This window comes from Chelonia mydas, chromosome 1 (genome assembly GCF_015237465.2).
Source record: "Chelonia mydas isolate rCheMyd1 chromosome 1, rCheMyd1.pri.v2, whole genome shotgun sequence".
NCBI lineage: Eukaryota > Metazoa > Chordata > Testudines > Cheloniidae > Chelonia > Chelonia mydas.
In genome coordinates, this window is record NC_057849.1 from 106,153,259 (window position 1) to 107,306,691 (window position 1,153,433).

Here is a 1,153,433-nt window from a genome sequence, read left to right on the forward strand (position 1 = left end):
TGTACAAAGGATGGATGAAGGGAATCCTGTTAGGGAGGCATTTGAGACTAGAGTTTGTGGGCAGAGAACAAGAGAATGGCTAAGAAAACAGTGACAGATTGTGTATGGGATGATGCAGTGGATATGGAGTGAATGTTGGACAGACAAGCATGAAGAAGACTGATCTGGTGACCCAACACCAGCGAGCTGGAAAAAGGGGAAAAAAGAAGGCAGAGGCGACTCAGGACCAAGGCCCCGATACAAAGCACATTGAAGTCAATGGGAGTCCTTCTATTGGTTTCACTAGGCTTTGGATCAGGCCCTAAAAGAGCAGAGGCTATGCAGGTCAGGATTGAGGTGCATTAGCATAGCTCTTGCTTGACTTTGTTTAGCTGTAACCACCACTATACATTTCTCACTTTAATGAGCACTAAAGTAATTATCCCAAAATACTTTTGCTAATCGTTTTTTTGGACTCCCTTAAGAATAGAGTAATTAGTTTGGATTATAACATAGGATTACCCTCAAACCAAGAAAACTAACACAGAAATCACAATTCTGTAGTTACTGTTCACTAACCCACAGCTATGTTAAGTCATCGTATAAGCAATGAATACTAATGTGACTGGTAAACGGATTGATTCTAGAGCCATGTCACTAAATATGTAAAGGATAATAGTTTGCATTTACATACGTGTCATCTCAGGGTACCAAAACACCTTATAAAAGTGGACATAATTAGACTCTTCACAGATGGATAAATTGAAGCACAGAGCTGTAAAGGACCAGATTTCTAAAGTCATATGTACAAATAGTAGTGTTATGTACATATATAGGAATTTAGGCACTTAAGAAACTATTTGATATGTGCATGTTATCTAGGAATTTGCATGTACAGATTAGGCCTCTAAATGACCATGTATGTGCATAAATGCACAGCAAGCATGTACAGCGTTCATGCAAATGCACATCTTTGAAAGTCAAGGCCCACGGTCATGAAGCAAGATAATCAGAACTAGAATTCACATCTCCTGGCTCTCAGTGACTAATCCCTAGACAATATTGCCTTTCTTGGGTTCAGGACCTATCAGTCCATCCAATAAAACCTTTAAAGTTAATAGGTATAAAAAAGAAATAAAATAAATAGCTTCTGTAAATAGTAGCTGGGAGAAAGCAGGCAAGAACAGGTGCATTACATTTTAAATTGTAAAAAGACTCACAGGGGTCTTCTGACTTTCACTTCACTCTGTAGTATTGTGCTCTTGTCTCTTGCTGGAGGTGGGATTCTAAATACAAGCAATGTTCTGAACTAGAGCCAGAACCTCAAAAGCAAACCTAGTTCAGGCCTCATTGATCCCTGATTATACTGAATTCTATAGTTTTGGGTTCTTACTTCAGTTAACTAGAAATGCATATAGTACAAGACAGTAAAAGCTTTTTTATCCAGCATGTTGGAAGAATGGGGGGTGCCAGTAAGTGAAAAATTCCACTTAACTAAGAGGGAGGGAGTTTGGGTGGGGGAGGGGGTGCAGGGCTGGGGGTTGGGGCGTGGGAGAGAGTGCGGGGCACGGGTTCTAGGAAGGAATTTGGGTGCGGGAGAGGGCTTGGGGCAGGGGATTGGGGTACAGGAGGGCGTGTTGAATCTGGGCAGCGCTTACCTCGGGCGGCTCCTTGCAAGCAGAGACCTGTCCTGGCTGCTCCTAGGCAGACGTGTGGCTCCCAGCCAATGGGAGCTGCGGGACCAGTGCTCAGGGCAGGGCAGGGGCAGCGCGCAGAGACGCCTAGCCATGCCTCTGCCTAGGAGCAGCAGAGACAGGTCTCCACTTGCGGGCAGCCCCGCGGAGCCAGGTAGGGAGCCTGCCCCGTGCCAACCATACTATAAACCGGATTTTCAATGAAGATCAGAAATGCTGGTTCATAGAGCTTTCCAGCTGGCAAAGTGCCGGATAACACAGCTTTTACTGTATATTCCTTAACAACTATTTGTCAGCTGACCTCCCGTTGTTTGCCAAATAATTATTCTTAAAATTTGAAGATTCCCTGAGAAGATTTTATTTGTAATCATGGTATCTTTAAAATGTAGGCTTTACATGTTGAGTTTAAACAGAGATTAATCACCAGTGGATAGAGCTAGAGTTTATCCTAACAAGAATATTCTGACTTTAAAATACTGTTCTGATGGGGGATGGGTGAAACCTCATTGAAGTGGGTAGGATAAACATCATAAACAGTTAAGCTCCTTGTCGGAGTAAGATAGCTGAAACAATTGGAGCCACTGCTCAAAACCCAGGCTGGTCAGCAGCAGAACTAAGTGGGCACAGCTGGTCTGGTGGAGTTGTATGTGACTGTGAGCAGAAGCACCTAGAGAACAGGCAGAGAAAAGGAGCCAGAAAGTCAGGGAGACAGCTACCTAGGGTGACCAGACAGCAAGTGTGAAAAATCGGGACGAGGGTGGGGGGTAATAGCAGCCTATATAACAAAAAGCCCCAAATATCAGGACTGTCCCTATAAAATCGGGACATCTGGTGACCCTAAAGCTACCAGAGCACTGGTAGGGTGGCACTGAGAAAATGCCTGGAAAGGAAGCTTTTTAGCCAAAGTACTGGTTGGAAAGAGGCTTCAACTGTGAGCTAAGAAACTGCCTCCCGTTTGATTCCTACCGTGTTCAGGAAAAGAGGACTTTGTACATTCTTTGTAATAAACAGGACTCCGTCAAGGAAATACCTGACTCCATCATCAATTTCTCCTCCTAACATGCAACCTGCAAGACCATGAATATTGGTTAACCACTCAGGTTCAAAGGGGTAACAATACAAAAAGACTTTTTAAAAAAAATGTGTTGTCCCAAGTACTGTCCACATAATGCGCTGGTCGGTTCCCTTTGTTTAGATCAGTATCAAACATGAATGGCCTCTACACTGAATAAGGATTGTGACTATTTTGTTTTTACTGGGAAGGAAAGAGGAAAAACAACTGTGGGTTTGTTTGTTTTTTTAATACATCTAATTGCTGTAGCATAGAGAAAGTTGCCAGAACAATCTGTTCTAGTTTAAATCCCAATGCCCAGGAAACAGGCCATTTTAAGGAGTGGTTTTTATGGGCAAGGAAACCAAAAATACCAAAGAAACCTGAAGTGTCAACATACAGTGAGCATGTTTAAGTGAGCTGGCAAATAGACTTTGCTTAAAAGGCCCAGTGTGAGAGCCTGCTGCAGTGAATTATCAGAGACACAGTAATTCTATAATGTAATATGCAGCATTTGAAAGCAGCAACAGAATATCAGTATGACTTATCAAATAGTGCCCCCAAAAGTTATTAGCTTTCTTTGCTTTCTTTGATGTCTGTCAACATGTTCAAAAGTTTTCAGAATTACCCTGAACTCCCTCAGGGCAAGGGCCTGATAACTGTAAATTGATCATTGTTAACCTGATTCATAGAAGTCAGTTGAAGAGATTCAAAACTCTGCTGGATTATCCTGTAATTATCCTGTAAACACTTCTGATGGAGAATTTTTGATCAGCCTCTCTGCAGTCCCTATTTATCTTATTTGTCTGAATTAGAAAAGCTCTTTGAGCAAGGACTGTGCTTCTTACATGTCCTGTCCAGCACTGTGTACGCTTAAGAGGTTCTATATATCATACTTTCACTTTATTATTTTAAGAAAGCAACTATAGGTACCTTCAACTCTGAATATAACTAAGACTGAACAATTCCTTCTTTCACATAGTGGCACAAGCCCGCTACTTAGTCTCATGCAACACTAAACAATGCAGGACCCAGATGGCAATTTGGGGCTGATTGTTCTCTAACAGCGTAATAGCACCTCACACAGTGGAAGAATATTGCCATTTTGGGGCTTATGTCTAGGGAATTGCTTTAGTGTCTCTTGGGCTAGATGATTACAGCTTCATTCACAGTAGAGGATAAGTTTCAGAGTAACAGCCGTGTTCGCAAAAAGAAAAGGAGTACTTGTGGCACCTTAGAGACTAACCAATTTATTTGAGCATAAGCTTTCGCGAGCTACAGCTCACTTCATCGGATGCATCCGATGAAGTGAGCTGTAGCTCGCGAAAGCTTATGCTCAAATAAATTGGTTAGTCTCTAAGGTGCCACAAGTAGAGGATAAGGAATCAATTTATTCCTGTTTCCTTGAATATATTCAACCTAATGGTAATGCACAGTGGTGAACTGGTTTACAACGGCTATGGATCTTATTCATGCAGGGACCCAAAGAATACATGGGCAAGCCTATGAGTTACTCTAAATCTTCTACTAAATTTAATTCATTCTTGGGCTTCAGAGTGACTCAAGTAGAGTTTGTCAAGATGGCCTTACCTCCCTTGGCTTCTGGTCATGCACCTGCCTCAGTTTCCCCAGTCTAGCCAACCTGCTGTGTCCCCATACTGATCCTCAGGCTCTCAGTGCTGTTGGATCTCTGAGGTGGTTTAGCCCTCCAGCTAAACCATAAACACCTATCCCTTCCAGAGTTAACAAAATAAATATAACGGAAACTAAAGTTTTCCCCTCTTTGTTCACGGTGTGCCATCACAGGGGCCATGCAATTATCTTCACACTGATTGCACTGTAGTTCCTCTGTTATCCACCTCCTGGGCCTAGCAATCCATTTGCCATGTTTGTGCATGGGACCATAGAAGAGGGGCTTCCTCTCACCCATATGGAGAGTCCCAGCCTAGACCCCTAAATAAATGCAAGCCCTGGTTCCCTTCCATGCTATCCTGTCCAGGTTTCTTCCTACTCGTTACTCTTCCTTGGGGTCTTTGTCTACTGTGTTACAAGGCTCCTTCCAGACCTTTTCCCATCTCTATTCCACCAGCCTCCCTAGCTGTTTTCCCATACCTCCTGCCTGCAAACCTAGGTCATACATCCACTCCTCTGCTCTCACTGAGTCACAGGCTCCTCCTTATATAGTTCTGGCTGTCAAAGGATTCCTTAGTCACATAATACTAACAATCCCTGAGTGACGATGTTTTCCAGGGTTCTTTGCTCTTGAAAATAAAACCCTCAATTATGCCTGGGCTCACAACACTGGCTCTTAAACGGCCCCGCACACGTGGTTACAGTCACAATTTTACATCAAATTGTCAGTATACAAGGGAAGAGTCGGAGAGATGTCCTGGAAAAGTGCACATGCCACTTAGATTTTGCAAAAGCGTTCCTAAAAATACACGCTAGAGAACAGGAATCTCTAATGCACCGAAGCCAGACCCACTGCAACGTACTGCTGGGCCAATAAAATGGAAGAAATGCTGTTAAATCTGTTTCAATGAGGTGTTTTTATATCACATTCATGCCTGCCATTCGCCTAGCAAGCTGATTTCCCTGGAGCTCTTAAGTCCTTAAGAGCTACCTGTCTCCTCTACCAGAGCCTAGAAAGGCACAGAAACAGATGGTGAACACATTACAAATGCTGTGAAGACATTTGTGTAAATATATTGAATCTTATGAACAGACCCTATTTTAGGCCTTAGGTAAGCGGGTGCAATGCCAATAACATTTCCCCTTCTCACCCCAGGTTTTGAGTTAAGCAATCCTTGAGGTGGTCCTTACAGGACAACAGACAAATCACTTAGGCAGTAAATTTGTTGGGAATGCAGACTTACAGATCAGAAGACAAACAAATCCATGTTTACAAATTATTTGCTACAGCAGAGAATTTCTAAGAGGACAATCCCAAAAGCTCACTGCAGGAACTTTTAACATTTCATGGATATAGATTTCAGTCATGTTAATGGATGGAAAAATCCCACGTCCAGGGAGGGAGACCTAGTTAATGACTTCTGCCTCCTTAATGCTACAGGGAAGGGATGGTGGAGGGTCTTTAAATCCGGACTACCAATCAAACTTTCCAAAGGATATAAAGGCACTTTCCATAGGACATCCCATTCCTCAGAAACATGCTACTGCTTTGCAAATTCCTGCGGCCAAGTTCATAAGTGAAATGTCATGTGCTTATGGATTCTATTACCTATATAGGGGCCCCCTCTAAGTCAGCCACTTAGTCAGCCATTACCCTCTGATCCCACTGAGGGTTACCAAAAGAAACTACACCATCTGCTCAAGAAACTCCCTGAAAAAGCACAAGAACAAATCCGCACAGACACACCCCTAGAACTCCCACCAGGGGTATTCTATCTGCTACCCAAGATCCATAATCCTGGAAATCCTGGACGCCCCATCATCTCAGGCATTGGCACCCTGACAGCAGGATTGCCTGGCTATGTAGACTCCTTCCTCAGGCCTTACGCTACCAGCACTCCCAGCTATCTTCGCGACACCACTGACTTCCTGAGGAAACTACAGTCCTTCGGTGATCTTCCTGAAAACAGCATCCTAGCCACTATGGATGTAGAAGCCCTCTATGCCAACATTCCACACAAAGATGGACCACAAGCCATCAGGAACAGTATCCCCATTAATGTCACGGCAAACTTGGTGGCTGAACTTTGTGACTTTGTCCTCACCCATAACTATTTCACATTTGGGGACAATGTATACCTTCAAATCAGCGGCACTGCTATGGGTAGCCGCATAGCGCCACAGTATGCCAACATTTTTATGGCTGACTTAGAACAACGCTTCCTCAGCTCTCGTCCCCTAATGCCTCTACTCTACTTGCACTACACTGATGACATCTTCATCATCTGGACCCATGGAAAAGAAGCCCTTGAGGAATTGCACCATGATTTCAACAATTTCCATCCCACCATCAACCTCAGCCTGGACCAGTCCACACAAGAGATCCACTTCCTAGACACTACGGTGCTAATAAGCGATGGTCACATAAACACCACCCTACTGATCGCTATTCCTACCTACATGCCTCCAGCTTTCACCCAGACCACACCACATGATCCATTGTCTACAGCCAAGCTCTACGATACAACCGCATTTGCTCCAACCCCTCAGACAGAGACAAACACCTACAAGATCTCTATCAAGCGTTCTTACAGCTACAATACCCACCTGCTGAAGTGAAGAAACAGATTGACAGAGCCAGAAGAGTACCCAGAAGTCACCTACTACAGGACAGGCCCAATAAAGAAAATAACAGAACGCCACTAGCCGTCACCTTCAGCCCCCAACTAAAACCTCTCCAACACATTATCAAGGATCTACAACCTATCCTGAAGGACGACCCATCACTCTCACAGATCTTGGGAGACAGGCTAGTCCTTGCTTACAGACAGCCCCCCAGCCTGAAGCAAATACTCACCAGCAACCACACACCACACAACAGAACCACTAATCCAGGAATCTATCCTTGCAACAAAGCCCGTTGCCAACTGTGCCCACATATCTATTCAGGGGACACCATCATAGGGCCTAATCACATCAGCCACACTATCAGAGGCTCGTTCACCTGCGCATCTACCAATGTGATATATGCCATCATGTGTCAGCAATGCCCCTCTGCCATGTACATTGGCCAAATTGGACAGTCTCTACATAAAAGAATAAATGGACATAAATCAGACGTCAGGAATTATAACATTCAAAAACCAATCGGAGAACACTTCAATCTCTCTGGTCACTCGATTACAGACCTAAAAGTCGCAATATTACAACAAAAAGACTTCAAAAACAGACTCCAACGAGAGACTGCTGAATTGGAATTAATTTGCAAACTGGATACAATTAACTTAGGCTTGAATAAAGACTGGGAGTGGATGTGTCATTACACAAAGTAAAACTATTTCCCCTTGTTTATTCCCCCCCCCCCCCCCCCCCACTGTTCCTCACACATTCTTGTCAACTGCTGGAAATGGCCCACCTTGATTATCACTACAAAAGGTTTCCCCCCCTCCCCATCCCCACCCCCATCCCCCTGCTCTCCTGCTGGTAATAGCTCACCTTTCCTGATCACTCTTGTTACAGGCTGTATGGTCACACCTATTGTTTCATGTTCGCTGTGTAAATAAAATCTCCCTACTGTATTTTCCACTGTATGCATCCGATGAAGTGAGCTGTAGCTCACGAAAGCTTATGCTCAAATAAATTGGTTAGTCTCTAAGGTGCCACAAGTCCTCCTTTTCTTTTTGCGGATACAGACTAACACGGCTGCTACTCTGAAACCTTAGTTTGTGCAGTACATGCAGGACACAGATCTCATTTCCCACTAGTGCTGAAAACAGCTTGGAGCACAATTAGCCTTGTCAAGTCTTTCACTGGTATGCCATATATGGCTGCCAGCTTTCCAAGCAATTCAATAGTCCCCAGAGTGATGCTGCAGAGTCTGCAATTAAGAGAGGTGTTTACATGTCTGAAAATGTCCCAGGCTATAAATAGAAGTCATTTTCTTAGCATCCTGTGATGTCCTATTTGTTCTTTTCTCTTTCTTCCCATTTGCCAGATTGACGGAACAAGCATGTTCGCTTAACTTCTTCAGTGATATGGAAGGTCAACAACATCATCACAAGAAAACAAATGCCAAACAAAATACTCTATGTAGCACTCCAAAAATAGAAGAGAAAAACACCCAAGAGCATTAGCAAATAGGTCTTCTCTGCAATATGGAGCACAGTTGCAAGCCTGGGTGCCCAAAGTTAAGTGTCTAAATATGGAATTTGAAACTCTTGGCAGTCGGTTTGTACTTGAGTAATTTTGTATCATGTGCAAATTTTGCCACCTCACTGTTTAGCCCCTTTCCAGATCATTTATGAATCTGTTAACCGGCACTGGTCCCCAAACAGATTTTGGGGGGACACTGCTATTTACCTCTCTCCACTGCAAAAAATTGAGCATTCATTCCTACTCTTTCTTTCCTGTCTTTTAACCAGTTGTTGATCCATGAAAGGACCTTCCCTCTTATCCCATAACCGCTTACTTTACTTAAAAGTCTTTGGTGTGGGACCTCAACAAGGCTTTTTGAAAGTCCAAGTACACTATATCCACTGGATCATCCTTGTTCACATGCTTGTTGACACCAACAAAGAATTCTACTAGATTTGTGAGGCATGACTTCACTTTACAAAAGCTATGTTGACTTTTCCCTTGATAATTCTGTTCTTAACTTCAGTACCAAGCAAACTGGTTGAAACGATAATAGAACTTACTGGCCTCTAATTGCCAGGATAACCTCTTGAGTTTTTTTTTAAAAAACTGCAAAAGGGAAAGGAGTACTTGTGGCACCTTAGAGACTAACCAATTTATTTGAGCATAAGCTTTTGTGAGCTACAGCTCACTTCATCGGATGCACACTGTGGAAAGTACAGAAGACGTTTTTATACACACAAACCATGAAAAAATGGGTGATTATCACTACAAAAGGTTTTCTCTCCCCCCACCCCACTCTCCTGCTGGTAATAGCTTATGTAAAGTGATCACTCTCCTTACAGTGTGTATGATAATCAAGGTGCGCCATTTCCAGCACAAATCCAACACTGGGGGGGAGAAAACCTGGATTTGTGCTGGAAATGGCCCACCTTGATTATCATACACATTGTAAGGAGAGTGATCACTTTACATAAGCTATTACCAGCAGGAGAGTGGGGTGGGGGGAGAGAAAACCCATCCCCAGTTTGTGTGAGTGACAGTTAGTGATGCTCACTCTTCCAAATGTGTGAGATAAGGGGATTTTGGCCCTTGCTGCAGGAGTTCTCAAGGAAGGAGCCTGTCCCATGCCCAGCAATTAATTCTGCCCCCACATAGCCTCCTCCATCAATTTAACCCTCCCAAGCCTAACAGCTGCTCCTTCTGGGGTTCTTCACCCTACTCTTCCAGGCCCGGGGAGAATGCAGTGGAATCCTGTCTCACTCTTCCAGGTTGGGGGATAGATCCAGGAACTCTTCATCCTCCTTTACTCCTTCCCAGGTGGGCGCTGCAGGGGATTGGATGGGAAGAGCAGAGAAACCATCCTGTACCCATTACTCACAGGAGAGGAAGGGGAGCAGGAGGTGGAGCCGCCGTGAGCAGTAGGGCTCTTTAGCTACTTCTCCACTCCTGTGAGAATGGCTTTGGGTTGCTACTGGGAGAGGAAGGGAAAGAGAGCGAGAACTCTGTCTGCAGCAGCTCAAATTGGTTAATCTGCCCCAGGAGGCAGGCAAATGGTGCAGGCAGCAATCAGAGGGCTCAAATTTGCTAGAAGCAGGAACTTCTTGTGTGATCAACTGTCCCCAGTCCCAGCCAAAATCATGTAACTCTCAAAATAATCACAAGTTGGTAACACTGCTATAGGCATGACTGGAACAGACTAAGACTAGGTATGGTTTGAAATTGGTTGTTTAACGGTCCACATTTTGCTGGACTTTCAAGACTACTTAGGTATTTATGAGGAGCTCATTGCCAAGGTGTCTTATCTTGTGAAAGTTGCCAGTTAGCAACTATTCCAGAGAACTACAGAGAACAGCTCAGCCAACAGGATGAAGGCATCATCTCTAAGATAAGGATAGCCAAGGCTTTCATAACTCTGTCTCCAAAATCTGAAACCTACCTTTCATTTAAATGTGCCATTCATCTTCATGGAGTCATAGGGTTTCAGGCCAGAAGGGATCACCAGATCATCTAGTGATCCCCTGCACATCACAGGCCATTAAACTCCACCCAGTTACCCTTGTGTTGAGCCAATAAAATAGATTAGACAAAGTATTACAGCCCTCAGGAGACTAAACTACTGTTCTCTACCTGTGGCACACAACAGGAGGGACTGAGGTATAACCATGCCTGAAACCCCTGCAGGGAATTGATTAAGTGAGATATACCGAGATGGTCCTAGCAAGTGACCTGTGCCCCATACTGCAGAGCAAGGTGAACCTCCCCACCCACCCCCCAACCCCCACCAGGTCCCTAACGATCTGACCAAGGAGAAAATTCCTTCCCAAACCTGAAAATGGCAGTCAGTTTGCCCCTATGCATGTGAGCAAGACCCACCAGCCAAGCATATAAGAAAGAATTCTCAGCACCACCACAGAGCACAGGCCCACCCCCATCCAGTGTCCCATCTATAGCCGTGGACATTTCTGATGCTTAAAAAGGAAGGTGGAAAAAACCCAGAATGCACCAGCAGAAACAAATTTCCCTCCTGACCCCTGCAGGTGACCAGCTGAAGTCCTGAAGCAAAAGATTTAGGAACATGAGACGTAGGACCAGAAGGGACTCTGTGGGCCACTGACAGCACACGCCCCACCCCACCCCACCCCACCCCACCACAGCAGGGAACCCCATTGTGCAATCCCACTTATACATTTATCAAGCTCTATCTTAAAATTAATTAGATTGGTTGCTCCTACTACTCCTATTGGGAGGCTGTTCCAGAATATCACTCCTCTGATGGTTAGAAGCCTTCTAATTTCCAGTCTAAATTTATTCATGGCCAGTTTACACCTATTTGTTCTCGTGTCAACAGTTTCCTTTAGTTTAATTGGCTCTTCTTCCTCCCTGGTGCATTTATAGACACCAATCATATCTGCACTCAGCCTTCGATTTTCCAGGCTAAATAATACAAGCTCTTTTGGTTTCCTCTCCTAAGATAGGCTCTCCATTTCTCTGATCATTCTAGAACCCCTTCTCTGCACGTGTTCCAATATTAATTCATCTTTCTTAAACATGGGTGATCAGAATTATACATAGTATTTCAAGTTTTACCAGTGCTTTGCGAAGTATTAATGCCATTGTACAATCTCTACTGGAAATACCTTATCTGATACATCCTAGGATCACATTTGTCTTTATCACAGCCACATGAAATTGGTGGCTCATAGTTATCTTGTGACTGACTAATATGCCTACATCTCTCTCCTCTTCTGTTGTTTTTAGCTGATGAGCACCTACCTTACATCAGGAATTCAGAAGGATCCTAAGATACTTTAGAAAAAAATTGATATACAAACTATATACAGTGGTCACTTCCCCAATCACTGAAATGCAGCCATCTCTGGAGTAAAAGTGTGCTTGCTGTTTAACCTCTATGCCACAGACTGGGACAAGGAGATTTCAGGTATGTGTAGACAGAATTGGAATTTAGCCAGTGTTTATAATCCTCAACTCACAAATACGTAAAACTGGATTTTTAAATGATCACAAGTGATCAGGATCTTGGTTTCATGTCACATCTTCAAAAATGACACCCACTAGCACCAGAGGGCCTCACAATACAGTGCTAGGGCTCTGATTCAACACTGACTCACTGAGGCCCAGATACTCGAAGGCCACCTTTTTAGGCGCCTAAGGCCACCACTTTGGTGCCATTGACATTTTGAAACCTGCCACTGAGCTGCTGCCTGACGCCATGGGGCCTACCTTTCCACTGGTCAGCATTCACAAAGCTGCCTAAACCCTGATCCCGCCCCACAGCTAGCAAGCAGTTTGGAACCCAAGTTCAAGCCAAAGCCCTGCAGGCCTCAAAGAGGTTTTAGAGTAAGTGGGGGGGATGCTTCTTTTCCCAGCAGGGCCTGATCCAGGAGGTGTGCTCTGAGCGTGCCTTAGCTGCTGATACCTGTCAGGCTGTGCAGCAGGAAATGCAGGTCACTGAGAAGTGGGGGGCAGCCCAAACACCTGTACAGGAGACAGCTGGGGACACAGGAAAATGTAGGCTAAGCCAGAGAGGTATCAAGCATGAGCATAGTAAAAGCACCTTGACTGGTTAATAACTTTGATGGGTTAATAATTAAATCACACAGTGTTTTAATATCCTGTGCTGCAAAGAGCCACTTGCGGCTCAAGAGCTGCAGTCTGAGTATCAGCGCTGAGCAGAGTAACTCCTAAAAACCTTTTTGGATTTGACCCCCAAAGCTACTGTAGCACTTAGGTCTGCCTAGACTGATTTAACTAAAAGTGTATTTTTAGAATGAGTTAGTTAAACTAATGCAGAGCTTGTGTGTAGACACACTTATTTGAATTTAAGAGTGATTTATTTCAGTGTAGCTCAATCAGTTTGGGTATTTTTCAGGATTAAGCTAAAACAAAGTCACTCAAACTGAAATAAGAATGTCTAAGCACAAACGTGCATACATTTCATTAATTTGGTTTAAGAACACACCTTTAGATAAACCAGTGCATCTGTGTATAGACAAGGCCTTAGATGTTCCTTGGAGATGTGTCATCAAAGTACTGATTTGGTCTTGTAGCAGGGCAGTCACCCTGCTCCGGCCCAGAAGGGGTTAAAGCCTTATAAGAGGGCTGGGGGCCAGGAGACAGAGGAGTCTCACTCTAGCCCTGGAGTGGGAAGGGCTAGCTGCCTGGGAGCAAGATAGCTGAAGCGGATCAAGGCAAGGCAAGGCAAGGCAAGGGGAGCTCCAGCCTGGTAAACCCCCAGGCTGCAGGCCTTGTTAAAGGTCCAAAAAGGTACTGGGGCTGCAGAGGGGCAGCCTGAGGATAGGCAGAGGCACTGATCCTAACTCCTTGCCAATGATGAATAGCCTTTACAGACTGCAGTCTGCCCCAGTGAGCGGGGGCTAGATGATGACTGGCAATAGCCACTTAGGCAAGGTGGGTTTAGAGGGTTGGGGGTTCCCCTGGGAGGGGAGACCCAGAGTGTGGGGATACTGCTGGGGCAGAACCCCCAGGGAAAGGGGCACCGGGGTCCAGGAGGGACATGGGGCCAGCGGCAGGCAACACATTGGGTCCTGCAGAGGGCGCTCCATATGCCGGAGAGCTAATTCCCAGGATGACCAGCAGGAGGTGCCACGCCAGTGAGTCATCGTGTCACTACAGGTCTGAAGCAGCTTAGCTTGTGTGAACTAATCAGGTTTCCATCAAAAGATGGTCAGTCTGGAAAGCTTCATATAGTTTGAAACGAACACAATCAGTTATACTCTTCCGCTAGTATTGACAGATTCAAATTTAATGAGACACTTGCCTGAGAAAATACTAATCAACATGAGGGTTACAGAACACATGAACACACGTGCCTTCCCAAGTCCTCCCTCCCTGTTCTATTTTCTTCCAGACCCATTCACACTTCAGCAAGTCATATATTTAAGGCTATGAAATTAAGCTGAATGTTTTGACACACGAGCCATGTTCACTGGAGAGGCTTCTAGGAACTCGTTTTAAATATGATATCGTGTGAAAAGTGGTATAATTACAGTGCACATTTCAATCCCCTTTAGGTTTTGTTTCTGCTAAGGTCAGACACCAATGTATGCTGGGCATTTGTTTGAAGGCCAGTGATTTATAAATAGGATCCTTTCAAGTAGACAGGTTTATCTTATTGGGTTCAGCCTTATTAAAGTCCCAATTGTAAAAACTGTGTGTTGAACAGGAAGTGGAAGATATTTGACTTATAATCAATCATGCACACTTCAACAGGAGCAAGTTACAAATAGTTTGTCATTGATGGAATTAGTACCTTTCTTGTTTGTAATGTATATCAGTGAGCAATAATCAAAATTGAACAGCTGCATAGTTTCTAAACAGTTTCTGTTATGTGTGCTAAATTTTAACTCAAATATAAGAGAAGACCTAAGTGTTTATATATTCTATTAACATTTAGGTTGTATTTTTAATCTTCCAAGTGCTGTATACACATGAACAGATGAATCTATAGAACACCAACCCTACTTTGAGATAGGTAAGTATGAACAACATATTAATATCAATTAGTAGCACGAATTTGGTCCTCTTTGTCTATGAGATCCAAAGTCAAAGAAATTGGGTAAAGATGGTTTTATTTGAGACACATTGTTAGAATCCATTATTTCTACTTTATCTGAAAGATCAGCAAGGGTGCAATTGGCCGCTGCTAGTTTATGTAAACGAAGTTTGTAAGACATCATGGGTCCCAACCTTTCACTCTACCGCATGTGCCATATATTAAGTAAGCCAAAGAGTATACCTTATTTCATAACCAGAAAAGGAGTACTTGTGGCACCTTAGAGACTAACCAATTTATTTGAGCATAAGCTTTCGTGAGCTACAGCTCACTTTGAAGTGAGCTGTAGCTCACAAAAGCTTATGCTCAAATAAATTGGTTAGTCTCTAAGGTGCCACAAGTACTCCTTTTCTTTTTGCGAATACAGACTAACACGGCTGTTACTCTGAAATATTTCATAACCATTACCATTGGAAAGCAATTTTATAGCCTCTACCATACGAAAAATGAATATATGTCCCAAGTAACTGATTTATGGATGTCACTAATGCCCAGAACTGCAAAGGTATTTAGGTGACTAACTCCAATCAATGGGAATCTGCGCCTGAATATGTCTGAGGATTTGGGTCTCAGCTCCTGGCTGGCAAAGGGTTATGTATGTTCAGTGTTTTTATATAAATATTATACTCATCAGGACTTCAGAACCGGTACATTTTTAGGCTGTTTTGAGATACTTTTGGCCCTAATTTTCAAAGAAAGCCTCTTAGTAAATCCAAGATCTCCTTTCATGCTAATTACCCCCTGTTCCCCTTTTCCTCCTGGCTCTCTCCCTTTTTCCCTATCTCTTCTCCTCCCCCCCCCCCCCCCCGGCAATGTTTTCTAGCTCTCCCCCTTGTCATGAATAACTTCTTTGACATGATCCAACTGCTACAATTAGCCCCAGCTCCTAGCAATAATCGTAGTGGGGAGGTCTGGATTGGTTGTGGTGGGGGTTTTTGGGGGGGTTTTTCGGTTGAAAAAAACCAAAGACTGGGATCAATAGGAGCTGTTGCAGAGCCACTGCACTCAAGGGTTCCCTTACACAAGGTGAATTCCTAGGTTACTGGTTAAACTGGGTTTCCTGATAATTTGTACCAACAGAGAAGCCCAAAACAGCTGGAGTGGGGCCAGATTCTGGCCCTTCATTTCTTAGGGCTCATATACTGAGAGGTGCTGAGCACCTGCAATTCCCATTGACTTGAACAGGAGTTAGTTTCAATAGCTGAGCAAGTGGACTCTGAGGAGCTACTGGCAGGTTCACATATATTTAACCTCTCAGCTGAGGTAGGAAGAGGAGACGCAGCCAAGAAGCATCATGAAGAGGTGAACTCAGGCCCCCTACAGCACTGAGTCCTTACCAAGTATCAGCACTTCAGAGCTCATGTTAGACACCTAACTTTTGGGCTTGCTAGTGCCTCCAGTACTTCAGTTTTTAACACATGCCTCACTATGTACTTCATAGACGCTTGGCTCCTCTTTTCCTTTCCAAAAACAGCTCCACCTCTCCCAGCTGCTAAGCAAAGTTAACTTTTTTTTGGCATCTTGCACAATTGGACACTTGCTGTACTTACCCCTATGTGCAGTCTGCCAGGCTATTCGCAGACCAGCCCCGTCAGCTGGACTGGCCCCTAGGATATTATGATTACTAACTAGACCTCTTCACAACAAAGATCTTTCTGCACAACCAAGGTGAAGCATGCAAGCTTCAGGGAAAGAATTAGAACCATGTCAGAAAATTCCATCTCTTTACAAATTATTGGGACATTGTCAGATGGCTTGAGTCCTGAATGGCACCTACCTTTAAAGCTATACATTTTGTTAGCAAATTATCCCCATATGACTAGTTATAACAGCAGTCTTCAGTCTCTCTAGCTCAAAGCAATAAAAATAAAACCAGAGCAGTGATAAGGTTACCACATATAAACTGCTGTGCATTAGCTCAAACCATCATATAAAAAGGGTTATTTTGTTGCTGCATGGTGTATTTTTTTTCAGACCTAAAAATGAAGTTTTCAAACTTAAATGCCTTTAAACAGAGAGAGAGAGAGAGAGAGAGAGAGAGAGAGAGAAAAGAAGCCTACCTCAACAATGGTCCCATTTAAATCATTCTTTCCTAGAGCTATCCTAAAGGTTGGATTTCTCTCATGTCTCCAACCTGACAAAAACCAAAAAAAATTTCTCAGGCTGGATTTTTGTTTCAAACTTCATAGTAAATAAATTGGCCATGTATGGGGGAGGGAACTGGGGGGAGGCTAGGAATGGTTGGGCAAGGACACTGGGACAGGGATGAGAAGCCTGAGGAGTGGAGACAGACTGAGTATGGGACTGGGATGAGGAGCCAGGCTGGGAAAGAGACAGGACTAAAATAGGGAGAGGTTGGAGGGGAAGGGACAGAAGTGGCCAAATTTGGAAGAAACAGGCAGAAGAGTCTATACCCACTAGAGCACACGACTCTTCAGAGCCTGGAATGGAATCTAAGATTCCTGAGTCTCACCATTCCTCTACTGTCAGCAAATATCTGTGAAACCCCCTGGCAAAATGTGTGTCCCATCCCCCACTAGTGTTGGTCCACACAGAGGATGACATCCTACTACTACTCTGTTAACTTATGTGGCAGAGGTCTGTGCAGTAGATCAAAAGATTCCAACCCTGCTGATGACCCATGTAGGTGTCTGTATGATGCACACGATGGAATTTCTGTGGTTTTTTTTTTTTTTAATTTTTAAAGCCGTCACAATTACACACACACACACATATTAAAATAACACTAAGGTTGCAAAACCAAGTACTCCAAATTCAGTAAATGCCAGAATTAAGGTTGCTTCTTCAACCTTAATTTGGCTTCTTAGATGAATTATATCAACTTTAATTATGTGATCACATCCTATTTCTTCCACAGAACTCCTGCCTCATTCAGTGCACAGGATAGACCTGCTCTGGGACTGATTCAGTCATGTAGTGAAGGACGCTATTGACTGTAGGAGCCATGCCACGTTAGTTGAGGAAGTGAAAAGATGTGTCGTTAATGGGGGAGAGAGTTGCAAGCAGAGGAAAGGATGGCCTCATGGTTAAAGCAGTTGGCTGCTGTTCTGGAGAACTGGATTCTAGCCCTGCCTGTGCCATAAAGTTCCTATGTAGGCAAGTCAGTCAAAATGACCTTTCACAGGTGGTCTCTAATTGTGCATTTCTCATTTTGTAGGTGCCCATCTGAGACCATGAGATCTGATCTGCACCAGTGTGCAATTAGAACTTCTGCAATTGAGCTCCACAGGAACTGCTCTTGAACTTATGAAGCGCTATGTAATGCTAACTACTCTGAAAAAAAATCAGGTCTTAGATGTCTCAAATTGGGCACCCAAAATTAGTGGATCCTTGTAATCTGAATTTCTCTGTGCCTTCAGTTCTCCATCTGCAAAATAGGGATAATAATTAGGACTGGCCAGAAAAGAATTCCATCTCTCAAAAAATTCCAAGGTTTCAAAATGTGGTTTAATGCCAATTTTTGAATGAAAATGAGACCTTTCAAAACTTTTCATGAGAAAACATGAGACTGTTCCCTCCTACACAGGCAACAGCCTAATGGTTAGGGCACTCCCATGTTCAAAAAGTACCTGCTCCAATTGGGCAATGTATGGACTTGAATGTGGGTCTCCCACACTCAAGTGAGTGCCTCTTGCTTGCTCTGGTTTTGACTAGAAATTCCATTCTGGACCTGAGACTTTTCCAACAAAATTTTAATTGGAACTGAGGCATGTCCATGAAACATTCTGGTATCAATGAAAGGGCATTTTTGGACACAATGTTTTTGGTCTAACATTTTCCAACCAGCTCTAATAATAAATACCCCTTATCTTACTGGAGTGTACTGAAAATAAATTCATTAGTGACTGTGATGAAGTGAGCTGTAGCTCACGAAAGCTTATGCTCAAATAAATTGGTTAGTCTCTAAGGTGCCACTAGTCCTCCTTTTCTTTTTGTGAAGCACTCAGACACTACAGTGATGCGTTCCACAGAAAAGCCAATAAATAAATAATAATTTGAATACTGTGCAGGATATAAGGCATGGAGGCCACACACTGAGCCATGATGAGAAAAGTAAATATTAACTAGCAGCTCCCTAAGTGAGCACCATCCTCCCTGTGCACTGAATGAGGCAAGGGTCTGTGGGGAAAAACAGTATGGTATATAATTAAAGGCTGGATCATGCCTATGCACAAACCAGTCTAATCAAGGTTGCACCGGCAACTTTAATTCTGGTATTTTCTAATTTGTGTCTTTGCAACATCAATAATGTTGTTTTAATGTAGCTTTTCAGTGTGCTGTATTTATATATGCAATTTTGAGGTCTTGTTCAGAGAAATAAAAAAAATTGTCACTGACAAAGGAAAATACACCCACTATCAAGCACGGGCTTTCTATTCAAGTAGCAACCATGGACTACCATACATGGCCAAGTCGCTCAAAATCCGCTAGTCTACCTTAGATTTCTATTATATTTTGAATTGTAATTGACAATTAGTTTATTTGCAATGAGACCTACATTTTTTTTGTACACTATCACAGAATTAGAAGCTACTGTTCTATACAATATTCTGAAAAGAGCGTTTGGCGCATCTCCATTCAAAATTACAACTAATTCATTGTAAAATTTGAACTTCAAGTGAGAATGAGCAGATCAGGATATATTTTAATCATATCCCTTAATGTCCTACTATCAGGTGCTCTGATACTACAGTGATGAAGGTGGTAATATGCACTGTTAGCACTGAATTCTGTAAAAGTCTGGACCTAAAATGCATTGGCACAAACGGGGAACCTGCTCAGCACATTTACCTGAGCTGGTATTCTAACTATTGCTTTCACTTCAATAAGCACCTTATTTTTGTAGGGAAAAAATTTAAAAAAACCCTCCATTCCTTTTCCAGATATTTGCACCCACTGGATTTCCAGATGTTTTAGAAAATACAGAAAGGCTTTCCATGCTTTTCACAACAGCAGGGTTTTTTAGCTCATTAAGGAGCTATATTTATACTTTACAGGCGCCAAAGAAAGTTGCTCCCCATCCTCCTTAGCAAGAAGGATGATGGCCAGGGTGTGGGAAAAGGGAGGGGAGAGAGGAATTTGCCATGCTCTAATGGGAGAGAGAAGGGATCTGTCACACCCACTAGACAGAAGGAAAACAAAGTTTTTCATTGACTAAATCAGCTTTTCTTCTTTATCTTTTTTCACTTTTGTTTATTTTATTCATGATAGATTCTGATCCCCTCAATCAGTAATCCCAATGAAATGTGAATAAGGGAATCAGAATCTGGCCTGAAGTGTTTAGTGATTCAGCTGAACATTCCAGAAGCGACTTGGTTGTTAGTCACATGTCAAGAGGCAATACAAACACATTTATGAAAGCGAGTGTTTAAGAAAATTAGCATGGAGTTTTCAGTAAAAAACTATAACAAAAATGTTCAGCTTTATAAATTAGGACTCCGATCCTGCGGTCTGATCTGCGTGGCAGCAAAATTACGCCCCTGCAAAATCTCATTGATTTTAAAGGAGCACTGCTTGTGGGCATACGAGTCTGCCGATATGGGTCAAATGGCAGGAAGCCTGTAGATAAAAGCTAATATGCTGGTGTGTGTATAAATGGAACACAATGTAACCTATTTATTTTTAGGTCAAACATGTAATTGTCAGGGCAGAGTGACATGACGCTTTCCAAATGTAATACAAGTGGTTTGAAATAGTGAAAGCCTTCCCAGCCCCCTTTGAATGTAAACTCCCAATTGTGGTTTTACAGCAACATTATTGGAGTTGCTTATTTATTTTATTTATTTATTTATTTAAGATACATTGTTTCTGCTTCAGACTCAAAAGGAAGGTTGTTTGGAGAGAGCCATTCTAATTAGAAAAAACAAGCTGCAGCTGTTCTTGGAAGAGCAATAAATTCCTTGACTAAGCCCCTACTTACTCAAAACATATCTTTTTCTAACGCTCTTTAGAAGACTTGTACAATGGCCCCGCTGTTTATAAGCAACCTTCTATTCACTGCGCTTCTCTGGGGCCAGGTGTGATAGCAATATTGTATGTGGCATGCTCTTTCTTAATGTTTTCTTCAATCAGTTGCAATGTCCTGTTTCTTTGTTTTTTGAATTTTTGGTGATTTAGCATAAATCAGTGCGCGGTTGATACTTTACCATCAGTCACCCTGTCATCCCCTTACATTGAGTAATATCTTATTCCACAAGTATTCCATTTGATTTCAGTGGGATTACTTATGGTATAAAGGACTGTTAACTGTGAGTAGAGGTTCACAAAATGGCTGTTAACAATTCTTGGATTCTGAGTTGTCCTGGTCAGTTTGAGGGGTTCTGTGATCAAAGAATGAGAATATGGGACAGAATTTGCAAGAGCCACTCAGGAAATTACCCTTATCAATCACATGGCATATATCCAAACATGGACAGTGCAAATTGCTTTCAGAGAGTACAAATGTAGTTACATTTTATGTACAGTAAAAGAATCAAAGTCCCAAATTTCTACTTACACACCAAACCAATTCTAGTATAGTTAGAAGTCATACATACAACAAATTTGTTCTTTGAAAAACAAAACCAGATTGCTGACAAGTGGGCTCCACTTTGTCTGTGAAATTAAGTTTCTGTCCTGATATTGTGAAATGGCATCCATTTTAAACGGAACAAATGTAGCACAGGCAGAAAAAGCCAAGTAACATTGTAGGGTTCTCCAGAGTTCCATAAAATGCCTCCTTTGGTAAGGGTGACATAGGCTTCCAGTCAGAAACTTTGTTTTCATATTGCTGTACTTTTAAAATGACAGAGGCTGGCTACAGACTTCCTCATTGCAGCCATTTCTGTTGCCAGCTTCCTGGCTTTATACAGCCAAGCCCACACTTGCTCAGCTGAGCTTCATCTTCTAATCAGGAGTTGTTTCTCCAGCCTAAACCCTTCATGCATGGCATATCTCACTAGTTGGGTCTTCTCACTTCCTTAGCCCCTTCAGGGCTAGCATGGGGTGAACACCCAGTCACACTCCTTAAAGAAAAATAGAAAAAAACAGACAGAGGCTACTGGAGCAAGCTTCACCATCATAGCTGCCATATGCCACTCCTACTATCTCGTGGGACCCCAGACATTCATCCTTAGCCTGAGAGATGTCCTGCCCAGGCCAGGCCAGAGAGAAGGACCCAGATAACATTGCCATCTCTACTGATTCTAGCTGAATCCCAAACACAATCTGGGATGAAATGAGACCAAACTTTAACAGCTCCAGCCCATCTCAACTAACATAGTTTTCCCCCGAAAAGGACAGTTATTACCTCTTTACACCCTCTAAAAAGACTGTCAAATAAGGGGTTTTCGCTCTTAAAAACTCTCTCCAGCTAAAGAGACAAGAAACAAAAGATGTTGTTAAAATGAAAGTATTATTACTTTACATTTCAAATGCCTTAACTGTTTTTTCCTTTTCTTTATCTTTAATAAAAGGTTAAAAGGATGCTTAATGATATGCATGCCAAGGTACTAGGCAGGTTGAAGTCTCTGTATACCAAACATTGTTTAACACAGTTTAAAGCTGGACAAAAACTAAATTATGTTAATACTGTTAGCCTATTTATTCCATCTAAATTAATAAAAACAGGTCAAAAAGAAAACTTCTGTGCCTCCTGCCTGGACAGCCAACTAGTGGCCTTCAAAGGCATCCTACGAGCAATACTGGAACCCCTTCCCTTGGCTGAGGTTCCTTTCGAAAGGGTGGGCATTGATATGGCAGGGCTCCTAGAGAAAAGTGCCACAGGGTACCAACACATCTTAGTGATCATAGATTATGCCATGCACTATCCAGAAGCTGTACCATTGTGATCCATGAGTGAAAAAATAATGGTAGATGAAATTATTATTTGCATGGGTCCCCAAAGGGATTTTGATGGAGTAGGGAACCAATTTTACATCGCCCCTCATGCAGAAAGTCTGCAACTTGTTGAAGATCAAAGTCTTCAGGCATCAGTATACCACCCTCAAACTGATGCTTGGTTGAGCTATTTAATCAGACCTTTAAGAATATTCCTCAAAATATATTGCCCAGGACACTCAACACTGGGATCAGTGACTCCCAGCATTACTATTTGCTATTTGGGAAACCCCCCAGGCCTCAACAGGGTTCTCTCCTTTCTAATTATTATATGGAAGGCAGCCCAGAAACTTACTAGATTTCATGTGAGAAACATGGTAAGCCCAAGCCATGGAAGCCAAAAATGTCATTTGATACATCCTAAAACTACAAAAGAGGCAAGGGACTATGGGAGCATTTGCTTATGAAAACCTCCAGAAAGTGCACGAGATACAGCAGTGGAATTATAAGAAAGGGGCATGTCTGTGGATCTTCCAACTGGGCAATAAGGTCTTGTTGCTTTTGCCAAGCTCAGAACGTAAACTAAAGGCCCAGTGGCAGGGGCCTTATGAAGTAATGAACTGTCTGATCCGACAATCAGGAAGGAAGGAAGAAGGAACAGCAGGTTTATCACATAAATTTGCTGAACCTGTGGAAATCCGAGGAAGGCCTTATCATCACGTCTGACACTGACAACCTGGAGCTTGGACCCCACACCTGCATCCTCCCTGATCACCATTTACTACCCTGAAAGAAAACCTAAGCCGGGAACAAAGGAAACAGGCACTCCAACTTGTGGTAGCATTTGTAAATATGTTCTCTGCTGAACCCAGGAGGACACACTTGGCCCAACACCAAATCCTTACCAACCCTCTTAAATAATACAGAAGCACTGCAACAAATACAAAGGAAATAAGGGTATGCTACACTGGAGCTGGAAGCAAGCCTTCCACCCTGAACAGACTTGTGCTAGTAGGGCTTAAAATAGAATGCTAAAAATAGCTGCATGCATTTTGTGGCATAGGCTCTCAAGCTTACAGAGCTGGGTGGACTTGAGAGCCCAAGCTCCTGCATAAGCTGCTATGTCTTTCTCTTGTGGATTGATTGAATTGACCACTGGGCAATTCTGAGTGACCATTGTGTTTTTGTGTGTTATGACAAAAATCACCTTAGTGCCAGAGCTGGCTGAAACCCAGTCTCCATTCTGAGGGAAATTTGGACATTTCCAGAAAACTTCCATTCTGATAGGTTATGAGAACAAGCAATGTTGAAATCTGCTGCAGAAAGGAGATTCCAAAAATGCGGTGTTTGTTTTTTGGGGGAAATCACATTTCCATTCAGTTTTTCAGAATGAAAGGGAAACAACATAGGGAGTCGGGGGCCCTGAGTTCCATATCAAGCAGGGGGTCTCAGGTTCCAGGTTCCACAGGGACAACCCTGGAAACCCTGGGGTCCCCAGCTCAAGGGCAGGTCACATGGCAAGGCTGCCACAGAACAGCAGACACTGGAACCCTTACAGTTCCTGGCCCCAGGACAGTCTGCATGGCAGGGCTACAGTTGATCCCTTTCAGAAATATAGGGCAAAACAAACCTTAATTAATCAGCTGCTTAATTAATTACCTGTACCACCGTTCTTAGGGTTCTTTTAATTTTGATTGCTTACCTAAAGAAACAGGAATCAAGAGTTGATATTAGTTTTATGGAGTTTATTAAATATCCTTAACAATAGCCATTAATAGTATAGGATATAAGAAGGCAAAAATAGTAGTGGACTATGATTTGGCTATATAAGTTACAAAATTGGTTGATATAACCATTCAGGTTTTCAGAATCAAATCACACAAACACAATAGAGATTAACACATACTCAGTTACTATACTGGGAACATGACTGTTTAGATTTTTGACTGAGTCCCTCAGAATACAGCTTCACTTGGGCCAATTGGTTTTAGCAACTCCAGTGTTGCTAAAACAATCCAAAGCTAGATCACACAACAATTTGGTCAATTACTTACGTGCCAGTTCACCAAGGTCTCCTTCCCAATGGGTCTACAGTAATCAACACTTGTTTTCTGTTTCCCAATGAACTATATTAGTCTCAGGATCTGACAAACAGTCCTAACCATCTGTCATAAACTCCTACATTTGACAGACTGTACAGACTGAATGCAGTTGAAAAGTTTGCACATTTGGTCTCATTTTATGTCTATATACACTGAGAATTTGAAAGGCAATGTGAAACCATTAACTAGGGTAGATATGTACACCGTTCAATAATTCTAATTAAGAGTAACTTGTTCAATTTTAAAGCTACTTTAAGAACATAGGAATGGTCATAATGGGCCAGACCAATGATCCATCTAGTGCAGTATCTTCCGACAGTGTCCAGTGCCAGGCGCTACAGAGAGAAAGAACAGACCAGGGTAATTATTGAGAGATCCATCCCCTGTTGTCCAGTCCCAGCTTCTGGCAGTCAAAGGTTTAGGGACACCCAGAGCATGGGGTTGCTTCACTAACCATCTTAGCTAATAGCCATTGATGGACCTATCCTCCATGAACTTATCTCATTCTTTTTTGAACCGAATTATACTTTTGGCCTTCACAACATCCCCTGGCAACAAGTTCCACGGGTTGACTGTGTGTTGTGTAAGGTAGTACTTCCTTACGTTTGTTTTAAAACCCACTGCCTATTAATTTCATTGGGTGACCCCCTGGTCCTTGTGTTATGTGTGCAGCCCTACCAAATTCACGGTCCATTTTGGTCAATTTCAGTCATAGGATTTTTAAAATAATAAATTTTATGATGTTGGCTATTTAAATCTGAAATTTCAGGGTGTTGTAATTGTAGGGGTCCTGACCCAAAAAGGAGATCTGTGTGCGGGGGTGTCACAACGTTACTGTGTCACAAGGTTATTGTAGGGCGGGGATTGCGGTACTGCTACCCTTACTTCTGCACTGCTCCTGGCGGGGCGCTGCCTTCAGAGCTGGGTGCCTGGCCAACAGCCGCTGCTCTCTGGCTGCCCAGCTGTGAAGGCAGCACAGAAGTAAGGGTGGCAATACTGCAGCCCCCCTAAAATAATCATATCAAGAAGGAGTTCTGCAAAACTCCCCTTAAATCTTGTGATTCCCCTGCAACTCCCTTTTGGGTCAGGACTCCCAATCTGAGAAACGCTGGTCTCCCCTGTGAAATCTGTACAGTCCAGGGTAAAAACACACTCAAGACCAGATTTCATGGTGGGAGACCGGATTTCACGGTCCGTGATGCATTTTTCATGACCGTGAATTTGGTACGGCCCTAGTTATGTGAAGGGATAAATAACAATTCCCTATTCACTTTCTCCACACCATTTATGACTGTCTAGACCTATATCATATCCCTCCCACCTGAGTCATCTCTTTTCTAAGATGACCAGTCCAAGACTTTTTAATCTTTCCTCATATAGAAGCTGCTCCAGACCTTTAATAATTTGTGTTGCCCTTCTCTGTACCTTTTGCAATTATAATTTTTTTCTTTTCTTTTTTTTTGAGAAGTGGTGATCAGAACTGCACACAATATTCAAAATGTTGGTTTAACAAGGATTTATATAGTGGCATTATGATATTTTCTATTTCTTTCCTAATTGTTCCTAACATTCTGTTAGCTTTTTTTTTTTTACTTCTGCTGCACCTTGAGCGGATGTTTTCGAGAACTATCTGTGATAACTCCAAGATCTCTTGCGTAAGCGGTAACAGCTCATTTAAACCCCACCATTTTGTATGTATAGTTGGGATTATGTTTTCCAATGCGCATTTCTTTGTATTTATCAACATTGAATTTCATCTGCAATTTTGTTGCCCAATCATCCAGTTTGTGAGATCCCTTTATAACTCTTTGCAGTCAGCTCTGGACTTGAGTAATTTTGTATTGTAGACAAACTATGCCACCTCACTATCTACCCCCTTCTCCCAGATCATTTATGAATATGTTGAACAGCACTGGTCCTAACAAAGATCCCTGAGGGACCCAGATCTTTATCTTTCTCCACTGGCCATTTATTCCTACCCTTTTTTTCAACCAGTTATTTTACAGCAATCCTGATTGGAACCTGTTACAAAACAAACACAAACACTCTAACTCTGATAAACTTAACACATACAGAAGCATGTCCACTTCCTTACTACTTAGGTACTCAGTTTCAAGAAGTGATTAAATGACCGATTTGGGTCATTACCACAAGAGGCAGTCTCCGTGTTATTTATCACCAGATCGTTGCTCAGCCATCATCTTTCAGCTCAGTTATTGTTTACAGCAGGACACAAGTTTAAATCAACATGATAATAGTCTTTTCCTGGCATGCTAGCGGGCAACCCCAGCAGCTGGAAAATAGAAAGAGGTGCCTATCCAAGATACTTACTTGATGTCACCAGAAGGAGTCCCAGGTGGCCAGCCCTCGACTCCAGTTTTCTCCCTTCCAGGTGTCTTCAGTTTTAAGGAAGCGATGTGCTGAAGGGGAAAGACCATTTTATACTATTTCTACTGGGTGGTCCAACTTAGTTGTTCTTGGAAGTGCTGGCATGAACCAATCAGATGGTGACCCATGCTTCTTCCAAAGATTGAAAGCGTCCAACCAAAATGAGTCATCCTCTCTAACCATCCAGTCAGGGAACAAGACATCAGCTTTTGAGTTCTTGCAACTGGGATTGGAATTTTCCAGTCTCTGTGCAACACATCTCGTCAGACCAGCTTATGTAAGAAGTTAGGCCATAACTGTTGGTCCAAACATCTTGCGACATACCTTCAACGCTGGCTGCTTTAGACTTGTTTTAAGAGTCCATTATGCAATGCAAAGTCACTTAAGCAGGTTCTCCAACAGGCCAGAACAGCTGTATTAATCTTCCATTTCTCTCCTGCTTGTTTTAACAACAATGGTGAGATGTTGATATATATGGCTGAGCTGAGTCTGTGAATTATCAATCAAACAGTTAGATTTCTGATTATTCCACTTTTTGCTAAAGTGTCCTTATAAACACACTATTTAGTTTCAGTTCCTTTTATTTACTGCCTCTTTCAGCATAGGTGTACCTCACTTGATAGCATAAACATGCTTGATTGTAAACATTAGCTTTACTTCTTCACTTTATCACTTAAACTACAAGAAATCAATATGACTTTGTCCTCTCAGGATTGCCCAGGAGGTAAACCCTGTCATTAGAGTTACAAAATTTTGCCCAAAGCTGTATTACTTATAGTTGACTTCCCCTTAAAACACAGGTTTCAGAGGGGTAGCCATGTTAGTCTGTATCAGTAAAAACAACGAGGATATTCATCCCTTCTTGTCAACTGTTGGGAATGGGCTACATCCACCCTAATTGAATTAGCCTCATTAGCACTGACTCCCCACTTGGTAAGGCAACTCCCATCTTTTCATGTGCTGTATATTTATACCTGCATACTGTTTTTTCCACTCCTTGCATCTGATGAAGTGGGTTATAGCCCACGAAAGCTTATGCCTAAATAAATTTGTTAGTCTCTAAGGTGCCATAAGGACTCCTCATTGTTTTTCCTTAATACACACTTTAATTATAAAATTAGGTTCCATCAAGTTCCCTATTTTACTACTGTGTTTGGCACATCATATAATATCGGGGTTTGATGTTAATTTAATATGATTTTTAATTCAGTTACTTATTCACGGACATGGAAACAAGAAAGTCTCTTTAGCTGCACCAGCGGTACACTCTTGCAAAAGGCTGCAGCAACTCTGAGTTTCCTCAGACTATTGAAGAAATATAGCATTTAGACCTTGGGGTTTTATTCTCTGAGCCTTCCTTTTTTATTTTATTTTATTTTTTAAAAAAGGCCTTAATGCCTGGGTAATTCTTAAATAATAATTGCTCATACCTTTGGGGCCTTAGTTACTACACATGGGAAACCCAGACTCCCCAGCAGCCCACCAGACAGTTTTCCAACAGAAACCAGCCTGTTGCCGCAGGAGTTCATCAAAACTGAAATGTTAAACGTTTCAGTTTTGACAACTCAGCATTCAAAGAAACAAACACACAAAAGAAAATTCCCAGTCAGCCCTTCCTTAGTACCCGGGGCGCCAGACCTCAGTTTTCCCCCCCTCCCAGCTCTAAGCATTTCCTTCTCACAGTTTTGGATGGGCCAATTTCACTGCTTTTTAACTGTTTAGCTTTCTGGCCAAATCATAAACTGTCCCTTTGGCCCCCTTTGCAGGGTAAACAAGAAGTACAACAAAATAAGCAGCCTTTCAGCTCCTCACTTGTATCAGGGCTTTGCCTGCCCTTCCTTGGGGGTTCAGGCCCCACTTTCTCTCAGCCCCCACAATTCTCTGAGTAAAGGAGTTCTACTGGGCCCACTCCAGAACCCAGATCTCCTGTCAGCCCTGCATGTCCATTCCCTGTAGGCCTTCTCCCCAAGCCTCTGCAAAACACTTCCTCATGCATCCTCTCATCAACCTGATTCTAGGGCAGATAACCCTTCCTTCTCCCCACAGGTCCCTCTTTCAAATGAGCTTAGAGGCTGCCCATTTATCAGCTGATCCTGTTCAATTCAGTCATATGACCACTCCTGCAGTATCTCTAACTGTTAGTAGCTGAGGTCCTTCCTAGGTAGGAGGGTTAACCCCTTCCCTGCCAGTCAAGTGACGGGGCCTGTGTACCCTATATCACCCATGTACTTAAAGATTTTCCTATTGACAGGGCAAAAAGGTTGGAGGCAATTGTTTTCATTTTGTTTAATTTTCCATAGGTGTGTTTTTGTTTTTGTTCCCTCTCCCCTAACCCCCGGTCCTTAGGTAAGGAAAGGCAAAAGTAGTAGTCTCTGCCCATAGGGGGAAAAGGGTCCTTTTATCACAGCTGCTGTGAGGAAATCCTCAAGGGTTCTCCTTGCTGTACATGGTAGGGATTGATCCACAATGGGAGCAATTGTTGCCACGATGGGAAGTAGTGGGGCTAACGCATCTCAGGAAGATCCTTGCTTTCTTAATTTCCCTATTGCCCACTGAGTACCTGCTTGGTAATTGTTAGTCTCAGCACATTTACCCACTTTCTCTCTGTGGTCCATAATTTTTTTCTGAAAAGCCAAACAAGAACCTAAATACCTAGTGATGCTTCTCCCAGCAAGGAATACATGCGGAAGTTGAATGTGTGTTTAGGGGGGTCATGCACACTCTCACCCAGTGATAAGGGAAGAGAGCAGCCACCTCCAGGAGTGTCATTAGCTTATCAGTTTGGTGCTAAGAGTTTTGTTCATTCTTTTTCTGTCATTTTTCATTTTGCTGCTCCTAGGCTTTAAAAACTCTGCAAACGTGCCGTTCTGTAGTAAACTCTACCGCTCTTAAGTTATGCAAGAAATTAGGGCTAAAGGGGATGACAGAATTTCCTTTCATATCACATAACTTCAGTCAAAATCTTCGGGAACTACAGTAAATCTGAATGCACCACGTGTTCTGCTAAACTCCAGGAAGTGCTGTAATGTGCGGCAGCCTTCTGGATTCAGGAGTGAGAGTGCTCCTTATCTATGCTACAATCTAGATCTACAGTGACACTTAGTAAAACTACATTCCCAAGCATCAGTTTTTGTATTGCCATTTCATATCTCTTTTTAATGACAAGGAGATGCAGTACAAGTGTACAGGATCGCGCCTCGGGAGCTACGTGGTTCATCTGAAAATAACTCCCTGCTCAGGCACTCATCTCCTTCCATGGACTCTCGAAGAGAAGCTGATAGTTTCTGAATGAAGGGAAGGATGAATGCATTAAAAATGCATTCATTCATTAAAAATGCATTATCTCTGTAAGGTTTAGCACACATTACCTTGTGAAAGTGAAGGACACAGTGTGTTTGTGTATTTATGGTACAAGGGATCAACTGCTTTCATGTGCATGTGGCCATTTCTTTATTGTGCATCCTCGTGTTGTTAGTTATGCAGGACAACTTTCCCTTGCTGTTTTAAGTACTCTGAAAAGTGTCTCAACAGATGACATTGTGGGGTTCCGTGCTTGCGGTCTCTCACGGATTTGAGATCAAGTTTCCTCAGTTTGTACATAATTCTTCATGGCCCCCAAACAGCAGCCCCACAACCTTGACCTGAATTTAGAGAAGTAAGCTGGATGACTCTTTCTCACACAACACACACTCCTTTCACTTCCATTACACACTTTTTCACCATATACTCATCCAATTCCTTAAAATCATGTGCATGCCCACAACTTTGATTCCCTAGTAAACAAAATTAAAAGTAGCTTATTGATGAACACACACAGATTTTTAAAGCCTGAAAGCTGAGTCTCTGTTAACCTACAAGCCTTCCTCTCTGTGACGGGCACCTCTCAGAAGATGCAGCATGGAATCTGGACCCCAAGTCTCTAGGGATGAGATAGCTGAGCTAGAGGGAATCAAAATAAATGATTGGCTACAAATACTAGATTTACTCAATGCAACACTGTTAAACGTTTAGAAGAGTGTTTCTCACTTGGTGGGTCATGACCCTCAAGGGTTCACGAAAGGCAGTTGGGGTGACAGGTAGTTGTGAGACATTAACATTTTTATTATAATCTGAAACCAAAGAAAATCTTGCTCTTTCTACTTCCTGCACACTTTACCTTTGAAGGTCAAGTGTTGTCTGTTACCTTCTCAAAACACACACATACACACACACACATAAATGATCTAGACTTATCATTATCACTATCATCATCATCATATATATGTTTTTTATTCTTACTTGTATAGTAAATGTAAGTGGTCATGACATATTTTTACTTTAAATAAGAGGGTGCCAACCTGAAAGGTTTGAGAAACACTAGTTGAGAACTTTGAAGAGAGTGAATGAGTTTCTTCAAGATTTTCCTAAATGTAAATATCAACATGGTCTTCACGAATTGCAAATTTGGTGCAAAAATTCTTTGATCTTCATAGAAAATATAGGAAATGAAACTCTGGTGTAAGTGAAAATCACCACTCTACCTTGACTGTTGATGGAGCTGCTACTGATGCATCCAGTGCCAGAGACCTAACAAAAGAAGTGCCGGATCTCACAATTTCAACAACAAGAATAACAGTAAAGATTACCGAAAAAGAAAAAGAAAAGAAAAGACCAAAATCAAAAGATTTCCTCCAGGACTACCCAGAAACCCTCTAAAAATATCAAACTGACATTGTTGCAAGCAACAGAAAAATATGACAAAATCCTTGTGCACTTTTTATCACTCTCAATGTCTCCTTTATCCACAGAAACAAAAACATTGATTGTTCATGGAAGCCTGGGATAGGGTAGGTGGCTGGGTGGGTGCTGAAATAGGGGAGTGGAGTGTGTGTCTGATTAATGGAGGTGGGTAGAGTGAGTGTGTGCTGAGGTGAGGCAGGAAGAGTGTGTGTGTGTGGGGGGGTTGCGGATGGGTGTGCTAATGTGGGCTGTGAATGGGTTGCAGAAGGTGGGGTGAACTGGAGCTATAATGGTGATGGAAGAGTGTTTGTTTAGGATGGGCTTCTGGACCAGGGGGATGTAGTGGGTGTCTATTATTGGATGTAGTGGATGTGACACAGAGGCCCATTGGTGCTAACTAGCAAAGGGTGCACAGTTCTTTACAGGCAACTCCTATCTCAGACCTGACAAACTCTCTACACCTAATACACCGCTTTCATTATATTTATCCACAAAGTGTAACATATAAAGTCTCTACTGAAAGCTTGTAATGTATCAATACCCATAATTATTGCAAGATATGTGTATAGGTAATATTAAAGTAATAATGTAACAATATTGAAAATTATGCCCTTATGGTCTTGGCGTGAAAGTGAGTCACCCGGGAATTATATGCCTCAGTGACGGCCCATTCAAGCAGGAGGGAGTTGTCACCCACTCCCTGACTAGCTGACTGTTTAATGTATAGTTCAATTGTCCACCATTGCAACAACATAGAAAAGTCAATGGAAAACCATCAGAGATAAACCATAGGCATAGATACCACTTGAAGGCAAAAGGGAACATTATAGCAGACAAAGGATCACCCAGTCTGTGAATAAAGACAAATGACTGGTTCAGCATATCAGTGGAGAAAGACACTCTGCATCCCTTCACTAAGGATACATCTTGTTGAGCAGGGTTGTTTCAAGAAAGATTGGATCCCGGTTCCTACGAAGCCAGCCTGCTCTGCAATGGACTGAACTTTGGGGACTGAACAATGAACTGAACCTACTTTATTTGATAGGGAAAGTAACTATTAATACTCATAGGCCCTAGTTCATGTTTTGTTTTGTATTGTAACCGTTTGTTTCCATCATTTTCTCTTGTTTCCAGTGGAATTGCTTTCTTAAATAAATCTTCTTTTCTTTTATTATAAGTGCTCACAAATGCTATGTGTTACACAGGAGTGTTGATTTAATGTAAAACTGGCAAATTGGGGTACAATGCTCCTTTGGAAGAAGAGCTGGGATTTCTTTGGGTAGTCAGTGTCAGAGGCTGGATATCACAGGGGAATGCTTCAGGGGACTCAGGGACTGGGGTGCACCTCTTGTTAACTACTAGGCAAAGACAGGGCTTGCATGACCCAGAGGAGAGTGCTTGAGTGACTGAAAGGCTAGTGGTGTTAGGGAGCTAACACCCAGTCACCATAGGCAAGACTCCTTCTCGCTGGAGGCAGAGCTTAATGAGGTGACTCACAGTCCTGGGTACTCCGAGAACCATCATATTGGGTGTGTCTCTAAAGAAGGGATATTGAGGGGTCTGCTATGGGTATGGATCTGAGGGAGAGGAGTACTGAGAGGTCTGTTATGGAGATGCAGTGGGGGGGGGGGTGTCTGCGGGAGAGGGTGTCACTGGGCAGCTGCCCTTTATGGGGAGGTAGGCCCCAGTCTGCCTGTGACTGCATTATGAAGGCCCTCCAGGGATAAATAACTGCCTAAGGTGGTGGATTAGTAAACAAATACCTGGAATTAATAAAAGTTACCCAAGCCAAGTTAGAGGGGAACTCCAAAGGGGACAGGAAGATCCTGTGGAAAGGAGGTTCCCAGACAGTCCTGAGACAGAAGGCTGAGTGAGCAGGGAGCCTAGAGGGTGAGCTCTCCAGGAAACCCAGCAGAATGGGTAGCCTGTAAGAGGTGCTCCCTGAGAGGGGAGCCTCCTAGGCAGAGGGCTGCAGTCAGCAGGTATCCAAGAGGGCCTGGTCTCAGTCAAGGGTCTCCCAGACACTGGCCAGAAGCCTGGCATGGCAAGGATCACCCACTGTCCTTGGAGAAGAGTCACAATGGACAGACCTCCCTGGCCCCTAACTCCAGAGAAGGATCTTGCTCTAGAAGGGGCAAGAGGTCTCACACTAGAGGCCAATAGAACCCATGGGTAAGAACCTGGTGTGCACTGGACTCAGGTAGGTGCTCCGGGGCCGCCGATCAACTGTTTGGCAGGAGGCGCTGTGGGGAGGCTGGAGAACAGCAGGTGGGTGGGGCCCTTGGCAGAGAGAGGGGAGTGGGGGAAGGAAGAGGTGGAGCGAGGGTGGGGACTCAGGCAGAGAGGGGGTGGGGCCTCAGAGCAGAGCAGGGGTGGAGCACCCACCGGGAAAAATGAAAGTCAGTGCCTGTGCCCACAGAGCTGGACAGTGGCCAGCCGAGATGCAGAAGGAGGTAGGAAGTTACCCAGGGAAGCTGACTGGAGGCTGAGGCAAGGCCCTGCAAGGTAAGCAAAGCCAAACTAGCCTCCTTGGGCCTGGGTCAGAACCTGGTGGAGTGGCTGGGCCTGGGTTCCCCTACACTGCCTGAGGCCTGCACCCACTAGGCAGAGTTGCTGCCCCTGAACTGTACTCATTAGGTGGAATTGTCACCTGAGGACTACACCCATTAGCAGCAACTGCCATTTTTGGTGCTAACCACTAGGCAGGAGCCCTCTAGACAGGTGGAGACTAGAGGAAACTTGTTTGTTTTTGAAAAGTCTGAACCTTCCTGGCTTCCGCTTTGCATCCCACAATTCACCCAGAAAGCAATCCCATGACGCATGCTGCTCAGCCACAAAGCAAAGGACCATGGGATAGCCCTTGAGAACACTGCACCCTCAGTTCACAGCAAAGCACCAGCATAGGTTCACAAGATACAAATTGAAAATGGAACAGGCACTCACGTGCATGCAATTGGTGTGACTTGCATATTGCAAGTTACCAGATGCACATCAAAAAGCTTCCCATTAATTCCCATATAGATGTACCCAGTGGGTCTTAACACAAGAGTGGCTCAGTGAAAAGCACAGGACAAGACATAATGTCGGCTGGCTGCAGACCAGTTGTTCCCAGGACAGGGTCTAGGCAGTGATGTGTTATGAGTTCATAGAGTGAAATCCTGGCCCAGCTGAAGTCAATGGGAATTTTGTCATTGATTTCAATGGGGCTAGGGTTTTACTCAGTGTCAGTGTCTCAGATCACATTATGACTTGACCCAAGGGGAGGTGAGAGGGCTGGAAGTTGCTGGCTCAGAGTTAGGCAGTAGACAAGGCATGCACTGTTGGCTACTCTGTGGAGAGTGGCAGAGGTTTGGGGTATTCAGGGCCAATATAGTCTTAAATCACCCGTAAGCATAAATCAGGTGCCTAGCATTCACTTGCTCATAATGTTGTTATGATCTTTTATCTCCATATAAGGGCTTGATACCGGCAAAATTGGACTTAATGGGAGCTGAGGGCACTCAGCACCTTGCAGGAGGTGCTCAACACAGGGCTGGTTTTAGGGGGTTGACAAATAGGGTTGCCAACCTCTGGGGGGTACCGCGCTGCTTTTTTATAACTCTCGGCCACTTGGTGTGGGTGGGTGGCATTGAAAGTATTTTCCATCCTGGTGGGCACAACACCTAGGGCTGGCCCTGGCTCAGCATGTGGCATCGCCAGGTTCTCGGTATCAGTAACAAGTTACAAACGCTACACTTTGTGCTTTAATGATATACTGGAACTGTTTGCAATAATGTAGCCAGCAGAGACTGCACTGCCCCCGAATGTGCTGCCATCCTCTCATACAGATGTCTGCACACATGCTAACATTGCTGCCTGGGCATCTATGCTTTTACATGGTCTTGTAATGCTGGAGCCATCTTGTCTAGTGTCTAGGTATTAATGCAAACTGCATATTCCTGTCATCCAATGTACCACCCAGTCCTTCACAAGATATTAGCAAACCTCCAGTTAAAGGCAATGACTTTGCCAGCTACATGGCACAGAGATTGGGTTTCATTAGAATGAAACGGAACAAAAAGTACACTAAATGGAAATGATGCTTTGTGTTTTTCTCCATGAAGGTACTTTTCTTTCAGTATATCTGAATAGTGGTTGAGCTGAGTGCACTGCCACCCAGGGGCTACCTCAGTTTAGCTCCTTTAGCTCAGTGTTTTATTTTTCTAGTCCATAGATAACATGGGGTTTGGTTTGGTTTCTTTTTTAGCGATCGATGGGGATTCTTTTGGACATTGGTCTTTGTGAAGCTAGATTTATAGTGACAGTAACCTAGAAGTCAACTGATGGAAAATTCATTATGCTTTAGGATTAGTTGTTAATCTTTAGGATTATTAATACGACACCCCACAGACATTCTTGTTTTTGTTTAATTGCCAGTGTTATGAACCAAGGGCACAGCCAGTGTAGCATCTGGTACATGCGTATAATTCCTTGCGAGCATTGATAGACAAATAAATAGGAGCTATGTTCAAAATGACCTTCTCCATCCATCCTTCTCCATATTAGAACAAAATTCATAATTGGCTGTGATATTTTTATAGTAGCTATGAGCACAATGACCAGGGACAGAATTTCCAGACTGCTCGATCTACTGCCCTGTCTCTGTTCAGTCTCCTGTCACAGGAACGCCTCCACGAGGGCTATGTAGGAGCATGAATTACTGCCTTACACTGGCAGACTGAAAACAGGCTGGCTCTACACTTAGAAGTTATGTTGGCGTAGCTTTATCTGGTGGGGTGTGGAAAAACACCCCCTGCTAATGACACGGCTATGCCGCCAAAACCCCCAATACAGACGCAGCTGTGTCGACAGAAGAGGGCTTCCGTCAGTGTAGGCTGTATCAACATTACGGGCCACTAAAGGCTCCGTTGTGTGGACATACCCACAGAAATTTTCACTGGGGATAATTACTGCACATGGATGGTAGCCTCTTTCCTAAGTAAAATACTTAGGCCTGGCCTACCTGGTTTGACATAGCTTCAGGGTATGAAAAATCCACACTTCTGAGCACGGTAGCTACACCGACCTAACCCCCACTGAAGATGCAGCTAGGTCGACAGAAGAGTGTAGTTAACCCTTGTGACTCTTTAGAAAGTGAACTGACAGCCCCATTTAGAAGAGTGATCCAAATATTTTAAACAGCATGCTTCCACTAGTGAGACCATTGGAGACAAGCAGAAGAGTAACAGGAAGAAATGAGTTATATTGTACCAGGAGTATTCATATTACTAATGCCTCAGACACTCCTGATTACGCTCTATCTTTAAAGTAGCACTTCTCACTGCTAAATGATTTCGAAAGCAGACTGAGGGCTTGTCTACACTTGAAATGATACAACTGTTCCAGTGTAGTGCTTCAGTGAAGACACTGCCTGTACTAATGGGAGAGCTTCTGCTGTTGGTAAAGGTAATCCACCTCCCTGAGAGGTGGTAGCTATGTTGAAGGGAAAATTCTCCCATCAATCTAGTGCTAGTCTACATCAGGGGTTAGGTTGGAATATCTGTGTCTCTCAGGAGTGTGGATTTTTCACCTCCCTGAGAGATGGAGCGATACAGAAATAAATTCCTAGTGTAGCCCAGGCCTGAGAGAGTAGCAAGTGAAAACCAGAAAGTGCTAGACTGTAAAGTGACATTCTGCCCTGAGTAAAGGGCAATGCATAGCTGCCACATCCCAGGAGTAGAAGAGAATGAACTGTGACTCAGGCCTGGGCTACACAAGGAGCTTAGGCTCTGATTACACTACAGCAGAGCAGCTGCATTGATGAGGCTGTGTCACTGTAGGGCTTCTGGTGAAGACGCACTAAGCTCACGGGAGAGAGCTCTCCCATCGGCTTAATAACTTGTGCCTCTGCAAGAAGCAGTAGCTGTATGGTGGGAGAAGCTCTCCCGCTGCCATAACGCTGTCCACACTGGTGCTTAGGTCAGCATAATTTATGTCACTCAGGGGTGTGGATTATTCACACCCCTGAGTGATATAAGGTATACCAAAGTAATTTCTAGTGTAGACATAGCCTTATACCGGTATAGCTATGTCTCTCAGGGCTGTGAAAACTCAACCCCCTGAGAGATATATGTACGCCGACTTAACCCTTAGTGCAGACAGTACTAAACTGATGGAAGAACCCCTCCCATCCGCATAGGTAATATCTACAACAGAGGTTCCCAAACTTGGTTAGCAGCTTGTTCAGGGTAAGCCCGGCCCGTGCCACTTCCTGCAGCTCCCATTGGCCGGGAACAGCAAACCACGGCCACTGGGAGCTGCGAGCAGCCGTACCTGCGGACGCTCAGGTAAACCAAGTGTCTCGCGGCCCGCCAGGGGCTTACCCTGAACAAGCTGCTAACCAAGTTTGGGAACCTCTGGTCTACACTGAAGCGCTACAGTAGTGCAGCTGCACCACTGCAGCATTTGAACTGTAGACATACCCTCAGCTTCACAATTCTTTCCCTGCTCTAGGGAGGAGTAAGTTACCTCATCTCTTTTGATGGAGCAATTTACTCACCCATGTACTCCCAGCCAGCTACTCTGGTTGTCCTCTAGGCAGGGGACAGATTCAGCGCTCCTCCCACTCTGCACCCCTCTTCACTCACTTTCTTGCAGGAGGGACTATTGGGTAAGCAGTGCCCAGAGTCAGTCTGAACAATACCAAGCAGAGAAGGAAAGGGGTCTTTACTCCACTGCACATACTCTATTCCATGCTGGGACAATCTAGCCGAAAGCCAAGTCATCTGACAAATGAAGTCACCCGGCATTCTGTGTTCCATTCCATTTGTTTTTAGGTTGGATATTTCCAAACAGTCTGTTAAAAGGGGACTAGCAAGGACTGAAGGATGGACCTGGCCAGAATCTTCAGGTTACTGTATAGAATGAACTAAAAGTAACTACACTTTGTTTGGGTTCTTTTAATTATCATTATTGATAATTGAGAGCAAAGGTCAAAATAAACAGTGACAAAAAATGAACAAGGAGGCACCTCATTGTTTGCCTTCCTTTCATCAGGAAAACATGCTGTTTGTTCAGGCCAGTGCAATCAGCCACGGATTTGACAATGGACTGGCTGGAGATGAGTCATGGATGATTTCACAAAAACAACTAATCCCTTTTTAATCTCTATGAAAAACATCCTGTTAGTATTGCCATATTCTAGGAAGTGTTATAACAGGAGCAGAAAAAGGATTAAGTGCTTAAACCTGTCCCACCAGTTCAAGTTTACTGTAGCAGAATCTCTGGTTTGGTTATGAATCTCAGCTGCTCTCATACACGTACAAGAGATTTTTTCTCTACTCTATTTATTTTTCTGTAATTAGACCTCCTTGATTATGCAGGAAGTGACCCATTGTTGATCTATCTATATTTTAAATTACCCATTTCAACTCACTGAACCCCTTCAGTGTGAAATCAGAGTAAGGATCACAGATTCACCAAGCTTACGCTAGTCTGCTCTCAATGTCAGACTTTTCCTCTCACTCGGAGCATTAAATTCCTATCAACAGATCCTCATGAGAATAACAACCATGTCTACTCTCCTTCATTGTCCTCCCTAAGCTGTTCAGCGTAGTAGCACAAGGCCCAGAGTCTGCCTTTTCCACACCAAATGTGAAATAACTGTAAAATATGAAGAAAGGAAAACTATCGAGCAACTAGAGTGAAATGACTAGTCTGTAGCTTTAAATGAAATATGAAAATTAATAAAGGGTGCAGCTGAACGCTTTGTTTTCCCCACAATACTTACAATGGCAAAAGCTTGTGAACATTTTTAGCGTTAATAAAAATTGATGACAAACTGTTGTTGGCCTCTTTTCCAAAACTGAAAGTGAGTTCAAGAGGACTCATTTCTTTAGTAATTCCCAAAATGGTGCAGCTGGTACAGGAAAGAACCAAAGAGACACTTCCTAAATTAAATCAACCAACAAAAGCTGCATTATCAACAGGTGATCTAGATAACAGTAGCATTCATGATTTACCCTGGAATTACCTAACTATCATGAAAGGGATTTTCAAAAGTATTCAGTGTTGCCCTACCTCTGTCCTCATTGCACTCAATGGTCAGATGACTACTGATTTCAATGGGAGCAGAGTCAGGCAAATGTTGAGTGCTTTCGAAAATCCTACCTTATAGCATTGAACTTTAGGCACCCAAGTTTTAAAAATGTTAGTCTAGCTTTGGGCCAAGTTTTTAGCAACATCTTGGACAAATGGTTTTAGATGGGAGTTTAGCAATTCTTTTATGCCAAAACTATATTTGAGTAAAAATGCCATATAAGACCCTGTAGGGCAATAGCTGACAATAGCAGGCTTCAGATATGGGAGTTATTTTACACACTTCATTTCAAGGAATGCTCGCTAATAAACAGGAAGAGCCTCTGGTCCCCTACTAGAAATGGTATCCAAAGAAGCAGAGGAGGGCTCTACACTTGTCTTCTGAATGCAGAAGTTGGGGATTGGTCCTGCTTTGAGCAGAGGGTTGGACTAGATGACCTCCTGAGGTCTCTTCCAACCCTGATATTCTATGAATGCAGACTGGATAGACACTTCTTTGTAGATTACACAAAAGGGAGAAAATAGTTAGAATTTCAGACAGGTATTAGCAGAGTTAGCACTCAGGACATCTGCCAGTGCAGGAACACCCATTGTAGACATTGTTCCTTCTTCTGTGGTGACTCTTCCTGATCCCACTAGAGATATCACACAAAACAGAGTCTTGGTAATGTAATACATACGTCAATTTTGCCAAAATTAACTTACCGCTTTCAAAATATCCTTCTTTTGTTTCCAGAATTTTACTTTGAATGTCTAGAGCTGGTGTTACAAGGTGGGTGAGATAATATCTTTTATTGGACTAACTTCTGTTGGGGAAAGAGACAAGCTTTCGAACTTAGCTGAAGAAGAGCTGTGTGTAACCTCAAAAGCTACAAATATAGATTCATAGATATTTAGGTCAGAAGGGACCATTATGATCAGCTCGTCTGTTTCACCACAGAAGTTGGTCCAACAAAATATATTACCTCACCCACCTTGTCTCTCTCAAATTCTGGGACCAAAATGGCTACAATTACGCTACAAACAACAATGGTAGAGCTGGTGATATCGTTCTTCCTATAGGGCAACAGAATCCCAAGTGTTGACTGAAACATACAAACCCTTCCAATAGAGGAAATGGAGCTTGCACTACTTGACTTCTCCACTCTTTCTTGATTTCCCAACAATACCTCTATACTTGATTCTGTGGCTGCTTAAAAACTTCCATAAGCAAATTTATAGGACTTGTAAGGCACCAATGACTATTGCAAGATGCCCTATTCATCCCACTTCTATTAAAAACCCAAAGACTATAATTTCTACACAGAGTCAGGAACTGGATTTGATTACCAATTAGAATATGTAACCAAATGCTCAGTGTGGTTACACCAAAAGTGCCAGACAATTTGCGAGAAAGCGTGGGAACAGACAGAATGCTAGACTGGCACTCAGGTGATCTGATCTGCTGGGTGACCTTGGACAAGTCAGTTCACCTTCTGTGCCTCAGTTTTTCCCACCTGTAAAATGGGGATAATATTTACTTTTAATTATAAACAGTTTTGAAATCTATTGATGAAACGTCTTATGTGGCCTATTATTCTTAATAATAATTTGATCAGATAATATGCAAAAAATAGACCCCTATGTAAATCTATTAAAATAATGGATTGGTTTTAGGACTTCTATACAAATATACTTTTACTGGAATTGGTCTAAGAGGTGGTTACTCATATGTTACTATCCTATTGCAAAGAAAGGTAGGCTCTGCTTTCCAGCACACTTTACACCACTGAGAACAAACATGCCAGTTGTCACAGGTCCACCCTGCTACTAGACTCTGTGGAAAATGACAAGAATGTCCCTCACTATGCCTTCTTAGGGTATGTCTACACTGCAGTGTAAATGCAGAGTTTGAACTCAGGCTCAAGCCTTGTCCCACCCCTTCCATTGACACACAAATCACACTAACCCAGGGCTCAGACCATGGATCCCAGGACTCAACAGTGGTAGAGGGTCCCAAGCCAAGTCAAGCTGGGACCCAAGGTTCAAGCCCCGTTGCTTTGCAGTGTAGACACAACCCCACTGGACTCGTGCTCTGGAAGTCTGCCAAAAGTATCCCACAATCCCACGAGCCAACTTTTTTTGTCCTCTGGGCAGTCAAGTTTGGTGGACAGTTAGGTTTTTCCACACCGCACCACGAAAAAAGGGTGAAAGTGGCCACATTTTGGAAGGGTGCTAGGAAGTCTGAGATATGGGTGGTTGGACTCGTGCCTACATAATGCTCTGTAGACACTGGCACCCCAAGTTAGGATGCAGCGTTCAACAATTCCTAACCTGGGGTTACAAATGAGTGCAGATGCTCAAACCCTAGGTTAACAAAGCCATTGTCTGCTAACTCAAGTTTTATTAACGCTGGGCTTACACAGGAGTGTGGAATACTATTAGAGTCTGAAAAAGGAAAGAGTTTGTTGCATGTAAGAGATCTTCAAAATCTTTTACATGTCACACAGTTCATCTGTTAGTATTTTTAATTTACTGCCATATGCCAAGTTAATATATAATAAGACAGTACGGTATCTATGACATCTATTCCCCTGGGAAAATATGCCAACAACTGATGTGATCTACCTTATTTTATGTTTAATGATAGCGGAGAAGTGCTGCTTTCTCAGCTTCCCACATATGCTTTTCATTTCCTCTCCTACACATTCCTGAGGGGTCATGTTCAGTGCCTTTCAAAAGCAAACAAACAAATACAAAATCTCTCTAACTCTAGTTCTCACTGCAGTTGAAACAGAAGGAGAAATTTTAAGAATTTCCTTTATGTTGTATGTTTCCTAAAACAAACATATCTCCATTGCTAACCATTGTTAATTTACATATGGCAGCTAGATTTCTACAACTGCGAAGGGTAGCCGTGTGCTGACATTGAAGTTACGTATATGAGATCAGTTTTTTCATCTCTTAATATCTCAGCAAAGCAATAACTTGGTCTGGTAGCTCAATAGTTCTTTTCATACGCCCCATTTTCATAGTGCCACATGCATTGATAAGCCGGGCTGGTTCCGTCTGTTCTTTAGACCAGCCTATTATCACTCTGGGAAACCAGGTGGATATGGATGTAGCCTGAAGTGCTTTGGTTTTTCTTGACTGTGACTTCAGGATTTCACTCAACGGGGTTTTTAGTCTCTGTGATCCTTGAAGGCAAGTGTCTTTCTTTAGAGATTAACGTACTGGGCCACCAATACTGCACTGATCTTTGGCATATGTAAGGTTATGTGCATGGTCAAGTCAGTCAGCTGGATTTTTGTCTTTTCCCATTTGACCTTCATAGTGTTTGGGACTACCCTATTAAGAAAGGGTTCTATCTCTTCCTTGTAACCTTATATAGCTACAGACAGTTTCCTCTTTCTTGGTCTGTCCGAATGCCGAAGCTCTCTAGTGCTTCTGGGCATCTTGTGAAGATATCGGGTGGAAAATTTTCTCTCAAAATTCCATTTCTGATTTTTTCCCCCATTCAGAAAATTCACCATCTTCCTTTAGGGAAGAGGTGGGTTCATCTTACGAAGAGATGAGGAAGTTTTGTGTTTTGGATTTAATTTATTTGGAGTAGCAGTAACACTTTCTTTTTCTGGGTTGGCAAATGAAGGGCTGGATGATGATGGGGAATGCTTTTTCCTCTGCTTTTGCTGGGACCTTTTCTTGGCTCAGTCATGTTGTTTGGAGGCCTGGATGATTGTGTTAGGATGAAGATGAGTCACTCTGCAAAGTTACTGGTCTCCACCAAGAGTGGGGCTGCCTGAGTGTCAGCCGATGCCCAATTGCTGCTTCAGCATGATCAGAAACCAGTTAAAAATTTCTAAAAGCATCTGTCTAAAAACTGATCCTCTTTTCCCTGAATGTGCATGCTGTGCTGGTGGCAGGCTTTTGCTGCACCTTGGCCTGGACCTCACCTCCTTACTGAGCTGGGGCACCTCCCTGCAATGCATCGAAAAAGACACATGGCTAGATCTGCCTTGGTGCCAGTCTTTGAGGAGCATGCTTGCGTTGGAGTTCCTGGTGCCTCCTAGGAAGGAAGCACTGCAAGAACTCTTGAGGTATGATTTTGGCTTTGTTTTGAGGTTCCTGTGATTTGGCTGCCATTTTGATCCCCTGCCTGCTTAGAAGGCTCCCTTCTCCATGGTAGCACTAATATTTCAATTTTGTTCATAAGTCTCCCAAAACCTTAGAGAGGCTTTGTCCAAGTACGAAGAGTCACTAAAGTCCAAAATGAGGCTGGGAGAAAAAAAAAAAAAGGGAAGAGGGAGCACTTTTCCACTGCCTGCTTCCATGCCTGCCAAGAGACAGTGAGTGCTGGCAAAAGCCAGCACTAGGTGTGTGCTAGCACCATCCATGCTGAACTTCTCCCTTGAACTTATGGTAAAAAGGATGCATACACTGATGAAGGCTTGGCAGATACACTTTGGAAAGAGAATATGGTAAATTATTCCACTACTATAATTGTACAGTGGGAGTGTCATGTTCCTCTACCAGATATGGAGTGGCTACAGAGCCTGTTTATACTCACCAGATGTGTTCATCATAAGATCCTTTAACGCTCTGCCAGGTATGGCTGAGGTTCATTTAAATCAGGTATTTTATACACAGTGACACCTGAACAGTTCAGCATTCCATTACAGGGAGTATGAAGCCGACCCGATCAAAAGCTCTTCTCCTTGTCCAGCCCGTTTCACATGCTTATTTATTACAATCTAAATCAGAGATGAAATAACAGATAAGGCTTGCTGTAGTCCTGCACAAATGCAACATGTTTTCTTATGCAAGACAGAAGTTGACAGAGCATCAAACGATCATGCTCCGTTTCTAGCCTTCTCTGTCAGTATCTTGTCCATTTCACACCAATTACAATAAATACAGCTGACTGTACATAACCAGAGGCAAGGAAGAAAAATTCTGTAGCCAATGCAGAACTCTGAAATATTCAGACAGACTTTCATAAAATATTTCTACTTACAGAAAACCACTACTTGGGTCTTTTTGGTATGAGATCATAAAATGTTGAGTGACATGTTAATTGAGATAAAAATATATAGCTAAGAATGTTTGGTTCAGTGTAACTTTTTTTTTCAGTTTAGGTGCAGTCTGAACATGGAGATTATATGAATAAAACCAGCGGGATTGCTTATCTTTACTATGAAGTATTTTCAATCTTTTGCATTAGGAATGTACATGAGATCTGGCATTTATTTATTTTTCCCATTGGCTTTAATACCTCAGGGTGGTAAAGCAGACATGTATCTTACTCAAAAGATACAATCAAAACTACACACTGTCATTTGAGGGTATTATTTCTTCCTTATAAAAGGAAATACAAGCAAAATTGTTGGTGTTTTTAATGTAATAGCCATGTTTGTCAGTTTCTTCATAGCGACCTTTCTGATAGTTCATTTGTAAATTCCCCAAAGGAAGAAAAAGCACCTTCCTTCTTCCTAAACTGGTATTGATGAAAACAAGTTTCTAAAGTATTTCTGGTTTCCAGCAGATCCCGTGTTAGCTTACAGTAAATCAGTAAATGTATATTAAACACTTTGGATGAAATCTCTGTTCAGACATAGTGAATGGGTGGAAGTAACACTTTTCATTTGGGTTCTTATACAACATCCATCATAATGTCGTTGAGTTCCTACACTGTAACATGATGGCCCTACTGGCACAGGTCATTTCTATTAGAGATTAGAACACGAGGACACTGGGCTCAGCATTATCAGGAGTCTGATTTAAGAACTCATTTAAGAATCCACAGTCTTCTCTCTTTTCTCATTATGTTATCTAATTGAAACCCAACTTCTAGGGGTGGGGTTTTTACCTTAATACTTGGAATACTTAATACTTACCTTAATCTGTGGAAGTATAGTACACATCACTGACATTTTGTTAATAATACAGAACAAGCAAAGGCCCCTACAACCTGAGAGAGGCAAAGAATAGAAGCTACCAGGATGTCCTCATGGCCTTTTTAGGTGCAGATACTGTGAGATGACCTGTTCTCATTTTTTTTCTATGATGCCAGGTAAAGGAAGACTAGAAAGAGATGGCAAAAAATGGTTACTTTCCTTTCGTAACTGTTCTTCGAGATGTGTTGCTCATGTCAATTCCATTCTAGGTGTGTGCATGCCCACATGCTCAGTCATTGGAGACTTTTGCCTTAGCAGTATCCATAGGGCCGGCTGTGGCACCCCCTTGAGTGCTGCGCTCATGCGTCAGTATTTCAGGCGCCGCCGGCCCTGTGCCCTCTCAGAATGACACCTCCCAGGAGAACAGAAGAAGGGAACAGGATGCTGAGGGCTTGAAGGGAGCTTTCATGAGCCGCATGAGCACCAGATTCAGGTCCCACAGAGGGATGAGGTCCCGGACTTGAGGGTAGAGACACTCCAGACCTTTTAAGAACTGGACCGTCATGCTATGAGCGAAGACCAACCTGCCCTGGAACAGAGGGTGAAAGGCTGATATAGTGGCCAAGTGGACCTTAGTTGAGGAAAGGGACAAACCCTGGAGCTTGAGATGCAGAAGGTAGTCCAGGACTAGCTGCAGTGAAGCCTGCTCTGGCCTAACCTTTTGAGCTGAGGCCCAGCACGTGAATCCATTAGGCAGGTAGATCGCTTTAGTGGAGGGCTTTCTACTCCCCAGTAGGACCTGCTGGACTTGGGCCGAGCACTTCACTCCTGAGTAGTTAACTATGGAGCAACCAAGCTGTGAGGTGCAACACTGCCAGATTCAGGTGCAGGAGCCAGCTGTGATTCTGCGACACAAGATCTAGCCAGAGGGACAGCTGCATTGGGGTCGTCACTGACAGGTCCATGAGCATGCTGAACCAGTGCTGGTGAAGCCAAGCTGGGGCTATCAGGATAACCCCTTGGCATTGTCCTGGTTGATCTTCATGAGGACTTTGTGAAGCAACTTCACTGGTGGGAAAGCGTATATCAGAGCTCCCGACCAAGGAAGTAGAAAGGTGTCTGACAAGGAGACCCTGCTGACCCCTTGAAACGAACAGAACCGGTGGCACTTCCTGTTCTGACGAGTCGTGAACAAGTCCACCTGGGGAGACCCCCACTTTTAGAAGATCTGGTCAACCCCATTGGGGTGGAGAGACCACTCGTGGTGAAACGAGAAGGTTCTACTGAGGCGATCTGACAACACGTTCCTGGTTCCGGGGAGGGGCGCTGCCACGAGATGAATGGCATGCTGCATACAAAAGTCCCATAGTCTGAGGGCTTCCTGGCAGAGGGCTGATGACCTGGCTCTGCTCTGCTTGTTGATATAAAACATTGTGGCTGTGCTGTCTGTCAGGACTTGAACCACTGACTTGTAATTGGGACCAAAAAGCCTGGCAGGGCAGGCAAACCGCCCTGAGCTCCCTGACATTTATGTACAGGGAGTGGTCCTGTGTACTCAGCTCACCCAAGTGGGCTCCCCACCCTAGATCCGAGGCGTCGGACACCAGAGTTAGCGACAGTGATGGGGCCACAAAGGGGACTCCCTGCAACACCAATGTGGGGTTCAACCACCATGCCAGTGATGACTGGATGTGGTCTGGCACCTTGACTACCAGGTCCAGGTCATGCCTGTTGGGGATGTAGACCGATGCCAACTATGCCTTCAATGGCTGGAGGTGAAGCCGGGCATGACGGACCACGTAAGTACAGGCAACCATGTGGCCCAGCAGTTTTAGGCAAGTGTGGATGGTGGTGAATGGGTGGCCCCTCACATGGGAGATTACGTCTGACATGGCTCAGAAATGGGTCTCTGGAAGGAATGTCCTGGCCCACATGGAATCAAGCACCGCCCCAACAAACACTGTCCGCTGCTCTAGTATGAGGGTTGATTTCTTTTTGTTCACTAACAGGCCCAGGTCGTGGCATGTGGACCACACCAAATCGAGGCTGCTCTGCACTTGATCCCAAGATCTGCTCTTGATGAGCCAATCGTCGAGATAAAGAATATACCTGGACCCTCTGATGCCCCAGTAAGTGGCTACTGGGGCCATACATTTTGTAAAGACCTGCAGGGCTGAGAAGAGGCCAAAAGGGAGTGCCGTGAACTGGAAATGGCACTGGCCCACCATAAAAGAGAGGAACCATCTGTGTCCTCGGAAGATAGAGATATGGAAATAAGTGTCTTTCAAGTTGAGAGTGGCATACCAGTCTCCCGGATCCAGGGAGGGGATGGTGGAAGCCAGGGTTACCACGTGAAACTTCAACTTCTTGAGATACTTGTTGTGTCGTTGCCGGTCCAGGATGAGTTGTTGGACCCCTTTTGATTTTGGGATCAGGAAATAGCAGGAGCAGAAACCTTCCCCTGTCATTTGCTGAGGGAACTCCTCCATCGCCCCCAGCTGTAGCATGCTGTTCACCTCCTGAACGAGGAGTCGCTCTTGAGAAGAGTCCCTGAAGAGGTATGGGGAAGGGGGGATAAAAGGGTGGCCAAAAACTGAAGGGTGTAGTCCAGCGATACAATTTCTAGCACCCAACAGTCCGAGGTGATTCTCGACCAGGCCAAACAGTAGGGATGAAGACGGTTGAAGAAAAGATGGGACAGATCCAGGGAGTTGACTGGGGTGTGGCTCTCGAGCACACTCTCAAAATGCCCACTTCTGGCCCCCACGGTGTTTCGCCGGGCCAGGTTGCACAAATGGATGGGAGGAGGAAGGGCAGCGGTGACTGAACCCTGATGGGCAGGTGTCTATATAAGTATTCAAACCCCTTGGCAGGGACAAAATACTTTTTCTTGGCCCTCTTGGAAGTGGGGAGGATGGAGAATGGAGTTTGCCAGAGGGCTTTGGCAATGTTCGGGACCCCCTCGTGCACCAGGAGTGCTACATGTGTGGGGATGGATACAGAGAGCACATTGAACAAAGTGTCTGGGTGCTCTGCCATCTCTTCTGCCTCTAGGCCTAAGTTAGTGGCCACCCGTCAGAGCAGGGCTTGGTGCTCCTTAAAGTCGTCCAGTGGGCTAACATGGGAGGGCCCTGTCACCGCCTCATCTGGCGAGGAGGACAATGACTGAACCACGGGGGAGGGCCTGAGGCATCATACCCTACAAGGGAAGGGGTCTGGCAGCTAACCATCGCTGTGGGTGACCAGTGCCTCAAATAGTCAGACTGGTGCCAGGAGTAGGGAGAGTGGCACCGTGTTGGGGAGTGTTCCCGAGACCTCGGTGACGGTGACCATCAGCATGAAGATGACTTGTGCCAACTGTAAGATGACCGGCGCCTCCCTCTGGGAGACCAGGAGCACAGTGCCAGAAATCTGTAGCAACGAACCGCTGACCTGGGCTGATGCGGAGACCAAGGGCCTGGCGACAAAGGGCTCTGCCTTAGCCGACAGCGCTCATTTGCCTTCTGGGAGGCCTTCATAGCTGCTTGATGTTGTAGGGAGCCTTCGCTGGGTCCATCACCGCACACGGTGCCAGCTGCGGTGGGGGAGTCTTTTGCTTTCTGGGCGCCGGGAGCTGAGAAGGGGTTGACTGCGCCATCAGTCTGGATCCCCTACCTCTCCCCGGAGTCGATGGTGAATCCCATGCCCTCTTGTGGGGTGGGCCCTCAAGCGAATGTCGCGTTCTTTCTATGTCCTGGGAAGAAGGTTCTTACAGATGTGATTCTTCTATTTAGCCTGGGATTCCCCCAGGCACTTCAAACAGCTACTATGTGAGTCACTAACAGGCATAGACCTGTTGCAGTCAGAGCAGGGCTTAAAACCCGGAGACTGGGGCATGCCCTGCCTGAGGCAAAGTCCCCGTCAGAACCCTGACTGACTGACTACAGTACTTAACAGCTACTTACTAACTAATCTACTATAAAAACAAACTATTTACAGCTGGAACAGGAGGTTGGAAGAGTAGGAAAAACCGCTGACCATTTGTGAAGCAAAGGAAAGAGGCACTCTGACCAATCACCATGGGCGGCAAGAAGGAACTGAGAAGACCTAGGGTTGGCAGTGCCTGATATACTGACGCATGAGCATGGCACTCAAGGGGGTGCCACAGCCGGCCCTATGGATACTGCTAAGGCAAACGACTCCGGCAACTGTGCATGTGGAATCAACATGAGCAAGCACTCGAAGATCACCTGAATACTGAAAATTTCAGTTTATTTGGATTCTGCTAATGGCTCAGAGCTCTTCCGCCAGTTCCTTAAGTATTAGGATGTATTTCATCAGGCCTTGTTAACTTGAAGACATCTAACTTCTCCAAGTAATTCTTAACTTGTTCTTTTCTGATTTTAGCTTCAGATCCTAGCCCATTTACACTGACGTTCACTATGTTAGTCATCCCATCACTGCTAACTTTTTTGGTGAAAACTGACACAAAAATGGCATTTAACACTTTGGCCATTGCTGCATTTTCTGGTTTTTTTCCCCGTCTTTCCCTCCTCATAGAGTAATGGGCCTACCCTGTCCTTGTCTTCCTCTTGCTTCTAGTGTAATTGCAAATTTTTTATTGGTATCCTTTATGTCCCTAGCTAGTTTAATCTCATTTTGTGCCTTGGCCTTTCTAATTTTGTCTATACATGCTTGTGTTGTGTGTGTGCATATTGTGGCAAGAAGGCCGATGTTAGTATGGTGGGTCCTGAACTTTTCTTGGCAGGGGGGCTAAGACACCACCCGTTGCCCCTGCTCTTCGGCTGCTGAGGTCCCCGCTAGTAGCCTGGGAAGGTGGTAGAGGAGGGAAGCGGGGGAGAGGTCTGGGTTTGCTCCTCACTCTGAACCCCAGCCCCTCTCAACCCCTGCGGGTTCTTCCCCTCTTCCCCCTTGGGTGGGGAACCTTCGATTCTTAGACGCTGGAGGAGGCAGTCTCCCTCCCCAGCTGGGGCAGGGTCTCCCTTACTTCGGTTCTCTTGTCTTTCAAATCTTACAACACACCTCCAAGCTCCAGTCCTCTCTCCTTCCTCCTCCTCCCCCCCTGACTGCCTGAAGCAGGGGTTTTCATTAGGTTCCTGACGGCTTAATTGACTACAGGTGCTCCAATTAACCTGTAGCCACCCGCTCTAGTCTACAGGGAACCATGCTTTAATTAGCCTAGGGCTTATATATTTCCCCTCTACCACTGCTCCCTGGCCCTCCTGTATCACAATATATATAAATATATATATTTTCATCCTTTGTAATTTGACCTAGTTTCCACTTGTAGGACTCTTTTTTGAATTTCAGGTCACTGAAGATCTCCTGATTAAGCCAGCATGGTCTTTTTAAAAAACTCCCAACTCTCCTGAACTTATTTTTTCCCCTTAGACTTGCTTCCCATGGGCGCTTACCTACCAATTCTCTGAATTTGCTAAAATCTGCCTTCTCGAAGTTCATTCTGCTGTTTTCCCTCCTACTATTCCTTAGAATCATAAACTCTATCATTTCATGATAAGTGACCCCCATGCTTTATAGACACTGACATCTTGTGCAATTAATTTTGGATTAAGCAGGATTTTTTATGATATCAAAAGGAGTTAATAAATGACTTTGCAGAAAGTCATAAAACTGTAGCATATTTGTTTAAAAATAACTAACCCACATTTCATGTTGTCATTTTTCCAGGAGCCTGATAAGTAGGGCCCTACCAATTTCATGTCCATGAAAAATATGTCATGGACCGTTAAATAAGACCTGCCCTGTGAAATCCAATCACCCCGTGCTGCTGGGAGTGGCCCACTCAGGGGCTCCTAGCTGTTAGTCCAGCCTGGGCTGGGGAGAGACAGGAGTTGTCCTTCCCCTGCATGACTGCTCTCAGTGGGGAGATCAGACCCACCTCCAGAGGCAGCGCAGAAGTGAGGGTGTACCTCCCTCACTTCTGCACTGCAGCAGTCCCAAAACTGGCCTCGGAGCTTCAGCCCCTGCGACTGCAGCCAGGACTCGGGGCACCTAGGTTCTAGATGCCCCGGCTCGGGGCCCCAGCCCCACAGCTGCTGACTGGGCTCAGGGTGCCCATTTTTGGGGGGATCCCCCAATTGGCCAGGGCTCCTGCATTAATTCACCACTGGCTGGGACTAGCAGCTAGGAGCTCCCTGCTCTGGCACTCCCAGAAGCTCAGGGGAGATCAGACCCACCTCCACTAACTTCCTCTAGCTGCAGGAAGCTTGGTGGCTGCTGCCTTCAGAGCCCAGCTCTGAAGGTAGCACAGAAGTGAATGTGGCAATCCTGTGAACCCCCCATGATCCCATTTTGGGTTGGGACACCCACAGTTACATCTGACATTGTAAAATTGACTAATTTTAAAACCTTCTGGCCATGAAATTGACCAAAATGGTCCATGAATTTGGTAGGGCCCTACTGATAAGGGGATATTGCTCTCAGGGAAACTATTTTGTAGGAAAATATGTTTCATCAAAGAACTTACCTTTACAAAATGATAAATCCCATCATTAGAAACTGATCTTACATAATTGTTAGAAAATCTGCAGGCGTTCAAAATATTAGGAAAACCATTGGATGTAGTTATTTGTATCAATATATATTTTGGAATATTTTATCAGATTTTTACATGTCAACATATGCATATGTCCAGTGTGTTTATATTGAAAACTACTTTCCTCCAATTTGGAGAGGAAATTAGAGAGACAAGCAGGAAAGGAGCATTTGTTAGATATACGAATGTTCTGTTCTTCCTGTATCGTATAAAGAGAACAAGGGCACCACCTGCAGCTTTAGAAGCGTATTGGGGGCATGAAGCGTTGTCTTCAAGTACTGCATACAAGTCAGGTTTACACAATGAATTGAATTTTTATTGGGAAAATTATATCGTGTAAGCTGGGTGTATACAAGATAACTTTATTTTAACAAATGATCTATTCAGAGTTCCTGTCCATATAATCAGCCACACTGAAGCAACAATGCTTGCCCTGAGTGCTTAAATACATGACTACTGATTATATACTTTTGTAATATAAGAGCGGGTTGCTATGAAAATGTCACTTTTCTACCTTAGTGCATGGGCAGCTATTCAGCTTCATCTAGGTCATCAAAAGCAAGTGCTCAGACATTATGTCTGACTTTCCCCCACTTATACCTGTATATACTAACATTGGTACAAAGGGCATTTGGGGCAGGAAATTTTTTAGAGCATTTTAGTAGATAATGATTACTAAATAAGTAATCATTAGTAAATAATTAAGACTTCTAAATACTATCTGATCAGTCTTTCAAACTTAAACAGGCCTTGCTGTCACATTGTTTTTTATTAAGAAAAGAGGTTAGTGTGAACCCCATGATCAGTCCTTCACCAGCCAAAAGATGTTTTCTCAGACTAGGCTTAAACTCGCATGCAAGCCTTAGAAAATCCAATTGTCTGATAGTTTGGGTCACCCAACTGCAGGCAAAATTTAATTCCGATCTGCCTACCGGGTAAGGTGTTGAGTGTAAATAAAAAACCTGCCATACCAGCATGTGTGGCCTGAGTCTGAAAAGGCAAGCTGAACTTCTGCTTTGGTTTCCTTCCAGACACCACTACCAGGAAGAATATATGGATAATTTCCCACACAGTCTGTTGCCTTGCTATATTCCTATTCTCTTCTCATTCCACTCAGCTAGTTGTGCACCATACATTGCATGGGGAAGGACTACACCTGACTAATTATACACATGCTTTCTCTACAAGATAGTATAAGATCTGTGTACTGTTTGATGGCATTTATAAGGAAAGTGAGACCCTGGCAAAACTCCATTGACTTCCATGGGCACAGAATCACCACTGAAGCATATAGCCCATTTCAATTCAGACACAGTCAATGCACTCAGGATTTTAAGTGCAGGTGAATACAGAGCAGCAGCCTCTTCACAAGGCAAAAATATGAAACAAAACTGAAATTTTAACAAATTATTTACTTTTGTTTAGTAAAAAATGGAGGAACCATCACATTTTCTTGTCAGGTAACCAGATCTGAGATTCACGCTGCCCGCTCATAAGCAAAACACTAGCTGGTACATTTTGGATTTTATCTTATAGATTTTGGTCCTCTTTGGTGTACTGTAGTGGTCCCTCGCTATTGAGTGGGGAGGGAGGCCACCCCACCTCACTACAGGCAGACAGCAAGTAACCATCTATAGAAGAAACTCCGGTCCTCTGGGCAGTGCAGAGCCACAAACAGTCTTTACCCCACAGCCGCCTGGCTGGGGCTGACAGTAACTAACAGTCTTAAAGGGAGTTCTGGCCTTCTGGGCAGGGTAGAGCACATATAGTCTATGGCTCCACAACACAGCCCATACCTTCTAGCCAAAAAGAGGGAGTTTGGCCACCACCCCAGGGGTGGGGTCAGTGGCAGGGGGTTAAGGGGATCCAGGCCCACCCCACTCTATCGGGTCCCAGTCCAGGGCCCTAACAGTGGCAGATGGGTCTGCCATTGGGTTGGCGGCTATCCTCCCAAAACACGCTGACTCACTCTCCGGCAGCAGAATCTGAATAAAATCTGCGTCACCTGTGTTGTTTTCTACCACAGTCAGGGTATAGGGCTCCATGGTCCAAAGGTCCTCTGTCTCCTCAGGGTACTTGGCCACCGGCAGTCCCCACAGCTCCTCAGAGCACTTGTCTGACAGCAGTCCTGGAAGCTCCTTGTGATACTCGTCCATCTCCGACCACAGGGCACAGCTCCACTCAGTGGCTAGTCTGGGTTCCTGCAAAGATCTTTGCTCCTTCTGATGGTCCACCCCCAATTGAGCTCCAGGGCTCTCCTTTTATACTTCCTATCCCACCCCAGGACTTCCAGTGCCGGGTCAGGGCAGATTCAGCTCTGCCCAGCAGGAGGACTGTAGTGGTCCCTCGCTCTCCAGTCTGGAGGGAGGCCACTCCACCTCACTACATGCACGAAAGAGTCAAGGGAAGAGTGAGAAATATGTACAACTAGCTTTTTGACCTGTGATTTCATTCAAGTGAGATTTTTAATTTGAAAAAACCCCAAACACCTCAACATAAGACCTGTGTCAATAACGTGTCAACTACGTTTTGCCTTCCATTACTAGTTCTTGTAAGGTGTCAGAGCTGTGTCCTTATTTCCGCCTGTCAAAAATATTTTATGGTTGCAAGATGTGCAGAACAAAAGTGATCTAGGGTTGCATCAAGCTTGTGCATTTATTAGTAGCTTATTAAGAAATAATTTATTGTTGCTGGGTAAACAGGAGTAACAAATAAGTAAAAAAAAATTTACACAAATAGTTTTATTACAAATTTGATTTTTTACGAAATACATAAAATTTAAGAAATTACATAAAAGTCCTTGGCATTCTCAAAAATATTTTGGTATTTGCATGGTTATAGTCTATAAAATAGTTTTAGACACAGATGTGCTCAAACATCAGAAGATTTGCATAGAAATCCAATAGAATTATTTCTTTGAACACTTCGAAAAACTTTCGGGGTGGGGGAGGGGAATATTAACAAAATTAAGGCCTTTTAAATTTGAAAATCAAGTCATTCAGTGTGTGATTAGTTTTTAAAACCCTGAAAATATTAAATACAGAATAAACACTGTAAGCTCAAAGCACGTTTTACTATAATAAACACAAATAGCCATTAACCTGGGTTCATTCTCTGCAATTTACAGTTAGGTATTGAAATGAGCGATAGAAAACAGATGTTTCACATTAAGTATTTTGGCATTTAACATCTAATTTATGACACTGTATTGAAAAAGAGGAAAAATTATGTAAGCTTCTTTTTGAAATTATAGCAAATTCAAAGCTTGATTTGCCTAATTGTTGATACCTATATAAATTACTAATATATATATATATATTTTTTTTTTTCCTAACCACAATTGGACCATTCTTTATTCCACAGGAAAATTTGTTCCACTGCATGAAGAAGCTGCATAGTACCAAACATAGCAGAAACACTTAATTGCTCATTTGTGGAACTAGTTTGGGAAACCCTTCCTTTGGAGCATAGTCCCACTGAACCCAATAGGACTAGGGTGGAAGTAAGCACTACAAATAGAAAAGCAAGCTGGATGGCTATGTTTTGAAAATATGGATACCTGCTGTTTAACTATAATCTGTAATCACAAAACTCTTCTTTATATTAGTATTACTTTGTACAGGAACAATAAGTACATACCTAAGAGTCTGGAATTTTGAGATAGCTAGACAATGGTAATAGCATACATATCTGGGTAGGAGAAATGAATCTAAATATATAATACAAGAAAGGGGAGTCAAAAGTAAGGCACAACAACATACCTCCTAGCACCTTCGAACTTTTCTGCATGAACTCTGGCTTGTTTATACTGTCAGTGCATTGCATTTACATAAAAATTTCTTTTACCAAAAGTGCCATTTGGTATTTGAAGCTTATCTTTGTTGTCTCTTTTCTTCTTCAGCAAGTACAGGGCCAGTAAAGCAGGGTGTGTTAGTTATGCAAGTTCCTATAAGGCACTTTACTGTTTTCATATTGGACAACAATGAGGTACATATGATATAAGTCTAAGCTTCACTGCTGTTAAACAAATAGCACCATATTGTGACATTAGTTGAAATTCAAAAGTCATTATGTTCTTCTCATACAGACTTGACAACGGCTAACGTTTGAGCGCAAGTCCCCTGCTTTCAGAGTTGAAGGAGTAGGTTTCCTATAAAAAAAAATGGACAACCATCAATAACTGCTAATACAAAAATATCAGTTTGCAAGTTTATTGTTAACTTGGCAGTGTTTTTAATACAGAAGTTTAGTCTGTTAATGAAAAACTGAGAAATCCAGGGCAGAGTTGAATCAAGTGCCTAGGTCACTGAAGACTATCTGGTCACTTCTTCCAGAAAATCAGTCATAATAATTTGCTATTTTTAATGGGGGGTGAGTGGGATGACTATATACAAAGTGATGTCAAAATAAACAAAACGAACTGAAAAATATTGGTCTCTCAAGTTTTTAGTTATAAGGAATTATTAAAAACAAAAGTGGGTAAAATATTTTCAGACAGAAGTGTGATTTTTTTTTTTTATTGACTATGGGCCTTTAATAATCCAGACCTCAAGCCTGCAATTCAAATTCACATGAGGTAAGGTTGCAGGATTGGTTCCCTCCCCCAGGATGTATGATGTACAAATTAGGACTGTTTCTGTGGTGTTCGTAAAGAGAAAGGGATGCCAAGCTTTACAGTTCTCTCCTTGTGAGGGACGTAAGGAATAAAGTAACTATGATGCTCATTCTTCTCTCTTTTTCTCTACGTAGCCTTCCTTGTACTAAAGAGTGATATTTATTCTTGTGTAGGGGTTAGCACAAGGCTTTGCATCACTTAATTCCTCAATTTAGAGCCTAAATAGTACAGAAGTTGTGCATAGGCCCTTCTGCACAGGGTAAAGCTCACGGGTGAATGATAAATAATTGTTCAAGCTCATTCAGTTCTCTGCCTTTCTGAGTATGTCTACCCTGCAATTAGACACCCAGGGCTGGCCCATGCCAGCTGACTCGGGGTCACAGGGCTCAGACTAAGAGTCTGTTTAACTATGGTGTAGATGTTTGGACTTGGGCTGCAGCCCAAACTCTGGGACCCTCTCATCTTGCAGTATCCTAGAGCCCGGGCTCCAGCCCGATCCTGAATGTCTACACCACCTTTAAATACTCTATTAGCCCAAGCCCTGTGAGCCCAAGTCAGCTGGCACAGGTTTTCATTTGCAATGCAGACATACCCTTTCTGAGGAGTTGTCAACAGCTGTGCTAGTTTGCAACGGTTCTATTATGAGCTGATATCCACTAGGGATTAGATTATGCTCTGGGTTAATTTCTATCAAGATGTCAGTGTATCCCAATTACAACTGAAATCACACAAGTGAAACACAGGTGTGGTGGAGGTACAAACACGCTTAGGTCATCCTAAAAGGAATACTGTAAATAAGTTTCATTTGGTAAATACTACCAAAATGTATATTCACTATTTCTCCCAAAAAGCATTAATTTTACAAAATTTTAACTGTATATCTTAATCCAAATAGACTACCAATAGCTATTCATCTTTTAAACTTAATCTAAAACAATCCTAGTGTTACCTTAAAGCAAGTTTCACACTGTTGCTTTTACAGATGTATAGTGAGCTGTGAATATGGATTTTAGAAAGAAAAATCAACTATAACTTACTTGAACATCTCATTTCTCTCTATAGTGGCAAGCCAAAAGCTGTAAGCATTTGCATAATAGTTACAAGTTCCACGACCATGGCATTCTATGAAGGGAGCACTGCGGAACTCCTCCAGACAGGAACCTGGAGATGCCAGAGCTTGTCCGGAACCCTCAGCACCAGCGCTGGTATGCTGGGAAAATGCAAGTAAATCAACCAGATTAGAAATATCTAGCTCTTTAGGCCTGGTCTACACTGCGGTGGGGGGCAGGGATTGATCTAAGGTATGCAACTTCAGCTACGTGAATAACGTAGCTGAAGTCAACGTATTCAGATCTACTTACCGCGGTGTCTTCATTGCCGCAAGTTGACGGCTGATGCTCTCCCGTCGACTCCGCCTGCACCTCTTGCCCTGGTGGAGTACCGGAGTCGACGGGAGAGCGCTCGGCGGTCGATTTATCACGTCTAGACTAGATGCGATAAATCGACCCCTGCTGGATCGATCGCTACCTGTTGATCCAGCAGGTAATGTAGACAAGCTCTTACTGACAGTAGGTTGTAACTCTTTTAAACCAATACTTTGCCATATGCACTTCCTCCCCTCTTTTCAGTAATGTGGTGGAGAACCTGCTGCCGCTCTTTCCCCCTGCTTTGGGATAATGGGTGGCCAGTTGGGGGCAGTGGGAGTCTGGGAAAACTGGGAGGATAGTGGGAGGAATGGGTCCCAGGGGCACGGTATCTCGGGCCCTGAGAGGAGCATGGTGTTGAAGGCAATCAGGGAGAGTATCTTGGAATCCACTGGTGTTAGGGCCCATAGAACTGAATTGCCTTGCGTTACCAGAGACTGTGTCAGATAAAGTTTGGTACTGAAGCACACCAGAGACTGCACAAAAGATCAAAAATTCAGTTAGACAAAGTCCCTGTTCATGGAGAGATCAGGAAGAGCAGAGGCAGTGGCTCTATATTGCTCTGTGAAGGTGCTGCAACCCTGATCTGGAGGGACAATAGGAAGGTCTGTTAATTTCCATGTTCATTTAGTCCTTGGCATTTGTGCTGAAGCTGTAATCAAGGGAATGAAGTGTGTTTTGCGAGAGGAATTACTTTGCTAGAAACTAGAGAGTGAATTGTTACTAAATTATTCTCTCACATTAACTAAATAGCCAACATGTTTCTAAAGTCACCAAAAGAGCAGAGACCTCATACTCTGACCCTTGTTTCCCTGCAAAGGCACAGGCAGACAGTACCTTTTTAAAGGCAGGAATATATCAAACACCAGCATAAATTATTTTTCTGATCCAGGTGAGGTCCTGGTGCACTTACCATTACAAAGGAGTAACCAATCCAAAGCGACATCCAGCCTTCAGGGCACAATGGTATTTGAACTGTTTGGCTGTGAACTGCAATTACCATGGCAGGAGCCTCACACACAGAGCATCTATAAAGAACATGACAGCAAGGAACTCAGTGTACTTGGAATAGTAACATTTATTTCCTCTTTTTTGGGAGTTATTTGCACAGCAAGTACAGAATTTACAAGATCAACACTCCAGTCCTTTTTACTTTCCCTATTATGAAAGTCAGACCTTTGGTCAGACCACGTATGGCCATTCTTTTGACAGTTAAGCATTGGAATCACTAATCCTACTGGTCTTCACTGGATAGAGGAAAGGAAGGGCCTTATTATTATAAAATGAATAGTTTAATAAATTTACCCTTTTTTCTCTTTTAAATTTTACATTTCAACAGCCAGCATATGTGCAATGTTATTAACACTGAAGGGAAAATGGCTAAAGAACTAGAAGAAGGTCTGGTGAGACCAGGAGCAAATAGGAACAACAAATTGCTTTAGCTGTAGACTTTTTGACTTCTGGAGACAACACCAGGACTTCTTGGAGGAACTGAAGACTTCTTGGGAAGGCCAGTGAAACATTTAAAGAGGAGGGTTTCATATGTATTCCCTTTAAAAGTGACTTGTTTATGTCTGGAGTCCTTATCTCTGAATAAAGGACAACTTAGTCAACCAACTGGAACACTGGGCTTGAGAAACCAACATTCTGAGAGGTTTGCAAACAAAGATCCTTTTAGTTCAGGTATGTACATTCTACTTCTGACCTGCTGAGCCCCAAAATAAGCAGGAGGTTCAGTAACTCCTTGGTGGGTGTCTCTCTCTCTTTGCTAAGACTGCCAAACAATGTACTAATAAATGCCAGTTATGATGCAAATGATAATCATATGGGCTCCTGCTAATTAGGAATTTGACTGGGACCACTAATTCCTTACTTGCAGCACAGCCCTAAAAATAGCAATTAGCACTGGCCCTTTTGGTTCAAACCAGATACCTAGACATGAACAGCTTTGTATTGCAGTATCAGAGCACCAGAGAAATTAAGTATAACAAGCAGGAATAAGCTGGGTTCTGTTAAATCCACAAAAGCAAAGAAATTCAGAGCGAAGGCATCTACGTCTGACTTAAAAGGATTTATACACTGCCTTGAACTCCAGCACAAAAACTACGTGGTTATTTTAAGAAGCACAGCAATGAAAGAGAAAAAAAGAGAATGTAAAAGGCGCTTGGTACTTGCTTTGCTTCAAGAGATTTCTGGTGCATCAGTGAATGACTTTGGAACAAAGGAAGTGTCTTGAACCAGGGCAGGCAAGTGACACTTTTACATCTTTTCAATTTTTTGATGCAGGATGATGATGGTTTAACAGTCTCAAATAATAAAAGAAACTGACAGACTATGAAGATAGCCTTCTGCTTTGAGTTTACAGTGGCATGCACAGATACAAAAGAACATATTAAAATAATTTCACTGTACACCACCCTGCCATGGCAACTCTTGGCACAGTAGATTCTTTTAGAACTCAGGGCTTAAGGGAAAGCTGCAAGATCTACAAATATATATATAAAGCACCACAGGTACTCTGTATGCATAGGATAGTGGGCAGTTTAAGGGCAAATTTCAACAGTGATCTCTTTGTTCAAGATTTTCAAGAGTGACTCAAGGAATTTTGGGTGTCTAACATGAACAACTTAATGGGGCTTAGTTTTCAGAGGGTGGGCACTCACCATTTTCTGAAAATTAGATCCTTTTAAGGCATCTCCAGTAGGGCACAAAAAAAGGCAGGCATCCCAAATCCCTACTCTTTTTTTTAAATCTTGGCCAAAATCTATGCAATCTAATTTTGAGGCATTTTGGATGTAAAAAAACCTGGGAATTAAGTACAGAAGTAATATTTGCATAAGTTGGGTCCAGCTACATAATTTACAAATAAAACTCCAAGTCTGGGGACACACAAAGTTGTGTTGCCATGCAGAAGGAGTGATATTTCATTCTTATGAATGCTTTTTAAAAATTGGCCCTTAGCTTGTTATATGAGAAACAAACCGCCATATTAAGTACTCTGATACACTGGATACCTACGATGGGGGATGTTACCTTAGAATTGTCTGGATAGCTAATATATATAGACAAATGTGTCATACCCCTACTCCCAGAATGCCCACCAGAGCAATTTCCACTCCCATTCATCTCCATGGTAGGGAGAGAGCAGCAGGAATTGTTAGGGTGTCTACACAGCAGCTGGGAGGATGTTTCCCAATGCGGATGCTAGCGCTGTTCGAGCTAGTATACTAAAAATAGCAGTGTGAACCCAGTAGCATAAGTGGTTGGTTGGACTAGTTGCCTGAGTTCAATCCCATCCAACTTCTTGGGTATGCAGTTGGGCAGCTAGCCTGAGCCACTGCCCATGCCACTGTAGCCACACTGCTATTTTTAGCATGCTAGCTTGAGCAGAGCTAGCATGTGTCTGTCTATCCGAGCTGAGAAACATCCTTCCAGCAGCAGTGTAGGCATAACCTCACACTCTAAGATCAGGATGGCCTACGAAGGCCCTGCCTGACCCCTGCGTGTCATGATTATCAATTTAGTAAGATGTTGGAGCTCCTTTGTCAGATCCTAATTAAATCAGAGTGGTGCAGCCCACTAAGTTCATGTGATCTCTTCTGCCTTAAGCCTTGTGCATGTTATATCTGAGCACAGTTTATGCTAGTAAATGAAAAAAAAATAGGACCAAATCCACAGCTGATGTAAACTGGCGCAGATCAAATGAGCTCAACGCAACTACATCAGTTTACACCAGCTGAGGAGTCAGTTCTACAAATAGTAAATGATTGCTTTACAGTACTACACCTGGGTTCCTTTGCAGTGTTGTTTGCTTTAAACTAACACTAGTTGTATTCAAGCACCAAAACAATGTCCAAAACAATGCAAGAAACCCAGCATACTGCATGATACGTAAAACAGACATTGATGTATTTCTGAAAGGGAAAAGATATTGAGCCACAAAGTGCTTCTAATTAGAGCTGAGTATAAAAACAGAAATTATTTTTTCCCTTGGAATTTTCAATAAAAATCAAAATTTCTGTTTAGTTCAAAATTTCCTGTCATATTTTTTTAATGAATCAATTCAAAATAAATATATTTGTTTCATATGAAGCAAAATAACCATTTTTTGGCTTGGGATCTCCTCACTTTTTCCAGTGGAAATGGTGCGGAACTCAAAATATTTTCATTTTAATTCAAATCAATATGGAAAATTTTCAGTCATTTAATTGAAAATAAAATCAGAATATTCTGAGTGATATGAAAAAAGTTTGATGAACATTTTTTGACCAGCTCTATTTTTAATAGGTCTTCTGCATATTTATAACCAATGCGGCAAGAGCAATACTCACCTACTGATGAATGGCCTGATATTGTCACCAGTGATAGGAGCCATACTCATTGGCATGGGTTCAGGAGTAGACAGCCAGTAAGAATAGTCATTCCTTGATGCAAAGTTGCATACATTATTGATGTTGCAGAACAAGAATGGCATAGTGCTAAATTTACGAAGACAGCTCCCTGCTGTGCCTGAAAGTGTAATAAAAAGGTTAATGTGTAAAACTCCATTCAAGTGAATATTTGACAACAGCAAATCAGTGCAATTCTGATGACAATGCACAATGTTTAAAGTGCTAACATGGCAACCCGAGGTCTGAAACTCACTTCATGGCTTGCTCCAGCAGGATGGTGAGAGCATAAGGGAGGTTCTGATATCAGTCTAAGAGGGGAGGGCTAGCTTGTTTTGCTCCTGTATAAATCCCAGTGGCAGACCACAATCAGACTTTAAAATAATTTTTTCCCCTCAGCTCCATGGTAATCCAGTTTATATAATGGTTGCTTCTAGAATTGTATATTTGTTTATCAAATGCCAAAAGATACATTAAAGCAACAATAAGGTCACAAACTTAAATATAAAAAGTCAGGGAATGCAAAACTTAAGGGGTTTTCAGTAACACTAGTACATTTACATTAAACAAAGATGATATTTTGATTACTAGCTAGTAATTACCCAAACTAGCAATCAAATATATTATAAATGTGCAATGCCTTGAATGCCCGAGGCTCTCTGATCAAAGAAGTCATTGTCTCCTTGTAATCGGCTGACCCGCACTCTGGGCTCGGCTGTAGTCTCATTGAGTCTCTTGCCCCTAGGTCCCCTATGGGCAGGGCTTAAATTCTCATGGAGTAATTTCCTGAGCCCCCCAGGCCCCTCCACCCCCAACTTGCTATAAAAACTCCAGGGGGCGGGGGGGGGGGTGTGCTGAAAATATTTGCTGGTGTTCCGCTCTGGACAGCACTGGCTGAATTTAAGCCCTGCCTACGGAAGCCCCACTTGTGAGCAATCTCACTATTCCCAGCAGGTGTTCAGCTCAGTCCCAGGGTCTTTTCAGAGTCCAACTACAGTTCACTTGTCTCTGCAGTCCCTGGAGGTGCTTTCCAGGTCCTGCCACAGGTCACTGATGGGAAGCAGCCCTTCAGGGCCCTTGTCGGTAATAAGCTTGTAATGTCAATCTTCCCCTGCCAAAAGTTGAAGGTGTGGGGAGTGGGGGGAGAAGGAAAGGCTGGCCACTGCCTCAGACTGAGCTCCCCTTGTTACTAGAGCTCACTAGCAGTCCCTAGCAGCTTTCCTGCTCCCAGGCAAATTTTCCCCCTTTTCTGTGGCTAGTTTCACCTTTATAAGCGCTTCTTCTCCAGGTAGAGCATGTTCTGCAGGTGCACCTAAGCTTTTCTACCAGTGGGATGAGGGTGTGTCCCATCACACGCCTTAGTGCATTAGTGCATGTTTGTGCAGTGCTGGAAAAGCACTATAATAGCTATAAGTAAGTATGATTATTATGCAGTCTGTGCTCTACATAGAGTAGTACGAGCCGACGAATAAGATAAATGTTTGGTTTCTAATTAAATGAAGCTGCACTACACATTCATCAGTAATGCATGCTAACGTCTTATTTGATTTGATTTATTTTATGATTTTCTTACCCAAATCCTGACCATGTGCCCTTTCATTGCCTTGTACGTAAAGTAAGGAGTAGCCGTAGTACATCAGTTTAGTTCCAGGTGGACATTCTGGTTCTTCAATGGTTTGGCTGTGTCTGGTAACAAGGAAGCCATGAGCGACAGATGGTGTGCCTGGTGGGCCCATTGACCCTGGTAAACCTTCAGGGCCTGGTGGACCTCTGGCTCCTCGCGGACCTACAAGACAGAAAGTCACATTTACCTCTTCTTTATTTCTAGAAGTGTTGATAGAGAGAATCCAATCTGAGCCATCAATTGCATATTTATTTTCAACGTACACAGCTTCTGTATTATGGCACTCTGTTGAGCAGACTGCACACAGTGTCAATGATAAAAATTGTAAATTATCAGGAAACAAATGATTATGCCTTATGTATTTGCATAATGTTTTGTATTTAACCTTACACTAAAGTTAAACGTTTTGTCTGGGGAGAAAAATTACTCTGCAGTGTTCAGTACTATTTTTCTTTAATTTCTTAAACTCTAACACATAAAGGAAAATAATTTAGACAATGGAAGTGAAGGAAACCAAAGTCCTTTGAATGATTATTAAATGTCTCTAAGAATGCCTACAGAGAAAAAGTGTGCCAATTTCTGATGGAGCTGAAATTAAAGCAAGTAAAGGGAACTACAGAATTGCTGCTTACCAGGCAATCACTGTTAAGAATTTGAACTGTCTGAAATTACAACACATATGAAATGAAAAAACAACAAAAAATTTGAATGCAACATTAAGACTGGGGAAAATAAGCACTCAGACATCAGCAAGTTCTGTAAAGTAAGGGTTTCTCTTGCAATGTTAAAGTGCCCATTTTGTTCATCCATGTTGTTTACAATATACATAATACATGGAAGTTTATATTTTCTGAGGAAAGAAGGACCAGAAGATACTAGAGGGCAGATTGTCATTGGGAGTGTGTACATGGGGGGAAGAGTAGGACGGTGGATGGAGCCTTTTCCTGTGCCAGCCCTGTGCAAGGGCCAGGGAAAAATTATAGCTTCTGTGCTTGAGGATGCACAGAGATTGCCTCCCCCCCCCAATAAGGGATGAGCATCACCTGAAAGAGAGCTGGGAAGTGGGCCTCTGGCCCTGGCCTGCCTCTGCCCCAGTCAACATTATGGGCTGGGTGCACTGGAAAAGCAGGCTGCACAATCGTAAAGGATTTGATTTTATTAAGATTGCAAGATCTCCAGGCTTTGTCAATGGTACTTGTAAGATCCTTGACCCACAGCTATAGTGAAGCCTCCATTCAAATATGCCCTGTGATGTTTTTTCAGAAGTTCAGGTCCTATGGATCTCTAAGCTTTAGAGGAGTAGAGCTACAGAGGTCTCATGTGTTGTGGAGCCAGTCAAATCCTTAGTGAAGAACTAGTTTGCTGGCAGATCTTACAAGCCTCAACTTCTGATTGTGTTAATTGGTTACTGAGGACAAAAGTCTGCCATGTTTCCCAGCACAACTTCTTTGTTGCTTCATTCAAACAAAATTGACCAAAGTTTCCAAGGAATGCAGCCTCCACAAGTTCCTAGCACCACCTTCCACTGCATCGATTCAGTCTCTGCAGTTAACAAAGTTAGGTAATGGTATGAGTGGCTACAAAAATGTACAGCGCTAAATTGCTTACTGCACTTACAATTCATGGACACCACATCTATCTTTAATGGCATGTTTCTGATCTCCCATCAATGTAAATAAACTCAATGAATTTACACCAGTAACCTTAGGCTCTGACCAGTGCCTACTGAAGTAAAAAAAATACAGTCTTATTGACTTCCGTGGTTGCTGGTCCAACCTATGTGCACTCACAGAATGTTCTTCTGTGCATTTGGAGTCTTGGATTTTCAAGTATTTATAATTGTATGTATTTTTTTTTCAAACGTAGCAAAACACACACTGTTCATTATAGCCTAATCAGTCATCAAATCTAAAAGTTCATCTATTTTTGAGTAAGCCCCCTGGGATAAGAAAGATGGTTCTATTTTATTTATTTTTAAAATGGAAAATGTTTCTTTATGCTCTCATGATTCAAATGGCTGAAGGGATTTTGTCTAAATTTTCCAAAACTATTCCTCTATGGGCAGATACCAAGCATGAAATTTCAACCCCAGAACTTCAGAAAGTTACAGGCATGTGAAAAAAAGGAAATTATAATGGAAATTGTTTTGCAAGAGTATTATACTGGTTAGGATTGCTATAATCTATTATTTTCAGATCTACTTAGCTATCTTTCTTAGGTTTTTCTAAAGTGTCCTTTACCATGGTATGTAAGTACTATGCTGTGTTCTTAACATACAGTATTGCAAGTGCTTTGTACAGAACAATCAGTTCAACTGAAATAATTACTTATCATCTTAGAGAGACAAGGTGACCTGAAAAAGAGTTCTGTGTAAGCTCAAAAGCTTGTCTCTCTCACTAACGGAAGTTAGTTCAATAAAAGATATTATCTCACCCACCTTGCCTCTCTCATGCCCTGGGACCAACACAGATACAACACACTGCTTATAATCTTGTTAGTTTACTGATATTCCTCTGCACACCTTCAGTTTTATAATTTTCCAATCAAAGACAATCTATTCTACTATCATGGAATGTTTTATATAAACGAACGTATTGTAGGGATTAATAAGGGTTCAGCATTCCAGGCTGGATTCACACTCTCTCTTGTAATGTTCCCCCCACTTCCAAATACTTGTCTAACTCTGCCTTTAACCCTAATTAAAGCTGTTCCCGTTGCTGCCTTCTGTGGAGAATTCCATACATGGTCTACCACCAGTGCTGCCTACTGAAATTCTGCCTAGACTCCTTTGGGACCTGACTTTCCCCTAGCTTGGTTTATACCCGTAGTTCCTGAAATTGACAGAAAATCAGATACTCTTGTAGCTTCTATCCTTTCTATTCCCATCAGAACTGTACATACTTTACTGTGGTTTCTTCCTTTCCAAAGAATAGAGGCCTAGTCTCTCTGCCTTTCTGTAGAACTAAATTCAGCAAATAACTGAATCATTCTGGCTATCCTCTGCAGTACTTTTTCCATCTCTGTAATACCATTTTTATAATAAGACAACCAGAACTGAGCACAGTGTTCCTAACGGTGACCTAATTCATCACCTTCTTGTGCAGTGATTTTCTCATTTATTCAAAATCTCTATTTCTTTCTTTGCTTTTAAAAGTGCTGCTAAACATCAGGCTTAAACTTTTAGAGATCCTTCCAATGTAAACCAGAATCTCTACAAAATAAAAATACTCTTTCAGGTCCTATTTAGGCTAAAAAAATCAATTAAATTAAAGTACCGTATGAACTTCTGTTTAGTTAAAACTAGGCAGAGATCTTAAATTCTCGATTCCACCAGTCTATCACTTTGAGGACTCTGAATAATTTATTCTTTTGAATATATTGTTATCTTGAAGATATTTCTAGACTGTGAACATTTCCTTTCTGAGTCATCTCTTTTCTAGATTAAGCCATGTAAAAAAGACACCTGACACTCAATAAAGGTATTATAAAATTCCACAGGTAATCTCTCTGAAGCCAGAGTCTTTTCATTATTAATAATTGCATCTAACACTTCTTCTCCTGCAGTTGTAACTGGTAGCTCTACCCTAACAGAAAGGTGGAGGTTTTGAACCTGTATATCTTTTATATTCACTGTAACTGTATTTCCTTTATCTGGTATCTGATCTACCTCCATAAGGACTGTGGCAAATAACATGTGGCCATTTAATTCTATGTGAAATAGCCTTATCTGTCACTAAATTACATCAAAAAGATCTCTTGGAGGTGCCAGCAATTCCTTTAATGACCATGTGCTTTAAATGCTACAAGTGTTTTTGTTATGTGTCTCTGCTTCTTGTGCAATCTTTATCCAACTGCCAACCTTATTTTTCTTAATAAGCAATCTTTTATAGTCCCTTTGTAATGAAGAACAGAGTCTTTAAAGAATACACAGACCTACCTGGGGGACCAGAAGGACCAGGTTCTCCTTTCTGACCAGGTTGACCATCAAATCCTGGAACACCAGGTTGCCCAGGTATACCCTCAGGTCCTGTTACTCCTGTTGAAATATAAGAAATAATTACAATTGGATCACAGAGACATACTTGTTCTTGCTTTTTGGATTATGGGGTGGCAGTACAGAAAAAAAGCACATGCCCAGTACCTATGGGTAAATGCCAGTACCCAGAGCAGGTTGGTGGGGGTGCCTACTGGGGGAAGGTGTTGAGGGGTGTGGGATGGGAGAAGATCAAAATATAGCCACTGGAGGTGCACATCTGCAGAAACCGATTCCCTGCGAGCATTTGTCCGGGCAGTGAGAGGGACGCACAGGTCTTTCTCCTCATTCTATGACAGCAGGGGTACAAAGCTGAAGGAGCTTCAAGTAAAAGCCCATAAAGAGAGCCCAAGTCAGTAACAAGTTCACAGCCCTGCTAGGTCTTTGCCAAATTGGTTTTGGCTTTACCCGTTAGGTCAGTGCTTTATTTTGTAGCTGCTTGAGAGTGTTTTCACTCTCATTTAAATACCAGTCTGCAGTATGCAGGGGATGCAGTTTAACAGTACCAGCACCAATCTGGGACTTCCACTCTGCTCCTGATATTTCAGTTACACCCTGTTCTTCTGCAGATCCTGTACAGTGCAGTGTGATGTTAAGGCTTTGAGATAACTATTGGAGCATGGCTACAGACTTTTTTTGGCCAAAGCCATATTCTGATTGGACAGTGAAGCCAATGGATGATTTCACAGCCATTTAACTAACTCACAACAGTGAACAGATATGGCCCCAATACCAAGAAGAATCATCGTGCCATTTATGTTAAATAGATAATGCAAAACGACAAACTATCTTTCACCTTATTTCCCCATCATAGAATCATAGAATATCAGGGTTGGAAGGGACCTCAGGAGGTCATCTAGTCCAACCCCCTGCTCAAAGCAGGACCAATCCCCAATTAAATCATCCCAGCCAGGGCTTTGTCAAGCCTGACCTTAAAAACTTCTAAGGAAGGAGATTCCACCACCTCCCTAGGTAACGCATTCCAGTGTTTCACCACCCTCCTAGTGAAAAAGTTTTTCCTAATATCCAACCTAAACCTCCCCCACTGCAACTTGAGACCATTACTCCTTGTCCTGTTATCTTCTACCACTGAGAATAGTCTAGAACCATCCTCTTTGGAACCACCTCTCAGGTAGTTGAAAGCAGCTATCAAATCCCCCCTCATTCTTATCTTCTGCAGACTAAACAATCCCAGTTCTCTCAGCCTCTCCTCATAAGTCATATGTTCCAGACCCCTAATCATTTTTGTTGTCCTTCGCTGGACTCTCTCCAATTTATCCACATCCTTCTTGTAGTGTGGGGCCCAAAACTGGACACAGTACTCCAGATGAGGCCTCACCAATGTTGAATAGAGGGGAACGATCACGTCCCTCGATCTGCTGGCTATGCCCCTGCTTATACATTCCAAAATGCCATTGGCCTTCTTGGCAACAAGGGCACACTGTTGACTCATATCCAGCTTCTCGTCCACTGTCACCCCTAGGTCCTTTTCCACAGAACTCCTGCCTAGCCATTCGGTCCCTAGTCTGTAGCGGTGCATTGGATTCTTCTGTCCTAAGTGCAGGACTCTGCACTTATCCTTGTTGAACCTCATCTTCACCTCCATATAAAATAATGGAGAGCAGGGGGAAGGAGTTTCTCCTTTAAAATGTTACCGATTTTGGAACTCTTCTGAACTGCAGCTTCCTATGCCCCCCCTTGCCAGTTCAAAATGCTACCGGCCCTCGCCCACTTATACCAGCCGTCTACTTTCCTGACCCCTCGCCCCCTTTCTCCCTGCTTCTCTTAATCTCTTTAAAAATTTTAAACCTTCCAGTTTAGGTGTTTTATGTAAGTTTCATGCTAAATGCTGCTCAGTTCCACAGAAATGCTGGGCTAAGAGAGGAAGTGGGGACTCCTTGTTGAAGACCTGCTTTTGGCATTCCTGTGTACTGGGACTTCAAAGAGAAGCATCACTTTCCTATAGGCAGCCACTACAGACGTGGCTGGAGAAGCAGCTGAACAGAGAATAGCTTGCTAATGCTCAGCCTGTCATAGCTTCTTTCTACATTATGCACCACCTATATGCAACTTTAAGACCCTCTCACCTTGCTGTCCTTTTGGACCTGGAAGTCCAGGGAGCCCTTTTAGACCAACTGGTCCGACAGGGCCAGGTAAACCTGGTTCCCCTTTAAGAAGCTGATAAGGACCTGGAGGACCTGGTGGACCTTGTAAACCTGTCAAAATTGATGAAGCAAATACAAACGGAAGTGTTTGTTATCAGACAATATAAATAAATAATAATTATGTGTATTCGTACCCAAAGGTCGCAATAAGGATTGGGCCCCATTGTGCTAGGCTCTGTACAAATATATTGGGATAGAAACCTAGCTCTAAGAGCTAACAGCTTACATCTAATTGTAAATTATGTTTACAGTCTGTACATTTTGAGGTTGAGATTCTGTTCACTCACTTGCACATTCTGGGGTTTATGTTGTAAAAAATGCAAAGGGTGATATAATGCCATAGTTAGGTAAAAAAATACCTATTTTGAAAATCTGAAAAACACATAAGCTTACCATACCTTTAGAGCCAGGAAACCCTTGGTCACCTTGTTCTCCCTTGAGACCTGGGAAGCCAGAAGACCCTTTTGGACCTGAAGTCAAATGTACATGAAAATTTAAGATATTAATTCTTGTTTTAAAACTGTGTGTGCTGAATAATGGATCCAATCCTGCAAATGCTTAGACACATGAGTAACTTTACCCACATGAGCAGTTCCTTTGATTTCAAATGTTTGCTGGAAAAGGGCATATGAAGTGATCACATAAAACTGCCATCAATATTCAATTAAAAGATAACTGAAGACAAATTCACACTCAGATTTCTAAATTCAGATACATTTTAAATGTATTGACAGCTGCATTCTTTCTTACACTTAAAATGTTAATAAACATAACAATGATAGTGGAAGTGATAGAAAAGGTTTGTCTACTTGTAAGCAGCCTCAAGTTTAGCACCTGTCACACCACATCTCAAAGAAAACCCTGACTATTCTTAGGACATACAGACATTGATTTTTCATTCTTCTTCAAAAGCAAACATGAATTGTACAATCTACAGAACAAGGAAAGGAAAAAATTACTGAGAAATTAATGTTATCCTTGTTCTGGCTTCTGAAGTAGCTTCAAAGTTAAGGCTACGGTATTTGTGGGATGCTAGATTAACATTCTTTGAATATTTTCTTTTGATAAAGGAGGCGGGGAAAGCACAATCTCCCTCTACCTTACATGAAGTTAGAGAACAATAATTTTGTAACTATACACAAATTACATATTTCTCCTCACCTTGAAACCCGGGAACTCCTGGAGGTCCCATATCACCCTTTTGACCAATACCTCCTGGTAAACCAGCACTACCCTGTGTAAAAAGAAGACAGACATGAGTTATCCTGTATTGCTATGATACACCTCTCAAATAATCGTGGGATTTTGGAAAGCTGTAAAAAACACTCAGGTCGGTAATTTCTAAAATCAAAGATAAGCCGTTCAATCCAAAGATGGTCCTCCTCTAATGTTACGTTGCTCAAATGAGAAGGCTTTGTTCAGAAACAAAGGCTTGTGGTAAGCAGGCAGAACAGCCTGTGTGTTGATCTGTGCTATGCTATGCTTTATCTTGCGAACACACTGGGACAAAATAAGGTGGCTCAATAAAAGTTTAACGAATCAAATGGCCTTGAGCCTTGGGAAATGACACCATGAAAAAAGCATTAGAAGGGGGACAAGTATCACTAAATAGAACACTCACTCAGAGTATCCTAGACTCAGGGGGCTGGCCTCAGGTGACCCCAATGGGAAGATAGGATATTTCAGGTCACAGAAAGGATTAGTACATATATGGAATGAGATGAAAGTTACTCAGTAGCCTCAAGTTCCCTTGCAGGGAACTTGGTCTTTTCAGCAGTGCTGAACTGGTCTAGGAGCGAAGAAGTTTAACACACAAGGCCTGATTTTCCTTTCACTTATGCTGCTGTAAATGAACTACTCCAGTGAAACTGGTTATACCAGTTTTACAATAGTCTAAGACCATGTGTACACTACAAACTTTGGTCAATGCAAGTTACGTTAGCATACAGCTGCCAAAGTTAGTGTATCGCTCATGCTCGTGCACACTTGACTGCTTACATTGGTGCTGCACGTACTCACCAGGAATATTTGTGTCAATACAAAGTATGGTGCATTATGAGTAGGTATCCCAGTGTGCCATGTGCTGCCATCTGGCACGTTGCCTTCTGGGAAGTTTTTGCAATGTGTTGTGGTGTATAAATAACTCACCTAGGGATCTCTGGGAGCTAGGGGTCAAGTTCCTAGCATGCAACTTTCTTCATATCCCATAATGCCATCCATATCCCATAATTATGTGGGTTTTTTTTTTTAAATAAGATCTCACAAGCCACACAGCACAGTTTGGTGTCTGCTATCTCTGACAGAAGCATGGATCTCCACACCTCTGTACCATTCTCATGAGTGTTGCAAATACAAGCCGCATGATTCTCTGGTACTATCAGAGCTGCAAGAACTATAGCAACAGGAGACATGACAATTTCTCTGAGGACAGGTTGTTGAGGGACATAGTGAAAAACAAGGTTGTTGGTGGTATTCATGGAGCAACTGCCAACGGTGGAGTGCGGCTTCTGGGCTGGAGAAATGAGCACTGACTGGTGGGATTGCATCATAATGCAGATTTGGGACATCAAGCAGTGGCTGCAGAACTTTCGGACGTGCAAAGCCACATTGCCGGATTTGTGTTCCGAGCTCACACCATTCCTCCAGCACACAGACACCAGAATGAGAGCGAGAGTGTTGACAGTTGAGAAGTGAGTGGCGATCAAAACTCTGGAAGCTTACATTTCTGGATTGCTCCCAGTCCGTGGGAAATCATTTTGGAGCTGGCAAATCCACAGTGGAGGCTATTGTCATGCAAGTGTGTAGGGCCATTCATTGTCTTCTGTTATGCAGACCTGTGATTCTTGGAAATGGGCAGGACATAGTAGATGGATTTGCAGCAATCAGGTTCCCAAATTGTGGTGAGGTGATAGATGGCATGCATATCCCTATTTTGGCACCAGCCCACCTTGCCACAGAGTACATCAACAGAAAGGGCGACTTATCTATGGTCATGCAAGCATTGGTGGATCACTGGGGATGCTTCGCCAACAACACTGAAGGCTGGTCAGGGAAGGTGCATGACACTCGCGTCTTTCAGAACACAGGACTGTAAGAAAGCTGCAAGCAGGGACATTCTTTCCTGACCCTCGGATTGCCATTGGTGATGTTGAAATGCCAATAGTGATTCTGGAAGACCCAGCCTAAGTCTTGCTCCCCTGGCTTATGAAACTGTGCCCTGTCCACCTTGACAGCACTAGGGAAAGATTCAGCTACCAGCTCAGCAGGTGAAAAATGACAGATGAAGGTGCGTTTGGTAGATTGGATCTCACTGAGAAAAACAGCCTGATGGTTGTAGCTGCCTGTTGTCTGCTGCATTATCTATGTGAGGCAAAGGGGGGTGGGGGTAGTTGCCACAGTGGTAGAGGAGATGTCTGCTGACTCTGAACAGCCAAACACCAGGGCCATTACAAGACCCCAGCATGGAGCTATGTGATTACAGGAGGCTTTGAAAGAGCATTTCCATGGTCAGGCACAGTAATGTGCTGTGCTTGACTATGCTCTGGCCCTGAAGGTTTGTGAGCTGTTAGGAATTGTGCTTTGTGTACATTTATACATAGAACTCTTTTTGTCTTATAATGAACCTATGAATTATTCTGTTTTGCTGCACATTTATAACTATTACACTCTTTCACTGAAACTATGAATTATGTGGTGCTTGTTGTACATTCACACCTATGACTGGGTGCTTCCTTGAACCTATGACCTCTGGGGTGCTGTACACTTACAAGTACTAGGAGCTTTGCATCCTGCCATACATTCTGCAGTATGTGGGGTGAACTATAACAATGAATTTATTTTCAAAATATAGACTTGCTTCCACTGACAAAAGCCGTGAAATGAAACAATGTGAAGAAAAAGGGACAATACAAACTTCCAACATAAATTAACTGAACGCAACTTTAAATTTAGAAAGGCAGCAAGCAGTTCTGTCCGTTTCAGTGCACAAATGTAGTCCATTTTGGATACATACACCAACTGTGCCTTTCATAGGTCATGGATGTGAAGATGTGGTTGTCCTTACTGTCCCCTGGCATGGAGTGGTAGGGCTAGGGATGAGATCCATGGTTCTAAGAGGATTTTTGAGGGGCGCAGGAAGCTGCCACCATGGACTTCTCCATGGACTGTTCTCCAAGGATGGCAAGTTTGTGATTGTTGGTCAGTTAGGGTCAGCAGCATTTGTGTTAGCTGCCTGAGAAGCCTCATTATGTCCTGGTGCATCTCTCTTTTTCCTGAAGGGATTCTTGGATTTTTCTCCATGTTCTCCTGTCCTCTCTATCCCTCTCCATGCCATCTGCCATGTTGGCCCACCAGACCCTTTGTTCACAGTCCAGTGCAGCACTGGTTTGCAGGATCTCACAGAACATATCATCCCTCATCCTCTTCTTTCTCCTCTTCAGTAGGATCAGGCATTCCCCAGGTGTGGAGGGTCACTCCTCAAGGCTGCAACAGTAGCAGCTCCAGATAAAATGGAAATATGTATAATTGTACGTACAGTCACAATGGAAAGTGAAAGATAAGCTTCAAAACTCCCTTCCCTCGTTCCCATAAAAATCTGTAATAAGACATACTTATTGCTACTTCAGCTGTGGCGTGCCCCTGCACAGCACTGCTCTCCTGCCCCAGCCACGGTGAGTATTGCCCGCGAGGGGCCAGGTGGGGGAAAGGAGGAGGGTATTAACATTTTCAGTTGCATAAAACAATATGGTCCCTATTTCAGTGGGTACAAGTACAGGGCAACGGCACTGAGTACTGGCACTATTTTTCACAGGTGGTGGTGATTTTAGCTGATATCTCACTCCTGAGTGTCACAGCGGCACAGAGAACACAGCCTTTGCGGGCATCCCAAAGCCACCCAGGACCGCATGACACTAGCCTGCTTACTACAATGGTGCCTGCCAAAATCATTGTTGAGCGGTGTGGAAAAGTGTTCTACCGCTGAAGAAGAAATAAGATGGACATCCCTAGAAACCTTCGGGAGAGAACTGCAGAGTAACTCTATGAAAGTTTCATCAAGATCTCTCAGGAGGACACAAGGGACATTCCTCGGTACATCAACAAACTGCTCTGCAGGGCCTCCAATGCCTAATCCTACAGGGGAATGAAAAGAAGATAACAAATCTACCTCCGTTTGTTGTACTGCTACCTCTTCTCAGATAAGTAAAACAATGAAAAGTCGATGCATGTCTTTAGTAACTTGGGATGGGCCAGGCGCCATCTTTACATTTAAACATGAAAAGGGAAAATGCATGCACTCACTTTCCCAAGGTTCCATCTCTTGCACTGTGCTCGCCCATGCCTGGCTCGTGGGACTGACTAGGCTGCAGCAGAGTCTCTACAGGTCCTGGCTCATGGCATAGCCAAATTGCCCCGCCCCACCACATCTCCCTTCCTCCACCTCACTGTCCATGCCAGAGGGCTACATCTCAGGCTCCACTTCGGCATCCACAGTGGTCTGCGAGGTGCGGGTGGGGTTACTGCCAAGTACGGCATGCAGCTTGTCATAAAATGGCAGGTCTGTAGCTCAGCATCAGATTGACTGTTGGCCTCCTGGGCCTTGTGGTATGCCAGCCACAGTCCCTTTGCTTTCCCGCGGCTGATCCCTGTAGTACCCCTTCGTCTGCATCCCCTTCTCATAGATGTCCATGTTTCTATGGCTGCTCCATAGCTGTGCCTCAACCGTCTCTTCTCCCCACAAGTGATCCGATACCTCCTGTCTGCTCCAGGCAGGAGTATGTCTTGAGCATGTAGCTGGCACAGTCGGTTGGTTAGCTGCACACAACAAGGGAGCGCTTCTAGGTGTGCTCACCAAGCCCAGCCATCAGGGAAAGGCATTTCAAAAATACACAGTATTTTAAAGGGACAGGGGAGGGGCTTCTGGTCTTCGTGACCCCTGGGCAGTGGAGTTCAACATTTGTGACTAGAGCTGTCAGTGTGAGGCACTGTGTGATAACTGTTGGAGGACTGTTAGGATTGACATAGGTCACGCAATGTCTACACTTGAACTGTGTCAACCACAGTACTTTGACTACAGCTCAATGCCATTCGGGGAGGTGGTTTTACTGCATCACCATAACAGGGTGCTTATGTCAGCAGGAGACAAATTTGAGTGTAGATACGTGAAAAATAGGTTGATGCAAGGCAACTTACGTTGACCTAACTTTGTAGTGTAGACTAGGCCTGTGCTAGAGGAAAATCAAGGCCACATACTGTAAGACTCACACAAGGCATCGTAAACTCACTAGTTACCCAATGGAATTTATTGACAGCATCCTTCAGTGTATTACAACAGAAACACTTCAAAACCAGACTCCAGCGAGAGACTGTTGAATTGGAATTCATTTGCAAATTGGATACAATTAACTTAGGCTTGAATAGAGACTGGGAGTGGCTAAGTCATTATGCAAGGTAACCTATTTCCCCTTGTTTTTTCCTACACCCTCCCCGCCCCCTCCCCCCGTTCCTCAGACATTCTTGTTAAACCCTGGATTTGTGCTGGAAATGGCCCACCTTGATTATCATACACATTGTAAGGAGAGTGATCACTTTAGATAAGCTATTACCAGCAGGAGAGTGGGGTGGGGGGAGAGAAAACCTTTTGTAGTGGTAAACACCCATTTTTTCATGGTTTGTATGTATAAAAGCATCTTCTGTATTTTCCACAGTATGCATCCGATGAAGTGAGCTGTAGCTCACGAAAGCTTATGCTCAAATAAATTGGTTAGTCTCTAACGTTCTAGTTTCTGTTTCAATTGATCCAGAATAAGCATCTAAGCATATCTTAGAGATTCCCACAACAAATTGCTAACACAAGTCCTAAACACTACAGTCGTCATGAGCCATTATTATAATATAACATTTGCATAAAGCTCTATAGGTATGCAGAGAAAATACAGATGTAGATCCAGAGCCAAAAAGGTATTTAGGCACCTAAATCCCTTTGGAATTAATGGAAATTAGGCACCTCAATACCTTTGAGGATCAGGGCCATAGTCCTTGCACTAAGAAATGTACAAAATAGTTAGAGATACCATGGCGGGTACACAGGGAGAAATTACATCAGAAAGGGGAAGGGAGGTATTCACAAAATAAAGTGATGTGGTTACTTGTAGTCAAAAAGCACATGGCACATCAATTATTTTCTTTTAAAAGGTGCACGCCTGTGCATAAGCTGAGCATTGCACTGCCCGATTACCTGACTGGGCCTGAGCAGCACCAAGAATGAAGGTCAGAATCATGAGGCAATGGGTCTCAGGCTACATCCCCCAAACAAACTGTATGCTTGTGCTCCCCACCTGACTCCCACAATTGGAGCTGGTTGGGAATTTTCCATCAGAATGATTTTTCAAAAGAAAATGCAGTTTCTGCAAAATCAACAGGAAAATTTTGATTTTGCCGAAGTTTTTCAATTTGCTGTCAGAAAAACCAAAATGAAATATGTTGCTTTGAGTTGGTTCCACCTGAAAGGAAATATTTCAGTTTGTTGCACTGACCTGAAATGTTTCGTTTTGAGTCAATTCAACTTTAAATTGCATTTCCCTATGATGGTACATTGGTCATGGTAATTGTAGTTCATATGACATTCTCTCCTAGAAGTTGCCTCCCTGGCTGGACTATATCTCCCAGGATGCAACACAGTTTCCCCTATGACCTAGCATCATGGTGCATCACAGAAGTCATATGGCTGTCGGTGCTTCATGGGAGATGCAGTCTGGCCTGGGAGACTGGTCCATAAGGGAGAATAGGGACATCGGATACTTGAACCACAACTCCCTTGAGGCAATGCAACATAATAGGAAGATGCAGTTTAATGTTTAACTGACTCGAAATGAAATGTTTCGGGTCAGTTAAATAAAACCAGAATGAAACATTTTGATTTGGGAATGTTGAAATGTTATGTTTTAATTGAAAATGACTGGAACTTCATTTTGTGAAAAATTTCAATTCTTTGTCCTGATTTGGAAACACATCATTTGTTGAAATATCAGAATTTTCTGTGGGACAGAAATTCTGATTTTCACTCAGTTCTGCTTATAAGCACTCTGGACACTTAGCAAAGAGAATGCACATTTGAATCTTGCTATCAATGCTTGTTGAAAACATCTGTCTCTCAGAGTTATTAATGGCATGCAGCTACTCCGAACGTGGAAAGCTGGTGACCAACAAGGATCTAGCTTAAAAAATTCAAGACATGGGTGTAAGCGTCACTGTAGAAGCAGCCCCTTGGAGACAGAAGAACATCCAGTGTGGCTTTACATTATGAAGAATCTGTTCCTCTGAGTCCACTGTTGGAATCCTGCTTCCCACACTAGGATCTTAATGACCCCTTTCCTGAGTCCCTCTTCATCCTGTACAATGAGTGTGATGGTGCCATGCCTACTCTCTTACCCTGCTTTTATTCACATATTTTTATTATATTTTAGTTTAATTTCCTGCTAGAAGAAAGAATGACCTACAACCTGAAGAGAACTGTGCTTCAAGAAATGAGGAGGCAGAAATACTGAGAGGAAGGGTATAGAACAGGGGTCTCAAACATGCGGCCCGTGGAGTTATTTCCTGCAGCCCGCCATAGGCGCTGACTCCACCAGCAGCCAAGCTCCCCTCCCCACCTTTTCCCTCCTGAGCGCACTGCATCCCCGCTCCTCTGCCTATCTCCCAGCATTTCCTGCTGCCAAACAGCTGTTTGGCAGCACTTACGGCTTTCCAGGAGGGAGGGGGGAGGAGTGGGAACACGGCACGCTCAGGGGAGGAGGCAGAGAAGAGGTGGAGCAGGGGCGGGGATTTGGAGAAGGGGTTGGAATAGGGGCAGGGAAGGGATGGGAAGAGGTGGGGCAGGGGCAGGGCTGCATATTTGAGACCCCTGTGACTGTTAGTTAGGGACACTGGGCACCATCCTCCATTGCCCAGGGGTCTCTCTGTAAGGAGTGCTGGGCACCCAGGGGTCTTGCCCCCATTGCCCAGGGGTCTCTCTGTTAGGGGTGCTGGGAACCCAGGGGGTTCCCCTGCCCATCACCCAGGAGTCTCTCTGTTAGGAGTGCTGGGCACCCAGAAGTCCCCCCCCACCCCCATCGCCCAGAATTCTCTCCATTGGGACACTGGACAGTGTCTGTGACGAAGTGGAAATTTTCTGTAATTTTTTTTATAATTCCTAGGTGAGCCTCAGTTTCCCTCTCAACTTTGTGCTGTGACTGGGGTGTGTCTGGGGTGTGACTGGGGGGGAGGGGTGGAAAGGGTTACACAGTGCAGGAGAGAGTCAGCGCCTATGGCGGGCCACAGGAAATAACTCCGCGGGCCACGTGTTTGAGACCCCTGGTGTAGATCATCATCAGTGTTACTGACCACATAAGTTACAGGTGTTTATATTTTATTGAAACCCCTCTTCTCATTACAGTTTTAAAAAAGTTAAAAGATTTACTTTTAATAGCACACTATATTACTCTTTATTTTTTTCATTTTTGACTATACTTTTGTATCGTTGTACGAAAAGGTTTCACTGGTAAGGCCCTTGGGCCTCATGTGGCCCCCGTGGTGATTTGAGTTTGAGATACCTGCTCTGCACAGTCAGCAAAGAGTCTGAAAGCATTCTGGATATAAAGTATTATTGGTTTGAAAAAGAAATATGTATGATTAATACATCCATTAACTGGAAGAACTAAAATGACCACTATGTGCTACTGAGTTACACTGGAGAAATCACTAAGGTAGTTAAAGTAACTTACAGGAATGCCTTGGAATCCCAGATCACCTTTGATTCCAAGTCTTCCAGGTGTTCCAGGCCAACCCGTGTTTCCTTTTTCTCCTTTGGCTCCTTCAAGGCCTGGAGATCCTGGTGGTCCCTCTGGACCTGGTAGACCTAAAATGGAGGGGTGGGGAAAAGTTTCTTGGCAAATTTGTTTTCTATAAGACATCAGTATTTGGATTAGGACCAGATGGCTCAAGTTAAAGGTGGGCAAGATCAAAGTAAAGCTGGCAAGGAGCAGGAATGCTTTAATAGCTAGCTAGGACATGGACCTACTTATCCAATGGGTCAGGTTCCAGCTCAAATAGTTTCAGAGCTTCAGGGTCCTGCTGAGCTCACCACTGCTACTGGAGAAGCAGGCTGATAAAGGATCAAGAAATACCTTATTTCTCCTTAGGCTATATGAAGCTAGGAGTCTTCACATTTTCTCTGGACAAGGATCTGCAATAGTGATCCACATATTAAACTTCTCCAAACTGAATTACTGTAATTCATTTAATCTGGGGCAGAAAAAGAAGCAATGCAGAGGCTTCTGCTCATACAGAACTTGGCAACCTACAGTGCTATGAGCTATTCACTCCTGTGCTCCACAATCTCCATTGGCTTCTAATCCACTTCCATTGCCAACTCAAGGCCTTCGCCCCAATTTTCAAATACATCAACAGGCTGGGATCCAGCAGCATCAGCTATGGTATGTCCATCTATGGCTTGACAAGACAACTGCGCTCTCTGGTACAAAGCCACTAATATAACCCTGGATGAAGCACATCGGAGTTGCAGATAAAGTGCTCTGGGTCAAGGGGATTCATGGATGGAATGAGCTAAGAGGAGAGATTAAACTACCCCAAAGGCAGATCACTTTTAGGATACACTGCAAAACTGTCCATTGGGAGAATGCTTTTCCAGGACAACTAGGAAGATTTTATTTTGTATTAAAAAAAAATCTATAAAAAGGTAAGAAACATAATAAAGACTTTAATACAAAGCAATATGAAATTATATTATTAATAGAAAGGAGATATCACTAATATCCTTAGTGAAGACTAGTAATAAAAATAAATAATAAACTCATATCATCACCATAAACATTAGATAGTTTACAGTTCATAGATTTTTAATCACTTACCTGAAAGTCCAGGTTGACCTGGGGGTCCTCTGTCTCCTTTAGGACCTTCCATTGCTCTCCCTGGTAATCCGGGAATGCCCTGTTGGCCTGGAAGACCTTGCGGACCAACAAATCCTGCTTCTCCTTTTGAACCAGGAATCCCCGGGCTTCCTGGGGATCCTGGAAAACCCACATCACCTTTTGCACCTAAGATTTAAAACAGCCCCCAAAGTAGTTAGACAAAGGATGATAATAAATTGAAACATTTTGCATTATTATGGGCTGATAACCTTTATTTCTATATTGATCTTCTTTTAGACATTTGGATTACAATGAAATTCTTTCTGGAAATTTCATTATTCTCTACCAGATCTTCATGAATCAGGTAAAAGAAATGGTCAGTTTAACTGAAGGGTCTGCCTAGCTAAATTGTTTGTGGCTTATTGCTCACCCACTTCCACCACCTTCATCCCCTGCACTCACACCTAACTCTTCTTATGAGCTAAATCCTAAAGTCCTTAATCAGCCAAAATTCCACTTGTGTCTTCACAGTGGAAGTTTTACTTGGGTAAGGACAACAGGGTTTAGTTCAGAAGAAGAGGATAGATTTACCAAGATCGACATTTAAAACATATGAATTTTTTCCCAAATTTGTATAAACAGGTAATTTAAAGCTTATTTTAGAACTTTCATTGCTCACTCAATGTATTTTATTGGCTGGTGAAAATATGTACAATAAAATGTTAAAGAAAGGAAAAATAGCTAGACTTTGATTTTTACAAAATTAGTATGGAAACAGAAGGACTTCAAATTCAAAAGCACTGTACACAATACAAATATAGGAGTTATTTGCATTATCTCACCACAACACAGCTTGCAGTAAATTCCACACTAAGAATATTTACCTATTTAGGGCATATCTAATTCATGTCCAAGATGCTGCTACTGTAATCGAAATTGGTAATTGACATTTCAGAGTTTTTGCTTCCAGATTTAAACAGTGGAGCACATAAAAGAATGCAGTTGCAAATGTGTTTGAACTACAGAATTAAGTTTTTAAAACTTTGTTTATTTTATATTACCTTTATCTCCCTTTGCACCAGGAAATCCTGGAAGCCCTCTACCTGGAATACCTACAAGTAACGGCAGCAAAAATGAGACAAGACAATCGTTACATTTAATACATAATTAATATCTATTAAAACAACAGACACCGGCACTTGAAAATGAACAGTTTATGCACAAGTTTTTCTGGGGAGGGACTGTCTTTCAGTTATGTATTTATACTGTGTCTAGCACAATGGGGCCCTATCTGTGAATGAGGCCCCTAAGTGCCACCACCGTACCAATAAAGAAGAAAGGATGAGCCAGCGCCCAATATTTCACAGCAAATTTGTTATGGGAAAAGATTTCCTAAACAGCAAATCTTTAAAATACTGCCAGATTTTGCAACAGTTTTTCCTTCAAGCTAACACTGATGCACAATGCAACTAACTAAAGGCACTCATCTCCCTCAAAGCTGGTTCAGGACTCCATAGTGCTACATGAACTAAGTGAAGATTAATTTAGTGTGAGGGCTAACTAATGCTGTTTACTTTAGGTATAATTTGTTGATGATGGTTGATGCACGGTGCTCAGTCTTTTTTTTTTTTTTGCATGTTCCTTTTTAAGTCATAAAGAGCCAAATTGTGAGGTCCTTATTCAGGCAAACCCCTTTTGACTTTATTGAAATTTTGAGTAAGGATCTCAAGATTTGGTCCAAACTGCACTAACAGTACACATGGTTCTTTCCCCTCCAATTTATACCTTTTCAGGAATGATCATGTGAAGAATATAATATTCTGTTGGATTTAAATATCCATGCCAACTTTAGGAGTCTGATGCTGCAGTCCTTGTCAATGTATGTCAATGGGAGTTAAGAGGAGATATTCTTGATTCTGATGAAAAAAGGTGTTTTTCCCACTGAAATTTTTAAAATTTTTTTTTCTGTTTCGTATAAACGAAATGTTGTTTACATATTTTTGTTTTAAAAACCAAAATGACATTTTATGTCTATTTGAAGTAAAAGTTTTCATTACAAATCAGTTCAAAACTTCTGTCATAAAAAACCAACAATTTTTTTTACTGAAATATTTCAAAGATTATTGTTGCAAATTTCTCAGGGGGGAAATGTCAGTATTCAGACCAGACCTACCAATTTCCTAAGAAACTTTCTGTCCAAATTACCAGCTTTATAGTAGTTTGCAAGGCATTATACAAACGTCATTATATAATCCTCCCAGTGTAAGTACCTAAAAACTACATGGTCCTCCATCTTATTTGACTGTGCAATCAGACACTTCCTGTGCATTTCTGTAATAAATATCTGACATATATGTACATTTTAATACAAAAGAAAGGTAACATGGCATGATGCTTACCTGGGTCACCCTTTGGTCCAGGCGAACCTGGTATTCCATCATAACCTTGTTCACCTTTCTGTCCAGGGACACCAGAGGGACCTTCAGAACCAGGTTCACCTGAAAAATCATTCATTGCCATTTTATAATCCAGCCATCAGATTTTTACACATCTTTCTCTCAATGGAAACGCAGGTTATGATGCTGCTCCCATTGAAGTAAAATGGCAGTTATTCATTATAGACTTGATTCTGTTCTCACTTTACATAGGTTTTACATTGGCAGAACTCCACTGCCTTCACTGTTGTTACTCCTGAATTACACCTGTATGAGAGAAGAATCGGTCCTTTTAGTTCAGGGATCGGCAACCTTTGGCACACATCAGGGGAAATCCGCTGGAGGGCCAGGATGGTTTGTTTACCTACAGCGTCCGCAGATTTGGCCGATCACAGCTCCCACTGGCCGCAGTTCACCGCTCCAGGCCAATGGGGGCTGCAGGAAGCAGCGCAGTCCGAGGGATGTGCCAAAGGTTGCCGATCCCTGTTTTAGTTTCTTATAGTAATAGTTGTGAACCCAGCTAAGACTAAAGTATAAGAAAAGCTTGAGTCTTCTCCCTCAGTATCACCCATTGAATATGAGGTGCTTATGTCCTGCAGAGAGAGAACTGGGCCATGAGAATTCATACAATCACCCTATATAGCCTGACTCTCCACTTTGACTTTAGCATACTAGTTTTACCCCAGTGACATTACACCAGTGTAACATAGTGGAGATCAGGCCCTAAAGGTCAATGTGAGGGATTTCAAATGTAATTGGTAACAATAAAAAAGATGATGGTAGCAACAAATGGAACTGAAGAAAAAATGTCCTACAAACAGCTTTAAAGAACCAGTCCCCCCACATCTTAAAATGATTGGTTTTGTCTTGCAATGCCCCTCCACCCTCCAACTCCAAAGTTTTCACTTGTAAAATGAACAAATGTGACCAGGAATCTTTGAGACAAAATAAATACAGAAGCCCACAATACTATTCAGTCATTTTTTAAAGTAGAAAGCACACTTGAAACAGTGCTTTTTAAAAATGAAGTGGATTCTTTACCTGCTTCTCCTTTTAAACCTGGAATACCACCCAAGCCAGAGAGTCCTTTTTCACCCTTTTCTCCGTGGCTACCTGGGCTGCCTAAAGAAAGCAAGAGGATTTGATTCACTGACTGTACATTTAAGCTTGTTAGTTTTACATTAAATGTTTTTAGGACTTGCCTGGATATCCTGCAATGCCAGGTAATCCTTTGGGACCTGGATGACCAGGCATTCCTGGAATTCCTGTGCTACCCTTTTCACCTTTTTCACCAGGGAAGCCTGGAACACCTGACCTTCCTTGTTCTCCCTATGGGGGAAAAAAGCAAACAATAAAAGCCACACATTTAAGATGTGGTAAAATGGCAAAGCATGTTCTGCAATATTACATAATGTCCCCCCATTGTATCAACCATCGTATTAAAGAATTTCATCCTCCTTATTTATGATTAAATTCAGTGAAGCCTGTAGGCTCACAAACACACAATTATCTGAATTCATTCTACTTATGTAGTGCACAGATGACTAGAAGCCTTCTTATATGCTTCATTGGGGGCCTTTTATCATTTTTTTTTCCAGTGATAAAGATTGCAGTTTTCTGCAAGTTACCCACATAACTTATATATTGCACATGCATTTAGTCACCTTCAAAGTCCAGATTATCAAAATTCTTTATTTGCTATTAAATACACAGGGTTTAATTTTATAATTTTCACTTCAAAGTTCAAAGGTTACTCTAAATTTTTCCCTTCAAAAAGTCTGGTGAACCAACATCAGAACCCCTTTCAGAATATGTGGAGTGTGAATTAAGTCTATCTATGGCATGTATATTGTGCCCATTACTATTTATCTGAACAGCTCACAATCTTTTAATGTATTTAACCTCCTCAAATGCCTGTAAGGAAGGGAAATCAGGATATGTTTTAGTATAGTGTGTTGTGCACCTTCTTAGTCGGCTTTTAAGAGTTAATTTCTTTCATTTTCAGGGATGTAAATTATTTTATTTTATGGAGATAGAATAAATTAACACTGCCGCAAAATTCGGTACCATTGTGCCATGGAGTATATGAGACGCTCCATACACACACACACACACGCCCGCCCATCATCATCCTCTCCTGTTTCCAATGCCAACGTCGGGGAGGGTTGACTTCTGTTGGTTTCTTTGCCTTTGGAACCTAGACTGCCAGCCACCTCAAGTCTAGACTCATTTTATAGATGGGGAACTGAGACACAGAGAAGTTAGTGACTTGCCCAAGGTCATACAGGAAGTCCATAGTAGAACAGGGACTTGAACCCAGGACTCCCATGTTCCTAACCACCAGGCCTCTCTTACACACACACACACACATGAAGTTTCCACTCAGATATTAAAATAAACAAAATATAAATTTAACAGAATATCTTATGAACAAATGAATCTTTTGAGGTACTTATTAGAAATGAGACAATTCATTTTTGAGATTGTAAATACCTTCTCACCCGGAGCACCTGGAATGCCAATCCCTGGAACACCCGACTCTCCTTTGTCTCCTTTTTCACCTTGTAATCCAGGGTATCCTGGCATACCTTGTGAGCCTGGCACACCTGGCACACCTTTTTCTCCAGGTGTTCCTAACAATAAAATAAAAAGTATATTAAATCTGTGGCACCCTAGCAATAAAGACAAAAATCTGTTATTGAGATGTTACCTTGAAACGACTGTGAATGTTAGAACTAGAAAACAAGTGAATTGCTGTACTATCTAGTAAATAGAGATAAACAAGAACCTAGCCATCTAAGAAAGTGAATTGTTTTTGGTACTTCCCCTGTTTTATTATATATATATGTTCAGAAGTGAGCCTATGATTTAGCCATGCACACAACCAAATGCAAAAAAAATTCAGGTTTCCATAAAGAGCAACTGACATATACAATTTGTAATATACTCACCTGATCAATGGAACCAGAATGATTTCCAGGTTACCTACCATGTCTAGTAGCAACTTAGTGATGCACCTTTTCTTTCTCTTGCTCATTGATCTCAAAGGCCAGTTTTGACTAACAATTAAAATTAATCTAAATAATGTATGAGAATAGAAGTTGGATGACAAATTAGCCAGCCTTGATCTTACTAATTTTTTGGCCTCCAATCTTTTTTATTTGATTTCTCAAATATGTTAGGTATAAACTAACAAATAGCCAATTTTCACTGAGATAGGGTTCCCTGTTAAGATGCATTCCTCCCATTCCTCTATTTTAAAAAAAAATAGAGACTGTCACTAGGACACCACATTTCTATCACAGTTGGATGCATTCCAACTTTATGACAAAATCTATAAGATACATACATAACATTTTCAAAACTGGCTGCCTGAATTGTATGTGCAAATCCTACCTGTGATCCTGAAACAAGTAATTGTGCTGATGTGTTTGTCCTCATACACAGATCTGAAATTTGAATGCAGAATTTGGGAACCCATTTTAAGAGATTTGTTTTAATATTATTGTAGGAGTGAAAACCAAAGGCATGGAGACCAGATTTTCAGCTGGTGGCATAGCTCCATAGAAGTCAGTGAAGCTACACTGATCTATGCCAGCTTAGATCCTCAGTTGAATTCAATGGACCTACACTGACAGATATCAGCTAAGAATCTGGTCCTAAATATTTTGCCCAGTGGTTTGGTAAATCTCTACTGTTATATAAAGGAACGATCTAAAACTGGGTGGACTCAAAATTCAACCTACATTTCCTGCGTACGAGTTAGCCCTACCTAAATCTGGTTAAATGTGACCACTGAAATAGCTAACCTTGCTCTTTATTTTAACTGTCATGTCATTTTCTGGATACACTTTCTGGATAAACTGTCTTTTTCAAATTTAGCTTTTTTTAAAATATACAGTTTGTTTTGAATCAGATAAAAAGTTCAGAGATTTAGGAGAAAAAGAATTGGAATTATTTATCCCTTTCACTTCCTCAAGCTATAATTAGGCTTGGAAGGATTAGATTTTTCTTGGAAAATATTGATAAATGTAGATTTCACCAAACACACTGAAACAGACAAAAAATATTTCTACCAGTAATAATTGAAATTTACAGATGCTGCTTCAGAAATTATTAGAGTTCAATTTACAGATATTTACTTTGTATATTTTGACTATGATGTTGACAATTTGTGTTTTAACAATTATAAAGCTTTCAATTTTTGAATCTCAATGTTAATTGTCATTAAATAATTATTGTCTGACCCCCTCCAACTATCTGAACCCGCAGAATTTCCCACAACTGTGAAAATTTAAATGGATAAAAAAAAACCTAAAAAAAAAAAGCTTAAAAATAAACATCTATATTATCTGTCAAAATGATCAAAAAATAAAAATCAAATTCTGCCAACCGTTGCTATAATGTACAAAATAGATAACATGTTTATGCCTGCATGCCCTTTTAGCTTTGTCAACAAATACAGGAAAATACCACTTTTAAGTATGATTACAGACTGTTTTGACCTGAAGATATTACAGATTTTACAAGGCAGGTTCCCCACTCCCCATTTGAAAAATAAGTGACGGTGGTGCTCAAGAAAGGTGTCCCAGTTGGCAGAGCTGAAAAATAAGCTTCTGTATTTAATAATAGAACAGTTACAACACAGGCAGAAGCAGTGCAACATCCTATCTGCAACCGTACAACATCATACCACCATCTTCTGAAAGAGCCACCTCTAGAGGTGAAAGGTGGTTCAAGTTTTCATGTCCCTTGGGTCCTTGGTCTCTCTGTTCAGACGGCCAACAGTAGTGCAGACTATGATCTACTTATCCACTAAAATCTGAACTGAGACAACCAACTCTTTTCACACAGGACACTGAATGAATGTCAGATGGCAACTTCTTTTGGGCCTTGTGGCAACACCTAAGGTATATGTAGCCACACATCACAGTGAAAAGCAGGCTGCACCCACACAGCGTAGGTGTGTAGTTACATGTGGCAGTGAAAGACTTTGGCAGCAGGGAAAGACTCCAGCAGCAGGGAGCTGCCAGAGTCTTTCCCGGCTGCTTCATTCATGCCAGAACTTTTCCCTACTACCAGAGTCTTTCCCTGTGCCGGAGAAAGGCTCTGGCAGTTCCCTGTGGCGGGAAAAGGCTCCAGCACTGGGGAGCTGCTGGAGCCTTTCTCCACTGCAGGAGTCTTTCACTGCAATGAGGAAAGGCTTCAGCATGGGACAGTACCCTGCTAAAAATAGCAGTGTAGGTGGGGTAGGCACTGCTTCAGCGTGTAGAGAGCTGTGTAGGGTACATGCATATCCTAAGCGGTGCCTCACCATCTACACTGCTATTTATACCCGCGTGAGAGGGGCATGCAAAGTATGTACTCTACACTCCATCATAAGCATAGACATAGCCTTGGTCACTACTGACTTGGGCCATATTTAAACCAGTGGCGAAACGACAGCATCCTCTCTGTTATCCAATCTATGCAAATAACATAGTTTAACAAGAAAATCTTCTTTGGCTGAGCACTAACAATAAATTATTTTTAACTTCAGGGTTTCAAGGGTCAGAATGTGGCCAGACACAGGAGCACAAGGGGCAATATGTTCCCTACACCATGTGGAGCCTTTCCACATGTCGATTCCTGGCAGAGGGGGAGAATAGGAGCAGTGTGCCACAGTGCTGAGTAATCAGTGAGTAGAGCCTGGACTGTCCCACCACTCCAAACTGCTCGCCAGCAGAGCTGAGGCAGCATGAGGTGGGATGTAACCTGCAACCAGCTGAGGGAAGTTATTCCCCTCTGAAGTAAGGAGGTCACAATTCCTTCCTGGGCATCTCTCCTGGGGTGACACAGCTATTGGTTAAAGGCTCAATCTATCCCTAAATATTTTAAGATCTGTGTTTCCTTCACTATTTTGACCAGCCACTCTTGACACATATCTTTGTGAATGTGATATCTCAACAAGCTAAGTTCACACCATGTGGTACCTGGCAAACCCATTTCTCCAATTGACCCTTTTTGTCCTCGAAATCCTGGGTCACCTGGGTATCCTGGAGGGCCTTGATCACCTTTTCGTCCTACGAACAATGAAAAGTATTACAAGTTCCATTAGTTAACAAGGATTACAAAAGTCTGTGCTAGTTATATTTATTAAAAGCTGCAAACATACCTGGAAGTCCCGGGAAGCCACGTTCACCATCCTTCCCTGGCATTCCTGGTACACCATAATCCCCTGTTTTCCCCTTTTCTCCTATTGTTCCTTCTTGTCCTGGATACCAAAAAAAACCCCAAAACTAATTTTCAATTCTTTCATTACTTTTACTCTCACATGTAAAGTAATAGGCAACTTCTGCATTGTGAGAATCTTCCTAGTTGTCGCTTCTCTCTAATAAACAAGGAAATGGATGAATTCAAACTTCAGATGTAGTGCAGTAACATTGTAAAAGTTATCTAGCACACCAGCCACACCGGCTACTTATATGTAACCAAAATCAACTTTGTTGTTGGTGCACACAATCACAGTATTGGGTTTCTTTTGTAACACATGTGGCAAGGTATATCTTGAAAAAAAGCATGAAAAGAAACATAATACATTCAGAATGGATAAATGTATTTGAGACATCTAGTAGAAAGCTAGTATCCTATTATTAATTATGTTAATGTGTAATGAGACACTAGACAGTGTCAGGTTGCAACGTGAATGACTGAGATGACTATTTTGCTGTCTAAGCAGGTAACTGAGGGGTCTGTCTGTGAACAAGAGGCTGCTTGAGTGACCTCAGTGTTGGCTCAAATGTGAAACCCCTGCTATCTTGAGTTACCTAACTTTAGACCTTTGTCTAAGAGCCCCCTTATGCTATTGTCCATACATAAGTGGGGTGCCTCTGCTTCTAAGTGATGGCCACTATCCTGTGCACCATTCTCTTTGCAAGACACAAAATGAAAACAGTTCCAAAGGAACTGACAATCTTAGAGAGAAACGGAGAAGACAGCACATACAGAGAAACCCAGAGGAAAGGCGGCAAAGAGTCTTGTGGTACCTTATAGACTAACAGATGTATTGGAGCATAAGCTTTCACATATTTATACCTGCCTCTGGAAATTTCCACTACATGCATCCGACGCAGTGGGTATTCACCCACGAAAGCTCATGCTCCAATACGTCTGTTAGCCTATAAGGTGCCACAGGACTCTTTGACGCTTTTATAGATCTAGACTAACACGGCTACCCCTCTGATACCAGAGGAAAGGGTCACCCTGAATTAGATATTTTTACCTTTATATTTTGTTAGTTGATTCACTTCTTGTTAGTATCGTACAATAAATTAGTCTTAATGAGGAATCTGGGTGCTGGAGAGTAGCTACTGAAATTTTTAAAACAAGCAGCTTTGTTGAAAAATGGCTTTTGTTTGAAATTGAATTTTTTCAATGAACATTGTTGAAAGATTTCATTATTAAAAGAAAAATGGTGCCTTCTACGCAACTGAAAAGGTTAATGAAAAGGTCACTGAAAGTTTTAATTTACCAAAAAATGGATTAGTGTTAAAACCAAAAATGTCAATAATCATTTTGATAATAATTTTTATAAAAAAATAAACAAAAATGAAAAAGATGCATAAAAAACCAGCAAAAAATTGGGTCTGTTTCAAAACCTTCGAAAGGAAAACAACTTTGAGGTTTCAATATTTTTCAAGAACAAAGGTTTTAATTTTCTGATCAGCTATTGCCGTTAATATAGACACACTTAAAATGTTTCTTTTGTTGTGAGAGATTCTGCTGGTTCAAGAGATACTTTTTTCTCTTAAAGATGTGTTTAAAATGAGAAAAATGATTGGTAGAACCACTGTTTTCCTGCAAACCAGCTGAACTTTTAAATTTGCCACTGTATACCAGAATGACACCTTTCCCTAGGGAGTGTTGAACAAACTTGGAGATAGATGTTTAGTTGACTATGTGAATGTGACGTAGAGTGGCCTCGCAATGGTACTGCAGGGGTTAACCCTTCCCTCCTTGCAGAGGAGGCCACACCCCGGAAGCTCTGCTGGGCATGCTCCAACTGGAGAACAGGTATAAAAGCCTGCAGAGCTGCTCAGTTGGGGCTGACCCCTGGAGGGGAAGGAGGTGCACCACTGGCTCCTGAGGAGAGACTGCCTATGCTTCCGGATCCAGTGGCCAGCCAAGCTGGGATGCACCCTGAAGCCCAGACGGTGGATGCTATGGGAGGAGAGCAGACTGGAGGACCCCCTGAAGTGGAGAACCCGGCGGTTCTGGTAAGAAGTGCCCCAGGGGAACTCTAGAGACAAATCGTGTTGGAGTTGCAAGGATGCTTGGACTGTTGCGGGTGAATCCCTGCTGAGCTGGGGCAAGGGAAACCCCACCACTAGCCGGACCCAGAGGAGATGGTGCGCCTGGGACCCCCTACTAACTCCCCTGACATGTGGGGCAAGTTATATGGACTCTGGCTGTTGGGCCACACTGCCCTGCAACTCGGGGAAGTGATATGGCCTCTGGTGGTTGGGCCACACTGCCATGAAACTTGGGGCATATTGTATGGACTCTGGCCATTGGGCCATGCTACCCTGAGACTCGGGGTGAGTAATATGGACTCTGGCCATTGGGCCACACTGCTCGGAAACTTGGGACATATTATATGGACTCGGGCCGTTGGGCCATGCTGCCCTGAGACATGGGCGAGTTATAAGGATTCAGGTCGTTAGGGCCCACTACCCCGAGCAAGGGACGAGTGCGGGGAGACCGGCCATTAAGCCACATCAGGACACGCTTACAGGGGCGGGTGTGGGAACTTGAGTGGTGAGGTACCAACACCCCACCCACCCCTGCCACAAAGGGGTGCTGCGGTGCCAGACCTGTCACAGTGAAGCTCCTAGATTTTGATTTTTGAAAGCTGGCTTTCTAAAACCAAGATGTAACAGAGGACAAATACTAAGCATCACCTTTAATATATAAATAGATAAAGATTGGTACTTATCCAAATGTAAAGATTAAAGGTTACCTTTTTCTCCTGGGTCTCCCTTTTGGCCTTTCATATTTTCCATGTCTGTTATCTTTATGGTTCCTGGTTCTCCTGGTAGACCTACTTCACCTTTACTCCCTTTGAAACCAGGATCACCTCGTGGCCCTGATGTACCCGGAAAACCTGGAGTACCTGCAGTGAGAGAATACCAGAATACCACAGTAATGTATGATGTGTGACAGATATGTACAAAACAAAGTAATTACTAATTCAAACTGTGAGCTAAGTGTACCAAGGTCAGAAGAGCCTGATTTACCTCCACAAGGACAGGATGGGGCATTTTTTTACTCCATGTTCCCATGTGTTGCATGGGAGGTTGAGTTCTGCCAACCAGAAAGCTGCTTTAATTTATGACCAGGGCTCCACAGCAGCCCTGCCTAAGGAAGTGGCCCAGGAGGATATTTAAATCACTGCACCTTTCAGGTGGTATGGCCCTCCCACTTTTTCACCTACCTTGTCCCTGCAGAATGGGGTTGGGGTTGGAAGGAAGCTTCTGGTATTGTCATTCCCTATCCTACCTCCTCCATCAGATACAATGTGCCCAATTTTCAAATGGGGGCACCTTATAGTAATACCCCCATGACAAAGTCTTATAGAATTTAATAACAATCTTTCTACAGTTCTTTTTTTTAAACCCACCTAGGCAAATTTAATGATAGAATCCTATGGGATGGCTAGAAGAACCTATAGGAGGGATTTAACTCTCCTTTAATTTCCATATTTTTTGGAGTAATTTCTATTGAATCCTCCCTGATCTGGCTGGTCCTTAACCTGCTCTTGCATGGAAAAAACCTCTGGCTTAGTGCATCCTATTCTTGGTGTCCAGCTTTGCTAACAAGGCCACTCAAATCAAAACAACATATACTTCAGTCCACACCTACTCCCCAGACGTGGCTATTTCCAAGGCCTTGTCTTCAGTAGGAAAATAAAAGATGTATTTTAACATGTTAAAATCGTAGTGTAGCCAAGACAGTTGCATTTTTAATGTGTTACCTAGTCATGGTAAACCATAGTGGTGGAGTCTGTTTTATCTTGACCTGTTAACACATGTCAAAAATACACTTATTTTATGAGTGTGGTCATGCCCTGGGGTTCCTTCTTTAGGAATTCTCAGCCCCAACCTCTGGTTCCCACCTGCCTTTTATCAAGGGTGGAGTTAATGAGCCTTGTCTTCAACAGTGAGTCAGCAGGAACCAATCAGCAGCTCCCTGCAGGGTTCTAACACCTGCTAACAGGTTGGGGGTAAAACCAGACTCCAGCCACTTTTTACAAACTTCTATAAAACCTATTCATTTATTGTGGAGTTTTACATAAAAGTATATGGCATCTACCCCATAAATACATGCTCAGACTGATGCATATTCATGCTGAGGTGCCAATTTAAGTATTTTGGGACAGGAATGGCCTATTAAGGTTGAAACTGAGCTTAATAAATGTGTCTGATGCATTTAGAATCCGTGCTCTCAGTGCAGGGGCAATGGAGTCTTCCTAAAAGTGGGGGAGAGGGTGTACAAGGGCCCACCCCCTGTGTGGCCCACCACTGCCCCATCTCTTCTCCCTGTGGACCCCCCCCCCCCAGTGAAGCTGGAGCCTGGCCAGGGAGCCTGGGTCCCTCCACTGCCTGGGGTGGGGGGCCGAGATCAGCCCCCAGCCTTTGTCCTTGCCCCCCAGACTCCCCACAGCTGCCTGTGCAGCTCTTACCCCGACCTGGCTCCAGCTTCTGGCCTGGTTGTGGGGCAGGGCTTGGGGGGAAGAGGAAGGGCAGGGGACCAGGCCCCGGGTGAAAAGGAGACAGGCCAGGCCTGTCAACTTTCAAAAAGTGGGACAGCCAATGCTCCTTGCCCGCCCCAGTTCTGGTGCCCCTGGCTCAGTGTCTTTTGCTCTAATGACTATACCTTATCTTAGATAAAAGTTTTAAACTTGCATTAACTTTGTAAATATGCTAAGCAGGAACTCAATCTAACATGCAGATCCTGACTCCAATATTCTGTCCTCCTGGAACATCCAAACCCATAGTGGATTTTTTAAATGACTTCAGATTCACATTCTCATCGGAGGCAATCTCTCAATGATTTCTTGCTAGATCTTCATTTGTCAAAAATTCCTACCTTTTTCACCCTGTAATCCTGGATTTCCTAGTGGCCCGGGAGAACCTGGGATTCCAGGGGTTCCCATAACTCCCATTTCTCCTTTGATGCCTGAAACCAAAGCAAAATAATATTTAATAGAAATGTAATTGACTAAAATAAGTAACAGAAATTGAATGACTTACTGCCTGTATTACATTAGGAACTGAACTCTTGGGGGAGAAAAAAAAGAGAAATCAAATGGGATGAACTAACTTAAAAAACAAATTATTAAACAATTGTATAGTCTTATATAATCTATATTGTCTCAACTTTATATTCCATTACCTATTGTGTTTGTCACCCTTTATCTTAATACATATGTACAAAAATTAATTTGTACTGTCAGTGATTAATATAATCATTAATAAAAAAAGTAAGTAATATGTCTAGTAAACAATATGTTCCTTATGTCTCAGAAAACAAAACGTAATTATCCAAATATAATCTCTTAACAAATGTCATTTTTTATATATATAAATACATATACATATATATGTATTACAGAATAATTTGGTCAAGAAATACAGTTGGATATTTTTAAAATTATTAGCACAGGATTCCCACAATCTTTTATTGTATTTTATTTTCAAACTTATGACTGGTCCCACTTGAAATATTTAAATCCCGTCCATCCCACCCAAAATAAGCTAACCGAGAACTATGGGCTCTGTCCTGTCAGTTTGTTTGCCAGGTGTGTTTTATATATAATATCATATACATAGCAAGCCCAGTTGGCTGTTAAAATAGTTTGTAGTGAGGCAGTTAAATTAGTAACCACATCTCAGAACCAAACTGATAGAGAAAGAAACAGGAAAAAAAATAGATGAAAAGTAGAGAATCAAGATTAATCCAAAATAGAGACAATTCCTTAAAATTCCAAAGTAATGAGATGGAGGGTCAGATGCTAATCTCAGCTGCAGTTACAATACAATTGCTCCGGGTTAATACTTGTTTTATTGAGATCAAACATTGCCTAAACATCAGGGATGAGTCTGACAGAATAACAGCAGTATCTTTTGTTTTTTAAAGCTGGATCCTTAGCCACAATTTAAGGCTTGACCTTGAAAGCTATCTAGCTCTGATCTACCAGAACACTTAAGGAGATGCTTAGAGTTAAGCATGTGCTTAAGTGTTTTGCTGGATCAGAGCCTGAGTATTCAGCATCTTCCGGGATCAAACCCTAACTGCAATGATAGGCATACAACTAAGTGGCATAATGACACACAATTGCACACAACTATGATTTAATAAAAAAGATAGATACTGTTTGCTGCACAGACTATTCTTAATTTGTTTTGCTTAATTAAAAAAAGAGATCATTAATTTACTATTGGTATTTGAAACAGTCAAAAAAAACCCAAATGATTAATTTTCTGAAAGCAAAAATGCATACCTGGAAAGCCTGAAAGTCCACCTTTTCCTTGTTGACCAGGTACGCCAGGTAAACCTACCAGACCTGGTAGCCCACTCTGACCAGGGCTACCCTTATCTCCTTTTGGTCCTGGCATATCTAGTCCTGGGAGACCTGGGTAGCCCCTCTCTCCCTTTGTTCCAGGAAGTCCTACAGGGAAAAAAACCCAACTCTTAATAGAGCACATATGACTTTATTAATTAGATTACAGTATAAAGTACAAATATGTTCTGTAAATTGTGCATCTTGCAGAAAACCAAGCACATTTCTTTATTAGTAGAGGAAAACAAAGTGAAAAAATCCTCATAATCTAAGTGCTTTTGCAATCTTATCCATTTCTATTTTTAATCTGCAACATCAGCTGGTATGTGCAGCCTGCAGAGATTTAGTGAGGAAGCTGTGCATCAACCATCCGTTTTAGGTCACAGAGATGAAGCCTGATGACGTTCTCGTTTTCTAAAGATTCTTATCCACGGAGTTTACACTTTTAAAAGGCTGGAAAATATTATAAAAGCGGCCTACCACTTTCCCCCATATTAATGCTCACAAGATCCATAAAATTGATTCCAGATATAAATGAAAAAGGAAGAATTTTGTATCACCTGTTGGTCCCTGTGGCCCTGGTTCTCCTGCAGGTCCAGGGGGCCCCAGAGGGCCTATTCCTGGCACACCTGGGGCACCTTGTGAACCTGGTAATCCAGCTGAACCTGGGTCACCTACAGGGAAAAATAAAGCATAAGTCAATTATTTTGCCATATTACTTTTTTAGCTTGCTTTGTGCAGATAGTAGACCGGCACTTTGAGTGACATTCACACACCACTCTCTCCTCCTCCTTCTCCTCCCCCCCCCCCACCCCCCGGTGCAAAGGGCCGGTAGAAGGCATCGTTTAAGTCATTAGTGTTGACTCCATGGCTGTTCCAAAAGCAATGGGGAGAGGAAGGCCTGCACAGCCAGGTGGGCAGGAAGGAGGCAGAGAGGGAAGGGAAATGGATATTATATCTGGAAGTTTAAGTGGTGCACAGGTCTTTTGCTGGCTTTCTGCCTATGTGTGAATTTCAACCATTAAGATTTATTTTTAAAGTGTAAAAAAAAAAAAAAAATGTTACTAATGCTGAGCTGTAATGGATTTTTTTAATTACCTTGGATTCCTGGCTGACCAGGTACACCTGGAAATCCTTGCTCTCCTCGTAAGCCAGGCAAACCAGCATTTCCTTTTTCTCCAGGGAAGCCTGCTGGACCCTGTAGCCCTGGTAATCCTTTAGGACCTGGGAGGCCCACTCCAGGGTCACCCTTAAGGTGCAAATAATATACATTAGGAGTCAATATACAATAAATTAAGTGTTCTAAATTAAGCAATTCGGAGGCAGAACATCATACCGGTCTTCTCTGTACATATGCTAAGTTACTCCAGATGAGGAGTTGGCCTGCTATATTTTTCTTAGTACCAGCAACAGCTCTGTATTGTTGATCATACAAATAGTAATTGAAAACAACAACGTAAACTGCAAACACTCACTTTTTGACCAGGTAAACCCGGTGTGCCTGGTAAACCATCAAAGCCAGGACGCCCTTGAGCCCCTGGCTGACCTGTTGTGCCAGGCTGACCTGGGAAACCTACAAAACAAACACACATAATCAGGGTCTCAGTAAGTTAACCCTAAAGTTTCTTCTGCCTTTTAAATGAACTATTCACACTCACATAGAGATTAAACAGGGTCAAGTCGATCTCCTCAAATGCCAAACTTGTAAGGAGCTGAGCACCTCATGAGGGGCTGTGCACTCCCAAATCTCAATGACTTCAACAGAATTTAGGGTGCTCAGCACTTGCAGGATTTCATCTTGGGTGAATGAAGTAATATATGTATTTAATGACTGATGTTAAATTAATATTTGCACAGATTCACCTCATTTAGAAAAAACATTCCTTCTTTAAAGGAAAGAATGCATTCTAGAAAACTTTCTGAACATCATTTAAAGTAGACCTCACAGAGAACTAGTATGCTTTGCATCATCCTAAATGCATCTCCTTTTCCACGCAAAAAGCTAGATTCAGCTTTGATGCTCCGCCCCTGTCAAGGGGTGGTGCATAGCTGTGCTGCCCCAGGAGAAATTCAGGGAAGGAGTTGCAACTATGAGACATAATTCATTTCTTGCTCCTTACTCCGAGGGTAAAGCAATCTACTGCAGCCCTTTACTGGATGCAACTTATTTCCTCACTTCTAGATCCACTAATTGATAAGTCAGACATGGGTGGAACGAAAGTCCTGCTCATTCCCCTCCCCTTTAGAACTTCTGTGAGGCTGGCAGATCAGGTGCCAGCTCACGCCACTTATAATATCTCTATCCCATGTTATAAGGTAATATTTGAGTGTTTTGCTCTGTTACTGTAGAAGTGTTTGCTCTGAAGCTGTAAACCCCCACAGTCAGGAGAGAAGCATTACCAAGTGTGAAATGCTGGTTTACCATAGGAGCTGTTATCTCCTGCCCAACAAAAGAAGGTCCATAGACACCAGACAAACCATTGTGGAACATCGGAGGACAAAATACTTGGTTAATTGATCCTCCCCTGTCCTCTCCCCCTCTATGAAGCAGAGACAGCCTGAACTCTGGGGGAAGGGAACAAAAATCCCTGACAAGAAGAAACTGGATCACTATGCTGCTTGGACTTTGAGAGGACAAGATTTCTAAGCATAAGCAAGGGATCCCAAGCCATATAGCCTGGGTTAGCCCAAAAGACACACAGAGGATGCTTATTATAGAAGTTTCTATCATCTTTTGGAACCTAAGCATGTAAGTCACTTGTGTGTGTGTGGTTGTTTGCTTTAACCTTGTGAATAACTCTCTCATTTCTTTTTCTTAGCTAATAAACCTTTATTAAATGTATTATAGAATTGACTACAGGTGTTGTCTTTTGTGTGGGACCTAACATGCAATTGACCTGGGCTAAGTGACCAGTCCTTTGGGACTGGGAATAAACTGAACATTGTTGTGATTTTTGGGATAAGGGACCATCTATCACAAAGGCAAATGAAATCTGAGTATAGAACTCACAACGAATTTGGGGTTTGTGCCCTCCTTCACACTCTGCCCTGAGGTTGGTTCTCATGCCCTTAAGTCACTCCAGATAGCCTGACAACTCCTTCCAGCTCATCTGCTAGTCACATAACAGATATGCAGCTTGGATTCACAATAAAGTGAGCAATAATGCAAATGCACATGGGGATTTGAGGAAAGGGGGGTTACTCGCCATTACTCCCTACCCTGGCTTCACAACACTGGGTCACAATCCAGCCCTGAAAGAGTGAGGGCAGTGCTATGAAGTATATCTTCCATACGTTAGAGGAGAAAACCAGAATACGAATATTTAGTCCTCACTCTTAACTAAGAGACAGACATATATGGTCTAGGACTTGTTGCTCTGTAGTTTTCTTACCTTTAGGGCCAGGAGGCCCAGGGAATCCTATTCCTGGCTGCCCAACAGCACCTTTTTCTCCTGGAAGTCCAGGTTTTCCTGGAAACCCAGGATCCCCCCTGTCACCTTTGAAAACAAGACAGACACAGTACATTAAGCACTTATGCAAAAAACAGCTTTGTGCGGTGGGAAATCCTTTACTAGCAACAGAGAGAAAATACAAGAGATAATTATACCTTGGACTCCAGAGAAGCCAGGTGGCCCTGGGAGACCATCTGACCCTGGGGGACCAGGCAGAGGAATGACTTGTCCTGCTTCACCCTTTGGCCCTAGGAAGGTAAAGATGATGAATCCATACTTACAAATAAAAAGGCAAATGTATTAGTACACAAGGGGGTGTATATATTCTGAGGTACTAGAGATGCCCATTGGCTTTTGTTTTCCTGTTTTTACTATTCATTTCCAGTGCACTAACTGGAAGATGAAAAAGGCCAAAGCATGAAAAAAATGCATGAAACCTAAAAAATTCTGGCTGTCATTTTGACTGCCACAAATCTGTATCTGCCATGTGAACTCACCAAGACACACTGACACAGGTGCACCAGTCCCAAAGGGCTAGATTGTTACTTAAATGACATGCCAGTGGAAAGGAGTAAAGGGTATGTGTGTGTACAAAATACCCTTACAAAGCTGTGTGGGTTAATCAGATATTGGCTTTGGGCACATAAGTGGTGTGGAGTACATGGGAAATGGGCAGATGCTTGGCTGCACGTATCCTTACTCTCAGGCCAGTGCATTGAGATTCTGACACCCTTACTCACATGGAGTAGCCCGGTAACTACAGTAGGATTTCTTGTGAGTGAGGGTATCAAGGTACGGACCAGCCACAAATTACTACCCCTCAGGATCAAGAGGGAGCAGGACAGGAATAGTAACTCCACAGGGTGAGGATCACAACCCTTCCTGGGGCTTCTCCTGGAGTGGGGCAGTTTACGCAGTAACTCTTCCACAGGCCTGTGCCCAGTGTCTGATAGCATAAGTCAGATACATTTCTTACCTCTGAAAGGATGGGGTTAAATTTGTGGAGTGGGAAGAGTAATGTTAACACAAAAAAGACTAATGATCTCCCTGCTTTGTTCTGGGAGACTCTGTAAGGAAACTATCTGTAAGCATTCAGGGCTGCAAAATACACTGTAAAGAACAAATGCTGATGACCTAATAGGTCTCATCTACCTCAATTTCCTATGACACATGTACCTGTTAAAGAGAAAACCTCAGTTTCCCCCCTCTCAGTATCTAGAGTGTTACCTGGGCGGCCTGGTACACCTGGGTTTCCTGGAAAGCCTTTATCTCCTTTGTCACCAGCTGGCCCAGCAGGTCCTACCCCTGGAAGACCAGGCTGACCTCTTTCACCACGTACCCCAGGAAATCCACTTGAGCCAGGGGGACCACGTTCTCCTTTCAGCCCAATTGTACCCTAAGTTTAGGAAGAAAGCAGTAACATTTACAGTACCTCTCACACTGATAATGCCTTACAAGTGATCTAAAAAGCTTACTGGTCTTTGTCAGATTCATCTATGATTTTATGGCTTCTAGACTGGATTCACTGCAATGTACTCTTTGGGCCCCAGTTTGCATCACTGAAGCCAATGGACATTTTACCACTGACTGCATTGGAAGCAGGATTGGGTCTCATATGGAAGAGCACTTGGAAGTTACACCTGTTGCAGAATGCAGTGAAGGGGCCATTTAATGACCAGTTCTCTGATGAATACACCAACATTTCCAACTAGGATTTAAATTGCTGAATGTTGACTTATACAGTCCCTGAATCAGCACCACAAAATAGTAACTGACTTCAAGGAAGTATCTGGATTTTAGAAATAAAAAACCCGAGAATTTCAGAAATACAGAATTCCAATTTTTTGGGTGATTTCTATTATTTAAAATAGGAAATTGTAGCAAGAAAGGTGAATCCAGTTTAGAGTTCTGTGCTAAATGCCTCAAATAGAAAGCATAAGTGCGGCATTCAGAACCATTTTTCCTCCTTCAGGTTCTCTGAAATTACAGTTTGCTGGTTCTTACTCTATAGGATACCTCAGAATAGGGACAGTACAGAACAGGAGCCAACAACCTGTCCATCAGGTGCATTTATGAGACAAAACAGGTAAGCTTAAAGTAAATTATATGCCAAATGCCCCTGACAGATATTTTCTAAAAGGCAAGAAATATGGCACTCAAGTTTCCCAAAACTGCAGTGACAAATCTAACTACAGATAAGAAGAACATTCCTTGAACAATGGGCTAGATTCTGACTATCAGCAGAGCCCTCACCAAAGTATTGCAGGTAAGCTGCACCTGCCCAGGATAAGCCCTGAGAGACACTGTGACTCAGAGACACATCTCTGCGTCACAGTGCCTCCCCTACTTTCTCCTTGATCCCGGGGGTAGTAATTTATTGCTGGTTTACAACTACCTCCGTGATCTTGCCAGCAATTTTCTGGGGAGGCGAAAAATGAACCAGCTCTGCCCATTCACCACAGTTCTGGGGAGGAAGCAATATAGGGCAAGTAGGTCTGGTTATTCCCAGGCACCAGGCCACATCATCTAAGTAAGCCTTACTTACTCCCATAGCATATACTCAGAGCCCAAATGTAGCTCAGTGACCCTACTGTCATGCAAACATTCTTAGCTGTTTAGTAGTAAGGGCCTCATTCTTACACCCTTACTCCTCAGCAGTCCCACTGAAATCCTCTGCTGAGGAGTAGGGTTCTACTCAAATGAGTCAGCGTGTGAGAATTTGGCCCAAAGAATGAGACAAGTAAACATAAATTGCATATTATATAACAACTACATATAATTAGTGAGCTAGAAGATAGCATGCAAAAATATAGACACACACACACATACCGATGCTCCTTTAGGGCCCTGGAGACCTGGCAGGCCATCTCTCCCTGGCCTTCCTTCTCTTCCAGGAACACCTGGTTGCCCTGGGAATCCAGGATCTCCTTTATCACCTTTTAGATTAGAATCAAAGTAAATGTCTCCGGGCTCTCCCTTTGCTCCTGGGCTACCAATCAGTCCTGGCACACCTGGAGAACCCTGAAATTATACACAATTCCAGCACCATTCAAAGCCTTTTTAATGCTTTCTTTTTCCCAGCCAAAAAAGAAAAAAAATCTTCAAGTGTAAAGAAAAAACCCCTAACATTCATCCCAGACACTGAACAGTAAGCAAAAGAGTGGATTTGCCAGGACAGAGAATGCGAATTAACTGATAATGGCCATCATAACAGAAACTTTTCTTTCTTGGTCTCCTTACTTCTTTTACCAGTTTTCTAATTGTGAATGTTTGTATTAATTGTTTGAATAGGAACTAAAGGCCATGTTATGGAAAATGGTACTCTAATTGTTCATATATTGACCATAAGGATTCAGAGTTCACCTTTTTATAAGGCCTCAATGTCAAGATAATTTGGTCATTCTTAATATAGCCGTTCCTCCAGTTATAGTTTGATAACAAGCATATTGTGATTTTGTTTTATATGTAACCAATTGTTTCTAATACTTCTACCTACTTGCTATTACTTGAATCTCTGTTCTTTGTTAAATAAGCTACCACTTGTTTTCACTATAAACAAATCTAAGTGCTGTGAGTTCAGCAGAGTGGTGATCCTGAGGTGAAACTGGTAAACTGGGGTATGCTATTCCTTTGGGAGTAGCAAATTTGTGAATTCTGTGTGTGTCCAGTGGACCAGGGGCTGGTCACTCCAGGAGGACGCTCGGAGGGCTCGACGGTTGGAGCTTGCCTATCACTAACCTGCAGAGAGAGAGTGGGGCCTGTGTATGCCTGGAGGAGAGTGCTTGTGTTGCCCATGACTGGTGGGGTTGGAAAGCTGACCCTCAGCAGGCAAAGGCAAGGCTTCCTCACGCTAAGGGCAGATTGTAGCAAGGTGCCTTATAATCTTGAGTACCCCTGAGAAGCATCACAGGAGAATTTTTTTTTGTTCTTGCTTAGAAGTCATTTCTCCTTCTCTTTCTTCCCCTAGATCAACAGGACTTCCCAGTCACAAAAAGGCCAAATCAAGAGCTTTTATCTGTCAGTGCCAGCTCCCAGTAGAGCATTTTGTTTCTTTTTAATTTTCGTCTTTATTTTTAAAAAAATCAATGAACAAATATACAATAAATTAAAAATCATTCTTATCCCTGTAGTATTTACACACACACACCCACACAGACACTTTTCTCGCAGTTCCTAACAGATTGTCTGCTAAATTCCATCTATCATTTATGTAAGTCTAGCTAATGAAACAAGAGTAAAGGCTAATTATCACATGATGAATGTTCCATTCTCCTTGTCTACCTTGTTTTATTTGAGCTATCCAAGGAAAATATAGTTCCTGCGATGAACAGCTTACAATTTAATGAACTAATTGTACTTAAAGGGCTTCCATCCATTCTTAGAGCTCCCTACATATTATCCTGAACCTATGTATAATTCTTTCATGGAAACATTTTCTCTAATTGAAAAAGAAAAATGAAAGGGTCCCAGTCACCAAGGAAGTGAAGCTGAGTGAAAACTTCAAACGGAAACTTCCTCTTGCTAATATATGCTGTGCTTCCACCCTTCAGGCCTGAACCAGCATCCCTTCTAAATCAATAGGAATCTTTCCATTGGATTTAGTGGGTGGTGGATCAGGCATGGCCTCCAGCAATGTGAGCCTGCCAAGCTGGGCTCTCTCTAGCCTACCTAAGCTAAACTAAAAGCTAACTCACCAGCTGTTTAATGAATCTCTTTTAACTTTTCCAAGCAAAACAAAGTTAAAAGCATCCAGGATACCAGCAAATCCTTGTTTGAAGAGAGGGGTGAAAGGAGACTAAAGGAGAAGGAAGAGATGTAAAGGTTTAGCAATATTCACAGTAAAAGCTTATGCTATGTTACTCAAGAAATGATTAAAAATAGTAGAGAATTCATTTTGCTATTTCCCCCCTCCCCCACAGATCCCATTTACATACTGTAAATTAAACCACACTACTACCTAATTTATTTTAATACACACAACCAATCCTTTAGCACCAGTTAATGGGGCTACTACACAGTAGCACTGAGTGTCTCCTGTGACAAGCCTAACAGAAAACAAATATGAAACATTTGACAAACATGTACTTACAGGAACCCCTTCAAGACCAGTGAGTCCAGGCATACCCCTATCTCCTTTGGCTCCTGGCTGTCCTGGAAAGCCTTAAAAAGAATATGAGAAAGAAAACAATATTTACTAGAGATACTTTTACATTATAGCTTACTGTGTTTTAGAGGCTCTGAGGTCCTTCTCAACTGGTGCCCAATTCTGCCCTCAGTTACACCCATGCGACTCTATTGAAATTAATGAAGTTGCCTGGGAACAACAGAGCTCAGGATCTAACCCAGTATATGTGTAAGAGGCCTGGAAAGAAGATACATAGCACACAACTCAATTACGTAAGTTGGGCAGCATGCTCTGAATTCAGCCCACTAATTGGAACTGCCATTTCCAGACTGCAATTCACTGAATCACCACAGAATTTTCCTTCTGTTTCACCACCTCCCAAACACTGACACAGTGCACATATATAATACAAAAGCATTGTTCACATGTACCTATTTTCTGACAGACAGCAATTATTCTCCAGACTGATAATTTCTGTTTGGCAGCAATAGTCAATACTGGAGACCAGGGATGCGTTTAGGGCTTAACGCTAGGTCAGAGTAGATAAAAATGTGCAGAATAATTCCCCTGACACCTCTCTAGGGCTCTCATTACATATTGTTTGTAGAGCCGTCACTTTCTAGGTTTACAGAGGGATTTAAACAGAAAAGGTTCATTTTTATCCAGCAGCCCCTCTGCCAAACACAATTTCTTCTGGTGGCTGCCCATGCTACTACCAGAATTTGGCCCTATAAATCAAAATTAACTGTAAAATCATAAATGGATATAAAATAGTATTTAAAATATTCCCAGGAATATAATAATCTGAAAACATGGGGGGAGGGTTAAAATCACTTTAAAGGCAAGCAATATATTTTTCAAGAAAAAATGGTTTTATTAAAATCATAGGTCCCGATACTACAAAAGGATCCTTTAAGCTATCTCAACACCATGATGCCCAAGAGATGGAAGAGAAAGTTTTACTCCCTCTGAGAAACCTAAGTTGCTGTGTCAGGGTCAACCATGATCTGGCCTTAATAACTCAATTCAGTATCAGATCTCAGCACAGTTCTGAGCGTGTGTGATTTCTAGGTTGCAAATTTTAAAAGCAGGATGATTCTGGCTGAAGTCCCACTGAAAACCAGTCAGGTCCCCACCACCAAGAGAAAGATTAATGAAGAAAAAATACTACATATAGCTGCTGGTTATTGACAAACCCTTTTCAAATTCAGATTGCCCTTTCATAATCCTTGGGAAAACAACATTTAGGTCAGGCTTTCAAAAGTGCTCAGAGTTGTCCGAGTTCTGCTCCTTTTGAAGTCAATAGTAAAACACTTGTTGATTTCAATGGAAGCATAGTTAGGCCACTACCGAGCATTATGGAAAATCCTGCTCTTTCATTATTTTCAGTAATGAGTCGATTAATGGAAAAATATTAATTTATGACACATCCGGATGCAGAGTTGTGATTCTGCTTTGTTTGTATAGCTTTTGGTTTTTACCTGGTGGACCCGGTGGCCCTTGTGGCCCGGGATGTCCAGGAAGCCCAGATACATCACACAAGGCACAACCATCACCTTTATCACCTGCAAAGATAAAAAAAGACTTAAGAAGACTACACGCAGATCCTTTAAGAAGAAAAAACCCTCCAGACATTGTTTGTTGATTGAGAGAAAGTAAATTTGTTAGCTAAATGCTTAAATTAGATTTTATGAGCAAATTTATTTAAAAATTTTAATTGTCTTTTTAAAAAAACTTCAAATTCCTTGTGTGTGTATGTGTGACAGTACTGATATGTAAAACTTTATTAATGGGAAGGGGGAAAAGATAATCTGGCTGAAGAGGGAACAGACAAGAACTACTGTAGTATGTGCCAGATTAAAAAACAAAATTAGATAAGAGGGAAAAAATGGGGACTCTGGAACTCACATAGATTTTGTGGGTTTGGAAAAACAGTGACTTGCAAAGAGACTTTGGGACCAAATTCTCTCCTGGTGTAAATGAGGGCAAACCAATTGATTTCAGTGGTGTTTTGCACATTTATACCAGCCCTGCTAAAATCAACAGAGCCATACCCATTTACAGAGTTCAGCCCTTAGCTTTTCTCTGAACCCAAGCAAAGGAAAGGGCCAGGAGGAGGAAAATGCGGAATGCTTTGTTGCTTATTAGAAGGATAGGAGACCTGCTCTGCAAGAAAAGTAATGTTTTATCCTTGAGAGAGAAATGAATTTGGACATATCAATGGATTTGAGAAAGCAAGATCACTACGGATCAGTGGGCAAAGGCAATTGGCATTGCAGACAGGGAAATGGAACTTGAAGGTCAATATATGTAAGAAAATTACAGTTGAGAAGAGCATTGAAATGGAGACTGTTTCTCAGCAAAGTGCTGCAGTCTTTCTAGTTTTCTATACTTCACCCTATAATATAACCACTGTACTACAGAATAAATAAAATCTTTATTTTCAATAGCTTTTGATGTTGTCACTTGAAAACACATTGGTTTTTTAGAAGTCTCCCTACTCAAGTCAGGCTGAGCACACCCAGCCACAATGGAACAAAAGCAGAAATCTCTAAAAGCAACATATTGGTAAAATAATGGATGAAGGAAAGTAGTAGACACAGCACTACAGAGGGTTTGGCCAAAAAGCCGGCCTCTAGGTGAGCTCAGCCTGAATATGATTGGCTGTTCGTGCTATACTGTGAGAGTCTGACTCACCAGTAAAAGGATACTTCTGTTAGAGCAGTTTTAAGTGGAATTTTTGTTTGTTCTTTAAAGAAACTGATTTGAGTTCAGCCTCTTGGCTTTCCAAAATGAAGCACATGTAAAGCTCTACAACTTTCACAATATACTGTGATTCCTCCCCAATATAATGAAAGAATTAACTTCTGTTTCATGACTCAGGACTGGATCCTGCAAGGTTTAAGTTCTCTCATTCCTGGGGGGAAAGCAGAAGAAGCTCAGCACCTTGCAGATCAGGCCTTTGGTCAACCAAACTCTGTGATTTAACAGCCTGTGCTAATTTAACACCCTGTGTAACCCTATCAATTTCAATAGGTTACATATGAATCAGTGCAGAACCTGACATAATCTCCGGATTCGCTTTAGCATCTTTTAGTATTTTCCTAATATTAAAAAACATATTGGCCTAGCTTCACAAAGGTATTTAGGCAACTAAAGTCTGGGTTTAGGTGCCTAAGTCCCAGTTTTAGCATCCACTACAATTCACAACATTCCGGCTGAATCTAGTAGGTCCCTAAATTCACCCAGCACTTAAGGTTTTGCAGTAAAAAGTTCCCTTGGTGCCTATGTTTCTGCCTCTGGGCATACACACTGCTGCCTGCCTCTAGGTGTTCAAAGTGCTTATCTCCCGCCTAAGCCCCAGAATGGTTTACAAACTGGGGAAGATAGGTGTACATCTGCCTAACTTGCATGCTGGGCCTGATACAGGGGGCAGGGTAAGAAAGCTCATGCACAACCATGAGAATGACTCTATAGCCTGGTGGTTAGAGCACTCACCCAGAATGTAGGAGACCCAGGATCTGGTCCCCCTGCTCAAATGACTAATTATTTATCCACAATGGAACTGCTTCAACAGGAGAGACTGAGGCAGCACCACACAGCCCAAAGGTGAGTGCCTTTACCAGAGAGGTGGCAGATCCCTCTTCAAATCCCTTCTCCTCATGAGGTGAAGGGGGTACTTAAGCTAGAGGTTTCTGAGGTGAGGACCCTAACGAGGCTAAAAGTTACAAGGGAGGCCCTTCCCCCATCAGCCTGGCATCTTTTAAAAAAAAGAAAAAAAAAACACCATAGGCACCTACCTTCAAGAAAGGCCTCACAGCTGAGAAAAGTTAGAAATGCTACCTCCCCGAAGCCTGGACTCACACACCTATCTCAGTGAGAAGGGTGAGGCTTAGCAAACACCCCTCTTGTTGGCATCTTCTGTTGGTGAGCTCAGGCAGTTCCCCATCTAGCATAAATGCTTTTGCGGATCCCATCCTAAGGCACCTAACTCTTCCCATTCATTGCATAGGAGCGTAGGCACATAAATCAGGCTTTGTGGATCACAGCATTGTTCCTGTGGTTTAACAGGAACCTAAAAATTAGGTGTCACAATGCTGAGCATCACAGTTCTTAAGTACCTTTGTGAATCTAGGCCATGGTCACTGCAAATTTTATATTTTGTATTTTTCAAACAAATTCATTTTTTTAATAATTCTATAATTGCTTCCTAGCTCTTGACTATTATCCAATGTCAGAGAAGGTTAGATGACTACCAAAAGGTGTTTCCCTAATGAGTTCGTAAATCTGTAATCATTACATGTGGCCTCTTCTCCAATGCCTGCTTATTCACATCCTGCCTGCAAATGTTCCTATCTTGTTATTTAAGTCGTAGCTGGAGCCTAAGAAAACTACCAAGGATTTTATTAACATAAAGAATGTGCTATGTCAAGTCTTACTGAGTTTCACAAATCCTTACTATGCAATCTGGATGTAAATTCCTAGGTCTACCTCTTGGCTTTGTCTAATTCTTTTTTATTATTACTAAATGCTTCTATTACCATCTTTATATCAATAGCTCACAAATCCACTTTCCATTTCTGATCTGGCTCTCTTCATCCACTTCTGCATCTCAGCCTCTCTCTCTGACATCCCTCTACATCTTATAATCCACTTGAACAAGTAAAGCTGAACTTATTTTTCCACTGAAATCCTCCCATCCTTTACCACTATACGGCAGAGTGGAGGATATCTGAATTACGAACTGAAGTCAGCTTCATGTAACTTAATTCAACGCCACTGTCCTCTCTTTCATTCAGGCCTCTATCCTTGGAAACTCACATGGTTAAAGTAAGCAGGTGCTTATGCACTTTTATGGATCAGGACTAGGGTGCTCAACACTTTGCAGAATCAAAGCCTTAATGACTACACAAGATAGAAGATAGTGGAGAATCAGGACCATTGAATGGTCCAAATGAATGCAAGTAGCTCTTTAAACAATATTACCTTTATCTCCTCTCTCTCCTAAGAATCCAGGTTGTCCTTGGGGTCCAGGAAGACCTCGATCACCAGGTTCTCCAGGCTGACATTCCATGATTCCGTCTAAAATTGGAGTAAAATAATAAAGAACATTATTCTCCGAGTACAATTTTTCATAATAGTACAGTTCAAGTCAATGTCACTTCTCCATGGATTATTATGAACAATGGTGAAGTAGCTACAGGTTGATTGTGACCACGAAGAGGAGCAAGTTTACATATTTATTTGTCAGCTATTATGGAAATTAAGGGATAAAATCAGTAGGGGTCTATAGAAATGTAATTAAGTTCTATAGATGTTACTCTAAAAACCTATGGAATTATGGACAAGTGGCAGTCTCTCCATATTAAGGTTGCAAATAACTTCCATTTAAAAACCTGGGCTTTTGTTAGCTATAACTTTGGCTTAGAAAACTGATAATACTTTATTTAAAATAGAACATATTTTTACACTGGAGGCCAAGGAGGATGTTTCTGAAAAGTCTGAAAAAAGTTCACTAAACAGATTTTAGTTGTGGTTACATTTAAAAATTTGAAATCTTCATTTTTGTCTTAGGTTTCTTTTGATCTTTCTAGATCAAAAGCAGCTTGTTAATAACCTTCCAAATTTTTCATGTCATTAAATATCCCTAAAAACTCACATACTACACTGGACCCTCGCTAGAATGCGCATCTATATAGCGCGAATTTGCATATAACGCAATCGCAGCCATGGATCCCAAATTTAATTACTTTAACTGGAATTCATTTTAACGCGGTCCCCGCGTTAATGCAATACCGCGCATGGATCCCAAATCCTGCATTCTAGCGAGGGTCCGGTGTATATATATTTTAAGAAAGCAGATGTTTTAGGGTCAGGAGTAAGAAAACAAGTGAAAAGGTTCACCGGAACCTCAGGTCTGAACACAAAAATAATGCTCCCTAGATTGGGTTTTATTGCAGGGGTCCTGAGTCAATATAATTTGACATCATTTTGACTGAAGTCTCTAGCACTATACCCTATATTCATCCTAGTAATATTATTATGATATGATTATGGCATAATTATGATGAATATTCTACAAGATGGATTTCATTGGAAAAAAGACGGTGACTTACCTCTCGTAACTGTTGTTCTTTGAGATGTGTGGCTCATGTCCATCACAATTAGGTGTGCATGCATCACGTGCACGGACGTTGGAAACTTTTTCCCTTAGCAGCTCTCATTGGGACGGCAGAGGAGCCCCCTAGAGTGGTGCCCTCATTGGCTGTATATAGTACCCTGCCAGCCCGGCCCCCCTTAGGTTCCTTCTTGCCGTTGACTCCGACAGAAGGGATGCGGGGTGGGTATTGTAATGGACGTAAACAACACATCTTGAAGAACAACAGTTACGAGAGGTAACTAACCATCTTTTCTTCTTCGAGTGCTTGTTCATGTCCATTCCAATTAGGTGACTTCCAAACTGACCATCGGAGATGGGTAGGAGTCAAGGAATGATTGATTGGACGACAGCTCTGCCGACTGCTACATCATCTTTGGCCTGCTGCTGATGGCATAGTGGGCTGCGCTCTCATCGAATGGGCTGTGATTGCTGGAGCTGGGACCTTAGCCAACTCATAGCATGTGCGAATGCAGTCTGTGATCCAGGACGAGATAAACTGAGAAGATACTGGAGGGCCTTTTATTCTATCGGCTATGGCCATGAACAGTTGGGTTGATGTGCGAAAAGGCCTCATGCGCTCTATGTAGAACGCTAAGGCTCTTCGAACATCTAGCGTATGCAAGCTCTGCTGCTGCGGGCTCATGTGAGGCTTTGGAAAGAACACTGGCAGATAAATGTCCTGTCCCATGTAGAACTGGGAGTCCACCTTGGGGGAGGAATTTAGGGTGCGGTCTAATTTGCATCTTGTCCTTATGAAACACCGTATAAGGGGGTTCAGACGTGAGAGCCTTTAGTTCAGACACTGTCCTTTCTGAGGTAATGGCCTCCTAGAACGCTACCTCCATGAAAGGTAGAGGAGGAAACAAGTGGCCAGGGGCTCAAACGGTGGGCTCATGAGCTTGGAGAGGACCAGGTTCAGATTCCAGGTTGGTACTGGTGGTTGAGAGTAAGGGTATACCCTTTCCAATCCCTTAAGGAAAAGCACCACCATGGGATTTGAGAACACCGAGCGCCCAGATTTCCCTGGATGGAAAGCTGAAATAGCCACCAGGTGTACTCTGATGGATGAAAGTGATAGGCCTTGTTGCTTGACTTGAAGCAGATAGTCTAGAATAACTGGGATAGATACCTGGAGCGGTAACAGATGTCTGGGTTCACACCAGCAGGAGAACCTTTTCCACTTGGCCAGTTAAGTTGACCTGGTGGAACGTTTCCTGCTGCCAAGAAGTATTTGTCTCACTGGCTGAGAGCACTGGCTCTCTATCAAGTTTAGCCATAGAGCTTCCAAGCCTTGAGGTGCAGGGACTGTAGGATCGGGTGGAGAAGGCACCCGCAGTCCTGAGTGATCAGGTCCGGATACAGGGGTAGAGCTATTGGGGTGTCTAGTGATAGTTCTAGGAGTGTTGTGTACCAATGCTGATGTGGCCAGGACGGGGCAAGCAGGATCACCATTGCTCTGTCCCTGCGTATCTTGAGCAGGACCCAGTGGATCAGCGGGGTTGGAGGGAAGGCATACTTCAGGCCCTCCCCCCACTGCATTAAGAATGCGTCGGTGATGGAGCCCAGGCTGTGGTTTTGAAATGAGCAGAACCGAGGGCACTGTTTGTTGTCCTTGGTGGCGAATAGATCGATTTGGGGATAACCCCTACTTTGGAAAACTGACTTCAGGACATCTGATCAGACCGACCACTCGCGAGCTTGGTAGGATCTGTTGAGGCAATCAGGTGACTATACAGAAGTCCCAGAGGAGAAGAGGCTTGCGGCAGAGGGGTGAGGAGTGAGCTCCACCCTGTTTGTTTATGTAGAACATGGTGGTGGTGGTGTCTGTCAGGACTGTCATGCTGTGACCTTGCAAAATGGCGTGAAAGGTTTGACAGGCCAGATGAACCGCTCTGAGCTCCTTCAGGTTGATATGGAGGAGTATCTCGTCCTGTGACCACACACCTTGTGTTCTCAGATCCCCTAGGTGTGCATCCCAACCCAGATCTGATGCGTCTGTTACTAGCATCAGTGAAGGCTGGGGCGCGCCAAAGGGGACTCCTGCACAGACTACTGGTTGGTCCAGCCATCAACGCAGAGACTCTCAGACTTGCCCGGGTACCGTTACTATCATGTCCAGGCTGTCTTGGGCCAGGCAGTAACATGATGCGAGCCATGCTTGTAGGGGCCTGTGCCTCAGTCTGGCATGATTGACTACGTAAGTACAGACTACCATATGCCCTATTAGCTTCAGACAACCCCTGACGCTTGTGGTGGGATATTGTAATATCGTCTTGACAATTTTTCTATGGCCTGAAACCTGGGTTCTGGGAGGCTCACCTTTGCCTGTACTGAGTCCAGGAGCGCCCCTATGAATTCCATCCTTTGGGTCGGTGCGAGTGACCACCTGCTTATGTTGAGAAGGAGCCCCAGTCTGTGAAAGGCGTCCCTGACCAGTGTAACATGGGACTGCACCTGATCCTTGGAGAGTCCTGTCAGCAGCCAATCATCGAGGTACAGGTACACTCGAACTTGTCTTTTGGGCAAAAAGGCCGCCACCACCACCATGCACTTGGTGAACACGCGGGGGACTATGGAAAGGCTGAACGGAAGCACCATGAACTGGTAATGCTTGCGGTTTATCACAAACTATGAGAAGCATCTGTGTGCCGGATGGATGGCAATGTGGAAATAGGCGTCCTTCATATCGAGGGCAGCGTACCAATCTCCCAGATCCAGTGACAGGATGATAGTGCTTAGGGAGACCGTGTAGAACCTGATCTTGACCATAAATTTGTTGAATCCGTGAAGGTCTAGAATGGGTTGTAGACCCCACTTTGCCTTGGGGATTAGGAAATAACAGGAGTAAAATCCCTTTCCCCTTAGCTCCTGGTGAACCTCCTCCACCGCCCCATATCGATGAGCAATCGCACTTCCTGCACTAGGAGTATGCATCTCCAGGGATTTCATCAAAGCCCTGGAATCCTTGAGGCTATGCAGCTTGGAGTTTGTTTGCTCCGAGAAGAGGCCAGAGCTTTCGAAGGGGAGGTCTTGAAAAGTGTTTTGGACCTCAGGAGGGAGGCCTGATGCCTGTAGCCATGCTGAAAGTCTCATAACCACTCCTGGGGATATGGTTCTGGCCGCAGAGTCGGACGAATCGAGGGAGGCTTGCAGAGATGTTTTGGCTACTGCTTTCCCTTCCTCAATTAGCGCAGAAAACTCTGCATGTGAATCCTGTGGCAGGCAATCCTTAAACTTGGACATAGCATTCCAAGCGTTGAAGTTGTGTCTGTTAAGGATGGCCTGTTGGTTCGCTATCCTGAGTTGCAGGCCTCCCCACGAGTAGATCTTCCTGCCAAAGAGGTCCAATCGTTTGGCGTCTTTGGATTTTGGTACTGAGGCTTGCTGACACCACCAGGGAGCAGGGTGGAGGGTGAGAGAATAAGAATTCATAGCCCTTAGATGGGGCAAGTATTTTCTCTCCACTCCCCTGGCTGTCGGGGTAATAGAAGCCAGGGTTTGCCAGATAGTCTTATAGTTCCTCTGGATAGTCTTAATCAGTAGCAATGCTACCCTTGAGGGACCTTCCAGAGCCAGGATATCAACCATCAGATCCTCTGGCTCGATGGCCTCTTCCACCTAAAGGCCCATGTTAAGGGAAATTTGGCGGAGAAGTTCTTTATGGGCCCTATGGTCTATAGGTGGGGGTCCTGACACAGATGTACCCGCCACTGCTTCATCTGGGGAGGTGAGGACATGTGCTGCGGCTGGTTGCCATCGTCCTTACCTTCTTGTTGTCCCCCATAGTCCTGGGCTGTGTTGGGACCTGTCAAGGCTGTCGTCTCTTGAGAGGTAGACTGTGCCTCCTGAGGTCTTGGGGTCATGCCTCTTGGTAACGGTGTGGGCAATGGACCTGCCTCTGTCACCTGCCCTGGGGGATCCGATGTCAGCCTAGAGAGCGTGGCCTCTCTTGCCCTCGAGGTGTGCTTATATGGCGACCTTAAGTGGCATCGCGTTGAGTACACAGATCTAGAGGCTCTAGAAAATGTACCCTGCTGTTGGTGGTAGGCCCACGAGGTCCAAAAGGGCCACTGCCCCGGAGGCGGCCACTGCGGCTGCCAGGCTGCGTGGGACTCTCTGCTGGTCATGGTCCGGTGCCTGCTATAACTCGAGTGACCTGAGTTGGCTTCAGAGTCTGAAGGGGAGGACCAAGGTGGCGCCGATGATCCTTGGGCCACTGTGGGGTGCCGAGAGGTGCAGGCCGGGGACCAGTGCCGAGAGGATCGGGATAGTGAGTGGTACCGGCTATCCCAAGACCTGGATCGGCCAAGCGCATACAGTGCCGGGGAAGTGGCTGGTACCTTGCTTTGGTGCCGAGTGACTGAGGGCGACGTGGAGTGGTGCCAGGTCCTCAGTGGGGGCGCCAAGGGTGCTTCTTCATCTGGTGCCTTAACCTCATGTGGAGTCGTCGGTGCCAGGGAGTGGCACTGCGGCAAGCTCGAATGGGAGCCGTGCATGAGCGGTGACCTCAAGCAGCGCACCACTGCCGGTTTCTCTCTGGATGGCACCCGCCTCAGCAGTGCTGGAAGCTTCTCCCTGCATTGGAGGGGATTGGACGCCGACAGTTCGATGAGGTCCTTTGCAGCCTCAAATGTGTCAGGCATGGAAGGGGGTTCCAAGACCTCCTCTAGACACTGGTCAGTGCTGAAGTCGCTGGGCGTCGGATTCAACGGTGCCTGGCTCCGGTTGGGAACCAGAGTCCTGCCTCTGAGTGGTAGGAGCCTCTCTGACTGTCTTGGTCGCTCTTTGAGGGGAGCATCCTCTTTCCCCTTTCTTATGGCGCTTGGCCGGTGCCGGGGAGCTTGAGTGGTGCCAGGGCTGGTTGGCTCTTCTCAGTGCCCGTGATTTATGGTGCCTGTGATCTCTAGACCCTGGTGTCGAATCATGCACCGATGCTGGGGCACTTCTCACCGAGGAGCTTGGACCCGGTACCGAGTGGTCTTGGGCCACTGGTTGTAACGTGGCCTCCATGAGCAGCTACTTAAGATGAAAGTCTCTTTCTTTCTTAGTACAGGGCTTAAAGGCTTTGCAAATTTTGCAGCGCTCAGCCTGGTGTATCTCCCCCAGACACCTAAGACAGGAGTCATGGGGGGACTGTTGAGCATAGACTTGCGGCAGATAGCGCAAGCTTTAAACCCCTGGGCTTGCGGCATGCTCCGCAGCCCAAGGCTGGTGTCTGGAACTAAATCCCAGTCACCTCTCACTAAAACTGTACCTAACTTATTAACTATCTAACAACAAACTGTCTAGCTGGTAAAAACTAGATTGCTAAGAGATCACTCGCAAGTGAGAGACCACGTTCCAATGCCTTCATGGACTGTAAGAAAGAACTGAAGGGGCGTTGGGCCAGCAGGTTACTATATACAGCACCATGAGGGCACCACTCTAGGGTGCTCCTCTGCCGTACCGACGGGAGCTGCTAAGGAAAAAAGTTTCTGACGTCCATGTACGCGATGCACGCACACCTAATTGGAATGGATGGGAACAAGCACTTGAAGAAGTTATGATTTCATAGAATGATAGAACCATAGAAGATTAGGGTTGGAAGAGAAGTCAGGAGGTCATCTAGTCCAATCCCTTACTCAAAGCAGGACCAACACCAACTAAATCATCCCAGCCAGGGCTTTGTCAAGCCGGGCCTTAAAAACATCTAAGGATGGAGATTCCACCACCTCCCTAGGTAACCAATGCTTCACTATCCTCCTAGTGAAAGTGTTTCCTAATATCCAACCTAGACCTCCCCCACTGCAACTTGAGACCATTGCTCCTTGTTCTGTTATCTGCCACCATTGAGAACAGCCGAGCTCCATACTCTTTGGACTCCCCCTTCAGGTAGTTGAAGGCTGCTATCAAATCCCCATCACTCTTCTCTTCTGCAGACTAAATAACCCCAGTTCCCTCAGTCTCTCCTCATAAGTCATGTGCCCCAGCCCCCTAATTATTTTCATTGTCCTCCACTGGACTCTCTCCAATTTGTCCACATCCCTTCTGTAGTTGGGGGACCAAAACTGGATGCAATACTCCAGGTGTGGACTCACCAGTGCCGAATAAGGGGAATAATCACTTCGCTCGATCTGCTGGCAATGCTGCTACTAACACAGCCCAATATGCCATTGGTCTTCTTGGCAACAAGGGCAAACTGTTGACTCATATCCAGCTTCTCGTCCACTGTAATCCCCAGGTCCTTTTCTGCAGAACAGCTACTTAACCAGTTGGTCCCCAGCCTGTAGCAGTGCATGGGATTCTTCCATCCTAAGTGCAGGACTCTGCACTTGTCCTTGTTGAATTTCATCAGATTTCTTTTGGCCCAATCCTTCAATTTGTCTAGGTCCCCCTGGACTCTATCCCTACCCTCCAGCATATCTACTTCTCCCCACAGCTTAGTGTCATCTGCAAACTTACTGAGGGGGCAATCCATCCCATCAACCAGATCATTAATAAAGATGTTGAACAAAACCAGCCGCAGGACCAACCCCTGGTGCACTCTGCTTGATATCAGCTGCCAACTAGACATCGAGCCGTTGGTCACTACCCGTTGAGCCCGACAATCTAGCCAGCTTTCTATCCACCTTATAGTCCATTCATCCAATCCATACTTTTTTAACTTGCTGGCAAGAATACTGTGGGAGACCGTATCAAAAGCTTTGCTAAAGTCAAGATATACCACATCCACCACTTTCCCCATATCCACAAAGCCAGTTATCTCATCATAGAAAGCAATCGGGTTGGTCAGGCATGACTTGCCCTTAGTGAATCCATGTTGACTGTACCTGATCGCCTTCCTCTCCGCCAAGCGCTTCAAAGTGGATTCCTTGAGGACCTGCTCCATGATTTTGCTGGGGATGGAAGTGAGGCTGACTGGTCTGTAGTTCCCTGGGTTCTCTTTCTTCCCTTTTTAAAATATGGGCACTATATTTGCCTTTTTCCAATCTTCTGGGACTTCCCCTGATCACCATGAATTTTCAAAGATAATTGCCAATGGCTCTGCAACCATATCAGTCAACTCCCTCAGCACCCTTGGATGCATTAGATCTGGACCCATATACTTCTGTATGTCCAGCTTTTCTAAATAGTCCTTAACCTGTTCTTTCACCACTGACGGCTGTTCACCTCCTCCACACACTGCGATGCCCAGTGCAGTAGTCTGGGAGCTGACCTTGTCTGTGAAGACCCAGGCAAAAAAAGCAATGAGTACTTCAGCTTTTTCCACATCTTCTGTCACTATGTTGCCTCCCCCATTCAATAAGGGACCCACATTTTCCCTGACCTTCTTCTTGTTGCTAACATACCTGTAGAAATCATTCTTGTTACCCTTCACATCTCTTGCTAGCTGCAACTCCAATTGTGCGTTGGCCTTCCTGATTACACCCCTGCATGATCAAGCAATATTTTTGTACTCCTCCTAGTCATGTGTCCAAATTTCCACTTCTTGTAAGCGTCCTTTCTGAGATTAAGCTCACCGAAGATTTCACTGTTAAGCCAAGCTGGTCGCCTGCCATATTTGCCATTCTTTCTGCACATTGAAATTGTTTGTTCCTGCACCATCAATAAGGCTTCTTTAAAATACAGTCAGCTTTCCTGGTCTCCTTTCCCCCTCATATTAGCCTCCCAGGGGATCCTGCCCATCAGTTCCCTAAGGGAGTCTAAGTCTGCTTTTCTGAAGTCCAGGGTGCTTTTCTGAAGTCCAGGTCAGCATATTTGCTGAATAGGATTATCCTATTTGTATGCATGTATCATTTTTGTATCTAAAGTTATGAATATTGACTATGTATCTGTATTTCAAATGTAGTTACACCTGGGCGACACCCATTACACAAGATGCTTCCAGTCTAGATAGCTGGTTGTGAAGGGCCTATTCAGGGTAATAGGCCATTAGGGAAAACAATAGGCCTTGGGAGAAGCTTATTCCCCACTGGGTGAGCCTTCCTGAGACTGCTCCAGACAGCCTATAAGTAATGGCTGCTATGACTCAGGAGGGCATGAGACCAGACTACATGACACTGATCTCCATTTTGCGTTCCTGCATTTTCCCACAAACTGGGCTGGGAACTGACTTTGAAACAAAGGATTCCCGCCATATGTTAAAGCTATATAAAGTGGTAATTCATATCTGATCTATCTAGTATTTTAGGCTTAGTTTGTGGTTTTGTTTATTTGCTAGATTATCTGCTTTGATCTGTTTGCTATCACTTATAATAACTTAAAATCTATCTTTCGTAGTTAATAAACTTGTTTTATGTTTTAATCTGAACTAGCATTCCTTTGACTGAAGTGTCTGGGGAAAATCTCAGCTTGGTTAACACAAGCATATTGTGCATATTCCTCTCCACATTGAGGGAGAGGCGAACTGGGTAATAAATTCATACAGGTTGAAGTTTTGACCAGGACAGAGCGGTACAGCTCTGGGGTCCTAGGCAGGGAAGCTGGGGGTTATTTTGGCTGTAGTCTTTCTATTGTTGGCTCATGCAGTGGCTGACCACAGCTTGCATGCAACTGCAGCTGGGTGTGTCCCTGCCTCTGTGAATGCTGGTGGGAGTATAGGACTGGAAGCAGTCCACAGCTTGTCACAGCAGCACAGTGCTGAGAGGGAGCCCAGGCTGGTAAGTCAGAGAACTCAGTGGTACCCCAGTTCCAGGTGGCACCCCGGGGGGAACATGTCACACAACATATTACAACAAACACACAAAACAAACCCAGGAAGTAAAAATCAGTTTTGCGTTATGCATGTATTTTGTGAAAACTGGTAAAATGAGGTGGAGGGGCTTTTTGGTCAGCGTTAAGGTTTTACAGTAATGAACTATGCATTGCTTTATTCTTGATAAAACTTTTTTTATTATGTGGGCAGTATAATATTTATAGTGTCTTTAACTATTTATTTTCTTGTTTATAAGTGTTTGGGTTTTGTAATGATGCCATAAGGAAATATATTATCACTAAGCAACCTTAATTGTTTTTTTAAACTAAGTTTTGTTGGTTTAGGAATTTCATAGAGAATGACATTCCTTTCTATAGCTTATTAAACCATCTGGAATTCCATAGCAAGGATATTGTCCTCAATTTCTGTAAAAGGTTGAAAAAATCCCCACAATCTATAGGATTTTATCATTAGGGGATCCTCAGTTGCAAGGCATTGTTGCAAAATCTCCTCCCCACACTAGTTTAAAAAGTTTATCTCTACCACAATAATTTAGTAATACCTGATATGTACATCTCTTTTCAAGTCTGCTGAAGAATTGCAGACAAAATACTATTGTCTTTATGTCATGATTACATTTTAGCTACAGTGCAATAACATGTTAGTGTTTAATTTTAAAGGCATATAATTGAACAAGGTAGATAATAAAACAAATGAATTTGAATTATATCTGTTTGCCTAAAACTATAGCATCATTTTTAATCTTCAATTTTTATTCTTTATCTAAGTGTGATGGGGCTTAACCCCCATCACCAGCAAGGCTAGCAAAGATTCTGTTATTTTTGCATTGTCCTTCTTCAGTAACAAACAAACAAACAAACAAGCAAACAAAATCAGACCCAGCTCAAACAATTAAAAATCTGTAATTTAAAATCCAAATAAAGACTACAGGGAGCGCTACTAACAAGTGATATAATTCAATATTAACATTTCATGTTGAACAAATTTTTCTATAAACACTGTTTTCAAGGCACAAATGGCTGAGCGCTAACTGAAAGCATATGGGAGCATACTGTGGTGGAATTATAAAGCAGAAAATTAGGATGGAGAAAATGGAAACATCTACGTCTCTCTAATGTTTGTTTAATGAACTATTAATGTGTCCCTAGGTAGCAATTAGCACTGAAATATATCCTTGCTTATTTGTAATTATCTACTACTTATTTTATGTTGACTGGAAAGTACTATCCATAATTAAGTGCAAATGTATATTACAATCTGTCTAGTCAAATACTTCCTAGTCATTTAAAAAAAAAAAAGCCAGGTCCTCAGATGGTGTAAATTGACATGGCTCTATTGAAGGCATTGTTGTTCCGCCAGTTAACAGCGGCTGAGGATCTGGCCTGAGAAACTTAAGCATGCAGTGAAAATTTGTTAGTCAGTAAAAAAGAATCAACCACAACCTGAAGAAGAGTTCTTTCTCCAACAGAAAGATAAAAAAGATATAAGATATTGCCAATAAAAGATATTGCCTCACCAACTTTGTCTCTCTAATATCCTGGGACCAACATGGCTACAACAACACTGCAAACATGAGAAAGGTTCTCATTTCCTAATATTATTATGTTAAATGGCCATTTACACTAAGTTATAGGTAAACACCTAGGATGAGCCATTGCAAGTATTGTACTTGCAAAAGTGTATGGAATAAAAGGAATCTTTTTGGTTCCTTACAGAACCATTACAGAATGGGAAACAAGTTCAAAATATATTATTTTTTATAAGCATGTTCAATTATAAAACCAATTGTAAAACACCCATAAAGCATTTTGCTTCTTCATCAGCTGTTCATTTAGATTTATTAAACAAGTGCCCATCCCATGCTCTATACACCTTAAATAATCCCATTTTCACAATAAAAACTACTATTTAAAAAGGAAATAACTTCTAATTTATAAATGTTGGGCCTGATTCTGTAGCCATTATCACATGCTAGTCTCATTTATGTCACATGAGTAAAGAATCATAGGATTAGAACCCTATTTTCTCATTATCAAATACAATTTGCATGCAAAACAATGCAAGTATTTGTTTGTCTTCATTTTAAAAATTATTTTATTGTCACTACATAAATAAATATGTGAAAGTTAGCATGTCAAAACAGAGGCCAAATGCATACATGTATACAGGGCCGTCCCTAGGGGGTGTGGGGCCCGTGATATAGGTGCCGAGTTTCCAATCTGGCGGGGGGGGGGGGGGGGGGGTTGGTGTGCTTGTGTGCTCCCCCTGCCCCAACTCCACCCCCTCCCCAAGGCCCCACTCCACCCTACTTCTTCCTACCCCCGCCCTGCCCCTTCCCGCCCGTTCCGCCCTCTCCCCCAAGCACACTGCACCCTCACTCCTCTCCCCTCCCCCTCCCCCCCACACCTCCTGACACTGAGAAACATCTGATCTGTGGCCGTGGTAGGCGCTGATCAATGGGGCCTGCCGGCGGGCAGGAGGCACTGGGGAGATGGGGAGGTTCTGGTAGGGGGGCTCCTCCTCGGGCCCCCCCCACCAGCCGCTCGCCTCCCCATTCTCCTCCACACCCTGCTCGCCTGCCCGCCTTACCACCTCGCCCACCTCCTCAAGATTTTATCGAAGCGCAGAGCTCCCCAAAGCGCGGCACCCCGAATTGCTGTACCAAGGGACAGCTCTGCATGTATAACTATTTATGCCAGGTGTGGGATCATGTAATCAGATACATTTTTGAAAGAAGTCAAAAGTAACAGCCATTTATCCAGAAAAAGATCTGTGTCTTGAGTCAGGCAAATGATTTGTTTAATTATTAGACAGTTCCTCATTTTTTTGCATTAACAAAGTCACATATGTTTCTCTCTTTCCATACTTAGGGAGCATTTCTTTACACGCTGATTCTGATCATGGCCTCCACTTTCCTGACATATCCTTGTTGCCCTTGTTCTTTTTGAATATACAAAACTTTAACAGTGTTTCAGCTGCATATTGAAATAAAACAGGGGTTGGCAACGGCACGCGAGCTGATTTTTAATGGCACGCTGCTGCCTGCCGGGTCTCAGCCGCCGGCCCCGCTCAGCCCGCTGCTGAACCCAGGCCAGGACCCCGGCAGGCAGCAGCGTGCCATTAAAAATCCTGCCTGCCCGGAGGATAAAGAAGCTTGGTCCTGCCGGCTGCTGCTGCAGGGCAGGCAAGCTCCCCCTCCCCCGCCTCTTCCCCCAGGGTGCTGGGTTCCTGACCCTCCTTCTCTCCCTCCCTGCTGCTGATCAGCTGACGGCCCTTGCGCGGGAGGGGGAGAAGAGGAGCTGCAGCGCGCTCGCTGCTCCGGGGAGGAGGCAGAGAAGAGGTGGGAACGGGGCCTTGGGAAAGGGGGGTGGAATCAGGGCATATCCCCTCCAGCCCCCTGCCATGAGCCGCTCTGAGCAGGGGGCTGGGAGCACCCCCAAGACCCCAGCCCACACCCCCAGCCCTGACCCTTACATCCCCCCCACCCCAGTCCCCTGCCCTGAGCCCTGCACCCCCCTCATACACTCCAGCCCTCTGCCCTGACCCCTGCACCGTACATCCCCGCCACCACACCCCAGCCCCCTGCCCTGAGCCCTGCACCCTGCTCACACACACCCAGCCTCTGCCCTGATCCCTGCACCCCCACACATCCCAGCCCTCTGCCCTGATCCCTGCACCCCCTTCACACACAGCTAACCCTCTGCCCTGACCCATGCACCCCCCCACAACCCAGCCTCCTGCCCTGATCCCTGCACCCCCCCATGACCCCAGCCCTGACTCCAGTACCCCTACACATACCCAGCCCCCCCACACCCCATGCCCTGACTCCTGCACCCCCCACACATACCCAGGCCCCTCATACCCCATGTCCTGACTCTTGCACCCCCCACATTCCCACCCCCACCCTGAGCATCAAACAGGAGCTCCTGCACCCTCCCACATTCCGACCTGCACCCCTCGCACCAAATGGGAGCTGCTGAGGTAAGCACTCCACACCCAAATCTCTTGCCCCAACCCCGAGCCCCCTCCCTCATTCTAGCTCCTGGCCAGACCCTGCACCCCAACCCCCAGCCTGCTCCTTCACCCCCAGTCCTGTGCTCAGTGCACTCCCACCCTCAGCTCAGTGCAGAGAGAGAGGAAGAGAATGGGCTAGAACCAGGGAGAAGGTAGGTATCCACTCTATGTGAGCACGGCTGGGATCCCAGACCGGCAGCGGGCTGAGCGGCGCCAGCAGCCAGAACCCTGGCTGGCAGGAGCTGGCGGACTGAACCCGAGACCGGCAGCGGGCTGAGCTGCTCAGCCCACTGCCAGTCTGGGGTCCCAGCAGCCGGCCCCGCTCAGCCCACTGCTGGTCTGGAGTTCTGGCTGCCAGCTCCTTGTCAGCCAGGGTCCCGGCCGTAGGCCCCACTCAGCCTGCTGCCAGCCTAGGTGAACGGAACCCCAGGCCGGCAACGGGCTGAGAGGGCCAGCGGCGTAAGATCAGCATTTTAATATCATTTTAAATGAAGCTTCTTAAACATTCTGAAAACCTTATTTACTTTACATATGACAATAATTTAGTTATATAATATATAGACTTATAGAGTGAGACCTTCTAAAAAACGTTAAAATGTATTACTGGCACGTGAAACCTTAAATTAAAGTGAATAAATGAAGACTCAGCACCCCACTTCTGAAAGGTTCCTGACCCCTGAAATAAAATCTTCACCTACTTGTTATGCCTGGAAGTCCTGGAGGTCCTGGAGGACCTGGAGGCCCTGGAAAACCATCCCTTCCAGTTGATCCATGCAGAGAGAGTCCTGGAGGACCTTGGTCACCCTTTTCACCTCTCTCACCAGGGAAGCCAGGTGGACCTGTGATCTCTGGGCTAGGTAAACCTTATTTAGAACAAAGTAAAACACACATGAAAGCAAATACAAATAAAAGGTAAAATGATCAACAGATACACCAGCAATAAATTACTAAGCTTAAGGGGCAAAACCCAGTATAACACAAGGGACTGCATTTTGATTCTTGAAGATTTATATTAAATTTAAATACTAGTCCCACATATCAGCACTATTTTTTAAATCTGAAGTCTATCCTATAGATGTGTGACCTTAGAAGATGATGAGAAAATGAAGCATGCAGGGAGTCATTTTACCACTACCATACTACAAATCCTGACATGCTACAGAAAGGGATAGCCTTCGCAAGAATCTCCAAGGAATAAATCTAGAACATAAGAATGGCCATACTGAGTCAGACCAGTGGCCCATCTAGCACAGTGTCCTGTCTTCTAACAGTGGTCAGTGTCAAATGCTTCAGAGGGAATTAACAGAACAGGATAATTTATTGAGTGATCCATCCCCTGTTGTCCAGTCCCAGCTTCTGGCAGTCAGAGGTTTAGGGATCCCCAAAGCACAGGGTTGCTTCACTGACCATCTTGAAATAGCCATTTACGGACCTATCCTCCATGAACTTGTCTCATTGTTATCTCCACAAACTTCTCATTTTTTGAACCCATTTATACTTGTGGCCTTCACAACAGCCCCTGCCAACAAGTTCCACAGTTTGATTGTGCCTTGTGTGAAGAAGCACTTCCTTCTGTTTGTTTTAAACCCTCTGCCTATTAATTTACTTGGGCGACCCCTGGCTCTTGTGTTATGTGAAGGGGTAAATAACACTTCCTTATTCACTTTCTCTACACCAGTCATGATTTTATAGACCTCTATCGTATCTCCCCTTAGTCATCTCTTTTCTAAGGTAAAGAGTCCCAGTCTTTACTCTCTCCTTATGTGAAAGACATTCCATACCCCTCATCATTTTTGTTGCTCTACTCTGTACTTTTTCCAATTCTAATATACCTTTTTTGATATGGGGCGATCAGAACCGCATGTGCTATTCAAGGTGTGGGTGCTGCTTTCTATAGTGGATTTATGATATTCTCTGTCTTATTATGTATCCCTTTCCTAATGGTTCCTAACATTCTGTTAGTTTTTTTGACCGCTGCTGCACCTTGGGAACTATCCACAATGACTCCAAAATCTTTTTTTAAGAGTTAATAGCTAATTTAGACCCCGTTGTTTTGTATGTAGAGTTGAGATTATGTTTTGCAATGCGCATTCCTTTGCATTTCATCTGCCATTTTGTTGCCCACACACCCAGTCTTGTGAGATCCCTTTGTAACTCTTCACAGTCTGCTTCAGACTTCACTATCTTGAGTAATTTTGTATCATCTGCAAACTTTGCCACCTCACTGTTTATCCCTTTTTCCAGATCATTTATGAATATGTTGAACAGCACTGGCTTCAGTACAGATCCTTGTGGGACCTCACTATTTACCTCTCTCCATTCTGAAAACTGACCATTCCTATCCTTTGTTACCTATCTTTTACCCAGTTACTGATCTAATAGAAGACCTTACTTCTTATCCCATGACAGCTTACTTTGCTTAAGAGCCTTTGGTAAGGGACCTTGTCAAAGGCTTTCTGAAAGTCCAAGTGCACTATATCCACTGGATCACTCTTGTCCATCTGTTTGTTGACCCCCTCTAAGAAGTCTAATAGATTTGTGAGGCACGATTTCCCTTTACAAAAGTCATGTTGACTCTTATCCAACATACCGTTTTCATCTATGTGTCTGATAATTCTGTTCTTTACTACAGATTCAATCAATTTGCCTGGTACTGAAATCAGGCTTACCAGCCTGTAACTGCTAGGACCACCACTGGAGCCTTTTTATAAAATCAGCATTACATTAGCTATCTTCCAGTCATCTGACACAGATGCTGATTTAAGCAATAGGTTACAAACCACAATTAATAGTTCTGCAATTTCATATATGAGTTCCTTCAGATCTCCTCAGTGGATACCATATGATCCTGGTGATTGATTACTATTTAATTTATCAGTTTGTTCCAAAACCTCCTCTATCAGTTCCTCAGATTTGTCACCTATAAAAAATGGCTCAGGTGTGGGAATCTCCCTCACATCCTCTGCAACAGTGTTTCCCAAACAATTGGCTGCAGGCCAATGGGGGCCGCGGGAAGCGGTGGCCGGTACGTCCCTCTGCCCGTGCCACTTCCCACAGCCCCCATTGGCCTGCAGCGGCGAACCACGGCCAGTGGGAGCCGCGGTCGGCCGAACCTGCGGACACGGCAGGTAAACAAACCGGCTTGGCCTGCCAGGGGCTTTCCCTGAACAAGCAGCATCCCACGTTTGGGAAATGCTGCTCTGCAGCGAAGACCAATGCAATTTAGCTTCTTTGCAATGGTCTTGCCTTTCTTAAGTACTCCTTTAGCACCTCGATCCTCCAGTGGCCCAGATAATTGTTTGGCAGTCTTCCAGCTTCTGATGTACTTAAAAAAAATTGCTGTTAGTTTTTGTGTCCTGCTAGTTACTATTCAAATTCCTTTTGGCCTGCCTAATTATACTTTTACACTTGACTTGCCAGTGTTTATGTTCCTTTCTATTTTCCTCAGTAGGATTTGACTCCCAATTTTTAAAAAATGTCTTTTTTTCTCTAAGACCCTTTTTTTACTCTGCTATTTAGCCTTGGTGACAGGTTTTGTCCCTCTTGCTGTTTTTTTTATTTGGGGTATACATGTACTTTGAGCCTTTATTATGATGTTTTTAAAGTTTCCATATAGCTTGCAGGCATTTCATTCTTGTGATTGTTCCTTTTAATTTCTGTTTAACTAACCTCCTAATTTTTGTGTAGCTCCTTGTTCTGAAGTTAAATGCTACCGTGGTGGTCTTCTTTGGCATTTTCCCTCCCATAAGGAAGTTAAATTGAATTACATTATGGTCACTATTACAGAGCAGCTCAGCTACAGTCACTTCATGGGCTTGATCCTGTGTGCCACTTAGAACAAATCAAGAAATGCCTCTCCCCTTGTGGGTTTCAGGACTAGCTGCTCCAAGAAGCAGTCACTAATGGTGACTAGAACTTTTATTTCTGCATCCCCATGCTGAGGAGAGATGTTCCCAGTCAGCATGAAATCCCCCAATAGTTTTCTGTTTTTGTAGCCTCTCTGATCTCCCTGACCATTTCACAATCACTGTCAACTTCCTGGTCAGGAGATTGATAGTATATCCCGATTGCTGTAGTCTCTTATCTTATCTCTTATCTTGATTTCAGGAGCACTTGAAACAAAAATATTAATGGAAATCAGTGGATAAGTGAGAAGTGAAGGGTTAAGTTAATAACTGTTAATGAGGGTAGTGACAATAAGTAAAGAGCATAATTTAATAGAATCATAGAATCATAGAATATCAGGGTTGGAAGGGACTTCAGGAGGTCATCTAGTCCAACCCCCTGTTCAAAGCAGGACCGATCCCCAATTAAATCATCCCAGCTAGGGCTTTGTCAAGCCTGACCTTAAAAACTTCTAAGGAAGGAGATTCCACCACCTCCCTAGGTAACGCATTCCAGTGTTTCACCACCCTCCTAGTGAAAAAGTTTTTCCTAATATCCAGCCTAAATCTCCCCCACTGCAACTTGAGACCATTACTCCTTGTTCTGTCATCTGCTACCACTGAGAACTGTCTAGAGCCACCCTCTTTGGAACCCCCCTTTCAGGTAGTTGAAAGCAGCTATCAAATCCCCCCTCATTCTTCTCCTCCGTAGACTAAACATCCCCAGTTCCCTCAGCCTCTCCTCATAAGTCATGTGTTCCAGTCCCCTAATCATTTTTGTTGCCCTCCGCTGGACTCTTTCCAATTTTTCCACATCCTTCTTGTAGCGTGGGGCCCAAAACTGGACACAGTACTCCAGATGAAGCCTCACCAGTGTCGAATAGAGGGGGACAATCACATCCCTCGATTTGCGGGCAATGCCCCTACTTATACATCCCAAAATGCCATTGGCCTTCTTGGCAACAAGGGCACACTGTTGACTCATATCCAGCTTCTCGTCCACTGTAACTCCTAGGTCCTTTTCTGCAGAACTGCTGCCGAGCCATTCGGTCCCTAGTCTGTAGCGGTGCATTGGATTCTTCCGTCCTAAGTGCAGGACTCTGCACTTGTCCTTGTTGAACCTCATCAGATTTCTTTTGGCCCAATCCTCCAATTTGTCTAGGTCCCTCTGTATCCTATCCCTACCCTCCAGCGTATCTACCTCTCCTCCCAGTTTAGTGTCATCTGCAAACTTGCTGAGGGTGCAATCCACACCATCCTCCAGATCATTTATGAAGATATTGAACAAAACCGGCCCCAGGACCGACCCTTGGGGCACTCCACTTGATACTGGCTGCCAACTAGACATAGAGCCATTGATCACTACCCGTTGAGCCCGACAATCTAGCCAGCTTTCTATCCACCTTATAGTCCATTCATCGAGCCCATACTTCTTTAACTTGCTGGCAAGAATACTGTGGGACACCGTGTCAAAAGCTTTGCTAAAGTCAAGGAACAACACGTCCACTGCTTTCCCTTCATCCACAGAACCAGTTATCTCGTCATAGAAGGCAATTAGATTAGTCAGGCATGACTTGCCCTTGGTGAATCCATGCTGACTGTTCCTGATCACTTTCCTCTCCTCTAAGTGCTTTAGAATTGATTCCTTGAGGACCTGCTCCATGATTTTTCCAGGAACTGAGGTGAGGCTGACTGGCCTGCAGTTCCCAGGATCCTCCTTCTTCCCTTTTTTAAAGATGGGCACTACATTAGCCTTTTTCCAGTCGTCCGGGACTTCCCCCGATTGCTATGAGTTTTCAAAGATAATGGGCAATGGTTCTGCAATCACATCCGCCAACTCCTTTAGCACTCTCGGATGCAATGCATCCGGCCCCATGGACTTGTGCACGTCCAGCTTTTCTAAATAGTCCCGAACCACTTCTTTCTCCACAGAGGGCTGGTCACCTCCTCCCCATGCTGTGCTGCCCAGTGCAGTAGTCTGGGAGCTGTCCTTGTTCGTGAAGACAGAGGCAAAAAAAGCATTGAGTACATTAGCTTTTTCCACATCCTCTGTCACTAGGTTGCCTCCCTCATTCAGGAAGGGGCCCACATTTTCCTTGACTTTCTTCTTGTTGCGAACATACCTGAAGAAACCCTTCTTGCTACTCTTAACATCTCTTACTAGCTGCAACTCCAGGTGTGATTTGGCCTTCCTGATTTCACTCCTGCATGCCCGAGCAATATTTTTATACTCATCCCTAGTCATTTGTCCAATCTTCCACTTCTTGTAAGCTTCTTTTTTGTATTTAAGATCAGCAAGGATTTCACTGTTAAGCCAAGCTGGTCGCCTGCCATATTTACTATTCTTTCTACACATCGGGATGGTTTGTCCCTGTAACCTCAAAAAGGATTCTTTAAAATACAGCCAGCTCTCCTGGACTCCTTTCCCCTTCATGTTATTCTCCCAGGGGATCTTGCCCATCAGTTCCCTGAGGGAGTCAAAGTCTGCTTTTCTGAAGTCCAGGGTCCGTATTCTGCTGCTTTCCTTTCTTCCTTGTGTCAGGATCCTGAACTTGACCATCTCATGGTCACTGCCTCCCAGGTTCCCATCCACTTTTGCTTCCCCTACTAATTCTTCCCGGTTTGTGAGCAACAGGTCAAGAAGAGCTCTGCCCCTACTTGGTTCCTCCAGCACTTGCACCAGGAAATTGTTCCTACATTTTCCAAAAACTTCCTGGATTGCCTGTGCACCGCTGTATTGCTCTCCCAGCAGATATCAGGTGATTGAAGTCTCCCATGAGAACCAGGGCCTGCGATCTAGTAACTTCTGCGAGTTGCCGGAAGAAAGCCTTGTCCACCTCATCCCCCTGGTCTGGTGGCCTATAGTAGACTCCCACATTGACATCACCCTTGTTGCTCACACTTCTAAACTTAATCCAGAGACTCTCAGGTTTTTCTGCAGTTTCATACTTGAGCTCTGAGCAGTCATACTACTCTCTTACATACAGTGCAACTACCCCCACCTTTTCTGCCCTGCCTGTCCTTCCTGAACAGCTTATATCCATCCATGACAGTACTCCAGTCATGTGAGTTATCCCACCAAGTCTCTGTTATTCCAATCACATCATAATAGGTACTAAAGATCTTCTTTTAGCAATTCATACTGTTCACTCTAGTTTTCAAAACCTTCATCAGTGATTTTTGTTAAGATCCATCATTAATCGTTAGAACTGATTTTTAGAACATTCTGTTCCTTTTACTACATTAAAAAAGAAGACTTGAAAAATCACACAAGCTCACACTTCATCGAAGTCTACTCTGTAGCAATGACTAACTAAAAGTCATTGTTCTTTTTATCTTGTCACACAATTCTTTAGGGGTTTTTACAGCCTACCACATGCATTATCCTCCCCCTTAAACTTTGAAAACTTTCCTGGCAATAATATGACACTGCTTCACCCAAGCTTGAATACTTAGTTCACTGTCACTACAGATAATGCCAGCCCGTGACAGCCACATAGCATTGATATCACTGGCAGACTTGAAGCAGGTATAAGGTTTGTCCTGGAGATTTAAATGGTTTGTTTGCTTTTTAAAACTCAGGAGTCAAGGCCATGGCTTGTGAGGTCAAATATAGATATATTTATTGACCTTGCTTTGGAGTCCTCAGAATTTTTTCACTAATTTCAATTTGTGTTTGACATTTCCACCCAGCGATAATGTAGGTTAACACCAGGATAAATCCCCTAAATTCAATACTCAATAACAAACAAAGGGACAAATCCCAAGATGTGTCACCCTTTCCCCTGAAAACTCATAAGAGAAGAAGACAAACACTCTGAGCAGTCAGCTGAGGTGGCACCCCCAGAATCCAGCGCTAGGACTTCCTCCCCTCACCTCGGGTCCACGGACAGTGCACGGCTCTAAGGGAGCTATGTTTTCCGGGCTTCTTCTGTCTGTTCCTCTCAGACCCCATCCCACTTCCATTTTAGGAGAAGTTTCCCAGCACAGAGAGGACTCCATGCAAAATTAATACAGCCTCAACGTTCTCCATAGAAAGCAGGGATTGTGCCACAGAGATATCTGACATCCTCCTTCCATACATAAGGAGGGACAATCCATAAAAAGTTCTTGAGGGGATGATTAGATCCCCCAAGAGGGCAGCGTATGCCCACTCTGGAGGTCAGGGAGTGACTGAGAGTGGCAGGTGCTCAGTACCCTTCAAGATTGACCCCAGAAGAATTTTTTTTGTAAAGAGTGAATAAAAACAACAGTCATATGTTCATACCTGGAGGACCTGGGCGTCCTTGTACACCTGGTAAACCTAAAAACAAAGGTGCTTTTTATTATGGGATGAATGCTAATGAAATAGATAATGTCAACGGTAATGATCTCAGAGCATTTATTATGCAAATCATAGAATATCAGGGTTGGAAGGGACCTCAGGAGGTCATCTAGTCCAACCCCCTACTCAGAGCAGGACCAATCCCCAATTTTTGTCCCAGATCTCTAAATGGCCCCCCTCAAGGATTGAACTCACAACCCTAGGTTTAGCAAACCAATACTCAAACCACTGAGCTATCCCTCCCCCCCAATATCTACCACCACCTTATAACACTGGAGAGTAAAATAATACCTAGAATCAAAACTCAGATGATTTAATCTAAAATTATTTGCAAAAATTTGGGTAAAAAATAATCAGAGATGGACATCTATGGAAGTCTGCAAGACAGAAATTTGTCAGAAAGACCCTGGTCCTGTAAGATGCTGAGTGCCCTCAACACTCCACTGGAACTGGGAGGATCAGCCCCTGACATTTTGCTAAACACCTGACACAGCATTCTTTGTGCCCCAAACTCCTGTTAAAGTCAGTGAGAACTCAGGATGTGCAAGGAATACCATACTAGCTGGAAAGTTTCAAAAGTTTTGAAATTTCTTCCAAAAAAATGGGGAAAATGCTCAGTTTTCCCCATCTATTTTCTGACCAGCTTTATAAGTTACTTACATACCCTTTAAGACTGAAAATGTAATTACTGATTGTGACTATTTAAGGAAATTATGTGCCTGAGTCTCTTTTCTGTTATCCTGCTTTCCTGCTGCTATAACTCAATGTACATTTCTATGTCGCGGTCACTGGAGTATGACCACCATAAAACTGGTGTCTCAGTGAGGAGAATCAGGCCTTTTGTTCTTTCTGTGGCCACTTTACCGAGTACCAAACTGCAGCCTTATCTAATATCTGATTTTTTCAGTTCTCTGGTAGTTTCAAAATACTGGAAAAAAAATTGGTTCAGATTGAACTGAATCTGAAAATTCCAAAAACTTTTGGTGAACTGAAAAAGTGTGTTTCAAGTCAAATGAAATATCTTGTTCCTCAGGAAATGTTATTTCCAGACATTGTTAAAAGCCTAGATTCATAAAATGGCAGGAGGAGGAGCCAGAGCTGCCCACCTAATAACATTTAGCTCAGTGGTTATGGCATTCACCTGGGATGGGGAGACCTGGTTTTGAATCCCCTGTTAACCTGAAAGGAGCATGGATTTCAACCCAGGTCTCCCTCTTTCCAGGTGAGTGCCCTAACCACTGGATTATGAGCTATTCTGGGCTGGATCTCTCTCGATCTTTCCGGTTGAAGCTGTTCCACTTTGTATAAGATACACAAATTGGGCCAAAACAAGAGAGAGTGAGAATGTCTCTGTAGGCTGGTCATCAGTCCACCCACCTGGGAGGGGAGAAATCTACTTTAAGTCTCCAGTGACCATTTCATTTTTATACAAATTGGAACAGATTCAACAGGAGAGTTGGAGAGAGACCCATCTCAGAGTAGACAACAGCCTGGTGGTTAGGATACCCTAATCACTGAGCTAAAAGTTATTAGGTGAGCACAATGACCACCTCTTGTGAAAGAAAAACATTTTTCTGGCCAAAAATATTCTACAAATTTGTGATAATTCACAAATAGTTTGGGTCTACTGAAACTGCAATAAACGATTTGTCTGAAAATTTTTGCCCAGCCCTAATCCTTTACGTAGGGCACAGCAAAACTACAACAAAATGTGAAACATGCCATACAGCAAAGGGAATCATACCATATCCAGTCAAAATTACATAGGAAATGTACGTAAGCAGGATGTAATAACTCAACCGCAATTCAGTGACAAAATCAGGGCATTTCATTATCATATAGCTCCATTAAAGCATTCAAGAAATTCAATAATATTCTCATTTAAAAAGATATAAAGAGCATATATGAAGACAAAAAGGAAATAAAAATGCATACCTTTTAGACCTTGTTCACCTTTTAATCCCGGAAAACCTGGAGGACCAATGTCTCCTTTTTCACCATAAGCATCCACTGTTCCAGTACCTATTACCTGAATCACAGACCAAGACATTAGGAAATTCACATGAGCAGCAGGTATAAGCCATGGGGAGACTAAGCATCCCCAAACAGGGCAAGAAATGCTGGAAGCGGCGCACCTTCCTTTGGAGTGCCACCACTGGAAGCTCCTGAGAACTGTGGGGGCCGCTGGCGCCCGGACCGTGGCCACGCCTGCACTCCACCCCAAGGCCCCGCTCAGCCTCTTCCCCGTGCCCCCACCTGTACAGCGCCTCTTCCCCCTGAGGCCCCCCGACAGTCACTCGCTCCTCTTCACCCCCTCCCCTCTGTGGCTCACCATTAAGGCAGGAGGGGGAAGAAAGGAGTGAGTACTGAGTGGGTAGCCTTGGGGGAGGGGGTGGAGAGAAGAAGGTGGAGCGGGGCCTCAGGGGAGGGGGTGGAGTGGGAGTGGGGCCTCAGGGCTGAGCAGGGGTGGAGCATGGGCAGGGCTTCAAGGGGAGGATGCTGAGTGAGGGCGGAGCCATGGTCCGGGCAGCAGACACTGGTGGCCTCCCACACTTCTAGGGAGCTTCCAGTGCTCACGCCCAGCCTCCCCAAATGCAAGAATCACTCACCGCCTAAGGAAATACATAACTGAAGAGCTCAGGTATGTTGGAGATTCCTAGCCTCTCTGATCCTGGGGCTGCCAGGGGCCAGTTTGTTCTGTGGTATAACTTGGAACTACCTTGGGACTGCCGTAAATTGCATGGACTAATAGCAGCTGCTATGACACCTGAGGAATCACCAGGACACTTTAGCTATGCCTCCTGCCGACTCTGAGCATGTCCCATACACGAGTGTTGGTATGAGGGCTCACAAGCCTCAAACCCAGGCCCATAGAGTTCCCCAGGCAGCGCTCAGGCCACATTGCCACCCAGCAGCTCACTTGTGTAATTAGGGAAGGGTCCAGTGACAGGTGAGCTCACAGAAACCCCCCTCAAGCTCCTGATTGGGGGAGACATCCAGCCCCTCTGACTGGATGAGGAGCACTATATACAGTCGCCCCCCGACTTACTCAATCGTTCTGTTCCAGAAAACGTTGCGTAACTCGAATTTTGCATACGTTGGAAATGTATACCCGTACGTTATGCAAAAATTTCTGCAACTCGAAAATCCTATTTCTGGCGTACTTTTTTCCATAAGTGCGAATTTGCGTAAGTCAGGTCTTGCATAACCCGGGGAGCACCTGTAAACCAGGAAGTTGCAACAGGAAGTTGTCTGAACAACTAGAGGAATCCTTGGCTGGCTGCTGCTATAGACCCTGCTGCTTACCTGACTCCTGAGCCTTGCATTCTTGCCTGTTCCTGGTTCCTGCTTCTCCACCTGCTCCTGGCTCCTGACCTCCTATCCCAGACTCCCAGTTCCTGCTGTCCTGCCCTACTCCAGGCATCTGCTCCTCTGCCTTACCCCTGATACTGCCTCTAGCTCTGACCCCTGGCCTGGCACTTGACTTTGTCTCAGGCTCTGACCTTCGGCTTGGTACCTGACATTATCTCTGGTTCTGACTCCTGGCCTGGCACCTGACTGACTCTCCATCTCTGACCTTTGGCTTGGTACCTTATGCTGTCTTCGGTTTTGACCCTCAGCTCTGACCACTAGACCTGACTGCCTACGCTCTGGTCATTGCAGGTTGCTCAGACCTTTCCAAGTGGGCCCAACAAAGGATGGATCCAGTGTAGCTCCCTGTACCAGAAGGGGAATCTGTACTGCACAAGAGAGTGGTCCAGCTCCTGGCAGATAACTGAGCCCTCCAGGTGCAGAACATGCAGCTGGCCACTGAGAATCAGGCACTGCAAGATCAAGTCCATCGACTCCATGTAGAAAACATTGTACTCCAGGCTCATCTGGATGCACTGTTCCCCAAGCAGGGATGCACTGTCCCTCTTCCCAAGCGTTTTGATGAGAAAGGAATTGGGGAAATGAGCCCAGTGAAAGGAGCTGGCCTGGATGTCCTGGCAGAGTATCCCCTTGAAATCCCAACTGAGGTCCTGGCTCAGGGACATGCACTGGCTCCTGTCGACCAGCAGCACACCTACAAGTCACAGCTAAATTGTGAATCCCAGGACATTCCCAACCACAGCAGGCCCTCATTGACCTGGGTGTGGCAGATAACTTCCTAGATGAAGAGGCAGCCTGGACACTAAAGATTCCCCTGTAGCCCAAGCCTGTTCCAGACCTGGTAGAAATGATTGACAGGTCCCTCTTATCAGCCAGGCCAGCGGCCACAAAAACTGCTCAGCTCAAAGTTATGATCCAGGGGCAAGGAAGACCCTACAGTTCAGTGCCATCCATTCCCTGCACTTCCCTCTGATCCTGGGTGTTTTGTGGCTGGCCTTCCACAGTCCCCTTATCCACTGATGCGGACTAAGAATAAGAACAATTTCCCAATTCTGCCAGCAGCACTGCTTGACCCTAGGAATTGGGCACCATGCAGTAGCTCCCCAACAGTTCCATGCCGGGGTAGGGGGCCCAGCAGAGCAGCCTGCCGATTGTGGTCCTCAACTTCCATCCAAATACAGTGACTACAAAGATGTATTTGGAAAAAAGATGCCAATGCCCTGTCCCCACACAGAGACTATGACTGCCCAATTGAGCTACAGCCAGGGGTAAACATTCTGTTTGGGCATATATATGACATATCAGAGCCTGAACTAATGGTGCTGTGCACCTACCTTCAGGAAAACCTAGCCAAGGGCTTTATTCGTAAATCCACATCGCCTGCTGGAGCACCAGTCCTCTTTGTTTAAAAAGAAGGGTGGGAGCCTCCAACTATGTATTGGGCCCTAAATCAGGTCACCATTAGAAACTGGTACATGTTGCCACTAATCCCCAAACTAATGGACTATGTGAGTACTACCTGGGTGTATACAAAGCTAGACCTCCGGGGGGCCTATAACCAAGTACATGTTAGAGCTGGGAATGAATGGACGACTACCTTTTGAATGTGTTATGGCCACTTTGAGTATCTTGTGATACCCTTTGCGTCGATAAACACACCAGGATGTTCCAGCATTTTAACAACAAAGTACTCCAAGACATTCTTGACCAATACATGGCAGCATATCTGGATACTTATTTTCTTGGACAATGCTGAACAGTTCATGTATGTCCATGCATGTATTCCATCCTGGAGAGCTACACAAACATGGCCTCTATGTCAAAATAGGAGTATGTGCTTTCTATCAGTCCTCCATAGGATGAACCCTAGGAATTCTATCTCCTGTCATCAAAATTGACACGTGCAAGGTAAAGGCAGTCCCTGAGTGGGCTGTGGCACAGAAGCTCCGCTTCTTGGGGTTTGCAAACTTCTATAAGTGGTTCATCCTGAAGTTCTTGGAGCAGTTCGCCCCCCTCACTGCCCTACTCCACCAAAACACCAGGTTCCTCTGGTCTCCCGAGGCCTAGTAAGCCTTTAAACAATTAAAATTAACATTTACCACACTTTCCACATTGATTCATCCCAATACCACACAAGCCTTCATTCTTGAGGCAGATGCTTCCAACTTAGTAATCAGAGCAGTGCTGTCCCAAAGGCATAGCCCTCAACAAGTCCTACATCTGTGTGCCTTCTTTTCCAGACAATTCACACCCATGGAGCAAAACTACGACATTTTAGACCAAGAACTCCTGACAAGTAAAACCGCTTTTGAAGAGTGTCACCATTATCTAAAAGGGGCCTGGTATCCTTGACTATCTGCATAGGGCCAAGGCCCTCAACCAACGACAACTTTGGTAGGCCTTATTCTTTGTGCGCTTTAATTTCATAATTTCCTATCGCCCAAGAACCAAAAAAAGCAAGGCTGATGTTTGGCCTGGAATGGCAAGTATTACACTAATCTGATGGACCCGAACTTAAAACCGTCCTGCATCCTCAAGCCTCATAACTTTCTGGGTGCAGTTCCACACCAAGATCTGCTCACCTGATAAGATCAGCCTCAGTCATGGGATCCCTGCATTTGAGCAAGAAGCCATAAATAAGGAACCCCATGAGGTTCAAGATTGGGTAATCTATGTAAAAGGGCATATATATGTTCTCCCTGGGCCTCTGAGGACTACCTCCCTACAGGTATGCCATGACTCCCCCCTGGCAGGACATTTTTGTCACTTTAAAACTCAGCACATCATTTCTTCTGTCTTCTGGCTTTGCATATGAGACACAGTGCAGGCCTACGTGGCCTCTTGCAATGTATGTGCCTGCTTCAAGCTGGCCTCACAATAAACCCCTAGGACTCCTGCAACCCCTCAAGAGTCTACCTGGCCCCAGACTGTCATTGCATTAAAATTTGTAGTAGAACTACTCAAGTCCAATGGGTTCATAACCATCCTGAAAGTCATGGACCATTTCACAAAGATGGAACACTTTATCCCTTGCACTGCCTATTCTCCTCCCAGGAAACCATTTGGCTCTAGGTGGACCAAGTAGTCCACCCCCATGACCTCCCAGAGAGCATTGTCTCTGACCAAGGCACACAATTTGTCTCCCACTTCTGGTAAGAAGCTCTCTGGAGTTTGGGCATCTGCTCCTGTCTCTCTTCTGCCTATCACTCTCAGACTAACGGTCAAGCTGAAAGAACCAACCAGATCCTGGAGCAGTATCTTTGGTGTTATATCAATTTCCACCAACAACTTGACCTTGCTGCTGCCCCAGACAGAATTTGTGTACAATATATGCAGAATATGTGTCTATAGGGCAAAGCTCCCTTTTTTCAAATTATGGTGTAGTGGGGTGGTCACCCCGCTCTGGCCCTGAAGATGTTAAAACAGCCCTGGGAGAGGGTTGCCCTGGGGAGCCAATAGTAAAAGCAACCCTGGAGATGGCTGCGCCTGGGGGAAGAGGAGTGAGAACAGCTCGGGGAAGCTGAGTGAGTAGGGTTCCGGACTCACCAGCTCCCCACACAGTCAGTCCTGTCCTTTCCCTCACTGGCTCCAGAGTGACTCCAAAATGGCTGGGCCCTGGGAGGGCCTCTCACTCCCTATTGGTTGCTGGACGGACTCTGAGTCTGCCTTGGCTCCCCCTCCCTACCAGGGACCAGGGACCGTGTGCCTCTCCCTGAGCTGCCAGCAGACAGAGTCCCAGGAATCTATGTAATCTCCTTGGGGGTTACAGAAATATTCAGGAATAATGCACAGTTGGTTGAAAGAAGTTATCCATTCCTTTTATCCCAAATATCGGGAAAACACTTCATAGAATTTGGGACACATATGTGCCTGGCTAACTTCAATCTACATCTAAAAGTAATGTGAAAAAAAACTCTGTACTACACTATACAGTCAATAAACCATGCTCTGAAGTCCTTATTTGCACCATTGTTAGTAATTATTTGTACTGCTTTATAATAATAGCATGGCAGCAGCAATATTGCCACTGATTTCAGTTGGATCGGAACCCATGCATAGCCTTTTAAAAAAAAGTCCTGAGTGCTTTGACTTCCACGCTGGTTTGGTATTTTGTCTGTTTCATATAAGCAAAATTTAATTTACTTACTCTTCCTGGAAGTCCTGGAAGACCTTGTGCGCCCTTGTCTCCCTGAACAGAAAAACAATTTACATTTTTAAACTCAAGTACCACACAATGAAAACTGATCTACCAATGGCATTCCATTAGCTTTTTAGTCTTACACAATAAGACTTTATGTTCCGACAATTTACTCACTGAACAAGATCAATATAGAATCCACTTTACAAGTGCAAATACCCCTTCTTCTGCACAAACTCACAAAATACAAAGAAGTATGCAGCCAATTAATTCGGGCAGTATGTTCAGTATTCTTCTAAATGACGGGACATGCACTGTTTTATACTAAGTTACATTTATTATTATAGGCAGGTCTGGTAGCACTCCCTATTATTAAGGTGCTGACATTTCCCATTATAAGACCCTGTTTTCCATTGCTTAAAACTTTGCCAAAACTGTAACTGTTTGGGATGAAATTTTTCATGGTAGGTGTCTGCTTCAGGCTGAATTTTGGGGGAAAATTTCAACCAAAATGAGAATTATGCTAGGGAACTATACATAGTTTTGCCCATGGTAAAAAATTCTGACAACCTTTTACCTGGAAAGCTCTAGTTCCCCCATACTTTGGCGCATGGACTTGAAAATTGTCAGGGGGTGGCATTTTTGGCATGGCTATACTTTTTGCTATCCCTGTTAAAATCTGCCCAAATCTGGCCATGTTATAAGATTTTGAAAAAATTAGTTCACACGCGCTCAGGGGAGACTTCTTAGCCCTAGTATACACTGTGGGGTGGGGATGTCGATGTAAGGTATGCAACTTCAGCTACGAGAATAGGGTAGCTGAAGTCGACGTACCTAGATTGACTTACCACAGTGTCTTCACACCAGTGAGTAGACTGCCGCTGCTCCCATCGACTCTGCTTGCACCTCTCGTGGTGCTGAAGTTCCGGAGACGACGGGAGAGCACTTGGGGATCAATTTATCATGTCTAGACTAGACACAATAAATCGATCCCAGATATATCAATCGCTACCCAATATATCGATCGGCGGGTAGTGTAGACCTAGCCTTAGATTTTAGGAGCTTAAATCTCCAAAGATTCTGTCCTCATTGAGTGTGATTGAGCCTCTCACAGCTCCTTGTGCTAATCAAACTGTGCATCCCCACAAGCAAACTGAGCATGATCCTTCCAGACCAGGGGTACAAACACTAAGCTAGACTTTCTCTGTAATGGCTGTTCCCAGTTACTGTAGGCCAGGGTACAGCTGGGCACTGGATCCGAGAGCAGGGAGTCCATCTCTCTTGTGCTCTCCATGCCCTTCATGCTGGCTCCCAGACAACATGAAGGAGAAAGCCAGGAAGGAGAAAGTATGATTTGAATGCAGAGGAGACAAACGCCAGATTGGGAAGAGGAAAAGAGCAGATTGGGACAAAGAGTCTGGGAGAGTGGGACTGGAGTGGGAGGCAGGAGAAGAGAGAAACTGTGACTGGTTGGGCAAAGGCAGTGAGACTCAAAGCTGGAGATGGGGTGGGGCTGGTGTGGGAAAGAGGGAGGACATTTGACCATGTAACTAATGACTATGATATTTCATATGCACAAGGAGGCCAAAATAAGATTGCACAGGCAACCTTAATTCTGGCATTTCCTAACTTTTGAATGATTGACTTTACAATCTTAATAATATTTTTTAACATAGCTTTTTTGTGTGTGTAATATGTAACCGGTTACTGTAAGCTATGAATGCATACAATGGAATCTTAGCTATTAATTCTGTCCCAAAGAGATAACATTTAATTACTTACCTTAGGACCAGGGTCACCTGGTAGTCCTGGAACGCCAAACCTACCATCCTCACCCTATGTGTATATTCGAGTGGGAGAGGAGAGAAAAAACAAATCAGACACAATAAATACAGTTGTACCTTATTAGAGACAGTGTCTCAGTTTAAATCCTCAAACTGATCACTTTTTCAACACAAAAGGCAATTTATCTAAATAATTCTGAAATCTGCTGGAATCACTCCACAGTTTTCATTTTTCTTATTTTTGCACATAGTGGAATCAAACATTTAGTATAGAAGACAATTTTTTCTTTTAAAAAGCTAAAGAGTAATATTAAAAATGCAGTGAAACATACAGGTTGTCCTTTTGGTCCTCTCTCGCCATCTTTTCCAGGTTTTCCCTGTAAAGCACAAAATTCCACATTACTGAATTATGAACATCAAATTTATATCATTTCTGTACACATTGCCTGAAATGTTAAAACTAAGAATCCAGCAATATAATGAGTTCATGAATCCTCCTTTCACAGCTAACAATGCACAATGTACGACAATGGGCAAAAAGATGACCACTGAGGACGTACATTTCCCAGCATGCTGATAATTTAGAGCAGTGGTTCTCAAACTTTTTATTTTGGCAACTCATTTCACACGGCAAGCCTCTGAATGTGACCCCCATCCCTTATAAATTAAAAATGGGGGTAATTTAATTTTAATGTAATTTTAATTTAACCGGGGCTCCGGCTATCAGTCCCGCCAGGCACAGGCTGACAGCTCTCAATCCCCAGGTAATAACCTCGCAACACCTTGAGGGATCACAACCCTCAGTTTGAGAACCCCTGATCTAGAGTCAAACACAGAGCTGCTGATCTCGCCATGTTGCTCAGATGGTACTTTAGTAGACAATTAATATTGTTCTTATTTTATTATATAATCATTTTTTATCTCCTATTTTCCTTTTTTGTTTGTTTGTTTCTTTTAGGAATGACTGTGCATAGATACCATGAATGACAGGTGTTTCTGAAATAATGCTGATTAGGCAAATTAGCTGCCATATATGTTTCTTTTGCTCTTGTTTTACTTTCTGATCTCTGGGGGTGATTTTTCAAATCAGTAAAAAATAGCTAAAAGCCTTATCAACCTGTTCAAATTAAGTATGCACATTTCTTTTCTTTTAGGATTTGTACATACAGTATTTGTTTTTTACTCTAGGTTATTTTATTGCCCTCCCCCCACACCCGGTCTCTTTGTGGATGTTTTCTTCTTCTATTAAATTTAGCTAAAAATACTATTATTTTAAAAGAGGTGCGAGGCAGATTCTAAACTCACTGATGTGTGGAATGCACTTCAATATCATCGGAAGTTCCACGATTAGAACAAGTAAGGAATATGAAATGCCCTGAACAATGATTTTGATGTCTGCACATTTTGCCAAATTAGCTATACAAGGCTATTCAGAATACTGTACCTCTATTTCTTCCATTTACTGCCAGAGAGGATTTCATATCTCATATTTTAGATGTGTTTGTTAATATGGGTCTCAAAGAAAGCATGGATTTTTTTTTTTTGTGGTTTAATTCCTTTATTTGTAACACTTTGAAAGTAAATGCAAATCTGCTTTCAGCAATTTAAGGATTAGTTCTTAGATAACTCTAGACTATAAAAGGCATCAGTGACTGATTTATAATATTTTATTTTTTACATCAGGACTATAGCGTTTTATTTGTCAATTGTGCCTTTCATTTTAGGGTTAGATAATATTTATATGTATATGTGCAATAGAGTACAAATGATTCATGAAATGGTTATAACTGGTAAACAAATCACTACAAACAATTACCACATTTTAAGGGTAATTTCTTTATAAATTGTTAACTTTCTATATATTTAAAAACACTTAGGCTATCTTAAATTGTATTAAGAAAGTAGATTGGCACAGAATATATAAAGAGACATTGAACTAATATATTCAGACTGTGTAAGGCATGAATACTGCATGCAACTCAGCCTAATTAAAAATTAATTCCATAAAAATAAACAAAGAAACACCAAATTCACACCCAAAACAGAAAAACTGGTAGGACAAGAAATGATACACAACAGAAAATAACACATATAATCAGACTACAACCGGAATATGCAATTCTGAATCATATCACGGAGGAAGAATGAGCTGTTGGTTAACCATCAGTGACAGCAGATAAAGGGATGTAAATACTTATTTTTCAAAATGTTTATAAGAGAGAAAATAGCAGTAGTAATCCCAAAACTTAATGAAGATTCTTCAAATAATTCATCAAACTGTAGACAAATCATTCAATAAAACTAGAGTTTCAGATTTTAAGGATTTGTTCGATAATGTTTCTTTCAAAAATTGTCATTACTTCAGAAGTACTTGAGATCTACCCAAAGAGCAAAATATGCAATAAACATTAGAAACTTTGTTCAGGAGATAATATCAAAAGTAGCATGATGTCCCCGAACAAGCTATACCAGGATACTTTGATTTCTTTGCAAGAGTTTCTCAAACTTTTCAAGTTGGTGACCCCTTATTTGAAGTCAAATATTTTCACAGGCCCCTTAAACCTACATTAAGAGTACAAAATGCATAAATGATAAGCCCATATAATTTATCTGTGTTTGTCTTTTGAGATGTTAACAGAGAATACTTAACCTTGAAGGGTAAAGGTTTAATGGGGCATGAAGGAGCAAAATTTTCTTTGGTTTAGATTTCAGTAACATTTCCCATGCCTCACAACCCTCCTTAACTACCTTTCATGATCCCCATAGGGAGCATGACCCATCAGTTGAGAAACATTCCATTTAGATTTTTATATGAAACCTACCCATGCTAATAAACTATGAAAGATATGTTATAGCTCATCCAGAAGTTATGGGCCGGACCCAGGAATTTCTGAGTGAGGTTCTATGGCCTGTATTACGTAGAAGCTCAGATTAGATGATCATAACTTTCCCTTATGGCCTTAAAATCTATGAAAAACAAGCTAAAAATGAGCAAGGTAACTTATGTTCGTCACGTCATATTCTCTCCATTCCTCCCCTTGTAGGAGAAAAGTTATGTGTAAATTAAACAGATTTACTGTGCATAGTGTATTTAAACTATACAGTTTAAATACACTATGCACAGTTAATTATGCAAATCTTTCATTTAAGTACAGTAAAAGCTGGGTTATCCGGCACTTTACCAACCAGAAAGCTCTATAAACCAGCATTTCTGAAATCCAAGCGCTGGCTCTGTGGCTTCCATTGGCTGGGAACTGTGGCCAGTGGGAGTTGCGGGAGTGGCACCTGTGGGTGGAGGCAGTGCACAGAGCTGCCTGGCTATACCTCTGCCTAGGAGCAGCAGGGACATGTCGCCGCTTGTGGGGAGATGTCCGAGGTAAACGCCGCCTGGATCCAGCACCCCAAACCCCTCCTGTGCTCCAACCCCCTGCCCCGAGCCCTCTCCTGCACCCAAACTCCCTCCCAGAGCTTGTGCCCCACACCCACTCCCGCATCCCAACCCCTGGCCCTGAGCCCCCTCCCACACCCAAACTCACTCCCTCCATTGGTAAGTATAACTCTGAGGTAACTGGAATTTTTGACTAACGGGCACCTCCCTTTTCCCCCAACATGCTGGATAACAAATCATTGGGGGGGTTTATGTTATGTTCTGTCCTGTAATGGCTTGAACCAGCTTCCATTGAAGTCAATGGAATTCAGTCAACTGTCAATTCAATGAAAACGGGATCAGACCTTAAATACTTTGTAAAGTATTTGTGAAGCTTTTATACTGTATACTTTTGGCATATGGACCATCAGGGTAATCCACTGGCAGGCTGCGAGACATTTTGTTTACATTGACCGTCCACAGGCACGGCCCTCCACAGCTCCCAGTGGCCACGGTTGACCGTCCCAGGCCAATGGGAGCTGCAGGAAGCTGGCTCTATTCAAAACTTTGGCAAAAATCCCATATTAACAAATATATCACATCTTACATCTCACTGATAAGATATCAAATTTAATATTAATTTAATAATTTTATGTAAATAATACAATGGGCCCTATCAAATTCACGGTCCATTTTGGCCAATTTCATGGTCATGGGATTTTAAAAATAATAGATTTCAGCTATTTAAATCTGGTGCTGCCTTCAGAGCTGGGCAGCTGGAAAGCAGCAGCTGCTGGCCAGGAGTCCAGCTCTGAAGGCAGAGCCACCGCCAGCAGCAGTGCAGAAGTAAGGATGGCACGGTATGGTATTGCCACTCTTACTTCTGTGCTGCTGCTGGCGGGGCACTGCCTTCACAGCTGGGTGCCTGGCCAATAGCCGCTGCTCTCTGGCCGCCCAGCTCTGAAGTAGGGTGGCAATACCGTGACCCCCCTTAAAATAACCTTGCAACTCCCTTTTGGGTCAGGACCTTTAATTTGAGAAATGCTGGTCTCCCCCACGAAATCTGTATAATATAGGGTAAAAGCACACAAAAGACCAGATTTATCGAGGGAAGACCAGATTTCATGGTCCATGACATGTTTTTCATGGCTGTGAATTTGGTAGGGCCCTAACAGTGATGCTCAGTTTTTATTGATAAAATACCGTATACTTACTCGTGGGCCAGCTTTCCCAGGTTCACCTTTTTCCCCTTTGATGCTTGAGCCTGGAAATCCCTTAAGAAAACAAACCAGATTAATCATATTGTATTTTCTGTTGTACATTTTATTTTAGTTATAAGCCATTAAGACACACAAAGTCCTTTAAGGCATGGTCGCCACTGGGTCTGGTAAAATCTCTTAATGCAAACAAAATGATTACATAATACTTACTCGACTCCCATTATCACCTTTTTCACCTGGTTCACCCTAATAAAATTAAAAAACAATGAAAATCAATATATGGAAAAATTATCCATAATCCACTTCTGGAATAAATCATTTCCTCTTTGTCAGATACAGTACATTGTTTCCATGTTCCCTGCTCTCTTTCAAATTACAAGGCCTAGTAGGCATGCAGGGAAAGGCAGCTTCTCAAATTTTAAACTTTTTTTTAAAATACAAAATTAGAATCCGTTCAAATCTAATGAATTATACTAATAAATTATTACTTATGATGCCCCATTAAATAACTATAAAATTCATTAGCGTTCAGGCTCACTGGAGGTTATTCTGCTAATGAGCATAAATCTAATATAAATTAGTTGTTCAACTTTTAAATATATTTGCAATTGACCAGAAAAAATATATTGATCAGCCTGTATATTACACTTTGGGCCTATCACCCTATCTGCCCCGACCCTCCCACAGCAGAAAAAGCCACAGGAAGGTGAAATGTTATTCAGTACAGGATACAACATTTCTGCCACATTTTTTTATCCATAGCTTCCCCTCAAGCATCCACAGACAGCCAGTAGCCTAGGGAAGGAGAAGGCTGCACTGGCTGGGAATCCAATGTAAAAGGGATCCCAACTCTGCAGATCTCAACTGCACCCTCCAGAGTCACACTTCCTCCCAGGGATTCTGGAACAATTTGTACAAGTGGGGATGCTGTGAGCCATTGAACCAAGCTGTAAATCCTGTATATAATGGAAATCACTTGAAATCGGGGGTGCTGCAGCGCCCCCTGGCCCCCACACTCCTAGTTCCAGCACGTATGCTTCTTCTTGGGCTGCATGGGCAGTTCCTGTGCAGTGCTGTCGTTGGCTTCCCTACTAGAGCTGTGCAATACAACTGCAGGGAAAGGAAGTATGGAGAGGAAGATTACATGAGTGTAACTGAACTGCTCAGTTTCTGGAATGGGGTGCCTTTCTTCTCTCAGTTCACCACATACATGATATTGTATTAAAACTTATGGCAGTATGAGAGAACATTCTTTAATGTATAACCTTGTTACCAAAGTCTTCTAGAGACATGACTTATTTACACAGGTATTAGCATATTCACAGATTATCCCTGTACAAATTCTTCAGATACTTACAGGAAGAGCATTAAACTTTATTTAGGAAAGTTAAAACATGGACCAAGTTTGCATAATTGGCATTAGATTGCTTATAACACTGGTTTCCCTGTCTTTCTTTAGTAAGCTTGTCCCCACAGTCTTTAAGCAAAGAAACTAGGAGTCCAATATTTGAAGGACTAAGTAATATTTTCTCACCTTCTCTCCATATATGATTACACTCCCTTTCTCTTTGCGCTGTGAGGCAGTTCCTTGTGGACCTGGAGGGCCCCCGACTCCTCGTTCACCCTATTGACACAAAATTCAGGATTATTAATTTAATTAGAAAGAATATTTATACGGAGAACATTCATAAATACAATCATTAAAATAAAATAGAACTACCACTCACTTTAAAAAAATAACAGGATGTTTGTTGGATTATTATTTTATCAAAATCAAACACCTAGTAACCCAAAGGTTTGCACATGCAGTTGCAGAAAAGCACATTACAAACAGGCTGTCAGACTAAGACCCTGCTCTGAGTCACCCTAATGTAACCTGCCTGCACCCTGCCTGCAGCGTAATTACTGCTCAGTCATACTGGCAGGTCCACCTTGTTAATCCCTACAAGGATACAAGAGGGTTTGAGGTGTCTTTATCAGGGAAAACAACGGGTTAGGGGAAAAGAGGTCATGCAGAGAAGCCCCAAGCTTAGAAGAAAATAGTAGGTTGAGGTTTCTGCTGTTTCATCATTATTAGAGCTTCCCATAAAGCTAAACCCTAGGAGAGGGTAAATTTGGATGGTATACCATGTGTATTATTTTATTCTCAGCAAGATGGGAACTCCATCTGCTTCCACACAATAAAATCAACAGCTGTTCAAGGAATACACCTCCTAAAAGACCCTATATACTATGCACATTATTTCTGCTGTTATATTTCCTGCTCAATTTTTGCAAAAGGCAAACCCAAGTAAGTCAACAAATCAATCTCACTAAATCTTCTACTTTTTTTTCTGCACATATTCTGCATGAAACTTTGCCTCAACAATTACATTACATAAAATATAGGGTGATAATCATTCATTTCCTCCATAGCAATCCAGATATACAGAATTACAATGGCCAAGACAAAATATTTACAATATAAAACAAAGCTAACAAAAGATCCCCATACCTCTCTGTATCTTTTTACATTCACGTTTCAGAAAACATACTCTGTATTAGGAGATCTAACTGGATTCAGAATTATTCCTTATATTAAATTATAAATAATGAATTTTCTACAGAAGGTAGATCAGGAACTTCTGTTTTCATAAGAACAAGGAGACATTCAATTAAATAAAAAGATGGGAATTGTTAAAGTTAAAACTGATAAATGGAAATACTTTTACGCACAATATGTAATTTGGCTGTGGAACTCATTGCCACAGGAAGTTACGGAGGCCAAGAACTAAGCATGATTCAAAAAGGGAATCAACCTTTCTATGGATAACAGGAATATACAGAATTACCAAAATTAATTATAAGAATTTTGGCAGGAATTTTAAACCACATGCTTCAGGGCTTAAACCAGTCTAACTATTCAAGATCAAGATGAGGCATATGTGGGGGACACATGACCCCATATATGCCTATAGCAGGGTCCTTAAATCTTCCTCTGAAGCATCTGGTGCTGGCCACTGTCAGAGACAGGATACTGAATTAGATGGACCTTGGATCTAATGATGTATGGCAATTTCTATGTGCCTAATGCCAGTCATGTGAAATTCCACAAACCATGTTGGTAATTAATTATACCAGGCAGTGATTTGAACCAGGTTTGAACCCAAGTCTTTTAAAATGAAAAAGTTACTGTATTGGCTTACTCCACAGAGTGACTCCAATAGCCAAACTTTAAAATAAATATAGCTTCAAAAATATACCTAGCAGTTGTATTCTAAAGCATTTCAAACAGAGGGGCTTACCTTATCACCTTTTGGTCCTTGAAAACTCAAGCCCATATGACCCTGATGATAAAAATTATACAGTGTTACTGAATTAGCCAACTTTCCTTTTATAAATATATATATGTAAGGATTTTATAAATGTGGTAGATTTGGCTCCAAATCTAACCTCCTGTTTATTCAAATATGGAAAGTCCTCGAGGCCCATATATTCTTATCCTGAATTAAAAGTTAATTAGCCATAAGCCTGAATGATTATTATTATTTTTTTATTCATTTCTGGTCATGCCTTGAATGTGCTCGACATTTTCAAAACATAAAAAGGCATAGGTCCAGCCATGAGGAGATCATGTTATTTTTGTGAAAAACAAACAGAGAGATGGAAGATGAGGATCAGGAAGACATACAATTAAGGGGGCCATAAGATTATAACATAGTTTTAATGACAACTAAAATATAGCTATATGTGTGCATACACATCTTTAAATGGACAAATCTTTCACTCTTTCTGACAAAAACTCTCTTTTTCCCACATACTTCTCTTTCAAGACAGATATATAGAAGCAGAGACCATCCCAAATGACCTTATAAACAATCATTATATTTATCCTATTTTTTCCCTATCTTTAGCTCAACCATGTGTTCACTTTGACAAGTTGGGCAATGGTAGGACTGCAGAAGGCATGGGAGATGTGGCCTCCAAATAAATATTTGGCTATGATCAATGGGACCACTGTACATCCCACACGATCTCTGCCCTAATGTTGGCTTTCCCTTTACCTGTGCACTCAGTGCAGTCCCAGAAGCCCTGTGAATACCTGAAACAGTCCTATTTAGGACATGATAGTCCCAAGTTCTTTGCACTCAGTAGCTGGGGCTGAAAAAATATGCAACTGTTGGTTTTTGTGTGTGTGCACTTCCTGCCTCTAGATGCCAGAGATCACTGCAGCTACTACAGCTGGGTGGCCAGAAGCTGTCTTTCCTCTGGTCCTGTCTCCTGCACAGAGTCAGCCAGTTTCAACTTAGTTTCAACCCAGCAGCAGTTTCAACTTAGTTCTGCCTTCGGAGAGGTGGCACCAGATGGCGACAAAAAATGGAGAGAGGACTAAGCCCCATGAGAGAGATGGAGGAACATGGAAACCCAAAATGTTGGACAAAGCAAGACACATTAAAGGTAGCAGAGAGCGAATGTGAAGGGGGACACCCTAAATCGGGGCTGGAAGATGGAGAGAAGTTTGGAAGGAGAGGAGAATCGTCCCCAGTGGAATGCCAGAGGAGGTAGCAGGCCACTACACTCCCCCACCACATACTACTCAATGCCACCATGCCACCATCATCAAGAGAATGGGGGGAATCCAGAGCCTGTTGAGGGCAGGAGTGGCTATGGGCTGGTGAGGGATCAGCCAGAGGTTTTGTTTAGAATGTTCATGCACACTACTGGGGTGGGAGGTGGAGATCTCCTTTCAGTTGACTTATACCAACATAGACTCTGATTCTTCCAGATGCAATATCAAAATGCAATATATGGAACAAAGGCAGATGGCAAATCATGATTAATGCCCATTACGCCAAGATGTACTATTTTTATTTTTATATTTACCTTGCTGTCTACCCCTCCTCTGCACACTCCCTATCATTTTCTGTCATAATGCATATTGCAAGGTCTTTAGGGAAAGCATTGTCTTTTTAATAAGTGTGTGTATAGGGCATAGCACAATGAGGTCCTGATCCTCCCAATCACTCACTCCTGCCCCCCACCCCCATGAATGAAATTCTCATGAACGTTTTAGTGGCATTTCAATGACAAATTTTGACTGACAAATTTTGAAATTTTCAACCAGTGCTGAATAAATAATAAAAATAGTAGAATATAGCACTTAGTGGTGTTTTAGTCTGGTAGGAGAGCATATCTTAAAGAATACCTACAAAACCATACCTTTTTTGAGGCCCTGTTAATTAAGATACAATATTTTATATGAAGACACAAGAGTGCACAGAACATTTGAAGACTAGCACGTCGAAAAAATAGCTCAGTACTGCCTATGAAAATCCTCACCTTCTCACCCGGAAGTCCCGGTGGGCCTGGGGGACCCTATAAGACACGACATTTTATTAGACCGCATGCTATACATTACATGTAATGTTTTCTGCTTACCACAGACATTAAAAATACACCGTTCTACTGGTGTCTTCATTTTAATGGAGAAAGATCAATATCATGTTTTTAGTACTTTCTAACTTCCAGAATTTGTCTAAGATCTTACATTAGGGGTGTGATACTGCAGTTAAGAAGTGCTGGAGCTGGTCACTACCTGGACAAGAGACACTCATACCAAACAGCAGGTGCTGCAGGGAGTGGCACTGGTGATTCAATAGGTAGCACTCTTCCCTTGGATTTATGCTTGAACCTGTTCCCCAACCTTAGCACATCTGTACTGCTGAAGGTGCTATTTTTCAGATGAGATGTAAATCTTATGTCCTGCTGACCACTTGTGCTGAATAATAATCCTTAATTTGCATAATTTAGATAAGTCTTTGTTAACTCAGTAAATGTAACCACTAACTCAAGCATGTTTACACTGAGTCATACCTTGCTCCCTTTTTATACAGCAGTTTTGCAGTGCAGACTCCACAGCCATGGATTCATAACACAGATTGCCCTGAATGTAGCTCACTATGAGGGGAAACAGTGCTGATTTTTAAAAATAGGATTAACTGGTCCCTGCTTGCTGGTATCTGTGGTTTACTAAGGCCATAAAGGCAGAGAATGTATTCTGACATCTACTACACCTGTCAACGTATCAAGTAGTTCAGGTGCCTTGAACATTTGGAATTTAACACAATAGGAGACCTTCTACTTGGGAAGAGATTGCCTTTCCTTTGTTCCTAATAGTACCTCTAGGACAATCTCAGCAACTATTTTGATTTAGATTAGGCTGTGAGACCAGCAACACATTTTCCATGGATTCAAGAGGGGAAAATGTAAAAACCTATTACAAAACTGTAGAAAGAGGGACCAGATTCTAACAGCCACTGAAGTAAATTAGAGTTATTTGCAGAAGCAGTCCCCTGGAGTCCAAGGTCACACAGAAGATGTGTGGTATAGTAGGGACTGAACCTGAGTTGCCCAAATGGTAGGTTAGTTCCCTAACTACCATACCATTCATCCCCAATATGCCAATGATTTAGAGCTTTTTCGTAAAGCAGCATTACATAAATCATCATAAAATGACACTTACTGGAACTCCTGTAATCCCTGGTGGCCCGATGGGGCCTTGGAGCCCTGGCAATCCTGGTGTACCCTGAAAATAAAAAGGAGCCATTAAAAAGAGATACCTATTGGGCAATTTAATGATGCTTATATATATTATCTGGCTATACTGAAAGGACAGGGGACACCTGATATGGTTTTAATCAGGCCACAACTTTATTATTGGATGTCTGGGATCACCTGGCAGATACAAGTGTACAGTGCAGGTAACCCCACGTTCATTATCTACCTGGGGGGCTTCTGCCAGCCCGCCCCCCCTTTTCCATCCAGGTTCCCAAACTAACTCATTTCTGGGACCATGCGATCCCCCCACTTGAATGAGGGTTAAGGTGGGTTAGATGAAAGGGGTTGGCTCCCTGACATACCAGTCATAGAAGCCCCGAACCCCGCCCTCCCCCCGTTCCACTCCTTTAACCAACATCTAGTTTTTAAGTCCTTTACCAAGACATATTATCTAGTCACTGTATCCCTTCCCTATGGAGTACCTTCCCTGGACATCCACCCCGCACTTACACAATGAGTTGCGACACATACCTTAATTCCCTTCACACCTCACCTCAACAAAGCCCTCCCTGAACCCACTGTGGGGAAGGCAAAAAAAAAAATGCCACTCCACCTAGGCCAATCTCGTGGTGAGGGAAAAATTCCTCCCAGCCTCCCTGAAAAGGAGTGGCTTGTGCGATGCCCACAGCAGGGCCTGACCAAATCTGGCATTTTACCACCTCCAGGGGAGGGAGAGTGGGTGCTGCTTCACCCACTCCTGGGAAAAGGGGTTCTACTGCCAGGACTTGCCCCTTTTAAACTCCTCAGCCCTTCTGGTGCCAGGGCACCATGCTAATCTATTCCCCTTTTGCAGCAACTTCAGAGTCTTTCTCTTCCTCCTCTTCCCCCATAAAGCACTGGTCTTTCCTTCGGCAAGCCGGACAACACTCTACCCCCACTTAAAGGTGCGATGCAGTCATTTTAGTTAAGACTTACTGGTTGTCCAGGCAGGCCAGGATAACCTCTTTCACCTTTTAGGACATTTTGTGGTAAGAACCCAATCACTTCACCTGGGTCTCCCTATCATAGGAGAAGGGGGAAAAAAAGGTGAAATATATATATGCACACAAATAAAAACATTGATTCCAAAACACTGACATTAAGACTGGAGAAAAGCACACACATAACATTTATACAATCTTTTGGAATCATTTGGGAAGTATACAAAAATGGTCAGCATTTTACTTGTTTGAATTGTTTTAAACATACCACAAGGAAGCTGCTGTAGTTTTTAAAAGCCCTTCAGTGTCAGGTATCCTTGAAATACTCAGTAAAGATTCCAGTACCAATCTTAACTTTTCCCCTTACTTTCCACTTATTGGTGGGAAAATCCCCCTAGTTGCCCATTAAATTTAAGTCTATCCAATCTGAGTATCTGGCCTGTGTGTTGGAAACATTTGGAGGTTTTACAGGCAAGGGACCCTCCTTCCTAGACTGTGATCTCTGGCCATTTATACAACCTTGAGACTGCAATAGTCCCCATGACCACAGCACCTGACTTCTATGTGGGAGCAGTAGATGGTGAATCAGCATAGTCACACATACTCCAGACCTGCCCCTCCCTCAACCTACATTTTCTCCAAAACCTCCCTGCAGAGTGGTGCACTGAAAGCTAACATGAAGCCGTGCTCTGTGGCATGTAGAGATGGGAAGGCACAGCCTGCATGGGCTCTCTGAATCCTGCTCCCATCCTGTCCTGTTGAACCATACCAATTGTGCTGAGTCCATAGACCTCCATGATTCAAGAAGGATTTACATTCTAGTACGTTTTTTCATTACATTCCAGATTCTACAATACCAATGAAAACAGTGGAACTTCCTACAGAGCAGGGTACTACTCAATATAAGTAAAGGTGGCAAAATCTGACCATATGATGAACTTATATCCACCCTTCCCATACATGGGCTCAGTTTTGCCACCATTATTCATATTGAGTAGTACCTTACTTGATTTCAAATCAACTACTTAGAATCATAGAATTGTAGGACTGAAAGGGACCTGCAGAAGTCCTCTAGTCCAGTCCCCTGCACTAAAGGCAGGACTAAGTATTATCTAGACCATCCCTGACAGGTGTTTGTCTAACCTGCTCTTAAAAATCTCCAATGATGGAGATTCCACAACCTCCCTAGGCAATTTATTCCAGTGCTTAACCACCCTGACAGTCAGGAAGTTTTTCCTAATGTCCAACCAAAGCCGCCCTTGCAATTTAAGCCCATTGCTTCTTGCCCTATGCTCCTCCTTGTAATAACCTTTTATGTACTTGAAACCTGTTATCACATCCCTCTTCAGTCTTCTCTTCTCCAGACTAAACAAACCCAAGTTTTTCAATCTTCCCTCATAGGTCATGTTTTCTAGTACTTTAATCATTTTTGTTGCTCTTCTTGGACTTTCTCCAATTTGTCCACATCTTTCCTGAAATGTGGCACCCAGAACTGGACACAATACTCCAGTTGAGGCCTAATCAGCGCAGAGTAGAGCAGAAGAATTACTTCTCATGTCTTGCTTACAATTATGTTTGCTTTTTTTGCAACAGTGTTACACTGTTGACACATATTTAGCTTGTGATCCTCTATGAACCCCAGATCCCTTTCCACTGTATTCCTTCTTAAGCAGTCATTTCCCATTTTGTATGTGTGCAACTGATTGTTCTTTCCTAAGAGGAGTACTTTGAATATGTCCTTATTGAATTTCATCCTATTTAGTACAGACCATATCTCCAATTTGTCCAGATCATTTTGAATTTCAATCTTAACCTCAAAAGCAATTGTAACCCCTCCCAGCTTGGCATCGTCAGCAAACTTTACAAGTGTACTCTCTATGCCATTATCTAAATCATCAATGAAGATATTGAACAGAACCGGACCCAAGACTGATCCCTGCAGGACCCCACTTGATATGCCCTTCCAGCTGGATTGTGAACCACTGATAACTACTCTCTGGGACTAGGTTTCCAACCAGTTGTTCACCCACTTTATAATAGTTCCATCTAGGTTGTATTTCCCTATTTTGTTTATAAGAAGGTTATGCGAGATAGGATCGAAAACCTTACTAAAGTCAAGATATACCACGTCTACCACTTCCCCCACATCCACAAGGCTTGTTACCATGTCAAAGAAAGCTATGAGGTTGGTTTGACACAATTCGGTCTTGACACATCCATGCTCACTGTTACTTATCACCTCACGTTATTATCTTCTAGGTGTCTGTAAATTGATTGTTGAATTATTTGCTCCTTTATCTTTCCCATTACTAAAGTTAAGATGACTCTTTTGTAATTCTCCGAGTTGTCCTTATTCCCCTTTTTATAGATGAGCACAGTATTTGCTATTTTCCAGTCCTCCAGAATCTCTCCCATCTTCCATGACTTTTCAAAGATAATCGGTAATGGCTCAGATATCTCCTCTGTCAGCTCCTTGAGTATTCTAGGATGTATTTCATCAGGCCCTGGTGACTTGAACACTTCTAACTTGTCTAAGTAATTTTTACCTTGTTCTTTTCCTATTTCGGTCTCTGATCCTAACTCATTTTCACTGGCATTCATTAAATTAGATGATTAAATTGCTACTAAACTTTTTGGTGAAAACTGAAACAAAAAAGTCATTTAGCTCTTTGGCCATTTCCACATTTTCTGTTTTTGTTCCCCCCACTGTTTTTGTTTACCCTGTCCTTGGTCTTCCTCTTGCTTCTAATGTATTTGTAGAATATTTTCTTGTTATCCTTTATGTCTCTAGCTAGTTTAAGCTCGTTTTGTGCCTTTGCCTTTCTGATTTTGTCTCTACTTACTTGTGTTATTTGTTTATATTCATCTGTTGTAATTTGACATAATTTCTACTTTTTGTTGGACTCTTTTTTGAGTTCCAGATAATTGAAGATCTCCTGGTTAATCAAGGGTGGTCTCTTGCCATACTTGACTTGATCTAATCACATGGGGTTGAAGAGTTCCTCAACTCCTCCTCCACTAACTTAAATCACACCTGTTTGCACCAGCTCTAAATTTAGCCATAGTGTGTCAAAATCCTATATAAAATGGTCAAGGGAACCCTAGCAGCATAGAATAAATGCAGAATTTTCCTTGAAGTAAATCATAACTCCAAAATTTAATGGCCTGCAAAAAACGTGAGATTTTCCTTCGCGACAACAACTTATACCTAAAATAAGGCAATAATATTTATCCAAATTACTTGTAAATTAAGTTATTCACATCTTTGCTTCATATTTGGTATCACATGATGCCATTTTCATAAATTCTGAACAAATCACAGCCCTTTGTGATTCAGTTATGTTGTTTCTAAAAGTTGTTTACCTATGCACACATGTATAGAAAAGAATCATTAAAGAATCAATGTTATTTTACCATGAGTCATTTCCTCCCATATGAGAGAAAGAGGCAAGGTTTTTTTTATGACTAAAAGTCTTTTCACACCAAAACTGTGATTACACTTATGATTTATATGCAAATTGAAGTTTCAAATTATATCCATTAATTTTATATTCATGTGTCAAATCCTTTCATAGTCACAGCATTTCATTCCTTAGAAAGACAAAGTAATATACATTTCATTACACAGAAAGTTAGTTTTTATAAATTAGATTTCAACTATTTGTTTAACGAACATAAGATCTTGGTCATGTTTTTGGCTGTTTTCCAAGGAGAGTCTTTGTGGAAAATTGACTGGAAAGCTGAAATGTTGGAGTTCTCTCAAATCTGGTAATGTCAAAATAAATATATGGCTGAATCTTAAAAATGAATTTAAGTCTTTATACATCAGGGAGTGGGCATAAGACACCTACTTAACAGTGGGTACTATTTTCTTTTAGGCCCTGATCCTGCAAAGATTCATGCAAGTGCTTAAACTTTATGCACTATGAGAAGTCCCATGGCAGCTAATGGGACTACCTCACAGCATACAAAGTCAAGCATGTATGTACATCTTTGCCACATCAATACCTAAGTAAGGGCTGCTAATTTTGATGTGCATAGGTCATCTGATTTTTAACTTCTAAAAGCAATATATGAATGCATTCTATTTTAAAGACAAACATACCTTAATTCCAGGAGGTCCTGGAGGTCCCTGGAAAATAAATACTTAAAATGTATTATTTTTTCTCATACACATTATCAATATTATACAATTTTTACTAACATTTAAAATGTCAAGAATCAGAGTGGAAAGAATGAATTATGGATCAAAATGTTTACTTACTATTCTCCCATCCAATCCAGGTAAACCTGGAGGACCAACAGGGCCTATTTCACCCTAAAGAGAACAGAGAAATTGACTTTGTTTAGGAAACACATTCATATTTTAAAAAAAAATATGTACAAGGAAATTGTTAAAAATGTAAATGTCACCTTTGTGCCATTGCAACCTGGGATACCAGGTGGACCTGGTGGGCCATCTTGTCCAGGGATGCCCTACCAATAGGAGAAAGCAGAAAAGTAATAAATGCTGTATTAATCCTCACCTGATGTCACTAGTAAAACCGTGGGGTTCTTTGTAAATAAATGTATGCTTCATACATACAGGAAGACCTGGGTTTCCTGGATATCCTGATGAACCTGGTGGGCCCTGTAATTAATGAACATATATTAAAAACTATAAAGCGAAGACATCAAAATTACCCAATAAAATATAAAACTATGGGCCTGATCTAATTATGACCGTTTTAGAGCTGATCAAAATATCTGGAAAACTTTCCATGAAAATTTTTTTGCAAAGACTTTCCGTCAAAATTTCAATCACTCTATAGCAGTGGTGGGCAACCTGCGGCCCGCGGGCTACATGCAGCCCATCAGGGTAATCTGATTGTAGGCCACGATACATTTTGCTGACATTGACCGTCCGCAGGCATGGCTTCCTACAGCTCTCAGTGGCCACAGTTCGCCGTTCCCTGCCAATGGGAGCTGCAGGAAGAGGCGGCCAGCACGTCCCTACGGCCCACTGCTTTCTGCAGCTCCCACTGGCCGGGAACAGCGAACTGCGGCCACTGGGAGTTGCGGGGGGGCCATGCCTGCGGACAGTCAACATCAGCAAAATGTATCGCAGGCCACAATCAGATTACCTTGATTGGCCGCAGGTTACCCACCACTGCTCTATAGGCAAGGTGAAAAATAATACTAAAAACAAATCCACAAAAGTTTTGATTTTTTTCCAAAACATATTGAAAAATCCTTGCTCAGCTCCATTTCCATTGTGTTCAGTGGGAATTAGATCAGAACTGAAATGCACAGTCAATGCTGCTAAGGAGTAGATATTTTGTACATTTGCCACTGTAATTCATAATATGAAATCTACAGCTATCTCCTTTTTACGTTAAAACAGGATGCTACCATGCTGCTGTAGATACTTCTCTGTCTTACATAAGCCATGACCAGTTCACCAATTTAATTTTTATTGCTCAGAAAAATCACTATGTTGAAATGCTTATTTTTCTCAAATACTTCGGAAGTTTAACAAATCAGCATTTTGTCCAGGCCTGTCCTTTTCATGCTCCTAACTTATTTAGTCTTCCAGTGATTTCTAATGTGGGTGTTGGGGAGCAGGAAAGACAAATGTAGTTGTTTTAGCTTGGGGTAAGTAATTTCATTCCAAAACTTGTAGCATTATTAAATGCCCAGTCTACTGGTACTGCGAGTGGTGACCACATGTACAGTTGGTATATGTTCACCCAAATTAGCCAACACAGTGCCCCTGGGCGTGTCTATCATTAACAGTGGGATTGACTTTAAGACCTCTGAGTCTAACAGTGTAAGCTGTTAGTGCCTGACAGCTACAGCTATTAACTCAAAGGCTATAGCTGACTCAAGTTCTATGTGGTCTAACCATGAGAGGGCACTAAAGAGCCATAGTCGGTAAGCCTATCTGAGACTATGTGCAAGAAAGCCGTGGGTATAAAAAATGTCACAGGAAATACAACATATTCAAGTTCTCTTTCATGATTATTATATCCTTAATTTAGAGTGCCCCAAAAGAGCTAGGCACCTCACAAAACGAATAAAGACATGGCCAATGCCCTGGCAAGTACACAAGCTAAAATGAACATGACAGATGAAAGGGTCAAATGCACAGCTTAGGAAAGGAAGAAGAAGCACAAGAGAGTGACATCAATAAGATCACAGCGACACTCAGAAAGGGCCTGGTCCAGCACTACTGAAGTCAATGGATATTTTGCCTTTGACTTTAATGGTTGCAGGATTGAGCCCTCTGCCATACACATATATTAATGTTTCTGTTAACTTGTGTGTAAGTGTGTGTATCCTGTCCTCCCTGCTCACTTCCTATAGGAGAGACAGCAGAAGTGATTTTTTTAAGGAGACTTTTAAAGTAGGTGAGAGAGGTGAATTGGTGAACAAGCTTAAGGAGGGGCTTCCAAGTATAACAGAGCCTGGGAAAAGGCAACCTTTGGAAGAGAGGGAAACATGAAGACTCTCAAGACCAGTATAACTGGTAGAGTAATAAGGACCAGGTAGGTAATGTAAGAGGACATAGGCAGGGGCAGCATGCTGCAGACCCTTGAAGGCAAGAGCAAGAATTTTGAAATTAACAGGCAGCCACTGATTAACTTAAAGAGGGGGCTGACATTATCTTGCACTTGGCAAAGAGCAAACATATCTGGAAAAATTAAGCTAACCATTAAGACTTAAAAATCTTAACCTACATTCTTCAAAATTATTAAAACTAAATGTAAGCAGATACTCACCCTTGTTCCTTTTGTTCCTGGTAGCCCTGGTTCTCCAGTATCACCCTGTAAGAAAAATGGAATATATTGGTCTTTCACAGTGACAAGGATTTAGGGAAATCTTCCCATTTAAGTATTAAATGCACCCTACCTTAATTCCTGGTGGCCCAGGTGGACCTTCGGGTCCTTGCATTCCAGGAAACCCAATTACACCTTGTAGGCCAGGCAAACCTCTTTCACCCTGTAAAGAAAAAGAACACTTCAACCTTAGTAAAACTGGTTCTGCTGCTTCAAACTACCAATATTCCCAGAGACAAAGTTGGTGAGGTAATGTCTTTTATGGGACCAACTTCACTCACCTTGTCTCTCTAATATCCTGGGACCGACACAGCTACAACAACACTACATACAATAGTATACTATCCCTGGTAAAACTGAGACAGCTGCCAATAGATAGTAGATTACAGATTATACCTAGGTGGAGTTAAAACATCTGAGTTTGGTATTTAATAGAGAAATCTAACAGCTATAAATTGATGTTAACGTGTATAGAAACGTGTTTCAATGAAGGGGAGAACAAAGGAGGCAGAGGCACACAGATAGAAGAGTAATTTGTGTATTTTAAACAAGAAAACACATTTGTCTCAGTCTTCCTGAGCAAAGTTCTACATGATGACTCATGGTACCACAGGCATGACTATCCACCATAGGTGCTGCACAGCCCCTCTGCAACTTTTCCTCCATTATGATCTTTTTAGGAGTAGCTGCACTCCTACTGTCAATAAGCTGCCAATAAGTCTACTAGCAAATTACATACCTCTGAACTGTAAATATAAGGTGACAAGTGGCAAATGGGGAAGGCTGCATTATGAACTACCATTCTGACTCCTCTTGTTCATTCCAGCAGCTTTCATGAGGTAAGACTCTGCCAGTTATATATATATAGCTTTGAGTCCCAGAGGATGGAGCAGAGCCCAAGTGCCCTAGGAGAAGTTTGGGGTAAAATTCCTTCCCAGGTGGCTCAGTGAACAGACTGCACCATCTATCAGAGTCTTCTTTCCTGCTCTCTGGGCCAAAAGAGTGATTTTCAAGATCTTCATGCTGAAAAGTATCCTTCTCCTATAGATATCCATATTTATTTAAATCAGATAATTCTTTTGTTAGCAGTCAGAAAACGAACTCTATTGCACATTATGCATTAATCTTGTAGCTACGTAATGCTCACTAACTTAGAGCTCCATATGAAAACAGCAAGAATTTTGCATGCACTGAACAAGGATTATTATTTTTTAGTTTTATTACAGTGGCATCTAGAGGTTGAGAATGTGGCTTTAATATGCTAGACACTGTACTCAGAAATTTAAAAAGACAGTCCCAGGCTTCAAGAGTTCAGCACTAGGAAAGGAAATAACACAAGCAGCATGAGCTTGATGATTGACTGATATCATGTGAGTTGTACTGTTTTGTTTTTTTGTGGGGTGGAGTTTGGTTTTTTTTAATTATTTGGGTGTGGGTTTTGTTAGGATGGCATTAGCTAGACGGAAAGACAAAGGAAGGGAGAGGGGACTTAGAAAAGGGAGTACAAGGGGGGATAGGGCAGGGGAGAAGAGGGAAGGAGGAAGGGACAGAGAAAGAAAGAGGGGCATATAAAGGCATGTGGAGTGAGGCTGAGGTGAAAGGAATGTGAGGGAAGGGGCAGGAGTGGGCTGAAGCAAACAGCCAGTCAGCAGAGAATCTCCTGAGTAAAAATGGTAAAAAGCTGCCTGATGGTTCCATCAGTGCTTAAGCGTCTCTGCTAAGTCTCCTTTTGTGTCTGCTCCTGCTGGCTTGGGTTTCTCTAGACTGGCTCCTTCTTGGAATTTCCTTTCTTCCCCAAGCCCACATGTCTCTGGGGAAGTGGCATCCAAAAGCCTCCAGAGGCATCTGCCAAGCACATTTCTACCTCCAGGGGGTGCTGGTGGAAGTGGGGCCTCACACAGTCACAGGCATACTACCTCCATGCAGCACTGGGGGGAAATCACTCAAAAGGAGTTGGGGCAATCCCCCAACACACTGCCAAGAAATGATCAAAATGGGCTTTACTCCTGAAGAAAATTTGAATTTTTTGGCATACATTTAAATGCAGAAAATTTTTGTCTGAACACCAAATTATAATTTGGCAATGCTCCCACTGTGCCTCCTGGGAGTATTAGTTTGGGGGCCTTACGCTCTCATTGGCCTCTATGGACTGGGTTCCCTGGTTGGACTAAATCTCCCATGCTGCATTAGTGTCCCTCCCACCTTGGAGAGGCAAGGCACTGCATTATGGGAGTCTCTGACCATGGTTTATCATGGGACATGAGACTCCACCTCAGCATTTCCAAATTGAAATATTTGGGGTTTGGGGCAAATATTTTGTTTTTTTTTTTGACAAAATAATACTTTTCCATGGAAAGACAGCACTGTTCCCCCCTCAAATTAATTTAGTCAAAAAACTAATTTTTGTCAAAAATATTTTTTCTGTTGCTTAAATGGCATGACTACTACTACACATCACGTTGATCCCAGCATGTTTGCTTAAGAATACTAAAATCCCAGGCAAAGTAAAAGACCACAACAAAAAAAAAAACACAAAGTAATTAAGAAACACATTTCTGAATCTGCAGTAAAAAAGGTATAAAATTCTGACTATACAATTGATTTAAAAAAACATTTTAAGGAAGAATATACCAGGATCCAGGAAGAGGTATCTGACTAAATGTGGATGTAATCATTCTAAAATCTGGAGTATATCAGAAATGCTAAATGGATTACTGAGGTACATAAACCCCATGTTTTGGCTGGCTTGTTGCACTGCAGTAGCAAGTACATCTACAAAGAACAGATGTTACCTCATTTACAAGCAGGATTTTACAATGAATCCTGGACACTTGCTGTGACCTGCTGGGAGACGAATTAGGGACACAGAAGACACTAAAACAGATATCAAAGCAGTTGTCCACTGCTCCAGGAAAGTACAACATGTGCAAGTGAAGGGAAAAAATGACCTTCAGTGGATGTACGTAATGTAACTAATGATTTTCATTCGGGGATCTCAAAGCATTTTACAAACTGAGCGCATCATAACACCCTTGTGAGACGGGAAAATATTATTTCACTCATTCTACATATGGGTAAAATTGAAGCACTGAACGATTATGGGCCTGATTCTCATCTACATGTGCTGGCAACGTAAAGGGGCCTCAAAGTAGATGTAAATAACTCAGTTTAAGGCCAAAGTCTCTTCATGCTGCCAGAGCGGTTTAAATGGGACCTTACAGTAAATGAAAATCAGACCCTAAGTAATTTGCTCTAGCTCACACAGAGCTATTTGTTATTTCGCCATCTGCCTGGAGTAAGGGGCAGCATGAGGCTGTATTAGGGTTGCCAGGCGTCTGGTTTTTGAACAGAATGCCTGGTCGAAAAGGGACGCTGACTGGGCCATTAAAAGTCTGCTCGGGGGCGCAGTGGGGCTAAGGCAGGCTCCGTGCCTGCCGTGGCTCCGCACGGCTCCTGGAAGAGGCCAGCATGCCCCTGTGGCCCCTAAGCACAGGAGCGGCCAGGGAGACTCCATGCGCTGGCCCCACCCCAAGAGCCAGCTCTGCAGCTCCCATTGGCTGGGAACCCAGAGCCCCCCACCCCTGCCACACTCTAAACCCCTCAGCCCGGAGCCCACTCCTCATCCCTGACCCCACACCAGAGCCTGTGCCCCCAGTCAGAGCCCTCACCCCCTCCTGCACCCCAACCCCCTGCCCCAGCCCTGAGCCCCCTCCTGCACCCCAAACCCCTCATCCCTAACCCCACCCCAGAGTCGCCACTCCCAACTGGAGCCCTCACCCCCTCCAGACCCTAACCCTCTGCCCCTGCCCTGAGCCCCCTCCCACACCCCAAACCCCTCATCCCTGGCCCCAACCTAGAGCCTGCACCTCCAGCTGGAGTCCTCACCCCCTCCCACACCCAATCACCCTGCCCCAGTCAAGTGAAAATGAGTGAGGGTGGGGGAGAGCAAGCCACAGAGAAAGGGGAGATGGAGTAAGCGGGGGCAGGGCTTCTGGGAAGGGGCATGGCCTCAGGGTGGGGGCAGGGCAGGGATAGGGTAAGGATGTTTGGTTTTCTGCAATGAGAAAGTTGGCAACCCTAAGCTGTGTTGAGAAGAAGAGAATTTCAATCCCAGTTTCTCCTCTGATCCCCCCGCTCATGGAGCATGGGAATAAGTTACTTTACCTCTCTTTTGGGAGCAAGTTTTTGCCTGCTCTGCGCCTGGCTGGTTAATCTAGCAGGCAGATAGGAGGAGAGGGGCTAGGGCTCTTGGCTCTCTCTGTCTCTTGCCTGCCCACTTTCTTGCAGAGTAGCTTCCTCTCCTATTTTTCCCCCTCTCCCCACCATGGCTGGAGTCAAAATCTGATCAGGATCAAGCAGACTATTAAGGGAGCCTTATTCCCCTGTGCAATCACAGGAAGGCTGGGACAATCTAGTCCCCAGTGAGTCAATGGCAGAGTCAGGAATGGAAACCAGGTGTCTTGGCTTCCAGTCTCCTTCCCCTACTCATTTGATTACAGAAGATGCCAATACATTCACTCTGGTTTAATGCAACCTTGGCCTCAGTGGGACCAACATCTAGTAACTGATATTAAATTTATCCTGGGAACTGGAGCAAGAAAAACTGACACAAATAAACATCCCCACACAAATAAACATCCCCACTACGGAAGCTGGCGAGCATCAGTAAACTGCTGTTGTCCCAGTTATTTCTGAAGAATTCAGATCTCCAGTGGTGATCCACAAAGAATACAAGAATCTGAGTGTAAGGGCAACACAGGGCAGTAATTCCAGTTCCAACTTATGCAGCTGCAAAATCTTGGAAAGTAACTCTGAGTTGACTTCTCCTACTTAAAATTTGATTCATAGGATTCAGAAATTAAAACAGATGTAACCAACACCCCTTAGTCATCTTCACCTCTACTGATTCCATGTAAATTGTAGGAAAATACAAAAGAAGAATTCATTATGATGAATTCAGCTAGTGTGATACACACTATACTTCTACAGTGGTGCAGCTGAAAAATAGGTACTCATTAAAGGTTGCATGAAATTGTCTGTTGAGATTGCTCTTTATGGTCTAGCTCTTGCACAATGCATCAAGTGTCCTTACAGTACTGTCAAACATAGAAATTAAAAATTAAAAACAAATTGACAGCTCTCTAGTGAGAAGTAAACATGTTCAGAATATAGCCACATAGGCCGATCTTCTCACTGGCACTAACCCTTCCAAATTAGCCATGAAATACTGTTTCACACATGAAACAACTGCAGATCATTATTCAAGACAGTTACATGCAATTAGTATTTTCAAAATTTTTGCTCCAATACATTTGGTGCAGAGAGTGGAAAATAATCAACATTAGATTATAAATTATGTTTCCTACCTTTCAAGATGAAGACACTGGACAAAAAGATACTTGGACTCAAGTGACTGGGAACAAAGATAGAGGCCAAAATTTTCAGAAACAGGAACCTATGATCCTAGTTAGGATCTTAAATCTAGAGTTGGGCACTTAAGGGTGGGATTTTTGAAACCCCCCTAAGTGACTTAGAAGCACAAGTCCCAGTTACTTCATACTTGTGCTCGTAGGTCCTTTAGGAGCTTTTGAAAATCCCACTCTTAGGTACCTACATAAGGACTTTAGGCTATTTTTGACAATTCCGGTCTTACAGAAGAAATTGAAAGCCTGTTATAACTGATCCCTAGAATAAGTGTGGCCCCAGTGGCTGCATGCAGCCACCAGGGACTTCATGTTCAACCACCATGACTTTTCGGGGGTCATGTGGCTACTACGTGGCTATACACACTTTTGTTACAACCAACTTTTTTAAAAAATGGATATAGTTAGTGATAATTGTATACATGTTGTGTAAATTAAGAGTACCTATTATTCTTTACATTGAAAAGATTTGTTTTTTATTGATGACACTTTCAAATAACCACAGGACTAGATTGTCACTAATATAATATTTTAACTCTCAAAACTACAGCCATTACAAATTTGCTGTGGCACTTGAGCAGCCACACCAAAAATTCGTTTGAGAACCACTGCCCAGAGTGGCTGTAACAAGTTCTGAATTATCACTTTCCTGTTGTCTGATATTTTTGAAGTTTTTTTAAACAAAATATTAATCCTTGACAGGGGAAAGATAAGATGTCACTTGAACAATAGAAAGAATAGAAGTAGTATGTGAAAAATGTGAGATTTTAAATTTAACAACATTTACATAGCATCTTTCATCCAGGAGGATTCCAAAGAGGTTGACAAATTTAGGCCCCAAGTAACATCAGGGGTTCTCACAACAAATTTTTTGGTGGCCTCAGACTCTTGCTGGTGGCCACACTAGCAATTTTTCCTAAAATAATTGTTTTTCCTTAAGTTAATTAAATAAACATGCACATATACATGTCCAAATCATTGTAATTTATTTATGTAGGATTTTTTCAGACTCAGTAATAAAAATAATTTACTGTTGTCTCTATTCTTTACTGGACCTAAACAGAATAGAAACACAAATAAGGTGCTTTGCATGTTGTCTTTTTGTTGTTGTTTCTTTTGCTTTTTTGGTTGCACTTTTTTTCCTTCTAAGACTTGCTAGCTGGTAAGTCTTCTGCTGTGAAAAGTGATATTGGCATGTTTGTTAACACCACTTTTCACAGCAGACTTACTCAGCCCCAGCAAGCCCTGGGACAAATCAAGCCCTGGATGGGGAGGTGGACAGGGAGGCAGTGGTGCCCTGGGACAATGGCAGGGGTGGTGAGCCTGGAGCTGGAGCCTGGAACCAGAGCCTGCCACCAAGTGGACAGAGCTCGAAGCCCCGTGGCCAAAGCCTGCCTCCCCTACCCCTGGGAAAGTGGGGAATTCACCAGTTGCCTTTCTGTTATTTACTGTTGTCTCTCACCCTTCCCTATCCCTACTTTTAATTCCATGCTTCTGTGTCTTGCATTTGGCTATTTTGTAATGGAACCATTCATAATCTACTGATAGATTAGAATAAATTGACAAATGAATATGAACCAGGTGTGTTTCACTCCCCACCATGTTTTTACCCAGGCTTCTCCAATTCACCATTGTTTTGCTGCCCCAACTCCCTGGTTCCCGCGTGATATTCTTCTGTTCAGTGACCACATGAGATCGAGCCACAAATCTTGGAATTTTTCTGGCTTTGGTGGCTTTTGTCAAAAATTACAATATGATTGTATGAGTAATAAGTACTTTATTAATATCGAAGTGCCTGTGTTAGTGTTAAAATTCTCCTATTTGGATCATTTTGTTCTGATAACCAAGAGTGCTCAAATTTCATCTCTTTTAGATGAATAAAACCTATGTTCTAATATATTAAATGCTAAAATCAAGGGTCTGGCCTCTCCTACTAAAGTGATGGAAAGAGTACTTACTGGAGGTCAGGAGTGATATTAATATCCATACCTACTAATTCCTGAATTCACAATAAATCTACGTCTACCATAGAATAAACATTTTTTTAAAATCCTCTTTCACATCACCAAGAAGGATAATTCTAAAGCAGTGGTTTTCAATCTTTTTTCATTCGCAGACCTGTAAAAAATTTCAAATGGATGTGCAGAACACTTTGCAAATCTTAGATATATTCTGTGGACCTCTTTAGGGGACCGTGGACCACTGGCTGAAAACCACTGGTCTACAGGATTACAATATTCAAATGACTTCTCAAGCAACTACTTCATTTTTCCCTGGCAACAATCTGGATTTTATCAGGAGAGCTGCTACCGCCTGCAATTACTATGCCCCAGGTCATGCAGCTATTCCCTGGGTGAGCACTTACTTGCGCCAGACAGTCCCATTTTCTTCAGTGAGGATAATGGCATGAATAAGGGCTAACCAGGGAAAGGAAAGTCTCCCAAATCTGGCCCTATACAGTCACAGTAGATGCTGAAAATTAGCAAGTTAAACAAATATTTGAGTTTTATGGAGAGATGTTAGTAGCTCCAACTTAAGTATGACTCTAATGTCATTCCATTCTAAGCCGTTCTCTCTCTCTCTCACTGCACTCACAAACACACACACACACACACACTTTCCCAGAAACTAAACCAATCTGCCTGAAACATCACAGATTTGTATGCATGCCAAGAGAACATTTTTTTCTTGAAAGTTATATGCAAAACTGATTAAGCTGTTTTGAGGTGAGGGTTAAAAAGCCACAGAACAAGTGATCCGACTTCTTTGACCATTATTTTTCCTAATTTTTCTCTCTTCTAATTCCATTTTTAGGAAAATGTTGGCTTTGGTGAGGATGAGTTTTGGGTTTAGATAGAATTATGTAGTGATTAAAAATTTGAAACCTACATTATGAATCCTGAAGATTTAATGTACCACCGTAATCCTGCACAGCCCCAGTGTGGATCTTGCAAAATCTACACAGTTGCAATAGGTTGTTGCAAAGTGAAGATGGCCTCAGTATGGACTTCTCAGACCCACATGTGACCAGAATTTGGCCCTGGGTTTTGGTGTTCTGTAGACGTAACCATAAATACTCCAGTGATTTGATAATCTTTAATCTAAGTACTTTTAGGTGGCAGACCAGTACAATCGCTATATTGTGAGAAGTATGTTATACTATGTGATCGGGCCTCATTTCTGAAATATTCACTTTCAAGTCATTGGGCTTCATTCTCCACCTTGTTAAGCCTATTTTACATCATTGCAATACCACTGGCTTGGAGATACACTGACAAAGAACAGATGTAATGGAGCAGAGAGTCAGGCCCAATTTGTAGATGCAAATTAGTGGAATCTGTATTTCTTTTTTTAACCACAAGAGGGAGGATTAGTACTAAACATCTTTTCAGATTAAAAATAAATAAAGCTCATTTGCTTGTCCTTAATTACACTTGTCATTTCCAATAGTTTATCATAAATAAATTTACTTAAAGAATTACTTATTTCTATTGTTTTATATTTGCAAACCAAGCACTATTTAAAAATATTAAGGCTTTGTAGCATTACAATGTTTAAACCAGGGGTCGGCAACCTTTGGCACGCGGCCCATCAGGGTCATCCACTGGCGGTCTGTGAGACATTTTGTTTACGTTGACCATCTGCAGGCACAGTCCCCCGCAGCTCCCAGTGGTCGCGGTTCGCCATTCCTGGCCAATGGGAGCTGCGGGAAGTGGCGCGGGCCACAGGGACGTAGGTTGCCAACCCCTGGTTTAGACTGCATGCTCTCCAGAATTGGAATTTAGCTACTTTAAGTACAGTTATGGAATTGTGTAAGTAGCACATAATCAATTATACAAACCTGTTGTTAAGGGTATAGAGAGCGCATGCATAGGAGCTCTGTACAGATCTTGGATAACACATGTGCTTTAGGGCACAGCCCTTCCCAGCTTGGGGATTGGCAAAATCTTTTCTCCTCCCGACAGGAGGATTCTAAGGAACTAGTACAAGAGAAATCTGCACTCAGCGTTTTTGGTTTGGCCAAGCTAAAATTAGCAGAGGACTTGCTGGGAGGGAGTAAAGAAAGAGTCTTTATATCACTTCTGCAACTCTTCAGTCCTGGGGCTGGCTAGGTCAGCAGTTGGCACAGCATAAAGCCTCATGGCTGCTCTAAATTACACCTGGATTACTATCACACCAAGGGGTTGTTCTGACTATCCGTGGCTGCTGAAGAATAGAGGTACTCTTGCTATGCCCTCTCTGCCAGAGGCCAATTTGAGATTGGCATAAACCCACTCTGCTGGCTCTGCACTACCTGAGGATTCCTCAGGTAGCCAGTTAACATGGCTTTCGGGCTGCACTGGACTTCCAAAACATTGCAAAGCATCCAGCTCATAGTGGGTCACACAGTTTCATAGATTTTAAGGCTAGCAGGGACCCCATTATGCTCATCTAGTCTGACCTGCTGCAGAACACAGACATGGTCTTTCACACAGAGAATTATTTTTTCCTACTATGTAAATGAACACGACCAAGCCTACTAAATATGGTTATCCTAGCCATCTGGGGAAAACAGCAGAGTCACAGCAAATGATCCTAACCCTCCAATAATGAGTCAAATCAGGATGAAGATATAATTACAGTGCTGTTCTTTTTGACCTATGTATTAACAGTTCAGGCCTAAACCATGTTTGGGTCCTTGATTAGAAACTTGAACCAGGGAGCCCCTTCACATAGACTAGAGTGACCTTGAAGAGTGGGACAAGCTTAGAGAACATGGGCAATAGAAAAGTTTGAGGGGAAAAGGTGACAGTGGTATGAAAAAGAAAATTGATTGACAGTGGTATGAAAAAGAAAATTGCACCAGTTGAAGACAAGTTAAAAGAAAGGGTGTTAATTTCCACTCAAGATCATCTACTGAGTTTGTTAGCTTTGAGTAATTCTTCCTTTAGTTTACTGCACATTGTGTTAAACCACTTGAAGTTAAAAGGTCCTGTAAATACGGGTAAAATGCTCCACACCCTTCCTTCTTAATTACTGAACATTATTTAGGGTTTGTCTGGATTTGTCATAGCTTAAATATTCATCATATTCCAAAGACAAAAAGCAGAAAAACATTTTATACTTTTTAGTTTGTTTTTATGAAGACTCTAGACCTGAATGAAATGTAACTTTATATGCAAGTTTCATATTCTTGCCAATGATTTGTCACAAGCATATTTATAAAAAATAATCTCTACCATAAATAGTAAAATCATGGACTACTAGTCCCAGACATTACAGCCTGCAATGAGTTCTCACAAAGTAGTATTTGAATAGATATTGCTGTTCTAGATAACACATTTTTTTTTCCTCTCAGGCTTGGGTGAAATGCCATTTTATGTTACTTTTTAAAGTTGTACAACAACAAGGTAGCTTCCTGATACAGCTACAGCAAATACTCTGGTTTTCCAATGTTGAAATACCACAAGGCAAATTGCATTGTGCCTCAAACCCTAAAGAGTGCCTAAAGTTTCATCTATAGTTAATGTTAACCCAAGCAGAAGCTGTTGAATATTTTGTTTCAAGTCAAGACAAATGTTTTCATTTTGGAAAATTTTGGAAACGAAAGGCTAATGTCACAAAAATAGAGGTGGTGGTACCACATGCCTTACACCCAACAGCCCAGTCGTTAGGCCACTCACCTGGGATACAGAAAACCCAGGTTCAAATCTTTGCTCTAGAACAGGGACTTGAATCAGGTCTCCCCGCTAAGTGCCCTAATTATTGGCCATTCAGAGTGGAAGTCGCTCAATCTTTCCAGTTGAAGCTGTCCCCCTTTTTATAAAAAAATTAATATTCATTGGTTCAGGGACTGGAACCTATTTGTCCTCTCTTCTGAATGGGTGGTCTCACTATCTTTTTCTGGCCAAATGACTATTCAAGTATTTTATACAAAGTGGAACAGCTTCAACATGACAGATGTAGAGACCCCCATTCCAGAATACCTAAAAGTGGTGATTAAAGAATTCACTCAGGAGAGAGGAGCCCTGGGTTCAAATCGCTGCTCTAATGTGGGTTTCCTACCTCCCAGCTGAGTACTTTAGCCACCAAGCTATTGATTATAAGGGGGAACATTACCCTCCCCTCCTTTGGTTTTGTGAATAATACTTAAATCTGTGAGTCTAGTCCCCAAAATTTAAATGTTTTGTATTCATGTCAAAATATGAAAAAAAAACTTTTTTAAATTCAGATGAAATAATTCACTGAAATTTACATGAATTCACGAAGTGTTTTGCTTGACCAGAATCTGCATTTTCAGTGATTTTTTTTTAGACTTTTCCTGATCCCATACTTTATTGACAAGTTCGGTGATTTCATTGACAGCCTCATCATTACAAGTTTTCACATGCAGTTTTTTTATTGCAGTTTTTTATTTCTTTCTTTGGGATGTGAAATGTTACAATGTCTAGTTCAGGGTTTTTAATCTTCGTTAATATCAATAGTTTCTTATATTGTTAGTTTGTTTAGCAACTCTTTAAAGAGCACCCCCCCCATCCCCCCCCCCCCCGTTGTTCTTTTCCATTGTTTAGGCCTTTCCTGTTTTATCCTTAACAGGCCCTCTGGATGGTGTAAACTCGCCAGTTAGAATCCTGTTGAGTTGATAAAGTATTTTACAGTCACTTCTTTCAGCAGCTGCTTCAGTTTCTTTGGCAATGTTACCTCTGTATTTCCTCTCTTCTCTTCTAATGCTGATTTTTATTTTTTTCTATTTTATTAAACACACATTTTTGCTCCTTCATTTTCTGAACGTGTTTTTGAGGCACTGGTGTTTGCTTTGATTTGTTTCCTTTCTTTCACACAGTTCCACGTATCTTCACTTATTCAGACTTTAGGTTTGCTTGTCTAGAAAGCAACCCGTTACTGTGCCATCTATGATACTGTCATTGTGAAAGGGTGTCCATCCTACACAGGACTCACAGGGGTTAAAGTGGCCAGATAGGCCAGTTAACTCCACATTCTGCAGCTGGAGGAGGAGCCAGAAGCTAACTGAAAGCAGGCTCAGCTGGGCAGGAACAGGTTGGGCCTATAAAGCCAGGTAGCTGACAACAGAAAAAGGCTGTGGGTGAGAAAGGGCAGTCACTCCCTGGGAAGAGGGAAGAGGGTTCTGGGAGCTGGTACACCCAGAGAGAAGGGGAAAAAGACTGGTAGGAAGCAGTCCAGGGAAGAAGCAGTAAGGGTAGAGAAAGGAAGCCCAGAACTGCTGAGCTTAGGGTCCGTGGACTGGAAGCCAGAGAAGAGGGCAGGCCTAGGTTCCCCTACCAGCCACTGAGGGCATGGCAAAGAACTGAGGCAGTGAATGGGAAGACTGCCTACGACTGCTGATGGACTGAACCCTGGAAGGGGGAACACTGAGTGACCTAGCCAGAGAGCTCAGTCATGAAGAAGACGTTGTGGGTCCTGGAGCAAAAGGAGCTGCAGACCAGAGACAGAGCGATGACATGCAAACTGTGGAAGGGGATCTTGACCTCAAGAACGAATCCCCAGAGTGACTAGGAGGAGGCGCCAGCCAGCAGTGAGTGGTGCACCCCATGACAGTCATACAAAAAGGACCATGACACATCAATGCTGACTTTTTGTGGTGGATTTAAGTCTTGTAGCACCTGAAATATATGACAGATATGGCAATTTCCTGCAATACCATGACAAACCTCATTGAATTAAGTTAAATGTTACTGAATTAAGTTTAAGTATCTTAGGGTTCATTTTATTAAAATTGCAACTGTTTATGCATTATTGTGGGATTGTATGTAACATCTTGGGGCGGGCGGGGGGAGGAGGGGAATGTTAATGCTAATGTAAATCCTGGGAAGTGTTATGAGATTCAAAGACCTCTTTTAAACAATGTACCTCCCACTCTTCCCCACTGGGTTATGCCAAAAACCCTGCATTTTGAAACTTTGCCCAGAGGAGAGGACCTCTGATGATCACTTGTTACATGGAGGACAAGATCAGACTCCCAAACTCTATAAAGGAGTGATTAACAGATTCACAAGTACATAGGTGCTGGAACTAGGCTTGAAGTGGTTTTAATCATATACAGGGCTGACAGTTTGGTTCAATGGCAGTCAGCACCCCCACTATACAAATTATTCCAGCATGACTGCATAAGTGTGTTTGTTCTGAGGCAAGAGGGTTATGGACTTGTAACCACAAAAAAAAAAAACCCATTGGAGGGGTTTGAAGGACTGATCACTGGCCAGAGCCTTTGTTGGAGTTGGGGTGATCTCTGGTAAGTTTATTAGTATGCATATGTGACCAGGTGGCTGGAAAGGCCACACTCAGAATACCACACTCAGGACAGACTGCAAGAAATGGGGCAGACAATCTCCAAGCTGGTGATTTATTCTATAATAAGATTCACCTAGCCAGTAACAAAATAGCTTCAGTAGCACCACACTGGCTAACCAGAAGCCAAACACAGTCCCCTTTAGGCATTCCAGCCCTTGGTTCCCATCCAAATAAACAGGTCTAATATGGTGAGGGGTTACTGAAAACCTAATTCACCATATATGAGGTTTTTGCTAATCCCAGAGAATCAAACACATACCCTCAGGTATGATTTCAAGTATTTCAGATCTTACCCAAATATCACGCTGTCTGCAACCCTTAGTAAAATAACTAAAGGCTTATTAATTAAAGAAAAGGAGAGATATAAATAGTTATAGACATGCAAATGATTGCAAAGTTCTTATATCATGAATTCTTTCCTGGATGTCTGGCTGGTGAGTCTTGCCCACATGCTCAGAGTTTAGCTGATCACCATATTTGGGGTCAGGAAGGAATTTTCCTCCAGGGCAGATTGGCAGCAGCCGTGGGCATTTTTCACCTTCCTTTGCAGCGTGGGGCACAGGTCACTTGCTGGAGGATTCTCTGCACCTTAAAGTCTTTAAACCATGATTTGAGGACTTCAGTAGCTCAGACATAGGTTAGGGGTTTATTACAGGATGAGGTGGGTGAGATTCTGTGACCTGTGTTGTGCAGGAGTCAGACTAGACGATCATAATGGTCCCTTCTGACCTTAAAGTCTATGACTCTCAAAGTCTATGTTTGTAGCAGTGATGGAATAGACTGCTGGCTTGTAAAGTCTCTCTGGTCCTCAGTCCATAGTTCAAGATGCTCCTTTTAGTTGTAAATCTATTAGTCCAGAGAATTAGGGCAGGAAAGAAGCAAAATGGAAATATCTCAGGTGTCTTTTATATCCTTTGCCAGGTGCCTGGAAATTTCCTGTCCCAAACAGGGCCCCTGTGTGCGGAAAGTTACTGGCCCAACATGGAGTTCAGGATCACATGAGCATACCTCCTTACATGGTTTCCTGAATCACAGGGAGTGGCTATTGGCACCTTTCTGTATGAGAAATCCTCAGGAAGAGCTACCTGGGTGGGATGAGTTTCTTCTATGGCCCATTGTGAGATTGGAGAGGCCTTAATGGCCCATCAACACATAGCTTTCTAGCCTTGATGTAAATTTATCTGGAGGGTATCACCCAGGAATACAACATAGGTTTAAGATACAAGTACATAGCCAATATTCATAACTTCAGATACACAGATGATATATGGACTTCACCAGAACAATCTATCAAGTATGATTATAACTTTTCCATTGACACCTTACGTGATATACAACTACTATAAATCTCGTACAAAATGTAACAGTTGTAATATCAATTATATAAATGGTCATCTTTAATCATACAGCATCACAGCATGCAGGTTTTCATTATTTTTAATATGTTTTCTCTGCAAAGCTTTCACTTTAAGAATAAATGTGCTCATTTAGAAAAAGCTGTGTGAAAACTTATAACTATGGGCAGTTAAGCTGTTTACAGCCTCTGACGAGAAGGTAAAAGCAGGCCCGCTTAGGCAGTCTGACTTGCTGGGGAATTCACAGTGTAGGCAGGGAACTGTGCAGTCTGGAAAAACTCCGGTCAGGAGAAATAGAAGTTAATGTCTCTGACCAGGAGGGTGATGGCTGGGGAGCCAGAAACCTAAGAGTATGTGCCCTTGCTGGGCTACAGAGGGGGAATACAGGTGCAGGGGCCCTCAACTGTGACAATACATTCTTCAGTTCAATTTGAAATTGCTGCTGTAATATCTTATCTGATGGCCTTTTGCTGCCAATTTTCTTGGTGCTTTTGTGTTGAACTTTGATCTTTCATCTTGCCACGCACAAACTGTGGTCACTTCAAATGTCAGTTCCTCTGTATGCTCTGAAGTTCTGGAGAACTGATTAAGTTTCCTTCTAATACATAGACAATGAATCTGATTCCTGATTGTTCTGGGGAATTCTAAGTTAAGTTAATTAATGGATAATTTCCACCAATTATGAGCCCTGATAGCAGGCATAGTTCTACTAGTTGTTTGCCATTCTGATGTTAGGAACCAAGGTTGAGCTTACCCATTGCTTTCTCCACTCTACTGTTGTCATCCCCAATCTTGGCACTGAAGTCCTTTATTACTAAGCAGATGTCATGCTTAGGAATATTGTCAATTTGGGTTTGTAGACAACTGATCATTGATCTCAGCACTGTAGTTGTCTGGTGGTGCATAACATTGTATAAATGTCATTTTTACATATTGTGCATGAAACCTACCTTGGAACAATCGGTTATTTGGCTCCCACTCTATGAGCGATTTTTCTGCTTTGGAAGTCAATTAATATTACTCTCTTTGTGTGGCAACCATTTCACCTCTGCAAATACATTATGACTTTATTTTCATTTTAGAATAGTTTTCTATCTATTTCTGGCCACCGATATTCACTTACTACAAGAATTTCACATTTATGTTTGTCCATATTTTTCATTACCAGCAATGCTTTTTTTTGCTGCTGCAGCTATTGTTCTATCATTCCATAGTTAGTTTTACCATTAGTAAAGAACTTCTCAGTGTTTCCAGCACTTTGGCATGCTGTTTGCAGTAATGTCTACTAGTTATGTTTCTATCTTTTTTTTTTTTTTTAAAGGTTGCAGCTTGGTTGTTGGCATATCCTCAACCCGTAAACTGAAAGACCAATAGACTGCTTTTCATCTGGTTCTTATCTTTTGACCAGTCTAACGTGGGTGACCCTATCAGGAGTTAAAACTCCCACTGGCATAGCTCACAGGCCATTAGAACACACCGTGCCAAGAGGCAGTCCCCAGGGAAGGCTTTTAGCCTGTTATACATGGAATTCTACTGCAAACTAGTGCACAACACTGTGAAATCCTTCTCTAAACAGAGGGCACAAACAAGGACTATGTACTTGAAGCCCCAGATATACGGCTTAAGTGGACCTTAAATGATGTATAGGCCTCCTCTGCATAGGGGTGAATTTCACCCAAAACTTCATAATGAAAAATTATTGCTTCATGCATTAAAAAATGGCTTTAAGGAGGGAGTGATGAAGTAAAGAGTTTCTTTTTCCTTGCTGATTCTCTTGCCAGTATGATAATCCATGGCAAATCTGTCATTTACACTATTTCCATTGAAATGGAAAACAGAAAAACTTCTGACAAAGTCTTTGAATTAGATGCAAGTAGACAAAGGAAAAAGAGAAATTTCTATGAAGCTCAACTATCCAGCTGTTGGGGTTGTCCTGATGCTATAAACATACATGAAATGCCAGAATGTGTTAGTACTAACCAACTTAGTACTTTATTGGGATCATACATGGTAGTAACTTTTTGATGGGAACCGCTCTCTGATGTACCAAATTTTAATTTTATTGCCACTGACTTTATTTAACTAGCTTCAGAATGGAAGAAAAGGAGGGATATTTTTTTTTTCTTCTAAGGAAAGAGTGCTCTGGAGTACCTAGGATTACACGAGAAGTATAAGATTTTGAGGGGGAAAAAGACATGAGGCAGAAATAGAGCAAGAGAAAGGAGTAAATGCTTTCTGGAATCTACATCATGAAGTGGAAAAATAAGCATGCGTCTGACAAAACAACTGTGACTTGGTTCTACCAAATGTGCCATTATCATCTTTTCTATTTCTCTTCTTTATTTTCCTCAATTCTGTGGCCAAAAAGCAATAGAAATAAAACTCAAGGAGATTACAGTATTACTTCGGTTTCTTTAATGATGGTTGTTTATATCCAGATTATCTCTTGTGCACAGGACTGTGGAGAAAATGTAATGAGAGACAGAGGGCAGAGGTTTTTGCTGCAATTAATCAATCTCCCTGTGTGGGAATCTGGCATTTTATCTGAGCATCAATTATAATAGCTAACTTGGTCTCACTTATATGAGATCACCAGCAAACAGCGTAATCTGGTGAGAGAACAATTTAAAGAAGACCAATGAATAAGCTACATAATATGGCTTTGGTGTTCCTCACACATTTTCTCTCCTACCTCCATCCACAGCCTCCTAATTAACATTCACTCAACATTGTCTGCAACATGGCAATAGAATATTAGTGTAGAAGAATAAGCAAACAAGGAGCACATAAAAAATAGAATTAGTTTGGAAGGGTTTCCACACATGTCAAGATATAGAAGCAACTGCACATGGGAAAAACATGTATTAAACATATAGATTAGAGCCCTGCAATGGGACTGGATCCCACAGGACTCACTGCCATAATAGCAGGAGTGGGTAAAACGTACTTTGTGGGTGGGATTGGGTGTGCCAAAGGAAAAAAAAAAAAGACTGCACTAATTTTCAGGAAAACTCTAATTTTTTTTTAAACAAAGGTTTTAATATTTAAATTTAAATGAGGGATAGAAAGATTTGATGTCTATTATAAGAGGAGTTGAAGTATTTTTATATGGTTTAAGCAAGATTTGTTTTATTCTTTTAGTGGTAAAAATTGTGTCTAAATTCTGTTATATAGATATAGATGCATATAAACCAACTGGGGTTTTGAGGAGTTTTTTGTGGTTTTTTAGTAGCATGCGGGAATCTGTCTCCCTTGCAGGATCAAAGGTTTTTCCAGGTGGGAATGGGATAAAAATGCAAGAAATAATGCGGGAGTGCGTAGGAGCGGGAGTGGGTATTGTGGGGTGGGAGGGGAGCAGTATTAAAAAATATTCACTCGCAGGGTTCTAATACAGACACCACAGAGTAAGCATAGATACAGGTCGGCCTGGTTCTATCCCCATTTTCTGCATTTTAAAGTTATTGATGTTTCCTAACATAGAATGAGACCCTTCTTCCTACTGAATAAGGAAGAAGCTAAGAACAGTGGAGATTTTATTGGCTTGTTCTGATTTTACATTGGTTTTGTTTGTGAGATCCCACTGATTTCAGTGGAATTATATGTAATTTACACTGGTATGAGATCAGAACTAGGTCCTATAAGCCTAGTGAGAAATTGCAATGAGGAGTTATATTAGAAACTGTTGCACAAGTGTAAAATCAAACTCCACACAGCTATGTGTCATGTCGTACTCCATGATGAAAAGTCTGAGAACATTATGCAAACTTCTGTACAAGCAAAGTCTTGGAAATATGTATCTGGCAGCAGCTGTTTAAGAAGGGCATGTAATGCCAAGTGGAATACTACTATGTGAAATGCATTGGAATTAGGCACTGGAAACTGAGTACTCTATAGGCATATTCCATTACATGGGGATGCTTGGATGTTTGTGTGTATAAAGATCTTTCCACAGGAATATCAGCATTTAATTTAAATTAGATATCACTTGGAACCAAAGATAGCCAAGACCACCATACTAAGTGTAAGAATATACATTATTACGTTAAAGTTTCCTCAGAGGCATTTGATCTCGCTTAAGGCTAACGGGAGAAATGGTTCCAATAACCAGCTTGAACAGAAAAAAGGCAAGGTGTGAAAGCTTCAAGTACCACTTATGCATTTGTCCCGCCAAGTGGGCAAATTGCTGAAAACTTCCAACGTGGACTGTTCATTCAAATAGCATTTAAAGCCTTTTGTCATGTTGGCTCTTTGAGAATGTCACCTTTGTTCACATGCTCGTTGCATAGGATATATGTTCTTACCTTTGATTTGAATCAAAAAATAGATTCTCTCTCTAAGTGACAGCAAAAGAATGGATAAATAAATAGAAACACATTGCAGCCACAATGGAAATGCCATAAACATTCAACAAATAGTTAATATGGTCTGATTGTCAAAAGTACTGAGCAGCCACAGATCTCATTGATGTCTGTAGAAACAGATGTTTAACACCTTTAATAATCAGGTCACAATCCTCGCACTTCCCCCTTCACTAATGATTAAAGCTGGACTGAAAACGATTTCCCCATCCCACAAATACTTTCATGTTCAAAATTTGTCCCTCTCTCAAATCAGGACAAAGTCGAACTCTTAAGTATTCATGAACCAAAAAAAACATATTTTGTTTTGTGTCAATTATTTTGATAATTTTGAAACACAGTTTGACCTTTTTCTTTTTTTTAACCCTTTTAGCTTACACAGTGTAAATTTTACTACATTATAGCTTCTTCAGTCTTCTGGGACCTCTCCTGTAATCCATGAGTTTGTAAATATTATTGCCAGTGGCTCCGAGATTTCTTCAGCTAACTCCTTTAGTACTCTCGGGTGAATAGCATCCAGCCCCACTGATTTGAATTCATTCAGATTGGTTAGAAGATCTTTGATGTGTTCTTTACTTATCCTGATCTGCATCCCTTCCCCTTTATTGTCTATGGTAACTTCACTAGTTGTCTGGTCTCCTGTTTTTTTTTGTGAGCAACTCTGCCTTCTTATCATCTTCTGTTACCTGCTCACTATCTCCACTGAACAGTAGACACACACCATCCTTGATCTTTCTTTTTTATCTGACATATTTGAAGAACCTCTTCCTGTTGTCTGTAACATTTCTTGCCAGCTGTAACTCATTCTTTGCCTTGGCTTTCCTGATCTTTGTCCCCACATGCTCGCCCTATTCCCACGTATACTTCCTTGGTGACATGCCCCTCCTTCCATTTCCTGTATGTATCACTTTAGCTTTTTAGATAGCTAAAAAGCTCCTTCTGCAGCCACATTGGCCTCCTGTGGTGGCTCTTATCTTTCCTGTGAATCAGAATAGCTTGATGTTGAGCCTCAAGTATTACATCTTTTACAAATTGCCAAATCCCCTTGAATAACTCCGCTTGAATAATATAAGCGACAAATGCATGAGTAGAAATGTAATTTTTTTTTCATATTTTTATTTTGCAAATATTGCTGCTTTGTCTCTTGATAATTAAAAAAGCCATGACAGGCCCCCACTCTCTGCTAAGCCCATTTCATAGCTGTATTTATGGTGCCAATTACTGCACATGTAAGCTTTCAAAAATAAGGAATGAAAACATGCTGATAAAAATGGTTTGCATCATTTACGGGACTTGCTTACTTCTCAAAAACACAAGTATGCAGCAGTTATGCTATTTTTATTTTATTTCAGCATTCTACATTAAGGTGTAAATTGCAAGATACTCAATACACAATAACCCTGGCATGGAATAACAATTTTTCTAAAGAATAACAATTTATACAATAATAACTGGCAGGCATTGGATGAGAATACCGAGCTTTTTAGTTTACGGTGGTAATAGTAAAGTAACTGAGTTACTTGAAGCAACCAAGGTTAACTCAAGAATCCACATTTACAATATGATACTAATTGTTCATGAACGTTTTCAGTTGATAGACTGAACATTCTTGGAAGATTTCATGAATCTAAACAATTTTACTCATCTGTATGAATACTTTACCCTAAATAGTAATTAAATGCTAATATGCTCTTTTTAACCAGTAGTAATGCCTGGCTATTTCTTGTCTCTCCAAATGTCTCAAAGGGCCCTTAAAATCCAGTTAAGCATGAAAACAAATATATAGCTTCTCAATATTTCTGAGTAACCAAGTAAAAGTTAGGCAAGCATTCAAAATTCTAATCAGTTTAAATAGATGGAGATCCCACACTATTGTGAGGTTAGAAAGAACAATAAGTTATTGTATACAACGCCAAAATACAGAGAGAGAAAACATCTGAAGATGTTAAAAGCCAACCTAATGGAAAGTAGTAAGCTATTTTATTTTGAATAAAACAATAAAGTTGCTCTAAAATTATTACACCTAATATCTTGTAAACATTTGATATTTGTCTTTATTTAACTTAAAGCCAACTGTCTAGTATTATATGACTGCTCAATTTAATAACAAAGGCTTTATATGCTAAGAGCCATCTGTTGCAGTGAAATTCATGTTCTAAAATCTGGGAAAAAAAATAAAATAAAACTAAGGCTTTGTCAATTATATGCCCATAATAAAGTATGAGTCAACTTAAAGGATTTTAGCAGAGGGATGCAATTTACATTGGAGGTGGTCCAATAAGAACATATTCTAAATATGGCTATCCCAGTGACCCAATGTGATAAAAACTTTCTCAAATGAGAGATAAAAATGTCATTATAATACAGTCTTCTCATGTTGAAAGAGTCCTCTAGTAATTTTTAATAAGGTATTGCACAGGTTTCTATAGCAAAAAAAATTCCCCTGAATTTGTATGGTGAGATCACTAATGCAATTATATGGTAAACTGAGTGTTAATTACAAAAATAAAAGGAGCCTGAAAATTCTTCCCACACTATGGTGAAAAATGTATCTCCAGATGCTCTGAATTAAGGCATTAAAGGGCAAACCCAGCACCCACTTCCACAGCTGCTGAAGCTCCCATGCAGCACAACTGGTATGGTTCCATTGTGTTAGAAGGGGGTAGATTTGAAGAGGCTCTTTAAAGTTTGCACAGTTCTGCACATATGGAGCCCAGCTCAGTAGGGGTCCCTATCTGACAGTACGTAGAGCGTGGGTAGAGGAGAGGCAGAGATCATACATACATCAATCCTCCAATCACCTTCTCACAGTGGGGCTATATTAGAGTTGAAGAAGAAAATTGCTTCACTTATTGGGTTGAGTAGCCTATCTAGATGAACTATGCAGCCTGTAAAGGTGGATGCCTCTCTTCTTTCCCCTGCACAGCTTCCCAGAACCTAGTCCAGCTATTCAGACTTGTGGCTGGATTGAAGATTTGGCCCTAAATAGATAGGTCACAAGTTTAAAGAAATGTAATTAAAAATTATAGCTGGTCTGAACCGGTTTTGCAAAAGTCAGGTATCCACTCAAACCCTAAAGTTATATTCTAATGCTTGGCACTAGTAACAACAAAATGAGCACAGGTTTTGGTGTACTTTTTGTACTATTTCACAGTCCTTTTCCTTTTTCAATGATCTTTTAGGTATAGTTGCTCATTCCCCCTTTTGGATGTCTCTAAGGCCAAAAATGAAATCAGACTCCCTACTCAAACCAAAACCACATATATTTAACAGAGTACACATTTAAGACAGAACACTTTGGGATAATATTATCATGTATATAGAACAGCATTATAGAGAGTGTCATGCACATGCAGAGACTTTTTGGAAAAGTTTGCAGGGGTTCTGTAGTTTATTAGAGCTTCTGTTGCCGAGTATTGATACCGGTATCTCTTCCACTTCCCATTTTGATCTAAGTCGTTAAAGAGTTTGAGGTGGTTGTCAGTTATTAAAGAGTTTGAGGTTGTTGTCTTGGACTTCAAGACATGAGCCTACATTTATAGAAGAACACTTTTTAAAACTCTGAGCCTAGGTAAATAAATACAGCAGCAAACTGTCTCTTCTACCTCTAGCAGGAAGAATCTCGATCTGAGTTTGAAATAAATGACAACTTCAGCATCTCAGAAATACTTCATAAAAAGCTGAACACTATATTTTATTCCTTACCCAGAACAGAGAGCAAGCTGGAAATTAAGATCTGCAAACTAATGGGTTTGAAAAGTAGAGTTATGGGTTTAAAACTTCTGTCCATAATAATTTATTTACTGTTGCAACTGAGAAACAAGAAATATCTTGGACAGAATGGTAAATAGTGAATAAGGTCAGAGTTCAGAATCCTGAGGTTTTCAGGAATTCTAGCGTGAACTGAATCATGCTACTTTGTCTTTTTTCTTAAATGGCTGACTTAATTGATGCAACTTATTGGTTGAAAAGGTTAGAAGAGTATCTCCTAGAAGCTTCTGAAACTATTTACCCTACAACTTGATCCATGTTCTGTTATGAATGAAATTATCATGCATCATCAACTGCTTCACCTGCCTTTAGCCTCCAGTTAAGGCAGTTTGATTTTCCAGAGAAAGAAATACCAAAGAAAGTTCTCAACAAACATTTTAGCTCTCTAAAACATCCTTAAAGTTCTTCTATAACAGACATTTAATAGCACAGAATACAAGACCGGTATGCTGTGATAAAAAGCTTTAGGAGCACACATTTGGCTGCACCATTCATTCCTGATTAACATGTCTATCCCAAATTCATGCTGATTAAACCCCTATACTATACTCAGGAATGTATGCAAGGTGTTTGCAACAAACCAGTACACTGTACATTAAAAACTGTACAGCAGAAAATGAATGAGAAGAAGAGCTAAAGGGGTGGTATTTACACATCAATAATATTTACAAAGCCAGCGAATTCATAGGCAGGAATAGAAGCCATGAAAGGGGCTGCACTGCAGATCCACACCTTGGGAGTGTACTTCAATCCACCCAGACTTCTCTTACAAAGATCGTGGATTACTCTGGTTTTATTCAAGAGATGTAGATTTTAACACAAATTACATTGAAGGACACATTGTCATCCTGAGAAAATGGAACTTTAAAAGCTGCATCAAAGGGATTGCAATGGAAAAGGATTTACCATGATTGTGTAAACTGTCATTAATATTAAACATGCATCTTTTTACTAATACAGAAAAAAACATTTTGTTGAGCTGGCCAGGAATTTTCTGTCAATTATTTTTTCTGTGGGGAAAAATCAAAGAAATATTTCATTCGGGATTGGATTGACCCAAATTGAAATATTTAAGTTTGTTGAACTCAACCAAAGTACTTTACTTCAAGTCAGTTCAACATTAAAGTGTATTTTTCTGTTGTGCACACCACTTCCTGGGAGTTGTAGTTCAGGCCTACCCCACCTTGCCCCCATTCTCTTCTATGGGCTGGGCTTCCTGGCTGGACTACATTTCCCCTGATGCAATGGGACTCCCTTCTGACCAAGCTGCACAGTGCATCATGAGCAAGGCTAAGATTTTGTCACAGATATTTTTAGTAAAAGTCACGGACAAAAAAGAAAAATTCACAGAGACTGTGACCTGTCTGTGACTTTTACTAAAAATATATGTGACAAAATGGGGATCTGCGGGTCCCCACACCGCCTGAAGTGGGGCAGTTGAGCAGGAGCTGTAGGATACCCCTGCTGCCTGCAGCTCCGGGGGCCCCCATGCTGGCTGCCAGCTCCCGCAGCTCCCATTGGCTGGGAACAGTGAACCGTGGCTACTGGGAGCTGCGTGGGGGCATGCCTGAGGGCGGTCAACGTAAACAAAATTTCTCGCGGCCCGCCATCAGATTACCCTGATGGCCATGTGCCAAAGCTTGCAAACCCCTGGCCTATATAAAATTCCTACATGTTTTTATAAGAATCTGGTTCCCTAACAATAGGTCATACTTGTAGAAGTATGTATTTGAGTGTCAGCTGTGCTAAAAATCTTGTGCTAATATATTTAAAATTTAATATTTAGTAACCCCCATTTTTAAAAAGTTTCATTTTCACAATTTCTCTTAACAGATCCAAACTCTGTGCCATACGGACCTCACACTACCACAGTTTGGGCCTAAGAAGGGCTGCATAGTGTAGACCTACACACTAAGCAGTCCGCTGTGGACCCATCTCTAACTGCATCTCATTTATCTTCCAATGATTTTTTTGGTGTTGCCAATATAAGTGAGAAAATTAGACAGATACAGCTGAGATACTCACTTTTTGCCCTTTTACTCCACTGCAGTCACATTTTCCACAGCCAGAACAAGCCTGTAAATTAAAGAAAAAGGAATTAAAGTCTTGCATTTGGTGACAATTGCAATACATAACAAATAGTTAACCGAGAGGTGTGGGTGCCATACATATTAAAAATACAGCTGCCCAAAACACAGCACAAAACACTGAGCAATTAACTCCAGTGACGCAGCAATATTAGGTTAGTGTGTACGTTTCCCTTCATTTTCTCCATGTTATTTTGCTTAAGATAGTAGATAAAAGTGCGCTTTAGTAAAAACCAATTGTTTCAACTTTTACCAAAAAACTATTTGTTAGCTTTGAATCTTTATTTCTTGACATGCCATTTAAAAGTGGCTGACTTTTAACAGGATGTATGCTCACTGCGCATCTGGTAAAATGAAGGTCTCATTTTAGAACTACATAGGGACTCTCGGACTTACCACTGTCCGTGTTCAGAGCATTCAAAAGTTCAATAGTTTCAAAGAAAAAGCACAGTCTAGTTTTAGAGCCTGATCTGTAATCTATGATCCTGTTAATAAATGGCTGGCATTCTCTATAAATGTGTCTCCCCAGTTTGAGGATGAAGGGATTGTGTAACTAAGTTTTTTATGGTTAATTTTCTACTACTAATAGGGAAAATGTCACATTTACAGAACGTTTAATGCTTTTAGAAAGGCAGAGCATTTTTGTGCCTGTACAGTAAACTATTGTCCATTAGACTTACTAATATTAGTTCCCTGAAAAATAAAACAGTGTCATTAGCAGTCTTGTGATAATGGTAAGACAATATTTTTAACAGGAAACTAAAACTTTGTTCTCATCAACATAGTAAATTGTTATCTCCAGATGAACTTGTTTATATATTTTATGAAGTTAAATCTGAACAATAGCCTTCAAGACAGTAAGCTGTTCTTAATTTCACATATTGGAAATGGAAACAACTGCCAATGTTTATTGGCAGAGCAGTCACTAACTCCACAGATTCCAAGCCTGTTTGTTACATTTACTACTTTTATGCTGTTTTCATTGTCCCTTGTTTTTTTATAGCCTCTCCACCATTTAACTCAATCTCTAAAATATGAAGTAGTTTCAATTTATTAATAGCATGTTGATTGCGGTGATGGCATTGATATAAAGCAAAACATTAGTAAATATATGTATCAACCTTAAAATATTTTAAAGGTAAACTTTAAGGCAAAGAAATGTAACACTTTGACAGGCTATACAATCCCTTCAGGGCTTGATATGAAAACTCTTTAGGACAGAACAATCGTGCTGGGTTTTCTACACTTGACAAACCACTGCCATCTTTACCAAAAGTTCAGGGAATGCTGAGAAGCAGCAAACTAATGCTCCCACAGAAGCTCCAGGCTTCAAAGTGTATTCTGACAGATTCTAGCTAAGGCTTACAGGTTCCTGAGAGGGGAAATCCTGGAGAGCTGGCAGGTGGGAATTCTTTCTCATTATATCTCAACTGAGGAAAGGAAGCCAAGCAGCATTATTGACTTTGCTTGTCAGGACATTACATGAAACAAACCTTTTAAGGTTTCAGAGTAACAGCCGTGTTAGTCTGTATTCGCAAAAGGAAAAGGAGTACTTGTGGCACCTTAGAGACTAACCAATTTATTTGAGCATTACGACTTTTACTTCCTCTAGATAGGTGCCACAAGTACTCCTTTTCTTTTTGCAAACCTTTTAAGGTACACCATGGAAAAGTGTCATCTCCCTATCCCCAGCAGAGGGAGATAAGGATGTGCTTTCAGATCACAGATGCTTGAGGAGAAGAATTTCATATAGATAGTTTCAATAATTTTATTAAGATGATGTTGAAGTAAAAAGAAAATGGTACAGAGTTTAAGCATAGAAGTTTCTGGTTATCAGGGAATAAGGTACAGATTATCAAGGTGTGCGAAATTCGGTTTAGGAATGGGTGGCGTAAGGAATACATAATCTGCAATCTCCCTGATTGGGGGTAAAAGTTTAACGGGTCAAAGTACACACATTGAGATATGGGGGTATGTTGTTCATATAATGGCTATGTTCAGGTGTGGAGTATAATGAGTGGATACAATGATGAGGATGGATTTACCCTCATTTGGTGGGATTTAACGTTCAGTGAGTTTATGGTTCCAGTTCATATGGTCCAATGGAAAAAGTCTCTCAGTCCCTTTCCCATAGTTGATGCACGAAGTTGTACCGGCTCACACCTCCTGGTACTGTCGGTGGCCGGTGATGTGTTTGACGTAGATGTCCCTGGACCATCGGATGGTGTCTGAGACCATGAGGCGCCGCATGAGCCGTGCATAGCGTCGACCAACCCAACAGGTCCGCAGCACATGCTCGTTGCAGGGGTCCCAAGCGCCCAGGGGTCCGACGATCAGGGCATCCATCTACTAAATCTTTCATTTGTTTACATGAGCCATGAGCTGGGGAATATGGTTTGGGAGATGTTTTTATCTGAGTCAGTGGTAACTAAATGCATACAACTTCTAGGACATAATCATTAAGGGCTAAATCCTCTTCACAAAGCAAGGTCAAACTAGCATGCTGGTGTCTAAGGGAAGGGGTAAACCAGATATGCTGTTGCACGCTGGCTGCTGGTTAAAGGATTATGGCTATATGGTGTCACCAAAGCAATTGAATGCAGCAGAGCATACCAATGAGTCTTTTCCCCTTTGCCCTTGCTGGTTGTGAAGCAACAGAGGAATGGTTCTGTGGCTGTAACAGCCCTGAAGTTGCTATGTCTTTGGTGCATGGGAGGAGTGATCACTGAATGTATGTTACTGCAGATACACTGACCCACCCTGATCCTAAGCTAAAGAAACATGGAGCTGTTCTCTGCGGCAGTTACGGAGGCCACATCTCCTGCCTGAGTTCCCAGAATACTGCCCAATTCCCTCACATCAAACCTACCCTGATTCCACTCTCTTCCAAGTTCTCAGCATTGATGGGGAACTAAAACTAAAGCATGTAATACATCAGTGGGGCCAAACAAACATTGCTCCTCATCAAAGTTAAATAGTAGAGCAATATTTTCCCTGGGTAAATATGTCCATTTAAAAATTAAACAGATTAAGATTCACTTACTCACATGGAACACTTAGTGGTAATTTCAATTTACCTGCCAGTTTTTGTAACGCTGAAGTTTTTTGGTGTTTTTTTAACCCATTGAGTTTGTTCTTTTCTCTGATAACCTTCTTCCCGTCTCCCCCCTTCCCCCCCCATCATATTCAAGCAAAACCCAAAGTGTTTCTTTTAATAATGATCTAATGATATTTCAGGATTCCACTACTATATTATTTTAGAAATGAAGACAAGACATGAAAATCAACGCTGAGTTCGATGAGAGTAAAGAAAAGCGTCTCCTGAAGAACCAACATTACTGGCCGAAGCACCTGATCTCTCTTCCCTCTCTCCACCTGCCCGCCCCTGCCAGCCACTAGCTCTGCCATTTTAAGTACTGACCTTACTTGACCCCGTTTAGTTTCTCAGAACTGCTGAGATCACTGTGGAGGATGCATGGCTACAGGTCATACTTCCTTATCCAGCATCATTTAGAATGTTATCAGTAAGATCAACACATCTCTTAGACTCAAAAGCATGTTTTAAAAGCACCTGGGAATGTAATTAAAGTTAAAGTACGTATTATTCATTATAAACATCTGTTTTCACGTTAATCTTTAAATGTTGCTAATATTTTACATGCCCAGGTTTAGAAAATAATTATTCTTTTTTAAAAAAAATGGGGGGTTGTTTTTAAAATCAGAATGGCTAAAAGAATAGATTTATGGTTTGAGATACTTTTTTTTGTGTTCCTGCAAATAAACCACCTTTAATCTTTCCTGTCAAACTGTAATTTAACTGATTTTTAAATATTTTTAAAAATCTAAAATATTTAACACAGAAATATAGTCAGGGGAACTGGAGAATTGTGAACAATAAGTATTTCTCATTAAAAGTTTCTTAAGGATTTATAGAAAGTGCAATTACCGTGCATTAGCAGATCAGCCTATAAAAACTTCCAGAGGCAAATTTTATCTTTCTGAAATATACACTGTAATATAGTTCAATTATGTCAGCAGATCTCTTCATTCTGTGAGGAAAGCAAAGTTTGTGCTAGTTTTGGTCCTTTGATTTGCACAGTTCTGTGTTTGGCCCTACCCTGGGGTAAGGTGGGGGGAGCCTTCTATATGCTTCTAGCAAACAAGGTTTGCATTTAATTCAGACCTTTGCCCATATATATAGGACAGGGTTCTCAAACTTCATTTCACTGCGACCTCCTCCTGATAACAAAAATTACTAAGTGACCCCAGGATGGGGGACCAAAGCCTGAGTCCACCGGAGTCCCATTGCCCTGGGCAGGGGATCCAAACCCTGAGCCCCACCACACCGGGTGAGGGACCAAAGCCGAAGCCCAAGGGTTTCAGCTCCAGGCGGGGTGCCTGTAACCTGACCCCGCCACCCAGGGCTTCAGCACTGGGTGGTGGGGCTCAGGCTTCGGCTTCAGCCCTGGGCAGTGGGGCTTGGGCTTTGGCTTCAGCCCTGGGCCCCAGCAAGTCTAACGCCAGCCCTGGCAACCCCATTAAAAGGGGATCGCAACCCACTTTGGGGTCCCTACCAACAGTTTGAGAACTGCTGACACAGGTCTACAATAAAATGCTCTGTTGCCTGCAGTATGCTGTACTCTGGGCCAAAGTAGAGCACTTCACCAGAAACTCAGCGAGGTCCTGTAATTCAGGGAGGCACAGTTCCCCCCTGAGCAGACCAGAGTGAACTGGACTGTGTAGGCTTATGCAGCCTGCTCGCCGGCTGTGCTGGTAGCAGGTGTTATGATATTTGGGACTGTGAGGGGGTCTTCACCCCCACACAAGGTAGAGCAAGTTAAGTTAGATTAATTAACCCGATAGGCCGCACCCGAGGGAGAGACAGGGCTTGAGAGACTGATTGATGAGGTAACTCGCTGAGAAGGATCACACAGGGGTGGAATAAAGCCAGAAAGTTGGAAGCTAAAAGGGGCTGTAGGGGAAGTAGTCTGCAGTCATTCCCTGGCAGATGTGTTTAGGGCTATGACGTTAAGTAGTCTGCAGTTGCTCCCTGGGAGGAGGCAATTTAAGCTGGTAAATCTGGGGGAGCTAGAAGATGTAGGAAGAAATCCAGGGAAAGAGCAATAGGGTCTGGGAGAAAACAGACTGCAGTTGTGAGACATAGGGTCCCTGGACTGGAACCCTGAGTAGAGGGTGGGCCTGGGGGGTTCCCCTATCTGACACTGGAGAAGTGGCACAGACCGGGCAATGGAGCTGCCTGGGGCAGTCGTCTGATAGGATTCTGCTAAGGGAGGACTATAGTGACCTGGCTGGGGGGCCAACCCAGAGAGAGAGAGGTGGCAGAGCGTGCGAACAAGCACCAGAAGACGGTGTTGGACATGGAAGGAGCTAATCCCCAAAGCAGCCAGAAGGAGGTGCCCTAGCGGTGAGTGGACCCAGGCACTTTGCAAGACTGAGAATTCTGAAAAAGTTTTGTTCTTATCCAAAAGCACTATCAACCTTAACCTGAGGAACCCTGGCAAAGATGGCCACCACCTACCATGTCAGTGGCACTGAAGATAGGCTAGTCTCAGGGAAAATGGAAGGGACAGGTTGGGGATGGGGTATGGGGAGGTGCAAGGATGGGACTGCTGGGGCAGGAGGGAGGGTAATATGCTAGGAAACTGAACAGAAAACTCCTGATGAGCCTGAAAATATAGTGAGCAGGATGTAGACTGAGGGGGCTAAAGGGGAATGTGGCAAGCAGAAGGAGACTGAATAGTACAGAAGGAAAGGAATAGGATGTGGCAGAGAGGTAGAATGTACCCTACACGCAGAGGCGGATTAAGGTTTCCTGGGGCCCTGGGCCAAACCAAGTGGGGGACCCTGCCCCACTCATTCCGACTACAGCCCCACCCCCATCCCGCCCCTTCTGCCTGTGGTCTGCCTCACATCCCCACCCCTTTTCTTGCCCCTTTCTCAGAGCCCACCTCTGTTCAACCCAGGGTCCCCCCCCATTCCACAACCCCTTTTGCTCCTTTCTGCCCCCTGCACTGCAGCCCCAAGACTGGAGAGCTCTGTCCCTGCACCATGGCCCCAAGGCCACAGCAGAGAGTGAGAGCTCCTCCAGTCCCAGGCTGCAGCAGGGGTCCAGGTGTTGGGGTTTCCCCCCGTGACTCCCCGAACTTCTGTGGGGGACCAGGGTTGGGGCGCTAGGGCTTCTCCTGCTCCACCTGCCTGGTGCTTCTACAGGAGAGTGGGGTTGAGCCCCAGGGCTTCTGCAAAGGATGGGTGGAGAGCACTGGCGGCTTCCCTTGCTGCCCTGGGGCTTCTTCCAGGGATGGGTGGGGAGCGCTGGGAGCTTCCCCTGTCACCCCGGGGCTTCTGTCTGGGTCGGGGAGTGCTGGGAGCTTCCCCTGCTGCCCTACGGCTTCTGCCAGTGACGGGTCAGAGGCCACTGCGGGTGGGGGTGGGGGTGATTCTCCTGCCCCGCCTGCCCAGTGCAGCTGCTGGGGAGCCGTGTCAGAGCTCGGGGGCCAGAGCCCCCCAGTTGGCCATGGCCCCTGGGCACGGGCCCTGTGGGCAATCTGCCACTGCCTACATGCCTTGCCTATGCTGGCAATGGCATGTAGGGTACAAGTAGCTATCATCTGCAGTGAAAAGCAGGCTGCAGCCACACTGCTGCATGTAGCTACACATGGCAGTGCAAGGCTCAGGCAGGGGGAGGCACAGGGGAAAGGCTCTGACAGCTCCTTGCTGCCTCTCCCCTGCCAGAGCCTTTCCCTGGTGCTGGAGCCTTTCTTTGTAGCAGGGAAAGGGTCTGGCAGCAGGGAGGCAGCAGGATTGTAGATGCAGGAGGCACCTCTTGGGCATGTAGAGCACTGGGTGGGATACATAGCCACAAAGTTCAGGTGTGTCTTTACTTGCCTAAGCGGTGCCTCCCATCTATGCTGCTATTTATAATCATGCTAGGGGGCATGCAGTGTACGTACAATACATGCTGCTGTAAGTGTAGACATAGCTAGAGGCTAAGGGGAAATGGGGGAGGAGGGCAAGTGACTTACTGGGAACAGGTGAGAGACAAGAGACTGTGGGGAGGTGTAGCGTGAGAATGTGAGTGGAAAGCTGCCTCTCCTGTGGAGTAAGGGAACAGCAGCTCTTCACTCTCAAAGGGACAGGAGATGGTAGGTGAAAGACCCTGCAAGCAGTGAATTGGGAAGCCTCCATTTCTGTGTATGTTTTTGAGGCTGAATTTTGAACGTGAAATGGTCACATCTCATGTGGGCAACTTCACTCCACAGGAGATCTTTAAGCCAAACTCATGACCCGCCATGGGGCCAGAGGAGTGGAAGGTGTGCATCTTGGTTTTTGAATGTTTGGGATGGACAATACTGAGAGGCATGTGAGGGGACAAAGTTCCATCCCAACTCCTACCCCTCCTCCTCAAAGTGATGTTCAGTGAGGTGCAGTCAATGCTTTCCTATGCCAGGACTAACTGTGAATGGTGCTTGTGAAGGAAGCCCAAGTTGGGGGTTAGAAGCGGGAAGGAAGTCTCCTTGATAGTCTTTGCTGTTTTTCCTTGTAATAGCCAGCCACACAATCTGGCCCTCTAGCTTTGCCAAACACAACACAGGCCATCATAAATTATATGAAGATTCATCAGTCTTCATACAAAAGTGCAGCTTCTACCCAGTTTAGCACATCTAGAAATGTTATACAATATTTGATACTACTTGTTTCATCTTATTCCTGACTGTTACACACTAGTCACAAAACACTTATAAGCCCAGAATCAAAAGTTTACTATAACAATATATATTGCATCATTTTTGGATAAGTATTTCCATTGTCTGTGACTGTTCTGCAATGAATCATATTTGCAAATCATCTAAGTAATCTACCAATTTATACTGAGAATTTATTAAAAATGTTATCCACCATTTTATTTCACAGATGAAAATGCTATGTACAGATGAAGTATATTGCATGGATGAATGCAATCCATATATTAGGCAATTAACACAAGGCCCTTAAAGTATGATAATTCCACATGACCTCCTTGACCGAATCTCTCATTTTACTGAAAGATGTGCAAAAACTTAGCAACACCATTCCCTATCATAGACGCAGCTGAGAAGGCTCAAAAAAGCTGCTGCAGCAAATGTCTCCAATAAATTGTGCTCCATAAACTAGCTCCTCATACATCTGTTTCAGATCCTCAACTACAAAGAACTTGTACACTTTGCTTAATCTTCCCATTTAAAGCCACTTTCCTGGCACTTTGGGGGATGGGGGGGAAATCAGCCATAGCAAACACAATTTGGTTTGGGGATCTGTTCGTGGGCATTTTTTGAGAACAGTCAGATTAACACTTTAACGTAGAGACTATTGCCAGCCCCTAAAATGCACAATTTATACAAATTTCCACAGGTAAATAAAAAGACAGAATCAGCACCTAGATAATTACCTATACTACAGAAGTAAACAATTTCAAGAGTAATCATTACAGGTAGTATTTATAGACTGTTTCTTCCAGTAGAGGTTGTGTATCCACATCAGCCAGCCTGCTTGCTGGCTAGTTGGTTCAGGGCCACATTGTGCTAGGTGCTGTAGAAACACATATTGAAAGACAGTCCCTGCCCCAAACAGCTTGCAATCTAATTTAATACAAAACACAAAAAGGAACTGGGATGAGGTTAGCAGCGGTAGGAACATGTAGTTATATAGATTAGCTATGTGCACAACTTGTTGGTTGCATGTAATTCAAATCATATTTGTTCTAGTTTACTGATAGCATTACTATTTTATCTTAAATCTGTATAAATAAAGAGCAGAAATCGAGAAAAGTTAATTCCACTTTTAAAGTGTTTTTGCTTGTGTAGTCAGGTGGTGTTGGGAGACTAAGCCAAACTTTCATAACAAAGCCTAAAAACAGGTGAAACTTGCCCTTGTTTCATTACACACTTGAAATTTTGGCCTGCTAAGATTCACAAACCTTTCAGTGAATCTAGGCAGAGCTTTGAGCAATTATCTCAACCCTCACTATTTGTATTACAATAGTTCCTGGAAACCTCAACCTGGTCAGGACGCCATTGTACTGGGTGCTGTACAAAGACATGGTAGAATTTTTAAAAGTATTTAGCATTGGTTTAACTCTGTTCTCATTGAAGTCAATGAAAATCCCATCCACACTTCCTACTCCAATTTAAATATGAGATATAAGTGCGTGAAGTAAATAGGCATGCAGGCAAGTGTGTGACAGTCGGATAACAGTAAAGATAGCATATTTTTGCATATGAGCTGTGTGCACTATTCACAGGTGTAATAATTCTAACAGTAATCAGAAAATCTCAGCTTACCAACTACCCATTATCAATTGATAGTTTCCCATAGACATTAGACTTAGGGATTGAATCATGGTTTGGGGTGAGAACTACTTACAACTTGATGAGTCCTTCCCTCTTTTTTTTTCAATCTTGAAACTGGGCAAAACTTGGCATTAGGTTTGATGGTTTACTAGAAACTTAAGCTCAGAAGAAAACTATGGCATCACAAATTCTCAGACTAAAGCAAAGAATTTCATGAACTCCTGTGAACTGGAGCCTCCTAGTTTCGCACTGCTCTAGCTATCACTAACACTGATTAGGGATTATGTTATGTGAATTTTATTCTGACAGTATCCCTTTAAACTGGCAAAGGCAAGATTTAGAGTCAAGGCTATTTACAGCAGACACTGTAGCTTGAAATCATGCACAGTTGTGAGATCTCTGGTGTACCAAGGATTATTTGTTAGAGAAAGGGCAGTTTTATGTTTGCATTTCCAGGCTTTGTGTGTGTATGAGTCCATCCTGTGGGGGATCAGGATCAGACTTATTTTAATATAACACAGCATTCAATTCTACCCACACTTACAAAGGTATAACTCCCATCTAAGTGACAACAGACTCAGGTCCATAATTGTCTGTGTTTCACAGCCCACCAAATAGGGAAATATGGAGGTGCTGCCAATGAAGCATACTTATCTTCTAAATTCCTTTCACATTCCCTGCTCTATTTAAAAATGTCAAAATAGCTTCCTGGCAGTATTACTAGTCCAGTCTTTACCTTGTAGATATAACTCTATTGAAATTAACTGAACTGTTCTCTCATACACCAAATATGATGGTAAAATAACGTTGGAGGAGATTACTGGGATACTCAGATTAAATCCTGTAATGTTTGAGTTTTTTCTTAACTGATCTGATTTCCCATTATCTTTTTATGAAGTTGTTAAACCTTGTACTTCAGAGTCTTAACCATAAAGAGCAGCACAAAAAGGAATAACATCTTGATGTTATGGAAAAATACAAAGTTCAATATTTCTAGGATTATTTGTATTTATTTTAGATTTTGGAAACAGTTAACCATACTGGCACAGGATAGTCATCATTTTTCAGATGAACATGCAAGCAGAGAAACATCATTTCTATATCCCAACACAGTGCATACGCAAAAAGGAATCTTTATTTTAGAGAGACAGAAAATCAGCTATTGGAGATGATCAAGGTGGACCACGCTTTACAGTCTCCAACTTATCTAGACTAGGATAAAAAGGTGTATTTTTAAAACGTGTTATTTAACAAGTTTTAAACACATTTTAAAATACTAATGTAGACAGAGGCAAGTTTTATTTTATCATGTTAGCTGGTTGAGATGAACTCTAGAACAGTGTTTTTCAAACCGTGGGTCACAACTCAGTACTGGGTCACGGCATGTCAGGCACTGGGTCGCCTTGCTCTGGTCAGCACCACCAACTGGGACGTAAAAAGTCCCATTGGCAATGCTGCCCAGCTAAGGCAGGCTAGTGACTATCTTTTCCGACACCGTGCTGCGCCCCGGAAGGGGCCAACAGCGGAAACCGGCCAATGGGACCTGGGGGGCCATGCCTGTGGGCAAGAGTCGTACTCCTCCGCATAGGAGCCAGACCTGCTGCTGGCTGCTTCCAGGGCGCAGCGTGGTCCATGGTGCCAGGACAGGAGGGAAGCCTGCCTCTGCACCCCTGCTGCGCCGCTGACTGAGAGCTGCCAGAGGTAAGTCCACATCCCAATCCCCTGCCCCAGCCCTGAGCCCCCGCCCAACCTGGAACCCCTTCCTACATCCCAAGCCCTATCCCCGGCCCCATCCCAGAGCCTGCACCCCCAGCCCTTAGCCTTGCCCCCCTCCCACACTCCAATCCTCTGCCCCAGCCCTGCCCCTCCCACACCCCAAACCCCTCATCCCCAGCTCTGTTGGGTCGCAGGCATCAACAATTTTCTTCAACTGGGTCCCCAGAAAAAAAGTTTGAAAACCTCTGCTCTAAAACGAATGACTTGCCCTTCCTACATCACGGCTTGTGTTTCCTAACACTTTTAAAAATTACACCTTTTATCCTAATCTAGGCTAGCCCCAAGTGAACTCTGAAGATTAAGGTTTTTTATTTATAATTGCACTTGCCAGTTAGAATTGAACTGTGAAACTCGTATCAGATGCTTCTCCTTCTGGGTGGAGTTGATCCATGGAACAGAAGGGTTTTTTAGAAGGCCATTTTACACACACAAATGCAGCAGTGACAGACTAGCTGTGTATGCATGGGATGGGGGAGTGGCTCTGCACTTCTTGCCTGTCAAGGAAAAGGGAGGCTTGGAAGGGGACCATGTGCTCCTCAACGACTCATATTGTACCGGATAGTCTGTGCGAGGTTGAGGAACAACAGTGGCTGTTATTCCAGGTGAAGGGGTGAAAGAGCAGTGGCTGTGACCTACTCAGATACTGAGAGTGGGAATTCCACCCCCCTTTCAACCCTACTTAGTGGCCTATACAAAACCCATTTATTTGGGCTTTTTGAAGCACAGGTAAATTTCAACTTCAATGCTCAGAATGGTTGAGGAATGAGAATTTATGCCCTACCTTCACTTCACAGTACTGCCAATTGAAGAAAGGCTGAAGGTAGATTTAAAAAAAAAAAAAAGTTTGAGCACTGTTCTCTCTTCTTAAAATCATAGATTTGAGAAGTCTATAGGGGCAATAAATAACTGTGAGGGAATGGAAATTTTGTTTTTTATTTTCACAAACATATTGACACTTTCTCCTGTACTTGCTCCTCTACTCCATAAAATAACTTGGCAACTCATATTCATTCATCTCCTTGCCTGTTTTCCCTGCTAACTGTGGGCGGATGTTAATTACTGCTGTCTGGGGAACTGCTTTGACCTGGGGACTGGTTATGGGTAATACAGTTTTTACCTGTAGGTCACTGTTTTAAATTCTGCTCTAGTCAGCAATAATTGAAAGTTGCTGTCGCATGACTGCTGTTCAAAGCTCATGGTTGTCTCAGTTCAATTCTTCAGAGGTCCAGGGTTCATGTAACTTTAAAGAGAAAATAAAACTCACCCACACAACTATTGCGATTGACAATAGCTGGCAATCTCAGAAGAGAAATTAAGGCCTGAATGGAAAAGGAGAATTAACAACACTTTCCCTCTTCAGATTATTTCTCTGGATCACAACTGCAAGTCGGGACAGCTTGTGGGACAGCTTCCATTGCCATTGTCAGTAGAATCACAGAAATCTTCACTCTGTTCTCAAGAATACATTTTTCTAGTGTTGTGTCTAGCCTAAATGCAAACATTCCAATAGATGGGGCTTCCCATAATGTCCGTGTACTGTGGACAAACAAGGCACCTCAGTTTCCAGTTTTGTCAATTCTGTACCTCCCCACATATTAATATAAGAAACATCTAGGCACTGTATCAGAGTCTAGTCCAAACTTCAAATAAAGGCAATATTTAAAATATCTGTCCAGTTTTTAGAAAACAAATAGATTACAGCTATGAAAATTATATGGAATGTAATAGGAAATTCTAAACTTTCTGTTTAGGTTTAACTATTCTGTCAAATTTAATGGAGAATTAAATTAGTGTTACAGAATTCTACAGGATGCTTCCACAAAACTATAGACAGCATAGAACTCTTCCATCAAAGATATTTTTTATTATTTATTTTGCCATATGGGTGAAGAAAATATCTTTTATCTAAACTTTAGTAAGATAGAACACTGTATTCTGTAAACTGTGCAGTAATTGATAAATCAAAATATTTACTGAATTTCAGAATGTGAGAGATTTCAATCCTGGTCCTCAAGCACAATTCTAAGTATCTAATTGATTACTAAATGCTATCAAGGTCTCTCTGACATCACTATTAAAATATTTTTGCTTTTAAGAAATTAAAATGACTATCACTACATACATAAAATATTATTCCATGTTTGCTAGTGTAAACTAATTATGGTTGCCAATTGCCAGTTTATCTAGTTGTTTTTAATCTCATTTCCTTTTTAAGAACTCCAGTTTAGTTTACATTTTCAAAGGAGAAGTATGATTTGGATACTGAGGCATTCCAGCAGGGATAGTCAACAGGCAGACCATGAGCTATATCTGGACTACCAGATGCTTTTGAAAGGACCCTGAAATCTTTTTATTTACTTTATCATTTTTTTTATTATTTTCTATGGAGTCTGGACCTTGACTATACCTTGACCAAGAAATTTAGACTTTGACAAAAAATAACTGACTAACCCGGCATTACAGCAACAGTTCCTGATCAACAATTCAGAATCTTAGAGACTAACCAATTTATTTGAGCATAAGCTTTCGTGAGCTACAGCTCATTTCATCAGATGCATACTGTGGAAAATACAGAAGATGTTTTTATACACACAGACCATGAAAAAATGGGTGTTTATCACGACAAAAAGTTTTCCTGCTGGCAGGAGAGTGGGGTGGGAGGAGAGAAAACCTTTTGTCATGATAAACACCCATTTTTTCATGGTCTGTGTGTATAAAAACATCTTCTGTATTTTCCACAGTATGCGTCCGATGAAGTGAGCTCTAGCTCACGAAAGCTTATGCTCAAATAAATTGGTTAGTCTCTAAGGTGCCACAAGTACTCCTTTTCTTTTTGCGAATACAGACTAACACGGCTGTTACTCTGAAATTCAGAATCAGTGTCTTCTCTTGGACTTGCTTAGATTTTTCTTACATTTACTTCAAAGCATTTTCTCAAATGCCTTTGAAAAGACACATATCCCTTTGTAATGTAAGGAAACTGTTAAATCAGATTTAATCATTGTTTGTTTGTTTTTTGTATTTCACAAAGAAAAGTAACAAGGATCTTTTTATATGCTGTCTTGGTGGCTCAAGGCTCTGCACAGCACTAAGGCAACTTCTGTGGCTGCTGGATCAGTCTCTTCAAGTATTATTGACTACTCAACCTTGGATGCTGCTTTCTATTCCACAAATGTATTTCCTTCCATGGAATGTGGTCTGCATTCTGCCCCGCCCAATTGCTATATTCAGCCTTATACATGGGGCAGGAGCAAGGGTTTCCCTTACTTGGCTGACCAATATTAGTAAACAGGGAGGGAATAAATTTAAAATGATACATTGGATCCCAAGCTGAGCTCTAAAATAGAGGGTTTCCTCTTGGCTATCAGTCACAGAGGCTAAATATGCTGGTTGGCAAGAGAATTCTCCTGGCTGACCACTGTAAAGTGATGTGAAGACCCATCCTGTGGCAAAGAAGGAGGGAGTAAACTTCAAGGAAACCTGTGCTCAGGGCTGGATTTAGGGGCAGGCTACCCAGGCAACCACCTGGGGTGCTGGGCTTGTGGGGGTGCCGGGCTCAGGATGCTGTTTTTGTTGTTACTGACAGAAGGGAAAATAGAATGTTTGAAGTAAAATATTTGTTATTCTGTATGTGGATTCATTTTTCACTAACTTCCTAGAATGTTCTGAACCTTTGTAGAATCTCGTGGAACCGTCCAGACTTTCTGAGAACTACATCTTCCTCGAACCTCCTAGAATGTGGTCAGCCATGCCCCCATAGGTATAAAAGGGGTGGTGTGTTGCCATCAGTCAGCAAGATATAAAAATGAACTGAAGTGAGAGCCCAGCTGCGATATTGTGAACCTTGTTTTATTGTGTTACTGTGAAAGTGTACCTGTGTTTTAAGACTTGGAGAGTGTAAGCAGTGACTAATAAAGGACATATTTAACGAGACACCAAGACACTGAGACACCAGAGATATCCTATTGAACCCCTAGCTATGAAACAATATAAAAGTTTCTGTAAGCTTAGAGGAAACTATTTTTTATTTGATTCTATATGGCATGAATAAATAGAGATTTACAGATCCTAGCATGCAAATGTATGGTCTTATATGACAGGGATATATCTTGCATGCAAATTGTGCATCAAAGTCATGAAATGGGCTACAAATGCAAATAAAAATAAGTATCAGAGGGGTAGTTGTGTTAGTCTCTAGCCACAAAAAACAATGGGGAGTCCGGTGACACCTTAAAGACTAACAGAGTTATTTGGGCATAAGCTTTTTATTTTTTATTTTTAAATAAAAATAAGGTATTCAAAAGTATAATACATAGAGGAGGGGGGCGCCAAAGATGCTCCTTTTCTGGGATGCCATTTGGTCCTGGACCAAGGTATGGCGGTAGCGAACCACAATGTAGGAATGCAGTTAAATATAGGAAAGGACTGTTGTGCTTAAAATCATGTCAGGTGGTCATGGCTTACTTTAGGATGGACTCTGCATAATTCCTCAGAATAGACAATCCCTTACTGAGAAAGCTAATGCATTCTTGATACTGCAGCAGTGCACATGGAGTGTAGAGATCCCCAGCATGAAGCCCAGCCCCATGGACTGCATTTTGTGTCTCCTGATTTGACCCTAAATACCAAAATCTACAGCCCTTACTCAAAAGATACTCTCCCTGACCTCCATGGGAGTTTTGCCTGTGCAAGGACCATAAGATTTGCCCCTAAAAGCTTTTATAAAAAGACTAACAGTCGATTTGTTTGCAAGTGATCTTTAGATACAGAAATCAATAAAACCATTTAAAAGATTTCTTCATTAAGACAGATAATACAGTATCCCGCCCATAGTCCTATTTTCCTTCTACAATAAATCAGAAGCGCTCTTTAAAAATTGATGATTTAATTACAAATGCACATAGAAACAATAACAACTTTACTTCAAAATAGATGAAAGAATTGTTAATGCTTCTTTGCACCATGCAGGAGGCAATTCTAACTATTTCTTCTGTAATACAAGGCATTCCAGCTACATACTTTGTCTGCCCAGTAAACTCAACAAAATTCTCTAAAACTGTTAATCAACAGTTAATACATTCTGACCAGGAAGTGCAAGGTATTCCGTCAACAGTAGTAGCAACTACAACTTTTCAACATCTTTGTCAAACATTGGACTTAAAAGGGAAGCAGTGTGTTTAGATTACTTCACAGCCAGCCAAAATCTACTAAAAGACTAATTTTCATTTTATAAGTCTACTTTCCTTATGCATAGTTCAAAGTACTTACAAACAGGTTAACCCTGTGAAATACTATCACTGCTACTATACAAATCTGTAGTAAAATAACACAATGGAAGATTAAAATCATTGTTCCAGATTATTGATTACAAACACCTGCACTTCAAATTTCTTTAGTAGCAAACAGACCACACTAGAAGCACCATTTCCTAAACTTAATGCTTCCTGATTTGCATTTGCAAAACTAGGTTATAAACCTAGAACAGAACGCGAAGTGGGTGGGGGTGACGGGGAGTCACACAAAGGGTTTGTTACATGCATATCTCTAGCACATGCAAAAGGGGATGGGAGGGTACAAAAGCCGCATTTGCTTTTGTCAACATTCCAGTCAGCAATGCATCTGGATTTTTTCTTTCTCACAGTATTTCAAATTCAACTCGTAACTTAGCCAAGAGATGATGCCTATTTCTCTTGCCTGAGAAAGTGAATGGCTGTGTTTCATTTTTCTTCATGTCCAGATTAGCATACTGTAACTGCTGCATGATGATCTGAACTTTTCAGAGCACCCTGCTTAACACTGGATATATTTCCAAGGGCCAGGTCCTAATCTTTGAGATCCCTTATGAACTAACACATGGCTATTTTTGCAATCCTGCAACAAATTATATCCTCTGTTTTAAAACCATGCAGTGTTTTCAGAGCACAATGTAAACCCCAGCATTTTACATGAGCCTCCTCTTAGTATGAAGATGAAAGCTGAAAAGGTAATCTTCTGTCTGAGAAATAGACAGAGAGGAACAGAGATAAGAATAGAAAATAGAAAAAAAATAGTTTTTCTTTGAAAGGCAGCTTGGAATGGGGTGTCCACTCTACACAAGCTATGAGGGGGTTAATGTGGGCCAGAAGGGGCCAATTAATCTTAGATGTGGCACCTAGAAGGGAATGAGGAAGAGGCTACAGGGAGGAGGTCTGTAGTTACTGCAGAGGGAAAGGGAGTTGGCCAGTGACATGGAGGAGATCCAGGAGGAGAGTAAACTGTGAGTTTGTGCTCTGGACCGGGGAGTCTGGCAAGAGGCCGAGAAGGATGAAGCGGCCATGGGGAGCAGAAGAATCTCCAAAGATAGGAAAGGTGACAGAGAGGTGGGGTAGGAAGGAGCCCAGCAAAACAAAAACAGGGTCTGAGACTGAGCAGACCTGGGTTGCTAGCAATGTTCCCAATAATTTTTTACATTCACATACGGAATGAATTTTGTTATGTGCACCAATAGGGAGGTGATGTGTTGCGGGGGTGGGACTGAGCGGTTCGGAGTGTGGGAGGGAGCTCAGGTCTGGGGCCGAGGGTTGGACTGCAGGGGGGTGAGGGCTCCAGCTGAGGGTGTGGGCTCTGGGATAGGGCTGGGGATGAGGGGTTTGGGATGCAGGCTGCCCCAGGGCTGCGGCGGGGGGAGAGGAATCCCCCCAGCCTTCTCTCACTGCAGCAGCCCAGGGCTGGGGGAGAGGAGCCTTTCCCCGCTGTATGCCTGCATTGCCCTTGATAGCCTGCTGCGCAGCCATGCAGCTTAGAGAGAACTTAGGTTACTAGTGATCATATCCCTGAGCTGGAACCTGGAGTAGATGGCAAGGCTGGATTCCCCTACCAACCACTGGGAAAGTGACACAGACTCTGGAGACCTGGAACACAAGACTGGCTGAAACAGAATCAGACAGCTTGTCCAGTGGGCCTTTGTTATTCTGAAAGGGGGAAACTAGTGACTTGGCTGGAGGGCTGAGTAACAAAGCGGGAACACCCTGAGTCATGGAGAGAAGGACCACACACACACCCCGAGCAACTGACAGAAGAGGGTGGGTGACAGGGCAAGAGCTAATTTCCAGACACAGCCTCAGGGAGGTACCCTTGTGGTGAGTGGACCCCTTTACACAGCTGCAGAATCAAGGAGTATGGCACAGTATGATCCTTTATGGACAAGTTTAATACAACCATTAATTCTGTATTTATTTTTCCAGATTATTATAGTGATGGGAACATTCTTAATGCTTAAAGATCGCCAGCTACTTTGGGGGCACATGACCTCAACAGCCCCTTTCCTCCTTTCCCAAGAGTACCAAGTGGGCTACAGCACTCCGCTGGATTTCCCCAAAGCAGTAGCTCTTTAAGAAGGGGCTGACAGAAACCACGGAAGGAAAAAAATAAAATTATGACTTGGAAACAATGCAAGTTAATATGCTGGAAAGGGGGGATATCCAAATACAATTCAATGGATGTGAGAAACATACAAAGCAGTACTGTTGAACAAGGCAAATTAGTAATAACTGACTGCGAATCTGATATGTTTCCCATGTGATATGGCAGCAAAAAAGGCCAGTGTTGTTTGAGGCTGCATATGCAGATACACCACAGAGCAAGAATGTAATAGGCCCTCTCTGTATAGCTATGTGCAACCCCACTTAGGCTATGTCTACACTGTGAGCTAGGGATGTAATTCCCCATGCAGAGTAAAACCTGTCTGAAACCAGTGAGTATATACTTGGCACAGCTCAGCTACCCATGTTGTACTATGCTGCTATTTATACTCATGCTAGCTCAATAAGGGCTACTGCAAGTATGTGTACATGAGCAGGGGAATCGCACCCATAGCTGGTAGCACAAACATAGCCTTCATGTGTAGTATGTTCACTTCTAGGCACCTAATTACTAGATCTATTTGAAACACTGGAGGGAATTTAGAGAAGAGCAATGAAAATCAGTAGAGACTGGAGTGACTTCCCCTTTTAACCCTTACATGGGTACATAGGAATTTTCACACCGGTTTGCAGCTCTTCCTATACAAAATATGCTCTCTGTTCCAAACAAACATTTTGGACTGAAATGGGATTGATAAAGGCTAAATGAGTGATATAAGCACAGTTTTAATGAGTCATTTGTGTGAATTTGCACCAAAGCTAATGACTTTTAAGCAACATATTTCCTCTTAATTTGTTCAATACAATTATGGTAGGGCTTCTAGTTAATTAGAACTCTTTGAAATAATTCATTTTTTTTATCCCTACCCACATTATTTATCCAGCCGGCTTAGACACAAAAAGGCTGGTCTTGTCAGTCTATGCTGTATCTTTATGGGATTCGCCAAAATTAAAAACATCCACATTTTGAAAAGCCGGATTAATAATAATTTAGAGGTTTGAGCATAACTAGGGTGGAGTGAAACAGTCGCAGGACATCTTTTTTTAGTATGTAACATTTGCCAGCGGCTAAAGGAAACAAAATTATCAGTCTTCTCTATTTTTTTCTTGTTGACTAGACGGGAAGTTGGCAAAATCTGAACTCGTAAAAAAACAGATCATAAAATTTTTATTCTACTGTTTGAACTGCTTATTGTGTTTGGTAAATAAAAACATGTTTCATAACCATACAGGGAAAAGTCTATTTTTTTGTTTACTAACATACTAATTAAACCTATTTTTCTGCTTAAATAACTTTTATAGCACAAACTGAAATACATTTAAAACTGAAGCTGAAAAGCCATTCTGTTCTATAGCAGTTTTGTGAGTGATGGGAAAGACAGAGATATAAAATCAGTCCGTTGTCAAAACCCGCATTCCACATATGGAGGTCAGTGTAAGTACACATATTGATCAAAGCAAGAATATGGCCCTAAATATTTGTACATAGTTTATTTAAAACAAACAAGTTTACTAAAAAGCACAACTATTAGACTTCTTTATGTTTATAAACAATAAAAAGCAGCCATACACAGGCTCCAAACACTCTGCAGTTATTTATACTGTATTTGGTTTGTAATTGTAATCAGTTCACCCATCTATCAAGTCACAGTTCATAACTAAATACTAGCACCCCCATTCATGATCAAAGAAGAGATTAAACAAATGGGCCCTGCACCATGCTCTGAAAGTTGATAAATCTAAGCTAATTCAGACAAGGGCAGGACAGCAATTTCAGAGCTCAAGCACCCTTACAGGGGTCTTCAGGCGGCCTGTGGTCTATTTATATAGCACCAAAAGTGTGCTTAATGCTTAACAAATAATTAGGAAGACAAGATCTGTCATAAGGAGCTAATGGTGTAAAGATGAAGCTGGGACCCAGGAACCCCTTTAAATCAGTTTTGGAAAAGACATTTAACCTCTCTTCCATTAGTTTTCCCATGTGTAAAATGAGGATAGATACCTTTCGCACAGTGGTGTAATAAGAATTACTCAGGGAGGTCTGTAACGTGCTTTGGAGATAAAATTTATACAGCAGTTTCTATTTTCTAATCATTACTACATTAGGGGGCAAAGAGACGGAAAGTTTAATTCAGGTAAATCAGCAGCATGGCAAATTCCAAAGGGATGTGACATCCTTGCAAATCAAGCACCAGCAGGACTGATCTCTGGCAAGGTGCTTAAGATAGTCTGATTTCCAGTGATGGACACAAACTGAGTATACAATCCTGTTGTGCCACTGATGCTTTTGGGGCCGGTGTGATTGCTGGCTGCATAGTAGTTGTCATAAATATAAAGGGAAGGGTAACCACCTTTCTGTATACAGAACTATAAAATCCCTCCTGGCCAGAGGCAAAACCCTTTCACCTGTAAAGGGTTAAGAAGCTAGGATAACCTCGCTGGCACCTGACCAAAATGACCAATGAGGAGACAAGTTACTTTCAAAGCTGGGGGGAGGGGTCGGGGGGGGGGGGACGGGACAAAGGGTCTGTCTGTCTGTGTGATGCTTTTGCCATGAACAGATCAGGAATGCTCTTCAGAACTCCTGTAAAAAGTTAGTAAGCAATCTAGCTAGAAATGCGTTAGATTTCTTTTGTTTAATGGCTGGTAAAATAGCTGTGCTGAATGGAATGTATATTCCTGTTTTTGTGTCTTTTTGTAACTTAAGGTTTTGCCTAGAGGGATTCTCTATGTTTTGAATCTGATTATCCTGTAAGGTATTTACCATCCTGATTTTACAGAGGTGATTCTTTTACCTTTTCTTTAATTAAAAGTCTTCTTTTAAGAACCTGATTGCTTTTTAATTGTTCTTAAGATCCAAGGGTCTGTGTTCACCTGTAGAAATTGGTGAGGATTTTTATCAAGCCTTCCCCAGGAAAAGGGGTGTAGGGCTTGGGGGGGATATTTTGGGGGAAGACGTCTCCAAGTGGGCTCTTTCCCTGTTCTTTGTTTAACATGCTTGGTGGTGGCAGCATAGGGTTCAAGAACAAGGCAAAGTTTGTACCTTGAGGAAGTTTTTAACCTAAGCTGGTAAGAATAAGCTTAGGGGGTCTTTCATGCAGATCCCCACATCTGTACCCTAGAGTTCAGAGTGGGGAAGGAACCTTGACAGTAGCATTCCTTGGTACACACACTTCAGAATACGATGGTCTTTCATTCTTAGAATATGTTCATACGAAGAAAGCCACTGAAACCAAATAAGTGCTGATGGAGGACAATGCTAGGTTCAGCTTCAAAATCCTCATTTCTGATCTTATCCTGCCCCTGATATGGAGCAACTGATGGAGATGATGAGAATTAAAACAGTAATTTGGTGTTCTTCAGAGTTCCTCGGTGCCCATGTTTCACTTCCATACAACAGAGTTGGTGTAACTGTGGTTTTATAGCTTTGTAGCAAGCTTGATGTCAGGACGTCCCCACGGAGGCCGTTAAAGGGACCAAAACATGGTAGCTGCTGCTATACAAAAATCTGCATTGTGAGCATCCTCCAGCACTTGCTATAATGCTGCCCAAATATTTGACAGCTACTCAATGTCCTGTTCGGACAGGTTAATATTGAAATGATTATAATCTGGAGCTGAAGGCTGATGGTAATGGACATGGATTTAGTTTTATCTGGATTAATAATCAGACCAATATGCGCTGCTTTTTTGCCCAACCAGATCAGCCTTCAGCTACAGTGATTCACCAAACTGATCCAACAAGACAACGTCATTGGTATATTTTCAATACCTCAAAGCAGAATGGTGTTCAGCTCAATGCCACCAGCAGCTGACTCCTCAAGCTTATCTGTCAACCAATCAGCATCTATATTGAACAACAATGGTGACCGAGCACTGCCTTGCTGAACTCCTGTGAATCTAGGAAACCCTGCTGTGTATCTGCCATTGACTCAAACACAGCTTTACGTTCCATTATAGAATTCTTTTATTAATAACACTATCTTCCCAGGAATGCTCATCAGATCACACAGTACCTCGATGTACTGAATCACAGGCCTAAAGGAAGTTTATAAAAAGTACTGGCATCACTTATTAAATTCAGTCATCTTCTCAAAAAGTTGCATCAGGGTAAACATCTGGTCAACAGTGGAATGACTAGATCTAAAGCCACAGTAGGTACCCGGCCTTTGCATCAAAGTGCATCACTGATTTGAAACATTAATAGGGAAGCAAAGACGTTCCTGGGACTGACAATAGTGTAATACCTCTGTATTTGCTACAATCAGCCCTATCACCCTTTTTTGAACAGAGGTAGAACAAAAAATTCAGGTAAATGGACTATACCGAGACAGCAACTAACACACATCAGCAATAGAGGTCACTCAAATATACAATCAACTCAAAAGTACGATAGAATAATCACTACCTTCTTTTAAGAACTTATTACCTGCATACCCATAATACCCAATGGAAAGTAAGTCTTAACATAGTTTTAATCCTCTCTAACATGACAGTAGATAGTTCATAAGAAAGGATATATCTACTCTGACTCTCCAAGTCATTCTGATATTCAGTGTTTAACGTTGCCATGGATTTTTATCTTTCTAAGGCCTCTGTCACCTTATATCAGCACTGATATAAGCAGGTGTGGTATGTAAGCAGTTATTGAAAGCTATCAGGTAGGAAAATAGACAGGGTATAAAGAGCTCCACAGATCATCCTTAAAGGAAATATTGTGAGCCAGATTCTCCACTCACACCAATTTTACAATGAATATATTTTCACTGATTTCAATAGAGGCACTTCTGATTTGAGGCCGTGTTAGTGAAAGAAGAAACAGGCCCTGTCTCCAGGCCAGTTTTGCTCTGCCCTCTTCTTAAGAGACTCCTGTCGGTCACTCCCAACTCTGTTCATCTAGGATATTACTATTTTAAAAATACTTTTCACTATTTTAATTATTTTGTTCACATTGTTCCAGAATGTTCTGACCAGCTCCTGTTTGTTCCAGATCTTTTACAGAGAATTGACCTGACCAAAGCAATCAATAGTGATGTGACTGCAAGAATGGATGGGCTTCTGAAGTCTTTTCACCAGACTCTACTGGTAATGATGCATAATGACAAAGCTTCAGATGATGCCTCAGGTTACAGAAAACTTCAGGGAACTCAAAGGTGCTGAAGGAGAGAAATGTTCAAGGATCTTTCTGGAGATCCTTCCTGTCCCTTGAGTAAATGAAGACAAAAGGTCCTGGAAATGGATCTCTGGCTAGTTATGTGGTAATGTATAGGATTTTGGTTATGTGGAGCATTGGTGTACCTACTATGAAGAGTGGAGGACTGTACAATTTGGATGCCATCCATCTCAGCAAAAGGGGAACCAATCCTGTAGTGGATAGACTGGCTAAAGTAGTCAGGAGGGTGTTAAACCAAGAAAAAAAGGGGAGGGTGGAAAGGGGGAACAAGTGAGCATTCATTTAGCACAAAATGAGGATGCCAAAAACAAAATGAATCAGGACACTAAGAGGTACAAAGAGAAGAAATTATTTAAATTGCCTATACACCAATGCTCGGAGCATGGGTAAGAAACAAGAGGACTTGGAATTACGTGCTTATGAATTTAAATTCAACCTAGTTAGTTGGCTGGAAAGATCCATATGACTGGAATGTTAAAAATACTGGATATAACTTCCTTAGGAAGGATTGAGTGGGAAAAGGGGGGGTGGGATAGAACTCTATGTCAAAAATAGCATTAACTGTTTCAAAGTCACTAACTCAATGTTCTAATAGATAAAAAACAAGATAGGGTACTCGTTGGTGTCTGCTACAGATCACCAAGTCACCCTACAGAACAGGAAGACTGGCTCCTTAAGCACCTATCTATAATGTATAGCGGAAAAAACCTGCAGTATCATATGACATGCTGCAAATACTAAAATGCCCTTGGAATTTCTAAAAATTATTGATGACAATTTCCGAACTCAAAAAATGCTGCAGTCAGCATGGGGGAATTCTATATTAAACCTCATCTTGACGAAGAGAAGAATTGATCACAGAACTAAAAGTTAGTAGTTGCTTAGGTTTCACAAAGCTGAAATCAAAGCCAAAGCTTTGGGAGAAAGAATTTAAACAGCAAATTGTGAATGAAACATGTCTACCTGAATCTATTTACTATGGTCCTTCCTCCCATACATACACAAGTGTAAATTCATGGCAATTGTACACATGTAAAAGGAAAGCCATCAGATGGTGTGTCTTAGGCAAATTTCTAACCTGGCGGAGCCCATCCTTCTCCAGGCAGTCCCCTTTTACTGGCCTTTTATGACATGCAGGAGGAGCAGTGGGCCTATTCTGTCCCTGAACCCACAGAGAGAGACATGGATCCCTACGGCAGAACTTGAATGGAAAATTCAGGTAGTATGGATGAGATACTTCCATAAAATCCTGGGCATCTCCTACTTCAACCATGTCACTAATGAAGAGGTCTGCAACATCATCACCCAACACGCTGGGTCATATGAAGACCTCCTGACGACCGTGAAGAAGCACAAGCTGAAGTGGTACGGCCATGTAACAAGAGCATCTGGCCTATGCAAGATCGTCCTCCAAGGGACAGTACAGAGGAAGAGAAGAAGAGGTAGACAGAAGATGAGATGGATTGATAACATAGAAGAGTGGACAGGAATGGACTTTGCGGAAACTCAAGCACTGACACACAATCATCACGGGTGGAGACAACTGGTTGATTGCTCATCAATGATGGTGCCCCAATACAGTTATTGGAGTGATGATGATGATGAAAAGGAAAGAACATCATCTCTATGCACGTTAGAAAGACAAAGATTTCATAAAAGGGGAAGCACTTTGTTTGTATTTCAATGTTAAAAGTAAACTTGTTTACAAAATACAATTTTATCTTGAGGTTTCGACACATTTGGAGTAAACGTTTTAATTTTTAAAAGCTCCCACATAACCCATTTTTTTGTTACTATAAGCAAAACAAACATTGACAATATCGAGTATACATATTTTCAGCAAATATGGTTTCAAAATGATAGCTGTAAGCAAAATCATGCAAAAACTTATCATGATACTTCTTTTTGATGCCAGGACATCTGCAGAAATCATATTAAAAGTTCAGAACATCTCATTCTAAATGTTACGTTTTTGGCAGTATTTTTAATGGACCAGATGTATTCCCAGGTTGCTCTCTAAGAGAGCACACTTTTTTTAACTGCACATCTAATGAGTGGACTTTTAAAAACCATGAATTTAGCTTGTTACAAATTAAAGGAAAACTCATTATAATGTAAATATATTCTAAACCTCCTTATCTATTGTTAAAGTATAGTAAATCATTAACAAAAACACTCCAATCCTGCAAAGGTGTAAGCGTAACTTTATACACATAAATAATCAGGGTTGGATTAATGCACAGGCAAATTAGGTACACGCCTAGGGCTCAAATTTGGGCAGTGGCCATTGTTTTGGTGGATTTGCACACAAACTGAAAGACCCTGACTCACTTGAATGAAAGGTGTTCCAGCCTAGCTCATGGGGTCTCAGTGCCACTCAGGTTTGACCCAGCTGCCCCTTCATCATGACAAAGGAGTGGCCATGCCAAATTTGAGTGAGTGGCATTCAAACCTGGTACACAGGGTCACAGCACTACTCAGGGATGGCCTGTGTGCCCTTCTGTCATGGTGAGCAGCACCCTGAGCAGCAGTAGCAGGATGAGCAGCTGGTCCTGCTAGCCATCCCAACTGAAGCAAATATACTGTATGACTGTTCCTATTAAAATTAGGGGTCCAGAAATTTATGTTTGCCTATGGCCCAGTAGCGGGTTAATCCAGCTCTGTGAATAGTGTCATGCAGTGTTGCCAACTCTCACAATTCTTACAATATTTGGTGTTATTTTTTAAAAATGGAATCATGTAATTATAAAAGAATTAAGTTTCTAGGTCTCCTCGCTATGGAGAAAAACTTGAAAATATGATCCCCGAAGACTCCAAAACCCAAAGGCAAATAAAAAGAACTAAAATTTTATTTTAAGTCAATCTCATGACCTTTTGGGGCCTTACTTATGATTTTTGAAAGCTTGCAGCAACACTGTATTGGGAGCTACTTTTGAGTGTTGCTACTCTTGTACTAAACATACATTTTATCCATTGAGCACAAAAAGCTAATCAAATACAAGAATTTAATCTTTTAGGGCAGATTCAGTCCATTTTATAAAACTATTGTGAATATTTTAAACTATTCAAAAGCAATATTAACACTGGTAATATTAGCAGAAGTTCTGCAAGAGACTCAGCAACTTATACTCCTGGGGGAATTCTGCACCACTGCACAATGCAGAATTTTACAAAAATTAATGATGGGCGCACAGAATTTCCTTTTTTCCCCACAGAAATGGGCTGCAGAGATGCTGATGCCAGTAGAGGATGCTGGACCAGCAGAACCCATCTTGCAAATAGAAGATTAGCCAGGGGGAGTAGAAGGGAACTGGAGAGTTCCCAGCAGCTGCAGTTCTCAGCGTGCCCTGAAGGAAGAAGGTGGTGTCATGCAGGAAACTCCGTGCAAGCCCGGGACCCAGGCAGTTTCTCCCTCTGGTCCCTGGGCTCTAGGAGGGTAGAGGGTGTGTGTGTCTGGGCCGGTGGGCGGGGCCCACAGCTGTGCTCTGTGGGGTGGGGGTGAATGTCTGGGCGGTGGGGGGGGGGGTGCTGCTAGCCCCTGGCGGTTAGGGGTATGAGTGTCTGGGCTGGGGGGGGGGGCCTGAAACTGGCTCTGGGGAGAGGTATGAGTGTCTGGCCCCCCAGTTGGGCTCTGGGAGGGAAGGGGCAGAGAAGCAGGAACTGGGTTGTCATATGGGGTTTCTTTAATTTTCTTTAATATGCCTCCTGGGGAATATTTTTGTGTGTCTGTATTGTTACAGACATACTTGCTGACAGGTATTTTGAAATAAATTACCAAAATAATTGAAATTGGCACCATTATATAGCATTATTTTGACAAATAAAATTTGCAGAATTTTAAAATATTGTGCGCAGATTTTTTTTGGCATACAAGTAAACTTAAATTCACTAGTACTTATTAGAAAGGAGAAATGTATTAAACACAGAGTCCATACTTTCTCTTTATAATATTTAATATTGCCAGATTAACAGTTGTATGCAATTAGTTGGTTTTCACATAAACTAAGAGATTTTAAGAAACTCCCAATTAAAACAGACAAAACACTGTATCATCATTGAAGTCAAACACACAGATAGAATGTTCAGAAAGGCTGATAAAGAATTGTCACATTTGTCAATTTGGGGGGATGCTTTAATCATTAAGGAAGGTTATCAAACTATGAAACTCCTGATCATCCACATAATGAAAGATAGACTTTTAAGTTAATCTTATCTGTGTGATGCATTTCTCAGTTGCAACCTGCTAACTTTCTTTGTCTCGTTATAAAGGCACTCTCAAAACCTTTTAAATTAATTATTTGTACTTTGGCATTTATCTCTCTGCTACCTTTATCATTCAGTACACTCATGTCTCCCAGCCACTCAGCTCTACGAACTTCAGATAATCTCAACTAAAACTAGCTAGACTTTTAGGTATCTTAAAAGTCAATGTAAATTTTTTTTTAAAAAATAAACAGTGCGAAAACAATTTATAATACAGATAAAAGTAGTAAAACAGGTAACAAAAATGAATTTAAAGAGTTTTTGTTGAACATCAAATATTCATTTGATGTTCATCAAAATATTGCCTGAAATTTTTCACCAAAAATTACCAATTTTTAAACAGCTCTAATGGAATGCAATAAAAGTTACTATGGGTAGATTAACAGTTGATCTAATTTATCATATTTTCTTTAAAAAAAATCCCATATATTGGGAGTATTCTCACATGAAAAACTTTAATGTGGAGTTAAGGTTGGCAGGTGGCAAACAGTGTCCTGTACTCCCTGTGACCTCCCAGAATATGAGAGTTTAATTCTCCACCAGCAAAAAAAAGTAAAAAAACCAGAAAATACAGCATAAGAATGATACTTCCCATAACATACAGCCTAGCCAACCTGCTCTCAGGATTAATGTTGATGTTTGAGCATGGGTCCACTGGAATGTAGGAAAAAGATTCCCAGTTTAGAATTTTGGTGGACGCCAAATAAATGGTAGCTTATCTTAGAGACAGGTATGATATTAACTTGCCAATTTCCAAGTTGCATTCCCTTCAGGATCAGAGTTAAAATTGTTTGTTTATGTTGTGTTGTTTTTGGCTTTTCCCCCTCCCTGAACCAAAGAGAAGAGCTCTTTTATAGTTACAAAAGCAGAGCTCAAGAAGTCACTCTCCCCTCAATTTATACGTGTATAGCCCCTTTAAGAAAAACTCACCCCCCAAAAAATACATAGCAATAGGAACAAAGTCTGACTGGCTGCAAAATAAATGCACTTTGGTGAGACTGAAACGTGATCAAAGTGGTCTGTAGTTTCTTTTAACTATCTTTGAAGTGTACCTATACTTTCATTAAAGAGCCAATTCTTACTCCACAGACTGTAACATCATTACTCCATAGACTGTAACATCATTATTATGACTGTAACATAATATAACATCATTATTAACATCCTCCCAATTCACAAAAAAAAAAAAAGGTAGCTAGTTTTGTAAACCACCATGATACACACTCTCTCTGGCTCAGCAGATACCACGGGGTATTGAATTTTCAACAAGCTAACTAACAATGTTGGTGGAGTGGAGCAATATCTTGAGAACACAAGCAAAAGGAAAAATGCAGTAAAAGAGGAAAAGGCTATGGTGAGGTTTTCAAAAATAAGGACCTAAAGTTAGGCTTCAAAATCCTAGTTCAGGCATCTTAAAAAATGTGTTTTGATTTTCAAAAGTGCTGAGCATCCATCACTTCCTACTGATGTAAATGGGAGATGATTGATGCTCAGCATTTTTTAAAATCATGCCATTTATTTAGGTGCCTAAATTTGGGTTTCAGACTCTAATTTTAAGCACCCATTTTTGACAACCATGGCCCACTTCTCATTTTTTGGAAGAATAAGGTTTTGAACAAATGTAAAGGAACATAGTAATGTGGAAAACAAAGTAAGGACAAAAAGTCAGAATATCTTGACTTCTTTAAATCCTCTATGTAGGATCCTGATAGTTGTTTATTCCTAATGCACTTTACATGGATGTAACCTAGTAATTTTATCTCCCACAAGTGGAAAACGCTACTGAATCTACCCCACCCCCGCAAATAAAGCCTGCAATGTGGCCAACATCTCAAGTCACTGCACTAAATAGACACTTTGAAGGGACCCAACTAATCATGACTCTACATTCTGAGTACTTCCAGAGTAAAATCAGATTATAATTTAAATGCTAAGGATATTCTTTTCTTGTATGAAATTAGTTCAGTCGCCTGAAGTCACGGAAAAGATTTAAATACTATTTTAAAAAATCCTTATTGCCTATATTAAACATGAAGGCAACTGTACTTTGAGCAAAACTGTGGGTCTGCTATTAATCTAATTTATATCATTTTGGGGACATGGAGTCCACATTTCCTCTACTGGGAAAACACAGTACAAAAACAAAAGCTGTGGGAAGAAGGAACCATCAGGAAGTAAGTAGCATAAAAGATTGTTCTGTTTTACTCATTAAGGATACCAGACTTCTTCCTTTAATCTTATTTCTTACCTTCTTCCTGTGACATGGTTGCGTCATTATTTTGTATAGAAGTTCTAACTTTGCAAAAATGTATAAGTTGTTTTATATATTGATGAAACAGTAATGACAAAGTCATTAAATATTAGGTACAAATTATAAAAAAAATTGATCCCTCCCATCTGAATATTTCAATGGTTAAGACTAAAAATTAATCAAACTCTCCTCTCCCTTTAAAAATGTTGTCTAGTCTCAAATCCACAGAAATGAACCCTCAAACACAATAATAATGAATAATAAAAGAAACTATGTTTCCTCCCTCATCCCGATATGATTTATGTACTATCATCTTTCTAGTCTTTTTTTTCCTCTTAGAAGTGCTGTATTATATCTTTTAGTCCTTTACATCTCACAAAATCAGAGGAGTTTTATGAGACAAGTGAGAAAAGGGTCTTGCTTATTTATTTTAGAAAAGCCACCACTGATCTTTGGGCTGCTCACACTAAACAAAAAAAACTGTTCACCACAAAATAAGCAAAACAAAAGCATACACAACAATTTAGGATGTTCTTTCGAATATCCCTTTCTGATACCTATCTTTTAAATAGCAGAAACAACCTCCTTATCCAAAATTGCTGCTTCCTTATGCTAATTGAGATCTGCTAACTTTCTTTTTTCCCTTGAGTAACATGGGAACTTGTCTGGGTCCTAGCATCCCAGCTCCCAGACAGACATTGCCTTCTTTTACTAGTGAAACTGGGAATTGGGAAGGAACCATGACCACAAGGGCCCATGTTGGGAATCTCAAAATGTCTAAACTATCAATCACATGCCTTTTTCTCATCAATCATAGCCTACCTTTCCTCTCTGATATGTTCTTTGCCACAATTATGCACGTTTTTTGTCTGAGCCATTCATATGGGCCATCAGCAAGATTAGTGAGGAGGCATGAGGTGCTGGATTTTCAATCTGCTGTTTTGTCTGATTGGGATGATGGTACTTCAGTGCCTCAGCTAGTGTCTATCTGAGAATGGAGCATGAGTGAAATTGTGCTGGCTGAAGCTCAAACCAGATAACATTGGGGTGGTGATGATGATGATGATGATACGGGAAAAATTCCCCAGACTCCATTTTGTATTTTTTTTTCTTAAACTCCATATTATGTCTCTGAATAAGCAGGAGTCACTTCACCAACTGAAAGCTGCAGGTCACTTACCACTGGATGATATAGGTCACAAGACTAGAGCTGAGCGATCTCTAGGCTGAGCATGCCCAGTGGTGAAAACTGGGGTAGCTACTGAGCTTGTGCAGTACGGGTGAGAGAAAGGTCAGCTAGCTGACTGATCACAGTTCATCCATACTGGTTACAATATGTTCTAAAGGTCAGAGCTGTCAATCATAATTCTGAGGTAACGGTTGGTACTGAGCATGTGCAAATGGGGTAATTCCTTAAGGGTATATAAGGAAGTCCCAACAGGACAGTATAAAAGGTCAGCTGCCAGCAGGCAGAAGTCAGTCAGGATTCGGCACGAAGAGCTGCTGGAAGAACTGCTGGAGACAGGTCGGAGGGCTGACCAAGAGGACCGCAGAGCTGCTGGAAAGACAGTTTAGAATGCTGGGGAGAGCACTATTAAAGACAGCACCTAAAGGAGCAGCCACAACATCAGCAACATTGAAACAAAAATAACTAAGGAACGAAAGAATAGAGCGAAAGAAGCAGCAGGGAGTGAGCTGCAACTGTAACAACAGCAAACCGAGAAACAGAGAAGACTCGGAGAAAGCTCTGTGTGTGTGTGTTTTACCTATGTAGAATTTAAAGTATAAGTTAAGAATAGCAGGCCGTGCTTTGTTGCAAACTTGACATTTGGAGCAAAGCACCCCACTTAGAATCATTTAAACCATTAGTTAATAGTGTTCAAAACTTAGGGGTGATTTTACACCCCCAGCTACTGTTTGAAGGCCATATTACAACAGTAACCCAGTCAGATTTTACTATCTGCATCTAACTAGGAGGTTGTAGCCTTTCATTTTGGATGCTGACCATGCCTCCATTATTTAGATCTTTGCCACCTCAAGATCAGACTGTTGCAATGTGCTGTATGTGGGAGGCTACACCTTAAATCCAGAGACTGGAGCTTGTACAGAACCAAGTAGCAGCTCAAAGGGAGCACAAGACACCGGGGCACTAGGATCTCCACTGGTTGACCATTGGTCACTGGGTGGAGTTCAATGTGTTTGTGGCTATGGCCTATAAAGCCTTTAAATGGCCTGGGGCCAGCCTCCTTAAGGGAATGCCTCTCTCCCAGGGCCACATTGACACAGCTACGGTCAGCAAGGGCATTCAATCTAGATCCCTCTTGTGATAAAATAAAGGCGTAGCTTGCATAGTGTTCTCTGTGAGGCCTCCGAAACTATGGAACTTGCTCCTCTCTTTTGGTCCTAATTAGTCTGAGTTTGAGTTTCTGGGCATGCTGTAAAAGATATCTGCTTGATATGATCTCTGGAGCATATGAAGGATATGCTTCCTGGATGACAAAGGGGATAGGCGGCTGTCTGGTTAAGTTCCTGAGGAACTCATGATTTTCATGCTGCTGAGATTTAATCTAATTATATTTATTGTATAATTAATTACATCAGGTTGTCTAGAGCCTTGGATAAGCATCTTTGTTATTTTAAATCTAACATATAAATAAATCGAAGCTAGACTATTACAATGTGTGCTGCTTCGGGCTATCCGTGGATCACCAAAGCTTCAGCTGGTGTGAATGCAGCTGCCTGCCAGTTATATCAGAGTAGCTGTTATAAGCAGATAAGCATTTCATGCTCTGCACAGGGTACTTGATCACCTCCAAGTGTAATTTAAAATGCTGGTTATGAACTATAAAATAAACTCCTGAATGATTTGCAACTTATCTACTTGTCAGATAGCATCTCCCAATATGTGAGTTAAGATTGACTGGGCAGCTCCTGCTGTCAATTCCTAGAGTAGCACTTTGCAGGACTGGTGGTAGGGCATTCTCAATTAAGGGCCCCACTTCAAATCTTCTTTTTCAGTTGGTCCAAGAGATCCCAAGTTTGGCTACTTTTACAGGGTAAGGTGTAGTTGTTTAATCATATTGTAGTCATTAACATTTAGTTATCTTGGTTTTTTAAAGCACTCAAAATAAACTCATGTTTTAAATAAGGCAGCCATTCAGTTGTCTTAAGGTTTTCATATGTGTTCATGGAAATTCAGAAGGTACCCCAATGATATGACAAAGAGTACAACAAAAATTCCCTGATATCTGCTGGAGTACTTAAGTAGACAGGAATATGTAAGAGCTAAGGTTGGTTCAAACATTGTTAATGAGAACCTCATGCACACATAGAGAGAGACAAATGGGGCTCTAAGAAGAGGTTATCAGACTTAGTTTGAATTTACCTTTTTATTTTAAATTAGTATGACAGTCTTGACATTATTTCAGTAGTTTTGGGTGAGCTAATATTCTTTTCATTTACCGTATTTCTCCAAATGGAATATTAGATTTCACACTATTTCACATTACACTGGCTTTTTAAAAAACAATTAACACAGGTTACATGTACTGTTTTTTGAATTCTTAAAATGCGCTACAATAATTTAGGAAGAAGTTGATGTATATTACAGAAAAGTATCCACCATAAAGTCTTAGCGTTAAAAATCCTTTATTGTAAAAAACAAAACAAAACAAAACACCCACTAGCATTTTTTAAGAGGTGCATATGGAGTGAACTGTCAACTAATTTTTGTTTTTTTTTAAATGATCAGTCATGTTGAATAGAGTTGTTAAGAGTTTGCCAAGCAAATTTTCACTATGAAAAAAGCAAACATATTTCACATGTATTGTTCTTCTCAAACAAAAAGTCATTCTGTATCTTAAAATTCAGCCCTTCCAAGACAAAAAAAAAAAAAAAAAAGAGGAGATTCCAGTGACCAGGTACTGAAAACGGATTGTGTTGTAAAGTGACACAGTATTAACTATATTAGTTCAAATGGCACTGTGCAGTTTTCTTAAACATGATCAATCTCTGTTAGTCTGTAGAGTTCTATGACTTCTGGTAGAGTTTCATGAAAAATAACTTTTATAAGAACAAAAGTCATAAATCAGGTCAAATTAATCTGTTGTGGGTATTTAACACACTTCTAACAGGGGCCATATTAGTATGTTGTTCCAACAGCATTATGAGAAGATTAAGATTAGGAAAAAATGTGTCTTTAATATACTGGTTTGTTGACAATGTCAGAATTAAGGCTGACCAGCTAGATATGGATGTCATCGGCAAAGTTTATTTTATTTAAAATTTTTGCTTACATCTAATTTTAATGATTGTCCAGTGGGGACAGCAGTCATGTTAAGTTTACACCACCCTACTTCAGTATCTGACTGTATAATTTAAGTCACTTTAACTAAAATAATAGACAATACCGAGCAGTCACCATTTAAGTTATTTTTGTCGTGACAGATTTTAAACTAAGAGATTAAATGTTTTTTTTTAAAAAGAGAGTATGTGATTGTTGCTCATTCCAGCTTTTTGGATCTCTAACCTCAAAAACCTGCTTCCCATAGTCAGGTTTGGCTGTAGGCAGTTTAAAATTAAGAGTGAGTACTGCTAAAGGTCAAGCAAAGGGCATATCTAGAGTTTGTTGGATAAAAATAATTTGGGACTAAAAATAAGTCAATTACAAAATACATTTTGTAAAATCTTTTTTTTTAAATTCCTATCATTTTTACAATATACCAAAACCAAACCAACCAACCCTTTAAATCTGATTAGCTGCCTTGGCGGTAAAACGATGCAGTGCCATATTGGAGATCCAAGTTAAGTAACATCTGTTGCCGAAGATGGAAGAAGAGGAGTTGTGGATGATAATCCATGTGTCAAGGGGAGGAGAGGAAAAAAGGTATCTAATTACATGGACTATAAATGTTTTACCTTCTACAAGAGTGTACTGCGGTGATACTGGGTTTGGGGAGAGTGGAAAAAAGGGATGTCCAAGAATTTACAAGCTGGTCCAACCCCCAGATCCTCCACAGACTGACTGGCCCTCTTGAATCAATGTCTCAAGTGAAAAGTTCCTCAGAATAGATCCTGCACAGACTGGCCGGCCCTCTTGAATCAATGTCTCAAGTGAAAAGTGCCTCAGAATGTTTTGTAATCCAATGAAATGCAAAAGCCTAGGGGGAGGGGGAACAAGCAAAGTTTGAATCTTTTCCTGCTGAAATGACAAAGAATGAATAAAAATCTAGACAGTCCTTTTTTTCCCCCCTTTTGAATTTAGTCAGCCTCCAGTTTAGAAAGTATGGCCTGTGTTTTTTACACATACAGAGTGTAAGCTCCACATAGAAATAAATCATCTCAAATTACCAAGACATGTCACGGTAACAAGGAGGTCTTCTTTCCCACTAGTTGAAGCATTCTTTATCTTTTTAAAAGAGATCGTGAATTTATGGCTGATGTAATTTAATGTAAACCACAAATATGTCCAAGGTCATATGCTAAATAAATTAAGAGAGCAGTATACTGACTACGTATTCTTGACAAATTGCTCTACTGCATATGTTTTGTTTAAAATTTAAGAAGTGCTGAGAAACTGGGGGTCGGAGTAGGCAACAGGGGTAGGGAAAGAGCCTGTTTAAAGATATATGCAGTTCCTTCTTGAAATCAATTGGAATGTTAACAACATGAAACCCTTTTCTACAAAATGTTCCGAGTAATAAAGAATTCTCAAATGCTACCAGGCTTCTTTTTATTCCAAAAAAAGGTCTTCATTTAATTCAGCTGCTTTCAGTGAAATTCTTCACTTCCTTATTAACTCCACACAAAGTCCATCTAAAAGAAAATTAATAATTCACATGTATGTGTCATGACAAGAACCTGGAATAGTAGTGAACTATAAAGGCTGATGTAGGCTGATGAACTGGAGGGGCTTCGGCCAGATTTGTTTAAAAAGTCAGTCTCTGAGTCTTGTGAAGGTGGATCTCAGCTTTTTTTTTTTAAATAGTAAACTTCTCTTTTCCTGGTAGAGGTAGCTTTTAAAATGTAAATGAAGGGTTAAAAGGAAAAACAGGTGTGCTCCACATGGAGCATGAGCCAAGGAGGAGATCTGAAGATCCTACAGAGAGACTTTTTAAACTATAAAATTATTCAGTTAAGTTTGGGGTGTATGTCATAGAATCATCCTGCTGTTTCCCATTAGCCAAGCTCTGGGTTTAATGATGAAAGATTATGGTAGGCAGGAGTCAGTTACGTTAGGGGGTGAGGTGATAGCAAAACATTTTTGGAACTTATATGCTATGGCTGACTCTACTAATATTTTCATCCATCTCTGTGGCTGGGACTGACTGAACTAACGGCTGCTCACCCCAGGCTTGTCATTAATTTTGTAGTGAAGACAGTTATAACTTGAGTGTTGCCCTAAGTCAAATCCTAGCCATACACAAAACCCCTTCACTTAAGTGTGGTGGAACTTTTAACTCAAGTTGGCTGACCCGTCAGGCGCTATAGGCTAACGCTTCAGTGAACACAACCACTCTGTAGCGTAGACACAGACTAGCTCCACTCAATTGCAACTAGTCCTCCAATGCCTTCCCACAGTCCCCTGTGTGCCTAGAAAGGACAGCTGCTGTCCCACAATTCACTCGGAAAGAATTCATAGAGCAGCTCAGCTTACTGCAGTGCAAAGAACCATGGAATATGTCCACAGAAATTTTAGTGCCACTCACAAATGACTGCATCATGAGTGTGGACACAGCAGTTTGTGATATTTTGCAGTGTGGCTGCTCTGACCTGGCCTAGGCTAACTCAAGAGGCGTCACACCAGCTAATGCTGCAGCCTCAAGTGTCATGCCATAGGTAACTCACTACTGCCATAGCTATGGTTGTTATAGGAGAGCTAGAGAGGTGCATATAGGGGGGTACATCCCCTTGTTCCACGCCTCTTGCTCCTATAGCCCAAAGGAGGTGAAGCAGAGGAAGTGGGGTATCTGCACGATGTCAGAGTCCTGCTGCTGCTTCTGTATACCCATTTCCTTGCTGTTGACTCATCAGTGCTGGAAAGAAGGGAGGAACCCCATTCTCTGGCCCCCTGTCTTGACCAGAATCTAGAGAAAATTGCTCCCTTTCTCATACTCCCTCACCAGCTAAGAAGACTTGCTCCTAAACACAACCTTCCCACACTGGGAACCAAAAGGGCACCCACATCCCAAATGACCAGTTAACCTACTCCCAGAAGCCTACTCCTTACTAAACAGATCCTGCAGGGTAGCCTGTATGCTACCACGGCTCCTCGAACAACTTAATGGAGTGTTGAGGGGGTGGAGGTAGTAAAGCAGAATATGGAATTAATGGATGTTGGGGGTGCATGAAAGTATTGTATTTCAGACTGAGGTGCAGAATTTTTGAGGGAGCCCCTGTGACCGAAAGCACCGATGTATCCACACCTTACACACTATTGTAATAATCTTTGTACAAAATATGCCTTGTGAGGTATCGTTTGAAAACTAATATCTTGCTGGTCAATAATATGAAATGTCTGTAGCAACATTATATGTGAAGTTATGAAATCCCCTTCTATGATGTTCTTAGCACATGTTCAAAACCACACAGCCTGCCCCAGGCAGAAGTATCCTGAATGAAAAAAATGTGTGTTTATTTCAATTTACATATAAGTAGTAAACAGGTTCTTGAGACACCAGGGAGAGGAGATGACAGGAGACAAAGCAAATTTCCATTTCAGCAACCGGCCTCCTTCACCACCAAATTCAATATCACCTTCTTTGCTGTTTGAATAAACTTTACTTTGAGAGGTAACCGTCAGAAGAATCCACTTCAAAGGGTAACTGGAATATTAATGTAAGGGGCAGAAAACTCCAAGTGATCTCTCTCTCTTTCACCTAAGAAGAAAAAGGAACCACCCTTTGATTTTGGGGTGAAATCCTGACCTGAGAATTTGGTCAGCCTTGTTGCTGGAAAGACATGGTAAGGATTTTACCTTGAACCAAGCCTAGCTTGTTAAGTTTTAGCTACTAGAAAGTGTATTATCTTTATTTTTATTGTAATCATTTTGGACTTTAGTAACTTACACTTGTACTCACTTAAAACCTATCTCTTTGTAGTTAAATAAACTTATTTGATTTTTAATCTAAACTAATCCAGTGTTGTGTTTAAACTGAACTGTCTGGTAACTCCAGTTAAAGTAGCAAACTGTTGAATATTGACCCTTTACAGGGGCAATGGACCTTTATTATCTGGTCACACATTTTTGGGAAAATCTGGGACTGGAAAAATGTTGGGGACACCCTGCAAGTAGTAACCAAGGCTGGTAGCAGCCAGAATGTGACGAGTGTTGCTGACAGGCTGCTGGAGTCAGAGCTGCTGGACCAGAGCTGCAGCTGTACACTGACATTCAGGGTGTGACCCACATGTGGAGAGGCTTGTTGTGAGCAGTCCATGTTGAGAGTTACAACCGCAAAACATTGTGAGCTAACCAAGGTTGTGGGGCAGACAGTAACATAACCCCTCACTGATCTGGACAGCACCCCAGAATGTAACAGCCCCTTGTAAAAATTTTGGCAGCATATGATTGATGGCAAATGGAAAAATTGTATACAATTTTACTGATAAAAAGCACTCCATAAAAGCTAGGTATTATTATTTTACTATTAAATGATTTTTGTCACTCTTCTGCATATAATGCTAAATCTCATAATACATATTACTAATTTCACACAAAAACACATTAAAAGAACATTATTAAAGTAGCAAAGTCAAATACTCAAAAGTTAGGAATTGCCTGTGCAACCTTAATTCAGCCACGATGGGTGTATGCATTATGATAGTCTCTAATTACATTAGACCCTCTGCCTCATTCCATGCACAGGATGGATGTTGACCACTTAATGCTCCGCTATTAAATATTTTGTTTTAGCCTCATTGTACAATGTGTGGTCCCATGCCTTATTTATTGTATACTGTTCAAACCCCTGCTCTAAAGACAGAATTATTAATTTCCTCACTGGCTATTTTATGATGCTCATCACTCTAGCCAATAAGTGCTTCACAAACATTAATGAATTCATCATCACAGCATCACTGTGAGGTAAGGTAGCATTCTCATTTTATAGTTGGAGAATTGAGGTACAGAGATACTAATGTCAAAAATGCACACCAATTTTGGGTGCCCAATTTGAGATGCCTATGACCTAATTTTTCAGGAGAGAAGTAGAAGCCAGAACAGACAGGCCTCATATCGGCAGCATATCAACCACAATTTTCATCCAATGGGGTCTTTGTCCAGCTAACAGAAAAAAAAAGGGGGCATTGCCCCTTTTAAGGGCTTCTTACAATGGGTGGAGAGAAGGGGAAAGTTTACAGGGACGGGCAAGAAGCAGTTGGGGCCAGGCCAGGAGAAGGTCCCTGCACTACCCTTCCTGCTGATCAGAAGAAGGGCGGGGGAGAGATGAAGGGGGATTTATACTTCATGAAGCCTAAGACAGACCCTCTTTTACTGGGGTCACAGAAGCTGAGGACTGTGTGTAACACTAAAACACTAAATATAAAATAACCCAGGGAGTCAACCTGCTTCCATAACTAAAAGTATCATTCTTCTCTCAGTGGCAAACAGCTGATCTTATTTTATTATTTATTTTTCTTTACATATAAGACAACACAGAGGATTGGTGTTAAAGGAAACCTCCAGAACTACAGAATATATTGATGTCAATAAATTACATTGATATTGATATAGAGCAGCTTACTGTAAATTCCCCTCTTATATTTTCAAGGTGTACTAACTTTTAACTTAATAATAGATACTTACTGTATAAATTGTCTTTTTCCAATGAACAATGGCACATTATCTAAAAATTGAATAGAGAGCGAGTGAAAATATCACTGGCAGTAAACAAATAATTTCTAAATGAAAAATAATGAAGTGAGCTGTAGCTCACGAAAGCTTATGCTCAAATAAATTGGTTAGTCTCTAAGGTGCCACAAGTACTCCTTTTCTTTTTGCAAATACAGACTAACACGGCTGTTACTCTGAAACCTGACAATATTTATAAATTCAAGTAATAAAATAGACAGATATAACCAATTAATTTTGAGCAAAGAAAATCTTTCCTCAATACATTGTCCATTGCCCCTCACCTCTGATATGAGGTGGAGGGACCTCATTCCAATTATCCAAAGAGACAGTATAAACTGCAAGCCTGTTTAACCTGAGTTCCCTTTGGCAATCATAATTATCCATTCCAACCCAAAGATACATTTTGTGAGAAAACCCTATTCAGTGTGAACTTGCCTCCCTGTTTTTTTGGTTTTGAGAGGATTCATTGATATTCTTCACTCAATATGTTTTTTCTCATGGTACTCAAAAATGATACAGGTCACTCAATGGAGCATTTAGACTTTCTCATCACAAATAAATGAACTATGATGCACACATGGGTACAGTACATTCTCCACTGTTTCCCCAAAGTAAAAGATGGCACACCAAGAGTTTGCTAGCAGCTGCATAGCCGAAACATGAACAATGTATTCCTGAACATAAGGTTTTAAAATCTACAAGGAATAGTTGTGTCTAATGCTTCAAAACTGGTCAAGCACTAGTGAGCTTTAATGAACAGCAATAAGCCACAACAGGGGTCCAAGATCAGGTGATTATTGCTACATACCTCTAGTGCATGGTGAGACATGAGTTTGAAGGAGGAAGGCACATCATCATGGCAAATCCCAAAGGGACGTAGCCTCCTGGCAGATAGAGTACCACCCAGATCAATCTCTAGATCAGTGGTTCTCAAAGCCAGTCCACCGCTTGTTCAGGGAAAGCCCCTGGAGGCCCAGGCCGGTTTGTTTACCTGCCGCGTTCACAGGTTCGGCCGACTGTAGCTCCCACTGGCCGCGGTTCGCTACTCCAGGCCAATGGGGGCTGCGGGAAGGGCGGCCAGCACATCCCTCGGCCTGCGCCGCTTCCCGCAGCCCCCATTGGCCCGGAGCAGCGAACCACAGCCAGTGGCAGCTGCGATTGGCCGAACCTGCGGCTGCAGCAGGTAAACAAACTGGCCCAGCCCACCAGGGGCTTTCCCTGAACAAGCGGCGGACCAGCTTTGAGAATCACTGCTCTAGATAGCTCCTTAAGGTGGTCCAGCTGGATATTCAGTTTATGTCCAGAAGTGCCTTCTTCAGCTACTCTCGATATTTAACTAGGGCCCGATCCTGCAAGTTGCTGAGCAGTCTGGCCCTGATGCAGCAAAGTACACAAACATGTGCTTATCTTTAAGCATGTGAGCAGTTCCTCTGTAGGAATTTCCACAGACTTCAAAAGTTAAGTGCTTTGGCTGGGTGGGGACAGCGTGCACCACACCTGGCAGAATCAAGTATCTATAGCTTCCAAATGTGCAGCCTCACATGGCTTACTGGTATTAAAGTATGGCTGCTTCATTTCTAGCTTCATTTTTCTGTAAAAGTTGTATAGGAAGTTATTTTGAGCTCTAAACTGATGAAAAAGATCTGCTATAAACACTAAGCTGCATCAATTTATCCAATTGATTTTAAAGGGTCAGTAACAACAATTGCACAACCTGACATACTCATAGATTCCAAGGCCAGAAGGGATCATTAGATCACCATTAGTCTGACCTCCTGTGTAGCACAGGCCATGGAATTTAACCCAGTTATCACTGTGCATTAAGCCCAATAACTTGTTTACTAACCTATTAACAGAGGAAAGGAAAACAAGCCAGTTACATACCCTACAGGAACAGTACTGTATACCTTCTCATTTATTGAAGCAATCTTGTGTTCCATAAATCATGTTATACATTTAACCTGTGGTTAATGTTTGTCAAGTAGTACAGTAGAGACTGGGGAAAAAATCCTTCTCTGCCTACTTTCTCACTAACCATGATGTTTCATGTGTGCACCAAGCTGTATTTGAAACATTTTAAGAGGCTGATTCTGCATTGCTTATAAATCCAAAATTCTAAGTGAACAAAAATTACTAGATTATAAAGTAGCATCTGACACATTTTAACACACACATTTTAGTTCACAGTTACACTACAGATTTAAAGATTACAATACAAGAGTGAAAATATGACTATTTGCATTATATTTATCTACTACATAGGAAAAAGAAAAGGAGTACTAGTGGCACCTTAGAGACTAACCAATTTATTTGAGCATAAGCATACGCTTCATCGGATCCGATGAAGTGAGCTGTAGCTCACGAAAGCTTATGCTCAAATAAACTGGTTAGTCTCTAAGGTGCCACTAGTACTCCTTTTCTTTTTGCGAATACAGACTAACACGGCTGCTATTCTGAAACCTACTACATAGCCTGGCTTTTAATAACTTCCAGTTTCCTCCTTTTATGGACTCTAGATTTTCTGTATTTTTCACAGCTGTAACTAGTGGGTAGGTCAAACACACTAAATAACTCAAGAATGTATTTTATGTAGCCAGCATAATTTACTGTACTGCAGTGGGGAATTGCTAAACTTATTACTTCTATAAAACGGGGAAATATACTTAGGGCACATTCACACTGGGTCATACCATCCCCTATGTGAGTTTTTTCCCCATGCAGAGGACAGGAATCTCTGCAAATTTGTATTTTCTCAGTTTCCACCTATGATCATTCCTATGGGGGTGCAGTTTGCCTCTGGTGAAATAGGAAACCCCACTCTTCTATAAATCAAAAATGGCTACACACTGCAAAAAAAATTTTGCACAGGCTTTAACACACACAAGAAATCCACCTTCAGGCAGAGACCATACATATTAAATTCCAGGCCAAAAGATGAAAAAGAAAACTGGGTAGTCATGGTAACTATTTTGCAACCTTAACAATGGAATGTGACACAAGTTCATGCTGTAACTGGCTTAGTATAGGTGACTAAACATTTCCAATACTCTTTCCACTTAGCCTCTTTCATTGCTGGGGAGTCACAGTGAGAAAGAAAATACTTCCTCCCAACATCCTGGGTGACTGAAAAATGGGAAGATAACAAGAAGGTTGACACACACACCCCTCCTAGCATTGGAGTTGGCCGATAGCTCCAAGATGGATGTCACAGACAAGGGAGCCTATTAAATCCATAGAGTACCCCCCGCCACACACACACACAAAAGCTAACAGTTGGGAAAAGAGAGCAGAGATCTGGTGTCTTCCCAGTGACACCATCACCTACAGTATTACATCAGGGGTTCTGAAATGCCTAATCCATAGGCCCTCTCACTTCCCTGACAAAAATCTGCTCTTCAGGAGTTACTGCAGTCCCAGAGGGTCACCTTCCTTTGCAATTCATGTCCAGGGGGAGAAAGAGGGACTCAGATCAGAGGGCCCAAAGGAGCAGGGAGTTCAATTACATGAGCTCAGTAGTCCAACCACCTCTGAAGCAACACGTTTTAAGCACTGTGAACCAGTAACTCATCTGCTTTGTGCCCTGTGACAGTGCTATCCAGACCATCCTGAAAATTTCTCAGACCAGTGTCTTCAATCCCTCAGTGAAACTAGGCAGCCTAAGCAGGCTTTATGATTCGGCCCAAGATCCTTAAAACCTGATGTGATGCTGGCAAATCAGTTGCCAGCATGTGAAAAGACTTTAGACTTCAGCCAACCACTGACAAATTCGTTGCTGGAAACCAGTCTGTTTCACCTGTGTGTTAAGATGGGTATTGAACTTATAACAATGTGTTTAGTGCTTAGACTTCATGAAATGCTTGTAAATTGCTGCATACATTCATCTCATTTACTATATTTTTATCACATGCTATAAGATAATATTTAAGTTTTCACTTTATAACTGTAAAAAATGTTTGCCCTAAAACAGGGAAATCTGCTGCCGGACTGGGACGGTTTGTTTACCTGCAGCGTCCTCAGGTTTGGCCGATCACAGCTCTCACTGCCCACGGTTCGACATTCCAGGTCAATGGGGCAACGAGAAGTGGCGTGGGCTGAGGGATGTGCTGGCCACTGCTTCCCCCTGCAGTCCCGCATGCCAAAGGCTGCCAATCCCTGGTGTACAGCAACCAACTATCCCTAAGTCCAGCTTGCCTGGGTAGCAATATAGGCTGGAATGCCCAAGGGGAACATCAGTGACTTCATGGTAAGAGTGTCATAGTGCTTCAGGAGTTCACATTCGTTAGTGGGTTGGTGAAATCAAATTATAAAACATGCCACCACTTTGGGGTGTCTGCCCTCCTTTTTGACAGTCTGCCCTGAGGTTGGCATTCATGGTCGTGAACCACTCAAGACACTGACAACTGAATTGAACAATGATCTTTCATAACTTTATGATCTATTTACAACCCTCCTGGCTTTCTGGATTCAATCCTCCTGGATTCACTGTACTTTTAATATGGAAATAATAATTATTCCTTACAAGCAGCCTAATCAAAATTGCAATTAACTGAAAAATTACAACCTTATCAACAGATTATTCTTCTAGCCTTTCAACTAAACTGATTATTTTTTGTATATATATAAATCAAGTGGCTAAAAATGGAAGTTGATATTTTAAGACACTTCTGACCTACTTTACTTCTGGCTGAACAATAAGCACCACAAGGAGGAAACAAAATTGTTTCTTGTATCCATCTACTCTCTGTATAAGACTGAGACGTTGATCCCTAAACTGTTAATGTGCTGGGCATACCTGCACAACTCTTAAGCTACAGATGTTTATATGACAGTTCTTTTTAATATGTTTTCATAATTGTATAGTTACAATTCACTGAACTTCTGCTTTCATTAATATAAAGTAGTTCTGTTTGAACTAACTGACTAAAGATACTGTTCATATGGACTGATGGGCTGTGACAGACACAGTATTACAAATAGTTTAGCACTGTTACCGTGGTAAATGACTGGTCTTCCCCAGTCATCTAGACTGTGTTTTCATCTCCTTCCTTCCTTCCTTGCCTTCTCTTTCAAAACAGGATTTATTTAGGTACTACAGCCAATGCCTCTTTTCAGGATTTAGACATGCCCCAAGTTCCTGGGCGTGGGGGCTTGTCACAGCTTATTTGAAATACACGCAGTTGTGAGTAGCATATCTCATTGTACAGTTGTATGGATCACAAAGCAACAGTTCTCAACCATAACTCAAAGTCACAAGCAATTAGAAACTGTGTGGCTAAATGCTGTACTACTTGAAAATTTAGGGGACCAGCTCAAGACGGTGGAATGAACTACCCCAGGTACTAAGGACTACCACCAAACTTCACTACTTTCTGCTCCAAGTGCAAGGCACATTTCTTTGACCTTGACTTCTCTAATACACACACACAGAGCTATATTGTTTTCCTTTGTCTTTAATATTGCATCAAGTTCTGCACATGCGTGCGCGCACACACACAAAATCTTAAAAAATCCAGAACAAAAACTCCACTACACACAATTTTCCTCCTGGAGCGAGTATGAGAGAACAAAACACAAGACAGATGTTAGTCACATTGCTTAATGCACTACTGGAAGGTGCTAAGATATTACCATGATGAGCATGGTATAAGAAACTATATAGAACGGAACAGAAGAAATATCAGCCAGTCACAGATACTAATGTATACTTGCTATGAGTGGAAAATTATACAGTGCTTTTCTGTTATTCCTTTTATCTGTCTAGCTCACAGCACTTTATAAATATTAATATTAATAATAAAAAGCCCAAATTTTAAGAAGTGTCCACTAATTTTGGCTGCTTCAGTTTCCGGGCAGACACCTTGAAATGCAGAGGGCATGATTTGTGAAGGTGCTGAGCACTTACAACTTCCATTGAAGTCCACCGAAAATCAGGCTCCAAGTGTGATGAGCGCACCACTCAAAATTAGAGGACACGTTTTAAAATTTTAACCTTAAATTCACACAGGAAGTCCATGAGAGAGCTAGGAACCAAGCCCAAGAATCATAATTCCAACTCTTGTTTGAATGACTAGGCTACACTGATTGCTTACTAGGTCCACATTTTAGGGACCTTTCTGCCTCTTCAGGTCCCTTTCTGCCCTTCATTTCTGTGGTGCTATATCTAGCTCTTGCATGCAAGCTTGGCAGCAGGGGAAAGAGCACAAGGAATTGATGAGTCAGGTATGCGTTGGCGTAATGACTACAACAACACTGCATAGAGCTCTAACTCTAGATAATAAAGCAGTTTTGATTATATCCAGTAGCCAGGCAGAGAGATTTAGCCGATGGCCTACATACACTGTGGACAATATGGCTTTGCATGGAATGTGTGGATGTGTCGTGCCTTAGGGGTCCCTCCTGAATTCCCCAATGCACAGGGAGGATCCTCTGAGATGGTGCAACATGCTCTTAACTAGTGTGCCTGACTCACTCCCTGGGCAAGTGCAAAATTATGGTGTCATAAATCCTCTGCCCGCTACTGGATATAATCAAAACTGCTTTATTATCTAGAGTTAGAGCTCTATGCAGTGTTGTTGTAGCCATTACGCCAACGCATACCTGACTCATCAATTCCTTGTGCTCTTTCCCCTGCTGCCAAGCTTGCATGCAAGAGCTAGATATAGCACCACAGAAATGAAGGGCAGAAAGGGACCTGAAGAGGTCATAAATCCAGGCCCCTGTGTTGTGGCAAGACCAAGTAAACCTAGCCCATCCTTCACAGTATTTGTCCAACCTCTTTTTAAAAACTTCCAGTGATGGGGATTCCAAAACCTCCCATGGAAGCCGATATCAGACTTAACTATCCTTACAGTTAAAACGTTTTTTCTAATTTCTAACCTAAATCTCCTTTGCTACAGATTAAGCTGATTAAACTGGCCCTTAGTGAACTGACCCATGTGGATCTGCTCTTCTGCCTTCTCCTGGATATAATCAAAACTGCTTTATTATCTAGAATTAGAGCTGTATGCAGTGTTGTTGTAGCCATGTCAATCCCAGGATATTAGAGAGAGACAAGGTGGGTGAGGTAATATCTTTTATTGGACCAACTTCTGTTGGTGAGAGAAACAAGCTTTCGATCTTACACAGAACTCTTCTTCAGGTCTAGGAAATTTACTCAGAGTGTCACATGTCGCCTTCCTCTTTTTCTCTCCCCTCCCCCCACACCCGTGACTGGAGGGCTGTTAATGGACCACTTCACCTTGAACGGTCCCTTGAAATATGTATTAGCTACTTATACTAAATTATTTATTCCACCTTATATTTAGCTGTGACACTCTGAGGTCTGATCTACACTACAGACTCATATCGGAATAAATATATCACTCAGGGGTGTGAAACCCCCAACCCTGAGCAACATAGTTATACCAACCTAAACCCCTGTGTAGACAGCAAAACCACCTCTCGGGATGGTGGATTAACTACACTGATGGGAGAGCTCTCTTCATGAATCCACCTTCATTAAAGTACTACAGCAGTGCAGCTGCATCAGTACAGTGGTGCAGCTCCATCATTTGAAGTGTAGACTTGCCCTAAGGCTTGGTCTACCCTAGCAACTTATGTCGGTACAACTATGTCACTCAGAGGTGTGGAAAATCCATATCCCTGAGCAGTGCAGTTATACTGACCTAACTCCTGGTGTAAGCAGTGCTATGTCAGCGGGAGTGCTTCTTCCATCGACATAGCTACTGCCTCTCGGGGAGGTGGATTATCTACACTGATGGGAGAAGTGCTACAGCGGCACCGCTGCATCAGTGCAGCATTTTAAATGTCTAGACAAACCCTAAATTTCCCAGACCTGGAGAAGAGCTCTGTGTAAGCTTGAAAGTGTCTCTCACTAACAGAAGTTGGTCCAAAAAAAGATATTACCTCACATACCTTGTCTTTCTCTAGCACTAGAGCTGCTAATATATATTTTTATTCAACTCAAGTGCTAGGTGCCTATGCTTTTGAAGCAGGAAGATCTGAGCCTTCAAACTTTGTTGACAGGAAATTATGAATGGGAAATCAGGAGCAAATACCGAGTTAAAGGCAAAACTTATGACATGTGGAGTTAAATTACTAATGAAGATCTGAGCCAAGGATATAAACTTGTTTAAGAACAGAACAAGATGTGTATTAGAGCATTTTAATACTGTTATTTACTCTTTATATTTGAGTTTTCACATAGAGCAAGGCTTTGTGTTGAACAAGAAATGCCATTACACTACACCAGCCGATTCTGTGGCCATTCTACAAAAATGAGCATGCATGAATTTAATCTAAAGGTCAAAAGTGAAATGCCTTTGGGAGAGCCCATGCAACCTTAAAATAAAAGTCGCATTCCTAAGTTCCAAACGATCTAAAATGCAACACAATGTCATCATTATTCCTTTGAAAATGTAAAACAATTACCATTTATATTAAAAGAAAAACTCCTAAAAACAAGTGAAATAGCAACAGTGAGAATTTTAAAATTTTCTGCTCACAAAGCATGACTATGTTTTTATTTGACAGTTTTACGTGATACAGAAGCTATGGCACCCATAAGTAACACAGTATGATCTAATTGTAACATTAGTCCTCTCTGAATAAAATCGATTTTTAACAGGTTTTTTTAGAACTTTGCTAGTAGCCAAAGCAGGCACTTACCTCGTTCTTCAAAAACTTTTCAGTCATCCATTTATTCAAATTTAAAAGAGAGTTCCTGAAAAAATAGCTTTGTTGATGTTTATACTGATAAATACACAATAAAATATAAAGGATATGCAACATTCGCCATTTACATTTAGCTAGAATAGAAAACACTATATTTTATATACATATCCAATGTAGCCAAGTTAAGATTGCTGGAGGAACTTTCTGACTTTTAGGGTTCCTGACTGTTGCCATTTTAACGCCTTAGTCTTAGCATGGAATCAAGTTCTGCACATAAGGTGTTGGCCAAAGCCCACTGACATCCATGGCAGCTTTCCAATAACTTCAACAACTTTGAAAAGGCCCACAGCTAGCCCATGGACCACACGTTATTTTTACACTCGTCCTCCTCTTTTCCCCTACTACTGTGTTTTCAGTCACTGTATGAAGAATTGCATATTTCTTTTTGAACTGCAGAAGCAATTATATATATATATATATGGCAAATGATCATCAGTTTTACTGTCAACTTCATTATTCATCAAAATGTTCTTAATGCAGTAGCCTCCAATAATCCTGCCACCATCACCAGCCTATTTGTGCGCTAAACAGCTAAAACAATCTCTTCAGTTCTCCCCTTTTAGAGTGACAATTGTTCTATGCAGAAATTGTGCAATGATTTTGACAAGCCTCATACATATATCAACTGAATACAATTAAAAAGGCTTTAACCTGCACAAATATTTGTTCTGATTTTCCAGAACTTCTAAGTGGAGGCTTAAAGCTTTCCTAATTAACCATTATGTGCTTTTCCTAGCTCATATAGAACTAGTACCTGGGAGGTTCTAGAACTGTTCAGTAACAGAACCTCCTGGATAGCGGACCCAAATAAAGTTTATTATAATTCATTATAAAAGCTTTAAACCTCTAATGAGATTTCCAAGAGACAACACGATGTGATTTTAAATATAAGACACTTTTATTGTTCAAATGTATAAGGTGATCTTTTGGACACAGTGAACTACTTTTCCCTTTGAATGAACAAAAAGCACTACTTTGTAAAAGGAAAATTAAAATAGTTCAGACACAGAGACATATTATGGAATTAATAAGAGACATGGCATATTCTAAATAGATCATTAGAATTTTTTAAATTTCATTATTATTTTCCAACATGCAATTTATTTTTAAACACTTCCTGTCATAAATATAAAGGGAAGGGTAAACACCTTTGAAATCCCTCCTGGCCAGAGGAAAAAATCCTTTCACCTGTAAAGGGTTAAGAAGCTAGGATAACCTCGCTGGCACCTGACCAAAATGACCAATGAGGAGACAAGATACTTTCAAAAGCTGGGAGGAGGGAGAAAAACAAAGGGTCTGTGTCTGTCTGTGTGATGCTTTTGCTGGGGACAGAACGGGAATGGAGTCTTAGAACTTAGTAAGTAATCTAGCTAGATATGCGTTAGATTATGATTTCTTTAAATGGCTGAGAAATTAAGCTGTGCTGAATAGAATGGATATTCCTGTCTGTGTGTCTTTTTGTAACTTAAGGTTTTGCCTAGAGGGATTCTCTATGTTTTGAATCTAATTACCCTGTAAGGTAGTTACCATCCTGATTTTACAGAGGTGATTCTTTTTTTACTTTTTACTTCTATTAAAATCCTTCTTTTCAGAAACTGAATGCTTTTTCATTGTTCTTAAGATTCAGGGGTTTGGGTCTGTGGACCTATGCAAATTGGTGAGGATTTTTACCAAACCTTCCCCAGGAAGTGGGTGCAAGGGTTGGGAGGATTTTGGGGGGAAAGACGTTTCCAAACAATGCTTTCCTAATAAATAAACCCAAATAAACATTTGGTGGTGGCAGTGGAAGTCCAAGGGCAAAGGGTAAAATAGTTTGTACCTTGGGGAAGTTTTAACCTAAGCTGGTAAAAGTAAGTTTAGGAGGTTTTCATGCAGGTCCCCGCATCTGTACCCTAGAGTTCAGAGTGAGGAAGGAACCTTGAGACTTCCTCTTTTGATAAAAGAGAAAATATGAAATAGCTCAAAAACTATTTCCACTACAGAAAAAGTCATGGTTTATCCTCAACTCTTGAAATTGTTGTTGTCTGAGACTAAGTGTGTAGATACTAGGGGCTACAATTTATTAACAAGCGCATAAGGCACATTATTTAAAAATAAATTATTTACCATATATGACACAGTGATTCAAAAAATGTTCTCATCAATAACAATGCATCTAAGAGAATTCTTTCTGAGGTTTTAAACTTTTAGTAGCAATATTTGTTTTCTGTTTTCTTTAAATATCCTGAAACAAGCTGCAAAATGCCTTGTCTCCCTTATGCCTAAAAATAATACTGTTGTAGGTTTACTGTTACCTCAGCTGAGTTCAAAGATATTTTAACAGTTGAGTCACCAAAGCATTTGGCTAGTTTTAACAGTTTCGTATTCATGAGATGCAAAACAGTTCCACATGGAAGACCTACAGTATTTGACCTTTCAATTCTATTATGTTCATTGTAAGCACTGAAGACCACAGTAATGAAAGCAAAACAGTGCACTGCTGACATTAGGATTGACTGGAAAATTTCCAGGAAAAAATGGAAAGCTGATCAGACCATTCTTTCCATATTTTCAGAATTAAAAATTTGTATCTGGCAACATTTCATCTGTTAGACTGACATTTTACAAAAGAAATACAGATAAACTAATGATAATGCAATGTATATGTCAAAAATAGATTAGGGAACCTGTGAACATGAAATATTTGACCAACAAAGATTAAAGGTAAGTTGTTCAGATATTTATAATGCTAGAAACTTCATGACCTTTTGGTTTATTTACATATCTTTCTCCTCACTCTTATAGGTGGGCCTCGTAGCACCGCCAATATAGTGCGGGAATGGGGGAGAAAGAGGATGAGGAACTGGGGTAACACTGGGACTAGTTAGACAAGGAGAATGAGACTGAGAACCAGTGGAGTGGAGACAGATCTGACGAGGAACCAGGAAGCAGGGAGAGAACTTGCTCAGGCAGAGCAATGAGACTAGGATGAGGAGCCAGGGATGGGAAAGAGACAAGACTGGGACAAGATCAACTCTGTATAGAAAGCAATGCTAGAGTTTTTTTTAAATATTTTTGAGTCACTCATTATTGATTAGAGTTGAAAAACTTCAATTTGTGTGTGTGAAGCATACCATTTTTAAGCAACTTTTTGTTAAAAAAAAAAACAGTTTGATTCCTCTACTTTATTCCTTCTCTTCCCCATGTCTCCCTTTTTCAGGGACAAAACAGAAAAAAAAAGAAAGAACAAAGGGAGGAAAAGGATAAAAATTAGAAGGGAAAGAAAGGGGGGGGAACAAAACAAAAAATAATAAAAGAAATTGTAAAATTTCAAAAAATGAAAATTGTCCAGAAGAATTTTAGCTTCCAAAAAGAACATTTTTGTATTTTAAAAAGTTTCAAGTAAAGATTTTGATTTATAATTTTCTGGGACAGACTTTTATGAATCTCAAAGCATTTGGGAACCTAGCTATTCTGCAAACAATATTTAATTATATTTCCCACTCGTTTTATATTTCCCCATAGCAAAGTATGAACCCATTATCCCATCCAATGTCTTCATCCAGGTAATTTTCTGAATACCTTACATTCTCTTTAGAAAAAGAAATTGCTTTACCAATCCTGTAATTAGAAAATGATTTACAAATCAAGTGTATGTAAAAAGGGGCCATGAGGGGGCTGTTCTCTGGAGGTACAGAGAAGTTACAAGTTTAACTTCTATTGTCCATTAATATGCAGAGTCTTGGAAGTGGCATTCACTTTGTATTTTTAAAACAGCCCTTAAACAATAGTAATAGATTTCTATAGAGGGCTCATGTGACTACCGAACCCTGCTCCAGACAACAAACTATATACCTGTTTACAGTTCAAGATCTTCTGCTTCCTAAATCTGATTTTAAACTATTACATGCTACAAAGCTAAATATTCCTTCAACCTGTCAACCACAAAGGACTTGATTCTATTTTGTAAAGTGCTCTGCTTCTTTTCCAAGCATCTAATTATTTCCAGGTGTCAGCAGCACCCTGCTGTTTGATCAGAGCATGAGGACGTGTTCACCTTCAGAGCTACCAACTCTTGTGATTTTATTAGAAGTCTGGCAATATTTTTTGCTTTCTTAAAGCCCCAAGCTTCTGAACTCTCATGATTCCATTGGCATCTCAGCTTTCCTTTTTTATTCAAAAAGAGTTTCTAGGCCTCATGGTTCTAGAGAAAAGCTTGAAAATGTGAACAAGGGATAACACTCCAAAAGACAAATAAAAGGAACTCAGCATTATTTTCTAAAAATTGCATGATTTCTAAGCCACTCTCATGATTTTGGGGTCCGACTCATGATTTTTTTTTTAATGTTTGAAAGCAGCAAATTAGTTTTCAAACAAACAATCAAATTAGTATTTAACTCCTGAGTGTCAAGCTGGAGCCTTAATCATCAGGCCACCTTTCTCAATACACTGAATCAGCAGAGAATTAGCTTCCCTACATCTCTTAGAATTATGGCAGACGATTAATCGCAGTTAACTCATACGATTAACTCAAAAAATGAATCAAGATTTTAAAAAATAATTGCGATAAACAATAGAACACCAATTGAAATTTATGAAATGTTTTGGATGTTTTTGTACATTTTCATATATATTTGATTTCAATTACAACACAGAATACAAAGTGTATATTATTTTTTATTACAAATAGTTGCACTGTAAAAATGATAAACAAAAGAAATAGTATTTTTCAGCTCACACAAGTGCTGTAGTGCAATCTCTTTATTGTGAAAGTGCAGTTTGAAAATGTAGATTTTTTTTTTGTTACATAACTGCACTCAGAAACAAAACAATGTGAAACTTCAGAGCCTACAAGTCCACTCAGCCCTAATTCTTGTTCAGCCAATCACGAAGACAAACAAGTTTGTTTACATTTACAGGAGATAATGCTGCCCTCTTCTTATTTACAATGTCACCAGAAAGTGAGAACAGGCATTTGCATGGCACTTTTGTCACCAGCATTGCAAGGTATTTACGTGCCAGATATGCTAAACATTCATATGCCCCTTCAATGCTTCGGCCACCATTCCAGAGGACATGTTTCCATGCTGATGACACTCGTTAAAAAAATAAAATGTTAAGCAAATGTGTGACTGAACTCCTTGGGGGAGAACTGTATGTCCTCTGCTCTGTTTTACCTGCATTCTGCCATATATTTCATGTTATAGCAGTCTCAGATGACGACCCAGCACAGGTTGTTCATTTTAAGAACACTTTCGCTGCAGATTTGACAAAACACAAAGAAGGTACCAATGTGAGATTTCTAAAGATAGCTACAGCACTCGACCCAAGGTTTAGGAATCTGAAGTGCCTTCCAAAAAATTAGAGGGACGGAGCTTGGAGCATGCTTTCAGAACTCTTAAAAAAGCAACACTCCGATGCAGAACCCAAACCACAGAACCCAAACCACCAAAAAAGAAAATCAGCTTTCTGCTGGTGGCATCTGACTCAGATGATGAAAATTAACATGCATTGGTCCGCACTGCTTTGGATTGTTATCGAGCAGAACCCGTCTGCACACCCCATGCCAAGATATTCCACGCAAATGAGTTCCCTGTTTCCTGCAGACTGTAACTCCTGGTGCTGGGTTTGGTGCTCTCTGCTAATGCTGGGGCCATGCAACCTGTGAGAGTTACTCTACACACTGTTGTGTAGGAGGTTTGGGAGGAGGACCAACTTCTTAAACTTACATAGGAGCTTTGAGTTCAGAGTGAACCTTCTGTTCAGGGAGACCTGACCTGCCTCCCAATCAAGACTGCAGGTGAGGAAGCATCAAAAAATGACATATATTTAATGAGGTGGGAAGAACTTTTCTAATGTTTGTTCTACTTACAGACAATCAAACTGAACAGACAAGAAACATACTCTGCCCTGGGAAGGTTGACTGGAGTGGCAGTGTAAGGACAAAACTAACGGTACACAGGTATTTCTGAGGGGGAAACTAACTGGTTAGTCTCTAAGGTGCCACAAGTACTCCTTTTCTTTTTGCGAATACAGACTAACACGGCTGTTACTCTGAAATCTCTCCCCTGGATATCTTATGGAGGCTCTGCTTGTCAAGAGCTGTGGAGGCAAATTTAGGCTGGATAAAACCCTTAAACTGCACAATATGAAAATTCATAATTAAACAAGAATAAGGAAAAGATATAATCATTTTAAAAAGAAACAGAGGGGCAGATTCTCTGCTCTGCTGAGTGTATGTTCAATAAGGGGGAAAGAAGCTGGAGGAATGCATGAAGGAGCCGGTTATGGCTCCCTGATTCTCACCTTTTCCCTTCTCCTGGCAGTGGGTTAGAACAGCTCCTAGGCTGTCAATGGTCCCCAATGTACCATCCACCAGCTGGGCTTAGAGCAGTGTGCTCCGGCCACACCCTCTTCCTGCCCCCTTCCTCTCCTAAACTGCCACCATGCTAGAGGTTCCAGGGAAGGTATGGTATATGCTGACTACAGGGCTCTGTGCCTACTGAAGACTTCCACATGCCGGAGGAAATCCCCTACTATTAGGCTGTGGCCAATGCCTGCTCCCTTTCCATTGCCTGAGCGGTCCAAAAGGAATGGAGTAGTACAGAGAAACTGCTCCACAGTATTTCAAAGCAACAATTAAACCACAGGTGTCATAATGATAGCCACTACAGGAAAGCCCAAAAAGGGCATATAGGAAATAGTATCCCTTCTACTGTCATACCATCAGACAAGATGTGCCTTTATTTAAGGCAATGAAATTCAGCTGCTCATATTAAAACCTCACTAGGTAATCTTAATTTTCTGCTATATATACTTTGATCACTTTCTGCATGTTTTCTCAGATGTCAAAATATTCAAAAATGTTATGGTTTCTTGATATTAGACAATAAAGATGCTAGCACATATTTTCAGCTGCTCTTTTATAGCTTAATTGTCTGAATTTTTAGGGAGATGTCAGCCCCTCATCACCAATGTAATTAGCTACATGAGCTGTACAGAAAACAAATGGTAATAGCCATTGCGTGTGGCTTCCTTTCTATGAGATGGTAAAATAAAATTACAGCACTCCTTCAAAGGGAGAAAAACCGTTAAAGGAAATATAATCAGAGACTTTCTTTCTACAAGAGTGGTAATAAAAAACAACCCTCAGACAAGCAGGCTGACTAAATTCAGCATTTTGCCCCCATGAACAGAGTAGCTAAACTGCTATTGTACCTTAATTCAAGTGGAAATTCTTAGACAACATTACAATTTCTGAAGTCACAAGCAAAGTGGTTAGAACATAAGACATTTTAGAACCAAGTAAAGAGCCTCTAGCCCAACATTCCCTTTTTTATATATCTTACTGCCATTTTCCTGCTTTTTCACCTTCCCCTTTAATAGTCTCTTTCTCTAAAGAAATAAATGCAGATTTTTGAACAATTACAACATACATTGTAATTATTACCCATCACACTCAGCCAGAATGCAACTTCAAATGTGGATCCCCACAGAGCAGAGACAGAGGAGCACTTCAAATGTTGATCCTCACTGCCCAAGGGATAAGCCAATCCCAGCAGGATAGGCCCAGGCTTTGAAACTCCCTGCCAACTCATCCTTTGACCCATGAGGAGCAAAGGTAATGGGGATATCTGAGAGGCAGGTTCATTGCCTGCTAGTCAATCCACACTTATCTGCCTCTCTCCATGGCATAAAAGGCAGGGAGCAGGAATGCACCTCTGCCCCTACAGACAATCTGAGACTTTGTCCTAATTCTCTTGCCCGGTGCAAGTTTGTGATGGATAGCAAAGGCAGCACTGAATGTTGGTTTGCCCTGGGCATAGCTTTAGTTATTGTTTACATCTCAGGAAAGAATTAGGCACTAATGGCTGGTGTCTGTTTCTTGCATACTCCAAAACATCTTATTGATGGGCAATTTTAGGGCCAGAAATGATTTTTTTCCCATAGTAGATGGAAAAAGCCCCCAAACCTGTGGCATGGTCAATCGTGCCCTGGAGCAAGTGGCAGGGATTACTTGCCTTACTGAAGCTTAAATTTCTAATATATTGAAACCAGGAAGGATAACTTGGATTTGTAGGTCAGCTTAGAAGTCTGTCCTTACATTTGTGCACCTCGTTCAAAGTTCAATATTTCATTGAAGTGTACAGATTGGCCTGACTCTCTTACAGTCTGAGTTTATTGCGGACAGTCCCAATTCTAAACAAGATTGCAAATAAGGGGCACAAATGAAGGAGTGTGAAATGGGATATGTGGATGAGAGTCACAATAGAGCACCACTTCAAAGACTCTTCATGAGAGGCCCAATTTTCCCACAAGATAAGGCCAGTAAGGGATTTTCGTACCAAGACCAAAGTTCTGGGTGATTTGCATACCATTTTGCCATCATCTCCATCTAAAAGGCTACTTGACTAATTTGCATTAGGAAAAGAAGCACAAATACAGGAAACAATTAGGAGAGACTGCTGGTTAATTATGAAGTTATGGACTATTTCTTTACCTATTAACTGATTCTGACAAGAAAATAAATACTCACTGTAGCATCCAGGTATAGTATGTATCTAGTAAAGCAAGAGTACTCTCTGCTTCACACTTTGCAACACAACAATCAAGAACTGTAAGAAACAATTCACTTTATAAATAAACCAGAATAAGATGTAAAGTCTAAGTAATCCATAAGTAAACTCAAATTACAAATGACATGTTAGTTTTCTTCATCTACAGCAAAAAATGTAGTATGTTCACAACATTGATAGTGGTATTTCAATTACAGGTCTACCTCTCCTTCTTTTTCGTAGCACATTTCAAAATTAATATTCATAAAATAAAAGGTCAAATTTAGCAGATAATCCATTTTCTGTCTGATGGATCTATTAGGTATGATTTATATATCCCTCCAAGTTTCAAATTATTTCATGGTTTTTAATACAGCTGAATCACATTTAACTGAAATATAGGACAGATACAAAAAAAATACAAGACATGACATATTCATAATGCACATTCCCATATCAATCAATTTCATACATTTCTTTTAGACAGTTAATAGACTGTGCCAGGGGTGAGAAGGGGCGGGGGCAGAGCAGGGGCCACAGGGAAAAGGCAGAGCAGAGGCTGGAACAGCACGCAGCTGTGCAGGGCACCAGGAAATGTGGTGCCCCAAATTTCCTGGTGCCCTACGCAGCTGAGTACTTTGCGTATGGGTAGGGATGGCCCTGCCCATGTGACTGCTTTGTGGCCCCTTTGCAATGACTATGATGGCACCAAGGGGCTGTAAGTCAACCATAAATTGGGCCCCCAATCCATAATGACATTCCCCTAGAACCTCCAGGGCCCCAAGGTCATTCCTATGATGTCAGCACTTTAATACAAATCTTCCCTGTCTTTGTCCTATTGGTCCGTTTTCCCCAATTCCAACTCCATTGGTCTCCTTAACACTTCGGACAAAATCCTGCAAAATGCTGAGCACCTTCATCTCCTACTGAAATGACTTCAGTAGGAATGGAGGTCATTCATACCTCCTAGGAAGTACTCAGTACTTCACAGGATTAAGCTCTTTGACCTGGAATTATTGCACAGGTCTCATGGGTCTGCAAACAAAAATTTTCTATGCCCATGACACAGCCACATTTTTCAAGAACAGATCCTCTGCACAGTCTATCCTACCAGACCATTCCCGGAAAACATGCCGAAATCTACTATTTGTTTTGCCAGTGTGAATCAGATCACATTTTGAATGATACATTACTGTGCTGTTTGATTTTTCTCCAATATTTTAACATGCCTATGGGTGTGATTCAAGTCAGAGTTTGGCCCAAAGATTTTTAGTAGCAAAACAACATTCTTTATCTCACTAAGGTTCGTAATGGGAAATAGTATTTTAGTTTTTAAAATATGAATAAAATTTACAAACAGTAAGACTATGATGCATAAGGGCTAATGTTACTCCATTTTAGCACAAAGCAGAGACACAGTCCTCCCAGACCACAACACCCTGATCTTTCATTTTCTTCCTTGCTTCACCTGTCATTCCATATATTATTCCCAAATATAGCCATGTTGATTTCGCCAATGTTTCTATCTCTAATAATCTTGTATCCCTTATTCTTAATGAGCTCATGAAGTAAAGGAAAAGATGTTTACTTTAGTTACAAACAGAAGAATCATATAATTTACTTTAAAAAGATTGCAGCATTTCAAGCATTTCTTTGGGATAATTCTATCTAATCCCCCTGGCCCACCCTTCCACAAACACATGCATTTTACAGAGTTTGTTTAATTACAACTAACTTAAAATTTCTGAGTTTTGGTACTAAATCATTACTCACACATTCATCCATATATTGCAGGGTAGTCAGAATTGTTTTTTTCTTATTCCACTAACAGATAACAGATTTGTCATTGCCATAAATGGGACACATAGCTACCAGTACAATATGCAAATTCCTGGGATGTTTGAGACATCTCTCTCTTGACTTCCCCTTCCTTTAATATATATACTTTGCACACCAATAAATTCATTAATATATGAACTTCCTGATCATATAATGTCTCATCAATCAATACCAGTATATTTCCACAATCCTACTTGAGTTTCAGTCTTAAGAAACAAATACTTTTAGACTCTAAACACTTATTGTTATGAGCATTAGACTGATACTTATGGTACACAATCAGCATGCAGCTATGCAGCAAAAATTAGCACACAGTCAAATTAGTTTTATTCTCCAGCTACAATTGAACCATTTTAGCTGCCTGGAGCAAATGTATTCCAAAAGTATAAACCATTTTAATTATTTGTTCTGACCTAAGCACCTTAGGAAATATGCTGAACCACAGAACCAGCTACAAATAACAAAATTACACGTTTTTTTCCAAAAAGGTATGTGGTTATTGCTTTGAAGGAGAGAGCTTTAAAAGTGCTTAGTATCGGTCTAACTCTGCTCTCAAGTAAATCAATTTAACACCGAGCACTTCTGAAACTCCCACCATAAGCATGTATATAAACAAATAATGTTTACATGAAAACAACCTAAAATGTGTTCCATTCCACTAAAGTTTTGACCTGCCTGATCCATTAGTAGAATGGTTCAGTATCAATGCACTGTTCTAATCAGTAGAAAAACTGTAATGGAAGGCACCCTGGCTGGAAGAAACAGTTTGATTGTGTTGGTGAAAAACTAGACCTCACATGTAGTTAGAGAAGACTATAAATTCCAAGGTGGTTGCATTGAGAAATGGTGGGGCAGAGCAAAAGGCCCACAACAAACTGCCCTTTTTTGATAATGTGAGTTGCCATGGGTCCTGACCCACTAACAAAATACTGAAGAACAACACTAAACTTCTGGCAGCTTTTAAAAAGTTCAGTATTAAATCTAAAGCTCATCTGAAGTTTCCAGCAAATCTCAATACAGATTTGAACCAGGGAGTCTCAAAAGCACGAGCCTTTCAACATGATCCTTCCTTAACTACCTTCACTTTGGAAGCTGGCAAGGTTCTTCCCATCTTTATTACCCAGACTCTGACCTCTTCCTATTGCTGCTGTTGTAGATTTACTAGTGGGATGAAACCTTTCTCGTAAAGGGGGGCTCAAAAACCCTGGTGCAGACTTATCTCCAAAACTAGTTCCCTCCAGAAGACAAAGAACATTTTGTACACTATTCACTTCACTTTATCTCCGCTAGCCCATAAGAGTACAAAAGACTTTCCTAAACCATTTCCAACAACTTTAGAGTCCACTACAAAGTGAAACCTGAATATAACTATTGGGGTCCAATCCTGCAGCTCTTCCACTGATTTCAATGTGTGTTTTGCTCTCATTGAAAGATTTGCCTGCTAGCTGAGGCTCTTTGTGTAAAATCTAAACTTGTGACTTTTCATTTAGATAAAATACTGCATAAATGGACACAGAAGCATAAATACAATATCAAAATCTAATATTATATTATTATTATTCCCAGCAAAAATTATAAAAGCACAGAATAAAGGACTACAAATTAGCACAAAAGAGAAACCCACAGCGAGGCACCCACTTAGCGCCATATGTGCACATTTGATCACCTGACTAGCATTTGTGGTGGCTACATTCTAGGAGCTGATACTTGAAGGGGCCCGGCACTAGCTTTTTTATGGGGGACAACATAATTTCTGCATTTTTAAAACTTCAAAGCTACTCCAGGTTCATTTGTTTTGTCTCCTTGAATAGCCATTACCTTGTTCTGTGGTTTCAAATCTCACACATTAAGCAGGTCTTGGCTTAGCCAATTCCTGGATAGGAGACCTTTATGGAAAACATAGATGCGTCAGGAAGTTGTATTAGTGAGTCAGCTGGCGGTACCCTTCTCTCTTAGTAAGTACTGAAACAACATCCCAGTGTAACATTAGAAGGATATTATGTTGTTAGAGGTGCTGTATATGGATCAGATGTAAAACCGAGGCCCTGATCATTTGTGAATATCTGAGATTTCACAACCCCTTTCTTCAAGGATAGGTGTGTTAACTCTAATATTTTGGCCAAATACCAACTCTAGAAATTATATGCTACTGACTCAAACTCCTCCCAGAGTTTCAGTTGGGGTCAGTTTTTTTCTTCACTTCTTGACGTGAATTTGTGTGCTCAGTGCTGTTAAACACGTTGCTGCATTCCACCTGTAAGACAGTGTCTCCCGAGGTGCTTCAAAGCTTAGCTGTTTCATAGTTGTCTGCTCTTCAAGATCATCAGTTGTAAAGGTGCTATATAAATGTGAAGTCTTATTCAGAATGAACTACAATCCTTCCAGTGAGGATGACAGTACCTACACTTACATTAAGTTTTTCATTGGTAGAACTTAAAATGTTCTACAAAGTATTATTATTCCTACTTTCCAGATAGGAAAGCTGAAGCACAGACAGGTTAAGTTATTTGTCCTTGCATCTCTTGACAACTTGCCCCATGCTCAGTCCACAAGACAACTGTCCTTTCAGCATATTACAGGTTGGCTGGCCCCAGTAAATTAAGCAGGTCCAGCTCCCCTGTGCCAGAACAAGCGCTCCCATTTGACCAATTAAAGAGGGCAGGGCAGCTCCAGAAGGCTATAAGGAACCAGGGAGAAGCTGAGAGAGACCTGATGAGGGAGGGTTGCTGTAGAGCAAGGATCGGCAACCTCTGGCACACGGCCCACCACAGTAAGCCCCCTGGCAGGCCGGGATGGTTTGCTTACCTGCCACGTCTGCAGGTTCAGCTGATTGCAGCTCCCACTGGCCGCGGTTTGCCGCTCCAGGCCAACGGGGGCGGCGGGAAGCAGCGGCAAGCAGCGGCCGGACATCCCTCGGCCCGCACCACTTCCCGCAGCCCCCAGCTGCACTCCACTGACCTGGAGTGGCGAACCTGCAGATGCAGTAGGAGCTGCGATCAGCCGAACCTGCAGATGCGGTAGGTAAACAAACCGGCCTCGCCCGCTGGGGGCTTACCCTGGCGGGCCGCAGGCCAAAGGTTGCCGATCCTTGCTGTAGAGCATTGGTTCCTGAAGGAAGGCTGAAGGCAGGAAAGTAGCAAGAAGGGTTTTCTGGCTGGTGTCCCCAAGCTAGAGAGCCAGAACTGGAGAGGGCAGAAGGCAGGAGAGCAGCAGAGGGAGTTGACTGCTGGCTTCCAAGCTGGAGCTGAGGGATGGAGAGGGCTGAAGGCATGGGAGCAGTGGAGGAGCTTACCTGTTGATGTCTGAACATCGGAGAGTTGGAATCAAGGGGGACAATGAGAGGGCCTGGGGAAGTGAGGGATGCTCCTCTAGTAAATATATCCCAACAGAGAGGCTGTAGTGGTTCCTGTTGGGAAGAGCAGTGCAGCTGAACAGGGCAGGGTGGCTGTTTTGGCAGAGGGACAGAGGAGGACTGACAAAGAGTCTAGGTATGGTGGAAGGCACCGGCATGTAGTATGTAGGGCATCAAGGGATAAATTGTTGGGATTTTAATGACCGCTTGCACTGGGGTGATAAATGGACTAAGTGTTGGGAGTTAAGTTCTGGACCATTTGCACAATGTTTTCTAATAGACCTGCCCCAAGAAAGGATACTATTGAGGTAAGAGAGCCTGGCGTGGAGCCTTGGAATTGACAGGGGAAACTGAGGCAAGCAAACGGGTCGTGCAGTGGCCTGTTGCATGAGGGCATTCCAGTTGGTGCTGCCCCTTAACAGATTGTATTGCAGAATTTCTCCCAACTCAATTTACCATGCCTCTGGGCTTGGGGAGGAGCCGGGCTCATGATGTTGTTTTTGTTGTTAGCGACAAAAGCGAAAATAGAATGTTTGAAGTAAAATGTTTCAGGTATTCAATATATGGATTCATTTTTCACTAACCTCCTAGAACGTTCTGGACCTTTGTAGAATCTTGTGGAACCCTCCAGACTTTCTGAGAACTACATTTTCCTGGAACCTCCGAGAATCTGGTCAGGCATGCCCTCGTTGGTATAAGGGGCGGGGCGTCGCCAGTCAGTCAGTGAGATATAAGAACAAACTGAAGTGAAGTGAGAGCCCAGCTGCAATATTGTGAGCCTTGTTTTATTATGTAATTGGGAAAGTGTACTTGTGTTTTAAAACTTGAAGAATAAAAGTGGCAACTAATAAAGGACATATTTAATGAGACACCAGAGATATCCACTGAAGCCCTATCTATGCAGCAGTATAAAAGAAATACTGTTACTTCTTTTGCCATGCTTAATATGTAATGTTCAATTACTTTCTACGATTGCAGAATATAGACTTTTGCTCTCCCTAATACTTTCTGTTTTCCCCCCATAAGGAAGCCTTCAGGAACTCAGTATAGGAAGCAAAAAGCTCAACTGCAATCTATTTTGCAGCAAGAGGCAAATTTGATGGGAAAACATCTGAAACAAAACAACATTGCTACGGCCTAAAGCCCCATCTATCATCCTAGTGCAGAAGAAATTGAGGAGTGAAGCATAAATGATGGAAGTCCTATTACTAAGGAGTTAGCAGATTTACATGAAGATAAGGAATAAAAATGTGAGGAAAATGGTGGAGAATCATCCAGTTTTCCTGGCAGTATAAAGGAGAATGATGATAAAGAAGAATGTGGCTCACAAGAAAAGGAGAGAAATTATAAAAAAATGAATCAGCCTCACATGATGACAGAAACAGCAGTGAGAAAACCTGCACACCACAGATCGCAGTGGTGTGATCCCAAACTTCACCAATATTGATCAAAATTGTACGAATGGACAAAATTGAAGATATGACATTTCCAGTAAATGAGCAGAAGCAACACTTCTCAAAGTCACACTGCAAACGAGTGCTCAAGAATGGTAACAAACTGAATCGGCATTGGCTAATTTACTCAAAATCAACTGACAAAGTGTTCTGTTTTTGCTGCAAAATATTTGACAAGAATGCCAAATCGTTGCTTGCACTTTTCGGGTACAATTACTGGCACAATGTAGCTGATGCAACATGAAAAGTCACCCAGTCATTTTATGGCCTACTCCAAACGGATGGAGGTAGAGTCCAGGCTCAAGCTGAATAAATGCATAGACACCGAAAGCCAGCACATTATTAATGTAGAAACCCAGCATTGCAGGAACATGCTCGAGCGTCTGATCTCAATTACCCTCGTCTTTGCAAAGAATATTTTGGCTTTCCAGGGCTCGTCGGATAAGTTGTTCGCTGAACATAATGGTAATTTCCTTGGTTTGGTATAGCTCCTTGGGAAATACAATGATGTCCTGCATGAGCACCGACGTCGAGTAGTTCATAAAGAAGCTATGGACGATTACTGCAGCAAAACTATTCAAAACTAATAGGTTGATTTTATGGCAAGGAAGGTGCTTGATAACATATTGATGCGGCTTGGCAAAGCGAAATACTGGGCCGTAATAAGAGTGCAGTCCCAACATTAGTCACAGTGAAAAAGTGTCATTTACAGTAAGATTTGCTGACAACGAGGATGGCTGTACCCAATAAAGGAACACTTAATCTGTTTCTAATCTGTGGACGACTCTACTGGAACAGGCCTAACAGAACTGTTTATGAACATTTTGAATGAGAATAAAATAAAGCTTCAGGACTGCAGCGACCAAGGCTACACCAACAGCGCAAACATAGGGAAGAAACAGCAGTATCCAGGCATGGATCCTTGTGCTGAATCCAAGAGCCTTCTTCGCGCCTTGTGGCTGCCATTCCCTCAACCTGTTTGTATCAGATGCAGCAGCATATTCTTTAGATTCAGTATCTCTCTTCAGAGTACTGCAAAGGATATATATCCCGTTTTCAGCATTAAGTATCAGGTGGGAGATCCTCATAGACAATGTTACAAATCTAACCATGAAGACACTAAGTGACTGGGAGAGACGCATTGACAGCATAAGGCCAGAGAGGTACCTAGTGACTGAGGTTTATGACACCCTGATGGAACTGACGCAATCAAGTAAAGCTGAGGCCAGAATCTGTCATGAGGCACAAAGCCTGGCAAACCAGATCAATGACTTCAAATTTCTGGTCTCAGTTGTGATTTGGCACAATATCCTGTTCCAAGTAAACGTTGTATGCAAGACATTACGAACTCAGTCTATGGACATCACAACCACTGCTACTTTGATAAGAAGCTGCCTGGATTTTGTTGTGGCCTACAGAGACAATGGATTTGAAGATGCCATTACTGCTGCCAAAGAAATGGTGGAAAACATAGGAGTTGAGCATGTCTTCAAGGAAACTCGTTTCATCAGAAAAAGAGACAGTCTGATTACAAGGGCAGAGATGAGGCGACGGGAAACTTGGAAGAATAATTCAAGAGGGAGTTTAGTTTTCAAGAGGGAGTTTATTTGCTCGCTTGTTGACACTGCTCAAGTGTCCATCAGAGAAAGGTTAGGACAAGTGAAGCACCATGAAAAGACCTGGGGGGGGTTTGTATTACCTTAATAAGTTGCTGGCGGACAGGAAAACACTCTTTAACAATTGTACGGACCTTCACTGGATGCTGACACATGAGGAAAGTTTGTATGTCAATGATAAAGATCTCTGTGTCAAAGTGTACAACATCCATCACGTTTTGCAACACAAGAAGCACTCTCCACTCCATGTTCTCCAAATCATTCATGATGCAGAGCTGAAGGACGCTTTTCCTAATGTGTGGATAGCTTTGAGGATTCTGCTTAAGCTGCAGCCACATTTACGTGTGGTGAGCAAAGCTTTTCAAAGCTCGGGCTCATTAAAACATATCTTTGATTGACGAGGGCCAATGAGAAACTACCATCACTTGCTATTTGACTGCTTGAAAATGCCATTGGCCAGTCTTTGGATCTCTCTGACACTGTGCTTCAGTTCACGAGGTCAAAGGCGAGAAAAGCAACCTTTTGAACTGAAGGACTAGGGTTAACATTCTAAGGTTGTCACCTACTTTAACCCTGTAACAATTTCTTGATGTTAGTGCATTTCAGTTGTTCTTAAAATAAAAAAGTTTCTATAACCTTAGACAAAACAGTTTTTTTATTTGCTTATATATGGCATGAATAAATACAGATTTATACATCCGAGTGTGAAAACTTATTGTCTTATATGACAAGGATAAATCATGCATGCAAATCGTGCATCAAAGTCATGAAATGGGGTATAAATGTCATAAAAAATAAGGCATTCAAAAGTTTAACAAATGAGGGGCTGCACCAAAGACGCTCCTCGCCTGGGGTGCCATTTGGTCTAGGGCCAGCCCTGCCTCTAATCAACGTTATAGTCTCTCACTGGGACCTCTCCCTTTCTGCGATCTCTCATGAGATATGGTGACTAGAATGAAACACAGTATTCCAAGTATGGCTAAGACACTGATTTATATAATGGCCTTACAATATTTTCAGTATTTTCCCCATTTTTGTAGATCATAGTATTTTGCATATGTGCACATTTTGTTAAACCACCACTGCACAATGAACAGAGATTTTTTTTTTTTTTTTTACAGATGCCCAAGTCTCTTTCTCCCAAATGGCTACAATTATCTTAAAACCCAGTAGTATATGAGTAATTCAAAGTATTCCTTCCACGTATCATACAATGCATTAGTCAACAATTTCATCTGCCATCATGCTGTTCATTCACCTGGTTTTGCTAATTCCTTGTTATATCTTAAATGACACAAATTTCTTAAATTAGTGAAAATTTGAAACTCTTGCCACCTTTCTGCTTACCCACTTTTTCCAGATATTAATAAATGTATTACACATCACCAGTTAGGTATAGTGCTTCAGGAAAACTTTTGCCATGTTGAAGACTGCACATTTATTTGTACACTTTATTTTTGGTCTCTTGGCCAGTTTTTGATTCCTGACAATACTTTACCTCTCAATCCAGGGCGATTTAGGGGTTTGTTTTTTTAGTTTTTTAAAAACTGTTTTAAAATCCCTTGTTGTTATGGCAGGGCCTGAGTTGGTGTGTCCTGGTCTGTGAGGAGATTGCTTCTGATGATGAATTTGGAGAGGTTGTGAGGTTGGGTGAAGGCCAGAAGAGGGGGTTCAGGAAAGCTTTCTTTCAGGATGGGGTCTCCTTCAAGTATGGATTATAGTTGTTTGATGATACCCCATATGGATTCCAGTGTTAGGTGGTAGGTGACAACTAGTGGTGTGCTGGCAGAGAGGTGTTTATTTCTGTATTGGAGCAGGTTTTCTCTGGATATTTGGGTGGCCCATTCCAGGACACACCAACTCAAAGTTACACCACATCCTGCCAGAACAACAGAGTCAAAACAAACCTGCAGACATATATATCTCCACTTCTACAATGATCAACACGCCGCACAACATACCTTTCAGGATCCATGTGGCCTACACATGCCTATCACAATGTGGTATAAGTCATCCAATGCACTAAATGCCCCAATAACAATTACGTGGATGAAACAATCACTACACTCTTGAATGAACTCACACAGGAAAATAATAAAAGACAAAAACTCCCTATCACCTGTCGGTGAACACTTTTCACAAAGCAATCATTCTATATCTGATCTATCAGTCCTCATACTCAAAGGAAACTGGACAACACTGATGAGCGTGGGAGCTTAAATTCATAACTCTGCTAGACACTAAAAACCATGGACTGGACAGAGACACTGGATTTACAGTTTATTACAATAATCTGTAATCCACTAACCCCCTCTTTTTGTCCTATAACTGCACAGGTGTTAAGGAGCCACTCTACCTTGAATGAAAAAGAGTACTTGTGGCACCTTAGAGACTAACAAATTTATATAAGCATAAGCTTTCGTGAGCTACAGCTCACTTCGTCGGATGCATCCGATGAAGTGAGCTGTAGCTCACGAAAGCTTATGCGCAAATAAATGTGTTAGTCTCTAAGGTGCCACAAGCACTCCTTTTCTTTTTGCGAATACAGACTAACATGGCTGCTACTCTGAAATCTACCTTCAATGGTCCCTTAGAATATGTGCTAACTACTTATGCTAAACAAGCTTGTCTCTCTTAACAACAGAAGTTGGTCCAATAAAAGATATTACACCTAACCCACCTTGTCTCTCTAGTATTCTGGGACCGACACTGCTACAAGTACAGTGCATACTCTTAGCTTCCTAGCAGTCAAGTGTAGACCCATTGATTCTCACAGGCTTGTGCTTCTGATATACACTTGTATATGAAAGTATTTCTTGGGGGTTTTTTTAGATCTTTGACAATTTCTTCCTCAAATTCCCTCTCAGCCCTCTTGAAAACTTCCATCTTAAAAGTGCTCTCAAATACACAAAGTAAACAAACTGAAAAGGAAGGAGAAAAATATATTCTCTTTTATCTTTTGATTATCATCATCTAGTCTCAACAGTATTTTCCTCCTTCCTTTTCAGTTTGCTTACTTTGTGTATTTGAGAGTACTTTACGTACTGTCTACTTCACTGTTCTGTTGATGATGCACAGCCTTCCTCAGGCTCAGCAAGAGGCTTTATGCCAGAAACAGTAGCAGCAAAAGTGTGCACAAACAGATAGGAGAGAAAGATGAGTGGGCCTGAGCTTATTCTGATCTTGACTAGTATGGAGTTCCACAATCTAGGACCCTCCACTGACATGACACTACACCCACTCTTGAGGGCTTCACCCTGACACCAATGTTCCAGCATCTGAGTGCAGCAGTGTTAGTGAATCATGAACAAAGAGGCAGTGTAGCCTGAGAAAGTTTAGGAGCAGGACCAGGACTTTGGACTGGACACATAAGCAAATGGCCAATAAGAGCACAACGCACTTGTGCTCCAGTTGGAGTTTCTATATGCATGATCACCTGATAAATCACAGGTAGAATAAGGTGTTTCTCTCCATTGTCCTTACCTGATTGTCAAGAAGCACAGGTGAGATCTAATAAGACCCTAAGGTTTCTCAGATTCTAGCCCATATCTGAAATATATATGATGTAGAACAGATGGCTGTAAAAGAGTTTCTGGTTTATCGGCACTCAGATACTACAGTGATCAGCCTATATAGACTAAAATAGGCTGATGCAGGGCTGAGATAGAAGGGACCAGAACTGAGGTTTTGTTTTTTTAATACGTGCAATGCCCTATTTTACACTTTAATATTAGTGTGTCTGAGTTCTCTCTTCAGTTGAGGGCATTTCAGTGTTTATTTACCTTCACTTAATTGTTCATTTCTAATGTTTAAATTTAAAACACTGTAATGTTTATTGGGATAGATAGATAGATATGTTTTTACATGACTGTTTAGTTAAAGCTAGAAAAGACTAAGTTTTATATCTGCTTAAAACATTGCTTACCTGTTTGTATACACCAAACAGTAACGGCAGGAAAGAATGAATGAATATTTTATATTTTATTTAGAGTACACTTGCCTTTTACTTTACTGCAAGTCTATACAGATTTGAATTAAGACACCTTGAAATGGCTCCCGCTATCCTGAATACGGAAAGGGAAAATTTTCAGTCAGGCATTAAAATTCCTGTCATTTACTAAGCCACTCCTCTAAAACCCTACGGTGGTATATATTGTAAGGTCATATTTAGTCTACAGTAAGACATCTATTCCAACTATTTTATTCTATTGGAAAGTACCTTCTTCATGAGTATTTTTATTGGCATACTTGGCAACCTCTAGTCATAGAAAACTAAGGATAAAGGATGGTTATGATTCAGCTGTATGTAACACTTTTGTTAATCACATTAAACTTGTAAGGGTGAGATGTTATCATACAGACATTACCATGATCGTTCTAAGCATTAATGCAAATTACTAAATTCTGTGTAATGTAAGACATAGTAGTTATTTAATGGGCTGTGTTCTGCCACCTTACTGATTGTTAGACCATTACCTTGCTACACAAGTAGCTCCATTATACATGAGAAGTAAAGTGGTACTAAATTTGGGTAAGGATGGTAGAACTGGCCTTTATATTAGGATTAAGCTATAAGGCAATATCATCCTACTGACCCCAGATATTTCAAAATCATGAGTGGATATTATGCATTCCACAAAGTTCACTATGAACAAAATCATGGAATTTTGGCAGAGCCTTGAATAAGGGGTACCACCACCTCAGGTGAAGCCCTGGAAGAATTGTGATTCATAATCACACCTTCTCCTAGGGTACCACATTTGCACTGTGGGAGGGGTGCTGTTTAGGGGGAAAGGAAGGGAAGAAACTTACTGCACCTTTTAAAGGGGTGCAGCTTACTATCTCCTCTAGAGCAGTGGTTCTCAAAGTCGGTCACCTGCATGTTCAGGGAAAGCCCCTGGCGGGCCGGACTGGTTTGTTTACCTGCTGCGTCCGCAGGTTCAGCCGATCGCAGCTCCCACTGGCCGCGGTTCACGGCTCCAGGTCAATGGGGGCTGCGGGTAGTGGCACGGGCCAAGGGACATGCTGGCTGCCCTTCCGGCAGCCCCCATTGGCCTGGAGCAGCAAACCGCAGCCAGTGGGAGCCACGATCGGCCGAACCTGCGGACGCGGCAGGTAAACAAACTGGTCCTGCCCGCCAGGGGCTTTCCCTGAACAAGTGGCGGACCAGCTTTGAGAACCACTGCTCTAGAGCAGTGCTACTCAAAGTGGTGGTCCACAGTCCGGTACCAGGCCGCGAGCCATCGGCTGCCGGTCTGCGCGCACATTGGAAAAAAAAATTGCCGGTCCCCCACATCAGATAGCTTGAGAAGCACTGCTCTAGAGGATCCCTACTTCCTCCTACTTTACTTCATGGCTGCATGAGGGCTAGGAACAATGTAGTCCTTATGCACTCTTTGCAGCTCATCTGCTCATTGTCTAATGCTCTACCTTAACATTTTTTATCTTGCCTAACTGTATTCATGTATGTCAAAGACTTAAAAGCGAGCACTTACAGTGTTCCATGCTAAGTGAAATCTCACAATTGCCCATGATTATTTCATTTCTCAGATTTTGTTCTAGTCTTCTAGACTCTAAGATGTAGATAATACACCTATAAATATCATTTTTTAAAATGATGACAGTTAAAGCACAGTAATGTTTTGCCATAATGACCAAACAAAGTAATTCTTTATAAGAGCTGGTTGAAATTTTTCCATCTAGATTGTTTTTGTATGGAAAACTGGGATTTTGAAAAATTTTGCAGACAGCATCTACTTCTTGTGGAAAAATCTGACTTTTCATTAAAAAGCAAATCTTTTCAAGTTTCAATTTTTGATTAAAAGACAAATGATTTTCCTTTTTCTTTAATTTTCTGAAGGAAAAAATCTATTTTCCAACCAGCTATACCATAATCACCATTAAGTCAACATCTGGAAAGAGTTATCACCGTGTAATACCTGAGACACTGCAAGAGAAGATGGTGGTGGTGATAATCGATAAATATTTTACTTTAATACCTTTGACTGCATGTGTTACTGTATTCTTTACAGGTCTAAGATATTGCATCATAAGAACTCTTGGAATATTAATATAATTCCTCAGAAAATTCTATACCACATGACTGAGAAGGATTTCAGCCCAGACAATTCAAATGAGAGTAAAGTTCTTACCAGCGCTGTCTGTGTCCAATCATTCACTTTCTACATTGGCTACTGCCTAAAACAGTTGTTCAGGTTATAGCCGCCTGTTTAATTTTAACATTGGACCTGCCTTACAAGGTGCTGAGGACTTTTTTAATGGTAACTGCTATGAATAATAGGAACAATTATTCATCTGAGCTACACCAAGTGACATCAATGGAAATTTTGAGAAAGCAATGGAGCAGACCTTCTAAACAGTTATGAGGAAAGTCTTTCTTTTTTTTTTTTTTATGATGTGGCTTGTTGAATCTTTCTTTGTTTAGTCTAGTCCTATAAAAGGAACAATATTCATAACAGAGTCTATGCACAGTAAATGGCTTTTGAGAATAAATGTCTGTTTAATAGCCTGAAAAAGCTATTTATTGTCACATGTACTCCTGCACTCCGAAAGAGTGTATGAGCAAGTAGAATGAGTCCAAAGCACTTTTTTAGAACATAACAGATAAATTATGCAATTATAATAAAAACCCACATGTAATGTAATTATAACATCTGTAAAATATAAATTCATGACTAATAATAACCATATGTTATATAAACTAACATATGCAATCCCAGGAACGATAATTATTAACATAAAATGAGTAAGATACAGCTGGATGTTACAGTTAGTCTACAGAGCATATAATCACAAATATTTATGGTTGAATGCTACAGTACTTACCTGCCCTCATATCAATAAAACCACGAAGAAGATAAACAAATAGCACCAAAAAATCCTTACAATTTGTTGGGTCTGTCTTAAATGAAATAACCTTAAAATGAATGCTTCTTTTAGAAGGCCCACCATTTCTTATCAGCAAGCACATATGAAAAGGCAAACATTCAGAAAGTGTTCATTTGCTCTCATGTTAAAAGCTTTTATGTCTAATTTCAGCCTGAGGTATTCTTTAAACAAATTAATAAATCCTTGACAACAGAGATTTAACATTACATCAGTGTTAACTACATTGGTGGAAATAGCACTACCCTTATAACATTTTGGGCATGCTTTTATCATTTTTCTAGTCTACCTTTTCCTGCCAACTTAAACAGTAATACATCTGGCTCTTAGAGAAGATCTAGCTTTCATTAAGTCAATAGCAAAACTTCCACTGAACTCAGTGGGAGCTGGATTTGTATCTTAGAGAAACTGCTAAATTCACTCCTGATGTACTGTGGGTGGGAGCATCTCCTTCACTTCACTGAAGTTCAGTGGCACTGCACCTGCTGATACTAGTGGCAATTTGCCCCATCATTTAAAAGTATTGAGACATTAAGTCCCATTTCAGAAAACAGAGAAATGCAGCTGTGGCTTTGACTAGACATCAAAAAAGCAGCTAGGATTTCGTATCACAGTGATTTCTCAGATAAATAATACAGTACTAATATAAGGAAACAGATTTACTTCACCAAAGAAAAATGCAGCCTTGAGGGTGTTGCAAATGATAACCCTTGCTGGGTTCCATAAAACAAACTAGTTCTGTAACTTACTGAAGGGAATAGCTCTCAGCCTGATCTGAACACATCTTAACTAATCCCTTGTTTACAGTTAAGTTCTCCCTCTGATTTTGGAATAGAAACTGATCTTACTGGTAAATTTAAAAAAAAAAAGCTCGGTTTGCCAAAAAAAAGAAAAAAAAGCTTTGTGGGTTGGCATAGAGCACATTTGGGTTCTAGTGCCGTAAATAAATGCATTTAGTAGAGCCATCTGACAGGGCTCAGGGGGAAGCTGTCAAGACCATGCCTTTTAAGTTGAGGCATGCAGTCCTGCCATTAATTGTATTGCTGCCCATGCCTGTTCACAGCTGGCTTTGAAGCATGGTTCTATTGTGTAAGGTGACTATGTAAGAGCAGCCACCTTCTTACTCAGCACCTAAGCTGCTTCTTACAAGAATGAGATAGGTACCTGCTCACTCCATGCAAAACAGAAACAGGAGATAGTGGTCCCTTCCTATTAACTTTTAGCCCAGTGGTTAGCACACTCACCTCGGATGTGGGACTCTCTCAGGTTTAATCCCATCCCCCCTCCCCGCCCCCCCACCTCTGCCTGGGTTGAAAAGATTTGAACAGGGGTCTCCCACAACTCCAGAGACCACTGAGCTATGGGACATTCTGATGTGGGGATCCATCACTCTCTCCTGTTGAAGCTATTCCACTTTGGATAAATAATTGAAGAATCATTGAAGCCAGGGGACTTTGGGTTTCCTACCTCCCACGTGGGTGCCCTAACCACTAGGCTATAGAGTCATTCTCTCTCTTTCTCTCTGGCCTGATAACTATTTCTCCAAAGTGGAAAAGCTTCAGGAGAGATGGAGGGAGCCCCACATCAGAATATCCAATGGCTCAGTGGTTAGAGCACGCTCCTAAAAGGAAGGAGACTTCTATTCAATTTCTCTCTCCCTCATGGAGAGGGCAGAATTTAATCTATATGTCCCACATCCTGGGTGAGTATTCGAATGACTGAACTAAAAGTTATTAGGTGGGTTTCACCGCCTCTTGGATTTGGAAGGGGCCTAATCTGGTAGGTAACCTTTGAGTACTCCTACCAGAATGGGCCCCACAGACAAGATAAGTGGAGGAGTGCCTATCTTCCCCTGCATTGTGGATCCCACTGGGGCTTAGGTGAGATATCAGTGCCCAGGTACCTAGAATGAGGCAGTAACACACATGCCTAGAGGCAGCAATGTAAGGACCAAAGAATTTTTACAGCAAAAATGTAGGTGCTGAGTGAGTTTAGGCATCTACAGGTTTAGGCTATATCTATACTTACAGCAGTGTGTAGAATACAGATAGCACATGCTCACCTAGCACAAGTGTAAATAGCAATGTAGATGGCAAAACGTTACTCAGGCAAGTAGAATAGAGTGCCTTACCCTGGGGTTGTCCAGGAGTGTATGTACCCCACACCACTCTCTACATGCCCAAGCAGCCTCCCGCATTTATGCTGCTATTTTAACAGTGTAGTGTCCCACTGCTTGAGCCTTTTCCAACCGCAGTGAAAGGCTCCTGTCATGTGCAAAGGCTCCAGTAGCTCCCCACTGCAAGAGGCTTTCACTAAGACTGTAGCTACACATGTAGTGCAGGGGTGACAGAGCCTTCCCAAAAGTGAGGGGGTCTGGGGCCCCTGCCCCCGAGGCACCTCATTGCCCCTTCCCCCAGAGGTCCCTCCTTTTCCCCCAAGGCTCCGCCTCTGCCCTTCCTCTTTCCCCAGAGGCACAGCCCCCAGCCAAGCCAGAAGCCGGAGCGGGGCTGGGGAGCCCGCCTCCCTCACCTCGGGGTGGAATGGGCTGGGCTGAAAGCAGCCTTCTGCCCATATCCCCACCCCCTGGATTTCCCACCCAGGGCAGGTGGAGGGACCCAGGCTCCACACAGCTGCTCGCGTGCCTCTCACCCCAGCCCAGCTCTGGGTGGGGGACGGGGCCTTGGAGCTGCAGCCCGGCCAGGGTAAGAGCTGCACAGGCAGCTGCGGGGAGCTGCCATAGACTCTCCACCTGCCCGCGGTGCAGGGGACCCAAGAACAACCCCTGGCCTGTGTCCCTGCCCTCTGGGCCCCCACCCAGGGCAGGTGAAGCGTCCGTGCTGTGGTGCCCCACAGCTGCCTGTGCAGCTCTTACCCTAGCCGGGCTGAGGCTCCAAAGTCCCACCTCCCAGCCAGAGTCGGGTCAGGGTAAGAGCTGCATGGGCAGCTCTGGGGAGCCAGTATGGAGCCACGGACCCTCCACCTCCATCTGATCTGGTCGGGGAGTTTGTGGGGCAGGGACAGGGGCCAGGGGCTGCCCCCAGACCCCCCGCTCTGTGGACAGGTGGAGGGTCTGCACGGATCCCACAACTGCCCAGGCTTCTCAGCCGGGCTCCACCAGCTGCTGGCCTGGCCAGGGGGTGGGGCCTCGGGGGGAAGAGAAGGGGAAGGGGGTAGGATCCACCAAAAGTGGGAGGGTTATTGCGCCACTAGTGTAGTGACTATACGCTACAAACCCCCAAAAGTGTAGATATAGCCTTAGAAAGTAGCGGAGAGGGGGTTTTGTGGATCACAATGGTACCTAAAACTGTGACATAGGCATTTAAGACCTTTTGTGGATCTACACCTCAGAACTTATGTCAAATTTGCAGGACCACTAGGAAAAAACAAAAAAAGTTCTTTACTTGTAAACTGAGCACATTTGATATGGAATCAAAAACACAATAACCAAACTGCCAATTTCACAGTCATTTTTTCAGTAGAACTGTATTTTAAGCATATGCAAAGCAGTGGACCATTTGGGGCCCTGCTCATTTGAAGACCTTGAGTCCCAGGCAAGCATTGTAATTTATAGGCCAGCTCTACCAATCTCTACAGCTGTAAAAGTACAGTCAACCATTCCCATGGGTGTGGTAAATAAACATCCAGACATAATGATTGATGGCTTAGTGCCCAGGAAAGGGAAGCCCAACAGCATCCCTGCCATAGTGAGCCCACAACAATGCCCTTATCCACTAGGACAGCTTGCTTGTGTCCTATAATAAAGAGATACCTATACCAGTGAGTTGGCTCAATGAAAAGCAGCTGCCTGGGGCTTAACTTTTATCTGGTTAACAGAACTGCAGAAATTTTAACTTCCAAAGCATGCTTCTGTTTCCTTGTGGCATGACACTTGCCAATTTATCTCGCGCAGCTAATGCAATGTTGAAAGAAAGGCTAGTTAATGAATGAAACTGAAATCATTACTAGCTTTAGATTACCTCAGCCAGAGTCATGAGGTTAGTAGAACAACTTACCTTACATTTAGAGATCAATCTCAGAGAAACAATTTGCTCATAGAGTTCTATTTACACAAGAACTCAAAACATTTAAAATATAAAAGTGAAATTATTGATTGTATTAGACATTTGACAAGTTGGAAGCTTAAAGACAGATTCTCATATCTTTAAGAATATCAGACCTAGAATGCCAATGTGAATTGATATATTATGTTTTATAACATAGGAATGAACTAAATACTGTCCTGAGATGTGGGGTGGCGGGAGAGAGTATAATGTCAAAATGATGGGCACATAATGGAAAAGGCCTATCGGTAAACTACAGAAAAATCCCCGAATAAGCAAGAAAACTTGCTGAGATTCTGGAACCGTAGTAAATCTGCTATTAGCAGATAAGCAGCATCAGATAAGAAATCAGATTTCACTGGAGTGTATTTTCCTTCCATTTGGATTGATTCAAGACATAAAACTTCTCCATATCTTTAGATGTCAACATAACTAAACAAAAAGTGAAATCCTATATTAAATCTGTGAAAAATAAGGAGAAATATTCCTTATTTCCTTTCTAATTAATTTACCAATACTAGATCTAATTTTCTAGCCAATCAGAAAACAGATCATGTATAATCATATGCCCATCTTTAGTTATCAGAAGTCTGAAGCCTTATGTAACAAGAACTGAACTCAACTATTATAACATAGAACTAAAATTAGTACAAAAAATCAAGGAGCTGATAAAAAATGACTAAAGCAGAAGAATTTATTAATCAGATTTACTACACACTCTTAGGGGAATTGATTCCAGCTTCAACATATTTCAAGAACGTTAAGAAATTAAGTGTCCTAACTTGAGGAGTTTGACAGCTGATCCCAGAAAAAGTTGTATGATAAAACGAGTTACATGAGGAGACACCTTCATAGCAAGTTGAACTGGTTGCAGCTGGAACTTTTGTTTTTGTTAGGGAAAGACTATGGGGAGGCTGACCAGGAGAACCTTTCTCTGTTGCCAGCCATGCAATCTGATATCTCTACTTCTTCAGCACATCGCCCCTGGCAGGAGGTAATGATGAACTAGGAAAGCAGCCTGTACACAGATTTGGGTTCCCAGCTTTATTTAAAAAAAAAAATCCCACCCTTTTAATACATGGACGTAGTGTGTTTGCTAACCATTAAGCATGCCCCTTACGTTTCCTCTGCAGCTTCAGTGATCCTCGAAAAGGCGTGGGAAAGCGAGGATACTGGAGGTTCCACGCAAGTTCCTTAGGAGTAACCAAGTGGTCCCTGCTTCGGGGCCAGCATGGACCATCCCAGGCTCGGGATTACAGTGAGAAATGTAACCTACGTGTGTGTGTAGCCTTCAGAGACTCACACAGGACGGCTACTGCACTGACAACCTTGGCTGCGTGCCTATGAATCGCAACATGTTGCTACTTCTCTGTGGGAAATGAACACTCACAAGCCAGGGGGTGCCTCGGAAGTGAGTGAAAATATCCCCCTGAGTACATCAGCACAGACGCGGGACCAGATCTACCAGCAAGGGGCACCTGCATATCCCCGCACCCGGGCGGGCAAGAGCAGCCAGAGGAGAAAGCCACCTTGCTGCTGCATCACTTTTTAAAGCGAGGTCCGGGCTAAACCGGCGGGAGCCGGGGGGCACTCAGCTCCCGGATGAGAGCCCTGCTGCCCCCTGTGCAATCCCATCCGGCCACACTGGCCTCTCTCTCTATCCCCTTCTCCCCCGTCCACAAGTAACCGGGGGCGCCTCGCCCCCAGGGTCCTCACTGTGTCCCGTCCGCCGAAAGGGTGGGAGCGAAGCAGGACCGGGCCCGCAGTCTGGCCGCAGGTTTGGCCCGGGGGCTTCTGCGGGAGGGGACGAGGGCGGCGTGCTCCGCACCCGGGTACTCACCGCCGCGGACGCCTCGTCGGGCTCCTGGCTGAGCAGCAGCGCGGCCAGCAGCAGCCCCACGCCTCGCCACAGCCTCATCGTGCGGCTCGCCCCGCGCCCGCCGGAGGCTCCCAGCGCCCGGAGCGGGGAAGCGCGCTGCCTGCTCAGCGCCTGGCCGCGCGCAACTCCCGGCCCCTGCGCGCGTCTCTCCTCGGCCCCGGCTGCAGCGCCTCTAAAGCCAAAGAGGCGAGGGCTGCCCACATCCCCAGTCTGTGGGCGGCTGCCGCTGCCCCCTCCCCTCGCGGGCGGTGGCTACTGGGAGGAGGTCCGGCGAGGCTGCCCAGTGTCTCGTCCCCTCTGCGTCGCCCACCTCCGGCCGGCCAGTCCCGCTCCTCCGGAGAAGGAAGGGGGCAGTCTCCCGCCTCACCCCACAAAATCCACCCCCACGCGGCGGGCTGGGAGGACTCGGCGGCCGGTCTGACTCCAGCCCCTCGCCTCGCTGCTGGGGACCGGCTGTGGAAGGGGAATGCGCCCGGCCTGGGAAGCCTAGAGAGGTGGGAGCGGAGGGGTGAGTATCGGGCGCCCCCGGGAGGAGTGGGGGAGATGAGGAGAGCCGGAGCCGCTCAGCCCTGCTCTGATCGCTGGGAGCTCACACCTGGGCTGGCCCGGGTACCGGCGCTCCCGGCTGGGAGAGGTTTGGCGTGCGCTCGGGGACCCAGCTGAGCGGCGCCTCGGGTCGCCAGCGCCCCTGCAAAGGGCAAGCCTGTGCCTTGCGACGCGGCGGCCGCTGCAGACAGCGGGGGGTGGAGGGGCTGGGACTCCAGCGTAGCGTTTCCTTTCCAAAGCCGCGTTGTAGCTCGTGCGTCCCTCCAGGGCAGCATTCGCGCCCTCTCCAGAGGTGTGCCGCTTGGGGAGTGCCCCTTGCATCGAGCCGCCAGGAACGCGGAGACGGGAATCGCTAGGTGAATGGGAAGGACCTAGCTCAGCCCATGTAGCCTAACTCCCGTGTGCACAGGGCTGTTCCCTGCATGCAGTCGGTGTGACCTGCACATTCCTTACTCCTCACTCACACTGGATTTCTCCCTCTCGCTCTGGATCCAGGCGCTTTCCTGGGACAGGAGAGCTTTGCTGCTGGGAGCCCCGCACAGCATGGGAGACGAAGCAAAGATGAGAAGCTCGCGGTTCCTCCTCTCACGTCGTGCCCTTTGGCAGTAAGTAGCTTCCATCCCCTCCATACTTATTTCAAGTAGTTATTATGATGGGCACTTCTAATCATTGCCAAAATGCGGACAAAATTCTCTTCAAATGTAGGGCAGGGACCTTTTCTTCACAGTAGCCTGTAAAGCTATATCACACTCTGGGTGCTACAGCAATACAAACTCTTAATGTTGTATTTCTCCTTTCTGTACAGGGCTATGCAGGTCGTGCTGCTCTTGGTGTTGACCTCACTGTTAACTGGCAGAGTAAAAGCTGTAAGTTAAATGTCTTGTCCCTTCATTAGAGGAGAGAGAGGGAAAAGGGAAGAGGAAAAACCCACAGCATTTTTATTTGAGGTGCTATAGAGTTCAGAAATTGCATTCTTCTTTCCTAAATGCCTGATCTATCTGTCATTTCAATTAAAAAGAAAAAACAGCCAGCAGATCACTTACACATTAGCATCTTCAATAAAATGTATAACAGCCCCAGAGTTCAGCTTCCTTCACTATACTGGATTGCCTTTTGGGGCTTTCCTCTTTCCATGATTACACCTGTTCAAATCAGATTATTTGTTAAAGCAATAACAAGTCATTACAAAAATTAGCCCAAGATTATCTTTAGGGCTGTCGATTAACTCACATGATTAACACAAAAAAATTAATTGTGATAAATAGCAGATTTAATCGCAGTATTAAACAATAGACTACTGATTGAAATATATTAAATATTTTTGGATGTTTTTCTACATTTTCAAATATATTTGATTTCAATTGCAATACAGAATACAAAGTATACAGTGCTTACTTTATATTATCTTTATTACAAATATTTCCACAAAAAATGATAAAAGAAATAGTGTTTTGCAATTCACCTCATACAAGTACTGTAGTATAATCTCTTTATCGTGAAAGTGAAATTTACAAATGTAGATTTTTTTTTGTTACATAACTGCATTCAGAAACAAAACAATGTAAAACTTTAGAACCTACAAGTCCACTCAGTCCTACTTCTTGTTCAGCCAATTGCTCAGACAAACAAGTCTGCTTACATTTGCAGGAGATAATGCTGCTGCCTTCTTGCTTACAATGTCACCTGGAAGTGAGAACAGGTGTTCTCATGGCACTGTTGTAACTGGCATTGAAAGAAATATACATGCCAGATGCGCTAAAGATTCATGTGTCTAGGGTGACCAGATTTCCCATTTTTATAGGGACAGTCCCGTTTTTTGGGACTTTTTCTGATATAGGCGCCTATTACCACCCATCCCCTGTCCTGTTTTTTCACAGTTGCTATCTGGTCACCCTACATATGTCCCTTCATGCTTCAAGCATCATTCCAGAGGACATGCGTTCATGCTGATGATGGGTTCTGCTCAATAATGAATGAAAGCAGTATGGACTAACATATGTTCATTTTCATCATCTGAGTCAGATGCCACCATCAGAAGGTTGATTTTCTTTTTTGGTGGTTTGGGTTGTGTAGTTTCCGCATCAGAGTATTGCTTTTTTAAGAATTCTGAAAGCATGCTCCACACCTCGTCCCTCTCCGATTTTGGAACGTACTTCAGATTCTTAAATCTTGGGACGAGTGCTGTAGCTATTTTTAGAAATCTCACATTGGTACCCTCTTTGTGTTTTGACAAATCTGTAGTGAAAGTGTTCTTAAAATGAACAACCTGTGCTGGGTCATTGTCCGAGACTGCTATAACATGACATATATGGCAGAATACGGGTAAAACAGAGCAGGAGACGTACAATTCTCCCCTCAAAGAGATCAGTCACAAATTTACTTAACATTTTTTTTTTAACAAGTGTCATCAGCATGGAAGCATGTCCTCTGGATTGGTGGCTGAAGCATGAAAGGGCATATGAGTGCTTAGCATATCTGGCATGTAAATCCTTGCAATGCCAGCTACAAAAGTGCCATGTGAACACCTGTTCTCGCTTTCAGGTGACATTGTAAACAAAAAGCAGGCAGCATTATCTCCTATAAATGTAAACAAACTTGTTGTCTGAGCGATTGACTGAATAAGAAGTAGGACTGAGTGGACTTGTAGGCTCTAAAGTTTTACATTGTTTTATTTTTGAATGCAGTTATGTTTTGTACATAATTCTACATTTTTAAGTTCCACTTCCATGACACAGAGATTGCACTACAGTACTTGTATTTTTCAATTCACCTAATACTATTTCTTTTGTTTTTTTACAGTGCAAATATTTGTAATAAAAATAAATGTAAAGTGAGCACTGTACACTTTGTATTCTATCTTGTAATTGAAATCAATACATTTGAAAATGTAGAAAACATCCAAAAATATTTAAACAAATGGTATTCTATTATTGTTTAACAATGTGATTAATTTTTTTAATCGCTTGACGGCCCTAATTATCTTCCTTTGTGGCCCCAAAAAAGCCACCAGATATGTGGAAAAGAAGACATTAGTGTAACACCCATGGCGCACAAATGTGGGAAATTAACCTATGATAAATATCTTCATCTGATATTGATGCTTCATCTGAGCACAATCCTAATCTGTAGATTGAGTGAGCACTTAAAGATACTTTGATTTTTAACATAAACCAGTAACATTTATAAATAAATGGTCTTTTTAAATGTAATCAATTCTTATCTCCAAGAGGAAAACCTTGGATAGTTTGATACTCTGTTGCACAGATGTTAGTGAACATCATGCTGGGAACTTTTTAAATATCCCAGGCCATATTGTATTGTCTGCCAATAGGTGGGTAGGGTTATGGCCCAGTCCTCTTTGGAATGTCTGGGGCACTAAGGGCCTGTTCCAAAGTCACTGCATTCCACAGAAAGACTTCCATTAATTTCAATGAGCTTTAGATCAGGCCCTACCATTCCTCCACCCCTTGTGCTAATGGACTGTAAAGACCTGGTTTATGGCTGCTCCTGCACAGGTACCCAAATGAGAGTAAGACTTTGTGCACCTGTGCAGGGGCAATTATGATTTGGCCATTTGGGTTTTTTAGGGTATCCTACATTGGCTTCTCCTACATTTTTTCAGACTTTTATGACTGCATCTTTTAAAAATCTGTATGATTATTTTTGTGTAATAAATTGGTATAACAATTTAGGAAATAGGAGGTATTAGTTTTCAGAATATTTTGAAGCAGGTTTTGTAATAGTTACTAGTCTATTTCGCACTCAAGTCATAGCAGCCTTTTGGCTTCATAGGTGATTGCTTATCCTCTGTGGAAGATTAAGGTTGGATCCATCTGCACCCTGGTTTGAGCGGGAACATTGAGTGCAACAGATTTTGGATTGACTGAGATTTTGTTACCGGAGAAACGTGAAGCCAGGGAAGGAGAGGAGCAAGGAGCTAAGATGCCTAATGTCACATGCCCCTTTTGCTAGTCATCTCCTCTTGACAGAACTTGATATGTTACTGTGCTATGCAGTATGGCATGTGCTATAATGCATACCATTATAACATGTCAAATTCAAACAGCAGAAGGTGAGTGGTAGAAATGGCAAGCACTTGGCACAAGTAAGCCGGTGGTTTCACTGCTGGGGATCACCTAGGATTCAAATGCAGCAGCAGTGACATTCAATTCTTAGGCCATGTCTATGCTTTCCGGGGATCGACGCTGCAGTGATCGATGCACCTGGGGTCGATTTAGTGGGTCTAGTGAGGACCCGCTAAATCGATCACAGATCACTGTCCCATCGACTCTGGTACTCCACCGGAAAGAGAAGAGTAAGGGAACTTGACAGGGGAGTGTCTCCCATTGATGCAGCACAGGGTACACACCGCAATAAGTCAGTCTAAGCTACGTCGACTCCAGCTACGTTATTCACATAGCTGGAGCTGCATAAGTTAGGTTGAATTACCCCCCTATTGTAGACAAGGCCTAAGATGCAGTGAAAGGTGAAACATTATTTCCCCAGGGCCAGCAGGATGTATGTAAGTGGGTGAGGCAGTAGTATATGAGTGACTGTGAGTGGATAGCTGGCAGCACTACTGAAGATTGGTCTGGTGGATCTGGCACAGGAGTGGGATTCAGGAGAGCTCAATTCTATTCCTGGCTGTGCCCCCAAAATTTCTATGTAACTTTGGGTTACCTCCATGCCTCATCTTCCCTCTCTCTCCCTGTATGTGTATGTATATGTAGCATAATATTTACATATAATAGATTTATTATGAGGATTAATTCATTAGAATTTTGTGAGCTGCTTCAGAGAATTCCCAGGCTGGTTCCACCGCCTTGTCTGAATGTTGGGGGTGGAGGGCAGGAAAGGAAGACTAAAGGAGCAGGAAGGAGAATGTTTAGGGTTAGGAGAAGAATAAAGTGTCTTGGGACAGAGAAGAAGGAAAGAGTGTAAGTTTTAGGGTGGATGTGAGTTTTATGGAAGTATCAGGAAGGAGAGACAAAAAATTGAGTGGATCTGGACCACAGCTCTGTCTAACATAGAAGGCTTCAAATAGCGTGAAGTTGTAGTAAGTAGTATGTGTTGGGAGAACTTAAACAAGTTTAAATTCTCAGTTTGTTTAAGCAAACAGAACTTTGGATACCTCTCCCAAATTTATCAAAATGTACAGATCTCCTTTCTTTCTGTGCTTCCTGGACTACTTGGAATAGGTTTTTTGTTCATGCACTCAGCTTTTTTAACCTATGTTATCTTCCCCCAGCACTAACTGTTATCTTGTCCCTGTCTTCCCCTCAACCACAAAATGATAGAATAATGTCATTACATCTCTTGGAGCATGGATTACTAAAACTCTACACCTTTCTAGAGGTTTAGGTGCCATTTTAGCATTTTCTTTTACATGGTTTTAAATGAGGGCTACTTTTATTTTTAGCTACACCCTTATGGTGCACTCAGATGGGAACAGTAGAGTCACAGAAAAGAAGAGAGTAAAATGCAGATAAAGGAATTGAGGTGACATGAGAGTGAATATACTATACAAAGACTATGCAAAAATAGACTGCAAGAAATAGACAAAGAAAACAACATTCGCTAAAATGGACACAAATAGGGCCAAAAGCAGAGACTCTGAGCCAAAATCATCCCTCATGTGTAACTTCATTAACTTCAGCAGAGTTGCACCAGACATTCATTTGGCCTGTGGAATCAATGAGAGAAAAATAACCCAAGAAGAAAAATGATAAAGACAGATAAATAATAAAACTATGGGGCAGATGGTTCCTGCCAGCCCTATATTTGTATGACACTACCACCCTTCCTCCTGATGTAACCAGTGGGGCTGTTCCATGTGAGTAAGGGTGGAAGAATCTGGTCCTTTGAGTGCACCACACAAAGGTAAGAAATAAAGGGAAGAATATTTGAAGGAGAAAAAGGAAGAGGGGCAGAAGACTCAGGGCCATTGTAATGAACTCTGTAAAATGCAAATGTTAGTGGGATGACGTAGAGCTGTTGCAAACTTGGGCCAAAAATTTACACTTGCATAAATATGGAGTAATTTCATTGGCTTGGAGTGACTCATTTATACACATTATACACAGAGCAAAATTTGGCCCTTATTTAGATTGAATTCTAATTTCCTCATAAAATGTGACATAGTAGCTAAACTGAATATGGCTAAAGTTTTTGAGGGGCTGACAAATGCCTCCCTGAATATTTCATCCTTTTGTTGGTGTTCAGACTAAATTTACCTCACCATTTCTTCAAATCCTGGAAGAAATATTGGGGAGATGAGAAGGGACTGATTCTCCATTCACTCACACCGATGTGATGTGGATCAGGAATGGCTCCACTGATAACAATGGAGTTATATTGTTGTAAAATCAACCAATGGAAGTGAAGAATCAGACTCTGGACTTCTATGAATGAGCTCTACCTTTGCTGAGAGTCAGATTCCTTAGAGCAGTGGTTCTCAAACTGGGGTGCGCGGACCCATGGGGGGTTCATGAGGGTACTCCAGGGGGTCCATTAGTCACATCCAAGGCCGCTGGCCCTGCTGATCAACGTCTCCTTTCCAGTGCCTCCTGGACACCAGGGAACAGCTGTTCAGCGGCATGCAGGAGGCGCTGGGAGGGAAGGGGAGGAGCGGGGATGGGACACCCTCATGGGAGGGGGCAGAAAGAGGTGGAGAAGAGGAGGGGCAGGGGTGAAGCAGGGGTGGGGCGTTGGGGGATGGGGTGGAGTGGGAGCAGGGCATGAGGCTGAGTTGGGGTTGAGCACCCCCAGGGAAAATTAGAAGCTGACTTGGGGATCCGTGAAAAATTTTAAATCAAAATGGGGGTCCTCGTGTGGCTAAAGTTTGAGAACCACTGCCTTAGAGGTCTCGAGTCCTAGTTGTCTGTATATTGGAGTGGGAATAAAGATTCTCTGTCAGTGTCTCATTATGGTACCAATCCTGTGTGTACCTCTTGTGCTCTCTCTCTCTCCTGGCAGACAATTGGCAGCAGATAAAAAACTGAACCATAAGAGAGACCATTTAACATCATTCAAGAAACAAATATTGAACTTTTAATAGATGACAATGATATTATTAACTAGAGTGTATGATGTCATTTAAAAAATAAAAAATCATCCCCCTCACACAAATATAGCTGTTCAGACAGCAACCCCCTGGTTTTCATATTTGTTCTGAAAAAAAGCCATACTTGTTCGTTCAGGAGTTTGTTAAAAGTTAAGCTCCTGGAAGAAAAGACTCTGCTTATTCAGCTGTTCCTCTCCCCTACCCAAAGATCTTAGATGGAATTACAAACATTAATAAATGTATGTACACATTACATTCAAAAACTACATTAAAGGAACATTATGGTTGCAAAATCAAGCACTTGATGCTAGGAAAAGCCAGAATTAAGGTTGCCTATGCAACCTAAATTTGGCCCCCTTGTGCGTATTCATTATGGTACCGTTTGGGGGATAGGGTGGGTTGTTTGTTTGTAACATCATCACTATTTTTTCTACAGAACCTCATTCAGTGCACTGGATTGATGCATTAAAATGAGCACCATTCAATATATTGTTTTATTGTCATTGTTCCAAGTATGACCTCCAAGCCTTATTTACTACACATAATACAAACCGTGTTCTGAACACAGAATTGTTAACTTCCTCATGGACTTTTCTATGGTGCTCATCACCATAGTATCTAACCCAGTCTTGCTTTTTCCCCATGCCTGGGTCCCCAATCCCTGTTGCTCTGTCTTAGTCCCTGTCCCCACCATCCTTGTCCAGTCTGTTTCTCTCACTCCCTGGCCTCCAGTTGTTTCCCCATTCCCCACTTGCCCTCATTGGCTCCCAGTCTCCCATCATAGGCTTCTCATTCAATCTCAGTCTTCCACCCTTCTCCATAGCTCCTCTTCCCAGTTTCCATACTTCCCAGTTCCTTGTCCCTGCCTCTTTGCCCAGCCAGACCCAGTCTTTACACTTCTTTGGCTCCTGGTCCGATCTCAGTCACTGTTTCCCTACCCAGTTAGTCTAGTCTCCCCACCACCCCATCTACCAGTCTGTCTCCCTGCCCAAGCAACCCAAGTCTTCCACACTCTGCCCACCTGGTCCCAGGGCTTCCAATCCTAATATGTCTATGCAGCCAGTCCCAATCTTCCCACAGCCTGGCTCCTAGTCTTCTTTCCAGCCAATCCCAGTGTCCCACTTACTCACTTCCCAGTGTCACTTTCTCTCCTCCCAACTAGCCTCCAGTTCCAGGACCCACCCCCACCTGCATAGGCTCCTTGTCCCAATCTTTTCTCTGCACATATCTCAGGTCTGGCTTTTGTCCCTTCTGCCTTTGATTCAGATGGCTTCCTTCTCCATGCTGCCTGGGCACTAGCAGGGGTGTCATTGAAGAGTCTCCCTACTTTTAGTTCTGATGCCTGGCCCCATCCTGCCCTGTAACAGTCAGAAGTAGCAATTACAGGGGAAGTCTTGCGTGAATCCTGCAGTTGGAGCATGCTCATTGTATACAAAAGTTTTGGAGAATTTAGTCTGAAGCTCCAACAAGTCTCTAGTGAGAGTATGCAAACTGTGATTTTTTTTTCCAGAGGGTTACTTTTATCTATATTAAAGTCACAAGGTGTTGTCAGTAGTAAGAATGTACATGATGCCAAGCTTTACTGTTGTCATAGAGGAAAGGCCTTTCTTCCAAAGACGCAGTTGCAAAGTTATGCAGACTTCCCATTTAAAACAAGTGTTGCTTCATACTTGTGTCCTCAGGAAGTCACTGACGTCAATGAGAGCTTTGCTGTTGTTTCAGTGGAGCCAGGATTTCGCTCATAGGCCTCCTCTTGACAGCCCACAGGCCAGCATTTTCACATGTGGTCCATAAGCTAATTGGCTGTTATATTTTATTTATTCATATTATGGCAGCACCCAAAGACTCCAGTTGGGAATTGGGCTACATTTTGCAAGTTACTTTACAAACTGGTCATGGTTCCTGCCCCCAAAGAATTTGTATCTAATTTTAAACAGGATGAAATAAATACGCCTTCCAAAAATAGGAAAGAAGGGAGGACAAGGGTAATAAGTTCATCTAGTTATATATGCTAGCTATTTGCACAACTTGATCTCATCTTTTAAAAACTTTTTGAAAATTAACAAATAAATGTCAGCTATTCGCAACTACCACTCACCCTATTAGTTGTGAGTTTGCTGATTTCTTGTAGGAGTCACAACGGAAGTGGGTCTTGAAGAGGGATTTGAAGAAGGAATGGTTATGACCTTATGGACTATTTTAGGGAAGGCGTTCTGTGTGCAAGGGGATGTGCAACCACTAATTCAGGTCTTGGCATGAGTAACTTAAAAAAAAATCAGGACAGGCCAAAAAGATTTCTTTGTCCTATTGAATTGGATAGAGCCATGTATAAGGGAACAATAGGGAAAAGGTGTTCTGATGTATTTCCATGGCCTCTGTTAAAAGTGAATTCTTTTGATGTGTGTAGAATATTATTTTTACATTCATATAATGCACCTATCAAACTCTAGGTATGCTTATAATAAGCAAGAAAAAACACTACCATTATATTTCTGCCAACAAATGGTAACGTCCATGAAAAGCCCACTGGAAAACTACAACAGGCATCTTTACTTAATTGTTCCTGTGAATAGGTCAGAAGTATATTCCAGAGACTTATGCAATAGTAAGGTCCTTGTGGCATGTCTGCTTTTATAGAGTTATTAAACACTAACATGTAGCACATGCTGCATAAAGTAGAAGAAAGAAAGCTCACTCTGCCTTCTATTCAAAACCAATAAATGTTTTAGTGGATGAGGATAACAGATCTCTACATTTTGCTATAGAGGGAGAGGAGATGAGGTCACTTTAGGAGCTATTACTGTTTTGGAGATGGAAACCCGACTCACTAAATTAGAAGGTAGGTATGTATGGAGTCTTGATTTTTGTCAATTATTTATTTATTTTAGTGGAAATCTGCTGAAATGGTTAAGGAAAGGTTGCATTTCCCACAGTCCTTAAAGTGGTACATGCTTGGCTTTAATATATGAACATCACACCACAAATAATATATATGGGTTGTGCTTTTAAGTCTCTATTATGTGTTTTGGTTTGGTTTTTACTTGTAAGGAAATAAAATTTAGTTGTCTCCAAACAAGTTATTTATGGGAAGATTAAAACTACAATGTGACCTGTTCTAAATTTAAAAACGTACTGAGATAATTGAACATCTCCGTTTAATATCTGAGAACATTAATTATTTTATTAGATTCTTTCTCTTTGCACTAGCATGGTCCATCCGTTTGATTGAACACAGTTTGTTTCCAAGCAAAAAAATGTTGGATAAGGAACAGAATTTTTACCACACTGTGTTATACTAATCCACGACCTTGAGGGATTTATTAGTTGAAGATTTTTGCCTTCCTCTCACCAGGGGTGTGCCAACTAAAGTGTCAGGGAAGGCTGTGCCTTCTCTTTTTCCCTTCTCCCTCGGGGAAATACTGTGCTGCTCTAATTGAGCTATCTTAACAATGTTGGCTCTCTAGGAATACAAAGTGCTGTACATGTTTGCAGTATATTCAGACATTTAGCAACATATTGTTTTAATTAATTTTGATCCAGTAGCTGATAGAGGCAGAAGATTCAGCTTATGGTTGAAGAAAAAGTCTTATATCATACAAACCTTTCCTGGCTGATTTAAAGAGTGATGTTGATAAGTTTCAAATGGTTCCTTCCTCTTCATTTGGAAGGATGAAGGCTGTGACAGAAGATGATGGTGCTAAAGTAGATAGAAAATAGTGTGTCTCTAGGATCTATGAAGAAAGATATGGGGGCAAAGAGCATGTGAGGATATAGAATGAACAAACGTGAATATATGTGAATAACTATACACAACAATAGGCGAGTAGTTGGTGCAGTTCGTTGACACTGCTTTCACAGTCTCAAATGCTGAGTCTTTAAAACACTAAGGCTATGTCTACATTACCACTTATGTTGGTAAAACTTATGTCACTCAAGGGTGTGAAAAAACACACCCCGAGTGACATAAGTTACACTGACACAAGTGTCAGTATGGAAAGCTCCCGCCGACGTAGCTATCGCCACTCGTTACGGGTGGTTTAATTATGCTGACAGGAGAGCTCTCTCCCATCGGCTTAGAGCAGCTACACAAGACATCTTACAGCAGTATAGCTGCATCAGTACAGCTGTGCCATTGTAAGCTCTCTAGTGTAGGCATAGCCTAATATAGGCCTCCATTTCTTGTCACCATTTTATTCTCTGTTACTCCCTTATCATTGCACGTTAAATGGAAACTGGGAGAGTAATAGGATTTGTTTTGTCAGAAATATTATGGTGGTGTTTTTTCTTGCTTTTTATAAACATACCTAGAGTTTGATAGGTGCATTATATGAATGTAGAAATAATATTTATATGCACACACCAAAATAAAAGCCAGCTAGAGATTAATTAGCAGTCTATGTTGACATTCCATGTATTCACTATTTTTTTTCTCTGTATTAATAACTCCGATCCTCATCTCAGGGGAGAGGGTCTCTATTAAAGTTTTGACTGTCTGAACTTTTAAGTCATCAGTAAATGTAAAGAAAAAAATCTTTCTCACCTTATCACTGAGAATAATTATAGCCCACAAAACCAGGGCAATGATTTTTTTTCTTAACTTTATTTCCATATTAACTTCCACCCCACCCCATAAAAGAAGCTGTGCTCTGTAATGCAACAAGCACTCTCACCTGTCTGCCTATGGAAAACAGATGCACATTTTTATTGCATCTGTTGTATGAACTCCACCTTTAAAACTTCTAATGGAAGCTACTGTAAGTCCCCCACATCACTACCTTTGTGAATTGTAAAAAAAAATATTTCCTCTAATCTGCACATTTTCATTTGGCAATATGATCCACACCCCACCACCATCAGTGGCATTTTCGAGATATGTTTTGTGCAGCTATTTTGTGGAATGACGCAAGCATTAAGAGAACTAAGGAAAAATAATTGGTGATCGTCATGATCAAAGACATGCTTGCTAGGACACTTCAAAGATCATATTTCATTAATTGTAAAATTAGGGGCCTGAGTCTGCAATCTTTATTTACATCACATGAGTAGTCTCTCTCAAATCAGTGTGTCAAGATTACTCTTGTAAATAAGGGTCGGGCTTGATTTTTGGCAGTCCTTAGCTGTAGTCTTCCTTGCTTAAAATATCTCCATCACAGGCTGATGATTCCACCTGTTGATTGTTCTACTACAAAGTATACCTTTTCGTTCATATTTCAAGGGCCTGCTAAAGATTTTCTATTTTTGGTAAGGACGATATTGTTTGACTGTAGTTTTTCTAAAATAATATTGAAGGCAGTGGAGGACTGTCTGTTCACTAACCTTCCCTTTGCCTGAGTTTGCCAAGTTAGCAGAGTGTTTTGTTTTGTTCTTGTTTTTTTCATGTTTATGCCTCATTAGACAAGTATGGTCACTTCTGTACCTGTCACATATTTTTGCACTGTCCACCAGCTAATGCAGTTCTGAGTGCATCTGTAACTGGTAAAAAAATTTCCTTTCACAGCAGTTTCCTGAAACTTGTATGTCAGCTGTTAGTGCCTGATCTTGCAGATTCAACTTAATAGATAACATTCTGTAGCTGACTGAGCTGTTCAGTGCCAGAAGGCAACTGTTTCTGGCTCCGCAGGAAGGTGACCTGTTCAGTGCATAGGCTGACCTACTGCGGAAGCCATAAAATTGAAAACAAACTTTTTCTTCAGCTGAGAGTTAGGAGCTTCCTGTTAGAAAAAGAGCTCATGCAAATTAGCTCTTCACCTTCTGTGCTGAAGTAGTCTCAGTTCTCAGGACCTTCAGTGCCCTTCAGTCTCCTCATCCACAGCCTTGAAACCATTTCTAGTTTAGAGCAATTCTCCCATATAATGGTAGAGGTTGGGGATATGGCCATTTCTAGATCAATCTTCTGAACCTTGGAGTTCTGAGGAAGGGTCACCTACCAGTCATCAGAAATACTTACAAGGCATCCCCCCTTCATCCCCATAGTGCCAAAATGGGCCTTCCCCATATTGCACTTACGCTCTCCCACCTCTCCTCATTTTCACCAAAGATTATCAGCTTTTTATAAACTTCAGCGTGCATGTTCACTGTGTTGCTCTGCCTGCCTGATCCTCAGCATACAGTTATCAAATAGAGAAAGGTCCATTGTACTTGGACTGCAGCCTCTTTATGCTTTTACCCAAGATCATTGACATTCAGTCTGCTCGTTACAGTCTCCTGGCCCCCTAAATATTGTTAAGGCATCAGGGAGCACCTTAAGGATGAGAATTGAACAGTTCAACACCATTCCCAATGTGTTCTGGGCTGAGTCATAGACAGAGGAGTGGGCAGAATGGAATGCCTAATTCCCTTTCAGAACTGGGAATAGCCTCTGGGGCTTCAGAGCATGGGAAGTCTGCAGATCTCCCTGGGGCCAGCAGCCAAGATAACATCTGCTGGAAATGACCCAAACGTTTCTGCCTTAAACTTAGAAATCTTAACTGACATATTTGTTTAAAAATGAGCAGGGAAATGTTAGAGCTTTCCTTAGGAAACTTCAAATCTAGGGCCAGATTATGCTCATCTGCTCTGCAGGTGCACAGTGGAGTAGAGAAGGTGAAAGCAGCCCACATCCTTTGCCCCCTTGTGCACACATGCAGCAGCGGGCACTGTCTCTGTATTCATCAGAACACAAAGACTGCTTTATTAATATGTGAAGACTGAGGACTTAGGGCTGCCACTTCCCCAGATGGCCCACATTGCTGTCCAGGTATACAGTGTTGTGTGCTTCATTCCCTGTTTTTTCCCCTGGCACATTGGGGAGTTTCTGAGGGCTCACTACTGCCCCCAATGCATATCTGTGCTTGAGTGGTATAACTGAGCTCATAGAAAGTGTTAGATGCATAGCAGTGGATGAAGAAGCAATTCAGACTTTACTTCCTAGTTTCTTTGTATTATTTATGGTTTGCAACAACAAAAAAAAGGTTTTAATTCATTGAACATGTATGGCTAAATCTTGAAGACCTTACTCAGTTCTCTGATGCCAAAAGTGTATTCCAGAGCATGCACAAAAACCAGAACTAATGACTGCAATAGGACTTTTACCTAACTAAGAACTGAGGGTTCAGCAATTGAGCCATTTGTGTTTAAAATAAGACATACTGAACATATGAAGGGCTTACTATTCTTAATATTTTAGGTGTACTTTGCAACAGTAATTGTGCATCATTCACCTGAATGGGAAGTTTATCCACAGACGGAAAAACCTCGTGATTATTTCAATGCAAGTATGTGGTGTTTAAAACATGATGCAATTGCAGTTTATTACAGTTGGGAGGCAAGTTTCATGACAAATGTATGAAGAGACTGTGCTGTCTTGATGAAACCCATTTTGTCCAGGTCTATGGCACTTTTGAAAAGTAGGGATATTTTAAAATAACCATGTTTATATAATGGCAGTGTTCAAACAAACTAACAAAAGCAAGGGAATCCACAGCATTCACTTCAATAGCCTCTTTTGTCATTCCTAAGAATTAGCAGAGATGAGCCTCTCAGAGAAGGGGAAAGCTGCGCGGGGGCTTAGAGGGGACAAATAATCTGGCCAGTCTGCCTAGTGGGTCCCCTCTCCTCAGTGAAGAGCCCAACGGTTGTTATTCACTGGCTTCTACTTCACTCTCCATCCACCCATTGATCTGCTGCGGCCTGGAAAGCAAGTAGGACTGTACCTCTGCCCCAGACCGCCCGCTTTCATCACAGGGCATTCACCCACCCGGAGTACTCAAGAGAGGAGGTTGTGCACACAAAGATTCTTTTCTCCCTCCCGACTCCAGAACAAAGGGGGGTATTGGGGAGATGAGTAGAGGCCAGTTGATGTCAATTATGAACAATTGCCAGGGGAGCAGAAGAGATCAGTGCTCAGCTGGCCAGCTTTAGTTGCCCACCCATATTCTCTCTTGACTTTCCCCTTCATGTCCATGGCCACAGCTTTAAATTCTTCGGCAGAGCATGGTGCTTCTGCCCTGCCCACCAAACCTTTAATGTTGCCGTCTCTGAAAACTTTTATGCAAGGCACTTTAATGAGATTTTTCTTCAATCACAGCGAGTAGGGAAAGGTAGTTCTCAGGATTCTTTGCTTTTCTCTGGTCCCAGGAGCTAATGGCACCATAATGCCTTCCTCAGAATAGTCAAACTGGAAAGGGGAAAGATGTTATGCAATATGCATAGCTGTGTATATTTGAATTATCTATATTACAATTATCTAGATATGCCTGGAGGCTGCTGGACAACTTGTGTTCATTCTGTTGGATTTAGGCTGCTTTTTAACATGAACTTCTTAGTTATCAATCTATACTGTACTCATCAACATGGTATCTGAGCACCTTACAGAACTGTATAGGTCCAATGTGTAGTTTAATCAGTGTTGATCTTTGGTTCTCTTGCTTCTTCCACTGTATGAGAGGAAAAGGTTTCCATTACTAGTAATAATAATAATTAATAATAACTATAATGACAATAAATAATTAAGGTTGCTGTTGTCCTCCAGGAGATGAGATTTGTGATCATTCTAATATCTTGAGGAAGGGAGTTCCAAAGCCATGGGTCAGCCACTAGGAAAATTTGCCTCCTGCTGTCATCCTTTTGGTCTAGAGATCCATTGTCCTTCAGGAGCACAGTATTGTATAAGATCATGGGTACAGAGAGAGGGGTCACTGAAGTAGCTTGAGCCCAATGCAGTCATTATCTGAAGATAAGGATCAGAGCCTTGAATTTGTTTCCATGAGGAATCAATGTTGTCTCTACAGTGACATGTTAACATTACCTATGTTACTTAATAAGTAGGCTGTCACACTAGCTGGCCTGTTGTTCTTCCCTGGGAACAATGTCTTGCAATAGTTGAGCTTGAAAGTCACAGCTTCATGGATCACTATGGTTAAGCCAGCATCCAACAGGATGAGGCATAGTCTTCTGGCCAGTCAGAGATGGAACAAAGCATTTTTGGCAGCTGTTCCTATTTCGGAATCTAATTGCCACTTAGGACGCTTAGCTTGCAAATTTATTTATGTGATCGGAGTTGCACCCTCTTGAATTATGGTGATGCCTTGGTTATTGCTAGTTGTCCTAAATGTTTCTCTTTTTTCCAGATAACCTCATTTCCATCTTTCCTGTGTTTCACTTCAATCAGCTGCTTATCAGCTACACATTAATATCACTTGGACACAAGGAGAGATGGGCCACAGTACTGTTATCATTACCTGTAATGGACAAAGAGTTGGCGAGTCATTTGTGCAGTATTAGAATTGAGGTCATCAATCTCCCCCTTAGAGTTTTACGTATTTATTGAGTAGGCTCATGGTATGGTTACAGCTTTGTGAAACTGCAAAACTGATACAAGTTTCAGACTATCTTAAAGATCTCCTTTCTTAATAGATCAAGAGAGGTGAAAATATCCACTCCAAATCCTTCATTATTTGTCCCACAGACATAGTGATGCTGCAATAATACGTGAAAACTTGTCACACTGACTCAACATAGCAAAAGTTTAATCCTAAATCCAACATCTACACTGCAAAATATGTGTAAGTGAGGAATGTGCACTTTTTCCAACAGTGCAAAAATACATTTTTAGAGGGATTAAAGAACCTCAAAATTGGGGAGATCCTGGTTGGTTCAGATAAACATCCAGAAGTTTGGATGCTTATTGAGGCTCCTAGAAGAACCCCTGAACTCTCCTCTAAAAACCCAGCAGCAACCCCCCCACCCCCCACACACGTGTTGTCTTTTGGAAGAGTCCTCTTCCTCATTCGTTGAAATAGCAGGTCAGTTCTCACTCCATTGCTCTTGAGGTCTGGGCTGGTTTCCTTCAAGCCCCTTCAATCACCAAGGTCTTGCCTTTTTTTCTTCCCTTTGGGTTCTCTTCAAATCCCTGTCTCATCTGTTCAGCTGCCTTTGCTGGCTGCTGCCTGAGGTTGCTTAGTATTAAATAAAGGGGAAACTCTTATAAAATATAAAAGGTATTTTAAAATTAAAATGTAGATTTTCATTTTCCTTCACTGGTTCAGCCTGGGCATAAAGATGAGAAACTTCCATGGGAGCTCTTTCCCCTATATATCAGGGTTACATTCAGTCTCAATATTTCATGCATTAGTATTTTCAGAAAATCTCGCTAGTGAGGCCAGCTGCCTTTTGATTCTTTTAAATCTATAAAAGGAACAAACACTATGTTCAGAATGGTTAACATATCAGTCATTCTCTCTCTGATTACAGAAGTAGTTTGTTGCAGCCAGTTTCTCCTTCTTGAAATCGAGTATTCTACTAAGAGTTTACTTATTTTATCTCAGGACGTGTGTAACAGCTGTGTTTTATAAAGAAAAGAAATCTTGGTCACTGCTAATCTAACCTATATCCAAAATTCTTAAAGAAAAAAATAACTAGGTAGAATAAAGTCTTATCAACTCCTAACTCTAGGGTCACTATAAATGATCTAATAATTGCATGTTTGTGAAGAGTGTAATCAAAGTAAGATTCTGGTATCTTATTACATGACATGTGCCTAATTATTTTTAAAAAGTTAATTGTTTTGGAGCCAGAGAACACACTCTACTTGTTTACACTACACTACATGGTAATTATTAACTGTCATGCCAGGGGCGTATCATACCATCAGACTTTAAGCAAATGACACATTGACTTCAACAGGAAAATCTGCTTTAAAATTGTTGCAACCATATGGCCTAAAGCTTTACGTTGGTTTTTAAAATTTGTTATTAAGGGCCTGGTACAAACCCCACTGAAATCAATGGACAGTCTCCCATGGATTTGAACTGGCTTTGCATCTGGTCCTAAATTATCAGGGGTCTGTGCTACAGTTATCAGTAACCTTTATAGTGTGGACTGGGACTAATATACAAGGTAACAGCTAATCAGAACACAGCTTGTGTGTGTGTGTGCTGATAAAGTGTTTTTTTGTTAATGGTTACAGTTCTGTTTTCAGGATAGTGAAAGAAGTCTACAGCCTCACTAAAATTAACACTGAGTGACAGTGCTTGTTTATCAAATGTATACGTGAACTCTGACTACATACCAATATAAAAGCATTCTTCAAATTTGTGTATTTGAGCTGAGAAAATGGTTCAGGTTTATTTTTACTATAATTAGATTCAATATTTTTTTCTGGAAGTTAAACACTTAAGAGAAGACTGTTTTGTGGCAATCTGGATGTAATTAAAGATATTTTAAAAGCCTTTAGATTCCTTTCACAATATTATTTAGATCCTCAAACTGTGAGAAACTTGAAAAACATAGTTCTGTTACATTTTTCCCATCAGTAATGGTATTTTCCTTTTTATTGTAGAATGGTCTTATATCACTGAGCCATAACATACCCCCAGATTTTCCTGCATACGTTGCTTTTTATTAGTAAATTGATGTCTGAGGTTAGATTTGCAATCATAATCCCTTGAGTTGGATTCCTGTTTAAAATCATCTAGCTCTTTTAGTATATTTTAGGACTATAATATTGCATTAGATTTAAATTTTTGTCTAACATTTTTAATACCTAAGCGTTGGGCCAGCGTTACCGATGGAGAGTAAACAATAGTCATCAATAAAAATGATGGATGGGGGGAAAAATTGACAATTGGTAGCCTCAGTTCATAAGAAATATTGGAATCAGGTCAAATTCAGCTCATGGTCAGAATTTGTGAAGGATGGAATGAAAGAATTTGCTAGTAGATGAGTAAAGCTTAATTTAGCTGCGTTATTTGTAGAGTCATAGACTGGTTTTTTTTGTTTGTTTTTTTAATACCAGAAGGGACTATTATGATCATCTAGTCTGATTTGCAGCATAACATGGGCCATGTATTTCATCTGATAATTCCTGCATAGAGGCCATAACGTCTGGCTGAGCTAGAGCATATCTAGTTTTGATATAAAACTTCAAAGCAACAGAGAATTTACCATAACCCTTGGTAAATGGTTACAATAGTTTATTACGTTCATTGTTAAAAATTTCCAGCTTGCTGATTTCAGCTTCCAACTATTAGAATTTATATAGCTTTGTCTGATAGATTAAAGAGCCCTCTAGTATCAGTATAGTCTCCCTGCTTAGGGATTTGTAGACTGTGATCAAGTTGCCTATTATCTTTCTTTTTTGTGAGCTTAAATAGAATAAGCTCCTTTTAGTCTCACAATGAAAGGCTTATTTTCCAGACCTGAAATCATTTTTGCAGGTCTTCTCTGAACCCTCTCCAGTTTTTCAATATCCTTTTTGAAGTGTGATTACCAAATTTCAGAATTCTAGAAGTGATCTCACCCATGCTGTGTTATGAAACATTGATTAGGTGTAGTCTGTGCTATAAATTGGAACAATAGTTGTAACTGGATTCAGAGACAACCAGGAAGCACTGGGACCACTGGCGGTTTTATAGACTATAAAACCAGAAGGGACCATTGTGATCATCTTTTGTGACCTCCTCTATAATACATGCTATAGGACTTCCCTGGGTTAATTTCTATTTGATTTAGGTCATATCAAGACTAGATGTTTTTCTAAAAGATTTGTCTTGATGAAGAATCCATCACAACCCTCTGTAAATTGTTCCAGTGGTTAACTACCTCTGCTGTTAAAAATTGTTGCCTTATTTCTAATCTGTCTTCAATTTACAGCTTTTGGATATGGTTTATACCTTTGCCTCCTACGTTGAAGAATCCTCTATGATCAGATTTCTGTTCCCTATGTAGGTGCTTACAGACTCTGATCAAATTACCCCTTAACCTTCCCTTTATTAGACTCATGGAACTCAATCTGTTTAGCTTATCATTGTAAATCATGTCTTCCAATCCTTTAATCTCATTGCTCTTCTCTGAACCCTCTCCAATTTATCAACATCCTTCTTCAATTATGAGCACCAGAACTGGATGCAGTATTCCAGTAGCAGTCACACCGGAGCCAAATACAGGAGTAATATAATCTCCTCAGCCCTACTCACTATTCCCCTGTTTGTACATCCAAGGATCATATTAGGACTTTTTGCCACAGCATCACACTGAGATCTCATGTTCAGCTGATTATCCACTATGACCCCCAAGTCCTTTTCTGAGTCACTCTTTTTTCCAAGATAGAGGCCCCCATCCAGTCAGAATGGCCTACGTTCTTTGTTCCTAGATGTATCATCTTATATTTGGCCTTATCGGTGGCTTCCACCCAGCTTATCAAGTGATCCAGATCACTCTCTATCAGTGACCTGTCCTCTTACCATTCTCCCAATCTTTGAGTCATCTGTAAACTTTATCAGTAGTATGGGGTAAGAATGGGTCTTTCCGGGATCCTCCTAGAAACCCATTCTCTTGATGATACGTCCTTGTTTATAATTACTTTTTTCAGACCAATCAGTTAGCCAGTTTTTAATCCATTTAATGGGTGCCATTGTGATTTTTGTATCATTCTTGTTTCGTAATCAAAATGTCGTCATGTAGTGCCAAGTCAAATGACTTACAGAAATCTAAAAATATTCCATCAACACTATTATATTTATTACTCACATGAGAATGGTTGCAGGAATAGGCCTTAATGACTTTTAAAAGCTCCCTGTGTGTCTGTATTCAATTTAATTTATTTATTTGTGCAGCATTGTAAGCGTATATGGCAAGTTTGGAAAAATTTTAAAGCTAATGCCTGAATCTGATTTGTAAGCTAAAGCTGATTGAGCACAACTCACTCACTCCCCCAAAATAAAAACACACTCCACCAAACTGATGTCTTCTACAAACACACTAAACGTATGGACCAAATTCTCCTCTCAGTTATGCTGATAGAACTCTACTGAAGGCAATAGGATTGCACAGATGTAGCTGAGAGAATTTGTCCCTGCGTGAGTATCTGTGCAAATTAAGCATTAGAAGCATTCCTGCTTTCCAGATAATTATGAATTGCTTCCCTTTTGTCACCCACCCATGATGCCATCTGATTTTTATGTTCCTTGGCCCCAAGCGTGTTAGCCTCATTAACCTTACTTGATAAACTGTTCCAAAATTTATGATTCTCATGTGAAAAAGTGCTTCCTGACGGATGGCTAGAATTTGTTTGTCTTTAATTTCTACCTTTGCCCTCTTGTCCTATTATGTGTACGAGGCTGAAAATAGAAACTTGAGGTTGGCGAGTCTACACTTTAAAATGTATTCCAGTTAAAATTCTTTTTACTTTTTTCCTAAAGAGTTATCTCGATTTAGAATGGTTTAACCAGCGTTCCTATTTGTTTTCTTTTAGGCTCTATTCTATACTAGTGTCATTCCCTATGTTTTCATAAGTTCTACATTGTGATGATAATACATGCATGAAATCATATTAATGGAAGGTTCTGGTTTGAGATTTTACAAGCACAAAAGTCAAGAAATTCAAAGTTTTTTGTACCCACATCAACGATCACTCAGCTGCTTTATACAAATGTACTCTATTATATTACTCTAATGTTGTTAGCTTTATTGGATTATTTTAGATGTGTAATGAGACCAAGAAATAGTTATTGTTGGAACTTTAGTATACACCCTGTTGATATTTGTGTGGTTAAAACTTCAATCATAAGTTACAACAATGTAATTTTATTGCACTAAGTGGCAAATCCTCAACCCCAACCTCGCCTTAGTAGCCAGGCTGGTCATTTTCCAATGCCTAGGGGTTGGGAACAGAGGAATTTTAATGTCCAGGTCACAAAAGTGGAATCTTTTTCTTCTTTTCTATTGGCATGCAGTAGCCTGTCCATACAATTCCATAGCAGCCGATCCTTTCGCTCCACCTCTTAGTGGAAATATCCACCAACCCCTCCATACTGTTGTGCAAAGAGCCCTGTGGAGTGTGTACACTCTGTACACTACTCCAAATCCTACCTACTCTATCCACAGCAGAACCACACTGGCATTACTTCTGGAGCAGGCTGCAGCACTGTGTCTCTGGAGGCAGGGGAACAAATTTGTGCCCTTAATCACTATTTTTAAGCTTTTTTTTTTTCTTTTAAAAAGAAAGAGAAGAAAAAGAAATAGTTCAGTAGATTGATATATAGTTAATAGTCAAATATTGGACCCACTGAGAAGTGCTACCGTGAATAAGGACTGGGCTCTAATGCAATATTTGCAAATATTGTAGTACAATTTAATCTGTTTTCTAGGTAGATACACATTCATACCAAATTTTACATGCTTTCTGGTTGCGAGCCCCAGAATTCACTGTCCTCTGCAAAGTTTGCGATATATTTGAAAGCACCGGCTCCATCAGAAAAGCTTGAAGTCTTTAAACTACAATTTGAGGACTTCAATAGCACAGATATAGGTGTGAGGTTTTTTGCAGGAGTGGTGGGTGAAATTCTGTGGCCTGCCTTGTGCAGGGGGTCAGACTAGATGATCATAATGGTCCCTTCTGATCTAAATATCTATGGGGAAAAAAAGCTAGTGTGTATATATAGTATTTTGAACATCAAGTTCTCTGAGTCTGGATTTTTCTTTATAAATTTAATTCATTTATCTTATGAAAAGAGATACTTCTGCTATAATGCTCCTTATCTAGGAGAAGGTGGCATCTCATTCAAGAAAAAGAGACTATATTTTTCACTGCATGCATCTGATGAAGTGGGCTGTAGCCCACAAAAGCTTATGCTCAAATAAATTTGTTAATCTCTAAGGTGCCACAAGTACTCCAGTTCCCCTTAGTAAACTTACTTAAACCATGGTTTTATAGGGGAGGGATTGGGAATCGGGACACAGGGTTATGTTTTAGTTATATTTTGTTTTTTGTCATTATAAATATAAAGCAAAGAGACAAATGTAAAACATGAAATACAGTGATTCTTAGCATGAAGATATGAGACTGCTGCTAATATTACATCTTCCTGTGATTACAGTATTGATAGGGGTAACATTAATTGTATGCAGATGCATAGGCACTGAGCGGTTTTTTTTTCTTTTCCCCAGGGGTACTCCACCCCCCCCGTGCTCTGCCCCAAGGCCTTTCCTCTGCTCTGTGCTCCTCCCCCAAAGCCCCACCCTCACTCCACCTCTTCCTACCCCCGCTCTATCCCCTCCCTGAGGCCCCCGCAAGCTCGCTGCTCTCTGCCCTCCTCCAAGCCCCTCCCCCAGCCACCAATCTGCTAAGCGGGAGTGCCTCCAAACAGGTGAGCCTAGTGGGTGCTGAGCACCCACTATTTTTTTTTCCTGTGGGTGCTCCCGCCCTGGAGCACCCATGTTGTCTGCACCTTTTTGCAGAGGTGTAGGAGGATTTCATTTTATTAGTTGAGTGGCAGCTGCCTATAGTTAACATGATTTTGACTATTTTAAACCTTAAAACCTGTTTGGTAACAGCATTATAAAAATATCATTTTCTTTACAAAAATAACCTTCTGCCACAGGATTCCGGGAAAGAAGGTTGGAACACCAAAAATAAAAGTTTACTATGACAAATATTCCAATACTTAGGGAGGTAACCGCAAGAAACCAAAGGAAGCCCTCGTTCATAAAAAATATACAGCATAATATTTACCGTAAAATAATAGGAACACATGGAAATGCAGTTTCAGAGCCTAATTCTGTACATATGACTATTAAACAAATGTACCATCCCAAATAAATTGATACCTTATCAGGCATGCAGTTATAACACAGTGCACTTCTTTTTATGCATACAACGACTGTATATGCAATACATGCTTTGGACCCCATCATTCTCTCTGCTAGCTCTTGTTCCAGGAATTTCTCCACATCAGCTGGAAAGGCAAACCAAAAGGTATTCTCCAGACGAAAATTTTGTAGTCTGCTTCAGTGACATAAAGTGTAATCCCATCAGAGACAAGCTTTTTATTACAAGCATTGCTCCTTCATTATATTAAAGACAGTTGCCAAGATTTTTCCAAAGTGACTGATTTTGGATGCCCCAATTTTGGGGTGCCTGATTTGAGACACTTTAAAGTAGTCTGGTTTTCAGAAAGTGCTGAGCATTTTCCCACTTAAGTCCTTTTAAGGTGTCTCAGGTTGGGACTCAACAATTAAGGCACCCATAATCACCAGTCACTTTGGAAAATCTTGGCCAATGTGTATTTGATTTATACTTGAATCTTTACCCCCCCCACCAAACATGTCAAATCTCCAGTCACTCTTATTACATAATAATTTTATTCTATAAACTTAATGTGAAGTATGGTTTTAGCATATAACTGATCTCTTTGAACCAGTCATATTTCTGTACAGGGAAATATCTTCAGCTTCCCAAAATGAACCTTTAGGTTTCAGTCAACCAATAGTAGAAGCTGATGACTTCTGCAGATGGATAGGAAATTTTGACCCACCCTTTCTCTGGACCAGACTGTCCTTGGCTCTTGGTGAATGGACAGGGCAGGGAAGGTGCAGGGACTGCCCCTTTCTATTATCTTCAGTTGTGCAAATTTCCCCAGAAGAGGCTGGGTGATGGTCCTACTGCACCTTCAGCAGCAGCCCACAGCAGTGTACATGTCACTTCTGTGAGTGCATAAGTGAAGGAGAGATTGTGCTGAGGTACAGTGCTCTGAGTTTCCCCTACTGCCTCGCTATGGGCCAGTGGCTAAATGCCATCATCTGGTCCCAGGTGAGGAATGGGGGAAAGTTTCCCCACAATAATAATCATGGGAATAGGTGCAAGATGGTTAATTTTAGCCAGTATAAACCTAAGTACATCTCGATGTGATAATCACCTCTAAAGAAAGAGAAGGGGAACTGGAAAGAAGAAGAAGCAGCAGGAGACAGGTGAGATACAAATAATTAGGAGAAAAAAAGGGCAAAGTGGAGAAGGAATGGCAGAGTTTCTCACACACCTTCTCCCTTAGCTTTGTGAAAATAAATACATGTCTTATCAGTTTCAATGGGCTTTTATTTCTTAAATGTTCTTTATTCTCCCATAGCAGTATTCTGGTCTGTCGGTTCCTCTCTCCCTTTCCTTTTTGCTTCTCTTCATTAGTGCTGTCTTGGTTCTGTTTTCACTTCTTGTTCTTCCTCTTTTTTTATCTGAACACAAGGACTCCATGTGTTTAGCACCCAGAGTACCCATAGTCCCTCCACAGAGGCTGAGAGCCCGGCCTGCCTGGCTGGTGCCCCCACCTCTGCCTCTACTGCTGCCCCTGCCCTTGCCACCGAGGACAGAATGTGCTGTAGCCTGTAACCAGTTACTGTTTGCATAGCAACCCGACAGTCAGATACATTTAATTTATGAGGTTCACTACAAGGCCCAGTTTTGCTGACGATATTGTAAAAATAGCCCTCTAAAAATGGATTTCTCTAAGCTGTATTAAACTGCTTACATTAATTTGTTTCATAGGAATACATTTAACTTTTCAAAAAGTGTATGTTTCAGACTAGTCTCAGAACTGAAGTTAATACATGCAACATTCATGGAAAGGCTCAAACCATCCTCTTCCAAGGGAAAATGAGAGGAGGAAATCTCTGCAAGGATTCCCCCTAACAGAATTTCACTTCAACTTTTCCATCAGGGTATTGTCCTCTTCCAGTGTAGAAGAAACAGCATCCAAACTGCATGTATAGCCCAAGACAGGGGTGGCCAACCTGCGGCTCTGGAGCCACATGCAGCTGTTCAGAAGTTAATATGCAGCTCCTTGTATAGGCACCAACTCTGGGGCTGGAGCTACGGGCGCCAACTTTCCAGTGTGCCGGGGGGCGCTCACTGCTTAACCCCTGGCTCTGCCACAGGCCCTGCCCCCACTCCACCCCTTCCCAGCCTGCCATGCCCTTGCTCCTCCCCCACCCCCTCAGAGCCTCCTGCACGCCACAAACAGCTGATCAGGAGGTCCAGGGAGGGAGGGGGAGGCGCTGATCGGTGAGGCTGCCAGTGGGTGGAAGGCGCTGGGAGTGGGGGCTGATAAGGGGCTGCTGATGTATTACTGTGGGTCTTTGGCAACGTACATTGGTAAATTCTGGCTCCTTAGAATCATAGAATATCAGGGTTGGAAGGGACCTCAGGAGGTCATCTAGTCCAACCCCCTGCTCAAAGCAGGACCAATCCCCAATTTTTGCCCCAGATCCCTAAATGGCCCCCTCAAGAATTGAACTCACAACCCGAGGTTTAGCAGGCCAGTGCTCAAACCACTGAGCTATCCCTCCCTCCCCTTCTCGGGCTCAGGTTGGCCACCCCAGCCCAAGATATGCACAGAGGCCCAGTGTCTCACTATTGGCTTAGTGTCCCCTCTCTTTCCTTGGCAAAGCAGCTCCCTTGGAGAATTTTACAGCTTTGGAGGGAGTATTGCAGGAGACTCAATGTAGCTTCAGGCTGTATTAACTTCCATATAGATTATGCACTCTCTCCACATGATCCACAGGTTAATAGTTTTTTGTTTTTTTTTAAGGCCAGACTATGATTATCACCTAGTCCAACATAGACAATAGCAGTTTACCCAGTAATTCCTGCATCTAGCCCAATAACTTGTGGTTGAACTAGAGCAGGGATCAGCAACCTTTGGCACATGGCCCGTCAGGGAAATCCACAGGCGGACTGGGACAGTTTGTTTACCTGCAGCACATTCCTCGTCCCGCATCGCTTCCCACAGCCCCCATTGGCCTGGAACGGCAAACCACAGCCAGTGGGAGCTGCGATCGGCCGAACCTGCAGACACTGCAGGTAAACAAACTGTCCCAGCTTGCCAGGTTGTGCCCTGATGGGCTGTGTGCCAAAGGTTGCCGATCCCTGAACTAGAGTATCTCTTTTTAGAAAGACAAACTATCTTGATTTACAGGCCACAAGTGATGGAGAATTTACCAAACCCTATGGTAATCTATTCCAATGGTTAATCATCCTCATAATTGAAAATGTGAATTTTCCTGTTTGAATATTTTTGATGTTGACTTTCCAGCACTGGATCTTGTTATGCCTTTGTCTGCTAGATGAAAGTCTTCTAGACCAAAGGTCCAAAATGTGGGGGCTGACTCCCAACCTTCCATTCTTACCTTCCAGGGGGATAAGAGAGATTGTATTCTTTTTCAGATGTGGAAAGATGGTGAGTCTCCCAAAAAATTAACTAAAATGTTGAGTGTTGGAATGAGTGTGTTGGTGGAGTCCCCAACTGGCCAGAACTAGTTATATGTCAAAGGCATGTTACGAAATCCTTGTGCTTCATCAACCACTTATTGCAGCCTGTGTGGTTTTTTTTCTCCGCGTTTTAAATTTTATTGAGAACATCAGAATGCTGCTGCTTACATCAGACATTTATCTCTCTTCATCACTGAAAAAGACAGCTGGGTTCCTGGTGTCACAACACTGTTATTTATTTTTCCTGCTGGGGCTCAGTTATCCATTTGACCAACTCCAGTTAAAAACATCTGCCAGACAGATTCCTCTGGAAAATTCCACATACAACAAGCAGAGATAAGAGATAAGTTTAAAGCCAATATTAATTTTGCATACTTTGTTGCAATACTTTTGCTTAAAAAATAAAGAACAGAAGCATACAAGAAGTTAGTGTATGTGTAGCATTTATTTTAGTGTAATCAGAATATGAAGGGTAGGAGTCAAAAACAATTTTTGATTTCCAGAAGTATAACATAGGATTTAGATTTGCTGGTTCTTCTCTTCAAAAGTATTCCCACCATCCCCAAAATATGGCCATTGTCACTGTCACTACCACTCCTTTATTTCTAAATGGTGGTAGTAAACAAAACAAAACAAAAACTCCTGCCATGTAGCCAGCATTTAGATGGGACCCTCCTCACATGTAACACTATTAGAAGGGCATGGTGGTTGCAACTCACTAGTGCCTTCTTGCAGCCCTTAGGTCCCCAGGTTCGGAACATAGGCTGTATCTTTTACTTTTAATATCTTTTTGACTTTGCTGCTTTAAAGAAATAGAAAAAAAAAGTTACATTCTAATAAATGTACCACTTGTGTTTATATTTGCAATGTGAGATTCAAAGAACCACAATCACTGGTTTTGGTCACACCGGTGCAAGTTGTCATGGTGCCATTCTCTAGCATAGCAAAAGTGACGAGAGACTCTGAGGAGCTAAGCCCGTCCTTGTTCTTCAGAGATGAGCAAGTAGGCTGTGTCTTCTGCATCTCGAGCTGGGAGTCTGTTCCCTCCTCCACTAGCGACAGTATCTTCCTCCTCTCCTGTGGTAGATGCTGCCGCCACTAGCAGGGAAGTGAGCAGGTTATTTGCTAACAAGAGGAAAATCCACTCTCTCTCTCCTAGAAAGTCTTTAGTGTTCCACCTCTGCCCTTGTTAGTAACTTCTTTCTGTGTGAAAGTGACCTATGGTTGCTTCACTCACCTCTTCTGCCTCTCCACTGCAGCAAGTGGAACTCATGCTTGGCTGTGCTCCCGATTGCCATCTGGGGCACTGAACCCAAGAAGAGGTGGGGTGCATTGAGGCTGGGAGATTGTCTCATCTGTAGTAGGTTCCTCTCACCTCTCCAGCTGACTACTATTGAGAAAATTTGTGACAAGAATAACGGGTAGGATTATACCTCCTCTGACAAGAATCTCCTTTCAAAGGAAAGCATTTTGGGCGTTCTCTCCCTTGGTGACTAACGCTGTTAACTTTGCTGAAAGAGAGCCTCAGATCAAGTTTCTGATACACAGTCAGTCTGAAATCAAAATGAAATTTACTGCACTAGAAATAAAAATTTGATCTTAATAGTTCAGTAGAGTATCACAAAGAGACTAGGTAGCAAAGAATTACCATATACTGTCTCCCAGGAGCTCCAGTGCCTCCAGGGCCCTCTTATACTTTAAAGATAACTGGAACAATCTCACTGGCCTTCATGGCCTGCAGTCTTACCAATCAACATGCACTCTTATCAGATCTCACAGACTAAGTGAGGATAAGTCTGCCTCCCCGAGGCAGAGAAGTTTAGGCCAACACCTTAAAACTTGGATGTCTAAAATTGGGCATTTACGTCCACACTGAGGCATGCAGAGATGCTTCTTTCTTTCTTTCTTTCTTTCTTTCTCTTTCTTTCAATAAAGGGAGCAAAATAAGGAAAAATGAAGAAAAGGCCACATTTCAAACTTACACTTTATATATGTCATTGAAAATATGAAAAAGGTTGTACTCTCCCCCATCACCTTATTTTTTGTGTTGAGGAAGAGGAAATCAAAACAAGGACCACAAATCTATTAAGAAGGACCTAGCATGTATTATAGTGCATCCTTTGTCACTGAAATTTTGTGCGTGTTGCATTTATACAAATAAAATCTACCATATGCAGATAATGGCTTTTATTACTATTGTGTAAAATTAGTGATGTTGTAGTTTGGATTGAGGAGTAGGTCCTTCTGATATTTTTAAAATTTTAAAATATAAGCAATTATTCATTCACTAGGAAAAAAGAACCCTAATTTCCCTTTCCTTTCCTAACTTTCACTGCTTTATCTCAGTGATTTGAATTTTTTTTGTGTCCACTTTCTGCTTGTTTGACACAACTTAGTTAAGCTATTTTTGGGTTAAAGGATTTCATGAATCACAAGAATTATGTATTTCAGACACCATATTGATCTTATTGCATGCAAATAACTAACTATTTTCAAACCAAAAACTTAGTATAATGTTGAATTCAATGCACAAAGGTTTCTACAACAGGTTAATCTATTCCTCAGATGGTGTAAATTGGCAACTGTTTGTTTATACAAGCTAAAGAACTGACCCAGTATGTTCAAGTGAAAGCATCAGACTATTACATAAAAATTTCAAAATAATACTACTGTTTCGTGATACTTCAGTACAGGGCGTGGCAGCATAACCTAAGCTGTCTTTAAACCAAGCTACTGTAAAACTTCAGTCAGTAAGTAATTTATTTCATAGTCAAGTCTTTCATATGGAACATCTATCTTGACTTTATATAGAGCTCTGTTTTCCATAACAGACAGTATTTTGAAAGGAAAGTGTGACAACAAATAAGATACAACTTTTACCATGTGTCTGTGTGTGCATGCATCTATGTGGTTGGCTGGAAAGGCAATTAAGCTAGTTAGTAGTGTACATTTTGTTCTACTTTTCCCCATGTTTCTAGTCATTTGTTTCTTTTGAAATAGTTGAATATTCTGAAGTTCCCCCAAGCACCACAAATACAGTGCACTTGAAATGTTTTTCTTTTTTCAGCTGTGGCTTTTATTGTGCAACTCTGATGCCTGATATTTAGATTGGTACAATTTAGAATGTTGATTGTTAATCATTAAGTACAAAGCAGCTTAATTGGTGGATTTGTGGTTTTACATACACATACACTTGTATGGAAATCACATTTGCAGATAATAAAGTTGGAATTTGGCCAGATGAGCAGCCTTACTTTTTGAAAAGTGTCCTGGGACAGCACTAGTTCAATGGTTCAATACTGACTCAGCAAGAGTGCATGCCACCATGTCCTCTTAGCTTCCTTGCTCACCTTGTGAAACCCGCCTTGCCATCCAAGAATGATCTTTGTTTTAGCTTGTGAGAGCAGATGGAGTTACAGCATGAGTTGGTACAGAAAATGCTGCCTATGTTTTCTCTAGACTAAGTGTTTTAGTGATGTGTTTTGAGTTTGGTGAAAATACATAGCTTCAGGTAAAATGCATATTTCTAGTGTTAGAGATTAGGGAAGTTTTATTATGGTGAATAGAAAATACCATGCCAAGCCCTCAGCCCCTCCCAAAAGATCACAAGTATGTATAAAATAGGAATAATTAATTTTCCAGCAAGAACAATAGGTTTTAATATTTTTTTCTTAAAACAAATATGAACAATGACATAAAATAGTTGAGGTGAATTTGTCAGTGGTCTATCAAAACAAAACCATAAATTAATATATGGAGTTGTATCACTGAAATCTAAGTTTGAATAGTATTATAGCAACGGATATTTGGAAATAAATGCATAATTTTTTCTGGTTTCAGAGTAGCAGCCGTGTTAGTCTGTATTCGCAAAAAGAAAAGGAGTACTTGTGGCACCTTAGAGACTAACTAACAAATTTATTTGAGCGTAAGCTTTTGTGAGCTACAGCTCACTTCATCCGATGCATTACCTTGTTGATGACTTTAGTATTCTCTTTTGGATATTATTGCACAGTAGCGAAGCGCAGGAGGGGAAGTAACTGAAATACTTTCCTCATGGATTGTATTTTCTAATTGGACAATCTACCCTAGATGCTCAATTACTGAGAGACGATCTGCACTCATTCCTATATTTTCTTTCTACAACCAACGCTCTGTATAACTTTCCATGAGTGATGTACCTGAGTGTTCGGATTCTAATATCTAAACTGTATTGTTAAATTTATTCACCTTCATTTGAGTTATAGCTGGTTATGCACTATATTTATCTTATGACTTTTAAAACAAACTTTGTATTTTGGATAATCTAAGCACTGTAGCCAGATGTACAGATGCTCTTTTTTTAACCTGTGTACTATATACTTTTTTTTTTAAACATTAGCTTTAATAAAATTTTCACTTACATCTAATTGGAAAAGTAAAACAATGCAAGAGCCCATTTTTGCAAGCCTTAGACATGTTGAGTCATATTCACATGTTCTAATGAACCAAAGAAAGAAAGATAACTTTTCAAACTTAAGTGACCAGGGTCTAAGAGAACATGAGCAAGAGCAGAGACCACTTCTGGTTACATTCTTATGCCCACTTACATTCCTGAATTCAGTGCTCTAGATACTAGAGTTACTGGTGTGCTGTAAATTCCTAAGGGTCCAATTCTGCCAACATCACCCATGTTGGAGCAGTACCTTACTCCAAGAACAGTCCCAAAATAAAGGAGAGTGGCAGAATCCTACCTTTGTCTCCCTCTGTTCTGTTACTGTGGTATCTAGTGCTAAATACAGGAGTTTGAGAGTTCATAATAAAAAGTGGTTTTTGCTCTTGCACTCAAGGTTCAGTCACTTATACTTTGGATTCTGTCTCTTTCACTCTCCTTCTACTTCTCCCTCCACTTCTGTGTTTGTCTGAGCCTATTATTGTGCTTAGGTGTCTGGGATAGGTTTTACCCCACTCTCAGAAGAAAGTCATATTGGAGTCTGCCTTCTCTCCAACTCCTGATAGTTTCTGCATGCGCATGGATAGCTTGAATGTTCCTGATTAATTCAGCAGTCTTGGAAAGTTGTGAATACACAGGCAGTTCAAAGAAGCCAGGATTTCACCCTACAGCTATGGTGATTCTGCTTTACATCTATAAATTGAAGGCATGACTTCCACACTCATTATTGTGAAGTGACTTGTGGGTTATATGAACAATATTATATAAATATAAAAACTACTTTAAATGTTGGAAAAGCTTTATCTCTTCCTTCAGTTATATTTAATAGCAAAGCTCTGTATGAACAGTACCACAAAGACACAGCTTTTCCTGGTGGATAATAAACATGTAGGATTTCTGCATGGTGTAGCAGAATGTTTGCAAAACTTCAAAGAACAGATTTAGTTCTATAAGGTACTCTATAGCTGCTCTTAATTCAAGTTTACTGAAATTGTCCACCTCATCATTCTTTATAGAGTTAGTAATTAAGATAATTAAATCTTCTCTTGACAAGTATCCCAAAAACTTTCTTCTTGTTAGTGTGTCTGGTCTTACATGTCTCATGATCACATTCAATCCTTTACTGGCATGGAGGAGATTGAAACTGGATTTATTCACCAAATGAATATATTGAACATAAAAAGAGAATATATGTATATCATGTATCACATAATAAAACTGTGGAATATTATACAATTGATCAGAAGAGCAAATTTCCATGCTGCACATGTAATGTATAGGGAAAGGATTAATTAAGTATTTCTACCTTTTCTTGTTTTACTTTTCATCATTTGCTGATAGTTGTCATCATAAAACTTCATCTCCAACTTGTAAAAACAAAAAAGAGTGATTCCCCTGGGAGTCTGTGTGCCAGTGCTGTTTACTGCAGGATGGATAGCTCGCATTTCCAAATAGTTGGCCAGTTTTTGTCCCCTGTTACTCTCTTTAAACCCCTGTATAAGATATTCAAACATCTAGCCCTCAGTGCTGAGACTAAACTTTGAATTCAACATGTACTAAGGCACTAGAACAGTCATTGACATGGGTGTTGATTAAATTCAGTAACACCACCAGAGAAGGAATTCAGAAAAACAACCCAGAAAAATATAATGCTTCACGAATTGACACTGAAACCCTGATTAAGAAACTAAGGGCCATATTCTTCTCTCACTGACAATGTTGTAAATCTGGCATAACTCCACTGAATTAGCTTCATAGAAGGAGCAATTCTTGTCATAGGTTTTTGGTTTAATACCAGCTAGTGGGTGTGAGCTTGCCCATCAGGGAGATGCTGGTAAGTTTTGAAAACTATTCACAGAGTGAAGTGCTACTGAGTGTGAATAAAGGTGGTAGACTCTGGCTCTGACTCAGGCAAGTGGAACTTGTCCATTCTCTGAGTAATTCTTAGCTACTGACAAGGCAATGGAAGGTTCTGAACTGTTTGGTTAATGTTATGGTGGTGAATGCTTCATAAATTATTAGTTTTCTTTTGCTCATGCCTCTCTGTACCTGAGCGACAGCCAGGCTCAGAAGTGATTAAATACCCCCAGAAAGGTTGGTCTTGTATTTCCAGCATGACAGGAAGTTCTGGAATGATCACAAGAAAGCCTGCTTGGGCAAGATTTCTAGCCCAATTTTGCAGACTTAAGAGGGCTAGATAGTTCAGATAAGCATCCAGAGTTTTGGGTGCTTGTCTTAACTCCAGACCTTTTGAAGTTTACCCACCACTAATTGAGCCTGTCTTCCTTAAACAGAGATCCTTCTAAAGAAGATATAATTATAGCTTCTTTGTCTCCTCTTTTAAGAGCTTCCATGTCTTCATTTATGATCCCTAGAGGGGAGGTCAAGTTAATCCCCAATGTACTTCCATGAAGTATCACCAAATGACACTATTTGTACTAGATTTAAACATTTCCTGAGGCAGTAGGTCCCAGGATACCGCAAAGAGGTTGGTTTTTTTTTTCTTTCCCTTGCAACTTTAGTTGGAGCTGAGTGATTTCCTCCCCCCACTCATCCAAGGCTCAAAGGGCTACTTGGGCTGGGAGCTAAACTCTGATGATAAGGGGACAGGAAGGCACAGTGCACAAGTAAGCCACAAGAGGGACCTGCCATTGCAGGAATGCTCTCTCCTGCAGGGTCTCCAAAAGGCTTGGAATGGGCTCTGCAGGGTGGTTCCGCTGCCACTCCATATCTTAGCGGGAAGATTCCTGTCCACATGCACATCTGCCCAGTACGCTACCCAGCCACTTCAGTTGTGTGCTGGACTCTGGATTTTAGCCTGCCTGGCTACTGAAGCACATGACTTCCAGGAGAAAAGGGAACTTCTGCAGGGATACCAAACCAGCAGTTCCAACTGGCAGCTAACAATTAAAACTCCCTGATGCTATCTGTATAAGTATTAACACTATACTGATAGTATCCTACTTTGGGGGCTTATACTTTCATCACTGACCCTACCTATGATACCTGGAGAGAGAGAGAGTATGGAGGGAGGAATCATTAAAAATAGTGGGTGTGGGGAAAATAATGTGTCTGGGTCAACAGGAGTAAAGACTGAAGAGAAGACAACTTCTGAATAAAGAATTGGGAACTAGAGTAAGATAGCCTAACCCTGTCCAAATGATTGTACTGCTGCAACAAAGCTCACTGCCTATGGTGAGAAGGTATCAGCAAATCTGAATATTCTGCTTTGAGAAGCAATAGCCTGAGAGAAACCCAAGAGATCTCTTCACTGGAAGAAGAAAAAAGTACCACTTTGAAATAGAGGGGAGAAAAAGCCAGAAGAAACCTATCCCTTTTCACAGCTGGAAAACAAGTTATGTTCTTTCCTGCATAGTAAGTACTAACAGGATAAAGAGGATGTGGCTTAGAATGAATGCCCAGAATGCTTGTTTTAGCACTTTTTGATTTCCCTCTCCCTTCTGTCCAGCATGTTCCAAAATCCTGGCTAGCATACTTTAGCAAACAGAACTGCTGAATAGTGAGGAAGGAGGGAGTTTGGGGAATCTATGCAAAACAGTAGGGATTTTCTTGGAATTGTTGCATACACCGTTGTGGAAAGGAATTAGGATCATGTAAATTGCAGACACTTAGCGACTTGCAGGAGGGACTCAGCACTCAGAGAAGGTGGCCCTTAGTCACATTAGATTATAAACAATGGTACTGACAGTTTGTGGTATGGATATGCCTAAAATCTCATATAGATAATTGATTTCCAGCTTATATCAATACAGTTATCCATGAAAAATACATGCCTTAGCAAGCTAAAACTGCAATAATGTATTGGAAGCCTATTTTAGTGAAAAATTACATGAGGAAATATATAAATAGAGAGGGCATATGTAACTAATTCCTTAGGCTTTCAGTAATTCAAACATTGCATGGGTTTCTTCTTCATCATTACGTAAACATAAATTGTCAGAGAATTTTTATAGAAATGAAAAGTAGCAAAATTTATCTAGGGAATCAAATTTTATCAAATTATGTTGCCTTAAAATCCATTATTCTCATTGTCATGTCTTTCCTCTTGTCAGTTAGGGGCAGAAGTCTCAAATAAATTTCTGTACTTGGGTCTCATGACAGATTATCCATGGGTAATGCCTATTCCGTTCTCATGGTGTCCCCTACTGATTGTCTCAAGAGGAAGCTTTGACTCTGACTTCAAAAGAGTCAATTCTTTCCTGATGTGGATAAGTTTGTTATTGGCAGCCATAAAGAGGAAGAGGATGCTTGTCTATGAGGGCAGGGGGAAGCATCTAATGAAAAACTGGATTAAAATTCTGAGGCTGTGTTTGCATCAGTCTCCACATGCCGTTGTTCTTGGGATGGTGAAAGTTACTGAGGTATATTTGCCAGACCCAGGATCATGCACAAGTAAAAGGAAGCTTTTACAGATTCTTGAAGGATCCTGATTAAACTGAGTTTGTTCACTTGGTAGCGGTGGGGGGAGGAGGGAGGATTAGTCTGTATTAATTCTGTCTCTATCTTGCAAAGTTATTTATTCAGCAAACAGAATCCTGTGCGTCAGTGTAGACCTCAGTTGTTTCAGTGAGAATTTGATTGCATTGCTTTCTTTTTTTTAAAAGCATAGTTACAAGATTTTGAGCATTTGCTAGAAAAGCCATTCTGTGCAAGTCTTCATATTCCAAAATACTTTCACTTTGTGTACATAATAAATCACTCTATATAAAATACCATAAAATAAACGTAAAGGACAATTTAATACTATTTTACTCTTCTCTCACTTTCTAGTCAATGATCTCAAGGGCTTGATTAACTGAGTCTCATTCCGCCTTTGTGATATAGGTATTGTTATCTCCATTTGTAACATGGGGAAACTGAATCACAGAAAACTTAAGACCAAAACTGGGTTAAAGTTACATACATCTGCAATTTATTTCAGATGGTACCTATTTAGAGGTGAATTCTATATAAGCTGTTATACCATCATTATCACCATAGAATCTGAATTCCTTCCAGTAGGACACTAAGGGCAGATCTACACTAGAAGCACTACATCAGTGCAGTTGCACTGATGCAGCTGCACCACGGTAGCACATCTGGTGAAGACACTCTATGCCAATGGGAGAGTGCTTTCCCATCAGCATAATTATTCCACCTCCGCAAGAGGCAGAAGCTCTCCCGCTGACATAGTGCTGGTTTTGACACTGCTTAGCTCGCTGTAACTTGCATCACTCCGGGGGGAAGGGGGGGCTTTTTCACACTCCTGAGTGATGTAAGTTAGATCAACTTAAGCAGTAGTGTAGATCTGCCCTGTGGCTATGTCTACATCAAGGTGGTTAACATCTGTCACATGTGATTCATTTTCTCTTTTATCCTTTCTCCACAGGGAGAGTTGTGCATGCAGTGTAGTGTTCTGTTTCCATAGACTTTTGTTTTGGGGTTTTGTTTCTTTGTAAATGTATATTCAGCTCTCTGGGCTTAGAGAAGGTGAGGTCAAAAATATTGTGCTTTTCATTTAGAGTAGAAGGTCCTTAGTTTCTTTGAGCATTCATTTCACAGTCGAGGACTGGACCTCAGCAAAGCTTTACCTATATGGTAGAAAATTCACAGTCCCTAAGGAGTAGAGATTTTGACCATGGTCTTCATCCCAGAGGTTAATGTGATCTTATAAATAAGCTGGGCCCAGGCCATTGAGAATATATTGACATAGCCCAGGCAGCGAGCCTCCTAGCCAGTTCGACAGACTTGGGTCAGTGGGGCTCATGCTAGCACTCTAAAAATAACTTTGTAGACATTGATTGGAAGTTGTGACTTAGGCTGGAGCTTGGACTCTAAAGCATATGCCCTCCATAAGCTTCCAAGCCTAAGCTCCAGCCTGAGCTGCAACTTCAAATTGATGTCTACACAGCTACTTTGAGAGCAACTAGCATGAGCCCCACTGACCCAAGTCTGTCAGCCTAGGCTGAGAGGCTAGCTGCTGAGGGCTGTGTAGACATAGCCTGAGTGCTTTGAAGATAAGTACCAAGACCTTGAACATGACTCAATGTTCTATGGGAAGTCAGCGTAGAAAGCAGAGGATAGGTCTGATGTGCTCATGGTAACTTGTGTTCCTGAGGAGAGACACTGCAGTGTTCTGTACTAGTTGAAGCTTCATAAGGACAGATGGCTTCATGCATAGGTAAATCACATTGCTGTCTAGAGAGGAGATGGTAAAGGCATCTGTAACCAAAGTCTGGTCATTATTCACCAGGATGGATTGGAGTGTCCTAGCCAGCCAGAGATGATAGCATCATCTTTGAGAAGAGCATTGTATGTGAGAGCTTTGGGTCTGCGGGGGATGCAAGAGTACTCTGAAACTACAGACTGAATTGACCAAGTGAGGATGTGAACCTTCAGCCAAAGGAGACTACACCATGGCTGCAAACTCTTTAGACTGTTCCCTCTGCTCCCCAGCATCCCCATGAGTTTTGCGCAGGTTCAGTTTTAGCCAGCTGTTCTTCATCCATGACCTGATCTCATCCAAGTATTGTCCCATTTTGGCAGTAGTGGTGTGGGTATATGTGGCGAAAGATAGGTAGAGCTCTGTGTCATCTGCATATTGCTGGGACAAAGAGAGGTGAAGTACCTGGGAAACACAGTGGGACAGGGTCAGTGGCACCTGCTCGTGGATAAGATCTAGGCCCTGAGAGAGTGCCCAGTCACCACGACCAAAAGGCAAGTGAGGTAGTTCCTCGGGCTGGCTGGTTAACATAGGTGCTTTGTTGCCTGAGTTTGTCACTCTAGCAGTGCCCCTTATGGATCTGACAAAAAGCTCCTAGCCCTGGAAAATACAGTGGTCTAAAGAGTGAGAGCACGCCTTCCAGACCCTGAAGGATCAGCTGAGTCAAAAACTAGTCTTGTTCCACCCAGACTTCTTGAAACAATTATACTCCAGAGTGACACCTCTGAAGTGGTCCTTGGAGCAGTGTTATCCCAGGAGCTGCATAGGGAGGAACACCCTATACTTTACCTAAGTAGGAAGTTATTTCCCTGTGAAACTAGATATTCCCCAATAGGGAAAAGAAGAGGCCCTGGTAGTGAAATGGACAGTTGAGGCACTACGTTACTATTTGCTGGGGAACTGCTTCCAATTCATCACAGACCACGCATCCCTTTGGGGGGATTCACTCAAATGAAAGACACCAATGCCCAGATTATGAGGTGGTACCTTGCGCTCCAGCCCTATGAGTTCAAAGTATTTCACTGTCCGGGTAGGGCTCACACGAAGGCTGACCCCTTCCCCTGAGTGGGAGGGGAAGAAGAAGGGGGAGGGTTGTCACCAGCTTGAAGGGGAGGGCATGTGACAACACTGCACTGGGGAAGTGGGGGTTAACCGGTCACTTTGGGCCCAAGAGACCATGCCCCTGCGTCTCTGCTGTGCATGCTCCATGTGGAGGGAGCAGATAAAAGGAAGATGGCCAGCTCAGTCGGGGCTGGCTGAGGAGGATGGATGTGTGCTGCTGGGTCCCACTGAAGAACACTCAGTCCTCCAGACTGCTGAGGTGGGTATCCCAGACTACACTGCGTAGATCACACCAGTAGTGGAGACCAATGGGGACGCCAACCTACTGCCTGTGGAGAATGGGTCGTCAAGGGACTTAAGGGTAGCAAGTGTCCCAGGGAATGTATTGGGAGCCAGTACTTAAGACCTGAACAGAGAGCTTGTTGGCATCATAGGACCCTAGGTTGGAACTCACTGGAGTAGGGTGAGCCCGGGTTCCCTCCTTCCTGTGCTGACTGTTGGGCATTACTGCCAGAGACCCAGCCATAGACCGTTCATTTCTGCCCCAGCCAGGGGGCTGAAGCCCTGTTTGTGATTGTTTGCCCCTGCCAGGAGGGCCAGAGGCTATAAACTGTTCATTTGCTCTGCCCAAGGAACCAAAATTCCTGTTTGTTGTTCTATACCCTAGCTAGGAGGCTGAAAAGCTACAAACTATTTGTTTGCTTTGCCCTCCCCAGAGGGCTGGAGTCTGATTCTGTTTGTTTGGCCCAGCTGAGAGTTGCAACAACTGTGTGATGGGTTGTATCAACCCCCACATTGGGCAAGCAGGGGCACCTATCCCCCCAATGGATGTGGAGAGCCCCCTGTGATACAAGTTTATCTCGTTTCTTTCATGTTAGTTTCACTATTGTGTGTTTTGTAGGAGGAAGGGAAGATTCCTTTCCTGAATGAGGCATTGGATGTTTCGGTAATGAATGGCACTAGTTGCTACTGACTCCTTACACCAGCCAGAAAGGGTGTAGGTTGGATCCATAGCCCTTGGGTCAAGACTCCTTTAGGATGTTCATTGCTTCTTGATGAATCAATGTACTAGACTCTTGGAATGTGAATGGGCTGTTGGTTGGTGGGTATAGGTGAAGTGAATCCATGCTGTCTGAGAAGCCTTCCTGAATGTATGCGATCTTTTCAGTGAAGTAGGGTGATAATTCCCCAACATATTTGTCACTGGGTTCTGCTGCAGGCTGTAGGCACTCAGGATTGGTGAAGTGGATTACCTCCCTGGATGGCTCTTTGGGGCATGATTTGGAATCTTCAGTGGAGGCTGATAGGAAGGTTCTTTGGGCCTGTAATACAGCCTCACCATAGGTTGAGGAATTCTTTGCTTCAGCCTATCTATTTCACACTTTGTCTTCCCCTACTGGTGCTTAAGTTTCCAACCCCCTCTCTTCATCTGGCATAAGGTGTCAGAAAACAGATCTGTGTAGGTGATGGGGACAAAGAGGAGCCATTTGGGAGCCAGTGTGTTGATGATTGAGTTTGCTGTACAATAATGATAATGCTTCACCAGATCCTCGACTTCTTTTCCTGCATGTGGAGTGTTGCTGTCCTCTAGCAGGCTTTGGAACTCGATGGGAGTCCGAGTCTTCATGGTCTTATCAAGATTATGGGTCTCTTATTTCCCGGGAGCTGGGAGAGCTCTGATCATTGCCTTAATGAGGAGATGGCCTGTACAAGTCAGTGGCTGTTTGATATTGACCTCTCTAATTCAGAGACTAGGTCCAAAGTATTACGACTGTCTGAGCTGAACTAGAGATGACCTGTGAAAGTGCGAGACAAGTGAGATGAGTTTGGGGGTTTTGGCATCTGTCACCTTGTCAGCATGAATGTTGAAATCTTCCAGTACAACAGTCTGAAGTATTTCACTTCCATCACTGACGAAGTATCAGTGAGCTCCTTTTATGAACTTTAGGCACCCCGCTTGAGAGTTTTGGCCTATGTAACTTGTAGAAGGTCACATAGGAAGTTCTATGACAGAGCCAGGAACAGAAATCTAATCAGCTGACTCCCTGTCCTTTCTCATTACATGGCTATTCTCCCCTCTTAAATGAAGATATAAATCACATTAGGTATACAGCTCATACAGAAACATGCACCTCTAAGAGGTATAAGATGAGGCTCACCACCACCTAAATGTTTGCTAAAGATTCTAAACTTGTCAAACAAGGAGGGGCCCACTGCATGACCGTTTCAAATGTATCAAACTCAACATTATTATATCTATAGTATTGTCACTGAGTCCCTGGGCGATGCTCTGGAACTGCTCCCTACGAAGCCAGTCAGGACTCTGGGGAAGTCTCCTTTCTGTGAGCAGACTGTCTGCAGGGCAAAAAGCTCACACAACTTCCACCTTCCTGGGTCTGACCTCGGAGCATTCAGCATCCTCTGGCGGGGCTCCTGGGGAAGCCAGAGTGTCCTTCACCGTGACTCTCAGCCAGCCAGTAAAACAGAGGTTTATTAGATGACAGGAACACGGTCTAAAACAGAGCTTGTAGGTACAGAGAACAGGACCCCTCAGCCGGGTCCATTTTGGGGGGCAGTGAGCCAGACAACCACGTCTGCACTTCACTCCACTTCCCCAGCCAGCCCCCAACTCACTCACTCTCCAGCCTCTGCTCGTCTCCTGGGCTTTATCCCTTTCCCGGCCCAGGAGGTCACCTAATTCCTTTGTTCTCCAACCCTTTAGCTCTCACCTTGCAGGGGGGAAGGACCAGGCCATCAGTTGCCAGGAAACAGGGTGTTGGCTATTCTCTGTGTCCAGACTCCTGCACACACCCGCCCTCTAGGGCTCTGCAACGATCATACACCCTTATCCCACCACCTAGAGACTTAAGAACTGCATAGGGGAAACTGAGGCACCCCCACAATATTCAGAGGAAACATTAAGAACAGTCCCGCTTCGTCACAAGTATATGCTGGGAAATATAGGTCTATTCATTAATTTATTCTGGTTCATATTGTTTTCTTTACTTCCAAGGCATGAACGTTTCCTGATTTTTGTTAGACTAATGAGCAGGCTATGTTTGCAAGGACAGAAATATAATGAAAAAAGGATGTGAAAGAAGGGTCAGATGACATCACTTAATTCATTTGAAGGAAGTTCAGTATTTGGATGTTTATAATCTCAGCATGTTCATTGTTTGTACTGTGATAAGAGCATTTTTGGTGTGCAGGCTGAACCACAAGCCCTATTACAGAATGCAGACAATGTTTGTGAATTGTTGTCTGTTGGTTAGAGCAAAGGATGGAGAGGCAGGAAGGTCTTGGGTCCGAAACTGAGTCACTGGCACAGTGTGTCTCTGGGAAAGTTAGTTGACCTAAATTCTACAATGTTTTAGAAAGTAAATGAGCTGCAGAACTAAGTAAAAACAGAAACTGAGTGACAAGTAAATACTGTGTAGCGCCCCCTCTCCACCCAGTTATCTTCTTTAATGCCAGTCTGCTTACAGGTTTTGATGGACAGGTCTTGGTTCTTCTGGATCCCACCACCCACTCAGCAGGGTGTATCTTCTTTATTTTTCCCTATGAATTTATTTGGTGGTGCCTTCACCCCCCTCGCCCCTTCCTGGCAGGGTCACCAGGGCAGCTTGGGAGGAAAATTCTAAGCTCAGGGTAACCCCAACTTACTTGCCAGATAGTTGGAGACTCCCAAGAAATAACAAATACATACCATATATTCAACATAGTCATTATATTAAACAGGAGACAAATATAACATAACAGGGTAAACCACTATTCTTAGGGACACCGGTGCCCATGCTGACAATACTTTCCCCAGTCACGGGACCTGATGTAGCAAATGTAAGATTAGTATCCCATTGGTACACATACTTTGTTGGGTCCCTTGATGACCTATGACCATGATATCTTCTCTGCAGTGGTTTAGCAGTGTGGCTGACTGGGTTCAGAACAGCCTAAAGGACTTACAAGTGGGTAAGTCCCTCCACGGGTTTAATATGCAGCAGGTTATAAAATCCCCAAACCCTTACTCCCTGGCAGTTCAGGGAGTAGGGGGTCCCCAAAACAATTTCCCTGACTAACTAAAAGATGGTGCACTCACAAACTCCATGAATGATCCTCAGGTTCAGAGATGACTTTGGACTCCTCGGTCACTGCAGAGGGGCTGCTCTCTGCTGGCAGGGATCCTCTTCAGGCAGGAATCAGGCTGCTTCTGATCCGAGGATTTTCCCTCACCACAAAGGGGTGCAGGACTCAAGGTGCAGATTACACAACTATACTAAAATCCAAACTGTAGACTCCTAGCCCAGCTCCCAGACGCACTCCCAGCAGGCAGCAGCCCTGGACTAGCAGCCAGAGAAGAGCTGACCATGTGGAGACTGGTCTCACCTAGGGAGCTGGAGGGCGAACTCAGCCTGACTGGGGAAGTTTCCCAGCAAAACTCTACAAACTGGGAGCCTTCAGTGGAGAAGGAAGAACCCAGCTGAGGGATCCTGCTTTCAGGTCCCTAGAGGCCAGTTTTCAGGGGGAATGCTGCATGTAGGCCTGGGACTCACCAGCTCCCCACACAGCCAGTCCTGCCCTTGCCCTGGCTGGCTCCAGACTGCTTCAAAAAATGGCTTCTCCCCTTCCTGAGCTCCCTGGGAAGGGCCTCTCACTCCCTATCGGTTGCCGAGCAGATTCTGAGTCTGCCTTGGTTCCCCCTCCCTACCAGGGACGGTATGCCTCTCCCTGAGCTGCCAGCAGACAGAGCCCCAGCAATCTAGGTAATCTCCTTGGGGGTTACGACTGCATGGGGGTGATGAGCTATTCTGGATAAATTAAATTTAATTTCTTTTGGAAAATCAAGGTTTCAAGTGCTCTCTGTGGCAATCTGCACCTAAATTTTGTAGCAAGGGCCTGAGATTTCTATGGCCCTCCAGTGCAGCAAATTGGATTGTCTGAAGCTGTTTCAGACTAATTTAAAAAAAAAAAAATCAGCTGAGTTTATTAAAAATGAATACTACAGCCTGTACAGCATTAACTGTTTTATTAATTTTGATATTAAATAGATTCTATTTTACCCTCTCCCGACACTTTCCAATTTTTACTGTAGCCACAGATTTAAGTGTTGACAATGCATAACTGTACAGAAGAAACCCAAAAGGAAGTGAGTTTAGAGATTGTCAGCTGAAGAAGAAAAAACTGAAAAAGGAAAACTGCATTTTCAGTATGGGCTGGTGTAAAACATTCTGCCTCTCCCAGCCATTCCTTCAGTGATCTTAACTGGCAAACAACGTTGTGTAGTTTTATAATAACCAGGAATGCCAAGGCTCCACTGCCTCAAAGTACTTCAGATATTTCTTCTGCATTCTGAGACATCTCTTCTGTCAAATGAACAACATGAAGAGCTTTTCCAACTGCCTTCTTTTCCTTTAGTGAAAAGAAGGCATAACATCTGGAGGAGATAAAAAATACAGGTGGGGCAGAGGGAAACTACTATTTGTATTAGGCTGTCAGTAATTCTACCCATGAGGAAGAGATGTTTCCACCTTGACAGGTCTTTATTTTATGAAACATGGGTGGGATGTTACTTGCATGTAAATCAGAAATACCTATTGGGGTAAAATGTTGACGCCATTCAAGTAAATGGTAAAACGTCCCTTGACTTCAGTGGGGTCATGATTTCATCCTAGGATCTTAAATTACTTTGGAGTTATGTCCACCATGGCCAATTTACATGGATTATGAGTTTATGGAATCCATGTGATAGCCGGATACCACGGCTCCTGATTTAGTAAATTAATTTTAAACTCTGAGGACATGTTTCAGCTAATGAATCAAAGGTGCATCTGGACAGTCTGAACAGCATATAAACATTTATATGCAGTGATCTGTAGACAAGGCTGCTTCACCTAAATCTTTTACTGCCCAGCCAAACAGGAACCCTGTCTCTAGGGAGCACCTTTACCATGTGCCCTTTATCAAAGAAAAAATATGTAAACAACAATTCATGATAACAGTCATTTTACAGGAGTTGTAGAGCTCTTGGACCCACTTCAAAATATTTTGCCCTGGGCCATATCATCTCAGTACATTGAAATTACATTCTGTCAACAGCTTTCTCAGTGTTCAAACAGACAACCAAATCCAGCTGGCCACCCAGGCCATGGGCTATACTCCTGATATTCAACAGCAAATAACAACCTGCTTTTAACACAGTTTAATCTGCTCCAATCAGAGCAGGAATTAAGGGGTTCAATAAGGAAACAAGATTGGACATCTAAATTGAAAAGTGAGTTGGGTCAGTAGGAGCCACAATTCTCAAGGTCTCTTTCTAGTCTCAACAGAAAGGAAATGGTAGATGAACAATTTACAGTGAAGACTTGAGTCATCAAATGTAGACTTTTTTCCTGCTTACAAATTTCCTGCCCGTCCTACTTTTCCCCTGTGATTCCTTATCTTTAAAAAGCAACTATGATGGGCATAGAGAGACACCTGGATTATATACCTTCCTTCAGACCAATGGCTTACCAGATCCCCACTGGCCCACCTACCAGTTAGGTGATGCCTCCCCACCCTCCTGGCCACTTCTCTTCTGACTCCTGAGCAGCAGGGACCCTTAAAGGAGCCACTACTCTCTTTTCCCCACAAAGCTAGGCAAAGCCCCCCTACCTTTCAGGTTGCAGGGGATGCATTTTTGCATAGTAATTTTTCAGGGTAGAACTCAGTTTAAAGGTCATTATTTTAATGACCAATTGTTCCAATACAGAAAGCAGCCAGCAAATGTTACCTCAGAGGAAAGTGGGAAAATACACTTACCCCACATACACAAGCACATGTTGAAGGTAGGTGGGGAAAAGGAGCAGCCAGGAGAAATTCTACCTGGGTTTTCTAGCCTGGAAAAGCCTCACAGTACTGCCCTAGCACCAGCGCATCTCTGAGCAGGTATAGGTAATAGAGTAGTAAAAGCAGCGGCAGGCTTACATTTAATACTTTCATCATCACTAGCACCAGTGTAATTGCACTGCTTCTTGTTCAATAGCAAAAGCCTTGTTTGCACAGGCAGGTTTTGGAAATCTAATAGGTTCAGATGAGCTTCAAAAATTTTGGATATGTATCTGAACCAGAGTTGAACCCCTAAACCTTTCAAGGTTTACCACCACTTACAGTAATGTGTTCTGAACTAACATGGTTAACTGAGAGCTCCCTCTATTTGCCAAGTTTTGTAGGTGAGTACACTAGACAGGTCAAATACAGGATTGGTTTATAAATAGACATGCTTCAAAAACACTTCCCCATACATGGAATAAGATCTAGACTTCCTATGTTTCTATTGTTTGAAGCAAATGATATCATTGCTTGGATGTCTTTCCAGAGTTAATGGAAAAAAAGGCTTTGGAAACCATAGTTAAATATAGGAATTAATACTTTAGCGAGTAGGGTGCTGTATAGAATTTATTCTGTGCTACCAGTACATAAACAAACTGCTGTCTTTAAGCGGAGGCAGGGGGAATATACGCCTATAATATAAAACGTTGGACAAAAGCCAAATTCAGATTAAAGGCTGGGCTGACTGTCTCTAACTCATTCCATTGTGGAAAAAATTTGGCTCCAGATCATAGTGTAGTGTTACTGTACATACCATGGGCTTGCAGTCTCCACTGCCTTGGACCTTGCATAGTCACTTACACCTGTGCAATGTGAGTGCAAAATGTTACCCAGTCAGAATGGTAGCATTTTACCCCCACTTTGCACCCATTAGCATAGGTACAAATGACTACACATGGTGCAAGTTAGTGGAGAACCAGGCCTTATGGGCCAAATCAGGCCCTCTGGTAAACTATGACCTTTTGCTAGAAGGGTGTTGTGACAAAGTTCCTCCTCTACCTTGGTGGGTCTTGCGCTTATTGGCAGATTTGCTCGCCTTGGAGCTTCACAGCAGCCCTCAGTTTGGCCATTTTCATGAACTCACAGTCCAGGTCAACTCCTCCTGTGTCTGACCAGGAGTTGGGAGGTTTGGGGGGAACCTGGGCCCACCCTCTACTCCGGGTTCCAGCCCAGGGCCCTGTGGATTGCAGCTGTTTAGAGTGCCTCCTGGAACAGCTGTGCAACAGTTAAAACTCCCTGAGTTACTTCCCCATAGCCTCCTCCCAACACCTTCTTTATTCCCACCATTGGATCTTCCTCCTGGTGTCTGATGATGCTTGTATTCCTCAGTCCTCCGACAGTATGTGTTCTCATTCTCAGCTCCTAGTGCCTCTTGCTCCCAGCTCCTCACACGCACACCACAAACTGAAGTAAGCTCCTTTTTAAAACCCAGGTGCCCTGATTAGCCTGCCTTAATTGATTCTAGCAGCTTCTTGATTGGCTGCAGGTGTTCTAATCAGCCTGTCTTAATTGTCTCCAGAAGGTTCCTGATTGTTCTGCAACCTTCCCTGTTACTTTATTCAGGGAAAAGGGACCTACTTAGCCTGGGGCTAATATATCTGCCTTCTATCACTCTCCTGTAGCCATTTGTCCTGATCCTTTCACAGAGGTGAATTGAAAAATATTATTTCTTTTATCATTTTTACAATGCAAATATTGGTAATAAAAATAATAATATAAAGTGTGCAGTGTACACTTTGTATTCTGTGTTGTAATTGAAATAAATATATTTGAAAATGTAGGAAAAAAAAAAAAAAAAACCTTCCCTGTTACCTTACCCAGAGAAAAGGGACCTACTTAACCTGGGGCTAATATATCTGCCTTCTGTTACTCTTCTGTAGCCATCTTGCCCGACCCTGTCACACTATATATTTCACCTTTCCCTGAAAAGCTAAATTCAGCTCATCTACACCAAATGTAGAAGAATAAAATATGGTGTAATCAGAAAAAAAAAAAAAAAAACCTTCCCTGTTACTTTATTCAGGGAAAAGGGACCTACTTAGCCTGGGGCTAATATATCTGCCTTCTATCACTCTCCTGTAGCCATTTGTCCTGATCCTTTCACAGAGGTGAATTGAAAAATATTATTTCTTTTATCATTTTTACAATGCAAATATTGGTAATAAAAATAATAATATAAAGTGTGCAGTGTACACTTTGTATTCTGTGTTGTAATTGAAATAAATATATTTGAAAATGTAGGAAAAAAAAAAAAAAAAAAACCTTCCCTGTTACCTTACCCAGGGAAAAGGGACCTACTTAGCCTGCTCTCCTATTGCTACCCTCTGGCCTGGGCTTTTCTTGCTTTTTGCCCCTGCTTTTGGCTCCCCCCCCCCCCCCCCCGACCAGGCCAGACGCTCCCCCCCTCTTCTCCTCCCTTTCTTTTCTTTTTGTTGTTTTGTTTTCTTTCTCTGCTGTTGCTAGAGTGCTGGCCGGCTGCCGGCCGGCTGTTAGCCCCCCCTGCCCGCCCTCGGACGCTGCTGCCGCTCCAGCTGAAACTCCCCCCGAGAGAGGGGGGGAGTGGAAGGACCCAGCCCCTAGACCCAGCCGCTTGCTGTTTGTCTGCGGACCCGTCTCCGATTGAGAGGAATCTTATCACTTGCTCCGGCATTTCTGGAATGTAAAAAAGAAAACCCGGAACAGACAGAGAAATAGCCGTCTACGAGAGGAACGCTGCCCAGGGAACTTACAAATCGCCGTGGAGGGGGCCCAAGACTGAGTAACTTTCGAACTGTGCTCTCGTGTGGGGGGAGGCTTTGACTGTGTCGTGACTGTGTTTGTAGGGACACAGGGGGTGTGGCACGGAGCTGCCCCCCCGATCCATCTGTGTCCTCCCAACCCCCACACTACCATCTTCACAACTGCTTCCTCTACCATCATTGCTGGCTGTTTAACATCTGCCTCTAGACTTAGCTGCTCACCCTGATTCCACCGTGTGGGCCAGAAGCACCAGCCAACCAAACAGGACTCTCTGGACAAGTGTACGGTGGTTCATGCCCCCCCCCAAACTGCCCATCCCACAGCCTGTCCCTTTTTACCTGACCCCAACTCCTGTTAACCACCTGCCACCGCCCCCACTGGGGCATCGGCAATGGAGGGCACCAGGGTGACCTCTGCCGCTGCCATGCCCACCGCCTCCCCAGACTCTAGGGGAGCCCCCCCAGCCAGCGGGAAACGCCAGGGCAAGAAGAAGGGGAAGGGCCCCGCTAAAACCACTAGGCCCTCCGTGGCAGGGGCCACCCCCACTGCTGCGGCCCCGCCACCGACCACAGCGTCCCTCCCCGCTGCCCCCTTCACCAGCTCTGCGGGTGTCCCTCCCTCCCCCCCAGGATGTATGCCCGGGTGGCTGCAGCCCCCCCACCTGCCGCCTCATCATCTCTCCTGCCCACCGCCTCCACCACCATCAACAGCGGCCGGGGCCCTTTCCCCACCATGACAAGGAAGCATGGTGTCCGATGCCTCCTGGTGCCAGCCTCACCCCACGTGGAGACCTGCGTGTGGGTGTTGGCGAGGGTGGTGGGGCCCTCGGCCATTGTGGTGGCCTCCAAAATGTATGGGAAGGTCGTCTTCTTCTTAGCATCGGAGGCTGCCGCCCAGGAGGCGGTGGAAAGGGGCCTGGTGGTGGGGGGGGTGTTTGTCCCCCTAGAGCCACTAGAGGACCTGAGCGTCCACCTGGTCCTGACCTCTGTCCCTCCTTTTCTCCCCAGTGCTGCCCTGTTACCCGCCCTTTCCACCCTGGGGAAACCTGTTTCTGTCATCAGCCCTCTCCCGTTGGGCTGAAAGTACCCCACCCTCCATCACATCTTTTCCTTCCGCCGGCAAGTGCAGCTTCTACTGCCATCGGCAGCGCGTGACGGAGAGGTGCTTGAGGGGTACTTCCTAGTCCCCCCCGAAGGGGGCCCATTACCAGGTGTATTTCTCCATGGGGGAAGCCCGGTGCTACCTCTGCCCGGCACCACGAGACCCGGCAAGACATCGGCCCCGTCGTTGCTGACGCCCCTGGCCGCCCGATACCCGAAGCCGCCCCCCCTCCTCTTCGGACCACCACTTCTCCTGCTCAGGGCCAAGGGGCACCTCCCCTACAATGCCCAGACGAGCAGGAGAGCCCCGCCCTCGCTGCTGACAATCTGGTGGGGCCTATGGAGAAGGGTGTGGCAGAGATACCACCAGGCATGGGAGAGAGCCTGCCCCAGGGAGAATCCTCCTTCCCTTATGCCGCCCCACCGTCCCCCCCCCATGTCCCTGAGCCATCGCCTTTACCCCCTGACATGACCCTTGCTAACCAGCCCCCAGATGATGCCATGGAGGGCTGGGCCCTAGTCCAGGGGAAGTGAGGCAAGCGGAAGGCTCGAGCTCCGCCTCCTCTAACTGAGGCGGAGGCCCCCCGGAAGACCAGGAAGGGGGGCACCGATGCCGAACCTTCCGCTTTGCCCACGAGTGCCTCCCATCCTCCGGTGTCAGCCAGGAAAGACGAGGTAGCACCGGAGGGCAGTGTCTCCCCTCCACGGGAGACCCTCCCCTCCGAGACCCTCGAGGAAGACCCTTCTGTCCTGACGCTACCCGAAGCCCCTGTGAACCCCGAGGCAACCGTCGTGGCGGGTGCCAGCGGGGAGAACCCCGGGGCGACGGAAGTGTCCTCTCCTCCATGTTCGAGGAGATCGAGGCCCTAGATCTGACCCCGGTCACCCAGGGGGAGGACGACCTTTTGCCACCAAACCTCGATTTGGGTGACCTCACTCCACCCCTCTTTTCCCCATGCTCCCTCCCCCTAATTGCTGCTTCTGCTCCCACCTCCCAGGAGGCCCTGGACTCCTCCATCGACCCGGCCGCTGATGGCACCCCGCTGACGACCACCGAGCCTGCTCAGGTGACAGCTGGCACCACGCGGCCGGGACACGAGTCGCCAGGGGCACCCCCTGTTGGTGCGGAGCAATCGATTTCCTTCCCGGGCGGGGACCCAATAGAAGATAATCCACCTCCTGATGCTGTGGCCGCTAAATCCACCATAGAGCCTGCGCCCGGTATCACTTAACCCTCGAGTCTGATCGGGAGGCACCACCATCCAGCTGCTTGCCTCCCGAAACCCAGAACCTCGCCTCTGCCCCTACCCCTATCCAGTTTACCTCCTGCAATGTTATTGCCGCCACCGGGGCTGTCTCCTTCCCTTTCCCAACTGATGACCCACAGGGAGCGGCCTTTGTGTTCTCCTGCCCCGACCCATTAGGAGCTGCTATCTTCCCTCCACCGCCCCCTATCGCCCCAGAGCTTGAGGCGGGCCTAGAAGCTCCAGCCCATCAGGCACCCCGTCAGGGGTCCGCACCCTGCTTGTCCGTTTTAGTGGACCATGGGGCTGCACCAAGGGCCCCGCCGAGAACAACCGGGAAACCATAACCCCACCCCCCCATGAGCTGCGAGAGAGCTGCGGAAGTTTTTAGAGGATGTCCGTGGCTCCCGCAACAAGGTACAGCTTGCTCTCCAGTGATGGGGGGATTTTTTTCAAATCCTCCGGGCCACAAGGGCCCTCATGGGGGAAGGTAAAGGGACGGGGAAGGAGGATGCCGCGGCCTACTGGCGGGTCTGCGTCTTCTGTGACCAATTACTCACCTACGGGATGGGTCAAGGACTGTTGCACGGCCCGCTGGGGGATGTGAGCGTCCCTGGCAGTGAGAATCCCCCCTGGCGCCCCCCATGACACCTCTCACCATCGCAACGTTGAACACCCAGGGTTGTAAGATGGCTCTCCGCAGGTCCCAGGTACTCTCCTTCCTTCGAGAGGGAGGGTACTCTGTGATTTTCCTGCAGGAGACCCATACGGATCCGACTGCCGAAGACAGTTGGCGGCTGGAGTGGGGGGACAGGGTCTACTTTAGCCATTCCATGATTCGGCAGGCTGGAGTGGCGACCCTGTTCTCCCCCGACCTACAGCCCGAGGTGCTAGGGGTCGCCGAGGCCATGCGGGGTCGCCTGCTGCATCTCCGGGTCCATGTAGAGGGGCTCGTGGTTAACCTCGTTAACGTCTATGCCCCGACATCGGGCCCGGAGTGGCTGCAATTTTATCAGCAGGCGTCCGCCTTCCTCGGCACCTTAGATTCTCACGAGTGCCTTGTCCTGGGAGGGGATTTTAATACCACCCTCGAGGAGCGAGACCGCTCGGGGACCGAGCAGAGCCTGGCCGCCGCGGACACCCTCCGGGAGATAGTTGAACATCACTCCCTCGTGGACATCTGGAGTGACCACCACCCGCATGACACTTCCACGTTCACCTTTGTCCGGGTGGAAGCCCATCGGTCGAGCCACTCCCGGTTGGACCACATTTATTTATCACGCTTCCATCTCTCACGAGCCCACTCCTCCAGCATTCGGTTGGCCCAATTTTCTGACCATGACCTAACCACCGTGACAGCCTCCCTCTGTGCGGAGACGCCGGGGCCGGCCTATTGGCATTTTAACAGCAGCCTGTTGGAGGATGAGGGCTTTGTGACGTCCTTCCAGGAATTCTGGCTGGCCTGGCGAGGGCAGCGGCATGGCTTTCCCTCGGCGCGGCGATGGTGGGACCTGGGGAAGGTGCGCGCCCGGCTTTTCTGCCGCAACTACACCCGGGGCACCAGCCGACGGAGAAATGCGGCGATAGAGCAGTTGGAACGAGAGGTCTTAGAGCTGGAGAGGCGTCTGGCCGCCAGCCCCGAAGATCCGCTCCTCTGCGGAGCGTGCCGGGAGAAGCGGGAGGAGCTCCGGGCCCTCGAGGACCATCGGGCCCGGGGCGCCTTTGTTCGATCCCGCATCCGCCTCCTTCGGGAGATGGATCACGGCTCCCGCTTCTTCTATGCCCTGGAGAAAACGAGGGGGGCTAAGAACCACGTCACCTGTCTCCTGGCAGAAGACAGCACCCCTCTCACGGAACCGGCGGAGATGTGCGGGAGGGCCCGAGCCTTCTACGCAAGTCTTTTCTCCCCGGATCCGACCGACCCTAGCGCTTGCAGAGTGCTTTGGGAGGAGCTCCCTACAGTCAGCGCGAGCGACCGAGACCGGCTAGAGTTGCCTCTCACTCTGGCCAAGTTCTCGGAAGCCCTCCGTCAGATGCCCACTAATAAGTCTCCAGGCATGGACGGGCTGACCGTGGAGTTCTACCGCGTGTTTTGGGATGTCCTCGGCCCAGACCTAGTCACCATCTGGGCTGAGGCTCTGCAGAGCGGGGTCCTCCCTCTTTCGTGCAGGCGAGCTGTGCTCGTCTTATTGCCGAAGAAGGGGGACCTCCGCGATTTACGAAATTGACGTCCCATCTCGCTCCTCAGCACGGACTACAAAATCGTAGCAAAAGCAATCTCGCTGCGGCTAGGGTCTGTGCTGATGGACGTGATCCACCCAGACCAGACCTACACCATCCCAGACCGCAGTATCTTTGATAACCTATTTATGGTTCAGGACCTTTTGGAACTCGGGCGTAGAGACAATCTGTCGTTCGCCCTCCTGTTCCTAGATCAGGAGAAGGCGTTCATTAGGGTGGACCATGGGTACCTCCTGAACACTCTGCAGGTGTTTGGCTTCGGACCCCAGTTTATGGGTTTTCTCCGGGTGCTGTACACTTCCGCAGAGTGTCTGGTTAAGCTCAACTGGACCCTGACCGAACCGGTCAGCTTCGGGCGAGGAGTGCGACAGGGGTGCCCCCTCTCAGGCCAGCTGTACGCTCTGGCGATCGAGCCTTTCCTCTGTCTCCTCCGCAGGAGGTTGACGGGGTTGGTGCTGCGGGAGCCGGAGCTGCGGCTGGTCCTGTTGGCGTACGCCGATGACGTGCTTCTCGTGGTCCAGGACCCGGGCGACCTGGCGCGAGTGGAGGCTTGCCAGGCCATCTATTCGGCAGCCTCCTCTGCCCGGGTCTACTGGGTCAAGAGCTCTGGCTTGGCGGTAGGGGACTGGCGGCAGGCAAGCTCCCTCCCACCCGCGCTTCAGACCATCCGGTGGAGCGAGGGTCCTCTGCTCTATCTCGGCGTTTACCTTTCCGCCACGCACCCTTCCCCGCCGGAGAACTGGCAAAATTTAGAGGGCGGGGTGATAGAGCGGATCCGGAAATGGACGAGGCTACTCCGATGTCTCTCCCTTCGGGGGAGAGCACTGGTGCTTAACCAACTAGTCCTGTCCACGCTCTGGTACCGGCTCAACACCCTGGCCCCGGCCCCGGGTTTCCTGTCCCACCTCCGGAGATTGATTCTAGAGTTCTTTTGGTCGGGAATGCACTGGGCCCCTGTCGGAGTTCTTCATTTACCCCTGAAGGAAGGAGGGCAGGGCCTGAAATGTCTGTACACTCAGGTCCGCGTTTTCCGCCTCCAGGCCCTGCAGAGGCTCCTTTACAGTGCAGGTAGTTCGACGTGGAGCATATTGGCGCACGCCTTCCTGCGCCGCTTCCACGGGCTCCGATACGACCGGCAGCTCTTTTATCTTTGTCCGAGAGGTTTTCCGCGAGACCTCTCCGAGCTGCCGGTCTTCTACCAGGACCTCCTCCGGACCTGGAAACTGTTTCTCACGACCAGGTCTGGGGCGGCCACCAAGGGGGTAGATCTCCTCGCGGAGCCCCTGCTACACAACCCCCAGCTCCGTGTGCAGGTGGCGGAGTCCCGCTCGGTGCACCAGAGCTTGATCCTGGCAGAAGTCACAAGAGTCGGAGACCTCCTGGACTACGACCGGGGAGACTGGCTGGATCCCCTGACGCTCGCCCGGCGCATGGGGCTCTCCAGACCTCGCACCCCCCGGCGCGTACTTCAGGAGGCGAAGGCTGCTTTGCCGCCCGCTGCTCGAGCTTACCTCGACCAGGTCCTGCTCAAGGGCACGCCCCGCCCACCCTCTACCCCAGGCCCGCCGGACCTTTTAATTGGACCCCTGCCCCGCAGACCCAATCGACCCCCTCACCCCTTCACTGCCAGCCGGCTGCATGAACTGCAGCCGGTACGCTTCCAAACCGCGCCAAGGAAACATCTATACACGCTTGTGCTCCACACCCTTCAAGCCCTCACCCTAGTGTCCCGCCACGACACAAAGTGGCGAGACCTTCTGCCACCTTTGGAGGGTGAGCAGCCCCGGTGGGCCAGCCTATATTCCACCTTGGTTCCAAGGCCTGTCGGGGACATCAGTCGGCGGCTCCTTCATGGAGCTGTGAGCACGGTCACATACTTGGTGCGGTTCACCCCTGTCCCAGATACTTGTCCCTTTTGTGGTGTGAGGGAAACCCTGGCGCACGTATATTTGGAGTGCGCCAGGCTGCAGCCCCTGTTCCAGCTCCTCACAAATCTCCTATTACGTTTTTGGTTGCATTTTTCCCCTCACCTTTTTATTTATGCACTCCCCATCCGTGGCCTCACAAAGTCGCGGGATCTCCTAGTTAACCTCCTCCTGGCCCTGGCTAAAATGGCCATCTATAAAACCACAGAGAGAAGGTTGGCCGATGGAGTTTCCTGTGACTGTGGGGCCGTTTTCCGATCCTCGGTCCATTCATGTATCCGGGCAGAGTTCCTCTGGGTGGCGTCCACCGACTCCCTTGATGCTTTTGAGGAGCGGTGGGCACTGTCCGAGGTTCTCTGCTCGGTGTCCCCATCCAGGTCCCTTTGTCTGACCCTTTGATTGGGGGAGAGAGTAAGGGACCACAGCCCCAGCCATTGCTGCTGTGGACACCACCACCTTAGAGGGGTCCTTTCACACGTGGGTGCACGTGCCTCCCCCCCGGATTGTCCACCCCACAGCCTGCCCCTCTTGTTGGGTGCTTTCAGAGGAGGGAATTGTTGGTGACACTCGGGCGTGGCGCCAGGTAACTCGGAAGGGTGGAAGTCCACAAGAGTCGAGGAAGCCCCCCGCTCTGGGCCTAGGCAAGCTTGAACACTTCCCTCCCCTGAAGCTAATGAGAAAACAATTGTGATTGGTTGCTGTGTTACACATTGCATATGCTGCTGTTTTTACTTTGTAAGTGTGTTATGCAAATAAAAAAAAAACATCTTTTGCTTCAAAAAAAAAAAATTACTCTCCTATAGCCATCTAGCCCGACCCTCTCACAGTATAAATCAAAAATGTGTCCCAAAGGCAGCAGAATCAGCTCCAGATTGTTCTGTTGACCAGACCCCTCCCCAAATACAGAAGTTACTGGGGATGTTATTCTCCTATCTGTGGATACCCCAGCATTCTAAGAAAGTCCTCTTTATCTTAAGGTGTCTTCAGAAAGCTGGTACACTTATGCAGAGCCCAAGGACTGCTCCCTAGGTCTCTTTTTCCCATCGCATCACATATCCTTCAGAAATAACTAACTTAAATAGCAAAGATAAATTAGAAGTTTTAAATTTTTACTGTATTGATTGGCTTTTTACACTGGTTTACATCATATTTTAACATACATGTATTTTCCTGTTTATGTTTTTAGCACCCATTTTAAGTTAATATGTAATCATCTCCCTGTAAGGGACAATTCAGCAGAATGCAGCTTCTCATAACTCTGGAGTGTCAACATAGTGGCTTTGTCAGGGATACAGAAGGGGGAAGAATGCTATGGAGTATGCTGCTTGCATACAACCTTTTGTTGTCTATGGGTGAGATCCCCCGTAGAGTTTCTCAAGTATCTATACTAGGCATTTTTAACTAGGCAGTTTTTAAAATGTATTGTGTGGCTGACATTTTTAAAGGTCTTACTAAGCCGAATGTGTCACAACAGCGCCTTCTGGATTCTGTCTGGTTTGTTTTATAAATATGTATTTAGGATGAAAGCCATGCAAAGTAAAAATTCTTATGAAAATCACAAATCTCTTATAAGAAGACTGCCATGTACGTTTGTTACTCAACTCTGCCTAAAGTCTGGGACAAGAATGCTTTATAAATTGAGGCAGCAAAAGTAAATAATTCTCCAAATATTGAGAGATTATTATGGCATAATTGCTAAATCTAACTTTTAAATGAAAGTAAACCATATAGCCAGGGCCGACTCTACCGTTTTTGCCTCCCCAAGCAGAGAAAAAACCTGTCACCACCGAATTGCCGCTGCAGACGGCGGAACAGAGAAGCCGCTGCCCCTTTCTGACTGCCACCCCAAGCACCTGCTTGGAATCATAGAATATCAGGGTTGGAAGGGACCTCAGGAGGTCATCTAGTCCAACCCCCTGCTCAAAGCAGGACCGATCCCCAATTAAATCATCCCAGTAGGGCTTTGTCACCTTAAAAACTGACCTTAAAAACTTCTAAGGAAGGAGATTCCACCACCTCCCTAGGTAACGCATTCCAGTGTTTCACCACCCTCCTCGTGAAAAAGTTTTTCCTAATATCCAACCTAAATCTCCCCCACTGCAACTTGAGACCATTACTCCTCATTCTGTCATCTGCTACCACTGAGAACAGTCTAAAGCCATCCTCTTTGGAACCCCCTTTCAGGTAGTTGAAGCAGCTATCAAATCCTCCCTCACTCTTCTCTTCCGCAGACTAAACATCCCCAGTTCCCTCAGCCTCTCCTCATAAGTCATGTGTTCCAGTCCCCTAATCATTTTTGTTGCCCTCCGCTGGACTCTTTCCAATTTTTCCACATCCTTCTTGTAGTGTGGGGCCCAAAACTGGACACAGTACTCCAGATGAGGTCTCACCAATGTCGAATAGAGGGGGACGATCACGTCCCTCGGTCTGCTGGCAATGCCCCTACTTATACAGCCCAAAATGCCATTGGCCTTCTTGGCAACAAGGGCACACTGACTCATATCCAGCTTCTCGTCCACTGTAACCCCTAGGTCCTTTTCTGCAGAACTGCTGCCGAGCCATTCGGTCCCTAGTCTGTAGCGGTGCATTGGATTCTTCCGTCCTAAGTGCAGGACTCTGCACTTGTCCTTGTTGAACCTCATCAGATTTCTTTTGGCCCAATCCTCCAATTTGTCTAGGTCCCTCTGTATCCTATCCCTACCCTCCAGCGTATCTACCTCTCCTCCCAGTTTAGTGTCATCTGCAAACTTGCTGAGGGTGCAGTCCACACCATCCTCCAGATCATTTATGAAGATATTGAACAAAACCGGCCCCAGGACCGACCCTTGGGGCACTCCACTTGATACTGGCTGCCAACTAGACATGGAGCCATTGATCACTACCCGTTGAGCCCGAAAATCTAGCCAGCTTTCTATCCACCTTATAGTCCATTCATCCAGCCCATACTTCTTTAACTTGCTGGCAAGAATACTGTGGGAGACCGTGTCAAAAGCTTTGCTAAAGTCAAGGAACAACACGTCCACTGCTTTCCCTTCATCCACAGAACCAGTTATCTCGTCATAGAAGGCAATTAGATTAGTCAGGCATGACTTGCCCTTGGCGAATCCATGCTGACTGTTCCTGATCACTTTCCTCTCCTCTAAGTGCTTCAGAATTGATTCCTTGAGGACCTGCTCCATGATTTTTCCAGGGACTGAGGTGAGGCTGACTGGCCTGCAGTTCCCAGGATCCTCCTTCTTCCCTTTTTTAAAAGATGGGCACTACATTAGCCTTTTTCCAGTCATCCGGGACTTCCCCGATCACTATGAGTTTTCAAAGATAATGGCCAATGGTTCTGCAATCACATCCGCCAACTCCTTTAGCACTCTCGGATGCAACGCATCCGGCCCCATGGACTTGTGCATGTCCAGCTTTTCTAAATAGTCCCGAATTACTTCTTTCTCCACAGAGGGCTGGTCACCTCCTCCCCATGCTGTGCTGCCCAGTGCAGTAGTTTGGGAGCTGACCTTGTTCATGAAGACGGAGGCAAAGAAAGCATTGAGTACGTTAGCTTTTTCCACATCCTCTGTCACTAGGTTGCCTCCCTCATTCAGGAAGGGGCCCACACTTTCCTTGACTTTCTTCTTGTTGCTAACATACCTGAAGAAACCCTTCTTGTTACTCTGAATATCTCTTGCTAGCTGCAACTCCAGGTGTGATTTGGCCTTCCTGATTTCACTCCTGCATGCCCGAGCAATATTTTTATACTCATCCCTGGTCATTTGTCCAATCTTCCACTTCTTGTAAGCTTCTTTTTTGTATTTAAGAGCAGCAAGGATTTCACTGTTAAGCCAAGCTGGTCGCCTGCCATATTTACTATTCTTTCTACACATTGGGATGGTTTGTCCCTGTAACCTCAATAAGGATTCTTTAAAATACAGCCAGCTCTCCTGGACTCCTTTCCCCCTCATGTTATTCTCCCAGGGGATCTTGCCCATCAGTTCCCTGAGGGAGTCAAAGTCTGCTTTTCTGAAGTCCAGGGTCTGTATTCTGTTGCTCTCCTTTCTTCCTTGTGTTAGGATCCTGAACTCCACCATTTCATGGTCACTGCCTCCCAGGTTCCCATCCACTTTAGCTTCCCCTACTAATTCTTCCCGGTTTGTGAGCAGCAGGTCAAGAAGAGCTCCGCCCTTAGTTGGTTCCTCCAGCACTTGCACCAGGAAATTGTCCCCTACATTTTCCAAAAACTTCCTGGATTGCCTGTGCACCGCTGTATTGTTCTCCCAGCAGATATCAGGGTGATTGAAGTCTCCCATGAGAACCAGGGCCTGCGATCTAGTAACTTCTGCGAGTTGCCGGAAGAAAGCCTCATCCACCTCATCCCCCTGGTCCGGTGGTCTATAGTAGACTCCCACCATGACATCACCCTTGTTGCTCACACTTCTAAACTTAATCCAGAGACTCTCAGGTTTTTCTGCAGTTTCATACTTGACCTCTGAGCAGTCATACTGATCTCTTACATACAGTGCAACTCCCCCACCTTTTCTGCCCTGCCTGTCCTTCCTGAACAGCTTATATCCATCCATGACAGTACTCCAGTCATGTGAGTTATCCCACCAAGTCTCTGTTATTCCAATCACGTCATATTTCCTTGACTTTGCCAGGACTTCCAGTTCTCTCTGCTTGTTTCCCAGGCTTCGTGCATTTCTGTATAGGCACTTGAGATAATCCACTGATCGCCCCTCTTTCTCAGTATGAGGCAGGAGCCCTCCCCTGTCACGCGCTCCTGCTTCCTCCCAGTATCCCACTTACCTCAGGGCTTTGGTCTCCTTCGCCCGGTGAACCTAGATTAAAGCCCTCCTCACTAGGTTAGCCAGCCTGCTTGCGAAGATGCTCTTCCCTCTCTTCGTTAGGTGGAGCCCATCTCTGCCTAGCACTCCTCCTTCTTGGAACACCATCCCATGGTCAAAGAATCCAAAGCCTTCTCTCAGACACCACCTACATAGCCATTCGTTGACTTCCACGATTCGACGGTCTCTACCCAGACCTTTTCCTTGCATGGGGAGGATGGACAAGAACACCACTTGCGCCTCAAACTCCTTTATCCTTCTTCCCAGAGCCATGTAATCTGCAGTGATCCGCTCAAGGTCATTCTTGGCAGTATCATTGGTGCCCACGTGGAGAAGCAGGAAGGGGTAGCGATCCGAGGGCTTGATGAGTCTTGGCAGTCTCTCCGTCACATCGCAAATCTTAGCTCCTGGCAAGCAGCAGACTTCTCGGTTTTCCCGGTCGGGGCGGCAGATAGATGACTCAGTCCCCCTGAGGAGAGAGTCCCCGACCACCACCACCCGCCTCCTTCTCTTGGGAGCGGTGGTCGTGGAACCCCCAACCCTAGGACAGTGCATCCCATGCCTTCCAATCGGCAGAGTCTCCTTCTGCTCCTTTCCCTCAGACGTATCATCTGGTCCACTCTCCACATTAGTACCTGTGGAGAGAACGTGAAAACGGTTACTTTCCTGTATCTGCATTGCTGGTACATGGACGTTCCCCTTTTTTCTTCTGGAGGTCACATGATGCCAAATTTCTTCACCATCCTCCTGTCCCCGGTGTGCAGCCTGCTCTGAATCTTCAGAACCTTGTGCCCGTAGAAGCATATCCTGACGTCTCTCCAGGAAATCTTCAGTTTCTCTTATGCAACGCAGGGTCGATACCTGTTGCTCCAGACTTTGAACCTTCTCTTCCAATATGGAGACCAGCTTGCACTTTGTACAGACAAAGTCGCTTCTGTCCTGTGGAAGAAAGACAAACATAGCACATCCAGTGCAGGTCACAACAGCTGAACACCCCCCCCCCCCATATTACCTTCCTTCTATGAGCTTCCTCAGGAGTTGTAGTAATTACTCAGAGAATCCGGCAAGATGTAAGCCTCAGTGGGCTCTCCCCAGGCGAACTCCCAGGCAAACTCCTTCTGTTAGCTGCTCAGCTGGTTTGCAGCTGACTGGCATTTTATACAGTCAGGCCCACTTAAGGCTCACCTGGAACAAAGTACTCCCAGTTCCCGCCCTTTTCAAACAACCAATCAAGCACACAGTCAAACTGTCCTCACAACAAACACTCAGCTATGAACACTCAGCTACTCACAACAAACACCTAGATATTCACCTGGGGCCTGGAGCCCGTCCTGCATACAGCCTCCAAACAATGAATGTTATCAGCTCTCTTGTGGCTTTCATAGGATACTAAATGCTCTGTGAAAATGCCCCTCCCTTGTAGCAGTTGCCAGTCATCTGTCCATCAGACCCTGTTTAGAGAAAGACTCTCTTATACTTCTTTTTGGGAGATGCAGCACCCCTAACCTACATTGCTAGTCTCACAGTGTGTGCTGAAAGCTGGGCAGGCAGGCATTTGGCTGGCTACGCCTCCACCTTGTCAGCCCCTTTTGGGCTTGTTAGATCCATAGGTAACATTATAGCTCCCCTTTCCCCCAAGGAGTACAAATAGTGGGGGTCTATCTGCTCCTTGTACGCTCTCTCCCTCTTTGCACATCTACACAGAGGGAGCCAGAATCAGCACTAACCAAACTGCTCATTCATTCAGGTCTACACTACAAAGCCTATGTCTGCATAGCTATCCCAGCTTAGCCCCCAGGGCAGATGCAGCATGCCAACAGAAGGAATTTTTCTGCCAACATAGTAACACCGTCTCCCTGAATGACATTAGCTTTACCAACAAAAACATTCTGCTTTTGGCATAGTTGTGTCTGCACAGGGCTTTTGCTGGCATAGCTGTGCTGGAGAGGGAGTATGGTTTCCCCCCCCCCCCCCGCCACACACACACCTTGATCAACATAGCTCTGGATCAAAGAATATTTTCACATTGGCCTACATTAGGAAAAACTAATAATCAGATCTACATGATAGTGAACATATGATTGAATCTTAATATTCAGAAGGGTGCACTGTCATTTTGCATATATTGTAGAGAATACACAGAACAGTTTTTCAAAACCACCTGCTCTATAAATATGGCTGGTGGCCAGGGCTGTGTCTGTTCTTTGTGAAAAGTCCTTCCCCAGATGTGTACAAATGTAGGTTCCAGTTTCTTTCCAATGAGAGAGACACATGTTGCTCCCCTTAGTTTCAATGGGAATTGTAAACATGCAGAATTTGGCCCTTGATATGTAGGTCAAGCGCTGAAGTTATGGTAATCATGCATCAAATAAAAAAAGACCAGGCTTTCTTAGGTAAAAAAGAGGCTGTCTTAGCCAAACAATTCTCAGAATATTTGGAGAGTACATCCACACCTACATGCTTTCCTTCCTCTCAGACAGCTGCCAATCTACATCTCCCCATCCTCCGGAAATCCAGGCCAATTAAGGTCTTAAGCTTTGACTTCATAGAAGACTTACTGCCCAGTACTCTTAGTCGCTGCTGGATTGAAGGCAGCCAGAGCTTCAGGTGACTGCTTCCCATCACACCCCGACAGTCCCTGCAGCGTGACTGCCTGCAAAGGTCAGGGCTCAGCCTCTAACCTGATGACAAGCAGATCAGTGCTGGTGTAATCCGTGGCACCCAACCAGCAACACTCTCCAGGCTGGTTTTGAATGATTTGTTTATACATTTTGCTAGGAGAATAATTTGGCATGCCCAGGACACAAGGTGTATTCTTTTTTAAATAAAGCCATTTTTGAGTGATTACACTTGTAATACAGAGTAATACATCTGAAACCACTGAAATGCCCAGGTGTCCTCTTTCTCTATAACACATGCACAGGCTCTTTTTCTTTTCTTTTCTTTTTTTTTTTAAGAAAGCAAAAGAAAGAAACACTTCCAGGTTCGGATTTTATAGACAATGTTTCAGATCAGCATGAGATTTTACAGCTGAGTGTAAACCCCCTGAAACTGTGCTTATAAATGAACTAGCAGATGCTATAATGTTCTGCTTTCAAAGGCGTGTTTGGAATCCAAAATTAACTCTCAAGCCAGAATCTCAGGTCAGATACCCTAATATGGCACCCATTGCCATACCACACAAGTATGAAGTTTGTCAGCACTACCAGTCAAACCTTAGCTTTACATTAAGCTCCTAGACTTTCTAAATCCCTCTGTAAATCTTAGCCTGGCATAGATGCTGTGACTGAGAGAAAGAATAAAGTTGATAGCAGCAACTACAGTTATTGCCGAGGTATAACATGAAATTCTGCAATAGTATCAAAGACAATGTGGGGCATGCAGAATCTGTTGATAGCATGTTGCAATATTTTGATTATAATCTCCTTAATTTTTAAAGCTGCATGTAAGGAAATGGCCTATATTTCCTGTTTTTGATATACTAATAGAATTGTACTGGGAGCCTTGTTCTGTGTTTGGCTTTGTTCTCTGTCAGAATACCAACTGTTAGGGGTTTGAATGGGCATCCAGGGATGACAATGACTTAAGTGGATTATTTTGTGTAAAATGCTAGCAATAAAAAAAATGATTAATACATACAGAAGCTTGAATGGTTAGTGAGTGTTTGTTGTTGTTTTAATGGTTTTTGCTTGAGAAAACCGGATTCAGGTCAAAACTGAAAGTCTCTCCAAATTCTCTGCAGAGAATTGCCTTTTGTTGGCTGGACATGCACTGGCATAAGAAATATTGTCTTGGGACAAAACGTTTGAGAACAGAGAGGACAAAATATTCTTTGTTTTGGGACACATGAGCTTTATACTTTCATTTTTACATACATTTGATTAATATTAAATATGCTAATGTTTTATGCACAAGGTTCACAGACATTACTGGCAGTTTCACATTCTCTTATTTGTACATAAATAGTAAAGTCTATCTTCATCTGCAGCAAAATGTTACACATTAACTCCATTCTCTTCTCCAAACACATGTAACTCCCATTGACATTAGTAGGAATCACCTGCACTTAAGGAGAGCAGAATACACTCCAAAAGAATTTCACTGCTTGCTCTGCATATAATATAAGGAAAAGATCACTCTAACCTTAAATTACTTATTTTTAAATGGTCTTCAACATACCATGGGAAATTATTTGTGTGTCTAATATCCAGTACATACTAACCCAGTCTATAACTCCAGTCTGTCATTGCTTTTGCGTACTCATTAGGTCTGATATTGCAGTCCTTACTCACACTGAGCCCTTACTCATGTGAGTATCCCAACAGAGCTCAATGTAGAGTTGAAGAATAATGCTCAAATAAATCAACCTTTCAATGATATAACTGTGCAAAACCAAAGTCATTAATGTGTAATGCATATGATAGCTAATGACTAGCGATGAAGAAAATGACTTAGAATCAGTTTAAATAATGAAGAGCTGAAGGATTAGTAGTAATGACTAAACAATAAAACTTGATCAATAAATGATTTAACTTGATTACAAACTATAATTCTCACTGTACCTTGGTCTGACTGTGTTTAGACACTGTAAAAACTGTCTCTTGGCTACTGAGTGAATATATTTGTACGAATAAAAACACCCTGCACTTATGGTGTAATACCTTCCACCTGAAGATCTCAAAGCACTTTCTGTAGTTAATCTTCACTGTAACAAGACTTAGGATTTCAAAAGAATATGGTTGCTTTAAGATGATAGTTGCTATTTAATGACAAGAAATTGCAAGAAACTTCCTAGACCAGGGGTTCTCAAACTTTTTCTTTCTGAGGCCCCCACCAACATTCTAAAAAAACTCTATGGCTGGGTAGTGCCACAACTGTTTTTCTGCATATAAAAGCCAGGACCAGCATTGGGGTGTAGCAAGCAGGGCACTTGCCTGGGGCCCCACACCAGAGGGGGCCCCACAAAGCTAGGTTGCTCAAGCCTCAGCCCTAGGTGGCAGGGCTGGGAGCCTGGGGCTTCAGCCCCACACAGTGTGGCTTCAGCTTTCTGCCCCAAATCCCAGCAAGTCTGACACTGTCCCTGCTTGGCAGCCCCCCTGAAACTTGCTCATGGCCCTCCAGCAGCCCTCGGACCCCTGGTTGAGAACCATTGTCCTAGACCATCACCAAGATATGAGAGATTAATGCCACCTCGGACCTCAGATTGTCAGCAGACTTCTTGAATTTTAAGCTACAGCTTTGGTTCTTACCTTCAATTTAATTGCACAAGCTCCTGAAATGTCATTTAATTGTTAACATAGTTTTAAGATAGTCAGCTCAGTTTTCAATAAGTCAGGTTTATTCACATAAACAATTAAATACATTTTTCTCAAAAATTATAGAAATCAAATAAAAAATAATTTGTATATCTCTAAACTTTTGTCCCTAGAGTTTGGTGCTTTTTGAATGACAATGTCTTATGTCATACTCTAGCTTGATTGCCCTTCCATCGTGTGTGTGTGTATATATACATATATATATAGCATTGTTTACGTAACATTTTAACAAGAATTTTTTTACAAATTTACACTTAAACACTGGGGGGGAAAACCTTATGTTACAATTTCATAATAATTTCAAAATAAATGACAATGCAGTAACACTACATCAGTGAATTATAAACATTTATAGATGGAAAAGTGGAAAATGTTACCTCTAAAACTCAGAAGTACAAAAAGCCAAACCCAGGCAAGAAGAGCCCAACCATAATCCAGAATGGAAAATTAGGGTCAGTCTCAAACATTTTCCCATTGGGTTCTCTACCTTCTAGATACACCTTCCAGATTTTTCTTTTGGTTATCCCAAGAATTTTTCTACTTAAAGGACATAAAAAAGAGGAAAAGGAAATTAGAAACTTCCTAAAATTATGGAAACAAACAATTGGTGTCACCACTTTAGCTATGAGTATTGTTACAACTTTCAAATTAAAAGCTGGAAGGAAGGATGTCACATAAACCATAGCCCCTGAACATTTTCCAATACCTGTGTAAACAACTGCATTTCCCCCCACAAGTAAACAAATATACCAGCTTCCAAATTTCCAGTGAATTTTCTTTTTAGCAATAATGTTTACCAAATTCAAACCCACACCACCAATTAAGAGAAAAACTCTTTGTTGTTAGTGATTACAAAATGGCCATGACTTAGTTACTCCTGTATGGTATAGTCTAAACATATTCTCCTTCTCAAATGGTGCAGAATTCTATGAATGAAGTGGGGGAGTATTATGTCTGGGAGATTTTCTGAAACAAATATGAAATCTTTTGGGAAGCTGAAGACACAATTTCAGTTCCTAGGACACATTTTATCAATTTAGCTATCAGCTTTCATCAAACTTGGGGAAAACTTTGAATCCAAATTAATTTAAATCTTGTATGCCCTAAAACTAACAAAAAAGGAACTTAAATGTATGAGAGCCATGAGAGCCTCACAACAAATGGGGGTGTTTGCTTTGGGAATCTAAATTATTGCATGCAATAAAACTTAGAATATACTGGATATGTCTTGACAATACAATAACAATTAATACCAGATATTGAATGGCCCACTGCATTGATATACATGACTTATACACTACCCCCCCAAAGAATTCAGCAGCTGTGCTTATGTAATACAGATGTTTGCTGGAGGCATCAAAAAGATGTATGAGACATACTACTCACAATGTGGAGTTATAACAACATTTAGAAATTCTATATCCGTGTAGAAAATCTTGTCACAGTAGTTCGTAGTGTTAATCCCCTAATGACAGTTTTGAAATTTCCTAAAATTTAGACTCAATGCTTTTTTAGGCTGTTATGGTTTTTGCTAAAATGTGTATAACTAGGAACTGGAAATCTACTAATCCTCCTCCTTGGAAAGAATGGATTAAGAAGGCCTAGTCTTTGCTTGGGACAACTCCCAGTGAGCTTACCATTCCAAGTATATGTTTTACTATTTTCTCCTATGTACTGTAGCTGACTTTATTTAACATTTTTGTGTGCATTCTGTTTTCAGGGTGGAAAATCTTACACAGGACCATGTGGAGGAAGAGACTGTAGTAGGGGATGTGAATGTTTCCCTGAAAAAGGGGGCCGTGTAAGTACCAATGTCTTCCTATCCAGACACTTGTATGTTGCACTGTAGAGGCCAGATCCAAAATCCACTGACATCAGTGAACTTTGGATCAGGCTGTAGGAGTTATGTATGTTAAATAATACTCTTGCTGAAAAAGAATAACTTATTATTTTACTTCACTATAGTTCCTATAGCAGTTTTTAGATTGTTTGAATGAAGCAACTAAATGCATATCTGAAACTAAGATTTAATTAAGAAAGAAACATTCTGGAACAAAACGCAGTACATGGCACTTGCGTGGAGGATTACAGGATTATTATCAAAGGTCTCTTTCATTATGCAGCGTATTAGAACTAAGTTATATGGCAAACCACTTCTCCCTGGCTTTTTATGAGGCAAAGCTGGCCTGGATCATATGGCAATGTTAAGCAATTATAAAACCATTCAGTAACCTTCAGTTTTATCAAAATGTTTCTAAAAATTGGGCTTGGGGGTAAATGTATACTGAGTCCTCATTATTTGCATTAAAGCAGAAGAATATCAGGCTTCTGGGATTCAGAACTTCCACAGGAGGGGAGCCATTTGGGACTGTGTGGAATGCATTGGCACGAAGCAGAAGGGGCTGGAGCAGTGTTTTGAGGGGAGCAAGAAAAGGATTGCAGGATGAGGCAGTTGCCATGCAAAGCTCCTAACCTGTGCAAGGGTGCACATCCAATCCTGCATGATTTAGGAGCCCTAAATGGCAGACTTTGCTACATCTGATACAGTAATTCAGCCCTTTCTGCCCCCTACTGCTAAGAAAAGGTTAAGAGAGGCAGGCCACACATCCTTGCTGCTGTCTTGAATCCCATGTGAGCTCCCTTTTTCCACTTTCCACTCAGTTTGTGCCACTTCAATTTCTTGTTACAGTCCTTGGGCTTGACCCTGCATGACAGTAGAAGAGGAAGGGTGGTAGGCCACAAAAGATGTCGGGCCTCCTCTGCATAGGGTGTTGCTACTTGCTGCCCTGGGACGTAGATGATGAAGCAACACATTACCAGCAGTACTCCTGCTCATAGCAGAAGTACTGATTGCCCATATCAACATCAGGAGAATGCCTCATTACCATATAGTGGATTAGCACGGAAGAACAGTGTAGTAGTAATGTTCAGTCACCATGCCCCCGGAGACCTTTTGGATATTGAGCCCCCATATGGAAGGGGATATGCGCAAGGTCATTAAGTGCTTTTAATTACAATGACTAGATCCTGCTCCAGTTGAAGCTGATTTGGGAGCAGGGGCCACTGACTTAATTGGTGCACATTACTCTCTCTGCAGCTACTGCCTCTATACCTATTCAGTCAGCATGCTTCGCTCAGCAGGTGTGCATCTTCCCTGCACATCCTTCTTGGTGCACTGTAGGATAAAACTTTTAGTGGTGGTAAAAGGATTCATGAAGTTGGGTGGGTTGTACTTTTTTTTCCTTTGTACTTTGTAATTTTGTTTATTATCATCTTTGTGACAGAAGCCAAGTATCAGATTTCTTATAGCCATTAGAGATGGTGGAAAGAGTTACTTGCTGAAATTCTGCCAAGTACTGTGACTAAAACATTTTGTGTTTTTGTATTGGCTGACCAACCCTTATTTCACAGGTTGCTGAATCTATTCAAGAGGAGAAAAGAGCGACCAAACAAACAACTGTGTAGGGCAGAAACTTGAAAATATTAAAATAGCAAAGTAGAAACTCACTAATGTGCCCTAGTGAGTGGAAGCCCACTATAAATTAATTTATGAAAACTATCAAATTAGGGCAGTTCTGCAGCACTCACTACCCTCAACTCCCTTTGACTTAATTGAGAGTTGAGCAGGCTCCTGATGCCATTAGGTCATAGGTAAGCAAACACTGAAAGCCAAGAAAGATCTATTACAAAACATACGTTCCTCATTTATTTTGTTATTTGTGGTTCAGTTTTAATTAGAAATGTGTGAATAATGGGAAAAGGGTATATTTTATTTTATTCAAAGAACTTCACAACATGTTTACAAAATTATTTTTAGTTCTGTAAAACATCACTTTGACACCGTGTGCATTGGATGCATTTAGTATTTGTTGGCCTCTTCGGCTGTCACAGGCTCAACTGTACATCTGGTTTAAGCAACAACTTTTTGCCACTAGAGACTCTGGTTAAATTGGCATAGAGTTTGCTCTCATGATAGTCCTCAGAGGGAATATTTGTTCAAACAAAACCTCAGTATAAACTGGCCCAGAGCTCATTTTCTGTTCTTGAGGTGACTCACTACATGCACAATAGGCATGTTGCCTATTAGTTATCATTCACAACGAAGTCTGGAGAAGTTGCATGGAATCTGCTTGTCCCGTGACTAGCTGTGTGGCTGGCATAATCAGCCTCACTTTGAAGGGCATTTGGAATTCAGCGCAGTCAACAAACGATTGGATAAAGAAAACATGAAGCTCTAATGCTAATTAGCATTGCTGCCACTGGGTACAATTTAGAATTTGGTGGAGAACTCTTTCTTAATAAGAAGTCTTTCAAGCCAGAGAAGCAGTACCACTCCTTTGGATTGCTGCTAATGACTATACATCAAAAACTTCTGACTGAAGTTAATTCATCAGTACATTAACAACTTTACAAATAATTGTGAAAACATCTGTGCTGGCTGGCAAGATCTAAAGGGAAACTTGTCATTAATTTTACATATATAAAGTTTCAGCCCTTTCTGCCTTACTTTGCAGCTCCTGCCACAATCAGCTCCTCCCTTCCTCCACCCTGAGCCTCTCTGCTGCTTAGTACTGGTACCTGGCCAGGAGCAGACGTAAGAGAGCAGGTGCCAGAGAGGCTTCCTGAAGAGTAGGTGCCCCTAGTGACTCAGAGGAGCTAGTACAGCTCCTGCTAACCATCTGGCTTGATGAATGAGGATCCAGCTGGGTTGCAGGAATGAGTGCCAGGGCTGCCAGAGGCATGAATATCATGTGACATGGTTGACAGTTGGGAGCTCTAGGTCTCCATCCCCCTGACCATGCCAAACAGTTGCTGGAGCATGCTGCCTATTGGTTGTGGTGTATGGTTCCTATGAAACTATTGCCAGGTGGCACAAGTTAGAGCAACCCCACTGACAGATCTTGTGCAAAGAACCAAGGAGCCATCATTGTTTGCTGGTTTTCAGCTTTTCCTCCTTTTCTTCTCTCATGGCTGTTCCAGGTGGCCGTGTGAGGGCAGAAGCCATACTTTAAGGGCTACCCTAGGGTCAAAGAGAATCAGATGAGCTCCTGCAGACTTGCAGGGAAGCAGATAAAGAACCAGCCAGAGCCACGATCCTCATTCCCCTGTAATACCAGTGGACTTCCTGCTGAGCAGCTGAAAGGGAAGAGACACCAGCTGCTCAGAGTGCTCTTTGCTCACATCAGAGCTGCTTCTGGGGCTGCACAGGAGGTGATTGTGAAGGTAGTGGGGCCCAGATCTGTACAGGAACTTAGGCATTGCAACTCCTCACTTTTAGGCACCTAGCCGTCCTGTGGAATCCACAAACCCTGATGAGGTGCCTAGGTTCCCTATACAATGCATGGGGGAAGAGAGTCACCTGAGAATGCAATTCACAAACGCCAGCACACTAGGCGAGGAGCTGCCTAAACTAACCAATAGTAGATGCCAACAAGATAGGTGTGTCTTAAGTTGTACCCCTCTTTGGGAGTTAGGCATCCAAATCCAGGCTAGATCAAGGTGCCTTTCTCTGCTTGGGATCCACAGTAGTGAAGTCTCTCCTGGAGTCAGATGTCTAAGCCATTTCTTGCAAGAACAGCACAGCACTCACCTAACTCCACATAAAATGGCTGGGAGAGGAAGGAGAAGGTTGAAGAGGCCTCCCTTATAACCTTTAGCCCAGTGATTAGGGCATTCATCTGGAATATGGGAGACTCCAGTTCAATTATTTCCTCTGCTGTATGAGAAGAAGCAGTCGGAACAGCAGTTTCCCGAACCAGTGGACTATGGGATATTCTGAATGGATCTCTTTCGAGCTCTCCTGTTGAAGCCATAAACTTGTGTATGAATAATTAAATATGCACTGGGTGAGTGAGAGTGATGCTATAGACCAGGGGCTACGGCACTTCCCTGGGAGGGGGGCAGGCCTCTGTTCAAATCCTTTCTGTCCCTCAGGCAGATGGGGAAATGGAACCAGGGTCTCCCAGTCCCAACCATTGGATTAAAGGTCTCCCAGCTTTTTTGTGTGAAGATAGGTGTGCTCTGAGCACACCTATTGGATTGGCCCTTGAAGAGGAGAGGTGTTGCCCCAGTTCTCATCTCCTGGTTTGAGGGTCATATTGGACTGAGAGAGAGCTTAGGTGAGAAAGAGAGAGAGAGAGAGGTGTCTGGATGCCTCCCAGAGGCAGAAACTTAGGTGCCTCGGGGACTTTGCAGAAAAATTGTAGGTGCGGAGGGATTTTAGGCATTTACACATGAGCAGGGGGTTTCAGGATCTTAGTGGCCCTAAATTTTGGATTTAGGCACCTAACTCTCACTTTAGGCACACAAGTTGTTTTGGGCATGGGTCCCCTCTACCACCTCCCCATTGTGACAGGTCTGATTCAAACATTTCAGTTTAAAGGTTGCAGGGCATGGCTCAGGGTTATATTTTCAGTTCATAATCAAATATACATTTTCTTCTTAAATGAGTGAAAGCTCAAAATTGTGGCTCTTGCGGGTCAGACTGCTTCCTGTCTGGCCTCATAATTTGAATCTTTGGAGGGGAGGATAAAGGGAACTTTGAGCCAGTTCTTCTGAATTTTTGGAGTGTTTACTCCTTTATTCCCTTCTCCCTTTTCTCTGTTGGCTGGTCCTTTGGAAGTCTGAGTGCAGTCAGACTGTGTGTCAACTAAATATGGATATTCTTTGCACAGCAGCTAACACAGGGTGTCTGGCTCTTCAAGATATTTGGACTCAGCCCCACTTGACTAATCAGTTACCTCTCAGCTGTGACTGTGAGGATAGGAATGAGGTGATAGCCTGAAGATCACCTGGTCCTCATAAAAGCCAGCAAAAGCTCAGTTGATCTGTAGAAAACAGGAGTCCTCAGGTTGGAGGAAGACCCCAGTTTATGAGAGACTCTTAAGTGGATGACTTGTGGAAGTAGTCCTGCAAGGCAAAGGCCGGGAAGGAGAAGGGAGCAGAGGGGCTTGTCCTGTCTCCCAAGCAGATGGCCTGTGGAGTGTAACCCCGTAGAGATTAGATGGGGTCTTGCAGAAGGCCCCAGATCAGAGGGAAAGGATGTGAGTGATCTCTGGAAGAACTAAAACTAACACTTGGAAGAAAAGGGATTGAAGTCCTATGGCTGGAGACGTTCTTTGGTACAGGGGTTGGTGAGTTAGCCCACTCGTTTAAAGAAACCAACAGTTTAAAATATGTTTAGGATTATAAATAGGAATGAAGCCACATGTTCTCATAAAGCACTAACACCTACACAACGCAGCAGCCTGTTTGTTTAGCACCACACACTGTTGTGAACTTATGGCTCTGTTCTTTGCAAGGAGTACTGAACCCAGTTCAAGGTCTCCATCCTGATATTCAAAGCTCTCTGTACAGCTAGATCTTGCTATCTGAGAAATCACCTCTCTCTCTCTTTCTCCATTACTATGACCTTCCACCACAGCAATGTTCCTATAGAACAGTGAATCTGTCAGCTAGTAGGGTAAGTGATGGAGTCAGTTCCATTGATTTTTATAGATCTTGAGGGCCCTTAGCACCTATTAGGAGGTGTTCAGTTCTATCTCTGAGTGAGTGGGCAACATCCCTCTGGATTTGGCCCTTAATAAAAGTTACTCAGGTAGGTAAGGGCTGCAGGGCTGGTTCCATAGTTTGAATATAAGCAACATTGCACAGAATTAGAGTGTTTGTGTGTATGTGTGTGTGTGTGTATATATATATATAAATCCATGATACTCCCACATCTTGAATACTGTGTGCAGTTCTGGTCACCCCATCTCAGAAAAGATATATTAGGATTGGAAAAGGTACAGAAAAGGGTGATAAAAATTATGGGTATGGAACTACTTCCTTATGAGGAGCGATTTTAAAAACGACTGGAGCTGTTCAGCTTGGAAAAGAGACAACTAAAGGGAGGGGATATGACAAAGGTCTATAAAATCATGAATGGTGATGAGAAAGTAAATAAGGAAGTTTTTACCCCTTCACAAAACTCAAAAACCATGGGTCATGCAATGAATTTAATAGGTAGCAGACATAAAACAAATCTAAGAAAGTAGTACTTCACACAATGCACAGTCAACCTGTGGAACTCATTGCCAGGAGATGTTGTGAAGGCCAGTAATACAACTTGGTTCCAAAAAAGAATTTAATAAGTTTATGGAGGCTAGGTCCATCAATGGCTGTTAGCCAAGATGCTCAGGGATACAATCCCATGCTCTTGGTGTCCTAAGCCTCTGACTGCCAGAAGCTGGGAGTAGATTACAGGAGATGGATCACTCGATAATTGCCCTGTTTTGTTCATTGCCTCTGAAGCACCTGGCATTGGCCACTGTCGGAAGACAGGATACTGAGCTAGATGGACCATTGATCTGACCGAGTATGGCCATTCTTATGTTCTTATGTTGTAAATAATTTGTATATTTGCTAGTTGTCAAAGACTAGTTTTAGAATATAAACTACTGTGTGAATTGGTCCTTTTTAAAAAACAGAACGGAGATGTGGATTGCATGAGAAATTGGGATCTGAGTAAAGCAGAGAAATTTATAACAGAAAACAATATCTTTTGGTGTTTATTATGCCATGAAAACACACTTTCCAGATCTCAAGTTTTTTGTAGTAATTCTATAAGTTTAAGAAGTTTTTAAAAAATGGCTTTCATAAATCAATACCTTGGACAAAGGAGTTTGTCATTTAAATTTTTAAATGGTTAATGCAACTGTGTAGGAAACAACAATAAATGCTTGCAATATAATAAGCAACTGTGGGGCCTATTGCATCCTTAGCTTGTTTAGAAGTCAACCTAGAAGGCTTTATGGAAAATGGAAATGAAGGAAACATTTCACTGTTTCTGTAGAGAGTGAGAAAGTGCTCCCTATTGAAACCTCACTTTGTACTTTTCATATGAGTCTAACAGTGCTTGAACCCTTTGGTCACTGTTTTTGTAGTGGACTGGAGTAATAGAAACCATGAGCGGTAAAGATAGTTCAGTGTGCCAGCAATGCCTCTTTTGTCAGATCACTCAGACTTTTTTATTTTAATGAAGCTAGAAGTCTGGAGGGAATAATTCACAAAACATGAGGTGTACCTAAAACTCTTTAAAAGAAATTTATTATATTTCTTTAACTGAAGAAAGAGGCCAGTAGTAAGTTATCAGCAATACATATATCACATCAGCCGCCTTCTTCTGGCTGCTTTGCAATAGGTAAACTCGTGCTGGCATTTAATTTATAAACGCCTCTTATTTAAAGTTTATAGCTTGCCATATAGGGACTGGGTGTAGAAGTGGGTTTTTCCCCCAAATTTGAAATAAAAAAATCTTTGTAGATGTTTGCAAGTTGTTTGGATTCTTACCACTGCAAGGTTTTCCCCAAAACTATTTTATTGACTTTTTTCAATTCGGTAATCATTTATTTTCATAGTGGACCAAATTCTTAGCTAGTATAAATTCCTTTCACATCACAGAAGCTGTGCCCATTTATACCAGCAGAGAATTTGACCCATTAGCTCTTGTGGGGTTTTTTATTGTTAATTTACAAACATACACCCTGAGATAGAATTAAATGTATAATGACTCTTTAAAGAATTGTCAGATTTTTCACTAGAAACTGATATGAAGTTAAAGAAAAGATAAGACTCTGAAAGTTGATGCTACTTTATTGGGAAGGATAAAAAGTATTCTTCCCTTGCTTTTTTTTTATAAAAAAATTCCAACGATACAATAAATAAAAAGGAAGTCAGCAAATACAAACATCATGTCACCCAAGAAGTCTTTAGCAAAACCCAGTAATGACATAGATCTCCTGAGTCCCAATCCAGTGATTTAACCACAAGACTGTTCTTCCTCTCTTTTTTTTATAGGTTTATATATGTTTCATATAACTTTTCCCAGTTTTGTGTTCTATCTTTAGCTATGTTTTACTAAACTACAACAAATTACTTATATTGACCAATAGTCTGCCACTGTACTGGAAAAATGTCTAAACCAATTACAAAAGTTTTCTGTACTGTATGTTACTGCTGTAATTTGAGAGTCCTTTGAATTTTTAAATTTATTGGTGGAATAATTGGTTATCACATAATTACTGTTGTTCTGAAATGACAAGTTTCATTCTCACACAAAATGAATACTGTAATCAGAGGTGGATTAAAGTTTCCTGGGGCCCTGGGCCAGAGCAAGTGGGGGACCCGTCCCCATCCCTACTGCCTGCAGTCCTGCCCGTGTTCCACCCCTTCTGCCTGTGGACCTGCCCATGGTCCCAACCCTTTCTGCCCCCTCCCTGGGGCCCCGCCCCTGTTCCACCAATGGTCCCTCCCCATTCCACACACCCCAACACTGTGGTCTTGCAACCTGTTTGCTCCTTTCTGCTCCCTCCCCCACTGTGGCCCCAAGACCGGAGAAGCTCTGTCCCCATTCCATGCCCTGGGCCACAGCGCGGAGTGAGAGATCCCCCAGACCTGAGGCCGTAGCAGGTAGCAAGAGTTCCTCCAATCCCAGGGCCACAGCAGAGGTCCGAGTCCTGGGGCTTTCCCCACCACCCCCATGCTTCTGCGGGGGACCAGGGTTCGGGTACTGGGGCTTGTCCTGCCCTGCACTTCTGCCGGAGAGTGGGGTTGGGTGTGGGGGCTTCCCCTGCCACTCCGTGGCCTCTGCCAGGGTCTGGGGCTGCTGGGAGCTTCCCCTGCCACCCTGCAACTTCTATCGTGGGCATGGGTAGGGCACCGGGGCTTCTCCCACCCTGCCCGGTGCTTCTGCCGGAGAGTGGGGTCAGGGTATGCAGGCTTCCCCTGACACACTTACCTGGTGCTGCTGTCTGGGAGCAGGGTCAGGGCAAGGGGGCTTCCCCCAACCTGTCCAGCACTGCTACCAGGGATCAGGGTCAGGGCGCAGGGGCTTCTCCTGTCCCACCTGCCAGGCACTGTTGCCAGGGAGTGGGGTCGGAGTGCAGGGGCTTCCCCTGATCTGAGCAGCGGCTGGGGCTCTGGGCTTCTGCTGCCCAGTGGCAGATTTTTTCAGGGGTCCCTGGGCATGGGCCCTGTCAGCCCAGTGGCTAATCCGCCACTGACTGCAATAGCTTTGAAATGTCACTGATTTAAAATTACAAACCTGCAATCTGTTGATATGCTAGAGATTCTGGGATATGGGCAGGAGGTTGTTTTTGTTTTATTTAACAATGGCAGATTTAAGCACAGAACTCCCAATGGTGTTAATGAGAATTGTGTGGACAAGAGGCTAGTCTTTGGTTTAGATTTATAACTCAAACTCATCAAGTACAGAATAATAAAGGCTGAGCAGAAGAATACAGTCTTTTGGGAAATGCAAGTTATTTTTTTTGCTGCAATTCCCTCTGTGACTCAGCCTCGTCAAAATACTAGGTATAAGAGAAAGCTGCTTGTGGTCTCTAGTCATTGAGAAAAGAGTGGAAATTAGGAAAATATATCCACAAAGATTTGTTTAATGCTGTGAAGCTAAATTCTGTTCTCAGATACACAGGTTCAATTCCCTTTCACATGTATATTTTTATTTACATTCATCCCTTTATCAGTGCCCCTACCATTTGTTGTCAGTAGAGACCAATAGCACAGCGTTCTTTCACTTGAGCTGAAAGCATAACCCTTCAGAAGTAAGTAGGCTATGGATCTCTCCTACTGAAGTTTTTCCACTTTAATTGAATAATTACGTATCAATTGGCCAGAGAAAGAGAGAAAAAAATCACTCTATAGATCAGTAGTTAGGGTACTCTCTTGAGAGCCAACAGATCCCTGTTCATATCCCACATCGCAGGGGAGTACCATAATTGCTTGTCTAAAAATTACAAGGGAGGCCTCCTCCTTGATCCCCACTCCCTGGCTGTTTTACGTAGAGCTAGACAGCCTCTGAGCATGCCTAGGTGACTGTGTAATTGGTCTGTGGGCATGCTCACTTCTGCCTTACTCTAGAGTGCAGTGCGCATGCCCAGAAGCCAATTACACAGTTACCCAGGGAGCTTTTAGTGTAAACACCTAGGTTCCAAGTGGGTATAGGCACCTACAGGGTCAGGTGATAGCCGAGCAGTGGTTCGGTGGATCACATTGCTGCCTAAAAATGGGATTTACATGCCTAACTCTGGAGTTTGCCTCATACCTTTGTGGCTCTGGGCCTGATCATCTGCCAGTGCTTCCCAAACAGTGAGCTATGGCTCCTGTGGGGAACCAAGAAGAGTTCACAGTGGAGCCACGACTATTCGGGAAAAATTATAATCAATGTCCATTACGGCTATTTTTTCCTAATTAACAGACTTTTAAACTAGGCTGCATCTTATCTATGGATTTGTGTCTTATGCTGCTGCTGGGGCTGGGAGCTCCTCTGTGCCCTCTGCTCCTGCAGGGAGCCGTCAGCAAAGAGACTTCCTAAGAATAAAGTCATCCAAATTCTAGTGTCCTTCTTGAATCTAATTTTAAAATATCTGTAAGGGCTGTCTGTACAAAAAAGTTTGGGAACCACCATTCTGTGTGAAATAATCCCCAGAGGGGAACATGACACTCAGCCAGCATGTTACATTTTTAAATAACTTGGTTTTAGTCCATCTGAAATTTCATGTCTGTTTGTACCCTCACACTCTGTTTAGTGAAAACTGCTTTAACTGGGCTCCAGTGACTATCAGTCAGTCTGGTAGCAGGAGCTCACGATGCCTGGATAAGTGCTAGAATTTTTTTTTTTTGGCTCATAGACTTCAAGGCCAGAAGTGACCATCATGATCATGTAGTCTGACCTCTTGCACATTGCAGGCCACAGAACCTCACCCACCCACTCCTGTAATAGACCCCTAACTTCTGGCTGAGTTACTGAAGTCCTTTGTAATAACGATCATAAATGGAAATCCACATTTGTTTCTGTTTTAGCTGTGTGTTTAAACATGCTTTTAATATATTTTTCAACCAATAACAGTTCTTTTAAACTAGATTTTTTTTCTAGAGAGTATTCCTGTGAAATGAGTGAACATACTTTACATCTTACATCAATAAGATCTAAGGGTAAGGGATGATCAATGGAAAGTTTTGCTGAATAATGCATAATGTCAATTTTTTTGTATTGGCCAAGAGAATGGCTTAAAATTATGTAAACATGAGTTAACTGTGAATGGGGTAGAACATACAAAGATGTTACTAGGATGTACCTGGAAATCTGGGCCTGTCTCAGTCAATTATGCAATAAACAGTATTTTGTCCCAGTTTTTGTAACCATGCTGACTGGGCATCTGGAGAAGGTGAACCAGTGAAATTGATGATAGGCTGAGTACATGTGCATCTCAAGGACTGCCCTATTATTAGAGCTGTCACATGATGACATTCCTGCACTCCCCTTCTTCTGCATGGGCTCTAAACCCAGGCCTTCTCTAAAACCTAGCCAAATCAATAGTGTGGCAACAAAGGCGTGGAAGGGATGTTGCTTGGCTGAGGAAGAGGTGGAAAGAGAAGTCTCCCTTTTCCTTCTACCTCCCACCCCTCAGCGTTCCATGCACACCGCCTGATCTCCAACAAAACAAGCACTGATGTGCTAACCTTACAAATGTTACTGTGCTAGACTAGAGCTATACAATTGCATCTACTTAGGATACTGCATATAGTTTTGGGGACATTCTGAAATTTGGCTGAGAGTCTCAAAGCTCATCTATATAATGTAACTAAAACTATATTAGACAACCTGGTATATCAGGCACAGAGATCCTCTTTCATCATTCCCATGCGGAAGTAGAAGGAATGTAAGGGGGTAGTGCATAAAAGGTGAGGGATGTCAGGGCTTACCATTCTCTGGCCAGAATAGCAGCAAAGAGAACAGCCATCTAATTAACTCTGGCTTGAAATCTGAACCCTGGGCTTTACTGGTTTGATTTGATTGTTTGTGCTACACTCATCCTTCCTCTTTCCTACCACCAAACACCTTTTGCAGCCCATCATATTTCTCATTGTCCTCCTCTCACACATACATGCCTTCTTTCCCCCTCCTGTCTCCTCCTCCTCTTTTTCCCCTTTGTTCGTCTTTGTTGTATAATGCCCTGTCCTCTGCCTCTACTACCACACTCCAAAATATTACAAACTTTAGCTAATGAAAAAAAAAACCTATCCCAGAGCCTGCAGAATCACCTAAGCAACAAGCCAATCTCACTGTTCTAACCTTTGTACTCTTTTCCCTTTCCATCCCCTTAGGACTAAATTAAACATATAAACTGGATAATAATTGAACTACTGTAACTCATACTGAATAGATGAGTTTTAACTTTAACCAGTTTTTGTTTGAGCTACACAACAATAATATGGAATAATACAATCCACTTATTTCCAAAATATTCTATATTCTTTTGGATACATAGGGCCAGATTCCCTCTGCTGGGGTAATATGTAAACTGTTTGGTGCAGGGAAAGTCTTCTATTCTATGTCTGTACATTTTAGCATAATGGGAATAATTAATAATATACCAAGATTGTATTCCTCTCCCTCACATTTCATATGTCACTTATTTTCCTAAATCGTGAGCTCTTTGGAGTAAAGAGTGTCTTCGTATGTGTTTATATAGCTGTGGTGGAGCGAGACTCACCACCGTGGTGCCTCTTGTTGGCCATTCTTGAATTAGCTCAATTCCTTCCACAGGGCACCCTCCTCCGGTGGTGTCTTGCACGCCGTTACTCCCGCTTTGCTATCTCCACCACTCTGTGACCCGCATCACTCCCCGGACTTCAGTGTCCTCTTCTGGGCACAGCCCTTTCCCTGTGCCCCACTCTTCTGTCTCCCCCAGTATCGGGGGAACTGGCAGCCGCCCCACCACAATAGCACCTTGCAAAATGGGCACCAGTCCGTGGTGCCTGCAATAAAAATGTAATAAAAGATGCAAGAAGAGCACAATGAATGATTTTGGCATCCAGATATGAGTATTGTGACAAAGTTCCTGCTCTACCTTGGTGGGTCTTGCGCTTATTGGCGGATTTGCTCGCCTTGGAGCTTCACAGCAGCCCTCAGTTTGGCCATTTTCATGAACCCACAGTCCAGGTCAACTCCTCCTGTGTCTGACCAGGAGTTGGGAGGATTTGGAGGGAACTCGGGCCCACCCTCTACTCCGGGTTCCAGCCCAGGGCCCTGTGGAATGCAGCTGTCTAGAGTGCCTCCTGGAACAGCTGTGCGACAGCTACAACTCCCTAGGCTACTTCCCCATGGCCTCCTCCCAACACATTCTTTATCCTCACCATAGGACTTTCCTCCTGGTGTCTGATAATGCTTGTACACCTCAGTCCTCCAACAGTATGCGTTCTCACTCTCAGCTCCTAGTGCCTCTTGCTCCCAGCTCCTCACACACACACCACAAACTGAAGTGAGCTCCTTTTTAAAACCCAGGTGCCCTGATTAGCCTGCCTTAATTGATTCTAGCAGCTTCTTGATTGGCTGCAGGTGTTCTAATCAGCCTGTCTTAATTGTCTCCAGAAGGTTCCTGATTTTTCTGCAACCTTCCCTGTTACTTTATTCAGGGAAAAGGGACCTACTTAGCCTGGGGCTAATATATCTGCCTTCTATTACTCTCCTATAGCCATCTGACCCAACCCTGTCACAGTATATAAAGCATTATATACTTTATTTGATGACTTCCATATCTTTTTTAAGGCTGTCGATTAATCGCAGTTAACTCACGCGATTAACTCAAAAAATTAATTGTGATTGAAAAAATTAATCGCGATTAAACTGTTAAACTATAGAATACCAATTGAAATTTATTAAATATTTTGGATGTTTTTCTACATTTTCAAATATATTGATTTCAATTAAAACACAGACTACAAAGTGTACACTGCTCACTTTATATTTTTATTACAAATATATGCACCGTAAAATGATAAACAAAAGAAATAGGATTTTTCAATTCACCTCATACAAGTACTGTAGTGCAATCTCTATCATGAAAAGTGTAACTTACAAAGGTAGATTTTTTTTGTTACATAACTGCACTCAAAACAAAACAGTGTAAAACTTTAGAGCCTACAAGTCCACTCAGTCCTACTTCTTGTTCAGCCAATCGCTCAGACAAACAACTTGGTTTACATTTACAGGAGATACTGCTGCCTGCTTCTCATTTACAATGTCACCTGAAAGTGAGAACAGGCGTTCATATAGCACTTTTGTAGCTAGTGTTGCAAGGTATTTACGTGCCAGATAGGCTAAACATTCGTATGCCCCTTCATGCTTCAGCCATTCCGGAGGACATGCTTCCATGCTGCTGATGTTCATTAAAAAAATAGTGCGTTAATTAAATTTGTGACTGAACTTCTTGGGGGAGAATTGTATGTCCCTTGCTCTGTTTTACCCACATTTTGCCATATATTTCATGTTATAGCAGTCTCAGATGATGACCCAGCACATGTTGTTTGATTTACGAACACGGTCACTGCAGATTTGACAAAATGCAAAGAAGGTACCAATGTAAGATTTCTAAAAATAGTACAGCACTGGACCCAAGGTTTAAGAATCTGAAGTGTCATCCAAAATCTGAGAGGGACGAGGTGTGGAGCATGCTTTCAGAAGTCTTAAAGGAGCAACACTCAGATGTGGAAACTACAGAACCTGAACCACCAAAAAAGAAAATCAACCTTCTGCCAGTGGCATCTGACTCAAATAATGAAAATGAACATGCATCAGTCTGCTCTGATTTGGATCATTATCGAGCAGAACCCATCATCAGCATGGATGCATATCCTCTGGAATGGTGGTTGAAGCATAAAGGGACATATGAATCTTTAGCGCATCTGGCACATGAATATCTTGTGACGCTGGTTACAACAGTGCCATGTGCCATGTGAATGCCTGTTCTCACTCTCAGGTGACATTGTAAACAAGAAGCAGGCAGCATTATCTCCTGGAAATGTAACCAAACTTGTTTGTTTGAGTGATTGGCTGAAGTAGGACTGAGTGGACTTTGTTTTATTTTTGAATGCAGCTATTTTTTTATACGTAATTTGACATTTGTAAGTTCAGCTTTAATGATAAAGAGATTGCACTACAGTACTTATATTAGGTGAACTGAAAATACTATTTCTTTTGTTTTTTACAGTGCAAATATTTGAATAAAAATAGTATAAAGTGAGCACTGTACACTTTGTATTCTGTGTTGTAATTGAAATCACTAGATTTCAAAATGTAGAAAACATCCAAAAATATTTAAATAAATGGTATTCTATTGTTGTTTAACAATGCGGTTAATCGCAATTAATTTTTTTAATCACTTGACAGCCCTACTCTTTTTATTTTCACAAACACGAATTTCTCAAATATATTCATTTCTTCAGCAAATCATCATTGGCACATGGATCATTCATGAACTGCAAATATTCAAAATTTGAAAGTCACACTATGTTGAGTGATTACATAATCAGGTGGTATTGTTTCTGTTTCCTGGTTGATCATATATGTACCAAAACAGTGCAAATTTCCTATTGAATTGTAAAATCATATTGCTGTTATGCAGTTTGAAATATTTGGTGAATATGCAAGCATAACTGCCTTTTACAAGAATTTTTATTTGCAAAGCACAAGCATTTGTATATTGTGAGCACAAGAGTTGTGAATATAGATAAATCAAAATTCACATTGGAAGAGATATTCCAGAATCACAATTTTTGTATTATTCACCTAGGTCTAATTGTATCTGATTCTTACATCCTTGAATATACTCTTGGTTAACTATGTGTTCTATTAATGGACTGCCTGTGATAATACATTCAAGTAGGAAGCTTATAATGAAGAAAGTCATTAGGAGGAAAAGATATTTCACTGGTATTTTTAGGATTTTATTTTGGGCTAGATTTTTTTTTTTTTGTAGATGGTATGTGGCCATCTGTATATCCTTAAGATGAATGCAATGAGACATGGACAATGAAACTACACAAAACTTACTTTGTTGGTAAAAAATCAAGAGCCATTTCATTCCAGATAAGGATAAAGCAAGGCTTCTTTAACTGTAGGAGGAAATAATGTTGAACAAAAAAAAGCCTTTAAAAATGTCAACTATCTTGTTAGAGAAGATGAGTAATGGAAAGCTAAATTGATCACAAAGATGAATAAGATTAGTCAGTTGAAACTGGCATTCAAAATGAATAAGAAGCTCCTCGGATTCTACCCAGTATCATTTAAAACTGTTACTATAGTTTTCTGCCCAATAATAAGGGAAAGTGAAGAACTTTGTCCTACTGTTTTTCATATACACATTTAGAACATCATTTTTTACATTCCTAAACAAAAAATATAAAATTAAATTTATGAAATGACTTCACAACTATACAATCAACTGAAAGTTCTTGATTCATTGTGGTCAGTGATGTCTATAGAGCTCAGTAAATTCTTGGGTCAGATTGGTTTTTCTATTTTCAAGTATAAATTACACTTCGTTATGGCACTGATACAATCCAGACAACATGTTTCAGGGTAATTACATTTCTCAAGGGGTTAGGCACTAAGGCTTTGGCTTTAGGCATTACAATACCACCTAATTGTGCATCTATTGCGTAGAAATACTTAGTTCACACTGGGTCCTGTTTTGCAACCCTTGCTCACTCTGAATAGTATTTACTTACAAGAGCAAGTAAATTACAGGATGAGGGCCTGAGACTGTTTTTGGGTAGCCCACGCAGGGGTGTAGGAGGGATAGTCCCGGTTATAATTTAGCCCTGAGATTACAATATTACACCTCCAGAGTGTACGTGGTTTCTCATGACATGTATCTAAGGTTTTACAAGAAGTTTCTCAGTATGATGCTTGTTTCTATTTTATTCATTTTTTTCACATGGGACCAAGCAACACTGACCCATTTTCCCTTTTTCTCATTTCGTAACTATTAAACCATTAACAGAATCTCTTGAGTCTGTGACCCTGACAAATCAGGAGTGTGGGAATGGGATTGTCATAATGAACAGTTATCTCTCTAGGGAAATCATGTATATTAGTTTCTCAATATTGTCATCTTGTCATTGTATCTGCTTTGGAAAGATTCTTCAATGCCTATAGAAGTTTGAAGCATTTACAAGTGTTCACAGTAGTTTTCAGTTTGGGGAGAATGTGTATATCTAAGATTCTTTCTTTTTTAAATGTCTCATCATTTATACTGTTAGTTGGATCTGATTTTAAACACAAATCAAGGGTTTCAAGATGAGCATTCTATTGAGATTTTTATTTCAAGTTGTAGTAAACTTGTTGCTGTCCTGTTAAAATATACTAACTTGCAATTAGCATAGGCATCAAAACAGACTAGAATTAAAGCACTTATTATTGGAGTACCTTTCTGTCTTAGGCATTGGAGACATTGCTGGACAATGGGGAATCTGCAAGGCCAAGCAAATTAAAAACTATTTAAAACGTAAAGCAATTTTTCTTTGAAATAAAATTATTTGTCTATGAAAATAACTTAGTCTTTCAGCTTCCCTATTGTCTTGCACTTCCCCAGATATATAACACAAAGATGTCTTTGTTTCCCAGCATTCATATGGCTGTATTTTTCCACTCTTAAATATGAAATTCAATATTTAACTGTCTCTATAGATACACATACTATCGTTCTATTAAATTTATTCTTGCAAATATAACCTTGCTAGTTAAAGATACCTCTTAGGTCTTTACTGATTTTCTAAAAACTGGTGGGTTTGGCCGCAGTTTCAGTGGCAGAGCCTAATACTGATTTAAAATCCAAAAGTTCATCCTTCTCCTCCTCAACCTTCTCACTGCTCATATCATCCTCCTGCAGCCCATTCAAAATGCAGCTGCTAAAATAATCTTCCTTGTCCATCATTTTGACTACATTATTACCACCCTCTTTGAATCCCTCTACTGGTTCTTCCTTATCTACTGTCACTGGTTGAATTTCTCATCCTTACTAGCATCTCAGACCTTGGTTCTTGTTACATCAGCTCAACACCCTCCGCTCTATATATGTTAACCTTGATGCCTTATTTGTTAGCTTCTCTCAGGCATTGCCATGTCTTACTCTAAACTACCCCATTATGGATAAAATGTCCTCTACATTCCAGTCTGCCAGCCTACTAACCTCTTTTCATTTAAATCCAGCCTTAAGGCTCACTTCTTCCATGTTGCCCAGAAGTTAATAAAATAAGCTATATATATTTTTTAAATGTAGTCATTCCTTCATCTGCATTTCTCCCTGTATGCTATGTCTGTCTGCTTAGGGTGTAAGCTCTTTGGGGCAGGTAGGAGCTCTGTGGGGCATTTTGTGTATTGTACTGTGCCAACAACATTGTTAGCACTTAACAAATAATAATAACAAAAGTTGAATCTGAATGGTTAGGACCTCAGCATCCTTCTACAGGACAAGAACTCAACAGCAAAATGCCCTCCAGAACCATTCTGGGGATATTGGTTCCATACTGATTCAGTTAGCTTGGTTTGGTATTTAGTGGGCATGTGAATTGGCTTGCTAGTTTGTAGTCACAATATTTTTTCTGTGGGAAACACTTATAGTTCAAATATAACTGTTCTAGCTCCAAGTTATTCTCCTGTAACTGTACAATTAACTCCTCTCACCATTATGTATTTTCAGTTCCAGAACCCTTTTTGTGCGTTGAACAATAGAAATGTTTTGTAACTCCACTATGCACACAATCCTGAGGTTTTCAGTAATATTTTTTTGTCAGGGATAGGCTGTGGGGTAGAGGGCCGGTTCCTATTGGAGGTTAGGGTGACCAGACAGCAAGTGTGAAAAATCGGGACAGAGGGCGGGGGGTAATAGGAGCCTATGTAAGAAAAAGCTCCAAATATCAGGGCTGTCCCTATAAAATCGGGACATCTGATCACCCTATTGGAGGTTCAGGTTTGTTAAACTTGAAATCTCTAAGGCCCAGACCCTTCCTGGTCCTTTTGCCCATATATAATGGCAGAGGTTGTAAAGAACCTTCCCGTATGCCTTGTGTGGCTTGCATAAGGATCAGATGGGGTGCTCTGGGACTGCTCTGTCACTGCTTCTCCAAGACTGCAAAGACACTCTGAGAGAGAGGCCTGAGAAAGAGCAATTATAGTCCCATGCTTCTCATGAGCCTGTGGAGTGGGACCAGCATGCAGAGCTGTAGGTTAAAACCCATAAAGGGGTGTAGTAGTGGGTGTGCTCCCCTTGCATGCACAAGTGTTCCTCTTTGGATTCCCCTGGGGGTGATTTGTCTCTGCAGCACTCCTTCCTCTGGTGTGTGTCTAAATGGCACGACAGATCCCTAGGTAAATCTGCAATGTGTTTTGTTTTTGTTTTTTTACTTCTAACTCTTGCAAACCAAACTGCAGGATTTCCACATCACTAGTTCAAGGCCTGATTCTGCCAAACTAACCCACATTGGGTAGTACTACTTGGTTATATACCAATTAAGAAATATATGCAGCTACGCATGGAGTAAGGTATTACTCACTATGAGTAAGGATGAAAGAGTATGGCCCATAGCAGCTTTCCCAAGGTCACAGTGTGTGGGGAGTCACAGTGTCAAAACTGGGAATTTTGAAGACTTCCTGACTTACTATCCTCTGCTCAGATCAAGTCTCTCTCAGCTGGTTTATTTCTTTCAAAGACTTATTGAGTTGATTTTGTTAAAAGCTGTCAGGTTATAATAAATCAAGTGACAAGGTCTGTATGGTGTGAAGCTGTGCTTACTACAGTGTGGAGGAGGACCATGCGTTTTAATCACTTCCATTATACTTAGCAAATATATCATCTTATGCAGTGATCTGTAACTGCCAAAATCTTTACAAGCTGGTTTGAAAAACTAGACAAAATAAACTTTAGTATTCAGAATATTGCAGATCAGCTAGTAGATAGAAAGTAAAATAATTTGTAAAGGAATAGTAAGGTTCTCTAGATCAATAATGGGAGTATGACTAAGAAGCAAATTGGTACAAAACAGGAGGTTTTCTTTGACGAAGACAGAATGTTAGACCTTGGGGTGAACTGTAATCTAAGGAGATGGGAAAGAATGTTAACCCTTCCCCCCACCCCCAGGAAAACAATAGAATCATAGAAGATTAGGGTTGGAAGAGACCTCAGGAGGTCGTCTAGTCCAACCCCCTGCTCAACGCAGGACCAACCCCAACTAAATCATCCCAGCCAGGGCTTTCTCAAGGCGGGCCTTAAAAACCTTTAAGGATGGAAATTCAACCACCTACCTAGGTAACCCATTCCAGTGCTTCACCACCCTCCTAGTGAAATATTTTTTCCTAATTTCCAAACTAGACCTCCGTCACTGCAACTTGAGACCACTGCTCCTTGTTCTGTCATCTGCCACCACTGAAAACAGCCTAGCTCCATCGTCTTTGGAACCCCCTTCTGGTAGTTGAAGGCTGTTATCAAATCTCTCTTCACTCTTCTCTTCTGCAGACCAAATAAGCCCAGTTCCCTCAGCCTCTGCACATATGTCACGTGCCCCAGCCCCCTGATCATTTTTATTGTCCTCCGCTGGACTCTCTCCAATTTGTCCACATCCTTTCTGTAGTGGGGGGTCCAAAACTCAATGCAATACTCCAGATGTGGCCTCACCAGTGCCAAATAGAGGGGAATAATCACTTCCCTTGATCTGCTGGCACTGCTCCTACTAATGCAGCCCAATATGCCGTTAGCCTTCTTGGCAACAAGGGCACATTGTTGACTCTCATTCAGCTTCTCGTTCACTGTAATCCCAGGTCCTTTTCTGCCGAACTGCTGCTTAGCCAGTTGGTCCCCAGCCTGTAGCAGTGTCTGGGAGTCTTCTGTCCTAAGTGCAGGACTCTGCACTTGTCCTTGTTGAACCTCATCAGATTTCTTTTAGCCCAATCCTTCAATTTGTCTAGGTCACTCTGGACCCTATCCCTACCCTCCCGTGTATCTACCTCTTCCCCCAGTTTAGTGTCATCTGCAAACTTGCTGATGGTGCAGTCCATCCCATCATCCAGATCGTTAATGAAGATGTTGAACAAAACTGGCCCCAGGACCAACCCATTGGGCACTCTGCTTGATACCGGCTGCCAGCTAGACATCGAGCCATTGATCACTACCCAGTAAGCCTGATGATCCAGCCAGCTTTCTATCCACTTCTAGTCCAGTCATCCAATCCATACTTTTTTAACTTGCTGGCAAGAATACTGTGGGAGACCGTATCAAAAGCTTTATTAAAGTCAAGATATATCACGTCCACACTTTCCCCATATCCACAGAGCCAGTTATCTCATCACAGAAGGCAATCAGGTTGGTCAGGCATGACTTGTCCTTGGTGAATCCATGTTAACTATTCCTGATCAACTTCCTCTCCTCCAAGTGCTTCAAAATGGATTCCTTGAGGACCTGCTCCATGATTTTTCCAGGGACTGAGGTGAGGCTGACTGGTCTGTAATTTCCCGGATTCTCCTTCTTCCCTTTTTTAAAGATGGGCATTATATTTGCCTTTTTCCAGTCATCCAGGACCTCCCCCAATCACCACAAGTTTTCAAAGATAATGGCTCTGAGTAGAGTAGGCTAAGGAGAAAAACATGTCTCGTAAAAGAGTTAAGTGAATTATAAAGCTCTTGGAAAAACAGCATTGAAATACATAACTACTAATTTTCTGTATAACAGACTCATGAACACCATGGAAGTATGCTGTCTAAGGGCTAAATTGCCCCTTGGACTGTGCTTACATGCATAATTGTAAAGGAGAATAAGAATTGTCCTTCTTCCCATGCATGGGTTTACCTGGATTTTGAGTCTGAGCACATAGGAGTGAGTGGATGTGGCGTGCCTGTTGTTTTCCCCGTCACCCAAGCAAGTGGATGGAGAATGAGCATAGCCTTGACTCTAGGACACCTTTTCCTCCATTCTCATGGCCCACACACTGCCCAGTACAGTTAACCCAGGATACAAAGTGTGACACAGGGCCAGAAAGGGTTAAGCAACTTGCAGGCTAATTGACCCAGATTCAACCTTTAGAGACATATTAGTAGATAATGGTTGTGGTTTTTGTGTGTTTACATCAGGGATCAGCAACCTTTGGCCCGTGGCCCATCAGGGAAAGCTGCTGGAGGGCCGGGAGGGTTTGTTTACCTGCAGCATCCTCAGGTTCGGCCGATCGCAGATCCCACTGGTCGCGGTTCGCCGTCCCAGGCCAATGGGGGCTGCGGGAAGTGGTGTGGGCCGGGCCACCTCTTCCCGCAGCTCCCATTGGCCTGGAATGGTGAATCGCAGCCAGTGGGAGCTGCAATCAGCCGAACCTGCAGACACTGCAGGTAAACAAACCCTCTCGGCCCACCAGCGGCTTTCCCCAGTGGGCCGCATGCCAAAGGTTGCCAATCCATGGTTTATATATATATTGTTAGAGGTTGACAATGTAGCCAAACAGTTCCTGTCTATCTCTGTATTCTATTAATTCAGAGATCAAAAAGAAATGTTAACATGTGAATGTAGTGATATCACTGTCTTCATTTCTCTTTGAAGTATGTAAATGGCAGAAGGTAAGCAACTGCCTTATGTTAATCCATGTAGCTAATTACTGGTGATGCTTAAGAAATAGGAGGTTACTTCAAAGACACTATTCTTCACCCAAGGAACACCTGCTGTCAGGAGGCTGACAGTAGCCTGCCAGGGATCTATACAAACTCCTAGGCCCTGATCCTTTTCATCTCAGATCTGCTTAAGCTTCATCCGGGCAAGTTTGAGTCACAAGACTGAGATCTCCAGTCCCATCTGGATCACCCTGATATTGGACATTGGACTGTAACCTATGGACTAATTCTAAAAGGACATTTTGCAACTCTAAAGCTCTCCATCTCTACTGTGAAACTGACTTAAAAACTCTATTCATATCGGTATGTATAATGATCTTTTAACCAATACTCTCTCTCTCTTTTCTTAATAAATTTTAGTTTAGTTAATAAGAACTGGCTATAAGCGTGTATTTGGATGAGATCTAAGATATTCATTAACCTGGTGGGTAATGTGTCCCATCCTTTGGGGTTGGTAGAACATTTTATATGATGAACAAGATTTTTTGCTAATCCTCATCATATTTGACTTGGTTGTCTGGGTGGGAGCTCAAGGCTGGGTTGCTTTAAGAGAACTGTATTTTTGATAACAAGTAAGGTATTCTAGAAGCTGCTTTGTTGCTGGATTGGTGAATCTAAGTATTAGAATAACCACCAGTTCTGCGGATTGTCTTCCCCATTCTTTGGAGTTTGCCCTAATGAGTAATTTCAGCGTGGCCCCGCTGGAACCCTGATCACACAAAGTATCATAATTTTCTGGTGGTAGAAGTAGCAAGGGGAAAAAAGAAACTAACTTATGCCTCTCAAAGGCACATTTCCTTTGCTGTGCTGTTCTTGGAGTGACACAGCTATACATCATTTCACACAGGAGCTTTGCCATTGTCACAGTCCAGCCCTAAACCAGTAACCATTAAGTCCCTGATCTGCAGGGAAGGCAATGGTATTTCCCCAGACCCAGACAGAAAATTATTGGAGGAGTGCTTTATATGTAATCTGCCCACTAGAAAATGTATTCAAAGCTGGAACGCTTTGTAAATGTCCTCCGTTTCTTCATCAGATTGTCTGGAATAGTGTTAAATTATGTGTAGGAGTGACATATTTAAAGATGTAGGACACACTGTTAAATGTTTAGGTTTAACCACTGTGGCATAATTCAAGGGCATTAAACAATGGGCCTGACTCTCCTATCACTTAAACCAGTTTTACCCATTGTAACCCCATTGTAGGCAGTGGAGTTACTCCAGTCTCACTGGTGTATCAGAGAGGAGAATGCATAGGAGAAGGCCTCATTGCGTATGTCTAAAAGACCCACAGCATAGCCATGGCTGGCCCTGGTTAGCCAACTTGGGCTCACAAGGCTCAGGCTGTGGGACTACAAAATGGCAGTGTAGATGTTCGGGCTTGGGCTGGACCCTGGGTTCTGAAACCCTGTGAGGGGGAGGGTCTCAGAGCTTGGGCTCCAGTCCAAGCCTGAACATCTACACTGTTATTTCTAGCCCCATAGCCTGAACACTGTGAGCACAAGTCAGCTGACCTGGGTGCTGAGTCTTGGTGCTGTGGGCTTTTTATCACAGTGTAGACATACTCAGTGAGGTCTTCTCCTCTGCCATTTTGGGAAAATGGCTAGACCCCCTTACACAGTCAGCATGACATGCCAGGGGGGAGGAAGGGGTTGCATCCTCTTCCATTTTGAAGCAGCAGTAAGATGCAACTCCCACTGCATGTTCTTCTGTTCTGAACTGTCCTGCACCAGTCTTAATGGTTCTGATGCCTATTGCAAAGGCATACTGTTCAGCTCCCCCTGCTATCCTCCACAACAAATGCAGTATTTTGCCCATAAAATACATGTTTACCCATGAAAATAATTGTTGCATTGAATACAGTAATAGCATCGTCTAAGCTACTTTCACCATACCAGTTTTAAAAGGATTTTCATATTTAGTAGGTAAATATTCTCTGAATGTTTGCTTGGCATCCTTTCTAAATTTGCCTGTTTTCCTCGTGTTTACAAAAATAAAAACTTTCAAAAACTACATAATTTACAAAGAAGACACCATTCTCAAGAGTCGCCCCTCTTTGAAGAAATACTAGGGTTTATTTGCATTCATACTTGAAGCCAAAAATATTTCTAAGACTCTGAAAGACATATGAATATTAGATTTGGTGCAGAGGTCTACAATCTTTTTTCATTTACATGGACCCTACAATTGTTGATATTTCCTCTCCCTTGTAAGGATTTTCCTTGGTGGTCTTTGCTATCTATCGCTAGGTTTTACAGGCAATGTTTTATACTGATTTATAACTTGTGTATTCTCACTAACTTTAGTAGCGTTTTACACAGTATGAATCAGCACAGAAATTGGCTAACTGAGCCACCTTAAGCCCTGATGTAACCGGGTACAACTCCAGGGAAATCAAGGATGTACCGGGGGGCTGATTTTGTGCATGCATCTGTGTATTGAACTGTCAAAATTCTGTTTCATGTTCATGGAATAACAAGCATGAACCACACTGAGAGGTTGTCTACCTCACATCTTTCACCTCATAGAAAAGACTTCAGCTTAGCCTGGGTCTCCTTTTTAGATTGGTCCCACCTGTCTCCATCTGAACTCTGCAGCTATCAAAATATATATGTTGTTTTATCTGTGCTGTAGTGAGCCACATTTTTCTGTGTCTCTGTGGAACAAGATTTTCATTGTACTCAGGCTCACTTTAGATCCCAGGATCTGGATTTTCTATCAACACTTGCTTTTTATAAGATAATACTGACCATGAATTATACCCACAATCTTTCTTTTTCATCTAAATCAGAGGGAAAAAAATTTTCATCTAAATTTTCATCTAAATCAGAGGGGAAAAAATTTTAACATGATTTCAAAACGTATAGCATTTATTTTGCATATAGCATCCCTAGGTAAGCATCAAGTTACAAGAATTTTACATGTACTTCACAGCCTAGCATGAGATGTCATTTATAGTTCCATCAAATTGAAATGTCATTTGTTTTGAACTCACACACACACGAATGTAAAAGATTGTGAAGTGCTTGGAAGAAATGGTCTGTCTCTATTTTAATATTTCAGTATGCTTAATGTACACATCCAGTCTGGTGAAGATCTATTTAAATAGGTTTACAGTAAGGTATATTTTGTTAGAAGCTGTATAACTTTAATCTATGGCTCGTGGAACACAGTTCCTAATAGTGAGGCTTATTCTCCTGTGTTAAAAGCTCATAATCAAATCCAACACAATACTAGATTACATTTGTACATCTACTGCAGCAGTTAATTACTTGAAACCCCACTGTAGACTGCAGGCAGGGAGTTGATAGGTCTGTGTTTTCTCAAATTTCTGTTACCTTTCTTGTATTTAAGAATTACAGTAGACAGTTGTGTTGTCGTGCAACTGAGGAGGAAAGAAATAAAGCTTCCCATTGGGATCAACTCTCCAGAAAGCAGACCGGGATAAAACTTAGCTAGGACTCCACTACCTCTGTGCATCAGCTAGCTCTTCTGGCTGGGTTGGGGGGATGGGGAGTGTGCAGCACCCCTTAAAAGGATGTTGCAAACTACCCCTTCACCACCACCCCCGAGTACAACTAAAAAGTTCCAGGCAGGAGCCTTTGTACTTCCTACACCCACCTGTGCCTCTGCTTAAATTATTGTATCAAGGACCATCTCTTTTTATAAACAGTTCTGTGTAATGCATATTGTTTAAAATGTTATTAGGCAGACTCTTCTAGTTCCGAAGTTGTCTCTGTTACCATGGCTGCTGATCTGATTAGGTCTCAAAATTTGGCAGGAAACTTACTTTGTTTCTTTAAGAGCGAGCTAAACATCTAAGAATTCAGCTGGGGTGCACAGTACATTTCGTAACAAGGCAGAAATATCCCATAGAGATTTTACTGGTTTGGCAAGGGAAAGATCCAGGTGTTTTAAGTCAAATCTACAGCATTAACTAAGAAATTCCAAAGGGTCTGATAAGGAAATGCTTAAGCTTCCTGCTTACTCTTCTGTGATACCATTTTCGGGGGCAGGGGATAGAGTTGCTGGAAATAGGAAATAGCCATTTTTGCTTAAATTTTACTTTCACTAGAAAATTATTTATGGGGTCATTCCCCTCCTAAAATGTTAACCTATTACTTTCCAGAACAAAGTAGTAAAGTCAAGGCTCAGTTATTAGAGGGACTAGTTTCCAGAAGCATACAATTATTTAGCTTAATAATGAGACAATGCTAAAGGATAAAAGACAAGGATAAAAGACCTGGAGCACAACCGTGGCTGGCCCAGGTCAGCTGACTTGAGCTTGTGGGCATGGGGCTAAAAATTGCTCTGTAGATGTTCAGGCTCAGGCTCCAGCTTGGGCTCTGGGACCCTCCACCCTCACAGAGTTCCCAGGCTTGGGCTCCAGCTCATGGGCGGCTGCTATCAAAGGCCAGGACAGGCTAAGCCTCCCTAACCCAGGCCATGGCCCTGCCCAGGTTGTGCCCTGAGGCCCCGTGTCCCTCTCCCTTTCCTGTGGCCTGGAGCTCAGACCTGCCAGCCCGCCTGGGAGTCAGGCCAGTGGCCGGGGGTGGGGTGGGAGTTTGGGGCTCATCCAGCGATTGGGGAGGGCTTGGGGCTCTGGCCACAGGGGAGGACGTGGGCAGAAGGGGTGGGGCTGATGGATTAGCCTCCCCGAAGGGGGAGTTCACCTGCCACCCATGCTCCAGCTGCAGGTTTTTTACCCCTATGTAGACATAGCAAGGAAGCTAGTATTGTTAGAAGTCCTGCCCTCGAAAGTGAATGGCAGGAATACTTTTCCTTAAGTCAATTAGTCATAGTGGACATAAAAATATAAGAATGGCCACACTGAGTCAGAACCAATCGTCCATCTAGCCCAATATCCTGTTTTTTGCCCGTGGACAATTCCAGGTGCTTCAGAGGGAATGAACAGAACAAGTCAATCATTGAGTGATCCATCCAGTGATGAGCTGCCAAAATCTTAACAACCAGTTCCCTCCTCACCCCATGAGGAGGTCGTTGCCCACCCCCGCCCACCGGGACTCCTGCCCCATCCAACCCCCCCCGCGTTCCTTGATGCCGCCCCCCCCGGACCCCTGCCCCATCCACCCCTCTCCCCTGTCCCCTGACTGCCCCAGAACAGGGCAGGAGGGTCTTGTGGGCCACCGTAGTGTGTGCCCACTCCACCCCTAAGAGCCAGAGGGACCTGCCGGGGGCGAGGTGGGGAGTCCCGGCGATGCTTACCTGGGGCAGCTCCCAGGAAGAATCCAGCAGGTCCCTCTGGCTCCTAGGGGTGGGGGAGCGGGTGCTCCCCCACTGATTACATCAAAAGTGGAGCCTTAGGCGCCGACTTCCTGGGTGCTCCGGGGCTGGAGCACCCATGGGGAAAATTGGTGGGTGCAGAGCCCCCACTGGCAGCTCCCCACCCCGTGCCAGGCCCCAGCTCACCTCCACTCTGCCTCTGCCTCCTCCCCTAAATGCACCGCCCCACCCTGCTTCTCCACGCCCCCCCCGCCCCCGCCGGCTTCCCGCGAATCAGCTGTTCGGCGGGAAGCTGGGGAGGACTGAGTAGCAGGCGGCGGCTTCCCGCTCAGGCCGAGGGTGGTGGAGGTGAGCTGGGGCGGGGAGCGGTTCCCCTGCATGCCCCCACGGGGTTACCTGCTGCGGCGCGGGCGGCCCTCCTCACGCCCCCGCCCGCCCAAGTTCACCTCCGCTCTGCCTCCCTGGGCCTGAGCGGGAAGCTGCTGCCTGCTTCTCAGCCCGCCCCGGCTTCCTGCGCGGACAGCTGATTCGTGGGAAGCCTGGGGGGGCGGAGAAGCAGAGCGGGGCGGCGCATTCAGGGGAGGAGACGGAGCGGAGGTGAGGTGAGCTGGGGCCAGGGGTGGGGCGGGGAGCTGCCGGTGGGTGCTCTGCACCCACCAAATTTTCCCCTTGGGTGCTCCAGGGCTGGAGCACCCATGGAGTCGGCGCCTAAGGCGCCACTTTTGGCCGGTTAAATTTAGAAACCCTTTTAGAACCGGTTGTCCCTCACGGAACAACCGGTTCTAAAAGAGCTTCTAAATTTAACAACCGGTTCTAGTGAACCAGTGCGAACTGGCTCCAGCTCACCACTGGATCCATCCCCTGTAGTCCACTCTCAGTTTCTGGCAGTCAGACCCAGAGCATGGGATTGCATCCCTGACCATCTTTGCTAATAGCCATTAATGGACCTATCCTCCATGAACTTATCTCATTCTTGTTTGAGCCTGATTATATTTATGGCCTTCACAACATCCCCTGGCAAGGAGTTCCACAGGCTTACTGTGTGTTGTATGAAGAAGTACTTCCTTTTGTTTGTTTTAAACCTGCTGCCTATTCATTTATTTGGGTGACTTCTGATTCCTGTGTTATGTGAAAGGGTAAATAACACTTCCTTATTCATTATCTCCATGCCAGTTATGATTTTATGGACCTGTATCATATCCCCTCTTAGTTGTCTCTTTTCCAAGCTGAAAAGTTCCTGTCTTTTTAATCTCACCTCATATGGAAGCTGTTCCATACCCAAAATCATTGTTATTGCACTTCTCTGTGCCTTTTCCATTTCTAACATGTATATTTTTAAGATGGGATAACCAGAACTGCATGCTATATTCAAAATGTGGACATATCATAGATTTATATAGTGGCATTATGGTACTTACTGTCTTTCTATCTATCCCTTTCCTAGTGGTTCCTAACATCCTATTAGCTGTTTTGACTGCTGCTGCACATTGAGCAGATATTCTCAGTGAACTATCCACAATGACTCCAAGATCTCTTTCTTGAGTAGTAACAGTTTATTTAGACCCCATCATTTTGTATGTATAATTGGGATTATGTTTTCCAATGTGCATTACTTTGCATTTATCAACACTAAATTTTATCTGCCATTTTGTTGCCCAGTCACCCGGTTTTGTGAGATCCCTTTGTAATTCTTTGCAGTCTGCTTTGGACTTACCTATCTTGAGTAATTTTGTATTGTCTGCAAATTTTGTCCACTCACTGTTTATCCCTTTTTCCAGATCATTTATGAATATGTTGAACAGCACAGGTCCCAGGACAGATTCCAGGGGACTCCACTGTTTACCGCTCTCCATTCTGAAAACTGATAATTTATTCCTACCCCTTTTCTTTTAACAAGTTATTGATTCATTAGAGGACCTTACTCCATATCCCATAACAGTTTACTTTGGTGATGGACCTTGTAAAAGGCTTTTTGAAAGTCTAAGTACACTATATTTACTGGATCTCTCTTGTCCACATGTTTCTTGAACTGCTCAAAGAATTCTAGTAGATTGGTAAGGCATGATTTCCCTTTACAAAAGCCGTGTTGACTCTTCCCCAACATATCGTATTAATCCATGTGTCTGATAATTCTGACCAACGGAGTGTTAAGATCAGAAAGACAGGATGGATCAGGTATATGAAATTATTTAAAAATCAACAAATAGGCAGATCTTGAATTGTCCCAGACGTTTTTAGAGACTAAGGAATTGGTTGCTATCAGCAAGGACTGTGTTATGTGGTCATGGAGAAATGAAAATCAGAAAAAAGTCAATTCTGAATTAATATTAGGGATCAGCAAATCAAATAATAGATCTTGTCTAATCAGCCACATCTAGGCAGCTTCAGATTGCTAATTTTCTGTTGACTAACTGACTTCTGAAAATTCAGGAGGACCAAAACGGTTAAAATAAATACTTATAAGAGGTTTGGTAGCATCCACTGCTTTGCGCATTCCCTCAACTGCATGGTCACTCTGGTCTGTCCTTGATGTATATGCCTACAAATTGAACACCTTGCTGCTAGTGCCACATTGTTCTCTTACTAGCTTCCAGCCAAGTACATATACGTCTTAGGTTTCTCACAAAGGCTGCTGCCATGTGTGTCTATGGTGTGACATAATCTCCCCTTGTACCTTAAATGTGCTCTGTGGTGGAAGTAAAGTTTAATATTGTGTAGTTGGTGAACATTGTTGGTCACTGATGCCTGGGGAATATGAATTGTAATTTGCTCTTTGATAGGTGCTGACTGATATGATTAAGGATAAGATTATGTCACGGAGGTCACAGATGTCATGGATTCCATGACTTCCAGAGACCTCTGTGACATTTTCTGCCTCAGCCCTAGAGTGGCAGGGGCCCCGGGGCTGTCAGCTCCTGCGAGCGGTGGGGTGCCCTGGAACTCTGAGCAGCTGTGGGCAGCAGGAGGACTTGAAACTCCAAGACACCGTGGGTGGCAGGGAGACCCTGGAGCTCTGAGCCCCTGCAGGCAGTGGGTGGTGGCCTTCCCTCCTTGCAGCAGGGCTCAGGCTCTCATCCCCACTCCTCAGGCTTCAGTCATCCTCTGTAAACCCCCTCCCCCCCGCCATTATTTTTAGTAAAAGTTACAGACAGGTCACTGACTTCCATGACTTTTTCTTTATTGTCCGCAACCTGTCCGTGACTTTTACTAAAAATAACGGTGACAGAATGTTAACCTTAGCTATGCTGGATGCTGGTGATCACCCTATGGTGCTGCTTTACATTTACATTTGAATTTACATTTGAATTAGGTTAATAGTCTATAAACCCAGTTGCTGCTTCTTTTTCCCCCTCAGTCATCATATTTCATGTTTGATCCTTGTTATTTTGATAAGTTTTTATTAATACTCTCAAATATTTCCTAAACAGCTTGCCAGATACAAATGATATCTACCTATCATTAATTAGTAACTTTTATTCTTAGTTTGTGCCCAGTGCTATTATATAACTCAATTAAGTCAGCTACAGTAATTCTCTTGCTTGCCTTTTTTCTCTAAATCTTCAGAATTATAAGATTAAGCCCTATCATTATGAACCAGTCAAAGGATCAAGACAGCTATTTTACAGTGTATTAACATTTCAAAGTTATGCAGATTGTGATTTATGTGGGTCCTGGACTAATGTAAAGCCCCTTAAAATGTGGAACTCTCAACAGAAGCCCTTACTTGGGTAAGAACTAACCAAACATATGAATTTGAAACCTAAACAGAGCATTATAATGGCATCTCAAAGGAAAATTAAATTATCTGACATCTCTGATCTGAATTACTGAATATCTTTCTTCTTGGATGAAGCATGTGAACTAATTCTTGATAATATCACTGTAGTCTCCACAGTTTACAGACATAGCAATTGGAAGTGCACAGGTGCCCTGTTCCAGGGGAGCACAAGGAGGTCTTGTGCCTCAGAGAGATTCAATTATTCCTGGGAGCTCCTCTGTTCCATTAGATAGAGAGAGTGTAGTAGAATCATTTTCAACATTATTTATGGCACACAGAATTCTCTGACTTTGCATCCAGACAGTTCTTCTGGATGGCACATCACAGGGGGGCAAAGCCATTGCTCCCCCTATTCACCATACGATTCTCACTCATTTCTGTTTCCTGGGGGGAATATGTGATATGCAGCCCCTGACACACCCCAGAACAGCACTTATATGGCAGAACAGGTGCAGAGATGAAATCCTTATTCCCTCTTGCTCTCCTGTACAATTGTGTAAGTGGTAGGAACAATCCAGCCTGTGTATAGTGTGACAAAGTTCCTCCTCTACCTTGGTGGGTCCTGTGCTTATTGGCAGATTTTGCTCAAGTCAGAGATTCACAGTAGCCCTCAGTTTGGCCACTTTCGTGGTTCAAATTTGCCATTCACTCAGATAACCTCATCACTGGCCAGCATGGGAAAAAAAGAGTAAGAACAATCCCCGCAGTTTCTGCTGATCCACCACATGGGTCAGGGACCAGCTCAGAGACCTTCCCCTCTGGTGGAACCTCCTGTGTTGGGTCTGGAGTTGGGAGGTTTGGGGGGAACCTGGGCCTGCCCTGTACCCCAGGTTCCAGCCCAGGGCCCTGTGGACTGCAGCTGTCTAGAGTGCCTTCTGGAACAGCTGTGCGATAGCTACAACTCCCTGGGCTACTTCCCTTTGGCCTCCTCCCAATACCTTCTTTGTCCTCACCGCAGGACCTTCCTCCTGATGTCTGTTAACGCTTGTACTCCTCAGTCCTCCAGCAGCACATCCTCTCACTCCCAGCTCCTTATGCACACACCTCACTAACTGGAGTGACAGCCTTTTTAAACCTGGTGTCCTGATTAGCCGTAATTAATTCTAGCAGCTTCCCAATTGGCTACAGGTGTCCTAATCAGCCTGCCTGCCTTAATTAGTTCTAGAAAGTTCCTGAGTGTTCTGGAATAGTCCTTGTTATCTTACCCAGAGAAAAGGGACCTGCTTAACCTGGAGCTAATGTATCTACCTTCGACCACTCTCTTGTAGCCATCTGGCCTGACCCTGTCACAAGAGATATTACATCTAAAAAATTACATTAAAAGAACATTATTAGGGAATGCTAAATTGAGCACAGGAAAGTAAGGAAATACCAGAATTAAGGTTGCCTGTGTCTCCCTGCCAAATTTTAAGACCTTTCCTCAAAGCCTGGAGGTGCTAGAATTTTTCAAAGAACAACTTGTCAGAATGGGGTCTGCACGCCGCACAAACCAAGATCCACTATGATGTTCTCGGCAAAGGGAGGGCAAGTTCACTCCTCTGCTCGAGTAACTAAGACAAGGGCACAGTATAGCCATGAGTGCAAGAAAAGGTTTTGAAAGGGCATGGTAGTTGTACTTGTTAGACTCTCTTTCCACTAATACCCTCCAACTGACATTAAGTAGACTTGTGCATTCACAAATAGGGAATAGACTCTTACATTATTTAAACGCCATTTAATGCAGGTTTTGTCACTGTGTTTCTCACTTCAACAGTGAGATGGCCTGGTAAAACAGCTTGACAGAATATTCATTTTACCAGATTTTCATTAACAGCTGTACACAGAAGGTTTCTGCTGCACCTGTTTCAGAGAAGAAGTTAAAACAACCAGATTAACTGATTCTGAGAGTAATTAAAAAATTTCAAAGCTAAAGATTTCATCATACTTTTAATTCTATTGTTTTCATAAACAGCTGGAAGATTGTACCACACCTGCTTTCTGATACTCCTGATCCAAGAAATTCTTTCCACATTGCATTTGAAAGACTTAAGGAAAGAAGTAGAAGGATCCCTGTTTTGGATCGTACATACCAGTCTTTCACATTTGTTCTCTGGAGAAAACAAATATGAATCATATGCATTGCAAATGGATGAGCTCTCAAAACAGGTGCTCCAGTCTAAAAAAAAGTGATGAGTGTTAAAAAACCCTCAATTCTCTGAATATTGTGCTATGTTTTTTTAGCCAGAATATCATGTGAGTACTTCATTACCACTGCCATATGCAACCAATACTAGTGTTGTATAAAAGAGACAGATATGGAGACTGTAATTTAACTTCCATTATTTGCACAGCTCTGTACTTTCTATGTGAAGTTTGCTAGCTAACATTATAAATACCCCTCTGCAGATGGGAAAAGGGAGCTAGAAGTTAATATTAAAGATTTTCTCTTAGTATTCAGACTATGATAAAATCAGCATGGTTATTTTTTAATAACTATCTAAAATACTTCAGATTGGTTCCTCAACACCATAACCTGTTTTTTAGAGAAGATAATGATAATAGGAAAAGTATTACACACTATGTAATGTGGCTTCTTAGAGAGATCTAAGCAAAAAAAAATTTAATTTAAATTCAGAAATAATAAATTGTCAATTGCTCTAAATCTCTGTAGAGAGGAAGTTGGGAGGACAATTTAGTAAATATTTCTTTCATTCTGAATGTGGAATATGGTAAAAAAATATGTACTCTGTTCCATTCGTGGCCTTATCTGTATAATAAGGTGCTAGCGGAGTAAGAGCACAAGTAAACAGAGCTCTTAATGCACCATGTTAAAAAATGGCTTTTGTTTACGAAATCCTTTTTATTGAAACTTTTATTAAATAACGTTGTATTAATGGTAGGGTGTTGACCTTTTCCAGCTATGGAAGATTGTCTCAGAACAGGATCCAGGAAAAACCAACATGGAAACTATTTAACTCTTTAGTTTCAACTAGGGCTGTCAAGTGACTAAAAAAATTAATTGCAATGAATCGTGTGATTAAAAAAATTAATCGTGATTAATTGCACTGTTAAACAATAATAGAATACCAATTAGTTAAATATTTTTGGACGTTTTCAAATATATTGATTTCAATTACAACACAGAATGTCACGTTATATTTATTTTTGATTACAAATATATGCACTGTAAAAAACAAAAGAAATAGTATTTTTCAATTCAGCTCATACAAGTACTGTAGTGCAATCTCTACCATGAACGTTGAACTTACAATGTAGAATTATGTACAAAAAATAATAACTGCATTCAAAAATAAAGCAATATGAAACTTTAGAGCCTACAAGTCCACTCAGTCCTACTTCAGCAAATCGCTCAGACAAACAAGAGTGGTTACAATTTGCAGGAGATAATGCTGCCCGCTTCTTGTTTACAATGTCACCGGAAAGTGAGAACAGGTGTTCACATCGCACTGTTGTAGCCGGTGTTGCAAGATATTTACATGCCAGATGCACTAAAGATTCATATGTCCCTTTATGTTTCATCCACCATTCCAGAGGGCATGTGTCCATGCTGATGACAGGTTCTTCTTGATAATGATCCAAAGCAGAGCAGACCGACGCATGTTCATTTTCATCATCTGAGTCAGATGCCACCAGCAGAAGGTTGATTTTCTTTTTTGGTGGTTCAGGTTCTGTAGTTTCTGCATCGGAGCGTTGCACTTTTAAGACTTCTGAAAGCATGCTCCACACCTCGTCCCTCTAAGATTTTGGATGGCATTTCAGATTCTTAAACCTTGGGTCGAGAGCTGTTGCTATTTTTAGAAATCTCACATTGGTACCTTCTTTGCATTTTGTCAAATCTGCTGTGAAAGTGTTCTTAAAATGAACATATGCTGGGTCATCATCCGAGACTGCTATAACATGAAATATATGGCAGAATGTGGGTAAAACAGAACGATTAATCAACAGCCCTAATTTCAGCAAATTTGCCTGGTACTGAAGTTAGGCTTACTGGCCTGTAATTGCCAGGATTGCCTCTGGAGCTTTTTTTAAAAAAATTGTTGTCATGTTTGCTATCCTCCAGTCATCTGTTACAGAAGATGATGTAAGTGATAGGTTACACACCACCATTAGTAGTTCTGCAATTTCATATTTAAGTTCTTTCGGAACTCTTGGGTGAATACCATCTTATCCTGGTGACTTATTACTGTTTAATATATCAATTGCTCCAAAACCTCCTCTACTGAAACCTCAATCTGGGATAGATCCTCAGATTTGTCCCCTAAAAAGCACGGCTCAGGTGTGGGAATCTCCCTCACATCCTCTACTGTGAAGATCGATGCAAAAAATTCAACTAGCTTTTTTGCAATGGCCTGCACTTCCTTGAGTGCTCCTTTAGCATCTCGATCATCCAGTAGCCCCACTGATTGTTTGGCAAGCTTCCTGCTTCTGATGTGCTTAAAACAAAATTTGCTATTTAGGGTACGTCTACACTATGAAATTAGGTCGAATTTATAAAAGTCGGTTTTGTAGAAAGCGTTTTTATACAGTTGATTATGTGTGTCCCCACACAAATGCTCTAAGTGCATGTAGTCGGCTGAGTGTGTCAACAGTATCATCAGGCCCCCATTCCCTCCCTCCTCCGTGAAAGCAAGGGCAGACAATCATTTTGCACCTTTTTTCTTGAGTTACCTGTGCAGACGCCATACCACGGCAAGCATGGAGCCCGCTCAGCTAACCGTCACCGTATGTCTCCTGGGTGCTCGCAGATGTGGTACTGCGTTGCTATACAGCAGCAGTTTATTGCCTTTTGGCAGCAGACAGTGCAGTATGACTGGTAGCCGTCATCGACGTAGTCCTGGGTGCTCTTTTAACCAGGCGCCTGGGCAAACGTGGGAGTGACTCAGCCAGGTCATTTCCCTTGTTTCATCTCATGGCGATTGAGTCCTACCGGCAGTGCACTGTCTTTTAACCTGCAGCTAGCAGAAGATGATGGCTAGTCATCATACTGCACCGTCTTCTGCTGAGCACCCAGGTGTTGACAATGGCTAGCGGTCGTACTGCACAGTCTGCTGCCGCAAGATGTATAAAGATAGATGAAGTGGCTCAAAACAAGAAATAGACCAGATTTGTTTTGTATTAATTTTCTCCTCCCTCCGTCCCTCTGTGAAATCAACAGCCTGCTGAACCCAGTTTTGAGTTCTATCCTTGAGGTTTTGAGTTCTATCCTTGAGGGGGCCATTCAGTTTCTCGCAAAGCCACTCCCTTTGTTGATTTTAATTCCCTGTAAGCCAACCCTGTAAGCCATGTCGTCACGCCCCCTCCCTCCGTCAGGGCAACGGCAGACAATCGTTCTGCGCCTTTTTTCTGTGCAGACGCCATACTGAAGCATGGAGCCCACTCAGATCACTTTGGCAATTAGGAGCACATTAAACACCACGCGCATTATCCAGAAGTATATGCAGCACCAGAACCTGGCAAAGCGATACTGGGTGAGTAGGCAACGTCAGCACGGTGACGTGAGTGATGAGGACAGGGACACAGACTTCTCTCAAAGTACGGGCCCTCACAATGTGGGCATCATGGTGCTAATGGGGCAGGTTCATGCAGTGGAACGCCGATTCTGGGCTCGGGAAACAAGCACAGACTGGTGGGACTGCATAGTGTTGCAGGTCTGGGACGATTCCCAGTGGTTGCGAAACTTTCGCATGCGTAAGGGCACTTTCATGGAACTTTGTGACTTGCTTTCCCCTGCCCTGAAGCGCATGAATACCAAGATGAGAGTAGCCCTCACAGTTGAGAAGCGAGTGGCAATAGCCCTGTGGAAGCTTGCAACACCAGACAGCTACCGGTCAGTCGGGAATCAATTTGGAGTGGGCAAATCTACTGTGGGGGCTACTGTGATGTAAGTAGCCAACGCAATCAAAGATCTGCTGATATCAAGGGTAGTGACCCTGGGAAATGTGCAGGTCATAGTGGATGGCTTTGCTGCAATGGGATTCCCTAACTGTGGTGGGGTCATAGACGGAACCCATATCCCTATCTTGGGACCGGAGCACCAAGCCGGCGAGTACATAAACCATAAGGGGTACTTTTCAATAGTGCTGCAAGCACTGGTGGATCACAAGGGACATTTCACCAACATCAACATGGGATGGCCGGAAGAGGTACATGACACTCACGTTTTCAGGAACTCTGGTCTGTTTAAACGGTTGCAGAAAGGGATTTACTTCCGAGACCAGAAAATAACTGTTGGGGATGTTGAAATGCCTATAGTTATCCTTGGTGACCCAGCCTACCCCTTAATGCCATGGCTTATGAAGCCATACACAGGCAGCCTGGACAGTAGTCAGGAGCTGTTCAACTACAGGCTGAGCAAGTGCAGAATGGTGGTAGAATGTGCATTTGGACGTTTAAAAGCACGCTGGCGTGGTTTACTGACTCGGTTATACCTCAGCAAAACCAATATTCCCACTGTTATTATTGTTTGCTGTGCGCTCCACAATATCTGTGAGAGTAAGGGGGAGATGTTTATGGCAAGGTGGGAGGTTGAGGCAAATCGCCTGGCTGCTGGTTACGCACAGCCAGACACCAGGGTGGTTAGAAGAGCACAGGAGGGCGCGGTGCACATCAGAGAAGCTTTGAAAACCAGTTTCATGACTGGCCAGGCTACGGTGTGAAAGTTCTGTTTGTTTCTCCTTGATGAAACCCCCCACCCCTTGGTTCACTCTACTTCCCTGTAAGCTAACCACCCTCCTCTCCTCCCTTCGATCACCACTTGCAGAGGCAATAAAGTCATTGTTGCTTCACATTCGTGCATTCTTTATTCATTCATCACACAAATAGGGGGATAACTACCAAGGTAGCCCAGGAGGGGTAGTGAAGGAGAGAAGCACCAGGAGGGGTGGTGGAGGGGGGAAGGAGAAGGCCACACAGCACTTTAAAAGTTTAAAACTTTAAAACTTATTGAATGCCAGCTTTCTGTTGCTTGGGCAATCCTCTGGGGTGGAGTCGCCGAGTGGCCAGAGGCCCCCCCACTGCGTTCTTGGGCGTCTGGGTGAGGAGGCTATGGAACTTGGGGAGGAGGGAGGTTGCACAGGGGCTGTAGTGGCGGTCTGTGCTCCTGCTGCCTTTCCTGCAGCTCAACCATATGCTGGAGCATATTGGTTTGATCCTCCCAAAGCCTCAGCATTGAATCCTGCCTCCTCTCATCATGCTGCCACCACCTTTCAGCTTCAGCGCTCTCTTCAGCCCGCCACTTACTCTCTTCAGCCCGCCACCTCTCCTCCCGGTCATTTTGTGCTTTCCTGCTCTCTGACATTGTCTGCCTCCACGCATTCGTCTGTGCTCTGTCAGTGTGGGAGGACAGCATGAGCTCAGAGAACGTTTCATCACAAGTGTGTTTTTTTCGCCTTCTAATCTTCACTAGCCTCTGGGAAGGAGAAGATCCTGTGATCCTTGAAACACATGCAGCTGGTGGAGAAAAAAAAAGAGACAGTGGTATTTAAAAAGACACATTTTCTAGAACAATGGCTACACTCTTTCACGGTAAACCTTGCTGTTAACATTACATACACAGCACATGTGCTTTCATTCCAAGGTCACATTTTGCCTCCCCCACCACGTGGCTAGCCCCTCACCCCTCTCCGTGGCTAACAGTGGGGAACATTTCTGTTCAGCCATAGGCAAACAGCCCAGCAGGAACGGGCACCTCTGAATGTCCCCTTAAGAAAAGCGCCCTATTTCAATCAGGTGACCAAGAATGATATCACTCTCCTGAGGATAACACAGAGAGATAAAGAACGGATGTTGTTTGAATGCCAGCAAACATACACTGCAATGCTTTGTTCTACAATGATTCCCGAGTACGTGCTACTGGCCTGGTGTGGTAAAGTGTCCTACCATGGTGGACGGAATAAGACTGCCCTCCCCAGAAACCTTTTGCAAAGGCTTTGGGAGTACATCCAGGAGAGCCGCAAATGCCAGGGCAAATTAATCGTTAAACATGCTTGCTTTTAAACCATGTATACTATTTTAAAAGGTACACTCATCAGAAGTCCCTTCTCCGCCTGGCAGGTCCGGGAGCCAGCCTTGGGTGGGTTTGGGGGGTACTGGCTCCAGGTCCAGGGTGAGAAACAGTTCCTGGCTGTCGGGAAAACCGGTTTCTCCGCTTGCTTGCTGTGAGCTATCTACAACCTCCTCATCATCATCATCTTCCTCGTCCCCAAAACCTGCTTCCGTGTTGCCTCCATCTCCATTGAAGGAGTCAAACAACACGGCTGGGGTAGTGGTGGCTGAACCCCCTAAAATGGCATGCAGCTCATCATAGAAGTGGCATGTTTGGGGCTCTGACCCAGAGTGGCCGCTTGCCTCTCTGGTTTTCTGGTAGGCTTGCCTCAGCTCCTTAAGTTTCACGCGGCATTGCTTCGAGTCCCTGTTATGGCCTCTGTCCTTCAGGCCCTGGGAGATTTTGACAAATGTTTTGGCATTTCGAAAACTGGGACGGAGTTCTGATAGCACGGATTCCTCTCCCCATACAGCGATCAGATCCCGTACCTCCCGTTCAGTCCATGCTGGAGCTCTTTTGCGATTCTGGGACTCCATCATGGTCACCTCTGCTGATGAGCTCTGGCCAGCATGGCAGCTGCAGGTGACCATGCAAACAGGAAATTGAAATTCAAAAGTTTTCAGGCCTTTTCCTGTCTACCTGGCCAGTGCATCTGAGTTGAGAGTGCTGTCCAGAGCGGTCACAATAGAGCACTCTGGGATAGCTCCCGAAGGCCAATACCATCTAATTGCGTCCACAGTACCCCAAATTCGACCCGGCAAGGTCGATTTAAGCACTAATCCCCTTGTCGGGGGTGGAGTAAGGAAATCGATTTTAAGAGCCCTGTAAGTCGAAAAAAAGGGCTTCGTCGTGTGGACGGGTGCAGGGTTAAATCGATTTAACGCTGCTAAATTCAACCTCAACTCCTAGTGTAGACCAGGGCTCAGTTTTTGAGTCTTTTGCTAGTTGTTCAAATTCTTTTTTGGCCTTCCTAATTATACTTTTACACGTGAGCAAAACATGTAAAGATCATTAGCCTTTCAACAGTATGGTAGTTCACTTTTTAGAAACAAAGACTTTAATTTTTTAAAATAAAAAGTAATTCTTTTCAGACTAGATTTAGTTGTTTTGTTCTCTTGATACAAAAAGTGAATCATAACGTCTAATAATTAAAAGTAAACTGAAGCGGCTGTCCAAGAGTTTAATCATTCAGATGCTTAGATATCAGGGCAACTGATACACAAGAGATACATGTATATATAATGTGTGCGTAGAGAGAGATCCATAGTACTATTTTTTTTGCATAACATGAGAGAACCTGAGTAAGTTATTAGCAAAATCTTGTAGTAAAAGTAATCTCAATTTAATATGCTCTGTATGAAGCTGATTAGGAAAGGAAGGAAGGAAGGATGGTTTTGTAATAAAGGCACTGGATAGGACTCAGGAAATCTGGATTCAGTTCCTGACTCTGCTACAGACTTCCTGTGTGACTGTGGGCAAGTCATGTGGGATCAGATTTTCAAAAGTGCTGAACATTCAGTGATGTCAGTGGAGCCACTGGGTGCTGATTTTTCACAATCTGGTTACATCATTTAGGTGACTAAATGGGACCTGACGTCTCTTGAAAACATGGTCCCAATTGCAGCCCTTCTGAGAACCTGCTTCTTAGTCCCTCTCTCTGTGTCTCAATTCCTCATCTGTAATATGGGACATATTAATACTTCCTTTCTCCCATCTTCATGTCTTGCATGTTTGGATCATAAGCTCTTCAGGGAAGGGACAGCCATTCAATATGTAGGTATAGCACCTAGTACAACAAGGCTCTGGTGTAACTGGGGGCCTCTCGATACTACTGTAATACAAATAACAAACAATGACTATATTTGGCACTGTTTTCACTTCCTAATGTTCTTGTACTAATGCTGCAGTAAACAGTCAGATAGGATATCTGAAACTGTGTAAAAACCCAATAATCCGGAACAGGCAGAAAGTTTGACAAGATGACTAATAGGTATTTCCATCTCTAGAGGCCACAGTTTTGCCCTTTCCTTTATTCAGATTTTAATTTGTTTTTGTATAAATCTATTTAGCTGAATATTATAGTTACATATTACGTATAACCCTAGTACCATGGAACTCCAGTTAATGATGGGAGCTGCACATGCTTATGGAGGAGAGAACAGAACTCTAAGGTAGCTAATTTTTCACTAGAGCCTGGGTTCATGAACTGTTTATGCGGCAAATGTTTAAGAATTGACAAAGGTGGGGGGGGGACATTTCCCTTCTGCTCCCCCAAGGAGATTTCCTTTACCCCCCAAGTCAATTCTCCAGAGCTCCTGAGCTTCTGAGTCTTTCCAGGAAGGTCCTGGGAATTCCAACCTCTAGTGTCAGAAAAAGCTTAGCAGCACACAAACAAAATCAGACACACTCAACATGTTTTAGAAATTTGTTTTCCCCACTTGCTGTTAATATCATTCCATGATCACAGGACAGAAAGGACTCTGACCCAACCACTCTACCCATTTTGATGAGTGGGTATTAAATCACAATAAATAATGCACAATTAAGGTATTAATATGAAAATGGACATGTTGGTGTGGAATTGTATAGCTCTGTAGGGCACCTGGAAGCCTGTCCAATAACATAGACATATAAGACAATACCATGACTCCATAATATTTCAAAAAATAAGACAAGGCTAGCTCAAAATAAAAAAGCAAACCACTTTGATCAATCAGTGCAAATCAATCAAAATGATTGAACGCATCTCCCTTAGGTCAAAACATCCCTAGAATGTTTCAATGACAGAGAAAAAGTTCACTAACAATGGAATTACTCCACTAACTAATGTAGCAAAAACACAACAGTTAAAAAACTTTTGGTGTGAATTACTGTCTCACTTAGCAGCTATTGTTTCAATAAATTCAGAGCTTTATTGTGTTTTTTTTCTCTTTACTGAGTTGTTTAAATTTGATGGAGAAAAGGCAGTCTACAATCAATTATGTGGATAGAATTTTCTCTCTCCTGGTAGGTGAGCTCATTCATTTATATTGACCTACAATCAATGTTAAAAAATAAAAGAGGAACACATTCCTTCTCCAGCCACCTCACTCGTACAACACACAAATAATTATACTAATATTAATTATTACTTTTCAGAAGAGGAATCTCAGATGCCTTCCGAACATTAAATATGCTTCACACCACCCCATTCTATACCTTCCCCCCAAAACTCCAGTACCCATATTAATAATTTTGCACTTCTGTATTGTCTTTAACTGAAGGATTTCAAAGTGCCTTATGGGCATTAAATAGGTGTCATGTTGCTCGAGCCAACTCCCTCATATACATGCATTTCCCACAAAAAAAAACATGAGTATGAAATAGCTTTCCCTTCCAGAGTCCGGCCACAGGGCATGGGAAGGGCAATTTTTCTTGATTCACAATATGCTTTACAAAATCCCAGCTGGTCATCCATGTGGTCCTGCTACAAAGTAAAGAATTTGTTCCAGTTGCATTGTACACTCTCAAGCATTGTTTTGCTGGTAATCTCTTCAAAATGTATCTCCTTCATCTTTATAGCTTTTCCCTACTCCCCAGGATTCACTCCCTGTTTCTCTCCATTTTTCTGTCTCTTTCTTTTTCCCTCTCCCTTTCTCCTTCCAGATTCCACTCCTACCCAACCCTCATCTCTTGGCTGGTGCTTCTTTCCCCAAGAACATGAACCTGAAGAGCAGTATCTTCTTGCCAACTGATTGTTTTGAGGAAAGAGCAAACTAAGGTTTGGAGGTGGAGAGGAGGCGGTACGAGGGAGGTCTGTGGATGGGGTTTACTGAGGAAGCAGCAGCAGGTGATAGGGAGAAAGGAGTGAAGCACCATCAGGGAACAGGACAGACCAGAGACATGGACAGGAGTGGTAATGGAATGCAAAGGAGCAGGGCTGAGCAACAAGAAACGGGGAGGCAACACAAATCCCTTCCGCATGTAAATAGTCCCATGACAAACTCCTAGAGAATGCATGCCTTGCAATGAAGATTAAAGTATGCGCATTCTACTATGAGTCAGAACAAAGCTGTTGGAAGCTAGGGTTTTCCCATTTCTAGACCTTTAAAGCTGAGGTTGTTCTCTGTATAATATGTAGTGTCCTATTACCAGTTCTAGGAGTGTTATGTGTCACCACGTGGTTTTCCCACCATGTGCACCCAGCACTTGATTTAAATAGGAGGTTCGATAGAAATTCACATTCTGTTATCCCATGGGTACTCATGCCTCTCCATTTGACTATATTGATGAAGGAACATAGGAGGCCTTTTCTGCCGCATTAATTCAGAAAAGGGAATGAGGATGAACTAGAGCTCAGAAGGAGATGATTCTTTGGTACGTGTAGAGCTTTGCAGGAGGGCAGAACAGAATGAAGTGCACTTTCTTACTATGTACTTTCATTAGTGCTCATCTAAAATTAGTTTGTCCCCAAACCAACTTTGGAAGATTTTCAACTAACCACTTAAAGTCAATGAGGTTAGAAATATAAATCTCATTGTAGTAAATAAAATGAGCTGGAATTTTCTTAAGCCCTGTTTAATTAGCTATGGATTTTGTAATGATTACTGGTTGCACTGAGCTACGTTTTATATGTGCTCTGTTTCCGATGTGCAAGGAGTGAGAGATCAGCTATGTCATCATCCCTCCATTTTCCCAGACCTCAGGGAAGGCTCCCTACAATGGGTGGGCTGATGACGGAGAATGGATGTTTTTCTGTTGGATGGGGGAAGGGAAGATGCACACCCACCACCTTCAAAGATTCTCTTTGAGAGGTAATCCTTCCTGGACTGCTTTATCTGTCCTCTGCTACGGAGATCTCCCTTTAAAGGGGGCAGCTCTATTGCAGTCACTCTCCCAAGACATGTGGCGGGGGAGGGGATCCGAGGGGATCATTGGGGGACACAGGGCCTCCATACAGCTTATTCTGCAGACCCATGGCAAACCCCATCCTCTTAGTAGAACTCAGAGAAACTCCACAGGGAATCCTCTCAGACATGTCCTCCCTACTGAGACATGTTTTTTCCACAGGAGGGAGCAATCCAGCCTCATGTTTGCATTATCAGCTGTGGTATTTAAAGATCGGAGATTAAAATTTAGAGAGAGAGGAAGAGGATATTGTTGGGAAGATAACTGAATGGGGAGAGGTTCAATAATGAATGAGTAGTTTACATCAGAGGGTGGAGTTGCAAAAGAGGATCGACTGCATAATTTCAGGATAGAGAGAATACAGCACCAGCTGGAAAGACATTACCAATGGGAAATCCTGGAAGTTGGTTTTGATATCTCACTTGTCTTAGTACATTCTTGTGGGTTAGATACGCATGTCAAATATGAAATCCCATACTTTAATGTTGATATCAATACTGTGAATATGTTCTATTGCTGTTCTAAACAAAAGGCAACCAACATGTACTGGTTGTTTCTCTCAACCAAGTGACAGAAATACAAAACAAGTGATAATATTAGTGTACAAGGCATTGCTTATATTTTATCTCAGAAATTTGTGTTCAGTTTTGGTTACGTTATCATCAGAGCAATTATCAATGAGAAGGTAAATATAAAAATAAATAATTTGAGATTCTAGAAGTATTTTTAATGAAGTAATGCTAAAGCCTTTGAGATTATACACTATTAAGAAGAGAAAACCCCAGAGTACCCTAAAGGAAACATTCTGGAGGGATTTGATGAATGGGAACGACATAAACTATTGACATTGGCGTGGCAGGACGTGATCAGAGTAAACAGGAAATTCCAGCAGAACAAATTTCACTTTGAGTTGTTAACATAGGAAAAAAGCTGCACAGCAAAATCACTATCAGAAGGCCTGAATAGTTCTTCACTCTGCTTGCAGTCTTATTGACTCTCTCTTGACAGCAAAAATATTTTATTATATTAGCTTAACATGACTGAAAAACCCTCACCACACTCATTAAGATGCCAGGCTAACACAACTGGAAGTGTGTTCCCTTGCTCCCTCCAGGCCAGGGGTTTTCAACCTTTTTCTTTCTGTGTCCCCTCCCAACATCCTATAAAAACTTCACAGCCCACCTGGGCTACAACAACTGCTTTTCTGCATATTAAAGCCAGGACCAGAGTTAAGGGGTAGCAAGCAGGGCAACTGCTTGGGGCCCACGCCATAAGGGACCCCGTAAAGCTAAGTTGTTCAGGCTGGAGCTTCAGCCCCGGTTGGTGGGACTTGGGGCTCTGGGCTTCAGTACCATGTGAAGGGGCTTCGGCTTTCTGCCCTGTGCCGCAGCAAGTCTAATGCTGGCCCTGCTTGGTGGACCACCTGAAGCCTGCTCGTGGCCCCCCACAGGGACCCCGGACCCATGGTTGAGAACCACTGCTCCAGGCCACAGCAAGGCCAGCTAGGTAGAAACTATATTTTGTAATTCAAGATGACTGGAAGCTTGAGGTATAGTATATACTGTGTAACAGTCTGACCCAATTTGTATTCGCAAAAAGAAAAGAAGGACTTGTGGCACCTTAGAGACTAATCAATTTATTTGAGCATAAGCTTTCGTGAGCTACAGCTCACTTCATCTCACGAAAGCTTATGCTCAGGTAAATTGGTTAGTCTCTAAGGTGCCACAAATACTCCTCTTCTTTTTGCGAATACAGACTAACACAGCTGTTACTCTGAAATCAATTTGTATTGAAATTGATGGTAGTCTTTCCACTAACTTTAATGGCAGACCTTCAATCCTTAAAGTAACAGAGCACAGGTAAATCTATGCCTGACATTCGCTTATGAGTGTCACAATAGCAGCTATTCACAATTCTTTCTCCTTCACCATCACCCCCAAACAATCTCACACCAAAATTCTGTATCCCACTGACAGAAACTCCCAGAATTACATTATGTCCCATTCAATAGGATGAAAACATGCTGTGAAAGAATAATAGGGCCTTTTAATGGGAGTAAGCAGACTGACAATTCATGTCCACAAGTCTCTGTTAAATTATTTCTATAACACAGCTATCTTATAAAACTACAAAACTGGATACAAACAAGCAATTTAGTACACAAAAGTTGATTTGGGTTGAGATAAGGAATCAAAATGGCTAACTGAAGCTAGTACAGAAGAAGAAACATAACACTTAAAATGATTTCCCAATAAGATGCATAATGCGCATGTATTTCCTTTCAGCATACATCGATATGCACAGAAACACACAGAGTTCTGGGGCATGCACTAGGAGGGGGCCAGCAGAAGCATGGGCCCCTGCAGAAATCAGTGGGGGGCACAGAACTTCTCTGGCCCTGGGGCCATGGTGGAGAGAGTGAGCTCCTCGGACGGCAGGGCCTAGGGTTGCCAATTTTGGATGGACGTATTCCTAAAGGTTTTATCACATGACATAATCTTTAATTAAAGATTAATCTTTAAATTCCTGGACAATCCTGGAGAGTTAGCAACCCCAGCGGGGCTGTGGCAGGATCACAGAGCTCCTCTGGCCCTGGGGCTGCAGTGGGTTCATAGAACGCACCCCTCCAAAAGTGGTCCAATTTAAATTGCATGTCCTTGCAACAAGCAGAAGAATTTTTGAGTTTCCTGTGGCAAAAGTACCACAGCATTTATAAAACTCCACTATGGAAATCAGCTACCCTTGCTACAAACAATTGGCCCAGCTTATGTGAAGTGTGTTCTGTGTAAATTGAGTGGTGTTCAACTCTGATAAAGAAAGACACTTTATGAGAGTGAAACAGATTCAGATTTTCAGTGATAGTCTTCTTGTCTCAGTAATACTGCTCTGCTCCTACAAATGCAGATGGAGTTTGTGTAAGTAGGCCAACTCTTGGTTGATGAGAAATGTCTCCCTGTCTTATACGGAAAATGAATCGTCAGTGTTGTTCGGGGCATTGTAGAAGGAATGGCTACTCAGCGCAGCCAGTGTTGAGATCCTCACTTGTTTCTAAATATAGAAAATTTCCCAGAACATATTTCTCTCTCTCTAGAGGCACCTCAGAAGAATGTGACTCAGCAAACAGTGAGGATGATTAGCCACCATGAAGGAATGCTTTTTTCCTGTGAAAGAACTCTGATTCCTCTCTCCCACAAAAATGCACCCCTGTGTTTGTGTGTGTCTCACGGCTAATACAGCTGTAGAACAGGTCACCTGCAAGTTGCTTGATTTAGAGTGAGGACTGCATTGTGAGTGGGTTCCATTGCTTAATAAGGTTCTGGGGGGGTTGTATCATTTGTTGGTGAGAAAATAAATCCAAACTTTTTTTTAAAGAAACTTTTTTGTTCATTGTGGTACTAGTTGTGCTATGAAAAAAGGCAATTAGACAAACATTGGTTTTCTTTATTAAAGAGTTCCAAAAGCCATTTGATATAGTTAACCATACTTATATTAATATTTTGTTATTTATGTTACAGTAGCGCCTAGAGGTTCCCAACTGAGGTTGGTTCAACATTGCTGTATATAAATTCTTAAGAGATAACCCTGTCCTGAAAGGTTTGCAGACTATTTAGGCAAGACGGACAAAGGGTAGAAGAAAGGAAATGAAGTCATCCTTATTTTACAGATGGGAAAGTAAGGCATTAAGAGCGTAAGGGCTTGTCTACACTGTTCCAGTTTGGACTAGGGGGATGTGAATAGCAGTGCACATCAAAGTGCTGCTCTGTAACTCCCTTGTATGGACACTGTGGATGCAAAGTAAATGAATCCTAGTTTTGTATTAATGTAGTCCTCTTCCAATAAGATTACATTAATGAGAATTAGGAACCTTTTACTTCGCACCAACAGCGTCCACACAGGGAAGTTATAGTGCAGCACTGTGGTGCACACAACTATGCACACCCTCATCGTCTGAACCGCAGGGCAGTGTAGACTTAGCATAAGAGCTTTGCCCAAGATCACACAAGAAAGTCCGTGACAGAGCTGTGAATTGAACTACTCAGATCTCCAGAGTCCCACTCCAATGCCTTAGCCACAAACTATTCTTCTGCTCTGAACCTGTGTTTGTTGTCCTTTTGTAACTCCCGTATACCAATCTCTTCATGAAGTCCATTGCCAAAACTAGACATTATGAGCCAAATTCTGCATAGAGGTTGCTCCCACTGATGACCTACAAAAGTCAATTTGAACCCACACACCTCTTCTTACCTGCTTCTGTGAATCCAAAGGTAGAATTTGGACCTTAATTATGAAAAACTGACTCTTTCTCACTCGATTAAGAAATATTTTAAATAGCCAAATTGGGAGTGGGTTTCAAATTTAATTCAATTTAAAGATGTTTCCTGAGCTTTTAAGCCAAGTTTAATCCTAGAATGAATTTTTACAGACGTTACAAATTCTCTGTTTCAAGGGAGGTCTTAACAGAGACAGTGATGCAACCTCAAGTAAAACTACGCAAGCAACACAGCTATTATGCCACATTAATCTCAACAAATATATTCTCTAAATGCAACTGAGTATTAAACCTATTGAAAGAGTTTGTGCGGGAGAAGGTGATTATGCAGTAGCAGTTTTGTTTAACATTTCTTCCAGTCTCTGGCTAGTGCTCTAGACACTACTAGAAAAGGGAAGGATTTTGCAGCTCCTGGCACTGCGTGTTATCTACCAGCACAAAAAGCAAAGATTTATTTTTGCTTGCTGAATGAGCGAGAATGAAATGCTAAGAGCTCTGTAATGTTTCACACTGTTGTCATATTTTTTAGACCCTGGGAGCCAGAAGTTCTTGGAAAGAATGTGTGTACGAAATAATCATATTTATTCATCAGAGAATCTAGTTTTGTAACTTAAATGGGCTTTACAATGAAAAAGCTGAGTGTGTGATACCTCTGCAAAATTGCCCCTTTTGTTCTGTATTTTAATAAGTTTCAGTTATTTATATTTAGCAGGTCTGTTTTCTAAACAATTACAAAATTTGTAATACAGATAAACTCTTATGTGAGGAATAAGAGAAAATACATGTTTGCTAAGGCACTATTTAAGTGTTCAGAATGTTTGTTTTTCCCACAATGCTAGTCAGATTTCACAAATAGGATTGTTTGAATGTATGCACTGAAGGCTTTACATGAAATCAGTTCTTACTTTCAGACCTTTCAAAAAGTCATGCTTAATTTTAACCTCATTCTACATTGCAAGTTTTCTATAGGACAATCTGGATTGATTCTTTTGGGATCTAACAGTACATTCTCATGCTCTTTGACTTCATTGATTTAATAGTGAATGGCACATTCCTGGAATGCTTTCAACGGAAGGCTTCTATGTAATATGGATATGGATAAATGTAACACAGTGGACCAGTTTGTATTTTAAGTAGCAGTGTTATCCCTTATTATTTTAGTAGTGCAGTTTCTTTCATTCCAATTCCTCTGTTTCCATAAAGCTGATTATCATGAGAGATTCAGAATTATGAGAAATTGCAGTTAAACTACCACTTTATAATGAATTGCTTTCTAAGGAAAAGCATAGCAATTGGAAGTGATCCCATTGCACATCTGCAAACATTAGACCAAAATTTGCTCCCAGTTCAGTTACGCTGGTGTAATCCTGGAGTGACTACGTTGAATTCAGTGGAGTTAATCCAGAATTACACCAGAGTAATTCAGAGAAGAATTTGTCCCAGAGATTGTATTCCTAATCAGGCAGTTATGCCTATGCATTAAGGGACAAAATATTCCCAAACCAAGAAAACTCTACAGCAGATTTCCTAACTGTCATCCTATTGGGACAGTAGGCTATGCTTCCTTTCACAGTGCCAGGGGATGTATTCAGTGAACCTCCCACCAGCAGAGTTTCACCACCAAGTTCTGCATGCCAATATGTAACTGAGGCCGACATAACTTAGGTTGATTTACAGTGGTGTTTACACCACACTGTGTTGATGGTAGGGTTGCCAGGCATCCAGTTTTTGACCGGAATGCCCTGTTGAAAAGAGACCCTCGTGGCTGTAGTCTGCATCGCTGACCAGCCGCTAAAAGTCCGGTCGGTGGCGCAGCAGGGCTAAGGCAGGCTCCCTGCCTGCCCCTGCTCCGCACAGCTCACAGAAGCAGCCAACAAGCACAGGGGCGGCTGGGGGACTCTGTGTGCTGGACCCCCCCCCCCCCCCCCCGGAGCACCAGCTCCGCAGCTCACATTGGCCAGGAACCACGGCCAGTGGGAGCTCTGGGGGTGGTGCCTGCAGGTGAGGGCAGCACGCAGAGCCCCCTGGCCACCTCTGTGCCTAGGAGCCAGACATGCCGGCCACTTCCAGGAGCCGCCTGACGTAAGCAGCACCTAGAGCCCGCATCCCGAACACTCTCCTGCACCCCAATCCCCTGGCCCAGCCCTGAGCCCCATCCCATACCCAAACTCCCTCCCGGAGCCTGCATCCACTCCTGCACCCCAGCCCCAGCTTGGTGAAAATGAGCGAGTGAGCGAGGGGGGGGGAGAGTGAGCCACGGAGGGAGGGGGGTGGAGTGAGCAGGGGCAGGGCCTTGGAGAAGGGGCAGGGCAGGGGGCAGGCAGTAGCATAGCTGTTGGGGTGGGCGGGAAGCAGGGCAGCAGCCGCACCCCCACTGAGCACAAGTGGCACCTTGTCAATGTCTTGGCACCTTTTACATTTTCCCCTGTTGAGGGAACAAGGGGAGCGATCCAAAAAAAAGGGGCGACCCGCTGCAGCGCTTTTACTCACCCAGCGGCGCTTCAGGTCTTCGGCAGCACCTTGGCGGCGAGACCGTCACTCGCTCCGGGTCTTCGGCAGCAGGAACTTCAGTGCCGCCGAAGACACCCGGAGCGAGTGAGGGCCTGCCACCGGAGCGCCGCTGGGTGAGTAAAAGCGCCGCAGCGGGTGGCCCCTTTTTTTTGGATCTCTCCCCCTGTTCCCGCCACCTGGCTACGCATCTGGGGGCAGGGCAAGGGTTTTCGGTTTTCTGCAATCAGAAAGTTGGCAACCCTAGTCGATGGGAGATGTTCTCCTGCCAACTTACCTTCCACCTCTCAGGGAGGTGGAGTACAGATGTTGACGGGAGCGCTCTGGCATCAACTTAGCTTGTCTTCACCAGACCCACTAAATCGACGCCGCTGCATCGATTGCAGCAGTGCTGATGTAGCCTCAAGTATAGACAAGCCCAGAGAGGCGTCTGGCTCAGTTACAATAACAAGCAGGATGGAGGAGGTCCTATTTGTAGGATTACATTCATTTGGACTGCCATTTGCGTAACTGTATTTTTTAATAATTCTTTTTAAAAAGGAAGAAGAAATCTGGCATATCTGTGTTTTGATTTGCAAAATATGTGTGCACTTCATTTTCCCCTGAGGATTAAGCAGAACTAAAATTAAATAGCATATTCAGATCAAAGCAAATAAAAAACAGGTATAGGCTGCTATTTCCTTCACTTCAATTACCAAAAAATATACTTGTCCTTTATTTTTAAACTGACAGGGCAGGAGAGAGCCTGGCCAGAGCGGAGCTCACTCCAGTAATCCCCACCAGCATAAAAATCCCTAGGGGGGCATTGCAAGGCGGCGCAATTTAGAGCTGCTCTGAGGCTACTCTAGTTTATGCCAGGAGCAAATGGGGTCCATGTTCTCCCCAGAATTGTGAAATAACCAAGTGGTGAAAGTCACTTTTGCCCTCTCCAGTGCTCCAAGCGCTGCCCTGCGGTTTCACCCCTGTATTTCCAGAAGTGTTCTGACATATGCATTGCTTTATAACAACTGCAAGAGAGATGAGAGATTTCTTTTCTAAAAACTGCATATAATGATACCACCTTGCTCTTATGTGGCTTACTTAGTATCTGTAGAAGTAGCAGCACTTGATAGAATTAAGTTTTGGCATACATATAGTTTTCAGATGCATTGCTACATGAACATAACTGACTTCAGTTTATTCACTGCTTTACCATCCATGGTCATAACATTGCTCAGAGTAGTGCTGCCAAGAGCACGCTGTATTCCTGTTAATATCATATGACAACTTGAGATTTGGTGGAAAACTCCTCTCACAAGCTGTTTATACACTCACACTGATATTTGTCTGGAGATATATTTTGTGCTCTATTTCCTTACAAATGCGTCAGAAGAGACTTCTGTTTCTTTACACTTTGTATGCCAAACAAAATTTGAACCAAAAAAATTGTTCATAATTGTTACAATTTCCACTCTGCCCACACTGAGAGGGATAGTGTATGTCTTTCCACTTTAACAGCACCATAAAAAACAAAACAATTATCTTGTGGGGGTTTAGGAACCCTGGCAATGCACACAGATTTTGGAACAAGTCACAGGAGTGAGACAAAAATTTTTGTTTACCATGATTGCCATTTATAAGTAATTTTGCAGGAGGCAGAATAGAGCATGTGAATAACTTCAGAAAATGATCTGGAATAATCTTACCAAGTTGTAGTGAATGAATGGTCTTTTTGTGGGAATAATGAAGAGGGAGTAGATAGGAATGATGTAGGAGAACTTAAACAATAAGCTCTGTATTTCATGCTTCTGATAGTAAGTGGCTTTGGAACATTTATTTTTCATAGTATTTACATTATGTATTGCTACTTCACTCAGTGATTGATACAAGTCCTTCCTGTTGTGAGGACATTTTATGTTACTTAATGAAGAAAATTGAGCAGATTCAGAGTGAACTACTTGCTTCAATGTTTGTAGAGCAATTGCTTGAGGATACAAAAGAAAGTCTTCTCTGCTTGAGTTTAGGCCAATGTCACTGACTGCAGTACTACAGATTTTAGGAATATTTTTAGTTCGACATCCTTTGCATTGGACCTATGTCCTTCCTGGCTGATGAGGACTAGTTGGGAAAAACTGGTCACTATTATTGGATATTGTCAGAGGCTGCCTGATAGAGGGCAGCTGGCTTCTGTCAAAAAAGCTATCAGGTGGCCATCTCTCCAAAAAAGTCCACCCAAAGAGAGGTTATCGTAAAAGAAGGCATAGCAACAGCTGTGCTGGAAGTTCCCTTTCCCCACCTCCCGGGGGGAGTGACTGCAGAAGCACTTGGACTATAGCCAAGATTTTTCAAAAGTGGCTATAATGATTTTGAATATGTCAGGTTGGGCCTCCAAATTTTTTTTAAAAATCTTGGACTATGTGGTTGGGCTTCCTTTGTTTTAGAGGCAAAGCTAGGGAACAGTCACTCTATACAACATGTTTGCCCAAGGAACTTCTGCTTGGAAATTCCTGTAGGAGTTAAGGACAGTTTAACCAGAATTGACTCCGATTCTGCGCCTTCTATATCCTCACAGGGAAGGTTGGAGTATATGAGAGATAATGGCAGCATGGCACCTAAAGGAGAAGTGAATCTAGGGAGTGTCACTGGGCCAAGTGGTGTAAATCAGCATTGTTCCACTGACGTGATGAATGTGCTAAGCAGCAAACTCACTACTTTTCCCCTGCCTCCTGCAAACACTTGCTGAAGTATGACCTTCCAGTAGTGCAAGAGCAAACCCAATCCCCTCTTCAGGCCAAGAGGATGAAGGGGTGGGAACTCTTTTTGACCTATGAAGTGAGCTCTCTATCACAAGAATGCAGCAGAAACAGGAAAGCTACATGCAGAGCAGACTGTAACTTGCAAACATTGCAGCAGGATACTGGTCTGTGAAGAACTTGTGGGGAAACAGCAGAGACTGGGCAGAGGACTGAGTAAAGAGGGGCCCTAAAAGGAAGTCTTGGGAGCACAGAATCCATGGCTGGCCAAGGCTTTTTAAGCGACAATAGCCTGCAGAAGGCTATTACAGCCAAAGTGCCCCTGACACTGGAGTTTAGCTTGGGAATTGGTTAGTGTGCCCTGACTGCATGTCAGGCCCAAAGAGAAGGGGATGTTGTGCTTGTAAAAGACAAGTATATATGAACAGAGACTCTGGGAGAGACTTGTAGCCTAAGTGCCAGCCACAATCGCAGCAGCCTGCTAGTGGGAACTATGTCAGGGAAGCACAGCAGCAACAGCAGGATGATCAGGCAGACTGGCCCCAGGGAGTGACACCACAGATTCCTAGCTTGCAGAATACCTACTTGCCTGTAACAGAGGAACTCACTGAAGAAGGAGACGTCAGGTGTTAGGCCTGATAACCCTCAGTTGGAGTGCCCCCCACAGGCCAAGCTAAGAACAGCAATGTTTACCTTAAAGTGTAACTGCTCAAACCACTGAATCACTGCAACCTGGCTTTTTCTGTCAGCTCCAGTAAACTATCCCTTCATTCTAATAATATGTTAGAACCCTCCAGCTGCTAGCATTTATAGGACCTGGTAGATGAAGGGCCTTCAGGACTTGCCTCTGAGTTATGAGAGGCCCTAAAGGAACACCAAGTGCACCACTAAGTATCCAGAGGTTTGGTGTAGCATAGTATTAAACAAACTATATTAATTATAGGAGTATGGCTGATTTGTACCAGCTGAGAATCTGTCCCACTGTCTTCATGAAGGCCTCCAGATCCGTGGAGTTAAGCCTTGCATTCCTTGCAGACCCACCACTGCTGCAACAAAAGTAGTGAATAATCATTTTAAGGCCATGCCTCTTCCCACTCTTTGAGTAGGTTTGGAAGGATTAAATTTTTACCAGTAAATGTCGATTTCACCAAACGCACACAAACCAACAAAAAATATTTCCATCAGTAATAATCCAAATTTGCAGATAGGCAAAGTAAGAAAAAGGCTGCTTGAGAGCTTTTTAGAGCTGATTTAAGAATGTTTACTTTGTACATTTTGACATGTGATGTTGACAATTTGTGTTTTAACAGTTATGCAACTTTAAATTTTTGAATCTCAACATCTACTGTCATTAAATAATTATCTGATTCCCTATTGTCTGACCCCTTAATTTCCCATAACTCTGAAATTTAAATTGATAAAAATAGGAAAAATTCTTAAAAATAAACTATTTTCTTTTTAAATTATAAAAAAATAAAAATTGAATTCTGTCACACCAATCTATAAAATTCAAAATCCTTCTGTCTAAGGAAAACATTCCTCAGAAACTGCATCTATTCTCTCTTCCAGATATTTTTTTATTCTGCTACAACATTCATCCCTTTTTCAGCAATAAACTGATGTTTAGATCAAAGTTATATCAATGCAGAAGTAATTTGTCTCTCCAGCTTCCATTTCCTGCTATATTTAGAGATGACATTGGGTGGCATAGATATGTAGAAAATCCGGAAAGCTGTTTAGAGTACTTAAATCTTCCTTTTGTGAATGCTATCATCTGATCTACCCTACAGAGTTAGATAGACGCAAGGCAGCTCATGTCGCCCTAACTCTATAAGCGTCCACACTAAAATATTGCTCCCATCGATATAATTAGCCAACTACGCCACCTTAATAACTCCACCTCCACAGGAGGCATAGCGCTTAGGTCAATGTAGTTAGGTTGACTCGGTATCAGTTTAGATACTACATTAGTTACATCAATTTTAGTGGCCTCCAGGAAGTGTCCCTCAATGCCCCATCGTGACTGTTCTGGTCACCAATTTGAACCCCGCTGCCCAGCGGCCAGGTATGCGGGTACACACCACTCCCCTTTTAAAACCCTATGAATTTCTGAAATGCCATTTCCTGTTTGGTCGTCTTGGAGAGCTCACAGAGCAACCGCCCAGCTGACAATGCCAACCCCATGCAGCGAACGCCCTCCTGCCTGGAGTACACAGGAGGTGGTGGATCTCCTGGGTCTGTTGGGAGAAGAAGCTGTGCAGGCAAAGCTCCAAACCAGCCTAGAAACATCAACATATATGAGCAGGTCGCTCCGGGCAGGGGAGAGAAGGGCTACAACAGGGACACGCAGCAGTCCCGCATGAAAATCAAGGCGCTGTGGCAGGCATAGCAGAAGACGAGGGAGGCAAACAGTCTGCTGCAGAGCCACAGACATGTTGCTTCTACAAGAAGCTGCATGCCATCCTTGGGGGAGACCCCACTAGCACCGCCAAGAGACCCATGGACATTTCAGGGGAGCTGGAGTCACAGACCCCTGCAGTGCACACTGAGGAGTAGGTGTTGGATGGAAGGAGGAATTTGGGGGACAGGCTACCAGGGGATCCAGTGGTTCAGAAAGCCAGGACCTTTTTCTGATGCTGGAGCAGTCAAACCAGTCCCTACTGTACAGCACCGGCGAGCCTGATGCAGGGAAAAGAATCTCTGGTAAGTATGCAGTTTGCTTTGATATTGCAGGGACACATCCGTTCATTTACTATTTTTAAATTAGGCTAGAAGAGGTAGCAAAATAACCAATAGAGGTAGAGTTACTATCTGCTTCTCATTCCCCTGTATGGGGGCTCTGCAGAACAGTTTGTTTATGTCAGGCGTGGGCAAACTTTTTGGCCCGAGAGCCACATCGGGGTTGCAAAACTATATGGAGGGCCGGGTAGGGAAGGCTGTGTCTCCCCAAATAGCCTGGCCCCCACGCCCTATCCGTCCCCTCCCACATCTCCTGCCCCCTGACTGCCCCCGTCAGAACCTCTGACCCATCCAACCCCCCCGCTCCTTGTCCCCTGACCGCCCCCTTCAGGGACCCCCGCCCCTAACTGCCCCCAGGGACCCCACCCCCTATCCAACCCCCCACCCTGCTCCCTGTCCCCTGACTGCCCAGACCCCATCCACCCCCCCACCCCCTAACAGGCCCCCCAGGAGTCCCACACTTATCCAGCCCCCCCATTCCCCGTTCCCTGACCGCCCCCCCCGAACCTCCACCCCATCTAACTGCCCCCTGCTCCCTGTCCCCTGACTGCCCCCCAGGACCCCCTGCTTCCTGCCCACTTACCATGCCAGAGCCAGCCGCACCGCCCACGCTGTCCAGGAGGAGCGGTGGGCCAGAGCGCTGGCATCACGTCGCACTGAGGCTGCGGGGAAGGGGGAACAGCGGGGGAGGGGCCAGGGACTAGCCTCCCCGGCCGGGAGCTCAGGAACCGGGCAGGACGGTCCCATGTGCTGGATGTGGCCCACGGGCTGTAGTTTGCCCACCTCTGGTTTATGTGCACCGGGATGTCCTGTGAATCCTCTATAGAGATCTTGAGGAAACTTTCCTGGAGGTAGTCTGCAATCCTCTGCTGAAGATCTGTGGGGAGGGCTGCCTTATTTCTTCCATCATAGTAGGACACTTTCCCACACCAGTCAGCAATTACTTCAGTAGGCACCAATGCAGCACACAGGCTAGCAGCATACGGACCCAGTCTGCAGCCGGATGCATGCAAGAGCTGTTCCCTTTCAGCCTCCGTTACCCTCAGGAGTGAGAGATCAGCTAAAATCACCACTGCCTGTGGAAAACAGTGCCAGTCAGTTGCCTTATCCACATATACTGATGCCTGTGTGCTCTTCCCCTCCCCCCCCCCCCATTGTCCCAAATTGCCCTCTTTCCCCTGGGCCATACTCTTCATGGCTGGGATTGCCGCCGTGTTCTGTGAATCCCAAGAAGTAGTGAGAATGTAGTGCTTGTAACTTGTTTGGATCAAGGGGAGTGAAAACACTCACAATAGTACCTCTGTGCATTGTGTCTTTTGCAGCTAGAAATGTGACCTTGAGGGTTCCTCCATCTACACCAGTGGAGCAGCTCAGCCAGAAAAAAAGGAGAAGAAAGAGTCTGCAGGACAACATGTTCCAAGAGATCCTGCAAGTCTCTGGTGCTGCGGATACCGAGCAGAGGGCTTGGAGAAGCACGCTTTCTGACAGAATGGAAAGGGAGAGTGCAGAGAGGAGAAACATGCAGCAAAAGGACAGAGACGTGCAGCAGGACATGATAACACTTCTCAAGTGCCGGATAGACATGCTGGAGACTCTCTTGACCTTCAGGTTCAAGTCACCGTGCTCACCACCTGCTTTAGCCTATTGATAACTGCATTCCAGGACCTACCTAACCAAATACACCCCCAAATTCCACATATGTTCCAGGCCCACTGCAGTACCCCTACCACTCCACCACGAGGAAGAGTACACACAATCTCAGCTGCACATATGCTGACCTTTGAGAGAGACAATTGGTGTATGTGGTTTTTGAAATGAGAAGGACTATTCTTACCCCATCAAAAGTTGTTTCCCTGGAATGTATACAGTTTCATTCGTTTACAATTATGTTTGTTTGCATTTGTTTGGAATAAAAGTCTATTTATGGAAACTTAATTCATCTTCATTAGTTCACAACATATGGTGGCTGGAGCTGACATCATTCAAAGATAATAGCAATAGATTCATTTGCAGTGTTATATTACCCCACATAGCACTCATTACAGGGTTCATACCGGGTTTCTAAAACCAATGCCAGGCAGAGCACACTACAGCAACACACACTACTGTGGCTCACTATTCAAATGGCCTTTCAAAGCCTCCCTGAGCCATATAGCTACCTGTTGAGTTCTTCTTATAGCCCTGGTATCTGACTGCTCAAAATCAGCAGCCTGGTATAATACCTCTATGCTCCACCCCGGCTGAAACTTTTCCCCCTTTGCTTCACAGATATTATGAAGGACACAGCAGGCAGATATAACCATTGGGATTTTTTTTTCACTAAAGTCTAATTGAGTGAGTAGACAGCACCCTTTCAAATGGCACGTTCAACAGTCATTCTGCTCCTCCTGAGTCTGTAATTGAAGTGTTCCTTGCTGCTGTCGAGGTGGCCGGTGTACGCCTTCATGAGCCCCAGGAGTAAGGCATAAGCTGAGTCTCCCAGGATCACTACTGGCATTTCAACATCCCCAATGGTAATCCACCAGCCTGGAAAGAAAGTCATTGTTTGTATCTTTCTGAACAGGCTCATGTTTTTAAAGATGCATGTGTCATGCACCTTCCCTGACCAGCCCGCATTGATGTTGGTAAAATGTCCCCGGTGATCCACCATTGCTTGCAATACCATAGAAAAGTAGCCTTTTCTGTTGATGTACTCCGTGGCAAGGTGGTGTAATGCCAATATAGGGACATGCAGGCCATCTATCGCCTCACCATTGCTGCAAAACCATTCAGAACGTCCTGCATGTTGCCAAGAGTCACAGTCCTTCGCGGCAGGATGCAATTAATGGCCATGCACACTTTCAACACAGCAACCCCCACGGTGGATTTCCCAACTCTAAATTGATTCCTGACCGATCAGTAGCAATCAGTAGCTTCTCCACAGCGATCACCACTCGCTTCTCCACCACGAGTGCAGCTCTCGTTTTGGTGTCTCTGCACTGGAGGGCTGGGGCAAGTTCACACACAGCTCCAGGACTGTGGCCTTTTGCATTCAAAAGTTCTGCAGCCACTGCTCATTATCCCAAACCTGCATAATGATGCAATCCCACCAATTTGTCCATGTTTCACAGGCACAGAACCAGCTCTCCACTGTTTGCAGCTGCTCCATGGATGCCAACAACAACCTTAAATTGTTACTTTCTATGTCCATCAGCAAGGCAGCGTGCAAAGCATCGTCATATCCTTCTCGGCTCCTCTGGTGGTTCTTGAGAATACTGAGGGACAAGATGCGTTGTGTGCACAATGGTCAGAACAATACTGAAGAGCAGTGCAGGAGCCGTGCTTCTCACAAAGATGATGGGTGCACAGGTTTGCGGGGTTTTTGAAAAGAGGGTGCAACATTATGGGACGCAGATAATATTATGGGATGGAGAAAACTGAATCATGGAACATTGAAACCATGTTCCCAGTCAGCTCTGCATGACTTGTTTGCCCCCATGAGGCTTTGCAAATCTTTCCCAAAACATCCTGCGCCAAATGGTGGTGAGTTGCACAGTGGGATAGCTACCCACAGTAGACTGCTCTCTGCATCAATGCAAGTGCTGCTAGTGAGGACATGCACCACTGACACAAGGAGCATAGTGTGGACATGCAAAGGCGATTTAATTACTGCGGCAGCTGTATGTCATCGTTACTTATGTTGACTTAATTTTGTAGTGTAGACATGCCCTTAATTTCCTCCAGGAGATTCAAATCCTACAACATATCTAAAAATGTTCCATGCGTATTTGAAAGAAACTTGTGGTCCAGCTAAGTGCATGCTTCCATATGTGGCAAAAATATTTTGATATATCGTCTTGTAATTATTCTGGGTCTAGGTTGAATGCATCTGTTTCTTCCCCGAGTGATGACTCAGCTTCAGTTTCTCTTCTAAACCACAACTTCCTGTCCAAAATTTATGTTGGATCATATTAAAGAAGTTCTGTATTAAAATCACAAATAAGTTTGATTCCCCATAGTTTAAATTTCAGGGTATTACTAATTAAGAGGTCTCTTGGTTTCACTGTTTCTCTCCTTCTCTGTGTGAAACTTGCAAGCTGCTAATTGTGTTAGTACGTTCTAAGACAGAGTCTGTTCTCAAAGCAATACTTTGTAACAACAACTACTCACACAGAGAGAGACTGAAAACAATACTTTGTAACAACAGAAACAGCACACAGAGACTCTCTGCCCTTTTGTTGTATTTATGTCACTTTGTTAACACTTGTGATTAAAATAGAGATCGAGGATGTATGTGGATGGATACTTAGTGTGGATAATAAATGAATGATCAGGGAGGTGCCAGCCTAAGAATCCAGTATCGATTGGCCGAAGAAGGTGTCAAGTGGAAACAACCAGAGGACCCCCGGAGGGTAGACTGGAATCCACCCAACAGCCTCAAGGATCAAGAACCGAAGAACAAGATAACATCTGGCAGCATGGAGCCGTCAGGAATGTGCCATGATGAAGCAATTCCCATAGACTGGCACAGGAAGAAATTCCTATAAAAATGGACTCCAGAAAGTGAGAACTTTGGGGTCTGATTCTGCAAACCAACTTCCAGGAGCATCAGATGAGCATCTGACAAGGTCCTGCTCCCTCCTCGTGTCCAGGCCACCTGGCCAGTGGCTTGGCACGAGCAACTCTAAGGCTGGTAACTATGACAACCACCTTGCAGAACCTGTGTGTGTGTGTATGAATGAATGTGTGAATAAATATGAGATTGAATGGAATGTTATAGCTGTAACTAACTGCTTACTATGATTCTTCTTTTGTATTCACAATAAATGTGGCATTTTGTCTTATTCCCTTTAATAAGATCCTGCTGGTTTTTATTTTATTGGTATAACAAATGCATCAACGTTTCTTCCCTGAGTGCTGACTCAGCTTCAGTTTCTCTTCTATATCACAACTTCCTGTCCAAAATTGTACTCTATTAATTACAGTGATCATATTACTGACTGTCTTCAACAATATTCAAGTTATGTCTTCAGTATTTGGATGATCCTTATAAGGGACACAAAATACTTGTTTTTCCAGTATCCGTTATGCCACACTTTGGCTCCTTGAGTCTGGAGGAGCTATGTTTAATACTAGCCTCAAAGGGGAGACGGAGCTGTACATCATCTTTGTACCCTTATGAGCCCTGGGTTACTGTGGGTCAGGTTGGTCATGAGCACAAGTTAGAGAAGTCTGAGAGATATTGTCCCTTGTGACTGCCTGAAATGGCCTCCAAGGTGCCATTGCAGCAGCCAGGGATCACCAGAATATAATGCACTGCAGCCACAGCCTTCCTGCACACCTGCTACACCAAGGGCTGTGAAGGAGGGTGGCATAGCAGAACTAAGCATGTCCATGGGGACACAGGAACTGGCCTTTGTCATAAATAGTTTCTGAATCTCTGTTTTTCCAAACTTTAAGATTCATCAAGTCATTAATTTTTATGACTCTGGTTACATTTTTATTTTGAACATTAAATATAAAATATGTATGTATATGTAATGTTTCTTTCAAGATTTAAAAACACATTGATTAACAATTCGGAAGCATTGGGACATGATGAAAATTGATAGTATTTACTCCTACTTTTCTGTTTAAAATGAGTGACTTAACTATGTTTTTTACAAGATTTTATATTACTGTCTGAATGTCTGGGACAGTGAGTTAGAGTTTCTGCCTGAGATTCCATGCACTGGATTGTTGTTTTAACTGCCTTTTAAAAAAAAAATCAATTAAAAAAATTGTGGGAATTGACATGAGTTTTAGGAAAAACATAAGTGAACAAGGCATAAATTCAGGGTCAGTATGACTTTTCATGTTTGTTGTACTTTGGTCAGCATGCATTATTACCCTGTCACGTATTTTTTGTTTATTATGTAAAACCAGTGACATTTGTACTGAAAACCATCCTCTCAAATATTTCTCCAAGCATCTTTTCTCTTCCTTCATTTCATAGTTTTGATGGGGTTTTTTTCCCCATTTTATTATGTTGAAAGATTGCTTATGACATTCTGGAATTTGAAGCAGCAGAATAGAAAAAAAAAAACCTGACAGAAATTCACCCCATGCAGAATGGCCTATGTAAGGCCCCACACATCATCTGTAAAGGAGTGTGAGTGAAGATGCCAGACAGAGGATTCTGAATGCTCTGTGGTGGGGCTTCCTGCCAACTCAAAGTAGACTGGTCTGGAAGGGGGCAAGGAATGCAGCCTGGGATGAGAAAAGGCCATTGGATTCCCATCTGTTTAGTTTCTGTAGCCCAAATCAGTGCAAAGGGACACTGTTGCAGTCTGACATATTGCCTGTGACTTGGGGTGAATTGTGTGCCTCAGACCCCGTAAGAGTTTATTGCATAAAACCTGTTATCCAAGGTTTTGTGCAAAGAGTAGCTGAGAACAGAGCTGGCCCTAGACCAAATGGTGACCCAGATGAGGAGTGTCTTCGGCACCAAACCCCTCACCCTTTGTTAAACTTTTGAATACCTTATTTTTGTTGCATTTGTAGCCCATTTCACCACTTTGATGCATGATTTATCCCTGTCACATAAGACGATAAATTTGCACACTAGGATCTGTAAATCTGTATTTATTCATGCCATATATAAGCAAATAAAAACATTCATTTCCTCTAAGCTTATAGAAACTTTTTGATTTTAAGAATAACTGAAATGTACTAACATCAAGAAATTGAACCTGAACCAACATTGGGTGGACCAGTTTAAAATAGTATTAAAGTAGAAGACAGTCTTAAAATGTTAACCATAATCCTTTAGTTCAAAAGGTCACTTTTCTCACTTTTGCCCTCGTGAACTGAAGCACAGCATCAGCGAGATCCAAAGACTGGCCAATGGCATTTTCAAGTGATAAAATAGCAAGCGATTTCAGTTTCTCATCAGCCATCATTGATCAAAGCTATGTTTTAATGAGACTGAGTTTTCAAAAAAGTAGCGTGTAGTAGTATGTAGCGTGAGCATAATCATCAAAGTTATCCACACATTAGAAAAAGTATCCTTCAGCTCTACATCATGAATGAATTGGAAAAGTTGGAGTGGAGAGTGCCTCCCAGATTGCAAAATGTGATGGATGTTGTCCAATTCGACATAGAGATCTTTATCATTGACATCCGAACGTTCTCCATGTGTCGGTGTCTCGTGAAGGTCTGCACAATTGCTCAAGAGTGTTTTCCTGTCTACCAGCAGTTTATTAAGGTCATACAAAAAACCCCAAGTCTTTTCGTGGTGCTTCATTTGTCATGACTTTTCTTGGATGGACACTCAAGCAGTGTGAACGAGCGAGCAAAAAAACTCCCTCTTGAATTTTTATTCCAATCTTCCCGTCACCTCATCTCTGTCCTTGTAACCAAACTGTCTTTTCTTCCAATTAATACAAAGTTTCCTTGAAGACAGGCTCAACTCCTAAGTTTTCCACCATTTCTTTGGCAGCAATGATGGCATCTTCAAAACTGTTGTCTCTGTAGGCCACAATGAAATCAAGGCAACTTCTCATCAAAATAATAGTGGTAATGGTGTCCATTGACTGAGTTTGTAATGCCTTGCTTACAACGTTTACTTGGGACAGGATATTGTTCCAAACCACAATTGAGACCAGAAATTAGAAGTTAGTAATCTGGTTTGCTAGGCTTTGTGCCTCGTGTCAGATTCCAGTCTCGATTTTACTCAACTGTGCCAGTTCCATCAGGGTGTCATAAACCTCAGTCATTTGGTATCTCACTGGCCTTACGCTGTCAATGCGTCTCTCCCAGTGAGTGTCACTTAGTGGTTTCACGTCAGATTTGTAACATTATGCATGAGGATCTCCCACCGAACACTTGATGCTGAAAACGGGACATATATCCTTTGCAGTACACCGAAGAGAGATACTGAATCTAAAGAAGATGCTGCTACATCGGACACACCCAGGTTGAGGGGAATGGCAGCCACCAGGCAAGAAGAAAGCTCTTGGATTCAGCTCAAGGATCGTTGCCTGGACGCCGCTGTTTCTTCCCTTCACGTTCATGCCATTGCTGTAGCCTTGGCCGCGGCAGTCCTGAAGCTTTATTTTATTCTCATTCAAAACATTCATAAACAGTTCTGTTAGGCCTGTTCCAGTAGAGTCATCCACAGACCAGAAACAGATAAAATGTTCCTTTTCTTGGATACAGCCATCCTCGTCGTCAACAAATCTTACTGTAAATGACGTCTTTTCACTGTGACAAATGTCGGGAGTGCAGTCCTTTATTATGGCCTAGTACTTTGCTTTGCCAAGCTGCATCAACATGTTATCAAGCACCTTCCTTACCATGGGATCAGTCAATTCATTTTCAATTGTTTGGCAGCAGTTATGGTCTATAGCTTCTTTACAAACTACTTGACATAGGTGCTCGCACCTGACATCGTCATATTTCCCAAGAAGCTCTACCAAACTGAGGAAATTACCATTATGTTCAGAGAACAACTTTTCTGATGAGCTCCGGAAAGCCAAATTATTCTTTGCAAGGAAGAGGGTAATTGAGATCAGATGCTCGAACATGTTCCTCCAGTGCTGAGTTTCTACATTAATAACATACAGGTTTTCTGCATCTGTGAATTTATTCAGCTTGATCCTGGACTCAACCTCCATCCATCTGGAATAGGCCATAAAATGGCCTAGTGACTTTTCATGTTGCTTCAGAGCACCAGCTAAGTTATGCCAGTGATTGTACCCAGAAAGCACAAGCAACCATTTGACATTCTTGTCAAATGTTTTGCAATAAAACCAGAACACTTTGTCAGCTGATTTTGAGTAAACTAGCCTATGCTGATTCAGTTTCTCACCATTCTCAAGCACTCTTTCACAGTGTCACTTGAGAAGTGTTGCTTCTGCTCATTTACTGGCAATGTCATATCCTCGATTTTGCCTGGCCTGTTCAAAATCGTATGATCCATATCGGCAGAGTTTAGGATCGCCGACCATAAAGCAGGATTTGATGTATTGATTTGTGGTGTGCAATTTTTCTCACCGCTGTTTCTGTGATCGTGCAAGGCTGATTCTTCTTTATCGTTTCTCTCCTTTTCATGTGAGCCACATTCTTCTTTATCATCATTCTCTTTTACATTGCCAAGAAAACTGAATGATTATCCATCACTTTCCTCACATTTCCATTCCTTATCTTCAGGTAAATCTGCTAATTCCTTAGCAATAGGACTTCCATCATTTATGCTTCACTCCTTAATTTCTTCTGCACTGAGACTATGGCTACCTAAAGCCATGTCTGTGTTGTTCTGTTTCAGATATTTTCCCATCAAATTTGCCCCTTGCTGCAAACTAGATTGCAGTTGAGCATTTCACTTCCTATACTGAGCTTCTTTTATAGATTCATCACTTTCCTATAAGTAATTTCAGTGTCTGGTCCATCACCCTCTTCCAGTCCCTATCACTTTTTGTTACTTTTTGTTTTTTAGCTACCTCTTTGTCACAAAGCTTTCAACTACTCATAGCATTTCCAATGCCACTGATGCTCAAAGGTGCAACAGTCAATGCCCCTAAGTTTTGTCAGTTATTTTTGCAAATACCTCTCAATTCTACTAGGATAGGTAGACATCTGGCTAAAGAAATGAGTGAACCTGTTCTTTCCAATATGCCTTTAAAGAAACAGCACATTAGAGAGAAATTTTGATAGTTTAATGGTTCAAAATTAATATTTTAATTCCTAATGAGCTTTCGTGAGCTACAGCTCACTTCATCGGATGCATGAAGTGAGCTGTAGCTCACGAAAGCTCATGCTCAAATAAACTGGTTAGTCTCTAAGGTGCCACAAGTACTCCTTTTCTTTTTACGAATACAGACTAACACGGCTGTTACTCTGAAACCTATTTTAATTCCAATATTCTAATACAGTAGTTTAAAATAGGTTCCTAACATTCTCCATTGTATCTTCATTTTAATTTTCAAAAGAGCTTTAAAAATTTTCTTTTGTTTTTTGTTTAAATTTTCTGCATATACATATCTAAATTTGGAGGGAGGGTTGGAGCTAGGTGGAAATACCAAAGAACTGCCCAGTCATCTTCATAGTACTGTTTTTCATAAAGATAAATGTGTTATATCTTATTGTTGCCAAACTGTTTCTTATTCTTTCATATAGCATAGGAGTTTTTTCCCCAGCATCAAGCAAGTGGACTTTTTCCTGTGTAATAACAAACACATACAAATATTTCACATCTGCCCCACACACAAAATACTTACTCAGACATAAATGTTTATGAATTCAAGTTGTCACAATCACAAAAATTCAGGAGCTGGACACGTCTGTATAAGTAACCAGTAAACTAAATTGGGGAAATATGATAAACCACCTGTTTCATTCAACTGAATAAACAATTTCGTTGAGTGCTGAAAGGAAACAGGATTTAGATAGCTGAGAATGGCGTTGTCCAGTGCTCACCATAGTTAGATAATCATGCAACTGTCTTCTGTATGATGCTTCATTAAAATTCTTCCTTACTTGAGTAATCCCCATGGGGCCATGAGAGTCTTAATTTTTTGGAATTCATTCCATTCTTACAATGTATCTAATATGACCATATGTAGAAACTAGAGATAAAATCAGCCAGAATCTCAGAAAAAAAAACATGCAGACAGCTGGATTTGTATTTTTCTCCATAGGATTTGGGTGAATACTTGTTCAGCTACATATTGCATTAAACTGGCACAACCAGAAACATGTATTTATGTATTCACAAACAGAATGTAAGAAGCAAACACTTTTAGGTTTATTGATCTAAATTAATTTATATTATAACTCTTTGGAGTTACTACACAAATTAAATTGGCCATTGCGTCTATTAGGAAAATGAGTAAGGTCGTTACTCAAAAGAGAATTCTAAATGCTTTTCCAACTTTGCTTCCCCTTGTTAAACTCTGTTCTATTGGATGCTCTTTGTTTCAAATGTTTCCCATCCTGAAAATATCACAAAATATTTGCATGTGTTTAACACTAACCTGAGTTGTCTGAAGTACTTCTGTTCATATCTCCATAAGGAGACAAGTAACTGTAAATGGCAGAAACACTTAGTGGGGTTGAGTCTATCAGAGTCCTATTCTATCCATAATAACCAGTCTTCATAGCTCTCCCATCAACATAATTACTCCACCTCAACAAGAGGTGGAAGCTATGTTGGCGGGAGAGCGTCTCCTGCCAATATAGTGCAATGTAGACACTGCTTTAAGTTGATGTAATTTATGTTGCTCAGGGGGTGGTTTTTTCACACCTCTGAGGACATAAGTTACATCGACTTAAGCGGTAATGAAGACAAGCCCTCAGTGTGATTATCAGTGTGTAACTTTCAGTGGAAAATGCATTGGCAATTTTAGATGTATTAAAAGGCAATCGTGCAGTCAATATTGGTATATCTATATGATGAAGTAAGTCAAGGAGGATGCCTCTTATCTGTTTTAGAGAAGCATGGATTCTTTATTGGATTGGGTTAGGATCATATACAAAGATCAGAAGACAATATCCCAAAGGAGAACAAATACATACGTAGGCATATATTTTTTAGACTTCACAGAGAGAAAAATATTTCAAATCTATAGATCTCATAAACTGATCATTTTGAGAATCTGAAAGAGGATTTGGAAAGTCAAACACAGTCATATATTGTTTGCAGTGGTTGTTATCCAGATATCGTTGAGGTTCCCATTCTTCAGTCTGTCCAAAATCTCACTGTGAACTCAGGGGCTTTACTTGTATACAAAATGCCTCCTGGGTTTGTTATGTGAATCACTTTAAAGATCACAAACTTATCTTGTTCTCCTGTAGGCTCTCCAATAGCATAATGATGGGAATAATCATAGAATCATAGGACTAGAAGGGACGTCGAGAGGTTACCTAGTCTAGTCCCCTGCCTCATGGCAGGACTAAGTATTATCTAGACCATCCCTGACAGGTGTTTGTCCAACCTGCTCTTAAAAATCTCCAGTGATGGAGATTCCACAACCTCCTAGGCAATTTATTCCAGTGCTTAACCACCCTGACAGTTAGGAAGTTTTTCCTAATGTCCAACTTAAATCTCTCTTGCTATAATTTAAGCCCATTGCTTCTTGTCTGATCCTCAGAAGTTAAGGAGAACAATTTTTCTCCCTCCTCCTTCTAGCAACCTTTTATTTACTTGAAAACTGTTATCCTGTCCCCTCTCAGTCTTCTCTTCTGCAGACTAAACAAACCCAGTTTTTTCAATCTTCCCTCATAGGTCATGTTTTCTAGACCTTAATCATTTTTGTCGCTATTCTCTGGACTTTCTCCAATTTGTCCACATCTCTCCTGAACTGTGAAACCCAGAACTGGACACAATACTCCAGTTGAGGCCTAATCAGTGTGCAGTAGAACAGAAGAATTACTTCTCGTGTCTTGCTTACAACACTCCTGCTAATACCTCTCAGAATGATGTTTGCTTTTTTTGCAATAGCATTACACTGTTAACGCATATTTAGCTTGTGATCCACTATGAGCCCCAGATCCCTTCCTGCAGTACTCCTTCCTAGGCAGTCATTTCCCATTTTGTGTGTGTGTGTGTGAAACTGATTGTTCCTTCCTAAGTGCATTTGTCCTTGTTGAATTTCATCCTATTTACTTCTCACCATTTCTCCAGTTTGTCCAGATCGTTTTGAATTTTAATCCTATCCTCGAAAGCCCTTGCCACCCCTCCCCGCTTGGTACCGTCTGCAAACGTTACAAGTGTACTCACTATGATTTATAAGAACTTAGATAAGACTAATCAGAGGCATGATATTAAAGGACACCTACTATATTTCAATGCTCTTATTCTGTTTTGAATTAAAAAGGCAAGAGATTCCCAAATGTTTTCATAGTGCAAATCACATCTTTATAGACAGAGGGCCAGATCCTCAAAGGTATTTTGTCGCCTACCTCCCATTGATTTCAAATAGCATTTTAAAATCAGGAAGTACAAAAATATATTTATACATTTTATTGGGTCAGGCAGTTCCCTGATAGCAGGCAGGTCTCAGAAGGGCAGAGTGCCACCTCCATACTATTGTTACCCATTTCCACTGACCCCATGGAGGCCATCTCATTAGAAGCTGGACGTGTGAGTGGGGCATGGGGGTCAGGTCAGAGGGAAGAGAATCTGATGCTGGAGGGACAGTTCTGTCCACATGAACAGGGCTGCAAAGGTTAGAGAGCTTCCATACAGATACAGCTTTTCCAGGCCTGAGCTTTTCCCCTGACATCTGTACATGTCTGCGGGTTTGAGGAAATCAGTCCTTACACTACTCATTCGGCACAGGGAGCAGCCTTTTTATCACCTTGCTGAGGGAACAATGCCAGTAAAATTCTGTGGGGGGAACCTCATAACAATTCCTGTCCCCTGCACAGGTGATTCTCACATAGGGGACAACTTGGCCTACTACCATATCCTCATATTAAATCCAAAACAGTTCGCAACAAGTGATAGTTGAATGATCAAAAAACTATTTACAGTTCTGCTAGTGGTTCCCATCACAGAAATAATTACACGTTTGTTCAAATAGAAGAGAAGTATAAGATGGAAAAACTGGCATACTGTAGATTGTGAATTCCTATAGGGGTTTTAATTTTCACATACACTTAAACTCATGTAGTCTAACAAGCTTAACATTTTGGCCAGTTCCACAGTGTGGAAATTTCAACCCTGGATGGTTTTGGCGGAAAAAAAGTGTTCTCACAAATATAAAAAATGAACAGATGTAGCTATTGGTGCTTCCAACGCCCACTGACAAAAAACATCTGTGTTGAACTTCCTGAATTTTTAAGATCCTGAGAACACTCCCACACAGCACTGAAAAAAAGAAAAAAAAAAAACATTTTAAAACAATTGGCTGGCAGATCACTTTTCAGTTCTATTACTGAATGTTCTAATACAAACAGGTGTTGGTTGTTGTGTTTTCCTTAAGAGCTTAACTAACCAAGCAACAAGTTTATAGTTATTAAAAACCAAACCTCTGGCTTAACTGCCTGACAGGTTATTAATATTTGCTATGGCTTGTCAGAAGCTAAAATTCCTGATCTTGGGAATTCATTGGTCAAACAATTAATAATATAAGTGAGAAAATGAAAAATAACTAAATAAAAAAGGTTTTGGTGTAGATATTAGCAGATAGAAAAGGATAGAATTTCACCCTGCATCATACATTCCCTGAGTGTCTAGCCTTTAAAATTCTTTCAAAACCCATGTTGAATGAAAAGATTTTTTTTCTTCCTATTTTGGAAGCCTACTATATTGTGCTAAAAATGTCTGATACATTTATTATATTTCTATTTCAATATATTCATTCAAGTATATATCACTTTTTAGGCCCTGTGAGCTAAATTCTTCCCTTTAATACATCTCCTCTACTGCCATTGAAACCATGGGAGTTGTAGACGCACCTCCACTTTTATATCACATCCATCACATTAATATTTGAGTACTTCCAAGGGCAGATTTGGCAAAATGCGTATTAACTTGTTTTCTAAATTAATTTGCTGTTGCATGTCAACTGAACTTTTTTGAGTCATTTAATCAAATATTAATGAATTATTCTAAAATGGTAAATGAGTGTTATATAAACAGTCTTCAAAACTGGCAGTTAGCTCTTAGGGCATGTCTACTCTTCTAAAAAAAATGAGCTTCTTAACTGTGGTAAGATAAACCATATTCGCTAATTCAAGTTAAAATAGCAGTGAAGACATGGCAACTTAGTTTATAACTCAGACTAGCAGATCATGTTAAAAGCTCATAGGGCAGACAGGTTGAGCTGGAGCTGCTAATCTGAATTAAAACTGATCTCCTGGGTCTTCACTGCTGTTTTAACCCAAGATAGCTAACCTGAGGTAAGAACACTTTTTTGTTTTGCAATGTGGCATACCCTTAGTCTGAAAAAGCTTGCTGTATCTATTTAAATGGCAGCAGTGACTCAAATTAAACATTAGGTTTTATTTATTTGATAAAGACTCAATATTTAGATTGAACATGAAGTCATAATATTTAGATAACCATAAAGGTAAGTTATATCTTAGGTGGGGTTAACCAGTGAGTGGACTCCTTGCTGTATGACTGGACTCCCTGTTGCATTACTGTGCCAGATTACACAAATATAAACCAGACTAGCTACACTGATAGCATTTCTCCTTCCACTCTCGCAAACAGCATGTGCCTAAACTGGAGACTATGACAGGGGGCATTTATAGACCACTTATGCTGGCCCTGCACTGGAGGATTTCCTGTAGTGTATGTGGGCTGTATCAGGGAGCCAGAATCTGGTCTAGAAGTTTTACCAGGTATATTAATCTGCAGCCAATAGAAACTGAGATAAACTGCTATCTGGAAATGCTATAATTTAAATTACTCACTGTACTCTAAACAAAAAAGAAAAAATGTTTTAAGTGGTCGTGACATTTTCCATCTCATGTTTTTATGCTGAACCATTCCTAACGTCCAAGAGAACGTTACTGTTTTGCATTACAGCTAGTAATGTGTGTGGCACTGACTGACAACGTGGTTTAATAATCTGATGCATGTTACATTCAGCACTTTTTCTTACAACAGAATTTTCATGCATGAGTTTTATGTCATCTGCTCATCTTTAATGGAATAATAATCTTACATATTGTGCTCCATACTCCTAAAGCTTGGTTATTTAAGGTCAAATCTCTGTCTTTTGAAGTCATTGGGAGTACTGCCATATACTTCAATAGGATCAACACACCAAGCAGAGCTGGCAATATACCACAAGAACCTTATCTTAAATTTCTTGGGGGACCTGTGAGTTCCGGGAGCCAAACCCCTTACTGGTTCTGTAAATAGGAACACTCCCTCCCCATCCCATTTGCCATGAAATACCCTGTTGAAAACTTAGCATGGAAAACCTTATGGGGTTTTGCCTATCCTTGCCCCTTTCTATGGGTGTTTTGCTGTTTTTGTCCCAGTAAAATTGTTTAAAAAGAGAAGAACCCTACAAAAACACCTCAAAGCATTCATCCAAATACTTTCATGTATTCTGTGTATGAAGAATTTTTAAACTGAATCCTTTGAGTTCTTGACCTATAATTCCAATGTATATCTTCTTGTGCCAGTGTTTGATCTTCTAGGGTGACACAACAACTTCCTAGAAGATCAAACAGTTTTGGAAAACATGTCATAAATTAGATTAAAGCTTGGGAACAGAGAGCAGTACAAAGTTTTTAGTTTACTGCCTACAGAAGGGGACTGCGGCTTTCTGAGTTTTGGTGGCAAGCATTCTTTAATAGAGGTTTTTATGAAGATTTAATGTTTATTTCTTCCTTATTCGGAGAAAACATTCTGCGAGCTGAATCACTACTCTGGAATTCATGTTAATGTAATTTGGTTTCCACTGTCCCAGGAATAAATGTCCTATGTCTGGATGATACAGCTGAATGACCAGCAAATTATTACCATACCGATAGGCTAACCTATGTTCATTTGGGTTATTTTTAAATTTAATTGAATTTATATTTTCTTTATTCTCTGGTGTGAAAAAACAGCTTTTTTATTAGATGAGAGGGAAGTCTGTTTTTCAGGAGATAAGATGGGCTGTGAAATATTCAGACAAATAAACCTCTGTAAAACATCAAAGGGGAATTTAAGAATAGGGAAAGCTGCCTCTGTCATATTCTTTTAGGCCTACTGCATCTCTTAGAACTGCACCAATGTTGTAGAATCAAATGCTGACTTGTTCAAGAGAAATGTAAAATATTTGCTCCGTTTCCATTATCCGACGTGCAAGTTAGATCATAGAACATTGTCTTTCTCGAGGGCTGATGACCTACAGCACATGACGTCAGTAGCTGAATCCAGTTTAGCAACAGAATACGACTTAGAGCAGTGGAGAGCGGGAATACTAATTTTTGCAGGTATTTGATGTGAAGTTTAAAGCTAACTTGCTGCTGGAGAAAATAAACAAGATTTTTGCTCACTTCTCTAGAAAGGTGTGTCTTTCCCTTGAAAAAGAAGAAGTATGAAGCCTTAAAAGCAGAGCATTTGAGACATAATGGACAAAGACGATTGGTCTGATGAAGCCTGTGTGCCATAGTAAAGGCTTGGCCTCATCAGTTTTGGCAGTAAAAAAAGCTTTCATTTTAACAAAGTCTTTAGCCTATATGGTTTGGAGTGAAATGAATAAAAGCCATGAAGTTCTATTTCACAGTTAGTACAGCATTGTTAACTATTTCACAGCTTGTCACTTTAGCAAAAACATCCTACTTCTTCTGCATTCTGGGATTTAGTATCAACACATTTTTGTCTCGCTCTAACTTCTTACCAAGACAGTCTCAGAGTTCAAAATTAGGTATGTGTGTTTCCTAAATGTGTACCTTTGTTGTTTATGTACATTGTCAAAAATGATAATAGTGAGTGCCATCTAGTGGCAATTATTGAATTCTCATGCTTGCATTAAAAGTACTGAAAATCAAAGCTTAGGGGTCTTTTAAAATTAATCGTTATTCCTGTACTGATTATAAAAGTAAAAGTTTATGATGATCTAAATAAAAGCAAAGTCCGTGGGATTTTGTGTGTGTGTGTGTGCCCATGTATGTTTTCTCCTCAATGGTTGACATTATTAACAGTTGAGTGTGATTCACCATGAGTACAGTACTTAAATTTAACTTTCTGGTGGAGTTTTACTAAAGCTTATGAGATTGTTTGACCTTCTGGCAGCAGGGACTACAAAAGTGGTGGTTGTTTTCAAATCATTCTAAAACTAAACTTCAGATAGTTGAGACATGCCTAAAATAATTTTCCAATAAATGAGCTATTTATTATTCCGTTTATTCCAGAGCTATGAATTCCAGATGGGAACATTTTTGATTGCATATTCATTTTGTTGTTGTTTTGTGCTTTACAAAACACCTTGTTAATTCCATTGTAAGGTATAATTTCTTACAGAGAGAATTTATACCTAGGATAACTAGTGTAGAATTTAATGCATTTGTGATCCTGGGGCATAATAGTGTAATGCCCTCTTCTGTGTCACCATAAGTGCTGTGGTGACACAATCCCACTGAGTACCTGACAATGTGTCCAGCACAGCGCACAATCAAAGGCAAGCACTACAGATGCTTTCTAAGCCAGCCCTAGTGCTTGGTGTGTTCCCAGTAACCACTGATGTGTGTGTAATAGAAAAACAAGTTTTTAGTAAAGCTGAGAGGAAAGAAAGAGTTCACACATATACCCCTGGTGTGCAAGGATTGTGATACAAAAAATATATAAGTTATTTCCTAGGCTGAGAACCCCAAAGGGGAAAGATTGTTAGGGCTTAGGCCTCTTGTGCCTGGAACTGACTTTCCAGTGACTGGGCATTGTCTGTTCTCCCTGAGACCCTTACATTACATCTTCCCCTCTAGCTAGCGGTGTCCATAGTTATCCAGCGCCACACTTAAGGGCTCCTCCTGAAAGGGCGACTACCAAATTGTCTGGTCCAGAAGATTATTTCTAGCTCCCCTCTATGGGGGAGGCTACCCCAAAGCTGGAACAATCCTTAAACATATAGCCTGGTTTCTCCTGTTAATGCTATTTTTGGCAAAGCAAATGAACAACAGAGGTGTGCATTTACGTAATACTTGTAACAGCTTATCAAGGACCTACATTTGTAAATATATGACCTTGCATCAATGTAATTTTCATTCTCTGACAGGCTGATCTTCCTAGCTTTGGCCCCTTCTGAACTGCTCTCTGATTTCAGAGATGTTCTACTTCTGATCTCCTCTGCCCCTTCCTACCAGTGGCTTTCTACTAGCCAGGCTAGAACTGGTTTGCAGTGCAGCTACTCCTTCATGCACCCACTGGGATGCTCTTTCCTGAATTAGCCTTCCTCACCAGCTCTGACACTGTTTCTTTTCTTAATGACCCTTTCTACTCCCATCCCTAGTGAATGGCTTTCTATCATGTTTGTTGCCTCCCCTCCCACTGGACCAGCTGTCAAACGACTTACTAGCATTAGATCTGTGAGTTCCCTACCATTTCCTTCTCCCAGCCATCCTTCTTACAGTTCTTATGAAGGATTATTTTTCTCTCCAAATTTCTAAGGCCCATCTGACTGTCTTTCTTGGCAAGACTAAGGTCTCAGATAAGCACCAAGGAAATGGTGGAATGCCTTTACATATAGTCAGTGTCACAGGAAGCGAGATTTCTCTTCCACAAGTGACCCTTTAAAAAGTTCAGGGCATTAACCTGGTCTCTTCTCTCCCACCCTAGGATGATCTGTGACTATAAGGTAATTCTGTTGTGGGGGAGAATGATTCATCAGATTCACTACCCTGGCTTTATACCAGAAAGTGTTAAAGAATAGACTTACAACAAAGTATGATGGAGCATGTTGTCAAGTATGGTGAAGCTATGACAACTGTTCTAATTCTGTGTGATTACTGCTCATCATTGGTTAAATGCCTCCTCCCTACCCACAAGCTGTCCTGATTATTTGTCTCCTCCACATATGACATCTTGTCTTTAGGGTTATAATCGCTTTTGGAGCAGAGATTGTCATTTACTATAAATTTGGACAGCACCTAGCACAATGGGGTCTCAACTTGGTTGGCCTCTAGTCACTACCACAATGTAAATGTTTAATAATAATCATAAGTGTTCCTTTGTTTAACTTTTTAAATTTAGCAGTGGGGAAAGCAAACTTCACCGCGTGAGCTATCTTCTTCTTGAGTGGTCCTAAAAGAATTGGAGGTTAAAAAATGTCTAAAGCATATGGATATGCAATATAACTTTGGAAGTCTTTTCAGGCTTTTCATAATTCTCTGGGGCTTAATTATGGAATGCCAAGTTATCACTAAATTAAATCACACCCCTGATAGCACTTTCTTTCATGTACCTCATTTACTGAACAGGCACTGATTTGCGTCAGACATTGCAAACATTTTCTGGGAAGAATTCCCCCAGGCTTCCTAGAATTTCTGACCTTTGCTCCTTACTGTAAATAGATTCTGCACATGCCTGTGTTGGACAATTTAATTGTGTGAGACCTCTTCCAGTTATTTTAAGTCATGGGAAGAACATAGCAGGAATTGCCTACTTAAGGAATGTATCCTGCCATTGATGACTGTTTAAATCATCTGAACAGGGATGTAATTTTTATGTAAGAATTGACAGAGAAGTAAACCCCATTGTTAATCTTCAAGGAATGCCATTTTCCTAAGGGTTTTTTTGCCTTTGCATATCCCTCTCAAAAGTAGTTATTAGATGATGTGATGCACACTGTTTTGTTAACCTCTTAGTGTGAACCCATGAATCTACACGTGATGAGGAGTAGGTATATGTAAGCTATTTTCTGAAATAAAATCATTTCACCTCAGCAATATTTCAGATTGCTATCCTAGAGAGGGTGGTGGACAATAAAAAATGTGAATCAGACCTGTACGTCAACTTACCACTAGTGTCATTATTGAAATTGCGTCCAAAAAACCTATATTAAAATAATGTTATGGTTGCAAAGTCAACATAATGGGTGCAAAAGCATCCTATCTTGATTTGAAGACATCAGGAGATGGATAATCCACCATGTTCTATGGTAGTTTGCTCCAATGATTACTCACACTCACTGTTAAAAATCTATGCTAGTATTTAACAATAAGGGTGATTAACCACTGAAACAAACTACCAAGAGAAGTGGTGGATTCTCTACTCTTGAAGTCTTCCAGTCAAGACTGGATGCCTTTCTGGAAGACATACGTTAGTCACATACAAATTACTGTGCTCAATACAGGACTAACTCGATGCAATTCTGTAGCCTGTATTATACAAGAGGTCAGACTAGATGATCTAATGGTCATTTCTGGCTATAAAATCCTGTAAATGTATAAGTTGAACACTCAAAAGTTAGGAAATGCCAGAATAAAGGTTGCCCATGCAACCTTAATTCACGCCCCTTGTGGGTAAGCCTTATGACACAGTCTTTAATTACATGATTACATACTATTTTTCCTGTAGGACCCACGTCTCATTCAGTGAATAATTTATCTTCACAGCACTATGATGAAATTAGGTGGTATTATTCCCATTTCAAAGATGAGGAACTGAAGCACAGAGAAATTAAGGCCAAAATTGTCAGAAGTGTCCACCAATTTGGAGTGCCCAACCTGAGACACATAGGCCCTGACTTTTTAAAGTACCTAGCAGTTTTATAGCATACTATATGTTTAAAGCACAACACCAGTTGGTTTCACCTGCTGTTGTGAGTGCTCAGCACCTCCTCAAATCAGAGCCCAGGTATCCTATGTTGGGAACCCAGGATATAAGAAAAACAATTAGTGGCCACCTGTGCAAATTTTGGTTTAAGTGACTTACTGCTCACTTAGAAACACTGGCAAAAGCAGAGCTAGAATCCAATTCTCCAGGATGGCATTTAACGTCCTTAACCAGGAGATCATCATTTCTCTTTCTGCAACCCCCTGCTTCATTTACTACACAACTTACAATTTCTGCAAAATAAGGGGTCCTACGGACAATAGTCTCTTCCATTACACAACACTGATTCATCCCCAGAGCACTGTGCATTCTGTGCACTGAAAGAGGCAGTGGTCCTGTGAAAAAGATAGTCTGTGATCATGTAGTTAAAGACTTTTCTTACCACATATGCACAAAAGGGCCAAATTAAGGTTGCATGGGCAACCTTAATTCTGACATTTCCTAATTTGAGTGCTTGACTTTGCAACCTTAACATTCTTTTAACATAGATTTTTGAAATGTAATTCCTAATATAACTCCCTCCCTTCCAAAAATTCTATTATTGATTTCTAACTTGGATCATCATCAGGGTTTGGACATTTAGATCTACTGCACCATTTGAGCTGACAGAGTAACTGAAAGCAATAGTAGGCTGTATCCTCTATAGAGAGTAGGCACTAGGGAAGGAATGAGACACACACTTATGCAATGGGTTTTACAGCCTGTTTTCTGGCAGCAGGGGAATGTAAAGATTTAGGACTCTGGTTAAATTCCAGATTCAGAGGATAGTGTGCTCTAATGCTTGTAGAACTTTCTGCTCCTGTCCCCCAACTTCTCTCTGTCCTACTGTCCTCATCCCAGCTCCCCCGCTCCTTGCCTTATGCTCCTCCTCACTGCAACACTAGTTCCTTTCCCCCTCCTCCAGCTCCTCACTACCTTCTGGTTCCTGCAACCACACCTCCACTCTGTTCTACCCCTGTCCTGTCCAGCCCACATTCTTCATGCTTCGCATTACAGTGAGGCAGCTTCCTCCTTCTCCTCCATACTGCCTGGATGCCAGAATGGAGACCTTGAGAGCACAAAGGATCCAGTTTTTCTGCTCTCAGCACTGGTGCCTGGCACCACAGTGGTGCCTGGCACCACAGTGGTCCCTGGCAGGCAGAAGGAGCAATTGCAGGGGAAGCACTGGTCAGCTCCTGGAGCCTTGAGCTGGAGCGTGCTCAACGTGGATGGAATCTTCACAGAATTTTCTTACCAAATTCTAACAAGCCTCTACTGAGCATGTACAAAATGAGATTTTTATTGAAAGGTTTATACCTTGGCCAAATTTGGGTGAATTTTCAGGGACATCACTGTAGCCCTTGCTACAAAGCATGAAGGTGCTAGAGCAGTGGTGGGACACCTGTGGCCCACGGGCCGCATGCGGCTCATCAGGGTAGTCTGATTTCAGGCCATGAGACATTTTGCTGACTTTGACTGTCCACAGGCATGGCCCCCCATAGCTCCCAGTGGCCACGGTTCATCATTCCTGGCCAAAGGGAGCTGTGAGAAGTGGCGCAGGCCTCAGGGACGTGCTGGTCGCTGCTTCCTGCAGCTCCCATTGGCTGGGAATGGTGAACCGCAGCCACTGGGAGCTGCGGGGGGGCCGGGCCTGCAGATGGTCAGTATCAGCAAAATGTCTTGCGACCTGCAATCAGATTACCATGATGGGCCGCATGCGGCCCGTGGGCCACAGGTTGCCCGCCACTGCTCTAGCACCTTTGTGCTTTGTAGCAAGGGCTGGCAAGCAGTAATAATAAAGAGTAGTAGTACCACTCCGTGCTGGCATTATTATCTTGTAAGATGGGCTTGGGGGACAGAATCAGTATGAAGAGGAGGAGTGAGATCACAAGCTAATTTTAATGAAAGCAAACTCCATGCCAGGGAAAAGCTGAAAGGCCAGCAGAGTTTCTGAGTGTCTGAAGTCTGAAGATTGGTTATGTTTCGAAGGAAGTTGAAAATAGATGACCCCCCCCCAAAAAAATGAGTTGCAGTATCTGAAAATGTTGTTCCTACTTTGTCAGCTATTTAAAACATGACAGACGAGACCTTTATTTGACTGAAGCTTTCTAGTTAACAGGTGTCCACATCTTTGGTGAGCAGCACCAGGGGTCCAATAAAGGAAGTGGAGAAAAGATGGATGTAGTGTACAATGCAAGTTACATATTGGCAAAATAAAGATGCAGACATCAGTGCATTGTTACAATAAGGCTGTATTCTCCGAAGCTAACTCTTAATCTCATTAGACTAGGTCAGTGACCCCTCAAGGTTTAATTATAATACTTTTGTTGTACATAATAATGTATAATGGTGAGCAGCCCTGACATGAGATAGTGTGTGTAAGACCCCCTCCTTTCCCCCGTGAACAAATCATCGGAAAGGTAGCAAGGAGAGGTTGAGGTGGAGGCAGGGCCATAGCCCAGCGCCCGCCCCCCTCCCCCCGCATGCACGTGGAGCAGGACTGGAGCACAGGGTTGGTGGCGATGAGCAATCTTTGTTATACTAATGGAAAGACAAAATTGTGCCTTCTGTGATGCTGCCACGGGGGTGGTGTGCCACCACACTACCCCCTACACAGGGCTTTGTGCACATTTTGTGATCTGGTCCATTATGAGCGTTTTGTTGGAAGTTGTAATTAGATGTTCAAAAGGCATTCTATCTGCAAGCCTGGCGTTTGTATGTTTACCTCCTTCCCGTGGCTGACTAGACTGTGGAAGTTACTTGGGTTAGCCAGGCTTTCATTTATTTCTGTGGCTACACCAAGTAGCATTTTCCATACATAAAATCCATTATTTCTCTAACTGTGGCTTAATTAAAAGATCCATTTCACTAAAATTGCTCAAAATGTAATCTGAAACTTGAGCTAACTCAGGTGATGTGACTATACAGTTGGATTGTGGATTGCAAACTTTGTTTGCATGGTGCTCTGCTTTTTCTAGCATGTGATTTGCATCTACTTTAAGAGATTATTTGAGGCTCTGCCTTATGGCTTTTTATGGGGTTATTTCTTTGCAGTTATTTAAACATCAATATTTAATAAAGCATTATATTTTTTAAGCAGTGTGTAGCGAGGTGTAAACTGGGCACCTCTGGTTTCTGCCGCTGCTTCCCTTGTAAATCATTCAGGGATGCCTCAGGTTGATACAAACACCAGTACTCTTTGTTCACAGCTTTTTCCCACCACCACCTTACTATCTATGTACAGGTTTTTAACAGCCAAACTTTGCCAGCAGCAGACTAGAGGGCAGGGCAGGGCAGGGCAGGGCAGGGCAGGGCAGGGCAGGGCAGCCCCCGTCCCTGCCTATCCCTGCCTGTTCCTGTGTCTGGCCTTTCTCTTTTCCCTTCCCCCTCCTCCTCTGGCTTCCTGCTTGCCAGCCTTTATAGCCCCTGGCTGATTAGGCTGGCAGCTGTTTCTCGTTGCCAGACAGGCACAGGGCTCTTCAACCAGGCCCAATCTATTCCTCTTGTTTGGGCCTGAAGTGGCAGGGGGCAGGTTAAGCCCTCCTTACTCAGCACCCTGTCATACAGTGTTTATAAATTTAAACAAATAGTTAAGATATTTCTACAAGGTCTGGTGTTGCATTGGTGTATGCACCTTGGAAGCAGAAGAACAGGGGATATGGGCACTTACATCTATACAAGGAGACACTACTGCTTTGGAAATATCAATCAGTACCCTGCACAAGCTACTCATGGCATGTGACCACCTGACCTGACACCTATGCACCCAGAGTTTATGCCATAGCATATAAATGGGGAAAGGTATGGTTGAGGGCATGTCTCCACATTCCTGATCCTAGAGCCCACCCTCCTGTGTGTGGATCTATTATAGTCATTCTGCTGTCTTTGTAGATAGAGACACACTCAGGGCAGGTAGGAGTGAGCAGGATGAGGAATTGAGCTGCCTCTTGCTCAGGTGTTTGTTGGTCCCTTTGTCCATCTGAGCAACTCCCTCATTTTTTGCCAGTGAAGTATCTGGCCCTTAACTTATATGTGTATTTGTTTCTATTTATTATGCTGACACAAAAGAAGGATTCACATCCAATAGCGAAATAATCCCAATTTTGCTTCACTGATAAAGCAGACTTGCTCTAAATGATAGGACATTGCATTACATTCTTGTCAAGTTGTATGTATAGGATGGAAGCTGTTTCACTATGACAATTTAAATATTTAGATCCATTGTATCCTTTGGCACCGCTCCTAAGTAATTGGTTATGTTAGATTAATTGAAACAGGGTAGAAAATAAGGTGCAAAAGATCCATACTGGTGATTAGATCCAGAGGAATAAAGTGTAATACATCTGTAAACCATCTCATTCCTGACCCCTTTCCAAGCAGAAATTGTACTGAATTTTGCAGATGTTTTCATTATGTCAGCTCCTCAATATGGTCTGGGCTGAAATAACATAATGGATTTCCTGTAGGGAATTTAGGTTAGATATTAGGAAAAAGTTTTTAATTGAAAGGATAGTTAAGTACTAGAATAGGTTATCAAGGCATGCTGTGGAATCCCCATCACTGGAGGTTTTTAAGAACAAGTAAGACAAACACCTGTCTGGGATGGTCTCATATTTGGTCCTGCCTTATACAGGGAGATGGATTAAATGACCTCTCATGCTCCCTTCCAGCCCTACATTTCCTTGATTCTGTGTACAAATCATGCTCAGACTTTTGTGGTGGGGTGAAAAAGCCAGTTCTTTAGCCACAAAACCTACCTGCATGATGATATTTTTTTTTTCTGAATAAGCCATAGTAGAAGGGAAAAGCCTAATTTGAGTCTTGATCAATAATTGTGAACAAAGTGAAAACAAAGATATATGGAAGATCTAAGAATAATCATTTATGATTGATTATTTTTATACCACAAGCATATATCATATTTTGGTTGGGAGGGTTGTTTTTGTTTATGCTATTAAAGCTACTGGAGTGTTTCTCTGAAGGGCTACAATAGCCAGAATATAGTTATGAACAGAGGAGTGAAAATGAAAAAAGAAAATTTGTGAAGTATGTCACACAAGTCACAAGACAGAGCCCATAGTGTAAAATGAAAATAAACCAAAAGATTGCCTAAAACTCAACAGCATATTGTTAAGCATCTTGACGACTTTCTGGATCCAAGAAAGTGATCCAGTATCAGTTTTGTTTCTTTTCCTTTCTCTAGCCCAGTGGCATTATGTGAAAATGGCACCAATATTCTTCACAGGACCAAAAGATTGGAATATATGATGTATTATAACCTTATGTATTTTATCTATTTGGGGGGGTGTGGTTTCAGAGAAGTGAGGTGAGGAATATGTGATGGATCTGTATTATACTAATAATTTCATTCCGTTTGTACACACTTGTGTATATTTTAGTTGTATGGTTTGTAGGATGCCTTGCTACAGTGCTTAATTTGTACCAGGGCTTTCCAAGGCTGCCCTGGGTTTGGCAGTTCATAGCACCGGCACCTCTGGGCTTGCTGCATCAGTTATGAATGTGAAAAAATGGCTAGAGCCCCAGCACCTAATTGCTTGAGCCCCAGCTCAATTTCATTACAAATTGATCACTGCCTTTCTGGATGGCCTGTCATCCTGATTAAGCAGATTTCCAAGTTAAAAGAAGATTGTTGTTGATTATTATATGTTAAGTGCTCGGCACTACACAGCACACACAAAAACTGTAGTCCCTAAGAAGCCATTTTATATTTGGAATGGTTCTCAAAATGCTGTATGTCACTAATCTCCAACCTGCTGATTCACGTGACTAAGTCTCAAAGAGATCTTTTCCCCGCAATTTGAATTTAAATGTAATAGAAGAGTATAGTGCTAGTTGGTTTTTGTTGATCCTTGTGATTCTGCCAGCCTCAAGAGAATGAATTTTAAGCAAAGTTTGAAGTGGCCTGAATGGCATCATTAATGCTGTTTTGCTGAACCAACTCTGGAAGAGATTCTTTTGAGGACGGAGAAACCTTTGATCAACTCTTCAACCTATGTGATTACCATTCCTTAGCTGAGTACCTATTCCTATATGAATCCCATCTAATCATCTTCAGGCATCATAATTAAGGGGAATTACCATCCCAAAGAAACAGAAATTCCTGCTGTTAAGTATCTGGCTCAATTTGGGAGAAACATCCCAATTAAGTGGATTTCACAATTAAGTACATCTCAGTTACTTGGAGTGCACTGTAATTGGATCTGCTTTGGGCCTTGCTCAACAGAAACCAGCTCTGTTTTTTCTGCAGATAACATTCTTTTCATAGCATAACAGTGAATATTCTAGGATGAGTGCTGTTTTATTTTAAAGCATTTGCTTTGTCATACACAATACAGTCCCCTGTTGTATATTTCTATGTGTGTTGCTGTCACATGATGTTCACCAAAGAACCCAGCCTACCAGAGTAAGAAGAGTTGAGTGTTTTTTTTCATCTGTTAAGAGGATGGGAAGATTCCATTATAATAGAGATGAACTGGTGATCCCTGTGTATTACAATCATTCCTGAAGAAATGCCTTTATTGCTTTTCTCAGGGTCAACCAGGACTACTTGGACCTCAGGGATTCCCTGGACCACCGGGATTAATGGGTATCCCAGGTTTAGAAGGTCACAAAGGTCACAAAGGTGAAAGAGGGCAACCTGGAGTAACTGGACCAAAAGGAGAAGTGGTAATTTCAAAGCTTCACATATTTCATCTAACATCTAAAGAAGAAAATAGTGGGATAATTCTTGCTTTAATTGTGTTGTCTCATTTTAGGGGCTAAGAGGAGTAACTGGTTTCCCTGGTGCAGATGGTGTTCCTGTAAGTAGTCACTCACTTCATTCGTTAGATATCAAGGATTACTGAGAGTTGTTTACCATTCACTGTAAACATTTTTGCCTGGACTGAAACTACCCCACTGAATTAAAACCCATATGTCAAATTCTGAACTCGGTTACATGCAGGCAACCCAACTCAAGTCAGTGAGACTTGTTAAAATGAATGCAGTTGCAGACATATAACTGAGAAGAAAACTCTGCCTTGTCTATCATCATCACAGATAATTAGGATTCAGTTGCTGCCCATCACAGAGAAACCCACAAAAAGGGCTGAAAAGGAGGATGTTTGTAGTGTGTCTATAGGGGTTGCTGAGCTAAGCATGCTCTTCTGCACGAGAGAGGTGTGATCCATGTACTTAGTCTCCCCTCATCGTGCAGTGGAGGGGGACAAAATCCTGTCCTTCATTGTTTCATGCTTGTAAAGTGCTTTGAAAATGTCAGTGGTTATAAGGATGCCGAGTGGTTATTAATTTTATTTGTTATATGTTGTGAGTAACATGATCTTAAAAGCTTTCATAGGTATTTCAGTACTGTAGAACTTCGAATAAATTCTCACTGTCTGTGTAAAAAACCCACTGAAAAGTCCTAAAATGAAAACCATAGTCCCTTCATGGGAAAGAGTTCAAAGTTCAGCTTACCCTACTTTACATCTTGTGGCATAAAATAATAAGCAAAGAAATCTGAGTCACAGGAATCCCTGGACAGATTTCCCAGGACTTCCTTTGCAGTGCTCTCTGACATCAGGGACTTTCTCTACCACCCACACATGCACATCCACATCCACTCTCCTCTAACCCTCTTTGCTTCCAGCAATGTTCCAAATCTAGTTTTAGAAGATTCTCTCTCTCACTCACACTCTTTCTTCCTCTTCTCTCTGAAAACCAAAGATGAAAGGCTCCTTCCCCTCCACAGTGGAAGCACTGCAGCCAAGGGTCCTTGTGAGTCCATGCATACAACTTTCACTGACTTCAGTGGGGTTTGCATACACACAGCTGATGTCCATGCAAGAGGAGGGTGGTGTTCTGGCTACACGAAAATTGGGCTGTATTGGGACACTTGCCTGCAGTGAATCTTAGATAGCTCCACCTCTTTCCTCCAACCTGCAATCTCAATGTATCCTGCCTCCCCCTGCTGTTGTTTCCCAACCAGCTGTCTCAGGCCAGGAACCAATGGTGACTATCTGGAAGTAAATAGGAACTGTTGTGAACCCGAGAGTGGCTCAGTGCAGAGATATGAGGCTAATGGCCAAGAAGAGGGAGGTGAAGATCATGAGGCCGATGAATAGTGGGAGAATACTGGTGCTTAGTGGGGGCAGGCAAGCAATTAGGAGTTTTCTTTCTGCTCAGATGAGGGAACAGGAGTGGAAAGGAAAGCACAGCTCCAGCTGGTGGAGAAGGGAGAAAAAAGATGGGGTTCTGAGCATACTTGGCTCCTATCTTTCTGGTTGCAGTCTTTCATAGAGTAGAGAGCAGCTCAAAGCAAGTACATGATTCCTCTGATTCTCTTTAACATTGATGAAAATCAGGAGTAAGTAACGGCAGTGAAATTAATGGAATCACAATGGAGTACATCCAGTTTAAGGGAGAGCTGAATCACGACCAGCTTTTCTCTCCCTTCCAATACCCCAAGAGGCTGATAGTGGTACTTCCACAATGTCACATACCCCTTTGGCTTGAGCTGCTTATTTTTCTCTCTCCATGTGTATGTCACAGCTGCATCATGACACCCAGCCCTGTTCCAAAACCATTGCTATGTTTTTTTTCCTCCTAGAAGGGAAGCTGTTCAAAGCCAGCAAGAAACCCTTCTTCCCAGTCTTTTACGCCGAGATACTGATTTCTGCAATAATCCCAGCCCTGATACTCCCTGTATAAGAGCCCTTAGTTGGTTTAGCTCTCTGTTTAACAGAAAGTGCATTGAGCATAGCTTTCTTACCCTTTCCTTTGCCTTTGACTTTTTTCATGCTGTCTGGGGCATCTGGTTCAAGCTGCAGCTATATAAAAAAAGCACTGTCTGTGTTTCTTTCTTTGAAAATTGTAGTTTCCCATGGCTCTAAGCCTTGGGCTGATTATGAGAATGTTTAAAAACTATATAAGCACTGGAAAATGAAAATTAGGAGCAGATGGATAGATAAACACATTTTTTATTCTCTACAGGGTCATCCTGGTCAGCCAGGATCAAGGGGGAAACCAGGTCACGATGGCTGCAATGGGACCAGAGGTGATGCTGGTGAACAAGGAAGTCAGGGGCCCAGTGGTCAACCTGGTTTCTTTGTAAGTAGCTGAAAGAATGAACTTAAATTGATTATTTTGATTAATTTAAGTCTAGTATTTTCAGGACTGAAATGGAAAAATCTTAAGCGGGACTCCCTATCCACTCTGTTTATCTCATGTTTTAACTATTTTTTCTAATGAGTTTTAGTAGTGCTTTTGGTTTTTGACCCTCTGTTTATCCACAGAACACTCCACTTACAGGGGATGACCTAACACAACACCCATATGGATTTGCCACAGAAGTTAGTAATGAAAAACTATGAAATTCACAAAGGTATGGAGGGTCTACTCAAAACCCTCTCCATCATATAAGTCCCACAGTGAAGTGGTTTGAGGGAACCACAAGGTGGCTTCTGTACTCTATCCACTAAAGAGTAGCAGTCATAACAATAAATCAAAATTTTGAGGAAAATTTTTCACAATTTTTTTTCACAAAAACAGTTCATTATTTAGATCTAGTGGCTTTACCAACCCACATAAGCAGCATTGCGGGACCACAATCATTATTCCAGCCAATAGACTGGACTATGCTGAGGTCCCACAACTTAATTCTTAATTAAGGGCAGATTTCTTTGCCTGCTTCCTGCACAATTCACCCACATGATCCTGATGATTTCATCTTTTTACATGTAACATGAATTTCCACCATTAGGCATGGTCACTGTTCACACACTGTAGTGTGTATATGCATATGAAATTGCTGTTGGATATATTTCACAACTTCAGATATGCAGTGGTGAGCTGGAGGCGGTTCGCACTGGTTCATGCAAACCGGTTGTTAAATTTTGAAGCAGTTTTAGAACCGGTTGTTAACCCGCTTCCCTGCTGGGGGCGCTGAGGCTTTGATGGGCTCCGGCCGGAAAGTGATGTAATTCCTCCTCCGGCCGCCAGGGGCGCTGCGGGAGCCATGTGGTGCCCTGCCTGCAGCCAGCCCTGCACCCCCTGCCTGCAGCCAGCCCCCGTCTCCAGCTACCCCCTGCCCTGCCTCCAGCCACCCCCGCACCCCCTGCCTGCAGCCAGCCCTGCACCCCTGCCCTGCCCGCAGCCAGCCCCTGTCTCCAGCCACCCCCACACCCACTGCCCTGCCCGCAGCCAGCCCCTGCCGCACGCACCCACTGCCCTGTCTACAGCCAGCCCTGCACCCCCTGCCTGCAGCCAGCCTCTGCCGCACCCCCTGCCCTGTATCCAGCCAACCCCTGCCGCACGCACCCCCTGCCCTGCCCGCAGCCAGCCCATCTCCAGCCACCCCTGCACCCTCTGCCCTGCCCGCACCCGCCCCTGCCGCACCCCCTGCCCTGCCCGCAGTCAGCCCCTGCCTCACCCCCTGCCCTGCCTGCAGCCAGCCCCCGTCTCCAGCCACCCCCTGCCCTGCCTCCAGCCACCCCCGCACCCCCTGCCTGCAGCCAGCCCTGCACCCCTGCCCTGCCCGCAGCCAGCCCCTGTCTCCAGCCACCCCCACACCCCCTGCCCTGCCCGCAGCCAGCCCCTGCCACACGCACCCGCTGCCCTGTCTACAGCCAGCCCTGCACCCCCTGCCTGCAGCCAGCCTCTGCCGCACCCCCTGCCCTGTATCCAGCCAACCCCTGCCGCACGCACCTCCTGCCCCGCCCGCAGCCAGCCCATCTCCAGCCACCCCTGCACCCTCTGCCCTGCCCACACCCGCCCCTGCCGCACCCCCTGCCCTGCCCGCAGCCAGCCTCTAGCTCCAGTCAGCCCCTGCCCTGTCTCCAGCCAGCCCCACATCCCCTGCCCTGCCCGCAGCCAGCCCCGGATCCCCTTGCCTCCAGCCAACCCCGCACCCTCCTGTCTCCAACCAGCTCCACACCCCCTGCCCTGCCCGCAGCCAGCCCTGCACCTCCTGCCTCCAGCTAGCCCTAGCCTCCAGCTAGCCCTGCCCCACGCCCCTGTCTGCAGCTGGCCCCACGTCCACTGGTGCCCTGCAGTTCCCAGGGCAGTAACCCTGCACACCTGCTTCAATGAGGGGGGCAGGGAGCAGGTGGGACCCACATCTGCACACCCTAGGGTGACCAGACAGCAAGTGTGAAAAATCAGGACAGGGGGTGGGGGTAATAGGAGCCTATATAAGAAAAAGACCACAAAGTCGGGACTGTCCCTATAAAATCGGGACATCTGGTCACCCTAGCACACCCCCAGGGAGTGGTGGGGACCCACACATGTGAAACGGAGCTCATTTCTAGTTCAGGCCCATCTTTTTGAAAAAGAACTTTAGGCAGGCTTAACATACATCCATATTTTCCCGGACAGGTCCGGCTTTTTGGTTCTTAAATCACCGTCCGGGAGGAACTCCTCCTGGGAAAATACGGACGTATGGTAACCCTGTTGGTAGAAAAAATACATACTGGGGCACATCCCTTAAATCAGAACTTTTTATAGGGAACCAGTTAAGATTTTGGCAGCTCATCACTGCAAATATATAAATAGTCCTAGATGTGAAAAGCCTTTTTCTTTTTGTCTTATCAATTTAGGGAATCCAAGGACCAAAAGGTCAGAAGGGGGAACCTTTTGTAATGACTCCTGAACTAGCAAGCAAATTCAGGGTATGTATCTATCACTTGTGAATTGATGAGCTCTCATGTGCAGCGTCTCTTGAATTTGGTAGAGGGGTGGGTTTTTTTCCATCTTTAAGCCAAGTTTCTGATTTTTCTACATGCATTTTGCAACAGGGCTGTTACTTTTCACTCTCCTGAGTATTATGAACCCTAGCTGACTTCCAGGAAAGTGGGGCCTTTCCAATTTCTTCATAACAAAGAACCTCCAGCTACATGTTGACTATGGGTGTGCTGGAAATTATTTTTGATAATATGTTAATAGGTATCTTGTATTTTTCAATCAGAGAGTATTTTTTTCCTTCTAGAATAATTCTGAAATCTAATAATAGTGGTAATAATTAATCATTTGTATTAGTTCATTTCGAGTATCTGATACCCAACAGTTAGATAATGACAGCCATACACCTGTTAGGTTTACCTTGCTCCATAAATCGTCCCACTAACTTCAGTGGAGATATTTGTGTAGTAAGGAACTGTACAAAATGAGGAAGGGTATGTGAACTGTTGTCCCAGAAGGTTTTTGGATCAAACTTCCAAATATATTTCAACATGTTCTACAGTCAAAAATGTGGTTTTTAAAGTAGTATGCTCCAAATGTTTTCTGTGTTTTAAAAATGGAAATGTTCAAAGAAACAATCATTTGGTACTGTAATTCTAAATGCAATGTATTGAGAGAATCCTCATTTAACTAGTTTCTTTCAATTCAGGATACATACATATCCTTGTTGGACGTCATCTAAATTTATAAACTGGGATTTCCAAAGGAAGTTAGGCATTCAATTCCCATTTCATTTCAACTCCCTTAGCTACCTTTTGAAAATCCCAGCCATAATATATATAACTGAACTGTACATAGAAAGTATACAATTAACATGTAATAAAATTGAACTGATTTTCTATATCAATATTTATATTGAATTTATCTTTATTTAAACTTTTTGTGTCATGTTTTTATGCTACGGTCTGATTATTTAAAATAATTGATATGACTGAAGGAATGGCTTTTTAAAAATCCCTGAGCTAGAAGATGTATTGTTTAGTGTCGTACACAGTACTTACTGTGTCTTTAACTATTTTTGTCTTCTTTAGGGAGAGCCTGGTGAGCCGGGATTGTTGGGCTTTCCAGTAAGTTGCTGTTCACCAAATGTGATGATTTATCAATATGTTAATAATAGCAGCTACCAAAACAACATCCATTATTGGTTTGTTTCATTTTTTTAAGTCATTTTTGGTATTTCTAGGGACCTCAAGGTGCTCTCGGTGTTGTGGGTTTAATTGGTCCAACAGGAAATCCAGGAAGACCAGTAAGTATTTTTAAAATATGTACTCTATGAAATTAACCTGACAGAAGTATCATGCTAACAGGACCTAATTTTTTGTACGCTCGGAGCTAGTAGTTGTACAGTAGCTAACAGGTTTAAGTGTGACAACTAGGTGTCGTTAAAGCCAAAGAGGGCATTACATTTTGAAAGTGAAAGGCAGTATGTGACACTAATTCTCCAGGGATCAGCCTTGCAAAAAAGAATCAAGAACTTTCAGCATGTGTCGCCTGTATTATTGCAATTATATTGTCTTGTGAAAACCACAAGTTCCTACTGAGCTACAGAAGTAATTCCACTGGCTCCAGGTAATTAGCAGCCTCGTATCCCATTAGGGCCAGGAGGATGATCAAATGCGCTAAGCTAGCATGTTTCAATATCATACGGTACAATAAAGGTAGTTAATATATTAAGTATTGTTGACTGTCTGAATGCTAAATGAATACAGTACGTTCTGAATGTATCATTATGTTTCACATGTAAAGTGTTTGATGTTCTCAAAACAGTATTAATAGAAAAGGCACTAATAAGAGGTAATTTACTCTCTGCAATTGTATTTGTACAGGGACCACCCGGGCCACCGGGACCCCCAGGACCACCAGTAAGTCTTTCTCTGAAGAGCTGTCCTTATATATTTCATTTTGGGTTCATAGGGTCTGAGCCAAGTCAATGGACAGATATCACTGACCTCAGTTGATGTGCTCAGTCAAGCCTTTAATTATTACAGAGAGAAGAGGTGGGTGAGGTAATATCTTTTATCGGACCAACTTCTGTTGGTGAGAGAGACAAGTTTTCGAGCTACACGGAGCTCTTCTTCAGGTCTGCAGACTATAGTGATTACAGACATACCTAGTAAACTGAAGATGTTGTGAGTTGTGAAGCCCAGGGAGAAGGGTGGTTTCAGAACCTGAGTTCCAGCCTCAGTGCACCTTCAAAGCATTGTCTATGCAGCTATTTTTAAAGCACTAGTGTGGACCAACTAGCTTGATCTGGGAGACTCATTCCCACTCACTTCAAAAAGATTTGTAGACATACCCTTTAAATCAACCTTATGAAATCTTCCCTGGGGTGGTTAAACCTGCTTTAGAGCAGATTACACTGCTGGTGTGAGCACAGCAGTCTCCCCAGATCAAAGAATCTGTCCATATATCTCAGATTATATTTTATCTGAGAAAATACATGAGTTCCTAGTTCCAATATGCAGTGTACTTAGGTAATTTTATTTAACATGTAGTTTTATTAAAAAGCCCCCACAGATGTAACGTGCAGTCTTTTCACATTCTTACTCAGAGAAAAGACAGACTTAATGCCTGTTAGAGGAAACACTGGAGAAGTGCTGTCAACATGAGATTTTAATTGCAGCCGTCTTTCTAAATGATGAACCAAAATGATTTATTGAGTTACAGCTAGACTGTTATGTGATCACAATTCTGCAATGATGTCCTAAGAATCTCTACGCTGAAACACTCCTTTGGTTAAGTACTTCTGGAGCTCCTTTCATTTAAAGCTATTCTGTAGAAGTATTGCATAATTATATTATGCTGACTTAATGTCTTTGCAGGGCAACAGGGGCCTTGGTTTTTATGGAGAAAAAGGTGAAAAGGTAAAGGAAAACCAGTGAATTAGTATGGGTATGATAAGATAAATTGGTGACGCTTAAGCTTTATAAAAGAGCTTGTTTATATTACTGTCTAATATTATTTTGTGATGATATACTATAGTAAAAATTCATTCACTTTGAAAGTGATGATAAGCACAATAGTAAATGTTGTAGCCAAATAGTCTTTTACATGTCTAGGTCTGCTGTGCTCTCCTACCAGTACAAATCAGAAGAAACTCTATTGAAATCAATGGCGTTAGATCAGAGTGAAAGAAGAATCTTAACTTTGTTCTAGAAGCATGTAGTATAATGGAAAATGTTGTCACCTCTTAGTTTAGTATGAATCTAATTCTTTTCTTGCCATAACCTTGTTTAGGGTACATCTATACGTATAGCACTGCGGTGGCACAGCTGTCCCAATACAGCTGCGCCATTGTAGTGCATCTGGTGAAGACGTTCTATGCCCAACGGAGAGAGCCCTCCCGTTGGCATAAAAAAACCCGACCTCTGCAAGCAGCATAAGCGATGTTGGTAGGAGAAGGTGTGCACACGAACACTTATGTCAGTGTAATTTATGTCACTCAGGAGGGGTGGAATGTACACACCCCTGAGCAACATAAGTTTTGCCAGCATAGGCTGTAGTGTAGACATAGCCTTAGACTTTTACAGCTAAACTTTTAGCTGGTGTAAGTCCATGTTGGTCCGATTGGTTCCAGTTTAGGATCTAGTCTTAAATTTTAGTAGCAAATTGTGCACCCAATGCAGGTCTACAATTTAAAGAGTTATTTTAGCTGCTGCTAAACCTATTTCTGTGGTTTTCCTACAGGGTGAAATAGGTCCAGAGGGCCCTCCTGGGCTTCCATCTACGGGGGAGCTGGTAGTTTCCCCAGACACAATCCTAGAAGAACAATACAAGGTAATTAAAAACATTGTGTAAAAGCATACGGGGTATTGAATTGAATTCAGATAAACAAAGCTAAATACTTATTCAAGAGTGGGGATTTGGGGGGGGGGGCGGGGGGATTGCAACATAATAGTGAATTTAGGGAAAAGAGAGAGAGAGAACCTGCAGTAGATTACCATACAAACACAAACAGAAAAGGAGGACTTGTGGCACCTTAGAGACTAACCAATTTATTTGAGCATGAACTTTACCAGCAGGAGAGTGGGGTGGGAGGAGGTATTGTTTCATGGTGTCTGTGTATATAATGTCTTCTGCAGTTTCCACAGTATGCATCTGATGAAGTGAGCTGTAGCTCACGAAAGCTCATGCTCAAATAAATTGGTTAGTCTCTAAGGTGCCACAAGTACTCCTTTTCTGTTTGCGAATACAGACTAACGCGGCTGTTACTCTGAAACCATACAAACACAAAGTCAAATGCCTTTGCTACTCAAGATTGCCATTCCTTTTGGGATGAAAGACTTATGAGTATTAGAGCTAAAATCGCTCACAGTCACACTTACTATGTTTCCCTTGAAGTGCCTAGACAAACTTGTTCCTTTTCTTCAAGCAAATCCTAACCCTGTACTACTTAATGTCACTAATATTTTCTCATTTATTATCACAAAATTCTATATAGAAAGCATTCATATTGATGATTTGTCCAACACTCAGTGATATTGTCGTGTTTTCACAGAAACATATGGGTAAATATACTGAAGGAGAGAATTTGCATTACTGTATGTATCCATAAAATGTAGGCATGATCCTGTCCTTAGAGTGACTGTCAGGGCTTACCCCTCTGCACACAGAAAACCCCCTGTAGTAAGACACAGCCTATTCACATAAATGGCTCTTTGCACGCAGGGAAGATGTGCCCTCCCCTGCATTTGGCGCCTTTTGCATCAATCACCAGCCTTTAATCTGTTTTGGTTTTTTTTGGTCTCAAATCTGAGACTAATAGAGGTCAGGTGGCTCAGGCACTGTTTCTCCACCCTGGGCTGAAGGGCCAAGTAGTATATAGATATTTGTTTGAAACTTCAACACCCCATGGCTAGACCCCCTGCCAAACTCATTAAATTAGTAACCACTCTGCAATCCCATAACTGATAAAATGATTCCATCCCCTGCTTAGGGCAGCTCTCCCTCTAACTCTGACCTGGGTGGCCTCTTTTAAACAGCCCTAGTTCTCTTCCCGGGGGCACCCATGTTTGTGAGACACCTCGCACCACTGGCCTTAGCATGAGGGAGCATTGTCCGTATCTGCCAGGGGTCAGCCCCCTGACGCTCCCACCCACAGGCAAACAACACTGCACTTAGATTTCTTTATAGAAAGCGCAGCTACAAGTTTATTTACTGAAGACTATACATATGATAGCAAACAGAAATATTGGAAAGAAAGGGTTACGTGTAAAATAAAATCATAACATGCATTCTAAAGCCTAAACTCCACTAACAAAATGCCCTCTTGTTTAATAAGATACCGCTTACCCTAAAGTGCTTCCTGCAGCATTTTTCAACCATGATGGCTGAGACCCTCCTTTCATAAGATCAAGCCCTCTGGCAACTTGTCTCCCTCTGATGAAGGAACCAGGGCATCTTTCTGCACTCTTCATATATCAGACCAAATTTTTGTTCTTCACTTATAAAATAGAATTTTTCCGCAATTCCTCATTGTTTATCTCTTCCTGTTAATTTTCATTCTGAAATCCCTTCAATCTCTTCATTATCATTTGACTCAGATGCTAATAGACTTCTGACCTGTGTGACACAGGCTTTCAGTAGAAACCTTACATGACACTCTTTGGTGAAGTAGAATGTAAATAACAGGCCCAGGGGATCCCTATAACTCTTATGTATCTCCTGTGCCCTCTGCCAGTTGGCATAAGGAGCTCCTCGGGTCTTACCCTGCAATACCATCATCCGTAGCAGGAGTAACTGCACCATGGCAGTTACTCATAGTCTGTGAGATCGATAATCTCAAGTGAAGAACAGCATGTGAAGTATCTTTGCTGGGTCTTTGAATCACCCACTCTCCACACTGCATTCTGCCTTTTCCTGGAGGAATGCAGCAGGGGGCAGTTAAGTCCTGAGCAACGTAGAATGGGTTGTGGCGTAGCCACTGCTCCACTGGATGACTTATTTCCTTGTGCAAAGTGACGAGCAAATGGCCTGCTCCTGCGAAGTAGCTCATCCGTGCTGAAGACGGGTTTATAACAAGTGTTACACATCACATTCCCTGGACTGCCTTAGGAAACACAGTGAATGGTGTTGGGAAAGAAAATGTGATGTCAAAATAACTTTTATCTCTTAGGGAAAAAAATAAAATAAAAGGAGGTGGAGGAGGCTGATCACAGTTCAAATAAGGCGAAGGAAGAGAGAAAATCTAAGCTAAGCTCATCTCTGGAGTGGATAGAGTTGGGAATATTTCTATTTATTTGCAGGCATTTCTGTGGCGTTCATAACCACAGAATCTGATCTCCTCATAAACAAGTCTGATTTAAGCCTTGTACTGTGAGGTGGGGATACTTGCACATTTTTTCAATCTGAGCAGTATGGAGAAACGTATCTCTTTTAGAAAAAAAATACATCAATAAGCATTTTCCAACAAATTATCAAATAAAAAACACTAAAACTACTTATGACTCATGCATTTTATAAGACAAGTATATTTTTGATCAGAACTCAATAGTAATGGTTCTTCTCTTGGTAAATACCTGCTGTTTCATGTTACAAAACTTGATGCATTTGGGAAAGCACAACATACTTAAACGTTTATAATCTTTCCTCTTTTTTTTCATTGTTAGGGTGAAAAGGGAAAAAAAGGAGAAACAGGAGAACCTGGAACTCAAGTAAGTCAATTGAAGAAAACCAAAGACAAATAAGTCGAGCACTGTGGTTAATATTGGTACATTCTACCTTTGAAATGGTATGAGATAGAAATAAAACAACTTAACAGGATGTATCAGCTTTTCTCTTCATATCCCTTTGATGAGTCATGGCAGGCCATATCATGCCACGATATGGCGCTGATAAGGCCTCAGCTGGAGTATTGTGTCCAGTTCTGGGGAGCACATTTCAGAAAAGATATGGGCAAATTGGAGAAAGTTCAAAGAAGAGCAACAAAAATGATTAAAGGTCTAGAAAACGTGACCTATGAGGAAAGATTGAAAAAAATGGGTTTGTTTAGTCTGAGAAGAAAAGACTGAGCAGGGACATGATAACAGTTTTCAAGTACATAAAAGGTTGTTACAAGGAGGAGGGTAAAATTGTTCTCCTTAACCTCGAGAATAGGACAAGAAGGAGTGGGCTTAAAGTGCAGCAAGGGAGGTTGAGGTTGGACATTAGGAAAAACTTCCTAACAGTCAGGGTGGTTAAGCACCGGAATAAATTTCCTAGGGGGGTTATGGAATATCCATTGCTGGAGATTTTTAATAGCAGGTTAGACAAACACCTTTCAGCGATGGTCTAGTTATTACTTAGTCCTGCCTTGAGTGCAGGGGACTGGACTAAATGACCTGCTGAGGTCCCTTCCAGGCCTACGATTCTATGATATTTGGGATGGAACGCCCATTGCAATAAGTTTTATGGGCTAACTAAAATGAGATCCTTTCTCACAACCAATTTTTTAATTTGCAGGTTAAATATTACTATGTCTGGTATAGATAGCGTTCCTTAAAATTCCATTAAATGGTTACATACAGCAATTTTCTTGATCCCTTCCAGTCTGCCCTCCAGCCTGGGTATAACATAGATACAGCTTTGGTTTCACTGGTTGATGAATTCAGTAGTCAAGTGGACAATAGTCAGGTGGTTTGTCCTTTCATTTAGAGCTGTCAGCAGTCTTTGACACCATAGACTGTGAGGTTTTGTTAACTCATCTGCAGAACCTGGACTAGCTGGATGGTTTTGCTCTTGGTTAGCTCCATTCCTACTTTCTGAGCAGTTGTAAAGAGTAGTTTTGAGCAATTAATCACTAGGCCAGAGGATCTCCCATAAGGGGGTTCTGTAAGGCTCTATTCTCTCAACCCTCCTGTTCAATTGGTATGTGACACCCCTGGGGAAGGTTGCAATTTGAGCTGTGTTGCCTTTAGTATACAGTCGATAACACGCTCTATAAATCCTAATCTGCTTTCACACTAGTTTTACACAGGTATAATTTCATTGACTTCAGTAGAATTACTTTGGATTTATGCCTGTGTAGCGACGTGAAGAAGGCCTATGCCTATCTCATTTTTATTAAACTTGGATAGTGGAGTATCTGTGTTTTCTCAATATCTATTTGAAACTAGGATTTGGATGAGATCTGAGATGGCTAACTGGTTATACAGTTAAAAACAGTTGCTTTGGGTTTTCTTCAGAGTAGCAACTACAAAAGTAGTTGTTTTTTTTAAAGGGTATGGGGCAGTGGATTCATCTCTCTAAGGGCCTGATCCTAGCACTCTGATTATGCAAACAGACAAAACTAAGGAGATTTTAGCTCTTGTATGAACTACAGGTTTAGGTCTGATATTTACAGAAGCCATGGTTTTCACTTGTGCTTATTATCAGCCTCTGCATGCAGTGTAATGCTCTTCTCTTCATAGATACATTCATATATACAGTCTGTAAACATAACGGTCTATGTAAGTGCATCTGCAATGTTTCCTAGGGTTTACCCGCATATTCAGCAGAAGGTGGAGAAGAAGGAATAATAGGTTTTCCAGGACTAAGGGTAAGTGGTTCATTAAAGATGAAATTCACCCCAGGGCAGAGAGCCATCTAACGCCTGTTATATGGCTGTCAGATCAAGTCAGAGGTGAAGAAGCTATGTGTGAGAGTGGTTGTGCAACCTATCTGTGCCTAGTGGGACTGGAGAGGGAGAGGCCACTGGCTCCACACTCATGCATATGAAGTGACTTGGACCCCCTCCATAATGGGGTCTATAGCCAATACTGCAGCCTATAGCAACTATAAAAGTCTGTGCTGAAACCCTATGACCTGTTTGCTGGTTTCGGGGGTGGATTCCATTTCTCCATCCCCTTCTTATCCTCACAAAGCCAAATTAATGGGTAAGGGAATACTAACTGTCACTCTTATTGTTTTTATTCATCTACACCCCAATAGAAAAAGTAAACCTGTTTGGGTGCAAAGATCTTGTAGCACACAGTTGGTGCTGCTCCATATCATTTGTCCTCATTGTACTGTTTCTGAAATGAACAAATATGGTGGAAAGCATAGGCAATATAAATATTTCTAAAAACACTCAGAGATCATAACATTCTTATGGTGGTTTTACAACATCTTGTTTTGAAAGAAAGAAAGAAAGAAAGAAAGAAAGAAAGAAAGAAAGAAAGAAAGAAAGAAAGAAAGAAATTAGCCTGTTCTGTTTGTACTGTGCATCTACTTATTAGAAAATGAGTCTATAAATTCTTCTTGTTATGGTCAGTTTTTAAAAAGTTTCACTTTATTCTGCAAATGATGTTGTACTTTCATAGGGATTACCTGGTATCAATGGCATCCCAGGAGCTGCTGGGGAAAAAGTGAGTATTTAGCACAAAAATCAGATTTTGTTTCTAGCACACTGCTTTTAACATATGTAACTGACATCTTCAGATTATAGAAAAATACATGTTTTATCCTGGAAAATGACAGAGCATAATATCAATATAGAGTTTATTCTAACCGATTCGTTCTAATTTATTATTTACACAATGCTATAAGTGTACACAGCACTATATAACGTGTAACATGTGCCAGACAAATAACATGCCCTACACAGCAGACATTAGAACTTTAAGTTTTAAGTGGGCACAACAGTACATAAGAAATGCATATTCATTTAACATTTTACCAAATTACATCACAAAGAGGCAGTTTTGCACAGTATAAGTAACCCTTTGGAATATTCCATGCTTGACTTTTATGTTTAGACTCACTAATTGAAAATCAAGGTGTATTCTACACATACTATAGGTATCAAATTCTGATCTCAGTTATACCTTGTAAATAAGATCAGAATATTGTCTGGACTCTCCAACGGCAATCAACTTGATTTTATGGACCAGGTGACGTCCTTGTTCTTTGGGGAATCCCAGTTATTTTAAAAGTGAGAGGGGGGAAATTGGTCTGGTAATTAAAGCCTGTATTGCCATTTAGGAATATGTTTTCAGAGAGCTATGGAAGTGTATTCACAGTTCCCATCATTGCTGACGTGAGTTCTATAACGTCTTTTACACCATACTGAAATGTGTTGTCCTTTAGATAATTTTCATCAGAAGTTTTAGAGGTCTGTGATCCTTGTGCCATCTTGAATTTCTGAGCACAAACCAAAAGGAGAGAGAGGAAAAACTGAGAAAAATCCTAGCTGATTCTCTGTGTCCATAGAAACACTCAATAATGTCTAAAAGAAAATGTTGTCATACCTGGAAGCTCTCCTGCTTTTTATTTGTGTGCAGAAAATGGCTGCTTCTATCAGTGTTAGAAACCATGCCCATAAGATATTCAGATAAGTCTATGGATACAGGAATAAATGGTTTCTCTGTGCTTCTTGATTATGCTAAGGAATTTGGCAGCAAGGAATACTAATCCTTGTGTGAAATCCACAGCTCTTAAACTACTGTCAAAACGGCTAGTCTAGAAGAGAGAAAACTGTCAATAATATGTACATTAAGGGCTCTTTCCTTTTACTTAAGTAGGGTTGATATCTGCACCCATGTCAGAATCATTTATTGACCCCTTTTGTCCCTTTTTGAGTTTGAGTCCCGACAAAATTTTAGTAAAGGGTACATTTATTTCAATGAGATGTAACTGGTAAATCATGACGTCTGAAGGAGTAGGTTTCCCAATATGTTATTCACCAGCAAAAACATTTTTTTCAATTAATTGTTTGACTCCCTTGAGAGAAGGAAGAACTATAGCTTAATCCTCTCAATCCTCTTAAAGTAAGCAGTAGATAGGAAGCTCCTGGCTTCCTTTTTAGATACACAGCTCCACCTAGTGTGAAAGAGATCTTACATCTATTGCATAACAGTTGTTAGTTTTCTGACAATGTTTGACATATATTTCCATTGTGGATAACATCTGTGATCCCTGGGGGTCAGTTTGTGGTATCTTGGAGAGTGTTGCGGTGTGTTGCAATGCTTTAAAACTGTATAAATGTTTTCTGAAGCCAATTATTGAAATATCTGCTCTATTCAGGAGTTCACTACACTCTTCAGTTTTAGGGGCTGTATATAAAAATGTTGGCTCAGATCCACAGCTAGTGTAAATTGCACAGCTTCACTAACATCAGTGGATCCACAGTGACTTACAACAGCTGAGGCTCTGGCCACTATTTTATTTTAATGCTTTAACTTTTTAGAATTTCTGTTTTCTGGAGTACATTGTATCTAGAATTCAGTTCTAGAAATTTTTTTAAATAAAATAGAATAGTGCTGATTTTTCTCTCCCTTACACCTGAATAAATCAGGAATAATTCCATTGAAGTCAATGGAATTACACTGGTATAAAACCAGTGCATGCGAGAGGAGACTTAAGCCTGGTATTTTCATATGCACAGCTCCATCAGCTGAAATATACAATAATGGAATATGATATATTGCACCCCGCTGACACAGGCTTCAGATTTAAGTCACTTCAGACGTGTACCAGAAGGCTGGTATAGGCAAGCCCTGGAGGTGTCATTGTCTCAGTTAAAAGAATGAATCATTCAATTAATTAAAATGCTCTGTAGAGATATGTTTGTGATAAAACATTCTTACGGATATTGATAGTTTAGTTATGTAATCTGCAACAGTAGTGCGTTTTGTATTGCAGTGGTACCTAGAGGCCCCAGCCCCAGGATGCTTGATACTGTACAAACACATAATAAAGAAACAATTCCTGCCCTCAAGAGCTCACAACCTAAGTATAACTATGATTTTATTATAACAATGACACCTCTAGGGTGTAGCTCATTGGTATATTCTAGACAAGTTTCTCTTGCTGACTGACAGCTGGAGGAAACCTCACTGTGCTGCAGAGTAAAAGAGGCACTGTGCATGTGCATTGTCTTCATGACACTATCTCCAAGGACTAGAGAGGATGGGCCATTTGCCTTCTCCTTGCCCCTCTTTCCATCAATCCAGAATGCAGGTTCCCATCTCAAGATCTTCTGAGAGCTCAACAGCTTCATTTCCTGCCCATTCTATGGTCCTCCAACCAGGCTATGTGCCAGGGCTGTATCAAGGCTTGGATTTGACCCAATATACAAAATATATAACAGAAAAAACCTGAAAGGTAGAACTAAATTATTATTCCCAAGAGTAAATCCTGAGGGTGACAAACTTCTCAGCTTTGCTGCATGGTTCACACACCTTAACTGTGTTAGAGGAAACCACCATTCTCATGCTTTTAAAATGACTGCTGTGACAGATTAAAATAATGGCAACAAGCTGGCCTGCTGAAAAATCCTGTAACAAAATATCTTCACTCTTTGTCTGATTTAGAAAAAGGCAAGCATTTTGATATATATTTCAGGGTTTTCAAGGATTTGATGGCATGCCAGGCAGCAGTGGTCCTAAAGGAATGAAGGTACATCTTTACTTTCCTGCACTAAAAGTGAATTTAATTTGTCAGAATTAGTAAACCAGACATAATTTTGCTTATGTTGTATCTGTTCATTAGAATAAAAATATAAGTGTTTGTTGCCATAATTGACTAGGCAGTTATCTATGCTGCTTGGCCTCTGTCAGTAACCAGATACTTCAGAGGAAGGTATAAAAATTCACATGTGCTTAACTGACACTGTATTACTATGGGTGGGGGGGAGAGGGAGAGGGTGAATATTTTCTTTGTCCCCAACTGATGAAGAGAGTGGATGAGTGGGAGAATATGGATGAATGAGGAAAAAGTAGAATGAGGATAACAAGTGGGAGAACCAGTGGAGAGGTGGTGTGAATGAAGAAAAATGCAAGGATTTTGTTGGCAACTTGGGGCCAGATGTTAAAGGTATTTAGTGCCTAGAAATGAAGATAGGCACCCAGTGGGATTTTCTATAGTACTTATGCAGGTTAAGTGCCTAATTCCCATTGAAATCAAAATCATTGGGACTTTGAAAATTCTATTAGGTGCCTATCAGCTGCTAAGGTGCCTAAATATTTTTTAAAAAAACAGCCGTGTTAGTCTGTATTCGCAAAAAGAAAAGGAGTACTTGTGGCACCTTAGAGACTAACAGATTTATTTGAGCATAAGCTTTCGTGAGCTACAGCTCACTTCATCGGATGCAACAGCTCATGAAAGCTTATGCTCAAATAAATTGGTTAGTCTCTAAGGTGCCACAAGTCCTCCTTTTCTTTTTGCGGATACAGACTAACACGGCTGCTACTCTGAAACCTAAATAGTTTTTGAAAATCTGGCCTTTTGTGCAATGGACCCACATGCTCAAATTGTCCCTCTCCTCAAAATGGCATAGGCACACTGTGAGTATGTATCTGATGCTTCGTTATCTATTTATACAGGGAGAGCAGGGTGAGAGAGGTTTTCAGGGACCACCTGTTTATACTCAGTATCCCATTCGAAGAAAAGGTATGTCTTCACGGCTCAGAATACTTGTGATGCTGATAGCTTATCCTTGTTTCTCCATCTTCCCCACACAGCAAAAGCACAAAATGCAAAGAACTCTGCTCCTTTAGTAAAACTGATCTATATATGTGTTACTCATTTCAAACAATAGCGTACAAATAGTGTAAAGTTATCTTATTTTCAGGGAAGTTATCTTATTCCATATCCCTCTTAGGCCTTGTCTTCACTCAAGAGAAAAAGGTGTGTTTTTAGCTCGAGTTAGCTATCTCAAAGTGAAGACAGGACAGTTGGTAGTTTTCACATGAGTAAGCAGGCTGGGTTAAAGATGCTAGCCTAGTCTTTAACTCAACCTGCTAACTCAGGTTAGCACTCCTTTTTTTCCCCTAGTGAAGACAAAGCCTTGAGAGCTAAGAAAATGCCAACATTACAGTAAGTATTTTTGTGACATTTACATGCAGTAATGGACAATTTAACCAAAAAAAAAAATCACTGGTAACATGACAGGTGAGGTGAGCCACAGACTGATGTGAAATCAATATTCCAGACTGTTAAAATGCAACTGATGGGTGTAGTTGAAGACCAGCCAAAAGAAACAGATTATTTTTTCCATAGCCAGAGCTTTAAACTAAATGTTCAGAAAGATTCCTGCCGTCTGGGCTCCTAAATGAGCTTAATCAAGGGCTTATCTACTGTGATGCGTCCCAAGGGATCCCAGGGTTGTGGGGTACCTCACTACTACCTGCCCTTAACATGAGAAAGCCTTGCCTGTACCAGCCAGGGGTCACCACCAGCCACAGGTAGCACAAGCACTGGGCTCCGCTGTCCCTCTGCAAGTTAGCGATAGGCACGTTCCAACCTCCAAGTCCTCCATGCAACTCACTGGAGTACCCAGCCCCTGATCCACTCACAGAACTGCAGATCTTCTGCTCCCGAAGGAACAGTACCCCACTGTTTACCAGTTACACTGTACAACACAGCTCCGCGTAACTCACAGCACTTAGAGAAAGCAAATATATGTATATTTAACAAAGAATAGAGATTCATATGATAGCAAGCAGAAGTATTGGAAACAAAAGATTACATCTAAAGTAAAGCCATAACATGCATAGTGGAGCCTAACTTAACAAATAGGACATTATTATGTCATAAGAGCAAAAGCTCACCCAAAATCCTTCCAGCATATTACAGCCAAGCACAGCTGTGATAATCGGTTCATGAAACAAGCCCACTGTCACCTTACTTGTAGGTGGAAAAGATACGAGGGTACGCCGTAAAAAACCCTGATATAATAAAACAGTCCTTTGATCTTTATTCATAAACTGGATATCCTCCTGCTGTGTATTCCTTCCTGTAGATTTTTTGACCTCTTGTTAAATTCTTAATCTTGATTAGTTGGTGGCTTAGTTTGTAGATGGGTATCCATTGAGATATATACAATACTTAATTTGTATATAACCAGGCAGAAAGGAATGTCTGAAAGGAACATCTTTCTCACCAGAGGCGACGTGTGTGTGTGTGTGTAAATGCAGGGTCATGTGCTCTACCTGATTTCTGCCTTCCGTTTAGCAACAGCTTCTACACAGATGTTTTCATACCGGGGGCGGGGAGGCAGGGCATGAAGAAACATTTCCGAGGGGGGGTAAGCAACAATGCCAGGTAGCTAAGGCCAGTGCCGCCCGGTGGAGCTTGAGGAAGGACCACCACCTCCACCCCCTGACTCATCTCAGCAGCAGGGCTCAGGGAAGGAGTGCCACCTCCATCCCCGACTTACCTCAGCAGCGGGGCCAGGCTGGCACCACTCAGTGGGACTCGGGGAAGGAGCGCCATCTCCACCCCTTGGCTCACCTCACAGTCTGGGTGGCCCACTTAGGGGAGTCAGGGGATGGAGGTGGGGCTCCCTTCCCGAGCCACCTGTTGTAGCCACGCCCCACCCTCCCGAACCTTCTGCTGTGCCCCGCTAGCGGGGTGTGTCCCACAGTTTGAAAACCTCTGTTCTAAATTCAGAGGTGACGCGTGGGGCGGTCACATGCCCCCCAGAACCTTTAAATTGTGCCCCCCACTGTTAACAGTTATGCATCACCTCTGTCTCTCACTGTTATATTTGGACCCGGCAGAGAAGGAGATAGATACAGACATAGGGAGCTGATAGAAACACAGCTCTCTACTGTGCTTGCTTTATTGTTCTGGCAGCAAAACTGGTGCGAACACAAACGTGAGGCTCTGCACTGGGGAGGCTTTGCACATATAAACATTTTCCACCCTGCTTTAAAAAAACCTTCCCAAATACATATACATTATCGTTTACATGGCTAACATGAAACACTATATAACCTCACTAAAAGTTGTAAGTGGACTACCCCAGACTCCCAAATTACAAGGAGTTATTCTGTCCTGGAATAGCAGCTCACTGAGTAAACCATTTATAAATTCAGGCACACAACTGGTTTTTGCACTGTGGTGGGCTGTTCTGGCCCTTTTGAGGCCCCCTGCTGGAAGCCTTGTGGTCCTACCACATCCTGCCCCAGAAAAGGAACAGTAAAGGTGAGTCCTCCAGACCTGCCTAGAAAGGCTCCCTGGAAGCAGTCGATCAGAGCTCAGCAGGCTCAGATAAAAGGAGCTGCAGGGCCTGAGTAAGTCAGTTCCTGGCTGGGACCGGAAGGATGAGGAAGGCTGTTTTGTTTTACAACAACTGAAACCCAAAATCTGGCTTGGTTATTGGTTGTCCTGATGTCGGGGACCAGCAGTTTTTTTTCCAATGTGCGTGCAGACTGGCAGCCGATGGCTCACAGACCGGCACTGGTCCGCGGACCACCACTTTGAGTAGCACTGCACTAGAGTGTAAGGCACCCACCAAAAGAGGAGGGAACCTTCCATGTGACCTAGTGCACCTCCTGTGAATGGGTATAGTCACAGGTGCACTCCCACTTCACGCTTGGGAGCTCTGAAAGTAAATCTGCCCCCTTTAGTGCAAGGAAACTCCACACCACCCCCAACATAGGCATGATTGAACCCTAACCACTATATCCTCAGAGAAGCACAATCTGGGGATTTCTGTATTCATACTGGCAGGCTTATGTTTCAGGTGACAGCTGGCAGGTGTGTCCAGCCCAGAGCTAAGTGTGGCTGGGGATACACAGTAGAGGTATGCAGCTGTTGAAACTTTAAATGCAGATTTATTTTTCCTCACCTTTGTGTTTTCTTTAAAATGATAACTTTCTGCTAATGTTAACTTTAATAGGGCAATCCAGATATTATGATGTAACTTTTAATAATGCTAATTTTAAATATTTTCTTCTGCAAACCTAACTTCTTCTTAAACATTTCTGTCTGACAAGTTACAGATATTTGTGTGTGGATCTTGTGCTGCTGTGAATACTGCGGCTTCTAATAGAACACTTTCCAGAATGTGTCACCAAATAAAGTAGCTGAATAGTCTAATTTATCTTTCAAGAATTACAGTTGGCTGAGCAATCGAGAACATGCAGTGCTGCTTGTGTGTGTCGCAAAGATCAGCAGACTAACCTGTATTCTTGGGGATGGGGATGTATTTCAGGTGTAAGAGGTGATCCAGGATTGCCAGGTGTTCCTGGACCTGCAGGAGACCTGGGGGACCAAGGAGATCCTGGCCTTCCTGGTCTTCCTGGATCGTCAGATGGCTTTCCTGGTAATATTCTGACATTTCATGATCTAAATATTGACTCACAACAATCCGCTGTGCTCCAATTTTAGTCAGAATTATTCTGGGGAGGCGGGCAGGAATACATATGAAGACACATATGGAGCACAGAGTACTGAAAGAAGCAGTGTGGTGTAATGGATAAGGAACTGAACTGGTAATCAGGAGACCTGGATTCCATTCCGGTTTCTCCCACTAACTTCTGGCGCGACTTTGGGCAAAGTCACTTGCAAACAGGGGTAATGATACTTATCCACCTTGGTAACGTGCTTTGAATTGCTCAGATGAAAAGTGATATTATCACTATATACAGAATACCTGCATTGTTTCCTCACATGGTGGAAGTAGTTATGCCTGCTTCCCCTCTATAACCTAGCATGCCTATCCTCTTAATCTGAGAGCAAATTTAAGAGATCATTCTCAATTTCTTGGGTGATGTGTTCCCATTTCAGATGGCTCTGAAAGAAGAGGTTTACGTGGGGAAATGGGTCCTAAAGGTTTTAGTGGAGAACCAGGTTTTCTAGCAACAAAGCCAGGTCCACCCGGTAGTGATGGTAAACCTGGACTTCCAGGATTCCCTGGCCCACCTGGCCTTCCAGGAACGCCAGGTAAGTGGCTAGAGATGCTGCCAAGCCGTAAGGTGTTTGGAGAATGAACAGGTTTAATTTTAGGGAATCAGAAGTGTCATTGTTTGATCATTTTCTAACAAGGCTTCTGTCACGTCAAGTTAATAGATCAGATTGGGAGAGGAATGGGCATTCAGTGATGGGAGCAGAATGTGGAGGAGTGATTGTATGCACCTGGGCAGGAGGGAGGGTGCCAAAAGGACAAAGAAACACAGGGAGAAAGCTGTGTTCACCTGATTTTCAAACATTAATAACAAAACCTGGAACACACGTCTGGTTGGTTTGTTTTGTGTTTTTTCTCATGGTTTGGATTTTTCAGCAGAGAAATTTTGCATAGTTCAAGTTTTGAGCAACAGGCATCCCCCATTGCCAGGGTTCCTTTTGTTCCTGATGTATTTTAAATAGTTGGGTCCATAGTTGAGTATGAAGGTGGCAAACATGAGCCATTGGTCTTGATATGCATTGGACAGGAAGGGGTGCAGCCTTCTGGCCAGCCAAAGATTTTTTAAAGTGCTGACACTGATCATTATTTAGTTGTCTGTCTATGAGCAGTGAGGAATCCAACAGAGGGCCCTGGGACTTTCAGCCACAATCACAGAGCTGATTCCTTTGATGAGTAGCAAACTGCTAGCTCCATCTACCTTCTTGATATTTCCTTTTTTCTATCAATGTCACTTCTTCCTTGCCTGGGTTACATTTTAGCTAGCAGCTGTTCATCCAGGCACTATTCACTCAGGTACTGGGAGAGCTGAGTCAGGGTTCTGGATATCATTTATATATTGCTGGTCAGTGAGCTGGAACAAGTTTATAGTGGGGGTGCTGAAGGGGAAGCTGTGTCTTTGGATTGTTATCACTACTTCAAGCCAGGGGGTGCACCAATACCCCCAGTTCCTGCACCTATGTTGTTCTCCTATATTGAAGACAGTAGTGTCTCATCATCTCCTCTCGAGATCTTATATATACACTGAGCATGAAGAATTTGTGATTTCTCCATGGGAAGAAGTCAGGGAAAAGGTGCCTGTTTTGACTCTTTGTGAGCTACCTGAGAAGAATGGTCTAAAACAGCTGATCTCAATTCTGTCCAATCCCATTATGTCTCTGCTTAATGAGTGGTATCTAATGATCAGTCTTGTTGAAAGATACCAAAACATCTAGCAGTATTAGCATGGTTATCTCTCCATGGCTAAAAAAAAATAATCCAGCAATCTGGTCTAGGAGTGAACATAAAAACATGGCTTTAAATATTTTTTTAAACTTTCATTGATGAAAGGATTGTGGACTAGATCCTGGCTTGTGATACAGTAGACCTTTCACATAGGTACCATAAAACTGCCCTAAGTAGTCTGCTGAGCCTTCCCCTAACATGGAATAACTACTTCATCAAAGCAACCTCCACCCCCAACGTAGGAGGAGGGTCTGGAATGCTGAGGCAGTAGGGTAGGGCCAGAGTGTGATGTCCTTTCAGCCAGCCAGTGAAATTTGAAGCGTTGAAGCTGCTCCAAGTTATACCATGGGTTGAAACAGACCATGGAAATCCCAGAGATTGGGGAGGGGGATGTAAAGGATTGTGAACCAGATAGCTTAAAGTCACCTTTCCACTGAACCAAGCAAAATTCTGGCACAGCTGGGGACATAGGCTTATGCATTGGCTGAATTTACAGAGTAAAGCCATGTAGTATACTCATTGTAAATAGGCTGTCATTAATATACCCTATGGAATTCTAAGTTTTAAGTATTTAGAAATGTTTTAGATATACTATATTATGTCAAATTGGCTGTACCAATACTGCATGTCAATAATACTGCAGTTATTTATTAACGGAATTGTGGTAGCATCTCTGAGCCTCAGAACCCATTGTGCTAGGTGCTGTACAAATACAGAACAAAAGGGTTGTCCCTGCCCAAAGAGCTTACAATCTAAGTACAAGATGAGAGAAAACTGGTAGATACAGACAGACAGGGCAGCATGAGGAACCAGTGAGACAACACTGATCAACATGATAGGCAGGGGTCCCAGTACACCAGCTGCATAACCATTGTCAGGTGACCCAAGTGTGAGGGTTAACATGGGAGAAAGCACAAAGGTACTAGTTTTAAAATTAAACAAGTATGTGATGAAGGCCAGCTGGTGACGCTGTCAGAGCAGAGGTGAAAGTTGACAACTAGATAACCTACAAGAGATGATGGGGTGGGTGGGGACAGTCTGTGAAGAGCCTAGGAAATGAAGACATGTAGTTTTACATTTGATGTGATGGGGAAGGGGGAGCCACTCAAAGGATGCAAAGCAATGAGCTAGCAAAATGATCATGTTTCGAATGGATGCAAGCAAGGGCTGTGTTTAGGCCATATCGAGTTTAAGCTGACAGATGGACATCCCAGAGGCAACGTCACATAGGCCGATACTTTTTAGTTTGGAAAGGAAGAGATCGATCTGGAGTGGAGAGGCAGATGAGAGTCATCAGCATAAAGATGATGATTGAATTTGTGTTTGTGCATGAGATGGCCCTCTCCTCTTCTCTCTCTACCTCTTGTCCCTGGGCAAAGGAGGGAACTCTGTGGAGGAAGAATAAGGAGTAGTCTCAAAAGGACATGCTGAAGGAGAAGGTAGAGAGGTAGGAAGTGAACCAGGAGAGAACTGTGTCATGAGAGCTGAGGAAGGACAGATTTCAAGAAAAGTATGGTTGATGGTGTCAAAGGCAGCTGACAGGTCAAGGACAATGAGGATAGAGCATCTGGCTAGGAAGAGGTCTTTAGAGACTTTGGTGAGAGCAGAGCAGTGCAAGAGGAAGAAGCCCAACTGGAGGGGGTCTAGGATGGAATAGGAGGAGAGGAATTCCAGACAGCAATTGTAAAATTATGTCCTATGAGCTTAGAGACGAAAGGGAGAAGGGAACAGGGTGATAGTTGAAGAGGCAAGTGGGTCAAGGGTTTTGATAAGGTGGGAGAGACTAAAGCACCCTTGTATTGTGTGGGAAAAGAGCCAGAGGAGAGTGAGAGGTGAAGGGGAAGGGAGGGGAGGAGAATGGAAGCAAAGGCGATAAGGGAAGGGGATGTGGTTCTGGGGGAATTGGAGGAGTTAGAGGTGAGCAGCTGAGAAACTTCTATATCTGTGAGGAGGAGAAAGGGTAGGAGAGGAAGGGAAGGTGAGCAGAGGGGAAGGGGAAGGTCATGTCATATTTTGTCAATTTGCTCTTTGAAGAAATCTGTGAGACCCAGAGTAGAGAGGGAGATGAGGGCGGGAGAAGAGAGGGGGTGGAGGAAGAAGTCCAAGGTGGTGAAAAGATGGCTGAGACTGCAGGTGCAGGACTCAGGTTTGAGAAGTAGAGCTGCTTTGCTAGGAAAATGGCAGAACTGAAGGAGGAAAGAAGAAATGTACAGTGGAGGAAGTCAGCCTGGTCTCGGGATTTCTGCCAGAGACACACTGCAGCAAAAGAGCAGGAGCAGAGGAAGCGGGTGTTAGGGGTGAGCCTAGACTGGGGATGGACAAGGCAGACACAGAGAGAGTGGCAAAAAGAGAGTGAAACAGTGAAAATATTGAGAGAATCAACAACCATATCAATGGAAGACAGAGCAGGGAGGAGAGAACTGAGAGCAGACAAAAAGTCAATGACATTGATGGTCTGAAAGTCACAAAAGAACCAGGTGGCCAGGCACAGTGAGGTGGGAGGAAAATGGGCAGTATCAAGAGATGGTCAGAGCGGGGCAGTTCAGCAATAGAGAGGTTAGTGAGCAGTGCTTTGAAAAGACCATGTCAAGTAAATGGCACTTTGGGTGAGTGTGAGAGTTGAACTGGGGCTGCAGGTCAAATGAGAAGGTGAGGGTGAGGAGGTGGGAGGCTAAGGGGTGGGATGAGTCACCAACATTGAAGCTGAAGTCACCAAGGAGGAGTGTGGGACATTGTGAAGACAGAGTGCCAGGATTAAAAATGAGAGCGAAAGGCTGATGGGAAGGAGTCAGGTGGCTGGTAGATGACAGGAACATGCAGGGAGAGAGAAGAGTCAGATGCAGTGCTGCTCAAAACAGGATAAAGAATGGGAAGGAGGGCAGGAAGGGTAAATATACAAGACATTAATGCTGTATTTCAAATGCATTAACCTCATAGGCTATCCTTTTGGACTGAAGGGACGTCAAGGGGATCCAGGTGAGGCGGGCAGCCGAGGTTTCCCTGGGTTCCGAGGACAAAAAGGATTTAAAGGTAAGGCAGTACAAATAGAAAAGGAGTACTTGTGGCACCTTAGAGACTAACAAATTTATTTGAGCATAAGCTTCCGTGAGCTACAGCTCACTTCATCGGATTTGCATCTGATGAAGTGAGCTGTAGCTCACGAAAGCTTATGCTCAAATAAATTTGTTAGTCTCTAAGGTGCCACAAGTACTCCTTTTCTTTTTGCGAATACAGACTAACACGGCTGCTACTCTGAAACAGAACAAATAGTGGGCCAAATCCAGAGGTCCCTATTCATCCAAAACACTCGCTGTGCTTAGGGTGAATTTTGCTTGAGCATGATCTGAACTAGGACTGCAGAATTTGACCTAGTGCTAACACAATAAGAAAAATATCTCATAGGGCTATTTCTTTTCCCCATAAAGCTCTTTTTTTATATACTTATGTCTTCATCAGGGATCAATCCTGGTCCCACTAACATAAATTGGAGTTTTGTCATCAACTTCAACAGGGCCATGAACCCCAATGTATTAAAGTTATCTCACCTAAGATTTCTCATAATAAAGTCTTCCAAATGTTTGTTTTCAATGAGCTTCTATGTTTTCCTCCCTCCCACATTTCTGCAGGTGAAACAGGGGACTGTAAATGTATTGAAAGTGAGGAAGCCAGACGGGGTCCTGCTGGTCCACCTGGTCCACCAGGTTTTCCAGGCCCAACTGGACATCCTGGGCGGAAAGGAGATAATGGAGATCAAGGTCAGCATGGTCTTCCAGGCTTCTCTGGTGCAAAAGTAAGTTATCTATTTCTTTAATTCATTTTTTTCAGAGACATACTAGAGCTTGTCAGGAAAAAAAATTTTCTTAAAATTGCTTCTTTTCACTGAAACTTTTCTTCAATATTCATATTTTTGCTTTAAATATTTATGAAAACCCAAATGTTTTTCATGAAAACAGATTTTTTGGCAAATCAAATCATTGTCCATCAAAAAATGTTTCAAAGAAAATTTTTCAACCAGCTCTAATAAATCCACTGCTAGCTGACAAGGTGATGATAATTCCAGTAGGGCTGGGTTTTAACGTTGTTTCTAACAAAATACATGTGTCTAGTTGCTGAATTGTGAGGATCTTATTTGTGATATTATGTCTTCTTAAAAGCCACAAATCAATAGTTTTGCGTTGTTGATAAAATAACTACCTTACCAACAATTGTTTAAGAACATAACATAAGAACAGCCATACTGGGTCAGACCAAAGGTCTGTCTAGCCCAATATCCTGTTTTCTGACTGTGGCCAATGCCAGGTGCCCCAGAGGGAATGAACAGAACAGGGAATCATCAAGCGATCCATCCTTGTCACCCCTTTCCAGCTTCTGGCAAACCGAGGCTGGGGACACCATCCCTGCCCATCCTGGCTAATAGCCATTGATGGACCTATCATCCATGAATGTATCTAGTTCTTTTTTGAACCCTGTTATAGTCTTGGCCTTCACAATATCCTCTGGCAAAGAGTTCCACGCGTTGACTGTGCATTGTGTGAAGAAATACTTCCTTTTGTTTATTTTAAACCTGCTGCCCATTCATTTCATTTGGTGACCCCTAGTTCTTGTGTTATGAGAAGGAGTAAATAACACCTCCTTATTTACTTTCTTCACATCAGTCATGATTTTATAGACCTCTACTATATCCCCCCTTAGTCGTCTCTTTTCCAAGGTGAAAAGTCCCAATCTTATTAATCTCTCCTCATATGGAAGCTGTCCGTAACCCTAATAATTTTTTTTGCCCTTTTCTGAATCTTTTCCAATTCCAGTTTATCGTCTTTGAGATGTGGCGACCACATCTGCATACAGTATTCAAGATGTGGGTGTGCCATGGATTTATAGAGGCAATATTATTTATAGAGGCAATAAATATTGCAATTTATAGAGACAGTATTTATAGAGGTAATGTCATATTATCTATCCCTTTCTTAATAATTCCCAACATTCTGTTAGCTTTTTTTCCTGCCACTGGACACTGAGTGGGTGTTTTCAAATCCACAATGACTCCAAGATCTCTTTTTTCACTCAAAGGGAATATATTGTAACTGTTGTACAAGTGATTCTCACCAAACTAGCTTTGTTGTTCTTCACTCTGGAAGTTCTGATACCATACCTAACAAGCCTGATCCTGCTCCCACTAAAATTCACACCACTGTTACACACCTGTTTTAATAACCACTTCTGGATTACAGTGTTCTACATAAAATCAGAATTGGGCTTTGTGAACTGGATCCTCAATGAGACTGAGACTCTTGTTTTAGCAATGGAATTTTTGTAGAGCTGGTTAAAAATGTAGTTTATTTTAACAAAAAAATTCAAAGAAAATGATGATTTTTCATTTGTATCAAATTTTTAATGGAATTTGTCAGGCTTTTGATGGAAAACTAAAACCCAACCAAAACTTTTTTTTTGGTTTTACAACAACTGAAACCCAAAATTTGGCTTGGTTATTGGTTGTCCTAAACAAAACATAACAAAACTGATTTTTTGAGTCTTCTTCAAAAATTTTCTTTACAAGAAAATTTCCACCCCTCAAAACATATTTTTGACTAAAATATTTTCAACCAGTTGTAGGAGTTTGCCCAAACTTTTACAAGTAATATTTCTCTTTTATAACTGAAGATCTTCAATAACTTTGATCCAGACTTTACTGTCAGTTGCAACAAAGTCAGGAGTAACTCTGTAATTCATTGGATATATTCAGTCAATTATATTGAATGACACTGAATTCATTAGAATTAGTCCTGATTAACATAAATATAAGTGAAAAGAAAAGGAGTACTAGTGGCACCTTAGAGACTAACCAATTTATTTGAGCATAAGTTTTCGTGAGCTACAGCTCACTTCATCGGATACATTCCACTGAATGCATCCGATGAAGTGAGCTGTAGCTCACGAAAGCTTACGCTCAAATAAATTGGTTAGTCTCTAAGGTGCCACTAGTACTCCTTTTCTTTTTGCAAATACAGACTAACACGGCTGCTACTCTGAAATCTATAAATATAAGTGAAAACTGAATTTGACCCAAAGTGACTGAAGAAGTTGAGCATGAAAGGAAGAGAAAAATTAGCTGTAAAACTTTGGGCAGGCACCCAATGCTAAAATACATTACATACCATCTTTCAAAGCAAAACATAGAAAAGCTAAAATCACTTCACTAATACAGGTTTCAGAGTAGCAGCCGTGTTAGTCTGTATTCGCAAAAAGAAAAGGAGTACTTGTGGCATCTTAGAGACTAACCAATTTATTTGAGCATAAGCTTTCATGAGCTACAGCTTCATCGGATGCATTCCGATGTCTCTAAGGTGCCACAAGTACTCCTTTTCTTTTCACTAATATAGTGCAGTTACTCGAGACTTACAACTATTTAACTGAGGTCAGAATTTGGCCTCACATTAGATTCAAGGGCTTCCTTTGCCTTTAAAAAAGAACATCTGAAATACACATCTCTACACTGATATCTAAGGGCTTGCCTGTACAAATGCTTAGTTCATGGCAAGCTAGGGTCTAAATCTACCCTGCACTAACTTTCTACAAATTAAGTATCATGTGGACCCTCCTCTAAAGTTCTGTAGTGCACTCTGATCTATTCCCAGTTGAAAGTGGGGTAGATCGAAGTGCCTTATGGAACTTCTAGGGTAGCGTGGGTTAGATTTAGACCAGAGCTTGCCATACATTTAAATGCAGCTTGTAAATATGAGTTGAGAAATCAGCTTCTATTTATCATAGATTTGGTCTATACAAGACTTTATGGAAGTGTGAATCTCTATGTTGCACATATTCAGCAACAGAGAAATAATTTCCATGTCTATTTTGGAGCCAAGAACTAGTAATTGATTTTGGAACATGAGTCTTCTAAGAAAATTAAAATGGAACTGGACAATTTACTTCATATTCTGTGTACCCTGGCACAAAGTAAAAGGAAGGTAAGGAAATCCATCATACATGGCCCATGGACTATTCAGCAATAGTATGTTTCTCACAACAAAAAACAGTGATATGAACATCTACTGGTGCAGAAAATGTTTGAATCTATAGCCTTCAGGCCCCAACACCTGCCTTATTTTTGGCCTTTAAACTAAGTCCCCGTGGCTGAAATCACCATAGTCACCATGCTGGCCGAACTTCCTTGGGATGGGCTTTGGTTCCCAGATCATTGACTTGCAGCTTCAGGTGGATATCAGGGTGGTGTTGACTCCTGACCTGATCTTTGAAGGCCTATAGTTAGGGTAAAATGGAATCTATCTGCTAAGCATGCTTATAGAAATAAGAATGGAAGTTGTTGAAGCTGTAACAGCAAGTATTTAATAATATATTTATTAAAAATAGACTTGGTTACAGGACTTAAGGAATTTCAGTGTTAAGGGCTTAGAGTGAGGCCTAGTAGAAGTTGGCAGTGGGTATAAGATAGCACAGTATCATGTGCTTGGCTGAAAGCTATGGAATGATACAAGCTTGACCTAAGGTTATATAATTTAGCAGTACATATCTTGTGATAGTTTACCAATGCATTTGTTGATAAATGGGTAAACCACAAACAAACAAATGGTAGCATCTTAGGGACTTTTTGTAATAACAGCTAACCACATCGATGTATCAAAACTATTGGGAAAGGGATTGATGCAAATAGTTGGGTTAACTGTCGGAAATGTAATTACAGTCAGCTGGAACACTGCATATGAACATTCAGAACTCTAAAATTGGTCTGCCAGAATACTAAATGTGAATAGGGCGCTGAGAGCTGACTTGATCAGGTATGGTCCTGGATGTATATGGGTGGAATGGGAAAAGATGTATAACAGGTTGTCAGATAAACCCTAACTGGGACACCAGGATGACGACATGGGGCAACTGAGTAGGAAGCCTGGCCCAAATCCTTCCTCTTGGGGTGATGATCTTCACTTACTTTTACTTTTATCTTTGTTTCTAATGGTTTCCATAAGGTAGTAAGTGTGAACAATGCAGGAAACCACTTTCTTGTACTTATCTCATTCTTCTACTTATGTATAATTTTTCCTATTATTTCAATTATATTTGTCTGTATTAATGAAAGCTGATAAAGTTTCTGGGTGTGCTTTACCAATTTTATCTTCTTAATTAACTCAAAGTAGCTGCCTGAATAAAGAACCTGTTATTTGTGACAGATGCACTTTGCACGCTAGATTAATCCTAGGCTACACTGGTTTTGTAATCAGGACAAAGGACCAGGAATCAGGAGATCTGAGTTTTATTCTTACTTCTGACACAGATTTTCTGTGTGACCTAAGGCAAGTCATTTAACCTCCCTATGCTTCAGTCTCCTCACCTATTAAATGTGGAAGATAATACTTCTCTACATCACACAGGTATTGTGAGGCCCCCACATAGTATGATGCTGAGCAGAAGAAAAATGCCCACAAATAAATAAATAAAAATTCTGAGTTTTGTTTTCCTACTCTGGGAATTGGTTGCAGAATTTACCTTACTTCCCACTATAACTATAAGTAATTTGGTGTATTCCCTCAGTAGACTTTGCCCCTCCATAGGAGTCCCTGGCAATTGTAAAACTGCCGTTACCCCTCAGAATCCTGCATACAGTGTAGATAGTGGTATTTCTACCTATCCTCCTTCTTGATCAAGCCTCCCTGGGGTTATGGGGCCAGGCACATGTACATTGCACCTACCTGCGTCAGCAGGAACAAATCTGGACCACTGTTATTTTATATTCTCCCATAGGAATCCATGACATCTTACAGATATGTAAGAGGACAAGTTCCTTGTTCCAAGGAGTTTACTATCTAAAGTAGAGAGTCAACACACTGATTAAACATCAGACACAAGAATGGGAACACCATAGAGAAAATGATTAATAGAAAGAGATGTGAAATAAGTGCGTTTTGAGGAGCTTTTTGAAGAACAGAGGGTCACTTGGTGCACAGGTTTACTTTTAACTATTGCTTTTCCATTTGTTTCCTAAATAAAGTTCTGATTAACTTTATTTAAAATGGATATCAACAGGGATTTCCCGGTGCAGTCGGATTTCCTGGGCCAAAAGGGGAGAAAGGAGATTCTAGATATGTTACAACAAAAGGTAAAGCAAGCAATCTACTTCCCTTGCAATTTGCAAATTATATATAAGCCTTTTGTCCAATGCAGGAGTAATTTCACATTGAGAGCACTTCTTTAGGTACCAAAGGAGACCCAGGAGGTCCTGGACTATCTGGCATTAAAGGTGAAGATGGGTTTCCAGGAAAAGATGGTATAGATGGCTTACCAGGGCTTCCTGGCCTTCCAGTAAGTAACAACTATATCCAATATTTGCTTACCATATTTAATTACAGACTTCTTTAGTTCAGCATCTCATAACCGAGCTGTCCTTCATGCCTCCATCATAAATTATTATCCTATCTTCACTGGTTGGTGATGCATTCATATATCAGATTTACATATTATATTAATTATTTTCCATTCTTTTCCCATTTTATTTAAGCAAATTAATACCAGTTTATATCCCAGACAGGTCAGTTTGTTCCATCAATGATTTATTATTGGTTTTCCCTCCTTTTAAACTTACATAAAGTTATTTCACACTGAATATCTCTTGAGAGCTACATGGTCATCAAATGAAGTTATGGAGAGACAAAAATTAATCGCAGATCAGCTGCCTGACAGTGCATATTATGCTTGCACTAGGGTGATGCATCCTGAAAACATAAAGTCATCACATATTGACACAGCACTGGGCTCGGACATCATAACTAGAAATGAGCCAGACCCAGAACATCAAATCTGAATGCCTATGATTGTTGTCAGCAGTCAAATCTAAATCTGAAAAGGACCTATTTTCTGGTTCATTGTGACACCAATCTTGAAAGAACAGTTATTCTCATGATATTTTGGCTCAAGATAGCAGAAATGTCTTTAGAACAGCAGATTAAGAAATATCTGTCATTTTGTAACAAAATCATATGAAAGCTCCCAAGATTTCAGAACTGCTATACCAGCCTAAATCTAATTTGGGTTCAAACACCAGGCCTGACCCATTTCTAATTGTAGTGATTCCACTCCACAGTTAATTACTCTTTCTCTACAACTCCATTTGACAGTTTCTACTCTCTCCTGCCTTTTCTGATCTAGTTGTTCTGCCTTCTTTAAGAAAGGGGTCATGCTGTTTCTCCTCTCTCCTATTTCTCCTTACTTGATTGCTTGGGGAGATGTGAAACTATGTTGGTCACACTCTGATCAACTTACATAGTGCTACCTGGCCTGCCACGCATTTCTCGGCAGAGTAAGCAGCTCTCAGATCGAACCTACAGACTCCCCAAAAGTCACATTCCGCTTTACAGCCACAGGTGGTGTGTGACTGGTTCACACAGCCCAAACGATGTGCATTCACCAGCCTTAGCCCTCTCTAGTGGAATGTTCTGTCAATGGATGTTTGTTTCGTTGGTACCATCCCTGGTTATACAACTTGGGATGGATTTGGTCACAGAGACCCCCCCCTTGGGACTGTCACCTGATGTGTTGGAATTACTTCTGAGCCCATTTTCCCTGCCAGCTTGGGACTTCCAGAACCCTGCCTTGTTGAGCCAGACATGCTAGCCTGTTGCAACACAGACCCAGGGTCTGGGCCATGCCCCCAAAGCTGCAAACTTAACTGAAAACAGCTCAGCAGGTTACCTGTCTCCCGCACCCAGCTCCCGATGGGATCCAAACCCCAAATAAATCCATTTTACTCTGTATAAAGTTTATACAGGGTAAATTCATAAATTGTTCACGCTCTATCACACTGATAGAGAGATATGCACAGCTATTTGCTCCCTCAGGTATTAATCACTTACTCTGGGTTCATTAATAAACAAAAGTGATTTTATTAAGTATAAAAAGTAGGATTTAAGTGGTTTCAAGTAATAACAGAGAGAACAAAGTAAGTCACCAAGCAAAATAAAGCAAAAACATGCAAGTCAAAGCATAATACATTAAGAAACTGAATACAGGTAATATCTCGCCCTCAGAGATGTTCCAATAAGCTTATTTCACAGACTAGACTCTTTCCTAGTCTGGGCCAGTCCTTTCCCCTGGTACAGTCCTTGTTGGATCCAGAAGACATTTCAGGTGGTAAGACGGGGTTTTCTCATGACTGGCCTCCTCCTTTGTCCTGCTTCGCCCCCTTTTATAGTTTTGGCACAAGACGGGAATCTTTTGCCTCTCTTGGTCCCCACCCTCCCTTCTGAATGGAAAAGTACCAGATTTAAGATGGATTTCATTATCAGGTGACATAATCACATGTCACTGTAAAACCCCTAGTCTCCATTCCCCATGGGCTGGCCCACACGTACACAGGAAGGCTTTCAAGTAACTAAGGCCATTTACAACTGATTATTTCTGGAGCACCCTTAATAGCCTCCACTTAATATATTTACATTGGTGATACAAGTTTATATCGTATTCTCCTAACTCCAGATATAGAAATAATACATGCAAATAAATAGGATGAACACACCTAATAGATTACAGGCTTTTTAATGACACCATACAAGGGGTATTTAGCATAAAGCATATTCCAGTTATGTCATATTCATAAGAATACTTCCATAAAGTATATGGAGTGCAATGTCACACATCTAAGTTAACATGTTACCTTATTACGTTAAAGATTTTTTTGCTGATGTCACCCTTGTAAATGGCCATGATACTTGGAAACTGACCATCTACCAATTACTAATAATAAGAAAAATTGTTTAGTTGTTTGGGTGAGGTTTATTCTTATGCAAAGTCAAAGTGCCCATCTCTGTATATTTAATCTGTTTTCCCATAGGGTGATGGAGTAAGAGGTTCACCAGGTGACCCTGGTTATCCAGGAACACAAGGTGAAAAAGGCTTTCTGGGAGAGATTGGTCTGCCAGGTGCAGGCTTACCTGGCCTGAAAGGATACCATGGCCCTCCAGGTGATTCTGGAACATATGGAAATCCAGGACTTCAAGGTCCCCCAGGTCCTCGAGGTACACCTGCCCAATTAGGTATGTGTGATCACATGTCTCTTATGTTAAAGTCATTAGGGATCAGTACTGGGTCATATGCAAAACATCATGTAAATCTACTCACTGACAAGGCAGTATAGTGAGTTTGTATGAATAAGAAGGAGTTTGTTATATTATCTGGTCAGAAATCGAACAGAAATACTTCAATAGTTTCCTTTCAGATATTTAAATAAAGTTCACAAATTAGGCACTATTAGCTAGTAAAACCTTAACTTTTTTGAGTGAGGGGAAAGAACATATTACTTATACATACCTTGCGTTTTGGCTGTCTTTCCTTGGGTCGGTCCCAATCAAACCTACTACATTAATTGACCAGAGATAAGAGAGAAGCGTGAACACCCCCCCCCTCCCGCCGCCCCACTCCTCATCAGGGCATAAATATTGATCCTTTAAAGCTCTCTGACTGGGATCTTGGTACCCAACCAGAGGTCCCTCAATTATTTGGTGCCGTTGCTAGACTGCAAGGCTGGTCTCAGTATACTAGCCTTTTTGTGTGTAAGGGGAAGGGAGAGGAAGATCTGTCATTTCTTATTTCTCACTGTATATCAAAAACAAATATTTTACTTCATTACATGAACTCTCCTTTGTTAGAATTAGATGCGGCTCACCATTTTTCCAAGTATTTTAAAACTAGTGGCTGTCTTTTCATTCTTTAATTTATGAGAATTATCCAGTGCACAATAATTTAGACACAGTGCATCAGCTGATGCTGTAATAGACATCTGCAGTTAGAACTGAGAAGTTTGGGTTTTGTAATTTTTCACATTTTGTTTAAAATGCTAAGAGTCTATCTTGCTTGTTTCTCTTTTCTCATACTTCCCGGGTAGATTGTAACCAAGTTACTGAAGATCTTTCTAGGGGAGATGGCACCAAGACAGTTTGGTCAGGTACAGTACAGAAATAAGATGGCTTGGAAACATTTTAATCTTTCGATCTCTGGGGCACATACAGCATGACAGTGTGCTTACTGATTCCTGGTGACTAATTTTGATGTTGCCATTTCTTGGAGATAACTCCATCTGTAAAACTGCTTAAAATTCAGGTCACAAATAATGACACTTGTGCTATACAACTAACCAGTAATTTGATTGTAGCGTGTGTTTTTAAATTAATGGTGTTCATCCCTGCAGACCAAAAATTACTTGGTTCATTATTCCCTTGAGTTTATTGTGATTTAAAAAAAACAATTATCATGTGGTTTGTAATAACTATCTGAAATTACAAAAAACAACTGAAATTAGATTCCAAAGAGATTTTAAGCAAACTTTCACAAGTACAATGTAGCAAACCATTTGTGAGAAGTACTCTATGTTTAGGTTAAAAGTATCAGTGCAATTTGGTATTTAAAGGAACAAGTATTCTAGTTTCACCTGCAAGTATTCACCTGCAACTGAATTCATTTATTTGATTTTTAAATTGCTTCCAGAAAAAAGTGAGTTGCCATTTTGAAAATTTGGCCATACAAGTGTTATAATAACGTCTGATCTCTTCACTGCTATTAGCACAGCAAAGGTTCCAGTGAAATAAAATGAACAACTTTTCTTAATTCATTGTCAGCATGAGTTATGCTGCATATTGCTATATAAAATGATTAAATAAAACTTTTGATTTTTTTCGTTTTACTAAGGGAAATAATTGCTAGCTTTAATCATAGTAAGGTTACTGTAAGTCACAAAAACAATGAGATACACAGCAGATGAGTAAGTAGAACTCCACTGATCATGTCTATTTGTAGGGGCAGAATGCGTGAGAGCACCAAAAGGAGCCCCAGGAAAGCCAGGATTGCCAGGAGCTATAGGTAATGTTGTGCCTTTACTTTTGAAACATTTATTTACCTTACACACTACATTTGGAATTAGCTTTTGCTAAACCTGACTCTAGTTGTGTTCTTAGACTAAATATATTTTAAAATGAGAATAAAGGAGACTTTAAAGTTAAAATTTGGGGGGGGGAGTGAGACTGACAAAGGAAAATAGATACAATGTGTATGACACATAATGGCTGCACCACATGCATTAATCCTCTTCTCACTCATGAATTTCAATTTCGTAACAAAATCAGCCACCAACAATGGTTTTCTCTATGAACAGTCATTACATTTCGTCACAAATCCACACTGTTTGTGACTATCGTTTGGCAACCAGGTATAAGGAGTCAGTGGGGCTTTAAGCAGTTGTCTTTTAAGAAAGTGGCAAAAATCAAAATAAACACGCCCGATGATATATGCCTTCTATAGTAGAATAGATATTAGACATGGAACAGTCGATCACCCAGTTCATCCTTCTCTCCATGCAGCCTCCTCATGAATGCCATGTTTCTCTCAACTGTACCATATGCCTTTAAAAAATCAGTGGAGTTTCACAGTTTAATAAAACCACTAAAGGCTGGATTTTGCCCTGGTTCTGTGCGGTGCATAGGAGAGTACTGAGGCGCTGTCATCCCCACCCCACCCCTACACCCTCACTCCCTGAGGAGCTGTGCAGGAACCTCATGGATTGAAGTTCTGCGGCAGTGGGGAGAGCAGTGGCTGCTCCCTACTTGGTACTCTCCACACCAGGAGCCAGGGGGCAAACAGAGACGGGGTGGGGTTAAAGCCTGGCTGGGCACATTACAGGGAATATGCTAATCCCTAGAAGAGTGTAATAAATTACTAGCCCTGGAAGCAAGTGGATATAGTGGAGGAATTGTCACAATGCCTTCTGAGTGCTCCTCCTGGGGTCCTATAATTATACACAGCCTCTTAAACAGGGCTGGGCCTAAAGTCTCAATGGAACTCTAAATAAGTAGGCCCAGATCATCCGATGCAGTGGGTTTGCATTGCTCAGCACTCCCAGCAATGTTTGTTTCCAAGATTGGTCTATCCAATCCTAGGAGGATCGCCTCAGTGCTTTTTGGTGGGGGCAGCAGAAGGCACGGTCTGGGGCTTTCCAAACCCTGCTGATCCACAGCTGCTGTATTTAACCCCCTGGAACACTGGTAACTGACATAACTTAAAGCAGCCTTTAGTGTTAGGGGAGCTTGAAGTCCCTCTTTACAGCCTTCCCGAACTGTGCCTTGCATTTTTTGGCCACAGCTCTGGCCAAAGATCTGGGCTACAGTGTTTAAGGTCAAATTTTCCTTTTAAACTAAATATGAAGTGTGTTGTTGTTGTTATGGTTTAAGTAATGACTCATTCATATTTCTTAATGGGATTTGCTGTTTTTTATCTCTTGTTACTGCAGCATGTTGAATAATTCAGATTTACATTTCTTTATTTGACTATGGTACTTTGGCACTGTAATCAGTGCTTCTGAAGATGGTTTTTAATGTTGTGCAAGTGATTTTCTCTGAAAGTCTTGGTATATCTGTTACTCATTAGGATGGTTCAGTTCCTATGTAATTTTATGTGAACTTTTCATCTTTCCAATGATTTTGAATGAAGTCAGATTTACTTCTTAACCACAATCCTTCTAAACACTGATGCTTCTATGCCATCAGATTCATGTGTGTGTTATTTTAGGCATTGGTCTGTTTTTGTTGTAAACAAAGCTCCTCATCTGTGTGTCCATCTCTTGGATAAACATCTTCATCCGTTCAATAACTCATCTCAATAACTATAAGACCTTGCTACCATCCCCTGAATATGCATCTTGGCATCTTTCAATAACTGTAAGAGCTTGCTACCATACCCTCAGGCTCCAGAGGCAGGGGGGAAGAGAACCCTGCTGATCTGTGGCAATGAATGCTGTCTCCATGGCATTGTTTCCCTCAACCCCAAGGAATATGAATATTGAACACTAGGAGGAGTAAATGTCCTGCTTTATTTTATACTTTTCCACAACCCATTGTTGCCATAACTCTGTCCTTATACCCCCTTAGTATTATACAAAGTCACATTCATTTATGCTCTCTTTCCAAATTACCCATGACTAATTTATGCTATGTCACCTTTCATTATTGTCTTTTGGGTATAAGGTTTCCTGCCTTTTTTCAGCTAGGCTGTAACTGTGCCATGTACAGTTAATGAACTGGTTCAGTGATCTATGCACCAATGACACAGTATAGCCAGAAAAGAGGCATCTTTGTCGTCTCACGTCCTTAAGTCCTCTATTCCTGTGAAATTCCTAACACTATATTAAACAACCTGCCCTAAATTCTGTCCTGAGACTCAAACAGCCTGTCCTAAATTCTGTCCTGAGGGCCCATGTTACTTTTCTTTAAAAAGGATACTCAAACTGCCTTCCCTGCTTTCGCTTGCAACCATACATTGAAATAGATTTGGATTAAACTAAACTGGGTTGTGAAATGAAACATATTTTCCTTACTATTGTTTGGTGCTAATGTTAAAACTAGCTACCCTAATATAATCAGTTATTGAAATATGATATTTGTTGCCCTCTGTACCTGCTGCCTACTTTATTGAGAGAGGCTTTTTATCTAGCACAACAATTAATGGAAGGAAAACAAAACTAAATGTTAACAATGCTATTTGGGTAACAGGCACATTTAAATTTTGCAGTTCTACCTGCAATTCTAGTATTTTTCTTTAAATTAAGTGAATTTTCTGCTCATAACATTGGGAGGCTGTTGGCACAGTGCTGGCACTAGGAAGATCATACTCAGGCTGCACAGTTCTGACAGTGCTCCTTAATCCTGGCCTTTTTTTTTTTAATGGAACTTTCCACAAAACAAACAGCAATCATAAAACAATCTTGAATTTTAAAGTCAACAACTCTAGAAATAAAAAACCTTTAGCTATCAGTAATAATCTCTTATCAATAAATAAGGTAAAATGGTTCTTCATCTAAGTAACATTATCCTATTTTGTCAGAGCTAGCAAATTAATGCAGAAAAACTGCTGTGCAATATAAGAGACAACAAAGTAAATTGTAGTTCATAATGATAAATTTAAGGTGTAAAATATTTCAAAGATTGTGCATATATTCCACTGAAGACAAAATGTGATAAAAGTCGATCCATAAATCTTAAGATACATCATTATGATATTTATTAGCATATTTGTCTGCATTTATGCATATATTTACTTTGTGTTTGGATCTGATTTGTTACTTTTTTATGCATAATTTAGGTGCAAAAGGTGCTAAAGGGATTCCAGGTGAACCAGGTCTGGATGGATTCCAAGGGCTAAAAGGTTCACAAGGTGATCCAGGTCGTGAAGGATTTCCAGGTCCTCGAGGTATCTTGAAGTCACTAGCTATTCTTTGAGTACTTCTGCTCTGTTTGCAGTAGTCATGGGAACCTCAACACGCTATTCCAGGTGTAAATATTAATTTGTCTTCCCTTCAGCATTCAGACAATAATATAACATCAACCTAAGGTATCTTGTGAAGCCAAAAGTTTCTCTCATTGGAAAATGTTGTTTGTACATAATTATGAAAGAATATCCATTTTTCTCTTTTCCAAGTCTCCCCTAGTGCAGAGGTATAAAGGTAATAGTAAAATACCATGACACTGATTTTTAAACAATGATACTTCAATAATGAGATTTTCACACTCCAGCTGGAGCATATTCATACTTACACTTCTGAAATAAAATACATAAGTGAAGAAAAGGCACTTATGAATGCATCCATTTAACTCTTAATAGCAGAAACATGAATTACATTGTACACACCAAGACAAGAACATATATGTATCTTAGGTTCACAATCCAGTAGCTGAATATGCACCCCGCCCACAGGTCGCTGAATATATCCCCATTTGGAAGTACAGTGTTTACAAGTGTATAGTACCTACAACACCTTTTATGTGTATTGTACTAAGTATGCATCAAACACCTGTTTTTGTATTTATTAAATATACTTTTATTTAGTTATTTTGGTTTCCTTGGGAATGTTGGTATGAGAGGCTTGTCGTAAGTCAGAGTGGTTGACGGTTAATATAGTTTTAAAACAAAACTACTGCATAATGCATCCTTTGGTGAGGGATACCTAAATGCAGCTCAGAACAAATCATTCCCCTACCTCTGAAGGTGAGAAGGGGCTCTGGCAGTGAAAACAACTCAGTTCCGTTGCCCGAGGAACAAGATTTGTGGGAGTGGCAGCCCTGGCGGTGCACTCCTCCTGTGTTGCTGAGAATCCAGTTCTGCAGGGCTTTCCTACATGGCGCATACAGGGTGAAAGGGCAAGACAGGAGGGTCATGTGGGGTGATGTGGATCCTGTTATCCTCCTCACTAAGGTTCATGAAACCTGCCTGGAATTTCCTTATTGAAGATCTTCTTTTGGCCTGTAACCTAGAGGGGAGTATTCTTGCCCTGCTGCTGAGACAGACTGTGCTCAGCCAAGATAATCAGGCAGGAGAAAGTGGGGACTGGAGTTTCCCCATAATACTCTGCAAAAGTCATCTGCACCATTTTAGTCAAGCATTCACTGGAAAAAAAGACATAATGTGATATTTTCACGTCTATGTGGTTTTAGAAATTTAAATCCTAATGTCATTCTTACTTGTGCTCCTAAATCATGTATGTGCAATTGAAAATCCCACCCATATTGCTTAGCAAACCAGCTTTTTTGTTTACAATAACTGTTCTATTGCCCCATGGTATTAAGATGATGCGGGGTAAAATATTCAAAAGTGCTCAAGTGACATAGCTTTCAGTGCTAAGGGCTAGCTAGATTCACAAAGGGGACTTAAGCATTGTAATGCCAAACTCCTAGGTGCCCTGCCACCCAGTGGAATTCACAGCCCTGAATTAGTCACTCAGGCTCCCCATGAATTGTATAAGGAGAGTTAGGTGCCTAAGAAAGGGATTCACAGAAGCCCCAAACTGAGCTGGGAATTGCTTAAGCTAGCCAGTGCAGAGGAGTGCGACTTAGGCCCACATCCACAAAAGTACTGGTCAGCCTTTTCTTAGGAAAAGAACAGAGAGGGAGACATCCCCTCACCCTCTTATAGCCAATGGCCCAGTGATCAGGGCACTCAGCTGGGATCAGTTTTCAAACCCCCACTATGCCTGATGTAGAGCAGGGACTTGAACCCAGATCTCCCACAATCAAACTGCTAGGTGGCCCGACCACCAGGCTCTGGGGTATTTTGGGTAGCTCTTTCTCAGTCTCTCCTGTTGGAGGTGCTCCACTTTGTACAGATAATTAAATATTAATTGGGCCAGAGCAAGAACATAAGAATGGCCATACCGGGTCAGACCAAAGGTCCATCCAGCCCAGTATCTTGTCTACCAACAGTGGCCGACCCCAGGTGCCCCAGAGGGAGTAAACCTAACAGGTAATAATCAAGTGATCTCTCTCTTGCCATCCATCTCCACCCTCTGTCAAACAGAGGCTAAGGACACCATTCCTTACCCATCCTGGCTAATAGCCATTAATGGACTTAACCTCCATGAATTTATCCAGTTCTCTTTTAAACCCTATTATAGTCCTAGCCTTCACAACCTCCTCAGGCAAGGAGTTCCACAGGTTGACTGTGCGCTGAGTGAAGAAGAACTTCCTTTTGTTTGTTTTAAACCTGCTGCCTATTAATTTCATTTGATGGCCCCTAGTTCTTATATTATGAGAACAAGTAAATAACTTTTCCTTATTCACTTTCTCCACACCACTCGTGATTTTATATACCTCTATCATATCCCTCCCTTAGTCTCCTCTTTTCCAAGATGAAAAGTCCGAGCCTCTTTAATCTCTCCTCATATGGGACCCGTTCCAAACCCCTAATCATTTTAGTTGCCCTTTTCTGAACCTTTTCCAAAAAAGAAAAACTAAAAAATTAACTCTATTGGTCACAGCACTCCACGGGGATGTGTGAGACCCAGGCTCAAGTCCATGCTCCAATCAGGCAGAATAGGGATCAAATGTGGGTCCTTCCACCTCCCAGATAAGGCCCTAACCACTGGGCTGTTGGACATTCTGTGTGATCTGTTTGTAAGCCAGCCCAAAAATTTCACACCTGATCACCCTAGCTCTATTTTGGGTGGACTTAGGCATGCTCTAAGCATGCATCCTGGATCAGACCCTGCAGGCAAGCTAGGCAGGGAATGCCTCACTTGAGAATCTGGCTAGGACTTAGGCATGAGCAAAGCTGTAAGAAGTCCGTTTAGATGTGGGGCAGCATCAGGGTACAGGTGACTATTTGCCTGCCCATGAGTGGAAACTTAAGCACCTGTGGGGATTTAGGCACATACACAGGCAGCAGCTGAGCAGTGGTTTTGGGAATGTCAGTGATGCCTAAATCCCGGATTTAGTTACCTAAAGAGGCAGATCGGTGCCCAAGTTCCTTTGTGAATCTAGCCCCTAGGTCAATGAGGTGCTTTATAAATGTACCCACTGTTCATATTTGACAGTTTATGTGCCCTACAACTGCTTTATATTTCAATAATACAAACTTTCCTGCATTAGCATTCAGCAAAAAGTCTGTGGGATTAAACAAATTAAAATTATTTGACACAATATTTGACATTATTATGGTGCATCTGACACTTTTAATATCTAATACAATGTTTTGGTCACGGTTAGCCACGTGGTGATCGTCATTTTGCCTTTAGGTTTTACTGGATCCCGGGGAGATGGAGGCCCACCAGGTCTACCAGGGCTACAGGGGAATCCAGGCAGTGCAGGAAAACAAGGTGCCCCAGGGCCTGCAGGTCCAAAAGGAATTGCAGGTGAAGTTTTAGGAGCAGCACCGGGCACCCCAGGGGATTTTGGACCATCTGGATTCCCAGGATTGAAAGGCCTACAAGGAGATCATGGAGTACCAGGAATTAGAGGTAAATGTTATTTTAAATAAAGTAATGTTTCAGCAAAAGGAAAGGCAGATTTCAGCAAAGCTTTAATTGGAAGGGCTCTGTTTGTATGCAGAAGAGCTGCTGATCAGGTTAGCAGTACATCCAACTAATTCGTTTATCCCACAATCCTAAACTAGCTCCCTTACCTTCCCTAGGTTCCAAAAGACACAAGTGTCTCCTACCTAGCTGCCAAAACCTCTAGCTTCCCCCAGGAGCTTCTACAATGCAGCACACTGAAAACTCAGGACACAGTAAAATCAACTAAAATGTGATATCAAAAGGCCAGATTCTGCCAGTCTTAATGAAGTAGAGAGGGTACAATATTTCACAAGTTGTCGCACTGATGTGAATGGGCTGACTTGCAAAGTATGGTACCACTCAATAGGAGTAAGGGTGATAAAGTCTGGCCCATAATAAATAACAGAAGGGATACAGCACTGATTCCATCATTCACTTTTCCTGTTTAATTCAATAAAAACCTCTGTATGGCATTCCCCAGGGTACAATCTGGACTGTTGTGTCCCCTCAATTCTCCAGTCTGGGGTGCCTTTTACACTGCTTTGCTGTGAGAACAGCCACCCCGGTCATGCTCACACACAGCCTCTAGCATGCAAAATCACTCCCAGCTGAATTACATGAATGCTCTTGCCAGTCACTCATGAATTACATACAGGGCAATACCAGCAAATTCCCAGTCCCAGGCTTTCCCCAGAAATGTGCATCTTGTACTGTCCTTCTGGACAATAGAAGCTAATAGAAAGTCCATCATTTTATCAATGGAAAATGACAGAACCTGTTATTTCAAGTGGAGATAACACTTCAATCTAAACACATTGGTCTAGATAAAACAAGTTCATTAACTACAGAAAAGTAGATTTTAAGTGATTACAAGTAATGAGTCATAAAAGTCAGAACTGGGTTACAAAGAAAATAAAAAGATAATATGCAAACTAATACCTAACTTTACAAGCTAAGTGAACTTAAAAGCAAAAAGGGTTTCCCACCATAAGCTTACAGTAGTCAGGCTGTATCTTTCAGCCAGGACTGGACCCTCCCCAAGTTCATTGACATTTCCTTTGTCTTTCAAACCAAATGTTGCTGATGTGAGTGGAGATGAGGGGAGAGAGAGGTGATTTGGTGACCTCTGTTTCTCATTCTTATACCCTCCTCCCCTCTTGGAGGATTATCTCAGCTGTGTTTCAGGCGACAGCCAGTCTGTTTACATGGAAACCCCCAGCTCTGTCTTTGCCAATATATAAAGTTATCACTCCCACCCTTTTTCCTGCCAAAGAATGGCTGTTTAGGCAGGTGATAGTTCATGATGGTCCATTTGATTATGCTGATACCTGGCCTGGGCATCAATGTGTCTTTTGTCTCTGAAGAACTTGGAGCATGTTACAGGAATGTTATACAACAGAATCTTAACTTTACATATTATGTTGATACACATATTTTACCAGAACAATAATGTTCAGCCAATTATGAGTTTTCAAATGATACCTTAAAAGTCATAGTTTGTACAAAATGTATCATGGTCTTGTAAAAGTGGTGAACACGGGGTACAGTTTGTCACACTCTGGGGTTTGAATTTACCTGAAGCTCTGACAGAATTTCCAGTCTGCAGCCCCCAGAGTGCCACATAATTAGGGGTTGCTGATGCCAAATTTGAGTTAATTTCAACCCACAGTACATAAGCCTTGATAATGAGATATTGAGCCTTTTACTTCTATGGCAGCAGTTCAAATCTGTCTTAGTTTAGTAGTGAACACAAGTCTTTACTCTTTCATGGCTTTTCAGAGTCCTGTGTGGGGAAAGAGTTGAGAGTTTCAGCTCCCAGGTCTCCACATCACAGCGGAAACCCTTGCTGGTAAACTCAGCAGAAAGCACAGAACAGAATATGGAATTAGTGCTGCCCACTCATCGCTGAGTGTGTGGCCACTTCTGATCAAGTTTAAGCATGCTAGTTTGGCAGTTAGATGTGTATTGCTGCTACTCACTCAGTAGATAAATATTTTATTTATTAATTGTATTTGTTTGTTTATGAATCCAGCTTTCACTGCTGTCAATTTTTTGTGTGTTGTTTTTTATTTCATAGAGATCAAAAATTATGCTGAGCTTTTTACTGAAGACAAAAAAAAGACATGGGCCCTGCTCCTCAGAGGCAGTTAGCATCTTAGCTTCCATTGATTTCATTGGAAGTTAGGATATTAAATATCTTTGAGGCTATTTAAAGAGCTAACACCTTAAATTTTGTGATGAGCTTTTCAAAGGCACAAATGGGAGTTAGGCACCCAAGTCCCAGTGACTTTCAATAGCATTTGGGCACTTAGCTACCCTTTGTTTGTTTGAAAGTCCCCCCTTTAGATGTGAAGGGAATGAGGGGTGATTGTAGGGAAGGAGGACAAGGGCAACATAATTCTGTGATCACTCTATTTAGGTAGGTACACAGCACAGTGGTTCAGTGAAGGGGTTTTTGTTTTGATGATCGGAGAAATGGAAAGCCTATTTTATGAGAGGAGACTAAAGGAGCCTGGCTTGTTTAGCCTAGCAAAATGAAGGCTGAGTGTGGATATGATTGCTATCTATACTTGCCTCAGCAGGGTAAACACCAGGGAGGATGAAGAGCTATTTAAACTACATGTTTAATGTTGGCACAAGAACAAAAGGGTATAAACTGGTCATGAATAAATTTAGACTGGAAATAAGATGGTTTCTAATCAACAGAGGAGTGTGGTTCTGGTACAGCGCCCAATAGGAGTAATGCACTAGTTTTAAGAAGCACCTTCTTAATGTTATGTATAGTATTGTATAAGGGGGTTGCCTGCAGTAGCAAACTAGACTCCATGATTCAGGAGGTCCTATGTCCCTATGTTTTGCTTTTTAAATATGTATGAAAAATAAGGCAGATAAGATACAAAATCAAACACTCTTGCCTGGCATTGTGGAAGGGGTCCGTTTTCAGGAGGGATTTAAATGAGGAGAGGTGAGTTGGCAGATCAGCGTTGGAGAGGATATTCCATTTGCGGGAAAGTCTCCAGTCAAGGCAAAAATTTGCTTGTAGGAGAAATGGATGAAGAGAGTAATCTGGCACCTTTCATAAGCACTAGACTCATTTGAGAAAAAGAAAATAGTCAACATAAACTCATAAGTAGGTTTCCTGTAAAGAAGGCCAAAATTCAAGTTAAAGAAGGGATGGAAAAGAGAAAAGTTCAGTGACTTTAGACTTTGTGTATAATTATTTATATAAAAGTGACATTTTCAGTATTAACAGAAAGTAATTACAGTAAAGGACATGCAGTGTCAGCCTTTCTATTCTCCATCCATTTTGCAATACTGACATAATTGTTTCAAGCATAAAATGTAACATACAAACATTCATGTCTGAGTGATTTCCTTTTTTTACTCTTCTGTATGAAATTTTAAAATGTTTAGCCATTTTTAAGGTATGGAGCTAAATTCTACTCTGTTACAAAAGTATAAATTAGGAATAATTCCACTGAAGTTTTCGAATACCTTCCCATAAGACCAAATGGAATCACTTACATGAGTAAATGTTACTTAGCATGCATAAGGATTGCCCAGAATAAAGAGAAAACTAATTAAATGTGTATTTAATAATCAGTGTATTTCATTACTTTTCACTGCTACAAACCCTCATTCTTCCCACGGTCCCTTTCCCTCACCCCTTGTTTGTGATTGTGATATCCTGTACCCCATGTGACACCCAGTACCCCATATTCACCACTTTTATATGGTTATGAAATATTTTGTACAAAGTATGCCTTGTGAGGTATCATTTGGAAACTCATAATCTACTGAACATTATTATGCTGGTAAAACATGTGTGGCAACTTTGTATGTAAAGTTATGAGACTCTACTGTATAGAAATGATGTTACTGTAACATATTACAAAGTTAGAAAAGCAGGCTCAAACTAGTTTTTCAGAGTCAAAGACGCACTGGGGTATCAGCATAATCAAATGAACATCAGAGACTATCACCTCTTATCACCTAGATAAGCGGTCATCCTTTGGCAGGAAGGAGGTTGAGATCAAGAACTTTACATATTAGCAATGGAAAACAACTGGAGGTCCAGTGCAAACAAACTGACTGTCTCCTGAATCCCAGCTGGGGGTAATCTTCAAAGAGTGGGGAAAGGCATAAGAAAAGAGAACTCACAACACGCAAATTACCTCTCCTCTTCACCTTCCATCTCTGCTCATAACATCAGTGAATACCTGAGGGACTCTGAACTAAGCATAGTGGTCCCAGTCTGAAAGGAAATCCAACCTGTTAACTAAGAACCTTGAATTGCCCGCAGCATCTGGTGGGGTGAGAAAGCTGTTTGCTTCAAATCTTACTTTGCTTGATAAAGTTTAGGAATTAGATTGCGTGTTTATCTTTTATTTCCTTTATAATTCATTCTCAGCTTTATGCTATATCACTTATAATCACTTAAAATCTATCTTTCTCTATGAATCTATGAATCTTTCTCTAGTTAATAAACGTGTTTTATCGTTTTATCTAAACTAGTGCGTTTTGGTTGAAGTGTTTGGGGAATCTCTACTCGGATTAACCGAGGCTGGTGCATAATCGTTTCCTTTGATGAAATTATGGACTATTAATGAGTTTGCATTGTTTAGTAGTGTGCTGGACAGTATCAGATGCATATTTCTCAGGGTGCAAGGCTGGGACTAAGAATTTGCAGGTTTCACCCTGTATGTAGTTCATGAGTGTCTGGGAAAGGATTCATGTAACTTTGCTAGGAGTGACTTTACATGCTAATGGCTGTGTGTGAGCCAAGCCTGGAGAGGCTGCTTTTCACAAGCAAAGGCATCCTGGGCTAGAGTGTTAAAGGGACACAGCGGTGGATGTCAGTGATCCCCTGATGGCTTTTAACTACTTAAATCAGTGGTGGGCAAGCTGTGTCTTGCAGGTTGCCCACCACTGATTTAAATTGTTAATGCTTCAGAGAGGAAATCTCTCTTATTTATCTCACAAATAAAACTCTCACTTTGGGGCCTGAATTTCCTCTCAGTAATACCAATGTAAAGCAAGAGTAACTCCATTTAAGTCTATTGAGTTACATGGATATGTAACCAGAGTAAGTAAGAGAAAACCAGACCCACTGGGACTGATTCACTATTGCCTTGTAATCTGCAGTCCTTTACTCTGCTGCCGAGTGGGTGTAAAATGCTACCTTTCTGTCCTGGTGGGGCTTTTATACCCACTTTGCTCTCATCTTGCAGAGGTGTAAATGGCCACACAATGCACCAGGCACTGGAAACAGGCCCATTGTGTCTGAGTATGGTACAAATCTCGTAACAATGACCATGACCTTCCCAGATGGCTGCAGTATCCTTGAACAACAGCATGAACCAAGAAGCCATTGTCAGACTGACTTTGTCCACTTCTGAAAATACATAAATGTTACTTTAGAAATTATACTGAATGTTATTTTTGTGCTTCAGTCAGTTATTTCAGGTACAGGAATACAGGCAATGGCAGAATCATAGAAATGGAAAAGACCTATTAGATCATGAAGTCCATATCCCTGCCAGTGCAGCACTGTTCCGAAGTTGAAGTAGCTAGTCAATTTTCAGTGTAAATTACTAAAATATTAATAATCTATTTTTTAATTTGATTTTTCCAGTCATCTTTTCTGATGGAAAATAATTAGCTCTGAAATGTGAGAACTGTACTATGCAAGGTATATGCACATTGATTAAGAAAAATGTTGTCTAATAAACCTATACTCTAGAAGATATTGGAACCCTAGAATTAATTACTTTAGTATGATATTTTAGGAGCTGGTGGTACTCCAGGTTTGACAGGATCCAAAGGACAGCAAGGACCCCCAGGTCCTCTTGGTTTGCCTGGCCTGCCAGGACGACCAGGATTGCATGGATTCCCAGGGCTTCCAGGACAGCAAGGATCTCCCGGCAGAACTGGCTCACCAGGATTTGTTGGTGAGGAATTTTTCCTGTAAGCTTCTCTATCTTGAACAGACTTGCTTTTTCTCATGTTAACCTATAACTGTATGCTTATGAGAGTTACGCTCTATCACTGAGGAAGGATGGTCTTGTGGTTAAGTCACTAGACTAGCACTTAGATGGTCAGGGTTCATTTATTGGCTCTGACAAAGAGTGTGTGTGTGTGTGTGTGTGTGACCTTTACAAGTCATGTAATCTCTCTGTGTTTCAATTCCCCACCAGAAAAATGGGGACAAATAATACTTCCCTTTCCCACAGATGGGTTATGAGGTTAACTCCACTAATGTTTGTGAGGTACACTGCTACCAGAGCAATGGGAGCCATATTTGTATCCCTCCAGACAAGGCTGCTGTCTTCTTTTTGCCATTCTTCAGTGCTGCCTGTCTTTCTAGTAACAGAGGTTGCTAGAGAAAGCACAGCTGCTGGAATGGGAAATGCACAATGGAAATAGTGTTTAATCCTTAGAAGACCAAAGAGAAGGCAAAGAAGGGGAAACTTGGGTACAGAGTCAGGCTGAATTAGAAGTCTGTCCATGAAGCAGTGTTTGGAGACATCTGTACGTTGAGCTGGCCCCATCTCTTCTGCAATATCAGGCTTTCATTTTTACTAAGAAAAATGTTTTAATTGTAATTAGTTGCTCTTTGTTCATAGCTAAATTTGCAAATCTGCACTGAGCAAACAGAATTCTTTCAGCTTTCCTCACAACTTCTAAAAATGACATTCAGGTACAAAAACTTACATCTAATCTTCCTATTCCCGTTGATTGTTACAGGTTCACTTGGTGCCAGAGGAGATCAAGGTGACCAAGGTTTTCCTGGTCCAGTGGGCATGAAAGGTCTGGCCGGTGACAAAGGTGAACTCGGTAACAAAGGAGTACAAGGAACACCTGGGGTGCCTGGTCTCCCGGGAATAGACGGAATGCCTGGTTTTCCAGGGTTAAAAGGTAAAATCTTAAAATGATAGATACATTAAGAAAGATACAATAGATTAGAACGTGTCTCTGTTAAACAATTTCTCTACAAGTGTAATTCTGCTTTAGTCAGTAGAGTTATGCCCACAGAGAATTTGGTTCAATATATTTCAGAAACACCGTAACTATTCTTCTCAGCCAGCACTTGGCAGTTAAAGCTTAAGGGTAGAGAGAGCCTGTGAGATGAAGCTCGGTGTGAGGACAATACCTGGTTTTTGTTTTTTCCTTTTGAAAAATAGGTACTATTTACGATTCATTCTTTCCAAAATCCTTTCCTTCACCCCCAGTCCAGTTTATTTCAATGAAATTAAAAGGGTTCTCTCTATTTTTTCTCCCCACAATCCCTATTTCAAAGCTTTCACGTGTTGGCAGGTATGCACCTAGCAAGCAATGCCATCCACAGAAGCGGTCCCATTGAGACAATGTTCAGGTTTACCAGGGCACCTCCTTTCACATAGAAAAGTTGGAGCTCTCGCTAGCCAATCAAGAGTTCATTGTATACCAACAATAGGTATTTTTTATTAGAAAAAGCTAGTCAAAACGGAATTCCATCCCTTGTGGAGTAGGGTGAAGCAAAACACAAGTTTTGTCACAGTGTGCATTGGGGAGGTCAAACTCAGCATAGGACTCTCTTTCTGGCATTACTTTGGACTTCAAATCAACTTCCATTCAACAGGATCACTAACCTGAACAGACAGATTGTGCCTGATGTTAGTATGGGTATGAAGGTCAGAGTAGGCTATACGAAGCCTCCCTACTTACCTACAGCATCCTACACAAGAGCCAGGCACAATAGCAGTCCCATCCTTCAGAGCAACACCAGAACTGCTCCCAGGAGTGCAAATATCCCAAAGGAGAAAGAAAAGAGGCAAGGCCTCTGTGCTGGCCAGAAAGACAGTGGGAATCAGGCCACATCATCCACATAGACGGTAAAGCAGATGAACACCACCTGCACACCAGGGACCTGGGGGAGGGAGGCACATCCCCTCATGGAGCTCCCTCTGTGGGCACTGCGGTACTATGCTTCAATGGGCACTGCAGTACTACATTTCTAATGACTGCCAGTGCCTTGAAGACACAACTTGGCCCAAAATCCTTTAACTTAACTGAATAGTCAAGGAATATTTTTTTCCTGTAACCACAGTGTCAATGAATACAAAGAATATTCAGGCCCACTTTCCTTTTAGAGCAAAGATCTTGCTTTTGAGATACTTTATCTGGTACCAGTTGTTTAACCACAATGTCTCTGGGTTCTACCATTCTACCAAGCTTATTGTAATGTGCTTCATAGCTACACCGTACTGTTCCTTCTGAAGCTGAGCTTCAGCCATCCTTCAGCTGGATCCCTAGCTGAGGTGTTCTCCTTGCTGTACGGATTCAGAGCTAGTTCCTCATACCATTTACACTAGCTGATGAGATAGCTGTCACATTTAAATTCATCTTATTCAAGTTCTTGGCTTCTTAAACTTCTGACAACTCTCTGAATGTTACTTTTTTAGGCTTTGGAATCTAAGTTTACACATATTTAAGGGGGCAAGGCTTTTAGGCCTAAATTTGAACATGGGACAACAGCTCTAGTGAAAACAGGTACAAAGATACTTCGCTACTGAAGAGATTGGCATAGGAAAGCTTCACAAAAGACATGGGTTTTAAGAAGGGATTTGAAAAAAAGATTGGGAGGGTAGTGGATATACAGAGACCAGCGGGCTGCTCTAAGCATAGAGGGTGTCCCCAGAGTAGGAGAAGGGGAAAAGAAGAAAGAAAAAAAAAAAAAGGAGAATTTGAAAGAAAAGAAATAGACAAGTGTGTAGAATCAGTAGGAGTAAGGCAGAAATGAGAGCAGAGAGTAAGGGTCTGACCCAATGCATAGCGAAGGCAATGGAAGTATCTATCAACTTCAATGGGTGTTGGCTTAGACAACACGGGTGGAGTTGTGCAAAGCTTTGAAGGTGAGGATGAGTAGATTGAATTTGATGCAGGAGGAGAGGGGAAGCCAGTGGAGGAATTCTGGAAGGAGAACAGTGTGCTCAGAATAGCGGGAGAGGAAAATGACCTTAGTGGTGTTGTTTTGGGTACACCAAAGGAAGGTAAGATAAAGGGCGACTAGCTGTGAGCGGGTTACATTTGTTAAGGGAAGAGATAACCAAGGCTTGGAGAGGGTTTTAGTGGTAGGAATGGAGAAAAAGAACAGATTTCTAAAGGTTTTATAGAGAAGGAAACAACAAAATTTAGCAAGAATATGGATGTGAAGGCCGAGGGAAAGAACATTAAAGCTGTGAGGCAGGGTAATTGGGAGGGTAGGGGTTTTATTAGTAGAGATAAGGAATGGGAGTATGTCTTTAGTTTACAGCTACTCATTATGGAAAATAGATTAAGTTGGTTTTGGTTTGGCTTAAAATTTCTCTTCCCCTTTTCTTTAAAGGTGCTAAAGGTTCACCTGGTATTGGAGGTTTCAAAGGTATGTTAGGCCAGAAAGGAAAACCAGGACTCAAAGGAATCAAAGGCGAAGTTGGCTTTTTTGGCAATCTGGGTTTTAAAGGTCTACAGGGGGAACCAGGCCATAAAGGTATTTACATCTGCATTTTCTAATGTTACTGAATGTTTGTTTCTTACGTGTGTGAGAGAATTCTGCCAGGATATAAATGCAAAAACAATACATTTTTGACATAGTGAATTTAACTCAGGAATTCTATCATTACTACAAAGGAGGTCCTGAAAAGGCCCGGCCTTCCTGCACTTAAATTTAGTCCAGGACTTCTTATACCTTGAATGAATGGCAGTTAACATAGTTCCATTTCTAGTATGGTAGTTAGCTAGGTGTCCTCATGGTTATTATAAAGTATAAACACTGTTTTTTTTCAGATCTTCAAACTGAACTGTATTAATTCACTCTGAAATATATATAAAGAAAATCTCCTGGCTTCTTGTTTATCTAATTTTGACAGGCAGTGGCTTAATATGTTGTTATACCAAATATTAGTACTTCCTGAGGAGCAATACATCCCAGTGCATGTCTGCTAGAAGTACCCTCCATGTCATGTACTGTTGTTTGTTACATAAACCCATTATGAATTGATGGCCTGCAATATCAGGAGTGGGAAGAGGGAGTGTCAAGCTGTTTTTAAGATAAATTGTGTTAAATTAGTGAAGTTCTAATTTTTCTTAGTGTTGCCTGTTGATCCCTGATCTTGGAAGGTCTATAATTTTGGGTAAAATAGAATCTATCTGCTAAACATGCTTATAGAAATAATAATGGACGTTATTGCAGTTATTGCAAGTTATTGTAACAGCAAGTAGAATAATCAAAATATATGTATTAAAATTGGCTTGGCCATAGGTCTTCAGCATTATGTGTTAAGGGCTTAGAGTGAGGCCTACTAGAAGTTGGCAGTGGGCATAAAATAGCATGCATATTATATGCTGGACCACAGGTTATGAAATGGCATGAGCTTGATCTAAGGTTATAATGTTTAGCAATACATATCTTGTGATAGTTTAGCAATGAATTTGGTGATAAACAGGTAAACTACAAATGAACAGATGGTAGCATCTTCGGGATTTCTTGCCAAAAGAGTTAACCACATTAACGTATCAAAATTATTGGGAGAGGAACTAATGCAAATGGTTGGGCTAACTGTTGGAGATATTATTATGGACAACCAGAACCTTAAAATTGGTCTCCCAGAATACCAGATATGAATAGGGGGCTGAGACTTGGCTTGATCCGATATGGTCCTGCACATATGTGAATGAAACAGGAAAAGAGGTATAAAAGATGTTGTTATCCAACCTGTTTTTGGCACATGGGAACAACAGCATAGTACAACCTAGGAGGAAGCCTGGCCTAGTGCCTTCCTTTTGGAGTGATCTCCACTTACTTTTTCTTCAGTCTTTGTTTCTAATGGTCTCTATAAGGTTATAAGTATACATTATAAGTATGAACAATGCAGGAAACCACTTTACTTTACTTATTCTATTTATATTGATTTTTCCTATGATTTCAATTATGTTTGTCTGTATTAATGAAAGCTCATAAAGTTTCTGGGTGTGTATCACCAATTTCATCTTCTTAATTAACTCCAAATAGTCACCTGAATAAAGAATCTGTTATTTGTGACAGATGCACTTTGCACCCTAGATTAATCCCAGACTACAGTAAAAGCTGTCCCCGCTTCCTGCGCCCACAGGCGCCGTCCCTGCAGGTCCTATTGACCACAGTTCCTGGCCAATGGGAGCTGCAGAGCCAGCGCTCAGGGCAGGGCGGGGAGGGGGAAGTGCGCAGAGCTACCTGCCGTGCCTCCGCCTAGGAGCATCAGCAACAGGTCACTGCTTTCAGGGAGCTGCCCGAGGTGAGCACCCCCTGGATCCTGCATCCCGAAACCGCCCCGCCCCCCGCAAACTCCTCCCCTTTTAGTTAACTGGAATTTTTCATTTACGAGCACCCCCCATTTCCCCAACATGCCAGATAAAAAAGCTTTTACTGTACATTGGCCTAAATGGCCAAAGGAAAAAAATTGCTCTCAGAATAACACATTCTAGATGAAAGAGTACAACTAACATACAGCGCTTCTCTCTGAGTAACCAACAGTAAATGCTGTCTCTTGAGTTATCCCTCCCTCCAGTCAGGAACTATGTGACTCACTCCATATGACATGTTGCAAGTGACATTTCCCTGTGAACCAGGCTCAGACCATGAACAGGAGGCTGATAAGGATCTCGCATATAGAGACTGAGCAAAAGTGCTTGAAAAATCTTCTAGGGACAGTGCAGATGTAATGCAATATCTAATCAATCCTGATTTCTGTGGTTTGAGGCCCTAAATTTGGTTTAAATGAGGGAGGGGGGAACCCAACCCCTAAGCCCCACAATGAAGGTGGACAAGTAGTTGGGATGCTGCCAAAGCCGTGATGAAAGTTGCTTTAGACTGAATAAGTATCAATCAGTCAAAGAGCATACCTAACTAATGATGCTGGCAGACACTAGTTGGCCTTGTTCAGTTTGTGTCTATTTAGTTATAGAAATGAGGACCTTTTTCTTTCTTTTAACAAACACCAATGCTTTGATGCAGTTTTAGTGTGAAGACTACACAAAAAAGTACTCAAAAGTCAGGAAATGTGAAAGTAAAAGTTGAATGAATAACATAGCTCTGTCCTTTCTTGCTTGTGCATAACAGGGGTCTTTAAGTTCATGATCACATATTATCTAAGGCCAATTTTTCAAACCTTGTTGCCTAAAGTTAAGCACCTAAGTAAAAATGGCCTGATATTCAAAGGTGGTCAGCACTGGTAGCTCCCATTAACTTCAGTGTGGTTTGTGAGTGCTCAACAACTGTGAAAAATAGGTCATTCTTACTTAGACTGACTTTGGGCTCCCAGGTTTCTCCCATGTTACCTGAGAAATAGTTTATGCTCACGTAGTCAGACTGCAACAGAATGAATATGCACAAGAGGGCAGAGTTAAGCTTGTACATTCCACTTCAAGTTTTATTTTTCATATCTTCTAGTGTTTGAGTTTGCTGCCTTCATGCTGCATTAGTCTAGGGTATTTTTATTTAATATTATAAACAGTTTTCTTAGCATGCTGGCTCTGACTATCGAGATTTTTGTCTCAATTTATTTCTCTGTATTTTTCAATACAGTAGAGTTGACTAGGCTTTATTATTTTTAGGTGACCGTGGGGACCAGGGTCCAGCAGGAAAACCACCAAAGATCATATTAAGCATGCTGTCTGAGGTTAAAGGTGAGAAAGGAGATATAGGAGAGACTGGCCTAAAAGGAGGTTTAGGCTTTAAAGGTAAGAACACCAAAACAATCATTTAATATTCATGATTACTTAGCAGTTACTAAGTATTGTCCTGATGTTTAGAAGCTTTTCAGTTTTCCTCTCCATATCCTTAATATGTAACACCTCCTGTTGTATTACAGCACAACAGAGCTGAGCTGGCAAGGAAAACGGAGGGCTTGATTCTCACTGTAACTCTATTGCTACAATGGCACTATCGGTCTAAGGGCTTGTCTATCCAGAGAGGTAGTGAGCAGTGAGCTAGCATGCTATGGATTCATCCCCTGGCTTGCTACACATTAACTTGCCAGATAGACAAGCCCTGAGAGAGCCAAGAATCAGACCCACTGACTTAAATGGAGTTAGAGCAAGACCGGAATCTTTAATTCTGTTCTGTGCTGTCTTTTCCACTGTCATCATTATTTTACCGTCTGTCTTCAAAGGTTTCAGAGTAGCAGCCGTGTTAGTCTGTATTCGCAAAAAGAAAAGGAGTACTTGTGGCACCTTAGAGACTAACCAATTTATTTGAGCTAAGCTTTCGTGAGCTACAGCTCACTTCATCAGATGCATAAAGTGGAAAGTACAGTGAGGAGATTTTATATATACACACAGACCATGAAAAAATATACATTGTAAGGAGAGTGATCACTTAAGATGAGCTATTACCAGCAGGAGAGTGGGGTGGGGGGAGAGAAAACCTTTTGAAGTGATAATCAAGGTGGGCCATTTCCAGCACATTTCCAGGAGTTAACAAGAACGTCTGAGGAACAGTGGGGGTTGGGGGGGGGGGGGGGGAAGGAATAAACAAAGGAAATAACAGAACGCCGCTAGCCGTCACCTTCAGCCCCCAACTAAAATCTCTCCAACGCATTATCAAGGATCTACAACCTATCCTGAAGGAAGACCCATCACTCTGACAAATCTTGGGAGACAGGCCAGTCCTTGCCTACAGACAGCCCCCCAACCTGAAACAAATACTCACCAGCAACCACACACCACACAACAGAACCACTAACCCAGAAACCTATCCTTGCAACAAAGCCCGTTGCCAACTGCGCCCACATATCTATTCAGGGGACACCATCATAGGGCCTAATCACATCAGCCACACTGTCAGAGGCTCTTTCACCTGCACATCTACCAATGTGGTATATGCCATCATGTGCCAGCAATGCCCCTCTGCCATGTACATTGGTCAAACTGGACAGTCTCTACGTAAAAGAATAAATGGACACAAATCAGATGTCAAGAATTACAACATTCATAAACCAGTTGGAGAACACTTCAATCTCTCTGGTCACTCGATTTCTGATCTCAAAGTGATTGTCCTTCAACAAAAAAACTTCGAAAACAGACTCCAACGAGAGACTGCTGAATTGGAATTAATTTGCAAATTGGATACAATTAACTTAGGCTTGAATAGAGACTGGGAGTGGTTGAGTCATTATACTAAGTGAAACTATTTCCCCTTGTTTATTCCTTCCCCCGCCCCCCCCCCCCCCCCCCCCCCCACTGTTCCTCAGACGTTCTTGTTAACTCCTGGAAATGTGCTGGAAATGGCCCACCTTGATTATCACTTCAAAAGGTTTTCTCTCCCCCCAGCCCACTCTCCTGCTGGTAATAGCTCATCTTAAGTGATCTCTCTCCTTACAGTGTGTATTTGTTCATGGTCTGTGTGTATATAGAAAATCTTCTCACTGTACTTTCCACTTTATGCATCTGATGAAGTGAGCTGTAGCTCACGAAAGCTTATGCTCAAATAAATTGGTTAGTCTCTAAGGTGCCGCAAATACTCCCTTTCTTTTTGTCTTCAAAGAGATTTTGACATTTTCCTTTTTATAGGCTAATCTGGTCAGAAACATCTAATGTATCTATGGCCTTAAAATGTGCTGCCTCTTTGTATAGTCCTGGCACTGTCTGGCTCTCTATCTTTTTGTCTAAAGACATACTGCTGACCTGAAAGTTTTTACATGGATGGAATTACCTGTCATGTGAACCTCCCCTTACATTTCATACTGCTTTTCTTACAGGTACTAAAGGAATGCCAGGCTTACCTGGCAAACCAGGAGTTCCAGGTTTGCCTGGATCAACTAGTCACATTGAAGGTGAGAAAGGAGAGGCTGGTATTAAAGGAGTGACAGGTGTTCAGGGGTATCCTGGTACAATTGGACCTCCTGGCATACGAGGTTTCCCTGGTACCACTGGAATCAGGGTAAGTTAATGTCCATTGGGATTTTTTTTTCAACTAAAAGGCCATCATTAAGCTTGTCTAATCTGGGTTTTATATACCATTAAAATTGTGTTGGAATATTGAAATACAAAGATATCAGAAATCAATAAAAATTGAATGTATGAAATGTCATCTCTGTTAAACACACTCTGCCTCCACTGTCCTCTGGACAGAGTCCTGAGAATGCCAATATGATTTTCTCCTTCTCCTGTTCTCCACATGACACCAAAATCCAGCCATCATCTTTTTGCTGATGTGGTACCCAAATCCTCCTTGGGGCTTCTCAATTCTGCTGCTGAATCTGCTAGGAAAAGTTGGTCTTACCTCAGGCTTGCCCTTCCTAATGGGGCTGATTGTGCCAGCACCAAAAAACCCCACCTTGCTCTCCAATTTCATGAGCAAGAGGCCAGGTCAGAGAATCAAATCAATCTCTCCCACAGAAGTAGGCTGATCAATATTAAGGGCTTATACACACTAGTGCTTACTTTGATATGAAGTGCTGGTATAGACAGCGCTATGTCAGGAGATGCTCTCCCGTGGACACAGCTACCGCTGCTCGGGAAGGTGAAGTAATTATGCCGACGGGAGAGGTCTCTCCCGTCAGCATAGAGCGTCCACACTAGCACTACAGCAGCAGCACAGCTGCATCCATACAGCTGCGCTGCTGTAGCAATTCTCATGTAGACTAGCCCTAACGCTCATTTACCAGCAATTTCTGTGCATACTTTGTCAACAAAATAAGTCACATTCGGGAGAACTCCACTCACAAAGGGCATAACAAGAAAAATTATCCACTACACTTGGTTGTATAGGGCAAAATCGTGTGGTCCCTTCTTAAGTAAACTCCCCATTAGACTTCAGTGGGAGTTTGTCTGTGTGAGGACGGCAGGATTTTGCCAAAATAAATTGAATTATAGCACACAATTCATGTTCCCAATTTTAAAGGAAATAGTGCTCACAAATGCAACCTATCGTTATTATTGATGTAGTCTGGCTACATCAGCCAAAGGAATCAATTATAAAGTGCTAAAGAAACTCAGAAGTGTAAGTATTTTGGCATTTTATAGTGTCTCAATAGCAATGCTGTTTTAAAGACTGAGTAAAAGTTCATTCTAATTAAATACTGTCCATTTTTAACCATATAATAGGGTGAAAAGGGTATTGAAGGAATCAGAGGTGATTATGGTAGACCTGGCTTTGCTGGGCAAACTGGTGAGTCTGCTTCTATCTCATCCATTGATCTATTTATACTAATCTCATATATAAATCTTCATATGCATTGTATGAAGTCCTTCATATAGGATCTGATCCAGACCACACTGGAGTCAATGGGAAAACTTCAGTGGTCCAGTTGATCCAGTGCCTGTTGAGCATTGGATCAAGTCCATATAGTCTTGTTTAGTTTCCTCCTTCAGAGAGGCCATGACTTTTTTTGCACATCTCCTCCTCCTTTTTTGTTGTTTGTTTTATCATTTCCACTGTTGTTGTTGGGGCACAGCTAAGCTACAGTAGTGAGTTTTTCACTTTTCTCTGAAGGCTACAGATTCTTCAAAACTCTAATAAATTGAATTTGTATTCAGAATTGAAGTCCAGGCTCATCCTTTGTTTATTTCTGCTTGAAACAGGTGATCAAGGAGATACTATAAACTTACCAGGAAGCGCAGGTCTGAAAGGAGAAGCTGGTGTAACTGGATCATTGGGTATTCATTTCATTGACCAACAGAATTGTTCTTTATATATTGTTTTCACATGTCTACATGTTACAGTCCATGGAGGGTTGCTCATAGGGATGGGAAGCTCATTTGTATGAACTCCCTGGCACGCTGAGCTATTCAACAGGTCCCACTGCAGTAAATGCCTGGGTGAAACTGGAGTACTGAGGAGTAAGTGGTTAAACAGCCCAAGAGTTCCATGTAAGGGAAAGTCAGAATTTGGCTTTTAGTCCTAGTGTGCGCAGAACTCTCACTAAAGTCAATAGACATTTTGCTTGGAAAAGGGGTGTTGTGTGCCTCCAGTAACTGCAGAATCTGTCTCACAGTCCCCTTATCACAGTGCTTGGAGATAAACATTTGTTACATTTTCCACGTCGAGGTGAAAGTATGCAGTATCACCTCTTTGTTGAGAATGTGAATATGCTGCACTAAAGTTAGACAATATGTATAGTCAAACAGCATACAACTAAATTAAAAAATTACGTTCTGCTTTGTAATGGCATTTTTGCCATTGACTCTAGTAGGATCGTGATTTGGCCCTAATTGTGTGTGGTGGAGAGTGCTGAGCCTACCTCTTCTTTGGACTAGTCTAGGCTGAGAAAAATAGTGGTGTTTTAAAACCAGGGTTGACCAGGATTTTTAAACAGCACAATTATTGTCTTCACTAGATACTAAGCAGTGTTTAAAAACGTGTTAATCAATATGGGTCATCTAACACATTTTACAACATGAATCATTTTCCCAGGCTGGGCAAGCTCACTGAGGGTTTGTCTACACTTGAAACACTATAGCAGAGCAACTGCACAACTGTAACCCTTCAGCGTAGATACTACCTACACCAGGGGTTGGCAACCTTTCAGAATTGGGGTGCCGAGTCTTCATTTATTCACTTTAATTTAAGGTTTTGCGTCCCAATAATACATTTTAACATTTTTTAGAAGATCTCACTCTATAAGTCTATATATTATATAACTAAACTATTGTCATATGTAAACAAGGTTTTCAAAATGTTTAAGAAGCTTCATTTAAAATTAAATTAAAATGAATCATAGAATATCAGGGTTGGAAGGGACCTCAGGAGGTCATCTAGTCCAACCCCCTGCTCAAAGCAGAACCGATCCCCGACTAAATCATCCCAACCAGGGCTTTGTCAAGCCTGACCTTAAAAACTTCTAGGGAAGAAGATTCCACCACATCCGTAGGTAACGCATTCCAGTATTTCACCACCCTCCTAGTGAAAATGTTTTTCCTAATATCCAACCTAAATCTCCCCCACTGCAACTTGAGACCATTACTCCTTGTTCTGTCATCTGCTACCACTGAGAACAGTCTAGAGCCACCCTCTTTGGAACCCCCATTTCAGGTAATTGAAAGCAGCTATCAAATCGCCCCTCATTCTTCTCTTCTGAAAACTAAACATCCCCAGTTCCCTCAGCCTCTCCTCATAAGTCATGTGTTCCAGTCCCCTAATCATTTTTGTTGCCCCCTGCTGGACGTTTTCCAATTTTTCCACATCCTTCTTGTAGTGTGGGGCCCAAAACTGGACACAGTACTCCAGATGAGGCCTCACCAATGTCGAACAGAGGGGAACGATCACGTCCCTCGATCTGCCGGCAATACCCCTACTTATACATCCAAAAATGCCATTGGCCTTCTTGGCAACAAGGGCACACTGTTGACTCATATCCAGCTTCTCGTCCACTGTAACCCCTAGGTCCTTTTCTGCAGAACTGCTGCCGAGCCATTCAGTCCCTAGTCTGTAGCGGTGCATGGGATTCTTCCGTCCTAAGTGCAGGACTCTGCAATTGTCCTTGTTGAACCTCATCAGATTTCTTTTGGCCCAATCCTCCAATTTGTCTAGGTCCCTCTGTATCCTATCCCTACCCTCCAGCATATCTACCACTCCTCCGAGTTTAGCGTCATCTCCAAACTTGCTGAGGGTGCAATCCACACCATCCTCCAGATCATTTATGAAGATATTGAACAAAACCGGCCCCAGGACCGACCCCTGGGGCACTCCACTTGATACCGGCTGCCAACTAGACATGATCACTACCCGTTGAGCCCGACAATCTAGCCAGCTTTCTATCCACCTAATAGTCCATTCATCCAGCCCATACTTCTTTAACTTGCTGGCAAGAATACTGTGGGAGACCGTGTCAAAAGCTTTGCTAAAGTCAAGGAACAACACATCCACTGCTTTCCCTTCATCCACAGAGCCAGTTATCTTGTCATAGAAGGCAATTAGATTAGTCAGCCATGACTTGCCCTTGGTGAATCCATGCTGACTGTTCCTGATCACTTTCCTCTCCTCTAAGTGCTTCAGAATTGATTCCTTGAGGACCTGCTCCATGATTTTTCCAGGGACTGAGGTGAGGCTGACTGGTCTGTAGTTCCCAGGATCCTCCTTCTTCCCTTTTTTAAAGATGGGCACTACATTAGCCTTTTTCCAGTCATCTGGGACCTCTCCCGATTGCCATGAGTTTTCAAAGATAATGGCCAATGGCTCTGCAATCACATCTGCCAACTCCTTTAGCACTCTCGGATGCAACGCCTCCGGCCCCATGGACTTGTGCTCGTCCAGCTTTTCTAAATAGTCCCGAACCACTTCTTTCTCCACAGAGGGCTGGTCACCTTCTCCCCATGCTGTGCTGCCCAGTGCAGTAGTCTGGGAGCTGACCTTGTTCGTGAAGACAGAGGCAAAAAAAGCATTGAGTACATTAGCTTTTTCCACATCCTCTATCACTAGGTTGCCTCCCTCGTTCAGTAAGGGGCCCACACTTTCCTTGACTTTCTTCTTGTTGCTAACATACCTGAAGAAACCCTTCTTGTTACTCTTATCATCTCTTGCCAGCTGCAACTCCAGGTATGATTTGGCCTTCCTGATTTCACTCCTGCAAGCCCGAGCAATATTTTTATACTCATCCCTGGTCATTTGTCCAATCTTCCACTTCTTGTAAGCTTCTTTTTTGTATTTAAGAGCAGCAAGGATTTCACTGTTAAGCCAAGCTGGTCGCCTGCCATATTTACTATTCTTTCTACACATTGGGATGGTTTGTCCCTGTAACCTCAATAAGGATTCTTTAAAATACAGCCAGCTCTCCTGGACTCCTTTCCCCCTCATGTTATTCTCCCAGGGGATCTTGCCCATCAGTTCCCTGAGGGAGTCAAAGTCTGCTTTTCTGAAGTCCAGGGTCTGTATTCTGCTGCTCTCCTTTCTTCCTTGTGTTAGGATCCTGAACTCCACCATTTCATGGTCACTGCCTCCCAGGTTCCCATCCATTTTTGCTTCCCCCACTAATTCTTCCCGGTTTGTGAGCAGCAGGTCAAGAAGAGCTCTGCCCCTAGTTGGTTCCTCCAGCACTTGCACCAGGAAATTGTCCCCTACATTTTCCAAAAACTTCCTGGATAGCCTGTGCACCGCTGTATTGCTCTCCCAGCAGATATCAGGGTGATTGAAGTCTCCTATGAGAACCAGGGCCTGCGATCTAGTAACTTCTGCGAGTTGCCGGAAGAAAGCCTTGTCCACCTCATCCCCCTGGTCTGGTGGTCTATAGTAGACTCCCACAACAACAGCACCCTTGTTGCTCACACTTCTAAACTTAATCCAGAGACTCTCAGGTTTTTCTGCAGTTTCATACTTGAGCTCTGAGCAGTCATACTGCTCCCTTACTCCCCCACCTTTTCTGGCCTTCCTGTCCTTCCTGAACAGCTTATATCCATCCATGACAGTACTCCAGTCATGTGAGTTATCCCACCAAGTCTCTGTTATTCCAATCACATCATAATTCCTTGACTTTGCCAGGACTTCCAGTTCTCCCTGCTTGTTTCCCAGGCTTCGTGCATTTGTATATAGGCACTTGAGGTAACCTGCTGATCGCCCCTCTTTCTCAGTATGAGGCAGGAGCCCTCCCCTCTCACGCGCTCCTGCTTCCTCCCGGTAACCCACTTACCTCAGGGCTTTGGTCTCCTTCCCCCGGTGAACCTAGTTTAAAGCCCTCCTCACTAGATTAGCCAGCCTGCTTGCGAAGATGCTCTTCCCTCTCTTCGTTAGGTGGAGCCCGTCTCTGCCTAGCACTCCTTCTTGGAACACCATCCCATGGTCAAAGAATCCAAAGCCTTCTCTCCGACACCACCTGCATACCCATTCGTTGACTTCCACGATTCGACGGTCTCTACCCAGGCCTTTTCCTTCCACGGGGAGGATGGATGAGAACACCCCTTGCACCTCAAACTCCTTTATCCTTTTTCCCAGAGCCACGTAGTCCGCAGTGATCCGCTCAAGGTCATTCTTGGCAGTATCATTGGTGCCCACGTGAAGAAGCAGGAAGGGGTAGCGATCTGAGGGCTTGATGAGTCTCGGCAGTCTCTCCGTCACATTGCGAATCTTAGCTCCTGGCAAGCAGCAGACTTCTCAGTTTTCCCGGTCGGGGCAGCAGATAGATGACTCAGTCCCCCTGAGGAGAGAGTCCCCAACCACCACCACCCACCTCCTTCTCTTGGGAGCGGTGGTCGTGCAACCCCCAACCCTAGGACAGTGCATCCCATGCCTTCCAATCGGCGGAGTCTCCTTCTGCTCCGTTCCCTCAGACGTATCATCTGGTCCACTCTCCACATTAGTACCTGTGGAGAGAACATGAAAACGGTTACTTACCTGTATCTGCCCTGCTGGTACATGGACATTCCCCTTTTTTCTTCTGGAGGTCACATGATGCCAAATTTCTTCACCATCCTCCTGTCCCCGATGTGCAGCCTGCTCTGAATCTTTAGAACCTTGTGCCCGTAGAAGCCTATCCTGACATCCGTCCAGGAAATCTTCAGTTTCTCTTATGCAACGCAGGGTTGATTCCTGTTGCTCCAGACCTTGAACCTTCTCTTCCAGTATGGAGACCAGCTTGCACTTTGTACAGACAAAGTCGTATCTGTCCTGTGGAAGAAAAACAAACATAGCACATCCAGTGCAGGTCACAACAGCTGAACACCACCCATCCATATTACCTTCCTTCTACGAGCTTCCTCAGGAGTTGTAGTAACTACTCAGAGAATCTGGCAAGATGTAAGCCACAGTGGGCTCTCCCCAGGTGAACTCCCAGGCAAACGCCTTTTGTTAGCTGCTCTGCTGTTTGCCGCTCAGCTGGTTCGCAACTGACTGGCTTTTTACGCAGTCAGGCCCACTTAAGGCTCACCTGGACCAAAGCACACCCAGTTCCTGCCCTTTTCAAACAACCAATCAAGCACACAGTCACACTGTCCTCACAACAAACACTCAGATACTCACCAACACAGCCTTCTTAATGCAGCCCTTAGCATACCTCCTCTCAGGCAGATCCCAGGCAAACTCCTTTTGTTAGCTGCCCTGCTGTTCGCTGCTCAGCTGGTTCGCAACTGACTGTTAATCTAATGCTGATCTTACACTGCCGGCCAGCTCAGCCCATTGCCGGCCTGGGGTTCCGTTCACCTAGGCCGGCAGCAGGCTGAGCAGGGCCTGCGGCCAGGACCCTGGCTGGCAAGGGGCCGGCAGCCAGAACTCCAAACTGGCAGTGGGCTGAGTGGGGTCGGCGGCCGGGACCCCAGACCAGCAGTGGGTTGAGCGGCTCAGCCCGCTGCCGCTCAGCCCGCTGCTGGTCTGGGGTCCCGGCCCTGTCCACATAGAGTACCTACCTTCTCGCTGGTTCTGGCCCATTCTCTTCCTCCCTCTGCACTGAGATGAGGGTGGGAGTGCGCTGAGACCAGGGCTGGGGGTGAAGGAGCAGGTTGGGGTGCAGGGTCTGGCCAGGAGCTAGAATGAGGGAGGGGGCTCAGGGTTGGGGCAGGAGGTTTGGGTGTGGAGTGCTTACCTGGGCAGCTCCCATTTGGTGTGAGGGATGCAAGTGGGAGTGTGGGGTGTGTGTGCAGGAGCTCCTGTTTGGTGCTCAGGGCAGGGGGCTAGGGGTGTGTGAGGAGGGTGCAGGAGGCTGGGTAGGGGGCTGGGTATGTGTGGGGAGTGCCGGAGTCAGGGCTGGGGTTGTGGGGGGGTGCAGGGGTCAGGGCATGGGGCTGGGGTGTGTGGGAGGTGCAGGGGTGAGGGCAGAGGGCTGGGGTGTGTGGGGGGTGCAGGGGTCAGGGCAGAGGGCTGGGGGTGTGGGCTGGGGTTGTGAGGGTGCTCCCAGCCCCCTGCCCTGAGCGGCTCATGTCAGGGGGCTGGAGGGGATATGCCCTGATTCCATCTCCGTCCCCAAGGTCCCCGGAGCAGAGAGCGCGCTGCGGTTCCGCTTTTCCCTCTCCCCCTCCATAGCAAAGGCCGTCAGCTGATCGCCGCAGGGAGGGAGAGAAGGAGGGACAGGAACCCAGCACGCTGGGGGAAGAGGCGGGGGGAAGGGGAAGCTTGCCTGCCCTGCAAGGAGAGAGCGGTGAGTGGGGGGCAGAAAAGAGCGGGCCGGGCCAGGCAGGAATTTTAATGGCACGCTGCTGTCTGCTGGGGTCCAGCAGACAGCAGCGTGCCATTACAAATTCGCATGCCATAGGTTGCTGACCCCTGACCTACACCAATGGGAGGGTTTCTCCCATTGGGGTAGGAAATCCACCTCCCTGAGGGGCAGTAGCTTATTAGTCAACAGAAGAATTCTTCTGAAGACCTAAGCCTGTCTACACCAGGGGTTAAGTCGGCATAGCTACGTCTCTTAGGGGGTGTGGATTTTTCACACTGACATTACCCAAGGTACAATCTGGACTGATGGACAGCTGTGTCCCCTCAATTCTCCAACTTGGGGTGTCTTTTACACTGCTTTGCTGTGAGAACAGCCACTCCTGGTCTGCTCACACACAGCCTCCAGCATGTAAATCACTCCCAGCCATAGGTGCAGACTCCATGGGTGCTACAGGGCTGGAGCACCCATGGGAAAAAAATTAGTGGGTGCTTAGTACCCATCGGCAGCCAAGCTCCGCCCCTTCCCCCGGTGCCTCCCACCCGCCGGCAGCCCTGCCGATCAACTCCTCCCCCTCCCTCCCAGTGCTTCCCGCCCACCACCATGATCAGTCATTCCACAGTGTGCAGGAGGTGCTGGGAGGGAGGGGAAGAAGTGGGAATGGGGCACACTTGGAGAGGGCAGAAAGAGGCAGGGAGGAGCAGGGGCGAGAAGAAGCAGGACGGGGTGAGTGCTTGAGGGAACCGCGGGGCGGGGCCTGGGGCTGAGAGGGGGTTGAGCATCCCCTGGATAATTGGAAGCTGCCGCCTGTGCTCCCAGCAATACTGTATGAGTGCGATAGCCAGCCACCCATAAATTACACTGAATGTCAACACCAGCAAACTCCCAGTTCCAGACTTTCCTCCAGAAATATGCATCTTGTACTGCCCAGCACCCTCCTGGACAATACAAGCTCATACAAAGTCCGTCATTTATTGATAACAAGATTTGTGCATATCATTTTCTATCTCAAAGGGAGTTTCTCAAACACTTCAATCCAAACATACTGGTTTAGATAAAACAAGGAAATACATTTATTAACTACAGAATGATAGATTTAAAGTGACTATAAGTAATGAGGCATACAAATCAGAATTGCTTACAAGGAAATAAAAGGTAAAATGCAACTAACACCTAACTTAACAAGCAAAGTGAATACAAAGCAAAGAGGTCTCTCACCACATGGTCCAGCACTCTTACTGACTGAATCTCTTTCTGTCAGGATCGCCCTGCCCCTTGCTCAGCCCCATGTCTTGGTAATGTTATATAGTGGAATCTTATATCTTTACATACAGTGTTACCACACATACTTTATCAGGACAATGATTAGCAAATCATGAGTTTTCAAATGATACCATACACAGTATGCTTTGTACAAATTTAACATAGTCTTGTAAAATGGGTGAATGCAGTAATATAGACTGCCACACACCCCTGAGAGATGTAGCTATGACAGGGGTTCTCAAACTGGGGGTCAGGATCCCTGAGGGGGTCGTGAGGTTATTACATGGGGGGTTGCGAGCTGTCAGCCTCCACCCCAAACCCCGCTTTGCCTCCAACATTTATAATGGTGTTAAGTATATTAAAAAGTGTTTTTCATTTGTAAGTGGGGTCGCACTCAGAGGCTTTGTATGTGAAAGGGGTCACCAGTACAAAAGTTTGAGAACCACTGAGCTATGTCAATGTAAGTTCCCAGTGTAGACCAGCTCCAAGTGGGTTCTTTATGCAATGAGGCAAGGGCTTTCTTAGGACTCCTGCCTCATTAAATAGGCAACTTCAAATTCAATTATTCCTGATAATTATTCAAATATTCCTGGCATATATATGGTGATTGTTTAGGGAATCTATTAACATTTCTGGTGTTGCAGGTGTGAAAGGAACCAGAGGAGATAAAGGTGAAGGAGGTAATCCTGGTTTTATTGGCATTGAAGGCCTAAAAGGCACCCAAGGTTTTCCCGGTTTAAAAGGGCAAAAAGGTGAAATATTTCTTACATTCTGTCTTAACTATGCAGCAATCCTAAGATTAGGAGTAGAGTTGGTTTGAAAAGTGCATTAAAAAATCAAAGTTTTATTCAAATGCTTTTAACTGAAATTTCAAATTTTTGAAAAATTTTGACCACTCAATAAGCTGGTCAAAAACAGTTTTTTAAAAATGTGAAAATTTTCTAAAGAAAAATTTACCCAAAAAAATTAATATTCAAATTTTTTAGATGAGCTCTCATTAATTAATTAAACTAATTAAGATGACGTGCCTGTTTACAGTAATATAGTCTTAGTGCAATGGTGTTCAGTGTACAAGAAGGGATGAGAGTATTTGGATGATACACAAGGAAGGGAGCATTCTAATATTTGCCCTTCCCTCTAGTTTAAATGAGATAGCAAAATACCCCAAAGGACCTTCAGCCACAGGATTTTGAACCAGTTCTTTTGGCTAACAATACAAGGCAGATAGTGGTCAGATTCTGCTCTGGATCTAAATTGGCAACTTGAGAAATCTGTTACCATTAGGTGAACATGAAAAAATGTTGCTCCATATATTTATTAGTAGTATATTGCCTAGAAGCCCCAACCAAGATCGGGGCCCCATTGTGCTGGGTACTGTACAAATATGTAGTGAGAGACCGTCCCTGGCTCAAAGAGAGCTTAGTCTGAACAGACCAGGCAGACAGAGTGAAAGGGGAAACAGAGGCACAAAGAGGGGAAATGACTTGCCCAAGGTGGCACAGCAATTAGACTAAAATATTCAAATTGTTTTTTCTAATAGCAGTAGAAACCCACCACTGTCTATGTCTGCATTTCTCAGGTAGCTGGAGGCATGAAGTTTGCAATTATAGTAAAACAATGCATTTTTTGCTGTCTCATACTGTTCTTTTTGGGGGAAGGTGGGAAGAGGGATGTATGTGTTTCTTCCCCCATAGCATACTTCACACTAGCTCTTTATTTCATAATTTTGTTGTAGGGGACTTTTTGTTTATTTATCCATAAGGCTGCCCATGCTGGCTATCTGAAAGACTGAAGGTAGCACAGTCAATGTTTTATGGTATACAATAGGATCAATTTCATGGACACCCAGAATTAATGATGTGTTTTTCCTATAGGCTTCCCAGGACTGGTTGGACCACCAGGATCACAGGGAGACCCAGGTATTCCTGGATTTCAAGGTGAAAAAGGAAGTCATGGATGGCCTGGTGTAGCGGGAAAAGCAGGTTATAAAACTATTTTAATTAAGTCATTTTACTCTAAGTATTTCATTATTGTGCATTTTGGGGTGAGGAAGAAAGAGGATCATTGGCATTTCAGAGCTCTACCTCTCTTTCCAATAAATGCTGGTTTCCTATAAATCTCAGATGCATAAATGTAGACTTGTATGATTTGACTTTTCTTGCATTATAAGGATCCTTGCATTCTCACATTGACTGAAGGGGGAGTTTTTGATATGTCAAGAATCTAATTTACAGGAACTGTTTTAATTTCGCATGATGGTTGCAAAATAAATTAATTTTCAACAGTGTGATCAACTCTTTTTCAAATGTAGCAGAGAGTAATATCATTTCCTACAGTGCATTAGATAGTGAGCAATTTATCTTACATAATCATCAGATGCAGTAGAGTTCAGTGATACTGAATACACAGTCTGGAAAGTAAATGACTTATGGCACGCTACACTGAGAGCTTTGTTGTCAAGATATAAATAACATTTTTAAATAAAACAGTGAACTTTCTTAATTACAGACCAAGGATTGCCCCCTTGTCCCTTAATAAATTAAAGCATGTAAGTTTTCGTCTCCAGGCATGAGGCAGAAAATGCCCCATTTCAAACAGCAGCAAGCTTTAGGCATTTTTCAAATTGATTGTTAAAATCCCACACAGTGATTTTTTTTTTCCCCCTCGAGATTCTTTTTACAGAACTTGAAGGATGTGTGGCCACCTTGCTGTTATCCTGCTTTAGGGGCTACAAAAAGGTATAAAGATGAATCCTATCAAAACTAGGGTAGTAAGAAGATAATTAATGGCAGATTGGTTTTCTTTTGTTTGTGTTGGTTCTTGGTGTAACTTTTACCAGTTAGATTGGAGCTGCTTCTTAAAAATAAGGCTATGATTTTACTGGATAATCATATCGAGAAAAATAGATACATTTGCCAACAAAGGAAAATACACAGTTGAGTGTAGGTTTGTGATAAGCATATACACTTGTGTGTAAATTCAAATCCTAATACAATTTTTTTGTGGCTACCTTTGGAACAGGAAGCTATATTTTCCATCAAACGCATCCGTTTTCTACCAACCAAAGAATCTTAACAACTCATTGAACCTATGTATAAGATAATCATGAGTAAAATGTTTAACAGGTTTACCTGGCTTCCGAGGAATCAGTGGATTGGATGGTTTGCCAGGCAGTAAGGGCTTGCCAGGCTCCCCAGGTATGTGTGACAATCTTATTCTGTCCTTTTATAAAGGCACCAGGTTATCTTGGCTATTCCATTATAAATTCCATTTGGGACGGGTTTGTATATGATTTCTTAACATAGTCATCTGAAATTTAGCATGTGAACAGTAGGCTCTGATGGAATTTGTGTGGATATTCCAGGACTGGCAAAAAGTAATATATCTTAAATGGTGCAACCTAATCAAAATTAGGTGATTAGGGACAAATCTTTAAATCATAATCCCTTTCCTTTTGGCAGGTTTAAATCGGTATGAAGAGCCTTAATGTTATTTTAATACAGTTTTCAGTATGTAGTATAGCAGCATTATGAAATTCTGAGATATTTGACAGTTTACTCTTACTAACTCCAAAACAGGTCCAGATGCATATGGGGCTGAAGGTTTCCCAGGTATTTATGGTGACAAAGGGGAAGCAGGCAATCCGAGCACTATTGAAGGCGCCAGAGGAGCACCAGGCCAGAAAGGCGAGAGAGGCAATCCAGGTCAGTGTTTAGGGTGTTGTATTTTTTATTATTCTATATTGGAGCATAGCAAGTGTGCTAGCATACATTCTCACACAATGCAATTTAAGTTACAGCTGTTTATAAGAAATCTACAGCCATTTCACTGAGCTATGGCCCTGCTGCTAGTGGGGGTAGCAGTTCTCAATCTATGCCAAGTATTAACTGTATTGAAAATTAGAGTTTTTCATTATTTGTCATTTCCAAGCCTCACACAGGTGCTTCAAGCTGATACAGAAGTATGACGTTCATAGAGCTATTGCTACACTATCTAGAGAGGGGTGGCCAATCTCTGGCTCCGGAGCCACATGCGGCTCTTCAGAAGTTAATATGCGGCTCCTTGTATAGGCACCGACTCCGGGGCTGGAGCTACAGGCACCAACTTTCCAGTGTGCCGGGGGGTGCTCACTGCTCAACCCCTGGCTCTGCCACAGGCCCTGCCCCCACTCCACCCCTTCCCGCCCCCTCCCCTGAGCCTGCCGTGCCCTCGCTCCTCCCCCCCAGAAAGTCCTACACGCCACGAAACAGCTGATCGGGAGGTGTGGGGAGGGAGGGGGAGGAGCTGATCGGCGGGGCTGCTGGTGGGCGGGAGCCGCTGGGGGTGGGAGGGGTGAGCTAATGGGGGGCTGCTGACATATTACTGCGGCTCTTTGGCAATGTACATTGGTAAATTCTGGCTCTCTCTCAGGCTCAGATTGGCAACCCCTGATCTAGAAGGTTCCAATATTGCCAACTCTTGTGATTTTATTGTGAGTTTTGTGATATTTGGTGTTTTCCTTAAAGCCTCAGTGTCACAGTTACTTGGCTACCTGGACCTCTGACCACTCTTGGTCTCTTTGAGTGCGTCCCTCAGGTCTTGAACCTCAAACTGCTCCTCTCTTCTGTGGTGGAATCACGCAATTCTCCACTCTTAGTCTGGGCCCTGTGCTACGAGCCCAGGTGCTAATCACGATTGCTTCCACAAGCCTGACTTGGGTTCAGCACCTGCAGTTCGTTTCCCTCCAGGAGCTTTGAGAGAGGTATCCAGGGACCTGATAGCCTGCTTAAAGCAAAGTAATATTCATTTAGAACAGCAGCATTTCAGAGAAAACCGGTCTTAAAATAATAAACCAGTCTACATGCATGCTTGCCTTCCCTAAAGCAGTGGTTCTCAACCTATTTATCATTGTGGGCCGCATGGCCGCAGGTTGAGAACCACAGCACTCCCTCACCCAAAACCTTCCCCACGTGACCAGAGACCCCTCTGCAGAGTGGAGCCCTGAGCGGAGGGCCAGGCAGTAGGGACTACAGACTCTGCTGTGTAGGGCCAGACAGCAGCCCCGACCCTGGACCTGGCTGTGGGGTATGGCAGCCGGGCGGCAGCCCAGACCATGCCCGTGGGGCAGCCCTTGGAGTCTGGATCCCTGCCATGCAGGGCCGGCCGGCAGCCCCGCCACACGGGGCAGCCAGGAACTCAGACCCCATGCTCCCCGGGGGCCTTTAGCCCACAGCTGGGCTGAAGCTTTGTGCTAATTGGGCCACAGGTTGAGAACTGCCACCCTAAAGCTTAGCTAATTCATTCCCCGGATCAGTGGAAGGCCTAGTCTCCTTTTCTGACACCCGCCCTGGACAACTCTTCACAATTGACCGTTCCCGGTGAGGGTGTCCATTTGATTTCTAAGCTCCCATTCTGACAAAACAAGGATTGCATCATTGGAGTCAGACTGTAGGATCCTTAAAGCTAATAGCTTTTCCCGTTGACTTTTCAAGTCAAGGCCAGGATGTTCTTATCTGGAGAGCCATAGTATTGCCTTCCTGTTTGTTCTTATCACAGCCTTGTTGAACTAAATCAATATAGGCCCATAAAATGTTTCTAGCTCTCCTGGTTGCAGAAAAAAGCTTGAAAATGTGATCTGAGTGCCCCTTAAACACTCAGAAGCTAGAAGGTGTATAAAAAACAGATTTTCCCATCAGTGGCATTTACACCAAAGGAATAAAATTTTTAAACATTGATTATTCTGTTTAAAGGTAAGTATTATGTAGTCTTCTGAAGTTGTTAATGAAATCAGTATCTTATGGAACTATTTTATTAAAAGCAGAGAAAAACAGCTGGTAAACTGAGTAGCTGAGCAGATGAGTTGGGTTTTTTTAATCTTTTCCACTTCTCTGACAACAAAGTGGCCCCCTGCCAACCCCCCTTAAGGGTAGCAGCCCCACTCCATTTTAACTTCCACTTTCATAACTGCCCTTCAATGAAAGCCCACTATGTCCATAAATTCATCTATGATAATAACCATATAAACTAGTTAGTTGTATGTTTTGAAGACTTTCCAACATTTAGGGCCTGAAATTCCCACTTAATTAATCAGGCCCTTAATTCTTTTCCCTGCACCCTTTGATGGCTCTAGCTCTGCTCCCTTGGGAAAACGCTCAGTTATACTCTGATTTCTTGTGGCCACTAAGATACATTGTGCCTTCTCAACTTTCCTCCTAGAAATGGTGCTATTTTGCTAATTTCGTTCCTGTTTGTTAGAGTTAATTGTTTACTGAAGAAAAAATAGATTTAAAATATTTTCATGGCTTCCTGAGACTATTTTTATCCGACTCAAATGGATAGTTTCAAGGAGTTATGGCCCATACTTCCAACTGTTTAAAAACTTAGGATCTGTGGAGAATGTCCTCTGGATTCTACATATCTCTATTTTTAATTGACCCTGAAAAATTAAAGGAATCAATAGCCACTGATTTTGTAGGACATTTGGTACAGTGGTGTTTGCTCTTCTGCTGCAGAGCCAGTGTGTTTCAAGTACTTGCTAGCTTGGAACAATATTTATATAATAGAGCACCTGGCACATACAAGGTTATTAGCACCCAGTATGGTAAGAAATAACTAACTATCCATACCTGCTTTGGAACTGGTAAAAACAAAGTTATATCTATCTTAGAGCCTCATTTTCAGGGTGCTGAGTGTCACACTGCCTGGTATGGGACACAGCTAAGAATGCCAATTTCAGGTCAGACTGCCAGAGTACAGGGCTTATGCCCAAGTCTGATGTTGTACTCAATCATAAGACTTCACCAAGCCAGAAACAGATGTGTACTTCCAAAATACAATATTAGTTTTTATGAAGCCAGTCAGTCCCCATCAGGCCCTCTAGCCCGTCATACAACACCCAGAAAAAAAAACAGACCTCTGTTTTCAATGATGATTAAAACCAAAAATCATTAGGTTCTTCCAGCTCCAGAGAGCCAGCCGCTCATCCCAGGGTCAGAGTATACTTCAGATCTTACCCCAAAACCATGCTGGTAGTCAATCCTTCAGTAAACTAAAAACTAAAGGTTTATTAATATAAAAAAGAGAAGAGTTATTAAAAGGTTAAAGTGAATTATATACATTACTGGTTTCAGAGTGGTAGGCGTGTTAGTCTGTATCAGCAAAAACAACGAGGAGTCCTTGTGGCATCTTAGAGACTAACAAATTTATTTGGGCATAAGCTTGCATGGGCTAAAACCCACTTCATCCGATGCATGGAGTGGAACATGCAGTAGGGAGGTATAACTACACAGTATATGAAAAAATGGGAGTTGCCTTACCAAGTGCGGAGGGTCAGTGCTAACGAGCCAGTTCAATTAAGGTGGAAATTAGTTGATTTCAGAGTCTGTAGATCAGGATAACAGCAGTGATGTTAAATCTGCTAGCTTGCAATAAGTCTCTCTGGTCCATCCCAATTATTGGGGTCCTCAGTCCATTGTTCAAAGCTCCCTTTGTTAGAAATCAGAGTACAGAGATGTGGAGCAGGAATGAGGCAAGGAAGTAATGTCCCCATCTCCAATTTATACCCCCAGTCCATGGGCATGGAAAAATACTGGCTCAAACATCAAGCTATGCATCACATGTTCTACATGCCCTGCTGAATCACTGGGCCTCCATTGTCCTCAGGAAAATCCCACTGGAAGAGCTGATTCTCCTGAATGGCCCATCAACACCGTGGCTGGCTAGTCTTGATGTAAATCTGTCTTATTGGTATTACCCCAGAACACATTTAGTAACAAGCATATGGTAAAATGTCATAACTTATCATACAATGGTGATACACACATTTCAACAGGATAATAATACTTAGCAGATTATAACTTTTCCAATGATATCTTACAAGGCATGTTTTGTACAAGATTTATCACAATTTTGTAACATTGGTGACAACAATAGTGCAGACGATCTCCTTTTTTATACAGTGTCACACTGAGCACCCACACTTTCATCTGAAGTTAATGGGACTACTCCGCACTTCTGAAAATCACAGAGTACAAGGTCTGGTTCATCTAGTAATTTATGCTCTTTTTCTGCAATATTAATTATGTCTTTACTTTCTTTGCAGGGGAACGAGGCCCAGTTGGTAACCTGGGGTCTGATGGAATTCCAGGCTTTCCTGGAGTTTCAAACATATCAGGAATACCTGGTGATGTGGGTTCTCCAGGTCTAGATGGAGTGCCAGGTAATATATGCCATGTGTGCATTAGCAGATGAAGAGCGAATATTTAAACACAGATGTTTAGCAATGTTTGTCACTGTTATTTATATTAGCTCTAATTAATTAAAGCATCCCAGGTGCTTTCCAAATCAGGACCCTAATTTTGAAGAGAACTCGTGAGATATAAAATGGAGATAAAACGATCCTTCAACACACACCCCCAGAGGTGGTCTGTACAGGTTACTGTTGAATTATAGTAGTGGGCTTGCTTTGCAGATAAATAGATTTAATGCTCCAGGGTTGACTAGCAACTTTCAAAAGCACTAATTAATTTACATTTTTTAAAATTTAATATCCCTGAGGCTTGCGAGTCTGTGACAAGCTAACTTAAACCAGTGAAAAAATAATCACGTAAAATTGCTCGCAAAACTTGAGTGTATTGAATTGAACTACTAAGTTATTTGGGCTGTCAAGTTTGTATTGTGAAAACACATTCACTTTTCCACTCTACAAAAATTGCAGCTGGTGGTCCATGAGCCCACCTTTCTCACACATAAAAGAAGGACCAGAATAAACCATGGTGCAATGACTCTACTGGGATATTTAGCAGCCCCTCCAGTGACTGCCAGGCTTCTACTCTGTTATTTAGGCACATCTACACTTCTGGCTAAATGGGCACTGCTGTGATCAATGCAGCAGTGTTGATTTAGCGAGTCTGGTGAAGACATGCAAGATCGATGGGAGAACACTCTCCCATCAATTTGTGTACCTACCTTCCTGAGAAGCGTAAGGGAAATCAGTGGGAGAGTGTCTCCAATCGACACAGTACAGCGAAGACGCCAAGGTAAGTGGATCTAGCTGCATCGACTTCTGGTACGTTATTCACATAACTGAAGTAGCGTAACTTACATTGAATTACTGCAGTAGTGAAGACCAGCCCTTAGAGTACTCCAACAGTTCAAACTTGGGTGCCTGAGTTAGGCACATAGGCCCAGATTTTTGAAGGTATTTAGGCATTGGTGCACTCAGCAATGCAACACCTAATGGATGAGGAGCCTCATTTTCCAAAGGGATTTCAGCACTTAAGAGCTAAAATCCTATCCAACATCATAGATTCCAAGATCAAAAGGAACCATCTAGTCTGACCTCCTATATAATGCCGGCCATAGAACTTCCCCAAAATAATTTCTACAGCATATCTTGTAGAAAAACATCCAAACTTAATTTAAAAATTGTCAGTGATGGAGAATCTACCATGACTCTTAGTAAATTGTTCCAGTGGTTATTTACCCCTCACTGTGAAAAATGTATGCCTTATTTCCAGTCTGAATTTGTCTAGCTTCAAATTCCAGCCATTGGATCTTGTTATACCTTTCTCTGCCAGATTTAAGAGCTCATTATTAAATATGTGTTCCCCATGTAGATTCTTATAGACTGTAATCAAGTCACCCCTTAACCGTCTCTTAGATAAGCTAAGTAGACTTAGCTCCTTCAGTCTATCACTATAAGGCATGCTTTAATCATTCTCGTGGGTCTTCTTTGAACCCTCTCCAGTTTATCAACAACCTTCTTGAATTGTGGGCACAAGCACTGGACACAGTATTCCTGTAGCACTCACACCAGTGCCAAATACATAGGTAAAATAACCTCTCTACTCCTACTTGAGATTCCCCTCTTTATGCATCTCAGGATCACATTAACTCTTTTGGTCATGGCATCACACTGGGAGCTCATGTTCAGCTGATTATCCACCATGACCCCCCAATCTTTTTCAGAGTCACTGCTTCCCAAGATAGAGTCCTGTACATTCTTTGTTCTTAGATGTAAATATTTGTATGTAGCAATATTAAAATGCATATTGTTTGTTTGCACCCAGTTTACCAAGCAGTTGAGAATGTTCTGAATCAGTTACTTGTCGTCTTCATTATTTACTCCCTCACTTTTTGTGTCATCTGAAAACTTCATTAATGATGATTTTATGTTTTCTTCAAGGTCATGAAAAAACTGCAAGACCCCACTGGAAACAGACCCTCTCAATGGCGGTTCCCCATTCACAGTTACATTTTGAGACCTATCAGTTAGCCAGGTTTTAATCCATTTATTAGGTTTCAGAGTTGCAGCCGTGTTAGTCTGTATTCGCAAAAAGAAAAGGAGTACTTTTGGCACCTTAGAGACTAACCAATTTATTTGAGCATAAGTTTTCGTGAACTACAGGTCACTTTATGCATCTGATGAAGTGAGCTGTAGTTCACGAAAGCTTATGCTCAGATAAATTGGTTAGTCTCTAAGGTGCCACAAGTACTCCTTTTCTTTTTGAGAATCCATTTAATGTGTGCCGTGTTAATTTTATATCGTTCTAGTTTTTTAATCAAAATGTAATGCAGTACCACGTCAAACGCCTTACAGAAGTCTAAGTATATTAAGTCAATATTGTAACCTTTATCAACCAATCTTGTAATCTCATCAAAAGGAGATATCAAATTAGTTTGACAGGATCTGTTTTCCATAAACCCATGCTGATTTGCATTAAGTACATTACCCTCCTTTAATTCTTTATTAACTGAGTCTATATCAGCCACTCCATTATCTTGCCTGGGATTGATGTCAGCCTGACAGCCCAGAATTACCCAGGTCATCCTGTTTATCCTTTTTAAAAATTGCCACACCATTAGCTTTCTCCAAACCTTCTGGAATTTCCCTAGTACTCTAAGACTTATTGAAAAGCAACATTACCAGTCCAGCAAACTACAATGCCAGCTCTTTTAACACTCTTGGATGCAAGTTATCTGGACTTGCTGATTTTAAAAGGTCTAACTTTAGTAGCTTCTGTTTAGCATCCTTCAGAGATTCTAGTGAAATGAGGAGTTATCACCATATGATAAGATTATATTGTGTATCTTTTCCCCAAATACAGAACAGAAATATTTATTGAACACTTCTGCCATCTTGATAATTCTACCAATTCCATCTAGTAATTGACGAGTATCATTGTCAGGATTCTTTTTGCTGTTAATATATTTTTTAAACTCCTTACTGTCATTAACACCGCTGTCCATAGATCTCTCCTTGTATCCCTTTGCTTTCCTTATCAATTATACATACATACACACACACATACATTTATATTACTTTTTATAGCAGCATTCACTTCTCCTCTAAACCATGTCCATTTTTCAAACCAGCACTGCCTTCTTCCACCATTGTGGGATTGTGACTTATTTGGCAACTAGTAAGGTGTTCTTAAATGATTCCCAATTATAATTCATGTTTTTCTGATTAAATTCTTCCTCCCAGCTGTTTTGACTCATAATTGTTTTCAGCTTTGTGAAACTGGCGCTCTTAAGGTGACAAGACTGGTCTGGACTTTATTCTGCTTGCACATAACCAGTGTAATCAAGTCATGATCACTTGTACCCAAACTACCATTAATTTTTTAGGTCTGATCAGTTCCTCTTTAGAAGAAAATCTGATAAAGAATTTCACCATGTTGGCTGCCATACTTATTGAGTTATGAAACTGTCATCTAAAATGTTTTGACATTCTAAGGGTGTTTTAGTACTGTCAGCTTGAGACGCCTGGCATATGTCATTCAGATTGACATCCCCATGATCACACAGGGTTCTTTCCCCCTACATGTTAGAGATAGATGTGTAAGGAGGCAGTCATCCTGCTACCTAGTGTGATTTGGCTGTAACAGGCACCAACTAATACACCATCTTATGCTTTATCTGTTAGTACGTTGCTCCATAAGCATCCAAGATCATTTTCTTTGAGTTATCAGTCAATCGGAAACAGAGAATGCCATTTTTAAATAGAATGGCACTCCCCCTCCCCTTTTGTCCACTCGTTTCTTCCTGCCTCGGTTATAACCATTGATTTTTAACATTCCAGTTGTGTCAGTCATCTCACCAGATTTCAGTAATACCAGCTAGATTGAAATACTCTCCTAAATGAGCAATTTCAGTTTCTTTTGGTTGTTACCCAGACTCCTAGCATTAGGTTACAGGCAATTAAAGAATTTCTTCTCTTCGTATTCTTTGGTTCCTTCATTATTTTGTTCTTAACATCTCAATTGTGTGCTGAGTGCTCAGATCTTCCTTCTTTTTACCCTCTCCCTGTGTTATTGGTTTAACTGCTTCCTGACTACTCAATGGGATTTTGGTTCCGAAGTGCTTAAGTCACTTTTGAAAATCAGATAGGCTCCAACTGCTAGGCATTGTAGTGCTGAGCACAACACCAAATACCTTTTAAAAATCTGGGCCCTATTTCCATTCTAACTTCAGTGGAAGCTCTGTACCTCTGAAAATGAGGTTTGAAAATTTTGGCTGATTTGTCTACAGTCTACTCAAGACAAAGCTTTAGGGTGGGATTTTCAAATTCTCTTGCCACTGGCCTAGGCCTTCTTCCACTGAAATCTAGGGGAGTTTTATCATTGCTGGGGTGCTTTTGAAAATCCCGTCCTTAAGCTTTAAAAGTAATTATCATTTTCCCGCCACTGTTTGAACATAGGGATATTTTTTCCCTTCCTCCTTCCAGGATGGGAAGTTGCAAGTGCTTACAAAAGACACTTTTTATTAAAAAATAAATAAAAGCCATGCTGTAAAAGAAGTCTGTATTCAGATAGACTTTATTTTGAACCTGAACTGTTCTCAGAGTTCTGTAATAATTTTGAAATCAAGCCGAGTGGTTCTTTCTTTTAAAGCTCTTAAACATTGATGGGCTTCCCCAGCTGCTGGAAAGATGTTAGAAGAATCCCAAAGCATTACTTTAAAGGAATTCAACGAAGAGGAAAATTCAGTAGCTACCATCCCTTCAGGCTAAATTAATTCTTTCCACCTCATCCCCTTGCATAGTCAGTTGCATCTGAGAAGCCTACTTCTTTCAAAGCAAAAAGCTCCCTTATGTAAAAGTCATACTCCACTAGACAAGTAGTAGTTTCATAGGAAGAACTGTGGTTGTACTCTACTGATGACAGCTATAGCAAACTCTCCACAGACTCCTTGTCACATAGCGAAGGCACATTACAAACTGCCTTTGTCAAGTTCTGCATCAGCATTTCCTCCTCCATTAATACTTTTCCTGAATCCAAGTTTTAGGGCTTTTCTAGACCTGTGCACCTGGGCTGTTAAGTAGTAAAAGCCAGGAAAAACAAATACTATGAAGGGGCCCTTATTGGTTCCCTTTCCATGAACCCTACTTAAGAAACTTTGACTTGAAGGCCTAAGGTAACTAATTCCTTCCATAGTGTAGGATGTCTCAATCTAACATCAGGGCTGCAGAATAGGCAGGGATGGTGTCCCTAGCCTCTGTTTTCCAGAAGCTGGGAATGGGCAACAGGGAATCACTTGATGATTACCTGTTCTGTTCATTCCCTCTGGGGCACCTGGCATTGGCCACTGTCAGAAGACGGGATACTGGGCTAGGTGGACCTTTGGTCTGACCCAGTATGGCCATTCTTATGTTCTTATGTCTCTTGGGTCCCAAGGGCATTACCCCTCTCCCCACCCCAGGCTCAGTGATTGAAACCTGGCAAGGGACCCATGCTCCACCATGAGGTGACACTGTTAATTTCCCCCCTTGTCCATGCTGTCGGTCCTGCCTTTCAACACAGATTCCAATTTAATATGTGCTCTCACAGGCTATCCAGGACCACGGGGCAGACCTGGAATTTTAGCTCCAGGAGGAAGCAAAGGAGAAGATGGTCAAATAGGTGTGCTTGGAGAAGATGGTCAAAAAGGACCTAGAGGTGACCCTGGACCACCAGGGAGAACTGGAATTTCAGGGTACCCTGGACCAAAAGGTACAGCTGGCAAAAAATGAACCCTTTTTTAAAAGAAATGGTTATTTGTTGCTACAGTAGATGTTAGAAGTGACCATTTATATTATCTGTGCATAGATACAATAATTCAAATGTGTCATTTTGCATTAAAGGGCATAAAGGCGCACAAGGTCTCATGGGTACTCTTGGCTTAGTGGGAGCTTTTGGTGACACAGGGCCCACTGGACCCAAGGGGGACAGAGGACCTACTGGTGAGTAAGAGCCTTCAGGTGCTATATTTTCCATCATTAAACAAATAAAACTTACCTGCTCAGCAGCCACCACACCTGCCTTCAAACTGACCCCATGGCTGCATTCCTGAATGAACTTTGGGCCAGTTGTGAAGTTTGGCTCCCATCTAAAATTGATTTTAATGTGTATATAAATGAAAAGGGCCAACTCCAAACTTTAGGTGCTTTTCAAAAACTTTTAAAATGCCAACCACATACAAACTATAACAACTCCAGCACTAACCCTTACTCAGCCCACCAGAGTAGACCAACAGAAAAGATATTTGGAAATGTAAAAAACCCTACGCCTCACTAATACCAACCCTCCCTCTTCCTTAAAAGCCTACAAAAATAGACAGTGCTATATCTCGTTCTAGTTTTTTAGGGCACTGCACAACTTTGGATATCACAAGCTACACTCTACCCACTCTTCTGCTTTCTTGCTCCCTTTGTCTCCTTCCACTCATGTGTTTTTGTCTGTTTTAACACAACCCCTGAGGCCTGGAATGATTTCCCTACTTTCCAGGATGCCAAGTGACCTCCTACTCCCCAAACCCTTGGAAATTGCAAACCCAGATCTGCAGCTGAACTTTATGGCACAGGATACATCTCTAATATTAATAGCTAAAATGTCCAACCTTAGTACCTCGTTGAGTGACAGACAGAGCACACCAAGGGAAGGGAGTTGTTTTGTCTGAAAACGAGTTCACTTTTTCTTTTTATAATGCAGGTTTTCAAGGACCTCCAGGTTCTCCTGGGCTGCCTGCAGTTCCCCCTAAGCTGGTCACTCACCAGGGTACAGCAGGCCCACGTGGAAATATAGGTCCCCAAGGAATATCTGGTGAGATGGGGCCCCACGGTCCACCAGGTGATCCAGGTAGGAATTGTGCATTCAAACTTGAAGTGCAGTGCTGTTCAGAATAGGGCTTCTGTAAAAATAGTGCTGGGGGGTTCCCTACCTATTATTTCTCACTAATTCTAAATGTAATTGAAGTCACAAGGGAAATTTTCTCACTGCCACCCCTGCAAAAATGAATCCTGAGCAATCAAAATGAAGCTGTGCAGCGTGCAGATCTTAACCAACTGCAAGTCTCTGTGACAACCGTGAACCACACACTGGTCCCGATTGTCATCTTAGATCAATCCAAACTGACTCCATGAGCTGAGGTATACAAATGTCATTGAGGGCAAAATCTGACCTCAAACTTCAAACAACAGTTCTGTTGGTGAGATACATTGAGCTAAATTCCATTCTTCTGCTATAGTTTATATGGGATCTGCAGTGGTAACAGGCATGAAAAATAATAGAATTATGGGGCCCAATCTTGCAGTTCTTTCTCGTGCAAAATTCCTCATTAAAAAGTCAGTGAGGAACTTCATCTGGGCAAGCATCATAGGATCTTGCTTTTAGTTTAGGTGACAAACTTTGCAGGTCTGACTGAACACACATGTTTATAATAACCAGATCTGTTGAGTATGTAGATGCTAGGTTTATATGGTAACTTTTCAGAACAGAACTTCACTCTGAGTATCTTATTTTCTGTACTTAAAAAAATAAAATAAAATCTGTCTGATCATGTTGAACTTGATGGTTTTAAGGTTTTAGAGGCCCACCAGGTAAGCCAGGGTTCCAAGGAAGAGGTGGCATGTCAGCTCTTCCAGGTTTTAGAGGAGATCAAGGACCATCAGGTTTCCCGGGTCTAGCAGGCTTTGAGGGTAAGTGATGTTGCATTATTATTATTTTTTTCTTTTCCCCACTTCATTCTATTAATCTTCTGTTATTAGCACTTTATCATTGTACAATTGTCAACCCTTCTGAAGCAACTCTCCTGACTTCCACTTACATCAAATACCAATGCTCTTACTAGGTTTTGCTGATTAATAGTTTTCATGGAAATGGCTTTAAACAGTCTTTAAAACTAAGTGTTGTAACTATATCTCAGTGCACATGTTTTCCATGAACATTCACTCAGATTTTTTAATTAATTTGTTTTAATGCTTGTGCCCTTTCTGTTCTGGCCTTCAGTAAACACGCCAACAATAAGGTTTTACAAACAGGAATGTTCATGAAAATAGAATTTCAAATTCCTACGTAAGGTAAATAGATGAGCAGTTGTGGTACAAGTGGTTGGGTGCGCATCCAGTTAGGAACCAGAAACTTTACCATATGAATTAGCTGAACACCACAAATCAGTCCAGCCCAAATAAGAATGTCAAATATTGAATATTTGCAGAAAATTGTTCACAATCAATCACTTTATAGGGTTAAAAAAGTCACCCAAAAAAACTGGCACGTAATTTTAGATGAAGAATAAATTTTAAAAGAAAATCACTGCTTGCCCGTATTGCATGAGCAGAAAGAGGCTAAAGTCATCAGATAATTATTTGTGAATTATTTGCTCAGCTCTAGTATTGAATCACATTCTCCACTTAAAATCTAGAGAGCCCAATCCAACACACTCAGGGACTTCAGCAGAATTGGATCAGTCCTAGAAGTGTAGCTGATTGACTACATTAGCTTTCCATAAAGAGAAGATAAATATCATGCAATAAAATTAAATGTTGAATAGGTCCCATCCCAGTATGTAGATTAGCTGACTATTCTTTATAACCTTATTATCCTCTCAGTGTGTACAAACTGATTGTTTAATAATTTGCTCCGGTATCTTTCCAGATACTGAAGTTAGATCAACTGATCTATAATTCCCCAGGTCCTCCTTGTTCCCCTTTTTAAATATAGGTACTGTGTTTGCCCTTCTCCATCTTCTGGGACCTCTCCCATCCTCCTGGAGTTCTCAAAGATAATAGCTAAGGGTGCCGAGATTGCTTCAGGTTATCATTAACCTTTTTATTTTTAATCAAAATAGGCACTGAGGCTCCTTAGCCTTCTTTGTGTCATCAGTTATTAGCTCTCCTTCATTGCTAAGTAGAGGACCTACACTTCCCTTTGTCTTTCTCTTGATCTTAACGTATTTAAGGAATCTTTTCTCATTCCCTTTTATAACCCTTGCCAGATGTTACACATTTTGAGCCTTAGACTGTCTGAGTTTGTCCCTACATACTTGGGCTGTTCTTTTGTGCTCTTCCTTATCAAGTTGACCATGTTTTGGATGATTCATTTTTTATTTTCAGGTCATTAAAGAGCTCCTGAGGGAGCCATATTGGCCCCTTACTATTCTTCCGATCTTTTTTCTGCATTGGAATAGTTTGCAGTTGCGCCTTTAATATTGTCTCCTTGAGGAGCTGCCAGCTTTCCTGAATTCCTCCTTAGATTTTTCTTTCCACAGGACCTTACTGACCAGCTCGGCTTTTTTGAAGTCCACTGTCCTTATTCTGCTGCCCTCACTCCTTCCTTTCCTTAGAATCATGAAATCCTAGCATTTCATGATCACTGTCACCCAAATTGCCTTCCATCTTCAGATTCACTACCAATTCCGCCCTGTTGGTCAGAATCAAGTCTAAAATGGCTATTTCCCAGTTACTGTTTATTGTCTCTTTCCATTTTTCCCCAAGGTGAACCAGGCCGTCCAGGTAACCCTGGGCTACCAGGTATGCCAGGTCGCAGTGTTAACATTGGGTACCTTCTGGTGAAGCATAGCCAGTCTGAACAAGAGCCAATGTGCCCAGTTGGTATGAACAAACTCTGGAGTGGCTACAGTCTACTGTATTTTGAAGGACAGGAAAAAGCACATAACCAGGACCTTGGTATGTACATCTCAACATCTGACACTTTCAATCTGATTTTGCCACTCAAAACTAGGGGCACACAAAATTATAGACCATTTCTGAAAATTTGGGCTTCGGTGCATATTAGGCTAGGATGCCTAGAAATGACAGCAGATTGGAACTAAATATCTTTCTTTCATCTCCCTCTGGAGGTGGTTTCTCCAGATCATTACTGAAGTTTGAATGGAACTGTAATACAAATATAAATGTTACTGAATTATGCAGGTATGCACAATAAGCTAAAAATAAATCCTTACTTGAATGTGCACATGCTAAAGATTTGTGATGGTTTATTTTTTACAGGGCTGGCTGGATCCTGTTTGGCTCGTTTTAGTACCATGCCTTTCCTCTACTGTAACCCTGGGGATGTCTGTTATTATGCAAACAGAAATGATAAATCCTACTGGCTCTCAACCACAGCACCTCTTCCAATGATGCCCGTGGCAGAAGAAGAAATTAGACCATATATCAGTCGTTGTTCCGTCTGTGAAGCCCCAGCTGTTGCAATTGCTGTCCATAGTCAAGATGTTTCTATTCCGCACTGCCCTGAAGGGTGGCGCAGTTTATGGATTGGATATTCCTTCCTCATGGTATTTGTCCTTTTCAATATTTGCTGACAGTATCGCACAAAGTTACATTAAGCTGGGCTCCCACCTATTGGCCAAGTTGTTCAGGTTTAGGTTCAGGTTTGCTAAAAATCCAAACGCACTGAACCTTCCCATAGAAGCAGGGAGGAGAAATGTGTGGGGAAAACTGCTCTCTCCCTCATCATGGAGACCAGTTAAAGTTACATGAAGGGCTGGGACAACAGTTTCTCTCCAACCAGATTAGTACGTGGAGGTTCGAGTGACTATGCTCCAAGTGACAATTTGTACCTGACAGCAGAAGATATGATCCACTTTATGTTGTAGAGAAAATGGACCCTCCAAACAAAAAAGACGTTTGAGCTAAGAATAAAATGTCAGCTAGAGTTTATGCACGGAGGTGGGGAGGGCGGCCCACTAAGCCATTGTCAGCGAGAGAGAGGATGAGGAGTAGGTAATAGGTCTTTCAGGAACAATGGTAAGTAATTGATCTGACAAAATCACTGACCTGCACAAAAAGGGAGAATTAGACTGTCAGTCAAAAATACTAAGTAGTAGAGGGAAGATTACTTTTATTTTCAACAAACAAAAGCTGTATTTAAGCAACTTGACATTTCATGATGTTTTTGGTTTGTCCCAGCTTTCAAATTGAAAATTATTCATCCTTAAGACACATGTTCCCTCTAATTTTTTCCATCCATGTGCAGAATGAATTTTGTTATGTGCATCAATATCGAGGTAATGTGCAGATATGCGCCACCAGTAGAAACAAAAAACCTAGATAATTATTTTTTTAAAAAGTTACGATAGGGATAATTAACCCAGGCAGGATAGGTTAGGCATTTTAGAACTCACTACTCAAAGAATTAAATTTAAGCATAAGAGAGAAATAAAATTATGAAATGCAAAAACCAGTGAAAAAACTAAAATAACAGCCCTTTGAAAAAATAAAATTACAGAGAATATATGTGCATTGCAGGAAGTACCAAGAAGTAACAACAACGGAATGCAGAATTCTCCCTAGAATAAGTAATGTCCCACTAGGTGTGTACAATAAGTTAGAGAGAGGTATGTCCGACAAAGGCTTAGGGAACTACAAAGGCACTCGGCTAAGCATGGTGACTGGTACTATATGAGAACCTGGGTAGACAGGAACACCTAGGTTCTAATCTCAGCTCCTAACACTGATTTTGTTTCTGGCCTTCTGAAGGTTATTTAAGTAGACCTGGTCAGAAAATGGATTTTCCTCCCACAGGAAACGTCATCGAAACAAAAAACACTCTCACTTTCATTGACATTTTCCACAGCAAATGTTGACTATTAAACAATCACCAACCAAAACAAAAAATTCAAACTACAAACCTAAAATTTAAAAAACTGAAGAAACCGCTTTAGTGGCACTGCTGAATGATTTCCTCCAGTAAACAGATAGAGGACAGAAACCCATTCTCATCCTGCTCAACCTCTCTGCATTCAATACTGTTGATAAGGAGATTCTGCTCTCTCACCTGAGAGAGGTGGCAGTAGTCTGGGATAATGCATTAAAATAGCCAGTCCTTCCTGGAAGACCACTCCCAATGAGTAGTGATAAGAAACTCCCCTCCCCCACTAGACCCCTCACTTGTGGAGTTCACAAGGATCAATGCTCTCTCTGATCCTTTTCAACATCTACAGTCAACCAGTAAGTGAATTGGTCAGATGACACAGACTCAAGTACCAGCAATATGCAGATCTGTCCTTCATCACATAAGACACTACCACCAAGATGGCCCAGTGCTTGGATAAAGAATAGCGGGTGGCAGCTGAACCTGAGCAAGACAGAGGTGATGCTCGGGGGGGGCGGCGGGGGGGGGGGGGGCCAGAGGAAAATATATTGAAGAGCTTGCAGCCGTGGTGCAGTCTCCAGGGGTTAAAGAAGCACAACCAAAATTAGTTTAGTCTGTTGTCTAGGAGTACTCTTGGATTTCTTGCTGACACAGAGCTCTCATCTAGCAGCCTCGGAAAGTAACACTTTCTACCACCTCCACTTGTGTCCCAGCCTGACAAACGAAAACCTGGCCTCAGTTATTCATGCCTGTCACCGCTTAGCTGGACTCCAGCAATGCAATATACCTGGGCATGAAACAGTCAATATGTAGGAAACTCTGCAGTGCATCTCCTCAGCCACACACGCTACCGGGAACATGTCAGAACTGACCTCTGCTCTGTACACTGGCTTCAGATAGAATATCAAATCAAGTTCAAGGCAAAGATGACCCGTGCCTGCTGGGAGTGAGGGGAGGAGGACAAAGTGAGGGCTGCCAGCTTCAGCAGTGTTACTGAACATGCTCAGTACAAGCCAAGCAGCAAATCTGGGGGAGGTGGGATGTGACCCCACGTCCTCTCCATGTGTCACCTCTGGTTCAAGGTCTCACTCTTTATCTTCAAAGCACTCCATGGCCTGGGCCCAGTATATCTAAAAGACTCTGTAGAGCTCAGGACGAATAGACCCTGCTGTACAACTTTGCTCCTCTGACCCGATGGAACTCCCACCAAGGGTAGAGCTCATCTGGGTGGCAGATAGAACTTTCTCCACGGTCTGATCCCAGACTGGAAGGAACTTCCCCAGTAACTAAGAATGATCACAAACCTCACCACTTTCTGCTCCATGTTCAAGGCACATTTCTTTGACCTTGCTTTCTCTAACACACACATAGTATCTTTTTATATATATAAAGATGGCTGTTGCTACCAAAACAAGACACCTAGCTGGGGAGAGGGTGAGTGAACAAACAACCTGTGACAGGAGTTAGTCATCTTGCTGAATCCATTTACTGGAAGATGCTCAGGTACTGTGGTGACGAGGCTGGTATTAAAACCTATATAGAACAGAATACCTCATAGGAGTGCTTGTTTGTAAATACCTTGTCTAAATACTAAGCATTTGTAAGGAGAGAGCTGCAGCCTTGGCAACAAGAGGTAGACTTCCCAGTACAAAGTCCTTTGCTACCAAGGAAAGTGCCAAAAACTACAAGTGTTTACAGGAGGAAAGCTTCAGTTTTTTGATGTGTGTGTGCACCACAGCATTAGCAATTAAGCAGAGGCTAGTGAAGTGGCTGGTTAGGATACAGGGTGGGATTCTGAACACTGAAGAATAAGATTTGTTATACACGATGTTCCTGATAATCTCAAGAAAAGCATATTCAGTTCAATAGTGTTTCACTACAACTTCCTTGGTTTCAGTAAAATGGTAGATCCCTCTTCTTGGGTGTTAGAGTTAGGGGCCAGTCCTGCAAAGAGATCAGAATGGGTCACCCAGCATCCTGCTGAAGTCAGTGGGACTTCATGCAGAAGAACAGGGCATGCCTGGCCAGATCCTGTTGCAGGCTCAGAGCCCTGGTGAGTAGAAATTAGATTTCTTTTGAGCGCATTAGCTGTTGGTAGGTCATTAAGATAGCTGAAAATACTCTGTTGTGTAATTCTGTTCAGGATAACCCGGTATCACTGTTCAAATGGTACTTAAAGTATACGTGAAGTGTCATGAGCTTTAGCTGTGAGTGAAAAGATTTGAAGGCTACTTAACAAAATGTAAATGGGAGGCCATCGTTTGTCTGGAGGCAAATGAGTTAAGTCTGGGAGCTAAGAGCGTTGTTACACTAAGATATTTTGGTTTGGTGCCCACCCCATTTCCGCCCATATAAAGGAGAAGAGGGCCAAGTTCATCCCTGGTGACACCACACTGATTTTAAGTATTGCACAAGACCTGAAACTGAACAGTGTTTAACACCTCAGAGATTAAAGCTTTGGTGCTGTTACCCAGAATCATAGGTACCGTATGGCAATCTGAGTGAGAGAACGGTGAAAGGAGAGGAATTCGTACCATACCTATTTAGCACTGTGGTAAAAGCTCAGTTTCTACTTTTGTTACTGATCTGTGGACAGCTTTGCAAGCTGAACAACAGTTGGCCTGTGCAGTGAAAGGCAAGAAATGAGGGTTTATTCTTACTATGTTTTCATATGAATTAAAAAACAAACTTGTTGATTTGGTTTCTCCTTTTACATTAAAAATTGAAGGGTTTTGAGGGATGGGAGAAGAAGGCGATAGGAGAATAAATGTTAAATGTTTTTGCAAAAGTAGGGAGAAGTCTGTTGGGATATTCACCGCTACGTGCTTGTTTCAGCAGCACACCATTAAAAGGGAGGGGTTTAGTTCTTAAAGGGGTACAGTAATGATTGTGTGTCAGTTTTGCTTAGAGATGTCATTTAAAGAGTGTGAATTATACATGTCTTAATGTACCATTATTGCCATGAAAATATGAAATCTTAAATGTCTGGAGTAAAGAAGCGGTAGATAGGGTTAAAATGGAAAATGTAGATAAACCAGATAGTCCTACAAACTTTACTGTGAGTAATCAACAATAGTACTCCCATAAGTCTTAAACATGGGGGTGAGGTTTGCAAGATTGGCCCTATGTATGCCTCAGTAGGAATGTCCTACAGTGAGAACTCTTCAGGTAACAGATTTAGAAGTCATTTTAGCCTTGGTCTCCTCCCTCCCCTACCTGTTGATTATTGACAGTATTGATCTAGGGCAGTGATTTGTGTAGCCCTGTCCTGTATCTGAACACTGCCTTCTTTGTGTCTCATAGCACACTGGAGCTGGTGATGAAGGTGGAGGACAGTCACTGGTTTCTCCTGGGAGCTGTCTGGAAGACTTCAGAGCTACTCCTTTCATTGAATGCAATGGTGCCCGAGGAACCTGCCACTACTATGCAAACAAGTATAGCTTCTGGCTTACCACTATTAACCAGCAATTCCAGAGCTTGCCCTCAGCAGATACGCTCAAGGCAGGTCTCATCCGAACTCATATCAGCAGATGTCAAGTGTGCATGAAAAATTTGTAAAATATATTATATATTCCTAGTAGTAAAAGGAAAATGTTTCTACAGTGTTCTAGACCTATCACAGTGGTGCTTATTTAACTTATTACCTCAAAAGCTGAATGAAAAGTTAAGTGTCTGTAAAAGCACAAAGGCTTATACCAAATGCTGACTGCTTCTCCTACCATACAGTATATTTTGCTAGTCTAACACCATGTTATTTGCTAATTGAGTCAAATATTCAACCTTGAAACATCAAAAAAAAAAAAACACCCCACAAAAAAACCATCCAGTTACTAATCTAACAATTCTCTTGGGCAGATCTGTTCTCTAACATGTTTGATGTAAACATTCAATGAAATGTACATCTTGTCTTAGTTTATTGTTAACAAGTGTAGTTCATATTAATTAAGTGGTAACATACAACAGTAAAATGTAAGTGTTAGCACAGCAGTGGGCTAACCTCTGGGAAGTACTCCTAGATCTGAGCCCCACGCCCAGCCTTTGAACTTACCTTTTACTGTAATAAAAGTTTATACCTGGGTACTTACAATGGAAAGATAGGTTGTTTTAAACTCCCCATGCCTTTGCCATGCTTTTTGTCCTACCACTTTCACCACCAGAGGGTTTATAAACATTCTGAATTAGCTCAGGTAGCCACATTTAGTGTTACTCTCTTCTTCTTGCAATGAGAACAGTTCATTACTAATGGCAGCATGTTACTTCACAAACTTATCACACTTTTCCAGCTATACCCCACATCACAGGATAAACTACAGTGGGTCTTTATTCTGTGCCACACAACAGAAAGGAGCAAATGCCCACTAGACACATGGGACCACAAGAGGGAGAGAGCATCATGCTTCCTTTAACCACCATGCCATGTGCTTAATAACATTGTGTGGTTAGGGCTCCATATGAATTTGGTTATATGGTTGTGGAGCAGCCACTATACAACATACGTCCCTGAAAAACCCGTGCTCTGTGCACAGATTTCCCAGCTGAAGTTATTATTACTCAATACAGCCTTATCTTCAGATCCAAAACCTTCAAGCTGTCTACTTCATCTGTGAAGAAGTGCACAACTGGAGGGCAGAGGGATGATGGTAGCATAACTAGTCAGCTGTACCGCTAGGAAGGGCATGTCGAGGGGCTAGAAGTCACCCAGAGGGGGTTTCTTGCACAGTTTATCTTCAAAGGCCCTGGAAATTGGGTGCAAGATTTGCTGAGGATCTACAGAGTCTATGATGGGTAGCCCCTGCCTCCTGCAAAAGATCTACTGGGTTTGCTACATGGTCACCGACAGAGATTAACTGCTTTTTCTGTAGAAAGAAAACATTAGGCCCAGGGGTAAGCTGTCCCGCATGACCCTGGGAGAGAAGAATGAACCACGTGATGATAAACCGCTTGCTTATTTTCTTGTGAGTCTCTTATGCAGCATGGTAATAAGCATGATAAATACCATGACGCTTAAATGTTTCCAGCAAGATTTTTTGTGGGGAGGGGAGGAGCTACATTTACTAGCATGGGTGAAAAGCACTATGTACGCTTACTGCGCTGGCTTTAAAATAATCGGTAGTTATCTCCTCCACATCAGTTTTAACTTCTCCTTATGCAGTTCACCTTTCCCCTGCTGCACTGATTGTTGGGTTTTGTAATTATGGTCCCTCATTGCTGTAATTATCTTAAATAAAGTTTGTTTTTTCTACACATCTACTTGTTGATTGTTTCAATTTTCTAAACATATGCCAGGCTCTCCTATTACATTTGCAGATTACTTTCATAGATGTTAGTTTGCGGGCTTGGATTTGTTTGTCTCTAATTTTTTTTTTAAACAAGCCAATGTTAATTGGATGTCAGCAGAAGTATCAAAAGGTGGCCAAATAAGCTTCCTCAATCTAAATTCAAACCATTTAACCAAGCAGGGGTCTGCTCAGTCTGTCAGCTGGAGACATACAAGCCGTTTCAGAGAGAGGATGCTAAGTAAGATGCTATTCCATCCATTGTTACAAGGAGAGAGAATTTAACCAGTTCCTCAGTTGCCTATCATCATCTTAGGCAATGCAGCTCTGAGGTTTGGTCTACACTAAAAAATTGGTCGCCCCAGCTATGTGAAAAATCCACACTCCTGAACAAGGTAGTTAAGGTGACCTAACCCTTGGGGTAGACAGCTCTAGGTCAATAGAAGAATTCTTCCATTGCAGCATTTCACAATGTAGACAAGCTCTCAGTGCAATCCTGGGATGGAGATTAACCCTAGAATCTATAATGGTCTGTAAAATTACAGAGCAGAGGAGCCTCGCCTTGATGAAAAGAGTAGACATATAGGTGTATTTAAAGAATTCTCAGCTAGCGTGTTTTCTGCAATGACGTATTTTCTTATTTTAGATAAACTTACTCATTGTGGGTATATCCTCAACATCCCTGTGAGGTAAGAGAGCATTATCCCTATCTGACTGGCAAGGGCCGAGGACACAGATTAAGTAACTTGCCCAAGTCATGGCAGAGCCCAGTATCCAACCTCTGTCCATTTTGGTGACTCAGCTACAAGAGCCAATCTCCCCAACAGACAAAGCCACCTAATATTTGTTTCAGCTAAATTAAGCCATTAGGACGGTAAACACAGCGTAGGCAATATCACCCAAAGCTGTCTCATGCCTGACAATTACCATCAGTTACATATTGCAGTTCCACCCCTGAATCAAAGTACCTCTTCAAGTATTTGGCAAATAACTATAACTGCTGAACTAAATACTCCTCACTTCTGAATTTTGCAGTGTGCAATTAATGCGAGAGCCTATTGCAACTGCTTTAAGAGAATCTAACTAAAGAGTAGGCAACAGGGAATAGTATCAATTTGTTTACAGATGCTCTAATATATTTCTTAAAATCAGCTACCAAATCCACTTCAGTTTCTTTGTGTTGGCAGAAATTTCACCTGAATTTTGCCTGCAGTGAATTTTGTAATACAAGGGAATGTTTTTAGGCCTGTGAAACTGTAGCTGAGAAGCATTTATTTGTCAGTTGATTTATAGAGCCATAGACTTTAAGGCCAGAAGGGACCACCAGATCATCTAGTCTGACCTCCTGTATAGCCTGGACTGCCAGCACCACCCATCATCCGCACACTAACCCGATCAGCTGAAATTCAACCAAAGCATTACAGCCCATGAGAAACTAGAAGCATGTGCCAGAGGTAGATAATAGGAGGGACCTAAGCCCCTGCTGTGGCAGGGAAATGATTAAGTGAGATATACCCAGATAATCCTGGCAAGTTACTGCAACAGTACACAGAACTGAAAATCACCTGGTTAGCCCCTGCCTCTAGCATGAGGGAGATTCGCCTGTGCCTGGCACCATCTAACACCACCAGCCTTTCAGCCACTAAAGCATTCGCCTTCAGGCTATGCCAGCCCTGTTTTCACTTTGCAGGTTAACAATGGGTGCACCTCAGTTCCCCGAGTCTCTTTGCATCATTCCCCTGTGATATCAGCCCCTGACACTGGCTACTCATCGAAATTCCAGATCCCCTGCCCTCTAAGGAGCCATGTACCCCAGCTCACCAGTTCTACCTTAAACCACTGGTCCCATATAGCACACAGCACTTGTAAAAGTAATTTATTTTAAAAAGAATAAAGATTTAACTAGAAATAAGAGTGGTTGAAATAAAAGTTACAATACAAAACAAAAATCACAAAACAAACTTGGATCTACTCCTATTAATATTTACCTTTCCTATCTAGTAAAGTAAGTTCCCCCCACCCAAGGCTGTTGCAGTGATGGCTGTTTTCAAAGAACTGGGATCCAAACATTCATGAAACTCTCCCCCTATCCACAAGGGGCTCCTTCTGTGGATGACTAGAGAGGCTCTTTCCCTCTCCCCTGTGATACTGAAACAGTCTTTTGTTTCTATTTACAGCCAAAGCGAACCCCAGTCTCCTTGTAAATTTCTTTTTTTTTTTTTTTTTTTTACTTTCTAGTAGTTTCAAGTGTTTGCTGTTGCTTCTGATGTTTTCCCATTGAAAGCCTTAGCATTGTGCAAGGCTAAACTCTGACTAAACAGGGCAGGGTGACAATTCCCCTCTGCCCGAATGGGCGGTCACCAAGACACACTATCCCCAGTACCTAATTTTTATCCCAAGTCCATAAAGCATACTTTTGATATAAATACATTATTCCTTAATTACCCCCATTCATACGATTATGAATCTTGACAAGTCACAGGTTTTCTGTAGATATCTTACATGTTACTCTTTATAGATAAATATCCTGGAAGACGTGTTTGCTGTAGTGAGTTTGTCAAGTCTGAGGTGGGAGTTGTTAGCAAAGAAAAGGACCTCTATTACCAAGTGATCCGCACCCACACGCTGCAGAGGAAGGTGAAAACCCCCCAAGGTCACTGCCAATCCAACCTGAGGGAAAATTCCATCCTCACCCCGCAGATGGCCATCAGTTAGTCCCTGAGCATGTGAGCACAAACCATCCAGCCAAGCACCTGAGAGAGTGAATGCTCAGAGCCACCTCAGAACCCTGGCTCTCCCAATCCAATGTCCCATCTCCAGCCCTAGCCATCCCTGATTTTTCAGAGGAAGGAGATTTAAAATAACCTCTCAGAATACACTGGGGAGAGAAAATTCCTTCCTGACCCTTGCAGGTGGCCAGCTGAAATGTTCCTCAAACTAGCATTTCAGGAACATAAAACAAACAGGAGTGAGCGGCAGGGCTGTTTATCCCTGCCCCTCCCCCCACCATCACAAACAACCTCATCTTACACTTGTACTCAAATTCACCTAACTCTCTCTTAAAACTAATTAAACTGTTTGCTCTGACAACTCCAGTTGGGAGATTGTTCCAGAATCTCATCCCCTTGATGGTTAGAAACCATCACATCAGATATTAACTTCCTCCAGTTTTAGATATTCTGTGCTTAAGTCTGTTAAATGCAAATATTTGCATGATCATGTTAAAATTGAGAAGTCGGGTTCACATTTCAAGGAATCCAAAAGTGAACAGCCATAAAGACCTTGAACTTTTGTGCATCCTCAGTTCTGTGTACTTGATTTTTAAGCCTCACCATTGCATGAATGCTAGATTTTGTAGTTAGTTTTCTTGGCTTGTGTTAAGGAAACTTCAACTTCTGCACACTTAAAGTCACTCAGGATACTTGAAGCAGTTAAGGTGCCTCAAAGTTAGAGTTTTAACAGTCACCCATGGGTTTAAGGTGCTACAAACCACCCAATAGAAGAATGTTCCAATACTCACAGGCTCCCATCAGCCATAGGTATACAACTCAAACGTCTTTGACAGCTTTCAATTTTTCTACATAATTCTTATAATATAATCTAGTCTTTCTGATGAGTGTAGACATGACTATTCATGCTACAAGCCTGTCTTTTATTAAAGATTAAGAAACGCTTTGCTTCAAACAAACATGCTGTTTGTCCTACACTCTGCTTTTTAAAGTAATCCTACCTAGCTTCGTGCTTCTGTGCCTGGAAGAATAAAAGAGAACATCTCTCTCTTCTGGGCTTTAGTGCAGCACTCTATTGAAACTGGAGATTGAGAGCTTGGCTGCGTTCCCCAAATCTGCCGAGTTCAATTATCTGGTAAATGTGTTACTGGACTTGTTGAAAGCAGACAGGAAGAACTAACTTTTATCAGATTTTAAGCAATAAACGTGACCTCCTTGTGCATAAAGTAGTTCGCTCTGCTGCTAGGAGAGCAAATGGGGGCTACTGCTTTGCTCACCAAACACAAACTCGGGTCTTGGAGCCAAAGATCTGGTTGGAATATAGTAGACTTCTGAGGGCTTGTCTCCACTGTAGAGTTACGTTATAACTCAAGTTGGCTAGCCTGTCAGGGGGGTATAGGCTAACTAACACTCAAGTGAACAAAATGCAGCCACTACCACCACCACTCTGCAGTGTGGATGCAGGCTAGTGCCTCTTGACTGCCCCCAGACCTCCAATGTGTTCTCACACTTCTCCCCCCCGACCTGCCCAGGACAGACAAGTTCTCCTGTAATTCACTGGGAAGAATTTATAGAGTGGCTCAGCTTACTGTCGCGCAAAGAACCATGAGCAATGCCCGCAGAAGTCCTAACACCACACGCAAGTGGAGCCCCACTGTGGACACAGAAGCTCAACTATTATTCTGCAGCATGGCTACTCTCATCTGAGCTAGGCTACCTCAAGGGAAGTAACTTGAGCTATATTGTGAAGACAGTTTCAGTGACTGTATGGAGAGAAAGAGAGACTAGCTACTGATAACTATGTTATTTCTCTAAAGCAGATCTTACTACAGTATCCATGTGGTGATGGTCCCTGCCTACAGGGTCAGCTACTCGGAAACAAGTGCAATAATTCTACTAGATGGTTCAATTTCTTCACAACTTCCCCTCCAAGCCAAAGTCACTTCTGAAAAGTGATCAGTGCTACTGTGCTTCAATCAAATGAGGAAAAACGGTTTTCAGAAGACATTTAGCGCAATGTGTCCCACGAATTACTGATAGCAGAGGAGGAAGAGAGAAGAGAGACGGGTGCAGTTTGCCACTGTAAGCCTGCAGAATCCAAACCGGATACGGAACTCAGCCCGAGCAGTTTTGTCGCACAGTCCTCAGGTGCACTTATGCTATTTCACAGCAAGTGCGTCAGTTTAAGGCTTTGTTCAGGACACACAGAAATTAAAGCATTTACTTGCATAACACCCACTAGTGGTTACTAGCGCCAAGTCTTCTGCCGCGAGTCGCTGTGCTACAGCTTCACTCTTCCTCCCCCTCAGTAAGCAAAATATAGTCCATGAAGGGCTTTCCAGAAAGACTGGTGCTCTCACTAGTGACAAGAGATTGGGGTCCCCCTGCAACTGGGGAATTGACAACTGCGAGAGCACTTAAACACAAACCCAAAATGTTTGATCACAGAAACATTAAAAGGTACCATATTGGGGGACAGGATGTAACATGGGTTCTTGCTGTTAAACCATATGTTTCTGACTTGCCGTGGAGAAGGTTGAACTGCATCTCCTCAGTCATGCAAAGGGCTTGAGGAAGCCCAAGGTACAGTTGAAATGAGGCTGGGGCCATCTGCATTGTAAAACTAAGCCTATTTTGAATAGTGCTGATCCCTCAACACAGCGGTTAAGTATAGACAGGAACTTAAAGCCTCAAAGCTCAAGAACATTGAAGTCTTTACCACAACAATTAACTTAAAAATGCTCTGAACTTTGCTTTAAAAGTCTAATTCTACTCTAAACTGGAGAAGGTTTAAAAAACCACATTAGGATTTCAGGTTTGTGCCTCAGCGACTTCAGATCAAATGGGCTCAAATTAACAAGTGGCGCTCTGCTCCCTCCCCCACAAAACAACTAGCCCTGCAAGTCAGCCTAGTCTTTGCTTCTCATCCCTCACCATCATAAGAAGGGTTCTGCATGACTAATGAGCCTCAGTTACACCTCTGCTACCCTACTGTCTGCTGCGGGTTTGTGCAGGGTCAGCCAATTGGAGCGTAAAGAATCCAGCCAGCAATACTGAGAAAGAGCTAAAAGCAGTACGTGCTTTTTATGTCCCAAGAGTCACCAAGTGAAGCTCTGACTCCACACATGGAGCAGACCTGAAATCCAAGACTGATTTTGACAATCCTTTTCAGAGTAGACTCGAACACAATAGGCGGGTGAGGGCGGGTTTGAGCAGTTGAAGCTTTTGGGAAAGATTTGTGTGTGTTGCTTAAGATCTCAAATGAACCAAATACAGACAGCCCCCAAAAGTGAGAGCCTATTTACATAACGTGGTATATTTAAAATGTACAATTAAAGTGTTTCCACTTCACTTACCTCCTGCAAGTCTGACCTCACAGCTACCTACAACAAGACACTAGCTCTGCTTTGAGAGTCTTCAGGCAGTGCATTGCAGATTGTGCAGCCTTGGGGAGGGGGAGCTTTCAGCCACCCTCTTGATTCTGAATGTTGCAGAGACCAGCAAAGTCCTATGGTCTGCTCTTCAGCCTGAAGCAGCACCAAGTGATCAGTGCTATGGAGACTCCTGACAAACCCCTCCAGGTCGTGGGAGGAGGAGGGGGACAAGAGGAGGGAGACAGCAGAGAATCACTTGAACTTGGTGGGTAAGCAAAGAAAGCATGGGGTTTTAATATACTACGGCTGTACTTAATGTTTCTGCTAGTTTGACAAATACTTCCAAAACATGTAATGGAGGAGACCAGCAGACCCAAGACCAGAACTTTTAAAATGGTCAAAACGGTCAATGTAGCCACCGTATTTCACCTCATCATGTGTCATAGACTTTAAATCATTGTAATGGGAATAATGGACGCTGCTTTGAACTTTCAGATTAGCCCCTTTGCAAAACATTTCTCAGCGGGACAGACGTTTACAGAGGTTTTAATTACTATCTGCATCCAATGAAGTGAGCTACAGCTCACAAAAGCTTATGCTCAAATAAATTGGTTAGTCTCTAAGGTGCCACAAGTCCTCCTTTTCTTTTTGCGAATACAGACTAACACGGCTGCTACTCTGAAACCAATTACTATCTGGTAACAGCTTTTAACACTTAGCTACTCAGAAATTGTCTCTATCGGTGTTGGATAACCTTGGTTTGGTGTGGGTGAGTGGGTAGGTGTCCAAATCTCTGTTTTGGGGACCAACTGTACAACTGCTCCATGTGCAGAACTCCGTTGAAATCCATGGGAGTCACACACACACACACGACTTCAAGAATTGGGGTCTACATTTGTTATTACCTATTTCCTGAGTTGCTCGGGGGGTAGGGGATGGTGAGGGACAGTTTGCCGTGGCCCCCCCATATAAGACAGCCCCCAAATAGGGTAGCATTGCAACCTGGCACAGCACCACTCAGGTTTGGCCCAGAGGCCCCTCTGTCATGACACAGTGGTGGACAAACCAAATCTAAGTGGCACTGTGACCCTGCGCACCAGGTTGCAACAGCCTGAGTTGAGCCCAGCCCACCAGGACAGGATCTGCCACTGTGGGGTGAATGCCTCTCCAACGCCCCCAGGGCCCCCCTCACTTGTAAGTTTTTAGAAGGGCAGGGGCCTCAGTTTCAGATGTTACTGGGCCTCCAAAATCCTCTGTGCGGCCCTGCCTATCCCTGTCATGACTCCGTATGAGATACTGGATGACTACACCCGTCACTGTTCTTGACAGTGCTACAGCACTCTAAGAACAGTATTAAAATCTTACCAGTCCTCTTAACGGCAATGACAACCAAAAAAAAAGAGCCCATCAGTGCACTTTACTGCTCCTTTAGGATGTATAAAGGCTTTTGTACACTCCCTCCAAAAACCGTCGTCTTGCTGGTTTCACATCAGAAAACTCAATTCTTCACTTCCCTCCTGGTTGTGGAACTTGGATGGTGAAATCACACCCTGCCAAAATTAGAACTGCAATTTTTCCTGACCCCAGCTGAGTGGGAATAGGGACATGGAGGTGTATCAAATACTTTATGTGGGGGACAAATGCCCCTACATAATGAAGCAGGAGTGTAAGTACCAATATATTTTTTCCTACCACCCTTTGCAGTTTTTAGCTCCAAGTAGCACAGGACAGCGTTGTCCCTGGTTAATGTAGAGAATGCATGACTGCTAAGGTAGCAGGATGTACATTAATAAATCCTCAGAATGAACAATTCATTTCCAAAATAACTTTAATAGTACATCTTATATTGCGGTATCTGGTACAAAAGGATAATTGATTTGCTTGATTAGTGACTTTTCTACATAATTTATATTCTGGAAAAAAAATAATGTGTAAAGCTTAAAAAAGTACCCAGCATCTAAATATTCCCCAGAAGAAAATGAATGATTTTTTTTAAAGTGAAAGTCATATCCAGTACAAAAGAGAAAGTTACATCCAGTGACAGTTTAGATGTAGCATACTAAATGTGGAGAAAATAATGCATTCTAAACAATAAAGCAGGACTCCTTTGAGAGTGCTTAACTGATTGTCAGTACCAATCTGTATGGAAACAGTACCATAGCACAGATTCCCACTTCTGTACATTCATTATAATCTCTCCTCCACCCCGAGGGCCGTATGAAACTTACAAGTCTTCCCCTATGATTCCATTCAGATTTTTGTTTTTATAAATAAATTAGACTTTAATCTTCAAAGGATTTGTTGTTCTGCATACTTCATTCGAGATCATTTATTCCTTGATTTTCCTTTTCTGCTCAAACTATAAGCATCTCTAACTTCATGATCACTAGCACAACATACAGGCACAATCCCCTCACTCCCCACATCATCAGTATTTTAGGCACAACAACCAGATTTTGTCCTTTTTGCTGACTTGTAATTGGTTATTTCTACAGTTTGTAGTGGCCCCTCAGCTTGCTGCCGTAAAATTATTGGTACTACCATATCAAATATGGTTTCAAAGAGGTAGTCCACCTTATATCCTGTTTTTGCACTGGTCTCAAAGCACATTTTCTCAGCTGCTGGAACATCCTTCTCATCCAACATTTTGTATTTTAGTATCTTTTTGTAGAGTGCAACAGCATCATCCAGGTAGACTTGTTTTTGGACCTTGGTAGAGATGCAACTGGTGACAGGCTTTTCAGGTCTATTTTCATCTTCTGTTTCTTGTAATAAAGCATATTCATTTGTGAGGTCAACTTTGTTTCCAACAATAGCAAAGATACAGTCAGTGCTAGCAGTGTCGGTCAGTGCCAAGAATCGGTCTTCCAGTTCTATCAGGCTTTGCAAGTTGTTTACATCATATGTAAGGATAACAGCAGCTGCTCCTCTACAATACATAGAACCAAGGCCATGAAATTGCTCCCGTCCTGGCAAAGAAAAAAAATAAAATAAATTGAACTAAACCATTAACAACAAAAAGCCTAGTTTCACAAGCAAGTTTCAAAAACAAAAATCAAAAGGATACAGAGCCCAAGGGGAAAGCCTACCATTTGCAGTATCGTCAACTTTTCTATACTTTTGCTAATAAGTGCAATAATATTGCAGGGAACACAAATTGCCAAGTCCACAGGCTACTTGCCTTATGCACTGGTGACTTTTACTAATGGGCTATTAAACAAGGCTTTTGACGCTATGTTTTCAGAAACTGTATGCATGTTGTAAAAGCAAAAATGTGTGCATATTAGTTCATTCAAGATGAGTAATCAGTTATAATGAACTCTGAACTAAACTACTAATAAAAACCTCATACTATCACAAGCAAGCTTCAAAAGCAAAAATCAAAAAGGACACAGCATCAGAGCTAGGCTCTGTATGTGTAATTGGCCAGTTGCATCTAATTGACTATTTATGTTTGCAGGTACCATGATTTCATACTCGGCTATAATTGACTGAGTGTGCAAATTCAGCTCAGGCACACAAGCTTTCTGAACACATGCAGTTCTGAAATTCTGGCCTCTGAAGTCAGTGACTCTAGAAGAATAGTGCAAAACAAACTTAAGCTTATTGTACATCTCCACAGCTTTCAGCTCAATGAGTATTCCAACAGTTACCTTAACAAGGCAAGAGCTTTTACCACCCATATATCAGAACCTATATGCCAAGGTACCCTCCATAAACACTCTATAAAAATCTGTAAGACACCTACTACTATAGGATTTAGATGCCTGCCCCAGTTTTGTCACCATTACCCCGTTCAGTATGCTGCCCACAGCCACCATCAAGTGGCACAGTTTTAATACAATCTCCGTAATTAGTAGGAAAGAACATTGTCTCCTCACTCAGTGTGTCACTCTTAAAATTTTTACCTGGCCCACTGGAAAGAGTAGCCCTGGCCCTCGGACCTACACCCTTTTTTGACATTTGTTTGGAGATAAAATGTGATGGTTGCATTATTCACTGAACCTTTCTGTAGTGGAGGGAAGGAAAAAAGTAGTCTACCAATACCCTCTTGAGAATATTGTACTAAGGGAAAGACCAGTCAGAAAATAGGAAGTGAAAATATTGCCACTGATTTACAGAGAACTGCAGCCTACTCAAAATGCATGTACAAATACAGAATTTCATGGCAGGTTTCTCAATTAAACCTTAGAAGATAACAGATTTCATTCAAAATCAATAAGCCCAAACAGGTGACAAGTTTCAGGGTCACTGGTTTAGATACAGTGAGAGACACAGTGGGTGAATTCCAAAGCCTTGTAACACCCACCTCCACGCTCTCATGCCTCAACTCCTCTTAAAACCAGAAAAAAAACCCAGGCTTACTGATTTTGAAGAAAATCACTCCTCTTGGGCAAGCTTTCTACTATCATGGACTCTTCCAAGAAGCTGGAGTGAATTAGTCCCCATATTTAGTCCCATAGATGCATAATCATGTGAAAAGTACAAAGTCAGATATTAGACTGCTTTACAGACTTGTACAAAAACATTTGACTCAATGTAGCATCTAGGCATTAACTTAAATTGCTACAAAATGGAATTGTGGATAAACAATCTTGTGGACCTATTTACCAATCAAGGATAAAAAACAAGACATGCCAACGAAGGCCCTCAAATAAGAGAGGGATATCACCTCAACCCTAGCTTTTTCAACATTGATTTATGTATAATATGACCTACCAATTCTGGTACCATCCCCAAAAGCAGGGCCTTCCATTAAACAACAGAGAGAAGATCCTCCATGCTCACATTATCATTTGCCCAAGATGATCTTAGATATAGTCTAAACTTTCCACGGAGACCCGACAGTGTACTTGGGCCAGACAGAAAGAAAAAGGATCTTTAATAGAAGTCCAGAGAAAAGCAACACTAAGATTTTATTGAAGATACCTTGATTGTGCTTAATTTTTGTATAGCTTCAGCCAGCATCAGGCAATACAAGTGTTGCCAAGAAGATATTTTAACTGAAAAAGGATGATTTTATGAAGTAATTAACTGGGCTGGTTAAGTTTAGATGACTTCCAGAACTATTCAATTCAAACACCTAAACAAAGAAAAAGGGAAGAAGCCAGTATACTTTGATGGGAAGCTTGTCTGACAGAAGGATCCCCAGCTAAAACATTAGTTCACCTAATCTCTTTTTAAAGGTCTTGAATCAAGTCCACAGTCCTTCAGGGATGAGAACTTTACAAAGAGATGATCACGGACACAGATTAATACTTTCATGTCCCAGGTTACAAGGCAATATGTGCCAATTTAGGAAGACAAATGAAGGTATTTCACAAGACTTCAATCTTCAGAAGCAGCAAATTCATGCTTAAAGGTGCGCTGTGCACTTCTTTGCTCATGTGTATTTGAAAGACAGACCAACTGGAGTGTGTTTAGACTGGAAATATCTGCAGAGATCTAGATTTCCAGTTTTGCTTTCCACACTTTAAAATAATCACATCATTTTCATTAGAACCCTTACTTTACGACGTGGCCTGGAAAATACAACAGAACACAAATATTTCTGCTTTTCCCACTTCATCTATCTAAGCCAGAAAATCCAGCCTCAAAATTGTTAGCTCCAACTATTCGACACTGAAACAATACAGGTATTTGTTCCATGGCATACATAAGCAAATCTAATCTATTCTCTTGTACAGCAGAACATGAACCATGACTTTCTGAGTTACATTCCAGAAGTTGATTGCAGCCAATCTTCAATTAGAACTCAGAATGGAACTGGCAAGTTTACTGTAACTTTCCTTTTCTCCTTCTTTGCATTAAATATGCCTATGGAATGGAAAACAGGCAAAGCAGGTCAGCCCACAACATAATCTACTTAAACATGCAGCAAAAATGTCTGATTTCTAGTTGGGTTGTGCCATCTGTTGCTTCCTGACATTTGCCACATTTCTTCAATATTAACTACTTAAATTAAACCAATCCTGATTTGAGAAATAGAGTATAGACAAATAATTTAATCAAACAAATCTGACTTATCCTACAGCAGAGGTTCTCAGACTGTGGTCCATGGACCACCAGTGGTCCGAGAGCTCCATTCAGGTGGTCTGCACCTGGATGGCCGCACACAAGGGACTGAAGGGCCACCTACCTAATTAGTGGAGCCACGCAGGTATGGCTCCACTAATTAGGTGCCTGGACCCTGGAAAAGATGCACATGTCAGGTGAGGTGGTGGCTTTGGGGGGTAGCTGGGAGGGGGCAGTGGGGTGAGAAGAGGGGGTGGGGGAATTTGGGACATGCAGGGCTGCGGCAGCCAGAGAAAAAGGTGACTTCCTCCAGCTCCAGGGCTGTGGCTGCCAGGGAGAGAGATGGCCCTCCTTCCCAGCCTCAGCTCGGGGGCTGCCGCAGCAGGGGAGAGGGGGCACATCCATCGCATTGGAAAGGTAAGACTACTGATATTAAAATATGAGTTGGGTGCTTTTATTTGTAGAACAAAAAAAAGATGATGATGATTAAGGGGTTTTTTATATAGCGCTTTTATCCAACGCGCTTTATAATAGTTAGCTAATGGTACAAAGAACATTTGGAAAGCTCATTAAGTGGTCCACCGAGACTCTCAGCAATTTTCAAGTGGTCCGCGAAAAAACAGGTTTGAGAACACTGTTCTACAGGATGCCACTGAGAGGGTCCCAGCACCAACAAAAAAACACCCTACTACTATTACAGTAAAAGCCAGTTTTTCACAGACATGAACATTACCAGTCTGTGACCATTTAGAGCCTAGGGAAAGTAACAAATCATCTGACCCCTACCCAAACACACAGCTTTTCAAGCAGTAGGTTAAACTAATGGCAAACCCATTTTTATATAAAACATATTATTCTGATAATACCCATAATCATCAGAGATTAAAACAAAAACAAAAATTAAAAGTCACAGAAATTGGTGTGTCCATAAGAGGCGAGTCTCCGAGGAACTTTCAGAGCAATCATACTCCGGCAGAGCAAGTTAAAAAGCTGTTGCAAAGCTGTCAGGAAAAAAAATTTAAAACAAAAGACAGAGGGGAGACACAGCCTAAGAAGGAAAAGTCTTCCAGAAAACCTTGGGAAAAGTAACACCATGCTGGTGCCAGTTTTAGGAAAGGAAGTCTTTAATCTGGAGGCCCATGAAGAAATAATAATTGAGGAAAGCATATAGGGTTTTGTAATTTTTCAGTAGGAGGAGGAAGAACCAGATAAAAATAGTGCTTTTTGACTGTAATGTAACACACAAGAAAGAGGTCCAGAAATTTTCTAAAGAAAGGATCTATGTAGCTGACTTGTCTTTCATATACTGATTGTCCAAGACTTTTCCACCGCAATTCTGAAACAAAGGAGACACAGATGGTGTATTAGCGAGGAATTAAGAAAGGGGAACATAAAATACCACTAGAGTGCTCTCTTCAGATACAATTCTTTTATCAGAATCTTAATTCTCAGATCTGTGAGAGGCAAGAAGTACCTTGCATCCGATGAAGTGAGCTGTAGCTCACGAAAGCTTATGCTCATATAAATCTGTTAGTCTCTAAGGTGCCACAAGTACTCCCCTTCTCTTTTTGCGAATACAGACTAACACGGCTGCTACTCCGAAAGAAATACCTTGTATCCTACGTGAATGAGAGGAAGAATCTGATTCTCAAGGAAAAGGCTGCAGCACTACACTTGTAGCCAGCCCCTGGCATCTAGCCAAGCTCATAAAAGAAACCACTCACAGGTGGGAAATCCCCTAAGAATTCTGCTGCAGTGAGACTGAGCTTCAAATGGACAATATTAGACACATCATAAAAGACTACAGATATTGTGATGGGTTGGATCACAGAAACCCCCTGGGAGCTGCCACCTGATGTGCCAAGACTACTTCTGCTCCTGCTTTCCTGGCCTGTCAGCTTAGGATTTCAGTGCCCTGCCTGGTTTGAGTCAGACCCGCTAGCCTGCTGCAAACCCAGACCCAGGTCTGAACCACGACCCCTAACAGCTGTAGGCTTAACTGAAAGCAGCTTACAGAAGTGCTCCTGTCTTTAACACTCAGATACCTAACTCCCAATGGGGCCCAAACCCTGAATAAATCCGTTTTACTCTGTATAAAGCTTATACAGGGTAAACTCATAAATTGTTCACCCTCTATAACACTGATAGAGAGATATGCACAGCTGTTTGCCCCCCCCCGCCAAGTATTAATACATACTCTGAGTTAATTAATAAGCAAAAAGTGTTTTTATTAAGTACAGAAAGTAGGATTTAAGTGGTTCCAAGTAGTGACAGACAGAACAAAGTGAATTACCAAGCAAAATAAAACAAAACCTGCAAGTCTATGTCTAATAAAACTGAATACAGACAAAACCTCACCAGTTCCAGTAAGCCTCCTTTTACAGACTAATCTCCTAGTCCAGGTCCAGCAATCACTCACACCCCCTGTAGATACTGTCCTTTGTTCCAGTTTCTTTCTTGGGGGTGGAGAGGCGCTCTCTATACAAAATGGAGAGGTCTCCCACAGGCTTAAATAGACTCTCTCTTGTGGGTGGAGACGCCCTCCTCTCTCCGATGCAAAGTCCAGCTCCAAGATGGAGTTCTGGAGACACCTGGGCAAGTCACATATCCATGCATGACACTCAGTTTCTTGCCAGGTAGCAGCCATGGGTCACATGCTTCCTTGAACGTCCTCAAGTAGACTTCTTATGTGGATTGGAGCATTCCAAGATCCATTGTATTTTAAGTGCTTCTTGATTTGCACATTCCTTTCTCAAGAAGCTGACCAAATGCTTTACAAAGGTTACTTAAAAATCAAGCCAGTACACAGCCAATTTTCATAACTTCGAATACAAAAGTGACACATGCATACAAAAAGGATTAATAGATTCAGTAGATCATAACCTCTACAGAGATATGTTACATGGCATATGTAGCATAAAACATATTTAGCTATGTCATATATACATTGATAAGCATATCTCCATAAAGCCTTATGGGGGGCACCATCACAGATATGACTAAAGATCTGTAGATATAACTAAAGCCGGGCAAGCTATGGATATGAGTAGTTCAGTAAATTACTTCTCAACTTCTCATGGGGGACTTCAATCACCCTGACATCTGCTGGGAGAGCAATACAGCAGTGCACAGACAATCCAGGAAGTGTTTGGAGAGTGTTTGGGGACAACTTCCTGGTGCAAGTGATGGAGAAACCAACTAGGGGCCGTGCTCCTCTCGACCTGCTGCTCACAAACAGGGAAGAATTGGTAGGGGAAGTAGAAGTGGGTGGCAAGAGATCATGAGATGGTCGAGTTCAGGATCCTGACAAAACAAAGAAAGGAGAGCAGCAGCATACAGACCCTGGATATCAGAAAAGCAGACTTTGACTCCCTCAGGGAACTGATGGGCAGGATCCCATGGGAGGCTGAGGAGAGCAGGCTTTATTTTAAAGAAGCCTTATTGAGGGCGCAGGAAGGCCAAAACACAATTGGAGTTGCAGCTAGTAAGGGATATGAAGGGTAACAAGAAGGGTTTCTACAAGTATGTTAGCAACAAGAAGGTGGTCAGGGAAAGTGTGGGACCCTTACTGAATGGAGGCGGCAACCTAATGACAGATGATGTGGAAAAAGCTGAAGCACTCAATGCTTTTTTTGCCTCGGTCTTCACAGACAAAGTCAGCTCCCAGACTGCTGCACTGGGCAGCACAGTATGGGGAGGAGATGAGCAGCCCTCATTGGTGAAAGAACAGGTTAAGGACTATTTCAAAAAGCTGGACATGCACAAGTCCATGGGTCCAGATCTAATGCATCCAAGGGTGCTGACGGAGTTGGCTGATGTGATTGCAGAGCCATTGGCCACTATCTTTGAAAACTCGTGGCGATTGGGGGAGGTCCCGGACAATTGGAAAAAGGCAAATATAGTGCCCTTATTTAAAAAAGGGAAGAAGGAGAATTCAGGGAACTATAGATCGGTCAGCCTCACCTCAGTCCCCAGAAAAATCATGGAGCAAGTCCTCAAGGAATCGATTTTGAAGCACTTGGAGGAGAGAAAGGTGATCAGGAACAGTCAACATGGATTCACCAAGGTCATGTCATGCCTGACCAACCTGATTGCCTTCTATGATGAGATAATTGGCTCTGTGGATATGGGGAAAGCGGTAGATGTGAGATACCCTGACTTTAGCAAAGCTTTTGATACAGCCTCCCACAGCAGTCTTACCAGCAAGTTAAGAAAGTATGGATTGGATGAATAGACTATAAGGTGGATAGAAAGCTGGCTAGATCGTCGGGCCCAATTGGTAGTGATCATCAATGGCTCACTGCTATTTTGTAGCCAGTATCAAGTGGAGTGCCCCGGGGATGGTCCTGGGGCCTGTTTTGTTCCACATCTTCATTAATGATCTGGATGATGGGATGGATTGCACCCTCATCAAGTTCGCAGATGACACTAAGCTGGGGGAAGAGGTAGATATGATGGAGGGTAGGGATAGGGTCCAGAGTGACCTAGACAAATTGGAGGAATGGGCTAAAGGAAATCTGATGAGATTCAACAAGGACAAGTGTTGAGTCCTGTACTTAGGAAGTAAATGCACTGCTACAGGCTGGGGACCAACTGGCTAAGCGGCAGTTCTGCAGAAAAGAAACTGGGGATTACAGTGAACGAGAAGCTGAATGAGAGTAAACAATGTGCCCTTGTTGCCAAGAAGGCTAATGGCATTTTGGGCTGCATTAGTAGGAGCATTGCCAGCAGACTGAGGGAAGTGATTATTCCCCTCTATTCAGCACTGGAGAGGCCACATCTGGAGTATTGCATCCAGTTTTGGACCTCCTCACTACAGAAAGGATGTGGACAAATTGGAGAGGGTCCAGTGGAGGACAACCAAAAGTATTAGGGAGCTGGGGCAGATGACTTATGAGGACAGTCTGAGGGAACTGGGCTTATTTAGTCTGCGGAAAAGAAGAATGAAGGGGGATTTGATAACAGCCTTCAACTACCTTTAGGGGGGTTCCAAAGAGGATGGAGCTAGGCTGTTCTCAGTGGTGGCAGATGACAGAATAAGGAGTAATGGTCTCAAGTTGCAGTCAGGGAGATCTAGGTTGGATATTGGGAAACACTATTTCACTAGGAGGGTGGTGAAGCACTGGAATGGGTTACCTAGAGAGGTGGTGGAATCTCCATGCTTAGCAGTTTTTAAGGCCTGGCTTGACAAAGCCCTGGCTGGGATGATTTAGTTGGGATTGGTCCTCCTTTGAACAGGGGGTTGGACCAGATAACCTCCTGAGATCTCTTTCAACCCTAATCTTCTATGATTCAACAGAATGTTGTTCATTAATTGTGTGAGGACAACCAGTGAAGTAATAAATGCGTTTGTGACACCATGGGGAAACAAATGAGGGGACTGACAACATTAATTTTTGTTTGCATAAGCACACAAGAAATATAGATACTGTTCTTTGATAGTCTCTACCCCCATGTTCCCCTCCCCGCAGCGTGACTCAGAGGATTAAATCTTGGCCTCACTGACATCACTGGGAGTTCTGCCATTGACTTCTAAGAGGTCAGAGGTGTTTAGTAGCCTATCAAAAGGTGGGAGTTTATTTGTTCTAAGGCAGAGGTGGGCAAACTATGGCCCACTGGCCACATCTGGCCCACGGTATCGTCCTGCCCAGCTCTTAAGCTCCCGGCCGGGGAGGCTAGCCCCCAGCCCCTTCCCCACTGTCCCCCTCTCCCCCGCAGCCTCAGCTCGCTGTGCTGCCAGCGCGGGAGGGGGCTGCACTGCGGAGGCAGGGGAAAGCAGGAAGGGAGACTCCCTTGCAGCCACAGGGGATCAGGTGGGCAGTGCGGGAGCATGGGCAGAGGACTCAGGAGGAGCACTGGACGGCTGCGCAGCCGGCCGGAGAGAAGCGGTGCTTTGAAGGGGAAACCGCCGCTTCTCTCCGGCTGCGCGGCTGCCCCTGCTCCTCTTGAGTCCTCCGCCCATGTTCACAGGGCTGCATTCTGAAAGGGGCTTTAGATGGGGGGTTGGAGGTGTGGATAGGGGTCGGGGCAGTCAGGGAGCTGGCAGGGGTCCTGGGGGGGGGGGGCGGTTGGGGCAGGGGGTCCCAGGAGAGGGTGGTCGGGGACAAGGAGTAGAGGGGGGTTGGATGGGTCAGGAGTTCTGAGGGGGGCAGTCAGGAGGCGGGAAGTGGGACAGGGCAGATAGGTTTCAGAGTAACAGCCGTGTTAGTCTGTATTCGTAAAAAGAAAAGGAGTACTTGTGGCACCTTAGAGACTAACCAGTTTATTTGAGCATGAGCTTTCGTGAGCTACAGCTCACTTCATCGGATGCATAGCATATCGTGGAAACTGCAGAAGACATTATATACACACAGAGACCATGAAACAAAACTTCCTCCCACCTCACTCCCCCGCTGGCAACAGCTTATCTAAAGTGATCCTCAAGTAGAGCCATTTCCAGCACAAATCCAGGTTTTCTCACCCTTCCCCCCACCCCCCCACACACACATACGAACTCACTCTCCTGCTGGCAACAGCCCATCCCCCTTTGAAACCCCTCTTTATAATGCGCATGATAATCAAGGTGGGTCACCTCCAGCACTAATCCAGGTTCTCTCACCCCCCCACACCCCCCCCCCTTTTTTTTTTCCAAAAACCACACACACAAACTCATTCTCCTGCTGGCAACAGCTCATCTTACAATGTGCACAGCAATAATCCAAGTTTAACCAGAACGTCTTGGGGGGGGGTTTGCAGATAGGGTTACCGTTTGGGGAGGCACAGCCTTCCCTACCCGGCCCTCCATACAGTTTTGGAACCCCGATGTGGCCCTCAGGCCAAAAAGTTTGCCCACCCTTTCTAAGGGTTCTCTTCCACTTCCCTACACCTGCCACAAGAAGGCAGGCACTTTAGTAGTGGGAAGTCTACAACGGCAAGGAGAGGTACATAGTTTTGGTAGTTTGGGGACAGAAATATGTAAAAGACAACACAGAAAGATTAAAATGAGAGGAGAAGAGGGAAAATAATGAATGAAGACAAATGAATGAATCAACAGTTAGATGAATTATTCAATAATAGTTGTCTCTTATTAGATAGTATAATTAGAACTGGTCAGAAGATGGAATTTCCATTGTGTGGGAAGTTCTGACATTTCAAAATTTGAAATCCTATTAAATCAAGGAGTTACTTATTACTCAGTGACAATAGTCATTATGAAGTGGTTTCAGAAAATATTATCTTTGTTTTAAATCAATTCAAATTAATATAGCAGAGTGTACTTTGGCTGCATTAGAATTCAGTATTAAAAACTTATCTTACTACCCAAAAGCGTTTACTTTCATCTATGTGAAAGGAGGTAAAAACCTACAGTAGAAGATATGAAGTTTAACTCAAAGGACTAAATAGGATTAAAAAAACCAAAAAGTCAATACAAAACTAAAGAAGACCCTATTATATATATGTCCATAGGAAACACTTTGAAACAGGGACAAGAAAAAGTTACTTCAAGGAAAAAATGTTTGGGACAAGTCTCTAGCACTGAAGAGTAACAGGCCATTATCTCTCAACCAATTTCTTTTCCAAACACACTAGCTTTCAATTGATAAACCAAGTCAAACACACCTATCTTATTATAAAAGGGGATTTTGATGGTAGGAAAGTTACAAACAGTCTATGGCCCCAACCAAAGTAAAAAACCAAAAGTTTGTTTTTAAAACAAACACTCTGAAGGTGTCTGGAACTCTAGAGTCTAAAGCTTCTTACTGCAGATGCTAAGTGAGAGGGATACAAACCCAGGACATTGGTTATCTCTATAAGCATGAGGACTGTGGGACTGAAACAGCTGCACCTAAATAAAAAGTGCATTCACTTAAACTTTCTGAAATAGTAATAATAATTAAATCTATCATCATCTCCTTTGACAGACTACAAACACCACATGGTAATATCACACGGTCACATCATGCTTCAACTGAAGTAATAGTTTATTTGAACAAAAAAAACAAAACCGAAAAAGAGAGCTCTCAACAGAAAGCTACAGACTAAACTGTCCACATGACATGACCCAGACATGATTATTTAGACCACTACCCAATAATATGACAAAGGTATTATTCCAATGAGCTTTAAGGAATGCAAGGGAAGTGATGATGATAGATGTCTATCAGTAGAACCCCTACCTTAAACAACCATCAAACAAGTTGAACAGAAGCTGCAAAACCCACCATCAATCCATCTACCCACTAGAATCTACTCATGGAAATGGCTTTGAACAAACCCTTATATCATATTATTAGCTATGGGCCTGACATTAGGGATCTTTACATTAATGCAGTGAATCTACATCATCTGAATCCCACCTCTGACCAAGTTAGGATTCAGGAAGTCAAATCAAATACTCTCTCCTCTCAAAAGAAAGAGAACACAGAAACTATTATAAACATCTTTATGCAATCTTTTGTATAATGCTCTAAAAAAGTATCAGTTTGTGTTAAAAGGATTACGTTAACTCAAACTAGGTACCATTTAGAGCATGCAGCAAGGTCTACACGAGGCACTTGTAGAGCGTAATATGTTAGAGCACTTTACAAATCACACCCCTGTGATGTGCTTGGAGGTGCTGTGTAGACAAGCTCTATGTCATTTTAGAGTACGCCAGCTCTTAGTTGAGCAGCATAGATACAGTGAACTGATTAGCCTGCTAAGATTATCATTTTCCCCCCAAAACTCTGCTGGTAGTCATCGCAGAGTTAATACAAACATCCCATGTCAAGTTAATTATATGGTAAAATAAAAAGCAGAATAAAAAGGTACAAACATTAGGGAAAAAATAAGACAGAGGAGAGGTTGGTTTTACCAAATAAAGGCCTACTACCGGGCACGTTTGCTTAAATGTTAAAGGGGGTGGGGGAGAACTGGGCTTATGCCGTTTTTGCTTCTTTAGTATTTCTAAAGGCCTAAAACGGTTTTATATATCAGAACAGGGGTGGCCAACCTGCGGCTCTTCAGAAGTTAATATGCGGCTCCTTGTATAGGCACCAACTCCAGGGCTGGAGCTACAGGCGCCAACTTTCCAGTGTGCTGGGGGGCGCTCACTGCTCAACCCCTGGTTCTGCCACAGGCCCTGCCCCCACTCCACCCCTTCCTGCCCCCTCCCCTGAGCCTGCCGTGCCCTTGCTCTTCCCCCACCCTCTCAGAGCCTCCTGCATGCCACAAAACAGCTGATCAGGAGGTGCAGGGACGGAGGAGGAGGTGCTGATCGCTGGGGCTGCTGGTGGGTGGGAGACGCTGGGAGTGAGTGGGGGTGGGGGAGCGGGCCACTGATGTATTACTGCGGCTCTTTGGTAATGTACACTGGTAAATTCCACCTCCTTCTCAGGCTCAGGTTGGCCACCCCTGTATTAGAAGTTTGGGTTCTGCCTACCCTGGAAGAATGTGACCGGAAAGGTAGTATACACAAGGGCATCATAAGCAGCATTTAGAGTTCTAATTCCTATTTTTAATAAAAGAAATCTTTGTTAAAGACTCAGTACTCTTGGCCATTCAGTTAAAGGTGGAAAGGGCTTACAACAAAAATACCTCCTACTCTGTTCCCCCAAAAAAGCCAAGATATTCCCAATTTAAAAACAAGCAGGCTAAAAACAAAGAAAGAAAAATAACCAAACCAAAAACAAAATACTACTACAAAAAGATGGCATAAATCCAGTTTTATAAAAATCCTTTGCAGGTCACCCTTAAAGTGATTATTGTTCACAGTGAAGCCCCAAAACAGCCACTACACACTGGAAGAAAACGAGCCAAATATAAAAAGACAGACATTAGCCATGGCTAACAGAGACCCCAAAACTTTCAGTACATCTAGTACAGTGCGTATACATTAGCACAACTTTTAACATTTGGAATAAGACATTCAGTAAACTTAATTTTTTCCCCATCTTCTAAGTCCTCACAGAACGAAATTTAGGTAACGGATACTGAAAACATTTATGGACATGCTTAACTTTACTCTTGAAGAATACCAGCACATCCTTGGGGCTACCTAAGAAAATTTAAGCAGGTATCTTTGGAGCACTAGGGTCTTAGATTGTAACCTGAATTCAAAAGTGGGTAGTTTTAGGAAATGGGAGACTAGAAAAGTCTTAAGAGGTTTTCCCAGCTCCTGGGAGGGTGGGAGGAGATAACTTGAGAAGTTTTACAGAGATTAAATATAATTTAGGAATTCTCATTCATTCTTTAGAATTTAGTCTAATCTGTAAATATTGAATTAGCTAAATTCTAAAAGGGAGCTGGTATGTAAAAATCCCTTAGTTATAGAATAATAATAATTAAAAAAAAAAGAGAATTTCTAATCTTCAAATTTTTAGAGACCCGTCATACAATGTACTTGGTATGTATGTGTGTTTATTTTTCACAGAGATCATCAAAAATATAGCTATAGGGCCTGACAACTTCCAAGAAACTACTACAAGACACCACATCAGTAGTATCTGATGTAGGAGGAAAGAGGAGGAGGAGGAGGAAAGGAAAATACATACCTCTACAGAGATATCTGCTGGCAAAATTATAGGGAGAAAGATAGCGTCATTTAGGAATATTGCAGGGGTGGGCAAACTTTTTGGCCCGAGGGCCACATCGGGGTTTCCAAAATGTATGGAGGGCTGGGTAGGGAAGGCTGTGCCTCCCCAAACAGCCTAGCCCCCGCCCCCATCTGTCCCCTCCCACTTCCTGCTCCCTGACTGCCCCCCTCAGAACCCCCAACCCATCCAACCCCCCTGCTCCTTGTCCCCTAACCATGCCCTCCTGGGACCCCACCCCCATCCAACCCCCCCCCCAACCCCGCTCCCTGTCCCCTGACAGGCCCCCTGGGACTCCCACGCCTATCCAACCCCCCCGTTCCCCTCCCTGCCCCCCCCAAACCTCTGCCCCATCCAACCTCCCCCTGCTCCCCAGTCTTCCTCTGCCCCCTAACCGCCCCCCAGGACTCCACTCCCTATCCAACCCCCCCTGCCCCCTGACTACCCTGACGCCTATCCATACCTCCGCCCCCTGACAGCCCCCCCAGGACTCCCATGCCTATCCAACTGCCTCCTGCGCCCTGTCCCCCAACTGCCCCCCCAACCTCCGCCCCATCCAACCCCCCCCCCCCCCCCCCCGCTCCCTGCCCCCTTACCATGCTGCTCAGAGCAGCAGGAGCTCGCAGCCACGCTGCCTGGCCGGAGCCAGCCCGAGAGGAGCAGCGGGCCAGAGCGTGGGCGGCGCAGCGAGCGGAGGTTGCGGGGGAGAGGGAACAGTGGGGGAGGGGCCGGGGGCTAGCCTCCCCGGCCAGGAGCTCAAGGGCTAGGCAGGACGATCCCGCGGGCCATAGTTTGCCCACCTTAGGAATATTGGTTAATAAAAAAATTAGGTAACAGATTCAACCGCCAATAAAATGCACACTACCCAAAGTTCCTTTAGTTCAGGGGTGGCCAACCTGAGCCTGAGAAGGAGCCAGAATTTACTAATGTACATTGCCAAAGAGCCACCGTAATATGTCAGCAGCCCCCCATCAGCTCTCCCCGCTCCCAGCACCTCTCACCCACCGGCAGCCCCACCAATCAGCCCCCCCACACCTGCCGATCAGCCATTTCCTGGCATGCAGGAGGCTCTGGGAGGGTGGGGGAGGAGCGAAGGCACGGCAGGCTCAGGGGAGGGGGCGGGAAGGGGTGGAGTCGGGGCAGGGCCTGTGGCAGAACCAGGGGTTGAGCAGTGAGCATCCCCCAACACATTGGAAAGTTGGTGCCTGTAGCTCCAGCTCCGGAGTCAGTGCCTATAGAAGGAGCCGCATATTAACTTCCGGAGCCACAGGTTGGCCACCCCCGCTTTAGTTGAACTTCAATTTGTTTTGACAATACAATTTATTTATTGTGAGAACCAGAATGCACTAGTAGCAAACAACTGGAAGAAAAGCACTTCCTACTTTCATGACTTGGTATCTCATGAGTTGGGAAACAGGAGAGACCAACCATATAACTACTAGACAGAAGAGACAGAGCACAAAGAAAAAGGAAAGAGTTTACTCAGTGGCCTTAGAAGACTCAAATATAGCCGAGACTAATATATTCTGATTCCAAAGCCCCAATACAAACGTTACTAAGCTAAATGATTGACATGTTACCAATAAGATTTGTAGGATTTGTTACAAGTGAGATTATCAAACGGGGAGCACGGAGAAGATTCTGTACTTTGTATGGATGTGGGTGGGTGAAGGGATTGGCTGGAACTTTAAATAAATAAATAAAGCTCCCCGTTAACAGAAGTATCATGAGACTTCTTCAGTCTACACATAACAGAATTAGAGCAAAGTCACAAAAAACCAGAAGTGTTCCAATGTAGTTCCTTATAGAAGCATGGCTGTTTATTCTCAGTTTGTTTTTGTTTTTAAAAGAAAAATAAAGCAATAGAGTTCATTGCAAAGCAACAACAAAAAGTGGATGATAGCAAGTGTCCTTAGCTTTGCTTCCCCTTTCTTCAGTTTAAAAAAAAAACAAACATACATTTTTATTATGGCCACAACTGAACTCTGTTTTACTAATAAGATAGAATTGTATTCTTCCCTTTTATGTAGAGGAGACTATCAGACAGCCCTACCCATGTCGCCTCAGTGGTCCTTCCGCCTTTTCAGAGGCCAACACTCTATTGTCAAAGAGCTGTGTACATCTGGGTAAGACAGTTTAATCAACTGGCGCAACTAACATCTGTTCAACAATTGCTATAGAACAACCACTCAAGAGGTGCAAAATAAGCCATATTTTGGCAAGATTAATACAAAATGCTTGTATAAAATAACCAATTTGAATGGATTAATTCTTAAAACTGCTAGTATTGAGCCACATGCAAAATTAATGTAGATATGCTGTACTAAGAGCCATATGCCACACACTAGTAGACATGGATAGTGACATATGAGCTCCTCAAGGCTAAATTTGTCCATCCTAGTTTATCTCGTTTTGTGCTTTCTTCAGACAACCTTTTTCCCCCACAATTAATAAAAAAAAAAATTACATCTGCACAGCATATGCTAGGGCTGTCATACAACCAACAGTGCAGCCCAAAAGCCTCCGAGTATCAGTTATTTTTCTTTATCCACTTACTTTCTCAAAGATCTGGTTTACTGAGCAGTTGCTTTAAGATATATTGCTACAGGGCTGCAGTTATATTTCAAAAAAAGAAAAGGAGGATTTGTGGCACCTTAGAGACTAACAAATTTATTTGAGCATAAGCTTTCGTGAGCTACAGCTCACTTCATCGGTGTCACAAGTACTCCTTTTCTTTTTGCGAATACAGACTAACACGGCTGCTACTCTGAAACCAGTTATATTTCAGATTCACTCAGGAATGATTTTCTTTAAAGGACAAATGCTGGCAGAAGCCCCCTATCAATTGATCCGTAACAATATTCTGCTGTTCCAGAGAAAGAACTGTCAAGACACAAACACCTAGATCAAAGTCCACACTGAAGAACATTACAACTGAGATCACACACATTTTGAACACGCAGCTTAGCTTTTTAAAGAGTAATCATTAACATAATGTGAATTTGTTTAAAATTGGTTTTGTTTCTCCAGATAGCAACTGGGGTCACTATTTTTTAAACCATGAGACTGCTAAATTAAAGTGTGGGTGCACGCACACATGCACACACACACACACACACAGAGCTAGCTAGAATCTGCTAATGGAGCGATCCATTAGCACCACCTTCAAAGTGTGCAATGTCACAGCACAGCAGCTATCAAAAACTGAAATATATAAAGACTCAAATACAGAGATAGGTCACAGGGTGTACAAGGATATCATTTACGATGGCAAACTAGAAAAGAGAGCCACACTGCAGCGTTTACACAGAAAAGCTTAATTACAGTTAAACCTTACAGCAGTTCAGCAAATCTCTCTCTGGGGTACACACACACACTCTTGTCTCAGGTTTAGCAAATACAGCTCAAGGTATTTTCATATCTTGAATTATTCAACTGTAAAATAATTAAAAGTAATCCCAGAAAATGTTTAATCGACCCTCCCAACCAAGCCCAATGAAAATGTTCTTCAGTAGGGCCTATTTAAATAACCATTGTGTGTTTTCCACATTTTTTCTTCACTGGCTATACTGATGTTCATTACATTTCTTCTGCTGTATAAACTTCTACTGTATAAACCCTTGCTTATACTTCCAAGAATAACATTTGCTCTCTTAGCCACTGCACCACACAGAGCTCTTGTTCAGCTTGTTATTCACCATGACCCTGACATCCTTTTCAGAGTCACTGCTTTCCAAACTACAGCCCCCCATCCTGTAAGTGTGACCTATAGTCTTGGTTCCTAGATGTACAGCCTTCCATTTACCTGTATTTTTTAAAAAGGTATGTTACCCAAGGGAACCCAGTTTACCATGTGATCCAGATCACTCTTCTTATTATTACACTTATTTTTTATTTATTATATTATTACACTATTACTATTTACAACTCCACTAGTTTGTGTAATCTGCAAATTTTTCCAGCAATGAATTGGTCTTTTCCTCCAGTTCAGTGATCAACATATTGAATAGCACTGGGCCAAAAACAAACCCAAGGGACTCTACTCATTGGCCAAGGGAACTGCAAAGATCCTCTGTAAAGTGTGCTAAGAGGACACTGTGGCCACAGATAGAGAAGAGAAAACAGGATGAACAGCAAGCGTGGTTACAGACACAAAAGAAGACTGCTATTCCCAGAAGACTATAAATACCACTGCTCACCAAGGAACCTGACAAGAAGAGTTTTTTTCCGCATTCTAAGATGTAGAAGCATCAGTCAACTATTTTGCTGAACACACCAAAATAATTTCCTGTTCAAGAGTGTAAAGGTAGGCTTAAGGTTACACTAATGAAATATTAAGTTCTGAGCTATTAAACACACAAATACCACTGAGTTCAAAAAGTCTAAGTGCCCACAGAAACTTTACTTCTACTTCCACTTTTTCCGTGTACACATTATGATGAGTCTTTAATTATATGGTATGATGGGAGGTAATGTGACCTACTACTCAGCAAATATTCCTACCCTCTCCCTCCGTGGCATCTTTCCAGCCAGTGAAGACTTAGGATAAAGCGGTAGAAAACTGCATTTGCTGCCAAAGTTTCAACTGACCCTTACACCATTCTGAAAAAGTCGCTTTTATTTAGCATGGTAATGTGTTTACGTTATCCCAAGCTACCCATTTTGACAAGTAGCTTTCATGGGCTGCTGCCTTAGTTGTAAAAGCAGGTTCTAAAATGGCAGGAAGCATCTCAGAGACTTCAGACTCAAGTTCCCCTTTTCTTCTGAAGGCTCCAGGACCCCCAGGTATTGGAAAAATATAGCAATAGCCAATGGAGAGTGATAACCTTAAACCTACATCTCGGGCAGTGGAGAGGACAGTTCTATTTGTAGTTTATTTACAGTACAAACTGAGAGAAAGAAACTAATATTTACATACCCCACCTACATGACCCACAGTGAGGTTTCAGATGTATGAAGAAATGATATCTTAACACTGAAGTCTGGTGGAAGCAACTAGTGTAGAATGAAACGACAGGATCCCAACTTCACAGAGCATTCCTATGCTTTTTAAAAAACTACACCATCGGGACTATATATGAAACACTGCACAGATGTTGGTTCTAAATCAAATTTAAAAAAAAAATCACAGCAAGAAATCAGAACTGATTTATTCAAGGCATTCAGTTGATTAAAAAACGTAGCACAGTAGGGATTTCAGATAGGTTGAGAACATTCAGAGATTATGTTTTAGAAACAAATAATTGCAGAAGAATGTTATACTGATGCTTACATTTTAACTGCTGTAGAGCAAAAACTACCTACATTTGTTCTTTGACAGAATACTGACTGCTTAAACAAGTTGTGCCTAAATCCAGAAGTGGGCAGCATTATCTCCTGCAAATGTAAATAAACTTGTTTGTCTAAGCGATTGGCTGGACAAGAAGTAGGACTGAGTGGACTTGCAGGCTCTAAATTTTACATTGTTTTATTTTTGAATTCAGCTTTTTTTGTACATAATTCTACATTTCTAAGTTCAACTTTCATGATAAAGAGATTGCACTACAATACTTGTATTAGGTGAACTGAAAAATACTATTTCTTTTGTTTTTTACAGTGCAAATACCTGTAATAAAAAATATAAGTGAGCTCTGTATACTTTGTATTCTGTGCTGTAACTGAAATCAATATATTAGAAAATGTAGAAAACATCCAAAATATTTAAATAAACGGTATTCTATTATTAACAGTGTGACTAATCGCGCGATTAATTTTTTTTAATCGCTTGACAGCCCTCCTTTAGACTGATGAAATCATAGTCTGCATAAGACACTTCAGCCAAGTCTGTGTTGTTCCTACTCGTGCTTTAACCATAAACACTCAATGCCCTCTGGAATATTGATCCAATTCTTTGAAGAGAAGCCAGCAATATAAGACGACAAAATGTTCTTTTAATTAAAATACTGAGTTTTTTACTGTAGCTCACGAAAGCTTATGCTCAAATAAATTTGTTTCAGAGTAGCAGCCGTGTTAGTCTGTATTCGCAAAAAGAAAAGGAGTACTTGTGGCACCTTAGAGACTAACCAATTTATTTGAGCATAAGCTTTCGTGAGCTACAGCTCACTTCATCGGATGCATTCAGATGCAAATAAATTTGTTAATTTCTAAGGTGCCACAAGTACTCCTTTTCTTTTTGAGTTTTTAAAGTTTGTTTTCCTTTGCAATAGTGTGAATATGTGCTTGGAAACAGATTCTTCTACCTCAAATTATCTTTTGGTCTGCTTTAGAGAAGGACAGACACTTCTGATGTTTCCACCCTTAAAGAGTGACCAGTAGCAGCAAAGATCCTGCTAACAAAACCTTCCTGGGCTAACTTGTTTCCATTCAAGTTGCTCAATAGGGGAGATCTGTTTCACTTATCTTGTCTACTTTTAAATTTAGAAATTCCTACTTCTGCTCAAAATAAACTTGCAACCCAAGATCAGCTCAGTTAGACTAGCATTAATTCAGAGGACACAAAAGAACACTCACTAGTTAGTACAGTAGTATGTTGGACAACAAACAAGTAACTAGCAATCTGAACTTTGCCTGCTCAATCACCCACACAGATACTAACATTGTTCGGGGGCAGTCACTTTACAAGACATCATTTCTTCTTTTAATAAATAGCCATTCTTAAATCCCTCCCTCTACTCAGTCAGTATAGCAGAAATTACCTTGTTGTTACTGCTCTCATGTTACTACAGTTAAAAGATTTAGCAAATCAGTTAACATCAGCTGCCTCACAGATTAAGGATCCTTCCTATTTTAGTTTTAATTTTCAGCATCCGGATTAAATAGTTTGCTTTTTAGGCACAGGCACCATCTTCCAATTTCCCCCTGGGGTGCGCTCAACACCCACTTAGCCCGAGGCCCCGCCCACATTCTACCCCTTCTCCCAAACCCCCGCTCCACCTCTTCCCGCCCAGTTCCTCTCCTTCCTCTGAGTGCACCCCATCCCCGCTCCTCCCCCTCCTTCCCAGCAACTCCTGCACACCGCAGAACAGCTGATCACGGTGGGCAGGAGGCGCAGGGAGGGAGGAGTTGATCGACAGGGCCACTGGCGGGAGGGAGGCACTTGTGGGGGGGGAGAACTTGGCTGCCCGTGGGTGCTAAGCACCCGCTAATTTTTTTCCTACGGGTGCTCCAGCCCTGGAACACCCATGGAGTTGGCGCCTATGTTGTTAGGGAGACTACTTTCCTATGATTCCTAATGATTTAGGAAGCTTCCTAAACTAAAGGCTAACTACAGTCCATCTTCATTTTGACAATGAAACAGAAGGTATAAGAGAATTCAAGATTCTAGTGATAATTCCTTAGTTAAATGGGGTAAATGACTCCAATATTTACATAATCAGACTAATTTACAATAGAATTGGGTCGGGGGAAAAAAAGATAGCTGAAGACACTACTGTGTTTTCAGTAGCTAAATTAAGTAATCCACACCAAATTAACAGATGGATAATGTCAATCAGAAAGGAGGTCTAAATTAAGACCTAGTTTATTTTCTTTTCATTATTCAGAGTCTCCTCTTTCCCTTCCTCTGGCTCCAAAAAGTGTCCTGTGCATACTTCTTGTACATGGTGAACTTCCTGGGACATGGTGAAGTATTCAACCCTATTGTGAGGTCCCTGTCAGACGTGAAGAAGAGCTCTGTGTAAACTCGAAAGCTTGTCTCTCTCACCAAACAGAAGTTGGTCCTTTAAAAGATATTACCTCACCCACCTTGTCAGTCTAAACAGGGATAACCCAAAACGGTACCCAAGGCAGAATCTTCACCAAGTCCCTAGGTGCCCTAGGAAGTTATGTTGATGATTCAGTAGGTAGCATTCTTTTCTCTAACTCTGTACCCACTAACAGTCCAGAATGGTGGGCGGGGGGGGGGGGGGGAATTGTGCTGTCAAAGGGTCCATCTTTTGGCATAAACATTAAAGAGATGTGGCAGTCTCACCTCAGATAAGCATTAAGTATCTGACAACACTTAGTAGAGGCGGTGGAACCTGTATCCTGAACATTCTAAATGTATAAGTGACTTTCCGCCTATTCAGATTTCCCCTGTAATGGTTTGATGCAGCACTCTTCACTTCCTCTAGCCTGGAGGCTGTGGAGATGGCTGTTGCACAGGGGAAGTGTTTCACCCCAGAAGTGATGACGCTTCTGTAGCGAATTAAGAGATCCCGAAGTATTTTGTTGAAAGTTGTGAAACACCTTTCAAGCTTCTGAGATGAAATGCTTTACATGAGATACTAATCTTGTTTCTAACATATTCACACTGAGTTATTAATATCCAGATAGTTTTATCAGCCTGGCAAGAACACCAAGAAGAGACTGCAATCTAGAAAGTAAAGAGCAACCATTTGATTTTTGTTGCCATTTCATTATGAATCACCTCTTGAAATAAGTGTTAACTACTTATGCTGAACAATCTGTTCCACCTTGTTTTTAGCTGTGACTTTCTGAGTAGGGTTCCCAGACCTGAAGAAGAGCTCTGTGCAAGTGTGAAAGCTTCTCTCTCTCTCACACACACCAACAGAACTTGGTGCAATAAAAGATATTACCTCACCCACCTTCATGGGTGGCGAGTTCTATGGGCCGGTGGTGCCTGGGCACCAGGAATATTCCTGGTGCCCAGGCGCCACGGGCCGGGCTCCAGCACTGGTCTCTCCCTCAGCCCCGCCCCCAGGGCCATTTAAAACAGCCCGGGCCCCCCCCCACTCACCACCAATAGCGCAGCAGAGCGGAACGGCTTCCTGCCTGCTCACTCCACAGGGCTGCCAGCCCCTCCCTACAGCCCCTGGGCAGGGTGAGTCTGTGTCCCGCCCCAAGCGCCCCATGAGAAGCTGCGGGGGCAGTGGCTGGGGGTAGCAGCGCGCTGAGACCCCCGGCCCGCCCTGCCTAGGAGCCCCAGGTAAGTGCCGCACCCCTCCACCTCTCCCAGAGCCTGCACCCCCACCCCCTTCCCACACACCCCCTCCTGCCCTCAAACTCCCTCCCAGAGCCCGCACCCCAGACCTCCTTCCCCAACCCAAACTCCCTCCCAGAGCCTTAGGCAGGTAGTGGGCGGAGTTTGGGGGGGGGCAGTCTATGGGCACCACCAAAATTTCTACAAGCCTGCCGCCCCTACCCACTTTGTCTCTCTAATATCCTGGGACTAGCATGACTACAACACCACTGCATTCATGGTTACTTCCTTAGTGGCTCTGGTACTATTCAACCTCTACACACATCCACTAAGAAAACTGGAGAGTTATCATGGACCTGAGTGGCAACAATATGCAGATGATCCATAGCTCTGTCTACCCTTCACAACAAACATCATCATCACTAAGCTGTTCCCATGACTGACTGAGATCAGCTCATGGTGAAGAACAGCTGGCTGAAGCTGAACCAAAGCACGAAACAGGTTGTGCCAATTAGTAGCGGAAGACACTTGGAGGAGTTTTCAGCAGCCACAGTGTACTTTCCATTGCTTGAAGATGCACAACAACTGGTCAGTTGAGTTTAGCAGTACCCCTGGAGTCCTTATTGATGCTAAGCTTTCACATAGCAGCATCTGCAATCAATGCAGTCTACCATCTATGGCTGGTTAGGAGAATGCATCCCACTCTGGTAGACAATCAAGTACCACACAACTTTGCCACCCTCTGACTGGACTACACTCATGAGGCAGTCAGTTCTCAGGGAACTCCAATTAGTCAAGAATGAAGTAGTGAGTCTCACAGAAACAGGAGCCCATCAAAGCCCTACAGTAACCCCTTCAGACCTGTCCTCTGCTCTCTATACTAGCTCCCTGTAGAATACAAGGTCAAATTCAAAGTCTCGGTTCTTATATTCAAAGCACTCAACAGTTTGGGCCCAGGATACCTAAAGATCACCTAAAAGTTCTGGGATGAGGTCTGTGATCAACAATTCTGCTCCTCAGGCACAAGGATGAAAGTCACCTGTGCAGGACACATAGCTTTCTCAGGGGCCAGTTCAAGACTGTTCAATCAACTCTTGCAGGGTCTAAGAACCACTATAAACATCACCTTCCACTCCACACACAAGACGTATTTCTATGACCTTGCTTCTGCTTGCACAACTGCATGTATATACTGTACTGTATAATATAAATAGATTTTAAAAATTCCCACACAATTTCCCCTTGGGAAGAGGAAGAGAGCCACACAAGGCCATGGCTAGCCACACAGTTTAATGTATTTGAGTAACTTCTAGAAAGCACAATGGTAAGCACTGCCGTATAGGAACTTGAATAAAACCATTTCCTCTTTCAACTTACCCACCCACCCCCAGTTTGTTTTCTTGTAATACCCTGCTTTATTTTCCACCATCCCCTTATGGGTAATACTTCTTACTCTCCTACAATCAGTACCAATACTGAAAACTAAGGAAATGAGCACTGACTTGTACATATATCCTGTAATGCTCCTACCACAGTTCCATCTATATTAGTCCTCCCTAGACAAGGGAATGGGCATCTGAGCTCAGTACTAGGTATTTAAACACACACAATCAATCTTCAAGATGTCACTGAAAGGACAGGATATATGTGCCATGGCACGAGAGGTAGCATCCACCCTTACAATGCACTATTTTTCCACCTTCATCTATCAGAAATTGGCTTGCATCACTGAATTTTGAAGCCACGTGAACACATATAAAGTTCATTTTAGGCTTACTTTTGCCACACTTCTTTAATACAGCAGTGACACTATCAAACTTCCCCTACCCTTGCGCATGACAAAATTAAATATTTAGTATGAGGATCAGGGCCCTATTCACTGGGTATTGTACGCACATAGGAAGGCAGTCCTAAAGAGCTTACATTTTAAAAATTGGTCATGTTTCCATTGGAAGAATATGAATTGCAAGCCAAAGCAACAAGGTGAAATAAAGTACATTGCTACACCAATAGGTGCACACCATTTAAAGTAACAAAGTAAGTAGTTAGCAGTGCAGTCACTTTCCATTTTTACAGGAGTGGGAAGGCAGTGTATCAAATTGAATTGCCTCTTTTAAAAGTTATCAAGGAATTAGACCATAAAGAGCCAGGGGGCAAGAAAGCTGGTCAGCAAATACTGATAGGTGTACAAATACAGAAGAATAAACCACACCAAAAAAAAAAAAAAAAAAAACAACCTAAAAATACAAACAAACCATAGTCCTTCCTCTTCCCCCAGTGATTAATCACCAGACAAACCAAGAGGCTATATCTGGCAGGAACAGCTAGAGAGATTTCTATCAGTTGATGGCATCATGGTAGTTGGTGTCACAAGTGACCTGTCTCAGTTGTATTAAAAACCAAGAAGTGAGTCTTGCAAGTTAACTTGTAATACAGACTTATTTATAGAGATATATATAGAAAGAAAAGAAAAAAGAGAAAAGAAGAGAAAAGAATCAATACTGAGCACAGGCTGATGGGCTGGCTGGACAAATAACAGCTGCAAGTGACTCCTCTCTAAAGTTACAACTAGATTATGACAGGTGTCAGAGTAGCAGCCGTGTTAGTCTGTATCTGCAAAAAAGAAAAGGAGTACTTGTGGCACCTTAGCCCTGGTCTACACTAGGAGTTGAGGTCGAATTTAGCAGCGTTAAATCAATTTAACCCTGCACCCGTCTACACGACAAAGCCCTTTTTTTTTTTAAACACTTAAAGGGTTCTTAAAATCGATTTCCTTACTCCACCCCCGACAAGGGGATTAGCGCTGAAATCGGCCTTGCCGGGTCGAATTTGGGGTACTGTGGACGCAATTAGACGGTATTGGCCTCCGGGAGCTATCCCAGAGTGCTCCATTGTGACTGCTCTGGACAGCACTCTCAACTCAGACGCACTGGCCAGGTAGACAGGAAAAGGCCTGCGAACTTTTGAATTTCAATTTCCTGTTTGGCCAGTGTGGCAAGCTGCAGGTGAGTGCAGAACTCATCAGCAGAGGTGACCATGCAGAGCTCATCAGCAGAGGTGATGATGCTGGAGTCCCAGAATCATAAAAGAGCTCCAGCATGGACCGAACGGGAGGTACGGGATCTGATTGCTGTATGGGGAGAGGAATCCGTACTACCAGAACTCCGTTCCAGTTTTTGAAACGCCAAAACATTTGTCAAAATCTCCCAGGGCATGAAGGACAGAGGCCATAACAGGGACCCAAAGCAGTGCTGCGTGAAACTTAAGGAGCTGAGGCAAGCCTACCAGAAAACCAGAGAGGCGAACGGCCGCTCCGGGTCAGAGCCCCAAACATGCCGCTTCTATGATGAGCTGCATGCCATTTTAGGGGGTTCAGCCACCACCACCCCAGCCATGTTGTTTGACTCCTTCAATGGAGATGGAGGCAACATGGAAGCAGGTTTTGCGGACGAGGAAGATGATGAAGATGAAGTTGTAGATCGCTCACAGCAAGCAAGCGGAGAAACCGGTTTTCCCAACAACCAGGAATTGTTTCTCACCCTGGACCTGGAGCCAGTACCCACCGAACCCACCCAAGGCTGCCTCCCAGACCCACCAGGCGGAGAAGGGACCTCGGGTGAGTATACCTTTTAAAATAGTATACATGGTTTAAAAGCAAGCATGTTTAATGATTAATTTGCCCTGGCATTTGCGGCTCTCCTGGATGTACTCCCAAAGCCTTTGCAAAAGGTTTCTGGGGAGCGCAGCCTTATTCCGTCCACCATGGTAGGACACTTTACCACACCAGGACAGTAGCACGTACTCGGGAATCATTGTAGAACAAAGCATTGCAGTGTATGTTTGCTGGCATTCCAACAACATCCGTTCTTTATCTCTCTGTGTTATCCTCAGGAGAGTGATATCATTCATGGTCATCTGGCTGAAATAGGGCGCTTTTCTTAAGGGGACATTCAGAGGTGCCCGTTCCAGCTGGGCTATTTGCCTGTGGCTGAACAGAAATGTTCCCCGCTGTTAGCCACGGGGAGGGGGGAAGGGCTAGCCACATGGTGGGTGAGGCAAAAAGCGATCTTGGAATGAAAGAACATGTGCTATGTATGTAATGTTAACAGCAAGGTTTACTGTGAAAGAGTGTACCCATTGTTCTATAAAATGTGTCTTTTTAAATACCACTCTCCCTTTTTTTTTCCTCTACCAACTGCATGTGTTTCAAGGATCTTCTCCTTCCCAGAGGCTAGTGAAGATTAGAAGGCGAAAAAAACGCACCTCGTGATGAAATGTTCTCTGAGCTCATGTTGTCCTCCCACACTGACAGAGCACAGACGAATGCATGGAGGCAGACAATGTCAGAGTGCAGGAAAGCACAAAATGACCGGGAGGAGAGGTGGTGGGCTGAGGAGAGTAAGTGGCGGGCTGAAGAGAGGGCTGAAGCTGAAAAGGTGGGGCAGCTTGATGAGAGGAGGCAGGATTCAATGCTGAGGCTGCTGGAAGATCAAACTAATATGCTCCAGCATATGGTTGAGCTGCAGGAAAGGCCGCTGGAGCACAGACCGCCGCTACAGCCCTTGTGTAACCAACCGCTCTCCTCCCCAAGTTCCATAGCCTCCTCACCCAGATGCCCAAGAACATGGTGGGGGGGGGGGCCTCCGGCCACCCAGCCACTCCACCCCAGAGGATTGCACAAGCAACAGAAGGCTGGCACTCAATAAGCTTTAAAGTTTTAAACTTTTAAAGTGCTGTGTGGCCTTGTCCTTCCCTCCTCCACCACCCCTCCTGGTGCTTCTCTCCTCCACTACCCCTCCTGGGCTACCTTGGTAGTTATCCCCCTATTTGTGTGATGAATGAATGAAGAATGCACGAATGTGAAGCAACAATGACTTTATTGCCTCTGCAAGTGGTGATCGAAGGGAGGAGGGGAGGGTGGTTAGCTTACAGGGAAGTAGAGTGAACCAAGGGGCGGGGGGTTTCACCAAGAAGAAACAAACAGTTTGCATCACAGCAGCCCCCACAGTAGATTTGCCCACTCCAAATTGATTCCCGACTGACCGGTAGCTGTCTGGTGTTGCAAGCTTCCACAGGGCTATTGCCACTCGCTTCTCAACTGTGAGGGCTGCTCTCATCTTGGTATTCATGCGCTTCAGGGCAGGGGAAAGCAAGTCACAAAGTTCCATGAAAGTGCCCTTATGCATGCAAAAGTTTCAAAGCCACTGGGAATCGTCCCAGACCCACACTATACAGTCCCACCAGTCTGTGCTTGTTTCCTGGGCCCAGAATCGGCGTTTCACTGCACGAACCTGCCCCAATAGCACCATGATGCGCACATTGCCAGGGCCCATGCTTTGAGAGAAGTCTGTGTCCATGTCCTCATCACTCTCGTCACCGTGCTGACGTCACCTACTCGCCCAGTTTCGCTTTGCCAGGTTCTGGTGCTGCATATGCTGCTGGATAATGCGCGTGGTGTTTAATGTGCTCCTAATTGCCAAAGTGATCTGAGCGGGCTCCATGCTTGCCATGGTATGGCTTCTGCACAGAAAAAAGGCGTGGAATGATTGTCTGCCATTGCTCTGACGGAGGGAGGGGCAACTGATGACATGGCTTATGGGGTTGGCTTACAGGGAATTAAAATCAGCAAAGGGGGTGGCCTTACATCCAGGAGAAACAAAAACAACTGTCACACAGAATGGCCCCCTCAAGGATTGAACTCAAAACCCTGGGTTTAGCAGGCCAACGCTCAACCCACTAAGCTATCCCTCCCTCTGGTATTTCAGGCAGGACTGAATCTCCATTGAAGTTTTCAAGGTGCCCCTGACAGACCTCACCAAAACGATTGTCGGCCGTTGATTTCACGGAGGAAGGGAGGGAGGGAGGGAGAGCGAGCAAATGAATACAAAACAAATCTGGTCTATTTCTTGTTTTGATCCACTCCATCTATCTTTTACATCTTTGGCTGGCAGCAGACGGTGCAGTAGGACTGCAAGCCATCCACATCTCCTGGCTGCTCGGCAGAAGATGGTGCAATAGGACTGCTAGCCATCCTCATCTCCTGCTTGCTCACCATAAGATGGTACAATAGGACTGCCTGCAGGACTCAAGAGAATGACCTGGTCGAGTCATTCCTAATTGAGTCCCTGTACCCATGTCTGCCCAGGCGCTCCTGACCGATCTTACCGAGGCGGCCAGGAGCACCTCGGACACGATGAGGATGGTTTTCAGGCCTATTGCACCGTCTGCTGCCACAAGGCAATGGGTTGCTGCTGCTGTGTAGCAATGCAGTACCACGTCTCCCAGCACTCAGGAGACATACTGTGACAGTGAGCTGAGCGGGCTCCATGCTTGCCGTGGTATGGCGTCTGCACAGGTAACTCAGGAAAAAAGGCGCAAAACGATTGTCTGCCATTGCTTTCACAGAGGGAGGGCCTGATGACATGTACCCAGAACCACCCGGGACAATGTTTTTTGCCCCATCAGGCATTGGGATCTCAACCCAGCATTGCAATGGGCAGCGGAGACTGTGGGATAGCTACCCACACTGCAACACTCCAGAAGTCGACGCTAGCCTCGGTACTGTGGAAGCATCCCGCCGAGTTAATGCACTTAATGCACTCAGAGCATTTTGTGTGGGGACACACACGATCGACTATATAAAAATGATTTCTAAAAAAACGACTTCTATAAGTTAGACCTAATTTCGTAGTGTAGACATACCCTTAGAGACTAACCAATTTATTAGAGCATAAGCTTTCGTGAGCTACAGCTCACTTCATCGGATGCATGCAGTGGAAAATATAGCGGGGAGATTTTATATACACAGAGAACATGAAACAATGGGTGTTACCATACACATTGTAACAAGAGTGATCAGGTAAGGTGAGCTATTACCAGTGGGGGTGGGGGGCGGGAATCTTTTATAGTGATAATCAGGGTGGGCCATTTCCAGCGGTACTCTTCTGGCTATGACCATCGCTTATCAGCACCGTAGTATCCAGTATGACACTACGGTGCTAATAAACGATGGTCATACATCAACCTTAGCCTGGACCAGTCCACACAAGAGATCCACTTCCTGGACACTACGGTGCTAATAAGCGATGGTCATATAAACACCACCCTATACCGGAAGCCTACTGACCGCTATGCTTACCTACATGCCTCCAGCTTTCATCCAGACCACACCACACGATCCATTGTCTACAGCCAAGCTCTACGATACAACTGCATTCGCTCCAACCCCTCAGACAAACACCTACAAGATCTCTATCAAGCGTTCTTACAATTACAGTACCACTTGCTGAAGTGAAGAAACAGACTGACAGAGCCAGAAGAGTACCCAGAAGTCATCTACTACAGGACAGGCCCAACAAAGAAAAGAACAGAACGCCACTAGCCATCACCTTCAGTCCCCAACTAAAACCTCTCCAACGGATCATCAGGGATCTACAACCTATCCTGAAGGATGACCAATCACTCTCACAGATCTTGGGAGACAGGCCAGTCCTCGCTTACAGACAGCACCCCAACCTGAAGCAAATACTCACCAGCAACCACACACCACACAACAAAAACACTAACCCAGGAACCTATCCTTGCAACAAAGCCCGTTGCCAACTGTGTCCACATATCTATTCAGGGGACATCATCATCGGGCCTAATCACATCAGACACAATATCAGAGGCTCGTTCACCTGCACATCTACCAATGTGATATATACCATCATGTGCCAGTAATGCCCCTCTGCCATGTACACTGGCCAAATCGGACAGTCTCTACGTAAAAGAATAAATGGACACAAATCAAACATCAAAAATTATAACATTCAAAAACCAGTCAGAGAACACTTCAATCTCTTTGATCACTCGATTACAGACCTAAAAGTGACAATTCTTCAACAAAAAAACTTCAAAAACAGACTTCAACGAGAGACTGCTGAATTGGAATTAATTTGCAAACTGGATACAATTAACTTAGGCTTGAATAAAGACTGGGAGTGGATGTGTCATTACTCAAAGTAAAACTATTTCCCCATGTTTACTCCCCCCCACACACTGTTCCTCACACGTTTCTGTCAACTGCTGGAAATGGCCCAACTTGATCATCACTACAAAAGGTGCCCCCTCCCCCTTAGTAATAGCTCACCTTACCTGATCACTCTTGTTACAGTGTGTATGGTAACACCCATTGTTTCATGTTCTCTGTGTATGTAAAATCTCCCCACTGTATTTTCCACTGCATGCATCCGATGAAGTGAGCTGTAGCTCACGAAAACTTATGCTCAAATAGATTTGTTAGTCTCTAAGGTGCCACAAGTCCTCCTTTTCTTTTTAACTAGATTATGAAACTCTGCTGTTAAGGTCAGATAAATAAGGCATAAGCTGGTTTCCCTTATAGGTCCATTTTAAACAGTCCTTAATGAGTCCTGAAATATGGCTGCAGCCTTGCAACATGGACATGAGTAGAGTGAAGGGAATAAGTCTCTACTTTTTATTTTTGGAGGCCAACACAAACCAGTAAAGTGGGGTAAAACCTTGGAGCCATTAAATTTAAGACGACACCCAAATGGATTCATGACAAAGTAAACCGTTTAAAAATACGCTATGTGAGGACTCTGAATTGGGAGTGCAGACAGATATACAAATAATTTATTCTAACCTCATTTGTCTTTGAAGAGACAAGCAACTGCTTTATTCAATCCCAAACAGTCATAAAGTGTCAAGTTGTCATTCAAATAGAGTCTTCGTTATTGGTTTGTTTGGCACTTTTAACTGACCATAGAAAAGCAGGAAAAATTTGCAGCACTGATCCTGAGAATTCTTTCATCAAGCAGTCTGAGCAGAGCAACCAGCAGACAATGGCCCTAGGCCAGGGACCCTCACCTGCCCCATTCCTAACCTTAGGCCAGGAGGTCTTACCTGCCACAACTGTGCTTTGGTCTAGTCAGCCCAGACACAAAGCCCACACGTAGTTTAATTCCTCTATATGGAAGGATAGTGGATTTGGCAAGTTTAAGTAACTGCGAAACTTGGATGGTGTCCAAGTGAACAGCTATTATATAGCGTAAGTCAGATATACATTTATATTCCATTTTGAAGGCTATTACTACACAACAAAATTTAAGAGTTCCCTTGTTCAAGGTGACCTACAGATTAATCTCCCTTGCTGCTGCCAGCAACATGCTTCACTGAGTCCTATAATGACAACTCTGAGGGTAAGGCATTCATCGGCAGTTCTCACCAACCCAGACCTTTATTTCAGACACAACGATTTAGTGAAATGAAATAGCTGGGATTTTATTTTACTTATTAATTTTTTGACACTTTGCCACACATAATGGAGAACTCAAATACTGGAGAGACATGTTAACAGTAAATAAAAACATAACTTCCTATTTCAGCAGTACCCTACATCACTATTTTTGGAAAAACTGTACAAGAGTGTGTTGGATGACTGCTGGACAGCATATAGTATGAAAGGCATACTATCCATATTTGGTAGGAAAGTCAGTCCCAAAGCACAGGAATACTCATTACATTTTAAGTCTCAATGGGGTTTTTTTCCCCCTAAAAGGATATATTAATCCATCCATTGGAAGTGCTTTTGGGTCCCTCTGATAGAATCTTATCTACTCCATTATACAAAGCTGGCAGAACTTTGGAAGAGGAAGGAATCTGTCTGAAAACATGATGTGGCGCAAGAGATTAATGGGGTGTTTTCAAGATGGAAAAGCTCATGAAAAATCCAAGATGGGTACTTGCTTCTCCGAGATATGACTCCTTTTGAATATAAAAGAAGACAGAAGAAAGAACTCAGAAATACAGAAATTTTGGTTCACTGTAAAGTATTTGTACAGTCTTTAGTCTGTTTTAGTGATATGAAATTAATGGATTCTAAATTTCTGTTCCTGTATAGGGTCCTATTAAAATTCTCACAGGGCTCTAACGCTAATTTGCAATATACTGTGAACTTCCCTTTTATCTGCAAAAAGAATGTAAAATCAAAGTGAAGAGCTCAGACTTGTTGAGTGCATCCTGGTTCACATTTATGTCACAAGACGCATATATTGGAGCCCACCTTCAGGTCACTAGTTAGAATACGGTCCAGATTAGTAACTAGCAGCCAAAGCTCTTCACACACAAGACATATGATGGCCTATGTGAAGCAAGTTGTCTACATTGTAAGATGCACTACCACATTTGGCTCTATTGTAATAAGAATATAAGGCGCATCTAGCCCAGTACCCTGTCTTCCAACAGTGGCTGGTGCCAGATGCTTCAGAGGGAGTGAAAAGAACAGGGTAATTTATCCAGTGATCCATCCTGTCATTCAGTCCCAGCCTCTAACAGGCAGAGAGAGCCCAAACTTCAAAAGAGACATGGAGACTTAATATTTTCACTTCTGGAATTGCTTTTTCCAAATCAGGAGAGAAGTACTGATGAGGCAGGGTAGGAAAAGCTTGCACTCCCACTGCCTAGTTTGTCCTGCTATTAAAAATTTCAGTCTGCAGGTCCTATGGTGAAGAGTGCCAAATTGCATGTGCGCTAAAGTTCACTCAAATTAAAAAACAAAAAAAACCACTTCCTTCGGCCAGCTCTGCAGTGTCACATGCAAGACCTAAAGTTAATCACCCTGTCCAAGTCTTGCTTCCCAGACTTGTAATCGTTCAGTCACTGCAGATGAATCTTACAGCCACAGCCGTGGGAGAAAGAATCTTAACATAGGATCTATAGAAAAAGCTTTGATCAAATCCCAAGAGAGTCCCATTCAGCACTCCCTGAAAACACAGGTGGTCACTGGGACTCAGGGAAAAGAAATAGGATCCTTTCATTCCCAACATTTTCTATAATGAGAGCAAATACTATATTTTTCTCTATTGTTGAATCAATGCCTTTTCTTATGAAACGCCGTACAAAGAATGTCGTCTTTAATATATTGCACTAGTCCAGTGTGACTCAAACAAGGAATTACTACATTTACAATTTCAACTGAAGGTGAAATGCTGGCACTGCTAGAATTGCTTGAAAGTTCATACGGCTCTAGGGTATGATATCATCCTGCATCAGGCTCTTAAGTCACTTAAAAGGAGAAGTTTAGAAAAATGGCAGTTAGTGGTTGTTTCGTAAACTACATTTAAGGGCTTGTTTCAATTTCTTACAACATACATCTATCACTTGGTAAAATTTGCAGAGATGTGGCACTTGCAGTGAATGAAACATCAGCTCACCTAGAAGACGAACTAATTATTGTATTAGACAACTGTCCTCAAGAGGGAGGCTCACTGACCATGAACCGTATATAATGTACAATAAGCAGAGTACTTGTTCTTCCTGAGCACTTAAAGACACTACTGCTGGAAAATACCACGTCCTTTGAACATAAAAATGAATGCACTGCACTTTGCTTTTAGTTCAATGGGAATATCACATAGGATAGCCAAGTCATTTAAGTAAATATCTGGCATCCACTCTCAAATTGGTATCCAATTAGCATAAAACTTAGACAATTAGAATTACTATTGGGCACACAAAATGTGAAGTCAGGTTTACATACTCTTCTTTATGCTGCAGTTAATTAAGCCAAATTCACTGTTCTCCACAAGGTTTTCAACACAGAAGAATGGAGAGAATATTCAAGTAGAGAAAGTATTGTTCGCACAGGAACAAAAGAAAAATATCGCTCAGACAGTAATGTCTTACAAAGCTGCAACAGACATTTTAACTTTGAGTTTTATGTTTGTGAAAGGCGGTCCAGGAGGCTGATGTTTTGCATTCCTGAACAGAACAAGTACAGTACAGGCAACAGCTGCGTAAGCTTCCCCACACTGCCCATTTAATACATCCTCAACCTTGCCAAGGAGGGTAAATCAGTCTTTGGCCCATTTCCTGAGAATTTTTTATACTTTTCATATGGCAATTGGACAACTAGTGAAACAATCAGCTTCTGCTTGTGATGAAACTGAGCCAAAATTATAAATCAGTGACTTTGAAATGAAAGGCTCAATACCTCATTGCGTATCCCACAGTCCATCTGTTTCTCTCCCGCAAGTCCTGTCCCCACCAAAAAGTTTTCACTGTAGTTAAAAACAAAAAACACCACACCAAACAAACCCACAACACACACACACAGTCCCTTGATATTTCACCACCATCTATAGAAAGCTTACAAGGTTATTAGACACTGAATTGAAATTTTATTGACCATTTGTAAATTGTTAAATTAATCAGATTCTTTAAATACTTTATTCATTCTTGGGGAAGGGCGGAAGGGTACAGTGCAGACATAGCATAGGGAAGAGCGTGCTTTTTTTTCCCCAGACCTTCCTCAACCTCAGTTTGGTACTCAACCAGAAAAAGAATAAGTCTTAAACTATACATCTTCACTCAATCCAAGGTTAATCTCAGACTTTTTCAAACTTCTCTATACCAAATAGCAGGTTCCAAATTAAAACATTGTTCTCCAAAGACTGAACAAGTGTATTTTCCCCTCTCTCAAGGACATCTCAATCAAAATTAACCCCTATAATCGTCTGAGTATGACAGAGTATCTTCACAAATCTCCTCCTGCCTCCTCTCAAAATTAGAAACCCAACAAGGAAGGAGTCTTCAATTACCGAAGTTGAACTGTGTGTGGACACTAAGTGGTTTCCCTTGGTTATGACTTTTGTGAAATATTGACTTACTGGTTCTGGAAAGTTTCAGTCACGAACAAGTCGAGAGAGACAAGAGAAATAACATGATAGTTCAGTGAGTGTATGCTAGAACAGTGCTGGGTTTTTTTTTTAAACTGTATTCTTAAATACCTCAAACCAAGTATGGATTTAAACTCAGAGTTGGGAAAACAGGAATTGCCATACTGGATCCAACAAGATCTATCTAAAGCAATCTCCTGTCTCTCACAGTGACCAGTTCCAGATACTTCACAGGAAAGTGTAAGAACCACAAAGTAGGCAGATGTGGGGTAACATGGCCCCCACATCAGCGCTCGTCCTGATCTCTAGTAAATGTTGGCTTAATCCCTTAAACATGAGTTTTAGCATCTCTTCCAAAATTTGTTAGCATTAATTGGATGTTCTCATTATCCATGCAAGCATCCAATCCCTTTTGGATCTTTCTAAATTCCTGGCCCCAACAACTTACTATTGTAATTAGTTTCTACATTCTAATTACACACAGTGTGCAAAAGTATTTCCTTTTATCAGTTCTGAATCTGCAAGCTTTTAATTTAACTGAATGTCCTCAAGTTACGGGACAGGGAAAGCAGAAGTTTCTTATCTACAGAAGACAACTTCCATTTCCCTAATCATTTTTGGATATTCTTCTGTGAACTGCCTTTAATTCTGCAATATCTCTTCTGAGATGTGGTGACCAGTAGGGCACACAGTATTTTCCATCCCATTCCTTAAGCGTTTCCCACAGACATAGCGTCATTGTGGACAGCGCTTAAGTCGACGTAACTTGCGTTGCTCAGGGGGTTGTCTTTTTCACACCCCGAGTAATTTAAGTCACACCAACTTAAGCTGTAGTTTAGACCAGCCCACTGTCTGTACTGTGCCCAGGCAGACAAATCTCTGAGATGAAAAGATTTATAATCATAGAAAAAACCATGTTTCCATGGATTTTTTTTTAAAGCAAACTTTCTGTTCTTGCCTCCAATTCCCACCCCCATGATCATCATGAGAGAGAGCGCGCTCAGATGCAGTGAGCTCATTCTTCAGAGAAAAGTCAGCTTTGTTGCCAAAATAAAGAGGATACATTGCAATTCAGGGCATGTTTATGATTCCTCCTCCCCATCATGGAAGAAATCTGCAGATGCTGAAGGAAAGCATTACAACTGGTTCATAGCTAATTATTTTTTGCTGTGGGGGAGTCTGTTCTCATATGCAAACAGCTAAACCAAACGAGGGTGGGGGGGGGGGGCGGCAGTTCTAACCATCACGCCTTGTCACTCCTATGCAAACACATGACTGTCTGGTGGTAAATTCATTAGCCAGCCCCTTTTGTAAAATACTATTATTGCCTCAGCAAATACAATTTGTGAAATACTTTCCATTAACTTGCAAGTCTGTTACTTTGACAATGAGCCAGCATTAGACAAAACGTCTAGAAGAGACAGCTAGTAATTGAGAAGTTTTCTTGTTGCTGAACATTCCTTTTAATCTGCCAACGGTACAAATGCAAGTCATTTAAATTTACCATAGAGACAAAATTCCGCAAAGAAATTAGCAGCCGCTAAAACACTAATTCACAAACCAGATGGTAATTTTCCATTTAAACAAGCTGGGCTCCTGTAAGGCCACCAGAATTTCAATCTGCATTTAAACTCCAGCCTGGAGAAGACGAAAGGCTATGGGCTTTAACTCAAAGCAGCGCACGGCCTACTCACAACAGGAAGAACTTGTTATATTCCATGACTGCTGGCAGCTGCCAGAAAAAAAAATTATATTTTAATATATATATAAACATCCTTCATTCTCCAGCTTTTGATTCTACAGCCATTTTGACAGAGAAAGATCCTTTTGCTGAGGATCTCACTTCTGTTGCTTGGTTTTTTTTGTTGTTTTTTTTTTGCACAAACTACCAAGGAGGTCTCAATACAGCACATGCTTAAAGTCCAGATTTGTAAAGGTACTTAGGCATTGCAGCACTCAGCATTCCAATGCCTACCTAGTTTAGCAGCCTAAATCTCATTCTAAAGAGGTCTTAGGCTCCTAAATCAGTTCTCAAACTGGGGGTTGGGACCTCTCAGAAAGTCATGAGGTTATTACATTGGAGGGGTCGCGACCTGTCAACCTCCACCCCAAACCCCACTTTGCCTCCAGCATTTATAATGGTGTTAAATATATAAAAACGTATTTTTTATTTATAAGCGGAGGGCACACTCAGGGGCTTGCTATGTGAAAGGGGTCACCAGTAAAAAAGAAGTTTGAGAACCACTGAGTTAGGTGTTACTAAGCGCTGCAATGCCTAAATACTTTTAAAAATCTGGGCCTATGTGTTTTGAAAATAAGGTTCCAATCCAGCAATGTATTACCTTTTAAATAGTATAATACTTTGTAGACATACAGTTCACACTTTAGTTACTAGCTTCAGGAAGAAAATTCTCATGAGTTAAAGAGTCTTTTTAAAAATTAATGTATGGAGTTAAGTTTTAATAGTAAAGTAATTCTGTGCTTTGATATTTTAATATTGTTAAAACACAAATATTCAATTACCTATATAGAGCAAAGCCTAATTATTTTAGCAGCCATCTGAGTTCAACAGTAAAAGGTTAAGTTTATTTACTGTGAAAAATCCTATATGAAAAAAAATTTTTTCCCCCAGCTTTCTTCCAGTTTCTATTCTCCCATCTTAAAGTGCATGTACAAAGAAAAACATAAGAGATGTGGACTTAACTTAGCAATTGATCTTTCTGAGGTAAGAATGAGAGCGCAAAGGACTGGAGAGGGATGGGAGCAGCAGAGCCTCACCCAGAATGACCTGGCCTGCTCTTAGGCCCCAGTCTAGCACAGCATTTATGCATGTACTTTAGTTTATCATCATTCAGCACAACACTTAAGTGTAAGCATAGGGACTGACTGATTGATTGGCACATTGCACCAGCCAGACCAACCTGATCTCCCCCTTGAGAAAATAACTGATTTATTTAGACAAACCCACCTGGATTTCAGTAACGCACTTGATACAGTTCCACATGGGAAAATACTAGTTGAATTGGAGAAGATGGGGATTAATATGAGAATTAAAAGGTGGATAAGGAACCAGTTAAAGAGGAGACTACACCAGGTCATACTGAAAGATGAACCATCAGGCTGGAGGAAGGTTACTAGTGCAGTTCCTCAGGGATCAGCCTTAGGACCAATCATTTGTATTACTGACCTTGGCATAAAGCGGGAGACCGTGCTAATAAAATTTGCAGGTGACAAAGTTGGGAGGTATTACCAATATGGAGGAGGACCAGAATATCATACAAGAAGATCTGGAGGATCTTGAAAACTGCAGTAATAGAAATAGATGAAATTTAATAGTGCGAAGTCATGCATTTAGGGACAAATAACAAGAGTTTTTGCTATAAACTGGAGACTTATCAGTTGGAAGAGACAGAAGAGGAGAAAGACCTGGGTGTATTGGTTGATCACAGGATAACTATGAGCCACCAATGTGATGCGGCCGTGAAAAAGGCTAATACAGTACTAGGATGCATCAGGCAGGCGAGGTATTTCCAACAGAGATAGGGAAGCGTTAGTACCATTACACAAGGCATTGGTGAGACCTCACCTGGAATACTGTGTGCAATTCTGGTCTCCCATGTTTAAAAAAGATTAATTCAAAATAGAACAGGTGCAGAGAACGGCTACTAGGACGATTCAAGAAATGGAAAAGTTACCTTATGAGAGGAGAGTCAAGATCTTGGCCTGGTTAGCCTAACCAAAAGAAAGCTGAGGGGAGATATGATTGCTCTCTCAAAATACATCAGAGGGATAAATACCAGGGAGAGAGAGGAATTACTTAAGTTAAGCACCAATGTGGACAGAAAAACAAATGGATATAAACTGGCCATCAACAAGTTTTAGGCTTGAAATTAGATGAAGATTTCATTCTCTGATGGTTAGAAGTTCTGGAACAGCCTTCCAAGGACAGCAGTGGGGGCAAAAAACCTAACAGGCTGGGCAAAAAACCTAACAGGCTTCAAGACTCAGCTTGAAAAGATTATGGAAGGGATGGTATGATGGGACTGGATACAATGGCATGTGGCCCATTAGCAACTGCCAGTAGCAAGGCTCCCCAGTGTCTGGAGACAGGGCACTAGATGGGGAGGGTTCTGAGTTACTACAGAAAATTCTTTCCCAGGTGACTAGCTGCTGGATCTTGCCCACATACTCAGGGTCTAACAGGTCACCATATTTGGAGTCAGGAAGGAATTTCCCCACTAGTCAGATTGGCAGAAACCCTGGGGGTTTTCCCCTTCCTCCGCAGCATGGGACCTGGGTCACATGAAGTGTAATTGTGGTTTCTCTGTTACATGATGTCTTTAAACCATGATTTGATGACTTCAGTAACTCAGCCAGAGGTTAGGGGTCTATTACAGGAGTGGGTGGATGAGGTTCTGTGGCCTGCAATGTGCAGGAGGTCAGACTAGATGATCATGATGGTCCCTTCTGACCTTAAAGTATATGAGAATGCTGAATTAGATCCATGACCTCTCAGACTGAACCTGCCAAAGAGATTAGCGAGTACAGCAAGAGAAGGTAAGAACTGGTGTATTTTTCAGTAAAATTTCCTTTGACTGTTGGAATTTTTCATACTAGAGTTTCAGCGTTTCTAGCCAACAGCTTTTAAAGATTCCATGTAAAACAAGGTACCTGTACTCGGTAGGCTGCGATGGTGCTATATACAAGACTGATAGTGTCACATTTTAGATGTTTGACTCAATGTTCTGTTATCAGTAGTTGTCTGTCATGAAAATTCAACTCTTTCCTGGAAACAGATATTGTGATTAGTTCTGTGCCAAAGTATGCTTTAGTAACAATGCAGGATGTGCAGGTTTGCCTGATCAACATGAAACATATTTTAAGGAACTCAGGAGATCAGTGATTAACTTGACATGGCAGCAGTATGTACTTTTCACATCTGTGTTACTCTTGCGGTCAGAGTGATCAGTCAATTTACTTTCTCATCCCTCTTGTTTCATAACCCAAAACTTCCTTAGGTTGGTTGTTGGGCGTTTTTTTTTTTAAACTACATATTAGGATAGTCCAGCGTTTCTCACATGCGACCACAAGGGGCTTTTCTTGTGGCCACAGCACTCTGGCTGGTGATGGGGGGAAAGTGGGACAAAGCAGCCACCCCTCCCCAAAACCACCAGCAGGGGCTGGTCCTTGCCTCCTGCTGGAGCCACAAACGCTGTAGGACCAGGCGACCTTCCTGGGGGCAGTGGGGCTCAGGCTTTGGCCCTGGGTGGCAGGCTTTGGCCATGTGGCGGCAGACTCCATCCCCCAGCCGCAGGGCTCAAGGCTCACTCCCACATAGTCCCTGGTCCTCCCTGCGTCCCTCCCCACCTAGGGCTTACTCAGCCCCAGCAAGCTGGGGGACAAATTAAGTCTCCTGTGAAAAGTGATATTAACAAATATACAAATATCACTTTTCACAGTAGCAGATTTACTACCTAGCACATCTAAAAAAACAAAATCCACCAAAAAAAGTAAAACATGCAAAGCACCTTATTTGTGTTTCTAGTCTGTTTAGGTCCAATAGTGAATAGAGACAACTGTACATTACTTTTATTATTGAATCTGCAAAAAAAAAAAACCCTACATAAATAAATGACAATGATTTGGACATGGATATGTGCATATTTGTTTGTTTATTTTTCCTAAAGTTAATTAAGTATTTTAGGAAAAACTGTCAGAGTGACCACCAGCAAGAGTTGGTGGCTGCACTCTGAGGCCACCAAAAAATCTGTTTTGAGAACCCCTGGGATAGTCTACAGATTCTATAGGTACATGCAGTATATTATTTGTACTCAAATATTAACATGGAGGTGTAAGTGTGAAATTCCACAGTTTTGCCATGAGCAGTGATACTGCCAAGAGGATCCCTTCACCTTTTCCCACTATTCCCTCGATTTTCTTTTTTTTCCTGGTATTTGTTTTATCATATAGTTATTAAATTTGACTCCCATCTCAAACTCAGACTGTAGTGATATGCAGTATGTATATTGCTTTAAACATTAAAAATACTTGCTGTCACCACACAATACTGCTCATTTAAAAATACTATTATAAAAACAATGGCAAGATTTTATGGTGTTTGACATTTGTATGCCAGGGTTCAACAAAGCTACAGAATTCAAAGTTAGCTAAAGACGATTTCAGATAAACAATTCCCATGAATTCTACTGGTCTATGAAAGGGAGCTTTTCCTGAGTTCTTCTAGCACAGGGGTGGGCAAACTTTTTGGCCAGAGGGCCACATCAGGGTGCGAAACTGTATGGAGAGCCAGGTAGGGAAGGCTGTGCCTCCCCAAACAGCCTGGCCCTCACCCCCTAACCGCCCCCTACCCCTGACTGCCCCCCTCAGAACCTCCGACCCATCCAATCCCCCCTGCTCCTTGTCCCCTGACCCTAACCGCCCCCCTGGGACCCCGCCCCCTATCCAACCCCCCCTGCTCCCTGTCCCCCCCGACCCCTATCCACACCCCTGCCCCCTGACAGACCCCCCCCGGGACTCCCACACCTATCCAACCCCACCCCCGTTCCCCATCCCCTGACCACGCCCCCCCTAGAACTCCTGACCCATCCAACCCCCCCGCTCCCTGTCCCCTGACTGCCCCCCAGAACCCCCCACCCCTTATCCAACCCCCCCATTGCCCGCCCCCTTACCATGCTGCTCAGAGCAGCAGGCGCTCACAGCCCTGCCAGAGCCAGCCCCGCTGCCCGGGAAGAGCAGTGGGCCAGAGCGCTGGCAGCGCAGCACGCTGAGGCTGCGGGAGAGGGGGGACAGTGGGGGAGGTGCCGGGGGCTAGACTCCCCGGCCCGGAGCTCAAGGGCCTGGCAGGACAGTCCCGCGGGCCGGATGTGGCCAGCAGGCCATAGTTTGCTCTCCTCTGTTCTAGCACCTCAGTGCTGCTGGATACACAAATAGCTACAGCTGCTAAAAACATCAATCTGCGGCTGGCTAGGAGACCTATGCCATCCTAATCTGACACTGTCTCGGCCACAGTGATTCAAGTTTGTGTAACCTCTAGACAGGATTGCTGTCACTCACTATCCTTAGTGATGATAATTCCAACCTTAAAGCTTCAGTTGATCCAGGAAGCAACAGCCCATCTACTTGGCAACACTGGAAAATGTCTACACCGCACACTAAGCTGTGGGACCCAGGCCTGTGGACTTGGTGCTTCCAAGACAGTGCTTGAGTATCCACTCTGCAATGTAAGCCTGGGTATACAACTGCTGGACCAGGGTCTCTCAGCTGTGCTAATGTATCCATACCACACTACACAGACCTTCTGCAGCTTGACCTGCATCCACGTTGCAAAATGACAAGGCTTGGACCTGAGTCACAGTGGAACTTGGGTTCTGACCCACATCCATACTTATGCAGCAACTGAGATGGAACCTCCTAGTGGACTAGCCCAATTCCATTTGTAGGCCAGCAGGTACTGCAAGTGTTGCAAAGGTGAAAAATAGTCCATGAGCAGAAAAAGAAGGAATTGCCTTGAGTCGCTCAAGAGTTGCCTTTCCTACTGTATACGTATTTAAAAGGGTGGTATTGGGGCTTTAACCAAGCTCCCAAAAAAAAAAAAAAAAAAATTCTTCCCATTCCTCAATTAACAAAACTAGTGGATACAATGTGGGACTAAAACTAGGTGTGGAGATTATGTAAATCTAGAAAAGACAAGGGTGGGAGGGAGTCATAGAAGTGTAGGGCTAGATGGGATCTTCTTTATTTTAAAAAAAAAATTCCTCTCAAGGACAGGGATGCAGAAGAAAACTGAGAAAAATAAGTGGAGACCGTCTTACTGAAGCTGTAATATAACTAGTATTTCTTCTGTTGAAACAAATTCCATCAATTACCTACATTTACATGGGTCTGTCACAGCAGAGACAATCAGCTATCCCCAACACCACATACTCCTCACTACCACATTAAAAAAAGCAGTTCAGTAACTGGCTCTTAAGTTTCATAAGGTGTTTTGGGTTTGGGGGGTTTTTTTTTTGGGGGGGGGGGAAGAGGGAAGAAAGGAAAGGAGCGGGAGAAGAGTAAACTCCAAAAAGGAAAGATAAGGAGCTTGAAATACATGAAGCTATTGGTATGGAATCATCTTTGTTTAACTGCATTTTGCTACATAAAATTAAAAACACAAATGTAGAAAAAACAAATAAATCAGACAATGTTTGATCACTTATCCAAATAAATATTTTTCCTTAAGAAATTTCAGTAGTTTCTTCTCCACACATAGTTCAGCAAAAGCCACTTTATAGGACTTGATGAAATAATTAAGTCTATATCAGCTGGACAGTATATTTATTGCACTGGTATTGATGAAACATGCGGAAAGTCACTAGACTTTCCTGTTAATGCCTAAGCGTCACCAAATGGAAACTAGGGCATTACATGCTATGTAGTTCTCCATTTCTGGCAAAGTTTTGCAAGCATGAACCGTACTAGAGGTTTTCGTTTTTTTTTTTCTCCTTGGACACTATTCAGTTAAATATAAAACCTTGGTCTTGCTTCAGTGATGATATTGTCAGAAGTTCTTGAATCCTGCACAAGTTGTTCTAAAGAATGATTCAATATTAAACATACAAGAGTGTTCACTGAACTTGAGAGTCATTTTTCAAACCAGATCTCTCCACTACTATCTATAGGGTGCATATATCTGATCCTGGAAAGCATGCTACAGAACATAAAAATTTGCTCCAGCTTCTAACTAGCTAGGAGTATTTTAATGTCTTTGTAATTCCTACTGTGGATGGATAAGTGTCTGGCACTGGCCTTTCAGGAAAAGTGTTCTGACCACTACTACAGCTAGACAAAAGTGAGGAGATGGGGGCATATTCGCCACCCCCTCTAATTTTCATCTAAATTTTGTAAAGAGTGCCCCAAATATCAGTGACAAGCACCTTACAAATGCATATAAGTCAATCAAATATATCTCATTTTAGACTTACTACTTATTTTAAGTTTTTATATGACATGAGTGTGCAAATGGGCTAGGCATCAGACATATAGGGAAAAAACATTCCTGTTACAAAACTGGGGGGGAAGCTACCCTACTGAACATGGCAACAGAATGAACACATCAGTGTCTCTCCCCACTGTCGTGCCCCCATTTGGAGTCCTGGAACTTAGCGGAGAAGAATTAACTCAAACTCCAGTGCCGCCTGACCCTCTTCTGACAACAAAAATTACTGCATGACCTGGGTGGGGACCGAAGCCTGAGCCTGCCAGAGCCCTGCTGCCCCAGGTGGGGGAGGCGGGGCAAAGCCAAACCCAAGCCCCGCTGCCCTGGGGGGCCTGTAACTGGAGCCCTGCTGCCCCAGCTGGTGGGGTTCAGGCTTAGGCCCCGCAAATCTAACACCAGCCCCGGTGACCTCATTAAAATGGGGTTGCGCCCCACCTCGGGGCCCCCACTCACACAGTTTGAGAAGCGCTGTACTAGACTATGTTACAGGCATTCCCCTCCCTCCCTCCCCCCTTTGAAGTGTTTTTTAAAGTTACAACAACATAACACGTACAACAGCCACTCGTGCCACGAAGACATCGACCCCCCCCCCTTTTTTTTTTAAAGCCATGAGAAAGTTCCCCCATCTGAGACATGAGACTGTACATCATGTGGCGGCCGCTTGAAAACCTGGGCCAAGCTCAGCCGTGGGGGAGCAGTCGGTTAGCCGGCAAACGCTGCCCACAGGCTTTCATGCAGCTGCCCTCCCATCGCCCCAAAGCGCGCTCTGCAGAAACACAGCCCACCCACACCCAATCTCCACCACACCCCGGATTTCTGTCCCTGAACCCAGCCTCGGGAGCCGAGCCGAGCCAGCTCCGGGCTACACATCCCCTCCAGCCGCTCGTCCATGGAGTGGCGGCGGGGGTGGGGGGGGACACCTCACTTTTCCGTCTGGTTGACACCACAACATTGCAACAGCGCGGAGTGGCCAGGGTGCCGGGGCTCCGGGAATCCCCCGCGCGCCGCAGCTCGGCTCAGGACGCCCCGGCAGCGTCTGCCCCAGGCGCGTGGCCCGCAGAAAGGGGGTGGGACGGGGGGGGGGGGGTTACCTGCAGTGTCCCAGATGGAGATGTTGTAGGGCCCCCACTGTTTGAGGTAGAAGGCGCCCCCGACCGTGCTGGTCGTGTCCTCGAAGCGCCTCTCCATGTAGCGGTGCAGCAGGGAGGTCTTGCCCACGTTCATGTCCCCCAGCAGCACCACCTTCCCGTCGGGCTTCATCCTGCGGGGAGCCTCCGCCGCAAACCCCGCTCGGAGCTCAGCGGCCTCGGCTCTGCGCCCGCATCCCCGGCCACCCCCGGCCCCCGCTCCGAGCTACTGCGGGCAGCCGGCCGCCTGGCTCATGCCTGCCCGGCCCAGCGGAGCCGCGAGCGAGGGGGCGGGCTCGCCGACAGTGGAGAGGCTCCCGCCTGGCCCAGTCCCCCGGGACAGGCTCCGGGCCGGACGGAAGAGGAAGCCAGGAGGAGCCGGAGCAGGGATCCAGCCCAGCCGGCCACGTGGGGCTGCCCGCAGCCCAGAGTCAGCTCCTCCTCCTGGCCGGCAGGACTAGTTCTGCTGCCGCCGAGGCCCCTCAGCTATCCCGCCACGGTGGCTGCCTCTGAGGCGGAGCTAAGCAGGGAGCACTACCCGGCGGCCATCCGCGGGGTCCCGTTCAGGCTCCAGCCCCCCGCTCTTCCCATCTCGCTCGATCTCCGTCTCTCGCTCATCACCATGGCTTGGGATGTTCACAAGACCCACGAAGAAGCTGGCAATTCTGTGCTCAGGCCAGAGTCTGGACGATGGGCAGTAAATAAGGCCCCGCATTGAATAATGAGCATAAAAAGAAATATCGATTAACTACTCAGTAAAAAGAAAAGGAGGACTTGTGGCACCTTAGAGACTAACCAATTTATATGAGCATAAGCTTTGGTGAGCTACAGCTCACGAAAGCTTATGCTCAGATAAATTGGTTAGTCTCTAAGGTGCCACAAGTCCTCCTTTTCTTTTTGCGGATACAGACTAACACCGCTGCTACTCTGAAACTTAACTACTCAGTGAGCACCACTGGCTATCCTGTGTGCTGCGCTGAGGCTCGGAGTAGAAACAATAGTATGGAGGCATTTAATTAAATAAGATCTGTCCCTGAGGTTTTCAGAGGCTTTACACACATTAAGTCATTAAAGAATAAAAGCTAAAATTAGAAATGGGGGGGGGGGCTTAACCTACTTCAGAGCTTTTCTTGTGTTCCCACAACTGAGGAACTTTTTCCTTTGCCACCAGACTCTAACTAGCAAATTGGAAATCAGGCTAACGCTATCCAAACTCCTCCTTCTTTTGTTCCTCTACAGTGTGGAAACTAAAGAGAAGAGAGTTAGCTTGAATTAGGAATTTCCAGGTGGAGCCGTGGGTATCAGTTTAAGAGGAGTCTTCCACCTTATTTAAGTGACAGATTTTTGTATTCCTCTTAGATGGGCCTCCAAGTAGCAAATTTTAAATTTTCAGAGCCGTTTAGCCAGATCTCAGCTGGTGTAAATTGGCCTAGCACCATTTAAATTAGTGGAGTTAAATTACACTAATTTACCTGAGGCTCTGGCTCATCATCTTTGATTATCTCTCTTGCAGTCCTAAGGTTAAGCAATTTCAAAAGCACATTTCAAAAGATCATCAATATTTTCTTGAATCTTAGGGTATGTTCAGTTTTTTTTTTTAAATCACCGGGGGAAAGCAACAATATTTTTAAAAAGTAACTTGCTAGTTGCTAATTTCTTTCTCTCCCTAGCACAAGTGAAAACAGCAACCTCTTTAATAACAAGGGATCCCATGTACACAGTCACATGTTTCTTGTTGAAATTGCTAGCATTCTTCTAGCTAGAAGATTAGATTTCACGTTTACAGAAAGTTTTGATTTTTCACTTACCTTCCCTATTAAAAAGAAAATAGTTCCATGGCTCTTGGTTTTTTTGTTTGTTATCACTACCAAGGAACTTTGCTTATTCTGCCCCCAGACTCTTGGTCTTGCAAAGTTTCCCCCCAGAGATACACAATTTAACTTAGGCATTAGCTACATCCCTAATCCTGAAGATCTGAAGACATTTGTCCCTGGGACATACCAATTCCTAAGGAAGAGGGAAAGTGGGCTAAAGAAATTTAAAAACTTATTCAGGAGGTCCTTAATGCGGAATGTGACTTAAGGCTATGTGTGAAATATGCAGTGGATTTTTGTTTTCATTTTGATTAATGTTGGGGTTGCTATGAAGAAAATAACCTTCCCTACTGGTTCCCATTTCCTGCCCAGATTCTATCAGCTTGTCTTTGGAAAGGGTAATTCACTGAATCATGTGCTTTTTCCAAGCAGCATAATGTGGTTGCTTTTTGTCTGGTAGCTCCAAGGTGAAAGTGTGGGAAGAATGGAATCAGAGATTTTTTTTAAATCAACTTACAAGGAAAGTGTGCAAGGCAGCATGCTATTAATGTTGTATTCGTGATGGATTAACACAGGAATCTGCCAGCTAGTCAGAATACACAATGGCAAACTAACGAGTTGTTTGGAAAGCTAGCCTTTGTTCTTCTTATATCTGAAATAATGAAATAAGCAAGGATTCAGGCTGAGACAGGAACTTTTATACTGTGTTAGGATTCTATGGCTTCATTCTGCATGATCTGGATTCTTTCAGAAAGACATAGGGTCTGTCTACACAAGGAAATGACCCACAGCTGCCTCGTTGTCAGCAGTAGGATTCCCCCTGAACATGGTTCAGCTGCTCGCGTGGACATGACAAAACTATTTCCAGTGTTAATACACAGAATCACCAGTCAGAACTGGTGGAACATGGTCTCAACTGTGCTTTCCATAACAGTGCTCAGAATGGTTTTGTCTCAGCTCCACTAGCAGTTGAACCATTTTCAACAACCCTGGAATTGCACAGAGTGATTTACACAGCTGAGGCCCTGCAATTCTCATGTTGCTTGCAGGAAGAGTGAACTGTGTGTGGGTCTTGTGACTTCTGGAAAATGCATTTGGATATAGAGCACCTTCCTCACAAACTTGCCCAAATATAAGGGAACAGTTGGCCCTTACTTAGTGGGGTTTTCTGGTTGGCCATTTCCCAGTAACAAAAGAAAGGGGAAGGACTGATGAGAAATCAGGACCCTGAGACTGACAGTCCCCAGGAGCAATGGGGAGAGGCCAAAGCTCCAGGTCAGCCTGATTGATAGGGCAGGCGGCACTGTAGATTTGATTTAAATCAAATTGATTTAAATCACTAGTCAGGAAGACTCAATTTAATCATGGGTTTCTACATAAAAGTGCATTCTTGTTGGTTGTTATAACCTTAATACATATTCTTCACAACTCAGAGATAGATGTAGATTTCATTTTTAAGTGATTTATTTTGAAAACTTTTCAGATTAGTTTTACAGCTATATCAGAAAATGAATGATTGTTTGGTTATTTCATTTACCAAAGGTAATAGAAGCAGATATTTATGAAGTCATTGGGAGGTTAACGATCTCCAGTTCAACAGGTTAATTATTAATATTTGGAGGATTTTCTTGCCATGCTGTATTAGGAGGGAGAACATCACCAGACAGACATTTAAATTGTTTTATTTAACTAAAACAACAATGTTATGTATTCTGGATTTTTTTTCTTCAACAGCAAACATATAATATTTTAACAAAACAAGCATATGAATTTTTGAATTTAGTTAAACATTAAAGTTTTTAAAATCAGGTTTGTTTTTGTTAAAATTATTTTTACCTAAAATAGTTAAAAGAAATATTTAAAAAACAAAACAAAAATTAAATCAACTATGTCAGCCAGGTCAACATAAGAAACTTAAAATATTGGCTTCTGCAGCTAACTCAGTCGTCTTCACCTTCATTTTCCTGTTTGTTCATAATCTGGAAAAGAAAAACAAGCTTTCCTGCTTTTTCAGGTCCCAAACAATTTCTCAATTTGGAATGAATTAATCCAAAGGAAGAAACTATTCTTTCTACATCAGCAGAAGAAGCTATTGCTGTTAAAAGTGAGATTATCACTTCAACAGTCTTTGTATCCAAGTGCTGAAGTGACTTCCACCAGTTCACTGGTGTGCCTTTCTTTAAAACATCATCAGCTAACATATATTTCTTGAATGGTTCTTATTCCCAAACTGGGTCTCTTTTACGGCCTGCTGCCATTATAGGTTTTCCCTTCTAGTGAGAGAATGGTATGGTAGATCTCAAATCAATGAAGGCTACACTCAGAAAGACCTCAAGACTTCTGGAATATGCTGCTCAAACATTTTCACTTTTTCACTATGTGAGCTGGAGCTGCCAGGTCCAGAGCGCGGGCAGAGGTAAGGGGAGAGCAGGAGCCCGAGCTGAGGAGCAGAGCTGTGCTGGCCAGAGTTAGAGAGGAGCAGCCTGAGCTGAGTAGAGCCACAGCAGCCAGAACTAGAGGGGCCAGAGGAGGTGCCCAGGGAGTTGTGCTGGAGGCAGAACAGCAGCACCAGTGCTGGAGCTGGAGCTGGAGCAGGCCGGAGCCCAATGTGGTGAGCAGCTAGTGAGAGCGAGGGGACCCTGGGCAGCAAGCCCAGGTCAGGGAGATGCCACCAGCCAAGAGGCCTTGCAGGCCAGACTTGGAGAGGGATTGTAACCCCATCTGACAGGGGGAAGTATCCTGCTCCCTGGAGCCTGAGGGCATATGGCCACTGCCAGAGCAAGTGTGTGACCCGCTGCATCCCTGGAACACAGCCGGGGCCTGGGCAGAGGGACAAGGATGTATGAGGAGAAGACTGAACTTCCTTTATATTCCAGAGATGGCTATTTGTGGTTCACCCATGTCCACAGAGCAGGGTTATTTGTTTTCCTTTAACCTTTCCAATTTTTCCTTATTTTTTTAATTAGTTGCTGTTTAATAAATCGTATTTGCTTTGAACTATATGCAATGATTAGTGGGTCAGGGAAGCATCCAGAGCAGAGAGAATACCCCTGTCCTAAGTGACCACAACAAGATTGGGGGTCGAACCTCCAGGAATCCTGGGCCCAGCCTTTTTGGGATTACAAGGACTCTGCTGCACAGGGGAGTGGAAGGGGAGCCCTCAAGGTCAGGCAGGCTTCTGGGTAAAGGGAGTGAGAACGAGGACTCAGATCCATTCCTTAGCCAATTCCACTGGGGTATTGCATAAGCCAGGAAAGTTCCCCACGATAGTGGGACCATTCCCCTGGTTACACAAAGCTCATTACTAGGAAGCTCATTCAGTGACTTTCCGTGACTTCTGCAGGGGCCAGTGTGGCTGACCCCAGGGCTGCCCAAATAGCTGGCTCCAGGGCCAGCTGCTTAGGTGGCACCCAGGACAGCCACACCAGCTGTTGCTCCGACGGCCCCTGGCAGCAGTCCCGGGACAGCCAGAGCAGCCGCAGTCTACAGCCTGCAGCAGTGGCCCCAGGGCGGGCGGCCGGAGCAGCCATGGTCTGCAGCCCCAGGCAGAGGACCCCACCTGGCTGACTGGAGCAACTGTGGTCCGCGGCCCCAGGCAGCAGTCCCTGCCCGGCTGGCCAACCAGAGCAGGTGCAGCCCTGAGCAGCTGTCCCTGCCCAGCTGGAGCAGCTGTGGTCCGTGGCCCCGGGAAGCTATCCCAGGCTGACCAGAACAGCTGCAGTCCGTGGCCCCGGGCTGTGGTCCCTGGGTGGCCAGCCAGAGCTGCTGCTGTCCGTGATGGTGGCCAGCTGCCCGGAGCAATCACCGCTGCTGGCAGCTGGTGCCCCTGGCTCTGGCGCCCCTCAGTAGTGCCTCCCCTAGTGTCTCCCCCCAGCACCCCACCTCCAAGATTTAATCATAGGCATTTTTAGTATAAATCATGCACAGGTCATGGGGAGTGAATTTTTGTTTATTGCCCATGGCCTGTCCATGACTTTTATTAAAAACACCTGTACTAAACTGTAGCCTATGTACAGTAGAATGTTTAATTTGTATTAGGAGGTCTGTGAAATCTTCACGCCCACCCTAGTATGTAAGTCAGTATTCCTGTGTTACATATGGGGAAACTGAGGTGCAGGGTAGGGAAATGACTTAGCCCAAAGTCACACAGTGAGTCATTGGCAGAGCCGGGGTAAGCAGAACCCAAGAGTACTGTATTGCTATTGTTTGTATCCTTTCACTTTTTTATTCTTCTCTCACACTTGCTTTCTATGCTGTGCCTTAATCTCTTTCTTTCTCTGTTATCCCCTTTCTTCCCCACTTTTTCTCTCTTCGGTCTTAGTTCTGCATGGATGGATGCTTGTTAACCTGTATAGTAACTCTCACACTTTTTCTTCCTTGCGAAATAATGACAGATCATTTTGGACCAGACTGTAACCGTACCTGTTCCCCTTTAAAATATACCACCCACTTAGTCTTGTACATACTGAGTGAGTCCTCTTTGTGTTGACTTTATTCAAACCACAGTATACAATATACAGTTGTATATCATTGAAGCGATAGGTTATTTGCAGACAGGTAAGAAAACAAAGGTGCCTTCCCCAAGGATCCCATACTCTGAGATCTTGACTCTGTAAAGGGATCCGCAGCACATATCCTTACTCATGCATGTTGTCCTATTCACTTACTGCCTATGTAATGAAAAGTAAGAGTCCTGAGTAACTGATGTCTCTGCCCTTAAATCATGGCTGCTAATTGGAGTGAAACCAATGTGTTTTGGGTGTTTTTGTGAGATTATTTTTTGCAGCTTAGTGAGATTCTGCTGCACATGGAGATCTTTTTACCTACTACTGAAATGCAGATGCCTCTGGGGTAGGATAGTGCAGATGTTTAACACAGACTTTTTACAATGCTGCTCAGAAGTTAGGGCAGAAAGTGGTTGGAATACCATATGCATCTGAAACCATAGTGGGGATTTTATGTTTTGTGTTAACAAATAAAGTAAACTATAAAAGGAGATATCACTATGATACTATGCCTTTGATAACGATGTTGGGTGGAGAGATCACATGCAGTCAAGTGGTTAAATGCTGTATCTGCAACAAGCTTCTGTGGTTGTGTGAAACTGACACCTATATCTCAGCACTTCATGTATTTCAACCTGTCACAGCAATTCAGGCAGATCAGGGAGAAGTGACATCAACAAATTTTTTCTAACAGTGTGACGGGTTGGGTTACAGAAACCCCCTTTGGAACTGCCTCCTGATGTGCTGGGACTACTTCTGAGCCCGTTTTCTCTGGCAGCTTGGGACTTCAGTGCCTTGCCTGGTTGTGCCAGACATGGTAGCCTGCTACAAACACAGACCCAGGTCTGAACCACGTCCCCCAAAAGCTGCAGGCTTAACTGAAAACAGCTTAAGAAGTGCTCCTGTCTCCAACACCCAGATACTCAGTTTCCAATGGGATCCAAACCCCAAATAAATCCGTTTTACTCTGTATAAAGCTTATACAGGGTAAACTCATACCTTGTTTGCCCTCTATAACACTGATAGAGAGATATGCACAGCTGTTTGCTCCCCAAGGAATTAATACTTGCTCTAGGTTAATTAATAAGTAAAAAGTGATTTTATTAAATATAAAAAGTAGGATTTAAGTGGTTCCAAGTGATAACAGACAGAACAAAGTGAATTACCAAGCAAAATAAAATAAAACACACACGTCTAAGCCTAATACAGTAAGAAACTAAATGCAGGTAAATCTCACCCTCAGAGATGTTCCAATAAGCTTCTTTGCCAGACTAGACTCCTTCCTAGTCAGGGTCCAGCAATCGCTCACACCCCTGTAGTTACTGTCCTTTGTTCCAGTTTCTTTCAGGAGTCTCTTTGGGGTGGAGAAGCTATCTCTTGAGCCAGCTGAAGACAAAATAGAGGGATTTTCAGGGGCTTATATAGTCTCTCTCTTGTGGGTGGAAACCCCTCTCTCCCCCTGTGTAGAATCACAGCTACAAGATGGAGTATTGGAGTCACATGGGCGAGTCACATGTCCATGCTTAACTCAGTTCTCTACTGGCCGAGCCATTGCCCACATGTTCCCAGGAAAGCTCAGTTGTCGATTGGCATCTATCAAGGTCCATTGTTAGCCAAGTACTTCCATTTACTTGAATAACCCCTTCACACTATGTTGATCAAATCTGCCTTAGGTGCTTTCTCCATCAAACACTTTAAATACAAGCATAGAGCCAACACTCATAACTTCAGATATAAAAATGATACATGCATACGAGTAGGATGAATACATTCAGTAGAACATAACCTTTGCAAATATATGCTACATGGCATATCTAGCATAAAACATATTCCAATTATGTCATATTTACACTCATAAGCACATTTCTATAAAGCATTATGGGGTGCAACGTCACAAATAGCCCCTGTAACTCAGCTCTTTAGATGTTTCTCATGCATCACGCCAACCATAACCTTGGCACTTTGAAATTAGATTGTAGGTCCCTCTGATCCAATATCCAGTTCAGTTGGACCTTGATACTAGCACTACAGGCTGATTCAGGCAGTGGGGTGAGTTTTTAAATTCCTTTATACCCTCTATCCCCTACTGTCATTTAAAAGCATTTTCACTCCTCTGTGATCATCAGTCATTAACAATGGAGTAGGTGTGGGAAGGGATGGCTGGCTGAATATGAAGATGGTTGTGAGGACACACAACAGTAGAGGTAAGTGGAACCATGGGAAAAAGGAAGGCCCTCACAAAAACAGTAATGTGTGGTAGCATCGCTCAGGTAAACAAAAGACTCGATCCTGTGAAGTGTTAAGTACCTTCAGTTCCTGTTGACTTCAGGAGATCAGGTTCATCATGCACAGCACAGGATGTTTGCCCTTCTCTTCTCCACACCCAGAACCTCAGGATGCTGTATAACAAAATAAGGACCATTAAAATAATTACAGAGCTCATCTGAAAAAACTCTGGAAGACAACAAGAGCCTGTAAATTGCTTTCAGATGTAGAAACCCAGGGAACTAAGCTGTTGTAATACTGAGTTTCCCAAGGTCATGGGTGACCTGTATCTGGGGAGAGGAATTACAGTGATCAGGGGCCCAAGAAATGTCAGATATGAGTTGGTGTGCAATGGTAGTGTATCTTGGCTACTTTATCATAAGGATAATTGGTGCATATGGTCTATGCACACATCGGATTGCTTTTTTAGGGTTTTGCTCAGTCCCTCAATGTGGCCTTTGCACACTCTAGTTTATTAATGTACGGTTGCACATAAGCATTGTACTGCCAGTGTGGATCTTACATTTATGTAGAGCACCTTTCATCTGCCATGTGGCCAACCCAAAGTGCTCAAAAATCATAAGATTAGCTTAAAAATCATGATTTTTAAAATAATAAATTTATTATATTTGCCTTCTGGTTTCAAAATCTGAATCTTTAGGTTATACTTCTGCATGTCTATTACTTTTTTTCACTACCACAAAGGATACAAGTTTACTTTTTAATGAAAGCTGAGATTCTCACAAAATCACTTGACTCCAGGAGCTGGGACTTTAAGAAAAACAACAAATATTGTGAGAGTTGGCAACCTTGCAACCAGAGGGCTCCCAAAGCACTTCAGAATTTCACTGTTGAATCTTTAACATAGAAACCCCTTCACCAGTTCATTTCCAAACAAGTCTCTACAAGTGTCCTGTCTCTCTTTGTAAAGCAATTGACTTTTTGGTCAAAGGTGGAGACTGTAGCCTATAAAGATGATGCTTGCTTATGTTATACAGAAATATGTTGAAATGTAAGTAGGCCCAAAAATCTAATTCCTAAAAAATATGCTTGACAATAGTCAAGTGAGGCCTGGTAAAATATGAGTGAAGTAAAGTGAGACAGCTCAGAGGCAAGTTAGAGAGATAAGTGAGGACATAACTCCCAGGTCATACTGTAAACCTGTTTTGGTCCTAACTGTTTTTTACAATTGTTTTAGATATGTTGTTAATGTTTAGGAAAATGTGGTCTATATTGATAGTTCTTGGCATGATATTTCTGCAGATGTTAATTAAGATGATGTTTAATCTTAAACAGCCAATGTAAAAGTAGAAAATATTTAATTAAGGTAAAAAGGTGGATTTATTGTTAATTAAGGAGTGTTATTATAATAGATTATAAAAAGAGTAGCCTGCTAATTTTAGATTAGACACGCCCATCCACCATCAAGGAAACATTAGAGAAAGGGTTATACCCACTCTGTTCATTTAGGAACTGATCATCCCTACAAATATAATTTCATCTTAGAATGTGAGTATCAATACAGTGTGTGATTCTATTGTAATGCCTGATTGCTTAACTAACTATTTTATATTTAAATTAAAAAAATTAATTTTATCACTGCGTCGTTCACAGAGGCCAATGGAAAGACACCTACTGAATCCAATGGGTGCTGGATCAGGCCCTAAAAACAACAAGGGAGTGATGTCATAAATGGGCTGCGGTCTCAACTCTCTCCGCACAAGATCCCTGCCCATAGTGTACAAATTGCCCTACTTTTCCTGTTTTATTAAAGTTCTCAGTATTGCCAGCCCCAAGCCTTCAAAAATCATGTCAGGCCCCCCCCCCCAAATCACATGACTGGCTGAAAAAAACCATGAGATTTTTATTTAATAAATGTGGAGTTCTTTTTATTGGCTTTTGATTTCTGAACCTTTTTTGGGTACACTCACTTCACATTTTCACAACTAAGAGGACTAAAAACTTACATTTTTTAAGTGAAAGCTGAAATTGTCATGCAGTCTCTTGATTTCAGGAGCTGGGACTATAAGAAATTCACCAAAAATCCAGAGATGTGATCAGATCACAAGAGTTGGTAACACTGGTTCTTATGCTGCATCCATCATTGTGGTATATGAGCAAGTCAGCTCTTTGCTACCTTTTTTAGGCTGATTGCTGTAATTACTACCAAAAAAAGATGTTAAAAGAAAGTATTTAGGCTGCAAAAGTGAACCACAGAAGAACAGCTGTATAGAATTTATGGAGCTCTGGGGGTGTGGAGCAGTCTACTGACATCAAAGAAATTGCTGGATAAGTGCCTTAATCACTAAAGTAAGCAGATATGACTCAATACACAGAGTAGCAGTTCTGTTAAGTAAGTAGGCAGTGCTGTTGTAAGTCATATGGGTCCCAGGATATTAGAAAGACGAGGTAGGTGAAATGACCTGAAGAAGAGCTCTATGTAAGCTCGAAAGCCTGTCTCTCTCACCAACAGAAGTTGGTCCAATAAAAGATATTACCTCACCCGTCTCTCTAAGATTATGTCTACACTGAACACCTTACAGTGGCACAGCTGTGCTGCTACAGCCGTGCCACTGTAAAGCACGCCGCGTAGCTGCTCTTTGTCGGCAGGAGAAAGCTCTCCTGCTGATACAATAAAGCCACCCCCAACAAGTGGTGTCAGGAGAGCGTCTCCCACCGACAAGGTGCTGTCCACACCAGCGCTTTTCGTTGGTAAAACTTTTGTCGGTTGGGATGTTTTTTTGCACACCCCTGCCTGACGAAAGTTTTACTAACGAAAATGCAGTGTAGACATAGCCTCAGTGAGGAAGTGTGAGCTGTACATAGACCTCCCCTTCCAAACTGCAATCACATTTTAGGAGACTGACAAATAACAAAATTCATTAGGGCTCTTGCTTCCTCCTTATCTCATCTAGTTTTCATGGTATTCCAGCACAAGGAATGTCAGATGACTCTGTGTTTGTTAGGTACAATGGGATATGTTAAGGTCCACATAGCTGCCTCCCTTGTGAATTTTCCAGCTTCCATTGCTGTTAAAGATTACACGTTTCCAATATTTTTGTATGGATGTTCATTGAAGTTATTGGGCTCTGTGTGGATACAGCAGCCTGCACAGAATTTGCAGGATTGGTGCCTACACTACGTTTTATTATTTTTTCACTCCTGTTGGCACTGCAGGGCATATTTAATGATATGAGGTTGAGCTAGAGTCTGACCTGGCTCACATATCATCAGGAGAATGGTTAACTAACATCCTAATCCTGCAACTGGGGCCATTGTCAGCAAATCTTTGCTCCCATGCGAAGTCCTATGAGCTCTAGTTGCATACAGGGGTTCAACCACGTGCATCTGATTGCAGGTTTGGGGTTGAAGTTCTGATGCCAGAAGCTTCATTGCCGATGCGTGAGCCAGAAAGAATCCAGCTTGACTTTTAAATCCCAGGTTGAGTTTGCAGCACTGGCAGTTAGACAAACCATAATTTTATTTGTAAATTCACTCTGTAAATCATTAAGAGAAAATAAACATGGAAATCTAAGATGCCATGTTTACAAGAGTCATTTTTCAAAGCAGAACTGCACTTTCAAGGAACCCTGCCCCCCTCATGAAGTCATTCATGTCAAAACCTTGAGGAACTATTTTTTTTTCTTTTTTCCAACTTTAAACCTTGCATCAAGGCTCTGGAGCTGCAGCCATCACCTTTCCAGGTGAGGAAATTCCTCTGGAGCCAAGTTTCAGAGTAACAGCCGTGTTAGTCTGTATTCGCAAAAAGAAAAGGAATACTTGTGGCACCTTAGAGACTAACCAATTTATTTGAGCATAAGCTTTCGTGCATCCGATGAAGTGAGCTGTAGCTCACAAAAGCTTATGCTCAAATAAATTGGTTAGTTTCTAAGGTGCCACAAGTACTCCTTTTCTTTCTGTGGAGCCAAGCATCTCATATTGTTCCTTATCAATCTCTGCTGAATCACACAGGTTAGTCCTGGGCTAGGAATAAGAGCCGAAGTCCAGACAGGAATCAAATTGTGTCCTGCACATAGCAGTGTGGCTAGACTGGCCATGCTTCAAGTGTTTTTTGCAGGGAGGGAAAATCCACTCAGATCCCCATTATTTTCTTCTTCATTCCTCCAGCAAGCATTGTCCACGTCTGCAATATGCCAAGCCAGCAGTTACGTGCCCTCGGAGTTTCAGAACCCTGTAAATGTAAGTGATAATTTCCATTTTCACTTTTAAACAAAAGAAACTTCTGTCCCTTTTCAATTCAAAGATAACTTTAGAACCTTCAAAATGTAAACTGACCACAGTGGCTTACAGCTTATCACAATGCCTTTTTCCTGAAAAATCTAGGGCTATTCATGAGTCTGCCTTTGGACTGTGTCTGCACCAGATCGTGGTGGTCCCTAAACAAGGTGCAGAATTTAACTGAAGAGGTAGAATTGATTTATTGGAGTGAACAGAGGTAGTGGTGGTGGCTTAATGATGTGTGAGAAGTGGCATAACTGATGTATTAGTGAGGGTGAATGATTTAGGGGGGGATTTCAATTGTACAAACATCAATGAAATAGGCTTGGCTTTTGGGAAGGGGTAGCAGAACTGGTACTTTTGACTTAAACTAGTAGGCCTAGTCTTCAGATGAGAAAATATGGTGGCAATTTTTCATGCCTTATTCTAGATTTGTCTTCAAAGCAGATACAATGATCCTGTTACTGTAGTATGTTACAGTGGTTTTAGTTCTGCCATACACAAATCTTTATTTTCCCTGAAACGTGGAAGAGAAATTCCTAGTTACTGTCCATATTATATACAGAGTTCTGGAAGATATCAGGGAAGAGAAGTGGTATTTCAGATTTTAAACAACAGTTAATCAGTACCACTTTGGTTAATTGCCAAAAGAATATACTAGACAGGCAGAGAGAAACTGTATATACATACACATTAAAAAACCCTACTAAAAAACCTGAGGTTTATTATACCAATTCCAAGCATCATGTAAGACTAACATCATTGCATCTGACCTGTTGTGATACTGTGATACATGCAGAGTGTTCTACATGATGATGTTACATTCAGAATCTCCTCTTTTTCTGAGTCTTCCAAATTTCAGCATATTAAACAAAAATGTCCCAAGAACATATTTCTCTCTCTTCCTTTCGAGTGCATTTTCAATTTGAGGATGTAGAAATGCACTGGTAATGAATTTTATAAAACCTCTCTGCTTTGCTTTTACCCTTTCTTTCTTAACCAATTCTTCCACTGTTGCTCATGTTTAGTAGTACTTTACTCCACAAGTAGCCATATTGACATCAGTGAGCTATTTACAGAGTAAAGTGCTACTCAGCTTGAGTAAGAGTGGCAGAATCTGGCCCTTAACCAGTTCAAAAACTTTCCCCATGTACCTATACATGTATGATCTTTTTCTAAGTTTAAGGTGAAAACCCACTTTAAAAAAATCTGTTAAGACAAAAGTAACCAAACATTTACAGCTGATCCCTTGCTGAAACAGGAATTCCACATTTTTCCCCCGTTATGGTAAAAATATCCTTTATGTAGCTCCTTCATGAGAAAATCTGATGCAACTTCAAGTTGTGATTGCTCGTGCTATTTTTTCATGACAATTTACTTCTGAGTTGCTGTGAAACGTGCTACTATTTTGACACCATTCCAGGGTACTGATGCTACTGGGTGTCTTGGAAGCCTGGAAAGATGTCTCGAAAGGAAACCTGTCATGAATGTGTTGCCCTTATTAAAAATAAGTTGCTGAGATAATTGCCTCGGTTGCTTCTGTGCTGGGGACAGCACTGACAAGACTATTTGAAGTTTGTATTCTTTCTTCCGTTTGGAATGCAAAGGCTGGGGTGGGGCAGGAAAACAGGATGCTAAGTTACTTATCAATTTTCTTTTTCCATTTAGTAGTAATTAATAATATTTAGCATTTATGTGGGACTTTACATCTTCAAAGCATTATACAAAAATTGAACCAAATTCTGGGCTGAATTACACTTATTCTGACCTCACTGAAGTCAGTGAAATTGCTGAGGTTGTAAGTCAGTGTCATGTTTGGTCCAATAGCTCATTAATCAGTACGAATGGCCATGGACATGAGTGGTAGCCTTATGTCACTCACATGGAAAGTAGCTGTTAAATAGGATTGCTCTGTAAAGGATTAGCATGGAAAAAGAGAGCACTATGAAAATTGTTCCAGAATAATAGGAGGTTTTTCAAATCAATTTGAACGATAAAAGATACATAAAATGCAGGCTTTTCTGTATCTATCTCAGGTAGAGGAATTCTCAGGTAGAGAATTATTAATACTTGTTCCTATTTGATCTAAATCTATAACTTAAAAACAGATTCAGCCCTGAAGTAAAAAGTGTATAACCTGATTGACTTTAAACGTGTTTACATCAAGACAGGATTTGATCTGGTATGTTTAAAAGGTAAAAATAAATAACCATCAAGAACATTTTTGTAGTGTTATTTACTCCTTCTCATAGCACACGAACTAGGGGTCACCAAATGAAATGAATAGGCAGCAGGTTTAAAACAAACAAAAGGAAGTATTTCTTCACACAACACACAGTCAACCCATGGAACTCTGCCAGAGGATGTTGTGAAGGCCAAGACTATAACAGGGTTCAAAAAAGAGCGAGATAATTCATGGAGGATAGGTCCATCAATGGCTATTAGCCAGGATGGGCAGGGCTGGTATCCCTAGCCTCTGTTTGCCAGAAACTGGGAATGGGCGACAGGGAATGGATCACTTGATGATTACCTGTTCTGTTCATTCCCTCTGGGGCACCTGGCACTGTCGGAAGGCAGGATGCTGGGCTAGATGGACCTTTGGTCTGTCTCGTATGGCTGTTCTTAACATTTTGGAGATGTTAGAACAAGATATTATTATTGGACTGAGCTTATTCCTATTTAATAAAAAAGCTTGTAAATCTCAAGCTCAGAGAAGAGATTACTATAGAATAAAATATCAAGATTTTCTGATGTTATTTAGAATAACAAAGGGAGAAAGGAGAAAATTAATTTAATATGGGCAAATGAAACTAAATGGAGGCAACAAATGAAATTAAAGAGTGAAACAAACTTCTTTTACCAAACAGATGACAGGATGCAAAGCATAAAAAGAGGGAAGTTAAATCTTAATTGCAGGAATAGGGAAGAGGGTGAAAGGAAAGAAACTGTGAATATACATTGCAGCAGTAAGGGCATCAGCGAGTGCTCAGAAATAGTTCCATTCTCCATGAGACAGAGAGTGTGATCTAGGGCCCCGTTTCAGCAGCCAGTCCCTATTCAGTGAAGCACTTAAGCATGTGCTTAAGTCTTATTAACATCAATGGGACTTAAGTATATGTTAAAGTCCACAGGAGTGGACTTAAGAATGCGCTTAAATACTTTGCTGAATTTGGGCCTAGTACAATTTCTGGTTATACAGAATATTGACAGCAAGAAAAGGGAGTAGAAAATAATCCTGTTTTCACAAATGGGAATGGAGAAATAATGATAATTGCTCTTAATGCAGCTTCAAATAGAAGCAGAGTTTTAGAGGCAGCTAGAAAGGAAAAAAAATCATCTTTGGGTACATAGATGCACATGATCCCTGAAATTAGCCATGTAACTCAAACCAGAGGGTGCTGATTTGTCTCATTAAGATTTGAGATTCAGAGATCAGGTGCTAAAGTGACATACCATAACTTACATCCAACCAATCACTTTTTTCTCCATCACATAAAGCTTTGAAATATATTTATACTGAGGTTTGATTGGATCTTTATAATAACTCTTACATCATAAAGAACACTCTTACATCATAAAGAACACTTGTGGACTTCAGATAATGAGCCTGATCCAAAATCAATTGAAGTCATTGGGGAAAATCCCATTGATTTCAGTGGCATTTGGATCAGGTTCTATGTTGCGAGGAACGAAAGATTACATATGAATTCACAATGTACTTTAAAAAATTATCAAGGAATTTAGTGATCATGAGAGATAACAGATTCACAGCGCTTATAAAATGAAGACTTCTGTAACCTGGAGGAACCCTCTAGGGCAGTGTTTCCCAAACTTGGGACGCCGCTTGTTCAGGGAAAGCCCCTGGCGGGCTGGGCCGGTTTGTTTACCTGCCGCGTCTGCAGGTTTGGCCAAACGCGGCTCCCACTGACCGCGGTTCTCCACTGCAGGCCAATGGGGGCTGCGGGAAGCGGCGGCCAGTACGTCCCTCAGCCCGTGCCGCTTCACAAAAGCCAGCCTATTGGGCAGGATGCTGCCTAAGCTAGCCCATGGGAGATGCCAGCTAGAGAGCTGTGTGGTAAGCCCTGCCCAGCGGTGCCAGAACAGGGGGGCCAGAGGGCCATGGCTCTCCTACTTTTTGAAAGTGGACAGGCCGGGACCGTCCACTTTTTGCCAGGGTGGACCCTGCTCCCTTCCTCTCCTCTTCCCCCTGAGGCCCAACTCCCTGGCCAGGCCACTGGGGAGCCCAGGCAGATGTGGAGAGCCATGTTGCAGACTCACCACCTGCCCGCAGGGTGCGGGGAGCCCAAGCAGCCCCGGGCCCTGTCCCCACCCTCCTGACTCCCCACCCGGCCCAGGGCAGGTGGCGGGTCTGTGACTCCATGATGGTTCCCCACAGCTGCCCATGCGGTTCTCCCTGACCCAGCTCTGACTGCAGGCGGGGCTGGGAGCCGCAGCCCGATCATGGTAAGAGCAGCGCAGGCAGCTATAAGGAGCTGCGGACCCTCCACCTCCACCGGGGGCTGCTCATGGAGAGTCTGCCACAGCTCCTCACAGCTGCCCAGCCCCATGCAACTCTTATCATGGCCGGGTTGTGGCTCTCAGGCCCCCCCCGGCTGGAGCCAGGTTAGGAACAGAGCTGCGTGGGCAGCAGTGGGAAGTGGGTCCCTCGACCTGCCCTGCGTGGGGGGCCCGGGGAGCGGGGACACAGGCAGGGGGCTGCTTTCAGCCCCACCCCACCATGGGGACTCCCCAGCTCCACTCTGGCTTGGCTGGGGGCAGGGTCTTGGGGGGAAGAGGACTCAAGGGAACAGGGGGCCCTGGCCCCCCCATTTTTGGGAAGGCTCCATGTCCTTGGCCCGATCCTGTCTCAGAGCTAGATGTCTGGGCTGCAGGGAGACATCTATCTCTGCTTGGGAGTCTCAGCTGCAAACTCTCTCTTGGCAGTAAACAACAACACTGTGAGTAAGATGCATGGGAAGAAGACTAGCTTCCCTCATAACTTTTAGCTCATTGGTTTGGGTACTTAGCTGGGATGTAGGAGACCCCTGGTTCAAATCCCCTTCTGTGTGAGTGGGAATTTGAAGAGGGATCTACTACCTCTGAGGTGAGCAGGGGTGAAAGTAAGGTGGTACGGGCCAGTACAGAGTACCGGTAAAAAGTGGCTTCCGGTACCAGCCCCTACCGCCTTACTTTAAAGTGCTACCGGTCCCTAGCAGCAGGGCCGCTGACAGGGGAGCGCAAAAGGGGCAGCGCTTTATCGTCCCTGCCCCTTTTGCTCCCCCAGGCTGCCAACGTGAGGGGGGGGGAAATGGAGCAGCTGCCCCGGGGCCAGCGATTTAAAAGGGCCCGGGGGCTCCGGCCGCTGCTGTGGTAGCAGCAGCAGCGGCCGGAGCCCCGGGCCCTTTAAATTGCCGCTGGAGCCCCAAGTGGCGCGAGCCAGGCAATCTGGAAGGGCTGGCTGGGGGACGCTGACCCCCCCAACCCCACCCCTTCTGCCCGAGGCCCCGCCCCTTCTGGGAGGCCAGAGCCAGCCCCCGTACTGGTAAGTTTTCACTTTTACTTTCACCTCTGCAGGTGAGTCCTCTAACCATTGGGTTATGGGATATTTTGATGTGAGGGGCTCCCTCGAGTTCTCCTGTTGAGGCTGTTGCACTCTGGTTAAATAGTTAAAGAGTCATTGGAGTAGGAGGATTGGCTCCTAGTCTCCCATCTCCAGATTGAGTGCTCTAACCATCAGGTCATAGAGTCATCCTCATGGTGTGCGCTTTCCCTCTCTCTCTCTCTCTCTCTCTCTCTCACACACACACACACTCTCTCTCTCTCTCTCTCTCATTCAGTCAGTTGGGCCAGAGAGAGAGTGTGTGTAAGAGAAAGCACATGCATGAGAATGATTCTATAGCTTGGTGGTAGAGCTCTCAGTCCAGAGGTAGGAAACCCAGGGGCAAACAGCATGGCTCAGGAGGGGACTGAGGAGCAGGGGGAGAAGGTACCCTTTGTTTCCACTGCCTACTCCCTGGATGTTGTCCCCATCTGTCTCTACCATAAACTAGAACAGCCCTCAGGCTATTGTAATCTATACTAACTGCCAACAGCCAAATATAGTTACATTTGACAGCACATCACCGGTGCTATATTGTGGGATCATTATGTTGGTGGTATCATTATGATCCAATTAGCCAATGAAAGTGAATCAAATCTAAACAATGGCGGTTTTCAGAGGCAATGTAATGCAAACTGAATTTAAACAGAGAAATGCAGAGGGGAGGTTTTAAAAATCAAGGAACTGAGCAAATTCTGAAAAAAACAAATTCAGTCAAAACACAGGCAGGTAAGAACAAACATTCATCTACATGTCAGCTCTTCTGTGACTTAAGCCTCCCAAATGAGTTGAGGTCTCCTTTGTCCACTTTCTACTGGGAAGACATTTATAGGCACAATTCCAATTCTCAGATTAACACCAACAGCTAGTACCCTCGCTAGCAATTTCAGCAGAGGCCAATGACTGAATTAGTGGGATGAAGTTCCAATTTGGAGAAACCTTGTTGATTTGGTCCTTTAAAACTAGATCAGACAAAGCAATTATGAATATGCTGTCGGGAACAACCCCGCACCAACAGGGGATCAGATTAGATGGGTTAATACTGTATGTGTTTTCCATCATTAATTTTTATAACAGTAACCTAATAATGTTTATTGATCATAGTCTTTATTACTTTCTTCCGTCTGCTTTTCTATATTTATAAAGATTTTTCTGTTCAGCTCTTTATTTAGATATCTCGGGTAAGCCAGGGTGGCTCTTTCTGTCCCACTTGTTTTCACACTTGCAAGTAAAAATCACAGAAGACTGCATGAGCTGGAATAAGTGATTCATATTTCAAAGGGCTAAAATAAACATTAACTCAGAGCTCTCAAATGTTTTACCCAGAAATATCAAGTACTTGAAATAAGCTTTGTTAACTGTTAACCAGAAGGCTGAACCCTGGTCGTTTTTTGAGAAAGGATATTGCGTAAGAGTGAACTTGATTTGCAACCTTGGCACCACTGAGTTTGTGACTGGAGCCAAAAGGAGTTGGAAAGAAGGAAGAAAGAGTTACTTTTTCTCTTTATAAAAAGTTATTATTTTGGTGACTGTTTACAGTCCTTACGGTTTCCCTTATTTTGAGTTAATGTAATGTATAAGAATATAACATTACAATTATGGGAGACAGTAACTGCTTGTGAGAGTCACTGCTTGCCAATGTGTGTGAAGGAGCTCACATTCTTGCCCTTAGTTTTGGCTCTAACTTTTGTTTGGATGAACTGACAATATTACATTTGAGTCTTGATTACGATTCCATTTTTATAGACAACGTAACATAATAACAGTCCCTTTAGACCAGTGGTTCTCAACCAGGGGTACACGTACCCCTGGGGGTACACAGAGGTCTTCCGGGGGTACATCAACTCAACTAGATATTTGCCTAGTTTCACAACAGGCTACATAAAAAGCATTAGTGAAGTCAGTACAAACTAAAATGTTATACAGAAAATGACTTGTTTATACTGATTTATATACTATACACTGAAATGTAAGCACAATATTTATATTCAAATTGATTTATTTTATAATTGTATGGTAAAAATGAGAAAGTAACCAATTTGTCAGTTATAGTGTACTGTGTCACTTTTGTATTTTTATGTCTGATTTTGTAAGCCAGTTGTTTTTAAGTGATGTGTAACCTGGGAGTATGCAAAACAAATCAGACTCCTGTGAAGGGTACAGTAATCTGGAGAGGTTGAGAGCCACTGCTTTAGACCACCTTCTTCAGCTTCTGTAAAATATGTTTCATTATGTTAATATATGACAGCTGTATGTTAATAATGACAGCTATTTTGTTGACATTTCACACCCCTCAGAATTGAAACTGCTTTGTACCTCTAGCAGACTTAGAACAACTTGAACTCACATTGATGAGCATTTACTGACTGTAGTAGTAACACTGAAGTCACTAGGACTACTACTGTAAGTGCTCAGAAACGGGAGTAATAGTGGCACAAATCTAGCTCTTAGATTTTCCTTGAACTGAGATAATTTCCTTTTTACTTGTGACAAGGCACAATGGTCTTTCATTTTATGACTGGATGACCACAGTTGATGAAGAAGTGAGTAGCATATTTCTGATTCTTTCACAACATAAAGACTTTCATTTTGTAACAGATATTCCTAATTGTGCTGTTGTTTATTAATGGATTCTAAGTTATTTAAATAAAACTGAAGCAAAAAAGCACCTTTTCTATTACTTGATGCAAATTTTTATATTATTAAATCTGTAAAAATCCTTAATAAGACTGAACTTGTCCAGTTACACCTTCCTTTATTTATTTTGCAGGCAATTAACAGTAGTCATGGTTTTTGAAATCTTTTTTTAGCTTCACAAAGATTGCAATTTTGCAAGTTGCTGAGCACGTCTTGCAAGGTGCTAAGTGCAGACAACTCCCATTGACATATGTAGGAATATAGGCCCAGGTTTTACAGTGTTAAATTGTTTAGATTTTAACATAAGTAATAGGCCCAAAACACGTGACCGAAGGGAAAAACTCGTGAGAAAAAGGAATTGTTTGGGTTAAATTTGTAATACCCTTGGAAATACCAGTGCTAGCTTATTTAAGGTTTGGGCTAAGCAAAAGAAATAAAGAAAACATGGTTAATTGGGCAGCAAGTGCAATAATTACTTGGTTAGAAATGCCTAGTTCAGTAGTTGGAAAAAATGCAGCAAAATAAGATAAAAAGAAAACCCTGAAGAGAGCAAAGTGCAGCCCTAAATTGCTTCAGCTGACTTTGGCTAAGGTCCAAGGACTAACAATAGCATCACTTGTTTATTATAGCGTACAAAAAGCAAATTTTCTCTTCTTTGTCTGAGCTTTCCTTACTCCCCTGCAGTCATGCCAGGATGCGAAGATACCTCCCAGGACTGAAGATACCTCCCAGGATACCTCCCTGTTGTCAGTATGTTGGTCAGTGCTTATCACTGTATTGTTACGAAGATAAAGAATATGAGGATGTATATGTTTATATTGATATTTTGAATGTAATACCAAGGGGTCTTTGGACTAAATCAAGGAATCCTTGTGTGGAAACTGAGTCATGGTAAACCTTAATAAACTTAGTAGGAAAATTATTTCCAACAACATGAATGGGTAAGAAGTCCAGTATCCTATCTCCAACAGTGATCGGCTTCAGATGTGTCAGAAGTCAGGGCAAGAAACCCCACAGTGGGCAAATGAAGGTCTCATCCTAAACCAGCATTTCTCAGATGCAGGCATTGTGGCCGCATGCGGTCACCAGGAGCTTTTCTTGCAGCCACAGCCTCCTGGGTGATGACTGGGGGAAGAGGGACAAAGCAGTGGCCCCTCCCCCAGGACGGCCAGCAGGGTCTGGTCCATGCCCCCTTCTGGAGCCATGAACACTGTAGGAGCAGGCGACCAGTGTGAATTCCCCACCTTTCCAGGGGCAGTGGGGCTCAGGCTTCAGTTCTGGGGTGGCAGGCAGCAGGCTCTGGCCATGCGGTGGCAGGCTCTGGCCCACAGCCATAGGGCTTTGGGCTCCGGCACTGGGGATCCAGTCCCGGGCTCACCCCCCCGTCCCATGTCACCCCTCCCCCTGCTGCCTCCTCCAGTCCCCAGCATGCAGTGAGACCTCAGGCTCCGGCTCCGGGTTCACCCCCACCTCGCCATGGCCTGACCCCCGCTGCCACCTCCCATCCCACCATCGCCCCTGGAGAGAGACACACACATGGAAGGATCACATGTTTCTACTTAGGCAAAGGGATTGAGATCTGTATGTATAGGATCAACCCCCTCCCTAAAATTGTACTAAACGCTTTTTCTGATCTTTTTATCCGCTCCGCAGCATAATAATCTGGCCTACTGTCGGCAATTTTTTACGCAGACTCCCACTCGATTCTTGAATGTCCACTATTTGAAGACTTTGGGAATTTTAGCAGGCACAGAGCTGTTGTGATCATGGCTCCCTTAGGAGTAGCATGGAAGCACTGGGCCTCCAGTCAAATGTACCAGTCTTGCATAGATGCCTTAAAATCTACAGAATTTTTCCCATGGATCTTGGGCACCCATAAATGAAGAAAGCCATGCTCCCTGCCTGCTCTGTCAGGGGTGGAATCATGCAATGAGATGGTTCAGATTAAATTCCACTAGCTGAAATTTTGAGCATTTCCAAATTCTCCCAAGAGGATATGCTTTGTGCCTAATACATGATTTTAACTGGTACAAAGTCTTATGCAACAGGCAGTAATCTTTTAATGTATGTTAAATAATGTCTTAAAACATTCATTGGTCAAAGGTGATATGGACATCAGGACTCTCATGGAATTAATACTGAAACATGGTCACACACAGAAAAAGTATCTATCTTATATTTTAATGACTTTTTGGCAGTCATTCCTAGAAAACTATATTCATCAACCAGAGGTTGTGTGTATTATTTTATATATTATTTATATTAAAGTGGTACCCAAGATGTGCTAGATACTGTACAGACACATAGGAAGACAGTCCTGGTCTCAAACAGAACTAGATAATCAGGAGATACCTCCTGCGGTACCAAGTACCACTGTCTAACTTGTCAAAGATACCGGCATGTGGTTTTGGGGGTGCTGGAGAAAAATCTTTATGGTCTCACCTGACCCCTTCCCCCAGTCTCAGAGCAGCTGAACTGTAAAGTTACAATATCAGGAATTAGCTGAATCTGTCATCTTTATCTTATACTGATTCCTTCTCAACATATTGAAACCCTTTGATGGGAATTTTGGGGTAGTAGCCAGGGGGAGCCCATGAGAGCATAGCTTTTGTTTGAGCGATGGGGGAATAGCAGAGTGTACTGAGGACGTGCTGGGCCTCTGGTCTCTGTGGGTGCACTGTGATCTGCAGGATCTCCCTGCAAATCTCAGAACATTAGCAAGTTAGGAAGTTCAGGCCCACTGCCTGTTCCACAAGGGAGGCAAACTCAACTGCTCCGAGGGAATTCCATGAGTTGGCACTCCTGGTGTTTTCTGGTCCTTTGAGTGTGTGTTTCTTGTTTTATTCCCAAGTTTCACATAGACACAAGTATTAGCTTTGCATACTCAATATTTGTTTCAGTTAAAGCCCCACAAGGTGGCAGCAAGCATTTTCCTATATGTTTCTGAGAATCCTATAAACCTCATCGTTTCTCAATACAGGCATGTGGTTTCATTATGGGAAACTAATAATTAAATATAGGAGTTTGCTTCTCTGCCAGAGCTTGTGAAGAACCTTCAGTTAGAACTTGTGCTGGTCCTTAAATGTTTAGAGTTCTTCTCCATCAGGCCCTATCATCTGGACTGAGAGATCATAGACCAAATTCTGCTTTTACATCAATGCAACTTCACTGAGATAGCACCAGTGTAACCAAGAGCAGAATTTGGCCCCTTGAACTTGTGGGAAGTTAGCTAGTTTGAAGAACCACACTAAACAGGTTAGGTTGCTGCATGGAGTAGTATGGGATGAAAGAGACATTTAAACATGTTTACTGAGAACCCTTTCAGCAGTTAGTTACATACGTACTTTCATGCAGTCATCTGAAAGCAGTGAGTGATTCTTTTGATCACTCGTTCTGCTTATTAGAAGTGCCTGTGAACAACTTTTTGATTCCCTGGAGCCTCATGACTGTGCACAACGTTATCATGAATGAGACTCTGACAACCTGCCTGTAGTTTTCCTATGTTCCTCCTCACAGAATGATTCTCAAGGCCCCTACAAGCTCCTAACTTTGAATACTTTGGGGATAGTTTGTGCCACACAAATAAACTCACTTGCTGCCCCCTCTATAAGCCTATTCAGCTGACACTCCCAGAAAAGCTTTGGGAAACTGATGAGCCTTACAGTGTGTCCTGAAAGTTTTTACATCTGGACTGTTGGACCAAAGGGAAAAACAAGTTCTAGAGATGAAGACCCCCAAACCAGCAGTCTGTTAGCTTGAGTGACTCTGCTGATTACAGTTACCATGTTGTGATGCATTGAGAAAGACGGTCTTTAAGGTAGCCAGCACCCAAACCACACAGGGACTCAAACTATAAACGTCACATTCAAATCAATTGGCAGCGAAAACTGGTGCATGCTATGGATGTGATATCTCTGAGCCTGCCTAAGCCTGAGTTATCTCTGAGCCTCAGCCTACTTAAACTGGGTGAGTCAACCCTGAGTTACCTGTGTCTGAGCCCGCTTAAATCTGAGGAGTCATCCCGGAGCCAGGGAGTGTGACAATTACCTGCACGGCTTGTGATAGGCCCCATGCCATTCAAGCTGGGTTCAGCCAACTTGGGTTCAGCCCCTCTCAGTTGATCCCAAGGAGTGTGTATAGGCTCCTAATGGAAGCAGTCTCTCTAGGGTACGTCTACACAGCAATGAAAAACTTGCCGCTGGCCCGTGCCAGCCGATTCACGCTCAGGGGGCTTGGACTGCAGGGCTGTTTCATTGCTGTATAGACTTCCAGGCTCTAGGACCCTGTGAGGTGGGAGGATCCCAGAGCTCGAGCTCCAGCCCGAGCCCGGATGTTTACATTGCAGTGAAAGAGCCCCGCAGCCTGAGTTGGCTGGCGTGGGCCAGCCCTGGGTTTTTCTTTGATGTATAGACATACCCCATGTCTGCTCAATATCACTACCTGCTGGGAGCGCTCCCATTGCCAGTAGTTTCAAAAGACTGCTCCTGCTCTAGCAAGGCCTGTTTCCATGCTAGTCAGACCGTGCTCCAGCCTGCATCTGCTCCTGCCTCAGTCAGCCGCCTGGTAATTCTGGCAATGGACCCCGATGCAATGGATATCCTACAGATAAGCCACTTAATAAATGGCCCACTGTGTTCTGCACTAACTGCAGTTTTCCTGTGGTTTTAGGGTATAATCTGGTGTCGAGCACATAACAGTGATCCATTGTGTTGAAATATCACTTTGGCACCGGTATCACTATAAAGGAACAGTCACTGCCTTCAGTAGAAAGCAGTGGAACTATTGAAAAATGACTTGATCTACTTCTGGGGTCTGCAGGTGTGTTAGCACCACCTAGTGGACAATACTGTAGAACTTCAGAAAAAAGAAAAGGAGTACTTGTGGCACCTTAGAGACTAACCAATTTATTTTTTTAAATTGGTTAGTCTCTAAGGTGCCACAAGTACTCCTTTTCTTTTTGAGAATACAGACTAACACGACTGCTACTCTGAAACCTAGAACTTCAGAGTTACAAACGTCTCGGGAATGGAGGTTGTTTGTGACTCTGAACGAAACGTTATGATTGTTCTTTCAAAAGTTTACAACTGAACATTGATTTAAAAATTTGAAACTATACTATGCAGAAGAAAAATTCTGCTTCTAACCATTTTAGTTTAAATGAAACAAGCACAGAAATAGTTTCCTTACCTCGTCAAATCTTTTTTTAAACTTTCCCTTTATTTTTTAGTATTTTACATTTAACACAGTACTGTTTTTCAATTTTAAGTAATTTCTCTTGCTTCTTTTTTAGTGTTCATTATCGATGAAAAAAAATGCCAACACAAAAGCCCACCAATTTAAATGTCCTGTTGGGGCCCATGCTGCATCACATAGCTCCCCCACCCGGCACCCCCCGGACCCGCTATGCCCAGCACCCCCCACATCCACAGCCCCACCACAACTTCCCAGCACCCCACACAGAACCCCCCGTTCCTAGTTCCTCAGCACACACAGATCTCCCCCACTACCCAGTGCCCTTCCCCACAGCCCTACCACCACCACTACACAGTGCCCCACACAGACCCCGAATGCCCAGCACCCTGACACATGCAGATCTCCCGCACTGCCCAGCGTCCCCCAACAGGCCCCCACTGCCTAGCACCCCTATTCCCCAGTGTCTTCCACCCCCTCACAGCCCAACATCCCCCCACAGACCTCTCAGACACTCATTCCCCCATGCCCTGCCCCCTCCCCTGGCCACACTCACCTGCCCTGCTTGGAGGTGAGGTGACTGTCAGCTGGGCTGAGCCAGCAGCGAGCCTGGGGCTGGAACTGGGATCATGTGCTCCTGCCCCGCAGCTTCAGCTGGGGGCTGGAGCTGGGGCCATGAACCCCTTGCAGGGGCTGCAGCAGGGGCAGCACACCCCCCTCACACCTTCCTAGGGCTGTGCACCTCCCACTCCCATGGCTCAGGTCGGGGCTGTGCACCTGTGGCTGTTCCCCCCACCCCTCATGTGTTCTGATATTTTACTCTTGCAATCTGGTCACCCTAGGACAGGTAGAGCTAACATAGTGATGTTTGCAAAGCAGCGAGGTTCCGCACTTTTGTGAATGAAAACCAAAGGGAGACGGAAATCCGCACTTGCATTAGCAGTAGCCATCAGCATGACCCAATCTTTACTGGCTTTAAATTCTTCACAAGTTTTCCTGAACTGTCTGCCAGAATCTTGCTTGGAAGCAGGCACCGGTACAGGCCCATCTTGGCACAGTTAAACACTTGGTCCCGGGTAAATTTATGCTGTTCAATAAAAGATTTGAAAGTGTTTTTAAATTCACCAATGGCATTTGAGTCAGCTGTCAGAGACTCTCCTTCCATCCCCAATTGCCATATTCCATCCCGATTTTTGAACCGGCAGAGCCACCCTCTGCTTGCTTTAAAATGGCCTGCCCCTTTGTGTGGATACATTTCTCAGCAGAGTAACTTTGCCTTTTCTGTAACCATCGCACGGTTTGTAAGAGTGCCTTTTGATCTCCCTTGTGCTAACCACAGATACACGGCCTTATCCGAATCAGCAGCACCAGCAACAGCTATGCGTACAATACATCTGCTTTTTTACTGTTCCAATGTCTTTGGCTCCTTTTGCAAATTGCTTTATTTTTTCCTGGCTTTTTCCAATATCAATGATGGTTGATTTCCCGATACCATATTCTACTGCTATGTTGCTGAGGCTAACACCGTTGTTGAGGTTTTTAAAAATATTTCTAGCTTTGGGTCAACTGAAAGTGTGACACGTTTGCACTTCCACTGTTTGACATTTTGCTTAGTCATACAATATTTGCTTTTTTGTGTGTGTGTGTGTGTGGTCTCTGCTGCTGCTTGACTGCATATTTCTGCTTACAAATGAGGTATGCAGTTGACTGGTCAGGTTGTAACTCTGGTGTTCGTATCTCTGAGATTCTACTGTAGTATAGAAGGAAGCTGACAGATCCAAAAGGCAGCACTGACATCCAATTATCATCCAATAAAACCACTGCACCTTTGGTACTATGTGAAGCCCTAAATCCAAATTGACTGGTGTCAAGGTTCCTCCCCCCCTCTGAACGCTAGGGTACAGATGTGGGAACCTGCATGAAAACCTCCTAAGCTTATCTTTACCAGCTTAGGTCAAAACTTCCCCAAGATACAAAATATTCCACTCTTTGTCCTTGGATTGGCCGCTACCACCACCAAACAAATACTGGTTACTGGGGAAGAGCTGTTTGGAAACGTCTTTCCCCCCAAAATACTTCCCAAAACCTTGCACCCCACTTCCTGGACAAGGTTTGGTAAAAAGCCTCACCAATTTGCCTAGGTGACTACAGACCCAGACCCTTGGATCTTAAGAACAATGAACAATCCTCCCAACACTTGCACCCCCCCTTTCCTGGGAAATGTTGGATAAAAAGCCTCACCAATTTGCATAGGTGACCACAGACCCAAACCCTTGGATCTGAGAGCAATGAAAAAGCATTCAGTTTTCTTACAAGAAGACTTTTAATAGAAATAGGAGTAAATAGAAGTAAAGAAATCCCCTCTGTAAAATCAGGATGGTAGATACCTTACAGGGTAATTAGATTCAAAACATAGAGAATCCCTCTAGGCAAAACCTTAAGTTACAAAAAAGATACACAGACAGAAATAGTTATTCTATTCAGCACAATTCTTTTCTCAGCCATTTAAAGAAATCATAATCTAACACATACCTAGCTAGATTACTTACTAAAAGTTCTAAGACTCCATTCCTGGTCTATCCCCGGCAAAAGCAGCATATAGACAGACAGAGACCCTTTGTTTCTCTCCCTCCTCCCAGCTTTTGGAAGTATCTTGTCTCCTCATTGGTCATTTTGGTCAGGTGCCAGCGAGGTTACCTTTAGCTTCTTAACCCTTTACAGGTGAGAGGAGTTTTCCTCTGGCCAGGAGGGATTTTAAAGGGGTTTACCCTTCCCTTTATATTTATGACAACTGGGACCAAGGTGACCTGAGAACTCAGCATATTGTCTGACTACACTTTTTTCCAATAACCTTTTCCCAAGAAGGAAGAATGAACACTTGGCAACAACTGGAAAGGATTGGGGCAACAAGAGATAATCTGTTCTTTAAGAAAACTGACCTCTTGCACTAACAGAGGAAGGAACTGAAAATCATCTCCAACAATGACCTCAGTACCTCCCACATAGTCTTCATCGGGTGTGAAGGAGCATCAATCTGACATGTGAGTCACAGCGTACATGTCCCCCATCACTTTAGTGCGGGACACCAGCTAAAACTCGAGCAGAGAAGACTCTGTAGGCCTGATTCACTACTGCATTACTTCTGTTTTAGACCAGTGTGATTTCATCATCAAATTGCAGTAACGCAGTGGTGCCTCTGTCCTTTCAAGATATGGCTCTGCTACCACAGTGCAGTCTAAATCTGAGTGGTCCTATCCAGTGATGAGCTACCAAAATCTTAACAACTGGTTCCCTCCTCACCCCACGAGGGGGTCGTGGCCTGCCCCCGCCCCCCAGGACTCCTGCCCCATCCAACCCCCCGCGTTCCTTGACGCCCCCCCCCCGGGACCCCTGCCCCATCCATCCCCCTCCCCTGTCCCCTGACTGCCCCCAGAACCGGGCAGGAGGGTCTCGTGGGCCACCATAGTGGGTGCCCACCATGCCTAAGAGCCAGAGGGACCTGCTGGGGGGCGAGGTGGGGAGTCCTGGTGGTGCTTACCTGGGGCGGCTCCCGGGAAGCATCCAGCAGGTCCCTCTGGCTCCTAGAGGCAGGGTAGCATAGCTAGGACAGGAGCAGGGGGAGCAGCCGCTCCCCCCTCTGATCACATCAAAAGTGGCGCCTTAGGCACTGACTCCATGGGTGCTCCGGGACTGGAGCACGCATGGGGAAAATTTGGTGGGTGCAGAGCACCCACAGGCAGCTCCCCACCCCGCACCCAGCCCCAGCTCACCTTCGCTCCTCCTCCTCCCCTGAACGTGCCGCCCCGCTCTGCTTCTCCGCTCCCTCCCCCGGCTTCCCGTCAATCAGCTGTTCACGCGGGAAGCCTGGGAGGGCTGAGAAGCAAGCGACGGCTTCCCGCTCAGGTCCAGGGAGGTGGAGGTGAGCTGGGGAGGGGAGCGGTTCCCCTGCACGCCCCGAGTTACCTGCTGCAGTGCGGGCGGCCCTCCTTGCACCCCCCTGCCCCAGCTCACCTCCGCCTCCCTGGGCCACTTTTGGCCGGTTGTTAAATTTACAAGCCCTTTTAGAACCATTTGTCCCTTGCGGGACAACCGGTTCTAAAAGGGCTTCTAAATTTAACAACCGGTTCCAGCGAACCGGTGCGAACCAGCTCCAGCTCACCACTGGTCCTATTCACAAATTAAACTGAATTCTTATCACAGCAAGAAACACTTGACAATTATTACTGATGCAGACAGTTCAGATTAACAAGGTTGTTCACCAGCTGAAAAAGTTCTACTGAGCAGAACTTTGCAGAGGCTATGATGGAGGTGGGATATAGTATAGCCATGGCATATGAATCCAAAAACAATGCATGTTGTAGGCAGACTGGACTGGGATTTCCAGTACTGGCATTTGAGCTGTCTTGCCACTCTATATGTTGCCTGCCATCATATTCCCATTATAATAACCTAGGTGGACCGGGAAATAGTGTAGGGGTCACAGTATTGAGAGTAACAGACAAAAGATTATTCTAAATGTTGTTCTAGGCTATTAACAGAGTAGTCAGTTCATACAATGTCCTTCCCCACGGTTATCTGGAATCAAACTGTTCCCCAACTGGTCCCATTAACCTTGGAGGGCAAACTAATAGCAGATCATTGACTCTGAGAAAAGAGATTCATCCTGACCTCAGTCAGAGGAGGAAGCTGAAGGAGGCAATAGTCAGTCAATGACGAGGAGTAACCACCACCAACAGCTCTAAACCAAGATACATTGTGTGCTCAGCTGAATATGCTGAGTCCAGAGCTACCGGGGACAGTCCCATGGTTGTCATGGCAACCAAGAGACCCACTGGTTCTACATGGTGATCTATATATCAACATCATAGGGTAGTGGTGGTTGGTGACTCTCTTCTGAGGGGGACCGAGGTATCCATCTGTCGGCTGGACATGGCATCCTGGGAGGTATGCTGTCTGTCAGGGCCTGTATCTGAGATGTTATGGAGGAATTCTCGAGGATCATCTAGTCCTCTGACTACTACCCCATGCTACTCATCCATGATACTGTGAGGTATGACCCTCAGCAGATCAAAAGTGATGACAGGGCTCTGGGAGTACAGGTGAAGGAGTTGGGACCACAGGTGGTGTTCTCTTCCATCCCTCAGTCAAGGGTAGGGGCCCAGGCAGAGACAGATGCATCCTGGAGGTGAATGCCTGGCTGTGAGGATGGTGTCGCCAGGAGGACTTCGGCTTCCTTTACCATGAAATATTGTTCCTGGAAGAAGGACTGCTAAGCAAAGACATGGTCCACCTATCAAGGAAGGGGAAGAGCATATTTGGATACAGACTGGTTAATCTAGTGAGTAGGGCTTTAAACTAGGTTCGATGGGGGAAGGTGACAAAAGCCCACAGGTAAATCAAAGAAATGGAGACCTGGGAGAAGGGTCGGAATCTGCGGGGAGCATGGGCCATTATAGCAGGGATAAGATAGAGACGAGCAAACATAGGGGGGAAATAAAATAAGTATCTTATATGTCTGTATACTAATGCAAGAAGTATGGGAATAAGCAGGAAGAACTTGAAATGTTAGTTAATAAACACAGCTATGACATAGTTGGCATCGCATGCCGTCACCTGGTGGGCTAGTACGCATGATTGGAATATTGGTACAGTAGGGTACAGCTTACTCGGAAAGGACAGACAGGGAGAAAAAGGAGGAGGTGTTGCCTTATATATTAAAAATGTATATAGTACACTTGGACTGAGGTTGAGATGGAAATAGGAGACAGAGTTAGTCCCTGGGTAAGGATAAAAGCAGTAAAAAACAAGGGTGATGTCATGGTAGGGGTCCACTACAGACCACCTAACCAGGAAGAAGAAGTGGATGAGGCTTTTTTTTTAAACAACTGACAAAATCATTCAGAGCACAGGACTTGGTGGTGATGGGGGACTTCAACGACGCAAACATCTGTTGGGAAAATAACACAGCAGGGTACAGATTATCCAGCAAATTCTTAGAATGTGTGGAAGACAATTTTTTATTTCAGAAGGTGGAGAAAGCTACTGGGGAGAGGCTGTTCTAGATTTGATTTTGACAAATAGAGAGGAACTGGCTGAGAATTTGAACGTGAAGGTAGCTTAGGTGAAAGTGATCATGAAATGGTAGAGTTCATGATTCTATGGAATGGTAGACAGTAAAGCAGCACAATAAAGATAATGGATTTCAAGAAAGCAGACTTTAGCTAACTCAGGGAATTGGTAGGTAAGATCCTATGGGCAGCAAGTCTAAGGGGAAAAACAATTCAAGAGACTTGGCAGTTTTTCAAAGAGACATTATTAAGGGCACAAGAGCAAACTATCCCATTGCATAGGAAAGATAGGAAGAATGGCAATCCCACCCTGGCTTAACCAGGAGATCTTCAATGATCTGAAATTCAAAAGGGAGTCCTACAAAAAGTGGAAACGACGTCAAATTACGAAGGATTAATATAAACAAATAACACAAGTATGTAGGGGCAAAATTAGAAAGGCCAAGGCATAAAATGAGATTAAACTAGCTAGAGACAAAGGGTAACAAGAAAACATTCTACAAATGCATTAGAAGCAAGAGGAAGACCAAGGATAGGGTAAGCCCATTACTCAATGACAGGGGAACAATAGCAGAAGTGCTAAATGACTTTTTTTGTTTCAGTTTTCACCAAAAAAGATTAGTAGCGATTGGACGTCTAACACAGTGAATGCCAGTGAAAATGAGGCAGGCTCAGAAGCTAAAATAGGGAAAGAACAAGTTAAAAATTACCTAGACATGTCAGATGTCTTCAAGTCACCAGGGCCTGATGAAATACATCCTAGAGCTGACTGAGGAGATATCTGAGCCATTAGCAATTATCTTCGAAAATTCATGGAAGATGAGAGTGATTCCAGAGGACTAGAAAAGGGCAAATATAGTGCCCATCTATAAAAAGGTAAATAAGGACAACCTGGGGAATTACAGACCAATCAACTTAACTTCAGTACCCGGAAAGACAATTGAGCAAGTAATTAAGCAATCAGTTTGTAAACATCTAGAAGATAATAAGGTGATAAGTAATAGTCAGTATGGATTTGTCAAGAACAAATCGTGTCAAATCAATAGCTTCTTTGACAAAGTAACAAGCCTTGTGGATACGGGGGAAGTGGTAGATGGGGTATATCTTGACTTTAGTAAGGCTTTTGATACTGTCTCACATGACCTTCTCTTAAACAAACTAGGGAAATACAACCTAGATGGAGCTACTATAAGGTAGGTGCAAAACTAGTTGGAAAACCATTCCCAGAGAGTAGTTATCAGTGGTTCACAGTCAAGCTGGAAGGGCATATCAAGTGGGGTCCTGCAGGGATCAGTTTTGGGTACAGTTCTGTTCCATATCTTCATCAATGATTTAAATAATGGCATAGAAAGTACACAAATAAAGTTTGCGGACAATACCAAGCTGGGAAGGGTTGCAAGTGCTTTGGAGGATAGGATTAAAATTCAAAATGATCTGGACAAAATGGAGAAATGGTCTGAAGTAAATAGGATGAAATTCAATAAGGACAAACGCAAAGTACTCCATTTAGGAAGGAACAATTAATTGCACACATACAAAATGGGAAATTACTGCCTAGGGAGCTGTATCACAGAAAGGTATCTGGGGGTCATAATGGATCACCAGCTAAATATGAGTCAACAGTGTAACACTGTTGCAAAAAAAGTGAACGTCATTCTGGGATGTATTAACAGGAATGTTATAAGCAAGACCCAAGAAGTAATTCTTCTGCTGTACTCCATGCTGATTAGGCCTCGGCTGGAGTATTGTTTCCAGTTCTGGGCACCACATTTCAGGAAAGATGTGGATAAATTGGAGAAAGTCTAGAGAAGAGCAACAAAAATTATTAAAGGTCTAGAAAACATGACCTATGAGGGAAGATTGAAAAAAATGGGTTTGTTTAGTCTGGAGAAGAGATGACAGAGGGGGGGACATGATAACGGTTTTCAAGTACATAAAAGGTTGTTACAATGTGGAGGGAGAAAAATTGTTCTCCTTAACCTCGGAGGGTAGGACAAGAAGCAATGGGCTTAAATTGCAGTGAGCATGATTTAGGTTGGACATTAGGAAAAACTTCTTAACTGTCAGGGTGGTTAAGCGTTGGAACAAATTGCCAGGGAAGTTGTGGAATCTCCATCACTGAACATTTTCAAGAACAGGTTGGATAAAAACCTTTCAGGAACAGTCTAGTTATTACTTAGTGCCGGTCTACACTACGGGGTTAAATTGACTTAAGTTATGCAACTCCAACTACATGAATAATGAAGCTGGAGTCGACATAGCTTAGGTCAATTTACTGCAGTGTCTACACTGTGCTGGGTCGATGGGAGAATTCATTCCACACACGTGCGGGAAAAATTAGAGGGAACATTGGCCTACGCTCAATCTGATGGCGTTTCTCTGTTTGATTGTCTGTCCAGATATAATGTAAGAAATTTTGGACAGCGCAGCCACACAATGCAAAATTTGAGGGAATGTTCTATGCATTAGTGGACAGATCTCTATTGATTTTGATGAAAATCGGAAAACTGGAAAAGACATTTGCATTTACAGTTGGTCCAAGTTCTCAGTACTGAGAGCCACCTAATAGCTGGTTAAGCACTGGAATAAATTGCCTAGAGAGGCTGTGGAATCTACATCATGGAGATTTTTAACAGCAGGTTAGACAAACACCTGTCAGGGATGGTCTAGATAATACTTAGTCCTGCCATGAGTGCACAGGACTGCACTAGAAGACCCCTCAAGGTCCCTTCATAAGAACGGCCATACTGGGTCAAAACAAAGGTCCATCTAGCCCAGTATCCTGTCTTCTGACAGTGGACAATGTCAGGTGCCCCAGAGGGAATAAACAGAACAGGTAATCATCAAGTGATCCATCCCCTCTCTCCCATTCTCAGCTTCTGGCAAACAGAGGCTGGGGACACCATCCCTGCCTATCCTGGCTAATAGCCATTGATGGACCTATCCTCCATGAACTTATCTAGTTCTTTTTTTAACCCTGTTATTGTCTTGGCCTTCGCAACATCCTCTGGCAAGGCGTTCCAGAGGTTGACTGTGCGTTGTGTGAAGAAATACTTCCTTTTGTTTGTTTTAAACCTGCTGCCTATTAATTTCATTTGATGAGCCTTACTTCTTGTGTTATGAGAAGGAGTAAATAACACTTCCTTATTTACTTTCTCCACACCAGTCATGATTTTATAGACCTCTATCATATCCCCCCTTAGGCATCTCTTTTCCAAGCTGAAAAGTCCCAGTTTTATTAATCTCTCCTCATACGGAAGCTGTTCCATACCCCTAATCATTTTTGTTGCCCTTTTCTGAACCTTTACCAATTCCAATATATATTTTTTGTGATGCGGCGACCATATCTGCACGCAGTATTCAAGATGTTGGTGTACCATGGATTTATATAAAGGCAATATGATATTTTCTGTCTTATTATCTATCCCTTTCTTAATGATTCTCAACATTCTGTTTGCTTTTTTTGACTGCCGCTGCACATTGAGTGGATGTTTTCAGAGAACTATCCACAATGACTCCAAGATCTCTTTCTTGAGTGGTAACAGCTAATTTAAACCCCATCATTTTATATGTATAGTTGGGATTATGTTTTCCAATGTGCATTCCTTTGCATTTATCAACACTGAATTTCATTTGCCATTTTGTTGCCCAGTCACCCAGTTTTGAGAGATCCTTTTGTAGCTCTTTGCAAGTTGCTTGGGACTTAGCTATCTTGAGTAGTTTTGTATCATCTGCAAATTCTGCCACTTCACTGTTTACCCCTTTTTCCAGATCATTGATGAATATGTTGAATAGGACTAGTCCCAGTACAGACTCCACTATTTACCTCTCTCCATTCTGAAAACTAACCATTTATTCCTACCCTTTGTTTCCTATCTTTTAACCAGTTACCAATCCATGAGAGGACCTTCCCTCTTATCCCACTGGATATGGGTTACCTAGGGAGGTGGTGGAATCTCCATCCTTAAAGAGGTTTTTAAGGCCCGGCTTGACAAAGCCCTGACTGGGATGATTTGATTGGTGTTGGTCCTGCTTTGAGCAGGGGGTTGGTCTAGATGACCTCCTGAGGTCTCTTCCAACCCTAATCTTCTATGCTTCTATCCCGACACCTTATTTTGCTTAAGAGCCTTTGGTGAGGGGCCTTGTCAAAGGCTTTCTGAAAATTTAAGTACAGTATATCCACTGGATCCCCCTTGTCCACATGCTTGCTGACCTACTCAACAAATTCTAGTAGATTGGTGAGGCATGATTTCCCTTTACAAAAACCATGTTGACTCTTCCCCCAACAAATTATGTTCATCTATGTGTCTGACAATTTTGTTCTTTGCTATAGTTTCAACCAGTTTGCCCAGTACTGAAGTCAAGCTTATCGGCCTGTAATTGCCAGGATCACCTCTGGAGCCCTTTTTAAAAATTGGCATCACATTAGCTATCCTCCAGTCATTTGGTACAGAGGCTGATTTAAATGATAGGTTACAAACTACAGTTTGTAAACTACAGTTAGAAGTTCTGCAGTTTCACTTTCAGTTCCTCAGAACTCTTGAGTGAATACCATCTGGTCCTGGTGACTTAATACTGTTTCGTTTATCATTTTTTTCCAAAACCTCCTCTGACACTTCAATCTGCAACAATTCCTCAGATTTGTCACCTAAAAAGAATGGCTCAGGTTTGGGAATTCCCCTCACATCCTCAGCCGTGAAGACTGATGCAAAGAATTCATTTAGTTTCTCTGCAATGGCCTTATTGTCCTTGAGTGCTCCTTTAGCATCTTGATTGTCCCAGTGGCCCCACTGGTTGTTTAGCTTCCTGCTTCTGATGTACTTAAAAAAAAATGCTATTACTTTTTGAGTCCCTGGCTAACTGTCCTTGGCTAACTATAATCTTCAGATTATATTTTTACAATTAATTTGCCAGAGTTTATGCTCCTTTCTATTTTCCTCAATAGGATTTAACCATCACTATTTAAAACATCCCTTTTTGCCTCTCACTGCTTTTTACTTTGTTGTTTAGCCATGGTTGCACTTTTTTGGTTCTCTTACTATGTTTTTCAATTTGGGGTATACTTTAACTTGAGCCTCTATTATGATGTCTTTAAAAAGTTTCCTTGCAGCTTGCAGGGCTTTCACTTTTGGCACTGTACCTTTTAATTTCTGTTTAACTACTTCCTCAATTTTGTATAGTCCCCATTTCTGAAATTAAATGCTACAGTGTTGGGCTGCTGTGGTGTATTTCCTGCCACAGCGATGATAAATTTAAGTATATTATGGTCACTATTACAAAGCCGTCCAGCTATATTCACCTCTTGGACCAGATCCTGTGCTGCACTTAGGACTAAATCAAGAATTGCCTCTCCTCTTGTGGGTTCCAGGACTAGCTGCTCCAAGAAGCAGTCATTTAAAGTGTCAAGAAACTTTATTTCTGCATCCCGTCCTGAGGTGACATGTACCCAGTCAATATCGGGATAGTTGAAATCCCCATTTTTTTAAAAATTTTTATAGCCTCTCTAATCTCTCTGAGCATTTCACAGTCACTATCACCATCCTGGTCAGGTGGTCGGTAATATATCCCATATTGCTCTATTCTTATTATTAGAGCATGGAATTACTATCCATAGAGATTCTGTGGTACAGTTTGGTTCATTTAAGATTTTTACTTCATTTGATTCTACACTTTCTTTCACATATAGTGCCACACCCCCTCCAGCACGACCTGTTCTGTCCTTCCGATATATTTTGTACCCTGCTACTACTGTGTCCCATTGATTATCCCCATTCCACCAAGTTTCTGTGATGTCATTGCCTATTATATCAATATCCTCATTTAATACAAAGCATTCGAGTTCACCCATCTTCATTTAGACTTCTAGCATTTGTATATAAGCACTTTAAAAACTTGTCACTTTTTAGCTGTCTGCTATTATATAAGGTAATTGAATGGGACTCTTTTTCATTTGACTGTTTCTGATCAGATCCTACCCGTATTTTATCATCTTCAATCCTCTCCTCTTTACTAGGACATACAGAATCTCTATTAATAGATCCTCCCCTAAGGGATGCCTGTGTCCAAACCACGTGCTCCTCCGCACCTGGCAGCTTTCCCCCAGCCCTTAGTTTAACAACTGGTTTATGACCTTTTTAATTTTAAGTGCCAGCAATCTGGTTCCATTTCGATTTAGGTGGAGCACATCCTTCCCTGTATAGGATCCCCCTTTCCAAAATTTTCTCCAGTTCCTAATAAATCTAAACCCCACCTCCCTACACTGTCGTCTCATTGAGACCCAGCAGTTCTGCCTGTCTAATGCCCCGCACATGGAACTGGAAGCATTTCAGAGAATGCTACCATGGAAGTTCTGGATTTCAATCTCTTACCTAGCAACCTAAATTTGGCCTCCAGGATCTCCCTCCTATTCTTGACTGTGTCATTGGTACTACACGTAACACGACCGCTGGCTCCTCTCCACCACTGCACATAAGTCTGTCTAGATGTCTTGAGAGATCTGAAACCTTCGTACCAGGCAGGCAAGTCACCATGCGGTTCTCCTGGTAATTGCATACCCAGCTATCTATGTTTCTAATGATCGAATCCCCCATAATTATTACCTGTCTCTTCCTAATAACTGGAGTTCCCTCCCCCGGACAGGTATCCAACTATGGGATCGTTTCCCTCTTCTCCAGTTGGATGTTCTCCTTCCCTAAGACTTTCATCCTCATCAACAGCACAGAGGCTCTTAAACCGGCGGTGGGACCGTTCCTCTGTGTCCCGGAAAGTCTCATCTATGTACCTCTCTGTCTCCCTTAGCTCCTCCAGTTCAGGCACTCTGGTCTCCAAAGCCCATACATGATCTCTGAGGGACAGGAATCATAGAATATCAGGGTTGGAAGGGACCTCAGGAGGTCATCTAGTCCAACCCCCTGCTCAAAGCAGGACCAATCCCCAATTTTTGCCCCAGTTCCCTAAATGGCCCCCTCAAGGATTGAACTCACAACCCTGGGTTTAGGAGGCCAATGCTCAAACCACTGAGCTATCCCTCCCCCCCGAAAGCACTGATACACCATCTGCCCACAGGGCAGGTAATCATACGTGCTGTATTGGGTGCAATAAACTGGATAGCCCACACTCTGTTGCTGGACTTCTGCCTGCATTCTCTTTTTTACTCCTGCAGCTCATTCCTTTGCTGATGTTTTGTTTTTATCAGGGGGTGTTTGGGGCTTTAAGTTTAAAGAAGTTAAGTGTATCGAGCCCCCCACACACACACACTCCCTCGCAAAACTCCCCTGTTAGTCACTCCTGTTCGCTAGCTCCTTTGGTCACTTAGGAGAGGGCTTTTTAAAGCCCTGGTCTTCCTGACTAGCCCTGCCCCCTGGTTAAGGGTTGATGAGTGCTAAAGGGTTTAGGGATTAAAGCTTCGTTAAGAAGCTATCAGCCTTCCAGTCCTATGATTCTATGATCAGTCCTGTCTTAACTCAGTCAAGATGGACACACTCTATTAGATTTAATAAGTTTCGAGTGAGAGACCTCTTGCAATTGACACTGCATGAAACCAGCTGAGGATCTTGTCCCATATGTTTATGGCAGTGAAACTAGTCGCTTCTTGCACAGACTAGATGCTGCAGTCGTTTTTCAGTCATCTCTTTCTGTGAGACCCATGCAGGGAGTTCTTTTAGTTATTGGAGCACTCTTTACAAGGGCATTTTACATAAAATGCAATAAAGTGGCACTGTGTTCAATAAATACATGTCTAGTCAGATGTTGTTAAGATCATATTCCCTGTCCTGGAAAATGTGTTTGCTGTTGGTTTCTGATAAGCATTGAGGTTGACAATATCCCTTAAGGATGTGAGAGCAAATAACTTCTGTTAAATCACATTTTCTCTCCTTATATTCTCATGGAGGCTTGTGTTGCTAAGGCATCTACTACCCTGACATTCAAGCAGTGAATGCCCTGCTGCAATTCATTCAACACAAAAATCACTCCAGATATTTGACCTGTTTCTTGGCCCCAATATGTACCTTTGCACTATGGATAGCAGCCACAAAAGGGCAGCTGGGGATTCCTCTTGTGTAAGGGAATTCCTGCCAGGCATACAGCTGGCATAACTGACTGGCACAGGGGTTTGTTGGGGTATACAAGAAGCATGAGGGTCTGACAATCTCTGATTTGCCTAAAGGCATCTACGGGCCCATTAAAAGCTGACATATTTTAGAGTAACTGTGAGGTTGTCTAGCCTACATCAGGGGCTGAACCTGACCCTCACTGTCCCAGGATGGGGGAAAGAAGAACCCACTCTTGTTCCTCCCTCTATTCCTGCCCTGAGCAGAGCTGCCAGACCCAAATGTCTGAGTCATTCTGTTCAGATTGTTTGCTTTCATCCTGCTATTCTGGGACCACTGTTTATGCTGTGTTTTCCCTTTTGTTACCCACAGAGGATAAATTCTTCCCCGCCCCATCAACAGTAGTACAACCAATGAGGTACTGTTGTACAGGGCAATGAGTGTTGGATCCTGGAAGGCTGAGCAGGACGTATACACCCTTATGTTCTTCAGGGACTGTCTGCATCCCAGGACGGAGGGGAATTTGGGGTTGAAGGGTAAATTTTCCCCTGTGGAGAGAAGAGATTCTGCTCGGCCCTGGGGTGGGGGGCATCAGGGAGCTGGCTGAGCAGAATCTCAGAGCTCCATGATCTTGTGTTGCTTAGTCTCATAGTAAATTATAGCAACCAAGGAACTGCTCTATTTTATGGCACTGGTGTAAGGGTCTTAAACTATGCAGGAGGTCAGACTAGATGATCATGATGGTCCCTCTGGCCTTAAAATCTATGAAGTGACTTTATGCCGGTGGAGGATAGGCATAGTGGAGCTCTGCTCTGTCATGACCCTTCCCCAGTCTGAACCTGATCCAGCATGATCCTTTCCTCTCTCAACATGCCCCTGACCAACGCTGTCCTTACCCATATGCAAAGTATGCAGCTGCGTAGGGTACCAGGAAATTTGGGGCACTCCAGGACCCCCGCCCCGCCCTGCCTCTTCCCCGCCCCAGCCCCACCCCTACTCCCCTGAGCTCTGCAGCAGGGCTGGACCTGCACTCACTGGCAGCGGGAACTGCAATGACCCGGTCCCAGCCATGCCGCCGGTGAGTGCTGGGGGGTGGTTCCTTCCTGTCCCCCAAGCCAGCCCTGCCCCCCTGCGGAGGCCTGAGGCCAGCCCTCCTGTTCCCCCCCCCGCAGAGGCCTGGGCCCCCCCCTCACACACCCCCGAATGGGGGCTGCATAGGGCCCCAGAATAGCTAGGGATGGCCCTACTCCCGACCCTAGATGTGTGTGGGGTAGCTGGTGCAGAAGGTGGCTAGAGTGCCTATGCAAGCTTCATGCCAGTGGAGGGCTCCCTTCCACAAAGGGAATTCTCTGCTGACCACCTCTGGACAGAATACAACTATTTGCCATGGTCCAAGCTGTGCAAAATGGCCATGCAGGAACAGAAAAATCCAGCCTTGGGGGTCCAGGACTACATGGATTCACCAGGCATCCCCCTGTGAAAGGGGGACACATCCGCTGCACGGACTAGTGCATCCTTTAGGTGGCAGTAATGGCCTCAGAGTAGCTCCGGTGATACTCCATGGCCTTGGGAGGAAGATGTTTTTACGTATTATTCCAACACATAGCCCACCTTCCTTGGCTGTGTGCTGGGGTCATGAGTTGGACTGTTACGAGACATGTGTGTCCCCAGACTGAGCAGTCTTTTTTTTTATTTGCCCCCGCTCTTCCCCAAAATTTATATTTTTCCTCACCAACATCAGTGGTTATAGTCTAACATCGGGGAATGTCTTCTATTCTCATTGGTACTTTGATTGCTTCAGAAAATGTTGCCATTTACAAGCAAATCTGTTAAACAAGTACATCAATCATTCTAAGAGTTAAGCAGCTGGGCTCTAAATATTCTTGTTCTAGCCTTATTATCGAAAGTCTTAACGTTCTCACTTTACATAGAGTACGAGTGCTCTTTTGTGGGCCTGATTCTGCCACTCTTACTCATGCCTCCTAGCACTTACAGAGCAGTACTTTTTGCTTCATCCAGTTCACAAACCTCTTTCCAGGAACTGAGCCCCTTCCTTTTGACCTCTTAGATGATGCTCATACACCAGCGAGGAAGTGAATAAAAGGGAGCAGTCTTTGTTTCTGTCACATGACAGATTTGGAAGATGAAAATAAAAATCGGTGTCAGCTAAACAGAAAAGAATTCTGGCCAAAAGCTGTTTGCCTTACATGGTGATTTCACTTTGACTGCTCTTGTGAACAGAACAAGCAGGGTTTGACTGAATATGAGTATTGGGGAAATATTCTTAAGTTCGTGAAAAGAAATCACAAACTATTTTTAAAAGTAGCTGAGAGTGTACTTTTCAGTGTAAAACACTACTGTCAAGAAAATGGAAACGTAGTGCCAGGCAGAAAATGCTGGGTGAAATGCAGAGAGTTCCCAGGTGACATGGAGGCATAGCAAAACCATGTAAAGCAAACTAAAAGGCAAAAAAACAGTTCTGTATCTAAATACAGAGACCTTTTGGAAGCTTTAGGAATATAACTGAAAAGGCCAGAGAAGGAGGACTCGGAACCAGAAGTTGCAGTTCAAGTGTGACAATAAACCTAGAATTACAGCTTTGGTGAACATATTAGTAGGAATAAAGTATCTGAAAGTAAGCAGTAGGCAGTAAAGTGGTGAAATGATGAGATCGGAAGTTATTTTATTTTTAAGGGCCTGATTCTGATTACTTAAACTATTATAAATGTTATATAACTTTATTGACACTTTATTTATATCAGTGTAAGTAAATATCAAAATAAAGCCCTCAGAAGGTAAAAATCATCTTTAAATCAGTCATTTTAATGCTAGTGGAGTTACACCATTATAACATCAGTCTATGTGAGTTTAGTGTGAGACCAGTGAAGAATTTGTGGCAAAAAAAAATTAGGCATCTGTCATAAATATAAAGGGAAGGGTAACCACCTTTCTGGAAACAGTGCTATAAAATTTCTCCTGGCCAGAGGAAAAACCCTTTCACCTGTAAAGGGTTAAGAAGCTAAGATAACCTCGCTGGCACCTGACCAAAATGACCAATGAGGGGACAAGATACTTTCAAAGCTGGAGGTCGGGGGGTGGGGGGTTGAACCAAAGGGTTCTGACTGTCTGTGTCATCCTTTTGCCGGGAACAGATCAGGAATGCAGTCTTACAACTCCTGTAAAGTTAGTAAGTAATCTCGCTAGAAAATGCGCTAGATTTTCTTTTGTTTAATGGCTTGTAAAATAAGCTGTGCTGGAGGGAATGTATATTCCTGTTTTTTGTGTCTTTTGTAACTTAAGGTTTTGCCTAGAGGGATTCTCTATGTTTTGAATCTTATTACCCTGTAAGGTATTTACCATCCTGATTTTACAGAGGTGATTCTTTTACCTTTTCTTTAATTAAAATTCTTCTTTTAAGAATCTGATTGATTTTTCATTGTTCTTAAGATCCAAGGGTTTGGGTCTGTGTTCACCTGTACAAATTGGTGAGGATTCTTATCAAGCCTTCCCCAGGAAAGGGGGTGTAGGGCTTGGGTGGGATATTTTGGGGGAAGACGTCTCCAAGTGGGCTCTTTCCCTGTTCTTTGTTTAAAACGCTTGGTAGTGGCAGCATAGGGTTCAAGGACAAGGCAAAGTTTGTACCTTGGGGAAGTTTTTAACCTAAGCTGGTAAGAATAAGCTTAGGGGGTCTTTTATGCAGGTCCCCACATCTCTACCCTAGAGTTCAGAGTGGGGAAGGAACCTTGACAGCATCAACTTCAGGTAAATTAAAAAATTGTTTTATTGAATCAGATATGAAAATGAATAACACAAGTGTCCCTTGTGGTATTTATTTGAATATTAAACTCCAATTTATTTTGTGAGGCCCGCATTTTCAGTTTTCAATGGACTGCAGATGTTTATATTGACAATATATAATGCACTAGAGAAATTGTCAGGGCAGAGAAGAAAAATAGCAGGTGGTTTTGCATATGGATAAGAGACAATTAGAGATTTGGGCACCCAGGAAGTCAGGACACAGGATAACGCCTTTGGCAAGGGGAAGGGAATGACTCTCCTCATTCCCACCTCATTGTGAGTAGGATCTGAAGTGATCTGAAATTTTGGGAGGGATCTTGAAGTGCTAAATTTCCATCCGCCCAAACAGTTGTCCCACCACCTCCATCCTTATTATCCACCACTGCATCCAACAACAGAAGACAAGCACATTAGCAGGATGTTTCTGCTAAAATGATCAACACTAAAGGAGTTAATGTTGACATTTAAAGTATGTGTTGCCATTAGGCTTCAGAGTCAACACACATGGAGATACTTTCAAGCTCTTGTTTTAAGCTGTCAATTTACAAACTCAAGAAGACAACACTACATCAATTTAAATTCTGTTCACATTTTAAAGGTTTTTTTAAAAAAAACCTATCATAAGAAATAGTAACGTAGGCCAAAATTTTCAAACTTGGATACCTAAGGGTGGGCACCTAAACAGGTGACTTGATTTTTAGCGATACTGGGCAAACACTGCGCTCCTATTGTGGGAGATGGCATAATAGAGTCCTTCCAATTTCTAATTTCTGTGAGGATGTCAAAAACATTTTCCTTCGGACTAGCCTGGTGGTTAATTGGTAGTATTCTACAGTAGACTCTGGCTTGATTATTCAATTTCTTGTTCTGGTCTCTTGCTTGCTACACTGATGCGGGTTCCTAGGGTGATTAAAAAGCAGGACTGATGGGCTTTAAAGTCATTTAACAGTTGCAATGCATGATGAGGAGAGGAATAAAAACAGAGGAAAAATGAAGGGGGGTTTCTTTAGAAGAGAGTTTTATCAGGGGACTCTATTCTTAGAACCACAGCAGGGCTGTAAAGGAAAAATCTGCCCCCAGTAAAATTTGAGCCATAATCAAACCCTGTGCAATCTGAGCCTTTCATGAGGTCACAGAGAGTATGTATCAGGGCAGAAATTGGTCCTATGAGTCGCTACAATTCATACTGCTCTACAAAACTGTTTTATGTGAGTGTAAGCAAATTGTACTCATCAATTCCTGAGTGCAACTGATATATGCTGTAACTAACATATTTAATTTTTTTCATTTCTCCCATAGTTTTCTATCTAGTCTGTCTTGTTAAATCACCCAAAGCTACATATACAGTAACTTGTAGTTCTGTTCCTGAAACATGCGACTTTAAGCGAAACGACGTTAAGCGAATCCAATTCCCCCATAAGAATGAATGTAAATAGGGGGTTTAGGTTCCAGGAAAAAAAAATTTTTGCCATACAGTACAGTACTATAGTTGGGAGGTGTCCCCACCTTACCCCACACAGGCACAGCCCACTGGCACTGGAGATGAGGCAGGCAAGGAGGCTGAAGGTGCTGTAGGCTAGGAGAAGCACGTTGTGCACCAGCAGCGGCAGATTCTCCTACTCTGCAAGCACCAGGGGCGGGGGCTCAACCCTCGGCCCGCCCACTCCACCCCTTCCCCCAAGCCCCCACCTTTAACCTGTCTCTTCTTCCCTCCTCCCCCGCTTTGTGGCATTCAGGAGGAAGGGGAGAGGAGCAAGGACATGGCATGCAGGCTCCCCCTCCCTCCCCTGCCCCCCGAATGCTGCAAGCCAGCTGATTGCCGCGGGCAGGAGGCAAGGGAGGGAGGGGCGAGGCACGCCGCGTGCTCGCTCCTTCCGCCTCCCTCCTGCCCACAGCAATCAGCTGGCTTGTGGCGTTCAGGGGGCAGGAGGGAGGAGTGAGGACTCAGCACGCAGCCTTCCCCCTCCATCCACTGCCTTCTGCCCATGACAGTCAGCTGGTTTGCAGCGTTCAAGAGGCAGTGGAGGGAGGGGGAGCCTGCGTGCCGAGTCCTCGCTCCTCCCTCTCCCTCCGGAATGCCACAAGCCAGCTGATTGCTGCGGGCAGGAGGCGGGGGGAGGCGGGGGAAGGCGCTGATCCGTGGGGTCTGCTGGCTGGCGGAAGGCACTGTTTGTGGGGGGGGGCGTAGGGGAGCTGATAGGGGGCTGCCAGCTGTGGACAAAGCAGTCAGCCAAACAACGTTATAGCGAAGCATTGCACAACTTTAAATGGAGCATGTTCTGTAATTGAACAGGGACGTAAGATCGAAACAATGTTAAGCGAGAGGATGTTAAGTGGGGAGTTACTGTATAACAAATGCATGACAGTTCAGGTTAGAAACCCATTCATGTCTTTGAGACAGGGTCCCAGAATGTCTCTAATAATTTTAGCAGGAGCAGTTCTATATATTCTTTCTTGCTCTGCTCAGAGGAAAATTAAAATGCATGGGGGTCCTGGGCACAAAGAACATTTAGGCTCCCCACATCCCATTAAAACACAAATGTACCAAAATGCATTAATACAAGGTTACCCCACCAGGAAACACAGCACCTGCCAGGAGTGCCAGCCTCTTCCTGGTGGACAGCTGGGGTGGGGGGAGGGTTGAGTTCCCCCTCACCATGAGGCCCGGTCCCTCTCAGTGGCCTGGCCCCTGCTTTTCCTCTTCCCTCCTGAGGCCCACCCCATGGCCAGGCCAAGAGCCAGCGCCAGGCCATGGTAAGAGCCACCCAGGGAGCCCAGGCCGCTATATATGGAGCCCCAGAATCTCTACCTCCCATGGGTGGTGCACCCCCAGGTGGCAGGGACATGGGCCAAGGGTTCCTCTCTGGCACCCTGGCCCCCAGTCCAGGGCAGGTGGATGGTCTGGGGCTCCCCACAGTGGCTGTGCTCCCTGGGTGGCTCTTACTATGGCCTGACTCCAGCTTCTGGCCTGGCCAGGGGGCCAGGCCTTGGGGGAAAGAGGAAGAGCAGGGAGCTGGGCCATGGAGAGGGTCGGGCCTCGTCCCCGCCCCACACTTCTACCCAGGCTTCGGTGCTCCTGCTGGGTGCCCCCAAATTGGCCGGGGACCAATTAATCTGCCACTGGGGGCACTCCTTATTTTAATTCATTCATTTGGCATTTTGAGATGAAGGCAAAAACAATGTTATTGCAAAGTCTCCATTATTTCTTCAAAAACATCAATTTGTGACTAAGACCCTGGGACCAGGTTTCTTCATGCTTATTATTCATATTCTCTAATTGTTCCTTACTTCAGTTGTCTCATGTAAAGGGAATAATAAAGCCCTGATCTTCAGAGAGTTATCTGACAATATAAGTGACACAAGAAACTAACAAAAGACAATCACATGCCATAAATTATACGTGCATGCATTTATTGTTCTTTTGAGAATGTGTTAATGAAGCAGAATATAGCTCTGAAATGTTAATATGTTTAAAAATCAGAGACTCTCCTCACAGAGCACATAGTTTGCCTTCCTTCCCTCAGCTATAGAAAACAGCTCTTGTCCAGGAAATTGTCGTGTTCCCAAGTTTTGAAGGACAGAAGCGTGCATATCCCTATCAGGACTCAAACGAAGTTAAGAAACTATCAAAATGAGTTAAGGTTCCAGCTAAACTGATTTTTAACCTGGTTTAGCCAGCCACCGTGGGTCATGTTTAAACATAGTTCTCATATCATTTGGCCTCATTTTAGGGCCTGTCAGTACAACAAGTACAACTGAGTTTTTGTAGCCAGTTTGTGACACTCTCATCTAAGTGAATTACAACGAACAGAATTGACTTGTGTCTCCACTCAGCAACTTTTTCCCATAATACAGCAATATGTCTTCTAAGTTTATTTAGTCAACCCTATATACCAAGCCATGTTTGTAACAGTGCCCTCTGGGAAAGACCTGAACATTTATCTCACAGTGCCCTCACCTCCCAGCAAATGAAAAAGGGAGCTTTTCCTGTCCTCCTCACCAGGATCTTGATGCTTCCTGGCCTTTTATAGGGGTCTAGAGAATAAAGAAGGGAGTTCTCTGGGCTTCCTGCCAAGCTCCCAGTACTGCCTGGCCTGGGCAGGTGTCTGGTGAATAGTCACGCACTTTACAACCCTGGTAGGCTTCATTGCTACCAGGCCCACACAGATAGCTGGAAGGTGAATTGGGGTCCTCTCCAACCTCTCCAGTATCATGCAGGGGTCTAGAGACTGACATAAGACTTTATTGTGGAGTTGAGATTTTTAGCATGTTATAAAGTTTTGCTAACTTACTTATAAATTCATTTGTTTGTTTGTTACTGCTACAGTATTAATAGTAATTTGGGTCTGAGTTCCGTTGCCAGGGATTTGGGTTTGTGCTTGTATGCCACTGGCCAAATACTCAACCCAACTTATTCCCTCACTTCCCATCCTTTTGCACTCTAGGGGGCATGAACAGAGAGCAGTTGTGCCCAGTCGCATATCACCTTTTGCATAGGTAGATGCACAGTCTGGACCATGGCAAGTGGATTTATTCCAGGGAGGTGAAGATGGTAACTGGACCCTTTTTCACATTATGAGAACTTTGAACAAAATAATTGCATAACCCTGTTGAATGGTTTTGCAGCATGGTAGAAAGACATTAAGGTTTGAGTGGGTGGGGGGGAGAATGAGTGCTAATCACCAATTTCCAACAAGTTTTAGGATCTGTACCTTTTTGGTAATGAACTGTAATATTTTCTGACATCTTTTTATCATTAATTTGCTACCTCTTATTGGCTTTGCTTGGTGATAGCACAACAGAAATTTTTCACTGTACTGATCTCTGAGCCAACCCAATATTAACCTTATCCAGTATGAGAATTAGCCATTGATTCATATACTTTGCTTCCTTCCTCCTAAATAGTTTTTGATCAATGACAATAATTTACCTCTCACCCTGTGGTTATCATGCTTATTTTATAGCTCTGGTGTGAGACTTTATCCAATAAATGATATCACCTTTATCCACTATTTTTTGTTAATGCTTGAAAAAAATTATAAAATGTTAGTCACAATTTACTCTCACAGAAGATGTGCTAATTTGTCCTTATCACATTATACTTATTTTAGTGCTCTGTAATTTTGTCTTTAATTACTTTCTTAACAATTATTCCCCATAATGAAATCAAGATAATTGGCCTACATTTCTTTGGGTCTTTTTTAGCATGGGTTCAGTGTTGGCAACCTTCCTATTCTCTAATAAAAAGAAAAATAAAATATCTGTCTAAGGTATTTCTATAGCACACATCATTGTAGCATCTAAGCACAGTATAATACATTTGCAATGATAGATTAATATTTTCGTTAACAGATCATACATTCCATTCTCAATTTCCATTAGTACTTTTGGGTAAATACCATCCAGGCCTGGTGCTTACTGTCACTTAGTATCTCGAGTGGTTCCATCACTTGTTTTGATGCTTTTTCTAACAATGTCTCACCTTTGTTATCTGTTAAGAGGAACCCCAAAGTATAGTAGATACTCTCCCTTCAGCCTCTGTGACAAAGATAGACACAAAGAAACCACAGAGGGGAAGGGGAGAACATACACTTACCACTAGAAGCCTAGCTTCCAATCTGAATTTGACCACAAGTAGAAAATAAGTTTGGTAATTCCATATGCATCCTGATTTGCCATTTGTATATATCACAAACCCACACCTAGTTTGGCACAATTCTTGTTCTCGAATTGGAAAGAGACTAAGGCTATGCCACACAAGCTCAGTGAGCTTCCCCCCACTTATTTACACATACTTGCAGTAGCTCAATGAGAGCTAGCACAGATATGAATAGTAGTGTAGCCTGGGTAGCAGCAGTGCGGGCATGGCTGAGCCATGCCAAGTACATATCCACTGTTTTCCAGTGGGTTTGTATTTGGCACAGCCGCTGCTGCCACTGCCCATGCTACTGTGGCTATGCTACTATTTGTACTCATACTAACTCTCATCAAGCTACCGCAAGTACAGGAACTCCTCATTTAAAGTCGTCTCGGTTAACGTTGTTATGTTGCTGATCAATTAGGGAACATGCTCGTTTAAAGTTGCGCAATGCTCCCTTATAACGTCGTTTGGCAGCCGCCTGCTTTGTCCACTGCTTGCAGGAATAGCAGCCCATTGCAGCTAGCGGGTGGGGGCTTGGAACCAGGGTGGGCCAGCGGCCCCCCATTAGCTCCCCGCTCCCCTAAATTCTCTGTGCAGCAGCCACCCAGCAGGCTATCAATTGCGGGCAGTTCAACTGCCCCTCTCCCCACTGCCATGTGCTGTTCCTGCCCTCTGCCTTGAAGCCTCCTGCTTGCTGAGGGGGGAAGGGGAGGAAGAGAGGGGGGGCTAATTTCAGGGTGTCCCCCTCCCCTCTGCTCCTGCACCCCGCTTACCCCATATCCATAGAGCAGGGGGACACAGACAGGGCTCAGGACGGAGAGAGCTTCCTGGCAGCAGCTGCTGTGGTCTCAGCTTGCTGATTAACTTAACAAGGAAGTGTACTGTATGAGCACATGAGCAGAGGAATCCATCCCTAGCTTATAGCATAGACAGCTACATGGAATAGCAGAGATACTGGAGGTCAGGACTGAGATGTAATGCCAGAGCTATGCAGTATGAAAGTATATGAAAGCATATCCTACAGTAATATTTGATCTAGTAAATAGTTCCCAACCAAGAGCAGGGTCCATTTGTGCCAGACAATATACAAACACTTAGGAAGACATGATCCCTATCTTGAAGAGCTTACAAATGAAGGCCTTGATTCTGCAAAGGCTTATGGATGTGACTAGTTCCATGAATTCCATGGAACTACTTGCATGCTTAAAATTAACCACATGCATAAGTCTTTGCACGGTTAGGGCCTAAGAAGGCAAGTGGGTCAGGACAGAGGGCTACAATTAGCTACATACAATTTTCAGTAGGGTAATTATTATAAAGTTCCAACTATCTCCTTTGCCCCCTTGATTTCAAGGATGTTTTTCTAGAAAATCATATGAAAAAAGTAGATACACTGAATTATTCTCTCTGTGACCCCAGCATAGCATGACATACTTGTATAATGTGCTTGAAAGCAAATATTTGTATTAAATTAGAAAACTCACAGTGGCATGCCTATGTTTTCAACACTTGTTGAATTGCTTAATTCTCATCTAGTTAGTGCTACAGGCAAAAAGATGAACATTTCTAGGCATGGGCGGTGTGTATAATAGGCTGGGGAAGGCTGTGCCTACACAAACAGCCCCGCGCTGCCCTGCCCACACTCCACCCTGAGGCTCCTCCTGCTGTTAGCTGGCCCCAGCCCAGGCAGGCTGCTCCTCTTCCTAGAAGGAAAACCGGCAAGGGCTAAGGCAGCTGGGACTTGGGTGGCTGGGGCTCCCCAACGCTGCAGGGAGGTGTGGGGGAGGGTGCGGTGCTGGGGCTGCGCTGCCCAGCCCTTCAGGGCTGGGGGGGAGGAAGGGCCATGCACTGTCCGCCCGGTGTCCTGGGGCTGGGGAGGGGGCAGGCCGCATGCCACCTGCGCTCCCAGCACTCTGTGGCTGGTGAGGGTCCCATGCATCACCTGCCAGGCAAGCAGGTGACCCGGGGTTGGGGGGGCTCTGGGCTTGGGGGGATGGAAGGGGTGGGATGGACTGACCTCCCCAAGCCTGTGGTTCACCCACCGTCCATGTTTCTAGGGCTCTCTTTGACCCAGTCCACAGCTGCATATCGTTCCTTTTTGAGGTGGGGACAGAAGGAACAGGAAAGTGTGATTCTCCTGTTTACTTTAAGCAAAATGATATTCTTCAGGTTCAATATTTTTGTCAACAAGATGATGAGTGGTCCATGTCCAATAACGTGCAGCGAAGGAATGAGCCAAGAATCTATACTGCATAAAGACATCGCATCAGTTCACAGACAAAAACTGGAACATTTTCAAGGAAGTCAGGTACGCAGTAAGTCAAAGCTACAGTAACTCTATGTCCATGTGCAACTGTCTCCTCATTAGTGTAAAATGTTCAGTTGACATTACATGGACACTGTTAAGGTTGAGAAACCTGAAGCCTGACCAGTCTTTATTTCGGATGGCTGTTTGCTAAGTCCGTGTAATGATCTAAATGTTTCTTTTTTCTTAAAGTAAGTGTTTTAATGCACATGTTCACAATGAAAAGAAGCACTTCCAGTAGCCAAAGACACAGGAGAACTCAGCAGAATTGCACACAACTGATAGAAGGGGAAAACACATAAGTAAATAACTTCATTAAATTTCAATGGATTATTATAAACAATAGAAAAAATATGAAAGGTGCCTTGCCAATGCCCTTTGAATTTATTCCCAGTTCCCTTATTTGCCTATTCCTTCTCCTGTATGTTGTGTACCCAATACACTGTCCTTTTTGTAAAAGATTTGCAGGTGAAGATAATATGGGCATGTCAGTTCAAAAAGTCCAAACAAAATTACAATATACGAAGGGATATTATTATACAGTCCCATCAGTGTGCATGGCACTTTACATACCAATGGAAAAAAAACAGGTCTGTGCTTGAAGGAATTTACAATCTAAGGTCCTGTGGGGTTTGGAATGGATGGGGTTCCTGCACAGTGCAGGTATGATTGATGGCATGCATATACCCATCCTATGCATGCAAATACATTAACAGGAAAGATTCTATTCCATCATTATGTGGGGCTTTGTGGATCACTGTAGAATATTCATGGACACCTACATCAGATGCGGTGGCACGGAGAAAGATACCAGGGTATTCAGATCTGGCTTGTTTCAATATGGGCAAGCTAGTATGTTGTTTCCCCTAAACAACACAGTGATCAGTGGAGTATCTGTGCCCACTGTGATTTTAAGCAACCCAGCCTATCCTCTGCTGCCCTGATTGATGAAGGCTTATTCTGATGTAACCCTTCTGGGCACCTCAAAGAGGCAATACTTCCCCTCTTGCAAGCACAGAGTCTGAGTGTAGCAAAAAACTTTTAATAAAAGGAGGGAAGAAACTCAGCATTAATTTGGGAAAACACAGCAAACAGGGTCCATAAACATAAACCATGAGCAAAAGACCCACTGCCAAGTAAATTGGGCAGTGTCCTTTTCCCCTTGGATTCTTAAGTCCAGCAACCCAAAAGTCCTTTTAACATGACCATCCCTTCTCTGCACCGCACCTTGGACAGTGCAGACCCAAAGTTCAGAGGTGCATCTGCAGAGTTCACCTCCAACCCTGGGTGGAGGGGCGGGTAAGGAGGCACCTTACTTGCTCCGCTGCTCGGGCAATCACTCACTGCCCCTCTGTGGGGCCCTGCTCTGGCACTCTCCACCAGCCACCCTGCTGGCCACTCACCATGCCTCTTCACCAGCCACCCTGCTGGCTGCTTGCCAAGATGTCTTCAGGGCTCACCACTTAACACAGCTCTCAGTGAGTTCAGCTGTTAGTTAGGGAGCCTCACTGCTGGTGCACACTGGACAGTCTCTTGCATCAGAGACACTGTCCCAAAGCAGGTCTAATACTTAAATCTAGGTATCAGTGATTTCAGCTCTGCAGTATGTAACAAGACTCTCAGTTGAATCTAAATTAGCTGTTATTACACACTGGAGACAGAAAGGATCAAACAGTGCCTGGCACCCTTAGGCATAGCCCACACCACCAGCCACAAGTGCCTCTTCCCATCCTTTCTCAACATATTGAGCTTTGGAACCCATGTCCCTGCCTAGCAAGTAATGTTTAGTTGAGGGTGAGTCCCTCAATTGGGAAATGCCAAGTACAGTTCTGCTGCCCTTGATTCACACCACAAGGTTAAAAACCCTTTATTACTCCTGCCCCAATAACAAGGAGACTGGGGATCCCACACCAGCCAAAAGTGACATTTTGGCCAAGCAATCCCATCATGCTGAGCACCTAGGCAGGTGCACATGCAAACGAGATCAGCTCCTGAACTCTTCTTCCACAGCTCATCTCTAGATGTCAGGGGACAGCTCATTCAGACTCTGCTTATACTGATTTGCACCAACTGGAAAAAGAGCAGTTTAACAACACACTGAGCAGGTACAAGTTGATGGTGGAATGTGCTTTTGGCCAACTGAAAGCAAGATGGTGCTGCTCACTGATTTGTCTGGACTTTAGTGTGTTTAACATCATACATGTGATCATGGCATGTTGTATGCTTCATGTTATATGGGAGGATAAGGGCAAATACTTTGCAATGGATTTTATTGCCAACAATGATGATCTGGAGTCTGCTTCCAGGCAGCCACCAAATATACCCCTTGCTGGCACAGGGTCTGTTACGGAAAAGGCCACAAGGGATGCCTTGTGCACTGATATTCTTGAACTGCATGGGGAATATACTGGAGCTGATTGATGCTGCTGCCTTGAAATCACATGTAATGCTTCTGCATGCATTAAAGAAATAAAGATTCCTTTCTCTTTACTTTTATTGAAATTGATTCATGCTAAAAATGTGGGCAAACCCACTGCCCTAATGTGGTTCAAACATGCAAACATAAGACATAACAAAAACTTGTCACTAATAAGAAAACTAAACATTAGTTTATCTGTTCTCTTTCCCCTGAATTGGAACAGGTGTAGAGTGCACAGATCTGATGATGGTCTGAGGTTCCATGGCTCATTGATTGGTTCCTTCAGGCATTCGGTTCATAGGCTGTAGGACACGGCAACCCTGAAGTAGAGTCATGGTGCTTATGCACACTATGGATTTGCCCTCATGGCTCATGAGCCCAAATAATGTCCTCTGAAATGCCATATCTCACTCCTTCATCTCATGATCATGCATGAGATGCTAGCCTGCAGCTTCTCCTCCATCTCCTTGTCCTCCTTTCTTCAGTTCTCCTCAGACTTCTTGTGCTTTTCCAGTCACCTGGAGGAGTCCTTATGCATCTCCATGCATCTCTGATCCTCTGTTGCTTTGACCTCAAATTCTGAAGGCTTTCACTGACACTAAATGATCTCTTAGGTGCCCTTCCTTCCCTCAGTGAGTCTGATACTGTTGTACTTAGTCCTGACAGAGAAATGGAGAAAAGTTTGTGAGTGCCCTTGAATCCCTCATTGTGCACAGCCACAAATAAAATATGTCAGAATCTATATCCAGAGAATGCCTTTCTCTTTGCTGAGTCTCTTGGCCACCAAATTTTCCCAGGGAAAGAGATGATGAGTAAGGCTGAGATTTCATCATAGAATTTTTTAGTAAAAGTCATGGACAGGTCATGGGCAATAAAGAAAAATTCACAGAAGCCCTTGACCTGTCCCTGACTTACTAAAAATATCTGTGACAAAATGAGGAGCTCTGGAGTCCCTACACTGCCTGCGGCGGCTGCGCAGCTGTGAGGGCCCTGGCTCAGAGCTCTAGGAGCCCCCACCACCCATGAGGGCTCGGAACTGTGGGTGTCCCCCCCCCCCGCCTGTGATGGCTCGGAGCTCCGGGTGGGTCTCCACTGCCCGCAACGTCTGGGAGCTCCTCGGCTCAGAGCCCCCTGCTGATCGCAGCAGCATTGAGCTGTGGGGTCCCCGTGCCACCCACAGCAGCTCGGAGCTCTCAGGGGCCCTGCGACCTGTGGCAGCCAGGCGCTGTTGGGTATCCCCACTGCCCAGAGTGTCTCAGCGCTCTGGGGGTACCTTGCAACTCCTGGCTGCCGCAGGCGTGGGGGGACCCTGCTGCTCCCAGCCACCACGGGCTGAAGTCACGGAGGTCTCTGGAAGTCATGGATTCTGTGATTTCTGTGACCTCCATGACAAAATCATAGACTTAATGATGAGTTAATTTACCTTCCAACTCTCCCAAAAATTTCTTTTTGAGAAAAGCGGGGAGGGGTGCAGGTCCTGGGAGACAGAGCAGAAATGGTGATTATACTAAACCCTTTTCAGGCTGCTGCCACCTTACAAGATGTCATGCTGCTTCAGATACGAGAATGAAAGAAGGACATTATTCTAGACCTCAGGGAGATCTTCTGTGTATGCAATGGAAATCTTTCTGTGTCTTGTGACAGATGAACTGATAAGTGCCTGGACAGGGATTGCAAGTTAAAGCAGGGGCAGATGGAGGCTTCCCTTACCAATGAATCTCACAGACTGTCTGGAATTTTTATTAGGTGAATAATTCTATTTTATTACTCTCTCCAGAAGTGGACCAAGTAAGATCAGCAAGAAGCCAGATTCTGCACTAGTGAGAGGGCGACTTCGCAAGCAGGGGTATTGGATAGAAGTGCCTTTAAGGATTGTGTTACAACAACAAATTACATTTTATCCGAGATAAGGCCACAAATATTCAACTTTTGCATTAATGTTTTTCCATTAAAAAAAGCTACTGCGTTCAGCCCCTGTAAGCTGCTGCTCCCCCCACCCCCACTTGTCTGCCATTTGAAGCATCGTGGTAGAAAGAGGGAGGAGGAGATGGGATGGTACACAAGTATAATGGCACAGCAACTGTCCATAAATGAAGCAACAGCTAGGAATAGACTAAAACCTGTCCAATATTTCATAATATCCTTCATAATAATTGTAATGCTGGCAGACCAGATGCCAGCTAATGCCAAGGTCCCCATGCCTCAATTGAATATTGACAAATGCATAGCTGGAATCAGTCTGGCTCACCTTTGTGTTAGTATTGTTAAAATAGGTATTAGAATGATCAGAATGTGTTTAGTGTTTAAACTTCAATGATTGTGAGTTGCTGCATGTATTAATCTCACTTATAACATCTGTATTCCATATTGTAGGAATCATAAGAAGTCACTATTATTTTTAGGTCCTAAATTTAACTTTCCTAAGGTTTCTGCCGTCTTTCACAACAGACTAGTGCAGAAGAGAATTGTTTCGAAAGGGAACAGCTTCTGTGGCTGGTGTTGTAGCCCACATATAAACGTCTTTGAACCACGCAGCTAGAAAGTGTTGTTCTGGGGTCAATTGGCCACTAATGATAAAGTATTCTCAAAAGGTAATCTGCAAAATTTAAGACAAGTGCCAGGTCGCCTACTCCTCTTCCTTTGTGAGGTGTTGGTTCCCACGTCTTTACTATAACCAAACCTGCTTCGGGTCTATGAGGCCCCCAAATAATCTTATGTCTTCCCATACATATCCTCAATATGACCCACCCTACTCCAAATGCTTTGTCAGAATATATAGGGAAAAATTCTCGCTCCAAGAATGAAAGCGGTTCCTGGGGATGGGAAGAAATATAGCTGCTTTGAGACCGTACTCTGGCTAATCTTGATCTCATGCATAGCAAGGCCCCTGCTCTGGGCTCACAATTCTTTAAACTGTCCCTGGATCAGCCCCTCAAAATAAACTATTGAGAACGGGTAAGATTTCTGAATGGAGTTAGCGGTTCCTTTTCTCACCACTCCCATTCTCTGGGGCAGATTTTTACGTTAAAGGGCCATTTTTACTTCCTTCTATAATAAAGTTACCTTAGATGAACTTAATAATACAAGTTTTGCTTATACTGCCAGAAGCTGTTTACACAGACTGAATTAACACTTCATAATAAGCCAGCCACCTCTGAATTTCTCAAACAATGGACACTTGATTTGAATTTATGTCCTTAACTTTCATATCTTTCCACATGCCAATGCAGAACCTTCTCGTTTACATTTAAAAAGCTGAGCTAAGAAAAATCATCCTTCAATGTATTTTTGCTTCCTTTAAATTAAATTATTAGCCAATGTGCATTTGCAGAATTGGGGAATGGGGGTCCATCAGAACTAGGGCACAGAGCCTTCCAAACACCTTCTGCTAGAACTGTGTGATGATGCGGCTTCCCGGGATATGTCAGCAACCAGTCACTGGAATAAACCGTTGGACTAGGGTAGCATCGGAGCAGATTCATTGGCCTCCAAAACCTTCAGTAAAAAGAAGTCTGTAAAGCAGGCAAAGGAAACTTAAAAGGAGAAAATAGGGAATAAACTAATCAAAAAGATTATTTTTTCCTAAGAAACACGGTACACGTAATAACCTAGGGTTACGCCATGAATTCTCTGTAACCAGAGTCACATTATGGGCCAAATTCAACATGATGGAACACAGCTGTACATGTCGTGAGGACCTTACTCCACCAGAAATATCCTTTTAGATATTGTGACAGACCCAGACCACTGGGATACAGGAGTCTGGTAGAAGGCAAATATATTGGCCACTGGATGAACAGTTTTCTGTTCCCTGAGTGACCAGAGCAGGAGCTGCCCTAGAACAATCAGGAGTCTGCCAGAACCAATTAAGACAGGCAAGCTAATCAAGACACCTGGAGCCAATTAGGAACTTTCTATATTCAATTATGGCAGGCAGGTTAATCAGGACACCTGGTTTAAAAAGGACCTCCCATCAGTTAGTAGGGGGTTGCGCCGGGAGTGAGAAGGCGTGCTGCTGGAGGAGTGAAGAGTTCAAGCATGATCAAGCTTCAGGAGGAAGATCCTGCAGTGAGGATAAAGAAGGTGCTGTGGGGAAGGCAATGGGGAAGTAGCCCAGGGAGTTGTAGCTATCACGCAGCTGATACAAGGAACATTGTGGACAGCTGCTATCCACAGGGCCCTGGGCTGGAACCCGGTGTAGAGGGTGGGCCTGGGTTCCCCCCCACCCCCCAACTCCTGATCGGACACAGGAGGAGTTGACCTGGTCTGTGAGAAACACCAGAAGGGAAGGTCTAAATTGGAAAGGGATCTGCCCTGTCCCTGACCCACTAGGTGGGACACAGAGACTGGGGGGATTGTTCTCCGTTTCCTCCATGCTGGCCAGTGATGAGGTTAGCTGAGTGGATGCCGGTTTGAGCCACTAGCAAGAGTGGCCAAACTGAGGGCTGCCGTGAATCTCTGAGGCAAGCAAATCCGCCAATAAGCGCAGGACCCACTGAGGCAGAGGAGGAACTTTGTCACAATATGCATGCAAGTTCTAACATTTTTATTTGTTTTTCATTGTCTTTTTTAATCCTTAAGGAGCCACTTCTGGGACCAAAGCAACACCCTGTCGTTCTATAGCTTCATGATGAGGCAATTTTAAAAAAAAAAACTGCTCGTCACTCAGGCTTCACATAAAAGACTATGTCATCATACTAATGAGCCAGTCACAAATAGTAATAAACTATCAACATATGCTATTTGCTGAAGCATCCAATGCAATATATGCTAGACAAAAAGATGTAAGGTGGATGAAGCTGACTTGTTGATTCCAGAAGTATTCTCAATGGTCCTCGCTCACTCTACCTCTCTGTTTTTGCCCACATGCACCTCAGTGTAATAAGTACAGCAGCGTTGCTAGTTCTGGGGATCTTCCTCTAACACTCCTGCTTCCCATTATCCCACCTCATTCAAAAATCCTGTCCTTGATCTTTATACCTATAATGCCTCCCTTACACAAGCGAACTACTCATTATGCAAATGACTTACCAGAAGATGACTCTTCATTTACATGATAATGTCATTCTGGGAAAGGTGTTACCTGGAACCTTTAGCAATACAAAAGGACAGAACATTGAAATGTATTCATGAAAGTTTGTTTATTCAGAATTACTCTGTAGAAAACCTGGGGCTAAATTAACTAATTGGCCATTAGATTCTTGGCTACACTAGAAAGTTGTAGTGCTCTAACTATACCATTATAGTTAAAATGGCACAATCCCTCTAGGGTAGATGCAGTTATATTGGTATAAAGCAGAAGTCCCCAAACTGTGGGGCATGCCCCTCTAGGGGTGTGTGGTGAAAGGTTTGGAGGGGCCCAGGTGGGGCCCAGGTCAACCCCCACGGGGGGTGTAAAGGGAGCACCACCCAGCTGCCAACCTTGTGCCTGGGGGGGGGGGGCCCTGGCGCCCAGCCTCAGCCTCGGCCCCCAGCCTCGGCCCTTGGCTGGGGCTCCACTCCCGGCCCTGCCCACCCCCAGCTGTGGCCCCAGCCTTGGCCCCCTTACCCCTGTCCCCATCCCCCTCCAGAATTACGACCCCGCTCTCAGCCCCGGCTCGGGGGGGAGGGAGAGGGGGAGAAGGGTAGGGCAGCAGACAGGGGTAGTGGGGATGTGAGTGTGATCCTGAAAAGTTTGGGGACCACTGGTATAAAGGTGTATCATAGGTTATACCCAGTGCTGAGTTGCCAGAAGCTCAAGAACTGGTTCCTTCACTTGCTCCGGCTCTTCGGCGGCACTTTGGCAGCACGTCCTTCAGTCCCTCCGGGTCTTCGGCGGCAATGAAGGACCCGCCGCTGAAGTGCCGCCGAAGGCTCGGAGTGCCGCCAGGTCAGTAAAAATTCACATGGGAGCCTCCCCAGCCGAGAGCTCAGGTGGGACAGACAGGATGGTCCGGTGGGCCCCATCCTTTCCGTCTCACCTGAGCTTCCCCACCCCTTTAACAACCGGTTCTAAACCGGCTTCAAAATTTAACAACCGGTTCGTGTGAACCGGTGTGAACCGGCTCCAGCTCACCACTGGTAATACCTCTAGGGCACCCCATTGGGGTGAGGGTAAACACCTCCAGGTCTGGATTAACCAATGTGCATGTTGTGCATTTGCACAGGGCCCCCATCTCAGGGGGGAGGGAGGGGTAAACTGAGTGGTGATGTGTCGCAGTGCCACTTGCTCAAATTTGGCACGGCCATGATGGAGGGGCCAAACCTAGGCAGTGTGGGCTGTGTGAGAGCAGAGAGAGCAGAGCTGGGAGGCCAGGATCAGGAGGAGCCACCCTACCCTGGGACAGGAGCACTGAGCCAAGGGGATGCTGGTGAGTGGCCAGGAAGGGCCTCAAAGCAGGGGATGAGGGCTGGAGATGAGTCATTGGCGGGCTATGGGGTGAGTGGGGAGTGTTGCAGGGTGAGGAGTTAGGGAAGGGGTGGCCAACCTGAGCCTGAGAGAGAGCCAGAATTTACCAATGTACATTGCCAAAGAGTCATAGTAATATGTAATGATTATATATGTGTGTGTGTGTATAATATGCCCACACATAATCATTATATAAGTTGATAATGTATATATGTATAGCTGCATCTTCTTTTGAACTAGCTTGAAGTTGTGACATTGAGGGAAAGTGTGTCAGCTCTCCGTCAAGCATTTGTCTGTGAAACAACTGCAGTTTGTTCATGAATGCAAATACACCTTGCACTAGATCAGACAGCAACTGGAATTCTCCTTGTAAGTCCATGTTAGTTTATCCAAATGCAACAGTATGTCTGCAAGAAATGCCAAGTCTAGAACCCATCCAGGTTCTGTAAGCTCAGGGTGTATTCTGTGCTTCTCCTCATAAACAATTTTACTCGTTCCAGGAGCTCAAAAAAAACAGGAAATAACTTTACCTCTTGAGAGCCATCAAAGTGTACAGTGAAATGGCAAATTGGCAGGGGAGTTGTCTTCATCCAGTTCTTCAATTAGATTTTGAAATTGTCTGTGATTGAGTGCATGTGAGAGAATGAATTTCACAATGTGAAAAACAGGTTTCATGACGTGATGAAATTTGAGATTTTTAGATACCAGTTGCTCCTGATGAATAATGCAGTGAAATGTCCAAAATTCGGGAAAGCTCTTGTCAGACTTACAAAGCCCTACTAATCCATTTGCAAATCCCCTCCTGGACAGAGCCCCGTCCATTGCAATGGCAGTGAGCTTCTGTAAAGGCAAGTGGTTTTTTGTAACTACCAACATCAGTGCCGCCTTTAAATCTTGTCCACAAGTTCTGTCCTTTAGTGACACAATATCGAGGAGTTCTTCCCTTACAACACAGTCGTCAGACACAGTGCAGACAAATACTGATAATAAGGTTTATCCTGTGCATGGCACGACTCATCCAAAGCGATGCTCAGATACTCACACTGCTGAAGTTGCAAGTGCAGTTGCGATTCAATGTCACAGTTCAGGTTGGAGATTCTGATAGGGCTGCCGGTTGGTGCTGAGCATCCACCATTTTCCCCCCAAAGTTGGCTCCTAGCAGGAGCCGTATTATCTTCTGAAGAGCCGCATGCAGCTCCGGAGCCACAGGTTGGCCGCCCCTGGGTTAGGGGCAAGTGGAGGATGTTGGGGGAGATGGGGTGAGTTGTGGGGGTAATGAAGGATGTCAGGGACAGTGGGGTGAGTTGTGGGGGCTGCGTGGGGAATTTTCTGGGGACACTGGAGTTGGGATGTTGGGAGCTGAGGATGGTGGGGTTGAGATGCGTGGGATGTATATCAGGGCTGTTGGTATGTGCGGAGGCTGTCAGGATTAGCAGGGCTGGGAGAGGGTGTTGGACGGGCATTTGGAGGGCTGTGTATGGAGAGGGGTGGGGTGGGAGAGGCATTCAGAGGTCTGTGTGGGCTGATGTACGGGTGGGTTACGAGTGGTATTTGGGAGTCTGTGTGTGGGGTGGGAAGAGAGCAGCATTCAGGGGTCTGTGTGTGGGGTGGGGTATGTTTGGAGCAGGAGCACTTTGCTATCTAGTTTATCGAAGGTGGGGGCCCCAATTACTATAGTGCACAGGGCCCCATAATTTTTTAATCTGACCCTAGGAACCTCTCTCATCCCAGACATCCTTCCTTGTATGTAGACATCACTGTAGTGCCAGTTTGGAGTCCAGGATGTGTTCCTCCTGCAGTAAGTCCTAGAAACACAGCTCCCTCTCTTCTGAGCATAACAGCAGTCCAAAACAAAAAAGGCAAACAAAAAATAATCCTGCAGGCCACAAGACAATCCGGGCTCACCCCACTGTTCCCTGCAAGGCAAAAGATAAATCTCTATGAAGGGGATCTGGGTTCCTAGAAACTCTGTGTGTCTGAGGGGCCCAGGCTGAACACCTTGGGCTCCAAAAGGGAAAACAGAGTAAAGAAGGTCCCACTATCCTCTCCACACAGTCCAGGTGGCTGAGGCCCTTCAGCAGCTTTCCTGGTAGGCAGTCCTAGCTCCGTGGGGCTAGGGAGCTAGAGCTCTAAGTCTAGCTGGGTACGTCTACACAGCAACTAAACACCTGCGGCTGGCCCTTGCTAGCTGACTCAGGCTCAGGCTGCGGGGCTGTTTCATTGCAGTGTAGACTCCTGGGCTCAGGCTCAGGCTGGGGCCCGGGCTCTAGGACCCTGTGAGGTGGGAGGGCTCAGAGCCTGAGCCCAGAAGTCTACATAGCAATGAAACAGGCCCGCAGCCCGAGCCCCATGAGCAGGGCCAGGTTTACAATGGCGCCAGTGGCTCCATGGAGCTGGGTCCATGCTCAGAAGGGGCCCTGGCCTGCTCCGCTTGCACTACGCCCCGAGACCCCACTGGCTCCTCCCACCCACCACTTGCTCCTGTTGGCCTGCCCGCCGACCGACCGAGAGCTCCTCTCTGCCCCCGGCCCCACCCCCTGCTTCTCTCTGCCCCCTGGCCGGACCCCTGTGCACCTCCAGCTGTGGGCAGTCTCTGCTTCCCACCACCTGTGGGGCCCTGCCTGTCTCCTCGGAGCTGAGCTGCTTGGGACTGGTGCAGAAGCCTGGCCAGTCTCAGCCAGCTGTGAGGAGGGACAGTGCGGGGGGGCTTGGCTGGTGTGTCTTGAGGGAGCCCAGCAGGGGCAGGCCCTGGCCTGGTTGATCGCGCCACTCCCGAGGGGCCGGAGCGATTCCCAGCCCTGGCTGTGCTGCCGGCTCATCCAGCAGACAGTCGCCTCCCAGCAGGGTTGGTGAGTGTGGCCAGGAGGCAGGGCGTGGAGGAGTGGTGGGCTGTGAAGGGGTGGGGAAGAGCTGTGTGTGTTGGGGCACTCGGGAGTGCGGGTTCTGTGCGGGGGGGGTGGAGCTGTGGGCAGGGGTGGTGTGCAGGGCGCTGTGCATTTGTGTGTAGGGATCTGTGGGGGGCTCGGCATAGGGAGTCGGGGGGATGTTGGGCGGGGGGGCTGTGTGGCGCAGCATGGGCCCACCCCCGGAGGGGAAGGGGCATGCTGGCAGCACAGGGCCGGGTGGGCCACTCTGCGTCTGGCAGCTGCCGGTTTGTAAATAGTGCCCTTACGCTGGGCGGAGCAGGGCTGCCCCTGCCATGCCATGACCTATTGCCCCTGGCTGGCCCCTCGCTCTGGGGACTGACCTCCACATGCCATGCTACACTGCCTCCATGGAGGCCCACAAATATATTTGGCGTCAGGCCCACAAAAGATTAATACGGCCCTGTCCATGAGCCCAAGCTGGCTGGCGTGGGCCAGCCGTGGGTTTTTCTTTGCTGTGTAGACATACCCTTGCACACTTTAAAAGATGGATTCTGGATGAGTCCATCTCAAAACAGGACAAATAGTAAACTTGATTTAAGACTACGAATGAGTTAAAAAAGCCAAACTGGATTAAAAAGAGGAAGAGAAGAGAGAGATTTATGTTATACTTCATGACAGAGAATATATCCATATGTATATATTTGTGCAATTACTACCCAACAGAGATAACAAATCAACAACCCAGGAGACTGAAATCTTAAATCTCTCCGTAAAAGATATGCCACAGGCAGCAGCACGTGTTTCTCCCATGCTCACTAATCAAAGTGCCTCAATCCCGTATCGGAGGCACCATTCTTGTGGGGAAGAATGTAGTTCTGTCTTCACGCTCATTCATCCCTTAGCCCTTCTGGTGCAATGCATTACTGGTGTAAACTGAATTACTTCTGTGGACGTAAACCAAGGATGACCCCTGGTTTCTAATACCAACATTCATAGTAGAACAATTGTTACTAATTAAGTTCATCTTGTCTGAGTATGACATATGTTGCTAGCAGAGAGACAAGGTGGATGAGGTAATATCTTTTATTGGACCATCGTCTGTTGTGAGAGAGACAAGCTTTTGAGCCACACAGAGCTCTTCTTCAGGTCTGGGAAAAGTACACCCAGCATCACAGCAAAATAGAACATGAAACAGATTGTTTATCATAAGTAGTTAGAACATATTGTAAGGGACTATTCAAAGTAGCAGTTTTAATCCTGATACTGATTTGATTTAACAATTTAACATATTCTCATTAGTAAATGAGATATAATATCAGTACACAGTTCAACTGTCAACAGTGCAGGCAATCCTTGTGAAAAACAACCAGAAAGGGCACAACTCTGCTCTCAGTTACACTGTTCAAAATATACAAATTATTAAACAGAACGGCTGTGAAATCTCATAAAGACTAAACTGACATTATTCCCTGGCCAATGAACTTACGCTAAGTATATCTTCTGTAGAAATACACTCCTTGATCTGGTAGCAATATATTCCTAGTCAAAATCCTTAGTACTACATACGTTAGTAATTAACATTTGGATTGTCTACATCTTTTTTCATCACTTTTCCTTGCTTTGTTTTCAGTAATAATGTTATGAAGATGTCTGTATTGGTAATCTGAAATTATTTAACAGTAAACGCATTCTTTGATTGCAAATCAGGCTACTGAGCATAGGCAGAGTAGTTTAACCAGACAAAGAGAAAGGGGCTTTCTTTGATCTCAGTAGAAAAACTCCCTGTGATCAATCAGGTAGACAGTGGTTTGAGAAAGATAAAGTGTTTGATTGAAGTCAGTGGCTGTAGGATAAGGCCCAAAGAACCTTAGCCTTTACCTGGCTCCTTTTAAGTGGGCCCAATTCAAAGTGAGTGAATATCCAGTTTGATCTTAAACTGCCTTAATGTCAAAAACACATATTGAGATTCCAGCTTCAGTAAAGGGATTATGTTATGTTATAGCAAAATTGATGGCTGGGACCAAGTTAATAACTGAACAAATTAATTAGATCCTGGGTGAGATCATTTAAAATATGACCAATGTTTGAGCTAGTGTGTATGTTTATTTGGCAAATCTGATAAAATACTTTAGCAGCAGGAAGGATTAAATTTTGTTATGCTGAAGGGTATTAATAGCTGCCAACAAGTAGGCCTTTGATCTGCAGACCTTGTAAAAGCTAATAGGTGTGCTAACCATCCTTCTTTCAGGCTAAATGGAAGAAGCATTAAGCCCCTTTATGAAGAGAGATAGCTTACTCCTTGGGGCACTCTGCGCCAAAAAATTAAAAATTCTGCGCAAAATATTTTAAAATTCTGCTAAATTGTGCAAATTTTATTTGTCAAAATAGCAGTACATAATCATGCCAGTTTCAATTATTTTGGTAATTTATTTCAAAATACCTGTCAGCAACTATGTCTGTAACAATACAGACAAACACAAGAATTCCCCCAGGAGTAGAGAGTTAAAGAAACCCCTATGACAACCAATTCCTGTTTCTCTGCCCCCTTCGGTCCCCACAGAGCCCAGCTGAGGAGCCAGACACCCACAGCCCCTCCCCTCAAGAGCCTACCTGTGGGCCCTCTCAGCCAATACACCCAACCCTCCTCCTCCCCAGAGCTTAACCATGGGGGCCCCCAGCCCAGATACCTGCATCCCCTCTCCTCCCCTGCCCCGAGCCCAGCTGCAGGGCCCCCCTTACCCAGACACCCGTCCTCTTCTCCCCTGGAGCCCAGGGATCCAGAGGGAAAAACTTCCTGATGCTCAGTTCCAGGCTTACACAGAGTTTCCTGATGGCAGGTTGCAGAGTGGCAGCAGTGTTAGTCTGTATCAGCAAAAACAATGAGGAGTCTTTGTGGCACCTTAGAGACTAGCAAATTTATTTGGGCATAAGCTTTCGTGGGCTAGATCGCACTTCATCAGATGCATGGAGTGGAATGTGCTGAACCGCTTCCTAGCAACTAAAAAAGATGCAGTGTGCCCGATTATGATAGTTTGGCCAGAAAAATTTATAAGACTAATTTATGACCTTTGAAATGGACATAGAGTTTATGCTCTCCTTATTTGGGGAAGGATGGCCTTGTGGCTTAAGCATATGACTACAAATCAGAAGATCTGGGTTCACTTCCTAGCTCTCCCTCAGAATTCCTAAAGGACTTTGGGCAAGCTACAGAACCTTTTGAAAATTCTGGCCATAATCTCATTGTCCCTTAGTTTCTCCATGTATATAAAATGGCGATAATAATATTTCCCAATTTCACAGTCAATTTGTGAAAATGGATTCATACATGTTTTTAAAAAGCATTGATTTCCACCAATGGAAATGACTATATAAGTGGAAGTTTATTTATATTTATTAATTATTCTTACTATTATTATACTGATTGGACCAGATCCTCATGTAGGCCCTGATCCTACAAACATTAGGGTGAATCTACAGTGCAGCTGGAAGTGTGCTTCTAGCATGGGTAAACAGACACATTAAAACCAGCAGTGCAGTCAGGGGTAGCATCAGCAGCAGCTTGGGCTGACTGCCTGAGTACAAACTCACCTGGACCCCCTTGGTACCTACTTAAGTGTCTAGCCTGAGCCACTGTCCATTCTACCCCCCAGCTGCACTGCTATTTTTAGAACTTTAGCTCGAGCAGGGCTAGTGTGTATCTGCCTACCTGAGCTGAGAAGCACCCTCCAAGCTACAATGTAGACGTACCCATTATCTCCTCATGGTAATAATGTTAAATAGGTGCATGTTTGCAGGATCCGGGCCCTAATGTAAATTGTGTCAATGAATCTACACCAATTTATGCCACTAGAGGATCTGCCCCATCGTTTTGAGTGTCTCTGTCTTAATTGAATTTAAAGTTTTTGGGGTGTTTTGTTGTTGTTTTTCAAGGCAGGGGCCATATTTTCCCTATATGTGTGTACAGTACGTAGAACAGTGAGGCTCTGATCACTGATACGCTATCAAAATACAAATAAATAATAAAATCTAGTCATTGACCCTACTATAAAGCTGCCTTCTATGACTCAACAGTATGAGTACCAACCTCAGGGCAGACTGTGAAGAACCAGGGCACAAATCCCAAATTGGTTGTGAATTCTATACGTAGATTTTGCCAACAAATTATCAAGTGTAATCTCATCAGCCACTATAACAGCCTAAACATGAAGTCTATTGACATCTCAATCTGGGACAGTTACTCAGATTTGTCACCTAAAAAGAAGGGCTCAGGTGTAGGAATCTCCTTCACATCCTCTGCAGTGAAGACGCAAGCAAAGAATTCATTTAGCTTCTTCGCAATGGCCTTGTCTTCCTTGAGTGCTCCTTTAGCACCTTGACAGGTTTCAGAGTAGCAGCCATGTTAGTCTGTATTTGCAAAAAGAAAAGGAGTACTAGTGGCACCTTAGAGACTAACCAATTTATTTGAGCATCTTGGTCATCCAGTGGTCCCACTTACTGTTTGGCAGGCTTCCTACTTCTGATGTACTTAAAAAACTTTTTGCTGTCAGTTTTTGGGTCTTTTTCTATTTACTCTTCATATTCCTTTTTGGCCTGCCTAATTCTGCTCTTAAACTTGGCTTGCCAGAGTTTATGCTGGTTTCTATTTTCCTCAGTAGGATTTGACTTCCAATTTTTAAAGGATGCCTTTTTGCTTCTAACAGCCTCTCTGTTGTTTAGACTTGGTGGCATTTTGTTTTGGTCCTCTTACTATTTTTTTAAAATTTGGGATATACATTTAATTTGAGTTTCTATTGTGGTGTTTTTAAAAAGTTTGCAGGCATTTCATTCTTGTGACTGTTCCTTTTAATTTCCATTTCACTAATTTCCTCATTTTTGTGTAGTTCCCTTTTTCTAAAGTTAAATGCTACTGTGGTGGGCTTCTTTGGTATTTGCCCTCCAGCCCAGAGATGTTAAATTTATTTATATTATGGTCGCTATTACCTAGCTAATGGTTCAACTATATTCATCTCTTTGACCAGATCCTGTGCTCCATTTTGGATTAAATCAAGAATTGCCTCTCCCCTTGTGGTTGCATGACTAGCTGCTCCAAGAAGCAGTCATTTATGGTGTCTGGAAACTTTATCTCTGCATCCCGTCCTGAGGTGACATGTACCCAGTCAATATGGGGATAGTTGAAATCCCCCATTATTATTAAGTCTCCTAGTTTTATAGCCTCTCTAATCACCCTGAGCATTTTACAGTCACCATCATCATTCTAGTCAGGTGGTTGGTAGTATATTCCATGTGTTATACTCTTATTATTCCAGCATGAAATTTCTATCCATAGAGATTCTATGGGACAGTTTGAGTCATTTATGATTTTTACTGGATTTGTCTCTATGCTTTTCTTTACATCTGAAGAAGTGAGTTTTTACCCACAAAAGCTTATGCCCAAATAAATCTGTTAGTCTTTAAGGTGCCACCGGTCTCCTTTTTGTTTTTGTGGTTACAGACTAACACAGCTACTCCCTGATACTTGACAACCTACTTTGTCATTCCTATATATTTTGTACCCTGGTATTAACATGTCATTATTCCACCAAGTTTGTGTGATCCCAATTATATCAATATCCTCATTTAATACCAGGCACTCAAGTTCACCCATTTTAGTATTTAGCCTTCTAGCATTTGTATACAAGCACCTGTAAAATTTATCACTTTTTAGTTGTCTGCCTTCATGTGATGTAATAGAATGGGACTCTTTTTCATTTGACTGTTTCTGTTCAGTTCCTAACTGTACTTTATCAACTTCTATTCTCTCCTCTTTACTAGATAAAGAGAGAGAGAGAGATCCCCGTTAATATATCCTCCCTTATAAGGTGCTTCTGTCTGAACTGTGTGCTCCTCTGTTCCTGTCGGCTCTCCCCCAGCCCTGGTTTAAAAACTGCTCTACAACCTTTTTAATTTTACATGCCAGCAATCTAGTTCCCTTTTGGTTTATGTAGCGCGCATCCCTCCTGTCTAGGCTCTTCCTTTCCCAAATGGTTCCCCAGTTCCTAATATACCTAAAATCCTCCTACTCACGCCATTCATGCATTGTGACCCTGCAGTTCTCCCTGTCTAACTGGCCCTATGTGGGAACTGGAAACATTTCAGACAATGCTATCATGGAAGTCCTGAACTTCAATCTCTTACCTAGCAGCCTATCTTTGGCCTCTAGGACCTCTCTCCTATCTTTCTCGGTCATTGGTACCTACACGTACAACAAAACCATCAGCTCCTCCCCAGTACTGCACATAATCCTGTCTAGATGTCTTGAGAGGACCGCAACCTTTGCATCCGGCAAGCAATTCACCATGAGGTTGTCCCAGTCATCACAAAGCCAGCTATCTATATTTCTAATGATCAAATCCCCCATTACTTTTATCTCCCTCTTCCTAATAACTGGGATTCCCTCCCGCAGAGAGAGATCCTTAGTATGAGTGGATAATACCATGACATCCAGCTGAAAGGAGGGTCCCAGCTATGTGACTGTTTTGTTCCATTCCAGTTTGAGATTCTCATTCCCCAAGACTTTCATCCTCCTCAACAGCACAGAGGCTGTCAGAGTGGGGGGTGGGACCGCTCTACTCTGTCTGAGAAAGTCTCATCTTCGTACCTTTCTCTCTCGCTTAGCTCCTTCAGTTCAGCTATTCTGGACTCAAGAACCCATACTCAGTCCCTAAGGCCATCAGCTCCTTGCACTGAATGCACACATATGCCACCTGCCCACAAGGCACGTAATCATACATGCTGCATTCAGTGCAATAAACTGGATTGCTGTAGGACTTCTGCCTGCAGTTTTTTTTTACTCCTGCACCATTTTGGGGGTTGTTTTGTTTTGTTGAGGTGGGGGGGGGGGAAGGTGTTTATTAGCCTAAGTCAGGGGTTCCCAAACTTGGTTCTTGGCTTGTTCAGGGTAAGCCCCTGGCGGGCCACAAGACGCTTTGTTTACCTGAGTGTCCGCAGGTACGGCCACTCACAGCTCCCAGTGGCCGCAGTTCGCCGTTCCCAGACATTTAGAGAATGTAGCTGGCTCCCTCTCTAAACTTCCTCGCAAAACACTCAGTTTCCTGCTCCTGTTCACTAGCTCCTCTGGTCACTTAGGAGCTGGCTTTTTAAACCCTTGTTCTTCCTGAATAGCCCTGCCCCTGGTTAATAGTTAATGGATCCTAAAGGGATTAGGGATCAAGGCCTTGTTAAGAAGCTCTCAGCCTTGCCTAGCAGGCCACTAAACTCAGTCCCCTGTAAACAGACTACGTTATATACTATAGTCCAGCAGCAAACACACAACAAACAAACAGACAACACACTCACCCCAAGGGTCATGTAGCCGCTCCTCTTTCATCTGGAGAACTCCCTTGCAAAACTCCCCTGTTTGCTACTCCTGTTTCTGTAATTAACAGTTTCCCATCTTGTCATCTATCACTTTTATATTTAGCACAAAATACTTCTTTGGTGCAGCTGCCAGTATCCTGCGTACTAAGAGCAGGAGATGTCTTGATGGGAGTCAACAGACATTCATTTTCTTCTTCCTCACCCCACAGTGGACAAATGATCATGAGAAACAATATTATAAGGTGGCTCTGTACATGATGCCAGGTTCCAGACATGTTTACTCTGGAGTTGGAATTTTGTAATTCCACAACATAATATTCCATTCCTTGGGTCAAATTCCCTGGAATAGCTAAAGCTCATTAGCAACTGGACTTCTTTTGGGCTGCCATGCAATCTGTACATCAGCTCAGGAAAAAGGAGGTTACTCATGCTAAATGAGTACAGAGGAAATTTGCCCAAACTGGTATTTTTTTTACATTCATAGCAAACACGAAGAACCTATATTAAGGAAGTGCAACTAAAAATAATTAAATTAATACTTGACAGTGACCCTAAATTTTAAAAAATGACTGGAGAAAATATCATTTGTCTTGTCCCTACCAGAATATGAATTGACCAAACCATTAAAACCGTACTGACTTCTCCCTGTTGTTAGACCAGGCGTTTATATTAGTTGATATCAAAAGCATTCTTGGTAGAACTGTGCATGAATCCAGGACAGAAATTAAAACTGTCCCAAGCCTTAATGTCTCAGATGTCTTATGAGCCAAATCCAACCTCACCGGCTCTCCTTGGCTTGCCTCCTCTTTTGATTTGTTACCTGGGTTTCATATGTGAAATACGGCTAAGGATGACCATAATCGTGGCATTTCCATTCACCCTGGCCATGTTCAGGAGTTAATAGAAGTACTTCAATAATCCCATTTTAATGATCTGCCAAGAGATATAAATAACAGTTTATAGATGACTCTCACTCATAAATCAGAGTGTCACACAGACAACCCTGGTCAGCTGCGGGAGACAGAGAGCTTTTTGAAAGAAGAGATCAAATTAAAAAATGGAAAAGATAATTTATAGGTTATTTTAACTGGTGCCAAAAAAAAATTAAACCAGCAGCTTGAAAAGCCTATATGAGAAATTTATTTTGTATATGAAAAGTAAATCCTGATTTGAACAATCTCATTTACATTTTAACAGCATCCTGGGTTTGGATTTTTAATCCTAGTCTTTTGTCAAGCAACAATCCTAAACTAAATCCAGACCCTTTGGCAAGTTTGCAAATTGCAACATTGATAACTTCTTCACGGGCAGATTTTACAATCTGTTGGGCTCCAAGCAGGTCTCAAGAGGTCAGAATGAGGGGGAATCAAGCAGTTTCTTTCTCTGGTCTTGGATTCTGGAGGGGAAGAGTGGGCTGGATTTAGTACAGGGCAGTGACTCCCTTTCAAAATTTAAGTGCCCATGTTGTTCCTTGCTTTGGGTTTAGGTGTTCCCCTCCTCCGCTTTACACCTATCTTTTGGCTAATGCATAATATTGTTTGCAGTCCACTTCAAGCAGGAGTGGGGAAACCTTCACTCTGTTCTCAGTCTGTGCAGCAAGGGGTGGGAGAGGTGGCTCCTGGTGCACATTTGTTGCCTTAGGTCAGCAGGTAAAATGCCCTCAACAAGCCCTGACACCCTCTCGAGCCTGAGTGCACCCTGTGCACACTGGAGCAGAGCGGGCCACTCCCCTCCAGCCGGCAGCACGGCTCTGATGTGTCTGTCAGGAGCTCGGCTAGAGCCGGGATTGGCTGCCTCTAGTGGGTGTGCCCCAGAGGAAGGCGTGGCGCTGCGGGCTTGTGTGGGCAGCCTGCGGCGGCGTGGAGCCGGAAGCAGCGCTGATGAGTTGTGTCAGGCGCTTGCCTGTGTGTTTGGCAGGAGGTGGTGTGAGCCCCGCTTGGTGGCTAGGTAAGAGGAGAGTGCAGAGCGGTGCGTGCGGGGCCCGTGCTGGGGCCGTTCCCAAGCCCCCATCCGAGATGATTTGGGGAAGGGGCACTGTCACCACTTGTGTGCTCGCAGCACTGGCCTCGGCTGTAGTTACGATCATCTGGCTGCAGTATGACAAAGGTATAAGCCCTCTCCACTGGGTCTCTCGCCAGTAGGGAATGGGGGACCCGCAGCTTTGTTTGGGCGGCAGCTGCCGCCAGCCTAAGCGAATGGCGGAAGCTTTCCCGGCTCGCCACGGGCCAGACAGGTGTGTGCGCTGGGCGCGCGTCGCCGGCTTTCTGAAAACTGCTGGACAAAGCAAAGTGCCCTGTACCCAAGCAGGGTCTCCACTCCTCAAACAAACTGCCCGTTGGTCTGGGTTGCCTGGAGTTGATGCTCTTTAGGGCACCCCAGCCTTCTGACTCCCCTGCGGAGTGTCACAGGCGCGGGGCGGAGGAATTAGAAAGAAAAGCCGTGGGTGGGTGTTTTCCCGGAGCAGTGCCACGGGAAGCATGGGCAGAAGGAGCTCAGGAAGAGGGTTGTGCTGTCAGAGACAGGGCCTCCGCTGAGAACAGCAATGCGTTGTAATTTGATTTCAGTCGTGCCTTGTATTTACAATGGTCTGTACAAATTTTAGCTAATGTTTAGGCCCAACCTATACATTGTGCCTTCCTCGTTTTATATAAAACCTAGTATCCATGGAAATGGGTGGAATGAATATAAACTGTTCTTTAGTCAATTGGGTGGAGGCTTTCCCGTGCCATGTTCGCAGTCCAGGGTTTCAGCATGACCCTGACAAAGTGAAACTCACTAGCGTCCAAATAGGAGTGAGATGTAAATAGCAGGCAACGTTACATGGGGCGCGGAGAGCTATAGCTGACAGCTTTATTTTTTTGGAGGTGGTGTTTGGTAAGAAGATATTGATTATGGAGGAGGTGATTCGGCTGCTCAGGCAGGAGCTGTCTATTAACAAGAGGGTCCACATCACACGGACCAGTTTTCAGCACAGGGGCCTCGGTGTTTGCCTATCGCCTAACACAAGGACCTCTCCAAGTGCGTCTGGAATAAAAAATAATACATCCAGGCGCAACACTTCCACACCTGCCTTTTACCGTGGTGGTGGACAAAACTAGCGACTCTCCCGGGGGCCTGACGCGAGGGGAGCGGGGTGTTGGCCAGGAGCTGCCGAGAGCAGGGCTGAGGGCCGGCCACGGGCGAGGGTTGGTTGTTTAAGGAGCCAGCCGCAGCCTGACTCGAGCGGCAGGTGCTGTCTGTGTGTCACCGCTGCATGGCCCGGGCCTGGCCCGGGCGAGCGAGCTCGTAGCTGCGGCGCCGGCCCCGCTCCCGGCAGCCGCGGGCCGGCCCGGCTGAGCCCCGGCGTGCGGGGTGAGGTAGCGCGCAGTGCGCGGTGACGCCGGGCGGGCGGGGGTCTGGGCGCGGAGCTGCCTGCGGCACCCTGTGTGTGTGTGAGAGAGAGAGAGAGAGAGAGAGGAGGGGGGGAGGGCAGCGTGCGGGGCTCCGGCCGCGGCGGGCGGGGGCGCCGTGTGATGAGCAGCGAGCGGGGCCTAGCAGCTCAGCCAGCGTCCTGCCGGGGCCCGGGGAGCGGCCGCGCCCGGGTGACTGGCTGAGCGGGCGGCGCCCTGCGCCTGCGGGGCCGCGGCTCCGTCTGCAGGGGACCCGGGCCGGGCGGCGGCGGCCGGAAAGTTTGTTTGCGTGAGGGGGCGGCGGGCTGGGATGCGGGGCCCGGCGCTGGCTTCTCCGCCGCTTGCCGCTGCGCCGCCGGGGCTGTAGGCGAGGCCGGGCGGGCGCTACCCCCCCACCCCCGCTCTCCTCCCTCCCCCCCCCGGTGCGCGGCCATTGCAGCGCCGGCCGGCCGGCCGAGGATGATCACCAACACGCGGGGCTTCCTGTGGTCCGACCTGGAGACGCGGGCGCTGCTGGAGATCTGGGGCGAGGCCGACGTGCAGTCGGCGCTGGACGGGAACTTTCGGAACAGCCATGTGTACCGGGACGTGGCCTGCCGCCTGGCCGAGCTGGGCTTCGAGCGCACCCCGGAGCAGTGCCGCATCCGCATCAAGGGCCTCAAGCGCCAGTACTACCAGGCCCGGGACGGGCTGAAGAAGAACGGGCACGCCCGCAAGATCTGCAAGTACTACGACGAGATGGACCGGATCCTCAGCTGCCGGGGCGGGCCGGACAGCGCGCCCGAGCTGCTGGCCCAGCCCGCCGACGGCGTCCAGCCCGCCGCCGGGCCGCCCACGCCGGGCACCCCCCACAACAGCCGCGAGCCCGACACCGAGCTCGACGAGGACGCCGAGCTCGAGTCCCCCCACGACCACTTCACCGAGGACTCGGGCGAGTGCTCGTCCTACGCCGAGCACCCCATCAAGGTGGAGTGCCCCCCGTTCGCCATCCCCGTGCCACCCGCCGAGGGTGAGTACCAGCGGCCGGGCCGGGGAGCCCCACCCCGTATGCACGCTGGTAGGGGTATCCCTCCCCCCGTCTTCGCCCCCATACCCTCTGTCCCTCCCCCCCATACAATAGAAGTACTAGCGCCTCTAGCTAACGTGCTTCCAGTCGCTTCTGCACTGGCCTCTTCCCTTCCAGACCCCTCTCATCCTCTTCAAGGGGAACTGGATTAAAACGTCCTTAGTGTCTTTAACCCCTTCCCCCCCACTGTGGAGTCCTGTCTCCTCCATTTAATTTCTCTTCTCTTTTTTGCCCTTCTCCTTCCCTATCCCAGTGTTTCGTCCCTTTGGCTCTTCCCAGAATGAAAGCAGGAGCGGAAAGGAATTAGTTCATGAAGCTCTAAAAAATTACTAAGTAAATAGTTGCAATATGGGGGAGGGAGAATGAAGGGTCTGCTAGTTTTCATTCGTTTGTTATCAATAGGAAACAAATAGGAAACTAAAGTAGAGATAAGATAGGAGGTGCCAAACAGTTCTGGATAAAAACAGCAGCATCCTCATCATTCCTGGTATGTTTAAACTTTGCTATAGATGCTATGCAGTTCTGTTTATCACTGTGTAACTATTATTTTTTAAAAATAAGGAAAATGTTCTGTTTGTTTTTATCTATGTACTGTCATTCGTGGGCCAAAAACCTAAGTGGGCTTTTTCTAGAACTCTTATTTGATTCAGTTAAATAGTACAGTTGCGGGGGGAGGGAGTAGAAAGCAACATAAGGCCTGCCCCTTTCCCTGTTGCCCTTTGTACTCTACACAAATGTTTTTTAAAGTCCAGTCTTGTGCTGTGGATATTTGTCTAAAACCTGACTCTGTCTTCGGAACACTCGGAAGTTAGCCAATTGGTTGACATTTAACCAATCTCCTTTTTATACATAAATCTCATCAAAGTGTTGTTTACACTAACATCTTTTTTGAAATGCAAATCTAAAATGCCAGCAGGCTGAAGCTCAATTCTGATTAGCGTAATTACCTGCAATACACAAATGAGGCTGTACTGTTGAATAGCTTTCACAAACCTTTTTAAAAGATCAAAAAGCCTCTTCCTATTTTTGAAGTTTAGTACTACAGCAGTTAAAAGGGGTCCCTATTTGATTACATGTTACCTGTATAACTTTTTGGATAAGCATGTATTCCCTATTTTGGTACTCTTAAAATCATCAGAAATAATCATGCCTAATTTTGAAACAAAATAATACTCTGAGATGGCAAAATAGATCTCCATTTCACAACGGGAACAGTTTTACTATTTACTTGTTCCTTTTAGTGTGTCTGGAAGATTGAAAATAATTTTATCTACTTTGTTTTAGGCTTTAAACAAATCAATGCTCAAACCAGTACACAACCACTCTCTCAACCCAAAAGATCAAAAAAACGCCATGCAAATTTAACACTGGATAAAATGATGGAAAAATTCCTACAACAAAGTGTGGATACAGAAGAGAAATTTTACAAATATGAAGAGCAACGACTTAAAATTGAGGACAAGCGCCGTGAAGCTGAGCATGCTCGAGAACTCCAGATGTTACAAATGTTGGGACAGATGTTGGCAGGAATTTCTTCTACAGTATCACAAAGGTCACAGTCTATACCAACTAGTCCACCTCAGAGAGCAAATCACCGATCATATGGCGATAACTTTAATTATAATGCTATGACAGCAGCACTTTCTCCACCAATAGGTACTTCATTCTATAGCATAAATAAGATCTAATATTATATTTAAAAGATTTGTGCGATGGCTGGTGGTCGTATCTGAAAATAAATGTCTAGCTTTGACTTATTTTCAATATTGTGATGAGTTTTTTGTCTGTAAATTGAATTAAAATGTCTTGCCTTGCTATTGTACTGATACTAAAATAAAAAAAAGCTCTAACAAATTCTAAATATTGAAATAACATTTTGGAAAAGTAGTCCATAAGAACTGGTCAGTTCATGTCACGTTCAGATCTATATAGAATGCAATTATATATAATATCTTACGGAGCTTAACTTTTACTGAAAATGATCTGGAAGCAAGTGTCTTGCAGCAGAATGAAACAACAGTCTACATAAAATTGAAAAAAGAAATATAGATCTTAACGTTTTTGAGTAGTAATCTTGCTGTCAAGGCTTTCATCATATTTGAAAATGTTAATTCAAAGTAATGAAAAAGACCTGGAAAAATAACATGTATTGACGTTTTTAACAGTGGGTATGTCAGACATTTTTTGAACATTACGGCTGAAGTCCTGGCCCTGCTGAAGTCTAAGGAAGTTTTGCCATTCCCTTCAGTAGGGCCTGGATTTCACTCTGGATCAGCGGTTCTCAAACTGTGGGTCGTGACCCCATTTCAGTTGTGGTCGCCAGGGCTGGCGTAGACTTGCTGAGGTCCAGGGCCGAAGCTGAAGCCTGAGCTCCACCATCTGGGGCTGAAGCCTGACGGCTTCTGCCCTGGGTAGCAGGGCTTAGGTTACAGGCCCCCTGCCTGGGGCTGAAGCCCTTGAGCTTCAGTTTTGGCCCCCCTACACAGGGCGGTGGGGCTTGGGCTTTGGCCCCCCATCCTGGGGTCATGTAGTAATTTTTGTTCTCAGAAGGGGGGTTGTGGTGCAATGAAGTTGGAGAATCCCTGCTCTAGATATTAAATTATGTGAAGGTATACTTTATCTACAGGCCAAGGGCCAGATCCTCAAATTATGTAAATTATCATAGCTCTGTTGAATGCTATGGAGCTATGATAGTTTACACCTGCTTGAGGATCTATCATTCAAATACTTACTTTTTTTCTTTACAAAAATATTTTGAATCTTATTTTCCTCCTGCACCAATTTATGAATTTTTTGGAGTCTGGATTTTTCAAAATATCCTTAGAATTGGCATCTATGCAAAGTTGTTTTGTTGTTTTCCCCTTTAGACTCTAGTCCACACACCTTCTGTAATCATGTATGCAGTGCATAGTAACACAGATTTTTCAAGATTTGTGACAGTGTGTCATTTATATTGATGATTTCTCTGTATGTTTACATAGAAAGAATGGACAGTAACAGTAATCGCATACCAGGTGTTGTGTCCACCTTGACAGCAAAGCCTATATGGCTTATGATGGTTATAGCCAATCAGGTTGGAATGAACAGTTGTTTTGTTTAAAATCATATGTGGGTTCAGTATTCAGTGGATGAGTAGTCTTATATATATATATATATAGATAAGCAGAATTAGAAATAAAACTCTGTAAGCCAGTTTCTGGTTCTGGGCAGGCTATCAGAACTTATAGTTTGGACACTTAAGGAGCCAAATAAATGTAAGGCCCAGTCCTGTGTTTCTCTGACCCCCAAACTTCTCTTGAAATTTAGTGGAGTCTTGAATAAACAAGGAATGAATGTTTGGGTCTGTTATGGTTTAAGTTAGCATACTTTCTTATTCTATTGAATGGATATCTGGTCTATAATACTACTTTTTGATGTCATAATAGTTTATCAAAGTTTTTGAGCAGTATTTTAATATTTAAATTAGACCCTGTATGTATACTACAGTTTATTTCTTACTAGTAGTGGTACAGAAAACTACTTAAGCTCCTAAATCTTGAACACAATACACATTTAACCTTAATATTTATTACTTCTAAAATGCATTCACTTTTAATCTGAAAGATGTTCTATTACCTGTCTACTACATTTGATGATGCAGATGTATAGTTGTAATTTTGTACTGTAGCAAGAGAAACTCTGAATTGGCTTCCAATCATAAGAGGTTTTTTTTACAGTTTATAATAAAATATGCTTTAAAAGTAATTATTTAAGGCAACATACTGTATATGTTAATGATTTGGGACCTAAGTTATTTGTATCTAAAGTTGAAGTGAAATCTTTAGGCAGAAGTGAAATCCAGTCTAGAGTTCCTTTTTTTTTTCATGTTCTCTACTCTTTCCCCCTCATTATAGAGTCTCTGTTCTAGAAAAGCAAGAAAACTGAAGGTTTTTTAGCAGCCAAGGCACTGTAAGTAGGTTGTGAGGTGTATGGGATGCATGTGTCTTGTAGATTTTATGGTAGAAAACTAGGTGGTTTGTAAAATGTTGAGTAATTTTAAGGGGGAAATATTGCCCTATTTCCAGAGCGGAGATGAGTTTTGTTATATTCTGGATTGTGACAATGATATTTTGGCCATGCTCCAAGAAGGTTAGCGTTTGATCCCAATGGGAGTTGAATGCCTATATTATAGAAGGTTTCAGAGTAACAGCCGTGTTAGTCTGTATTCGCAAAAAGAAAAGGAGTACTCGTGAGCTGTAGCTCACGAAAGCTTATGCTCAAATAAATTGGTTCGTCTCTAAGGTGCCACGAGTACTCCTTTTCTTTATATTATAGAAGTTTTTTCAAAACGAGATCAGCCAGGAATATAATTATCATTATTGAACACTATAAAGTGATTTTTGCTACAGTTTAGCTAGTGTGGTTTAATGTTAGATTCTGTAAAGGTTGGAGAAAAGGGTTTTCTGCTGACATTGCGCAGAGCCGGTGTTTTCTTGTTTGTTACAAGAATATTTTCAGAGTTGTCTCCTAACTTTCTTAGAATATCTTTTTTTTTCTATTTGTGGTGTTGGTATGGCAAGGACAATTACTGAGTGCAAGACTGAATAGTTTTGTTAAAAGTAAAATTGGAGAGTTTGGGTTTTTTAATCATTCTGTGCGACTATGTAACACCTCTGTTATAGAAATTAATTACACCAATACTTCTGAATGTTTCAAAATGCACTGAGGTTTCTATCAATTTAAAAAGAAACATTTCTGAAGTAATTTTTTTAATGTTTCTATCTTTTTCTAGTTATCGAGAGAGCCTTTTCACTACACAAAACACATTCTATAAAGGATATGGAGAATATTTTTCAGTTGGTGCGCAATGTTATTCCTCCTCTAACAGCAAAGAAGCATAAAGGTCAAGATGGACGGATAGGCATCGTGGGAGGATGTCAAGAGTAAGTTAAACAGAAATATATATGCTGTTGTTGATTAGGGATTTCAAGTACATGTTTTACTATTTTTTTTTAAATAATTTACATTGAAAATACTGTTTTCAAAGGGGGCTTTACTTAGTCCATCATTAGAATCAGAATACGTGTCCCCCTATGTCAGTGATGCAAGACTTAAGGGTTGGCAGTTTCCTGGGGGGAAAACTTGTTTAGGACAGGGCTGGTAAATACCAGTTTAAACTGGGAAACTGGAAGAATAAAATTATTAGAACATACTAATGAAAATTACTGGCAAATATCAAGCAACTTAATAATGATTTTGCAGTAACATGGTCTCTTTTAATTTCAGTTAAAATAAAACAAAAAAGACCTAAAATTGTATGCTAGTGCCTTAGCTACCTCAAACAGAAACTGAAACATCTGAATCTGGGAATACCCCTTCTTTGCTTTAGCAATGAAAATTACATGTTTGTTAAGCAAACAGAGAAGGGGAATTCCCAGATTCAGACATTTCATTTTCTGTTTGAGGTAAATTGCCAAACTACCTGTCTAGCCAAATCAAGAGACAGAGTACTGGACTAGTTGGCGTACAGTTGCTGCAACTGAATTCTGGTGTACGGTGACTCAAGTCAAAGTATTTCAGCATGAGCAAAGGTGGAAGACCACTTGACCCAATCCATGGCTATTTTGAGAAAGTTCATGGTGGCGGCAAAGAGAGTCTTAAAGGCAGAAATTGCAAAGAAAAAGTGAATGGGAAGGCAGACCGTATGAGGAAACATTTTGCAAAATGCTGTGGAAAGAAGAAAGACACCAGACTCCCTTTGGCTAAACATATGGATCAGCATTCACGTCGCACTCCCCGTCAGTATCCAGGCCAACTTGGGGAAGCTAATGATCCAACCGGCGGACCAAATTTGGTGTTGAATCCTGGTCCCATGCCACCTGAAGCATGTTGCGCATACACTAAGTAGTAGAACTGGAATCAAACTCTGAGGATGAGTACCGATAATACTTGCATAACCATTGCCAAGTACATCAGATGCAGGTCGGCTAAAGAAAACAAGGAGTAAGTATCATTGTTTTGAACCAAAAATGGATATTTTTGTAACAAAAACAACTCCAAAACTGAAACAAAAATTAGACTTGAAAATTGCAGGATATTTTATGGCTATAATATTCCCTTCTCTTTTATTTAACGTCCAACTTATCAAGCAATGATTAGCTGCCTAAGGCCAAGCTGCAAAGCATCCAGTCGAAAGCAGGTAGCTGGTGAACTGTTAAACACAAATACTGATGGCTTGAGGATAGTAGCACGCAATAAATTATGTGGAAAAGCATATGGTTGGAATAATGTGTAGTGACCCAGTGATAGCTAACTGTATGCACACAGGGAAAATTGTGGTTTATGTATCAGTGGTTGTGAGCGTAAGCACTTCTGTATTCACACCCTTCACACTACTGCAATGATTTTTGTACAGAGTATGCCTTGTGAGGTATCATTTGAAAACAAATAACATGCTGGTCAATAATATAATTGTACAATATATGTAACAAGGCTGTGTGTGAAATTATAGATACTCACTAATATTATGCTTTAAAGTCTGTGACTAAAAGGTGTTTAAACCAGGCATGTCGGGGAGTTGATAAACAGGTTTTCCTCAGACAAGAAAAGAGGCCAACACTTCAGGCCAGGTGTGGCCAAATTCAGTGAGTTATCATTTATATGGGAAGTTGCAGCAGAAAGAGATAATGTGCGTAGTAGCAACAGCCAGCGGGGAAGGAACCAGCTTGGAGTCTTATCCTGCCAACCTCATGGCTCCTTTATTCAGCGTGAACTAATGAACTTTACCCGAGGGTACCCTTCAGAAGAATGTGTTTCAAATGTTCATTGGACTATAAAGAGAGGGGGAGTGAGCCCCTAAGGGATTCTTTGCCTTAAGAAACCAAGCAATTTAATCTCTGTGATGTCCTGGCCAGGCCATTCAGTAAAAAGCTGGAAAGACTGGATCAGAGGAAAATCCTCTTTAACAAAGACTATCTTGCTAAATTTAAGTTTTAAACTTTTAGATTCGTGTTTTCACTTTTATTTGTTACCATTTCTGACTTTATCTCTTGAATGCACTTAAAATCTGTGTATTTTTGGTTAAATAAACTTGTTTTACTTTTATTCCAAATCCGCCTACTACTGTGTTTGACTTAAATTGATTATTAATTCCAGTTAAAGCAACAGGCTGCTGTGCTTTTGTGTCTTTAAAGGAGCAACAGACCCTATTACTTCTCTGAATGTTCCAGGATGGGGCTGGACATTTTCAGGGTAGATGGTTTTGGGGAAATTTGGGACTGGGTGTGTGTTGGGGGTCACTTGGCTAATAAAAACAAAGGCTGGTTGAGACCAGAGTCTGGCTGTAGTGTAGCAAGCAGGCTGCTGGAATCAGAGCTGCTGAACCACTGCTGCTTAACATGCAGTCATTCAGTGCATGCTCATATGCTGTTTGGGAGCGGCCAGACAGGGAGTTACAGCAGCAGAGCATTTTAAGGCATTCAGAGTTATGGGGCGAGTAGTGACACAACCACTCACTGGTCTGGGTTGAATCTCAAAATGTGACAGAGGTTGAGACTTGAAGCAATAAGACTGGAAAGTACTGTGATACCCTGGCAAGAGAAGCCAAGGCATTAGTAAGTGAATTGTATGTTTTGTGGTGGTGAGCTACCTGACAGACAGTGGGGGGGGGGAAAGATGTAAAGAATGAGAAGTAATTTGGAAAAAATGACACTTTAGTTACATATAGATGTGCCTTACATTGGCTAAATCTACTTGGACAAGACCTTGCACCAAGTGCTTTGATGAAACATGTAGTAGATTTACAAAAGTATTTGTGAATACTGGAGCCTGTTTAAAAAAAATGCCAAGGATCTGTGAAATCCCAAATCCCTGGTGAGACACAATGGAACACTCAAATAGTATGCCTGGAAACATAAATTAAAAATTGGCTGTGTTATCTCAGGATTGTGAGTGATCATGAGGCAGAATTTGAAGGTAGAGTGATCAGTGTAACTACTAATCAAGGGATTTACCAAGAAGCAAAGAACTTGATCAGTCAGTAGAAACCAGTTGCTGTGGCATTTGACACATTCCAAAGGGGCACATTAACAATTGCAGTTGCATGCAAAGTATGGTTGGATTTACTGAAGATCTTGCACCGTGCAAAGCAACAGCACAAAAGAGATTTAATGAAGCAGTTACTCCTCTACACATGTTGGCCAACCTGGTTTGGTCTTCATCTAAAATAAGCAGGAAAGAAATTGTCAACTGAACAAGAAGAAATTGCCTGGCAGTGGTTGCTCAGTAAAAATCCTCACTTTCTGCCATATTCACTTGCATTTAAAATAGAAACGCTGTATCTAAAATCAGTGTTCATCTGCTATGAAGAAAAAAGTTTCCCCTGTAACATGGTGGGAAAAATCTGAAGACTACTAATATTACATCTGACTTCATAGAACTGGTGGTACAATTGCATCAGTGTTCAGCGAGCACAGAACAAATCTTTTCAAACTTCGGATACATCAGTTCAAAATTGAGGCTTAGTGTGTACATTTCATAAAAGTTGGGCTTGTGCTACAGAATGCTGTACTGCCATATGGATCTGGAGTGGTAGTCTACAACTCTGCATGCTTCTGATTGCTTAAAGTTTCAAGCCTACAGTTCTGCAGTATTGTCACTTTCATATAATCAGCTGTTTTTAATTTTTGTCTATGTAACGTGGAAAAATGGAACAGGTCCTGACTGAAACGTGTAACTTGAGAAAATACCAAACAAAATGTGTAGACGTTCCCATGTTCAATGCTATGATTGCATATATTAGAATTACACCCAGTTCAGTTTTACTTTTTTTTGCCAAATTTAAGCCAATAGATTCAGAAATTTAATTTATATAACCACAATTTGAATCTAACTAAAACTAAGTGTAAGGTGGTATGCATTAATGAAACAGAAAGTGCCTTAAAGTGTGACTATGATAAAAACTAACTAGCTTTTCTTGGGGTAGTAAAAACCACTTCTGGTAAATGTCATGCCATCCCTGTTTTGGCTATAAATGCAGTTGAAGTTTGGTCATTTGAGTTCCATTCCCCTCTACCTTCTCTCTTCTTTCCACCCTAATATCTTACTTTAAATTTCCTTCTACATTGTGTAAGTGGAGCTTATGGGAGAAGCATTGAGAATAAAGTAACAAGGTGAAACAACTGATGATAGTTGTGATGTCCTTATACGATTCCTGACTTACACCAGACTTAAGAACTACATCTTGGCTACCTGGCCATGGTTCTTGGTTTGAATTCAAGCTGCCTTTTGAGACTCTTATTATGCACCTTCTCAACACTTATCAGGTGGCATTTTTTGCTAATAGTATCCTGATTTGAACTCTGGGGAACAGGAGATAGTGTAGGTCAATTGAGGAGGGCACAGGACTGGAAGTTATAGGACCTAGGCTCTATTCCTGGTTCTGCCAGGGACCTGATGATAGGGACCATGTGTCTTGAACCCTGGTCCTGAGGAGCTAGTAAGTTCCAACCTGTCGCCCAGTGACCTAAAAGTTGTCTGAATAGAAGCTGAACTTTGACAGAGGAGTCCAGTCCTGGGATCTGACTGACTGGTTCAGAGCTGCTATTTAAACCAAGCACAGGGACAGGAAGTTGTCCATGCAGCTGGGTTCCCCGTGTTTAGGACTGCTTCCCCTCTAGTACCCGATCCTGCTGTTGATCTCCTGGTATCCTGACCCTTTCTGACGCCTGACTCTCGGTTTTGCTCTCTGGTCCATCTTGAACTCTGACCTGCTCTGAGCCCAAGGCAAGACTGCCAAACATCTCAGTCGTGACACCCACTGTGATGCGTTGGGTGAGTCATTTCACCTTACTGTGCCTCCATTTGGCTGTCTCTAAAATGGAGATATTACCGCTATTGTGAAGTGCTTGGAAATCTACAGATTAAAAATACCACTTAAAGAGCTAAATTCATTATTTTCATAGAATATCAGGGTTGGAAGGGACCTTTTTGTTACAGTTAGGATTTCCCTATTGGATTACCCTTGTCTCTCTAATTCGCTTTTTTGATTGGTCTACTAGAGCCCAAATTTGACCTGGCAAGGCACGTTGCAAGATACTGTCTTTTATACCTGAGCTTTTTCTGAGTCCCTTTTCTGAATGGATTGAGTCTGTCTCTTGTGCTTATGTGAGTACTTTGAGTTGACTTTTATTTATGATGTAATCCATGTAAATATCACACAAGTGAGAGTGGAGGCATAGGGTGAAATCTCAGCCTCGTTGAAGTCACTTGGAGTTTTGCTATTGACTTCAGTGGGGCCAGGATTTCACCCATCGTTTATAAATAGGAACTACTTGAGCTTATTTATTTAACTTGCTCTTGAATTCGATTCTTCATTGTAGCAGGGTGGTCAACTGCCAACTTTGTCTTTTGATACAATTGTGTGTCTGTTTCCTAACCTAGAAAATGTTTCATTTGTAGGTACACTGGGGCACCATATTTTGCTGCAATTTCAGCTCTAAAAGTGGTATGTGTTTTCCTGCTTTCATGTGTAATGTATTTTTAATAACATAAATGGATTGTCTAGTGTCATTTGCAAAAGGCTTGTATTGTACTGTGTATGGGATTTTAGTTCTACTAGAAATGTAACTTTTTTTTATCTTTTTAATTTCTGAGTTCTAGAACATTCATAACTTCTATGGCTAGGAAGAATCTCAGATTTGTAAAAGTCATTCATTATTTTTTTTTCAGTAAGCTAAGTTTATTATTATTTAATTTAGGCAAGACCAAAAGTAATTTAAACTGGGCTCTTTTGTGTTTAAAGTTTGACAAAGATGACTACTCGGTATGACAAGACACTATGGCCATAATAGAGCCATTTGTTATGTGCAGGCAGGCTGCTGCACCAACCTGGAACCTTACTGAATTCAGTGGGCATATGCACAGACATAGCATTTCACCTTAACAGAACAGACTTCAGGATCAGGACCTTAAATTGCTCAGGGCTTGGAAAATGTTAAATGATGATATTAATACACCAGAGGAGCCATTAGTTGGTTACTGTCTTCCTTTAAGTGTTTGTATCTTTTAAGTCTGGTGTGTCTTTCTACACCCGAAGTATTGGAAACTTCTTGTCCCTGGCTACCTAACCTACGTGTATATTATTTGCTTTTTCTTATCAGAGGTAAAAGAAGCATAGGGTCAAACTCAGAAATGCATGCAATTCAATGGTAATAAATGAAATTGTGCCAATTTATCTCTAGTCCAGATTTGGTTCATTGGATCAAAAACTATGGGATTGGAAAAGAACTCATGGGTAATCTTGTTTATCCTGCATGAATATAGCACAACACCAATTTTTGTCTGTGCTGTAACCTATCTCCTACTTGACTGTCTCCTTTTTGTCTTTCCTTACTGTGGGACTAGGCCTGTCATTCTTGCTCATGCATGAATGGAGAGGATTACTCATGTGATAAAGGGTTTCAAGATCTGGCCGTAAACTTTCACTGATTTTTGCCATAATCCTGTTCAGTAAGCAAGTATATCTGTAAATATGCAATTTAGCATGGAAGTTAGAGCTAAGAAATAAAGTAATTTCTCTCCAAACTATTGAATGCTAGTCAAGATGGAACAAATAGGTGCCAAGTTTGCTTTATTTAACAAGCAGTAGGAATCCATAGTTGTTCAATGAATAGCTATTGGAATCATTGTTTATCCGCTACTAAGATTACAAATGGTAATTCTGCAAATTTTCTTTCTTAGGGTGCAGACTTATCCCACGTATTTTGTACCAAAGATGCAGCAGCTGTAATAAAGTCATATAGTCCAGAGCTGATTGTTCATCCAGTGCTGTAAGTAACTAACTTTTTTTTTTCTTTAAATTATCAAGTCAGGACTACAAGATTGAACGTTTCATTGTGATAGTTCATTGGTTTACAATATTTCTCTTCCTGAATCACAGGACAGGTGAATTAAAGGTTATGAAAGTGATTATGTATTATGTATTTTCATTTAAGAGCATGTGGAGATTCTGACCTGTTAGAGCCAGGTACATGTGTTTGCGCGTGCGTGTTTCTGTCAAAGCACAAATTAAAAAAGCAAACGTTATTCTTTCAGCTTGCTTGCTGATGTGTTCATAATTGTAATGCATTAAACGAGAACAGTCACAAAATCCAGAACTGAGTATGGGACAAGTCAGCGTTTTAGAATCTCTTTTTAAAAGCCAAAATAAAACACTCACATCCCAAATTTTTTTCTTCGTGGTTCTGAATCAGTTTTACTTTCTCACCGCTGTGGACATGACACTATACATGCTAAATTACTGCACGAGAAACTGATTTTAATTTTTTATGATTTTCTTTTTAATCTAAACTTCTTAAATGTTTCACCTTGTAGATAACCCTTTAATGACTACATTTGTTAACTAGACTCAATATAAAATATCAAGGTCTGCTTATATGAATTTGTGAGGGGTTAGTTGGTTTGTTTGTTTCAATTGTTGGCTGGAGTGTGTCACTAACTGGATATCTTACAGGCGACATTGTTTGGGTTAGATTTTGCAAATTGTTAGGAATGAATGTACCAAGTAAGAATCAAGATCTAGAGCCCTGTAAGTGAGGCCTACAGTAAGCTTGCAGTACAAATTGCAGTGCATTGGTGTAAATCATGTCTACACACACTAGAACCTTATATAAACTAGAAAAAACAGTGCTTTAAAAACAAGAATCGAAACATTTGATAAATGCTACTGTAGACAGGATTTAATACTTTAAAAAGGGTGCTAACATGTTTTTTTAAAGTGATCAACCCTAAAGGGAAGCCTGGGATTGATTGCTACCAGTTAGCACATTTTAAAGATGTTAAATGTTTTCTATGTGAAAATTGAAAAAATATGTTTAAAACAAGTAAGCAATCAGGATTTTTTGGGGGGGAGGGGCTTTTTTAAAATTTTTTAAAGCACACCTTTTTGTTTTCCTGGTGTAGACAAGGTAGAGTTGTTTGCATTGCCCTGGTGCAACCACACTAATGTCTATACTCCAATGGCTAGATCATCAGCTGGTGTAAATTGTCACAACTCCACTTACTTCAGTGGAGCTATGACAGTTGGGGTAACCACTATGACTTTATGTGGGAGGAGTTGATACACAGTACTGTTGACTAGTTTGTGGTAATGAAAAGGTATCATAGGAAAAAATGAGATAATGTGGTCAGAAAGGAGAGATCTGTGAGCAAACAAGAGATTGCTGGATCTTCATGAAGTGACAGATTCTCTCTTTCTCTCTAAATTTCTATATGTGGAATTCCTACAGATTTTTCTTTCCACACAGATTTTAGTTCAGCATCTTCTGTAGAATAAAACTGTCAATTTAAAAAAAAAAAAAAAAAAAAAAAAAGTTGCCCCTCTGGTTGCATAGAAAACCTTTTGATGCTAATCTGATGCACTATCCTATTAATTCTGTAAAAAAGACAAACGCTCTGTGTGTGTGAATGAACTTGCCTTATTCATCCAAATAGAATGTTAGGTCTGAAGCCTTGTCACTGTTTGTGTCTATCACTAATTTTTACACTTCAAACTGACTTAGCAGAAACAGTCAGCTAATATACACCTCTACCCCGATATAACATGAATTCAGATATAACGTGGTAAAGCAGTGCTCCGGTGGATCAAAGCAAGTTCGATATAATGCGGATTCACCTATAACGTGGTAAGATATTTTTTTTTTGGCTCCCGAGGACCACGTTCTGTCGGGGGAGAGATGTACTTATTCAGTATGGTTGGATGTTGCTGGGAACATTACTTAAACTTGAATAAAGTTTAAGATTTAAAAACGCAAACAATGTTCAGGTTTGGTTTTCAAAAAAAATTTTTTACCTCCCCATAAGACTTCTTGCCCATTCTCCTGCTTCCAAATGTGAGATAATGGTTAAGGGTACGTTTTGGTCATGGGTATTTTTAATAAAAGTCATGGACAGGTCACGGGCAATAAACAATAAGTCACAGCCCTGTGACTTGTCCATGACTTTTACTAAAAATACCTGTGACTAAATCTTACCTGTTGGGAGGGGAGTCCCAATCCCATGCCCCAGCCCTGTTTCCCCTCCCTTCTTCTGTGACCTCCATGAATTGTTTGCGGTCTTAATAATGGTCTTTCCTCATAAATGTGGGCACTGTGCATTTTTGCGGGTTCCCAAATGCCTTGGTGGAATGTTTTAAATCCAGTTTTGTCTGTGTCAAACACACACTGCCCACATTCACTTTTAAAGCCATTCAAGACTTAGTTGCATCTTTTACATATCATCTCTTATGTGGTATTGAGCTGTCAGTCCCTGTTTCTGCTCTTCCAGCAACAGCAAAACCCATCAGTCCATTTTTTCTTCTCAAACATCCCTTGCATAGTTATCTCCCTTTATGAATGAGAGGCGCTCCCTATAAAAGTTTGCAGAGCTATTGCATTGTCCTTCTTCGTACCCCTCATTAAAGGTCACCTTTGCTGTGATATCTGCATAATGCATGACAGTGGCTAGGCAGCTGACGTTCCATGACCCTGCTTGTTATGCCAGTCATTATCAAGGCCTTGTGTATTCTGTGTTCACTGATTTTTATTTTGCAGAATTTGACATTTTGCCAGACTGCTGTACAATGCCCCATTTTACTGCAGTCAGGAGTCTGAGATCTTGTGCTCTCTGCTCTGCTGTGACCTGACTGCAGCTTCTTCTTTTAGTACTGCTTTCACCTCAAGAGGGAGTACCTTACGATAAGTAGCACATTTTCCTGCCTTGCTCTCCTTAAAAGTGCGAGCTGGAACGTGAAACGAAAGCTCTCTGGGCTCATCAGGATGGCCTTTGCCTGTCTTTTGAAGGTGTGGGTCAGAGGAGGTATGTGACAGCCAGAGTCTGAGCTGATGAGCCTTGGGAGCCAGGCACACACACTCATGCCCAGGATACAAAATGTCATGGCATGGGGGTCTGAACAAAGTTTGAGGAGGAGGGTTGTTAGGGCAGAGGGCCAACCTGATGAGCTGCAGGCACTGGGTAGAATTCCATTCCTTGTGAGCTGCAAAGGATGCAGGGCTGAACTGGGTAATTTGCAGTCCTAGGTGTACCACAACTCCTAGTTTCAGACCATTGCCCCATCTGCCACTTGGACGGATGGTGGCAGGGTGCCTGCTCCCCTCCCAGTAAGGCAAGGGTAGCAGCATGAGGCCTGAGAAGGATAGAGCTTTACCTAGCTGCCACATACTCCTTTTCCCCCATTACATCCCAGGAGCTGGGTAATAGTAGCTGTCTCTATAACAGAGGTGGGCAAACTCAGCCCGCAGGACCATCCTGCTCGGCCCCTGAGCTCCTGGCCCGGGAGGCTAGTTCCCAGCCCCTCCCCGCTGTTCCTCCTCCACCGCAGCCTCACCTTACTGTGCCACCGGCAGCGCAGCTGCAGAGACCAGCCTGACCCGGTGCTCTGTCCTGGTGCAGCCGCACCGCCAGCCACCAGTGCTCCAGGCAGCGCGGTAAGGGAGCAGGGGGGTTGGATAGAGGGCAGGGAAGTTTGGGGGGGTGGTCAGGGGCCAGGGGTGTGGATGGGGTTGGGGCGGTCAGAGGGCGAGGAACAGGGGGGGACAGTCAGGAAGGAGAAGGGGGGTTGGATGGGGCAGCGGGGGGCAGTCAGGGGCAGAGGGTCTGGTGGTAATCGGGGACAGAGAGCAGGGGGTGGATGGGGCAGAGGTTCCCGGGGGGCCGTCAGGGAACAGGGGGTTGGATGGGGCAGGAGTCCGGGGGGGGGCATCAGGGGGAGAGAAGCAGGGGGGGTTGGATGGGGGTGGGGGCCAGGCCATGCCTGACTGTTTGGGGAGGCACAGCCTCCCCTAACTGGCCCTCCATACGATTTCAGAAACCCGATGCGGATCTCAAGCCACAAAGTTTGCCCGCCCCTGCTCTATAGGGAACCTAAACATTCAGCCTTATCAGGAGTAATTTTCTCCTTTATCCAGGGATTCTGTAAAATATACTGCTGCACCTTCTGAGAGGATTTGGCAAGGTAATGGAAAAAAATCAACAAGGTAACCTAATTAACATTGCTGTGGAATTGAATAGCACATGCTGCAAAACTTGAGCCCATAGTGCCCGATCACAATCTCCCTCTTCACCCCACCATCTCACATCATATTCATCTTTTTTATGTCATCACATACTTACACTGTAAATTCTTCAGGGTGCCCACTGTGTTGTCATTATAGGCACGTACAGTGTCTAGCACAGGAGTGGGAAAACTACAGCCTCTGGGCCACATCTGGCCTGCCAGCCGATTTAATCTGGCCCTTGAGCTCCTGCTGGAGAGTGGGGTCTGGGGCTTGCCCCGCTCCCATGCTCCAGCCGGGGAGCAGGGTCAGGGGCCGCTCTGTGTGTGTGTGTGTGTGTGTGTGTGTGTGCGCGCGCTGCGGCTCCGCGTGGATTCCGGAAGCAGCAATGTGTTGTGTCCTCCCCCTCCCGCCCCAGCTCCTACGCGTAGGGGCAGCCAGGGGGCTCTGCATGCTGCACCTGCCCCAAGCGCTGCCTCCGCAGCTCCCATTGGCCAGGAACTTGTTGCTGCTTCAGGTAAGCGTTGCCTGGAGCCTGCACCCCTGAGCCCTTCCTGTGCCCAAACCCCCTGCCCCAGCCCTGATCCCCCTCCTGCCCTCCGAACCTCTCGGTCCCAACCTGGAGCACCCTCCTGCACCCCAAAGCCCTCATCCTCAGCCCCACCCCAGAGCCTGCACCCCCAGCCAGAGCTCGCACCCCCCTGTGCCCCAATTCCTTGCACGAGTCCGGAGCCCCCTCCCACACTCTGAACCCCTCAGTCCCAGCCTGGAGCACCGTCCTACACCCCAAATCCCTCAGCCGCACCCCAGAGCCTGCACCTCCAGCTGGAGCCCTCAGACCCCCCAAACCCTGCCCCAGCCCGCGCCTGCGCCCTGAACTCCTCATTTCTGCCCCCCCCAGAGCCCTCACCCCCTCCTGCATCCCAACCCCAATTTCGTGAGCATTCACAGCCCACCATACAATTTCCATACCCAGATGTGGCTCTTGGGCCAAAAAGTTTGCCAGCCCCGGTCTAGCATGTTGAGGTCGTTATTGGAGCCTCTAAGTGCTATTGCAGTACAGATGATAAATGTCCCAGTTCATAGAATATCAGGGTTGGAAGAGACGTCAGGAGGTCATCTAGTCCAACCCCCTGCTCAACGCAGGACCAGTCCCCAACTAAATCATCCCAGCCAGGGCTTTGTCAAGCCAGGCCTTAAAAACCTTTAAGGAAGGAGATTCCACCACCTCCCTAGGTAACCCATTCCAGTGCTTCACCACCCTCCTAGTGAAATAAGTTCCAGCTTGCTGACTTGCACAGCCAACAGGGTTGTGTGCGGGGTGGGCAGCACAGGTTCCCCCCCACCCCACCAGCGGGAGCACAGAACTCCTCTGGTACCGGAGAGGGGAGAGTGAGCTCCTCTGGCCCTGGGGCCACAGGAGGAGGGGGAGAAGAGCCAGCTCCACCAGCTGTAGTGGGGAGATGACTGCTCCTCTGGCCCTGGGGTCATGACGGGGAGAGGCAGATTCTCCAGCATTAGGAGATGGGAAGGGAGAAGCAGCTCCGCTGGCTGCCAGGGGGGGTGGGTGAGGTGGGGAGGCAGGTCCTCCAGCTGCAGGGGTCACACAAAGTGTCCCTCCAAAAGCAGCCAAATTTTTATTCCTGTGCATGCCCTTGCCAGCCAACCTCCTTCTCTTCCCAGCCTTCCAAGTGGCTGAGTACCTAGCAACTTGTGGGCCCCAGTGATATACACCTCATACAGGCCTGCTCAACCGAAAGTATGCGCTGAATGCTCCAAAACTGTGGTGTGTGATATGTGCACTTTGGGATTTGGAACATCCTGGACTCTGTTTCAAACTCTACTCAGTAGAGAGACAGGCAAGTGGTGCATCTTGGCCCTCACTACCTCATTAAGGACTCCATTCCATACCCATTGAAATCAATTGCAAAACTTAAGGGGCAGGATCTGGCCCCTAAATGTCAGCTGGCTGTATGAGAAGAGAGAATGTTGCAAGGTTAGGCAAGAAGTCTGGCAGATACAGTATTAATTCCTACATACTTAACCATCACCACACCCTAGAAAAAGGTCCACCTGATTCACCCCAAATGTAACATACCTTTGCTCTGAGTGAGACTTTGGACTGGGGCCAGCCACCCTGAAAGAGCAAAGGTGCTACTACAGGGGTGATTTCAGAGCAATTTGAGTGCTCCTTTTTCCGCAAAGCCTAGCCTCACTCATCTGCAGTCGTACTCTGAGCCACTGCCAACCTGGGGAACTAAGACTGGCTCAGGGACTAGGACTTATGGCTGTTGCATGCCAATGTATTACCCACAGACCAGCAGCTTAGACCATAGGTCTTGTATGTAAATAATCAAGACTTTGTGTGAACCTTTTCCTAATTAGGGTAAAAGTGATTTGTTATAATATGGACAGTAGCAAAATATAATTCTTGTAGAGAAGATTCCAGGAATTAGTGGGGTTTGTAAAAGTTCTGCAGCAGTTCTCTTTAACGTTTTTTTAATGTCTTGTGTTTGTCTTTACAATGGCAATGCTATAGTTAAAGTTGCATCAAGTCCATTAATGGCAATTAGCCAAGATGGTGAGGGACATAACCCCATGCTATGGAAGTCCCTAAATCTTTGACTTCCGGAAGTAGGGACTGGACAATGTGGGATGGTTCACTTGATAATTGCCATCTTCTGTTCATTCCCTCTGAAGCATCTGGCACTAGCCACTGCTGGAATACAGGATATTGGGCTAGATGGGCCATTGGTCTGACCCAGTATGGTCATTCTTACGTTCTTTACATGGCAGCCATCTGTGCCAGCAACAATATATGTTTTTTTGGGGGGGAGAGGGGAATTGTAACTACTGTACCCCACTTTAAAAGTACAAGAAAATTATAGGTAGTGTAAAATGTATGAAGTTGAAATTGTCAGCCCACCAGTGCTTAGAATTTTTAATGACTGCAGCTGGTCAGGGCCCCTGTTTCATGATGATCTAAACTATTAAAAAAAAATCTGAGTCAAGGTACATGGTTCCAGTATGGCTGTTCCCTGGCATTGCTGCAACAAATTAAAATTGGTAGTGTGATTGAAACCAAACCATGTTGTAACTCAGTTAAAGAATTGGATATGTCCAAGTGCAGGCTATAAAATGGTTGTATTGATAGTCTTTGGCAAGGTGGGTAGAGTTGCTCTTGAGTGGCTTTGTTCTTGTGTGAGAAGGCTCAGAGGACAGTTAGGTAGTGGCTCATTTGTCCTGAGGGCTCTCTTTGGCAGTGTGCATAGGGCTGTATTCTGTCACTTCTCTTGCCCAACAGTCATATAATGCCTCTGGGATAGTTAATAAGGAGACATGGATCACAATAGTGTGTTGACAGTACACAGTTCGATGGCTGTATCACCTCTGATCATGTTGGCACAGTGAAACAAAAGATCCAGTGTTTGAAATCTAACTAGCTGAAACTCTACTCAAGTCTGTTCTTGGATGTTCAACTAGCAACTGTGGCCAAATGTGCTCATTTTGTTGGTTCTCCGTCGTTGCCTGGTAGGATGAATGTGACTTGTTTCTTTCAGATGCAGATCTTGATAGAGTCATCCATGTCTTTGTTGTCATGAGGTTAGAAAATGAAGCTGGTGCAGAATGTGGCAGCCCATTTATTAAACAAAGTATCTTACTGTGAACATATAACTTCAGTGCTCTTGGAACTGCACTACTGGATTGCCACCATGGCTCCTGTCTTAGTCTGCAGGTGAAGCCTGCCAGATTCTCTAGTGGTGGTTTTGTTACTGGTAAATCCATGAAGAAAACGGTTGATGTTAAAGATATAGAACCCCCTCTTCTTTGGTTTGTTTTTGTTTTTGCTAACCTAGTCCACAAATGCAAGGGCATTAAAGATGAAACTAACTCTTGGTATACCTGGGGTCTGCAGCTCAGATATTATATAAAGTCATCCAGTTTGTCTGAAGTCCACTGTGATGATTAACCACAATTTGGTTGATGAATAAAAGTATTAGTATTCTGAATTTACTTCAGTGTAACCCTTTAAATTACTATTTCTTAAAATTCAGGTAGGTCTTTTTGGTTCTTGGGTACCTTCTGACCCACAGCATGCCAGTGAAGTCACTTTGATTTGATCTGGTTGATTAAGGCCCTTTATGAGGGAAACTTGGATTGGTAATGGGATTATAGAGCTTTTCACATAAAGGTCACCATTTCAAATCCAGTTCAAGATATTAAATACTGAAAGTTTCTGCTTTCTGATGTCTTTTCAGTGATCTGTATGAAAAGTTAGTGGACTTGGTTCTATCCCTGGTAGACAGATTTCTACCACAAAATCCATTATTACTGTACACTCCCCTGTCTGCTTCAGAAAAGAGACCAAACATTTAGTAAGCCAAGATGAAAGTACCCTCTGTCCAGGTAGGTGGTCCATCCCAGGTTCAGTTTGAGGCACCTGGGTGGACAGTGTAGGTACTCTTGCATTTCCTGTGCAGCACATCGTTGTCGGTTGCTGTCAGTCGGGTATCTTTCATGAACATACAATTACTGTATTTATTTTATAACATATTTAAACATAGCCTTTCTGAAATAAAATTTAGATTTGTGAATTTACTGCAAGAATAATTGTGTATACGTTTAACAAATAGATCAGTCGTAGGAGTTTATAGATTCACATAACTTCACAATAAAAGGAAAATCCCCCCCCCCCCACTTTTCTCTAGCTAATCTGCCCAGAATATTCTCTTCCCATCATAGGTATCTAGTTTCCAATTACTACCTCACCCAGGATTTGGCATATTGGTTAATTACTCCACTTTCTAAGATTACTTAAATCCTGGAGCTATACACTGTGTGTGCTGGTTTTAAATCTGTTGATCTACTGTATAAGGTGCCTCAGTGTAAATGTCAGCAGATCTAAATTTCAGTTTGCATTAATATAATTACCTGAAGCACTGGACAAACACAAGTGAAGCCCATTGAGTCACATATCTTCAAAGATAAGAAAAAGTTTCTGATAAGACTCTGCTTAGACTTTTGAAACTGGCCACTTAAAATTATAAATGGCTTTATCTGATTTTATATAACAGAACTTTGTAGCTTTATGCCAATTTATTTGGAGTTGCCTAAATGAGTCTTAGGCCAGGTCAATACTATAAACATACATTGGTATAACTGTTACACAGAAGTGTGAAAAATTCACACCCCTTGAGCAACACCATTATACTGTTCTAACCCCCGGTATAGACAGTACTATGTTCACGGGGGAGCTTCTCCTATCAACATAACTAACATCTCTTGCAGAAGTGGTGTGACACTACGCCCCATGTTCTTCATAGAGATATTGTTATGATTATGGCATAACTGTGATGTGTTTTGTGCAAGATGGATCATGTAGGATATCACTGCGAAGGTTATGATACACTGAATATGATTATCCTATTTATATGGATGTATCATTTTGGTATCTGAAGTTAGGAATATTGTCTATGCATCTATTACAAATGTGATTACACCTTGGGAACACCCACAAGGCAGAATGCAATCAGTCTAGATGGCTGGCTGGGAAGGGCCATTAGGGAGAACAATAGGTCTTAGAAGAAGCTAATCTCCTGGGGGGGTGGGAGGGGAGGAGCCTTCCTGTGGACACTACTAACAGCCTATGAGTCATGGCTGCTATAACACTACAGGGGCATGTGACCAGATTACCTGGTACTGGACTCCATCTTGGAATACCAGTATTTTTCCACTGAAAGGCATGGGAACCAAGATGGGAGACAAAAGGTTCATGCCATATGCAAAAGCTATTTAAGTCAGGGGAGTGACATCATGGTTCTTCACTGACTCCCTGCCCAAAGAGACTCCTTGAAACATCTGAGGAAAAAGGACTAAACTTGGGGGAACCTAGGCTAGAGGGATTTCTAGCTTGCGAAAGGAATACCTGTGGTTTTTAAGCTGTAAGCAAGTGCAGCTGGCCCCTCAAGAATCTCTTCAAACTGCTTAAATCAACCGGGTGAGAATTTGCTACTCATATCCAATCTCTTTAGTGTATTAAGCTTAAATTGTGTTTTTGTTTATTTGCTAGGTAATTTGCGTTCATCTGTTTGCTATCCCTTATAATCACTTAAAATCTATCTTTTGTAGTTAATAAACTTGTTTTTGTTTTCTCTAAAATCAGTGTGTGGAAATCATAACTTGGGGCAGAAAGTTGTTGCATATCTACTTCCACATTGAGGGAGGGGGCAAATTTCATGAGCTTACGCTGTACAGTTCCCTGTGCAGCGCAAGACTCTATAATTTGGGTTTACCCTCCAGAGGTGTGTATGCCTGGGAGCTGGTAAGTGCCCTAGCTGTATAGCCTTCCCATGCAGGGGCTGGTCAGAAAGCCTGTCAGCATGTTACTACAGCTGTGTTACTACCTCTGTGCTGGTGAAAATGAGAGACCGGGAGCATGTCTGCAGCTTCTCACAGCATTACAGGGTGAATGGGAGCCCAGGCTTGTGAGTTGGGGGGGGCTCAGTGGTACCCCAGTTCCAGTTGGCACTCTGGGTGGGGGGGAACCCGTCACAGGTGGATTAAGTAATTAATTAACGGGAGAAGCTCTCCCACTAGCATAGTAGATCTTCGCTGAAGTGCTGCAGCTGCACTGATGCAGCATTGTAAATATAGACCTGCCCTTAGAGTGCACCGCTAATGAGCAAGACTTGGAAAACACATTCTCCAGTGATGAGTGAAATTATTGATTGGGTGACTGCACCTTGGCTTGCCAGTGCTCTGCTTCCTTGCACAACAGTTAGCCTCCATTTGGTCAGAGGCAGAACTCTGATTACAAAAGAATGCCGAAAACAAAGTTCAGGACTAGCAAGTCTTGCCACACTCTTGCTTATAAGTTTATGGCTTTATTTTTCTATCACCTTCCACAGTTCCTAGTTACTCACTACAGACTGTTTCATGTGTGTTTTGGGCGTACAAAGAAAGAAGAATAACAAGCACATAAGATGCTGATAAATACACCTATGCATACTTCTGCCCTTTTTACCAGTAGCCAGGGGAGAATCAGGGAGATGTTTGCTGGGCCTTTCAGGAAGGTGCCTTTGGATCCCACTATGGAGACACTTCCTCTTTCTTATTTATATCTATCATTTAATTTACCATTACTAAGGGAACCTAGTCAAAAAAAAAATCTGATGGCATTTCACATTACTATTATTTGGCTAGCCTGGAGCTAAGCAGATGCTTAAAGGTTCACAGCATTTGAAGAAAAGCTGCCACTTTGGCCTGCCTCAGGAATGTTTTGATTGCAGATATCTGCAGAGCAACTGTATAGTTTATGCTCCAGATTTACAAAGTATTATTACTTGGATTCAACCTCCAAGTGGATTTTCACTATGAGATTTTAATTCCCACCATAGGGGAATCCAAACTCTTGCCCAGTCACCCCACTCAAAAAAAGTTTTTATTTGGGGACATCCCTAATTTTCATTTGGTCAATTTTTGCATTGGATTGTTAATCCTTTTTGCATTCTCAAATGTTGTGTGTTGGACTTGTAAGAGATTCCTGGCTCCTTTTTATATTGTTGATGCTATTCTTTTGGGACATTCCTAGAGCTTCTTACGCTTCAGGAGTAGGAGTCCTGCAGAGGTAATATCTGTTGGATAAGAGAACATTTGTTTCTCATAACTCCGCTTCTCTGAAGATCTGATCTTTTATTATTCTTGATCTCCTGACCAGTTCCCCTCAGAGCCTGATGGTTTTTTTGAAGGGGGCTTCTCTTGCGCTTTGTTTTTCATTTTCCCCCCTTTTGAGGTACGTTTGTGTTGATCATTTTGAAGTGTCTTCTCTCTGGGAGCTTAGGCTAGTGATCAGTTGAAGGTACTGACTGGAATGTCTAGAGGGTAGCAATTGCATTCCTTATGGCAGAGGTTCTCAACTTTTCCAGACTACTGTACCCTTTTCAGGCGTCTGATTTGTCCTGCACACCCCAAGTTTCACCTCACTTAAAAACTGCTTGCTTACAAAATCAGAGATGAAAATACAAGTGTCACAGCACACTGTGACTGAAAAATTGCTTACTTTATCACTTTTATTATATAATTGTAAAATAAATCAATTGGAATATAAATATTGTACTTACATTTCAGTGTGATACTTGAGTCTGTTTTTCACTTGTGAGCCTTGTCATTCTGGGAGGCAGTGAAGTGACAGCAACAACTATGTTTTTTTCCACATTGAGTCTATTCCTACTCTCAGGGCCGGTGTTAGGAGGTGGCAGGCAGGGCAATTGCCTGGGGCCCCACACTACATGAAGCTAAGTTGCTCAGGCTTTGCATTCCATCCTGGGTGGCGGGGCTTGGGCTTCAGTTTTCTGTCCTCGGCCCCAGCGTGTCTGAGGTCGGCCCTGACGATCCCATAAAGACAAACTTGCGACCCACAGTTTTGAGAACTGCTGAGATAGTATATAGAGCAGCATAAATAAGTCATTGTCGGTATGAACTCTTAGTTTGTCCTGAGTTTACTAGTGCTTTTTATATAGCCTTTTGTAAAACTAGGCGGATATATAGATGAGTTAATGTACCCCCAGAGGTACACCTACCCTGGGTTGAGAACCACTGACTTAGGGGGTCAACACAGTGATCAGTAAGAAGTGGGGGCGTCTAGTTTTTACTTTGGTTGAGAATCCTGCAAGATCGTATCTTCAGTGAAACAAGGTTACGTGTTGGGTAATTACCACATATTGGTTACAGTAACAGTGTTACATCTGTAATTTGGTGTGTGTGTGGTGTAGACTATAAGATGGCAATTTTATAATTTGTGTATTCAGAACTACTAAGCAATATAAGCAATCCATATTTCTCTTTAGCTGTGCAATCATAGGTATTCTGAACACCACCGATATTCTGAAATGAAGTGGGTTTGATGCTACTCTAGGCAGTACTTATTCTGATTCCCTTATTAAAAAACAATAACCCAGCAATCATTTTTCAGCATTTCTTTATGTCAGTGATTTTTGTGGTATCATCATTATTGTTGCTCCTAATCTCTGGTTCTTTCTGACAGTCTGCTTTGTGTTCTTTCTTGATGTGAAATTGCAAAGAAGTGTTGCATGAAAGTTAATGTTTGTAAAAATGCTTTGAAGATGAAAAGGAGTACAGAAATGCTAAATATTATCACCAAAGGCAAAATAAGCAGGATTGGCTCGACATTGGACTTTGTATTTCTGAACAAATGGTTGTCTTGAAGAGTGTGCATCATTGGTTGAGCTGCAGAAACAAAACTTTCAAGCTTGAAAATAAAAAAAAATAGTGAATTTTCTGCTATGAGGTTATTTTCATGGACTGTCCAAAAAGCGACAACATAGTTATGCAACTACTGATTACTTGGATTCAGCTATTAGCCTAAATTTAACAAACCTCTTTTATTTATTACATGCATTTGTTCTTTCCTAGCCAAATTCATTTTAAAGCCATGCTTTTCAAAGCTTCTCTTTTAGAGTAAAAATCTTGTTACATAACACTTAAATTGTAGAATGCAGAAGAGAAAAGTAATTTAATAAATGAATAAAACAGTGGCCCACATTACATTTTTTTTTTCCCAGAAATGGTACCTTTATTAGAATTTGGGTTACTGGAGGCTTTCCACATACTCGATTGTGTGTAAAAAAATGAATAATTTTTTAATAATGCTTTAGAAGCTCAAGACTTCCAGTAGCACATTTCTACTTGCCTTTAAGGTTTTTCCTATAGTTTCTATATCTGATTAGAGAGAAGACAGAAAATATCTATTTGGAGACTGTTTTATTACTGTTCTTTGTGGTTTAAAGGAGACAAACTTTAATTAGAAATTGGGTGTCAGTACACTAAGCAAGGAAACTGTTGCAGGACACACATTTTTATCAAATGGCGGTTTGTCTCATTTACCTATGCACTGGTTCATCACTTCTGCACAGCAATCCTATTTTTGACAGAACCATTTTGGAATCTCAGCACAAAATGTCTTTTGGGAGCTAGTCCTAGTGCATTATGGGATTCCTGAAGCAGCTCTTGCTAGTCAGAGGGGCTTTTGGCTAACTTCCAAATGAGGCACTGCATCATGGGTTGGGTTGAAGAGAACTGGTTGAGCTCATGTAGCTGCAAATGCTTTTGACTCCTGCCTCACACTTGAAGAAAATCATTGTAGAGTGTGCTAGTTCTGACAGACCTAAGCTAAATGTTTGCTCCCAAGTGTTATGACCAATCATTATAACTGATGCTTATAAAACACCTAGGATGGCTGTTATCTGTAAACACGAAACTTTTGTACAAATGTTGCAAATTCAAGATTTTCCAAGTAATAGTATCTTGCAACACTTCTTTTGCTTAAAGTAGAGAGGGTTTGCTGCTCATTCCTTTGTTATAATGTAGTTTTGCTAATGCTGTTAAAAAGAAGCAAAACAAAGTCCTACTTCCTGCCTTCCATAGTGTCTTACTACCTCTTACCTAACTCCAAGGAGTATTGTGAGGATTAATTAGCATGTGAGTGAAGTGCATGGAAAATATTAGGGCTTGTTGACCAGACCAGGGCTGACCAGAGATTTTTGGGAGCCTGGGGCAAAATCTGAAACTGAGCAACCCCCCCCGCCCTTCCAAAGAAAAATTCTACTCAGGGAGGCCCGGGGAGAGACATTGTGGATGGTGAGCTTGCCCTTCTCTCACCCTGCAATGGTGGCTCCCATCCTGCAGGGTTGCAGCACCCCTCAGATTTGGCCCTCCATCATGACAGACAGGCCACGGAGTCCAATTCCAGTGAGTGGCATTGTGACATGGCGTACAGGGTTGCAGCAGCACACAGGTTTTGGGGGCCCAGGACAAACTGATCCCCATCCCCAGAAGCCCTAGACCAGAATAGCTGTTGCAGAGAAACCTATTCTGCAACTGATTAGAGTTTGCAATGGCTGTTCTGGACAGCTTCCTCATGTAGCACTACGGAAGTGTGACGTATTTCTACTGGATAATCTCACCAGTTGGATAGTTTGATTTTTCTGTTAATTGACAGGGAATGGGGGGGACAGTGGCCATAACTGAACTGCAATGCATAAACAGCCGAGGAAAAAAATACAGGTAGATCATAGCTTTGCCATGTTAGAACAATGAACAGCGGTACTCATTCCAAAAAAGGCTGTGGTGTACGCTTAAAACATGTAGCAGTTTGAACTCATTATTCTCTAATTACAATTTTTCAAAGGTTCCAGTAACAAGCAAGTGTCCGTTACCATTAAGTATGAGACTTAACATTCAAAAGTCAGGATAGTTACTAATAGCATAATGTCCACGTGCTAAGTTGACCCCCTTTAAAAGAGGTGGAAAGGGCACACAAAATGAATTACTTTTTGTAATTTCAATTGGTTTTAAAATATGCCAACTTTTGGTATCAGAGTACACTTATTGAGAGGGAGGAGCTAAATTCCTTCCACCATTATTCTGTTTCTTTCCCGTCCACCAGCAAGTAGGGAAACCTGCTGCTCCCTTTTCCCTCTCTCCACAGCCACCCAAACAGGATCTGAATAGTGTACATTCTTCATGTCTTTGCGTCTTCCCACTCGTGGGAATGAACCTGTGAGCGCAGCCAAATGGTTGCACCTTCTTATAGCAGTGCTTGTGGGTGTGCTTAAGTGCCCATCCACCCCTGCCGTCTGTGCTCATGAGTATTCTGAGAGTGAGGCTATAAAAAGCGGGTGGGCTGGCACCCCTGCCGCCTCAGTTCCTTCCAGCCACAGCAGCAGCCAGACCTCTACTTTTCCAGACCCATCTGATCTGGGTCCTTCTCTAGTGAATTCAGTGCCTTATATTTAGCCAGTTTTAGTTTTAAGGATGGTTAATTAGCTGGTTCTTTTTAATTTTCTGTAAAGGTTTTTATTTCTTAGGCTAGTTAATTCCTACTTTGGTTCCAACCACCAGATCTGAAAACAAGAAGACAAGGCTTCAAGAGGTGTGCCTGTTGTCCAACAGTCTTCTCAGCGTCAGACACCCATACCAGATGCCTGTTGTGCCTCAGAGAGGGTCGCTCTTCTTCGAGTGGCTCAATTTGCAGCACTTTAACTGCTGGACTCACAAGGAATGCCAGAATATGCTGCAGGCCTCATTACTGCAGGAATCTCTGGCTGCAAAAACTCCCAGATCTGACACATTTAAAGGGTCTGTACATAACCATAAGAGAGTTGCGCTTGTTACCTTGAAGTCTAAGGAGGTTGAGAGCACTATGCCAAAGGTTCCAGTCTCTGCCCCAGGATCAGAATTCAAGACTTCAGTGGGGACTGATTCCAGACCATTGGATCTGACCTCAAAGCTCTCAGAGGATCCCTTTGCCAGCCTCTGAATTCAGAGGCAAACCACAGGAGAAACCTTCAGATCCATCTAACTCAATTCTAAGGAGAACTCTGCAGAATAAGAAGGTTTCTATAAGCAGGGCCAAACCTCATTCAAGGGAATCCTCAGACTCAGATCTAAGGACTGCAAATCCTAAACAAAACAAAAATCTGGCATGGGGTAAATCTCAGGTTAGGAGCCATGTTCTGATTTCTAAGATTGTATTGGATCTGAAGAGATTCAGCAGTAGGTTCTGTATCTCCCATCCACACTGTATCAGCCCTCACAGTGGTATTGCAAGTGCACCATATGGTTCTGCATTTGGACCTATTGTCACATCTGCAACGAGACAATGTTGTCTCATCTCCCAAAGGGAAAGCAGAAAAGAGGAAGAATCCTGTTAGTTCTTCTGCTCCAATCTCTCCACCAGAGAAAAGAAGGTGATCAGACAAATCGTTGTAGATATCCCTGGACACTTTATTTTAAAATGCCTTTGGGATTCCCCAATAAAGTTATTTTGCCCTTCTTGAGTTTTACATACGACAGGTCCTGTAGTTTCTCCAATAATTTGAGTCAGAGTCAAGATCAGAGGGTAGAGCTGTAGTCTGAAGAAGTTTTGAAACATGTTAAGCATACCCATATACCTCCTATGTTCCATTCTCATTAGAAAGATTACATCTCCTAAATACAGCGCTTACAGAACATCACACCCTCCTAGCCTGACTTTGGTTACTGGTATGATTGGGAGATACTGCTCTTGTCTTGTTGGCCCTATTAGCCCTTTCTTAGGCAGTATGGGAATGTTCCACATTCTAATCAAGGTAGAAACTCCTTTCTAATATGGGCCAGAAAAGTATCACTCCTTGGATCAGAGACTCCTGGATCCGTCATCTTCACCTGGTTTTAGGGAGCATTCTTCCACTATAGTTCCTGATGCATTATCAGAGGAAGAAGCGGCACCTGCTGCTCAATTTGAATGTCAGGATTTGGAGCCAGATCTTGACGAGGAATCTTTCATGGATGAAAATCTTGATGTTGCTTCAGCATCCTCCCCATGTGAGGCTGCAATACAATTACATGACTTTTGATCTCTCCCATCAGTCACAGACCAAGAAACTTCCCATGCTGTATTCAGCGTTCTGGGTTCTCAGTCTATAACTAAGATTACCCTTCCCATTTTAGACATGTACAGGCAGTTTGGACTTCTCTATTATGGCAGACTATGCTGAAAAAAAGCTGGCATGTTGTACCAATTACTGTATGAAGGTTCTCGTTCTTTCATACACACACTACCTCTAATTCTCATGTGGTGGTAGTGTCAGTATAAAGATCCAGAGGAGGACAGTTACATTCTACTCCTTCTGACGGAGAGGGAAAGAAAATGGGATGCAATTGGCAGAAAAGCGTTTTCATCTCCTTTGCTCAATGTTTGAATGGCAAATTCAGGCAGGGAGATTGCACTATTAGTACCACTTAAGGGAGAAAATGAGCATAGAGTATTTGCCAAAGTGCTTCTCGAAGACCAAAGGAAACTTGGCAGTGCCTTCATAATGGAGGGTGAAATAATGGCTAAACATTTGTTCAGAGCTTCTTATGATTCATTGGACTCAATAGCAAGAGTGAGTGTGTCAGCTATTGCACTACACAGACATACTTGGCTTTGTTTGTCTGCTCTCTTACCTGAAACTAAATCCACGGTAGAAGACCTTCTTTTCAAAGGCGATGGGTTATTCAGTAATTAAGAGAAAATGAAGGACACGAGGTCAACTACAAGATGCTGGGAAGTCTGCCAGCCTCCAAGAAAGAGGACCTCAGGACTTGTTTTCAGGTATCCTAGACAGTTCTTCCCCCTTCCTCTTCATTGTCTTATTTTTCACAAAGATACCTCTTTCCGCATGAACAGCCCCCTCCTTCCCAGCCACAACAGAGGCAAAAGGCTTTAAAGCCCCAAATGAAGGGGAGGCAGTCTTCAACATTGTCTTCAGGGTTGAATCTTAAACCTCAAATTTACCCTTACTTAGACAACTGACTGACCAAAACCTCATCAGATGAAGGCCTTTCCAAGGTTGTAGTTCAAGGGGTCTCTCTCTCTGAGGCATTAGAGCTTTTGATAAACAAGAAAAAATCTCTACACAAAGGATTTCCTTTACAGGAGCAGTTCCTGATTCTCATGTAGGAACAGAGCCTTTCTGCCTGAAATCTTTTCTACCTCACAACCAGAACAAGGTAGTGCAAGAGTTCATAAACAACACAATGGCAGTGTATTATATGAACAGATGGGGGAATTCTTTCTCTACAACAGCACAAGAAAGCAGTTGTGCTTTGTAATTATTTATCCCATAGCTCTTCGCCTCGTAAGCAAGGACTGCATACTGGTGGATCAAAAGAGCAGAGATGTAATGGAACTTCATGACTGATTGTTAAAAATATCAGTGATAGATGAGATCTTCACCCTGTGGGGGTTCTCAGACATACTTCGCATTTTGTCTGCAAATAAATGTATCGGAGGTTTTGCTCAAGAAGGGGGAGAGACAGTCTGTCTATATTGGATGACTTTCTACTGGAGTGGCGAAAAGGTCTGCCTTGTACCTTTTCCCCCTTCCTTCTCCTCCAAAGGTGATAAAGAAGATAAGACAGAACCAAAATAACGTTGATTCCCCTGGCATGGGCAAGGCAACAGTGGTTCTTAGACCTTTTCCAGCTCTCCAAGGGTATATATAGGCCTCTCCTTGTGGCCAAAGACTTATTACATTCTGCCCTTCTGTTATCTCCTGACACCCTATTATTGCATCTGACTACATAACCTATAGGAATCTAACGTACCTTCGGAAATCTTGCACATCAGAAGTGTCACTAGCATTGATTAACTCTAGAAAGCAGTTTACTGGAAGGTATTATCTCAACTGGAATAAGTTTGTGAAATGGGCAAGCAAGAAACATGTATCCATCAGTAGCAGCAATTCAGTCTATTCTGGAATGCTTTAATTAAATCATTTGGGATTTTCTATATTCTCCTTTGAAAGTTCACTTAACAGCTATAGCTGTCTGTAATGTGTTGGTAGATAAATCAGTCTTTGCACATAATATGTTAAAAGAATTTATGAAGGGACTTGTCAGTATGTATCCATGCATAAAAGTTTCAGTCCCATCCTGGGATCTCAAATTAGTCCTTACGCAGACTTCCTTTGAGGCCATAGCAGAGTGTTCTTTGTTCTACTTGTCTATCAAAATGGCTTTTGTCATAGCTATGACATCAGCTAGACAAATGAGTGGATTAGATGCCTGCCTGGTGTATCCTTCATTCACTGTCTTCCAGAGGGTACGGTGGTGCATTGCTCTAATCTTAGTTTCCTTCCCAGGGTGGTGTGTGACTTTCACCTTTTAATCAAACTATTAATTATCCGGTGTCTTTTCCCTACACCTTGTACTCATGTAGACAAGACAGAGCTGCATACTTTGGATGCTAAAAGGCTTATGCCTGGTCTACACTCGGGGGGGATCGACCTAAGATACGCAACTTCAGCTACGAGAATAACGTAGCTGAAGTCGACTTATCTTAGGTCAACTTACCTCACACCCTCATGGATCGGGGTCAACTGCTGTCGCTCCCCCGTCGACTTCGCTTCTGCCTCTCGCCGCGGTGGAGAACAGGAGTTGATGGCAGAGCGATTAGGGATCGATGTATCGCATCGACACTAGATGTGATAAATCGATCCCCGATAGATCGATCACTACCCGCCAATCCAGCGGGTAGTATAGACATACCCTTAGTGTCTTAACAGTGTCTTCATTTCATACGCTGATAACCATAAGGGACACTCTCTCTCTTCATAGATGCTACTTAGTTGGGTTAGGCAGTGCAAGCAGGAGCTCTGTGAACTAGTATCCATTCCACCCTCCTTGGGGGTTAGATTACACTCTACTAGAGCAATTGCAGCCTTTGTAGCACACCTTAGACATGTTCAAATTGCGAAGATCTGTCGAGCTGCAACTTGGAGCTCTGTATGTACACTTACAAAACACTACTCCCTAGACTTAGCATCTCAGTGGAATGTGCAATTTGGAAGAGCGTTACTTTGATCCCTGTTCAATTAGGATCCCAAATCATACCTTCCTTACAGGAAGTGCTGCTTATCAAACTATCTCATGAGTGGAAATATGCAGAGGATACTAAAAGAAGAAATGAAGATTAATTACCGTAATGAGAATTCTTTGAGATGGATTCTGCATTGTCTCACTCCCTGCCCACCTTCTCCTCAGAATCTTAAGTCTGAAGAGGAAGTGGAAGGAACAGCAGTGGCAGAGGGCGTCAAGCCCCCTTTCGTAGCCTCAGCCTTGGAATGTTCCAGAACACAGAGGGGAGTGGTGGGAGGTAATGCTCTCATTTGGCATTGCTCTGAGCAGGTTTTCCTGAGGTGTACCCACTGGCACATCCCTAGTAGTGTGAATATGCAGAGTCCATCTGAAAGAACTCCATTACAGGTAAGTAACCTTCATCTTCCTTTGGGGAAATACAGCATGTATCCTAGGGAACAGTTCTATTGGGAGAATGATTAGGTCTAAGAGATCTCTTCTATCTCTGAGGCTTTTTCCAATATGGAAGGATGCACTGTTTTAACTAAATAGATGTAAAAATCAGTCTAGTTAAACCAGTGCAGACCCATAACCCTAGATGTATTTAAACTTGTTTAACCCTTTCTTAAATTGATAATGTATTGATACTGCTGTATTGGGGGTTTGCACAAGTTGAACTCACTCAATTGTTAAATCAGTTTCATTAAACAACTGCATTTTTCTAGTATACACAAGGACTCATGTACTAATCTAAAGGAAATCTATTATTTCTCCAGTGGCACTTACCTTTATACTGTAGTTTGCCAAGTTCCTCATACTGGCATATTTTAAAATTCAAATCAGAGTTTTGTAGAACTCAACTTGTTTGACATTTTTTTTACAGTAGGGCTTACAGTAATGTCAGTGAACCTTACCTTCGTAAAGGTGAAGGATAAGTAAATAGACATATCATTTACCACAAATCTGTTTTTCAAAGATGATTTCTTTACAGTTTTGGGTAGTGATTTGAGGGGAGTCTGAGCTCTATATAGAACAGAGAACACCAGTCCTTTTAACTAATGAAATAGCTGGGCATTTGAACATAAAGATCCTGATCCCTAGGACTCCTAATTAAAGCATTGATTGTGCATCTGTGTAGCATCCTGTTCAAGTGAACAGGATTCCTTGTGGGATCAGAGTCTGCTTGCACAGATCTAATTGCAAGACTGGGACCTTTGCTAACAGGCGTTCCACTCCTTAGAGAGCCCTCAGGCTCAGGCCCCAAATGGTTCCCAATTCTCCTCTCCCCAGTAAGATGAAAAAACAAACTTTCAACAAAACAAAAATCTGTTTATTTCAGTAGGGGGCAAAAACCGGCATGATAGCAGTAATGTTTGGCTAATCTCAGATGTACATGGGAGATGCTAGATTTCAGATTTGAGAGTGTTGAAAGTAAATGCTTTGTACTTGTTTTCCCTACGTAGTGACCGTCCTAATGCTGTTCATGAAGTGGAAAAGTGGTTGCCGCGACTGCATTCAATTGTCATAGGACCTGGTTTAGGTAGAGATGACGTACTACTTGAGAACGCTAAGGTAATGTGTACTCTAGTATTTTGCTCTACATCTTTGTTACTGAATTTTATAAACCAAGTTTTCAGTTTTTGTGCAGCTAAACTAATATTTTTCAGTGGGGTTATTGTGTAATAGTCTTAATGGAGCCATTAAAATATAGTTCGAAAGCAACATCTGTAATAGGATTACTGGCTCTAAGTGAATCAAAACTGCCTTCAAATGAAATTTCTATAAACGATTTCTTTTTGTTATGACTGGTAGTAGTCAAGATCTGTTGGTCACTAAATGTGAGTAACTATAATTTAAAGAGAAAAGTTAAAACTAGAAGTTGCCCAGCCTTTGTGGTGAGGGTCACAGATCTTAGGGTTTGTCTACGTGGCAAGTTGGTGCATGGCAAGCCACAGTGAGAATCTGCAGCACGTTAGACTGCCACACGTTAACTCACTGTGTGGACTCTGCTACCACACATTAACAGTTACGAAGTACACTTTGATGTACTCCCATTTCAAATGGGAGGCAAGCTTGTACACTGTAGATTCATCCTCTGGCTTGCTGTTGGCTTGCCACGTAGACAAGCCCTAAGTCATATTTTCACCATCAGAAACTCAGAGTGAGGCTTGAAGCTCATGCATCCAAGTGGTTTATTTTGATCACTTTCATTTTGATAGTAAATCTGTAAAAACAAAGGCCAACATTTTCTAACGCAGGTGTCTAAAGTTAAGCACCTAACTCTATATTTAGGCTCCTATGTTAGAAAATGTTGTCCCCAACCCCCCCCCCCCCTTTTTTTTTAACAGATTCATCACCAAAATGGAAATGATCAAAAATAATCACTGAAATGCTTAAGCTTCAACTCACTTTAGGCACCCAGGTTTGAAAACTTTTTGCCAAGAACAATATCAGTAAGCAAATGTGTACCCACGCATTGGAGGAGTTGCTAATAAATAAATATAAACTTCCTATTCTAGTTGAAGCAATGTTCTTGCTGGAAAAAAGAGCATTTAAATATTTCTACACAGAGAGGAACAAACTGTTACACAATATTCCAAGATGAAGTCTTGCATTATTGCTGTCATATGTCAACACACCAAAGTTCACGTTTCAGTCTACTGCCGGAAGCTGTGTGTACAATATAGTAAATTCTGGTGAAGCGAAATGCTGGGCTAATCAGTGACCGTAACAAAAAGTTGGATTGCTAGGTTTTTCAGAGATCTTGACATTTCAACGTGGAATTTACAAAACAGTAGATTCAAAAAACACTTAAACCAGAAGGTTAAAGTATCCTGAATGTGATGGAGAAAGAAAGTGATTTTGGGAACTTCTGCATTGAAACTGTGACTTATCTTCCTTCTGTTTATTTTTAAAAAATTATTTGATGATGTATAGATGCTATATTAGTGAAAAGACTCTGTGCCCTGTGCCCCCACCATCCCAGTGTGCTAACAAGTGGGAGGTTCTCTTTATTTATAGAGCTGGTCAAAAATCAATTTTTATTTCTGTGAAAAACTTTGAACAAAACAGGTTTTCATTAAAAATGTTTACTTTTCTATGAGATGTTTCTGTTTTTCAACAAAAAACTGAAACAAAACAATCGTAATGCTCCATTTCCATTTGAAATTTTTATTTCATTTCAGATTTTTTAAAAGCAAAACAAAGTTTAGAATTTTCAATGAAAAGTCCAAAATTTGGTTGAAATTGAAGGTAAAAAATAATTGTCTAAAAATTTTGACCAGCTGATTTATTTGTATTGTAGAAGAGGCCTCTTTGGCCTCGTCTTCACTGATAAGAAAGGTGTGTGTTTTACCTCAGGGTAACTAACATACATAAGCTATCCCTGAAGTAATAACACAGTGACGATAAGGTGCTTTAGTTTCGCTATGTGGTCAACTCGTCAACGCCAACTTCAGACGGGGGTATAGGGTTGACCTTTGCAAGCTTACCTTGTGGTGAAACTAAAATGTCTCGTCTTCAATGTGTTTTAACCATGGGGATAGCTCAGGCACATTCCTTACCCGGAGGTGAAATATGCACTTTTTTTAGCAGAGAAGACCAAGCCTATCAGGATACGGGCTCCATTCTGCTAGGCACTGTACAAAAAGCACATCAACTCTAGGAGCCATGTTTTGTGTTTGTGTACGTTTTCTGGGTCAGTACAGGGTAGAAAGGGCCTACTTCTCAATCCCCTTTTGTGTGGCTTATTTGGATTTGTTTAAATATTGTATTCGCCCAAGGCTTCAGTATGTGAGTGTAGTCAGGGCAGGTGAATTCCAGTCACTTACATAGCGAGGCCTGGTGTTTCCATCATCTCTGTGCTAGAGATAGGTGCAGTCTGTTTGCTTCAGTGGTAAATTTAACTTTTGTAACTTTATTTCTCCCAAGGGGAAAAAGCAACTACAGCAATTGGCCATTTAAATTTGTATTGAAGGGTGGGTTTTTGTGTATCCTTTTCTTTACAATATTTTTGGCTAGTCTAAGCAAGCTGACTTATGCATATAAGAATGCATTGTAGGTTTGTAATGATCCCTTATATCTTTCTTTGACTGGCAGTGAAGATGGGAAAGAAGAGGGCTGTAAGATCTGCTCCTCTCTCATGAGAGAGTGGAGATCTTAGGGCTCTATCCATCTGTCTTAACTCTGATCTTGTCTGTAGTGTATGAATATCTTCATAGTATCTGAGTGAGCTAAGATACTAATACATTCAGGCTTCTTATTTCTCATGTTAGGCACTATTAGGAAAGGAATAGATAATAAGACAGTAAATATCACAATGCCATTATATAAAGCCATGGTATGCCAACACCTTGAATACTATCTGCTGTTCTGGTTGCCCCATCTCAAAAAACATATAGTAGAAAAAGTACAGAGAAAGGCAACAAAAATGATTAAGAGTATGGAACAGCTTCCATATTAGGAGAAATTAAAAAGACTGGGAAATGACTGATCATCTTGGAAAAGAGATGAATAAGGGGAGAAGGATATGATAGAGGTCTATAAAATCATGAAGGGTATGGAGAAAGTAAATAAGGAAGTGTTTTATGTGAAGGGGTAAATAACAAGAACCTGGAGTCACCCAATGAAATTAAAAGACTGCACTTGCCAGAGCCCATGTCAGTGTTGGGATGAACTCTAGTAAACTTATTAACATGCCATGTAGGTTCTTTTGTTGTTGTTGTTATGTTTTCTCTGTAATGCTTTGTTCCTTATAAAGTAGGCTTGCTTACAAAGAGTTGTGTGGTAACTTATGTTTGTAGCAATCACACTGTTACCCATCTCTGAAGAGAAAAGAAGCAGGTGTCTTAGGACAACCTGACTGGGAATGACACAGTAAAGGAAAGACAGCTGTTCAGCCTGGGAATATTCTGGTCAGAAGGGAGAGAGACCCAAAAGAGGCAACAGCTGGGGAGCTGGAAGCCAAGAGTTGTTGCCTTTGCTCAACTGTTGAGGGGAATACAGGTACAGTTGTCCTGTACTGTGAAAGCTCTTAATTGCGGATTCCAAGCAAGTTCACTGGCAAAGGATTCTTTTTGATTTCAGAGAGAAACTTAGAAGTAGGTCTTGCCTATATTTGTTTCCTGTGCAAAAGAAAACTGTTTGGGGAATAATTTGTATGCAGTTTCTCCAGTTTTGTTAGTTTCAGTGATTGGGTGTTTCTGCTTCTTCTTTTTTTTTAATTTTCCCCAAATCATCTTAAGATTTTCCTTTTCCTCTGCCAAAGACCACTCCCCTTCCCCCCCCTTTAAACTACAAGGGTGATGGTAAACTTTTTAATGCATACTGTACATGTTAAAATTAGATCTCTTAACTAGCTTTCAGTTTGAATTGTATTAGTACGTGAATAGTTCATATACAGAAGGACAAATATTTTCATAAAACGGATGCCTCTGTTACTCAGGATTTTCAGAACCCCCAGCAGGGGTAATTTAACTATTTCACTCCAGCCGGTATCGGGAATAAATCAATGGGAACACAGCAATTCCGTCTGATAAAAGATTAATGCAAGTAAGCGTGCTCTATCTAAAACTCTATCTAAAATCTTTAGATTTTAAGCACACTCAGAGATAAGCAATAGTTTCAGAACATCCCAGATACTTACCTAACATCTGGAACGATAGTGAGTGAGTAACAGCAGGTTTGCAGTGACTAGTTGCTCACCCGCCGGGGAGAAAAGGTGTCGGGGGAAAAATGTCTCAAGTTGACTTCGGAGGACTGCTCCAAATTACACTCTATTATCTAGTATTTTTATAACACATTGTTACAAAACACATAACCCAGCAGAGAGGTCACTATGAGCTATCATTTCTCCTAACTTTCAATAAACTTTTAATATTAGTGGGGCCCAGACTTAAGGTCTCCTAACCACCAAGGTTTTCAGTCTCATTTGTTTACTTTTCTTTCTCTTCCTCCCATTCTGATTAGCAGAAACTGCCAGCTAGTTTTGACTTTGCCTCTAAAAGCCTGCTTTCCAATTAACCCTTAACTATGCGGTGTTCTCTTTTATTAATTAATAGTGGCTGAATGCACATAACGTGGTTGCAGTTGGCTTGATAATATTTTGTGGTACACATCCCTCAAATCCAGGGTAACACGTAAGTTGCTGACATGTGTAGAGATTTAGGCTGGGGCTGAAGTCCAGGCTCCAAGACCCTCCTTCCTTGTCAGGATCTCAGAGCCCAGGCACCAGCCTGAGCATGAATGTCTACATTGCAATTTTTAGCCCTGCAGCCCAAGTCCCTTGAGCCTGAGTCAACTGACCAAGGCCAGCTGTGGTCTTTTATTGCAGCGTTGACATATCCCCTCAATCAAGCTGGGTTCATTCTTTCTGTTGTTTAAATCTTTACCACTGTTAAAGGTTCTGCAAGCCAAATCAAGCCCTCAGCGCACACAGAATATAGAATCATAGAATATCAGGGTTGGAAGGGACCTCAGGAGGTCATCTAGTCCAACCCCCTGCTCAAAGCAGGACCGATCCCCAATTAAATCATTCCAGCCAGGGCTTTGTCAAGCCTGACCTTAAAAACTTCTAAGGAAGGAGATTCCACCACCTCCCTAGGTAACGCATTCCAGTGTTTCACCACCCTCCTAGTGAAAAAGTTTTTCCTAATATCCAACCTAAATCTCTCCCACTGCAACGTGAGACCATTACTCCTTGTTCTGTCATCTGCTACCACTGAGAATAGTCTAGAGCCATCCTCTTTGGAACCCCCTTTCAGGTAGTTGAAAGCAGCTATCAAATCCCCCCTCATTCTTCTCTTCCGTAGACTAAACATCCCCAGTTCCCTCAGCCTCTCCTCATAAGTCATGTGTTCCAGTCCCCTAATCATTTTTGTTGCCCTCCGCTGGACGTTTTCCAATTTTTCCAGATCCTTCTTGTAGTGTGGGGCCCAAAACTGGACACAGTACTCCAGATGAGGCCTCACCAGTGTTGAATAGAGGGGAACGATCACGTCCCTCGATCTGCTGGCCACATGTGCCACTCCATAGCCTTCAGTGGATTTGCACAAGTGTTAGTGTTGTTGGAATATAGTAAATAATTCTCTTTTTGGTGCACAAGATAGAATAAAGTACTTGACTCGTTCTCCATTTTTTTGCTCTACAAGTTTAACAGAAATAAAAAGGAGTATAGTCTGCTTTGTTACTAAATGCAGCAGGTATAACGAAAGGAACAGATCTATTGATCAAGAGGGTGCCATTTTTACATAGGTTCTTGTCAGAGTAGGTGCTTCTGACTCAGAGGGTGTTGTAGAAAATTAGCTTGTTTTAGATTGAGGTTCAGCAGCAATAAAAATTTCTTGGGAACACTGGTTTAAATGTGCAAATCTCATGAGTTTTTCATGAAGATGTGTTTCCGCCCAGAGGGTGTTTGGTATCTTGTTTTCTATTTGTTCCAATGACAGTTACCATATTTTTTTAATAATAGTAAACATTTTATATTATTTTGATATTTGATCTTTGGTAGACAGATTTACATTTTTTAATTCTTGTTTTATTGCCTTTGAATGTTCATTCAAATAAATAAGAGTATTGGAGCATGACAAGTACTGTGTGTCATGGAATCATAGAATATCAGGGTTGGAAGGGACCTCAGGAGGTCATCTAGTCCAACCCCCTGCTCAAAGCATAACCAATCCTCAATTTTTGCCCCAGATCCCTAAATGGCCCCCTCAAGGATTGAACTCACAACCCTGGGTTTAGCAGGCCCAATGCTCAAACCACTGAGCTATCCCAAAATCATCTGCTGAAACCGAGATCAAACCAGGGACCTTTAGATCTTCAGTCTAATGCTCTCCCAACTGAGCTATTTCAGCTCATTCCCAGCTGAGCTGTTTCAAGCAGCTGGGTGTTTTTGCTTTGACTTATCAACAGTGAAATAGTTAGTGATGTTGGCATATAAAATAACTTAAGGTTCCAAAGTAAGACCCTGTAAGTAGGTGGTGTTCCCATCCTGTTCTGAACGGGGGAGTTAACCTTTAACTGCTATGGTACGTTGTATCCTGTGTAGAGGAGAAGAGAGTCCATTTAGATGTCTTCTGAATATTCCGAGTTACTAGTGTGATGAAGATGAGTAGTGTTTGAAGTGAGATTGGATTTTTGAGGTTCTGTTGGGTACCTTTGCATCAGTCTTCTCCACAGAATATATTGGGGAGGTGTCTACCCTATATCTAATTTTTCAGGTAATAGGCATGAGGTACTGTCAAAATATTGAGGGGTCAAAAGATGAGGTTCTGAAACAAATGATGATTAGGTTAATAGCAGTAAGTCATCATGTTTGAATGGTGATCATCCCAGAGTACTGAAGAAGCTTAAGAATGAAGTGACTGAGATACAAAAATATGCAGTCCATGTAAAACTGGCTACAATACCAGATTGCAGTAATTGATGGTGTTATATTCTAAAAATGTTAGGGTTGGTCCTGGGAATTAAACAAAACACTTACTTTATTTCCAAGTGAACTGATTAAAGCAACCAAATATAATTGTAAATGCACATGATATAAGGACAAAACCAGCATGGCTTCTGTAAAGGAAAATCATGCTGTGCAAATCTACTAGAATTTTGTGTGTTTCAGCAAAATAATGGAAAGCATGTCGGTATGTTTCATTTGGACTTTCGTAAAGTCTTTGCAGGAAAGCAAAAAGTAGGAATACATAGTCAGTTTTCAATATTCCAGAAGATTAATTCATAGATTATAGAGCCAGAAGGGATCACCGTGATTATCCGTTCTGACTTCCTGCATAACACAGGCCATAGAACTTTTCTGAATTAATTCCTGCTTGAACTAGAACATATCTTTTAGAAAATTGTGGGGGGGTCCCAAGGCTCCATACTAGAGCCACTGTTAAATATCGCTACTAATGATCTATAAGAGTAGGTAAATTTGTGTGGTGGTAAAAATTTGTAAATGGTACAAAATTATTTAGATTGCTTGAGATGAGAAGATTGAAGAACTTTGCTGGGTCCTAAAAAAAGGTAAATGAACAGTATGACAGCATACTGAAATTAATCCTTAACAAATTAAAAGTTAAACATGTTGGAAAGACTAATTTGAACTTTTTATAAGCGGCGTAGGGTTCTAAATTGACAGTAAGCATTCAAGAAAAGCCTCTGGGTGTTAATGTGGACTGCTCCCTCAAAACATATGTTTGCTGCACAGCGGCAATCAGACAAAAAACAAGTGTTAGGGTATGCAAAGAATGGGCAATGTGTTCAGTTCTGGTCACGTCAGCAATATCAGAAGTAGATGGGGGTCCAAAGACCATTAGGGAAAATCGTTAGAAGAATGGAAGGGTTAGAGCTATCTAATATGGTGAAGAAATGAGCTTGTGAGCACAAGATAGATCGATATAGAATAAAAAATAGTATAGACAAGTATGCCCCCTGTGGGCTTGGGAACCGAATAGTCCCCACTGCTGCTCCTGCATGTTGTAAGAGGCAACTAAAAGGGGGCTGCCTGGAGAGGGATGGGCTCCCCCAGGTTAAAAATTTGCCCAAGACACACCATATGATGAGCAAGTCAACCATGTCCATACTGGATTGGTTGCAGCCTGGGTTAATAATGACCATGCCAACCGTCTCCTACCAGGGTGAACGCGACAAGTATACTGCTGGTGTAATCCCAATAAAGAGGCTCTGTGGAAGAGAGAACATTACCATAGCCACATGGAATGTAAGGACATGGAGACAAATAGGGAGGTTGAAAGAACTCACAGATGAAATGGAACAATACCTCTGGCACCTCCTAGGAATCTCTGAGGTCAGACGGAAGAACTTTGGAGAGGTACTAACAGAAGAAGGCCATGTACTCTATTACAGTGGAGAGGACAAACATATCAACGGTGTAGGATTTCTTCTGCATAAGGATATCAAGAATACAGTATTAGGATGCAACCCAATATCCAGCAGGCTTATTTCCATCAGTCTAAAGGCTGTACCGTTCAATATCACAGTGGTACAAGTCTACGCCCCTACAACAGACTATGACAATGAGTAAATTGAAGATTTTTATAATCAGCTCCAAGATATCATTGATAAGGTACACAAAAAAGATATCTTGATTGTACAGGGAGATTGGAGTGCTAAAGTGGGTACTGATGCACACGCAGACTGGCAAAATTATTGTGGCCCTTTCTGTAATGCGGTAACCAATGAGCGAGGATTGAGACTTTTGGAGTTTGCCAGCTATAACAATCTGGTTCCTGTAAATGCATTAGGAGTACATAAAGCATCCAGACGATCAACATGGCATGCACCTGATGGTTTTCATCACAGTCAGATCGACGACGACATTGTGCAAAACTGATTTCGTTCTGGCATCAACAGAGCTAAAACAAGGAGCTTCCCCAGTGCTGATGCTGGAAGTGATAACAACCTCATGATGCTAAACTTTTGGCTGCGGCTAAGGAAAATAATTAGGCCAAAGTTCAGCAGAATCAAGTTTGACTTCAAAAGACTTAGAGACCAAAGCATTGCGGAGTCATTCCAAGCAATGATTGGTGGAAAATTTGCTCCGTTGCTTGCTTTGGAGGAAGACGTAGAAACAATGACCAACAATTTCAACACTGTAATGAATGAGACAGCAATGGACATTCTTGGGAAACACCGTAAGAAGAAAAAACCTTGGGTCACAAATGAAATACTACAAATGTGTGACATTAGAAAAGAACTCAAGAGAGACGAGAATCGCACTGAGGGAGCTGATAAATACAGAGTGATTGGCAGAAAGATCAAGAAAGAAATGAAGGTGGCCAAGGAGATATGGATAGAAAAACAATGCTCTAAAACTGAAGAATGTATCAACAATAAAAATAGCAAATGAGTCTTCCAGATTATAAAAGATCTGACGAAGGAAAGATGGACCAATGCTAACGCAATTCAAGACAAAGAAGGGAACAGTCTTGCAGAAGAAAGACATCATCAACAGGTGAACATAAGAATGGCCTTACTGGGTCAGATCAAAGGTCCATCCAGCCCAGTATCTTGTCTGCTGACAGTGGCCAATGCCAGGTGCCCCAGAGGGAGTGAACCTAACTGGTAATGATCAAGTGATCTGTCTCCTGCCATCCATCTCCACCCTCTGACAAACGGAGGCTAGGGACACCATTTCTTACCCATCCTGGCTAATAGCCATTAATGGACTTAACGTCCATGAATTTATCTAGTTCTCTTTTAAACCCTGTTATAGTCCTAGCCTTCTCAACCTCTGCAGGCAACGAGTTCCACAGGTTGATTGTGCGCTGTGTGAAGAAGAACTTCCTTTTATTTGTTTTAAACCTGCTGCCCATTAATTTCATTTGGTGGCCCCATGTTCTTATATTATGAGAACAAGTAAATAACTTTTCCTTATTCACTTTCTCCACACCACTCATGATTTTCTATACCTCTATCATATTCCCCCCTTAGTCTCCTCTTTTCCGAGATGAAAAGTCCTAATCTCGTCAATCTCTCCTCATATGGGACCTATTCCAAACCCCTCATTTTAGTTGCCATTCTCTGAACCTTTTCTACTGCCGGTATATTTTTTTTTGAGATGAGAAGACCACATCTGTATGCGGTATTCAAGATGTGAGCGTACCACAGATTTATAGAAGGGCAATAAGATATTCTCCATCTTATTCTCTATCCCTTTTTTTAATGATTCCTAACATCCTGTTTGCTTTTTTGACTGCCGCTGCATGGACGTCTTCAGAGAACTATCCACGATGACTCCAAGATCTCTTTCCTGATTAATTGTAGCGAAATTAACCCCCATCATATTGTATGTATAGTTGGGGTTATTTTTTCCAGTGTGCATTACTTTACATTTATCCACATTAAATTTCTTTTGCATTTTGTTGCACAGTCACTTAGTTTTGAGAGATCTTTTTGAAGTTCTTTGCAGTCTGCTTTGGTCTTTAACTATCTTGAGCAGTTTAGTATAATCTGCAAACTTTGCCACCTCACTGTTTACCCCTTTCTCCAGATCATTTATGAGTAAGTCCTAGGACTGACCCTTGGGGAACACCACTAGTTACCCCCTCCATTCTGAAAATTTACCGTTTATTCCTACCCTTTGTTCCCTGTCTTTTTAACCAGTTCTCAGTCCATGAAAGGATCTTCCTCCTTATCCCATGACAACTTAATTTAAGTAAGAGCCTTTGGTGAAGGACCTTGTCAAAGGCTTTCTGGAAATCTAAGTACACTACGTCCACTGGATCCCCCTTGTCCACATGTTTGTTAACCCCTCAAAGAACTCTAATAGATTAGTAAGACATTTCCCTTTACAGAAACCATGTTGACTTTGACCCAACCGTTTATGTTCTTCTATGTGTCTGACAATTTTATTCTTTTCTATTGTTTCAACTAATTTGCCCAGTACTGACGTTAGACTTACCAGTCTGTAATTGCTGGGATCGCCTCTAGAGCCCTTTTTAAATATTGGCGTTACATTAGCTATCTTCCAGTCTTTAGGTAAGAAGCTGATTTAAAGGACAGATTACAAATCACAGTTAATAGTTCTGCAATTCCAATTTTGAGTTCTTTCAAAACTCTTGGGTAAATGCTATCTGGTCCCGGTGACTTGTTACTGCTAAATTTATCAATTCATTCCAAAACCTAGTCTAATGACACTTCAATCTGTGACAATTCCTCAGATTTGCCACCTGCAAAGGACGGCTCAGATTTGGGAATCTCCCTAACTTCCTCAGCCGTGAAGACTGAAGCAAAGAATTCATTTAGTTTCTTCGAAATGACTTTGTCATCTTTTAAGTGCTCCTTTTGTATCTCGATTGTCCAGATGGACAAATTACTGCTTTGATGTATACAGTCACCAGACAAATGGAGATCCTAGTGCCCTGGACAGTCCAGATTTAAGAGGAGGATGACTTTCCAATACTGCGTGAAGAAGTGGGGACACCTGTGAAATCACTCAAGAGTGGAAAGGCTACAGGTATTGACAACATCCCAGCCGAACTGAAGGAATTTGGAGTAGAAATAGTAATAGATGTACTCACCAAGATCTGGCAGACTGGTGAGTGGCCCTCCATGTGTTCACAGTCACTAATCATCACTCTGCCAAAGAAAGGCAACCTGCAGTTGTGTCAAAATTACCAGCCTTTAAGCTTAATTAGCCATGCCAGCAAAGTGATGTTGAAAGTCATATTGAACAGATTGAAGCCACAAGCAGAGAATATCATTGCTGAAGAACAGGCTGGCTTTCATGCTGGAAGAATTACCACGGAACAGATTTTTAATCTTCATGTTCTATGTGCGAAGTACTTACAACATCAGCAGGACATCTACCATGTCTTTGTTGGCTTCAAGAAGCCGTTTGACAGAGTATGGCATGAAGCTCTCTGAGCAGCCATGAAGAAGTACAGTGTTGGTTTTAAGCTTATTCTTACCATTAAACAACTGTATGCCAAGGCCAGCAGTACAGTTCTCGTCAATGGCACAATAAGAGCATGGTTTTGTAACGCTGTTGGAGTCCGGCAAGGCTGCCTTCTTTCGCCCACGCTGTTCAACATCTACTTGGAGCGCAAAATGACTGATGCCCTGGAAGATCACATATGCAAAATCAGCCCTGGGGGGCAAACAATCTCAAATCTTCGGTTAGCTGATGACATTGACCGGCCTGACAGGTAACGAAGATGAGCTTGCCACTTTTGTGAAACGATTGGATGAAAGCTCTGCAAAATACGGTATGGAAATCAGTGCAGAGAAAACCAAGCTGATGATAAACGTACATGACGGGATCAGCTCACATATCACTGTCAGTGGACAAGAGCTGGAGACAGTGAAACAGTTCAGGTATTTGGGGGCAATCATCACTGATGAAAGATCAAAGGCAGAAATTCTGGCAAGAACTGCGCAAGCAACAGTAGGAAAGCTAAAGCCAATTTGGAGGAATAAGAATATCTCTCTGGAATCCAAGCTGAAACTGCTGCACGCACTGGTCATCTCAATTTTTCTGTGTGCGCGCGAGACATGGACCCTTATGGCAAAACTTGAATGGAAAATACAGGTAGAAGAGATGAGATACTTCCATAAAATCCTGGGCATCTCCTACTTTGATCACATCACTAATGAAGAGGTCTGCAACATCATCACCCAACGCTCCAAGTCATATGAAGACCTCCTGACGACCGTGAAGAAGTGCAAGCTGAAGTGGTACGGCCATGTAACAAGCTCACTGGCCTATCCAAGATCATCCTCCAAGGGATAGTACAGGGAAAGAGGAGAAGAAGAGACAGAAGAAGCGATGGATTGACAACATAAAAGAGTGGACAGGAACAGACTTCGCGGAGACTCGAGCACTGACACACAATCGTCAGGGGTGGAGACAATTGGTTGATTGCTTATCAGTGATGGTGCCCCAACAACCAATGTGGTTATGGGAGTGGTGGTGGTGGTGATGATGATAGACAAGACAAACTGGACACTCTCTTATTTGCTCTCCTTCATAGTACAAGAACAGAGTATATTTGGTGAATTTAAAACTGATGATAAAATATTTTTTTACACAATACAGTAAAAGCTTTGTTATCCGGCACATTGGGGAAATGGGGGTTGCCGGTTACTAGATTGATGATTTGTATTGGGAGATATCAGAAGTGCCTGTTAATAAAGTGCTGGATAACACAAATTTTACTGTACATAATTAACCTGTGGTGCGCATGGCCATGTGATATCATCTGAACACAAGCTTAGTAGGGTTAAAAAAAAAAAATGATTAGACATTTAGATAACATTCCCTGTTACATTATATGTGGGCGGGGGGGAGATCTAAATCCTCAAGCGTCAGTGCATAAGCCAATGACAAACAACATTCTAAAAGCTTTTATTAATCACTGCTGCCTTTCAGTGATTAATGAGGGGACAGAGAGACAGTTTATTTTTGGACTGGTATGTACTTGTTGCAAGAAACTTTGCAAATAAAAGGTTTCAGAGTAACAGCCGTGTTAGTCTGTATTCGCAAAAAGAAAAGGAGTACTTGTGGCACCTTAGAGACTAACCAATTTATTTGAGCATAAGCGTTCATGAGCTACAGCTCACTTCATCGGATGCATACTGTGGAAAATACAGAAGATGTTTTTATACACACAGACCATGAAAAAATGGGTGATTATCACTACAAAAGGTTTTCTCTCCCTCCACCCCACTCTCCTGCTGGTAATAGCTTATCTAAAGTGATCACTCTCCTTACAATGTGTATGATAATCAAGGTGGGCCATATCCAGCACAAATCCAGGTTATCATACACATTGTAAGGAGAGTGATCACTTTAGATAAGCTATTACCAGCAGGAGAGTGGGGTGGAGGGAGAGAAAACCTTTTGTAGTGATAATCACCCATTTTTTCATGGTCTGTGTGTATAAAAACATCTTCTGTATTTTCCACAGTATGCATCCGATGAAGTGAGCTGTAGCTCATGAAAGCTTATGCTCAAATAAATTGGTTAGTCTCTAAGGTACCACAAGTACTCCTTTTCTTTTTGCAAATAAAAGTCCACCCTTCCTGTTTGTTTTTAAACTCATTCTGCTAGTGTAAAATCATTTCATGTCTGTCTTGTCACACAAGGTATGTTATTAACACAGTCATATTACAGTGTGGTTATGGTCAGAAAAGTGACTAAACCTAACGCAGTCTTGCTCGGCAGATATATTTCCTGAACTTATTTAGTCATCATCTTATTCCTTTTCTTTTACTGCGTTTTACTTATTAGTATTTTGGAGTCAGTACAGCTACGGGAGTGTGAATTGGATTATTTTCTCATTCACACATCAACACAAATATTATCCTAGTTTCAGTTGCAGGATTCCATTGCTGCTAGTTAAATGTGAACCAGAAAGAGCACAGCTTATCTTTAAGACGTCCTACTAAATTTGCATTGCTAGCAATTAGAGGATATCTCTGTCTGTAAAATGCACAAATTTGATATGGAAGTGTCTTCTCTAACCATGTTTTTAATTTTTTCTTTGAAATGGTGATCTGTGTGACCAGACTCCTTAGGCAGCGTTTTTTAGACTGAAATAAACTGCTGAATTTCATTTAGATCTTTTGGGAGTTAACACAGCACGCGTCTTAAAATCATTTGCATTTCTTGCAGGGTATTATAGAAAAAGCCAAGGTCAAAGGAATTCCTATTGTCATTGATGCTGTAAGTATTTTTTTTTTCATACATTTATTTGTCTGACATTTAAAAAGCTATTAAATAAATTCTTTTTTTAACTGTCTTCTGCAGGATGGATTGTGGCTCATTTCCCAACAACCCTCTCTTATTCAAGGTTACCAGCGAGCCATTCTTACTCCAAACTATATGGAGTTTAGCAGACTTTATGAAGCTATGGTGAGCTGCTGATTAATTTTTTGGTGATACATAAGTATGTGTTTGTTTCATCTTTCAAAAGATATTTGTGGATATTGTATCAAACTTTCATATTGTTCCTCAGCTACGTAAAAAGCATCGTGGGGATAAGTAAATCTGCATGTGATAGTTATCATGACAACACTGGATCATTGCTTGGCACATCCTTAAAGCAAGCAAAAAAAAGATGCTTTTGTAACAATTTTCTTTTTTGGCAGCACAAAATGGATGAATGGAAAGAATATAAAAAAGTATAGAAAGACTGAATAACAAATCTTTTTTCATAGACTTAAATTGTTTGGTTTTGCATTAATGGTAAAATGAATTATTCTGTATGGAATTCTTGTGTTGTAGCTTAGAGATCCTGTGGATAGCAATGATCACCATGGATGTGTGTTACGGCTCAGTCAAGCCATGGGGAATTTGACAATTGTTCAGAAAGGAGAACGAGATCTTATTTCAGATGGAGAAAAAGGTAAGTGAAGTCTTCAGCTGTATGATTTTTTTTTTTTTAAAGTTGTGATCCAGCTGTAGCTGATTCATTTGATTCAAGGATTGACTGACACGTTTTTGCACAGCACTTCAGATATTTTTTGAAGCTTGATGCTTAAAAAGTGTGTGTGATTTTTAGTGGCTTTGATGTGCAAGTCCTTTAACTTCCTTATTCCCGTCTTTAAAATGGGCATAATTCTTATCTACGTCACGTGCGTGTTGAGAAGCTTAATTTTTGTGAAGTTCTTTAAAATCCTCAGATGAAAGGAGTGCAGTTATAAGTTCAAAGTATTAACAAACTAGTTCCAGGTGTATTTACTCAAGGGAAACTTAGTTGTTTCACTACGTATTGATGAGGAATGAAGATGTATTGAATGGCTCCATCAGCTGCTTCGTCACGTGATGTTGCCCATCCTCTTATGTAGATCTGCAAACTCTTTATCAACAACTCTGTAGGCAGTGATATACATCACTCATGTCTATTAGACTTAATGTACATGCCACATACTTTAGACTTAGCAACATTTTTGCTAAATTCTTTGTAGATAACTCTTGCCCCTTTTAAAACTTCTATTTAAAAAAGTTAAATTACTACTTAGCAGTTTTTAAAAAAGGAGTTGTTTGCTTGATGCCAAGTTTTCTAGTAATCAATAGAAAATTAATTCAAACAATGCTGTAATCCCCGTGTGACACTGTAACCATGTTTTACATAACAAACGAGATAGCTGAGGTCTAACAGGAGCTGATATGAACTACCAATTTCAGACAAGTGTATATGCCACTTTAACAGTTATTTTATATATACACTGTCGGAAGTCAGAATATCCTGACTTCCAGTGTATGGCTGTCCCGTGTTAGTTGCCAACAGTGTTTTAGAACAATGTAGGATTTTTGCAATATTTGTTTTTCTTCATTGCTTCCTTATTACATACAGGTGTTTTCCTGGATGGTGGAAAGTGGGGCAATAGCTCTCTCTTCTCCTTTTGAAAATTGCCTATGCAGCTCCCCACTCCTTGGATAAGTGCATCCTCAGAATTTTCTAGAAGATGGGGCCACTCAGCCCCCACCCTCTCTCCTCACACAGGATTCAGAGGCCATAAAAGAGGGAGTGCCCCATCTGTTCTCCAGTGCCTTCTGACCACCAGGTGTGCAGTAAGCTCAGAGCAGGCTTGGTGTCTTTGAGGTTTCCTAATTGTTCTCTTCCTCCCTCCCCCGGCCCTTTCTCTGGCTCTATGGAGTACTATTTTTTCATAGTTGTATAGCCATTCATTTTGTTTTTCATTCTAAAAAACAACTTTTTTCAATTGCCAAGCCATTATATGTGTTGTCAGAGGCCCAGCTGTGTTAGGTTGCTTCCCTTACTTGTTATATTGGTCCCATCAGACCATATATTCAATATCTTCCCTGTCTTGGGTCCTTTTACATCTCGGGCAGCATTGTTGACGTTGCTAAAAAAGCAGTCTTCAGGTCCTGGGCTTAATACAGGGATATGATGTCTGTTACAAATGTCCATGTTTGTTTGTCTTTCGTGCCTGGGAAGAGGTTATAACCAATACAAGTATTCAGTTTGCAAAGTGCATCTCAGACTCCTGTTGACAGAGGTTCTTTAGATCAACCAACTGAGTCTGGGGACTTCTGGCAATGTTAAGAGGCATCTTGATGCCACAGAACTGCTTCTCAAAATTGCATTGAGAGAGGAGACACTGCTTGTTGCTTTTGTGCTGCACCTAAGGACCAATCTCCATACCATGTCTTTCCAAGATCTTTAGTCTTTACTTCTGCTGCTTCATCTGTAATTATGGTCTCTTGGTCTGATGTAATTTTTTTATCAGATGAGACAACACACATGATGATTCCAGTCTGGGGAAAATCCCTATTATCGGATTAGGAAAGTGTGCCCTAGGTACGATTCCATGTTCTGAAAGGTTTTGTACTTTTTAAAGTTGCCATCTTCCAACAATCTTTATCCTTTACCTTTCTCCTTCCAGGAATCTATGGCTTCGGCTTGCGCATTTAGCACACTAATCCTTATTGTTTAAATGCTGCAGTTTCTGGACCTCATCCCTTACCTCTTACACATCTAGTGAAAAAATGTAAAAACTAAATCTGAATATGCTACAGAAAAGGTAAAAGTTGGAATTTTGAAGATAAAGCTTTCAGGCTGCTTTGTGCTTAGTTGGTACAGAGGAAAGCTTTGAGGATACAGCTGCCTGAAGCAATGAAAACTGTAGATAGAGCATTAGTTTTTTATTGATTGTTTACATTGGCTAATTGCATACTTCTGTTCAGATGATTGTAAGGCAAATATAGTCATCACAAGTAGCCTTTTTCTTTGGTATTTGAATCTGAGTGACAGACTAAAGAAGGTCAATCTATTTAGCTTAACATGGAGAAGGTCACAGGATGACTTGATCACAGTCTATAAGTACCTACATGGAAAGAAGATTTCTGATAGTAGGGGTCTTTAATCCAGGAGAAAAAAACATAATGAGGTGCAGTGACTGGAAGCTGAAGATAAACAAATTCCGAATAAAATAAGACACATTTTTAACAGTAAAGGTAGTTAACCGTGGGAATAATTTACCTAGGGGTTTCATGGATTCTCAGTCACTTGATTTCTTTTTAAATCAAGATTGGATATTTTTGTAAAATATATGCTAAAGCTCAAACAGAATATACGGGCTTGATGCAGAAGCATTCCGTGCAGTTCTGTGGCCTGTTCAGGAGATCAGACTAGATTATCATAATGGTCCCTTCTGATCTGTGAATTGTTTATTCACATACATAGCTCTCTGAGAAACCAGTAATAATTCTCTACTGTTTTTTCTGGAGAGTGAGAGGAGTTGTAATGTTTTTAAAAGTCTCAGTTTCAGGTATGCACTGCCAACTGCCCAGTGAACATAATTGGCAAGGCTTTTAATTAAGTTTTATACACGTTTTTTTCTTTTCTTTTGCAATTCTACATTATAGCCTGGTCTACAGTTGTTGACTTCCTGCTCTACAAAGATGTGCCCCACCATTCTGTTGGTAGGTGATATCAGTACCATCACTGATCAGGGCAGGCGTGAGTACTCAGCATAAGGGGAAAAGGTAAGTCAGCTTTTATTCAATATGGCACAGCTCTCTAAGGTTTTCTTTTTATTATTCTTTGGAGAACTGGGCAATAATAAAGTGTGGTTATACCAGTTTTTGTTCCTAACAAGTTTAAAATTTAGTTAGGTCCTTGAGGTGTCTGTATTTTGACTTTTAAAATGAATTGTTTTTTTTCTCCAGCCCCATATCAGTTACTGGCTTCTCTCCTCAAAGCATTGCTTGAAAAGAGAGAGTCTCTGACAAGTAGCCACTAGCTTCTTCCCCAAGCCTCCCTCTATCAGTAGGTAGCAGCAGCATGCTACTCTCTCCAGTTCCTCTCCTACTGCCTGGAGACCTGTATAAGAAAGTAGGAAAGCATCAGGTGAAGGGAATGTCTTGCTATTGAACCAGAGGTTAAAAAGCCACCTTCTGGCATAAGAGCCAGTCCAGTGCCACTCAGGCCTTGAATTAAAGGTCCCACATCCTCCCCCTACTCCCTTTATGGCTGGATAAGTGGTTATTCAGCTGCTTGTTAGAGTCCCTGTCTTGCTTGGCTGCTTTTGCAATGTTTGAGCATCCAATATATTCTTCTGCTCTCTTAATCAGACAGAGGACAGGATGTTTGTTCCCTTTCTGCATCCCCAAGCTAGACCTGATTGAGAGATTGCAGTTCCAGTGCACTGGTTCAAGATACACGCTGAGCACAGCCTGTAGTCTCCCTGGCACCGTTCTACACCACCTGCCATCAGACCAGCTCCTCAGTTCCTGCCTCCATCAAAGAAACAGATGACTGGAAAATTAAAATGAAATCAACTTTTTTTTTTAACTTTCAAACAACTGGTATCTTACTCTCAAGGACCTAGCTAAATTTTAAGTGTGATTAGGGAATATAACAGTATAAACACCCTTTAAATAAAAGCCAGCTTACCTTTCCCACATCACTAGAGTGATTACTCCAGCCCTAGTCATTAGCATTTATATCGCCGTTCTTTTGCATGCTGGGGCATGTCACCAGGATTCCTTTGTGGACCAACCTGCAAAACAGAAAAGGTTAAAATGTTACTCATTTAGTATTAATAGTTGCCAGGTCAAATAAATGTATTCATTGAGGATTTCATTCAAATTGAAATAACTTTCTTAAAGCTGAATCTTCCATTTAATGAAGCAAAATGGTCCTTGATAGCTATCCGAAGCGGCCAAGTAAGATTTATGTGTGAAAACTGATGTTGTCTGAGAGAAACATTTGGAAGAAATATAATTCTGTTTGGGGCCAGACAGTATGTGAGACCTGCACTTACAGCACCTTTCATCTGAGGATCTCTGATTACTTTAAGAAGGTGGGTAAGAGGCATTATGCGCAGTTTGTAGATGGGGAAACAAGCACAAAGAAAATTAAGCGACTTGCCTGACCTATTACAGACAGGAATTAGACAAGCATAATCAGGAATAGGTTTCAGAGTAGCAGTCGTGTTAGTCTGTATCTGCAAAAAGAGGAGGACCACCTGTGGCACCTTAGAGACTAACCAGTTTATTTGAGCATCAGCTTTCGTGAGCTACAGCAGAACTCTGAATTCATGTCTTGGTCTACAGCCTCGTTATACATATTTCACTTTAAATCTTTACACTAGTCATTATCTTTACCAGTGTTACTTATGCATTTGGTCATAGCTAGAACTTGCCCATATCTCACATTTTAAAATACGAATAAATAAAAATTAAAAAAACTGTGAACATGAATATCTAAAATTAACCTAATCATTCTGATTAACGTTTAAAAATCAAGCATTGATGGCATACTATGAATAACCTGAGTTTTGCTGTGTTGAATATTTCCATGCATTTTGATTTTTCTGATTATATCATGCTCTTAACAGCAAGTGCTATAAGTAAGACTGCTCACTTATAACCTCCTGTTTTCACTTAACTTCCTGATTTTTAGGGTGAAATTACCCATGTTTGATATTAGCAAAATGATGAAATTATTTTTGGAATTTTTGAGAACCTTTTTTTTCTTTTTTCTAAGCATGGCATCCTCACCGGAGTCTCACTCTGGGTTTTTAGCACCCAGTTACAGAATAGGAACTTCTTCAGTTCAAAACTTTTTGGCAATGGTAGCTGGGCCTGAGGGTTCCTATCTAATGTGCCCTCTTAATATCTGAGCACCTTACAATTTTTAATGTGCTTTAACCTCAGTATATCTTTTGTGCGGTAGGGAAATGCCCATTTTATAGATAGGAAATTGAAGCACAAGAGAGACTAAGTGACTTGCCTAGGGTCACATAGAAAGTCTATGGCAGAGCCAGGAAATGAACCAGGTCCACTAGACCAATTGAACCGCTGATCATCTTTGCTCCAAATCATCTCATGTCATACACTCATAGAGTTTAAGGCCAGAAGGTGACCATTAGATCACCTAATCTGACCTACTGTATCATGCAGGCCTTTATGTTTCACCCAGTTATCCCTGTATTGAACTCAATCACTTGTGTTTGTCTAAAGCCAATCTTCCAGAAAGGCATTTAGTCTTGGTAGTTCGTTGCAATGGTTGATCATCCTCGCTGTTAAAATTTTATACCTGACTTCTAAATTGAATTTGTCTGGCTTTGGCTTCCAGCCATTGGTTCTTGTTATGCCTTTCTCCACTAAAAATCCCCTTTATACCTGTTGTTATCTCTTTGTGAATGTACTTACACTCTGTAATCAAGTCACGTCTTCATCATCTTTTTGATAAGAAACAGATTGAGTTCTTTGAGTCTCCCACTGTAAGGCATTTCCTCTATCCCTCAAATAATTTTTGTGGTTCTTTTCTGCACCATCTCCAATTTTTCAACAGGTTTCAGAATAGCAGCCATGTTAGTCTGTATTCGCAAAAAGAAAAGGAGTACTTGTGGCACCTTAGAGACTAACCAATTTATTTGAGCATAAGCTTTCGTGAGCTACAGCTCACTTGATCGGATGCATGCTGTACTCACAAAAGCTTATGCTCAAATAAATTGGTTAGTCTCTAAGGTGCCACAAGTACTCCTTTAATTCTTCAACATTGTTTTTAAAATGTGGGCATCAGAACTGGACACAGTGTTCCAGTATCTGTTTCACCAGTGCTGCGTACAGAGGTAAAATAATCTCCGTACTTCTATTCACTTCTCCCCTGGGTATAGGTCCAAGGATCGCATTAGCGTACTTTGCCACAGTATTGTGCCGGGAGCTCATGTTTGTTTGTTTGTCCACTGTGGCTCCTTTTCAGAGTGACTGCTTTCCAAGATACAGTTCCCTGTTCTGTAAGTGTGGCCTGCATTCTTTGTATTTGGCTGTATCAAAATGCATTTTGTTTGACTGGGCCCAGGTTACAGAGAGATACAGATTGCTCCGTATGACTACCCTGTCCTCATTATTTACCTTTTTGCCAACCTCTGTCATTCGCAGATTTTTATCAGCAGTGGTTTTATATTTCCTTCCAGATTATTGATAAAAATGTTCAATAGTGTTGAGCTTATAGCTAGAGCTCTACTGGAAACACCCCATTCAATGATGATTCTCCATTGACAACTCCTTTTTTAGATTTGTCAGCCCATTTTTTAATCTGTTTAACAAGAGCTCCATTAACGTTGTATAATTCCAGTTTTATAATGAGTGTCTTGGTATACTAAGTGAAACACTTCACAAGGAGTCTAAGTTTATTATATCAATGGAGTTACCTTTATCAACCAAATTTACAATCTCTCCAAAGAATTGAATCGGGTTTCTTTGCCAGGACCTATTTTCTATAAAGCAGTGTTGATTGGTATTAATTTGTATTCCTATTGTTTATCAACTGAATCCCATATCAGCTTTTCTGTTATGTTTTCTGGGATTGATGTCAGGCTAACCAACCTGTAGTTACCCAGATCATCGTGCTTGCCATTTTTGAATATTGGCACATTAGCACTCTTTCAGTCTTCTTTCAGTCGTATGCTCAAATAAATTTGTTAGTCTCTCAGGTGCCACAAGTACTCCCAGTATACCGGGATTTATTATAATTAACATCAGCAGGTGAGAGATCTCTTCAGCCAACTCTTTTAGGACTCAAGTGCAAGTTATTCAGGCCTGCTGATTTTAATATGTTTATGCCTTGCAGTTCTTGTCTAATATCTTCTGTAATGGTCTGGAAAGTGCTTCATCCTTGTATGATACAAGTGCACCATCCTGCTTCTTTCCAAACACAGAACAGAAATATTTATTGAATTCTTTTCTGTGTCATTTAATAACAGTTTTATCACCTCCATCTTGTGATGGACCAACACCATTGCCACTAGCTGCCACTGCTCCATGCAAGGTATATGGAAGGTCATCCACATGGTCGTCCTTGCCCATTTTTACAAAGCTCTGTTGCTTAGATTTGGCCTCTGGGGAAGAGCCACGATCTAAATTCTTAGTACTGCAGAACCTGTTTCCAAGACAAGGTGCCCTACAGTTCCTTTGGGGAAGGTCAAAGAGGTCTCTAACTGAACTGGCCAAATTCTTGAAAAAGCATCACAAAGACATATCCTCTGAGATTCTGTCAGTTTATGCTGCCTGTTGTTGCTTGGAAGTATTTCATTCTTTTTTATTTATTTTAATTTAAAAAGTTCACAGGTCTTAATACTGGTCATCAGCCCTTTTTCCTTTTTGCAGTGCGCTTACTGCAGTGTGTCAACCTTTTATCTTGAAACATATCTTGAGTTACTGAGTCTCCAAGACTAAGACTCTTGTGAGGATGATAGTACCTTTTTCCCATTATTTAAGTTACATACATGGAATTCTGCTTCTTTGAAGCTTCCTCACTGATTTGTGCCCCATCATCTCTGCTTATGGTGGGGGTGTGGGGTCTGCTTTTGTTTACCCTCTAGGTGGTGTGTACATATGAGGCTTCCAGAAATCTTTTACTTTATAGTTTTCTTTTATAATTGGCTTAGTTTGAAGAGCAGTTGCCTCCTGCACAATTCGCAACTGACTAGAAGGCTAAGAGGCTGTGAGGTAGTGGCAGATGGTGACACACGGCTAATAAGCAGGGCTTGTGCTCAGCTGCCACTCAGATGGCCAAAATAAAAGCTTTGAACAGAGGATTTTCCATCTTGCCTCCTGCCAAGAGTTCAAGACCTTCCAGTGAAAATTCTGTGAGATATTATCTTTAGAATAGCAGAATTAGAGAGATTTTCCCCAAAACTATATATCTTTGTGTCACAGCTAATAAAAAAAACCCCTCTGCCCTTTGAAACTTGACACACACATAGTACACACTGAGAAACACATCCACAACCTAATCTTGGCGGGGGTAGAGGAAAGGTGAAGGGAGGAGTGATTGAAAAATTAACTTCCGGGCATGTTGTGGTGGCATCTGCTAAAATGTTGTTAGTGATTAATGAATCCATGCCCTCTCGATGATACCAACAAAGCACAGTTGCTTGGCCTGATGAGCCCAGATGGATTACTGCTGAGACAACTGGCAGGGGAGAGAGGGAGGCTCATAGTATATTTCTCTGCCACACCCACCAACAGAGAGTGAGTACAGCCTTAGAGCTGAACTGGAGAGGGTGTGATTGTGATAACCGGATTTTAAATGCTATTGTTTAAGGATGTGCAAATAAATTTCCCTAGTTTTTCATGTAAATTGCCCCACTTTCTAAATAAAAAGGCTCAGTGATTCCTCTTGCAGAAAATTCAAGTGAGAGTAGCTCAGGTATTTTAGATGAACAATAATGTTCAGGGGTCTTGGGGAAGTCAAGGCCAGGACCCAGAGGTGGACTTCGGAGAACTGGAGCAGGGGTTGCTGTCCCAAGTAATTGTTTCCCTGCTGGGACAGATTCTGTTTGTTCTGGATCTGGGAGAGACTTTGTGACCCTTGCCCAAAGAGAGAAGAGGGTGAGTCTGGTTGTTTGCCTGGAGGAGGGGATGTGCCTGAATTCATTTTGTTTTCTTTTTATTTGCTTTGTGAGCCCTTGCAGCTCAATATGTGGCAAATGGAGGAAAGTGATCCTGTGGGCAGTAGGAGTTAGATTACAGCTAAACTATTTGCATGCTCAGACTATCTTCAATTCACTTCATGAACCTGGATGCCTTCAGAGTAAAAATGCAAAATCTAATACTGTGACCTAACCTTTCCATAGTAACACTGTTGACAAAGAACAGAAGAAAATCTCAGTTGAAAAGGTCTGAACTTGGCCCTTCCCCCACCTCCATAAGAAAATCACTTTAAATGCTACCTGGAACCTATTAAGCACAGGCAATCTCTTCCCTCTCTCCCCCCCGCTCCCCCCCAAAGTAATGCAACATAAAGGTGTCACAATTAACATTTATAAAAATAGTAATACCCATTGCTTATATAGTTTATCAGTAGATCTCAAAGCACTTTATAAAAGGGAGGGTAAGTATCATTCCCATTTTATATATGGGAAAACTGAGGTACAGATAAATGAAATGACTTGCCGTGGTCACTGGCAGGCCAATGGCAGAGCCAGTATTTGAACCCAGGTCTCCTGACTATCAATCCAGTGCTCTATCATCTAGGTGGCTTCTACAATGGTGATAACATGACTGTGGGTGCACGTACTGTATAGTTTCTTACATTTAACAACAAACAGAACTATTTCATTACACACTTCACAAGGAAAGGCAAAAATAAATATTTCTAAATACAGGCAATGTGGCCAAGTTAAAGTTGCAGAAATTAAGGTAATGGGAAAATTAAATTTCTATACCTACATTAACAGAACATTAACAGCGCTTTGAAATAATTTCTCCTCATTCTTATGAAATATAATTAGTTTTGCAGACAACCTTTTGTGGGAAGTGCGTGATGGATGCTAGATTCCGATATTAAACTTGTTACAGGGGTTCTGTTACAAAAAAATTGTTCTCTCAATCATTTCATGTTAAGCATTGTCTCTGTAGACTGAGTGGGTATTAATGTAATTTATATGGTGTCCGCTATATGATGCACACAAAGTAAAAAATTTCAGAAGAACCTTAGTCTCATTTTCCAAAGTGCTTGAGTTTCATTAATGTTCAATGGGACTTTGGCTCCTAAATGACTTTTAGGACTGTGGGTAAAATTTTCAAAAGCATCTTTCTCCTGAGAATTTACAGTGTGTTAAGAGACCCAGAAATCTTCTGTGCCCTAATCTTCTGTTAATTTTTAAAAAATTGCCTACCTCCTTTTATTGGGACAGTTAATGCAGATACCATAAGATGTTTGAGTGTTTTGATAATTATTTATGACCTTTGAAAGGGATACTTGGATCAAATTTTGCCCACAATGTAGGTTTTATTAAAAAAAAAAAAAAAAAAAAAAATCCAAGCAGTATTTACAACCCAAACACTACAAGTTGGTTGGTTGGTTTCTAATTATATTTCTTTCCCCTGCTCTGTCCTTGTAACTCACTTCTCAGATTTGTAAACTCTTCAGGTCAGAGATTATGGTGTGCTTTGTGCTTGTACAATGGTTCATATAGTGGAGACCCAGTCCTATTGGGGCTTCTGGTCATTATGGTAATAAAATTTAATAGTGCATGAAAACCTACATGTGAAATTGGCTAGATGCAGAGTCTATTTTCCATTCTGAGAGAAATGGAAAAAGTAAACTGCATACTTGATAAGTTTTATTTTTACATGATTTTGCTTTTAATCATTGAAAGATGTTTTTTTTTTTTTTAAAAAAGTGGGAGATGAAGTCTTCTTTAAAGTAAATTCTAACCTGACAATGTCTCTCCTCAGAGAAGAAATTTTCTAGCATACCTTGCATTTCTTGTGTTTCCTCAGCCCTCACAGCCCTGGTAGTATGTCACGTAAACAGAGGTTAAGTATATGTGACCTTTTGTTTTTCGTTTCTTTGTAGTACTTGTATGCAGTCATGAAGGAAGCAGCCGAAGATGTGGCGGACAAGGGGACCTTCTTTCAGGTTCGCTTGGAGTCTTGGCACACTGGGCATTTCTTGCTGGACCAGAAAAAACGAATGGGTATGATTTCATTAGTTCTTTTAGCTCATATTAGCCCGTGTTCCTCACAGCAACTCCTGTAGAGATGCTATTAAGAAACACAGTCTGAATTTGGGGCACTGGGATAGATCACCCTGACAAACGTTGTGTTGTAGAGTAGACAATAGCCATTGTAATAGTTCTGGTTTTGATGAAGCCAAACTGTCTCTTGACTCTGAGAATGGCTCAAGATCACAAGGCAGAAAAGCAATGCAAACCTGAATGGACTTCCAAGAATATTTATTTACCAGAACATATGTTTTTAAAATGAATTTCATAAACAGAATATATATCGGATGTAATATTAAATAAATGGCAGTTGCTGTACAGCAGTGAAATCTCAACAATATACAAATATATATAATTTTATTATCCCTCTCTGTGGTGTATTGATGAATTGTGTTGGTTCAGTCAGGTTATTCTACAAATGTAATTTGTCATTTAAATTACAAATGCATAAATTGTAAAATACTAACGGACTAACTGCAGAATCAACTAAGCCAATTACAGGTACTTAAAAACATTTAATTTGGCTATGTCAAAATCTCAGAAGTAATTTGGGTTCACAATGAAACATTTTAAAATAAAAGGTCATTGCCAGCTGTTTTAAGAATATATAATAATTCCTATCAGATCAGACTAGTGGTCCATATAGTTCTATATCCTGTCTGTAGCCAGTAGCGCTGCTGCAAAGGAAATCACAAAAAATCCTGCACAATTATGGAATAACTTTCCCTCTCTTTCCATGACCTTAGGAACGGGAGATGGTCTCATTAGCCATATAACTATGTAATCCTTTTCTGAAACCTGCTCTACTTTTGGCCTCAATGGTGTATTGTGCCAGTCAGTTCCACAGGTTGTGCACCATGTTAAAAAAGAATTTCCTTTTGTAGGTTTTAAATACATTGCCTTTTTAAATTTAATTGCATGTTCCCTAGTTTTTATATTGAGAGAGAGTAAATAGGATCATCCCATTTACTTGCTCTATACTAAATGTTATTTTATATACTTTTTATGATGTCTTGCCTAAAGAGTCTGTCTTTTTAATTTCTCCTTGTGCAGTTTCTGTATGCTTAGAGACATTTTCATCACCCCCCCCCCCCTTTAAACCCCTTCTGTTTTCACTATATCTGTTTTGAGATAAGATGACCAGGACTGAACACAGTATTTCGGGTTAGGGCATACCATTGACTCTGAGTATTATAAAATTATCAGTTATTTTTCTATTACATTCTTTATACATCTTAATATTATTTGCTATTTTTGACCACCAGTGTGCATGGACGATGTTTTTCAGTGAACTATCCACAGTGATGACCAGTTATTTGTTCCCATTATCATTTTCATCTAGGTGGGTTTTTTTATTCTAATTTTAATAATCATTTCTACTTATTCTCCTGAAGTAAGGATCATGGGTCTGTAAATCCTACCATCACCATTAGTGCCTTTTTCTTTTTTAATAGTTAGAATATTAGTTGCTCATAGCCTTCCAGTATAGTAGCTGATATTAATGATTACATATTTTTAGAAGCAGCTCAGCCATTTTACTCTAAGTTTCTTGAGAACTCTTAGTTCTTTGAGTGTATGTCTCTATGGGTGCTCCTCTGTAGGGTGCGTGCGTGCCCGTCTGCGCACTCTTGACCGGAGAATACAAAATAGTGTCCAAGGGTCCACACCAGTGAAGAGCAGTGCCTCATGTCTCCCTACGAGGCCATATGAGGAGGCGTGTGCCCGCCACTACTCAGCTCCTTCTTAACTGCCTGCTGTTCAAGACAGAGCGATTTGGTGTCTGCTCTTTTCAGCTTCCTCCCTTTTCCCTGTGAAATCTTTCATTTCATATTTCATTGGTTTTATTTCATTATTTTATTGGTTGTGCTCTGCGGGTGGGGGGGCGGAGGGAGTAAGTTTGACCCCTTAGAAGTTGAAGTTAGTGTCTAGATCCTCTTGGTTATGCCTAAAATCCCAGGTTTAAACCCTATCAGACCTGCCAAAGGTCTTTTCCCTATAGCAACTGACACTCCAGTTGCCTGAGGTGCTTGGATGAATCCCACATTCCTTCAAAGTGCATGGTGTTAGGCAAAAAGATTCTTTTCCCCAAGAATCAGGGAAGCACAGACAATACCGAAGGGGGTTTATTCATGGTACTGGGAAGACTGGCAAGCAGCTTCAAAGATATGGTGTCATAGTGGCCAGTTATATACATTCTCTTATCAATTCATTTGCATTTATCTGTACATACAGAGACAGACATTGTTACAAGTCAACAGAGAGCCCCGAACAAAGATAAAACTAAAAACAGTACGTATGTATAGAGGTCATCTTATTGCATCAAGCATCTATGGCTACCTTGTGGGGGAAAGAGGCGGGGTGGGGGAGTAGGGATTAGTGCTTACAGATATCTGGTGGGCTCTGAAGGGAGGGTTAGCATTTTTCTAAGAGCTGAGTTACTGGGCGGGCATTGACCATATAAGCTTATCAGTTGTTTACAGTTGTCCATGTCCTTGCTACTGAATGCTTATTGAAACATTCCTGCTTGTTCTGCGGTTTTTGTCTTAGCTGTTAGCTAAATTTTAACTCTTTCCTGACAATGGTCTACTTGGAGTTCAAAGTCAGGTCCAAGAAAGACAGGGAGACTATGCTGAACTTCTCCTAGCTCCAGATGTGTCTTTTCCCTCCCCGGCGCCAGTACATCAGCCTCAACATCTCAGGCCACTCCAGTGTCTGCTGGAGCCTTGTCAGCAGCCCTCGACACCAAGACCTTCCGGAAAAAGAAGCATATTTTCCCCAAGCAGGGAAACAAAGAAGGGGGGTGGGTCACCCCAAAAGACTTATCAGGAGACCTCGCATCCCTCAAAGGATGCCACTGAGGCACCAGTACTGCATAAAAAATTCCACATGGACAAGCCCTCTACTCTCAGGCCGCCATCTTCATTGGTACCATCTGACACCTCGGCATCGCAACACACACAGACCTACCCCACATGCTCAGGTACCATCATCTTACCATAACTCCGAGGTCCGAGAAGATCCGGGGAACTCTTCATTCACCAGCTACTTCCTGATATCCACTCCGGTACTGACCCCGGCTTTGGCCATTGACTGTCATAGCCCTCCATTGCGTTCCAGATTCCTGTCCACACAGCACCTCGTAGTTCCGGATGAACTGGAGTCCCTCATTTCAAAGAGGTCTACCACAGTCCCCTCCCCAATACAGCCCTGGCGCCTGTAAGCCAATTTTCACTTGAGCCTCCAGTCTTTTGGTACTGGCAACAACACGTGAGGCCTGCCCCCCACTTAGTTCTGGGGATGATACTATGAACTGTGAGATTTTTGGTACAGGACTCCACTTCTATACCATACCGTCATGCTCCTATGAGCCCATTTAATGAAGAGGGTCTCCCAGAACTGACCAAACCTCCTAGGTCTTGGGACTATGACTGTTTGGTGACACTGCCCCCCAAACTCCCCCTCCACACTGTGCCTGCTGGAATCAGAGCCGCTTTGAAGAACAGTTCTTCAGGATGTCATCCAAAAAGAAACTTCAACTCCCAGCAATACCGTATCACCCTCTGGTACTGATGAACCAATCTCCAATACCACACACTTTGTCAGTATTAGATGGTACACAGAAGAAGCAAGAATCACAGACTGAAGAGGTCTCTCTTCCTCAACCAGCTGGTCCTCATTCTCCAGAGGAGGCAACTATGCCACTGCCATCATCATATGTTGATGACTTCAGGGCCTTCTAGGACCTCATGAAGTGCCTGGCAAATTCCCTACTGATCCCCATGGAAGAAGGCCAGGAGTCCCAGCACTCTTTGAGTATTTTAACATCAATCCCCAGGGAAAGATTACTTTTCCAATTAATGAGGCACTATTAACTCCCGCTCGCACTCTGTGGCAAACACCTGCCACAGTTCTACCCACCTGTAAGTGGACAGATAAAAAAATATTATATTTCACCTAAGGAAATGGAGCACCTTTTTCCCATCCTTTCCCTCAGGGTGGACATAGCCAGCAAAGGGAACAGTCAGACTTGACTTAGACCTTCTCCTCTGGATAAGGAGTCCAAACACTGGACTTACGAGGCAGGAAGTACTACTCATCATCGGCTCTTCTATTTCAAATTGCCAACTATCAGGCCTTGATGATGGAAATAGGATTTCAACAACTACTCAAAATTCACACACTTTACTGAACACTTGCCACAAGACCAGAGAGACCAAATTCTGTCCCTCATTTCTGAAGGCCAGTTAGTTGTCTGCAGGCTGCTCTAGATGCTGATGACACGGCCTCTAAATCCATGACCATGACTGTGATTGTGAGAAGAACATCTTGGTTTCAGTCTTCTCGCCTCATGAGAAAGGAGCAGAATACCATAGACGGCCTTCCCTGTGCAGGGCACAAGCTTTTCACTGAGCACCTGGATGCCTCTTTCCACACCCTGAGGACTCCAGGGCAATACTCTGGTCTCCGGGAATTTGTCCCTGCAACATAAATACGTTTTAGCAGATCTCAAACCATTCAGCAATCCAGGCTGTTTCAATACCATCATGCCTTCTCCAAACCGTGGAGCCCTTCAGGAGAAGGCCTAAACCCCAAAAGAGAAGTCCACCTGCTTCTACAACTATCCAGTCTGCACCTCCCTCTAAGAGGCAGTTTTGATACCTCGGTTGAGGGCATCGAGCAGCCTCCTCCACCACATTCTATGTGGTGCAATCGTTCCATCCAGCCTAGCTTTTGAAACTGCCTGCCCCAATTTCTACTTGCCTGGGAACATATCACCTCAGCAAATAGATTTTGTAGGTCATCAAAGTGGGTTACACCATACACTTCCACTCTACCCCCTCTCCTTTTCTCATGAGGAGCTCCTACAACAGGAGGTACAGTCTCTTTATTATTGGGGGCGATAGAACTGGTACCACTCGAGTTTGTCAGAAGAGGGTTCTATTCCAGCTATTTCTTAGTCCTCAAGAGGCACAGAATGTGGAGACCAATCCTTAACTTCAGGAATTTGAACAACTACATCCTTGCACAGCATTTTGGAATGGTGACTCTAGCCACCATTATTCCATTCCTAGATCTGGAAGATTGGTTTGTTGCCCTTGACCTACAAGATGTCTGCTTTGTTAGCCATCCACCATTCCCACAAGTGTTTTCTACACTTTGTAACAGGATAAGATCACTACCAATATTGAGCCCTCCCCTTCGAGTTCTCCATGGCCTTGAGGGTCTTTACAAAGATCCTCTTAGCCATAGCAGCTTGCCTTTGTCACTGGAGCATGGCAGTATTCCTATACTTGGACAACTGGCTGATCAGAGGCCAGTCAGACCTACAGCTTCAGTAGGCAACCTCCAAAGCACCACCTATTCCAACCTCTGGGCCTTTTCATCAGTTACAAGAAATCTATTCTAACTGCAATCCAACCCCCCCACCCCCACCAAAAAAAAAAAAAATCATTATAAAGGCACTACCCTGGACTCCCTATCAGCCAGAGCCTACCTATCCAAATACAGGTTTTCCACACTATCCAGTCTAATCTTGATGGTACGGTGCAGTCCACAAACATCTGTAAGGACTTGCCTGCAACTCTTGGAACACGTCAGCCTCCACATTTGTAGAACCTCATGCAAGTCTGCATCTCGCATGTTTTCAAACATGGTTAAGATCAGTGTGTACTCCAAGCAGACACAGCCTTTGCAAATGCATCACATTATCGCAGAAGATTCTAGACTCCCTGACTCAGGAAGAACCCTTGGAAGGTTTCCATGGGAACTCCCTTCTCTCAGCTTCCACCAACACAGATTCTGACAACAGATACTTCTCTATTGGAACAGGCAAGCCATCTTCAAGGGGTTACCATGCAGGGCGAACTACATCCAGGGCTACGCCCCATATCAACATCCTGGAGTTAAGAGCAGTATGGTATGCTTGCCTGCTCTCTTACACAAGGCTATTCCATCAGGGTAATTCTGAGCAGCAGGGCAGCGATGTATTACATCAATTGACAGGGTGGAGCAAGATCCCAGTCTTTCTACGCAGAGGCGCTAAGGTTGTGGAGTTAGTGCATCTCACATCAGATAGAAATTTCAGCAGTCTCTCTCTACCAGGCTTCCATGCTGCAATTGCAGACGCTTCTGGCAGGACCATGAATGGGAACTCAAAGACATTGTCTTCCGCAGCATCTTCCAGACTTTGGATGTCTCAGCAGTGTCTTTGCCACTTTGGACAATGCAAAATGTCACCTTTTCTTCTCCAAGAGGGGCTTAAGGCTGCAATTCATTGGGAGAGGTTCTGATAACACCATGGCACCTTACTTTGCTGTACGCTTAACCCCTCTCTACCTCTGATCCTCAAGACTTTATTCAAACTGTGTCAGCAAAGAGTGAGGCTCATCCTCATAGCACTGGCCTGGCCAAGACAAGTGTGATACTCAAACCTACTTCACCTCCCAGTTGCAACTCCTCTCTGACTCCTTCAGGAAGGATCTCCTGTTACAGAATTTAGGGACCCACTTCCATCCCAGCCCCTCCTCCCTGCATCAGACAACTTGGCTCCTGTTATCAAGCATGGAACTAACCTGATCTACTGCAGTTCAAACAGTCCTCCTATCCAGTAAGAGACCTCTATTGCCCAAAAGAACTTACCTTCAAAAGTGGAAATATTTCTATTCCTGGTGCTCTCTTCCATCTTCTCAAGCCTCAGAGTCCTGCTTTCTGCGATCACGGATTGTCTGTTACACTTAAAGACGCAAAGGCTATCAGTAAGCTCAATTAAAGTGCCTTTGGCCAGCATTACAGCCTTCTACTCACCCATCCATGGCTTCAGTCTTTGCCCATCCTACCTCAGCCAGATTCCTCCAGGGTCTTCACAACCTTTTTCCTCCGGCCCTTCAGTGGGACCTCAGCCTGGTTCTTAATGCCCTGAGGAAGCCTCCTTTTGAACCAGTGGCTACTTGCTCTCTCCTCTCCCTCCCCCTTAAGACATCATTCCTCATAGCTGTCATATCAACCAAACGAATGGGAGAACTCGGCATTCTTATGGCTGACCCACTATATGCCATCTTATATGGAGACAAAGTCACACTGTGTCCCCATCCTCATTTCCTCCTGAAGATTTCTTCAGAATATCCCATTAGCCAAGAGATTTGCCTACCAGTCTTCTACCCAAACCACATGCCTCCAGAGAGGAGACCAGCTTTCACATACTGGATGTCAGAAGGGTCTGTGCCTTCTACCTTGATAGGACTAAGACCTTTCAGATCTCTGAGGTTGTCTCTTCATCCTCTCTTCAAATTATAACCTTTGTTTGGAGATAAGTCATTTCTATCTAAATGAGTTTCAGGCTGCATCTTAAACTCTTATGAATCTGCAGGTATGCAGCCCCCTCAGAGAGCGACAACACATTCCACGAGGCCCACTACACATCTCTAGCTCTTCTGAAAGAAATTTCCACAGCAGAAATCTGTAGCTCTACTGCTAGACCATTCATACCTTTGCAAAGCATTATGCCAACTCACCTGCTTCCAGGGATGATACTACCTTTGGCAGTCTTCCAAGCAGTCCTGGACTTGGCTCCTCAGCACTCCCTTCTTCAATTAGATACTGCTTGAGAGTCCCCTACCGTGGAGCATACACAGGGACATACACTGAAAGGAGGAGGAGCAGTTACTTACCTCACACTAACTTGAGTTCTTCAGGATGTTTTGTCCCTATGGATGCTCCACTTCCCGCCCTTTTTCCCATCTGCTGTGGAGTCTTCCAGCTTTGCAGTCAAAAAGGAAACGAATGGCGGTGGGTCCATACCTCCTTAAATGCCCTTGTAAGGAGGCATGAGGCACTGCTCTGCACAGGTGCAGGCCTGTGGACACTATTGGGTATTCTCTGGTCGAGAGCACATGGGTGCATGCACATCCTATAGTGGAGTATCCATAGAGTCAAAACATCTCATAGAACTCATGTTACTGTAAGGTAAGTAACCTCTTCTTGGCTAATCCTTCTGACTGGTTACTTTTTAATCCATTTGTTCCAATATCTCAATCATCATCACTCACTGAAAAGAGTAGATCTTGATTAGGTATCTCCCCAGTATCATCCTTAGTGACTTCTTTGCATCAATTTAATTTCTCTGCAATGTCCTTATCTTAATTGTTCCCTTTACTTCCTCTAGTCCAGCAAACCTACTAGTTGTCTCACAGACTTTCTGCTTGTGATATTATTTAAAGAATGACTTTTTTGTTTCTGCATCTTTGACTGTTTGCTCTTCAGATTTCCGTTTTACTTCTCAATTTCGGTCTTACATTTTGTCAGCCGTAACTTGTTTGTTTGGCTCCACTTTTTTTTAAAAAAAACGGTAGTTTCAAAAATAACTTTCATTTCTTGCTGACGTTCAGGTGTGAAATTAGTTCTTATATTAGTGTTCTGTGGATGCTATCCAGTATGCACACAGAGGTCAGTGTAGTCTGTAGTTATGCTTTCATTGTATCAGTGAACAAAGACTTGCTACAGAACTAGCAGCAGAATAATCAGACACTTTATAAATGCTGAAATTTGACGAGTCTAGAGAGAAACAGACCAGTTCATTTGCTGAAAATTAGTTGCACCAAAGGGGTCTGCACTTCTATTTGAAATTTTTTAGGGGTCCACAAATTGAAAACCATTGCTCTAGGCAGTCCACTCAAAACCTCCTTTTCTCTGTATGTGCCAGGGAAAGGAGGAGCTTGTAGTTTTAGTGCCTCATCTTCCTGAGTCTTGCCTCCTGGGGTGTCCTTCAGGTGGCCCAGCTCAGAACATCTCTCTTCCCTACCTTCCCCAGGGCCAGGGAAAAGGACTCAGGTTTAATGGCTCATGTCGCTGGGCCTCAGCCCCTATAATGTTCTAGGGGCAGCTCAGCTGGCCAACCCATGCTTATGGCTCTCTCTGCTCCCTGGCTAGTTTAGGCTAACCAAACTAGTTTAAAGCAAAGGAGTACTTGTGGTACCTTAGAGACTAACCAATTTATTTGAGCATAAGCTTTTGTGAGCTACAGCTCACTTCATCGGATGCATTCAGTGGAAAATACAGTGGGGAGATTTCTATACATAGAGAACATGACACAATGGGTGTTACCATACACACTGTAATGAGAGTGATCACTTAAGGTGAGCTATTACCAGCAGGAGAGCGAGGGGTGTGTGTGGGGGGACCTTTTGTAGTGATTTTCAAGGTGGGCCATTTCCAGCAGTTGACAAGAACGTCTGAAGAACAGTGGGGGGAGGGGAATAAACATGGGGAAATAGTTTTACTTTGGGAGTGAATGGGTCATTACACAGTCTTTATTCAAGCCTAAGTTAATTATATCGAGTTTACTCCTTTTCTTTTTGCGAATACAGGCTAACATGGCTGCTACTCTGAAACCGAACTGGTTTAGGTGCTCACTGGTGCTGGTTGAGAAGCGCTGGGAGGGAGGAGACTGGTGCTATGCCATTGTGGCCCCTCTCCCTTTTTACGGCACCTGGGGTCTTGGTGCCGTGGGAGCTCTTGCCTCTTGTGCCACCACTGACCACTCCCAAATGGCGGGGGACAGCAGAATTGGGAGTGATGGCTTCTCTCTTGCTGCCTCAGGCCTGGATGGTAACACCAAGGTAGTTGTCCAAGGGCGCTCTCTTGTTGGAGAGTCCAAACGTGCCAGACGCAATGGAGCCCTTCCCGGGGCCGGAGTCAATAGCACCAAGCGAAGAGCAGGTATTTCCAAGTGGCCCAGCACAGGTCATATTCTGCCAGTGTCTCTGTGTTGGGGATCACCCCTGGTCAGTTTTCTTCTGCTGCTTTCTTGGTACCAGATAGGGAGAGCGGTGTCAAGAGTCTCTTGCAGGAGTGGTCGTCTTTGGCACCAGGGATGACTGTCGGGGCTGGGAATACCAAGAAGTCCAAGGAACATCCTTCCTTGGCACCAGAGAAGCAGAACAGCATTGCATCTGTCTAAGAGAAGCTGGTATGCTTCTTACTGAGGCCAAAGTACTTGGTGCCAAGTTGGCCTGGCTTGGCTCTGAGGAAGGATGAAGTACCACCTCCATGAGGAAGAGCTTAAGCCTGGTATCCCTGTCTTTCTTAGTGCAGGGCCTGAACCCTTTACAGATCCTGCAGTGCTCCTGCATGTGGGCCTCCCCCACCGACTTGAGGCAGCTGCAGTGGGGGTCACTAACCAGCATCAGCTTATGGCATGACACACACAGCTTAAACCCCAGGCACTGAGGCATGTCCCAATGCCGTGGAAGGGCTAACTGCACTAAGCATGGTCCACTAATCTAACTAACTTACTAACAAACTAACTGAAACGTAACCACTACAAATAACTATGTGCAGGCGATAGAACGAAGTCCACTGAGAGAGGTACTTGCAGGGAATGCAAGGATGAACTGAAGTTCTAATGACGGTCCTGGGTGGAAAGAAGGAATTGAGGGGGTGGCAGGCCCCTTAATACCAGTGCTATGAGCACATGACTCCAAGGGGTATCAGAATTAACCTGACAGATGCCACTGAGGGTAAAACTTTCTGGCGGCTCTGCTCGGGGTGAGCACTCACCTACTTTGGAATGGACATGAGCAAGCACTTGAAGAAGAAGGGGAGAATTGGTAGTAACAAATATAAAGCCCTCCCTCCCCCCCCAGGAAAAAGAAACGCAGTACACAGATACAAGATAGGAATGGACTTAAGCACTCACCCATTACACTAAAACAAGCTTGTTTTTATCTTGTCCTTCTGTCCTAATATTACTTTTCATATAATTGAGTACTATATCACTGGGGAAGGGGGGGATTTGAGGGGAGAAACATTTACAATGGGATTTCTAGCCTGACAAGGGTCCGTAATATGGAAATGTAAGAACTAGCATAAGGTGGTAAATAAGGATAAATGTGCTTCACTCTAACACTGAGAAACTCTTATAACTGTAGAAAATGTAAGCGTCAAGAAGGTAAATGGAAGCACTGAAGAATCTCTGACTTCTCTTACTAATTCTTTCATGCATATAAATTATGTTAACACTAAATTCAGTAACAAGACAGCAGTGTATTCCAGATTAATTTAATTTTTACTGCAACCCTCCATAAGCCACTACCTTCTGGGATTGTGCAAGGTTCTCCTGTGTAAGAGTGTTTAAAGGAAATTAACATAAGTTTTTTCCTTTTTCCTTTAGTCAAAATCCTTTTCTAGTGGCTGCATTTGGAGCTTGTTCTCTTACAAGGCAATGTAACAACCAAGCCTTTCAAAAATGTGGACGTTCAATGACTACATCTGATATGATTTCAGAAGTTGGAACAGCTTTTAACAAACTTTTTGAAACCTGAAGCCAAAGCACCAGAGTGGAAGGAAACGAAGAACATTGACTACAACAGTAATTACATTTACAGTAGAATATACATAAGTAATGCACCCTTTCAAGTGCTGTAGCAGCATTGGTATGCTAGGTAGATTTTTTTTTTAAATAGAAAAAATGATTAATGTAGATAGTTTTTTAAGAGTTTGGAATACAAAAAATGTTTTGGCTGAAATATGCTGTAGTTGCAGATCTGTTATATAATATAATAAAACTAAAGTGAAAGTATTCCTCTGTTCTTTTTCATAGTTATTGAGCAATAACTAAAGTGTGTGTGAACTGCAAAAATGCACTTGATACTTAAGAAGAAAGTAAAATTCTTCCACCAGCTGAACTGAATTTCTTGGCTTGCACCAAGGTTGTCATGATTTTGTTATTAGACTTTGTATCTAGAAGTAGCTACTGCACTTCGTATTTCTCCACATTCATATTTTCCCCTTTTTACAGATGCCTCTTTGGAAAGGAAAAGCTTGAGTTGTTTTCCATTTTGAATGTAATTGGTTGCCTTTGCCCATTCCTAGACACAGGCAGCAATAGCTGATTTGAAATTCTTGCTCTTTGTTTTTCAGAAAAAATGAGGCTCTCATTTTAAAACGTAGAGGAGGGGGGAGCCCCCTTAAAATAAGGATTTACTCTAGAAGTGTTGGCATGAAAGGTAGGAATTATGGTTAGCTGAAATAACTTACTTTATATTCCATCTGCTGCTCTAGACTGAAATTTAACATGGAGCACCGTGTGTGTGTGAAATGTAATCATTTGAAGAAAAGGTACTAGGTGTGGTGAGGAACTAGTGATATTTAAATGGTCAAAAATGTCAGTGGGGGTAGACGGTTGGGTGCTTTTATGCCAACTCAAACTGCTGGAGTAGAGCTCTGAGCACATTGCTGTATGTATGCGTATGTGGCTATTTATTGCCTGCATAAATAATAACTGAGGAGCCAGAAAGCTGCATTTAATTATACGACATTAGGGCCATGCAGGCAGTCAAATACAGTTAGTCCACCAGGAGACTGTACTGGGCCTGGGGCGGTCAGGCCTGGGCCATAGCAAGGAGTTTTTTTAAAGGCTTTTGGTGGATCATCATTTAACAGAGGCAGCACTTTAGTGTCAAGGAGGACAGGTCAGCACTTCCGTGCATGTCTCTTGCTGGCTGGCTGGCTGAGTAGATGGCAGGCAGGAATAAATCAGAAGTTCAGAGAGATTTGTGCAGTACGGGGTTCTTAAACTTCTGGATGTACAGCTTAATAGTGAGGTAAAACTAATTTGTGGGGGGAAGTCAGAAGTACGTTTCAGTAAGTACCAACTTACTGCCCTATGGTTTAAACCTACAGTCTAACTCAGTGTGCATATTCATTACAGCATAGGGACTAATTTTGCAAACTATTAATTATTAGATGCTACATATTCATTTAAACCATTTTTCCAGTAGCTTATTTCTAGAATAGAGTTTAGTACCCTATATATTAGTCAGATTGCACTTTCACATCTTGTAATAACTTCCTTCAGTGAACACATTCAATCAGAAAGGCTGTTCTGAGTAGCTCTGGCCCTTATAATTCATATTTTTGGATGCACTGTGACTACTACCTCACCCCAATGCGTTTTTGTTTTTCTTTCTAAACTGGTAACCTATTTTTAAAATAGGTTTTTATGTTTGCTCATTTTATTCTGTTGGGGTTCTAAGACTTTTAAAATTAGAGCAGTTGTTTACTCCTAAGAAAAGACTTTGCAGTGTTTTACCAAAGCACTGGTTTGTAAACCGTCTACTTCCCTGGGGAACAGAAGCTATTGTCATTTTCTCCCCTTGGAATTACTTTTGAACTCTAATTCCTAAAATCAAAAAAGTTAAACAGTTTTAAAACAGTTGTTGAATTGATTTTAAAATGAGGTTTTTGTATTTGGTATGTAAGAAGTATTATTTCTAAATTACATTTGTAGGTAAAGCCAAATCAAATAAGACCTTTTGGGTTTGGTTTTTTTTTTTTTTCCCAAAATGAAATTGCTTGATATCAGAGGTCAGTATAAATTTCAATTTGCCTTTGTTTTAACTATACACAGAAGTAACTTTGTTATTCACCATTGTATACAAATTGTTACAAGTTAATTTTAAAAGATTCTGGAAATGTAGCAAGTTTCTTTCCATAGGAAATAAAAATATAGCAAATAAAGCAAAACTGTTGTGTACTTCATTTGCAGTGGCTTAGTCACATAGCACCTGCAGAAGCTGAAGAGACTTTTAGCTGAAGATGGTTTATCCTCTGTACCCATTCTCTTTTATTACTGACAGTCGATAGCAATTTTTATATGAACAGTATCATGTGTAGAACCCATTTACAACATGCCAAACCCGGCTCATAGGCTAATTACTTAGATTATAGATCCCCTTTTTACAGTTGCTGCATTACTTGAACAAAACCACCTGTGTTACTACCAGCTTATTTCACAATACATGCAGGAAAAGATCAATGCCTTCTCAAAGGGAAAAAGCAAGTTGTGGCAAGCAGAGAGGTATTTAAGTTAACACTATTTATTAATAGATACACAAGTTTCTGCAGAGTTCTTTTTTGAAAGTTTGATTGGAAAAAAATTAATTCACAGTGGTTCCTAAAGCATTCACTGCCACATGATCAGTCCAGTCATGGCCCTGTGCTATATCAGCTGTCATTTTCCGTTCTTTGCTCTGCTCTTCTCTGATCTACCACTTCCCATGTGGAAGTAGTACCCCGGTCCTGTAAGAATAAAGTGGGTCAAACCCAGTAAGTTTTTGATTACACACAGTACTTTGTACCTGGTTAAATTATTTAAATCCCTAGAAGCAGCCTAAAAGAACCTGAAACATTCTGTATTAAGCTCAAAAGGCAAAAATGCTGATTACATTTTAAAAAAAAGTAGGTACTTGGAAATATGGCTTTCTAATAATCTAGTGTCACTATTGATCAAGTTTAAAAAAAAAAAAGGTGGTCCCATCTATTCACAGAAAAGATCGTAAATTACATTGGGTTAAGAGGTGAAGAATTTTTCAAAATGATGGCTGCGTTACGGGGGGGAGGGAGGAGGAGTGGACACTCCTCCGTTTAGTTTAAATAATATGGCACTGACATGAGAAAAATATTGCAATTTCAGTTCTAAAATATTGCTGAGACCACATTCTGTGATAGCTGTATACTGGATGAGGTGATTAACATACTGTAATGCCTATTTTTAAAAAAATATTTAGTGTGTGCCTTCTCACACTGAAGTAATCACAAGTTATCAGAGTTAGTTTTCATGTTTAAAACTTTTGCAGAATCAAAACAAAATATGCCTCCTTTATGGCCACTAAGAGAATAAACTGCCTAGTACATTTTGAGCTCTTTAAACTTCAAAAGAATGACATGAGGTTGAATATTTTTGAAAAAGTATGATAGTCCACTTCTGCCTACTACTATTACCTAGCCATTCAGTTGCAGTTTTGGGAAATGAACTCTTCAGAGGCACTTTTAGTTTAACAAGTGAAGTTCTTAACAGGCCAGGCCAGTAATGGAGTTTTCAGATCTACCAATTTGACTGGTAGTCATGAGGGATATTTAAAGTAGAATGCAGAATTAAATATATATCATAAAACAGAAAATTAGAGTTTGTTACATGAGCAGATTAAAGGAGACAAGGGGGACATAACAGTTTTCAAGTACATAGAAGGTTGTTACAAGGAGGAGGGAGAAAAATTGTTGTTGTCCTATTCTCAGAGGTTAAGAAGCAATGGGCTTAAATTGCAGCAAGGGAGGTTTAGGAACAAGTTCCTCACCATCAGGGCGGTTAAGCACTGGAATAAATTGCCTAGGGAGGTTGTGGCATCTCCATCATTGGAGATTTTTAAGAGCAGATGGAACAAACACCTGTCAGGAATGGTCTAGATAATACTTAGTCCTGCCATGAGTGCAGGGGACTGGACTAGATGACCTCTCGAGGGCCCTTCCAGTGCTAGGATTCTATGAATTACTAAAGGAGTAGCAAAGACAATATTTTCTCAAAACCTTTATGTTGATTCCAAATGCAGCAAGGTCTCGCCGCAGGTTGTCACAAGCCTGCAGAAGGGGTTCTCGCTCCAGCAGTAACTGCCGTCTTCTTTCTCTCTCTTCCTGTTTTGTTTCCTTTGCTAGAATGGTACCTTCTTCCACCTGCACTGCTTCTGTTGCTCCAGGCATAGCAAGAGCATAATTACGCACCTTGACACGGAAGCTCACTAGCTCATCAATCACACTGGAAAGCATAGCTGAATTTTTGTTTTCTGGTACAACCTATAAATCAAGAGCAGCAGCGTTAAAACATTGCATCAGAAAATGAGTTAAGCAGTATTCATTCAACTCTGAAGTAAGGCCTTGTCTACACACAGGGCATGTGTACATTGCAATCAGGAGTCTGATTCCAGCACAGGTTGGCAAACCTCCACCAGCTTTTATCAAGCTAACAGCTAAAACCAGTAGCGTTGTTGCAGTGATGCAGCCTCCACAAGCTGCCAAGGACCCTGGGTACATACTCATATTACATGTTCATGCCATCATGTCTTCACTGGTATTTTGAACTGTGCAATCTAGATTAAAGCTGGAGCAAGTAATGCTAGTCCATGCTGCAATCACACTTATTGCAGTGCAGGCATACCCAAAGTTGTACGGCTTTAGCTATACTGGACACAGGTATAATGGTGTAACTGTGCTTATGCTAATGTGACTTCTGGTATAGGAACGGGAATAAGATATACTGTTGTGAGGCACCTTTGCACCAGCATCTTATCCATTTCCAAATCCCTCCTTAAGACTTGACCTTGAGATGCCTACAGAAACTTTACCATCCAACAATGGGTAGGCAGGTGGCAAACTCAGACAACTACTCCGGGCTTGTCTACACAGGGAAGTCATTCCAGAATAGCTATTCCTGATTAACTCCAGCTGTGGATGCTCTTATTCCCGAATTAGCTTAATCCACTTCCAAAGGCAGTGGATCTGGCATGTTTGTAGTAGACCCAAACAAACTGTCATCCCTTTATCAAGGCATCATTTCCATTCAATTACAACAAACTCTCTTCCAGAGAAACCAGGCACAGAGTTCTCTGTCTTCTAATCCTACCCCGCACCACCTGGAAGCCCCAGAGAACCCGATACAGCATCAAAAGGCTAGAAAAGCATGTACCAAGCTAGGTACAAAGGCCACAGAATGCAGATGAATGTCCTACATGAAAATTACACGATTCCCCCAAATACAGTAAGACACCAAAAAATAACACGACAAATGCATAGACTAACAGCCAGCTCCTAGCATACACAGCTGTTCAGAAGCCACTCTAACACAGTAATACAAAGGAACCACCTCAATTTATGGCTGAACAGTTACTGATTTTAAAAGACTTGTGAATGAATAGCTGCGTGTGTGTACACACTATAAAAAATTACAATATGGATCTGATACCTCACAAAAGGAAATCTGCTCCCTGTTTAGAATTTAATAGCATCTGCAAATTTTAGGATCCACGGAAAACAAGCCTGGAACAGCTCCTGTCCTGTTTATTTTTTAAATATATAATATTAGATTATTGCCTTTGGCTTTTAGCATCTCTCCGCATAGCACTCTTGCTCTGGCGTTTCACTGGTTTCCTTTTCCTCCCCATTTCGATCTTATCGAGTACTTAAGTACCTCAGTCACAAACATATTCTTGTTTCACTCCCCAAACTCATTTCCACTGCACCAATGCCGCAATAGAAGATGCGCAGGAATATTCCAGAGCAGAATTCAGCCCATGCTTTGTTCTATACTGTTCATCTGTGTTTAATTTTCCTTCTCTTCTAAACCACATAATTTACATCTGTATCAGTGCAGATCCTTCCCTCGGTGTTTCTGCATCAGTTACAAAAATCAGAACCACCAGTTTCATCGACATTTTGCTTATATTTTTGTAAAATGTTCTCGTGCTACTATATTGTTGTTATAATTACAAACAATGACACCCATGATAGCTCTTGAGAGCGGTTTCATACCTGTCTGTCTCCAAGAGATATTCCAACAGTGTTAAAAAAGTCCTCTATATAGGAAAGCATGCTTCCATACACAACAGGGCTTCTAGGAGATCCACCTTCCTGTTACAAATCACAAAAACAAAGCTGGCTTACCCATACGGTTTATTGCAGGCCTCAAGCTGCCAATATATGGTTTGAAGTCTATGACCTTGACTACATGGGAAAATTTTACCAGTTATGCTAGTATAATCCACCTATATGGAAAATTATTCTGGTAGAAGAGTGGAATTTTTTTCAGTTTCACTTATGTCATTTGGGAAGGCTTTTAAGTTAAATCATAGACACTCCTATATGGGAATAAGAGTGTCCACGCCAGGGACTCATAACTATTGCATTTTAAATTCCCACTCTAGGTTATTTAAAAAAAACCACACACCCTTTCCCAGGTAGACAAGGCCTATGAGCATGAAGAAAAATGAAAACAAAATTAACAGCTGAAGGTTTTTCAGGTTAATTAATTACATCAACTGCTTCAAACATCACCTTTTGTCATGCTGAGTTAGGCACTGTGAAAGCCATTTTCAGACACCCTGACAGTATTTGTCTGCAAGACAGTGCTGGTCGCCCGAGGAGCAGCATTTGTGAACACGGATGCAGGCACACTTTCTCCTTTTCTATTTATCCAACATGAGCTCAACATTCAAAATTAACATGGCAAGAACAGGAGAAAAGATTTATGGGGACTAAGGCTGGCTAGCAAAGGGCAACGGCAAAATATTAAGTTGTAGGGTGTAGTGAGGTGCATCAAAATGAGGTATTTGGTGAGGTTTTATTTAACATCTTCATTAATGACTGGGATAAGCCATAAATAGCTTGAAATTTGCAAAGGACACTAAACTGGAAGAAGCTAGAACCAGCAGTCAGGAAAAAAAAAGATACAAATGGATCAAGAGCGATTAGGAACATGGGAAAAAAGCAAACAAAGAAATGAGTTCCGTTTAGGGAAATGCAAGCCCATATAGGTTGGCTGTGTGTGTAGAGGACAGGGACTATAGATTACATGTGTAGCTAGACACTGCAGTGAAAGGCAGGTGGTGTCCACACTTGCCATTGCGGTGTGCAGACAGTGGGGAAAGGCTCCAGCAGCATCCATGGAGCCGTGTAGGGTACATCTCCTAAGGTTCTGGCACGTAAGGGCACTCTAATTGCCTAACCCTCTGCCTCACCATCCATGCTGCTGTTTAGATCCAGGCTAGGAGGACATGCAGGGTATGTACTGCTCTGCACACTGCGGTAACAACCGTCCACGTACCTTTAGAGAAAAAATCCCAACACACAGATACTCCGTAGGAAACAAAACATGGAAAATAGTAATGTTCAAAGAGATGCACAGAGCAGTCGCGTGCAACTGCCCCTGGAATAGTGCATCCAGTTCTGGGCACGACCTTACCAGAAAGATTGATAATTAAAGGAAATTCAGAAACAATCAAAATGATCCAAAGGACGAGGGGGGCTTGTTTTGTTGGAATTTAAACAGCTGGGTTATCCAGGACTTAAACTACCAACTGGACTGACTCAGTGGCTCGGAGAAGAGCTCTCTAAAGAAAGGGTAAGACGGCGACTAAGTCCAGATCTCCGGGACTGGTGCTGCTACAGGACTCAAAGGAGATGGGGTTTTTAAAAAAAAATCTGAAAATGAGTTATTACTACGTTCATCCTCACCCCTCTGAGCCCCAGTAAAAACAAACCATGAACACCATGAGACTGGTAATTAAGCAGTCAGGGACAATGAAGCAGAGAGGTTAAGTATTTGACCCAAGACCAAAGATGACATCATTGCCAAAATTAGGATCAGAACCCAGGAGTCCCTAGGGCTGTGCTTTTGCTTTATTTCCATCCTTGAACTCTTGTAATCAGCCACCCAAAGCCTCCTCTGCTTCAGCATCAGGTTTTAAATGGGGCCTCAAATTGCCAGTGTATGATCTGAAGGGTAGCTGGACCCTTAGAGGGCAGTTTGAGACAGCATTTATGATTTGCAAGTAGCAGAGGCAACTGGTGAAGGCTGAATAAAACAGGTGCTGTGTTAACCGCCATTGCCACCCCATGCACTTGGAAGTCCTGGTCATAACAATGACTTCTTTACAAAATCAATCAATCCCCAGTCCACTCTTTATCGGTATTACGGGGCTAGAAAGCAGGTATGTGCAACAAGCATTAAAGCCTCTGGCACATAACAACACCCTCAGGTGATTTCAAAAGTCTTCCCTATGAATACGAGGCAGCAGGAGAGAAACGTGCTTTGGACACAGTGAAACATAAAACAATAGTACAGAATTCTAGAGATGCAGTCTCGATAAATGTGTATCTTTAAGGTCAACAATTTGTAGAGCTTTGTTTCTGCCGGTCTGTTGTGTGAACAATAAACTAATCTGTCTGAATTAAACAGTAGGACTGTAGACAGCTGTCATTTTCTGATCTCTGTATCCTAATGGGTTACCTTAGTGACAGCCTTAAGCTGTCTGTTGCCATGGTGAATGAGGTCCATAATTGCAGCAACAGCCCTGGAGGTGTCAAAGTCATCTGCAAATGCAGCCTTTACGTTTGCTTTTGTGTTGGCTAGCCTGAAAAAAGAGAAGGTAACGTGTAAGTTAAGATGGACAAGTTGCTAGCAGAGTACTGAATTCGTCTATCAGCCAGAGGGAGTCATCTAAATGACACTGTCATTTTCTTCCTAGCTGAACCATAATGGGCAATGCTACAGCACTCAGAAGAGCAGAAATTTTTCAGTGTAAAAGGGGAAAGCTGTGTCTATCCAAAACTGAACCGTTACATCCACTCGGGAAAGAGGACATCACAATTCACAGTTGTCAATGGCTACATGAACAATGTTTGGCTATTCAGCAGTTATCATTTGGGAAACTCATTTATAATTTAAAACTAACAAGTTTGCTTGCTTGGTTTTTTTAGCAGTCCATCTTTCACGCTAACTGTGGGTCTGTCTGCAGGAGCCAAGGCAGATGTGGTGTCCCAAAGCGTTGCAAAAGAGCGGACTTGGCGTCAGCGAGGAGCTTTGGTGCCGCATCAGAGGTCGCAGGTTCAGGAGCAAGCTCTCTTTTCTCGGCACCAGAGGGACTCAAACACTGCGTCTGTGCGATACCTGGCTCAGAGGGAAAGGCCCTTTGTGACAGAGAAGCTTCGGGGTGTCAATTTGGGAGGTGCTCTTGCCCTCTCTTCTCCAGTGGAAGAATCAATGCTACCAGTGCATCTATTAGTAAAAGGGGATAAATGGCAACTTGTAAACAGTGTGTGGCTGTCAATGGCCCCCTCTCCTACACTGCTAATCAACCCTCTGTTTATTCCCACTGACCTCAGTACGTCATTTGACATGAATGATTGCACCACAGCCTTCTTGAGAGCCTCAAACATTATGCTGGCATCTCTGGCTCCCTACTAACTGTTTTGCTCCTCCCTTTGTAGCCATTCTGCGTCTGGTGGCAATTGCTCATGAGATGTTAGACTGTTGCTCCTGAGGTCCCCCTAGGGACCCTTCTCCCTTGTGTATCTACCACTGCCCGTCATTAACATCATCACTCACCTATTTAATCTCAGCCACTTTTACATTGCTGGCACCCAAATTTATTTATCCTATGAATCCTTCACTGACATCCCTTTTCGGCTTCCTTTCCTCCTGTCCCAAACACTGCAATACCTGACTGCCTTAACTTTCCTCAACTGACTGTCACCAGCTGCTGACATCCTCCTGTTTGGCCAGAGATGCTCCCTCAGCAGCACACTGAGCTCATTCTCCTTCTGTCAACTATGACCTGTCCACTTGCCCTTCAGGACCACAATCTTGCTAGCCTCAGCCACCAACTCCTCTTTGCAAATGACTGTTACATACAAGCAAATGCTGACTAAAACTTCTACAGAACAGCCCACTTCCACTACTTGAATGCGCAGTTCAGTCGCACTGTAATGAGTTTGTTACTTCAAATTATTACTGCAGCTCCTACCTATGGCCTCCCAAAATTGCTCCAGTCTATTCAGAAGGGTGCAGCCCACCATCTCACAAGTGCATGGAAACAAAACAACATCATCACATCACTGTGTTCTGTTCATTGGTTCCCTATCATCCTCTGTCTCATTCACAGCAAAATCACTCTGTGTCTTCAGGGTCATGCCTCGAACAGCTGTGATCTCATTCTTCCCTATACCACCTTTTTTCTGGCCCTCTCCATGTCCCACTCTCTCCTCTCCTCCATGTCAGAATTCAATTGAGAGGTTATGTCACTCAAGAGGAGCAAAGCAACCTAGGTAAGGCTACACTACATACACACCATGCATCAGAGCACAGTAGACTATGCACAAGTGTATCAGCTAAACGAAGAAAGGGGAAAAAACCAATCGGAAAGCGAAAAGGAAGAGGATATTGCTTCTCACTCTCCCCCTTTATCTTGACCGGGTGGATTTTTGTACAGCTTTTTAATGACGTGCAGTGTAGCACAGAGTTTAACCCCTCATAATCAATCAGGAGTTCACATATTACCCCTCTTATAATCAGAATCTTCAAGTGATCAAATATATATATTTGCACTCACATCTCCCACAGTACATCTTCCCTAATGGGATCACACACCAGCTGTCCTTTCATATAAGCATTTGCATCACTAATAAAAGAAGAGATGGCCTGAAGGAGGTTCTTTGCGTCATTCATGCTGTCATCACCAAATTCTATTGCTAAGAAAATAAAAAATTAATTTAGATGTTATGATACAAAAGATACTGTGCAACATATAGAGGAAACAGAGCCACGAGAAAATATTACAAGAAATACGAGTTCTTTACTATTTATCTGTCACAGCAAAAGTTTTGTTAAATTACCTACGAACTTAACTAAAAACATTAATCTTTAGGCATATTAGATTTAATGGTTCTAAAACAATCCAGTAATTAAAAATGGCACAGCACATATTTATAGAAAGCAAATACAATGGCCCAAAGACTGAGAAAAACTATCTGAAGCAGAATCTGATATTTTACAATAGTCTTTCACATACTGAATTTTTCCATCTAGTAGGCACCCAAAAATAGTTAAATCAGCCATATTTGTAATTACCACCAAAAAAATTAAGTATACAACTCACTCATAAAAATCAAAAATAAATCATCACATCTCCTGATGTGTAATGCAAAATACTTACCTGTTTTTAAAGAGGCATACATGTTTAATTAACCATAACATCATCTTCAGTCCATCAATGTGGGATACCATCATACCACTAAGAGGGATTCTAGTTTTAGTCCATCTGAAAGCTCTACAATTAAAGTCAGGGCTTACTAATAAATATTTGCTTCAGATAGAAAAAAAAAATCTGCTCAGGTTTGAACCATAGTTTCTGAAATAGTGCTGGGAACACTCCGTCTTTGGCTACACCTGCAGGTAAACCATGGACAGCAACAGTCTACCTGCACCCATCACTGACATCAGCTGTCAGCTGTGGATCATCTTCCTAAATTACACAAAGTTATACATGTTTTAACTTACACTGCAATATTGGAGCCAAATTCAGCTCTCATGTAAGTGGGCGCTACTCCCACTGAGTTATGGCCACTGGAAGTTGTACCCACCAACATCAGGGCTGAATTTAAACTTAATCCTCTAGAGAATCAAGTCAGAGTAAGGTACAGAGCCTTGACATAACCACTGAACATAAGTAGGGCCCTACCAATTTCACAGCTGTGAAAAACACATCACGGACTGTGAAATAAGCCCTTCCCTGGGAAATCCGATGTCCCCTTGTTCCTAGGAGTGCCCCAGCAAAGGGGGCTCCTAGCTCCGGCTGGGCTGGGGAGGGACAAGACTTGTCCATCTCCTGCACAGCTGCTCTGGGGGAGATCAGACCCACCTCAACCTCTGGGAGCCTCCTGCGGCCCTAAACATAAGGAACACTGCTTTGCCACATATACCTGTTTTCTGACTAACTTACACCCAAAGTATAGTTTATTATAGTGTACTGCTCCTTATATCAGTGCTTAGTGTGCCCTACAGTTTCCATGGCACCCTCCCTCTGGCCCCACAAGCACATGTGTTACAAGGGTCTGCTTTGTATGACTACACAACACTGAGCAAACGCACACACCATTAAGAAAGATAAACAGTAGGTGTAAGAAAAACCTGTGGTGGAAGCCATAGGCCAGACCTGATTTCACTGACACCAATATAAATCCAAAAACAAGTCTAACAGTTTAAACAGAATCTCTCTGGATTTACCCCCAATATAATAGAGGTCAAAATCTGGCTCTATATTTGAGAGATTCTCAACTTGTGGGCGATTAAAATCTGTCTTAACGTCGCATTAAGATTGGTTTCAAAAATAAAACTTTACTGTGTTTTTCAAATCAGACATTTACTTTTTTTTTTTTTTTTTTTTTGGTAAAAAAGTTACAGAAATTGGATATCAGTTTTTATCCAATAAGATTACTCAATGAATTTCTCTGGTCACAGGAACTGTAAGATAAGCACACATGATAAATGTTTAATACAGTGAAGTCCACTTTGAATAAAGCAGTTCTTTTTCACTGATTAATGCCTATCTCCTATACTACAATTGCGGTCCAGTGCAGATGCACAGTCCAGTTCAAATGTGTTTAGTTCTAGAGTGGAAGAAGAGGCGTACATCACTCCAAAATTACGCTGTTCTGTACACTATCCCTGAAGCTCTGGTATTGGCCACTGTTGGGAGACAAGATTCTGGGCTAGATGGACCATTGGTCTGATCCAGTATGGCAGCTCTTGTTTTCTTATGTTCACTCATTCATGTCTATAATCACCTTGGATGAAGTCCCTGAGAAAGTTGTGTCTCCTGAACAAACAAGCTTTACCATCCTGGTGGACAGCTCCATTGTGCCAGAGAAGCAGAGTTGTTAACCACTGTCCATACCTCAGAGTTTCAGGAGCTCATTAATGGGCCTAGACCATTAGACTCCTGTGATAAATGGGACCGGGGGGTGGGAGGTAGCTCCCTTTTGTGGACACCCAGCCAGGCTGTTAGCTATAGAATTCCTCTTAGTAGCTGTTTTCTACTTGCTTTACCTGTAAAGGGTTAACAAGCCCACAGGTAAAAGGAAAGGAGGGGCACCTGACCAAAAGAGCCAATGGGAGGGCTAGAATTTTTTTAAATTGGGAAAAAAACTTCCCTTTGTCTGTGTGTTATGGTTCTCTGGGAAAGAGGGGAACAGGAAGCAGTTATGCTGTGAGAAGCTGAAAGTCAGGTATGAAAAACCATCAGATCATACCTAGAGACTGCTTATCTGAAACCCCAGATATGTAAGTAAATTAGGGAATGTCAAGGAAGACATGATTCGGTTTATTTCTGTTTATTTCTTATTGGCTTGTGGACTCTTCTGTGCTAACCCCAAATGCTTTTGTTTTGCTTGTAACCTTTAAACTGGACATCAGGAAGGTTATTCTTGATGTTTCATTTTTGTAAGTGGGTTTTTTAAATCTAGCAAAAGCCTAAGTTCCAGATGTATTTTCTTTCTTTTTGTTTTTAATACAATTTACCTTTTTTAAAAACAGGATTGGGTTTTTTGTGTCCTAAGAGGTTTGTGCATATGTTGTTTGATTAGCTGGTGGCAACAGCTGATTTCCTTTGTTTTTCTTTCTCAGCTCTTCTCCGTGGGGCTGGGGGGTGGGGGGGAGGGCTTGAGGGTACCCCACAGGAAGGAATTCCCCAGTGCACCTTTCTGGTTTCAAAGGGTTTTTTTGCACTTGGGTGGTGGCAGCATCTACCCATCCAAGGTCAGAGAGAAGCTTGTAACCTTGGGAGTTTAATACAAGCCTGGAGTGGCCAGTATTAATTTTTAAAATCCTTGCGGGCCCCACCTTCTGCACTCGATGTGCCAGAGTGGGGAATCAGCCCTGACAACTCCTGACTCCCAAGTCTGTATTCTAACCTCTAGAATATGCCTCCTCTTAAAGACAGCTGTCGTTGGGTCAAATGTAGGCCAATAGAGCTTTTTGAGGAACAAACAAAGGAGAGCAAGGAGGTACAAACAAAGAACTCAGGCAGAATTTCTCTGCACTAAGCAATTTATATAGGAAGCAGTTGCAAAAGGCAGCATACAGAAGCAAGTAGTAAAAGAAGTTTTAAAAATGAATTAAACAGTGGGGACGGATGGATGGACAGACACACACAAAGCTAACTCAGGAGAGGGGGACAGACTCTGGCTTTTTATCTTGGGCCTTGTCTGCACTACACGGTTTTGTTGATACAAGTCAGCTTTTGTCGACAAAACAGTGGAGGTGTACACACTGAAAATGCTCCTCCCGCCGCTATAACTCCCCTGCCATGCCGACATAATAAAAGCATCTCGACGAGCATCGCAGAGCTTTTTGCTACATAGTTAGAGCGATGCAGTGTAGACGCTTCACTAGGTTATGTCACTCTAACTGGCCTCCAGGAGGTGTCCCACAATGCCCATTATGACCGCTCTGGCCAGCAGTTTGAACTCTCCTGCCCTGGAGGTACACAGGTACGTGCCCCTCCCCCATTTAAAGGCCGACCCCATCTTCCCAGCCGACCGTGATGGCTTTACCCAGCAGGCACGCTCCCATGTGGAGCACACCGGAGCTGCTGGATCTGCTGAGTACATGGGGAGAAGAGGCTCTGCAGCTGCAGCTTTGCACCAGCCATAAGAATTTTGATACCGATGGGCTGACTGCTAGCGCCATGCAGGAGAAGAGGCACGAAAAGGACACGCAGTAGGCAGGCGTATCAGAAGGCAAGCGAGTCAAGCCGTCGCTCTGGCGCGATGCCGAAGACCTGCTGCTTCTAGAAGGAGCTGGATGCCATCCTCGGTGACGATCCCACCTCCACTGCCAAGAGCCCTGTGGATACTTCAGCGGGACTGGAGGCAGCTAGGCCAGTGGACTCAACCCCAATGAGGAAGTGGTGGACAAGAAGGTGGAGCCGGAGGACAAAGTGGAGCAGGCGGCAGGGTCATCCGGTGGCGCAGTGAGTCAGGAACTCTTCTCCACTCTGGAGGGGTCTAGCCAGTCCCAGCATTCCGAGCATGGCGTGCAGCATGCAGGAGAGGGGAGCTCCAGGAAGTGCTCATTTTACTTTGATAGCACATGGTGAGACGAGACTGAGCTCTCATGTACTTAGTTATATGGTAGAGGAGGGATTCGGGACAGAAATTAAAAACAGAGCCAGTGCATTGACACAGTGGGGCCAGGGCAGAAAAGTTTGTTAATGTACACGGGGATGCCTCTGGAATCCTCCGGAGTGAGCTCTAGGAAAAACTTTCCTGTAGGTATTCTGCAATCTTCTGCCAAAGGTTCCTTGGGAGAGCTGCCTCGTTTCTCCTCTCGCTCTAGGAAACTTTGATGCATCACCTGGCAATTACTGCTGCAGGGACCAGAGCAGCACACAGGCGAGGGGCATACAGAGCCAGTCTGCAGTCACACGCATGCAGGAGGTGCTCCCTTGCATCCTGGGTTACCCTTAGGCATGAGATATCGGGTTTGATTACTATAGCCTGGGGAAAGGGGTACCAATATTCAGAATAGGCTCCCAACCGCTTTTAATAACCCCCCTTCACAAACCACCCTTTGTCCCTTCTTGCCCTTTCTCCCTTGCCCACCCTCCTCCCCGCAAACTCACGGCAACCTGTGTGCTAGCCAAGGGACAGTGAGAAAGAGGTGTATGTGTACCTTTTGTGATTCACGGCTGTGAGTGCACTCACAATACTATCTCTGTTCATTAATTCTTTGCGTTCTGCAGATGTGCCCTTGAGAACACACTCCTCCACACCAGCGGAGCACCTCCATCAGGTAAGGCAGCAACCCAGAAGGAGTAAGGAGGATATGTTTCATGAAGTGCTGCAGTCAACAGATGCGAAATGAGTGTGGAGGGGGACAATTAATGAAAGACTGAGGGTGGACAGCCAGGAAAGATCACAGGGGCAGGAGCGGATGATAAAGCTCCTGGAGGACCAGACGGAGATGTTGAAGTCCCTCATTAGCCTGCAATCAGAGCAAATCCATGCCCAACTCCCCCTCTGGCCACTACAGAACTCCGGTCCATGCCCTCCCCAAACTCCCCAACCGCATTCATTGCGTATTCCCGGTCCCTCACGGTACCCCATGCATGCCACACCTGGAATTACACCCAGCTGTAAGAGCCCTAACTGCAAGACTGTTCCTCATTTTTATGTCCCATTTGTCTGAAAATTTGTGTTTTAGCCCATTATTAAACTTGAGTCTTCGAAATAAACTGAGTCTTCATTTGTGACATACATACATCGCTCAGTGTGAACACTGAAACACAGTGGCTGTAGGTAGGAATATTTGCTCCTTGCAATAATGCTCAAGAAGTGTGCACTACAGAGGTAATTCATGGCAGCCTAGCCAAATCCATCACATACAGACACGCTATTGGGAATCACTGTCAAAATACTCCTTCAAAGCCTCCCTGATTCAAACAGGCTGCCGCTGTGCCCCTCTAATTACCCTGGCATCTGGCTGCTCAAAATTAGCAGCCAGCCAGCCAGCCAGCCTCAGCAGCCCTCCCCTGGAGAAATCCACTTCGATTAGCAAATATTATGTAGAGTACAGCAGGTTGCGATGATCACTGGATTATTTTCCTCATTGAGATCTAACCGGCCAAAAAAACCAGCACCAGCAACCTTTTAAATCAGCCAAAGGCACACTCAACGGTCATTCTGCACCTGCTGAGCCTGTTGTTGAAGTGTTCCTTGCTGCTGTCTAGGTTTCCCGTGTAAGGCTCTATGAGCCATGGGATTGTCTCCAAGGATCACTATGGGCATTTGCACATTCCCCCACAGGAAAATTCTGGTCTGGAAAGAAAGTCGCAGCGTGCAGCTTTTTATGCAGTCAAGTGTTCCTAAAGACGCCTGCATCATGCACCTTCCCTGAACAACCGGCACTTACGTCAGCAAAACGGTCCCAGTAATCCAGCACCCACAAGACCATGGAGAAGTAGCCCTTTTGGTTGATGTACTCCATTGCAAGATGGTCGGAGGCCAAAATTGGGATATCTGTGCCATCTATCAACCCGCCACAGTTAGGGAATCCCATTGCCTCAAAGCCATCAATTATTTCCTGCACATTACCCAGAGTCACAGTTCTTCAAAGCAGGAGGCAATTAATGGTCCTATATATTTGCATTCCCGTAGCCCCCACTGTGGACTTTCCAACTGCAAACTGATTCGCAACTGACTGGTAAGCAGTCTGAAGTTGCCAGCTTCGACATACCGATTGCCACTTGCTTTTCCACAGTGAGGGCAGGTCTCAGTCTGGTGTCCTTGCGCCGCAGGGCAGGGGCGAGCTCTGCACACAGCAAGGTGGCTTTGTGCATCCAAAAGTTCTGCAGCCACCGCGCATCATCCCAGACCTGCACCGCGACGCGATCCCGACAGGCCACCGTAGCAAGCTGGTCCGTGAATGCCAGCAGCAATCCTGAATTATTTGTTTCCATGGAAGACAGCAGGGCACGATGAACTCTGTTTCGCAGCTCATGAAATACTGCAGGACCATCTGTGTTGTGTTCATAACGCTCATCACCTGATGGTCAGCAGCTCAGGATCCAGGCTGTCAGGCAGAGATGAAGGGTGCACAGTTTACAAGGGCTGTTGAAAAACAGCATGAAATGAAGCCCATGGAATGATGGCACGGAAAGAACTGCATCGTGGGACAGTGAGCATGTCCCCATGATGCACCGCGATCCATTCCCAGAGCTCCCAGTGGCAGAGGGTGGTGAGATGCACTGTGGGATAGCCACCCATAATGCAGTGCTCTGTTGATGCAAGAGCAACAACTGTGGACATGCTCAGCTGAAAAAGGAGCGTTGCGTGGATGCGCTCCACAGATATTATTAAAGCAACTTAAGTCTACTTAAGTTTTGTCAATGATCATAACTCTGTATTGTAGACGTGGCCTTAGAACAGTCCCATGTCCCACAGCACGTCCTGCCTTATTAACCTGATGTGCCCACTTTGTATAGACGGCAGCAGTCATTCACGTATCCGTTTGCTTCTGTAGGTTACGTCAGCAGATTCTCATTTTTCCCACTGGACTCCAACCAGCGCGTGGTTTCTTATGTCCTTATCCTTTATCAGATGAGACGTGCACAAGAGACCAGACTCACTGCAGTGAGTCTGCACATCCTGTAAATGAACTAATGAGGCTGTAGCAAATGATGGGTAACCATTCCTCAGCTGCAGGGCTGTCGGCACTTCTCCTAGCCCCAGGGTCAGCCTTAGAAGGTTTGGCTGAGCTGTTGAGCCATAGTATTACGTCGTACATACGTAATATGTAGTTTGGGTTTCCATTTCTTTATAAAAAACAAACGAACAGGTTTGTTCAGGGCTCCAAGTGCCTTGAGGTGCATGTGAAGGACCCATTCATGTGCTCAAAACTCATTTTGTCTTGTGGCGGGTGCAGAGACCCTGAGGTGAGGAGCATGCCATCCATTTTCTGCCGCAGAAAACCTCGCACACATCCACACTTAGGGCTTGCTCAGCATCCAGATTCATCTAGAATTTGCTCTTTATTTTCCCTAGTAATGGAGGTCTGTTGCTGAGAGTCAGGCTAAGTCTACAGCGGCACAACAGCTGTGCTGAGCACGGTAGTTACTTCCTACATCAACAGAAGGGGGTTTTCCATTCAAGCAGCTACTCCACCTCTCCAAGAGGCAGTAGTTAGAAGAATTCTTCCATCAACCTAGTTGCATCTACTCTGGGGGTTAAGTCAACCTAACTATGATGCTCATGGCACAAAATTTTTCACAGCCCTGAGCAGCCAGCTAGGTCGATCTAATTCTTAAGTGTAAACCAGGCTTCAGGCAACTCTCTCTTCATCCCTGTCTGTGAAATATTTTAGGAATAAACAGCACTCCTAGAGCCTTCGGCTACCAAGGCACTGGTCAACGCTGAAAAAATAGATCAACCTAGCTACCTCCCTCAGGGCTGTAAAAAGTGTTGCACCCTGAGCACTGGAGTAAGGTTGACCTAACCCCCAGGGAAGATGCAGAAGAATTCTTCCATTAAGCTCGCTACCGCCTCTTGGAGAGTGGATTAACTATATCGACAGGAAAAACTCCTTCCGTCAACGAGGTGAGCATCTACCCTAGGGTGCCACAGCAGCACAACTGCAGCGCCGTAGCTGTGCCGCTGTAGTGTAGACATACCCCTAATGTGAGCAAGGATCCGCTGAGGCAGCGGAAAAGTGCAGCTCCTACAAATAGCTGAAGTTATTTAAGCAGCTAAAAGCTCTCTCTGTCAGGGAACAGTTTGCGCATGAAAATTCCCAGCATGTTAGAGGTCAGCACACATTACCAAGGTGCTGAGCAGTCTTCTACGCGTGGGAATTAACGTAGTTAGACTCCACATGAAGATAACCCAACACACTGAAGCACTGACCCCCTCAGTATTTTGGAGGATTGTGTGAGAAGACAAACTAATCAGCCCCCTTTTTTTCTTACCTGATCTGTACTTGCTGCGCAAACAAAACATTCTGAATTCATCCGCTGAATTCTTTGTCAAAAAATCCTAATCAACAAACAAATAATCAATCAGTATTATACTAGACATAGTCTAAACAGATCTTCATTGTGTAATTTTACACTTTGTATTTGATGGGATTTGTATTTCTGTATTTTGTGTTCATTTCTTAGCCTTTTGGGAACGATTAATAAATACATTTTTGATTATCCAGTTTTGCCATTATAATGTTTTAATGTATGAAAACGATTATTATTTTAATTGTTCAACTTTAAACTAAAGTTTATTTGTGGCAGAATTAAACAAGACAATGTCAGATATATGCCAGCTGTCGACATAAAGCATTGACAGATGCATTCAAAATTAAATTTTCATCGTTATGATCATCTCACGCAAGCACACAGTATGAAGGACAAAGAGAAAAGTAAACCTGAAATGCTGTGCTGAGATTCAGATACAACAGAAGGGGGAAGGTACCCTGAAGTCTTGCTAGCTTCACAAACAGAACGTTGGATTTGTTGAACTAGATTAGAGTTTAATTTATATGTTATAATTAGATTAGAATATGTAGGAATAGAAGGAAAATCAGGACTGTGTGAAAGTTAACTTCTCCTGTACTACCTTGATTTATCCATACAGACCTGTCAAAACCTACTCATCCAGAGGGTAACTCCCTCATTTTGGATTAATGTTAAGGTTGCTTCAAAACTTCATTCTTGTGATAACGAAATTTACTGTGTCTTCCAAAGAACCATTTCAAATTGTGATGGTTTATTTAAAAATGGTCAACCATGTGACAACCCCGTCTACTTCTCAGCACGAAGAGTGGCAGGTAACAGTGAATGCTACATTCATGATCTTTTAAATTAGCAGATGAGAGGTAGTAAATTGGTAGCCTCTCTAAGTGCTGCTGAACCATAGCATTGCAATGAGTAGTACAAGTCTGAAAAGATGGGAAAACAAAGAAATCCATATAGAAATGTAGCGTCTGTTTCAATATTACAGAGCAAGCGGCACAGTGAAGGTAGCAAAATGTCGAGCACGTACAGTGTCTAAAATAAAAATAGAAATAATTGGGGCAATCAAGGCTAAGCTAAATCAAGAATCAGACTGTGATACTAAATTATCTTTCTATACACTTTATATAGCTTAGTAAACTCAAAGTGCCTGAAGACACTGTGGTAGTGTATGGTAGGAGAGTATTATGCCTAAGGAAGGAAATAAATTGTATGAATCAAAACTCTGAGCTGGAGCAAGGCCCACCTGGATTATCTGAATTGGAAGATCTCGATAGATGGATGTGTGTATGTATGTATATATGTTTTTTTTTTCAAATCTATGTTTTGGGGGAAAACATGTTACTCTTCAAAACTGGGTGTGTGGGAAAACTGAAAATATTCACACAAAACTGATTTTGGGGGAGAATATGAATAGCTATTTTAACAGACCAGAAGGTGTGTGCATGTGGAATACTGCAGAAAAGCACAGCTTGATCAAGGGCATCAAACATGGCTGCAGGAAAGGAAAGCCATGCCTCACTGACTATTTGCAATGTGTTCAGTGTATTACTGGCAGGGGAGACAAAGTGATGGCAGTAGGCATCGTCATCCTAGCCTTGAATTTTTTCAGAACTCTCATGAAAAGTCCCACATAGGGTTTAGCTTTCACGATGCAGAATGACTAAATGCGAGGAAGTTTGGTTCACTGGTCTGAAAATTACCTACAGGACAAGATTACCTTCATTAATCACAGCTAATCTATATATATTTAGACTAAAGAAAAAGTACACCTGGGGAACTGCTGGGAGGGGTGCTGAGTCAGTAGTTATTTATTGTTGAATGTATCTTACTTGCCCTGGATGTAAAAGCTATTTGCTATGACAAAGTTCTCTTCACCTTCCCAGGAACATTCTCTCTCAGCTCATAACATTCCATTAGAAATGCAGCTGCCGACTATTTCTATTTTTTGAAGTTGTGCTTTTTGCGTTAACCCTCATTCCTCCAACTCCTCTCCAGCACCTGTCTATACTAGGAAAATTACTGTCAACACTGTCAGCAATGGATAATTTTCCTAGGGCACACGAGGCTTAGCTGTACACAGACAGCATCAGGAGAATTAAGAATAAAGCAGCTCACATTCCACTCTGATTTTCAAAGGATTATAATTAGTCTTCCAGGAGGGCAGAGAGAGAGGAATGTATGTGCTGAGACAGCCTTTTAATCCTTGTCTACACGAGGAAAATTACCCATTGCTGACAACGGATGTCAGCAATGAGTGCAGCTGAACTGGTGCTAAACACAGCTTAATTGTACATGTAATCAAGGACAAACTGTGTTCCGCACCACTTCAAAACCTGTGGTTAAACCCACTAATAAACATATAGACAGGAGCCACCAGAAGTGACTGCTTCAGTGGAGTTAGCTAAGAAAGCTGCTTTTGGCAAGAGCCTATGCCTCTCTAATACGGTAATCATCTAACAGGATCGCATAGGCTGAAACAGACCCACTGCGAGGGCTTGATATTAGCTACAAGGTAAAGGTCTATTTGAGTTAAGAAGAGTGACAGTAAAATAAATAAAATAAATAAAATTAAATTAAAACAAAAATGCCAGCTACAACAGCCGTCTACACTGGCGATGGAAAATACATCAGTTCCATATAAAAGGGTTTACATTATCAAATCCTGCTTCATGTTAAATGAGATAAGGAATGAAGTCTCAAAAAAGTAGTGTCCCCAGACTGAAAGAGAGTATGAATAGCCTATGTTAATGAATTCATATCTGCTTGTCTGCTGACCAGTTTAATAGATGGTATGAATGTTGTGTTCCAGAATATGTATCTTTGTTCACGTATGTTAAGACAGGAGTATCAAATTCACTATGTGAAGAGAACTGAACTATATCTTTTGATTATGGCTCATTGCCTTGGCCTTAGGACGCTAAACAACCCTTGAGTAAGAGCAGGTTTCCTACTGATAACTAAAGGTTAATATGCTCGAATAAGACATAATGGGCCAATTTGAGGAACAGAGACAACTTCTGTTGGTGAGAGAGACATGCTTTCAAGCCTACACAGAGATCTTCTTCAGGTCTGGAAATTTGGGGAAACCGTTCCTCTACAGGACAGGATTTAAACACATGATTTAAACGTGTCCACATTTTTTTCCTGAATCAGGGCCATAATGAATGATAGCATATTAAACACACATACACGCACGCACCAGAACTTCTCTAGTTCATAACAATATTTTACCTTAATTGTAATGTAGTTTTTTAATGATTTTGACATTTTTTCTTGATTTCCTTTAATAAGCAAATGCCCTGGAAGAAAAAATATGGTTAAATTAGTCTGCTTCTGAATGAGTGGTGAATGAAAAAGCAAACTCTGCTTTGAGGAACTGGAGGTAGAATATACTTAGATGGATTTGTCATAACCATTTCAGTGCAGCGCTCTGTATTTTTAACCACAGCTTTACGCCAAATCCTACACCATTAGGCACCCAGAGGTTTGGATGGGGACATTTTAAACCAATCTAAAGAAATAAAACTAACATAATGGAAGAAAATAAATAGCTTGCTTTCACCAGAAATGCCAACACACACACACACACTTCTAAATAATAACAGAAAAAAGTCTTACCTCTTGAAATCCTTCTGTAATATTTGGAGCCTGTAAAGCCTCCTCACACATATAATATCCTCATGCAAAGCAAGGCATTTTCCAACCAAAGTCAAAAATGGAATAAAAGTGTAACACAGACAGACAACTAATTCAGAAGCTTTGCCTTACAACAGTGCCCACACAAAATGGGCAAGTTTCAAAGTAGGGAAGAGACATACAAACCTCCACCAAATTTAGGATTTAATAGGAGCAGGTGATACTAAGTGTTCTTACATCTTGCCAGCATTGTTTCATCTATTACAGAAAGATCACATATACACAATGAAGTTCCACCTTAAAAGGACTTGAAAGCGAGCCAAGGATTTTGAAAAGCAATCAATAGTTTTTACCAGCAGCTTCCCAAAGTAAGGCTAACTGGAGACTGTTTTCCTTGTGAAGATCTGGGCTTAGAAATGCTTCAGGAGCTAAAAGTGATGAAAAAGTTAGTTGGAAGACCAGAGAAGAATGAACTAAAGGGGCAGTCTGAATATATGTCAAAAATAAGCTGTATCTGGGACTGCATCCTTTTCACACAAAGCAGATATTTCCCTGGCTGCCCCTCCAGCAAAACAGGCCAGCCACAATTAACAGAAGGCAAGCCCCTTAAAACACACCCACTTTGGAAACCCTGATCATGTGAACGGTATGGTCCTGGCTGCATCATGTTTAGACCTATGAATTGCGATGCTCTAAATCTGACATCTCTGCAAGTAGTTGTGGCTAAACTGCTCCCTTCCATCTCCAACACACACTGAGCAGCACAGACTACCAAATTCTGTTCGTGGGGAGCAAGGGAGTTTTATTTATTGCTGTCATACAGTTTAAAGAGAAGGTTGGCAACAGGACTTACAGAGAAGGGGCTTCTGTTCTGAAACCTACTGCCCACTTTGGTCCACTACAACCTGAAAGTGCCAGCCTACAGAGGTCAAGATATTTTATCAGGTTCGGAGGATGGGTTAAGAGGGTAGAAGTGAACTGGTAGTGGGGACTTACATTTTGGTGTATTGGGATGATGCATTTGAATGTGGGCGAGCGGTTTGCTTGTTGTTTTAAATTAAACTCCACATGCCCCTAGACTCTTTAATAGCTGCATTTTATAGACTGAAATAAGCTCTGGGTTTACAGGACCCAGAGCAGAGGAGGGGCAGCAGCCATCCGTATTTACTCCTGGGGAAATTCTGCACCACTGCGCATGTGCAGAATTCATGTCTTCCAGAGACTTTTCATCTCCGCAGAATAATAATACATTCTGCTGGAGAGGTGCTGCAATTGCACCTTTCGCCCACCAGAGGCTGCCGTGGCACCAGAAGAGAGGGCAGCTGGCTCATGAGCCAAAGCAGCCAGCCACAGCAAGGGAGACAGCAGGGGCTGTTTTTCTCACAGCGGCATACCTGAGGGGCCAGGTGAGGTGGGGACGGACAGAGTGGGGCACCCAGGGGCTGCTGGGGGGGGGGGTGTCTCACACTGGAATTCAGAAGAGTTAGTTGCGGGGACAGGGACAGAGACAGAGACGAGGCAGATGTGCCTGAATGAATGGGAGAGACTAGGGGTCAGACAGGGTCTTCATGGGGGAGGCTCCCCAACTCCCTAACAATCCCTCCCCCCCATCAAAAAAACCTGTTCCATACGTCTCTCCCCTACACTCCTCCAGATTCACCCCCAGAAATTACTTCCCTCAGAAACAGTGCAAAGGCTCGGGGGGAGTCAGAGGTAACGGAGGAGGTTAGGGAGAGGGATGTGGGACGCACATTTCTATATTGTAGTTTAAATGAACTACTTAAAGTTCTGTATTAATATGCCTAGTAAGGAATCTATTTGTCAAAAAACATTTCCTGGATGTTTTTTGTTTTCTGTATTGTTACAGACATACTTGCTGACAGGTATTTTGAAATAAATTACCAAAATGATTGAAACCGGCATGCTTATTTTGTGTTATTTTGACAAATAAAATATGCAGGATTTTAAAATGATGTGTGCAGAATTTTTAGGCGCAGAATTCCCCCAGGAGTATGTATTGCACCTGGGATAGCATGTAGCTCAGCTCAACCATTGCTACACAATGTCATTGACATTTGATAGAGTTCCCTTCAGACATATCGGTACTCTTGGGTCTTGTTTACATTAGCAAAATCATCCGTTGCTGATAATGAGCACAAGGAATTTGTGCAGCTGAATTGGTGCCGAGTACGGTTTAGCTATAAGTGTAGCCAAGAACAAAGCACTCAGCACCACTTCAAAAACTGTGATTAAAAGCCTTAAGCCAGCTGTTCACATTAAGGGACTAATCCTGAAAGATACTGAGCAACTGCACCTCCCATTCAACTCAGAGGTGATCAGCTCCTCTCAGGATCCAGCACTAAGTGTGGCTGTAAGAACTATACTGGACTGTGGATATGAATAATTGAACTTTCCTGGCTATTCAATTACAATAATTCTGCTTTGAACTCCATCCAATTATTACTGCTCCCCACACAAATCAACACTCTTCAGTGTTCATCTTATACCCCAGTCAGAATGCTCTTTAAAGGATATTATGTGATTATGTTTTGTTTCTCTTAGACAGCAGTAGAAGTTCTGCTCCTTGTACTGTTCAACAGTCTAATTGGCTGTACGAATTTTACATTATTCAGTGCATAATACTGATTTGCAGGTTTGTTTGAGTGCGTGCGCGTGCGTGTACACACAAAAACAAAATCAGGGCCTATTACAGAGGCCGTGTGTTCAGCCCTGGGTGTGGGGGATGTGGAGAGAAGGGCCCAGTATGGTAGCACTTTGTAGTAACTCCTGTGGCTGATTAAGGATCAGTGGTGATGGTCTCCAGGGAGAATGCGTCGAACCCCTTCCTCCTCAACTGGAAACAGAATCTGTACAATGCACAGTGTTAAGGGTGGGAGAGGAGTGAGGGATCCACAGGTGTAAGACTGGTTTAAAAAGGGATCTGCCATCAAAACAAGATCCTATTTTCAGGCATTTGTCCTTCATCCTATAGCATGCGGTAAGAAATAATGCTGGTCTACTGTGCAAAGGCCATCATTTTCACTTCCCCGCTCGGTGCCTCAGTTTCCCCATCTGTAAAATGGGGATAATGATACTGAGCTCTTTGTAAAGTGCTTTGAGATCTGCTACTGAAAAGCATTATACAGGAGCTAGGTATTATTACTAAAGTTAGGCACCTAAATAAACGTGTCCAGATTTTCAGAGTGATTGAGCACCTGCCGCTCGGACCGACTTCAGTGGAAACTCATGTTGCGCTGCACCTGGAAAAAATCAGGCCATTTTTGTGTGTGTGTCTAAGTATGGATTTAAGTGCTTAATTTTAGGCAGGCAGGTTTTAAATGTTTGACCAGAGTATCTCTATCACATGGTTTCATAAGAAGGCATCAGCAACATCTGAATTATTTCAATCCCACTCCTCTATATGAGAGAATCCCATCACTGGGAGAGGATGGTTCCAAAAAAGAATCTAAAATATCAGGATTTTCACAACTTTGGCTTGGTGTTCTTCCCAGAGGCTGAGCAGTCTAAAAATAAAATCTTTAGAAGATGATTTATCCTCAGTGCAGGGATTTTCTTCTAATGAGGACTGCTCTTATGATTCTGAGCCTGCCAGTATTCCAGAGTGTTAGCAGAATTATTTTTGAAGCTGAATCATTTGTCCTAAATAATTCACAATATCCTCCTCCAGCAGCATTTCTTAACTGAAAGAATATAATTTATTGGCTTCTAGAGAATCGTCATCTGAATTCTCACTGGAATCCAGGTTTTTTTCCCTTTCTTTTTTCTTTCCTTCTTTCTGGGAGAACTCAGAATCCTTCATTCTTTCCTAAACAAGAATGTTTCTACAGTTTGATTTACAACATTTAAGACTAAAACTGAAAGGGTACCACCAGCTAGAATCCTTCACTGAAAATTAGTGAACATCCTTCACCAAGGAAACCACTAAACTCGCCTGGATTTAGGGAATAAAGTGCACCTCTTGTGGATAACAGACTGCCACTGGACAATCTCCATTTGTTGATTTACAACATACTCTACACTGGGAGTTGAAACCAGCGTTCAATTTAACCAGTGCAGGTGGTAATACATGAAACAAGTCTGAGCCATTCCCAGTATATTATTTATATTATCATCATGACCCCACTGTGCTAGGCACTGTACAAACCCAAACAAAAAGACAGTCCCTGCCCCAAAGAGCTTGCTAGTAAGTTTTAAAATTTCAGTTGGTCCCACAAAAGGCATATTTGCCTATTAACAGACAAAACAAAAATGGACATCTTTATATTGACTTGAAAACTAATACTTTGTGATTACAGGTCAGGAATTTTTGAACTGACATACTGCTTAGCATTAGAGCTGCAGCAGGAAGACTCCAGGGGTGAGTACTGTCTATACTTGTAATCTCAGAAAGTTAAACTCAAACATATTGGGTCACAGACTGGGTTTAAACCAATAGTAGTAGCATTTGGATATTTGATCAACTATGGCTCCAACATTTCAGATATACCCAACTGCAACAAGAGTTTCCTCCAAGCAGAATTGTACTATGGGCATTTCAGATCTACGGTTCTTTCTTCTCATTCTGATCACTTTGCAAATCCCCATGAATTTAAATCTACTGCTCAGCAAGTTGTGCTAGGCCTATGTTTATATACCACATACTATGGGTCTTATTCTGCAGTCCTTACTCACATGAGTAGTTCAAATAACACAATGGGACTTCTTGCATGAAGAAGCAGTACTCTACATGTGCAGGGGTTGGGGACGCAGAATCAGACTTTATTATCACCAATTTTGGAGAAAGTCAGAATAATCACTGTGGGAAAGAGGACCATAATATACAGGGTAGATATCCCTGGTACCATTGTCAGTACCAATATAAGATGATGCAGTGGCAAAGCCTAATGCAGAGCAAAATTATCTGGAGTGCTGTACACAGATGTGTCAGGGGCGTTCCTACTCAGAGCAGCAAAGCATGGAACTATACAATCCTGAGCAATGCCACAAACAGGAGACTCTGTCAGACAAGGGTTTGGCCCCTTCACAGAGTCTATTTAGATAAAACCAATGAGGTAGCTGTCTGGAAAACGTCTTTTGTCTTAACAGGTGACAAAGCCACCCAATTCTCAATCTTTCTCTTTTTTTAAGGTCTGTAAGAGTGTGGAAATAAGAGGTTGAGGCTGTCTACACTATGGGTCCATCCACACTAGACCTCTGAACAATTCCATTCTGAATTTCCCCACTCACCAAGCTGCAGGGGACATTCAGAAGTATGCTTTAGCTAACCTCGTCCTTTATTATTTTTTCCCCCTCTGACCAATGCTGACAGTGCCAAATTGTGATTAAAATCAGTTAAGGTTGCATAGGCTAGATATGGTTTCTATACTTTATTTAAAGAAAGTTCACATTGATAAGAGTGTTTAAAAATCAATATGGCCAAGCTAATTTTAAACCATGTTTGAAAACAGTTAGCTATAAAATAGAATGGTATATCATAGCTGATATGGCAATTTAACGGTCTCTGGTGCTCACCTGTGCTAAGGGGTACGGGAATCTCCTCAAGATATGAAGTGATTAGTCTGTCAACCCTGCCATCAAAGACAATGTAAATTGTTTGGATCACACAGAGGAAGTTAAAGAAAGCTAGAAAGGAAGACTTCAATGGAGTTATGACAGTTTAGACCAGCTGATGAACTGCTCCCACGGCTTTAGGGGGAAATTTAAAGATAAAGTGCCCAGTGAGTGAGTTCCAAATAGACTGGGCAATACAACAATTGTGGTGAGTTGTGGAGAAACAAGACTGAAAAAAAGAGTAGGAGGCAGAGGGAAGAAATCTTTCTTTGAAGTTGTTTCTTTTTCAGGACACCAGGACAGAAGAGCATAAAGCAACGGAAGTCAATTATAGAGCATGTTAGACACAATCTTGTTTCTTTTCTCATGACTGAAAATAATGCTAACAGTAGATAAAAGTTTCTCAGCAGAATTCAGTGGGATTTAGTGAATTTAGAGTTTAGTGCTATGTCAACAACAGAATAATTACACATTCAGAACTCCAGTATCTTTCTCTAATCCAGATGTTTCTCTGTTGGAAAAACACCTCTGAGGGGTTTTCTTTGTTAATCTGTTTATATATCTCAGCATTATCCTCAGGTTTAATTTTCCATTGGTACAGATAACTTTCCATTCCACAACTCAAATCCCTTTATTACATTTATAAATACTGCCGTTTTGGTTACAGCTTTCCACTGAACACTTTATTTCAAGCCCAGTGCACCTGATGCCAACAGTTAAAGGACTCCAAGAATGATTTGTAATCCATCTCCGTTTTGGTGCTTCTGAAAATTATAATCAGACATCTCACAGAATTCTGACTCATCTACTTACCCTGCTCACCTTCCCCCAGATCTGGAGGGCTCTGATTCCAAGGTGATGTGTTTTTCTATTTTTAGAAATATATGCACAACAATTAAATAAATAAATAAATAAATCTCTTCTAGTTTTCTGGGAGAAACAAATATAAAAAAGACATCTCAAAATTCTAAGGAAAGCAGGTGAAGGATGAGTGAGAATTCTGTGAGACTATATCTTCAATGAGTAATAATTAACCTTCCCTTCCATTTGTTTCATCCAGGGCAAAAAAACCCACATGGTAATGCAGTTTAACTACTTAGAGACTTCCAAAAATCCAATTACAATTAAAAACTCCTACATTTCTGAACTTTTTTTTAAATAAGAGTCAATTTGTATTATTTAAGGTAAAATTCATTTTCAATTATCCTTCTTAATTTAGAGAAAACAGAAACTTGGTCATTGTAGCAGTACATCTGTATATAAGTTTTTCTCCACATTTCTGAGCATAGAAGCATGCCATGAAAAGCTGAAAGCCATATTCAAAATTTAAGACGACTAAATTTAAGCTGTTACTTACCAGAATGTAGAAAATAATTTCCCCATTGTTCACACTGATGATAAACCTCACACTGTGCAATTTCATTTTCATGATGTGGGAAAGCAAGATCTATGCCACCAGTATGGATATCCAGTTGACTTCCAAACACTGTACTGTAATAATATTTTACTGATCAAAATCAGAACACCACAAGAGCCTTTGTAAGGAAATGTAGTAATTAACAGATTGAACCACTTTAAATCCAAATGCTTTCTCCAGTTTATTACAGTAACAGAACAAGTATTCTAAGAAATACTAAAATCTCAGCAATGTATTTGTCCAGTTTCACTTTCTGCAAAAATGAACATGTTTTCTTTATAGTCAGCAATTTCTTATTTTTGTTTATATTCAAAAATTACAAATGGACATATCCTTTCCTTGCTCCAGTTACCAAATCCACATCAGTCACACGCGCATGCAGGCACACACTTTCACACAAAATTAAAAAACTAGGAAATCTGACCTCGAAATTGTAGAGCACTCGATGTGCCAGCCAGGTCTTCCTTTTCCCCAGGGAGAAGCCCAGTAAAGTTCTTGAGGTTTGGCTGCCTTCCACAGGGCAAAATCTTTGACATGTCGCTTATCACTATCAACTGCCAATAATTTATTATTTGTTAATAGGATAAGTCTCCAAAAAGAGTAAATGCATGAAGCCATTCGGAATGTCAGTAAAGGGAGCTATCCAGATTTTATTCTTGGACAGACACTTCCGTTTTCCTGTATTTTTTTCCCTAGCCAGGAGGACAGACATGTTGGACACAAAGTGTTCAACAAAAATTATATCCTGAACATTCTACCATGAGCTAGAAATGGACTCTGATTCATTCACAGACATTAAGGTGAGAAGAGATCATTAGATCATCTAGTCTAACTCCTTTTGTAACACAGACTGAAGAATCTCACCCAATTCCCCCTGCATTGAACTCAGTAACTTGTATTTGACTAAATTATATAATCTTATTTATCTATAAGTGCCCAGGCTGATCTTAGCTCCCACTAACAGACCCACACCCAACACAGTTCTAACTCTATTCCATCCAAAGATAACCTGGAGAATATAAAACAATCATTTCTCCTAAACACAGGTTATCTGGTGGTTGCAGAATAACTTTCCTTCCAATTTTTCAGCAAGAAAACTGTATTTAAGTGAAGTAAAGTCAGGGGGGGGAAAAAAAAAAAAAAAACCTTAAATGCATACAGCTAGAAAAAATGGTCAAAACTTCTTCAGCACTAAATAAATATTATCTATGAATTAAAGTTATAAAAGAACTATGACTAAGAAGGAGATGCACTGTTTGTATTGTTTTAGCCTTTCATATTAGGATTTCATACACATGCTAGTTAAGCCTCAGAAAACACATTTAACTGAAACAAAGTATTGATCCAAACCAGTCCATATCAACATACCCATTTCCTCTTGTACATCAGTGTAAACACTTTTTAACTTTCCATATCGTTCTCCCCTAGACTTGACATCAAAATAAACATCACCTGTTAGAAAACAAACATTGAGATTTATTATAAAGATAGGGGGCATTCACTTTGCCAGTGTGGTGAAAAGATAAACACTTTTCCTGAGTAAAGCATCTGTTGTGTACCATTTCCTAAAAGAATCATTTTGCTCTGGACAGTGACTGCAATAACGAGAGCATGTGTTTCCATGTTTATGGTGTCTCAAAGACTACAGATTAAGTTTGCTTATCACGCATGTAAGATTATTTTTTCTAACTGCAAACCCACCCTAGGATATAAAAGTCATACTGGGTTCTTTTCTGCTCACATAATATCAACTGTACTCTTCAGGACTCAAATGAAGCCTCTCACAGGTGTAGTTAACGTGCAGCTGCGGTCCCCCCACAATCATGAGCCCTGCTTCTAAAACCCCACTATGCGCTCCGTTTTGCAAAAGATGTGCTCTGCAGTGCATAAGGGATGCACACCTTCCCATAGGGACTACCGGGTTCTTATCTTGCACAAACCTCTGATGAAATAGAATGTGCCAGTTCCATAGTTTTCTAGCCCAGGATTTCCCCTTAGGAATTATATAATGCAGTTAATGCCCTTAAAGAACAACATTAAAAACTCAGTCACATTTCAATTACCATGTAAGTATACAGTGCTAAGAACATGTATAAAAAGTGTGTTAAAGTTATTCACAGCATTTGCTTTATCAGTTATCAATCAAAGGAAGAGATGATATTGAGTATCTGAACTGACCCGAGTGGTCTGGTTATAACTCCAACGAAGAGAATGAATTTCTTGCATACACATTAACATCAAACTGTACTGCTAGAAGTCTTACCTTTGGAGGTTGCATAAGCATGTCCACTAGCCATTATTCGTTCTATAAAAGAAATTATCTGAGGAATATTTTCAGTCACTCTCATATACACTGTCGGGGGAAGAACCTTAAATAAAGAAGCAGAAAGAATATGCTGCTTTAGTTTGTGACAATACCAGCATGTTTAAAGGAACCCAGCTAACGTAAAAACACAACAGTTCTTTCTCGAAATGTTGCATATACTATAGTTACAAACAACACCTAAGATGCTTATAACTGAAAACAGTTACCGAAAAAAGAACTTCTCCATTTTTTCCTAGCTTATTTACTTGGTGCATTTGACAGCACTTTGAGCCAGATGCAAAGCTCTTTGGCGTCAATGCAAAGACACTTGCTGACTTCAATGGGCGTTAGATCAGGCCCTTTCTGTAGCTGATTAATCATCTTCATTACGCTAGTGCCTAGAGACAACCAAGAATGGAGCCCCCTGGTGCTGGGCACTGCCCAAACACAGGCAGTATGCAGTACCTATCCTGAAGAGCTTATAACCATTCATTCCTTCCTTGAGACAGTTTCTCCCTTGCCAAAAGACACATGTAAACATAGGGGGATCAGATGAAATCTTATAAAAATTTTGAAAAGGAATTTTAAAAATGTTCACTCTGTACTATTTAAGGGACGATTCATCAGAAATAGAGTATTTTTAAATTAGTCAATTAAAAATATAACTTAAAAATCAGGTTGTCATTTTTCCTTTAACAAATAAATGCACTTTATAATAATTTCAGTTTGAAAAGATAAAATATTAAAGATTTACACCTTTAATGCAGCCATGTCTTGTTTAAAGCCTTCTTCATAAACCCGGGCAAGAGCTAATGGTGATATGTTCATCTGTAGAAGAGAGGCAGATGAGTGAATCAAAAATCAAAATAATACAAAATAGTATAGTCTTATCAGTCAGTTAATGGCTAACTGGAAGAGTTATGAGGTTCCCCGAGGTAAAAAAAAAAAAAAGTAAGGAAGGTTTATTAATCCAACATTCAGTACAGAGACTATATAAAAGACAGTTTTAGCATAAAAGTGGTATTTCATTTATGTTTGAATTATAGGAACATTTGAATCCACACCTTTCTATAGAAAGTGACTAAAAATTAAGTCCACAAATCTTTTATTTTTATTCAGCAAGGACTTCACTTCCAATGCTAAGCTTACTTTGCATTCAAGAATGAGGGGGGATTTGATAGCTGCTTTCAACTACCTGAAAGGGGGTTCCAAAGAGGATGGATCTGGACTGTTCTCAGTGGTAGCAGATGACAGAACGAGGAGTAACGGTCTCAAGTTGCAGTGTGGGAGGTTCAGGTTGGATATTAGGGAAAACTTTTTCACTAGGAGGTTGGTGAAACGCTGGAATGCGTTACCTAGGGAGGTGGTGGAATCTCCTTCCTTAGAAGTTTTTAAGGTCAGGCTTGACAAAGCCCTGGCTGGGATGATTTAGTTGGGGATTGGTCCTGCTTTGAGCAGGGGGTTGGACTAGATGACCTCCTGAGGTCCCTTCCAACCCTGATATTCTATGATTCATGGTGCAATAAAGCCATTTCCAACACTTACTGATATATGTCAGAGTTATAGAACAGAGACTTACAGACATCACACAGGGTATTTTTATCGTTAAAAATTAATGATACTTCAACTTTTCATTGCTGTTCCTCAAATACGTGAATGCAATTGGGGAAATGAACTGATAGACAGTCAAATATTTTGTAAAGCATAGTAGCACTCCAACAATATCTACAAGTTTTTAATGCTCACAGCTAGGCACAGGGATCTTCACAAAAGTGAATAAATAAGTGGAAAGCAGAAATAAAGAATCAGTTTGCATTTGATATTACATTTGTCTCAAATACTCATCATAGCCAGGGCTTGAAAAATTCACCAGAACAAAACCTTCCCTGGCAAGTGGAGGTGCTATATTATCAAATTTTGCAAGATTTAAATTTCTAGTCCTTAGGTTTTGGAAAATAATCTGCTGCATGTGAACGAATGGAAGGCTGTCTTTCTGAATTGGCAGACAGGAGCAACAGAATTAAATTAACAGAACAAAATTCAATTTTATTGCTGCCATTCAGAATTAGGTGAGCAGAAATACATCAGTTTTATTCTGCAGATGCTATTCAGGAATGTTATAAGCAACTAGAGGCAGGCACTGGGGTCAAGATTTTGGATGCCTGATTTAAGACATTTTAAAGGGGCCTGATTTTCACCAGGCTAGTGCTTAGCACTTTTTGAACCACTAATCGGAGTAGCCAAGAGTTTTGGGGAAGAGGTAGAATAGAGGAGGCACATCTCTTGCAATCAAGAGAAGGCTTGGTACGAAAGGAAAGCTTCTTTTCCCTTCTAGGAACCAGAAAGGAGTTGCTTCAGACACTAGAGGCTCCAAACGAATCCCTGAGCAAGATTTAGGAGCCAGCACCCCCGACACGAATCTCAGTATTAGTGAGACTTCTCAAGAGGGCATTGCTCCTCAACCTCACTGGGCCGTACCCTTCCTCAACTTGCTTATTGACCTGTGGCTTTCTCCGAATGTATTCCGTAATCAGGACTTGAAAAACGATCGGGTTCAAAATCTAGAGGATAGAAGGAATCAACAGCAATTAACAGCATGAGAGTATAAAGAACAAATTTTTCCAGACAAAACAAATTGCTTTTTGGATTGAGAAGGAGAATGCAATTATGTCCTATATCTGGACTTTGGTAAAGCATCTGATACAGTGTCAAGAAACCTTACTTCCAAAATTAATTCCACTTCCTTTGGATATGAACCCTACCCCGGTGGACTAAGAACTGGCTGAAGGATTGAAAACAAAGGTTAATGATTAATGCCCACTGAGTAAGAGATTGTCACTCTACAGGATGACTCTCAAGAATTGGTGTCAGATCAGTTTTATTAAATATCTTTTTTAATGAGCTGGAAGAATCACAGGAAATAAATGTAAAAAAAGGCCTTTTAGGTCATCTAATACATCCTCCTGCTAATGCAGAAATGTCCTTATGATATATTATCCAGAAACGCTTTGTTCAAATGGGGATAAAGGGCAAGCTAATTGCATCTGAAGACAATGTTCATGGAAATGTTTTGAAGATACCAAAGAAAAACCAACACAAAAACAACCTAGAGAAGTTATAAAGTTGGGATCAAAGCACCACATTCTGGCCTGCTCAGTGTGCTGTTTGACCAAGAGCCTTTCCTGGAGCTCTAAACCAATGCAGAGGACTAATGCAGAAAAGGCAGACGCTAAGCAATCTAGAAGTATTGTGGTTCCCAGAGATCGTTAAACTGAGGCTTGGTTCTGTAAATACAGTTTGAGGCACACCAAATCTTAGCTAGGATTTATTTTTAAATAATTGTGTGTGATTTCTATTATTTGTGCTATTGTTACCACAACTCTTCTAAAGACTTTCCCACCAAATATTATGACAAACCTACAGTCCTAACCATAGAGTGACAGTCAGTAACAAATCCTAACACCTCCTCCTCTATATAAATACCCATAAAATGGTGAGGAGACTTCAGTGTGCCACTGTTCTACTAACTGTAAAAAACACCCCTCAGAGTACAACTTATGGGACTTGGTAAACATAGAATAAAAGCATCAGACTTGTTTAGCATAGTTACAAAAGTTCTGAAGGCTAAAACTACTTCATAGCACAGACTTTAATCTTGACAAAAGAATGGAGCAAATTAACTACAATTCTTTTAACACATTAAGTCAACTTTTTCTGCAAAGAAATCACCATGATGCTCTTATGAAAAAAAATTCTCAAAATAAACACGCATACACATTTTAAATGTAGGTTGTATGTTAAAGCACTGGCCTGCAGCCATCAAGAAAAAAATATTCCTAAGGGAAAGAATAAGAATGAGCAAAAAAACTTATTTTATCAAAAGCATAACAAGACCAATATGAGAAAACTCTCTATATTTGCTGTGAATCACAGTTAAAAAATAGATTTTTTTCCTTGTAATCATTAAAAGTTTTTTTTTTTTAATAACTGTCACAATAGATCTCACATCAGGAAAAGAACATGCAGTTTGTGGCTGAGATCTATTGTGACAGATTCCCTTGTGTTCCAGAAGGCAGGAGTCACCAGGTCTTACACCCAAAAAACTCAATTTAAATCTTTCAAAAAATAATTAGCATTCACAATTTAGTTGTATATTATTAACATTTTATGATCTGATAAGAATTTTATCAAGCAGAAAAAGAGATAGAATGACAATTCACTATGCTCAGTTGGTAAAATTGATTTGATTAGCATCCCACTGAGAGCAGTTTACAAACAAAGCTTTTAATTTAGCCAACAGCCATCAGTGAAAACTTTGCTAGAGTAAAGATAGTTAATAACTTTATCATTCTAGGATTTATACATATCCCTCACGTTAAGCTTGTGAGTAGATCCATTTGAGTTCAGCGCCTCGGAAGCCATTAAGAAAGGTAGCGCATATACAACGCAGAGACAGATCATATCAATGAATCCTTGGCTAGTTCTAGGTAATGTTCTAATAATATAAAAATGTTGTGTGTTAGTGCACCAAAATACACCAGAGCCCTCTCAGTCCATTTCACTGTACAGTTAGATCCTTCCGGGAAGACCTCTGAGAGGTGCTGAGCACCTGCAACTTGATTTTATGGAAGCTCCATGATTATTTACAGAACAACCATCTTCTTTAATGACCAATTCCAAGGCGAATAGCGACAATTTAGATAATTTCTGTAAAACAGTAGCTACTATGGACAACTGTCCAAAGTTCATTGGTTAATATTTTCACCCTAGGACTGAGAGGGGTTAATACAACTCCTCAACTCTAATGAGAGCCCCAATGACTTTCCACTTTCCCTAACAACCTTGTATTGAAAAAACAGCCCTTCTAGCAGATGACTAAGTAGGGTTGCCTTTGTAGCCAATGGTATGGCATTTGTTGTACCTATATCTCACTGATGGGCAACTTTATACACTGCTTCCTTCACAGAGATACCTATGCCAGCTCTGCCAGATTCCCAGCCTCTACTAGCCCATGAGTTGAGAGCCCAGGAAACAATCAGCCAGTGATTTTAAAAAGCAGTAACAAAATCCAAGTTGTTGTCCAAGACTACTCAGTACATTAAACACTATAAGTTTTTGTCAAAGTAAACGTTATATATTTACCTCATTGGCTCTTTTAATTATTTTGTCATCTATGTCTGTAATTCCCATCACCATGACTACTTCGTTTCCAAAAACCTTAGTTATTATTCTTCGAATAATATCAAATCTAACATAGGAACTGAAAAAGAAAAATAAGGGCTTTTTAGTGTGTATTATTGGTAATAAATCTAAATAAAATTAATAAAACAGCAAAAATCACCCATATAGCAGCTCTGAATGGCCTAAGAATGAAAAGAGAACAATGATAGTCTTTAGAGAGAGAGAGAGAGAGACACAGACAGACACAGACACACACACACACACAATATATATACACAAAATGCTACTCCAGAACTAGTTACATTCTATAAAGAAGTTATGCAAATCTCAGTTGAAGTGGTCTACCCTCTTCTGGCACTAGTGACACATTACATCAAATGTTCTGAAGTGTTTCTTTTCTTGCACACATCTCTTTAAAACAATATACTGAAGTGAGATTGTGTTAACCTAAAGGCTTACTACTAAAATGAACATCACACTTACAATACTCCATACTCAGCTTCTAAAACCTCTAATACAGAGGTGGGCAAACTATGGCCCGTGGGACCGTCCTGCCCGGCCCTTGAGCTCCTGGCCGGGGAGGCTAGCCCCCGGCCCCTCCCCTGCTGTCCCCTCTCCCCCGCAGCCTCAGCTCGCCGTGCTGCCAGTGCGGGAGGGGGCTGCACTGCGGGGCCAGGGGAGAGCAGGAAGGGAGACTCACCTGTAGGCACAGGGGATCAAGTGGGTGGTGTGGCTAAGCAACAACAGCAGCATCTCAGGATAGGCGCAGACCTGCAAGGTGATGAGCACCTACAGCTCCCATTGACTTCAAAGGCAGTTGTGGGCATTCAGTACCTTACAGGCCTGGGTCCAGAAGGATATTCACAAATCTACATTCTCCATACCATCCAGCATGCTGAACAAACTGGAGACTGTTTACTGTGTCTGCAAAAAACAAACAAGGCTCAATTAACTTTGCAGATGTATTTGCACCTTTCACTTAGCTGCCTAGATCTGATGGTGATAACACAATGCCTTCCCAGAAATTCTTAGCCTCACATCATAAATCACGAATATCATATTTGAACTGCACATGAAGAAAACTAGTGTTACTTGCTTGAATTCTGCCATACTAAAATGTGTCTTTGGAAAAGTAGCATATACAACTAAGAAACAGATCACGTTAATGAATCCCTGGCTAATTCTAGGTAAGATTCTAATAATATAAAAATGTCGTGATATTAGTCCACCAAAATACACCAGGGCCCTCTCAGTCCATTTCACTATCAATAAAAGAATCACTATTAATGTCAAAATGCTTAAAATTAAATCCACCAGCTCTGTGGTTTTCTTTGCTAGTACACGTATGAACAATGCACTGTCTCCTGCTATAAACCTCTACTCTGTTTTTAGAAGAAACAGCATGTTGAAATATGCAGAAACCTTGGCATTTCAGGGAGCAGGATTCTTTTATTCTTCAGTAGCAACATGCTGACTAGAAGAAAGCAGAGAGTGAAGGAAGAAGGGGTGGCACAGAAAAGAACCCAGCTCTTGGGATTATTATTGCTAGGAATCAGCCAGCTGAGAAGCTGGATCCTAACCAAGTTGAAACCCTCATGTCAGCGAACTGATAAAATTTCAGAATTAAGTGTTTAAAATCAAGGTTACATTTTGACCCATCAACAGGAATCCTCTTAAATGGGGGCACACACCGTATAAATGTGAACATGGTTCCAATGCCTGCGGGCTGTTGCACAGCAACTAAAAGGGTCGTTTATTTTGTAGGGGGCAGGGGAGAGGGTTTAAAACAAAAATGTAATTCCTTTGAAATCCCTCCTGCGGATGACACTCATTTCCATTGTTAATTCATTTCTGTATCTGTACCATTACTTCCTTCATTAATTGTGTCTGTCGTGGTTTAAAAAAAAGAAAAATAAAAGCTTGTTTGAAGAATTAAGTAATAAAATGGCATCCTTACTCTTTACAAAAATAATTTTGATTAAAAGAAAAAAGTGAAAATATAACTTTATGGACCACAAACGGTTTAAACAGAGTAGCAGCCATGTTAGTCTGTATTCGCAAAAAGAAAAGGAGGACTTGTGGCACCTTAGAGACCAACAAATTTATTTGAGCATTTTCTTCATGCTGCTAGGAGTGGTGGGTCTCACGGGTACATTATAGGCCTGGATGCCTCCCCATGTTTTCTAATCAATTGCCTACCACATGAACCTCCTTCAGCAGCTGACGACTTACCAGTAGCTGCAGAAGAAGGGGTCCAGAGCAGAAGCAATCTGCAAGCAGACCCAACTACAGAGGGATACTAAGAGAATCCTGCCATCCTAGTCAAATTAACACTTAAGTTATACCTAACCAAGCAAGGCAATTGGGCAATGTGAAGGCGTAAAAACCAGTGGAAAATTATGCACATTGGAAAGAATAATTTGAATTACTCATACATGTTAGTGAATTTTAAATTAACCCGTAAGAGCCCAGAAAAAGCCTTGAATGTCATTGTGGACAGTTCAATGAAAGCCTATTCTCAATGTACAGCTGCAGTCAACAAAACAAACAATATATGAAGAAGCAAAAGGAATGGGGTAGAGATCGTAATGCAGCTATATAAATCAATGGTGCACCCATACTTTGAATGCTGTGTTCAGTTCTAGTTACCCTATATAAAACAAAAAACATGAGAAACAGGTGGATTTCAAAGATAGGAGATGAAGATGATTAGAGGCACGGTGAAACTTCCATATAAAGAAAGAGTGAAAGACAGGAGCTATTTAGTTCAGAGAGGGGATAAAAAGAAGTACATGAAAAAATGAATAATATAGAGAAGGTAAGTTAGGAACTCCTACATATCCCTTCTTGCAAAGGGCAGCAGAGAGAAGAGGAGAAGAGGGATGGATGGAGAGTTAATCAGAAAAAGGAGACTAAAACAAGGTGAAATTCCCTGAGCTGTAAAGGGCCTGTTCAACTTTAGACCTGTCCAGGGAGGGAGGAGGGAGAGATGAATGAGCAGAGCAGACACGCAGAATTGCCTCCTCACCATCTCTGAATAAGTGGTGGTGGAAAAGAGAAGGGCCACGGGGAAGTACATATACAGATCCAGAGACTCCCAAACCCCTAACTGGGGACACACTGTGTTGGTTCCTGCTATTCCAGCCCACAGAATTTGTGCATTAGTTGTGTAGTAAATCAGTAAATTAGTTGTGCATTGTTTTAACAAAGTCCATGAATATTAAACATCCTGCCTCCATTTAGTTTCCAGTACAAAGCCTGACTATTTAGGGTTTGTACTAAAAGAGTGACGTACATGCAGAAAAAGATATTGGGGGTAAAAGGAACTGGGATAATAGTAAGAACAGAAACAGTAGCAGATTCAACCCTGAGATCCAAATATAATTCACTATGCAAAAGTTATATGGGATATTAAGTTAGAAATGAGCTACTATAGTGTATATTTTGGTATTCCACTGAACTAAAAGAATATACTCACCCATGCTAAAGTACTGGCACACAAGATGCTACATTTAAATAAAACTTTCTGGAAAATTATGGGTTTCCTCCTCGCAGGCCATTACTAGATATTTCCTTTTGTTATTTGCATTCAGATGACACTTACCTCCCTACTCTCAAAACCGAGAGCATGGTTCCCAACCTGCGAGGTCCAAACAGGTTTCAGGGGTGTGCAATGACACTCCCATTTGTTACAGCTAGATGGGAGAATGGTTCTAAAACTTTGTGTTGTAATGTGGGATTAACATGGAAGAGGTGGAGAGCCACTACCCCAGAGGAAAAAACACTTGACAGAAGAGCCTAGAATGAGGTACTTGTGGAGTAAAGAAGTTTATTGATATAGCAAGTTTAATAATTTTCTTGAACAATGACATTTTAAGCTATTAAACAGTGTCAGTGATTTATATTCTGATAACCCTCTCCCCCACCAATTTGTAGAACTAAAAATAGGGGTTATTTGAAAGTTAAAAAATCATCATACTGCATATTAGGTATTAATTAAAAATAATTCAAGTATGGTTTCCAGATTTTCTGACCTTTATTAGCATCCAGATTAATAAAGCCCTGTCAGAAAGTTACAGAAAAGGTGGAAAACTACAACAATAAACACACAAAAAGAATACAGCAACACATAAGTACTGAGAGTGCAAAAAGGAGAGGTTGCCAGTTCTATGTCTGGGCACTTAGTATTTCAAAACCTGCATTTCTACAAGAGATACATAGAAATAAATATTCTAATTCTCCTCTCACAGTTCCTGCCACAGCAGAAAATGGAACACAATGGGTTCAGAGAAAGAACACAGTCAAAGTCAATGAGGCAGCATAAGCTAAGAAGAAATATTTACAATATTAAGTGGTATTTGACATTCATACCGCTAACCATGACCTGAAAGACATCCTTCCTCAGAGATGGAGTAAGATGCAATACACTCTTTATTTTAAGCAGTGGTGCTGGAACAATTTTTATAATGGAGGTACGGAAGGAAGAAACCATGTATTTGGGTTGTTATTACTACTTCCAGCCAGGGGGGTACAACAGCACCCCTAGTTCCAGCACTTGTGATTTTAAGTATCATTGGCATGAACCATAACAGCTGCTGAGCACTTGAAACTTCCACTGTCTTCAGTGGGAGCTGGAGATGTTCAGCACACCCAGTTTCTAGCCACGCTAGTAGCATTCTTTCTTTAACATGGTTAAGGTATTTTTCAAAGTTATTTCTGCCGTACCTGCACATCATACTATTGTTTGCATTGATCTCTCTCACAGGAAAACCCTAGATTGAATGTAACCATACAATAAACTACCCTCTCGCCACCAGTGGAGGTAACCCCACTCCAAAACTGAAACAAGTTGTCGAGGAAATTTAAGATCATTTCCACAGTTCCTGTCCAAGCTATACATATTCTTCTCCTGCAGTACAGATGAAAGCAAAACTTCCTAGTCAGCAGGAGTTTTGAATACCATACAGTTGCAGGACTGGCAACCCAAGGACCTTACAGTCTCTCTGGCTGACAAACTAACAGTTATCACATGCCTTACATCAATTTAAAAAAAAAAAAAAGATGAAATGCTTCCTTTACAATTACCCCCGATCTACCATTACTACTCACACAAACTGGTTTATTACTATAAAACTGTTAATGAATTTTGAAGTGTTGGCAGGTTTGTGTGCTTTGGTTTTATAAAACAAAAAGGCATTGAAACATTTTTTATGTGGAGGAAAAAATAAGTCACACAGAATTTTCAAACAATTTAAAGCAAAAAAGAAAAAAAGACAATTTTTGAGCCTACCAACCCTAAAAATGTCCCTTTACCAGGCTAACAGCCCCGTACTGTTTTTTCTAATTGCTGACATAGTAACCAAGCCAAATGAAAGGAAGAAATCATTCTTGCAGCCTATGTTCATATGTAATGTGATCAAAAGAGCTGCTTATACAGATCTAACAGTCTTTAACTTGTCTGCACATAGGAATTTAGTAAATGTACTTCAGGCAGTATATTCTTAAGCATTTAAAATTAATTTAATAAACAATTGGCAAAATTATTCATTTTTTTAAAATCCAAATTACATGTGGCATATCAGCTGCTCTTCTTCCAAAATGTTTAAAACAGATTGATATGGAACTGTCTAGCAAATTAAAGTTAATGTATTATGTATAACAGTCACATTCTGCAGGTATCACGTATCGGGGGTAGCTGTGTTAGTCTGTATCCACAAAAACAACAAGGAGTCTGGTGGCACCCTTGTTATTCTGCAGGTATGATCCAAAATAATTCATACTGTCCTAATAAATAAATGAAAATATATACAAAAAAATTTTTTTCCCCTCCATAGAGACAAACTGCCCAACTGATCAGAACTTGAAAACTTTGGATGTATTAACTAGTATATGTCTATTTTAGCACTACGTCAGACAACAGATCTTCTCCTTCAGTTTCTTTGTACAGTAAATGCTACCAAGTTGCAGCTGTACACCCAGCTCCACTCTGAAGAGCATACAACCATAGAAGTATAGAGCTGGAAGGAAGTCTATTCCAGAACTTAATTACTCTTACAGTTACAAAGCTTTTCCTAACATCCAACTTGAATCTCCCTTACTGCAGATGAAGCTCATTACTTCTTTCCCTGCCTTCAGAGGGCAACAATAGATTACCATCCTCTTTATAAACATATTTGAAGACTTATCAGGTCCCCCCTCAGTTTTCTTTTCTCAAGATGAAACATGCCCAATTTTTTTAACCTTTTCTCCTAGGTCAAGTTTTCTAAACCTTTTATCATTTTTGCTGATCTCCTCTAGACTCTCTCCAGTTTGCCCACATCGTCCCTAAAGTGTGGCGCCCAGAATTGGACACAGAACTCCAGCTGGGCCCTCACCAGTGCCAAGCAGAGAAGGTCAGTTACCTCCTGCGTCTTACATATGACTCTCCTGTTAACACACCACAGAATATTGGCCTTTCTCACAACTGCATCATATTGTAGATTCATGTTCAATTTCTGATCTTCTATAACCCCCAGATCCTTTTCAGCAGTACAACCACCTAGCCAGCTATTCCTCAGTTTGTAGTTGTACATTTGATTTTTTTCTTCCTTCTTGTCTACACTAGAAAATTAAATTGGTTTAACTATGTCACTCAGTGGTGTGAAAAATCCACACCCCTGTACAACATAGTTAAGAAGACCTAACCCTCCACGTAGACAGTGCTAGGTCAATAGAAGAATTCTTTCCTTGATTTAGCTGCCGCCTCTTGGGGAGGTGGATTAGCGACGCCAACTGGAGAACACCTCCGGTCAGTGTAGGGTGTGTCTACACAGAAGTGATGCGGCTGTGCAGCTGTCACATTTTAAGCGTAGATATACCCTTACTGTAGTACTTTGCACTTGTCCTTGTTGATTTCAGACCAATTCTCTAATTTCTCAAGGTCATGTTGAATGCTGATTACATTACAGGATTAGAAATGTCCTGAAGTCCAACTCCCAGAGGAAGAATTTAGCAAATTAACAGGATGGAGCAGTTCCCAAGCAGCTCCTCTCAACCAAAATAAGCTATTTGTTTCACTGTTGAATAGATTTCACCAGGAAACAATTGCATGAGGCTAGCTTTCATTTTCAGTCTCTGGTAAGAGGCACCGTCTTTCTTAAGTGAAGAACAGCAGCTTGTCCTTTGGATAGCAATTACGTTTCATTCATCCACCTCAGGTTTTTGGCTGTCCTGAGCTGCTAGACACAAGAGGTTTGTCTATTAAAAACCTGTGACAGGCCCATGTCAGCGGACATGGGCTCATGGGGCTCAGGCTATAGGGCTCTTTAACTGCGGTGTAGACATTTGGACTCAGGCTGGTGCCCAGTTCTGGGACCCCCTGCGAGTCCCTGAACCAGCTGACACAGACCAGCTGCTGGTGTTTACCTTGCAGTCAGTCACCTGACATCATAAAACATTAATGCAGAGTCTTCCTCCTACAATTTTAAAACAACTCACCAAGCATGCCCAAGGTGCGCATGATCGTATACTGTTGGCCCACAGCTATACCTGTGAACAAAGGGAAGATCTAGTGAAGAACAAATAATAAAATAGTCAAAAGCTGTTTGACGTATTACCTGCTGCTATGGACAACTAAAAACAGATACATTAACCAAACTGAACATTGCCACAGGAAGGTGATCAGCTGTGCAGGATGGATCCCTTTGCTATCAGTTTAAAAGCAAGGGAACATTAACAGGACTCCTCCCCCCATCTCATCAGCAGCATTATTTCTAGAAGGCTGCAGAGTATAACCTTTTATTTTGTATTGGGCTGGCCACTGATTAATGCTATTTAAATCGCTACCAGGTCGCCACTCCCGCATTGGCCAGTATTAAGGGCTCTCTGCTTCTACTCAGGCTGTTGTAGGTCTGGATCCCGGTATCCCGGCCTGTGGGCTTGATCCACTTCCTCCCGACGCCAGAGCAGCACCTCGCCGGGGAGGCCCGGCTCCGCACCAGCCCGGCCTCCGCACCAGCCCCTCGGCCGGCTGCCACGGGGAGATCTCCCCGGCTCCCGGAGCGCAGGCAGCGGGCGGCAGCGGCCCGCCGGGCTTGCAGCATGCTCGCGCCGCGCCACCACCGCCGGGGCGGCGAGAGCTCGGCGCGGGGCAGGCCAGGCTGCAGGCTCCGGGGGGGGCGGGCGAAGCGGCTCCCCCGCCCCGAGGGCGGAGCTGCAGCCGCCGCGGCACAGCCCGCGCCGGGTGTAGCTACAGCAGCCGGGCCGCCTGTGCAGGGGACAGGGAGGGAGCGGTGTAGCTACAGCCCGAGCGGCAGGAAGGGGCGGGGCCCGGGGCCCGGGGCCCGGGGCTCTGTCCCAGCGCCGGCCGCGCCCCAGGCGGACTCGGGGGAGGCGAGCGGGGCCCCCGGCCGGGCCGCGCTGCTGAATGCTCGTGGTGCTGCAGCGGCGCCGGGTTCGCTGCCCTCCCACTGGGCTAGCGGGGGGAAACGTCCAGCGCCCAGGGCTTCCTCCGAGCAGGGGCCATGCCCGCCTGGACACGGGAAGGACTAGGGGGGGTGTCACACTTGCCCTTGCGGTAACACACTCCATTAGCTTTGCTGCCTGTAATCTGCTCACCCACGTAAAGGTCAGCAAGTGCCTAAAGGTTTGCAGGGTGAGAGCCTAACAAAGGAAGTGGATCTGCGTGTGTCCCCCCCCATCATAGTGTCTCATAATCTATAATGTGTTTAGCCTTGAAGTACCCTTACAGTACCCCCATTTTATGGTTGGGAAAACCGAGGCACAGAGTGATTACGGTCACACAAGAAATCTGTGAGAGCTGAAAGTTAAACTTGGGTCTCCCAGCTTGTCAGGTAGCACCCCAAGGACTGGACTATCCTTCCTCTGAGATTTGGAGAAGCTTTTATTTAATTAAGATTAATAAACCACTTTCAAAGATAAAATACATGAGAAAGTTGTCTGAGTTGAACCTAAATTGGCTTTTTAACCAATTTAGTTGAACTGTTGCAAACCTTGTGTGAACACTCAATTTGAATTAAAAGTGGTTTATTTCAGTTCATCTTAGATTTGTTCATAATCTACTTAAAATATGTTTATTTCAGTTTAGTTTAAACTGAAATAAGTGTCCATTAGGGTTGCCAGGCATCTGGTTTTGACCGAAACGCCCAGTCGAAAAGGGACCGTGGTGCAGTGAGGGCCCAGGGCTAAGGCAGACTCCCTGCCTGCCTTAGCTGCATGCAGCTCCCAGAAGCGGCCACCAGGTCCTTGCAGCCCCTAGGCACATGGGTGGCTCCGCAGCTCCCATTGGCTGGGAACCATGACCAATGGGAACTGCAGGGGCAGCGCCTGCAGGCACAAGGACAGTACATGGAGCCTCCCTGGCCACCCATGTGCCTAGGGGGCTGCAGGGACTTGGCGGCTGCTTCCTGGGAGCCGCAGTAAACGCTGCCGGGACCCTGTACCAAACCCCCTCCCACACCCCAACCCTTTGCACCAGCCTGGAATCCCCTCCTGCACCCCACACCAACAGCCCAACCCCCTTCCCCAGTCCTGACCCCCTCCCACACCCCACTCCCTGCCCCAGCCCGGTGAAAGTGAGCGAGGGTGGGAGAGAGCAAGCGATGGACAGAAGGGGGATAGAGCGAGCGGGAGTGGGGCCTCAGAGAAGGGGCGGGGTAGGGGTAGGGCCTCGGGGAAGGGATGGGGCAGGGGTGTTCGGTTTTGTGCAATTGGAAAGTTGGCAACCCTAGTGTCCATAAAGCCTTTTGCACCAGTTTAACTAAATTAGTTTAAAGTCACCATGTGAGTTCAACTGACCTAGCTCTGAACATAGGCATGCCCAATGTCTTGTCTTTTGATGAAGTTTAGGTGTTTCTAAGAAAAATGGGCCATATTCATCCTTAGAGTAACTCAATAGAATTCAGTCCATTATGCTACAAATGGAGTTATACCAGGATGAATTTGTCTTGCATTTAGCACAGGATAGGGACAAAAGCCCAGATCCACAAAAGGGCTTAGGTGCTGTAATGCTGAGCCGTCAAATACGTAACTTTTAGGTTCCTAGAAAATCACAGAAACAACACTGCAATCCACGAAGTCTGAGCCTAAGCTCCTATACAATGAATGGGGAGAGATGGGTATCAAAAATACTATCCACAAAAGCAAACGTGCTAGGCTGAGAGCCACCTAAGCTGGGAGATGCTGACAAGAATGGTCCGTCCGAAGCCCTGCCCCTCTCCTGGCGGTAGGCACTTCATTCCAGGCTGCAGGGAGGTGCTTATCTCTGCTGGATATCCACAGCTGGGAGCCCCTTTTTGGAGTCACACAGCTTAGGCACCGAAGTCATTACTTGTGAGACAGAGTTAGGCACCTGCCTCATTCCACACAAAACAGCCAGCAGAGCAGATGCCCAGCTTGTAGCCCAGTAATTGGCAAACTTAGTTGGGATAGGGGAGAGCCAGATTCAGTTTCCCCCTCTCTACTACAAGGGAGAAAAGATTTGAGCAGGGATCTCCCATTGCTCAGGTGAATGCTCCAACTACAGAGCTACAGGACAGGAGTTCCCTCAATGTCTCCTGTGGAAGCTGTTCCACTGTACATTTAAATAATGTATTAAAGAGTCACTAGGCCAGAGAACAAGCAAACAGGTGACAATGGCTCTGTAGCCTGGTGGTTAGGGTACAGAAGTGGAAGACTCAGTCCCCTGCTCCAATAATTATTTATACGTGGTGGAACTGCTTCAACAGGCGAGACTGAGGAGCCCCACCTCAGGATATCCCATAGCCAGTATTGCAAGCTCTTGTGATTTATCATGACTAGCAATTTTTGAAGGGTTTCATGATGAAAGGCTATCAGCTCAAAATTTTTGCCTTATTCAAAGTGGCCACTATCACTTGTTACTGTCAATGTGGCTGAAGTCAGCAGGATGGCCTCCCATTTCCTTACAGTCTATCTGCATGTGGAAGAGAGGCTGTCCTTAATAAAACTGGTAGCCACCTTCCATTGTTTTCAGTGAGACTGAAGCCACATGCCCTGGGCAAAATGTCCATCAGTTAGGGGGCCAGACAGGACACAGGGACTGTGAGGAGCTTGAGAGACTCTGTGACCGGGGAGCAGGAACGATTAAATGGCTGCAGGGGAATGGGATGCAGAGAGATAGGGGATTAGGAGGAGAGTGGAGGTGGGGTCTAGAGCAGCAGAAGCGGGGCAGTGGGGGAGTCTCAGGTAGGGAAGAGCCGAGATCAGGGAAGTGCTGCTTCTTGCAAAAGGCTAAACCAATCCCGTTTTGTTTGGACTGTGACACTATTGCTTATATGAATGATCATAGGCGCCGATTCCGTGGGTGCTCCAGGGCTGGAGCGCCCAAAAAAAGAAAGAGTGGCTGGTCACTCAGCACCCACCAGCAGCCCCATGGATCAGCACCTCCCCCATCCACCCGGGGCCTCGCACTCCCGGCAGCCCCACCGATCAGCGCCTCCCCCTCCCTCCCAGCACCTCCTGCCCTGTCGCAAGCATCTGTTTAGCAGCATGCAGGAGGCACTGCGGGGGAGGAACAGGGGCAGAAACAGGCGGGGGGGGGACCCTTGGGGGAAGGGGTGGAGTGGGGGTGGGGCTTGGGAGGAGCGGGGGTTGAGCACCTCCCTGAGAATTGAAGAGGTCGGCGCCTATGTGAATGATTGATACACATTTTTGCATAGAAACCCTGTAATTATTGGGTCAATTTTGGAATACTGAAAATACTTTCAACACTTAATTTTTTGTTAATTATTTAATTACAGGAGTTATATAACACTGTCCTCCTTGAGTATGTTACCTGTTAGCTAACATTGATTAGTTATTTCATACTTATTTGTGAATATGTCATCTGTTCTTTTAGTACTACATAAACATATGAATTTACTTATATATAATGACAGAATTTATTTCTCTTTTGCTGTTCCATAACATATACTATATTCATTTTTGTCAAAGATCCCCCCCACTCCTGACATTCCTCTGCCCCCTATTCAGCTAAATTCAGAAAGAAGGAAATAATGTAAGGTTCATTAATATGTATATCTAACTCATCAACCTAAAAAAAGTAATATAAATTCTGTGCGCGTGTATGAGTCATGACACATTAATTAGGTTAGTGGTTCTCAAACCACTTCCCATCCAGCCCTTTTTCTATCAATAGAAATAAACTAGGCCCTCATGTTAACTAGGAAATTAGGTCAGTATAACTACTTCTCTCAGGGGTGTTAAAAATCCAACCTAACCCCCAGTGTAGACAGTGCTAGGTTAATGGGAGAGTTCCCCTGTTGACCTAACTACTACCTCTTGGGGAGGTGTAGTACCTCCCTGACGGGAGAACCCCTCCCAGTAGCGTCTTGGAGTCTTCACTGAAGTCTTCACGGGTCATAAATGATCTGGAGAAAGGTGTAAACAGTGAGGTGGCAAAGTCTGCAGATGATACTAAACTGCTCAAGATAGTTAAGACCAAAGCAGACTGTGAAGAACTTCAAAAAGATCTCACAAAACTAAGGGATTGGGCAACAAAATGGCAAATGAAATTTAATGTGGATAAATGTAAAGTAATGCATTTTGGAAAAAATAACCCCAACTCTACATACAATACAATGGGGGCGAATTTAGCTACCACAAATCAGGAGAAAGATCTTGGAGTCATCGTGGATAGTGCTCTGAAGACGTCCACGCAGTGTGCAGCGGCAGTAAAAAAGCAAACGGGGATGTTAGGAATCATTAAAAAAGGGATAGAGAATAAGACGGAGAATATCTTATTGCCCTTATATAAATCCATGGTACGCCCACATCTTCAATACCGCGTACAGATGTGGTCCTCTCATCTCAAAAAAGATATACTGGCATTAGAAAAGGTTCAGAAAAGGGCAACTAAAATGATTAGGGGTTTGGAACGGGTCCCATATGAGGAGAGATTAAAGAGGCTAGGACTTTTCAGCTTGGAAAAAAGGAGACTAAGGGGGGATATGATAGAGGTATATAAAATCATGAGTGATGTGGAGAAAGTGAATAAGGAAAAGTTATAATATAATATAATATAAGAACTAGAGGCCACCAAATGAAATTAATGGGCAGCAGGTTTAAAACAAATAAAAGGAAGTTCTTCTTCACACAGCTCACAGTCAACCTGCGGAACTCCTTGCCTGAGGAGGTTGTGAAGGCTAGGACTATAACAGGGTTTAAAAGAGAACTGGATAAATTCATGGATGCTAAATCCATTAATGGCTATTAGCCAGGATGGGTAAGAAATGGTGTCCCTAGCCTCTGTTTGTCAGAGAGTGGAGATGGATGCAGAAGAGATATCACGGATCATTACCTGTTAGGTTCACTCCCTCTGGGGCACCTGGCATTGGCCACTGTTGGCAGACAGGATACTGGGCTGGATAGACCTTTGGTCTGACCCAGTATAGCTATTCTTATGTTCTCATGTTCTTAAATGCTACAGCTGCACCTTAGTGTCTTGACTCTCCTAGGAGGGAAGTCAAGACACTAAGTGTAATTGCCACCCAGGCACTTCCTATATCTCAGGGGTAAGGAGCTGATAAGTGGAGTCTCCATCTGAGTAGCCAGGGAGAAGTGTGCATTTTTGTGTGCATCAGAGGTTGACTTTTCAATCTCAAATTATCAAACACACATTGACAAGTGTGTAGAGAGGAGTTAAAAAGTCAAAAGACAGAGTAAAAAGTGGCATGATTTTCTCAGATTGCATTTGAAGTTTGGTCTCATGGGCAATTTATTTTAATTCCAGATAACTCTGAAAAGATCTTTACAAGTCAGATACTTTTCCAGAAGTCTTCCTAGGCAATTCCCGAGTTTCCATCAGCTGATTTATCAAATCCGCTTTCTTACCAGGCATTACAAGCAGAAAACGCAGCCCTAAACCAGTGTTTCGATGGTTTTGGACTTTGTTTACAGCTACCTGTTTGTTGATCTTCCTCCCTTGGGAGCACAAAGAGGAACTAAAGTGGTGACTACACTGTTTGGAGTGCGCTGATCCCTCTTTGGGGCCTCCAGGTGCTACTGAAATGCAAATAATAAATACATATCAGAAAGGGTTGATCTGGCTGGTGTCTTTTGAGACATTATCATTTCCTACAGGGCTGAATTTCTTTCATCAGCAAATTTCTCTACTACCTCTACAAAAAAGGTAGATGTGTTAGAACTAGAGCGGGGCAGAATTTTTTTGCCAAATAGTTTATTTGACAAAACCTGCAGTTTTGGTCATCCTGAAACTATACCTCAATATGACCCAGATAGATCTGGCCAGTCACAAAACAGCCGAAGGAGGAAGTGGTACTGCCAAACTCCATTCTCCCCTCCCCTAAGCACCTTTAGCTTGGTGGTTAGGCCAGGCCCCTAGAATATACAAGACCTTCGTTGAATTCTCTGCTCCAGAATTGAAGTGGATTTTTTCAATTCACTGGAAATTAAAAAAATAAATAAAAATCAGATTTAGTTTGACCGGGCCTGATTTTTTTTTTCTTCTATTTTTTGGAACTGCCACCAAACCAAAACAATCAGTTTGTCACCCAGCTCTAGTTGGAAGTACATGACCACAACCTTCCGTTTTGACTGGACAGTATAGAAAGTCTCTTTGTGGTATGCTGCCTCATGGAGGGCCTGAAGTGAACCTCAATAGGTTTCCCTCAAAGCTATAAAGGACAGGTCTAGATAAGTCTTCTGGGATTTATTATGATTATTTAATTCATTGCCTCGGTGTGATAATAGAAATCTCTCTTCATCAAAACTGTCTATCTCTGGGTCTCATTTTGGTTTACAGAGAGTAAGATGTAAGGGCCCTGGCATTCTTCCAGCAGTTATTTTTTTCCCTAACGTGTCATTTTCCACAATATTTAGATCTAACAATTTCAGATTTTTGATTGAGGAAGAAACCTCACCAATGCATGGTTCGCTATTTTGAGTCTTGCTGGGATGAAATCAAAGATACTGTCCAATAACCTGTGTGAACATATGCTTTATATATTTTTGTGAAGCTTCACAGGCCAATTACTTCAGTTTCCATTGTGAACGTTTTTTGTTGTCTGATCTCTTTGATTCCTGTATAATTCCACGCACATCCTGATAGCAAAGTTGTCATTAACTCTGTGATCTTCTTTGTTCTGTACAGTGCAAATCACTTTGGCAGAGTTCAAATGATTAATAAATAACAGTTAATGGCATGGTTTTTAACTCATTCCCTAGTTTGGCTGACATGGTTAAAATTGCTGATTGATCAGAAGAATGCATTTAGAACTCCTCTTTTATTTTTTTCTTCAAATGGTTTCAGAGCACATCAAACCTGTCCTTTGCTCGCTACACTGGCTTCCCAAATAATTTCAAATCATATTCCAGCTATCAGTCCTTATCTTTAAGCATTCCATGGCCTGGGCCCAGGATATCTAAAAGACCACCTAAAGCTCCAGGATGAAGACCATGGTTGACAACTTCACTCCTCTGGCACAATGGAATTCTCTACAATAAGGGTAAAGCTTGTTGGTGTGGGAGAACTTTCTCAGGGCTGGTCTGAGACTCCCTGAGGAACTAAGGACCACTTACCACTTTCTTCTTTGACTTTGACTTCTTTAACATACACACAAATAGCAACGGGTATATTCATTAAAAATAAAAAGTCCTACTAAAACAAATCACTCCATTGCACATGCTTCTCCCCAAGGGGAAAGGATGAGATAACAAACCCATGACAGATGTTAGTCATGTCATTTAATGCACAATTGGAAGGCTCTAAGATAGTGTGGTGATGAGTATGGTCTAAGAACCGAAAGAGAATACAATAAAGTAGTCAACCTGTGGAACTCAGAAAGGCTTTAATTTAGCATTCGATTCATAACCTTCATGTCCTGCAATGAAATATGATTTTCTAAGTGCACAAAAGGTTATGGTTATTATTAAAGGCACTTAAATAAACAATAAACATTACATTACACTTTATACTTATTTTATTCTAGTAGAATAAATTCAGTGAAATAATGGATAGTTTACTGCAAGCACTAGAAAACTGAGATACTAAAAGGAGAATTCGCAAAAAGAAAAGGAGTACTTGTGGCACCTTAGAGACTAACCAATTTATCTGAGCATAAGCTTTCGTGAGCTACAGCTCACTTCATCGGATGCATACTGTGGAAAAAAAAGTATGCATCCAATGAAGTGAGCTGTAGCTCACGAAAGCTTATGCTCAAATAAATTGGTTAGTCTCTAAGGTGCCACAAGTACTCCTTTTCTTTTTGCGAATACAGACTAACACGGCTGTTACTCTAAAAGGAGAATTAGATTTCAAAGGAAAAGGATGTGTCCTGCCAACCTAACCCTCCCCACAAGAATAACTGGGTTAATGATCATGAGGTATTGGAACCATGAATTATGCACCTTAAATCAAGAATACTTCTGGGGATTTCCAAACACAGGGCCAAATTCAGGCAGTCTCGGGCTCCAGGCACACCATGACACAGGTTCTTGGCAAACCCATCCCTTCTCTGTGGCCCCAATCTCCACTCAGAATGGTGGTGCTAGGGGACCACCCTTCCATCCCAAAAAGAAAGGGACAGCAACATGGGATTTTCTGCCCCCTAAGAATGGCAGCAGGGTCTTCCTCCCCAGTGAAGCAACAAGGGTGGCAACAGGGGTCCTCTCATAGATGACTCATGCCTCCTGATACTGGGGAGGCACAATCTAAAGAGGAGAACATGTGACCAACCCACTTGTCTCTTCTGCCCAGTGACCTCCCCGACCCGCGCAGGGCCACCACGTTCTTCTCACCCCACCAGCATTATCTGCAGGGCGTCCGTCCTTCTCCCACTGTGCCTCTTCCCCGGCATGTTTGGCCACTGTCCCTGGCAGCCAGGCCTGCGTGGGGAGTGGGAGGGAGCTGCTTCTCACTCTGGCTGAAGCTGGCTGCTCTGGGTTGCTGACTCTGTGCTTGAATAATAAGAGTATAGCAGCAGAAATATACTACCGACCACCTGACAAGGATGGCGATGGTGACTGTGAAATGCTCAGGAAGATTAGAAAGGCTACAAAAGCAGAAAACCCCCAAATAATGGGGGATTTAAACTATCCCCATGTTGACTAGGTGCATGTCACCTCAGGAAGAGATGCCGAGATAAAATTTCTAGATGCTATTAAAGACTGCTTTTTGGAGCAGCTAATCCGAGAACCCACAAGGGGAGAGGCAATTCTTGATTTAGTCCTAAGCATAGCACAATATTTGGCCCAAGAGGTGAATACAGCTGACCTGCTTGGTAACAGTGAGCATAATGCAATTCAATTTAACATCCTTGTAGGGGGGAAAATACGAAAGATACCCATCACAGTAGCATTTAACTTCAGAAAGGGGAACTACACAAAAATGAGGAAGCTAATTAAATGGAAATTAAAGGAACAGTCACAAGAATGAAATGCCTGTAAGCTGTGTGGAAACTATTTAAAAACACCATAACAGAGTCTCAAATGAAGGCCTAGAAAATTAGGTTAGCATAACTACATTGCTCAGCCTGAAAAATCCACACCACTGAGCGGTGTTGTTAAGCCAACCTAAATCCCCATATAGACAGTGCTAGGTCAACAGAAGAATTCTTCTATCTACCTAACTACCACCTCTAAGGTAGGCAATAGCATTTTAAGTGTAGACATACCCTAAATATATACCAAATTAATAAAAACAGTAAGAGGACCAAAAAAATCCCCGCATGGCTAACCACAAAGTAAAAGAGGTGGTAAGAGGCAAAAAAGGCAGCCTTTAAAAATTGGAAATCAAATCCTAATGAGGAAAATAGAAAGGAGCATAAACTCTGGCAAGTGAAGTATAAAACTATAATTAGGCAGGCCAAAAAAGAATTTGAAGAGCAAATACCAAAGACATAAAACGTGACAGCCAAATATCTTTTTAACTATGTCAGAAGCAGGAAGACTACCAAACATCAGTGTGGTCACTGGACAATCAAGGTGCTAATGGGGCATTCAAGGAAGACAAAGCTGTTGCAGAGAAGCTAAATGAATTATTTGCATAGATCTTCATTACAGAGGATTTTAAGGAGATTTCCACACCTGAGCCATTCTTTTTAGGAGACAAATCTGAGGAACTGTCCCAGATTGGGATGTCAATAGAGGAGGTTTTGGAATAAATTGATAAATTAAATAGTAATAAGTCACTAGGACCAGACAGTATTTACCCAAGGGTTCTGAAGGAACTCTAATATGAAATTCCAGAATAACTAACTTTGGTTTGTAACCTACCTCTTAAATCATCCTCTGTACCAGATGACTGAAGGACAGCTAATATAACACTGATTGTTAAAAAGGCTCCAAGAGAGATCCTGGCAATTACAGGCCGATAAACCTAACTTCAGTACCAGGCAAACTGGTCGAAACTACAGGAAAGAACAGAATTATCAGACACACAGATGAACCCAGTATGTTGGGGAAGAGTCAACACAGCTTTTGTAAAGGGAAATCATGCCTCATTAATCTATTAAAATTCTTTGAGGGTGTCAACAAGCATGTGGACAGGGGTGATCCAGTTTATATAGTTTACTTAGATTTTCAGAAAGCCTTTAACAAGGCCCCTCACCAAGGGCTCTTAAGTAAAGTAAGCAGTCATAGGATAAGAGGAAAGGTCTTTTCATGGATCAGTAACTGGTTAAAAGAAAGGAAACAAAGGGAAGGAATAAATGGTCTGTTTTCACAATGGAAAGTAGTAAATAGCAGTGTCCCCAAAGATCTGTACAGGGACCTGTGCTGTTCAACATATTTATAAATGATCTGGAAAAGGGGGTAAACAGTGAGGTGGCAAAGTTTGCAGACTGAAGATAGTTAAGTCCAAAGCTAACTGCAAAGGGTTACAAAGGAATCTCACTAAACTGGGTGACTAGGCAACAAAATGGCAGATGAAATTCAATGTTGGTAAGTGCAAAGTAATGCACATTGGAAAACATAATCCCGATGACACATACAAAACGATAGTGTCTAAATTAGGTGGTTCCACTCAAGAAAGAGATCTTTGAGTCGTGGATAGTTCTCTGAAAATAACTGCTCAATGTGCAGCAGCAGTCAAAAAAGCTAACATTAGGGAAGGGATAGCTAATAAGACAGAAACTATCATAATGCCATTATATAAATTCATGGTATGCCCATACCTGGAGTACTGCATGACATTCTGGTCACCCCATCTCAAAAAAGACATATTAGAATTGGAAAAGGTACAAAGAAGGGCAACAAAAATAATCAGAAAAAAGAAAAGGAGGACTTGTGGCACCTTAGAGACTAACAAATTTATTTGAGCATAAGCTTTTGTGAGCTACAACTCACTTCATCGGATGCATTCAGTACCACTGAATGCATCCGATGAAGTGAGCTATAGCTCACGAAAGCTTATGCTCAGATAAATTTGTTAGTCTCTAAGGTGCCACAAGTCCTCCTTTTCTTTTTGCGAATACAGACTAACACGGCTGCTACACTGAAACCAAAAATAATCAGGAGTATTGAACAGCTTCCATGTGAAGAAAGATTAAAAAGACTGGGACTGTTCATTTTAGAAAGTGATGACTAAGGGGTGACATGATAGAGGTTTATAAAATCATGAAAGAAATGGAGAAAGTGAATAGGGAAGTGTTATTTAAGCCATAACACTAGGACCAAGGGTCACGCAATGAAATAAGCAGCAGATTTAAAGCAAACATAAGGAAGTACTTCTTCACACAATGCATAGTCAACCTGCAGAACTTATTGCCATAGGATGTTGTGAAGGCCAAAAGTACAACTGGGTTCAAAAAAGAATTAGATAAGTTCATGGAGGATCGGTCTATCAATGGCTATTAGCCAAGATGGTCAAGGATGCAACCCCATGCTCTGGGTATTTCTAAACCTCTGACTGCCAGAAGCTGGGACTGGATGACAGGAGATGGATCACTTGACAATTGCCCCATTCTGTTCATTCCCTCTGAAACATTTGGCACCAGCCACTGTTGGAAGACAGGATACTGGGCTACATTGACCATTGTGTGACTCAGTGTGGCTGTTCTTATGTTTGTATGTTTCCTAGCCCATTGCTTTAACCATGTCACCCCGTCTTTCATTCCTCCACTGGCTTCTCTTTCTCTGGTGCATTAAATATAAGCTGCTTGTCTTCACTTTCAACACCCTTCACAGCCTGTCTCCATCTTACCTATCATCTCCCATTCACTATCAAGATATCAACTCACATCTCCAATTGGTCCATGATGCCATCCTCCATCACCCATTTGTTAAATTTTCAAAGAAGCATCTTTGTGCTTTCTCCCATGTTGCCCCTCACACTTGAGAGGAGCTCCCCATAAACAACTGTAAAGCCACATTATTGTTCGTCTTCAAATCCCTTCTTAAAACTCTCCTTGGCTGTGATGCCTGCAAAAAACATGACAAGGACTAGGCTGCTGGTGTGCTGTGACTACAACCTGTCATGCTGACCAATACTGTCTGATTGTTTCCTTGTACTCCGCCATCTGAATCCATCTTTTGTCGCTTGTCTTATATATAGATTGTAAAACTTTTGGGGCAGAAGCCATCTTTTTTGTTCCATGTTTGTGCAGCGCCTAGCACAATGGGGTCCTGGTCCATGATTAGGGCTCCTAGGCATTACTATAATACAAATAAATAATAATAATTAATAATTAATCATAATAATAATATGTTTTTGAAACCTTAGTTTGGTGACTAGATCTTAGATTACAACTGCAATGGCATGCTAAACTGTACTATACTGTTCAGCTACTAGGTGGTACTGTGTGTAACATACCTTATTTAAGCTAACCTCAGCCATACCTGGCAGTAAATTAAAGGATCTTATACTGAACACATATGGTATGTATCTGTCTGAGAAGGAAGCTCTGTGGCCAGTCCATATCTGCTACAGAAGCCTGACCTGCTAGTAACAGCCCTGCAACCTACAGTGACTCCTGACATGACATGGTGTCAGGAATAAACCAGTGCCAGAGGAGAACAGAAACAAAAGAAAAACAGCAACACAGGTTGCAAACAGAAGGAACAAAGCAATAAAGATTGCAGGATCTCATCAAGATGCCACTTTTCAATGCCCCAGAGAATGTAACGCTTTGACAAACCCTCACAATGGATAGCCTGGAAGCATTGCTACAAAACTGCATAAGGAAACTGAAGATATACAGGTATCCTCTTTAATTTATGCTATTGGGAAGCAAGCAGAGCATATCTTTAAATCTTTTACCTTACTGAAGACAGTCACAATGATGCCTATGAAGGAGTTTGGCTATGTTTCATGCACACTTTATACCTCAGAGAAATGTAGTTTATGACAGAGCATGTTTTCACCAGTGAATTTAAGAACCAAGAGCAATGCTGAATGTTTTATAAGAACTCTGCATGCATTGTCTGAAAACTATGATTTGGGGGCTGCAAAACATGACAATATCAGAGAGAGGCTGGTTATTGGGTTAACAGATAAAAATCTTTCACAGCATCTACAATTAAAACCAGACTTAATCCTAAACACAGCTATACAGCTAGCAAAGCAGTTTAAACTAGTCAAAGAGCAGAACAAAAGGCAGAAGCAGCTTTAAAGACCTAAAATTAGCTTAGCTTCAGGTAAACTAACCCTAAGTCATACACAGACATATGAGCGCTAAACGTCTTTCTCTTAAAAGCCCTGAGGCTATGAGGAAATTCCAGGCAAACTACAAAGCCTTTCAGAATAAATGTACAAGATGTGGAAAATGTTATAGCTCAAGATGTGTGTCCAGCTAAAGGAGAAATATGTAATAAATGCACAAAATTTTGTGCAGCTGTTTGCTGCACTAAGGCAGTGAGAGCGCTAAATATGAATACAATCAAGAGCCATTATTTGTGGTATCTATCATATGTGATGACACAGAACCTGCCTGGAGAATGAAGCTGAATATTCATAGAAAGATGATTGACTTTAAAACTGACTTAGGAGCTGATGTCACAGTTATCTCAGAAGGGACCTACAAGATCTTTCCACAGTGACAAAACCACTGAATGAACTGTTAAAGTTGAACACATCTTGGCTATGGGGGCCAAATCAAGAAATTGCCTTCAAAAAGCTAATAGAAATTATCTCAACAGCACTAGTTCTCAACTACTAGGATGTCAACAGACCCACAATGGTCAGTATGCACGCAAGGAGTTACGGCTTAGTGATGTATTGTTGCAACAACATGGATTTGAGTGGAAGCCAATTGCATTTTGCTCCCACATGCTCACAGAAGCAGCAAAATGAAATGCACGTATTATAAAGGAGTGCCTGGCAAGCATATGGGCATGTGAGAACTTTTACAGATATTTGTGTGGATTGGATTAGTTTACGCTAACAGACCATACATTTCTTCTAACCCTCATTAACTGAAAAGACCTGGATCAAACACCGCTGAGATGCCAGTATCTTTTGATAAGATTAATGCAATTTAACCCAAATGCTAAATAGGTTCCTGAGAAAAATCTGTTAGTAGCAGGAATTCTGTCATGGAGACCAGCATCACACTCAACTACCGTGAGCTCAAAGCTAATACAAAAGACATACGTGGATACTGTGGATGCATACAGATCAATGACAAAAAAGAAACAACATCAGTTACAAAGAGCAATATTGACAGACACACAACTTAAAGAAGTTCTAAGTTACATTAGAGTTGGCAGGTCCAAGATCTAAATGACAATAGGGAAGTAACAAGAAACAACTCTGCAGTACATGGACAATTAAGTGAGGCAAATGGACTCATGATTACAGGTGACTGCATTGTAATTCCAAACAAAATAAGAGGAGACATCCTAAACTAACTAAACGCTGTGATTGGGTCAACCAAGCAGTGTGGTGGTCAGGCATCAGCAAGGACATAAATTATCTGCATGTGAACATTGTAGAACTAGTAGAGCGACAGAATATAAATAACCTTGAATAACATATCTCTCTACCAGACAGACCTTGGAAAAGACTAGCTGCAGATTTATCTGAATATAAACGACATCATTACCTGGTCTTAGTGGACTGTTTTTCCAGATGTATGGCAATAATGTACTTGTTGCATATTGTAACATGCCACAGTGTTATTGGGAAACTAAGTGCACTTTTGCTTACTTTGGTATTCCAAAACAACAAGCGATGGACAATGGATCACAATTCACTGCAGCAGAATTGAATTCATTATGAGCTAAATACGATTTTGAACCTATTACTAGCAGCTTACATTACCCACAAGCAAACGGAGAGGCTGAGACAGCTGTTCAGATAGCCAAGGAAATCCTGCAGCAGGAAGATCCACTCCTTGCTCTTCTGAGCTACAGATTAACACCAATAGCTGCTATTGAATATAGTCCAGCACAACTCCTGATAGGAAGACAACTCAGAACTTCCATTCCAACTTTGGAAAAGAACCTCTCTCTAAAGTAGCCAGACATGAGGAGAGTAGCCAAATCAGATAAAACAGCAAAAAAACCTTATCAACATGTTTACTACTGGTGAGACTCAATTAGAGAACTGCCGGGTCTATAACCTGGTGACTGTATTCATGTCAAACTGGATGGAGAAAAAGGACGGACAACTTCAGCTGTCATAAGTTACCCAGGAAAGAATTTTCTGTAGTATCTGGCAGGTGCATCTTGCCCATATGCTCAGGGTTTAGCTGATCGCCATATTTGGGGTCGGGACAGAATTTTCCTCCAGGGCAGATTGGAAGAGGCCCTAGAGGTTTTTCACCTTCCTCTGTAGCATGGGGCACGGGTCACTTGCTGGAGGATTCTCTGCTCCTTGAAGTCTTTAAACCATGATTTGCGGACTTCAATAGCTCAGACATAGGGGAGGTTTTTCGCAGGAGTGGATGGGTGAGATTCTGAGGCCTGAGTTGTGCAGGAGGTCAGACTAGATGATCATAATGGTCCCTTCTGACCTTAGTATCTATGAATCACCCAGATCATATGTGAATGAGACCGACAGTGGAGAGTTCAACAGAAACCATTGACATTTACAGTTTGTTTCTCAGAAAGAACAGTCAACTGAGCAAATTCTACAGATGGCAGCTGCAGAACAAGAAGACTCAAAAATTTCAAACTGACCACAGTCAATTGTTGTAATTAATTAACAGCCAGATGACCAAATTTTGGGTCATGTAATTAAAAAACCAGTACGATTCAGAGACACTTAACAGACTGATACTTCAAAGATACCGTGATATTGAAAATTTTGTAAATGGTAGGAACGTTGAATTTAAAGGGGGAGATGTAATGGAATGTTAAACTGTATTATAATGTTCATCCACTAGGTGGCATTGGGTATAACATACCTTATTTAACTAGACCTCAGCCATACCTGGAAGCACATTAAAAAATTTTATGTTGAACACATCTGGTGTATATCTCTCTGAGATGTCTGCACAGAAGCTTGACCTACTAGTAGCAGCCCTGCAACCTACCATGGACAAAGTGTACATGACAAGAACTAAGTTTTCAAAAGATTTTCTACTATCCCTCAATGAATATTATTCTCAATGAAGCGATTATTCTGCGAGGGACCTTTTTTCTTTGGGAGCTCATCCTTTCCCCTCTTTCTGCTTCTAGAAGGAAAGAGAAGGTCAGAATAGTGCAGAAGAGTTGGGGGAAGAAAGGAGGTGGCTCAGATCTTTGCAGTGGGGGATGCATTCAGGTCATCAGCTCTGCCCCACATCCAGAACCCCCTTCCATTTCTGTCTCCCTTCAAAAACTGCCCCCACAGTGCTGAGACCAGGATGGGGAACTGAGAACAGGCATGTCACTGTGAAGGGATTAGCATGCAGTTAGTGCATTCTGTGGCCAGGGTTACCATTGCCAGGGAGCCAGACGCAGGGGAGGCAGAGAATTGGGTTGTGGTACATTGGGGTGTGGGATGCTAAGAAATTATTTTTTAAAAACCAGTGAAATTAAATGCCCCAAAACTTCTTTGAAGCAGAATTAAGATTGCCCACTGATGCCTCCTCCTGCCTTTCCAGAGTTCAGCTACACTAAAATCTCTGAAAACCAGGAAATAAAAAGTAAAGATACATGCTAGTCCTGCAATGTAACCTTAACTCTGTCCTCTTTGAGCAATGCCCCAAAATGCTAAAAACACACATACTAATACACTACCTTTACACATGCCAGCTATTGCCAGCTCCAGGATATGGAGACAAAATTGGCTCCTCCTGGAAAGAATTCAGATGTCCATATTGATTCTTTTATTGTCTTTGCTACCATTGACCATTAAGTGTTGTTAATATGTCACTGTAGCCTGGCATGTTTGGAGAGAATTGCTCGAGTGGCTCTGTTCCATTCTGTCTGAGAGATTTTAGAGATTACTGTTAGGCAATTGTTCATCTATCCCAAGGGCTCTCTCATTCACAGTTTCATGCTGTTCTTCTGGCTGGCACCCTTCTGTTCAACATGTACATGAGGTTGTTAAGAGTGTTAAAAGGGAGATCTGGGGTACAATGCCTTCAGTATCCAACCCTGGCAATACAACTGAACAACTTACTCAAGCCGAATAGTGTAGGCCTGAATGAGGGCTAGCTGACTGAGGCTCAGTCTGGGTACGACTGAGATAATTGGCTGTGGTAAATAACAGAAAATAATGGTGGACCCTAGATCAAGATCCTTCAACTAATGTAGTATGTATACCGTTTGCTACTGAAGTTCACATCCTGAAAGCTTTGGATCTCCAGTTGTTGCTGGATCCCCACATTGCCATGGTTGCTACATATGTTTTTATCATTTGCACTTGGTAAAGCAGGTTGTGACCATTTATTTGACATGTGGACCTCATCCTGGGTATCCATACCTTTGTCACCTATAAGTTGGATCGCTGCAACATGTTCTGTATGCGTCTTGCAAACCGGTGGGCTAACTCACAAGCCCAGAGAACGTTCTCCTGCCACAGGACTTCACTTTCTTTCCTTCAGAGCTTCAGTTTTATTTCTTCAAAATAAAACTGTTTAACACAATTTAAAATATCATTCATGTCCTTTCCTCCTGATTTGGGGCCTTCCCCAGAACCCCATCTACTCCCACACAGGGTTACACTCTACAGGCCATCTGCCTTGGAGGCACATATGAAGTACGTTCTTTTTCATGACACAGGAACTCCTGTGGGAGTCTTCCTGCAACTATCACTAGTCACTATTACTGACTTTTATGAGGACCAGGAGATCTTCCAGCTATCACCTAATGCCTGGGTCACATCATCAGCTGGTCAGTCACAGATGTGGGGGTAGGCCCAACTATCCTTAAAGGGCCAGTCACCATTCAAAAAATTAAAGTTAGTGCAGAATAAGGCTGCCCGTTTTGTATTTCATGCAGAGAGCACATTGAATTTATGATCATAGAATCATAGGACTGTAAGGAACCTCGAAAGCTCATCTAGTCCAGTCCCCAGCACTCATTAGCTGTCCGTTGATTTCTTAGTGAACCTCAGGTTTGTGGGTGTTGATGCATAAAACTTTACAGGATTTGGGTCGTGACTACCTGAAAGACCTTCTCTCTCCCCTTTTGTCATACCGTGAAGCTTGGGATCAACCAAGGCACTTGAGTTTACAATCCCCTGGTTCAAATAAGGGGTAGGTTAGGATGTCTTGTCAGTGAAAGATCCTCAATTCTGGAACTTCCTCCCTCTTGGCACCACACAGCGCAGATTTATTGACCTTCAGGAAACACTGAAAAGCTTATCTATCCAGGCTTTTCCCCAAAAGCATTGAATAGGGCTGGAGGGGAGAGGAGGAGAGTTCATTTTTTGGTGAGTTAGGAGGGCCTTTTACAGCCATTTGAGTTTATAATTTGCATGTATAATTATTGTTCTGTGCCTAGAGCATTATGTGGGTGTTTTACTACACAGAATAAATACACACATTTTATGCCTCTCTTAGCTGTTCAAGGTTTACATCATAAGTAAGATAACTAACAGACAAAAAGGGGAAACTGAGAAAACAGATAGGGTAAAGCATAAAACAGAAAAGAAAGCAGAGATTGGATAGTAGTTATTTAGTGCTCAGATATCATTGTGATGAGCATAAATATCTAGATAGATTCAGATACCTTGGGTAGGGCCTGGCTCTTCCTCTGTGTTCTGTATAGTGATGACCACAGTGTTAATGCTTCACAAACAATAACAGTTTTGCCAACCCTATGCATTCAAAAATGATGAGTCAGGCCCCCAGAAATCATGAAACTGGCTTAAAATCATGAGATTATTAAACTAACAAATGGGGGGTTCTTTTTATTTGCCTCCTGGTTTTGGAGCATTTAGGGATCATGTTTTCCAGCTTTTCTCTGCAACCATGAGGCTAGAAACTTACTTTTTTTTTTTAAATGAAAGCTGAGATTCTCACGTAATCGTATGACTTCTGGATCTGGGGCTTTAAAAGAGGAAATTTTCAGATAAGCACAGATACATTTTCCTAATATTGAGAGACTTGTGATAAAATCACACATGTTGCCAATCCAGTTATATTAAGTGAAGGTCTTCATGAGTAAAGTCAAGTCTTCATGAGTCAGTACTCATGAAGACTGCTTAAAGCGGGAGAAGAGAAACATACATATGAACCTTGTAAGGAAGCTTTAATAAGAGGTCTATCCTGCAGTGCTTTCACCACAACACTGTTCTTCCTCCCACTCTTTTTGTGATCGTTCACATAGCCATAGACATTGCAGCATCCCGGAAAATGAAGTTTTGCTATTTATATTCCCCATATTTTGTACTTATAGCATAAGCAATAAAACAAGCAGGAGAAATCCGCTCCCAACCCCCGCTCCCGCCAGAGAGATTCCTCCAGACACCGACCAGGGTTATCCTCCGCTTCCTGCAGTTGAAGCTTCAGTGGTAGCAACAGCCAGGTCAGTGAAAGAAACGCAGGGAAGAAATGCATGAAGAGCTACTAGAGAAACTACAAGCAACAGAAGCATGATTGGGGAGGAGGGAGAAGAGGAAGGAAGAAAGGAAGGTGGGGAGGAGAGGGAGAGAAGATGGAGGGGGGGAGGAAGAGGAGGAGCTAGGCCTCTCCTGCTAATGATACTGTTGTCTTGACAACTGGGCTTACCAATAAGTATCCATTTTAAATAAAATATCCTCCCCCCATTAAAGCACACAGAGGGAGGGGAGAAACCTGCTGATTTTTAATCACTTTATTTTAAAGGCTATTGTTAAAATAATAACACTTTCAGCTCCTTCGAAAGTCACCTCCCCTCTGCCATCATGATCTAAGCTCCCACAGCACAGCAGCAAGGCAGATCAGAGAAATGCTGAGTCTCTGCCACCTCTGGAGAAATGAGCTTTCCAGCCAGAGCTTTTTCTACCCAAAATCTCCCTTACTGGCGGGCAGGGAGAAGGGCAGTGAGGGAAGGAAACACTATCAATGGGAAAGGAGGATTTTGCTGTGCGTATTGCAGTCTATTTCCCCAATGAGGTTTGGGGTGGTTTTGATGATGTGTGTGTGTGTGCGCGCGTGCTCATGTGTGTGTTACACTCTCCCTCCCCTCTCAAAGTATTGTGGATTGAGGTAGAATTTTGCTGCATATTTGTGTCCCTGTCTAGGGATAAGACAAGGATTTTGCTGTGTATGTTTTAGTATCTCAGCCTCCGGAAATGTGTGTGTTCTGAAGGGTTTGGGGTGGGTTTGTTCCTTTCCCACCTACCCCCAGTATGGTGCAGAGAGTATTGCACACTGTGTATGTTTTACTATCACTCTCTGGAATGGAGATTTACTGCATGTTACAGTCTCTCATTCGCTCTGCTGGGGATATCTTCTATCGGGGAGGATTTTGCTGTGTGTTAGGCACTCTCCTTTTCGGAGAATGGGGCATTTTTAGTGGGGCGATGTGAGGAAGAAAAATTGCTGTGTATACTAGTTTCTTCCTCCTCGGGGATGGGGCATACTGGGTACTACAGTATTTCAGCCTCTGTGGACATGTAGAGGTAGACAGCTTCTGTGAGGTGTTCATTACTAGCACATGCAGCAGAATAGATGCGTACCAAACTTTAGAAAACAAAGACTCCCTCTCCTCTAGTTACAATCTAAATTAAAGGTGACCTACACTGGGGAACATAATTGGCTGTATCTTTTTTTAAATTTCTTTATGCTGCATGAAGGCTTGAAGGGTTTATTTTACATATTAATAGCTCAGGCATCACTTTTTTCATTTTCTGTGGGCTACTAGAGAACGAGCGGAGATAGGACATCTCAGCTGCCAACAAAGTGAAATCAAATTAGTTTAGAGATGTGATTAATTCTCCAGGCAGTTTAAAACTCTCCTGCTGCTTTATTTTTCCTTTTTGGTTGGCTTTTAACTCAAACTGCTGGATGAAAAGCTATTTTGTTAAAGATACAACAAGGAGGGGGGAGGGATAGCTCAGTGGTTTGAGCATTGGCCTGCTAAACCCAGGGTTGTGATTTCAATCCTTGAGGGGGCCATTTAGGGATCTGGGGCAAAAACTGGAGATTGGTCCTGCTTTGTGCAGGGGGTTGGACTAGATGACCTCCTGAGGTCCCTTCCAACCCTGATATTCTATGATTCTAAGCTGGCCTCTTCAGTTCCTGGCCAGAGGGGCAGCCAGTCCTCATCTCCGATGAGCCCACGAAGACATGGGGGAAAACCAGAGCCCCAGAAGGCTTACAGGGCTTCTTGAGCTGTCCAAGTAGAAAAGGGGGAGAGTAGGGGGGATGAATTTCATTGTTCTCATCAAATTACCTTTAAGAACACAGGACCCCACTTAGGCAGGAAGCTGACAGGGGACGGGGCTGCATAAAGGTCGCCCAGGCATCCCCACTCCAATTCCACCCACCCTCACATGGGCAACACCCCAAAGGCACCGCCTAGCCTCCCCTCCCACTCCATAGGGGATTGCCCCCTTACACCCCTGAGGCACTTCCCTCCCCCTCACACGTGAGCCCCCGCAGACCCTCCCCAACACACACGCGCTGTCCCCTCCCTCCCCAGTAACCCCTTTGTTTCCTGCATGGGCATGTGCGGACTGCGTGCGAGGGATTTTTCTGCCCGCCCCGCAGTGCACACGTGTACGGCGCATGCCCGGGGACCCAGGGGCTGTTGGGAAATGTAGTTTAACTCTTCCCACCTCCATTTTCTCGTCTCCCCTCGTCAGAAGGCGCATGCGTATTCCTCCCCCCTCCCCTGTCGCGGTGTCCCAGGCAGAATTGTCATTGCTTGTCCCGCCCCGATCCCCGTCTCTGATCGGCTCGCACGGCGGCGGGGCGGGACACGACTGGCTGGCAGCAATGTCAGCAGCCCCCTGCGCTGGCTGGGTGACTCTTGAATTCATGCCGTTGCCTGGCGGTGGCTGTGCTACTGGCCGGTGATCCGGGTACCGCGACTCGGACTGCGCCTGTGCCCGTTCAGCGGGACTCCGGGGGAGCCGTGCCTGGGAGCTGGGCGGTCCACTTTGGGGCTGAAGCAGCAGCCGCGTTGCACGCTCTTCCCCCGGTCCTGCGGCGATACCTCCCGCCCCGCGGGAGAGGCCGTGCGGGACAGCGCAGCCGTTTCCCCCCGCTGCGCAAAGTGGGTGCCAGTGACCCCCGTGTAAAAGCACCAGCCGCTGAGTTCATCGTGTGCAAACGCCCCGTGCATCGCCGTCATCTCAGCACCATGCACAACTTTCCCCGTAGCGGCAGCGCTCTTGCACGTAACCACACGACTTTCCCGCGGGCCCCTGAGCACCATGCCCTGGCTCCCGGTGCGCTCCCGGCATCACACACGCGCCTTTGCCTCTGGAACCCATTTGCTCCCTCCGTACCTTACCGGCAGCCGCAGCGCAAGCTCCCCCCTCCCCGCTTGGCTCTGCTGTTGCAGCAGCCCCACCTCCTCTTAAACGTGAGGAAGGAGAGGAGGTGCAGAGATAATGAATATGCACATAAGCCTTCGTGCTGCTGCTGCTGCTGCTGTTGGGTGGGGGGGGGGAAGGGTCAGTGTGTGGAGGGGAGGGGTGCGCATGCGTGCTGCGTGGCGGGGCTGAATGTTTCCCAAGTGTTTGAAACTGGTATTTGGGTTTTCCACGTTGGATCAAGTGCGGCGTATAGCGAGAGGGGAGGCTGCATTAATATAACCGGGGACGGGAGCAACGGCGGCGAGAAGAGCGTGGAAGGAAGGAGAGAGGCTCGGAGCGGCGCACGGAGGAGCTGCTGCTTCTGTCAGACACTTTGCACAACAGATTTTGTTTCCAGATTGTTTCGGAGGATCTGGTTTGAGCCCCCCCTCCCTGCCTCCCCCTTCGCACACACAAATCCCTCTGATTGTTCCTACCACCTCCTTCGTGAGTTACCCACAACGACAGCCATTCAATCAGCTGCTGCTGGCGGTGGGGACTAGCGGAGGGTGCGTGTCTCTCTCTCTCTCTCGGCGTTCACAGGAGAGGAGTCAGATGTAGCTTCTCTCGGTTTTGGGGAGCTCCAGAGAGAGGTGGGCAGGGAGCGAGCCGGGCAGATTGGGGCTGTCGTCTTTGGAGCGAGCAGCCCTCCGTCTCGCAGAGAAGGGGGGAGGAAGACTGTTTGTCTTGCCGGATGAAAATGTTGAGTCCTGCAAACGGAGAGCAGCTTCACCTCGTGAACTATGTGGAGGATTATCTGGACTCCATCGAGTCTCTGCCTTTCGATCTGCAGAGAAATGTCTCCCTGATGAGGGAAATTGACGCCAAATATCAAGGTAAGTGCTTTCTTGTGTGTGTGTGGTGCTGGGTTAGGTGGGTGTCTTTTCTTTCCTTGGTAGCTGAGTCCTGGCACCCTTTGCCCGCTCCCCGCACCCTGCAGGGATGGTAGTTTTTTATTTCTGGGAGGAGGGAGAAAGCAGGAAAAGAGAGCCTAGAAGAGGAGAGAGGGGCTGATCTGCAGCGTTAGCTCTTGTCATGGGGCGGAACAAAAGGTCTCCGGCTTCTCTTATTAAGCAAGGACTCTGCTTTTCAGTGTAAAATACTGGACAAGAAGACGGGGGGCAGGGAAGCGGGGTATGGGGGGCTATTTCTGGGTGTGTAGTTGTGGGGGGAGGTTTTGTAGGTACCGGGGAAAGTGCTGGGTGGACAGAGGGAGAGATTACAGCACAACAACATTTAGGAATGTACAGTATTCATTATGGCTGTAGTAAGGGAGAGAGGCTGCTAGGGAAGAAGGGGGAGGAGGTTTAGATGCGAGTGGGGGGCAGGGTTTGCTTTCTTCAGGCTCTTTTTAATGGGGGTGCGTTTCACCCTGTAAAACAGCCCCCGTGTAGGGGGGAGGGGAGTTATATAAAATAAACGCTGGATGGGTTATGGATGAGCTGAATGCTAAGTGTCCCCTCCCCGCAGCATGCTGGCTGCACTCACTCCGGGGCATGCCGTCTCCTTGCCCCGCGGGGAGAGGGGTTAGTTTGCGGAGCAGCTTTGTCACTTGCTGTGTGTGTAGAGGGGAAGGTCTGTTGGGCGCTGCGGGCAGAGGTGGCACAGGGTGCTGGAGGGGACCCCTCCTGCCATACGGGGCGCGGGGGGGGAGGGAAGGCTGGTCTCTGCGGCACTCGCCGCTGATCTGCGGGCTCTCCTCCCCGCACGCGGGCCAGAGACTGGTGGAAAGCTCCCCATCGAAGGCACCGGCAGCAAGGGCTACAGGGCAGCGCTGCCCGGTGCGGGGGAGGAGGCGTAGGGCGGCGCGCTTTCCTGCACACCCACTATAGTGCAAACGGGAGCTGCGTCCGCGCTATGTCGGAGTCAGTCACCTCGCTCGCTGCGTCATTTATAGCCCTCCCTCATTAGCATACCGCGGTTCGCCCCGCCTCCGCCTCGCGCTATTGGCCGGGCTCTGCCCCCACGTCTCCGTCTCTGCCGCTCACTGCCCGGGCTCGCTGTTCCGCCTTCTAGCTCCGCCTCCTCGCGGCGTTTCCGAAGCCCCTTTTTTTTGTGGGGTTGATTTGAATATCTTGAGGTTCCCCCCGCCTCCCCGTTTCTGATTGGCGCCATGGGCTGCGCGAGATGGGCGCAACTTTGGCCTTCGGATTCTGATTGACACGTTTTTAGGTGGGGGACCTGTGCTGTCTCCGCCTTCTGGTTCTGATTGGAGCCTTGGGATTGGTGGGCGGGTCCTTTCATTCTGGTTGGTCGGTTGCCCTGGAGAACTGAGCACTGGGTTTTCTGATTCCGATTGGCCTGCTGCGCCGGAAGGGACGGGTTCCTCGCACTTCTCATTCTGATTGGCGTGCTGGACGGATAAAGGCGGGTTATCCCTGTACTCTTTGATTCTGATTGGTAGACGGCAGACTCGGCTTCGCCTCCTTCCCTCTGTTTCGAAAAACGGGAAACTCGGTTGGGCCCATTTCCTGTTCAAAGAACAATAGCCTGACGTCACGTCCTGGTTGTGCCTGCTGCGTTGGCAAGTGGCCGGTTGCTAAGGAGGGGCGGAGCCTCCTGAAGGAGACTGATAGAGCGCCTTCCTGGTTGGCTGAGCGCCCGCCGGTGCCCCGCCCCCGCCTATAATGGCGGCGGAGCGGAGCGGTGCGGTGCGGGGGGAGGAGCCGAGAACGGAGGCTGGGAATCAAGGGCCCCCCCCCCCCCCACCGTGTCCTCTCCGACCGGCAGGGGGCGGCCTCCGAGCTGGGGCGGGGCGAGGCGCTGAGGCGGCGCGGGGCTGGCGGGACTCCGCTGCCCAGCGCCCTTCCCGGGGCGCGGCCCTAGGCGCTTCGGGGCGGAGCTCGCGCCGCGCGTGGCGGGTCCCCGGGACTCGGGTCCTTGCTGCGGGGGACGAGTCCCGCTGTCTTCGCCTGGGCCGGGCGCTCCTGCAGCGGGGCTTGGCTCCAACTGGGCGGAGCAGAGGCGCCCGCCCGCGGCTGGCCCGAGCCCCCAAACCTTCCGCCGTCTCCAGCCTGGACGGGGGAGAGAAGCGATCCTGGCTCCCGCCTGGGCAGCCCCCCTCCAGGCGGGCAACAGCCAACGCCCAGCCCGGTTCCTAGCCCGGAAACCGGCTCCTTGCAAATCTGCACCCCACGCCGGTGTCCAGGGAGCTCTTTCCTCTCCACAGAGAGATGCCATTTACACCCGGGCCCCGGGGTAGCCTGGCTGGCAAGTCCAGACCACAACCTATGAATTTCTTCTGCTCTGTGACCTTCAAGGTGCCCCCACCCTACCCTTCATGTATTTTTTTTTTTTTTAAAAGCAAATTAGCCCGCTGTTAGCCTTCCTTCGAACAACAATCTCTTCAGATTTTGAAAGGGAGAGGGGGATCCGAGAAATATAAATTACCTTATACGTATAGTTTATAGCAAGATTTTGGCAGTTATTTTAGACGTGGGATTGTTCTTTAAATAAAACTTAATTGAATTTTGCATAGCATTTTGCTGATTTATAGTGTGTGGTAGTATATCAGAAGCTTTGAAATACACACTTCATTAAACAGTAATCCTCATGAATCACACAAATAGTGGTCTCTCCTGACATACCTTTAAAAAGTAATAAAGAGTAGAGCATTGTGGTAAGGTGCCAGTACTCAGATTTCATTGTACAAAAATATAAAACTTACTGATGTATGGCAGTGTCACAAAATGAGTTATAGTTGAGTAAATGAACAAAGTACAGATAGTGCAGCATCTTTTACCACCACTGTTCATTTACTAAATTGCTAAATTAATAATTAGTAACTGCTCTCCTAATTATTGAGTTAGTGAGGTTCTACCATATACAATATACATTTCCCCCAAACTACCATTATGTAAGCAGGTGAATAGTCCTGCTCTTGTGGGGAACTTTCCTGGCTTCTGCACTACCCCGGTGAAGTGGGCTAGCGAAAGGATCTGAGTCCTCACTCCCACTTCCTTTACCCAGTGTCCTCCCTGCCCTTGAGGACTCCCCTTCCACTCTCCTGTCTGGCAGAGTCCTTGTAAACCCAACAAGGCTGGGCCCAGGATTCCTGGGGGGCTCGACCCCCAACCCTGCTGTGGTCATCTAGGACAGGGGCTAGGGTGTCCCCACTCTGAGATACTCTCTCTGCACTGGGCACTTGTCTGACCCACTGACCATTAGATACAAGTTAAAGTTATTTAATCAACAATTTTAAAAAGAATAAGGGGAAATGGGAAAGGTAAAAGGAAACACATCACCCCGCTCTGTGGCAGGGAACGTCACAAATAGCGTCTCTGGAATGTCCGGGCAGTTCACAGTCTGTTCCTTGGAAGTCCCAGGCCTCCTTCTCAGGTCCTGTGCTGCAGGGATGCTGTGGGTTGGACACTTGCTCTGGTGGTGGCCACACGCTCTCAGGCTCTAAGTGGTAGGACCCTTCTTCCCAATGTCGTCCCCGCCCTGTCGGGGTTATGATCCAAGCCTGGCCTGCAGAGCCTCTTGGCTGAGGCGTCTCCCTGTGCTGGGCCTGCTGCCCAGGGTCCCCCTCGGTCTCCCCAGCTGCTCACCACACCCAGCTCCAGACTGCTCCAGCCGCAGCTCCACCACTCTGTCTCTGCTGCTCTGCCTCCAGCTCCCTGGGGTGCTTCTCTGGCCCCTCTAGCTCTCGTTGCTGCAGCTCTGCTCCCAGGACAGGTCTGCTCTGCAGGCTGCTTCTGTGACTCTCCTCCTAGCACTGACCTGCTTCTTGGGCTGCTTTTCTGGCCCCTCTGGCTCTGGTTGCTACAGCTCTGCTCCCAGGGCAAGTCTGCTCTCTCTGGGCTGTGCCTCTGGCTTTGGGGCTGCAGCTCTGCTCCCAGGACAGGGTCTGCTCTCTCGGGGCTGCTTTTCTGGTCCCTCTGGATCTGGCCCAGCTCTGCTCCCCAGCTCAGATGGGGCCCCTGCTTTCTCCTTAGCTCGGCCCCACTCTGTCTGACCCAGGCAAATCCAGCTCACATGGAGGATGGGACCTCCCTTGCCTCCTGACTCCCTGATTAGCCTGCCCGCCCTGTCATTCAGGCTGACCTGGAGCATTGGCCTCTCCCCATTGTGCCTGGGGACTATCAGTCTCAGGGTCCTGATTCCCCATCGACCCTTCCCCCTTTTTAGTACTGGGAGCTAGCTAACCAAACAAATCTGTGTTTTTTTAAAAAAACAATACCCATGTTTCCATCTGAGTTTGTGAAAAGTCACCTTTTTGAAGGTGGAATTTTGAAAAGTGCTTAGCATTGGGCACACTCTGCTCCCCTTCAAGTCAGTGGGAGTTTCAGTATGCCATTTAGACATACTCTGGCCATGGTTAGTTGAGAAAGTGATGTTGGCAGCTGCTGGCACCTTGTCTATTGATGGAGCTGTACCAATGTTAGCAATGGTGGGAAATGATTATGCTAGCCTCAACCTGAGAGCATGCACACCAGACCACTGGCAATATAAAAGGATAGGCAGATATAGGGTACAGCAACTATCTGTTTCCACCGGAGTAATCAAGTGTCCCCTGTTACTTGGCCTCTAGATCTTTGTTAGAAGAGAAGGGTGGGGGCCCCGACTCAAAGCCATTCAAGTGACTGTTGAAATAGAGCCTCTTCTTCATTTATGTTTTCTGAAAAAAATTAAAATGACACAAGTCAAGGTTTATACCCTTGCAAGCATCAAACCAGCAGTCTGCTTTGCTCAATGCAGACAGAAATAATCTTTGCAGCACAGGATCTGGCTGTTATTCCAGATCAACACTGAATATTCCAAATTAGTTACCTTTATGGGGGCCTGAGCTTGCTGCCATCAATCAGTGGGAACAGTGAGGTAAATATTTCAAACTTGGAAAATAAATCCGTGACTCTTATTCAAATATGGATCACAGGGGAGCTGGGCAAATATTAGAAAAAGGTAGACAAATTTATCTCTATAGCTATACTTTAAACCTGGGATTTTATTGGCTTAGAGACTTTCAGTGCAGAGCAGTGGATAATGTTGAAATAAATGTCGCAAAGAGAATTTTTATGTGTTGTGAGAAACTGTTTAGCTCAGCTAGTGCAGTACTTAAGATTGTCTGATGGGTATTGCCTATGTTTTCATTCTTATGGCTGAGGGTGGGCTTTCTGATGCTACACAGCAAAAAACTGATAGTTTGTGTCCTCTGCAGCCTACGGAGTTACAAGGTGCACAGAATTCCCAGCATGTGATTTTTGCATTTGTAACTTCCCCAACGTGCTTTAAACATACAGGTGACAGAGTAAAACCAGGGACTCACAGGTAGTTGACTATCTTGGGAGACACTGAAACAGCTAGGCTTTTGCATAGGGCCTATACAGTATTTACCCGAGAGTGGAATAGTATTAGCCATTCTGGAGAGGACAGGCAAGCCATGCTGCTGAGTCTGCTTCTCTAAGGAATATTACAAATTAGAGCCTGGCACAACTTTCAGCTGAAATAGCTGCTAAGAAACTTATTTTCTTATCTAGTGTCACACTTAAGTACCACAGTCTCCCAACTCCATCCATCAGAACACCCACTTGTTGCTTGAGCAACCCTTTTTATTTGGGCACAGTTGTAAACAGCAGCCAACTGTATCACTCAGTATCTTGTGTTGTGCCGAGCAACTTTGATTAGCACCTCACAGGAAGTGCTCTGCAGCTAGCAAGATCAAGGTTATTATGACTAAATGAAATATGCCTTACCAATATATTAAATAGTAGAGCAATGCTAGCAGTGTGATAATGGTATATTTTTCATGTGCATATAGCATATTTAAAATGAAGCTTTAGTAATAGGAATGGAGAACCGAATTAAACTATTTTGCCACTAAAAAAATTAGTAGCCTGTAGAGAAACATTCTTTGGATATCCACAAAGAAAAGTATTTCTCCTAGAAAGATTATCTGTATGTCAAATTCAAGTGGGCTAATCTATTAATGACATTGGCTAAGTGCCACAAAATTGGAATATAGACTTCCGAATTTAAGTCATTGGGAATAATGATGATAAATGTTTAATCTCCCACCATACTTAATCTCTAAGAGTTTGTCTTGGTTAGGATAAAAGGTTTTGTTTTTTTAAGAAGGTTAGCTAGCTCATTCACACCAATTCTACCTGCTATAGTACAACTAGCTGTATCTAAACTAGAGTCCTAAAATGTGTTAGTTAACATGTTATCAAAAAACAAACACCTTTTTATCCTAATCATGACAAAGCCTAAATAGCAACAGCTTTGTTCATATTAGTTGTGTAACAAGAGCTATTAGCATGTTTTCTTGTCCAAAAGAAAGTCTTATTAGGGAGATAAATGTCCACATTTGTAAAATTCAAAGTCAGACCTTTGCTATTTCATTTAAATGTAGATGTGATTGTAATATTTATTAGGTTAACGGAGTTACTTGTCTGCTTTTTCTGCCAAGTCTTACATTTTTCTAAAACCTTCATTCTTGGTTAGTAAGCTAAACTGTTCTTCTCATCAGCCTTTGTGTTCATTTCAAGGTGAATGGAAAGAGAAACAGAACATGATGCAGTTTAAAAAAAAAGAGAGAGAGCAAAGAATCCTCATTGTAGATAATATCTGATGAGGAACGAGTATATTTATGATGGTGAAAGGGAAAGGAATCTAACATGTCTCACTGATATTGAATGGAGTTTGATGAAATGAGCACAAATCAAACACATCCATCTATTTTTCACAGTTATGAACTCTAGAATCACACATTTGACCCTTTAAAACTTCTTTCTCTCCAAAACAACGTCTGCCTGTTGAAAAAAATCCTTATAGTAAGTAGGACAATAATACCACTTCAAGACTATCTCCATTTGGTTTATACTTTTACTATTTTAAATCCAAGATCATAACTGCTCCAACTGTTGCCAAATATATTTGAATGTCCTAAATACTTATTTTCTCTGGTTAAATACATATTGAAAATAGATGCATGTATTTACTCAGATTGCAACCATTTCAGAATATGTTGGTGCGGGAGGGACATGGCCACACGCAGGCATGTATCCAAGCCTCCCGCACATCTTAAAAGGAGGTAAAATACCTAAAATATACCTATAGTTTGTATATTGCAGTCCTGATCCAGCAATCCTTAGACTTTGGCTCTCACCTGCCAAAGACTCGGAGGAACAGAAGGGTAGCTTAAGGCCTTGTCTACACTACAGTTTTGTCAACGAAAGTCAGGTTTCATTGACAAAACAATGGAGATGTACACACTACAATGCTCCTTCTGCCAACAAAATTCTCTTACTTTGCTGCCAAAATAAAACCACCTCAACAAGAGGCATAGAGCTTTTTGCAGCAAAGTTACATTGACAAAGTGGCAGTGTAGACACTGCACTTGGTCATGTTGCTGTAAATGGCCTCCAGGAGGTGTCCCACAATATCCATCCTGATCGCTCTGGTCAGCAGTTTGTACTTGACTGCCTTGCACCCAGGCATCCCTCCCCCTTTAAAGGCCTGAAAATTTTTGAAATTCCACTTCCTGTTTGCTCAGTGTGGACAGCTCACAACAATCTTTCCAGCTGACCATGGCAGCTCCATGCAACAAACGCTGTCCCGCTTGGAGCACACCTGAGTTATTAGATCTGCTGGCATTGTGGGGAGAGGAGGCTATGCAGTCCCAGCTCTGCTCCAGCTGTAGGAACTGTGATACTTACGGTCAGATTTCTTCTAGCGTGTTGTATAAGGGCTACAAATGGGACATGCATCAGTGTGCGCGAAGATAAAGGAGCTGAGGCAGGCATACCAGAAGGCAAGGGAGGCAAACAGTCCTTCTGGTGCTGTGCTGAAGACCTGCTGTTTCTATAAGGAGCTGGACACCATCCTCGGCAGCAACCCCACCTCCAATGCCAAGAGCCCCATGGATACTTTGGTGGGGCAGCGGACACAGTCCCGAGGACAAAGTAGAGCACATTTTAGGGTCATCCAGTGGTGTGGTGAGTCAGGAACTCTTTTCCACTCTGGAGGGGTCCAGCCAGTCCCAGCAGTCCGTCTCTGGTGTGTATGATGTGGCAGAGGAGAACTCTGGTAAGTGATCTTTTTGAGCTGAAGTTATATGAAGTAGAGCTGTCCTTTGCTTTGTATATATTGTAGAAGTGGGTAAAGGGATAGAAATGTACAAGACTAGCTGTGTTAGCAAGTGCTTTACATTCCTCTGTGCAGCAAAGCAGTGCGGTGAAACAGCGTGTTAATGTACACCAAGATTTCACGGGAATTCTCCAGAGAGATCTCCTAGAAAACTTTCCTGGAGGTACTCGCCAATCCTCTGCTGAAGGTTCGTTGGCAGAGCTGCTTTGTTCCTTCCCCCATTGTAGGAAACTTTCCTGCGCCAATCAGCAATCACTTGTGCAGGAACCAAAGCAGCACACAGGCGAGTGGCATAGACACCCGGTCTGAAGCTGCACGCATGCAAGAGATGCACCCTTACATCCTGACTTACCTTCAAGAGTGAGATAGCATTTTCATTGACCCCTGCCTATGGAAAATGGTGGCAGAATTTACAATATTGTCCCTAGTCACCTGCAGTGATCCTCTTTAAAAAAAACACCGAGACCCTTTGCCCCATCTTGAGCGCACCCTCCCCTCCCCTAGGCCGACCTCACCATATTTAGGGTGTTCACTGAGCTGTCTGCTTGCCAAGAGGCCGTGAGAAACTGATTCGTATTTTTTAAAGGTGCATTTTACTATAATGAGTCGATGCAGTGTGTGCACTAACATTCATGCTTCTGTTTATTGTTTCTTTTGTTTCTACAGCTGTGGCCTTCAGTGGAACCCCCTACATACTGGCGGAGTGCCTCCGCCAGGTAAGGCAAGGAGGACATGTTCCGAGAGTTGCTCCAATCCTCAGAGGCCGAAAAACAAGAACGCAGGTTGTGGAGAGAGACTTTAAAAAAAAAATTATAAAATAGGCAGGACAGAAAGGAGAGCTAAGAGTGAATTTTAGTGGGCTAGGAGCAGATGATAAAAGTGTTGGAGGAGCAAACAGAGATGCTGAAGTCCCTAATCACATTGCAGGCAGAATTCATGTGCTCGAACCCACTGCAGATGATACAGAACTGCCTTCCATGCACTCCCCAAACTCCTCCCACACATTCCGTGCAACTTCCCAGCCCATCTTGGTATGTGGTCACTCCACCTCTTTGGACAGCTTCCAAAATGATAGCTGGACTTACACTCAGCTATGAGAGCCTACACTGCCCTTCATTGTTATCTTCCTTCCCACCAAGTCTTTTGTGTGTGTTGTTAATTGGTATTTAATAAAAACAAACTCTTTGAATGATAACCTATCTTTATTTGTCTCCAAAACAGAGTGGTTTATGCTGGAATTAATACACAGTGTCAATTTCATCATTTGCTCACTACACATCCTGGTCAGGAATCATCAAAATTTTTATACAACGCAGCAAGTTAATAAAGCATGGCAGAGTGCTGTATAGAATGACACATTACTGGAGCTCATTGTCAAAGTGTTGCCTCAAAGCCTCCCTGATTCAAATTGCTCTCCCCCTGGTGCACTTCAGCCCTGGTATCTGGCTGCTCAAAATCAGCCGCCAGGTGATCTGCCTCCACGCAACCCCGTGGGAAACGTCTCACCTTTAGCCTCACAAATATTATGGAGCACCCAGCAGGCTGCTATGACCATGGGAATATTTTCCTCATTTAGGTCTAACTTGTCATAAAGCCATCACCAGCCTGCTTTTAATCTGCCAAACGTATATTCTACAGTCATTCTGCACCTGCTTAGCCTATTGTTGAAGCGCTCCTTGCTGCTGTCCAGGTTTCCCGTGTAAGGCTTCATGAGCCATGACAGTAAGGGATAGGTCGGGTTTCCCAGGATCACTGTGGGCATTTCAATATCCCCCATTGGAATCTTTTAGTCTGGAAAGAAAGTCCCTGCTTGCAGCTTTCTGTACAGAGCGTGTTCCTGAAAATGCATGTGTCATGCACCTTTTCGGACCACCCCACGTTGATATCAGTGAAATGCCCATGGTGATCCCCAGTGCCTGCAACACGATCGAGAAATACCCCTTTCTATTGATGTACTCTATTGCAAGGTGGTCTGGTGCCAAAATTGGGATATGCCTGCCATCTATTGCCCTGTCTTACTTAGGGAATTCCATTGCCGCAGAGCCATCCACTGTTTCACACACATTGCCAAGAGTCACAGTCCTTTGTAGCAGGATGTGATTAATGGCCCTGCACACTTGTGTTACCGCAGCCCCAGTGGTTGACTTCCCAACTCCAAACTGATTCACAACCAACTGGTAACAGTCTGGAGTCGCCAGCTTCCACACAGCAATCGCCACGCGCTTCTCCACTCAGAGGGCAGCTCTCATTTTGGTGTCCTTGCGCCGCACTGCGGGGGCTATCTCCGCACACAGTTCCAGGAAGGTGCGCTCTGCATCCAAAAGTTTTGCAGCCACTGCTCATCATGCCAGACTTGCATAACTATGCGATCTCAGCGCTTGTTTCCTGGGCCCAAAAGTGATGGTTCACCATGTGCAGCTGCTCCGTGAATGCCAAAAGCAATCTGGTGTTGTTTCTTTCCATGGCACACAGCAGGTCAGGCACCTCTGATTCCTGTTTAAATTGGGTGCTCATGATATACTCAGTGACCAGCCATGATGTGCTCATAACAGTGACCACAACAATAGAGAGCAATGCAGGATCCATCCTTTCAGACAGAGACTGCGAGCGCACAGTAAACAGGGGCCATTGAAAAATGCCACAAAACGCAGTTGAAAGCCCATGGAATGATGGTACAGAAAAAACTGCATCATGGGACATTGAGCCCTCACCCATGATGCACTTCAATCCACTTCAATTGTCTAAAAGGAAAAGTCTTGAAGATCTAGGCCACTTACCTGGCAATCTGTAACTTCCCTTCATTGTGACAAGCTGCTTCATAGACATCACATACTGCCGCACCCACAAAACTCGCACAGGGTGTAACAGTCTAAAATGAAATTATTTTTAATAATACATTTCTAAATTTAAAGTAGATGGCATTTGCATTTTGTTCCAGAGAGACCAACTATTCAGCTGTAGCTGTGAGCCGCCACTTGTCAGATTTCAACTTCAGTGTGGCTGTCTTTGATCAGCTTTGTACTTTACAAGAAAGTAGTGCTGCTTTTGGGAGGCAATAGTATGGGGAGGTTTTGTTCAGCCATTCTGTATGTGCAGAATATTTATAGTTTTACTTTTTTCCTTTGCAGAGATCTTAAAGGAGCTGGATGATTATTATGAAAAGTTCAAACGAGAGACCGATGCAGTGCAAAAGAGAAGACTGTTGCATTGCATACAGAGAGCACTGATCAGGAGTCAGGAACTGGGAGATGAAAAGATCCAAATTGTCAGTCAGATGGTGGAGCTTGTTGAGAATAGAACCAGGCAAGTGGACAGTCATGTGGAACTATTTGAGACCTGTCAAGAGACTAATGAGACCACTGGAAACAGTGGCAAAGCCAGCCAAGATAAATCAAAGAATGAGACAATCACTCAGGCTGAAAAGCCCAACAATAAGAGGTCGAGGAGGCAAAGAAATAATGAAAATCGAGAAAACGCTTCTAATAATCATGATCATGATGACATCACCTCAGGAATGCCAAAGGAGAAGAAAGCAAAAACATCCAAGAAAAAGAAGAGGTCTAAGGCTAAAGCAGAGAGGGAGGCTTCCCCTGCGGATCTTCCTATTGATCCCAATGAGCCAACATACTGCTTGTGTAATCAAGTCTCCTATGGAGAAATGATAGGATGTGATAATGATGAGTGCCCAATTGAGTGGTTTCATTTTTCATGTGTGGGACTCAATCATAAACCAAAGGGCAAATGGTACTGCCCTAAATGTAGAGGAGAAAATGAGAAAACTATGGACAAGGCACTGGAGAAATCTAAAAAAGAAAGGGCCTACAACAGGTAGTTTGTAGACTCTTGATTGTGAAGAAAGATAAAAAACCAACCAACCAACCAGTGTATTTATTGTCAGTGTCACCTTTGTTGAGGTGCAAGGATTGTGAAATGTATATTTTTAAAGGAGGTTAGAAACTAAACCATTCCTGTTATAGGGACGGCAATAAGAGCAATTTTGTTTTTCCATTTGATACAGCTGTAAAAAGAAAGTGGTCTGGCGACCAACATTAATAAACATGTAATAAGAGTTTAAATTTAGTGTTCAGATAGATCTAAAGACAATATAATATTTCTTTTTTGTGCTGGTAGCACTATACCCATTAACATTTAGATAACAAATATTGCTTAAATGTAATTTCATTTTTCTTTATAGAGGAATGTTATTTACCTTTCCAGCAAACTGTCTAATATTTAGCCATCCAGTTGTATTTGAATAAAATGACAGTACATTACAAATTTAATTTCTTTCAGTGATGACCAATGCAAGATCAAACAAGAAGGTAAAATATGACTTCTGCTACAGAGTGTGTCAGTATAACAGTTCAATAACGAATGTTTAAATAGCGTTAGAAGATTATTTTTTAAAAAAGTAAATGGTTAAATTTTACATGACAAATATTTTATATACTGGCCGAGTACCACAAGGGCCATTTTAAAATGATTGAGTACATTTTATATTTAACCAGGAAGTGGTTTAGTAATGAAACTTAACATAAATCAAGCTTTATACTGTCACAGATAATAGTGTAGCAATCTTTAATTTGTATAAGGTGTATAAATGTAAATTTTTAAGTGGAGTTGCACTTACTGTATTATAATCGGAAATGCAGCCAAATGCCATTGTGTATCCAATGTGCATTTCCTTCTGTATGTATGAAAATTGTACAGCTGTGATATTAAGAAATAAATGAAAAAACTTAGTTTGCTCCTCTGGTGATTACATTTTAATATTGATTCATACCATTTAAAAATTAATTTCTAACTTCAGTAGCACCATCAAACTGCTGCCTGGAAGCCTAAAGTAGAATCTGTTGTGATGGTAGTCTAATTATGCTTCCAATAATGGATCTTCAGAGAGCGTATGATTAGCAAGAGAATAAGAGTCTCAAAATAGCATTTAACCTTCCATCCAACTCTACACTGTAGTTCTTACAGTTACTCTAAGGCCTGGCCATATATCTTAAATAATAATAATAATTAAAAAAAAATCAATGGAATGGAAGTGGCCACATTTACATTCATGCAGATATAAATTAGTTCACATTTGTTATCAATAGGAAGTGCTTATTGAATTACAATATTATAAAAGAATTATTGCAACTATCCAGTTTAAGCATTTGTAACCGTGCTGGTCTCCTCAAATAAAACTGCTTTAGCTATAATAAAAATGCTAACTTTAGGCACCCAGATCCCATTTCACTTTTCTTTATAGAACATAGGGTCAAACTGTTCCCTCCACCTCACAGTGGAGAGGATGAAATCCTGGCAGAGTCAAACAGGACACAGAGAAGGGAGAAGTATCATTCTGTTTTCTGCCTCCTCCTGTCTCTTGTGGAACTCCCTCTGTGTGTGGCGGGGAGGGTTTAAGAACAAGTGGGTTGGGGTTGGGGCTGGTAACAGGAGAAAGGTTGGAGAAGGGCAGCGGGAGAGGAATGCAGAGAGGTGATGGGCAGCAGGAGGAAGATTTGGAACACAATGCTGGGACTGATCCATTCATATTACCAAATCCAATGGTTCATATAAGAATTTTGTAGATTTGTTTCTCTTATGAACACCATGTTCCTCTTCTCCTAAAATTCCTAAACTGCAGCTGTTCTGCCTCTCACAAATAATGAAATCATGCCACTGAACTGGTGGGCTGGTCCATCTGCAAGAAGTGGAGTGGAAGATATGGAGTCAGCAGAACAGGAGTAAGTGCAAGGGCTGTGGTGACCTCGGGATGTATAGGGAAGCTACAAAATGCATTGTGTCACATACTGCAAATATTACATCAACCCTATGGGGATTCCCCACCTAAATTATACTGAGTTAGTTTTAAATTTAATGAGTTGCCCATTCATGCTCTGACCCCTGAGCTCCACAACTGGTAAGGATCCAGGGCCAGCAGGGGAACTATGGCAGCAAGTCTCTGCTGAAACTTACTTTGTCTTCTCTCTACCCCACTCCTCCTCTCCCCCATTTTGTTCCTCTTCTCCCTCCCACACAGTCCCCTGCTCTCTTTCCTATTCCTCACTCCAGCTGCTGTCCCCTCTGCTAATCTCAACCCTTGTGGAATTGCCCGGCTCCAACGTTCTGTCCCCTCTCCAATTAAGCCTTGTCTAATCTAGGAAAACATGTTTTAAAAAATCATGCTCACCAAACTAATTTGAAATGCCAGGTAGGATGTAGTACAAACACAGTTCAACATCTCTGAACCCAGGCTAGCTGGCCAGGGTTGATCCTAGGTTCCCCCATTAAACTGTGTCCAGCGTAGGTCCCAAGTGGTGTTTCAAATGCAGAAGCTGGGGTAAAATAATGGCGGTGTGGAGATGCATGATAGAAAAAGTCCAACTTAAGAGGGATCCATTAGTTTGCTGATAGGTCCATCTTGTCATTGTTTTTAAATGAGTAGACTTTCAGCTCTTGCCCTCCCTTATCTTAGCCATGTGTCAAAAGCACCTGCTCGTTTGCTAGGTGGTTTAAAAGTTATATGATCAGCTTACTCATTTCTCCATGACCTTCCTGCTCTTCTCAATTCCACATATGGGTTGCAATTTTCTTTTGCTGCTTACCGTTGACATCTCTTGGACCTACACCACAGTATTTGATAGGGTCTAATTTCAAGCAATGAGCCTGTTCACTTCATTTAGCATGAACTGGCTTCTGCTATGAGGCTATTCATTGTTGGAAGTATGGCTTCATGGTATGCTGACACACAGTCTACAGCCTCATACTGTGGAAACTACTCAAGCTTTGCATCTTGTTTAAAATAGTATCTTTACCAATGTACTTTTTTCTTCTTGCCTGTTTGGTCAACTTAATGGTTCAGAGAATGTACTAGCCCTGGAACTTATTTCCTCTATTTCTGCACAGAATAGGTTCGGGGGAGGCAGCAGAAGTACAAGCTTCCCAACACCATCCGTCAGCATAACTGAACGCTGAGTTGGAGAGACCATCTCTAGAAGTGAGAGAACATTTGAGTCTCCGTGCCCATTCCTTGCTTGGCTTCACTCCTGAGATTGCCAGCAAATGGCACAGTTGAGATAGGTAATCTCTCTACTAAGAAATTGGACTATGCTTACTAAATCATGTCCTACAGGTGACTGAACAATCATCAGATGTAACGGCTATCATTCAGTAGCTTACTACTAGAAAATGTCTGAGTGGGGGGAAGCATGACTTGTTTTTTTGTCAAAAATGTTCAACGAGCTATAGTCATTGCTGCTCTGGGCTGGATTTGAATGAGAGACCTAGAGATAAAAGGATCCCCAGAGCTAGTGATAAATTCCCCAGATTAGTAGAAGATGCCATTTCAATGGTAATGCAGCAATTTTTTCACATTACTAGACAGGTCCATGGAGCGGAGGCACTGCAGTAGGACACTTAGCAGGTACAGCTGGTATGGAAAATACAGGTTAGCAGATAAGAGCAGGTAGTGATGAAGTATTTTGTGTCGCACGTAAGGTGTAACTGCAAGCTATAGCTAGAAGAACAGACAGACAGAACCAGCATGATACTGAAGCAAAAAGAGCTAAACACCAATTTGAACCATTACGTCACCTAAAAACATCTCAGTTAAACAGAATTACTATCTCCCTAAAGCAGCCATCCCAGCCTTGCATATCATTAGGCTTCAGTAAGTTTCCTGCCAATTAAGTGGATTTCCTGTCCCAATTAAATGCAATGTACCAAATAAATACAACTGAACTGAACTGGATTGGTCCATTGGTTCTTTTTTGGTAGAATCTTTTTAGTTAAAGTCAGAAACAAGGGTAGAAGTTGGAAAATATGCTTAGAGACGTGCTTCTTTGCATGTAATGTTGTATTAACTCTTCATTATTATTTACAAGAATAAGTTTCTTTTGTTTTAATTAAAATTAACCAAGTTAATCAATATATATGATCTAACCCTAAAAATAAGTTTGATCGTCTTTGAAGTGCCATCTCCTCAGTGGACCATGTTGGTATGAACTTAACCAAGACACAATTAAGTTTCGCACAGATAGGAGCTCTGGATTGGTGAGGGGGAAGAGAGAATCAAATTTCATGCATAGATCACATTTCACCTTTGCTGCAAAGTCTGCGCTGGCTTCGGAGGTGTTGGTTTTGCTCTATAAAACCCATATAGTTTGAGACCTGTGTAGATGTTCGGATATATAGCGATGGGGGCCATAAAGAACAGATAATTGACTAGTTATCTTGAAGACAAGTATGGGCCAGATCCTCAATTAGTGCAAATCATTGTAGCTCAGTTGAAAGCATCCCTTCCTATCAGATAATGACCTGGCTTCAGCTGTACATACCATCATTACCTCCAGGATGAACTACAGCAGTGCAATACACCTGGGTATGAAGACTTCGGTGCTTACAAAACTTCAACTACTACAGAATGCTATAGCATTTTTCCTCACCAACATGAGCACATCACATCTGTCCTCCACTCTCTGCATTGGCTTCCCATACCATTATCAAACCATGTCACGTCTTGGGCCCAGATCCTCACAGGTATGTAGGAACGTCACTTCCATTGAAATCAATGGGAGTTAGGCACCTAAACCTTTTTGGATCTGGGCCCTTATCTTCAGCTTGCTCAGTGGTGCTCAGTCACCTGGGCCCAGGATATCCAAAAGATTGCCTGAAGCTCTGGGATGAAGACTGTGTTCAACAACTCTGCTCCTCTGGTACAATGGAACTCTCTACAATAAGAATATATCTTGCGGGTGCAGGAGATAGAACTTTCCCAGGGGCCAATCCAAGACTGTGGCACAAATACCTTCAGAAGCTAAGGTCCATTGCAAATCTCCCCTCTTTTTGCTCCAAGTGCAACATGAACTTTTTCAACCTGACCTTCTCCAATGAGTTTACATAGCAACATGCACATAAGAACCCGCAAAGGCAGGACCACTATATACTGCAAGACAAATAAATAGCTACCCTTGTCTAATATGGCTGCTATTAGAGCTATCATTTTTTTATGTGGCTGAACGGTTCTTTTTCTGACTTGGCTTGTTTAACATCTGACTAGAAAAATGGGGGGAAAAAACCAAACAAAAAAAACAACCCTCAAAATTAATCACATGGATGGAAAATATTAATAGAATTGTTAGCAATAAAAGTTACTGCTTAACAGGATTTTAATTCATTAGCTTTTAAATTACAAAAAATAGCTAGTCCTGTTGAGTGCCTCAGCTTTTGGGCGCCCAACTTGAGACCCTTTACATATGATCGATTTTCAGAAAGTGCGGAGTATTCACCCTCTGAAAAGGCAGGGCCCCTTTAAAGTGTTTTACATTGGGTACAAAAACCATTAATCAATTTTTAAAATCTAAGCTACTTTAGACATCGGAATAAGGGAATCTCAAGGGGCATTAGGCACCTAAATACCTTTGTGAATCCCACTCTAGGAATCTAACTTTAGGCTCTCATTATTTTAAATACTTATCTCACAAGGGGTATTGTGAGGATAAATACATTGAAGATTGGGAGGTGCTCAAACACTATGGATATAGTGTGGGAGGAGTGTCACATAAGTACCTAAGAGAGAAGATAGGAGGACCCAGATCCATAATGGTATTGAGTCTCCTAACTTCCATTCAAACCAATGGTCAATGTGATTCTGAGCAAGTCAAATCCCTCCCTACCTGTAAAACAGGAATAATAGTACCTATTTACCTAATGTACTTCACAGGATGTTGTGAGGATTAATTAGTTAACGAGTCAAATTAATCTCTAGAGTAAATCTATTACTTTCCATTTAATTATACCATGGATGAATTTGGCCCAGGACTTTGAAGGAGCAAAATATTCTTGTTACCTAGTTCATGTCAAAATCTAAGTGAAGACAATATGTTACGGAAAACTGATTGAATACCATGCATTATGTTCTGCTTGTTCAGCAAGAAGTTGTTCATATATTTATTTTTTGGATGAGAAACATAAATAATTGTTGAAAACATTGTAATCTAACACAGAGAACAGGGCATTTGTCTACATTAGAAATTAACCCTGATTTTGGTCTGCAATATAGCTGCACCCATGTAAACCTCTTCTGGAAGATAAGCTACAATTTACACCACTGGTGTTTTGCCCCAGTTTCAAGCAGGGACAAGCTCTACTGTTGCCAACTGTAGGAAAGAAAAAACAAAAACAACACACTAGGGAGTTGCAGCTACACTGATGGCTGAAACCAAGGCTAATTTCCAAGGTAGACAACTTCTAAGGGCTTAACTATACCCAGTTTTTGTACTGATTTAACTACACTGATACAAAAACTGATTTGGTTAAATTGGCACAACCCCTCAGTGTAGCACTAGTGTCATTATATATGATGATGTAAATTATTGAGGTACTCTATACTGATATAAACACCAAAACTAGCTCCCCTAGAGACTTCAACACAAACAGGTAGTATGTGGTAAAAATCTAGTCTCCTTTGTCTAGACTAGTGTTTTAGAACGTGTTAGCTAAAAAATTATAACACACTTTAAATCCTAGTCAAGACAAATCCTTTCAGTCATCAGCTATGAGAATTTACTAATCTGAAAATTAGCCACAGGAAGGTTCTCATTTTATTTCCAGAATACAACAGAAAGACTAAGAATTACAAAGAGAAAATTAATAATAAAAATGCAACGCAAGACTATAGCACTGAAAACAACATCATGTTATTTTTTAATTCATACTACGATTTATGGCCAATCAACACAGTGCAATTGTCTTAAGTCACTAAGGTCTTGCCTACACTATAGAGTTAAGTTGATTTACGTTACATGGACAGCCCTATGCCGCTTTAATTACATTGGTTGTGCATGTTCACACAACGCTCCTTGTGTCAGTGGAGTGCATCCACAGTCGGTGCTCTTGCATTGACAGAACATTGCATTGTGGGTAGCTATCCCACTGTGAAACTCTCCACCCTCTGCTGCTGGGAGATCTGGGAATGGATCGCAGTGCATCATAGGGGCATGCTCATTGTTCCATCCCATCATTCCGTGGGCTTCCTACTTTGTTTTGTGCCGTTTTTAACATCCCCTGTAAACTGTGCATCTGCCATCTCTGCCTGATATGTATCCTAAACTGCTGATCAGTCTGGTGATGACTGTTATGAGCACAACGCGGCTTGTCCTGCAGGATTTAATGAGCTGGGAAACAGAAAAGTGATTCTGTGGTGCCTGGCCTGCTGTGTGCAATGGAAAGAAACAATTCAAAATTGCTGCTGGCATTCACGGAGCAGCTGCACACGGAGGACCATTGGTACTGGGCTCAGGAAACAAGGACTGAGTGGTGGGATTGCATTGTGATGCATGTGGAGCCCCCCTTAAGGGAAGCTAGTCCCCGGCTCTGCCCCTTTCACCCGCACCCCTCCCCTGCAGCCAGAGCCCTGAGACCCTCTCCCTCCCCGACCCCGTGGCCAGAGCCACAAGTCTGTCCCCACCAATCCAGAGGATTGCCAAGCCCCCCTCAGCCACAGGAGCCCCAGGCTGGCTGGAGGCCCTGAGTCCCCTCCCCACACACACACCTGCCTGGAGGTGCCCCGAGGCTCCCTCCCCCTATGCCCCAGCCCTGGCCCCGCCACAGTCATGCTGTGCCTCCCCTCCCCAGACCCGAAGCTGCTGTGGGGAAAAGCCTCTCAGTCTCATCAGAAGAAGCTTTGGATATGCCCCATGCAGGTCCCAGAACAGCAGAGGAGGCTGTATTTGCTACTCAGCTTCCTGGGTTCATCAGTAATCTCTCTAGAATCCAGAGACTTTTGTCAACAAAACTGTGTAGTGTAGACAAGGCCTAAGTGTCCGATTCTGAAAGCCTTACTCATGTGAGTCAAGCTCATTCACCTGAGTGGTCTCACTGAAGTCAACAGGAGTACTTGCATGACTGGGGGTGTAGCATGTTCAACTTCAAGGTGGGCAAGCCTACTGGGTAGTCTACGATGTGATAGTCCTTCCACACCCAAAGTCCTAGGTTGGGCTTGCCTGGTGGTCAGCAGGCCCAGTGGTCAACCAGCAGTCAACTGTTCCCTGGTGCTCCAGAGTTCTCCTGTACGGACAGGGGAAAAGGCAGGCAGACCCCAGGTCTTCTCTCTTTTCTGGATCCCAGCCCAGGATGCAAGGGGGAGAGATGTAAAGTGTCTCGGTTGCCTCTTCCTGGTGCACCTGACCAGCCTTTCCTGGCCCACCTCCTCTTCAATTTGGGGCATGTTCACAACCCTTCCTCTATAGTGGGGAGTTGCCAATAGGCTGGTCATTCATCCAGTTTCAAGCCAGATAGTCCTCTTTTGGGGCAGCATTGTCCCTTGTCCGGTACTGAGACAAAACTGGACATGGTTTTGTCTGGTATCTGAATGGAAGGTGCCACTTTGAAGACTATGTCACTCCGTCCCCGCCGGAGTGAGCTCGCATGCACCAGGCACGTGGTCTCTCTGGTGGGAATGGGGGACTCTACAAAATGATGCCTTCTGTGTAGCATGACCTCACATGCATGCACAGTGGCAGGCCCAGGCTGGCAGGGACAGGCCCACACCATTCCCAGAAGTACCAGAATGTCCAATTGTGACAATCTCCAGGGCACAATCTGGACGGAGGAACAGCAGGGCCCCCTGGATTCTCTATCCTGGGATGCCTTTTACACAGGTTTTCTGTCAGAACATCCACTTCTGGCCTGCTCACACAGCCTTCAGCATGCAAAGTCACCCCTAGCTATGTAACATGAATGCTCTGCCAGCCATTAATTATTTACTCACAGGGCGACATCCGCATGTTCTTAGTCCCAGCCTTGACCTCAGAAATGTGCATCTTGTACTGCCTAGTACTCTCCTGGACAATACAAGCTCATAGAAAGTCTATCATTTCATCAAAGGAAAATGATTCTGCACCGGCCTTGTTATCTCAAGTGTTCCCAAACACTTCAATCCAAACACACACACTGGTTTAGATAAAATACTAAAATAACTGCAGGGACTGAACTGGATGACCTCGCGAGGTCCCTTCCAGCCCTACGACTCTAGGATTTGAAAACTAATTACACACTGGTCAATAATATAATTCTGGACTATATGCAACTGTGCTGCATATGGAGTTACAGATGTCCTCTGATATTAACTTTTAAAGTCTACTTTGTTCAAATACAGGAACAGGTCTGCCCAGGTCTTGAATACCAATGAAGTATGGCAACTAATGACAATGGGAATGAAATTTACATATGCGGAAAATGGAACCATCAAAGCTTACAAAGTGGTTTGGGAATCGGCATGACTGGATCACAAAGAATTGAGTATTTGCTTGTCTAACCAACCTGGTCATCAGGCAGAGACAAGGAAAGTACATTTATATAAAAGGTAAACAAAGCCATCAAGCTAACAAAGGGAGGAAGTAACAATTCAACTTTCAACAGGGGATGAAGACCGCATCACCAGGAAGCCTTCTTGCTTCTTGAACTTTAAGAGATATGTTTTTCAAAGGTTTACTGGACTATAAAGAGAGGGGCAATAACCCCCAAACTTATCTTTCACCTAAAGATAACAAAGGAACCCAGCACTTTACTTCTGTGGAAGGTCCTGACTGAGACAGTGTCAGCTATGTTGGACCAAGAATAACTGGTATGTGACACCATCTTAAACAAAGACTGTGCCTTGCTAGATTAAGTTTTAGATTCATGTTTCCTCTGTATTTGCTTACGTCCCTCTCTACCTTTATTTCTTTTACTTGGCATCACTTAACCTGTGTCCTATTGTTAATAATTGTAAAATTATTTTACTCTAAACCAACCCACTGCTGTGTTTGAACTAAATAATTAACTCCAGTTAATGTGGCAAGCTACTGGGCATTGCTCCTTAAAGAGCAAACAAACCTTATTATTTCTCTGAGTGGCCCACGAGAGGGCTGGATGCTTCCGGGCAGACTGTTTTGGGGAAATTCAAGAGTGAGTGTGTGTTGGGGTCACTTGGCTAGTAGTAACCACAGCTGGTGGAGACTGGAGTGAAGCTGTGGTGTAACAAGCAGGCTGCTTGAGGCAGAGTTACTGAACCAGGGCTGCTTATCACCCAGACACACAGTGCATGCTTGTCTGCTGGCTGGGAGCATCCACACCTGGGAGTTACAGTAGCAGAGCGTTTTAAGGCACCCAGGGTTACAAGGCAGTTTGGATTGAACCCCAAAAGGTGACACATATCTCCTTTACCCATTTTGACCTTATAGTATGAGGAAGTCTGTGGCAATCCACATAATTTTGTCTACTAAACTCCCAGCAGTCCTCATAAATCTGTTGTGTACTTCTAGTTTGATGATTCCTTTTAACCTTTGCCCAAAAGATTAGATCTAATAGCTTTATCCTTAGATTTACAGATACGTCTCCATCGACTATTTGCAGCACACACACACTGGTGGTGTTAGAATTGAGCCACATGCCAATTGCAGAGCTTGAACCTGAAGCAATTCCACATTTCTAGAGTTGTTTTTGAGGCTGAACCAAAAGCTTGGTATCTTTAGTCTAAACCTGATCTTATCAATGCTCTACACATCATCATCAGTACCATCTGATCTGCACCCCATTTGTTTCCAGCTACATTTTTAGCTAAGTTCATCCTACATCTACACTTTTGCAGGATATTATCTATGTGACCCTTCTAAGTTAATGTATTATCAAACACTCCTCCTAGGAACATAAACTGTTGAATTATCTGAATTTTTTCACTATAAAGAAATAAGTCCCAGCCTTCCCTAATTTTCTTCATGGTTAAAAGTGCACTCCTTTATTTTTTTGCAAGGGAAAATTTAAATCCCCAATCATTTCTCTACTTGGAAATTCTCTAGAGAGCCTCATTTGTCTTTTCCATGGCTACTGTCGCTATTTTATGCTTAGAGAGTAGTCTGCAAAAAGGGAAATACCTATTCCCATCCACACACTTTCTGTGAGGTCATCTATCATAGTGGAAAACAAAGTAGGTTTGTGGCGTTCCCTTGGTAAGCTTGTAGGTTTTTGATAAAGCAGGGTGTACTTTGTATAGATCTGTCATTTCAGAAGTTCCTTATCCTCCCTTTTATTCCAGTTTTACTAGTGTATATAAGAGGCCTTCCCTCCATGAATGTCATATGCTCTTTCAATGTCCAGGAAAACTTATCATGAAGTTCTTAGTCCTTATGCTTTTTTTGTACTTCCATTTCTAGTCTCACTATATGGTCAACTGCATCTTCCTTTTTGAAACCACTTTGTACATCAGTTATATCATCATTTGTCTCCAAGTATGCCAGTAGTCTTACATTTATAATTTTTTCCATGATTTTCCACACACGATAGGAGAGAAATAGGCCTATAAGCATCAGGGCTTGTATGTAGCTTGCTTAGTATCCTAACCGGTATCACTAATGCTTCTTTCCACTCTGTTAGTAGCAGACCTTTTCCGTATATCATTGTGTAACTGCAACAGAATCTTTATACTCCCTTGTGATAAGTGTTGAAGCATTTCGTTACTTAAATTATCTTTGCCTGGAGCTGTATGCTTCCTTTTCCTAGTGGCTGGAATAAGCTCCTGCACACTCAACTTTTTGTTTAACACATCAGTACAGTCTCTCTAGCCCTTTAATAGTTCACATTTCTCCTAAAAAAACCCTCCTATTTCCCCTTACAAACTCATTGTTTTGATTCATATCACTGCTGGCCTTGGAGTTATTTTGCTAAAATGTCCGTCATTCTAAGTTAAAGACCTCCGTTTCATTGTTTACGATAAGACCAGGTACACTTTTATTTTAAATTTCATTCATTCTTTGAATTTACTTATATATTTCTGAAAGCTTTGAATCTTGGAGAAATTTTTGTGGGAAATTGAACAATTTTCCTGTTTTTGGTCTTTTTGATAATCCTTTGTGCCACCATCTTACGTCTTTTCTAATCATTAAGTTTTTACTATTCATTGTGTTTTGCTTGCTTGTATGCCTTTTTTCTTTCTTTGATTGCTAATTTGAAATCCTCCTTCTACCAGGAAACCAGATTTCAAAGTCAGGGGCAATATGATGCTTTGTAGATGGCCAGATCAGCTGCTCCTGTAATTCCTTGTATTACGTTGGTCTAGAATTCTCCTAGGTTATCACTTGTACAGTTACTACATAAATATTCATCACATTTGATCTTGAAATGGCCCCCAATCAGATTTTCAAAAATTTACACTAGGAACTCTTTTTGACATTTCCTCAGCCTTGGTTCTCAATAAGCATAAGGAAGTGATCATTCTTCTTTGAGTGCTTGCTCATATAGATTCCAATTAGGTGTGTGCATGCCATGTGCACAGTGTGCTGGAAGGTTTTTCCCCTAGCAGTGTCCGCCATGTCAGCTCTGGAACCCCCTGGAGTCTCGCCTTCATGGCACGTATATAGGGCCCCACCAACCGGCTGCCTCTCCAGTTCCTTCTTATCGCTAGTGACGGTGGTTGATGCCTTTTGACTCATGTTCAACGAGTGATCCTCTAACGTAGTATTCTCTAAATAGTTAAAGATAGTTTTTTTTAAAAGTTAGTTAAATATTTGGACTTGGGGTAGGTGGGGGGGGGCGGGTGTCCCTCCCCTGTTTCCCCATCCCTCCCCGGGGCCTGGGGCATGCCTCAGACCCAGGGGTTTAAGCTGTGTGGGGTTTGCCGGAAGCCTGTGCCCCAGGGCAACCCACACTCGGCTAGTCTAAAGTGCTTGGGGGAGTCCCATCAAACAGACAGGTGTACATCTGTAGGATTTTTCACCTCCGCACGAAGAAAGAGAGGGACCACGGATTAAAGTTACTGTTAATGGAAGCAGCTCTCCACCTTCAGTCTGAGTCGAGCCCCATGGATACCACATCGGGCTCCTCAGTGCCAGTGCGCAGCGCACCAGCTTCAGTCCGGGAGATGCCAAGGAAGGACTCTGGGGTCAGAGACCCTCGGCACCAGCATTCCCCAGCACCGAGCATGGTGTGGGATCAATCTCTGCACTGCTCACAGCCTACTGTCCCAAAGAAGGAGCACAGGAAGACTGATAGAGGGCGCTCACCTTCCAGTCCAAGGGAACGTGAACCACCCAAGGGAGGGCGACCGGTGGAAGTCTGCACCTCCCCTCCAGCTCAAGAGCCAGCACCCATGGGAGGGATCGTTAAAGATCCCAGGTGGAAGATTTGGATCGCCCTTCCACACCCAAAATGTATGAGGTGGCACGGGACCTGATAACTCTGACAGGTCCACACTCCCCCGACCATGGTTGCACTGCACTGGTTCCGAGGCCCCAAACGACAGAGGCCACTGGTGCAGTCCAGGAGCAAGCCGGCTATGACTTGGCAATGGTCTCCATCGCCCCAGCACTGATCCCCGGCACTGCCAGGGTCTCTGCGCATGGACTCATTGGAGTCCAAATTGGACACAGACTCATATGTGTCCCAGAGAAGCCGGCACCGTAGACACCGGCACTCCCAGACAGCGGGGATGACTCAAATTTCCCCCTGGTACCGTGGCCTCCACAATGGCAAGTACCAACTCAGATGCTGACTCAGTGGCCCTTCTGGACCCCGTGGGCTTACCACCAGTCTCGGGGTCCACCTTGGCATGCTCCTTTTCGGTCGCTTCTGAGAGAAGAACCGTGTCTAGGGCCAGGGATCTCTCCTGAGCATCAGCCACCACTACTCCCAGAATCAGTACTGCGCCTGGCACAGACAGCAGAGCCGGCACCGGCACTGTACCTGGCGGCACCGACCCTGGCGGCACCATACTCAGCACTGTGGCTATGATCAGTATCACAGAAGGTACTGCGGCCAGCGCCGCAGCTGGTACTGTGGCCAGCACTGAGGTGGACGCCGATTTGGGGCTGGAGCCACAGCGTTTTGAGGAGCCAGATGGGCAGGAGGGGCCCTCCCATGTTTGGGGTTCCTCATCGTCTCCAGAGGAGGCAGTGGCAGGAACATCTGCAGGGCCTCCTGTTCCTGACTGCAGAACCCACCTTGAATTTCTGAGCTGGGTCGCTCAGAACCTCGGGGTACAGACGGAAGAGGTCACTGAGGTGTCAGACCCAATTATGGACATTTTATCCCTGGAAGGACCCACCAGGGTGACCCTTGCCCTGATAAAGACCATTCAGGAGAACAAAAACTCTGGCAAACACCATCCTCTCTGGCTCCTACAGATATAGGAGTTGAGAGAAAGTACTTGGTGCCCTCCATGGGCTATGAATATTTGTTCATCCACCCCCCCCAGCCAGACTCGGTGGGGTGGGGTGTCTGTTAATGAGAGGGAGAGACAAGGGCAGCAAGGGCCTACCCCTCAAGCTAAGGATGCAAAGAAGCTGGACCTCTTCAGAAGGAAGATATACTCCACCAGAAGGCTCCAGCTTTGGATCACAAACCAGCAAGTGATCCTTAGCCGATATAACTTTAAGTCATGGGATGCAATGTCCAAATTTTCAGACCTTGTGCCACTGCCTAGGTAAGGCTTGGGAGTCACGTAGTTGGAATCGATATGAGCAAGCACTTGAAGAAGAAAAAACTGTTACTCACCTTCTTGTAACTGTTGTTCTTCAAGATGTGTTGCTCATGTCAATTCCAAACCCACTCACCTTCCCCTCTGTTGGCACATCCGGCAAGAAGGAACTGAAGTTGGCGGTGGGTCAGCGAGGCCCTATATGTGGTGCCATGAAGGTGCAACTCCAGGGGGCTCTGGAGCTGACCCAACAGACGCTGCTAGGAGAAAAACCTTCCAGCGAACTGTGCACATGGCACACACACACACCTAACTGGAATGGATATGAGCAACACATCTCGAAGAACAACAGTTACGAGAAGGTGAGTAACCGTTTCTTTCCCATTCCATCTTTATGAATTTCCCAGTTCCATTCACTAGCTTTAATATTAGTTGCAATTCCCAACTCCAAAACAGAAAAAGGAACTATCCACTGATTAAATCTAGTAGCTGCTCCTGTATTCAGTAACATTTACCATTTTGGTCAATTTTCTTACTTCCCCATAGCTGCTTATGGCTACTAAAATCTCCTCAAATCACAAATGAGTTTTTGATATTAGTTATTTTAGCACTAAAAAATTAGCTAATGTTGCATGGATTATAAACATTATTAATCTGTAAGTAAATGCTTTTGTTATGCATGGGAATCTCAATAGCATTATATTCAAAACTTCGTTTCTACACATCCATTTCAACATGGTTATGTCCCTCTTTTATAAATATACGAACCTCCTGCCACTCAGGTAGCCTCTCAGTCACTCTGGAGCATCTCATATCCTGCTGAACTGAATGCAAATTTACTTATTGGCCATGTTTCTTTACACACATATTACATTAGGCCTTTCCCCCCTTCAAAGATGGCTCTCTTTTGTGCCTGTCCATGCATTACTAAACTATGTACATTCCAGTTAAGGATCATTAAGACCATCTTATTTAAATTGTATTATTGCCTTCATTTAAAATTGTGTAAATGAGGTCTAATGAGAGGGTGTCTATCTTTAGATATTTTTCTGCTGCTTTTGCTATGATTTTAATCCTTTCAGTGTTTCTCCTTGTCTGCAAGGTGCCGTAAATACTTCTGTAATGAATGCTGTAAACTGCTCTTTACCTACAAGCAATACATCATCTCCCATTCCTCTCTTACTCGCCTGCCTGACCAAATGTACGTTCTGCCGCCCCGTACATGTTTTCCTCAATTTCTGTTTTCTTCAGTGGGTACCTTTTGAGAGGATACTATTATATAAATACTATTTGAATAATTTTTTTATTTCTACGGCTCACTGTGCTATCACACATCCTTTATATGCTACACTGTGCTTTCCCGCCCCCCCAATTGCTGCATTTAGGTTCTGTTCCTTCTAGACAGAATGGCTGCTTACAAATGGCTGCCATATGTCCAAACATTTGACAATTATAGCACTTCATGTGTGAGTGTATGTGTGGGGGGAATATATTGTTTAACCCAGAAAGATTGATACCCCATTTGGATCCTATCTGGAAGTAGCCCATGTTTATGTGTTATGCAAGAAGCTGTAGATGTCTGGTTTTCTCCCTCTCTCCTACTAAGTAGCTGTTTAACAAACAAACAATACTTTATCTTTGCCTATACTCCTTTTGAGATCATCCTCAGACAAATCTAGTGGCAATCCAGACATAACTCCTCCTGCTTCCAGCAGGAATTTAGGAACTTTCATTTTCCCTCAGGTTACAGTTGTAAGACATTTTCCAGCTTGCTCTTTATGGGTATAGTCTGTCAGTAGATCTCCACCCTGCGTTCTTTGTACATCATCAGCACTTTGCTTTATCCATTCAGTCTTTAAACATCTCCTATTTTCACATCTGCTGTCTCTGATTTGACAATGATAAAATGTTTACTTTTATCCTGTTTTTCTTTTCTATGCATTCCTTCTTCCAATCCTGATACAGCTAGTCTTTTTTTTTTTCTTCCCTTTTCTTGATCTGAGACCATTTCTCACCCCCTGCTTATTCTCTTTCATAGTCCAAGGGAACTTTCTCTCCCCCTCACCTCTATTGGCAGTTTCAATGTCCAGCCTCATTTCATCTGGGGGTCAACCACAGCCCTCCACCCGCCCTGCTCCTACACCACCTTCAGCCAGACAGCAGCACTCAGGCCCAGCCTCCAGTCAGCAGCCTGCCAGCAGCTGCCTCAATTCCAGTTTCTAGCCAGGCCCCCCAGCCTCACCAACTCTGTCAGCCAAACTCCCCACCCCAACCCCCAGTCTGCCTCCCCACTCAACTTGACAGAGTTCACTTGGCTTTTGAGCAGATCCTCCATTTGGAACATGTTCTGTAGGCCCTCTTGGCCCAGTACTGCTCCTGGACACTCTCAGTCTGTGTGTGGGGTCTGTAAACTCCATCTCATGGGGTTATTCATGGGAGTACAGATGCAGGGTAGGAGCTTCATAGTTTCTTTTCCAGTAAAGATGTAAGAAAGTAAAGCAAAGATGATTAACAAGAGTTGTTTTCCTGCATGTTAGTTACAAAAGTTTTCACAGAAAAATGTTGATCAGCCCTAACATACAATACTCAGTATTTTTCCATTGGAAAAATGTCATTTCATCAGATAACAAAAACTTTTCCAGGGATCATGTCGATTTTGACAAAGTTTTGTTTACAAAAAAATTGAAAAGCATATTTGGAACATAACGTTTTGATTTTACATTTTGAAACAAAACAAAAAACAAAAAATGAAATGGTTGAAAATTTTATTTTGCAGTAGATTTCAAAATTCTGTGTTCTGAATTTTTTCGCCAACTGAGTATGAAAATCCCTTTAAAAAAAAAATCACAGAATTTCCCGTGAAATGAAAATTCTAGTTCCTGCACAACTCTACTGCATGTGCTTTTAGCCTGTATGTTAGGTCTGTGCAAAAGTCACTGATCCTGACAGAACTGTGCCTAAATTTCTGCATCCAATTCACATCTTTGAGAAAAGAAAAGGAGTACTTGTGGCACCTTGGAGACTAACCAATTTATTTGAGCATGAGCTTTCGTGAGCTACAGCTCACTTCATCGGATGGATACTGTGGAAAGTGTAGAAGATCTTATTATATACACACAAAGCATGAAAAAATACCTCCTCCCACCCCACTCTCCTGCTGGTAATAGCTTATCTAAAGTGATCACTCTCCGAGAAATTATCAGAGTGTTAAGAAAATTGGATATCTGAGGTCTCATTTTTCTCACTAAAAACTCAAATAGGTCCCTAAGGGGTCAAAATATCCAGGACTGCTACAGCATCATTTATAAAAGCTACACTGAACATAAACTTGGATCTTTTATTGAATCTTGCAAGAGCAGATGAAGACAGATGGACCCATCTCTTATACTCCCACTTTGGGAAAGAATGAATACAATTTAAATTACTCTTGTCCCCCAATTGCTCTATATCTTGTACTCTCTGCTAATCCAGTTCCTTAATATTTTTCTAAAACACATCAAATTTACAGAACGTTTTTTTTAAAATGATGCTGAGGACAAGACCCAAATGAACTTGCATAAATGATTTACCCACACACAGAAAGTCACGCTTCAATTTGCTATATCTTACAATTAACAAAGGGCTCTTATCTTTTGCCAGCCTCCCTCTCTGTTGGTGATCTCCAGAGTCTCAGCTGAAAGAACGTGCCTTATCTGTGTTACTGTTTTTTCAGTCATTAGCTTTGTCAGTTTCCTCCTGTATGATCAATTTATCACTCAACATCTCAGAACAATTTGATAAGAAGCGACCAGTGCAATTCTCTTAAATCCATATGTTCATGTGCAGTTATAGGGCTTTGGGAAAAGAATATATTTAGCAACATAGAATATAGAAAAGAATATATTTAGCAACTTTAAAAAGTGATTGTCAGATACAGGCTCTACCTAGAGCAGTGGTCCCCAAACTGTGGGGCTCAGCCCCCTAGGGGGGGCACAGAGGAATGTTCAGGGTTGGGGGGTGGAGCCTGGTCCTGCCCCCCCCCCCCCCGCCATGAGAAGTGGCGGGGGAGCACCACCCAGCCCCGCTCTGCCCCCAGCCCAGCTCTGGCACCAGCAACAGCTTCACTCCACCCTCTGCTCTGCCCCTAGCCCAGCTCTAACATCATTCCCTCTTTGCCTCCAGGCCAGCTCCACCACTAGCCCCAGCTCTGCCCCCTTCACCCGCCAGTTCTGCCCCCAGCTCCGCTGTCAGCCCAAGCTCCTCTGCTGAGCCAACTGTGCAGTCATGGAGGGGGCTGTGGATAGGTTCCATTACTGGGGGCGGGGGGGGGAGGGGGACGACAGGAAAAGTTTTGCACCACACCACGGACCTAGAGGCTTAAATTCAGCAACTGTTGGATCAAAGCCAACATCTTTATTGTGAATGCCTCAATTTTCTGGTATCTAACACAAAGCAGCCTGAGTTTAATTTTCAGAAATGCCGAATCATTTTTTCCCCATAAGGGGGAAGAATGTCTTTATCTTTAAAAATCAGTTTAATCTAATCTAGGGCCCCAAACACAAAAATGCCTTCATCATAATCATATGGTTTTTGCAAGGTGTCACTACAGGGCAGAGTTAAGGTTGTTTTGGTGCCTTAATTGTACATTTGCATGCCTTGATGTATTTTGATTTCTTTTAAGTTTAACCTTAATTCTTTATTTCCTGTGTTTATAATGCTTGGTTTTTTACAACATCAGAGTAATATTTTAATTACTGATATGTGCTCTCAATTGTAACTCCCTCTTAATGTTTATTTGTCTGGGAATATAGAAAAAGATGTCATAAGTACTCACTGTATTGTGCCCTTAGAATCAACACAATGAATACATAAAACCTCTACAAAAGGAAAAAGTGGAGTTTTGTGAAAATCAGATTAAAACTATAACACCAAGGTAAACAGTGTAATATGGATCTGTTTCTAACAAAGGGGATCATTCCTGGGTCATAAATGATTAAAGCACTTTGCTTAAACTAGTGCAAGGTAAACTTGAAAATAGACGAAGGTTTCTAACCATCAGAGGAGTGAAGTTTTGGAATAGCCTTCCAAGGGAAGCAGTGGGGGAAAAAGATCTATCTGGCTTTAAGATTAAACTCGATCAGTTTATGGAGGAGATGGTATGATGGGATAACATGATTTTGGTAATTAAATATTCATGGCCTGTGATGGCCTAATGGTCTGTGATGGGATGTTAGATGGAGTGGGATCTGAGTTACCCAGGAAAGAATTTTCTGTAGTATCTGGCTGGTGAATCTTGCCCATATGCTCAGGGTTTAGTTGATCGCCATATTTGGGGTCGGGAAGGAATTTTCCTCCAGGGCAGATTGGAAGAGGCCCTGGAGGTTTTTCGCCTTCCTCTGTAGCATGGGGCATGGGTCACTTGCTGGAGGATTCTCTGCTCCTTGAAGTCTTTAAACCACGATTTGAGGACTTCAATAGCTCAGACATAGGTGAGAGGTTTTTCGCAGGAATGGGTGGGTGAAATTCTGAGGCCTGCGTTGTGCAGGAGGTCAGACTAGATGATCATAATGGTCCCTTCTGACCTTAGTATCTATGAATCTAAATATAGCATCCCATCTCCTGGAAATATTATGTTCAGAGTATGCTGAGGCTTTTGATTTAGCCTGTGTCTTCACTGCAAAGTGGCCAGATTACCAGCCCAAGCAAAGGCAGAACCTGGGCTCTAACCCAATCCCCAGGCCAGGCAGCACAGGTTGAAAGCATCACCAAACTTAGGTTTTTATGTGTGGATGGGAGGAGGAAATTAGGAACATCTGGATAACCGCAGCAAAGAAACACCTTTACTGTATTGGCTTGAGCTGCTGCTGGATTACAGAAATGGGCTCAGAAACTGATGTCTTATTATTATGACATCTGGTATGAGTCATCTGAAAAACACAAAGCATTATGCCCTTTGCTGTTAAAAGGTGAAAAATATACCACCAGCAAATCTCATCTTCAAAATCTCATTTTTGGAAAGATTTCCTATTGCTGCAAAAGTGATTACACTGGGGACAGGAAAAAGATTGGTTTCGGAGCAGCAGCCGTGTTAGTCTGTATTCGCAAAAAGAAAAGGAGGACTTGTGGCACCTTAGAGACGAACAAATTTATTTGAGCATAAGCTTTCGTGAGCTATAGCTCACTTCATCGGATGCAACAAAAGCTTATGCTCAGATAAATTTGTTTGTCTCTAAGGTGCCACAAGTCCTCCTTTTCTTTTTAGGAAAAAGATTGGGGCTTAATTCTTTGTTCTGGATTCAGGAATAAAAGCAAGGCAAAGATGGCTTTAAGTCACCTTAACATTTTCCCTGTTCTCAAGCCAGCCACATGCGTGCCTAACTCTTGACATAGGTCAGAGCAGCGCAGGGCTCCTTTAATTTTCACTCAACTGCCTGTGGCTCCAAGCAGCTGCTCCAGTAGCCAAGAATAGCCAGAGCACAGTAACACTCCAGACATGTCCCCTTACCTTCTACACTGAAGGCTGAGTGGAATGGCTTGGAGCTGCTACTTTGCACTTAGAACAGCTCTTTGCACTCTTGGAGCAGCATAAAGGGACTGCAGTGTAACATCTGGCCTCTTCTGTTGCAAAGGATAACATTGTAGAAGGTTGTCCTCAGTGAGCAGATTACATCATATACAGTTTAAAAAGTGGAACTGCAAGCAGAGACTGACTGTATATTGTGGAGTTTCCATGTTGTGATACCAAAAATTTCCATAATCCAGATGGCAGAATTGTATGAAAGCCACACTAGAAGAATTACAGTGAACAGAAGTATTTTTGGCAGCCAGATTTGGACTGGGATATCAAGTTGTATGTACAGTGCAAGGTGTGCCAATGGGCCTGTTCCTGCATCCTGTCATCCCTGGAAATGGGTTCAGAGAATTCACAGCAGCTTTGCAGAGAAGGACAAGCAGATGTTCCTTGTAACAGTTATGCAGGCTCAAGATGGCCAAAGGTAATAGCTTCGAATACTATGTCTGCTAGCAATACTGGTGAGGTTGTTGAGACATGGTGTCTGCATAGGAGCTTCTATAAGTCATATCCGACATATGACGTTCACCTCTGAAGAATTTTAAATAAGAAATAGTGGTATAAAACATGGGCAAGGATGGATTTAATGATAAAATTCCAATGGCTCCCAATGGTAAGGCCCAGTGTAGGGGGTGTGTGGGGAAGCTGAAGTAGCATGCAGGAGCTGAGTGGGCAGGGGGAATAGTTGTGGCAGCCGTAGAGGCAGATTAGCTTCTTGCTCCAATGGACCAAACACCCCTTTTCTCCCCAGCCTGTACTGTATCAGACTGAGGAATCCCCTCTTTGTTTTTCTCACACAACAGTTTCTTCTAGAAGTCCATACAGGTACTGACTCTTATTTCAAAAATAAACTACAGATCTTCCTGCATAAGCCTGTGGGACATGAGAGACACTTATTGCTTCACTCATCAAGATCAGCTCCACAAAGGGAAGTAAATCAAAGAAATCTAACATAATAGACTCCCTAGTTTATTGTGTTGGAGTCTGGCAGAAAGATTTTTTCCCACCCAAAGTTATTACCTGGCGGTTTCCTTTCTCTCCGTTACAGCAGGATGAAAACATATCCACTGCTTTCACTAACCCATTTTCTTAATCAATGTACAGGGCAGGGGGTCCACAGATTAGATAATTTATTTGAGGAAGATTTATGTTTAGCTTTTGCAGATCTTCAGCAAAGGATCCCAGTTCCCCACATCTCATTTCTTCAGACAGATCTGAAGCTTGACATCTATATTTGGTGTGATGGGGCAAGGCCAGATGGCTATAGAAAAGTAGGGGGAGATAGATATATTAGCTCCAGGCTAAACAAATCCCTGGTACCAGGATAAGTGAAATGGCAGCTGCTCCAGGTCAATTAAGACACCTGGGGCTAATTAAGAACTTTCCAGAAGGCAGGGAGAACGCTAGGTTGATTGGGACACCTGAAGCCAATCAGGGGCTGGCTGAAACTAGTTAAAAGCCTCCCAGTTAGTCAGGTGGGCATGCATGTCAGGAGCTGTGGGAGGAAGTTGTGCTGTTGGAGAGACTGAGTAGTACACACCATATCAGGCACAAGGAAGGCAGCCCTGAGGTAAGGGTGAAGTGGAGCTTGAGGAAATGAGGGCTGCTGTGGGGGGGAAGTAGCCCAGGGAATTGTACATGTCATGTTTCTAAAAGGTCAGCTACCATAGCTGATACTATTAGGGTCCCTGGGCTGGATCCTGGAGTAGAGGGTGGGCCTGGGCTCTCCCCCCCCCCCCCTTTTGCCCCCTGATTAATCACTGAGACTGGGAGACAACAGAGACTATGCAAGGAAGGATAACTTTTCCTCACCTCCCTTGCTGGCTTATGATGAAAATGGCTCAGTAGACTGTGACCCTTGTCTCTAGAGAGAGAAGGGTTATGTGGAGGGTCACAGTGAGCCTCTGAGGCTAGCAAAATCCACCAGGAAACGTGGGACCTACAGAGGAAAGGACAGAGCTTTGTCACATTGGCTGTTTTTATTATTTCTCCAACATCTGAAAGTGACCGTGGCTGTTTGGAATAATCACAGCATTGTCTGAGAGCAGTAGAAAAGTTTGCTGCTCAAACGTTTTCCACATAATTGATTCTCCTAAATGAACTTTCACACTAGTTGGAATTCTCAGTTATTCATATTTCTGAGCCAAAATGGCTATCGCCTTCTTAATGTCAGCACTTACAGTTTCTCTCTGTTTTTAAATCCCTTAACAACTAATAGATGACATGTAGGATGAATCCTGCAAAAGAAAGGGGCCTGACGAAGTTGCTTTTTGTCACCGTAGGTTCGCATGTGTCCACACCCAAATTTGATTCCCCTGGTGAAACCCACACTTTCTGGGTCCATGGACAATTCCTCAGCCAACATACTTCTGCCAGCAAAATACCACAGTGGATGCTGCCTTACCTGTGCTTGTAAAACAGTCCTCCAGCCACAGTCCAGCAATGCCCTCGTCCCCGAACAATAACTGCTCCAGTCATAATTTTGAACTCCATTGCATGATGGTCAGTCACTGGAAGTGCCTCCGTGCCCAGCTTTAAAATCCTCGGTGTGTTTTGAAAAATGTCTCTTTTCCTGCTAACTCACATTTGTGAGCAGATATGCCTGGCCCAGCACAAAAACAGAGGTCCAGCGAAACCAAGTATTCCTGCCTGGACCAGAAAAGAAGTCCTTGATCTCTTCTTCCATACTTCGTGGGGACTCAACTACTACCCTCAAATGGGACAGTAGACACCTTGTAAGACCAAGAGAAGGGACCATCAGCACTGCCCAGCAAGGACCAGCTCGTAGAGGATGGGGACACAGAGGGGCATACAGATCCTGCTGAGAGTCAGGAGTTCTTTGATATGCAGCTGGACCTACCAAGACCCAGACAAGCCCAAAGAGGAAGGGGAAGGAAGCACCGGTAGGTGAATTGCTGCATGATTTCTTTTAAATGCATTTTTTCCTTTGCAATGCCTAAACCACCCTCCTCCCCAATTCCTTCAGTCATTCAAAATGGCACCCTTCTGCATGGTCCGAGAACAAAGGAACTGACTTTTAAAATAGTTGATTTTAAAAACCATGAACTGGCAACGAAATAAGAGAATATTAGAATCATTTAGTATCCAGCATGTTTTGGCATCCAGATAGTGTTTTATGAAAGATGAAATTTTAACATATTAAAAATCAAATTAGTTACAAACAAAGATACTGACATCAATATCTCAGCTTAAAAATAAAAGACATAAGAAATGTATCCTTTGCAAGCAATTCAATAAAAATTACATTTTTTGGAAAAATTAAATAAATCACAATATATTTATTGGGTGTCACTAGACTGAATTGTCAGAGACTAAAGCACCATCCCTTCCCACTGAATTCATAAAAGGTGTTTATAAATCATCAGAGAGCCATATTCAGGCCAAAGTCAGACGTACACAAAAGCAGCGCACAGCAATACAATGGCGCACTGTTAAAATGATCTTTTAAGGCCTTCCTCAGCTGTACAGCTTCTTGATAGGCTGTCGTTGTTGCCCTTGTGTTTGGCTGTTAAAAATTCAGCAGACAGTCATTCCAATTCCCCCTCTCCACCCTGCCGGTAAGGTTTCTCCCTTTGCTTCACAAATATTATTTAATACATGGCGTACAGCAACAACAGGCATTGTCTCTCTCTCTGGTGTTTGACTGGCTGATTCTTGCTCATATGTTCAGGGTTCAGGCTGATTGCCAAATGTGGGGGCGGGAAAGAATCCCCCGCCGGTCAGATTGGAAGTGACATTGGGGCTTATTTTTTATTTTTTTTTGCCTTCCTCTGCAGTTTGTGGATCATTTGCCAGGATTAACGGGCTCTCTCACTCAATCATTTCCCTGCCACTGCAGTGGCCTCACGCACTGGTGCACCTTGGGCCCTCCTATTCTCTGCCCATGGCACAGGATGGTCTAGTTTCTGATGAGCTGTAATACTTTGGTCTAATTTCAGTTGCTGGGTTTGGAGTTGGGGGTGGAGGCCTGTGATATACAGTAGGTCAGACCAGATGATCTGCTGATCCTTTCTGACTTTAAATTCTCTAACCGCAGCATTGCAGAGACCCCAGGAGAGGGCAACAGTCTCAATTCTAATGAGACCTCCCTGCTTTGGTTACCAAGGTTAGTTAGGTTTCAGAGGAGCAGCCGTGTTAGTCTGTATCTGCAAAAAGAAAAGGAGTACCTGTGGCAGCTTAGAGACTAACATTTATTTGAGCATAAGCTTTCGTGAGCTACAGCTCACTTCATCAGATGCATGTCCTGGAAAATACAGTGGGGAGATTTTATATACACAGAGAACCTGAAACAATGGATGTTATCATACACACTGTAACAAGAGTGATCAGGTAAGGTGAGCTATTACCAGCAGGAGAGCGGTGGGGTGGGGGGGGGAACCTTTTGTAGTGATAATCAAGGTGGGCCATTTCCAGCAGTTGACAAGAACATGTGAGGAACAGGGGTGGGGGGGGGGGGGGAGAGGAATAAACATGGGGAAATAGTTTTACTTTGTGTAATGACACATCCACTCCCAGTCTCTATTCAAGCCTAAGTTAATTGTATCCAGTTTGCAAATTAATTCCAATTCAGCAGTCTCTTGTTGGAATCTGTTTCTGAAGTTTTTTTGTTGAAGAATTGCCACTTTTAGGTCTGTAATCGAGTGACCAAAGAGATTGAAGTGTTCTCCGACTGGTTTTTGAATGTTATAATTCTTGACGTCTGATTTGTGTCCATTTATTCTTTTACATAGACTGTCCAGTTTGGCCTATGTACATGGCAGAGGGGCACTGCTGGCACATGATGGCATATATCACATTGGTAGATGTGCAGGTGAATGAGCCTCTGATAGTGTGGCTGATGTGATTAGGCCCTATGATGGTGTCCCCTGGTAACCTTGTTGCAAGGATAGGTTCCTGGGTTAGTGCTTTGTTGTGTGGTGTTGCTTCAGGTTGGGGAGCTGTCTGTAAGCAAGGACTGGCCTGAGTCAGTTTCACACTCGTATGCATGCTATAACTATTGCAGTTAAATACAAACACATAACTTTGCTTCCTTGTAACCCAGCATTGTAAAAGTACAGTATGTGCTTTTTAAAGGGGAATTTAACTATATGGAAAATCCATAGCTGTACGATCAAGCTGTTATTGAACTAGAGGAACATTAGACACTAATAAAGGCTTCTAAAAGGACCTGGCTGCAATCTTAACTATGGGACCATAGCTGCTCTGGATCCCAACTCCCCAGCCTCCTGGATACAGTATGAAAGATGCAGCCAGTTTTGCTTTTCCACCTGTGTTGGGGATAGAATTAATCTGCCCATGATTTTGAATGAAATGAGCCTTAGTTGTTAGAATGGATTCTGAAGATGTCATTTTCCATAAACTATTACCTATTTAAGTGCCTTTGGTATGCTTTGCTGGGTATAAGGCACAGAAAGACACCAGGCCTGCCCCCAAGAACTTACTATTTCAATAGACAGAAAACACAAGATGCACTGGAAGACTGTGGAAGTTGGTCAAAGAGCAGTTTACAACATCTGTATTTCAATGAAGGGCAGCTGTCAGCAATTCAGCTGCTGCATTTTTTTTAGATGGCCAGAGATTAGTATTTTTTAAACCTTGGGAAAGAACTGAGTTTTAAGGAGGGAATTTGAATTAAGAGAAGCTGGGTGCCTGGTGTTGACGCATTGGGAAGTCTTTCCATGTGTGGAGAATAGCACTGAAGAAAGCAGGAGAAAGAGAGGTAGACACACACAGAACAGAATGTCTGCCTTTCAGTTCTATTTCAGCTCTCAACGTTTTGCACAGCAAATAAATGAGTAGTTTCAGTTGTCATTAGAGGTTTCTGAGCATCTGTAAAAAGAAGTCTGGTTGGCACATTTTTCTGTTTAGTGATAGTTTTTAGCAGGGGAAATGTATTTTTATGGCTACTTAGGTACACAAAGAAATAATATAACCTATGAGAACATACTTCCCAAAGACACCAGAGTTGTAGTATTGGCATGTCTCCTACAGTGCAAGTTATTTATATTGTCTGTGTCTCCACAATTAGACTTTAAACAGGGGAAAACACTTATGAAGAACCTAATTAGCAATAAGTGATTCAGCGTCCAGGTGGAGCTGTAGGAGGAAGGTCTTTAGTGAGCATGCATGGAGGTCAGTGTTACATGCTGGCAGACTTGTCTGTCAGGTAGAAACCTAGCAACAGTATGCATTCCCAAATCCCTGGTGTAATACCAGATAGATTCCTCTTGAATCCTGCCCCTCTTTCTAGTTCTGTTCATCACACTACCCCATCCTGCCAATGGAATGCACTATTTTCTAAACATTCAAAAAATGAGTACTTTCCACATTTTATCTGAGGATTTCAAAGTGTTTTGCAAAAAGGTAAGTATCATATCTCTATTTTACAGAGGAGTAAGCTGAGGTACAGATAGGAGATCAGACTTGCCCAAGGAAACACAGCAAGTCAGTGGCAGATGCAGGATTAGAACCAGCGGTGTACAGCCTCCACTGTACTGAGGGGGGGCAGGAAATGGTTTAAGTAAATTTTGCCAACTAAAAGAGTTATACTTAAGTCTCTGAATTACAGGTATGCTCCTCATTGCCATACCTTCTTTTTCACTTAAAATATTCCCCCCGTAAATTTAGCGCTTGCAAAAGGTGCTTGATTGGCAGCACTGGCGACTGACATTCAGTACGTAGAGACAGATCAGGTACAGCCTCCTACTTTCCTCCATACAGATTTGTCAGTATGCCGCAAACAGAGAGGTGAAGGTAACAGTCTCCATGAGCTGTACGTGAACACTGCCAACAAAAGTGCAGACTGTCAGGGTGGTTTTATGATGCAAATACCTAAAGCAACTAGTCTAACATCACAAAATGATTTCAAAAATATCATTCAATAGTGATTTTCAATTACTTGATCTTACCTGGATTTGACCTATCATCCTAAAGGTAGCAGCCTCTATACCTTTCTACTATTATTATTCTTATACTATTCTGGTTCATATTATTGGGTCCATTGCTAAATTAAAATCAGTTCATTTAAAAAAAATTAACAAAGCTGTAAACTCTGTAGACAATACAGAGCTTTCAACAGTGACTGCTTACTGCAGCTTGTTAACTACTACTTCTGATAAAGCTTAAAAGTGTTTAGTAGTTTCCCCAGTTAGCCTTTACATAGCCAAAACAATCTGAAATTTACATTTTTCCCCTTTCCTACCAATTGAAAAGATAACCACCACTTTCTAAATGATTTCTTAAAAATATTCTCTAGCTCAACCACAAGATATGGGCTTGATGTAGGAATCACTGGGTGAAATTCTATGGTCTGTGTAATACAAAAGATTAGACTAGAGGGGTCATAATGGCCCGTTCTGGCCTTAAAATGAATCTATGGTATTCTTTTATTAAAGGACATATCAGGTTGAGACAGAAGTGGGAAAGTCTGTTGAAAGTCTCTGGGTAAGGTTATACGTGGTAAAAAGCAAGGGTGATGTCTACTATAGACCATTTAATCAGGAATAAGAGGCAAATGAAGCTTTTTTCCCCCCTTTTAAACAAAATCATCCAAAGGACAGGACTTTGTAGCGAAGGGGGAATTCAACTACTCAGACATCTGTTGGGAACATACAGCACGGTACAGACTACACAACAAGTTTCTGGAATGCATTGGACACAACTTTTTATTACAGAAGGCAGAGAAAGCAACTAGTGAAAAGGCTGTTCTAGATTTGATTCTGAAAAATAGAGAGGAACTGGTTGAGAATGTGAAGGTGGAAGGCAGCTTGGGTGAAAGTGATCATGAAACGATGACTTCATAATTCTAAGAAATGGAAGAAGGGACAACAGCAGAATAAAGGCCATGGACTTCAAGAAGGCAGACTTTAGCAAACTCAGAATTGGTAGGTAGGATCCTGTGGCAAGCAAGTCTAAAGGATGAGTGTGTTCAGGAGATTTGGGAGTTTAAGAGACCTTAAGGGCACAAAGACAAACTGTCCCAATATGTAGGAAAGATAGGAAGTATGGTAAGCAACCACCGTGGCTTAACTAGAAGATCTTCAACAAAGTGAAACTCAAAGGCATACAAAAGGTGGAAACTAGGTCAAATTATGAAGGTTGAACATAAAAACTAAAAAACCACACCACCATGAGCATGTCGGGAGCAAATTAGAAAGGCCAAGTTATAAAACAAAATTAAACTATCTAGAGACAAACGGTAACAAGAAAACATTTTACTAGTACATTAGAAGCAAGAGGAAGACATGGACAAAGTAGCCCCATTACTCTGAGGGAAAGACAATAGAAAATGCAGTGTTAAATGCCTTTGTTTGTTTTTACCAGAAAAGTTAGCACTGATTGATATTCTCTTTTAGTCATCCAATGTAAATGGGGTAGGATCTGAGGCTAAAATAGGGAAAGCACAAGTTAAGAATCACTTGGAGAAGTTAGAGGTCTTCAAGTTGACAAAATATATCCTAGAGTACTCAAGGAACTCGCTGAAGAGATCTGAGCCATTAGTGATTATCTTTGAGAATTTGGAGGATGGGAGAGAGCCCAGAGGGCTGGAAAAGGGAAAATACAGTACCTATCTATAAAAGAGGGAATAAGGACAATCCAGGGAATTAGAAACCAGTCAGTTTAACTTTGGTACACAGAAAGATAATGGAGCAAATAATCAATTCGTAATCACCTAAAAGATAAGGTCAGACGTAACAGTCAGCATGGATTTGTCAAAAACAAATCATGTTGAAACAACCCAATATCCTTCTTAGACAGGGTAACAAGCTTGGTGGATGGAGGGGGTGGGGGAACCAGTAGATATGATATATCTTGACTTTAGTAAGGCTTTTGGTACGGTCTCACATGACCTTCTCATAAGCTAACTAGAGAAATACAGCCAAGATGAGGTGGGTCCACAATGAGTTGAAAAACTTAATAGTTCACGGTCAAATTGGAAAGGCATATCAAGTGGGGTACCACAGGGATATGTTGTGGGTCTGGTTCTATTCAATATCTTCATAAGTTATTTGGATAATGGTCTATACAGTGCACATATAAAGTTTGCAGATGATACCGATCTGGGAGGAGTGGCAAGTGCTTTGGAGGACAGAATTAGAATTCAAAATGATCTGGACAAACTGAAGAAATGGCCTGAAATAAATTGGATTATATTCAAGAAGGACAAATGTGAAGTACTCCACTTAGGAGGTGCACAACTGAACAAATAAAAATGGGAAATGACTGCTTAGGAAGGAGTACTGCAGAAAAGAATCTGGGGGTTGACAAGAATGACAGCCAAAGTAACACACAGTGTCTACACAGACACTGCATCATCCTAACTACACCAACATAAGCCCTATGCTTCTTGTGGAGGTGGAGTTAAGTCGGTGTAGTAGGGCACTTCCATCGGCGGGAGCAAGGCTGTAGTGTAGACACTGACATAATTAGGTTGATGCAAGCTGCCTTACATTACACTACAGAGTTAGGTCAGACCAAGCCTCAGTGTTGATATAGTCTGAGGCAAGTGAAAAAATAGGTAAAATTTCTCTAAGGCTAAGTCTGCACCAGCATTTTGTTGGTATAGCTACCACCGCTCGTTGGGGGTGGTTTAATTATCTTGATGGGGGAGTGCTCTCCCGGCAGCACAGAGAGGTTACACAAGAGATCTTACAGTGGCACAGCTGAATCAGTACAGCAGTGCACTGTATGCTCTCTAATACAGAGATGGCCTAAGTGTCCTCTCTTTTCCCCTCACACACTAATAAGAGCCTGATAAGTAGTTAATAGTTCCCAGAGAATGTCAGAGTACCATACACATTCTTTGTGCAAACATTGAATACACAAAGAACATTGTAAATATTATAAAAACATTGTAAATAGTATTTCAAATACGATAAATAACTTTAACAAAATCTGTTATAGTGTGAGGACAAATACAGTGATTCATGTGTTAAGCAGTCACTCTATAACCACTCCACAGCTGCTAGGCAACAAATCTCCTGGTTTTCCTTTACAGACTTCCCCACTTTGTTAAGGTTACGGATATTTAAATATAAAAGTTTCAATACAATTTACACTTTATACTTTTTCACTCACACACACACCCCCCCCCACCATTATTCTGAGAGTGGTTCTCCATCTTTATAGTGTGACTATAATATGTAGACTGGTGTCACCTGCGATCTTCAGAGCTCGAGAATGGCAGACGCGGTTCTTTTCCAACCACTTCAGAATTCTATCAGCAAATAGTCTGGAGTCTTCACAGCTAGCAGCATTCTAGGCCTTAGGTTAATAGTTGAGCTGTCCTTAGCTGCTGGTGAAACAGAAATCTGTAGCCCATATCCAAATAGGTACAGGGATTGGAATCCAGCCCTTGCAGCAGATCTATCTATTGGTTCTGGTAAATCAGCTACTCTCGAATCTACAGGCAGTGCTTAATTTGTAATTAAAAAAGGTGCCAGGGCTCAAGAAATGTTTTTCCTTTCATAATGGATGTGGCAACCCAGAGGTGCCAGGGCTATGAACTGCCCAGCCTAGAGGTGCTGAGGCTCAGCCCTGGCACAACGCAAGCATTGTCTACAGGGCTGACCAACTCCTGTATGTCTAGCCTCACACTCTGTTTGGCTCAGCTATCAGAGGGTAAATGGGTGTGATCTGCACTACTGCAGTAGACGGACAACTTTTCCTTACAGGAAGTAGCTTTTTATTTCCAAAAAAAAAAAAAAAATTCTTTGTAAGTGTCATAAATATAAAGGGAAGGGTAAACCCCTGTAAAATCCCTCCTGGCCAGAGGAAATCTCCTCTCACCTGTAAAGGGTTAAGAAGCTAAAGGTAACCTCGCTGGCACCTGACCAAAATGACCAATGAGGAGACAAGATAATTTCAAAAGCTGGGAGGAGGGAGAGAAACAAAGGGTATGTGTGTCTGTCTATATTTTGTCTTTGCCGGGAATAGACCAGGAATGAAGCCTTAGAACTTTTAGTAAGTAATCTAGCTAGGTACGTGTTAGATTATGATTTCTTTAAATGGCTGAGAAAAGAATTGTGCTGAATAGAATAACTATTTCTGTCTGTGTATCTTTTTTGTAACTTAAGGTTTTGCCTAGAGGGGTTCTCTATGTTTTGAATCTAATTACCCTGTAAAGTATTTACCATCCTGATTTTACAGGGGGGATTTTTTTTTATTTCTATTTACTTCTATTTCTATTAAAAGTCTTCTTGTAAGAAAACTGAATGCTTTTTCATTGTTCTCAGATCCAAGGGTTTGGGTCTGTGGTCACCTATGCAAATTGGTGAGGCTTTTTATCCAACATTTCCCTGGAAAGGGGGGGTGCAAGTGTTGGGAGGATTGTTCATTGTTCTTAAGATCCAAGGGTCTGGGTCTGTAGTCACCTAGGCAAATTGGTGAGGCTTTTTACCAAACCTTGTCCAGGAAGTGGGGTGCAAGGTTTTGGGAAGTATTTTGGGGGGAAAGACGTGTCCAAACAGCTCTTCCCCAGTAACCAGTATTTGTTTGGTGGTGGTAGCGGCCAATCCAAGGACAAAGGGTGGAATATTTTGTACCTTGGGGAAGTTTTGACCTAAGCTGGTAAAGATAAGCTTAGGAGGTTTTTTTCATGCAGGTCCCCACATCTGTACCCTAGAGTTCAGAGTGGGGGAGGAACCTTGACATGGTGGCAGAGTGGTGGGATTAACCTGAAATCATTTTGAGATCCAGTTGACATTTTTTTTTGAACTAGAAATACAGATTTTAAAAAAGGAGATTTTTTTTTTCTTTCCTTTGGAAAGGAAGTCCAGAAGCAGCTGAAACTGAAAGCAGCTTGTTTTTTTCTCTGCTTTGTGGCCAAGCAGAGACAAAAGGGAATTATCTTTGTGAATTGCAGGTTTTCTTTGCCTGGAGGCAGGGTACTTAACTCCTGCAGGGAAATTCACAGTCTTCCAACCCAGAGTTTTTTTTTTTTCCCTAAAAGTAAATAGAAGGGGGGGTGTTCTACCCATTTGCCTGGAGACAAAAGTGGCAAGGGTTTTTTTTTTGGATTTTGATTTTTTACAAGGAGCACAAGTTTAAAAAGGAAACTTGGTTTTTCTTTGGGCTGGGTAAACAGGTTTCAAAGTAGCTGGAAGTTTTTGCTTTGATTTGGGCCCAGAGCAGAGACAAGGGAATTGTCTTTTTTTTTTTTTTTGTAGGCTGACAATCACTATCAGAGAATAGGTATTCTATTCCAGCACAGCAAAATTTTACAGCCAAGTTTTTTTTTTTGTTTATTTCTAAACCTCGGGTGTAAAGTTAGTTAAAAACAGAGAGGTTAGAATGACAAAATCTGCGGCTCGACTACGGCTGGAATTAGCCAGATTTCAGGCTAAAAAAAGACAAAGGGAACATGAAAGACAGATAGAACTCATGCGGCTGAAGAAGGAGGAGAAGGAACAAGAAAGGGAGGCAGCGAAAAAGGCAGCGAAAGAGGCAGAACAACACCAAGCGGCTGCTCACAGGAGAGCTATGGAAGCAAGGGACAAAGAACTGGAGGAGAAGGAAAAAGAGAGGAAGTATGTGGAGGAGATAAAGAAAATAAAGGCTCAGGAGAATATCCCAACAAACCCTAGCTATCCTTCTCCAAGTACCACTTCCCATCCCAGAAAGTTCCCCACCTACAAAGCAGGCGATGATACTGAGGCCTTCCTAGAAAACTTCGAAAGGGCCTGCCTTGGGTACAACATCTCTACTGACCAATACATGGTAGAGCTGAGGCCGCAGCTCAGTGGACCCTTAGCTGAGGTGGCAGCTGAAATGCCTAAAGAACACATGAACAAGTATGAACTGTTTAAATCCAAGGCGAGAGTCAGAATGGGGATAACACCCGAGCAGTCTCGTCGGAGGTTCAGAGCCCTAAGGTGGAAACCAGATGTGTCATTTACCCGACATGCCTACCACATTGTGAAGCATTGGGAGGCCTGGATATCCGGAGCAAGTGTTGAATCTCCAGTAAATTTGCCCTTCCTAATGCAAATGGAACAATTCTTAGAGGGTGTTCCTGAGGAAATAAAAAGATACATCCTAAATGGGAAGCCCAAAACTGTAATCGAGGCAGGAGAAATTGGAGCCAGATAGGTGGAGGTGGCAGAGAAGAAGAAAACTGGTCGCAGTTGGAGCGGAGACCAGAAGGGACAACCCCAGACCACACCCTATTACCGGGGGCCGCCCAAAGCCCCACCTACCTCCCAAAGAACCCTCCAGACCCCTTATCGTCCCTCCACCCCGTTCTCCAGCAACCCTCCTCGCCCCAGTGACCAGTCAGCTGGACGATGTTTTAAATGTAACGAGCTGGGGCATGTAAAGGCCAACTGCCCCAAGAACCCCAACAGATTACAGTTCATTGCACCGGAATCGCACCAGAGGTCCACAGGCCCAGATACCTCCCAGATACCCTTGGAGCGGAGGGAAACTGTGAGTGTGGGCGGGAAGAAGGTCACCGCGTGGAGGGACACCGGAGCACAAGTGTCAGCTATCCATGCTTCCTTAGTAGACCCCAATTTAATCAACCCAGAGATCCAAGTGACGATTCAACCCTTCAAGTCCAACTCTTTCGATTTGCCTACAGCCAAGTTGCCTGTCCAGTACAAGGGCTGGTCCGGAACGTGGACTTTTGCAGTCTATGATGATTATCCCATCCCCATGCTGTTGGGGGAAGACTTGGCCAATCATGTGAAGCAGGCCAAGAGGGTGGGAACGGTCACCCGCAGCCAGGCTAACCAAGCTGTGAGGCCTAGCTCTGTTCCGGAAACTTCTATCAGGACCCGGTCAGAGGTGATGGATCCGGACCCCAGACCAATGTCTGCAACAGCAGTAGTGGATCCAGTCCCAGAGACCCAGACGGAACCAGTCCCAGAACCGGAACCAGCCGAACAACCAACACCAGACCCATTGCCAGCACTGAATCCAGTACTTGCAACCTCAACACCAGAGGGCCCCACCGACCCTGAACCGACAGCAGCCGATAACCCGACACAAGAGGCTCAGCCGGAGCCTGAATCCCAACATAGTTCACCAGCGGAGAGCGGTTCACAGTCAACAGAAACAGCCCCATCCCCTATATCGCTTCCAGAGGGACCAAGCCTAGGTCCACAATCCAATAAAGAACTGATGTCTCCAGCATCAAGGGAACAGTTCCAGACCAAACAGGAAGCAGATGAAAGCCTCCAGAGAGCTTGGACGGCGGCACGGAGCCACCCACCGCCTCTCAGCTCTTCTAATCGATCCAGGTTTGTTGTAGAAAAAGGACTTTTATACAAGGAAACTCTTTCTGGTGGACACCAGGAAGACTGGCATCCTCAGAGACAGTTGGTAGTTCCAACTAAATACCGGGCCAAGCTCTTGAGCTTAGCCCATGATCACCCTAGTGGCCATGCTGGGGTGAACAGGACCAAAGACCGTTTGGGGGGGTCATTCCACTGGGAGGGAATGGGCAAGGATGTTTCTACCTATGTCCAGTCTTGTGAGGTGTGCCAAAGAGTGGGAAAGCCCCAAGACCAGGTCAAAGCCCCTCTCCAGCCACTCCCCATCATTGAAGTTCCATTTCAGCGAGTAGCTGTGGATATTCTGGGTCCTTTTCCAAAAAAGACACCCAGAGGAAAGCAGTACATACTGACTTTCATGGATTTTGCCACCCGATGGCCGGAAGCAGTAGCTCTAAGCAACACCAGGGCTAAAAGTGTGTGCCAGGCACTAGCAGACATTTTTGCCAGGGTAGGTTGGCCCTCCGACATCCTCACAGATGCAGGGACTAATTTCCTGGCAGGAACTATGAAAAACCTTTGGGAAGCTCATGGGGTAAATCACTTGGTTGCCACTCCTTACCACCATCAAACAAATGGCATGGTGGAGAAGTTTAATGGAACTTTGGGGGCCATGATACGTAAATTCGTAAATGAGCACTCCAATGATTGGGACCTAGTGTTGCAGCAGTTGCTCTTTGCCTACAGAGCTGTACCACACCCCAGTTTAGGGTTTTCCCCATTTGAACTTGTATATGGCCGTGAGGTTAAGGGGCCATTGCAGTTGGTGAAGCAGCAATGGGAGGGATTTACACCTTCTCCAGGAACTAACATTCTGGACTTTGTAACCAACCTACAAAACACCCTCCGAACCTCTTTAGCCCTTGCTAAAGAAAACTTACAAAATGCTCAAAAAGAGCAAAAAGCCTGGTATAATAAACATGCCAGAGAGCGTTCCTTCAAAGTAGGGGACCAGGTCATGGTCTTAAAGGCGCTCCAGGCCCATAAAATGGAAGCATCGTGGGAAGGGCCATTCACGGTCCAGGAGCGCCTGGGAGCTGTTAATTATCTCATAGCATTCCCCACCTCCAACCGAAAGCCTAAGGTGTACCATATTAATTCTCTAAAGCCCTTTTATTCCAGAGAATTAAAGGTTTGTCAGTTTACAGCCCAGGGAGGAGACGACGCTAAGTGGCCTGAAGGTGTCTACTACGAAGGGAAATGTGCTGGTGGTGTGGAAGAGGTGAACCTCTCCATGACCCTTGGGCGTATGCAGCGACAGCAGATCCAGGAGCTGTGCACTAGCTACGCGCCAACGTTCTCAGCCACCCCAGGACTGACTGAACGGGCATACCACTCCATTGACACAGGTAATGCTCGCCCAATTAGAGTCCAACCTTACCGGGTGTCTCCTCAAGCTAAAACTGCTATAGAACGGGAGATCCGGGATATGTTACAGATGGGTGTAATCCGCCCCTCTGAAAGTGCATGGGCATCTCCAGTGGTTCTAGTTCCCAAACCAGATGGGGAAATACGTTTTTGCGTGGACTACCGTAAGCTAAATGCTGTAACTCGCCCAAACAACTATCCAATGCCACGCACAAATGAACTATTAGAGAAACTGGGACGGGCCCAGTTCATCTCTACCTTGGACTTAACCAAGGGGTACTGGCAGGTACCGCTAGATAAATCTGCCAAGGAAAGGTCAGCCTTCACCACACATCTCGAGCTGTATGAATTTAATGTACTCCCTTTCGGGCTGCGAAATGCACCCGCCACCTTCCAAAGACTTGTAAATGGTCTCCTAGCAAAATTAGAAGAATATGCAGTCGCCTACCTTGACGATGTGGCCATATTTTCGGATTCCTGGGCAGACCACCTGGAACATCTACAAAAAGTCCTTGAGCGCATAAGGGAGGCAGGACTAACTGTTAAGGCTAAGAAGTGTCAAATAGGCCTAAACAGAGTGACTTACCTTGGACACCAGGTGGGTCAAGAAACTATCAGCCCCCTACAGGCCAAAGTGGATGCTATCCAAAAGTGGCCTGTCCCAAAGTCAAAAAAACAGGTTCAATCCTTCTTAGGCTTGGCCGGTTATTACAGACGATTTGTACCGCACTACAGCCAAATCGCCGCCCCACTAACAGACCTAACCAAAAAAAAACAGCCAAATGCGGTTCAGTGGACCGAAAAGTGTCAGAAGGCCTTTAACAAGCTTAAAGCGACACTCATGTCTGACCCTGTACTAAGGGCCCCAGACTTTAACAAACCGTTCCTAGTAACCACAAATGCGTCCGAGCGTGGTGTGGGAGCAGTTTTAATGCAGAAAGGACCTAATCAAGAATTCCACCCTGTAGTGTTTCTCAGCAAAAAACTGTCTGAGAGGGAAAGCCACTGGTCAGTCACTGAAAAAGAATGTTACGCCATTGTCTACGCTCTGGAAAAGCTACGCCCATATGTTTGGGGACGGCGTTTCCACCTGCAAACCAACCATGCTGCACTGAAGTGGCTTCACACGGTCAAAAAAAATAGCAAAAAACTTCTTCGGTGGAGTTTAGCTCTCCAAAATTTTAATTTTGACATCCAACACATCTCAGGAGCTTCTAACAAAGTGGCTAATGCACTCTCCCGTAAAAGTTTCCCAGAATCAACTGGTTAAAATCGTCCTTAAAATGTAGAAAATATTGTTAGTCTTTATGTACTTGGTAGTATATTTAGAAATGCATGTGTCTTATTAACTCTGTTTTTCCTAGAGCTCCAGGAAAAAATCCCAGCCAGTGTTTCACCCTAGCTGAGATTTGGGGGGCGTGTCATAAATATAAAGGGAAGGGTAAACCCCTGTAAAATCCCTCCTGGCCAGAGGAAATCTCCTCTCACCTGTAAAGGGTTAAGAAGCTAAAGGTAACCTCGCTGGCACCTGACCAAAATGACCAATGAGGAGACAAGATAATTTCAAAAGCTGGGAGGAGGGAGAGAAACAAAGGGTATGTGTGTCTGTCTATATTTTGTCTTTGCCGAGAATAGACCAGGAATGAAGCCTTAGAACTTTTAGTAAGTAATCTAGCTAGGTACGTGTTAGATTATGATTTCTTTAAATGGCTGAGAAAAAAATTGTGCTGAATAGAATAACTATTTCTGTCTGTGTATCTTTTTTGTAACTTAAGGTTTTGCCTAGAGGGGTTCTCTATGTTTTGAATCTAATTACCCTGTAAAGTATTTACCATCCTGATTTTACAGGGGGGATTTTTTTTATTTCTATTTACTTCTATTTCTATTAAAAGTCTTCTTGTAAGAAAACTGAATGCTTTTTCATTGTTCTCAGATCCAAGGGTTTGGGTCTGTGGTCACCTATGCAAATTGGTGAGGCTTTTTATCCAACATTTCCCTGGAAAGGGGGGGTGCAAGTGTTGGGAGGATTGTTCATTGTTCTTAAGATCCAAGGGTCTGGGTCTGTAGTCACCTAGGCAAATTGGTGAGGCTTTTTACCAAACCTTGTCCAGGAAGTGGGGTGCAAGGTTTTGGGAAGTATTTTGGGGGGAAAGACGTGTCCAAACAGCTCTTCCCCAGTAACCAGTATTTGTTTGGTGGTGGTAGCGGCCAATCCAAGGACAAAGGGTGGAATATTTTGTACCTTGGGGAAGTTTTGACCTAAGCTGGTAAAGATAAGCTTAGGAGGTTTTTTTCATGCAGGTCCCCACATCTGTACCCTAAAGTTCAGAGTGGGGGAGGAACCTTGACAGTAAGGTATTCACAGGAACTGTAGAGTGGTTTGCAATCAAACACTTTTTACATTTTTAGCATTTCAAGAGCAATTAAAAAAAAGAAAATGTTAAAAATAAACTAACCCTCATCCCAATCCTCTGCACTATTTCCAGTCATTGCATAATGGAACACAAAGGATTCTTATAAGCCGGCTGCTGTGGTGTCCCAGATTGTGTGGTGCACATATGTGCAATTCAGTAGGAGGCACTCCAGAACAGCAGCTCTCAGCATCTCAGCCATAGCATAGCACCAAAGGACACCTTTTAGAGTATCTCAAAAGAGCATTTCTATTCTGAAAAGCAACTGTGTTGAATAAATAGTAGCACCTTCTTACTCAGATCTGTCCACTGTATATATATTCAGAGTCATGTGTGCTGACTTCACTGGCAAACTGGCTTACTATTTTTATTCCTTTTAGCGGTGTTGGCTCTGCAAGGCTAAGAATGAAAGAGTCTGGATGTCAGAAGGAACTGTTAAGCGAAAGCGGAGATTCTAGAGCATGATTTTGCAGCAGAGGCTGAATTCTACAACAGTGAAATCATGGAATAAACCATGACCTGACTTGTGACTAAATTAAAGTTTTAATTGCATTTTACTCCTGTTAGCCCTGTAGAGCCAACACAGGTAGGTGGGAGTGAGTTGAAGATTCTATTCCCTCTTGTGCATCCTCAACGGTAGTGTTTACAAAGTTCCAATTACAAGACTAATAAATTACATCTATCCAAAACCACCAATGGCAATGAGGATCCACAGGTGTCATTGAAGACCTGACTTCACTTGTGTCATAAATATAAAGGGAAGGGTAAACCCCTTTAAAATCCCTCCTGGCCAGAGGAAAAATCCTCTCACGTGTAAAGCGTTAAGAAGCTAAAGGTAACCTCGCTGGCACCTGACCAAAATGACCAATGAGGAGACAAGATACTTTCAAAAGCTGGGAGGAGGGAGAAAAACAAAGGGTCTGTGTCTGTCTGTATGCTGCTTTTGCTGGGGACAGAACAGGAATGGAGTCTTAGAACTTTTAGTAAGTAATCTAGCTAGGTATGTGTTAGATTATGATTTCTTTAAATGGCTGAGAAAAGAGCTGTGCTAAATAGAATGACTATTCCTGTCTGTGTGTCTTTTTTGTAACTTAAGGTTTTGCCTAGAGGGATTCTCTATGTTTTGAATCTAATTACCCTGTAAGGTATTTACCATCCTGATTTTACAGAGGTGATTCTTTTTACTTCTATTAAAAAAGTCTTCTTGTAAGGAAACTGAATGCTTTTTCATTGTTCTAAGATCCAAGGGTTTGGGTCTGTGGTCACCTATGCAAATTGGTGAGGATTTTTACCAAACCTTTCCCAGGAAGTGGGGTGCAGGGGTTGGGAGGATTTTGGGGGGGAAAGATGTTTCCAAACTACATTTTCTCAGGAACCCAGATAAAGTTTGGTGGTGGCAGTGGAAGTCCAAGGGCAAAGGGTAAAATAGTTTGTACCTTGGGGAAGTTTTAACCTAAGCTGGTAAAAGTAAACTTAGGAGGTTTTCATGCAGGTCCCCACATCTGTACCCTAGAGTTCAGAGTGGGGAAGGCACCTTGACAACTTGTAATAAATATTCTACAGGGTATGTGTGAGGCAGAAAGAGCCCCGCTCAATTCTTTATTCACAAGCAGAGGTTGCAAGGCTAGTAGTTGAAACGCAAGCAAACCTGTAAACCAAGCACATTTGACCTGGAATCTTTCAGACTCCAGGCATGGAACTCCACAATGCCAATTTTACTGGTCATTTTCAAGTAGAACCAGAGTTCAGTGCTGAACACTGTAATATTACCCAGGGAACAATCTAGACTGAACAGCGGTCCTCTCAGTTCTTCAACCTGGAGTGCCTTTCACACGGCTTCTCTGTGAGAACCACCACTCCTGGTCTGTTCACATCAGCTGCTAGCGTGCAAAAATCATTCCCAGCTGAATTAGATGGGAGCTTCTAGCCAGTCACTCTTGAATTATATTACAGAGCAACACCTGCAAATTCCCAGTCCCAGACTTGTTCCCAGGAATGGGCCTCTTGTACTGCTCAGCTGTTTCCTTCTGGACAATACAAGCTCAGAGAAAGTCCATCATTTCATTAATAAAAGATGATATGCACAAACCCAGTTATCTCAAATGTAGTTTGCCAAAAACTTCAGTCCAAACACACCGGCTTAGATAATAAACTTGCTTTAAGTACTTAAAATCCATCTCTCTGTGATTACAAGTAATGAGGCATAAAAGTCAGAATTAGTTACAAAGAAATAAAAGGTAAAATATAGACATACCTAACTTAACAAGCTAAGTGAATTTAAAGCGAAAGGTTTCTCTCACCACATGCTTACAGCTGTCTGGCTGGATTCCTTCAACCAGTTCAATGATGCTTTCTTTGTCTTTCAAACTTTGTTGATGTGGAGAGGAGAGAGGTGATTTGAGGCCTCTGTTACTCATTTTTATATCTTTTCCTCCTCTTTGAGAAATCATCTCCAGCTGGGGTTCAGGCAACAGCCAGTCTGTTTACATTAAACCCCCCAGCTGTTCTATTGCCAAGATGTAAATTTCTCTCACTCCTTTCTTCCTGCCAAAGAATGGCTACTTAACTAGGTGATAGTCCATTTGATTTTTTTGATGCCTCAACCAGGTGTCAGTTTTCCTTTGTCTCTGAGGAACTGGTTTGTACCTGCTTTTCTAAACTTGGAGCATATCTCAGCAATGTCATACAGTAGAATCTCAACTTCACATACAATGATCAGCAAATTATGAGTTTTCAAATACTTCATGAGGCATACTTTGTACAAGAGATTATTATAGTTTTGTAAAAGTTGTGAATATAAGGATACAAGACTGTCAAATGCATTTCTGGAATGGGCTCCATAAAAGCCCCAGTAGCTGCTGGACTATATTGTTGGCCAATATGCAGCACTGGAGAAACTTTCGAAAGTACCTTTAATTAGCGACTAACCCTGCTCCCGTTGAAGTCAGTAGAACTCCCATACACCATAGTGGTGCAGGTTTGGACTCCTGATGAGCACATGTGAATATTTCTGTAAAATCATTACATAGAAACAGAAATGCTTACAGCTTTGCACCCCCAACACAATACGATGGTGCATCATTGAGGATGCAAGATGCACCTCAGATCCTTGTGCACAATTGTGCAGTCCAGACCACATTTGCATTTTCTGCACTGGACAGAGGCTGTTCTCCTTATGTATTCCTTGGGAGTGCAGATGAGATAGGGGAATCCCCCACAAACCCTAGCCATGCACCAGCAAGTGGAGCTGGCTGGTCATGCAGGGAAGAATAACCTGCACCCCTTGAGATATGTACTGGCCAGTCCTGGGAGAAGTTCTGCTTTTCTGAGCTATCTCTGGGATGGTGCAGCTCCAGTTCTACCCCCAAGCAGGACTGTAACTTAAAGGTACATCTGAGCCCTGAATAAGCACGTATAGAGGAGAAGCAAGTTTTAGCATCCTACCTAAAAAATTTAGATGTAAAGCAGGCACTGGTTATATCTTGAACAAACTATTACAGGGCATTGACCAAGAACTGGGGAATTTTGACGAGGCAAGTCCCACTCAGCCCACAGTATGTTAGTCGAAATCCATAATGCCCGACTCCCTAGAGCAAAGATTATACTTTCAAGTTAATTGGTTATGTTTCCAAAGTTTAGTACTACAAATCAATCAGGAAATTCATTTCAGTAGAGCACTCCTCTCTTTCGCTCTCACTCAAGTCAATTTCAAATGCTCCGCTCTACAAGTTTCTCTTCTTTTCAATTACTGTTTCCCATGGTAGTAAATAAATTTATTTCAAGTGCACACATCTCATTTTTTTCAATTACAGTTCCCTCTCAAGTAATCTAATTTCTTTCAAGTCTTCAATTTACTTCCAACTTTCTCTCCAACAAGTTTACACATCAGGTATTAGAAACACATCTTAGACTCCTCTGAGGTTTAGAATGTCATTTTTGTCTTCATTACCTTTAAATTGACTAAACACTGTGTGTATAGTTTCTGTAAGCTGTAAAATTCACATATATCATCTGCCATATGCCTTGAAGCTTTGGGCTTTCTTTCCTTCCATCCTACTTAGTGCCAATAATTGTTCCCCTCAGTTGTAGGAATGATTGTAAATATCAGGAATATGACCCAAGTTTGATTTAAAGAGTATTTATTCTAAATTGCAGCAATAGCAAACATGATAATTAAATAACACTGGAAAGTTGTATTGTTATGTGTGACAGACTGAGCCTTATCTCTGAGCGTGCATAGTGATTGGTGGAAGCATTAAAACAAATACATAAGAGTATATAGCTTTGAATATATATGGGAAAGATAGATGACTGAATGAATTAGAGCCATTAGACTGAATGGGCATGGAGGCTGAGCTAGCTACTCACCCCTAGAAGGTGGTTCCTCCAGAGCAGGTTGGCAGCACATAGGGAGAGACTGTAGGGAAACTTGCACTGCTGCTGCCTATGCTCTTTTCTTCTGTGGATAAGGAGAGGATTTCAGACTCTGGAGCTGCCATTCTGGCATCTTTCACAAGTGCTTAATTACATTTTCAAAATCTTAAATCTGGAAAAAAAAATAAACTAGGTAATTACAATATAGGATTCACCTAAGCCAGCCGCACATTCATAAGGAGTTTAGAATGAGGGCAGAGGTACACAGCCCTTCATAAGCAGTAGAGAACTATAGCCCCAGTTCAGCAAGATTGTAACAGGGAACTTGGAGGGCTGGCCAGCCTAGTGGTTGGCACACCTGGTCTCCAGCCCCTTGTTTCCCTTGATGAGGTGCCGCCGTCTTTTAGGCTGTAGAGGTAGGGGAGACCCAGGCTTTCCCGCTCTATCAGGTCCCAGCCCAGGGCTCTTTGTGAGTCAACCCTCCCCCACATGCCCCAGGCTACTTCCTACCACTGTCCCTTCAGTTTGGGGCATGGCCCCTATAATCCAATTGACTGGGGTGGCTTAGCTGCCTTAGTGCCCTTCCATGGATCCTGGGCAGCCCCCTGCTGCAATCACAGGCTCCTTCAGTAGGGTTGCCAATGTCTGGTTTTCAAAGGCAAGCTCCCTGCCTGCTGTTGCTCCGCGCAGCTCTCGGCAGCAGCGGCATGTCCCTCCTCCAACTCCTACACGTAGGGGCAGCCAGGGGGCTCCGCATGCTCCCCCGCCCCAAGCACTGGCCTGGCAGCTCCCATTGGCCAGGAACCGTGGCTAACGGAAGCAGCGCCTGCGAATAGGGCAGCGTGCAGGGCTGGCTATAGCTCCGTGTAGGAGCCAGAGGGGAGACATGCCACTGCTTCTGGGAGCTGCCCGTAGCCTGCAACGCTGCTCTCCCGCCCCCTGGTGCTCAACTCCTTCCTCAGCCCTGATCCCTCTCCTGCCTTCCAAACCCCTCAGTCCCAGCCTGCAGCATCCTCCTGCACCTCAAACCCCTCATCCCCCCCAGAACCTGCACCCCCAGCCAGAGCCCTCACCCCTGCTGTTCCCCAAACCCCTGCTCCAGTGCTGATCCCCCTCCCACCCTCCGAAACCCACAGTCCCAGCCCAGAGCACCCTCCTTTACTCCAAACCCCTCATCCTCAGCTCCACCTCAGAGCCCACACCCCCAGTCAGAGCCCCCAGCCCAGAGCCCCTTCCCACACCCTGAACCCCTCACTTCTGGCTCCACCCCAGAACCCACATCACCAGCCCAGAGCCCATACGCCCTCCCACATCCCAACCCCCTGCCTCAGCCCAGAGCCACCTTCCATACTCCGAACCCCTTGGCTCCACCCCCCAGCCAGTAGCCCCCTTCTGCACCCCAAACCCCTCATCCCTGGCCCCACCACAGAGCCCGCACCCCCCCCCCCCCCCCGCTGGAGCCCTCCCACACCCCAACCCCCTGAGCCAGCCCAGTGAAAATGAGTGGGTGAGGGTGGGGAGAGTGAGCGACAGAGGGAGGGGAGATGGAGTGAGTGGGGGGGCAGGGTCTCTGATAAGAGGAGGAGCAGTGCAGGGCAAAGGTGTTCAGTTTTGTGTGAGTAGAAAGTTGGCAACCCTATTCTTCAGGCAGGGTAGTCCTAATTTTGGTGAGACCAAAGTTCACAATGTCTCCCTTGGCTGAGGAGACCATACTTACCCCCTGGTGGCCGTCTCCCCTGGCAGGTTAGTGACCCCCTCCTCTCAGGTAGGGAGGCAGCTGGCTTCTACCTCTTTGCCAGACTCTCCTTTTCTTCCCCCTTCAGGCCTAGCATTGGCTGTAGATATAGCAGGGTGGGGCTAACTGGGCCCAAAGGCTCTCTTTAACCCCTGCCGTGCTGGTGGGCAATTTCCCTGCTTCATCACATCACAACGATAAATAAATATGTTCCTGGGACTTACGCATTTGCTTAGGTAGCTTGCTGAACTGGGGCCTAAATCCAGGCTTCATTGTAGCACTTTCCAGATGTTCCTGGTATTTTGATCCAGCCACATTACAAAGGAGAGAATAGCAATAAACACGTTTATTTGGATTCTAAATCAATTTTCTTTTTAGTATCTGACGAAGGTAGGTGTGATCCAATGTGGATACTCTGTGTCGGGGGCTTATCCCTTATATCCATTTGCCATTACTGCTCAGTCCCAAGCCAGTGGCAGGTTACTGAGCAGTATGATGCCATCTCTGCCAACTTTCTCACTGAGTTAGGTATAGTTTTTCCTTAGTTCTTTTTGTTGAGATGTCTTTTCTGTTTCCTGATGTCTTTAGGAAATACTCCCTCTAATTTTGGACATTAGAACAGAAAGCAACCCTCTGTTTCCATCACTCCTCTGTTATGTTAATTGCATAATCATGCCTCTCTGGGTTTTGACTATAAGTTGTGCCTCCCAATTTCCACCTCGAGTTTGTAGTCTCTGATTCTACATTTGGTGAGAAACTGCCTACTTTACTACATTTTACTATAATGAGGTAGTTTTCTAATGTGATAGCTTGGTGCAGGAATCTAACATATCTTATTTAGTTCATCTCCCTGCCAATACAAACTTATTTCCTTTTTTTACAGGAAGTTGTTACCCTCAGATCCAGATTGTGCATATAGGGCCATATGTTCCAATAGACTGTGTGCTGGAAAGCATAGCAAATTACTATGAAAACTGCTTCACAATCATCATCATAAGCCAAAACTACCTCCTTGGCAAGATGCCATTCCAACTTACAACACCTAACAGTCTCATGGAGAAGTTTCCCAAGAGACATTTCCCTCCCCCCCAGTATGCTAAGAGGAATCAGAGAACAGTCAAAATACAACAGTATTTTTTCAAATAGAATACGGTAACTTCTCACACTAGAGACATAAGGAACAGCAATAAAGAAAGGTTACTTCATACAGTAACTGGAGTTCTTCAAGACTTGTGGTCCCTATTAGTATTCCACTCTGGATTCCCATGTGCTCCATGCACCTCAGACCAGAAGATTTTTGCTAGCAGTCTCTGTTAGTCTTTGCCTATGTCCCTCATCTGCTCGTGCTAAGAACCATGGGCATAAGGGGCAACGGAGACTGACCGCTTCTCCAGTTCCTTTTTACCATGAATAACTGAAGGATAAGGATCCATGCAGAGGGGAAGGAGAGGAAGGTTAGAAGAAGAAGGCCACCTAATGCTGCAGACACTGAAGGTGTTCTGTCTGGACAACGGGCACTATAAAGGAACTGGAGAAGCAGGCAGTCAACCCCACCCCTTATGCTCTCAGTTCAGAGGTCAAGGAGGTGCAGGGCTCAAGCATGGAAAAATCAACTCTGTTAGCAAAAATCTTCTGGTCTCAGGCATCTGGAGCACATTCACACTCAGAGTGGAACCCACGTAAGGAACCATCATTCAAAGAAAAACTGACTGTCAGATGACATCCTCATCTTGATGTGGAATGTTTTAAACACTTTAGTGGATTGCTAAACCTGCCGGAGTCTGCCTGCAAACAGCTGAGAATGCAGAGATCTTGCTTCCCCAGAGGTGGGTATTGAACTCATATTGATAACCTTTCCCACTCCTATTATTCTGCCTTTGTTTGGCCTTATTTTTCTTGTGTCAAACCTCCTTCCCCATTTGTTGTACTTATCTAGTTTCAGGAGGGTGACAGTATGATATTTTCTGTTTTCATTGTACTACAGCACAATGCCATGAGCACCTTTGAAGTGGAGATTATGGGCCAGATTGTTGCTAGCTTCTGAGAGCAAAAGTAAGGCTCTCCCCCACATGTCCTCTGTGCTCCCTGGGCAGACAATGGCCACAATTGCAGTCCTTATGTTCTCCAGAGCAGAGGGGACTGCTCCTTGCTAGCACCCCAAGGGTGGGGAGAACTGGGACAAAGAAAGCTATGTATCCCACATAGGGTTGCCAGGCATGTGGTTTTCGACCAGAACGCCAGGTCGAAAAGGGACCCTGGCTGCTCTGGTCAGCACTGCCAACCGGGCCACTAAAAGTCCGCTTGGCTGCAACTCCCATTGGCCGGGAACCATGGACAATAGGAGCTGCGGGGACAGCGCCTGCGGGCAGGGGCAGTGCACAGAGCCTTCTGGACACCCCTCCACCTAGGAGCCAAAGGGACATGCTGCTGCTGCTGCTGCTGCTGTTTTCCGTGCGGACTTCCTCTGTCCCCGGGAAATGCCGGGGCCAGCTGAGGTCAGTGCCACCTGAAGCCTGCACCTCGAACCCACTCCCACAACCCAACCCTCTGCCCCAGCTCGGAGCCTCCTCCCACACTCCAAACCCCTTTGCCCCACCTCCAGCCCGAAGCCCCCTCCTGCACTCCAAGCCCCTCATCCCAACCCCACCCCAGAGCCCACACCCCCAGCCAGAGCCCTCACCCCCCAGCACACCAACCCCCTGTCTCAGCCTGGTGAAAATGAGTGAGGGTAGGAGAGAGTGAGTGACAGAAGGAGGGGGGATGGAGTGGGGTCTGGGCCTTGGGGCAGGGCAGGAGTGTTCGGTTTTCTGCAGTTAGAAATTTGACAACCCTACTCCCACAAACAATAGGTAGCAGATCTGGCTGAGTGTGAAAGGGAAAGCATGCTGCATCCCTTTTTGGGGAGTAGCAGGAGGTCTGCTCCCCTGGGCAACTAGAAGTCCCAGGAAGCATTGTGCCTTACTGAAGCACAATGCCTCCAGCACTCCCACTGGGATGGGATAGCTGCTCCTCACCCACTATACAGAGCTGTGACTAAAAGTCACAACAGAGTCCCGCCCTCCCTCTTTATAAATAAACTTAATATCCTCACCCTAACTCTCCTGTGCAGTCTATTTGCATGGACTATGCCAGTGACATGTATTCTTCAGTCAAGGAAGCCACCTCTTGTGGCAGAATCTTGCTCCAGAATTTCAGTTTTCGTGTAAAAAATGATTTCCGGCCCTTGCGAAGAAGAGCTTGTGATTGCTATTCTGTGGTTGCAGAATTTGGCATTTTTCCAAAGTGCCAGAGACTTCAGCACTTTGCCATTTTGCTGCACTCTGCACCCAACTTTTCTTTTTGTGTTGCCCTGTCTGCTGAGTGATATCTGCAGCTGTCTCTTCCTCAACAGATTCCTTCACAGCGGGGGAGTCAACTGAATTACAGGGCGGCTCCCTGCACTGCTCCATTGGGCCAAGCAGTGGGAAATCAGGGAGCCTCTCACATGTGGGGTTTTGTGCTTCTGCACCGAGTTCACAGAGCCCTCTTCAAAGCCATGTCTGTTGGGGGATGCTTGAGCACCTTCTCATGGTGTGAATGTTCAGTGCACAAGGCTTTATAAGAGAGTGCATCTGCTGGGCCACCAGCCACCTCAGTTTGTTCTCCTGAACCACAGGCTCCTGTTTACATAGAGAACTCAGGGTAGAGGGGAAGGTAGGCAGGAAATGTGAATTTTAGTGCAGGATTAAGGAGTTTGTTGTTGATCTAGATCAGTGTTTCCCAAACTTACAACAGTTGCATACCCCTTTTGAGACATTCGTGTTACCGGCGTTCCCCTTCTCCGGTGAAGATAATTTTGGCAGGCGGTGGTGGTGGTAACCACATTTTTATAACACACTCCTAATTTGTTTCCTTCTGGATTAAATGTTTATTAGAAATAAATACAAAATTATATTACATACAGTTGAAACAAAAATTTTAATAGAAATAATAATTACATATAGAAATAGTATACTATAAATAATTAAAATAATAGAAGCGAATCAACAGTCTGGCAGAACAGCGTGTATGTGTGTGTGTGTGTGTGTGTGTGTGTGTGTGTATATATATGGTGAATTCATAGCATTCTGAAATTAAAATATGCTGGTTTGATTAGGTTAGTGAAGAAAGCACTAGTTTTAATACTTACTCATTCGGTATTGAAAAATTTTCAGTACAAACCAAATTATTCAATGCGAGGGATGGAACTGCTTTTGACCAGACACTATCGTGGGGATATCTGGTCAATGTTTGTGATCTTAAGATGAAGATGGGGCTCCACGTCAATAAGATGATTTCATTTTTTTGTTTTGATGCCAACCAGAGTAGAGAATCCAATCTCACACAAATACGAAGTGGGAAAAGGCAGAACATACTTGACAGCTTTGTCGGATAGAGCTGGATATTCAGAGCTAACCCCCAGCCAAAATGATGTTCGTGTATTTTGCTCAAATTTTGTTTTCAGGAAGCTATCTGAAGCCAGCTCCAAGAGCTGCTGTTCTTCTGAAGCAGAGAGGTTATTTGGCAATGTTTGAACATTGATGATAAAAGGGTTCCTTATCCATTCAAAGGTGCCGTCCGGTTCAGGGAAATACTTATAAAGATCTTTCTGCAAGCTTTCCAAATGCTGCTTCATGGTTTGCAAAACATCACTATCAAGTTCGTTAGTCGAGTTTATTACTAAGTCATGAAGAGATGGAAAGGAATCCAGTTCACAATGACTAAGATGTTTATGCCACAGTTTCAATTTTGCGACCATAGTGCTCGTTTTGTCTTGAACATGGAATATGGATATGAGTTTCCCTTACAAAGATAGATTGAGGTTGTTTAAATGAGCAAAGATATCTGCAATATATGCTAGTTTGCATAGCCATTTCCAGTCGTGTATACGGTCTCACAGGTTAAAGGTTTCATCTAAAAAAACTTGCAGTTCTTCTCGCAGCTCAAACAGGCAATTCAGAACTTTTCCATGCGAAAGCCAACACACTTCAGTGTGAAATAGGAGGTGTGTGTAATCACTGCCCATCTCATCACAAAGCTGAGAAAACAGCCGGGTGTTCAGAGGGCGGGCTTTCACAAAATTGATTATTTTCACAGCTTCATCCAGTGCTTGCTTTAGATCTGCCTGCATGTTCTGGGTGCGAGTGCTTCCCTGTGAATGCAACGAGTCGATTTTTTGCTTCTGGCGCAACAGCTTGAGTATGTGCAACAACTCCTTTCTTCGAACCAGTCATGGCTCTGGCGCCATCCGTGCTTATTCCAACACAATGACTCCAATCCAAGTCATTAGTTTTGATAAAGTCATCAATAACTTTAAAAATAGCTTCTCCGGTTGTAGGTGTTGGCATAGGTTGGCAGAACGAAATATCATCGTGGACTTCATTATTCATCTCATATCTGACAAACAACAAAAGATTAGCTAAATTCACAATATCAGTGGATTCATCCGCTTGCAGTGCATAGTAGCGACTCTCTTGTACTCTTGACAATAATTGCTGCTTTACGTTTTTGGCCATATCTGTGATTCTACGATGAACAGTATTTGAGAGGGGGACACGATCTATAGCTTTGCTAGCCTTGTCTCCAATCATCACTTGCACCATTACTTTGGCTGCAGGTTTTACTTATGTCTCGCCAATCTCTTCAGCAGCTCCAGACTTTGCAATTAAGTACTCTACACTATATGAAGCTGCCAAAGCTTTCATATTTTCAGCTCCCGTCACATTACAAATTGTTTTCTGGGACTTCTGGAGATCTTTGCGCCTATTTTCAAAGAATTCTACAGGTTCTCCCTCGTATTCTTTGTTTGCTATCGAAATGGTTGGATGGTTTCATACTTTCATTTGTGAGAGTCTTGTAATAAATCACGCATAGTGGAACAGGCTCCACCTCATCACCAGTCCACGAAAATCCCAGTTTAAGATATTCTTCAACATATTTGCAGGCTTTTTTCGTTTTCTTTGCTGCTGATACATTCAATAACCTTACAGATGGTTCACATGTTTCACTAATTTTGTCGTCACAATTGTCTGATGTAGCCAGATCTTTAGATTACTACCAATAGTTATTCACTTTTATCTTTTATCCATCGGTATGACTTCTGCGCATGCCACAAAGGCAAGTGTATTGCCCGAGCCGCGGTAACGCGCACACGTGGTTTGCGTCGGCTCTGCTGTGCTATTAGATGTTACTGAACGTGTTATCAGATTAGTTACAATGTAAACCTGTGTGTATTTCTATTGTACAAGTGTACACCATTCTTATATATTAAATTTGAGTGAATTGTTTGCTGCTGCTAAAAAAAAACTATGATAAAGTAAAATAAAAAATTCTGCCGCGTACCCCTTGAAATGCTTTCATGTACCACCAGGGGTATGCATACCACACTTTGGGAAACACTGATCTAGATGGACAATCTCTTCTGAGGTTACCACTTTAGAGAGGACTTCAACAGACTAGTCTGAATGCACAGAGGAAACGAACAGGTTACTGGCTACTGGTAAGTAACCTCTCTTTTAAAATCAATTATATGCTGAATGTCTCCTTTCCCCCTTGCATTTTGTGGTACTGAGTGTATAATTCTAAAATAAATGCAGAGGAGATATAGTGACATATGGAAATGGATAAGAAAAATTGACCTGTAACGAAGTGCTCAGAGCCAATTTACTGCAGCTTGGAAAATCTAACTCAAAACAGATTAGGCTGCCTGCCCTGAGCAGGCCCCAAGGCAATGCATGTTAAAAGCTGGGACCTGAAACAGGTTTGAAAACTGCTTGGATGAAGTTAATCTGCCTTTTCTTTTCCACTAGATGAAGCTATAGAGCAAGGAGTGGCTTACTTTTCGTGTCTCAATTTAGAGAGCTAATACTAAAATTACCTTTGGGATGTAGTTTAATTCTTATTTTCCTAACTCAACTTTTGTTTTCCATCAGTTCACAGCATTTAAGATTGGATCGTCAGGACTGATTATTCTGGGCTTGGCCCTGCAAAGTGCTCTCAGCACCTTCCTGGTAGGATGTTTAGTGTAAGTTTCATGTTAATGATTTTGGCTTTATTTGGTTGCCTTTGTTGCTTTCTCACTGTGTGGTCAGTTTATTAGTCTGTTGTGATGTCAAAAGTGAGAATTATAGTTTCTCCTAACACTAAAACTGTATTACATTTTTAAAAATAAACTAGAATTCTGAGTTTGTTATTATCATTGTTTTATTTTGTAGTGCCTGGAGGCCCCAGCTCAGATCAGGGCCCCATTGTGCTAGGCACTGTCCAAACATGTAACGAGTGACAGTCCCTGGCGCGAAAAGCTCACCATTTAAACAGACAAGACAGACAAAGGGTGGGAGCATGCGGAGCTTCCCTGATCACCCCTGCTTCCAGGAGCTGCGCAGAGCTGACTGGACTTTTAACGGCCCGGCAACCCTAGTTTCCCCCCACAGTGGGGTGAGCCAGTGTTTGTGGCTCCAGCACCCCGGCCGGGGGGGGAGAGGCGTGGGGGGCGCTGAAGCTCAGGGCTTCTGGCCCGTGGTGCAGAGACTTGCTGTGGGCTGGATGGAATTAAGCAGCGGGCCGGATGCGGCCCACGAACCATAGGTTCCCCATCCCTGCACTAAAGGCATTTGGAAACTGCTAGCAATGGCTTTTAAAGAATGCTTTCTAATGGTTTCTGGTCACTTTCTACTTGAATAATTTCCTGGTCTTGAGCATATTGGTTGAACTTTTCACACCCAAACACTATTGCAAGACATTCCTTTTCAACCGGGGCGTATCTCTAGTCCATTGTCCCTTTTTATAGGAGTGATAGCTCAAGCCCTGTCTCACTGGTATGACATTGCATGTGAAAGCAGAGTCAGGATGAGCTCCACCCTGACATCTGGTGGTGAGGTGTGGCAAGTAGTGGAAAAGAACTTCAGGGGCTGATCTCATTTGCATAGGCACACCCACCCCACCTAGAATGAGGCCATAGCTGCCCAAATGGTCACTTTGGCTGCTGTGGGATCCCCAGTGTCTCTGTTATTGGGGCAGGAAGAATAAATTATTACCCTGATTATGGGAACTGTGCTTGGAACTGTACTGGGCCTTTTGTTATGATGGAGGGACTTGCCATCAACTAAGTAGCACTCGCTAGGCAAGGGTCATGGGTTCCAAAACTCTGTGAATTGAGAGAGGTTGGGGACAGGTATTTATACTTGGTGGCATGGGTTCCCTGGTGAGGGTCTTACAAGCTAATTAGACTTCCTCCTCTCTCCACTGTGGAATATCAGAACTCATGTTGATTCCATTAGGAGTCTAGTTACAGGCTGCTGAGCTGAATTCACTTTGGGCTAATGGTGCACCAGCACTGAGACTCCCCTACTACAAGCTGAAATCACAAAAGCGCTAAAAACTGACTAAGAGCTGAAATCACTGAGTGTTGTGTTAAGTAGTGGGGGAGCCTGAAGATATATTGTGGAGCAGTTTGCAGGACGGCTGGAGCAGCTTGTGGACCGGCTGGTGGAGCAGTTCATGGGATGGCAGGAGCTGCTTGTGGGACGTGGAGCGGAGCTGAGCAGAGCAGTTTGTGGACTGGCTGGTGGAGCAGAGCGGAGCGAAGCCCTATGGAGCTGTGGGGCAGCTTCAGATCATGTAAGGTGCCCCCTTACCTCTTCTTCCACCCCCGCCCCCCATCTCCACCCAGGTTGGGAGGTAAAACTCTGCAGATAAACTTTTGAACTCTGGGGCTGCCCTGACCAGGGACAGAGACTTTTGGGACTTTGGGTGATTTCGGGTTGTTGGACTCAAGAACCCAAGGGAAAGGACACGCCCCAATTTGCTTGGGGTGGGTTTTTGTTCATGGGTTGTGTTATGAATCCTGTTCATGGTGTTTCCCCAACATAATGCCACATTGTTTATCTCTGTTATTAAAAGGCTTTTTGCTACACTCAGACTAGGTGCTTGCGAGAGGGGAAATATTGCCTCTTGGAGGCGCCCAGCGGGGGTGGTATATATTTGTCCCAGGTCACTGGGTGGGGGCTCGAGCCGGTTTTGCATTGTGTTATTGGAATGGAACCCCTAGATTCTGAACCCGGCCCTTGTTGCTGCCAACTCTGATGGGCAGAAGGGTTACGCATGGTTGCATTTCATCAGCTATGACACTGATCCTAGCAAGCCCTGTTGGTACATCTTGCTGATGGTGTTGATAGTCTTCTGCCAGAGGTTTGATCCCAGATGGTACTCAACCATCTGTACGTACCTGCTTGTGTCTAAAATGTGGTATGATAGCTGCTTTCTGTATCTAGTAGCACTTGCCAATATCATTCTCTGGGATCAAGTACTAAGAATATTGTTACTCTTGCCAAGTCAGGTAATATTTCTTCAGTCATAGACATTTGGAAGTGAGCTCTTTTAGCGCTTTGTTTATGCTAATGAAGAGCTTGCCTGCTTCTCAATGGCTACCATGTTATTAAGCCAGCTTGTGGGCTCTTTCTTCATTTGCTTCATTGCTCCTGTTTTTTATTCCTAATGCAATGGTTGCTCTGTGAGACAGGTGCTGTTCTGGCTCAGAATTGTTTTATCTATTTCCAGGTGTAACATGCCTGGAAAACATCCCAGTCTTTCAAAATCATTGTGGTAATCACTTAGCAGCTTTGCTATAGGGATGCCACAGCACACTGTCTGCTCTGGCTGTTTTTTGTTTTGCTTGTGCATCATTTCCCCCAGGTGTAGAGCATTAGGTTCATGCATTTACTTGTTTTAGCTGAAAGCGGTGGCTTCTGTGTTGTCTATACTACCTGAAATTTCAGCCTGTATATTTTTTCCTTGGCATTCTGCTTGTAATTTATATTCTCCTCGTGGTATTATGGTTGTGCCATTGTAGAATTTTAATTTGGCTTTGCTTGGTTGTAGTTTTGCTTCTATTTTTTTGTTTGCGCATGATGCTGAAACTCTTTGTACATTTTCTTATGCCCCACAATGTGCCCCAGCACATTTTCTGATGCCCCTTTGCCTATTTGACATTAAATTTCCTGTTTCTTTGTATACTGCTCCCTGGTCTTTGCATTTGGTGCTAGTCTGAGCTTTATAAACCGTATATTTTTGCTATTTTGCACTGCATTAATGTAATGTACATGCAATATCTCATTCTTTGAATCTCTGCATGCATCCTTGATATTTTTCTTTGTTTTTCTTGTCTGTAAGCTTTGGCATAATGAATTTCTTCTGCCACAGTTGTTGCGTATGACCCTACATATGGGGCATTTTCCATTTTCATGGTTTTCTCCACAGTATCCACACATCTTGCTTTGCATTTTGTCTCCATGCATTTGTTTTTGCATAAATTTGTGTGTACATGTATTTTCATTCTTTTCCTATACTCCTTGGTGAATTCTCTGTCTTCCCCACTTATTCTCTTCATTTGGCTGTGAGCTTGTCCAATAACTTTGCACACATCTGTAGATTGTGGAGATTTAGTCTCCTGTTCAAATCGCTGGTCAATGCCTTTAATCACTGAGTCTAGGAGTGGGTATAATGAAGTTATTCTCTCCTGCTCCTCTTTTGTATCAAAGTGATGCTGGGACTCAAACGCATCATCAATACGAGTGGACGTTTTTCTCTTCTTAACTGGAGGATATATCATTCTCTACACACATTTTCACACTGTCATTGAAAATAGATTGAAAATATTCTGGGCTACTTCTCATTGCAGCCAAAGAGTTACACAAGCTTTTCACCCGTCATTGCAGCAAGTAAGTTGAGATCTGGAGCTTGAAGAGCCTTGCTCACTTTTACCACCATCTGGAAAATAGGGTGCATCATGTGAAGGGCAAAGATGAACTTGAATGAATTTAGTTCATGGATAAGGCCCCTGGCTTTTATTTTAGTGTCAGCAAGGAGAGTTGTTTCGATAATCTCTTGTAAAATGATGGAGTAGTTTTGTTTTACAGCAGCCATTGTTCCTGCTCTGCATGCCCATTGTGTTTTACAGGGACTTCAAAGTCTTCAACTGGGATCCTACTTCTTGTGAAATCTTCTCCATTACTGCATGTCGCACAGGACTCCCCTCCATGAAGGCATAAAGAGTCTGAATAACACGAAAAAAATCAAAGTCAGTTCTGTTCTGTTTACTTGCAGTGCATGCATCTTCTAGGACGAGGTTCAAACAATGCGCATAGCAGTGTACATAGAGTATTTCACTGTTTCTTTCTTTACATTTCATTTGAACTCCCACAGTACATCCAGACATAGTAGATGCGTCATCAAAACAGACAGATATTACTGATGACCAGTCAATTTTAAGAATGCCAAGGATGTCATTTAACTGGTCAAAAATAGACTGAGCTTCAACTGTTAATAGTCTCTGAACAGACACAAAATGTTCAACTGGACTATGTTTTTCATTGTCAAAATACCGCAACACAATGAATGTCTGTTCACGGTGTCCGCAGTCAGTAATGTCATCGGCAATTATTGAGACCATTTTTTCCATTTAGTGAAGACACAATCTTTTGTTGCACAACGTTGTGCAAGGCTACAATTAAATCATTTTGGATGTGATTACTCAGATAAGTAGAGTTTCAAGGAGATTGTTGCACATGCTTTGCCATTGCAGGATCATATTTTTTGAGCATATTGACAAGATTTAGAAATAAACCTTTCTCAAAACTGTGAACTTTTTCATTGTGACCCCTGAATGGTCTCCCACTTTTCGCCAAACACAGAACAACGTCAGTCAGTCGCTCCATTACACTTCGGTTATGGCACTGTTCTTCTTCTTGTTTAGACAGATAAGCCTGCTTGCCCTCATCCAACAATACATCAGTAGGTTTCCCTTCATTAAAACTTGACCATGAAGAACAGCTCAACACATGAGGTTTTGACAGTTGGTGGTTTTTAAAACATTCGTTAGCTCTATGCCAGTTTCTGAATCCCTTATCAATAAATGCTGGATCAGTGTGACCTTTGTTTGCTGCATCATTAGAGGAGACAAAACAGCAGTAAAAGCAAAATGCTGCATCCTCTGTTGGGCTATATTCTAACCACCTATACTTTTCATACCAATCGGACTGAAACTTCGTTGTTTATTCCCTATTTTACTTCTAGGAAACGTACTCAATCTAGGCTGATAAGGACCTCTAGATAATCGAGACTGGCGTTCTAATCTATTTTTTGGAATATCACAGATCAGGTCATCAGATAGAATGTTGTTTGGCTTTAAATAGGAACTACGCTGACCTGAACTAAGAGACAAAGTCTGTTTCTGTTGGTCATTACTCAATTTATTGTACGCACTGGAACTGGTGGCGGCATTATCTTCATGTAAGTTCTTAGCCGAGGAGTCCGAGGTATTTGCACTACTATCAGCACATTCATTATAATTCAGTTTGTCTGCTCCTTTTCTTATATTAACAACGAACCGATCCGTATTTTAAAATTAAAAGGGGGTATCAAACAATTGAATTAAAACATAAAGCCATGGGCTTATTATGTTATTTCAGTAGAGTACACGCAACAAAGATTACAAACACGGTAGACACTGCGCTGGGCATGCCTGACGCGGCCGCTTATATAGGTCAAAGAATTTTCTAGAATAGTAGTTGGAGGGGGAAGGGTAGGACCAATGGTAATGCGGCGTCGCAGTAGTGGGGACGCATGCTGCGAGTGAACACGAGCTTTCTGTACATTTCTACAACATTTATATTACACAATTCGGCGCTTATTGTATAATACAACATAATAAAACTGCAAAACTAAGCATTTCTGATGGTATCTTCTAGAATGAGCACTGAGTCCCCTTGGGTAGATAAAAAGATTAACCTAAATAATCTATACAGAAGCCCCTGGAACCCCATAAGATCGGGTCCCTAATCCATGAACTATTAGAACTCATTTACAAAACTTTTCTTAAACATTACATGAGTATATTGTCTCATACTATAGAATTAGAATTTATAATCCCTATTCCATGATGAGATATAATGTATCTTAATTAAAACTATCTTTAGATATGTTTTTTCCTCAAAAATCCAATTTAAATAAAAAAATCCGATATTTTTGATTTTTTTTTTAAAGTCATTGATTTTTATCCACCCTAACAGCTGGGCATGGTGGGGATGGGAGGAGGATTGGTCCCCAGCTGGAGCGAGGCAAGGGCCAGGGGCAAGATGAGCACAGTGGGGCATGGAAGGAGGATTAGTCCCTGCTGACTGGAGCAAGGCAGGGGCCAGGGGCAAAAGCACAAGCGGGGCGGGAGCTAGGGTTGGGCCGTGGAGCAAGGGAGGGGCTGGAGGTAAACTGCAAGTGCAGCAGGGCTGGGGAGGGGGTAAACAGGATCCCCCCCACTCCTGCCCACATAGAGCGGGTACCTACTTTCTCCCTGGTTCTAGCCCATTCTCTTTGTCTCTCTCTGCACCGAGCTGAGGGTGGGGGTGCACTGAGCACAGGGCTGGAGATGCAGGGTCTGGGAGGGAGTTAGGGTGCAGGAGCAGGCTGGGGGTTGGGGTGCAGGGTCTGGCCAGGAGCTAGAATGAGGGAGGGGGCTCAGGGTTGGGGCAGGAGGTTGGGGTGTGGAGTGCTTACCTGGGGCAGCTCCCATTTGGTGCGAGGGGTGCAGGTGGATATGTGGGCGGGAGGGTGCAGGAGCTCCCCGTTTGGTGCTCAGGGTGGGGGTGGGGATGTGGGGTGATGCAGGAGTCAGGGCATGGGGTGTGGGGGGAGGCTGGGTATGTGTGGGGGGTGCAGGAGTCAGGACATGAGGTGTGGGGGGCTGGGTACGTGTGGAGGTGCAGGAGTCAGAGCTGGGTGTCGGTGGGGGTTGCAGGAGTCAGGGCAGGGGGCTGGGAGTGTGTGAGGGGGATGCAGGGGTCAGGGCTGGGGAGGTGGGCTGGGGTCGTGGCGGTGCTCCCAGCCGCCTGCCCTGAGCGGTTCACAGCAGGGGGCTGGAGGGAGTATATACCCCAATTCCACCCCCTTTCCCAAGGCCCTGCCCCCGCCTCCTCTCCACTTCCTCCTCTCTCTCCCCGGCACACAGCTGACCGGGGGGAAGGGAGAGTACGCAGCACGCTGGGGGAAGAGGCGGGAGCTTGGCTGCCAGCTGCCGTGGAGCAGCAGGACAGAGCCCGGGGCGCGCAGCACCGCCAAGCTTCTGCCCTGGCAGGGGAGAGCGGGAGTGGAGAAAAAGGCCGGGTCAGGGCCCCCCCATCCCAGACTCTCCCACCCCCCATCTCCGGCAGTCCAGCCACCCTTTTTTTTTGCGCTTGGGGTGGCCCTGATTAGGGTGTGCCTGGACACATCCCCTGCGCACGCCGATGATAACACCCCCTATTGGCAAGCTTTCTGTTGTAACATGCAGTTCCTTATGGAAGAAGGCCATAAAGAGGCTGTTCCTATTGGCTTCTGAATTGTCCTGTAGAATACAAAGGACCCACAGAAAGGATATAATTCTCTATTAAATTCTGTAGGTTTTTAAGAATAATTTCTGTATACCTCAACGGGCTTTCTTCCCCTCTAAATTCTATGGATGTGGCCTTTCAGGGTGCCTCTCCCCTTCCTTCCTTCCCCTGTTGCAGCTTCCTATGCCACTGTAACAGTTCTTGGAGTACCCAGGACTGTGAATCAACTTGTTGTTGGGATTCCTGCCAGGAGCTTTTCCACTCACTTATGCAGAACACTTTGTCCAGTTCTGGAAGAACAGTTCATCCACTTCTCTGGGATCCAAAAAACTCAGTTCGACTCCAGTTCGTTATCCAGTTTACTTTATGAGGCATGTTACAGCTCTTTGCCCATGCTGGCCAGGCCCAGATGGAGGGTGTGTAGGTACAGGGTAATACCACGATTCCAATTAATGTCACACACCACACCATTTATATAGATCTTTCCTAGCTACTAACATCTATACTTCTTGCATGTATAGTATAATCACTTTGCAGACCGTGAATGGACTAATTGCTTTGTAGATTACATATGGACCAATCGCTTTGCAGATTTCATAAGGCAAGCTTATCAGTTCAGGGTCTTTCTGCCTACTTTGTTTACTACAGACATACCCACAGTATTTAGTTTAGTTAGTTTCTGCCTCCCTTATTTACTATAAATATATTCACTATAGTTAATTGTTTCAGCAATTATGTATTTGGGCTTGTTCAGCAGTTACTTGTTCAGACATGTCTTGTCTTAACTTGGGCCAGCTTATGTCAACTAAGCCAGAGGCTCTCAACCTTTCCAGACTACTGGACCCCTTTCAGGAGTCTGATTTGTCTTGTGTACCCCCAAGTTTCACCTCACTTAAAAACTACTTGCTTACAAAATCAGACATAAAAATACGAAAGTGTCACAGCCACACTATTACTGACAAATTACTTACGTTCTCATTTTTACCATATAATTATAAAATAAATCAGTTGGATTATAAATATTGTGCTTACATTTCAGTGTATACAAAGCAGTATAAATAAGTCACTGTCTGTATGAAATTTTAGTTTGTACTGAGTTCGCTAGTGCTTTTTATGTAGCCTATTGTAAAACGAGGCAAATCTCTAGATGAGTTGATGTATCCCCTGGAAGACTTCTGCATATGCCAAGGGGTACACGTACCTCTGGTTGAGCATCAGTGAGCTAAGCCAGCCTTACACTTGTTACTCCCCAGTCTGCAGCATGAGGGAGACATGCTTGTGCTTAGCTGGGTGTCAGTTCCCTGACACCCCCAGCATGTTTGCTACCCAAGCATGTTCTCCTGGGCAATGCCAGCCCTTTCATTGCCTTGCAGTCACAAGCGTACCCCAGTCCCTGAGCCGCTTTGAAGCATTCCCCTGTAGTGTCCAGCCCCTTCTCCACTGAACACTCATAAGAAATACCATGTCTGCTGTCCCCAAGGGAACAGTGTGCATGCCAGCTTGTATGGTTCAACTCAGGATCAGCATTTTGCTTAATACCACAGCACTGAGACATATATATAGTGAAAACAACAATATGGTTATCATCAAAGATTCAAGAGATAGTGAGTAGGATAATGGAAATAAAAGGGTTACATATAATGCAAAACCATTACACGTCTTCTAGAGACTAAACTTAACTTAAGCTAACCTCCTCTCCCCAGTCAAGGTTGCTAAAGATCCTGTTTTCACAAAGGTAAATGCACTGCCCATTCACTTCTCAGGCACAGCATAAAAAGGTGTGTTCCTTGCCTTTTCCTTATCTCCACAACGTTAATGTCTATCCTCAGAGGCAGCATAACCCTCCCCCCACCCCGTGCGTTGTTTTTCTGGTGTGCTGCTGCTCACATCCCTCTGGTAACGTCCTATGCAGCTGTGTAGCCATTGTGTTGGCTTACAGTGCTTAATTTACATGCTGACAGACAGGTGAATAAACATCTTTGTCTGAAAAGAAAACCTGTTTGTCAACTCTGCATATTTTCAGTATACATACATAACTCCTTACCTAGTATCTGTACAGACGTTTGACAACAATATTAATGATCAGTGTGACCCTGGCTTTCATTTGAGATCTCATGCAACATTCTTTGGTGAACTGGAATGGACATACCAAAATCAGGGCATTCCTATACCCCTTTGCCAGTTGGCATAGAGGGGTTCATGGGTCACACTTTCCCTCCCAGGGTCACCCTTGAATTCCCTTTTTTCTCAATTCCAGCTCCTCTGCCTTTCCTTATTCCATCCCCTGAGGGGAAGGACGGTTCACTCTACTGAATGGAGGTGAATGAATGTCCCCTCCTTTCTTTATGTCTCCTCATGGTAGCAACTGTGACATTGCACTCCATATGATTTTATGAAAATATGCTAATAAGTGTGAATATAATGTAACTGGAATATGCTTCATGCGAAAGGTCTTTTGTAAGGTATCATTACAAAGCTTATAATCTACTTGTATAAATGTATCATTCTTGTATCTGAAACTAGAAATATGAACTATGATTCTGAGGTCCTATTGTAATTATGCAAAGTGTGGGCCATTAATGGTGGTTTGGAATCTTGATAGCTCCCATCAACTAGGACAATTGGTTGTAAATGGCTCTGTTTACTTGCAAGCCTTCCTGTGGGTCAGGCCAGGAAGAATGAAGGCTTGGGGTCTCACAGGACATGTGGCCATGTCACCTGGTACTGGAATCCATCTTAAACCTGGGGCTTTTCCATTTAGAAGTGGGGTGGGGACCCGGAGAGACAAAAGATTCCCGCCTTGTGCCAAAGCTATATAAGGGGGTTGAACAGAACAAAGGAGGTTCCAGCAAATAGAAATTTGGGACCATCCTTGATAAAACCAGGGCAAGGTTGGTGCCATTGTGTGGACAACAAAAGAGCAGGGCCCCATGTATTCTGCAGTCCTATGGCTGTACCGTTTACTAAAGTATCTACCACCTCATAATTTTGTAACAGATTCTAAACTTTTCTTTTTAAGAAAATGTTGGTCTTTATGGTTGCAAAGAAATTTTTTCCTGTTTTCTTCCAGGTCTGAGGGCAGCCTGAAACAATAGCTGTGAACTGTCCCACTTATTTCAATGGTGTGTTAAATCTGAAATTTAATGATCACAATTTCAGTGTCAACCTTGCTAATTATTTCACTGCTAACCCTTTAGTGAAAAATCTGCCTAACAAGCTTACCTATTGTTGCTAGCTAGGGAAAATTCTGTTTTATCTGTGAATTTTCAGTTAAGGATGCTCCATCTCTGACAGGTGTCACAGTGGGGTGTTTTTCATTTCCATGGCAACTGAAAGCAGACCAGACCTTTGCTGTGATCCTGGGCTTAGAACCACCACTCAGAAAGATGGCTCCAGAACAATAGCTTTCAAAGCTGAAAAATGCTAAGTGTATAAAAGTGCTATTTAACTCAAACCATTTGCAGCAGAGCCTTGACAAAAAATTTAGAGATTTCCTGGAGAAACACTCTCTTCCTTTTCAAACTACTTAACAAGTGAGGAGTAGCCAGGAAAAAAACCTGGACATAATACAATCCTCTGAAGGAGGTTCAGAATGTCTGGCGTGGAGAGTCCTAGAAAGAAAAGCAGTATTGCCAACTTTTGCAATTTTTTCCCTCCCAAGAGACAGGATTTTGGAGAGTTTTGCAGCCCGTCTCACAATGACGTGAGAAGCTCCAGAGTCCCGTGAGAAGTTCAGCCCTGCCAGAAGCCAGCTGAGTCTCCCCCCATCCACTCTGTTTTCAAAGGAGGAGATTGGGGAGGAGGGGGGCTGAACTGAGTGGGCCGCAGGGGCCAATAGGGTGGGTTGAACTGAGGCAGGACTGAACTGATGGAAGGACTGGATGGGAGTAGGAAATGGGCAGATATGAGGGTGAGAGCTCCTGCAGCATGGTCCAAAGTCATCTCATTCAGTACATTTGGCAGAGCAGGTAGCACAAACTGTCACACGCAGGGGATGGGCAGAGGGAGCTCAACAATCAAAAGACAGACTGAAAAAATGCAATATAATCTTTCGTCTGATCTCGTGATTTGTTGGCCGATCTCACGATTTTGGAGAGTCCGACTTATCATTATGGATCTCCTGAAGTTGGCAATTCTGGAAAAGTCACATGTAAGACCAAATGTTCCCTTTCTCAGTCCTCTCCTGGTCAAACAATCTTCGAGGTCAGACATGGAGCACAATAAATCATCCAGAGGGTTGGAGGGAGAAGACTTTAATCGACGCATTGGGATGGGGTCCCTTGGGTGCAACCTGGACTGTGGGACTGCTGAGCCCTCCAAACCCACCAGCCTGGACTGCCTCTCACACGGTGTTGTTGATGTCAAGCTGCAAGCCTCTGACAGGCACTGCACTCATACAGCCATCCACAGGCAGGGCCACAACCAAGTTACATGAATGATCTCCCAGCCATTCCTAAACCATCAATAGGGAGGCTCCATTCAATTCCCCCCAGCTCTCTAGTCTTGCACACCAGAACTGTACCATCTTGCACTGGTCAGAAGCTTGGCCAGCGTACATTCACTGCCTAGTTCACCACGCTGTCAAAGGAAAGTAAACATGCACCGGCCTTTGTAACCTGAGCAGATTTCCCAGGCACTTTAGACAAACTCACTGGTAAGGACAAAATATTAAAATAAGTTTATGAACTACAGAAAGATTGATTTTAAGCGATTATAAGTGGTAGCATAAAGGTCAGAAATAGTTACCTTAAGGAAATAAAAAAGTAAACACGCATTCTAAATCCTAAACTTTTAGACTAAGCAAGAGCAGAGTCAAACAGCTTTTCTCACCCCAACAGATGGCACAAGCAACTCACAGTTCTTACAGACCCTTTTCCAGCCTGGGACCAAAGTCCCTCAGTTCAAAGTCTTTTTCTTCCAGACCTTCTTCCAGATGTTGAGATGGGTGCGGGGAAAGGCCAAGTGATGATGTCACTTTCTCTCTTTTTACACCTTCTTCACTTCTAGAAAGATCCTTGCTGTGACATGGGGGTCAGTCAGTCCCCATTGGTCAAGCAGTCTCCATTGCGTAGGTGCCTTCTCCAAGAAGTCTCTGGGATAGTAGATTGGGTGATAAAGAGCCATTAACGATCGTCTGGCCGGTGACGGCTACTCCTTTGTTGTAACTGAAAGGCTGGTGGTGGGTGTTCCCAACCTCACAACATATGTTGTAACATATATATATAGCAGTTACCTCATAACTTTCCATACAATGATAGTACATACAATCCAATAGGATACTATTGTTCAACAAATCAAGACCTTGCAAAATGATACCTCACAAGGCATACTTTGCACAAAACATATAATCATATCACAAAGATGAACATAGGGTTTTCAAGGTGCTACTTTGAGGTACAGCGTGTCACACCCATGTAGAACTGAACAGGAACTGAAAACTTACTGGGACACTCTGTTCCATAACACCCTTCTACCAAAGGCTGCCTCAGCAGGGGTGAGGATATCTACTCCCCAGCATTTGAAAAAGTGTGGATGGAAGAGCCTGTAGGAGCCTTTCAGACCTCATAAAATGTGTGTGATCTCTCTGCCCACAAAAATCACTGCTTTTTTTCCCCACAGAGCTTTAGGAGTTGTATGGGGTTTTCAGAGAATCCCAGCCTTGCTTTTCCAACTCTCTAGATGGCAATGGCCTCTTCCTAATGTGTAATCTCTACGCCAGACCCTGGAGAAGCCACAGTTTCAAAGGGAACACGTGCTGAGATAAGGGAGCTCAACAGTTCTTTCACTGGTGGGAGGGAATTGTTCCCTTGTCTAAAGCCTCAGTGACTGCTTTCTCTTTGTTCCCCCCAAGAGCAAATAAGCACAAATATTTGGAAGGATATCAGAGGTGAGCCCGCAATTTCAGTTTCTTCAAGCAGAACTATAGTTGACTTCCAGGACACATCTTTGGAAGTTTTTGAATGTACAGCAAGTCAGAGCCAGGTGAAGCATCATCCTGACAGCTGCTAGCAAGATCTAGTTTAAAGTAGCTTGGGTGTAGTGGTTTTGTTGTTGCTGTATTTTAGTTTTAGGTTTTTTGCTCACACTCACAATGGCATCCCAACTGAGCACAAATTCCACAATAAGAAATTACAGTCAATAGTTTAAGGGCTGAGGCTGATGTCTCCAAATTTAGTCTGAGAGACCTTATTCTCCTGTCTGTGACTATGGCAGAAATACTCCCTCAGCTAATATTATTTTCCCCTTCACTAATGAGGACACAGCAGGCTTAACTTTATGCAGAGTAATGAAGACCTTTAATCCTTAGGCACAAGAAGGACTTGCTAGGTAATTTCCACTCCACCTTAATTATGCCCTCATGAACCAGGTAAGAAAGAATTATATGGCTCTTCAGCTTTGCAAGGTTTTTTTTGTTTTTTGTTTGTTTTTTGTTTGTTTGGGGTGTTTCATTTTTTAAAACCATAAGAACCTATGAAGTTAGATCCCCATTTGTGCTTAATTCTGGGAAGTTTAGTTTAGAGATGGTAGTGCCTCGCTCAAAGTACCCCAGCTTTAGAGATTTCTCCTTTTCTGTAGAGGATCTAGAGGGGAGACTCCCTCCTGAGATGTGTTGAGACTTTCTGCTGCCCTTTTAAGAGCTGATTGAGAGCAATATCCTTCACCAGCCCCTGGGCCAAACCCCTGAGAGGAAGCAGAGGGGCCAGTGAGGGGCAGAGTGCGTTACCAGGGAGATTGAAAGGACAGGACAAGCATATGTCCTGTATGTCTCCCTGGGGACAATACTAGTCAACTCATGGCCTCCTGTAGGACTCCTGGAGGCTGGAATTGAAGAGGAGTTAGGCTCATCTCCCAGGGAAGAGGATCTGAATCACTTTACACTGTGCTCCCTGCTGCTGGGGCAGGGCTGAGTGGGGCCTGACTGCACAGAATGAGCATGAGGTGGAGCCTCTGTGCACAAAGGACTCACTGGTATCAGAGAGGTCACAGGAGCTGGCACCTTCAAGGTAGCTGAGGCCTTGCAGGTAACACAGCCTCTGGTGTAGCTATAATGCTGCAGTTGCTCCGGGGCCCATGAGATTATAAGGGCCCATCCAGCAGAGCAGCAGGAAGTGGCCCTGTTGGGTGGCTGGGGAAGCTCTTCACCCCTTCCCCAGCCGTTCCTCATCCCCGGTTCAGGCACTGAGCTGCTTGGGGCTGCTCCTAGCAGCGTCTCCAGCGCTGGTGGGGCTTCAGCCCCCACAGGGCCAGGTAGCCCCTTGTCCTTTCCCTGGCTGGTGCCATTGCCACAGACTCACACTGTGGCTGCTACTTCAACAGGGAGAAGCTCATTTGAAAAGGCAGTGGGGGTGGACTGGGGGGTGCGGAAGTTACAGGGGCCAGGCAGGGGGTGCCCAGGTCCCATTGTGGTTGAGCTGAGCAGCTCCAGGGGAAGGGCTGGGGGGGCAGGGGTCTCTGGCCCCAGGGGTGAAGGATGAGGAGGCCAGGGGAGGGGGTACCTAACCTATTCTTGCACCAGGGCCTCACTATGCCACCGAAAAGAAGTTTGTGAGAAGGGGATGTTTTGTGATCTTCTCAACCATCTCAGCATGGCCCATGCCTGCAGGCTGGCTGGGAGCTGGTTTCTGCAGCCTGCTGTCTGCCTTCTCTGGGAGGAAGGGAGCTGTCCTTCAAACCCGCTTCAGGATGGCAAAAGACTTTTTTATTTTTGAGTATCGATTTTGAGGAGAAAACCCTCAAAGCCAATGAAGAAACTGAGTGACATTTGGTTAAACATCTTTTCGAAACGCCCTGGAGTCTGCTGTATGTGGCGCCTGGAGGCAGAGTTCTGGAGAGCTCTTCCCGAGGGACAGGCCTACCCCCAGGCTCAGAGCAAAGATCTCCAGTTGCCAGGACTGAGAAACAATGGGGCATATTAGTACAGGGCAAGTGGGGCAGCTGTCTGAAGCGTTCACCAGGCGCCCCTCTGACAGTACTTGAAAGGGAAGAAGTCGGAACATAAAAATGTGTCCCCTTCTTATCCAGTGCCAGAAGGCTCAAGAATGTGGGTTCCAGATTCTCAACCTGTTCCTATGACTTTCTGGATATCAGAATCCCCAACCTGCTTCTATCCAATTGCCCAAATCTCTAGTTTATCCATTCCCTCCTCCAACCCTGCCCTGCTCCACCACAAAATGGCAATTGGTACAATTATCCATTTTCAATATAAAATATTGTGGCACAATGGAAATTGAAAAGCTGTGTTGGGATAGTGTCATATAAGTTTAATTTAATATCAAAATAAATAACAAAGAATACTGATTATTCATTTTCAAAGTAATTTAATAATAATAAAAATGCTTACTCGTGGAAGCATTTCCAGTTTGCTGCAGAAAGCAGCATCAGAATTTAGGTTCAGACCATATGGGGGCTTCTGGGAGACACACATCAAGCGCTAACCAGACACAGTAGCACTTCAGGTAACACCGGGAAATTATGACTTGCCACATCATTTGATATTAAGCACATGCTGGAAGTCTACAACTTGTAGAAAAAAAAATCTTTAGGGACCATTATTAAATTCTATCAGAAATTTTCTTCAATATTTTAAAACATAATTTTAAATTTAAAAAAGATGTTTTTCTGACTTTTAGCTACTCTGGGAGTTGAAAATACAATGGGACACATGAAATTCACTGGGCTGCTCAGACTCGCAATGCTGTTGCCAAAATACATGGCAGAGGATACAAGACACTAACTTTCAAAGGGTATCTGCTCAGACAAACTCTATTTTGGAAAGCCTTTACAAATATAACGTGTTGGAATATCATAAAAAAATACAAAATATTTTCCTCATTGCAAGTTCTTACAATAGTGTCCATACTTACCATCTCAAAAATGGATAGAGAACTGAATCTACAATCTATTATATCTCCTACACAGTCATAGCACATCTGGGTATTATAACAAGGAGTACAGAAAAAACAATAATTTACTTCACCATGCAGCATCAAAGAAAATACCAATCCACCTACTGGCTTTGTATAGGTTCAGCTCCTTTAGGTTTGCTATGTGATATCCAGAAGTAGAAAATAGAGTTCACTGTATTAATGAAAGGCAAAAGCTTACTTTTAAATAAAACACATATTATAGTTATCCATGTATAGTTAAGCACTGGAGCAAATTACCTAGGCAGGTTGTGGAATCTGTCACTGGAAATTTTTAAGAACAGGTTAGACAAACACCTGTCAGGGATGGTCTAGAAGATAATACCTAGTCCTGCCTCAGTGCTAGGACTAGATAACCTTTTGAGGTTTGACAAAGTGGGAATTTTTTGTAATATTTTTAATGAAGCCTGTGTGTGCCGCAGTTTCCCCTGTAAGCTGCATTATCTCGGAGTTGGAAAGGAGCTGTTTGCTCTCAAGGCAGGTGAAGACACATAGATATGTGGGTCACCGATCTGTCTGGATCTTGGTTCCCCCATTGATGAAGCCTCTGAGAAGAAAATGGCAAATCCAGTTGCCTGAACAGTGAGACCTAGCACACAGCGACCCAGAGAACTATGGACTTACTTGCCTCTCAGTAGCTCAAGATCTGTAGAGGTATGCGGTGGGGGGTAAGTGTTGGCTGCTAGAGGCAGTCAAGGCTCTAACCGGAGGTTCTTCTGACCATGGAAGTCTGACAGATGGAGAGACAGAGCTTGAACAGTGGAGATCACGAAGCTTAGCTTGTCTTGGTGCTGAGCTACCCAGAATGGACTATGCTTTAACCTTCAGTTCTCTGTGCTAACCTACGCACTTCCTATGCTGTGTTCCAGATGACTAATAAACCCTACCGCTCTGACAATGCTGTGTGAGTGTCACTGCAAATGCGTGGTGAGGTGCATTCATCCCCGAAGAGTGTACAAAAGACAGTTACCTTTTCCGTAACTCGTGTTCTTTGAGATGTGGTGCTCGTGTCTATTCCACAATAGGTGTGCGTACTCACTGCATGCACCTGTGCCGGAAGTTTTCCCCCTAGCAGTACCCGTAGTGGGGGAGTGCCCCAGCGACCCCTGGAGTGGTGCCTCCATGGCGCGGTATAAGGGGAGCTGCGCGCTCCCCCCACCCTCAGTTCCTTCTTGCCAGACAACTCCGACAGAGGGGAAGGAGGGCGAGGTGTGGAATAGACATGAGCAACACATCTCAAAAAACACCAGTTACGGAAAAGGTAACTGTCTTTTCTTCTTCGAGGGATTGCTCATGTGTATTCCACAATAGGTGATTCAAAGCTATATCTGTTGGAAAGTGGCTAGGAGTTCACAAATTCTCGGTACAGAGTACAGCCCTGCCAAACCTGGCGTCATCCCTGGTTTGGGAGACGATCACATAGTGCAAGGTGAACGCGTGAACCGAAGACCACGTGGCAGCCCTACAAATGTCCTGGATGGAGACGTGGGCCAAGAAGGCAGCCAACAAGGCTTGCGCTCGAGTCAAGTGCGCCTTCACAATCGGTGGCGGGGGGATACCCGCCAGATCATAACAGGTACAGATGCATGAAGTGATCCAGTTGGAGAGCCGCTGAGTGGAGATTGACTGACCTCTCATGCACTCAGCCGAGGTGATGAACAGTTGCAAGGACTTTCTGAACGGCTTGGTCCGCTGGAGGTAGAAAGCCAGAGCCCATTGCACATCAAGCATGTGGAGACTGCGCTCCTCACTGGATGCTTGGGGCAGAGGACCGGTAGAAAAATGTCCTGACCCATGTGATAGGTGGAGACCACCTTCGGGAGGAACGCAAAGTGTAGGCTGAGCTGGACCTTGTCTTTATGGAAAACCATGTATGGAGAGACCACTTGTGCTGAGAGGAGAAGTCCCTGCTCAAGCGATCCGCCCGTGCGTTCCGGGCACCCAGAAGATGGAAGGCCTTTTGGCAGATGTTGTGGGCTATACAGAAATCCCACAGCCTGAGGGCTTCGCAGCAGAGGGCAGAGGATCGGGCCCCGTCTTGCCTGTTGATATAGAACATAGAGGCCACGTTGTCTATGAGGACTCTGACCACCCTGCCCACCAGGTGTGAGCAGAAGGCCACGCACGCCAGCCATACTGCCCTGAGCTCTTGGACATTTATGTGTAGGGTCAGATCCTGAGCCGACCACAGACCTTGGGTCTGAATATTCCTCACGTGGGCCCTCCCAACCCAGGTCTGACGCATTGGACACCAGTTCCAGCGATGGGGCCCTGTCCCTGAATGGGCCCCCTTGGAGCATGTTGCTTGGGGCGGACCACCACCGTAGGGAGGCAGTCACCAAGTTGGATATGGTGAGAACTCTGTCCATCCTGTCCCTGGCCTGGGAGAACTCCGAGGCCAACCAGAGCTGAAGGGGCCTCATCCTAAGTCTGGTGTGACGGACCATGTATGTGCACGCCGACATGTGACCCAAGAGCTGGAAGCACGCTCTGGCTGTTGTCACCAGGAACCTTTTGACTGTGTCGATGAGCCCCTTCAGGGTCTCAAACCTGTCCGGTGGGAGGGAGACTCTAGCCAACGAGGCATCCAGGAGCACCCCAATAAGCTCTATCCATTGAACTGGGACTAACATGGACTTGCTGTTGTTTACCAACAGGCCCAAAGCGGTGCACATAGATAGGAGGAGCATCACGTGATCCCTCACCTGCGACTGGGAGCTGCGCTTGACCAGCCAATCATCCAGATAGGGAAAAATCTGGACCCCCCCCAGCGCCTGAGGTAGGCTGCTACCACCAACATACATTTTGTAAATACCCTGGGGGCAGTGGACAGGCCAAATGGTAGGACCATAAATTGGTAGTGATTCTGCTCCACCACAAAACGGAGGAAGCATCTGTGCCCCTCGAATATATGAATGTGGAAGTACGCATCCTGAGGATCGAGGGCAGCGTCCCAGTCCCCGGAATCCAGGGAGGGGATGATGGAGGCCAGGGAGACCATGTGGAACTTGAGCTTCACCATGTACTGATTCAGACCTTGCAGGATCAGGATGGGCCTGAGTCCCCCACTGGCCTTCAGGATAAGGAAATAGCTGGAGTAGTATCCCTTGCCTTTGAACTCCATAGGCACCACTGCAACAGCTCCTTCTCCCAGGAGCCGCCCCACCTCCTGCTCGAGCAGAGCTTCATGCAAGGGGTCCCCCAGGAAGGACGGGGGCGGGGGATGGTTGGGCGGAGAGGAAGTAAACTAGAGGGTGTAGCCCCAGGCTATGGTGTTGAGGACCCATCGGTCCGAGGTCATCCGCAACCACTCTGGGAGGAAAGCACACAACCAGTTGGAGAAGGGAAGCTTTACTGAGGGTGGATCCCTGATGAGAACTGGCAGGGCTCCCCCGAGTGTCCTGTCAAAACCACCTTTTCCCCGCCTGCTTGCCCTTGGAGGACCCAGGCTGGGGGGCAGGCAGAGACTGCCTCTGAGGGCGCCTCTTGTAGTCCCACAACTTCTTATAGGTGGCCTCGTATTTCAGGTGGGTGGCCTGAGCAGGAATCTGCTGCGGCTTGAATTTAGATTTATCCGGAGCTGGAACATAGAGACCGAGAGTCTGGAGGGTCGTGCGGGAGTCTTTCATGCCATGCAGACTTGTATCCATTGCAAAGCTGGAGCAGAGCAGTTCTGACCCACCTTCGCTAGCGGCAAGAAGGAACTGAGGGTGGGAAGATCCTTATACTGTGCCATGGAGGCGCTACTCCAGGGGTTGCTGGGGTGCTCCCCCCATATGGGTACTGCTAGGGGAAAAACTTCCTGCAACGGTGCACATGGTGAGCACGCACACCTATTGTGGAATACGCATGAGCAATCACTCGAAGAAGAAGTCTCCATCAGGGGTCTGTTTCAGTTGAACTTGCTGAACGGAGCTCATGGTGTGAAGTGGGGCTGCTGCAGGCCCAGAGGGCCAGTCTAAGGAAGTGGAGAAGCCACATGGCTTACCCTGGAGGAAGAACAACAATCCTGGGGTGGGGACTGGCACACCAAAGGGTTTCCTCCTAGAGACTGTTCCAAAGCTGGAGCCATAGCATTGAGCCTGTGGATCCATGACAAAAGGTCCTTTACAGCCGTTCATTTCTATGATTCTCTACTTTGGTACTAGCAGTGGCCAATGAGAAATACAGTCAGCATGACAGGCAGTCGTCTCAGCACACTAGCAGCCTAGCCATTGTCAAGGTCTCCAGCCTCCTCCCACAACCCAAATTCTGCCTGCTTGTGACACCAAAATGAAATGTCACTTACTGTAAATTGGGAGCTTCATAGTATTATGATTAATTGGCTGATACATCTGCAGAGATCAACATGATGAATCTGCTGAGATGAATTTGCTACCGCTCTTCTCTTCCTGGGTGGTGGTGGTATGGGGGTGGCTGGTGTGTGTGTGTGAGAGAGAGAGTGTTCAGGGTAGTGGGTCACAGGGGCAGTGTTTCTGGAGGCCTGGACAGATATGGTTTTGAAGACAGTTGGAACCCATCAGGCCTGCGGGCCTAAGTCACGTTTGAAAATGGGATTTAGCAATCTAAGTCACTTAGGCCTTGCAAAGTAGAGCAGAGCAACTCTAAATATCTTATAAAATCTTGGCCGTAGAGCCTGTTATAAATATAAAGGAAAGGGTAACCACCTTTCTGTATACAGTGCTATGAAATCCCTCCTGGCCAGAGGCAACATCCTGTTACCTGTAAAGGGTTAAGAAGCTCAGCTAACCTGGCTGGCACCTGACCCAAAGGACCTATAAGGGAACAAGATACTTTCAAATCTTGGGGGGTAAGGCTTTTGTTTGTGCTCTTGTTTACGTGGTTGTTTTCTCTTGGGACTGAGAGAGGCCAGACAGAAATCCATCTTCTCCAACCCATCCTAATCCAAGTCTCCAATATTGCAACCAGTATAGGTAAACCAGGCAAGGCGGATTAGTTTATCTTTTGTTTTATGTGAATTTTCCCTGTGTTAAGAGGGAGGTTTATTCCTGTTTTCTGTAACTTTAAGGTTTTGCCCAGAGGGGGATCCTCTTTTTTTTGAATCTGAATACCCTGTAAAGTATTTTCCAACCTGATTTTACAGGGATGATTTTTACCTTTCTTTTTTTTAAATAAAACCCATCTTTTAAGAACCTGACTGATTTTTCCATTGTTCCTAGATCCAGGGGTTTGGGTCTTTGATGATTTTGTAACCAATTGGTTAGGATATTATTCTCAAGCCTCCCTAGGAAAGGGGGTGTAGGGCTTGGGGGAATATTTTGGGGGAAGACGTCTCCAAGTGGGCTCTTTCCCTGTTCTTTGTTTAAACCACTTGGTGGTGGCAGCATACCGTTCAAGGACAAGGCAAAGTTTGTACCTTGGGGAAGTTTTTAACCTAAGCTGGTAAGAATAAGCTTAGGGGGCCTTTCATGCGGGTCCCCACATCTGTACCCTAGAGTTCAGAGTGGGGAAGGAACCCTGACAGAGCCTTAGCAGTTGAAGTGCCTACAGCACTTGCCTCAGCTGTGATATACCCAGCAAGATACCAGGGGCCCTGTCTTGGCAAGGCCTGTTGAACACAGCACTGTGTTGCCCTCCATGGAGTCTCTAATTATATAACCATTGTCCTTCTTCTTGCATGTTATGATCAGCAATGAAATAGTTTAAAATGTTGACATTTAACTTTAAATTAGGCTTCCGAGTTAACCCAGTTACTGTTCACACCTCTTTTAGCACTATTGTTTCAGGCTATCTGCAGATGCAGGCAGACATCCCTCCATCAGTTTAATTCAGTTCACATTCCAAGGGGTTGTTTTCATAGCTGTATTTGTTAGAGGTTTTGTTTGTTTGAAAGTTGAGTTTTTTGAGCATAAGATGCAGCCATGAGGAAAAATTCTCAGTTTTCACAAGCTGATGTCAGCCATTCTGTTCAATCCCTTTCATTAGCTGTCTCCAGAATTCTGAGGCAGGCCCAGTGCATTATTGGTGCAAACATGGCAGACTGGAGATAGTTACATTTGGGACAGGGTAAAACATTGTTTTGCAGGCCCATCCAAAAGCATTAAGGCAAGTGTGACTGTAAGAGCCCCTTAGAGGGCCCCTTGTTTTGTAAACCCCTACCAGGTCTGACACACTCCCTACTCCTAAGACATTGCCATCATAGTATTTATCTGTAAAGAGCATCGTGTGTAGTAGCAAATGAAAACTGGTGACACACAGGTAATTAATAGCACTGTGTGATGTATGGCTGGACGGCGTGTAAAAGGTCGTGTGTGTGTGTATGTGCTTGAAATATGTACCTAACATACGTTTTGGGGGCAGACTTGATAAACAAGTTTGTCCTAGACAAAGGCCTGTTGCGTCACCTCTTTGCCCGTGTCTATAATGTAATTTGAGCAGGGGGATGCCAGAGTTAATGGGCAGTTCATTTGCATCTGAAGTAAACACCAGTTGTCAGGAGGAGGAGGACGCAGCGTGGCGTCGGCCCCCTGGAGCACAGACAGCAATGGAGAATAACTTTATCTGGAGATTCAAAAGAATCCATTTCAAAGGTTTACTGGACTATAAGAAGAGAGGGAGAGAATCCCTTTGTTATCCATCCCTGAGAGAACAAAAAGATCAGGCTCTGTGCTTTGATGAGTGGTAGATCCCCAACTAGGTGGGCTGGTGCCACGGAGAAGTAGCTTTGGGTAAGAAACTTATCTTAAGGATTGTAACTTGTTAAGTTTTAGACACTAGAACATATGACTATACTTTTGTTTTATTTATAACCATTTCCTGTTTCCATTGTCTCTACTTAGTATCACTTACATCTCTGTTCTTTATTAATAAACTCATTCTTGTTTTATTATAAATCCATCTCAGCACTGTTCTGTTAATGCGAAGTGTGCATCGTCTGCTGAGCCAACACTGTCTCCTTGGAGACAGTGGAGTTGGTATTTTCTGTATGTGTCCAGGGGCTGGATACTGCTGAGGAACCCTCTTCAAGAGCGTTCAGGATCTAGGAACGTCAAGCATTTCCTCAGGCTTCTGCCAGTCTTTTTCTTGCCTTACACTGTTTGTTGGACTGGCTAACAGACTGGAATGTCTGGTAGCTGACACACAGTTTAGCAGCAGCAAATCTCTCTCTTGTTGAGGCAGAAGGGTAACAAGATTAGCGAACAGGGAAGTGCGAACGGGGGAGTTTGAGAGGGAGTTTGAAAGAGGGAGTCATAATATAATCGCTATGGTTAGGAAGGGCCTCATTGCCAGTGCCAATGCTGCTGCTGTCTCCTCCACCTGGACCTGTATCCAGACAGACAACCTAACCAGGGATGCCTCTACCCAGATCCTGGTGTGGATTTGCAGAGACTGTGGCCTGCATTTCTCACCCCCAGAAAGCCAGGTTGGGGGGACCGTCTAGTGTGAAAGGTGCCTGCTGGTGGAATCTCTCAGGAAGCCTGTGGGAGAGCTACAGGAGGAAGTGGCTAGGCTGAGGAGTATCCGTGCCCACAAGGAATTCCTCAAGAGTATTCATATAGGGACATCCAAGGCTGAGGAAGCTATCTAACTAGAGAGGACTGCTGTCACACCACCGCGGGTGGAGGATATGGCTCTGTCACAGGGAGGATACTGGCTGTTGATTACTTCTGGCTGCAGGCAGTGCTTCACTGCTACTCCCAACCCACCCACCATGGTGATGAAAAATCGATATGCTGCCCTGGCAATGAGTGGTGAAGAATCACCCCCAAAGGTGGAGGAGAAGCCATGTACCCCCAAGGCTGGGAAAATCACAGCAACCACTCCCTGGGGGAAACAGGGTACTAGTGGTTGGTGACTCTCTTTTGAGTGGGGCGGAGGCATCCATCTGTTGCCCTGACATGGCGAGGTATGCTGCTGCCAAGGGCCTATATCAGAGATGTTACGGAGGGATTGTCAAGGATCATCTGGGCTCTTACTTCTACCTTATGCTACTCATCCATGTGGGCACTAAAGATACTGTGAGGTATGACCCTCAGCAGACCAGAAGTGACTACAAGGCTCTAGGAGTACGGGTGAAGGAGTTGAGAGCACAGGTGGTGTTCTCTTCGATCCTTTCGGTCAAGGGTAGGAGCCCAGGCAGAGACAGATGCATCCTGGAGGTGAATGCCTGGCTGGGAGGATGGTGTCGCCAGGAGGACTTCAGCTTCCTTGGCCATGGGACGCTGTTCCAGGAAGAAGGACTGCTAAGCAGAGATGGGGTCCACCTATCGAGGAAGGGGAAGAGCATATTTGGATACAGACTGGCTAACCTCTGGCTTTAAACTAGGTTCAAAGGGGGCAGGTGACAAAAGTCCCCAGGTAAGTCAAAAACATGGAGACCGGGGAGAAGGTTCGGAAATTGGGGGGAGCAAGGGCTGTTATAGCAGGGATAGAGTAGAGACAAGACAGAACTGGGGGGAGGGATCAAATCAGTAGTTTAGATGTCTGTACACTAATGTGAGCAGTATGGGGAATAAGCAGGAATAACTCAAAATGCTAGTAAATAAATACAACTGTGACATAGTTGGCATCACAGAGACTTGGTGGGATAATACACATGACTGTAATATTGGTATAGAGGGTACAGCTTGCTCAGGAAGGACTGGCAGGGAAAAAAGGGAGGAGGTATTGCCTTATATATTAAAAATGTATACAGTACACTTGGACTGAGGTTGAGATGGAAATAGGAGACAGACTTGTTGAAAGTCTCTGGCTAAGGATAAAAGGGGTAAAAAACAAGGGTGATGTCATGGTAGGGGTCTACTACAGACCACCTAACCAGGAAGAAGAAGTGGATGAGGCTTTTTTTAAACAACTAACAAAATCATCCAAAGCACAGCACTTGGTGGTGATGGGGGACTTCAACTACTCAGATATCTCTTGGGAAAATAATACAGTAGGGCACAGATTATCCAACAAGTTCTTGGAATGTATTGGAGACAATTTTTTTATTTCAGAAGGCGGAGAAAGCTACTAGGGGAGAGACTGTTCTAGATTTGATTTTGACAAATAGGGAGGAACTGGTTGAGAATTTGAAAATAGAGAGCAGCTTGGGTGAAAGTGATCATGAAATGATAGAGTTCATGATTCTAAGGAATGGTAGGAGGGAGAATAGCAAAATAAAGGCAATGGATTTCAAGAAAACAGACTTTAGCAAACTCAGGGAGTTGGTAGGTAAGATCCCATGGGAAGCAAGTCTAAGGGGAAAAACAATTGAAGACAACTGGCAGTTTTTCAAAGAGACATTATTAAGGGCACAAGAGCAAACTATCCCACTGCGTAGGAAGGATAGGAAGTGTGGCAAGAGACCACCCTGGCTTAACCAGATCTTCAATGATCTAAAAATCCAAAAAGAGTCCTACAAAAAGTGGAAACTAGGTCAAATTATAAAGGATGAATATAAACAATAACACAAGTATGTAGGTGCAAAATTAGAAAGTCCAAGGCACAAAATGAAATCAAACTTGCTAGAGACATAAAGGGTAACAAGAAAACATTCTACAAATACATTAGAAGCAAGAGGAAGTCCAAGGACAGGGTAGGCCCATTACTCAATTGGGGTAGGAGGGGGGGAAGTAACAACAGAAAATGTGGAAATGGCAGAGGTGCTTAATGACTTCTTTGTTTCAGTTTTCACCAAGAAGGTTTGGAGGTGTTTGGAAGTCTAACATAGTGAATGTCAGTGAAAATGAGGTGGGATCAGGGGCTAAAATAGGAAAAGAACAAGTTAAAAATTACTTAGACAAGTTAGATGTCTTCAAGTCACCAGGGCCTGATGAAATGCATCCTAGAATACGCAAGGAACTGACTGAGGAGATATCTGAGCCACTAGGAGTTATCTTTGAAAAGTCATGGAAGATGGGAAGAGATTCCAGAAGACTGGAAAAGAGAAAATATAATGCCAATCTATAAAAAGGGAAATAAGGACAACCCGGGGACTTACAGACCAGTCGGCTTAACTTTTGTACCCAGAAAGATAATAGAGCTAATAATTAAGCAATCAATTTGCAAACATCTAGAAGAAAATAAGGTGATAAGTAACAGTCAGCATGGATTTGTCAAGAACAAATCATGTCAAACCAATCTTATAGCTTTCTTCGACAGGGTAACAAGCCTTGTGGATGGGGGAAAACAGCAGACATGGTATATCTTGACTTTAGTAAAGCTTTTGATACTGTCTCATATGACCTTCTCATAAACAAACTAGGAAAATGCAACCTAGCTGGAACTACTATTAGGTGGATGCAAATCTGGTTGGAAAACCATTCCCAGAGAGTAGTTACCAGTGGTTCACAGTCATGCTGGAAGGGCATAGTGAGTGGAGTCCCGCAGGGGTAAGTTCTGGGTCCAGTTCTATTCAATATCTTCATCAATGATATAGATAATGGTATAGAGCAGTGGTGGGCAACCTGCGGCCTGCATGCAGCCCATCAGGGTAATCAGATTGCGGGCCGTGAGACATTTTGCTGATGTTGACCGTCCGTAGGCACAGCCCCCCACAGCTCCCAGTAGCCACGGTTCACCATTCCCGGCCAATGGGAGCTGTGGGAACCGGTGACCAGCACATCCCTGCGTCCCACTGCTTCCCGTAGCTCCCACTGGCCTAGGAGCTGAGCATGTGTGCAGAGCCCCATGGCCGCCCCTGATCCTTGAAGCCAGAAGGACCTGCCGGGTGCGGGATCCGGGCGGCACTTACCTGGTGCAGCTCCTGGGAAGCAGCCAGCAGGTCCTTTTGGCTCCTAGGGTCAGGGGCAGCCCAGGGGGTTCTGCACGCTGCTTGTGCCTGCAAGCCCCGCCCCTGCAGCTCCCATTGGCCGCGGTTCCTGGCAATGGGAGCTGTGGAGCCAGCACGCCTGGTGGGCACAGCTCGCAGAGACCCCCCCCGGCTGCCCCTCCGCCTGGGGGCTTCAGGGTCCCGCCAGCCACTTCCCGGCAGCTGCACAGAACCAGGTAGGGAGCCTGAGAGCTACAGTGACCAGTCCAGCCCTGTGCCAAATATTGGGACAAATGGTGTCCTGACTGTCCCAGGATGTGGGACAAACAGCTAAATATCGGGATATCTGGTCACCCTATTAGTCTCCCTCGCTGACCATAAGGAGTTTGTATTGGAGGTCCCCTCAGTGCACCAGAGGTTGGTGACACCAGTCAGGACCAAAGTCAGAGACCTCCTGGACTATTGTCAGCAGGAGTAGGTGGACCCCAACACCCTCATTCAGCAAATGGGGTTGCCCACCCCACATGTGCCACAGGAGGTAAAGGCAGCCCTGCTCCCAGCCTCTAGTGTTCCCTGCCCACCTATTTCCTCCGGCCTTTCTAAGCTTCAGGTGAGGCCCCTACTGCTTTGAATTTCCCATATAAGCCAACTCAGTAAGACCTGGCTGGCCTGATTCCAAGCCACATCACAGGAACATCTATACAAGCTCATGCTCCATGCTATTCATTTCTTCACCCTCATAGCCAGCCCAGTACGTAATGGTGGGACATGTTGCCATCTATGGAAGGTGAGGAGTCTTGGTGGGATAACTTGTATTGGTGCCACAGCCTGTCAGGAATATAATTAGGCAGCCCCTTCACAGAGCCATGAACAGAGGCCTATTGTTGATGGTTTTTGGATTCCCATTACCGTTGTTTTTCTTGTGCTGAGAGGAAGACCCTGGCACATGCATATTGACAGTGTGCTGCCCCTTTTCTGCCTCTTCCAGAATGTCTTGTTGAGGTTCTATCTTCAGTTTTTCCCACACCTTTTTATTTATTCACATCTTATCCATAGGCCCACAAAGTTGCAGAACCTCCTTGTCGACCTCCTTCTGGCTTTCAGCTAATGGGCCATATATCCAATCCAGAAGGAAGGAATTGGATGGAGGGCTCACCTGTGACCAAGACTGTGGGGGTTGATTTTGTGCACTTGTCTGTTCAAGTCTCTAGGAAGTGTTTCTCTGAGTGGCATCCACTAGCTCCCTGAACCTTTGAGGAGCAGTGGACGTTGTCCAGGCATCTCGGCTTGGTGTCCCCCTCGGAAACACTGATTGTAAACCTATGACCCTCGCTTCCATTTATGTTTTTTCATTTGTTGTCCCCCAGAATCGGTTGATAGATGTATTTCTTCTGGTCCTTTCCCTCTAAAGAGCGGGAGGCCTTTTTTAGTTCACCAGATAAATTGCCTTCAGGGATCCATGAAGTATATAGGGACCATATAGGCCTAACCCCATGCTGAGACACCTGACCATGATGCTGGGCCTGAGACCCTACTTACTCCAGACCTAAGCGTAGACTTTGGGTCCCTACCTGCCCCAACCCTAACCCTGGGAGCACTATCTACCCCAGCCATAACCTGAGAAACTTTTTCAGCCTTAATGCTAAACCTAGGGTGGGAGGCCCTACCTGTTCCAACCCTAACCCTAGGGGACTGTACCTGCCCAAACCATCACTTGTGAAAGTTTATCTACTCCCAACACCTAACCCTAGAACATAGTGCCCTTCCTGCCCAAGCCCTAGGCTGGGGACCCCTACCTGACTTTCAATGTAACCCAAGCCTGAGGCACTTTTCCAGCCCAATTCTAACCCAAGCCCTCATTCTCATTGAGACACTTTCTGGTCTCACCCCAATCCTATACTGGGGTACCTCCATCCCTAACTCTGGACCAGGGGGACCCTACCTGCCTCATCCTAGCCCAGGCCAGAAGGTGGAAAACTACTTCTAATCCTAACTTTAGGATGAGGTGCCCGATCTGCCCTACACCTAACTGTGGGCTGGGGGGACCCTACCTGCCCCAGCCCCAACTTTAGGCCAGAGAGACCATACCTGGCACTACCTCAGCACCAACCTGAGACAACCTACATAATCTTGCAATAAAATGATGCATACTAGCTCCATCTTTAGGGTACGCATCCTCCCCTTTCCTTACACTGATTGGGTAGGAGCAAACCCCAATCACCTCATAAAATTACAGCTCTGTAATGTGAAAACTAATTTCCACTTTCTCAGCTCACAAACAGACTTCTACAAACTAGTCCCACCTATTGCATATACCATTCAATACAGCTACATTCCTGTGCATGCAGCTAATTCCTAGTGGGTATTGCCGGTGCCATGGGGGCAGAGGCAAGATTGGGTGCACGTTTACTGTAACAGTGTATTTCTTGGTTTTCACTTTAAGTTAAGCTAAACTCAATATTCTGCAAGGACATGAGCTGGCACTGGGAAACTAACCGTGTAAATGTTTTTTGCCATTTGATTGTATATAGTTCAAATCCATCTACACTTTTTCTGCCAGAAGCAGCTTTTATTACACTTGCTTTTCATTATACCATTAAAGTCAATGGAGTTACAAACATGTACGATAGCAAAATTCATCCTCCTATTCAAAACAGCAAATTTGAGACTAATAATTAAAAATAGTCAAATAGCCTTTAACTATTCATATCAGTATTCAATCTGTGAGACCAGGAGTATGCTCCACCTTTCTCCAGTTCTCAGCCTCTGTACAGTAATGAAAACAGGGCTATAGTAACAGCCTATATTTCTCACTTTCAATTCCAGTATATAAACTCAAAGTTTCCTCATCTATCTCCTTCTGAACTCACATACTGCACTCTTGCAACCTTGTTTTGCTTTGAGGACTTCAGTGGACCTTCCATAAACTAAAAATGTTCAGAAGACATCTTGAGAATTTACAACAAGCAGCAATCAAGAACCTCTAGTTTCAGTTTTGGAAATTTAGTCTTGGAAGCAATAAGCATTTGAATGAGAAGAGGGGTTTGAAGAAAATTTCTCACAGATAGGATAGAGATACTCAAGTTATTCAGTCAAATATTTTTGAAGAAAAATGTGTCTGAAATCTGTTTAAATAATAGTGAATGAAAGCCGAATATAGTATATATTTCCTTAAAAGCTTGTCTGGCAGGAAATTTAAGTCTTGAGTTGTACTTCACTTGGGTACATAAAACCTCATTGAAAACTATAAAATGTGGCCAAGCAACATGTGTGCAAGATTAGTTGTAACCTGAGGAGGAAAATCCAGACAGCACACTGCTATAAATACTAAAGGCTTTGATTTGTCCAAATGAGTATAAACAAAATCATATGTAAAACTCTAAAATAGCACTTGGAAAAAAATGTCTTAATCAAGCTTTAAGTTAATAAGTCTGAAGTGTTAGTTTGACCAAAATTATAGCATGCTAGAGGCGCCATGCTTCAGGTGAGGTTTAGGTCCTGCTGCACATCTCATCTGCCGCCAGAAGTTAAGTACTTGCATTATTCTGGCCAACTGCTCCATTTGCTTATACTGTCATTGTAACTCAACTAGTATCTAACTCGCTACACTTTAATTTGCTTTGTGGTATTTTATATCGGAATGGTGATATATGAAACAATATTGTAAGTTTATTAGAAAATACTGAGTTTTCAGACTTTTTCCTAATGAAATGTTTAAGGGAAAACTAAGTACTACACAATTTCAGGGTGAAACACAAAACTAACGTTTCTGATCTTTCTTTGGAACTCAGGACTGATATAGTCTTTACACATAATGTAGAAAACATGTACTAGTATCTTTGAAAGAACAAAGAAACTCAGTCAAAGATGACTTGCCAGCCTATTTACCTTCTTTTTTATAATTCCACATAATGAAAATAAACAAAGATTCCACACAGGCGTTAAGAAGGATTAAATAGGTAAGTGAGATTTGACTTTAAATCTATTAAACACTTGTTCATATAATCAATGAATGTGTCACTTCTAAAAATAAATCCAGATACAATATGGAGTTATTTTTTTAAAATCCAATTTGTAACATCCCTTTTAAACAAAACAAAAAAATTGATACAGTTCAAAGCTTACTGGGTTTCTCTCTTGTTTAATATATTCTCCCACCATTCTTTTATCAAATCACAAAAGTAGTATCTTACATTATTAATGTGTATACAGAGCACTTGTATGAATTTTTACTTGTGTAACAGGATTTAAATACAATGTATTTTCAGTGAACAAAGCCCTAAAAGTATCTTAACTGGCTAGATATACACGGCATTAGATTTTCAAAACAGTTGTAAAAAACACAAAGCAAACAAAATATATGTACAGTATATCAAAATCAGTCAAATATTTTGACCTGACTATTTCTATAACAAGTAGCAGTAATTTTAAATTGCATAAAAAGCAAAAACAGTGCCAACATGCATCCAGGCTGTGAGCTATGGTAAAATATCAAACACATAAGTAAAGTAGAGAAGCAAAATAAAAAAAAGCCATAAATCAGAACCAATGCTGAAGCACACCCTCACTTGCAACTGAACATAGGTAATCTGCTTTTCCACTTCTATAATGCAAAGGGCCCTAACAATGAAGAAAAGAATTCCTATGCTACACTAAATAGAAACATTTTTCAAACTTTTGTCTTTGCATTTTTAACATTTCATTTGTCATAGAACGAAAAGATGAAGTGCCAATTCTATTAAAGAAACGTACAAATTTGTAAATCAGAGAAACTCCTTTAAAAACAACACTTTTCAAACCTTGCATAGTGATAGCTGGCATTGATATTGCTACCATAGCTTCAGCAGAAAATACAAAAAAGGAAAATATTTACTTCAAGATTGATACACAAACAACTTGTTTTCTGCAAAAAATTCAATACAGTTTGATCATATTAATAAGAGGGAAAACACTTAAGAAGGGGAAAGATAGTGTTCACTAGTTGGAAATAAAAAAAAACCAAATAAATGAACAAGTACAAAACCACAACATTCTATAGTAAAATGCAAAGAATAAACATTTCATTGTAACACCATCTACTTGCATCACTAGATAAGCCTCAGACATGCAACAAATTAGAACTATAGTATAAGACTATCAAATGAAAGATTTACTTTTTATATAAACAAAGTGTAAAAATAGTAATAGGTGCATTTTTCAGATTTAATGCTAGGTGAGGATTTTTTGTCCCTCCCAAACATTTGCTAGCAATTTCAATATGAATTTGACAAACAAGATGTTGATTTAGGAACCATGATAAAGATACATTGTGCCTAAGACAGTATTATCATATTTCTGTTCAACTTTAACAGAATTGGAATGCTCAACAACACTGTTAAGTTCAGGGATGCTTTCAGCAGTATCCCCAAAACCATGATAATGCCCATAGTGCAAAGTATCTCCAAGATCTTCAGCCCATGAGGGCCTATTAGACACAAAGCTACTTGGGCTTCCATTCAGATGCAGTGAACCACACATATCGGCAGAAGTATTCATGGCTTTTTCTGGTTCTTCAGTGCCATTACAGGTGTGAATTCTGTGCCTATTGGCAGAAGCTACTCCAGAAGTTATTCCATTAGGTATTAACGTTAAACATTCTTCATGCCTGGAATCCATTCCATTGAACTGTGTTATGGTGGTGAAGTCCAAATGTCCATTGATGGTACATCCATTTGTCAATGCATTCAAAACGGAGCTACTGCTATTCATATCTGCATTAAGAAATACATCTGTCACCAAAAATTGAGAATCAATGGAAATACATCAAAATGTCTCCACTGCACTCCACTTTGTTTTTCAAAACCTATGCACGGAAACTTGGGGGTGGGAGTGGAAAGACACTTGAGTGCAAACCTAATTTTTATATTCCATGTCAACATAGGTGGTTTAAAAGTAATGTAATCTGACTTTGACCAGTAAATTTGAAAGCTAATTTTAATTTCAAAAACATAACTGCTAACTAAATTAGAAATGTAAATATATATAGCTATGCTAATCTTTCTAAGACACTGTGAATTTTAGAAAAATAAAGAAATTAAGTGACAAGTGTAGAGTAACAAAGCAGACAACATTCCAAACAGTATTTTGGGAAACAGGACAAATTTAAAATCCACCTGGAACTAAAGAATTTATATGCAAGAACTGAAATTTGAGTGGACTACAGTTTTTAGCAGTGGTGATTATGTTTCTTGCCTCCTCTTTAGTGACAGATCTCAGGTAACAGTACATGTTGAAGCAGGCAATATGAACAAGCTTGTGTCAATGGGAAAACTAATATAAAATGTTTCCTAAGGTTGTATATCGAATAATTAATTTCAGTATAACTAGTGGTTTACTTGAGAATATATTAGGCAGGAAAAATGTTTTTTCTTAATGATAGATTTGTAACATCTGTACAATCCACATGCAAAATGCCATACAACAGCAAAATGCACAGAAGACCATAAGATTACTAACAGAAAACAAGAAATACTAAAAATATGCATGCAAAAAACAGACTGGTTTAAGCAATTTCTCATTTGAATTTCAGTAATTAGTACACTAATTACCTCGTCTGTAAAACTAAATTTCAGTCAAGTTTCAAATCTATGTTTTTGCAGTGGTACTGAAAGTATAGCACAAAAACAGATTACTGGGTGTGCCCTAAAATTACCTGTTGTGTGTGCACGTCTGTCTAACGATAGGCAGGGCAAACCTAGAAACTAGCTCTGTATTTTGATATTAGAGCATTTTACATTTTGTTTTCTAGGTCTTTCTGAACGTATGCACATACATTTATGTACATATTAATGCATAAATCTTTGTGCAGAAAAGTATCATTTGTTTTATTTCTAGCTCAGGGCAGTTAAGTATTCTCTTACTAAATTGCCAAATTTTAAAACACGGGGTCTTTGTTTGAAGGAAAGTAATGAGTACCACTGTTTTACACTGAAGAAGTGGAAAGTTGTGGTTCTCCACATAAATATAAACGGATATATATAATATGACATTGGTATTTCACATATAGTAACACACAATGCCAAGGATGTGAATGAACTGAGAATTATCAGTGACACTAAGTGCAGCAACTGAAGTTTCCTGCTTTATCCCTACACTGCTTAAAATAATCACATTAACTAAACTTATTAGCCACAGAATCCTGTTGGAGGTCAAGTTAAAAAAAAAAAGTCAACACATTATGCCTACTAATATTGTGACGAACACGCACATTAAAAATTTGATAAAATATTTATTAACTGGAAAAAGTGCAGAGTCCTGTTTTAAAATTGGTAATTTAGGCTAGCTTTGTTAACAAAGTTAACAATGGCATTTCTGTTAGTGAATATTCAAAAGCATATCGTGAATAGTTCTAGTGATAATTACAGCATTTTTATATTTGTTGAAAATAAGCACGTAAAACAATACACAATATTTATGAAAGAGAAAATCAACTACTTTTCAATAAATATAAACATTTGGCAACTATCACTGGAGCTTTTCATCTACTTTCAAACTAATGAAAAGGTGGTTGTTGTTTTTTTAAATCCCTACATATTTTAATGTCCATTTAATATAATTTGGTGAATCTGACCTATGGTATCAAGCAGAAACATTTTATTATAGTACGACTTACGACATGAATATTCATTTAAAAATTTAATAATACACTAAAATAGTAACTCCTCCCTTTACCTACCAAGTGGATGGACAAGCTGACCCAAGACAATTTTTCTTAAGACAGCGTAACTCTATATACACTCTCGGGTTATTAAAAAGCATCTTGATCAAGCGGCCCCTGAAAAAATTAAAGTACTAATATGCACTACTACTAACAATATGGCTGATTTCATGAAGACTGATACAAAATCCAAAGAGTGGTTTCCAAGATTGTTCCAAATGGCAACTCAATGAAAGTCCCATGGCATCAATAGTCTTTTATCCACATAAAACAAAAGCAATAGCTGTTCACAATATGATTTCTACAGTCATATTGCTGTGTTTGAACAAATGTTGAACACACAGTCATTAGGTTTGGACTATTATTTGCATATGTTGAGCAAGTTTGAAACTAGCTAAGAGGTATCACCCTGTTTCAAGAACTATATAAACCATTAGGATATACTTTTCCTTGTACAATATTGGCAATTAAGTCTATTTGGTACCAATGAAACCAATCATTTAAAATACCTCCGAATTTTCCTTTAAGCTGCAAACATAGTAACTAAAAACAAGGCACATGAAATGTAAGCCTTTAATAAAAGTGAAATAGCCATAGTGAACTTCTATTTAGATTAGATCTATCAATAAGGTTTCCCTTATACCCTTGCAGTGTGTTCTATGAAACAGCTAATCTTTGATATCTACTTAAAAACCCAAATATAATAGCTGTTACAGTAATACAATAGTTTTCAAGACTCTGGACAACAGTGTGCAAAAAATAAAAGGATGTTTTATATTTAAATTAGAAATAAAATGCATATTGATTCTTGCAACGACAGGGAGTTTGCATTGCAGAAACTGTGTAAATTTCAATCTCTTTTGGTCCAACAGAACCACTCTCCTGTTGTTTGGTGTCTTCGACCATTTGAATGTTGTTGTAGTTAACAGGAAACTGTCCACTCCCACCTGATACAACAGCAACCTCTTTATCAATGTGCATATTGTCAGCGTCATCCTCATTTCCTCCATTCATCATTGGTATTAAGCCATCAAAGCTATGAGCTGGTTAAAAAAAAAAAAAAAGGGTTAGATTTAGTTTCCAGAGCACATTTGAAAACTTGTAGCCAAGCCAATAAACTGAAGTGTAAATATTCTCATTATTAAAATGAGAAAAAACCTGCTATATGGAAAGATTAATTGTATGGTCATAAAATAAGAATTCTGAGGGGTGCTTGAATGGAACTCTGGATCAGAAGTGACCAACTGTGGGAGAATTAATGATTTGGCAGCGGGTAGGGCTTAGCAGCCCTGGGGATCCTTTCCAGTTTATATCTTGTGTTTTTAAAGCTCATACTTTAGGGCTTCAGCTGGTCACCCACAGGGCTCAAGAAAGGATTCTTGCCCCCTGGGGTGGGGTTTTTTTTGGTCACCCTCCTCTGAAGCATCAGAGATGGCCACAGATGGAGATCAGATCCATATGTGGGTCTGGCAAGAAATTTCCCCCCAGATCAGATTGGCAGTGACCTTTGGGTTTTGGTCTTTTTGCCTTCTGCAGCATGGAGCACAGGTCACTTGCCAGGATTATCTCACTTCATCAATTCCCTGCCATTGCAGGGACCTCAGGCATTGATGTACACTCAGTTCCTCCTATTTTCTGTCAGTGGCAACATAGTAGTTTTAGTCTCCGGTGTGCTGTAATACTTTGGTTGTTGGTTTTAGTGTGTGTTGATGCTGTTTGTTGCCCATCATATACAGAAGATCAGACTAGATGATCTGGTCATTCCTTCTAGCCTTAAACTCTGACTACGACTCAACACAGACTAGATAACCCATCACATTCAAGTACATTAGATTGATTTTTCTGGTGAAGTGAAGAGAAATAGTTGACATTTCAATTACCCATCATTAGGCTTCAGTTAGCACAATGATATGAAAGAGAGCAATTCATACTTCTCAGAGAACATTTCTAGCTTGGAATCAGACACCATTATATTGGATGCAGATTCTGAATGCTATCTTTGGAACCATAAAGTCTATAGACAATTTTGCTTTTAAGTAAAAGTTTACATTCTGGAGCATAATTATGACTAATGCGTATGCATGAACCCGCTGCATCCTTGCACAGGCAGGGAACGTGTATGTCAAACTAATGTAGCTTAGCCATTTGAGTACAAGGGGAAAGACTGGCTTAATTTACCTCAAGCGTCTTATTCTCAACAGTATTGCTTCCAGAGCCACAATATAGGAGTCAGAGCCTTTCAGAAGGGGATTTTCATACTATCAGAGAACCTTTGGAAGTCAGTAGTGACAGTTGTAGTCTAGGACATCAAGCCTACTTGCCCCAGAGAGTACAGGTGGCCTTCCCTCACCAATGCTCTCCCCGTTTCCCTCTGCCTCCAGAACACCTAAATGTAACTGGGCTCCAAAAACAGTAGAGGGAGAGAGGATGACCCAGTGTGGCGCTCTATAGAGGCTATACAGTCACAGAACAGGAGTTATGTAAGACAAGCAATGCCCTTTTTTCCTTCCTGGCTTTACCTCCATGGAGCCTTGCTAATTGGCCAGTGGAAGAAGCACTGTGCTCCCCAAACTGCCTCTGTTCTTGCTACATTGTAGAGAGAAAAGACAGTTACCTTTTCCGTAACTGGTGTTCTTCCAGATGTGGTGTTCATGTCAATTCCATATTAAGTGTGTGTGCTCGCCACATGCACCAGTGCTGGAAGTTGTTCCCTCAGCAATATCCATAGGGGACTGGCTCTGGAGCCCTCTGGAGTGGCACCCGCATGGAACAGTATAAGAGGCACTGCCGGCTCCCCCCATCCTCAGTTCCTTCTTGCCAGAAACTCCGACAGTGGGGAAAGAGGGTGGATTGTGGAATGGACATAAGCAACACATCTCAAAGAACACCAGTTACTGTCTTTTCTTCAAGTACTTGCTCATGTCCATTCCACATTAGGTGACTCCAAAGCAGTACCCCTGGAGGTGGGTAAGAGTTCATGGACATGTAGATCGCAACACAGCTCTGCCAGACCCAGCATCATCTCTGGCCAGCTGAGTGCTGGCATAATAAGAGGTAAACGTGTGAACAGAGGACCATGTTGCAGCTCTACTGATGTCCTGGATAGGGATGTGTGCCAGGAAGGCTGCCGAAGATGCCTGCACTCTTATCGAGTGGGCTCTGACAATCGGTGGTGGTGGAACCCCCACCAGGTTGTAACAAGTCCTTATGCACGAGGTAATCCAATTGGAAATCCTCTGCGAGGGCACCGGATGATCCTTCATCCTATCTGCTGTAGCGATGAAGAGTTGAGTCGATTTTCGGAAAGGCCTGGTACATTCTAAGTAGAAAGTCAAGGCCCTCCGGATGTCCAGGGAGGGAAGGCGCCTCTCCTCACTGGTCTTATGCGGTTTGGGACAGAACACTGTGAGGAAGATGTCCTGGTTCATATGGAAGGTGGAGACAACCTTTGGCAGGAAGGCAGGGTGGAGCCGCAACTGAACCTTATCTTTGTAGAAGACCGTGTATGGAGGTCCTGAGGTCAGCTTTAATTTCAGAGAGACATCTTGCCGACGTCACCGCCACCAGCAATGCGACCTTCCAAGACAGTGGGAAAGGGAGCAGGAAACCAGCGGCTCAAGGGGTGGGCAGGTGAGCCTAGAGAGGACCAAGTTAAGATCCCACTGCAGGACAGGAGTCCACACCTGCAGGAAGAGTCTCTTGAGGCCTCTCAAGAATCTGACCGTTACGTCATGAGAAAACACAGTCTGGTCCTGGATTGGTGGGTGAAAAGCGGAGATGGCTGCGAGATACACACTAATGGAAGAGTGTGCCAGGCCCTGGCTCCTCAGATGAAGCAGGTAGTTTAAGATAGTGCCTTGCCTCTCTTGATCTTTGCCAGGACCCTGCTGATGAGAGGAATCAAAGGAAACGGGTACATCGTGTTCCCTGACCACGACAGGAGGAAGGCATCAGAGAGGGAGTCCTTGCCCAGGCCTTCCCGCGAACAAAACCGGTGGCATTTCCTGTTTAGTCTGGTGGCTAACAGGTCCACTTGGGGAGTTCTCCACCTCTAGAAGATCATGCAGGCTACCTCTGGGTGGAGCAACCACAGTAAGAGAAGTCCCTGCTAAGGTGATCTGCTAGTGTATTCTTGACGCCAGGGAGGTGACAAGCTTCCAGATGGATTTCATGGCTGATGCAGAAGTCCCAAAGATAGTGTGCCTCTTGGCAGAGAGTCAACAAACGTGCTCCCCCTTGCCTAGTGATGTAGAACATTGAGGCCGTGTCGTCCATCAGAACTCTCACCACCTTGTCTGACAGGTGAGGTAGGAAGACTCCACATGCCAAGCGGACGGCCCTGAGTTCTTTGACATTTATGTGTAATGTCATCTCCTCTAGGGACCACATACCCTGGGTCTGGAGGTCACGGAGGTGCGCGCCCCAGCCGAAGTCTGAGGAGTCTGATACCAACTCGATGGAGTGATGGGGGGTGTCAAATGGAACCCTCTCCAAGACAGTCATGCGATCGCAGTGAGGCAAGTACCCTTGGGGGAATGGTAATGTCTTGTTCAGGTGATTGCTGGGCTGGGAATGGATCGTCACCAGCCACTGCTGCAGGGGTCACATTGAGAGCCTGGCATGATGGACAATGTAGGCGCATGCTGCCATGTGATCCAGCAGGCACAGGCAAACGCTGGCCGTAGGCAGGGGGAACGTAGAGACCTCCGCGATGAGGTCTGTCAACATCTGGAATCTTTCTAGCAACAGGAATGCTCTGGCGCAGGTCAAGTTGAGTACCATTCCAATGAATTCTATCCTTTGCACCGGAACTAACGTCTACTTTTTATCGTTCACCAGTAGGCCCAGGGAGTGGCACGTGGCTTGTAGCACCAGGACATCCTCTTGGACCTGAGACCTGGAGTTGCCCTTGACTAGCTAGTCATCAAGATATGGGTAGATCTGGATGCCTGGACACCTGAGGTAAGCAGGCACCACCAACATGCACTTTGTAAACACCCTAGGTGCTTGTCACCAGGCCCAACGGGAGGACTGCAAACTGGTAGTGGTGGGGCCGCACAGTAAACTGGGGGAAGTGTCTGTGACCTTGAAAGACCGCTATGTGGAAGTATGCATCCTTCAATTTGAGGGTGGCATACTAGTCTCCTGGATCCAGGGAGGGGATGATAGAAGTCAAGGAGACCATGCAGAACTTTAGCTTTTTTAGATACTTGTTGAGGTCCATCAGGTCCAGGATGGGCCGCAGACCGCCCTTCGTCTTTGGGATTAAGTATCGGGAATATAAGAACCCCTTGTTCCTGTACTCGAGAAGAACTTCTTCCATCGCACCCAGTTGTAACAACCCCTTTACCTCCTGTGCGAGGAGACTCTCGTGAGAAGGGTCCCTGAAGAGGGATGGGGAATGGGGTGGGTGGGAGTAAACTGTAGGGTATAACCCTCCGTCAAAGTATTGAGGACCCAGCGGTCTGAAGTTATAGTTGTCCATGTGGAAGGAAAAAAGAGAAAGGCGGTTGGAAAACAGCAGGACAGACGAATCCGGGGGTAAAAAGTCTGGCACCTCGTCCTCGAGCGCACTCTCGAGGGAGGAGGTGGGTGGCTCGCTCGGGCGGTGCTTGTAGCCCATACTTTTCTTATGGGGGGGGAGGGGGCTCCTGGTGGGTTTGACTCCCTTGGCCCTGAGATTGCTGCAGTTTGAACCACTTACGGGCTGGACTGGAACATACAGCCCCAGAGTTTTCAGGGTAGTGCAGGAGTCCTTAAGGCCATGCAGGTTACTGTCCGTCTGTTCTACAAACAGGGCCTGGCCTTCAAAGGGGAGGTCCTGCATCAATTGCTGAGCCTCCATTGACAGACCCGAGAGGAGCAGCCAGGACGCCCTTTACATGGAGATGAGCCATGAAGTCTGCTGCTTCCGAGGCTGCTTGGAGGGCCGCTCTCATTGCAGCCGTGCCCTCTTTGAGGATGGCCCAGAATTCCTTCTTGGACCCTTCGTGTAGTGAGACTTCAAATTTGGACATAGACTGCCACATATTGTAGTCATAGTGGCCAAGGAGGGCTTGGAGTTTGGCCATTCTCAACTAAAGGCTGGAAGACAAATTTTTCGCCCAAACAGATCCAGTCTCTGAGTCTTTATTCTTGGGCATACCCCCAAGTTGCCCCTGCTTCTCCCTTTGTTTTAACAGCCTCAACTACAAGGAAGTTTGGGGCCAGGTGGGTATAGAGATACTCATGGTCTTTAGCTGGCACAAAATATTTGCACTCAGCCCTTTTTGAGATGGGTGACGGAGGAGAGGGTTTGTCATAGGGCATTAATTATTTTTGATACCCTCTCGTGTAGGGGTAAAACCACTCTAGCGGGTGCTGTGGAGCAAAGGATGTTGAACAGTGAGTCTGACGGCTCCTCAAGTTCCTCTGCCTGGAGCCCCAGGGTAGAGACGAACCCTCTTCAAAAGCTCCTGATGAGCCGTGACATCATCTTGCAAAACTGGGTGAGGGGGACCCGTAAAAGCGTCTGGCGATGAGGAGGACAAAGCTAGCACTGAGAGCTCCAACACATCCCTTGGTAGTCCAACTGGCTGCTCCCCTAGGTCCTCATGGGCCTGGGGCCGGTCTTCCCCTGTGGAGCCTCCACCTCCGGAGGAAGGTGGGATGCTGCGGCCGATGTCCTATCTGAGGCCCCCACCACTGATCGGGTGGCCTGGGAAGACTGGGCGAACCCCCATGGATTCCAGGGGTACCACACTGCCAGCCATTAGCCCGGAAGCCATGGGGTCGGCTGCGGTGCCTATGAGGTCGATGGTACCACTGGTGCCGGGGCCTGTCCTGCTACCAGGGACTCCTGATCAGCACTGGAATTGTAAACAGAACGGACGCTGTGGAATAACCATGACTGGCTGGCTCGGTGGCCCTCCTCACCGCAGTGCCTCGACGCTGACCTGTCCGATCGGGATGAGTTCCTCCTGCGGGACCCCAGGGATCTTCGTTGTTTGGCAGATCTGCGTCGGTAGATCTACACTTCACGCTGCTTGACCTGTAGCAAGAGTGGGACCAGGAGTTGGAGCGGGCCGGATGTCGATAGAATCTCCCTGATCAAAGGGATTCGTGTCTTAGTGATGGGTGCCATTGGGCGGGTGACCAGTGACCCTGTTCCTCCAATCAATCACAGGACCGGTGCCGAGACATTGGAAACCCGATGGGTCGGTCTCAACACTCATGCTGGGGGATGTGTGCCTCCACAGGTCTGCGCCAGGTTACCAGCGAGCCACGCCTCGAATCCCACTGTCAGTGCCAAGGGTCCAGAGACCAAAGAGGGCTTCTCTGAGCCTGCCTCCCGAAGTCCGAGGCATGACAGCTCCATGCAGCAAAGCACTGGCGGGATGTCCCCTGTGATGGGGAGCAGCGCTGCTGAGGCGGGGACACTCTGAATGGTCCCAAGATGGGTTTACCCCTCAGCTTGGTTACCGCGAGAGCTGGTGTGGGCGGCACCAGTAGCATCAGGATCTCCTGCGCTGCCTGCAGGGCCTCGGGCATTGACGGGACTTCAGTTTGATGGAGGCCCTTATCACTGTCCGATGTGACAGGCACAGTAGAGGAGGGGCTTGACCGCTTGATATGAGATAGGACGACTCCCGGATGGAGGCGTCGAGCCGCCCAGCACGGGTCTTGGCTCTCCTCCAGCCCTCTCCTTTCCCTTACAGGAAGTGAGAGATCTTCCTCTTGTGGACATCTTGGGCTTCTTTGCCAGGGGTGGGGGGAAGCAGTGCCAGCTCGTAGACAGCACCAGCAGGGTGTCTGTACCAACACTGTGGTGCTTGGGGCTGAGTCGGACCTCTGCTCTGGTGCCGGGGTCAGCGCTAACTCCATCAGGAGTGCTTATGTGTCCTTCTCCTAGACACCTTAAACAGCTAAAGTGTGGGTCGTTGATGGGCATGGGCCACTTACAACCATCGCCTGGTTTAAAGCCTGGGTATCGGGGCATGCCCCGTCCCTAGGTGGAGTCCCATCCGGGACCAACTAACTAGAACTAATACTAAGGGTAAATACTAAACTATATACAACTATTTTACAAAGAAATGTTCATGAGACACACTGAACTAAACGAAAGCTAGCCGAAGCAGCAGCAGAAGTTCCAGCACCATCACTGGCGGCAAGAAGGAACTGAGGGTAGGGGAGCTGGCAGTGTCCCTTATACTGCACCATGCGGGCACCACTCCAGGTCCCCTACAGATACGGCTAACAGAAAAAATTCCGGCACCAGTACATGTGGCGCGCACACGCACTTAATATGGAATGGGCACGAGCAAGCACTCGAAGAATTGTGATTTATGCAGTGGCAAACCAAGCGCCAAAAGACTTCTGACATGGCTACAATATAGACACGGCCTGTTGAAGAGTATTCTCTAGGGTGCTCCAGCAGAACATCATTACCTAATTCTTAACAGGACTGGATGCATCACTTAAGTCATTTAGACACTTTTGAATAGAGATGTCTTGACCTTGGATTTTTCTCCAAACGCCACACAGAGGTCCAATCTTTGTCAGAAATGTTGGGTGAGGTCCAAGAACCATCTTGTCTGCCTGATAGAATCTCGGTGGTTGACACCTCCAGAGAATATATCAGCAATTTAGGAGGACAAATTAACAAACCTGAACAGCTTGTACTTGTTTTGTACACTTGATTTAACCCACCCTTGTAATGATTTCATCTGCAGACATGCAAACAGGGTGACAAGTCTGCAGACTGCAACTGAGCCCAACTTCTTCAGAAAACTGCCTTAGTAAGTTCTGTCAACTTGCCTCGAGGTAGACAAAGCTAAATCCCTTGTGAAATTTAGGGTAGATATTATGAAAGTAAAAATCTTAACTGGAATAAGATCTGATTTTTTTCTTTACTCAGACCAAGAGAGTCTTGAGGACGGAACACTTCTCTAGGGAGTAACTTAACCCATGTTAAAATGAAATTCCTATAAGCCAGTTATCTAGGTATGGAAAGTCTGTAAGCCCTGATGATGCATGTGAGTTATGATCACAGCCAAGGACTTGGTGAACACCTTAGGAGATGCCACTCTCCCAAAGGATAGTGCCATCTATTGGTAATGATCATTGTACATCATGAACTTGTGGTACTATTTGTGCTTTCACCGTATCAAGTTGCGTAAGTAAGCAAGTAAACAAGGGACCCAAACCAATGCAGGACCAGAAACCATGTGGAATCTGATTTTCCCTTGGGCATTTGTTTTTGGGGAAGTCTAGAATAGTTTGCAGGTCACTCTTCCTTTTATGAAAGGAAGAATACTGGGAATAAAATCCCTTTCTCCTGTAAGGGTCTGACATTTTCTTTTCTCATAAATTTTACTAAAGCCAAAACCTTGTCCTATAAGTTTCTTATCAGAGGGATCATTGAAGAGAAAAGAGAGAGAGACTGTGTGTGTGAGTGTGAGTGAGAGAGAGAGGACAGACACACAACCCGGACACAGACACACACACAACCCAGAACTGAAAGTCAGACCCCCTTCTGATAAATTTCCTGGTTCCATCAGCCCAAGAAAATGGTTTACTATGTCAAAGAAAAAAAACCCCTAAGGACAAATGGTCTCAAAAAGGGAGGCACATAGAAGGATCTGTTTCCTTAAAGCCTGGAACAGGGTCATCTCTCTCATCTTCAAATTGCTGCTTGGCAACAATGCTGCCTGAAGCAGAAGTGAAGTTCCTTCATCTATCCGCTCTGAAAGGCGTAAGACACTTTCTAGTTTGAATTTCTATGCAGAACTGACCCATAAATAGATGGCTGAGGCCTGAAGCAGTTGATTTAGTCACTTTCAGCTTCTCCAGGATCTCATTTGTTTTTGGATTAAGGAGGTCCATACACCTACAACAGAGATCCAAAATCTGTGACTAAGTCTCAGAGGAAATGCTGAATTCCTAAACCATACCTGTCTTCCTAAAGACACTACTGAAGTTAAAGATCTCTCAGCAGTGTCTGAGACAAAGGGGATCTTTGCCAGCCCCTGTGCCAGAATCTGGCTTTCCTAAGGAAATGGGAACTAAGCAAGGAGCAGAAGTCAGTCTTCTCAATTCCAAACCTTCACATCACCAACTCATAAAACTTTAGCACCTGCCTTCTCTAGAACTAGTGCATTAAGGATGCACTATTATCACAGATCCACAAAGTCCAGTGCTCTGGAACAGCTCTGGAATAGTCCCTGGGAGGACCTCTTCATCGGCCAATTGACTCGCACTGTGCAAATCCTTGGGCTTCCTGTTCACTAATCATATTGTCAACCTATCAGAACACATCTCATAGCCTTGCTCCAACCCAATTAGGATATACAAACCCTCTAGCATGGTGACCCCTACATTCTTACCCCATCTGTCAAAATACTCTCCCATCAGGATGGTGGCTTCCAAGTAGGTCACATTCTAAGTCTTTTGCACACTCTGAAACCTTTTCCTAAATGCCTCAGGAGTCAATTCAAACTTGAGCAGCAAAGCTTTTTTGAATAGTTCATAGTCCCCAATATCAACTCCATCCATCTGTCTGTAAGCCTATATGGATTGGGACCGAGTAAGGGGGTGAGACAGCGAAGCCAGTCCAAAGGGTTAACCTGGTTCAAATTACAAGCCTTTTCAAAGGCAGTGGGGTAGGCATCTACATCCCTGCCTCCTTAAACTGGGGCAGCAATTTGGTATCTAGATTCCTTGTGGACTTGGCATCCCATGGCCTCTCCTCACTTACCCCTATGTGGATCCTCTTGCTCCTCTGCTTCTTCATCTCCCATTCATGCTTTCATTGCTTCTTGCAGTCTTCCAGCAACTTCGCTCTCAGCTCCAACTCCCATTGCTTCAAATCTGTTTATGACCTTGCTCCCCATGAAGACCCCTGGGCTGGATGGTGGAACTAGGTCTTGTGGACACCCTGCTGCTGCGCTGGCTGCTCTCTCTGGTGCTGTCCCTGGACCCTCTTGGACACACATTTGGGGCTGGAACCTGCCTCTACATTGATCATTCTTCTCCAGCCATGCAATCAGCTTCCAATGCCTAATCCTCTCTCTCTATGCACGGGTTTGCAATGTCCTTCTTAGGAAGATGGTAATACACCATTTTCTGGCTATTTCCTTTGACTACCTTTGTTTTATTGCTGCTAGTCACGTACTGCAACATACTCCTGGTGCATTCAGCAACCAACCATCCTCTTGGTGCATTCAGAAGCCATCCTCTGCTACCACCGGTCATGGAGCCAAAGGTCCAGTGCTCTAGAACAGTCCAGGGATGACCCCCCTCAGGGTGCCAGACCTCCTTAGGATCTCACTCTTTCACTAGGGTAAGACATTTGGCTTCCCTGTCTCCTTGAACTGAACCTCAGAACCTCCAGCACCCCTGCTTCACACCATGAGCTCTCTTCAGTGAGTCCACCTGGAGTTGGACACCTCAGAGAGATTTGTACACCCAAAGGGGGTAATGCACCCCCACAGTCAGCATTTGTAGTGACTTGGCAGGCACTGCAAGAACAGCAGGGTTTATTAGATGTCTGGAACATAGCATAGAAAGTCCTTGGTTAGCGTAAAGAAAACAAAATTTAGAGCATGCTCCACTCTGGTTACCCAAAGCCCAGCAAAGCAGTGTCCACCCTTGGCTCCTGCTCTCTCTCTCCATCCTCTTTGTTCAAGTTCCCAGGCCAGTTCTACTAGGCCCCTCCTCAGTCAGTTGTTGTCCAGCTGGTCAAATACGGCTAGCTTCTTCCAGAGGCAGTGGACCATTCATGGTCATTAGCTGCTATGTACCAAAAGTCTTGGTGATTGGATTTGCCATTGTCTTCACAGACCATCCATTGACCTAGGCCCCAAACCCGACAGAGCCAGGCGCTATTCACACGCCTGCCCAAGAGTAAACAGCCTTTTCCCAATCACCTAGTTATCCATGCAGCATATAGGGGAAACTGAAGCGCACACAGTATTCATAAAAATTAGCAGCAAAAATTCCCCACTTCATCAAAACTACCTTGGCAACAATGGTAGGGCAATCAAAAGCTAGCAACCCCAATAAGGAATAATCACAACTGGGCACAGAGGATGGTGTAGAATCTTCAGAAAGCCCTCTTCTTTGACACCTTTAGAGGCATTTCTTGGAGATCATGCTGGATGTATCAGATGAGTGCCTTAGTGCAGGAGACTAAACCAAATGGCCCAGATACAAGGAAGTTCTCTCCTTCAGGACAACTAAGATCTGGGAAGGCCAACTGCAACAAGGTCTGGCTGAACCTCTTGGAGCCTCACCTTAGCGCAGAGCAATTTCTGAAGCCAACAGAACCCAGAGAAGTGCTACCCCTAGTTTCCACCAAAATCTCAGATACTGCAGCCTCTGAAACTTCTTGAAGGGTTCCTACAAGGCTATCTTCTGCACAGACTGACTTCTCTGTCTGAGAATCTAGGAAAATATGGTGCAGAAGTGGGTTTCACAGACACACCACTCATGCCAAAAAGATTTTTTGCAAAGGCTTTTGCAACTTCAGGGCTGAAGGAAGTAATTTTGGAATACCACTTGCTGGTCTGGCTTGTCTTTTGGGGCTCTTTTAAAGAAGGGCCAGCAGGTGTTCCAGGATTTTTGCAAAACTATCTTCTTTCAAGTACATAAAGACATTGCTCATGCCCAGTTCAGTCATTTGAAAGGGAAAGAATCACATCTTGTGAATCTCTGCTTTTTTGTAATGCTACAAAAGGAACCCTGCTGGATCACTAATATCTGTGACTTCTGAAAATAAACAAAACCTTGTCTCATCATCAGCAATGCCGCTATTCGAGGATGATCTCTACCATGGATTTACAGATGGGTCCTGAGATGACTCAGGAGTCTGATCCTGGAACCACAGATCTGCCCACAGTAGGTACAGAGATTTCCTGGTGGGTCAGCTGCCTGCCTTTCTTTTTCCTTCTCTCTCTGCAGTGTTGATGGCAAGGCGCTTCTCCTTGAAGTGGACCACTGCCCGATGGAGGTTGGTTGGTGACTTGCTCCTCCCAGCTTGTGATGTCTACATCAATTTTCTTCAGATACACTTTCAGTGTGTCCTTGTAGCGTTTCCTCTGACCACGGGATCTCTGACAATGAGCAAGTTAAAAGCAGAGGTCTTGTTTTGAGACACAATGTCCAGCCCAGTGGAGTTGGAGCATGAGGATCATTGCTTCAACGCTGGTGACACTGGCTTCAGTGATGATGCTAGCGTTAATGCAGCAATCCTCCCACTTGATGTGAGGATCTTTCGGAGGTATCGTTGGTGGTACCTCTCCAGACTCTTGAGGTGCTGTCGATAGGTCACCCAGGTTTCGCAACCACAAAAGAAGTGTAGGAATAACAATAGTCTTATAGACCTTGGTATCCTGCCGTAGGTCACGGTCCGTGAAAACACGTCGGAGCAATTTCCCAAAGGACACACTTGCGAACTGGATCCTGTGCTGGATCTTACTGTCAATTTTTGCATTTTGAGAAAGTTGGCTACCGAGGTAGCTGAAGTGCTCGACTGTCTCCAAAGTTTGTCCCTCGATGGTGATTTGTGGTGGATTGTGTGCAAGGCCTGAAGCAGGCTGATGGAGCACTTTAGTCTTCTCAATATTGAGTGAGAGTCCCAAGCTTCAGTAAGCTTGTGCAAAAAAATCCAGTGTGGACTGAAGGTAATTCTCAGCGTGTGCAAGGATGGCACAGTCATCAGCACACTGAAGATCAGTAACAGATGCCCTGAGGACTTTAGACTTCAAGCAGAGACTTCGAAGATTAAAAAGTCGCCCATCCATTCTGTATTGAACGTCAACTCTATTGGGGAGGCAGCCTTTAAAGAGGGCCAAAATGACTGCTAAATAGATGGAGAACACAGTTGGGGCAATAACACATCCCTACTTAACCCCAATTTTGATGACGAAAGCACGGATCTCCAGGCCATTACAGAGGATGGTGGCAGTCATGGAGAAGCCTTAGGACCTTAATACGTTTTTGGAGTGCAGCCAAAACTGGCCAGTACCTTCCACAGGGTTTTGCCGGTGGAAAACCTTGTCTAACAAACCATTAAACTATTTATGTAGGATTTTTTGGGAAGTACTGCATAATGCTGAAAGGAAAGGAAAATGTTCCCAACTACGACATACGGCAGACAGAAAAACAGTGGGACTGTTTGTGAGGGCAGCTATTTATATTCTGGGTACTTTAAGAAGACCTTATGGCTAAGCACACAACTCCTATTGAGAAGGCAGTCAACATTACATATATTATATTAAGCAAGAACTAGGCAATGGCAAACAGTTGAAGAACAAACAAATGCTGGTTATAGATTAATGGTTATGAATTGGACATAGTACTCCACCTAAGGCCTCACCAGTGCCAAGCAGGACTGGACAATTACCTCCCGTGTTGTAAGACAAGCGAGGCAGATGTCCTGCTCTACTGGCACTGGTGAGGCTACAGCTGAAGTACTATGTCCAATTCTAGTTGTCACGCGTTAGGAAAATGATGTAGACAAATTAGAAACTGCCCAGATGAGAGCAACAAAATGATAAAAAGGTTTAGAAAACTTGATCCATGAGTAAATGTTAAAATACTGGGTTAACCTGATAATAGTGTTCAAATATGATACGGGTTGTTATAAAGAAGATGGTGATCAATTGTTCTCCATGTCCACTGGGGTAGGAGAAGTAATAATGGGCTTAATCTGCTCCAAGGGAGATATACGTTAGATATTAGGAGGGGGAAAAAAAAAAAATCTTTGATTCCAAGGTTAGTTAAGCACTGGAATAGACTTCCAAGGGAGATTGTGGAACCCACATCATTAGAGGTTTTTAAGAACAGGTTAGACAAACATCAGTCAGGGATGGTCTACATTTACTAGGTTCTGCATCAGCATAGGGGTCTGGATCTGATGACTTCTACAAGTCCATTCTAGCCCTATATTTCTGTGACTATATATTCTTTATGGACAGAAGGACGCCAAAAGATGCTCCGCAGTCCTTTTATGAATCAACATCTGAGTCAGAAGAGAGTGCACACATTCCTTCCAAGTTACTTCCTGTCCATTTAGCTCTGGGACTTGCAGAAGTGAGGCATGTACTCACTAAGAGTGGGAACGTTCAAAGGTAATTCTTTAAGGAGGCCACCAGTCTTGTTTTCATAATTGTTTTATTCATATTTGATTCATGTATCCCTATTTAGGGATGTCAAAAATAAACTTTCTAGCCCGGAGTACCTTCTCTTAGTCTCACAGTCAACAGTGATTTTGCCCCTCCCACTTTTACCTCTGAAGTCTCACCTTCAATCCTAGCTTTCTTTACTCCAGCAGAATCCACATCTTCAAAGGATCTCTTTCGACTTGTCCCACCATTGACTGGATTGGGACCTCCATTTAACGTGCCATTGCTAAAGAAACGGTTCAGGTGACAGTTCTGGAGGTTCAAGAGAAACTGGGCACACTCTTGGAAACCCTGGGTATGTGCAAGATCTGCTGCTGTCAGTCCACTGGCATTTCTCAAGCTGCACAATACAAAGAAACTGAATTACACTCATTCATCAACCCACCTTGACTGCTGCTGCTGCTCTTACTGACTAACTATCTGCAGGTGATGAGAGAGAAAGAACTTAGCAAATTTCCATTAAGGAATTATTTATCAATCTTAGTTATAAAACTAACTTAGCTCTTTGCACATATCTGGCTTCTAAGCAAAATTTGGGAGACAATATACTTTTCAATAAAATCAATATACTATGTGCCTTTAAAAAAGCATCTTCCTATTTAAACATCTCAAAATGCTTAATTTCTAAATTACAGTCTGAAGCATCTGACCTTTACACAGACTTCAGACTCCTAAATCTAAATCTTGAAATCTATCACCTTCTGCAGCTTATTTTGACAATCTATTTCTTTATCTTGAGTAAAAACCACCCTCAAAACAAACTTAACATGACTTAGCAATTGTCCATGGCATTCCAGTATCTAAGACAACAATAATTAACATCACTCATCTTCCTAACAATAAAATATAAAAGCTATGCTTAGTTAGGCTTTCCTTAGGATTTGTTTTTTGCTCTTGTTTCTTATTTCAAAGTGTGTGACATTATAAATGCTGGGGACTTCTGTTATTTGGCTCAAGATTGGTCCAAGATGGAACACTGGCATTGAATTTTCTAATTTAGTAAGATTATGAATTAAATAAAGCCAGCTAGGACATCCACAGTTACAGACGAAAGTTTCAATTTGAAAGAGTTCTCCCTTTGCCCTTCCCCACTGATAAGCATTTACATGAATGGCCTCTGACAACAGTAAGCCTGTCTTTAGAAATATGAACATTAAAGTGTAATAAGAAAATGTTGCTACAAAAAAAGTGTAGACAAAGGGAGTTGGCAGCAGCAGAATTAGAGGGAGGAACAGAGAATGCTGATGAATCTTTCCTAACTAGATACACTGTGAAACAAAACTTCCCAGCCAGAAAACTGGATCTTTACTTCTTAGATTTCGTAGTTTGGGCAAGAAGCTTATTACTTTAAGTTCCTGAAAATAAGTAGAGGGACCAACAGAGGGATAATTTAAGAGATTAACATAGCCAATCCATTGAACTGGCTCCTTTGTTGAAAGTCCCGTGAAGTATAATAAATTGCTCTTGCCAAATACATGAAAACAAAGGAATTGAGCAAGTTATAGACAGGCTCTAAATTATACTAATGTGACATATGTAGAATAATGTTAAATAATGCTAAATAACAATGTTGACATTTAAAAATGTTATTAAACTATTTCACTGCTCTAAGCAGCAAAGAAAGGAGGGTAAAATGGTAAGAAGAGCTACACCAGCATTTCCCAAAGTGGTGGAGGGGGCAAGAAAGACTATCCAGGTGGAAGATGTATAAATTAAGATGCTTAGGCCTTTAACACCACATGGCAAGGCTGCAGAAGGGCATAACTACTTTCATTTTCCTGAAAGAGGTGTTAAGTTACTAATTCCCAAACTATTTAAATTAATGGGGGAGAAGAGAAAGTGAAGACAGAACTAGTCAGAATTTTTTTTTTTTTTTAAAGAATGGTTTCTCCCTAACTTGAAGGTCCAGGCACTTTGCCTTCTATGAAAGAGCTATCAGACTACTACTACTAGTAGTATTGCAGTAGCACCTAGGGGCCCTGATGTGCTAGGTACTATAAAAAAAAAACAAAACACAACAACAAAAATCCGGTAGCTGCACCAAAGAGCTCATAAATACATCGGGGGTGGGGTGGGTGTTGAAAACTTCCAGTCAGATCTTAACTAAATAAAGCAAATGGGAATTCCCTACTTAAGGAGGCTAGTAATAGGAAGAAAGAAGTGGACAGAAACTGGAATTGACTGAGGGGGTTCCAAGAATCCAAAAGAGACCATCAAAGAATAAAAAAACCTAGTCAAAAATAAACCTAACAGGCCTACCAAGTTTGGGTATCTTTTCTTAGACATATCTAGAAGGCAAGTTTGTTGACAAGAGCACAAAGTGACAAAGAAGCCACAGCACTCTGAAATACTAATGGAAGCTAACTGATGGAAAGACTTAAAATACTCAATTAGCAATCTGCATGGAACAAACAGGAAAGAACCACAGGGATTATTATAGTTATAGGATTTGGATAGAGGTCACACACCTTACAGGTGCAAAGTTAACCTTCATCAAGCAAGCAAATGGGTTCTCCAAGCAATGTAATGGAAAAGACTGGTGAAAGCTGCTGCCATCCACCACTGAAAGGAATCTGGGTAGACAATGAATCGCAATATTCTCACAGAATCTTCTAAAGGCCCTGAGTCAGAGCATGACTACATATTAAAAAAACTAAGAGCTCCACTGTACCTTTAAAAGCACTGGCTTGGATGGGGGCTGGTGCCGACCTGGTCTATACCACCTTGGGAGCAAGCACATCCTCTTTCTATACCCCTTCAGGGGCTGCAGTAGGTATTCTCTTCCGTGGCTAGCCAGTGGTGCTGCAGATTTTCAGAGATGTTGGTAGCTAGCTCTGCCCATCACTTGTGCTAACATGAACATAAAACACTAACTATGTCCAGATCCTCTGGAGGGATGGGAGTGACTCACTGCGGCATACCCTGCCTTTCCTTACACTTTATACCTTTCCTTACACTGTGTGTCCAAGGGTCTGGCTACAACTTGCTTCTCAAGTCAATATGATCCGAGCTCCTATATTAAAGTCTCCAAAAGACATTTCCAGATTAGAGTCAGAGTTCTATGCTTCCTCTAACAGGAAGGGAAAGAGGGGTAGAGTGGCAAGCTGAATACTCCTTTTAACTATTAAGTGAGGTGGACTGTGCCTCTTACCACTGAACAGTAACTAAATGACCGGTATCAATTTCTGAATTAGTATAGATGACTGGGAAATAGAAGGCAAATCCAAGACTGTGGAATGTGACTGTATACCAGGGTTCACTGAAAAACAGAAAAGAGGCTAAACTGTTTCCAACTAGAAGACTTACTGGAGGCTAGTACTAAGGAATACAAGGTAGATTATTTCTCTAAAGTGACTCAGATTCTCGGCCATGATGCAATCAGAGGTGCCTGGTTAACTGATGAAGAGAATACTTCACACTCTCATACCTACTTGAAAAAGCAGTAAGTCTTCATAAACAACACCGATTCTAACAAGGCCTTAAGAACATAACAATGGCCATATGGGGTCAGACCAAAGGTCCATCTAGCCCAGTATCCTATCTTCCGACAGTGGCCAATGCCAGGTGCCAGAGAGGGAATCAACAGAACAGGTAATCATCGAGTGATCCATCCCATCACCCATTCCCACCTTCTGACAAGCAGAGGCTAGGGACACCATCCCTGACTTCATGGATCAAACCCTGAAGGGCAAAGAAATTTAAGAATACATGCCAATCTATGGACAACAGGGAAAGGAGTTCTATCAGACTTCAGGTTTCCCCTAATCTACTGTCCCAAATTTTTAGAACACTACAGAACACTCTGAAACCAAATTTTAGACATGGTTCTGACCAAACCCGGATAGGCCTGAACCTTGGGCTCTGACATCTCTTTCAAAAGAGCCCAAAGGCATTGGTTAAAGATTCCTGCTAGTGATGGCAGTGTGATGGGACTGTTGTACTTATAATTTTACAACACAGAATATGGAATCCAATCTGACAAGTGTCTCCAAAGGCTGTAAAGAGGATGAACTAAACTTCTAGAACAAACTACAGAAATATCCAAAGATAATAAGGGGGGACTTTAATCATGTAGACACCTGTTGGAAAAGTAATGCAGCAAAACACAAAATGCCAAATAAATTATTGGAATATACTGGGGCCAACTTCTTGTTTCACAAGCTGAAGTAACCAACCGGGGGACAGCCCTTTAGAATTGATTCAGATTAACAAGAAGGAAATTAGTTACAAATCTGAAGTCGGAAGGCAATTTGGGAAAAAGTGATCATGAAATGACAGCTTTCACAATTCTAAGGAAAGGAAGGAGTGGCAAGAGCAGAATTAGGACAATGGATTTTAAAAAAAGAGCAGACTAAAATTCAGAGAACTGGTAGGTTAGGTCCCATAGGAAAACAATCTAAGGGGAGGGGGGGGAAGCTCAGGAGAGCTAGTGGTTTCTCAGAGACAATATCAGAAGCACAACAGCAAACTATCCTGATGCAAAGAAAAGATAAGAAGAATAGTAAGAAGCCAATATTGCTCCAACCAGGAGCTCTTTAATTACCTGAAAAATGAAAGGAATCCTGCAGAAAGTGGAAACATGGACAAATTTCTAAGGAGGAGTAAAAAATAATAGCAAGCATGTACATGCACAATCAGAAAGGCACAAAAGGAGTTACATCCAGGAACAGACATAAAAATCAGTAAGAGAAGATTCTATAAATACATTAGGAGCAAGTGAGAAACAAAGAAAAGTGTAAGTCCACTACTTGATGGGGAAAAAGAACTAACAACAGATGACATTAAGAAGGCTAAGCTGTTTAATGCTTATTTTGCTTCAGTCTTTGCTAAAAAGATTAATGGTGACCAGACACTCAACACAGTCAATATTAGCAACAAGAGGGAACCAATATAAGTCAAAATAGGACCTTTGAGAGCTCATGGAAGATCGGGGAGTCAGATCTCAGGCTACTGGAAAAGGGCAAACATAGTACCTACCTTTAAAAAAGGTGAATAAAGAGGACCTGATGAATTATAGACCTGTCAGCCTAACTTCAATACCTGGAAAAATATTGGAACAAAATGATTAAACACCAATTTTTAAGCACCTAGGCGATAAAAGGATAAGTAATAGCCAACGTGATTTAGTCAAGAACAAATCATACCAAACCAATCCAATTTGCTTTTGACAAAGCTACTGGCCTAGAGGATGGGGGTGTAGCTATTGATCTGATATCTTGGTTTTAATATGGCTTTTGACACAATCCCACATGAGAGTTTCATAAACCAACTAGAGAAATGTGGTGAAATTACTATAAAGTGGGTACACAACTGGTTGAAAGACCGTACTCAGAGTAGTTATCAATGGTTCGCTGTCAGACTGGGAAAATGTATCCGATGGAGTACAGCAGGGGTCTATCACTATGTGATATCTTCATTAATGATTTGGATAATGGAATGAGGAGTTTGCTTATGAAATCTACAGATGGGAAGGGTTGCAAGCACTTTAGAGGCCAGAATTAGAATTCAGAACAACCTTGACAAACTGGAGAACTGGCCTGAAATCAACAAGATGAAATTCAATAAAGACAAGTACAAAATACTATTTTTAAGGAAGGAAAAACAAACAAAAACAAAAAAATCAAATGCTCAACTACAACGTGGGGGACTAACTGGCTAGATAGTAATACTGCTGAAAAAGATCTGGGGGTTATAATGGATCATAAATTGAATAAGAGTCAACAGTGTGATGCAGTTGCAAAAAAAAAAAAAAAAAGCTAATATTCTGGGGTGTATTAACAGAAGTGTCATATGTAGGACACAGGATGTAACTGTCCCTGTCTACTCAGCTAGAGCACTGTGTTCAGTTGTGGGAATCACACTTTAGGGAAGATGCGGAGAGAGTCCAGAGGCGAGCATCAAAAATGATGAAGGCTAAGAAAACTAGGCATGTTAAGTTTGGACTACAGAAGATTGAGGGGAAACCTGATAACACTCTTCAAATATGTTAAGGACTGTTATAAAGAAAACAGTGACCAATTGTTAACCATGCTCACTGAAGGTGGAAAAAGTAGTAATGAGCTTAATCTGCAGCAAAAGACATTTAGATTAGATACTAGGAAAAACTTTCTAAATACATGGATAGTTAAGCATTGGAACAGGCTTCCAAGGGAGGTTATGGAACCCCTGTCACTGGAGGTTTCTAAGGGACAGTTTAGGTTTACTTGGTCCTGCCCCAGGCCAGGGGGTTGGACTAGATGACCTCTCAAGGTCCTTTCCAATCCTATATTTCTCTGATTCTATGAACTTAGGCTTGTAGACAGGGACATGCTTTCCCTTCAGAGCAATTTGTTACCCAACTGACAAAGTTTTGAGGAGGATGAGAAACAACACAAAATACTTTCCTTAGAAGGGATCCAAACAAAAAGTAACCGGTGGGTGGGGGGAAGAGAGTGGGGGAGGAAGAAGAATAGCGAAGCAGAAAGACTGGGACTAATTTAGCCTTGAAAAACTACTGTAAGTTGGCCAGCCCAATCATAAGTTATATTCCTCAAACTTTTACTGTATTATGTATGATAAAAATTTCTTCATTAAGTTGCCTATCAAAAGGTTTACTTGCTCTAGGCAAGAACTTTCCAAGACTGGCCTAATTATTCACACACCAAAAACAAAACAAATCCACACAACCCTTTTTCTATCCAAGAAATGGAGGACTTCTCTGAAGGAGCTCAGTCCATCTTTAGGAGCAGAATGGAAACTTCACTACAAAGGCAGCTCTAATGACATGAACGTTCTGATTCCTTTTTGGCCCATCTACCCTACTGAGAGACGCATAGAGCTGAACTGGCAAATATGACAAGGAACTTTTAGTTAACTTTAGATGTGCCTCTTTATTAAATCAGAAGGTCAAGTCACTCTGTATTTAAAAAACAGTTATGTCTGGCGTCTATTTAAAAGCAACTCCTTAATTCCTGCAAACAGATGAGCAACATTTAGGTTCTTTCTTGTGGAAATGTTTCAAGTTTGACATTGATTTTCCAGAAGACTTTACTCCAAAATTCTTGGATTAATGTAAAGACAGATATTTCCATTTTGCTCTGGAAAGTAAGGATGAATACAATGGAGAGAGAAATCTCAGAAAGAGGCTATACAAGATGGAGAAACCAAACGAGAAATTTAATTACATGAGAGGTATAGTCTAAACATGAATAAAACTGGATGACTGCAATGTTTGCTTGTTTACATTTTACATTTCTTGAACTATCTGGCAACACAGGAATTTTATACATAAACTGTGCATGTTTTTGAATTTAAATGCTTAAATCCTCTGACTTGAGAAATACATTTATTTGTATACCTTCTCCTGAAGAGTTTCGGATAACATTCAGCAATAGAGTTCTTCCCTTTCACCTGATCATTTTGCTTCATGCAACACGAGGTGTCTTCAGAACTATAACTTCTCTTGGTATGAAAGAGGTTTGTGGTTTTCACTCATGTTTTGAGTTTCCATTTTTTTCCTACAGTAAAAACACTTTACTTTTTGAAGAGCTTCATGCGGCAACTGAATTTACTAAAAAGAAACGTGTGATCAAATTCTTTCCTGCAAGTGACCAGATTTTTGCTGTCTTAGGGAAAAGAGTGAGTTTAATAGTTGTAAGAAGTCTTAAAAGATGTACCTCAAGGAATCTTCCACTTATAATGTCACATCCTTTAGAAAATAGAGCAAGTATTTGCTACAAAAAATAATCCAACTTTTTAATATAAAAAAAATATATATATATATAAAATTCCCTAAAACTACCATTTTAAAGAGTGATTATCACATCACCTATTCTTTGTTAATGCCATGTGACAATCTAGGAAAATAAACCACAGTTTTTGTATATCAATGTAATACTTCTGTTAAAAAATACTGATCTCAATTTACTTATTGTTAGTTTACAAATAAAAATGTAGATATTGTAAATTAGGGTAAGCAAAAGCATGCAAATCTATAGATTCTATATCTGAATTCCTAGATTAGCATTAAAACCAATCACCGCAACAAATACCTCAACAGTATGCCTTGTGTGCAGAAAGGAAGCGATACTGAACATTCAATGCCACAACTGTAAGGTTTTCGGAGAAGCACCTGTGGCAGTTTCAGCAGTTTCTATATGGAATGCTCCCCCTTTCTAGGATTACTTGAAAAAATCAAGTCAATTCGAATTACGTAGCTGTAAAACATTGACATGTGTAGTTTTTACAGTTTCAGAATCTTCTGTTTGATTTAAACGGGCAATGGTGCATAAACAGGAAACTTATATCATAAGGGATCACATATTTGCAGGCAACATTAAGATTAAAAGTTACATTAACATACATAGAGTGCAGTAGCACGTTAGTCATTGTGTTTAAGCCCTCACCATGTGACCACCTTAACAATGAGACACAGAGCCTTTCTGGCTTTTAAACATTACTACTTTCATGCTGAAGCCGATTTAATTGTGAAGTTCTTTGACGAAATTTAAATAGTATGGGCTAAAAACTACTGATCAACTCATGGCTTCAGTTACTTTAAATTTAATATGCTGTATCTCAAATGAATTAGTACTATGCTTACACAAAAGTTAGCAGAGACAAGGATTAAAAAAGGATCAGAACACTAATATGTCCACAGTGAGAAAAATCTTTTCCTACAGACATCAGTATACTAGTCTAAAGTTTCTAAAGCAAAATATTAAAATACTAAACTTAAAATGTTTTAACCCTTTGGTGTCCAAGTACAGAAGTTGCAAAATAATTTTTTAAAATGCATGTTCTTCAGATAGTGATAGTAGAAAAGGAAAAACACTCTTAATTAATGGCAGTTGAGATTTGCTGGAGAAGTTGTCAAATGTTTTGGTGGAAATACATACTGGGCTTCTACACACAGACATGAGAAGTTGGTGCCAAGTTTTCATTTCACATCCTGTGTCATGGTATAATGAAGGTTGAATTTTAATGAAAATTATTTTAAAATTTTTTAAATCATTGGCCAGATTCTCAGTTTCCCCTTACATCTCAACACAGAGTGTGTTAGGAGGAGGAGTGGAGTGCCATTCTACTAAGGCAATTCTCATACATTAATCTATGTCAGAGCCATGGTAGCTTGGGAATCATGGAGCTGTAACATTCAGCAGTAATTGACAGATTTTCCACATATGCTGTATTACACAATAAGTGTTTCCTAAACACTGTTCAAAGACCAGATAAAAGGGACTACAATAGTTTTCAAAGTGGTAATCTGTTCACCTAAGCGCTGCACCATAATGGAAAAGATTTTCTCTGCTAAAAAAGAAAAAGATCACAGAGACTTCCCAGATTGTCAACAGCAATGCTCAACGATGCTTTACAGCATCACCACAGTACTTTGCCAGATTGACCCCAAGGAACATTCACAGGAGAATACTAGAAGTTATAGAGTAAATGAGAAACCCAGGCTCCAACAGAATACCCACTTTTTACAAATGCAACTGATGAAGTACCGCCATTTCTGCTATGTCAAATATATGTACCAAGGTCAAACTGGATGATCTACATTAGCAAGTCAGAAGAGAGTAAATATTATTGCTGCAGCTACTTAGTGACTAGAGACCGATTAGAAATTCAAGTTAAGACTTATTTCTATAATGAAAGTGTGTTAAGGAAGTGTCATCAAAGTAGAAATTGCAAGGGGTGTGTGTTTGTTTGTATCTATCAAAAGGCAAGAAAGTTGTATTTGAAGTCTCAAATCCACTCAGGAAAGACCACCAACCAAATAGTTTTCAAAAATCAAGACAACACACAAACCTGAGAAGCTTAGTAGTAAAAATGCTGCTGCAAAAGAAGTAGAGCTTTTACATGACACAAAAGGACAGGCTGTGCATGGTTTTCAACAACAATCACCTCAACACTGCTCAATATACACAGAGAAGACCAATGGCAAAATATAGACAGACAGTTTAACCAAGAAAATTTCTCACGTCAGAAAGCCTGAATCATGTGGTGTGGGAACCCCCTTGGACAATAACCTGTATGAAAACAAGTTATACTTGAGGGGAGTAGTTAACATAAAAATTGAGGACATGAAGTAGAACAAATGATATGACTGATGTAGGTCATCTTCTTAGAGAAACTTTTCTTAAATGTCAGGTGAAAGTGAAGAAATAGACATACAATGCAAAATTGGACCAATGGCAGTTAATTACAGACCAAATGATAGATCCACTAGTTTCCACTAGCGGTGAAAGATTTTTAGATTCAGAGAGCACTGGAATACCTTCTGCAACAAGATGACTGGATGTGATTATGTACAGTTAATCTGACAAAAGACCTTCTGGGTTCAAAACTGGCAAGGTTTATGAGCAAGATTTAGATGAGCAAGAACTCTCTCATGACAAACTCAAAGAAAACTAAACCAAAAAACCCCCAAGCTCTGCCACACACTACCATACATAAAACAAGACAGAAAAAAACCAAACTTCTAAAATATGAGTATTAACATACTAAAGCAATGGTTCTCAAAACAGCGGCCAGTGACGTACTTCTAGGCAGTTGGCAGATATGCTTTTGTCAGAGATAAAGCATCTGTCAGGCTTTTATGCAAGTCACAGACACAAGCTATAGTGAAGTCACAGACACAAAAAGGTTTTTCAGAGCCTTTTTTCACCAATTAAACTTAAAATTTCTGTGTTTGTGGGACTGCTTCATTTTTTTCTTTGCCAGTTGTTTCTTTGGAGTAAGTTCAGTCATTATCAGATCTGTTGAGAAAGCCAAAATTAGAACTGCAGACAAAAATATGACAAAACCAAACCTGGCAAAAACTACCTGTAGAGATTAAAGCAACAGAGGCTGCAGTGAAATATGGTACGAGTTTAAAATCATACACTCAGGCAGAGGGTATCAGCAGAACAAATACAGCAAATTCTACCCCTTCTCTTATTGTCACAGGCCTACGAACAGCTAGTCAGAACCTGATTTTTGTGGCCAACTGTGTATTTCCCCACCACAGCAGCTGCTAAAATAACATCCTAATGAACATTTCCAAATCACTATTCTCTTGGTCATCCTGAGGTCTCTCCACTGGATTTTAGAAATTAGCACTTTCTGTTGTAACTAACTATCAACTTATTTTACAGAAAAGTTTCCCTACATCTGGATTAGTCTATCTGAAGAAGAACTGCATGCTGAGAACAAGCCCAATATGCTCCATATTGGAGTCCATTTCCACAACAAGGAATCCTAAAAACACTCCAAGAAGCCAGAGCCATGATCAACAACATCCTTTGAAGACAAAAACCTATTATCTGTACTTTCAAGTAATCAATTGAGCAAATACTTAAACCTCACTTGAGGAAAAAAAAAAATGTAGCAAATTACCACACAGCAGCATCTAAACTCCCTTTTCTAAGCAAAAGAATCAAGAAGTTTATGAGAAACCAGTTAACAATTCAATTAGGCTTATGCCAATATACTATATCCTTTCCAGTGGAGTTCCAGGCAGGGGCATGGAAAAAGATTTCTGTTGTTGCTTGGATGGAGGACTTCCTTTCCTCTATGGCAGGGGTTCTCAAACTTCATTGCACCATAACACCTTTCTGACAAAAATTACTATACGATCCAAGGAAGTGGGGCGGGTGGTGGGGAATCAAAACCGAAGCCCAAGGGTTTCAGCCCCAGGACGGGGGCCTGTAACCTGAGCCTAGCCACCCAAGACTGAAGCCCTCGGGCTTGGGCTTTGGCCCCTGGCGGTGGGACTTGGCCCCCGGCAAGTCTAACTCCAGCCCTGGCGACCCCATTAAAATGGGGTTGGGACCCACTTTGGGGGCCTGACTCAGTTTGAGAACCACTGCTCTATGGACTTTAAGCATGCTCTCTCAAATGGCAGCATCTCTCATTTGTATCTGATAATACTGATAACTATGGCTGTCCCGCCTCATATTTAAGAGCATGCCGCTACTAGAAAAGACACCCAATTCTTATCTTAATAGAATCTGAAGGCAAGTTTTCTCCTGGACTTTTTGCTATTACTGAATACCCAAATAACTACAGCTGTGAAAAAAGGTCCTCTGTCACTTTTGGCTGGCAAGGAGGCTAAGCCCAATCACATTCAGTTTCTGACTTGACTACAGCTATCCATGTGTGTGACTCTCCAGCCTAATGGACTGTGATGTAAGGAAGCTTCCAAGCTTAAAGCACCCATTACTCCAAAATGAAACAGCCCCCACTTACCAAAAGAGGCCTCCAAGAGCACACTAACCTGGTGGTCTGGTCTCTCTACTGAATACAGAGTCAGGCTTAAGGTTTTGGTATTTTCAAAAACCTCTTTGAAATTGACCCTAACAAGATGTGTGTAACAAAACAGTTTAATTTCAATTGCATCTTCTTGATAATGTCCTAAATTACTTTAAGTAACCCAGAGGTATAGATGCCACAGGGAAGGTGAAGAATTGAATTTGGAAAGGAGGTACCTACAAGATGGTCTAAAGTTTGCAAAGGTCTATGTAGTGGTTTACCATAAATATGAAACACTGTGCTAAGAAGCATTTAAATGACAGTAAGATGGAAAATAAGCAATAAGAATTAGAAGTATTTGGGCATAACAAAATTACTAGGATAATTCTTCTATACTGAGTGCCAGTATTGCCAGGTATACTCTACTGGAGAAGAAGTGGTGCAAGAGAAGCATTTCACATCAAGAATACTTAATGACAGCAAGCTCCCATTCAACAATGAACGCATAGTAGTTAAATTATTTGGGTAATGAAAAAAAATGTTAAAAAATGCAGCTGTGGGCACATGCTACGGAACTCCAGGAGTCTAAGAGACCAAGAATAAACAACTTCACATACTTGAAACCTTATATACGTAATAGAAGCATTAATTATGTTATAACAAAGGGCCTACACGCCTGTAAAATATTTAGTTTAGACAGACAAGGCCATAGGCCTAAAGAAACACCTGATATAAGCAAGTAATATTTATATCTAGTAACTGACCCCAGATCAGAAGTTGTCATAAGATAGAATGCTGCATCAAACATGTGTATCACATTGCAATATATAATTCCTAAATATCAGCAATGTACAAGTTAAAACTGGTTAGTGTGTTTTTGGAATTTTGCAGACAAAGGGTGTCAACAACATGCTCGCCACAAGTTATTATGGTGACTATTAATGAGGGGAAATGAACAAGTTAGCCTATTATAAAACGGGACACCTTAGAAGAAGGGCGTGGAAGTTCAAATAAGGAAAAGGAACTAAAGCACAGCGGGCATCAGCATAACACACTAAGAAAGATAATGACTGACACTTTGGGTTTCTCTGCAAAGGATGGAGTGAGTATATGAATGCTTTGATGCCAGAAGTCTTGACCATTCTGAATTATCACAAACACTCCAACCCAGTAAAGTAGGTAGAGATCTTGCTAACTGTATTGATAAAAATATTACAAAGTCAAAAGGCCCTTCCTAAGTGTAAGTAAGTATTTTTCCTGTACACATCAGGGCTCTCGTCATATTGAGAACTCTTTTCAAGCTCAAGCCTGGGCCCTGGCAAACCACAGAATGCTAACTGGGAATTAATACATAATCAATAGATCAGGCAACAGTTCTGGTGAGAAAGTAGCTGAAATCTTTGTGTCAGCTAGAGCTGAATGCATAAAGTATCATCGTGATGTAGGTCATTCACCCAACAGAAGCAGATGTACTACTGATTTCAGTTTCAAATGCCACTGGTCTCATTTTGACTTTGGCCATTGACATGTCTATCTCAGTACTTCGATATCTTCCCTTGGAGACCAAATTAAGTTATCACAACCAGGAAGGAAAACACTTTTTCCTCTGTAACTTTTCTCTAATGGCCATAGACAATGGTACTGGTGCATCACTACCAGGCTTTGACAGCTTGGCAGCATGACAAACTATTTTTCTACAATATTTTACAGAACTCTTCCTCAAACAAATGAAGCTTTCACTTGTATTTCGGTATTCAAGAACCCTGAACAATATATCTGAATATTTCAAGAACATAGTATGGAAAGAACATGTGGAATTTCTTCCTTTTTATCAATTTAAGCAAAACAACTGCCCATAGCAAGATTTAGCGTGTTCATCTGAATGAACACATATCAAACTACCCCATGATCTCAAGTCAAGAGTTCTCTAGCCACCATAGCAGGATTCAGATGAATCAACAATTGGCCATTGGCGGGCGGGTCTCTTCCATCAATCCAACTCAAGACTGAGTCATTGAAGTAGTACAGCGTGGCTGCTCAAATGGCAGTTGCAGAAGCCTGAACTGTTCATACAAACAGGAAAAAGAATGATGTGATCAGAAATGTGTGATATGATGCACAGATGCAAAGTGCCAGAAACCGTTTTAAATGATTACGGTCATTAATAACAGCAGATTTACTGATGTGTATTTCTTTCCCATTTATCCAACGATGTGTGTTCAGCATTTATATTTGGGTATCTTTTTTAAATGAGTGAAATGTTATAAAAGTGTATTTTTAGAAGTTATAAAATAATTTGGGTCTGGAAAAAGATATATTAAAAGGTCAAAAGAAAACCTGGCACCAAGAAGTCTTTTCTTTGTAGAGTTTTGTGAATACTTGTTTCATCATTATTTTTAATGTGCACAATTTTGACAAATATATAAATTGTGCTATTATGCCATTTTAATAAAAATCCAGCAATTATGGATTACTTTAAAAGGCATTATCCATATTAATAAGTCAGTTACACCAGCAAACCTTTTCACTCATATGAGGACATTGTGACCACCTGCTTCCCCCTCTTCAAGAATCCATGAAAACCATAGTTAGAAGCAATCATTTCTATGGATATAGGACATCCTGTGCACAGAGTACGATTCAGCTAATATGAGAAGGCAAATACCACCAAAAAAAGTCAAACTATTTTCAATGGGGTACATTTAATATTGTTTTACAATTAAAAATTTACACAGGAATGGAGACCCATATTTTCTTTCATCAATTAGGGAAATAATACAAATCTTAGTCCAGTTTAGACTGCAACATATTGTATTTATTTTACAGGAGTGGTGAACTACCAAACTGGAAATAAAGTAAACTTGAAGAACTTCAAGAAAGTAAATTTATTCAAACTAAAGTTATCATCATCTGTCCAACAAGGATAAAATTAAATACGGTCAATATTAGTTAATTTCCAATTTAACTTAATGAGTAATAAGAATACTGTAAAAACTTATCAAACATTGTGGTAGCCCAAGTTAGCTTTTGTACTCAGTTTTAAAAGAGCACTATTTCAATTATCAGGCTTTAATAAGAGATACCCTGATGAAAATATTATACTACTACTAGTAGTAAGTCCATAGTGAAACAATGGAGTCTTAGTATCCTTGTGTTACTTCCCATACAACACAAGTAAATGATGTGAAATTCAGCATACATTGTATACCTGTTTACATCAGGTGTCTTTATATTTGCCTATCTGCAGTCATAGTTGTATTCTCTGCATCTTCATGCAACTACAGTTTTTAGTAACAAAAACACTGTATAAAGAAATAAACAAGAATTTATTTATAGAAAACAGAATAAGAAGTGCAAATTACTATGAACCAAGGGCCAAGTTCACCACCAGCACCTGTGGGCACAGTTAACTAAAATCAGAGACATTATAATTGCTTTACATCATCAGTGTATTTGATTCAATGTGTATAATTCTGTATTTAAAAATAAAACTTCTTTTGATTCCATATAGTCAATCATTTCATTTACTATATCCACGGTTGAATTAATTAGTATAGCTAGTGGGAAGAGTCCATTTTTTTTCTTTAAGACAGACTAGATAAGAATAAAAATTTAATACTTAAGGTACTCTACATTTTATTACATAATCAACAAGACTTAACTGTGGGTCCAGATTCAAACCTGGATGCTTAAAAATCAATACCCTTTTCAGATGTTTAAATATGGATGGGGCTTAATTTTAGGCATTTAAATTTGAAAAACTACAGGTGAAATCCTGGCCCCACTGAAGTTAATGGCAAAACTCTCATTGAGTTCACTGGGTCCAGGATTTTACTCCATATGAAACTGATGAATCAAATTAAGGTATTGATCCTGCAAACTGATCTACAAACAGAGACATGTGGGCTTACACAGAGTCCTAGTGCATTCAGTTAGGGTCCATGCAGACTAACAGTCCACAGAAGCAAATCAGATTGAAAAAACTGAAGCCTTAGACAATAATCCCCTCAGGGCAGGGCCTGTTACTTTACTTGTCTATAAAGCCCCATGGAACACTGAAGGCACTGTATAAATATTGAAATACCAAATAGACAAAATTGGTAATCTATTACATAAAATTGTCATAAATCTGCACTATTTCTGTTGCACTTTAGATTACATTAGAAAGACCAACAATAGTTTTGGCCAAAGTTAGATACCCTCTACAAAAGTTTATAACAATATTTTGCCTACAAAGCACAATGACATGTCAATATCAGGAAAGATTAATGCAATGATTTAAATTTAGAGCAGTCTTTCTTAATTGTACTGCTTGCATAAGGAAAACCCTATTAGTGCTAACCACTAATTTATTTTAGTTCTAGAATCTTATTTATTTCAAGTACTTTATTATAAAGTTCTATACCACTTAACATTATCCTTTCAGCCAATTTCAAAATCAACTGGTCACATACTAATTGATGATGATAATTAAGGTTTCCTCAATTCCACAGTAAATTTTAATTCCAGTTTGCCTCAAGCATTCACTTTCAGATGTATTCAGTTCAAAACGGGGATTTATAAAGTTAAATTTGATTTCAAGTAACATGTCAAGATTCTACTCAGAGTTTGCATAACAATTTTTAATTGAACACCATTATACTAGCAAGATAGTTGTGTTTAATATTATTAACCTGTAAATTATGCTTTCTGGACACTATATAGTACTGTAACAAAAAACTAATTAAGGCAGATTTTATTGATGCAGCATTACAAAAAACAGTAAAATGGAAACCAAAGGGTTAAACAAGAAATTAACTCAGATTCTTATTTCACTTATAACTCAGAGATTCACATTGCAGGTTAAAATACAAAACACACTAATTATCATTAAATATTAAAGCTAGTTCTAATTATAAACAAAGTGCTAAAGTATTTACAGTATTATAAGCCGTAGAGCTTATACTCAACATGTCTAGGTGAAAACTGCATCCATTTTGTCCATGCTGTAAGTTGCAAAAGTTTGTGAAATTTTCTGAATGTTTTTGCAGTATATAAACCTTTAAAGAAAAAAGTTAACAGTGCAAATACACAATATATACTAACAAAAATTATTACACTAATAGCTAAGTGAAAGTTTTTTTGGCAAATAACTCTGCTCTAGCTCTTTTGTAAATTTATTCATTAATATGATGTATAAAGTGTTGTAATAGATAACTACATAACAGACAAGATGTAAAATTTTGGGGCATTTTACAGAGGTGTGATAAATATGGTTTTAATAACTTAAATATACACTCCGTTTCATATATTGCACTGATTGATATCACTACAAGTGCAATATTTTTTATTACAAGACATGTTAAAAACCTTAAGTTTTACAATAAATGGACATGTCTAACTGAAATTTTCTTAATAAGATCTTTGCTGTTCTGATTTTTTTCAGTTTTATTAGTATCTATGTTTGCTATCCTATGTTAGTTAGTTAGACACACAACAACCAAGCAAAAAACCTCACTTACTCTATTTGAGCTCCATGAGCTACAAGGGCACTTAAGGAATCCATACTACCAGAACGTGCTGCTTTATGAATAGGGGTTTCACCAACATAATCCTGCAAAGACAGAGCACATTTTGTCAGGTATAACTGCTCCAAAATAAATAAATAAAATAAAAATTACATTATTTCTAAACATTCAGTGGCTTTTTCCTGACATGAATTAAAGAAATGGATTAGTAAAGATAGCCAGTATCCATTTGTGAATGTGACCACTACTTTAATAGTATTGTAAAGGTTTTTCTGGGTTTCTCTATTTTGGATGCCTCATATGGAAACTAATATCATGTGATTATGGAATGATCCTTCTTTGAGGCTATCATCATCCATTAGTATTACAGTAGTGCTCAGAGATACAAATCAGGATTGGAGCCCCTTTGTAATTGTTGCTATATAAACAGCCCAGCAAAAATACAAATTCTCTTTCATGCAATTCTCCCTCCTCTCCCTGCCCAAAAAGCCTTTACAGGTTTGACAGGCAATCTACAGCAGGGGTGTCAGTTTCATTTGTAGGAGAGAGCTGAATTCTGTGTGTGATTATGATCCATGGGCTCACTATGAATTCAGAACTACATGCTTCCCACAATGTGCCACGGATCTCCCACTGACATCAGTAAATGTACCCAGAGATCATGAGGAGAATGTGTGCTTGAAGTAAATGTTCGGTTGGTTTTTCAGGGCTGTACTGTTGCAGTCATCGCTCAGTGAGAAAACATGCTTCCCTTAAAGCCACCACTATTCCTGCCCTGTGTTTCTTTTCCCCTTCCCAATCTTTGCAAGTCTCTTATTCTCTCTGCATGTCCTGCACCGCAGCAACTCCCAATTCCTACCCCAGGTGCTTCACTCCTACCCACCATTCTATCTGTTAAGATGATAAATGTCAGAATTAACTATTTAACTGATAAGGATCATCACTGGGTTTTAGAATTGATGATCCAATGCAATTAATAAAGGATACGGGGGTTCACAGCTCTTAGTCATTGATTCAGGGTATCTGCAGAATAAGACAAACATCACTGCATCGGTTACATTCTGTTCACGTTTGGAACCTTATCTCTGCAGCTGTGAGAACTAGATTTTTTAAAAAATGAAAACCAAGATTCTGCACATTCTGGTTATGCCTTGTGGGCCACACAAAGACAGCTTGCAGGTTAGTTCCGGATTGTGGGATGTATGTTTTATATCCCTGATTTAGGGTCTGTCAATAGTTTGTTTCATGGTAAGGATAATTTTACAAGGGTCACATACGTGCTCAGCTGACATTAAGCATGGTTTGTTTTAATTCCATTCTCCATTTTAAGTAAATCTTTTTGTTAAGGTTACTGTTATATGCATAGTGTCTCACCGACCTTTTCAAAGAGAAGACAATCCTATAACTTCTAAAAGAAGAGGTGTTGAAGGACAAAGTTTCTCTGGAACCTCCATCCCCCTCAGTCTTGGGCAAGGGCACAGACAAAGATGTCCTATCTCCGTGAGTTGTGTCCCCATCAGACAGAGACAGGAGGAGTGGCCAAAAGATCAAGGAGAAAACAAGAGCTGATAGAGGTATTGGTCAGAAAAGGATTTCAGCTTATGTTTTCAGCTTGCCGCTTTGCATCATTTTCACAACCAATGAAATAAAATATATGTTACTGATTAGAAAAGCAGGAAAACTGGTCAGTTACACCGATAAAAACTCTGTTCTATCTGCTACACAGCAATTGTCCCAGACAATGCAGAAAAACAGACAAGACACCAAGAATGTGGTTGAGCTAGGCTACTATCCAGCAATAACTTGTCCAGTGCAGGCCACCAACCCTAGTGTAATCCGTTCCACACCCACTGGAGGGCTATCATCAGCCTCCAACATCATTAACCAGCACTGGTGCCGAGAGCCCATTGCCCTCTCTCATCTGAGGGTCAAGGGAGTAGGGAAAAGGGGGCCTCATTGTACTGATCATTAGGAGCTCCTATCTCATTTCCCATCTTCTTTAGGAGACGCCTTCTCCTAATCTGCTTCCAATTCTGATTTATCAGGAAACCAGACATGCCCCCCCACTGCATGCTTACCTGCAGTAAGCACCTGACAACTTGGAACAAAAATGAATTTTACAACATAACCAACCCACCAGCTCCCTGGGCTGCTGAGAGGAAGGCAAAAAACTCCACACTGACCTGCTCAGGCAAATCTGGCAGAAATGAAAAGGAAGGAATTTTCTCTAAGACATAACTAACATGACTTCCACAGCAAATCCCAAGAGACCTGGTCCAACTCTCATCCCAAGAAGTGGAGGTGGGGAGCTTTTCTTCCACTGCAGAATAGCACCCAGGGCTGGTAAGAAGCTTATAAACCAGGAGTTCTCAAACCAGGGGTCGGGACCCCTCAGGGGGTCGTGAGGTTATTACATGGGGGGGGGGGGGGGTGTCACGAGCTGTCAGCCTCCAGCTCAAATCTCGCTTCGCCTCCAGCATTTATGGTAGTGTTAAATAAATTAAAAACACTTTTTTAAATAAGGGGGGATTGCACTCAGAGGCTTGCTGTGTGAAAGGGGTCACCAGTACAAAAGTTTGAGAACTGCTGTTATAAACCCTTAAGTGCACAGGAGCCAATAGGCTTTGCTACTGCCTTATGACCTACCATTCAGCCCAGAGTCCCCTTATAGACCATGAGAGGGCTGAATGTCTTATTAAGAGGAGTAGACAGAGGTGTGCTCCTTAGATGGCTCAAGGAGTTTTTTCCCCTGCTGTCCCAGAAAAAATCCCTCCAACACCCGTGAGACCATGGGGTGGGGTGGTAATGCCGCTCTAATTACAGACATTTAGTGGATTAAGGGAACTACAGAAAATATGATCATTTTGCTTATTTACAGCATTTGTTTAATAGGAAATCCTGTACTTAAGGTGGCAAAATTTAAATTATAACTACTATTCACTTGCTATACCTCTACCCCGATATAACATGGTCCTCGGGAGACAAAAAATCTCAAAGTGTTATAGGTGAGACCGCATAATATCGAACTTGCTCTGCCCCCCCGTTCCTTGTTCCCTGACCGCCCCCTCCAGAGACCCCTGTCCCTAATCACCCACAGGCCCCACCTCCTACCCAACCCCCCTGCTCCCTGTCACCCAACTGCTCTGACCCCTATCCACATGCCCCGCCCCGACAGGCACTCATCGGCAGCAGCAGGAAGCAGAGCAACGTGGACCCAGCCCGCTCCATTCCACCAGCTCCCAGCCGTGGCACTCCGCTTCCCACTGCAGGTGAGTATGGGGGTGGGGGGGAGCTTCCGCTTCCCACCGCCAGTGAGTGCAGGGAGGTTGGGGAAAGGACGCCCCCCATACTCACCAGCGGCGGAAAGCAGAGCGACGCGACCCTAGCCGCCTCCGCTTTCCTTGCCCCGGCCCCAGTCGTGTCGCTCAGGGGGGTTGGGGAAAGGTCCTGCACTCACCTGCTGCGGGAAGCGGAGCACCACAGCTGGGAGCTGGCGGAGTGGAGCGGGCTGGGGCCAGGCTGCTCCGCTTCCGCCACTGCCGGTGAATGTGGGGGGGGATCCCTTCCTCCAAGCCCCCTCCCCTGAGCAACAGGGCTGGGGCAGCGAAGCGGGCTGCTCCCGGCCCCCCGCTAATTCCCCGGGCCACTCTGGGACTGCGGGGCCCTCAAAAGTGCCGCCCCCCCCGCTCCTGCCTCCCAGACCCTGTGCGGGGGAGGGGAGGAAGAGCCCCTGACTGCCCCCGAGACCCTCTGCCCCTTATCCAACCCCTCAGCCCCGGCCTGCTTAACACGCTGCTCAGAGCAGCGTGTCAGAGCTTTTACCTCGTTGTATGCGAACCCACGTTATATCAGGTCGCATTATATCAGGGTAGAGGTGTACTTTTGAAACACTCTTCCAGAGCGATGAAATTATTTACAATTATTTTTAACTAGAAGATGATTGGTTTGTTTTGTTAGATTATGAGGAAAAAACTCAAGCATGTTGATATTTACATCAGACTGGAAAACACAACCCACTTACCACTGAAAAAAGTTATTCCCCATTCCTGAATTTGAAAAAAAAAAAAAAAAAAAACCTGAATTTTGAAAACTAGCAAGTAAATTTTATTCTTTCGGAAGGACATCTGAGATCAAATTTATGGGAAAATTAATGAATTCTCCCTACCTCCAAAATTACTCTTTTTATTAGGTACAATACTCTGGATAGATTACCAGATAGAATGGGTCAACAGGAAGAACCAATCTCTCTTTTCCAGTGGCCAATATGCTGCACAGAGTACAGTTCAATGGCAAGAAAAGCACTTCTCATCCAGACCCTTTCTATGAATCTGTTGTTACTACAAGGGAAGGCTCGTCACACTATACTGAGACAAGCAAAGAAGCTAGTTGGATAATAAAGCTATAAATATGGAAATTCAGTTCTTAGTTTGAGGATGCTCAGTTATAGCAGATCCTAATTAAGCCCCTTTTGTGGCAACAAACATGCACCTTTCTGAGCAACAGCTCCAGAGGTTGATGATGGGGTAACTTTTGTGTGGGAAGTTGTTCATGTCTCATTGAAACAATCATAGCACAGTCCTTCCTCAAGGCAAAAAATCTAACCTCTTTCCCTCATGCAAGCCTCTATTAAGACACAGTAAAATGTGACCTCAGTAAATGATCTCCTATCCCATTCATCTTAACAATCGAGACCATTTGGATATTAAAATTGTCACATAAAATCTAAAAATGAAAGCTGTATTTTAATTGTGCAACTTTTTCTTTTAAAAAAATTACATTAGAAGTTAACGTTACTACAGCAGAGTTAACTTGACAATATTGCACATCCTATTTGTTTTATAGTAAATATTATACAGCATAAACAGAGTGAAAGTAACCCCTTTATTTATTTATTTTAAAGTGAAGTATTACCTAGGCAACTGTAAAATTTCTGATCCACCACTGTAGATTTCTTTTTTTAAATCTATATATCTGTTTATATTAATTGCCACTCCACAGCATTATAATAAATGTTTTCACTGCTGCTAGAACAGGGGTTTTCAAACTTCATTGCACCATGACCCCAGGAGTGGGGACTGAAGCCTGAGCACACCCGAGCCCCACTGACCCTGGGACCTGTAGTCTGAGTCCCAACACACAGGGCTGAAACCCTTAGGCTTCAGGTGGTGGGGGTTGGGCTTCAGCCTTGGGCCCCAGCAAGTCTAAGCCAGCCTGGCGACCCCACTAAAATAGAGTTGTGATCCACTTTGGGGTCCTGACCCACAATTTGAGAACCACTGTGCTAGAATATATATGGCACATTGTTCAGCACTGAAGGGATTTATGGTCATGCTTGCTGCGCATTAATAACCACATTTTTTGCAAAGTCACAACAGTACAAATCTGTAATTATTACTGCTTGTCTCTATTACTGTTAAGAAAGTTCCAGAGTACAAAAGTCACCCACACAATTTCATTGCGTATTATACTAATCCATCCTCCACCCACAAATAAATCTTAGTCCGGCCTCACAATACAGTAATGAAGATTAAGTAGCTCAGATAAAATCTATTCAACCACTCATATTATGATGCTGAAAAATGTGTCTTTTAAAAACAGTTTAAAGAAGTCACTTGTTGAATTTTATAAGACCTTTAGCCTCAGATGAGAAATATTATGAAAACAAGTACATCCTAAAATAATCTCAGTCAGCTCCTATTAATACCAGTTAGAATTTTGATTGAATCATGTTGCATTGACTAGTGGTTTCCATTATTTAATTAGATATGGTGGCTTGACTTACAGTTGTATTTTTTACATTCTTATCTGTTTAAGAGATGCATTGTAACAACAGAATTGCGGTCATGCTGCTAATACCACAGCAACTTGATAAAGACAGTTTTACTGAAAACAGCAGCCACACCTCAAATCTTGGAGCAGAAAAATGGGTTATTCAAATCTTCAGTTGAGTTAAAACACATTTACTACAACTGTCATTATAATTTCTTTATAAATCTCATTTTATAAGACACTTATGCTTTCTACAGTTAATGCATGAGATACAAATAATTAAAACTTTTTCCGAACTATCCTTCATTAAGGACTATGGCCCAGAGCCACAAAGGTACTTAGATTCTTCAGTCCCGTTTTCAGGCCTCACTGCAACCCATAAAACTCCTGCTCAGCTGCTGCCTAATCCTGTAGGCACCTGAACTCACTCAGTGCCTAAGTTTTCAGCATAAATATTTCCTAGGTGCCTATGATTCTGCCCATGGGAAAGTGCACTGCTACCTCACTCCCACCTAAGCCCAAGAGCAATCCACAAACTGGCAAGAGGAAAGACAAGTGAATGCCTATTTTGTGTTCGGGGCCCAATCCAGCAGGTGTGTGGTATCATTCAAAATCCACTCACGTTATAACATTCAGCCCAATGACTGGAGCACTCAGCATGGGATGTGGGAGAACCAAATTCAATTCCCCACTCTGCATGATGGGGAGAAAGAAGTAGGAGACACCTATTCAAATCCTAAGCAGCGTGCTTAACTCCAGAGCTATGGGATATTACAATGTGAGACTACTTCAATCTCTGCTGTTGAAGCTTTGGCCGAGTCACTGGAGCAGTGGGGCTGGAACCTGGATCTCCCACCTAAGTGATGCACTAACCATGAGGCTTTAGAGTCTCTCTCTCCGCCCTCCCATGGTGGGTTCCTAGCAGAGCTAGGCATCTCTCTGCAGCCTGGATGTAGGTTACTATCTCCATTAAAAGGGTAGAGCTTAAGAAACCTCTCCCATCCACATCTGCCACGGGCTAGTTTAGGTTGCTCCTCGCCTAGCCAGCTAGCTTTTGGGAATCACATTCTAAGATGCCTATCCTCTCCCCATTCATCGTGTACCAGGTTTGGGCACCTAACTCAGGCTTTGTGGATTGCAACACTGTTCCTGTGACTTTTTAGGTGCCCAGAAGTTAGGCACTGCAACACTCAGCAGAAGTCCCTTTGTGGATCCAGACCTATGTGAGTATTTTTTAAAAAACTAAACAAATATCAAACCCAACATTAATCCATACCTGCTTGTTTATGTTGGCCCCTGCTTGAACCAACCAGATCAGGCACTGAGGATGTCCTCCAAAAGCAGCAATATGGGCTGGTGTTTGGGCAAAACGTGTTGTACAGGCATTTACAGTAGCGCCAGCTCTCACTAATTGCATTAGACACTCCAGCTTAAATAGACAAGGGGAAAATAATTCAGAAATATTACCCATCAAATATACCCTGATACTTTATAGATCACTGATTAAATTAAAGGAGAAAGTGGAACAATATCAATTTAAATTGACCGTTAGTGGAAGCAGGCTGAACAACATGACTAACAAAATAATAAACTGGGCCTTCACCACCTCTTCCAGGCTTCTCAGGATATGTCTACACTACCCGCTGGATCAGCAGGCAGCGATCGATCCAGTGGGGACTGATTTATCGCATCTAGTCTAGATGTGATAAATCAAACCTGAGCGCTCCCCCGTTGACTCCTGTACTCCACCATCGCGAGAGGCGCAGGCGGAGTCGATGGGGGAGCGGCAGCAGTCGACTCACCGCGGTGAAGACACCACGGTAAGTCGATCTAAGTACACCGACTTCAGCTATGTTATTCACATAGCTGAAGTTGCATAACTTAGATCGATTCCCCCCCCTTCCCCCAGTGTAGACCAGGGCTCAGTCACTAAAGAAGTAGCCAAGAGAAATTTAATTCTTGCCAAAAAATCTTTAACAAACCCAACACCATTAATTTGATAAGGAAAAAACTGATACTTTAGAGATGATTATAGTAGGGATTTATATGATGTTTGCTTCTGTCAGAAAAGGTGCTAAGTTTCTGATCTGGAAAGTTGTGAATGCGACTTTAAACAGACACGGTCAAGTAGCATTTGCTAGAACTTTAGTTTATTGAATAAACAAAACCTACCGTGAACTTAAATGTTTTCAGGAAAGTTTAAAAGGAAGGGAGCATGAAGAGTATGCAATAAAGAATTACAACTAAAAATTCTACTTTAATATTTCCCTGCAGCTTTGGAAACCCAAACTCTAAAAAGAAAGTAAAATGCTTATTAACTTTTCAGTGCCCTTGCTGAGTTCAAGGACAAAAGTAACACAAAAATGCTGAAGAGTATGTGCATTACAATTCTTTCCATTTAAAGTTTCTGTAGTGCAGTCAGTGGTAACATAGCAAAAGGATCTGTTTGGGTTTTTTGGTTGTCTTTTCAAATATGATCACTTTGGCAGTTTCTCTTTGTAGTAACTCCTCACTTAACGTTGTCACATTGCTGATCTATTAGGGAACAAGCTCGTTTAAAGTTGCGCAATGCTCCCTTATAACAAAGTGTGGCAGCTGCCTGTTTTGTCCACTGCTTGCAGGATTCTCTGAAAGAACAGCCCCTCCTTGTGGGGATTAGAACTGGGGGGGCCAGCAGCCCCCCCATCAGCTCCCCTAAATTCCCTGTAAGGTATGTGGCTTGGCAACTGCCCAGCAGCAGTTCAGGTGGCCCTCCCCCCACTGCCATGCTGATCCTTCCCTCTGCCTTGGATCCTGCCCTCTGCCCAGAGGGGGGGGGGGGGGACAGGGGTGCTGATATCAGGATGTCCCCCTGCTCCTTCCTCCTCCCCATACCCCTCTCTACCAAGCAGAGGAGGGGGACAGGGCTCAGGGACAGAAGGAAGGGAGCTTGCTGGAAGCGGTTGCTTCCTGTCTGATCTGCTTAAAAGGGCAACATACTTGAAGTGGGATCAGAGTACTTAAAGGGGCAATGCACCTCTCTCTCTCGCTCACTTATGCACGCACCCCCCAGCACTTTGGAAAGTCAGCACCTTTACAGCCGTGCATATGCTGTCAGGAGGAGGGATCGGTATGCTCCAGCTGGATAGCATGGGCTCATCATCATGTTCAGTTTTTGCAGGGAAGGGTTTGCAGCTACTGCCCTGCATCTATTGTGTTTCCTCCCTCCTGCCTCAGTCCATGCTTGTAGAGTGTGAGGCTACATTAACAGCAGTGTATTAACCCTTGAGGGCTCAGCCGAGTGCTAGTTCATCGTTTAGCAGCAAGGCATTCCTGGGGAAATATTCCACCCTCTTACTCCACCACTTCAACCAAGCTTCACAATCATTCATTGCTGTGTACAATATTAAACTGTGTTTAAAACTTATACTGTACATGTATATAATGTCTTTTGTCTGGCGAAAAAAATTTCACTGGAACCTAACCCTCCCCCCCATTTACATTAATTTTTATGGGGAAACTGGATTCGCTTAACATCGTTTCGCATAAAGTTCAATTTTTCAGGAACATAACTACAACATTAAGTGAGGAGTTACTGTATTCTGACATTCAATCTCATATCATACTATGCTGAAATTTTTAATAGTTCAACATTAAAATAATTATGAGAATGCTTTGAAAAGATGTCAGATTAGTAGGGGGTAGCAGAATTGCAAAGGTAATGGCTTAGAGAAAAGTGGTTGGAAAATTGTGTCACGCAATAGCACCAACTTTTGGCCTTCAGGAACAGGAATCGCTAGGAAATTAGTTTAAAACAAATGTATGTTTGTACATATACTAGGCGTCACTGTAGTATGCTTAATTTTACTCTAAAGAGTAAAGAGCATGTAGATCAAAGTTTTCAAGTCAAATGACTAAAATCAGGCATCTTGGTTTGAAAATTTTAACAAATACATGATCACTACATATATTTTCTAAACTTCAACTGTAATTGGGCAAATGTGTTGTGGCATTAGCGACTGTCCCTACCAGTTTAATAAAAAAGTTAAAATTCAATCTGTAATTTACAAATTTATAGATTTAGTTTTAAGAGAACTTTGATTACTAACTGTACTTCTCTGCTGAGAAAACAGGATGTATAAACAGCATACAGGAAATAAAATGCATTAAAAACTCCCAGTGGATTTAAGATTGGGTATAAAGGAAATATAGTAACTCACCATGCAACAGAGAGGGTTCAGAGAAGAGCCATGAGAATGATTAAGGATTAGAAAACATGCCTTATAATGATAGACTCAAACAGCTCAATCTATTTAGCTTAACAAGGAGAAGGTTTAGGGGAAAATTGATTATAGTCTATAAGTATCTACATGAGGAGCAAATATTTAATAATGGACTCTCACTCTAGCAGAGAAGGGTATAACACGATCCAATGGCTGGAAGTTGAAGCTAAACAAATTCATAGTGGAAATAACATACACATTTTTAAGTGAGGGTAATTAATCATTGGAACAATTTACCAAGGGTTGTGGTGGATTCTCCATCACTGATAAATTTTTAAATCAAGAATGGATGTTTTTCTAAAACATATGCTCTAAGAATTATTTGGGGAAGTTCTATGACCTGTGTTTTATGGGAGGTCAGGCTAGAAGATCACAATGGTTCCTTCTGGCCTTGGAATCGACGAATAAAAATATCTTGGGGTGAGCAAAGAAGTATAGTGCTAATGAGCCTAGCTCCCACAAACCCTAACATTCAACATGGGAGAAGGTATTCTTTGAAAAGAAATAAATAGATGCTAAAACAACTGCAGTAATAATTAAGAGTTATATCAAGGGGTAACGAACTTAAAGATGCTGTAATAGAGATACAGTTGTAGTAGTGGTGTGAACTCTGCAAAATCTGACCACCATTACCAACACTGGTTAGCCTACACTGGTGTTTACACACCAAGGCCCCCAATGTTGTTGATGGGTTACCATAATCAAGCAGGGGTAAATAATTTGTTTAAGACATCAGTTACAGCCAGCGGCCCATCCACCAACGTTACAAACAAAGGCAAAGTTGAACCAGCATTAGCAATTGTAGGAGATTTTGCAACATAAAGACTAAGCTATCTAAAGGTTCCAGTGAAAGTGTTAATCTTTCACTCTGCCAAGAGCAAAGGATTTTTCTTTTTTTGTCATATAAATCCAGATTACTGGCCTGAAGAGAGGCAGGGAAACCTTAATGACCACTTATTGTGAGCTACACGTAAGTCACAGTCTGTCAACTCCAGAGAAAAGCAATGCAACCGCAGAACCAGTGCCCTTCTTCTAGCATTTAAGGTTGATTTGTAACCCACACTAACATGGTTTCAAAGCCTGTAACTAAACAAGGTTATTTTTAAAATGGTTCCTTCTATTTTTTTTTTAACTTCTTCTCTAATTTTAAGAAATCTAATAATAGAGAGGATGAGTTGCTGCACTTCATTAAAAGTCAGAACATGTGGCCTTCTGCCTCATGGACTGAGAGATCTGCTTCTCGGAGTCCCAACTCCATCAGAAAATGGAAGTAGCTGCTAGTCAGGAAGAGGCCAGAATCCCTTATTCTTGTCCCATGGACTCGAACACTGAGCACTGGTTTTGGTCATCATCTTTTTGGTTTCTTTAATAAAAAAAAAAAAAAAAAAGAATATTTTTCAAGTTCATGATATAGCTACAATGGGGATTGGGAATCAGGGTTAATCAGAGGAAGATGGGGAGGATTCCAGGGATTTACACTTAGAAGATGGGGAAGGGGGATATTGGATTACGTATTTTTTTTTTTTTTTTTTAAGTTGCAGCCCAAAGAGGAATAGAATTTACTTACCTTACATTATATACAAGAAAAGTAAAATAGTCCAACAACAACAGTCAAGGATCACAAAACAATTAAGTATTACAAAAGTAAGAGGCAAGCTGATATGGTCATGGAAAAAAATATGGCCAATTAGTCAAGGATTTAAAAAAAAAAAAACAACAAAAAACGAAACCACCACATAAATATAGAAGGAAAGCATTTAAAACAAAACAAAACAAAACAAAAACTACCACTATCTTGGTGCTGTATTCCTGCCCTCAATTCCCTTGTCTGGATGCTGGCTAATTAGATCATATATTCTTTTATATACTGACCTTCTTACAGCTCTGTACAACACCCAGCATAATTCAAGGCACTATATAAATGAACTAGACAATATTTTCTTGAATACTAACTAATTTGGATGTATTTTAGAGTAGCAGCCGTGTTAGTCTCTATTTGCAAAAAGAAAAGGAATACTTGTGGCACCTTAGAGACTAACAAATTTATCTAAGCATAAGCTTTCGTGAACTACAGCTCACTTCATCGGATGTCACATAAATTTTTAGTCTCTAAGGTGCCAAAAGTATTCCTTTTCTAATTTGGATGTAGCTGATTTTGCAGGAATCTCTTAGTGTCCCAGGAGACAAGCATATCTCAGTTTTCAGGGAATACACAGAAAACAGTGACTGCTCCAGAGGTATCTAAGGTAAAAAGGAGCAGCTTGGGATTGACTGTGGTTTATATTCATGAACATATTTCAACACCAAATCCTACCAGTGGAGGTCCATACTGGCAAATGAGCCCTCAGACCTTATGAATACCAGGGCACAGTTACCTGCTATTACAATTAATCATATGTTTTCTTACTGTTTTTTGTTTTAGAACTGTTCTCTATTTGTAATACTTTCTTAGAAACTAGAATACGGCATTTCTCTTCCTACTACCTTTACCCTTTTCCATTTACAAATATTGATCCTGGTCATCCCTTCCTTACCTCCCCAACCCTCCAAAAAAATTTAGTCTCTTTCTAATAAAACTAGCCATTTCAGTTTGCTTCCTTGTGGGGGCAGTCACCAAGATAACAGTTCTTGTTTACTGATATTAGTCAAAACATCTTTTTTTTTTAAAATGATCTATGGAGATAGTGAGGCAGAGTCTCTTCTGTACCCAGTACCTGCTTGGTGCAGGAGGGAGTGGGTGTCTACAAAGGAGCAAGCTGGGGCTCTACAATCCTGGGAATTGTTCTACACAAGTCCCAACATACATAAGAATGCTGGTCTAAGGTTTGCCTGATGGCTTTGGCACCCATAAGGAGTACTCCACCGGTCAGGGATGACCGGAGCACAACAATGTTTCAGCTACATCCCCTACATGGGGATGAGGGTAGCCTAGAAGCTGGATTCACACCACTAGGTGACTGACCCATGCTAAGAGAATCAGTAGCTGGGATGGGAAGATCTGTCACATTTATGGCCTCTTTGCTCTTCTAGAGCAGCAGAAAAGGGCTAGAATAGGGAGGAGAGTCAGGTCCAGTAATTAATTTTTTTATAAACAAATATTTTTAAAATCCACAATATGTTTAGAAATGCAATTAATTTCACCTCCAGTTATGATAATTTTGAACTAGAATAAGCTCCACTCAAGAAAACACAAGAGCAGGAAAAAAAGTGTGTGCATAAGTTCAATGGAAGCGGCTGTTTTCCTTTCTCAGCAACACGCTGTATTTATGTTTATCTAATAAAAGATGTTCCCAAATTTGTGATCTGGTACAAAAGTACCTGGAACTAATTTAAAATATTGTATTTTCCCCTAGCACAAATATAAGAAAAGGTTTGTAATTGAAATATACTACATCAATGTGTACAGAAGCTCTTCATAAACCCAGATACAGCAAGGCTCTGCTACAGCAAAGGAATTCACTGAGGTTTAATGACCCAGCTCTGCCCCTAACCTTGGAGAACTGAATCGAGGCTCCTTAATTTACCCGTGTCCTGCTTATCCTCTTTGTTGGCTTGCCTTCTTGCCTCTCTCCTCAAAGGCTTAGCCTCTTTTAATTGAGCTAATTGCTCTGACTTGTGACACTGCCAAAAGTGCAGCAATCTAAGAGCACTAAAATATTTGTTATGTTTTCATGTATCCTATCTGTATGCAAAACTGCATACAAACAAATCTTCTGCATTCCCTTTAATATTTTCATTAAAGAAAGACGTCTGGCCACGGGGCATTTTGCTTACCCTATCTAGCATTAGCTTGCAGGCCTGACTGTTCCCTCTACACGTTCCTTTAAGAACCTTATAAAGCCTGATATAAAAAGCAATGGTTAAAGGCACAAGCGGCTGCCCTGCCCCCCATAATACAAGAAAGGAAAGTGCCGGAATGAGGCTTACAGACAGAAAAGTCACAAAAGATGAGAGGAAAGAACCATTTTCAGGGACTGCGGAAAATAAGGGAGTTAACGGTCAGATGTTTTGGGGCCACCACACTTCCGTCACACGGGGCCACGTCCTGCCCGCAGTTATAATACACAACTGTCTCCGGGGACCCAGACCCGACACAACGGCTGTGGCGCGACCCAGCGCGTCCTTTCACCTCCCAGGCACGGCAGCGAGGGAGCCGCCAGGGCACAGATCCCCCCGCGCCGCTCGCACGCAGGGCCCCTGGGCCGCGCTCCGCCCAGCGATCGCCTCCTTCCCAACGCACACGCCGGTCGTCACAACACGGGCACCAAAACAGAGCCAAGTCTCCAGGTGGAGCCTGCGCGCGCAAGAAGGACCGTTACTGGACCGGGGGGGGGAGGGGGACGAAAATGTGGGTCCTCAGGTAACTCAATACCCCGCCCCGCCCCCGCGCGCTGGGGGAGGAGCACCTGCCCCCTCCTCCTCCCCATTGGCTCCCGCAGCCGCTGCCAGTGACCCCGGCACCTTTCGAAAGCTTGGCCGGGGGCCACGGATCTGTCCCTGTCAATAAAGCGCCGGGGAGGGGGCGGCGAGCGCCCCAGGGGCCGGCCAGGCCCATTCGGGGCACCGGGCCCGATGAGCTGCGGCGCTTCCTCGTCCCATCAGCAAGCGCCGGCTGCCGGGGCCCGAGTCGCCGCCCCTCCTCCGGGCCCGATGCCGAGGCGGCCCCGGCTCTCTCCCGGGACGTGGACAGGCCCCCACGAGAGCCCGACCCGTCCCACGTCCCCCCCCAGCGCGGGGTCGACAGGAGCGCCCCCCACAGCCCGCGCCCTCGCGCTCCCTGGGGGGTGGGGCCGGCACCGAGACTCCCGCTGAGCCGGGTGGCGGTTCCCGGGCCGTCCACCCGCGGCAGCGAGCACGGCAAGATGGCGCCGTGCGAGCCTGGGGTCCCGCGGGGCAGCGCCCCCTCCCCGGGCCGGGCCGCACCTTGCCGAAGTGCGCGGCCCAGTGGATGGGCGTCCAGCCGTAGAAGGAGTCCTCGACGGCCAGGTCGGAGCGGGGCGAGCCCTGCAGCAGCGCGCACAGGCTGGGCAGGTCCCCGTCGCGGCAGGCGCGGTGCAGGGGGAAGCGCAGGGTCAGCAGCTCCTCGCTGGAGAATCCCGCCTCCGGGCCGACTCCCAGCGACATGGTGACAGGGGGCGACGGAGGCTCGAGCCTGCTGCCGAGTCCCGACCGACTCCGAGCACAAAGAACCAGGTGGGGCGGGCGCGTGGCTCCTCCCCGAGCGGCGTGGGCGGAGCGGCCAGCGCGCGGGGCGGCGGGGAGGGGAGCGGTTGGACTGGGGCCGCGCGCGCGCTGAGTGTTCCTGCGGCCCCTCCCCCTGTCACCGCCTGCAGGCCGCCAGCCGTTGGTGCCGCTTTGGCCGCGAGCTTGACCGGGACCTGGAGGGAGCGCGCGCAGCATCGGAGCGTTGGCCCTGTGATGGCGACAGTCCGATCCCGCGCGCTCCGGCCACCCCGCCCGGCCCCGCGCCGGGCCTCCCCGATCAGGGAGTCGGGGGGACTAAGCTGGGGGCTGCAACTAGCAGCCCAGAGAAGCGTCACAGGGGCCGCTCCAGGCGGGCGTGCAACGGTGCCTCAGACTGATCATGGGCAGCCTCGCCTTAGTGTCAGGCGTTCCTGGGGAGTCGATTTTTGTCACCCAAACCAAATATATCCGTCCATAATGCAACTTTACATCTAGGCAAGGGGGGTGCCAAGAGCTACTGACGCGAACTGTATATAATGGAAACCACTTCAAGCCCTAGGGTGCAGGAGCAGCGCTAGTTCCAGCATCTGTGCTAGGCACAGTAAGAAAAATGCTGCCGGAGACCTTTTCACAATTAGCTTTAAGGCTGTTTAATTTGTATCAATTGATGTGATATTGAGAATTTGTGTTTTTGAGTCATAAAGTTCTAACTTTTTGAATCTCAGTATCCACTGCCATTGGTTCCATTGTCGGATCTTCCCATTTCCCACAGCTGTGAACAGTTACGTTGTTAAATAGAAAAAAGCTTAAAAATAAATGGTTGAAATTATTAAAAAAATTGAATTCTGCCAAGGCTATTTATAGTCCAGCTGGTGTTTGAAGTGGTGAGAAAATGTACACTTGCCATCTCTCCTCCATCCAATTGTACTGCTGCTGCAACTTACATTACGTAGCTACCATAAAATCAATGCTCTCTCACAGCAACCAAACATAATTCTGGATCCTGAGCAAGAACAGAATTTTGCACTTTCAAAAGGAACAGATCAATTTTTCAAAATGGATGATATGGTGGTTGCAGCTCTTCAAAACATTGTGGTTCCAAGATATTGTGAAAAGAAAAAAGGACTATTGTACTTACACCACTCATCAGTTTAAAGGACCCTGGGTATAAAAATTGCCTTTGCAAAACTGATGAATTTATGGCTTAATGTACTTTGTGTCATCAAACATTTTCAATTAAATATGAAAAGAGAAGAGCTCTTGCCATTCATGTGGAATGTTTAAAACACAAAGATGCTGTGAAAAATCAGAAATGAACTCTTTTTTTTTAAAAATCAAAGAGGACACACTTCAGGAAAGTCTAGTGACAGTAGCAGAAATACAAGAAATTTACCATGACGTGATTAATCATTTATTTTAATCAAGATTGGCGCAACAAATGGCTTCCAAAACGACTATCAGATTCAGAAATTGTGCAAAAAAACAAAACACCCACCAACCCAAGTCTTCTGAACCTACAAAAGCACCTAGAATTCCTAAGAGTGGCACTGAAATTGAAGCAACTTGTAGTTAATGATCTCAAATTAGCACATTTTTCTCCTCAGTCAGAACAGATCCCTCCAATAGGGGAAATAAATGTTTCCTGATTTCTGTTGGTTATTTTTCAAAGATGGAAGGGATTTAAAAATGGCTTACTTGATTTTTACCACGATAACGAGGAGACAAGTAATGCTATTGTTGTAGGTATTTCAAACATAGAAGAAAGTGACCTTATATAAAGTGTGTGTGGTCTTGTGTAGCTAATAACATCTCTGACTTTGGAAAAAACAAGTCAGTTTACCAGAAGCTAAAACAAATGACAGAATGGTTCAGATTGGATGCAAGTGCAATGTAATTCATAACTGTTAAAAATGGCATGAAAGCTAGCTTTTTAAAAGGGTTCCACAGCCTATCCTGGCAATTACAGGCTGGTGCGCCTAATGTCAGTACCAGTCAAACTGGTAGAAACTATAACAAGCAACTGAATTATCAGACACAAAGATAAACACAATTTGTTGGGAAAACATGACTTTTGTGAGGGAAAATCATGCCTCACCAATCTATTAAAATTCTTTGAGTATGTCAACAAGCATGTGGAGAAGGGTGATGCAGTCGATACAGTTACTCCTGGGGGAATTCTGTGCCTAAAAATTCTGTGCACAATATTTTAAAATTCTGCAAAATTCTGCATATTTTATTTGTCAAAATAACACAATATAATCACACCAGTTTCAATTATTTTTGGTCATTTGTTTCAAAATACCTGTCAGCAAGTATGTCTGTAACAATACAGACAACAAAAAAGATTCAGGAAATGTTTGACAAATAGATTCCTTACTAGACATATTAATACAGAGCACTGAGTAATAATTCATTTAAACTACAACACAGAACCATATTTCCCACACCCTGCAGAAGCAGTGCAAAGGCTTGGGGGAGTCAGGGGTAACGGAGGAGCTGAGGGAGAGGGAAGTAAATTGCTGGGAAGGAGTCTGGGTGTGAACTTGGAGGGTTGTTGGGTATGGGTGGGAAAAGTATGGAACAGGTGTTTTAGGGGGGTGGGGAAGGCTTGTTAGGGAGCTTCCCCCATGCTGACCCCTAGCCTCTCCCATTCAGTCAGGCACATCTGCCCCTGTCTCCATGTGTGCTACACCCCCCTCCCCATATGGCTCTGTACCTCCTCCCCATGTGTCTCTGTGCCCCCACCCAGCCACTCCCCTATGTAGCTCTGCACCCCCTTTGCCATCACCATGTGGCCCTGCACCTCCCTCCCCCCTGTGGCTCTGTGCCTCCACTCCCATTCAGCCCCTTCTCCAGTCTGTCCTCCCCTTTCTGACCCCTCCCCCCCCCAGCACCCCACCCTGTCTTTCTCCCCATAGCCCTTCTCTCCTGACCTGGCTTTACAGGTGTTGTGAAGAAAGCAGGCTCCTTCCCTCGCTGGCTGGGAGCTGCTGCTTTGTTCTCTCTCCACAGCGCCCTCTGGTGGACAAAAGGCAGAACTGCAGAAGTTATTTTCTGTTGGGAGCGGCTGTTCTTGCACCACAGCGTCCTCTGGTGAGCAAAAGCTGGAACTGCAGCAACATTTTGGCAGAAGCTTTTTTCCCTACAAAAAATTAAAAATATGCACAGCTCATTAATTATGCACGTGCACAGTATTCTCCCAGGAATAATATAGTGTGTTTTTTTTTCAGAAAGCGTTTGACAAGTTCCCTCACCACAGGCTTTTAAGTAAGCAGTTATGGGACAACAGGGAAGGTCCTCTTATGGATCAATAACTTGTTAAAAGGTAGGACAGAAAGAGTAGCAATAAATAGTAAGTTTTCACAGTGGAGTGGGGTCCCCTAAGTATCTGTTCTGGGACACGTGCAGTCTACGTATTCATTTGTGATCTGGAAAAGGGAGTTAACAATGAAGTGGCAAAGTTTGCAGATGATACAAAATTATTCAAGATAATTAAGTATAAAGCACACTGTGAAGAGTTACAAAGGAATCTCACAAAAACTGAGTGACTGGACAACAAAATGGCAGATGAAATTCAACATTGATAACTTCCAAGTAATGCATGTTGAAAAAAATAATCCCAACTATACGTATATAATGATGGGTTCTAAATTACCACTCAAGAAAGAGATCTTGGAGTGATTGTGGATAGTTTTCTGAAAATGTCAGCTCAATATACATCAATGGTCCAAAAGGCTAACAATGTTAGGAACTATTATGAAAGGGATAGAAAAAAAGACAGAAAATATCATAATGCCAACTATATAAGTTCATGGTGTGCCAATTATGGCTGCCTTATCTCAAAAAGGATATACTGGAACTGGAAAAGGTTCAGTAAAAGGCAACAAAGATGATCAAGGCTATGGAATGGCATCCATAAGAGGACAGACTAAAAAGGATTAGGGCTGTTCTTAGAAAGGAGATGATTGGGGGTATATGATAGAGGTCTATAAAACCTTGACTAGTGTGGGAAAAAAGTGTTTTTACCCTTTCCCACAATACAAAAACCAGAGGACACCTAAATAAATGAATACACAGCAGGTTTAATATAAACAAGAGGAACTACTTTTTCACACAGAATGCACAATTAACCTGTGGAACTCATTGCCATGGGATGTTGTGAAGGCCAAAAGCATAACTGGGTTCAAAAAAGAACCAGATAAGTTCATGGAGGATAGGTCCATCAATGCCTATTAGTCCAGCTGATTAGAGATCAACCTCATGCTCTGGGCAACCCTAAGCCTCAGATTGCCAGACACCAGGAGGGGAAGACTGGGTGGATCTCTACAAAATTGCCCTGCCCTGGATCTCTGGTATTGGCCACTCTGGGAGATAGGATACTAGGCTAGATGGACTATTGATCTGACCCAATATGGTAGTTCTTATGCGTATAAGAAACTTCTTCATAATGTGCCAATGAGGTATCTGTCCTTCTGCCTGCAATGGAACGAGTCCTACCACACTGGCCTGCATTTAAGCAGCGCGGATAAAAATACAGGATGTTTTTGAATTTATTTTTTTAAATCAGGTTTTTTTTATTTAAATAGGATTTACTTGTTATTTTAAAAATAAGCCTGTTTATAATGAAATCTGAATTTAATACAAAATTTGTTAAGGCCTAAATTTATTATAGTTTCTTAAAATATTTAAATCAAAAATAAATATGCTGAATCCATGAAAATTCCTGTCCCCAGACTTTGTCTCCTGAACCCCAGCTGGAGATGATTCTCAAAGAAGAGGAAAAAGATAAAAATGAGTAACAGAAGCCCCAAATCACCTCTCTCCCCTCTTCTCTACTCACAGCATCAACACCACTTGAAAGAAAAGGAAGCATCATTGAACTGGGGGTGGGGTCCTGGCTGACAAGAATCCAACTAGACTGCTGTAAGCATGTGGTAAGATAAATCCTTTTGCTTTAAATTCACTTAGTTTGTTAAGTTAGGCATTAGTTTGTGTTTTACCTTTTATTTCTTTTTAACCAGTTCTGACTTTTATGCCTCTTTACTTGTAATCACTTAAAATCTAAATTTCTGTAGTTAATAACTTGTTTTACCTACACCAGTGTGTGTTTGGACTGAAGTGTTTGGGAAACTTCATTTGGGATAACAAGATTTGTGCATATCATTTTCTGTTAGTGAAACAACGGACTTTCTATGAGTTTGTATTGTCCATGAGGGTACTGGGCAGTACAAGACACACATTTCTGGGGACAAGTCTGGGCCTTGGAATTTGATGATGTTGCTCTGTAATATAATTCAGGCATGGCTAACTGTATCACGCTTACGCTATAGCTGGGAGTAATTTACATGCTGGAGGCTCTGAGTGAACAGGTCAGGAGTGGCTGCTCCCACACTAAAGCAGTGTAAAAGGTTCCCCAGGTTGGAGTACTGAGGGGACACAGCTGTTCAACAGTCCAGATTGTACTCTAGGTAATGTCACAGTAGCAAAAAGATGCACCAAATTTAGTGTAAAGGTTCTTTTTAGTTGTAAATCAATATGTCGTAATAGTTATATCAACCAATGAGAATGCACCTTTCTTTATAAAATAACTGAAATAAAATAGGAAATATTTATTAAAATCAATTATTTAAATCAAGGCTTTTAAATCCATGTGTTGGTTTAAATAGCTGATTTAAATTGCCTTGATTTAAAATCAATCCACTCTGTATTAAAAGCATATTTATTTCAGAGGGGGAAAATTATGCCAAGATTATTTGGGAAGCATTCAGTGAGGATGATCAGGAATCTCTCTTTGTTAAATTTACTTCCTACATAACCTGATGGGAGTATTTTTGAAGCACTCAAAAAGCTAGAATGCAACAATACCAATTGTATAGAATTAGACTGTAATTCTAAACTAAAGAGAAGGAAAGAGGACCATCAGTGCAGGCTATTTTGCGCAATCTCTATAGAACAGGTGAAAATCTGAGGAGGAAGCAGATAAGGGATTGTCAAGATGCAGTGCATATCTTTAGAAATGGTATGATTTCAAGACATCTGTTTCCAAACGTGTCAGTCCTCTTACTGGACAATGAAGCGGAATGGTTTGATACTGAGAAGCGGGCTGAAGTTCTTAACCTTGAGATTGATTTTGATAAGCTATATGATGATTACAGCATTTTACAGCAAATTAGAAAAATAATTTCAAAGGAGCAAAAAGCTGATCAAAGATGCTGGAAGTTTTCAAAAAAATACCACACATTTTTAAACTTGTATCTTTCATGCTTTCAATTCCAGTCTCAAATAAAAATCCTTTTGCAGTATGCAGGTTACTGACTTAGCTTGGGAGGAAAGAAAGGAACTGATTAAGTGAACATATTGTGAAAGCAAAGCTAGGTATAGGTACACTGAAGTATGTCCTGTGATGACATTTATGAATGTCAGAAAGTCTCCAGATTTGCTGAAAGCAGCAAGAAATTACAGGTTGAAGAAGAAAAAAAAAACCATGAGCAAAGGCATTCAACTACAGGAGAACCAACTTATATAAGTTAAATGAAATAAAATGTGTTTATTTATTAAGTCTAATGAATGCCTTTTGGCTGTATCAGTCATTTGGTGATGGTATACTATTTTCGCAGCTCTGATAAATCTTGAGTTTTGTCTTGGTGTTGTACTTGATGATTTCCAGATGGTATTTAAGCTCCTGAAGGTGTTCCTGGCTTTACTGATTTTTTTTTTCCAGATGTCCTGGCTTGTTCCACCATCCTGGCTGATGGTGCTGCCCAAGTATGTGAATGTTTCTACATTGGTGAGAACATAATCCTCTATCCGTACTGGTGATGGTGAGGCAATATTAAAGGTCATGATATCTGTCTTATTGTGGTTGAGTCAAGTTGTTTTTTCTTGTATATGGTGTTGGGTATGTGATAGGAGAGCTACATCATCTGCGAAGACCAGGTCTTCAAGGGATGAGAAGAGTGTCCATTTAATGCCTGTTGGCATGTCTTCTGTTGTACGCCGCATTACCCAGTCGATCTTTTGGCCTAGAACAATCTCAAACCAAGATCTATGGACACAGTGCAGCCAAGAGGATCTGAGCACCATCATTGCCAGGAGGCATGGAGATGGATCGGTCATGTGCTTAGGATGGAAACTGATTCCATCACCAGAGTAGCAATAAGATGGACACCTGAAGGCAAGTGAAAACAACACGGCAAAGAGCTATGGAAGCCGAGCTGAAAAACCTGGGGCACAGCTGGGGAACCACTGAAAGACTTGTCAGAAACAGACAGGAGTGGAGGAGCTTCGTCATTGCCCTAAACGGCAGAGGCGTAATAGGAACATGACGATGATGATGATACTGTTTTCCTTTGGTTATTTTTAAATAAAATTAAACACACACAAAACATTTAAACAAGCATTAAAAATGAAGTAGCCTATACCCTATCACACTTTTAAAAATAAGATTCACAATACAACTGGTAATTTTCCGTATTGTTTATATCATGAGCATGAACTTTGCATGCACATGAAAAATCTGACACACATGCTGGTCCTTATTTTCCGCTGGGGACAAACTGCTCACTCCACAGTAAATGAGTTTCAACATAGCCCAGTCCTTAACTATTATGTTATGTAATGAAACCTCCTGGAATATGTCTGTGATGGGTTGCCCCCCCTTCCGGGGTGCCACCTGATGTACTGGGGTACCACTGAGCCCACCTGTTCCACCAGCCTGGACTCCCTCACCCTGTCCTGCTAAGCCAGGCCCTGAAGCCTCCTCTAGCACACACACAGGTAGGGACACACCTAGCTGCAGAAAGACACTTAAATCAGTTGTGCAGGGGAAGGCTTTCAGCTAAGGAATTGCTCAGCACTCAAGGGGATGGGGAAGAGAAGGGGATATGGGAATGGGCGGGGGTACGGGGGAAGCAGGATCGCAGCATGGGGCATTCCCTAGGCGGTGGCAGCCCCAGCAGGGAGGCAACTGCAGCACACTGAGAAACAACACTAGCTATTTTATGTATTGCCATAGTCTCCCATAAGGAACAAAGCTACATTGTACTGGCCACCATACAAACAGAGTCTGAGACAATACCTGCCCTGAGGAGTTAATAAACTAATGAGGCACCTGGGTTTTAGCCTAAATTGTCAGGCCTTGACCACAGTGTAAAAAGGAGACCTATAATTTTCCACTAATGCAACTGCACTGTGCTTGCCTACACTGGCAGCAAGGGGACCTGTAATTCTCTATAGGTGCAGCTCCACCTGTGGGAGTTTAGTGTAGACAGGACTGGGTGGTGGGTGTGATGGGTTTCCCTCGGGGTGCCACCTGGAACTGGGGTACCACTGAGCCCCCTGATTTACCAGCCTGGGCTCCCTCTCACACTGCACTACCGTGATAAGCTGCAAAGCCCTCCAGCCTGCACTTTCACCAGCATTCATACAGGTAGGGACACACCCAGCACAGTTGCATGAAGGGCAGACTCTCTAACCACCAGTTTCCCAGCCTGGGATCCCAGAGTAGTACAGTCCTGCCCTGGTCAAATCTGGCCAGCATATGGGTTTAATACTTGGTCCGTCTCTCCCTCAATGTGAAGAAAACAATGCATTCTCTTCTGCTAATGGGGTACTATACCTTCATGCTTAGAGGAACACAAACACAGCAATATTCTCTTCCTACTGCCCCAGAGGAGAGATGCTAACTTTTAGCAAATATTCTTTCTTTTCCCAGAGGAAAATGCTGTAATGCACAGTACCTTAATAATAATTCCCACTTAGGGACCCCTCCTAGTCTAGACAAAGTGTGCTGCTTGCACTTTCACATTTTGAGCAGTGGTACTTCAGGCCCTCCTCAGGGGAGAATGGTTGCTATTAAAAAGAAAAAAATGTTAACATTTAGCTTTCTTAAAAATTATACTAATTAATACTACATTGAATCTAGGATTGTAGGATAGGATTCTCAAAAGTGCCTAAGTGATTTGAAAGTCAATAGAGCAATCTTCTAGATTATTTTGAAAGTCACAAATAGAAAATTTAGAGTTACAGTTCCCATAACCTAAGAACATAAGAACGGCCATACTGGGTCAGACCAAAGGTCCATCAAGCCCAGTATCCTGTCCTCTGGCAGTGGCCAATGGCAGGTGTCCCGAAGGGAATGAACAGACAGGTTATCAAGTGATCCATGCCTGGTCACCCAATCCCAGCTTTTGGCAAACAGAGGCTAGGGACACCATTCCTGCTCATCCTGGCTAATCGCCACTGCTGAACCCATCTTCCATGAATCTATATAGCTCCCTTTTGAACCCTGTTATCATATTGGCCTTCACAACACCCTCTGGCAAGGAGTTCTAGAGGTTGACAGTGCATTGCGTGAAAAAATACTTTCTTGTGTTTATTTTAAACCTGCTACCTATTAATTTCATTTGGTGGCCCCTTGTTCTTGTATTATGAAAAGGAGTAAGTATTATAAGAAGGAGTAAATACAAAACTATTCATTCTTGTCAACAACATAGTTCGGCACAGGCAGCAAGCAATGGACTCAGAGGAGACAGGAAGATGGTGTTTAAACCATCTCCTAAAAGAATACAAAAGCAAATTTGATAAACTAAAGAAATTCATTAAGCCCTGGTCCTGCAGACAATTATGGAAGTGAATAATTTTATTCCAACTGAAATGAGTGGGATTATTCCTCTGCATAAATGTCTGCAGGACTGGGGTCTGGACCTGGAATCGGAATAGTAGCTGTATTCTTCCCTTGTCACGCATTATCACCACTAGTAAAAAGACGGCTGGCTAAATCCTACACTTGACACCAGTGTAACCCCACTGCTGACAATGGATTTACATTGATGTAAGTCACTGGAACCTAGTGAACAATTCTGTCGATACCCAATAAAATACAAATAATACACAACATTTATGTGAAAAAGGACTAGAATCCAGACCACTGTCTTAGATTCATTGATTCCACAGAAACTTTTAGAAACTTTTGTGATTGATGTTTGTTGCTTTATACACAAGGGGCAGTCACCTTTAAGACTAGAACCATATCTTAATGTCACTCAGATAAATTAGTGATGAATTGCATTTAGCTTCAGCCAAAAGATCTAACAACTGCTTTAGATTTTTAAACTTTGGAAAAAGACTAGATCTCTATTAATATCCTTTAATACTATTTTTAGGTTGAGGAGTGTTTTAGATAATTGCAGCTTTTATTAACCTACAAAGGATGTGTTGACAAAACAATTTTCTTTTGACCTGTAGCTGCCTGAAATAGCAGATCTAAACATTGCTGGTGCTCTGTAATTTGTTTATACAAGTATAAATATTTTAGTAATTACATACCAAGTGGACCAGAATTTTCTTTGTCTTTCTGGGGTTAGCAGCCTAAAGTTTCTTAATATAGAAGCAACTATTTTTAAAAGTACTGGCAGAGCCAAGCATCTTATTTTTAGATTTCCTTCCAGCATCAAAGAGTGTGAACTACCTTGTGGATCTGATAAGAGATCCTGATTTCTCAGACAATGTATGACTCTTATCTCTAAACAAATCAGGAATAGGGCTGGTCAAACAATTTCCCATCAAAACTGTTTTTCAGTGAAAAATTGGGTTGTCAATCAAACAACATTTTTGGTGAAAACCAACTGATTTCTACAGAAAATTTCAACTTTTCAAAAAGATAAACACTCAAAATCTGAAAAGTGTCAGCCAAAACCTGCAGAATTTCAATTCTGAAATGGTGCCATGGTGCGTTATAGAATTTTAGCTCGGGCACTTCATGCCTCCATTCTGTATTGGCTAGGTTTCCCAGCTGAACTGCATTTGAAGTCCATTACACTGATGCTCATGATAGTAATACTGCAAGGCACTAACGTTCATCATATAATTGTTGCCCCCCTTATGGGGTCTCTGGAGTGCTGAGCTACATAAACATTTGTCCTGAACAGTCTTTGGTGGCATTCTCTGTGCATCATTAGTCAGACAAGCATTTAACCAACTCATTATAGCCTCCACACTGCTCCCTAAGATCCCACAACACACCCTGCTTCAGCGGCCAATTGCCATGGAACCTTCCTCTCATGTTGACCTATGTACCTCCTGAGCAGAAAGAAATTAGCAGCAGCATATTTACCCTTAGACCAGGGGTTCCCAAACTTGGTTCACGGCTTGTTCAGGGTAAGCCCCTGGCAAGCTGCGAGACTTTGTTTACCTGAGCGTCCACAGGTATGCCGCTCTGGCTGCTGTTCGCTGTTCCCAGCCAATGGGAGCTGCTCCCAGCCAATGGGAGCTGCCGCTTCCTGCAGCTACCATTGGCCGGGAGCAGCGAACCGCGGCCACTGAGATCTGGGAGCGGCCGTACCTGCGGACGCTCAGGTAAACAAAGCATCTCGCGGCCCGCCAGGGGCTTACCCTGAACAAGCTGCCAAGTTTGGGAACCCCTGCCTTAGACTATCCATCAAACTGCCCTCTGCTGACCTATTAGTGCTCATCCAATTCCTAACAAGAGATACCCCCTCTCATGCTAGATCAGAGTTTCTCAGTGACCAGTCTGTGGACTGTTGCTGGTCCCTGAGATCTCCCTGACACAGTTCAGAAAGGCAGCAAGCTGGTCCCCGGTATCAAAAAGGTTGAGAAACACTGTGCTAGATAATTTAATACTAAAAGATACATCCTTTTTGGAGATATGTGAGGTTGACTTGGATTAGCTTTGCCAGATCTGTGTTACTGTATCCCTCAAATTCCCAAAGATAAAGCTCAGGTACAAACCAGAATAAAACAAAACACAACCCTGAAAACTGACCATAGTAAATAAGCTGAGAAAGTCACATCCTCACACACATTCTCCACCTCAAAATTCCTCTTTGCATGGAAATAATCTTAGTGATAAAGGGAAAACAGAAATAAATTGACATATAGAACTATTGCTTAATGGAGATGTTTTCAAATTCTCCCTGAGACATCAGTGGTATTGAGGAAATTTACTCCCTCTGGAATGGTTCCAACACCAAGAAGGAGGGTGACCAGATATCCCAATTTTATAGGGACAGTCCCGATATTCAGCGCTTTGTCTTATATAGTTCCTATTACCTCCCATCCCCTGTCCTGACTTCACATTTGCTATCTGATCACCTTACCAAGAACGTTATTTCTGGATTACAACTTCCCTGAATCTGATTAGATACTGAAAGTAACTGAGGGGAGATGACAGGTTTCAGAGTAACAGCCGTGTTAGTCTGTATGCGCAAAAAGAAAAGGAGTACTTGTGGCACCTTAGAGACTAACAAATTTATTTGAGCATAAGCTTTTGTGAGCTACAGCTCACTTCATCGGATGCATACTGTGGAAAGTACAGAAGATCTTTTTATACACACAAACCATGAAAAAAAAACCTGGATTTGTGCTGGAAATGGCCCAACTTGATCATCATACACATTGTAAGGAGAGTGATCACTTTAGATAAGCAATTACCAGCAGGAGAGTGGGGTGGGGGGAGAGAAAACCTTTTGTAGTGGCATTTTTTTCATGGTTTGTGTGTATAAAAAGATCTGTATTTTCCACACTATGCATCCGATGAAGTGAGCTGTAGCTCACAAAAGCTTATGCTCAAATAAATTGGTTAGTCTCTAAGATGCCACAAGTCCTCCTTTTCTTTTTGAGGGGAGATGGTGTTTTCCAGGGTACTGGTTCAGCATAAGCAGCAGCTTCAACTGACAATATGTGCTTAACATATCACAGGGATTGCTCAAGAATGGAGAAAACAGATTTAGATTAATTTTAAAAAAGCCAAAACACTGATTCTCATTGTGCTGTCAAAATATTGTATTGATCTTGGCAAATAAACAAAGTCATAAGAGGCCTTCCGAAAATGAAGAATATTATTAAAAGATAGTCCTGCCTTAGCCTGGAAACTGTAAGGGGAGAACTGTCATTATTGGTGTCTTGTACATTATTGGGCTCATCACTGACAAGTAATCAAATAAAACCTTTTCAATACTGTTTACATTTATAGCTATAATAATGTGCAGCAAATATTAGAAGCAATTTTGGTCATAATGAGTCTAAACTAAAACCTCATGTCCAGTTGGACTTTAGGTTTTTAAGAATAGGGTAGAGAAACATATGCTAGTGATGGTCTATGTATATTTGGTCCTGTCTCAGTGTGGGGCACTGGACTAGGTGACCTCTCAAGCCCTACATTTCTATGATTCTATTAAAGTGTCTTTTATCTCTTCAGTGGAACATAGAAATTGCCATACTTGTTCAGACAAGTGGTCCATCTAATTTCAGTATCCTCTGTATGTATGGTACACACGTCCCTCATTACTGTAGTAGCTGAGCACCTCACAATCTTTAATGTATTTATCTTCTCAATACCCTTGTGAGGTAGGGAAGTGCTATTATCCCCATTTTACAAATAGGGACCTGCGGCCCAGAGGAATTTGAACACCTAACTCCCATTGGAATCAGGGAGTTAGATGCCTAAATACTTTTGAGGATCTGGGCCAGAGAGACTAACACCTGGAGTCTCACCGGTATTTAAGCATCTAATTTCCATTGAAATCAATGGGAGTTAGGGGCTTAAATACCTTTGAGGATTTGGGCCTAAATAACTTGCCCAAGGGCATGCAGGAAATCTATGGCAGAGCAAGGAACTGAACTTAGTACTTCTAAGAAGTAGGCTAGTATTCTAGCCTCTGGCCATTCTTCCTTTTTTTAGCTTAGACAGTAGCTAATACCAACTACTTGCAGGTGGACAATTATGGACTAACCTCTCCAGAGGAAGGTTCATTCTAACTACCACCAGTTAATGGTTAGCTTATGACCTGGAGCAAGAGAATTTATATTCCTTCTTTTTATTCTTACAGTTTTTCTGTCTGATGTAACTGGATGTTCTCATTATCCAGAACAATGGCATCAAAATAAATTGAAATCCTTTTTTAATCCTGCTTTGCTTATAGTCTCAGTGATGTGGCAATGAATTCCATTGGCTAATTATGCACTATGTAGAAAAGTATTTTATTTTAACTGTGTTGCCTTTTTGTATTATGCAAAAGGGTGAACAGGAGTTCCTGATTTACCTTTTCTGTACCATTTGTTGTTTTGTGTATCTGTATATAGTGCGTTTTAATAGTCTCCTTTCTTGTCTGAACAGTCCCATTCTTTTCACACAGAAGTCTTTCCATTCCATAGTTCAGAGGTCTTGGAAATGGATCCACATTCTGTGGTCAGGCTTCTTTCTATATTATATATTTGGTTTCCCAGACAAATAACCACGTATAATTATTAATTTAAGCTGCATGCATTATATGTTATAAAGAAGGAAATTAAAAGTGAAGGCTAACCTGAAATCGACACCCTTGTATGACAAAAAAAAAGACACAATATATAATTTAATAACAGCATCAGCCTTTTGGTTTGAATTTCCTGGCTTGCATGAGCTTCATCATATGTTTTAGTATTTAATTTATTAAAAAAATCAAAAAGATAAAAAGATTCAATGAATGATATAAATACATATTGTGTTATATACACAACAGAATGTATTCCTGATTTTTCATGATCAAGTAGAATCAATCTCACTGATTCAGTAGGTCACAGTTACGTGTGTGTGTAAAATGTAGTAACCAGATCTGCTGGTGGCTGGTGTTCCAAGGGTGAACCTTCTCTGCTCCAGAATTCTGCTTCTATTGTTTCTTTAAGGGAAAACGCCACCAATTGTGAAAATGAGACAGAGCTGTGCCTCAATCTGAATCAGTCAGAGCAGGTTGACTTTGTTACTGTGCTGGGGGCTATAACAGTATTAAGAGTTCAGATCCTCAAAGGTATTGTGGTGCCTAACTCCCATAGTATGCTGTAGGCTGTGTGGCTGTCCCTCTCTGTCACTCTCTGAGGGAGGCCACGCCTCCTTGCTGCCATATCCCTCTAAAGGTGAGCTCAAAAGGGGGAAATTAGCTGCACCTTCCAGCTGGGCAGCACAGAATGGCAGTCTATGAGCCCCAGGTTTTCAGTCAGGGTGGTGCAGCAAACAGTGAGTAGGCTCTGGCCTGAAGTCAGGGCAAAGCAGATAAGCAGTCTATAAATCCAGATAAGGGTGAGCACCAGCACAGTTTAGGGGCTCAGGTAAGGGTGAGCACCAGCAGAGGCTAGGGTCATAGCTCGGCAGACAGTAAACTAGCACGGGCCTGCTGGCCTAATATGGGGAGGCTGCCACCGCAGGGGTGGGGTATCAGAGGGTAGGAGGACACGGGCCGACCTGACTCCATCGCATGCCAGCCCAGGGCCCTAACAGTGGCAGAGTGGTCCACCACTGGGTCAGCGGGGATCTGCCAGCAACACACTGACCTAGAATCAGGCCAGCTCTTACCCAGACAGTTGTCTAGTTCCCCATGGCTACTTCCTACATACCCGGGTTTTGATACCTCTATGAAGTGAGCTGTAGCTCACGAAAGCTTATGCTCAAATAAATTGGTTAGTCTCTAAGGTGCCACAATTGGTTAGTCTCTAAGGTGCCACTTTTCTTTTTGCAAATACAGACTAACTCGGCTATTACTCTGAAACCTCTATAACATGGAGGTCCTCCATCTTCTTGGGAAGCTCTGGCCAGTCCCCAGGCAGCAGCCCCAAAAGCTCCTCATTATCTTGGTTAGCCAGCAGCCCAAGGAGATCTGGCTAGTCCTCAGCACAGCGGGGTTCCTCTAGAGGTTCCAGCAGCTGGTGGGATGTGTCTGTCACACTTGGCAGCACCAACTGAGCTGTAGGGCCTGCTTTTTGTGCTTAAGCTTCCTGTTCCACCCTTCTGCTTCCGGCAGGGCGGACATGGCTCTCCTTGTTCTGCCCACCAGTGGGCATGTTGTGGTCCCTCCCTGTCACTCTCTGAAGGAGGCCACACCTCCTAGCTACAGATGCCCTCTAAGAAGGATGAAGAAGGAACAGAAGAATTTATGGTAGTTATGATGGTGGTTAGTTTTCTTTTAATTGCATTTGCTTTCCCTTGATTTATTATATATTGGTTAGCTATTGAGGAAGAATAGAGTCTGTGACTCTGGAGACAGATGACTTGTGTTGTGTCCCTAACAGAGTCTAACAAATGTAACCTCAGAAAGGGGAAATAAGTTTGGTTTTAAAAAAAATTTTGAAAAAACACAATTCTGCAGGTGAGATAGTAGTGTGATTTTCCTGTATAATTCTATGCCCATTTTTTTGTATGTACGAACATTATGTGTCTGTTTTTTTACTGTGCCAGAACACAGATTGTGAAAAACCTCTCCTCTTTCTGCAATGCCGCCTAGGTCTTTTTGCTGAGAGTTACAATTATGTTAAAACCTAGCCATATGTATAAATAGTTTAAATTATTCCTTCCAATGCATGTTACCTTGAATTGGTTGTTGCTGAGTTATCGGCTCTCATGTTGCCTATTCACCTAAGTTTCTGGAGTTCCTCATGTTTTATCGAGTCTTAAATTTCTTAAATCATTTTGTCATCTGCAAATTTTGCTTCCTTTCCTAGATCATAATAAATACATTATAGTCAAGTCGTAGTATGGATCCAGTAGCAACTCTGGTTACCTTTGTTCTATTTTGAAAATTGACTACTTATTCATAGTCTTTGTTAGCCAGTTCTTACTCCATCACAGTACCTTTACCTCCCAACTCCATGCCTGCTTACTGTAGTTTCCCTATTAGCATCTTGGGAGGGACTCTGACAAAGGATTTGTTAAAGTCCAGATAAACTAGGTCAATCAACCTCCATCGTCCACTATTCTGTAGATACCATCAAAGAACTGCCTTAGAAACACTGCTTTCCATTTACAACACACACTTTGCTTCTCTACAAAAGAAAAAGGACACTAAACTTTCTAAACTACTACATGCCACAAGGGGCCACAGCAATGGTTCCCTCAACCCACCCAGCAATATTGTTAACCTATCCAACTATACTCTTAACCCAGCAGAAGCAGCTGTCCTATCTCGGGGCCTCTCCTTCTGCCCCTCCACCCCCACGAACATGATACATTTCTGTGGTGACCTAGAATCCTATTTTTGACGTCTCCGACTCAAGGAATATTTCCAACACACCTCTGAACAACATACTAATCCACAGAGACCTCCCTACCAACAATACAAAAAGAAGGATTCTAGGTGGACTCCTCCTGAAGGTCGAGACAGCAGACTGGACTTCTACATAGAGTGCTTCTGCCGACGTGCATGGGCTGAAATTGTGGAAAAGCAGCATCACTTGCCCCACAACCTCAGCCGTGCAGAACACAATGCCATCCACAGCCTCAGAAACAACTCTGACATCATAATCAAAAAGGCTGACAAAGGAGGTGCTGTTGTCATCATGCATAGGTCGGAATATGAACAAGAGGCTGCTCGGCAGCTCTCCAACACCACTTTCTACAAGCCATTACCCTCTGATCCCACTGAGAGTTACCAAAAGAAACTACAGCATTTGCTCAAGAAACTCCCTGAAAAAGCACAAGATCAAATCCGCACAGACTCACCCCTGGAGCCCCGACCTGGGATATTCTATCTACTACCCAAGATCCATAAACCTGGAAATCCTGGGCGCCCCATTATCTCAGGCATTGGCACCCTGACAGCAGGATTGTCTGGCTATGTAGACTCCCTCCTCAGGCCCTACGCTACCAGCATTCCCAGCTACCTTCGAGACACCACTGACTTCCTGAGGAAACTACAATCCATCGGTGATCTTCCTGATAACACCATCCTGGCCACTATGGATGTAGAAGCCCTCTACACCAACATTCCACACAAAGATGGACTACAAGCCGTCAAGAACACTATCCCCGATAATGTCACGGCTAACCTGGTGGCTGAACTTTGTGACTTTGTCCTTACCCATAACTATTTTACATTTGGGGACAATGTATACCTTCAAATCAGCGGCACTGCTATGGGTACCCGCTTGGCCCCACAGTATGCCAACATTTTTATGGCTGACTTAGAACAACGCTTCCTCAGCTCTCGTCCCCTAACGCCCCTACTCTACTTGCGCTATATTGATGACATCTTCATCATCTGGACCCATGGAAAAGAAGCCCTTGAGGAATGCCACCATGATTTCAACAATTTCCATCCCACCATCAACCTCAGCCTGGTCCAGTCCACACAAGAGATCCACTTCCTGGACACTACAGTGCTAATAAACGATGGTCACATAAACACCACCCTATACCGGAAACCTACTGACTGCTATTCCTACCTACATGCCTCCAGCTTTCACCCTGACCACACCACATGATCCATTGTCTACAGCCAAGCTCTGCGATAAACCGCATTTGCTCCAACCCCTCAGACAGAGATGAACACCTACAAGATCTCTATCAAGCATTCTTACAACTACAGTACCCACCTGCGGAAGTGAAGAAACAGATTGATAGAGCCAGAAGAGTTCCCAGAAGTCACCTACTACAGGACAGGCCTAACAAAGAAAATAACAGAACGCCACTAGCCGTCACCTTCAGCCCCCAACTAAAACCCCTCCAACGAATTATCAAGGATCTACAACCTATCCTGAAGGACGACCCAACACTCTCACAAATCTTGGGAGACAGGCCAGTCCTTGCCTACAGACAGCCCCCCAACCTGAAGTGAAATACTCACCAGCAACCACATACCACACAACAGAACCACTAACCTAGAAACCTATCCTTGCAACAAAGCCCGTTGCCAACTGTGCCCACATATCTATTCAGGGGACACCATCACAGGGCCTAATAACATCAGCCACACTATCAGAGGCTCCTTCACCTGCACATCTACCAATGTGATATATGCCATCATGTGCCAGCAATGCCCCTCTGCCATGTACTTTGGGCAAACTGGACAGTCTCTACATAAAAGAATAAATGGACACAAATCAGATGTCAAGAATTATAACATTCATAAACCAGTCGGAGAACACTTCAATCTCTCTGGTCACTCGATTTCTGATCTCAAAGTGACTATCCTTCAACAAAAAAAACTTCGAAAACAGACTCCAACGAGAGACTGCTGAATTGGAATTAATTTGCAAATTTGATACAATTAACTTAGGCTTGAATAGAGACTGGGAATGGTTGATTCATTATAAAATGTAACCTATTTCCCCTTGTTTATTCCTTCCCCCCCCTCCCCACTGTTCCTCAGACGTTCTTGTTAAACCCTGATTTGTGCTGGAAATGGCCCACCTTGATTATCATACACATTGTAAGGAGAGTGATCACTTTAGAGAAGCTATTACCAGCAGGAGAGTGGGGTGGGGGGAGAGAAAACCTTTTGTAGTGATAAACACCCATTTTTTCATGGTCTGTGTGTATAAAAACATCTTCTGTATTTTCCACAGTATGCATCCGATGAAGTGAGCTGTAGTTCACGAAAGCTTATGCTCAAATAAATTGGTTAGTCTCTAAGGTGCCACAAGTCCTCCTTTTCTTTTTGCTTTCCTTTAGATACCAGGAAGTGGTGTTAGCAACAGTTGGAAACTCTCCAGAAATGTTTCTAGTGTAGAGTTTGACTCACCAACTTCAGAGACTAGTTCAAAGATTAGGGCTAATACCTCTCTCTGGAAACACTTTGAACCACAAGAGTGGGTGGTTTACTGTATCACTTAGTATATAATCTGGTTTTCATGGGGGTTTTTATGTAGTATTCCCTTTACTCAAAAAGCTTCTTTGCTGAAGTTAAAACTGTTTTTGTGAATCATCCTAAAATAGAATAGGAAATAAACATGTAGCTCAAAACACTGTACTTCACTAATTTATGCATAAATAGGGCCCTACCAAATTCATGGTCCATTTTGGTCAATTTCACAGTCATAGGATTTTAAAAATTGTATATTTCATGATTTCAGTTATTTAAATCTGAAATTTCATGGTATTGTAATTGTAGGGGTCCTGACCCAAAGAGGAGTTGTGAGGGGATCACAAGGTTATTGTAGGGGCGGTTGCGGTAGTGCCACCCTTACTTCTGCTCTGCTAGTGGCAGCGCTGCCTTCAGAGCTGGGCAGCTGGAGAGCAGCAGCTGCTGGCTGGGAGCCCAGCTCTGAAGGCAGAGCCACAGCCAGCAGCAGTGCAGAAGTAAGGATGGCCTGGTATGTCTGCGCTGCTGCTGGTGGGGCGCTGCCATCAGAAGTGGTCACCCGGCTAAGGGCCACCGCTTTCCGGCCGCCCAGCTCTGAAGTCAGCACAGAAGTAACGGTGGCAATAATGTGACCACCCCCAAAAACAACCCTGCAACTCCCTTTTGAGTCAGGACTCCCAATTTGAGAAACTCTGGTCACCCCCGTGAAATCTGTATAGTATAGGGTAAAAGGACACAAGACCAGATTTCATTTTGGGGGGGACCAGATTTCACAGTCCATGATGCATTTTTCATGGCCATGAATTTGGTAGGGCCCTATGCATAAAAGTTATGATGAAAACTGATAAACTACTAGAAATAATCAAATGGTTAATTTAGTTCACACAGAAGCATTAACAGTGGAGTCCTAAGGCAAAGTGTGATTGTTTGTTCAGGCCACTCATGGCACAAAGACAGTAAATTAAAAGTAAGAGTAGCTGCACACATGGAAAAGAAGGAGGGAATGGAAAAGCAACAAACTGAAAGCCCTTTATCCTCCTTCCCAGTCCTCAGTTCTCATAGTTTTGTCTGGCAAGGAAAGCAGGGAATCTGTCTGACATTCAGATAATTACTGATGTATTGCTCTCTTGCAGGAAAGTAGCAAGAGCAGCTGCATGTTGTAAGCCAGAGCCAACTCCTCCCCGCATCTTTTCCCATGCCTGACTGCCTCATGTGGAGTGATGATTGCAGAACGTCTAACTATTGAATAAACTAGGGTTGGGTTACAAGACAACCTTAGGTTTTATTAGAAAAATGTTTACTGTTGCATGAAAAAGCCTTTAAAAATCCCCACTATTTAGCAAGTCAGTTGATTAGGTGTATAATAAATAAAAATAGATGTGTACACTACAGTTCTTAAAGTGCCATCTTTTATGAGTTTGGAAAGAGTGACCCATCCCCTCATCTATCAGGCTTGTAAATTCTACCTCCATTCATCTAGTTAACACCTGTGATTCAGTTGGCCCATGCTCAGCTGTGAACGAGAATCCAGGGCCTAGACAGTAAGAGGGAATCTGTTTTATTGTGCTGCTTTTTGACAGGTCACATTTCTTTCCTCCCACTTTACCTGGCTAGACTGGGGATTAGTTTTACCTGAGAGACACAATGCCGGCATTATGGTATAAAGCAATCTCTGTAATGAATCAATACTGTCACCATTTGTCCCTGGATCAGGCCTGAATCACCACAACAATGAACGAGGCCCTGCTAAGAGCAATGTTTCTAACTCAGATCAGCTTAGGGTTGCCAGGCATCCCTGGACAGGAATGCCTGGTCGAAAAAGGACCCTGGCAACTCTGGTCAGCACAGCTGACTGGGCCGCAAAAAGTCCAGTTGACTGCAGCGGGGCAGGTAGGCTCCATGCCTGACTCCATGCAGCTTGTGGGAAGTGCTTGGCATGTTCCTTTGGCTCCTAGGTGGAGGGGTGGCCAGGAGTTATTTGCATGCTGCCCCCACCCCGAGTGACGGCTCCACAGCTTCCCAAAGCCTGCGGCCCAAACCCCCTCCCACCCCCAACCCCCTGTCCCAGCCCTGAGCCCCCTCCCACACTCCAAACCCCTCGGCCCCAGCCCAGAGCCCCCTCCTGCACCCCAAACACCTAATCCCCTGGGGCCTCGGAGAAGGGGCAGGGCAAGGGTGTTCAGTTTTCTGCAATTAGACAGTTGGCAACCCTAGATCAGCTTGTAGGGGCCACTGTGATAGACCCCTACTGAAATACAGTAATGCCAAATTCATGTTCCCATTTATCTTTACATTCTAGATGGAATGTAAATCAGAGGTCCTGACCACATGTGTTCACTAAAGATCCTATTAGTGAAAGAAGGGGTATATGCATAGGGTCCTGTCCAATTTCAAGTTTGAGTAGTCCCTGAATTCCTCCTGAAAATTCACTAGATATGTGAATCTATGTAGTCATTGTCACTTTCTGTCATAAATTGCTGTGTAGTATTAAATATTTGTCGTGTTTCACCCCACAGTTGGCTGCACTTTAGTGATGGGTGAAATGACTCCTGTATATACTATTTGCACAGTGCTTTGGAATCCTTTGAGATTTAATGTGTATGCATTTCCCATGAGCCAATGGAAATTGTAGGTTTTTTTTAAGCAGACATTAAAAAGGAGACATGAGGTACTGTATAATGCACATTTTGACTCATCTGATTGGAACGCACAGCTACTGTTAGGGGAGCTATGTAACTAATCATATTTAACTTAAAAAGACAGCAAATAAGCATTCACATATTAAGGATCAGGTATAAAGTTACTGTTTATATATTTTGTTTACTGTTTAGATGGAATGTTAAAGCAGGACATTTGTGTAACACATTTATTTGAATATGAAACAGCAACAAAACATGCAACTTGATTCATTATAGAGAGATCTGAAGGTAATAATCCAACAATCTTTCTTGAGAAAGGGAAGATATTTAAAAAAAGAAAAGGACATGAACATTTCCTACAAACAAAAAACGATAAAAGGTGAAGTGACCTAATTCATGCCATTACTGATGCCCTCCAACCTTTTGACATGTCGAAATGTATTAAGTTGTTTGAGGGGATTTCAGTTCCTCCAGTATGACGCTTCTTATTGGGCCTTATCTTTCTAAGGGATTGTGTGATTCTTCCTTCAGAGTTGTTTGATGAAGTACCTCTAGTAACATACATCTCACAATGGTTGTGGTCCACATTTCTCAAGTTTTTCTGTAAATGTTGGTGTGAGTGAGCAAAGGTTAAGTCAGTCTGCATCATCAAGATACATTTTTGTTCTGGAGAAAGGCTATATGACAGGAACCATCTTGTGGTAGTTTCTATTGCAAAGAAAATGTGGGGGGGTTTGGGGTTTTTTTGTTAGGTTTTTTTTGGGAATTCTTTTGTTTTTTTAAAGTCTGTTGATCTTGGAAAGCTGTAGTTAAGGTTGAACCAATTCAAGTTTTATGTATCAGCTAGTCCTTAGTCATGATTTTAAAGTGATAACATCTTTAAATAATGCTAAATTAGGTCAAGTCTGATTTCTCTTGGATGGTTTTCTGTCCATTGCAATGACTTTATAGCTAAAGATATGATGATGATTTGAACATATGTAGCTTTCTGTGTGTAACTGTCCTATATGCGGCCCACAACGGTAAATAGGTTGAGAACCACTGGGAGTGATAGACTGACCTGAGTTAAGATGCTCTTTAAATCTGTTAACTATGTAACTAATTAAGACTGTTGTTAAATTACTAGCAATGAATTATTATTAAGACTAGGGGATTACTTGAATATAAAAACAAGACAGGTTGGAGGCACCGGATAAAAAGTAGAGCTGGTCAGAAATTTTTTGACAAAATATTTTTTCATCAGAAAATGCCGATTTGTTAAAAGTGAAACTTTTGGTAGAAACTTTTGATGAATTTCCCATTTTGAATTTTTTTTAAAAAAAGGTTTTAAATTTTCAAAATGTTTTGTTTCAACGTTTTTGAAATGAAAAGTTCTGATGTTTAATTTGAAACTTTAAATTAACATCTTTGTTTCAAAATTTTAGTTTTATTTTTTTAAAACAAATTTAAAGGTCAAAATCAACAAGAAATGTTTCAACTGACCCTATAAAAAAAAAAGTCAGATTTTTAGTTCTCAAAAGTTTTCAAGATTCTGACTTTGTCCCAATTCGAGATGGGAAAATTCTTTCAAAAGTTCTCATGGGATGGGAAAACTGTTTCCCACTGAGCTCTGATAAAGTGAGAGAATGAAGAGATCCTTTCCCAAAAAGTGGGTCTGGTGTGATAGTCGTGAATACTAGGCGTTTGGGTAGAGCATAAAGACTAAAATATAGGTTATATGTAGGTACAAAAGGTTATACTGCTTACAGAGGAAAACATTTTTAAATGCACAGGTCTCTGAAAAATAAATGATCAAAACTAATGAATAAGAGTTATAACAGTTTCATATGAGCTATTCCCATTTCCATACCTCATATCTCATCAATAGCTCCTTTAAGAAAACCAGCTTCTGTGAATCTAGTGCTCTTCAAAGACACCAATGCTGTAGTCTAAGGATTATCATAGAACCATAGAATATCAGGGTTGGAAGGGACCTCAGGATGTCATCTAGTTCAACCCTCTGCTCAAAGCAGGACCAGTCCCCAACTCCCCAGATCCCTAAATGGCCCCCTCAAGGATTGAACTCACAAGGCTAGGTTTAGCAGGCCAATGCGCAAACCACTGAGCTATCCCTCCCCCCAAAAAGAAAGAAGGCCTCAGTGAGATTATAGTATGGCCTGTATCTATACGTATGTGAGTAAGACTCAAAAGTGCCAGTTTCTGATCTGGAATATCTTGGTACTTCCACCGTTGTCATTGAATTGATTTCAATGCAATTTTCTAGATTTATCGGCTGTAACAGAGATTGATTAATTTTGCAGATTCTTTGCTATTAAGAACTAAATCATCAAGAAATGTTGGGAATTTCAGTCCTTCTTGGAAAGAAGCTGTGTCACATGAGAAATTTGAAAAGCAGAGAAATTGCTAGGATACAGTCTGAATGTAGTCTGTTTTCATGAGAGTACAGTTGTAAAACGTTGTACTACTCTGCCTCCCATCAATTCTTTAAAAACGATTATCATTTAAAAACTGTCTTAAAAAAGACATTTAATCTCATAATTTTTTTCTTCTAATTTCTTAGCACATCCTGGTTTCACTTCCCTCTGATAATCTGGTGATGGCAATTTTATAAACCTGGATAGATTTCAGACACAGCCCCCCATTGATGTCAGGAACAAAACATATAGGGCCAGATTCTCAGTTGGTGTAAATCAACATAGTTCCACTGAAGTAAATAGAGCTATTGTGATTTACACTGGCTGAAGCTCCAGCCCATAAAACCTAATTCTGACCTGGAAACTCCCATTGACCAAGATTACAATAGCCCTACCTCCACAGGTTACAGTTTTATTCAAATGTACCAGGACAACATTTTGAAGTGGATTAGGAAATATTTAAATTAGAGAATCTGGATGAAGACTGTCTTTTGGAAATTTTTTGGAACAGCAGACTCTCTCTCCCTGCCCCTTTTTCCACTTTGGTACATTAAGTTAATGTCTCATTTGCTTGAATGAAACCTTTTGCTTCTATTTTATGGTAAACTATTTGTTCTCTAAAAATATTATCCTTTGCTACAGACAAATGAGACATTCCCCGAATCTGTGGGGAAATGTGAACTCACTTTTCACTCAGAAAAGCCCTGAGATGTAATACCCATAGGGAGTGTATATGGGGGCAGAGCCTGATCAATATTAACCAGTGACATTTCTTGTGAATTCATGCACTAATGAATGTTAGCCCACTCCATCATTTCCACTGGCTTCCAGGCTTTCATTTGCTGCTCCTTCTATGTAAGTAGACTTAGATTTCATCTGGAGCAGCATGATATTTATTTTTTACAATGCCCAGCAGATACAATTAAACTAGACAAGATAAACTTTAAAAGCATATGCACTAGCTTCAACTCTTCACATTCACCATCTTGTTTTTCACTGGTCTTACCTCCTCGAGCTCTCTCCAGTGCAGAGGGACAAACTCTGATCTCATTACACTGGTATAAATCTTCAATAACCCCATGACAGAGTTCACTCACCAGCTCAGCACCTCCTTCTGGTTTTCTCAGGGATTAACTCTCTCAGCCAGTGCACCCCCTCTTGGTGGTGCCTCTCCTGTGACTTTCTTTGCCTGCAGACCTGTCTCAGCCCAGGAACTGCAGTGTCCGTCTCATGACTCAGCCCTCTGGCTGTGTCACCATCCATGTTTCCCCACTTCTGGGGGGAGTATCCCAGTTCAACAGTCCAGCCACTTCCCCAGTAGCAAGTGGTGGTGGGGGGACCCAGGCCCACCCACTACTCTGGGTCCCGACCCAGCGACTCTGTAGATAGCAGCCTCCTGTTCCCCTGGTCCCTACCAGTAACTGCTCTGTCCAAGGTGCTACCCTTCCTGCAGCCCAGGGGAACACAGTTCTCTCTCCTTGGGCTCCCTGCAGCAACTGACTCTCTGGCCCTGCAGTTCCTTTTTGTAAGTCCGCTGGGTCCTGATTGGCTGCTGTGTGCAGCCTTTCTCCAATGGGCTGCTCCTTGCGCAGCCTCCCAGGCTGCTTTTAACACCTTCCTTTCTGGTGTGGGGTAAACACCTTATCACAAACCCCACTAAAACCTATGGAATCATAACAGCTTTACACCAGACTAATGGAGATCAGAATCTGGTTCAACATGTTTTATTAAGGGAATTATTTAAGATACTGTACTTTGTACCATGCCTGACTGAATTCATCTGGTTCTCTTCAGTAGACAAGTTCATGCAAAAACGGTAGCTTTGGGTAGGTGGACTGAGAATGGATCACTGCCTGATTCAGCTGAAAACACATTGTGGTCTATTAACATGGAGGCCTAGCCTCATGCCATCCGAACCTTCACTACATTTTTCAGTGTGCAGCTGTTTTCGTTCTGCTTTCTGAAGCAGTTCACCTTTGAGCAGAGAGTACCTGTGCAAAATGCAAGCCCTAAAAGCAAACATTTTAAGTGACAAGAGCAGGAGTTTACAGTGTAGCTGGAAATTAGACTGGAAACTTCTATGTGTTCTTTACAACATCAGTTAGTGCCACGCCTGCTCTCATATTAGTATTGACATTATTTTATCAAAGCCATTAATTCTAATGTACAAACTGTTCTCATATTTGAATATATTTCTTCTGAAACTAAAGCTGACATTTTGAAGAAAATATATTTGATTTAATTTTGTTGCTTCCGTTCCTAAATTGTTTACAAGAGTAGACTTTAAAAGCTACATAGAACATGTTTACAGGGAGGCTTAAACCACAGCCATTATTTATATCAACATACAATAATTACATAACTCCAAAGGAATGGCACTGTGATATTTTAAGCATTAAGGCAGGACATGAAAGACGCTGTCTAATATGTTGAGGCAAGATGCTTAATGTCTAATGTTTTCAGCTGCTTCAGATATTAAGATGATCACTTGATGTTTAAAAATATATTCTTGAAATTTCTGCAAGTTCTTTCTATGTGAAGGGATTATTTTCTCAATTTAGTGTTTTCATTGAAAGCCCTTATGCTCTTTTTTCTGTCCATCATAGTAAGTCTGAAAGCATCCTGTAAATTCCAGTCACCACAGAGTATGTTATTGCTATTAAAATAATGATCTGTTTAAACAAAAAATAAAAACTACAACCATTTTGTATGTGTGCACTTTGATTTTTCTCACCGTAATGCTATGTGCACACACAAAATACATACAGGAGAGAAGTTTGGCTCAAGATGGCATGGAAATTTGGTGCCATATGCAAAATGGTAATTGAAAGATTTCCAAATAGCTATGCCCCGTATGGTTATATGAATGGAGGAAGGGACAGAATAGATTATTTCTTTCCACCAGTAAAGTTTAGTGAAATGTTAGCAACATAATTTGACATTTAACAGTGGTTTTCAGTGGATTTTTTTTTGTCTAATGCAGTTTATGCTAATTGTAGTACAGTACTACAGTTTCACAGGCCTTAGCCTAAACAACTATCAGCTGTAGTATATTTGTTCCTTATGTCACTGTCTAGCTAAGACATTTCTGCCTTTTTTAAAATTTAGTTTCAAACTTCTTTTAGTGCTTGTGAAAGTTGCCAGTTTGCCAGTTCACGTCGGGGTTTGGGTTTTCTGGTAACATTCTCGGGTCAAATTCATTGAGGGCTAATAGCTCAATTGAAGTACAGGTCATTTGGGTGACCATAAACAATGCGTTTACATAATTTCAAATATTTGGGGTTAGTTTGGCAAGTGGAAGAGTTCTAAAGTTTGTGGGGTTTGGGTGGGGAAATAAAGGTTATTTAAACCCTTAACTTCACGGTAAAAGCTCTCACTTTGTAGGAATAAGTACTCAGAAATTCACTGGAGAGCCATAGGGATTTAATCTGATATAGACAATCTCCTCATTTGGGGCACGGGGAAGAACTAAACAAAGGCCAAATTAAAAGGATCAGCCAAGATCTATATTGTATGCACTGGCCCACATCCTAGGGCACAGCGCAGAGCAGCCTATTTGCACTTCACCAGTTGTAAATTCTGGACTTTAGGCCATTGTAGTTGTCTATTGGAAGATCACCCCAGTGTTGGGATTCCTCTGGTAGTCTAGAGCCAGCAGAGTGGCTCCTATGCCCCCATTCCCACCAACTCCTGGATACTGCTGTGGAGGGTGTAGCTGTGAAGGAGCATAGCTAGGGTTTCCATACACTCATGGATTCTCACCTGCCATAATGGCTCCTCAGGGCTATTGGCAGATGGTGTAAAATAGAGCAGCCTAAGTTACATCAGAGGACTTGCTCAGCATATAGCATAGGGATGGGTACAGTTTAAGAACTGGGACAGAACAGAATATAAAATGGAATAGAGCAGTGGTTCCCAAACTTGTTCTGCCGCTTGTGCAGGGAAAGCCCCTGGCGGGCCGGGCCTGTTTGTTTACCTGCCGCATCTGCGGGTTCGGCCGATCGCGGCTCCCAGTGGCCGCAGTTCACAGCTCTAGGCCAATGGGGGCTGCTGGAAGCGGCGCGAGCCCAGGGACGTACTGGCTGCTGCTTCCTGCAGCCCCCATTGGCCTGGAGCAGTGAACTGGGGCCAGTAGGAGCCGTGAGCTGCATCACTCAGGATGTGAGCTGCATACATGTTGCTGACTGTAAGTGTCCCTGGCAGAGAGTTACAGTGGCAAAGCATCATGAGGCACTCAGAGTTACAGGATAAGAGGTAACAACCCCACACTGGCCTGGATTACATCCTAGAACATTACAGTGATGCAGGGACTACACTTGCTTCTATATTTGGTTTAAGCTCCTTATTCTAATACCCAAAACATTCGGTAGCATCTCTCTTGCGTACATCTCTGCCCTGATCTCCATCACTATATCCTCTGCTCAAGATTCTCTCCTGACCACTGTCTTCCTGTCACAGGCTTCTTTCACAAAACCTTGTACAGCTGGAACAACCTCCCAGATAATCCAATATTCCTTTCTCCTTTAAGAAATGTATGAAAACTCAGAGGTTGTATGAAGCAATCCAGCTGCTGTGACCACGTTCTTTTCTGTTTTGAATTGTGCCTTTAGGTTCAAATCCTGAAGTCTGTACTATGCAAAGCTCCCAAAGAAATCAATGGGAGCTTTATCTGAGTGAGGACTGTGTGATTTGTCCCTTAAGACCAGGAAATTGTGTTTTATACACAGGGAATCAACTGTTACACAATGATCTATATGCTGCTATCAATAATGTTTATTTTAAAATGTCTGTCTCGAGTAGTGGTGGGCAACCTGCAGGCCACCAGACAGTTTATTTACATTGACCGCCCTCAGGCATGGCCACCCACAGCCCCCAGTGGCCACGGTTTGCTGTTCCCGGCCAATTAGAGCTGCGGGTTTCAGTTCCCATTGGCTGGGAACAGCGAACAGCAGCCACTGGGAGCTGCGGGCAGCCACGCCTGTGGACAGTCAATGTAAACAAACTATCTCGCCCACCAGCAGCTTACCCTGACAGGCCGCATGCAGCCTACGGCCCTCCACCACTATACTCAACGATAGAGTTAAATTTTGATTCTTACATACTGAATAAGAAAACAAGAGAGTTTTCATCTCTACATGTAATGACATGTATCAAACATTGCCTTATAACTATTAATGAATCAATTCAATTTCCACAAATAATAATGTGGCAGTGAGTCTAGTCATTCAAAAATTGTACATACAACCACCCACAAACTTAGGCAAGAGGAAGACAGACAATTTTTGCCACAAAAATAAATTGAAAAGTCCACTATGCAGACTTAGCTCAAATAGCTCTTAGGGTATGTCTACACTACGGAATAAGGTCGAATTTATAGAAGTCGGTTTTTTAGAAATCGGTTTTATATATTCGAGTGTGTGTGTCCCCACAGAAGTGCATTAAGTGCATTAACTCGGCGGAGTGCTTCCACAGTACCGAGGCTAGAGTCGACTTCCGGAGCGTTGCACTGTGGGTAGCTATCCCACAGTTCCCGCAGTCTCCGCTGCCCATTGGAATTCTGGGTTGAGATCCCAATGCCTGATGGGGCTGAAGCATTGTCGCGGGTGGTTCTGGGTACATATCGTCAGTCCCCCCTTCCCTCCCTCCCTCCGTGAAAGCAAGGGCAGACAATCGTTTCGCGCCTTTTTTCCTGAGTTACCTGTGCGGACGCCATACCACCGCAAGCATGGAGCCCGCTCAGGTAACCGTCACCGTATGTCTCCTGGGTGCTGGCAGACGCGGTATGGCATTGCTACACAGTAGCAGCAACCCCTTGCCTTCTGGCAGCAGACGGTACAGTACGACTGGTAGCCGTTCTCGTCATGTCCAAGGTGCTCCTGGCCATGTCGGCTGGGAGTGCCTGGGCAGACATGGGCTCAGGGACTAAATTTTTGGTGACTTGACCAGGTCATTCTCTTAAGTCAGACAGTCAGTCCTATTGAACCATCTTATGGTGAGCAGGTAGGCAATATGTCCTTCTGCACTGTCTGCTGCCAGCCAAAGATGTAAAAGATAGATGGAGTGGATCAAAACAAGAAATAAACCGGATTTGTTTTGTACTCATTTGCCTCTTCCCCTGTCTATGGGACTCATTCCTCTAGGTCACACTGCAGTCACTCACAGAGAAGGTGCAGCGAGCTAAATCTAGCCATGTATCAATCAGAGGCCAGGCTAACCTCCTTGTTCCAATAAGAACAATAACTTAGGTGCACCATTTCTTATTGGAACCCTCCGTGAAGTCAACCCTGTAACCCCTCCCTGCGTCAGAGCAACGGCAAACAATCGTGCATCTGAGTTGAGAGTGCTGTCCAGAGCAGTCACAATGGAGCACTCTGATTGGGCTAAAACATTGTCGCGGGTGGTTCTGGGTACATATTGTCCGGCCCCCGTTCCCTCCCTCCCTCCGTGAAGGCAAGGGCAGACAATCGTTTCGCGCCTTTTTTCCTGAGTTACCTGTGCGGACGCCATACCACCGCAAGCATGGAGCCCGCTCAGGTAACCGTCACCGTATGTCTCCTGGGTGCTGAAAGACGCGGTACGGCATTGCTACACAGTAGCAGCAACCCATTGCCTTCTGGCAGCAGACGGTGCAGTATGACTGTTACCCGTCCTCGTCGTGTCCGAGGTGCTCCTGGCCACGTCGGCTGGGAGCGCCTGGGCAGACATGGGCGCAGGGACTAAATTTTTGGTGACTTGACCAGGTCATTCTCTTTAGTCCTGCAGTCAGTCCTATTGAACCGTCTTATGGTGATCAGGCAGGCAATACGGATTGCTAGCAGTCGTATTGTACCGTCTTCTGCCGGGCAGGCAAGAGATGACGATGGCTAGCAATCGTACTGTACCATCTTCTGCCGGGCAGGCAAGAGATGAGGATGGCTAGCAGTCGTACTGTACCATCTTCTGCCGAGCAGCCATGAGATGTGGATGGCATGCAGTCCTTCTGCACCGTCTGCTGCCAGCCAAAGATGTAAAAGATAGATGGAGTGGATCGAAACAAGAAATAGACCAGATTTGTTTTGTACTCATTTGCCTCTTCCCCTGTCTAGGGGACTCATTCCTCTAGGTCACACTGCAGTCACTCACAGAGAAGGTGCAGCGAGCTAAATCTAGCCATGTATCAATCAGAGGCCACGCTAACCTCCTTGTTCCAATAAGAACAGTAACTTAGGTGCACCATTTCTTATTGGAACCCTCCATGAACTCCTGCCTGAACTACTCCTTGATTTAAAGCCACCCCCTTTGTGGATTTTAGCTCCCTGAAGCCAACCCTGTAAGCCGTGTCGTCAGTCGCCCCTCCCTCCGTCAGAGCAACGGCAGACAATCATTCCGCGCCTTTTTTCTGTGCGGACGCCATACCAAGGCAAGCATGGAGTCCGCTCAGCTCACTTTGGCAATTAGGAGCACATTAAACACCACACGCATTATCCAGCAGTATATGCAGCACCAGAACCTGGCAAAGCGCTACCGGGCGAGGAGGCAACGTCAGCGCGGTCACGTGAGTGATCAGGACATGGACACAGATTTCTCTGAAAGCATGGGCCCTGACAATGCATGCATCATGGTGCTAATGGGGCAGGTTCATGCTGTGGAACGCCGATTCTGGGCTCGGGAAACAAGCACAGACTGGTGGGACCGCATAGTGTTGCAGGTCTGGGATGATTCCCAGTGGCTGCGAAACTTTCGCATGCGTAAGGGCACTTTCATGGAACTCTGTGACTTGCTTTCCCCTGCCCTGAAGTGCATGAATACCAAGATGAGAGCAGCCCTCACAGTTGAGAAGCGAGTGGCGATAGCCCTGTGGAAGCTTGCAACGCCAGACAGCTACCGGTCAGTTGGGAATCAATTTGGAGTGGGCAAATCTACTGTTGGGGCTGCTGTGATGCAAGTAGCCCACGCAATCAAAGATCTGCTGATATCAAGGGTAGTGACCCTGGGAAATGTGCAGGTCATAGTGGATGGCTTTGCTGCAATGGGATTCCCTAACTGTGGTGGGGCCATAGACGGAACCCATATCCCTATCTTGGCACCGGAGCACCAAGCCGGCGAGTACATAAACCGCAAGGGGTACTTTTCAATAGTGCTGCAAGCTCTGGTGGATCACAAGGGACGTTTCACCAACATCAACGTGGGATGGCCGGGAAAGGTACATGACGCTCGCATCTTCAGGAACTCTGGTCTGTTTCAAAAGCTGCAAGAAGGGACTTTATTCCCAGACCAGAAAATAACCGTTGGGGATGTTGAAATGCCTATATGTATCCTTGGGGACCCAGCCTACCCCTTAATGCCATGGCTCATGAAGCCATACACAGGCAGCCTGGACAGTAGTCAGGAGCTGTTCAACTACAGGCTGAGCAAGTGCAGAATGGTGGTAGAATGTGCATTTGGACGTTTAAAGGCGCGCTGGCGCAGTTTACTGACTCGCTTAGACCTCAGCGAAACCAATATTCCCACTGTTATTACTGCTTGCTGTGTGCTCCACAATATCTGTGAGAGTAAGGGGGAGACGTTTATGGCGGGGTGGGAGGTTGAGGCAAATCGCCTGGCTGCTGGTTACGCGCAGCCAGACACCAGGGCGGTTAGAAGAGCACAGGAGGGCGCGGTACGCATCAGAGAGGCTTTGAAAACCAGTTTCGTGACTGGCCAGGCTACGGTGTGAAAGTTCTGTTTGTTTCTCCTTGATGAAACCCCCCGCCCCTTGGTTCACTCTACTTCCCTGTAAGCTAACCACCCTCCCCTCCTCCCTTCGATCACCGCTTGCAGAGGCAATAAAGTCATTGTTGCTTCACATTCATGCATTCTTCATTCATTCATCACACAAACAGGGGGATGACTACCAAGGTAGCCCAGGAGGAGTGGTGGAGGAGGGAAGGAAAATGCCACACAGCACTTTAAAAGTTTACAACTTTAAAATTTATTGAATGACAGCCTTCTTTTTTTTGGGCAATCCTCTGTGGTGGAGTGGCTGGTTGGCCAGAGGCACCCCCACCGCGTTCTTGGGCGTCTGGGTGTGGAGGCTATGGAACTTGGGGAGGAGGGCGGTTGGTTACACAGGGGCTGTAGTGGCAGTCTGTTCTCCAGCTGCCTTTGCTGCAGCTCAACCATACACTGGAGCATACTGGTTTGGTCCTCCAGCAGCCTCAGCATTGAATCCTGCCTCCTCTCATCACGCTGCCGCCACATTCGAGCTTCAGCCCTTTCTTCAGCCCGCCACTTACTCTCTTCAGCCCGCCACCTCTCCTCCCGGTCATTTTGTGCTTTCCTGCAGTCTGACATTATTTGCCTCCACGCATTCGTCTGTGCTCTGTCAGTGTGGGAGGACAGCATCAGCTCGGAGAACATTTCATCTCGAGTGCGTTTTTTTTTCTTTCTAATCTTCACTAGCCTCTGGGAAGGAGAAGATCCTGTGATCGTTGAAACACATGCAGCTGGTGGAGAAAAAAAAGGGACAGCGGTATTTAAAAAGACACATTTTATAAAACACTGGCTACACTCTTTCAGGGTAAACCTTGCTGTTAACATTACATACATAGCACATGTGCTTTCGTTACAAGGTCGCATTTTGCCTCCCCCCACCGCGTGGCTACCCCCTCCACCCTCCCCCCTCCCTGTGGCTAACAGCGGGGAACATTTCTGTTCAGCCGCAGGCAAACAGCCCAGCAGGAATGGGCTCCTCTGAGTGTCCCCTGAAGAAAAGCACCCTATTTCAACCAGGTGACCATGGATTATATCTCACTCTCCTGAGGATAACACAGAGAGATAAAGAACGGATGTTGCTTGAACGCCAGCAAACATACACTGCAATGCTTTGTTGTACAATGATTCCCGAGTACATGTTACTGGCCTGGAGTGGTAAAGTGTCCTACCATGAAGGACGCAATAAGTCTGCCCTCCCCAGAAACCTTTTGCAAAGGCTTTGGGAGTATATCCAGGAGAGCCGCGAATGCCAGGGCAAAGTAATCCTTTCACGTGCTTGCTTTTACACTATGTATAGTATTTTAAAAGGTACACTCACCAGAGGTCCCTTCTCCGCCTGCTGGGTCCAGGAGGCAGCCTTGGGTGGGTTCGGGGGGTACTGGCTCCAGGTCCAGGGTGAGAAACAGTTCCTGGCTGTCGGGAAAACCGGTTTCTCCGCTTGCTTGCTGTGAGCTATCATCTTCTTCGTCCCCAAAACCTGCTTCCGTATTGCCTCCATCTCCATTGAAGGAGTCAAACAACACGGCTGGGGTAGTGGTGGCTGAACCCCCTAAAATGGCATGCAGCTCATCATAGAAGCGGCATGTTTGGGGCTCTGACCCGGAGCGGCCGTTCGCCTCTCTGGTAGGCTTGCCTCAGCTCCTTCAGTTTCACGCGGCACTGCTTCGGGTCCCTGTTATGGCCTCTGTCCTTCATGCCCTGGGAGATTTTGACAAAGGTTTTGGCATTTCGAAAACTGGAACGGAGTTCTGATAGCACAGATTCCTCTCCCCATACAGCGATTAGATCCCGTACCTCCCGTTCGGTCCATGCTGGAGCTCTTTTGCGATTCTGAGACTCCATCACGGTCACCTCTGCTGATGAGCTCTGCATGGTCACCTGCAGCTTGCCACGCTGGCCAAACAGGAAATGAGATTCAAAAGTTCGTGGTTCTTTTCCTGTCTACCTGGCCAGTGCATCTGAGTTGAGAGTGCTGTCCAGAGCGGTCAAAATGGAGCACTCTGGGATAGCTCCCGGAGGCCAATACCGTTGAATTGTGTCCACAGTACCCCAAATTCGACCCAGCAAGGCCGATTTAAGCGCTAATCCACTTGTCAGGGGTGGAGTAAGGAAATCGATTTTAAGAGCCCTTTAAGTCGAAATAAATGGCTTCATCGTGTGGACAGGTACGGGCTTACATCGATTTAACGCTGCTAAATTCGACCTAAAGTCCTAGTGTAGACCAGGGCTTAGGTTCAAAAGTAGTAAGCTGGCTGTATGTTAATAGGAAAGAAGGCATAGTCTCTGCCCCTTATAGGCCCTACAAACTTCATGGCAAGCTTGACCCAGATTCTTCAGCAAGACACCTGGCTGATGTGACACTCCGTGTAGCAAATTAGAAATGCTGCTGCAGCAATTTGATATTTTTTAAAAATTAGGTTTTTACTGAATTAAATATGGAAATTAGACACAAGGAATATGGTACTGATTGTATTACTAATTTTATGTTGCCCCTAATTTTCAATAGGCTGCTAAATTCTGTGCTGAAAAACATAACTGCATTGTAGAAGGGTTTTTTTTTGGAGGGGGGGGTGCGGTGGGGAAGAGAAAGTGGAGACAAAACTTTGGCAACTGGGTAGGATGTTGTTGGGGCTAGTGGCCCCAGGGATAGTTTGCTTAACCCACAATCCCAAACCACTTTCCCATAGTAGCCGGATGTTTCTGTTAAAATAATCTGTAGTAAAAAATGAAAGACAAGGGTCCCAGAGAATATTTAATGTTCATATACACTAGTTTCCAAAAACATTGCACTATGACTAGATCAAATATCATGCAACTCCTGTACTATTCTCCATCAGGACATGTGCATTGCCCCCAAGAGGTTAGATTCCAGAATAGGGATTGCAGCATTTTATGGCATGTTTGTTTTTAAAGAGGTTATATTGTATGTTTGCTTTGGGGCATGGGATGACATCAAATTGTGTATGTTTTACTAAATTTATGGCATGCTTTGGGAAAAGATAAGTGTGTGACATGATTTAATTTCACAGCCATGAATGCTACAAATTTGGTCAAATTCTGGTCTTAGCTACAATGGTGAAAATTTAGAGCGGCTCCATTAAAGGAGATTGGTGAATAATTTTGTCATTAATAACTTATCTAGGTCCTGATTTTCCACTACAGTCAAGCACAGCTCAGACATGAGGAGGTACGGTGGCTGCAGGGAGCCAGTTGCAGATCCCTGATCTTTATAAGAAGTTAGAGTAAATTCTTCCATAGATCTTACACTATGGGAGAATCAGGCATTAGGGATATCTCTATAGCCCCCGCCCCCCATTCCACTTTTGCTGGGGATAGTGAATGACTAGTGCCAGAGGCAGCACAGCTGTCAGGGTTCCACTCCTGGGGATTTCCCCTTTGTAAGTTTGTGGATAATTCCCTTCTCTTAGCATATTTAGACCCCTTTGCCACAGTTATATGTTGCAAACTGGCCTCAGTGGACCAGAGAATCTGGCCCTCCATGAATGCCTGTCTTTGTTTGTGAAATACCTGTGACTAACTTGGATTTTTCCCCCCACAGTTCACCATATGATTTCTATGAATAAAATTTGCATTTGTAAGTTATTTGTGGGCAGTTTATTTTGAATTTGAAACTTAAGAGGATATTTGTTTTGATTAGTCACATCATATGATTTCTGTTTTCTGGCTCAGGACCCTGCAAAACACTTAAACATAAGTCAATTTGACTTCTTTAGGACTACATATGTAAGTAAAGTTATTCACATGTGTTTTTGGGGTTGGGCCTGGATGAGTGTCATGCTGTCTAGAGTGGCTCACAACGAACAGTGAGTGCCACTCGCAGATCAGACTGTCAGAGAACAGGGTAGACACCCCAAACTGTGGTGTGTTCTAGAGTTAGATTTCACCAAACCAGTAACAAATGCAAACTCTTGGATCACTACATTAATCTTACCATGTAGTCACAGACAATCCCTTTAGGCACTCCAGCCTATCCTGCCAGCCAGCCAAACTGGACTTCATGATAATGGTTACATAAACCAAAAAAAGTCACATCACAGCAGGTTATTCCCAACCCAAAAGGATCAGTTGCTTACTCCAGATCAATTGGTGCTTTGGATCTCACACCAAAGACAATGCTGACAGCTGATCTATAGTAAACAAGAGGTTTACTAGCTAAGAAAAAAAGAGTTAGAGAGATTATATTTTGTCTGCTTTAACAGATGAGTCAAAGTTTATAAGTCCAAAATTATAGCAGTTGATGTAATAAACTGCTAGTTTCCCAAAAGTCTTTTCAGGGAGCCCAGATGTTTCTGGGGATCTCAACTTCTCATCTAGTATCTTCCCTGTAAGGTCTAAACAGTCAGAGATTCAGGACTATTCTTTGATTCCATGTTTATATCTTCTTCTCCAGCAGACAAGCTGTCAGTCTCTCTAAGCAGGTGCTTTTTCCTTTCATGTGGATGAGGAGGAAATGCAGACTGAGTCTGAATTCCCATCGTTGAACACAATAGCCCTTGCTCTGAAGTTAACATGTTTACATTTCCAAGGCTCCAGTTGCATTAGATGGGTAACTTAATTCAAGGGTATACACAATGTAAAAGCAAACAACATTCCTTCATTAGTTTTCATGAAGTTTACACATCAAGTACATTCTCATTTTAACACACTCATTTGACTAGGGTTAACTAGTTACAGGGATGTACATATAATGTGATAGCAATCAACAGGTTATAGGTAAGTGAAGACAATATCATTAAACTTTCCTTTGAACTAAACACAAGTGAATTGGCCTGATTATACTAACCTTTTGACACTCCTTTGATTTCTATAGTGAACGAGCTAGCCTACAGCCCTGTCCTGAGCTGGCACCAGGATAGACAGCGTCAGACTGAGATTCTCAGGATTTGTCTACATGACCGGTCAGTACATGGCAAGCTGGGGTGTAAATCTACAGGGCACTAGCATGCCATACACTGTGTGGATCCATTTCAAAGCGGAGTAGATCAAAGCATACTAGGAACTGATAGTGTACAGAAGCAGCAGAGTCCACATGCAGTTAGTGGGTGCCACATGAATGCACTGTAGATTTACACCCTGGATTGATATGTACTAACTGTTCATGTAGACAAGCCTTTGTCCAGTGCAAATGTTCACTTATGCTTTAAAAACTTTCTGAAAATATTTTCTTAAAATTCCCTTCTCCCCCCTCCCCCACTATGAATGTCCAACCCAGCAAACTTGTTTGCTAGAATATTCTCAGAAAGGGAGCTCAGAGTTGCAAAAACACCCCACAAATTAATTTCCTATTTTTGTTTCAGTATCCACCTGACTGAGAATAGTATTTGGCCAAATGTCTTCAAACCAGCCTTCTCTCATTTTGTGTAGCCAATTAATATTCTATTTTATTCAGTTTGTCGTATTCATGAAGTATTTGAAAAAAATTGAACCCATTTTGATCAACCTTTAGAATTCTGGAAATTCCAAAGACAGTGCTGATGTAGAGTCCATTCTTGTTAAGTGGGTATCTTGAGATTTTACAGTTCTGAACGTAAACTACTTCTAGCAAATTTGTTTCCCTTCTGACACCAGGCAATAGTAGAAACAAAGGCAAGAACTTAATCACTTAGTAAGTTGCCTTATCTATCATTGCCAATAGGTGCCAGTATAGCAACTCTCAGATGATATAGATACATGCAAGCTGCAAAATTTCTGATGACAAACAGGATCAACTAAGATATTTTGAAGGGTGATATTAAATTGTTCCTTGAATAGTGTTTACTGCATTTTCAAGGACACACTGAATGGTTACAAGAGAAGGGTATAGTTTTGGAAAACTGCTCTGAGCAGGAAAAAGGGGGGTGGGGAGGTGGGACTTACTCTTAAGGAAGCAGGAAATTTCCATGTCATTCAGAGTGAATGTCAGAGCTCATGGGAGTTCTCTGTAAACAGAAGACAACCATTTGACTTCAGTAGATCTAGTCAATATGCAGGCAGAACATTGAGAGACAGCTTTCACAGTAAAATGCTTATGCTTAAGGAGGGTAGGGAGACTAGATAGCAGAGGGCAGTAGTAAGAGGCTATGCATTCCCCCACTTTTAGGCAAGGCCCTGTGCACCATGTACTTATGTGCTTACACTCACAGCTACATAATTTACTTTTTTTTGGCCAGGATGTCACATAAATCTGTACTGCATACATCTTAAAAGCTATCAGTTTTCCTACCATTTTATAGCTTTGCAACTTGCCCACATACCATTTTAGGTGCACCACAGGTGGGGAAGAGGAGCAGAGGCTGGCAAAGTGTGTGAAGGACCAGGAAGCATATAGTGGCATGAGGATCAGAAGGGGTTTACATACCTTGGGAAGGATCGGGGGGAGTCTTGCAGGAGAAGGCAGTTGTCATCCCACAGTTGCTGACTGGCACAGAATAGAAGTGGAGAACTCCACTTCTGCAGAGCTTGGAACCCAGACACCAGGTGCTTCCTCCTGTAAGCCTCCACTGCTCCCCTCAGGACACTGCTTTACCCTCTGCTGCTGCCTTTTCTCTGCTCTTCCAAATGAGAAGCTTACAGTTAATCAAATGATTTTGTAGGCCTTCAGTTAACAAAGGAATCACTGCTAATAAATCAATATTGTAATTATTCAGTTCCTATTGCCACGTTCATATGAATGCTGCATACTTACTGCAGAAATGCCACATAAATTTAGGGCTTTGATGGAGGGCTTAGCATATACAATGTGCTGCATGGTACATGGAGCCTTGCCTCTTGATACTAGGCAGAATGGGTGAGAACCAGAGCAGGTCAGAGGAGGCCAGCACAAGTTGCCATCTGATGACCTTTTGTGGCCTGTGTGAATTAGTTTGGTCTCAGTCCATGTTCATGGTAGCCAGGGGAAGCATGAACATTGGCAGTACTTTTGCTATGATATCTGGCATTTTTCGTAAAGCCTCAGCACCTGGAATCATGTGATTATGTGAAACTCTCAGCCATCATTAAAAGGATTGCAGAAGACAGCTTGAATATCTGGACAGGAAAGTCTAAACAACCAGAAGGCAAACACCCACCACCTCAACACTTGTTATTTTTAAACCAATATCCTGACTGGGGGCAGGGGGGTTGACTCATGAGTTTTGAAGGCTTAGGGTAGGCAATAGTTTAACACATAATAAAAACCACCACCTCTGCAGTTGGTTGTTGGCAGTGTCTCTGTGGAGGATAAATTATTTAATGGGTATAGCGAGTGAACTCACCCACAGAGGCAGCCTATTGTAGATTAGAATTGACACTCATTGGCAAGGTGGCACAGGAAAGCTAGCTCTGTCCTATATCTGGACAGAGATACAGGACTTCAGTTTTCACTGCCATCAATCTGGTAGTTTCACCTCTACTCCATTTGTAATATAATGGAGTGTTGCCAATTCTTGTGATTTTATGGAAGACTTGCAATATCTAGTTTTTCCTCTAAAGGTCCCAGCTGATGTGAAGTGATTACAAGGGAATCCCAACTTTCGTTAAAAAAAAGGGAAGTGTTTAGCCCTAGTAAGTTTCATGGTTGCAGAGAAAAGCTTGAAAATGTGACCTAGTGGCTCAAAACCCCAAATAAAAACACCCCCAAATTAGTATTAAATCTCATGATTTTGGAAGCTTGATTTATGATTTGAGTGCTTGACTAATCAATAGCAGGTATGACATGTATATAAGCAATACATATTTGTTTACCTGTTGTTCCTCACGAACTATATCTTAATTCTTGTTGCCTGCTGAGAGTGGGCGTGGAGTTATACAGACATGAGAAGACACTCTTCCTGGCTCCTAAGTATTATAATCTAATTCAGACAAAGACAAATCAGTGCAAACACATGGAGGTACTGTTATTACTTCAAGTTGGTTTTGGAATCTTGTAGTGGTTATTTTTGGAAGGCTTTATGGAAGAAATATGTCTTGAGAAGGGAGTGGAAAATGGAATGTGGTATTTTATTAATTCATTCTGAGGAGCAAAACTTGAAACAAAAAATGTAACTAAAAATCCTGAACTGTTTCTTAGCCCAGCAGCTTTGTAATTTCAGTGCTCCCTTCAGGAAGGGGTTCCAACTTGAATTTATGCTAAATATATTGCACCATTTTACTGTCACATGACCATGGAAATTGCATGGAGAACAGGAATTACAGCTGTGACATGAATTATGATTAACATACTTCAAATCCCTAAACTTGAAACATGTGTCTCCCCAGGTAAAAATCTGTATTTGTACTTCTAGAATGTCACATGAAAACATAAGGACTCTTCACTGTGTTAAAATGAATAGTTAATCTCTGGATCACAGTGCTAATGCTTTTGGATAATGTTTAGTAATTAGTTCATATTACTCCTTTGAAGGACACAAGGGTTAAATGTCTGAGTGACCCAAACAACTGCATGTTGTCAGATGGTTTAGCTGTGCAGTGACTTTGCAAAATCATTCAAGGTTTATAGGTTCGTTTATCAATATTGCTGTTGAGTGTTTTTCCATTATCTGCAACTAGATGTTAAACATGCTTTTGCACTGCTTTGACTGTTGATTATGTTACTTTATCTTGGCATTGTAGGTCCTTAAAGAGGAATCAAATTAAGGTTTCTGTGTCTGGATGTGTAACATGCATCCCGCAGTCACAAGAGCTTTCTCTTTTTAAACTGCAGTAGCTGCCCCCATTCTCACTTCTTTGGCTTCTCATCCTTTCGTTATGCTACAGAATCCATCTGCCAATCTTACATCCACCACTGATTGAGATGGCAATATTATACACATGGGGCAATTATGGACAGATTAATTCAGCATCTGTATCAGCTTTTACTGGTGCAGACTCTACTGATGGACAGTCTGCCTGGAGAGGAGCTGAAGTGACATGAAATGTTCTTTTCAGGGACCCTGCAGCTGGTTAGTACATTTCAAGAAACTGAAGGGTGGCCCACTACAGGATATGCTGATTCCACATATTGTCATTAGAATATAGACTGGTGAGCTGCTCTGAAACTAAAGCTGCCCACCTCCAGCAGAAACTCCAGAGCTGGAAATTGTGTGGGTAAGAAAGTCTTAGGGACAAAGAATACCCAACTGGCAAAAAGCAGGGGCAACTCAACCTCTTAAGATTTAGACCAGTCTCAGACACCAACACTTGATATCCTGAGACACTGCCATGAGTTAGAGCCCTGACAACCATCATGGGTGGGGAAAAACATATCAAAAACATGAGTGACCAAAGTCAGGAATGCCTTCTCTGAAAACAGAAATCTGTCCACACCTCTCAAGTGTGTGATAGATTGGGGGGGGAATTCAAAGCTGTTCTACTGGACAAAGAACATTTGATATGGCTATCAAAAACTGAAAATTTATGGTCAAAAATACCAAGAACCAAAACATTTTGGCTTCGGTGGTTTTGCTTTCTGATAAATCAGAAAACCAGATTCTTTAAAAAAAAATAGAAAATTTTTGCTGAAAGAAAAAACAACCCTATTCCTCCCCCGGAAGGTTTTACAGAAAAATTTCCTACAGCCTTACTGGTTAGTTTTCCAGCAAATAGATTGAATACTAATAATGACTGCCCCATCCCTAATCCCAAAAACCACACATACACAACAAACTACCCACTAGAAGTGGCAAAGACCGTACTTCATTAGTATCTATCCTCTGCCAACATTCTGTATCCCTCTCAGTCAAGAATGAGATCAAGCTAAGGGACAGAGGTGGCAGCAGGAACAGACATCTTCCATATAGATATGGTCAAATCTCTGGTTTGGAGAACTTTTTCCCACACAGAAGCCTACTTGCAATAAGAGAACCTAAGAAGAACAAAGGATGAGGGACACAGAAGGAAGGGACACACTGAGGAAAAAAGATGATTATGAAGGAGAGCTGTGAAAGAGGGAAAATAAAAATGCCAGACAAAAAACCACATGACTGAAATCTAGGCGAACAGGAGTAGAACGCACTTTGGCTTTGATTCTATTGCTACTCTCAATTTACTGCATTTTGGTGCCTAGCTATCACAGTTACTGTACAACATACCACTTCACCTTTAAACTAGAAGAGTAAATAACTATATATAAGCAGGGATATTCTTAAGGAATTCATCATTCATATTTCAGTGCTTTTATGCAATGATTCATCAGCTGGCAATTAAAAAAGTTTGTCTCTAATTGTGCACATGGAAATAAGTGTGTGCAGAAGTTTGTGTGCAAAAAGGCTTTTGTATGTGCAAACAGTGTGTGTGCACACAGTTGGAGACTAGGGAAAGGCCAACTGGACACAGTCCAAAGGGTTAATTTCTAACCTGAGATCTTAAAGATATTTGTTTAAATACATCTGATGAGGGAAGGAGGTTGTTTTGTTTTTTAAAACTTGGTTTCTTTGGCCTTTAGCAGCCTTTAATACAGTTAACCTGTTTTGTGGTATTGTCTGGAATTACGTTAAACTGGTTTGGATCCTTTCTGTGCCAGAGATTGGTGCCACTGGATTCCATTTTGGGATTTTACTTTTTTGTAGGGTTTTTTTGGTTAGACCTTCAGGGCTTGATTCTCCACTACATCCAAGCTGTACTCAGATGGAGTGGCAAGGGAACCACAGGGAGCCGGTTGAGGGTGCCCAGTCCCCATGCAGTTGAGGGCTACACTTGGGCAACCCTAACCTATGTCACTGGTGCAAGGTCCCTCAGGGACCTTACACCAGTGGAGGACCTGCTATAGTGGATCTCTGCTCTGCTGCACGTCCTCCTCATCTCACACATGCCCCTCCTTCTCCTTATGCTGGGGGTGGGAGGCAGTTGATGCAGGCATTGCAACGTAGCTGTGGTGGAGCAGGATTTGGCTGTTCATTTTTTGGTGTGTTTTGACTTCTATATTTTGGATTCACTGTTATACCGATTACATAGATTTATTGAGTCTTGTTTATTGCTGTCAGTTTTAACTGAGATATTCAAGTCAAATATCTGTAAAGTTAAATCCTATTAAGAATGGAATGTTATTGATATATCCTAGAATTGTTTTGGGCATTTGCCCCTTTCTGGTCAATTATGTATGACTATTGTGATAGTAGGTGTCACTGTTAAACATAGTCTTCCAAGTTGTTTTCCTTAGTGTGCAAGTGTTCAGTCTTGGACAGACATGCCATTTTGTTGTTAGTAATTTTAGTTGTGCAGAGCTCTATGCAGAAGAGGTGGCCCTTGGAAAAGGAGCTGAGGGAGCAAGCCAAGGAGTTTGCTGTCTGCCTGGGTCTCTGATTGGTACCAATTCTTGAGGCAGAGTTGCTCCCTGGGAACCAGGCACTAGGCTGCCACTCTTGAAAGAAGGGATCACCTGCAAGCTGTTTGACCAGCTCTGCTTCAGGACTGGTGTATGTGCAAAAAAAGAAATTTACCCAGACTCCACTGTGATGGGTGTCCTCCCAGGGTGCCACCTGGAACTGGGGTACCTCTGAGCCCTCTGACTCACCAGGCTGGGTTCTCTCAGCACTATGCTGCTGTGACCCACTCCCACTCCTACACTCCCACCAGCATACATTCAGGCAGGGACACACCCAGCTGCAGTTGCATGCAGGCTTTGGCCAGCCACTGCATGAAACAACAATAGAGAGGCTGCAGCCAAAATAACCCCCAGCTTCCCAGCCTGAGACCCCAGAGCTGTACCATCCTGCCCTGGTCAAAATCCCAACCAGTATGAATTACTCAGTTCGCCTCTCCCTCAAAGGAACATGCACAATACACTTGTGTTAAACCAAGCTGAGATTTTCCCTAGACATTTCAAAGGCACACTGGTTTAGATTAAAACATAAGTTTAACTACAAAAGATAGATTTTAAGTGATAGCAAACAGATCAAAGCAGATTATCTAGTTTGCGGTTTTGTTTATTTACTAAGTTTAGATACTAGAAAGACAGGATATGAATTTCTCACCCTGACTGATGATATAATCAGGCTTGCAGATTTGAGGCCCAAGCTGCACTTGCTTGCAGCTTGGGCTCCCCACCCCTGTTTCAAGTCCTTTTCTTCCAGAACGTCTTTCAGGTGTTGAGTTGTGCAGGAGTGAAGAACTCCCTGCCTTATACAGCTTTTCCACATGGCAGGAACCCTTTGTTTCAAACTTGGTTCCGAGACCAGTCTGTGGGAAAATACAGGTACCCAAGATGAAGTTCAGAGTCATGTGGTCTGGTCACATGCCCTTGCAGAGTCACAGCCACCATTACTTACAGGCTGGCCGAAACAGGTACAGGAAGGCTAAGCTATTCCACAGCCCATTGTTTTTGATGAACCATTAACACTGTCTGGCTTCTTCACAGTTGTACCTGAAAGACTGGCTGTGGGTGTTTTCCAGAGTAAGCCCATTTGAAATACAGATTCATAGTCAATATTTATAACTTCAGATAAATAATGATATGCATACGAATAGGATATTCAGCAAATCATAACTTTTCCAATGACACCTTACATGATCCATCTTGTACAAAAGGGATCTGTAACAGGTTGCAGACTCACCACCACAGCACCTCCTGCTGGTTGCTCCAGGAATTATCTCTGTGGGTAGCATCCCACCCACTGTCTGCTCTGCTGTCTGGGACCCGCATTGCTCCCTGGCTTGCGGCATCCTCTTCTGGAGACAGCCCTCCAGCTATGCTCCACTTGGAGCTCTCCCCTTCCGGGGGGTATACACAGTCCTCAGTCTGCACCTGCCTTCATGGCCAACTGCAGCCCCAAAGTCTAGCCCCTTGCCTCAGGGAAAGCCACAGTCTGTATCAGGCCACGCTCCTCCACAGCCAGGTACAGTGTAAGGGGCAGACCTAGGCCCACCCACCCACTACTCTGGGTCCCAGCCCAGGGACCCTCTGGCTGCAGCCATATCCTGACCCACTTCTCTCCCCTCTACTGCTCATGCTCCCTGGCCCACTTCCCCTTTGGCCCTTGCCCCTTCTCAGCCCTTTCTTTCAGGGGCCTCAGCCCAGCAAGTATCAGGCTGGAGCTTTCCCTCTGCTCCCCTGAGCCTGCCCAGCACTGCTCTATCTAAGGTGCTATTCCTAGGAGCCAGTCCTTCTGCCTTGCTTGTCAAGGAGAGACTGATGTCTGCTGCTTTGCAGCCTTTATATTGGGCCCAGCCTGGCCCTGATTGGCTGCCTTTCTGCCCTTCTCTGATTGGCTGGGTTATGCTCAGCCGCGCCAAGGGCTGCTATTAACCCCTTGCCTGCCAAAGTGGGGCAACTGCCCCACTACAGCATCATAATTATGTCATAATCATATCAATAATATTATTACGACGAATATGGGATATAATGTCACATCCACATCATTGATTTCTCTTGCACTGGGAAGCTAACCTGCAAGTCACTGGAATCTGCTGCTCTTGGGCAGATGGGTAATGCTGGTATCGGAATGGGAGACAGGTGCCAGAAGAAGATAATATCCTGGGATATTACCCACATTTTAGATTTATCCTGCAAGCATTTTGTTTTTGTCTTTTTTTACTGTCTTTATAATACTCTCAGATTACCAAGAGAAAGACAGACCAACGGATTTGTGATATCTAGGAGAGATTATCATTGAGTGTACACCACTATTGCCTGAGTTTACAGACAGGGCTAAGAGACTGAAGCTGATATGCTGCAACTAGAGCTCCCATTGCAGTGATCCCCAAACTTTTTACTTTGCACCCCTCCTTATTTCTGTCCACACACATACACACGCACCCAGTGATGTTTGGGAGTCAGGACCGGGGCCATGGTCGGGGTCGGGGCTGTGACTGGGACCAGGGCCATGGTTGGGGCCGGGGACTGAGGCTGGAGCTGAAGTCATGATTGAGATGGGATCCAGGGACTGAGGCCGGGGCCACAGCTGGGGATGGATCTGTGGCTGGGAGCTGGGCTGGGCCAGGAACAGAGCCGTGGCTGGGCCGTGGTCGGGGTTGGAGGCTAGGGGCAAGACTGGGGCTGGGAGCTGAGCCGCAGCCAGGCTGGCAGCTGGGGCTGTGGACAGGTGTGGAGCCACAGCTGGGCCGGGAGCTGGGAGGCCGGGGCCGTAGCTGGGGGGTGGGGCTGGAAGTAGAACCATGTCTGGGAGCTGGGTCCAGAGCAGAGCTGGGGGCAGAAGAGGGCTGGGGTAGTGCTTCCTCCCCACTCCCTGTGGGGGACTGGCCTGTGCCCCACCATGCCCCCCTGAATGTTCCTCCGTGCTCTGCTGGGAGGTGCACCCCACAGTTTGGGGACCACTGGCCTATTGTACCTAGGGTACCTAATTGTGTAGTACTCTGGTCAGTCTGTGAATTTGTTGGCTGGTCTTAAATATAACTCATTTGTGTGGGGCTTGTGCTTTTTAATGTTTATACAACAAAGTTGAGATAAGTTTCTTGATATTTGAGGAAATGAATCTGTTTTAATTTTTAAATAAAAAAATGAAGTGGAGTGTATGTTAGAGGCAGCTTTTGTGTCTGAACTGCTAGTTACCTGGGGCCATTTTATAAAGGCAGCTGTATTTTTAATTTATTATTTTTTATTATTACTTCACTCTTGGCTAGCTCCCAAAATGACTTTTTAGTACTTATACAGCTCCTTCTCTTCTGTGCTTTGCTAAGTGTCTCAGTCAGAGACAGAAGTATGCTAGAATGTATTGAAGCCAAGAAAGCTGAGATAACAAAGGCCGTTTCCGTTTTCTGCAGAAAAGAGAGTGAAGATAGCTGGGCCATGTCTACATTGGGTTTTAGCCATCCATATGGATACACTGTTGCAAACCCCTAGTGTTTGTCCAGTGGGGAAAATTGCACTCTATGGGTGTAAATAATGTCTTCTCTAGGGGCTTGCATTTATGCAGCTATGCCAGTGGCTAAAATCCTGGGGTAGATTAGGCCTTATTTCAGCAAAACTCCAATGAATGTGTGACAGAGAACAGGAGCATTTCCTGGCACTTGATGTGCAATTGGGGTTAACTTCCAGGGGCATCCAAACTGGCTCGCAAACGGCATGTGGCTCTTTTGAAATTGCCCCCCATTCTCTGTCTACCATACTAGGGGGAGGAAGGGGCTTGGGCCTTTTGCCCTATGGCGGTGTGGTGGGGCTAGGGGCTTCTGCACTGTGGGGAGTGGGGTCTCACAGCTTCGGCCCCGCGGGAGTCAGCTGCCAGGATTTGGGGCTTCAGCCGAACTCATCTAGCTCCTCTCCTTGCACGGGGCCTATGGGGAAGGACCGGAAAAGTGATTGTTGGGAGACAGAAGAAAAAGAATGCCCTGTGGGATAAATCCAGTCCTTATTTAGGCAAAACTCTCATTGAGCTCAGTATGGCGTAAGGATGCACCCAGCATACACTAGTGTTGTTTAATCGAATTGCACATTGCAATAGAAAATACCACTGGGTCCCATTCTGTCCTGTGCATTGGAGCAAAAGAGACTAAGAAAGGCTATTTTGCAGCAGGGTTTTTTAAATCTATAGACTTAACTGAGTGGTTGGTTAATTAGTTAGCTAACTGAGTGATTTCAGCAGAGGAGGCGAAAGAGTCTGCATGGATTTCTATAAGCAAGTGGAGGGAAGATGTTGTTGCAGTGCTTTTGACTCAGCAGACTATATAGATTTTGATGATCAAAGACTGTAACTGAGACTCGCGTGAACTCCTCCTAAGCTTTGGGGACTTCTGAGTTACTTCACACTATGTTTTTGTGGGAACTGACCTGTTTAGATTTAATTTGTTTGCTTTATGTTTATGTATAACTGTGAAAATAATGAGGAGTCCTTGGGGCACCTTAGAGACTAACAAATTTATTTGGGCATAAGCTTTCGTGGGCTAGAACCCACTTCATCAGATGCATGGAGTGAAAATACAGGAGCAGGTATAAATACATGAAAGGATGGGAGGTTGCTTTACCAAGTGTGAGGTCAGTCTAATGAGTTAAAGCAATTAACAGCAGGATACCAAGGGAGGAAAAATAACTTTTGCAGTGGTAAGAGAGTGGCCCATTACAGACAGTTGACAAGAAGGTGTGATTAACAGTACGGAGAAATTAGTATTGGGGAAATTAAGTTTAGGTTTTCTAATGACCCAACCACTCCCAGTCTCTATTCAGGCCTAATCTGATGGTATCCAGTTTGCAAATTAATTCCAGTTCTGCAGCTTCACGTTGGAGTCTGTTTTTGAAGTTTTTTTGTTGAAGAATTGCCACTTTTAGGTCTGTTATTGAGTGACCAGAGAGATTGAAGTGTTCTCCTACTGGTTTTTGAATGTTATGATTCCTGATATCACATTTGTGTCCATTTATTCTTTTGCGTAGAGACTGTGCGGTTTGGCCAATGTACATGGCAGAGGGGCATTGCTGGCACTTGATGGCATATATCACATTGGTAGATGTGCAGCTGAACGAGTCCTTGATGGTGTGGCTGATGTGGTTAGGTCCTATGATGGTGTCCCTTGAATAGATATGTGGACAGAGTTAGCACCGGGGTTTGTAGCAGGGTTTGGTTTCTGGGTTGGTGTTTTAGTTGTGTGGTGTGTAGTTGCTGGTGAGTATTTGCTTCAGGTTAGGGGGGCTGTCTGTAAGTGAGGACTGGCCTGTCTCCCAAGGTCTGTGAGAGTGAAGGATCATCCTTCAGGATAGGTTGTAGATCCTTGATGAGGCGCTGGAGAGGTTTTAGTTGGGGGCTGAAGGTGACAGCTAGTGGCGTTCTCTTACTTTTTTTGTTGGGCCTGTCCTCTAGTATGTGACTTCTGGGTATTCTTCTGGCTCTGTCAATCTGTTTCTTCACGTCAGCAGGTGGGTACTGTAGATTTAAGAACACTTGATAGAGATCCTGTAGGTGTTTGTCTCTGTCTGAGGGGTTGGAGCAAATGCAGTTGTATCTTAGAGCTTGGCTATAGACAATGGATTGTGTGATGTGGTCTGGATGAAAGATGGAGGCATGTAGGTAAGTATAGCAGTCAGTAGGTTTCTGGTATAGGGTGGTGTTTATGTGACTATCGCTTCTTGGCACTGTAGTGTCTAGGAAGTGGACCTCTTGTGTGGGCTGGTCCAGGCTGAGGTTGATGGTATGGTGGAAATTGTTGAAATCTTGATGGAATTCCTCGAGGGCCTCCTTTCCATGGGTCCAGATGATGAAGATGTCATCAATGTAGTGCAAGTAGAGTAGGGGTGTGAGGGGACGAGAGCTGAGGAAGCGTTGTTCTAAGTCAGCCATAAAAATGTTGGCATACTGTGGGGCCATGTGAGTACCCATAGCAGTCCTGTTGACTTGAAGGTATAAATTGTCCCCAAATCTGAAATAGTTGTGGGTGAGGACAAAGTCACAAAGTTCTGCAGTGACCTAGAATCCTACTTTCGATGTCTCTGACTCAAGGAATATTTCCAACACACCACTGAACAGCACACTAACACACAGGAAGCTTCCTACCAACACTACAGAAATAAGGATTCTGTGTGGACTCCTCCTGAAGGTCGAAACAACAGACTGGACTTCTACACAGAGTACTTCTATTGACATGCACAAGCTGAAATTGTGGAAAAGCAGCATCACTTGCCCCATAACCTCAGCTGTGCAGAACACAATGCCATCCACAGCCTCAGGAGCAACTCTGACATCATAATAAAAAAGGCTGCCAAAGGAGGTGCTGTAGTCATCATGAATAGGTCGGAATATGAACAAGAGGCTGCTGGACAACTCTCTGACACCACATTCTACAGGCCATTACCCTCTGATCCCACTGAGGATTACCAAAAGAAACTACACCATCTGCTCAAGAAACTCCCTAAAGAAGCACAGGAACAAATCTACACTGACACACCCCTAGACCCCCAACCAGGGGTATTCTACTTGCTACCCAAAATCCATAAACCTGGGAATCCTGGATGCCCCATCATCTCAGGCATTGGCACCCTGACAGCAGGATTGTCTGGCTATGTAGACTCTCTCCTCAGGCCCTATGCTACCAGCACTCCCAGCTATCTTCGAGACACCACTGACTTCCTGAAGAAATTACAATCCTTTGGTGATCTTCCAGAAAACACCATCCCAGCCACTATGGATGTAGAAGCCCTCTACACCAACATTCCACACAAAGATGGACTACAAGCCATCAGGAATAGCATCCCCGATACCATCACGGCAAACCTGGTGCCTGAACTTTGTGACTCCTTGTTGTTTTTGCTGATACAGACTAAACCTGTGAAAATAATGTATGCTATAAAGTAGCCATGTTATGTTGCAAAAATTAAGTTGTTATTATTATTAATTATGTTTCTTGACAATTATAAGATTTCATAAAGTTGGTACTTAAGAATTAAGTTAATTGCTTTTGGACTTGATGGTGGGGAGGTTGACCCTGTGCAATCCTTGCTGAAAATCCTCAGTGACTGAATTCTGGGTCTCCTGTGCTTTTCTATGGGAGTTGTTTTATGGCACTTAGAGGAAGGGCAGTGAAGTAAACTCTAGCCCACCCGAAGGTTACATAATCACATTTATTCTTAAGGTGAAACATTACCAAAAAACATAAAAATAAAAAACAGGCTGAAGCACTCACCAAACATACCAGAAGTCACCCATCAGTCTTATGAAGCCCTACTCAGTCCAAGTCTTTCCAACCCTTCCACAGGATTGGGGCCCCTCATTTGCTGAATCAAAAGAATGCCCTGTGTCAGTTCAAACCCATCCTTTTGTAGCGTAAGCCCTTTGTTTGTCTTCTAGTCTCTGGAAAACCAGTTTGAACCAGTATATCCAAACTACTGCCCGGAATGGTACCTCTTGAGAGTCGTTTAGTCTCAGTAGCACATCTCAGTAGCACTCCCCCCCGCCCCAGAGATTTTAGTTCTTGGAGGAGCTGTAGTAACCTTCTCCCATGGAGAAGAATACTGCCATACATAAGCCGTTCATAAATGTAATACAATGGTCCCCAAAGAGACTGTACTGGGATTGCAATATCTGTCACAGGAGTTAATGCTAATAAGCCCCTTTACATTACTCTAGGACAGTGGTCTCCAACCTTTTAAAGCACAAGATCACTTTTTGAATTTAAGTGCAACTCAGGATCTACCTCAAAGAAAATGTAGAAATAACAGTAATCATGCAAACCCAAACAACCTTGCCACACCCACCACCCCACCCCTTCTCTGAGGCCACACCTCACTCACTCCATTCCCACTCCCTCCATCGCTCGCTCTCCCCTACCTTCACTCACTTTCACTGGGCTGGGACAAGGGGAGGGGGTGCAGGCTCTGGGCTGGGGCCGAGGGGTTTAGAGTCTAGGAGGGGCTCCAGGCTGAGCCTGGGACAGGGGGTTGGGGTTCAGGAGGGGGTTCAGGGTGCAGGCTCTGGGAGGGAGTTTGGGTGCAGAAGGTGGCTCAGGATTGGGGGAGGGGGTTGGGAAGCAGGTGCAGGGTGCTGGCTCCAGGAGGGGGCTCAGGGCTCAGGCAGCGGGTTGGGGTCCAGGCTCTGGGAGGGAGCAGGGAGTTGGGGTGCAGAAGGGGGTATGGGAGGGGGCTCAGGGCTGGGGCCAGGGGTTGGGGTGCAGGAGGGGGTGAGGGCTCTGGGAGGGAGTTTGGGTGTGGGGGGGCTCAGGGCTGGGGCAGGGGGTTGCGGTGTGGGAGGGGTTCAGGGTGCGGGCTCCAAACAGGCTCCACTTACTTCAGGCAGCTCCTGGGTGGCAGCGCAGAGGGGCTAAGGCAGACTCCCTACCTGCCCTGGCCCTGTGCTGCTCCTGGAAGCAGCCGGCATGTCCGGCAGCAGCACCTGGGGGGGGGTTGGAGGAGGGGCAGGTGGCTCTGCACACTGCCCCCGTCTGCAGGCACCGCCCCCATTGGCCATGGTTTCCTGTTCCCAACCAATGGGAGCTGTGGGGGCAGTGCCTGCAGGCAAGGGCAGCATGTGGAGACCCTTTGCTCCTCCCCCCCTTCCAGGAGCCGCTGCCCGACATGCTGGCCACTTCTGGGAGCAGCGCGGAGCCAGGGTAAGCAGGGAGCTGGCCTTAGCTCTGCTGCGCCGCTGGACTGTTAGCAGCCAGTCTCCCTGTTTGGACCATCTGACAATCTCAGTGGCTGAGACTGAAACGGACTGTCAGAGGCTCCACGATTGACCAGTCGATCGCGATCTACCAGTTGGTGACCACTGCTCTAGGAAATCTAAGGCTGTCATAGTGCATGCCTGCTCTATAGACCCCCTGCTGGTTAAGCAAGGACCTGCAACATTTCCCTCAACACCCTCCCTTGGGGTTCAGAAATAAGAAGCTCGCCTCCAGAGTCTTTAAACACTATTCCCCCCTTATCCTGGAGTCTATTTTGTTTAGATCATTGAGCTTCCCCAAGATATCACTCCTTTATGACCAGGGGTCTTAGCCCTCCCTCTTGGGGTTTTAGTCCTGCTCCATAGATCTTCTCTTCAAGTTTGCAAATCTTCCCAGCCCTCCTTCTCGGGGCTGGTGTTTTCTGTTGGGCTTCTTCCTCCTTGGAACAGGAGACCCACAGCTCCCCTAGTTGGGCTGGTTAGTGACCTCAGGCTAACTGTGACTTTCAATCAGCTTCTCATTCACCTGGTCCCTGTCTCCCAGCCGTCCCCAGGCTCAGAGAGTTCCATGAGCAGGCAAGCCCTCTCTTGCTGGTCTATCCCTCTGTCCCAGAGCTGCTTCTTCTCATTGGGTGGGAGAGGGGAATCCTGCTTTCTATACAAGGTTCCTGGTCCCAGGCCTGTAGGGGAAAACGTGTGCTTCTATTACCTTAATGCAGACCATTCCCCTGGGATTTCTTCCTATCTCCTCACATTTGCCTTTCATTTTCCTAGACCACTGAGACGCCCCCCCCCCCCCAAAAACCTTAAAAGGGGACATACTACAAATACGGGGTGCGATGACCCCTAGGTCCTATTACACTTCAGGGAACAGACCAGCCCTGCCACAGGACCTCATGGTCTATACTGTTAGTCTAGTAAGCTTTTGTAATTTTGTTAGTGCTTGCATACTGAGGCGCGAACTGTCTTATGAAACATCTGACTGGAATAAAGCAAAGGTGTAGGGGGCCTAAAATGATACCTCTTTCAAAAATCGTGACACTTCTTGCTGACACAACTTCTGCTACCAGTTTCCACAGTTTGCAAAAATATTTCATTTTAACAGTTGAGGATTCTTGTGTTTTTTGGTTAGTCAAAAATGCTAGTAAGACTGATTACAATTCAGCTATGCCCTTCGGATTTGTCTTTGTCAAACTCAAACACTGGTAAATCATGGTTTGTCTGGGTTTGGGTGATTAACCAGAGGTTGTGTGCAATTCATAGATTTTTAAGGCCAGAAGTGAGAGTTATGATTACCTAGTCTGATGTTCTGCAAAACACACACCATGTCTTTGGTTATAGCAACCTCTGGTAATTGTCTGCTGTCTCATCTGCTGATCCAGCATTGACACAAATAAAATCTGAGGCCTTTTTTCCGCACTTTGTTTGAGCGTGTGTCAAAGTGACTACTGTGAATTGACTTAAATAACAGAAAAGATTAGCTTTTCTTTCTAAAACCATTGGCCTCTGACATTTGATATCTGTAATTCCTTTTTGTCTGTATTTTAGATTCAGCTGCAGCTCCCTCCTCCCCCCACAGATGATATTGAAAAAATTTTCTTCATCTATGAGATCCTCTCTTGTTCCCTCTTTGTATTGTATCACTTTCCCCTCGTTTTATCAAATAGGTTCTGTAACCCACATACAGTAGAACCTCAGAGTTACAAACACCTCAGGATTGGAGGTTGTTCGTAACTCTGAAATGTTCATAACTCTGAACAAAACATTATGGTTCTTCCTTCAAAAGTTTACAACGGACCATTGACTTAGAACCGCTTTGAAACTTTACCATGCAGAAGAAAAATGCTGCTTTTAACCATCTTAATTTAAATGACAAGCATAGAAACAGTTTTCTTATCTTGTAAAAAAAAATTTAAACTTTCCCTTTTTTTTTTAAGTAGTTTACGTTTAACTCAGTACTGTGCTGTATTTCCCTTTTTCCCCCCTCTGCTGCTTCCTGAATGTGTACTTCCGGTTTCAAATGAGGTGTGTGGTTGACCAGTCAGTTCGTACCTCTGGTATTTGTAATTCTGAGGTTCTAATATATTTTACTCTTCTTAATCGTCTTTCATTTTGAACTTTAAAAACTTCATGCCTCTATTTAGAATCACCATGATGCATAAATCATTGCTGGGGGTGAGGGCTGTGGGGTGGGGCCAGAAATGAGGGGTTCAGAGTGAGGGAGGGGGCTCTGGGCTAGGGCAGGGGGTTGAGGTGTTGGGGGTGAGGGCTCCGGAGGGAAGTGCAGGCTCTGGGGTGAGGCCAGGGATGAGAGGTTTGGGGTGTAGGTGGGGGCTCCAGGCTGGGGCTGAGGGGTTCAGAGTGTGGGAGGGGGCTCAGGGCTGGGGCAGTGGATTGGGGTGCTGGAGCGGGTGTGGGGTGTAGACTCCAGGAGGGAGTTTGGGTGCAGAAGGGGGCTATTGGCTGGGGCAGGGAGTTGGGGTGCAGGAGGGGGTGAGGGGTGTAGGCCTTGGGTGGTGCTTACCTCAGACTGCTCCGAGAAGCAGCGACATGTCCCTCTGGTTCCTAGGGCTAACGGGAGCTGCAGAGCCGGTGCTTGGGGTGGGGGGAGCTCATGGAGCCTCCGTGGCCGCTTCTACACCTAGGAGCCGGAAAGACATGCCGGCCACTTCCTGGGAGATGTGCGGAACCAGGTAGGGAGCCTGCCAGCCCTGCACCAACTGGACTTTTAAGAGCCCAGTCAGCACCGCTGACCGAAGACGCCTGGGTCCCTTTTTGACCGGGTGTTGTGGTCGAAAACTGAACATCTGGTAACATTAGTTCTGGCCTGTGTTTTGCTTCATGTACCAAGTGCACTGGGCAGAAATGGAGTAATGAAGCTGACCTAAAATTGCTGCCCAACTTCTAAAAGTCTGGTGCTTTATTCAGTCTCTTGCTGTAGGCCGCCCTTATGGATTTTCAGCAGAATATGTCACATATTCCCTCCCCACAACAAGGCATCTGTATTCTTGTTTACAGTTCAGAACTTGTTGAATACTTTCAGATAGACCCTTCTCAGTATCGGCTTCTCCTTCACTCCTTTTCCTGCCAATGCTGCACACTTCCTATGTTTTTAAAACAATCAGAGGGCTAGTCTTTAATTACCAGGAAATCAATCCATCAGCACAACTGCTTAGTATTCAAAACTTCAAAGGAATAACATGCTGCAGAGATATTTTCCTCTTTATATATGCAGGGCTTTTTTAAAATTTGTGGTATATTCAGATTATTTGGCTAGGTGAAGGAGTGCTGCACTCCTACTGGCAACATAGTAATATCTCTCTGCCTGGGTTAAGAATTCAGACTTAATGACAAGCTCCTCGTTGGCAAACTCATTTATGCTTGATTTTGGGAGCACAACTGGCTGCTTCGGAGGAGCAGCTTCCTCTTCATCTGAGCACATCCTGTGTTAGTTAAACGCCTTAATCATAAACATATGTTACAGGAAATATGGTGTAGCACATAGTCTCCTTTTTTCCTTAGACTTATGACTAAAGGGCACAGTCAGTGTTGGTGAGTCTGAAAATTAACATTTCTTGACAGTCATCTTATTTTCAGGTCTGAACTTTCAGAAAAAAACATTTCTCGTACTGTACATACACACCGCTATGACATGCACAGTTAAGTATCTGTGCCACAGCGATATGTACCATTTTAACTAAGGTGAAATGGACTGTGAGATGCATGGGGAGGGGGGGTTGTTTGTTTGTTTTAACTAATTTTCAGCTTACAAAATGTTTAAGGTTTGAGGCTTAAGGGGGCTGACTCTATAATTTTTTTTTTCAAAAAAAGAAGCTATTTCTATTTAAATCAGTGGAAGAATGACCTCTGTAAAACGCCTGTGCTCTTCCTGGGACTACATACCAATCCTCTCGAACATAATGGGAGAAGTGTATTTGAACACAAAAATATTGAACTCTTCAAAAGTTCCTTAGGCTATGTCTACACTAGCACTTATGTTGGTATAACTTATGTCGCTCAGAGGTGTGAATAAGCCCCCCCAACCCCCCTGAGCAACGTAAGTTACACGGGCCTAAGCGCCAGTGTGGACAGAGTTATGTTGGCGGAAGAGCTTCTCCCTGTGGTTATTTTGCTTTAAACATTTGTTCTGAGGTACAGCTCTGCATATCAGCCCTGGAGTACACTTTCAAAACAGCCTTGTGTTTTTTAAGTTACAATGATACATAAAAAATGGAAAATATTAATGTCTTGAGATCAGATTCTGATACTATTACTTGCATAGAGTAGTACCTACTCCTTGAGTAATCCCACTGACTTCGGAGGGTCTTTTTGATGAGTAAGGCACTCCTCCATGTCAGTAAGAATATGGAAATCTGGTCCTTAATATTTAATAATACTGAATACATTTCTAATTAAGGTCTACTCTGACAGTTGTTATGCTGGCAAAAATTCCATTGAGTTTAATAGGGACTTTGCCTGAGAAAGAACTGAAGGATTGAGCAATAGTTATTGTGACAAAGTTCCTCCTCTACCTTGGTGGGTCTTGCGCTTATTGGCGGATTTGCTCACCTTGGAGCTTCACGGCAGCCCTCAGCTTGGCCGTTTTTCTGAACCCACAGTCCAGGTCGACTCCTCCTGTGTCTGACCAGGAGTTGGGAGAATTTGGGGGGAACCTGGTCCCGCCCTCTACTCCGGGTTCCAGCCCATGGCCCTGTGGATTGCAGCTGTCTACAGTGGCTCCTGTAATAGCTGCATAACAGCTACAACTCCCTAGGCTACTTCCCCATGGCCTCCTCCCAACACCTTCTTTATCCTCACCATAGGACCTTCCTCCTGGTGTCCAATAATGCCTGTACACCTCAGTCCTCCAACAGTCCGCGTTCTCACTCTCAGCTCCTAGTGCCTCTTGCTCCCAGCTCCTCACACGCTCACCACAAACTGAAGTGAGCTCCTTTTTAAAACCCAGGTGCCCTGATTAGCTTGCCTTAATTGATTCTAGCAGCTTCTTGATTGGCTGCAGGTGTTCTAATCAGTCTGTCTTAATTGTCTCCAGAAGGTTCCTGATTGTTCTGTAACCTTCCCTGTTACCTTACCCACGGAAAAGGGACCTACTTAGCGTGGGGCTAATATATCTGCCTTCTATTACTCTGCTGTAGCCATCTGGCCCGACCCTGTCACATTATTTACAAGTCAGATACACTGCACAACTTTCACTGCATGCTTAAATAAGCATATCTGAAGTCATATTGTGACAAAGCCACACTGATATGATTCCTGCTACACCTTTAAAGAAACTGGGGTGTTAGCTTAAAGACCATAGGCTAAAGCCATGTCTCCACTACAGAGTTTGGTAGGCAGAGTTTATGATGCTTTAATTAAACCACTGTTGCATGTCCACACTATGCTCCTTGTGCTGCAGAGTACATCCACACTAGCAGCTCTTGCATTGACACAGAGAGCAGTGCACTGTGGGTAGCTATCCCACTGTGCAATTGGCTGCAGGCTGCTTTGGGAAGGGTTTGCAGTGCCTCATGGGGCAGGTACAGCATCACATGATGTGGGTTTCTCATTGCAAGAGAGAGCAGGATTTCCACGTTAATTATTTGCTCTTTGCTGTCAGAGCGGAGTGACATGCTCAGCTGTCAGAACTTCATGGAGCTTTGAAAGGGGAGGAGCTCATGCCTGTGTAGCTGGATAGCTGAGTTCACAACAGTGAGCAGAGTGGTCATGGTGGGCATTATGAGATACTGGGAAAGACCAGTTATGGCAACATAACGAAGGAACCGCAGTTTCTACACTGACACTTTGTTGCTTTAACTTTCCGCAAAAAACTTTATGCCTCTTGTGGTTTTATTTTGTCAGCAAAACAGGAGAGTTTTGCTGACAAAAGTACCTTTGTAGAGTGTACACCTCCACTGTTTTGTCACCAAAAGCTGGCTTTTGCCAACAAAACTGCATAGTGTAGACCAGGCCTAGATCCTGATGTGATCTCTTAGGCCTAAATACCTTTGTGGATCTGGGTCTTAGTTTTTAGTCTGATAGAAGTCTTAGGTCTGGTCCAAACACAAAGCGGTACCAGTTTAAACTTGTGACTTGAAACTGGGCTTGCAAAGCCAGTCAGTTCACTGGTCAAATACTATAAATTGGCCATCTATTATATAACCAGGCAATTTTTCCAGCAAGAATGCCCTGATGTAGGTGGTCGCCTACCTTTTTCATTGCATCACGGTGCCATTTGTTAGCAAGCCTACTTAAATGTCTTGATCACCCATTTTTCTACATGCTGATGCCACCGGTTGACAAAATGATGAACTAATTGGAAGCTGACTATCTTGCCTGGCTGAAATATTCTTGAACAAACACTGTATGTATGTATATCTTGATTTGTATACCATGCCATCAATGTATATGGTTAGAAGACGCGGTCCCTGCCACAGAGTTTACAGTCTAAACCGATTAGACAAACATACAGAAATGAAGTCAGAATGGAGTGGGGAGGGAGAGGAGGGTTCACAGTCATTCAACTTATTTCCCCCACACAAATTGATGCACAGCCATTAAGCTGCTTCAAGAGTTGGCCTGCTGGCTACCTAGCATAAATGCATTTTAAAACGACCTTTTGCTTTTATAGTTATTATGTGTTTGTTTTATTTCTGTTTAACTTCATTTTTGTTTTGCAGCTGTTCAGTCTTGAATAATGTTCACATTTAAATGCTACCCTAACATTGCTAAGAAGGTAATCAGAATAATGATCCTTTCACTGCTTTAGAACTTCATTTCAGTTGAGATATTTGTGCCTAATTACAAAAAAACAAGGGTACTTAACTGAATTATTTTAACTCAGAAAAATGTGAGGCTATGTCCACACCATAAACGTGGGGTGATGCAAGTGTAACCCCTTTGGTTTAAAGAGCATGGCTCCTTTAAATCTTTTTCCTGAGCGGGGAAGGGCTGATAGTTCTGGAAGGAGGAAATGCTGGTGGGGGGAGCAGAGAGCGAGAGGATGTGTGTGTCTGAAGCTCCAGACAGAAGGGCGGCAGCCAGCAGGTTCTCACAGAGTGAAGGAGCCAAGAACCTGCCTGAAGCCTGGGAGGGACAGAGTGGCCAATAGGGGCACCCCAGGACAGGAGCCAGGAGGAGCACTGTGCCAGGGAGGAATCGCTCGAGAAGGACAGGCCGGAGCTGGACCCAGTTTCACTGCTGCCCAGAGCTGCATGGGGCCATGAGTACGGGGACTTGTGACTTTGTATTGGGAATAAGGAAGGATACCGTTAGCTAGTTAAGTGGGGACGTGGTCACTCTGTGTGGCTTTGCAGAGAAGGGCAGAAGAGGGCACCGGAGGGGTTTGTTGGGGAAAGTTTACTGGCGCCGAAGATGACCAGGAGCACCCAAGACTCACTGCCAGATTGGAACTTTGCCCAGGACTCCTGAACTCTGTGTGCAGACACATTGCTCGGTGTCTGCCCTTCCAGACTGTGGTACCACTGGGCCTGTGGGGCCTTGTGTTGAATGCAACCCTGTTTTACCACTCCACCTATATTTCCCCCTGTTGTTTTTCTCCTTTCATCCCTCTGTAAATAAATATTTCCCTTTCCTATATTCATTGTACTCTTCCAGTGTGTGTGTGTTCACTCTGGGGGGTTTGGAACAGGTGCTTTTGGGGTGGAAGGGACTTTCCCTGCTGCATTCCTGCACATGCCTTCTCTTGGCCAGAGCTGCCTACAGAGCAGACTCCATCTTGGCCTCGAGGGTGCGAAAGTTGCACAAGTTACGTAAAGCCACCACAGTTATTGTATTGCTCATTTGTGTGCATACTTGGCTGCTTGTGTTGGCACTGCGCGTACTCACTGGGACTGTCTGTGTTGATGCACAGTGCATTTCACCACGGGGAGGTATCCCAGTGTGCCATTCGCCACCATATGGTGCACTCATTGTCTTTTGGGAAATTTTGCCGGAAAAGAGCCACAAAGGAGTGACTGGGTGCAAGGGCTCCAATTCCCATCATGCAACTTTCTTCATCCCATAATGCCACCTATATCCCATAATTTTTTCACTTTTAAAAAAAAAATCCCACAAACCTGCTTAGCAATTTTCGCTGTTCACCATCTCTGACAGAAGCATGGAGCCTGCAAAGCCTGGCACTATTTTAATGAAAGTTGCAAACACAGCATGAATGATCCTCCAGTATTTGCAGAGCTGCAGGAAAAACTGCAGCCAGGGGAGGCATGATGATTTTTTGAGGACAGGTTGTTGAGAGACATAGTGAAAAGCAATTCCAAGTTGCTGTTGGCATTAATGGAGCAGTTGCAGACCGTGGAGTGCTGATCCTGGGCCTGAGAAACGAGCAATAACAGGTTTGGGACAATGAGTAGTGGCTGCAGAACTTTCGGATGAAAAAGGCCACCTTCCGGGAGCTGTGTGCCAAGCTCACCTGAATCATCTAGTGCATGGACACCAGAACAAGTGCTACAGTGACAAAGGAGAAGACAATGGCGACGTCACTGTTTAACCTTGCAGCACTGGGTTGCTTCTGGTCAGTGGGCAATCCTTTTGGAGTTGAAAAATCCACAGTGGGGGCTATTGTCATGCAAATGTGTAGGGCCATTAATCATATCCTGCTACACAGGACTATGACTCTCAGCAAAGTGCAGGAAATAGTGGATGGATTTTCAGCAATGGGGTTCCCAAACTGCAATGGAGTGACAGATGGAAAACATATCCCTATTTTGTCACCAGCCCACCTTGCCACAGAGTACATCAATAGAAAAAAACTACTTTTCTATGGTTATGCAAGCATTAGTGGATCACTGGGGATGGTTCAATACTATTAGTGATGGCTAGTAAGGGAAGGAGCATCTTTAAGAACACAGGGCTGTTCAGAAAGCTGCATCGGCTGGCCAATTACCATTGGCGAAATTGAAATGCCAATACTGATCCTGGGGCACCCAGCCTACCCCTTGCTCCTCTGGCTCATGAAGCCATATGCTGTCCACCATGACAGCACCAAGAAAAGATTTCAACTACCAACTCAGCAGGTGCAGAATGACAGTTGAATGTGCGTTTGGTAGGTTGAAGAGATGCTGGCGCTGTTTACTCACAAGATTGGATCTCAATAAGAACAATATTCCAATGGTTATAGCTAGGGCTGTCAAGCGATTAAAAAAATTAATCACAATTAATTGCCTGATTAAAAAAATTAATCACAATTAATTATGCTGTTAAACACTAATTGAATACCATTTATTTAAATATTTTTGGATGTTTTCTACATTTTCAAATATATTGATTTCAATTACAACAGAATGCAAAGTGTATAGTGCTCACTTCATATTATTATTTTTTATTACAAATATTTGCACTATAAAAAACAAAAGAAATAGTATTTTTCAATTCACCTAATACAAGTACTGTAGTGCAATCTCTTAATCATGAAAGTTGAACTTACAAATGTAGAATTATGTACAAAATAAATGCATTCAAAAATAAAACAATGTAAAACTTTAGAGCCTACAAGTGCACTCAGTCCTACTTCTTGTTCAGCCAATCGCTCAGACAAACAAGTTTTTTTACATTTGCAGGAGATAATGCTGCCCACTTCTTGATTACAATGTCACCTGAAAGTGAGAACAAGCATTTGTATGGCATTGTTGTAGCCAGCATCACAAGATATTTACATGCCAGATGCGCTAAAGATTCATATGTCCCTTCATGCTTCAACCACCATTCCAGAGGACATGTGTCCATGCTGATGACGGATTCTGCCTGATAATGATCCAAAGCAGTGCAGACTGACGCATGCTCATTTTCATTGGCTTAGTCAGATGCCACCAGCAGAAGGTTGATTTTCTTTTTTGGTGGTTCGGCTTCTGCAGTTTCTGCATCGGAGTGTTGCTCTTTTAAGACTTCTGAAAACATGCTCCACACCTCGTCCCTCTCAGATTTTGGAAGGCACTTCAGATTCTTAAACTTTGGGTTGAGTGCTGTAGCTATCTTTAGAAGTTTCTCATTGGTATGTTCTTTGCATTTTGTCAAATTTGCAGTGAAAGTATTCTTAAAACAAACAACATGTGCTGGATAATCATCCGAGACTGCTATAACATGAAATATATAGCAGAATGCGGGTAAAACAGAGCAGGAGACATACAATTCTTCCTATAGGAGTTCAGTCACAAATTTAATTAACGCATTATTTTTTTTAACAAGTGTCATCAGCATGGAAGCATGTCCTCTGGAACTATGGCCAAAGCATGAAGAGGCATATGAATCTTTAACGCATCTGGCACATAAATATCTTGTGATGCCAGCTACAACAGTGCCACGAAACTGGCTGTTCTCACTTTCAGGTGACATTGTAAATAAGAAATGGGCAGCATTATCTCCCGTAAATGTAAACAACTTGTTTCTCTTAGCGATTGGCTGAACAAGAAGTAGGACTGAGTGGACTTGTAGGTTCTAAAGTTTTACATTGTTTTGTTTTTGAGTGCAGTTATGTAACCAAAAAAACCTACATTTGTAATTTGCACTTTCACAATAAAGAGATTGCACTACAGTACTAGTATGAGGTGAATTGAAAAATACTATTACTTTTGTTTATCATTTTACAGTGCAAATATTTGTAATCAAAAGTAATATAAAATGAGCAGTGTGCACGTTGTATTCTGTGTTGTAATTGAAATTGATATATTTGAAAATGTAGAAAAACATCCAAAATATTTAATAAATTTCAATTGGTATTCTATTGTTTAACAGTGTGATTAAACACAATTAATTTTTTTAATTGCAATTAATTTTTTTGAGTTAATCGCATGAGTTAACTGTGATTAATTGACAGCCCTAGTTATAGCTGTCTGTTGTGTCATGTATAAGATATGTGAGATGAACAGGTGGGGGAAGTTCCACTGGGACTGAAGTGGAGCGGCAGTCTGCTGAGTTTGAACAGCCAGAGATTCAAGGGGCGTTAGAAGCGCTCAGCAGGGAGCTGTGTGGCTGAGGGAGGCCTTGAAAGAGCACAGCAGTGTGGTGTGGAGTGCTACCTGGCCCTGCAGTTTTTGGGACTCTTAGGAAGTGTGTTGTGCTTGGTGTACATTTATGAATATCACACTGTCTTTGTCTTTTAATGCACCTATGAATTATGCAGTGCTTGCAGTATATTTATAAGTTTTTCACTGAACCTATGAGTTCTATGGTCGTGTAGAAGTACAAGTAGTGGGTACTTTGAGTAGTGCTGGGCACTCTGAAGTGTATGTTATGATGTGATACAGATGAATTTATTTTCAAAACTAGAAATGTATTGTGTACTGAAAGCAGTGCAAAACATTAATGTGCAATTAAAAAGCAAATACAATACAAACTTCTCAAATAAATTAACAGAACAGAACATTAAAATTAGAACAGTAGAAAACATTCCTGTCCATTTTGGCTACATATACACCAACCGTAGCTCTTACAGGTCAGTGAATATGAAGCTGTGGTTGTCCTTACTATCCCCCGTATAGAGTGTTATGAGTAGGGATGCAGCCATAATGCCAAATGGAATATTGGGGGCGTAAGGAAGTGCTAAAATGGAGTTCTCCATTGACTGAAAAGGGAGACAAGCCCATGATAGTTGGACCTGTAGGTCAACAAGAATCTGAAGCATTTATGTTTACTGGCTGAGAAACCCCATTATGTCCTGGGTGCATATCCCCCTCCTTTTCCTGCTGGGATTCCTGGGCCTTTCTCCATACTGTTTGCCACATTCACTCTCGAGGCTCTCTGTTCATGGTCTGATGCATCACTGGCTTGCAGGGGTCTGTGTCTCAGGCTCCTCAAAAGTACTGGAGCTGCAGGGTGGTGGTGGGATCTCCACCAGGTATGGCATGCATCTCTTGGTAAAAGCAGCAGGTCTGGGGCTCAGCATGAGATCTCTTGTAGGCCTCCCTGGCCTTGTGGTATGCCTGCCACAGTTCCTTCACTTTCACATGGCACAGCTGCTGATCCCTGTCTTACTCCTTCACCTGCATCCCCGTACAATTTTTTCACAGATGTCCACATTTCTACAGCTAGTCCACAGAACAAGCCTCACACAGCCTCTTCTTCCCACAGGCCCAGGAGCTTCCCACAGGCCGGAGGGCATCTAGTGTGCGGAGCGGGCATGATTGGTTTGGCAGTTGCTCAAAACAGTGGAGAGCTGCTAGGTGTGCTCACTAAGCTGGACAATCCAGAAAAGGTATTTCAAAAATATGTGGGGATTCTAAAGAGAGGGGTGGCTTCGAATCTCTGTGACCTCTGGGCAATGGAGTTCATATCTGTGACCTGAGCAGACATTGTTGGACAGCTGCTGGAGGACTGTTAGTGTGAACATAGGTCACAGAGTTTTGACACTTGCGCTGCGCCAACCATGGGCAGTAGGTGAAAGTGTCGTTAGCTCCCAGCTCCTCCCCCTCAGCCCGAGGCCCTGCCCCTCTCCTTCTTTCTCCTCCCCTTCCCCCCCCACACTGGAGCACACCCACCCCCCATGCAGCCGCTGGTCCCGGAGCACTGGGCAGGCGGCACGGCCGAAGTGGCCCTAGCCCCAGAGCGCCAGGCGGGTGGTGTGGCTAGACCAGCCCTAGCCCCGGAGTGCTCCCAGCCCTGGAGTGCTGGGCGGGTAGCGTGGTCCCAGTGCCCCCAGCACTGGGCGGATGGACAGGTGGCATGGCATGGTCCCAGCCCCAGTACCCCCAGCCCCAGTGCCCCCAGCCCCAGGCTTTGTTCGCACTGGTCCCAACCTACCTGCCCCAGCCTCTCGGCCACAGAAGAGCAGGACGGGAACTGGAAGCAGTCAGGAGGGGGTTTCAGGGCTGAGCATGGGCAGGGTCATGCAAGGCTGTTTGGGGAGGCACAGCCTTTCCCTGCCTATACTACCTGCCGCCCATTGTGTCAATCTCAGTAGGTCAACCATGGCTCAAAGCTGCTTGGGCAGGTGGGGTTACTGCCTTGCTGTAACAGTGTGCTTGTGTTGTCTGGAGACAATTTCAGTGTAAACACATGCACAAATAGGTTGATGCAAGACAACTTACATCAACCCAACTTTGTAGTGTAGACCAGGCCCATGGCTAAGTCAATTGGAGACCGTAAAGTAGTTCTGTAGTGTTACTGTTGTTACTATTCTAATAAGTTAGTGCTTTAAATTATTTGACCAATATTTGACTGGTCAATTGGCCAATTATTTTGGACTGGTCAGATGCCCAACCCTATTTTAAATTTGTGCAGTGTCTCTTTGAAGATAAACCCTTATTGACCTCAATAGGCAAAATCCGGAAAGGCGCAGAGCATCACTCGCAGGGACCAGATCATCCTCTCCTGCGATTACACCCACAGGAGGGGTCCAGGGGAAAAACCTCAACAAGGTTCCCTTCATTTTGCTCCATGGGGTGAAAGGAGGGCTAGTGTTCTGTAGAATGGGATGTGAGTCCCGTAGGAAGTCAGGCCATCTGTATGGAGGATCTGTGCCTCCACAGCAGTGGATCCCCACCCCCAATTCAATTGTTGGAACAGCCCGCTACAGGGGCCAACAGAAGGAGGCGGGACACTGCTGTGGTGGAGGAGGAGAGACATTCCTACTTGAAGAATGCTATCAATGTGCAGATTTTGAGAGATGATCCCTGAAAAAGTTGGCCAACACTCCATGAGCATGACTGTTTTCTCACTTTCCTGGTGTAAAACTGATGTAATTCCACTCAGTGAATTACTCCTGATTACACGAGACATATCTTTGGAAGCAGAGCTATACTTTATTACTTCCGCACAGGCTCTAAAGGGATATGATAAGAAGAACACAGTATGTTCAAGCAAAGAGGAAACTGAATTTGTCTGTGTATATTCCAAAAAATAAAAAAAATAGGCCCTGTATCTAACTGGAGTGAGAAACAGATGTGGCAACAGATGTTGTTAAAGGTGCTGTGAGTTTCCTTTATAATCCACTTTTTCCAGTTGCTCATAACTTTCTGGAACTCTCACCTTTTCTGATGAAGTATACGATACATGGTCTCTGCCAAAGAGACTTACTTTTTAACTCTGAGCTAAAGTAGTTCAGCCATTGAGGGGATGAATACACTTTTCTCCATGCTAAACCAAGACACTACCACTACCACTAGCAACCTCTCTTGAACAGCTGTCATGCCAACAGGGGGGCTGGAACCATGTTTATGGTGACAGTGCTGAGAGCCATTGAACCAAACAGTAAACCCTGTACAGAATGGAAACCACTTCAAGCCACACCTCTAGCTCTAGCACCTATGAGTGTCAATATATGGCTAAGAGTAAAAACTAGAAATCTGATAAGGAAATAAAAAAAGCTGTTAGTTTCTTGTTGAAATAAAAGGGCAGACCCTGAAGTTGTGTCTGAATGTTTAGTCACTATTCTCTCATGCAAAACTCCTACTGATTTAAATGGGAGTTTTGCCTGAGAGATGACCTCAAGATTTATTTCGCATGTCAGCTACTTTCATTGAATAATGCAGTTTTCCAAAAGTGCCTGAACCGTAGACACAGATTTACATACTGACTGTAATGATGCTAAGAAAGAAGTATATATTGATCACTGGGGTAGAAGTTGGTCTGGCTAATAGTATGATCTAGAACAGGAAAAAATGGGGGGAGGGATAGCTCAGTGGTTTGCGCATTGGCCTGCTAAATCCAGGGTTGTGAGTTCAACCCTTGAGGGGACCATTTAGGAATCTGGGGCAAAAACTGGGCATTTGGCCCTGCTTGGACTAGATGACCTCCTGAGGTCCCTTCCAACCCTGATATTCTATGAAAATCATGAGGAAATTGTACAATGGGTGTTTGATTTTGCAGGAATTGTTCTCAATTTGTACAGGGATTTTTTGGTACCATTTGCAGTGCATTGTTCTGATCACTATGTCTATACTGCAGCTGGGAGCAAGCTTCCCAGCCTGGGTAGACAGATTTGTTCTCGTGGGGCTCAAGGTAGTGTGCTAAAAATAGTGGTGTGGATGTTGCAGCACCAGCGGAGGCTTGGTCTAGCTGCCCGAGCTCATGCCTACCCTAATCCCAGATCTCAGCTCAGATGGCTAGACCAGGGGTTCTCAAACTGGGGGTCGGGACCCCTCAGGGGTTCGCGAGGTTATTACAGGGGGGGGGTCACGAGCTCTCAGCCTCCACCCCAAACCCTGCTTTGCCTCCAGCATTTATAATGGTGTTAAATATATAAAAGTGTTTTTAATTTATAAGGGGGGGGGGTTGCATTCAGAGTCTTGCTGTGTTGAAAGGGGTCACCAGTACAAAAGTTTGAGAACCACTAGGCTAGACCAAGCTTCTGCTGGTGCCACAACATCCACACAGCTATTTTTAGTGTGCTAGCAGGCATCTGTCTGTCTAGGCTGGGAGGCTCACTCCCAGCTGCAACGTAGATATACCCTAAGGGTACGTCAATACATAGGGTGACCAGACGTCCCATTTTGGCCAGGACAGTCCCTTTTTTAAGCCCTGTCCCTGCTGTCCTGACTTTTTTGGCAAAAGTGGGCATTTGTCCTGTTTGGTCTTGCCAACTTGATCAGTCGGCAAGAGCAAGTGGGACAAATGCCCATTTTTGTCAAAAAAGTGGGGTGGGGAGGAATGTGCTGGGGGGGGGGGGGCAAGCAGCAATGTCAGCCCCGACAGGGGAGGAAGAAAGGCTCGGTCATGGGGAAGGCAGGGTTTGAGCGAGCAGCGGTGCCAGCGCCAGCCTCATACAGGGGGCAGGCAAGCGGCTTGGGCCAGCCCCGCCTGGGGAGCTCGGGTGAACGGCTCAGGCCAGCCCTGTGGAGAGGGGAAAAGGGCTTGGGCCAGCCCTGAGCCGTGTCCCGTTTTCCCTTTGGGAAATATGGTCACCTTATGACAATATAAGGATAAAAAATGCACGACTGCCCTGGGTCAGCTGACTCAGGCTCAGGGGGCTTGGACTCTGGGGCTGAAAAATCGCTGTCCAGACTTTCAGGCTGGGGCTGGAGCGTGAGCTCTGGTACCCTGCAAGCCCAAGCCCAAGCCCAAATGTCTACACAGTAATTTTTAGCCCCACAGCCTGAGCCCCCATCAGCCGACCAGGGCCAGCCGTGGCTATGCTGCGGGTCTCTTATCCCTGTGTATCCTCAGACACTTTCTCAAGGTTAAATAAGTAAATCAAGTTGCTTTGGTGGTGCTGTTTCTTCACAGTGGCATTAAACAGTAACACTCAAGCCAAAGCAGTTCAGCAAGGCAGCAGTTAGGGACTTCTGTGTAGTTATGTCAGGCAGCAAAGTACGAGGCCCACACTTAGGCCTTGCCTCTGTCTTTCTCTCGTGACCCAATTTAGTGTTGATGTAAACGTTGTTGGAACTTGCATGCCAAATGTAATTTTTTTAGAAGACAGTTATAAATGATAAAACAGCATAGCTTACCCAAATTGGACAAGCAGTGGGTATAGAAAACAAATGTAACTTACATGTTGAACAGTGGAAAGGTTGTACAGCTGGAAAAGCAACTAATATGAGAATGCAAGATAAAGTAAGAGAGGGGTCAGGTTTCTTTTCCTACAGTACCCTTTTTGCCTCTGAACATGTCTTGCACACCTGGTGATTATCAAATTGGTATAGGTTATTCTGCTTTACCATTTATACCCATTTTGTGGGGAGTTGGGGGTGGGGGACATAGGCAGTTCTCTGGAGGCAGGGGGTTGGGGAGCCCAGGGGGCGATAGGGAGGGGGGTGGCGGGATGTGAGGGGAGGTTCTGGGGCTGAAAGGTGGGAGTTGGCTTCAGGGAGTCAGTGGAAAGAGGGCTGGGGAGCCAGGAGCTGATGGGGGATGGGGTGGAACCAGAAGCCCTGGACAGGAGATGACCTTGGGGAGCCAAGGGGCTGGAGGTAGGGGTTGAGGTAAGAGGCGAGAGCTGGGGAGCCAGAAGATGATTGCAGGGGAGAGGCCGGAGCCATGGGACCAGGGGTTAAGCAGGAGAGTCAGGAAAGTAATGAGGGGAAAGTAGCTGGATGCAGGGAGTGGCACAGGAAATGGGATGGCATAAGGGAAAGACAGGAGTTGTGGAAAGGAGGGATGGCTGTGTGGTTGGGGGAGTTGCAGCCATCAGAGGTGTTGGGTGGGGGAGCTGAGGGCAGGTATCTAGATGCTGTTTCGATCCATGTTCTCTACATGGGTGGATGTGTGGGGAGCAATTTGGGTTATTTTCATGACCATAGGGCTGGGGTACTGGATGCCAACAGGGGGGTTATGTTATCTTTACTCTCTGGTTAGGCAAGTAGAACTTGTGTCACAGCATTGCAGTGAGCTCAGCAGTGTCTCAGATGACTGTGAAGGCGATTGGTGAGAGTTGTTAGGGGAAGGATGGTGAGGTGTAAACTTTGAAAATTCAGAAGACTTGGAGAATTTGTCCAAACTGAAATTCTAGCTGGTTTAGGGTCCCTCATCCCCCTAAGTCATTTACAACCACTTCCAGCAACCCAAAATGTAGATACTTTGATTTAAAGGTTCTGTATAAACAAAACAAAATGACCCTGGAAAAAATGAGCTTTGTATTCCTGCTTTCCACTCTGTAGCTGGGGTATTGGAAGCAGCATTCTGAAGAGTCCTATTCAGTGTAGCTTCTTGTTTCGAGAAGAAAGCATGATATTTGAAGTTATGTTGAACATTTTTTTGATTCCATCTAAACGTTCAGTCAACTCAAGTTAAGCACCAGTTCATGTGGACCTGTTGGGGATGGATCACTTGATGATTTCTGACCAAAGTACTTGGTACGTAATTTAAATGGTTTGTCACTGCTAAACCGAACAGTTACAGTATCTGTTGTCTTGATGCTATTGAATTGACTATGCAAATAATTAAGAGAAAGCTAGACAGTATGACTGGGAAAGCCTCTGGTTTCCAAATCTATTTCTACCAGTAAAGTAGGAATCTTACAGTGCCTATAGGCAACCTTCTTATGAAGCCATTATAATGGTATGTTGCACTGATCAGACAGAGATTATTGGGGGGTGGGGGGTGGGAAATGGCCAGAGACCAAATTGAAAGATACCTAAATATAAAAGGATTCATGAATTCACTTTGTCATCACACCAGTTAATCCTGGTTGTGTATGCACCTGTAGCGTGTTGAAGATTCATAGGGCTGCAGTGTTTGGGAACTCCTGAATTCAAAGCTAGCCCGATAAAACCTATTTTGCCTCATTTTAAAGTAGACTTTCTCATTATAACTGCAGAATGCATTTCCATTTCATAGGTGTTACACATAAGGAGCTAGAGTATGACTTCTGGAAACCTACCAAAAGACTTGGAAGCTGTGGCTGCAGGGTTGTCTTTTAAAGTGCACTTTACATAAAAGCAAAACAAAAACCCCCAAACAATTGTCCAAAGAAACAATCCTAGATAAACATAGAAAAAGGAGATGAACATTTTTGAGCCAACCACAGTTCTTGTAAGACTTTATAATACTGCCTAGTGTGTTTAAAAATGAACTATACTACCCCAGTGCTTTGATGGAAGTGTGAGGCTTAAGGGCCACTGAATGCTGAAGAGTTAATTCCCTGCTCACATGCATTATTTTCCACTGGTTTAATTACATTTACTTCAGCGGAGTTACTCTTGACTTATGCCAGCGTAAGATGAGAATCAGGCCCTGTGAATCATCTCTGTTGCATGACAATGACAGAAGCACCGATGGTGGGTCACTGTGTGTGGGTCCTGTGTGGAAATTCAACATGTTTAATAACCCTCATGCTTCTCCTTTGTTAACAATTGTGAAGTAAGCTCTCTTTGGCCTTTCTACAACATGTAGGGTTATTGGCTCAAGGCCTTTGTAAGGACTTTTTTTAAGATACCCAATGTGCAAGGTACCCAATGTGTTTGCTTACTTTAGCAGTGCATGTTTCTTCATTTTAACTGAGTGAATTTAAAGAGAAGCAAAATGGACAGTTGTTGCTAGCAAGGCTGTGAAAACAGAGGGAGGAAAAGATGAAGGAAATAAAGAGGCAGCGCTGATCTGACCAATCATCATTGGTCACACAAACTCTTACTGACTTCAGACCACCTTTAACTGTTTTTTTTAGTCTTCTTGGGAACCATGGATGTGATCCTTTCTCAGGCCTTATCTACACTGGGGATTTGTCCTGACAGAAGCCATTGCTGGCCAGCTGCTAGCATAGCAGGAGCAATGCAAACCTGTGCTGTAGATAGGCAAAGCTTATATGAATCATGATTTGCACAGGTGTCGCTTATTCTGCTTTCAGTTCATTTCAATAGCAGTACTTGTGGAGTAAGGTGCTACTGAATGTGAGGAAAGGTGGCAAAAGTGGGTCTTAAGTGATGATACACAGGACTATAGTCTAAACATAGGCACTTGTGGTGATCCACGAAACACTCATCCCAAGGTAAACGGTGATATTTATTGACTAATCTGTAAACTGTTTCTATCACCTTAACACTTGAGTGCCTTGTGTGTATTAAAAATAAATACAAAGTTGTCAAATTATTCTGTAGCACTAAAAATAGAGACTCCATACGCTCACGTGGTCTGCTTCAAAAATAGTCCAGAGATCAGATGAAAGCTTGACTAAACAAAGATATATTACAGTGGGCCCTAATGCTTGCCAAGTATGGTGCCTGGCCGACTGCCAAAGGGAGCAGGTTCCAACAGCACAGGCTCTCCCCTGAGAATGTCCTGCTGTCAGGCCTGGAGAATGCAACCCCAAGAGCTGACAGCAAGAATGACCCAGCAGATTACAACTGTTGCTATGGGATATGGGGAGAGTGAGGATGGGGCCCATTCCACCTTTGTAATTTGTAAAACATGCCAAATATCACAGTCATTGAGCACAGATACATTTTTTTTAATAAAAAACCCTTTAAAAAGCTCACTGACAATTCAAAACATCCCCACATTCCTATCAAATATACTATTAACCCTCCTCCTACCCATCCACAATCACAGGCAAAAGCCTGAGAACAGAGACTGGCTATTGCACCATAAACACATTGACTAGGTTGTTGCACACTTTGTTACATTTGAAGAAGCTCATTGCACACCACAGGCTCCCTGCATTCCTCCATTCCCAACATAAATTCCCTGTGTGCCACCCTCCCATCCCCCTTTATTTCTGCAACCCCCAACTCCTCTCTCATGCCAGGGGTTCTGTGTACTCCCCCCATAGATGGGTTCCTCATTTTCCCCTCCCTGGCAGAGGTTCTGTGTGCTCCCTATTCCCCCTTCTGCCACATGCTAAGCACTCTGTGTGTGTCCCTGTCCTCTTCCCCCATTTCATTATCATCCCCCCATGCTAGAGGGGCTGTGTGACCCCAATTCCCCCTTCTCCTATACCAGGGTCCCTGTCATAGGTTGCCTTGTCTAGTTCAACCCCAGGGGGTGAGGGTGGATATCTGTCTCCTCACAGACATCCTTCACTGGCTGTAGGCATTGCTATAGAGCCAGCTTAGAGTGCAGAGTATAGTCCTCTCGTTGTAAGCCTTTGGCGGGTGGCAAACATAAAAGAGGCACAAAACAATCAAAAATGGTAAGCGTTGACCAAACAACACTGCAGCCCACAAAACTGTCTAGACCCACCCAGCAGTTCCCCACAAGGTAAGAGGTCCGTAGTCTCTGTAAAAAGGTCTAGGCCCAAAGGATCCAGGCTGAGCACCCTGTGTTCTAAACACAAAAGGGAAAACAAAGTGAAGACAATCCTGTTATTCAGGGGTGAAAGTAATTTAAGGGACTTACCGGTACACAGGGCTGGGGTCCTGAGCAAGGTGTGAGGGGGGCTCAGGTGGAAGGGGCGGAAGGGATGGGGTCTTTAAATCCCTGAGCCCTTTAAATCGCTGCCAGAGCCCTGGGCCCTTCAAATCACCACCGCTACCCGGGGGCTCCGGCAGCAATTTAAGGGGCCTGGGGCTCTGGCTGCATTAGCTGTGGTCAGGAGCCCTGGGCCCTTTAAATCACCACCGGAGCCCCATAGTAGCATTCGTGGCGGCCAGGAGCCCCGGAGTTCTGGGGGTGATTTAAAGGGCCTGGGGCTCCTGGCCACCGCTGCGACCCCAGGGCTATAGCCGCAGGGCTCTGGCAGCGATTTAAAGGGCCAGGGGCTCCGGCCATTCCCAGGAGCCCAGGGCCCTTTTAAATTGGTGGCCTGGAGAAGCTGCCCCCTGCTGGTACGGTCGGCTCTGTACTGGCTCTTGCCCGTATGCTGTACCGGACAGTACCGGCTTACTTTCACCTCTGCTGTTATTTCTCCAGCAGGTCGGGTGGCAGAGGCTCTTCAGCCATTTTCCTGGTAGGCAGCCCTGTGAGGTGCAACCTGTGAGGCCAGGGAGGTCTAGCTCTGCCTCCTGCCTCCTGCTCCCTTGTAGGGGGCTGGACACTCCCCTTTAAGGAGCTGTCCTTCTCCAGGTTTGAGAGGCCTCACAGGTTGCACCGGGCTGGGTCTGTTTGTGCCCAGAGGAGCTCTTTAACGTAAGAATAGTTATACTGGGGTCAGACCAATGGCCCATCTAGCCCAGCATCCTGTCTCCCAGCTGTGGCCAGTTTCAGACATTTCAGAGGGAATGAACAGAAGATGGCATTTATCACATGATCCATCCCCTGTTGTCCAGTCCCAGCTTCCAGCAGTCAGATGTTTAGGGACACCCAATGATCTTGGCTAATAGTCACTGATGTACCTATCTTTCATGAGCTTATCTAATTCTTTTTTTAACCCATGTATACTTTTGACCAGGGATCAGCAACCTTCGGCATGCAGCCCATCAGGGTAATCCACTGGTGGGCCACGAGACATTTTGTTTACATTGATCATTCGCAGCAATGACCCTCCGCAGCTCCCAGTGGCTGCAGTTTGCTGTTCCCAACCAAAGGGAGCGGCAGAAAGTGACGTGGGCTGCAGGGATGTGCTGGCCGCTGCTTCCCGCAGCTTCCATTGGCCGGGAACAGTGAACCACAGCCACCGGGAGCTGCGGGGGACTGTGCCTGCGAACGGTCAACATAAACATAATGTCTCGCGGCCCGCCAGCGGATACCCTGATGGGCCACGTGCTGAAGGCTGCCGACCCCTGCTTTAACTCCTTCATGATTGGGGTGGTAATATGTCCCACCACCGTCCTCTATTCTTCCCTCCATGCCAGGGGCTCTGTGTGTCTCCATTCCATCACATTTTTATTTCTTTTCTTTCTGTCTGGGAGATAATTTATTCAGGGTGTCTACTTTTTAAATTGTATTGTGTGGATGGGCAGAACTGAGGTGGGGGGTATGGTTAAGATGGAAGGTGTGAATGGCTACCATCAACCGGTTCTTTGATCTATAGATAATTACTAACTGCTAACCAGATGGAAGGGACTCTGTGTGTGTGCCCCATTCCCCCTTTTTTTGTTTTCCAATTTTCACCAGCATCAGTTAGGTACTGCCCACTGATGCCCAGACCAGTCCCTGAAATTTTGGAACTGATCAGATGCAGCATTCAAAAGTTATCATCATAGCAGACAGACAGACACCAAGTGGACAGACAAGGAATACCATCAAATTGAGTGCAGGACCTTGCTTCACACAGCCAATGACCTTATTTTCAAAACCCAAACGAGGATAATTGTGATTCACGAGTGTCCACAAAATACTCATACAAAAGTACTCATTTTTAAAAACGTGCTGGTGTCATTATGGCTAAGTTCTGACTCAATATATGCATATTTTTCAGAGTGCACGATTTTTTCCCATTAATGTAATTCTCTGAATGACTTTATCATGAAGCACTGAACAAGTGTAATTAATATTCACTTTGAGTGAAACAACAGCCTTGATTGTGTCTGCACTCAGTTCACTTTTCAAACTTTTCATCACGCAGAACACTTGTTCTACTCGACTTTTTGTTCCTGGTAAACACAGATCAAATTCTGCTCAGTATAGAAATATGTCTTGAATGGACATTGGTTATTAGAAATCAATTTTAATAAAGAATATAATGGATCAACATTATTACCTTGAATTGAACCTGGAAGAAAAGACAAAGTCAGTTCAGTTGTTGAACTGATGTAAAAAAACATCCTGTGATCAACATTGCCAAGCATGTAGGCAGCCATATCCTGGACCCTCAGAAACTTCTGAGTGCTCTTGAAGGGTAGGTCCTAAAGAACATAGCAGTAATCCAGGACAGAAGTTAGAAAAGAATGGACGACTGTGGCAAGGTCTGTATCTGAAAGAAGTGATCACAATAACGTTATGAAATAAAAAACAGTTTAACAACACGTTTTGACTGTTAAGCTATCTGGAATGCCAGGAACAATCGGGGATACAGACGCTCCCTAAACCTCTTAGACATAGTGTGGGCAAACCCCTTCAGTAGCTGAGGTAGGCACCTGCTCTGACGCAGACTCAGAAAAGGACTAGAGATCCTGGCCAATAACCAACTGAGCATGAGCTCCCAGTGCAACATGAGGGCCAAAGGCAGCAAATGCAATCCTTGGATTTATAAGCAAACATTAAGTTGAAGTAGGGAGGCATTATAACCACTGTACATGGCATTAATGAGGCCGTTATTGTAAGACTGTGTTCAGTTGTGGGATCCACACTGTACTGGAAAATGTTCAGAAAAGAGGTCCGTCAATGGTAAAGAACAAATCTCTGTAGCCTGGAACAATTATGTGTGGAGTGTCCACACGAACCCTAACCTATATGATGTGTACCACAATCAAAACTTGAGGTACAAAACCCTAGAATTTAGGGCAGTGGTTCCTAAACACCAGTTTTTCCCTTTTGAGACTCTCTTCAGGTGAATTGGCAGCTAAAAAGCTCCCCTTCAAGTGGCCCGTTGCACCAGCACAGTGGCTGCCATCTCTTTAATTTTATCCTTTTGTTTTAGAATGCAAGCTCTTTGCAGTCATTCCCTTCTTTATTAGTGTGTCCAGCAGCTTGGCACTTCCTGGATAAATAAATAATTCTGTTTTCTTGTTCAGCTTGTCTCTTATTTTTCCATTCTATTTTTTATTTTATTGCTCTTTCTTATTATTTGCTTCTTTCTTTTCCCCCCTCCCTAGTTCACTAACTCACTAGAAAATTATATGCTGCTCAGGATGGGCTAGGGATCACCTATTGACACCACCCCTGTTGAGCTGAGTGGTTCAGAAGAGAAGCTTCAGCTGCCTGGCTGCTGCCTGTGACTGCAGCCCTGTACCTTAGCTGCTCCTCCAACTGTGAAAAGGACTATTGTGGGAGCTGAGAAGGAAGCAGCAGAAGCACATTTCCAGTGGGAGCAGGGTGGATCTATGGTCAGATGGTTTTCCCCCGTTCCACTGTTCCTCTGTCCCATTTTCTCCCCTCCTAACCTCACCTGGCACCTCCCTGATAGTGGGGATTTGCTCCCCAGGTAGGAAGACACTGGTTTTAAGAGTTATAGATTATAACCAACAGCTTCAACGGCACTCAGAAGCTAGCAGGTGGTCAGTGAGCAACAAGGAGCACGGGTGTTAGTGCCAATGGTGGCTTACTCCACTTAAGGGGACAGGCCAGATCCTGCACAAATTAAAGCATCAAGGCTCTTTTTGAAGGTAGCTTTAGGTAGGACACATGGCAATAATTAGCTCTGCGTTGCAATACATAAGTGTTGATCATTGCGGGGAGGGTCAGAAAGAAACAGTCAGTCTCTAGGTTAAACCTACAGAAGGAAAAAATACATTGCCCATGGGTTTCCTAAAACAGCCATTGATCCAATATGATTCCAAGACTGCAAACTACTGACTGTCACCATGATTCTGGATTGACCTTTAGTCTGCTCCCTTCCAAGTTCCCACGTCTGTTAGGCACAGAAGAATAGAGAGAAGTATAACTGGTCAAAACATCTCACTGTCTTTTCCAGTGATAAACAGGATGGGGGTCAGAACTGAAAATCAAAAAAATTGTCACAAGAGAAAACAAAGAAGAAAAGAAAAATGAATGGGGGTGGGCTAGAACATAAAACAAAGTGCTGTAGCTCACGAAAACTTATGCTCAAATAAATTGGTTAGTCTCTAAGGTGCCACAAGTACTCCTTTTCTTTTTAGAAGAGACACAGTTTGCCACCTGACTGTATGGGGGGAAGAACAGCTCAGTGGTTTGAGCATTGGCCTGCTAAACCCAGGGTTGTGAGCTCAATCCTTGAGGGGGTCATTTAGGGATCTGGGGCAAAAATTGGGGATTGGTCCTACTTCAAGCAGGGGGTTGGATTAGATGATCTCCTGAGGTCCCTTCCAACCATATGATTCAATGACTCTTTTTTTGGATAACTGATCTATGAAACAACAACGGTCCTAGTGCGGCATATTGGGAACCCCCACTGCTAACCTGCTGTCATGTTGAGAATTGACCATTTATTCCTGCTCTCTGTTTTCTGTCTCTCAGCAAGTTTCTAATCCACGACAGTACTTTACCTATCATCCCCAAACCAGCTGGTTTCCTTAATAACCTCTTGTAAGGGATTTTGTCAAAAGCTTTTTGAAAGTCCAAATAAATTATGTCAACTGATGCTTCTTTAGCTAATATTTCACTCCAAATGCAATGCTGTAAAAACTGCCAGATATCCAACAAATCTGGATTATGTATTTCTCTCTCCCTTAGTCAGGAAGAGACCAGGATGTTTTTAAGACTGGGATTTCCTGTAGGTATCCAAATAGTTTTCTTGTGTAGAGCACAGAAGTTTTAAGATTTCCTAAGCAAGCACATGTGCTATAACTCTCTCCTTAGAATGCTTCCTACACTTTCCCTAAGAGAGTGAATGCCCCAATCATTTTTTCAGGCTCTGCATATGTTTACAAAGGTTAGGTTATTCCAAAAAAATAGCAAAAAATAGCAAATGTTCCAATAGTCTTCTGGATTTTTTTTGTACGGATATTTGTTATTTAGCTGCTGTTAAATGGTATGTTGAAGGAATAAGTAGAAAAGCAAAAGTGTAATGCTAGCATACATTTTGGAAAAGTTATTAAACCTCATGTTTTTGAGTTTGACAATCTCTAACTATAAAGGATTTTGAGGGGGGCAGACTATCCTAGGTCTGCCTCATGCAAGATTGCTTGCACCTTCCTCTGAAGCACCTGGTGCTGCCCACTATCAGCGACAGGATATTGGACTAGATGGCCCTTCAGCAGTTGCTATGTTTCCCGTGTGCATATAAAATGATCTTAGCAGCAACATATAGCAAAGTGTGATGGGCCACTAATGATGGAGCCAATCCTGCAACCACAGGGGCCCTGTCTAGGCTAGGAAAACAGATTGTGTTTGAAAATATGTTAGCTACCAAACCCTGAACATAACTTTGCACCTAGTGTGGACACTGAAAAATGTTAACCTTAACTTCCTCGATAGGGTCTTGTCTAGAATAATTTGAATAATTTCACTGATAGAAGTAGTTTAACTGAAGTAAATGGGGAAAAAGGCACAAATACATTATAAATCATTTTGTACAGGTTCATTTTCAAAATATTTGTAAATACTTTACACTGGCTTAGCAACTACTACCATAAATTATAATTGTGGAAAGTCACAGAAAGTAAACCAGTGAAACATATGGCAGACTGTAGACATGATGCCTGGAAATGAACATAGCCAGGGAAGCTAGCACTTCAGTCACCATACATTGTTTTAATAATTGGCTTCATTGCTCATATAAACTGTAAGCAAATGAGTAAAATGTCCAAATGGGATCAGTTGGCCAGGGATTCCCATAAAAATGTTCCCCTTTAGCCTTTGATAAAACATACATTTGATAAAACACACATGAGCGTACTTGCAGAGAGGACAATGAGGGACTGACGAATCTATTCACTTTTTTCCTGTTTAAACAAAAACAATTTGACCACAGCCAACTGTATTTTTATAAGTGTTTTCCTTTGTTCTTGCAAAAGATGCCAAATTAAAATTGTATATAAAATGCTTATGCTGTACACTACGTTAAACTTGTGTAATTTGAAATACAGAGATGTGTGTAGTTTTGCAGGGGAGTTTAGGGGTATTCTCCCCTGGTAATTTTTGCAACCAGTTACAATTTGGTACATTCCAAAGACAAAAAGTCTACTCCTCAGGAATATTTTTATGAAATCCAGGGATGTCAGCTCTGTAAAGGGACTTGACAATTGTTCAGAATGGGTCAGCTTTATCAAAAGTAGAGACAGCATCCCAATCCTCTTTTCTGTTTGGTGGTCGAATGTTAATAAGGGTGCACAGAGAGCCCTTCCCAGCACATCACTGACACTGCGTCTGCACTACCTTGCAGTAGACCCATGAAAAGCGAATTAAATGCTACGCCTCTCACAGAACTGGATTACAGAAGTCGACATTAGAGGCGACTTAGGTCGCTGTAAAGGACCCAGTAGTGTAGACACATACATTAACAGGTCGACTTAAGGTGTCTTCCTTCTACTTAACATTTTAGTGTAGACCAGGCCTGACTTGGTCTAACCAATTCTTCTCCTTCAAAAAACTGCAGTTTTCTTGTGGAAGTCTTTGTTAAGCTGTTTCAGGAGGTTTCTTTTTCTTTTAGTGCCTGTATGGCTCCAGAAGCAACACTGTCAGCGACTGCTTCAAATGTAATAGTAGTAAAACACTTTCACTTGGAAATATCGAACGATGCAAAACCATTATTTATACATCTGTTCTCTTTTATATGGCGAGTTCACTGATTGCAATCAAGTGGCATCAACCAACCCTCCACTAGAGGGCACATGCAACGTAAACTGTTTGTTCAACGTTAGATCGTTGTTAACGTTACCAAGGTCAAGCACAATAATGCGTAAACCTATTCTTGATAGATTTATGAGTCCATTCTGCACTGTTTAGGATCCATCTGGTGACACACTGAATTAAAATGTTCACTCAGCAACTGCTGGCTTGCTGGGTAGTAAAAGAGTACATGGCACCCATACTTATTTGAACGCCAACCCTCCCCCCCCCCAAAAAAAATCCTGAAGGATGCCACGATTTGAAGATCAAATATCCACTTTACCTCCAGGTGAAAAAGGATAACCATTACTAATATTAGCCCCCCTGTATATAGGGGAGGAGGGGGGGATTTAAATGGTCTCCTAAATCTGACCGTGGTTACTGGGGATGTGTATAAATATATATATGTATATGCATGGGAACACAGATCCCCACGTAATATGTGTGAATCCATACTAGAGAAACACACACACACACACGGTCCCTATTACCTACGCAGGACGCATTTATACAATAGCTCCAACGTTGGCATTTGCATCCCGTGTGCGGCGGATGCCACGCTCTGGGAGACAGCAGCTCCCCGCCTAGGGGCCAGCAAGCGGCGCGCGGTGCTCGCTGCGAAGGGGAGAGCCGCCTGCAGCAGCCGCCGGGCCCCGCGCGAGCCGTGCCCGCTGGAGGGGCGCGGGCGCCGCCGCAGGTCTGCGTGCCGGGAAGGGGCCTGGCGTCTTTTCTTCTCCGCCGGCTGTCAGTGATGTCATGCGGAGGCAGCCGCCGCGGCGGGGGGAGGAGGCGCTGCAGGTTCATGTGTGTGTAATGAAAAGGCAGTGGACAAGCTGCCAACGCGCACGGGAGAGAGCGAGCGAGTGAGCGAGCGAAACTGGACCCACTGGATCTGGCAAAGCGAGTCGTCATCTGCAGCAGCTCCATGGCGAGGGAGGAGGGAGCGGCGGCCCTGGCCTCTGCTGCTCCAATGTGAAACCCCCAAGCCCGGGGTGGGGGATCCTAGCGGGGGGGCCCGCAGGCCAAATACAGCCTCCTCCGGCGCGCGATTGTTCCCCCCCGTCCGCTCCCTGGGATTTACCGTCCGCGCGCCGGCGGCGGCGGCAGCAGCCATGAACTCGGCGGAGCAGACCGTTACATGGCTGATCACCCTGGGCGTGCTGGAGTCGCCCAAAAAGACCATCTCGGACCCCGAGGGGTTTTTGCAGTCGTCTCTGAAAGACGGGGTGGTGCTGTGCCGGCTGCTGGACCGCCTGCTCCCGGGCACCATAGATAAAGTAAGTGCATGCTCCTCTGCCCCTGAATCCCACCCCCACCCAGCCTTGGCGTGTGTTTGGACCCGAGAACACACCCACCCCCACCCACCCCCACCCCATGCACAGTCCCACAGGAGCTCGGCTCCCGCAGCTCGGAATGCACCGTGTGCTGAATAATGCATCCACCCTGCAGGGTGTCCGATGCAGCCCGGCTCCCCCGGCAGCTGAGCCGCTGCCTGCACAAGCCGAAGGTGCGGACCCGGCCTCTGACGCTACCGCCGCCCGCTCCGTGGGGAGGAAGGGGGCGCCCGGCTGGGGTGGGGGCAAAGCTTAAGCGCCGCAGCCGAGAGCGCGCGGTGCTTCCTGCAGGCGGCCACATGGGCTGAGGAACCCGAGAAGACACGTCCCCGCCCTGGTTCCAGTCTCCCCGGCCGGGGAGCGAACCGAGCCGGGACTAGATGTAGGCGCTTTCCTTTGTTGCAGTGATCCCCCCTCACCCCACCCTTGAGAGCACGGGCAGCGCCAGAGGGAACGGGCGGCCTTTCCCCCTGCATGCGGCCGCCTCCCTCAGCCAGCCGCAGGGCAACCTCCTCCCGCCAGGAGCGCTGCGAAGGCGCCATTGCCCGGGGCTGGGGCAGAGGCGGGGCCGCAGGCAGGCACAGAGTTTGCAGGAAGGCTGGACTCTCGTAGGTCACTTTTAAAGGGACAGGAGCCTGGGCTAGTCCAGCGCTGTGGAATCACAACCACACCCCCGTGTGCGGGTGAAGAGGAGATTCTGCCCAGTGGATAGGAATGAGGTTATTTGTATGTGGCTGTAATGTGTTAGCCTCAGTACTGGTTTATTAAAATGGCCAGATAAAAACAATTTCCCAATCAGGCATCCTCCTGCAGGAACCACCTGACATGAGGTTATTTAGGAAAATAATAAAGCAGAGTGTATTAAATATACACCGTGGTCATCATTATTGGTTCTGGAGTACCATCAGTGTGCGAGGTGCTGTGAAGAGAGTCCTTGTCCTGCGTAATTTACGGTTAGAAGCCCTGATTTCATTTCTGTGGGTGCACCTGAATGGAGCCCCAGTGATTCTGTGCAGGCACAGGGATCCACCCGACGGCAGGATTGGGGCCTAAGTAGAGGTGAATATAAGCAGGGAGAGTGGATGAGACAACAAGCAGTGTATTCAAATGGTGAGCTGGGTACACTGGTTTTGGGGTTTTTTGCGTTTCACAATTTTATAGGGGAGAAAATGCCTCTTCATATTAAAATCCTAGCTGTATGTGAAGGAGAAATGTATACAGAATCCAATGTGTCCGTTTCAGTCTTCCTTCAGGACATTCCAAAACCAGTCCATATAACATCTGGAATACTAAAAATGTTTCAAACAGCACAGGATGCAATGTGATCCAGTCTCAGTAAACAGTAGAGGAATGGTTTTAAATACTAGAAATAGTTTTCATGAGGACTGTTTGTTTTTGTATTGGTTGAGCCTTTTATTGTTTACCTATCACTCAGAAGATCGTACTTTTTTCAGAGTGACATGAAAATGGCATTACAGTTTTGGTTTGTGTTGTGTGGAAAATACAAACATACGGTGTGAAATCCTGTAACTTTCATGCACCATGTACACGTATATACAATAATTTCTCTAGTATTCCAAATAGAGAGGATTTATGCCATGCCCAAAAGAGGCTACAGTATTTGGAATGTTCAAATTGAAACATCGGGGCTTTATTTACCAATTTTTATTCAGAATATTAGAGGAATTAGTGTTTGTATGGACACGGTATTTTTTTCTACAGAGCACATATGCAAACCGTGATATACATATCAGCACTTATGTTAAAGCTTTGCTTTTATACCATACAAGATAATGAGGAAAAGAATGATGAAGAGTGTTTGGTGGGCCAATGGGAAACCCCTGTGTTTTAAAATACAGTATGATAAATGAGGCAGAATGGTCTAGTAGTCAAGGCACTGGACTAAAATAGAAGAGATCTGAGGTCACGTCTTGTCTCTGCTGCAGATTACTATTATTCTTTATTTGCATTGCCATTGCAGTGGTGCCCAGGGGCCCCAAACAGGGATTAGATCCCATTGTGCTAGGCACTGTACACATAACCAAAAAATGTTTGATCCCTGATTCAAAGAATATGCAATCTAACGATGAGACATGGCAACAAGGGGAAGTGACAAACAGAGGGCGGAAGCACAAAATATCAATGAGATGCATATGAGCAATGTGATAAGGAATGGTCACAGCACATCAGCGAGCTAATCGCTCTGTGCCTCCGTTGCCCATATGTAAAATGTAGGGGATAGTACTTCCTTTCTCCCACCCCGTATCTTGTCTGTGTAGGATCCAATACTGCAGAGATTCACCCCTGGTTTAATTTTCCACACTGTGCGTAATCTCAGAGTAAGTCTTTGCTGGGTCAAAGCTTTAGATTCTTTGAGGCACGGACTATCTCTTACTATATGTATATACAGAGCCTCGCACAATGGAACCCTGAACTTAACTGGGGCCATTAGATGCTACTGTAATATAAATAATAATAAGAAAGCGGAATGGAAGAGAAAAATATCTTCAGAGAGTGCATGAATTCTACACGAGTGCCACAGAATTGGGGATTGAATTGTTCATGCAAATGACAGACTATCTGCCATTTTTATACCAGGTGCCAGAGTAACTAGAACCAACAACATCACACAACTGTTCAGACAGGACGAAACTCACTCCCCCATGGAGGGCCCATTCAAGGCTCTCCACACTTAAGCTCTGCAGTAAGGCACAGTACTTGGTCAGCTGCATAGAGGGCCGTTCACATTCCCTGTGTGCTGCGCAGGGAGCTCTGAAATAGCGGTGACTAGGTCTCTGCTAAGGGGGGGACTCAGGAAGAGTCTATTGGACCCACACATTGATAGATCTAGTGGCTTGGAGCCACTGTGTAGGGCAGTGGTTTTCAAGCCATGGTCTGCAAACCACGGCGGGGTCCAGAGACTATGTCTAAGATTTCCACCAGAGTCTGCACCTCCATTCAAAATTTTTTAGGGGTCCTCAAATGAAAAAAGGTTGAAAACTACTGGTCTAGAGGGTTGTACAGCAGTTTCAATTCATTGGCTATAATAGCTGCCATGTAGGAGCTGTGGTTTTCTCATTTTGGGGGTGGGTGTGGATTGTTTCCCCCTAATCCTCAGTTACTTTCCTGAATAAATCCCATTAATTTATTCATTATGGGGGAAGGGATGATTTTCACTCATACTGTACTTTCATATCCAAAAAACTACACTCAAAAAACTTTACTAATGCTCCATGTCAACGTTTTAAAGATTCTGTTTAAATTCCGAACACATATCACACATTGCCAGCAACAGGAGTTGTGGTGCACAAGAAATGTAGGATTGGCTCCATTTTCTCTAATTCTCATTCTGGTTTTTTGTTACTAGAACCATCTGCAAGAAAACAGAATAATTGTTTTTAAGAATTGATGTTCTTCTCCTGTTATCATTCTGTTTGCAACATTATTACTACTACTGCTAACAGTAATTAATATAGCACCAGACACATACAGAGTTCTTTTCAAATCTGGCCCTTGGTAATTTACTCCTTGGCACCCAAAAGCCTACTGATTTAAATGGGCATTTTGGGGGCCCAAGAAATGTAGGATTGGGCCCATAAACTAAGGGCATGTCTACACTACAGAGTTTTGTCGACAGAAGTCAGCTTCCATCGACAAAACAGTGGAGGTGTACACACTACAATGCTCCTTCCACTGACAAAACCCTCCTGCTTTGCCGACAAAAATAAAACCACCTTGATGAGAGGCATAAAGCTTTTGGTGGCAAAGTTATATCGACAGAGGCTCAGTGTAAACACTGAGCTTGGTTATGTTGCTGTAAATGGCCTCCTTGAGGTGTTCCACAATGCCCATATTGACTGCTCTGGTCAGCAGTTAGAACTCCGCTGCCCTGCACCCAGGTACACAGGCATTAAAGACCAGGGAATTTTTGAAATTCCACTTCCTGTTTGTTTGGCAGGGACAGCTCACATCTCATCTTCCCAGCTAGCCATGGCGACTCCCCGCAGCAAACGCTCTCCTGTTTGGCGCACACCTGAGTTGTTAGATCTGCTGGCGCTGTGGGGAGAGGAGGCTGTGCAGTCCCAGCTCCACTCTAGCTGTAGGAACTTTGATACCTACAGTCAGATTTCTTGTGGCATGTTGGATAAGAGCTACAAATGGGACACACATCAATGTCGCGCAAAGATAAAGGAGCTGAGGCAGGCGTACCAGTAGGCAAGGGAGTCAAACCGTCACTCTGGGGGTGGGCCAAAGATTTGCTGCTTCTATAAGGAATGGGATGCCATCCTCGGTGGTGACCCCATTTTCACCACCAAGAGCCCTGTGGATACTTTGTGGGGCTGGAGACAGTGGACTCAACTCCGATGAGGAAGTGGTGGACAAGGAGGTCGAGTTGGAAGACGACATGGAGCACCCGGCAGGATCATCCAGTGGCGCGGCGAGTCAGGAACTCTTTTCCACTCCGGAGGGGTCTAGCCAGTCCCAGCAGTCTGTCTCTGGCGTGCATGATGCAGGAGAGGGGAGCTCTGGTAAGTGATCTTTTTGAGTTGTTGCTGCTCGGTTATATGAAATAGAGTTGTCCTTTGCTTTGTTATATGCTAGAAATGGGTCAAGGGATATAAACGTACAAGACTAGCTGTGTTGGCCTGTGCTTCATGTTCCCCTGTGTAGCTTAGCAGTGCGGTGGAACAGCGTGTTAATGCACACTGAGATTTCATGGGAATCCTCCAGCGAGATCTCTAGGAAACTTCCCTGGAGATACTCGCTAATCCTCTGCTGAAGGTTCCTTGGCAGAGCTGCTTTGTTCCTTCCCCAATTGTAGGAAACTTTCCCTTGCCGATCGGCAATCACTTGTGCGGTAACCAAAGTGGCACACAGGCGAGCAGCATAGGGACCTGGTCTGAAGCCACACTCATGCAAGAGATGCACCCTTGCATCCTTCCTTACCCTCAGGAGTGAAATACCATCTTCAGTGACCCCTGCCTGTGAAAATGGTGGCAGAATTTACAATATTGTCCCTAGTCACCTGTAGTGATCCCCTTAAAAAAACACAAAGACCCTTTGCCCCATCTTAAGTGCCTCCCCCTTCCCCCGCCCTGGGCTGAACTCACCATATTTAAGGTGTTCACCAAGGTGTATGCTTGCCAAGAGACAGTGAGAAACTGATTCGTATTTTTTAAAAGGTGCATTTTACTATAATGAGTCGATGCGGTGTGTGCACTAAAATTCATGCTTCTGTTTCTTGTGCTTCTGCAGATGTGGACTTCAGTGGAACCCACTACACCCAGCGGAGCACCTCTGCCAGATAAGGAAGCAATCAAGGAGGTGCAAGGAGGACATGTTTTGAGAGGTGCTCCAAACTTCAGAGGCCGAAAAACAAGAACGCAGGGAGTGGAGAGGGACTTTAAAAGAAAATTATAAAATAGACGAGCAGGACAGAAAGGAGAGCCAGGAGTGAATTTTAATGGGCCAGGAGCAGATGATAAAAGTGATGGAGGAGCAAACAGAGATGTCGAAGTTCCTAATCACACTGCAGGCAGAATTAGTGTGCTCGACCCCCCTGCAGATGATACAGAACTGCTTTCCATGCCCTCCCCAAACTCCTCCCACACATTCCGTGCAACTTCCCAGCCCATCTTGGTACCCTGGTCCCTCCACCTCTTTGAACAGCTTCCAAAATGATTGCTGGACTTACACACAGCTATGAGAGCCTACATTGCCCTTCATTGTTATCTCCCTTCCTACCAAGCTTTTTTTGTGTGTTGTTTATTGGTATTTAATACAGACAAACTCCCTGAACGATAACCAATCTTTATTTGTCTCCAAAACACAGTGATTGCTGCTGGAATGAATACACAGTGGCAATTTGACAATTTGCTGAGTAAAAATTTTCATGCAAGGCGGCAAGTTAACAAAGCATGGCGGAGTGCGGTATAGAATGACCCATTACTGGAGCTGATTGTCAAAATGGTGCCTCAAAGCCTCCCTGTTTCAAATAGACCCCTCTTGTGCCCCTCTAATAGCCCTGATATCTGGCAGCTCAAAATTAGCCACCAGGTGATCCGCTTCCACGCTCTACCCTGGGGGAAATTTCTCAGCCTTAGCTTCACAAGTATTATGAACATAGCAGGCTGCTATGACCATGGGAATATTTTCCTTGTTTAGGTCTAACCTGCCGTAAAGGCAGCGCCAGTGTGCTTTTAATCTGCCAAAGACACATTCTATGGTCATTCTGCACCTGCTCAGCCTATTGTTGAAGCACTCCTTGCTGCTGTCTAGGCTTCATGAGCCACTGGAGTAAGGGATAGGCTGGGTCTCCCAGGATCACCATGGACATTTCAATATCGTCCATTGGAATCTTCTGGTCTGGAAAGAAAGTCCCTGCTTCCAGCTTTCTGTACAGGCCAGTGTTCCTGAAGATGCATGCATCATGCACCTTCCCTGACCACTCCACGTTAATGTCAGTAAAACGCCCACAGTGATGAACAAGCCCCTGCAACACTATGGAGAAGTACCCATTCCTGTTGATGTATTCCGTCGCAAGGTGGTCCAGTGTCAAAATTAGAATACGTGTGCCATCTGTCTCCCCTCCGCAGTTAGGGAAACCCATTTCTGCAAAGCCATCCATCATTTCATGCAAATTGCCAAGAGTTCTTCGTAGCAGGATATGATTAGTGGCCCTGCACACTTGCCTTAATGCAGCCCCAGTGGTGGACTTCCCAGCTCTAAACTGATTCGTGACCGACCAGTAGCACTTTTGGAGTCGCCAGCTTCCACACAGCGATCGCCACACACTTCTTCACCAAGAAAGCAGCTCTCATTTTGATGTTCTTGCGCCGCAGTGCCAGTGTGAGCACCGCACACAGTTCCAAGAAGGTGGCTTTCTGCATCTGAAAGTTCTGCAGCCATTGTTCATCATCCCAGACCTGCACAATGATGCGATCCCACCACTCAGTGCTTGTTTCCCAAGCCCAAAAGCGATGGTCCACTATGTGCAGCTTCTCCGTGAATGCCAAAAGTACTCTGGTGGTGTTTCTTTCAATGGCACACAGCAGGTTAGACGGATTCGGTCCTCATGACCAGCCATGATGTGTTCATAACAGTGACCACAATAGCAGAGAGCAGTGCAGGATCTATCCTTTCAGACAGAGAAGGTGGGCGCACAGTAAACAGGGGCTGTTGAAAAATGCTGTGAAACACAGTCGGAAGCCCAGGGAATCATGGGATGGAAAAAAACTGCATCATGGGACACTGAGCCCACACCCATGATGCACTGACATCCATTCTGCCTTCCCACAACTCCTAGCTGCAGAAGGTGGTGAGTAGCACAGTGGGATAAATACCCACAGGGCACTGCTCTCTCTGTCCATGCTAGAGCACCAATTGTGGGCGTGCTCCACCGACAGAAGAAGCATTGTGTGAACATACACAAACGATTGAATTATGTTTTTTGATCGTCTGCTTAACTTGCATTAACAAAACTCTATAGTGTAGAAAAGGCCTAAGACTCTTTCACTTCCCCAAAGAGTTAGGATTGTGACTCACTAGGCATAAACAATATGAACAGACTACTAAGAAACACAGACCTCATTTTCATGCAAATACCCGTCGTAATTAAAAACAGATGGGACATATGGAAAATAAATGACAGATCAGCCAGAGAGGATCTAAATAGAATGTTTGTTAATCAGCTGCTTTTTAGAAAATGCTTTTAGAAAATAGTATGTGTTTAGAAGACATCTGCCTGGGGAGAGGGATTGAAGAGGAAATTACATAGAACCATATTAATACTTTTTTAATGCCCTGCTTTTAAGGCCTTTGGGCACCATAATAAAAATTAGTGAAAACAGAAGTATAATAAACAAAGGCAGTGTGCCCATTAAAAGGCAAAAAGCTCAAAAAACAGGTTTGTCTTAAGTAGAGAAACAAGTCAATGGATTTTGATAGTGGGTGGCCTGACCTTTTTGTTTACAGTAAATATACCATATCATAGAGAGAATAACAAGCAGAGTTTCCTTTCAGAAAGTTATGGTTAAATTATTTTCACATTAAAACTATATTCTGTCTTGAACACAAGAAAATTCTAAACTTACCAGATTTCAAGAAGTGTACATTGAAAAAATTAGGAAAGCATTGTTACTATTGATGGGTTTCAGAGTAACAGCTGTGTTAGTCTGTATTCGCAAAAAGAAAAGGAGTACTTGTGGCACCTTAGAGACTAACCAATTTATTTGAGCATAAGCTTTCGTGGAGCTACAGCTCACTTAGCTGTAGCTACACGAAAGCTTATGCTCAAATAAATTGGTTAGTCTCTAAGGTGCCACAAGTACTCCTTTTCTTTTTACTATTGATGGTGTCTCTTATTTTTAAGCTTTCATGTCAGATCACAGTCCTCTCTGCATTTCAGAACAAAACGTGTCAATGCTAAACAGAAAAGTTTGTGCTGGATCTGCTGAAAACTTTGACTTGAATATGGGAAATGAACAAAAGAAAAAACAGTTCTTAAAAGAAAATTGTTACAAGCTTTTTGGAGCACATATGTTTATATTGGGGAGTTATTCTCTTTGAAAGAGTAGGGATCTTTACACATGCATCACCATCAATGTTAGCAATTGTTTGACTGAAAAGCCATGGCTTCAAATTACAGCATTTCAACCACGTATTTTAAATTAAAATTATACTGATAGTAGGAGGGAGGGAACTGTTCATAAAAGTTGCAGTGGAGATACCTTTCATTATGTGGACCGTTTTCCAAATAAGTTGCTCCGTCTCAGACCAGTTGACCCACTTTTGATACTGTATATAAGGATTAAAACTAAAGTGGGAACGTTCCTTGTCATACTCCACTAAGTTTTCTTGTACTTTCGCTTGTAGTCTGTTGTCCCTATTTATAAAGAGCATTATTCCAAAGAGACTCTTATTCGGCTAACTGTCATGTTGAGGAAAAGACATAGGGATTCCTCATTGTGACCTGGCACCTTTATTGTGCTCCCCGACAACCAACAGAATCATCCAAAGCACAGGACTTGATGTTGATGGGGGACTTCAACTACCCAGACATCTGTTGGGAAAATAATACAGAAGGGCACAACTTATCCAACAAGTTCTTGGAATGCATTGGAGACAACTTTTTATTAGAAAAGGTAGAGAGGCTCTAGATTTGATTCTGACACATAGGGAGGAATTGGTTGAGAATTTGAAGGCGGAAGGCAGCTTGCGTGAAAATGATCTTGAAATGGTAAAAGTTCATGATTCTAAGGAATGGAAGGAGGGGAAACAGTAGAATAAAGGACTTCAAGAAGGAAGTCTTTAGCAAATTCAGAGAACTGGTCATTGAGAGCCCCTGGGAAGCAAGTCTAAGGGAAAAAAGAGTTCAGAAAAGTTGGCAGTTTTTTAAAGAAACATTAAGGGTACAAGAGCAAACTATTCCAATGTGTAGGAAAGAGGAAATATGTTAAGAGACCTCCCTGCCTTAACAAGGAGTTCTTCAACAAACTGAAACTCAAAAAGTCATACAAAAAAGTGGAAACTAGGTCGAATTACGAAAGATGAATATAAAAAAAACACAACACCACAAGCATGTAGAGACAAAATTAGAAAGGCCAAGGTACAAAACATGATTAAACTAGCTAGGGACATAAAGGGTAACAAGAAATATTTTACAAATACATTAGAAGCAAGATGAAGACCAAGACAGAGTAGGGCCATTATTCAATGAGGAGGGAAAGACGATAATAGAAAACACAGCAATGGCCGAAGTGTTAAATTCCTTTTTTGTTTCAGTTTTCATCAAAAAGGTTGGCAGTGATAGGAAAACTAACATAGTGAACATCAATGTAAATGGGGTAGGATATGAGGCAAAAATAGGGAAAGAACAAGTTAAGAATTGCTTAGACAAATTAGATGTCTTCAAGTTGCCAGGGCCTGAAGAAATATACCCTAGAATAGTTAAGGAATTGCCTGAAGAGGAGATCTCTGAGCCATTAGCTATTATGTCTGAGAACTCATGGAGGACAGGAGAGATCACAAAGGACTGGAAAAGGCAAATATAGTACCCTACCTATAAAAAAGGGAATAAGGACAACCCAGGGAATTATAGACCAGTCTAACTTTGGTATCTGGAAAGATAAAAGAGCAAATAAACAATCAAATTCGTAATCATCTAGAAGATAATAAGTTGATAAGTAACAGTCAACATGGATTTGTCAAGAACAAATCTTGTCAAACCAACCTAATATCCTTCGTTGACAGGGTAAAGAAGATGGTGAGAAGCAGTGGATGTGATATATCATGACTTTAGTAAGGCTTTTGATACTGTCTCACATAAGCCAACTAGAGAAATGTAGCCTAGACGAGCCTACTAAAGGTAGATGCACAACTGATTTGAAAATTGTACTCAGAGAGTAGTTATCAATGATTCACAGTCACGCTTGAAGGGTATATTGAGTGGAATCCTGCAGGGATATGTCCTTTGTCTGGTTCTACTCAGTATCTTCATAAATGATTTGGATAATGGCATAGAGAATACACTTATAAAGTTTGTGGACATTACCAAGCTGGGAAGGGTTGCAAGCATTTGAAGGACAGGATTAGAATACAAAATGATCTTGACAAGCTGGAGAAATGGTCTGAAATAAATAGGATGAAATTCAATAAGGACAAACACAAAGTACTTTACTTGGGAAGGAAAGTCAATTGCACAAATACAAAATAGGAAATGACTGCTTAGGAAGGAGTGCTGCAGAAAAAGATCTGGGCAGTATAGTGGATAACAAATTAAATATGAGCCAACAACGTAGTACTGTTGCAAAAAAAGTGAACATCATTCTGGGATGTATTAGTGTTGTAAGCAAGACATGGGAGGTAATACTTCCATTCTACTCAGCACTGATAAGGCCTCACCTGGAGTACTGTGTCCAGTTTTGGGCACCACACTTTGAGAAAGATGTGGATAAACTGGAGAAAGTCCAGAGGAGAGCAGCAAAAATGATTAAAGGTCTAGAAAACATGACCTATGAGGAAAGGTTGAAAAAATTGGGTTTGTTTAGCCTGGAGAAGCGACGACTGAGAGGGGACATGAAAACAGTCTTTGAGTACATAAAAGTTTGTTATAATAAGAAGAAGGTGATAAATTGTTCTCTATATTTACTGAGGACAGGACAAGAAATAACTGTCATAAATTGCAGCAAGGGAGACTTAGGTTAGACATTACAAAAAACTTCCTAAGGGCAAAGGTAATTGATCACTGGTACAAATTACCTAGGGAGGTCGTGGAATTTCTGTCATTGGAGGATTTTAAGAACAGGTGAGACAAACACCTGTCAGGGATAGTCTAGATAATATTTAGTCCTGTCTCAGTGAAGGGTACTGGACTAGATGACCTGTCGAGGTCCCCTCTAGTCCTACATTTCTATGATTCTGTGTAATGAGGTTTCACAAGTGGGGTGACTCTTTGAAGCCCTTTGCATAGGAGGCACGCTGGGGAGAGAAGGGGTATGGCTGAAGCCTAGCTTTGGCTGTTATCTGTGGAACAGACCGTAGTGAGTTCCTGAAGCTGAGTGTAACTTATAGCAACCCTGAAGCTGCTCTGATTTATATAGGGGGCAAGGCCAGGAGGTGCAAAGATAACTTGAAGCCACCTTTGCCACTTTCCCTTTCTGTTTCTGCATCAACCATAGCTTGGGAAGAGCAGAGTCAGGTTTAGGAAGAATAGATAGCCACTTTTTTGCTGGTTGAGACTCAAGGGAAATTTATACTCATAAGAATTTATTTTCTACATGGGAAAGCTTGGACACCAAAGGAAAAGTAATCTGGTTATTTAAAGGGATAATATCAGGATTGAGGGGGCCAATACATTTGAGTCCTCCTAATCCGTTTAGGAGTGAGGTCTCTGGCCTAAATAAATGTCTCGAGTTTTAATTTTTGAACAAAAATAATTTAATTTGCTAATGACCCGTAGAAAACAAACGCAGCACTGGGTGTCCATTTAATTGGAGCACAAGCATTTATGCACAATCACTTCCCATAAAGGGAGCCCAAGCATTCATGCACAGCGGCTTTCCCTTAACTGTTCTCCTTGCAGGCAGCTACTGTGATTGGCAAAATGAGAATGATGTTTGAAACCGGTAGCGATCATTTGTCTCTGATTTCACATTGAATTCTTGGAGCCACATTTTTCAGTCAGTTACGCAAGTCTGAGGACAGAGTCCAGTGTTTTGAGGCTTTGGGAGGAAGAAAGAGAAGGTGGTTAGGATTCAGAAGAGAATGGCATTTGGAGGTTATTGAGCTAGAAAGCAATGACATATTTGGTGAGGAACCCTGGTACCGTTGTGCACTGTGTGAGTTTATAGTGCTACCTGAGAGCAGATTGTGGGGGGCACAGAAAATGTAGCCGGTTGGTCCCTGTGACATCGATCAGGGCATCAGAGTATCATCACCTGAGGTCTGTACCATGCAGATTAGCACCAAGCGGATGTTCTGTTCCCCTCCCCCCCCCGCTGAAATCCACAGAGGAACACTTTGCAGGCCCTTAGCACAGTAGTTGAGAGACATAGCAGGGTTGGACCTAGGGAACAGGAGACATGTTTGCGTATTTCTGCACATATGGTCTCTCTCCTGGCAATAGTCCTTACTTACTAGCCTCCCAAGGAGGTTATTTGTGCCTCTGCACTAGGATTCCCTGTGCAGATTAGCTCTGCTTTTGCTGTACTTTGTGGGCTTGTTACCACTTTCCCTGCATTGGCCAGAATGTGGCCCACATAATTTACAGAAAGTATTTTATTGCCTGTGTTTTACAGCTGCTCCAAAGGCTAACAAAAATTACAGCTTGATGCTGTTAAGGACTCATTCATCGCACATTTAGAGCCTTTTTGTCCCCTTCATCCCTGTGGCTAGAGGGGATGAGAATCTAGCAGACACAGATAGAGGGGGTGGTACATTGCCATTTCCACAGTGGCTCCTCTCCATGGTTCCCCGGGCTTAGGCGACTGTGGCATCAGCCAAGGAAGTACTGAATGTGTACCAGAGAAGAAGGGATCTTCTAGCTGGCTTTGGTGGCTCTTCTTTGAAAAATGGGTCTTGTCAAAAAGGGTGGGTGTGGTTCCTGGGTAACATCAGGGCTGCTGAGGCTTGGGGAGTCATGGAGAACCCCCCCTCCCCAAACCCTGAAAATACTGAGTGGGGAAAATACTTTTGTGACAAATACTGCAAGACACAAGTGCTGACTTAGTAGGTGCTTCGGCCCTGGAACACCACGGAAAAAAAATAGTGGGTGCTTTGCACCCAGCAGGCAACCAGTTCCCCTTCTCCACCCCCAGGACCTCCTGTCCACTGGCAGCCCTGCTGATCAACTCCTCCCCCTCCCACCCAGCACCTTCCCCCGGCTGCGATCAGCTGGTCCACGGTGGACAGGAGCTGCTGTGGGGGAGGGGGAGGAGCAGGGACAGGGCGCGCTCTGGGGAAGGGGTGGAACTGGGTGGGAGCGGAGTGGGGGTTGGAAGAGGCAGGGCAGAGGCGGGACCTTGGGGGAAGGGGTGTGGGGAGGGCTGGGGTTGAGCACCGCCAGGGAAAGGAGGAAGCTGGTGCCTGTGCTGCGAGAGAAATTATTTTATTGGTATTGTTCTCATTCGTATTGCTTCCCTGTACCCTGTCTGCAACAGTGCTTTCCAGACAGGCCTGGTTCAGCCGTCTCCTCTCCCTACCAGGAGGACAGAGGGGATCCTCTCTCCTTAGCTCCTGGTTTCTCAGTTGCCCCAGTGTTACCCAGCTCAGATTCAGAACACCCTCCATCTGTGGGAGGAAAAGAGGGAGCTTTGAGACAATGTCAGCTTTCTGGCTCCCTAAGGAAGCCTACAGTCCTGGCTCCTTGACTCACTGGCGGGCAGACCACGGTGTGCAGACGTCAGATGTTCAAAAATCAAGCCTCAAAAACTCACGAGAATGACTTAAAAATTGAGATTTTCAAAAATAATACTATTTGGGTTCTTTTTATTTACTTTCCGGCTTTTGAGCCTGTAGAGGTCACATTTTTCAAGCTTTTCTCCAAAAAATGACTTTTAAAAAAAATGAAAGTTGAGATTCTCATGCAGCCACTTGGTTCTGGAGCAGGGGCTTTAAGAAAAACACCAAATATCATGAGGCTTGTGATAAAATCATGAGAGTTGGCAATAGGTCAGAAATGTGCTCCAGCTGGCACCCTAGGGAGCTCTGCTCCCTGGCTCCTGGTCAGATTTGGCAATCCTGGGCTCACTAACAAGATCCATGGAACTGTGAATAGTTCCCTCCATACCTCTTTGGAGAAGTACAGTGGCGGTTCCAGTGCCCCATGCTGTTCAGAGCAACCTGTATGATGTGCTGGATCTGTCCTGCTCTGTATAGACTGATGGCTGCAAAGGTTGGAAAGAAATCTTCTTTTCCTTCGGGCTACCCTTTTAAGGCCAGTAGAGTGGGAGCATAGGTTAATAATCCAAATGGCTCCTCCTTTCAAGGGAACCTGGAGACAAAGAGGCAACTGCGGGCAGACTGGGGCATGGAGAAGAAAAACCAAACGTGCGGTGCCTGGCTGCTGCAGAATGGAGAATTCTGCATCCAAAATGTTGAATTTTGCCACTTCTTTCAAAATTTCAAATTTTGCAGCAAATGTCACTGATCCAGAATCACAGAGCACACCCGTTATGCTAATCTTATCTCTGACCCCAAAGCCAGAGATATTCCCTAACATGTTTGTATAACATATTTCCATTACAATAAAGAGTCCTTACTTTCAAGTGCCTGAGGGGAGGAAATAGGAATTCATTTGAATGGAAGTTAGGTCCCAAAGTAACAATGAGGCAGTAAATACAACCTACAAGGTGTTATAATAATGATGAGGGGAACTGGCAGGGCCCCTATATTTAGGTTGTGTAACACTTTCCATCATAAAGGAGTCTTGTTACCTTTCCTTTGAGAAGCTCTCACATCTTCAGTGTTTGCAGTAGGCCTTTGGTGTTTAGTAGGGCAGGGTGGATAAAAATCAATGATTTTTTTTTTTTAAATAAAAAAAATCTGATTTTTTAAAATGTAAATCGGATTTTTTTGATAAAATGCTTTTTGAGGAAAAAACCTATCTAAAGATAGTTTTAATTAAGATACATTATAGCTCAAAGATATCTCATCATGGAATAGGGATTATAAATTCTAATTCTATAGTATGAGACAATATATTCATATAATGTTTAAGAAAAGCTTTGTAAATAAATTCCAATAGTTCATGGATTAGGGATCCAATCTTATGGGGTTCCAGAGGCTTCTGTATAGATTATTTAGGTTAATCTTTCTATCTACTGTGACAAAGTTCCTGCTCTACCTTGGTGGGTCTTGTGCTTATTGGTGGATTTGGTCGCCTTGGAGCTTCACGGCAGCCCTCAGCTTGGCCGTTTTTCTGAACCCACTGTCCAGGTCGACTCCTCCTGTGTCTGACCAGGAGTTGGGAGGATTTGGGGGGAACCCGGGCCCGCCCTCTACTCTGGGTTCCAGCCCAGGGCCCTGTGGAATGCAGCTGTCTAGAGTGCCTCCTGGAACAGCTGTGCGACATCTACAACTCCCTGGGCTACTTCCCCATGGCCTCCTCCCAACACCTTCTTTATCCTCACCATAGGACCTTCCTCCTGGTGTCCGATAATGCTTGTACACCTCAGTCCTCCAACAGTCCGTGTTCTCACCCTCAGCTCCTAGTGCCTCCTGCTCCCAGCTCCTCACACGCACACCACAAACTGAAGTGAGCTCCTTTTTAAAACCCAGGTGCCCCGATTAGCCTGCCTTAATTGTCTCCAGAAGGTTCCTAATTGTTCTGGAACCTTCCCTGTTACCTTACCCAGGGAAAAGGGACCTACTTAGCGTGGGGCTAATATATCTGCCTTCTGTTACTCTTCTATAGCCATCTGGCCCGACCCTGTCACACTACTCAGTGCTCAGTCTAGAAGATACGATCAGAGATGCTTAGTTCTGCAGTTCTCAAACTGTGGATTTGTGTCTCCAAAAGTAATATGCTTGTTAACGGCAAAAATGTTTTTAAATAAATAAATAATATATAGAGGTGAGAGATAACAAACCTCAACTCTACTGTCCCTCTGCAAATTTATGTACAGAGTCAATCCCTTACCTCTGTCTAAAAGTGCAAAGTTTCAAAAAGTTCAATGAATAGAAGATTGTTGGGGGTGGAATAGATCTGGACAAGGAGAAGAAGTCTGGAGATAAATGTGAGAAGTGAGGGACATATGCTTGTTTTCTTAAAATATTATATATTTGCTGTTGAAGAAAAAAATCCAGAGTACTTAACGTTGTTGTTTTAGTTAAATAAAACAATGTAAATGTCTGTCTGGTGATGTTCTTCTCCGAATACAGCATGGCAAGAAAATCCTCCAAATATTAATGATTAACCTGTTGAATTGGAGATTGTTCACCTTCCAATGACTTCATAAATATCTCCTTCAATTATCTTTGATATATGAAATAAGTAATCATTCATTTTCTGATATAGCTGTAAAACTAATCTGAAAAGTGTTCAAAATAAATCACTGTTTAAAAATGTATAGTGTGTATCTTCTAAAAATGAAACCTACATCTATCTCTGAGTTGTGAAGCATATGTATTAAGGTTGTAACAACCAACATGAATGCACTTTTATGTAGAAAACCATGATTAAATTGAGTCTTCATGACTAGTGATTTAAACCATGATTTAAATCAATTTGATTTAAATCAAATCCACTCTGCAGCAGGGGGAATCTCCCCAGGCTACGGAAGTGCCTTTTCTTTGTCCTGTGACATTCCATTCAGATTTGTATGAGATATAAAATATTAACAGTTGCCATTTTCCTTCTCTCCTTCTGTTTCTCAGAAAAATGTTGTCAGCCTGCCTAAATCATTGAACCTTCTGAGGCTGGGCTCATGCCACCACCAAAGCAGCAGCAGCAGCACACACAGTAGAGGGAACACCAGGGTGTTGCTGGGGGGGGAGAGGGGCCGGCAGGGAAGATAGCTGGGCTGGGCTCTCCTGCTCAATAAACCCCAACACCTTAGTCATGGCTCCACTGCCTCATTTATCACCCACTCCCTGGAAGCACCACAGGGGGTAGGAGCTCCCTCAACTTCTGGTCTGGGAGAGACAGGCTGGGTTCCCTTCAACCACCCCTGGAGCAGCAACCCATCAACTTCGCTCCTCACCTGCCAGCTCTGGAAAAATAAACCTTTATCAGCTGGCTTCTAATGTTAGTCCTTAGAGCTCAAGTCGTAGCAGTCTGTGCTGTAATGCTGAAGGATGTTAGGATTCAGACCCTGCTGATGATTCAGGGTGGGGGTTTCTGACAGCTGTGCAAAATAAAAAATCCATACATCTAGAAAATTACAATGTAAAAGTTATTTCGGTTGCAAAGTCAAACATTTGAAAGTTAGGAAATGCAATGATAAAAGTTGCTGGGGCAACCTTAATTTGACTCCCTTGTGTGTAGGAATTAAGATACAGTCATGAATTATACAATCACATACTAATTTTTTCACAGGACCTCTGCCTCAGTACACAGGATGGAACCACAATGGGGCAGAATTAAAGTTGCATGGGCAACTGTAAATGTTATATTTACTAACTTGCAAGAGCTTGACTTTGCAACTTAAATAACAGTCTTTTAATGTACCTTTGTGTATAATATGAACATATATGGAAACAAATGAAAACAAATATGTTATTAGCTAAAGCTGTCATGGCATCTTTAGCTCATTCTGTTGTGTTTAAGGGCTTGAACCAAAGTCCACTAAAGTCAATGGGAGACTTTCCATTGACTTCAGTGGGATTTGGATTAGGCTGTGAAACAGGTATTGAAACACAGTATTTTACTTATTGCACAGTATATAGAGTTTTTTCTGAACATTGGTTAATGTTAGCATGGGTGCAAATTAACAAGGTGAGTTCAAGATGCTGTGTCAGTCTTAAAGTATAATTTTCATGCATCAGATTAAAGATTAAATTAAAAACTGGTCCAATTTCTGTGCAAGCCCCATGGAATCAATCTTTTAAGGCTGGCACAGAAGCGCATTGGAGTTTTTAGTGAAATGGTAGTGTCTATCTCTAATTTACTAATGTTATTATAACTTAGTTTTTCACTATCTACACTGGCTGTGCTTGAGCCTAAATTTTCAGAGCTTTCCCGTACAGAGAAACGCAAGTATGCAGCACACAGTTATTGCTGCATGTCTGATACACACAGTATCTCTGCAAACTCTGTGTACACCCATGTTCTTATATACTTTCCAGGTCACTAAAAATCAGTACTAAAGAACTACAGCACCACAGAAGCAATATAGTTTTATCCATAAGATGTGGTAAGACACTTCATTTGAAAAGAGAACTAATTGTTAAGTACATTATTTGTAAAAATTAATGAATTAGGCTGGGATTTTTCAAAGGAGCCTAAAGGAGTTGGTGTCCAATTCCTGTGAAAAGTCAGTGGAAGTTGGGTGCCTAACCATCTTGTATCCCACTGAAAACCCCAACCTACATTTAAAAAAAAATAATTACACATATAAGGGCTGATTCAAAGCCCACTGAAGTCAATGGCAAGAGGATGGACAGCCCTTGTAGTTTTTGGACCAGACCTTCAGGTGCTGTATGTTGCTGATTTACAACAGCCAAGGCTCTGGCGCTGTAACTGTAGCTGCAGATGCTATTATTATTACTATACTGCAAGAGTCTAATTCTTTTCTGAAACCTTCCGGGAAGCAGGTACTGCTTCCTCCTCCCTGGTGGTGGAGGGTGTCTCTCCAGCTCAGCTCCATGGAGTGCTCCCTACATGACCCTGTGCAGCAGTCACTGGTGGACTGGGAAAGCCTGGGGGTGCCATGCTGGAGTATCTGCCACTGTGTAGATTCATAAGCATTGATCCCTGCAGAGCGCAGGCAGGAGGCTAATACAGCTACCATAGTTACCGTAGAGCTGAGGCTCCCAAACTTTTTTTGCTGTGTTCCCCTTCTCCAGGGGAGTCACATAACAGGCCCTGGCCACAAACTTCCTCCCACCCGGGGAAGAAAGTGGCTTACTAAGGGCAGCAGGCAGCTCATGCCCGAGGTGGCAGGCTCCATTCCCAGAAGAGTGAATGAACATGCATCAGTCTGCACTGCTTTGGATCGTTATCGAGCAGAATCCGTCATCAGCATGGAAGCATGTCCTTTGGAATGGTGGCTAAATCATGAAGGGGCATACGAATGTTTGGCATATCTGACAAGTAAATACATAGCATCTTTTTGCCAGCTACAAAAGTCCCACGTGAATTCCTGTTCTCACTTTCTGATGACATTGTAAATAGGAAGTGGGCAGCATTATCTCCTGTAAATGTAAACAAACTTGTTTGTCTTAGCGATTGGCTGACAAAAAGTAGGACTGAGTGGACTTGTAGGCTCTAAAATTTTACAGTGTTTTGTTTTTGAGTGCAGTTATGTAACAAAAAAAATCTACATTTATAAGTTGCACTTTCATGATAAAGAGATTGCATTACAGTACTTGTATGAGGTGAATTGAAAAATACTATTTCTTTTGTTTATAATTTTTAGTGCGAATATTTGTAATAAAAATAATAATATAAAGTAAGCACTGTACACTTTGTATTTTGTGTTGTAATTGAAATCAATATATTTGAAAATGTAGAAAAACATCTAAAAATATTTAATAAATTTCAATTGGCATTCTGTTTAACAGTGTGATTAAAACTGTGATTAATCACGTTTAATTTTTTTTTAGTTAATTGCGTGAGTTAACTGTGATTAATTGACAGCCCTATAAATAAGCAGTTTGCTCATAAGATAAATAAATAAAATAAGTAGATGACTTGGGTTATTCATAGGTATAGCAGAAAAGTAAGAAGTGGGCCTTCAGAAAGATATTCATTACAAATTTTTAATGTTCATTCACTAAAATGAGAGTGCTTTCTTTCCATTTTGTAAATATAATAGTTTTCTACACCTCTGCCACAGCTCCCCTTACTGTTCCACCTTCCAAATTAAATAATTGTAATGTATTCTGTTTCTTCATGCATGGAAACTCTACCGTGCATACTTTGGATATTGTCTATCTCTTTTGTGTCCTTTTAGATGATTGATTTTTGTCTGAAGGGCCTAGATGTAGATTCACTAAACTGAATGTAATATTCAGTTTAAGGTGAAGATGTACTGTTTATATATATCATGTAGTATTCTACTACTTATCACATTACTTTCCATCTTTTTCATACTAAACGTTTGTTCACTTCTTGATCAGCGCTGTGCATCCAGCAAAAATCCTCATTGAACTATCCATAATAATTTCTGAGCGTTTAATACTTAATCAGAACCCATTGTATGGTTTAAATTGTTCATGCTGCACCTGCTACAAGTTTTACCTTGCACTTATCTCTTTGAATTCCTTTGTGTCACCCCAATTCCTACTTTTTGTTAGATCCTTCTGGCATTCCTGTAGTTTCTAATTATTACTATTCTTTGTTATTTGTAGTACTGTAATACTTACAAGCCCCAGTCAGGGAACAGCGGCCCCATTTGGTAGGTGTTCTACAAACATGTAGTGAAAAGATAGTCCCTTGGTTATAACAGATGGGAATAATCCAATAGGCAAAAGTGGGGAGGGAGCGGGGATGCGATAACAGAATTACAAACATGTTTTTTTCTTAGACTAGGTGTACACAGTATTGATTCTTTATTAAGCTAAATAATTTTGGGTCATGAACCTATTTTGCTGCCTCTGTTATGCCTCCTATCTTCTAGATAATTAGCGAATGTATCTGAACAACATCTTTCTTAATGATTGGTAAGGCAGTCCATTGTTGGCCTCCTTTCATGCTGAGAATTGGCTATTTATTTCAACTGTTTCCTATCCATATTTTAAATAATCCATGGACAAGACTACTTCTGAGTGTGAGAGGTAAAGTTTCCAAGTTTCCTATAGCTTCTTGGAAGGGATGTTACCTAATGCATTTTGAAATTATATGCACAGTTCTCTGAGTTTATTCCTTGTGTCACACTGTTTCTAAGCCATTTGTCGAAGAAGATTGCAAGGATCTTCACACAGTTTTAAGAGTTCCCTGAGTAATAACTGGGTGTCGTTGTTTCTGTTTTTAGGCTCTTTACTCTTGTCTGTTAAACTCTATTAGGAGAGAAAGACCTGGATATAGTAGATTCTCTGATCATTTGCTCAAATGCTTTTATTTCTTGGCAGATGCAAAGGTAGTTCTGTCCATGCAGCTGAGAAAATTGAATCTATGTTTGTGCCATTGATCTGACAAACAGTAAAGCAGGGCTTTGAAATGTACTCCCTTTTTTGAGAGAGAAGGAACTGCCTTTTTAAAGATTTGCCAGGGTTTATTAACTACCTTTCTTCTTTTGAGGGAAGCACAGTTGTCAGCTAGAAAGGTGCATGTTTTTGACAGGGATGAGACTTCTGGGCAAGTCTAAAACATTCTGAAAATGCCATATGACCCACGTTTAAACTTCTGGAGGTGGAAGGGAATCCTTTGCCATTTTTGCAAAGCCTTGATTGGCAGTTGTCTCCATCCTATCTTATTTGATGGCATCCTTTTTGAGCTCTTTGTTTGTCCTGTTACCAGATACTGCAGCCACCTATGAGATAATGTCTATGACTTCTGGGCCAGCTACACAGGGTTGGTTCTTTAAAACTCCCGAATTCTGTGTTTAGCTAGTTGAGGGCCTAGGAATAAGAATTATTGCTTGTTAAAGAGATAAACCTGATTGAGTCACAAGACAAGAATCACTTGGTGGACAAGGAATTTGTTTCTGATGAGAGAAACTTGGATTTATAGTGACTTGTTACTTGTCATTCTTATTTTTGCACTGTGCATAGTTTTGGGGGTTCCTCATTATGAAAAGAGATCTTGATAAAATGGAGACAATCTAGAGGAGAATGTAAGAAATGATAAAGGTAGGGTGACCATATTTCCCAAAGGGAAAATGGAATACTGTGTGGGGCTACCCCAAGCCTCCCCTCCTCCCCTCCCGCTGCACAGGGTTATCCCTAACCACTTGTCCAAGCCTCCCTTCCCCCATGCAGGGCTGGCCTCAGCTGCTTGCCAACAGCAAACTGGACAAATACCCACTTTTGCCAAAAAAAAAAAAAAAAAAGTCAGGATGGCCAGGACCGGGTTTAAAAAAGGGACTGTCCCAGCCAAAATGGAAGATATGGTTACCCTAGATAAAGGGATTAGAAGTTACAAACTATGAAGAGAGATTAAGGGAATTTAATATGTATACATTTTAGAGAAAAGACCCAGGGGGAATATGATCAGTCTATAAATACTTGAAAGATAACATGGAGAAGAAAATATTTAAGATTGCACAATACAGAGCATAGACATAGGAGAGAAAAGGAAAAGGTAGACTTTAGGAAACTTAGTCTAACCATTGGGTGATGGAATAATTTGCTGAGGGAGTTTGAGGCACTGTCATTAGAGTCGTCAAAAAGTAAATTAGGCAAAACAATTAGGAGATATAATAAACCGTCCACTAATGCAAGAGGGATTAACTTAATGAACCTTTTCAGGCATTTTCTTCTACCATTGTTTCCTTTTCCAAAGAATTACTTGCTGGGGTTCCTGATCAGTGTGGTGTAGTCTATTATGCCAATGTTCTTGTTTTTAAATTATATTTTTGATTTTCAATAGATATAGAATATACTCAGGGAATGTAATACAGAAACACTAAAACCCTTGATTGCTGAAAGATAAGCAAACATGAAAGTAGAAACATTAAGCAGGCAATCATGTCTAATAGAGTATTAGCAAAAACAATAGTTTAAGCACCTTCCTTAAGTTTTTACAGACCCTATATTTTAAAGATCTTCAAGGGCTTAGATCTTAGAGTGCTGAAGTTTAGATGTAGAATTCCTTAAAGATTTAACGCGTGGTTTAAACCTTAAATTGGCCTGCTTCATGTCACTTGGATCCTGATCTAAAGGTGTTGGCATTGGTTATTTTTTATGGTCATTTCCCAATTGGAGGCTGACTTCGCTACAATCTAAACTTTAAATCTGGAAGCTGATTGTGACTAAGTATTTCTAATAATTTAAATTTTCCTGGTTCAAGCAAGTCATCCATTTTTATTGACTTTTATTTAAATTAGCATAGAGCCCAAAATGTCTTTGGCACTGTACAAACATATGGGAAGGCACAGTCCCTTCCCAAAAGAACTTGATGTCAGCATTTCAGGAGTTAAATATTCCAAGGGAAACCTCAAGTACTGTATAATGGAAGAATTATACTTAGATTCATAGATTCATAGATATTAAGGTCAGAAGGGACCATTATGATCATCTAGTCTGACCTCCTGCACAATGCAAGCCACAGAATCTCACCCACCCACTCCTGCGATAAACCTCTCACCTATGTCTGAGCTATTGAAGTCCTCAAATCATGGTCTAAAGACTTCAAGGTGCAGAGAATCCTCCAGCAAGTGACCCATGTCCCATGCTACGGAGGAAGATGAAAAACCCACATGGACTCTTCCAATCTGCCCTGGAGGAAAATTCCTTCCCGACCCCAAATATGGCGATCAGCTGAACCCTGAGCATATGGGCAAGATTCACCAGCCAGATCACCCAGGAAAGAATTCTCTGCAGTAACTCAGATCCCACCCCATCTAACATCCCATCACAGGCCATTTGGCCTATTTACCATGAATAGTTAAAGATCAATTAATTGCCAAAATCATGTTATCCCATCATACCCTCTCCTCCATAAACTTATCGAGTTTAATCTTGCCAGATAGGTCTTTTGCCCCCACTGCTTCCCTTGGAAGGCTATTCCAGAACTTTACTCCTCTGATGGTTAGAAACCTTCATCTAATTTCAAGTCTAAACTTCCCGATGGCCAGTTTATATCCATTTGTTGTGTCTCTAGTGCCATAAGCATGCATGACATACACAGATGACTTAATTTTTTTTTAAAAAGTCACTGCCTAAAGTCGTTTATAATCTAATGGGCATTCTTGTATGGTGCTGAGCCCCCTCAACTCCCATTTATGTTGCAATTCCATACAATATTTTCCCTCCCAAATAGAGATATATATTCAGGGCCCAATTCTGCTCATCCTTACTCAAGCTGAGCAGTATCTTACTTGGTACGTTTTTCCATTGAAATCAGAAGAATTATTTGTGAAGTAAGGTCCTGGTACTGCGAACATTTACGCACATGCAGAACTTTACTCATGTGAGTTGTCCTATTGAAGCTAATGGAACTGCTTGCATGTGTGGAGGTATGCTTGTGCTTAAGCATTTGCAGGACTGTGCCTAAGCTACCACTCTATGAGTAAGGGTGCTGTAATAAGTGATAATTGGCTGTGGAGCACAGACACTTCCATTTTAAAAAAAATCTTTATTTCAGTCAAGTCTTTCCCCTTTGCAAGCTTCCTGCTTTGCAATGGACTATTAAGAAATCACAGCTGTCCGGTAGACTATGAGCAAAGAAAGTTAGTTAATAATCACTGTTAAATTCCACTGTCTGGTGTTAGCTTTTTGATAACTAGTAAAGCAGATACGACGCTTTACTATAAAGTTTTTCTTGGGATTTCCACTCATGATTTTAAGGCATACGGCCACATTCTCCTCTCACATACCGATTGATTTTGAAGTGCAAATTGGAGTCAAAGGGAGCACTGCATACACAACAAAGAACAGACTACATCCCATAGTGTGATACCCACTATGTTCCCTGAAATTAGATTGCATTCTTAATTGATGTTTGAATTATGAAAAGTATTTCATTTTTTTTAAATGTCAGAATTTTGGATATTGGTTTGGTTCTGAGCCAGCGAAGGGATTGGGATTTCCAGGTCTTGGTCTTCAGAAATTAAGGACTTGCTCCTACAAGGTACTGAGCATCTCTTGAGAGGTGTTGATCACTCTCCTCTCCCCTTGAGTTCAACTTTCATTGGCTTTGGTGGGAGATGGTGGTGCTTAGCATCTTGCAGGATTGGACATTGTAGCAGACATGATTTAAAATATGGTCTTTTTTACTTGCAGGTAAAGACTTTTAATGGTACAATGCGTTTTTTATGCGGTCACTATTATCTCTTTACTTTTTTTTATTGTATACTCTGCATTTTTTATCGTCCGTTACTGAAAACGATAAAGATCATGCAAATCTACTCTGTGTTGTCACACATTTCTATCACTGTTACCCTTGTCTTCACTTGCTTTGTTACATCCACTTGTGTCTAAATTTAGGCACTAATCCTGCAATCTAATCCAAGTGGCCAGACTGCTACACTTGTATGGATTCCTTTGATTTCAGTGGGACTTCCATTCAACTCAATGGGCCTTTGCATAGGTACAGTGGCTTGTCTGTTTGGATCAGACTGCAGGACTAGTGGGCCTTTAGTTGAAAACTCTTTGGAGGCAAGTACCCTCCCTATATGTACCACTGTATGTTAGTACAGCACTCCAATACAATGGACCTCTGGGTCCTACCTGTATTACACGACTGTAATAGTACAGAAGTGATAATTCTGAGTGAAGTGCCGAACAGCCGAGCTGCATTCATTTTAGGCTCTGGTTCTAAACCCTCCTCTTTGCAGATTCAGTGTGTTTGAAAGATGCTGTACAACAGGAAGTTGTGTTGCACCGAGCATCATTTCCAAGGCAGGACTTCCTTTCCACGGGGCTCAGGGAAAGTCACCGTTTTTTGAACAAAGGGAGCAAATGCTGCTGTTAGATGTGTCTGTTGGAGGGATGTTATCTCCCATCCCCCGGGCAGGGGTGCTGGGCATTGGCTGGCTCCCAGGTGGCGGCTGGGTTAGTCACTGATGGCGCTGCACGCGGAGTTTGTCCATTAGGTAAAGGCAGCCACGGCAGCGCGATTGCCTCCGCCCCTGATTCATACTGTGTGTGTTGCACCCTCGCCTCCGAAGTCCGCCCAGCGCCGCAGGCCGGGGGCTGGGAGCGCAGCCGTGCCCCCGGCCCGTCCCTGCAGGGCTGCGAGGAGAAGCCCCGGGGCGGCTGCCCCGGCCTGGCTCCGGGCTGACCCCAGACTCTGGCTTCGGGGCAGCAGCACCCGGCGCTGCACAGCGATGCGGGGAGGGAGCAGGGGCCCGGCCCGGCACTTTCCTGGGCCCCTCCCCGGCCCGCACGTGATTTCCTGGCTCCGTGTTTACTTCCCGGGTCAAAGCCCCTCCACGGCCCCAGAGCAGCCGCCGCCGCCTGCGGAGGGAGCAGGGGGGTGAGTGGGACAGGATCAGCCGGGGCGGGCAGCGGGGTCCCCCGCGCTCCCAGCGCAGCCCGCTCACCCAGCGCCTCTTCTCTTGCAGGTTTACCCGGAGCCCCGGACCGAGAGCGAGTGTCTGAGCAACATCCGCGAGTTCCTGCGCGGCTGCGGCGCCTCCCTCCGCCTGGAGGTGAGTCTGGGCAGGGCAGGGGGGTCTGGGGCCGGGCTGGGCACGCAGTCTTTTGTGGTTTCCCTGGGGCCCCTTGAGTCCTCTCGGCAAGTTGCAGAGGGTGTTTCCTTTCCCTTCTTGGGGTTAACTTTCCTGCCTCCAGGGGGGCTGGAGCAATTTGTATAGTGGAGGTGCTGAGAGCCATTGAACCAAACTGTAAACCCTGGATATGATGGAAACCACTTCAAGCCACGGGGTGTGGTAGCACCCCTGCACCTCTAGTTCCAGCACCTATGCCTGAAGTGATTTATGTTGGCATTTTCTGGCCCTGGGGGGTTTCCTAGAGCTACTGCTGGGGTCCTCGGAGCTGCCTGTGGCCCCAGGAGGTGGGGGAGCCATTGAACAGTGATCTGAAAAGGGTTGCTGTTTGTGTAAGGGGAAGTGGGGGCTGTTGGAAGCCTCTGAAGGTAAAACTGATCTGTAAAAGATGACGAATGTGGTGGTGCTACTGTCTTCTCTTGAGTCCATGCTGAACAAATAACCCAGCGTGATGCTGGAGTGCACTTTGAAGGGGTTTTTGGGTGAGACGTTACCTCAAGTTTCTGATTTCATGTGGTCATTCAAGATCCTACTGGCCAGATTCTGATCTGACAGGTTTTGTTTTTCCTACTTAAATTTACTCTCTAAACTGAGTTGCTTAAATTCCTGATCTGCTCCTGTTCTCAGGTATTTATTGTAGCTGAGTGCTCTGTTGTGGTATTCATTCCATCACAGAGGTTGCTGCACTTCAGTGGTGGATAGGGTAAACTTTGTGTATAGTTAGGGTCCTACCAAATTCACGGCCATGAAAAACACATCACAGACCATGAAATCTGGTCTCCCCCTGTGAAATCTGGTCTTTTGTGTGCTTTTACCCTATATTATACAGATTTCATGGGAGACCAGAGTTTCTCGAATTGGGGGTCCTGACCCAAAAGGGAGTTGCAGGGGGTTGCAAGGTTATTTTAGGGGGGGATTGTGGTATTGCCATCCTTCTGTGCTGCCTTCACAGATGGGCGGCCAGAGAGCGGCGGCTGTTGGCCAGGCACCCAGCCCTGAAGGCAGAGCCCCATCAGCCGCAGCACAGAAGTAAGGGAGGCAGTACCATACCATGCCACCCTTACTTCTGCGCTGCTGCCTTCAGAGCTGGGTGGCCGAAGAGTGGCAGCTGCTGACTGAGGGCCCAGTTCTGCAGGCAGCAGTGCAAAGCTAAGGGTGGCAATACCATACCATGCCATCCTTACTTCTGTGCTGCTGCCCGCAGAGCTGGGCCCTCAGAGCTGGACTCCCGGGCAGCAGCCACCGCTCTCCAGCTGCCCAGCTCTGAAGGTAGCGCGGCTGCCAGCAGCAGTGCAGAAGTAAGGGTAGCAGTACTGCAACCTCCCTACAATAACCTTGTGACCCCCCCCCCCCCCCATTTCCTTTTTGGGTCAGGACCCCTACAATTACAACACCCTGAAATTTCAGATTTAAATAGCTGACATGAAATTTACGATTTTTAAAATGCTAACGACTGTGAAATTGACCAAAATGGACCATGAATTGGGTAGGATCCTGTAGTTCATGATTCATTTTAAATGTGTATAATGCATAGGCTCCTATGCGATTAAAAACACTATAAGTACACAATTTTTAAATGTAAGAGTTTATTAGAAGTGAGTGCCCATAGCCAGTTTACAGAAGCAGTTAAAATCATATCGTATCTGACTCTAAACAGTATTTAGAGGCTCAGAGTAGGCCCTGAGGTGCCTTTCCTAAAGCAGGAGAATTTCCTTTGGTGACGTTTCACGTTGTTTAAACTGTGATCTTGGATAGACAAAGGAACACTAACTTCTTGTCTTGCTTCTTCCTCAGAAGTATTGAGGAGTGTGGGAGCGTCCTATTTCATTACCTATAAAAGAGAATGGGAGGGATGTTTGCAGAAAGTTGCTGAAATTCTGTTCAGTGTCTTGATGTGAATTAGTTATTGCTTCATTGACATGTAGATATAAAGTTTATTTTGGCAGGTGAAAAGATCCTGCGTGTAGTGTTTCAATGATATTAATTTTATCAAGTTGTATTAATTTTGTTTACAAAAACTGCTTTTAGATGATGACTTGTCATATAGGATTTTATTCAGTAAAAGTCCAGTGAAATTTTTTTTGATATGTAGAATTTAATAAACTCTTAAGGAACCACTGTCTAACATTTTAAAAATAAGTATTTTATCTAAAACCTTATTAAATTATCATGGGCATTTTCTATATTTCCTTTCCTGTCATTGTGGATTATCAGGATGTTTGCACATCGTTTGTAGGGTTTGCTATATAACCAATCCAAGGTGCTTTCTGACTTCTTCAGTAATGTTAAAAATTTAGTGTTCATGTGACATCGCCATGGGTTGAAAAGTCTCCTTAGCCCTGGTGACTGAGAAGCTTGCCTTAGCAATTGTGTGGACCTGCAGTAGTTATCTATAATTTAAACTTTCTTTAGGAAAAAAGTTTTTATCCCAAATGGTTATAAAGAATAGCTTCTGAATGTAAATCAATGCAGTGCTGTCTTCATTATGCTCATAGCTTTGCCAAGCAGCAACAGAATGAAATTAGCAAGCCCCTGGTCAGTTTTGCTGCTGTTGTTCAGAACCCTTGAGGCATCCGTGAAACTTACAAGAATCATGTTAATTTCTGTGTTTCAGCTTGGAAAAAGTTATTAATAAAGACAGGGTTTAGAGCTCTATTGCCCACCTCTCAACCCTCTGGTAGAGGGAGAGAGGTGGAAGCTCTTTAAGTTTATCAGCCAGAAGGGGTTGTACAAGGTGAAGTATTAGGTTTTTGGACAGTAATAAGTATTCAATATTGTCCTCCTTTTCCAGTAGCTGAGCATCTCATTAGGTCAGTGCCCATAATGCCTGTTACAGAAATACTAAGTGATTAGCCCAAGGTAACACAGGAAGTTGGTGGAAGAGGGAATTGAACCCAGGTCTTCCACATCCTAGGTTTGTTCCTTAACCACTGGACTCTCTTCCTTTCATGGAGTGCAGTTGTGAATTTCCCACTCATCTTTTGTATCTATTTAAAGCAAGCAGGAGTTTTAATTTTTTTGAGCTCTGGACATATTATTTTGCAACGTATCTGTAAACTCCACGTGACGAAAAAACATAGGGGGTTGGGAGGAAACTGAAAGAAAATGAATTTCTAAATCTGAATTTAGAATGGGACTCTGCTTGTGCCGTAGGTCAGCCATGTCACACCTGCTAGGCTAATGAGACTCTGCTCACCAAGTTTTTTCCAGTAAAATAAAGAACAAGAGGTGCAGGACTCTCTTCCAGTTCACCATAATACAGTGCAAAGATTCTAAAATAGACAAGAAAGGGCCCAGAAACTGCAGATGGTCCTTCATATTAATCTTCCTGGGAGCAAGGGCAAGTTTTTTGGACTTGGAGCCAGAGCTCACAGAGGAGAAAGCTCAGAATCAGTTTTTCTTTTGCGAAGGCATATTTTGAAACCAGTGTGCAGATTTTATATTTCTCCAGATGAGCTCCTGAAAGGGGAAGCATGGGAGGAAGCGGAAAAGGGGAGTGAGTCCACCCACAAATAAATATTTCCTGATTTATACTTCCAAAAAGTTCATACAACCCTCAAGTCTGGTTAAAGAAATGGAAAGTGTGCATTTAAAACAACAATAAACAAGTAAAGCCACTGTAGCAATCCATGCATTTGCTTCTTCCACATCGTGGCTAAAGCCACACATGCATAATCAGACTCCTTAGTGCCCACAGTGCCATTCTAGGTCAGAAGATCTCTGGTCTGGGAGCATTCTTTGAGAAAGGTTTCCTTATCAGTGGCTGTTGTGGGAGATTGTTTGGGAGAGGGGATTTGCAGTAAGAGCAATGAGTATAACTCTGTGTCACAACATCAGCCCTGCCTAAGGCCATGGAAAACCAATCCCCAGGCAAAGAAGGCACTGGTTACCACTAACCAGGCTCTTCAGGAGGGAGACTTTTCAGTGACTAGAGAGAGCTGCCATGGAAACCTTTAAATAAAAATAAACTTTTAAAATAAAAACTAAGGAGGCCTTTGTAGCTCAAAAGGAAATATAGACCCTATTACAAGTCTTGTTACTCTTGATCCAGGTAAGGTTTGCAAGAGGGGTAACCAAATAGATGACTTAATATACTGAGTGGCATCAGAGATAGAGGAGATACTACAGGAAAACCATCTGCATCCTTCAAGCATGCAGGTTGACTCTATATGATGCCCCAAATATGGGGCAAGTGGCCAGAAGTCTTGAAGTGTTGGATCAATAATATGTTTAAATAAAAAAATCATAGGTAGAGATATACCCAGCCAGGTTTGCACTTCAGAATTAAATGCAACTACAGAGCCCAGGTGATTGATATCCCCTTCTTCCTCCAACCAGTTGAAACACAGAAGTATGAAGACAGCAGTATAACTGCTTCAGACTGGGGTAAATCAAGGAATCCCAGGAATCAAGAAGGCGTAAGATTCTATTCCATCCTCCTCTTATTGTCCGTGTGTTCCAAAGACAGGGGAACACTCAACCAGATGTTTTGAACACATTCCTCCAGAAGCCACAGTTCAGCATGGAGGACCTAAATTCCACCAAAGCAGCAATTCCCCAAAGGAAGACTTCAGTTTTTCTATTAACAGATCTGAAAGGAACCTTTCTACAAATTATTATATGAATCTCCCATAAGATATATCTCTGCTTCCCATGCAACTGACAATGCTATTGGTATGCTGCTTTACCGCCAAAGTGCTAGTTAACATGTTTTATTTGGGGAGAAAAGGGTTAATGTTTATCAATTCTAAGCTGACCTGCTTATTGGCACTTTTCCTGCAAAAGGTCCACAAAGGAGCCACCATGCAGCCCAGATTCTATTCTGGAATAACATGGATGTGGCAACCCCACTGGGAGATGAATGACACTATGCAGTTGATATTACTTAGCAATCTATGAAAACTCTGATATCAACGGACAGATTTCAGAAGCTGGTGGTCACAAGTCACAATATAATGTAATATTTTCCAGTGACATCTCTCATGGTGCTTTTTGCCTTGGATCAGAATGATTGTCCAGTGCTCTGTCTCTTGATTTGGCTAGCTGGAGTGTAACTGCAACCAAACTCAGTGAGTACAGTGACTCAAGTCAGAATATTTCAACATGAGCAGAGATGCAAAACCAATTGACCCAATTTTGAGAACGTTAATGAAGATGGTAAAGAGTCGTAGGTGCAGAAATTGCAAAGCAAAAGTGAGCAGGAAGGCTGTATGAGGAAACGTTTTGCGAAATGCTGTGGAACAACAAAGACATGAGAACCACTGACTTTAGCTAAATGTACGTGAGTATTACAATCAGTCTCTGCGAATGAAAGTACTGATAATACCTGCATTGCCGTTACCAACTACATCAAAAGAGAGCTGGATCTCGGTCAGCCAAAGAAAACGAGGAGGAAACTGAACTGAAACAAAAGGTTTGAAAATTGCAGCATTTTTTTTTTTATGGCTGTATTATTCCCTTTTCCATTATTGAGGATCCAGGAGTGGGTGGGTGAGGTTCAGTGTGCAGGAGGTCAGACTAGATGACCACAGTGGTCCCTTTTGACCTTAAAGTCTATGAATCTGAGCCAACTTTTCAAGCATAGATCAGTTGCCTAAAGCCCAGGCAGCAAAGCACTCAGTCGAAAGCAGGTAGCAGGTGAACTGTTAGATGCGGTTACTGATGGCTTAAAGGTGGAAGCACGCAACAAATTACATGGAAAAGCAGTTAGATTAATACAAGATAGCTGGAGTAATGTGCATCATGACCCAGTGACAGTTAATGGTGGCTTATGCCTCCACAGTTGATAGTAGAAGCAATAAGAAGAGTGGAAAGTACTGTGCTACACTGGCAAGAGAAGCCAAAGCATTAGCCAATGAACAGTATGGTTCTGGCATTAAGAACTACCTGACAGACAACGAGAAAAAAATCCAAAGTGATTTGGAACAAGAGAACGACACTTCGGCTACATATGGATATTATGGCAAAGTTCCTCCTCTGCCTTGGTGGGTCCTGCGCTTATTGGTGGATTTGCTCACCTCAGAGGTTCACGGAAGCCCTCAGTTTGGCCACTTTCGTGGCTCAAATCTGCCGTTCACTCAGTTAGCCTCATCACTGGCCAGCATGGGGAAAAGGAAGAAGAACAATCCCCGCAGTCTCTTCTGATCCACCTAGTGGATCGGGGAACAGGCCAGAGACCTCTGGTGGAACCCACAGTCCAGGTCAACTCCTCCTATGTCTGACCAGAGGTTAGGAGGATTTGGGGGGAACCCAGGCCCGCCCTCTACTCTGGGTTCCAGCCCATGGCCCTGTGGATTGCAGCTGTCTACAATGGCTCCTGTAACAGCTGCATGACAGCTACAACTCCCTAGGCTACTTCCCCATGGCCTCCTCCCAACACCTTCTTTATTCTCATCACAGGACCTTCCTCCTGATGTCTGATGATGCTTGTACTTCTCGGTCTTCCCATAGTATGCCATCTCACTCTCAGCTTCTTGCTCCCAGCTCCTTGCATGCACACCACAAACTGAAGTGAACTCCCTTTTTAAACTCAGGTGCCCTGATTAGTCTGCCTATCTTAATTGATTCTGGCAGCTTCTTGATTGGCTGCAGGTGTTCTAATCAGCCTGTCTGCCTTAATTGTTTCCAGAAAGTTCTGATTGTTCTGAAACCTTCTCTGTTACCTTACCCAGGGAAAAGGGACCTACTTAACCTGGGGCTAATATATCTGCCTTCGATCACTCTCCTGTAGTCTGTCCAGGGTTCTCTGCTCGGTGTCCCTGTCTGGTTTCCTTCGTTTGACCTTTTGACCACACTCCTGTCTCTGTTGTTTTATTAGTTGTCCCCTGTGTTCAATTGGTTTCCAGGTCCTCTGCATCCCCCTCTTAGGCTGTGGGGGGATCCTTTAGCAGTGGGCGGGTGGGATCCAATAAGATCACTCTCCTGTAGCCATCTGGCCTGACCCTGTCACAATATGCATTACATTGCAGTTCTGGTCTTCATTTGTACAAACCTAAATTAACTTTCTAATCTACTGCCTTATGTAGTCACAATTTGAGTATATAACTAAAACTTAAGTGTAATGTGGTATACACTGATGACGGTAAGCGCCCCCAGTGATCCACCAGCACTTGCATAACCCTGGAAGGGTACTCTTTTCAGTTTATGTACTCACTGGGAAAATGGGGTTGTGCCAGCATAGGGACATGTATCCCATCTGTCACCCAACCACAGTTCAGGAGCCCCATTGCTCCAAATCCATCTTCTGTTTCCTACATGTTGCTGAGAATCGCAGTCCAATGCGGCTGTGTATGCTTGATGGCCTGGCACACTCGAATGACAACAGTCCCTACTGTGGATTTTCCAACTGCAGACTGATTTGCTCACTGACCAATAGCAATCCAGTGTTGCAAGCTTCCAGAACGCAATTGCCGCTCGCTTCTCTGTTGTCAATGCAGCTCTTGTTCTGGTGGCTGGAGAGTTGGGGCGATTTTGGCGCATAGATCCAGGAATGTGGTGGTTCACATCCGAAAGTTCTCCTGCCGCTGCTTGTCATCCTAAGCATTCATCATGATGTGATTCCCACCAATCAGTGTTTGTTTCGTAGGTCCAGAAGAGCCAGTCCATCACGTGGAGCGCTCTGTGAACCCAGTAGCAACCTGGTATGTTTATCTGCTGTGTCCATCAGCATCCATAGTCATCAGACCTCTTTTCCCTATCCTACCACAAGCTGTAGTAGTATTGGTTGAAATTTCACAAATACAGGATAATAGCGTGTCCTGTATTAGCAACACTCTTGAGAATTGCGCTGAGCTTTGCAGGGTCCCTGCTTCTACAAAAGATGGCAGAGATGGAAAAGCAATGCACGGGACTGTGGGAATTTTAAAAATGATATGAATGAAGTTTTTATGGGATGGAGAAAGTGGCATTGTGGGAATTTAACCCCCTAGTCCCAGAAATCCTGGGGCTAATTGTTAATATTCACAAAGTGGTGCAAAAATGTTCCACAAAACATTGTGCAGGACTGCGCTGTGGGGCATGCTGGGATGTCTACCCATGGTGCATTGCATTTTCTATAGACACATACATTTATGGTGAGGATATGCAGTGCTGATGTGAACAGCTAAGGTGCACATGCCTGAATGGTATACAAAAGTTGCTGGCTGTATTCTGACATAATATAAGTCAATATAACTTTGTAGTGTAGACAGAGCCTTAGTGTTACAAATTGGGAAGCTATTTTAACTAGCGGACTTTGATATTGTAAACTGAGATGTAGTATGGTCTGTTTAACTCTTAAGTTATGTATGTAGACGTGGTCAGTTTAACTCTTAAGTTAACCAATTGGCTTGGAGGACTCTTTCAAAGGTGCCTGTTACCTTGCTCATCTGTCTGGCCTATACTTGCTTATTAGTCAAGGCAGTTCAGTGTTTCGCTTCACTACTTGAGTTAAAATTGCATTTTAGATGCAATGAACCTCCAGTCACAAAGGAAATCAACAGATATTTCAGAATGCAGTAAATGATTGTAACCAAACTATTTGTATTGCTATTATCTTCAAAACAATATTTTCCTGGCTCCAGAGCAGTCTGGATGTTCTGGACTCCAGGAAAGGATGACTTCCTTGCAGAGAGAGAAATGAGAGAGAAGGTATAGTATACCACAAATTATTTGAAAGTACAAACACTCATAATTATGAATATTAGATGGAAAAAGCAAAGTGCAGCCTATAATTCAGGGCTTGTCTACGTGCAGTTTTTGCACTGGATCACAAAAGAAAGGTCCATATGTGAAAGACATTATCACAATCTCCTAGCCAGGGGCAGATGGTAAAAAGTGCTCTTGGACATTGCTGCTATGTGATTATCTAAAAAGCAGATTGGGGATCCACCAACATATGCATCACAAACGGTAGACACACACTAGATCCGAGTTGGAGAAATCATATTTTAAAATTTCAAAGCCCTATGTATTGCTTTAGTCAGTGAAATGCAGAACAAAGCAGTCAAGAACAGCAGTCAGTATTTCAGGTGGTGTACTGCATGTAGCCTATTACATCATTGTACACGGAACATTGGGCCGTGTGCCATTTCCTGTGTGGAATGTATGCAGGCTACTCTAGATGTAGCTTATGTCTGTGGAAAAGCAAATGCTTATACTGCACAACCAGTCTTTAAAAACCAAGCTTTGCGTTTGTGGAGTCCTCTGTTTATGGATCTGATTTTTCAAAACCCTGCATGTGCAATTGCATGCCTACTGTTCACATGTAAATACCATGAGTGCATGCACAAAGCAGATGCGTGGCTGTATGCAAAACCTCCTCGTGCGTCATTGGCTCTTTTCACCCACACTTCAGATATTTTAGAGAACTTTTGCAAATTATTGTCCTAGATTTCTAAATCGGAGAAATTAGAAATGACTTTGTCATTGTTATGACCATGCACTGTGATATCTTGGTTTACTGTGTTAACTATCCCTACTTGTCTCCTTTCAATGCCATATGCACTGTTTCCCAACCTGCCAGTTTTTCTTGTTTTCACTCCTCTCTCATGGGTATGCTCTGTCCAATTTCACTTGATTGCCTTGAATGTTGTGTCCCTCCAGTCCACTTCCTTCTTGCCACATCCTTCTTTTTTTCCCCACAGATGGCAGGACTCCTGTCTTCAGTACTCCTGTACATGGAGTGAGAGTACTGTCTAATGGGCCATGGCATGGGAAACAGACAAGCAGGGAATAGTGCTGATTAGATAAGGGGAATGAGACACAGACAACCATTGTAGGAGAGGAAAGGAATAGGCAGCTGAGCCATAGACTCAGCACGAAAATAAAAATATCTAAAGCAAGCCAGTGGCTAGCATGTGAGCAATGGTATAACAGAGTTTGAAATAGTATTCCTGAAATAAACAGAGGGCAGCATTTGCTACCCCACCTCTGGGTTTACTTATTTCGTGAGTTTCTGTTCTCTCCAGGTCATCAGAGTGAGTGTGTGTGTGTGTGTGTGTGTAAGATGAGGCTGCAGACAATTGGAACAGGTTTTTCCAGGTGTGTTTCAGGTTAGAAACAAATCTCCTTTGGCTCGTCTCAGACACCATCTATGCATGCTGATTCAATCTTGCAGTCTTACCTAGCTGAGCACTGAGCACCCGCTGAAAATGGTTTAATAATGTTGACTTTACGCTCATCTTTTTACTGTGTATCCGACTGGCATCTTCCAGGCTGCTAAACACAGTATGAATGCACATAAAAATACCCTTTTCTGCAGCTTCCAAAAGGTTGAAAAGAAAGAATTTTAACATGAGATGTATGTTTGCCAGAATTGTAGTTAAGACACATTAAAGGAAATTTGTACCATAGTACTGTGGTTTGTTTGTTTGTTTGTTTTTGTTTGCAGCATAGCTATCTGAAATAACTTATCTGTGAAATGACTGGAATTTCAGTCTTCTGAACCTAATTCAGTTAGTTGTGGCCATCATTCTGGAAAATGATGATGTAATTTGTAACACCAACTGTTGAGTCTGTAGCCAGAGATTGTAAAACAGTTCCACTTTGCCGGAGCTAAGCTTTTGATTTAATCAAAGTTTCCAGCAGCATCCTATTGGAATGACTTATTGTTTGGCTTCTCAACCTACTTCTAGGGTTGTTTGTTTTTTCCGTGATGTTTTCCTAAGCAATTTCATTCTTTTATTTGTCTCATCTGTTGTCATTTTGCTTTTTCACATGAGAGCAACCTATAGGATTTTGGAAAGTTGTCCAAGTCCCTAAGCATATATTGCACATGCACAGAACAAGAAGAGAATAGATAATAAGCTGTTAACTCCTGATAGTTTGAATTGGGGAGGAGGAGGAGTAGGATTAAACGTAGACGCGTTCGGCATGTTAGAGGAATTGGTATTGCCAGCTCTGTTCCAGGTATCTGGCAGACTTGAAACTCACTTGGTGCTCACGTGCAGAAGTTGTTTCAATGGTGTGTAGACTTTGCTAGCAACTGCATTTGCCCAGGACAAGTCTCACCATAATTGTATCCTGCAGCAGGTCATTCTACACCACTGCTGTGCTAGTCTGTATGTACACCGGTGCAGCTAATCCTCCCAGTGTGATCCCATAATGCTCCTGCAATCTCTTCAGTTAAAATTCTGATGTTTCAGAGCGCTTATTCTGCCAGCTGCCAAGCTACTTGCAGAGGGAAGCCTAGGTTTTAACTCTCCCAATTTAGCGTATGTGCCTTGTCTGTGCTAGACTTTTAAGACAGGTTAGTTAGTATGTGTTAGATAACACTTGGTAGCGTCGCATATTTAAATTCTAGTGTAGTCCTTTGAGTGTGTTGCAGACACACGAGCCTTCTTCTGCTACCTCACTTTGTATGTAAGCTTGACGTTAATTGCTACTGCATAGTTCTGTTTCTCTTCCCACTTCAAATGAGAGAGTACACCATCTCAGATGGTGCGGGGTACAGTGGCAGAGTTTGACATTTACAAAGCATCTTGCTGGATGTCCTATTGAACGCTTCTAAGACTTGATGGAAAATTAAGTCCTATCTGGATCTACTCTGTGTTTTTGCTAAAATGGGGTTCTTGCCCTAGTAGCTTGTTGATTCACAAATGGTTTTTGACTCAGGCTGTCTACACTACAAGCACTATCGTGCCACAGCTGCAGCACTGCTGTGCTACGTGGCTGGAGTGTAAACATTTCCTGCGGCGATGGAAGGGGTTTTTCTGTTTCTGTACTAAATCCATCCGTCTCAAGAGGTGGTAGCTAGGTTGACAGAAGAATTCGTCAATCAACCTAGCGGTATCTATACTGGGGATCAGCTTAACTGTCTCTTGGGATGTGAATTTTTCACACCCCTGAGTGATGTAGCTAGGTTGACCTAACTTTTAGGTGTAGACCAGGCCTCAGTGTGACCCCTTGTTCTCCAGTGCCACCTCCCTTCACTCTTCAACGCTACCTTAACATCCCACCTAGTCTATCCTATCATATAGTCCTGGTCTCCTATTTAATATGTAGCTCCAGCAACACATGCTAGCTACTCTACTGTGACCCCCTTCCTTTTAGCATTAGAGGCCATATTCTGATCTCAGTCATAGCACTGACTTCAAATGGAGTTGCATCAGAGTTCTGTGGGTGTTCCGGAGATCAGTCTAACGTGTTTCTTGTTTTGGCTCACTAAATGACTGAATATTTTAGCCATTTATGCCTTCATGTTGATTTACATGATGGATGGTAAGAGTTTTATAAGTACATAATAGTTTCATGCATTTCCATTAGTTTCCTTTTTTCTTTTTTGAAATTGTATTTAAACTATATGTTTGCAGTATGACTTCCCTTTTCCCCGGTAGGGCTTTCTTGTGTTTTGATGTATTTGGTGTCAAAGGATAACCCTGAATCACCTGCAGAAGTCCCATTAATGTCAGCTGTGTCTATGAAACAAGAGCAATATATAGCCTGTAATTTGTAAGATCACTCCTAGGCATGGTGGAATTAATGCAGGATAGTGTTTCAGCCTTAATTTCCTTTGTTGTAAATGGTAGTCTACATCACAATTGTACCCCCCAATTGTGATGTAGGCTACCCCCCGCCGCCAAAAAACCCAAGCCACCCCACCTACACTTGTTAGTGTAAGATCATATAGGGAGTTATTTCTCTGATAATTCTTGTTTATATATTCCTCTGTCCCTTACCATTTCCAGGTCAGTGCTCATCTTGACATTGACTGGTAGCTGTTTTTTGAAGAAGTACTAGAGTTTAACCCGTGTCAACATTTTCTAAATGGTTTATGTGAATTCAAGTTCTGGGTCCAGTTCAGTTCAGTATCTTCATCAATGATTTATAAGTGTACTCTCTATGCAATTATCTACCTCACTTGATGGTGTTCTTTACCTTCAACTGGGGTTTTGATATTGGTTTCACCTTCCCTACTGTTTTTTTCAAATTATAAAAACTACCAGCTGACAAATCAGAGCTATGGGTGACTTGCTCTTAAAGAAGATTGCAATAGCCAATTGCTCAGGAAAGTCTTCTCTACTTAGAGGTTTCAGAGTAGCAGCCATGTTTGTCTGTATGTGCAGAAAGAAAAGGAGTACTTGTGGCACCTTAGAGACTAACAAATGTATTTGAGCATTTAGCTTTCGTGAGCTACAGCTCACTTCAGCGTCCGATGAAGTGAAAAAAAGCTCATGCTCACATAAATTTGTTAGTCTCTAAGATGCCACAAGTACTCCTTTTCTTTTTCCCTACTTAGAGTGCAACACTGCCCCCAAGTATCCTCTGGAAAATGGATTAGTAGTTCTTTAAGGTCCTACAGTTTTTGTGTGTGTCCATTTGGCTCTTTCTATTCACTGTAATCTGCCAGAGATTTTAATCAGTTAGTTCTGAATTTCTCTCCTCTTTCATAAACTGTGGCATAAAATTCCCTGGAGAACTTTATCACTAGATATAGGCATGATCTCAGTTCTCTTAGCTCAGTATTTCTTGGCATCTTAGTTGAATTTGCCCTTTTCTGAATTGTAACTGTTACATTGCTCCCCAGTGGTTCAGCAGTCAGACACCCTTTCCTTTTAGTCAGTGTCCATAGTGAACTTCCTTGCCTCAAGAGACTTCTAAATTGCCTTTCGTGTGTCCAGTTGCTTTCCAGCTACTGCTGTTTTGTCTCTCGTACCTCTGTCATGCAGTCCTTCAGCTTTTATCCATCTCAAATCTTGACAGAACTCTGGTAACTGCTCACTTCTGGAAGAACCGGATCATGTTAATTTCCTACATTCACTGGCATCTCATTTTTCAAAACTCTACCGTTTCCCACATTTTCGTTGTAGTGCTGGAACCTGTTCATAGTTATGAAACTGGACCAGAGCATGGTCATCCCACCTCAGAACATCATCCTTCTGAGTCTACTTGTGCAGTGCCTTTGAGAGACCCTTCCTGACTGTAGAGAAGGCAGCCAAAGTAGTCAACCGCCAGGGAACTCCTTTCTCCAACACTGCTCTCTTTGCCAGGGACTGTACATGAGCAGCCATTTTCTTTTTCCTCGCAGCTGTTCCCTGGGCCTCTTCCTAGTTTTGGACTTGACGTCTGTTCCTTAGCTGTGCCAGAACACATTGGACCAAAGACTTAGAGACTGATGAATTGCCCTTTTCTTGTGAATCTCTGAGACTTTAACTTGTTAAAAGGGATTTCTTTCTTCCATCTCCAATGGATAGCTGTAATGCAAGATATGAATTTACTTGGAAAGGGAGTAGGATGGCTCAGATGAAATGTTCTCTGTTCAAGTTGGAGCAATAGTAAATATAATTGTTCTAATAATGGTCTTATTTCCATTCTGGGAGGTGTTGACAAGCAAGCCCTAGTCCAATGGGATAACTCAGTCATGGCTGCTTAACTAAATTGCCTAAAGTTACCAAAAGCCACTGTCTCATCAGTCCAGCCTGCTATTTCAGTGAGCAGAGAGGAATCAAACTTTGCCTAGAGTCTGTCACTTGTTGGAGAAATAAATCTTTTCACAGATGAACTGAATAGACCGTTGGTCCTACCCATGAAATGTTGTTGTCTTTCTTACAGTGGTGTTTAGGTGAGTGGGTTTTCTTGCCACTTTGCTGCCTGGACTCACAGGTGTTTTGGGAATTGCCTTCCTTATCTGATAGCCCAAGGGTCTCTTCATGGTTTCCTAACTGCCACACCTCAATAGAGTCATATAAACTATTTGATTGGCATGTGTGTGAAAGCTTAACCGTGTAGCATGAAAGGTTCTTGGAGTAATGAAGATTTTGTTAGCCAGAAGGCTTCTATTTCTGCTTTATATTATAGAGTCAGAGAGAATTTTTTTTATTTTGTGTACCATAATTAGTTTATTGGGACCCACCAAAAGTCTCCTCTGTAAAACCATAGATGTTGATTTTTTTTTAAGCAGGAGTTTCACAAGGGTTGCATTATCATGTCCTTCAAGCTTTAGTGTTTGGGGTTTTCAGGAAACTATTTTGAACTATCCCAAACTTTTTTAGTTTGCTCTTCCAAACTACTTACTTAAATAGCAAATGAGCCTAGACCACATTTTAAATACCAAGTACCTGCAAAATTAAGTGTTTGTAACTGTAGTCAAGCTTGCCGAAAACAAAATTGTAAGTTGTGGATAGAAGGGGGGAGGGAGTCATTTTTTTTGGATAGCTGTAGTTCAAAGATGTTATAAGCAGTTTTAAACCATCTTAGTGGATTATAGCACACAACTCTTTTGCATGCCAAATTTCATCTGGATCCAACACTAGAAATAGAAGAAACATACAGCCCCCAAAACAGAATTCTAAATGAAAATTGTACAGCCATTAACTATAGAGTTCCTGCAATAATTATTCTTGTTTTAGTTTCTGGCACTTTAACAAGGATCTTAATTTGTTTCCTGAACACAGTGAATTCTTCCTATCTGCAAGAAGACTGTTCGGTAACACTTATTTTTGTATTGGTATGATTATTGCTGCATTTTAAAATGTCCTTTAAATAGCTTTCCTTTTCCCCGTGTTCTAGATTTGTCAGGGTTTATGCATTTCATCTCCTCATAAACCAATCCTGTCCTATTCCAGAAATTTGAAAATAATTTTCCTTTCCCCCCCTAGTTACTAATCTAAATGTTTTGTTTCAGAAAGTATAGGAAGTAGCCAGGGGGTAGCCATTTTAGACTTCATGCTGATTTAACAGTGAGGAATTTGTTGCAGATCTGAAGGTTGAAGGCAATTTGGGTGAAAGTGATCATGAAATTATAGATGTAATGATTCTAAGGAAAGGAAAGAGTGAGAGCAGCAGATTCAGGGAACAACAGTAAACTATCCCTATTTGAAGGAAAGACAGGAAGACGAGTAAGAGGCCAATATGGCTGTATTAGGAGCTCTTTAATGACCTGACAATCAAAAGGGAATCCTACCAAAAGTGGAAACATGGACACATTTGCGGAGAGGAGTACAAAAGAATAACGCCAATAGGGACAAAATTAGAAAAGCGAAGGCACAAAATGAGTTACCCCTAGCCAGGGTCACAAAGGCAATAAGAAGAGGTAACAATACACTAAGAGCAAGAGAGAGACTGAGTACTCCTGAGGGAATTCTGCACCAAAAAAAGTAAAAATCCTGCGCACAATATTTTAAAATCCTGCAAAATTCTGTAAATTTTATTTGTCAATAAATAAATGTGGAGATTCCAGCATGGCAATGGGGAGCATAGGCCATTGGCTGCATGGAGTCGGGAGATCACCCTGAAATCTCCCCCCCGCCTCAGCCCCGGGACGGGGACTTGGTGGTGAGGCTGCACCCAACCCTGACACAGTGCAAGGGCTGGGCCTGCCCCAGAAACATTCCAGGGCCCTGCCCCTCTGTGCCAGGCGAACCAGGTGAGGGCAGGCAAGCTCAGCCCATCTGGATCCACGTGTGGAGGGCTCAGTATGGGTGGAATCCAGGTGTGGGCTGAGAGAGTTGTGTGTGGGGCAGTCTGTGTGTGGGCGGCTCAGGGGGAGTCCAGGTGCTGCGGGGAATCTGGATGCACAGGGGCTCATTGGGGGTTTCAGGTGCAAGGGCAATAGGACTCTGGAGGGGTGTCTAGGTGATGGTAGTTGGGGCTCAGCAGGAGGGGTCTGGATTTGGGGGCATGGGGCTCAGCTGGGGGGTCTGGGGTGCTGGGGGAGTGGGACTTGGTGGGGTGGGGGTCTGGGTGCAGCTGGTTGGGGCTCAGTGGGCCTGCTTAATGGGAGAGTCCCAGCTGCTGCTGCCGCTGTGGGGACACCCCATGCTGGGCTCCCACTTTCCTGTGCAATTCCTCTATCCCCTTCCCTCCCCACTGTACCCTGTCCCTATCCCCATCCCCCTCCTTCTGTCCTATCCCACCCTCCTTCCCTGCCACTGCCTCTTTTCCTCACCCTGTCCCCCTTACCCTGCCCCACCGCGGGCACTCACTGTTGTGCAGAAAACAGGATGGCTTCCAGCACATAGAAGGGGAGTATGACCGGCGCTAGGACCCAGGAGGCGCTGTCCAGCTGCAGAATCAGTGGAGCCGAGCAGCACCCTCCTTCAGCAGGGCATCTGTGCACTTGCAGACATGGTGGGGGGACAGTGGCATGTGACCCTGCATTCCCCCCCCCCGCCCCTTGCCTCTATTTCAGGGGGCAATGTCCCACCTCCAAACTATGCTTCCCCAACCCCGCCACCACCCCCACATGGCTTCCCTTTGGTTCCTTGTCATTTTCTGCAGGGAAGCAAATAAATTCTGCAGAGGAACATGAATTCTGCACGCACGCAGTGGCACAGAATCCTCCCAGGAGTAACTAAGGGAAGTGCAGGTCCTCTGCTTAGGTAAGGAAGGAGAGTTAATAACTGATAACATCAAGGAGGCTCTGGTGTTTAATGCCTCTTTTTGCTTCAGTCTTCACTAAAAAGTGTAATGGTGACCAGACACAACACAAACAACAAGAGGGAAGGAATGCAAGCCAAAATAGGGAAAGACCAGATTAAAGAATATTTAGATAAGTTAGATGTAATCAAGTTGGCAGAGCCTGATGAAGTTCATCCTAGGGTACTTAAGTAACTTGCTGATCTCAGAACTGTTAGCAACCATATTTGAGAGCTCATTGAGGATGAGTGAGGTCCCAGAGGGCTGAAAAAGGGAAAACCATAGTACCTACCTTTTAAGAAGGGGAAAAAGGTGACCTAGGGAATTATAGCACAGTCAGCTTAACTTCAATACCTGGAAAGATCCTAAAACAAATGATTAAACAGTCAATTTGTAAGCTCCTAGAGTAGGGGTGGGCAAACTACGGCCTGCGGGCCAGATCTGGCCCTCAGGGCTTTGGATCTGGCCCGTGGGATTGCCACCCCTATGGCACCGCGGGCGGAGCGCTGCTCCCAGAAGCAGCCGGCACCATGTCCCTGCGGCCCCTAGTGGGGGAGGGCAGAGGGCGCCATGCGCTGCCCTCGTCTGCACGCACCGCCCCACGCAGCTCCTATTGGCCGGGAACGGGGAACCGCGGCCAATGGGAGCTTTGTGGGAGGTACCCACAGGCAAGGGCAGCGCGTGGAGGCCTATGCCCCCCCTCTCCCCACGGGCCTCAGGGACTTGGTGCTGGTTGCTTCCTGGAGTGGTGCGGGACCAGGGCAGGCAGGGAACCTGCCCTGGCCCCGGTGCGTGCTGCTGCCACACTGGAGCCGCTCCAGGTAAGTGGCGCCCGAACCCCTCCTGCATCCTGCACCCCAACTCCCTGCCCTGAACCCCCTGTCGCACCCTGCACCCCTCCTGCACCCCAACTCCCTGCCCTGAACCCCCTGCTGCACCTCGCACCCCTCCTGCACCTCAACCCTCTGCCTTGAGCCCCCTCCTGCATTCCGCTTCCCTCCCTGCACCCCAACCCTGTTCCCTGAGCCCCCTCAAGTACCCCACACTCCTCCTCTGCCCCAACCCCTTGCTCTGAGCGCCTTCCTGCATACCGCACCCCGCCCACACACACCCCACCCCCCTGCCCTGCATGCAATTTCCCCACCCAGATGTGGCTCTTGGGCCAAAAAGTTTGCCCACTTAAATAGTAGCCAACGTGGATTTGTCGAGAGAAAATCATGCCGAATGAACCTAATTTACTACTTTGGCTGGGTCACGGGCCTAGTGGTTGGGGGGAAGCAGTTGATGTGATATATCTTGATTTTAGTGAGACTTTTGATATAGTCCAACATGATGATCTCATAAGCCCGGGATGGCCAACCTGAGTCTGAGAAGGAGCCAGAATTTACTAAAGTACATTGCCAAAGAGCCACAGTAATATGTCAGCAGTGCCCCATCAGTTTGACCCCTGCTCCCAGCGCCTCCCGGCCACCGGCAGCCCCGCCGATCAGCACTTCCCTCTTCCTCCCCCACTTCCCGAGGGAATAGGAAGGGGTGGAGTGGGGGCAGGGCCAGTGGCAAAGCTAGGGGTTGAGCAGTGAGAATCCCCCGGCACATTGGAAAGTTGGTGCCTGTAGCTCTAGCCCGGGAGTCGGTGCCTATACAAGGAGCCACATATTCACTTCTGAAGAGCCCCTGTCATAAGCAAACTCGGGAAATGCGGTCTAGATGAAATTACAATACAGTGGATACACAACTGGTTTAAAAAACCATATTCAGTAGTTATCCATAGTTCGCTGTCAACCTGGGAGGGCGTATCTAGTGGGATCCCTCAGGTGCCAGCTCCTGGGTCTGGTACTATTCAATATTTTTATTGAATGGATAACAGAGTGGAGAGCATGCTTATAAAATTTGTAGCTGATGCCAAGCTGGGAGGGGTTGCAAGTACTTTAGAGGACAGGATTAGAATTCAAAACAACCGTGACAAATTAGAGAACTGGTCTGAAATCACAAGATGAAATTCAATAAAGACACGTGCAAAGAACCACACTTAGGAGGGAAAAATCAAATGCACAACTGTAAAATGGATAACTAGCGAGGCAGTAGTACTGCTGAAAAGGATCTGGGGGTTATAGTGGATCGCAAACTGAATATGAATCAACAGTGTGGTGCAGTTGGGGGGGAAAAGCCAGTGTCATTCTGGAATATCTTAACAGGTGTGTCATATGTAAGACACAGGAGGTAATTGTCCTGCTCTACTGAGCTTTGGTGAGATCTCAGCTGGAGTACTCTGTCCAGTTCTAGGTGTCACACTTTAGGAACACTGTGAACAAATTGGAGAGAGTGCAAAGGAGGGAAACAGGATAAAAGGTTTTGAAAATCTGATCCATGAGGAGAGGTTAAAAACAAAACAACTGAGCATATTTAGTCTTGAGAAAAGAAAACGCAGGGATAGGGGAATCTGATAAGACTTCATGTATGTTAAGGGCTGTGATAAAGAGGACGGTGATCAGTTGTTCTTCATGTCTGTGGAAGATAGGACAAGAAGTAATGGGCTTAATTTCCAGAAAGGGAGATTTAGGTTAGACATTAGGAAAATTTTCCTAACTATAAGGATAGTTAAGTACCTGAATAGGCTGCCAAGGGAAGTTGTGGAATCCCCGTCAATGAAGGTTCTAAAGAACAGGTTAGATAAACGTCTGTCAGGGATGGTCTAGATTTACTTGGTCATGCGTCCCTGCAGGACTCGGTGATCTCTCAAGGTCTCTTCCAGCCCTTCTTTTCTGTGATTCTATATACAGTAAGGTAATTCTGTTTAATCTTCCTTTTTCTTGTTTCCACAGTTGTTGATACATTGAAAGATATCTTAATATATAGTAAAATTACTTGGGGGGTCAGGATGTGAGCCTCTTACTCAAATTGGGAAGCGGAGTTACCCACGTGAGAAGCTGTATTGAAGTTAAAGGGACTGTTTGCATGTGTAATTACCCACCAGTGTAAGTAAGGGGCTCACATTTATTTATTTATAAAGTACTTATGTGACCCTCCCTACAGCAATATATGAGTTCCTCGCAAACTTTAATGTGTTTATCCTCACAACACCTCTGTGAGGTGGGAAAGTGTTTTTATCCCATTTTACAGATGGGGAACTGAGGTACAGAGAGACTGTGACTTGCTCAAGGTCACACAAGAAATCTGTGGCCACAGTCTGACCCTGAGAGAAGTTAAACTGCCTCTCTGCTCTGATCCATTATGGCAAATATTTTGTTCCTGTGTTTGAGATGTGAATATGTAACTACTCTTAGTCTAGTTGATATGTTCCCATTCTTTGCACTGTGGAACAAATCTAAATTTTTTTTAAAGCCCTCCAGAATGAGACAACTTCTTGTTTCTGTGTGTGTGGTTTTTTTTTTTTTTTTTAACCATTCTTCCTAATTGTTGGTTTCCTGAAACATAGCTTTAAAGTTTCCTCTTTTATGTCCGTAGCAGAATCTGTATTCTGACTCCTGGCCCTTATAAAAGTATGGTGAGTTTTTCCCTCAGCTCAGCCACTAATGAACAATAGTTTATATTGCAGAAACAGCATGTACATACATGACTGGGCATATTTGTATTTAGGAGGGGCATGCTGAACTGAATGATCAAGAAGACTGTTTTCTCTCACTGGTGGAGACCAGCTGGGTGGTTTGTTTCTCTAATCTTAAGAGTCTGCGATTGACAGAGTCCAGTCATGTGTTTTGATTTGTGCTACAGTTATAGCTGGTCTGTTTGAGGTAACATGATTCTTTTTCTGAACCCAAATTTTTTGTACCTGTGTTTAAAAAATGGCTTTGTAATTGTTTGTGTTCCTGTGTGTGTTTGTTTTGCATTTTTTTCCCCCCTTGTTTTCCAACTTTATTTAGACATTTGTTTTATAACCTTATCCAGACATTGGAAGAAATCTTGAATTTCTATAAAATTGATAGAACAGATATGACATTATCTCTGGGTAGCTGCCAATGCCTGATTCATACTGCTTTATGCTTTCAGATTGGAAATAAGGTCATGAAAATTTCACAGAAATAGTCTTGCTTTTTAGACATAGAATTAATTCTGTCATTAATTAACAGAGACAGAGTGAGTGCTCTTGGCCCGACAGTTGCATCCAGAAGAAGGCCAGTGTATAACACAGACCTCTAAATTACAGACATGTCTTTCCTTCAGTCGGGGTGTGTGTGTGTGTGTGTGGGTACTCCTTCAATCAGGATAATGTTCATACTCCTCTCCAATTATTCGAGTTGCTTCCCCCAACCTTCTTGCATTACCTCAGTCCTGTCTGGATTGAGTTTTAGCCAGCTTGCTGTCATTCAGACTCTCTAAACTTGTACAGACACTGGAGGTGATACAGGCATACATGGTTATTGTCAACATGCTGAAGGCATTATAGCCTGTGTCTCCATGCTAACCCTTCCAATGGCCTCTTATACATGTTGAACAGGATGGCTGACAAGCTGCAAACCCGGGGGTACTCAACATGGGAGAAACTTTGGGGCAGATGAGCAATTCCTCAAAACTAGCCTCTGGGACCTTACATAAAAATGAATACAGCTACTCAAGAGGGACTCCATCCATACCTGCCAGGGGTCGCAGATGTGTCAACACTGTCAGACAGATGATAAATTTAGAAGAACGAGCATTAAAACTTAATCTTATTTCAGATGAGAATAATCAGACAGTGCCACCAGTTCAATTTCTGTCCCATGCCCAGGCCTGCAAATCTGAGAGAGAGTCTGAGAACACCAGATTTGCCCTTCTATAATCTTTTTCCTCCAGCTTATCCCAACAAGGGAAATTGGATGCAGGTGGGTTGCTAGCACGATTACCAGCATCAAGAGATGATTTCTTGAGCAGAGGTCTTTAATAAAAAGCAACCGACATCCTCATCCCTTTTCCTCCTGCAACTTGATATTTTTGACAAACTGGCCACTTCTGTTGAGGAGCCTCAGTATTTTGGAGTCCAAGTTTAGGTGCCTACGTTTTGAAAAATTTGGCCTGGAGTTTTATGAACTAGGATTCTGTATCTAATACAAATTATGGTGTTGGTCATAGCCTCCATGTGCTTTTAAGTTTGTGCCATGCAGTGGCTGAATATAACATTTGATGTTAAGGTGGCAGCCTGTGTTTAGCAAAAGGCTTACGGACAAGTTTAATATTAACATACACATTCTGCATTCTCTGTCAGCATAGGTGTTTTTATCACTTGTGCTGTCTTGGCAGCACATTCATTCTCTGGGCTAGAGACCAGATTTTACAGCACTCTCAAGGGACTTGTTGCTGGTTTTTTTGCGAAGAAGCACTAACAGTCTCCAAAAGTCCAGCTGCGGGTGAGTTGCTGTGATCTGAGACCTTTTAGTGGAGGGTAGAGGGAAGTCCGGTAGGACCTTTTACCTCTTTTCTCAATGTGTTGGAAAAAATTATACTTACTAAATTAAGTGCCTAGCTTTGCTTCCCAGTACATGCAGTTGTTAAACAAGTGAAAACTTCATCAAAGCAGATACACGCCCAGGTCCAGACACTCCATTTAAATAAAGAAAAGGGAAAGGGATCTCAGTATCTTCAACTTAATGCATCAGAGTACTGTAACTTACTCCATTTCTGCTCTACTTCCAACAACTTTAGGTTTAGAGTAGTAGACGTGTTAGTCTGTATCTGCAAAAAGAAGAGGAGTACTTGTGGCCCCTTAGAGACTAACAAATTTATTAGAGCATAAGCTTTCGTGGGCTACAGCCCACTTCATTGGATGCATAGAATGGAATATATAGTAAGAAGATACATACATACATACATACAGAGAAGGTGGAAGTTGCCTAAGAGGCTAATTAATTAAGATGAGCTATTATCAGCAGGAGAAAAAAACTTTTGTAATAATCAAGATGGCCCATTTAGACAGTTGACAAGAAGGTGTGAGGATACTTAACATAGGGAAATAGATTTAGTATGTGTAATGACCCAGCCACTCCCAGTCTCTATTCAAACCCAAGTTAATGGTATCTAGTTTGCATATTAATTCAAGCTCAGCAGTTTCTCCTTGGAGTCTGTTTTTGAAGCTTTTCTGTTGCAAAATTGCCACCCTTAAATCTTTTACTGAGTGGCCAGAGAAGTTGAAGTGTTCTCCTACCGGTTTTTGAATGTTATGATTCCTGATGTCAGATTTTTGTCCATTTATTCTTTTATCTGGTTTGGCCAACAACTTCTGTCTCTTCCCCCAGTTTTTAACTCCTTCTTGTGGACCAAAACCTAAAGTAGGATCCATGCCTGCATCTTTAGGAAAGAGAAGTACCTTTGACTTCTAGTAGCATTCCTTACACTCCACCACTATAATGGTCATTTTTTTTTTTTTCAAATACTTAACTGTTCAATCATATTTTTATCTTGGTGTCTGTCAGGTTGGCAGGATTTGTGTATTTTGTTAACATATTGAGCCAGAAAACATCAACTGTACCGGGAGAGTTATGGCATGACAGCTGTCTTAGTGTGGTCCAAGGTGAAATAGACAGTCATTATGAGGCACAATACTTTATTTTGAATGCCTGTTTACAAAAGCATAAGAAATACATGATAGAAATGTCATTTATTTTGTTTTCTATTTCTAGAAGGTTTGTGAAGCAAGATGATGTGGTAACAGTTGTTTGTTCAGAATGTTGTCCTCATGGAGTGAAGGCCATTTGAGGTCTGATGACTTGTCTGTCCAAAGGAAATTAGATTATTTTTTTTTAAAGATGGAATCAATTTTAAGAGTCTCTTGTATACATGTTGACTCACTGATATGTGTGCAGTCATGCCACCATCTTGTAAGCTAAACAATGTGAGGCTGAGTCATTGCTCTGCAGGAGACCTCCAAGGCACACCTGGGTGTGCTGCAAGACATGGAGTTAATGATTCTGCATGTGTTATTCTTTCCTTTGAGTTAGTATTAAACTAATTCCACAGCGTGGTGTCAGGAGGGTCTGAGCTGCTCAAGACACTGTTTAATTTGTGCAAGTGGTAGGACCTCAGTTTTAGATCTCATCTGAGAAATCAGTCAGTGCACACGTTTTTGTTTGCAAGAGGAGGATTCTGAGCCCCAGTGTTCTGGTCAAATTACAACTCCGGCAATTGCATTCTGACAACCCACATTCCACCTGGAAAAAATATCCTTTAACTCTTGCCTTAAATCATTTTGTAGTGTTGTTGTAAACTGCTAAGTGTTTACAGTATTTTATCCTAACTACATTTCAGAGGTGGATGAGATTATCCCTCTGGGTACCATTTTAACTTTATAAAGCAATTTGCAATGCATCAGGATTAAGGTGTGACTCTAATGTTAGTTTATTATAATTAGCTGAGCAGGTAGGTGCCTGAAGATGCTGAGGCTTTTTTCATGTGAAAGTACAAATGCAGTTGCATTCTCAAACCTTTCCTCACTGATTTTTATAGTATGTCTGATTGTCTCTTCCAACAACTCTAAGTCTAGTAAGACTTGAAATATTCTTGAAAGATTCTTTCCATTTTAGGTTTCAAAGAAAGTCCACTAAGAACTTGCTTTAAAATACCAAGAATGCCCTCCTGCAAACCTGACAGTGCCATTTTAAGGGCCTAGCTGGAAACAAAGATTCAGAAAACCTAGGCAGTTGTCTTGTCGCGTCTGAGAGGGGAATCTGATACTACCTGAAGTCTGCCAAAATTACATTTTCTGGAGCCATCCATGCTTGAGTTCACAAATGCAAGTTGTATAGCGTGCCTTCAGTACTTTCACTAATGTTAAAATTTCACCTGGAGTTTGCCACTCTGTATACAATAAAATATAACTTAGCATTTAAAACTAAAAATATGCGCCACATAATTGATATAGCTAGTGTCCTAATGCTAAAGACAGTTGGAAAAGTAGCTTGGGATTTGGCAGTGTGACTTGCAGAAATCAAAGTGATTTAAATTGCCAGTTTTAATCATGATTTGAATCAGCAATCAGGAAACCTTCATTTAAATCCTCAATTTTATTTGTACTTTTTAGTTACTTTCCTGAAAAAGGGTTGATTCTCATTGGATGGTAACCATTAAAACATGTGATTTGCAATTAAATATAGCTTTTACACTAAATTTGGTGCTACTTTTTGTTTAACAAGGTTGATATACTATTTATACAGATTTAAGCAATTATATCTCTTAGATTTATTCAGATTCTTAATTTTTCAATTTTTGATTGTAAGAAAATGGTGAATGATTCATTTCTTATATACTAGATAATTAATTTTCTACTTGTGATTTGTGTCCAGCTCAAAATGCATAAAATCATTTCAGTTTTTAATCGATTAAAAACTATCTTAAATGTGCTGATACATAATCTTTTTTTCTTATCAAAACATGTTTGCCATTTAAAACTAATTTTATATCTAGTGAATTGAACTGGTCACCATGCTTTTCAAAATTTCCATAGATGTCATCTTCTCAGGCCTCATTTTGATTTATAGATTGGAAGAGGAGAACAAGCATTCTTGCTTTTTCAACTCCCAGCTGATTTCTAAAGTTTGAATGAACTAATAATTGAACTGAATAGTTGAATCAACTGAAATGAAATGAAGGAAACGTTCTCTTTGCACCTGCAGAAGAGGCTACTGCTGTCAAAAGCTGACTTAGTTCTTCAACAGACTCTGGTTCCAGATGCAAGTTGTGATGGTTCTTGGGGCACCCAGGCCTAAGAGTGACCTTGTTGCCACCACCCACCAGCGTGAGGGGATTTTGTCTGTGCCAGCTGAGTGTTGGCTCCCTAACACAACCAGTCACTCAAGCACTCTCCTCTGGGCTATACCAGCCCTGCCTTTTCCCTACAGGTTGACAACCAAGGTTTCCCAGTCCCAGAACCCCTTCAGAGTGTCCCCTTGTGATGTCCAGCCTCCAATCACTGGAGGGACCCATAGAAATTCCTATATTTCCAAAAATCCCAGTTTTACCTTAGACCACCACTCCTGCATACATCCAGCACTTGAGTTGAATTATAGTGTGTAAAAAAAAAAAAAAAAAAAAAAAAAAAAAAGAGGGAGGGTGGGGGGATTTATTCAAGAAAGAATGGAGATTCAAAACAAATGTGAGTGATAAATACAAATGGTTACATACAGAACAAAATAATAAAATGTGAACTGGGTCCTATATGTATTAATAGTTACCTTCCCTATCTAATAAAGTAGATTCTCACCCCCAAAGTTCAGTCTTTGCAGTGCTTGCTTGCTGTAAGGAGCTAGGACCCAGTGTTTCATGAAACGCCCCCATTCATGAAGGTACTTCCTCAGTGAATGGATCTGTAGTGTCTTTCTCCATCCTGTGATATCCTGAAGTAGTTTTGTCTTTTATTCACGCAGAGGGATCCCCCTCACTGTCATGTCATCCTTCTCACTTCCAAGTGGTGTTGATGTTGATAGTCTGCTGGTTTTCCATTGACTTTTCTGGGTTGGTGCAAAGGTAGACAGATGAGCAATACTTTAGATAATCGGCTAGCCAGGGAGGGGTGACAACTCAAATGGGCCATCATTGAACCATTATTCCCTGGTGACTCACCTTCACTCCAAGACCATAAGGGCATAATTTTCAATATGGTTCCATTATTCCTTAAATATTGCTCATACACACATCTCACAATGACTGAGTATTGATAAGGTACAACCTTTCAGTAGAGACCTCACATGCTGCCTTTTGTGGATAAATACCATGAAAGTGATGTATTAGGCGTAGTGAGTTTGTCACGTCTAAGACAGGAGTTGCTTGGAAAGAGTGGTGAACCCTTTGCCAGTTGTCACCATGGGCCTCCGTGTCAGTGATTTCTACTAGTTCAGTGGTTTGACTTTTTTAAAGCTTGACAGCAAATGTATTACTTATTTTTTATATTTAATTTGTTATTAAAATAAATGTATAATAATTTTAGGCCTTAACATGAGTTGTTAATTTCAAATTTAATTTTAAATAGGTTTATTTTAAAGATAGACCTGTATTTAATTTAAATTTTTTTAAAAATCAGATTTATTTTTAATTTTTATGTACTTACTTATTTAAATCATTCATTTTTATCCACCCTGTGACTGGGAAGGGCTTTAGCAGAAGATTTTCAGATGGCTTTAAAAAAAAAAAAAAAAAAAAAAAGAAGAAATTTCTCACCTCACTACAGTACCTCGAATTTTTGTTTAATGTGTACCAATATGTACATTTTGTCTACATAATCTGTATTTGTATTGCCTACTCCTGTAGATTTCTTAAAGATGTATTACGAAATATTGGAATGAAAACTGTTTAGGTTTTGCAATGCGTTAATGCAATGAAGTTTTACCTCTGAAGAACTGGATTTATATCTGGGTTAGATTTTATCCTAGGTGTCCGTGTCTTCTCTCCTTCCCCCCGCTTCTGATTTTTGCACACATGAAACAACGTTACATTTTAATACTAATATATTTTTTTTGCTACTAAACCATATGGCACTCCTACACTGAAGCTGCCTGGCCTCCCAATCACATATAATGCCTTTCCCCCCCTTCCCCCCCCCCTTTCTTTTAAAAAAAAAATCTTATGATTCTCAACTTTTTGCAGCGAATTGGCAGATGTGGGTGGGAGCAGTGTTCCTCATGCCATATCCCAGCAAGTTGTCATCACCATCTCTTCTTTCCCCTGTCTCTGTTCCTGTTGTCTTGGTTCCCTTTTTTCCTTGTTTGTTTGTTTTTAACCTTCTGAGCAGCCTAGAAGGGAAATGTGCTATTCAAGGTGGGAGCTGTCACTTGTTGGCTAAAAGAGGCCAGCTACATTTGTTTTCTCAAATGCTGATCTGAGTGGTAGAGGAAGAAAGAGAAGCTTGGGCAGAGGGGCTTCTGTCTTAGGCTACAGTCTTGCACACCTGGTCTTCCCCTAAGGCAGGCTGCATTAGTGGCATCTGCAGGAGCAGAGGAAGAACAAGTGGCTTTCAGGGAGCCACCAAGACAGCTGGTCAACAAAAAATAAATAAATAAATAAATAAATAAAATAAAAAGCCTGGGAAGGAATAGGAATTCTGGGAGGCTCTGAGAGGGAGTTTTAATCTTGGTGGCTTTTTCTCAGTGTCAGCATTTTCAAAGGTTGAGGTTTTTTTCCCCAACAGCTTCAGTCTAGCTGCTGCTTTGGTTTCAGCCACCAGAGCAAGTTTTCAATGTGGAGAGGAAAATAATGAAAAGGACAGGTCACTCAGAGCAATCTGGGTCCCCTGGTAAATAGGCCCAAGCAAATTATGTTTTTTTGTTTTTGTTGTATGGCCAAATGTAAAGTCAAACATCTAGGAACAAAGAGTGCAGACTTTACTTACAGGATGGGGGAGCTCTTCCTTGGGAAGCAGTGAGTTTGCATAAGGGTCTGGAGTCATGATAGATAATTGAGGGAACTGAGATTGTTTAGTTTGCAGAAGAGAAGAATGAGGGGGGATTTGATAGCTGTTTTCAACTACCTGAAAAGGGGTTCCAAAGAGGATGGATCTAGACTGTTCTCAGTGGTAGCAGATAACAGAACAAGGAGTAATGGTCTCAAGTTTCAGTGGGGGAGGTTTCGGTTGGATATTAGGAAAAACTTTTTCACTAAGAGGGTGGTGAAACACTGGAATGCGTTACCTAGGGAGGTGGTGGAATCTCCTTTGTTAGATGTTTTTAAGGTCAGGCTTGACAAAGCCCTGGCTGGGATGATTTAGTTGGGGATTGGTCCTGCTTTGAGCAGGGGGTTGGACTAGATGACCTCCTGAGGTCCCTTCCAACCCTGATATTCTATGATTCTATGAATTATGTAAGGGGACTGTTGCCCCCTTACTAACATTCAGTGGGGGTGTTTTAGTTGCTAGCTCCCAGTACTCCAAGGGGAAGAGTCGATGGGGAATCAGGACCCTGAGACTGACAGCCCCCAGGAACAATGGGGAGAAGCCAATGCTCCAGGTCAGCCTGAATGACAGGGCGGGCAGGCTAATCAGGGAGTCAGGAGGCCAGAGAGGTCCCGTCCTCCGTGTGAGGTGGAATTGCCGGGGTCAGACAGAGTGGGGATGAGCTAAGGAGAAAGCAGGGGCCTGCGCTGAGCTGGGGAGCAGAGCTGTGCCAGATCCAGAGAAAGTAGACCCTGTCCTGGGAGCAGAGTTGCAGCCCCAAAGCCAGAGGCACAGCCCAGAGAGAGCAGACTTGCCCTGGGAGCAGAGCTGCAGCAACCAGAGCCAAAGGGGCCAGAAAACCAGCCCACGAAGCAGGTTGGTGCTGGGAGCAGAGTCACAGAAGGAGCCTGCAGAGCAGACCTGTCCTGGGAGCAGAGCTGTAGCAACCAGAGCCAGAGGGGCCAGAGAAGCAGCCCAGGGAGCTGGAGGCAGAGCAGCAGCCATGCTGAGAGAGAGTGGAGCTGGAGCTGGAGCTGGGGCTGGAGTAGTCCAGAGCCGGGTGTTGTGAGCAGCTGGGGAGAGCGAGGCGGGACCCTGGGCAGTGGGCCCAGCACAGGGAGACACCTCAGCCAGGAGGCTCTGCAGGCTAGACTCGAAGGGGGATTGGACACCCTAGCCCCTGTCCTAGGTGACCACAGCAGGGTTGGGGGTTGAGCCCCCCAGGAATCCTGGGCCCAGCCTTGTTGGGGTTACGAGGACTCTGCCAGACAGGAGAGAGGAAGGGGAGTCCTCAAGGGCGGGGAGTCCTCAAGGGCTGGGAGGCCACTGGGTAAAGGAAGTGGGAGTGAGGACTCAGATCCTTTCGCTAGCCCACTTCACCGGGGTAGTGCAGAATCCAGGAAAGTTCCCCACAAGAGCGGGACTATTACTCCGCTTACATAATTGGCGTCACAAACAGGATCCTATCCAGAGGGTCCACCCCATTGGTTTACTTGTTGAGTTCTGGTAGCACTGTCTGGGCCTGGTCCAGAATCCTGCCATGGCTGGAACTGAAGCACTACGGGACCAGTTTGCTGAACTTCAGCGCAGATTGTCAGACCAAGCTGAGGCATTACAACAAGCTAGAACAGAACATAGAGAAGCCTTATCACTGGCTAAGGCGGTAATAGACCAACAGGCAGCAGAAACTAAGAAACCCCTTACTGTTTATGTCCCACGGGAGCGGAAGGTCACGGAGTTTGGTGGCTTCCCAACTAGACCAGGAGACATTACGGTAGAGGAGTGGGTCAAGTCTGTGAAAGCGGCTCTGCGTGTGCTAAGAGTACCTGAAGAAGATCATGTGGACTTCATAGAGGAGCACCTCAAGGGCCAGGCCAAGGCCACAGTAAAGTTCATGGCAGTGGCAGACAAAAAAGATGTGGAAAAGGTGTTTGAACTCCTCCTGGAAGTGTATGGAGATAAGGTACCTATTGGAACCCGACTAAAGGAGTTCTTTGAGCGAAAGCAGGAGCCTGGTGAAACTATCCGGGCATATGCATATGACCTCCAGGAGAGAATGAGCAAAGTGGAGCAGCGAGACTCTCAACGAGTTCCAGACCCAGATACGGTTCTGAAAGAGCAGTTAGTGCTGGGGCTCCAGGATGATTCCCTCCGCCGTGAAATGGAAAGGAGGTTTAAGGAAGAGCCCAGTAAGAAGTTCCATGAACACATGCAGGCTGCCATTATTTGGTCAGAAGAAGAGGAAGTTCCTGTGACAGAGACAGCCAAGCCTAACCCCCATACACTAAGTGGGGGCCTAGTGAATGCAGCTGCTGGGGGAAAGGCCCTGCCCCAAACACAGTTAAAACGGGAAAGTTTAAGTGAGGCTGTCCAAAAACTGGTGGTCCAACAGGAGGAGATGATAAAAGTGATGACTGAGTTAATGAAAGAAAAAAATCCCATTAGTATGTCAAAGTATCCAAGGGTACCGGGATCCCAAAGAGCCCCACTAAAGGATGAGCTGGGAAGGTACATATGTTACACTTGTGAAAGGCCAGGGCATACTGGCCGGCAATGTCCACTGAGAAGGAGAACAGAGTCCCAGGCACTGAAAACCAATGGGGCACCAGGGGTGAGTGGTCCATCTACAGTAGAAGGCCAAGCAGTGGCAGAAGGATTCCTAGGCTTCTCCTTGGTGGAAATCACTCTGCATACAGTGTTGAAAGGAATGTGGGCAATGCCAGCATATCTAGGGACTTCTGCAAGCGAGCATTTGGAGACTGTCTAACTGCTGAAGTATGTATAGCAGGGGTGAAGACCAGATGTTTGTTAGATACTGGCTCAGAAGTCACCACCATTACTGAGTCGCATTTTCAAAAATATTTGAAAGACAAGGAGCTGACCATGCACAGCACACAGTTTGTACGTCTAACAGCAGTTAATGGACTGGCAATCCCAGTGGTGGGATGTCTCGAAGCAGACATAGACTACATGGGTCAGACACTGCCAGGGAAATGCATCTTCATCCTGAAAGTCAAAGACTCTGAAGGGAGCAATATGGGAGAAGGAGTCCCAGGGATTCTAGGGATGAACATCAGTAATGAGCTGAAGGAGCTACCATTACCAGTAGAAGGAACCAGGAGGGTGAACCGTCATGGGCACTCTAAGAAGAATGCTGTGCCGAATAGAGTACTGGCTTGACTCCAGGCCAATGGGGGCTGCGGGAAGTGGCACGGGGCGAGGGATGTGCTGGCCTCCGCTTCCCACAGTCCCCATTGGCCTGGAGTGGCGAATCATGGTCAGTGGCAGCTGCGATCGGCTGAACCTGCTGACGCGGCAGGTAAACAAACTGGCCTGGCCCGCCAGGGGGTTTACCCTGGAGTGCTGCGTGCCAAAGGTTGCCGATCCCTGCAAAAAACAGTGATGTATTCTGGATTCTTTTTCTTCAACAGCAAATCTGTAATATTTTAACAAAACAAGCATATGAATTTTTGAATTTAGTTAAACATTCAAGTTTTTTAAAATCAGGTTTGTTTTTGTTAGAATTGTTTTGAACTAAAATAGTTAAATGAAATACTTTTTTAAAAAATAAAACAAAAATTAAATCAACTATGTCAGCCAGGTCAACATAAGAAACTTAACATATTGGCTTCTGCAGCTAACTCAGTCGGCTTCACCTTCATTTTCCTGTTTCTTCATAATCTGGAAAAGAAAAACAAGCTTTGCTGCTTTTTCAGGTCCCAAACAATTTCTCAATTTGGAATGAATTAGTCCAAAGGAAGAAAATATTCTTTTGACACTGGCAGAAGATGCTACTGCTGGTAAAAGTGAGATTATCACTTCAACAGTCTTTGTATCCAAGTGCTTAAGTGACTTCTACCAGTTCACTGGTGTGACTTTCTTTAAAACATCATCAGCAAACATATATTTCTTGAATGGTTCACCCTTAGCTCTGACGTTTATTATAGTTGGCATTATGGAGGGATGATTGCTGGATGTTGATGTCATAGCCAACTCTTCTTCAGCAGTTAAGGTTTGACCCTGGTACCGAGTATTGAGAATATTTGCAAGAAAATGAGCTGGAGATAGTGCTTGTCCCATTTGTGTGTTTAATGCTTGTAATTTAACTCTGTTATTGTATATTTCTCTTTTTAAGATCTCACTCAGTTCCCTCCAAATTTCAACAGCGTCAGCAATAAAACCGCTGTTTCCCTGCATTTTGTTCAAGGCTACAGCAATAGGCTTCAGGGTACTCGGCATGTGTTCGACATTTCTCTTCAGCCCAGTGTTGAGAACTTTGGCTGTGACGGTGCCATCTATTTTTTCCATGATTTTGTTCACAAACTGTCATCAGATTAGGCCAGTTCTTGAGATAGTGCTCAAAACAGTCCACTACTGAGTTCCATCACACGTCTTGTGGGAGAGTTAGCTTGGTTCCTCCCACTTTTTTCAGAGTAGCTGCTGCAAAGTGGATTTTGCAATTTCAACAACGTTAGCCTTTATTTCTGGAACACTGAAGTCTTTGGCTAGGAGGTGCATCAAATGAGCACTGCAACCGTATTTTATTAGCTTGGGACTCTTCCTCTAAATAATTTCTTCTCCTCTTGGATACATTTGCAACATTGTCTGTGACTAAGCTGTGTACTAGACATTTGAATTTTTTTTCACAGTTTGTTATGGCTTTTACTGCCACTTCTTGTAAGTATTCTGCAGTGTGTGCATATCCTAATGTATTGATTATTTCTCTAAGGAAGACATTCCCTTCTTCTGTTGTCACACAAGCACATACAACAGGATCATTGTGAACATTGCTCCACCCATCAAGGCTCAAGTTAACAATTTTACCCTCTAGATCTTTTGCACACTCTCAATTTCTCTTTCATACGCTTTATCCAGCAATTTGCCTGCGACATCTGCTCTTTTGGGTGGACTGTATCCTGGTCTGAATGACTGAACCATGTTAATGAAGTGTGGGTTCTCAATCATATGGAAAGGAGAGTTTGTTGCATAAACAAATTGGGGAGTTTTTTCATCAGTTACCTCTTTTTGTAATCTGCTGGTTCTTATCACAAACTTATCTATGGTTGTTTCTGGGTGATGGAGATTTTTTTTCTTTTTGCTATAGGTGATATACTATGGCTACATGACATACATGATGTGACCGAAACACTATCATTGGCAGATAACTCTGAAACTATAGAAAATGAATGGTGATCTTGAAGGTGGATAGTCTTCAGAATTCTGTCGAGGACTGATTCTCCTAAACAAAACAAGTCAATGCAGTTGTTTAATTATTATTACCATACTGCTCCTTTAGTATTACTCATTGCATTGACTGACACTCAGCACTGCTTTAAAAGTGAAACTGTAAAAGGAAGATCTGTCTATTCAGCTATTTATTTCTTTTCACATCTGCATCTAAAATAATAGTACCATAGAGTAACAACTATATTTTTTTGCTCAAACATGAGAATTCAGGAATAGTCCGGAAGGAAGACAGGCAGTCCTTAAGAAAGGAACATGAAATAAAAAAGTTTATCAACCTGAAGATCCTGCATGTTCAGACCTGTTCCTTTCATCGTCTTCAACGCAGGTTCCTCCTGAGAAGGAACACTTCTCATGATGTTGTTTCATTCCGGCAACCAGGCCTTGCATTTATATTTTGCACACACGCCTGTCTTACCTACAGATAGAGGAACTTCATTAAAATATTCCCAAACTGGGTCTTTTTTACGGCCTGCTGCCATTATAAGTTTTCCTTCCTGGTGAGAGAATTGTATGGTAGATCTCAAATCAATGAAGGCTACACTCAGAAAGACCTCAAGACTTCTGGAATATGCGCTCAAACAGTTTCACTTTTGTTTCTACTGCCTGTCCCTCCCTTCTCACATTTATCTCCAGACTTCTTCTCTTTGTCCAGCTCTATTCCGCCCCCAGCAATCTTCTATTCATTGAAGTTTTTGAAACTTTGCACTTTGAGAGAGGTAAGGGATTGACTCTGTTTACAGAAACTTGCAGAGGGACAATAGGGTTGAGGTCTGTTATTTCTCACCTCTGTATATTCATTTAAAATAATTTTTGCTGTTAACAAGCATGTTATCCCCGGAGGGCCAAATCCACAGTTTGAGAACTGCAAAACTAAGCATCTCTGGTATCTTCTAGACTGAGCATCGAGTCTCATTGAGTAGATAGAAAGATTAACCCAAATGTATACAGAAGCCCCTGGAACCCTGTAAGATTGGGTTCCTAAGCCATGAACTATTGGAACTCATTTACAAAACTTTTCTTAAACATTACAAGAATATATTGTCTCATACTATAAACTAGAATTTATAATCCATATTCAATGATGAGCTATCTTTGAGCTATAATGTATCTTTAAAAAATCCAATTTAAATAAAAAAATCCTTAAAAATTTAAAAAAAAATCATTGTTTTTTATTCACCCTGACTGTGTTCAGTTGTGGTGTCTAAACGTAAGAACAATGTTGACGAATTGGAGAGGGTTCAGAGAAGATCTACGAGAATGATTGGAAAACATGCCTTACAGTGAGAGACTCCAGGAGTTTACTCTATTTAGTGTATCAAAGAGAAGGGGTGACTTGGTCACAGGTCAAGTATCTACAGAGGGAATATTTGATGATAATCTTCAGTGTAGCAGACAAAGATATAGTAAAATCCAGTGGCTGGAAGTTGAAGCTAGACAAATTCAGACTAGAAATAAGGATACAGATTTTAAAAGTGAGGGTAATTAATCATTGGGCCACGTTACCAAGAGTTGTGGTAGATTCTCCAGACAATCTTTAAATCAAGACTAGATTTTTTTTTTTTCCCCCTGGAAGATATGCTCTGATACAAACAGGAATTAATTCAGGGGAGTCCTATGATCTGTGTCATACTGGAGGTTCCTCTATTTAAATCCAAAGTTCTCTTCCAGCCTTGTAATCTATGATGTACTGGAGACTTGCAATATTTTGCAAGAGCTAATTAAAGAATGCTTTTAAGGTAGTTGTCCTCGTGATCACATTTCAGAAGCACACATTGTGTACAAACGTTGTTGCGTCACAAAAGGGAATTGCACTACAACATTTTAAAATGTATACAAATTTAATGCTAAAATAGTTTTATTGATTAGATTGTATTCATGGAATATGAACATTTTGTGTAATCAGTTATATTGATTTAAAAACCAGGGCTTAATGGTCAGGAAATAGTTCTGTTTAAATACTCTGGTCCAAGGATCTTATCTTCACAGTTTCACCATAACTGTGCTGCCACCTTTGTTGCTAATAGAATTATGGTGATCTCTGGTGTTGGATGAGAGAGTGCTCTTTAAGGGCCTCTGTGTAGTCTTTCTTATGGGAATTGGGACCTCTACCATCAAATTGCAGAACCATATAGAAAAGCCATTTTTGCTGGGAAGCAGTAGGTGTATTAGCACTCTCACTAAAGGAGTGCACCATCAGCCCACCTCAACTCTTTTGCTGCCATCACAGAGAACTAAACGGAACTACCTTTTACGTCAACAAGCTCCTTTTCCTCTCTTCTTATAATTTCTTAGTGTGTAGTTAATTAGGATTTTGGGGGCCGCTGGGTTCTGGCGGGAGTATGGTTGCAAAACTGAAACTTAAAGGAATTGATGGAATGGTACCACCAGGTGTGGTATGACAGACAGTCTCCCTCTGTGCAGAGCACCCAGTCTCAGAGAAGATACTAGTCTTTTGCCTCTTCCAGGTTTGCTCCTGCTAAAAGGCCTCCATACAGAGGCAGGGTCCTTTGTTACTTACTGTCTTGGCAAAACAGCAATTTTGATTTGACCCTGGAGAACCCCACACCTCTCTGCAATTCATACTGCTTCTCATCATTTTACAGTGCTTGGTGTGAGATTGCCTTGGATTACTGAGTACTAGATACCATCAGACAGTTAATCCAATTTCCCACCACGTCCCCTGACTTCCCTCCCCTCCCCCTCCCCCACTCTCCCTTTGGGAACCTCTCTCACAGGAAGAAAAGGAGTACTTGTGGCACCTTAGAGACTAACCAATTTATTTGAGCATAAGCTTTCGTGAGCTACAGCTCAAATAAATTGGTTAGTCTCTAAGGTGCCACAAGTACTCCTTTTCTTTTTGTGAATACAGACTAACATGGCTGTTGCTCTGAAATCTCTCACAAGAAACTCTGTGGCAGAAAAAAAAAAAACAATTTTTTTCCCCTCCCACAAAAGGAGGATTCTAGAGGAACTTCCTCTACAACATCAAGGGAAGGGGTTCTACTCCAGATGTATCCCGATACCCAAGAAGGGAGACTGTGTGAGACCCGTTCTGGACCTCAGAAACCTCAACAGATTTACAAATGTTCAGGATGTCAGTATGGGACTGTCATTGTTCGGCCCCATCCAAAGCATCTTCCTGCAGTAAGCTACAGCATGACAGGTCTGTGTGCCTCAGTTTCCCTTCTTCTGAGTCTCCAGAAAAAGTCCCCAGAGTCTTCCCAAATATAAATACAGCTCTGGTGGGTTTGATTTATTACAAAGGTCCCATAACCATAGTCCAGAATTCCCCCAGCATAGTCCAAAAAGTACACATCACCAGTGTTGGTGCTAGGCATAAGCAGACTAAGCGATTACTTAGGACCCTGAGCAGCTCAAGGGTCCCCTATTCACTTTTTTAATGTGTTGTGTGTATGGGGGGCTCCCCAAAATAGGGCCCCTAATGGGCTAGCACTGCCTCCGAATGCAACATACAGCCCCGGTACTGCCTCTGCATGCAGCCTTCAGCCCTGGCATCGCTTATGTGCTGGCCCTCCAGCTCAGCCCTGGTGTCTGTCACCGCACACTGAGTCTCCAGTGCAGCCCTCTCCTGTCCTTGTACTATGACAGTCACATGAGTCCTTTCAACTGAAGTGCAAACCCGCTCTTCCCAGCAGGACTACCTCTCTGCTGTGAGCAGCCTTGCCAGGGGAGCATCCCTCACTGTTCGCTTGGGTTCAGCTCTCAGGCCCTGGAGATGTCTCCTCTGCTCCCCAGCCTTTAGCCCTCTCTGCCCTTAACTGTGGCTCTCTTGCTTTGAGCCAGCGAGCAACTCCCTCTGCTTCTCTCCGTCTTCAGCCCTGTGGCCCTGATTCAGGCTTGGGTGTGCCAACAGCAAATTCCTCTTGCTGCTCTCCTGCCTTCATCCTTCTCCCAGGTCCCAAACATATAGTCTCCTAGCCAATTCCTCCCTCTTCCCAGGGAGGGTCTGCACAGAACTTGCTACTCTCGGCAGCGTTCTCCAGAGAGCTCCTCCAGTCTCCTGAATGACTCTCACCAGGACTCTCTGGGTCTCTTCCTGACCTTTATAGCTTCTGATGCTGCCCGACCCTCTTCATTGGCTAAATGGGAGCACCTGTGCTGTCACAGGGGAGCTGGAACTAATTTATTTACAGGGGCCAGCCACACTGACAGGAACATTATGCCTCTAAACTTAAATGATACTGTAACAGGATGATCTACCCCTTTAATAGCCCTGGGGTGGGGGAGGGAAGAGGGAGGGACGGGAAGCAGAGGTGTTGGGAATCAGCTGATCAGCACCTCATGATTGACCCACACTCTTAGCTGGACAATATAAAGGAGAACTCTGCTCCATAAAGGGGGAGGAGGAGCCACGTGAGGATTTTTCTCTGGTAAGCAGAACAGGAGGTTGCAGGCAGGCTGGCCTTCTGTCCGTCCGCATGTAGCCTGTGAGGTTGGAAAGGGCCCTACCCATTTACTCCCAGGGGACCCAATGTTCAGGCCAATTTGAAACTTGCAACAACTCAACAAATTCTTAAAGAAGATAGTTTTGCATGGTCACCCTAGCTTATATTATCCCTTCCTTGGATCCTGGGGACTGATATGCTGCCCTTGATTTAAAAGATGTCTATTTCCTTGTGGCAATCAATTAAGCTCACAGGAAGTACCTCTGATTTCTAGTAAATCAAAATCAACATATTGTGGACTACTTATTATATCTGAAACACCAAGGTTTTGCCATTAGTTCCATCATCTGGAAGCTATTTCAGTGTCCCAGTCTAAAGTGGACAATCACTTTATATTTTCCAATGACATGTGCATAAGATTTTTAAAAGGCTTAGTCAGATTATATTCTCAGAGACAAAGATCTAAGTTTAGGATTGTCAAGAATTAGGTTCTCCATGTGAATTTATTCCCCTGTTTTCTTCTGCAGCAATCAATGAAGGTGGTATTTTTGGCGGCTGTAACCTTGGCCAGAAGAGTAGGGTAGCTATGGGCATTAGTGTTGGTGCCTCCGTATACAGTCCCTTTTTTAAGGACAAGGTTTACCTGCGTCCTCATCCGAAGTTCGTCCCAAAGGTGGTTTCTTCTTTCCACGTCAGCCAAGCAATTTATTTGCCCGTATTTTACCCAAAGCCACATGTGAGCAGAAAGGAACAGCTTTTGCATACTTTGGATGTCAGGCAATCTTTAGTGTTTTATCTGGATAGAACCAGGCACTTTCATAAATCCTCCCAGCTGTTTGTAGCAGTGGTGGACAGAATAAGATGTTGGTCAGTCACCCAGAGACTTTCTTCCTGGATTGTATCGTGTATACGCATGCACTATGACTTGGGTAACATTGCTCTGCCAGACAGAGTCACAGCTCATTTGACGAGGCCACAGTCAGCCTGGGCAGCCTTTCTGGCGCAAATTCCAGTTGATGACATTTGTAGAGCAGCAGCCTGGTCCTCTGTCCACATATTTACTGCCAACTATGCTGTGGCTCAAGACTCCAGAGACTGTGTTAGAGTTGGATGAGTTTTTCTCCAATCTAGACCCCGATCCCACCTCCTGCTCTTACTACTTGTGGGTCACCAGGAGTGGAATGCACGTGTGCAATCACTCAAATTAAAAATGGTTACTAACTTGTTCCATAACTGTTGTTGTTTGATATGTGTTGCACATGTCCATTTCATGATTCATCCGCCTGTCCTTTTGTATCTGAGCTGCAGCAAGAAGGGATGGAGGGGTGGGGGATTAAGGCCTAATGCTGCCTGGCAGCAGGAGGAGTTTGATCCAACGAACGGGTACCGCTGAGGGGAAAAAGTTTCTGATGGCCATGCGCTGGGTGTACCAGCGCTGGGTGTACCAGCGCTGGGTGTACCAACACTGAGTGGCATGGACGCATGCAACATGTCTCAAAGAACAGCAGTTACTGAACAGGTTAGGAACTGTGTTTTGTCATGGCTAGACAGCCTTTATAAGGGCTGCTTCCCTTCTAGTAAAATTATATATTACTCAGAAGCAAAACCTTCCTCCATCCTCTCATTGTCTGTCTGTCTTCCTGTGAAGTCATACAGACAAGATTTGCTTCCTAGTTACAGTTTCTAGACGACATTATGCATGCTGGGATAACCCATTAAATTGTTCCCGGTATCCCATATAAGTCTCAGCATAACAGGAAACTTAAGGCTTTTTTACTTCCTGTTATTCTTGAGTTAAACTAGTTTTGGTGCGGAGCTTTTTGCTGTAGAAGAATCCACGATGAAGGTGAGCTTAAATATACTTTATGGTTTTTATTTTAGACTTGCATAAATTTGTTGTCCACATTTTTAAACTGTATTTTTAAGAAAGAGAAGTTAATTCTTTATATTTGATCTAATGTCTTTCTGAGGCATAAATGCTGCTAGCCTAAGTCTGTTTTACATGGAAGGACAGAAACAGAATTCTTGTTCCTCAGTGTATAATGGACACGGGCTCATCTTTATAAGCAAAAGACTTACTTTTTACTTTACAAAAAAAAAGTTTAGGAAAATTGAAATTGAGTCACTATTTGTAAGCAATACCCTCCCATCCTTTTAATTTAATTACTGTCCTTAATAAAGCAGTCATTCCTTGTGGTACCAGGTTATGAAGCATTTCTGATGTCTACTTATTGTTAGAGTCCCCAGTCCAATAAGAGTTCTGAAAGCACAAATTATATTCACATTGAAGTCAATAGGACTCGGTGTGGGAGTCAGAGTCTGCCCTTGTGGATCCTCTTATAGGATTAGTACACTGTAATTTCATACTTCTATTACACTTTGTAATTTATGTCCACTTAAAAGCTACCACAGTAAACAGATACTTGCAGGAAGCCTGAATCTTTGTAACTCTTTTGGCACTCTTTATTTTTCCAAATTGGATGCCAAATTAAAAAAAAACCCAAAACACATCAACAAGTTGATTTCCAGCAGAATATATACAACCTATGCCGTCCTCCTAATACTGTGTCATCCCGGTGTCCTTTTCTCTTTCTCTGTAACTTAAAATGCAACTTTGCCAAAAGGGCAAAATCAACAAATTCTCTGTTTGCTTCTTATAGAGGTTGGCAGTGTCTCATTCACTTACATTTTATATTACATATGTAGATATTGTTTTTTTAAATACTTTCTCTCATGTTTCATAGTTGGCATCACAGACTCACAGCTGGGGGGATACTTGAGAGCCCCTTATTATTTCTTCTAACTTTAAATACGCCTAGATGTCCTAGAATTGTCTCTGGTATGGTGATATTTAAAGAGAGGTTCTCTGGGATATTTTATACAAGTTGTACTTCCTTGGAGGATTTTAGTACTTAGCCGCTGACTAACAGCTTGATTCTGTAGGCATGCAGAGCTCTTGAGCCTTGACTACAAGATGGGATGTGAGGGTCTTCAAGACTTATGAGGAGCATATGACTTATGAGGAGAGGCTGAGGGAACTGGGATTATTTAGTCTGCAGAAGAGAAGAATGAGGGGGGATTTGATAGCTGCTTTCAACTACCTGAAAGGGGGTTCCAAAGAGGATTGATCTAGACTGTTCTCAGTGGTAGCAAGGAGTAATGGTCCCAAGTTGCAATGGGGGAGGTTTAGGCTGGATGTTAAGAAAAACTTTTTCACTAGGAGGGTGGTGAAGCACTGGAATGGGTTACCTAGGGAGGTGGTGGAATCTCCTTCCTTAGAGGTTTTTAAGGTCAGGCTTGAGAAAGCCCTGGCTGGAAAGATTTAGTTGAGGGGGATTGGACTAGATGATCTCCTGAGGTCCCTTCCAACCCTGATATTCTATGATTCTATTCTTTACACCAGTGGCTCTCAGTCTTTCCGGACTACTGTCCCTCTTTCAGGAGTCTGATATGTCTTGAGTACCCCAAGTTTCACCTCACTTAAATACGACTTGCTTACAAAATCAGACATAAAAATACAAAAGTGTCACAGCCACACTATTACTGACAAACTGCTTAATTCTCTTTTTTACCATATAATTATCAAATAAATCAGTTGGAATATAAATATTGTGCTTACATTTCAGTGTATAGTATATAGAGCCGTATAAATAAGTCACCGTCTGTATGAAATTTTAGTTTGTACTGACTTCGCTAGTGCTTTTTATGTAGCCTGTTGTGAAACTGATATCTAGGCAAATATCTAGATGAGTTGCTGTACCCCCGGAAGACCTCTGTGTACCTTTGGTTGAGAACCACTGTACTATATTATGAAAATTATCCATTGCTAACAACTGGTGTCAGCAACCAGTGGAGCTAAACTGGAGCTGAACGCTGTTTGGCTGTACGTAGAGTCAAGGACAAGCTATGGTTTTGGCAACCTTTTTTTTTATTTTTTGGTAATCTAAGCAAGAGTGCAGGTAAGAACATCTTAAATAGAGTGAATCCTTTAGAAAAGTTACAGAGTAGCAGCCCTGTTAGTCTGTATTCACAAAAAGAAAAGGAGTACTTGTGGCACCTTAGAGACTAACCAATTTATTTGAGCATAAGCTTTCATGAGCTAGCGTCCGATGAAGTGAGCTGTAGCTCACGAAAGCTTACGCTCAAATAAATTGGTTAGTCTCTAAGGTGCCACAAGTACTCCTTTTCCTTTAGAAAAGACTTTCTTTATTAGGACACGGCCTGGCTAACAAAACCTCCAAAATTTGTTCTACCTTTATTAGAAAATCAGCTAAACCAGCGGTTCTCAAACTGTAGGTCGTGATCCCATTTTAATGGGATCACCAGGGCTGGTGTTAGACTTGCTGGGACCCGGGGCCAAACCCAAGTCACACAGCCTGGGGCCGAAGCGCAAGGGCTTCAGCCCTGGGCAGCAGGGCTCAGTTTACAGGCCCCCTGCCTGAGGATGAAGCCCTCAGGCTTTCGCTTCGCCCATGGCAGTGGGGCTTGGGCTTTGGCCCTCCATCTGCTTGGGGCGGCAGGGCTCGTGTGGGCTCAAGCTTCGGTTCCCCCCTGCCCGGGTCATGTAGTAATTTTTGCTGTCAGAAGGGGGTCAGTGCAATGAAGTTTGGGAACCCCTGAGCTAAAAACCTACTTTGTCAGTCCCATAAATAGTCGTTTGAGATAAATTTCACTCTGCATGACTTGCATGTCTTCTCATTTCTTAATTCCTCTCTCCTTCGCTCCCCCTGCCCCGAAACAATATGATCTTTTCATTTCCCTTCTATCGGAATTCTCTCTTCAGAGGGACAGACTCTTTCCGACATGCCTGTGGGGTGGGTCTTTTTTCAGCAAGAGAAACAGGAGTTTGTTGACTTTGTAGATGAAAGCTGCTGTGCTGCAGGAGACTAAGATTTTCTCTCTGTCTTATACCAGACAGAGCAACTATAAGAGGGCTGGCATTGTTGTCCTCTTTGTGAACTTGCACGTGAGAATTCTGTAACGCCTTGCAATGTGAATAGGGTCATGTGCAATATCTGTTTTTATGAGGTTTGGGATTCGTTTCAAGCAAATGTTCAGGGTCATTTTTGTCTGCAAATCCAGATGTTTCATGTCCTCGCCTAGTTCTGCAAAGTTTCAAGTGTGTTTTGTCTACCGAATAATTATATTTAATTACGGATTTTGTGAATTTAGATTCCTCTCCAGCAGTTGTTTGTGTTTAAAAAAATTTTTTTTCTGAATGTACTTTAGCTGCTGTTAAGTTCCAGTGGTTTGACTGTTCAGAACAGAAAACTTTATTGCTGCATTGTCTGGGGGCTCACGTCTTCCGTGTCTTGTAGCGCACCAGAGGCACTTTCAGTGCTTTATGGATATAATGCACAATAGTATAGTACTTTATGCAATACAGTCTTTTCTCAAAGTGCTTTATGAACTACTGTGTGTGTGTGTGTGTGTGTGTGTGTGTGTCTGAGTGTATATAATATGTATACATACATACATTAATTAGTCACCACTGTAGTGGAAGCATATCTCAGGTAAAACACAGCAGCCATTTAACAGTACAGTAAGAACAGATTTAAAAATTTCATTGAAGCTAAGGTTAGAATTATTTAATACACAGGTTAAGGAAGGAGTGTCTGTACATCTGGGTATAGCACTTAAATTATCCAAAAGTACAAAGTTGGTTTAAAAGTCATACAATACATATAGTACATAATCAGGAATAACTCAAATTTAGATTAATAAATTTAACGATGCAGTTTAGATGTTAGCATCCAAATATTCTGGTACATCACTCAAGAAAAGTTTAATACAGAGAGTTGGTTGTAGAAAACAAATATAGCAGTGAGTGTCGATTGTTCCTCAGTAACTGAACATTTAGGATAGGTTGTCCCTCAGGAGTTATAATCCATCAGAGCATTCCAGTTACTTTCCCAACTGCTTCTCAGTGGCACTCCAGCTCATCTTGCCTGGTATTGCCGATGTCCAGTGATGTGTTCTAGATAGATGTCCCTCAGCCACCTGATGGTGTCCAATACCACAAGTTGCCGCATCAGCCGAGCGTAGCGCTGATTCCGCATTCCCGCAACACTCGCTCGTTACTGGGGTCCCATGCACCCAGGGCTCTGACGATCGGTGCGTGTGTTCAAACCTCATAATCCCCCATCAGATACGAGGGGAAGAATAACTTTTTCTGCTTGAAAACTAGAGAAAATCTAGGTAGGCAAACTGTAATTGCCAAAGCTGGACCAATTCTACATCATTATAATTTACCCTAGATATCTTAAACTCACATTTCCATATTTCACTGTGTCCAAATAGAACTATCTGTACCGTCTCTAGTTTAAAATAAAACAAAAACATGCACTCTAATTCTTACCTTGTAGCTTTTAAAAAAAACCATAGTACAAAAAACTTTGGTAAGAAATGTTTGTACATGTGCTTGTTTGTTTTTCTCCTTACTGGTAACTGCAGACTTACCTAGCTTTTAGTATTATTTTCTCAGTGACTGGTGTCCTAATGTTATTTTCCTGTTCCTTTTCAGACTTTTGACGCAAATGATCTGTATCAGGGACAGAACTTCAGCAAGGTTCTCAGCTCCCTAGTTGCTCTAAATAAAGTAACTGCAGGTAAGTAAAATCTATTCTGCTTTGATGCATACTGTGGGGAAGGTGATCTATGATGTCATCCTTAAGCAGCTCAAATAAGTTAATATAATTGACATTTCTAAAATTGCTGCCAATGGTCATTTTTCAGAGATGCTTTCTCTTTATATTTTCTTCATCTTCCCATGTATTAGTCTTGCATTGTTTTAAAGGAGCTTGTAAGGATTTGTCAGTATTGTCTAGTTTGTTTTTAGAGGAGGTTTCACAGTGAAGTACATATGGAGGTTTTTAATTTTTTGTTTTTTAAAGTACCTGATCGGTGTGTGTGTTTCTTTGTATGTTTTCTAGCATCTACATTGAGTCCAGTTCTGCAGTCTTCACACACGGGTCAATTTTACTTGTGCAACTAATTTAATTGAAGTAAATGATACATGAGTAAGTTTTGTAGGATTGGACTGATGGCCAGTAAAGACTTTCTCCTTCCTTATTAAGTTTCTTTCTGAACCTACATGGAGTCCATAATCCTGTATTTATGACAGGACACTGTTCTGTCATGAAAATGTTACAAAGTAATCATTAGGTCATCATATTAGGTATCAAAATGAGGAAGAGAAGATGAGCTTTAAGGACGAAGGCCGTTATTTAAACACTCCAAACTTTTAAGAGGAGAAAAGTTTTGTATAAATGGATGTAAAGAGAAGTCCAGTTGTAAATGAGTTTTCCTTACTATGATAGTAACTCTTCAAATGCAATTTCTCATTTTTATTGTGCTCATTGTTATGTTCATGGCATAAACACACAGAAGTTAGGTAAAAATGTAAATACTCTTGCTAGAAAGTAGCAACGTACCACTACTTTATTTCTTAGAAATCAGAATGTTAACACAAGAACCCTAAAACAGAGACACAAAACAGTCTGCTCCCTAATACAGAGAGGCACAATCCATACCACTTTACTATATAGGCTTTCTGTCTGTCAGCAGACTGAGTCAGAGGTCACACGCTTCCCTGTAGAGCTCCTGAGCTTGCAAGCAGGACTAGGAAACGCCCTCTCCCCCACTCTGAAAGTAATAGATTGCAGTTTCAACATAGCCCTCAATATACCACACTCATCTGTTGTATGTGGAAAATTGTAGGTTTTTTTGTTTTGTTTTGTTTTTTTTAATTAAAATATTTTTATTGTACTGGTTTAGTAGATTAGTAAGAACATTTAGGACCAGATATTCATCTGGTGTAAACCGGCATAGCTCCAGTGAAGTCACCAGCTGACCTTCAGTCTAAGTCATTAGTGTGAATGCAGACCATTTCAGTATTCCTTTAAAGTTGCTACCATCCAGTGACTGTGGTGGTCTGTGTGTGAAATAAGTTGTTGCTCATCTTTCAAAAGGGAGAACAAAGACTGGATGCTCATGCAAGCTGAACTGTCCTTTTACTCGTAGAAGTGTCCAGAGCTGTTAAATATTCGAGGCTGGCTCCTTTTCCAAACAGTTGCTTTTCCTATTTTGATGGGGAGAGTATGTGGGAGGCACTCTAGGCAGTATATCAATGGTTAGTCCTGGTGGACTGCTGTTGCAATCTCCAATGAGTTCTTAATAATAATTAATATGTAGCTATTATATAACACTTTTCAGTAGACCTCAGAGGAGGTCAGTATCAGCCCCATTTTATAGATGGAGCAACTGAGGCACAGGGAGATGACGTGGCTCGCCCATGTTCACCCTGCAGGCCAGTGGCAGAGGTGAGAATAGAACCCATGTCTCCTGAGTCCTAGTCTAGTGCTCTAGCCATTAGGCCGCACTGCCTCCGTCAAAAACTGTAACCATACAGACCTTTCCAAGAGCACAGTTCCTAGCCTACCCACAGGCACAGGGATATGGCTCGAGTACTAGTCAGTGAGATAGAATGCTACTATGCAAACACTCACTCCAACAGTATTTCTATAACCACACATGGGGTGGGGATTATCACACTCCAGGCAGCGTCCTATGATCACAGACTACATTGTAGGAAGATAGGAGAAACTCCAGGGGGATAGAGGAGAATCAGGGATGAAGGGAAAGTTGAAAGCGGGGAGCCAGAGAAGTGGTAGGTATAAGGTGGTGAGATTCTATGCAAATGAGGCAATGCATATTCATTAAATATGCAAATTACAGCAGGCCATCAAATCTCTGTATTTACTCAAGTTTAGCAGAAACGTTTTCAAAAGGTTTTAGTGGAAAAATGACTTCACTACGGCGCACTTTTGCAGGATTTAATTTGTTTCCACTAACTCAAAATGGAGGGGGGGGATGAGCCTCCTGTTTTTTGTTTTTGCAGTGGCTGAAAATAATTGTTTCTTGTCCATTTTTGAAAATCAAAAAATTTTCAGTTTCACAAAAGAAAAGGGGGGGGGAATTTAAAAAAAAAACAAACCATGAACAAATTAAACCCAAATTTGATCGAAGCAGGAAGTGGGGAGGTAGGGATTTCCCATCTGGAAACACAGAGATGACCTGCCTCCAGGTTTACCACTGGATTTGGTGACATGTCCGTTGCGCTGCTTCTCTTCATCTGCAAATTGCAAATATGTTTTTTTTTTCGTGATGATATATGCATCACAAAGACATTTCAGGTCACTGTTATCCTTTCTCTAAAATTGCTTGCTCTCGGACAGTCCTCATATCTGGAATTTTACAGTTGACTATAAGGAGTACTAAAGTAACGAAGACAACTACCTTGGTAGTAAACTTGTGATCCATAAGTGAAATGTTCTGTCTTGTGCAATGTTGTCTGGTCCCTCGTGCTCCCAGTGTATCCTAAAAAAAAATTAGAGCTTAGGCTTACTACAAATGGAAGAAAACCCCAAACCTATTTTAAGCTCTTATAGTAACACAGTGATTTAAAAAAAAATAAATTTAGCATGGGAAGTTGTTTGGAATATAAGTGCCCCACTGATTTCAAGTTCTAATATGTTGATGTCAATCTGAATAAAATGTATGTTTTAGTAAGAAGAGAGAAAAATAGCTCTAATAATGCACCAGTTAAACACGATGCATTTGTAACATAGTATATTTATAATCTTTCTGAAAGATAAAGATGAGTTGTTGGTACAAGATAAGAGTATTAGGAGAACTTCCTGAAGGAACTAGAGCATCCTATGAATTCGACAGCACTCTGCTTCCCTGCTGTTCCATTCATTCTTTCCATACATACACGTCATTACATTTCTGCCACACCAAATGAGCTGTTTTACCCTCAGATTTAATTTGACATGGAATGGTAGGTATGTTACATTTCCTTTTGTTTCTGTACATGGCACTGCTAGGGAAGTGCAACAGGAATAGACTCTGATTGCAAGCTGTTAGTCTGTTTCAGTTTGCTGCTGAGAAAGTGCCATGTGCAGGAGAACAGTTGTTTCTCCACCTACCAACCGAATGTCCATAAGGCATGCTACAAACAAACAGGGGCGATGGTAGAGAGGCACAAAGAAAGGGGAAGAGTTGCCTGGTAGCCTACTAGTACAGCATCAGCGCTGGGATGAAATGTATTGCCTTGCTGTTTGGAATCACTAGAGCCAGGAGTGCTGCCCAAACAAAGCTGAGATAAGAAGTGACTTTGTGTTGCTGTCTGATGAAGGAGCAGCACCGAGGAGCTCTAAAGAAAGCTGTGGGCGGCACTCCTCCTTTGGATAGAAGGTCTCAGCTGTGTGGTCTATTGGGAAGGGAAGCAAATGAAGAGGTTTAAAAAAACAGAAAACCAAAACAGCAACCCTCTGCCCCTAGCAACTACCTAAGCCTTGGCGGAGAGAAAAAGGAGACAAATGTAGAAAAAAGGGGCAGTGGAAAGAGTTATTTTTTTAATTAAATGATGGATGGGCAGAAATAAAGGGTGTGGATGAAAAACTAAATGAGCAAAATCCAGATATCAAAGAGAGAATGAGTGGGTAGGAGGAAGAGGGCAAAGAAACAGATATAGTTAGCTTAAATATAGGCAAAAATAATGTATTTGAGTTTCTTTTGACTATCAACTGAAATAATCAACATTGTTAAGACTCTTTAATTGGACTGGTAGCTGATAGAAAATGAGAAATACTCTGTCCTTTCTCTCCTCCTAAAATTTTGGAATCCATTCCCCACCCTTCCTGACCTCCATAAGAATGTGTATAAAGGAAACTGCCACTGTCACAGATTAGATTAAATTAGTCCCTTGCAAGTAATGGGAGTTGACTGAAGATTGAATTATGGCTCAGATCACCTGAAATCATGTAATCGGTGTAGGTATTAAGCATAGTTTTTAACTGACATTCTAATTTATCTTGTTTTGTTTGAATAAATATTTTAACTTCAGAATGTGTTTTCATAACAGAAAAGGGCTGGTATGAATTTTTTTCCAAAACCTTTTATGGTTGTTTGGAGTTCCTCTGGCTTCTTTTTTTTTTTTTTCTTTTTAGGCCAAGATTTTCAAATTTGGGTGCTTAAGGCTGGCCACCTAAATCCACATTTAGGTATATTTGATCTTATTTCTTGTGTTCAGAGGTATTGAGCAACCACAAATTCCATGGATCTGCTTTAGGTACCCAAGCTTGATCTTGGTGTGTAAAAAGTGTATGTAATTTCTGCAATTCTAGTATTTTGCTGTCATCTCTACAGACATTGGGCTAGGAAGTGATTCCGTATGTGCACGGCCCTCATCTCATCGGATAAAATCTTTTGATTCCCTTGGATCCCAGTCTTTGCACAGTAGAACTTCAAAACTCTTTCAGGGACAGTATCGAAGTTTGGTAAGTTCTGCTGGAATTTAATCATGTTCAAGGATTTTTTTTTTCTCCTTATCAATCTGGATTAAAATAGTGTTGCAAGCCAAGATGTGTGAACCCAATTTCACAAGTCCTTGACTGCTCTCTTGCTCTTGCCTACATATAACTGGGGCCTCTGAAGTTATGCTGTGTTGCAGTGGCTTTTTTTTCATTCTCTTCTGAGTTAGAAAGTCAGTCTTCTGCATGCTTGCAGCCAGAAGTATTTCTGTTGTAACACTAAGAACTTCTTGTTGTATGCATGCATAAATATTTTTTTCTTTGATTTCTTTTTTTTCAATAAAGAAGTTCCTCTCAAAAGGGCAAATTTTCCATCTCCTCCAATGGGACTGTGCCATCCCAACGCTCCAGGGTTTCCAAGGGCAGGGAGCCTCCTCTAAAGCTTTGCTCACTCAGTCCCAGAGGTTTGGAAGATCTCCCAGCCACTTAGCAGTTTTGGCAGCCTTGTACACTGAGTCCCAGTTTTCTGAAGACACACACACACACAACCACATGGTTCCAACATACATAGAACCACATTGTTGAAGTGTCAGGTATACACAGCTTAGTGTTGCAGCAACTAATATGGGAATCTCCACCAAATTGAGAATCTCATAGTTAAACAGACTTTTAGCTTTACTGGATAGACAAAGGGCAAGAGACTGCTACCTACAGCACGGTCCTCAAACAGCTCGTAGTTCCTTCTTACCCCCAAAGTATGGTGGCCTGAGAGGTTCTATCTTTGTGTACTTGTAATGACTGATTCCTCAGCAATAGCTATAGGATCACTGTGATACTATGTGAGTGTACGTGTATATGTCACACCCTCTGAGCAGTTGACTTCTCACCGTGTTTTGAATACACTATAGTCAGTGTATAGTCAAAAATGTACCCTCTTGCAGGTGAGGACATGTGAGACCAGATTGTTCCGTTTTTTTTTTTTCAAGCTTTTTCTCAAGACTCCACTGTGGGAACATCTGTTGCAGGGCATCCCAACCCCGTGATATTCTAGTTGTAAGACTTCTAATTACTGAGGGCATGATATGAAAACTGACTTGGCCTGTTTAGGAATATACAGCCTGTTCTGCAAAGAAGGTGGTGGTAGTTGTTGGCTGGCTTGGCCATTGGACTCACTTTCAGATTTAGAGAGAGCAAATGTGGAGGCATGCCACAAAACACACTGGGCTGTGTGGGCTGCCCTCACCACTGGTTTTCTAAAATCAGGTTGTCGAGCAGAGAAGTCCTATACCAAAATGTACCTTCCTGTTCTGACGCTTCCAGGGGGAACCTGGAGTTGTGAGGCATCTCACGATCACCTGCCCTTCACATGAGGAAGCCTTGTCTGTGCCTGCTGGCGGCCCCAAGCACTCTCTCCTAGGCCTCCCAGGCCTCTCTGTCTATACAGGTTAGTGATAGGCACACTCCACCCCTCAAGCCTTCTGAGTGTTATCCTCCTTTCATGAGCCAGACATGCTGTCAGCTTGCCTCATAGGTGAAGGATCCAGTGTGGCGCTTGGCACTCCAAGATATACCCAAACAATCTATTGTCTTTATTTTAAAGTAGGACATGCTCCTGCTCTTTGTTCCATCCTGTAGACTTCCTCTATTGTAAATTTTGCAATCTGTTACTTAGCCCTATGGCTCAGTATGTAAACGGGCATACTCCGTAAGGCATATGATACACAAATGACCAGACAGTGAGAGAGTTGTCTGTTATCTTCTGCCTGAAAGAAACATTCCCGAGGTATGTCACCTTCTGGTGGAGTTAAGCCAGATCAAGTCCTTAAGAATCTTTTCTTTTCAATATAGATACTTAACTCCTTAAATATTATCTGTATCCATGTTTTGCATGATTATGCCAACCAGTGTACTACTGGCTCTCAGAGATCTCACATGCCAGCTTTCGGTGAACTATTACGCATTCATCCAACACGGGATCCCTATACAGGCCTGTGCATCCTCTGTGTCCACTTGCCAGTTGGTACCAAGAGATCCGTGACTCTCACCTGTCTCTAAACATTATGGAGCTCCAAGAAAGAGATCCCTTTCAGCAGTGAAAAAGTTTGAAGGGAGAGCCCAGACCTCCTCTTTTAGTTCATGTTTGAAGAGCTGTATACTGACTGGTATGTGAAACATTAACACAACATAAATCTGTTTAAGCCCTCATCCCGATTATGCGGTTTCTAGGTTTCCCTCCAGAGACTTCTAAGTCTCAGGCTCTAGATCCCTCTAATCAGAAAGTCACACTAACCTCTCTGGTGAAGTTAACAAGCAGTAGCCGCTGGAATGAGTTAGTAGAATTTACTCAGCTGCTTTATATGGAGCTGTAACTACTACTAACAGGGTGGATTAACAGAAGTAGCCTGCATTGCTAGATGGAGTCCTTGGGCTTGTTTTTCCTCTCTCTCTCTCTCTCTCTCTCTCTCTCCCTCCCTCTCCTGCTCACTCACATACATGATTAAATAGTATACATGTGTGGTGTGATTTAAAGGCTGTATCTGCATGAGCACATGTGTGTGGGGTAAACTCTGATTAATTACGCAGGTCATCCCAAATGAGGGTAGATAAACCATTTGTACTACAATACAGCCTGATGTATTCTATAAGTACCACATAAGTTACAGAAAGTACTTTGGAAATGCGCTAGAGCAGTGGTTTTCAAACATTTTGTATTGGTGACCCCTTTCACACAGCAAGCCTCTGAGCGTGTGAATTATAAATTAAAAAGAGGGTGGGTAATTTAATTAAATGGGGGCTCGGGGCCTTCAGTCCCATGGAACTGACCACTAGCGACCATCTTACGACCCCCTGAGGGGACATGACCTGCAGCTTGAGGAACCCCTGTGCTAGAGTTTTAAAAAAATAAATAAATAATTGCCACTATTCTTCAGCTTGCAAAGCCAGATGCCTTCTTTATTATGAATCCAGCCATAGAGGGTTTCAGAGAGAGAAAATATTTTAACTAATATATGTAAAACATTTCTGTGCAACATTGCTTTTCTGTTCAGAAATGTGTCCTGATTTTAAAGTCTGATATCTCGGGGTCCTTCCAGGGGAATAGGAATGAGCATTGTGTCCCCCAGTTGTGTATGTGTGGTGTAATCACAGAGTGATCTCTGAGATGTTGAAGACTGAATAAAATTGATGTTTATAGGTTTTGGAAAGCCTGGAACTGGTATGGGACTACATTTTGATAATGACAGTGGCATTAAAAAATTCTCACTTGGAGGAGCTCCAGATCCAGCATTTTGCTTTTCCACGTTAGTAGTCTAAGACGAAATGGGCCATTGAATGAAACTTTAAGAATAATAATAAAACTAATTGTTTACACTGGGCATAAATTTAATCTTGTTTGTATTACTGAAAAGCGGTGGGATGATTCCCAGGGTTGGAATGTGAAAATCAAGGGTTATAATCTATTTAGGAAGGATTGAGTAGGCAAAACGGAGGGTAAGTGTGAGTGGCCCTCTATGTCAAAAACGGCATTGCCTGTTTGATCTTGAATGCTTATGGATAAATGTCCTAACAGATAAAGCACAAGATGGGGTATTGGTGTCTGCTACAGGCACCAGATCACACAAGGTAATAGGGGCATATGGAGCCAGTCACCCTATCTACAGTGTATAGGGAAAAAAATCTGCATGATCATGGGGGACTTCGGTTTGAATCACACATGCTGGTGGTCTCATGCTTCCAGTACTAAAACAGCCTAGGAACTTCTAAATATTATAGACGATAGTTTCCTAACTCAGAAAGTGTTGCATCCAACATGGGGGAGTTCTGTATTAGATCTCATCGTGACAGATACAGAGGATCCAGAATTTTATTACATTTATAATGTGCAAACAGAATGAAGTCCACACCAGTGATATATACCTCATACTTTAAAAGGACTAACTTCACAAAACTGAAAATAATTACGAGCCAAATCAGCAAATTTAATCAGAAAAATGTGAAGGATAATTGGGATTGTTTAAGAATACGTTACTAGATGTCCCAAAAGCCACAATCCCACAACTGAAAAAGAAGGCCATGTTGGTTTTTTAAAAAAAGAATTGGTTTAGAGGGGAAGTGAAGGCTGAGCTCAAAAATGGAAGAATTGGGAATTTTATATTCATGACTATCAATCAGAAGCTATAAATTGGAGAAAATATATAAGGGACACAAGCAGAAATCTTTAGCCAGCAGAGTTAAGGAGAATGACGAGTTTTTTAGTATATGAGGAGCAAAAAAAAATACTAATAGATGTAAATGATGGAATTATCAATAATAATGCAGAAAAAGCAGCAATGTTCAATAAATATTTGTCCTGTATTTGGAGAAAAAACAGATGATGTAGTCATACGACAACATTCTTTCCATTCCACTAGTATTTCATGAGGACGTTAAACAGCAGCTACTAAAAGTTAGGCCTTTCTAAATTATCAGGTTCATATAACTTGTAGAGTTTTAGAAAAGCTGTCTGAGGATCTTGCTGGACCAGTAATGTTGAGTTTTTTTCAATAAGGCTTGGAACACCAGGGAAGTTCTAGAAGACTGGAAGAGAGATAATGTTCCAATATTTAAAAAGAGTAAACAGGATGACCTAAGTGATTATAAACCTGTCGGTCTGACATAGATCCCAGGCGAGACAATGGAGTGGCTGACAAGGGAGTTGATTAATAAAGAATTAAAGAAGTGTAATATAGTTAATGCCAATCAACATGAGTTTATGGAAAATAGATCCTGTCAAACTAATTTGATATCGGTTTTTTGCTACAGTGACATGATTGATAAAGGTAATAGTGCTGATCTAGAACACTTAGATGTCGGTAAGGCATTTTGCTTGGTAGTGTATGACACTGATTTTAAAAAAAAAACAACCTAGAAAGATATAAAATTAACATGGCCCACATTAAATGGGTTAAAAGATGGCTAACTGATGGGTCTCAAAATGCAGTTGTAAATGAGGAATCGTATTTGAGCAGGTATGTTTCTAGTGGGGTCCTGGAGGGAGCAGTTCTTGGCCCTGTGCTATTTAACATTTTTATCCGTTACCGGGAAGAAAATGTAAAATCATCACTGATAAAACTTGCCAATGACACACAAATTGGGGGAGTCGTAAATAATGAAGAGTACAGGTTACTGATACAGAGAGATCCGGATTGCTTGATAAGCTGGGTGTAAACAAACAATATGCGTGTTAATGTGGCCAAATATAAATGTATACACCAGGGATTGGCTACCTTTGGCCCGCGGCCCGCCAGGGTAAGCCCCCTGGAGGGCCGGGCCGGTTTGTTTACCTGCCATGTCTGCAGGTTCGACGGATTGCAGCTCCCACTGGCCGTGGTTCGCCGCTCCAGGCCAATGGGGGCTGTGGGAAGTGGCAGCCAGCACATCCCTTGGCCTGCACCTCTTCCTGCAGCCCCCATTGGCCTGGAATGGCGAACCACGGCCAGTGGGAGCTGCGATCTGTCAAACCTGCGGACGCGGCAGGTAAACAAACCAGCCCTGCCCACCATGGGGCTTACCCTGGCGGGCCGCGTGCCAAAGGTTGCCGATCCCTGGTATACACCTAGAAAAAAACAATGTAGGCCATACTTACAAAAGGGAAAGTCTATCCTGGGAAGCAGTGACTCTGAAAAAGATCTGGGGGTCATAGTGGATAATCAGGTGAACATGAGCTGTGGTCAAAAGAGCTAATACAATCGTGGGATGCATAAACAGGATAATCTTGAGTAGGAACAGACAGCTTATTTTATCTCTGTTTGGCGCTGGTGCGACTGCTGCTGGAATACTGTGCCCAGTTCTGATGTCCACAATTGAAGAAGGATATTGATAAATTGGAGATGGTTCAGAGAAGAACTGTGAGAATGATTAAAGGATAAGAAAACATGTTAGACTCAGGGACCTCACTCTGTTTAGCTTATCAAAGAGAAGGTTAAGAGATGACTTGATGAGTCTGTCATTACCTATATGGGGAACAAATATTTAATAATGGGCTCTTCAATATAGCAGAGAACAGTGTAACATGATCCAGTGGCTGGAAGTTGAATCTAGAGAAATTCAGGCTGGAATTAAGGCATACATTTTTAATGGTGAGAGTAATTAGCCATTGGAACAGTTTACTGACACTATGGTGAATTTTTATGCCATTGTCAGTATTAAAACATAGTTACAATGATAATTTAAGTCCCATCCCAGTTCCAGGCCTTCCAAAGCCTCTAAACAAATTTCATTCAGGAGCAGTCTCTGTTAGTCTTTGACATCAGAACAATAGCAAAAAATCGTTCTGTAATTATACCAAAAACAACTGAAAGGCAAACACTTCGACAAGAAGGTTGCACCCATTGAAACTAATAACTTAGACTCATAGACTTTAAGGCTAGAAGTGTGACCTTCTGCACATCTCCATGCTACAGAATTTCACCCGCCCACTCCTCTAATAGGCCCATAATTTATGGTTAAGTTACTGAAGACCTGAAATCTTGATTTAAAGACTTCAAGTTACAGAGCACCCATCGTTTACACTAGTTCAAACCAGCAAATGGCCCATGCCCCACACTGTAGAAGAAGGCAACCCTCCCCCCCCCCAGGGTCTTTGCCAGTCTGACTTGGGGAAGAATTCTTTCCTGACCCCAAATATGGCAATCATTAGACCCTGAGCATGTGGGTGAGACCCATCAGCCAAACATCTGGGAAAGAATTTTCTGTAGTACCTCAGAGCCCTCCCCATATAGTGTCCCATCTCTGGCCATTGGAGATACTTGCTAATAGCAGTTGTGGAGGGACCATATGCGCATTATAGGCAGCCTCATTATATTATGCCCTCCATGAACTTATCAAGCTCAGTCTTGAAACAAGTTAGGTTCCCCTCACCCCCCACTACTCCCCTGGGAACCGCCTTGCATGTGGCACAAATCAAACAAAGAAATTATTGAAACACTTCACCCTGCGTTTACTCCTCCAGTTAGATTTAAAGTTGCAGGTTTGCTAATAGATGCTGCAAGTGAGGATATAGAGGGGGAAAAAGAATCAGCACTGATACTAATACAAGATGGTTGGTTGAATACAAAATATGACCTGATAATGGCTATAAGCATCCATACAGGCAAATATTGTTACTGCTTACTACCGTTGATTCTGGATCTCAAAATAAATCCACTAACTAATGTGTCCAGGCTTTTGCTGAAAACACCATCCCAGAAAGCGGAGGAAAAATATGACAAGGATGTGACTACCATTTGCTCAAATAATGAAAAAAAGAGAATTTCGTGAGTGTCGTCAACCTAAACTTCTGAGCCAAGGACTATTTAATATCAATGAGGAAGAAGTAACACCTAACACAAACCGAAAACACATTGTGGATGTTCAAAAATACTTCTGCAACCATCATTCTTCTGTTTGAAGAATGGCTGTGCGAATAAATGTATCACATAGTAATTGTGTAACTTATAATAAAACTTTGTGGGTTTTTTCCACAGCAGGGTTGTCATGATTTCCCCCAATTTAACTAGAATTTAAACTCTTCAATCCAAACACTCCATTGCATCCTAATACGATGTATTACCGAAATAAGTTTGAGTTGCAAACTCTGACATAGATCTAACTTTAAGATTTTGGTTCAGGTCCATCTGTTTTCCCTTCCTCCCCCTCCAGTCTCTGTTTTGGAAAGAACATGTTTCCAGTAAAGCAGTTATGTTTCTTGGTAGTTGTAGGGTTACCACGCATCTGGGTTTTCCCAGACATGACCTCTTTTTTGGTCCTCCGATCTCCGTCTGGGCAGATTCTTGAAATGTGAGGAAATGTCTGGGATTTTTCCCTTGCTTGTTGCCAATCAGAAAAACCCATCTCCGGAGCGCCATAGCTAGGCTTTTTAGTTCCTGGGGCAAGCAAGCATACTTGAGCTCCCTGCCCTTGGGCCCTGTCATTATTCCACTCCTGTGGCTTTGTGCCCTGGGCCCCACTTGCCCTGGCCTGGTTACAGCCCTGCGTCTCCTCCACGCTCCGATTGGTCCCTCCCCTTCATCTGCAGCTACTGGATCCTGCCCGCCCTGGCCTGCTGGGTAAGTGGAGCTGCCAAGAACCTCTTGGCCGGGCTGCCTGTCCTACTGCTGGGCCTCAGAGCCTAGCAGGGAGGGGTGCCAGAGTTAGGCCCCAACACCCCTCAGGGAGGCGCTGACTGACAGGCTGGTGCTGTGTCCTGGGCCTACACCAGCTGTCCTGCCACTGTGATGGAGCGCAACACTGCCCCTCACCTAGAGCGTGAGGCTGTAGGCACCCCCTCCAGCACCCTCCCAAATAATGCCTCCAGCAACACTCCCAAATACCCTCTCCCATCCCAGTACACACAACCTTCCGGCACCCCAAAATACCCCCTCCCAGTACACACACACGCCCCTCCAACTGTAACCCCCCCAGCTCCCCCTTCTCCTCCCCCCGGCAGTGTCCTCTGGGAACTTGAAATATGGTAACCCTAGGTAGTAGCCAAAGACATTTTCAGTTTGTTCTGTTCATAGAGATCTTGAATCTGATCTTTGAAAAACACAAATCTTTTTCATTTTACTTTTGTTGGCCTTGCCTGATTCTAAGAAGTCTGAGTGGAATAAAGTACTACCTAGATTGAAAGACACAAATCACAGAAATACAATGTCAAGATAGATGCATATTGCATATTGGGGGTCTGCAGGTCTTGTTGTACACCTTCTGATAAAAATGGTGTTTTAATTTAAATATATTTCTGTTTGATGAAGAGACTTGTATATTGGTCATGAAGTAACCCGTATACATCTAAAGTTCTGTCCTTCATTTGCGATTTCACTTTTTAGGACATGACCGATAACAGCAATCACCAGCTGGTGGTGAGAGCAAAATTCAGTTTTCAACAGACCAATGAAGATGAACTTTCTTTTGCAAAAGGAGACATTATTCATGTTACGAGAGTGGAAGAAGGAGGCTGGTGGGAAGGGACTCACAATGGCAAAACAGGATGGTTTCCTAGTAACTATGTACGAGAAATAAAATCAAATGGTAAGTCTGAAAGAGAACATATTTGCAAAATGTGATTCTTGGCTTCCAAGAAGAGATGGAAATAACTGATTGTTTCCTAATGCTAATGAATGTGTGATTAGTGTTCAGTATGTACACTCAATCTGTCCCAGCCATAAGAATCCTTAATTCTTACAAATTATTAACGTAGTTTTTGTTCCTAGATCGAGTGCATGGGGGAGGTACACTTTTCAAGGAGCTGAGAGAATGTGCTATAGAGATGTAGACATATCTCTGTTTGTATCCACTATATTTACAATTACGTTTGCCTTTGTCACCTATAACTATTGATTTCAGTATTTGTGTGTGTGTGTGGGCGTTTGTTCTGATGTTGACTTCTGTTATTTGTCAATAAGATTTCAAGGGAGGCTCTCCACATTCTCAAACATTTTCTACTAAAATCTTAGCATCTACCTAGGCTGGTTAGTACATAGGCATTTCATGGAAATGAATGCCCTTTGTGCTTTTTTATTATTGACCACTGCATGGACAACCTTTGACTTTTAACGTTCTGTACTTTGCATATAATATCTAAAGAAGCCTGAGTGTTCTTAAAAGATAATCTCCCAACAACATGGAATTGAAAGTTTTCGGTTTTCCCCTCATCAAGACAAAGCAAGTTTTTAAATGGAACGTGTCATATTTTTCATAAAACATTTATCTTTTTGAAGTAAGTATGAATAGCCGTACTTCTATGTTGCTAGCTATATATTTTAAGGATGCCTTTGTACATTTTCAAAGTGATTTTTTCTGTCTCCCTGCTCAAAATATGCATATTATTTTGCGAGGAGACAGGCTTTCTATTTCATTGTGTATTTCAATAAATTGTCTCCACACACTGGATTTTTTTTAATACATTTTTTATGACTGCAGTGTAAAGGGAAAAATACTGGTGAGCGTGCACACGCCCATACATACATATATAATATTCATAAACTTTGGGCAAGATTAGCTTCTTTAGACAGGAGGATAACTTGTTAGTTAAATTTGGATGCGTGTTATGATGATATACATGTAACTGTTCCCATCTGTCACACTGATTTTTTTTATGTGAAATCTTTCTTCTTTAAATAAATTTCCTTTTCATTTTATAATGGAGGTCAAGTGCTGTGTGTCGTACAGGAGCGGTGGTCTAACATAAAATTGGTAAACTGAGATACGCTGTTCCTTTGGGAACAGAGGATCTGGGATTTCTGGGTGCATGCAGTGATTGGGGCTGGATTCCACAGGGGCCACTTCGAAAGGACTAGGAGGTTGGGGTGCATCTGTTACAAGCCTTGTCTTTGCCTTTCAGACTGGCTTATGCACATATTCCCTGTGATTTAAGAGGGAGAGTGCTTGAGTAGCTGATAGGCTGATTTTGTTAGGGAGTTAACACCCATGCAATATGTGTCGGGGCCTAACAAATTCATGGTCCATTTTGGTCAATTTCACGGCCAGGGAGCTTTAAAATCAATCAGTTTAATGTTTTCAGATGTTTACATCTGAATTTTCACGATATTGTAACCGTGGGGGTCCCAACCCAAAAAGCGGCCAGGGTTTGGGGGGGGGTGGTCACAAGACTATTGGGGTGGGGAGAGGGCATGGGATTGCCACCCTTCTGCTCTTCTGCTGGCAGGGAGTTAACACCCATGCAATATGTGTCGGGGCCTAACAAATTCATGGTCCATTTTGGTTTTGCTGTAGCAGAGATATTGCTTGCTTGGTCTTTCATTCAAATTCTTAGCCTTGGAGACAGCATTTAAGCCATTTTGGTTTTGCTGTAGCATGTCTTTTTTGTTAAAAAATCACAAAAGTGAACTTAAGAAGGTGCGAAATGTGTCATTTCACATAGGCAGTGCTGTGTCTTGTATAGTAAAAGGAGAGATCTGGAGACTTGTTTTAAGAGGTGGTTAGTTTGAGATGAATAAGAAATCATACTTGGCAATGATACAGGTACTTACATGTGACTGTCATTTGATTCACAGATCTTTAATCAATCATGCAATCACTTGGTAAAACTTTAATGTTCTTTTCTAATTACACCCGAAATAAAAAAAAATATTCTGTAGTCAGATGCTTGACGCTCTTAGTTATGTAGCATACTAATTTCCAAGGGAAAAAAGGCATGGCCATGTCTTACCTGCCTATGAACTGTTACTGGACCTGGTCCTGTAAGCTTTCTCTTATGGAAACCTTTTAGGATTGGTACCATTTGGCATTGATCACTCTCACAGCGAGTTGACATAAGGAAGAGAGTAGAAGCAATAAAAATCATGTTTTTCTCTCCATGCTATTTTCAGTAGTACATTCTGTCTTAATGTTTGTTGCCCAACAGCTTTCTTCACTTGTATGGTTTACTTCTTCCCATTGCCTTCATTTGTGCACTAGTTCTTCTGATTGTTTTGCTGTAGCAGAGATATTGCTTGCTTGGTCTTTCATTCAAATTCTTAGCCTTGGAGACAGCATTTAAGCCAGGCTGTAATAGTGAGGAGAGACAATATGGTTTTATTAAACTATTTTTATGTACTGTTGACTTACTGAATAATTTTTTTTTTACTTTTCCTGCCACTCTGTTCCCATAAAATATCTTTACCTCTTTCTGTTTCTAAAATTTAACCTGCTACTTAGATTCTTTTTCAAATCAGCTGTCTTAATGAACGTAGACTTGCGAAGTAGATTTGTTGAGCACTTATAATGCGCTTGGCGCTGTACAAACATATAAGGAAACTAGGAATTTAAATTTAGTGTAGGTGCAAATAGAACAGTTAACACACACAGTCTAGTGATAGGAATTTAAGGTGATAAATCTTGCAGAAGTTGTGGTTGAAATGTTTTGCTGAAGAAGTGTGTTCTAGAGTGCAAGGAAATAGTTTGTCCCGTGACAATAAACCTGATGTAAGTTTGCAACACATGGAAGAGCCTTGAGTGACAGAGAGCATGAGACTGAATTGAAGATAAACCAGACAAATATTTCTATTGTCTAACAAAAAACTAAAAATAAAAAAACTTGGAAAGAGTCAGGTGTGGCTCAGAGCCATTTGCAGTCTCTTAAAAAAGCAGCTATTTGTAAAGGACAAAATCGTTCGTTGTATGCAATGTTGTTATAGCTGTGGTCCCCAGATATGAGAGAGACAAGGTAGGTGAGCGAGACAAGCTTCCGAGCTTACACAGAGCTCTTCTTCAGGTTTTACTCTGTGTAGGCTTGAAAGCTTGTCTCTCTCACCAGTAGAAGTTGGTCCAATAAAAGATATTACCTCACCCACCTTGTCTCTCTAAAATCATTTGTTTCAGACAGTCTGAGACGTTTTATGTGCATTTATAAAAGGTTATTCAAATAGTCTTCCCAGCTGTTGTCATGAGCACAAGGGTGAGCATTTCTACTCTGTGTAACAGGTACTATGGGCTATAACAAGGGTGTGTGTGGGGGGGAAATCTTGAATTTACCTGGAGCTTAAAGAAAATGTTTGATCAGGCTCTGGGAAGTAGACCTCTGATGGTAATGATGATTACAGGTGCGAGCTCTCTATTTATTTAATCAGAATTAGATAGGAAGGAATATAATTCTTGGTTACTCAGAATGGAAACTGCAGTAACAAGTGACCTCTTTGTCCCATCCTTGTTCTAGATTTGTCCCTTTGAGTGCTGGGTCAGATGCTAGTTTTTATGGGATTTGATTTTTAGATTTTTACATATTTTCACTGAGAAAGGAACTGGGACTCACAAAACTGGGACCTGGGGGGTTGAGTCTTATCAAGAAATGGTCTCTGAGTCAGTTCATTACGACAGAAGGCTCACACATGCAGGAGGTTATGGCATTTAGCGCTTTCTGTCACATAATAATGAGGGGAGTGTTATCTAGTGACGAGTGTGGGACAGGATACCAGGGTATTATTGCTGATTCTGACACCATCTCACTGGGTGAATTACTGGATTTGCTTGGGTGAATTATGTAGCCTCTGTCTGTTTCCCCATATGTTTAATAGGGTTAGTACCTATTACATAGGGTATATTAAAACAGTGTTTCCCAAACGGTGAGTCCCGATTCACCAATGGGTTGCGGAAAGGGTCCAGGTCAGAGGTGGGCAAACTATGGCCCGCGGGCCAGATTTAGCCCCTCAGGGCTTTGGATCTGGCCCGTGGGATTGCCCCTTGTGGTGCTGCAGGCCCCACACCACTCTCAGAAGCGGCCGGCACCACGTCCCTCGGGGTGGTGGTGGGGTGGGAGGGGAGAGGGCTTTGTGTGTTGCTCTTGCCTCCAGGCACCGCCCCCCACAGCTCCCAATGGCTGGGAACGGGGAACCGTGGCCAATGGGAGCTTCGGGGGAGGTACCTGGAGGCGTGGCAAGGGAAGTGCACGGAGCCCTGTGCCCCCACGCTCCCCCAGGGGCCTCGGAGGGATGTGGTGCTGGCTGCTTCCTGGGGCCAGGGCAGGCAGTCTGGGAGCCTGCCCTGGCCCCAGTGCGCACCGCTGCCACCCCGGAGCCTCTTTAGGTAAGCGGTGCCAGGCCGGAGCCCGAACCCCTCCTGCCCCCTCAACTCCCTGCTCTAAGCCCCCTGCCGCACGCTGCATCCCATGCACCCCAACCCTCTGCCCTGAGTCCCCTGCTGCACCCTGCACCCCCGTGCACCCATCTCCCTGCCCTGAGCCCCCTGTTGCACCCTGCACCCCTTCTCTGCCCCAATCTCTTGCCCTGAGTCTATTCCTGCACACCGCACCCCCTCCCACACTCTGCACTCTCTCCCGGACCCCAACCCCCTGCCCCGGCCCTGCATACAATTTCCCCACCCAGATGTGGCCCTCTGCCCAAAAAGTTTGCTCACCCCTGGTCTAGGTGGATTGCCAGTCACTGCCCCCAATGGCACTCCCTGCCACACGCATCCTAGAAGCACCCGCCCCAATGTTACAACATGCACTGGGTTACGGCACCACTTGAGTTTAGCATGGCCTCCCCTCCATCATGATAGAGGGGGGCTAGGCCAAATCTACATGGTGCTGTGACCTCGTGGGCTGTGTCTCAACACCCAGTAGCCAGGCCCAGTGCTGTGGGACAGGAGCCGCTGCTGCAAGTGAGTGTGAAGTGGGCTTGTTTTCCAATATCCCCTGCCTCCTCAGGGCCTCCCCTGCTAGCTTGGGCTGCGGGCCTGGGCAAGGCAGGGGAAAACTTCACTAGGAATCTGAGGAGGCCTAGCTGGGGAGGGGAGAGGGAAATGGAGTTGGGCAGGGGTACTAGTAGTGTGGAAAGCATGTAATGTTTTGATTTTTCTTTTTTCTTTTGTGTTTGAATTACCTAAAAAAGAAAGTGTGTGTGTGTTTGTACGTATATTTACACACATGCACATTCTTTACGTGTAAAGATGGGTCGACAAAATGAATCTGGTGGGTTGGCTTAGTAAAAAGTTTGGGAGCCACTGTATTAATAAATTATGCATTATAACGTTTGTCAAACTATTTGAGATCCTCTGAAGAAAGAGGCTACAAAAATGAAAAGTTTTGTTATTTCTGATTATTCATACTAAGAAAGTAGCTTCATCTCACCCTTCCTTGCTTCCACCTCCACATGCTGCATCACCCCGTTGGTCATTTCCATTGTGGCTCTTTTTATACCCACTTATGAAGTGAGGCACCGACCAGAGGCAGAATACCAGACATGATCTGACAGCTTATCTGACGTGCTATATCAAATCCTATATTTCTACAGTTAAACAAATCCTATATTTCAAAAGGTTTTAAAAGTTGAATTTGTTTAGGGCTATTCACTCAAAATATAGTATATTATGAATCTACCAAGTGATTTGGGAATATCTAACTTTGATCCTATGGCTCTGTTGTTAATTGATAAGAGTTGTTTCAGCTGAGTAGTTCATAGTCTGAAATTCTAATTATTTATCTATTCCAACAAAAATATCTAGTAACTTAAAGCAGTTTTTTAAAGGGAAAAGGAATGAATTTTTACTTACTTGAATGTGATTTTAAGGTTGGATATTTGACCAGTCCAAAAAATAATTGGTCGACTGGTCAAATTTTATCAAATGAATGTCAAAAATGGTCAAATATTTTAAAGCACTAATTTATTAGAACAGTAACATCAGTAACAAAAAGAGCAAGACTTTATGGTCGCAGTAAGCTTAGCCATAGGTACTTAACTTTTTTTTTATTTAGGCCTATTTCTTAACTGAGTTGTTTTAACTCGGAAAAATGTGAAACCCAATGAAGTTCTAAAAAATGAAAGAATAATGATTATTACCTTTTTTTATCATTGTTAGGCTAGCATTTAAATGTGAACATTATTCAAGGGTGAACAGTTACAAAAAGGAAAGAAAAATGAAATTAAATAAAACAAACGTAGCAACTAAAAAAGAAAAGTCATTTTGAAATGCACTTATGATAGGTAAGCAGCAGGCCAACTCTCTTAGCAGCTTAATGACTGTGCATCTTTTCTCTTTTTGTTGGGGGAGGAGGTTTAATGACCGTGAACTTTCTTCTCTCTCCCTCACTCCCTTCTGGCTTAATTTCTGTGGCTATGTCTGCACTGCAATTAAAAACCCACGGCTCGGGTTGCAGGGCTGTTTAATTGGAGCATAGACTTCCAGGCTCACGATGTAACCCTGTGAGATGGGAGGGTCCTAGAGCTCGAGCTACTGCAGTCTGAGACCTGAAATCTACACTGCAAATAAACAGCCCCACAGCCCAAGGCACACGAGCCCAAATCAGCTGGCATGGGCCAGCTGCAAGTGTCTGATTGCAGTGTAGATATACCCTAGGGGTCGGCAACCTGCGACACGCGAGCTGATTTTTAGTGGCACTCTGCTACCAGCCGGGATCCTGGCCGCCAGCCCCGCTCAGCCCCCTGCCGGCCTGGATGGACGGAACCCCGGGCCGGCAGCAGGCTGAGTGGGGCCGTGGCCGGGACCCCGGGCCGGCGGCCAGAACCCCGGGCCGGCGGCAGGGTGAGCCGCTCAGCGCGCTGCCGGTCTGGGGTCCCGTCTGCCGCCTGCACTGTCGGTCTGGGGTTCTGTCCCTCGGCCCGCTGCCAGGATCCCAGACCGGCAGCGCAGGTGTCAGACGGAACCCCAGACTGGCAGCATGCTGAGCCGCTCAGCCCGCTGCCGGTCTCGGGTTCCGGCCGCTGGCCCCTGCCAACCGGGGGTTGCAGCCGCTGGCCCCAATCAGCCCGCTGCCAGTCTGGGGTTCTGTTGGGGGGCCCCTGTAAATGTAAAATGTATTACTGGCACGCGAAACCTTAAGTTAATGAAGACTTGGCATGCCACTTCTCAAAGGTTGCCATCCCCTGATATACCCTATGTTTGTCTAATCAGTTTAGATTGTAGGTTCTTTTAGGCAGGAACAATATCTTTAAATTGTAAATCAGCATGTATGTTAATGTCCTGGTATACAAGGAAGGATATCTATACACACACACGTGCACTGTTAGTTCCAGAAGATTGCATCCAGTCAAGATGCTCCATTTTCAGTTGGTCACCTTTTTCCTAACAGGTGGTGGTAGCATATGGTAAAGTGAATGATCAAGGCATTTAAGTAGTCTTAACAGATGGCACCGGGATGCAATGAAAAAGAGAGGCTTCTGCCTATATCAGGGCATTCTCGCTGGAATATTTTTTAATAATTAAGCATGGTCAACAAATAGATGATCAATGGACATTATTTGTCTGCTCAGTTCACCAGCTTGCCAAGCTTATGTGATGTAGTAGGTGGAAGAAGAGAGCCAACACTATATGACCAGCCAGCTTTCTACAAGTCACTAGCAAATGGTAGTCCATAGACCACAATTTAAGAACCTCTGTATTACGATAGTCTTCAGACCACCTGTATGTGTGTGATGGACGAGTTGGGTGAGGTAATATCTTTTGTTGGACCAACTTTTGTTGGTAAAATAGACAAGCTTTTGAGCTTACAGAGCTCTTCCTCAGATCTGGGAAAGCTACCCAGAGTGTCACAGCTAAATACAAGGTGGAAAAAATTGTTTTGCATAAGGAGTTCACATGTTGTAAGACCCTTCAAGGTGAACTGGGAAGTTAACTCCTCTGCAGTCATAAGACAAAGGAGGGTAGTGAGTTATAGATTGTTGTAAAGAGCCATAAATTCAGCATCTTTATTAAATCCATGATTTTTAGTATGTAACAAAGTTATGAATTTGAGTTCCCAGGCTTGTTTTTGAAGGTGTTGTGCAGATTTCCTTTGAGCATAGGGACTGAGAGGTTAGATATAGAGTGATTGCTTTGTGAAGTGTTCAGACCCACTGTGATGTGATATGATTTTTTTAATCATTTTAATGTGCGAGTTCATTTAAGTGATTGTCTGGTTTCGCCCACAGCGTTGTTGGGGCATTAGATGCACTGCATGAGGTACACCACATGTTGTGAGAGGCATGAGTAGGACCCATGGATCTTGGAAGGTGTGTGGTGGGGGAGTATTGAGCATCATAACAGTGGAGATATGTCTGCAGCTTTTGCATCTGTTCTGTCGGGCTCTGGTGCCCCTTTGAGTTGGTGTGTCCTGGTCAGTAGGGAGCTTGCTTCTGATGACAAACTTGGCAAGGTGGGGACATTGTTTGAAGGCCAGAAGAGGAGGTTTGGGAAAGATGTCTTTCAGGATGTGGTCCCCATTGAATATGGGTTGTAATTGTGTAATGATATCTTGTGTGGGTTTCAGGATGGGGTGATAGTTAACAACTAAGGATGTGCAGCCATTTTTTTTTCTTGCCCCCGCATGGAAGTAGATTCTCCCAGGGTGTTTGGGTGGACCTGTTCCATGATGTGATCTACTTCTCTGGTGAATGCCCTTGTTTGGGGAAGGCAGTTTTAAGTGTGTTAAGGAGTGTATCCTGGATTTTATCCTTGCCCATATTCTGTGCTATCTGAGTGCCTGGCTGTAGATAACCGATTTCTTGGTGTGTTTGGGGTGGTTACTGAATCTGTGGAGGTAGATGTAGTGATCCGTTGGTTTCTTGTATATGGTTGTCTGCTGGGTTCTATTGTTGAAGCTGATCATGGTGTCTAGGAAGTTGATGCTAGTGTGGAAAGGTTCTAAAAAGAGTTCGAGAGACAGGTGCTGGTTCCTGAAGTTGCAGTGGAAATCTCTGAGGGAGTTTAGGTCCTTTGTCCAGAGGATGAAAATATCATCGATTTATCTCGGGTGTATCATTGGTTTCACAGTGGTGTTTTTCAGAAATTCTTTCTCAAGGTGGCCCATGAAGAGGCTGGCATATCGGCGAGCCATCTTAGTACCCATGGTTGTTCCCATGGTTTGGACAAAGTGTTCGTTGTTGCTTGTAAAGTTGTTATGGGTGAGGATGAAATGTGTTTGGGCTGCATATGTGAGTGTGGTCCGTTGTCTTGTAGATGTTTGAGGCAGGCAGCAATGCTGTCATTGTGAGGGATGTTGGTGTATAGGGAGGTGACATACACCGTGGCGAGGGTAATGTTCTGAGCGGGGGTTGTTAAAGTTGCAGTGTTTCTAGAGGAAGCTGGTTGAGTCCTGGAGGAAGCTGGTCCTTTGTGTGGTGAATGGTGTCTGAGTCCCAATGTTCCTTCAGTAAGGTGCTGTGGCCAGATGTGATAGGTTTGCTTGGGTTCCCTTGTTTGTGTATCCTGGGAAGCCAGTAGAAGGCCCCTGGGGTAGGTTCATGGGGGACGAGGTTGTAGAGTTTCTCTTGGAGTTCTTTGGAGAAAGATGTGATGATATCCTCAAATTCTTGGATGCATTGTGGTGTGGGATTTTCGTTGAGTTCTTTATAGGAAGTGGTGTTGGAGAGTATGTCTACGCTGGATTGAAAAATCCATGGCAGCGAGTCTCAGAGCCCGGGTCTATTGACTCGAGCTTGCAGGGATCGGACTCTATGGCTAAAAATAGTAGTGTAGATGTTTGGGCTGGAGCCCCACAGCCTTAGTCCCATGAGCCTGAGTCAGCTGACCTGGGCCAGCTGTGGCCATGTCATGGGTCTTTTATTGCAGTGTAGATGTACACGGAGGGAATTGTTGGTTGGGCTCGTTGACGTAGTCAGCACTGTTGGGACCACGATGGTGCCCCCTTTGTCTGCTGGTTTGATCGCTATCAGTGGTTGGATTTCAGAGACTGTATAACTGTCCTCTCGGCAGTGGTGAGATTGTGGTGGATGTGACGTTTTGTTAGGGTTTCACAGTCACTACAGCCTACCACCCCGCACTGAAGCCTAGTCTGTGTATTCCCCATTTTGTAGTTGTGCATTGATTTTTCCTTTCTAAGTATGGTACATTGCATTTATCTTTCTTAAATTTCATCTTGTTGAATTCAGACCAATTCTCCAATTTGTCATGGTCTTTTGAATTCTAATCCTCTCTTCCTGAGTGCTTGCAGCCTCTCCCAGCTTGGTGTCATCTGCATATTTTATAAGCAGGTTTTCCACTCCGTTATCCAAGTAATTAATGAAAGTATTGAAGAGTACCAGACTCAGGACTGACCCCTGCAAGATGACCACTAGATATGTCCTCCCAGTTTGACAGCGAATCATTGATATTTGAATACAGTCTTTCAACCAGTTGTACACTCACCTTATAGTAATTTCATCTGGATTCAATTTCCTTACTTTGCTTATGAGAATGTCATGTGGGACTGTGTCAAAAGCTGTACTAAAATCAAGATCTATCATATCTATTGCTTCTCCCATCTACTAGACCTGTAACCCCGTGAAAGAAGAAAATTATGTTGGTTTGGTATAATTTGTCCTTGACCTTATAGTCCTATTCTCCTCTAGGTGCTTAGATACTTATTGTTGAATAGTTTGTTCCAGTGTCTGGGCTGACTGGTCTATAATTCCCTGGGTCCTCTTCGTTCCCCCTTTTAAAGCTAGCTACTATGTTTGCCCTTTTCTAGTCTTCTGGAACCTCACCCATCTTCTGTGAGTTCTCGAAGATGATTGCTAATAGTTCAGAGGTTGCTTCAGCTAGTTCTTTAACTACCCTAGGATGAATTTCTGACTTCATCTAACTCATCTAAATATTCTTTAACCTGTTCTCCCCTATTTTGAGGTATGTTCCTTTCCCCTTATTGTTAATATTGTGTTGAGTGTCTGGTCGCCATTAACCTTTTTAGCAAAGACTGAAGCAAAATAGGCATTAAACACCTCAACCTTCTTGATGTTATTATCTGTTGTTAGCTCTCCGCTGTTAACTAGAAGGACCTATACTTTCCTTCATCCCTCTCTTGCTTCTAATGTATTTAAAGAACCTCCTCTTACACTTGGTAAGGGACATACAAGGCAAATAACTCATTTGGTGTCTTAGCTTTTCTGATTTTGGCTCTGCATGGTTGTGCTATTCTCTGGAACTACTCCTCAGCAATGTATCCATGTTTCCCTGATGTCAGAGCAAAGAAAGATTTGAGGGACAAAGCTATCAATCACTTGCACCAAATCCTGCGGTCAGGCCAAAGCGTGCACAAGGCAGCTGTGGGGTGTGAAGGCAAGAGTATCTCATCACCTCTTCACTCAGCCTAATCCTGGGGATGCTGTGTGCATGGCCAGGCCCTGAGAATAATGCACGGCAGCCTGTGGATGGCTATAAATTAACAGCTGATGTCCAGCCCCAAAGCCACAGCTGGGTATTGGTGCAGCATGGCCTGCCCTGGCCCACACCCCTTTTCCTCTGGAAACTTCCTCCCAGTTGGCAGTGTGATGGGGAGTGGCAAAAGAGCCACCGGAGAATCCCCCTCCCATGACTGGTTTATCCAACTCAATGGTAGATTCCTCATGTGATGTAAGGTGCTGCTCTGCACCTGAGAGTCTCACCCCAGATTCTTAAAAATCAACTCACCAGAATTAAAGTTAAATTTTAAATAAAATATATTTGAGTTAAAGCTTGACTGAACAGAAGAGTTTGTCTTCAAAATAGAGGCATGCCTAGATTTTCAGTAGGAGTGTTTTGATCCTAGTACAGTTCATCTCAGACAATCTGTCATTTCGCTATCTGGTATTCGTAACTAAGGTACTTGTCTGAAGTCTGCCTATGAAACCAGTCTGTTTTAATATGAAGTGAATGGAGCATAATGTCCAGATGAATAAAGCCTTTTTATAGTATAATTGGCAATTGCCAAAAGAGTGCGCTCATTCAGATCTGTTACTTCAGTCATGTGCACGAGGTCAGGAGGACACTCTATATACTGTATATCCCATCTTCTGATTCAGCAGAGAGCAGCTTTACATTTGAAATTCTTGCATCCCACTAGTGTTAAATAAGAGGAGGTGGAAGGAGGGTTGGGAGTGTTTATTTTGTGTCTGCATGTACTGCTGAGAGAGGCAACTCTCAGAACAGCTCATTAAGTGATTCGGTCTTGTGCTGCAAGCTGTCAGGACAGTCATTTTAATCTTGCAGACATATGTTGTCTCTCCACAGAGAGCATAATTGAGGAATAGATTCTTTTTACAGGGTTGCGTTTTCCGGGGATGTTGGTTGGGGTTTTCTTTCTTTTGTGTTTTGTTTATTTTTGGAAAATTGCACATCTTCTGTGTTGGTGGAGAAATTGTTTTCAGCGCAGAGGCATTTGTTTTACATAGATAATAAGTGTAATTAATATTCCAGAAGATCATCTGGTAAATCGTTTTATTTCTGTACTAATTTGTACAACTTTTTATATTTTATTTCTACAAACTACAAATATAGTAAAGTTAGACTTTTTTCGTGGATTTTGCTTTTATCCATTTTAATTTAGTGAAAGCAAAAGTAATTTACTGCTTTTGTCTAAACATATAACACCTTCTGGACTACTGCAAATATCTCATTTTAAAATCACAACCTGCCTGTGATAATGTGTTCACTTTTGAAAAGATATTTTGGTCAAGTTATTCTGATTGGCTGAAATCCTGGTACCAGTGAAGTTAATGGGAGTTTTGCCATTGACTTCAGTGGCGCTGGAATTTCATCTTTTGTGAATATATACACCATTTTGATCCTGTATTAGTATGTAAGACTTGACTTTAACACAGCTCTGTACATTTCTCAGGAAAGCATTGTTTCCACTGTATCTCATTTCAGTGATCTTAGAGCAGCTTGTTTGACCTCTAGTGTTGAAATATGAAATTGCATCCCACTGACAAAACATTTTACGTTTCAGAAAAACCAGTCTCCCCCAAATCAGGAACACTGAAGAGTCCTCCCAAAGGTTTTGATACGTCTGCAATTAGCAAAAGCTATTACAATGTGGTGAGTGAGCCCTTTCCTTATTCTGAATTATATATAATAGAACCTCAATAATTTGCTCACTTCAGAATCTGTATAAAAAGTGCCACCTCTTAGCCAAAATTGAAAAGCCAAGGGCTGTAGTGAATTTTCACATTACCAAGGCCTTCACTATTTTTACAAAATATTCTATTGTACATTTATGAATATGCTATAAGTGTGATCCTAAATCAGTTGAACGAAACAGTGTCAGAGTAAGTGAAGAAAGTTTATTTCTGGAGTGCATTTTATACTTTTTTTGTTCACTTGTTAATTTGCAAAAATCAGTTATTTGCAGTAAGTCTCTTCCAGTCATTTTAAATTAACAAGGTTATACTTTACTTGTCCTTTGTCTTAAACCAAAGAGGTTAAACATTTTGGCAGAGACGTTTCTTGTCCTCCCTGTCTACTTTGCTGTGCTCTTTAATCAACCTACATAACTGAGTAATCAGCTGCTGGGACCTCTCATTTACACAGTTTATCTGAACTTTCAGAAAGAGGAAATGTGAAGACAGAGGTGGTTAACCTTTGATATATTTTATATATTTTCTCAGCATATTACTGACATTTCTTTTGTAGATACAAGATATAATATTACAAAACTTGCTTTTTTTAATGAATACAATAGCTTTCATCCTGTATTTTATAAAATATGGGTACTTATGGAAGTTCTGTCATCTTGTTAACAAAAATAATAAATGTGTTAATTGTAAACTACTGGTCTTTGCTGATGTCATAACATCAACTCTTTTTCTTTTTCTTTGGTGCAGCTGTCTTTTTTTTTTATGTGTTAATATATTTTCAGCAGGGCTCTTAAAGTAGAGAATATAGTTATTAGTTTGATATTATAGTTTGATAGTTGATATAGTTTGATAGTTATTATGTTTTGTGAAGAAGTGCGGCGGCTAACAGGAACCACCTCGAAGAATGCAATGATTGTCTATAGCTCAGTTATTTGAAAAACACACACATATACACACACACACACCCACCCATCCCTATATCAGGGATTCTCAGCCTTTTTCTTTCTGAGGCTCCCTCAACGTGCTATAAAAATGCCAGAGCCCAGCAGGGGGTGGGGCCCATTTTAGGCTTCAGCTGTAGGGGAGGAGAGGCGCTTGGGCATAGGCATAATTTGACTTCTATATCTGGGGAGCAGGCTCAGGCCAGCTCCCCATGGCAGGGTCCAGGGAGGCAGTGCCACTTCCACCCCCTGAGTCACCTCAGCAGGCCCTCCAACCTGTCTGGCATGAGGGGGGAGTGCGCAACCAAAAATAATAATTGAAAGGGATGGGAGGCTCAGCTCAAAAAGTTTGAAAACCGTTCAGGGTGCAGGGAGGGGGTAGCTGGGGCTGTGTGCAGGCGGGGGGTAGCTCAGGGTGCAGGGAGGGGGTAGCTGGGGCTGTGTGCAGGCGAGGGGTAGCTCAGGGTGCAGGGAGGGGGTAGCTGGGGCTGTGTGCAGGCGGGGGGATAGCTCAGGGTGCAGGGAGGGGGTAGCTGGGGCTGTGTGCAGGCGGGGGGTAGCTCAGGGTGCAGGGAGGGGGTAGCTGGGGCTGTATGCAGGCAAGAGGGTAGCTCTGAGTGCAGGGAGAGGGGTAACTAGGGCTGTGTGCAGGCAGGGGTGTAGTTCAGGGTGCAGCGAGAGGGGTAGTTGGGGCTCCGTGCAGGCAGGGGGTAGCTCAGGATGTAGGAAGAGGGTAGCGAGGGGCTGTGTGCTGGGAGGGCCCCGTCATTATGGTCGTTGCTCCCCGAGGGATTTGTCAGCCCTGGAGCTGGGACCCCACAAGCAGTCAGAGGGGGCTGGGAACTAAGGAGCAGCCACAGCCCCATGTACCGGCAGCAGACAGAGGAGACAGGGAAGCACCACACCATGGTGCTCCATGGTACCAGCCAGGGCAGCAGCCCGGCCCCACGTTGCCTGGCTGTGGCTTCCTATGTCCAACCTGGCCAGGGGCTAGAGCCTCAGGACGTCAGGGAAAGAGGGTGGGGATGGAGCCACGGCTGGGTTTGCCCCAGCTCTGGTTACGGCACTGCTGTTTGCAGGGGGGAAGCAATTTCCCCCTGCCTCCCCCAAACTCCGCCTGTGGGCTCGGGTCGGGGCTCCAGGGCTCGCAGACCCCCTGGTACCACCTTTAAACCAAACCCCCAGTTGAGAACCGCTGCCCTCGAGTGCCTGTCTCAATAAGAACAGGAGGACTTGTGGCACCTTAGAGACTAACCAATTTATTTGAGCATAAGCTTTTGTGAGCTACAGCCCACTTCATCGGAACCTGCCACAAGTCCTCCTTTTCTTTCTGCGGATACGGACTAACCCGGCTGCTACTCTGAAACCTGTCTCAGTAGTTAATATTATTGGGAATGGAGGGCTGCTGATGGGTCATGTATTGCATCCAATACCTGATAGCCAGGATAAAAAATAGCGGTTCTGCCATGTACCCTTTGCAATCTGAAGGAATCATGCTTGTAACTGTAACATGACAATCAACTTGCTATTTAATAATTTCTTAAAGTGTGTAAAGGTATGTAATCTTCAGTAGAAAACTTCAAAAAATTGGCAGTGTTGCTCTGGGTTTTTAAAACATTGCTCACTTTTCACTCCTGTGTTTTTCCTTGATTTGAAAATGTTAATCTTAAAATTTTGATCTGTAAAGTGATTTTCTCAATGATACCATCCCATGGAAATGTGCATGATCCTGTTATGGTTTGAAGTTGTCAGTAAGGAATCAGTTAGTGCCATTTCTCTCTGCCTTTTCTCTCTTATCCCAGCTATTTTATTTCATTTTGTTGGGTCTAGATAGCTAGTTGACGTGAAAATGAAAAAAGAAAACGGAAAAAAATCTGACTCATTTTCACAATAATGTATTCAGATGTTTGTTCCAGGCCATTTTATGACCCACAAATGGGCCTCTTGAGAAAGGGTTGGCTTTGTTCAAAGTATGGGAGAAGTGGGGGGGAGGGGATATTATCTATCTTATATTTTTTGATTCAGAAATTCAAACTTTGACCAAGTTAAATTCCAAAATTCTTAGTTTCAAAATTGAAATTTTTACACCCAAATAGGACCAGAGATGTTTTTCATGAAGTCACACTTTGTTCTTCAGTGACCTTAGGCACAAGGTAATAGGTCTGTCTGCTCACAAACCAAGAAGAATTAGTAGGAGAAGCAAAAGTGGATGGGAACCTGAGAGGCAGTGACCATGAGATGGTCGAGTTCAGGATCCTGACACAAGGAAGAAAGGAGAGCCGCAGAGTATGGACCCTGGAGTTCAGAAAAGCAGACCTTGACTCCCTCAGGGAACTGATGGGCAGGATCCCCTGGGAGAATAACGTGAGGGGGAAAGGAGTCCAGGAGAGCTGGCTGTATTTTAAAGAAGCCTTATTGAGGTTACAGGAACAAACCATCCCGATGTATAGAAAGAATAGTAAATATGGCAGGCAACCAGTTTGGCTTAACAGTGAAATCCTTGCTGATCTTAAACACAAAAAAGAAGCTTACAAGAAGTGGAAGATTGGACAAATGGCCAGGGAGGAGTATAAAAATATTGCTCAGGCATGCAGGAGTGAAATCAGGAAGGTCAAATCACACTTGGAGTTGCAGCTAGCAAGAGATGTTAAGAGTAACAAGAAGGGTTTCTTCAGGTATGTTAGCAACAAATAGAAAATCGAGGAAAGTGTGGGCCCCTTACTGAATGAGGGAGGCAACCTAATGACAGAGGATGTGGAAAAAGCTAATGTACTCAATGCTTTTTTGGCCTCTGTCTTCACGAATAAGGTGTAACAATGCTGGTTCTGGCGGGACCCAACTGAGAGTGCCAATTCAGGACAAATTGCTTAAAGCAGGGCAGTTACAGCCCAAGGCTGGGGTTTCTGTGCACACCAAGGCAAACCAAACCAGCCAAATGGAGAAGACTTTGGTTTTACCCCACTGGCTAACCACAAGTCACACAAGCAATTCCCTTACACACTCCAGTTTCCCAGTATCACCACCAGTGCCATTCGTTATGGGGACAAATGGTTCTGAAAACCAATACCCCAGTAAAAGAAAAACGTTCTCTCTATCCCAAAGGACCAAGCCCCAGACCCAGGTCAATATACAAATCAGATCTTACCCACAAATCACGCTGTTGCCAATCCTTTAGAAATCTAAAATCTAAAGTTTTATTCATAAAAGGAAAAATATATAGATGAGAGCTAGGATTGGTTAGAATCAATTACATACAGTAATGGCAAAGTTCTTGGTTCAGGCTTGCAGCAGTGATAGAATAAACTGCAGGTTCAAATCAAGTCTCTGGAGTACATCCACAGCTGGGATGGGTCTTTCAGTCCTTGGTTCAAAGCTTCAGTGTAGCAAAGTTCCTCTAGAGATAAAAAGCAGGACTGAAGACAAGATGGAGGAGCTGCAGCAGCTTTTTATATTCTCTTTCCATGTGGTCTCTGCTTTCTTTGTCCCAAAGACAAGCTGTCCATCACAGGGCCTGGAAAAGCCTCAGAGTTCTGTCCATAGGCATGTCCCTGCATACCTTGCTGAGTCACAAGGCGTGTCTGCCTTCTCTCAATGGGTCACTTGGATAGCTGATGGTCCTTAATGGGCCATCAAGCAGGCTAGGCAGAGCTGACACCAACTTGTCTGGAGTGTTCCCCAGAAGCATAGCACAAGTTTGAAATACAGACAGAATAGAGCCAATATTCATAATTTTAACTATAAAAATGATACACACATCTAGACAGCATAATCATATCCAGCAAACCATAACCTTGTCTTAGACACCTCGTTTGACCCCCTTTACGCAAGATTTGGTGCCACTACAGGACCTTGGTTGCAACAATGATCTATACGGTCCCAGTTTACATCAATAATATCACACAAGGTCAACTCCCAGACTGCTGGAGTGGGCAGCACAGCATGGGGAGGAGGTGACCAGCCCTCTGTGGAGAAGGAAGTGGTTCAGAACTATTCAGAAAAGCTGGACGAGCACAAGTCCATGGGACCGGATGCACTGCATCCGAGGGTGCTAAAGGAGTTGGCGGATGTGATTGCAGAGCCATTGGCCATTATCTTTGAAAACTCATGGCGATCGGGGGAGGTCCCAGATGACTGGAAAAAGGCTAATGTAGTGCCCATCTTTAAAAAAGGGAAGAAGGAGGATCCGGCGAATACAGGCCAGTCAGCCTCACCTCAATCCCTGGAAAAATCATGGAGCAGGTCCTCAAGGAATCAATTCTGAAGCACTTAGAGGAGAGGAAAGCGATCAGGAACAGTCAGCATGGATTCACCAAGGGCAAGTCATGCCTGACTAACCTAATTGCCTTCTATGATGAGATAACTGGCTCTGTGGATGAGGGGAAAGCAGTGGATATTCCTTTACTTTAGCAAAGCTTTTGACACTGTCTCCCAGAGTATTCTTGCCAGCAAGTTAAAGACGTATGGGCTGGATGAATGGACTATAAGGTGGATAGATAGCTGGCTAGGTCGTCGGGCCCGATGGGTAGTGATCAATGGCTCTATGTCTAGTTGGCAGCCGGTATCAAGCGGAGTGCCCCAAGGGTCAGTCCTGGGGCCGGTTTTGTTCAATATCTTCATTAATGGTCTGGAAGATGGTGTGGATTGCACCCTCAGCAAGTTTGCAGATGACACTAAACTGAGAGGAGTGGTAGATACGCTGAAGGGTGGGGATAGGATATAGAGGGCCTTAGACAAATTAGAGGATTGGGCCAAAAGAAATCTGATGAGGTTCAACAAGGACAAGTGCTGAGTCCTGCACTTAGGACGGAAGAACCCAATGCACCGCTACAGACTAGGGACCGAATGGCTCTGCAGCGGTTCTGCGGAAAAGGACCTAGGGGTTACAGTGGACGAGAAGCTGGATATGAGTCAACAGTGTGCCCTTGTTGCTAAGAAGGCCGATGGCATTTTGGGATGTATATGTAGGGGCATTGCCAGCAGATCGAGGGACGTGATCATTCCCCGCTATTCGGCAGTGGTGAGGCCTCATCTGGAGTACTGTGTCCAGTTTTGGGCCCCACACTAGAAGAAGGATGTGGAAAAATTGGAAAGAGTCCAGTGGAGGGCAACAAAAATGATTATGGGGCTGGAGCACACGACTTATGAGGGAAGGCTGAGGGAACTGGGATTATTTAGTCTGCGGAAGAGAAGAATGAGGGGGGATTTGATAGCTGTTTTCAACTACCTGAAAGGGGGTTCCAAAGAGGATGGATCTAGACTGTTCTCAGTGGTAGCAGATGACAGAACAAGGAGTAATGGTCTCAAGTTTCAGTGGGGGAGGTTTTGGTTGGATATTAAGAAAAACTTTTTCACTAGGAGGGTGGTGAAGCCCTAGAAAGCCCTGGCTAGGATGATTTAGTTGGGGATTGGTCCGGCTGTGAGCAGGGGATTGGACTAGATGACCTCCTGTGGTCCCTTCCAACCCTGATATTCTATGATTCTATGATGAAAGGAGAAAATCCCTGGAAATACTCATTTTTAGGAGGGGGTTTGCGAGACTTGACATTTTAGTGGAAGGGGTTCACAGGTTGTTTAAAGTTTGGGAACCACTGATCTTGACTATTCTCAGTGGTACCAGATGACAGAACAAGGAGTAATGGTCTCAAGTTGCAGTGGCGGAGGTTTAGGTTGGATGTTAGGAAAAACTTTTTCATTAGGAGGGTGGTGAAGTATTGGAATGGATTACCTAGGGAGGTGGTGGAATCTCCTTCCTTAGAGGTTTTCAAGGTCAGGCCTGGCAAAGCCCTGGCTGGGAAGATTTAGTTGGGGATTGGTCCTGCTTTGAGCAGGGGATTGGACTAGATGACCTCCTAAGGTCCCTTCCAACCCTGATATTCTATGATTCTATGAACATGGCAGCCTTTACTTAGAATACATTTTGCATTTATTGTCTGAGGATTAACCCTTCTAAAGTTATTAGAGTATAAACATTTATGTTGAACAAAGGTGCAACCTGTATCTCTCTAGTTTTATTTCTTCATAAATAGTAGTAAATGGCACTTCAATATTGGCAGAGACTAAAGGGAAAAGAATAATCAAGGTATGAAATTCAGTTTTCTAGACTTTGACTAAATCTTTTAGAAGCTAGTATCTAAGCCTCCCTTTGAAATAAGGATGTAAAGCTCAGCATTCTTTGCAGTACTGCTGTTAGTTTACATCACATACATTTTGGTCTCTTGGGTATGTCTAGTTTTTTAAAATTCTTTTCACTCTGCCTATTGCTCTGTGTTCATAGAATCATAGAATATCAGGGTAGGAAGGGACCTCAAGAGGTCATCTAGTCCAACCCCCTGCTCAAAGCAGGACCGATCCTGTTGTTTTGATCAGCGTTTTACATTTATTACCAGTGTTTTAATTAGTACGAGGTTTTCAAATATGAACATAAATCAAAATTTGACCTGGTTGAAGCTTTCAGAAAATTTTATCCTGGGTATGAAACTTCATTCATAAACAATAAATACTTTTTAAATTTGTCAGTCTGTATTAGGGGTAAAATTCCTCCCTCTACAGAAAACTGAAGTAAATGGACTCTTCATGGGCAAACTACAGGGGAGTTAAGGTTGGGAATCGTTGCTTAACCTAGGGACAGAGTGTAACAATGCCAATAGACCCATAGCCACGGTTCCAACCTCTGGTCTTGAACAAGATTGCCCCAAAATCTTAGCTCTTGTATGGGTGTTTTGAAACTGGCAAGCTTGGATGTGGTGGTGCTTGAGGGGTTCTAGTCGTGTTGTTCTTGTAACATATTGATGCATGGCAGGAATCTCCACGGGGATATAGTAGAGGTCTATAAAATCATGATTGGTGTGGAGAAAGTAAATAAGGAAGTGTTATTTAGTCCTTCTCATAACACAAGAACTAGGGGGTCACCAAATGAAATTAATAGGGAGCAGATTTAAAACGAACAAAAGGAAGTATTTTTTCCATACAACGCACAGTCAACTTGTGGAATTCCTTATCAGAGGATGTTGCGAAGGCCAAGACTATAACAGGGTTAAAAAAAGAACTAGATAAATTCATGGAGGATAGGTCCATCAATGGCCATTAGCCAGGATGGGCAGGGATGGTGTCCCTAGCCTCTGCCAGAAGCTGGGAATGGGCGACAGGGGATGGATCACTTGATGTTTCCCTGTTAGGTTCACTCCCTCTGGGGCACCTGGCATTGGCCACTGTTGGCAGACAGGATACTGGGCTAGATGAACCTTTGGTCTGACCCCGTATGGCCGTTCTTATGTTCAAGCCTCACAGTAGGTTTTTGGAGAAAGAGTTGTGATATTAGACAGCCATCATGGAAGGAGGAAGGAGTCAAAGTGCAGTTCAGCGCAAACTCAGAATATGGTGGGGGAAATTTTGCCAACTCCCCTTCCAGGATGGGACAGGGCAGTGGAAAATCTCATAATCTGATGACCTCAGGGCTCTTTCCACAAATATGCTACCCACTCCTCCCTGATCATGTTATTTTATTTTATCAATTTATAGAGCACCATCTGCAATTAATAAACTGTTTTCATACATTCTGATCTCAAAGTAAGTTTGATTTAGTACATATTACACTATGTAATTGAGTATGCAGGACAAGATATGTGCTTGGCAGGGGAATATATAAATAATAAATTGCAGTGAATTATTTTGATGCAAAGCCCATCCATCTTGACATATAAGGATACTTAAGAACTACATAATCTGAACCAGATGTAGAATTAACAATGAAATACATTACTTTAAATGAAGGATAAATAAGTAACTAGATGCTGCAAAGTGGGCATGTTATCACATGACATCCCTGTAGGACAGGCTTTAAAAAAAAAATTATTTGTACTTTCACCTTTTGCTAGTTGACCATTATAGAATAATAAAGCTTAATGTGTCAAGTTTTATTTCTCTATTATGTAAGTCTATAAGATAATGGTCTACTATATGCAGATAGCACAAATTCAAGTAGAGGATTTCTAGTGACTGTTCTAGGGGTGGAAAACGAGGTAAAGCAATAGTTCACTTTCTGACTCTAATTTTCCATTATTTGTTCCTATATGCTTTAAAATGAGAGCCCTTCTATAAGGCCAAACTTTGCAAGCTGCATCAGCTGGCATTTGCATGTGCAAAATAGTTCATTACAAATCTCAAAGTACCCTTTGTTTGCTTGTAGATGTAGAATTTGTGCATGTGTAACATTTGCATGCCCTGCTTAGGAGTTCATGTTTGAGGATGTGGCTTGTTGAATTCCAGTGCTAAAAGCAAAGTACACAATGATTTTTATTTGTTATAATGAGGTGATGCTTTAGATGAGCGATGGTAGTGGTGTGACAAAATGGTAATGTGCCGCGTGTCCCTAATGTTGTAACAAAATCTGATTTTCTTTTCATGTGGTTTGAAAGTTGCTCAGTTCTATGTAGGTCATTTAAATCCATTTTTGGGTGATAGTTTTTGCCTTAGGGAGGTTACTGGGTTTGTGTGACAGAACTGTTAACCACGCTTGATTTTTCCATGCCTTGTGACTAAGGGAAAGCTTGCACTGGATGAGCTCAGCTTTCTATGCCATTCATTAGTGTTACGTATTGTAAAAGCTGCCCTTTCAATGAAAACGACCCGTTCCTTTGGTACCCAGACTTATCTGTGCAAATGTTGTGATGGAGCTTTGAGAACAAGGTCTTTGAGGTCTCATGGGGTCTTGCAGCAGCCAGAACATGCAGAAAGCAGGAAAGGCAAGAAAGGTGATTATTAGAGAATACAGGCATGGTGGTGAGATTAGGAATTCGGAAGTGCTCTGGAGAGGCACTGTAATACTCTATACTTGTAATACTGAGCACTTTATAGAACTTTATATCTTCAAAGTGCTGTACAGACATTTAATCCTCACAACTTCCTCGTGAGGTAGGTAAGTAATACTGAAAGTTGCTGGGGGCAGGGTGACACAGAAAAATGGCATTTAGATCTCTGTGAACCAGGTTTAAAAAAAATGCTTCTCAAAGTAGAAACAAAAATGCTGTATACAATGACAGTCATCACTCTTTATGCAGACAGGAAAGTCAACTAAAGGAGAAGTTTAATGTATTTTAAATGACTTTTAATAATATGTGCATGTCTAATAGCATTGCATCGCACCAGCAGAGTTTTGGAATGGTTTAAAACAAAGTAGGTGAATCTGATAACTTACCTTTTTGAGTAGGGCTTTACAGCACAGTGATATTGACTGTTCAATGCATTTTAATTTCCTGGGGGTACTGCTGCATATTGATTCTTAAAAATGTTGAAATATTTGCTACCTTATTAAATGATTTTTTTCAAAAAAATCAAGCGATCTCTGTACAGGTTAATATTATTTAGTCACCAGATTTTCAGGCAGTTATTACGTTGTGAAACAGAATGTACATTCAGAATATTTGCTGTGTCATAGAGACTGCCATGGTACTGAGGCTTTTTTCAAGTCTCCAGCAAATTTCTTTCACTTTGGTCCTGGAGCACTTTGTCATGTTCAGGATGTCATGTTCTTGATGTTGGTTCATCTCCTTCCTTCTTCTCAGCTTTGGAAAGTTTTGTGTGTGTACATATTGTTTTATGGGAAATCCGTGTTGGAAAAATTAATTTTGGAGTTAGCCCTGAGAGGGCAAATGGCTCTATGTGTTATGCATTTTATTTTAGCACTCTTTTTGTTATATTTTTGCATGAAACCTTGTTCACTCTTGTTTGCGATTCTGTAATGATCAGCTATTGTTTTTATCTTTGTTTAGTCCCTTTCCAAACACATTAAAACTAATACGTTTATTCCCCTTACAGTTTGTGTGCTAATGTTGTACTGTATGTTCTAGCTGCGCAATTAATAGCTAATGCTTTCTCTGTGGCATTCCTCTGACACAGTGTCTTGAAGAATGGAGACATTTTAATCTTTGGGTCAGGATTCAGAGTTCCAACAAGAGAATGAACTCGAAAGTGGTCTCTTTTCCTTCAGATGAATAGAACCATTCAGAGAATAAAGCAGAATTCAATGACACCAAGGAAAGAAACAGTGAATTCTTCATTTTAAATAGTTCAGATGTCATTTGTTTCATCAGGTTTGCATTTAGACATGAATGGCTTTTTATGTCTTAAAACAGAGTATAGACTACAACGATGAATAATGCATTTAGTGCAGTCCTTATTGTAAATGATGAAATTAGACATTAATATAGACAAATATAACACAAGAGAGAGAAGGTAATGTGGCAACTTACATGCAATACGTTAGAAGTCACAGAACTATCCAGAACACACCCATGTTACATTGGTTTAAAGCAAGAACAAATCTAATTGTGATTCTGTAAGGCAGAAAAGCTTTAAAATGGTCTGTTTCCTTACATATAAAATATTCTAACAAGTTTAGGGAAATATATTTAATTCAGACACGAAAGGCCATTCTGTTGCTGAATCACCAGTAAGTAAAATCTGTACTGTGCATATCTGTTGACATTTTGGAGACAATGAAACCTGTCTGAAGGGGCTACAGAACTGTGGTTGCTTAACAAAGGAGGGACTTCTACTATAAATGCATCAGGTCAAGGAAACAACGCCATGCTCTGGGTGTCCCTAAACCCCTGACTGCTAGAAACTGGAACTGGATGGTGGGGTGGATTCCTTGATAAATTTCCGTGTTCTGTTCACTCCCTCTGAAGCATCTTGCACTGGCCACTGTTGGAAGACCAGAACTGGGCTAGATGGATCATTGGTAAGGCTGCGAGTCTGTCATGGAGGTCACAGATTCTGTGACATTTCGTGATCTCCGTGACTTCTACAGTGGCGGGTGCTGGCTCAGGGGCTGCCCAAGCCGAGCAGCCCCAGGGCCAGCAGCAGGAGTTTGGGTGTGTGGGAAGGGGCTAGGGGCAGAGGGGGGGCGCTTTTCCCAGGGTGGGGGGGCTCCCCGTCTCCCACTGGCATGGCCCTGCAGCTCCTAGGTGGAGGGGACAGGGAGCTGCATGTGCTGCCCATGCTCGCATGCCCCCTCCTCTGCAGCTCCCATTGGCTGCAGTTCCTGGCCAATGGAAGCTGTGCAGCTGGTGCTTGTGGCAGGAGCAGCGTGCAAAACTCCCTGGCCCCTCCGCTGCCTAGGAGCTGCAGGGACACATGGCGGAGCCGGGTAGGGAGCTTGCGAGCCCCACCAAACCCCCCCAGCACCAGTGGGGTCCCGGGCCACCTCTTCCAGCATCCGCAGCACCTCTGGATGCCCCCCCAGAACACCCGCGGCCCCCCACCCAGGTTTTAGTATGGGGTATGTAGTAAAAGTCATGGACAGGTCATGGGCCATGAATTTTTTTTTTTGTTGCCCGTGACCTGTCCATGACTTTTACTAAAAATACCCATGACTAAAACTTAGTGTTAATCATTGATCTTACCCAGTATGGCCGTTCTTATGTTCTTAGAACCGAGCAGAATACATTTTAGGATCTTTTGGGGCAGTCTCTTTAGAGGAGGTTGCCTAATAAAGAATGATCTCCTGTATACATTTCAGGTTATTCTAAATTACTGCTGTTGATGTACATGTGGTGATGTGATGTAAAAAAGTCTTGTGCCATATTGTTTGTCTTTGTTTTATGTCCGAAACTGTGGTAATTTTTCTGCAGTAGTTTACTGCTGTTACATTCACATTCAGTCAACATTCTGTAATGTGTTTTTAAACAGAATTATCTTAAAATAATCACATTGTGTATTTAAAATTTACCCACAGTCCTCCTAGACACAGAATTGCACTTCCAGGTAAACTCAGTAACAAATTTGGCAGTCAAGATTTGGTGACTGCCTTGGTTTTAATCGTTAAGATTGAGGAAATAATCCCAATAGAAGAATAGATGGTAACAAGGGATTCAAAAGACTAGTGCTAACTTCTGGTACTTTTTGTAATTTTCTGAAAACCCCTCAACTGTTTTAAAGTGTATAGAAGCAATAATATTCTCCTACTTTTGAAAAAGCTCAGTGTGTAGGTATTTAAATTCTACAGGAAACATTGTTGCTAAGTTTAATGAAACCTTCCTTTGGGCTTACTCCTTTTGTGGTACATAGACATCTGAAGGAAAAGTTTAATAGCTGCAATGCGTAATATTTAACAACTTATTGTCAGTGTATGAATCTAATTCAGTATCTGATTATTAGCTCTTTGGGTAAGTTTTATGGTCTTACAGTATGCTCGTTACAGTAAATGCTAAAAAGAATATTTCAATTTTTAAAAAATATTTTGTAATGTCTCTTTGAAAACAACAAAATAGTCACTAATTGTCATATATTTATTGTAGGTGCTACAAAATATTTTAGAAACAGAAAATGAATATGCTAAGGAACTACAGACAATGCTTTCAAACTACTTGCGACCGTTACAAGTCAGTGAAAAGTATGTGCGTTTTGTTTTCTTTTAATTTACCTAGGGCTTAGATTTTGTTTTTCATATGATCAAAACTTCAGTTTTACAAGCTTTACAGTTAAGTAGTCACTTGGCATTGACATGTTTGCCTATAATCTCTTAGGCTTTGATTGTAAGATCATTGGTGCAGGATCTGTTTTTTTGTCCTCTTTGTCCAGTGCCTAGCACAGTAGGGTCCTGCTCCATGACTAGGGCTCCTAGGCGCTATGGTAATGCAAATAAATAATAATAGTAAATACATATTTTTGTTGTCAAATCTATGACTTTGATTAAAGCAGAAATAGAAGTAAAGTTTTATATGTAGGTTGGTTTTTTTTTTTTGAGTTTGCAGCTGCTTACTAAGCTTTATTTTTCTTGGCTTCAGATTAAACTCTGCAAATACTTCATATTTAATGGGAAACCTGGAAGAAATCAGTTCTTACCAGCAAATGCTTGTACAGTCATTAGAAGAATGCACCAAGTAAGTACTACACAAACAGGCTGCAGAATTAAAGTTGGGAAGTTCTTTCTTCTGCATATTCTGGGGAACACTGTTGTTTCTGGAAAATGAAACTTTCATTTTTCAGTGCTGTCATCTCAAGGGTTGGTTTATCTTCTTACTGCAATCTAGGCTTGAAAAACCCACTCAGCTCTTTGCTTAAGAAGCAGTGGCAGCAGCAGCAGGTTGGGAGTGGGGATGTTGCATTATGTCACTGCATGTATGATGAGGCAAAGCTGAGCAGATGGTACTACTGGTAGAGAAAGAGGCCTTTTGTTGTGAGAGAAGGGAACTCTCCCCGTCCACTGGAGAGAGTGAGAGAAAGATTGTTGGGATTGGAGAGAACGTGTAAGGTGAGGAAAATGGCAGGGAAATAATGTAAAAAAAGAAAAAGAGCATGTGTGAATCAAGAGATGGACTATGTGTGGGAAAGATTATGTTCATAGGTTTAAATCTTGAACTCTGCTAGTCATTTGTTTCACACATCGAGGGGGAGGGGCACAGAGGGAATTAGAAGGATCATCGGTCCCGGTAGCGTACTCTACAATTGGGCTGTGCCATGAGCAGAAAAGAGCTAGTGCTGCCAAACCTGCAGCCATGAGGGGGCGGATCAGGTTATCAAGACCTCCCCCAGCAGGATTAGGTTGAAATGTTAACGTGATGTTTACTGCTTATGCTCTTGTACTACATGGTACAGAATATGAGCTAATACTTTCTGAATGAAAGTTTTATGGTGACAAAAACCTAAGCACACTTAAGGAATTAAGAACCTCGTTTCTTTTAGCAATGGCCCTCTCTATAATTCCTTATCCTATTCCCCGCGTCTGGCTCCACGTCCAAATCTGGACAACTTGTACCAAGGAGAGAGGGTAAGGAAGAGTTTGGGACTACATGCAGGGTGACAGAGGAATTCTTGTAACAGTGCTCCCCCCACTGGTGCTTTGGGAGACAGGCATTTCACCCGGCCAAGTAGACTGAGTCCTTGGCTTGAATGGGTTAGGTAAATCTATAAAACCCTGAGAGAAACTATATCCTGCCTTCTTAAATGCCTCTTTACTTCATCACTTCACTTCTGTTACCGAGTTCTGTGGGTGCCAATATAACGGTTGCTGAATTTTGGAGGTCACTTAAGTGAAATGTTCCGCATGTACATATTGTAATTCTTCATGCATTTTGATGGTTAAGATATTCTACATATCTATACATATATATACATATATATAAGAGAGCAGAACACCTGTCTCATAGATTCATAGATACTAAGGTCAGAAGGGACCATTATGATCATCTAGTCTGACCTCCTGCACAACGCAGGCCACAGAATCTCACCCACCCACTCCTGCGAAAAACCTCACCTATGTCTGAACTATTGAAGTCCTCAAATCGTGGTTTAAAGACTTCAAGGAGCAGAGAATCCTCCAGCAAGTGACCCGTGCCCCAGGCTACAAAGGAAGGCGAAAAACCTCCAGGGCCTCTTCCAATCTGCCCTGGAGGAAAATTCCTTCCCGATCCCAAATATGGCGACCAGCTAAACCCTGAGCATATGGGCAAGATTCACCAGCCAGATACTACAGAAAATTCTTTCCTGGATAACTCAGATCTCACCGCATCTAACATCCCATCACAGGCCATTAGGCCTATTTACCATGAATATTTAAAGATCAATTAATTACCAAAATCATGTTATCCCATAATACCATCTCCTCCATAAACTTATCGAGTTTAATCTTAAAGCCAGATAGATCTTTTGCCCCCCCTGCTTCCCTTGGAAGGCTATTCCAAAACTTCACTGCTCTGATGGTTAGAAAGCTTCGTCTAATTTCAGGTCTAAACTTCCTGGTGGCCAGTTTATATCCATTTGTTCTTGTGTCCACATCGGTACTGAGCTTAAATAATTCCTCTCCCTCTCCAGTATTTATCCTTCTGATATATTTATAGAGAGCAATCATATCTCCCCTCAGCCTTCTTTTAGTGAGGCTAAACAAGCCAAGCGCCTTGAGTCTCCTTTCATAAGACAAGTTTTCTATTCCTCGGATCGTCCTAGTAGGCCTTCTCTGTACCTGTTCCAGTTTGAATTCATCCTTCTTAAACATGGGAGACCAGAACTGCACACAGTATTCCAGGTGAGGTCTCACCAGTGCCTTGTATAACGGTACTAAAACCTCCTTATCCCTACTGAAAATACCTCTCCTGATGCATCCCAAGACCGCATTAGCTTTTTTCACAGCCATATCACATTGGCGACTCATAGTCATCCTATGATCAATACTCCAGGGTCCTTCTCCTCCTCCGTTACTTCTAATTGATGCGTCCCCAGCTTATAACTAAAATTCTTGTTATTAATCCCTAAATGCATGACCTTACACTTCTCACTATTAAATTTCATCCTATTACTATTACTCCAGTTTACAAGGTCATCCAGATCCTCCTGTATGATATCCCGGTCCTTCTCTAAATTGGCAATACGTCCCAGCCTTGTATCATCCGCAAACTTTATTAGCACACTCCCACTTTTTGTGCCGAGGTCAGTAATAAAAAGATTAAATAAGATTGGTCCCAAAACTGATCCTTGAGGAACTCCACTGGTAACCTCCCTCCAGCCTGACAGTTCACCTTTCAGTAGGACCCGTTGTAGTCTCCCCTTTAACCAATTCCTTATCCACCTTTCAGTGTTCATATTGATCCCCATCTTTTCCAATTTAACTAATAATTCCCCATGTGGCACAGTATCAAACACCTTACTGAAATCTAGGTAAATTAGATCCACTGCATTTCCTTTGTCTAAAAAATCTGTTACTTTCTCAAAGAAGGAGATCAGGTTGGTTTGACATGATGTACCTTTTGGAAAACTATGTTGTATTTTGTCCCAATTAGCATTAACCTCAATGTCCTTAACTACTTTCTCCTTCAAAATTTTTTCCAAGACCTTGCATACTACAGATGTCAAACTAACAGGCCTGTAGTTACCCGGATCACTTTTTTTCCCTTTCTTAAAAATAGGAACTATGTCAGCAATTCTTCAATCATACAGTACAACTCCAGAGTTTACCGATTGATAAAAAAATTCTTGCTAATGGGCTTGCAATTTCCTGTGCCAATTCCTTTAATATTCTTGGATGAAGATTATCTGGGCCCCCCGATTTAGTCCCATTAAGCTGTTTGAGTTTTGCTTCTACCTCAGATATGGTAATATCTACCTCCATATCCTCATTCCCATTTGTCATGCTACCATTATCCCTAAGATCCTCTTTAGCCTTATTAAAGACTGAGGCAAAGTATTTGTTTAGATATTGGGCCATGCCTAGATTATCCTTAACCTCCACTCCATCCTCAGTGCTTAGTGGTCCCACTTCTTCTTTCTTTGTTTTCTTCTTATTTATATGGCTATAGAACCTTTTACTGTTGGTTTTCATTCCCTTTGCAAGGTCCAACTCCACATGGCTTTTGGCCTTTCTCACTTTATCCCTACATGTTCTGACCTTAATAAGGTAGCTTTCCTTGCTGATCCCTCCCTTCTTCCACTCCCTGTATGCTTTCTGCTTTTTCTTAATCACCTTTCTAGGATGCTTGCTCATCCAGCTTGGTCTACAACTCCTGCCTATGAATTTTTTCCCCTTTCTTGGGATGCAGGCTTCCGATAGCTTCTGTAGCTTTGATTTAAAGTAATCCCAGGCCTCCTCTACCTTTAGATCCATAAATTCTTCAGTCTAATCCACTTCCCTAACTAATTTCCTTAATTTTTGAAAGTCAGCCCTTTTGAAATCAAAAACCCTAGTTGCAGATTTATTTTTGTTAATCCTTCCGTTCAGTTTGAACTGAATTAGCTCATGATCACTTGAACCAAGATTATCCCCTACAACCATTTCTTCTATGAGGTCCTCAGTATTCACCAAAACCAAATCTAAAATGGCATCCCCTCTAGTTGGTTCAGCAACTACTTGATGTAGGAATCCATCAACTATCACATCTAGGAAAATCTGAGCCCTATTATTATTACTACCACTCGTCCTCCAGTCTGTATCTGGGAAGTTAAAGTCTCCCATGATCACGCAGTTTCCATTAGTATTTACTTTATTAAAAACATTAAAAAGGGCTCTATCCATATCCAAATTAAATCCCGGCGGTCTGTAGCACACCCCAAGCACTGTCCCAGGGGAGGCTTTAATAGTTTTCTTCCCCAATGTAATTTTTGCCCAGACGGACTCTGTCTTATCCATTTCATCGCTTCTTATTTCTTTACATTCTACCTCATCATTGATATACAATGCTACTCCACCACCTTTAACTTTATTTCAGCCTTTCCTAAACAGCACATACCCTGTAGTCCAGTCATGGACTACTATTCCACCATGTTTCTGTTATCCCTATAATATCTGGCTTCACTTCCTGCACCAGTAGCTCTAGTTCCTCCATTTTGTTACCTAGGCTCCTCGCACTGGTGTACAAACATCTTAATTTTTGCTGTTTGGCCTCGCTCACATTCTGTACCCTATTAGGCACGGTCATTCTACAGCCAGTATAACCTATTAGACTGGTATCCACACTGCCCTTCCTCCTTATATGCATTCTCCTACCCATGGCTGTAACCTTTCTTACTTTGTTTTCTTCCCTCTCAGTGCTAAAATCCGTCGTGGAGATTACCTGGACATCTCCCAACCATCTCCCCCAAATTTCTAGTTTAAAGCTCTCTTAATCAGTTGTGCCAGCCTCCATCCTAGAAGTCTATTTCTTTCCCTACTCAGATGAAGTCCATCCCGAGAGAACTGTCCTCTGTCCATGAATGCCTCCCAGTGGCCATACATCCCAAAGCCCTTCTTATAGCACCACTGCCTAAGCCATCTGTTGATAGTCAGAATCTTGTCACACCTTTGTTGCCCTTCTCTAGGAACAGGCAGAATACCACTAAAGATTACTTGAGCCTCGATTTCCTTAAGCGTCTTCCCCAGCCTAGCATAGTCTCCCTTAATACTCTCCAGCGAGAATCTATCCGTGTCATTTGTTCCCACATGAAGGATAATTAGGGGATTCTTTCCTGCTCCCTTTAGGATCCTTTTGAACCTCAGGTCTACATCCCCTATCTTAGCACCTGGAAGACAGCACCCCCTTCTATTCTCTGGATCAGCTCTGGTTACAGGCCTGTCTATTCTTCTCCTTTACCATATAATAATGCCAGTTTGTGTACCTCTGACATATAGATTAGTGTGATGATTTTCAGCATTTAAAATTACATGAAGACAATTATTTAGACTTTGCTACCTGATTTAAACTGTAGCAGATCACCTTCCTGTAATGTCCTTTATTTCCTGTTCTTGCTGCTTAAAATAATGCTACTGTGTAATATATTGAGAACATAACAGATGCTGGTAGGTGGGCAGAGGAAACAATGCCCCAGGACTACAGAAGATTGCAAATGTTCTATATTATATTCTCCTCATCAACACATTGGCAATACCAACTTGTATTTTCAATTTAATTTGCATCCTTGTGTACTGACTTGAGTTGCTGACTTCCTGCTGTTTCAATCCAATCCATCATAACTCCTGAAGTGTAGAAGAATGCCTGCCATGATGTCTTGATTTTTGTCAACTTGCCATGTTGTTTTGGCTGGCAAACCTGCTCTATAAACTGATAGCAGCTTCTAGGCTCAAAATAGGTTTACCATTTTATTTTTTGGCAGGGATCTTAAGGTTTCATCATTCAGGCACTTCATGTTGCAGTGTACAGTGAAAAGATGTGATGTACACAAATGACCAAATGCAGACACTCTGCCAGTAATTTTAAATAGTTTTTATGTTAGTATTGCCAGCCTAAATAATGTGACATATTGACATGCATGAGAATGGAAATAAATTGAATATCACTTCCTCTTTTCAAGTAGGTTCATTTTTCTGTCCTTTGAGTTGCTTGCAAAAGGTTCATTGGTTCGTATCTCAACAACAGAGATTTTCCAGTGCATTGTTAAGTGTCTTTTCAGGCATCTTGCTATCTAACTTGTTTAATCCTGCTACTGGTGTAAATTAGATTATTACAGAACACACACGCCTTAGCAGCTTGATAAAGTTGTGGTTTGTTGTAGGATTTTTTGGCATGGCAAAATCTCCAGTGTTTTGGAATCTAATCTTTGCGGGGTAGTTTGATTTTTTTCGTTTGCAGCATTCTGGAAGTTTCTCTTGTGTTCTATAGAAGGTTTGTCCTCCTTAAACTTGCCTCTGGACACTTATATTACAGCATAGACAATGTGGTGCCCCACAGACATTTCTCGTCTGGCTGCCTGGGCAGTTGCTGCCATCAGATAGATTCTTTTAGGGTTACAGTACTTCTCTCTTAGGTAAGTGACAGTAAAAGTGCAGTGTTTGAAAAGATCCTAACTAACCTACACTTCAGGATTCTTCCTAGTGCTAGATTTAAATTAAGTTAAACGATGCTGTCTCTACAGATTTTGCCCAGCCTGTTGTCTCATTTTGGTTTCACTGAATAATATCTAAGGGAAGCGGGAATATGATTATTGGGTGGAATTGAGTGAGGTCCACAAATTGTCTATGATATACCACGTGTGTGTGTGTAAGTGTAAGTGTGAGTGAGAGAGGAGTAGAAGGGCCAGTAAGGGTGATGGTTGAAGAAGGACGGCTTTAACTGAAACCTTCTCATAGTCACGAAGAAAACCTTGAAAATGTGAATTCAATTGTAAACAAATACAGTTCTTCCTGAGTTTGTAGGCAGCCTAAAACGATAGCTTGGAGAAGTGTGAAATGCCTCCTTCCATTCCTCACAATGAGTTATTACTTGTGAAACCTAAACATGACAATATAAACATCAACATCCAGTTAATGCAGTGGTCCCCAAACTTTTGAGGGTCGCTCCGCCCCTTACCTGCGTGGGGAGGGGGTTCTGGACAGGGGAAGGGGGCCGAGCCTGGGGCCGCAGCTGGGGGTGGGTCTGAGGCTGAGTGCAGTGGCGGGAGCAGAGCCACAGCCGGGCTGTGGTGGGGGCTGGCAGCCGGACCTGTGGCCAGGTGGGGTTTTGTTCCTGGCCCTGCCCCCAGCCTTGGTCCCAGGCCAGGAACGGAGCCGCAGCCAGCTCTGAGGCTGGGAACAGGGCCAGGAGCTGGAGACACAGCTACTGGCAGGACCAGAGCAGAACTAGGGGCAGAGCAGGTCCCATGGGAGCTGACCTAGACCCTGCCACGCCCTGCCAGATGTTCCTCTGCGTCCCCTAGGGCGGCGCGGCCCAAAGTTTGGGGACCTCTGAGTTAATGTGTTTATTCCACTATCCCAAACTGCATCCTCGAGTGCCAACAGCCTTACTCAATTGCCAAAACCTCCAGCTTTCCTCTGACATCTTGTACATGTGATGTTTTGAAAACTGGAAGTGTGGGGACAGCATAAATTAAATAACAATGGGTCTGCAGTACTAGTTGTATTTATTGTTATATTTAATTCTATAAAAAACTAAATTTTAAAAAAATGTGTCTGAAGCTACCACATTTCTAAGATCTTCACCGGAGTATTGCGGTATCCAGAGTCCTTGCAGCAGAATTTAGGTCCAGTATTCTGCAAAATACATAGGTCCTTCAATATAGGATTTAGTGGCATATAATACTAATATTACTGTCTGTTCTGGCTGCCAGTCTAGTCTTAGATATAGCTCATGGTCCTGGCCGTCCAGACTCATGAAAAGATTGTGACTGAGCTACTGCATATCCCACTTTTAGTCACTATTTTCGAAAAATCAAGGAATAGTGCTCCATTTTAACCCTAAGTAATATCATTGAGGCTAGTCCTCATATATCTCATAATGAGTAACTGTAATCTACAGATACACTCCTATGTAGTCATAGGTCAGCTGGTATAGTAAATGTGCAACAACGCAGGTTGTGTATTAGACCTTATAATTTCATATACAGAGTAAATACACATTTTTTGTCCTCTCATAACTCAAACTGTCACACTACTGTACTTTAATTCAAAATTTCTCTGAAAATAAAGTAGCTGTTGGTCTGAGACTTGATACTTCAAAAATTATATTATCTTGAAACTTCATAGAGCTAAAAAAAAAAAAACCAAAACCATAACACTTTCATTTATAATAGATATATTGACGGACTCTTAACTATAACTTCGCTAGCAGAGAAAAATTGTCATTTCTAAATCATTTGTGTGTATGTTATATACATACATCTGTTGAGTATTTTTAATTCCTGTAATTGCTTTTTAATTACAATACCAAAAATATGAGAATACTAATGGAATGTCAACTTGAGAATAAATTATATAAAATAACTATCATCTTTATTGGATTTGAACATGCTAATTGCTAATAGCTTCATGCGATGTGGTGACAGATATTAACCTTTGTTCTTCAACAGCTAAAGGAGATAAAAATGACATGCTCATTATAATAGTTAATGTATTCATTTTTCCTGCAAAATAATAGAAAAATATTAATGACTGATGCATGATCTAGAAAAGTCAAAGGAAATGGGTTACCAACTGTCTCACATTGTGTGTTGTATGTTAATTAGCTGATGTCGGCGGGGAATGTATAGACTAATATTACAATGCCTCTAAAAATGTACAGTAGAGAATAATTTCATGGTCTTTTGGTAAAAGTACAGAATGTCTGAGGGGAAGGTACAGGTAATTTGATGTCTCTGTGTGGAAAAATTATCAAAAATGTGTCAGGTAAACAGAAAACAATATTGAGAGAGACCGAGAAATCCTTTTTCAGCAGCAATTCAGGTGGTGAGGGGGTGGCCTGTTGCCAGCAAACATTGTTAGTGGCATGTCATTTTCCTGGTAAAGACCAAGCCTATGTGGCTATGAAATAATGTGAAAAAAATTATGCTGTAGTTATGATTATTTTTGTTGCTTCACTATATGTCCTTATACTGGGGTAGGAGTGTTGATTTTACTCATATTAACTGTATGACCCTCTTATTAAGAAAATCATCTTCAGTCAGAACTATGTTAACGTGAACAAGGAACCTTTTAGTTTTTACTTGCAGTGTCCACTTGGGAGAGTTACAGAGCTGTGCTTTGGTATTCACACCCCCTTAGTCCAAGTTGTGGGGCAGTGTAGACAATTCCGAAGGCTACTACTTCTGAACATATTCCCCTCATAATGTTCCAAACGTTCTGTTACCTATTTGCATCCTTCCTCCCACCCCACCAAGTTTATATATAATCGTTTTTATATTTTCTATTTAACTATCATACCTTAAATGGAGTGTTTTTACATTAGCACAAATCCACATAGGATGCTAACAGGGTGACATATGCTTGTACTCCCATGAGGATGTAGAACTGTGCTGTTGAGTCATCTTGGTATTAGGTGCTTCGAGATTTTTGTTGAGCGCTCTGAGGTTAGATCAGAAGCATAGGCGCTGACTCCGTGAATTCTGCGGGGCTGGAGCACTCACAGAAAAGAAAAAAAAAAGGGTGCTCAGCACCCACCAGCCACTCGCTGATCAGCTGTTCGGTGGCAGGTTGGAGGCGCTGGGGAGAGGGGGCAGGAAGAGGCGGAGCTAGGGTGGGGCCTTAGGGGAAGGGGTAGAGTGGGGCTGAGGCACCCACCCAGAAAAATGAAAGTCAGTGCCTGTGATCAGATATGTTCAATTAACTCCAGATTAGAAGTATTAGAGGGACCTTGGGTCCAGACAGAAAAAATGCTACGAGGAAATCCACAAGAACAGCTGTTATTTCTTCAGATGGTTGAGAGATGCACTCCTTTCCCCCAAAAACCAGCTGAGGAGGGCAGACAGGCCTCTCAGTTATTCTCCAGTGCCATTGTGACTGTTTGCGGTACTGTCTGTACCACTTCTAAACGGTGCATGACTTCATGAAATTGCATCATGAAATTACTGTCATGGAAAGCCTGTATGTTTGTGGGTCAGCCATGAATTAACATGGTTGTATCCTGCTTCTGCCTGGCCAGAGACGATAGTGGGGGATCAGCCCACGAGGATGGTCTGTTCAAAGTAAAACAGGTTGGGACAGTGGGTTGGCTCTAGCTGGGAAAAGACACTTCCTCCTCTTATCTGAAGAGAGGGTTATTTAGAAGCAATGGAAAGTTTCCAGGAGGCAGAATGAAAGAAACAGAAGTGTATTAAGGGACTCAGAGGAGGGAACTAGGGGAGAGAGCCATTTTGCAACAGATTAAGGTGAGGGAGGGGCAGGATGGGTGGGCAAGGGGGTAGAGGACCCTGGCTGTCTGCCTGGACCCGGATGGTTACACAAGGAAAGGGTGAACTAGCACATGAGGGACGTTTTATGAGTATGCTTTGTACTATCTTGTGCTTTACATGAGTAGGGATACAAAGAGAGTAAAGATGTTAAACTGGACAAAATGTTTGTTCTTTCTGCTTCACCAACTGCTGGGTACACCTGAGAGAGTTCAGCTGTAAACCAGAAGCTTGCCACCTTTGGGGTGCAGTTCTGGGAGAGGGGTGTGTTTAAATACCAGGGAGTCTGAAGCACAGGAGCCGACTTGCTGATTCTCCGTGGTGTGCTCCACCCCCACTCCATCCCCAGCCCTATCCCCACTCCACCCCTTCCCCCAAAGCCCCACCCTGCCTCTTCCCGCCCTGCTCCCTCCCCTGAGTGCGCCCCTCCATAGATGAATGGGGGAGCGATCTAAAGGGGAGGTCACATGACCGGTCATGTATCTGTCCCATCCCCTCCCCCCCGCCTCCCCCGGCAACCCCTGTGCACCCAGCTCAAGGCCACCGCGCTCTCTCCGCTGCACGTTACCTGTAGGGGGCGCTCTCCTCCCGCTGCGCCTCTCCCCACTGCGTGTTCCGCCGCCCTCCCTGGGGGGAGTCTGAGCGGGGAGCTGCCTGACTGGGGCAGTGGTTGGGCTCTGTCCAGGCTCCAGGAACTTGGAGATCCAGAGTGCCAGAGGCTTGGATTCCCATCACAGCAGTCCTGGTAGGCAGTGGTGCTGGAGTTAGTGCTGGGGTTGCTAAATTGTTTTTGTTGAAACTTTTCAGCCAAATTCACCCTCATGCAGAAACCAAACACGGGAAATTCCACCCTAAAAAGTAAATGATTGAAAAGGTTTATGAACAACTGACAAAGACCTTGTCTACAATAGAAAGTTGTACCACTTTACAACTTGTTGTTAAGTTAGTGTAAACACAGTTATATCTGTGTAAAGGTCCTTTAAACCAGTATAACTATTCCAGTCGGGGGAGAGGGGTAACTATGCCAGTGTAAGGCACCTTTATTCTGGTATAGCTACATCCATACTAGGGCTTGAACAAGTATAAATATATTGGCAAAAATATCACCCCCCTGACTGACGTTATCATACCAGTACAACTTTGATGTAAAGATCCTGTCGAAGACTACCTTTAATGATGAATAAGGCTGCGAGTCTTTCATGGAGGTCACGGATTGCAGCAGCGGCAGGGCCCCTGGCCACCCCCTGCCCAGAGCAGCAGCAGTCGTGGTGGGGCCCCAGGCCATTCCCCACCCAGCAGCAGTGGTGGGGCCCCGGGCCACCCCGCTACCCCAGCAGCTGGGGGCCTGGAGTGCCCCTCCCCCCAGGATCAGCAGCATCCCCGGAAGCCACACAGGCACACACCTTAAGATTTAATTAGGAGTATTTTTAGTAAAAGTCATGGACAGGTCACCAGCCCGTAACTTTTTGGTTATTGCCTGTGACCTGTCCATGACTTTTACTAAAAATATCCATGACTAAATTGTAGCCTTAATTATAAGTGTCACTGTACATTCTGCCTACAGTATGGTGACATAGCTTTGCATGGCAATATATGGAGATTACAGGGTAGAATCATTGGGAGAGGAAGATATTTGTAGTTACTGATTCTAGGATAGACTGATGGTTGTAGCATAATCTGAGGTCACCTTTCTCAAAGTGTAACATGTTCTTGCTGTTTAAGTCTTTTGTTTTGTCTTGATAGTGTTACTATAATTTAATCTTCCTTTATGTCACTTACTTTAGGTTGCCTGAAGCTCAGCAGAGGGTTGGAGGATGCTTTCTAAATTTAATGCCACAAATGAAAAACTTATACCTTGCATACTGTGCCAACCACCCGTCAGCAGTAAATGTTCTCACAGAACACAGGTATGTTTATTTTGAATTCAATTAAAACTCCTACAGAAAAAGTGATTAAAGTAAGAAGTATGTAATTTTAAAAAAAAGCTGATAAGTGCACTTACTTTAAATACCCTACAGCCTTTTTGGTGAGTGCTCATTGCATTGTAGCCTGTTTAACCAAACCAAAGCTATTCTGCACAACCAGGGCCATTGTATCACTCTCTGGAAAACTATTATTTGAGAAGATTTTTATAACATAAAGAATGCACATAAACTGTCAACATGTAAAGGAAACAGTAGTACATATTATCTTAGTTTTGAGAGCATCTGTGTGAAAATGTTGTTGATTTTGAAAGTTCTGGCATGACTGATTTTGGTTTCTGTAACTTTCTACTGTCTGCCATCTGTATCTTAACTGTTGAAGGGTTGTGGTGGAGATCTAACCTTCCAGCTTCTGGAAAGACCAAGTGCAGGGCTAGAGTCTAATCTCAGATGCATAAGCATAAATCATGACATGCCTTGAAAAAATTGATACCTTTCCACACACATGTGAAATGCTAATTTTTCAAGACAGTAAGAGGTGGTGTGCATTTCCACATACTGGAATTAGAACTTGGATCTTACATTTTGAGAGCAGTAAATTTGCATGGAAAGCATTCGGAAAATGTTAACTTAATAGTTCTGAAAACATTTATATTTATTTCCAACTTCACTCTAGTGAAGTCAATGTCACGATTTATGTGACTATAGGTAATACGTGCATAGGTGTTGCAGGATCAGGGCCTTAATTTTATATAGTTTACAGAATGAGCATCTCTTGTTTGTCAGAAACAACCGTTTGAGCTAACATGACTACCTTTAGCTGCTGAGGTTGTTTGGCTATGTTTAGGGCCCCATTCATGTATAGCACAGTTGCAGGCACCGTGTCTTACAGAGGGACAAAGTTTGGAGCTAGACTGTTGCATTTAAGCCACAGCCGCATTCTAGTAAAGGTGGGGAGCTGTCCTGCAACTGGATCTCCTCCTAAGGATTCCTGAGAAGCAAATGCTGTGGTATTTGTTCCAGTAACTTTTCAAGGGGCTGAGTGTGTGTTCGCCTTGGAAGTCTAGGAAGCTTTGGTGGCTGCTGTGGGCATGAGTCAGAGAACCATAGCCATCCTACCCTGCCCTTCTCCATGAAGTTAGAAGCCATAGGGGAGCAAGCAGGGAGCACTGCCTGTACTTCCCACCAGAATTTTTGCCCTTGGCAATGAGCCAGGGAAAAGGCTCTTTGCACCCTCTCCACCTTCCCTGTGCAAAGTCAGACATGACTGAGGCCTTCATTTTCAACAATATTAGTTTTTCAGTAATATGTTCTATGGTCTAGTCATGCCTCTTATTCATTCACAATCATGTAAAATGTAAACCTTTGAATCATTTGATACAGGTGACCTGTCCCCAACTTCCTCCTTAACTAAGGTTTCCTAATGTTTTGTGTTTGTGAAAGAACAAACTGAAATGCTTGCTGCGCGTTACAGTGAAAGCAAACAGTGACAGAGTACTCTGTATGGGAGGTGAAGAGGAAGGAAAATGAAACAAAATGTATAAAATGCTGTAATTTTTTTTTTCTTGCTGATGACTAGTTTCAGCTGGCATTCTCTATACACTGTGAAGTATTCAGACAATACGCGTCCAGGATTTTTAATAATCTTGTTCAGCCTAAGGACTTTCTCACATTTTCTGCTAAGTAGTTAGTGCCTCTGCCATCTTCCCACATGCCAGGCTGGGATTCCATGTAAATAGGACTTGGCAATTGATAGCAAAGTGAACAGATATATTTCTTAAGATTTGGCTATGTGTAGGGGAAAAATTTATCCCGTGCTTCAAAACTGTTCAGAGAACAGAGGAGAAAACCGGTGCCTTTAGAATTACAGATAAAATGTTTATAATGGGGGAAGATTATAGTTGTGTTACTGGGGAAAAGAAGAAATGCTGCTTCTGGAAGGTATCACCCAGATAAAAGATATTGCAGTCCCTTTCTGGTCTGTAAAATCAACTTTGTGAATCCCTATAGAAGTCATCAAAAATACCATAGAACAATCAAATAATACACTGTAGACATGCAGCTCGTTTCAAGGTAATCTGACTGTTTGCCAGAGGCAGAGAGCAAAGGGAAGCATGTCCTGATGAATGAGCTCCCGTTTAGCATCTTGTATTATCTGTTTGAATGAGACGTGTCAATGGAAATATGAACTCTGGATTTGTAATTGCCTCCTGTAGTGGCTTAGAGTGGGTCCTCCCTGTCAGTCGCTGAAGGAGGCCACTCCACCTTGCTACGCCACCTAACGGCTGATAGTCAATTGCCAGGGGATTAGCACAGCAAGTGTCATCAAAGAGTCTGGGACCCTGGCCCCTTGGCGTGGGGCAGGGCAATTGGCAGTCTTTAGCCCAGATCCCTGGCTGAGGCAGACAGCAAACACAGACAGGCTGTCCAGCCTAAGGTGGGGAGGCTGCCACCCCAAGGGTAGGGTTGGCACCAGGGGTAGGAGGCCCAGCCCCACCCTACTCCCCCGTGTCCCAGCCCAGGGCCATACCAGTGGCGAGCAGTCCTGCCGCTGGGTCAGCATGGATCCTGCCAGAACATGCTGGCTCTGGTTTTGACAACACAGCCAGAATAATGTCTGGTTTCCCTGGGCTACTTCCTACCGCTCCTTGTTCATAGGGCTCCGTTGCTCTTGGGTCCTCAGTCTCTTCGGGGAACTCGGCAGCCGGCAGTCCCAGCAGCTCCTTGAGGTATTTGGCCGATGGCAGCCTCAGCAATTCCCCTCCCTCAGGGTCCTCCTCCGGGGGCAGGGGTTGGCAAAGCTCAGTCCCTGGCCCAGGGCCCAGCAGCAAGGCAGAGGCATCCAACTCCGTCCCTGGCTCTGGCCCAACTGAGCTGGAGGCCCCATGTCTTATACTTCCCGTTCTGCCCCTCTGCTTCCAGCACAAGGGCAGGGAACGGGGGGGTTGGATGGGGCAGGAGTCCCAGGGGGGCCGTCGGGGCGAGAAGCAAGGGGTTCGAATAGGAGGTGGGGTCCGGACCACACCTGGCTGTTTGGGGAGACACAGCCTCCCCTAACCGGCCATCCATACAATTTTGGAAACCCGATGTGGCCCTCCGGCCAAAAAGTTTGCCCGCCCCTGCCTTAGATTATAAGATTTTAAGGGTCGGAAACGTGTCTCTTTCTGCCTTGAATGTCACTGAATATACTGATGGCACAAAGTAAAAATATATAAATATGTAAAAATTCTAATAAATACCATGTATTGTCTCCTAATTACATAGAACTTTTTCTGTTACCATAAAGATCTGTGAGAAATGTTTAGTGTACACTGAGGTTCAGGGATAGCAGCCTCTAAAACAGTAAATGAGGGAACTTCATTACAATTATTAAATGCCAAAAACTAGGTTAAGATTGCACAGTTAAATTTACACTAAATCAGAGAATGGAAAAGTTAAGATTACAAAAGCAATGCTCAGTTGCATTGCAAAGCCTGTATATTTTTATGGTATGTATTTAGCAGCAGAAACATGAATATTACTGAGCAATACATTTAACAAGAAAAAGGTAGAGAATATTACATGTGTACTCTGAATTCATTCACTGACTTTTGGGATTTGAATTGTACAGTGTGCAACTGATTTAATAGTATTTGAGGGAGAAAAATGGAAAATGGCTTGGAACTATCATCCTACAGCTTTTCCATCAGAGATTGTACCCTCCTTGCACTCAGCCTCTGCGTGCTTCAGTAACTAAACACTTGTGCATAGCGCTTGCCTACAAAATGGTCTACTTCATTTGCTCAGTATACAATTTTAAAGTCATAACTTTTGCTACATAAAAAAAACAAAACAATTTATCAAAGCCATTGCACCTCAAAGAGGACTAAGTCCATGCCAAGTTATAAAAAACATTTAGGATATTCTTACTGTAGCTAAGACTTTTTAAAAAGATTATTTTAGTTGTTAAAAATAGTATATTTTTCACTTTCATAACATTCTAGAGCTGCTAGAAGGATTTAGTTCCAGCTTTTAAAAAATATAATTATAAAAATTGACTTTCGATCAGGAAGAAGTTCATCCATAAAGGTGAATTTTTCATAGTCATGAGCATGCAAAAATACAGGTTATAATGGAAACCATTTTACAGCATTCATTGTAGCATTTGCTGCCAGTTGAATGCAATAATATCAAGATCATACGATAAGCGTCCATCCAGTCCTTTTGAAGAAAACATTAGGTAGCTGGCTTCTTCTGCTTCATAGTTCAAAAGAAATATCAAGCTGTACATCTCTGTGAGCTGGTATCCTGATGCCTGTTAAAATTCAACTAAAGTGTTAAGGGATGGAGATAAAGTTGAGGTGAACACTGCCAAAATATACATGTTAAAACACCGCTTTCCTGTCAGGACATACATTGGCTTTAATTTCCTTGAATGTTCAGCATGCAATTCAGACTAACGTTATTGAGTTAACTCTTCTAGCCCCAATGCCGAGAGCAGTTCCCCTTGCTGTGATTTTTTTAATTTATTTTTTGGTCACTCTTATACTCTTTTTTTCAGAGTAACAGCCGTGTTAGTCTGTATTCGCAAAAAGAAAAGGAGTACTTGTGGCACCTTAGAGACTAACCAATTAGCTCACAAAAGCTTATGCTCAAATAAATTGGTTAGTCTCTAAGGTGCCACAAGTACTCCTTTTCTTATACTCTTGTCACTGAACCCCATCTCCTTGTGTTTAGCTTAGTCTGAAGTCATACCAATTTTTAAAAATTGGGGGCTTCAAACCTGATCCTATTAAAGCTAAAAGGAGCGTTGCCATTTACTTCAGTGGGAGCAGGACCGAGACCTACATATGTGCTTATTTTTCATCATTTATGTCAGATGTTGAGAACGTCTGTTGGCTTGCTCTCAGTCATCTCTCAAATCTTGGAGGGGAGCTTCCATAGAGGCTCAGAAAGGAGGAAATCTGCAAGAGTTTTGAGGCTGCATCTGTGATTTGAAGAGATGGGGAAGATTTATAAGGCCTGATCCTCTAAGGTGCTGAGCACCCTTAACTCCCACTGATTACAGTGGAAGGAGAAGGTGGTCTGTACCTTTCAGGATCAAATTCATTTCAGGCTTTAGTCCAACAAATGAAAAAAATTATTAATTCAGATTTCTTTAATGCACAGTATAAAAACCTGTAGTGAGTCCTATTGAAGGCATTTCCAATATCTAGCACAGGGATCGGCAACCTTTGGCATGCGGCCCGACAGGGTAAGTCCTCTGGCGGGCCGGGCCGGTTTGTTTACCTGCCGCGTCTGCAGGTTCGGCCGATCGCGGCTCCCACTGGCCACGGTTTGCCACTGCAGGCCAATGGGGGCTGCAGGAAGCAGTGGCCAGCACATCCCACGCCACTTCCCGCAGCCCCCATTGGCCTGGAGCGGCAAAGTGCAGCCAGTGGAAGCCGCGATCGGCCGAACCTGCGGACGTGGCAGGTAATCAAACTGGCCCGGCCCACCGGGGGGCTTACCCTGGTGGGCTGCATGCCAAAGGTTGCCGATCCCTGATCTAGCACACACTTCACCCGTTTGATCATCCGTTTCCTGCTCCATGCGGGTGTACCCTCTTTTATTCACACCAGCAGACTTTTTCTCTCTAGAAATCTAGTGTAGTCTGGGTGAAGTGTAATTTTTCATGCATCAGTTGAAAAAAGAGAGAGAGAGAGCAAGAAAATGGCGAGGTTTATTTTAAAGGGACACTGAGTGGAGTTAACCTGCTGTTTGCACCAGCCACTGTAAATTCCAGTCTGTATCACTTCCTGTTCATATTCTTCATAGTTTTCTTCTTAGTCACATATAGATAGAATCAGCATGAAAAGAGGCTTTTTTGTACAGTTATAGTATTGAAATATAGGATGCAAACAATAAATGACTGTTTAAAAAAGCTTTGGAGTAGTTTCTCTCTCTTTTTTTTTTTTTTATTACTTTCATTGTGAATGAAACAGAGTTTTGTTCAAATTTACAAAGCCACAAACAAATACATTGTTCTTCTTTTCTCTGAATTCAAAGTAATAAAGTAGTCAGAAATAAACCATTGAAATAAATGAAAATAAAAACCAGAATCCTAAATTTTCATGAACGAACGTGCAAAAATGGGGGTAATATCTAGTGTAATGCATGCTTAAGTTTGACTGCTGCACCATCTGTTCTTGAGTTGTTGCTTGCTTTCAGACAAGAACTCTCACTTTTCACCTCCTCCATTAAGTTTGGGACAGTCTAAACTAGCCCTGTTATTCTGTTTCAGTTGTGGGAGTGTAACTTTATCCAAGCATTAGGGTCACTAACCAAGGTATTATTCCTCCAGTGAATACCGTTCTTTGTGAAATTGGGCCAGTGTTTTTATATGCAACAGATTATTTCAGAGCCATCAACTTCTTTCCCAGGAATAAACCTTACAAGGCTTTTTCTTAAAAATGTCCTGAGTCTTTGTTCTGGGGGGAATTTATCAGCTTCAGTTATTTTTTAACCTATATCAGTAATGTTTAAGATAACTAAGTAAAAGCTTAGAGGAAAGAATATTTTCCTTGTAATTTTCCTGTTTACATTGTATGTTTGACAGTGCTTTGCATGTAGTCAGGCCTAGATCCAGGAATTTTACACATGTGAATAAACCCCTTAGCTACTCTCAGGTATAATGTTTTTGCAGGGCTGGAGCAAAAGCATACACAAGCATCTGTTGTGTGAGTGGGGCTTTAACATATCAGCAAGGGAGAGAAAAAATATAAAAAATAGGAAATTATGATTATAAAACTACAGGGGTCTAGATGCAGGTGTCTCACCAGAAATGTCAGTCTTTTGATACTGATGAGATTTTTAAAGGATGCAGTCAACTTAGATGTAAATAAGTTTGATGAACTCTCTGACATGAAGACTGTGGTAGAAATCAGTACTTCATATTCTCCCTCAATTCCCCTCTCCTAGTCTGGTACTCTTGTCTCTCACTTTAAGTGCCTGCTAGCGTCCTCTAAGTTCTCTTCTTCCTCTCCACCTTATCCCTTAATGATCTTGTCTCTGTGGCTTCATTTCAGTAGGCATTTAGTGTCTAACTCCCTTAGACTCCTTTGAAAATCCCATCCCTATATGGTGGACATTTGTGTATTTGGGGATATTTTTGTTAGATAAACAGAAAATTTCCAGCTCCAGCTGAATGTATGTAGAAGTAGCAGTAAAGGGAGGGATATTTAAAGATGCACATTCAGTGCCTACTAAGTAGCATTGACCTTTAGTGAGGCTACTTGCATACAGTACTGCACATTGATAACTTGCTTGTCTTCTTGTGAGGGAAGGAGCAGGGGAAGAAATAAGGGGATGGAACAAAATAAGAAAAAAAGGAGGGGGGGGGAAGTTGAGGTAAAGAATGGAGACATAATTGTTGGGAAGGGAAGGGACAGGAAAAATAGTCAAGACGTGGCACCTGTTTTATTGGAAGCATGAGGGGATATGTGTGGGCCTGGGCAGGAGTCTGAGCCACCAAAACTATTATGAGGGAAACTCCAGCAAAAAAGCTCAAGGAGAATTAATGTAAAAGGAAGGAGGGACTTGGAGTGGGACCTTACATGGACTATCCGTAAAACGAAGAAACATAACCTATTGCATGGGGGGGAGGAGTGATGACATCTTTAAAAAGAAAAATCGCTTTAAGTGTTACACTCAGTCATTATTGTGTAATTGTTCTGAAGAAATATGAGGGGCATAACCTTAATTTAACATTAAGTATGTGGGTGCCAAGTGTGATATATGTATTTAAACTTGTGGACAATGGACTGAAAAAAGTAAAATAATGTTTGCTCAGATTAAAAAGACAAACAAACTACAGTTTACTATATTAGGTAGTGAATAGCACATAATCTCAAAATAAATGGAAAAAAGACAGAATAAGATTTTCAATACCAAAAATTACTTAATGGCCCCAAAAGAAGCCAGAATCATTATTATTGTAAATATGTTTAGCTTTTTTCTTTGCCAGTGCAAAACTTAAAATGAGTCGATTTTCAATGGTAGATGAAATTATCCTTAATTTAAAGCTTTTAAAAGATAGGCAAAACAATATCCATTTCTTTAGCTCTTGTGACTTCAACTTTATTGGATAATGCCTGTCAAGCATTTGCTGTATTTATATTTTACATCCTCACCTTAATAGCCGTTTGGATAAATCTGTGGAGCTTGTACATTAGTTACTCCAATAATTGGAGCATGGAATACGGATAAATTTGAGTCAGAAAACTCTTTGTACTTCCTCCGCTTTGTGTATCCCAGAGCCTGCAAGCGTGCAGGCTGATGTCATACTCTAAGCAACAGTCCCAGAGTAAGGAGCTCTTTCTAGAAGTTCAGCACTAGAGAACTAGAAGCTGTAAGACTTAGGTTCATTAAGTGAGCCACGGTCTTGCTGTAACGTTGTCAGAATGCGATGTTTATGTGCTGTCCTCAGACCCCTCAGCAGTGAGAGTTCATGTTCTATCTACTATAAACAAAGATCTGCTTCAGAAGTGTAAGTTTAAAAAAAAGTCTTAAAAGTGCATGTTTAGCTCTTGGTTTTTGTGTCTGATATATTATGTGGCTTTTTCTGCCCTCCAAATTACTATAGGCAGTCTGAACTTTGAGTGATTCTTTCTTGTTTTAGCTTTTTTTCTCATCTGTTTTGTAACTGTTGAGTCTGTTATGGAGATATACGTACTAAGGTGTGAATATTGATAAATTTTAAAGACAGAAGTTGTAGTGCTGATTTCTAAAAATATTGCTAAGCTAGCCTTAGTTTGAACTGCAGACTTTAAGATAGAAGTTGTAACGATCGCTTTAGAGAACAAAGGCCTCCAGTATGCTTTTATTCATATACTAATTCTGTAAAATATCACAGGTAGCATATTGAAATAACTCTTACTTGTTGTTCTTCAGAAAGTAGGTATTCATGATCAGTTATTCCGAATAAATCATAGGTTTGATCATTTAGCCTTTTTAAAAATATACATGATTCCAAAAGCATAATTGTTACTTTGTGCTTAGTTAAATGATGCTTCTTTTTCTGCTTCTTAACTGTGTCATTTCAGTAATTACAGCGGCAATACACTGTGCTAAACTTGTAAGTGCCAGTCAAAATTGCATGATATGAAAGAGCCATTGTCTTTGTCAAAACAGCTGTGATCTTGAGCTAATGGCATTGATTTTAGTTCTCATGATCTAGTGAAAAAGTAAATAAAACTGATGTATGACCTGCAGTTTGTTCCCCAGCTCCAGTAGTGTTGTGTTCCAGCACTGAAAAATATGTTGGATAAACAACTCATATTTCACTGAAAGTAGATTGTTCTGTTATCTGAATGAAGTTCCATTTTGTTTGCATTGTCTTTATCAGACATGAAGAATCTAAGGCTATTCATGAAACTGCACATGTAGGAGACTCTTTGATGGGCTGGAACAGACTCCTAATAGGGTCTGCATGATAGAACGTTTTTGTCTGAATAATTCAATGTCAGTTGCATTAAAAAAAAATGATGTACTTGTTTTTTAAAATCCTGCTGTTTGTACAAGTTAGCATGACAAATCTTGCAAGACTAAAGTTTAGAGAAGTACTGTGTGAAAGAAAACATTGTCATCTTAGGAATGTTAGGAACAAAACTGTGTAATTCAATTATAATTACATCTATTAACACCACTCTATTAAATGGTCTTTGATGCTTCCATTAATAAACGTATTTTTTCCAGGTTTTGAATCTGTTTAAAATTGGTTTAGGTTTAAAACTTGTGTTCTCATGCTGTGAACAAATAAACTGATGCAACACTCTGCAAGCTATCTTTTGTTTTGAAGAACAGAGAATAACTCAGAAAATACTGTTGAAGTCAACAAATACAGGAAGGAATCACAAAGCATGCAATGGAAAAAGTTATGGATAATATTTGTCTTTATTTCAGGGGTCAAAATGGGTTTGTATGGGGCAGTATTTCATACTGGCTCTTCTCCAGTACCCTGCCAAATCTGTGGCCCACTGAAACCTCCATGGTGCCAAAGTCAGAAAGAATTGGAACAATAGTATTTTCCTCCAAAATATTTGGCCAGCACAAGGAGCAGAAGTTTGTGTTTTGGTGGTGGGATGGGGATTCGGTGATCATAATTGCTCTAAAGTAAGAGGACCTTATAAGTAAGGGGGCATTGTACTTGAAGATAGATCAGCAAATATTATTTATATTATGCCATCTTATGTAAACAACCATGTGCAGTGCGTATAATGTGCTGAATGATGAGGGGCAAGGATTTATGTGTCGTATAGTCTAAAGGCACATGTTGGTGCTGTAGAGAACAATACAAAATAGCTAAAAGAGTGGGCTGTGATCTTTGTAGTTGGAATGTATCCTGGAACAGATGAGATTTTTTTGAGGAGCGAAGGGAGGCTGCCTAAACATTGAATTGGATAGTGTTTCATGAAGGGGGGTGGAGGAGCAAATAGTGTGAAGGAAGTAATTTATAAGGGAGGAGCAGGACAAAGAAGGTAGATAGCGTTCATAGGTGGGGAGAACAAGATCTGGGTAAAGAGGCAAATAATAGGCTTAAACATTTGTCTGATATTCAGTAAAGGAAATAGCTATCACTTTGTTCATATTTAGATAAAGGTCACTTATATATAGCGCCATCCATGGGTATGCATGGCATTGTCCAGGCAAGTATGAAGACATAGTTTCTCTTCCAAATGGAGTTTATACTGAGTCTAGAACTAGTAAGTAACAAATCTGCTGGTATGTAGAGGCTATATACTTTCCATAGCTGCTAATGTTAATTTTACATAAGATCAATTTTTGACAATCACACCCTTGCTAACTTGTTTGACTTTAAAATGTGTTGTATTTGGGACAGAGATTGAGCCTTATTTTTATTTGGAAAAAATATAGCACATCTTGAGTACTATCAGACACAAATAATAATCAGTTACCAAAATCAGTGTGATTTAGACAGGTTAGACAGAATTGTTCTGGGAAGTTTAAGGCAGGTCTTATGAGGCATGCTGGAGATTCAGATATTAAAATCAGGTAGCTCTACTTTTTGAAAATGTTCAGAAAGTAGTTTTATTTAAATTTATCTATTTTGCCTTGTTATAACTCCAACACAGCTTGGCCTTGAAACCCCTTATTAGTCTGAATCTGTTGTTTTTTGGGTAAGGACTTGTTTGTGCCTTTAACTGATTTTGGGAGACATGGGGAGTTGATGATGCTGGGACATGGTCTGGGGGCTACTTTCAGCCCCCATCCCATTCCAGGCAGGTGGAGGGTCCGCAGCGCCCAGCCATCTCCAGCTTGTGGCTTGGCCGGGGGCAGGGCCTGGGACGGAAGGGGCCACAGAGGGGGAGGGGATACTTAGCCCCCCCCTTTTTGGAAGGCTCCGCCACAGCTGCCCCCTGCGCTTCCACACTGCAGGGTCACACGAGGGAACTGATCTAACACCCCAAAGACAGAGGCTACACCCACTGACTTAGCTGGGTCAGGTGACTAGCAACAGACTGCTGATTGGACCAGGCATAAAGCTTCCTGTCTCACCTCTTGTCTGACCAGCTAGTCACTAGGCCAGGTGCTGACTAGACCCTTGAGACCAACTTTCTCCCTTCTTGCCTGCTTTCCTCTCCTTGTTCCTGTTTTCACACCTTGATTCTAGTTCCTGTCTCCTCACCTGGTTTCCGCTTCTTGCTCCTGGTTCCTGTGTCCTTGCCCTAATTCCAGTGACTTACTCTGGCCTGACCATTTAGCGTAATTTCTGACTCCAATTCCAACCTAGCCCTTGGTGTGACCCTGGCACTGACACTTGGTGTGGCTTCTGACTCTGACTCTGGATTCACCCTTGCTATGGCTTCAGATTCTGGCTTTGACCTTTGGCTTGACTTCTGACTGTGATCCTGACTCCGCCCCGGCTCTGAGCAGTAGTTCAGACTGCCCAGTTACAGGACCTGAAAGGGAGTAATTAGATATTTAAAAGAAATTCATTTGGGAACCCCAGTAATTCCCAAATCCACATGTCAACTTTCAGGGAATTTTGGTACAAAACATTACAGGAAAAAACATAAAAATAATAAAAGAACCTGCACGCATGCTAATAAGCTTATCAGAATTCATCTGAGCTCTCTCAAGCGCTCTGGCAAGTGTAGTCTTTTAATACCCCACTCTAGGGGTATCCTTGTATTATAAATTCATCAGAGTTTCAGCTCGGAACAATAAATAAAAATACATATTTTGTATTTGAATTACTTCTTGTTTGTTTTCACCTCTTGCTGTCTCAAGCAAAATTCCCTTGAGCAGAAGGATCAAAATAATCAAGAGTCTAATTTATTTTTCACCTGTTGATAATTAATTCTTCATTTGTTTAAATATTTTGCATGTGCAGTGAGGAACTAGGAGAATTTATGGAAATGAAAGGTGCCAACAGCCCTGGGATCCTTGTATTGACCACTGGCCTCAGCAAACCTTTCATGCGCCTGGATAAATACCCCACGTTACTCAAAGAGCTTGAAAGGCACATGGAGGTATATCTTATCAGCATTTATGTTCCATCTTAATGATGATTTGACAACAGTTATTTTAAAGGTACATGTCAAGCATGTTGGGCCCCAAATTGTGCTCCTTGTCTCTCCTTTCTGCCTTCTGAACAGTTCTCCAGTCATTGGGGTGGGGGTGGGGGGGAAACAGGGCGGGGTGGGGGGGCAGAAAGCACTTCCAGGATTATCACTCATAAAGTGAAAGTATTGGAGGTACCGGAACACCATGAAAAGTGCCAAAATGGCGTTCCGGCACTACTTGAGCCCTGCTTCTGAAATAAGAGAAGCAGTAGGTTTAAAACTCAGCGTAATCAGATTAACTGAACAACTCAGTAAGTGTAAAGCAAAACCCACCTACGGATCTGAATTTCTCACTGATGGATCTGATCCACAAGCTCTCCAGGTGGATTGTGTTTTGAACCTGTCTCCTAAAAACTATAATTAAGGCTACTCAAGGTTTTCTCTTACAAGAAAGGATTTTTTTTTTCATAGTAGTGGTCTCGTTGTTCAAATGCTCCCTACTTGATACAGTCTCACTTACTTCTATTGAAATATGCCTGGCAATGAGACCTGGAAGTGTTCTAATGTGGTAGTGTTTTAAGGGCCTACATTTGCATTTAAATGTTTTATTAAAAAAAAAATTGGGGGGGGGTGGAGTTGGTGTGTCATGTCTGTGATTTGCCAGCTGTGATAGTGTTCCATGTTAGCATAACCTGAAAAGAAGAGCATGGTTTAACTGTGACAATAAGGAAAGAGCAGTATAAGAGCATAAGATGTATGTTAACCTTTTTAAAGGAGTACAAATGGCAGAAACTTAAGTTTGCAAGTAATCTTTTGAAATCTAAGTCAGGTATATTTTTTCCAGACATTGCTTTATGGATTCATGAAAGAATAGCATTAGTAGTAACATCATCAGAGATTCGCATTCTTGCTACAAGTGTCCTATCAATGGAAGGAGGCAATGAAGAAGGCATAAAGAGGAGAACAAAAAGGGTTGTTACAAGTGTTACAAAGTTGTCTATACTGTAGTTACTATGCCTCCTAGGAAACATTTCATTACCATCCCCGGGAATTACAGTACTATTGTTTTTGTTTTTAGGATTATCATCCCGATCGACCAGACATTCAGAAATCCATGACAGCCTTCAAAAACCTTTCCGTAAGAATTTTGAAGAGTAGATGTGTATTTATTTAGGAGAATGCTTGCTAATTTCATGCCCTGTAAAAGTTAATATTTTGATATGTGAAATCTTTAGAAATGTAGGGCTTGATTCTGTGCTCAGGCATAGTGAGGTGTGTGGGAGGTGTGCACTGGCAGCCTGTTCTAGCTCCTTCATTCTTGTTTGCTCAGCCCCACTGGAAATTAAGGCAGTACATTAGCAGCCCTAACTTAATGTCAGTGGAAAATTAGGTGTAGCAGAGCTCTGCTTTACCTCCTCCCTTTCCAGTCCACTCCTTGCTTCCAAATCATCTCCCTTTTAGCTTTACACCAGAAGAAGGCTCACCTGCACCTAGAACTTGTCCCTGGCCTTCTCCAGCCACCTTATGGCCTATTTGTGCCGCTTAGGGAATGTGGTGATAGTGAGCTAAGGAATCCAGCCTGTAGGGTACATCCCTAGTGCAAGGGCGCAAGAGTAAAAATGAGCATTACATCATTGAAGCCTAGAATGGACGAGTTGAGATGCTCCTGGTGACGGGGATAAGACCTGTCAGTTCTAACATGGATATCCAAGCAAAGAAATAAGAGGTGTGGTTGTTAGTGACATGTGTGTGCAACCCACTAACACTTTTTGTAGCTACTAAAATAGTCAACATTGTGTGTTTCCTGTTGGATGGGGCTGCGCCATTACTGTGACTTCGTTATATATATTTTGTGGCCATTGTGAGACTTGGGGTCCCTTTTTCTTGGATGCCGTAAAAACAAGTAGGAGGAAACAGCCCTTGCCCCCAAGAGTTTCAGACCAGATGAGACAAGTGGGAGAACAAATAGCAGAAAGGATAAGGGAGGGAGTATGAATTAGATCTGTATTTCTGCTTTTTGCTGGGCTAGCTCGTTATTGTTTGGGAGTGAATAATACGCATAACATTAGAAGCGGCTCTAAGACTCGAAGAAGAACAAGGTAGTGACTTTTTAAAGGGATGTTGAGATCAGTAAATTAAAAGAAAAGTAGTAGTTTTGTAATTAACAATGTACATTTTAAAAAGCTACTTTAATGTAGTCCTCTGAAAGAAATATTTCACACGTGAAAGCTTTGTCACTGTGCTTTATTTTATACTTCAAGCAGAGCACTGAGGACAAGTAATTACTTCAGCTGATACTGACTCCTAATACAGTTCACGCAGACACCACCTTATTAGCACCTTCCCTATCTTTAACAGGCTCAGTGTCAAGAGGTACGGAAAAGAAAAGAACTTGAACTCCAAATACTGACGGAAGCCATCCGCTGCTGGGAGGGAGAGGACATTAAAACACTGGGCAATGTAATTTACATGTCCCAGGTCATGATTCAGTGTGCTGGAAGTGAGGTAACGCAGTTCAGTCTTCATTAAATATTCTTCTCTTGCAACTACAATTAATAATGAATAAGGGATTGTATGTGTTAGAAACAAGAAGACCACTCCAAGAAAAAGAATGTAGACTGAACAAATTTTATGTAGTATTTTGTTTAACCTAAGTGTCCTTATAAATGGGGGAAACTACTCTAAGATGTACAAGCTCAGCTAAAAGCTGACTAAATTGTATAGCCAGATATAGCTGTTGGAAACATTATAAAGTCTTAAGGGGTTGTAAGAGAGTCCAAAGTGCAAATTAAAGGGAATTTTCTCTGTGTATTGGTTACATTACAAAATAATTTGCCATGGTAGCTATTACTACATGGTAAAGACAATATGGAAATACTTTATGTTGTTGTTGTCCCAGACATACTCCTCCTTGGTTGATGGGGTTTTTGGACACCTTCCTCAAATATTGAATATTAAAATGACAAAAATCAGGGGACTGAGTGATTCTGGGGAATTGTAATGCCTTTCACCTTGAGATCATTGGTTTTAATGCCAGCCTTGCTTTGTAGTGATCGGAAATCTTTACTTTCTGACCCATGTGCAGTGTCATATGTAAAATAATTGAAGGTCTCTTTCTCAGTTTCCTAACACACAAGCAACCACATCACCGAAACCATCACCACAGTTGGCACTAATTGACAGGCTTGTTGGCAGAGAGGCCAAAGAACTGACTGGACCTGAATTATGAGCTATGCTTTAGAGGTGGTCTCTGTGTCAGGATTGAGGCCAGACCTATAGCCAGCTAAATTGAAGTGGGAAGGCAGTGAAAAACTCAGGAGTGCGGTTGCAAAGTTTTTGCATAGGAAAATTTTAAATATCAGATGCACTATTCTGAATTTTAGAAGATTTTAAAACCATTTAAGAACAAAGCTTGCACCAAAAAAAGTAATGGTATGAATCCAGATTTCTGCCATAAGGCAACTTGCCACTGTAGCAAGTTAGGTTCTTTTATAACACTCATAAACATATGTCTTACCCAACAAAACCCCAGACTCCCTCAAATACTCTCATATGTCTCTTATCAAATGCATATGAAAACCTTGGATCCTCAGCTTGGGTCGCTTAGCTTATTGGCCGTGAATTTATAAGTAGCTATGCCATTTTATCCCAGCTGAGAAACTGGCCTATAGTATACACAAATATTGAAAAACTCCATTTAGAATACTTTGGATTAAGAGAACTTTTAGGAGGGGCAGAGAGGGAAAATGGTAAATATTTTGCTTTAAAAAAAAAAAAAGACAACTCCTAAATAAAGATAGCTAGAATGAATGAAATGTCTCATATACAACAGGAATCCCATTAGTGGCAGTATAGTCAGTTGCTAGTGTTGAGGTTTATTTCTTCAAAATAACTTGCAATATAAAAACCTGAATACAAGAGCTTGTTACAAACCTTTTTGAACAGAAAATTGAGTGCAGTTTGACTCCTCTTATTGCTAAGTATACATAGGTTAACTTTTGCTAAAAGTACGGTAGTATTGGTACTACACCAGTGAATGTTTTAAATACAAAAAAATTAGGGTCTGCTGCCTTATTTATTTTTTTTTAATTGTTTTCTTTGTTTTTTCATAAGGAAAAGAATGAAAGATATCTTCTTCTCTTCCCTAATATTTTGCTTATGTTGTCTGCCAGCCCTAGGATGAGTGGGTTTATCTATCAGGTAAAACAGATGTTTTAACCATGGTTATTCACAGCAAACTTCAAAAAAGCTTTCTAAACTTATTTTCACTTCTCTTTCTATATGTATTCAGTATGCATATGTACTCTGAGAGGCAGAATTGTCCAGCTATTGGGATCCTAGGTTCTGTTTCTGCCACTGATCTGCTATATGAACGTAGGCGAGTAACTTCAACTCTGTCTTATTGTTTCCCTACTACTGATACTTTCCTTTGTAAAGTGCTGTTAGATTTATAAAGGAAAATGCAGTATAAGAGCTTATTCATAATATTACATAAACTGTTAAGCATTCAGGTTGCGAAGTCAAGCACTCAGAAGTTAGGAAATTCCAAAATTATTCAATCTCCTAACAGTTATGCATTATGATACAGTCTTTAATTCTAAGATCACATACTATTTTTTTCCCTCAAAAGTCCCCTTTTTCATTCTGTGTTTTTTATAGTCTGCATTCACAGTGTGGCTCTAGGCATTATTTAACATTCGCGTATGCACTGCATAAAAAATTATTAACTTCCTTATGGGTGTTTCTGTGATGCTGTCACCATAATAATTGAGTGCTAAGCAGTCATTAATAAATTTATCTTCAGAATATCTCAGTGAAGTCAGGTAAACATCTAGGACTGAATTTTTCAGAGTACTTAGCATTATACAACACACATGTTCAAAGCTCATCTTCCATTGACTTCAGTTGCAGCAGCGAGTGCTCAGCATTTCTGTAAATCTGGCCCCACCTGTCTCATATTAGGCACACTGAAAATAAGGAACATGCCGTTGATGGTCACCTATGAAAAGTTTGGTTATTCTTTGAGTGGTGGGCCCAATGGCTGTTCACTGTGGGTATGCACACACTCCAGGCGCACAAGCCCAGAAGATTCTTTTCTAGCAGTGTGCGTTGGTCCGTTGTTCCTTATCTTGATGACTTACTTCTCGCAGAGTAATCATCTCAGGAAGTCCAGTGGACAGTACACTCCCTCCTCAGCCTCCTGCAATCCTTAGGGCTTCAAGTAAAGCTAGAAAAAGTCCACTTCAGTCACCACGCTGATTATAGAATTCATTAGAGTGCCTCTGGGCTTGACTTCAGTCAAAGCTTGCTTACCTCAGGACAGGAGTACAAGTACTCCTTTTCTTTTTACGGATACAGACTAACATGGCTGCTACTCTGAAATCTATTACCTCAGGACAGGTTCCTAATGAAGAGAGACCTCCTTTCCCAGCTCTGACTGAGTCTCCAAACTACAGCTTGTCCCTGTCTGGTCCTTCTCGACTACATGGGCGGCTGCATGTACATAACACCCTTCTCCAGACTCCTCCTTCATTGCTTTCAGGCATGGCTATGCACAGTATAAGTGAGTTGTGAACCCTCAGATCGTTCTGTCTTCTCTTACCTGGTGGGAAAATGAGAAAGCTCCCTCTATCTTTAAAGAAACTAAT

The 1,153,433-nt window shown here is 42.9% G+C and overlaps 8 protein-coding genes, 5 long non-coding RNA genes and 1 other non-coding gene across 52 annotated transcripts in view; 6 read left to right on the forward strand and 8 right to left on the reverse strand.

Annotated features, from left to right (window-relative positions):
* Nucleotides 1-20,428: 20,428 nt before the first annotated feature.
* On the reverse strand, nt 20,429-27,255 carry LOC122462084. The gene is made up of 3 exons (XR_006284427.1): nt 26,860-27,255; nt 24,086-24,128; nt 20,429-21,612 (listed from the first exon to the last, which is right to left on the reverse strand). It is a non-coding gene; the product is annotated as an uncharacterized LOC122462084 (long non-coding RNA).
* Nucleotides 27,256-54,866: 27,611 nt separating this feature from the next.
* On the reverse strand, nt 54,867-264,122 carry COL4A1 (collagen type IV alpha 1 chain). The gene is made up of 52 exons (XM_037896797.2): nt 263,898-264,122; nt 185,442-185,492; nt 160,273-160,362; nt 160,143-160,187; nt 157,967-158,011; nt 157,795-157,857; nt 157,646-157,699; nt 157,487-157,513; nt 153,377-153,460; nt 152,367-152,429; nt 151,184-151,219; nt 149,149-149,190; nt 147,399-147,488; nt 146,075-146,110; nt 145,859-145,918; nt 141,610-141,654; nt 141,276-141,329; nt 139,503-139,544; nt 133,919-134,012; nt 131,927-131,962; nt 124,474-124,638; nt 109,893-109,988; nt 106,388-106,471; nt 104,871-104,941; nt 102,611-102,802; nt 101,009-101,177; nt 99,937-100,029; nt 99,722-99,826; nt 97,805-97,902; nt 97,428-97,578; nt 96,890-97,003; nt 96,270-96,437; nt 94,856-94,945; nt 92,727-92,879; nt 89,883-89,981; nt 89,701-89,790; nt 86,222-86,361; nt 84,931-85,057; nt 84,770-84,850; nt 83,693-83,791; nt 82,355-82,405; nt 81,294-81,479; nt 80,148-80,281; nt 71,551-71,623; nt 70,788-70,859; nt 70,312-70,440; nt 68,129-68,227; nt 64,141-64,353; nt 62,511-62,688; nt 59,093-59,207; nt 57,793-57,965; nt 54,867-56,290 (listed from the first exon to the last, which is right to left on the reverse strand). The coding sequence occupies exons 1-52, from the start codon at nt 263,973-263,975 to the stop codon at nt 56,209-56,211; spliced, it is 5,025 nt and encodes a 1,674-aa protein (XP_037752725.1). The 5' UTR covers nt 263,976-264,122; the 3' UTR covers nt 54,867-56,208.
* Nucleotides 117,748-122,256, reverse strand: LOC122463765. Its single transcript, XR_006287394.1, has 3 exons — nt 122,246-122,256; nt 121,730-121,732; nt 117,748-117,996 (listed from the first exon to the last, which is right to left on the reverse strand). It is a non-coding gene; the product is annotated as an uncharacterized LOC122463765 (long non-coding RNA).
* LOC122463764 lies at nt 190,533-212,636 on the forward strand. Its single transcript, XR_006287393.1, has 3 exons — nt 190,533-190,928; nt 209,016-209,110; nt 212,414-212,636. It is a non-coding gene; the product is annotated as an uncharacterized LOC122463764 (long non-coding RNA).
* COL4A2 (collagen type IV alpha 2 chain) lies at nt 263,261-510,225 on the forward strand. Of its 3 annotated transcripts, none has more exons than XM_043535436.1 (48): nt 263,261-263,468; nt 264,978-265,087; nt 265,288-265,348; nt 331,251-331,331; nt 415,988-416,122; nt 416,212-416,256; nt 418,427-418,543; nt 421,030-421,101; nt 422,203-422,238; nt 422,355-422,417; nt 422,998-423,033; nt 423,994-424,035; nt 424,859-424,948; nt 427,780-427,824; nt 429,624-429,686; nt 430,450-430,494; nt 433,472-433,525; nt 434,452-434,518; nt 438,069-438,179; nt 438,644-438,799; nt 442,920-443,012; nt 443,609-443,772; nt 449,016-449,088; nt 449,185-449,291; nt 451,816-452,017; nt 452,866-452,925; nt 453,774-453,836; nt 457,107-457,214; nt 460,531-460,752; nt 466,578-466,739; nt 467,536-467,706; nt 470,156-470,299; nt 473,401-473,526; nt 475,545-475,726; nt 476,893-476,956; nt 477,370-477,444; nt 485,768-485,875; nt 486,998-487,105; nt 488,249-488,320; nt 488,702-488,827; nt 493,204-493,320; nt 498,935-499,096; nt 499,228-499,326; nt 500,075-500,221; nt 500,944-501,060; nt 502,858-503,049; nt 503,374-503,660; nt 508,283-510,225. In XM_043535436.1, exons 1-48 carry the CDS (start codon nt 263,436-263,438, stop codon nt 508,535-508,537), a joined length of 5,268 nt encoding a protein of 1,755 aa, XP_043391371.1. In that variant the 5' UTR covers nt 263,261-263,435; the 3' UTR covers nt 508,538-510,225. The 3 variants fall into 3 exon arrangements, with proteins under 3 accessions (XP_043391371.1, XP_037752702.1, XP_037752710.1); XM_037896774.2 differs by lacking the exon at nt 263,261-263,468 and adding an exon at nt 264,306-264,444; XM_037896782.2 differs by lacking the exon at nt 263,261-263,468 and adding an exon at nt 264,341-264,430.
* A 7,943-nt stretch (nt 510,226-518,168) lies between these two features.
* Nucleotides 518,169-565,138, reverse strand: RAB20 (RAB20, member RAS oncogene family). Its single transcript, XM_007063909.4, has 2 exons — nt 564,610-565,138; nt 518,169-519,327 (listed from the first exon to the last, which is right to left on the reverse strand). The coding sequence occupies exons 1-2, from the start codon at nt 564,776-564,778 to the stop codon at nt 518,795-518,797; spliced, it is 702 nt and encodes a 233-aa protein (XP_007063971.1). The 5' UTR covers nt 564,779-565,138; the 3' UTR covers nt 518,169-518,794.
* Nucleotides 565,139-619,248: 54,110 nt separating this feature from the next.
* LOC122463767 lies at nt 619,249-636,484 on the reverse strand. Of its 2 annotated transcripts, none has more exons than XR_006287395.1 (5): nt 635,405-636,484; nt 631,171-631,293; nt 627,282-627,480; nt 624,208-624,266; nt 619,249-619,835 (listed from the first exon to the last, which is right to left on the reverse strand). It is a non-coding gene; the product is annotated as an uncharacterized LOC122463767 (long non-coding RNA). The 2 variants fall into 2 exon arrangements; XR_006287396.1 differs by having other exon boundaries at nt 627,273-627,480.
* A 981-nt stretch (nt 636,485-637,465) lies between these two features.
* Nucleotides 637,466-712,197, forward strand: NAXD (NAD(P)HX dehydratase). 15 transcript variants are annotated; one of them, XM_037896841.2, is made up of 13 exons: nt 639,246-640,233; nt 641,527-641,898; nt 645,014-645,164; nt 650,680-650,725; nt 651,961-652,049; nt 674,135-674,243; nt 688,804-688,854; nt 688,939-689,043; nt 689,416-689,536; nt 692,524-692,580; nt 700,475-700,595; nt 701,888-701,964; nt 711,790-711,859. In XM_037896841.2, exons 1-12 carry the CDS (start codon nt 639,636-639,638, stop codon nt 701,925-701,927), a joined length of 1,860 nt encoding a protein of 619 aa, XP_037752769.1. In that variant the 5' UTR covers nt 639,246-639,635; the 3' UTR covers nt 701,928-701,964; nt 711,790-711,859. The 15 variants fall into 15 exon arrangements, 12 of the variants coding, with proteins under 12 accessions (XP_043391454.1, XP_043391445.1, XP_043391450.1 ...); XM_037896833.2 differs by lacking the exon at nt 701,888-701,964 and adding an exon at nt 702,855-702,911; XR_005225078.2 differs by lacking the exon at nt 701,888-701,964 and adding an exon at nt 690,488-690,698 and having other exon boundaries at nt 639,248-640,233; nt 692,524-692,643.
* TRNAF-GAA lies at nt 680,456-680,527 on the reverse strand. The gene has a single exon. It is a non-coding gene; the product is annotated as a tRNA-Phe (tRNA).
* Nucleotides 691,786-757,799, reverse strand: CARS2 (cysteinyl-tRNA synthetase 2, mitochondrial). Of its 7 annotated transcripts, XM_037896898.2 has the most exons (16): nt 757,438-757,799; nt 757,090-757,140; nt 749,575-749,692; nt 745,189-745,260; nt 744,391-744,496; nt 743,496-743,579; nt 742,552-742,681; nt 742,068-742,201; nt 734,735-734,802; nt 731,465-731,531; nt 722,555-722,693; nt 720,454-720,577; nt 717,978-718,076; nt 715,983-716,246; nt 693,554-693,659; nt 691,786-691,982 (listed from the first exon to the last, which is right to left on the reverse strand). In XM_037896898.2, exons 1-15 carry the CDS (start codon nt 757,692-757,694, stop codon nt 693,594-693,596), a joined length of 1,779 nt encoding a protein of 592 aa, XP_037752826.1. In that variant the 5' UTR covers nt 757,695-757,799; the 3' UTR covers nt 691,786-691,982; nt 693,554-693,593. The 7 variants fall into 7 exon arrangements, with proteins under 7 accessions (XP_037752826.1, XP_037752815.1, XP_037752805.1 ...); XM_037896887.2 differs by having other exon boundaries at nt 691,786-693,659; XM_037896877.2 differs by lacking the exons at nt 691,786-691,982; nt 693,554-693,659 and adding an exon at nt 714,481-714,698 and having other exon boundaries at nt 757,438-757,797.
* A 22,706-nt stretch (nt 757,800-780,505) lies between these two features.
* Nucleotides 780,506-794,298, forward strand: ING1 (inhibitor of growth family member 1). 3 transcript variants are annotated; one of them, XM_043535545.1, is made up of 3 exons: nt 780,585-781,302; nt 788,430-788,501; nt 792,685-794,298. In XM_043535545.1, exons 1-3 carry the CDS (start codon nt 781,161-781,163, stop codon nt 793,386-793,388), a joined length of 918 nt encoding a protein of 305 aa, XP_043391480.1. In that variant the 5' UTR covers nt 780,585-781,160; the 3' UTR covers nt 793,389-794,298. The 3 variants fall into 3 exon arrangements, with proteins under 3 accessions (XP_007063967.2, XP_043391480.1, XP_037752873.1); XM_007063905.4 differs by lacking the exon at nt 788,430-788,501 and having other exon boundaries at nt 780,506-781,302; XM_037896945.2 differs by lacking the exons at nt 780,585-781,302; nt 788,430-788,501 and adding an exon at nt 790,251-790,338.
* Nucleotides 794,299-875,288: 80,990 nt separating this feature from the next.
* Nucleotides 875,289-928,592, reverse strand: ANKRD10 (ankyrin repeat domain 10). 4 transcript variants are annotated; one of them, XM_043535563.1, is made up of 7 exons: nt 928,275-928,562; nt 927,481-927,645; nt 920,366-920,518; nt 913,315-913,406; nt 895,720-895,940; nt 881,384-881,479; nt 875,289-878,490 (listed from the first exon to the last, which is right to left on the reverse strand). In XM_043535563.1, exons 1-7 carry the CDS (start codon nt 928,473-928,475, stop codon nt 878,024-878,026), a joined length of 1,395 nt encoding a protein of 464 aa, XP_043391498.1. In that variant the 5' UTR covers nt 928,476-928,562; the 3' UTR covers nt 875,289-878,023. The 4 variants fall into 4 exon arrangements, 3 of the variants coding, with proteins under 3 accessions (XP_043391498.1, XP_037752881.1, XP_037752887.1); XR_006287414.1 differs by having other exon boundaries at nt 878,413-878,490; nt 880,455-881,479; nt 928,275-928,568; XM_037896953.2 differs by lacking the exon at nt 927,481-927,645 and having other exon boundaries at nt 928,275-928,592.
* Nucleotides 928,593-931,431: 2,839 nt separating this feature from the next.
* Nucleotides 931,432-935,316, forward strand: LOC119566083. Its single transcript, XR_005225091.2, has 4 exons — nt 931,432-931,628; nt 931,766-931,860; nt 933,378-933,469; nt 935,257-935,316. It is a non-coding gene; the product is annotated as an uncharacterized LOC119566083 (long non-coding RNA).
* Nucleotides 935,317-1,010,116: 74,800 nt separating this feature from the next.
* Nucleotides 1,010,117-1,153,433, forward strand: part of ARHGEF7 (Rho guanine nucleotide exchange factor 7) — a 188,672-nt gene continuing 45,355 nt past the window's right edge. For 3 of the 11 annotated variants that reach the window (XR_005225098.2, XM_037897007.2, XM_037896980.2), the window contains exons 1-13: nt 1,010,239-1,010,820; nt 1,037,205-1,037,291; nt 1,082,227-1,082,311; nt 1,086,915-1,087,045; nt 1,095,865-1,096,066; nt 1,109,172-1,109,260; nt 1,122,536-1,122,630; nt 1,123,025-1,123,120; nt 1,135,103-1,135,225; nt 1,147,614-1,147,752; nt 1,148,864-1,148,923; nt 1,150,144-1,150,290; nt 1,151,899-1,151,985. Coding sequence is in view for 10 of the 11 variants with exons in the window: in XM_037897007.2 (XP_037752935.1) it covers nt 1,010,656-1,010,820; nt 1,037,205-1,037,291; nt 1,082,227-1,082,311; nt 1,086,915-1,087,045; nt 1,095,865-1,096,066; nt 1,109,172-1,109,260; nt 1,122,536-1,122,630; nt 1,123,025-1,123,120; nt 1,135,103-1,135,225; nt 1,147,614-1,147,752; nt 1,148,864-1,148,923; nt 1,150,144-1,150,290; nt 1,151,899-1,151,985 (1,506 nt within the window). In the remaining variant the exon portion in view is untranslated. Of the gene's footprint in view, nt 1,010,821-1,037,032; nt 1,037,117-1,037,204; nt 1,037,292-1,077,467; nt 1,077,550-1,082,226; nt 1,082,312-1,086,914; nt 1,087,046-1,095,864; nt 1,096,067-1,109,171; nt 1,109,261-1,122,535; nt 1,122,631-1,123,024; nt 1,123,121-1,135,102; nt 1,135,226-1,147,613; nt 1,147,753-1,148,863; nt 1,148,924-1,150,143; nt 1,150,291-1,151,898; nt 1,151,986-1,153,433 lie in introns of those variants that run through there. The other 8 variants (XM_037896966.2, XM_037896973.2, XM_043535616.1 and 5 more) reach the window with 8 other exon arrangements.

Coding starts and splice junctions, on each gene's coding strand:
- CARS2 (XM_037896877.2), bottom strand. CDS start 757,694: ATGCTGCAAGCCCGGCGGGCCGCTGCCGCCCGCTGCCTGCGCTCCGGG. Junction 757,141..757,437: donor AATGCGGGAGTGGCGACCTG/GTAGCGATTTAA, acceptor CTTTGTTCACAG/GTATAGCTGTGGGCCAACAG. Junction 745,261..749,574: donor TAATTAAAAGAGCCAATGAG/GTAAATATATAA, acceptor TCTCTTCTACAG/ATGAACATATCACCATTAGC.
- NAXD (XM_037896803.2), top strand. CDS start 639,636: ATGATCACCAACACGCGGGGCTTCCTGTGGTCCGACCTGGAGACGCGG. Junction 645,165..650,679: donor ATCGTGGGAGGATGTCAAGA/GTAAGTTAAACA, acceptor TTTCATTTGTAG/GTACACTGGGGCACCATATT. Junction 689,537..692,523: donor TATTTCAGATGGAGAAAAAG/GTAAGTGAAGTC, acceptor TCTACATTATAG/CCTGGTCTACAGTTGTTGAC.
- COL4A1 (XM_037896797.2), bottom strand. CDS start 263,975: ATGAGGCTGTGGCGAGGCGTGGGGCTGCTGCTGGCCGCGCTGCTGCTC. Junction 141,330..141,609: donor GAGGACCAAAAGGACAACCT/GTATGTTTCACT, acceptor ATATACACATAG/GGTGAGGATGGTAGGTTTGG. Junction 104,942..106,387: donor AGGGCCACCGGGTCCACCAG/GTAAAAACCAAA, acceptor ATTCTTTTTAAG/GCTTTCCAGGACAGCCAGGA.
- ING1 (XM_043535545.1), top strand. CDS start 781,161: ATGAAAATGTTGAGTCCTGCAAACGGAGAGCAGCTTCACCTCGTGAAC. Junction 781,303..788,429: donor AATTGACGCCAAATATCAAG/GTAAGTGCTTTC, acceptor CAACCATTTCAG/AATATGTTGGTGCGGGAGGG. Junction 788,502..792,684: donor CCCGCACATCTTAAAAGGAG/GTAAAATACCTA, acceptor TTTCCTTTGCAG/AGATCTTAAAGGAGCTGGAT.
- RAB20 (XM_007063909.4), bottom strand. CDS start 564,778: ATGAAGCCCGACGGGAAGGTGGTGCTGCTGGGGGACATGAACGTGGGC. Junction 519,328..564,609: donor CTCCATCTGGGACACTGCAG/GTAACCCCCCCC, acceptor TTTCTTTGCCAG/GACGGGAGCAATTTCATGGC.
- COL4A2 (XM_043535436.1), top strand. CDS start 263,436: ATGAACACTCACAAGCCAGGGGGTGCCTCGGAA. Junction 422,418..422,997: donor CAGGAAATCCAGGAAGACCA/GTAAGTATTTTT, acceptor GTATTTGTACAG/GGACCACCCGGGCCACCGGG. Junction 453,837..457,106: donor AGGATTGCCAGGAGCTATAG/GTAATGTTGTGC, acceptor TGCATAATTTAG/GTGCAAAAGGTGCTAAAGGG.
- ANKRD10 (XM_043535563.1), bottom strand. CDS start 928,475: ATGTCGCTGGGAGTCGGCCCGGAGGCGGGATTCTCCAGCGAGGAGCTG. Junction 881,480..895,719: donor AAAGAAAGCTAGGATTGAAG/GTGAGACTTCAG, acceptor TTTTTTAACCAG/CTCATAGCTTTGATGGCTTA. Junction 878,491..881,383: donor AGAGGTTGCTGTTGTATCAG/GTGGGAGTGGAC, acceptor TTCTTAATGCAG/ATATGAATAGCAGTAGCTCC.